Source organism: Staurois parvus, unplaced genomic scaffold (genome assembly GCF_062004578.1).
Source record: "Staurois parvus isolate SC_StPar_1 unplaced genomic scaffold, SC_StPar_1.0 ptg000021l, whole genome shotgun sequence".
In the NCBI taxonomy this organism is placed as follows: Eukaryota; Metazoa; Chordata; class Amphibia; order Anura; family Ranidae; genus Staurois; species Staurois parvus.
This window is the reverse complement of record NW_028317817.1, coordinates 6,063,269-7,216,701: the sequence shown is the minus strand read 5'-3', so window position 1 is coordinate 7,216,701 and position 1,153,433 is coordinate 6,063,269. Positions and strand designations below refer to the sequence as shown.

General features: G+C 40.4%; 1 protein-coding gene across 2 annotated transcripts; it reads left to right on the top strand.

The window, feature by feature from the left end:
- Positions 1–290,043: 290,043 nt before the first annotated feature.
- On the top strand, positions 290,044–1,041,157 carry RBMS3 (RNA binding motif single stranded interacting protein 3). 2 transcript variants are annotated; one of them, XM_089690799.1, is made up of 14 exons: positions 290,044–290,681; positions 493,876–494,042; positions 558,987–559,045; positions 688,314–688,405; positions 843,710–843,867; positions 861,586–861,665; positions 915,065–915,171; positions 1,000,081–1,000,127; positions 1,000,615–1,000,711; positions 1,015,458–1,015,508; positions 1,026,932–1,027,042; positions 1,029,434–1,029,514; positions 1,031,144–1,031,271; positions 1,033,180–1,041,157. In XM_089690799.1, the coding sequence occupies exons 1-14, from the start codon at positions 290,607–290,609 to the stop codon at positions 1,033,184–1,033,186; spliced, it is 1,260 nt and encodes a 419-aa protein (XP_089546925.1). In that variant the 5' UTR covers positions 290,044–290,606; the 3' UTR covers positions 1,033,187–1,041,157. The 2 variants fall into 2 exon arrangements, with proteins under 2 accessions (XP_089546925.1, XP_089546926.1); XM_089690800.1 differs by lacking the exon at positions 1,033,180–1,041,157 and having other exon boundaries at positions 1,031,144–1,031,275.
- Positions 1,041,158–1,153,433: the final 112,276 nt, after the last annotated feature.

Genomic DNA, 1,153,433 nt, shown 5'->3' with positions numbered 1-1,153,433 from the left:
AAAAAAAACAACATATTTCCATGCAAAAAAATATACCGCTTTGAGAACAGAAATACTGACATAGTCAGACCACTAGGGAAGTTAAAGCTGAAATCAAAAGCTGATTGGCTACCATGCTAAGGTTACCAGGTTCTGAGTGTTCCAGTTTTAGTTAATCTCCCCCATAGTGTTTTCCTAGTGAGGTTTCAGTTATTATCCCAGCCTTTAGCTTATTGTGGAACTATACCTAACCAGGGCGGACTGACAACTCATGGGGCCCCTGGGCAATAGGGGATCATGGGGCACGTGTCCTTGCCCAAACTCAAAAAAGCCTATGAAAAAGGTACCAGGGGCATCTCATGGGGCCCCCTACTGACCCCAAGCCCCGGGCAGTGCCTGAGTTTCCAAATGGTCAGTCCGCCCCTGTATGCAGCATCTGTGCTGACTTGATATTATGGTTTAAGGATCTTCAGCTATTTTGAATGGCCCCATCAGGATGATGTAACTTCTGCATATGTGCTCGGGAGTTCATTTACCCCAGCACTGAGCAGATTCTAGGGTGTACACTGGGCTAAGCATGAGCATATACATTGTCCAAACAATTGCAAATAGGTAACAGTTCTTTATTGTAGATGTATATTGTACAAAATTGTATTGTATCTGCAATAAAAAGGCTGTTTGCACATTTTTAATTTCTAGGTAAAACTCCACTTATAAATTATTTTATTTTTGAGTTACATATGTTTAAATGCTTACGATGGCATAAGTTTGTTATTATATTATATATAGGTACATCTCAATAAATTAGAATATCATCAAAAAGTTTATTTATTGCAGTAATTCACTTCAAAAAGTGAAACTCATATATTACATAGATTCATTACACACAGAGTGATATATTTCAAGCATGTCTTTCTTTTAGTTTTGATGAATATGGCTTACAGCTAGTGATAACTCAAAATTCAGTATCTCAGAAAATTAGAATATTGTGAAAAAGTTCAAAATCGTAGACACATGGAGGGGTTTATTTACTAAAGCTGGAGTGTGCAAAATCAGGCTCACTTCTGCATAGACAGCGATCAGCTTCCAGGTTTTGTTGCCAATGCTTAATTGAACAAGTTGAGGTTAGAAGCTGATTGGTGTCTATGCAGAAGTGAGCCTGACATTGTATTCTCCAGCTTTAATGAATAAACCCCATGGTGTCACACTCTAATCAGCTAATTAACCCAAAACACCTGTAAATGTTTCCTGAGCCTTTACTTGCCCTCCACAGGATTTACCTCCCTTCCTGACCAGGCCATTTTTTGCATTACGGCACTGCGTTACTTTGACTGACAATTGTGTTGTCATGCAACGCTGCACCCAAATTAAATTTACATCCTTTTTTTCCCACAAATAGAGCCTTCTTTCAGTGGTATTTGATTGCCTGTGCGGTTTTTATTTTTTGCGCTATAAAAAAAATATTATTAAACATATAATTTTGAGAAAAAGACAATATTTTTGACTTTTTGCTATTAAACATGTCCAGTAAAAAAATTAAAAAAATAAAATTTCATCATAAATTTAGGCCAAAACATATTCTGCTACATGTCTTTGCTTAAAAAAATCCCAATACGTGTAAATTACCGGTAATTGGTTTATATGAAATTTATACTGTTTACAAATGGCTGTATATATACTGGGACTTTTTTTTATTTTTTATTTTTACTAATATTAACGGCGATCAGTGACTTATAGCAGGACTGCAGGACCACGGCAAGCATTCTGACACTGGGGGGGAACTGACTTGGTGTCACTGACATCCCCAGTGACACCAAACAGTTATCAGTGCTAATAAAAAGCACTGACACTATACTAATGGCACCGGACAGGAAGGGGTTAACATGTGGAACAATCAAAGGGTTAACTGTGTGCTGTGTGCCGTTTTACATACTGGGTTGTTTTTGTGCTTCACTTTAAGCACACTGCTTTGCATGGCTGTGTTATGCACAGCCATCAAAAGCAGTGTACTCAAGCTGACAGGGGAGAGAACTGTTTTGTTTACACACAGTTCTCCCCCCCTGTTGGAGATGCTTGGCAATCACTGGGCGCCGGTGAGTAATTACCAGCCGGGACACAGTGATTGACAGCCAAGGCTGCAAATGGCGGCACGGGCAGGACGTGCATGGCTCCAGACGCCACCTACCCGGAAATGCAAAATCATGTATATATATGTGATTTTGTGCACCCGTGCCACCCTGTAGCTGTACTTCTGCTATAGGGCGGACGGGAAGCAGTTAAATGGTCTCTCAGTCTTTAACCACTTGCCTACAGGGCACTTATACCCCCTTCCTGCCCAGACCAGTTTTCAGCTCTCAGCGCTGTTGAAATTTGAATGACAATTGCGCGGTCATGCAACACTGTTCTCATATGAAAATTTTATCATTTTTTTGAGACACATAGAGCTTTCTTTTGATGGTATTTAATCACCTCTGGGTTTTTTATTTTTTGCTAAACAAACCAAAAACAACTGAAAAGTTTGAAAAAAAAAAGTTTTTCTTAGTTTTTGTTATAAAATTTTGTAAATAAGTGATTTTTCTCCTTCACTGATGTGCGCTAATGAGGCTGCAGTGATAGGCTCTACTGATAGATGGCACTGATGGGCACTGATGAGGAGGTACTAGTAGGTGGCACTGATGGGCATTGACACGCATCACTGATGGGCACTGAAAGGCAGCACTCATATATGGCACTGATAGACGGCACTGATAGGTGGCACTGATAAGGCGGCACTGACTGGCACTGATAGGCGGCACTGACTGGTACTGTTAGGTGGCACTGACTGGCACTGATATTCAGCACTGACTGGCACTGACAGGCTGCACTGACTGGCACTGATAGGCGGCATTGATTGGCAGCACTGATAGGTGGCGCTGATTGGCATTGATAGGTGGCACTGACTGGCACTGATAGGTGACACTGAAAGGCAGCTCAGATGGGCACTGATATGTGGCATTGATGTGCACTGGTAGGCACTGAAATGTGGCATTGATGTGGCACTGATGTGCACTGGCAGGTGGCATTGATGAGCACTGACAGCTGGCATTGATGGGCACTGACAGGTGGCACTGCTGGGGCTACACTGATTATCAGGGCACACTGATCATCAGTGCCCTGATGATCAGTGTACATGTACCCTCCGAGGAATGCCGATTACCGGCTCTCCTTTCCTCTCGAGCTGTCAGCGTGACAGCTCTTGAGGGGAGAAATGCCGATAACTGGCATTTCCCTATTTACATGTGTACAGCTGTGATTGGACACAGCTGATCACATGACCGAGCTGACATCTTCGGCTCTTTCCATTGATCGGTGATCCGCTGTGTCCGAGGGAGACAGCGCACTACCGATTGCCGCGCTGCGCGCTCCCAGAGCCGTGCATGCGCGGTTAGAGTTGGAGGACGTCATATGACATCCTCCGAGAACAAGAGAACCGCCTTGCACCTGTCATTTCCTTATATGGCAGGCGGGAGGCGGTTAAGGAACTTTGCTTAGCTTTCCAAGGCTCAGTTAGATGACGCTTTCTGTCCTGGTGACAATGGTTTTATCAAATAGGAAATAAGGGAAAATCTGCACAGAGATACAAAACAAAAGTAGACATCTGACAGGAGTCATAGCCTACTTCTACGCTTAAAAAAGTTTTAATTTCTGTTGGAATAGCAGTAAAACTGACAAGGGTTCTAGTCCTCCCCATACTAGTCAAAGTTGTGGCTTGATATACACCTTAAGAAAAATGTAGGCAATGATTAGTAAGTGTACCTTAAGCTATGTACACACATGCCGAATATCAGCGGGTATCAGTCAGTTCAATAGAAAGTGGCCGACATTCGGCATGTGTGTACAACTGCCTGTCCGGCCGAAGCCAGCCGGCTTCTCTCAAACAGGCATGCTGGGAAACCAGTATCTGATCAGTGCTGGCAGCCAATGGCTGCCGACACCAACCATTGTGTTCTGGTGGGGGGGGGGGGGGGCTGTCCCCCTGTCAGAACACAATAGCTCACAGTAGCTGCATTTCATTTGCAAGATACTAATTTTAAGAGGAGTAACAAGGCAATGTAGCAATAATAAGACAATTTGAACTAAAGGTACACTTTAACAAGCTCTGGGGGGTATTTACTAAAACTTGTGCACTCAGAATCTGGGGCAGCTGTGCATGGTAGCCAATCAGCTACCTAACATCAGCTTGTTCAATTAAGCATTGCCAATAAAACCTGGAAGCTGATTGGCTTCTGCACCAGATTTTCTCCAGTTTTATCAAATAACCTCTTATGATACCATTGTTGACATTAAGCTAATCTTTTCTCCACTTTTGCCCCAGAACTGAGCAAGCACAATTAAACCATGATCTCAGTGCTCCCATGCAGTGATCCAAAGTACAGCAATTACACCAGGGCTTAAGCTACTAGCCATGCCTTAAGAGTTACTCGCCACCAACAAACACACACAAACAAACAGAGACACCTGTACACACACACAGACATGTACGTACATACACACACACACATTATTATTATACAGTATTTATATAGCGCCAACAGTTTCCTCAGCGCTGTACATTATAATGGGAGACAATACACGAGACAGCACAGTAACAATACAATACAATACACGAGGGGTTCGAGGGCCCTGCTCCTTGGAGCTTACAATCTAGGAACATACACACACAGAAACATGCATACACATGCACAGAGACACATGTACACACATACAGACACATGTATACACACACAGGCACGTACAGACACACATACACACAGATACATGTACATACACAGAAATACACACGCGCAGACACATGTACATACACACAGACACATGTACATACATACACACAGACACATGTACATACATACACAGACAAATGTACACACAAACACACACATATACACACAGACGCATGTACAGATACACACAGACACATGTACACGCATACACAGACACACACAAACACACACACATGTATGCACACTGTTAAGTGCTCTCTCCTCTCCCCTGAATCCACCACTGGCTGATATAGAGGATCATGTGACCAGAGTTACACACACACACAGCCCTATAAAAAGTTGCAGTACTTCGTTGTTCACTCACAGAGCTGGGTACAGCACTCTAGGGGGAGGCAGAGAACACATCACACACTCCTTCCTTTGCTTTCACTGCGCTTAGCTATTGAGCAGTCTGACAGCTCCCAGTTCCAATGACAGATCCGGCCTGAGCTCCGAGCCTGCTCAGCAAGACGACCCTGGGGGACACACTCGCCCCCACCATAATTTCTACTTGCCATTGGCGAGCAGGCGAGTGGAAATTTCAAGGCCTGAATTACACCATCATCTGATATTGTAAAGAGTGGCAGAGGAGTTATAAACTTTGTGTGTATGTAGAACCTGACTTATCCTGCAAGACTGGCACATTATTTGTAAGAATCCAAATGTATCTAAGGCAAGGTTGACATTTGTGCAAGTCTAAATCGCATGGGTTCCCACACCCACACCCACATGCAGCCGCAAAAAAAGGCGCTGCATTTAAGAAAATAGGCAGGAGTGCCATTAACTCTTAATGGCACCTCCAGGCACTGAAAAATAAGTTGTAGTTTCCTGCATGCAGAAATGTATGGTGCCTAAGTACTATGTGGTTTCTGTGCAGCTGCATTTATTTATTTAATTATTTTTATTCAGATTTTCAATTTTTCTTTTCACAATATAACAAAAGGAAAATAATATACAGGATCAGTTGCATTTTAAAAAAGATGCAAGACAAAAAATATATACTTTACTCAGTTACGGTTAATTGGTTGCCACCATCCTTATATTGCGACAAATAAATGCTATAATCCTCTATTGAGACTTTGAGGGTAACCAAAGAAACAATGAATGAATGTAAAATTATCACATCTTTAGTTTTTAACAATTGAAAAGTAGTAAAAAATATTCAAAACACCAATTCTGGAAACAAGACCGGAATCAGTTTACAATGAGTGCTTTACACACTATAACCAAACCATACTATAACCAAATCATGCTATAGTCGAAAAACCATTTTTTGCTGCAGAGCCACATCATTCTTGGTTACAGTTTGCTTAAATGGGATAGGACCACCACACATTTAAAATTTTTGGATTAGCTTCTTCCTCCAGGATATAATGCCACCCTGCAAGGTTTCACCAAGGTTAATTCCTGTCTTGGTAACAAAATTGGTGTTTTGAAAATATTTAACTACTTTTCGAGGATGTATTTAGTTGTTTATATTTAAAGATGTGATTGTTTTACATAAATTAATTCATTGATTTTTTGGTTGCCCTCAAATTCCCACTAGTGGATTATACCTTTACTTGTCAAAAAAGGTTTTTCCTGCAAGAAACACAAGCTCAGCAGCCTATTCAAATGAATGGCCTTCTTTGCCCATGCAAACACAGCATGCAGAACCACTCATACTATATGTGAGCCTAGCCTAAATGTTCAACTGGCCAAAGGATATGATAGCAAATAACATTCTTTTGGCAAAAAGGTTTAACTCAAATTTAAAGCTAAACAGCAGGAAGCTATAAAGGAGGCCACTAATTAATCTAGTTATGTATTCATACTGTATTAAACCATTATGTTTATTAACTGCAACTAGTATAAACACCGTGGTGCAGACAATCAACAGGGGGCCTTTATGAAGGAATTAATTAGGGCCCTTCTTGGACATATAGTTATATATACACTGCTCCAAAAAATTAAAGGAACACTTTGAAAACACATCAGATCTCAATGGGGAAAAATATAATTCTGGATATCTATATTGATATGGACTGGGTAATGTTTTAGGAATGTAAGAATGCATGGAAATGAAAATGATCAACCTACAGAGGACTGAATTTAAAGACACCCTGAAAATCAACTCAAAATGGTACTCAGTAGTTTGTATGGCCCAATGTGCTTGTATGCATGCCTGACAATTTTGGGGCATGCTCCTAATGAGATGACAGATGGTGTCCTGGGGTATTTTCTCCCAGATCTTGATCAGGCCTTCACTGAGCTCCTGGACAGTCAGAGGTGCAACTTGGCGGCGTCGGAGGGACCGAAACATGATATCCCAAAGGTTTTCTATTGGATTTAGGTCAGGCAAGCGTGGGGGCCATTCAATGGTATCAATTCCTTCATCCTCCAGGAACTGCTTGCATACTCCCGCCACATGAGGTCGGGTATAGTCGTGCACCAGGAGAAACCCAGGACCCACTGCACCAGCGTAGGGTCTGACAATGGGTCCAAGGATTTCATCCCGATACCTAATGGCAGTCAGGGTGCCATTGTATAGCCTGTAGAGGTCTGTGCTTCCCTCCATGGATATACCTCCCTGAACCTTCATCAGTGAACCACTACCAAAACCGTCATGCTGAACGATGTTGCAGGCAGCATAACATTCTCCACGACTTCATCAGACCCTTTCACGTCTGTCACCTGCTCAGGGTGAACCTGCACTCATCTGTGAAAAGCACAGGGTGCCAGTGGCAGACCTGACAATTCTGGTGTTCAATGGCAAATGCCAAATGAGCTCTATGGTGCTGGGCCGCGAGCACAGGGGCCACTAGAGGACATCGGGCCCTCAGGCCACCCTCATGAAGTCTGTTTCTGATTGTTTGTTCAGAAACATTCACACTAGTGGCTTGCCAGACTGTGCTGGGAGACACAGCAAACCTTCTAGCAATGGCACGTGTTGAGGTGCCATCCTAGAGAATTTGGACTGCCTGTGCAACCTTTGTAGGGTCCAGGTATCACCTCATGCTACCAGTATTGACAGTGACCCTAGCCAAATGCAAGACTAGTGAAAAACAGTCAGAAAAGATGAGTAAGGAAAAAATGTCAGTGGCCTCCACCTGTAAAACCATTCCTGTTTTGGGAGTCATCTCATTGCCCATCTAGTGCACCTATTGTTAATTTCATTAACACGAAAAGCTGAAACTGATTAACAACCCCCTCTGCTACTTAACTGACTAGATCAATATCCCAGGAGTTTAATTGACTTGATGCTTTACTCTGATTAAAAAGTGTTCCTTTAATTTTTTGGAGCAGTATATATATATATATATATATATATATATATATATATACCGTATTTTTTGCTCCATACGACGCACTTTTTTCCCCCAAAAAAAGGGGGGAAAATGTCAGTGCGTCTTATGGAGTGAATGTAAAGCTCCGGTATTTCTGCCGCCACCATGTCAGAATATCGGGCCGGCTGCTCAGCTCTTCTCTCCTGCAGGACCTTACCTGTTTCTCGCTCCAGCGCAGCAGTCTTCCCGCGGCGGCTTCTGTGACAGCCAGGTGCCCACTGCGCTGCGCTTTGTGAATGGTCCGTTGTCTTCTGGGACACATGACAGGTCCCAGAAGGCTCCGGGCCATTCACAAAGTTCAGCGCTTCTCTCGCATGCACAGTGGTCACCCGGCTGTCACAGAAGCCACCGTGGGTAAAAGAAGGAAGGACAACTCCGCGGAAGTGGGAGCGGGTACCTGTCAAACCTCCCTCCCCAAAGGTCCGCAGTCTCTGGTAATCTCCTTTACTGTCTGCAGTCTCTGGTCATCTGTACTATGTCCACAGTCTCTGGTCATCCCCTGTACTATGTATGCAGTCTCTGGTCATTCCCTGTACTATGTCCGCAGTCTCTGGTCTTTCCCTGTACTATGTCCACAGTCTCTGGTCATCTCCTGTACTATGTCCGCAGTCTCTGGTCATCTCCTGTACTGTGTCCGCAGTCTCTGGTCATCTCCTGTACTGTGTCCGCAGTCTCTGGTCATCTCCTGTACTATGTCCGCAGTCTCTGGTCATCTCCTGTACTGTGTCCGCAGTCTCTGGTCATCCCCTGTACTGTGTCTGCAGTCTCTGGTCATCCCCTGTACTGTGTCCGCAATCTCTGGTCATCCCCTGTACTGTGTCCACAGTCTCTGGTCATCCCCTGTACTGTGTCCGCAGTCTCTGGTCATCCCCTGTACTGTGTCCGCAGTCTCTGGTCATCCCCTGTACTGTGTCCGCAGTCTCTGGTCATCCCCTGTACTGTGTCCGCAGTCTCTGGTGATCTCCTGTACTGTGGCCGCAGTCTCTGGTCATCTCCTGTACTGTGTCCGCAGTCTCTGGTCATCCCTTGTACTGTGTCCGCAATCTCTGGTCATCCCCTGTACTGTGTCTGCAGTCTCTGGTCATCCCCTGTACTGTGTCCGCAGTCTCTGGTCATCCCCTGTACTGTGTCCGCAGTCTCTGTGATCTCCTGTACTATGTCCGCAGTCTCTGGTCCATCTCCTGTACTATGTCTGCAGTCTCTGGTCATCTCCTGTAGTATGTCCGCAGTCTCTGGTCATCTCCTGTACTATATCCACAGTCTCTGGTCATCCCTCGCATGCACAGTGGTCACCCAGCTGTCACAGAAGCCACCGTGGGTAAAAGAAGGAAGGACAACTCCGAGGAAGTGGGAGCGGGTACCCGTCAAACCTCCCTCCCCAAAGGTCCGCAGTCTCTGGTAATCTCCTTTACTGTCTGCAGTCTCTGGTCATCTGTACTATGTCCACAGTCTCTGGTCATCCCCTGTACTATGTATGCAGTCTCTGGTCATTCCCTGTACTATGTCCGCAGTCTCTGGTCTTTCCCTGTACTATGTCCACAGTCTCTGGTCATCTCCTGTACTATGTCCGCAGTCTCTGGTCATTCCCTGTACTGTGTTCGCAGTCTCTGGTCATCTCCTGTACTATGTCCGCAGTCTCTGGTCATCTCCTGTACTGTGTCCGCAGTCTCTGGTCATCCCCTGTACTGTGTCCGCAGTCTCTGGTCATCCCCTGTACTGTGTCCGCAATCTCTGGTCATCCCCTGTACTGTGTCCACAGTCTCTGGTCATCCCCTGTACTGTGTCCGCAGTCTCTGGTCATCCCCTGTACTGTGTCCGCAGTACAGGGGATGGTCATCCCCTGTACTGTGTCCGCAATCTCTGGTCATCCCCTGTACTGTGTCCACAGTCTCTGGTCATCCCCTGTACTGTGTCCGCAGTCTCTGGTCATCCCCTGTACTGTGTCCGCAGTCTCTGGTCATCCCCTGTACTGTGTCCGCAGTCTCTGGTCATCCCCTGTACTGTGTCCGCAGTCTCTGGTGATCTCCTGTACTGTGTCCGCAGTCTCTGGTCATCTCCTGTACTGTGTCCGCAGTCTCTGGTCATCTCCTGTACTGTGTCCGCAGTCTCTGGTCATCCCCTGTACTGTGTCCGCAGTCTCTGGTCATCCCTTGTACTGTGTCCGCAATCTCTGGTCATCCCCTGTACTGTGTCTGCAGTCTCTGGTCATCCCCTGTACTGTGTCCGCAGTCTCTGGTCATCCCCTGTACTGTGTCCGCAGTCTCTGGTCATCTCCTGTACTGTGTCCACAGTCTCTGTGATCTCCTGTACTATGTCCGCAGTCTCTGGTCCATCTCCTGTACTATGTCTGCAGTCTCTGGTCATCTCCTGTAGTATGTCCGCAGTCTCTGGTCATCTCCTGTACTATATCCACAGTCTCTGGTCATCCCCTGTACTGTGTCCGCAGTCTCTGGTCATCCCCTGTACAGTGTCTGCAGTCCATTGGTTCAGAATAATTTTTTTCCTGTTTTTCTCCTCTAAAACCTAGGTGCGTCTTATGGTCAGGTGCTTCTTATGGAGCGAAAAATACGGTATATTCTGTTTTTAAATAATTAATAGTATCTGTGTGACTGTGGTGCCGACTTTAGATTGCAAGCATATCCATTCTCAATAACTCTTTGTAATGTTCAATGCAACAAAAATAAATGCAATATAAATGAATATAAAGGTTCTGCGCTTATATTCAATTTTCAGTTTGCACCATTTTGTGCTAGCAGCTCAACCCACATATCTATATATAAATGCAGTATGATAGTTCCAAGTCTGAAAGTCCTCACCTCAACCCTGTCATTATGAACTGTTCACACAGTTATGATTATACATTGAAACAATTGTGCGCTTAGTGCAAAAAGAGGTAATGCAGCAACCTATATTCTGGAAATAAAGGAATTACTAAAATAATTCCAGTGACAGATGATGTTGTACACTTGCTGTTGATCCCTGGCATGGTGTGTTTTGCTTGTATTACTCTGTAACTTTTGTAAGTATATCTGCTTTTAATAAACCATGTGGATTTAGCATACTACTCTATGGTCTGTTTGTTCTTTCTCCTGTGCATTATTACTTTGAGGTGCTGGCTTTGGATAACTAGTGAAGGACGATGGAGGTGGTGGAGGCGGTGGTATCTTAAGTGGTGGCCCCACAAATGGATGATTGTTGATCTCTTATCATTTGGAAATCATTACTGTTTGGTAAGGGAATCAGCCCACTTGTCTGTGAGGTGGTTTGAGATTCTTACATGTAGACTTTCATCATTCTTAAGATTTCACATTTGGACTTGTATATATTTCTCTTTCAATTTTACTTCTTTATTATACACAAGTGAATTATATGTTATGGGACTGCTATTTCACCATTTATGCACATTACTCATTTTGGTTTAACATGAGTTCATTTTATTTCCTCATACACTTATTTTTGTATTGATTGCCACAGAGATATTGTTTTTTGCAAACCTTTTAAATTAATTATGATTATACATTGTGAACAAGTGAATATAAAGGCACAACTTTTTTTGTTTTAGATAAAAGTAAAAGGCTTAGAACCCCAAGTTTTTATTGCAGTCTGTGTTCCCACTGTGCAGATTCAGCCCTCTTTGTCTCCTAATGACCACTGTCACCGAGACAGAAAGTTAGTGGAAGTCCTACATTTTAGAGCTGTCATGAAAGCAAAAAATGAAGGGAAATAATTCAATTGGGACAGCTTTTCTAGTGACTACTGTCTAAAGGTAGACTTCACTTCACGTTTATGAGATTTAATCTCATTCCCATTGCGTCTTCAAGAAAAGAATTGAAGAGGAAACTTCCCAGCAGGACAGAGAGAGCAAAAATTAACTAATAGGTGTTTCAACGCTTCCCTATTATACAGATACTTTAATAAAACCAATGTTTGATATTTTTCTTTCTGACCAAGCAGTGTTTTCTAAAGCAAACCTTGAATGCTCAGCTTGCTACATTGATACAACACAAAATACAACCTTTAGTTATGTATCCCACTGATGTACACCAGTTTTACCATCACTTGTACAGTAGGTGGGTGCTTTCCTCAGTGTCACCAGTAGTGGAGCTCTGAGACTGCACCATAGATTCTACACACAATGGTGTCCTGAGATGTCCCCAGACTGGGAATGAAGAGTGGAAATCATGAAAGCATGAAAGTAACAGTAAAGAACTATGGGATAGCACAAAGGGCCATGAACAAACGTACTACTAATAATAAAATAACACAACAAAATGATTCAAATGTTTAAGTATTTATTGAAATATTTTATTGGCCATGGCATCATTTAATGGGTAAACTTAAATAAATAAATAATAAATGATAAATATAGCCATCCTAGCTAAAACCAAAATATCACCTATAAGATACAGTCATATTGTCATCCAGATATACTGGATAACTAAACCCCCCACTGAACAAACACCATGATGAGAATTTATTAACGAAGAGGTCCATTCCACAAGAGCGGGAAGGCAGCAGGTTTTATATATGCGCTGAATGTGCTGCCTGAGTGCCCACCAATTTAGACCAATGTTGCTATGGGATGAATCCTGTTTCAATCACCAGTGGCAATCTGTCAATCAAAGTGAGAGAGGGAGGGAGGAAACTATGCCCCTTTGTGCTATTCCATGGGGTCCCGCTGAGTGCTAGGGACCATTACCTTATGGCTCCACAATGGCTTCTAGTCCAATTGGTTAAAGTGATATTAAATGCAATTTAGAAAAAATATAACAAACATGTTATACTTCCCTGCTATGTGTAATGGTTTTGCACAGAGCAGTCCCATTCCACCTCATCTCGGGTCCCCTGATGGCAATCCTGTTCCCTCCCTCCTGCTAAGTGCTCCCAGATCAAATAGCTTGCTATGGGGACACCCAAGAAGCCTTGCTCCCAAGCTTCTGCCCTGCTTGTCCTTCTCACACAGAGCAGTGGCTCAGCCCCTTCCCCCTCCTTATTGGCTCACTGTCTGTGATTGACAGTGAGGGGGGAGAGTCCCCAGAAAGCCGAGGCTCTCATGCACATCACTGGATTACGATGGGGCTTAGGTAAGTATTGAGGGAAAGGGGGTTGGGGGGGGGGGGCTGCTGCACACAGAAGGTTTTTTTACCTTCATGTATAGAATGCGTGAACTTAAAAAACCTTGAGCCTTTACAGCCACTTTACTTTGCCAGCAGTGCTGACGAGTTTTGAGAGGACAAAGTGATACCTCGCATAGCATAGCATGAGTGTGGCATATTCCATTATTTTCAAATGGGGAAACTGGGGGAGAAACCTGGCTGGTGATGCATGTTTTTTATTTTACCTATTTTATGCATTTCTTTTAGCAGTCTAAATTTTTCACCATTATTTACACTTCACTTTATTGCCACAATTTCTCATGTCAGACATGTATAAAAAGGGTAATAATTGTACCTTTGCATATTTCCTAAAAAATATAAAGGAAAAATATATAGGTTCTTATTGCTGACCTCCTTTCTTAAATACTAGTTAACTTTCTGTATCTAAGTTACTGATCCAAAACATGTATACATTGATCTGGAAAGTCCGAGTGAAGGCAGAACTCAAAGTATGCATACTTGTTATGGGCCAGTGAGATATATTTCTGAAGGAGTTAACGTACGATATCTAAGATGAGCTTTTGTTCAGGTCTTTTATCCAATTACAGTATGTGCAAGAAAAACGGTAGTTTTCCCTTACACATTACAAAGTAAACATTCAAAGTGAAAAAAGCTTTACTTTTTTCATTAAGCTACTGCAACTGAACCTTAACTGTGCTGAAGTACTGAAGCCATTGGGTTAATTTACTAAAAGATTAAAAGCTGTTCACTAGCAAAGTACATGGCCATTTAGCAAAGTGAATGTTAGTGAGTAAGGTGAAACAGGGTCTGTATGCTCGAGGGGAAGGAAGGGTTGGCCAAACACATGAACACTGTGATTACCTATCACAGTAGTCACATGATCGGGAGCTGGACCTGCAGGTTCCTGATCATTTTTTTGACGTCAGAGTGCTTTATTAACCAAACATACAATACAGCATATATACAAAGAAAAACATGGTACAACATGAAACACGGTCTTCAGAGAAGAGGAAACAAAGAGAGCTATGAACAAAGACTGTTCATCCATGTAGTACAGCACTGAAATAAGCAATGACAAAACCAGGTATAGATGATTCACATGAACAGAATATAGCAATCAGTATGACAAACCACTAGCAATTCCAAACCCCCAGCATAAATAAAGGAGTGGACTAATGAGAAAAGAATAAAAGAGAAAAAAAAAGAGTGGTGGAGGGAGAGGGAGGGAAAAGGAGGGGGGGCAGGGAAAGCAGAGTGAGAGGAGGGATGGGACAAAGAAACAGAAATGGGGAGGAGAGAAAGAGAAGTGGGGGAAGAATCCCTACAAAATGGGACATGGGGGGAGAAGGGAAGGAATCACTGCTCAGACAACCATGGAGCCCACACTTTATCATATTTCCAAGGACAACCACGATTAATGAACGTAAGTTTATACATTGGTAGAGCAGCATTCACCCGTGCCTCCCAGGCCGACAATTCTGGAGGGGTTGGGTAGATCCATTTAAGCAATATCTCTTTTTAAGGGTAAAATAATAGGTAGGAAATTAGAAGTTTAGCATGGTGTGATCGTTGGTCATCCTCATGAATACCCAATAGGGCCAAGTCCGGAGAGAGGGGTAGTGACAAATGCAACCGGAGGTTGATCTTAGCGAAAACCTCAGACGAATAGGCCATAATCACGGGGCATAACCAAACCATATGAAAAAGAACCCTGGGTGTACATGACAACGGGGACAAACAGGGTCCCATAGGCTCCTGATCATTAGTGTAGACCGAGACCTGTCTTGGACAGCTTGGTCTCTGTGCAGAGAGCATACACTGAGCATGCTCTGGGCACAGAAGGCTATCACCATGAACACATATGGGCAGTGTGTGGGCCTTAACCAAATTAATACTGGGCACATTCACCCCCTTCCTGCCTAGGTCAATGTTCAGCTTTCAGCGGTATCGCACTTTGAATGATAAATACTCAGTCATGCAACATTGTACCCATATGAAATTGTTATCATTTTTTTGAGACAGAGCTTTCTTTTGGTGATATTTAATCACAACTGGCATTTTATTTTTTGGGCTATAAATGAAAAAAAGGCCGCAAATTTTGAAAAAAAGGCATATTTTTCTTGGAACAAGCAGAAGGACTGGCAACTAGATTTGTAGAAAAGGGTTACTCAGAAAGTATGATAACACAAAAAATGAAAGAGGTAGGTAATATGGACAGAGATATACTCCTGGGGGAAAAAAAGAGAGAAGCAACCCAGGAGGATAATATACCTATTATTATGGACTATAATGTCCATCACAAAAAAATTGAGTTAATATTCAATAAACATTGGAATATCCTGAAGTTGGACCCTATGCTAACAACAATATTACCAGAATATCCTAGGTTCATCTATCGAAAAGCCTCTACTATTAAATCCAGAGTGGTTAAAAGTGTATTGGACCCCCCACAAATGAATAAAGTAACCTTTTTGAATGAAGAAGGTTTTTACCCATGTAAAAAGTGTGTGGGATGTAGGACCACGAAAAGCGGTAGACGTAAAAAGTTTTTAGTTAACACTACTGGACAGGAACACAATATTAAAGACTTCATCACGTGTAAAACTATGGGAGTGGTGTACTGCTTACAGTGCGAGTGCGGTTACCAATATATTGGGAGGACAAAAAGACCGCTTTGGAAGAGGATAGGAGAACATGTAAGAAATATTCTAAAGGGATTCCCAAAGCATAATGTCTCAAAACATTTCTCTAAGTATCATAATAAGGACCCCACCAAAATGCAGTTTTGGGGTATAGAGAAATACAAAAAGCACTGGAGAGGCAGTAACAAGATTAAACAACTTAGCCAAGCTGAGTCACGCTGGATACATGACATGAGAACGCTAGTCCCGAGGGGCCTAAATGTTGAGTTTGATCTTAATTCCTTTATCAATGATTATTAAACTGATTAGGTTGTCGAGTTTTAAGTTATGACTGTTATTGACTTTTTATTGTAATTTATGGGGTAACTGCATACTCAGGTAGTTCGTATATATATATATTTTTGATTAGCTGCTTGGTGAAAAGAGTATATTGTGCATATATATCATATTTTTATGTCTATTTTATAATTTTAAGATGTTTTTATTAATTTAGCACTAGCATTTACTCACATCTTATTTTATTAATCTTATGTTATGTAGAGAGATGGGCTTTTTTACTAATTCCACCATCTTTATGTATTCTCATAATCTTGAGTTTTTAGTATAGGAGTTACTCTTTTATATAGAGCTGGGCATTGTCTAGGATAGGGAGACCAGGGTGCATTATGGGTCTCTCATTTAGACTAATGGGGGTCTCTTTAATATTTTTATTTTTATATATATTTTTATTATATACTCCAAATGGATTTTAATTATGTATTATGATTAAAGTTAGTTGCATTAGATGTGTTATGTAGGGGCTAGTCTGTAGTAGATAGCCTTTATATGTGTCAGTTTGCGATCTTAGGATTTACAAGAGGATTTTCATAATAGTAGAGGATTACTATGTATGTCTCTGCAAAATAGGCTCCAAGAAAATGGCGGCCGCAATTAGAATGGGATTAAAGGGCGGGATAGTTGGTTCCACCGCACTATAAAAGGAGGCAGCGTCTCCATAGCGATACCCAGAAGAAGTCACGAGGTACGTGACGTAACGCGTAGGCAAAACGTAGACGCTACTTCCGGTATCCGGAGTGTCGCACTTCTGGTGTGGGACGCCATTTTCCTGGTTATCAGGAAGTCACTATTAAGAGGTTGCAGTTTACCCTGAGAGGAACACACTGAGACTGTAAAACCGAATGTAAGTCACCTGTTATTACTATCTATGAATAAACCCTACTGATTGGAAATACTACACAATGGAGGATCTGTTTTTCCACTCACTGTCTTTGTGAGAGAGAGCTTGCAGACAACCGGTGGTGAGGAACCTGGGAGGCATAGCAGTGAAGGAGTGGAGGAGACCTGATAGGAGGAATATCAGGAAGGTGCCAATACCAGGAATCTTGAGGATCCAGGGTGATCCTAAAGGCTTGTGGGCCCCTTGGGGTCGCAGGAAGGAGGTGAGCAGGCATTTCAGCCAAAGTGGATAAGAAGTGTGTTGGTTCACGTGTGGCACTATCTATACACACTATGCATGGTTATCAAGAACACTTCGAATAGATGAATGTCAATGAGAAAATTGGACATTGAATGAAGTTGAAGTGGCACCGTCACTTGCTATTTATTGATCTATTTATTGTTTGGAGTGACACTATCACTTTTATTTTTTGATTTAAGGTCTCATTTCTCACCCAGTGGTATTAGAGCACTGAGAAGACCACAGCACTTGTCACATTCATTTTATATTTTATACTTTATATTCCGATATTGTTGGTTTTGTTTATGTTTTAGTGCTATTAGTGGCATAAGAGCACTGTGAAGATTACAGCACTGGTCACATTCACATTTTTCATTTTATATTTTTATAGTTTATTTATGGCATTTATGGCATTTTTTAAAGCGCTACACTAATTTATACATATTTTTCTTAGTTTCTATTATAAAATTTTACAAATAAGTAATTTTTCTTCATAAATTTTAATCAAAATGTATACTGCTGCATTTCTTTGGTAAAAATAACCCAAATCATTGTCTATTATTTGGTCTGAAAGTTATAGCATCTACAAGCTAAGGTACCAATCATTGAAAATTGATCACACCTGATGTACTGACGGCCTATCTCATTTCTTGAGGCACTAACATGCACAGCACAGTACAAATACCTCCCAAATGACCAATATTTGGAAAGTAGACAGTCTGAGGTAATTTTTTGTTTCCCACAATTCTTTGAAATTAAATAAAATGTGTTTATTTTCCACAAAAATGTCAAGTTGAAAATGTTTTTTCTTACACATGGCATAGGCATACTTGCAACTATTCTTCTTGAGAATGGCGACATCAAATATGTGAGACTTTTTCACAACCTAGCCACAAAGAGAGGCCCAACATTCAAGGAGAACATTCAGGTGTTATCCACTTAAAGACCAGGCCACCTTCTGACACTTTGGGGTTTATTTACTAAAGCTGGAGAGTCCAAAATCAGACTCCCTTCTGCATAGAAACCAATCAGCTTCTAACCTCAGCTTGTTCAATGAAGCTTTGGCAATGAAACCTGGAAGCTGATTGGTTTCTATGCAGAAGGGAGTCTGATTTTGGACTCTCCAGCTTTAGCAAATAAACCCCTTTGTGTTTACAAGTAAAACTCAGTATTTTGCTAGAACTTAGAACCCCCAAACATTATATATTTTTTATAAGAAGCCCTAGAGAATAAAATGGTGGGCAATGTAAATTTTTTTGTGTCACATGGCAGTGTGCAGCGGAGTTTCAAACGCAATTTTACACAGTAATGCAAAAATACAATTTAATATATTTTAATGCACAATGAATAAATAAATACCAAACATTAGAAATTCTGAAGGACCCTCTGCACACTGGTATATACCCTTTCAAGCAGACTATGCAATAAATAGGGATATTTAGTTCACACATATTGCAATACATGCTTAAGCTGGCCAACTGCGTCAAAGTAATCCCTCTATGGCCGGTCCTACTCTGCCCTGCCTACGCAAATGCTACTGTGGACACAATGCTAACATAGGGGAAAAGACACAATGGGGAGAGCTACAAGGTTCAGATCTGGCTACTGACCCAACAATACAATAAACAAGAGATCCCTGTGCTCAAATCCCAACAGCTAGTGCATGCATTTATCCATCAGGTACTAGATACCAAACATGTCACGGTTTAAAATTGCACACATTTATGAAATGGCGCCAAACTTTGGTGTTTAACCATTTCAATACCGTGCAATTTTACAGCTTCCTGCCCAGACCCATTTTCAGCTTTTAGTGCTGTTGCACTTTGAATGACAATTGCACGGTCATGCAACATTGTACCCATATGAAATTTTTATCATTTTTTTCCCACAAATAGAGCTTTCTTTTGGTGGTAATTAATCACCCCTGAGTTCTTTATTTTTTGCACTATAAATGAAAAAAGACCGAAAATTTAGAAAAAAATAAGATTTTCTTTGTTTTTATTATAAAATTTTGCAAATAAGTAATTTTTCTTCATAAATTTAGGCAAAAATTTATACTGTTACATACCTTTGGTAAAAAAAAAAACAAATCGGTGTATATTATTTAGTCTGTGTGAAAGTTATAAAGTCTACAAGCTATGGCACCAATCATTGCAAATTGATCACACATGAAGCACTGATGGCCTATTTCATTTCTTGAGGCCCTAACATGCTAGGAAAGTACAAATAGCCCCCAAAAGACCCCTTTTTGGAAAATAGACAGTCCAAAGTATTTAGTAAAAGACATGGTGAGTTATTTGAAGTTGTAATTTTTTCCCACAATTCTTTGGAAAATGAATAAATTATTATTATTATTTTTTTTTTCACGCATAATTGCCAAAATAACAAGTTATTTCTCACACCTGGCATAGACATACTTGCAATTGCACCCCAAAATGCATTCTGCTACTCCTTCTGAGTATGGCGATACCGCATGTGTGAGACTTTTCCGCAGCTTGGCCACATACAGAGACCCAACATCCAAGTAGCACCTCCATGCATTCTAGGAGCATAAAAGGGGCATAAATTACACACCTAATTTCCTGACTCCCTATCACAGTTTTGAAGGCCCTGGAGCACCAGGACAGTGGAAATACCCACAAAATGACCCCATTTTGGAAAGCAAACATCCCAAGGTATATTCTATCAGGCATAATGAGTCTTTTGAACGGGTTATTTTCTTCCAAATGTTTTTAGAAAATGTGGAAAGAAAAATGAAAACTTTTTTTTTTCACACAAAGTTGTCAATTTCTAAGATATTTCTAACACACAGCATGTACATAACAAGAATTATGCCCCAAAATGCATTCTGCTACTCCTTCTGAGTATGGCAATACCACATGTGTGAGACTTTTCCGCAGCTTGGCCACATACAGAGACCCAACATCCAAGTAGCACCTCCATGCATTCTAGGAGCATAAAAGGGGCATAAATTACACATCTAATTTCCTGACTCCCTATCACAGTTTTTAAGGCCCTGGAGCACCAGGATGGTAGAAACACCCACAAAATGACCCCATTTTGGAAAGCAAACATCCCAAGGTATGTATCAGGCATAATGAGTTTTTTGAACGTTATTTTTTTCCACAAGTTTTTAGAAAATGTGGAAAAAAAATTAAAAAGTATTTTTTTTTTACACAAAGTTGTCAATTTATAGGATATTTCTTCTATACTCGAAAATACATTTTACTACTCCTCCTGAACATGACAATACCACAATCTGAAACTTTTTTACAGCTAAAGAAAGGATAAGCAAAAGATTACCTATGGTTTTAGGAGAGCATTGGACCAGGAAGCAGGCAACAGCAACAGGATTCGACCAGGCAGCAGGCAGGAATATAGTGGATAAACAAGCCAGGGTCAGAACAGGCAGCAGGCTGAGATCCAGGTAGAAGGAAGAAACATGGTCCATAAAAAGTCCTAGGTCAGTCCAGGCAGCAGGCAGAGATATGGTCAGCACAGCCAAAATATTGGTCCTAGACAACAGGCAGGAACATGGTCCATAAAAAGTCCTAGGTCTGTACAGGCAGCAAGCAGAGATATGATTAACCTGTGTTGGTTTGTATTGGTCCATGCAAAGTATTGGTCCAGGCAGCAGGCAGGAACATGGCCCGAAAGTTTTGGGTCAGTACAGGTAGCAAGAGGAGATATGGTCAGCACAGCCAAAGTATTGGTCCAGGCAGCAGACAGGAACATCAGGCTTAGGGCCTTGATCAGGTAGGACTGGGGCACAGGGGTAGAGGCGTCGTCCCACCCAATCTCTTCGAAGCCTCCGGACAACAGACCCTATTCCGGGACTAACAAAACCCGGAGAAAACCAAAAACTGTTTTTTATCTATTCTGAAGCCCCTCACATATGCGAGACCCCTGTGTTATCTTGAATCCCACTACTGCAGTAGCAGGGCAAAAGATCAATCCAAGCAGCAGGCAAAAAACATTGTCGATTTAACAGGCCAAGGTCAGTCCAGGAAAAAGGCATAAACGTGGTTAATAATCCAGACGGCAGGCAGAAGCATAGTCGATAAACAAGCCATGGTCAGTTTTGGTGAAAAGCAGAAATGTGGTGTAGAAGCAATTCAGAGCAAGCAGAGGCATTGTCGGTAAACAGGCCAGGGTCAGTTAAGGTAGAAGGCAGAGGCATGATAAATCATGGCAGTAGGCAAAAGATCAGCACAGATAACAAAAATGGGGAAGTTGTAGGCTGTTGAAAATATGGGGAACTAATATCTTATTATAGTGTGATAACGTTTGAAGCAGTCTTCGAAGCATAGGCCTGGTTGGGAGGGACATTGGGGACAATGAACACTGGTGTCTTTCCTAATTCCCCTTCTGCTGCATACCTTACATGTTTTTCGACGTCTTCTTCCTGTTTCTGATGGTGGAATTCTCTCAGGGAAATGGCGTTCATGCAGTCTGCTGACACAATCGGAGCGAATGGTTTGTGGTGGAGATCCTTGCTGATAGATTAGGGCAGTGATGACATCTTCAGTGTATTTGAAGAGGTGGCTAGGTCTTTCAGTTGATTTTTGATAGATTATATATGAATTATAAATTGCCATGTGGAAAATGTATATTGCAGCTTTTTTGTACCAGTAGAGGGACTTCCTTGATGGTAAGTATGGCTGCAGCATGCGATCGTTTAAATCCACCCCCCCCATGAATTGATTATAATTGAAGATACACCATGATGTCATTATGGATTGTGGACAGGACATAAACATCTCTCCTATCCCTCCATTTCACGGCCAGCACTTCCTCGTTCCTAACACTTGCAGATTCCCCTCTTTGTAGAGTCGTTCTAATTAAACTTTGTGGGAAGCCCTTCCTGTTTGGTCGGACAGTACCGCAGGCCATTGTTTTTTCAAGGTACAGGTGGCGGAAAAGGGGCAGGCTTGTATAATAATTGTCAAGATAGATGTGATACCCCATTTGGAGGAGTGGAAAGGCCAGGTCCCAGACAATTTTGCCACTTATGCCAATGTAGGTTGGGCACCCAGGGGGCTGAAGGTGGGAGTCTTTGCCTTCATACATGCGAAAGGCATGCACATAACCCGTTGCACTTTCACACAGCTTGTTGAGCTTAAGTCCATACCTGGCCCTCTTACTGGGCATGTATTGCTTGATTCCCAGCCGGCCAGTAAAGTGGATAAGAGATTCGTCCACACAGATGTTTTGGTCAGGGACATAAACTTCAGAAAATATTCTAGAAAAAAAAAATAATTAGGGGGCGAACTTTGTACAGTTTGTCAAAGCCTGGCTGATCTCGGGGAGGGCACTGGGAATTATCACTGAAATGCAGGAAACGCATTATCATATCATAACGTGACCTGGACATTACGAATGAAAATATGGGAATGTGATGGATGGGGTGGGTGGACCAATATGAATGTAGTACATTTTTTTTTGTAAGCCCCATGTTGACCGTAAGGCCCAAAAACAATCTAAACTCTTCTAGTGTTAGCGGTCTCCACTCGAATGGACGGGCATAACACAAATTGGGGTTGGCTGCAATAAATTGTTGGGCAAATAGGTTGGTTTGATCGACAATTGACTGAAGGAAACTATCAGGGAAAAATAAATTTAAAAAATCAATTGGGGAAAAATTTTCTGTGTTGATCTGCACTCCTGGTTGTGCGGTGAAAGGGTGGATTGTAGCTGATCCTGTGTTGGAAGGCAGCCACAAAGGGTTTGCAAGAGAGTTTGGGAGGCAAGTTTGGGACCTGACTCTTGGGGTCTGGCGTGATATCCCAGTGCTGGTACTGGGCCTGTCATCCTGGGGTCTAGCTCTGTTGGTATTTTCTGACTGACCATTTGTGTGTAATGGCACTTGTATGTTGGCGCTGCTCGTTGTTGCCTGCTCTTCAGAGCGTCTTACTCTTTTTGTAGGGACTACTTCCTCTTCCGATTTGGTCACCGATCCACTGCTTTCTCTTGGCTCGTAATCCAAATCGGAATCGGACGGTGAGAGCTCCCCGCTGCTCTCGTCCGTCATGCTCAGGATTTGGAAAGCCTCCTCACTAGAATAATATTTTTTGGACATGTTGGCAGTATGTCAGGCAACTGTAATGGGTAACTACTGATGGGCTGCAGTGATGGTGGCTTTTATGGGTACTCTGATGACAGGCTGATGACAGGTACACTGACAGGCTGCACAGTTGTATGCGCTGACAGGTACGCGGTGATGGGCTGCTGACAGGTACGTGGTGATGGGCTGCGGACAGGTACACTGTGATGGACTGATGACAGGTACACTGTGATGGACTGATGACAGGTACACTGTGATGGGCTGCTGACAGGTACACTATGATGGGCTGATGACAGGTACACGGTAATGGGCTGGTGATGCACTGACAGGTACACTGACAGGTACACTGTGATGGGCTGCTGACAGCTACACGGTGATGGGCTGCTGACAGGTACACTGTGATGGGCTGCTGACAGGTACACTGTGATGGGCTGCTGACAGGTACACGGTGATGGACTGCTGACAGGTACACGGTGATGGACTGATTACAGGGACACTGTGATGGGCTGATGACAGGTACACGGTGATGGGCTGGTGATGCGCTGACAGGTACACTGTGATGGGCTGGTAATGTGCTGACAGGTACACTGTGATGGGCTAACAGGTACACTCTGATGGGCTTACAGGTACACTCTGATGGGCTGACAGGTACACTCTGATGGGCTGACAGGTACACTGTGATGGGCTGGTGATGCGCTGACAGGTACACTCTGATGGGCTGACAGGTACACTCTGATGGGCTGACAGGTACACTCTGATGGGCTGACAGGTACACTCTGATGGGCTGACAGGTACACCGTGATGGGCTGGTGATGCGCTGACAGGTACACTCTGATGGGCTGACAGGTACACCGTGATGGGCTGGTGATGTGCTGACAGGTACACCCTGATGGGCTGACAGGTACACCCTGATGGGCTGACAGGTACACCCTGATGGGCTGACAGGTACACCCTGATGGGCTGACAGGTACACCGTGATGGGCTGACAGGTACACTGTGATGGGCTGACAGGTGGGCTGACAGGTACACTGTGATGGGCTGACAGGTACACTGACAGGTACACTCTGGCAATCTATAATGTGCTGCACTGTACTGAGCTGTAACTCACGGTTCCCCTTCTTCTTCTCACACAGGATCCGTGTGTGAGGAGAAGAAGTGGTGACAACAAGTGACAGCTCTTTGCTTATACTTCTGATCGGCTGTGATAGGACACAGCTGATCGCAGGGTAAACAGCCAATTGGATTGGCTGTTACCCTAATCAGGGAAAGCGCTGTGTCCATGGGACACAGCTGACAAGATACCGGCTCGCTGCGCCTTGGGGGCGCGCCTTGGGGGCGCGCCTTGGGGGCGTGCTTTGGGGGCGTGTCCGGGAGGAAGCCAAGTGACAGCTCCTTGTTGCTACTTTTGATTGGCTGTGATAGGACACAGCCGATCGCAGGGTAAACAGCCAATAGTGTTGGCTGTTACCCTCATCAGTGAAAGCGCTGTGTCCATGGGACACAGCGGACATGAGACCGGCCGGATGCGCGCCGCTGGGGGCGCGCTTTGGGGGCGTGTCTGGGACAACGCCAAATGGCGTGTACCCGGAAAGCTGCAGCGCTTTTCAAGCCGCCAAACGGCTATTGGCCGGGCGGCTAATGGTTAAAAACCTCCATAGGTGACACTTTATAAGCCTTACAGGTTACCAGTGTAGAGTTACAAAGGAGGTCTGGTGCTAGAATTATTGTTCTTGCTCTGATGTTCGCAGCAATACCTCACATGTGTGGTGCATTCGCCATTTACATATGCGTACAGGACCAATGTGTGTTCGCCTTTGCAAACAAAGCATGGGTGGACGGGGGCGCTTTAAATTTTTTTATTGGTGGGACGCTGGCACACTGAAAGATGTTTTTGTGCACTTGTACACTACAGATGTTGATCGTCCACCGGTGGACACTGACAGATGTTGATATGGAACACTATTGCAGATGTTTTTTGTGCACTGGTACACTGTGAGAGATGTTTATGTGAAACTGGTATACTGTGACAGATGTTGATTGGACACTAGTACACTGTGACAGATGTTTTGTTCACTGGTACACTGGCATAGATGCTGATTTGGCACTGGCACAGATGTTGATTTGACATTGGTACAGATGTTGATGTGACACTTGGCCAGGGACAGATGGTGCTTGGTGTACTGTGTGCGGATATCTGCAATTTATTTTCTTCTATTTTATTTCAGGTGCTTATATAGCGCCGTCAATTTATGTCAATGTACATTCACATCAGTCCCTAACCCTCAAGGGGTGTACAATCTAAGGTCCATAACTCACGTTCATATGTACACATACTAGGGCCAATGTAGACAGGATCCAATTAACCTACCAGCATGTCTTTGGAGTGTGGGAGGAAACCCACACAGGCACAGGGAGAACATGCAAACTCCAGGCAGGTGGTGCCATGGCTGGGATTCGAACCAACGACCCTAATACTGCCAGGCGGAAGTGCTAACCATTTAGCCACTGTGCTGCCCACGATCTGTGTCCTCTCTGCATAGCTGAACACTGAAATCATCAGCTATGTAGAGAGCTTTCATAAGCTGCAGCTTCCCCCCCACTGAGCTCAGCGGGAAGCTCTGCCACAGAGACACATGTCTCTGTTTACACTGAGTGATGGCTGTGATTGGACACAGCCATCATGTGATCTCGAGGCTCAATCACAGCGCGCCATATCCCCATCTGTGCCATCACAGCCCTGAGGCCGCACGAGTCACAAATTCTGACAGGACGTTAGAATAGGAAAGCTCCCACCTGGCCACTGCAAATAAACGGCCGAGTGGGAGCTTAACTGTTCGAACGTCCTACCAGAATGCACGACTCGCACGGTTAAAGCCCACCCTTTTTACCACTGCACATATGCGTTACAAACACAGCAAAAAGTTAATATCTAATCATTATTATCCAATCATTTGCAAAGGAAATTAGAAAACATAATTTTTGGTAACATATGACATGGTTTTTAAAGTGCAAACATCTGCACATTATTCACTTACATACACTTTGCAATTATAACAACATTTACTCCTTTTGTAAATCAATCCCATGAAATCAGCAGGGCAGCCAAGCAACAAGTATGTTTAGAAGAGGGGGTCAATAACAGGAGTCTTTAAACTTTCTAATACTTTTTCAGTACAGGTTTCCTTTAATGGATTTTCTATTATTTGTTTAGCCTGGAGTTTTTTCTTTATGTAAAGATAAATGAAAAATGAAATGGAAAAAAAAAATGTTCTTTCATCATAAGTATGGATGGGAAATGCAGTTTGATGATACACTATTTAAGTGAATTTTCTTTCTATGGCAGAACATAAAAGTGTTTAGGTAAGAATAAATGCATTGATAGCTACATTTTACTAATATTTGATATCTGTACCAACTGTCGACATTGATAGATTGCTGTACTTTATTAGGCCTTTTTCTGTATTTAAGTCTCAGACTTTATGAAAAATTGAAAATGCTAAAAAGATTTTAAGCCCTCCAGAATTCTTAAGATTGCAAAGCAATGAAATCACTCTTTTAGAGGAATTGAAAGTCAACAGAAAAATGAAACTGCCGGCTTCAATACCATGAGAAATACAAGACTCGTCTTTTGGTTATGAGAGAAGTAGGCTAAATTACACGTTCTCTTGCATAAAAAGTGTTTTCTTATAAGACTGTGCTTGTAATTCAGAATCTCCGGAAATGAATAAAACATCACCTAGATAGTTGCCAAGTTACCATTTTACAAATATATATAATATAAATATAGTTAGGTGGCAGAACTCCTAACAAGTAGATGAAAACTAGACATATATTTGTGTGCAGGCAGCAAACACTGGGGCTGAAGCTCATCGGATCATTAACACCTTCCCGCCCGGCCTATAGTAGATTGACGGCTGGGCGGGCCACTCGCCATTTTGACTGGGCGTCATATGATGTCCTGTCAAAATGAGCCGCTCACCAAGCCATGGGGCTTCGCAGCACTGCAATCTGTCACCGGCTGTGTCGACGGGACACAGCTGATGACATATCACTACAGCAGCCCATTGCCAGTGTCATGTGACCGCTGTGACCAATCACAGCAGATCACATGTCGATTGTATACAATGGATGGCTTCCTGCCATGCCATCCATTATAAACAATTATGTTGTTAGCTGTGAATGGTCAAGGCAGGCACATGATACAGACAGGACCAATCACAGCCCATCTGCATCATGTGATCAGCTTTGCCCAATCACAGCTAATCACAACAAAAGACTGAATGACTCAGTTTCATTCAGTAACAATGAATGCAAATATCAATGAAATACATTGGTATTAGCAATCATAATGTGTTAAAAAAAAAAATCCTGATCACTTGTCCAGAGTAGCTCAATGTTACTATGGTAACATTGTACTGCTTTGGTCACAGTGTGCTGAAAAATAAAATTGTTAAAAAAAAGAAAATATTTATTAAAAAATAAAAAAAAGAAACGTTTGAAAAAAAAAAAAATTCAGTTATTATTATTATTTTCACCAAAGAAATGTAGCAGAATACATTTTGACCTAAATTAATGAAAAAAATGTATTTATTAGCAAAATTGTATAACAGAAACAAAGAAAAGTGGGTTTTTTTTTCAAAAGTTTCAGGTGTTTTTTGTTTTATTTAGCAAAAAATAAAAAACTTTGCATGACCACGCAATTGTCATTCAAAGTGCGACAGCACTGAAAGCTGAAAATTGGCCTGGGCAGGAAGGCGGTATAAGTGCCCAGTATTGAAGTGGTTAAAGTAGATGTAAACCCAATCACTAAAATCTAATATAAGTTTTAATATGTTATTAGTTATAGTTCAAAAAGTAATTTTCTACATTTTTAAATCTCTGATTTTCATTAATACCTAGTGATCCTGCCATGATAGTCTTTGTTTAGTCACTTCCTGTTGTGTGATAACACTCTGTCTTTTTCACATAGTTTTGCTTCTCCATTGTTACCATGTCACCTGAGCTTCTGATAGAGACTACAAGTGGCCAGTTGAACGCACATTATGCAGGCATGTCCACCGCTGTTGTCATCTTGATACCCACCCTGAGAAATTATACTGTATGTGACCATTGTTGGAATGAATTCATGTAGACATGAAGTGACTGTAAATGGCCTGCAGGAGATCAGCAGCTTAGAGATGCTATGAGGTATGAAACAAGCGTGAAAACAAAGTATTTTATTTAAACAAAATAAAGAAAGGAAAAAAGAAAAAGGAGTTAGGTTTACAGTGATGTTACAGCATGCTGAATGACAGTTGAACCTGTTATCAATATTTTACAGGCTATCCTGGTTTGTGTGAAGTGAATATATATAACCCCCTAAATGTGCTTATATCTTTCTCTTTATCTTTCTCTTGCTTGGAGTCCCAGATCGAGGGATATTACCAGTGGTCTTGTATGTCTTCCATTTTCTAATTATTGCTCCCACAGTTGATTTGTTCACACCAAGCTGCTTGCCTATTGCAGATTCAGTCTTCCCAACCTGGTTCAGGTCTACAATTTTGTTTCTGGTGTCCTTCGACAGCTCTTTGGTCTTCACCATAGCGGAGTTTGGAGTGTGACTGTTTGAGGTTGTGGACAGGTGTCTTTTATACTGATAACAAGTTCAAACAGGTGCCATTGATACAGGTAATGAGTGCAGGACAGAGGAACCTCTTAAAGAAGAAGGTACAGGTCTGTGAGAACCAGAAATCTTGCTTGTTTGTAGGTGACCAAATACCGTATTTTTCGCTCCATAAGACGCACTTTTTTCCCCCAAAAAAAGGGGGGGAAATGTCAGTGCGTCTTATGGAGCGAATATAAAGCGGCCGGTCGGGTATTTCTGCCGCCACCATGTCAGAATACCGGGCCGGTCGCTCAGCTGTTGTCTCCTGCAGGGCCTTACCTGTTCCTCGCTCCAGCGCTGCACAGTCTTCCCGCGCTGGCTTCTGTGACAGCCGGGTGCCCACTGCGCAGGCGCTTCGCTTTGTGAATGGTCATCGCAGTCTGATCATCTGTACTGTGTCCGCAGTCTCTGGTCATCTCCTGTACTATGTCTGCAGTCTCTGGTCATCTCCTGTACTGTGTCCGCAGTCTCTGGTCATCCCCTGTACTGTGTCCGCAGTCTCTGGTCATCTCCTGTACTGTGTCCGCAGTCTCTGGTCATCTCCTGTACTGTGTCCTCAGTCTCTGGTCATCTCCTGTACTGTGTCCGCAGTCTCTGGTCATCTCCTGTACTGTGTCCTCAGTCTCTGGTCATCTCCTGTACTGTGTCCGCAGTCTCTGGTCATCTCCTGTACTGTGTCCGCAGTCTCTGGCCGTATCCTGTACTATGTCCGCAGTCTCTGGTCATCTCCTGTACTGTGTCCGCAGTCTCTGGTCATCTCCTGTACTGTGTCCTCAGTCTCTGGTCATCTCCTGTACTGTGTCCGCAGTCTCTGGTCATCTCCTGTACTGTGTCCTCAGTCTCTGGTCATCTCCTGTACTGTGTCCGCAGTCTCTGGTCATCTCCTGTACTATATCCGCAGTCTCTGGTCATCTCCTGTACTGTGTCCGCAGTCTCTGGTCATCTCCTGTACTATGTCTGCAGTCCATTGGTTCAGAATTTTTTTTTCCTGTTTTTCGCCTCTAAAACCTAGGTGCGTCTTATGGTCAGGTGCGTCTTATGGAGCAAAAAATACGGTACTTATTTTCCACCATAATTTGCAAATAAATTATTTCCAAATCAGCCAATGTGATTGTCTGGATTTTTTTTCTCATTTTGTCTCTCATAGTTGAGGTCTACCTATGATGCCAATTACAGGCCTCTCTCATCTTTTTAAGTGGGAGAACTTGCACAATTGGTGGCTGACTAAATACTTTTTTGCCCCACTGTATATACTTATATATACTGCTCCAAAAAATTAAAGGAACACTTTTTAATCAGAGTATGGCATCAAGTCAATTAAACTCCTGGGATATTGATCTGGTCAGTTAAGTAGCAGAGGGGGTTATTAATCAGTTTCAGGTGCACTAGATGGGCAACAATGAGACAACCCCCAAAACAGGAATGGTTTTACAGGTGGTTTTACAGGTAGAGGCCACTGACATTTTTTTCCCTACTCTTCTTTTCTGACTGTTTTTCACTAGTTTTGCATTTAGCTATGGTCAGTGTCACTACTGGGAGCATGAGGCGATACCTGGACCCTACAGAGGTTGCAAACGCAGTCCAACTCCTCCAGGATGACACATCAATACGTGCTATTGCCAGAAGGTTTGTTGTTTCTCCCAGCACAGTCTTTAGAGCATGGTGGAGATTCCAGGAGACAGGCAGTTACTCTAGGAGAGCTGGACAAGGCCATAGAAGGTCCTTAACCCATCTGCAGGACCAGTATCTGCTCCTTTGTGCAAGGAGGAACACGATGAGCACTGCCAGAGCCCTACAAAATGACCTCCAGCAGGCCAGTGGTGTGAATGTCTCTGACCAAACAATCAGAAACAGACTTCATGAGGGTGGCCTGAGGGCCCGATGTCCTCTAGTGAGCCCTGTGCTCACTGTCCTGCACCATAGAGCTCGATTGGCATTTGCCATTGAACACCAGAATTGGCAGGTCCCCCACTGGTGCCCTGTTTTTTTCACAGATGAGAGCAGGTTCACTCTGCCCTGAGCACATGTGACAGATGTGAAAGGGTCTGGAGAAGCCATGGAGAACATTATGCTTCCTGTAATATCGTTCAGTATGACCGTTTTGATAGTGGGTCGGGGATGGTCTGCGGAGGCATATCCATGGAGGGATGCACAGACCTCTACAGGCTAGACAATGGCACCCTGACTGCCATTAGGTATTAGATCTTATTACTTTGGACCTTATGTTTTGGGTCTTTATTAATATTTTATATAGAAGATTTGTGGGTTACGTGGCATCTGTTGCTGCATTAGATAGAGGTGTCTGTCTGTCGCCCCTCTAGTGCTCACTGGAGCACCGGGCTGTGGGGACAGGAGTGGCTGGATCAGGCTCTTGGAGAGGCTGAGCCAGCTGATGGTAAGGCATCTCGGTGGATCCCACCATTATTATCAGGATACATCCAGAGACTGGAGCAGCTCTGTGGTGTTAGCTGACAGCAGACTTTAGCTTGCTGTTGGCTGATTTTGGCTCACAGAGGATCAAAAATAAGTCCACTCCTGTGACTCACAAGAGAAGTATGGCCATACTAGCTTTGGCCATGCTTTTCTATTAAAGTTCTTCACATATTCTACTTGTCCACACAGTAAGCTTTTCTTCCATCCTGAGATGCAGACTCTCTGATTCTAACTGCTGATTCCTGGTCCCAGCCATTGCCGTCTCCTAATAGATACAAGTGGAATCCCTAGTGTTTTTCATGCACTGCTGATCAGAAGCCAACAGTAAGGAGAAGTTTTCCGGGATGCAGTAAGATTCCTTATTAATAGTGGATTTCAGGTTAAGTTATAAGAGGTCAGAATGTGAGATGGCAATATGCCAAGGACATCTGCTTACTGTGGAACAGCCCGATCCCCCAACCCATTGTGTATCTTTATTCAGGTGAACCAATCTGCTTATCTCTAGTGGCATTAAATGACAAAATGATTTACTTCTAATTGATAAAGAACAGCAGCAGTATTTATTATTGCTCTGCCTCAAAATTTGAATTAGAAGCAGCAGTGGCCATTGTGAATCATTCTATATCATCATTATCTATAAAGAGGCTCCACTTCCTGCAGTGGCATCACTGAAGCTACTTCACCGATGTAATTGTTCTCATCAAAATGTTATTATTGTGTCTATGATATTGCCTTATTCTTACCAATGGGGCCCCAGGGTATTTCTGTATTATGGCCTCAGACTTGCACAGTGTGCCAGGTTGTAATAGCAGTGGAAAACACACTTTACTGTTATTGTACATATATTTTTATTGGAACAATTATTCTTCTGGTGCAAGATGTGCTTATAGTGTCTCTATTTGAATTGCACCTCTTACTTATTGTTTAGTTCCTTCTTGTTTTTCTTTGCATTCTATTAATTGCTGAATTTTTTTTCATGGTTACCTTTTAAAAAAGCATATATATATATATATATATATATATATATATTGCAGTATTTGACGGTGGTATGTGGGCTAAAAATACAACACTGGCTTCCCTATCATTAAGTACAGTAATTATCTTTAAAAAAAGGTTCAATAGTTGCTTTTTTTAAAGCATATCTATGGTCAAAAATAGATGAATTCTTAATTAATAGCTTAGGTCATAGATTAATTTCTACATTTTATTTCAGTTACTTCTAGCCTACTCCTATTCATCTGAGTGATCTTGAAATTTGTAAACTTACTATGTGAAGATCCCCAAACATTTTCTTCCTTGAATTCTGTGACATGTAGTCACTATGCCCTGTGGATAGTAGGATGTAGGAGGAGTTTCAGGAGGTGGAGTCAGTACAGGAATCACTGCTTGCAGGCAGCAAGGAACCATGGGATATCTAGTCCTTGAAGGTAAACATCAAGGGAGAAGCAGCAAAGCATGTAGGGAATCAAGGACATTGTGGAAAGAGATGGCCAGCAGACAGGCAGCACTCACAATATGAAAGGAGAATTTTCAAGTGAGTGTAAATTGTCTAAATCAACTATTGTTTGCATTGTTATTACAGCGCCGATTTTTTAAAATGTGAAAATGATGTAACTGCGCTGAGTGCCGAAAAAATCCAAATTGTGAACCATAAAACAAAACAAACAGTGAAACAAAACCCGCACTCAAAAAGTACAGCTTCCCATATGTAATACCTTTTATTATTCAACAAGTAAGCAAAATATTTCCAAACTTGCACTCACATTAGCATTCCTGAATCATCAAGCCTTCAAACCCATGCTCTGGGTGTATTTGCATGGGTGTATGTAAAAAGGTCATTCAAAAAAATGAGCTGCATGTCCACGCAAACATGGACCACATGACCTGCATTTGTGTGAATCTAGCGTTACTATTTTTAAAATATTTATTTATTTAAAACTGTATCTATTTTTTTTACAAATAAATTTTATTTGTAATATTTTTATATTTTTTGGGGGGGAGGCTTTGGAGAGACATCAGGGGTCTAAACAGACCTCTAATGTCTCTTTTTTGAGACAGAGAAAGGGACTGAAGACAGTTGCACTGAAGATGAATGCGATAGGATTCTGTATTGACCTCTAATTCATTCATAAAATAAAACATATTAAAAAATGTTAGCATTATTTCATTCACAAACATAGTAAATACAGCTTACTATGTGTCAGTGATTACTGAATACAGAAGCGATCTGTACAGATTACTGTCTGTATTCATTGAGGAAAGGAAGGGGGGCTGGTAAACACATTCTTACCAGCCCCCCCTCCATCCTGAGAGCTGTGAGCTGGCTGCAGCCAGCTCTCCCTCCTTATCCCTGTCAGCTGTCAGCACTGCAACCGGCGGGAGGGTGAGGAGGGAGAGTTGACTAGCAGCGCTGCATGGAGGGGACCATAGGAGATCAGGGGTATCACAGGGGATGGGGGTAGGGGGGATTTGCAATGAACTGGGAAGAGCCACAGCAGTGATCTTCCTCCTCACCCTGCTCTCCATCCTGAGAGATGTCAGCACTGCAGCTGGTGGGAGGGTGAGGAGAGAGAGCTGGCTAGCAGCGCTGCATGGGAGGGGGCCACAGGAGATCAGGGGTGCCATAGGGGATGGGGAGGTTGCACAGAACTTGGGAGAGCCACAGCAGTGCTCTTGGTCTTCATCGTGCTCTCCATCCTGACATATGTCAATGCTGCAGCTGTCGGGAGGGTGAAGAGGGAGAGCTGGCTAGCAGCGCTGCATGCGGGGGCACAGAAGATTTGGGGTGCCATGTGCGATGGGGGGGCTGGGGTGGTTTGCTCTGAAGAGGGAACAACAGCAGTAGGGATTAATTAACCCTTTAGGCTATGGCTCCCATGCTATTACCAGAGGGAGAGGCAGAGGAAGGAAGCATGGGAGCCAAAGAGGATTGGGTAGGGGCCAGTATGGGAGGGGGGAGTTGCAGCTTTGAAGCTAAGAAGAAGTGGAAGGGAAAACACAGCCGGTGAGAGGCACAGAAGCAGTGCTAGGTTGGGGGGGGGAGCACATTTTAAGTTAATAGCTCTAATCAGCAGCTTGTTAGCTGTTAATCAGAGCTATTATTTTGTTCAGCAGAGTCTGCTGAACATTTCTGCTATAAGTTCATGGTCACTGAAATGATCATGAGCTTGTAGCAAAAGCAGGAATGTTAGGAATGTCAGGTCTGTGCGTTGTAGGAATCTGGCCAGCTGGAAGCAGTGCTGTAGGTCCATATGCCATACGGACCTGGCACGGAGCGGGTTAAAGGGTTAGTTCACCTTTAATAAAAACTGCCTATGCAGATATGGGGCATCTGTAGATAAAAACAAACTGTTCAGCTTTGACCAAAGATGAATAATACCCTTACTGTAAGTGTAGGCCATTGATATACCTCATGAAGCCTGACTGGAAACTTCACAACGTTGCTAAGAACATTGCTGAGAGATGCCCAGCTGTTACTATTCACCTTTACCTTTACAAGTATGAGCTCTGCAACCCTGAGCTCAGAGCTACTACATCAGGAGGGAGAAAGCACACGTGAGGGGGTTTGAGGGGGTTTGAATCAGAGAAAAATCTTGCTCCTCCAATGACGGCTTTATTCAACTTAGGTCAAAGTTGCACATCTTGTTTTTATCTAAAGATATCTCTTACTTAGACAGTTTGTTTCTTGTAAAGGTAAACTATGCCTTTAAGTAAACCTAACCCTTTGTTTGCATTCTTAACCCCTTGTTCAGGAGGTAATTGCGCCTATACCAGACAATGTGGGCTTTGGAGAAATACAAGCTGGTCCTATATTATTGGGGTTCCAAAAGGCACAAGTATTAAAGTCTCAGTGCTGAAACATTCTGTATCTGAAACATATACTGTACCTCCTCAACACCTATGGGCATGATGGGAGGGGTTTTAGGGTATATATGTTTTGTTCCTTCACTTGTTGACTGGAAAACTTCAATGACATTGCTAAGGACGTTGCCAAGAGATGCCTAGCTGTTACTGTTCACCTTCACCTTTATAGGAGTGAGCTCTCAAACCCTGAGCTCAGAGCTATTGCATCAGGGGAAAGAAAGAGCATGTGAGGAGGTTTGAATCAGAGAAAAAGCTTGCTTCTGCAATGAGGGCATTATTCAAAGCTGCACTGCTTGTCTTTATCTACAGATGTCCCTTACTTGCATACAGTTACATATATACATAATGAACTATGCATTTAAGTAAACCTAACTCTTTGTCTGCATTCTTAACCATTGTTCAGGAGTAATTGCACTTATACCAAGCATTGTGGGCTTCAGAGAAATACAAGTTGGTCTCTTAATAATCCGGTTTGCAAAGACACAAGTGTTGATTCTAAAGTCTCAGTGCTGAAACCTTCTGTTTTCTGGAACATATAACTATGGGCACCTAGGGCAATGAAAAAACATAATGTACTCGGAAGTAATTGCATCTATACCAGGAACCATGGGCTTCAAGGAGCACACAAAGGTCCTATAATGGTTATAAAAGCAGCAGTGGCATTTTATAGATCATATTGAATATGTGTATGTACAGTATATGCAGTTCATGAATCTCTGTCAGGTTTCTTTGGAATTAGTTGGTATGCCACAGAGATTATCTAATCATACATGAACACCCAGAAAAGATTAAACAGGCCCCCAGAAAACATCTTTCATGTATGGATAACTATCTTTCAGTGCAAGTCAGGTAATCACTTTATTTAAACATATAAGGCAGTCTTGCATGATCAATAACAATGTAATGACCCAATATTCAAAATTACATATACATAAATATTAGCACATTGGTGCAACAGTCATAAAGTAGTGCAAAAAGATGTTCTCTGTAAACCAATTATAAATTAAAAACACATATAACAATATAAACAATGTCTTTCATAAATATGTCTCTCTGAAGATCCTCTGCAGTGATCAAAAAAGTTCAAAAATAATTTCTCTGTAAACCATTTATAAACCAAAAATGCATTTAACTATATAAAAAATGCCTTCCATGAATACAGTATGTCTCTCTGAAGATCCTCCGCAGTGATCAAAAAAGTGCAAAAATAATTTCTCTGTAAACCATTTATAAACCAAGAATGCATTTAATAATATAAAAAATGCCCTCCATGAATACCGTATGTCTCTCTGAAGATTTCTCGCAGTGATCAAATAAGTGCCAGTCTCTAAATATTAAGCTCTTAACAAACAGTGGCACAATCCATTTGTTAAAGTTTGACCAAATGACTCTTCTGTGCACAAATCCCTCAATCATTACCCACCAGTACTCTTTAGAAATGCTCTCACCTATGTGGATGGACCTCTACAGTTATAGGTCATATACCACAAGTCAAACCACAGGGCTCAATAGCACCTCTTTTCTCTGTGTTCACCTCCAAACAGTACATTTGCAGCTCAGAAGAAATAAATAGAAAACTCCATGCTTCTTACTGCTTTCTTTTATTAAAATCAATATAAATTAAAACCACTCACAAATAAAAAAAAAAACATGTAGAAGCTTTCATGTAAACCTCTTTGAATGCTGCCTGTCAGATCTATTTTACTCTCTGTGTACTGGCAGCACCTCAATCACTCACCAAGCATGATGATGTCTCAAGATACTCCCCACATGATGCGTTGCTCCTGATTGTACTTCTTCAGAGGTAGCAGCATTACCTGTCTTTATTGGAAGATTTCCTTTCTTTTTTTTTTTTTTTTTAATTTAGTCATTTATTAAATTTTTCATGTTAATACAAAAACCCAGAAAGGGAAATAATTCTCATACGAATAAACATTTATAACATTTCTACCTTTCCCTTACTAAAAACTCTTTTCTTTCCCATCCCACTATTCCCCCTTCCCACCCCTCATCCCCCCTCCTCCCCCTCTGCAGACTCTAACCCATTCTAATCTCTTGAGGCTTGTTAATTTCTTTGCTAACATCCTAGTTCATATTTTCCTATATTTCTCTTTCAATCCTGCTCTTTCCCACTTTTCCCATCTCCTAAAATAAACTCTCATCCTATCTTCCTGCATATGGTATGATTTTTCCATTCTACCTATCTGGTTTACTCTATTAATCCAGTCTTCCTCCTTCGGTACCTCAGCTTTCCGCCAAAACTTGGGTATCAACCCTTTCGCCGCATTCAAGAAGTACCAGATACCTGAATCTTTATATTTATTTACAGATGTCTCCACATTGTGTAGGAGGCACGTCGTTGGGTCTAACCCTATGTCAATTTCAGTTATTTCTTTAATCAATTTGACTATTAACTTCCAAAAAACCTGGATTTTCGGACATTCCCACCATATGTGAAACATCGTGCCCATCTCTCCGCATCCTCTCCAACACATATTTAAATTTTCCCCATTCATCTTGTGCTCTACACTTGGTGTAATGTGCCATCGTGTGACACACTTATAATTAACCTCAACCTCTCTCATACTAACATTATCGTGTATCAATCTAAACATCTTTCTCTGTCTATCTTCATCAAACCCAACTCCCATATCCCTTTCCCATTTTGTGATAAAAATTAACTTTGTGTTTGTGTCTAATTCTGTGAGTATTCTATACACTTTAGAAATACCGTGCTTCCCATCCCTACGTGTCTCTAACAACCTTTCAAACATATTCCACTCCTGTTTTATTCTCAGGGGTTTCGGTAGATTTCCAATAAAACATTTCAATTGATGATATTTCCACTCGTCTATTCTAATAAAAATATCTCCCTTCTTCTCTATTAAATCTTTAAGTGGTCTCAATTCCCCCTCCACCAAAACATCTCTCAGTTGGGTGTCCTCCTTTCTAAACCATCTCCCTGATATCTTATTCTTTCCCGGGGGAAAGTACTCAGTATTTGTGAGAGGCATTAATATAGAGTTAAATTCCCATTTCATATTTTTGTGTAAATTGTCCCATACCCTAAAAACATTTAAAGTATAGGTACTTGTGCTTTCTTTAATTCCCCTGAACTGTGGTGGAACCCATATCATCTGACTCAGTCTAATGCCACTAAGATCATTTTCAATTGTTACCCAACTTTTCCCCTTATAGTTAAATGTCCAGTCATATATTCTAGCTAAAACCACTGCTTTATAATATCTCTTGACATCTGGGAGACCCAATCCCCCTTTCTCTTTAGTCCTACTCAAAGTTTCATATGCTATTCTAGGTTTTTTATTCTTCCATATGTATCTTGTTAACATTTTTTTCATTATCTTAAAGAAGGCTTCTGGAATTTTAATTGGTACCATTTGAAATCTATATAGTATTTTAGGCATAATTACCATTTTGACTAGGTTTATACGTCCTATCCAAGATGGATTTCCTCCTTCTAGTCTTTTTAAGTCTTCCCTGATCTCATTTATCAAAGAGATATAGTTTAATCTATACAAATGCTTAGATGAGGCAGTGAGTTTTATCCCTAAGTATTTTATTTCTTTTTCTTTCCATATAAAGGGGAAATCTTTTTGTAATTTTTCTTTTTCACTCTTTGGTATATTAATATTCAGGATCTCTGTTTTCGATGGATTAATTTTTAAATTTGATAGTTCACCGTACTCTTTCAGAATCTTCATTATATTGGGGAGAGTTATTCGGGGATTCCCCACATAGAACAGTAAGTCGTCTGCAAAAGCCGCTACTCTATGTTCTATGGATTCTATCTGAATTCCCTTTATCGATCCACTATTTCTTATTATTGACAGCAGGGGTTCGAGTGATAATACATATAGCAGAGGGGACAGTGGGCAGCCTTGTCTTGTACCATTAGACATTCCAATGGGTTCTGATCTCTCCCCATTTACCGTGATGATTGCAGTAGGCTCTCTATATAATTTACTTATCCATTCCCGCATTCTATCACCTATCCCCAGCGCTTTTAAGTTGTCCATCATAAAGCCCCAGTCCACTCTATCAAATGCCTTTTCTGCATCGATTGACAAGAGCACCACCGGGGCTTTCCCTTTTCTACTTTTCTGAATAAGCATCAGGGTTCTCAAGCCGTTATCTCTACCTTCTCTCCCCGGTACAAAGCCCACCTGGTCTCCGTGGATCCATTCAGGCATCAGATCCCTCAACCTGTTTGCTAACACCTTTGCATACAGTTTAGTGTCAGTATTCAATAATGAGATAGGTCTATAGCTGGAGCACTGAGATGGATCCTTTCCCTCCTTGTGAATAAGTACCACATGGGCCTGTAGGGATTCTCTCCTCACTTCCATCTCACCTCCTAGAGCATTCATATATTTCTCCAACTTGGGTAACAGTACTTTACTAAATTTCTTATAATACTTAACTGTATAGCCATCCGGGCCTGGGCTTTTTCCTCCCCCTGTGCTTTTTAATGCTATTTTAATTTCTTCCTGGGAAATTTCTGCGTCTAGGAAGTTCAGCTGTGCTTCACTTAGTTTTGGTAATCCCGCATTTTTTAAGTATGTCATCTTTTTTTCATTAATTCCCTCTTGAGCTTCTTTTAGGGGGGCTTGGGGGCTAATATTATATAACTTTTTGTAATACTCCGTAAACACTTTAATAATCTCTTTATTTGAATGGACCAACTGCCCCTTTGAACTTTTTATCTTTTCTATATAGTTCCTATTTTTCTTTTTATTCAAAGCTCTCATTAGATATCTTCATGGTCTGTCTCCCCATCTATATCTCTCATTCAAAACCCTGTTGTATACTCTTCTCTTCTCCTCATCCATCAACCTCTCTAGCTCATCTTTTTTATCCAGTAACTTCTGTCTCGTATCTTTTGTTATTTTCTTCTTATGGATCTGCTCCAAGTCCGATATTTCTTTTAATAGCCCACTGACCCTCTCTCTTCTCTCCTTTTTCTTCCTTGCTCCTGTCGCAATCAGGATTCCTCTTATGAATACCTTATGGCTTTCCCAGACTGTAGCTATCGATACTTCCTCTGTTTCGTTCTCCTTAAAGTATGCCTTAATCTCTTTCTCAATTTTCTGAACTACATCCTCATCCAGAAGAAGAGCCTCATTTAATCTCCACCCCAATCCTCCAGTCCACCTTCTTCCCCATCCCATTTTCATTACGACCGGAGCATGATCCGAGAACGTCCTTGTCTCTATGTCAATTTTAACCAGATGATCTATAAGTTGGTGGTCTATTAAGATGTAATCTAATCTCGAGTATATCTCGTGTGCATTAGAGAAGAAAGTATAGTCTCTGTCTTTCATATGCGTTATTCTCCAGGTGTCCACTAGTTGATATTCATGCATCACTTTTTTCAAAGCTCTCAGAGATCTACTCCCCTCTCTTTGCACAGAAGAGGTATTATCCTTTTGTGGGTCCATACAGAAATTTAGGTCTCCAGCTACTATCAAACGCCCTTTTTTAAATTCCATTAATTTTTTCAACAGGCCCTTCATATACATCTCCGGGTTTTTATTAGGGCAGTATATATTGGCTAAAGTGCACTCAATCCCCTGAAGTCTACCCTTTAAGAATAAAAACCTCCCCTCCGGGTCGGTTCTTCTATCCTCCAGCTCAAATCTCATATTCTTTGCCAGACCTATTGCAACCCCTTTTGCTCTTTTAATTGGAGAATCTGCATAGTACCATATTGGGTAGTGTTTGGATTTCAATTTCACATTTGCCTCTATCTCAAAATGCGTCTCCTGTAAAAATACCACTGACGTCGCCCTATGATGTAACTCATTAAACAACCTAAATCTCTTCCCTGGACAACTCAGCCCGTTCACATTATACGTTATAAACTGTATTTCTTCCATCATTCCCAATTAACTCCATCTCTCTTCCAGATTGCCTCTTCCTCTTTATCCCTTCTGTCCTGCAGAGTATTAACCCAATACCTCCTCCCCTCCCTCCCACCCAAATCCCGTCTCTTCCCCCCTCCCTCCCAGACCACCCCCCCGCCCCACCCCCCCACCCCACCCCCTTTTAGGCCTTCTACCTGCCTTTCAATCATTTGTGGTGAAGATACCACCTTTGATTTTTTGTTTAAACCTTGGGGTTGAACTCCTCCCATGTACGACTTACCCACCCTCCAACCACCACCAATTCCCTCGCTTCCTTAAAATTTTTTAACCTTAACGGGACACTTTGGGGAGAAAGTTAGGGGACAAGAGAAAAAAGAGAAAAAAAAAAAAAAAAAATACTCACTCTATCCCAACTAACTCCTCACTACCTCCCCCCTACCTACTTCCTGCCATACTTCTTTTCCCCCAATACCTATTTCAATCTCTGTTTCCCACCCACTAATCCTCATTCTCTGCAATTCCAGTCTGTCACAGAAGTCTCTTAAGTCCTCGGGAAATCTCATGTATGCTGTAACACCGTTCTTCCATCCGATCAGACACTCTGGGTTACCCCATCTATAATGGACATTTCTTGCTCTCATCTGCTCTAACAGGGGCCTCAATGCTCTTCTTCTCCACAAAGTCTCGTACGATAGATCCGCAAAAATCTGGATATTTATATCTCCATAATTAATAGAAGTTCTTCCTTTAATCCTTCTCCAAATCTCTTGCTTATCTCCATGATTTTGCAGCTGAACAATCAAATCTCTTGATTTTTCCTTCCCGATACCTTGTTGGGGCTTTCCTGATCTAAAGACTCCATCCAGTTTAATTACCTCTGTTTCAGGTCTATCCATAATATAGTTTAACATTTTACAGACTTTTTCTTGCAGTTCTCCCCCTTTCAGGATATCAGGGAATCCTCTTATCCTCAAGTTGTTTCTCCTAGACCTGTTCTCATGTACTTCTATTTTATACTGCAGTTGTTTTTGCATATTCCTCATCAAAGCGGACCTTTTTCCTAAGTCTGAAATGATATGGGTATGTTTGTTGATATTTCCCTCTATTTCTTCCGTTCTCTTTAGCAGATGCCCTAGATCCTGACGTATATTTGTCATTTCTTGCTTAATAGTTTTTTCCAAGTCCTTGAACATTACAGTCATCTCTCTTTTGTTCGGCACTTGCAAATCTTTTTCAAGATCTTTCCTCGCTAAGTTTTCTGTCCATTGTTGGCTACTACTATCCAGACCTATTGACAATCTGGGGCTATTCTTCAAGGTAGTTTCCATTTCCCCCTTTTCATTTCCACTATAGGCCCTTTCTGGAGTCGCATTACCCTGGGAAGTAAATTTTTTAATTGAGCCCGTCTGTGACCCTTTAAGCCCACTTCCTTTAGCGCTTTTATTCTTCATATCTTCTGCACTTAGTATAGCTCTTAAAACAGCAGGAGGCTTTAGGCAGTATATTGGGGTATTAATATTAAACAGTCTCTGCCACTTTAACACTTCATTTTCTTATTTCTTTTCCCAGGTCTCTTCTGTAGCCACTTAGTAATTTCTCTTTCCCTTTTCAATTCTGTTTTCACTTTTCCAATCCCCTGGGAATCCCCTTTCTCTCTTTGTTGGTGGTTAGCAGTCCTTCCCACAGTTCAACACAGTTACACAATTATATGTGGGATCATACATATGGACTCACCCTCCTTCACTTGTTCCCTCACCCAGTGAGTCGACTCAGATCTTCAGCCGTCCACTCACCGCACTCATCCAATGTCTCTGGGGGATTCCTGCAGGGTCTTCTGTAGATTTATGTGCTCTGTCGCCTTCCACTCCTGTGCTGCTGATGATTTTATAGATTTACAGCCGGCATCTCTGTTCTCCTGTCAGGGAGCCGGCGTTTGTCAGGGAACCGGCCGGCGCCTCTGTTTCCCAGTGCGGCTTTGCGGCTAGCCAGCGTGGTCACGCCGCTCTGCTCCGTCTCCCCGGCAACCCGACAGCTGGTCCCAGGTCTCCGCGATACAAACACCGCCCGGAGCTCCGCATCCGCACTCGCCGTCTTCTCCCCTCAGCACGCCGGCACCCTCTCCCCCTGGGGACCTCCTCGCTCAGGTAGGGCTTCGGGCATTAAAATGCTCTCGTGGTGGTGGTCTCCTCGTGGGTTATCGGAGAGCACTCACATCGTGCTCTCCGACGCCGCCATGTTTAGGCTCCTCCCCCAGCTGCCTGGAAGATTTCCTTTCTATTCCTATTCTGGTGACAACTCAAAATTAATTTTATGCTACCCAGGTAATACTTTCCACAGCTTTGGCATACACTCTATTGCCAAAAGTACTGCGAAGCCTGCCTATACCCATACATGAACTTTAATGGCAGCCTAGTCTTAGTCCGTAGGGTTCAATATTGAGTTGGCCAACCCTTTGCAGCTATAACAGCTTTAGCTCTTCTGGGAAGGCTGTCTGCAAAGCTTAGGATGTGTCTATGGAAATGTTTGACCATTCTTCCAGAAGTGCATTTGTGAGGTCAGGCACTGATATCGAACGAGACTTCCTGGCTCACAGTCTCCACTCTAATTCATCCCAAAAGGTGTTCTATTGGGTTGAGGTCAGGACTCTGCGCAGGCCAGTCAAGTTCCTCCACCCCAAACTCGCTCATCCTTTTCTTTATTGACCTTGCTTTGTGCACTGGTGCGCAGTCATGATGGAACAGGAAGGGGCCATCCCCAAACTCTGCCCACAAAGTTGGTAGCATGAAATGGTGCAAAATGTCTTGGTATGCTGATGCCTTAAGAGGTCCCTTTACTGGAACAAAGGGGCCAAGCCCAACCCCTGAAAAACAACCCCAAACTATAATCCCCCCTCCACCAACCTTTTCACTTGGCACAATGCAGTTAGGCAAGTACCATTTTCCTGGTAACTGCCTAACCCAGACACGTCTATTGGATTACCAGACAGAGAAGCATGATTTGTCACTCCAGAGAATACGTCCCTACTGCTCTGGAAGTCCAGTGGCGGTGTGCTTTACACCACTGCATCCGACGCTTCGCATTGCACTTGTTGATCTTGGAGGCTTGGATGCAGCTGCTTGGCCATGGAAACTTCATGGCTGAGTTGCTGTTGTTCCCAGTTGCTCCAACTTTGTTATAACACAACTAACAGTTGACCATAGAATATTTAGTAGCAAGGAAATTTCACGGATGGACTTATTGCACATGTGGAAACCTATCACTGTACCATGCTTGAATTCACTGAGCTCCTGAATAGGATTACTGTAACGGAATCAGTCCCCACCTGCACTTGTGTATTTCCGTTATACTTCCGCTTCCCTGTCCGAACACAGATCCACGGACACCACCGCTGACCAAACAGGATGAGACAGCACCAGACTCGTACGAAAGACAGGAAATAGACTGCTTTATTTTAACATAGATACAAGATATATACACAGGGCGGGGAAATACACACCCAGACAGGAAACACATCAGCAGGCTGCCCCATCAGGGGGAAGGGTTGTCAGAAACATTACATCCCATAATAGTTTGCTTCCAAGCAAGACACACAATAGAGCAATGGGATGCAGCCACATGGCAGAGAACAATGAACACCCCCCACACCAATATTAGAACATTTCACCCTGTACCCCTAACAGGCACTGGGTGACTTACACATAATAGGAATATGAGTAGCTGAGACAGGGGTCTCCCCACCTCTTCAAAGTGAGCTGTGTTCCATGGGCCCCCCCACCCAAAGTCACTCCCGTCACATATCTCCCCTTTCGGCAGGAGACTAACGCAGGAGTAAATCCCAGACGGATGGACTCCGAAGTTAGCCTGTACTTCCAGTTCCCCAATGCCAGCACCCACACAGTACCCCAAATGAATTGTCCCACACAAAGCATTACTCACCCAGCCAACCTCTGCCTCTCTCGTAGAACATACCCGCCGCTAGGGAGAAGTACGGACCGGTCCTTCTCCATGATGTCCTCTCAGCCGCTGGAGAGATGACAGGGTGGCTGGGCCGACTCCATCATGCTGTGGGGGATCTGGGCCGACTGCCCAGCATCCCTGGGGTATCCAGGTGGCGACTGTAGTCTCATCCACTTTGACTTGATGGACATCCCCCAGTGTTTGCAAAGTAAGGCTGACATCCTCTTGTCCCAATGCCATACCCTTTTCTGGGGTTGTGTCAGTGGAGACCGAAGTCCCATCCACGGACATCAGCTCAAGCTGTTGTTGTGAGGTGCCAATTGCATCCTTTTCCTGTAGCTCCTGCGGTGCTGAGTGTTGTGGGCAGAGGTCAACCACGCCATGCCCTGATGCCAGCTCTTCTGCTGGAGGAGTGCCGGCTGGTTCCTCCTCAGCAGAAAAGTCAATCAAATCCCGTCTCTGGAACTGGTGTCTGGGGATAGGGGTTCCCATCTCCTGTCCGTGGAACTCAGAAGATGTTACCAGTGCTGGGCAGAGTTCACTAATATTTGGCCCTGTTGCCAGGTCTTCTGCTGGAGGCTTACCAGGTTGTTTTGCCTCAGCAGAGAAGTCTATCAAATCCCCAGTCTCTGGAATTTCTACTGCCGATTCTTGGGCATGCTGCCGAACAAGTTTTAGCAGTTGCCTGTATGCCCTTTTCAGATGCAGTTCTTTCTTCAGCAGGCATTCCAGATCTGGTTCAAGCTCTGAGACCCCTGTGAGACCGAACATAGCCTCTCTGTCTTCTCGCAACTCCTCCAGGGTAGGTTCTCCTTTATCGCCAAACACAAAATGATCTGTAAGGCTCTCCCACAGCAATCCAGGGCCACCAAAGTCATATCCCTCGGGACAGCATTCTGTTGTCACCCCTAAATATTCCTGCTCTGCGTACCATTGCAAAGCCTGATATCTGTTTGTTGTCCAGCTCTATCTCCTGCTGGACCAGCCTGTCCAACTCAGTCACCTATTGCTCCTGGGGTCGCTCTCCCAGGAATGGCATTCGTAACTTCCGATGGTCCCTGACCCGTTCCCCTGGGGTTGGATAGCACTTGCCCTTGTACATACCAGCAACCTGGAGGGCTCCTGTCCAAAGCACCTCCTAAATCCGCTGCATGAGCTCCAGGTACTGATCCATAGACACAGTCCTGGGGTATGTTGCAAGAACAGTCTGCAGCAGCCCTGGGAACTCTGATGCCAGGTACATATCTCCACTGGGGTGACCGACGTCTCCTTTTCTGATCTTGAATCCCGGTGGTGGTTTGGACGTGTTCACAGCTTGGAAGCACAATCCCACTGCTGCCACTAATGTAACGGAACCGGATCCCACCTGCACTTGTGTATTTCCGTTATACTCCCACTTTCCTGTCCGAACACAGATCCACGGACACCACCGCTGACCAAACAGGACGAGACAGCACCAGACTCGTACAAAAGACAGGAAATAGACTGCTTTATTTTAACATAGATAAAAGATATATACACAGGGCGGGGAAATACACACCCAGACAGGAAACACATCAACAGGCCATCCCATCAGGGGGAAGGGCTGTCGGAAACATTACATCCCATAATAGTTTGCTTCCAAGCAAGACACACAATAGAACAATGGCATGCAGCCACATGGCAGAGAACAATGAACACCCCCCACACCAATATTAGAACATTTCACCCTGTACCCCTAACAGGCACAGGGTGACACACATAATAGGAATATGGGTAGCTGAGACAGGGGTCTCCCCACCTCTCCAAAGTGAGCTGTGTTCCATGGGCTCCCCACCCAAAGTCACTCCCGTCACAGTTACCACCTCATCCCTTTAAAACCAAAACACGGCGCATGCGCGGCCGGCACTAAGATGGACGTGCTTTAACCGCGGCTCCGTCCACCCGCCAGTACTAAGCGGCACTCACCGGCTCTGGGGATCACAGGCAGCCCACGCACGCTGATGACAGGCACCCGCACCTCCGGGAACATGCCCCGCAGAAGGAAAACCCCGGGGCACCCGGGGAAACTGACTAATTTCTTCCCGGCCGTCGGGTCGGGAATCCAAGATGGCGCCCGCGGCGGAGCACAGGGAGACAGACACAGACAGGAGGAGGAGGACTGCAGGGAGCAGCAGACCGATCCTAGGCTAAAACAGCCACTTTACCCAGGGGACCCTGGTGAGTTGTCACCTCCACTGTCCCCCACAACAAGTAGCCCTGCCAAATCTCGGCCACGACTAGATCAAGACCTGGACCCCACATATCAGGCCATAAATTCTTTACCTCAGCCACCTCAGCCACCACAAGCACCCTTTCCTGACATAGCTGCATTCCCTGCCTCAGACCAATCACTGACAGAAATATGCATGAAAAACATGCTATTGTCACTACGTCAGACCCTGCATTCTGACATCTCTGCATCGCTCAATCAAATTACCTGCGTTATAAATCAGCAAGAACGCAGAATAAATCACATTGAAACCAGCGTAGGAGATATAATAAAAGCACATAATGATCTGCTAGACGCCCATTCAGACCACACTTCTGACATTGAGCAAATCAACCTAAAATTGGCCGACTTGGAGGACAGATCGCGCCGTAACAACATCAAGTTTAGAGGGATTCCCGAATCAGTCACCAATGAGGCACTGATCCCTTATCTACAACAATACATTAAAATCCTTATTCCATCGATTCTTGACTTGGAGATAGCGATCGACCGGGCCCATAGATTGCCCAAACCCTCATTCTTGTCAGCAGCGATCCCAAGAGATGTATTAGCACGAATACATTTTTATCATATCAAGGAGCGCATCATGACAGCGGCCAGAAACCCACCGCCACTCCCGCCAACACATGCTAACCTCAGATTGTATGCAGATCTATCGAAGGCCACGCTTCTCAATAGAAAAAAAATGATCTCCATTACCAAGGCCCTAAGAAACCACAGCATACCATACCAATGGGGGTTTCCAACGAAACTGACAGTACGACACCAAGGCAGAATTTTCACGATCAGATCCCTTGAAGCAGGCCTAGACTTACTAAAAGCCTGGAACATCATACCAGAAGATACGCAGGGAAATACTCTTCCTCCTGTCCAACATATGGAGGCGACATAACTAATAACGCAGACCAAGATGCGTTGAAGCAAAACCATATTTAAACCTCTCCCCAGAGGCTCTTGTTCAACACCGATCTACTGGCGTTCGGCCAAAAATAGATGAAACTCGCTGTACACGCTTACACCTGGCTTGACCCTTCAAATGGTCAAAGCTCGTTCAAAACCCCCAGTTTTACAGTAACTATGAAAGTTACCTGGAATGCTTGCATTTTTCGCAAGTTTTTTTTTATTGTTCTATGTTTCCCCTTCCCTCCTCAAATGTGGCACGATCAACTGGACACCCCCAACCCAGGATCTACTCAACATGACTCTACATGGAAGATTAAATCCAGCTCACCATTCGCATCTAATCCACACCGCAGTGATATACACCCCATCTCTCGCAAACGATCATCCACCGAAATACGCATCTCTCAAATAACAAACCACTCATGTACACATCTCAGAAACAGGTCATTAAATGATTAAAATCACATCCCTCAATGTACGAGGCCTTAACTCCCCCTACAAAAGATCGATGCTATCCAAAGAAGTCAGGAAATCCCAGGCTGACATTTTCTTCATACAGGAGACTCACTTCGCCACAGGGAAAGTCCCTAAGCTACAGCTTCAACACTTCTCTCAATCATTTATGGCAACTGACACTAAAAAGAAAAATGGAGTCCTTACCGCCATTAAAGACACCATCTCACTCTGAACCATCTCAAACATATCCGACTCACATGGTCGATACCATATCTTAGTGTGTCAAATGAACGATATAATTTACACTTTAGTGAACGTTTACGCTCCAAACAGTAAACAATTGTCTTTTTTCCGCAAGCTCTACAAAACCATATCACGTCATAAGCAAGGCAGAATTATTATTGGAGGCGATTTCAATGTCATGGGTAATCCGCTCTTAGATTCCTCTTCCATTAAAAAACCCACCAAACTTGACTTTAACCATTTCCTACATGACTACGACTTATATGACATCTGGAGATGTCAACATGGAACTGAGAGGGACTACACCTACTACTCCCCTTCACACCTCTCGTACTCGGGAATAGACAATTTCATCACGGACAAATGGTCATTACAGCATGTGAGATCATCCAAAATCGGAACCATAACTTGGTCGGATCACGCTCCAATCAGTATATCCTTAGACGACAATATACGCCAAGCAATTCCACCCATTTGGAGACTGGATTCTTCACTTTTAAAAAATCCTGAAAACCAGAAGCACATTCTAGAGGCCCACAACCTATTTTTCGATACGAACTCTACCCCAGATGTCTCTGTTACTACACTTTGGTTAACATACAAAGCCTACATGAGAGGTATCCTCATACAACTGAAATCTCGCATAAATAAACAGAGATCCCAACATATTGACCAATTACTGACCTCCATCCGCTTACATGAAGACATTAACAAAAAGACCCCGAACCCTTCTACATCGGCAGCCCTAACCTTAGACAGAAACAAACTACGCACTATATTACTTCACAACTATGAGGCTAATCTGCTAAAAACTAAAACCAAATTTTACACATTAGGAAACAAGGCAAACGCCCTCCTTGCCAAAACTGTCAAACAAAAACGAATCAAAGCTAAAATTTCCACAATCCAGCACCCCAATACACACACCATATTAACAAACCCACAGGACATAGCTAACGCTTTTGCAACATATTATCAGAGCCTATACAATATAAAAGATGACTCAAGAACAACCCAACCAACTACTCTCTCCATTGTAAATTTCTTACAGAACATAAATCTTCCTCGCATTACCCCTTCTCAACTTGAATCACTATCGGTACCGATAACACCAGCAGAAATTAAGAAAACCATAAATACTCTTCCCCTAAATAAATCACCAGGGAACGATGGCTATACCAATGAATACTATAAATCACTAGAACCCAATCTTACCTCTCACTTAGCTGCATTATATAACCATGTTGCAACCAATGGAGAATTCCCCCCTGACATGCTACAGTCTATAATCACCACCATCCCGAAACCGAGCAAAGATCCCCAACTAATACAAAACTACAGACCGATCTCATTACTAAATACAGACATAAAAATATACACCAAAATAATCTCCCTAAGATTACTCCCGTATCTACCCACGTTAGTCCATCCCGACCAAGTAGGATTTATACACGGTAGACAAGCTCCTGACGCTACAAGACAAATTATATCTCTTCTACACCATCTTGAGACCAATAATCAACCCTCTATTCTCCTTTCTTTAGATGCGGAAAAAGCATTTGACAGAATTCACTGGAAATTTATGACCCTCACTTTACAAAAATTCGGAATAACAGACTGGATGCTCTCGGCAATCTTATCCCTCTACTCCAAACCCACTGCCAGAGTACTGACCAACGGTACACTCTCTCAGCCCTTTTGCATATCAAACAGTACTAGACAAGGATGCCCTTTATCCCCCATAATTTTTGCCTTACTTATTGAACCACTAGCATCTAATCTTAGAAACTAGCAAAATTTCACGGGAATTAAATTCCACCAACAGGAACACAAGCTTAGTCTTTTTGCAGACGATATTATCCTTATGATTACAAACCCCTACAAATCACTTCACTCTATACGCACACATATACGCAGATATGCGGATGTTTCATACTACAAACTTAATGAACCCAAATCATCTATACTAAATCTACATACACCTATTGAAACCCAAACCTTAATATCCAAAAACTTCCCCTTCACCTGGGAAACACATAGCATACCCTACTTAGGGATCAAACTCACCGCAACTACCAACCAGCTCTACGCAACTAAGTACAAACCATTACTGGAAACCATTCCTCAAGAGTTAAAAAGTTTACGCACGACCACTTTATCGACTCTAGGAAGAGTAGCAACTATGAAAATGTGCATTTTACCTAAAATATTGTATATCTTTCGGACACTTCCTATTCCAGTCACTCACACCTTTTTCTCCAAACTTCAAACCACACTAAACAAATTCTTATGGAATTATAGAAGACCCAGATGCTCCACGAACCTACTACTACGCCCACCCTCTAGAGGTGGAGCGGGTCTCCCACACCTAAAATCTTACTACCAAGCTGCTCTACTGGCCCAGCTCTTCTTCTGGTGGCATCCTACTGAGGAGAAGATCTGGACCAAACTGGAAACCTCCTTGAGCCTACCACAAGCAATAACAGATACACTATTCATACCCCAAGCAGCTCAACTTAAAACCCTAAAAACACACCCCTGTATACAGGCTTCACTTAATGCTTGGCTTGACTTCTCCACCCGCACTCAAACAAACAAAAGTAACGTGAAAATCCCAACCCCCTTATCATCACTGCACTTCCTGAAACCTCACTTAAACATATCAATATGGAAAAGCCTCGGTATACTTCATATCCGGGATATCTTTACAAACCATAAATTAGACCCCTTCTCCGCTATCCAACACAAATTCCATCTTCCTGACAAGGAACAATTTACCTATATAAGAATAGCCCACTCCATTTACAAAACAAAAATTCCAATTGAAATAACAATTCCTGCAACTGCACAACATTTTTTCCAGAGACTACATTACCCTAAGAAAGGAATTTCGACTTTCTATTCACTCATAACCGAAATGCAATTCACTACATACACCTCCTCCTTAATTAACTGGGAACGAAATCTTTCCCAGACAATAAACCCAAACACCTGGGAAAAAACATTTACCACCACCTTTAAAGCTTCCAAATGTAGCTCCCATTGGGAAACTTATTTGAAAATCCTACATCACTGGTACTTAACCCCAACCAAACTATCCATAATCTACCCCCAGCACTCGCCGACATGCTGGAGACATTGTGGAGAAAGAGGATCACTTCTTCACATACTCTGGGAATGTAAATCACTCAAATCATACTGGAATAAAATATTTCAGATAATCTCCTCAATCTCAGGTACTTTAGTTACTCCAAACCCCACCTTAGCGCTTCTCCACATTGGAATAGACACATTTCCTATAACTGTACGCACCATTATCATCCACATTTTAGCAGCTGCAAAATCCAACATCACCAGATTATGGAGATCCATCACTGCCCCCTCATTGTCCCATCTTATAGCTGACCCAAATCTCCAATGCGAGATGGAAAGAAGAAAAGCACTCAATAACTTCTCCTTTCATAAATTTACAACCCAATGGTCACGCTGGTTAAACAACCCCAAATGTTCAATAATCTGATTACTACCAATATTAGCACAAGGCTCCCTATCCACACTGAGTAGGTGCTTTTCCCTTCCCTTCCATATGTTCCTAGTTTACTATTTCCTATCCTCCTCCCCCCCCCCCCAAATCCTATGGTTTTCCCCCTTATATCTCAACAGTTTCCTTGAACGGTTCACAACACACTGAGCATACCTCTCATGTATATAAGTAAAGGAAGATAGGCTCCCCGGCCACCTGGTGGGGAACCATCACTTCTCAACCTATTCAAGTTCATGCTCTTAATGTTACTTTTCTCAAATGTGAACCAGTTATGATTGACTATCACACATTTTCTTTGTATGTTAAAACGTTAATAAAAAGTATTTGAATATAAAACCAAAACACATATTAATTACACAGGTTCTGTGGCTGATTAAGGTAGCAATTAAACTCACTTGGTGCCTTATCTGCATTAAATTTGCCCCAGAACTGTGTAATTAATACTGTATGTGTTCAGTTTTAAAGGGATGAGGTGGCAACCCTACTCCTGAGAGCAATCCATTTTTTCACAAATATTTGTAGAAGCAGTCTGCATGCCTAGGGGCTTGATTTTATACACCTGTGGCCATGGAGGTGATTGGAACACCTGAATCCAATGATTTGGAGGGGTTTCCCAATACTTTTGGCCAGGGGCGGACTGACCATATGGAAACTCGGGCACTCGGGAACTCATTAGGGGGCCCCATTAGATGCCCCTGGTACCTTTTTCTAAGGCTTTTTTGACTTTGGGCAAGGACACAGGGGCCCCATGATCCCCTATTGCCCGGGGGCCCCATGAGTTGTCAGTCCGCCCCTGCTTTTGGCAATATAGTGTATGTACAGCCCCATCCTGTACTTTGGGGGTTAACAGCCTTGGGTCTCTGGGCTTATTTGCACTTAAGATGATCCAAGGGGAACATTCCCCCTCCTGCCCTCTATGCCACTGAGAAATGTTCTTTTACTGATCACATTGCCTGAAACATGATCTGTGATCCGAGGTGAAAATCCTGTGACTGTTTAGACTCTCCATGTCAGAACATCTTTTGTGCATCTAAGCCTGAAAATTTGAAACTGGTATCCCCAACAGCGCTCAAGGTTGGGAAGAGGACTGGGCAGTTTTGCAGTGAATATTTTACCAATCCCATCAGGCTGCACATAGTGAGACATACATCATCACAGGTAAGTAATGAAACTAAAACTGTAGATAAAAAATGTTTTGTTTTGTTTTTTTTTCACTAAACCCCAGTTCTAAAATATCTTGGTTACAGCACAGTTTATATTTGCAGTGGATGATTAGTGGTTGTTATTTGATACCATACTGTTTGGAAGAATAGTTTCTACTGAAGACAGGTCTGAGATTTACACTTCTTTGGAATGCAATTTCTGTGCTTAGTAATAGCAGTTGCTATTGAATACATCATTTAAGGTTAACATGTGATTGGTTGCACTTATTGCACATTCCACTTTTGTTGATTTACTTTTACATATTTATGGTTCACATCTGTGACATACAATATATACAAAAGGGATTTATATTCATCAAAGAAACAGAGTATACTGTATATGTAAACCCTCACCTTGTAAAACAACCCATTCAGTTTAAAATAGAAATACAATGCTAAAAATGTATGTATACTTATAAAAAAACATTATAAATACCTCCCCCCTTTCCTTTTTATAAGTGATCACATACCCTCTGTTATCAGCTGCATAAGGAGCTGGGGAGGAGAAACAACAGAACACTAATCTTCCCAGTGAAAGGCTGTGTGTGGGGGGCATGTCAGGACAAGTCTGATCATTAGATCAGAGTAAGCTGAGTTCTTAGCACAGCGAGAAAACTAACCACGTTTTGATCCCATGCCTAGTGTGGTCAGTTTTTATTAGGAAAGCAAAGGGACTGACAGGATCATCCAGTATTTCACACAATGGAAGCAAGACAGCAGACACATATCAGGAATTTTAAATGTTGGGTGCACATACTCTTTAACTGCTTCCCATCTGCCCACTGTACCTAAACGGCAGGATGGGAGCAGCGCCAATGCCAGTTGACATACCCATCTGTCACCCCTCATCTGTCGCTTGTGCACACCCCCTTACAACACTGGCTGCTGTGGGTGGCCCTAGTACCATGTGATCACTGATTGGCCAATCAGTGATCACATGGAAGTAGTAAACAAAATGTCTTTTCCTGGCACCATTGTTTTCTACTGTGCTGATGATCATGGACACCACGCATGGTGGTGATCATGGACTCATTGACTGGTGTGTGGGGGTGATCACAGATACTGTAATTGGCATGGTGGTGATCGCTGCAGTCCTGAAGCCATTGAGAAAACTGTGATTGTTTACAGCTATCACATGGTACAAAACTGCTCTTAATGGCCTTGCAGCATTTGATCTCTGTGATCTCCCTGGTGAAACAGGATAGCTCGGGAAATCAGGGGAAGGTGGCAGGAGGGGGGACCATCTTCATCCACATGTAAAAGCGATGCAGTGGCTACTTAGTTGCTTGGATCACTTTTAGGGTCTATGCACACTGGCTTAAAAAAAGCCAGTGCTGTTAGCAGAAAAAATGCTAACTATGAGCGATTAATGTATTAGCATTCAGGAGTGCCAGAAAACGCACTCAGAAATGCACAGCAGAAGGGGTTTTTTTCTGCCTCTAAATGCTGAGCTTAAAATATGCCTCCAAACAACCTAATGTGCATGGACATATAGGATAACATTATTTTCTTCTACAGATAAAACACTACACTCCTCTAGGAGTAGCATGTTTTAAGCCAGTGTGCATGGACCCTTACAATATTCAGCAATGCCTGCTGAAAAAAAAAGATACCAGGGGCACGACTGCAGCTGCAGTCATGACACTTGTAGAACCAATTAAATCAGAGGATGTACAGGTACATCCATATGTGGCACGTGTCCCTGATCACACCACACTAATCATATTGGAAGCTCTTTTGATCTTCCATTCCTCAGCCTCCTGTACTTCCTGGTTAGTAAACATGGCATTCCTGGGGCAGCCAAGTACCAGTAGGCTAGGCTTGCTGGGCTTATAAGTACTGGGACTGCTATCGGTGACACTACACTAAGCTATATTCTCTGATCACTCGTATAGAGGTGACCATTACAAAACATTGCTTTTGATACTAGTGGTTGATTTGTATAAATCACAAGATACAAGTTCTGGTATATAATCAGTCCAGAGACTGAGAAAGTCTCACACATGTGGTATCATCATACTCAAGAGGTGTAGTAGAATGTGTTTCAGGGTATAATTCTAAGTATACCCATGCTGTGAGCAATATCTTATTAAATTGCCAACTTTGTGTAAAAAAATTTTTCATTTTTTTATGCATTTTTCAAAAATGTTTGCCAATAAAGTTAAGTCTTCAAAAGACTCACCATGCCTCCTAAAAAAATGCCTTGGTGTGTTAACTCTCCAAAATGTGGTTAATTTATGGGTATTTCTACTGTCCTGTTACTGTAATTTATACCCATAGAAAGCCTGAAGGTACTCTTTGGATTTTGAGCCCCTCTGTGTGGCTAGACTGGTATCACCACACTCGGGAGGAGTAGCAGAATGTGTTTTTGGGGTGAATTTCTAAGTATGCCTGTGATGTGTGTTAGACCTAATTTAGTAATTTACAAATTTGTGTTAAAAAAAACATTTACATTTTATTTCTGTATTTTCCAAAAACTTGTGGCAAAAAATGACATTTTCAAAAGACACACTATGCCTTTCAGAAAATACCTTGCAGTGTTTGATTTCCAAAATGGGGTCATTTTGTGGGTGTTTCCATTGTCCTGGTGCTCCAGGGCCTCCAAAAATGTGATAATTAGTCAGGAAATTATATGAGTCATTTATACCCTTGGAACCCAAGGTTCTCCTTGGATTGTAGGCCCCTCTATGCATCTAGGTTGTAAAAAAGTTTCACACATGTGGTATGCCCATACTCATCTCAAAAATCACCATGCCTCTTACTGAATACCTTGGATGGTCTACTTTCCAAAAAGGGGTCATTTGGGGGGGGGGGGGGTATTTGTACTGTCCTGGCATTTTGGGGCCCCAAGAAATGAGATAAGCAGTTTAATATATCAGGACTGATCAATAATACATATATACCATAGTTTGTAGGCTCTATAACTGTCACACAGACTAAATAATATACACTGATTTGGGCTATTTTAACCAAGGAAACGTAGCAAAATATATTTGGGCTAAATTTATGAAGAATGAGAACTTACGTGCAAAATTTTAAAATGTGGGTTTTTTTTCAAAAAAATTGTTTTCTTTTGTTTCTACAGTAAAAGAAAAAAAAAATCCAGAATAGAATAAATACCACCAAAAGAAAGTTCTATCTGTCTAAAAAAAAGATAAACATTTAATTTGGGTACAGTGTTGCTTGACTGAGTAATTGTCACTGAAAGCATGAGATTGAAAGCTGAAAACTGACCAGGACTTGAAGGGGGTGAAAGTGTCCAGACTTGGTTAAGAATTAACTTTTAGTTTGTTTAAGATCTTTTACTGCACAGAGTTTATATTGATAAGTTCAGAATTGTGCACTATTTACTTAATATTCCATAGCACATCCAAAGTTCCCCCTCTTCCTACCATGTTATAGCCCTCTTCCCTTCTGGTAATGTCCAATTACGATTTGTTCTGGTCCAGCTCCTCTGCCCATCCCCTCATTTCTCTACATAACTTTTTTTTTTTGGTAGCTGCATAGGGAGTTGTAAATGCAGAACTAAACATTCTCAATCCCTGGGGGGAGTGTCCAAGATGGCGACCAGAGCGGACGTCTGATCCTGAGCTCCGGCATCCTAAAGTTAGAATCCGCTGCCATCCAGGCGACAGCGGGCCTCACACGGCCACCGAAGGCTCTGCGGACCCTGCCTGACATCTGATGAAGGGTACCGAGCATTTTTGTCCCCCCTCCGGCCATTCAGAGCTCCGGACACTTTGCGGCCTAGAGTGGCGTGTGAAGCCGCGGCCAGGACGGGACGCTGCTGCTCTGCCTCCCAGCCCCCTGCTATAAGGTCAGCTGCTGGGACAGCCTGTGTGGGTTCCCCTGGCTTCTGTGTTGGTCCTGGGGACCACTCTGGGCTTACATATAATCCCATAGGGCCTGGAGGCCCACCGAAGCAGATGAGCGGCCCTTGATAGGGGTGGAGGCTTCAACCATCAGCCCCTTTTCCATAGAGGGTGAATCAAGGGCTCCTGTGCCCCCCCCCTTGCAGGTCTCAATTGTTGCTGACCACCTGGCCTGATTGTCACGGACCCTCGCGCCCCACCGGCTGCTGCGATCTTGGGGCCTACACCTGCTCTACCTAGGTCTTCATCACCCTATGGCAGGTACCGCTACAGTTACATCTGCAGTCTATATCTACCCCTCCCTTCCCAGTGCGATAATCTTTTCTACAATTTATTGGCTGCGGAGGGACGCATGATGTGTTCCGCAGCAATGGATCTTATGTGAAAGCAACCCCGTCAGGGGACACGCACACGTAATCGGGGATGATCACCCAGTGATCTCCGTGTGCCATGCCACCGGAACATATATCTCGGCAATTTGGCTTCTACACCCTGGCGTATAATTTCAACCGGTTGAAGGTTTTTGTGACCTACCTGGACTTCTCCTAAAAATACATCATACCCCTCGGACCAAACCCAAACACCAGGTCCAGCAGCAATCACCTCCGCATAGCCATACTAGCAAGCTAAGGTCCAGTCCCCCAGAGCCTGATGACATCACGCAGCTTACAGGGGATCCTGAGTCGGATGGGGATAGTCAGCAGCAGTTTCCATCTGGACTGACTGGCCCTCTTGAACAAAACCCTGAAGCCTTGCTACACAAATTTTGCACCATAGTGCGAGAGGAGATTACAGCTGCCTCTCGTAAGTTATCTTCTGATCTGGTAAGAGGAATAAAGGAATTGGGCCATCGTGCCCATCAACTAGAACAATGTATGGATCTGGCGACTACGGTCTTGGAAGGCCATGAACAGGAGGTGGATGATCTGAATGCTGAGCTGGACACTTTAAAAGATAAGTTGGAAGACGCTGAGAATAGAGCTCGCAGAGATAATCTCCGCATTCGCGGGGTTCCTGAGGTAATCACCGATATACAGGGTACTGCTACCCCTCTCTTCCAGGAACTGGCTCCTGAGATCCCCTTGGAACGACTGGACATTATCATTAAATTCCACTTTTACCGCACTAAAGAGCATCTTCTACAGGCGGCTCGGAATCGTCCGGCTTTTGAATTTCAGGGTCACTCTATACAGCTGTTTGCGGATTTGTCCCCAGTCACGAGTGCCAAACGTCGTACCCTGAGACCCTATCTCCAGATTTTACAATCAGCTGATATCAAGTACAGATGGGGCTTTCCTTTCAAGCTCTCTTTCTCCTTCCAAGGTCGTCAGTTCCAAGCTTCTTCACCAGCGGATCTTCGCCGTCACTTTCAGGAACTGAAAATGGAGGTACCACACTCCCAGAATGAGGAGGCTACAGTTTCTACGTGCCCTCGAAGTTCCCAGTCTTTGCGTAAATCTCCTCCAAGTCAGAGTAGCTCTGAGGCTCTTCGATCTCTGCAGGCCCAACATTTCCAGGTTGACATTCTGTGTCCGGTTGGGTTTTCACATTTATTTCTTACTCTTTGAGATGCGGGCAACATTGCCCTTAGGTATTCCTATGCAGTTATGCCTTGTAGCACTTTCTCCACAGCGGCTAGTGCCTAAATAACTATGTTAGTTCTGTATAGATGCTTCTACTTATGTTATAGTTGATGGGCGGAACTGGCGACGAACCTCAGGCCGCGGGTGTGACTCTGCTCACGGGGCGGTCCCGTGGGCGGCTTCACCCCTCCGGCTATTTTGCAGCATCTTCATTTTTGAAGTTCTAGTCTACTGAGTTTCTTATTGCCTTACTAGCCATCTATAGGTCAATTGTTCCTGGGTTTATTAGCCTAAGTTGTTTGTTTAGTATTTTCTTGCCTTAACTAAGTCGAATAGTTCCGGTGGACTATGGTGTCCCCCTCCGAGCTGGTTAGTGGTCTGGATTGGTGTCCTGCCCGCTATCCAGCCTTTTTGTGGGTATTTCACCCACAGTGGATTATTAAGATGTCTGTGCTAATCTTACTGTTTCATATGAATATAGCTCGTATACCAGATGGTTTCTTGTTTTCTTCCTTCTTTTCTGTCTTTTTTTCTCTGTTTCTTGTCATGTGTGTTTTGTGTTTTTATAAAAAAATTTTCAGGGCTCTCGGGGATCGTGGCGAAGATGATCTTTTTCCCTTCTGATCGCCATGTCACTAAACTTGTTATCCTTGAATGTTCAGGGCATGAACTCTCCACAAAAACGTGTAAAGATATTTAAGTTTCTTCGGGCTCGCCATGTCGACATTGCTTGTCTGCAGGAAACTCATTTTTCAAATACCTCTGCTCCTAAATATTTCAATGCACGCTACCCTCAGGTTTTTCAGGCTACTGGCCCTACTAAACAAAGGGGAGTCCTTGTTGCTTTTCATGGCAAAACCCCATTTGTATGTGAGAAGCGTATTGCTGACCCAAGCGGCAGGTATCTTTTATTACAAGGCACGATTCAGGGTATCGATGTTACAATACTGACCTATTAGGCTCGCAATGTCAACCCTGATCCCTTTCTATCACATATCTGCTCCCTCCTGGCTGTCCATCAACGGGGTACTCTTCTGCTGGCAGGAGATTCCAATTTAGTATTAAATCCATCGCTAGATAAATACCCTGCAGAAAACTCTAATTATTCCACGTCAGCCAAATCCTTCAGCCGTACGTTAAGTACCCATGACCTGGTAGATCTGTGGCGTGAATTCCACCCCTGGGGAAAAGATTATACTTACTACTCTCACCCTCATCATTCTCATTCTAGAATTGACCTTGCTTTTGTATTGTGTAAACATCTTCCTTTGGTACGCTCCGTCTCTATCCTCACGGTTCCATGGTCCGATCATATCCCCATTTTGGTGGTTTGTCGATCTCTCCTCTGTAAGCCATCCTACTCCTCTTGGATTATGAATGACTCTCTACTTTCACTGAAGGAGATTCAAGCAGAACTATTGCATAAATCCCAAGAATATTTTCAGCTAAACTCGGGTTCTGTCTCTTCTTCGGTGACGTTGTGGGAAGCTTACAAGGCTGTTCTTAGGGGCCACATTATTCAGATAGCTTCAAGGCGGAAGAGGGATAGACAACATAAACAGCATCAGCTGGAATCAAAGCTAGCTTCCGCGTTGGCACAATTCAAGTAGGTACCAACCCCATCGAACCGTAGGTTGTTAGATCAGGCTCGCCTGGAACTAGATCTCTGTTTGACTGCTGAGGCTGAGCGCTCTTTGCGATGGACACGTCAGAAGTGGTATAGTAAAGCAAATAAACCAGATTCCATGTTAGCACGTAGATTACACTCTTTCACGCACCATCCTAAACCGATTTCTCTACGCACTCGTCAGAATGTTCTCACCAGTAATCCTGTAGCGATATTGGAGGAGTTACAGCATCGACTTGCCAGACTTTATGCGGATCCTACACGGGCTGATCCCCAATCTATCTCTGATTTTTTATCTCACTTGTCCTTATCTACTTTGACTCAGGCTCATAAGGACCTGATGGACCGTGATATTCAAGTATCGGAAGTTCTGCAATGCATTTCAGATCTGAAGACGGGCAAACGCCCAGGTCCAGATGGATACACAGCTTCATATTACAAAAAATTGGCTGATGTGCTTGCCCCTCACCTTGCTGCTATGTTCAATGTGGTGAAGGGAGGTTCAAACTTTTCCCCTGACTCTTTGACTGCTAATGTGGTTATGATCCCCAAACCAGATCAGGATCATTCCTCTTGGGCAAATTACAGACCAATTTCTCTTATTAACATTGACATGAAAATCCTTACTAAGATCTTAGCCACTCATTTGAATTCTTTCCTTTCTCGCTTGATTAAGAAGGATCAGGTGGGTTTCGTCCCCCACAGACAAGCCGGAGATGCCATCAGACGTATTATACAGTTACAACATTTGGCCCATACTCACAAAATTGATATGATGCTCCTATCTCTAGATATCAACAAGGCCTTTGATACCTTGTCCTGGCCTTATCTTATGTCGGGCCTTCATCATTTTGGCTTTGGTCCCTCATTCTTGTGTTGGATTTCCTTGCTATATACATCCCCTCAAGCAAAACTCAAATATTATGGTTTTGAGTCTTCAACGTTTTCAATTGGCAGGGAAACTAGACAAGGATGCCCGCTTTCTCCCATACTATTTATCTTGGCTTTGGAACCTTTGGCAGAAGCCATTCGTATGCATCCTGATATTAAAGGAATAGATGTAGCTGGTTCCCTACACAAGTTATCTATGTTCGCTGAAGATATATTGTTGTCGGTCACGAACCCGGGGGTTACTTTGCCAAACCTACTTGTGGTTTTGGATTCCTTTGCAGTTCTCTCAGGCCTCCATGCCAAGTCCAAAGCTATGTCAATTACCCTCTCACCATCACTTTTGGAGGCTCTGAAACAGTCGTTCCCTTTTCAATGGCTTTCTGCCTTGCCGCATTTAGGAATCAAGCTTACGCCGACTTATGAAGGACTTTACCGGGCTAATTTCCCCACTGTTTTTAATGACTTGACGGAGTTGTTGTCCTCCTGGTCTCACTATCCACTTTCGTGGTTTGGTAGAATCAATGCTGTCCGCATGACTTATCTTCCCAAATTATTGTACGTGTTTCGAGTTTTACCAGTCCATGTTCCCTCACATATATTGCGTATTTATCAGCGAAAACTCCTGTCTTTCATTTGGAGTTCCTCTCAACCCAGAATCAGCAAACAAATATTATTTGCTTGTAGGACCGAGGGTGGGTTATCTGTCCCAAACCTTCAGTCTTACTATCTGGCAGCCAATATTGCCCCCCTAGCCCATCTCCATGCATCTCACCATTTTCCCTTGTGGGCTACTGTAGACTGTAGACTGTGGACTCCCACCCGATTCCACTCTCTTCTCTACCATGGCTTCCTTCTACTCATCGACCCTCATCCCTTAGTCCGACGCTGACGCTAACGCTCCGTCTTTGGGACTCTATTAAATATTTAGCTGGCCTCATTTCTGCCCATTTACCATTATTACGGTTGGTACACAACCCATTATTTCCCCCAGGTCGTGAAAATCCTGGACAGTTTGCTTGGTGGAAAGCAAATGGCTTCCATGATATACATTCCATGCTCTCTCCCACTCGGATACTCACCTTTGAGACTCTGAGCTCTTCTTACAATATCCCATTGTGGGAACATTTTGGATATCTTCAACTCCGCCACTTTATCAGTACATTAATACAGACACATTCGGGACCCTACAGGTTGACCCCCTTTGAAAGTCAATGTAGACATAGACCCCATGCTACGGGCTTAATTTCTCTAGTCTACTCTTCCATTATTTCTCATAGAACTCCTCCAGTTCGTTCTTATCATCAGTGTTGGCAGTCAGAACTCGGGGGCACTCTAGATCAGCAGGATTGCCGGATCATGACCCAACAATTATCCAAATGTTTTAGGAATGTTATCATTCTAGAAAACGCCTATAAGGTTCTTTATAGATGGTATTACACGCCTGCTCGTCTGGCTCGTTTTATTCCCACATATTCCCCGACTTGCTTTCGGGGTTGTCAACAAACGGGTACCATGGTCCATATTTGGTGGACTTGCCCCAAGGTGTGCAGATTGTGGATCAGAGTTTACGCTCTTCTCCGCATTATGTTTCACACAGACATCAAGCACAACCCGTACAAAGCGCTGTTATTTAAACCATTAGTGGGCCTACTTGATCCCGAACGGCAGCTGGCATCGCACTTATTCATGGCCACCAAGCTGACGATTGCAAGGGCTTGGAATTCTCCCCTCCTCAGCTTCGAGGCTGTCAAAAACCGGATGAACTTTATAATGGTCAACGAAAAGTTGACAGCTATACTGTTAGCCACCCATACAAAATGTTTACAGACATGGCGTCCTTGGCTTGATATAGCTCAACCATCGAGATTCGACCAGTCCCTCTTGTCGATATAAACCTTATATATACCAGTTTATTTTTTTTTCTCTATTTCTTTTTTCTCTGCTGCAGTTCCCCTGGAGCCCCCCCCCTTTTTTTTTTGGTTTGTTGTTTGTTTGTTTGTCTTCTTTCTCTTCGCTCTTTTCTTTCCTCTTGTCTAGTCTGTCTTCTTCAGGCTTTTGTGCTGATTGTGATCCCTGTTTTGAGCCCCATACCAGCAACACTGCATCCATGTGCTGGACTCTTTAGAGAGCCCTGCGTGTTAAGTACCTCTCTGTATTCAGAGAGGTTCCTTCTTCTATTCTTCTCGCATTCTGTATGCAGATGCAGTAATAATATTTCCTTAGAGTTCATTATGTTATTGATCTCTATATGTCTATCATTTCTGAAATTTATTGTGTTTTCTTCCTATACGGCACTTATGTACGCAGTTTATTTTCATGCTTTCTCATCAGTACATATTCTGCATTATTCATCGAATCCTTTGTATGTTATATTCTTGCTGGTCATTGCATATGTTTTTGACTGATTCTCTGCTGTTTCCTATTCTATAATAAAATTCTTTGTAAAAGAAACATTCTCAATCCCTATGTAGCTATAATTATTTACTAGATAGGAAGGTATATAATATTCACTTGTTTTAAAACTTTTTTTTCCATTTCTTCAGTTGCATCCTGGTTTCTGACCTAGGTCAAAATGATGTCCTACAAGTCTTCATTTTACTTCTTTCACCTGGAGGAGGGGAGGATGTACTCTCAGCTAAGAACGTCCTCCTGCATGCCTGAGATAAGGGCAGACGGATTCCAGGATGTAAATATTACATGAATCATCTGCCCTTACTCAAGATGGTTAGATGATAGAATCCCTCCTGCGCTGTAATGGACCCCAAACCCTACCTATCAGCTGCTTACACTCAAACTGATACCCAAACAGTGCAAAAAATATATATAAATATTAGTGCAGCGCTAATAAACAAAATCACCATAAATTATAATTCATGGGCAAAACAAGCCAAACACACCTACATGTGAATAGTGACTGAAAGCATAAAAAAAATCAAATGTAAAAAATATGACATATCTTAAAGTGACAAATTAATCTTCGTGCCCTACACACGTGCCAGCAAATAACTCATAAAGACATATATCATGTGATAGTGCCACTTCAAATCTCATAAATGGCCATCTTGAAAACTCCCAGTAAGTACCACATGAATGCAGTTTACCCATGCAGGGGAGAGGAAGAGGCTGTATTGTAATGTGAGTAACTTCTTTTCATAAATAAATTAACTGCAAGCTTGATTTACTACACTATGGAGGATCTCTTTCTTTGCTCACTAATATGTGAGTGAGACTTCACAGAAAATCTGCTTAGAGGACCTTAAAGGTCACAGAGGAGAAAGTTTGGAGGAGGCATAATAGGAGAACTAAAGAAAATATATATAATAGCGCCTATGGAAAGAAAAAAAATTATATATAAATCACTTGTTGTGATATACCAGCTGCAAAAAATCACCATAAATAAATAAAGTGTAACAATTATTACAAAAAATATTTTGCGCTAGTAAATATAAAAATATATCCGTGAAACAAAAAATATCAAAAATATATATATATGCATGAATAATATTTAAATGAAAAAAAGTTCAAATAATAAGTCCACACTTAAAAATATATGTAACACAAAAAATTTGCACAAAAATGTCTAAATGTGACAGACCACCACCAAAAAACTAAATAAACTCACCAGAGCTATAAAACAAAAACATGTATTGCTCTGGGAGCGATAAGATAATGGCAAGTCATTCGTAGATATATCTTCAGGAAATGATATTCTGCAGAACACCGATCCACATAGACCAATTTCAGATGGAGCAAAATACTTTCAAATTATCATGAAGGAAATCCACTTCTCCAAAAAAGCCACCCTTAATCGTATCCAAGGAAGAAGATGCCAGACACTCGGAAGAAACAAAAGAACTTCATGGTGCAGTATTATTAAAAACCAAATTCCTTTATTAGGTACTCATTGCACTTAACTCAGGAGGTGTCCCAGCCGACACCAGCGTCAACAGCATACAGCAATCACAGAAAACGGACCCAGCTACTCAGCACATGCGCAGTAGCTCGTAGACAAACGTAATGACGTCACATCGATCAAGCTCTGCCCTACGCGTTTCGCCATCGACGTCCTCCGCTCCGTGAGGACGTCGATGACGAAATGCGTAGGGCGGAGCTTGATCGATGTGACGTCTTTACGTTTGTCTACGAGCTACTGCGCATGTGCTGAGTAGCTGGGTCCGTTTTCTGTGATTGCTGTATGCTGTTGACGCTGGTGTCGGCTGGGACACCTCCTGAGTTAAGTGCAATGAGTACCTAATAAAGGAATTTGGTTTTCAATAATACTGCACCATGAAGTTCTTTTGTTTCTTCCGAGTGTCTGGCATCTTCTTCCTTGGATACGATTAAGGGTGGCTTTTTTGGAGAAGTGGATTTCCTTCATGATAATTTGAAAGTATTTTGCTCCATCTGAAATTGGTCTATGTGGATCGGTGTTCTGCAGAATATCATTTCCTGAAGATATATCTACGAATGATTTGCCATTATATTATCGCTCCCAGAGCAATACATGTTTTTGTTTTATAGCTCTGGTGAGTTTATTTAGTTTTTTGGTGGTGGTCTGTCACATTTAGACATTTTTGTGCACATTTTTTGTGTTACATATATTTTTAAGTGTGGACTTATTATTTGAACTTTTTTTCTTTTAAATATTATTCATGCATATATATATATTTTTTATATTTTTTGTTTCACGTATATATTTTTATATTTACTAGCGCAAAATATTTTTTGTAATAATAGGAGAACTACTTGGGAAGGAGATTTGCCGGATGGGATTGTTGAGGATCCAGGGTGATCCTGAAGGCTTTCTGGCCCTTAGAGGTCGCAGAAAGGAGGTGAGGAGGCACTGCAGCTGGAGTGGAAAAGTGTGTTGGCACTTACACGATTGAGCACCAATTGCACATTGCATGTGTATGTCCTATCACTTATTCAAATACTGGACTTATATATTTATGTGTTCATTTATGAGATTTGAAGTGGCACTATCACATGATATATGTCTTTTATTTTAATATTGTTGAGTTATTTGCTGGCACGTGTGTAGGGCACGAAGATGAATTTGTCACTTTAAGATATGTCATATTTTTTACATTTGATTTTTTTTATGCTTTCAGTCACTATTCACATGTAGGTGTGTTTGGCTTGTTTTGCCCATGAATTATAATTTATGGTGATTTGGTTTATTAACGCTGCACTAATATTTATATATACTTACTCAAGATGACTGCTTATAGAAATACTAGGGAATGTTTTTCAAAGTGATTCTCAACAAAATAAAGCATGGAGTCATGAATGGATGGGTGAGTGATTTTTCTTTAAATATTAAATATCAATTTAATAGAGTTTTCAATTTGTGGTGCTCACATACAGTTTAATTCTGCTTTAAGGGGAATACTAAATAATGTCACTTGAGTGACAGCTCTAAGCCTGCTCACTTCATATGCAAGGTAGAGGAACCCAGAAGTGTTCCTTGGCTTTTTGTATATACACACAAGGGACTCTTACAGTTAATAACATGCATGGCTAGCGTACAATAGATGTACTCCTACACTAAAACACTAGCTACTGATCCATACTCCTCACGCAACTCCCCCCCCCCAACTCTTATTTATACAAATGAAGGAGGCCAAACTAACAATCGGAGTAAAATGGCCATCACAGCTTTTTATTAACAATTCAACTTAAATAACACAAAAACATTCCTTAAAACAGAAACATAATAGTAAGAGTGGTTGGTCTTAGAAGGCACAAAAACAATACCGTTATTCCTTGCGGAACATTAACCATAATAGTAATAATAAGCCTCCAGTCGCAACCCACCGACTCAGAGACAAAACACAATCCGCAGTGCACTACATTCACCTTCCAGTTAAACCTTGGTTAACTGAAATGGACACTATACCACTGATGGGTCCCAACCATCTTCTTTAGCTTTAAATTTTTGTCACCTCCAAAGACCAACAAACCGCCCAAGTGCCATAGCAGACAAGGAACCAGAAGTCCTCAAACAAACACAAGGGAGGGTGGGTTTCTTCCTCCATCTGCACCCTTGCACCGAAAGCGTTGTGACCCTACACCACTCCCAAAGGTGCTCAAGACCCCACCCCGCACCATGCCATCCCCAATCAGGTAAGCCTGCATATTTTAAAACCTTTCCAGCCTATCCTTAAACCTTTCCTGGCTGTACTACCCTATTCACACAGTCCTATCTGCTCTCAGCTATATACTGTATATATTTTGCTACAGGCATCACTTTAAAGGTCTTATAATCTTATGAGACGATAAGAAAATATATGTTCTGGTGACAATGGCTCTTTAGGTTTCTGAAGGAAAGAATTTAGCAGTGTTTGTTTACCAGATCATGTCTATGGCCGCTTGGTAATACATGATACAAATGTTTTGCATCAGTAAACTGATAGCAGAAATGCTTTGTATGCAGACTTCAATCTTCCAGGCATAATGTGCTTAATGTACATTTTTATCACTATGATCACATACTTCTTCCGCAGACTGAAATTCTGACATGAAGAGATGGTGTTGAAACTTGTTTCAGAGTGGTGGAAATGGTCCATGTATCGATGTAACAGATACTCTGCTTCCTTTTCAAGTCTCTTTGACAAATTACACTACAGGGATTTTTGATTATCACATTTGCTGAAAGTATGTCTGTCTAATGGAATATTTATATAGTATTTTTTTACTTTGGTATAGCTTTCTGCTAGGAATTCAATAGCCTGTATGATATAATTGATCATTTTGTTTATTATGTTTAAAATATATAGTTAATTATAATATTAAACATTTCCAGAACTATGCTACTAAACATTTAGGAGAATGATACCAAAATGATGATGAACTGATATAATATTTACAGCATTCCTTAACTGTTTCCTCTGCTCTTACAGTGCACATAGCGTTAAAACTTGGGTTAAAAAACAGGAGGCATATAGGACGCAACTACCCCAATACCTTGAGTCCCAATTATAACTACTACTCTTTATGATTTGCTCACAAACATTGTTTACAGAATTAATATCATTCTTCTGTATGAGATTTTGCCAATATTTTATCTACAATTATGCCTCTGGTATTTTTAATATCTCTTGAATAGATTACATAGAAAATGGTATATGACTTTTTAGTATTGGTAGTCTAGTGCTGTTATATTTCAGTGCTGGAAACAAGTTGAAATGATCCAGTCTCCGTAAGCGCAGCTAACCTCAAAAGTATTTATAAAATTAAAGCCCTTTCAATATTCTCTCTGTCTACTGGAACAATTATTACAGTTATTAAGTTAAATGTGAAGTGTTATGTTTTCAATAGAATGGTTAGGTAGGAGGTTCTCTTAAGGGTTAGAATAGAATCAGAATCAGGTAAGTAAAAAAAAATAGTATTTACAGACATTTAAAAAAAATACTACATGCCCATTTCCAGGTGTTTTCAAGTGAGTCTGCACCCCCTTCTTCCTCTGCTGGTGGATGAGTCCCAAATGCTACACAGAGTGATGCCACATAATATTATTCTAGTTGTATCTACTCAATGGCAGAGCAGGAATCCTTTTATAGATGTTTTTGCCATATGCACACCTCACCATATAGTAGCTCCCCATATGGGTCTCACAAACTCCTAGACCAACCTTAAATGTATACACTTTCCTTCACCATGGACACCATCTTACTACATTTATTATTTCAACACTAGTGTTGCTAAAACTTTCAATGGACAGAACATCACAAGGTCACAGGTTCATCAGTGCTTCACTAAAGCCTCTCCCATGCAAAAGACAACCCATCCATCTCTCTCTCATGGGCCACTTCTTCGGGAAAACTCCCAGTCACTGTTGTGAAGACCTTCCTATTTGGTCCACTATATTCCTGGTTCCCTGAGCTCAGCTGCTCTTTGATGGTCTCTCCAATCTCAACCTCTCCATATCTGTTGCAATTCTCTTGCCCAGCTGAAACATTTGCATTACCTTCAAACCAAATGCTTTTTTACATAATGAGTTATCAATGTTCATTCTACTGCAATTAAATTTCAAACTTCTTTTAATGAAATGTCATTCTGTGCAGACAATTCTTCATTTCAAAACGTGGGTCTAACAACCTAATTGAGGTTTTCACACAAACACTTTCATTTAGGCCCCTTATTCAGCATGGAGGACCACTGACTCTTCATTATGGTCTGAGCTCTACAAATAATGTATGCTCAATGGCCTCTGAGGGAGCATAGGCAATGGTGCCATACTCCTTTGGATTGAGGAATTCTGGATATCATCTACAAGATGATTTCACAGGCAATGAATACTCAGGAGAGACCAAGGACCATCTTCCCTCCAGATTTCAAAAGTATACTGTAACATCACTGACGTGCTTCCACTGGACCAGGTAAATCCATCAATCACAGAGAGGGCAGGTCTTATAAAGAATTTTAAAAGGAAACTAATGACACCCCCATAAGGACCTCCTTACATATACATTCATGCATGGGGAAAGTCATATTTGCTGGTTGCAAATCCAGACTGCACCTTATATGGTAGAAACACAGTTCTTAAAATCTAGTAAATAATTGTGCATTTAAATAATCTCCCAAATTTTGCCTGAAGGAAATATACAATGATGACATCAGTTAGATGTGTACAGAAAAAAAAATTCAGGAAGTAGAGGCTGACCCTGGATGGCACCTGAACAAAAATGGCTGTGAACTTCTGGAAAGAAAGGAATTGAAGACATTGTCAGAGAAAGTACTCTAAGAGGTAATAAATAAATACTTTGTTGTTATCAATTAATATGTTTATCGTATAGTATTTCTCGGTCTGTGTTATGACTGTCATCATCCAATTTTGAAATGTTGGGAGGCAGAGACACATTACTGTTTGGGCAAAGAACTATTTAATGTTTTAAATCCCAAATAGAAAGTTTAAAACTGGTAGCAGCATGTGGGGATTGGGTTATGTACTTAGAACATGGAGGCTTGACAAACTATTCCACCTCCCACTATGTTCTTGGAAAATCAACATTTATCTTTACAATTTATTTGGTGACTCAATTACTCATGAGGCTATGAATTAAAACACTAATTAGAACCGAATACGCTGCTTGGATAAGTAGCAAAACATCTTCACATCAAACTGAATATGGCTACTACTACTAGCTATGACCATACCATGGCAGGCTATTAGCCATTCCCTGGATAAATGATAACCTCCACAGACATACAGGCAACAGATTGTAATTTTAGGCCATTGGTTAGTCATCTCTCCCTACTATTTCAAAAATGATACAGTTATGGTAAGAGAAAATGTTTGAACTTTTAATACTTGGCTTGCCAATAGCTTATTTCAATGTAAACCTAAAATAGTTTGGAGCAGGGGCAGACTGACCATTTGGAAACTCGGGCACTGCCCGAGGGCCCAGGGTCAGTAGGGGGCCCCATGAGATGCCCCTGGTACCTTTTTCATAGGCTTTTTTGAGTTTGGGCAAGGACACAGTGGCCCCATGATCCCCTATTGCCCGGGGGCCCCATGAGTTGTCAGTCCGCCCCTGGTTTGGAGACTTACCTTTAATCTTTAGTACTCATGTCATATGCTTATTGTCAAAGTAAAAAAAACCCACTAGGTTCAGAATTAGGGAGGTTTGTTTTTTTAATGCCACATTTCATTCATTGCTTAAAAAAAGTGAATACATTCTGTTCCTGCAATTCACAGAAAATATTTAATAAGAACTATAGTAAACACAGGATGAATAGTACAAAAATGCACAAGCCATGCCAACATGGAACCAGAACATGTTTTGAAAAGTATGAGAAAAAGTTCAGACATAAGGAATTGTAATCTGCAATCTAAACCATATTATGCAAGTGTCCTCTGTTTTCATTTTCTTTTCACTGGCAGGATTTGTATTTATTACATTTTGGAAAGTCTCCGGCTTTTGAAGTGTAAAAGTCTAGGAACAAGCTGTGCTGTATTAACATAATTACTGCGCAAAAAAATATCTTTTTACATTTTAGATTTTTTTTCTTATACTATTTTCTCCAATATATGGCAAGTGCCTGGTTTTAATTAATTTATCCCTGAGAGTTCTACATTTTACAACACAAAATGTGTATTCGGCTTCCAAATGTGTGTTAGGTAGTAATTTTAAGAGATGTGGACTAAACTTAAACTCCAGAGGGAACTTCCCCTTCTGGTCAATTTTAGCATTGCAGGGTTGTGTTGTAAAAGTTGTAGAAGTAAAAAAAAAAAAAATATATATATATATATATACACACAGTATAATTACTATCTTTTTTTTTTTTTTTAATCTTTGATATGGAACAAGCAGATCAGGGAAAAAGTCAGTAGCTGCAAGCTTCTTTCAGGTCAGTGACTCGCTGTATGCTAAACAAAAAGCAGATGTGTAATAAACAATACATATTACTATTGTGTTTTGTATGTTTCATATACAGAATAAAGTACTTTTTAGATAGCAGTTAATATTGCTGCTTTTGAGCACAAGCAATTTAGTTGTTTTAATGCAAAGCTCAAAAATCACATTTAGATTGTCATAGTGATCTGATATATTCAAGCAAGATGCTCAGTCTGACAGCTAACATTTTCAGAAGGAGATGTCAGCAATCAAAACTCTGTTTCTTTTCTGACATTTCTTTGAATCTCGTCAGATTTTATGGACAGATTCTGTAATTTATTTGAAAGCATAACATGTAGTATATTGTACCTTACCAGTCTGTGGATGTGATGGCTGCATTAATTTTCTTTTTTTTCCAGGTGGTTTACCTTTAATTTCACCTGGTAATCCTGCAAATAACACACTTTTTCCACCCTTTCTGTCTACCCTTTTCTTCTCCACTGTACTTAAAGGATTAGCTCACCTTTCCTAACATGTTACATGTTACACCCATATGCAGGGTGTGACATGTAACATGTTACTGATGCAACAGCCCTCCCAGACCCCCTGTTGTGACAGAGGGTTTGGGATCTTCTCCCTGCAGCTGCTGTCACAATTTAAAAAACAAAGTAGCCATGTGTGGCTCCATTCACCCAGCTGCATTATTCTTTCACAGAATTCTGTGAATGGGAGAACTACAACTACCATCATCCATTGCAGCTGATGGCTTGTAGTTCTCAATGAACTACAAGGGCACTGAATGAGCACACTAGATAGTTTATTGGTGCTTTCTGTCATTCAATAACTGCCTGCCAGTACAAGGTACAGTTAGCTACATTGACAGTCTGCAGGAGCCTTGCATTGTACCCATGATCTGTTGATCGCAGATGCAATGCTTTACAGGCTCCTAATAAAAAAAAAGGAAATTTTTTTACCTGCAAAAAAAATGTGCATTTGTTTTTTGTTTTTTTTACAACGGTGAACTTATCCTTAAACCACTTGCCCTCCAGAAGATTCACCCTCCTTCCTTACCAGGCCATTTTTTTGCGATACAGCTCTGCTTTACTTTACCTGACAATTGCACGGTCATGCAACGCTGTACATAAACAAAATGTATGTCCTTTTTTTCCCACAAATAAAGCTTTCTTTTGGTGGTATTTGATCACCTGTGCGGGTTTTATTTTTTGCTCTATAAACAAAAACAGACAGAATTTTGAAAAAAAAAACAATATTTTTGACTATTTGTTATAAAAACATATCCAGTAAAAAAAAATTAAAAATCAAATTACGTCATAAATTTAGGCCAAAATGTATTCTGCTATAAGTCTTTGCTAAAAAAAGTTATAGCGTCTACAAATGGCGGTATATATACTGGAATTTTAATTTTTCTTATACCAGTAATGGTGGCGATCAGGGACTTATAGCAGAACTGCGGGACTGCAGCTGGCATTCTGACTCTGGGTGGGAACTGACTAACTGCCACTGACATCCCGAGGACACTAATACAGTGATCAGTGCTAATAAAAATCACTGACACTGAACTAATGACACTGGGCAAGAAGGGGTTAACATCTGGGGTGATCAAAGGGTTAACTGTGTGCTGTTTTACATAATGTGCTGTGTGTTTTTTACTAGGGAAACATGCTGCTGTGTATTTCTCAGCTGTACAGAGAAATACATAGCAGCATACTCTTGCAGGCAGGAGAGAGACCTTGTTGTTTACACACAAGTCTCTCCCCTGTCAGTGTTACTCAGCAATCTCTGGGTGCCGGTGGAGGTAATCTCCGGCCAAGACCCGGTGATTGACATCCGTAGCCGCCAATGGTGGCATGGGTAGGGTGGCGCACGCATGTGCCCCCTACCCGGAAATGCAAATCACATATATATACACGTGATTTTGCACAGCCCTGCCGCCCTGTAACAGCAATTCTACTATAGGGCAGCGGGCAAGCGGTTAAACATGTCTGCCATTATCACATCTATATGGCGGATTGATGAAGGTAGTAATTTACATAACAAAGATTATGATGTTTTGCTCTTTATAGGCTTACAAGAAGTGACAAGGACACTGCATTTGTGCACTGAAAATATTCTTATTCTGAAGAAAGAAAACTAATGCAGCCATCACATTTAAGGACTAGTAAGCTGCAATATATGAATTATTGCTTTCAGGCATAGATACAGTTTAACATTTGAGAAATGGAGTTGTGTATAAAGTTAAGGTTGTAAGAGATTCGTATAACTGTAGAAGACCCAGTTGGCATATACAGTAGGTTTGTTCGATGACTACATCTTTCCATGTTGTCATTGTACAGTTTATTTTGTTATTCATGTTTACTCTACAATGGGGCTATGTTACAAGTTATCAGGTAGGAATCACATAAGCAGGAAAAGATCTACATGCAAACCTGTGGGTATAAGAAAGGGAAAAAAATCAAAGAGTAAAATGGGGGGGGGGGGGTTAAGAGGAAAATAATTGGTATGCAGACAGGGGGAGAAGTTGGAAGGCATACTTGACTAGGGAAGGCAAGGAATAAAGGGAAGAAAATAGAAGGGGAAAATAAGAAGGGAAAGATGAAAAGGAGAGAATAGAGGAAAGGTAAAGGAAGAGATAGAGACTCAGGGCTGTGAAAGGTAAAAGAGGGACCCATGAGTGGAAGGAGTAGGGACTTGAATACAGCAGGGAATGAACTTTGGGCCCTAAATTTGGAATAGGCAAGTGGTGTGTTGTTAGGATTGAAAATAATTAAGCCACAGATTCATCATTCTATATGGCAGTCAATATCACTAGAATGAATTTGCCCTGTATGCAGCTTTTAACTTCTTGGAAATTGTTGAATAGGGATTTCCATCAACCTTTCTTTTGAAGGTTGATCATTAAGATTGGATTAATCATGGAGCAGGTCTACCATATATGTTACCTATATCTAGGCACCCTCAGAAACAACTTCTGGGATATGACTGGATAGATTTTGCAATCCTTGATGGGGTAAAGTACCAGTTTGACATTACCTTGTAGTAGTTCTCCAATTCTTATACACTAGGAGTGCACTTAGAGAGGGCAAGTCAGATCAAGTCATGGTCTCCTGGGAGAAGGATTTTATTGAGCTCATGTTCTCAATGGAGGCAATAGAAAGGAGCTTGGTGGGAGGAGTTGCTTAAATCTACACATAGATCTGGTGAGTATATTTTTACTGGTCTCTGAGCCCAGCAACATAAAAAAAAACCAAAGAAATATTTCTACAACATCCCCCCTTACAGTAGAACTATGCTTCCAATTAAAAAAAAAATCTGCTGCGGCACTTAAAAGAGAAGTAGGGGTTTGGATTTTTCCTCAAATCATACTTACCTAGGTGGATGCAGTGTCAATCTGATGCTGCATCTGTCCCCTGCCAGCTCTAACTGTGATCATATGACCGCTGAGTTCTCTCAGCCACTCTGAGCAGAGAGCATGACTGTCAGTCACCACTCTCTGCTCTGTCCCCCCCCCCCACGCTCATGGGAGCTCTGGGCTGTGGCGGGGAAGGGAGTGGCTGGCTTATGCTCTCAGTGGCTCGCTGAGAGATTAAGCCAGATGCCGCACCAGACTCTAAGGTGGATCCCGACTTTAAAGTCGGGATCTTTTCCCAGCCTGGAACAGCTGAGCGACATCAGCCGACAGCTGTCAGCTAAAAATGGGTCACAGGAGTGCAGATCGAACTGCACTCCTGTAATCCACAGGAGACGTACAGCCAAAAGAGCTTTGACTGTATTTCTCCTTTAATTATGGATACATCTACACTTTTTCTCTTAGTCTTATGCAAAGCCCCACAAATACCTATTGTGCCTGACAGAGATGTCTACCTAATGCAGCTTTCTGTGATTGTATGGCCACAATGCTGCACTGCTCCCGAAATCAGTGCAGCATTGCCACTCATTTGTAGACTGTTTGCTTGCACTACAGTTGGATGAAAAATGTTACAAGAGACATGGCTATCAGCATGGCACTGCTGATTCACGAGCCCTTATCTTGTCATTCAGCACATGGCTACACATAGCCCTGCTTACCGCTTTCTGGATCAACAGCACTGCCTCTGTTTCCAAAATCCTGCCACTGTGAGCAACAGAGGGGGGATTGTGCATCACACATAAAAGTGGATTAGGCTCAGTCAAGGAAGGTAAGGTATGTTTTTTTGTGTACTTTGTGAGGCTTGTGTATCCCATAGTAATTGGATATGTACTTTAAAAGATAGCAATAGGAAAATCAACATTTTGCCAGCATTTCTAAGGACAAGTTATATCATGTGGCCATATAACATTTGAATTGGCATATTTGTAGAATTTTGCTGTTCTCCTTCCTTTTTCAATACACCTCAATATTTGGTGCCAGTTAGCGATCTACACTTGTTCTCTGCAAGCTCTGAACATCTGGCATGAGTACACATTACAAGCTTTCAATGTCTGAGCTAATGTACCTTGTCTGTGCTGCTAGAAATCAATGATAGGACAGACACATCTAATTATTTTGTATTGGAGCTGAACTGGCCTCTTTAATTTTTTTCTCTATGCAATTCGTGGCTCTGTCTTCTTTGATGGCGTTTATATCACACCTATAGCTGGTGACAAGCTGTCATATAAAGCATCTCATAAATTATTATACAATATTTATTGTATATTTCTAATAGAATGTAAATTTAAAGTGATTTATAGTTGTACCACTACAATAAATAGTTCTATTCCTACAAAAGACAAAGAACTAATCATTAACAATATAATGGTAGATCTATAAAAAGTGGGTGATTATATTTCATTCTTTTACACCTAATCTAGTGCTTATATTTAGTCCTCGTGCACATTGGGCGTTTTCAAAAACGGCAGTAGCATTAGCTGTATAAAGTCATGCATTTATTAGTGTTTTTGCATTAATGTTTAGATGCGTTTTTTTGCGTTTTCTTTTTTTTAGCATTTTTTTACACAAAAAAAAATAAAATTTTGCCTCAAAAAAACGCACAAAAACGCTGGTTTGCCACGCTTTACCATGTTTGTCGTGTTTTACCACGTTTTGCAGCATTAAAGCATTTTTACAACTAAAAAACTCCTGTAGAAACCCACGATTTCTGGGCCCCTGACTAAAAACGCTGACTAAAACCTATGTGTACATGGACACATAGGATAACATGCTGGGGAGTTTACTGGCAGTAGCAAAAAGCACCAAAAGCCAAAAACAGCAACTATAAAAACGTCCAGTGTGCATGAAGACTTAAAGACATCTAACATATTTCCTAGATATTCTCACAGAATAAAATGAACACATTGTGAGTTATTTAATAAAGCTGGAAAGTGCAAAATCTGGTGCAGCTCTGCATAGAAGCCAATCAGCTTCCAGGTTTGATTGCCAAAGCTTAACCCCCCTGGCGGTATTCCCGAGTGTAGCTCGGGGTTAAGTTTCAGTACCAGAAGCGGTAACCCCAAGCTACACTCAGGATTACCCTGCAGCATTGCTCTGGGATCCATGGATCACTTACCTTTTCCCGTGGTCCCGCGCTTTCCTCCTGCTGCATGCTTGGCCATGTCCTCCGTCTGATCCCGGCATCCGTCTTCCTGGTTCTGTTCCCAGTGAGCGTCGGGACGTACGGGGGACGGAACCTGCGGGAGATTAAAAAATGTAAAACTTTTACATGCACATAATACACTAAAATCACATAGTAAAACATTATTGTATCAAACCATTTCACATACATTTTGTTCTGAGTGCTTTGTCCTGTGCCCTGCCTGCATTTTTACTGTTCTTTCTGCCTGGAAACTGAGAAACGTCCATGGCGTCCAAAAAGCGTCCCTTTAGGTCAATAGCGGTATTAGACCAGCTAGAGAACAGCGATAGTAAATCAGAACCACTTGCAGAATTGAGCAATAGTGATTCGTGGGGAAATTCGTCATCAGACACTGAAAACGATTCTGCGACTGAGCTCAGTGATGTGCTATATTTCAAATTTCAGTGTTTTTGGTTTTATTACGTTATTGAATAAAATGTATTATTATTATATTATTATTTTTTATGATTATCTATGATTTCGTGTTTCAAATTTTATCATACCCGGGATGTTTACTAGACTCTTGTTTGGACAGATTTCAGTGAGTTATTCCTAAGAATTACAGACCTACAATAAAAAAGACATATTTCCTTTGAAAACAATGTACCGCTTTGAGCACAGAAATACTGATATAATCAGACTGCTAGGGAGGTTAATTAAACAAGCTAAAAATAGAAGCTGATTGTCTACCATGCACAGCTGCACCAGATTCTTAGTGCACCAGTTTTAGTAAATTGACCCCATGGAGTGATTCTGATGGTGAAATGCATTCATTAATACAAGTTGCAACTATTTGTAAAACTAATTAAAACTCTTGTGCTATCAGGATGAACATACAAGGGTGCTGCCCATCCATTTCTGTTTATATTCATAGGAAGAAGTTTAATTTTAGGGTGATAACATTTACTGGCTAACTAAATAAAGTGGAAGTTTTTGAGGCCTTGTCTTCAGGCTACTATACTGAAAGTATGAAACTATCTTACTGAATAGCTTTTGAGGCATGCTGGCTTCTTAACCACTTCATGTCCGAACACTTTTACCTCCTTCCTGTCCAGGCCAATTTTCAGTGCTATCACACTTTGAATGACAATTGCGCGGTCATACAGTACTGTACCCGTGTGAATTTTTTGAGACCAATAAAACTTTATTTTCGTGGTATTTATTCACCACTGGGATTTTTATTTTTTTGCTATATAAATGAAAAAATCCAAACATTTTGAAAAAAGGCGTTTTTCTTATAAAATTTTGCAAATAAATAATCTTTCTTCATAAATCTTGGCCAAGCTTTCGGGGAATGTCCCCTTCTTCAGGTCTAAGCAGTACTGAGACAAAGATTTAGCAGAATGTTAGAAGAGATGTATGGGATGGGAAAAAAAACAGAGATAAGACACAGCAAAAGTAAAAAAAAGTGTTTTTGCTGTGTCTTATCTCTGTTTTTTTTCCCATCCCAAAAATAACCCAAATTAGTTTATACCAAAAATTATAATTTTTCAAACTTTTTTTACATTTTTATTTTTTATATTATTATTTATGTTGTTTTTTTTTTTTACATACAGGTACCCTAGCAGTACAGTGTCACCATTTATGAACGGCAACCCGCTCCTGCGCTGCCCCAGTCCGGCCGTTTATATACATGGGCCGAACGGGAAGTGGTAAATAAACTTAAAACTGATTCACTGGTGATGTAACCCTGGCCTCACAGGTGCTTCCTGGGAAGTTCCTGTCACATGATCCAGGAGGCAGACATAGAGTTCCAGGAAATAAAGATAGATTCATCATGAAAATGGTCACCATGACAAAATTAAAAGAAAAATAAGGTATGCAAAGAATAAAAAGTCTGAAATTCTAAGTATCTGTTTGCAGACTGCTATTAAACTAATTAAACAATGTGCCTTGAAAGCTTGCACTACAGTGTATTCATTTAGGCAGTAAGTAGTATCACAATAAATCCAAGCTTCTACTTTTGTAGCTAGCTAACACAGTACAACATTCTGCTTAACCACTTGCCCTCCAGAGAATTTACCCCCTTTCCTGATCAGTCCATTTTTTGCAATACAGCGCTGCGTTACTTTAACTGACAATTGTGCGATCATGCAATGCTGCACCCAAATTAAATTTATGTCCTTTTTTCCCCAGAAATAGAGCTTTCTTTTGGTGGTATTTGATCGCCTATGCGGTTTTTATTTTTTGTGCTATAAAAAAAAGGGAAAAAAAAGTTTTTTGGGAAAAAAAACAATATTTTTGTCTTTTTTGTTATTAAAAATGTCCAGTAAAAAAATGTAAAAAATCTAATTTCATCATAAATTTAGGCCAAAATGTATTCTGCTAAATGGCTTTGCTAAAAAAAAAAATCCCGGTATAGATACTGGAATTTGTTTTTTTACTAGTAATGGTGGTGATCAGCAACTTATATCTGGACTGCAGGACTGCGGTGGGCATTCTGACATTGGGATTAACTGACTTGGTGTCACTGACATCCCCAGTCTAATAAAAAGTGCTGACACTATACTAATGGCACTGGGCATGAAGGGGTTAACATCTGGGGCCATCAAAGGGTTAACTGTGTGATGTTTCCCTATGTTGACTGTGTGTGTGCTTCACTGTAAGCACACTGCTTTGTATGGCTCTGCTATGCAGAGCCATGCAAAGCAGTGTGCAGGAGCTGACAGGGGAGATATCTGTGTTGTTTATACTCAGGTTTCTCCCCCGTTGGAGATACTCAGATAATCATAGGGTGCTGGCAAGTAATCACCAGCTGGGACCCGATGATTGAGAGCTGAGGCCACGAATGGCGGCAAGGGCAGGGCGCACGTTTGGCACATGTGCCCCCTGTATATATGTATATATACGTAATTTTGTGCACCCCTGCTGCACTGTAGCAGTATATCTGCTATAGGGAGGTGTGGACCCTGTTAAAGTTGAATTCCAGTCTAAACCTAAGTAGTCCTAAAAATGTCCCCTCCTAACACCTATTCTGACTAACCCATGTAAAAAAGATGTATGTACTTACCTATTTTCAACCCACTCTGGTCAGGTCACATGATTTCACTCCCCTGTGTCAGGCAGCAGTGGTTGCAGGGGCGAGGAGGGAGAGCTCAAACCAGCTGGGACATGGGGGCCTATGGGTGAGGTCACTGCTCCCAGGCATTATAAGCCGTTGTCAAACACTCTTTCCTCTCCCCTGCAGCTGCCGCTGGCTCACATGGAAATGATGTGACTGGAGTGAAGGAAGCTGAGAATAGGTAAGTATATTCATCTTTCCTACGCAGGTTAACCAGCATAGGTGTTGGGAGGGGGAGGACACATTTTTAAGATTAGTTAGGTTGAGACTGGAATTCCACTTTATTCACATCTCATTTATCGTTTATAATTATCCATTTATTAACTGCAAGTACATGAATGAATGTTCCATTGTTTATCACAATGGGTGAATTATAACTTTCAAGAAACATTTGGTACGTGTGACAATTTTGTCAGCATTGGTAAACAAATATATATACACACACATACGTAAAATTAATAAACCAATAAATAAATGTGTTAAAAATGTTATATATATATATATACATATGTCACAAATGCTCTATTTTTTGTTTTTGACAGAATTGTAAGCTCCACAGATACCATCTTATATATAAATGATGGCAGCAGCTAATGTAGCTGAAACATAATTGTTGTCTTCTTCTTTCTCCTAAATATATGACCACCTCCTCCATCTGTTGGATGAAAATGTCACAGCAATAAAAATAAAAACAGCTCACAAGGAACTGCTTAATTAGAGACTACAACATATTTTACTAGTCTTAGACTTCCCAGGGCCATTTTTTACATCCAGTAACTGAGAGAATTGACTTTGTTACACTAATATTGGGCGGTTTTATTTGGATTTGGATGACCTATTTTGTCTAAATATACAAAAGATAAAGATATTATATTTAGCATTTTACTGTATAATTCCTGTTAAAATGTTTTCACTTTGAATGTCTATTTTATCTATTGTTGGCAGATAATACTCTAATGTTAAATAAGGATCTTTGCATTGAATGTGCATTGAATGTTCCATATAATAGATGCAATATTTATTAAATTTTTTTTAACTAAGGCATGAACAAAGTTGAATGTAAGATGTAATTGCAGTTTCTTTTATACACTTTTGCTTCTGTGTTTGATAAATACATTCTTTAGACATGTCGCCACAGGATTCTGCCAATATCTTCTAGCACATAAAAAGGTTATTGATGAAACTTCTTCATTGATGTACTCTGTATGTTAGAACGTACTCACCTTTTTCACATTGTAAATGCAGAGAAAAGTTTAACCAGTTAAATACAAGCCTTTTTACCAAGGTCTAGTCACTGACCTTAAACCTAGTTTAATTATTTATTGTATCGGCACAGATGTGACCTACTGTAAGAAAAATATTTATAAAAATATTAATAGAACAATAAAAAACAATACGTAAATAGTGTACACATATTTTACTGATACATAGAGATATCATAGAATTTCAGTTTGATGGAAGTAGTATATTTCATTTTGTGAAACATGCCTAATATTCTCATTCCATTAACAGTATATGACAGTTAGGAGCCTGCATCCATGAAATATAGTATGGTGCTGTTACTCATGGCTAATGCTTGGCACCTTGATGGTAGTTGCTAGAGACTAGGAATGAACTGTCGGTTTAGTCCAAACTGAGGTTCAGACCAAATCTTTTTTCTTCAGAAGTTTCGCTAATGGCCAAACTAAATTGGTGCTTGGTTGAGCTGAACCTCCAGCAGCAGCAGGAATATTCAACAGTGTTATTACAACTACTGCTAAATGAAACAGCTTCCCCTCTGACTGGCTGTTAGAAAGCCAGCAGCTGGCAAAAATGAGTCATCCCCTCCCATCGCATTCAGCTGTTAGCTGGGAAATCCCAACCGACAGCGGAATGCAGCCAAAGGGGCAGGGGCTGTGGAAAACAAAGAACAGCATTCCCCCCCCCCCTTAATCTTCATACCAGACCCATGGGTTTGGTATGGATTGCAAGGAGGATACCCCACAAAAAAAAAACAAGAAAAAAGAAACATGAGGTACCCCACATTCCACAACATACCCAGCTGTTCTCCTCTCCAGTACTTCTATGCAATCACTAGATGTCCTCAGGTTGAAAGGTTCTTTCTTAACCTCTCTTCTTTAAACCACTTGCCTACCGGGCACTTTTACCCCCTTCCTGCCCAGACCAATTTTCAATTTTCAGTGCTCTCATACTTTGAATGACAATTGCACAGTCATGCAGCACTGTACCCAAACTAAATTTTTAGCAGTTTTTTTGAGACAAATAGAGCTTTCTTTGGTGGTATTTGATCACCAGTGGGGTTTTTATTTTTTGCTAAACAAACTAAAAAAGACCAACATTTTTGGAAAAAAATAATTTTTTTCCCTTAGTTTCTGTTATAAAGTTTTGTAAATAAGTAATTTTTCTCCTTCACTGATGGGTACTGGTGAGGAATCACTGATGGGCACTGATAGGCTGCACTGATGGGCACTGATGAGGCTGCACTGATAGGTGGCACTGATGGGCAGCACTGATGGGCGGCACTGATGGGCACTGTTATGCGGCATTGATGAGTACTGTTAGGCAGCACTAATGGGCGGCACTAATAGGCAATCGAAAACAAACAAAAAGCGCACCAACCTTGCGCATTACCTCAGTAAACCAAAGTTTTATTGAATAAAGTATGATAGTCACAAACAACGAAGTATTTCAAGCATGTATGTCCTCAAAGGGACTATGGGTAGGTAAAGCCTGCGCGAGTCCCATCATAGGGGTGGACACTCAGAGTATATCTGACGTGTTTCGAAGGGCATCTCTTCTTCATCAGAGCTTGAACTGATTGCCAGCAGAGATGGGACTATTGGCCACACTGATGGGGCTACACTGATCAGCAGGACACTGATGATCAGTGCCCTGATGATCAGTGTAGATGTCCCCCTGCGAAATGCCACTTTCATCTCCTCACGCACTGTCAGCGTAAGGAGAAGAATGCCGATAACTGGCATTTCCTATTTACCAGGTAATCAGCTGTGATTGGACTCAGCTGGTCACATAGTAAAAGTGGCTGTGATTGGCCCGTTCCGTAGCCATGGGGTCAGCTGTGTCCGAAAGACCCAGCAACCACCGAACGCGCACAGTGCGCGCCCCAGGGAGCAAGTGGGGGGTGCGCGGTTCTGGGAGGACATCCAAGGACGCCCTCCCAGAACTAGCCGACCGTGCTGTAGCAGTCTTTTTGGCTATAGCGCGGTCAGGAACAGGTTAAAGTGGTTCCAAGAGCAGAAGGTTTTTTAACTTAACGCAAAAACCTTCCGCATGCAGCTCCTCCCCCTTTCCCCACAGCACCTCCCTCATATGAGCCTGATCTTGATCCAGCAATGTGCACAAGAGCAGAGGCTCTTCCTGCTCTCTCCCTCCTCATTGGCTCAGAGACAACAGTGGGAGCCATTGGCTCCCAATGCTGTCGATCACAGGGAGGGAGGGAGGGTAGAGTCAATGGACATAAAGAGCCAGCTCACAGCAAGTGGCTTGCTATGCGGGTACTTGGCGGGGAAGAGGAGCCAGGAGCACCAGTGGGGGACCCAAGAAGAGCAGGATAAGGGAAGCTCTGTACAAAACCACTGCACACAGCAGGTAACTATGACATGGTTGTTATTTTGAAAAAAAAATGATGCTTTACAATCACTTTAAGCCCAGGTTGTCATGGACCAATCCCAGTTTGTGACTGAACCACAAAATGATATAGCAGCACAGTGATGAGCTCATCTCTCTGTCAGTTTGCCTTCTCCTTTCAGCATCCCTATTGTCAACACATGAACTGAGTGGCTCCTTTGGCTGCTTCTGCCTTTCATATGCCAGCCCTGCTGTACAGGCTAATACAAGTCAAATTCAGGTACTTGCACTACTGGCATTAAAAATACATTATAAGATGCCTTAATTGTGGCTTTTCTATCTATTTGAGCTTTGAGTTTTAAATTATTGCAGTTTATCTGTCCTTAGATGTGGTGACTGTATTAGTTTTATTTTTTACATGTGTTTTTCCTTTATTTTTACCTGGGGATGCTGCCAGTAACACACTTCCTGTCCTAGGGTGACAATGCCGATTCACCTTACTATATTTAGGGAGGACGAGTGCTTGGAAAAGTGTGTTAGGACTACAGAACACCTCCTCTCCTCTCATCTTCATAACATAGTGGGGTGATCTATGCAGAGTGATACCACACCAGAGAGCACAAGAGCATGCCAGCTCCTTTGATTTCTGGCAAGGTCAACATGCATTTTTTTTGCACTTAGATATAATAAAACCTTTATTATTATTATACAGGATTTATATAGCACCAACAGTTTGCTCAGCGCTTTACAATATAAATTTATTGATATACTGTATTTAACAGACAAAAAGGGGACAAAAAGGTGAAAATCATTGTTAGCATTTACATACACTTTAAATAGTTTTAAAGCACATGTGGTTGTATTTGGTAAGTATCAATTTGTTTTCCTGTGCCTCAGCTAAGGAGCAAGACCTTGTGTACTAATGTCCTTAGGGAAGTATTGCTATAGTCCTAAATTCCAGTTAAATGATAAGTTCAGCAGATTGGGGGTGCCATGCACGACTCCTGCAGACCTGTGTTTATTTCTGTTTGCTCGTACATCGTATCTGTGTGCTTGCACATCGTATGAGCAGGCAGATGTACACAGACAGCAGATATACTGCAGATATAATTAATTGAGAACTACAAATCAAAAGCTTTTGTGGCTGTTGGGATTTGTAGTTTTTCATTCACAGAATTCTGTGAATGAATGACATGGCACCGCACAGCTGCCTCTTTTTTTAACCAATAACCGCCCGGCCAATAGCCGTTTGGTGGCCGGAAAAATGCATTAGATTTCCAGGTGGACGCCATATGGCGTACTCCCGGGCATGCGCAGTTTGCGCGCTTGCAGAGCCACGCAGCGGCGCGATCTGTCACCGGCCATGTACCTCGGACACAGCCGATGACAGATGTGAGTACCGGCCCCCATTGCCGGTACCATGTGACCTGCTGTGACTAATCACAGCAGGTCACATGACAGTTGTATACAATGGATGGCTTCATTCATGCCATCCATTGTATACTAGTGTCTAGCTGTGAATGGTCACAGCAATCACATGCACATATCATGTGATTAGCTGTGACCAAATCAGTTAAGCACAAAAAAAAACAAAAAAAACCCCTGAATGAATCGATGTCATTCAGGTAAATGCTTGCTTATAGCAAAGTAATTATTTGCTATAAGCAAATTGTGTAAGAAAAAAAAAAAAATACTGATCACTTCCCCAAAGTAGTACAATGTTACTATGGTAACATTGTACTAATTTGGTCATAGTGAAATATGAAAAAAAAAACTTAAAAAAAAAAATATATATTTTTTTTTTCATACTGTCACCAGTCAGTGTCCCTGATCACCGCCATGCAAGTTATATGTTGATGCTGTACTGCACTGGTGACAGTATGTAAAAAAAAAATAGTGAAAATATTTTTTTTCATTTTTTTCATTTTCCGAAAAATTATGACAAAAAAAATACAACTTCAAAAAACTCGCCATGCCTCTTATGAAGTACGTCGGACTGTCTACTCTGCAAAAAGGGGTCATTTGGGGGATATCTGTACTGTTCTGACATTCTTGGACCTCAAGAAATTAGATTGGCTGTCAGTACTTCAGGATTGATCAATATTCAGATCTATACCATAGTTTGTGAACTCTATAACTTTCCTACAAACTAAAAAATACATCCTAATTTGGGTTATTTTCACCAAAGACATGTAGCAGAATACATTTTGGCCTAAATTTATGAAGAACAATTATTTATTTGCAAACTTTTATAACAGAAACAAAAAAAAATGTGTTTTTTTTTCAAAATGTTTGGTCTTTTTTTGTTAATTTAACAAAAAATAAAAACCCTGCGGTGATTAAATACCACCAAAAGAAAGCTCTAGTTGTGTGAAGAAAATGATAAAATTTTAGTTTAAGTACAATTTTGTATGACCGCGCAATTGTCATTCAAAGTGTGAGAGCGCTGAAACCTGAAAAATGGCCTGGGCAGGAAGGGGGTAAAAGTGCCCGGTATGGAAATGGTTAATTGTGATAGCAAACACGGGAGAAGATCCCCGGTCTGCTGTCACAGTGGGGACTTGGGGTTGGGGTCATGGGGGCAGCTGCAGCGCTAACATGTTACTTTTACACTCTGAATACGGGTGTAACATGTAATATGTTAGAAAAGGTGAATTTATACTTTAAGCTTAAAGGGTTAGTTCACCTTTACTGACTTTTGCCAAAAACATTCCCAAGCATTACAATGTACAACTCCAAGAAATGCACTCTTGAAGACCAATGAGCTGTGAAAAGAGCAGATTGCACATGGATAAGTAGCGAATGAAGCTAAGTGCTGGTCTATGAGAGTGGGGTCCCCATGCATTCCAGTACAAGGCCATGCATCCAACAGTTGGTACATACTGTCCTGAAATCTTCTGGACAGAAAGGGGAGAAGAAGTAAATGAGCTGCTGAAAAAGTAAACATTCTTTTGCAAAACAAACCACTGCATGTTAATGTACTGTGAATGTTGTAATGCTTGGGGATGTTTTAGACAAAAGTCTGTAACAGTGGGCCAAACATTTAACTAATAACCAGGTTACACAAAATACCTGATTTTAAACCTCAAAGGAGAAGTATAGCCAAAGTTATTCTGACTATACTTCTTCTATGGGTCGCAGAAGTGCAGATCGTTCTGCACTCCTGTGACTCGTTTTCAGCTCACTGTTGGCTGACGTTATAGACCCGGTGCAGGCTCTGAAGAGATTCCAGCCATATGGTCGGGATCCACCCAAAAGCCTGGAACGCCACCTGGCTCAGCCTCTTAGTGATCCACTGAGAGCCTGAGTCAGCTGCTCCTGCCCCCTCCAGAGCTCAGCACTCCAATGAGCACTGGAGGGACAGAGCAGAGAGCCGGTGACTGACAGTCAAGGCTCTCTGCTCAGAGTGCAGGGGAGAACTGAGAGATCAGCAGTGTTTGATTCCTAAGTTCTCTGTCCTGACCCAGCGGGGACAGATGCAACATTGGATCAAAACACTAAATGGCCCCAGCCATCCAGCAGACTACAAATCATCCAATAGGTGTTAATGGGACTCCAAGATGCATGCACACTAACAAGAGGACCCAGCTGGGAGGATTTGCTTAGTGATTTCATAAGTGAAAAAATAAGTATTTCACTTTGACAGCAATACTCAAGGTGGTGGGGGTTTTATGTAAGGACAACTTCAGTAAAAGTCAGCTTATAAAGTTGTTAAAACAAAGACAGAAAAAACTTTTATCAAGTTAATAATCCTTGCAAAAACACTGAGAGCTTTCTGACAGTATGTCAGGGAAGAACTTGGAGAAATCCTAGTAAAGGTGCCAATGCCCAATATGACCTCATTAATTTGTACAAAAATGTGTGTACTGCGTATAAAGCGCGCAGCATGCAGTGGTGCATCTGCATGCATGACGTTCTAGTTCAACCAATAGAAATAGAAAAAATAGAAAACCTCTATATACACAATTCTATACCCACAGTGGATCCAGAGGAAGGCAAAAATTCAAGTAATCATGATCCAATTTGCTCCAATGGGGAAAAAAAATCCTTCCTGATCCATAGTTATACCAGGGGTACCTGGGTTGCAAGAACGGCTGCTTAGAAAATGAAAATCCTTTGACAGCTAAGACAATTCACATGCATGTATTCTAAATGCATATTTTGCAGTTTGTTTGGACTTCTTTAAATAACCAAATATGAATGCAAATGTTCACATAATTTTACACAAAAACACAACTAATTTGTGATTTTAAATACTTAATTTGTCATTTTTAATGAGATTGCTGGACAAGAAGTCTGGGGTGTGTTTGAAAATATCACATTTCCGATAACTTACTCAAATGTTAAACATTTTCCATGAGTGTTATAATCCTCTAAACTAAGCCATCTTGTAATTCATGGTTGATTGCCCTTTCAGCTTTCAAAGGCTCTTGCAGCAGCACAAATGTGTTTTAAATGGAACTTGTTGTTTCTCATTATTGAATACAACTTGTAACCTAAGATATGTACAGTGTACTTCTATAACTGCAGTGACAGGAATTTAGCAGAGATATAAAAGCTTGTAAATTCATATATACATTACTGTAATATATTATGCTTAAGATAAAATGATGAGTTTCATATTCACTGACATGGTTTTTCTTCTTTCTGGGAAGGGACAAAGGTTTGTTTAAGAAACAAACAGAGCTTGGAGCTGGCAGTTTTACTTGGAGTCAATGTATTCTGCATGCTGTCTTAAGTATTGAATAATTTATTTTTAAGAGGAAAAATGTTTAAAAAATCTTTGTTTTGTAGGAGAAAACTATTATGACATAAAGAGCAACATAATCACATAGTAAATATACATTCTTCTGGATTTATTTGGTAGTAGTGCATAGATTATTTCAACATTTCACTGGGTCCAAGCAATTTTGTAGAGAGCACAAAACATAATTGTGCTGCTTAAATGTCAAAATTAACATGGGTATTAATGTCGATATATTGTTTTTATGGGAATATATAGAGTTTTAAAAGTTTTAAAAACATTTTTGAGGTATTTGAAGTATGTTTTAAACAGCAATCCTAGGCAACAAGCAACATCAGTAAATTACTAATTCTATTCAGCAAACATTGCAAATGTGGTAAAGTTAGAACATTCACTCAATTTAGTGTTCTGTGTAGCCATAATCCAGAGAGCACCTCATAGGGTCATTGGACTATAATCCCTGAAGACATTGAAGTGTATGTTCATCTCCTATAAAGAAAGTTTTAATCTGATTAGTAACTGTTAGAAACTTCTGACATTACTGACTTCAGTGTTTCGGTATGTGAGAGGGAAGTTCTGAAATAGTGTCTAAAATTTTGCCATTAACCTCCCTGGCGGTATGATTATTTCAGATTTTTGGTGCTGAAAGCAGTACCATTATTTTTCATGGAAATTTGGCGTTTTATATTGTAGGCCTGTAATTCTTAGGAATAACTCACTGAAATCTGTCTAAACAAGAGTCTAGTAAACATCCCGGGTAGGATAAAACTTGAAACACAAAATCATAAATTATAATATAATAAATAATCATAAAAAATAATAATAATAAATTTAATTCAATAGTATAATCAAACCAAAAACACTGAAATTTGAAATAGAGCGCCAAGTTCGCACATCACTGAGCAAAGTCGCAAAATCGTTTTCAGTGTCTGATGACAAATTTCCCCATGAATCATTATCACTCAATTCTGCAAGTGGTTCTAATTTACTATCGCTGTTCTCTAGCTGGTCTAAAACCGCTTTTGACCTAAAGAGACACTTTTTGGACGCCATGGACGTTTCTCAGTTTCCAGGCAGAAAGAACAGTAAAAATGCAGGCAGGGCACAGGACAAAGCACTCGGGACAAAATGTATGTGAAATGGTTTGAAACAGTAATGTTTTACTATGTGATTTTAGTGATTTTTGTGAATATTACTTTTTGTCATTTTCAAATTTCCCGCCGTTTTGTCCCTCATACGTCCCGACGCTCGCAGGGGACGGAACCCAGATGACAGATGCCGGGATCTGCCGGAGGACATTGCCGGGGACACTGCAGGAGGGACATCGCGGGAGCGCAGGACAAGGTAAGTGACCGAGGGATCGCAGAGCAGCGCCGCATGGTATTCCTGAGTGTAGCTCGGGGTTGGCGCTTGTGGTACTGAAATTTTACCCCAAGCTACACTCGGGAATACCGCCAGGGAGGCTACAACCCAACTGAACCCTTATCTTCTATTAGTCTAATGCAATTAGGGTGGCTAAAAGTAACACATGTGCAGGTCTTTTTTTTCCTATTATGTACTATTTCTGCAATTCTATATCAAGTTGCCACAGGGAGTGGGTCAGATCTGATTGCCTCCTCCGCAAGTCTAGAACATACTTTGCAGAGGCTTCAGGATACTTACATTATACAGTGAAGTGACTGGCCTCAGGTTAGACACACAAATGAAACAAATCCTCTTACATATTTGGTACCTGTTTATCTGTGGCCCTCTCTCCTCTATAGCTATTCAAAGTACAGAATTTATACAGCTTGTCTGAGCTTTTCAGAAATAAAATGTGATGCAAGTTCATGTGATTCACAGCAAGGAGAAATGACATCTCCATACATACTCAAGCCATACCATCTCTTTATATTTTCTCCTAAAAATCTTTATTTTATTGTTATGTAAACATGTATAAAGAAGAACATTATTAACTATGCCCAAGAACGCTTAAATAGCAATAGATGTGTAAACATTTCAGGAGTTTATCACAACAGATATTAATGTTAAAGATGAAAAAAATATTTCCTTAGAAAAAAAAATTTCAATGTCACTATATCGTTTTGCACACAAACCAAAAATGGTGGGGTGCTGAAGTTACACTCAGTGAGGAGAGCTGAGAGCTGATTAGAGGGAAGGGACACATCCCCATCGCACAGCACACAATAACAGAGCTAAGGCTGTCAATCACAGGTTGTGTCCTGGAGCTCCCTCCCTTGTCACCTTTTTACCTCTTGGTGTCAGGAAAACCTGTCAGAAGTGACTCATGCAGATAGCAGAGGAAATTACACTTAATGCTCTGGATTCAAACAAGTGCACACTATAAAGGAATATACTAATTCATATTTCATGTCAGCAATTTACAATCACTTTAAGCTAGTCAGATGAAATATATATTTAATGAAACTTTAAATGAATAAATAATTGGATTGAACTGTAATTTTATCTCCACTCAGAGTTTACCTTTAAAAACAAAATGATTAATAGCACATCTATTAGTTTTAAGAAATGTGTGATTATTTGAACAATATTGTTTATAATTTGAACATGTTGGCTGTGTTCAAATCATCTGATGAACACATGTTTATATTTGTGTCTGGTTTACATTGAACTTTGTAGCAGGCAGACATATCTTTAGGCAGCACCAAAGCCATTCCTATGGCTTTATGTGGTTCGTGTGCATATTTATGTTTGCTTTACAATTTGCAAATGAAACATAATTTTAGCTCTAATTAAACTGAGCACAGATGCCATCATATTTTGCAATGAAGTTTGAAAACAGATTCCCCTAAAAAAAAAAATAGCAGAATTGCACTGTTAAGGCTGTCTTTCCTTCACTGAGGACCATTATATACTTTTCTTATATTTACAGTAAATGGTATTTGTTTTAATAATAAAATTAGTTATCAGTTGCTATTATAATGGTCCAGAAGGGCTTTCTAATTATATTCTGAATTTAAAATATCCATTAAATGACTTTTTGTTGTGATGCAGATGAACCCTTCCACACTATGGCCCAAACGAAAACACTCAAATTGTCTGTCTTAGCAAATGGAATGTATACCATTAACTGCTATATTAAAAGAAACCCCTAAAACAAGTGCAATTGTATGAAGACAAGTTCAGTAGAAAAAAAGTAAATTCAAGTATAACATAATGAAATAAAAGAACCACTAAAATGTAACACAAACCACACAATATTAGTACACAAAGTGTAAAAAGTGACAATTATCCAAGCATCCATATGCAATGCTAAAATATTCCAGAGAATCCAATAAAATGCAATAAATAATCAGAAATAGTGATGGGCCGAACATCCCGTGCTTGGTTCGCGGTTGAACATTCGAACCTAATGAATGTCCGACCGTGAACTTTGAACTCAATGCAAGTCTAAGGGACTCGAACTTGTAAATTCAAAAGTGCCCATTTTGAAGGCTTATATGGAAGTTATTGGCAATAAAAGGAGTATGGGGACTCGGGTACTGCCCTGAGGGACATAAATCAGTGAACAAAAAAAAATTCAAAAAGTACTGTTTTTAGAGGGGCAGTCATTTTTTATTGCTTAAAGTAAAAAAAAAATTAACTAAAAATTCCTTTAAATATCAAGCCTGGGGGGTCCCCTAAAAACCACCTGCAAAGGTCCTTTAGGCCTGGTAAGACTTTTAAGGGGAACCCCACTCCCAAAGAATAAAGGAAAAAGCATGGGGTCCCACTAAATTTCTACAGACTCTTGATTTGAGAACAGGCCTGGCAGGGCTGAAAAGGGTCAGCCTCCCTGCGGCTTACCAGGCCACTTGCCCTCAGCTTGTGTATTCTGCTACATGTCTTTGCTAAAATAAATCCCAATATGTGTAAATTATTTGGTTTACGTGAAAGTTATAACATTTACAAATGGCGGTGTATATATACTGGGATTTTTAAAATTGTTTTATTTTTACTAGTAATGGCAGCGATCAGCGACTTACAGCGGGACTGTGGGACTGTGGTGGGCATTCTGACACTGGGGGGAACTGACTTGGTGTCACTGACATCCGCAGTGACACCAATACAGTAATCAGTGCTCAAAAAAAAAACACTGACAATACTAAAGGCACTGGGCAGGAAGGGGTTAACATGAGGAGTGATCAAAGGGTTAACTGTGTGCTGTGTGCTGTTTTGCTATGTGCTGTGTCCATGTGCTTCACTGTAAGCACACTTCTTTGCATGGCTAAGCTGTGTACAGCCATGCAAAGCAGTGTGCACGAGCTGTCAGGGAGAACTGTTTTGTTAACAAACAGTTCTCCCCATCAGAGATGCTCCGTAATCACCAGGCACCGGCAAGTAATCACTGGCTGAGACCCAGTGATTTGGCGGCCGCGAATGGTCTCTGATCGCCGTCATTACTAGTAAAAGTAAAAAAAAGGAGACATGTAGAAGAATACATTTTGGCCTAAAGTTATGATGAAATTAGATTTTTAAAATTTTTTACTTGACATAGTTATGTAGTTACATAGTTAGTCTGGCTGAAAAAAGACAACAGTCCATCCAGTTCGACCATAAAAAAAATAAAACTTATAATCCTATACCCACAGTCTGGGGCGGACTGACCATTCGAGCACTCGGGCACTGCCCGAGGGCCTGGGGTCAGTAGGGGGCCCCATGAGATGCCCCTGGTACCTTTTTATAGGCTTTTTTTGAGTTAGGGCAATGACACAGGGGCCCCATGATCCCCTATTGCCCGGGGGCCCCATGAGTTGTCAGTCCGCCCCTGCCCACAGTTAATCCAGAGGAAGGCAAAAAAACCAGCAAAGCATGATCCAATTTTCACCGAAAGAAAGCTCTATTTGTGGGGAAAAAAAGGACGTAAATTTCATTTGGGTGCAGTTTTGCATGACCGCGCAATTGTCAGTTAAAGTAATGCAGCGCCGTAACTCAATGGCCTGGTTAGGAAGGGGGGTAAATCCTCAGGAGGGCAAGTGGTTAAATTAATTCTTGGCATTATGTTTTAAATGATTGCTCTGTCATATCATTATTATTGTAAAAAATATAACAATTTGTAAATGAACTGCTCTATTTAACTTCCTCATTCACCTACCATGCCTAACAACTCTTTAGATAAGAGTTTCTCAAGTTTCCTAAATGGTATCTGACTTCGGAAAGGGTTTGCCCCTGAGACATTTAGAGTAATTCCCTCCTCCATCTGCCTCGAACACACTCGTAACCTGTTCACACCAGCGGTCGCACACACACTGGTGGGCAATGTGCATGTGCACTGCAATTTTTCTTGTTTTAAAGTGGAATTACACTGCATCTGAGCACCACAAACCAAACACACTATTTAATTCATTTTTAATATTCAAAGCAAACACCACCTAGCATTTCTAGCTCCAGCTTTCTTGAGTAAGGGCAGATCACCTAAGTAGCATTTTCTTCCTGGAAGCCATCTGCCCCAAGCTCAGGCATGCATGTAGGAGGGTGTGTTTAGCTAAGAAAGCCCCTCCTCCCCTCCCAAAGACACCTGGGATGAATTACATAATTTGCCTAGACTGGAAATCAGAACGTAAGTGAAGAAATGTAAAAAAAAGTTTAAAACAAGTAAATGTGATATAATTTCCTATCTATTTGCTAATGCTAGCAGTATAAGCATTAAAAATAGTGAATATTGATTGAGAGACTATTGGTCCTGTGATTTCAAGAAATGTGTAGTTTGGGGAGTATGTTGAACAATCTGAAGGCTGTGAGTGAAAAATAGCAAACCATGATAAAAAAAAAGGTGAAGAATAGCAAAAATGATCTGGCCACCTGAGGATTAAAGTGGAGGGCAGGATCTGGTAAGGAAAAAGTTAATGCACTTTTGAGTTCCAGCTCAGGGACGATGAACAAAGATCTAAATGAGATTGCGTCAATTGTTTTAGGCAAGGAGTTAGCTTTCAGCATATTCAGCACTGTTTGAAACCCGGATAAACTGGTGATGCCTTCTAACATCTTGTTAAAAGCATCAGCCAGCATTTTTTTTAGCCCTTTTAAGTACCCTTCAGCTCTAGTCTGGCCATGTTCAAAATAGATCCTAACTGGAGCACTGTTTGTTGCTTTTAACAAGCTGTTAGCAAGCAAACTTTCAAGATGTGATTACATTTGAAGGAGCTTTAAGGACTTCTAGACAACGTTTTGAAGGCTACAGCAAGAAAAAGTTCTCTGATCTCTGGGCTTGCTATGGTATTCAGGGAAATTTGTAGGAGTTGTAGCTATCACTGCAAAAAATTGCAGTGATAGCTGTGATCTGATATAAGTAATAAAAGAACACCTACAAAACATTGGATTGACAGATTTTTAGCAGAACAGAGGTTACCGTTGAGTAGTCCTGGAACATAGACCTGTATATTCGTGGAATAAAAAATAAAAGCCACTGAGATATGAATGGAGATTTCTTATAATAAGAGCATTTGACTGCTGGTTTTCCTTTTCCTCTTTTTTTTTTTAAATTTCTGCATTACAGAGTTAGCAATAAGCAGAGATTGTGATTGGTTGCTACAGTAAACAAGAAAGTTTCTTTTTAGCACACTTTTCATACTGTATATACACCTCTTCATGATTTACTTTATTCATTGGTGAGTTATGCATTGCATGATATTCTTGTGGTTTGTACTTTATATTGTAAATGTACACTCAGTAACGATTGTCCTTGATTATCCAAAGGTCCTAAAAACATATGAAACTTAAAGTGTATTTCCAGTTTTTGCAGCCAGTTTGGGATAACAGATAACGTGATTTTTCTTATTCACATAACATAATTAAAAAATGTAATAATTTCAGCTTACCCTTTTTTGATGCTCTGTTCTGCAACCTGCCAGTGCTGTAAAATCATAGATAGTTCTGTTTGCTTATGAGGGAGCTGGGGAGCTGTGTTTGCCCTGTCTGTACCATGCAGGCAGATCTTCATTATCAGTTGTAACTAGATTTACAAAAATTGTCTGTTCTAACAAAGGGTTAAAAGTTTAGTAGCTGGGATGGGATTCTTGCATTGTATGTTATTGAGAGGAAGCTCATCCTATCCTTAGGGCAGACTTAATCACATTTTTTAAAAAATCCTTACCATAAGCCATGACACCTTTTCCTAAGAAATATCTAAAAGGTAGGAATATTTTAAAAGTAATTTTTAAGATTTGCCGAGTGAATGGGATCACAGAATAAACATATAGTAGGGTTTTCTCAAATTTGACTGCAAAAGTAGAAATACATTTTAAAGGTGAACTCTGGAAAATTTAAAAAAAATGCCTAGTTTTAATGCTGACAACTAGGCGTACTCTGCTCTTGCATTGGCATGGTATCAAATGCTTTATTATAAAAAAAAGTGACAAGTGCATACTCACAAAAGGACCATGAAAACAGACATGTAGCCAAGTGAATCAGTCCTGACCCCTACTACCTAGGACTGATTCACTTGGCTACATGTCTGTTTTCATGGTCCTTTTGTGAGTATGCACTTGTCACTTTTTTTTATAATAAAGCATTTGATACCACAATAATGCATGAGGAAAGTGCGCGCAGTTTTGTTTTTTCTTGTCAGTGCTGAGATTTCCCCATCTTCAGAGGGCTGCACCTCAACTAGTGACAGTTACCGTGAGATTCTGCCGAACACGAAGATTTGAGTGCTAGTGGTCTTTTGATTTTGACTATTTTTAACCACTTCCATACCGGGCACTTTTACCCCCTTCCTGCCCAGGCCAATTTTCAGGTTTCAGCGTTGTCACACTTTGAATGACAATTGCGCGGTCATACAACACTGTACCCAAACTAAAATTTTATAATTTTCTTCACACAACTAGAGCTTTCTTTTGGTGGTATTTAACTACCGCTGGGATTTTTATTTTTTGCTCAATTAACAAATTTTTCACGTTTTTCTTTGTTTCTGTTATAAAAGTTTGCAAATAAATAATTGTTCTTCATAAATTTAGGCCAAGATGTATTCTGCTACATTTCTTTGGTGAAAATAACCCAAATTAGTATTTTATTATGTAGTCTGTAGGAAAGTTATAGAGTTCACAAACTATGAGATATATCTGTAAATTGATCAATCCTGAAGTACTGACAGCCAATCTAATTTCCTGAGGCCCAAAAATGTCAGAACAGTACAGATATCCCCCAAATGACCCCTTTTTTGTCATAATTTTTCAGAACATGAAGAAATTAAAAAAATGATATTCACAATTTTTTTTATACATACTGTCACCAGTGCAGTACAGCATCACCATATAACTGGCATGGTGGAGATCAGGGACACTGACTTGTGAAAGTACGAAAAAAAAATTGATAATTTTTTTCAATTTTTTTCAATTTTTAATTACATTTTTTTCTCTTTTTTTTAAGATTATTTTTCATATTGCACTATGACCAAAGTACTATAATGTTACCATAGTAACACTGTACTACTTTGGGGAAGTGATCAGTATTTTTTTTTTTTTACACAGTTTGCTTATAGCAAAGATATACTTTGCTGTAAGCAATCATTTACCTGAATGAAATCAATTCATTCAGGGTTTTTTTTGTGATTAGCTGTGATTTGGCCATGGCTAATCACATGACACAGCTGGGCTGTGATTGGCCCAGCTTGTGCATGTGATCTCTGTGACCATTCACAGCTAGACACACATGTATACACATGATGACATGAAAGGAAGCCATCCATTGTATACAACTGTCATGTGATTGGTCACACAGGTCACAAGGTACTGGCAATGGGGTCGGTACACAGATCTGTCATCAGCCATGTCCGAGATACATGGCCAGTGACAGATCTCACCAAAGCACGGCCCTGCGGGCATGCGCAATGCGCGTTCTGGAAAGGACGCAATATGGTGTCCACCTGGAGGGACGAGCTGTTCGCCCGACCACCATCTGGCTATAGGCCGGGCAGCAACCGGGTAATGCTGCCTTCAGTTGGACTTTAAAGTGGACCTATACTTAAACTTTAAATATTTGCTGTCTTTTAGGGAATACTGTATATAGTAAGGTTTATTGAGGAGAGGCAGTACCTTTTAAAATCTACCTTTCATCAATCTGCACAAGAAATTGTAGTGCACTTCCTGGCATGTGACAATGCCTTGTAGATCTAGGGTACATATAGGGTGTTTAAATTACATCTCCCCTAGTTATGTTCCTCATTGGCTATGTGGCAAAGTTTTAAAGTATATGTATAGCCAAAACTTTTAAGGGTAAATACCCCCATCCGGGTATTTTTTTGCTTTCTGTGTCCTGCTAAGGGCATTTCCCTTCACCTCCTGTCTTTGAGACGCAGCAGGAAATTAAATTAAATCCCACCAAAGCTCAAGGGAATCCATGTTTTATAGAGTTGTTACCAGTGTCAGGATTTTATTGGGCCCCCAACAGGAAAAAATGACAAAAATGGTAAAATAACAGGATGGAAATGCAGCTCTTCTGTAGCTGGGATTCCACTGCCTATATTTACCAATTTAACCACCGTCAAATAATCTATAAATAATAATAGTCTTGGTTCTGCTAATTGGTTTTCATGTGGAAAGTGTGGAGAGACATCTGGGATCTGGGATTCTGCTGGTTTTTTTGTGCTGATTCTGAGCAGAACAAAACTGTCTAAAGGCAAAATGAAAGGCAGGACATGCAGGTGATAAGCATACCTGGAATCTTTCCAAAATGGGGAGCCTGTGATTGGGGCAAAGTGATTGGTGGGGCAAGGGAAGGACGATGGTTAGTGCGCCGTGCCTAAATGGTTTCATAGTGGTACACATTGTGCTGTGGTCAAATAGGAGGCTAACATTGCCATGATTTGATAGTGACAGACCTTTAGGACATTAAATTATACAGTAACTAGGAGAAGAGATATAGTGTGGGTGTTTGTATGCGTGGAGGGTGTTGTTAAGGAGGTGGCTGGGGAAGGAGGCATTAAGGGTGGCAGTTGGTTGTGAGGTTGTGCACATGTCTTTCAGTATCTCCCTGAAGAAGTTTGTCTTTGCCGACTGAGAGAAACAGCATTGTCTAAAGGCATAAAGGCTTTATAGCAAAATTTGTGGCTTCCAACATGGGCTGCCAATAGAAAAATAAACCTTGAACAACACCCAATTACCATGGTGATGATATTGAGGTGAGTACAGATCAGTTGAGGGGGAGGGGAGATCTTATTCATCCAGGGGCCTGGAGCCAGTGTACATTGTACAAAAGAACACATGCTAAGTTTACACTAGCAGCAGCCCTTGCCACCCTACTGAAAAGTGATCTGAGGTGGATTCATCCTAGGGGCAGACTGACAACTCATGAGGCTCCCGGGCAATAGGGGATAATGGGGCCCCTGTATCCTCGCCCACACTTAAACCACACCCAAAAAAGCTTATGAAAGGCACCAGGGGCATCTCATGGGGCCCCTGACTGACCCCGGGCCCTCGGGCAGTGCCCGAGTTCCCAAATGGCCAGTCCGCCCCTGATTCATCCACTTCTTCACTGCTTGTAGTAACCCATTGCACATTGTTGCAGGGAGGGGATCTTTTCACCACAGCACAGAATTGTAGCTTGTGTACAAACTTATCCATCTGCACTTGTAGCTTAAGGGGGGCTCAAACACATGTTTTACTGCCCCCTGACTGCGTGTATAAATGAGCCCTTAACCCCTTCCCGCTGAATGTACACATAAATGTGGCCTCACAAAAGTGGGTCTTCTTCTGTGGGGCCACATATATGCATGCTCCCAGCACAGAGACAGAACTCTCTTCCAGAGCCCCAGGTCTTGTACTATTGATTGGGAACTGGGAGGCCTGATCCTGATCACCTGGTCACTGTTGTAGCCTTTGATTGGATATCCCAGTGATCAGTCACTGTACAGTCCACCTCTGTGTGTGTTTTCCCCTCTTGAATGGAGAAAAAAGATGCATTACAACTTTTTCTTCTTACTATAGGGGAAAATGTAAACAAAGAAGTAATATTACAATATTAAAAGGGCTGGGCTCTTTAACCACTTGCCCTCCAGAAGATTTACCCCCCTTCCTGACCAGACCATTTTTTGTGATACAGCAGTGTGTTACTTTAACTGACAATTGCGCGGTCATGCAACGCTCTACATAAATTATATTTATGTCCTTCTTTTCCCACAAATAGAGATTTCTTTCAGTGGTATTTGATCATCTGTGAATTTTTTATTTTTTGTGCTATAAACAAAAAAACCTGACAATTTTGAAAAAACCCAATATTTTTTACATATTCAGTAAAAAAATCAAATGAAATCATAAATTTAGGCCAGAATGTATTCTGCTACATGTCTTTGCTAAGAAAAAAATCCCAATACATGTAAATTAATTGGTTTGCGTGAAAGTTATAGCGTCTACAAATGGTGGTATATATACTGAATTTTTTTTTTATATACTAGTAATGGCAGCAACTTAGAGCAGGACTGCAGCGGGTATTATGGCACTGGGGGGGAACTAACTGCCATCGATATCTCAATGACATAAATACAGTGATCAGTGCTAATAAAAAGCACTGACATTTTACTAACGATAATGAGCAGGAAGGGGTTAACATCTGGGGCGATCAAAGGGTTAACTGTATGCTGTTTAACATAATGTGATGTATGTGTTTTACTAGGGACACATAGGGGTTTATTTACTAAAGCTGGAGAGTGCAAAATCAGACTCCCTTCTGCATAGAAACCAATCAGCTTCCAGGTTTCATTGCCAAAGCTTCATTGAACAAGCTGAGGTTAGAAGCTGATTGGTTTCTATGCAGAAGGGAGTCTGATTTTGGACTCTCCAGCTTTAGTAAATAAACCCCATACTGTCGTGTATTTCTCTGCTGTGCAGAGAAATACACAGCAGCATGTTACTGCTGGCAGGAGAGAGACCTGTGTTGTTTACACATTGGTCTCTTCCCTCTCAGTGTTACTCAGCAATCGCCGGGTGCCTGTGGGGAATCTCTGGCCGGGACATAGTGATCGACATCTGTAGCCACCAATGGTGTTGCGGATAGGGCAGCACGCAAGCGTGCCCAAGCCCCCTACCCGGAAACGCAAATCACGTAAATATCCATGATTTTGCACAGCCCTACCGCCATGTAGCAGTATTTTTGCTATAGGGCGGTGGGGAAATGGTTAGATATGGTGAATGAACTGTGTGAATGTGAATTGTGTCACTGCACAAGGTGCCTGCATCTTAAACTGCTGTTAATTTACCCATTATTTTGTAGGGCTTTGCCGGTAAATAAAGCCCATTTAGACATTCAACGTATGTCAGTGTTCTTGGGGCCAGGAAAGGGGCAGGTCATCACAGATGCAGAGTAGAAGGGACCCAATACAATTCAGTGGCCCCTCTGAGGGTGAGCGCTACAATAATAAAGAAAAAAAAATAGATCAAGGTTTGAGCTAGGTCAATGTCAGGATTAGAGATAGAGTCAAGGTGGGGGGTCAAAGGTCCAGAATTAAAGGTCAGAGTAAAAAATCAGGGTCAGTGTATTTTAAGCAAGATAATAAAATCATTTTAAAAATGAAATGATCACTTATTATGTGTATATGCACTGCTATAATAGTTATAGATTTGTGGGCAGCTGGCCAGGATTGCAGGCACAAAGATACACAAAAACACAAAACTGTGACTGATACTATACTACAAAAGAATCAGCCTGATTTATACTAGATAGACATATGATTCAGTTGATAATTATCTTTCCATGTAGCTCTTCCATCTCTCATTTTCCTTCATCGCTCTGCCTTCCCCAATTCTCCAAACATATGCATTTCCTGTGTTCTGTCTTTTTAAAAAGATGATGTAACCATTGTGTGTTCAAATGCATTAAAGTGCTGCTGCTTAAGAAATGCTTCACTGAAACACTGCAGTAGATATTACAGTCCATTAATTCTACATATAAATAAATTCTTATCTATAGGCAAACGCACAATATCCTCAGGAACAGTCTAGCAGAATATATTTTTACTGGGGCACTAGGAAATCTCAGCTTTACTGTGTTATCTGAGTATCTTAACAAAATTGCATACATCAGTGTAAATGTGAAATTGGCAATCCAGCCTACTCTAGTCTGGAGTTCTCCTTATACCCTTTCTTGAATTTTTTTGACGCTTAGATGCCCAGACTAAGTTTATAAGAGTCAGTATTTGTCAGTTAACGTAAAAAATAATAAGTTACAATTTTTTTCTAAATGTTAGTGAGTGGGAACTAGGGACACACACATTCCTAGTTCAATGCTGCAAGATCATTGAACATTTTCACGGCAAGGGGCATTTTGTATTTAGACTATTGGGTTCAAAAAAATTAATTAAATTAGTTATTAGCTATTTAATTGTATGATATGCTGCTTTAGCCAAAATGTAATGTTTCAGTTACTCATGATAAAATGTGAATAAAACCAACATTTTTTTGTTTTTGATAGGACATGAAATGTTTAAATTCTCTGTCTGAGATTTTTCATTTGTATGTTGCTTTACTTGATGGCCTGGAGACACAACATTGAGCAGAAATCTCTCCAAAGTAAAGGACAAACGTTTGCAGTTCAGTTGTTACTAGAACAGGTGTGACTACTAAATGATTTCCCCCCACCTATTTATTGCAGTGACAACTCTAAAATGTTGTGTTTCCTGTCCATTTTGTCCTGTTTGTCTTAAATCACTGAGACAAATAGAGAGGTGAAAGTTCCCCAAGAGTGGCCCTCTAAAAAGGCTGTTATAAGCCTTCATGACTCTACCAAAACTAGAAAAAAATGACTTTAGATACACTTTAATTCCCCCTTTTATTAGTCATAGTTTTTCCCTCATGAAAAGTGTGCTTCTTTTATTTCTGTAATTCCCTTAGCAAGACAACAATAAAAGTCCATATTGTGCTACAGGATAAAGTCTCATTCTCATCAGCAATCTTTGTAGGTTGACAATGTTTGTTCTAGGAATTCACCAACATAGGCTTCCTTTATACATTATTCAAAACTTTCTAGAGAAAATGAAAAATGAATGCACAGAATCTTTATGAATGGATTCCTAAATATAACGCAATCAATGTTCCCACTATTATATTATTTTATACAGGTTTGACTGCTGGCATATTGTTATTAACAAAGACATATGTTACACCAAGGACAGCGTTTTTCTTAAAGAAAAGCAAATATGATGCAGTGCGGAATAAATTGGCTGTTATTCACCCACAGAACAAGCTGTCTGTGTAAATGTTTTCTTGAACCATATCAGGAGAGGATTTTGAAAGGAGTTCTTGAGGTGACTTTGCTCCACTGAGCCACATCTGATTGAATGAGTGAGCGGATGACAATGGCAGCCCTCTGTGGTAAGTAAACCTCGGCCATGACAGGTGGTCTAGTCCAAGGGAATGATTAATGCTTCAGAGAGTTAATAAAAGAGATTTTTAGATCTAAAAATAAACTCAGTTAAATCCAACCATGAAAAAAAATCAGCTTGATACATATACAATACAGTAAAAAAATGTATGCTATATTTCTTTCTAAACACATAATACTATTAAGATGCATAATATTTGGTATTTTACTTAGGATACTACATTTTGTATTTATTTATATTTGTGTGGTTTTTATTCAATAAAGTTTATTTCCTTTTTGTACAAAAAATATATAAATATGATTTGATTAGAAAATGAATCCCTAAAGCTCAGGCTGAACTCTCCTTCTCTTCTCTAAATACAAAGAATAAAAGTAACAATAGGAAGCAATCTTCAAAGTTTGGTATATTAAAATATACAGATTTATTTAAAAGACAAAAGTGTGTGCTCATATTAAAGAAACATTAGAAATGCTTATCAAAGTAAAAATCCAGATAGGAAGGCAAGCTCGAACCGGCTGTCCAACAGCTGCTGTACATGATGACGTCACGTCAGGCTCTTCCCTATGCATTTTGTAACTAGATGATGTAATGGAGGCCTTGGCCATCTAGTTATAAAATGTGTAGGGACAAGCCTGACATAACATCATCATGCACAATGGCCATTGATTGTCCATACCTCTGGCTGATGCCGCTGGAAGTTTGTCTTTTATTTGTGGTATCAGTGTCTAAATTATAGATCCATGCCCACTTGTTTCAACTTATAAACAAGCGGATGGGAATACTGGGCGTTTCATTGAGCATTGCTCATTGCTTTTATTCGACAAAGTTTACTTCCTTTTTGTAATATATATATATATACACATGAATAATCTTAATTTAATAATTCACAGTTGGAGGGAATGTATTCAACACTGTATGTACGATACAGCAATGCTTTCATAAAATGTTAGAAAAACCGGCTGCTATAGCTTCTAATAACATTAAGAATATAAGACTTTTCTAATCATTTAGATCATTTTTTGCAAAATATGACATTGACAGCAAAGGATGACTCTGGTTCAGCCATATATTTAAAATTTTCTCTGTTTATATACATATTGTTCCAGTGGCAGGATATAATTGACTGCACTGATCTAGTATCCTGTATGGCATGTCACAGGAAATCCAATGTTTGGAGATCTCCATTCTAATAGAACTAATTGTTTTCTAATGGTTTGAACTCCCTGTTGGGACAAATGAAAACTGTCTGATTTCTCTAGTATACAATCCGGGGGGACAAGAATGGAGAAGAGAGATGGGGTGGCTATCTCGTGCAATGTTGCATATTTGTAGTTTAAAATATTAATTTGACAAAGAGAAATGTGCATTTTAGCTTTTATTAATAGATTTATTTAGATACCATGTTTTTGGACCATAGGAGACATCAGTATGAGGCACAATTGTTCTAAAATAAAGTGATTGATTTTTCAAATGAAAACCTGGTACACTCTTTACTATACACTATCGTGACTGAAACAATCTGAGACCAATCTTAATGTGTTCAAAAGACCGTGCAATAAAAAGTGAGTAATCAAAAATACAACTTGGGTGTCTGACCATGATGATCTTAGTGGAAAAATCTGTATATCTTTGGAGCATCCAGCACTGTACACATAACCAACCAAAACTGCTTACTAGAATGTAATAACCCTCAATAATTGAGTGGTCATAACCACTTGTGAGATTAATCCCTAAAGCTCAGTCTGAACGCTAGCATTTTTTCAGACATTGCTCATTGTGATGCTGGATCTACATCTATAGATGACATGGTGAAGCATGGTTCTGTGGTGACTATGGCAGAAGGTCTTAAGGCTCATTGCATTGGAATGGCTCCATCTAGTCTAACTAAGAGTGTAGAAAAGAATGACAATGCCACAACTAAAGTATTTGTTTGACAACAGAAAAAAAACACAAAACTTTTTTGAAGTGTTTGAGTGAAGATATACTAAACAGCCCCTACCAATAATCTACCTTAGGCTACTTTTACACTGATCCACTTTTGATGTGTTCAGTTAAAAAAAACAGAAGAAAAGCAGAAGAAAACTGCATCTCTTTAAATCCTATGTAGCTCTTCACACTCTTTGTATCCCTCCATTGAAATGAATGGAAACCACATGAAAACTGCATGACAAACGCATGAAAAATGCAGCGTACCTGTGCGGAGTTCTCAAGCCCGGGTTCACAGAATTGCATAACAAGGGAAATCACATTATATTCAATGGTGCCCTTCTAATCAACTAAGCACAATGTGATTTTGGAAAAGGCTACTGGTGGACTTCAGTGTGATTTCAGCCCCCTAGACTTCTATACTATCTCACAGAAGTCGCATCAGCATTCCTATGCGGCATTGATGGATTCAGTGGTTTTATTTAACCCTCACCTCTTCTTCCTGGTCAATCCATGGATTTTGATACAGCTGCAATTTTGGAGCCTTCCTTCGATCGGACGACCCTTTGTTCAATCGTTCCATAAACCCTTCCTTCGACCTATCTTTCCTTTAATTGTTCAATAGACCCTTCCTTCAACTTATCCTTCCTTCGATCAACTTTACGATTGAAGGGAGGATTGGTCGAAGGAATGATTAATCGATCAATGGAAGGATTTATCAATTGATCGAAGGAAGGATCAGTTGATCAAAGGAAGAATCAAAACCACTTCAGTGTGAATCTTGCTTTTAGGCAGCAAGGATGACCAAGGAGAGGTGAGGGTTCAAAAAACCACTGAACCATCAAAGTCATGTAGGAATGCTTCTTATCTATGCAGATGCAACGTCTGTGAGATAACATAGAGGTCTATGGGACTGAAATCACACTGAAGTTGGAATATAATGTGATTTCCCTTGTCATGTAATTCTGTGAATCCAGGCTTTAGAACTTCTAAAGTCCCACTGAAGTCTCAGCAAAGTTGCATCAATAGTTGCACTGGAAATCACATGAAATTCACATTAGAATAGTGGGAAGTGGTATGGGGAAAACGCATCAAAAACACGTGTTGCATTAAACTTAATATATAAGGTTCATATAGTGAACTCAGTGTAGAGCTATTCACCCTGAGGTCATCACAGAGGACAAGGGGACACTCTTTACGTCTGGAGGAAAAGAAATGTAATCTCTGAATATGGAAAGGTTTCTTCACAGTGAGAGCTGTGAAAATGTGGAATAGACTCCCTCAAGAGTTGGTTCTGGCCAGCTCAGTGGATTGCTTTAAAAAAGGCCTGGATTCTTTCTTAGATACACAGAATATAACTGGATACTAACATTTATAGGTAAAGTTGATCCAGGGAATATCCGATTGCTTCTCAGGGGATCAGGAGGGAATTTTTTTCCCCTTCAGGAGCAAATTGAATGATGCTTTGCTGGGGTTTTTTTGCCTTCCTCTGGATCAACTATGGATATAGCTTTATAACTTTTTTTTTTTTCTAATGGTGGAACTGGATGGAAGTTTGTCTTTTTTCAGCCAGACTAACTATGTAACTATGTGGCATAAATGTGGCAAAAATGCATATGCAATTTTTATGCATTTTAATACAGAGCAGTGTGAAAGTAGCCTTAAAGATGAACTGAACTCTAGAAGAGTTTCAAAACTTAAGCAGAGGACAAAAGGCTAGTCATCAGTATTGCCTGGGTTTTCCTGCAGGCGATCTTTCCTCTTTACTGACTTAATTTGCCTTATTCTGCATTGTTTCTCTCTGGAGGCAGCCATCTTGGTAGAAGCAGAACTTTGCTTCCACATTTTAGAACTTTCAGCAAGGAAACCATAGTGACATCACCAAATCTCTCTCCAAATCTCCTGAGACTAGCAAATGGAGGCAGCAGTGCCTTAGATCTCGCAATGCAGATATACAGCTATGATGCTGTAGGCACATGAGTGTCTAGGCACACTCACATACCAGGAAGTGTACTGCTATTGTCAGGAGGAGACAACAGGTACATTTTTCCGGGACATGCTTAGGCACAATTAACATTTCTAAATTTTCCCTGTCTCATAGCAAATCTTCACTTTCTGAGTTTGGTTCCAAGTTAGCTTAATCTCCATTACAAATAATCTTCACCCCAATGTGTAATTTAACACTAACCTAACGCCTAATAATGAATCTTTATCAGGTTTTTATTGCTGCCTGTATCCCTGCTGGGGAAATTTCCCCTCACATCTTGTCAGGACATAAACAAATCGGATAGAACTTCAGCAGGGAAACTGACAAGAGCACATGTTAAAACAATTGGGTAAGAGTTAAAACGTATGAGATTATTTGATTGCTTTCCATTCTGTCTTCACAGCCACAACTCTGATCTCTTATACATGCTTCAGAGGGACAGGAAGTAGGGGAAAATCTCCCTAACGGGGTCACAGACATAAATTAAAATCTGACAGAAATATAATTTTACCTTACTTGTTCTACAAAACTAAAAAAAATAAATGCCTGGAGTTACCCATATGGAAGAAAAATATATTTGAAATATATTTAAAAAATATTCTTCCCAAATATACTGCCATGTATTTGAAATGCTACTATTTTGGCCATATTCAGTATATTTCAAAATATATTTATATATATATATATATATATATATATATATATATATATATACATACTGCATGCTGAAATGTGTTTTTATTACAAAATATATGAAAAATATTTTTAAAAATACATTTCAAATATACTGTATGTCTTTAAAAATACAAATCTACATTTTTTTAATGCATTTACAAATATATGTAAAAATATATGTTAAAATTACTTTTTTATGTTAAAAAAAATCTGAAGAATATATTTTAAAAATATATTTTGTAATATATAAAAACCGCATTTCAACATGCAGTGTGTGTATATATATATATATATATATATATATATATATATATATATATATATATATATACACACTACATGTTGAAATGTGTTTTCATTACAAAATATATGAAAAATATTTTAAAAATACATTTCAAATATACTGTATGTCTTTAAAAATACAAATCTACATTTTTTTTTATGCATTCACAAATATATGTAAAAATATATGTTAAAATTACTTTTTTATATGTAAAAAAAATCTGAAGAATATATTTTAAAAATATATTTTGTAATATATAAAAAACGCATTTCAACATGCAGTATATATATATATATATATATATATATATATATATACATCTATATATACTGCATGTTTAAATGTGTTTTCATTACAAAATATATGAAAAATATTTTAAAAATACATTTCAAATATACTGTATGTAAATTTGGCCAGTTCAGTAGGAATTTCGATCCACGTATTGCCAGCTTTAGTCTTGGAGTGATTCTTCTCAGTCTATCTCTATTATCTTTCACTGTTGGGATGGTAAATTTCTTTTACTACTGCTGTTTCCTTTTACTTTTTTTTCTATTAGCCCTATATAGTGATGAAAACTCTTGCCCATGCCACTAAGTCACCTTGACTTGAATAGTGCTCCAATGTACTCAGCAAGCCTTGCAGTCACCCTTGACATAGCTACTCGCCTTTCAAAACATAACAAGATGTCACTAATTTTAATATATTGTACACTTTTAGTTCTGTTTGCATACAATGCTTTTCCTTTTTGCACCTTTCATTACTGCTGTCATTCCGTCCACATTATTTTGCACACTTTCACCTCATTAGTCAGTTTGTGCTTTCTGACACTAATTACTGCTCTGATAACCTGCCAACTGCTATAAATAAAACATTTTTATTTCCAGCCATACAGTAAAGGAGGAAAATCTTCAAACCAGAGCCAGTCCTTTAAAAAAAAAATAGATTGTTCCAGAAAAGTAGGGACAGCTAGTCAACCTACTCTAAAAGCCTGAGGTCTGACAGAATACAATTAGCTCAACAAAAAGCGTATTTAAAGAGTGTCTGAAATAAGTACTGTCTATGGTGCAACATAATGACTAGTAAGATACAATTCTTGACTAGAAAATCACACTTAGAGAATAATAGTTTAGGGGCTGTGCAGTATCCAGTTATACTGTATTTCTGAGTGATTGCCGGGATAAAGATTCACATGTAAATTTGTGGAGCAGATAAAGGGCAGTGGATGGAAACTCAAACTTTAAACTAAATAGACAGACTCTAAGTATTTTTTTTGCTATATCCGTATGTTGTTTAATTTAATAGGTTTGAAGAGTCATGGCTCTCGCTAGTTCTTGTATAACCACTTTTGAAGATTTTACCCCCTTCATGACCATGTCATTTGTTCCTATTTAGCCCTGCGCTATTTTAACTGGTAAAGGGGCAGTCATGTAACGCTATACCTAAAGTAAATTTGTGCACATTTTTTCACACAAATAGAGCTCTATTTTGGTGGTATTTTATCACCACTTGGTTTTTTACTTTTTGAGATATAAATGAAAAAAGACCAAACATTTGCAAAAAAAAACCCAAACAGTTGTTACTTTCTGCTATCAAACATATCCAACAAAAAATTAAAAAAAAAATCATATTTCTTTTTGGCCAAAATTTACTCCGCTATGTGTCTTTGGTAAAAAAAAAACACAATAAGTGTATTTTGATTGGTTTGTGTGAACGTTATAGCATCTACAAACTATGGGATATATAGTATATTGTAATTTTTATTTATTTTTTGTTTTTATACTGCTGGGGGTGATCAGTGACCTACAATCAGACTGTGGTAGTGTGGTGGGCAATCTGATACTATGATGCTGAGGGGAACTGACTAACTGCCACTGACATCTCCAGTGACACTAATACAGTGATCAGTGATAATACTATATGGGGGTTAGGGACTTATGTGAATGTACAATATATATGTAAAGCGCTGCGTAAATTGACAGCGCTATATAAGTACCTGTAATAAATAAAATAAATACTATATACTGTCACTGTACTAATGACACTGGCTGGGAAGGGGTTAACATCTAGGGCAATCAAGGGGTTAACTGTGTGCCTAACAATATGTAATGTGTGGATTATGTGCTGCTTTCACTAAAAAAACTCTTTGCTTCTCATCCCTGTTTTGCAGGGATGAGAAACAGAGAGATCATTCCTTCTGTAGAGAGCCCTGTGCTGATTTTCCCGCAGCCAATCAGCAGGTCCCGGTGATGAATCATTGCCTGTTTTAAACCCATTGTAGTTGTGGGGTGGTAGTGGGTCAGTTGCAGCCTGGCCCCATTCACAGGGGGCATAATTCTGGTTACAAAGCAAAGAGTCATGTGTGCCTCTCCAACTGCTGCCTTTGCAGTCAGTTAGGGGCCAGTAAAAACTTGTGCAAATAAAAAAGTATCGCAGACAGCAGCTGTGCAATTTCAAGTGCGCTAATATGGCTACAATCCCCGAAAGCTTGTATTATTAAGCACATTCAGTTCATTTCAATGGATATAATATGGTTTAAGCATTGCCATATGTTTGCTCTAATTTTATCCATTGTCTATAAGGAGTGAAGCAAAGATCCAGAGCTCATTTTGCTAGCTTCAGTTTAATAATGCAGGGCAAAAAGCAAAGCAGGACAGCAAAGCAGCACTGTGGCTATATATTACGTACCTCTGCCCAGCAACCCTAGGGTTGTTGGTTTGTATCCCAACCATGGCACTACCTGCCGTTAGTTTTCATGTTCTCCCTGTGCCTGTGTGGGCTTCCTCCCAAACTCCAAAGACATGCTGGTAGGTTAATTGGCGCCTGTCTAAATTGGCCCTAGTATGTGTATGTATGAATTTAAGTTAGGGACCTTAGCTTGTAGGCTCCTTGAGGGCAGGGACTTATTTGAATGTGTAATAAATATGTAAAGTGCTGCATACATTGACAATGCTATATAAGTACCTGTAATTAAAAAAAACAAAGCTGTTCAACTGTGTAGCTTTAAGGAATGTACAGTAGTTCAGTACTTGCAAATTTGCATGAGGAGAAAGTACCTAGAACAATTAAATATTTAAAAGATAATTCTATGAAATGAGAGACACCACTAGCTGGACAGGTGGGGAGCTTAGCAATAGAGACAAAGCACCTTGAGTGGCACCACATGTGGTTACAGGGTATTGTGAGTCTTTTCAGCACTATTTGTATTTTAAAAGGCCTATTTTGAATTAGCTCTTATTTTTCCTCTGCAAATCCCAAAAATTTCCACTGTTGTTCTAATAGGTCTTTTTCTTAGAAAATAAAACCTTTTTGGGACACATTATTTATTACTTGCTGTATTCTCCAGTGGGTCAAGTGAGCTTAAATACTAAAGGACTCCCTTTTATCTCTAGCTAGTCTATGTGGGCTATGTATGGAACTAATGGTAACCATAGTGCTTTGCCTTGCTTGATGACACAACCCTTACAGACTGGCTGTTACAAAGACAGGGGGAAAAGAAACAAGGGATAAGCAGAGCCCACGGAGAAAACCCACTGAACAGTAAAAGTGTAGAGGTAAAATTGTAATATAACTTTTTGCAGAAGCCATCAAAAAATGAGGCAAAAACTAAAATAGTACTAGTGAAGGGAATGTCCTTTCACAGGTTTTCCTGCTTCTAGCTTTAACCCCTTTTCTGCTCTCACTTCCTGGCCATTTATGAGGTTCATAATGCTGGGTGGCAGAGATGGGCATTCCAATAATGTGATTGGCAGTCACAGTGTTCATATGACTGTTAGGGCTCGTACACACTTGGCTGTTTTACCAACGCTTGCCAAACGCCCCTATAGCGTTTGGCAAGCGTTGGTCCGTTGTTTGCGGAGCGTTTTTTAATGCTCGGCAAACGGTCCGCAAACGCCGCATGCTAGGTTGCTAGGCATTTGCTGAGCGTTAATAACTCCCCACAAACGCCTATAATGCAGTTTGGCGTGGTGTTACACCGGCCGGGCGTTTGCGGAGCGGCACCATAGACAATAATAGGAGGCTTCAACGCCTCCTGACTCGACCAGAGGCGTCCGTTTTGCCGCGATGCGACGTGACGCAACGCAAACGCTCCCGTTAGAACAGCACCATGTGCTGTAATGTGCAGAATTGGCAGAGGCATTTGGGAAGCGGTAAAAACGCTTCCCAAACGCCTCTCTGCCGCCTGCACACAACGCTAGTGTGAACGTAGCCTTACTGTGCTGGGAGGGTGCAGGGAGCATACTCTCAGAACAGGAAAATGTTTACACAGGGACACATATATGTGGTCTCTTGGAGTTAAAGCCCGTCCGCCGAGACGCTACAAATCTGCATACCTCAAATGGTAAGTTGTTAACGAAAGGTGGGCAAGTTTAAATTTTGATTTTTTTTTCAGGAAGGTGGATTACTAGAATGCAAATACACTGGTTTCACCTTAAAGGCTTAGTAGATCCTTTGAAACTCTACGTATAAGTTACATATCAGTTTCCGGAGGATACTCATGGGTTGAATCACCTATAGACTTCTTTCTGAAACCTCTGTAATGAGATTTCCACTCACAAGTTTCTATCTCTTACCCTTCCACTACGGCCATAGCAAAGGTATCACTTGGATTCTTTTAATCATTTCACACTTGCAAAAGATAAGTGCTGCAACCCTCATAACATATTCCAGAAGGAGTATGGATCTCACTGTGCGACTCCTGCGATCTCCATCCACTGAACCAATAAGTCAATCATATAGGATCAGCAACAAGGTGAGGATGAACTGTAGAGACTTTATTTGAATGCAGAGTATAAAAATGTTCCAGAAGACAAGCAACGCAGCTAAATACCCTGACAAATTGGGTCTGTTTTACCATCAAAGCATTTGTATTACTGTCCATGCAGTAATAAGTTACACAGCTCTGCCCCACACCACAGTCTGTCTAGCAGGTGAGAGGACTTGATCTTTCTTTGCTGCATTTTTAACTTAACTATTTCCTCCCCATCTCCTGTGACTGGATAGTTAAAGGAAAAGCAGCAGACAGATACGCTCATCACTCCGACACTCTGCTCTGTCCTTCTATCAGCATGGTCCCTGCATTGCAGCACAACTGAGTGGCACCTCTCTCTCCCCCTTTCTTACGCCGACTGTAGAGGGATTTCAAGAGGCTTATACTATATCTAATCCAAGTACGTATATTCCTTGCATTTAAAACACATTTAATAATGTGCCTTTATATCTGTCTGGAATTCAGTGTTTAGGAGAATCAAAAGAATGGTATATTTTCATTTGACTGCAGCAGAAATGGGCAGAAATGCAACAGATGGACAGAACTGATAATTCGGACTTGTATTTACCACAGTTAGAAGCCCCAGTAGATATACGAATCAAAATGATTGTATAATTAAACATTTTTTTAAATAGCAAACATGTTATACTTGCCTTCTCTGTGCAATGGTTTTACACAGAGCAGCCCTGCTCCTCCTCTTCTAGGTTCCCCTGTTCTCACTCTCTGCTTCTCCTCTTCTCTGTGTGATACCATAGAATGCCGCTTTCGGGCTCGGGTAAGTATTTGGGGAGGCTGGAGAAGAGGAAGCTGACAATGCATTAAGGTAAAAACCTTCAGCCTTTACAACCACTTTAAGCATGTTACTAGACATGAGCAGTGCAATGGGAGCTCTACACATAGAACAGTGACATACTGGAGTTGCTTTTAAAAAAGGATTGAAATTCCACAATACTTATGGAACTGATATTCCACACCCTATACCATACCATATCATCCTTTCACAAACAATGGGATCCAAAGTCAGACTGTAGGTCTTTATTTCAATAAACGTATTTGAGTTTACTGAGTACTTCTTTCTTGTCTTCCCCCCAGCCCGGACACCACCCCCCATTGACTTCTCCATCATGTCCAACAACGCCACCATCAAACCCACCCCGCAGGCCAGAGTACTTGGTGTCATTCTGGACTCCAACCTATCCTTCCAGCCCCAAGTCCAATCTTTAACAAGCTCGTGCAGACTCCACCTCCGCAACATCGCCAAAATATGCACATTCCTAACCCCAGAAACCACTAAACAGCTCATCCACTCCCTCATCATATCACGACTCGATTACTGCAACTCCCTCCTCACTGGCCTGCCTTGCCGCTGGCTATCCCTGCTTCAGTCGATCCTGAATACGGCAGCCAGACTCATTCACCTTTCCAACCGCTCCATCTCCGCCACCCCCCTCTGCCAATCCCTCCACTGGCTTCCGATGGCGCAACGGATCAAATTCAAAATCCTAACACTGACGTACAAAGCAGTCCACCACACTGCCCTGAACTACATCACTGGCCTAATATCCAAGTACCACCCAGCACGCACACTCCGCTCCTCACAAGACCTCCTTCTCTCTAGTACCCTGGTCTCCTCCTCCCATGCCCGCCTCCAGGACTTCTCCAGGGTGTCACCCATCCTATGGAACTCCCTGCCCCAACCCATCAGATTATCACCTACTCTCCTCTCCTTTAGGCGCACCCTGAAAACCCATCTCTTCAGGGAAGCCTACCCCACCCCCTGCTAACTTGCCAACCTCCTCCACTCTTCCTACCACTCCATCCCCCACAGCTATCTCCTCCTGTGCCACCATCCCCTCCCTCCTAGATTGTAAGCTCGAAAGAGCAGGGCCCTCGATCCCCTCATGTTTTGCATTGTATTGTTATTGTTCTGTCACATGTTCTGTCCCCTTTGTAATGTACAGCGCTTTATAAATACTGTATAATAATAATACTTGGTCAATTAAGATTCCATGGAAGGAAAATTGTAAAAATGCATTTGTCTCCTATAAACGTGGTATTCGTAAGTCTATTGCAAGAACAATTTTTCTTTCTGCATGTCTATTTATGACAACTAGCTTCTAGTCTTTGACCACTAATTTGTACACATTGCAATTTTTTGATAAAGGACATATTTAGCCTCTATTTTTTGTATAGATGTTTATTTTCAATAAAGTTTGTAAACAAAAATTAAAGGATTACATTTTTCACAAAGCTTACTGATGCACATTCAATGATGTGCAAAGGAAAGGATTTCTTTAAATTGCTCTGCACATGATTGGGAGTTCAAGGTTTTGTTTGTCTCATGGAAAGATGGGCTCCTTTAGTAAATCATCCCCACTGTTTCTAATAATATCTCCTAATTTTCATTTGCATGGTAATAAAAAAAGTGATACGGATGCTGATAAAAGTGCTGAATCCTACGTGAAAGCACTTTATCATCTAGTTATGCCTGGAACAGCAATTGTAAATACAGCAGTGTATTTAGGTCATGGAGTGTTAAATACATTTATATGAATGAAAGGTTTGCTCAGCCAGCTTGCTGATATAAGTAGCATTTCAGTATAATTCCCCAAAGCAAACACTGTTCTGTTCAATATCATTTTTGGAGCAATCATAATGTTTTAAAACTCCTGCACGATCTTAACGTTAACATTCAATATACAGAATAGATAAAATAGTCAACATTACAAAAGCATCCTAATTCTTTTTAACATGCATTTTTGCAATTTCATTTTTTGCGGAAATATAAATAATTAATTTTCTGCTCATAGGAAGGGAATAACTATAATTATGTTATAAGTAGATTCTCTTGACAAGTGATAACGCTCATTTACTTGTCTGATTATTTCCTGATAATCATGCTGTTCACTGCATAATCTGACAGTTCTGTGAATAATCACACTGCTCTGACATCACTCTCCTACACCATCATAAACAGCTTCAAATATGCAGCTTGCATAATTCATTTCTTTGCTTCCACATATTGTGCATGAGTATATTTATTGAACGTAATGAATTCATGCATTCCGGCACTGAATCAAGTGTAACCTTGATATTATAGTGTTCATTTAGCATACCAGCTTCTGTTATATCTTAACCACATGTTCTGTGTATGCTAGAGGGAAGCGAGACCCATTCAAACCTCCACTGACTCATCATGTCTGAGCAAGTGTGGAAACAATTTAAAAACAAAGGATCTTGCCAACTTATTCCAACCAGTAGTGGCTGACAGGAAGAAGTGAGAGACTTAGATGTGTCACATTTAAGGTAGGATACAGTGCTGTAGACTGGACTGATACAAAAATTTTAAAAAAACTTTTTAAAATCATAATTTTGCTGAGTTATCTACATGGAAAATAAGTTTAAATTGTTTATTAGGCTATTTAATTAAAAAAAAAAAACCTGATTTTTGGACAAGTTTATATTTAATTTATGTTTACTTGGTTATGAAGGTTTATATTTTTGTTGTTAATTATTGGTACAATTTTTTTGTGATTTCATTTTCATAATTTATTTACTTTTTACTGTTCATGCAATTTAGACGTTGAATTGATTTGGTTTTTATTAAACAGGCATTGTATTGTCACTAGTACTTAAATAAACTATATTGCCAAAAGTATTTGCAGGCCAGTCAAGTTCCTCCACCTCAAACTTTCATGTTGGAACAGGAAGGGGACATCCCTAAACTGTTCCTGCAAAGTTGGGAGCACAAAATTGTCCAAAATGTCTTGGTGTGATGACACCTTAAGAGTTAAGAGTTCACTGGAACTAAGGGGCCAAGCCCAACTCCTGAAAAACAACCCCACACCATAATCCCCCCCCCCTCCACCAAACTTTACACTTGCAAAATGCAGTTAGCATTCTCCTGGCAACTGCCAAACCCAAACATGTCCATCGGATTGCCAGACAGAGAAGCATGATTTGTGACTCCAGAGAACATGTTTTCACTCCTCTAGAGTCCAGTGGCGACATGCTTTACACCACTGCATCTGACCGTTCGCATTGCACTTAGTAATGTAAGGCTTGGGTGCAGCTGCTTGACCATGGAAACCCATTCTATGAAGCTCACTACGCACTGTTGCTGTGCTAATCTGAAGGCCGCATGAAGTTTGGATGTCTTTGGCTATTGACTCTGCAGACAGTTGGCAACTTCTGCGCCCTGTGCACTTCAGCATGCGCTGACCCCACTCTTTCATTTTACGTAACCTAACATTTCGTGGCTGTTGTTGTTGTTGTTCCTAGTTGCTTCCACTTTATTATAATACGTATAACAGTTGACCGTGGAATATTTAGTAGCAAGGAAATTTCATGGATGGACTTATTACACAGGTGGCAATTTATCACGGTACCATACTTGAATTCATTGAGCTCCCATTCTTTCACAATTGTTTGTAGAAGCAGTCTGCATGCCTAGGTGCTTAATTTTATACACTTGTCACCATGGAACACCTGAATCCAATGATTTGGAGGGGTGTCCCAATACATTGGCAGTATAGTGTATCTGTGATTATTTTTTTATATCAGGTATCTTATTGTATGTACTGTATTGTATGTACTGTATTTATTACAGACAGATCTACCCAATTCATATATAGTATATATACAAGAAGCAGTAGCACACCGCAAAATGGGGTATTGAAGCTATACAGCTTTTTGCTCATACCTCTGTATGGGATTTCTGTTTGAAAGCTGTAGGAAGTGTCCATGAACTATGTGAGTGCTCAACAGCCCCATCACAGTTCACTGAGAACTACATGCTGTCTACTGCAGTGGAGATGGTACTTGTAGTTTATTAATTCACAGATTCCTGTTAATGAATGATATGACTGTGTGGTTAGAGCCCGACAGAGCTGAGCTGTTTTTGAAATTTGACAGCAGGAGCGGGGATCCCTACCCGCTGATACTTGGGGGGAATATCGGGGGGATGCGTGGGACAGGTTCTGGAGAATGTTACACATTACACCCTAAATATGGGTGTAACATGTACAGTAACATGCTTCAAAAGCTGATCTTTAAGGCAAATCAAAATTGTATTTTATCAAACAGCATAGTCCATTGTTTTTTATGGAGAGATTCTAGGTGTTATACACCATCAACTCTATAAATACAAGTTATACTTTTCCCAAAGCTCACTATGCACAATCTGATTGCACAAACCCCTTTAGGTCTACCAAAACTTGGTAGGTCAAGAGCCTGACCTTTTTGAATATAAATTGATTGGAGTAGATTAGGTAGGTATACATATTTCACAGTTTTGGTAGACCTAAATTGATTGTACAGATATTAAACAGTTAGCTTTAAAGATAACAGTCTATCAAAGCAGACATATGGGTTAATATGGGCTGAGATTCTCATATTTGGAGGCTGTCAGTATGTAGACCTCCTGACATACTAGCTTGTATGCCTTTCAGCACCAGTAGATCCTTAAAATCAGGTCCCCTCTCAAAACACTAGGATCATCTTTCTGAGCACTGGACTTTCAACATTGCCAAAGTAAATTGAGCAGGTAAGGAGTATGTGGGGGGAGGGGTTATGCATGAATTCTCTGTCCCTGGAGGAACTAATAAATGAGTCATCATCAATACTAAGATAGACATTGTTTTAAAATAGCAGCTCTCCCTCGTCCCTGTTCCTAAAGATATTGAAAAATTGCTTGCATTTCTATCCTAAATTAGGGGGGTTTGAAGAGGTGCATGCTGTTTGAAGGGCTTCAAAGAGCCCATTCACATCAAATGCGCTGACACTTGTTTTTACACTAACTGTCTTGTGTTTTTACATGCTTTGGAATGCCTTTTTTATGTGTAGTAATGCATTTTTCTCTAAACAGTCTTTATTTAAAGGTGTTTTTCTTAAAGGAACATTTCCTGTGCAGTAACTTATTCCACAGGTTTCTCATTGGGAATATTGGAATTCCTTTGAAGAATCTTCTTTGTACATTAACAATGCTTGCTCTAATAGGCATCACCACTTGCCTTTAAATTGAAGATGATGGGGGGTGTGCCAGCGTCAGACCTAGATGGCCGCTTGAGTGCTCAGCTCCAGACACATCATGGTACAGTAGCACAAAACAGCCCACCAACAGCCAAATTTATCACCCCATAACTGTGATCTGGCTCCCAGGAACCCCCACATGTCAATGAACCGTAAAAATGAGAAGAAGCCCTCAAAAGCTGATTGCCCTTTTCATGCAGCAGCAGCACGGTGGTAGGCAAGATGGCGCTGGCACTTCTTCCTCGGCCTTCTGCTTTCGTCCACAAGCTTCACATGCAGCATCTCCAGCCTCAGAGGTGGCTCACCACTATTTTTCTTCCACACCAATGTCTGGCAGCCATGAGAAGGGAAAGTTCAAGATGGATGGATCAAGACACAGGATTGAGGTAAGCCCTAATAATAATAATGATTCTGAGGAAGACACAAAAGAATTGCCTGATTCTGTTTAAGAATTCCTTACTAATAATCAGCCTGTGATGGACACAGTTCCGAAAGACATGCTTATGTCTCTAAGAAGTTCCTTCCATGTGGATATGATATCCTGCATGCATAAATTCACCACAGAGTTACAGACTGTTGAATCTACGGTGGATCACATTGAAACAAAAATGGGAGAATTTTCTAATACCATCAATGATCTTGTGGACGCCAATGAAGTGAAGGTTGATGAGAGGGAGTGGGTTAAGGCCAAACTGGCCAACAATGAAGACAGATCCAAAAGGAAAAACTTTGGGATCCGGCGCTGTGTGAGGATAAAGTAATCTGTCACAACTCCTGCTGCTCCCACTGCATCTGCTGCTGAAATCAGTGCCACAGCTCTGGTTCTATGCCACCTCTTAATCCTGGGAACTGGATGGATCACTTTCTGGAACACTCCACTACCCACTCTACACAGGGTCCCCTGTGGGAGGCTGACACAGAGACGCGCACAATATCCAAGATGTCCACCGCCATCCCGCCTGAGAGCACCACTGACACCTCCCCTCCTCCAGCCTCACACAGGCACAGATTGCGCAAGCAGTTGCTCATATACCCACCCCACTGATCTCAAAGGCAGTGGCCAAGCGGTTCAGCATTTCATGTAACAGCTGCAACAAGAACTCCACAGCCAGACACACAGGCTAGAGGAGGCAGAACGATGTATATCCATACGGTCAAGTAATACCTGACCACTTAAGTACCCCCAATTTCAACCCCCCTTGGGGTATGCTTGTTATTGATATGGTGGTACCATGCTTATCGAACTGAACTGATACTTTCCTCTCTCCACAGGCTTCCTAGCCGGAGAGCTTTGTTATACATACAGTATATACTGTTTAAGTTTTCTCTTGTCAGGAGCTGCTACCTTCCCTGCCAAGATGCATACAGGGTTTTCTTTTTTTTTTCTCTCTTTCACTCCGCACATCATATGCGTTGGCATATTTTTTTTACGCAACTGTGTAAAACCCATCTGTTGGGGGCATGGAAGCTAGACATTCTTATGTATGTTTATTTCTCACATGAAAAAAAAGTAAAGTCCTTAGAGGTATACGGTTATTGTTTTATTGTTTCACTAGTTATTTTCCTGGGTCGAGCTTATCTTGCCCTTTTGTGCTATTTGGAGCTATTCAGACAACTGTCCAGGGTCTCCTGTACTAGGGATAATAGGATGCTCTCCCTTTCTGGTGTAGGAGAGCTATTAATCATAGGGTAAAGGGGCACACATGCCCTTCCTTTCTACTTCATCCTTTTGCTTGGGGGCATCTCCTCCTACAAACCCATATCAACCCATCCTACAAAATGAGGGTTATATCTTGGAACGTCAAGGGGCTCTGGTCACCAAACAAAAGGATGAAAATCCTAAGACGCTTGAAACATTTAACGGTTATATGGCCCTCCTCCAGGAGACCCACTTGACTTAGAATGATCTCCACTGCCTCAAGAAGCTTTGGGTGGGAGAGGTTATTGGTTCCCCAGCAGTAGGGAGCAAAGCAGCAGTGGTCATCCTCTTCCACAAACTACTGTCGTATTCTATTCACTCAATAGGCAGGGACCAGGAGGATCGACAATCCATTTAACCATTGCATCAAAAGACCTAGCCCTCACCAACATTTTTTCAGTAAATTCTCCAGGCACAGACTTTTTTCAGGATCTTTCCTCGTGGGTCATGCATGCCCCTGAGCCTGTACATATTTTAGATGGGGACTTCAACAGCCTAATGGATGCTGCTGAAGATAAATCCTCTCCACGTAGAATGCACATGCCAGTCCTTCCTCCTACTCAATGGCCCACTACTCTGCTGACCAACACTATGTCCCTCTTACACGTGGCCGACGTCTGGCATCTATCCCACCCTACTGACAGAGAATTCACTTTCTATTCACCGCTGCATGACACCTTAACATGTATGGACTATTTATTTTCTTTGTCTTCCTCGATTCCTGCAATACAGGATTCTGAGATTTTAGAAATAGCTATCTCAGACCATAGTCCTGTTGTGGTCACCATGGATGACTTCAAGCCTCGTGACATGCCTTCCCCGTGGTGGTTTCCATCTTGTTTGTCAGTTAATGAAGATTTCGCCATGCAATTTTTAATGCCTGGCACGGTTTTGTTCTCACTAATGCTGAGCATACCACTGATACTAATCGGTTTCGGGAGATGGGCAAGGCTGTCTTATGGGACAAGATATATATCTCATATACCATCCGATATAAAAAGAATTCCTTGGATCAATATTAACAGATGAATGATGCTCTCTGAAAAGCCCAAGCAGACTTACTGTACTTCTGAATCGCTCCCAGGAGAATAGACAGGCTTGGCTTAAAGCTAAACAACACTTTGATCTCTGGGTAGATCAAAGGGAACAGATTAGGACATTCTACCCCTCCCTACAATTCCACAGATTTGGCAACAAGGCCAGGAAGCTGCTAGCCAATCTCTGCTGAAGGCCTCACACACCTTCTCATATCATGGCTCTTAAAGACACCAAAGGGAATCTTACAACCTCTCCACAAGAAATAACCTCTTTACTGACTAAATTTTACCAGCGGCTGTACTCTGAGGATCCTGTAGACTTAGACAAGGTAGAATCACTTCTCTCAGCCTCTCAGCTGGGCATGCTAAATGCCCCTATCTCAATAGATGAGATCATCTCTACCATTAAAAACCTAGCAAATAATAAGGCACCAGGTCCCAATGGATACTCATCTGAGTTCTACAAATTAACCCAAAAATATGCACCTCACAATCTATTGCATGTTTTCAATGGCATTTGGGATGGAGGGCCTTATCTTCCTATGGGATCAATGGCATTGATAAAGCTCTTGGCCAGGAAAGGTAAGGACTCAACCATCCCTGGCCCCTACTGTCCCATATCTCTCATTAATATTGACCAAAACATATCTAAAAGTGTCACCTCCCATTGTGCAAGCATCCTTCCTAAACTTCTACACCCGCACAGGCAGGGTTTGTTATGGGCTAATCAGCTGTGATTCATATCCTCAAGGTTATTCTTGCTCTAAAACACGCCAAACTCCATCTCGAACAGGACACAGCTATCCTTTCCTTCGATGCAGAAAAAGCCTTCGACAATATTAATTTTCAATGGTTATTTCTGTTGTTTAAGACATTTGGGTTCCTGAGTCCAGTAACAAATTTCATACAGTCAGTGTACTCCTCCCCCATAGCATGTCTGGTCACCTCAGGAACTACTTCAGCCCATATTCATCTAACAAATGGAACACGACAGGGATGCCCTCTATCCCCAATACTCTTCAGTTTGGCCAGAGAACCCCTTTCCTGACTGCTCAATAACCATGCCCCTCTTACAAGTGTTCAAATTGGCAATGCTAGAATTTGCACAGCCCTCTTTGTGGACAATATTCCAATCTTTTCTTTAGTGGTGTCCTCCAATCTTCCTATCATCCAAGATCTTTTCTCCACCCTTAGGCATTGCTCTGGTCTATGCATTCATTTCACCAAGAGTGAAATCCTCCCACTAAATCCATCACGCTCCTGACTCTGGACGAAATCCTCCCCACTTCAGGTGGCCACTCAATACATAACATATTTGGGCATTAGAATAGGGCATGAAGCATCATCTTTATATCATCTTAACTATCCTCCGATTATTGAAAGGATCACACGTGAACTGGAAGCATGGACATCCCTTCCCATCTTGTTTTTCGGAAGATGCCACCTTTACAAGATAGTCTTATTTTCCAAGTTACTATACCCCCTGCAAACACTACCGTTATTGCTCAAGCACAAAGATATACAAAATCTCAATAAGACCTTGACAATTTTTCTCTGGCAGTCCAGATGCCCTCGTATTGCTAATTATAAACTGCATCTTCCGAAAACGAAGGGGGGTGGGGTTACCTAATATGCACCTATACAATTTAGCTTGTCTTCTTAGGTAGGGCATAGACTAGTTGTTGAATAGGTCCACATATTTAAACTACATCCTAGAAGTAGCCCTGATATCCCCCCTCAATCAATCCGCTGTGGTCATGTCCCTACCTATCCGCCTTTTGGATAGCAAGCTTCCATTTAATAACACAAATGGTAGGATTAAAGTGGTTGTAAAGGCTCAAGGTTTTTTTACCTTCATGCATTCTATGCATGAAGGTATATAACCTTCTATGTGAATCATCCCCCCAGCCCCATACTCACCTAAGCCCCCTCTCATTCCAGCAATGTGCACTGGAGTCTTGGCTATCCCAGGCCTTCCTCTCCTCATTGGCTGAAATAGCAGTGGGAGCTATTGGTTCCCACTGCTGTCACTCACAGCCAGTGAGCCAATGAAAAGAGAGGGAGGTGGGGCTGAGCTGCGACTCCATGTGTGAATTGACACGAGGATCATCAGGTGCCCCCATAACAAGCTGCTTGCTGTGGGGGCACTTGACAGAAGGCAGGGGCCAGGAGCACTGGTGGGGACCCGAGAATACGAGGATCCGGGCTGCTCTGTGCAAAACCACTGCACACAGCAGGTAAGTATTGACATGTTTTTTATTTTAAAAAAATGTAAGCCTTTAGAATCACTTTAACTATTCTTATCTCTGCGGTAATGGCTCTATTCTCATTTGGAATAGTTTTGGTACCTCCCACCTTTTCATTAGCAGTGACCCATATCGTGCTAGCAGCCCGTCTGACCGTGGTAAGGCACTGGAAAGATTTCAAGGCTCCCACAGTAGAGGAAGTGATCCAGGTAACCCAAAGGCATGCCACTTATAACATACTCTTTGCCTCCTCTATTGGTAATCACAATGCAGCTACTGCTTCTTGGAAGCCATTGAATGGTATGACAGGTCCTCATCCACCTAATAAATAAGCCTACTCAAACTAATCTCAGAAAATTTTATTGACCCCTCTATTGTTAATTGTCATGTGAACCTTTATTGTGTTACATGTGTTACATTTTAACTTTTGCTTTCTTTATTTTGTTAAAATAGCCTGTTCAGGCACATTGCTATGACTTTGTAACAGTTACAAATCTCAATAAAGATATATTGAAATTAAAATGTAGGATGATATACTTATCAGAGCTGTCTTTCTAGGTGTATCCACTTATGACAAAAAGAGAAAGAAATTTTAGACCCTGTACAATGACCCTTGTGCTTAGTTTATTTCTACCTACATTCAAATGTCAACTGACAATTCCAAAATGCATTGCAGTCATTTTAATAGTTTATAACCAAACAACAATTCTTTTGGACTTTTCAGGTGCTACAGTGACAAGCCACACATGTATACAGGATTTCATAGAAAATATATCAATTTTATTTTTATATTTACAATGGTCAAATGCATGAAAATAATGCCCCTTCAAAGCTCCGGGTAATTTTACAAACTGTTTGGGAGCAATAGACAGAAAGCACAACAGAATAGCAATGCTATCATGTAGTGAAAACAACTAATTCAACTACAAGAAGAATTTTTCTTTGGTGCTTTAGCAGTTGTGGATGCACATTACCACTTCCTCTACATAGATGTGGAGTCTTATGAAGGCAGTAGTGATTTCTCCATTTGAATCACTCTAAATTCAGACAGTGGCAAGAAGCATTCAACTTAATATCTAACCTAGATGGACACTTAATGCAGTCTTATTTCCAAAGGGACTTAAGTCATTTAAATCATATCTTTAATTACAGACTGTGCCACGCCAGGAGAATAGCTGCACACACATTTGATATTCTGGAAAACAAATGGTAGACATTGCACTCAGCCATCCAAATTACTCCAGAAAATGCTACTAAGGTGTTTTCCATAACTATGTATGAATGATGGGCAGCTAAATCTTTGAGGACTAAAAGATAACCATAACGTTAAACAAGCTCAATAGAGCAATGTTAGGGAGCCCCTAATTATCAAATAGAAAATTGAAGAGTATTTTATGTCTGCTGCCAAGGATACATTAAATTAATAATTCTATAAAATATGTAAAGTGCAATTGTTTGAGTTGCATACAGAAATTATGCTCACTTTATGCAGACTTAGGTCTACAATGGGTCTACAATGGGTTTTAGGGTGAATTGTGAATTGAAACAAGGTGCCTTGCAAAAAGGGCAGGCTTTGTCATCCTACCTTGCAAGGTACCCCCAAATTTTTAAAAGCAAATGTCATGGTCTTGTACAGGAAGGGTGTTTCACACTCCCAATTCCTAGCCACCAAGGCTGCATGAATGGGTAAGGATATGGACTGAATTATAAAGGAAATAATATTTTCCTTTTTAAATAAATTACCATGAATGGTAAATATTGATTGCTACTATATCTTATCCAAGTAGTAAGAGTCACCACATATAGAATTCAGTGTCAATCAATGCTAAATTCTAGTTTTGAATAGCTGAACATTTTTAAGGGACAGTACATTGTAGTGTTTTGCTGTTTATGTTTATTTTACTTGTAACTGATGTTTCTTAACATATTATACCCTTTGAAATAAGGAAAAAGTGCATACAAATGTTTACTCACTCTTTTTTTTAAAGATAATGATCATATTAGATTTAATTCCTATTGGCTAAAAAACAAAAACAAAAAGAAAATATGAAAACATACAGCAAACTAGGAGCAGAAAATAACATAAAATATTTTTTATATTTTTTTACTATTGCTTATTTTCTTTAAGATACAGCATTGCCAGTTTACATTGTTTAGTCTCTGCTTATGGGTTAGAAGACCAAGAGATAGGTTACCATATTGCTCTAAGGAGATATTGCATTCACAAAGTAGATTAGAATGTAAGGTTCCTAGATTCCACCAAAGCTCACCATATTTTATTGAATTGCATAAAATGCAGCATATATTAAAAACAACTTCTTATGGAAGGTTGTAGCTAGATTGCAGAACTAATGGGCCCATGGCAATTGATACATTACTAAATGTATTAAATTCAGCAACCACTGCCAACCAGAAGCTTTGTATATGCCCACATGAATCAAATTCCCTATTTAGGGAATTCTCATCAGCGGTACGCTAGATGGGTAATAATCTCTGAGGGGTGTCATATACACTTTGGAGAAATTTTAGTTGCAGAAATCATGATTGAAAGGTACTGCTGAATAGCTTCAACCTAGTCCTCATCAGTTAAAATTGGTATTCCCTTGCATCACGCATGAAATAATTGGGTAACCCTGGTCAGGACTTTTTTTCTCAGAGAATGGGTGCAGGTACTCGCCATCCTAAGTCACCCCTTGTGATTGCCCCTAAACACCTCAGAGCTCCATCCCTTGGTTCTACCCCTACCAACCTCCTAGTATTGCCTCCTTTAGGGAATGCAGAAATCATTTTGTGGTTGCAAGTAGTTTGTAAGGATTTTGTTAATAATAACAAGAAAAACAGTACAATAGATCCCTGCAGCCTGACCTCCAACAACACTTGATACACCAGCAACAATAGATCCGTCCGAACAACAATAGACTCCATCTGCAGCAATAGATCTCTCAGCAGCTAACATCAATAAACCCTCCCAGCAATATAAGACCCCCCAGGAACAATAGATTCCCCCATTAGCAACAATACACTTCTCCAGCAACAATAAACTCCCCCCATTCACCCTCCCAGCAACAATAGATCCCCTAGCAGCCAGTATCAATAGACCCTCCAGCACACCCCACCACCCCTTGCCATTACATACATTCAGTGCTGGAGGTGAGTTCCCCTTTGTTCCCACTGAAAAGAAGCCCTGTCCCTGATAGTACCTTTGCAGGTAATCCTCAGGTACAAGGAAGGCAAAATGCAGCCTATATTGCGGGAGGTTAAACGTATTTTTACTGAATGGGAAGCTAAAATAATGGAATCAGGAAATTACACATGTACTGCATGTCTAAGCTGTAAAAACCTGAAGAGCATCCAGGAAGGAAGCTGAAATTGATGTCTCAATTCATCAAAGGGAAGGAGACATCCATCAGGCATAATTTGTCACAAAGTCCTGATGCCATTCCTGGCCCAAACCTGCAGGGCCAGCACAAACCTCAAATGTGGTATAGAGGGATTGCCCTACAGTGCAGTGTGGGGAGAGATAGTCACTCAGGGCTGCAGAACCTGTTGCCAGACCAACACTTTTTCATGGGAGCAGTAATATTCATGTTGAATCGGGGGCACCTATACACTAAATTACTTAGCTCCAAATATGAGTCCAACAGCGATGCCTCCAAATTCACTGCAGGGTTGGTCTGCTCCTGGCCAAACCACCAGTGGACTGTAAAAATGACAGCTGCCCACTAGTATTTCTTTACAACAGGAGTTGTAAAGTAAACTTTGCCACTCTGGGAGTAGAGCCTGTCCAAGTAAAGGTGGTAATGTCTTGGTCTAGTTTAGAAAAAAAGTGTTGGATATAGGTATGGGAGTGTGCCCAATACTTGTAGGAATTTTGGAAGGTAGAACATTTTAAAGCATAATTTCACCTTTTGTAACATGCTACATGTTAGAAACACATTCAGAGTATAAGATGTATCATGTTATTATTGTACTGGCCCCTGCACCCCTCTGATCCCCTGTTGTGATAGCTAGCAGTGAATCGTTTTCCCCTTGCTTGCTGTCACTATTTTAAAGAAAAACCTGGCCGTGTGGGGCTCCACCCACCGGCTGCATAATCTATTTAAAATGTTCTGTGAATGGGAAGACTACAAGTTCCAGCAGCCTTTGTGGCTGTTGGCTTGTAGTTCTCAATGAAGTACCACAGTGCTGTTGAGCTCTGTGGTAGTTCATTGATTCTTCCTGACAGATAACACTGACAGTCTGTAGGAGACCTGCATGGCACCAGTGATCTTCTGATTGCTGGTGCCATGCTTTCCAGGTTCATAAAAAAAAGTAGTAAATGCTTTTTTTTTTCATAAAATGTAATGCTTATTTTTTTACCTGCAAAAAAATGTGCATTTATTGTTTTTTTTGTTAAAAGGTGAACGTACCCTTTAACAAGGTTCACCCTATTCATGGGAATTAAGGACAGCGATTTCCATACTATGCATTCTTGTATAAATAGGTGAAACATCGGGTAGAGATTATCAGCCAGATAGCACGTCAAATCCCTCTGAACATAAATTCCCAGATGCTCAAAATGAGATACCCAAGTGAGAGGGGCAGGTAAGCTCGGAGGAAGCGCTGACGAGATGTGGGGAACAGCACTGATTTATCCCAGTTGACTTTTAAACCCGAGTATAGACTCTCAGTAATTTTTTGTTTAACACAATAAAAAAAACACTCTCTATTAAACTATTTGTTATTATTCTTACCCTAGCACTTGCAGCTTACAACTTTCAATGTTGCTTGCTCCTACTCTCTTAGTGGTACTTCCCTGAACTTCCGGTCTTCACAGGAAAGAGTTTACAGTGAACAGTGAAGTCTCCAGTCTGCTAGGTTGGACAAGGGAGGAGGGAGTATCAGGGGTGTGCCTTGACATCTCAGGTTACTGGGCTGTGTGTTTTTATATTGATGCACAAATCTATTCTCTGCATACATAGGTTGCTCAATTGGGCACTGCAAGACAAAGGAGCCACCCTGAAACAAGAAACATGGGGCAGCAGTAATTGCATCAGCTAAAACATGAACATAGACAATGATTTATTTTTTATCTCATTGTATAAGAAGTTGATGTTTTAGGATTGTACAAAATAACAATGAGCCAATAAGTTAAAAGAAAACAATGTATCAATGAGGAAATGCTATGTGCTTAGCTCAAGAATTATTCATAACTTTTCTCTAGAGTGAAATGGTTCTGTGAATGAAGGCTCACTAGCATGTTTTCATAGTTTAACAATATTTCTGTATGCCTTCATTCACAAACCAATCTCCTGCTGGTACAGTGTTAGCACTGTTAAAAAAATAAAAAATATGAAATAATGTAAAACAAAACAACACTAAATGTAATTATTGCATTATTTATTTTAAGGCAAAAAATCATGTAGTATTCATCTCTTAAGCAGCCCGTTTATTATGCAGTTTTCTTTCCATCCACCACAGGTTTGCTGACTGTGTTGATGGGGGAATCCCTCCCAAAGTGCTATTGTGTTCTGCTGTCAGGAAGCTAAAGCCACCGGAAGTGATTCCATGAAAAAAATCTGAAAGGCTGATTTTACACAGAGTCGATTGATGGATCAACTTCAGTACAACCAACCTGACTATAGATGGATCAAATCTCAGCTGATCCCTATTGAACCAGCCAAGATTCAATCCATTTATGAGCAGCTTAAAATTAGCTAAGAAATGGTCAGAAATCATTTTTAACATTCCATTGACTTCAATGGGGTTCAGATTCAGCAACCAAACTTTTCTCAGGTTTACTGAACCCTCCGAGCCCAAGGGTGTTAAGCTCATAACTAGTCAGGGCTCCAGTGCTTCATTTGGTAAGTAATGCAAGTTACACTTGCTTACTGTTACTCCTGTCAGATGTCTTGTCAGCTGCATCAATCAATCAATCAATCAATCAAAGGTCAGCATTTGAGCATGAAAAAGTGTATGCAAACAATCCAGATTGCATGAGAAAATGATTACCAAATAAAACCTTCAGTAGAAAAATGTGCACAACCTAGTAGTGTACACACAAAAAAGTATTAAATGCAGTAAGGTTGAGCAAATGTTATTCTATGCAGTCATTTGTACTTTTTCTTTAACCACTTCTCGCCCTGCCTATTGTTAAATGACACTTGGGCAAGCCTTCGTCTTTCCAGATGAACGTCATATGATGTCCTCCCTAAAATGCTCCTCGCGTGCACCCTATGGGCCATGCTGTGGCATGACCTGTCACACAGCTGATGGCAGATCACTATAACAGGCTGCTGCTGGTACCATGTGATCTCTGTGACCAATCACAGCAGATCACATGACAAGTGTAAACAATGAATGGCTTCCATGCATGCCATTAATTGTGTACGATTGTGCTGATAGCTGTGATTGGTCACAGTGATCACTTGATACAGACAGGGCCAATCACAACAATACACACTGAATGAATCAGTTTCATTAAGTAAAAATGGTTGGTTATACCAGTGAAATTCAGTGGTATAAGCAATCATAATGTGTAAAAAAAAATCCTGATCACTTCCCTAGAGTTGTACAATGTTACTATGGTAACACTTGGTTGGTTCTGGTCTGGTCGCAGCGTGTTAAAAACATTCTAAAAAACAAAAGTAATAAAAAGTAAAAATATGTTTATTTATTTTATACATGCTGTCACCAGTCAGTGTCCCTGATTACCGCCACATCAGTTATATGTTGACGCTGTACTGCACTGGTGACAGAATGTATAAAAAAATTGTGAATTTTTTTTTAAATTTCTTAATTTTCCAAAAAATTATGACAAAAAGTTACAACTTCAAAAAACTTGACAACCTCTTACTAAGTACCTTTGACTGTCTACTTTCCAAAAAGTGGTCATTTGGGGCTTATTTGTACTGTCCTGGCATTGTAGGCCCTCAAAAAATGAGACAGGCCATCAGCACATCAGGAGTGATCAATTTTCATATATATATATCATAGTTTGTGGACTCTCTAATTTTCATACAGACTAAATAATAAACACTGATCAAGAGATGTAGCAGAATACATTTTGGTCAAAATGTATGAAGAAAAATTATTTATTTGCAAAACTGTATAACAGAAATGAAGGAAAATGCATTTTTCTGAACTCTAGGTAATGTTTTCCTCATCCCATGCCCTCCAACTAACCCCTTGAACCTCCCCTCCACTCCCACCACCACTTAAAAAAATTATTTATACATACCTTTAATCTTGCATTTGTCCACCTGGTCCAATGACATCACAGGTCTTTCTTTTCTCTTTTAGTGGGTGATCATTCCTTGTGGACTCTACAGTGCTCATGTACGGTGCTCAGAGTGCCATTCCATCCAGGAATATAGCTCATAGAAAGCTGGTTGAATGACACTAGTCATTGACAACCCAGAAGACTGGTGACAACTAGTGGAAGACAGAATTAACCACTTGCCCTCCAGAGCATTTACCCTCCTTCCTGACCAGGCCATTTTTTGTGTTACAGCTCTGCATTAATTTAACTGACAATGAAATTTACGTCCTTTTTCTCCCACAGATAGAGCTTTCTTTTGGTGGTATTTGATCGCCTGTGCGCTTTTTATCTTTTGAGCTAAAAGCAAAAAAAGACCGACAATTTTGAGAAAAAAACAATATTTTTGACTTTTTGCTATTAAACATAACCAATAAAAAATTTTTAAAAATCAAATTTCGCCATAAATTTAGGGCAAAATGTATTCTGCTACATGTCTTTGCTATAAAAAAAAAACCCCAGTATTTGTAAATTGGTTTACGTGAAAGTTATAGTGTTTACAAATAGTGGTATATATACTGGAAAATTTTTATTTTTTACTAGTAATGGCGGCAATCACCGACTAATAGCGGGACTGCGATGGGCAATCTGACACTGGGGGAACTGACTTGGTGTCACTGACATCCACAGTGACACCAATACAGTGATCAGTGCTAATAAAAAGCACTGACACTGTACTAATGACACTGGGCAGGAAGGTGTTAACATCTGGGGTGATCAAAGGGTTAGCTGTGTGCTGTTCACAGTGTGCTGTATGTGCGCTTTCCACTGTAAGCACACTGCTTTGTATGGCTCTGTTATGCAAAGCCATACAAATCAGTGTGCAGGAGCCAACAGGGAAGAGAACTGTATTGTTTACATATAGTTCTCTCCCCTGACAGTAATACTCAGCGATCACCGGGTGCCAGCTAATAATCACTCACTGGGACCCGGTGATTGACAGCCGAGGCCGTAAATGGCAGCGCAGGTAGGGTGCGTGCATGGCTCGCAATATCTTTGTGATTTTGCGCACCCCTGTCACCCTGTAGCAGTATTTCTGTTATAGGGTGGAGGGGGTTACTTAAGAGGGGGCAGCAGCAGATTAGCCTTCTGGTTAAAGGAGAAGTACAGCCAAAGCCCTTTTTATCCTGCACTCCTGTGACAAATTTTCAGCTGACAGTGGGCTGAAGCCCGCTGTAAACTGTCATTACTCAGCCAGTCCAGGCTGGGGAAAGATCCCAACTGAGAGTCTGGAGTGGCACCTGGCTCAGCCGCTCAGTGAGCTACTGAGAGTCTGAACCAGTAGCCACCACTCTCAGCTCAGAGCAGCTTTGAGAACTCAGAGATCAGCGGGCACATGATCGCTGAGTTCTCACCCTTAGAGCCAGCAGGGGACAGGTACAGCATCGGTCTGATGCTACATCCATCTAGGTAAGTATGACTGGGGGACAAAATAGAAACCCATTCTTCTCCTTTACAGTTCTTTATGTCAAAAAGCAATATACAAATCTTTCTATGACTATAAATCTGCAACCCAAATTGTTATGCCAAAAACGATAATCCATTCTCGAAGGCAACAACTAATCTTATTAGGACAGAGGTTCTACATTTGGAACGTGAGATCTTATTCAATAAAATAAAGAGCAATATGCAATTTACAATAATTCAAAGAATGAATCACAAATCATCTCTCACTGACCAGATGGCACTAAGAATCTAAATAGTTTTGGTATTTTGCAGCACTTACAAATCTTTATTGCTCTTTGCCCAACCATGTTAAATAAGCCTCCTTTCACAATGCACTTACTAGCTTTGCCAGAACGCTAATTTTATTAGTACCGATTAACCTGTGCTTCTATTCATCAAAGCAATGCAGTATTTTCTGTTTGCTGTTATAAATGTGGCGTCAATGCTGAAAGCCTAGAATGATTTTTGTTTTTGGGCGAGTGCCACAGTGTACTCTTTTTTGACAGTGAACTTCTGATTCTCATATTCAAAATGGCTTTGATAGTTCAATATCTCCTGTCAGTTTCCAGAACAATTTCAATGATTTTTGTTGGCTTTTATTAAATGTATGAATGAGAAATACATTTTTCCTATAGAGATTCCTCTATATTGTACTCTAAATGATTTTCATGCTACTTCACTCATCCTAAACGAAGTCATCAATTGCTAGTATAACCTAGCTGTATGTTGCTATGCCAACAGCTATTGGGCCAATAGTCTGAAACAGTTTTAATTACATATTCTCAAAGAGTGTTAAAGAAAGTGTATACCATAATTAGTATGTTAATTTCCAGGGATAGGCCCAGGTAACTGTGTGTAATTTTTAAAAAATTATGGGTCTGAATCTGTCATGGTTCAGACACTCATTTATTTAAGTTACCTTCATTACCTTCATGCAAATCAGAGTAATCTGTGTTGAGTCTTGCTTCATTTAATATGGCTCTTTAACACTGAATCCCAGGCTCATTGTTACTGGACAATAAACATTTTTGAAGGTTTTAAGCAGAAGAGTACTAAAAACCTCCAGAATAGGATTAAGATTTTGAATTGTAGGAATCCTAATAACATCAAGTAGATTGGTCCTTCCCATTCTGGTAGCTAGAATGCTTTCTTTTATTTTAGACAACCACTCTGCCAATTATGTGGTTTAGATCTAACATTGCATGCAATTTATAGCATCAAATTGAAAGGGACATATCATCCATTGACACTATGGCCCAGAGTGGGTGTAAGAATCCTTCAACAGTTTCTGCTGGTATTCTTGGTGGTAAGCAGTTGCTTACCAATTTCTACATATCTTCCCTAATGCATTCCTTGAATCCCTTCTTCCCACAGCTACTTGGACCTACCTTTCAATAGTCTTTCTCCAGATTACGTTAATAGAAGTTTCTTGCAGAGTAGTTTTCATCTAGACCAGGGTTTTTCAACTAGGGTTCCTCAAGAGATTGCTAAAGGTTTCTTGAGCAATGAGCAATTTTTGCCTCTCAGATAAGTTTCCATTGATACTATTGATCATTTTAGCTATATGTAAGGGTGTAATTCTTCCCAAAGTCCACAAGTGTAGGGAGCATTCTTCTCACTGACCAAAACACTAATGTATCATGAGCTGTAGATATAGTCAGTTTTAGCAGTGATTCCTTGAGACTGAAACCGTATTTGTTGAAAAGGTTGAGAAAGGCTGATCTAGACAGATGACCAGTTCACCAAAATATGTTTAACTCTAAAAGGTTTACAACACCAAAGTGGTAGATTTCATAGCTGTTTTCAAGATGCTATTGTTTTGTTATTTATCTTCACCTGTAAAATATTAAACTGTTATTTTCAGAGGATATTCCACTTAAAGCACAGAAGCCACACTTCATCTTGTTTTGAACGTCTACAGGTCTTAGATTCATATGTAAGCACCAATCTGATTAGGATCTTATATGCCACAGCCTTGGAAATTCTAGACAAACATCTAGATTTCATATGATACATAAGACCATCATAGCACCTAGCGAATACAATCAAGCGAGCCCTTGCAGTCTATAGTTAACAATAGGTTCCAAATGCTTAAAAACATTCTTCAGTTTTTATGCTGTATAGTGATTATACAGTATTTGGCAAAGTCCAACTCTTTCCACTTTTTATGTGGATTATCTTCTGATTTGTTGTTAAGTCTACTGGTAGTCTTTACAGGGATACTATGTACCCCATACTTATTCAGATGGGCCCCCTACCCTGTATTATTAAAGAGTCTGTAGCACCCTCCTAGATAGGATGCTAGGATATTAGGTACATTTATTTCTTCCTCTGTAATCATTGGAGCAGCTATTTATTTGGGCTGTTTTGGATCTCACAGGTTGCAGGTTTGACTATTTCCCCTGCCTTTTAGAGGCTTCTAGAACATAGGGTCTGGGAGAGTCAAATGGGCAGGTTGAATATTTATTGTACTTTAGCCAATCCCTTAGGAGATGTACCCAGTAGGTGGCTCTGAAGAACATAAATAGTTTGGGGTCTGGAACAGCCAGGTTCTTGTCCTGCTGGAGAAGTTCCCGAGCCTCAGGGGCTGCTGCCCCTCTGAGGCAGTGCCACTGGAGTTTTGCTGGTGTTCATTGAAGTCCCAGCCTATTCCTAACTATCTTTGGAGCTAGCTAAAGAACAGCAACTAAGGATCTGGTCTGGTGATATCACTGAGTCCTTGGTGGAGCTGGAAAGTGTGTAGCTGTCCTGTGGCATTGTGAGCATTACCTCTCCCTCACTGAAGAGTGTCTGATGGAATCTGGGAGGAATTAGCTATCCTGCAGCCAAAGAGAGTCTGGAGGAAGCTAGGAACTGAACTGTGCAGATGCCCTGTGACATATAGATATCCAGTGGAAACTGGGAAGTGTTCAGCTGTCCTCCTGTGACATTGTGATTACTGACCTGAGCTGAAGTTCCTGGTGACTATATGCTGTTTGACCTTTGGGGTGATAAGTGTCAACGGTAGCTCCTACTGAGACAGCTTTTACAGTGTCTGGGTTTTGGCCATTCCCCTCGGTCCCTGGGCTAAAAGGTTAAAAGGAGCCAAGTCCAGTGAAGTGTGTCCTCCTGCTACTATTCAGGGTTCCTCAAGTATCCAATACCACCCTAACCCCTCCCCTATTGAAAGCTCTTCAAACAATAGACTGTGGAGCTGGGATGAATGGACTGTTGCTTGGGTGACTGGCAGCTTCTGTACTGTTTGAGAAATAACCAGTTAAAATCCAGCAGCAATTGCAGGGGTAGTACTACAGGGGCTTCAAGATTCTGATAAGCCCCCTGCTCGCAGATCCCCACAACCACCGGCCAGGATTGCGGGGATGAAGGCAAGTGGCCATCTATGGTCCAGGAGGTAGGGCTCACATGGTAGTCTCCCCCCCCCTTCCCTGGCCATACAGGCTGAAAGCTCAGATTAAGGGTCTGATATGGTACTTTATAGGGACCACATGCATTTTCTTTTTGTTTTTTTTTTGCATGGAGTCCCCATGAAAGTAAATTTTTCTCATTCGTGTGTAGGTTGTGCTACAGCAAAAGTGAAATTTACAAAGAAAACATGGCACAGTTTAAATTGCCAGCAAATAAAACTTTATTGGCTGCTTCTTAGAAAAAAAAGCAGGGGACGCATGCGCGGAGGCTGAAGATGGCGGTCGCACATTGACTTTGCTCCACTTCACTGCTCTCTCTTCCAGCTCCTCCAGAGATTACGTTAGTTAATTGCAGCAGAGGAGCACAGGTACTGGACTCAGTATCATTTGCAGATCCCCATGGGCAAAATAAGGCGTCAGAAATACCCTCCATCACCCGCCAAGCAGTTGCGGCCTACACATATGGATAAATATGTGTCACAAGCCGCATCCCCAGCCTCAAGTGATCACACAATCCCGACGACAGAACTGGTTGATACGTCAGGTCGTGAGGCGGAGATAACACACCACTCTGCTTCTCCTATCCCCTACCTTACAGCAGACATTCTGGATGGTAAGTTACATGGCCTTCTCCAGAGTCTGTCCCATACTATATATGCAGCAGTGGGGAAAATAGCACAGGAGCTCAGAGAGGAGATAGCATTGGTGGAAGAAAGTACAGACCACCTATAAACCAAATTTGATGATCTGGTGCAGTATGTACATGTACTGGAGGAAGATAATCATACTTTGAAACAACAGATGTCCCAGGTACAATCCCTACAAGAAGATTTGGAGGATAGGGAGACAGAATCTCAGAATACGCGGCATTACTGAATCTGTTGGAGACGCTGATCTGCAAGATTATCTATGGGGTCTGTTCACTACATTGGCCCCGGCGGTTCTGGACATAGATTGGCAAATGGACAGGGCCCACCACTCTCTTGCCATGAAACCACCATTGGGCATGAGACCAAGAGACATCATTGTTCAGTTTCATTACTATGATAGCAAGGAGTCTTTGCTGAATTCCACACGTAACACTGCCTCGGTTGACTTTAGAGGGAGAAAAGTTCAAATCTATAGTGATCTGTCCCCTATCACATTGTCTAAGAGATGTAAACTTCGTCCACTTACTCTCAACCTTCAGAAGCATCGCATTATACACAGATGGGGCTTTCTGTTCAGGTTAACCGTAACCAAGGATAGCACTCAACACTCAATCAGAGATCTTCAAGAAGGAGAAGCGTTTCTGCGGAACTTAGACCTACCTCCTCTCCCGGATGAAGCCTTAGCACTACCTCTACTTATACAAAGAGCAGTGAACACTCCTAACAAGTTGTGGACACCAGCAAGATCCAGAAACAAGACACACCTACCAATTCCTCAATGCCCTCCTGCTTCCCAGTTACTTTCTGTTAACTGATGACGTCAAGCAAACCGCAGCTAATGCCACTTAAGACTTACCGTATTTATTCGAGTATAACGCGCAAAATTTTCTACCAAAAAAAGAAATCAAAGTTTGGGTGCGCGTTATAAACGAGGGCTGGGGTGGGGTGACGCAGTGGCGGCCGATCCATTGAGGGCGCAGGCGCTCACTGTACGCGAGGGCGAAGAAAAAAAAACGTCCCCTGTGCCGGCCCCACCCCTTTAAGGGGCGGCGAAAACGGGATCGTTTTTTTTTTTTCTACGTCCCCTCGTCGCGTACAGTGGGCGGCCCGAACTGGCGAGATGCACTGGTGGGGTGACGCAGTGGCGGCCGGTCCATTGAGGGCGCAGGCGCTCACTGTACACGAGGGCGAAGAAAAAAAAACGTCCCCTGTGCCGGCCCCGCCCCTTTAAGGGGCGGTGAAAACAGGAGATCGTTTTTTTTTTCTATGTCCCCTCGTCGCGTACAGTGGGCGGCCCGAACTGGCGAGATACACTGGGGGTGAGAATTCTTATCCGCTGTAACATATGGTCGCCTCTTCATTTCCTTTCCTCGCCTCGCCCACACGTTACGGTAAGCATTGCTGTTTTGCACAATTCAGTGTTCTTCATATTTTTGGTTCTTCAAAAAGTGAAACAAAATTTTATACCGATTTTTAATCGAAAATTAGGGGTGCGCATTATACACGTGTGCGCGTTATACTCGAATAAATACGGTAATGTCTATTGATGTTTCCTGCCCAACAATTCTGATATCCCCTTACGGATAAATCCAACACCCTATCGGGATCTTCTCAAACGATATCTTGTTGTTTGCGGTTTACTTTGGAAGAGAGAAGTGAAGTCACTGCCTGACTTTCACTCTCCCTATGTCGTCCCCAAACATCTACAGCTATTGCTGTAGATGCCTGGGCGGCTTTGGTTGCTCAGGTCTCCTCCATTTTTTGGATTCATATTATGTCTGCAAATCTTTTTTGGACTTGTTTGTTCTGTTTCTGCTAGTTTTTTTGCGACGCACTGGATGCGTCTTTCTCAGTCAATGTTTTTTGTGTTATTCTTTGTTAGAACAGTATGGTTTATTTGTCATATTGCCCTGCATACAATTGGTTCATGCTCAGATTACACCAACATGTCTTTATGACTATACTCTTGTTAAAGGTTTAAATTCAATGAGGAAGAGGTTGATAGCTTTTAGGGAATTCCTTCAATCTAAAGCTGATATTATCCTTATCCAGGAAACACATTTCAAAAAGGGAAGCTCATTTAACTTTGCCCTCAGATATTTTCCTATAGCATACTTTGCTATGGATGGCACTGGTAAAGCAGGTGTCGCTATTCTAGGTTGCCCTATCCGGTTGGTATCCTCGGCACTAGGCACACAGGGCAGATTTATACTACTGTAATGTCAATATGGTGATGTCTATATTACAATCATGAATGTGCATGCTCCTAATACTAATCAGTTGTTGTTCTTTAGAGATGCTATCTCCCCACTTTTAGCTTCTTCATGCCCCTTCATGATTATTGCAGGAGACTTTAATTTATCCATATCAGCTGCACATGATAGGAGATCCCTTCGGGGCCAACTGCCCTCAAAACATGTTTTGAAACAGTCTACCTCCTTCCGTCAATGGATCAGAGGACATAAGCTGTTTGATATTTGGAGAACACAACACCCGAATGCTAAACAGTTTTCATTGTTCTCTCCGGTGCACCAGATCTACACCAGACTAGATTACTTTTTGTTATCAACTCCCCTACTTAAACAGACAGTAAGCTCTGATATTGTCCCAAGCTCCTGGTCAGATCATTCTTTTTTGGCTTTAGATCTGTTTCTAGATCGATCAACTTCATGCACATGTCATTGGTGCCTGAATGACACCCTTCTACGTCAAGCAGATGACAACACTTCTATTTCAAAAGCATTGTGTGAATTTTTTTAACTTAATACTGGATCTGTGTTAGCGTCCTCAACTCTGTGGGAAGCCCACAAAGCGTTTATTAGGGGTTGCTTTACAATGGAAAGCTCACATCTTAAGAAGTCCCTGTTTCACCAGAAAACTGACTTTATGTACCAATTATTGGATGCTCAGAAGGCATTTGACTGGTTGGGATGTTCTTATATGTTTGAATTACTGCGACATGTGGGAATACAATGGGTTTTTTTAAAGCTATTACGGCACTGTATTCATGGCCTACCACACAGGTTAAGCTTTCCTATACTTTTCCCATGCTCAACGGAACTAGACAGGGATGTCCTCTGTCTCCGCTCCTATTTGTGTTATGTCTTGAACCATTAGCAGTAGTGATCAGAGCACATCCAGAAATAGTGAGAGTGACTGTGAGGGGGAAGGAATAAAAACTCACTTTTTGCAGATGACGTTCTATTGACTATTACTAAACCTCCCTTGTCACTACCTTGCATAAACTTTTACAAGCTTTTAGTGATTTATCTGGCAATAAAATAAACACTTCAAAGACGGAAGCTATGCCCCTTAATATCCCACCCCAACATCTCTCACTGCTCCAACAAAATTACTCATACCACTGGTGCATGTCATCTATTAAATACCTTGGCACTCATATAACCTCAACTTATGCTCAGTTGTTTGACGTTAACTATCCCCCACTGGTTCAGGAAATCTATGCTCTCCTAAATCAGTGGGATGCCTATAAGATTTCTTTCCTGAGTAGAGTAAATGTGTTAAAGATGTCAATTTTGCCAAAGCTACTTTACCTTTTTGAGACTCTACCAATCGCGATCCCACAAGCTCAACTGCAAACTCTACAACGAGCATTTCTTAGATTTATATGACATGCCAGAAAGACCCACATAACGAGAATGGTTATTTTGTCATCTAAAATTAACAGATGCTTAGGGGTACCAGATTTTACCAAATACTATTTAGCCACTCATCTGAGACAAATGCTATCATGGTTCACCCAAAAACTTCAGAACAGGTGGGCAGAGATTGAATAAGGCTATATTTATCTGATCCACACATGTTCATTGTTACATCCTTTTCATTATGCATTACCCCTGTCACCTCCCCCCTTTGCTCGCATCTATGAACTTTACCCTCAAAATTTGGTCAACTTGTGTAAAATCTCAACAGTTATTTTCTGAGTGCTCTCCATTGTTGAATGTTCTATATAATCTGGAGCTCCCAGATAGTCTGTCTTACCCACAGATGAGCCCTTGGGCAATTAATGGGATATGTCAACTCCATCATCTGATCAATCCAGTCTTGCACAGGATTCACTCATTTGAGGAGATTAGGGCATGGAATCCACAATACCTGTATCAGCCAGATATATCATATTTTCCGGCGTATAAGACGACCGTGCGTATAAGACGACCCCCTACTTTTCCTGTTAAAATATAGGGTTTTGGCTATACTCGCCGTATAAGACTACCTCTCTTCCAACGCACACCAAATAAGAATTAAAAAACACCAGATTTGATTTCAATATGGTATGGTATTTCAGTATGGTATTACAATGATGGGGTGCTATTCCTCCCACTGACACCAATGATGGGGCATGATTCCTCGCTCTGACACCAATGATGGGGCACTGTTCCTCCCACTGACACCAATGATGGGACACTATTCCTTCTACTGACACCAATGATGGTGCCCCATCATTAGTGTCAGTGTGTGAGGAACAGTGTCCCATCATTAGTGTCAGTGGGAGGAATAGTACTCCATCATTTGTGTCAGTGGGAGGAATAGTGCCCCATCATTGGTGTCAGAGCGAGGAATTGTGCCCCATCATTGGTGTCAGTGGGAGGAATAGCACCCCATCATTGGTGTCAGTGGGAGGAATAGCACCCCATCATTTGTGTCAGTGGGAGGAATCGTGCCCCATCATTGGTATCAGTGGCAGTAATAGTGCCCCATCATTGGTATCAGTGGCAGGAATAGTGCCCAATCATTGGTATCAGTGGGAGGAATAGTGCCCCATCATTGGTATCAGCAGGGGGAATAGTGCCCCATCTTTGGTGTCAGTGGGAGGAATAGTGCTCCATCATTGGTGTCAGAGCGAGGAATTGTGCCCCATCTTTGGTGCCAGTGGGAGGAATAGTGCCCGTCATTGGTGTCAGTGGGAGGAATAGTACCCCATCATTGGTGTCAGTGGGGGAAGGAATAGTGTTCCATCATTGGTGTCAGTGGGGGGAGGAATAGTGCCCCATTGTTGGTGTCAGTGGGGGGAAGGAATAGTGCCCCATCGTTGGTGCCAGTGGGGGGAGGAATAGTGCCCCATCATTGGTGTCAGTGGGGGGGGAGGGAATAGTGCCCCATCGTTGGTGTCAGTGAGGGGGAGGAATAGTGCCCCATCGTTGGTGTCAGTGGGGGGGGGGAGGAATAGTGCCCCATCGTTGGTGTCAGTGGGGAGGAGGAATAGCGCCCCATCATTGGTGTCAGTGGGGGGTGAGGAATAGTGCACGATCGTTGGTGTCAGTGGGGGGAGGAATAGTGCCCCATCGTTGGTGTCAGTGGGAAGAATAATGCCCCATCATTAGTATCAGTGACACCAATGATGGGGCACTATTCCTCCCACTGACACCAATGACACTTGCTGACCCCTGTTCCAGCATGGTGCTGCTGCAGCCAGCATATGTGGTTGCAGCAGCACCATCTGCACGGCACACTTACCGGCCGCTCCCTCACTTGATGTTTGCGGGGCCGCTCGGCTCCGCCTCCTCGCAGGTGATTGGCCACCCGTGTGCCTTTCCTGAGCTACAGTTCTGGTGCCCAATCACCGGTGAACATCGAGTGAGAGAGCGGCCGAACTGAATGAAGGAGCAGCCACGCTTCCAGGACTGGATTGTCGTGGGACTGGGACCGGAGCCAGGTAAGAAACAGCAGCCCCCTACCTGCCCCTGTACTTAGTGTCCCTTCCGTTAGAAAAGTGCCGCCCAAGCCAAATACGTTCCTGGCTACACCGGCTCGGAAGTGTCAGCACGCCGTATACCGGCGTATAAGACGACCCCCGACTTTTGAGAAGATTTTCATGGGTTAAAAAGTCATCTTATACGCCGGAAAATATGGTACCTATTTACAGTTCCATCGTTTCTTCCATTCCTTGAATTCCTCTTTAACACTGGATCGCCCCACAGATTTCGAGGGGATAGCTGTTAAAGGTCCCTCCCAACAACATCTTATCACTTATTTATATAAGCTACTGTTCAATAAAGGTTTTCTTATTGATAATCCTCACCATTATATGAAGAAATGGGAGGATGAACTCCAGTGCTCAATCTCTTTGAAATGTTGGCAGGTGATTTGGGAATCTGTTGCTAAGACCTCTCGTTGTGTTGTGTATAAAGAAAACTTATATAAAATATTGATGCACTGGTACAAGACCCCTGTAGTGCCTTATGCAATCAACCCGAATCTGTCTGACAAGTGCTGGAGGTGCATGGGAGGAATTGGCACCTTGGCACACATCTTTTGCAGTATATCAATATATTTTAATAACTAGCCATGTACTAATTCTAGTGAATATGAATCAACTACTAATATCCATTTTATGGATTTATTATGCAAGCAAATATAAAACTATATCTTATGGTTCATATTTATGTATGAACAAAACATTGAGCAAGCGCATGGAGTTTCTTCACCCTATAATTGAGTATAAGATGTGCTCTACAATACTGTATGCATGCTTACTCCAACAATACAAAACATCAATACAGTGAAATTACTACAAGAATCCAATGATGCTGTATTGTTTCAATGTACTTGTATAATTCTCATGTCTTTCACCAGATGACAATCACATTTTTTTCTTTTCTTACTTCTCCAGCTTATTTGTTCGTATTATATTGCTCTAAATGTAGCCATTTGGATTGGATAAAAAGGCAGTTCTATCAACAGTAAAATGGCATGAATGTCCACGTGCTTTCAAAGAGATATTCATAGAAAATATACAAATAAAAGAACAAACACAATATTTTCTATTTTACCTTCCCATTAATTAGTAAGAGGCATGGCGAGTGTTTTGAAGTTGTAATTTTTTTGGTCACAATGTTTTGGAAAATGAAGAAATTTAAAAAATGTTTTTTTTACCATTTTTATTTTTTTTTTGTAACATACTGTCACTAGTGCAGCACAGTGTCATCATATAACTGGCATGGTGGTGATCAGGGACACCGGCTGATGACAATATATTAAAAAATATATATTTTTTTTATTTTTTATTTTTTATTTTATTACTTTTTTATTTTTTTTTTTTACAATTAGGTTTTTTAAATTTTTACATACAGTGACCAGAGCAATGCAGTGTCACCATAGTAACACTCTACTACTCTGGGGAGGTGATCAAAATTTTTTTTTGCACACTATGATTGCTCATAACTGAATTTTACAGTTATAAGCAACCATTTTTTTCTGCATGAAAGCTATTTTTCCAGTGTTTACTATTGTCATTAGCTGTGATTGACCACAGCTAATCATATGGTACAGATGAGCTGTGATTGGCCATGTCAGTACCATGTGACCACTGTGACCAATCACAGAGTTCATTACATAGTACATAATGAAAGGGATGAATCAAAGTCTTTCAATGTGTACAATTGTCATGTCATCTGCTGTGATTGACCACAGTGATCACATGGTACTGGCAGCGGATTGGTACAGTAATCTGTTATTGGCTGTGTCTGGCGGACACAGCGGGTGACAGATCGTACCTGAGCGTGACCAGTGGGGTGTTCTGACAGATTTCGAGTGATCCCCAAATCCCTAGTGTTCCCGGAGCTGAACCCCCTGTTCCTAGTGACTTTGAAAGTGTTTTCCAGAGCCTTCTACACAGCTCCATAAAAATGGAAATTCTCCCCATGTTCCTCTGCCTTCTCCATGGAGAGGGAGTGCACCAAAAACAATGGAAACCACAGCAACTCCCTTTTAATAAACATCAAATAAAATTAAAATAAAATACAAATAAAACCTAAAAATAAAATGATATATACTATATATATATATATATATATATATATATATATATATTTATATATTTATATATACATACAGTGTATGGGTATATATATATATATATATATATATATATATATATACGATGTGTGTATATATACACACACATATATATATATATATATATATATTACAGCCAGAGGATTGCAGCAAGCTTATCACCAAAAACTTATAACTGTAGCTAAAAATCACTAATGTAATAATTTAAATATAACTTTATATTTAAGCCATTCGGGTTTAGGGAATTTAACATGTAGATTAATTTGGTCTCCTTTTCCGAGACCTCCCTAACTCTATTCAAATCCTTCCAATGAGGAAGAACTCTATCTATTCCCCAGAACTGTAACAAAGTTATTTAATGTTATGGTTATTTTTTTTATAGTTATGTAGTGTTATATTTAATATATTTTTGCTATGTGTTGTTTATGAGGTTACACATATTTGATTATATGATAAGAATTATGATAGTCTATAAAATTTGTATTTACTCTTTATTGCACATTGTCATCAAGATCATCTGACCAATTGTATTGTGTGGGACCATGTATTAGGAGGGAATTGCCATGGTTGCCTTTGTTTCTGGCGTACTTCCTCTCTGTGGTCTCTCTTAGCCAGCGTTAGTGTATAAGGGATTAAATTTGACAGTTTACCTATTTAAGATGTTACTGAGCACTGTTATGTCATCCTTTTGAGAAAGTCCTCATTGACAAAAAATGTTGGGGTGTGGTCAGGGGCGGACTGACAACTCATGGGGCCCCCTGGCAATAGGGGATCATGGGGCCCCTGTGTCCTTGCCCAAACTCAAAAAAGCCTATGAAAAAGGTACCAGGGGCATCTAATGGGGCCCCCTACTGACCCCGGGCCCTCGGGCAGTGCCCGAGTTTCCAAATAATCAGTTGTGGCTTAGCGGTGGCAGTGTACTGGCTGTCATTTGGTGCTGAGATCTCCAGTTGGATTATTACACATAGCGGCTAAACTGTCGGCTCTGCAAGAGGAGATATGGAGAGACTTGGTAACCCTGTGTAATGCAATGCAAAGTTGTACCATTGTTAGTAGTTTTGTTTTTTAATAAATTGTGTTTTTAATACAGGATTACACTATTGGGCTGCTGTTTTTTTTACATACCATCTGGATGAGAATATCTAAGCATGGTGATTTACCGCAACAGAGAACCATTCCTTAAGAATATCTGACTGCCTTTTATGCTTGCAATGCCAATCTACAAATGTAGATGCATGTTTATTTGGTGAGTCACTCTCTGAAGCATGAAGTATGCAATCATACTAAAGTATGCATTTGTCACATCTGTAGTCCACCATAAGAAAGCTATCTGACAAGACACTGTTTGACTCTTTTATCTGCCTTTCAGCCTGGGTTCCCTTTTGTGGCCTTCATGGATACATGTCTGGGCCCTTTGTGACTTTATATGCTATGCACTGCATGGTGGGATTCCTTTGGTGGTGACTTCTGGTCTATGGATGTTCTTTTACGCATATGTTTGACTGATTAAGTGTATATTGTTACAGCATTTATTCAATAATCCATACACACCCTTGAGGAAGACGGAAAATAAGTATCCTCGAAATGCATTGGGTCTTTATGCTTGCTCCATTGAGGAATTTGTATGCATGATACTCTTTTTTTCCTACTATGTGACAATCTGTGATCTGTGGGTGAATATTAAGTTAATCAAGCATGTATTGATACTACCAGCTGGTTTTGTTTCTATTTCTGACTTTTTAATGATGATGTCAAATAAAACTTTGCTGTACTTTTACTTCATGTCCACTGCCTCTTAAAGTCCTAGGTTAGGGGTGGGCAACTGTGGCCCTCCAGCTGTTAGTGAACTTAAAGTCCCATCATGCCTCTGCCTTTGGGAGTCATGCTTGTAACTGTCAGTTTTGCAATGCCTCATGGGACTTGTAGTTTTACAACAGCTGGAGGGCCACAGTTGCCCACCCCTGTCCTAGGGGACACATACATGGTTTTACTTATCTGGTGAATTACCACTTTCTCTAAAGTGCAGAGTAAGGGAGTATTCATTTGTCATGTATGGGTAGGCTAATTGCACAGAAGTTGATCTATTAATAAACATCTGTACAAGCAGCCTGTCGGGTTTTTCCTGATTGATCAGTGCTGCCAGTTATAATAGCAATGATCAGTGTATTTTGAAGATGGGGAAGGCTTTCCAATGTCAGAATGAGATAATGTGGGAAGGATTCCCCCATCCACAATGGGTATGTGGATGCGGGAAATGAGTGATCCAAATGAAACTTGCAATGCCGCTCTAAGCTGAGACACAGATTGTGAAGAGAGCTGGCATCAGTGCACCATTCAGAGGTGTAAGGGCATTATCAAAGAGAAGAAAAGGCATAGCTCACCTACCCAGTGCATTAGTTTGTAGAAGAATGTGGCTTCAGCCAGCGCAGTTGCAGCCAGGGGCGGACTGACCATTTGGAAACTCGGGCACTGCCCGAGGGCCCGGGGTCAGTAGGGGGCCCCATGAGATGCCCCTGGTACCTTTTTCATAGGCTTTTTTGATTTTTGGCAAGGACACAGGGGCCTCATGATCCCCTATTGCCCGAGGGCCCCATGAGTTTTCAGTCCGCCCCTGGTTGCAGCCACACCCCCTGAAATGTTTCGCCACTCTCACCGGGGCTTGGTCACACAGGTGGGGAAAACAGAGCCAAGCATGGGTTTATTTAAGTATCATAGGCCGTGAATAGAAACCTTACAGGTGTATATAATGGATGTTAATGAAGACTGTGAGCTGGTGGTATGATGGTGGAATGAAAAGGAAGAGAGAAGCACACAAAAACATGGAAAAAAGAAAAATATCATATAATGAGAAATTAAGAAAAAAATAGGAGAATGAAACAAATAAAAAGTAAGAATGAATATACAATGGAGAATGAAAAAAATAAATAATAAAGAAAAAAAAATGGCACAAAATTAAATTTAAAAAAATATATATAATGAAAAGAAACTTGTGAATAAAAGAAAAAATTAAAACAAATAAATAATACAATTAATGAAGGGAAAAAATAAAGAAAATAAAAATGTAAATGTAATGAAAAATGTAAATGGTATGTGCTTGACAAAAAAGAAAAAAAGAGGAGAATTGAGAAAGATTTATGTGATTAAAAAAAAAAATCAGAATGAAAAATGTATGTGTGTATGTATGTATATATATATACAGTATATATATTAAAATAACACTTTTTAATCAGAGTATAGCATCAAGACAGTGAAACTCCTGGGATATTGATCTGGTCAGTTAAGTAGCAGAGGTGGTTGTTAATAAGTTTCAGCTGCTTTGGTGTTAATGGAATTAACAATAGGTGCACTAGATGGGCAACAATGAGATGACCCCCAAAACAGGAATGGTTTTACAGGTGGAGGCCAATGACATTTGTTTCCCTACTCATCTTTCTGACTGTTTTTCACTAGTTTTGCATTTGGCTAGGGTCAGTGTCACTGCTGGTAGCATGAGGTGATACTGGACCCTACAGAAGTTGCACAGGCAGCCCAACTCCTCCAGGATGGCACATCAATACATTCCATTGCCAGAAGGTTTGATGTTTCTCCCAGCACAGTCTCAAAAGCATGGAGGAGATTCCAGGAGACAGGCAGTTACTTTAGGAGAGCTGGACAAGGCCATAGAAGGTCCTTAATCCATCAGCAGGGCCGGTATCTGCTCCTTTGTGCAAAGAGGAACAGGGTGAGCACTGCCAGAGCCCTACAAAATGACCTCCAGCAGGCCACTGGTGTGAATGTCTCTGACCAAACAATCAGAAACAGACTTCATGAGGGTGGCCTGAGGGCCCGACGTCCTCAAGTGGGCCCTGTGCTCACTGCCCAGCACCATAGAGCTCAATTGACATTTGCCATTGAACACCAGAATTGGCAGGTCCGCCACTGGTGCCCTGTGCTTTTCACAGATGAGAGCAGGTTCACCCTAAGCACATGTGACAGACATGAAAGGGTCTGATGAAGTCGTGGAGAACATTATTCTGCCTGTAAAATCGTTCAACATGACTGTTTTGGTGATGGGTCAGTGATGGTCTGGGAAGGCATATCCATGGAGAGACGCACATACCTCTACAGGCTAGACAATGGCACACTGACTGCCATTAAGTATCGGGATGAAATCTTTGCACCCATTGTCAAACCCTATGCTGGTGCAGAGGGTCCTGGGTTCATCCTGGTGCATGACAATGCCCGGCCTCATGTGGCAAGTATGCAGGCAGTTCCTGGAGGATGAAGAAATTTATACAATTGAATGGTCCCCATGCTTGCCTGACCTAAATCCAACACCTCTGGCATATCATATTTCGGACCATCTGACACTGCCAGGTTGCACCTCAGACTGTCCAGGAGCTCAGTGATGCCCTGGTCCAGATCTGGGAGGAAATACCCTCATTAGGAGCATGGTCCGATGTTGTCAGGCATGCATACAAGCACATGGGGGCCATACGCTCTACTGAGAACCATTTTGAGTTGCTGCAATGAAATATCAGCAAAATGTACTAGCCTGCTGCATAATGTTTTCACTTTGATTTTCAGGGTGTCTTTTGAATTCAGTCCTCTGTAGGTTGATAATTTTCCTTTCCATCAAATGATGGGGCTTCCTTACGTTCCTAACAAATTACCTAGTCCATATTAGTATAGACATCCAGCATTTTCAAAGTGTTCCTTTAATTTTTTTGAGCAGTGTATATATATATATATATATATATATATATATATATATATATTATAAAATCTAATAAAAACCCAGTTGTCCTCCTCAGTGACATCATGTAGGATAGCAGATAAGGGAAAAAAGGGACTCTTATGTTTATGTATATTCCATGGGGGGATCTGTATATGGTATCCATTAAAGAAAACCTACAAGTGATTTTTTTTTTAAATGTGACCCTTTATTTATCCTTGGCTAACCCTAATCAACCCAAATTCATTCACCCATAACTATTTTGTCTCTTATTTTGTTTTGTTTTATATTTTATTTCTAATATTTTAAAACATTAATATTTAAACTGTGTTTGCATTTTTGTATTGCATTAAATAAATGCTTAAAAAAAGAAAGAAAACTATTTAATTTGTAAAGTATCAAAATCAAAATTTTAGTTACAGTATAAATCAGACAATTGATAAAATAATTGTGCGTGTTTTTTTAAAATATTTTTTCAGTGCATAGTTGTCTATAGATTTAATAGAAAATAAAATAATTTTTTGCAAAGCAATATCACAAAAGTAAGCCTTTGTCTCAAAAAACACAATATGTAATATTTTTTTATCTTAAAGATTAACTCCACTTTTGCTGACAGAAAAAAAAAATATTTTCATCTGTGTGATCTATATACATTGCAGGGATTTTAACAAGCTTTGCTGCAGATTTCTTCCTTTTGTTACTCTGAAAATATAGCTGTTTGTGTCAATGGGCAAATTGAATCTGTATGGGAGTGATTTCATAATTATCAGTCTGCTGCACCTGAAGAGTTCTAATAGGAAAATGGCAGAATCTGCATCCCTTTGGACTTGATTTCCCCTTTGAGTATCTCACCAAAAATGGGCTTTTTGTTTCAGCGATGCTCACATTTCTGGGGGGTGTTCTGTACACCACCTATGTACAGAATGCCTTCAGGTAGCCCTATTGCATTGCATTTTAATGATTACAGCACTGCACATTGAAAAGTAAAGGTAATTTTTAATAACATTCAAATGCGATATGACTTTTGTTGCCATTATATATACTATATTCGTTTTTGGGTTTTTTTTGCTTTTTTTCCATGAAAGTGGAGTTACCCTTTAAGTAATGATAAAGTAAACAGGCCCATAGCAGAAATGTAAGAATTGCTCTGGTCCAGGTATGAGAACTGAAGTGGTTAATGATTGCAACCCTGTGAAAATGTCACCACTTTACTAATGCCTATCTGCACAAATCTAATGTATTATGATCTTATGATATTATGATTTTTTTGTGGGTCACAATGTACCAATAAAAGGGGGAACATATATACCCAAATTTAATAAGTATACTTTGACTTTGAGTTTTACTCTTTAAAGTGATTTAAGGCAACTTCAAAGGTTGTCAATTTATGTAAAAGATGCATTAGAAAAAATTGCAACAAAGTAAATTTGCTCTTTTAGTCTTTCCCCATTTTTACCTTATTAAGACCTAGGAAATAAAAATATATAACATGTATGTGTCAAAATCTGCTACCAATAAAATCCCTATTTTTTCCGAAATAAAGTATACATAATACATTAAAACAGACTACAAAGGTGGTTAATATACAAATTGTCTTCCCAGTGTTAGAAGCTGCAAATTACTATGGTATGCATATTTATAACTTGCAAATGCATAACTTTATATTCATTGCATAACTCTATGTTCATTCCCCTCTATTTGCCATGTAGTTGTTCAGTTAATGGGGTTGATTTACTAAAGGACATAAGACTTTGCACTCACTTTGCAAAATAAACAAATTTTAACTACCCAATCATGTAAAAAGAAAGTAAAATGTAAAAAAAATAGTCTCAACTTATTTACTAATCTCTGGGAAAATTTACTTTTTTAAGTTGAAATGTACATTCGTATTGCAGTCTTCCTTTAGCAAACCAAACCTGCTAGGTCTAGGTCAACTTGCAAGTTTGAAACATTTTGCCTGGATTTCACTGTGTTATCTGCATACACAGAAACAACACTTTTACTCCCAATCCCTCTATCAATTATAAACAAGTCAAAAACATAATGGTTTAAAAATTAAGTTTGGGCTACACTATTTATAACATTAAACTATTCTAAATGTGAAGCAGCAATATAAACTCCCTGAGTGTAAAAAAATATCTAGACCAATGTTTTTCAACCGGGTTGTCGAGGAGTCCTTGGAGGTGCCACAGCAAGGCCTGATTTGAGCGATCCTCTGTTAACTCCCGAGATAGAGGAGGGAGAGAGCACTGCTAACTCCCAGTCCACACCTACTCCTGGCACTCTTCTCCTTTCTGTACTATTGCTGGCAAAACAGAAAGCCAAGCTGGCTGCCTGACATCTTCGGTTGCTAAGAACATGTTGGGCAGCCAGCGCAGCTTGCTGTTTTGCCGGCAATAGTACAGAAAGGAGGAGAGAGTTGGGAGGAGGTGCGGGCTGAGCTCTCTGCCTTCTCGTTACATGGGAGTTAACAGCACTTTCTCCCTCCTCTATCTCAGAATGAATTAAAAAGTTCAGGCTCAGATCAAAGAAGAGGAAGAAGAAGATCTTGGGGGGGGGGGGGGGGGTGGTAACAGCACAACCTACATCTTCTGTCTCTCTTCTCCTCTCTTCTGCTGTCACTGCTCCTGTAGGGACAGAGTTTGTGCTAGGGGGTTGTGCTAAGAGGGAGGTTGGGGAGTTATGCTAGAAGGGGCAGTTTGGGGGATTGTGGTAGGAGGAGGGATTTGGGGGGTTCTAGGAGGAATTGGGGGGTTCTGCTAGAAAGGGGGATTTGGGGGTCTTGTGCTACAAGGAGGGATTTAGGGGGAGAAGATTTACAACCTACAGACCACATTTTAGGGCTTATTCACACCGGGTGCAGTGCAGTAACCCATGCAATATCACGTGTTTTCCTGTACCGCACAAAAATGTGCTGCCTTTTGCAGATGTGCATGGGTGCCCTTATTTCTTAATGACACCCCCTGTATTAAAAGCGCAGAAAACATGCAAAAAAAATGCACATTTGGATGCACCTCCTGGTGGGAATGAGCCCTCAGACTGATGTTCTGTGGGACTGTGCACAATTATAAAAGGTGACTTGACTGAAAAAAGGTTGAAAAACACTGATCTGGACCCATGAACTGTTGGTGCTATATAAATGCTGTATAGTAATAATAATAATGATGATGAACAAAATTGTAATATACTGCATCTTACCATTCCTTAGATGCTGTGACTGCATTACTTTTTTTCATAGTAAGGACATTTTCTACAAGAATTTGCCTGCTGATCCTCATAGAAATTAAGGGGTTGATTTACTAAAACTGGAGAGCGCAAAATCTGATGCAGATGTCCATGGTAGCTAATAGCTTCTGACTTCTGTTTGTTCAATAAAGCTTTGACAAAACAAGTGGAAGCTGATTAGTTTCTTTGCAGAACTGCACCAGATTTTGCATTCTCCTGTTTTAGTAAATAAATCCCTAAGTTCCCTTTTTGGTTCCTCTGCATTGAACTGAAATTTCAAATAATGATATCATCTCTAACCAATTCACTTCTGTGAACTGTGATATTGATGAGTAGAGGATGAGGTTTTATAGTGTAAATCAGGACAGCATCACAGTGACACTTCTCCTCCATAGATATAGTACAGTGAGTGTGTTGTCAACCCAATATAGAAACAAGATAGTATCATCCTGGCAGGATAACCAGGCAAAAATATATATATAAAAAAGAAAGAAAGAAAGAGGAAACTGATGCAGCCACCACATCCAAGGACTGACAACCGGCAATATGTAAAATTTTGGTTTAAGGGTTTAGATTTGAATAAATTTTTTACCCACTTACATATTGTATATTTAAGTTAATATATGCTAAAAGAAAATCATAAGGATGTAATTTCTGTGATATCCAATTATTGTTGCGGTATTGATGAATAATAAACTAATAGTGAGCCACTTATAATTCATATCTTTTGCAACAATATTATTAAATTAAAGTGCACAAATCACCAAAGAAAGATAAAGTCTTTTGATGACAAAAATCATGATGAACAGTCGTGTTCACAATGATCCTCCAAGTGTGTAGTAGTATAAAGACTCTCGTGCCCACCACCACAGAACACACTGCTCCTTACCATATAGTTAGACCCCAGATTATAGGTGGTCTAACAAAACGTGATACTGAACATGCAGTACCTTGCTTGGTACATTCTAGATAGGAAAGAATATCGCAAACTTCTGTGTCTCTACTCCTCTCTGTCCCCCTTCTTTTTTGGGTTTGCTGTACACTTGGTCAAGAAGGATAATACTCCAAATAGTGTGATATCATACAAATAGTTTATTAAAATAATTAAAATTCTACTTACAAACATCGAAGATGAACAAGCGTTTAAGTCAGAACACCTCTGGTACCTGGAGGACAAGATGGAGGCAGCCACTAAGGTCTTGGAAAACCACGAACAAGACATCTCTGATCTTAGGAAGGAACTGGAGGCAGCTATGCTCTATTTTTAGGATTATGAAAATCACTCCTGCAGGGGAACCTCCAGCTTAGAGGCCTTTTAGAAACGATCACTGACCTCACCTACATGGCTACCGCTCTATTTCAGGAACTGATCCCAGTGATCCCTGTAGACTGCCTGGAGTTTAACCAGATTCACTGGGCCCTCGGTCTTAAAAAAACAGGGGTTCCCCCCCCCCAGAATATCATCATCAAATGTTCTTTCTACTGCACTAAGGAGACCTTTTTTGCTGACTTATCCAAACCACCATTGTTAAGCGACGACAGGTGAAGCCCTACACCTTAGCCTTGCTGGGATCCTTGCCGGATCAGATACTGCTGGGGCTTCCCTTTCAAGCTCTCCTTTTCCCACAGCCCTCTGGGCTCCATCATCTATAGATCTCCAAGTCACTCCTGGGAGACGATTCAGGGCAGCAAATACTCTCTTCCTAGCACCCTGTTTGATGCTGGCTCTCCACGCTCTGACCCAAGCTGAATTAAGTCTCTGCAAGCTGTAAGTACTTTTACCTTGGCCTAGCTGAGCCCATTCTTATTTGATCTCAAGCCCTGTCCCAGTTTCCAGAATACTGTTTTGGGTACCTTTTGCTACACTATGAATGCACCTTTTGGCACCAGAGCCTGAACCCTTCCATTCTTTCCTCCCCCACACCTTTTCACCTCTTCCCCTACCTCCTTCCCTTCTCCACTCTTTCCCCCTCTCCTTCCCTTTTCCACTCCTTCCCTCATCCCCTCCATCCTGCTCTGGGTTCCAAGTTGTATACCCCCTTACAAGGCTATTGCGGCTGATTCGAATGGCCCTCTACATGTCTCTGAACAAAGCTGGATCCAATACCTGTCATGGACATGGGACCTCCAACTATGCCATCTATCACTGACAGCTCCAATGAGCCAGTACTCACACTTGAATAGTCAAGCTCCCCATGCCTCCCTCTCCCTGGTAAACTAGCTTCCGGACTCTGGTATCTACCCTTCACCCTCCCCTCCAGTCCCCTCTGTTACCCACTTGTAGCACCTTAGTCCCCCTCCCTCCCTTTTCCCCCCTCCTCTGCTAGAGGCCTCTGTTGTCCTTGCTACCTCCCCAATTGCTATGGAACTGACAGCTTCATCTTTGTAACTACTGTATTGTTGTTGGGGGGTTATGTACCTGAGTGCTGGGGCTGGCGGTGCCTCACCCCCTTGGCAGCCCTTTCTCCCCTGTGGTGGCAGGGTGAGGCCTGCCTGGCACCAGAACATCTGTTTGAGGATTCGCACTGTCAGGGCTCCAGGTATGATGAGAGGTGTGTGACTGACGCAGGGAAACGCAGACTTCAGATAAGTTATAAACAATTTATTAACGCTAACAATACAAACATAAACGCAGTGCAATACTAAAACATAACACAGTGCAAACGAACCAAACCAAACCACCCACAGATAACAGTACATACAGTGCAAGCGTCGTCAGGCAGGCCGGGTCAATATCAATCGGGCAGGTAGGTACAGGGGGAGCAAGCGGAGAATAGTCAGGTCACGAGCAGGGTACAGCAACTAACAGGCAGGTAGGTACAGGGGGTCAGGCAGAGAATGGTCGGGGTCACAAGCCAGGGATCAGAACAGGAGAAGTCAGCAGAGGTCAGAATAAAGCCGGGTCAGCAACAAGACAGGAACAGGAACAGGAACAGGAGCAGGAGCAGGATGCAGGATGCAGGAACAAGATACAGGGCCCAGGAAAAACACAACACCAAGGCAGAGTCTGCAGGTCTGAATGTCCCTTAAATACACCAGTATAATTAGTTCCAGGTGTTTGACTGGCTGCAAGGTTGAGTCTCTGATTGCTGGGAGCACCCGCTGGCCAGCCCTGGTACTGCAGCTCACAAGGCAGGTGAGTCCCACTATTGCTGGCCAGTCCATTCCTGACACGCACAGAGCCTTCATGGGCGTGGACCTGTGGGCCTTTCCCCCAACCTTACTTTGATATCTGTTCACAGTGTATTGTTTGTTTTGCTACCTGCCTGTTTACTATTTTGCTGGCTTCTCTGATGTTGGGTTTCTCAGCGTTCCCTCTGAGGGACCCTCCCCCCACCTGAGTTGTGGGACCAGGCCACCCTAGTGGACGTGCTGATTTCAACCCTCCAGCTGACTCCTACTTAGACAATGTCAACCTTACTTTGATATCTGTTCACAGTGTATTGTTTGTTTTGCTACCTGCCTGTTTACTATTTTGCTGGCTTCTTTGATGTTGGGTTTCTCAGCGTTCCCTCTGAGGGACCCTCATCAGGTGGGGGACCTGAGTTGTGGGACCAGGCCACCCTAGTGGACGTGCTGATTTCAACCCTCCAGCTGACTCCAACTTAGACGATGTCCAGCTTCGTTGTACCTCCATGGAGCCATAGTCCTAGGTTAATAGTACTTAATACCATTGGGGCATGCCCCACACTTTTTCTATAACTGTTTTTTTATTATCATGTTTTCTTTCTCTACAAACGCATTCCTGCTGACTGACCTACAGCTCCGGCACTGGATTCCCACTCTCCTCCATAATTCTTCTGTCCCTTTTTAGAAAACCTGCTTTTGAACACATCTGCCTACATTCCCTGGGAGCCCAAGGTACTATATCCGCTATCTACTCCTCCTTATCTACCAGGAACTCATATCACTCGCACCCATACATTTCCAAATGGGAACAAGACCTCTAAGCCCCCATAGGCCTGGAGAACTGGGGCAGGGCCTGGTCCACTGTAGCCAAATTCTTGTTCAACACGGTCACCATGGAGCTGACCTACAAAGTCCTCCTTTGATGGTACGGGGTTCCTGCCCACTTAGCTCACTCGAACCTGTCATGCACTGACAGATGCTTCAGGGTCTGTGGCCAATGCAGAGATGAGATCTATATATGATGGTTCTGCCCCTACTTGGTGGGCTTTTGGTCATGGGTCTACGGCCTCCTTTCAACCCTTTTCCACGGATCTTTCTGCAGGGACCCCCAGCATGCACTTCTCCATTGCCCACTCCCAGGCCTCTTCTCCTACCAACAAAAAATGTTCATGCACCTTTTCATAGCTGCAAAGCATGCCATCGCTAGGGCTTGAAGGAAGCCCTTTGTTGGGTTCCATGAGAAAATTACAAGTATACTCGACGACTCTCACTCCATGGTGGTCTTATGCTCTCCCCACTTTGCCTCCAACCAGCTTGGGTATCCCAGGTCACTGTGGGATGTTCTCTGACTCGCAGGCTCCTTCTCTCACTCCTATCTAACTCTCCTCTCTATAGTTTCTCTGTCCTCCTCCTTCCCATCTTTTCTCACCCTCCCCACCTTATCTTCCCCTCTTCCCATCCCATTCCTTGCATCCTCCCCCTTTTTTTTGTTTTATTTTGTTTTGCCCTCCCATTTACCACAGGAGCGGAAAACCCACTCTTTTCATTCTGCCTAGCCCTGGGTCTTCACGCCCCCCAGATGTACAGTTGTGTCCAAAATTATTCAACCCCCAATGCTGTAAAGGGGTTTAGGGACTATAGTGTACATTTGGAATTGTATTCAGAATCAAATCCTACAAGGACGTTGTAACTACCCAAATGCAACTAAAATGACATCAATTGTTTATGTAATACAGTAGTAAATGGTTCTTATGTGGTTTCTTCATTGCCACAATTATTCAACCCCTTAAAGACTACCACTCTGAAGAACAGAGGTTCATACAGGTGCTTTCCATCAGGTATTGAAAACACCTGTGGATGTCACCGAGCAGCAATCAAGCATAATAAGCACCAATTAGGCAGCTTTAAAATGACTGTGATACTCAGCTCCTTCTAGACATTTACTGGTGTGGTTACAAACATGGTGAAGGCAAGAGAATGGTCCAGGAAGACAAGAGAAGAGGTGATTTCTCTTCACAGGAAGGGCAATGGCTATAAGAAGATTGCAAAGATGTTAAACATACCAAGAGACACCTTAGGAAGCATCATTCGCAAATTCAAGGCAAAGGGCACTGTTGAAACGCTACCTGGTCGTGGCAGAAAGAAGATGCTGACTTCGACTGCTGTGCGCTACCTGAAGCGTAGAGTGGAGAGAAGTCCCCGTGTGACTGCTGAGGAACTGAGAAAAGATTTGTCAGATGTGGGTACAGAAGTTTCAGCCCAGACAATAAGACGCACACTGCGTAATGAAGGCCTCCGTGCCAGAACTCCCAGGCGTACCCCCTTGCTGTCTCCAAAGAATAAGAAGAGTCGACTGCAGTATGCCAAAAGCCATGTGGACAAACCACAAAAGTTGTGGGATAGTGTTCTGTGGACTGATGAAACAAAATTAGAACTGTTTGGGCCCATGGATCAACGCTATGTTTGGAGGAGGAAGAACAAGGCCTATGATGAAAAGAACACCTTGCCTACTGTGAAGCATGGTGGAGGGTCAATCATGCTTTGGGGCTGTTTTGCTTCTGCAGGTACAGGGAAGCTTCAGCGTGTGCAAGGTACCATGAATTCTCTTCAGTACCAGGAGATATTGGATGGAAACGTGATGCAGTCCGTCACACACCTGAGGCTTGGGAGACGTTGGACCTTTCAACAGGACAATGATCCCAAGCATACCTCCAAGTCCACTAGAGCATGGTTGCAGAGGAAAGGCTGGAACATTTTGGAGTGGCCATCGCAGTCACCAGACTTAAATCCGATTGAGAACCTCTGGTGGGACTTAAAGAAAGCAGTTGCAGTGCGCAAGCCTAAGAATGTGACTGAACTGGAGGCCTTTGCCCATGAAGAATGGGCGAAGATACCCGTAGATCGCTGCAAGACACTTGTGTCAAGCTATGCTTCACGTTTAAAAGCTGTTATAACTGTAAAAGGATGCTGTACTAAGTACTAAGATTGAATGTCACTTGGGGGTTGAATAAAACTGATAATGCTGTGAGCACAGAAAAGACATTTGTGGTTATTTCATTATAACTGTTATGTTATATTTGTCTGACCTACAAGTGCCTCTTTAATGTAAATGTAAGCAAGATGACTGAATGATCAAAAGCAATGTCAAACTGGCCAAAACACTCAATTTCAGTGGGGGTTGAATAATTTTGGACACAACTGTATGTTGCAGCTCCCATCTCTGATTGCCGGATGCTTATGATTTGCTTTGTTTTGGATCTCCTTGAAAATGTAACTTGTTTCCTGCCATATGTTTTATGTTCTGTTTCTGTTCCCTGCACAGGGCCTGTTTGCTGAGTTTGTACTCTGTTGTTATTGCTCAATAAAAACCATTTTATCAGAAATATGAATGAAATTGCATGATTGGTTTATGGTGTTCAGATACATTGTAGTTCTGCTTTAAGTAAAAACTCTCCAAGAGAGACACAAATACCAATAAAAAACCTTTGTGTTAGAGTACAGAAGTTGTAGATCCTCTATCAATATTTTATATTTGTCCATGTCTCCAATTGGGAGATTTCCCTTTCACCCTTTTTAACTTACAACCTAGTCCTCCACACTAATCCTTTATAAATTTCCAACAGCTTTAAACAATATCCTTCTGTTCAAATAGACTGGATCTCTTCTTGAAAAGTGAACAGTTAATATTACATTTTAGAAAATAAGTATATTTAATGTATTTAAAAGTATATTTACTGAGTAAAAATTCACTTTTCCAAACAAATTTAAGCTGTATCACAATTTAGAAGCTACTCTGTACTATTAGAGGAAAACATCATGGAAGAGCTTCAAGGGAGTATGCTACAAATACAACGTATGATAGATTAAATAAAAGGAATCGTGTTTTTATTATATGTTCTGACTGAAGCAGCTGTCTTAGAGAAGGATAGAGAAATGTGTCTTTAGTAAATTTAATTTGGAATAGACTCTTTGGGATTCTTGGCAGTGGAACAGTGCAATTTGAACAGTGGGAAAATACAGGCAGAAAATGATAGTATCGTTAACCAAAAGATTGGTGGCTGTGTTTGAGGCTGTCATACTGCGCCTCAGAACTCATAAGTATGTAATCTAGCACTAAAAAAATGACACTTGATACTTGCTACTTGTCAGACAGCTGTATCTCCCAATCACAGTTATGTGCTCCTTATTTAGACGGTGAGATCTGACTTGGGGAAAGGAAAGAAATGGAGTAAATATGCTAAGACAACATGACACCTAAATGATAATATCTAAAACATTTTATGTGCAAACCTTAGCGATACAAAATGTAAAAAGTATGTATTTTAATTTAAGCTATGCATTGCAAATGTCACTGTAATCAGTTATCAATATTTCTGACAAATTAATTTACATTTGATAATGATGATCTTATAAAAAATATTTTTTAAACTGCCATCTAAAGCCTTTAGACATTCCTTTCAGTTTATATCTTTAATTGGTGTAACATCACTGTCAGCAACAGCTTACTGACATCGCCTGTTGATAGAAGGACACATTCCTTTAATTAGGTGTGATAAGTGATGAGTCACATACTAGTGAACTGTGCTGAAATCAAATGACACCCTGAGTGTAAAAACATAAAAAAAACTTTAAAGGGGAATTAAAACCTTCTTTTCACTGTATACTGTACATGTAAACATTATTATTTAAGTTATATCATTTTATTGGAGTTTGTAATGCTTTTGGACCCATTTACACTGTCAAGTTTTAATGTATGCGTTAAAATGAGCAAAGCATAGAACGTCCCCATACTAGAAATATGTACCTGATCCCAACCCCCACAAATGCTGGAGTATGCCCTTGGCAATAATTAATGTAAAGATGTGGCATGGATAAGCTATAAAATGTCTTCAACATTAGAGAACAAGTCTAGTTGAATGTGTCTAACTACTTTTATATCCTGACCTGGATAACTGAGAACCTAATGCAGAACCAACACTGCTATTTATCAGTTTTCAAAACATTTTCATTTTAATATCTTCTTGAACCTTGTGCTAATTTAGTGTGTAATTATGACTAGTGTTGGGCATGTGTTCGGTGAACACACAAACAGTAAGGGCATTTGGCGGGCCGTTCACCTGTCATGCCCCACAATGCACTGCGCCCTGACAGTGATTGTGATTTGGCAAAGCAAAACACCTGTCAGGTGCAATTCTTTGGTCAATCACAGCACAAAATGATGTCACAAGGGTTGGGGGTGACCTCGCCCCTGGTAACATCATCACAGTATTTAGGAACTGTCATCCCGGTGCAGCTGTCAGACAGTAGGAGGGTACGGGTGGGGGACCCCACACTTTTTTTAAAAAATATTTTAATTGCTGGGTAATGCCAGCAATTCTTTTTACATTCAGCTGTCAGCAGGGAACCCCGCTGACAGTTGAAAATTTAAAGAATGTTTTTAGTAGCTGTGTGGTATCTTACTGCATACTCAGATGCAGTAAGATACCGCTTAGTGAATTGTCCCATATGTTTGGTCGAACATTTGAACCTAACAAAATTTTGAACACAAACCAAATGGGGGTGTTTGGCCCATCACTAATTATGACTTCATCCCTGTGTTTGTACCTTCACAGCATCCTGGTTATATACTTTTTATTTGGGCCGACTCCAATGTACTTTCTTTTTACTCTCTCCTGTGTATTGGCCATAATTGGCATTTTACAGGTTTTGACTCTGCATAGAACCTGAAAACATCCTTCCCAATGCTTTCATATGACCTTGGCTCCTTTTCTAACTTGGTCTCCTTGACATAGCTGCAATTTTTTTGTCTTAGTGTAAACCTTAAAACTCCTTTTAGAACAGTTATTTGACTTGTCCTTACCATATTTGTCTATCAACTGACCTTGTTACAGGCAAACATTAAGGTTAAGGTTAGAGTTAGTGTTAACCCTTCCAGGTGTGCTATCTAGCAGTGTTGGTCAGAACCTCTGAGGAAAGTAATGTCTTTTCTTGCCATCCTCTAGAAAAGTGAGTGTTCTTTTTGTTCTTCGGTTGTTGAGTTCTAACATTTGTTAGCTTGTTACGGGGTACTGATGCACTGATAAGAAAACTGGAAGCAGCAAGTGTTTTACTTTCTTTCTATTCCACAACACACAGCAATTGACAATGGCAAAAGAAAATTGTAAATGCTCCCAAGTTGCCATGGTAGCTGGCCTTTAGAAGAAGTAAAATATTAATAAAATGTTTCCCTGTGTGTGAGACCCAACTCCTGCTTGTTCATGACCATTGTGACCTGTGCACGCAATGTACCAGCGTATCTATAAATTGATACCCATCTTTCTGCCTGATGTAATTCAGCAGAAACTGTGTGTACTGCATTAGAGAGTGCCAGGTTGATGTGAGAGCAGATTCTTCAACTTTTTAGCCAAATTTTTGAAATCACATTCAACCATGTAACAGGCATATATTAGTTGATATTTAAAGATATGCCGTTCTGTAACCAGGACACAGAGGTTCAGTGTGCAAATACTGGTGCACTGGAGCTGCTGCCATGTGTTCCAACATTAATATAACCAAAGCAATAATTATCATCAGCAACAGCTATTAAGACAATAGAGAAATACTTTTTGTAGTTAAACAGCTTGCAGCCAATAGCAGCTGACATATTCACATGAATGTGCATCCCATCTATGACTTCTACACAGTTTGGGAACTTGCATCATTCTCAAAAGATGATAGCATTTTGTCCCACTCCTCTCTAGTTTGCTTCCTCATCATCCTCTCAGATAATACATTACAGGTGTCAAATACTATTCAGCACGTTGTTGACTTCCCTACAAGAAAATCAGAATACAAATTTGATAGTGATTGCCCTGTTGCCAGATACTGTATACCAGACTCTATTAGGGGGCTGTGGCATGGGATTAATTTAAACTATACCAGACACTTATCTTAGATGAGGTGCAAGTATAGATGAAGAGAATTTGTTTACAAATAGAAGTAGGCCTCCTAGAGCTTTTTGACAAGTCAAACTGCATTTTTTTCTTTGTAAATATCAGTTTTGCTGCAGTAGATGCATAGATTGTACAGATGCCCATCTTTACAGGCAGGTTAAGAACATAACCCAGGTATTTATTCAAAGGGGTTTTGATTTTGTATTGTTTCTATTGAAGTAGTATTAAAACTGCTGCTCCCTACCAGAAGAGATTGTTAACTTTTTGCTTTGGTCCATGCTCCCCATATCACATTCATCTGTTCCACATTCCAATGCAGAGTGTTTTCCTCTGTTTTTAGCTATCAGCTTACAGCCAGTCACAAAGGGGGCACTTTCCTAAGGGGCTACCATGTGGGTTGCTCAGTGTTTAATCAACACATGCACATGCTAGCAGCCAGACCTCACAGGATTCTCTTTGAGTGTTTCCTTGCACCTTTAGACCTGCACATAAAAAATACTGCTTTTACAGGCGTACAGAATATTTTTTATGTCTCTAAATGCAGATCTGCGTTTGCCTTTGTGGCTATGAACATCAGGTGTGTATGTCAGTATTTTAAGGGCAGGGTTTAAAGGCATAAAAAAATGAAATGTTCACAAGCATAAATTATGCTTGTACACATGTAAATGCACATAAACATGGATAGAAGCACATGTATGAACATTTATTCAAATGGCCAGATTAAATGAATATTCTGGCAAGTAGAATGCATTATACACTCAACGCCATATGCGTATAATTGCATATGTACAAAGGGAGAAGTATGTCACCAGCACACAAAGAATCTTAAGAGTGGGTTCAAAGCTTTTTTCAGTGATCATATCATAAATAGAGGCAACGTTTCAGACTCAATCAGGACCCCGTCATCAAGCATGTGACGATGGTCAAACCAAGTCCCCCATGTCCTCTCTGTGGCATTTGCCACATCCACCCAGCTACTACATTTAAGCAGGCCTTAGACAAGTAAAAATCTGAATGAAAATTTTCATGTATTGTCAGATCATTTGTTTTTTGTGTCATTAGTGAGCCAGCTACACCACACAATTTTCATGCCACATTCGAAAGTGCCTGATCCAACATACTAGATTTTTTCAGAAAAGCAATACAAATGATGGCACAATCATAAGTACAATTTAAATTTTTCAATTGAACATTCTGTTTTTGCTTCGTTTATGTCTTTTTAAAGTCCTGGTCAGCTAGTCTGCCCCTAATGGGAGCCAGTTGCTAATCTCTAGGGCAGGGGCCAGTCCCTAATGCCAATTGTTTGACCCTTGGGTATTAACCTAGAAAATAGCCATTAAGTTGTGTGCTAGTATGGGGGGGGGCAGAACAATTATATAATAGTTGTAATTATATATTCACATGTTTGTTATAGGGAGCTCTCTGGGTCTGAATTTCAACTATACCTTCATCTATGTGTACTTCTGAGTTCATAGGTAATGCCATGGACTCAAAGATATCTGAGCATTGTCATGTACAGTAAAGCTGAGTTCCAATTCCAGTGTAAAGAATACAAAAACTGTAGCTGCTTACTTTTACAAAAAAGCCACTCACCTGTCCCTTGATCCCGCAGTGTCCTCCCCGCAACCCGTTTGACCGGCCTTCTGGAGTTTCCAGTGCCGACATCTTCAGTGTGGGCACCACTGCGCTTGTGCGAGTAGCGCTGTGCTTTCCGAATGGTACTGTAGTCTTCTGCGACCTGTTACATGTCCCAGAAGTCTACAGGGCCTAGGCGATCACAGAGGAAATGGGAGCGGGTACCTGTCAATTTCGGGTACCCGCTCCCCCCATGCTTCTCAAAAGTACCAATTCTTAATGGGGAGTGAGGGACCAGTTAAAAGTGGAACTTCCCCTACACATCTAATACACATCTAGTACACATCTAATATCGTCCCTGGATTAGAATTTGCAAATACTTATTCAGTACTTGAGCTCCTATGCATAAAGATCAGGGTTTTTTCCAGGGGAATGTGGGGGAAAGCAGTTCCAGCACCACCAGCATTGAATGTATGTAATGACAAGGAGTGCTGGTGTGTGCTGGAGGGTCTATTGATACTGACTGCTGGGGGAATTATTGTTGTTGGGGGTATCGTCTGCTGAGGGAATGGCCTGTTGTTGCTAAAGGGGTCTTATGTTGCTGAGGGGTCATCGTTGATGGCAGGGATATACTGTTAAGGGAGGGATCTATTGTTCCTGGCTGCTGGTAGATCTGTTGTTGCTGACAGGAGTCTATTGTTCCTGGGGCAGATCTATTGTCGCTGTGGTGTTGTTTTGTTGCAGGATGTCTATTGTTGCTGGGGGGCTATTGTTGCTGGCTGCAGGGGGTCTATTTTCCTGTTTTTCTTGTTATCATTAACAAATTCCATACAAACTATTTAGCATCACAAAATGATATTAGATTCTGTTTCCTCTAATAGGGGCTGTACTGTGAGGTGGGTAGGGGGTGAAACCAAGGGGGTGGTGCTTGGAGGTGTTCAGGGTGCAGAGACAAGGGGTGACTTGAAACGTGGGATTACTTACACCTATTTCCAGAGAAAAAAAGTCCTGACAGTAAAGCACAGCAGGCAATGTAGAAACATATTAATACTGCTGCCCACTTCATCTTTTTTAGCCACCCATTTTGTAAAATAAGTATTAAAAACTCTGATATTTAGGATCATTGGAAGATTCCTATTATTTTGACATGTTCAAATGTGCACGTGCGACAAAAACATTAATATGGCCAACATAATACTGCACCTGTAATGATGTCACTGCAGTCATAAAGCCTGGGGGACTAAAACAATTCCCAAACCAGTTAGTTCACATAGCCTCAGCTACAAACTTACACATGTCTTCTGTCACTTCTTGTTGCCAGAAAAATATATTTCATAAGAACAATGTCTTAGCTTATGTCTGTTTTGAATTCTATGAAGAAAATGTAATGCCAATCAAGTGTATGAATCAAGTGTATGAATAAACAGTGAAAACAGTTTAATACCAAAAGCACATAATTCCAAAACATGTCCGAACAAGTCTTTCGGCATTGAGTACATTGCACTGATTACAAAAACTCATTATCATTCATTCTAGCTTTCCAAATAAAACATGAACTATTCCGCTGAGCATTCAGAAGGCAGAGACTGCATGAAAAAATTCAAGAGTCAAAACAGAGCACTAAAGCTTTCTGTGAAACAGAAGAAGACAACTTGTTCTTGTCTTGTGAAACAGAAGAAGACAACAAAAAAATTGTTTGTCCATCAGTGAAGAAATATTTATCTACAGAAGGATTAAATTGCATGATTCTTACAGAATATGAAAACTAGAACATTTGCAGTCAGTAGATTCTAGAGCTCCAGTTATTTGAATGAATAGAATACATAGAAAATATTCCTGAAAAATTGAAAAAAGATAAACAAGAACTAAAAATTTCAAAAAATCTTAAGTCCTTTATTCATCTGAAAGCCATTTTCAAATCTAGTCTAAATATTAGTATGCAGCACTAATCTCAAAGATCTTAAAGAACTGAATGCCAATTCTAGAACTATTTTGCTTGAAAGAAATGGGCTGGTGTGTGGGAAAAACTTAAAATCTAGAATAGGTATATGAGAAATGGATCCAACTGATTTTTCCTAAAACTGGAAACTGTTGATGAAATTTTTCTTTGAAGTTTCTTCTCATTTGTGAGCTGTGGGCTGGCTGTGAGCTTTGCACTTATTAAATTCTTTAAAGCATTTTAAAGTGATCCCTGCAGATCATTCAGAAATTATTTTATCAATGCATGATCTTCGACTGCTGTGTTTGACTTGTTAAAGCAAGATGTTTATAAAAGAAATGTTTAGTAGAACGACATGATTAACTTTCCACTGAGAAAAGACATCTTTCCACAAAGCAAACTGTGGTAAAGTAATAACAAAGGTTCCTAAGATTGGTGCATTCTCAGCTTGTAAAAATTGGTGTCAGTATACAGCTTTTTTATTATCTATTTATAAGCAATATTATAAAGTCCATTTCCTGCATGGTGTAAATGTGCAGGCTCCAACAAAGTTCTAAACAGCAGAGAAAGGCTGTATTCTCTAGATGATAACAAAAAAGCAATTGTTAGGCTTGGTTCACACTGCCGCGACATGGGATCAGACTTGTGAGACCCCAAGTCTCATGACATGTGAAATCCAATGTTTGTCAAGGAGAGCTGTCTTAATCAGCACTACTGAAGTCGCTCTAACTTTAGAAGAGAATCCTGTACTACTTCAAGGTGACTTCTATCTGACTTGTGCCCATAGACTTTAATGGAAGTCGCCTCCAAGTTGGCTCCTCATCTATATTGATGTGATTTGGATCCAACATTACAGGAAGATTACCCAAGCATTCCCTGAATGTTGCTTCAGAGTTGCTTCAAAGCAGTACTCAAGTCGCCTGGCAAAGTCGTGTGACTCTCAGGCCGTAGTAGTGTGAACCGAGACTTATAATAAGAAATGTAATTTATATTTAAAAAAAGTTGGTTATTTTGCCAATATGTCTCAAAGTATGTACTGTATATCAATTTTTTCCCCGTGGGAATAGAGTAGAGAACAGTTAGAACCCTATCATGTTTTTATTACTCTCTGTGTCGCAGCTGGGCAAATTCACCCTCTCTATTTGTCCTGAGCATCATTGCCAATGAGACAGAATGAAAATTTGAAATCTAAAATTTCAGAGTTGTCTAAAGAAAAAGAGGCAAGGTAAATCTTTCAATAGAGGCACCTGTTCTGGTGACAACTGCCTAAGAGGGAACTTTACTTTACATTTCTCTCACTTTCTGTTGCGTTGGGACAGGAAATTGAAAGAAATCTTCACAATGGGACACAAACTGCAAAAAAAGAAAAAACGTTTTAACACTTCACTACTCTTTGAAAAATTGTTAACATTTTGGCTATATGTATGCTTCAAATAAGAACTCGTTGTGTTACCTCAAAACCATTTTACACATGATATATAAAACTATGATGACCTATGCTTAGAAATTGTCATTTTATATTATTTCTTCATTATATTAATTTGCTGAAAATGCTGGGCTTTCTAATAGGAAAGCCATGTACTGCCATTGCAAAAGATAAATACTCTTGAACACTGGAAAACATTGGGTCCTGTCTCTGCTATTAAAGGGGAAAAGGTTGTTTCCTTCTTCTGAGAATGCCAGACTGTCTCCAATCAAGCACCCCTGGCAACCATCCATCCACACCCGATCCCCTCTCCCTACTCCCCTAAACTCCAGCTACTGGAAGACACAGCAACGAGATACGCCACTGCACGCTGGACTATCGGCAGCCAAGCCTCCCAGCACTCCTGTCCGCCACCCCGTGCACCTCCCTAAAATGCCTCTTCCACTCCTCCTTCTCATATTCCTCTCCTCCGTTCCCAAAATCTATTTTCTATATCCCTCTGCTCCTCCCAATCAACTGTATATTGTGTCCTCACTGCTTCCTTTGCCCCTCTACGGTACCCACCACCTCCTCCTAATACTCCACTCTCCCACTGACCCGAACACCTCCACTGGTAGATTTACACGCTCCTGCACATCCCGCTCCCATGCCACCTTTCTCACCCTTCTTCTCCTCCTAACCACGGGGGACATCTCCTCGAACCCTGGCCCTCTACCACCTCGCTCACCCACACAGCACCCTCCTGCTTCCTCGTCCTGCCGCAACCCCCTCAACCTAGTATCTGTCCTCCTGCTCCCTAAAACCACCCCCCCCCATTTTCATTGTCAAAAAGCTCACCGTCATCCACAACCTCTTTGTTTCCCGCTCCCTCAACCTCCTAGCAATCACGGAAACCTGGATCCAGGCCACTGGATGCACTGCTGGTCCCCTGCTGTACTCTCCTATGGAGGTCTCATCTGGACCCACTCACCCAGACCCACTCACCCAGACCCTCCCAAATCCCCCTCTCTATCCTTCTCCTCCTTTGAGGCCCACTGCATCTGACTATTCTCCCCAACCCCCCTGAAGATTGACGTAATCTACCGGCCTCCTGGACCCGTATCCCGCTTCCTTGATGACTTTTCCGCCTGGCTACCCTTCTTTCTCTCCTCCGAGCTACCCACCATCATCCTTTGGGACTTCAACATCCCTGTCAACATCGACAACCCGGCCTCATCCCAACTCCTCCACTTAACCTCCTCCTTTGCACTCGCACAGTGCATACAATCCACCACCCACTCTGACGGAAATATCCTCAACCTTGTCTTCTCCCAGCTCTGCGCTCCCCACAACCTCACTAACACCCCCTTCCCTCTCTCTGACCACAGCCTTATTACCTTCTCTGTCTCCTCGTCCTCTAACGCCTACCCCTCCAAATGTCATACTACTACCAGCCGAAACCTCCACAACCTGAACCCTGCCCCCCTCCACTCTGCAGCTGATCAACTCCACAACAGCATCCTCCCCCTGTCCTGCCCTGACCTGGCTATGACTACCTATAACAACTCGCTGTCAGCCGCCCTTGACTCACTAGCGCCTTTAACCACACAAAACATCAGACCCAGACTGCTCCAGCCTTGGCAGACTGATCACATCAAAACTCTTAACCGACAGTCATGCCCTGGAGCGACTATGGCGCAAAACCAGATCCCAACTAGCCTTCACCCGCTATAAATCTGCCTTCCACACCTACACCTCCTCCCTCCACACTGCCAAATAAGCCTACTTCCTGACCCTCATCAAGACCCTCTCCTCCAATCCTCACCGGCTCTTCTCCACCTTCAACTCTCTACTCTCTCCGCCCCCACCTAGCACCTCACTCACCGCCCTTGAGATTGCCAATCACTTTAAAAACAAGATTGACACAATTCGCAAGGACATCGCCGCTGCTCAAACTCCCTCCAAACCTGTCCCCTCTCACACAGCTACCCCCTCATCACCCCTCTCCTTTGGCCTCACCACTGCTCTGACCTCCACCCCACCTAACATTCCTAACACTGAAGCCCCCTCAACACTCCACACCTTCGACCTTACTATCATCGAGGAGGTCACCAAGGTCTTCTCTGATACCCACCTCACCACCTGCCCCCTCGACCCTATCCCCTCACAACTCCTACGACCTCCCTCCCCCTCCATCCTACGCTCCCTCACCAACATCTTTAATCTCTCCCTCTCTTCCGGCGCTTTCCCCTCCCTTCTGAAGCACGTGCACATCACTCCCATACTTAAAAAGCCCTCCCTGGACCCCAATGACCCAAACAACCTCAGACCCATCTCCCTGTTCCCATTCACATCCAAACTCCTCAAGCGCTTAGTCTACAATCGCCTAAGCTCTCACCTCAATGACAACAACCTCCTCAATCCTCTACAGTCCAGCTTCCGTCCCCTACACTCCACCGAAACTGCCTTACTCAAACTCTCCAATGACCTTCTAACCGCCAAAGCTAATGGCCACTATTCAGTGCTCCTACTCCTCAATCTCTCCGCGGCCTTCGACACAGTTGACCACTCCCTCCTTCTCAAAAAACTACACTCCCTCAGCCTCAGAGATTCCGCTCTCTCCTGGCTCTCGTCCAACCTATCACAACACTCCTTCAGCATTACCTATAATGCTACCACCTCCCCCTCACTCCCCCTCTCTGTTGGCGTCCCTCAAGGCTCCATCCTCAGACCCCTTCTCTTCTCCATCTACACCTCCTCCCTTGGCCAACTCATACACTCTCACGGCTTCAACTACCACCTCTATGCCAACGACACACAAATCTATCTCTCAACCCCTCGCCCCACCCCCTCAGTCTCTGCCCGAATCACAAACCTACTAAACGACATATCAGACTGAATGTCGCTCCACTTCCTTAAACTGAACCTCTCCAAAACTGAACTCCTAGTCTTCCCCCCCAGCCCGCACACCACCCCCCATTGACTTCTCCATCACGTCCAACAATGTCACTATCAGGCCTGCCCTGCAGGCCAGAGTACTTGGTGTCATTCTGGACTCCTACCTATCCTTCCAGCCCAAAGTCCAATCACTAACAAACTCATGCAGACTCCACCTCCGCAACATCGCCAAAATCCGTTCCTAATCCCAGAAACCACTAAACAGCTCATCCACTCCCTCATCATATCACGACTCGATTACTGCAACTCCCTCCTCACTGGCCTGCCTCGCCACAGGCTATCCCCACTTCAGTCGATCCTGAATATGGCAGCCAGACTCATTCACCTTAACAACCACTCCGTTTCCGCCACCCCCCTCTGCCAATCCGTCCACTGGCTTCCAATTGCACAACGGATCAAATTCAAAATCCTATCACTGATGTACAAAGCTGTCCATCATACTGCCCCAAATTACATCACTGACCTAATATCCAAGTACCACCCAACACGCACACTCCGCTCCGCACAAGACCTCCTTCTCTCTAGTTCCCTGGTCTCCTCTTCCCATGCCCGCCTCCAAGATTTCTCCAGGGCGTCACCCATCCTCTGGAACTCCCTACCCCAATCCATCAGACTATCACCTACTCTCCTCTCATTTAGGCGCACACTGAAAACCCACCTCTTCAGGGAAGCCTACCCCACCCCCTGCTAATTGCCAACCTCCTCCACTCTTCCTACCACTCCATCCCCCACAGCTATTTCCTCCTGTACCACTAACCCCTCCCTCCTAGATTGTAAGCTCGAAGGAGCAGGGCCCTCGAACCCTCGTGTATCACATTGTGTTGTTATTGTACTGTCGCATGTACTGTCCCCCATTGTAATGTACAGCGCTGAGCGAACTATTGGTGCTTTATAAATACTGTATAATAATAATAATTCTGAGACATGCAGATATGGGTGTGTACTGTTATATTTTGCTATTCAGGTCCATTCACAAATCGGCATAGTGGTAAAAAAAAGTTTTGAGAAGCAAAAGTAGCTTGTGTTTCATTATCTATTGGTTTCAAGTGTTAAATGTGAAATATTCATAGGCAACATTATTTATTAACTTTACAACTCATGGACAAATATAGATGGGGAGCGTCGGTGCACAGCCATTTTCAGATCTCTCCAGAGAACAAGGTTATGGTGATACCTAGGACTTTTTATCCACTCTGAAGGTCCTCCTGATACAGTCTTCCATGGCTAGACCAAACAGTTACTAAACTGTCATATAGCAATAGAAATTTGCAGTTTAGTAGCAATCATAATCTTCTTTTTTAGGTGTTCTACATGCATAATCGACGTGGTAGAGACCACTGGCTAGATAATGCATTTAGTAAGCATGTAAACAGGACTATAAGCTTTGGTGGCTTTTAAATATGGGTGTAAGTCGACAAGATTTTGTTTGCTTCAGACAGACTGCATTCCCATAGTAATTCAAATGCTGATCAGAAGGAGGTCAACTGGAGGTCAAATGCACCTATCAATGAATTCATAATGATCTCATATATGTCTTAAGCTGATGTCAAACTGATACCATTAACACAAGCCCAAAGCCATTGACATGGGCTCTATGTAACTTGAAACCATACAAAAGGGATTGTGGTTGCTACTGAGTATAGGACCTCCAATTTTCACATTGTTCTACTAAGTTTCTTAGAACAAGGAACTGGTGGAATTGTAAAATTAAGTATTAATGAGTCAGGTTAGTGAATGCTTAATTCCTCACTTCAAACACAAGTTTTAGTTTTGGGCTATGAAAAACTTTAGAATATATAACTAATAAAGCAGTATGCATAAATACATATGCATTGTACATGATTATCTATTAGTAAATATTCAGATGATAGAATTATATTTTGAGTTTGGTCTGCAGTGCAGTAGTTTCAAGTTAGCCTTGTAGGCACACAACAGAACTTATGATTTATATCTTAGTCGTTATAATTTAAACCTTCAGAGAGTTAACATATCATACTGGCAAGTTAATTTATTGTCAGTGCTTGGACGGTAAGCAAGGCTATGAATTGGGAATGATTCTGAACTAAAATATAAATGGATAGAATTTGAAGTTGGCATTCTACTTGCAAGTGTGCTTGCATGATAATTAGTGCAGCATTGCAATGATAAGGTGGAGAAAAAGAAGCAGCTGTCTTAGGAATAATAGGAGCAGGGATAAGGTACAGCATTGAATGTTTCCAATCTCCTCTTCTGTGCAGCAAAGCAAAACTATATTATCATTCCAAGTATTAAAGGGAAAGTCCCAGATGCATACAGTTAAATCAATATATTAAAAAATGTTGAGTATTTCTATTTTACATTGAAAGTAAAACTGAAGTTTTGCTTATGAAAAAAAAAAATCTTCTCTCAACTATATGAGTAGCAAATATCTTAATAAACAATATGAAAAAATGTATGATTGTGTTCTCTGTATATTGACATACAGTAGGTCATTCAACTGCCTTTGTGCTAATTTCTCAATTGATCCCTGAGTGGGAGGTTCTGACCTGGGCTTGATAAATATTGCAATAGGCTATATTCGCCACTCAGAAACCACTCCTCACTTTATGCAAAATCACTGCTGCCTGTCCTAATACAAATTGTATAATATGTCATGACTTTTTAAATTTTAAAAGAAAAGTATGGGTTTTCTTTTTATAGCTTTATCCTATTCTCTGTGAGCTGCTAATGCATAAAAAACTTTCCAGCTCAGTGGATTGCTTTAAAAAAGGGCTGGATTCTTTCCTAGATACACATAATATAACTGGATACTAACATTTATAGGTAAAGTTGATCCAGGGAATATCCGGTTGCCTCTCTGGGGATCAGGAAGGAATTTTTTCCCTTACAGGAGCAAATTGGATTATGCTTTGCTGTGTTTTTTTTTGCCTTCCTCTGAAACAATTGTAGGTATAGGATTATAACTTTTTTGTTTTGGTTGAACTTGATTGACTTTTGTCTTTTTTCAGCCAGACTAACTATGTAACTATGGATCCAGATGAGATTGTCTGCATAAGAATCCAGAGAAGACTGTAGCCCATCCAAAACATATTTACCTTGATTTTAACAGAAAGGGTGCACTTCTCAGAGGACTGGAAAGATTTTTATGTATTTGCAGCTCACAGGAAATAGGATAAAGCTTAAAAAAGAAAACCCATACTTCTCTTTTAAGGATGAGATTTGAGTTTAGGTCAAGTTTCAACTCAAACATTACATGTCAGCCATTTTGGTAGATTATTGAGTTTGCTTGCCTCTGTATTTAGACCCAATTACCACAATTCATTTCATGAACTGCAAACTGTGGTCAGGAAGCACAATATGACTAATAATCGGGGTTGGTAAATGTGCTAGTCTTCTCTTTAAGTGAGCTCACCCATCAGCCTTTTGCCAGTGTGTGTTGCATGAGACAGGAACAGCTGACAATTGAAGAGATGGAAAACCAGATTACCCAAACCAAGAGGTCTAAATACGTACAGGATGTGGACGATTATCAGAGTAACACTGTGTATGAGTGGAGCAGAAGAGAGGGGGATCAAAATCATACACCCCATTCCATTCTTACAAAGAAAAACAAACATAAGAAAGTTGCTAAGACAGTTAACTCCAGTTCCCTGGAGGCATCTGGTTCTCACAGATGTTATAGATATTTCGAAATCATCCATCTCATGCACTCTTTCTGCTGATTTCTTTTCTCGAGGTAATGGAGATACAAAAAACACTATTCCCCCTTCCTTTTACAGGCTTCCAAAGAAAAATAAATCAATAAAAATACAAGAAAGAAAAGATGATGTCGGGGAGGAAGAAGACAGAAAGCGTTGGTATCCCCAGAGAAAGAAAAAGTAGACTTTTCTGTCCTGGAGTTTCAGTTGTTAACCTAACTGACATTACTTTAAGGGATCATGAACTATCCCTCTTGTCTTTTGGTTTCACCCATTTATTATTTTGATGTGTTCAGTACTATTCTGGACACTAATAGGTTTATATGGAATTAACTGCTACAAAAATATTTTGAACAGGCTGCAGATGATTTAGTAGAAACCCTGTGAACAACAGGGATGGTAAGGGACATACAAGGGACATACAAACTCCTCTGTCAGCTCCTAATGCTTTCTCTATTCCTTCATTTGTTTTTTCTGATTTGCATGCACAGCTCACTTAAGAACATCTTTATTTGGAATCACATCTTTGCTTTTGTGGAACTTCTCAGAGTTCATTCCACCGTGGTGATACATTTTTTTAACCTGATCAGGCTAGGAGCTTAGCTGTGGATATCTTTCAGAGTGTCATAGAGAAGGAACTAATAGAGTTAAAACATTGCTGTTCCACTTCATGTGTTAATAACATTTCTAAAGATGAAATATTAGCTTTACAGAAGCTAAAGAATTCCAAACATTTGGTAATTAGAAAAGCAGGCAAGGGGGGAGCTGTAGTGGTATTGATAAAGGAACTGTACAAATAGGAAGCTAGCCAAAAATTGAGTGATGCCACAACTTATCACCCCTTGTCTAATGATCCTACTATGATTTTTCAATTGGCTCTTGTTAAATATCTTTAGTTGGGTGGAGATATGGGAGTTTTGTCTCCCAATACAGCTGAATACCTGTGTGTAGACAATCCGGTGACACCGGTTTTTCACCACCTTCCCAAGATCCAAAAATTGCACATTTCCATACAGGGCCGTCCAATTATAGCTGGAATTGGTTCTCTTTTGGAGAGATTGGGGGAGTGGGTAGATAGACACCTGCAACCTTTAGTTTCTAGATTGCCAGGTTACATCCAAGACACCTGCACAGTTTTATACAATTTCCAGCAGATTAAATGGTCATCTACATATTTATGGGTCACTTTGAATCTTAAGGCTCTTCATTCTTTGATTCCCCATGACAGTGGACTTCAAACACCTTCAAACACCTGACAGGCTGTCAAACACCTTATTCTGTTGAGCTTTAGGAGTTTATTGTGTTGAGTGTGGAATTCCTACTCACACACAATTACTTCTTATTTGATGGCAATGTTTATGTCCAGAGCTGTGGTGCGTCGATGGGGGACAGATTTTCACCCTCCATGGCGAACCTTTATATGGGATGGTGTTGTTTCTCCTTTCTTCAGACAGTCAGTTTGCTCCCCATATTATGTGGTATGGTCTCTATTTAGATGATCTCCTGATGGTTTGTGATGGTGATATAGGTATAGTTACTACCCACACTTACAGGAAATCTTCTTCAGGTAACACCACATTATATGCTACCAGCTGCCATCCATCCCACACCATCAGTGCCCTTCCCTAAGGTGAATTTATCCAAGCTAGACGTAACTGCTCTACGAAACAGGCTTTTGAGAGAGAATGTATTAACATCATGTCATGTTTGTCTGATAGGCGTTATGATAGGAATGTTATATCATGAGGCTTACATAGAGCCAGATCTAGGAACAGAAAGGACCTTTTGATTGATACGGTAAAACAGAAGTGACACTGTGGTGACAATGGCCGGTCAATTTTGTCTCCACCTACTCAAAATATCATCAAATAATAAAAATGATTAAAAAGAACATACTCATTCTATATGCAGATAAATGTTTGCACACAGTATTACAAGAAGGTTGTTTTTCTAGCTGAAGGGCTCCTACCCTAGGCATTTATTTGTCACCCAGTCTTTTTCTTCCTTCATCAACACACTTGGTTAACTTACACAAGCAATTATGCTTGTAATAAGAAAACTTGCTGATATTGCCATTTAAGTGTAAAAAGGAAATCCTTCTCTTCTTTGACATCTGGGGAAGAGTTTCTCATACAACAATATATAAATTGTTGCACTAGTTTTGTGATTTATCTAATCACGTGTATCTCTTGTAAAGTATGTAGGATGTACCACAGGTTTTTTATGAACCAGAATTGGAGAGCACTTCTGTGACACTAACAACCTCAATTCCAGGCACATTTCAAATGTATCCCACCATTTTAGGGATTGTCATGGAGGTGATCTCTCAGATTTTAGGTTCAGAAGCATAGAGAGGCTGTCTCATTAATTTAGAAGGGGCGATAGTGAGAGGAAGTTTCTCAATAGAGAGAATTGGTGGATTTTTAAGTTACAGACTAATTCTCCTCAAGGGTTAAATGTGAGATAGGATCTGGATATACATTTGTATTAAAGTTTTCTTTGGCATTTTGAGGTCTTATATACATTGGGTAATAGTTTCAGATGACCTCCTTTCTTTTTTTTTTCCTCTCCCTCTCTGCCCTCTGAATCGCATATATAATGTCAAAGTTTCCTTTTTTTGTTTAAATGTATTGATATGTATGAACTTGTTTGTTTAGTGTTTTCTTAATATAGCAGTTGGGACATAATATGGGCTGTCTACTTCTGCAGATGTCATTTTCCATCATTATGTGCTTGATTGGCCAATTAACGGGTGGAGCCTTGTCCTACCCACCTTATATATGCATTTTCTATGTTCCATGTCACTGTATGGGTTATGACATAAAGCTTAAGCTCAAATGCATCAACCTTTGTACCTGCAATGTTTTTACTCTGGTCAATTTATTAAAATTAAGATTTTTGAACAATGGTGGTAGTGCAGATCGATTTCATTTAATTCTGGAACAGCTGACAACCAGAGCAATTTCAGTGAGAGATAGTTACTGCTGTACAGTGCTATATATAGAGCTATGCAGTGCTACATATAGTGCTGTATAGTGCTACTTCCACATTGCAATGAATTGCAGTGTTGTGGGCTATTTACTGTACAATTGCATTGGGGTGGGTTACATATTATTGTGTATAACCTGTTGAATTCACACTGAATGGACCCAGCAGTCCTTTCTTAGGGTTATATTTTTGTGCTTGTTATCTGTTTTTTTGTTTTGTTTTTTTTGGAGGGGGGTTTTCAACATCTTTTTTAACTTTCTGGTCGGAAAAAAAACTCCCAAAGATTAAAATAAAATGGTTTTGGGTTACAGTATTTTTTCTTATTTTTATAGGGTCTTTTTTTAATTACTCTGTTGTATATTATATGGTGGAGGAGCTAGGGAGACCCATAACCTTATCAACTAAACAATTCTTACACTGCCTGCATTTTATCTTTTTATAAAATAATGTAATTAAATTTTATTATACCATACATGTACTTATATAATATCATGAGCATGATGTGCTGAAGATGTGATATACTCCTGCTGGGTGATAATAATGCAGTTGCTAGGTTATGGGATCTGGGTATGGATATATGCTGTTTTATGGAAATAATGTATTGTACAAATTGAGAACATTTCTCATAGTTGTTTCAACTAACAACGCTGCCTTGTGAGTTCAGTGTCTATGTAATTCTGACTCAGTATGTCAATGTTATGTAGTGCTACACCCGTAGGAGCCGCAGGCATACTGTCCAGGTCTTCCCCACAAGCTTTGCCCCGCAGCCAGGCACACAGACTCATACACACATTTCTTCAATGACCAATCTAGGGGGTTTTTTTTGTTTTTATTTTTGGAGAACTTGGATAGGTTTGAGGGAATTAGGTGAGATGCTTTAAAGACAAGAACTATGCATGCTTGAGGATTTAGGTATTCTTCAGGAGAAGCTATAATAAAGTCTGTGCTTGTAGCAAACCGTAGACTTCAACTTTAAGGTAGTAGTGATAGTACTTAACTGTAAATCTCTTTCTTAGAACCACAAGAGCAGAGTCTCTTTAAGTAGAAGATTAGATGGACACAGCTCTTCAAAACATCAGCCGGTGTCCCCTTTAACTAGTCCCAAAGCTGACTCTCTAGCACCAGAAGGGTGGCAAAAGCACAAAGGTCCCCAAGATCTCGTAGAAGCATCTGTACTCACACAAGGCCCATGGACAGCTGTTTGCCTCTTTCCAACTTCCAAGCAACACCTTACTCCAGCAATACCAGATCAGATATTCAACAGACAACCCCTTTCAGTTAGCTCTTTTTATTTACAGGGTCTCCGCATCCAGGCCCTAATGTCGCCCACCTGAAGCCTCACGCCAGCAGACCTAGCAACATTGTCTAGATGAGTAGCGTGTCCCCTCCAGGCTGTACTAACCCACTCCAGAAAAAGATCTTGAGCTCAGTGTGCTCACGGAATATATACAGTCTCCCAGCATGCTATCAGAGGCTGCCTCTCTGAGATAGGCCAGGGCTGTATAAATATTCATGCTGCCATCTGCATAGCTCCACACCTATCGCCAAGAAACTTTTCATGCTCTCTGAAAGCAGAGAGAGCTATCAAACTGGCAGCAGCTGAACACATTGAGCAGGCCTGACTAACAGAATGCAGCTGCACTGAGTACAATGATCAAACAATGCTTTTACCTACCAAACAATCACAGCCACACTGACTACAGTGTGGCAACTAAATTTACCTATCAAAACACATTTTAAATCTATCTATCTATCTAAACCTAGCACCTATTTAAGAGGGTGCTACTCTAAAAGAGTTTGCAAATATGTGTTTTGGGAGGTTTTCATAGGCCTGGCCTTAACAGATATGACGTTAATACAGTGCAGTTACCACATGTAAAGTAACTGCTAATATATTATTGCAAGCACTATCTAATCACTGTAATTGGGGAACACACAAATTAGTTTATTCACAAACTCCATCCAAATACAGAAGTTTGCTGACCTAACTTTGTCACAGGCTTTGCTTACATCTGAAAACAGCAGAGGAATTCCGTTGGATCATAGTCGCAATGCAAAAAATACACCTCACTGTGAATAGCACTGTTACTGATATCTGTTTTTCTTTACAATTCTAATGCTCGGGGGAGCACTTCAGAAACCCTCTGAAATTACACCCCCCCCCCCACATACAGAAACATACCAGTTTCCCCTCTCTGTATTAATTTACTTGGGTGTCTTTCTTACTGGTCTCAGAATCTTGGCATGTTTGCATATAATGTATGTAGTTTACCAGTGTATTTTTCCTTTACATTACCTTCTGTTGTCTGAAAACATAACAGTCATAACTTGAAACAAAATGAAAATAAATAGATATATATTTTTTTCATGTTCATTTTGTAACACCTTGGTTGGGTTCCTTGGATTATGAAAAGTCTGTAATATATCATTCTACAGCTATATAAAATTAATATTTAATGCATATCCAATGTAGGTAATTTTCCTATCAGCTGGGTGGCAGCCTAACAGTCTCAGCAGGAAAAATACAGACCGCCTAGCTTTGATAAATTATACCATCTATAGCTTGAAGGTTATATACTGTATGTGTTTTGAGCATTGATTTACTTTAACAAATCTCTTTTGATATAGAATCGCTTGCATGAAGGGGAATAAATGAAAAAAAAATCTGCAGCTTGTTGTTTAACATACACTTTTCCATTCATTGTTGCACAAGAATTACTTTTCAGCTCTTTCAGCATAGCGCTTACATGCATTTTGAAAATCATAGGAAAAGAATCAGGAAAAAGGTCAACATAAATTTGTTAAATATTTTTTAAATGATTCTATGGAAGGTTATACAATCAAAGACCTGACCTCATGGGCATAGACAAAGTGTTTTTGGTCATGTGAACTTGATTGAAAATATGCCAAACCTTTGCACTGTTCAACTTGAATCAAAAGCACATAAACCGATGCAGTTACAGTGCGGTTGGTTTTTTCCATTCCCCAGAAATATTCAAGTAGATAATTGCCAGGTGGGAAATCTGGGCACAGTCTATACACCAATGTACCTGGTATATCTATGGACACCTTAAGGCCCTTTTCACATAAGGAGTCCGGTCGGGCCCACTTGTCCGTTTTTCACGCATACCCGATTGGATCCTCCATTCTTCTCTATGGGCAGTCGAGTGTAAATATATATTTTATATATGGGCTGGTATCATTAGGTTTGGAGTAATGTTTTCTAAGAGGCCCCCAAAAAAACCACCATGATGTGGTTTGATAACCCATCAAGTTACAACCCTCTCCATTGCATGGGGCTGAAGAAATACAAAACAAACCTATTAAAGTGTAATGAAGGTTTACCAAGCAATGAAATCCTAATGTAAAATGCAGAGTACTTACAAATAGCAAGAGTGAAAGACATAGGAGGTGAGAGGAGTCAACAGCTGTTTCCTGCCTGCCAGCATTTTGTCAAGCTTCAAGTTCAAAATCGTGATAGCAATTCTATATACCACATGCAATTAACAAAGGTCTGTGTAAGTGAGATTGCCTACTTAATATAATGAACCAGAATTTGCATATTCTAAGCCTTCATGTTTTAAGCATCAACAGGTATCCAATCTGGTTAAAGATTTTTAATAAAAAGTAAGTTTTAGGCTCGTTTTTTAAATGTGCTCAGTCATACTCTGTTTCATACTTTGTAACAATCCTGTTGGTTTGGATGCACATTATGGATAATATTAACAGGAAAAATATATATATGTTATAGCAATGAAACACCAATTTTTCAAGTCCTACAGTATGTGCTCTTGCTCTAAATATCATAAATGTGTTGAAAACTTTGCTCCAATCTTGTTCTTTTTGGATTACAGTTATAAATTTAAAGCAAAAATCAATTACCTTTTATGCCCTGTGAGGCCTTATTTTGTCAATGAATTCTGGCCTGTTACACAGAAGCATGAGTACAGAGTCTAAAGAACCTCTTTAGTAGTGCATCTAACCCTTCCGAGGACTGTGGCTATGACATAAAGTAATGGAGTCTTGTGATCTATCATGCACTAGTGCATTGTGAGGTGTGTAATTTTTTTTAGGGAACCCTCTGAAAGTACCCCTAAATGTTGAAGAGCTTGCGGGCTGGAATGTGGGCTGGGGGACTACATGTTTGTGGTCCTCCAGTCATGAGGATGCCACATGCTGATGTGCCTGGCTGATATTGTTTGAGAGATGGAAGCATTTTTTTTTTTGCCTACAAAATCTAAACATGAAAACTGCCATATCATGTAATAATCAATTTTTTTCAACTAGTTGGTTCTAGTAGTTAAAATGACATAGGATAATGTATTTAACTGTGTATTTATTATAGCACCTTAAAGCAAACATTCACTTAAAAGCTCATTCACCTCCTCTCTTCCTACTGTAACACATTTTTTTCTGTGAGCTGGTACCATGAATACCTTTTTCTGATGGGTACCCACTGCCACTTCCACATTTCTCACTTACTTGAAAATTACATAAACTTGCCTTCCCCACTCCTGCCCACCCACAACTTTCTTGGATATATCACATGTCTCAGGAGACTTTGGGACCTGTCTGGAGTGCCACTTGATCTTGTGCATACACAGTAAGGAGCCAGCTGTGAGAAATCGGGAAGTCACAGCCAGCTACCACATCCAAGATGGTGGGACTGGGGATCCCTGGTGAAGGATGGGCTCCAGTGAAAACAGAGCTCCTGGGCAGGTTACTGTCTCTTTGCGCTAACTGCTCATGAGAAAAGGCATCTAGCAGTTTATATTTACTAAAATAATTGCATTTCCATGTTCTGTGTACTGTGGATACAGTGAATGCAGGGTTTTGGGTTTAGTAACACTTTAAAGCCTAAAGCCAGACAGCTAGTTTGTGACATAGAAAACACCTTTAAAAAAAACATATAACGAAAGAATAAGTAAATATAATACCCCAATATTACATTATGCTAAAGAGCTGCTATAAACATTGAGAAATGTTTATGTAAAACAACTTAAGGGACTACCCCTAAGGGAGGTCCCAGTATATCCCTCTCTAAGATCCAGACAGTATTCAAGGCCGTCTTATTTTAACTCTTATACAGAAAAGTAACCACACTTGTGGAAAAAACAAATAAAAATAAAAATAAATATAAATGTAGGAGCTGCTAGCACTCTATGAGATATTTATCACAGTTAAATGTCCTTATATAAAATGTGTTATGCTGCTATTTCACCAAACCAAACACATAAAATTATTCAAAAAGTCATAATAGTGAAAAAGTCTCTCGTGATCAAAGAAAGATTCTTCAAAGACACCTCCTCCACAATGTTCCACCACCAAGAAAAGGCTTACATTTACTTACCAGATCACAATGACTGTCAGATCAACAAGAGTCAAAATTTAACTTTTAATAAAGCTCAATACAGGCTATCACCACCAATTTTCAAACATAACTTCCCAGGGAACAGAACAATCTCCACCAGGATACTCCACTGCAGCCCCGGACAGATAAAGGATCCATGGATGCAGGTAAGTACCCAGAAAAAAAGACCACACGCTGCACAAAGTATGAAAACTGTAAGGTTTTAATAAAAAAAAAACTAAAATTACACTCACAGGGAAAAAGGAATAAATTCTGCATTGTTTTGAAAACTCAAGTTCCCACAGAGATCATGTTTTTGGCTCACTTACAGTAGGTGTGATGTTGTCACAATAATCTTTTCCTACACGTTTTGTCATAATGACCTCTAATGGGGCATGGAAGCCATGTAATTCATCACATCTTATATAGTATGTCATTGTTATAGTAGCTAAGCCTCATTCTGAAACTTTCCAAGCCTCATTTTGAATCTGTGGCCATTAAAAAAAAACTAACCACCAGAGAACCAAGCCTCATTATGTCTTAAGGGCCATTTTTAATTGTGGAAAAAAACAGGGATAAAAACCATGCCTCATTTTCACCTTGTGACCATATTTAAAAGACAAAAAAAGAGGAACAATACAAGAAAGTTTGCAATCCTTTAACTACACAGGGAAAAAAAATCTACATCATTCACCACCATCTAGTGACTCAAAAAGGGGAGTATAATAAAACATATTTATTAATAACAAGTTAAAGGGGGCGCATGCACGGCCAGCTCCGGGATGACAGCTCTGTGAAGAGAGCTCTGTGTCCCCGCCAGCCATAACCCGGCACTCACCCGACCCAGCGATGATACAGGCCTCTCCCCGCACTGATAAGGGGACGCAGGTCTCCTCTAGACCCCAGGAATATGCCCCGACGCTGCAGATCACCAGGGAAGCCGGGAAAGTTGACAAGCTTTTTCCCAGCTCCCAGCCCCTGCAGCCAAGATGGAGCCGGCTTCTCATAGCAAGATGCTTCACAGCCAGAATGGACCACGGAGCACACCACAGACCCCAGGCTTAAAGCATCCTTGTAACCTGGAGACCCTGGTGAGTCCTCTCCGCCCCTGTCTCCCACCACAAGCAGTCCTGCTAAGTCCAGACCTAGGCAGGACATAGAAAATCCTCCTATCACTCAGCCTTCCTATTCTGCACTCAATTCTGCTATCTCTACTCCATCCTTAATAGAAAATTTTCCTGCTTCAGACCAACCTATCACTGAACTGTCTATGAAAAGTAAGCTTCTTCCATTGTGACAAACTTTACATGATAACCTGACGATGACACTATCTCAAATTGCAACCGCGGTACAACAACAAGGCCACCGTATCCGCCATATTGAAAATAAAATGGGGGAAATGGTCGCAGCTCATAACGACCTAATAGACGCATACACCGACCAGGGCACCGACATAGAACAGATTAACCTCGATCTAGAAGACCGGTCTAGGCGGAATAACATCAAGTTCTGCGAAATCCCAGAAAAACATCAATTTGGATGCCATAGTACCATATTTACAAAAATACATGAAAAACCTCATTCCTTCCCTATCAGATGTGGAGCTCGCTATAGACCGTGCACACAGATTACCTAAACCATCGTTCCTACCGGCCGCAATACCTAGGGACATCCTGGCACGCATCCACTTTTACCATGTTAAACGAAAAATTTTGATAGCCGCGAGAAACACTGCATCACTACCGCCAGACCAAGCGAATATAAAATTATTTGCAGACCTATCTAAAGCCACACTTCTCAACCGCAAGAAGCTTGTCACTATAACAAAAGTGTTGCGGAACCACAGAATTGGCTACCAATGTGGTTTCCCCACAAAGCTCATTGTTAAACAACAAGAAAGGCTCTTTACAATTAAATCCCTTGAGGCAGGCATCGATCTTTTGAAAGTCTGGAATATCCTACCAGCGGACTCCCACCAACCCGCCTCCAACCATATACAACACATGGAAGCAGAGTAGTCAGGATCCTAAGATCACCACCATCAACATCCACCCAACAAGCTGGGACTCTATCAACCAGTAATGGCTGGCAGATGGCCATCCTCGAACCCCAAGTTATTCGTCAACATGACTTACCACGTAAGTCATGTATGCTCAAATCCCCCCATTACACAGTAGCAATAAGTGCTACACATACCACTTGTGTTTTCAACAAGTTTTTTTACCCCTTTACCCTCCTACCTCTACCAGTCAATCGACTCAACCCTCCTCACTCGAAATAACGACCTACAAGATGGAACATCCTCATCAAACCAGCGACCGCATTCAGCACAATACCTCTTCTTTGTGGAAACTTCTCCAAAACAACAAAAAGATATGCCATTACCCTACATAACTCATTAAATACCTCTGCTACTCCGGACAACTCGCCTACATGCAGAACTATGATTAAAATCTCATCCTTAAATGTCCATGGCCTCAACTCACTGTTCAAAAGATCTCTACTACAAAAACAGGCTCGCTCCTTGCAAGCTGATGTCATATTCCTTCAAGAATCCCACTTTGCCACCAACAAAATCCCCAAATTTCACATACACCATTTTTCTCCAATTTATATGGCAACCAGCCCCAAAAAGAAGAACGGCGTCATCACAGCCATAAGAGACTCTCTCCAATACCACTACATCTCAGAAGTTGCAGACTCACAAGGTCGCTACCATATCCTGATATGCAAAATTTATGGAATTCTATACACCCTGGTTAACATCTATGGTCCAAACACCAACCAACTCCAATTCTACAACAAAATCAATTCCACTATTTCCGCTCAGAAGCAAGGCAGACTAATTATAGGAGGAGACTTCAACATTATCGGCAACCCACTGCTGGACTCTTCTTCTAGCAAACGCTCCTCCAAACAATCTTTTAACGCTTTTCTACATAAAAATGACCTCTACGACATCTGGCGATGCCATCACAATACGAAAAAAGACTACATCTACTATGCCTCCTTTCAACTCTCCTACTCCAGAATTGACTTTTTCATCACGGACAAGTGGACTTTACAACACGCCACATCCGCCGAAATTGGTACCATAACCTGGTCGGATCATGCTCCAGTCTCCATCTCCATCTCCTTAGATCACAATCAACATTCATCAATCCCCCGTATCTGGAGACTTAACGCATTCTTATTGAAGAACCCGGACCACAAAAAATTTATATGGGATGCTCACAACATGTTTTTTGACATAAATGACTCTCCGGAAATATCGATACCCACATTATGGTCCGTATATAAGGCATACATGAGAGGTATCCTTATACAATTAAACTCCCGTATCTCCAAACAGAGAAACCAACAAATTGATGAACTCCTCCTCTCAATTAAAACAAAAGTAGAATTAAACAAAAAAAACCCAAACTCCGTAACATCCGCCCAACTCACCACCGACAGAAACAAACTTAGAACCCTCCTGCTCTACAAATATGACCTCAACCTTCAAAAAACAAAAACTACATTCTACTCCTTTAGCAACAAAGCCAACTCCTTACTAATCAAAATGATTAAACAACGATGACTAAGAAATAAAATATCCTCAGTTTATCATCCATCCTCACGAACCTTAACCAAAAACCCGCAAGATATAGCTAATGCCTTTGTGACCTACTACCAACAACTATATAACCTTAAAGACGACATTAACACCATCCAACCAACACCTACGTCCATACAACAATTCCTCCGCACAATTAAACTCCCTCAACTTTCTTCAACCCAACTTGAAGACATATCAATTCCGATCACTCCCACTGAAATAGAATCCACCATTAAAACACTTCCTCCAGGAAACGAAGGCTATATAAATGAGTACAGGTACTCCTCGCTTAACGACCGAGTTCCGTTTCAACGACTTGGTCGTTAAGCGAATTGGTCGTTAAGTTAGGAACTGCATGTACTGTATACAGTAGTACAATATATGCATAGTATTTGACAATACAGTATTCTGAATAAGTAAAATAACAAGAAAGATCAAACTGAAAACTTCCACTTGTCTTAATTTGCATAGGTTGTGTAATTTACACACAGTACTGGAATGTTGTATTACAGAACATAAAGTTAGCAAAGTACAGTCGTAATGGTCGTAAGTGCGAGCGGTCGCTAAACAGGTAGGTCGTTAAGCGAGGAGTGTCTGTACTACGAACAATTTGCCCCTAACCTTTCACCATATCTGACCAGACTCTTTAACCACGCAGCCACCAAAGATATGCAACAATCAACAATAACCACAATACCAAAGCCTGGCAAAGATCCACAATATGTCCAAAATTATAGACCAATTTCCCTACTTAACACAGACGTCAAACTCTATGCAAAAATTATAGCACGCAGAATACTCCCCTATCTTCCCACTTTGATACACCCAGACCAAATAGGATTCATACCAGGCCGCCAAGCACCTGACGCTACTAGAAGACTCATATCCCTCATCCATCACTTAGAACACACCAAACAACCCTCATTGCTTTTATCACTGTGTGCTGAAAAAGCATTCGACCGCATACACTGGCTATTTTTGCAAATGACCTTACAGAAATTTGCCATCAGAGGTTGGATGCTAACAGCCATTTTAGCACTATACTCCCTCCCCTCAGCCAGAGTATTAACAGACGGAACACTATCAGATCCCTTTGATATTACCAATGACACCAGACAAGGCTGCCCTCTATCTCCTGTCATATTTGCATTACTCATTGAACCCCTAGCCTCTAAACTTCGAGATAACCCAATGTTCACTGGCATACGACACCTTAACACTGAGCACAAAATTAGCATATTCGCAGACAACATCATACTGATGATTACCAACCCAGCCAAATCCCTCCAAACAATACGTACCCATCTTCAGCAATTATAAACTAAATGAACCCAAATCCTCAATTTTAAACCTCCACACACCATATTTCACTCAACTATCCCTTGCTAAACAATTCCCCTTCACTTGGGAAAAAAATACCATCCCATATCTAGGAATCAAACTCTCTGCCATAACAGACCAACTATTTAATCCGAACCACAAAAAATTACTTGAAACTACACCCCAAGAAATTGCCAACCTTCGTACCTCAGAACTATCTAAAATAGGCACATTAAAAATGCTCATCCTATCGAAAATTCGCTATATTTTTTGCACACTCCCCTTACCGGTCCCCAATACTTTCTCCAATCGATATTTACCAGATTCTTATGGAATTCCAAAAAACCTAGATGTACCCCAGTCTCTTAATCAGACCACCCTCCATAGGAGGCGCTAGCCTTCCACACTTTAAATCTTACTATAATGCCACTCTCCTGGACCAAATATATTTTTGGTGGCACCCAACCAGAGAAAAATCCTGGTCCACAATGGAAACCTCACCCTTCCTTCCACTTAAATCACAAAATCTACTCTTAACCACAATATTCTCACAAACAACCTATCACTTAAAGCACCCATGTATCCAAGCCACCTCTCAAACTTGGAAAGATCTCTTATCCACAGACTCCAAACAACTCCATAACCCACTCAACATAGTACATTCCATTACACCCTCCCTAGATTTAACCCAGTGGGAAAAACGAAACATACATCACATAGCAGATCTTTACAAAAATAACATCCTACACTCATTTCAATATCTTCAAACCACATTTAATCTCCCTGCCGCTGAATACTTCACCTACTTACGAATCACCCACTGCATCCAAACAAACAACATGTACCATACCATAACATTCCCAGCTACGCCCTACACCTATTTCTCCAGACCGCATTACCCAAGTAAAGGCATCTCTACCTTCTACAAATATTTAAGGGACCTGCAATTTACCTTAAAATCTACTTCTTTATCCAATTGGGAAAAAACCCTAGCAGAAACCATCCCAACCCACACATGGACTACCGCATTTAACTCCACCTACAAATCCTCTCACTGCAGCTCACATTGGGAATCCTACTTGAAAATACTCCATCAGTGGTACCTAACCCTACCAAACTTGCCATTTTCTACCCAAAACATTCCCCTTCTTGTTGGAGACAATGTGGGGACGTAGGCTCTACTCTTCACATACTATGGTCCTGCAAATCTATTAAATCCTTTTGGAATAGTGTATTCCAACTAATAGCCAAAGTTTCCAAAATAACGATAACCCCAAATCCGACACTTTTACTCTTACACATCGGGATTAACAAATTCCCATATACCTCCCGTACCATCATGGTCCACATACTTTTTGCAGCTAAACTAAATATAACCCGATTATGGAATACCACCACAGCTCCTTCCCTTTAATCGCTAATTTCAGATCTTAACTTCCAATGCAAAATGGAAAAGAGACTGGCCACTAATAACTCCACCCACCTTATGGTCTAACTGGTTACAATACCCTAACTGCTCCGTAAAACCCTGATACCTTACAAACAATCGCTCTACCTATCCACGTCAGACTGGTACTCCTTCCCCATTCTACCACAATTTTTCCTCCCCTCCCCACTACCCCCCCTAATATTCTCCCCCTGTTTAATACCCCCTTACTACTCCTCCTCACAGTTCAGTCCAGCCCACGCATACCTCTGATGTTTATGCCGCAACTCTATTTCCAACTCCAGCCAAAAGGTGGGGTAACATCCTAATAAAGTTATATTGTATGCATACAATTTATACTGAACCAAATGTTTCTTCCTGTTAAATAATTTTTTTTGAAAATTTATAATAAAAATTATTGAAACATAAAAACAAGTTAAAAATCTTTAAAATAACAAAAAAGACCTTTAAAAAAAGGAGGAAAAATATTATTAAAGGAAAAGGAGAGAAAAAATAATTAATTATTAAAAAACAAAAACATATGGCAAAAGGGAAGGTGTAGTTAAATCTCCACAGCATACCTCTGTCAAGAAAATACAACCAAATACCAGCCATCATTAATACATTCATTAATGTCCCAGTCTACATTAAGACCATATAGGGAGTATATTTTTAATTGATATATCCATCTAGATTCCATTCTAGAAATCTCTCTTCTAGCGACGCTAACTCTCCAATGAGGAGTAAATTTGTCTACTACCAACAGGAAAGTATCTGATTAATTCTTATTGTGAACAGCTGAGCAGTGTTTTAGGACACTATGGCCATTAAAACCTTTTCTTATGCTGTTTAAATGTTCACTCAAACGTACATTTAGCGCCCGTGTGGTCCTACCAACATAATGCAGGCCACATGGACACTGAAGCAAATAAACAACATGAGTACCTTCACTAGTGATGAAAGATTTATTATCGTAACTCTTAGACGTCACAATGGATGTGAAGGAGGCGGTTTTCCTACAGCCCAATTGATTAACCCTACAAAACAACACATTTCTTACAGTGGTTCATGCGAACCACCGCGGGTGTGTATGTTAACTTAACAACACCCCGAAGTCGGTTTGCAAAACACAATGCGATATGCAGATTTGGATCGCATGGGTGTGAATACCCAAATGATCTGATTCTGTTACTGACGAAAAAAAGGGTTCTACACTATTTTGGTGCGGCTGCAGTGTGATCTGAGCCATACAAAATGTATGGCTCAAATTGCACCACACAGAAATCGCATGTGATTTGCACAGGAATGAGGTGAGGTTCCTGTACTTGTCTCATCAGTGTAAACCCAGTGATATTAAACTTTCAGTTTTTTAGGCACTGTCAGCAGCTGATTTAGTCACTTACAGAGCATGCCACTTTTTTTTATCTTTTACTCCTTGCTTATTTGTCTGTTTAACCACTTGCCTACCAGGCATTTTTACCCACTTCCTGCCCGGGCCAATTTTCATCTTTCAGTGTTGTAGCACTTTGACTGAAAATTGTGCTGTCATGCAACACTGTGCCCAAACAAAATCTTTATCATTTTTTTTTTTAGACAAATAGAGCTTTATTTTGGTGGTATTTAATTACCACTGGGTTTTTATTTTTTATTAAACAAACTAAAAAAGACTGCAAATTATGAAAAAAAAAGTTTTTTCTCAGTTTCTGTTATAAAATTTTGTAAATAAGTAATTTTTCTCCTTCACTGACATGCACTAATGAGGCTGCAGTGATGGGCACTGATAGGCTTAACTGATGGGCACTGATAGGTGGCACTGATGGGCATTGACAGGTATCACTGGTGGGCACTGACAGGCATCACTGATATGCACTGAAAGGCAGCACTCATATATGGCACCGATAGACGGCACTGATGGACAATGATAGGCAGCACTGATAGGCATCATTGGCTGGCACTGATAGGTAGCACTGATTAGAACTGTTAGGCAACACTGATTGGAACTGATAGGTGGCACTGACGAGTACAATACAGGCAGCACTGATGGGCATTGATAGGCGGCACTGATAGGCTTCACTAACTGGCACTGATAGTTGGCACTGTAAGACAGCTCTGATGGGCACTGATATGTGGCATTGATGTGCACTGGTAGGCACTGATATGTGGCATTGATGTGCACTGATGGGCACTGGTGTGTGGCATTGATGGGCACTGACAGGTGGCACTGATTGGGCTACACTGATCATTAGGGCATTGATGATCATTGTAGATGTCCCTTCTGAGGAATGCTGCTTACCAGCTCTCCTCTTCTCACATGCTGACAGTGTGAGGAGAGGACTACCAATAACAGGCATTTCCTATTTAAATGCTATCAGCTGTGATTGGACACAGCTGATCACATGATAGAGCCTGTGTCATCGGCTCTTTACTGTGATCGTTGATCCTCTGTGTCCCAGTGACACAATGCACCTCCCAGAATGAGAGAGCCATTGTTCACCTTATATGGTGGGCAGGAGGCGGTTAAGCTGATGCCATGACTGCTACCCTGGGTTTCCTATTTCAGGGTGGTTCCTTTCTCTTGCTGCATCACATGGAGCCACCCTTGCATGCTGGTACTAGTGTTGCTTCACTATACACTGTGTGCATAAACAGAAACACACAACCCCATAGCCTGGGATGGCAAGGTACTAGCCTGTTCCTTCCTCTTCTTACCCTCTGCCTTCTCCAAGCTAACACACTGGCTCAAACCTCTACTGTTAATGCTTTCTTGTGAAGACTGGAAGTTCAGGCAAGCAGCACAGAGAGACCAGAGGCCAGAAGCATTGAAAGTTGTAAACTGCTGAGGTAAGAATGGACAAAAAATTGTTTACTTGGGAATGTTTATTTTATTGTACTCAATGTGTTAAGCTAAAGCAAGATAATATTACCTTAAAGTTTCATATGAGCTTTGCTGCATGGTACGTCTCAATCTGCCAGTTATCGTCTAAGATTATTGAGGTAAATTGCCAGCTCCTAACTGATGATTAAATCAGTATATTATAGAAAAAAAGGATATCAATACCCTATAAAATACTAATCAACTACAGAATAACCCTGGGTAAAGAGAAGCTTACATATTGGAAGCAGCTCACTAGGTGAAAAGAAAACTACTATCAAAGCTGTCATTTTTCTTGATTTCATTCATTTCTTTTAAATAACTTCACACAGTCTACTACTCTCCTCACAGACATTACAGAGAGGAAAGTTCTTCACTTGATGTTTGTCAATGCTATTACACACTGTGTTAACTTCTATCAAATGCTTTAAGAGTACAATCATATAGCCAATTGGACGTTTTCTGAACTTGTAAATACGAGAAACTAACAATAATCATGAAATAACAGAGGAAGATATTCCAAAAACACATTATTCTCATTGCTTGCGGAATAAGGTAGAAGATATAATTAAGCGGCACAATTCAATGACACAAAAAGGCCTGGTTAGGCATGTCAAAGTGTTGTCAGGCATATTGTAACCAGGCTTTTTTGTGGCATTGGTGCAGTAAAAACTTCTTTCTGGCACCTCAACCAAACAGCTCATTTTTGTTCAAGCATCACTGTATTGTACTCCTTAAAAACAACCACACCATCTTTTTCCAGAGCAGCCTGTATTTCTTTTGAGGTTGCCTGTGGGTTTTTCTTTGAATCCCAGACAATTGTTCTGTCAGTTATGTCTGCAATCTTTTTTGGTCTACCTGACCTTGGCTTGGTATCAAGAGATGCCCAAACTTTCCACTTCTTAATAGGTGATTTAACAGTACTGATTGGCATATTCAAGGCTTTGGACATCTTTTTATGTCCTTTTCCATCTTTATAAAGTTCCATTACTTTGTTACGCAGGACTTTTGACTGTTCTTTTCTGATCCCCATGGCTCCATATCTAGCCTAGTCGGTGCTTCCACGTAAGAGCTAACAAACTCATTGACTATTTATACACTGACACTAATTGCAATTTAAAAAGCCACAGATGTGGGACATTAACCTCTAATTGGCATTTTAGCCCGTGTGTGTCACCTTGTGTGTCTGTACCAAGGCCAAACATTCCAGGGTATGTAAACTTTTGATCATGGCCATTTGGGTCATTTCTGTTATCATTATGATTTAAAAAGGAGCCAAACAACTATTTGAAAATAAATGGCTTCATATGATCATCATCCTTCAATAAAAGAGCATTTTTTGTCATGATCAGTCATATTTTCAATATCAATGCCAAAATTTCACAATTTCTGCCAGGGTATGTAAACTTTTGAGCACAACTGTAGGCCCTGCAAGTGAATGTAAAAAGCTACTGCACCATATATGTGCAGCACCAAGCCCACAGGAGTCGATTGTTTTTTTCCCCAGGATTACCCCTTATTTTTGCCCCACAGCCAGCCACAAGGTATTTTTCAAAGCCAAGTACACATACTAAGAATCAAAGGTGTAATAATAAAGTGTTATAGAGACGTCTCTACTTCTGAAGAAGTGCGTGCACACAAAACGCATCAGCTGGAGCCCAGGACGTCCTGACGTCACACCGCCGGCGCCACGTGGAGGCCCGGCGGCCATTTTAGACATTGGATGGTCAGTCATTCCTGTTTTTACCTGCAATGCGATTCATTGTATCCTTGCTATATTTGTTCCAATAAAAGTTCTTCATTTACATACTACACCATGAGTATTTCCCTTGGTCTCCTGTGAGGAGCACTTCACTTTGCAGAGCCCGGACGGGATCAATCAGCTCCAGAAAGGGGAAAGTGTGTTCACCATCAAGATTTTCCTATTACATTATTGGAAGGAGATCTCTGACTTTCCGGATCCCATCTTTACCACACGAGGGCGCTCCTTCTTCATTTGCCTCAGCTCCAGTCCATTCTCTGACCAGAAAGAGGGGGATCTTCAGGATTATTCATATATCGCGTATTTTAAATACGCTTCTGGTTAGTGCACATTTCTACCATATGCACTGGAAACGCAGAGAGCACCTTCATAGAACTTTATTGCACTTTATTGCCAATTTTTACATATATTTGCTATATTTACATATATTTGTATTGTTTGTATATTGGCATCATTGGTTTGTGTACTTGCATCATTGGTACCTTTTCATTTGGCAGCGCTGCATTTTACTTCTTTTAAGTACACATACTCTTTTGCTTGTTGTCTTCAATAACCAGTCTAGGGGATGTTTGTTTTTGGAGTTTTATTTCAGAAATGGGGATAGGGATGGGGAATTTAGTAGGATGTTCCAAAATTAAAACTATTCACACTTGAGGCATCTAGCGTATCACTTAGTTGAGCACTGTTGAAGTCCTTGCTGAAAACAGATAGCAGACTTGTCTGTAATGTGTAGTAACAAGTAGTTCAGGAGTGAGCAAAGTTCTTTTAGCGGTAGTAGTAGTAGCAGGGCTGAGCTCCTCAGGTACACACCAGTTATGACAGACAGCAAAAGTCCAAAGGTAAAGTAGCTGAGCAAAGTCCTATGCAGTAGCAACAGTTGGACAAGCTCTTCAGAACACTATCCACTATTCCCTTTCTTTCAGACCCACGCTTACTATCAAGCATCAGAGGGGTAGTGAAGCACCCAGAGTCCCCAAGATCTCTCAGTGTCTGTACTCACAAGCCCAAGGACAGAATGTCAGCCTCCTTCCAATCTTCCAATCAACTCTCTCTCCAGTAATACTAAACAGATATTTGGCAGATGGCTCACCTCAGTAGAACCAGGGTCACCTGCAGTAGAACCAGGGTCACACTCTCTAACTTCAAGCTCTTAGGTCGCCCACCTGAGGCCTGCATGGCAGCAGGTGCCAGGTGAGGCAAGCCTGCCTCCAGCCTGGCTTGGTTCAATTCTTTCCCGGGAAAGATGCTGAACCCATGTGCTCACAGAACATAAATACCACTCCCAGCCTGCAGTGGGGCTACACTCTCCTGCAATTGGCCAGGACTGTATCCATATTCATGCTGTTCAGTTACCTAGCCCCTACCCATGTTCTGGAAGGCTCTCATAGCTTCCTGAAGGAGGGCAAACTCAAACAGCACCAGAGCAGCATCAGCAGACCTACCTAATCAACTCTGTTAATCAGAGAGCCCAATTAAATTGTCCTAACAATCTCTCTGTTAAGCAAAGAAACACAGCTATACTCACTCCAACTATACAAATTCTAGCACCTAACTAACGAGGTATCACTGCAAGTTTTGGAGTTAGATCAATAATTCTAGGGTCATGATTCATGGTTAACTCTAATATGACAACCTGTAATTGCTTTAAATTTAGATACTGTTGTTTTTCACCATTTCATGGGCACTTGCAACTTTACGTCTTGACATGCTTGGTATCTATTTACTCAACGCAACCTCATCTTTTATATTTTACAAAAATGGGTATTTATTGTGTTTGTGTGAACACTAACACTTTACAGAATTTTGTCCTTAAAATATACACAAATATTGAGTGACATAAAAAAATTGCAACGGCCACTATCTTATTCTCCAGGGTGTCTGCTTTCAGAAAATATACCATGGGATTCTAAGTAATTTTCTAGCATAAATTCTGATCTTAATTTAATGTGTGTGAAAAATTAAAAAATTGCCCCAGATGTGAAGTGGTTAAAGAACCTTTTTTGTTATTTAGTCACACCATTATTACATAGTCATGATGCTTAGGACCACTGCCCTTTTGAAATGTTAATTTTTACCAGGGCTTCACTATTAAGGCATACTGCTGCATGCTGTTTCCTCATAACATAGCAGAGGCTCTTGTTATAACTATTATTCCTCATACTACAGCATCGCTTGTAGAGGATGAACTCTTCTTCATACTATAGCAGCAATTCTTGGAAGTGTACCCAGGTGCTTGGCTAGAAACAGAGCAATTTAGGACATTGTGCTGCAGTATTCTCTGTGCTCCCAATAGACTTAAGCCAAATGGGTTAACACTATCTTACCTGCATCAACCAGCAGGAGCTGACAAGCAGAAGGAGCGCAAGAGACTTGATGGTCTACAGCACTGAATCATGGTAGATGAAGTTCCGGAAAGACACTTTACTATGGCAGTTAATGGACTATTAGACTACAATCTGCAATGAGAGCCGGGTATAAAATGAGAGCGAGATGCATTTTTACAGTTTAAATGTCAAGGGATTTCCTCTTTGCTGCGAGTATACTGAGATGTGCATATCATTGCTCCTATGTGCACATCAACCTGCTACAAGCCTGCGGCTATGTACCGAGTCATCCCAGACAGATTCAAAAATGAGATTGCATTTGAATGGCAGAACCCCTGCTTCTGTATTGCTGGTCTTTAACCCCTTGACGTCGATGTAATGCAAATATGTTGCCTCACAGAACTGGGCTTTTTTCCATGGGGCCGCATATTTGTGCACCTGTCTTTGTGCTGGGAGCGCGCCGCACTGCATGCTCCCAGCACAAAGACCGGGGTTTACTGGGAGCCCCAGGTCCCGTTCTAACGATCGGGACCCGGGACTCCCGATTCTGGGTCACATGATCGCTGTGATAGCCTCTGATTGGCTATCACAGTGATCAGTCACTGTACAGCCCGGCCCCCTTGTTTTTTTTTCTCTCTCTATGAATGGAGGAGAGAGATACATTGTATCTCTTTAACTCCTGGCATAGAGGGGAAAAAAAAAAGTTTGTTAACCACTTCCCATCCGTCCCATGTATATAAACGGCCAAACTGGTGCAGTGCAGGTGGCCTTTTATAAACGTCCTCCCTGTATCCCTGCCTGTGCGTGCTCCCTGGGAGCGCGCACCGCGATCCGGTGCCCACTGTGTCCGGTCACAGCGGAACACCAATCGCTGTATGGGACTTCTGTGTGAGGTCCAGATCATGTGATCACTGATTGGGCAATCAGTGATCACATGAATAGTAGTAAGCAAGATGTCACTTCCTGGCATCATTGCTTACTACTTGTGAAATCTGTGAATGATCACAGAGGTCACATGGTACAAGGCTATTCACAACAGCCTTGTACCATGTGACAAGCTGTGACCAATCACAGCTCTCACAGTATTTCTCAATGGCTGCAAGAATGCAGCCAGAGAGAAGGAGAAATTATTGCTTTTACAGCCTTTATGGGTGTAAAAGCAATCAGTATAAAAAAAAAATAAAATAAATCTTCATCACCCCCCACAAGTAGTACAGTGTCACTATGGTCACAATGTACTGCTAGGGTGACAGCATGTTAAAAAACCCCATAAATAATAATATCAAAAAATAGAATAAAAATATAAATGTTTGAAAAATTATAATTTTTGGTTATAAACTAATTTTTTTTTTTTTTTACTAAAAAGATAGATGAATACATTTTGGCCAAGATTTATGAAGAAAAATTATTTATTTGCAAAATTTTATAAGAAAAACACTTTTTTTTTAAAAATGTTTGGACTTTTTCATTTATATAGCAAAAAAAAAAAAAAAAATCCCAGTGGTGAATAAATACCACTATAATAAAGTTTTAGCTGTCTCAAAACAATGCTAAAAAATTCATATGGGTACAGTGTTGCATGACCGCGCAAATGTCATTCAAAGTGTAATAGCACTGAAAGCTAAAAATTGGCCTGGATAGGTAGGGGGTGAAAGTGCCCAGACTTGAAGTGGTTAAAATAATAATAAATAAATAAATATTAAAAAATAAAATTAAAAATAAAGAAAAAATACCTAGATCAAGGTTTGATCTAGTTCAGTGCAAGGGTAAGTGTTTGGGTCAAGGTCAGGGTCAAAAGTCAAGGTCAAAATGTCAGGTTCAAAGGTCAGGATTTTTTTTTTAAATTGGTATTAGTGTCAGTTAGTGTCAGTGTGTTTTAGGTAAACAAAAAACAAAATGCGCACTATTGTTTCTGGGCTGTACTACGGGTACAAACAACAAATAACATACACATATATGGTATTGCTGCGATTGTCAAGAGCTCAAAAATTAATTTTGGGTTGTTCTTTGGTGGTAGGTTATGGTAGTAACAAACAACACACAGCTAAATTTAAAAAAAAATAATTTTTTTACTATTTTGGGCCAGTTTTCCTTTGATAATAAAAAAATAAATCAGGATATATCCATTACCATTTACCATCAAATGAGAGCCCAATTCGTCCTGAAAAAAAACAATGTATACTTATTTCCCTCATGAACATGCAAATCAGTGCTTAATTTGTTAAACATGCATTTCTTTTGAATTTTGTGTTGCTATTCTGTCTCTTAGTGTTACAATACACCTACCATTTGATTTTTAGACTGATCATTTCTTTGTGAGTGGGCAAACATTCAAAATCAGCAGGGGATCAAATACTTATTTCCCTCACTGTAATTCACCTGGACATACAAAGTAGTTGTGATGATATGTATGGTTTTACTAACACGTCAACCTTGCAAAATTGTGCTTAGGTGTTAGGATTTGTTTTACCCTTAGGCGTGAAGGGGTTAATCTGTTGCTGTATTTGCTACATTTGAACAGCAAAACCCCTGTTGCTGTATTGCTGGTCTTTAACCTGTTGCTGCTAGCAAGGACCAAGCTAGCTGGACATCTAAATAGTAGCCTTATTTGCTGCATGCAGACTTTACTAGGTCTGTACTCATGTGCACCACTGTAAAGACTGGTGCCCAATGCTAGCCGGCTGAAGAATTAGGGATAAAGACTGCTCACTCAGAAAGCTGCTTCACAAGAGCTTTGCCTGTTGTCCATAGTAAGAGGTCCCTTTTTAGGGAGTCTTACATTTATTTGCTGCCATTCATATAGAGTGCAATCTAAAGTGGTTATAACCTACTGTTCAAAGAGAAGTTATTTCAGTATTGATTATCAGTGGTACTGTTTTCTAATGCCATTACTTATTGCTGATTTTGTGGTTTACCAGGTTTACTCTAGTTTAGCTGCATAAAACTCCATTCTATGCTGCTGTAGTGTAGTGAACATATTGTCTAGTAAACTGTGATTGACCTAAGCCTTTACTTACTAATTTATGTACATACTGCTATGTACTGCAATCCATGACAATATATTGTGTTCATTTACCACTAACCATTCTGTTGTTTGCTTTATGATACTGAACCTTAGTTGTTTGCAGAGTATCTATATTTCTGGTGCTAGTAGCAGAGCAGTATCCATTTACTTAACCTGCTGTGTCAGTGGGACTGAGGTTGTTCTCAGAGTTGAGAAAGAAGAAGAGAAGACCTAATTTACAAAGCAGTTCCTGCAGGGGTAGTGCTACAGAAGGGAAACTCTTCTATCCTGACTCAGCAGCAGTGAATGGAGAGAGAACTGTTCACTCATAAATAGAATAAATAACTGATTTTGGAAAGAGAACTCTTTCCTCCTATTACAGCAGCAAATAGTGGAAGGAGAAATCTTTCCTACTCCCACACGAGCAATTATTGGAAGGAACTCTTCCAGCCTTCTACAGCCACAATATTAGATGGAGACTCCTTCCCTTCTACCACAGCAGCAGATATTGGAAGGAAAACCTCTCTTCTGTGATAGCAGCAAATATTGTAGAGGGAGCTCTTTCTTCTGACCACAGCTGCATCTTTTTCAAGGAGATCCTGTCCCTCTTACTACAGCAGCATCTGTTAACCCGGCCATAGACGGGTCGAATTCCAATATAATTTTCTTTTGAAAATCTTTAATAATTTTCGTTCAAATTTCGCACCATTAGTGGATTACAGAAAATGGCTGATTTTCATGTGACCATCAAATTTGAGTGGTCGGGCATGTTGGAAATTTTTTGAAATACAAACAAATTTCTAATCAATGATGGGAGAATCATGCGAGAAATGTAATTGAAAAAGAAATGAGCATGAGCTGTGACCTGGAAAGAAAATTCTTGGCCACGAAAATTCTTTTTTGTAGCAACATAAGGTGAAATTGAAGGCTTGGTTGGTCGATTTCGAAATCAATGGTGGCACCATCGGATTACAAAATACACAAAATTTCTGATTTTCTAAAGAAAATTTGTTCGGAATTCGACCCATGTATGGCCTGCATAGGAGGGAGAACTCATCCTTGCTATTACAGCAGCAAATATTGAAATTAGAAATTCCCTTCTACTACAGCAGCAGCTTTGGAGGGAGAATTTCTTCCTCTTATTATGACATCACCTACTGGAGGAATAACTGTTTCTCCTATTGTAGCAGCAGTTATTAGATGGAGGCCACTGTGCTACAACACCAGTAACTACTAGAAAAATTACTCTTCTCTAAAGTTACAGCAGCACCTACTGCAGATATATGGTTTTATCCAACTACAGCTCATATTCTTTGCTTTCAGAAATATACTGTATGTAATCAATGTTTATCTGTATCTCTTATCCTTTCTGGGCACTGATATTCCTGTACTACCTATGTACAGTATGTCTCCCCACTCTCATGACCTTTTCCTATGATTTCACATTAGTATAGACTGTTTAGTTTTTAGTGTATAAATGATAGATAATGTACAAAAGGGAGATGGAAGCCCTTTGGTAGGTACAGAAATAATTTTTCAGCATAATAATAGAATTCACATATTAACAAAATAAAAATGTCTGAACTGTTAAATAACATTTGGTACAACTTTCATTACCAATTTCTTACCTCTTTGGGAATACAGCAAAGTATCTAAAATAGTTAAAAAGGTCATGAAAATAAATGACGGTCTTTGGTGCAAGTCAAGATTGTGTCTCAACCTAATGCACTTACATATCATCTTTCTTTTGATTTTGATCTCTGGAATTTCTTATGATCCTTGTACCAGCGTATCAGTGCTGCTCTCTGATACTTAAGAATGTAAAGACTTTCAATGAACCTTCAAAACATGTAAACCAGCTCAATAGCAGCTGAATAAAGAACTTACACTCTTTACCTTTAAAAGCTCTCTTACATTTCTCTTGAGTTGTTTGCTCAATCTGCCATTGACCTTTAATAAAAGTTATACTTATTAATGATCCCTTTGTTTATTGGGAATGACATTTCTATTAGGCACTTTAGGTTGCATAAATGTTGTTCAAATGTTAACATACAATAATCATGCTGCTTACACAACCACTTCACATTTTCTCAGTGGGGTTGATTTACTAAAACCGGAGAGTGCAAAATCTGGTGCAGTTCTACAAAGAAACCAATCAGCTACGATTTTTTTTTCAAAGACGTTAGAAGCTCATTGGCTACCATGTACAGTTGCATCTCATTTAGCACTCCCAACATAATAAATCTTTTAGTTGCTGTATGTTCAGAGAACCGTATATATGCTGCCCTGTATATGAAACAATGATTTTTATGTGATAATAGTGGGTTCAAGATCTACCAGCCAAAAGGAGGCATTACCATCTAAAATCCACTCCATGGGGGCTTCACCCAAACCAAACCACCACCAAAATCTAATAACATTTTTTTCATTATTATTACTTTTTGTGATTAGCAATTAAACATCTTGGTTTCCAAATTTTAGTCTCCCTGCCTCAATCCCCTGCCAGTCTTATACTCACTAGTCCTGCAGCAAGCACATTTACTGTATACTCTCTATTCAATCCTGTAATGTAATAGTAGTATTGGTGCAAAAAAGGGAGAGTTCAGATTCCAAGCTTAAAAAGTCTATATACGATCTAATAGTATCTGAATATAGCTCTGATCAATGGCAGCTGTTCCAGAGGTAAGTGCCTCTGTCTTCAGAACACACATAAGAAAAGGAAGTGCCATCTAAGTGCAGAGGGTTCAAATATTTAATATAGCAGCGGTAAGAAAATGAAGGAAAAAACATGCTTGCAATGAGTGAACAGAAGCCTCTGTTTCTCCATCCTATAGGGTCCACCTGGGGCAATGAAGCAGCTGGGAGAGGTATGCACAAGGCCAGGGAAGCTGATAGGGATCCCGGAAGTGTCTCAAACCAGCTTGGCGCGCGCAGGCAGAAGGTGGATAGGACATAAGTACAGAAGAGAAGCAGCAGGTGACAAGCAGGCTAAGCTCTCAGGGCTAGCTGCTCCTTCTACTGGCCTAACAAGATAGTGTATTACCTGTGTTATATACTGTATACATACACACAAAGGCTAAACGAACAAAGGGCTGAACCTTGGAGGACTACAAGGTCCAGCAATACTACAATTATTTCAATAAATATAAATAATTGCAATAAGAAAATATGCATAAGATTAAAATAAAGTAGAAGTAGAAATAAAATTAAAATAACATAGATGTAGGCATATATATTGTATTGTAAGTTAGAGGAAATAATATACATACAAAAGGTGCCAAAATCAACAAGACCTTAAGGGTCCAGCAATCAATATTGAGAAGACCATAAAGGGAAAATGTATTCATGGAAACATCCTATGGGATAATAAATAGGTATAAAATCCAATACATATATATAAATAGGAATATATAATACTGTATATAATCAAACAGAATGATCATCACTAAAATATATACCCTAAAAAATAATAATTATAAAACAGTGTGTACCTCAATGTGCCTAGTGTATAAATCCAGACTGTCTCTTGCCGACTTGAGACGTTCTGCAGTAGACAATGATTTGGATATGGATTCAATAACCCACAAAGTAAGTCCCGAGGTTGACTTGTGATGGTACTCTAAGAAGTGTCTCGGGACGCTGTGTTTGCCTTTCCAATCTTCAATAAAACACCTGTGTTCACCAAATCTTTTAAGTAATGTCCTAATGGTCATCCCTATGTACAAGAGGCCACATGAGCATGAGCATGAGAGGCAAGATATAACATATTCAGATGAACAATTGTAGAATTCATTCCGAGTATGTATTTGCCTTTAGTTATGAAGTTTTCTGACCACGTGTCACATATTTACAGGTGAGACATAGCATTTTCCCAAAAAGTATTAGGGGCTTCTCTATAGTGGAAGGGAGGGTTTTCATTTTGCAAGGAGCTACTTTGCTTTTGACATTACTGGCCTTGCGATAGGATACTTCAAGTTTATAGGTTATGGGAGATTGAAGGAAAGTGTCCTCTAGAAGAATGGACCAGTGCTTTTTGAGCATTTTTCCCCTCTTTTTGTACTCTACATGGAATTGAATAGTGGACCGTGTAGGCTGGCAGATACTAGAGAGAGTCTGAACTATTTGTTTTGCTAGAGTGTTCCTAATAATAAGCCTGGAGTACCTCTTGGACAAGTGGGGCCGGCTCAGGGGCGGACTGACAACTCAGGGGGCCCCCGGGCAATAGGGGATCATGGGGCCCCTGTGTCCTTGCCCAAACTCAAAAAAGTCTATGAAAAAGGTACCAGGGGCATCTCATGGGGCCCCCTACTGACCCCGGGCCCTCAGGCAGTACCCGAGTTTCCAAATGGTCAGTCCGCCCCTGGGCGGGCTACCTTTTGTCTAAAAAAAGTATCTGTGAGCAGGTTGCCGTGTATGTTGTACTCGCTTCCCAGGGAGCAGTTATTGCGCACCTGCACAAAAAGTTAACTGCAACTTTATGCTATCACATTCCCCTGATGAAGCCACGTGACTCTGTGGCGACATACGTAGGGGAGGGGCTCTGACGTCACCGCACACCCACTTCTGAACAGCGAGTATAGTCTGAATGAGGAACACACAAGGAGGCTTGTTCCACTCAGCGGGCTGTTTGCATGTATAAGTCGTTGTTTACATGTCACATCCAGCGGGCTGTTTGCATTTATAAGGTGTTGTTTACATGTACACCATGATGGAGGAGAAACCTGCAGGGTAATCATCTACACCGCAGAGATCATCACAGAAGAACAGAGGGGAGTCTCACCATTCATCTCTTCCTGAAGGATCTAATCATAGAACATCAAACCATCACCTTATTGGATCTAAAAAGCTTGGCTTGCCTAGAATGGGCTTACAGGAAGGTAAGCGCATAAGAATATCATAGTTGCAGCAGAGATTTAAACAGCGATGTGAACATACCCAGCAAACTTTGGACTCTTATATATACAAGTTTTAATATTTGATTTGTTCACATATTTTTTACTTCAATTTTATTTTATTATTCTCTATATATCTTTTTGATCCATATCATTTTATGCAAAAATATCTATTTGATAGATTCACATTCATTATCTCATACATTATTATAATTTAATTACTAATACCAAGTGGACGGTAAATTTGGTTTGATATAATTAACCACCACCACAACCCGTGATAAAGATAAATAATTAATCTGTTCATCTACTACAGGAGCGCGGCATCTATTTTAAAATCATTTATAATTATGCACATAACAATGAGAATGTGATTTAGTGAGAGCGAACCAAAACTTTACAGTTTATTATATGTGGCTCACAAGTTATTCTTACCCATTTACTCACCTTTTCATTTTCCCACTGGCCCAAATCTGAAAAAAAGTCCAGTATTTTTGGGTTTGGGGAAACATGCGACACTCCCCGTGCCTCCCCACAATGCAAGGCTCAGTGACTGACCAGTATATCACCATTTCCGGGAAAGGAGGAATGGTGCATAGGAATCTTGAGCACTCTGATGTGTTAAGCAGAAGGTAAACAAATGCTCCTAAAGTAGTGTTATGAGCATAATATTAAAAATGACATACATAATGCAATCTGTCAATAGCAATAACAGAGCAGTTTCTGATTATCTGAGTCTTCCCTGCAAAATATATTTTTACCACTAACATAACCACTTCCAGACTGACCTATTGTAAAATGATGGCTGAGCATGAGCACTGTTATTGGTTACAGTGATCACATCATACAGACAGGAACAATCACAGTGCCCCTGTACCACACGATAGCTGTGGCCAAGGACAGATATCACAATTGTACACAATGGCACATTAATGGATGCTATTTTTAAAACATGAGTGCTTATGGCAGTGATCATCACTGTAATAAGCAATCACAGTGTAAAAAAATGAATGTCACTATGGTGACACTGTATTGCTTTAGTCACAGAATTTTGAAAAAAAAAAGAAAAACAATTGTAAAAAAAAGAAAAAAATGTTAAAATATTGAAAAAAAATGTTTTTTTTTGTACTGTCACCAGTTAGTGTCTCTGCTCTGGTGATACATTTTGTTTCATTTTTTCATTTTCAAAAAAATTGTGACAAAAATAACTTAAAAAACTTGCTAAAAAACTTAATTTGGACTGTCTACTTTCCAAAAAGGGGTCATGGGCAGGGGGAGAGGGGGGGGCATTTTAGGGCCTCGAGAAATGAGATAGACAGTACATCAGGATTGATACTTTTTTAAATATATATACCAAAGTTTATAGACGCTATAACTTTTTTACAGACTAAATATTATACTCTGATTTGGATTATTTTTTACCAAAGAAATGTAGCAGAATACATATTGGCCTAAATTTATGAAGAAAGATGATTTATTTCCAAAATGTAATAACAGAAACAAAGAAAAGTGTGCTTATTTTTTCAACATTTTCGTTTTTTGGTTTTTTAATTTATATGGCAAGAAAAAAAACCCAGTGGTAATTAAATGCCAGCAAAAGAAAGCATCATCTATCTAAAAAAAAATGATAAACATTTTATTTGGGTACAGTGTTGCATAACAGTAATTGGCATTTAAAGTGTGACAGCACTGAAATATGAAAATTGGCTTGGGCAGGAATGGCGTGGAAAGTGTTCAGTACTGAAGTGGTTAACAGAATGACAATGCAGCTTGTTATGCAGAGAACTCACTCCAGCCTTGTTACTTTGTGGACAGGGTAGTCCTAGTTGAACATGTAGTTTTAAATAGACTTTAAATAATCAAACAAATTAAAAGCCAACTCTAGTTGACACTCTGCTATACACTCAATAAGATGGAAGTCAACTTGTGCCTACAAGCACACGTTTGCAGTGTGACCAGAAGCGATGAGATTGGTCACAGGATGGGAAAGCCAGACTTATTGCTACTCTATTCAGAATGAAAAGTTTATAGATCACTCTCATTCTCTCAAGTCTCCTTTGGGCTGTAATTAAACCCAAAAGTGCTCAGTGCTACTTTAAATGTCACTGTAGCGTTAGATATCAGGGGAGAAGGAAATTTTAGATTGTATGCCCCTAGACTTCAAATACTGCACACAAGGGAGACGTCAGAGGTCTATTTAAATGTCTGGTATGTTAATAAGGTGAACTTGTCTCCATCTTTATATACTGCCACCAGTGGGTTTGCCATATAATTAAGTGTAAAAAAAATAAAAATAATAAAGTGCTATTTTCCTTAGCCCTCTGCCTTCTGTGATGCACCATTAAGGCCACATAGCTAATATCTCAGCAGATTTGGGCATGTCAGCAGGAGGCCGAAAAAGAACAAAATACTGATCTTCCCAGTAAAGAGCTGTGCAGAGGGGCATGTCAGCCCAGTCTTAGTCATTGGAGGACAGGCAGGCTGTGCTCCCAGCACAGCCAGGAAACTGACCACGCTGCGATGGATGTGCTTCCTTGCCTAATGTGGTCAGTTTGCAATAGGAAAGCAGGATCACCAGGTATTTCACACAAAGGAAGCAATGCAAAGAGAACAGGATACATTTTAAGACAAGTACAACATACCCATATCAGGATTATGAAATGTTGGGCTAACAAACCCTTTAAATGCACAATTATTTGTTTTTAAAACTCAATATTTATATTTTTAGTTGGAGGTCATGTGTTTGAGTGAGCTAATACTACTTTTGGTGTATTTGTATTGAAATTATTGTTTTGGCACAACTATCATGAGGCATACAATATCTGCAGCACCATTTTTTTAATTCTTAGGGTAGTGCACTTTTAGAAAATCTAGGTTTGGAAAGTTTTTTTACAAACTTTAAAGGGTATAATGTGCATGTGAAAAAATTAAAAAAAAATGGCTGTGCCATCTGTGATACAAAATAAAAGTCAGGGCTAGAAAGGGAAAAGGTTAAAGCGTAACTATGGGCAAAATAAAGAATTACATGTATGCTAAAGTTTGTAAGTAGCATTCACACAGATGTTGTTGTCCCCCATTGTTAACATTGTTTTATTACCTGTTGATACTGGCAGTAGATCCTTATTTTTCTACTTTCTGTAAAGGGTGACTAAGCTGTTATTTATGCAATGAAATTACATATCAGAGTGGTCACTCCATAGATAGGGTAGTCAGCATACACGTTATCTATTTTAACTTTTTTGTAAGTAGCTACAGCAACAGTTTATTTCTCTTTTGGAAAAGAAATGCTTACAGTGGTAGTTGACCCTGTGAGTGCACTTGTACCTATAGGTAAGTCCACAATCAAGCTTACCTGGAGGTACAATGAATATCTTTTAACTGTGCACAGTTAAGTGACATATCAGCATGGATGTCACTCCATATCCTCAAACTAAATCTTTTTAAAATGGAGCTCATACTATCCCCTCCAGCCCGTGCCCCCTCCCCTGACTTCTCTATCAAAATCAATAATACAACCATCAGTCCCTCCCCTCATACCAGGGTACTAGGTGTAATCCTAGACTCCCATCTGTTCTTTCAGCCCCAAATTCAATCACTGTCCAAATCTTGTAGACTTCATCTACGCAAAATCTCTAAGATATGTCTGTTTTTAATCACTGAAACCACTAAGCAACTTATTCACTCCCTTATTATCTCTCGCCTTGACTATTGTAACTCCCTCCTCATTGGCCTACCTCATCGCAGTCTATGCCCTCTTCAGTCTATCATGAATGCTGCCAGACTCATCCACCTTACCAACCGTTCCATATTTACTATCCTTCTCTGCCAATCCCTCTACTGGCTTTACATTGCCCGACAAATAAAATTCAAAACATTACCAAGAACATATAAAGCCATTTATAACTCTGCCCCAAATTACATCACCAGTCTTGTCTCCAAATATCACCCAAACCGTCCTTTCCGCTCCTTCCACGGCCTCCTGCTCTCTATCTCCCGTGTCTCCTCCTCCCATGCTCATCTCCAGGACTTCTCCAGAGCCTCCCCCATCCTCTGGAACTCTCTACCCCAATCTATCACCTACTCTTCCCACTTTTAGGTGATCTCTGAAAACCTATTTCTTCAGAGAAGCCTATCCTTCTAATTTCTGAATATTCTATTTCTCCTATTAGTTCATCCCCCTCAGTTATTACCTTTTGTACCACCAGCCCCTCCCTCTTAGATTGTAAGCTCCAAGGAGCAGGGCCCTCCTAACCCTCTTGTATTGCTGTATTGTCTCCCTTTATGTTGTAAACTGTTGGAGATATACATCAACCATGGTCAATTATGTCACTCATGCATGTGTAGTGATGTTCTGCATCCACGGCCACACAGTATGCTATGGAGTGCACCTGGAAGGAAGACTGGTTGAAGATTGAAGCCTCTGGAACAGTGACAGCACGCTGCTGAAGAGCTTCATTTCGAAGGTAAGTTTGTCATAACGTGTTAGCATGCGGTGCATACTAGCACACTATGGCATAAACCTGAACGGGGCCCACATTTTTATTTTCCCTCATGTTTACTACTGCTATAAGCCATATGAAATAAAGCTGTCAATAGTAAACCCCCCTCTTCCACATGTAATATGATTTTTGCCAACCTTGTCACTGCTACTTTGCCATGCAGCTTGGCCTCTTACATGAAATGGAAAAATATTGGTTCTACTGGCATGATCAGCAAGAAAAAATCCTGTTAAATGGGAGAAACAAAAACTGTTGTTTTTGCTATTGACAGACTGGGGTTTATTTACTAAAGCTGGAGAGTCCAAAATCAGACTCCTTTCTGCATAGAAACCAATCAGCTTCTAACCTCAGCTTGTTCAATGAAGCTTTGGCAATGAAACCTGGAAGCTGATTGGTTTCTATGCAGAAGGGAGTCTGATTTTGGACTCTCCAGCTTTAGTAAATAAACCCCACTATGTCATATATACAGTATGCCCATAGTTTCTTCTTAGGAAGTTACAGCACCTTTTTTATTTTATAAAAAAATTGTGAACCTTTTTCCAACCCCCTTATGCCACAAGGTCCAGAAAATAAAGTGAACCTGTTATGGGCCCATATGTGTAAAAAGTACAGGTTCAGTACAGAGGGTTGAAGGGAAGGTAAATACATACTTTTAACTGTCTCTAAATTAATGCAAACCTGAAAAGACAAAGTAAAGTTTTACTTTAACATGGATGTAAACTTTTACATATCCACAGTGAAGTGTCTGGCCTCAGGTGATACACAGCGATTAAACAAATCCCCCTACATTAGTTGTACCTGTTTATCTGCAGTATTTCCTTCTCTGCATCTGTTCAAAGTCCAGAACTAATAAAGCTTGTCTGAGCTGTCAGAAAAGGGGGCAGAGAACTGAAAGTAAACACTGCAGGGGAGCTCTGAGAGCTGATTTGAGGATAGGGACACCACTGTCCCCTTCATGCAGCACACAAGAAGCGAGCCGGGGCTGTCAATATGCTTGAGCTCCTTCTTCTGTCACTTTTTTCTCTTGGCTTCAGGAAAATTTGTCAGAAGCAGAGAAACAAAGCAGTAGACAGAATTGACACTTAGTACTCTGGATTGAGACAGTTACACATTATATAGGGATATGCTTTGATGCTTTGATCACATTTCATGTCTGAAGTTTACAACCACTTTACATACTATTAGATACAACTGAACAAATACATTAAAAAGAAATTAAATGTAGCAGATGTTGTTGAAACAATTATGTTAAGAAAAAGTCTTGGTATATTCCTCTATGATAAAAAATCCATAACACAAAGCCACATAACCCCATAGTTTGAACAACTGTGGCATCTTCTTTACACAGCTAATCTCGTGTTCCATGTTCACACACTAATTGATGACTATGGGACAGGGGCGGACTGACAACTCATGGGGTCCCCGGGCAATAGGGGATCATGGGGCCCCTGTGTCCTTGCCCACACTCAAAGCACACCCACAAAAGCCTATAAAAAGGTACCAGAGGCATTTCATGGGGCCCCCTACTGATTCTGGGCCCTCGAGCAGTGCCCGAGTGCTCAAATGATCAGTCCGCCCCTGCTACGGGATGAGGTTCAGTTTTGGCACTACCATTAGTTTGATACAAATCCTGTGGGTTCAAGGTTTGCTGTCCCAGCAAATAAACGTGAGAATTTTTTTGCAGAATTCTTTGTAACAATAAAGGTAAGGGCCTTTAAACTTAGATCAGCTGGCAAAGAAAGGCAAATAATGAGGACTTTGTGCTAGCCTCCTCACTATAACGGGGGTCACAGAGCAGCCACAGTGTCAGTATAATAGAAGCTGTTACATGGAAAGGATAGGAAAATCTGTCAGACTGCATAAAAGGGCCAGTTAGGAAACCCCTATCTGTTTAATAAATTTAGGCCTAGCCTTGTTGTTAAACAAAAACATGGAATAAAAAAGCAGTCAGACCTTATGCAGGCATGCAGCCTGGGTGATCAGGAAAGGGAAGGCAGCAAGTATGTACCCCCTTACTCTATGATACCTTGCAAGAGGCCTTGCAAAGTACTCTTGTCCCAATATGGAGGGACAAGGGCCTCTTCCCCATCACCGGTCTCCCAAAAAAAGAGGTGGGGGTAACATGGGGGGACTTAGAGAGGACACTAGAAGCCTCATTTATAGTATGGGGGCAACCCATTATCAACCCCTTCCCAATAGGATGAGTACAGGGCTACATTAGTACTCCATACTCCCTTGCACAAAGATCTAAAAGAAAATAAATATCCCAATAAAGCACAAACACATACCTGCTTTTACTATAAATTTTATTTAATGTACCTCAAAATATTTTCACATCAAGCATAGCATCCAGTGAGGGAATCCATCTCAGAATCTATAATTGAACTCCACATCAATCACAATGACCAGTAGCTTGCAGATGTGTACCTAATGCACTCTCATTATTAAATAACAAATTTCCCACTAAGGTAATGTAAACTAACACCAGGGAATCTTGGGTGATGTCACTGACCACATTCGGTCAATGACCATTTTGTGCCAATGACAGGTGTCCTCCCATTTCTGTCACCCAGGCTCATTTTTACATTCAAACTTAAATAAATCACGTTAGGATGCTGCTACAGTATGTAATACAAGCTTACTGTAAAAGAAAAAAAAAATCATAGTGAAAAAAATGCACTGACAGTGTATGCTGTCATTGAGTCTGTCAATGAATATTGTAACACCACATACGGCTTTAAGGCATCTCCTAAGCATGTTATTTAAAGTACAACTAAAATATTTTTTTTTTTTTAGTTTTGGAAAGAGTGGAGATGGATTAGAATGCCTGTCAGTTGTTTTTTTTGCTGTCCGTGCCCCCTCATACTCTCTCTCTGTTTGTCCTTTTCACCATTACTATTGCAAGTGAATGTAAAAGAAAGTCCCAAATTTTGGGTTGTCCCCAGAAAAGTAATAGTGGGAAAATCTTGCAATGGGGACAATAATTCTGGTGACCTGGGGGTCCCCAAGAAATTCCTTTAATTTGCAGGAATTTACTTACACTAATGCCCCATACACACGATAAGAAAATCGTGCGGAAAATTTTGCAGAACCACTGATCGAACGGTTTTCTTTTTGTTGATGAGCAGGATGTTTTAAAGATATTATATTATATTATAACGATATTGTGAATGAAAAAATCCAGTTGAATAACAGTGAAAAATGTTGTCGTTTTGCATATGAACAACCGATTTTTTATGCAGTGGTATGACGGTCATACGAAAAAAATCTATCAAGCGCTATCACGCATGAGCGGAAACAGATTATGTCAAAGGAATCTTCGTAAACTCAAACGAAAAATCAAAATGTTAAAAGTAGATTGGCCTAATGAGATAATGAAACCAGAATTCTGCATATTATATTTTATGTACCAATATTTATGTATATAGTTAATGGAACAAACTATATTATACTCGTTGCTGTTAATTGTGTATATATCACTCATTCTGGCCGGAAGGGCGTGGCCAGAAGGTCACATTCACACTGCATCACTTGTACGGAAGACATCAACACTACGTATTGCCCGACGAACAATTTTTTTAGATTGGTTAATTGTGACCAACGAATGAACGCCTCTCGGTCGTCAGATGACTGATCCGTCAATTTTCTAATCGTGTATTCCCACCTTTAGTGTTTTGCTATGGGCCAGGAAGTGAAGAGAAATCTCCAAAAATGGGAAACAGATGGCAAAAAAAAATTTGACAGGGGTAAAACCCTCCCTTGCTCTATCCAAAGTGAAGAAAAAAAGGTTTTGCCTATAGTTCTACTTTAACCACTAGCCTACAGGGCACTTATACCCCCTTCCTGCCCAGGCCAATTTCCAGCTTTCAGCACTGTCACACTTTGAATGACAATTGCGCGGTCATGCAACACTGTACCCATATGAAATTTTTATCATTTTTTTTGTGACAGATAGAGCTTTATTTTGGTGGTATTTAATCACCTCTGGGATTTTTATTTTTTCTTAAACAAACCAAAAACCACTGAAAATTCGGAAAAAAAAATTTTTTTTCTTAGTTTTTGTTATACAATTTTGTAAATAAGTGATTTTTCTCCTTCACTGACGTGCGCTAATGGGGTTGCAGTGATGGGAACTGATAGGCTGCACTGATGGACACTGATAGGTGGCACTGATGGGCACTGATGAGGAGGCACTGGTAGGTTTCACTGATGGGTATTGACAGGCATCACTTATGGGCACTGAAAGGCAGCGCTGATACATGCAACTGATATATGGTACTGATATATGGTACTGATATATGGCACTGATAGGCAGCACTGACTGGCACTGATATGCGGCACTGACTGGCACTGTTAGGCAGCACTGACTGACACTGTTAGGCGGCACTGACTGGCACTGATAGGCAGCACTGACTGGCGCTGTTAGACGGCACTGACTGGCACTGATAGGCGGCACTGATAGGCAACACTGACTGGCACTGATAAGTGGCACTGATTGGCAGCACTGATAGGTGGCACTGATTGGCATTGATAGGTGGCACTGACTGGCACTGATGGGTGACATTGAAAGGCACTAGTATGCACTGATATGTGGGCACTGGCAGGTGGCACTGACTGCTGGCACTAATAGACACTGACAGGTGGCACTTCTGGGGCCACAATGATCATCAGGGCACACTGATCATCAGTGCCCTGATGATCAGTGTACATGTCCCCTTCACGGAAAGCCGATTACCTTCTCTGCTCTCGAGTTGTCAGCGTGAAAGCTTGAGAGGAGAGAAATGCCGATAACCGGCATTTCCGTGTTTACATGTGATCAGCTGTGATTGGACACAGCTGATCACATGACCGAGCTGACATCTTCGGCTCTTTCCGTGATCCGCTGTGTCCGAGGGACACAGCGCACCGGCGATCGCCGCGCTGCGCGCTCCCTGAGCTACACATGCACGGTGAGAATGGAAGGACGTCATATGACGTCCTATCAGAACGAGAGAACCACCTTGCGCCCGTCATTGTACTATATGGCGGGCGGAAGGTGGTTGAAGAATTCCTCTATTTTCAATGTTGCCTTTGACTTCGCATGAAAAGACCCTCTCCACTGTATGGTATTTTTTAAAAACGTTTTTTTTTATATATCCCCTATGACTTTGCCCAGCTTCCCATACTTTATATTCTAATAATAGTTTGCCTAATAAACCTAAAAATGCTCAGAACATACTGACAAGTTTCACCTCCCACAATTTTAGTGGGGTTCACAGCCAAGTTTATATTTTGCGGATCTCATGCAGGATTCTACAAACCCTTCATGAACTGAACCTGGGTAGATTGCTCTGCCTTATTGAATCCCCGAATGACTGATGAAGTAGCTTCATTAATTGCATCCAAGGTCATATCCTTTATCCAGACTTGACTTCCAATTGCTCTAATATAACATTCTCCTGCAGAATCCCTGCAGCTTATCAAAAGCTGGTAAATAATGATGCCCTTAAGCAAACACGTCAGTCTGCTGTTTCGATTATTGAATGCACTCTATTGCCTCTGTTTTGCGAAAGTCGTAAATTCATTAGCTGTTCTACTGTTTATCACCTTAATTAGTAGGGTATAATTGTATTTGAAAGGTTTAATACATTGTTCATGTGTTTTAAAAACTAAGATAATTATGGTATGCCTGCTTATGTTTTCTATGAGGCCAACATTAAAATGCAGTGGCTTCAAAGCAATCGCCTGTTAGCCACATGAAAATGTTAGCCAATGTAGTGTAGTTTGCCATAGCTTCTCATGAGATTCAATGCATCTGAACAATCCTTGTACTAGTCACTTCCAAAAATCGAGAAAAGTTTTATACTATTGCTTGTGCAGAATACAAGGGCCAGTGCAAGGAGAAAAGTGGGAAGATAAAAATGCATAATCCCCTCACAACTAATAAGAGCAGTTTACTGAAGTCTGATAAGTACGGGTTGTTTGATGTGAGTTCTGCTCTTTGAACCCTGTGCTTTGCTCTATGTACTGTAATTATTTATTTATTTATTTATTACAGGTACTTATATAGCGCCATCAATTTACACAGCGCTTTACATATATATATTGTACAATCACATCAGACCCTAACCCTCAAGGAGTGTACAATCTAAGGTCCTTAACTTACATTCATACATACACATACTAGGGCCAATTTAGACAGGAGCCAATTAACCTACTAGCATGTCTTTGGAGTGTGGGAGAAAACCGGAGTATCCGGAGGAAACCCATGCAGGCACAGGGAGAACATGCAAACTCCAATGATTAATATGCCAGATGGTTTCTGATTTAAAGGTGAAAAACTCACCATCCACTTGACTTCCACAGATAAACGCCATATATCGGTAACACCATTTTTGCTATGGATCAGTATACTAATGACAGTCTATCAAATTGTATATTCACCATGTAGCTACAGTCCAATCTCTGAACACCCTCACAACTGCCTGATCTCCAGACAGATATAATCAATACATGTGTATAAATTTCATGCACCTGAGATGGGGATGCAGTTGAAATAGTGACACTAAAGTTGGCTCATAGTTACAGCGGGGCAAAAAAGTATTTAGTCAGCCACCAATTGTGCAAGTTCTCCCACTTAAAAAGATGAGAGAGGCCTGTAATTGGCATCATAGGTAGACCTCAACTATGAGAGACAAAATGAGAAAAAAAAATCCAGACAATCACATTGGCTGATTTGGAAAGAATTTATTTGCAAATTATGGTGGAAAATAAGTATTTGGTCACCTACAAACAAGCAAGATTTCTGGCTCTCACAGACCTGTACCTTCTTATTTAAGAGGCTCCTCTGTCCTGCAATCATTACCTGTATCAATGACACCTGTCTGAACTTGTTATCAGTATAAAAGACACCTGTCCACAACCTCAAACAGTCACACTCCAAACTCCACTATGGTGAAGACCAAAGAGCTGTCGAAGGTCACCAGAAACAAAATTGTAGACCTGCACCAGGCTGGGAAGACTGAATCTGCAATAGGCAAGCAGCTTGGTGTGAACAAATCAACTGTGGGAGCAATATTTAGAAAATGGAAGACATACAAGACCACTGATAATCTTCCTCGATCTGGGGCTCCACGCAAGATCTCACCCCGTGGGGTCAAAATGATCACAAGAAAGGTGAGCAAAAATCATGAGCAAAAATCCCAGGACCACACGGGGGGACCTAGTGAATGACCTGCAGAGAGCTGGGATCAATGTAACAAAGGCTACCATCAGTAACACACTACGCCGCCAGGGACTCAGATCCTGCAGTGCCAGACGTACCTACTGTGAAGCATGGGGGTGGCAACATCATGCGTTGGGGCTGTTTCTCCGCAAAGAGACCAGGACGACTGATCCATATACAGCACAGAATGAATGGGGCCATGTATCATGAGATTTTGAGTGCAAACCTCCTTCCATCAGCAAGGGCATTGAAGATGAAACGTGGCTGGGTCTTCCAACATGTTAATGATCCCAAACATACCGCTCGGGCAACGAAGGAGTGGCTTCGTAAGAAGCATTTCAAGGTCCTGGCATAAACACATCTAGCAACTGAGGAGGAGTAGCTGTTGCTGAAGGGGTAAAAATGGCATTTCAAACTTTGATGTGAGAAAGCTCATACAATACCAGGCACTTTTATCCCCTTCCTGCCCAGGCCAATTTTCAGGTTTCGGCGCTCTTTTTGAATGACAATTGCACAGTCATGCAACACTGTACCCAAACTAAATTTTTATCATTTTGTTAACACAACCAGAGCTTTCTTTTGGTGGTATTTAATCACCGCTGGGGTTTTTATTTTTTTGCTAAATTAACTAAAAAAGACCGAAAAAACAAGTTTTTCTTCGTTTCTGTTATAAAAGCTTGCAAATAAATAAGCGTTCTTCATAAATTTAGACCAAGATGTATTCTGCTACATTTCTTTGGTGAAAATAACCCAAATCAGTATTTATTATTTAGTTTGTAGGAAACTTATAGAGTTCACAAACTATGGGATATATCTGAAAATTGATCAATCCTGAAGAACTGACAGCCAATCTAATTTCTTGAGGACCAAACATATGTCAGAACAGTACAGATATCCCTCAAATGACCTCTTTTTGCAAAGTAGAAAGTACAATGTATTTCATAAGAGGCATGGCAAGTTTTTTGAAGTTGTAATTTTAATTGTCATAATTTTTCGGAAAATGAAGAAATTAAAAAAAAAATGTTCACAATTTTTTTTTTACATACTGTCACCAGTGCAGTACAGCATCATCATATTACTGGGGTGGCAGTGATCAGGGACACTGACTGGTATGAACAAAAAAAAAAAGATAATTTTTTTATTTTATTTTTTTTATAATTATATTTTATTAAATTTTTTCTCTTTTTTTAAGATTTTTTTTTCATATTGCACTATGTTGCCATATGTAATAATGTTGCCATAGTAATAGTAGTGTTTGCCCGGCCGCCATTTGGCCATAGGCCGGGCAGTAACTAGTTAAAGTGATTCCAAAAGGCTTGTTTTTTTTTTTAAGAAAAAATAACAAACATGTCTATACTTGCCTGCTGTGTGCAGTGGTTTTACACAGAGAAGCCAAGATCTTCCTCTTCTCAGGTCCCCTACAGGCTCTCCTGGCTCCTCCCTCCTGCTGGATGCCCCACAATAAGCAGATTGCTATGGGAACACCTGCTGCTCCACGTGTCCATTCACACACAGAGCTATGGCTCAGCCACGCCCCCTTTCTCTTCTCATTGGCTCACTGGCTGTGATTAACAGCAGTGGGAGCCAATAGCTCCTGCATCTGTCTCAGCCAATGAGATGAGGCAGTCCCGGGATTGCCAAGACTCCAATGCACATCATTGGATCAAGAGGGGGCTTAGGTGAGTATTAGGGGGGCTCGGGGTGATGCTGCACACAGAAGGTTTTTTGCCTGTATGCATAGAATGCATGACGGTTAAAACCTTGAGCCTTTAGAACCACTTTAACTGTCCCAATACCACTGTACTGTTAAAAAAATGGCAAACAAGTGGACTTGTATTTTTGGCATGTGCACAATGCTTGTGATTGCACTGTCATTAGTAAGTGCAGATCACAGGCAAAATGCAGAGATCCAATTAGAGTGGATCTGCGCATTGTGATGGCCAATCACAGATATCACTGCTAGTGTTTGTATTTAAGAGTCCTCCCTTTCCTCCCACAATGGAAGAAGTATTTATGAAAGAGATACTATCAGAACATAACCTGATATTATGTTTGCTTTTAATTTTTTGTCTTCACTGAAGTTTTTCTTTAATCTCCGAGTGTTGTTTTAGTATGTACATATTTAAGGATTAATTTCTGAAGGATTTGATTTAAGAAAAGGTCACCAGGAACGCACAGCACAGGTACGACCAGGAGCCTAATGCTGTTTGCTAATGCTCTGCTGCTTAGATGTGTAAACCTGGACAGAGTGTGAAATTAGATTAAAGTGGAATTTCAGTTACAAATATAAATTTGCTCTTGCTTAGTATGTGTAACAACTTTTATATTATTCATTAAGTTAATTAATGATTGTCTAGATTAAAAACAGCTGGCTAAGCTAGACAATCAGCAGTCTCCTGAGCTTTACTGACAATGATGTCTTTAGGCTCTTTAAACTGTTATCTGTGTCATAATAATTTTCTCACAGCCCCAATTAGCCCCGTCCCTGTCTGGCACAGCCCCACCCCACCCCGCCCCATCCAACTCAGCCATCAGCACTATCAACAGCGATGTGCTGCAGCTCCTCCTAGTCTGGCTTTTGATTGCTGGAGAAATAGAGAGCTGCAATGACAATACTAGGAGGCGGTAGACACGTCCAACAGCCACCTTGCATAACTAACGTCAAGAGCTTTGCGGTAGAAAAAAAGATATTTTTGCAATTCGATCTATAAAGATGTAACATTCCCATATGGAAGAAAAACATATTTGAAATATATTTGAAAAATATTCTTTCCAAATATATTCATATATTCGTATATATCTCAATAAATAAAAAAATATATATATACTGTATGTTGAAATGCATTTTTAATACAAAATATATGAAAAATATTTTTAAAATTACATTTCAAATATACTGTATGTCTTTAAAAATACAAATCTACATTTTTGAAATCTGAAGAATATATTTAAAAAAATATATTTAAAACATATTGTTGCATTTTAACATGCAGTATATATATATATATATATATATATCCTGCATGTTGAAATATATCTACATCTTGGAATGCATGTATATATATATATATATATATATATATATATATATATATATATATATACACATATATATACTGCATGTTGAAATGCATATTTTATATATTACGAAATATATGAAAAATATTTTAACAATATATATTTTTTAAATATATTCTTCAGATTTTTTTAACATATAAAAAAGTCATTTTAACATATATTTTTACATGCATTCCAAAGATGTAGATTTGTATTTTTAAAGACATACAGTATATTTGAAATGTATTTTTAAAAATATTGTTCATATATTTTGTAATAAAAACACATTTCATCATGCAGTATATATATATATATATATATATATATATATATATATGTGTGTGCTGCCTTGTATTACACAAGGCATTCTTTAGCATTCAGCAGTGTCTGTCCCCTTTAAGGCCAGGGACTTCCTGTTTGCTAACTTGGGAGGAAGTGACCTCATCTCTTCAGACTGAAGAAATTCTACTATGCGAGTAGATGTGGGATGCTGTTCCCTCTTCATATATGGGCTTGATTAGACCCCCAAAGTTAGTTAGCCCATAATCGAGAAGCTCCCTTTCAACCTGCAAGAAAGGTGGGTCTCTCAAGCATCCAGATACAAGAAAGACTATCGAGTTGCATTTCCACCATTTGTCTTCCTCGCTGAATTCATTGTAGACCAAGCTAAGACACGCAATGATCCAAGCTTCGCCTTCCTGAACAAGAGAGTTGCAAGCTCCCCAAGGACAGAGAAGCAGCTGCCAGTACACTACAAAGAACGCAGAGCAACAGTGTCTGTGCGGAAGACAGAAGTCCCGCCTGAGGCTGCAGCCAATCAGAAAGACAACACAAGCAAGGAAGTTGAGGATCCAGACAAACAGTGCCCAATACACAACAAGCCTCATCCACTAAGAAAATGTCACAGTTTCAGAAGTAAGACATTAGAGGAGCGCAAGGCTTACCTTAAAGACAATCACATTTGTTTCAGATGCTGCACCTCAATGCAACATCTTGCAAAAGACTGTAAGAGAGAAATACGGTGCACAGAATGCAACAATGACCGACATCTGTCAGCACTGCACCCAGGACCACCACCATGGAGATCAGAAGTTCCAGCAACTCAAGAAGATCATGGTGGGGAGCAAAAAGAAAGTGCAACACCAGCGATAACTTCAAAGTGCACTGAGATCTGTACAGAACCAGGACTCTCTAGATCATGCTCCAAGATATGCTTAGTCAAAGTGTATCCCAACGGTCTCAGAGAAAAGGCAGTGAAGTTGTATACAGTCCTAGACGAACAAAGCAACAGGTCTCTAGCAAAGACAGAGTTCTTCGACCTCTTCGGTGACAAAGGAAGTTCAACTCCATACACCTTGAAGACATGTTCTGGAGTTATAGAGACATCAGGGAGAAGAGCAAACAACTACACCATCGAGTCATTAGATGGAAAGACACAGCTGACTCTTCCTACCCTCATAGAATGTGACATGATACCAGATGACAGGTCAGAGATTCCCACACCTGAAGTAGCACGTCACTACCCTCATCTCGTGCGAATAGCAGACAAGATCCCAACACTCAAACCCAGATGCTCCTTCTACTAGGAAGAGACATACTGAGAGTGCACAAGGTCAGAGAACAATACAATGGGCCGCACAATGCACCATTTGCTCAACGTCTTGATCTTGGATGGGTTATCGTTGGAGATGTATGTCTGGACGGACTTCACAAACCCGCAAAGGTGAATGTCTACAGAACAAATCTGCTGCAGAACGGTCGCACTTGATGTCTTTGCCCATGTAACAACAGCATGCAGATTAAAGAGAAACTATTTAATCCAACACATCCCCAGAACACCCAGAGGTTCCTGGAAGATACAGCCTCAGCTGAAGATTCAGATCAGCTAGGCCACAAAGTGTTTGAGAGAACTCAAGATGATGACAAACTAGCACCATCTGTTGAAGATAACCTCTTCCTTGAGATCATGGACAGAGAAGTCTTCAAAGACAAAGCAGGCAGTTGGGTAGCCCCACTACCATTCCGTACACCACGGCATCGTCTTCCCAACAACAGAGTGCAAGCAGAGAAACGCCTTGCGCTATTGCAGCGCACTCTTGAAAGAAAGCCAGACATGAAAGAACACTTCCAAGAATTCATGTGGAAAATCTTTGACAAAGATCAAGCTGAAAAAGCACCAGCACTGCATGAAACACAAGAACGCTGGTACTTGCCAATATTCGGAGTGTACCATCCTCAAAAACCAGGTCAGATACGTGTAGTATTTGATTCCAGTGCAAAGCATGAAGGTATTTCCCTTAATGATGTACTTCTCAGCGGACCAGACCTGAACAACACACTTCTTGGAGTCCTTATCAGATTCCGAAGAGAACTTGTTGCAGTAACAGCAGATGTACAGCAGATGTTCTACTGTTTCCTTGTCCGTGAAGACCACAGAGACTACCTGAGGTTCCTATGGTATGAAGACAACGACCTCAACAAAGGTATCATAGAGTACAGAATGAAAGTACATGTGTTTGGAAACAGTCCCTCACCATCTGTCGCTATCTACAACTTGAGACGAGCAGCGCAGCAAGGTGACAGACACAACCCTGAAGCCAAACAATTTGTTATGAAAAACTTTTATGTAGACGATGGACTTGCTTCCTTCTCCAGTAGTGGAGAAGCCATTAACATTTTGAAAAGCACTAGAGACTTGCTAGCAGAATCTAACATAAGACTGCACAAAGTGGCTTCCAACAACAGCAAAGTCATGGAAGTATTCCCAGCAGAAGACCGTGCAAAAGACCTCAAAGACTTAGATCTAGGTACAGATTCACCACCCCTTCAAAGAAGCTTAGGGCTTAGTTGGGACTTGAAAACTGACAGCTTCACCTTCTGAGTATCCAGGGAAGAGAAGCCTTTCACAAAGCGAGGTGTCTTGTCTACGGTCAACAGTCTTTACGATCCCTTGGGGTTTGTAGCACCCATCACCATGCAAGGCAAAGCTCTTTTGAGAGAGATTACGACTGAGCTAGAACAAAGTGATTGGGACACACCTCTACCTGAAAAGAAAGAAATGCAGTGGAAGTTGTGGAAAGACTCTTTGCTGGAGCTTGAGCGACTTAGCATCCAAAGACCATACGTCTCTGTTTCTTTGTCTGTTACAAAATGAAGAGTGATACACGTGTTTTCAGATGCATCCACCGTGGCTATAGCAGCTGTAGCCTACCTTAGAGTCATAAACACTCAGGGACAAAACCATGCAGGATTCATCTTGGGAAAGTCCAAACTGGCTCCAAGACCTGCTCACACGGTCCCACGCTTAGAACTTTGTGCTGCTGTCCTAGCTGTGGAGATAGCAGACTTACTCATTGCAGAACTGGATATCGAAATCCATGCAGTGAACTTCTACACAGACAGCAAGATTGTTTTAGGTTATATCCACAACGCTTCAAGAAGATTCTACACATACGTGTCAAACAGAGTAACATGTATCAGAAAGTGTACAAGTCCAGAACAGTGGCATCACATCAGTACAGACAAGAACCCTGCTGCCCATGGGACTAGACTGGTACCAGCTGCTATCCTCAAACAGACTAACTGGTTCACAGGTCCATCCTTCTTGACTGGACCAGAAACTGAAGAGACTGATCAGAAAGGACCTTTTCAGCTTGTAGAACCAGACCAAGACAAAGAGGTAAGACCTCTAGTTGCAGTTTACAAGACTCTAACCACCAGAGAAGGTCTTGGCTCATGTAGGTTCGAAAGGTTTTCCAGCTGGAAGTCACTCATCCGTGCCATAGGGAAACTCATCTGCTTGGCCAGATCCTTCAGCAAAACAGCCAGTGTTGACCAGGGTAACAATGACTATCTTGAGCGAGCCAATGTCACTATTATCAGATGTGTTCAGCAGGAAGCCTTCAAGGAAGAAATTTAAGGTCTTCACAAGAAAGAAGAACTTTCTAAACACAGCCCACTCAAAAAGTTGAACCCTGTCCTTGATGAAGATGGAGTGATGAGACTTGGAGGTCGTCTACGCGCAGCTGATACGACTATTCTAGAAAAACATCCCTTTGTCATACCCAAGAATCATCACGTTGCCATTCTTCTGACAAGACACCACCACGAGCAAGTTGCACATCAACGTCGCCACCTCACTGAAGGAGCAGTCCGTTCAGCTGGATTGTGGATCCTAGGAGGTAAAAGACTAGTCTCCAGTGTGATTAACAAATGTGTAACTTGCAAGAAAATCAGAGGAAAGCTTGAAGTCCAGAAGATGTCAGACTTACCTCCAGACAGGCTGGCTTCAGATCCTCCATTCACAAATGTGGGCCTGGACGTTTTTGGTCCTTGGAACATTTCTTCTCGCAAGACCAGAGGAGGCAGTGCAGAGAGCAAAAGCTGGGCCGTTCTTTTCTCATGTATGAGTACCAGAGCAGTTCACATTGAGGTAATTGAGTCTCTATCTACCTCAAGCTTCATCAATACCTTGAGAAGATTTTTCTCCATTCGAGGACCAGCAAAACAGATTCGTTCTGATTGTGGCACAAACTTTATTGGAGCCTGCAAGGAATTGAAGATCGTTGCAACAGACTCAGAGACAAGTAACTATCTTCAAAACCAAAGATGCACTTGGATCTTCAATCCTCCTCATGCCTCACATATGAGAGGAGCTTGGGAGAGGATGATCGGAGTAGCTTGTCGCATTCTAGATGCAATGCTTCTAAAGATTGGATCTACTCATTTCACACACGAAGTCTTAACCACGCTGATGGCTGAAGTCATGGCTATCATGAACGCCAGACCTTTGGTCCCAGTGTCTACTGACCCAGAGATGCCAACCGTCTTGACACCGGCAACATTGCTGACCCAGAAGATGGAGATGGTGACAGCTCCCAACGGGGACTTTGATCTTAAAGACTTGTACACCAAGCAATGGAAACAGGTTCAAAGCCTTGCCGATATCTTCTGGAAGAGATGGAGGCAGGAGTACCTGACGACCGTCCAACCACACAACAAATGGCAAGCCGACAAGCCCAACTTACAAGTTGGAGATGCTGTTCTACTAAAAGACTCTCAGGCCCACAGGAACGAGTGGCCAATTGGACTCATTGTGGGGACTGATGCTAGCAGTGATAGCAGAGTCAGGAAAGTAGAGGTCAGAGTAGTAAAACGGGGCACCCCTAAGGTGTACCTTAGACCCATCACGGAAGTCGTTTTACTCCTTCCAAGAGTTTAATAGTGGCATATCATTATTATGCCAGGTGGGGAGTGTGCTGCCTTGTATTACACAAGGCATTCTTTAGCATTCAGCAGTGTCTGTCCCCTTTAGGGCCATGGACTTCCTGTTTGCTAACTTGGGAGGAAGTGACCTCATCTCTTCAGACTGAAGAAATTCTACTATGCGAGTAGATGTGGGATGCTGTTCCCTCTTCATATATGGGCTTGATTAGACCCCCAGAGTCTGTAAGTACCCTTCCTATGTACTGTGGAATGTTATGCACATAGCTAGGAAGTTAGATATGTACTCATGTCTGTTTTATTCTGTTTGTATTTCAGTTTTACCATTCATTCATTCTCACATTGATTCATTCACACTTCATGTACTATATCACATGTTATCAGTAAAAGATCATAGGTTATCAATCATCGACTCCTTACTGTGTGGACATCAAAGGTTATACTGCCTGTTACCCTCTGTAACCCTTTCATAACTGCAGAGAAAGCAGGACAATATATATATATACAGTCAGGTCCATAAATATTGGGACATGGACACAATTCTAACATTTTTGGCTCTATACACCACCACAATGGATTTTAAATGAAACGAACAAGATGTGCTTTAACTGCAGACTGTCACCTTTAATTTGAGGGTATTTACATCCAAACCAGGTGAACGGTGTAGAAATTACAACAGTTTGCATATGTGCCTCCCACTTGTTAAGGAACCAAAAGTAATGGGACAGAATAATAATCATAAATCAAACTTTCACTTTTTAATACTTGGTTGCAAATCCTTTGCAGTCAATGACAGCCTGAAGTCTGGAACGCATAGACATCACCAGACGCTGGGTTTCATCCCTGGTGATGCTCTGCCAGGCCTCTACTGCAACTGTCTTCAGTTCCTGCTTGTTCTTGGGGCATTTTCCCTTCAGTTTTGTCTTCAGCAAGTGAAATGCATGCTCAGTCGGATTCAGGTCAGGTGATTGACTTGGCCATTGCATAACATTCCACTTCTTTCCCTTAAAAAACTCTTTGGTTGCTTTTGCAGTATGCTTTGGGTCATTGTCCATCTGCACTGTGGAGTGGCGTCCAATGAGTTCTGAAGCATTTGACTGAATATGAGCAGATAATATTGCCCGAAACACTTCAGAATTCATCCTGCTGCTTTTGTCAGCAGTCACATCATCAATAAATACAAGAGAACCAGCTCCATTGGCAGCCATACATGCCCACGCCATGACACTACCACCACCATGCTTCACTGATGAGGTGGTATGCTTAGGATCATGAGCAGTTCCTTTCCTTCTCCATACTCTTCTCTTCCTATCACTCTGGTACAAGTTAATCTTGGTCTCATCTGTCCATAGGATGTTGTTCCAGAACTGTGAAGGCTTTTTTAGATATCGTTTGGCAAACTCTAATCTGGCCTTCCTGTTTTTGAGGTTCACCAATGGTTTACATCTTGTGGTGAACCCTCTGTATTCACTCTGGTGAAGTCTTCTCTTGATTGTTGACTTTGACACGCAAACACCTACCTCCTGGAGAGTGTTCTTGATCTGGCCAACTGTTGTGAAGGGTGTTTTCTTCACCAGGGAAAGAATTCTTCGGTCATCCACCGCAGTTGTTTTCCGCGGTCTTCCGGATCTTTTGGTGTTGCTGAGCTCACCGGTGCGTTCCTTCTTTTTAAGAATGTTCCAAACAGTTGTTTTGGCCACACTTAATGTTTTTGCTATCTCTCTGATGGGTTTGTTTTGTTTTTTCAGCCTAATGATGGATTGCTTCACTGATAGTGACAGCTCTTTGGATCTCATCTTGAGAGTTGACAGCAACAGATTCCAAATGCAAATAGCACACTTGAAATGAACTCTGGACCTTTTATCTGCTCATTGTAATTGGGATAATGAGGGAATAACACACACCTGGCCATGGAACAGCTGAGACGCCAATTGTCCCATTACTTTTGGTCCTTTAAGAAGTGGGAGGCACATATGCAAACTGTTGTAATTCCTACACCGTTCACCTGATTTGGATGTAAACACCCTCAAATTAAAGCTGACAGTCTGCAGTTAAAGCACATCTTGTTTGTTTCATTTCAAATCCATTGTGGTGATGTATAGAGCCAAAAATGTTAGAATTGTGTTGATGTCCCAATATTTATGGACCTGACTGTATATATATTTTTTTTTTTTTTTTTAAATGTATTTATTTTTTTATATTGAAATATATTTTGAAATATATTGAATATGGCCAAAAATGTCAATGTATATATGCCAATATATTTGGGAAGAACATTTTTAAAATATATTTCAAATATATTTTTCTTCCATGTGGGTTACTAGGGTATTTGATTAAAGGGAGGTAAATGATTGAAAGCCTTTCCTTCCACTTCCAAGAATAAATATTCAGACTCTTGAATAATCCCAGTTTTTTTTTTTTTAAATAGCTTCAGAAGGTATTTTAAAAGCTAAAGCTGTTTAAAATGACCTTTCTATTTCAGTTTACAGCTGTTTAATTTTTTTAATCACAATCTCAAATAGCCCCTAGAATTACCCAATAATACAACAAAAACAAATACTAATTACTAAAACAGAAAAATCCCAAACAACAGTGTCAAAATTGTGTCATAAACTATATGTGAAATACATTATACAGTTCTCTAATGTGACAGTCCTTCTACAAAAATAAAATGCCAAGACTTCACAGGACTATAATAAGGATGAATCTCCCAGATTAATTCCACCTTGAATTCCAAGTGCAAGTGAAAGGAATCCACTAATGATATATGTATAGGAACCCAGAGTCCAAGTCCACCATAAAGTAATTAGTTCCCTTTCACAGTCATGTAGGCTTGTTTGTGCTATAAGATTATCTTCAATTCTCCAAAGATTCTCACCGTCTGACAAAACCACTCAACTATTCCAATTCACGTGTAACAATAAACGTGTGCACTCCTCCTCCTCTTTCCTTAGAATAGTATACTCTCCTCATGCAAAAATATACAAAAAAAGTGCATTATCTCTTAAATTATGGTGAAATTAAAAGTATTACACTCACAAAAAAGTGCTACTAATGTGCCAACTTATCTGCCACGTGACCAGTGGTGAATTTTGGTTTTGTGCTGCCCTAGGCAAGACTAAAATCGGGCACCCCCCCCATCTAAATTTGGTGTCAGCACTTGTGGTGGTGAGCTCTTAACCCACAGCTTGGGGTTCCCCCGGGGCGCGGAGTCTAAGCCCCAGCCTGCTTGTTCACCAGGGCCCCTGATGGTGGGGATGGACTTGGAGCAGGCTGGAACCAGGTCGTGGACCCCAGGTACACCCAGCTGTGGTAGAAGAGACCGCTAGCGGGAACAGGGTGCAATGGGAGTAGACTAGGAGATCCAGAAGACAAGCCAGAGTCGGGACAGGCGGAAGACAAGCAAGTTCAGGAACAAAGCCACGGTCAGTACACAGGTAGACGATGTAGGAGAGAAGTCAGGGACAAAGCCGGGGTCGGTACACAGAAACACTAGAACGGATACTTGGAAGAACACTGGGGAGCACAGACAACAAACGTTGCTCAGGCAATGTAGGACAGATTGAGCAGGTCTTAAATAGACAGGCAGACAAGGAGGCGGGCCAGGAAGTGATGAAAGGGAAGAACATAAAACCCAGGGAATAGCAGACGACGCCATTAGGTGAACATAGAGAGACACACATGTGAAGGAAACACAAACAGCAAGGAGGTAAGACAAAGCAACAGGAGGCTTCAGGCTAACTTGTGACAGTACCCCCCCCTTTACGAGGCCTCCCCCCTTTTTTAGGGCAAGGCTTAAGGGGAAACTTCCGATGAAAAAATTCCACCATACGGGGTGCAGAAACATCAGCAGAAGGAATCCAACACCTCTCCTCAGGACCATATCCCTTCCAGTCAATAAGATACAAAAGCTTCCCTCTGATGAACTTAGAATCCAAGATTTGCTTGACTTCATACTGATCCGAAGTACTCGCTATTGGGGAAGGATGACGATGAGGACGGGAAAACCTGTTGATAATATATGGTCTCAAAAGAGGAAACATGGAAAACATTAGGGATTCTAAGATGTGAAGGGAGACAAAGCTTGAAAGCAACAGGATTGACCTGGCGGAGGATGGTAAACTGGAGTCTTGAAGGATGGTGTTCCAGTGGGAGAACAGCGGAAGGTGGAACAGCAGGAGCCAGAGCAGGGGCTGGAACCAAAGCCGAAGCAGAGGCTGAGGCATTGGCCCTAGCCTGTAGCTTATCCAACCGTGAGGAGAGTTCCTGAAGGCAATGCATAATCTGCTCTTGGAAGGCCTGCTGGACATCGACTCTCTGTGTTAAACCCTGAAGTTGCTCCAGGAGAGGCCGCGGTGTCTCTGAGGAGCTCATGGCCTGAGCAAACTGTCAGCACTTGTGGTGGTGAGCTCTTAATCCACAGCTTGGGGTTCCCCAGGGTGCGGAGTCTAAGCCCCAGCCTGTTTGTTCACCAGAGCCCCTGATGGTGGGAATGGACTTGGAGCAGGCTGGAACCAGGTCGCGGACCCCAGGTACACCCAGCTGTGGTAGAAGAGACTGCTACAGGGAACAGGGTGCAATGGGAGTAGACTAGGAGATCCAGAAGACAAGCCGAAGTCGGGACAGGCGGAAGACAAGCAAGGTCAGGAACGAAGCCGGGGTTGGTACACAGGTAGACGATGTAGAAGAGAAGTCAGGGACAAAGCCGGGTCGGTACACAGAAACACTAGAACGGATACTTGGAAGAACACTGGGGAGCACAGACAACAAACGTTGCTCAGGCAATGTGGGAAAGACTGAGCAGGTCTTAAATACACAGGCAGACAAGGAGGCGGGCCAGGAAGTGATGAAAGGGAAGAACATAAAACCCAGGGAATAGCAGATGACGCCATTAGGTGAACATAGAGAGACACACATGTGAAGGAAACACAAACAGCAAGGAGGTAAGACAAAGCAACAGGAGGCTGCAGGCTAACTTATGACATTTAGCTTACCCTTTTATCTGCAAACTCCACCCCTTCCTCTTTATGCTCCACCTCTTCCTATTAGAGCTCTTCCCATTGACAACGATGGGGCGCTATTCCTCCCACTGACACCAACGATGGGGTACGATTCCTCCCACTGACAATAATGATGGAGCACTATTCATCCCACTGACACCAAGGATGGGGCACTATTCCTCCCACTGACACCAAGGATGGGGCACTATTCCTCCCACTGATACCAATGATGGTGTCCCATCATTAGTGTCAGTGTGTGAGGAATAGTGCCCCATCATTGGTATCAGTGGGAGGAATAGTGCCCCATCCTTGGTGTCAGTGGGATGAATAGTGCCCCATCATTATTGTCAGTGGGAGGAATCGTACCCCATCGTTGGTGTCAGTGGGAGGAATAGCGCCCCATCATTAGTGTCAGTGGGAGGAATCGTGCCCCATCATTGGTGTCAGTGGGAGGAATCGTGAACCATCATTGGTGTCAGTGGGAGGAATAGTGCCCCATCATTGGTGTCAGTGGGAGGAATCGTGCCTCATCATTGGTGTCAGTGGGAGGAATCGTGCCCCATCATTGGTGTCAGTGGGAGGAATCGTGCCTCATCATTGGTGTCAGTGGGAGGAATTGTGCCCCTTCATTGGTATCAGTGGGAGGAATAATGCTCCATCATTAGTGTCAGTGAGAAGATTAGTGCCCCATCATTGGTGTCAGTGGGAGGAATAGTGCCACATCATTGGTATCAGTGGGAGGAATAGTGCCTCATCATTGGTGTCAGTGGGAGGAATAGTGCCCCATTATTGGTGTCAGTGGGAGGCCCGGAGGCCCACTTGGGACTAATGAGGGGCAGTGGGACAGGAGGAGCGCAGAGGGACAGGTGAGGGGCAGTGGGACAGGAGGAGCTCAGAGGGACAGGTAGGGGGCAGAGCGACGGGGGGCATGGGACAGGATCGGGGCAGCGGGACATGAGAAGCTCAGTGGGACAGGAGAAGCGCAGAAGGATAGGTGGGGGGGAAGTGGGACAGGAGGAGCGCAGAGGGACAGGTGGGGGGCAGCGTGACAGGGGTCATGGGAAAGGATCGGGGCAGCGGGACAGGAGGAGTGCAGAGGGACAGGATCTGGGCAGTGGGACATGAGGAGCGCAAAGGGACAGGTGAGGGGCAGTGGGACATGAGGAGCACAGAGGGACAGGTGAGGGGCAGTAGGACAGGAGGAGCACAGAGGGACAGATGAGGGGCAGTGGGACAGGTGAGGGACAGAGGGACAGGAGGAGCGTAGAGGGACAGATGGGGGGCAGCGTGACGGGGGCATGGGACAGGATCGGGGCAACAGGACAGGAGGAGAGCAGTGGGACAGGTGAGGGGCAGGGGGACAGGTGAGGGGCACAGTGGGACAGGTGAGGGGCAGTGGGACAGGAGGAGCACAGTGGGACAGGTGAGGGGCAGTGGGACAGGAGCAAGCAGAGGGACAGATGGGGGGCATCATGACGGGGGGGCATGGGACAGGATCAGGGCAGCGGGACAGGAGTAGCGCAGAGGGACAGGTGAGGGGCAGATGGACAGGAGGTACGCAGAGGGACAGGTGAGGGGCAGATGGACAGGAGGAGCGCAGAGGGACAGATAGGGGGCAGATGGACAGGAGGAGCGCAGAGGGACAGGTGGGGGGCAGTGGGGACAGATGGGTGGTAGCTGGACACTGTGGTGGACAGGAGGGGGAAGTGGAACAGGTGTGGGGCAGGGTGACATGTGGGGGCAGGGGGCAGTGAGATGGATGGGGGGCAGTGTATCAGGGCCGAGGGAGCACCAGTCCTCCAAGCACTTACCTGTCCAGCAGCTGCTCCTCCAGATGGTGTCAGGATCATCAGGTACCTGTGTCCCTTCTCCCCCAGGATCTCTGGCAGCGTCGGCGGCTGAAAAGGAGCGGGCGGGCTCCGCCCCCCTGACCTCATCCTCTTCTGCTTCCTCCTTCTGGCCTTCCTGCACATCTCGGCACTTACAGCGGGCCACTCACGCGCTCCGAGCGCACACTGGGGATCCGTCCACCACTCCTCTCTCCTCTGCAGCCGGTGACATGTGCAGATGCGTCAGGGGACAGATCTTCATGGTGCAACAGATCTTGCTGCTACACCGGTCCCTCAGCCATGGCGGCCCTGCCCCTGTTTCTTTCCTATGGAAGTGTCCCTTCCGTGGGAAAGGGGGGGTGGCACTGCCGCCGTGCCGCCCCCCTGAAAAGTGCCGCCCTAGGCAAATGCCTAGTTTGCCTCACGGCAAATACGCCCCTGCACATGGCAACAATCCAATATCTGTCATCCTTACTCTTACCCTTCAATCCAAATTTCCTCACTTCTTTATAAAATGAATCTTGCAGATCTCTTCCTTTTCTTTCTCTTCTTTACTTATTTTGATTCTGTCCAAAAAACAGAAATTCATATAGAGTAATATTTCCAATCCAGTAGAATACTAATAGTGCTAGTGTACTCACACTCTCTCGACTTTTGTGATCACCACAAACAAGTGCTCAATCCATCTTAGGTGCCCCACCACCTTTCATGTACCTTTTTTATGTACTAAAATTTATATATGCTTTCTTAGTATAAGGAAAAGAAGCACATTTGGGAAAATGTGCCAAAGTTTCAAGTGGACCACTGATGTTGGATGACATAACACAGACTAATGCAAGGTGTGCAAACACAAAATGCAAACCTGCATAAAGAAGAAGGGGCTTGCCCACACTTGTACAGTTTTGTTACATTAAAAAATGATCTATGTACAATTCAAAACATGATAGAATTGAACTCCTTCATTTTCAAGACACACAGTATTTTAGAGAAATTATTATATTTGTGTGCAACTGTTTATTAAACATGAGAATTTGTATGAATAGTAATGTCAAAAGTGCACGGCATAAGCGTTTGGAACATTTTTACTATAACTGCACAATGAGACTATGGAAAGTTCCCCCCTACATTGAATAGCATCTGTCTTAAGGTGGTTGTAAACCCTTACATATACCCATTGAGGTGACTGGCCTCAGGTAAAAGAGATGATACAAATCCTCCTACATAAGCTGTACCCAGGGGCGGACTGACCATTTGGAAACTCGGGCACTGCCCGAGGGCCCGGGGTCAGTAGAGGGCCCCATGAGATGCCCCTGGTACCTTTTTCATAGGCTTTTTTGAGTTTGGGCAAGGACACAGGGGCCCCATGATCCCCTATTGCCCAGGGGCCCCATAAGTTGTCAGTCCGCCCCTGGCTGAACCTGTTTATCTGCAGTCATATTTCCTATACAGTCTTCTACAACACACGATAAAAGGATTTATTCTCAGCAACAGAAAGCAGGGATCTAATATCCTATGCATTGCATAGCTAGAGCACAGAGCTGAGTGTAATCTGACTACTGATTGGACGAAAGTGACACACCCACCTGCTCACAGACTCAGAAACATAAAGCTAAGGTGTGTGTGTGTGTGTGTACACTCTCAGGAGGCTGAGGTGTTGGCTTAATCTATTAGGAGCGAGTCATGCAGATAGCAGAAAGAGGAGAGATCCAAGAGGAACCAGACTCAGTGCTTTGGATTCAGATTAGTACACACTATACTGGGATGTGTTTTGTTCATTTTTCATGTCTGAGATTTACAACCACTTTAAGGTACACACAGATGTACTCACATCAGTATGTATGTGCCACAGTATATAGAGTAGCATGCCATCAGAAGCACTAATGTATGGAACACATATACAGTATACAAGAGATCAACTGGAAGTAATAGATAATAGGAATCTTTGCTATTGAGATATGCTGCAAGAGATGAAAACTGTATTCTGCTGTAAACCATTCACAAAGGAGTACACCCACGTTTCACATAAAGAACATTGTTCATAATAGTGGAGGTACATGCACTGTGAAATGGTTTGAATGCCATATCTGATATCTGAAATAAAAAAGGTACCGTGGGTCATTTTCCAAGTTATACATGACACTAGATGACCTGGTCTTGGACTGCACATACTCTCCCCGGCCACTTTATTAAGTACACCTGTTTAATGGCTTGGTAACACAAATTGCTAATCAGCGAATCACATGGCAGCAATTTAGGCATCTAGACGTGGTGAAGATGACTTGCTGAAGTTCAAACTAAGTATCAGAATGGGGACGAAAGGGGATTTAATGTGCCATGTTTGTTTGTGCCAGACAGACTGAGTATTTCAAAAACTGCTAATCTACTGGGATTTTCACACACAATCCACCATTGTGTTCACAAAGAATGGTCCAAAAAAGAGAAAATATCCAGTGAGCGGCACTTGTGTGGACGAAAATGCCTTGTTGATGTCAGAGAAGAATGGGCAGATTGGTTGCTGCTACATTCAGATGGTAGGGTCAGAATTTGGCATAAACAACATGAAAGCATGGATCCATCCTGCCTTGTATCAACAGTTCAGGCTGGTGGTGGTGGTGTAATGGTGTGAGGGATATTTTCTTGGAACTAGCAAGGTGTACATAATAAAGTGACCAGTGACTGTACATTCCAGGATCAAACCTACTCACTACTGACCCTTAACCCCAGTTCTATAACCCGCTGAACCGCACTGCATTTCTGTACAATTTACATACAATTCAGTATGGTGCGGTTTGAACCCATTAATTTTGAATGACAAACAAGAGATCCCTGTGCTCAAATCCCAACAGCTAGTGCATGCATTTATCCATCAGGTGCTAAATGGGTGTAACCACAGATTAACACTAAATCTGAAGGATCCTCTGCACACTGGTATATACCCTTTCAAGCAGATTATGCAATAAATAGGGATATTTAGTTCACACATATTGCAATACATGCTTAAGCTGGCCAACTGCGTCAAAGTAATCCCTCTATGGCCAGTCCTACTCTGCTCTGCCTATGCAAATGCTACTGTGGACACAATGCTAACATAGGGGAAAAGACACAATGGGGGAAAACTACAAGGTTCAGGTCTGGCTACTGATACCAGTGTGCGGAGGGTCCTTCAGAATTTCTAATGTTAATATGTGGTTACACCCCTTTAGCACCTGATGGATAAATGCATGCACTAGGTCTGGCTACTGACCCAACAATACAACAAACAAGATATACCTGTGCTCAAATCCCAACAGCTAGTGCATGCATTTATCCATCAGGTGCTAAAGGGGTGTAACCACATATTAACATTAGAAATTCTGAAGGACCCTCCGCACACTGGTATCAGTAGCCAGACCTGAACCTTGTAGCTCTCCCCCATTGTGTCTTTTCCCCTATGTTAGCATTGTGTCCACAGTAGCATTTGCATAGGCAGAGCAGAGTAGGACTGGCCATAGAGGGATTACTTTGACGCAGTTGGCCAGCTTAAGCATGTATTGCAATATGTGTGAACTAAATATCCCTATTTATTGCATAATCTGCTTGAAAGGGTATATACCAGTGTGCAGAGGGTTCTTCAGAATTTCTAGCATTAATTTTGAATGGACTCAAGCCACACTACATTGCAATAAAGAAGTGCAGGCACTTTTTTTGAAGCCACGCCACAACCGCAAGGCATGGTCATTTTGTACCATGCGATCCGGTGCAGGCAAAGAGCTCTGCATTTGTGATGCGTTTGGGGTGTCGATAGCTTTATATTGACACCCACAGTAGATCACAAACACAGTGCGATTGCAGTGCAGGAAATGCACAGGGATTGCTGTGTTTCTCGCACTGTATATGTGTGAACCTAGGTTTAGGAGGAATATAGTGAGGACAAGCTGTGTGTTAGAAGGAATAGGTGTTCCACCCATGGGGTTGATCATTTTGGGCTTGAGATTAATGAGCCGCCTAAATTTATGGTGCAGTTTAGAAAGACAGAAAAAGGTTTTGGACAAGCTCTGACTTACTAATATAAACATATAGACTAGGGTCTGAGTGGCACAAAATGGGGTTGAGGGTTAGTAAGTAAACAAGTAAATGGAGGTAAGAAACATCATCCATTATATGAGCACAAGGTTTCACACAGGAGTGTGAGAAACAACGAGATGAACTGTTGGATCCACAAAAGTCAATGAAAGGCAGAATGTAAGCCAGATTTAAAAATGAAACCTTTGCCAGAAAAGCTGTTTGAAATGACTGGGAGTTCAATATAATTCTGACAGTGTTGCAAGTGGCTGATGAAAGCTGAATAGAGAGCAAGCATGTCTGCAGGGTAGATTTCATTGTGGACTGTTACAAAAGAATGTAGGGTTCGTTAGAAAATCATAGCAGGTCTTTCGATTCTTGAGTTCTCTGTTAAGCAAATGTAGCTCATACATATTTACTGAGCACTACACTCAGCAGAAGTACTCAGTGTTTTACAGTTAGAGAAGAGATACTTGAAGTTTAGAAAGATGTATGTTAGGATCAGTGTATCAGTTATTTGTACTCCAGTCCCTATACAAATTCACTGCATTTAAGTCCATATCTGGCTTATTTGGGGACAGTCAATATATCTCCTTAATTTAATTAAACAGGCAGTCAGGGATTTTTGGACTGAACAAAATAAATTTTCCAAATTTTTTATGTAGTTTTAATGTTAGATTATATGTTATACTTAAGGCAAAGTGTTCATTTTTGCAGTATTTTATGATGCTCAAGTGATCACACATATTCACTAACTGATTACTTAAAAAAAGTATGCCTTTGCAAATAGGGATTAATAGATTTAATGTATAATTTAATTCATAAATCTGATTTAATTGTAGTGTAAAAACAATAAAAACATACAATGAATGGGACACTCGTGAATTTTCATGAAGTCACTCTCCGCTTGTACATATCTTCAGGAATAGACTATGAAGAAACTTATAGCCAGCCCACTTGAATCTTTCTTTAAAGTGGCTGTAAAGGCTGTAGGTTTCTTTACCTTTATGCATTCTATGCATGAAGGTAAAAAAACCTTCAGTGTGCAGGTCCCCCCTCCCAGCCACCCTAATACTTACCTGAGCCCGATCTTGATCCAGCAATGTGCACAAGAGCAGTGGCTTTCCCGGGTCTCTCCCTGCTCATTGGTTGAGACACAGAGCATGAGAGCGAGCACACACGAGTGCCCTCAGAGCAAGCAGCTTGATATAACGGCACTCAGCAAGGGGGAGGGGCCAGAAGCATCGGTGGGGGACCTGAGAATAGGAGGACCGGGGATACTATGTGCAAAACCATTGTACTGAGCAGGTAAGTATGAGTGTTTATTGTTTTAAAGAAAAAAAAATCAAGCCTTTAGAGTCCCTAACACACATATGCACTTGTGGCCAGCAAAGAGTCAAAGAGAACACTAAACTCTATGACAGGGAATTGCCAGACTACAGCAGATTGACGGCCGGGAGGGACACACGCCGTTGTGACGTCCTGCCAAAACAAGCAGATCACGCACAGTGGCGCAATCTGTTACTGGCTGTGTCCACGAGACACAGCAGATGACATATGACTACACCGGCCCGTTTCCAGTGTCAGGTGACCGCTGAGCCCAATCACAGCAGATCACGTGTCAATTGTATACCATGGATGGCTTCCTGTCATGCCATCCATTGTATAGAATTATGTTGTTAGCTGTGACTGGTCAAGGCAGTCACATGATACAGACAAGGCCAATCACAGCCCATTTGTATCATGTGATCAGCTTTGCCCAATCATGGCTATTCATAATAAAAGACTGAATGAATAAATTTCATTCCGTAACAATGATTGCAAATATCAATGAAGACACATTGGTATTAGCAATCATAATGTGTTAAAAAAAATCCTGATCACTTGCCCACAGTAGTTCAATGTTACTATGGTAACATTGTATTGCTTTGGTCACAGTGTGCTAAAAAAAAAATAGTAAAAAAAAGAAAAATTTTTATAAAAAAAAAAAAATAATAGAAACATTTGAATAAAAAATGCAAATTCAATTATTATTAATATTTTCACCAAATAAATGTAACATAATACATTTTGACCTAAATTTATGAAGAAATGTTATTTATGTGCAAAATTTTGAAACAAAGAAAAGTGCGGTTTTGTTTTTAAAAGTTTCAGGTGTTTTTTGTTTTATTTAGCAAAAAATAAAAAACTCAGTGGGGATTAAATACCACCAAACAAAAGCTCTGTGTGAAAAAAAATGATAAAAATTTCATATGGGTGCAGTGTTGCATGACCGCGCAATTGTCATGCAAAGTGCGACAGCGCTGAAAGCTGAAAATTGGCCTGGGCAGGAAGGGGGTATAAGTGCCCGGTATTGAAGTGGTTAAAGTGGAGATATACAGTTGTGTTCAAAATAATAGCAGTGTGTTGAAAAAAGTGAATAAAGCTGAAAATCCTTCTAATAGCTTTTATTTCCATACACACAAATGCATTGGGAACACTACACATTCTATTCCAAATCAAAACATGAAGAAAAATACATCAAATTTGTGTTGTTCCTCTAAAAAAATTTAAGAAAAGTGAATATTAGACTGTTCAAAAAAATAGTAGTGTTTATATTCTTCTTTACAAACTCAAACATTCACTATATAAACTGAAAAATGTTTGAAGATTTTGCTTTCCGTTGAATCAATTAATATTCAGTTGTATAAGCACTGTTTCTGAGAACTGCTGTACATCTGTGTTGCATGGAGTCAACCAACTTCTGGCACCTGTGAACAGGTATTCCAGCCCAGGATGATTGGACTACATTCCACAGTTCTTCTCTATTTCTTGGTTTTGCCTCAGAAACAGCATTTTTGATGTCACCCCACAAGTTTTCTATTGGATTAAGATCCGGGGATTGGGCTGGCCACTCCATAACGTCAATCTTGTTGGTCTGGAACCAAGATGTTGCACGTTTACTGGTGTGTTTGGGGTCATTGTCTTGTTGGAACACCCATTTCAAGGGCATTTCCTCTTCAGCATAAGGCAGCATGACCTCTTCAAGTATTCTGATGTATTCAAACTGATCCATGATTCCTGGTATGCGATAAATAGGCCCAACACCGTAGTATGAGAAACATCCCCATATCATGATGCTTGCGCAACCATGCTTCACTGTCTTCACAGTGTACTGTGGCTTGAATTCAGTGTTTGGGGGTCGTCTGACAAACTGTCTCCGGCCACTAGACCTAAAAAGAACAATCTTACTTTCATCAGTCCACAAAATGTTGTGCCATTTCTCTTTAGGCCAGTCAATGTGCTCTTTGGCAAATTGTAACCTCTTCAGCGCGTCTTTTTTTCAACAGTGGGACTTTGCGGGGGCTTCTTGCAGATAGCTTGGCTTCACATAGGCGTCTTCTAATTGTAACAGTACTCACAGGTAACTTTAAACCTTCTTTGATCTTCCTGGAGCTGATTGTTGGCTGAGTCCTTACCATTTTGGCTATTCTTCTATCCATTCGAATGGTAGTTTTTCGCTTTCTTCCACGTCTTTCAGGTTTTGGTTGACATTTTAAAGCATTTGCCGTCATTTTAGCTGAACAGCCTATCATTTTCTGCACTTCTTTATATGTTTTCCCCTCTCCAATCAACTTTTTGATCAAGGTACGCTGTTCTTCTGAACAATGTCTGGAACGACCCATTTTCCTCAGAATTTCAGAGAGAAATGCACTGTAACCAGCATGTACAACATTTGCTGCCTTCCTTTCTTAAATAAGGGCAATAATTGCCACCTGTTTTTCAAAGAATGAATGACCTCACTAATAGAAGTCCACACTGCTATTATTTTGAACATGCCCCTTTCAATTAGTGATTCAATTACACAGAATCAGCAGCATGCATGTCATGACTGTTGGGTCTGTTGGATTTCTATTACTCTACTACACCTGCTAGTAAATTATTTGCCATGTAGAAATGTAATTTCTACCAAAAACAGTGATTGATCAGGTTAGTGATGTCTGACTGCTATTATTTTGAACACAACTGTACTTAAAGTTTGACTATCCAAAAAGGATTCAATAGCACAATTAATGTGACAAGGCAAAGTAGTAAAAATGTACTTTTAGCATATATTTCCTTATTAGAAGCAGCAGAGCATTTCCTCACATGTAACAGTCACTTGGCATGCTCCTCCTTACTTCTATCCTCACAGAAGATCATTGGGTGTTTGGTAGTCATGCCCCACCCACTCCTGCTTCTGATTACAGGATTACATTGATTGTTTCATCAAGTTTAAAAAGGGTCCCCAGCAGGGGCGGACTGACCATTTGGAAACTGGGGCACTGCCCGAGGGCCCAGGGTCAGTAGGGGGCCCTATGAGATGCCCCTGGTACCTTTTTCATAGGCTTTTTTGAGTTTGGGCAAGGACACAGGAGGGGCCCCATGATCCCCTATTGCCCGGGGGCCCCATGAGTTGTCAGCCCGCCCTTGGTCCCCAGTATTGCCTATAGCTTTCTGTAGATAACCTTTTCCCTATTACTGACTAACCTTGCCTTGCTTTGAACTGTGTTCCTGTGTGCCATCTTAGTAGAAAAGCAGGGCTTTGCTTACTTAGCCACCATGGTGACTGTGACGGTATAATCAAGAAGCAGCAGAAAAGGTAGAAAAGGCACAGACCTACAGAAAGGATGAACTAGAAGCAGGGAGTTACTTGCAAGGAGAACAGGAATATGCACTTTAGTGAGATCACTGTTATCACTCCAAAAATCATGACTAAGGGCTGGTTCATACTATAGAAACGCAGTCCAGATGTGTTCCGGATGTGATTTTTCATGCACATTTTTGACGCGTTCCAGTGCATTTTTTATGCGTTTTTGACGTATTCCAGTGCTGTTTTTATGATTCGAGTTCATTTTCTCACCTCTATATTTCTTAAATATAAATAGGGGCATGTGCATTACAGTGCTTTTTTGGTGCAATCTGGTGTGTTTTTGATGCGTTTTACCGCGTTCCAGTACAGTTCTGTGCAGAAAAAATGCAGCATGTTCTTTTTTTTCTGCAACCAGAATGCACTGGAACTGCAAGCACAATGTGAACTATGACATTGATAACCATATATCCTACTTTCTCTGTGTTTTGGATGAAGAAAAAAAGCAACTGAAACGCATGTAGTGTGAACTGGCCCTAAGGGCTAGTTCACACTAGATGCAGATCGGTGCGCTTTTCTTCTGCATACAAAAGGCATGCACAGTGTTTTCCATGTATTCCAATGGCCCTAGTTCACACCAGTGCAGTCAGTTCCAGTCAGTTTCCGGTGCAGAAAAAAAAGTAGAACATGCTGCATTTTTTCTGCACAGAACCATACTGGAACATGGGAAACGACATCAAAACTGCACCAGAACTGCGTGTGGTGTGAACTGTAAGCAAAAACATATCCAGAATGCATCTGGAGTGCGTTTTTGTAGTAAATTGGCCCCAACAGCAGGGGGCAGTATTGGGCTACAAAACAGGAGTGTTTAGGCAGTAAACCCTTTGGCACCAGCACCCTTTGGCCCTTTAAGGGTTTTGTGATGCCAGGAGTCATGTAACCGTTGAGATTGGCAATTAGCAATTGGGACCTTTCCATGAGGTGTCGGTAAATGTCCCAGTAGCACGCAGGGCGTGTGTTCTCTGCACATGTCTGTTTACATTGGGTACACAAATATGAGGCCTCTCGGCATCAAGGCCCAGCCAGCAACAGGCTACATATTTGTGTACCATCGGCGCCAAGGAGTTAATATTAGAAGGTGATCCCTATATGATAGCAAATTTTCACTTTTTTGAATACAGACTTATGGGTCCTTTGCTGTACTACAATTCCTTGCATGCCTCTCATCAGTTACATCCTCAAGGTACATTTTATGGTTACTTCTAAGTATGTTTAAAATAGAAACTTAGCCCCAACCCTATTTATGGGGAAAATATCTTGCGTGGTTAAAAGAGAATTGTGGGTTTGGATTTTTTCCCCCCAATTATACTTACCTAGGTGGATGCTGCATCTGTCCCCCGCCGGCTCTAAGTGTGAGAACTCAGCGATCACATGACAGCTGATCAATGAGTTCTCACCACCGCTCTGAGCGGTAACTGTATGCCATCACTGTCTGATTGCCCCCCCGTGCTCACTGGAGTGGTGGGCTGTGGAGGTGGAGGAATCGCTGAGAAGCTGAGCCAGGTGCCACTCCAAACTCTGAGGTGGAACTTGACTTTAAGGCACTTCTGAACGATGCACACAGGGCACTTCTGAACGATGCAAACTGACTGCTGGAAAATGTAGGTTAAAAAAATGTCTGTTTAGCTGCGTTTGCATACCGCATTTATGAGCGTTAGCATTTAGAAGCATTTCTTAAAGATAAGCACAGGAGAACCTCCCAAATGCCCAGAATGCACTGAAAAGTGGTAAAATATTAACTATTTCAGACTGTTTCAGAGGAATACAGAGAGTAGAAGCAGAGACAGCAGTATGTGTTGATATTAGCTTAGGTGAGAGTTGCTCATTAACATTTCTTTTGTTTCTGAGGGTGGGAAAGGTGTCTGGTGGAGTGAGTCATTAAGGCCACCTGGCAGGGGGTCTTCATGAGGAATTTGAGGTGTGAATGGTCATTAACATATCTTTTGTTTCCAAGGGTGGTAGAGGTCCATGGTGTGAATTGGTCATTACAATGTGTGACAAGCTTGGTAGAAACATCCTGTTTTCAGTGTTTTGTCCATTTGAGTACCTTGAAAATGCTTTGCATGCATTTTTCATGATGAAAAAAGGCTCTGGACAGCATCGGGAACTGGAAGTTAAAAAAAAATTAAAGATGCAAACGCTTATAAACACGATTTTCCACGTTTATCAGCAATTAGCCACGTTTACAAACATTTTGTGTTTGAAACACTGAGAAAATCGACTGCTGAACGCAAGTTTGGTGTGTTAAGAAAAAACAATGGTAAACTAAAATGCCTGTAAACGACTGTAAACTCTAATGCCTGTAAACGACTGTAAACTCAAATGTCTGTAAACGACTGTAAACGAAGATGTGCACATGGACGCATAGCAAAAACATTAGGGTGAGTTCAGGGGCTGCTGAAAAAAACGCTGAACAGTTCCTAAACATGAGTTTATCAGCTGCAGTGTACATGAGCCCTAAAGTGTTACTAAACCCAGGACCCTGCATCCACTCTATCTGGTCTCCCACAGTACACACAACATGGAAGTGCAATTATTTTAGTAAAATATAAACTGATACATTGTTGTGATCAACAAATAAGCAGTGATGGAGTAAACATAATAAACAGAATAAACATAAATGAATAGTACAATCCAAAACGTTGTGAAGTGTTCAAGCCCATTTGAACTATAAACAATCCAATTATTCACCCAACAACATTGAAGGAAAGAACTATCTCAACATTGAAAAAGAGATCTTGGAGAGGCGGGTTTCTCCTTCTATATTGCCTGGTTTATATGGTATGCCTGAACTGGGTCTGGAGATCCTGATAGTACCTTTATTGCTTGATAATATGAAAAGCGTGGATTGAGGCTGGATCTGGTAAGCCTCCCATTCTACTGCAAGTTGGTGGTGAAGAAGTTATTTGTTTATTATGTTGGACACTGGTGTCGGGTGAATAATTGGATCATTTATAGTTCAAATTGACTTTTTAATTTTACTAATCATTTATGTTTACTCATGTTACTGCATCATTGTTTATTTGTTGATCACAAGGATGTAGCGCCTTTTTCATCATAAATGATATCAAAAGGGTATTTGCACTCTATTTAAGTGCTGCTTCCCTTATCACTATTTTATTTTTGATTTTTGATTTTTTAATATGAATATGTAGATGTGGATGGTGCCACCTAGTGTATTTATTTATTATACACTGCTATATACCTTTTCTCATCAGCAGTTGGAGCAGTCTTGGGACGTCTATCAGTGTTCAACAGAGCACATGTTTAAAGCTTGAAGGAGTTTTTTTTCTGCTCTAGGAGGATACAGAACCCCTGACCTCTGTCTGGACAGTGCTGATTGGCCCTGTGCTGAACACATGCACTCTCCCAAGAAAAAAAACCTCTCTAGCAATACACACTAAACTGAGCATGTGCAGAGTCTCTCCACATGATATGTCTTATCAGGAGATAAGAGGGAGACACTGGAAGAAGGGGAGGATCAGAGAAGTCAGGATCAAACAGCATTTTTACACAATGTGGAGATTAACCCCTTGGGTTCCACAGTGAGTATAATAAGCATGCTTTACTGCATATACAGACTGATGTTGTGGGTTTAGTAACACTTTAAAGTTGAGTGACGTCAGTTGACAATGGGCTTCAGGCTGAAAATGAGTCACAAGGAGCGCAGAACAAATTGCACTCCTGTAATCTACAGGATAAGTACAGCCAAAAGAGCTTTGGCTGTACTTTGCGTTTAAAGCAGAACTACACAGCATCTGAGAAACACAAAGAAAAAATGCTATTTAACCCTTTGGCGCCGGCGCCTCCCGGCCCTTTAAGGGTTTCAGAAGCTGGGGCGGGGTTTTAGGGTCATGTGACCGCTGTGATTCGCCGTCAGAGCAGTCACATGATCGGGAAAGGTCCTGATCGGAAGAGGAGATCGGGACCTTTCCATGAGTACCGGGCATGTGTGCTGGGAGTGCGCAGGGCGTGCGCTCTCAACACATATGTTTTTCTTAATTGCACACAAATGTGCGGCCGCTCAGCGTATAGGCCCAGACGCCAGGAGGCCGCACATTTGTGTGCGGCCAGCGTGAAGAGGTTGATTCATTTTTAATATTCAAAGCAAGCTTCCCCATCCATCCATGTCTACATGCTTTATTTTGCAGAGAAATCACTTTGAAAAACATCCCGTACCATGTCATCTTTAATAAGGGCAGATGATTCATGTAGCATTAACTTCTTGGAATCCATCTGCCCTTAGTTCAGGTATACAAACAGGAGGGCATGCTTAGCTGAGAAAACCCTTCCTCTGCTCCAGATGATTCCTGGGATGTATGACATTATTTGCCTAGGCAAAAAAACAGAAAGTAATTGAAGAAATGTAAAAAAAAAATGTTACTGCCTTCTTCAGCTGCTGGACTTACACTACATTTCCAGAATCAGTCACATGCAAGAATGAATGTGAGTTTCTGGGTTGACATAACTCCATCAGTGGCCTCATATCCAAGCAACAGAAATAGCACAGGGATGAAGGTCATTGAGGGAGGACAATTTGGAGCAAAGAAGAGGATAGGTAGAACATAGTAACAGAAGAAGGAATGTGAGGGACAAAAAAATCAGCCCATATAACCAGCCAGCCAATGAGCAAACATTTTAAGGGACCAGACTTTGTTAAAAAAAAAACCTACGTGCTTGGCTCCTCCCATCAGCAGCACTGAATGCATTGCCAAACTTAGTAGCTTTATATAGGTAGCCAAGAGAGACGTTCATGGGCCAGATTGAAAATGTTTTTGAGGCAATCTAATCCAACAGTTGACAGGTGAGAACAGTTAACACAGTTCCAGCACTATTATATGAGACTTGTACTTTTATTAGTGAACCTTTATTTTTGTCTGGGGTTGTTTATCATCAGATAACTAAAAGTCTGCTCAGCCAACCACTAGATACCAATACAATGAATGAAAAGAGGTTGTAATGATATAAACTGTACAATTTTATGCAGAAGAGCAGTCATACTGAAACCTATAGTAGACAGACCAGCTGGACAGCCTTGCATTCCTTGTAACATTTATTGCAACGTAGCTCCTTTCCAGAATACCAGTGGTTAACTGGAGAGCTGCTAGGTGTCCTTCATCTCTGACATCTGTCCAGAATGTGCTGTTTTATTGAAAGAACTTCACGTCCACTGTTCTTTAAGCTGGCATTCAAGCTGGAGAAGTTTCTGTTTAGTTGGATTGGAGTTTCCTTCTCTGCTGTTTTATCACCAGGGGACAAGTAATCTTTTTGTGGACAGTGAAAGGTTTGTTGTTTGACAGGTAGGTTCCAAGCAATCAGTTTGCCTTTGTAGCACCTCTTTCACATCAACAGAAATAACTAATAATCAAGACAAATTGTTTGGTAATTGATGCTTCATAATACGGTACACTGCAGTGTTCATCCACTAAGCACAGCAATGATTACTTTTATGAATGAGCATGGACAGGGATAGGGAAGCACAAGCAAAAAACATAATTTTTTTTCAGAAACGACACTGCTCACCTTAAGGGTCCATGCACACTGGGCTTAAAAAATGATGCGTCTACAGGAGTTTTGCCTGTAGAAGCAGCCCAATGTTATCCCATGTGTCCATGCATATTAGGACGTTTAGAAGCATATTTTAAGCTCCGCATATAGAAACAGAAAAAACACCCTTCTGGTGGGAGTTTTCTGGCAGAAAAAAACCTCTAAATGCACCTAAACTGACATTTTTTAAGCCTAGTATGCAAGTGCCCTAAATTCCAGCATAAGTTTGTTCATGCCAGTACTACCTTAATGGTGGTGTCACCAGTGAAAATCAAGTAGTTAATAGCTAGAATAGGAAAATAATAGCTGGTACCTAATTGGTTGCTATGGAAAGTACAGGGGTTTTACTTTGTCCTAGCCATCAGTGTTTTTTTAGACATGTGCGATTCGTTTACAAATCGAAATTCAAGTGAAATGTTCATTATTCTGAGATTTGAATGTGCCCAAATTTCCGAATCACTATAGTAACAAATAGCAATGAATCCAAAACTAATTATAATGAAAGAAATTATCCAAATTCGAAAATAAATTTGAATTTGAAAATTGATTTGAAATCAAAAATTAATTTGAAACTTAGTTGTCTTCAGAACTTCATGGAAGGCCTTGTGATTCTTGGAGGAAATCTCAACATGGTCTTTGACCCTCATTTGGATACCTCCTGAAGTCAACACCCTATTTCTTGGTCTCAGTTGAACAAGTTGAAATCTACTCTCATGGCCCTACATCTCGTAGATGCCTGGTGGATATTCCATCTCGGACAAAAAGATTATACGTATTATATTTCAGTTCCCAACTCTTATAGCCAGAGAGATTATCTTTTTATTTCTTATCATCTCTTGGACTGGCATCCCACTTCTGTTATTGGTTCTAGCCTCTGGTCCAATAATTTCTCTTTGTTTCTGTCATTTAAAATCCCTCGCACCTCAAACCCTTTTCCACTTGGAGACTTAATGAGGTTCTGCTCACGGACACAGTTGTCTGTGCAGCAGTCCTCAAAACCATCTCTCATTTCTTGAGAGACCATGCCATGGATGAAACCCCACTCCCTATTAAATGAGAGACTCTCAAGTGCATGATTCATGGGACTTTAATCTCCGAAGTCACCCTCCTAAAGAAAGCTAGGTCCTATAAGATTACTTCTCTTCTTCAGGAAATTCAGCGGCTCGAGTTGCCTCACAAATGCACCAGAGACCCAGCGGTTTACCAAGTTGTGCTTCAAAAACAATCTGCTTGGCAGAAACTCCTAGACCAATCCCATGCTATATGGACTGCTTTCTCCATACCAGTGGTGTATCTTGGGTTGTCAGCACCCGGGGAAAGGCAAATAATTTGCACCCTCTAACGCATGGACCTACCTATTCTCAACTTGCTCCGGTCTGATCGTATGATCCCCTGTGTCAGTCAGCAGTGGCTGCAGGTGAGAGAAGAGAGCACTTGACAATGGCTGGTAAAGCCTGAAATAGTGTATTAATCCATAGATTACCATGTTCCATCTGTTGGCACACCCTCCTCTCCCCTGCATATACCACTGGCTCACACAGGGAATAACGTGACCGGACTGGAGCAGCCTGAAAATAGGTGTATACATCTTTCTACACAGGTTAGCCAGCATAGGCACTTGGAAGGGGAATGGGAGACTTTTTAAGGATAGTTAGATTTAAACTGGAAATTTTACTTTAAACCATTCCCACTGCTGGGCATTGGAAGAGTTAATTGACCACTTTGTGTTGCATTAGTGGCCACTGGCAGTGTTTTTTGAACCCTTCATAAAGGGGTTAATTGATACTGACACTGGAGCCACTAATGCATCACAAAGGGGTTAAATAACTGTCACTGGTCACTACTCCATCAGATATCAGTGGCCAAACATTAACCCCTTCTTGCTGCACTTTACTAACAACATTGTTAATTAACCCCTTCACCCTACCCCCCCTCCCAAGAGTTAACCCGTCCAATTCACAGGAAAGAGAGATGGGGGTGAGAGGAGGGGTGCGAGAAAAAGGGAGGAGGGTGAGACAGAGAGGGCAATGAGAGAGAGGGAGAAGGTAAGATGAGAGAGGGGGTGGAGGGGTATAGTGAGAGGAGGGTGAGAGAGAGAAAGGGGGGAGTGAGAGAGATAAGAGGGGGTGAGAGAAAAAAGGGTAAAAGAGGGAGAGGGGGGAGAGATGGGAGTGAGATGGAACTGAGAGAGGGAGGGGGTGAGATAGAGAGTGATGGGGGAGAGAGGGAGTGAGAAAGGGGGGTGAGAAAGAGAAGGGGTGAGAGAGAAAAGAGGGAGATGAGAAAGAAGGGGGTGAGGTGAGTGAGAGAGGGAGGGGGTGAGAGAGAGAAGGAGGGTGAGAAAGAGAGAGGGGGTGAGAGAGAGGGGGGTGAGGAACAGGGAGAAGGTGAGATGAGAGAGGGGGGTGAGGGAGAGAGGGGGTAAGAGAGAGAAAAGGGGATGAGAGGGATGAGAGAGAAAGGGGGGCGAGAGATGGGGGTGATAGAGGAAGAGGAGGGGTAGAGACAGAGAAAGGTGTTAAGAAGTGGTTGAGGGGGGTAAGAGATAGGGAGGTGAGAGAGGGAGGGGGGAGAGAGAGGGGTAGTGAGAAGGGGCTGAGAGCGGTGGGGGTGAGAGAGAGAGAGAGAGAGAGGGGGGTGAAAGAGAGAAAAGGGGGGTGAGGCAGATATGGGGGTGAGAGAGCAAAGGGGGGTGTGAGAGAGAAGGGGGTGAAGGAGAGAAGGGGGGGTAAAAGAGAGAGGAGGGATGAGAGAGAAAAGGGAGTACGAGATTGAGAGGGGATGAAAAAGAGAGGGGGGAAAAAACCCCTAGCCCTGTTTGCAGTCCCTCCTCTGCCTATTGTCCCAATCTCTGTCTGCAGGCACATGTGTATTATGCCTGATACCTTCCATGCCAGTAGGCGCCTGTGCCTCCTGCCTGTCCTCACCCTTTGGGCCCAAAGTCAGCATCTCCTCTGGGTCGCTGTCACTGTTGGAGCGGAGAGGAGGTTAGAGAAGGAATCCAGTCTTTAGGAGGCGCCGCCTTGCTGGAGATGCTGTGCGGCCTGCGTCTGCTGCTGCTCCTCTCTTTGGGGAGGCAGTGGAGGTCTTCCACCTCCTGAGTCCTCAGACCTAGCTGCCTTCGATGTTTGCCGGTACGCTCCCCGTGTGGTGATAAAAGTTGGCACCCCCTGGATGTTTTCTGCTCTGCTCCTGCCGGCACTGATCCGCGACTCTCCAATTTCTGTGCCCCCCCCCCCAATTATTGCACCCAGGTGTCCATTCTGGAAGCCCCCCCCCTATGATATGCCAGTGCTCCATAGTTTACACGAATCTGGTAAAAAATGCAGTAAGTTCCCAGCTCGCTCCATTCGCACGAAGCAGACCCGAACCTTTGTCCTGAAAGTCACGATGTCGTAAGGGAATCTTTTTCATGCCTCTTTAGAAATTGCAAAGGCATTGCATGCTTATTGCTCTGACTCTTAAAACCTTTCCCCTCAATCTGATCTCACTCTGGACCCCTCACCGCAACTTTTGGACTACATTAGTGCAACAGCGCTTCCGACTTTTTCAGAGTAGGCCCATTTTGATTCACTTCTTCCTTTTACAGTTCCTGAAGTCCAACCTACTATTGTCTCCCTCCCTTTGAGTAAAAGCCTGGGGGTTCACTGATGTATTTTAGGGAAAAGCTTGCTTCCATTCTAGCTCTGGTATCTTTCTTACTAACTGTTTTCCTAAGCAATCTCAGGAAGCACACATCAAGTTGATTGCCAAACCTGATAAAGACCCCACTTAATGTACGAGATATAGCCTCATTTCTTTAATCAATGTGAATCTTAAGCTTTTTGCTAAACTAAAAGCTAGTAGACTGAAAGCTCATGTCCCTTCCTTGATTCATCTGGAACAGGTTGGTTTTGTGCACCGCAGGGAGGCTCACGATAACGCTATCAAAAAGCTGACCCCTGCCATTTTGCCTTCTTTCTGTCATTGATGAAAAGGCATTTGACCATCTGGATTGGCAGTTTGTGCAAGCTACTCTACATCAAATAGGCATTCCTGATTCTTTGACAAAGCACTATCATGCGAAATGCATCATCATGGCAACATCTCTGAGGCATGCAGGCTGTTCTCACCCAGCTTTATTCCACAGAGGGTTCAAGACACTTGCTTTGGTCCTGCTGCTGTTCTACTGAGGCTACTTCTGGTTTATCCATCTCACTGTGGTTTGAGGTGGTCCTCCTGGTCCATCTGTGGTCCATATGCGGTCACTTCCAGTGTGCACCTGATTGTCAGTTCTGGTGCGTGGCCCTCATGGCTTATGGCTGTCAACCCTGGAGACTGGCATAATACGCACATCATCCAAGCTTATCAGCCCACCCTGAAAGAGGCAAAAACCAACATGGAGTGATTTACTACATTGCCACTCACATTCCCAGTCACAACTATACTGGATCGGTATGTCACAGTGTACCCTTGCCACCAGCACAGCTTATAGTCTTTATCTGCTTATAACCTATGCTATATACTGTATAACTCCTCATTGTTGGGCAGTTCACTGCTGGACATTGTATTGCTAGTCAGTCTGTTACTGAACAATATATCATACAGTATATTATTAACAAGTTTCATTAAATCATTCTTTATACTTCACAGTTTAATGCATTTCATTATATCACTGGGTCTACATATTACATATCCCAGTGTCACTACTACCTTTTTGCGGTCTTCACCCATAATGCTATTCTTCAGTATGTATTCCATATTCTATATTGGAACAAATTATGACCCTCTATGAGTCACCTTCAGCTTGAGTTCAGGTGAATAGAATACTATTGTACTCCTTGCAGATTAGCATTGGGACCCGTCAGGGCTGTCCTCTGTCACCTCTCCTATATATTCTGGTAATCCCAACATCCAGGGACTTCAGATTGGGAAAACCCATTATAAAATGGGATTATTTGCCAATGACTTCCTTTTAAATATTTCCTTGATTGTAAACTTCAAGGAGCAGAGCCCTTAATTCCCTCTTGTATTGAACTGTATTGTTACTGTATTGTCTCCCACTATAATGTAAAGCGCTTAGCAAACCGTTGACGCTATATAAATCCTGTATAATAATAATAATATATTTCTAATCCCAGGATAGCCTTGCCTTCTCTCTTGAAAGAGTTCACCATTGTGTATGACCTTAGCAATTTCAAGCTCAATGCCCACAAATCTACGGCCCTCATCACCTTGCTGGTTTCCCAGGTTCAGTATTTATTGAACTCTTTTCCATTCTGCTGGGTCAATAAGTTTATACGTTATCTGGGAGTCCACATTTCAGTGAAACTTTGGGACTTGTATGACCTTAATTATTCCACACTCTTACATACTTCCTTCGTCAGACTCATGGACAGGTCTACATTACTGCACTCCTGATTGGATCACGTAGCACTTTTTAAGATGGACATGTTACCACATTTTCTTTATTTATTTCAAGACCTTCTGCTGTCCCTCCCTTTGTCCTTTTTTCCACTATGCGGTTGGTTCTCATTTATTACATATGGGTGGGCTCAGCCCCGAGACTCCGCTACAGTATTTTGACACGCCAGAAACTTGAAGTTGGCCTAGGCCTCCCGCATCTGGAACTATTTCACAGGTCTGCCCTTTTGGCTTATAAACTAGATTGAATATATCATACTTCTGATAAACAGTGGGTGGCCCTTGAGACCACGCTCTTGGCATATTCACCTGTGGCACTATTGTGGATGACTCCTTCCCAGATTCCTCATGCTACAACGCTACCATTTTGTGTCCCCTTTTTCTTTCAGCCCTGGGGCACCTTGATTCTAAGCTCTCTACTCATGTGGGACCTCTGACTCAAATTATGGGGAACCTTTCTTGGCTGGTCCTGCAAACAGTTATAGTCAGTTTCCTTCGCCATTCAGAACGGTTAGCTCAAGCCTTTGACTGCACTGCTGGGAGACTTGCGCCGCATCACTGGAAGCTGGTGGCAATACTTTCAACTTTCATGAAATTCTTCTCCAGATCTGCTTCCCTAGACAAGGATTTGACTCCATTTGAACATTTATGTACACAGGCCGGTCCACATATGCCCACATATATATACTATCATACCAATCTACCCTATTCTCCAGAATTACTCCCACATGGGAACCCCTTATTTCATAAAGAATTGGGAAAGAAATTTGGATACTAAATTTGCAGACCCTGATCTGGATAAAAACTTACATTCTCAACTATAAATCCTGTGTCTCTACAGCAATACAGGAAAAAAGCTATACAATTCTAATATGCTGGTAACACAGCCATGTTACACTTCATCAGATGTACAATCACCTTCTGCGAACTGCTGGCGATAGGTTATCCACAGGGCTCTATGCTCCACATCTGGTGGGGCTGTCCAATCATTCACGTCTTTCATATTTATTATACCATAACCGATTCTCATATCCTGAAGTGTCCCATTCGATTGCCCTTCTATCTTTACTTCCATGTTCTATCTCCTTTGCTAAAAAAGATTATTGTTCTTCTTCCTCATGACAGCCAGAAATGTGATTGTAGGCACTGGAAATCAGTGTAAGCCCCCACAATTATGTAATGGACTTCTGAGCTTATCCACATGCACATCTTGAGGAGCTGGTGGCACAACGTTATGATAGATTTTCAGGCTATATGGCCACCTGGTATATCTGGATATTCATTTTGGACTGTCCTTGATTTAAAGCCATCTTCTTCTAATCTATTCATCCCCATGATCTCAGTTTGAGTCACCCCCACCCCTCAACAATGTCCCTCGTCTTCCTTTTTCTCATTATCCCCCCTATGTTTCATCCTCTAAATTTGTCTGTGCTTTGTTTCTTTCAGTCCTTCCTTCATCCAGGCATTGATACATATCTCTCCCCATTATTGTATTCTTGGTGCAACTCACTCCAGGCTCATGGACCTTTCTCATGAAGTGACCACTGCAACACACTTCTTTATGACTATGAGAACCCTATTGTTGTTTTTTTTTTTCGTTTACATGAGATGTGGTTTAGGATCATCTCTAGTCGCCCTTTCAAATATGTTCTTAGCCTCTAGGAGGTCGCTTGTTGTTTTGCTTTTCTTGCTGTGTGACTTGATGGAGAAAAGACTTTGTCTTTGTTAACATTTCTGGATATTCCTTCATTTTAATGCAAACCTGTACTTTTCTTATGGAAAAATCTTATTCTTTAAAAAAAAATTTATTTGAATTTGCAAATGAATTTGAAATGTAAAAATCCATTTGAATTCAGAATGGACACATATTGCAATAAATACAGAAAGGGAAAAAACTGAAAAAGGTCTGATGATTTCTACTTGAGCTGCTTTATAGAATAGAATGGAATATAATAGGATATAATAAAATAGAACAGAATAGAATAGAAAACAAAGGAAAATAATATAAAAGAATAGAATAAAACATAAGAAAAGAATTGAGTTACCATAATAAAAAAGAATAGAATAGAAAAAATAGAATATAATAGAACAAATATAGCCATTTTCCGAAATTTGAGTTTCCAAACTGAAATTTAAAATTTTGAAATTGAAATTTCAAATTCGGATCGTTTTGAAAATAACGAAGATACAAAATGAATCTGAATATATGAAACAAATTCTGAAAACCAAACATTCTAACCTAAATGAATATGATGAAACGAAATGGTTATGTTAATGAATCTGAAATTAAATTAAACACATTTTTCCATCATGCACATCTTTAGGCTTTTATCCTAGCCATTGGTGCTTGGTTTCTGGTTGTTGCTAGTTGAGCATCAGTGCAAGATATTATCATAGAACACACAAGTGTTTTTTGAAGAACATCCTCATTTTTAGAATCAGATGTTTAAATATTCTTAATGGATGGTCAGTTTGCTCATTTTGAATAGGTGGGCAACCTTTATGCATAAAAAAAGGACCTGATGCTTTGTTCTCACACAGCACCTCACAATCCATGGCATGTTCATTGCCAGCTACTGTAACAGCGCATTAGGTTTCCATTCAATAAATGGTGAATCATCTCACTGCACCTGCATTTGTATTGTGATGTGAAATTGTGTAGGAACCTTAATTGTTTTTGATTGAGTAAGTCCCAGTAGACGTCTTTGTAACTTTATCTATTTTAATCTAGATGTACATTTATTTAAATCTTGAATTTTTAACATAGAAGAATATTTTTTCCATATTGACAAAAGGAAATGACAGATTTTTAGTGAGTTTATAAATAGCAAAAGAATGTGTACGTGGATGGGAAGCACAAAAAATGAAGACAACAAAAATTTCCCATAACACATTCTGATAGTTGTCAAACAAAAACCTAGAGGATATAGTTGAAGATGTACAGTACATAGATGGCACACTGCCACACTAAGGCCCCTCTGCAAAGCTTGGTATTGTGCTGTTATTTTTTTATAATTTTTATTTCTCAGTAGTGAGGTCTGACAAAGTGACAGTAAACTATAGTTAACAAAAAAACTTATTTTCCAGTATGTATTCTTCTTCACTCAGAGTACAATAGCACAGTGGAGGAGATCCCTGCATCCACATCGATTGTATGGATGTAGAAATCTGTGGGTTTTTTTTCATTCAGCCTGCATGTTGAACAAAAAAAAAACCTCAGTGAATAACCAACTTAAAGGCCCACCTGACTGAATGCTAATTAAATTGATTGTTTAGGTGTATTATTTTAGTTATGTTAAATCTAAAGGAGATTGTACATACATAGATTGTAAATTTAGATTGTATAATGTATGGCCAGCATAAGTCCGCTGCTTCTATTGTTGTCCTGCAAGCTGAAAAATCTCTGTGCAGAGTGACACTGAGAGTGTGTGTATGTCACAGTCAGGGCTATAATATTAACCACTTCCCGACCACCCTAGTGCTACAGGGCAGCAGAGCTGCAAAAATCACGTGTATATATATATATGTGATTTTGTAATTCCAGGTAGGGGCGCGTGCGCGCTCTGCCCTGCCCAAGCCGCCATTGGCGTCTACAGATGTCGATTACTGGGTCTCGGAGAGAAATTCCCTGCCGACACCCGGCGATCGCCGAAGAACACTGACAGAGAGGAGGTCTGTATGTAAACAATACAGATCTCTCTCCTGTCAGCACCAGCACACTGTTTTGTATTGCTCTGCTTACCAGAGCAATACAAAGCAGCGTGCTTACACAGTAAAGCACACACATCCCCAGATGTTAACCCCTTCCTGTCCAGTGCCATTAGTACAGTGTCAGTGCTTTTTCTTAGCACTAATCACTGTATTAGTGTCACTGGGGATGTCAGTGGCAGTTATTCAGTTCCCCCCCAGTGTCAGAATGCCTGCTGCAGTCCCGCAGTCCAGCTATAAGTCACTGATTGCTGCCATTGCTAGTATTAAAAAAAAAAAATGGTGGCTTGCGCGGCCAGGGACGATGGCGGCCGCACTTTAAGTGAGCTCCGCTCATCCCGGCCAGTGAAGACTCACCCGACACTTGCCTCCGCTCCTCTTCCGCTGCGGGTGAGTCACCCGTACTCTGCACCCGGCCCGGCACCTGAGCGAAGGCTTGATGGGGAAGATAGGGCGCTGGAGGCCCCCCTCCCCGCAACCACGTGACCCGCGGCCCTCGCCGCTCCGGAGGTTCCTCTCCAGGCCACAATCCCCAGCCTCAGGTATGACTGAGAGCCCAGGGAGAGATCACGGCCCCCCGGTGGTCGCAGACGGTACTGCACCCACAGACACTCCAGCCTCTGCCCTGACACACTCCCTGCTGGAGGACTATGAGCCCCAGCATGCTACTGCAAGGGCTGCGGAGCACTCTGCCTCAGAGAAGCATCCTCTTTCCACCCTGGCACCTCAACAGGCCACCCAGTCACCTTCCCTCACATTGTCAGCGTTGGATGACAAGCTACAAAATTTTTGCGCAACATTACCGCGTCCATATCCACTGAAATTGGAAAGCTGGCCTTGGAGCTTAGAGGGGAAATTGCCCAGATTGGAGACCGCACGGACAGACTGGAAAATGAGTTTGATGATCTGGTTCAATACGTCCACGTACTGGAAGAAGATAACGCTTACCTGAAGCACTCCATGTCCCAAATGCAGCTCCAGCAAGAGGATCTGGAAAACAGGGAACGGCGCCAAAATATCCGTATCCACGGTATGTCCGAGTCTATTGCAGATGCACAGTTGCACCGTCATCTTCTGTCCTTCTTTACCGCGACTGCCCCCTTGGTTCCAGAAGCAGATTGGCGTATGGATAGGGCTCACCGCTCCTTGGGCCCAAAACCTGCTGAAGGCACCAGATCTCGCGACGTTATTGTTCGCTTTCATTTTTTTCAAAGCAAAGAAGCTCTACTTTCTGCCGTTCGCCATAAATCGTCTCTGGAATTTCAGGGGGACAGACTCCAACTCTTCTGTGACCTGTCCCCAATTACACTGGCTAAGAGACGAGATCTGAAACCGATCACCACACATCTTCAACAACACCGTGTCCCTTACCGCTGGGGGTTTCCCTTTCGGCTGATCGTAACTAGGGACAATACCCAAGTTGTGCTCCGTGATCTTCATGAGGCGGACTCCTTCTTAAAACGCCTGGGACTTCCACCTCTGTCTGAAGATGTATCCCCACTGCCACCAACTCCGTCTCGTCCATCCGCTACCCCCAACAAGATCTGGACCCCAGTTCACAGAGGTCGGAAGAGACTTTCTCGTACCCCACAACGTCCGCGTCTTCCTCGGTCAACTGATCCACCTCCTTGACGATTCTCTGGGGCGTCCTTCTGAATCCGGTGATGAACCTTCCTTCCTGGGTTTTTGGTTCTTTTTGTCTTTACATAATTTTCCCACAGGTTTACCTTATCTGTCCGGCCAAATTGTCGGGCGTTTTTCATGGTTGATTTTTTTTTTTTTTTTCTGGCCGGGCTTGACGATCTTTCCGATGTCCTGGTTGTCGTGTTGCCCCCGACTTTGTCTAGCCATAGGCCTAGACGACTTGGGTCCCATTGTTATCCCCGAGTTTATATCCTTGCGGATACTTATTAGTGTTAGTTCTCTGTTTTTTGTTTTTTATACTATTACTTTGCACTGTACTGTGTTATTCAACTGTTTTATGTTTTTTGTTTTTCACTATATTACATCGATGGTATTCCATTCATTTTTCATGCTATTACATGTAGGTCAGTTGTCGTTGTTTCATAATGGCGTTGAGGTTTCTGTCATATAACGTCAAGGGCCTCAACTCCATTCAAAAACGGTGGATGGCTTTGAGGGAATTCCGATCCTCTGGAGCAGACATTATTTTTGTCCAAGAAACCCATTTTAAATCAACTGGCTCTTTTCGTTTTGCCTCGAGATTTTTTCCCCAAGCCTACTCGGCCTTTAATCCTTCTGGGAAGGCCGGGGTGGCAATCCTTATTGGGTCACACTGCTCCCTTCGGGTTGTTTCCTCCAAGGTTGACCATCAGGGTCGTTTTATTATTTTAGAGTGTTTGCATGGCGAGACTCCCCTTGTTCTGTTGAATTTATATGCTCCCAATACAGGTCAACTGCAATTCCTATCCCAAACGCTCGCTAATCTAGACTCTATTACTACCTCGCAGGTGATTGTAGGGGGAGATTTTAATCTGATTGTTTCCCCCCATAAAGACAGGAAAGTGCTTTTTGAGTCCACCCCCTCGAAGCGGCAATGCTCCTCTTCAAAATCTTTCCGTAAATTGATTAGGGAGCATCGTCTCTTTGACGCTTGGCGGATTAAACACCCCCTTCATAAACAATTTACATTTTACTCCAACCCTCACCGTAGTTATTCCCGCCTAGATAATTTTTTCATCTCTGCCTCTTTGCTCCCACTTCTGGTTTCCTCTGAAATCAATCCCATCACTTGGTCTGATCATGCCTCTTTGACCTTAAATCTTTTTTTTCCCCCTGCTATGCCCAAACCGTGTCACTGGCGCCTTAATGAGACATTTCTTTCCACAGACCATCTTAGGGATGAATTGTCACGGGGACTCGATACATACTTTACTTTTAATGTCGGTTCCGTAACTTCTTCCTCATCTCTGTGGGAGGCCCACAAGGCGGTTTTCCGTGGACTCTGTATCTCCATGGGTTCCCGTTTAAAAAAGTCCTCGGCGAGTGCTAGGGCCTCTCTCATACAACAGCTCTCGTTGGCGGAACGTCAGTTACTGAATAAGCCATCTATTTCAGGGCTTCAGGGGGTAACATTTCTACGTGACCGAATTAAAGCCCTTGACTCCAGTAAGACTGCACAATCTCTCCTTTGGGTTAGACAGAAATTTTATGAATTTTCTAGCAAGCCACACCGTATGTTAGTCAACCGTCTCAAAGCCCAGTCCCCCTCCACGATGCCCGACCTTCTAATACAGCCTGATGGATGCCCTACTTATGATCCTCGGGCCATGGCAACCCTTTTTGGCTCATTCTATGGGAAATTGTATAACTGTTTAACCCCGGACCTTCACCCTTCTCTCACACAACCATCGTTTGATAATTTTTTTGACCCCTTGCTACTTCCGAGAGTATCACCCTCAGACATTGACGCTCTTAATGCGGATATTACGCTAGAGGAATTATTGGATACAATTAAACACCTCCCTTCTCGTAAAGCCCCGGGACCGGACGGACTGCCCTACTCCTACTATAAATCTTTTATTGGTACTCTGGCCCCTCATCTCCTATCCCTTTACCGAGATCTATTTAAGGGAATCATACCCCAGACTGACTTCTCCCGTGCATATATCTCGGTTATTCCTAAGCCTGATAAGGATCACTCTATCGTAGATAACTATCGCCCTATTGCCCTACTTAATTCCGATTATAAGATTTTTACTAAAATCTTGGCCAATCGACTATCTGGTATTATTTCCAAGCTCATTCACAGAGATCAGGTGGGCTTTGTACCTGCCAGACAGGCTGCGGATAACACCAGGAGATCTATTGATCTGGTTGATCTGGTCAACCGTTCCTCTACCCCTACTGTGTTATTGAGCTTGGATGCCCAAAAAGCCTTTGACCGTTTAAGCTGGCCTTACATGTTCATGGTTTTGGAGCGATTTGGTTTCAGGGGTTCATTTGTTGCAGCTTTGAAGGCCCTTTATTCATCCCCTTTCTCACAGGTCAGATTAGCTTCCTTTCTCTCACCCCCCTTTCAGATGTCAAATGGCACTCGTCAGGGATGTCCACTCTCTCCCCTGCTGTTCATTCTCTGTCTGGAGCCATTGGCTGTTGCCATCAGGTCGAATCCGGATATCCGGGGGATACAATCCCATTCTCATGAGTACAAATTATCATTATTTGCAGATGACATCCTCCTCACACTTACGAGTCCCCACACCTCTTTACCGATTTTGCACAAAATTTTGAAACAATTTGGGGCTTTATCAGGTTATAAGGTCAACACGTCCAAAACTGAGGCACTTCCAATACATGTTTCTCCTGTTGTTCTTTCCTCCCTTCAGGTAGCCTTTCCCTACCGGTGGTGCACCCACTCTTTAAAATATTTAGGCACCAACCTTACTTCCTCTTACCAATCCATATACGAGGCCAATTTTCCCCCACTGTTTATAGCAATTTCTCGCTCCCTGAAACACTGGGATGCCTTGCCTATCTCTTTCCTCGGTAGTATTAATGTCTTAAAAATGACCGTACTACCCAAACTTTTATATCTGTTTGCAACCCTCCCCGTACCCGTTCCTATGTCCAAGCTTCACTCCCTTCAGAAATCTTTCTTACATTTTATTTGGCACAACAGGCGGCACAGAATTGCTCGTTCTGTTCTGCTTTCCCCACGTTCTAGGGGAGGCTTGGGAGCACCGGATATAATAACATACTATTTTGCAACCCACCTTCGCTTTCTTCTGTCATGGTCCATTCACTACCCTCCCAATACATGGACTGAGATCGAGTCTTTACAATTGTCCCCAGTTCATCTGTGTTCCCTTCTCTGGTCGACCTCGGCGGTGGATGTTCATTCTTTTCGCCACTCACTCCTAGGCCCCATGCTTTTTTTCATTGACTGTTTGGCAGAAATGTAAGGCTAAATTCACATTGGCTTCTCAATGCTCCCCACTGACAAATATCCTTCATAACCCTAATCTTCCAGACAATATGGCCATGTCCCGGATGTCTCTTTGGGTAGTATCTAACCTTTTTCAACTACGTCACCTGGTACACCCGGTGACTCGTAAGTTACATTCATTCTCGGATCTCCAGAGGAAAGCCTCTCTACCCCCTCATCATCTATATGTATACCTTCAAATACGCCACTTTTTCTCTACTCTATCACCCTCATTGAGCTTGGGGAAACCTACCCCCTTCGAACGTCTATGTATGGAAGGTCCCCATCAAAGGGGTATTGTCTCTAGCACCTATAAAATTCTTATGGAGGCCCCCCCTTTGTCCAATGACGCTCACCTTTATATGCGTAGGTGGTCTCAATTTATACAACGTGATATTGACTTATTAACGTGGACGAAAATATGGGATAATGCATCTAAATCCTCTATTTGTGTGGTTTTTAAGGAAAACATATACAAGATTATGATGTTGTGGTACAAAACCCCGGAAGTTCTTCATGTTTATAATCCGAGTGCTTCTCCTGCCTGCTGGCGCTGTAGTAGCGCTTCTGGCTCTCTTTATCATATTTTTTGGACCTGCAGCTCCATTGCTCCTTTTTGGGAAGAGGTCCGCTCTTTGTTGCAATCATTGTTGCAAGTTTCTCTCCCATTTGACCCACTGCATTTTTTGCTGGGCTTGCCATTCCCGGGTCTATCTAAACTGGCCAGAAAACTTGCTGCACATGTGCTAACAGCGGCCAGGAGAAGTATTCCTATGTGTTGGTTATCCTCTAACCCACCTTCATTGCAAACTTTGTATAAACTTATTACCGATGTAAGACAGATGGAGTGTTTGACTGCTTCACATAGTGGTTCGTTTGCTGTATTTGAGATGATTTGGCTCCCGTGGGATACCTTCTCTTCCTCTATGCCAGCCCAAATTGTAAGACCATGATTTTTTTTTTTTGCATTGTTACTATATGACTCCACTGGTCCTGACCAAATGTAATCTTGGCTATCGATGTACTTCTATGTTTTGCTTGTTTTATTTTCCCTTTGTTTTCTGTAACACTTGATTTACTTGAAAACCAATAAAAATTGTTAATACGAAAAAGAAAAAAAAATAGTATATATACCACCATTTGTAGATGGTATAACTTTCATGTAAATTAATTTACACGTTTTGGGAATTTTTTTTAGCAAAGATATGTAGCATAATACATTTTGACCTAAATTTATGACAAAATTTGATTTTTTACATTTTTTTACTGGATATGTTTTATAGTAAAAGGTAAAAAAAGTATTTTTTTCCAGAATTGGCGGACGTTTTTTTTTTTTTCCAAAAAAAAGGTTTATTTTATTTTGAAATAAGAAAGGCATAACAAGTCATATACGGATACGGAACACAGTCCGCGCAGAAACATCTGTCATAATCTCCCGTAGCGCAGACGGGTCATAAGTTGTTTACTTGAAGTGTGAATTACCCTTATACAAAAGATCACATTATAGCAGTTGAGTAAACTAAACCAAAAAAAAAAAAAAAAAAAAAAAGAAGACTGATTATAATAGGTAGTCTAGAGGATTATAGTGGATGCTGCTCTGATGCGTAGGGATTATTCAAATAATGGGACCATGAGGCGCAGTACAAAATATCATTTGAAGGCGTGCAATTCTTCTGTGTCCGTAGCCGGGCAATGTAGGGTTCTTATCGTGAAGGACAATCACACTTATATGTGAAAGAGCACCCTGTCCCTCATAAAAGATATAGTTATTTGTAGAGGACAAAGGTGTGAAGGAAAGAAGGAAAGGAAAAAAAGAGAGAAAGGCACAGCAGGTGAAAGGAAGTGTGAAGAGTAGCATCATAGAAGGAAGGGGAGAGAAAAAAAAAAAAAGGGGGGGGGGGAATGGAGGGGGTCAAATAATAAATAGTAGAATTGGCGGACGTTTTTTTTTTATAGTGCAAAAAGTAAAAACACGGAGGCAAACAAATACCACCGAAAGAAAGCTCCATTTGTGGGAAAAAAAGGACATAAATTTCATTTGGGCGCAGCATTTCATGACCACGCAATTGTTAGTTAAAGTAACGCAGCGCCTCATCGCAAAAAATGTCCTGGTCAGGAAGGGGGGTAAATCCTCTGGAGGGCAAGTGGTTAAACATTTTTAGAAAGAGGTTTAGTTATTAATAATATTGCATATAAACATTGAGGGGGTTATTTACTAAAATGGCAGATTGCAAAATTTGGTGCAGCTCTACATCGAAACCAATCAGCTTCCAGCTTTCTTTTGTCAAAGCCTGTAAGGGAATTCCTGTGAGACGGCTGGTGAATAGATGTGCGCATGTGCACAGAAATGCACGATCACACATACGCACGGTGAAGATTGGCACCAGATGGACCATTTAAAAGGTGCCTCTGCCTGTGCTAAGTGCTGACTGGTCTTCAGCTGTTCCCCGTTTCCTGCTCTTTCTTGTGTGATTTCCTTGTTGCTGACCCGGCTTGTTCCTGACCGGACTCTAATTACTCTCCTGCTTGATACTGGTTCCTGACTTCGGCTCTGCTCCTGACTTTGGCTTGCTTCTGATTTGGTACCTCGCTGTCTGCCTGTTGATGACCCCAGCTATTCCTATGACATTGCTCCTGTCTCCCATCCCTGCTTCCTGCCTTGCTCTGGTGCACACCTGGCGACCTACCATACCTGCTCTGCATATCACTACTGATCCTGAATCTGAGGTTCAGTCTTCCAAAGTCTCAAACTGCAAGAGCTGCAAACAACATCTGCTGGCGCTCTTGTCCCCCTGGTCCCTAGACACCCTTTGTTCCACTCCCAGTGGGGTCGGGGCTAGTTACACAAGTGAGGCTGACCTTGTAATTTCAGTCTCCAATCAGGTACGTGACAAAGCCTAAATGAACAAGCTGATGTTAAAAGCTAATTGGCTACTATGCACAGCTAAATCAGATTTCGCACTCTCCAGTTTTATTAAATCAACACCTGAAAGATTTAGGGCCACTAGTATGGTTGGAAAAAAACAGCACTTTGCATGAAAAATTCCCTTAAACTGACCAAAAACCAAAGCCATTATAATTTCCCATTAATAAAAGCTTCCAAACCCAAATCTGCAGGTTTGTGAGTGATCAGTATTCTACAAAGACTCTGCAAGTCATTACTGAATACTGAACGTACTAGCATATGCAGCATGTATAAGCTGACACATTCACTAACTGGTAACAGATAAAATCTGTTGTTAACTATGCTGGCAAATTTAGCGTATTTCACACAATACACCAGGGATGGATTAAAGGCCTATATGCCCTGGAGCTGAAAATTAATGTGGGTCCATCAGCCTTACTGCATGAAGGAAAATGGACACATGTATATTAAAACATCTCTACATTTTAGAGACTAGAGTCTTCATTTAATGTGTCAAAATTACAATGTGCAAAGCAGAAAATAAAAAAGTATTTCATTAGTTCCTATGCAATATGTTCTTAATTAGGCAAAAAAACCTACTTGCTATGGGTAACTGTACATACCTTCTTTTTGTTCCATTTATTAGTACATATTCATAATGACATACTACATTCTTAATCCTGTGGATACATTGTGCTATAATGTATGTAACAATTATAATGGCAAAATATGGGCCTAATGATCAAAGTGTCTTAGATTTCCTGGGTCTTGTGTGTAAAGGGTAATGGGAAATAAACTAGAATGCTTTACATACTGTATTGTAAATTTGTACATTCACATTATTAGCTGACCTCAAGAAGCGTACAATCTACGGTCCCTAGCTTTTATACTAGAGCCATTTTTTGTCAATCGATTTTTATTTTGTTTTAGCATATAATTCAGTACAGAATAATTTGTATCATAGTATTACAAATTAGTAATGCAAAAGTATGTTACATAGTTAACAGAGACAACATTTTAAAATGGGGGAACAAAAATTTTGAAAAATGAAGTACTTATGAAATAATTGTACACAATAAGTACAAAGTTTTCAGACAGGGGCTAAGTAAGCTAACAACATGTCATAGAGTATGGGAGGAAAGGGATGCAATGCAGGCACAGGGAGAGAGTGCAAACTGCATGCAAGTAGTGTCCAGGCTGGCATACAAACCAAGAATCTAGCACTGCAAAGGCCTTACACCACTGTGCTGGCCAAAGCAAACATGCTTATGTAAGGCTTGGTTCACTCTACCGTGACTTGGGATCTGACTTGTGAGCCCCAAGTTGCATGACATGTAAAATCCCATGTTAGTTGATGAGAGCTGTCTTAACCTCCCTAGTGGTCTGATTATGTCAGTATTTCTGTGCTCAAAGCGGTACATTTTTTAGCATGGAAATATTTCTTTTTTTTATTGTACGCCTGTAATTCTTAGGAATAACTCACTGAAATCTGTCCCAACAAGAGTCTAGTAAACATCCCGGGTATGTTAAAATTTGAAACACAAAATCATAAATTATAATATAATAAATAATCATAAAAAATAATATAATAATAATAATAAATTTAATTCAATAATATAATCATGTCAAAAACACTGAAATTTGAAATAGAGCTCCAAGTTCGCACATCACTGAGCAAAGTCGCAAAATCGTTTTCAGTGTCTGATGACGAATTTCCCCACGAATCATTATTACTCAATTCTGCAAGTGATTCTAATTTACTATCGCTGTTCTCTAGCTGGTCTAAAACCGCTTTTGACCTAAAGGGACGCTTTTTGGATGCCATGGACATTTCTCAGTTTCAAGGCAGAAAGAACAGTAAAAATGCAGGCAGAGCGCAGGACAAAGCACTAGGGACAAAATGTATGTGAAATGGTTTGATACAGTAATGTTATACTATGTGATTTTAGTGTATTTAGAGAATGTCACTTTTTGACATTTTTAAATTTCCCGCCAGTTCCGTCCCCGTACGTCCTGACGTCACAGGGAACGGAACCCGGAAGACAGATGCCGGCCTCGGCCGGAGGACATGGCCTGGGGCGCTGCAGGGGGGACATCGTGGGAGCGCAGGACAAGGTACGTGCAGAAGGGATCCTGGAGCAACACTGCAGGGTATTCCCGAGTGTAGCTCAGGGTTACCGCTTGTGGTACTGAAACTTTACCCCGAGCTACACTCGGGAATACCTCCAGGGAAGTTAATTAGCACTACTGAAGTCTCTCTAACTTTAGAAAAGGTGACTTCTAGGCAACTTCTATGTGACCTGTGCCCATAGACTTTAATGGATTTCACCTCCAGGTTAGATCCTCATCTATATTTAGGTGATTTGGATCCTACATTACAGGAAGATTACCTGTAGCTGATGTTCTCATTGGCCACAGGCAAAATCACATGGCATGAAAGTTGCTTTCAAGTCACATCAAGTCACAAGAAAGTAGTACTCAAGTCACATAAAATCACAAGAAAATCGCCAAGAAGTCACCTGGCAAAATTTCAAAGTAAGTCATGCGACTTTCAGGTCACAAAAGTGTGAACCGACATTGAAAAGAAAGAAGCAAGAAGGACATGGAGGTCACTGCCAGCCCTTCTCTATAAGGTGGGAACAAATTGATTGAGAAAGCCCCTCTAATCTATTCAATTGCTCATTACCCCAACAACAAGAAGGCAAAATCCGACCATTCCCAGGCATGTCTCTTGATTGGGTTACACATACAGTAGATTGAATGTCAGGCTCAGCCTAGGATTCAGATTCATGCCTCTGGAGAGAGGAAGAGGGAGCGTGATTTGATATCTAAAATATCTGCTGATTTTGCCAGAAATCTTGTGAGCTGATATCTTCCTGTATTGTGCTTGTGCACAAGCAGGAGGTTTGAAGATAAGGAAGGAGGAGGAGATGAGGAAAGGGCCTTGCTTTTTGTAATCCATCAGAAATATAATAGGCAGGGCTGACACAACGTGCTTAGAAATTCAGAACGGTGTTGTCATGTCAAAGAGAAAAAGTAGTAATTTTGCATATTAACAGTTTTCAGTATATGTAGCTTGTTTAACCACTTGTCTACCATGGTATGTTTATAAATGTCCTGGTGGACAAGTAGTTAAATCAAGCTCACAGCTGCTGCAGCTGTGACCTTGATGCTGGCTTTAAGAGCCAACAAATGGCTTTCAAATGAAAGTTATCCAACGACTTTAGAGGCACCTCCTCAACCGACTGGGCTGGCAGCAACCACAGCAGTTCCCAAGTTCTCCCATTCCACCAAGGAGCCCAATATCATGGGAAACTGCTTTCCAAGTGTAAACAAAAGGAGCTCAGGAAAATCCTTTCCCCACTCCCCCTGCAACTAATGACCCCAAAAGCAACACGCATTACGTCACTTCCAGGGTCATAGCTGTCATTCTGAGGATGCAGCTATTCTAGCATGATCTGTGCTGGAATACTTGCATTGGAGGGCAGATGAGTGTAGGGAAGACATTGGGGGGAGTCAAATAGCACTTAATTCTGCACTTCTGTAACCCGTTTTTAACTGGCAATGGCCTAAAGCCCGCTGTCGGCTGAAGTCACTCAGCCAGTCCAGAGATCCTGACTTTAAAGAATACTGTATATAAACTCAAAATCTCATATACCTGATATGCTGTAACATGTACTTGTATGAAAAAAATATCCCATTCTCTTTGTATTGCTTCCTTTGTGTGAAATCCCTGGTGTTTCTATTAGTCCTTCTGCTTTGGTATCAAAAACTGACCACACTAGGCATGATGGCACAGCATGGTCAATTTTCTATCTTTATTGAGAACTCAGTCTGCTCTCCTCCAATGATCATACTGTCATCTGACACCCCCCTCCCAAGCCATCCCTGCACAACCATTCACTGGGAAGATCAGTGTACTGCTGGTTCTCCAGCATCACCTTTATGCAGATGGGTTGTTTTAGAAGGTGATGGGTTACATATACTTTAGTGTCAGGATCCACTCGGATGCCTGGACCAGCAACTGGCTCAGACTCTCAGTGAGCCGCAGAGAGGCTGAGCCAGCTACTCCCACCCCCTCCACAGCCTGGCACTCCAGAGAGTGCTGGAGGGACAGAGTAGAGAGCTCAATAAAGACTGAGAACCGAGCGATCAGCCATCTTTGATTGCTCAGTTCTCAGTCATAGAAGCAGCAGGGGACAGATGCAGCATTGGACCAACACTGCATCCACCTAGGTGAGTATAAATGTTTTTTGTTTTAGAATAAGTGTAGACTAGGTGCATAATAGGGGCAGCATACTCAATGTCCTAGCTCCAGTAATTCAGTTCCTATTAGCAGTGCGAACCGTTGGGCAGTGCCCTCTCACCAATCCCTGTGGTGCAGCTGTGATCTCTTGCTGTGGAAAGGAGACCCCCCCACCCTCAGTTTCTCCACAGAATGCCTTCAGAGATTCAGTGGTAGAAGTAGAAGATAAGAGAAAGATAAGAGAAAGCTTGTGTCTCCCTGTGGCAACGGTGCAGATGCGATCTCTCCTCCATGTTTTTTTAGTCCAGCACCTGGCTACATACCCTTGCTTTCCTGCCAGTTGCATTGTGGTATTATGATCCTGTAATATGGAAGTACCACTGGAAAATGCTAAAAACTTCATTTAGTCCAGAAGAAAGCTTACATCCTTGTGTAATTTCTGGATTATGCAGGACTGCAACTATTCCAATGAGAAAGCTGTGCGTGCAAAGTATACTGTATCTAAAGTGACTCCCTCCTTTTTCATTTTGAATAGAGTAGAGATGAGTTAAAGCTCATGTCCACCTTTTTGCCATCTGTTTCCCAAAGATATTTCACTTCCTGTAGACACAATATGAATCTCTCCAAAGGGAGAAAAGTCCCCTCTAACACCTTTGTCACCAGAACAAATGTCCTCTTGAGAAAATTTCCCCTGTATTACTGTTATGATTACCACTGTTATGTTTACAGTGTTCCAAAGAATTAGAACTACATAAGTCAATAAAACTGAAAAATTAATTAATGTGCCAAATGGAGAATGGTGGCCAACAGTGGTCAAAGCTCAGCTTGTCATGCTATTGGTTGGCTCCTCAGTGAAATTAATGGAAGCCATGAAGTGCATGCATTGGTAGAAGAATTCTAAAGATTTTGAATTGAAGCTGTGTGGAAGTGTAATTCCAAGCACCACCTAACTAATTGCAAAAATGCTCCCTCCCCCCTCCTAATACCTATTCTCACTGACCTATTTAAGAAATATTTGGGGGCGGGGGGCGTGGCTGGAGCGGAAGCTGAATGGCTGCATAACCACACAGCTGTGCTGTACTCACGGTGCCAGCACACAGCAGCGGACCTGACACTCCAAAAGTGACCACAGGAGAGGCAACAGACTGGAGACCCTCTGGGAGATGACAAAGAAGAGGAAAGCTGAGAAGATTCTCCTCAAATTAATAGAGTTTCCCCCTCGGCTGGATCACAGCGATCCTCAACATGCAGCAGCAGCTCAGGATCCTCCTCTTCTCACTCATCACACAGGCAAGTCTCTGCAGCTTCTCCTGTGACATCTGTTAAGCAGAAAAACAGCTCTATCTTAATGCAGGCTGTCTCCCCAGCTTTCTCTACTTCCTCTATTGAAAGCTCAGCAAAATCTAAACCTAGAATGACAGATATTAACCCACAGCATGCTGTAACAGATTCTCACACTAATACTTCACATTCTGCAAGTAATGTCACAGATCCAATGGACAACTTTCCTATTACTAGTCAGCCTATTTCTGATACATTAATGAAGGAGATGCTTCTTTCATTAAGATCATTGATACAGTCAGACATTATTAACTCTATGCAAAAAATCAAATCTGAGATTAATGATCTTGGTGACAGAGTTGACCATGTTGAAACAAAAATGAGAGAATACGCCACTTCCTTTAACATCGTAGTAGACGCCCACAATGAAAGGGGTGAAGAAATTGAATGGCTCAAAAAATAAAGTCGCAGATCTGGAGGATAGATCATGATGTAACAACAATAAAATAAGAGGCATTCCAGAATCGATACAACCTGACCAATTGAAAGCACATACCCAAGAGCTCTTTCGTGCCTTCCTACCTGATGCTAAAAACACAAATCTGACCATCAATAGAATAAAAAATAGTAAAAATAAATGCTGTGAGTGAAGAACTCACTGGAAAAGAAGTCCTCAAGAGAACAGACCTGCGCTTAAAACACAGTGTTTATTGGAAATGACATAGCGAGTACAAAAACTGACAATGCCCTCCACCCTGCACTATAAACTCATGACAACATTACCATATGGTAAAATACCCGCCCGGCCACACAGGTCCACACTCCACACATACATGACACACATTCAGATAGCGAATAGAGTAAAAAAACATGGGGTCACATGACATCTGATAGGGATCAAAGGGAGATGTAAGCAAGATAATGATTGAGTGATGTGGACATGGAAGTCAATCGAAAATTATATGGGTACTGGCAGAATCAGTCTTCTGAATGGTGAGGCAGACCCGATCAGTCCTTAGAGGTTGCATATATGTGTATATGAGGTGAATCCTCGTAATCCCATGGAGGGCAGTCCTCGAAAATCCTCATGTATAGATGATAGTCACTGAGATAGTAAAGCAGCATGCTTCTCTCACAGGGTAAGTAGAATAACCCCCAGTGGGTGAATATAGCTGGACAACCAGAACGGTACACTTGTGTATAGAGAGGAGACAGCAGTTTCAGTTCACTTAAACACAGGCCAGTCCCTCAATCCTCAATGAAGCCATACAGATGCATGACCGACCCATATAAGTCCCGTAAGGGATAGTCCACTGAATTATCCATGGATAGGAGTAATAGTGGCAGTGTTGCCAATATATACTTAGTGGGTTGAGATAACAAGATAAGTAATTAAATAGGCAGTGGGTGAGCTTATATGCAAAATTATGGTAAATCACTGTACGCCAGTGGTAAAGACACAGACATCTGACATATGTAGTTCAGCTGAGCAATTGCGATGGATGAGGCTTCCCCAGTGTATTAATGCCTTAGTCTGAGAATTATGTCCTCTCCCCCAACCAAGTGCCATTGTCTGTGACGGTGTCTTCCTGCTACTGAGATCAGGATGTAAAGTCATACCATGTAGTTATCCATGGATGAGAGGTCTGCAAGGTGATCTTTTTATCCGGTGCAGCGCGGCCAGATGGTAGAGCTACGTGGAGGGACCTGGATGCCGGGGACGCGGGCATCATGAAGCTGTGACGTCAATGAGTTTCGCCACTGAGTCACGTGAGCTTCTTCAGGATGCGGCGGCCCTGATATTGAAGACTTTTATAGGGACATAATCGGCACATCCGGTTTTCACATGGAAAATGGCCACTGCAAAAAAGAGTCATTACAGCAATACAAAAATGCTACTAACATCATGTGATTAAAAGAAGGAAGGGGTTCAAGTATAATCAACGGAGCAAACATATCCACTCCTAGGGGCAACTATTGCCCCAATTAGTATACACTGTTTGTGACAGTGAACTAACTAAATGGCTATCCAAAAAAGAAGTAATTAGCGGGCAGATATAGCAGATTGGCAACATGGAGCAATAGGCCTAACTGTAATGGAGATGAAATTAAACAATTATGGGTCAAGAAAGACCTGTAAGCTAAATTCAGTATTCAGGCCCCTGGGTGCTAAAGATCCAATTTTAAAGATCCATTCTTTCTCCTTACATAGGAGAATTGTGTCAAAGTCACCCTTGCGATTAGACAAGTTAAGTGCATAAATGGCCTACACCCACAATCCAGCAGGGGATGAATTATGAAATTTAGCAAAATGCTCAGCAATTGGAGTTTGATCATGTTTGTTACTAATGCTACCTAGATAATCACCTATGTGTACACATAATTGACGTTTGTTTTTTCCAATATATATTTTGTTACAAGGACAATGGAGCATGTATATCATTCATGTGGTAGCACAGTTCATAAACTGCTTAATATTAAAAACCTTCTGTCTATTAACATCTGTCTGTCTGGTCAACAAACCTGCATATATTGCATCGTCCACAAGGGTACATACCCATAAGCTGAGCTAGGTCCGTTTAGCCAATTTTTTGTTGGTGTACGTGTAGATTCAGATTTTACTAAATTATCCCTCAAGTTCATGGCTCTCTTGGCAACCATAAGAGGTCTAGGGCCTACAATCTGAGACAATTCAGGGGACTGGGTAAGAATGTGCCAGTGCTTAGTTATGATCTCCTGTACCTCCTCCCACTGGGCACTAAACCGGGTAATAATACGCACAGAAGACTGTTTATGAGAGGTCAAACTGTCAGTACATGTATGTAATAGCTCTTCCCGTTTGCGCTTAGAAGCTTTTGCTCTAGAGTGTCTAAGAGTGCCATGGGAATATCCTCTTTTGTGGAATCTGTTATAGAGGTCATCTGCCTCCTGTGTATAGTTATCAATACTAGTGCAGTTTCTGCAAATACGCAAAAACTGTCCAGTAGGAACACCCCGGATCAGAGAATGTCGGTGACGGCTAGAGGCGAAGAGTAGGGAATTAGCAGCTGTGGATTTCCGGTATGTTTCCGTTTTGAGAGTATCACTCTCAATCGATACTGAGAGGTCAAGGAATGAGATTTCCCTATAATTAAAGGTATAAGTAAGTTTGATATTGCGAATATTGTTGTTAAGTTCAGACATGAACGCATGAAGTGCCGACTATGTGCCTTCCCATAGCATGAGGACATCATCAATGTACCTCAGCCAGAGGGAGGCATGACCAAGGTACAGGGGGAACGAATAAACAATTTGTTCCTCCCACCAGGCCAGATGCAATCATGCATATGCGGATGCCCATGGGGCTCCCATCGAGGTCCCATGAATTTGATGGTAAGATGTGCCTAGAAATTGAAAAAAGTTCTATAAGGAATTCATTCTAAATGCCCATCATTAGGTAGCTTTTATCCAGGAAATAAGCTACAGCTCCAATCCCCCAATCATGGGGGATGGAGGTATAAAGGGACTCTGCATCGATGCCCACCAAAAGGGTCCCAAGCTGTACCTTAATCTGGGCAATCTTGGACAGCACATCACATGTGTCCTGGATATATGAAGGAAGTGCCGTCACCATGTCCTTAATCAGGGCATCAATGTATTTGCCAATTCGCTCCAAGGTCCTCTAATAGCTGAAATGATGGGCCTCCCTGTGGATTAACCATCCTCTTGGGTACCTTGGGGATAACATAGATAGTGGGGATGTTATAATCCTCTACACATAAATAACCATATTCTTTCTTAGTAATAAGGACCGCTTCATGTGCTAGGGATAATTTATGGTTAAGAAGAGAAACCACACAGGGGAAGGGATTCCTCCCTAATTTGGTGTTTGTAGTTGTATCTTAGAGCTGCCTTTTGACCTCCCATTCATAATCATCCTCGGACATTAACACCACATTGCAGTCTTTATCGCTATGTTTAATCACAAGGTTGGGTGCTTCCTTAAGCTCCCTAAGCGCCTGTCTCTCATCTCGTGAGAGATTGTCAGCGCCACCCAGTCACCAATCAAGCTGTGCCAAATCATGGTGAACCAAATCAAGGAACACCCCCAACCACCAATTTTTTTCAAATCTGGGGCATTTTAGTAGATTTTATAGGTAGACAGGCCTTTCTTAGCTTGAAGTTACAAGGATCTTCCTCCACATCAGACCCGGAGGTTATGTCCTCCATCAATTAAATAAGATTTTCTAGGGCTTCCTGATCACTGTCCTGTAACACAGGTGTAATAGACGGGTTAGAACTACTTCCCTCCTGTTTCCCTTGGTACAGTGATCTCAGGTAGACCTTCCTGAGGAAGAGGTAATTATCCTTGTAAATCTCAAAATGGTTCACCATGACAGTGGGTGAGAAAGATAGACCTTTACGTAGTAAATTCAAGTGTCTTTCTTGCAGATGGAAATGGGAGAGATTAATAACTCTCATATCAACGTTGTCATGATTTTATAGTGTAGGGTGGAGGGCATTGTCAGTTTTTATACTCGCTATGTCATTTTCAATAAACATTGTGTTTTAAGCCGCAGCTCTGTTCTTTTGAGGACTTCTTTTCCAGTGAGTTGTTCACTCACAGCATTTCTTTTTACTGTGTGTTTTGGTCCTAAGGACACCACCATTGATTTTGGGTGAGTTGGCATACTATGCATATATAAAATGGAACTTTCTCTGCAGGGGATCCCATTTTTGTTTTTATTATTTTTTCCTATACCATGGATAGAATACATCACTTTCCAAAACCCTCCTATCTGCCAGATAAAATACCTCGAGATGTCTTGATGAGAATTAATTTTTTTATGTCAAAGAAAAAATCATGGAAATTGCGCTCAAACCCCAAAATTTGCCTGCATAATTCTCCTCTTTACAGCTTTTCACAGATTTATCACCATGCAACTCAGGAAAAATCTCGTAATAATAAAAGCTCTACGAAACCACAAAATGATTTATCATTGGGGTCACCCCACTGAATTGATTGTCACCAGAAATGACTCAGTCATCACAATCAACTGCCTAGAGGAAGGTCTGCAATGTCTTAGAGAGTGGGACATTCTCCCAGAAAGCGACCCACAACATTCTACCGCCACCAGAGCATCTCCAGAGTGGAACCTGGTCACTCACAAACGCCAAACTAAACATTGACCGTATATTTGCTATCTTATCTCACGGTCCCCGCTTAGATGTAATTTCACATGTTTAAGCAAGGCACTGAAGGTACTACCCTTACCGAACACACTACCTGTAAGTATGCTTGCCAATGGCAAGATCACTTGTTTTGTTTTTGCCCCAAATGTACTACACAATTTTTATTGTGTTCGGATCTTGGCTAAGATCCTATTTTTTCTGATTTGTTATCTGTTCAGTTATCTGTATTTGTTTATTTTTTTCCTTTTTGTTTCTACTATCGTGTAATTCCTGATAATCTAAATGGTTTAACTGTCATGCACATAAAAATCTATTACCGCTTTGTGGAAACAGGCATTTAAAGATAAATGTGATATACTCTGTGTTCAAGAGACTCATTTCGTAGATTCGGCCCCTTCTAAATGCTCACACAAAAAGTTTCCACATGTCAATGCCTCTAAAAAAAAAGAGGAGTACTCACTGCTATTAGAGATACACTAAACTTTGTTCTTCATAAAAATATCTCAGACCCCGAAGGCCGCCACCTGATTCTTATATGTACTATAGATAATACAGATTACACTATTGTAAATTCATATGCACCTAATACTCTTCAAAAAAGATACTTTACCAAGCTCTTCAAACTAATCTCCAAAAATCGTTGTGATTCCCTTATACTATGCGGTGACTTCAACCTCATAGTTGACAGAAATCTAGACTCAACAAAATATCAAAAAAAGACTATTCCAACACTATACCCCTTTCTAATAAATGAAAATTGCTATGACATTTGAAGTTGTCAACATGCAGGTGAAATAGCTACTGCAAAATGTTACCACATTAGGCAATATAACGTGGTCAGACCACGCGCCGGTTTCAATTACTATTTCGGATAACCACTTATTGAAACCACACAACTTCTGGAGCTTAAATTCGTCCATTATAAAAATCCCCAACAATAACTTGATACTTGAAAAACATCTTGAGGAGTTCTTCCATATAAATTCGCAATCTGTATCAAAGCTAAAAAGCAAAGAAATAAACAGCTTAATGACTTACTACAGGATATTCACAAACTAGAAATGCAAAATAAAGCTCAAATCGATCAAACCACCTCAAATACACTCTCCAGACTAAGGAACGAATTATGCTCCTTACTAATGTACCAATTTGATAGAAGTACGCAAAGATTAAAACTCAACTGCTACTCTAATGGAAACAAAGCAGGGAAATACCTAGCGAATAAAATGAAATCCCTACATACTAGAACTAAAATACCGTATCTTATCAACCCAAAAGATAAACCTAAAATCACTAATCCTCAAGAAATAGCAAATTCATTTGCTAATTACTACGATTCGCTTTATAACCTAAATCAAGACAAATCCACTCTCCAATCTTTTATAGAAAATATACAAGCATTTTTATCACAAATTCACTTACACACTCTTTCGAAATCACAACTAAGTATCTTAAACTCCCCTATCACAATAAATGAAATAAACAGAACAATAGAAAAACTACCCAATGGCAAAAGTCTGAGACCAGATGGATTTTCCAGCGAATACTATAAAATTTTAAAAAATACCTTGAGTCCTCATCTAAACCAACTATACAATGACGCGTTTTCTTCCACCTCATTACCTTCCAAAATGCTACAAGCATTCATTGTAATAATCTCCAAATCAGGTAAAGATCCAGATAACCCACAAAATTTTAGGCCTATTTATTTATTAAATACTGATATTAAGATCTACGCAAAAATTATAGTGTGCAGACTGGCCAATATACTCCCAGAGTTGTTCAAGCCTGATCAGTTAGGCTTTACTAAAGGTAGACAAACTCTGACGCAACCCGGAGACTAATCAACATAATTACGCAGACTCACATAAAATTCCCTCCTTGTTACTTGCTCTAAATCCCGAAAAGGCTTTGATAGGATACACTGGATGTACATGTTCCAAGTACTGCATAAATTTGGATTTTCAAGAACAATTATTAATGCTATTTCAGCACTATACTCAAATCCTTGCACCCAAGTCTATGTATCTAACATGCTATCCAAACCATTCTTAAATACGAATGGTACCAGACAAGGATGCCCATTGTCGCCACTAAATTTTAACCTATCAATTGAATCTCCTGTTGAAACTATCAGAAACAATCCAGATATTCCTTGTTTCTTTATAGGTAAAAACCACCACAAAATAAAGCTCTTTGAGGATGACATAATTTTAATGCTAACTAATCTCTCTACTTCTTTAGCAGCAATTCAACAAACTCTCATATAATTCAGTAATATTTCATATTATAAAATAAATGCATCCAAATCTAATATCTTAAATCTAGGTGTAGATCACATTCTAAAAATGCATCTCCAAAACAAATTTCCCTACATCTGGGAAAATGAAGCCATTCCTTATCTTGGAATATTGTTGACAAACAAAACCTCTGACCTAGGAACTCTCAAATATTCTAAATTCATTCCAAAAATTCAAACCCACCTATCCCAATTAAATCTTCATATCTAACAAAACTACAATCTATGCTTAAAAAATAAGTCTGGGGAAATATGAGACTTAGATGCTCACATAATATATTAATCAAACACAAAGAAATAGGAGGAATAGAATTTGTTGACATTAGGGACTATCACAAAGCATTATTAGACCAACTTAAAAATTGGTTTATAGTGGAAGATGATACAAAATGGGGTGACATTGAAAAAACTCTAGCCTCTACTACAGATTTAAGAGCCATACTACTAGCAAGCTTCTGGCAAAGGATTCCCACTAGTAAAACAGCACCAACTATACGAGCCTCAATTGAAGCCTTAAATCCTTACGCTCCATGCCTATAGATCCTCTACGAATAAGTCCTCTTTCTATACCTATAACAGCTTTAGAAGTCGTAATGATTAGCATAGATATCTCGAATTGGAAATGCACAATACAAGATATTTGTGTTAAAAATTACATAAAAATTTTTTTTATTCCTTATGAAAAAATTTAACCTCCTCCCTTCTTAAAAATTAACCTATACACACATCAGTCGTTGCCTATCGAAACATCCAGTAAAAACAATATATATACCCAAAGTATTTTTACAGTTCTATAGCTTCGCTACTCCTAAATCAGGTGGTATCACCCTATTTTATAATCTTCTACAATGTAAATCAGAATTTAATAAGACTACTCCCCAGGGGCGGACTGACCATTTGGAAACTCAGGCACTGCTCGAGGGCCGGGGTCAGTAGGGGGCCCCATGAGATGCCCCTGGTACCTTTTTCATAGGCTTTTTTGAGTTTGGGCAAGGATACAAGGGCCCCATGATCCCCTCTTGCCTGGGGGCCCCATGAGTTGTCAGTCTGCCCCTGCTACTCCCTTAATCAAGTGGGAAAAATACTTAGAGACTGAAATCTCTAATGAACAGTGGGAATGTGCATTCAGGAATGTGTTTTCAGCTACTAGATGTGTTAACCTTTGGGAGCTAACGCACAAAATTTCCAAAAGATGGTATCTAACTCCTTACCAAATGGCCAAATTCTCAGAACAACATAGTCCTCAATGCTGGAGAAACTGCGGTCAGATTGGTACTCTATTACATATATTGTGGACATGTAAAAATATTAAAAGCTATTGGTATAAAGTCTTCTACATGATATCAGAAATTACTGGGATATTAAAAGAGCAGGGCCCTCAATCCCCTCATGTTTTGCATTGTATTGGTATTGTTCTGTCACATGTTCTGTCCCCCTCTGTAATGTACAGCGCTGAGCGAACTATTGGCGCTTTATAAATACTGTATAATAATAATAATATTAAAACAACTAGATCCTACCCTAGCCATTTTGAATATTATTATTATTATACAGGATTTATATAGCGCCAACAGTTTGCTCAGTGCTTTACAATATAACGGGAGACAATACAGCAACAATACAGTAACAATACAGTTCAATACAAGAGGGTTAGGAGGAGCTTAAAATCTAAGAGGGAGGGGCTAGTGGTACAAAAGGTAATAACTGTGGAGGATGGACTGGTTGGAGGAATAGAAGATTCCATTATTAGCTGAGGGCAGGATAGGCTTCCCTGAAGAGATAGGTTTTCAGAAATCGCCTAAAGGTGAGCAGAGTAGGCGATAGTCTGATAAATTGGGGTAGAGAGTTCCAGAGGATGGGGGAAGCTCTGGAGAAGTCCTGGAGATGAGCATGGGAGGAGGAGACAAGGGAGCTATAGAGCAGGAGGTCGTGCGAGGAGCGGAGAGTATGGTTTGGGTGATATTTGGAGACAAGATTGGTGATGTAATTTGGGGCACAGATATAAATAGCTCTATATGTTATTGTTAATGTTTTGCATTTTATCTGTTGGGCAATGGGAAGCCAGTGGAGGGATTGGCAGAAAGGGGTGGCAGATATGGAATGGTTAATAAGGTGGATGAGTCTGGCAGCAGCATTCATGATAGACTGAAGAGGGGATAGAGTGAAGAGGCGATAGCCTGCGATGAGATAGGCCAATCAAAAGGGAGTTACAATAGTCAAGGCGAGAGATAACCAGGGATTGAATAAGTTGCTTAGTAGTTTGAGAGGTTAAGAACAGGCGTATCTTGGAGATGCTGCGAAGGTGAAGTCTACAAGATTTGGACAGTGATTGGATTTGGGGCTGAAAGGACAGATGGGAGTCTAGGATTACACTTAGCACCCTAGTATGAGAGGAGGGACTGATGGTTGTATTATTGATCTTGATGGAGAAGTCAGGGGAGGGGGCATGGGCTAGAGGGAATAGTATGAGCTTAGTTTTGGAAAGATTGAGTTTGAGGAAGTGGAGTGACATCCATGCCGATATGTTACTTATTAGGTTAGTAATGCGAGAGGAGACTGAAGGGGTGAGGTGAAGAGTAGAAAGATAGATTTGTGTGTCATCAGCATAGAGATGGTACTTAAAGCCATGGGAGTTTATCAAGTGACCAAGGGAGGAGGTGTAGATGGAGAAGAGAAGGGGTCCAAGGACAGAACCTTGAGGGACCCCTACAGAAAAAGGGAGTGGAGAGGAGGAGACAGAGTTATAGGTAACTCTGAAGGAGCACTGTGATAGGTAGGAGGAGAACCAGGAGAGAGCAGAGTCTTGGAGGCCAAGAGAGTGGAGTTTTGTGGGGAGGAGGGGATGGTCAACAGTATCAAAAGCTGCAGAGAGGTCAAGTAGTAAGAGTACAGAGTAGTGGCCATTGGTTTTAGCAGTTAGTAGATCATTAGTGAGTTTTAGTAGGGCAGTTTAGTGGAGTGGAGTGAGCGAAATCCAGACTGCAAAGGGTCAGGAAGGTTGTTGTCAGTGAGGTAGGAGCTCAGGCGATTGTAGACTAAGCATTCTAAGAGTTTAGAGGGAGCAGGGAGATGGGTCTTAAGTTGTTTAGGTTGGTGGGGTCCAGGGAGGGCTTTTTAAGTATGGGAGTGATGTTTGCATGCTTTAGAGGGGTGGGGAAGGCACCGTTAGAGAGGGAGAGATTGAAGATGTGAGTGAGGGATCATAGGATAGAAGGAGAGGGTGACCATAGTAGTTGTGAGGGGACAGGATCCAGGGGGCAGGTAGTGAGACGGGCTTCTGAGAAAACCTTAGTGACCTTGTGAGGGACAGCAGAAATATTCTTTTATTTTTCTGTTGTTTTGTGTCCAACAGTCAGCTTGTCTGCTTTGTTTATAAATTGGAGTTCATGTGCCCCGCAGGGGGTGGGAGATGAGATTGATCTCCTCAGGGAGCGCAGACAGCATGGTGTTTTGTGGCTGTGAAAGGCCAGACGTGTTGGCACAAGGAATTTGGGGCTTGGTCAATTGAAAGGGCCATACTGTCTCCTTATGAATGGGAGAGCTTGAGTCAGGAAGTACAGAGACACTCCTGGCTGGGTAATTGTTTGCTGCTTGGAGGGATAGGTGTTTGAAGACAAGGACACTGTGAAGGTGATGAGATTGTGATCAGATAGAGGAAAGGGGGTGTTTGTGAGATTGCAGGGAGTGCAATGATGAGAGAAAACAAGGTCTAATGTATTCCCAAGAGAGTGAGTGGAGAACTGTGTCCATTATGTTAAGGCAAAAGATGAGGTTAGGGCTGTAGCTGGGTTGCTGACATTAATGGGGATGTTAAATATATAAATATAGATACATATCCAATCCATTATCGACTCTTAGTGACACATATTCGTCTAGCATCAAGTCTTACCACTACTAGACACTGGAAAAAAGACTTAGCCCCTTCTCTAAAAGAAGTCATTGAGCTAGTCCAGACCCACTTCATCTATGAGAAATCTTTAGCTTACTTAAATGATAGAATTACTGAATTTGACAAAGCTTGGAAACCCTGGTCTGACTGGTTCAGAACTGTAACCTAAGATGTTATTATGTTTAACCTTTTTTGGATACTCTAAAATGATTATTTCGTGGAACTAGTAGGACTGTTAGGAATTATTCAATATTTCCTTTTTTCTCTTTGTTAAACTTTACAACACCTTTACTGTGATATTGTGTAGCTTTTCACTGTCCTATTTTTGTTTTTTTTTGTTTTTTTTGTTGTTGTAACTATATTTGTAAAACCAAATAAAAATGTATTATGGAAAAAAGAAAAAAAAAAAGATCTGTATACTAACCTATTTTCAGGCTGCTCCAGTCTGGTCAAGTGATCCGGCTCCCCTGTGTCAGCCAATGTGGCTTCAGGGGAGAGGAGGGAAGGGAACACCAACAATGAATGGGTCATATTAAGTTGATGTGTGACATCACCGCTCTTAGCTAAACTACCCGTAGTGCTCTCTACTCTCTCCTGCAGCCACACTGCACATAACCAGCCCAGAGTGGCCTAAAAATAGGTAAGTATACAGATCTTTCTTACACAGGTTAGTTGGAATAGGTGTTAGGAGAGAGGAAAGAGCATTTTTCGGATTATGTAGGTAGTGCCTGGAATTCCACTTTAATGCAGGCTTCACAGTGAGGATCCCAGATGAGCAGGATTCAATCCGGCTCCCTATCACCAGTGCTATAATTGCACAAATCCTATATATATATATATATATATATATATAAATCCTATATACTCTAGGCCAGAGGTAGCAAAGGGCCACATCCGGTCCTCGGGCCGCAGTTTGGAGACCCCTGCTCTAGGCGATAATTAGAAAAAATCTAACATTATCCCTCAAGTTGATGACAAAATATAGTGTCCATTTTTGGCAGACAATGATCTAATAAGGTAGAATACTTACTCCATGATCTCTCAACAGTCAGTGGTCTGTTCTTCTACTGTTCATTGCCACGATGTGGGTTACCACCCTACATCTTCACATTGATCATTGGTCTTGCATTGTACGTGATGATGTTAATGGTAGAGGTGGTGACTGGTCAGAGATTAGCAAGAAGAGCAGCTTCAGGGGAATGGTAGTCACAACTGCACGGAGGAAGCAACAGCAACAAGGGTTAAAGATAAATGGGTTAGCGCACAATTGCCAGTGAAGAAACAACTATCCTGAATGGCAACACAAGTCATCATGGAACAGCTCTTCTGACTGGCATAGATTTAAATTGTTTAAACTGATGTGTTGGAGTAGCACATCACTATGCTTCTGCCAAACCCCTTCCTACTATAATACCTTATTTGTCTACTCTATGCCCAGTGCCAGCCTTCGAGCATCATGTGTCCTCCAGTGACCCCTGAGCATCCTGTGTCATCCATTATCTTTGAAAATCCCATGTCATTCAGTTACCCATGAGCATCCCATGCAGGGCCAAGACAAGGAGCAACAGAAGGGGTATGTGCAGTGGCTATATGTAGAGAAAGGGGCACTCTTGGAGAGCCAGCTGCTCCTGCTTCCTTACCTCTCAATGACAGGAGTAACTGCAGTGTCACTCCTGTCAGCTTGGCTTTTTTGCATCCAGAGCATGGCAGTACTCAGTAACGCCACCTCTGGCATTAGCCCTGCACTCACCACTGTCACTTGTAGCAGAAGCCAGCTTCCTGTGCCACCTTCTTCTTATGATTGACAGCATGCCCCAAGTGACAGTGTACAGCAGTGTTACTGCATTGCACTGCAATGCAGAATAGACGTGTTGTGAATGAGGCAAATACATTTTTAAATCTACCCTAACATCTCACTGAGTTGTTCATCCAAACATACAGACTACCATATTTTTCGCTCCATAAGAAACACCTGACCATAAGATGCATATTCTGAACCAATGGACTGCAGACATAGTACAGGAAATGACCAGAGACTGTGGACGTACTACAGGAGATGACCAGAGACTGCAGACATAGTACAGGAGATGACCAGAGACTGCAGACATAGTACAGGAGATGACTAGAGACTGCGGACATAATATAGGAGATGACCAGAGACTGCGAACATAGTACAGGAGATGACCAGAGACTGCAGACACAGCGCAGGAGATGATCAGAGACTGCATACATAGTGCAGGAGATGACCAGAGACTGTGGACATAGTACTGGAGATGACCAGAGACTGCAAACACAGTACAGGAGATGACCAGAGACTTCAGACAGTACAGGAGATGACCAGAGACTGCAAACACAGTACAGGAGATGACAGAGACTGCGGACAGTACAGGAGATGACCAGAGACTGCAAACACAGTACAGGAGATGACCAGAGACTGCAGACATAGTACAGGAGATGCAGACCTTTGGGGAGCAGGTACCCGAATTTGACAGATACCCACTCCCATTTCCGCTGCGATCGCCTAGGAAATTGGATGTGGAAGTTGTCCTCCCTCCCCGTAGTCTTCTGGGACACGTGACAGGTCCCAGAAGACTATGGTGCTATTCACAAAGAGCAGCGCTTCTTGCGCACTCGCAGTGGGTACCCGGCTGTGAAGACGTAAGCTGTCACAGCCGGGTGCCCACACTAAAGATGCCGGCACCAGGGAGAGAAGATGGCCGGTGAAACCAGCGGTGGTGAGGACACCGCTGGACTAAGGAACAGGTAAGTGGCTGTATTTTAAAAGTCAGCAGCTACAGTTTTTGTAGCTGCTGACTTTTTTTTCTTTTTTCCAGCTGGAACTTCACTTTAAGGGGAAGCTGCTTTGGGCCCTGCCTGGCGCTGCCACAGAAGAGCCGAGCGGCCGGCCGGGTATTCTAGCACGGCGGTGGCGACAGGGGGAATACCTGGCTGGCTGCTCCATATTCGCTCCAGAAGACAATTTTTGAGGGGAAAAAAGTGCGTCTTATGGAGCGAAAAATATGATAAATTGCTAAAACAGTTTTTATTTATTATTATTATACAGGATTTATATAGCGCCAACAGTTTGCTCAGCGCTTTACATTATAGCGGGAGAGAATACAGTAACAATACAGTTCAATACAAGAGGGATAGGAGGGCCCTGCTCCTTGGAGCTTACAATCTAGGATACATGTTGGTTTATTAACCACTTGCCCTCCTGAGGATTTACCCCCTTAATGACCAGGCCTCTTTTTGCTACTCGGCACTGCACTAATTCAACTGATAATTGCGCGGTCATGCAATGCTGCACCCAAACGAAATTTACATCCTTTTTTCACACAAATAAAGCTTTCTTTTGGTGGTATTTGATCACCTGTGCGCTTTTTATTTTTCACGCTATAAACAAAAAAAGACCAAAAATTTTGAAGAAAAACTATATTTTTTACTTTCAGCTATGAAAAATATATAGTAAACTCAAAGTTAGTTATAAATTTAGGCCAAAATGTATTTTGCTACATGTTTTTGGTAAAAAAAATCCCAATAAGTGTATATTGATTGCTTTGTGTGAACGTTATAGCGTCTACAAACTATGGTATAGATACTGCAATTTACGCCATTTTTTTTGCTATACAGCGCTGCGCTAGTTTAACAGACAATTGCGTGGTCATGCAATATGGTACATAAATAAAATTTATGTCCTTTTTTCACACAAATAGAGCTTTCTTTTGGTGGTATTTGATCACCTGTGCACTTTTTATTTTTGGTGTTATAACCAGAAAAATTTTGAAGAAAAACAAATTTTTTTAAAAAAAACTATATTTTCTCATTTCGGTCATAAAAAATATCCAAAAAAATGTTGTCATAAATTTAGGCCAAAATTTATTCTGCTATATGTTTTTGGTAAAAAAAATTCCCAATTGATGGCTTTGTGTGAAAGTTATAGCGTCTACAAAATATGGTATAGATAATGGAATTTACACAGCTTTTACTTTCTGACTGCTTATCACATTTCTTGAGGTGCTAAAATACCAGGATAGTACAAACACCCTCAAATGACCCCTTTTTGGAAAGTAGACACCCTAAGCTATCTGCTGAGAGGCATATTGAGTCCATGGAAGTTTCTGGAAAATGACAAAACATTTTTTTTTGTTTACGTGAAGTTGTCATTTAAATGATTTATTTCTCGCACAAGCCATGGGTATATGTGGAATTACACCCCAAAATACATTCTGCTACTTCTACTGAGTATGGGGATACCATGTGTGTGGGACTTTTTGGGAGCCTAGCCACATACAGGAGCCTGAATTCCAATGACCACTTTGAAAGCCTGAAGGTGCGTAACTTCCTCATTACACTTCCTCACTACCTATCACAGTTTCGAAGACCCTGACATGCCAGGAAATCACGAAACCCCCCCAAATGACCCTTTTCTGGAAAGTAGACACCCCAAGGAATTTAAAAAGAGGCATGGTGAGAATTTTGCAGATCTCATTTTTTCTCACAAGGTTTTGAAATATAAAGAAAAAAATAGAAAAAATATGTTTTTGTTTTTTTCTTCATTTTCCAAAAACTTGTGGCAACAAATGAGATCTGCAAAATACTTACCGTGCTTTTTATCAAATTCCTTGGGGTGTCTACTTTCCAAAAAGGGGTCATTTGGGGGGGTTAGGTGCTATCCTGGCATTTCAGGGCCTCCAAAACTGTGATATGTAGTCTGGAAGTGTAATGAGGAAATAAAGCCCTTTAAAGGCCTGAAGGTGCTTATTGGATTTTGGGGTCCTGTGCTTGGCTAGACTGCCAACACGTCTGTCACATGTGGTACCCCCATACTCGGGAGAAGTAGCAGAATGTATTTTGGGGAGTAATTCCACATATACCCATGGCATCTGTGAGCAGTAAATCATTTAAGTGACAGTTTTGTGTCATTTTCCAAAAACCTGTGGTAAAAAAAACTAAATTCTTCTATTGATTCAACATGCCTCTCAGCAAATAGTTTGGGGTGTCTACTTTCTAAAAAGGGGTCGTTTTGGGGGGTGGGGGTGTTTTATGCCCAGCATCAGAAGTTTATGTCACACATCACTCACTCTTCTAACCACCTGAAGACCAAGACTTTTCTGACACTTTTTGTTCGCATGAAAAAAATCTGTATTTTTTGCTAGGAAATTAATTTAAACCCCCAAATATTATATTTTTTTTAAAGCAGACACCCTAGTGAATAAAATGGTGGGTACTACAATTTTTTATGGCACATAGTACTCGTGCAGCGATTTTTCAAAGCAAATGTTTTTAAACAAATACACTTTTTTTACTTTTAATGCAAAAAAACACAATATATTGGCCAATTATTTCATAAAATATAAAAGATAATGGTTTGCCGAGTATATAGATACCAAACATAACATGCTTTAAAATTGCACATGCCCCGTGCAATGGCGACAAACTGCAAACATTTTTAATATCCATAGGCTTTAAAAGCCTTTAAAAGCTACCATTTTAGATTTACAGAGAAGGCCTAGTCTTAGAATTACTGCCCTTGATCTGACGTTCATGGCAATACCTCACTTGCGTGGTGCAATCACTGTTTACATACCGGCACAGGGTCAAGGCTTGTGCACACAGGTGTGCGTGCATGGGAGGGGTGATTTTTTTTTTTTTTAGTTATTTTGATTCTTTTTTATTATTTTTACATTTGTACCTTTCTTTTTTTTTTTTATCACTTTTAATGCTATAACAGGGAATGCACATATCCCCTATAACTTCAATGGGCATTGTCATATATTCTTTTTTGAGAAATCTGGGGTCTATCAGGCTCTAGATATCTCCTCTGCCATTACATTATCTAATCAAACCAAAATCGGTGTGATCAGATACTTTCCCAATTTACAAATGGTGCTGTTTATATCCTGCGAAACTGAAGTGATGAAATGCTTGTAGCTTCCGAATTTTTAGGCTATAGAGATGATTGGCACCACTCTGGTCTCCAATCAGCTCTATGGTCAGCTGGCAGAAACACCGGCTGCATTCTCAGGTTCCCCCGATGGCACGAGACTGCCCGAGAAGGCCGTGGAAGGCAGCGGGGGAGGGGGGGCATCATCTCCTGCTGCTTGTAAAAGCAATCCTGCAGCTAATTAGCCACTAGGATTGCTTTTACATGAAAGCCGATCGCTGGCTGAAAAAAACGATACCAGGATGATGCCTGCAGCTGCAGGCATCATCCTGGTATAACCATTCAAAGTCCAGTGATGTACCAGTACGTTGCTGGTCCTTGTTGGGTATATATGCTATGTTCTTTTTTTTTGTATGCAACCTGTGGACTGAATGACAAAAATGAGAAGAAATCTCTGCCAGAAAAAGTGCGTGGTATGCTCACCATTAGAATATACTGCCCTGCATCCACCCACTTCTAATGGTGGGCACACATTAGGTCACACTTTGCCACAAGCGCCAGTTCCAAGATTGAACAAATGTGTAAATAGTGGCACGCTTGAATAAAAATTGTCCACGTATAAGTGGTACCCCATATGGAAAAAGGATGACACCAAGTCCAAAACTATCTTGCCACTGCTCCCCATGTAGTCTGGGCATCCAGGGGGTTCCACGTGACTATCTTTTCCCTCGTAAATCCAAAACTTATAAGTATAGCCTGTTGTCCTCTCACAGGTCTTCTACATCTTGACCCCATATCTGGCACGCTTGCTGGGGAGAAATTGTTTGAATGCAAGGCGGCCAGAAAAATTAATGAGGGACTCATCAACGCAGATGTTTTGCTGGGGAGTATAGACATCTGCAAATTTTTGGTTAAGGTGATTTGCGAGCGGCTGAATTTTGTGGAGCCGGTCAAATTCAGGGTCACCCCGAGGATGACAGAGTGTATTGTCGTTGAAATGCATAAAACACATTATACTCATATCTATGCCTGGCCATGGCAGCAGAGAACACAGCATATGATGAATCGAGTCTGCGGACCAATACAACCGCAATTCATTTTTTTCAGTAATGCCAATGTTGAGGGTTAGGCCCAAAAAAAATTTAAATTCGAAAACCGTAATGAGTTTCCATGCGACTGGTCTGGCAAGGTTTGAATTTGGGTTGTGCGATAAATTGTTGTGCATATAAATTGCTTTGATCCACAATCAACGCATACAGATATTCCGTGAAAACAGCTCCAAAAATCAAGGAGGTATGTGAAAGACCAAGATGTACTAGACCGCTGGTACTCGCCAGTTCACCAACAGGTAGAGCGGCACTAGTACTGGCACTCTGCTGCATATGAGAGTCATCAAAATTTACCGGCAAGTGCTAACAGAGATCAGGCCTGATTCTGCGAACACTGCGGTTTTGTGTGCAATGTATCAAGTGACAGTGACCTACTGACACTGCACTTGCTGGGGGAGAAGGAGGGGGGGTAAGCGTAGGGGCTAAACGCAGGTGCTGGCAGGTGCCGGGGCTGATCCTGCTAACACTGCGTTTTTGGGGACGCTATACTAATGTGAACGCTGGTATAGTGCTGATCTGATCAAAGATATTGACCCGTTCAGACACTATACTAGCAATGGAGGTTTATTGTACATGAGCGTGTTCCTGGCAATCAATGGGTTAAATGTGATGACTGGTATACTGACGGGCAATCTGACGCTATCTGGGAGGGACGTGAAAACCATGGGAGCGCAAATCATGTGTATATATATATATATATATATATATGTGTGATTTTGCGCACCCATGCCGCCCTGTAGCAGTATTTCTGCTATAGGGTGATCAGGAAGCGGTTACAGAAAAGGTTTGTGCTACGGCGCTGCTTTACTTTAACTGACAATTGCGCGGTCATGCAACACTGCACCCAAATTAAATTTACGTCCTTTTTTCCCACAAATTGAGCTTTCTTTTGGTGGTATTTGATCGCCTGTGCGTTTTTTATTTTTTGCGCTATAAAAAAAAAAGGCTGACAATTTTGAGAAAAAAAACAATATTTTGGACTTTTTGCTATAAAACATGTCCAGTAAAATAATGTAAAAATCAAATTTCGTCATAAATTTCAGCCAAAATGTATTCTGCGACATGTCTTTGCTAAAAAAAAACCCAATATGTGTAAATTAATTGGTTTATGTGAAAGTTATAGCGTTTACAAATGGCGGGAAAGATACTGGGGTTTTAATTTTTTTTTTATACTAATAATGGCGGCGATCAGCGACTTATGGCGGCAATCAGTGACTTATAGCAGCGATCAGCAACTTATGGCAGGACTGCGGCGGACATTCTGACACTGGGGGGGAACTGACTTGGGGTCACTGACATCCCCAGTGACACCAATACAGTGATCAGTGCAAAAAAACACTGACACTATACTAATGGCACTGGGGAGGAAGGGGTTAACTTTTTTATTCACTGAAAGGGTTAACTGTGTGAGGGGAGTGTTTTACTAGGGGGCGGGTGGGTGTACTGCATGGGAACACGCTGATCCAGAGAAATAAGCTCTTCTCTCCGGATCAGCATGTCAGATGCTGACAGGGAACTGACAGAAAGCAGTGTAAACATTGCAGCCGTGCTCTCTCTCAGTGATTGCCGCTAATTGCCGGGACACGGCCGGTAATGACCGGCCGTGACCCGGCGACTGACACCCTTGGCCCCGGCGCAGGTAGGGTGGTGGCGCCTCGCGCGCACCCCCTACCTGTTTTGCAAAAGCACATTTTAAAACATGGTTTTGCCCAGCCGTGCCGACCTGCCACCGTATTTCTACAGTGGCTGGTCTGCTAGAAGTTAAAGGTTATTAATTAATTAAAATTCTATGGACACTTTTTTATTTTATGACATCAGCATTGTAATAACAATACCAACATTTTCATAATCCAATAAAAGCTTGCTTGAAAAATTTCCTTTCATGTTATCTTTTCTGCCTGTCTGCTGGATATCTCTTTACACAAATTCCTGGATTTTCTGCATGCTTTGTAGTTTCTCAACTGCTGTTTACTTTCAGTTTCTAAGGACTACATGTCCCATGGTCAATTAGTATATATTTATAATGCCGCGCTCCCACTATAAATATTTAATCACATATTGTGTATCACTCATCTAAATAAATAAATAAAAAAATGATAATTAATAATAAGTGATTGATGTGACATATAAATCAATATTGAAATTGAACCAATAAAATACTATATTATACCATATGTGCTCCAATAATAGTAATACAATAAATTGTGCAAGTATAATACATATAGTGCATAAATGAATTAAAAAGTCTTTTTTATATAAAAATTGGTGCAATGTGCAATGTGCAGGTGAACTCCTTAATCCCTTATGGATTTTCTGCATGCTTTGTAGTTTCTCAACTGCTGTTTACTTTCAGTTTCTAAGGACTACATGTCCCATGGTACCTTGTTGCCTGCAAGCAGCGATTCCTGTACTGATTCCATCTCTTGAAATTCCTCCTCTAAGCACCTCTGCAGTTCAAAAGGCAGGTTCTGTGAAATGTGTAAAACAGCAGTGCAACTCACAGGACATGTGAAAATGTGTCACAGAAATACAAGAAGTTAATGTGTGGGATCTTCACAAAGTTTACAAACTTCAAGATCATTTGGGTTGATAGGAGTAGGCTAAAAATAATTGAAATACAATGTGAAAATGAATATGTGATATAATAGTTTGACCATAGATATGCTTTAGCCACTTTATAAACTATGCTGGCTTACCACGGGTTAGGTCCAGTGAGAGACATCCCACCTTGTGGACTTATCTGTTTTATTTACAACTTTCAGTTTTATTGAGTGCTGGGAGTACAGCTTTCACTATACTCCCAGTGTACTTACAGGAGCAATGCTGCTTTTTCACACTCCCTGCCCCTCCCCTCCCCTCTGCTGTCCATTCATAGAAGGATTTGTATATTGTGAATGAGTTCACATAATGCAAAGTGCTCAGTGATTGGGCAGGAGCAGAGGAGGGGCAAGCAGAGTGGCTGCAAACAACTCTACAGCTGCAGGAGCTGAGACCTGAAGGTCCAGCATCAGAGTGGCGTAAGTACAGCAGTGCCTAAATTAAATAGATTAATCCATGAGGTGTCATGCACCTAGTTGGACTTAAAGTGGTTGTAAAGGCTCAAGGTTTTTTTTTACCTTCATATGCCTCAAGGTAAAAACCTTCTGTCTGTAGCAGCCCTCCCTGAACCCCCCCCCCCAACACTTACCTGAGCCCCATCCCAATCCAGCGATGTCCACGAGAGCCTCGATTCTCGGGGGACTCTCACTCCTGATTAGCTGAGGCAGCAGTGAGAGCCATTGACAATCACAGCCAGTGAGCCAATCAGGATAGGAAGGGGGCGTGGCCAGGCCACAGCTCTGTGTGTGAATGGACACGCAGAGCCACAGCTCGGGAGCGCGCCTGCTCAGGCGCCCCCATAGCAAGCTGATTGCTGTGGGGCACCCGACAGGAGGGAGGGGTCAGGACCGAAGAAGAGGAGGGTCCAAGCTGCTTTGTGGAAAACCATTGCACAGAGCAGGTAAGTATGACATGTTTGTTATTAAAAAAAAAAACAAAACAAAAGAAAAAAAAAAGCAAAACTTTAGTACCACTATAACCCATAACAAGCCAGCATAATTTAGAAAGTGGCTGAATTCCTGGAGTTCAGCTTAACTTGGTGACACCATTAAATATAGATAGATAGATAGATAGATAGATAGATAGATAGATAGATAGATAGATAGATAGATAGATAGATAGATAGATATTTATAATGTGGTGTCTTGATTCACTGTTATTTTTATTCATTGTTACCCAGCATTTTCCAAACACATTCATATCTATAACACAATGGGGTTGATTTACTAAAACTGGAAAGTGCAAAATCTGGTGCAGCTCAGCATAGAAACCAATCAGCTTCGTTTTCTTTTTTTTGTTAAGCTTAATTGAACAAGCTGAAGTTAGAAGCTGATTGGCTACCATGCACAGCTGCACCAGATTTTGCACTCTCCAGGTTTAGTAAATCAATCCCTGCATGTATGAATGAAAGAAATCTTGAACTTAAAAGTTCCTTGTATAAGCTTTTATTCCAAAAGAAAAAAAAAATAGGATGACTCGAGCAGATGAATGGTTTTATTATGTCTTCCTCGCTCTCTTGAAAACACGCTGCTAGCATCAGGCTTGCTTTGACATGGTGTAACAGTAACACAGCACAACACAAGACATGTGAAAGCTGCTTTTGGCTGCTCTCAGCTAGCCAGTAGAGGCTCTTTGCTTGCAGCATAGCTGAGGCAGGCTATTTCTTCTTAGAGGAAACACTGCAGCCTTCTGGACTGCGTCTGCCTCTCGAGGGAGAGGCAGGCTGTTGTTCCACCCACAGGCTGGAAGGAGGGGGTTTGAATGAAAGACAAGACAAGCCCTAAACACCATGTCACTCCGTGAGGGAGACAGCAACAACTAGGCTGGAAGGTTTTTTTTTTCTTTCTTTCTTTCTTCCTTTCTTTTTCTTTCTTTTTTTTTTTAAAAACCTAGTAAGGGGGGGGGAGGAGAGAGAAATTTGTGAGAGACACTAAGAAAGGAATAAAGCAAGCCGGTCTGCAGGAATTCAGCTTTCCTGGCTCCTATCGTAGGACTTTATGTTCTCCACAGGCTGGATTGTACTACCAAGAAGCTGCTTCACATATAAGCTGGAATATTAAAAAAAAAAGGGATATAAAGATATATATAGAGATATATACATATACTGGCAGAACAGAAGAATCATTTCTTTGTGGGATTTAAATTTTTTTTTTAATCTATTTTTTATGCGCCAATGGTTTCCCGGTCGTTTTGGATTTAAGGCTTGGTAAAACTAAGGAAAAAGGGCAAGGAACTCCTGAAACATCCTAGTCACTATCAGGAATAGTGGAATCTGACAAGGAAGAAGGGCCTGGGGCATTACACCCTGTCAACGAGTTTTCTGCATCAGATAGAAAGATTCCAGCTACATGGGCAAACGCTTGGAACAGCAGCCAATGTACCCCCAGTACACCTACTACTACCCTCATTATCTCCAGACCAAGGTATGAGCAGCAGCGCACTCTCACCTCTCCGCCGGTGCTCACAGTATGTGATGATGATGGATAGGTGACTGCTTTGACTGACAGTTTGCCTTTTTTTTGTGAGTTCAGTATCACACAGAGCACAGCTTATACAGTCAAAGCAGGGACACGAGAAAAGCAGGAAGGTCAAGCAATGTGGATTTGTGTTCCATCCCCTCAATCCTTACTCTTCTTCTTTTTTTCCCCCTTTCTCCAGTCTAACTATGTTTTATTTTCTATTTAATCCTTTGTTGTCTGTCTTGAGGATTATATTTGCCTTCTATATTAGACTAGCGCTTGTAATTTTTTTTATTTTTTTTTGTCAGTAGCACGTAATTGTGTTGACACAAGATGCAGATTGGCTTGGACAATACAATGTATACACACTTGGATGGAAATACAGTCTCAGCGGCACTTTAGTGAGATCTGTACAATCTGGGCAGCTGAAAGCATTATCCAGCTGCAAGGGGATTCTGTGCTGATCAACTTTAAGTGGTAAAAGCACACAGCTATGACAGCCAAAAGCAGGCAGATAGGTCGCCTTTGTAAGTTTGTAGGTTTTGCCAGCACTCGGAACAGCTAAGGACAACTGACAAAAGCAACCATGTTTCCATATATACTGTAATATATATATATATATATATATATATATATATATATATATACACAGTAAATATATATACTGTAGGTGTTTGTGTGTTTTTATATAAAACAATTTTTATAGCACCAACATATTACACAGCACAGGTACAAAGTGGTTTCATTTATATGTATCCAAAAACTTAGTTACTTACGTGTCTTTTTATAGCCGTGTTAATACATACAGTATGTGTATATATATATATATATATATATATATATATATATACATACATACATATATATCATACTTATACCATATAGTGCTATTTAACACATATACAGTATACGCCCACAAATTTTGTTAATTATGTCTATCTATCTATCTATCTATCTCTCTATCTATCTATCTATCTATCTATTTATCTATCTATCTATCTGTCTAGCCACTTATCATATCTAGTGAATTCCTAAATGTCACGGGTTATGCCAAATATAAGTCGTAACAATCTATATACATTTGTCACCAATTCCCTGTTAAAATCCATAGATTGTCAGATATGTTGCCAATTTTCTATAAAACTGCTTAGTCAGATATTCTGGAAGAGCATACTACTTTACTCTAAATATTTCAAATTGTAGAATAAACTTCACTGATTAGACACTATTGCAGTGGTCCCTTCTCTTCCATTGTTGGCAATGTCAAGGTCAATTTCAGATGCATTTGTACATTTTAAGAATTCTTTTCAAGGAAGCAGAATCATCTCTTTGTCTTCTTGATAGAAATGGTATTCATTGTCACTTGTAGCCAACGTATGATAGGGTTGGTAATATAGAAATAGCACATTTCTTGAACAGCAAGCTGATATTTTAGAAGCAAACTAAACCCAGGTGATATGGCATGCAGTGAATCTACATACAGTTGCAAATCTGATTTAGATTGTATATTTTTATTTGGATTCATGGAAGTTGAAAGCATGATCAGAACCAAAAAGAAAGTGTGATCGCTATTAAGAAAAATGTAGAAGACGTTTTGTTAAAGTGTCTGAAGAATACCATAAGCCGTCACAGACAAGCCGCATCTGGATCTTGTTACTTTAACATGCTCTAAGTTTGGAGGGCATTTGGTTTCAGTCATCACTATGCTATGGGGATAAGCTTAAAATTGATATGGGAAACCCCTAAGAAGGTGGAAGCTCTGACCACTGTTGGATACATTGCTAACACACATAAGCTGCCATGGTCTGATGAGCAATAATTGCTCAGCAATGTTCTCCCAGACACAATACTCATTAATTAATTATTGCCACCTTCCTCCAAGTTGGATCTCCACATGGCTTGCATGCCACCCACATCACAATTTTCAGTGTAACAGTGTTAAGCTGTCTGTGAAAGCAAGGAAAATTAAACACAAATGGGTAATACTACTTTCCTTAAGCATTCAGAGGAGGCATCTATGTTGTGTGGCCTGAACCAACATTGACATGGTCAAGTTAGTGCTTCTTAGTTAATAGGTAGAATGCATGAATATGATTTCAATGCACTAAATTGTATTTTCCATAGTAAACAGAAAATATCTTCTTCCATTTATTTTTTACCACAGCCTAGCAACAATAGATAATCTGGTTGCTATAGGCAACATAGTTTTTTTTCAGACACTTTCACATGTGATATCCATTGGGTCAACTCAGAAAAATAGGAAGGAAAGAGATTAGTATAAATACATATTAATTACTAATCCATGTAATTCTAATTATTTTTTTTACTGCTATTAGCTTGTATATTCAGCATATGCCCCAACTGTTTGCTGAATGGGGTGAAGTGGCTGCTTATCTTTCCAAAGCTTAATTTTTCAAAAAAGTTGTGCTGTACTTTACCAATGTAAATTATTAATTATAGCCGTTAAGAGCTGTGAAGCATCATATTCCAACTCTGTTTCCATGGTGAGCTTAACATGTTCATAACTTAAAGGAAAAGTACTCATATAAAGGGAATATCTGATATCTATAACGCAAGCACTCCTTCAAAGATAATGAAGGGGTGGCAGAAAGGGCAGGGCTTAACGGCATGTCCAGCTACATGACAAAATGCACCCTGGTTATGATGTTCTCATTGTCTACAGTGAGCCAGAGGAAAGAACTCATTATGATATAACAGATACTGTTCAGAACTGGAGCTGAATGAATGAAATAATTGTTGCTGTAGGAATGAGATTTGCATGTTTTAAAAATTATTTTGGAAATATTTCAGTGGTGCTTCAATAATAGCCACGTTGTGTTATACTCCATAAGTGACTCCTCTTTTATAGCAAGGTCTTTTCATTAACATATTACTAGGTTAACTCTGTTGCTATATACAGTATTTATATCGTAATTCAAATGCAGCTAATATATTATCTGGGATAACTGTAATTATACAAAAATAATAACATTCAAAAATCATAATAAATACTGCTGCAGTTATATTTCTTCTACTGTAAAGACGGCCATAGACGCCTCGAAAACTGAACAAAAATTCTTGGTTGTTTGTTTTTCGCATAATTAGTGTGCCAGCTATGAAACGTGATATTTGTGTTGCAGTTGAAAGTGCCTGATCCAACATGATGGATTTTATTTTGTTTCGAAAAACAAATGATGGCAGAATTGTATGCGCCATTTTCGTTTTTTGATTGACAGAGCTTTCGGTTTTCGACTTGTCTATGGCCTGCCTTACTTATACCATGACCATTTTTACTGCAACTCCTAAGAATAGAAATAACACCAGTAAGACTCAAATGACAAAGTTAGCACACTAGGATCTTTTTTTAATAAATGACCGTTATTTTCAACCAACATGATTTTGAAAATTACAGTCACATGACTGAAATAAAAATATTTATCCTTGCATTAAAGCTTTGTGACTAGAGCTTGTTGCTAGCTTTTATAAATACAGATAGTCCCTTCACTTTAATTTCAACGTCTAGCAAGCACTATAAAAACGAGAACTGAAATTTGGTTGGTTGTCCTCTACAGCATCTCCCATGTTCTTCACCCAAGCTATTGTAGAGTATTCTCATTTTGTGTTGTGTACATTATTTATGAACAATAGCCTGCTATTTTATAGCAGTAATAAACAAAAAAAACCCTAGCTAGTCCCAAGCAAAGTCACTGGCATAAAGTTCAGCATCCAACACTTCTAAGGGCTAGTTTACATTAGTGTTGCATTTTGTAGAGTGGTCCACGTTTGGATCGGTCTTTGGAGAGCATTTGACAGGCAGTGAGGAGACCTTGTATCGTATTCTCACCCCTTAAGGGGTTTATACCACACTAGTAGCACACCAAGATTAAATTAAATGAGCTGAGTTCAGTGGGCAGTACTGCCTGCTGAACACAACAGCTAGGATAATTTTTGCTGAACTGGCGGCTGCGGCATATGTACCCCATTCCGCTGCCTTTGCAACCTAAGGGTGAGAGGTTACGAACAAGACAGATTCTGTAGATTTGTTCTTAAGTCGAATTTGTATGTAAGTTGAAATGAGTACATTTTTTAAGTGCAACTACAGACAACAAATTATTTTTTGGATAGCATAGGGAAGGGTTAACTGGCCAAGCAGTGATGTGGGATTACTACTGACAGGTCCACTGGACAGTAAGCAGCCGCATGCGGTGAGCAGCAAGATGGTCGCCCAGTGGTTTTTGAGACCAGCGTGATGTCACGCTAACTCCGTTCTTAAGTGTGATGTTTGGAACTCATTCATGAGCATACTACTGGTGTTATGTATCATTAGAAATCCAGTGAGAAAGTGAATGTCATTTCACTGACATTCACTTTCATTTCAATGTGTAGCAAGCATTATCAAAACGAGAACTGAAATCTGCTTGGTTGTCCTCTATAGCATCTCCCATGTTCTTCACCCAAGCTTTTGTAGAGCTGTCTCAGTTTATGTTGTGTACATTATTTATGAACACTGGCCTGCTATTTTATAGCAGTAATAAACAAAAAAACCTAGCTAGTCCCTTTCGTCTATCGATATTTCCATCTGGATTCTGGAAATTTGTAAACTATTCTCTTCTGCTAATGAAGGTAGATAGCAACCCCAGAGAATCATGAGCAAGATAATCATGAGCAGAGAAATTAGGTTCAGTAATTGTCAATGACCTGAATGAAGCAGTCTCACTAGGAAACTGCATCAACTTTAAAGGCTTTTTATAGATAATAGCGATTCTTATCTGTCTTTCTTTTCCCTTATGACTTTCACAGATATTCCTTATATCAGAATAACATGACATACTGTATCGCTAATAAAATATATGTGAGAAAGTGCAGTTTTAATTAACAATAGGGATAAGTAACTTGTTTCAAATAGTGTCTGTGTGGAACAATGTTACAGAAGGGTCTAAGCTTATGCAAATATCTGATTAGAAAAAAAAACAAAAGCTGTAACATAATGTATAATTTTTCCCTCCCTTTTGTCCTCTGTAAATCTGCACCAATTTGTAATCCCAGCTCTCTCTGTGCCTTCCTTACTCACGCTGACCGAGTACAGATTTTCCAGACCTGTCTCTGTTTAGTAGGTTTACTGCATTTTCCACGTTTGGCCATCTGGTCATACAGAAGGCCTTGTCGAAAGAGCTCCAATATGTAGAGGAGGCTGACATAGCTTCTTTGGCTGCTGGTGTTCAGGCTGTGTTTGGTGTCTGGTGTGAGGTAATAGTCAGGTGTAAGAAGTCATTCATCAACCACACACTGGTTTCAGGCCACATTTCCAACCATCTGCAGCTTGGGTATGTGCCAAAAGCATGATAATCTCGTTCTGATAATATTCAGTGTCAACAGAAGCAACGTCAAGGCTGCTTATAATATTTTCCAGTGCTTACCGAATATTTTATCATCAGCTGTTTAAAATGAACTCCCTTTAAGGTCACATCTATCTATCTATCTATCTATCTATCTATCTATCTATCTATAAAAACTCCAAAGGATGAACTACAAAGTCTCAGTGGTCCATTGAGCCTGCCCTTTTTCACATTATTTTATGAGGATTGACATATGTTTATCCCAAGCATGTTTAAATGTACTTCTATTGATTGACTCACTATCTCAGCTGGAAGTCTGTTCCAAGCATAAACTTGGAGTACAGTGATGCTTTCTAACATTACTTTTGAATTCCTGCTAGTTTGAGTTTATGTCCTGCGTTCCTGACTTCAGCCTTATATGGAAAATACTTCTCTCCTTAACCTTATTCACACCATTAATGTATTTAAAGGTTTCAGTCATTTCCCCCTTTCCTTCCTTTCTGTACATATTGTTTTATCAACCTATCTTCATAGATATCTGCTTATCTGTACATGTAGGGGAAAAGTTTATTAGGGTACTTGTCCTAGATTAGGCACAAGAGAACTAAACTTGTATACATATGATTTTGCTTCCATAATTGTGCTTGTCTTATGTTTAGAAGACCTTGTAACCGAATATACAAAATTAAAAAAAGGATACTGGAAATTAAGACTATACTTAATTGTCCTGTTATCTGTTGTTCAGACTTTGCTCTCTTGCAAAGCAAAGCCACTGGCATAAAGTTCAGCATCCAACACTTCTAAGTGCAAGTTTACATTAGTGTTGTTTTTTGTAGAGTGGTCCACGTTTGGATTGGTCTTTGGAGAGCATCTGACAGCTAGTGAGGAGGCCTTGTATCGCATTCTCACCCCTTAAGGGGTTTACACCACAAAAGTAACACACCAACATTACGTTAAATGAGCTGAGTTCAGTGGGCAGTACTGCCTGCTGAACACAACAGCTAGGATAATTTTTGCTGAACTGGTGGCTGCGGCATATATACCCCATTCTGCTGCCTTTGCAACATAAGGGTGAGAGGTTGTGAGCAGTAAAAACACCAGTAAATTAGGCTTAGGTGTAAATGAGGCCTAAATGTGGCTGATGTCTGCATCCACACAATCTGCACTGATTCCACCTATTGTTTGCTGCCCCACTGTGTCCCTGTAACATAATAGTGCATGAGGTTGTTCCATTTTCTGACCCCAAATTGGAGTTGCCAGTGGATAGAATCGCCAAGAAATGTAGTGGATGCTTGAGATTTTGGTGGCGGCCTTGTTCTGAAAAAAGGAGCAAAGATCTGAGGAAAGGGCAGCAGCACTGTCTAGTATAAATAGTCTTCTTTTGAACCTTTTTTTGGGGACCAAATCACCTTAACATCGGTACCTTTTTGAAGTGGGATTACAAACCAATGCTTCTGAAACATAGATATACAGTATAGCTATGTACCGTATATTAAATAAACACTCTATGTTAATTTAGGATTTATTCAGGAGACATTTAACCTACCAATATTTATATAAATTGTGGTTGGGAACTGGAGCACCAGATGGGAACCAATAAAACACAGATTGGACACATACAAGGGCACACACAGGGACTGAGGTACTAAGCTTTGAAGTGAGGTAAAATGAGGTAAACTGAAGTGATCCTGGGTCAGATTTACTGAAGTTTAAAGTAAGGTGAAGTGAGCCTGTGTTCACTGTAGTCATTCAATTGTGTGTGGGGAAAATCAGACCATTCTTTACGTAACTGGATATTTGTTGAAAGCATAGGCGCTTGTCAGTTCACTTTATACTGGCCCATGATCACTGTACTTCACACTAGTAAGTAAAGCGTATACACTTACACATACTCTCACTGAATTTAAATACATATCTGCAAAGTTGGCAAACCTGACTAATATTTAAAGGTGATAAAAACAGCGACTGCAAGTTCCCTTCAACAAAGAAACTTGTTACAACCTCCATCAGTCTCTGTAGTATTGAACACTTCTGGGAATATCGAATACTTGTATCTCCTGCCATGCACTGTAGTAATTTTCTCTACAGCACTTTAGGGCTCCAATTAGGGGTTAGAGGATGGAACCACAGCAGGGAGGATGTAAGTAACCACCACTCTCAGAAGTGCTGAATGCTGAAGAGAGTGGAGGAGGCTGCCAAAATGGATCAGAGCAGAGGCAGGAGATATGGGCTACCTACCTTTTTTTTTTCTTCTTAAAACTTGACAGGTCATCGCATTGTTAAAGTGATAGTAAAGGCAATTTTTTTTTAAACAACAAACATGTCATACTCACCTGCTCTGTGCAGTGGTTTTGCAGAGAGCAGCCTTGCTCTTGGCCCCTCCTGCCTGCCTAGTGCCCCAAGAGCAAGCAGCTTGCTATGGGGACACCCAAACAAGCTCGCTCCTGAGCCACTGCTCTGTGTGTCCTTTCACACAGAGCCATGGCTCAGCCCCACCCCCTCTCTCCTCATTGGCTCACTGGCTGTGACTGACAGCAGCAGGGGCCAATGGCTCCCACTGCTGTCTCAACCAATAAGAAGGGAGAGTCCCCAGAGAGCAGAGGCTCTCGTGCACATCAGTAGATCTCAAAGGAGCACAGGTAAGTATTGTGGGGGCTGCTACACACAGAAAGGTTTTTACCTTAATTCCTTTACAACCACTTTAAGTCCATAGATGTATGAGCACGTCCAGGTATTGTACTGTGAAAACACAAGGGAGGATTCAACAAAGCACTTGCATATAACTTGACATAAAATACAAAATCCTGCACCAAATTCATAATAAAGACATCTTCCATGTAGGTATAAGCTGTGTAGGTATTGTGTTACATACGTTAAATCATATGTTGTATAGAAAGGAGACAGATTTCTAATGAGTATCTATGACATGCTTTATGAATTCCAAGGACAATGTTTTATATGGTATGGTACTTTATACTATCTGTCCTTCTAGACCAACTGCATTGTGCCATCCTGCTCCTACCCTAGATACCTGCCTCGCCTTGGTATCACACTGATAAGGTCAGATGTCATAATAACCACACAAGGTACAGGAGGTGGAAATGTTCAAAGAGACAGTTAGGTCTCTCCAGTTCAGTTCTTGGTGTACTAATTTAAAGTGGGGAAAATGTAAGTATTCATATGACATTCTACCAACAAAAGTGCTGGGACAGAAGCAATGATGACTATGTTGGATGACACAGGTAGGCAGAGTCTTAGCCTTTAGTTATATTGTGGATGCTCCAATGTGACTTAAGCTGGCTATACCCAAGAACAATATTCTCAATACACACTTTTCTGAAACTGGCTTTAAATGTAAATAAGTGCTGTAGCAACCACCAGCTAGAAACCAAAGACATTTAAAGCAAGAAGAATGTTGCCAGTACACTAAGGATCTCTAGAATGGGTCCAAAATCTTTATTCTGTGATCCCATTATAGTTACAATAGCTTTCATAACCATGATGGGATCTTTAAATAAAGCTTTTTACCTATTCTGGAGATCCATGGTGTGCTAATGACACACTTCTCGCTTTAAGCTGGCCATACACATATAGATTTCTTTCATTCAACCTGTAGGCTGAGTGAAAAGATCTAACAGATTCCTGTATCCACAATATACAGTGAGGATGGACAAATCTCCCACTGAAACTATTTTATTCTGAAAGTCAGCACCAGCAGCTGTCAGAATACCCAAACAGCAACGTCAACTGATTGGATGCAGACACTGTTCAGCTTACAATTTCCTGTCACTCCTTTGAAGGATGTCTGGCAGGAGGGTGGCAACAGGGCCACCCAAGTAGTGTGCGGACAGCTTTACTTCATAAGGTATGAAATACTTTGCTGACTGCTTAGACAAAGATCTGCTCCTCAGCACTTTAAAGAAATAAAGCCACTATGCTTAACTCTTTCTCAGCAATCTCTTCTTCTTTTAATCTTCTTTTGAGTTTGGCATCTTCGATTATCTTGATTGGCTGGCCTGGGATGGTGTAACTCCCTCACATGTGCTCTGAAGTCAATTTTTCCCAGCACTGATGCATTCTGAGAATGTTCTAAAGACGTTTGCATGGATAGAGATAAAATAGATTTATTGCAGAACAGACAGGATGTTTCTTCTACCAATAAAAGCCTTCCTAGTTGCAAACTTTTTTTTCACTTTAAGTCTTTCATGGGACTTCAATAAACTATTTACAACACTATTCTGAGAGTATGGCCCCTTTAAAATGGTCTACAGCCAATTCAGAAAGCCTTGTGACAGTTTATTCCAAGTTCCATCTTATTTGACAGATTCAGGTGGTTCTTGTTTGGGTCACTTTAAGAATTTGTCGGTATGGCTGCAACAGTTTCAAAAAGAATTCCAATATATTGAGAAATCTTGTGAACTGCTATTCTAAATGCGGCACTCTTGAGGAGTTACTTTACAAAAGGTGCTTATTTATGTCTTACATGTGAGCAATACAGCATATTTTTAAATAAATGTTTTGTAAGGATAAAGTACTATGTATTGGTCATCTTTTGTTGGCATTGATTTGATGGAGGAGGATTACCAGGACAGTGAAGGAGACCCAGACCCAATGGACAGCATTGCCATCTCACCACAGTCCAATAAAGGGACACATGCTATATATGACCGTACTTAGTTGTTTGGTCATATACACAGGGTGAGAGAACAACCGGTGGAGGGGCACACATATTGGCTTGAATATATCACATGAGGTATATTAAGACGCATTCCATTTCTACATAATAGTGGATGGAACCATGCATGGACATTTATTTATAGATCATTTGATAGATGATTTAAGTTGTTTTATTTATTGATAGTGGAGCGTGGCACTATATTGCTATTTAGATTAAAAAAGAATTACCATTAGCTCACATATTGGGAAACTGGTAGTAATTAAGACCAACTCCGAGTTTGCGAACAGAGAGACTCCAGTCTTCATGCTGAGCCATGAACCCCAACCCCATAGAGCTACCAGCCAGGAGATTCCTCAGTTCACAGCTGAATATAAACAAAGAAGTTGGTTTGCTTGTTATGTCAATGGAAATAGTAATTGTAAAGGCCAAATAATGGAAATGGCCTTTTTTGGACGGGAGTCTCCGGCAGCTGAATCGGGCTTGGGATGCTTCATTGGTTGCCCATTGGCTTCTTTGATGCTGTCGGCTGCACAGCTAATGGCATCCTATCAAAAAATGATGCTGGGCTATAGCTAGCCATTAAAAATGTATACTAATATTATTATACTTGTATATACAAATACTGTATATGAGAAACAATAGACACCCTGCAACAAATCAGTGCTACAGCAACAATAGAGCTACCTCAGGAACTATAGACTCCTGCCAGCGACAATAGCTCTACCAGCAGCCAGAAACAATAGATCCCTCCCTTAACAGTAGATCTCTGCCATCAAAAATGGCCCCTCAGCAACATAAGTCCCCCTTAGCAACAATAGATCCTGCAGGCAACAGTAGATACCCCCAGCAATAATAAGTCCCCCAGCAGTCAGTATCAGTAGACCCTCCAGAACACACCAGCACTCCTTGTCATTACATACATTCAACACTGAAGGTGCAGGAACTGTGTTCCTCCACGTTCTCCTGAAAAAAAGCCCTGATCTTTACAAAAGTAGTCACAACAAAAGAAATAAGTCCACAAGGTGGGATGCACCTCAATAGACTTAGCTCATAGTAAGCCAGCACATTTTGAAAAGTGTCTGAATTCCTGGAACTCAGCTTTAAAGTGTATCTATAGTAAATATTTAAAATTCTAGAATTCCACATTATATTTCAATTATTTCTAGCCTACCCCTATTAATCTGAATGATCTTGAAGTTTGTGAACTTACTCTATAAAGATCTCCACACATTTACCTCCTTGAATTCTGTGACCCGTACTCACTATGCCCTGTGAGAAGTCACTGCTGTGTCACACATTTCACAGAACCTGCCTTCTAAACTACAGAGGTACTAAGAGGAGTTTTAGGAGGTGGAGTCAGTACAGGAATCACTGCTTAGAGACAGCAAGTTACCATGGGATATGTAATCCTTAGAAATCAAATGTAAAGTAAACAGCCAAGGAAAAGATGTAAAGCATGCAGGGAATCAGGAAAGTTCTGGAAAGAGATGGCCAGCAGACAGGCAACACTTAAAAACATAAAAATAGAGAGTTTTTAAGTAAGCTTACATCAGATTGTCAAATACAACTATTGTGTGTATTGTTATTACAATGGTGATGTTATAAAATGAAAGTGTAAGCCATGATCATAGATCTCAGTGAAGGAGTCAACTATACAGAGATTTTATAGTATAACTAAAGGCAACACTTTATTTTTAGTTTTGGACAGAGTGGAGATGGATTAGAACCCCTGTCAGTTTTTATTGCTGTCTGTGCCAACATTAGGGAGATTCACCCTCTCTATTTGTCCTGTTTCATTATCATCGAAAGTGAAAGTAGAAGATACCCCAAATTTTTGGTTGTTCCCAGAAAACTAATAGAGGGGAAAATTTTCAATGGGGACACTAGTTCTGAAGACCTAAGGGTCCCCAAGGAATTCCCTTAATTTGCAGAGATTTTCTCTCACTTTCTTTTTTTGGCTATGGCACAGGAAGTGAAGGTAAATCTCACAAATGGGACACAGATGGCAAAGAATAAACTGACAGGAGTTACAACTCCCCCTTACTCTATAAAAAAAGAAAAAAAGTTCTACTTTAAAGTGGAACTACACTGTATATGAGCACTACAAACCAAATAAGCTATTTAATTCATTTTTAATATTAAAAAAACTCACCCAGTCATCCATGTCTCCATGCTTTATTTTGCTGAGAAATCACTTTGAAAAACACCTCCTAGCATTTCTGACTTTGTCCATCTTGAGTAAGGGCACATGATTCACATACCTTTTACTTCCTAGAATCCATCTGTCCTTAGCTCAGGCATTTAGGCAGGAGGGTGTGCTTAGCTGAGAAAAGCCCTCCTCCCCTCCTGAAGACTCCTGAGATGTATGACATCATTTGCCTAGGCAAAGAAAGCAGGAAGTAACTGAAGAAATGTGAAAAACAAATAGGTTTAATATAGGTGGGTCCAACACAGGGTTCATCATCTGTTTGCCAACATCCCAAAGGCTAAAGTACCAAAGATATGTTCCCCTTTCAATTGTTCTGGGACTTTAAAGGCAACACAAACAAAATAGCATAAACATATGAATTATTTTATTACAAAAGCTTAAAACATCATTAGGTTAGAACATTGTGCAAACATTAACATTACACATAAAGATAGTGGGAAAGGAGCCTGTTAGCTTGTTGTAAGATATGGTATATTGTTCTCCCTCTTCTGTGAACCAAGAGAGAAAAAGAGAAGGGCGAGTAGACTTCAGCTAGGAACCCAGCGCATTTCAGAACACAGTATTTTTTCAGGGGCAAACTGAAGAGGGGGGATGGCCAAGGAACATTCTATAGAATACAGTGGATATTGATGAGAATCTACAATTTTATGATTAAGAACAACAAAATCAGAAAAATATATCCACATTACATACCATCCAACTTCCTTTTACGGATTAACGTGTGTTCACCATCAACACCTTGATGCATCTGGGGCTCGATATAAAAATAGCTTGGGGGGAGGATAAAGGGATAAAGGGAAGATATACATTTACTAAACCTTTTTTTTTTGCTTAGTAAATTTATATCTTCCCTTTATAGATTTTTTCTTGGTTTATATCCTTATAACTGGTTCCACTGTCCCTTTTTGGGTGATCCCAGTGTGAAAAATCTCTGGGGGCGGTATCTTCCCCTTCCCTCAAGCTAGTTTTCCATTGAGCCTCAGATGCATCGAGGTGTTGATGGTAAGCACACTAACAGGAGACCGTTTTTGATTTTTTGCAACTGTGGAGAGTTAATCCGTACAAGTTGGATGCTATGTAATGTGGATATATTTTTCTGATTTTGTTTTTCTTAATGATATAATTGTAGATTCTCATCAATATCCACTGTATTCTATAGAATGTTCCTTGGCCATCCCCCACTTCAGTTTACCCCTGAAGAAGGATTGTGTTCTGAATTGTGTTGGGTTCCTAGCTGAAGTCTAGCCACCCTTCTCTTTTCCTCCCTTGGTTCACACAAGAGGGACAACAATATACCATATCTTACAGCAAGTTAACAGGCTCCTTTGCCACTATATTTATGTGTGATTTTAATGTTTGCACAATGTGTCGATCTATTGATAATTTAACCCTTTGCTATAAAATAATTCATATGTTTATGCTATTTTGTTTGTGTTGCCTTTAAAGTCCCAGTACAATTCAAAGAGGAACATATCTTTGGTAAAACAATAGGTTTAAAACAAGCAAATGTGGTATAATTTCTTATCTATTTACTAATGCTATCAGCATAAAGATTAAAACTAGTCAATGTTGAGAGTGAAGTTCCACTTTACGACTGGACAGAGATTGTAATTTTATTTCCTGTCCAGTATCACCAGAATACATGGGGTTTACAACATAATAGCAAACTTTTAAAATTCCCAGTATGCCCACATACCAAGGTCATCAAAGTCCTTTAATGAGCTGGTATATTCCTTTATATAATTCATATTCAGTGCAAAAATTGGTACTTTGTATTCCTGTTACATTTGCATGTCCTTCAATATATTTATAGAAGAGATGAGTTGAAGCTGTGTTTGATCAGTTAAATGAAACATGACACAGCTTCTGTTTGTGCTAATCGTTAATTTTCCTTTGATTGCATTATCAGAGTGTAAAAAAACACACACACACAATCTCGGAGATAGTTTTAGGAGAGGCCTGCCTTGTCAGTTTTAAGAGTCTCTCTTTCCAACATCCCAGACATTATGTAACTATATACAGAAGAAGAGAATAAATGACAAACTAAGCTTTGAAAAATACGGTACAGTAGAAAAAAAAAAAATCCTTGGTAGTAGAAAACAGGGCCTGATTGAGCGTAGCAGAGGGTTTAGTGGCATCATTGGGAGCCGAGCAATTTGACTATACATGCTTTTAAGGCAGATAAGAGGGAGAGCGGAAAACGCATAGGTTCATTTCAGGTCATGTTGGAAATGGCCCGGACACAGTTGGCTTTACACAGATATGATTTCACACAGCACTTTTCGTCTTTATGAGTACGTTTGGCAAGAACAGCTCATTCAGTCACGAACATGCCAGTTCTGAAGCTTCCAGGAAGTCGACTATTTCACTCCCTCCCTTTTTTTTTAAAGTTCAGAATTCCTTTTAATGTGTTGTTTTCAAAATGCCTTTAATGGAGGAAATTTATACAAGTAGAAACGGTTGATATTTATCCAAAACGATTCCAAGACTGTGCGAAAAATTTGTTTGCCGAGAGTGTTCAGGGCACAGCTGTGTGCAATTAAACAGTGTAATATTAAAAGCATGTGTATGAGTGATCTATTATGATAGAATTGTTCTATATAAAACGCTCATTTATGGGAGGAACAGAGGAGAACTGAGCTCTGATTGATTCCTGCATTGTAGTGTTCTATGTGTGATCTTTTGGGGATATGTTTTTCAAGTTCGTTTACACACTGTGTTGAGTAGGTGGAAGCAACTGCGAGCAGAAAGCACGCTGAATAGTTCCCTGCTTACATCATGATGCTCTCTTTCTAAAGAACTAACAAAATGCTCATTATACAGTTTTGTGCTGGCGAAAAAAAAAATTGCTTTATGTTTAAGCTTTTAAGAAAGATAAAACACTTGCGTGTATGTTTCTATTTTATAGCCAGGAGTTAGAAGTGTTGGCTCACTTCAGCCAGGCTTGTTTTATTTCCAGGTACTTTTACATGAACAACAAAAGCACGAAAACTGACAGGGGACCTGCACCAATGGGATTATTTTTAATACAGGTCGCAGCTGCTCTCACCACAAAACAGGCACAATTACTTTATTTCTAGCCACTGGTAAAGTAGTGAGTTAACTGATTTTACAAAGAACAAAATATATTAAAGTGTTAGTGAAGACAAGCAGCCAATTTTACAGCTGAAATATGTAAGTGTGAAGAGTTCTATTTGCCAAAAAATGAGTAAATTCATTTGGTAATCTTGTATATTCCAGACATCCTTGTCAGAAATCAGTGTTCGGATCTGACCTCACTTTTTTCTATTGTAGCTAAAGTGCATCTATACCCAAAGCCAAAAAATTTAATACATCCACTTGCCCTCCAGAAGATTTACCACCCTTCGTGAACAGGCCATTTTTTTGCTATACGGCTCTGCATTACTTTAACTGACAATTGCGTGGTCATGCAACACTGTACACAAATGAAATTTATTTCCTTTTTTCACACAAATAGAGCTTTCTTTTTGTGGCATTTGATCACCACTGGGTTATTTTTAATTTTTTGCCCTATAAAGAAAAAAAGGCTGCAAATTTAGAAACAAACAAACAAACAATGTTTTTTGCTTTTTGCTATAAAATATATCCAATAAAAAAAGTAAAATTTCTTCATAAATTTAGGCCAAAATGTATTCTGTTACATGTTTTTGATAACAAAAATCCCAGTAAGTGTATATTAATTGATTTGCTTGAAAATAATAGCATCTACTAACAATGGTATAGATACTGGTATAAAAAAAAATACTAGTAATGGTGGCGATCAGTGACTTATAGCAGAACTATGGCAATAGCGGTGGCAATCTGACAGTAACTGATACTGTGTGGGAACTGACTAACTGCCACTGACATCTCCAGTGACACTAATACAGTGATCAGTGCTAATAAAAAGCACTGTCACTGTACTAACGGGCAGGAAAAGAGTAGACATCTGAGGCAATCAAAGGGTAACTGTGTGCTGTTTTACTAGGGATACTGTGTACTGTGTGCTGTTTTACTAGGGGTACTGTGTGCTGTTTTACTAGGGGTACTGTGTACTGTGTACTGTGCTGTTTTAATAGGGAGTGCGCTTGTTTTTATTTCCTGCTTTTCAGGGAGATAAAAGCTGGTATATTCCTGCTGACAGGAGACAGATCTGTGTTGTTTATATACACAGATCTCTCTCCTGTCACTTGCTCAGCCGATCGCTGGGTCCTGCCCATGACCTGCCAGCACAGGACCTAGTGATTGGCAAGTAAGGGAGAAATTACAGTGCAGCCTGGTATGCAGGCGTGCACACGCACATCCCTACCTGAAAAAGCATAATCACGTATATATATGTGATTCTCTGCAACTGGCCTGCACAGTAACAGTAAAGCTACAGTGTGTGATCGGGAAGTGGGTATAGCTACCTACTAGTTTTTGGTGTGGTGGCTGTATTTGCTTTCATTTATCAGCTTCTTTTGCTTAAGTTTCACCTGGTAATCCTGCAAATAACACATTCCCTGTCCTTGGGTGGTTATATTTCTCCTCCACTGTATCTATAGAGGCAGTCACAGTTGTCACCCAAGGCCACTCTTCTGAGATGAACTACAAATGTGTCCATATCTCTTAATCTCCATTACATTGAGATCAGGGCAAGTTAGTAGTTTACAATTGATAGCTAGAAGTCCTTGTCACAGCTGGCAAGAAGTGACAAGATCTTTGCATTTCTGGATTGATCGACAACTATTTTTTGTATTTACTGAAAATGTTTTTAGCTTGAAAAAAAAACTACATCAGCTACCAAATCTAAGGATTGTAAGCTGCAACATTTCACATTTTTGTTCGTAGGCTTAGTTAACCTTTAACTCAATACAGTTTAGTCAAGGGCTGCCCCAGGCTGTGATTGGATAGTGGAAGACCAACAACATATTGATGAGGTCAACCTTGTTCTCGCCTATCCTATGGGGGGGATTTACTAAAACTGGAGCACCCAGAACCTGGTGCAGTTGTGCATAGTTGCACCTGATTTTTGCACTCTTCATTTTTAGTGAGTGAACCATTTATATAATGTGCACTGTAATAAAGCCTTTTTGGATTAAAGCAGTAGTAAACTCTGTCATTTGAAAAAAAAGATTTCCCCTGCAGGACAATGTCCTAATGAGCTAGTATGCATTGCATACTAGCACATTAAGTGAAACTTACTTTAAAATGAAGCACTCCAACAGCGCACTTTCACAGCTGACAGGGCTTCCATCTTCACCCAGTCCTTCTTCTGGGTTATGTGGTCCATAGCTGCTTGAATGGCCAAGCCGCGATGACGTCACGGGAGTCACTTTTTTGCTCTGAGGAAGAGGTTGTGTCCTCGAAACGCGTTAGCCAGTTGGTCATCCAGGGTTCCATCGTATGGACTCAGATGTTGTTTGGATCATACACCTTGTTCAGTTTGACATGCCTGTGTTATTATGTCCATTGTAAGTATGATACCTATTTTTGTTTCTTTAATAAATTATTTTAAACGATAATGCACTAGGTCGGTGCGCCCTTTTTCTGTTTCTCCATTAAGTGAAACTTACTTTAAAATGAAGCACTCCAGCAGCGCACTTTCACAGCTGACAGGGCTTCCATCTTCACCCAGTCCTTCTTCTGGGTTATGTGGTCCATAGTGGCTTGAATGGCCAAGCTGTGATGACGTCACGGGAGTCACTTTTTTACGGCACACAGCTCTGAAGGAACGGCGTGCGGGAATACATGTGCTGTTGCTGCTTTACAGGTAAATATCTCCTACACAGTGTACGTTTAGGAGGTATTTATAGTACCTACAGGTAAACATTATACTACCACTTTAAACTGCTACCACTTCCTCTCCCAGCTGCTATTTAAAGAACTATAGAAGACTAGTATAATTACAGAAGGAGGCAGTATTTGAAGATACATAAAGATTATTTAATGAATACATACTCCAAGTGGGGTATTTTGTATCTGCCTACACTTTGGATTTAAAGAACAACTGCAGTCAAGCAGGTACATAGTTACATAGTTACATATTTAGTCTGGCTGAAAAAAGACAAAAGTCCATCCAGTTCAACCATTAAAAAAAAAAAAAGTTATAATCCTATACCCACAGTTAATCTAGAGGAAGGCAAAAAACCCAGCAAAGCATGATCCAATGTGCTCCTGCAGGGAAAAAATTCCTTCCTGATCCCCTGAGAGGCAATTGGATATTCCCTGGCTCAACTTTACTTATAAAAGTTAGTATCCAGTTATATTCTGTGTATCTAAGAAAGAATCCAGTCCTTTTTTGAAGCAATCCACTGAGCTGGCCAGAACCAACTCTTGAGGGAGTCTATTCCACATTTTCACAGCTCTCACTGTGAAGAAGAAACCTTTCCATGTTTGGAGATTAAATTTCCAGACGTAAAGAGTGCCCCCTTGTCCTCTGATGACCTCAGGGTGAATAACTCTACACCGAGTTCACTATTTGAACCACTGATGTATTTATAAAATGTATATTATATAGGGCATGCTTGTTGGAGCCCAACCTCTGTAGCTGTAAGATATTTTTCTTGTTACTGATGTATTTATACATGTTGATCATATACCCTCTTAATCTCCTCTTCTCAAGAGAGAATAAATTCAGTTCCTCTAATCTTTCTTCATAGCTGAGCTCCTCCATGCCTCTTATCAGTTTGGTTGCCCTTCTTTGTTATTTCTCCAGTTCCCCAATGTTCTTTTTGTGAATTGGTGCCCAAAAATGAACTGCATATTCCAGATGAGGTCTTACTAATGATTTGTACAGGGGTAATATGATATCTCTCTCTCTGGAGTCTATACCTCTTTTAATACAAGAGAGGATTTTGCTCACTTTAGAAACCGCAGCGTGGCATTGCATGCCATTATTAAGCTTGTGATCTACCAGAACTCCCAGATCCTTCTCCACCATTGATTCCCCCAGTTGTACTCCCCCTAGTATGTATGATGCATGCATATTCTTATCCCCCAAGTGCATAAACTTACATTTATCAACATTAAACCTCATTTGCCACATAGTTGCCCAATTAAACAGTGCATTGAGGTCAGCTTGTAAATTGAAGACACCCTGTAAGGATGTTATTCCACTGCACAGCTTGGTGTCATCTGCAAAGACTGAAATGGGATTTTTAATCCCAGACCCTATATCATTTATAACTATGTTAAAAAGTAAGGGTCCCAACACTGAACCTTGGGGTACACCACTGACAACCCTAGACCATTGAATATGAATTATTAACTGCTACTCTTTGAATACAATCTTTTAGCAAGTTTTCTATCCATTTACATACAGATTTTTCCAAGCCTGTAGACTTTACCTTACACATTAGCTGTGTGTGGGGAACTCTGTCAAATGCTTTTGCAAAATCCAAGTATACCACATCCACCACCACCCCTCTGTCCAAGGTTTTGCTCACCTCCTCATAAAAAGAAATAAGATTTGTTTGACTTCTGTCTTTCATGAATTCATGTTGTCTGTTGCTTAAAATATTTTTTTCAGCAATAACTCATCTATGTGGTCTTTTATTAACCTCTCCAGTATCTTCCCAACTATAGATGTTAAACTAACAGGTCTATAATTACTTGGTAAAGATTTTGATCCCTTTTTAAATATTGGCACCACATTGGCCTTACGCCAATCCAGATAAACACATGTATATAGGAAGTGTTGCCAAAATATTACTTGTACAGCTTGTCAGTTCTTGCCCTATGTGCATTTGTCGTGGCAAAAAACTCAAGGACCAAATTTTGGCCCTGAGCACACATACGGTTTGCCACAATTTTTGCATGTTTTATTGCACAGCAATCGGAGCAAAATTGCACCATGTTTGGGGTGCCATTAAGAATGAATTGTTTTGTCCTGATTTGGAATTGCAGGCAGAGTAACAACAATTCTGCCCATGATTCCAAAATGCGACATGTGAACAGGGTCTAAGTTAACCTTAGTTAACATTTTTCTCAATACATATTGCTCAAAAGCCTACCCCAGGCTGTGATTGGATGGAGAAAGAGCAACAACATGCTGATGAGGTCAGCTTTGTTCCCTCACATCATATTTGCAAGCTCCTTGTGTACTATGGAATGTAGTGTTCAGATAAAAACATGCACAGTATATAGGAAGCATTGCCAAAATATTACTCCTACAGCTTGTCAGTACTCTATGCTACCTATGTGTTTTAAGTAGCTGAAATCTGACTCCAAATGTGCAGTTATCTACATAAAGTTCTAGAAGTGTTTTTATTCCCACAAATTCTGCCATGTGATCACATTACAAGTTCTAGAAATGTTCTAGAAGTGTTTTTATTCCCACAAATTCTGCCATGTGATCACATTACATGACATATTACATGACAATGATGTCATGAACATTGCTACATTATGTATGTGAAGCTGGGGAATCTCCCACCCATAGCTCTGTGGTCCAGCACTGACAGCTGCCTTCCAACTGGTAAGCTGAAATTTTTTGCAAGTTAATCTTTTGTATTTGGGTTTAGATACACTCAAAATTAAAAATTTAGTTTCATTTACAACAGTGGGATTTTACACTGTAATAAAAAGGTGGAGCAAGTTAAGACACAGTGAGCAGTGAAAGTCTAGTAAAAAGACGCCTTAACTGTCTGTATTCTATACAGCATCTGGATCTTTTTTTCTCCTTTTGCTGACCATATTTAAAAGCAGGATCTTAGGTTGTAAGATGTTATTCTCCTTGGAAGCAGTAGTAGTGTGATTTGCCAGTAAGTACTTTGGCAGTTTGTAGATGCAGCTGCGTTTTTATTCAGAGTTTGGTTTGCACACGTCTGGTGTGTGTTGTTTTGTGTGTTCCCAGGCCATTGAAAGGGCTGCATAATTACATCAGTCAGGGAAATCAAAATAGCCCTAATGACACATTTCTAGTGGTAGTTCCCTTAAAGTGGTTGTAAAGTCTGAAGGTTTTTTTACCTTCATACATTCTATGCAAGGCAAAAATCCTTCTTTGTGCTGCTTCCTCCACAGCCCCCCTAATACTTACCTAAGCCCCCTCTTGATCCAAAGAAGTGCACAACAGCAGCGGCTGTCCTGGGTCTCCCTCTGTTCATTGGCTAAGACAACAGCGGGAGCAATTGGCTCCCACCACTGTCAATCACAGCCAGTAAGCCAATAAGGAAAGAGTGGGGGCGGAGCTGAACCATGGCTCTGTGTGTCCTATTGATGCGTAAAGTGGGGCTCGGGAGTGAGCACGCACCAGTGCCCCTATAGCAAGCGGCTTTCTATTGAGGGCACTGGTCAAGGAGGAGGAGCCAGGAGCACCAAAGGGGAATCTAAGAAAAAGAAGATTGAGGCTGCTCTATGCAAAACCATTGCACAGAATAGGTAAGTATGGCATGTTTATTATTAAAAAAAACCCTTTAATGTCCCTTTAAGAACTACCTGTGCCTAAATCAGGTAAGCATTCGTGTATGTGTTGGTTACATTACTGACACATGCGTCACATTAAGGTTGTTCTTACTACTCCCACTTTAAGACACTCTCACTATAGCAGGTACAATATCTTAAAGTGTTAATAAACCCAGGACCCTGCATTCACTATATAAGGTATTCCACAGTACACAGAACATGGAAATGCAATTATTTAAGTAAATATAAACTGCTATGTAAATACCTCTTCTCATCATTTGTATATAGCAGTCTCGGGACTTCTATCAGTGTCCGGCTGAGTAATAGTTAACCTTGTAGGAGGAGTTTTCATTCTCCTCTGACTGTCCTATGAAGCTGCATAACCTCTGACACTCTGTCTGGAAAGAGCTGATTGGCCCTGCATCGATCACATGCACCCTCCCCACATCAAACAGAGCATGTACACACTTGCCACTGTTGCTCTGTACTATGGCAGATGGATTGGGGACAGTAAAAAAATTGGAGGATCAGAGAAGACAGGATCAAACAGCCATTTTACACAATGTGGAGGATTAACCCCTTAGGTTCCACAGTGAGTATGACAAGCATGCTTTACTGCATATACATACAGATTTTACTGTTATGGGTTTAGTAACACTTTAAAGAATTACCAACAGTCTTAAAATTAAGAAACTGGTGGTAATTAAGACCAGCTTTGTGCTGACGTACAGAGCTGTGGACATTCTGACCTCAGTGCAGACATGGACAGATTCATGCACCTGTCTGTGACAGGTACATTACTAGGGCACAAGCACCTACTATTTTGGTGCTGTGCTCCAACGTAATTCTAAAGGGTGCCACCTTTGACTTTGGATTCTGCTGATGGATTTTTTAAAAACCTGCTTGAATAGTAACTAAAAGATGTAATATATTGGAGTCTACCATTGTTCATGAACAGTATTAAATGTTCTTAACACCGTTAACTTGATTTTGACAAAGGAAAGTTTGTGCAATGTTCTTGCCACTGTGAGCACAGTTCCATAAATAGTCATGATTAAGAAGATGGATTATTTGTGCTGATGTATTAGAATGTGAAATGCACAGTAAAAATAGTAAACGTACAGCTCTTTTATATGTTGTGCACAAGTTCTCAACCAGTGGTAAGTATACCTTAAAGCAGAGTTCTACCCAAAAGTGGAAGCTCCACATGCTTGCCTCCCCCCCTCCACTGCCATATTTGCAGTGGAGCGGATACCTGGTTTTGACAGGGACCCACTCCCACTTCCAGCTCAGTTCGCCGCAGTGCAGTGAGCTGGAAGTTCAGCCCCCCTCCTTCCTCCCGCAGTCCCCTGGAAAACTTCACAGGTTCCAGAAGACTGCCAGACCAATCAGGATGTGCAGCGCAAGTCACGCATGCGCAGTGGTCACCCGGCTGTGCAGTCACAATCTGTCACAGCCTGTTGACCACAGTTGAGATGCCGGCGCCGGGGACAGAAGGAGAGAGGGGATGACTCAGGTGAGCACATCACTGGACCCTGGGACAGGTGAGTGTGTGTTTATTAAAAGTTGGCAGCTACAGTTTTTGTACACACAAAAATGGCTGTAACTCCGGTTTAAAGGGTAGACAGGTTCATGGGATACTCAAGGAATTAAGGAATACACAATGTTCTCTCCACTCCCAGCTTGCTGACTGGACAGTGAAAGAGCAGCAGAAAACTGATGAAGCAATCCCTCTGCTCTCTCTGTTCTCTCCGTCCATCAGCATGTTCCTCAATATATTTGCTTGCAGCCTTTCTAATTGGCTCCCAATTTTACACCTTTTCCTTCCAGTTCGAATACTGTTATATAGCAGATTTCAAGATGCTTCTATCAAGCAGAGTATTTGCACAAACTGCAGAGAGTTGCATGACTTTGTGTCTTTTATACTATATATAATTGGGAGTTGAGCTGTGAGTAAACTATACCTTAAGTGGGTACAGGATGTTTACAATTTAACACAACATGAGTAACAGCTTTACCTACTGTACATGTTTTACAAAACTGCGTATGAAATGCACAGTAGGTGTTAAGCTGGCCATATGTGGATCAAAATCATCTGGTTCAGCAGGAACCAGACAAATTTCAATCTAAGTATGGACACCATGGTGTCAGGAGTGTGTAGCTATCCTGTTCCATTACAGCTGCTGGTCTGAGTCCATCATTCTGGTTTTGGAAGTGATACAATCTCTCCGTCTGTCTGTCCACCTGCAAGGTGATTGATGTAGCCAGTCTCATGGTGGAGAAAAAAACCTGGTTTAAGCCAGCCAAGCCTGCAGTCTCATGCTTGTAATATTTTGTTTTTAAAACATTCTCCAAACTCCCTGTTTGTTTGCCTTGCCTGCTGGTCTAGATTCCTTCGTTGATAACCTCAGATCAGATATCAGCTACTCTCTGAACTCTGACTGCCTTTTGACCATCGATTTGACCCAACTATTCTGAACCTTACCTTGTACCCAGACTTTCATTGAACCACTATTCCTTTCTGCCAACTGCAAACACCTCTTTGCTGTGCTTAGTTCACTCCTGACCCAGTGTGGTAGCCAGGCACTATAGCATTGTATATAAGTCCTGTGGGCAACTGAGTACCGGTAGGTCTGCTTGCCTTATGGGAAAGGGGGCTGCTATAGGTGAAAAACACAGAAGCCAGCTATAGTGTCTGACCACCTGTGTTAAGGGTAAACTTGACCCCTGGTTGTACAGAAGTCAATCTACAAATCAACTTCTGTACAACCAACCTGTTGGGTTTTTCCCAGTTGATCAGTGTTGCTGGATATAGCCAGAAGCACTGATCAGTATGTTCTGATAGTGGGAAAGTCTCCTGCCTTCAGAACAAAATAGCAGTGTGAGTGATTCCTCCTTCCACCTCAAATGTGTTCATGGGGTAATCGGATCATTTTTTTATATCGATTGATGCTGCATGCAAACAAAACTTTTTTAACCACTTGCCTACCAGGCACTTATACCCCCTTCCTGCCCAGGCCAATTTTCAGCTTTCAGTGCTGTCGCACTTTGAATGACAATTGCACGGTCATGCAACCTTGTACTCATATGAACTTTTTAGCATTTTTTTAGACAGATAAAGCTTTCTTTTGTTGGTATTTAATCACCTCTAGGTTTTTTATTTTTTGCTAAACAAACCAAAAACTTCTTAAAATTTTGAAAAAAACTTTTTTCTTAGTTTCTGTTATTAAAATTTGTAAATAAGTGATTTTTCTCCTTCACTGATGTGGGCTAATGAGGCTGCACTGATGGGCACTGATAGGCTGCACTGATGGGCACTGATGAGGAGGCACTGGTAGGTGGCATTGATGGGCATTGGCAGGCATCACTGATGGGCACTGAACGGCTGCACTCATGTATGGCACTCATAGGTGGCACTGATAGGCAGCATTGACTGGCACTGACTGGCACTGATAGGTGGCACTGATATGTGGTATTGATGTGCACTGGTAGGCACTGATATATGGCATTGATGTGGCACTGATGGACACTGGCAGGTGACATTGATGGGCACTGACAGGTGGCATTGATGGGACTACACTGATCATCAGGGCACACTGATCATCATTGCCCTGATGATCAGTGTACATGTCCCCTCTGAGTAATGTTGATTAATGACTCTCCTCTCCTCACAAGCTGTCAGTGTGACAGATCGTGAGGAGAGGAATGCTGATAACCGGCATTTCCTTATTTACATGCGATCAGCTGTGATTGGACACAGCTGATCACATGACAGAGCCAACGTCATCGGCTATTTCCGTTGATCGGTGATCCGCTGTGTCCCAGGGACACAGCACACCACCAATCGCCATGCTGTGCCCCCTGGGGGCACACACGTGCGGTTAGAGTGGGAGGAGACCATATGACATCCTGCCAGAATGAGAGAACCGCCTTGCGCCCGTCATTTCCTTATATGGCGGGCAGGAGGCGGTTAAAATCTGTTTTTTTGTTCCCTGTTTTATAAATCTAAGCCTTCCTTTTTTCCTACATTTTCAAACAGCATACAACTTTTGTCAACTTCTGGCATAAATAAGCCAACCATTGTCTGGCTTCCCACATTTTAGGCATTTATAATCCTCTAGGCATTTAGACACACACTGATTAAAGGGACTAGAGAGATACAAATGGCTTACAAGCTACTAGTCAGAAACCACTGATAAAGGTAAACCAAGTTGTCTGAAGCACTAAACCATGCATGAAAGTCTAATGAAGCAGCAGTAAGCTGAAATAAGCTTCTCTCTGCAAAGTTACTAGGAATATAGCTTTGGGTATGATATAATTTTAGCTTCAGTCGAAGATGTAAAAGTGTGGAATTTAAATCTTTGCTTAATATTCTGTGAAATACTTACGTTTGTCTTGAAGGGAGAAAACCTCAGTAATAGCTTCATTCATTTAACACATATTTGAAGGTTATTTTCCTCCATTAAGAATTAACAGCTTTTAAACTACATGCTGGGGACATGTTACCTAATATTAGATTGACCTCCTGAAATATCAGGCATTTCATGCTGTGAAGAAATCATCAGTGGACACCACCTTAAACTGGCCTTGTCTTTCTTGGTAATATTAATTACTAAAGTTATTGGAAATATAAAAAAGACAAGTTGAATTTGTAATGACATTTTGTGATTGAAGTTCATAAGAATGCATCTTTGTGAATGCTACCATTTCCATTTAGAAGTGGGCAAAAAGGAACTCGACATTCATAATTACCTCTAGATCTACAACAAACAAGATCTGCTTGGCCATTGAACACACATTCAGCTTTCTCTATGAATTTCTAAAGAAGATATGAGCAGCTCTGTCCTTTTACTGCCCTACTGAATGCCCAGCTGCAAGTTAACATGGCCACCCACCATGTTAGTACACACTGCCATGGTGGCAGTGCTGCAAAAGGTATACAAGAGGTCATGTTCATCTACCAATAGTGACCCATTCAAGTAAATGTTTAGCTCATGGTTGAGGTACAGTATTAACATTTAAAATTCTTGTTCAGCTGCAAAAAAAAAAAACCCACTGTGGATCACTTTTCAGAGAGTGCCACTCGTGCAAATGAGCATTAAGTGTCTTTAGCAATAATTTTCAAGGACAAATGCAAAGGCATTGAGTCTTCGAGTCTTCAGTAAAGTTTGTCATGCTGTTTGTGCATTTGTATTTATTTGCTATATTTATATAAATATATATATATATATATATAGTATATACACTGTATATATATATGTGGTATGGGTATGGGAGTTAGCACTTTTGCCTTACAGCACTGGGGTCCATGGTTTGAATCCTGGTCAGCAGAGCAGCTCTGTCCTAGCTGGGTTTTCTTTTTGTGCATTCATGAGATTTTCCTAAAGGATTAAAAAAGAAGTATGTTTCTTTTTTTTTTTTTTAAATCGTACTTACCTAGGTGGATGCAGAATCAATCCAATGCTGTATTTGTCCCCGGCGTCTCTAAGGTAGAGAACTGAGTGATCACTTCATTCTCACCTATGCTCTGAGCAGAGAGCAGTGACTGTCAGTCACTGCTGTCTACTCTGCCCCCCCCCCCAGCACTCACTGGATCACTGGGCTGTGAAGCGGGAGGGAGCTGCTGGCTCCCAATGGCGTGCTGTGAGGCTGAGCCTGGTGCCGTTTCAGGCTCTTGGGTGGATCCCAACCATATGGTCATGATCTTTCCCCAGACTGGACCGGGTCTGTGATGTCAGTCAACAGTGGGCTTTAGTGGGTCACAGGAGTGCAGAACGAGCCAATTGAGCTTTGCCTGCACTCCTCCGTTAATGTTACAAGATACTGACCTGACTCCGTGGCACTTGAGTCCTGCTTTATCAATTTGGCAACTTAAATAAGTTGCTGCATGATGCCCACATCATTCTCTCTGCAATGGTTTCAAAGCTTAATGCCTAAATACACTATTAAAATACAGATATAGGAGATGTTTTAGGTTCTCAGGGACTTGTTTGTCCATGCATGCACTCCTAAGATTTACACAACTCTGCCAGACAGATGTGCTTAATTTTCTCTCCTGTTAGGGGACACAGCTAGATAAGTTGCCTGCCCAGCATATGACTTGACAGTGCAGGAACAGACTGATTTTTAGTTGTCTGTTTTATGCTCCATTCAGCATATATGAATGCAGGACACCTGAATGAGCCCAAGTACTGTATCTCCCTCTACTAGCGTTTGTACTGCTGTATGAAGAAGCCATTCTCAACCAGTGTTCCTTCAGAAGTTGCTAGGGTTTCCCTGAGCTGTGGCTTATTTACCTCCTATTTGATGATCCCTGCATAGTTCTGGAGCAAATGCCACTTGACAGAGCCAACTGCATAATCAATTATATTTTTAGCTGTCTATAAAGATAGCATTCTGATCACCAGTGTAAGGGGGGGCATTTCCACTGGCCACTAACATAGGGACACTTTTCCCACTGACTCACATCAGTTTCCATTTAGTAGGGATTACCTGAGATTTTAAGGTTTCCTCTGGGGAAAAAAAGGCAGGGCAAGGATGGCATAGACATCTTACAAAAGGCTGAAAGCAGGTCAAATTCAGATATTTAAATTAGTTGTGTTAAAAAAATACAAAAAAGTAAATGTAAAGCCAAAACTTTTCTTTTGTAGTTTTGTATAGAGTAGTAAATGATTAGGACCATTGCCACTTTTTTCTCTTGTCTTTACCATAGCAGGGAAATAAGTCTTTATTTTCTGTCTCAGAGGTTCTCCAATGTCAGAGGATATCTCCTCTTAGACAGTTGTTACCCAAACTGGTTTCTACATTAAAAGTTTTTCTTTCACCGTCTGTTTCCATGACAACTACAAAATGTTGGATTTCCCGTTACTTTCTGTACCAGGGACAAAGGTCACCAGGACCAATAAAGAGGGTGAATCTTCTCTACGCACAAAGCAATATAAATCTGAATGGTGTTCTAACACTTCTTTATTTTTAAAATAAAAAGTTTTGGCTTTAAAATTATTTTTAGTAATGTATGTAAAATCTGGAGTTCAGTTTTCAATTTGTTTTTAGTAGTTTTCTAAAATGGCTATAGGTGTTCTTAAAACAAACCCGTGTCATCTTCCAACATATTGAGGTGGATTTACTAAATGGTTTGGAACTGCTGTTGCGCTCATTTTCCCCAGAGCTTAGTGAATGCGGTGAAGCTCCCCTGATTTCCCTTATCCAATCATGTGGAAGCAAAAATGCCATTCTTTTTTATTTTCCTTTGCACCTGATTAGCTATTCATTACACGGTGAAGCTTCACCACCAAGTACTGGGGAAAATGAGTGCAACTGCACTTCTAAGGTGCTAAAGTCTATTTGCTTTTAGTAAATCAACCCCTATTGAGTGTTTTGTTCATTTTAAGAGTGCGCTCAGAGGCCCAAAATCTGGAGCCCCACCCCATTATACAAATAACAACCAGCAACTGTTGCAGAAAATGCAATCTGTTCACCCCGCACCTATCCTTTGCACATCCTTGTTGGTCAGTGTGTTTGTCCATTTCACTTAGTGGCCAATGGGAAGGTACAGAGAATGTGCCAGAGCGCTATGATTGGTATTTACATAACCAAACACCCAACAATTTAAACTCTAGCGCAGTGTGAAGATAAACTGAATGATAGCAGGCACTTAGAAATATCTATTGTACACTCTAGCAGGATGTGTAAATTGATACAGGTAAACTTTAAGAACAGAAATTCAACTTCTTTTAATTCAACCATTGAAAAAATGACAGACATTTATGTAAATAGGCGTATCATGCAGTACAATTCTGTAGGATATTCTACTAATATAATAATATTGATGACCTTGATATTGTCTGCTTTGAAAAGCATTCTACAGTGATAAAAAAAAAATCACAGAACGTCTTTGAAGTCCTGTAGCAGGGTGCATAATTCCACGTCTGATATGCATCTAATTGGCTTGGAAAATGCAATAACATTTCCGCGCCTTGTATAGATTTTGTAGAGAACAGAAGCAAGCTCTTAGTATGCAAATAGCTGGATATGCCTCCTCATCTGACACAGTAGAATTAGGACTGAGCCTGTGGTTCATTTCCTCAACTACCTTGTCGTTTTAATAACAGTAGACTGCGATGAACTCTAGGTTTCATGTGACACCATGTGCAGTCAGGAGCTCTTCCTGAATAAAGAGGCAATGTGGGAAAAGATGAATGATAAAGCCTGAAGGGATGAAAAATAAATCATACATTCACATAGTTCTAGCTTCAAAAACATGCCTAAAACAAGAGTCTGTAATGTTTTAACCTGAGCTCTATAAACAAATATTTGTACATGTATATATTGTTAAATGTTTAAATCATTTTAAACTATCCTCAGTGTATGCATGCCATGTTCCAGCATTATTTTATATTCAAATGTACAGTATATAGATAGTAATGGGCAACATAACAATTATGTGTATACTGTATTTCATTTTAATATCCTCATTTTATGAATTAAAACAATTGGTAAAAATGTTAGGTTTTAAAACTAAATTACAGGTATGGTAATTTTTACATTAGTCCAGTTTGGATCAATGTTAGTATGTATGTGCCATACCTGTGGGATCCCTGTTGAAGCTTGAAATCACCGTAGAAGTCACCACTAATACAGTGATTGCTGCTAGTTTCTAGGCCCTGTGCCGAATGGCTGCACAGCTTCTTACTGAACTCAGGGGGTTGCCCACTTGGCACAGATGTCATTGAAAGAACAGTTTGTATTTTCTCAGTAAATGCAAAGTGTTCTCTGCCTTGCCTCTCTGTCTTATCCAATCAGAGAATGTTTTGCATTATTGGGAAAATGCAAAGTGTTCCCCGAATGGTGCCCATTATAAGCAAGCAGCCTCCTGTATTCACAATGCAACAGAGTATCATTCGCATGGACCTCAGCCAAGAGAGGACGTCAGGAGAAGTATGGTTTCTCTATGGTTCCCGGGCCTAGAGGGCAGCATTCTGGTTGGCTACGCTGCATCCAGGTGACCCCTGGTGGCCATCTTGGGTCAGCAGAGTCCCTGCCTCATGGTTTTCGTGTGCATTTTGTGAAGTGGTTAGAGTAGGGAAAGAGCAGCCGCTTTTCATGGAAAGTGATAGTGGCAAGAAAGGTTCCTGATGAGTAGGGACAGGCTAGAGACTTGCAGTCCTTTGAGACAGGACAGGCCAGGCCACATTCCACTTTCTGAAGATAGACACTGTTGCTGTATCTTTACCCGCTGAATCTCTTCCAAGAACTGAACTGTGAGTGTTAAACTAAGCAACTCTCTCCTGCTGGGGTTGTTTGTAGTTGGCACTCTCTGCAATACAAGGTTGAGTTTTCTGCAACCAGACTCTGTCTTTACTGCCACCACACCATGCTGCACCTACCAATATATACATGCTTACATTTGTCCAAGCTAGAACAGCTTCTGATTGGATGCTTTACAGTCAAAATCATCTGAGACACACAAGTGACTTAATAAAGAAGAGAAATTAAAAAAAAAACACTGACATGTTGTGAATTTGTCACACGTATAAAGTGATTTTTTATATTTTAGTCTAAGTATATCACTAAGTGGGCAGTCTCTAGATATATCTTATATACTCCATACAACACAGGATGAAAGCCTTCATGACTAAGCCATGTGATTGTATTGGGCAGGTGACAGGTGCTCTTTATGGAAACATTTGGGGTCTAATAGACCCCAGTGTCTCCCTTGCCCTTCACAGCATCAAACCCAGTGGAGATCTGTCTGGTTAGATGTTCCCATGGCTGTACCAACCAGTGAAAGGAAGATCTGAATCCATTGTCACATCCAGTTTCATTTACTACAGAGGAGATTGCGACATGGATGTGTCTCAGTCTGCTGCGACTCTCCATCTTAAAGCTCATTGCTGTGGTCCTGGGCTTCTGGTAAGAGAAGAAGAGCCACATAGTGAGGGGGTGGGGACCCTGCCACCGGTTCAGTGAAAGTGATCAGTGGCTATGCAGCCACCTCACCACTTCCACTTCCAGCCTGGGTTCACACATATGCGGTGCGGCGTATCTCATGTAATTCACACAGGAACCACACTGCATTCCTGTGCAAATCACATGCAAATTATGTGCATTCGATTTGAACCATACATGTATGACTCAAATCCCACCACATCGGCACCAAAAAGGTGCAGGACCCTTTTTTTGGTCCGCACTAGTATTCACACCCATGATCCCATTCTGCACATCGCACCACATTTTGCGAAAACGATTTCGGGGTGTTGTTAACTTAACATACACACCCGCAGTGGTTCGCATGAGTGGGCTGCAATTGTGAAGCGGTGCAGAATTCGCTCAGAAACTGCTGCGAATTCCGCACCGCATCATTGTGAACCCAGGCTCTAACTGAGAGCTGGCACAAGTAACCGTCAGTTTGTCATTAACAATTCGCTCTTTAGACATACATAGTACATTCAAAGAGCCAAACTGTTTAAATTACATAGCAGTTTTGGACATTCCAGAAAGAGCAAATAAAAGTGTAAGCAGTAATTTATAAATATTTTTTTTACGTTATGCTCTGTGAATGGGTACATGTAACAAAAATAAAGTAGGCATTATACTAATTTGGCTGCAAAAGTGGAAATATGCTTTAGATATTTAAATGTAACCCTTTTGCTGTGTAAAGTAACTTTACTCCTAGTAGTGAAATTGCCTCTGTGTATGGCACTGTGAATTATAGATTATCATTGTTCATTAACCCATGGGACAGGTTAATAAAAAAAAAAAAGCCTCACAATAGAAAAATGTGAGCTGTAGTTGCTAAGTTGTTGTGTTACTTAAAGCTGAGCATAAGAAGGACATAAAAACTTTCTTTTATATAAAAACACATGGCTCTTGTATTTAGACAATATGTATTTAGCCTGAATTTCAGCGTTAAATTGTTTTGTCCAATTTAACCTGATATGCCTCATATGTTGTAAATTAAATGGATTAAGCTGCAGCCATAACAAATTGGTTTCACTTATGACATACTGTTATCAAAGCATTGTACAGACATATTAACTTTCTTTATTATCTGAGTGTAAATGAAATGTAATTTATGTTTACAGTAGGCTTCAATTAGCTCTGACTATTACCAGTGTTATTAGATGTCACAGAATGTGATATAAGTTCATGTGATTCACAGTAGGAAGAGATGGCATCTCCATACATCAAAGCCACACCATCTGTCTCTTTTCTAACATAGCAAGCTTTTTCTAACAATATTTGCTTCACTAAAATGCTTATTCAGGAAAGCAATGCAAAGACCTGTGATAATGTTCTGAGTGCAGTAACCTAATAACCTTTTACCTTACATTATCAGGCAACAAAATTGTGAAATCTGGTTTCTTGCACCAGGTGAGAGCATTTTGTTTATTTCATAGTTTCTTGAAGGACTATACTGAATAAACCTGCATTAATTTTATCAGTCAGCGGATCATAGTGTAAGTGTTGTTCAAAAACAATGATAACACACTTCCAGATGACATATTTATTAACTGTTCAGCATCCTATATCTATAAATCAATCAGAATCCAAAATCAGAATGTGCTCCTTCAAAGAATTTAGGAATTAGCAGCTTCAACTATTTTTAGCTTGGTGTTCTCATCTGGTCTGTGCCTATTAACCAGCAAGTAGGGCCTTTAATTACTTTGAGTGTTACCTTGGAGTGAATCTGCCAAGTTAGGTCCAGTGAAGATAATTATCTTCTATTGAAGGTTTCTGCTGGGTTTAGGAGTTCTGTACTTTTCCTCATTTTATTGCTGGGAAACTGACGACACAGTTATTAATGACTTTTTACTGCTGGAATTATGTACTGGTTCCCTCCACTTTTAATGGTGCACATTACTGCTGCTCTTTACCAATCATTATATCACAACTAAGTGGCATTTTCAGCAGACCAAATCATTGTGAACAGGTCTACTTCATTAAATATCTCCCATGTTTTCCTTTAATTGTTTATAGTAGAGGATTCTTAGCCTTTTTTTTTAATTCAAGCACTTTTTACTGTATTGATATCCAAGAAGGAAATTATTCCTAAAATGCATGCAAAACCATGCAAAGAAAAAAAAATATATTTGTATCTATGTAAGAGTAGTTGTTGAGCAAACATTAATAAAGCAGAAAAATAAGAAGCTAACCTATAGTTGATAAGACAGTCATTATATTTCAAAGGATAGAAAAGATTCCTAAGTGTCATTTCAATGTAAATGCTCATATACAAAAACTAATTAAAATGTCAGTGATTGGTGAAGGTGTTGTGGGCAGAAATATTTATAATGTGTTCTTCTAAAGAAACCATCACTTTCTGTGATAATTCTTTATGGGCTATATCTCAAGTCATGATAGTGTTTGATCTGAAAAATATATGAATAAACTATACAATATCATTCAACTCTGATTTCATGCATACGCTTATTACATTCATGTAGTAACCCATCACAGACATGTACGTGACCCAATCTGAGTCCCAAAGCATAGTTTAAAAAGTTTTGGTTTATAGTATTGTTCAGCTAAAAAAAAATAAATAACATCATTTATTGAAGGGGAATAGGTAATTATAGTTAACAAAAATAATGAAGATCTCCTGCGCTACTATTACGTGATAAATTAGGTGAGTGGGATCTGCTAGCACCTAACCATATACCATGTGGAAATAAAAATGAAACCAAAATAATGCAGTGCTACCCTAATAATAAAATAATACAATAGGGCAAAAACAAACAAAGTGACATAAATATATATATATGTGACAAAAAAATCAGTGGATTTATCCTCTCTGGGGATCTCAATATAAAGTGACATAAAATATATATAGATGCCAATAAATCAGTGGATTGATCCTCTCTGGGATCTCAAGTGAAAAAGTGATCACACCTAGTGTAAAAAACCAGGAACCAATACCCCCACTATCCAAAATAGGATCATACACAAAATAAAATAAAACACAAATAAGCGTGAATCCCTAAATAGGGATCAATAAATTCATACAAATGATGGTGAAAATGAGAACCTGAACCCCTAACATGGAGCAACAATAACATGCAGATCGTGACAAATAATGGCTAAATTAAGCCAAAAAGTAAATAGTGACATAAAATAGATCCCTACATGTGGGATCAATTAAATACAATAGTGCCAAAAAACACACATAAAACAGTATATTTATAAGCAAACACATAAAAAAAAAAAAAGTGAACATATAATAGTCTACAAACATAAAAAAAAAAAAAAAAAAAAAAGGAAAATGAAACAATAAAAAACTTAAAACAACCAAGTCCAAATAGGTGCATATACACCAAAAACTTTCCAATTACTCCTATGTGCAGGTGATATTGTGGATGGGCATCACCACCAATGGAAATAATCAGTATGTGGCTAAAATGCCCCCTCACCTCCTTGATGCGACCCTCAAAGGGCCAAAACGCTTTTGTTATTTGAAGCCAGGAATCTTCACTGGTAATGGACACCTGGTCAGGTAGATGATATCCCCCTCACTAGCAACAGCCAGGTCCCCTCCAGTATAAAGCAGCCAGCCACCAACTCACAGATAGGATAAAGATAAAAAGAAACCTCCCAGAGTGTAAATCCGTTTTAATAGGGACTCTCAAATCACAGCACAGCCAAATGCCCACACACATTTAGTAAGATTATAACAAGCTTTTAAAAGACCTCATGCTAAAGGTGTACTTGCATGGGAACTCATTGGGTGCAGCAAGATGGCGTCCACGCCGGAAGTACGTCACCACACTCGCGTCCTACGAGTTTTGTCACGCTATCACAGGTATTTTTCAAGGCAACTAATTATAGTTACTAATACTTTTATTACTATAACTATGTACTGTTTAATGGAACTCCATCTATCCATATTTCTTTTGTTATGATTTATGAGTTTATTTGGCTGAGTTGTAGAACCTCTGTCAGGTTGAGCATATCTGTCCTCTTCTTTGACCTCCATCATTAATAAGGTGTTTTTCCTCACTGGTATACTGCTCACTGGATTTCCTGTTTTTTTTTTTTTTTTTGCTTCAGCCTCTGTAAACTGTAGAGAATAGAAATCCTAAGACATTAGCAGTTTCAGGGATGTTGCATCCACCACAATTGACAAGTAATCGTATGATGGTCAAAGTTGTCAGCTCAAACAACTTCCCCATTGCGATGTGCTATGGGGCACACGTGCGGCTGCACTCTTGAGCCAGGCTGTGTTTGTCCATAGACACAAAGAGAATGGCTAGGCCCCACCCCATGCTTCTACCTCACATGATTTGATTGACGGCAGCAGGGGCTAGAAGAGAAGAGGAAGAAGTACTGGACCAGTGCTGCTGCAGATGGAGCTCTGGATCAAGAGCGATAACAGGTAACTATTGGTTGGGGGAGGGGGGGGGGGGTAAATATCAGCTAGGGAAATATTTTTTTTTACCTAATGCAAGAAATGCATTAACGTAAAAAAAAAACATTTTGACTTTAGAACCACTTTAAATCAATTAGAAGCAGCTGCAAAAATAATAATTATCCAGCCTTGCCAAAGAATGGGTAATATTAATCCTCTAGGCAGCAGATCCAGACCTGTTTATAATTCCCCCAATTATAATACAGAATAACACAGTTGCTATTATGTACAACATATTTATTTATACTGGACTCTACAACAATATTATATAGTAAACACACTAATAATCAAAATTTAATACAAAGATAATATTATTACTGTCTATAAATTACCTAAATACTCTCTCATAAATAAGAGTGAAAACAAGGTAAGCTAATTATATGAATCGGCTTATCTAGAAAAAATACTTGGCATTGCTCTAGTAATATAAATTAGCTTTCATTTGGAGAAACGTTGGTGGTAGGTTGGCTTGAACTATTTGGCTGATTTTTCCAATCAAATGTTTGTTAAAGGGAGGGATGGGGGGGACTGGAGCCAAAAAAATATATTTTAAATAGATGTAAAGATGGAAGGAGCATAAAAAGCCCCTCTGAAATAAAGTGAAATGGTAAAGCATACAGTATATACCTCATCATTCAAAGATCAGAGGATCATGTTTATGCAATAGCTACTACTGAGTTAGCCGTGTATTATAATTAGGGTGTGGAGTTGAAAACAGATCCAGATCTGTTCTCAGAGGTTTTATGTTAAACTGACAGGAAATTATTTGAATGGCAGGATATTCTTGATTTCCATAAATGTTTTTATTTGATTTGCACTATTGTTTGAGCAAAACACTTAGAAGGGAATAAGATATCATTTTTCTTATATATTGCTGTAAAGTTTTGTATTTTTTTTGGATAAAAAATAAATATGTTTATTTATCTGACTGTAATTTTTGGTTGCTGTGCAAAACGATATAGTGACATTTACATTTTTTTTCTAAGGAAATATGTTTTCCATCTTTAACATTAATATCTGTTGTGATAAACTCCTGAAATGTTTACACATTTATTGCTATTTAAGCGTTCTTGGGCATAGTTAAAAATGTTCTTTATACAAGTTTACATAAAAATAATATAAAGCGTTTTAGGAGAAAATATAAACAGATGGTATGGCTTGATGTATGGAGATGTCATTTCTCCTTGCTGTGAATCACATGAACTTACATCACATTTTATGGCACCTTATAACACCAGAGCAGGCAAAGGTAGTTGTAGTTAATTGAAATTCACTATAAATTTGTAAATTAAAATCCAAGTTTCATTTAGACTCAAGTGAGCATGGAAATTGGTATGCCTGTTTAATACTTTAATAATGACAGCTCCAGTCCAATTAACAATCCTAATTATTGTAAGTGCACACTTTCACCGTTCATGTATTACATATCTGGAGGATACCAATTACCTGTATGAATTAAAGGTGAATTAAGGCTTTAGAAGATAAAATAACACATCTTAATCATTGAGGAAGGTCATTGGCATCAAGAGCCCCTGCTTTACATGGTCACTAGTGCTTTTGAAAGATTTACCACAATGAACCTGAAGTATAAACAGGTTTTCCATTTTAATTCATTAGGTGCATAGTATCATTTATTTTGTATGCTAGACTGATGGAAATTGTATGATCATTTAATATATTGAATAAGCTCAAGTTGGATTCTGGACATGAAAATATACATTTTTTTTAATTTCCCTTGAACATGATTGGATATTTAAAGTAAACATAGCTTTACCTTATTGAGCATTCACTTTGTTAACTGCAACTGAGAAACACAATCCAAAAGCGCTCTTTAATTCATTTTTAATATTCAAAGCAAACTCATCCATACATCCATGTCTCCATGTTTTATTTTGCTGAGAAATCGCTTTGAAAAACACCTCCCTAGCATCTCTGAAAAGGTCATCTTGAGTAAGGGAAGAGGATTTATGTAGCATTTACTTCCTGGAATCCATATGCCCTTAGCTCAGGCATGCAGACAGGAGAGTGTACTACGCTGAGAAAACCCCTCTTCCCCTTCTAAAGACCCATGGGCTATATGACATCATTTGCCCAGGCCTGAAACCAGGAAGTAACTGAAGAAATGTTAAAAAAAATGCTTAAAACAAGCAAGTATGATGTAATTTCCTATCTATTCACTAATGCTAGCAGCATAAGGATTATATATGGTCAATGCTGATTGAGAGAGTTCTGCTTTAAGTAATATTTTAGTAAATCAACTCATTCTCTCATTAATAGACATAGGAAATGCCTGTTAAAGTGACTTCCCAAGGAAACAGCTAAATATATACGGTAGCTGAAAACCGTATATGTGAACTTTTAGCCACCAAATTTTTTGCAATGCTCCACAACCAATCTTTTGTTTCTTGCACCTGTTACATGCAGTATAGCCAGATCCCTGACGCCAGTGCTGCTAAGAGGAAAAGTTTGGTCAAGGTGCCCGCAAGTTTTTTAATGTATAAAAAAGACCTGCCTAAGTTAATGGATAATAAAGGAGCATCAATGCACGGATGAGATTATCACTATGCCTTTTCTTCTTTCAATAAACTTTCAGAATTATTGTTAGGTAAAGGTAAGAACAGAAAGTCACGTAATAGCCAACTGTGGTGTTAGAACTTAAGTGTGCCCAATAGCTGAAGTGGTCTGATGCAACAGAAGGCCCTGGAGGAGTAAGGGCCAGCGGAGGCACTACAAGCACTAGAAACAACTATTGTGCTGTCAGATAGTCTGAAGTTAACCTGGTGACAAGCAGATTGATAATCACCACTGACAACAGACAGGCTGAAGACAATCCAAGAAGCATTGTTGGTAACAAGCAAGGGTTAGGTCATGTAGCAATCCAAAATAGTGTGGTCAGTAACAAGCAGGAGTTGGGTCAAGTAACAATCCAAACAGCATGGTCAGTAACAAACAGGGGTCGGGTCAAATGAACAGGTGCAAGAAAAGAAACCCCAGTGTAGATACCCAATCACAAGCCCAGTGAGTTGGCTAGTGAGCAGAATAGAGACAGTGCAAGATTTACTAAAACTGGAGCACTCAGAATCTGATGCAACTATGCATGGCAGCTACTCAGCTTCTATCTTCAGCTTGTTCAGTTAAGCTGTGGCAATAAAACCTGGAAGCTGATTGGCTTCTATGCAGAGTTTCACCACATTTTGCACTCTCCAGTTTTAGTAAATTAATCCTAAGTATAGTTATGTTAGAATAGTGGAAGGATGGGACTGAATTTCAGGCCATATGGAAAAAAATCAGAGCAGGGATCTACTGGTGCATAGACTGACTGGTGCTCCTAACAATATATTTGACAGCAATAATACTAGCTCTATTTCAAATGCATGACGGAAGTAATAAATGCGCAACTCAATGAAAAGGTGAACTTTGTATATCTGCCAGATGTTTAACTTCAATATTTATATTTCTGTCACAAATAGGAAAATCGATTTGCAGATCAGGCAAATCTGATACATTCAGAATATAGCACCTTTTTAGTCAAATTTCAAAATTATGTGTGAATAAGTATATGCAAATGTCTTTGATCTTCAGAATATCACATCATTTATAAATCCTGGCTGCTTGTGCTCATGAACTGCATGATTTTCTGCAGACTGAACAAATCTTCACACCCACGTTTGGATGAATAAAAAAAATTACCAGTTTGGTAAAAAGAGGAAATTCCCTCCGTTTGCCAGAAAAAGAATAATTATGTTAAAATACTAACTATGGCTTTAAACACAATATTGGGATCTATACTTCAGCCTCTCAAATCCCATTAGAGTTTACCCTTTTTCAGGATTATAATTGCACTTGGGTATTAGAGACTTGGTGGCTATGATTATGCTTACTAGGCACACAAGCATATTTGTAATAAATTCAGTTACAGGCTAGCAAGCAGAAGTGCAAAACATTGAAATACCACAGAGGTTATAATACCTCTTTTCTGTATACTTCTTCATTTGCCACCATTAATAATCTGTCTAGAAGTTTTGTTAGTGATACTTTCATACTGATGACTGTACATCAATTTTTTAAAAGAAAAAAAAACAGTTGTTATTAGGTAAGGCAAAACTGAAATGTTTAATTTCTCTAAAATTATTGTAAACATTTTGGTGAAATGCATCACAGTCAATACTGAAGGTCAGATTCATTTCTTTGTGTGTTTTTTGTGGATGCAGTGTGCATTGGTTACCTCTAAGCTGATGACCTGTGAAGGCTTTTAAAGCATCGCTTTTGGACAATTTTGGATATTGTAGTTTGTTGCTGGCGTACATAATCTTGTGTCTTAATCAATTGTGGGTACACTCCAAATCATGCCACATCCCTGCACTGTAAACAGAGCAGACTATTTTTCCCCTGATGGAATTTTCAAGGCATACATATAACACCATATGATAAACATTTTATTGGTTATTTTATAAAAGTACAAAATATATTTTTGATAAAACCATACATACGCCTTACAAAGAGATCATGTTAGCAAGAACAGTACAGCACAGCTGTCATGCATATGTATATAAATTATGTCTCCATTCACCCAAAGTGTTGCAGAGATCTGTAACTCATTCCTCAGGGGTCTCAAGGATTTCACATCTCAACTGACAGCAATGGACATAAAGAGAAGGCATATAGATAAAAACAAATGCTGATATCACCACCCAGCCAGAATGAATCCAAGGGGCACGGACAACCAAGACCACCAGCTGTAAAGGAGAGAAGAGCATGTAAAGACCATAGGGGCCAGGGATGTAAATCCCCAGATGTATCAATACTTGGAAATATGTCCTCCGGGCATAAAATTGGTTAAATAATTCCCGAACATATATCTGTCACTACCTAAACACCCAAACAGCTGTAGCCAAAGATAGCAATTACTTCTGGGGATGAGTAGTGTTTTTATCTATATGTCTTCTTTTTATGTCAATTGCTGTCAGTTTAGATGTGAAATCTTTGATACCCCTGAGGAAAGAGCTAAAGATCTCTGAAACGCGTCAGAGTGAATGGAGACACATCATTTATATAACTCTCTGCATGACATCTGTGCTATATTGTTCTTGTTGACATGATCTCTGTAAGCTGTACGTATAATCTTGAGTCTTGACTTATTTGTTATTTGCTGATATGACTCTTTCTCTAGCTGGGTACACACTATAAGAAAAGCGGGCTAACGATCATCCGGTTTTCCTCAATGTTGAAATGTATGAAAATTCTCAAATGATAAAGGCTTTTTTTTGTTTGATGTAGAAACTTTGTAGCATAGATTATTGTTGTTTATTGTTTCTGATCAAGCGCAGTCTTTTGTATTCAATTTTTATCATACAAAAACAGTACACGTTAAATGAAAATTGTTAGTTCTATTCACGTAAGAGAAAAATGTTGGAGTTGGACCCTTCAGAAAGCTTTGTTTGGAAAGTCTGAATTGGATGTCGAAAGTTGTGTACACACAAACGAAAATCGAACCATTCATTGTGTTTGTGTGTATTAAAATTAATTTGAATGTATTTTTACTGAAAATATAGTTTTGTTAAAAAGTAAAATATCTCAAGAATCATATGACATAAAAAATACACAATTGCCACTAATGTTTTAGGGGTATCAAGTATTCTTAAAGCATAAAATGTGCAATTTGACATGTGTACAAAACAAAAAAGGGAAAATGGCTCCAGTGGCAAAGGGTTAAAGTAATAGTATACACATTTTACTTAAATACACACAAAAAAGGATAAACAAACCACAAATGCAAGTAAAAAAAAAACTAACCTAATTTCTCCACCTCCAGAAAAAGCACATGCAAACCACCCTTAAATAAAGAGTAGGCTGGGTTTTTTCAAATAATTTTTGCAGGAGTAGTTCAATTTTTAAAATTTTGCAAACAGCAAATAAGTAATTTGACTGCAAAATCTGTTTCACCAAAATAAAACTACGCCTCTCTAATAAATCTGCTCATGCCTACGTTTTTAGATTCCTTCCATCAGATATGAAATTAAAGGAGCCAGTGTTTCCAGCCAATATTTTTAACTATATGTTTTTATGCAAAGCAATACTGTTCAAAATGGTACAGCATAAACTAGGCAGCTCCTGGTTCAGCCAAATAATTATGGATCTAGGCCCTAGGGTCTACACTCATCCTTGTAAAATTCATGCATTCATCGTTATAAGTTGGTTGTAACAGGTAAAGCCATTACTGCGTGGTCAGACTCATTAATAAGCTTGTGGTAGTGAAGAATTTCCACACTTAACAGCAGCAATAGCTGCCAGAATTACTAATATACTTTTGGGCTGAGAGACTTACGTTTGATTGGGAAGACACTGCGTTGCTTGTGGGGAAAACCTGTTGACAAGTATGACCTCTGCGACCTCTAATCTTACACATTCCAAACTAATATTATAAGTACATGCTGTTCCAGCAAGTAACAAGCTAGAGCATTGTTCCCCTATAAAGCTTACTGTACACAATAATATGTCAACTACAGCCAGGAATTCTGGGCAGTGGTATACACATCAGCTTGAAAACACATTCCATGTTCACACTAACAGAGCCAAAAACACTGACAAGTGCGGTTAGTGATTTAGATATGTTGGCAGAAATTCCCTAGCATTCCCTTTACCTTTTAAATCTGCATAGTGTAGAGAGTACACAACAAGCTTACCGTTAAGGCAAAGGATTAAACAACAGATCCAGTCTAGCTGCAAACCATATATTGTTCGAAACAAGAAATTGTTGGAATAACGAAATGGACTTGTGTTTTCTAGTGGAAGAAGATATTTTCTTAAGTCCTGCTCAGCTATGATAGTAATTTCCTTTTTGTGTGTAAGTCAGACCCCAATATATATAAATGTAATGTAGCAGCACACAATTCAAGATGTATACACAAGGTGCTATGTGACCCAAACAGTCCATTCTGCAGTTGCAGCACTCAAAACATAAATCGGCACAGCAGCATTTCTTTACACACAAGCTTTCAGGCTAGAGTCTGCCCTTCATTAGGAAACAACAATGAAACATAGTAACCGTTATACAAATGTAAAAATGGGATAAGAGCCAAAGACAGTTGAACTGCACCCACAGAAAAGAAGAATGCAATATGTAGACATTTTTTCTTAGTGAACTGGCCTTCCCATATTTAACAATAATAACCCATGCTCATCCTACAGTGATTTAAAAAAAAACAGAAACAAAAAGTGGACAAACAGAAACCACAGACAATAAAAACACACTTAAAAAATGTAAATCAAGATGTGAGTTGGGTCTACAAGTATCTAAAGTGCCTAAAAAAATATTCAACCCAAATAAGTCATACTTTTTCAAGAGCTAGTTCACAATTCCCCCCCCCCCTTTTTTTTATAGATTTTTTATAGATATTTTTATAGATAAGTTCCATTATAAACTTCATTTGTGATACCGAAAGGACATGCTAAATTAAATGCTTATCAACTTGTGGAATAGACTCTCTTAAGAGCTGGCCAGCTTAGTAGATTGGTCTAAGAAAGACCTGGATTCTTTTCTAAACACAGTATAACAGGATACTAAAATGTATAGGTAAAGTTGTTCCAGGGAATATCCAATTGCCTTTTGGGGGATTAGGAAGTAATTGTTTCCCCTGCTGGAGCAAATTGGATCATGGTTTATTGTTTTGCCTTCCTGTGGAAGTGGGTATTGGGATAGTGTATTGGATAGTGGATGGAGGCATTTTACTTGTGTGTTTTGTGTGTGTGTGTTTGTGTATGTGTGTGTGTTTGTTCTGTTGGTTGAACTGCATGGACTTATGTCTTTTTTTAACCAGATCACCTATGTAACTATGTAACTGGTTACTGGGTGTGTTTGTCCCTGATAGTGTACAATGTTTAAAAATCTGTCTTTTGCTTTCTGTGTAGTTTCCCCAACATAATAAAACCCAGATGAACACTTTGGAATGCAAACCACATTCCTTGTTTGCTAAGTATCCATTGATTTTAATCTGATGGTCCTGACGTGATATTATTTATTTAATAGATGGTATTTATTAGATATTATGCATTTAATAGTTATTGCCATTAGATTTAATAAATGCACAAATACTATTCCAGCATTGTAGCAAACTATTTTGTATTGTCCAAGCCCCCCTCTCCCCCCCCCCAAAAAAAAACTTTTGGTGTATGGGGAACACAATATTTGAGCACTTATAAGGAGGGGAGGGGGTCTAATACTATGCAAATACAAATTTTCAGAAAAAAGGGTAATACACAGTATGTGCAAGCTAAAATGAGCAGGTTCAGAGGCAAGTTGAAGAGGTTTACAAGAACATTGGCGGTAGATAAGAATCCAGAGACAGGTAACGAAAAATGGTGAAAGGTCTGAGGGATAAAACTTATCAAGAGCGACTTCAGGAACTTAACGTGTACAGTCTGGAGGAAAGAAGCAAAAAGAGAGACATGATTGAAACCTTTAAATACACGGGGACATGACCTTAAACTAACTGGATGAAAGGTCAAAACTAATCTCAGAAAGTACTATTTTACTGAAAGAGTAGTTGATGCTTGGAATACATTTTCAGCAGAGATAGTGAGTCAGTCAACAGTAAATAGCTTCAAACATGTTTGGGACAAGAATAGATCTATAATCAGACAAAAATGTTAACAACAAAATCCCAAAAAACCCCAAAAACCCAAAAAATCAAAACAAAACAAAAAAACTCCTCCTTCCAAAAAAAAGGGGCAGACTCAATGGACCACTCAGTCTTTTTGTGCCATCACTTTTCTATGTTTCTATGTTCTTGATTACTATGGTTCCAACCATACATTTTCATTGTTTACTTACAACATGTTTGTCCAGTACCGGTGAATTTAAAGAGAGCCACATGAGAATAAAAATTTGTGAACAACTTAGAGACCAAGTGTTAATGATGCAGGCTCCTGTGCTGTCGTCCTTATCTCGGCTTTTCTACATAGTAACTCACTGACCCAAATATATGAAGGATAGAACATTAGATATTACTGGCTGCATGCTTGTTCTAAGTCAATGAATGACCAAGTAGTGAATAACAAAGTAGTCACATGCATCACAAAACAGTTATATTAAGGGCCCTGCCACTGTACACCATGCTATGAGCCAGTCATATAGTAATCTAAAATAAGGCAGACAACAACTGTTGCATAAAATGGATTATCCTACACATTTTTTGGCAACAGAATATGAAACAGTGATCATTTTTCAGGAGAGCAGTCTTCAATGGTTGCGGAAGGAATATTGCTGTCCTGAATTGCCTTGCAAAGCTACTTTAGCTTAAAACACTAGGTATTGAATTCTGGATTAGAATGGCAAACCCAGAGCTTGGGACTTTAAAAGTCAGATTTTAAGCTATGGTTGTTATTCTGGAGTGTGTATATCCAATAGTATTATAGTATATATGATACAGTTAATATATGCAACATAAAATTCTTTTTTGTTCCGGTATTCTGCTCACACAACACACTTTCACTTTAATCAAGCTGACATAACCTGGAGCTATCTTTAATTAGAGGAGTTGTTATTGGTATGAACTATTATTATTGCTTCTATAAGTTGCTAATCGTCAACAAAAGTGTAGTTGGCAGCTTTCAGCCTATACTTATTTTGTTTTATGTCTATATTGTGCAAAAAAGTTAAGGCGATATCCTCTAGCTTTAATTGCTTTTGGTATGACTTTATTTAGATTTATTTAAAACTATAAAGAAGACTTAAAAACATGGTAATACCCAGCTTAATATCAAGGCGGGATTTGCATTAAAATGCCTTTTTAACATCTTCACATCTGAAGTTCTTTGATAGCATTTTACTGTTGCATGCAAGATTTTCTTTTAGTTGTTTTCTTTCTTTTTTTGGTTTCTTTATCCTTAGATCTTTGCTTTGATTTCTTGTATGCTGTATTCTATTTAAGAAATGTGTAGACTTTTGAAAGCAAGAATAAGAGTGCGGGCTTTTCAATAAAGAATATTGTGTAAATATAATTTAATCAGGGTTAGTCTTTTCTGCCTTTAGTGACTAACCTGAAAACCCACACATCCTTTAAAATGTAAAATAAAATTGTCTTGTAGTGCCTTCCATACTGAGATAGTTTAATTGATAGTATGTTCTTGTACCAAAGACGCATAGAATGGTTTAGCAAGTTATTCCTTCATCATTTGCAACATATGTTTGAAGCCAAATCTTCTTTCTTGTTTTATTTTGAATAGAGTAGGAAATGGTTGGAACCCTAACCAGATTTTTTTTCTTTTTTTCTGTTTGCTTCCTGTTAGGGAGATTTCCTATTACTTCCTCCCTGGAAACACAAAAAGAAGTAACAACAGATTTCTCATACGTAAGGGCAAATCCCCTCTTACACAGTCCCTCATAGTTAGCACAACAGATGTCTCCATTGGAGGTTTTCTCATTATTTCTTGTTTGGGTGGCAAAAACTGTTGTATTTCTCATTCCACAGTGGCTAAATGGTTAGCACTTCCACCTGGCGGTACTAGGGTCATTGGTTCAAATTCCAGCCATGGCACCTCCTGCCTGGTGTTTGCATGTTCTCCCTGTGCCTGCATGGATTTCCTCCAGGTACTCTGGTTTCCTTCCACACTCCAAAAACATGCTGGTAGGTTAATTAGATCCTGTCTAAATTGGCCCTAGTATATGTATGTAAGTTAGGGACCTTAGATTGTACACCCCTTGAGGCTTAGGGACTGATGTGAATGTACAGCATATATGTAAAGCACTGCGTAAATTGACAGAGCTATATAAGTACCTTAAATAAATAAATAATAATAATAGTTAAGACAAATAGAAAAATACAATCTCTCAAATGGGGCCACACACACACCAATAAAATGATAGCAGGGGTTCTAAACCTACTTTCCTTTTTAAAAAAAAAAATAGTCTGGCTATAAATATGCATGAAAGGTTTGATATCATCTACATTTTGACATTTGAAAATGTTCTCTTTTTTAATTTTTTTTGTTTTTTAAATCTCTGACAAATCTTCTAAAAAAAGGCATTTACCAATAAGCTATAAAGAACTAATTGTGTTACTAAAGCGGCCTAGACAGACTGTAGTAGCAGAAATTTCCATAACTGATATGTGTATACTGCTTGAGAATGTGCTTGAGAATAAATCTGATGAAATCAAGATTCATCTCCTACCTGTCTAGTAATATGTATTGCTGTTTTTTTAAAGGAATTACAGTCAGAGCCTTGGTAAACATCAGCACATACCACAATACAAGAAATACCCTGGTTGTCATAAACTGTCCATGAGCATTGCAAACTCTTCTTTGAAGCAACAGTGGGAAATAAGAAAGAAAATAAAAGGCTGTGATGTGACTAATGATGTGATGCAGGACGTCTACATCTCGATCTTGTATTAGGTTACACAAAATTATCAAAATGTTACGGATTTAAAACTGTCACACATGCCGGTTCAGCTTAATGAATCTAAAATACTGCATGCCGGACATGCAAAGCTAAATCTAAAGCTATCTAAGTGCTTAGATGTGATTATATTGACTCCTGTGTTGAAGTAAGTCATATATTTTAAGACTCTGAAAAGCATTAAGAGCATGGATGTGATTTGAAAGCAATGCAGAATGGGTGGCAAGAGTCTTCAGAATTTGATCAGAAAATATATGAAATACAGACTAGAAATTAAGCAAATTTGCATCATAGCGACAAATTCCACAGCTAAATATACTGCTAATATGTCATTATTTAGGTGAATATACAATAATATGGCAAGCAAACCATGTTGTTGTTTTTTTTAGGGAACAAGGCACACTTAGTTCTAATACATTTTAATTGACTCACCGTAGCAAACCTTGTGACTATCTTGTGCGTCAAACAACACATAGAGTATATATCTTTGCTCAGTGCTTATACATGGTACAGTGGGGAAAAAATTAATTGATCTCCTGTAGGTTTTGTAGGTTTGCCCACTTGCAAAGAAATGAAGGGCCTATAATTTTTATCATATGTGTATTTTATATGATAGAGGCAGAATATCAACCAAAAATCTAGAAAAAACACATGATACAAATGCTATAAATTGAATTGCAGTTCAGTGAGTAAAATAAGTATTTGATCACCTACCAACCAACAATAATTCTGGCTCCGACAGACTGGCTATGTGATCATGTGGTACACAGACTAGTCCTGTCAATTTAAGAAGGTGCTCCTAAGGACAATGTGTTATGTGTATAAAAGACACCTGTCCACAGAATCTTTTTCTTCCATTCACACCTTACCACCATGGGCAAGAGCTGTCAAAAGATGTCAGGGACAAGTTTGTAGACCTGCACAAGACTGGAATGGGCTACAAGACCATCAGCAAGAAGCTTGGTGCGAAGGAGACAACTGCTGGATCGATTATTTGCAAATGGAAAAAATACAAAATAACCATCAATCGCCCTCAGTCTGGAGCTTCATGCAAGATTTCGCCTCATGGGGTAAGTATAATCATGAGAAAAGTGAGGGATTAGCCCAGAACTACACAAGAAGAGCTTGTGAATGATCCCATGGCAGGTGGGACCACAGTCACCAGACAAACCATTGCTAACCCAATACCCCACCATGGATTGAAATCCTGGAGCGCCCGCAAGATCCCCTTCCTCAAGAAGGCACATGCACAGGCCCGTCTTAAGTTTTCCAATGAACATCTAAATGATTCAGAGAAGGATTAGGAGAAAGTGCTGTGGTCAGATGAGACCAAAATTGAGCTTTATGGCATTAACTCGACTCGACATGTTTGGAGGAAGTAAAATGCAGACTATGACCATAAGAACACCATGCCTACAGTCAAGCACGGAGGTGGAAACATTATGCTTTGGGGTTGTTTTACTGCTAAAGGTATAGGCCAACTTTGCCACATTGAGGGGCCAATGGACAGGGCCATGTATTATAACATCTTGGATGAGAACCTTCTTCCCTCAGCCAGAACACTGAAGATGGACCGTGGATGGGTCTTCCAGCATGACCATGACCCAAAACATACCGCCAATGCAACAAAGGAGTGGCTCAAGAAGAAGCACAATAAAGTGGAGTTCCACCGAAAAGTGGAAGCTCCACTTGTTTGCCTCCTCCCCTCTCCACAGCTGTATTTGGAATCTAAAATATTATATGTGTTGCGCTCCTCAAAATATTATTTGGTGATATATAATATAATATATTATAATGTATAATTAAAAATAAATTAAATAAATATAAATAAATGTAATCTCATAATAATATAATGTGAATAAAATTAAAACATACCCAGTGCTATAATTAATATAATTATAAATAACTAAAAATTATGTGTGTAAAAATGTAAAAAAAATATATAATATAATGTGCCACAAATCAAGTAAACAAAGAGAAACCTCTTTGATCAATAATAAATATGTGCAAAGAATTGTTGCATGTTGTATTTGGAATCTTTTGGGGGGAAGGGGGTACCTGGTTTTGACAAGTACCTGCTCCCACTTCCGGCTCAGTTCTCCTCAGCGAAGTGAGTTGGAAGTTAAGTCCCCTCCTTCCTCCCGCAGTCTCCTGGGAACTTTCACAGGACTAATGCCAGGCCAATTAGGAGGCACAGAGTGACTCGCACATGCACAGTGGGCAGCAGATTGTGAAGCTGCAAGCTGTCACAGCCTGGTGCCCACAGTTGAGATGCAGGCACCGTAGAGGAGAGAAGGAGGGAAGGGACAGCACAGGTGAGTACTGGACCCTGGGACAGGACCCTGTCCTGGACCCTGGGACAGGTAAGTGTGTGTTTATTAAAAGTCAACAGCTACAGTTTTTGTAGCTGCTGACTTTTAATAAACACAAAAATGGCTGGAACTCCACTTTAAGTTCATGGAGTTGCCTAGCCAGTATCCAGACTTTAATCCTATAGAAAATGAATGGGGTGAGCTGAAATTTCGAGTTGCCAAGTGACAGTCAAGAAACCTTAAGGAGTTAGAGAAGATCTGTAAAGAAGATTTGACCAAAATCCATCCCTGTGTGCAAATCTGGTAACCAACTACACAAAACATCTTACCTCTGTGTTTGCCAACAAGGGTTTCTCCACCAAGTACTAAGTCATGTTTTGCTTGGGGAAAAAATATTTATTTTACTCGCTGAACTGCAACTCAATTTATAACATTTGAAACATGTGTTTTTTCTGGATTTATGTTGATATTTTGTCTCTATCATTTAAAATACACCTATGATAAAAATAAGCACAACACTGCAAAAGCTAGGGACCTGATCTTTTCCCCATTACAAGCTTACCATGTACAGTATTTTTCAACTCTGTGTTTCTGTATGGAGATGGCCATATTGGCAATGGAGGAAGGCTTTTTTTTCTAATGTCATACCAGTCCTCTTGATAACAGGTGATAACAGGTGATCTGATGATTGATGGGGTAATAATTAAAAAACTGTTAGAGAGGTACAGGAATCACAGATCACAGAATGAAAAAGCAGGAAGATCCATGCACTGCAGCTTCCTCTCCAGCCCAGAGAACAATGTGCAGCATAGGGACAACACTAAATCTTATTCTAAATTTCCTGAGACTAGCAGTTGAAGGCACAGTGGCTTGGATTGCACCCTGCAGATATACTGTTATGATGCTCAAGACACTAGAGTGCATAGGTACAAAAAGAACACTGCTGTTTTGGAGTAATTAAAGGTAAAAGATAATTCTTTAGACACAATTAACATTTACATAGTAGTTGTTCCCTATAATATAGCATAGCTTCACTTTTATAGTTCAAGTCAACTTTAAAGAAGACTGTACATTTTTAATTAAAGTCTTCTGTCGAACTTATTAAGACTTTATTAAATTAAAACATCCATATGATAATTACCACTATATGCTTTTATTTTCCTAAAGGAGAACTCCATGAGGTTCTAAATAAAAGCATTGCAGGAATTATATGCTATTACTAATTAACAGTTCCCTCTGCTGCCTCCTTCAGAAAGAAGTAATGTGAAATCATTGCCCTTAGTACTGTGGGATCATTATCGCACTTCTGGTCCCACCAGTTGGTTTCATAGACTGCTGTGAAGCTGAGTAACACAATTCAAACTAGGTCCACTGATGAATAGTAATGGTTCTGCAGTATTTGGAGATGTGTTTTCACATTTCCTTTCCTGACAAAGTATGCAGTGGAGGCAATTTTAAATGATCTATTATGCTTACCTCCTGCACTACGTTCATTTGTGAGTTTATGGATTTCTTCATAAAAAAAAAAAACAGCTACTCAACAAACAAGCAAATATGGGAAAGCTAGTATGTTAACATGTTCAACGTGCAAGTTAAATAGTGTAAAGAAAAGGAAAGCTGTGCATACACGTTTTCCAATTCATGTGATGAACAGAATACAGAAAAATGCAGATCTAAAGCTGAAGATGGCAAGGGATAGAGTTTAGTGATGTCAGCTTTTTATTTCTTGTAACCATAATAAAAATTGGCATAATGCTCAGTTTTTACCCACTGACCCATTTACACACCAGCCAACTGGCAATCCCAAGGGACAACCCTGACTTAATTGTATTAAAAAAAAAAAAACAATTTGCCCTTCCTATGATCTAAAAAATACTTCCTTTTATACTTAATCGCACATGCACCAGTTGGCATCAGACTGTGTTTTCTGTGCAATAACATGTGACCAGTTGAATTATTTATACAAGAAGCTATGGTTTGCTAATATTGCATTATTATCAGTAATGGTTTAAGAAGTGCTAAATGTACATTTCAGCCTCCAGATTACAAGGGAAGTGAATACACAATAGCTTACTAAGAAACTAGCAATCTACTTACTAACACCATCTTCACTATTTATTTCAAAGCAATTACAGTTCCTTCAGTCCTTTCTAAATGATTATATTTTTCATAAAGGAACTGTTCTTTAAAGACAGGGGTATATAATCAGCATCTCTCCTAAATAATAGGATGGAAAGAATACTTAAAGGAAACTCAACAGGCAATGCTGTAATTGTTTCTCTTTAAAATAGGTGATCTTATGAGAGATTTTTTCACTTTATAATCAGAGGCTTATCTGTGGTAAAGCTAAACAGGGTATGCATCTATGTTCAGTTTTAACTCTTGTTTCTAATAGGTAGAATAGCCAGCCTAAATGCTGGTAACGGTAATGGAGACAAGTTCAATTTGTCATTTTTTTGTTCTCCTTTTTTATATTTATTTAGTATAGACAAAACACCTATTAATCATCCATAACAACTTTATATTTGAGAATAGATGCTTACTAGTCCATTCATATAAAACAGATGTGTTAAATCTGTATTAATATGTCACATACATACCTGCTGTGTTGAAAATATGATACCTACTTTAAATAGTGCTTTTTAAATGTTATGGGTAATTCATGCTTGTTATTATTTTTTTGCATTATAAAGATATAGTTTTGGTTGAAAGGGTGTTTAAAGGGTCAGTGCACTAAAAAATGTAAATATTAGCTGTGATAAGATTCTGGCTTCTTATGTATCTTGGATACAAGAATAGAGAGATTTTCCTGGAACAATTCCTATATATTTCGAGAGTTTACACAACTGTGTGTTCTAGCACCCTCTTTTGCTTCCCCCAAATGATAGAGCTTGTATATAACAGTTTGCCCTGAATACAGAAGGACGCGTCATTGCAGTAGTGCGGAGCACGGAAATGTGTATTGGTACAGTGGTGGTGAGTGCAGTGGCTGGCAGCAGTGCAGTGGTGAGTAAAATGGGGGTATGCGAGAGATCTGGTAAGGGCAGGGAGAGAATAGGTGTAAGGCACAGTGGTGAGAGTGAGGGTCAATGTGCAGGTGTGGTGTGGGGGATGAGGGTGTGGGTCAGCTTGAGTGGTGGTGAGAGCAGGGAGAGATTGACATGAAAGAGCTGTGGTGGGGGAACTTCAGGTATGGTGGTGAGAACTGCGGAGAAGGCACAGTGGTAGAATGGGGAGGAGTTGCTGGCACAGTGTTGTTAAGGGGGAGACATTTGCAGGCATGTTGGTGATGGGTACCTCTGCTGACAATCTACTGGCTCCTTATTTCAGGCCAGAAGCAGAGGTCAGATAAGGGGGTTAGTGAAGCGAGCTGCCAGACTGGAGATTACAGTATCTGTTGGAGTTTCAGCAGAAGCTGGGGAGGTAGGGGTTGGTGTAAGATAATGGAGCCAACGTCCCATTGCAACAAAATGGTGCAGTGGTGCTGGTCTACAGTTCATTGTGGATGCTACCACACATGTGAGGTAGTGTCTTTGGGATAAGCCAAAATGGTGCCATTGGGATGCTGCCATTTATGTGTGGTAGTGACACAATGTTAAAAATGCAACACTACCCTGGAGCAAATCCATAATTTAGTGACAGCGCTGTGGATCTCCTTTAACCTGCAGCAGTCTCTGCAGACACCATCAATCAGCTACCAGCACAGGAAGTCTCCCATTGCTAATAACTTGTTTGTGACTCATACATGACACGAGGATTGATTTACTAAAGGAAAATAGGCTGTCTTTGCAAGGAAAGTTGTATTTTGCAGGGTAATTTGCCCCAGTAAATGAGGCGATGCTCTGGAACTTCCAACATTCAATCATGTACAAGCAAAAATGCTGTTTTTTTATTTTCCTTCTTTTCCACATTCACCAAGTTCTGGGGCAAATTCCCTTGGTTTTATGGACGCCTTATAGGAAAGTAAAATTCAGGGAAGATTTTGTTCCAGGCTAAATCTATTGCAGTCTTGAGATCAAGTTGTATTTAAGTCAGTTGGCTGTTTAGACTCTATTAGGTCTAGGGCATAGATGATTTGTGGTTATATTTCCTTCCTCTTCCCCAGAAATTTTTTTTGTATGCCAAACATTCTTTAACCACAAGGGGCTAGTGATTAATGTGGCTAGAACAGAATTTTACCACCCTATAAGGGGTCTATGATAGCAACCTTTGGTGTTATCGGTGTAATACAGATCAAGCCACTGTTTCTGCGGATAGTTACCACTCCTGGAATATTGAATACAATACCAAGGCACCGGTATATAGTATGGGCACATCTCAAGATCATTAGACATTTATTAGCCATACAAGTATTCTATGATCACCAGCACTCCTTCATTCCTTTTCTATGCGTCCACCACAGGAGTTTCTTACATGCTTGTATAGCGCCAAACTCAAAGGAGCTGCTGAGTAACTTTGGGTTCTTTCTTCTGTGCCTCAACTACAAGAACAACCTCGGCCCCTCTGGTTGTCTAAAAATCACTGCAAGCATGTATAAATACATGGGTGTAAAATACCTTTAACCTGGCTGTAGGTTACTACCAGTAAATAGCCACACACCCGTTTAGTGGTAAATGCTCCTAATCTATTGATATGAGTTAGAATAAATGGCAAATTGAACATAAATGAGCACACAGCTGATATATTATGATAGAAATAACTCTGTTAAATTGTCAAAAATTTGATTTTATACCCCTAACTAGAATCAGAAGAGTATGCTAGTAAATCAACAATAAACAATATTAGTAAATGTTAAATGCAATGATGATAACACTACACTTGTTTAGAATGCACTTTAAGAGATTTGCTGGAATGCAGTATCTCTTAAGAGGTACCTCTTTAACTTAAAAAAAAAAAGGCCTCAGGGCATCAACTGTTAGGAACAGGCTTTAGTCCTGGCTCTTTAGCCAGCTAAAAGTTGGGGCCCATTGGCATGCGTTAAGACCGTCAATAAGGCCTGCAGGCAGTATTAGAGCTGTGGGATATCTGGTAGGTATTTCCTAATGGCTCAGTCTCTAACAGTGGTAACAAGTAGCCAAGTAATTCCTAATGGCTCAGATTATAATGGTGGTAAAAAGTAGTGACTACAAAGCCCTCTCAACAGACCAAGTGACACAGCAGAAGTGGTCTCTTCAATTGGGTATCTGCTCACTCTGGGTAGCCCATGGTGACTCTGGTAGGTAACGCAGTGAGATCTGTGTCCTTGTGGTGGCTCTGGCCCTCTGTTCTTAGGCCACGGGACTGTCCCCTCAGGTTTACACACACTGTAGAAGATTTCCTCAGTCTCTCTGTCAGAGATCTCACTGTACTGCCGGTGCCTTTGCCTGGCTCTCTCTTCGGCTACATTCTCTGAGGAGAATTCCTTTTGCCCTGGAAAACCTGGTTCTCTCTTGGTTTACAAGGCTCTTTGGGGATTGTAGTCCAGAGCCCACTGTTTCCAATGGGCAGTGCTGTCTTTGGAGACTACATGTCCCATGATGCTCCTCTCCTGCCTAATAATTGGCCCTTTGCTATTGCTGGAGGGGGGGGGCAGAGCAGGTGCTGATCTTCAGTAAAGCTGCTCTGTTTCCCTCTATGGAAGCATCAGAAGAAGGAGGGGGAAAAAGGAAAGAGCCCGCAGCTACTCTGGTTCTCTGTCTGTTGGACCGACTCCCCGCAATCAATCTACCATGCTGTTGACAGGAGGAGAGCAGGAGGAGTGGGGAAAGCAGGTAGATAAACTGACAGCCCACAGCTTGCCTCTCCCCTGTCACAGCACAGCCACTGCTAGTGTTACCCAAAGGGGAGTGCATGCGGGAGAGATGAAACATTGGCCACACCCGCTACTGTTGCTATGGTTACTAACTTTAGTTACCTCTGTGATTATAATAAATGTGTCCTGAAAACATTATTTTAAAAATGTGTTGACCTATGAGGACTTGTCCCCACAAGGCTACAGATTTTGTTGTAATTAAGAAGTTCTTTTTATGAGACTTTTATTGTTGATAAGTAGCAGCTGCTATAAACCATGTATGAGTAGAAAACTATATACAGGTACTTGTTTTTAAGACCTGCAATTGGTCCATATGTGATTCTATGAATTGTTTGTAATATAATTTTGCTGTTTGTTAATGCATTGTATTGTGTGTTCCCTTCTGTGCCAATAAAGTCCAGCTACACTATTGAGTTCGGATTTCATTGTAATAGTTGGCATCACTAAATGACAGCAAGGTATAGGAGGTGGGAGGGAAGAGTCAGAGCCAACAACCATAGAAGCTAGTCACTATTGAAGAGCAGAACAGCCTAGGTTTCTTTTTTTTTCAATGGATCTCTGTACAAAATGAGGTCTGATATAAAGATGTAAATAGATGCCTGGAAGACATATTAAGTGACAGTTCTATATGTATTTGATGCAAAAATGTTTGTTTTCAGTGGTAACAAAGCTTAACTCACACAATGATCAATGATATAATTTATCAAGTACTATATGTTTTGAGGGCTGTCTTAGTTGTGAAACAAGAAGTTATGTAACTTACTGTATGTGCACACATCACTCCCAAACTTAAAAAGCCCTCCCTGGACCCCACCAACCTGGACAACTTAAGACCCATCTCCCTGCTGCCATTTACCTCTAAACTCTTAGAACGCTTAGTCTACAATCGCCTGAGCTCCTACCTCACTGACAACAACCTTCTTGACCCTCTACAGTCTGGCTTTCGCTCACTACACTCCACTGAAACTTCCCTACTAAAACTCACTAATGATCTACTAACAGCTAAAACCAATGGTCGCTACTTCGTACTCTTACTTCTTGACCTCTCTGCGGCTTTTGATACGGTTGACCATCCCCTCCTTCTCAAAAAACTCTATCTCTTGGCCTCAGAGACTCTGCTCTCTCCTGGTTCTCCTCCTAGCTATCTCAGTACTCCTTCAGCATTACCTATAATGCTGCCTCCTCCTCTTCACTCCCTCTTTCCGTAGGGGTCCCTCAAGGTTCTGTCCTTGGACCCCTTCTCTTCTCCATCTACACCTCCTCCCTTGGTCACTTGATAAACTCCCATAGCTTTAATTACCATCTCTATGCTGATGACACACAAATCTATCTTTCTACCCCTCACCTCACCCCTTCAGTCTCCTCTCGCATTACTATACTACTAAGTGACATATCGGCATGGATGTCACTCCACTTCCTCAAACTCATTCTTTCCAAAACTGAGCTCTTAGTATTCCCCCCAGCCCGTGCCCCCTCCCCTGACTTCTCCATCAAGATCAATAACACAATCATCAGTCCCTCCCCTCATGACAGGGTACTAGGTGTAATCCTAGACTTCCATCTGTCATTTCAGTCCCAAATCCATTCACTGTCCAAATCTTGTAGACTTGACCTCCGTAACATTTCCAAGATATGCCCGTTCCTAACCTTGGAAACCACTAAGCAATTTATTCACTCCCTTGTTATAGTTTGCCTTGACTACTGTAACTCCCTCCTCATTGGCCTACCTAATCGCAGGCTATTCAGTCTATCTTGAATGCTGCTGCCACACTCATCCACCTTACTAACTGTTCTGTATCTGCCACCCCTCTCTAACGTATGAAGACATTTATAACTCTGCCCCAAATTACATCACTGATCTTGTCTCTAAATATCACCCAAACCGTACTCCTCGCAAGACCTACTCTCTAGCTCCCTTGTCTCCTCCTCCCAAGCTCGTCTTCAGGACTTCTCCAGAGCTTTCCCCATCCTCTGGAACTCTCTACCCCAATTTATCAGACTATCCCCTACTCTGCTTACTTTTAGGCGATCTCTGAAAAACTATCTCTTCAGGGAAGCCTATCCTGCCCTCAGCTAATAATGGAATCTTCTACTCTTCCAACCAGTTCATCCCCCACAGTTACTACTTTTTGTACCACTAGCCCCACCCTCCTAGATTGTAAGCTCCAAGGAGCAGGGCCCTCCTATCCCTCTTGTATTGAACTGTATTGTTGCTGTATTGTCTCCCCTTATATTGTAAAGCGCTGAGCAAACTGTTGGCGCTATATACATCCTGTATAATAATAATAATAATGTGCTTATTACCCCAGTGCTTTTTTCTGTTAGTTGTCCAGTGCAGAAGCAAAAAAAAAATTTAACTTGGAAGACTTCCTTTTCAGTCACATAGAAGCTACACAGAGAGCTAAAGTTGTACATGTAACATCTTTATAACATAATTGCTTGTACATTACAGGTGAGGGATTTCATATCTCATCTTTGTCTCTGAAAGTGGCTAACTGTTCTTCACACAAGTTTTTATTTATTTATTTACTATTATGCACTAGACTAATATGAACTGATCTAACATCCTATATAATATAATTTATATTATGTGCCTAATCATGATTTACATTATTCTAAAATTGCACTTGTACTGTTGGTCATGGATATGTTGGGCAGGGTAACTGTAGCTAATTGTAATAAGAATATTTTAGATGATCAGCACCTGTAATTATTGTCTCGGGCATATTAAAAGCTTGTTGTGCAGATTAGTTTGACAAAGAAAGAATTGCCTATTATAAGAGATGTACTGGAAGGATGCTAGGCAGCTTTGGTCTCAGTCTATCCAAGTGGAAGGTGTTGGATGGTATTACCTCTCCTTGATGTTATGGCAGTGTAAACTTTTCTTTGAAAAGGAGATTGTTCATTCAGCTTTAGGTCTTTTGAGTATAGCACAATGGGCAAGAAGAGCTGGAACAGCTCAAGCATTGATTATAATTTGTAGGAATTTTCAAACATTGCTAGAGCTAAAAAAAACAGTTGATTATTACTAAAAGTCCTAAGGGGATTTTATTGCATTAGCTAACCCAAGTAATATTTTTGTGGCACCGAATAATTCCAGTGTTTCTTTCTACACCAAAGGTTCAACTACTGCACAAGAATATGTCCTTCTCAGCGAGGTTATTTGTAATAAACTAATTATTAACCTCAGTGACGAATTAGATGCTTTGTTTCATCATCACATATAAAAAGATGGAATCTAATTGGTCAGTCTGAATAGAAAATAGTTTTTTTTCACAATTTACCTTTTTCTCTCTTTTATTAGATCTAATCTCCTGATCTGGGTGTATTATACAAAGATAATCTAATCATTTGAAAATGGGAAACAATCAGCTCTCAGATAAACTTATTTTCACTTCACTTACACATCTATTGTCCAGTGCATGCTGGGTGATTTACCCATTACTGTGTAGTGCAGCGGTTCTCAACCTGGGGGTCGCGACCCCTTTGGGGGTCGAACGACACTTTCCCAGGGGTCGCCTAAGACCATCGGAAAACACATATTTCCGATGGCCTTAGGAACCGAGACACCGCTCTTTGATCCGTCTGCAGGTGTGGGCGGGATGACATGCCGTCTCTGTCATCTGGACACACCCCCGGGATCAATCCTTCCTCGTCGGTGATTGGCCGCCGGAACTGTAGCTCAAGAGAGGCACACAGGCGGCCAATCACCGGCGAGGAGGTGGAGCTTGGAAAGGAGGAGCCGAGCGGCACCGCGAAGCACGTGCGAGTGAAGAGGAGGAAAGCGGCCGGAGAAGGAAGCCATCTGACTGGTAAGTGTTTGTACCATGGGAGAGGGAGGGAGCGAGCCCAGGCTGGAGCAGGGGTCAGCAAGGTAAGTATCATTGGTGTCAGTGGGAGGAATAGTGCCCAATCATTGGTGTCACTATTACCAATGATGGGGCACTATTCCTCCCCCCACTGACACCAACGATGGGGCACTATTCCTCCCACTGACACCAACGATGGGGCACTATTCCTCCCACTGACACCAACGATGGGGCACTATTCCTCCCACTGACACCAACGATGGGGCACTATTCCTCCCACTGACACCAACGATGGGGCACTATTCCTCCCACTGACACCAACGATGGGGCACTATACTTCCCTCTGATACCAATGATGGGGCACTATTCCTCCCACTGACACCAAGGACGGGGCACTATTCCTCCCACTGACACCAATGTTGGGGCACTATTGCTCCCCCTGATGCCAACGATGGGGCACTATTCCTCCCACTGATACCAATGATGGGGCACTATTCCTCCCACTGACACCAATGATGGGGCACTATTCCTCCCACTGACACCAATAATGGGGCCGTATTCCCCCCACTGACACCAATGATGGGGCACTATTCCTCCCACTGACACCAGTGATGGGGCACTATTCCTCCCACTGACACCAATGATGGGGCACTTTTCCTCCCACTGACACCAGTGATGGGACACTATTCCTCCCACTGACACCAGTGATGGGGCACTATTCCCCCCACTGACACCAATGATGGGGCACTATTCCCCCCACTGACACCAATTATGGGGCACTATTCCCCCCACTGACACCAATGATGGGGCACTATTCCCCCCACTGACACCAATGATGGGGCACTATTCCTCCCACTGACACCTATGATGGGGCACTATTCCTCCCCCCACTGACACCAACGATGGGGCACTATTCCTCCCACTGACACCAACGATGGGGCACTATTCCTCCCACTGACACCAACGATGGGGCACTATTCCTCCCACTGACACCAACGATGGGGCACTATTCCTCCCACTGACACCAACGATGGGGCACTATTCCTCCCACTGACACCAACGATGGGGCACTATACTTCCCTCTGATACCAACGATGGGGCACTATTCCTCCCACTGACACCAATGTTGGGGCACTATTGCTCCCCCTGATGCTAGCGATGGGGCACTATTCCTCCCACTGACACCAATGATGGTGGCACTATTCCTCCCACTGATACCAATGATGGGGCACTATTCCTCCCACTGACACCAATGATGGGGCACTATTCCTCCCACTGACACCAATAATGGGGCCGTATTCCCCCCACTGACACCAATGATGGGGCACTATTCCTCCCACTGACACCAGTGATGGGGCACTATTCCTCCCACTGACACCAGTGATGGGGCACTATTCCTCCCACTGACACCAGTGATGGGGCACTATTCCTCCCACTGACACCAGTGATGGGACACTATTCCTCCCACTGACACCAGTGATGGGACACTATTCCTCCCACTGACACCAGTGATGGGACACTATTCCTCCCACTGACACCAGTGATGGGGCACTATTCCTCCCACTGACACCAATAATGGGGCCGTATTCCCCCCACTGACACCAATGATGGGGCACTATTCCTCCCACTGACACCAGTGATGGGGCACTATTCCTCCCACTGACACCAATGATGGGGCACTTTTCCTCCCACTGACACCAGTGATGGGACACTATTCCTCCCACTGACACCAGTGATGGGGCACTATTCCCCCCACTGACACCAATGATGGGGCACTATTCCCCCCACTGACACCAATGATGGGGCACTATTCCCCCCACTGACACCAATGATGGGGCACTATTCCCCCCACTGACACCAATGATGGGGCACTATTCCCCCCACTGACACCAATGATGGGGCACTATTCCCCCCACTGACACCAATGATGGGGCACTATTCCTCCCACTGACACCTATGATGGGGCACTATTCCTCCCCCCACTGACACCAACGATGGGGCACTATTCCTCCCACTGACACCAACGATGGGGCACTATTCCTCCCACTGACACCAACGATGGGGCACTATTCCTCCCACTGACACCAACGATGGGGCACTATTCCTCCCACTGACACCAACGATGGGGCACTATACTTCCCTCTGATACCAACGATGGGGCACTATTCCTCCCACTGACACCAATGTTGGGGCACTATTGCTCCCCCTGATGCTAGCGATGGGGCACTATTCCTCCCACTGACACCAATGATGGGGGCACTATTCCTCCCACTGATACCAATGATGGGGCACTATTCCTCCCACTGACACCAATGATGGGGCACTATTCCTCCCACTGACACCAATAATGGGGCCGTATTCCCCCCACTGACACCAATGATGGGGCACTATTCCTCCCACTGACACCAGTGATGGGGCACTATTCCTCCCACTGACACCAGTGATGGGGCACTATTCCTCCCACTGACACCAGTGATGGGGCACTATTCCTCCCACTGACACCAGTGATGGGACACTATTCCTCCCACTGACACCAGTGATGGGACACTATTCCTCCCACTGACACCAGTGATGGGGCACTATTCCTCCCACTGACACCAATGATGGGGCACTATTCCCCCCACTGACACCAATGATGGGGCACTATTCCCCCCACTGACACCAATGATGGGGCACTATTCCCCCCCCTGACACCAATGATGGGGCACTATTCCCGCCACTGACACCAATGATGGGGCACTATTCCCCCCACTGACACCAATGATGGGGCACTATTCCCCCCACTGACACCAATGATGGGGCACTATTCCCCCCACTGACACCAATGATGGGGCACTATTCCTCCCATTGACACCAACGATGGGGCACTATTCCTCCCCCCACTGACACCAACGATGGGGCACTATACTTCCCTCTGATACCAACGATGGGGCACTATTCCTCCCACTGACACCAATGTTGGGGCACTATTGCTCCCCCTGATGCTAGCGATGGGGCACTATTCCTCCCACTGACACCAATGATGGGGGCACTATTCCTCCCACTGATACCAATGATGGGGCACTATTCCTCCCACTGACACCAATGATGGGGCACTATTCCTCCCACTGACACCAATAATGGGGCCGTATTCCCCCCACTGACACCAATGATGGGGCACTATTCCTCCCACTGACACCAGTGATGGGGCACTATTCCTCCCACTGACACCAGTGATGGGGCACTATTCCTCCCACTGACACCAGTGATGGGGCACTATTCCTCCCACTGACACCAGTGATGGGACACTATTCCTCCCACTGACACCAGTGATGGGACACTATTCCTCCCACTGACACCAGTGATGGGGCACTATTCCTCCCACTGACACCAATGATGGGGCACTATTCCCCCCCACTGACACCAATGATGGGGCACTATTCCCCCCACTGACACCAATGATGGGGCACTATTCCCCCCACTGACACCAATGATGGGGCACTATTCCCCCCACTGACACCAATGATGGGGCACTATTCCCCCCACTGACACCAATGATGGGGCACTATTCCTCCCATTGACACCAACGATGGGGCACTATTCCTCCCCCCACTGACACCAACGATGGGGCACTATTCCTCCCCCCACTGACACCAACGATGGGGCACTATTCCTCCCCCCACTGACACCAACGATGGGGCACTATTCCTCCCCCCACTGACACCAACGATGGGGCACTATTCCTCCCCCCACTGACACCAACGATGGGGCACTATTCCTCCCACTGACACCAACGATGGGGCACTATTCCTCCCACTGACACCAACGATGGGGCACTATTCCTCCCACTGACACCAACGATGGGGCACTATTCCTCCCACTGACACCAACGATGGGGCACTATACTTCCCTCTGATACCAACGATGGGGCACTATACTTCCCTCTGATACCAACGATGGGGCACTATACTTCCCTCTGATACCAACGATGGGGCACTATTCCTCCCACTGACACCAATGTTGGGGCACTATTGCTCCCCCTGATGCTAGCGATGGGGCACTATTCCTCCCACTGACACCAATGATGGGGGCACTATTCCTCCCACTGATACCAATGATGGGGCACTATTCCTCCCACTGACACCAATGATGGGGCACTATTCCTCCCACTGACACCAATAATGGGGCACTATTCCTCCCACTGACACCAGTGATGGGGCACTATTCCTCCCACTGACACCAGTGATGGGGCACTATTCCTCCCACTGACACCAGTGATGGGGCACTATTCCTCCCACTGACACCAGTGATGGGGCACTATTCCTCCCACTGACACCAGTGATGGGGCACTATTCCTCCCACTGACACCAGTGATGGGACACTATTCCTCCCACTGACACCAGTGATGGGACACTATTCCTCCCACTGACACCAATGATGGGGCACTATTCCCCCCACTGACACCAATGATGGGGCACTATTCCCCCCACTGACACCAATGATGGGGCACTATTCCCCCCACTGACACCAATGATGGGGCACTATTCCCCCCACTGACACCAATGATGGGGCACTATTCCCCCCACTGACACCAATGATGGGGCACTATTCCCCCCACTGACACCAATGATGGGGCACTATTCCCCCCACTGACACCAATGATGGGGCACTATTCCCCCCACTGACACCTATGATGGGGCACTATTCCTCCCATTGACACCAACGATGGGGCACTATTCCTCCCCCCACTGACACCAACGATGGGGCACTATTCCTCCCACTGACACCAACGATGGGGCACTATTCCTCCCACTGACACCAACGATGGGGCACTATTCCTCCCACTGACACCAACGATGGGGCACTATTCCTCCCACTGACACCAACGATGGGGCACTATACTTCCCTCTGATACCAACGATGGGGCACTATTCCTCCCACTGACACCAACGATGGGGCACTATTCCTCCCACTGACACCAACGATGGGGCACTATTCCTCCCACTGACACCAACGATGGGGCACTATTCCTCCCACTGACACCAACGATGGGGCACTATTCCTCCCACTGACACCAACGATGGGGCACTATTCCTCCCACTGACACCAACGATGGGGCACTATTCCTCCCACTGACACCAACGATGGGGCACTATACTTCCCTCTGATACCAACGATGGGGCACTATTCCTCCCACTGACACCAATGTTGGGGCACTATTGCTCCCCCTGATGCTAGCGATGGGGCACTATTCCTCCCACTGACACCAATGATGGGGGCACTATTCCTCCCACTGATACCAATGATGGGGCACTATTCCTCCCACTGACACCAATGATGGGGCACTATTCCTCCCACTGACACCAATAATGGGGCCGTATTCCCCCCACTGACACCAATGATGGGGCACTATTCCTCCCACTGACACCAGTGATGGGGCACTATTCCTCGCACTGACACCAGTGATGGGGCACTATTCCTCCCACTGACACCAGTGATGGGACACTATTCCTCCCACTGACACCAGTGATGGGACACTATTCCTCCCACTGACACCAGTGATGGGGCACTATTCCTCCCACTGACACCAATGATGGGGCACTATTCCCCCCACTGACACCAATGATGGGGCACTATTCCCCCCACTGACACCAATGATGGGGCACTATTCCCCCCACTGACACCAATGATGGGGCACTATTCCCCCCACTGACACCAATGATGGGGCACTATTCCCCCCACTGACACCTATGATGGGGCACTATTCCTCCCATTGACACCAACGATGGGGCACTATTCCTCCCCCCACTGACACCAACGATGGGGCACTATTCCTCCCACTGACACCAACGATGGGGCACTATTCCTCCCACTGACACCAATGATGGGGCACTATTCCTCCCACTGACACCAACGATGGGGCACTATTCCTACCACTGACACCAATGATGGGGCACTATTCCTACCACTGATACCAATGATGGGGCACTATTCCTACCACTGACACCAATGATGGGGGCACTATTCCTACCACTGACACCAATGATGGGGCACTATTCCTCCCATTGACACCAATGATGGGGCACTATTCCTCCCATTGACATCAATGATGGAGCACTATTCCTCCCACTGATACCAATGATGAGGCACTATTCCTCCCACTGCAAAATTACAGTTATGAAGTAGCAACGAAAATAATTTTATGGTTGGGGGTCACCACAACATGAGGAACTGTATTAAGGGGTCGCGGCATTAGAAAGGTTGAGAACCACTGGTGTAGTGTAAATGTTGATTAAATACTATATATAATTTTCTATCTTTTCTACAAAAGATTCTAGCTGGACTGATCACAAGTGAAGTTAACACAACTCTATTACTTGTTTCTGATATGAATATTGTTGCCCCTTAAGCTGGCCATAGATGGACAGAATTTCCAACCAAAATTCTTAAGCCAGCCAGCCATGGATGGTTTGAATCTCGGCTGGTTCAGCAGGGACTGGCCGAGATTCGAAACATTTATGGGCAGGCTGAATGTACCAAAGTTCAATCAACTTGGGTACAACCAGCCTGTCTGATTTTACATGCAATTATTATAGCCGCTAGCAATATTCACTGTGTTCTCCTAGCTGGAATGGCTCCCCCCGCCCCCACCTGGAGAACACAATGGCTCTGCAGGAAAAATTCCCCCGTTAACACTGAGTGTTTTTTATGGGAGAATCAAGCTATTTTATTTCCTGAAACCTGGTTAGGAAAAGTGTTAAGCAGGCCATAAATGGTTTGAATCTCAGCTGGTTCAGCAGGGAGAGGCCAAGATGCAAACCATATATGGGCAGGCTGATTGTACCCAATTCGATTGTTGTATGACTTCGACACAACCAGCCTGTCAGATTTTTAATGCAATGATTGCCAATGACTATAGCCGCTAACAGGAATCACTGTGTTCTCCCACCAGGGACAGTTCTCCCCTGCACCCCCCCAGAACACAATAGCTCCATGAAAGAGATTCCCCCATCAACACTGACTGTGTTGATGGGAGACTCAAGCTATTTTCTTTCCTGCAAGCCACGGTTGCATCATCTATGGCCAGCTTTAGGCAAATTTGTACAGAAATTCTAAGAATATTCTAAGAACTGTTGTTTGTGGTTTGAAAAATTGTGCTTGCTTTTAACATTTAATTTTGAAATAAATGAACTTTACTGAACAAAAATCACATACACTGTGACAAATACATTCATTCAAGAAAAACTTTCCAACCTGTTCCTTTGAATTTTTTTATCATTTGACCCATAATGATTTGAAAAGCTATCAAACTTTCCTAGAGCCTTCTTTTCCCAAGAGTTTTCATTCACAATTTTAACCATCTATTTCCAGCTTAACAGGGTTATCACTATAAAACACAAGATAATTTTAGCTTTTTAGCTAATAGCTACCAAATTACAAAGTGCAGATTTTAAAGTGGTTCTAGAGGCTCAAGGTTTTTTACCTTCATGTATTCTATGCATAAAGGTAAAAAAAAAAATCTGTGTGCAGCGCACTCCCTCCCCCCCAACCCTTACCTGAACCCCCTCCAATCCAGTGATGTTCTTGACAGCCTCTGCTGTCTTTGGACTCTTCCTCCTCATTGGCCCATTGGCTCCTGCTGCTGTCAATCACAGCCAATGAGGAAAGAGCAGGGGGCAGGGTGGAGCTGGGCCTATATGTGTCTTATTGAGGCATAGAGCAGCAGCTCATGCACGAGCATGCAACTGTGCCCCCAGGGCAAGTGGCTATCCCTGGGGACACTGCTTGAGGGGGAGAAGTCAGGAGTGCCGGCAGGGAAGAGGAAGAGGATCAGGGCTGCTCTGTGCAAAATAACTGCACAGAGCAAGTAAACATAGACATGTTTGTTATTTAAAAAAAAAAAAAAAAAAAATGAAGCTTTAGTGTCACTTTAAATTTAAATATTACAGTTAAACTTTAGCCTGAACATTTTGTACTTGTTTTGGATCATGTGGAGAAGTGTTGGTTTGTTAGATTTTTATTGTAGCCTGTATTCCCATTGCCTGTATTCCATCACTTTCTGTACCAGTTACAATGGCTCTAATAATACGTATTATTAATAGTAATAGCAGCAGTAGTAGTTGTAGAGGTATTATTATTATTATTATTATTATAATAATACAGAAGGGTTATAACCTCTGTCAGTTTTTTTAACAATGCGTATGCATTCGAAAAAGATTCCTTTCACATCTCCCCAGTGGGTCTCAGCAAAAAAAAAATGAAAGTGATGCTAAATCTCCTTATCTCCATCTAAACTAAACATTGGATGGAGTTTCCCTTAAGCAATTCCAATCAAATTTCTCTAAAATGATATTTATAGGAAAAATATAAAAAACTTTGTAAAGCCTTTTTATCTAAATAACATTTTTATGTTTTCAGAGGTGTAAGGAAAATTTAGCATCAAACCTGTGACCCACTGAAAACATTTAGATTTATTTTTACTTTATTTGGCTACACTGTGTGAATAAAGAGGTTGGTATGCTTAATGTCTTTCCTCAAAGCTGCGAAGTACTCTTTGATGCCTTCTTTAAACTTTGGCATGTATTTTACAAAAATGTTCTGTTTTGTGTACATATCATTTATTCTTAACAAATATTTGCTCATCCTGTTCAGATTTTGGTCAGTTTTACTTCAAGCAGTTAAACATGCTTAGTTGCACTACAGAAGCTTTGTTCTTTTTTTAGGCTTTATTTTGGATGAACATTAAGATAAAGACAGTCACACTGTCATTGTCATTGTCATTGTCATTGTAAAGGTGCAATACTATAAAAGTCGTCTACTGTATGCAAAGCAGGAAATGAGCCATACGTACATTAATAACATTTTACCAATGAAGGAAAATGGAGTACCACAATCTAATTGGTTCAATTAGTGGAGTACAATGTAATTTTTTATGTATTTTTGACTGCGTTGCTCATCTATGGATTTGTGTAGTGAAGAGAAACAACAATGATCATAGACTGTACACACACACACATACACACATCTCTATGATCAGATTCTTTTATGCATGGAAATATATAGAAGATCTTATTTTCAAGCAGCATCTAATTGGTCAAGGGGAAGCAAACCAATCAGGTTAATAAAAATATTTAGTTAGCACACCACATGAAAAAAAAAAAATTGATAGCAGTATGTTTATTTTTAACCTCCCTAGCCGTATGATTATGTCAGTTTTTCTGTGCTCAAAGCGGTACATTTTTTTGCATAGAAATACGTTGTTTTTTTTATTGTAGGCCTGTAATTCTTAGGAATAACTCACTGAAATCTGTCCGAACCAGAGTCTAGTAAACATCCTGGGTATGTTAAAATTTGAAACACGAAATCATAAATTATAATTTACTAACTATCATAAAAAATAATACTATATTAATAATAATAACTTTAATTCAATAATGTAATCAAACCAAAAACACTGAAATTGAAACAGAGCGCCAAGTTCGCACATCACTGATCTTAGTCGCAAAATCGTTTTCAGTGTCTGATGATGAATTTCCCCACAAATCATTATCACTCAATTCTGCAAGTAGTTCTAATTTACTATCGCTGTTCTCTACCTGGTCTAAAACCGCTTTTGACCTAAAGGGACGCTTTTTGGACGCCATAGACATTTCTCAGTTTGCAGGCAGAAAGAACAGTAAAAATGCAGGCAGGGCACAGGACAAAGCACTAGGGACAAAATGTATGTGAAATGGTTTGATACAATAATGTTATACTATGTGATTTTAGTGTATTGAGTGAATGTCACTTTTTAAAATTTTTTCATTTCCTCCCGGTTACGTCCCCCGCACGTCCCAATGTCGCAGGGAACGGAACCCAGAAGACGGATGCCGGCATCGGCCGGAAGAGATGGCCGGGGACGCTGCAGGGGGGACATCGCGGGAGAAAAGGAGTGCAGAAGTGATCCCGGAGCAACGCTGCAGGGTATTCCCGAGTGTAGCTCGGGGTTACCGCTTTTGGTGCTGAAACTTTACCCCGAGCTACACCCGGGAATACCTCCAGGGAGGTTAATAGTAATATGCATAGACATATAAATATAAAAATCTGACCAAGGAACCATCAAAGGCTACATAGCTACACTAGATGCATTGGGGTTGATTTACCAAAGGCACAAAGACTGATCATTTTGCAAGAGGAGTTGCACTTTGCTTGTAAACTGTCCCCAGGGTGAATGTTGTGAAGCTCTGCTGGAATTTATCATCCATTCATGTGCAAGCAAAAATTATGTGTTTCTTTTTTTCTTGGCATGCGATTGGTTATTCTTTTCAAAATTAAATTTCCCCAATTTAGGCACCGTAAGTGGAGCACTGCTGTGGTACTGATGGAGCAACAGTGGCTACAACCAAATTGCACTACACCTGTTTTTTTTTTCTTTAATTTTTGGTTTTTTTAATGTCACTAACCTTTAAGAAAAGAAGACAAACCAAAAAAAAAGTGTGGGGTCCTACTTAAAATTCATAAAAGACCCTAATTCAGGAAAGTGGGACAGCAAGTGTGTGGTTCCTCCCTCTTGAACCATAACAGGCCACATACCTTTACTATTTGGGCATCCTTCACAATATTGAGGAAACAAAAGCCTCATTCCTACACCCTATGTCCCAAAAAGGGATGCAGGGAAGGACCTACTGGAATTTGGATGCTTTCTTTATAATAAAGGCCCCCCCCCCAGATATCCACCCCTCCATGTGACGAAGTGTGGGATAGCTCAGTGTTAGAATCAGTGTTTCATTAAGGATGGCTGCTACAGACAGGTGACTCCCCTGATAAATCTGTGACATAACACTGAACTAACTTCCTCATATTGTGAACAGGATGTACCTCAGAGTCTTACGTAAACAGTCCAACATGATAGTTAATTACTTCTCAAACCGTATCTGGTTGTTTTCAGGCTTGTTGAGGGTCCCGCTCACTGCAAAACACACTCACACTTGGGGCCAGAGAAGTGGCATGTTAAATAGATAAGCTATGCATGTGCATGCTGTGAGTGATGCTGCACCCCCCAGACTGTCACTTCTACATGTTTCAGGGATAGACCATTCCCCTTCCTCAGGAACCTGACCCCCAGAAAGGGGACTTATGGGTAAAGGTAGTTTGGTGTTAGGCTTAGGTGGCCAGTAATGTATTGTAATGGTGTTGGGAGTAAGTTAAGTGCTTAGGTTTTTGTTGGATTCATGTTAGGGAACATGTTCATGATAACGTTTGGTTAAATGTTATTTAAGGTGTTAGGGTAAGGAGGAAGGGTTAATAACAAGAATCTTCATTGCTTCATTGCTTATTTTAGACATTATGTATTAAGAGTTCAATGCTAAGTGTTATGGGGTGCTTCAGTATGAGGTATTTCCTACCCTTCTGTGAAATGGGTACTCCAGTTCAGCACTCTTTGTATTACACTTTCACATGGGTCACATAATCTCGCCCAGCGGACTAAGCATTGAACAAAGTTTGCATTGCAGTATAAGGTGCTGCCCACAATGTGCGTATATCTAACCTTCCTCTGCCCATCATCCAAGGATCAGGATCTCCATCATCCCTACATTTCTATTCTTATAATGATTTATGGAACTTGTTACACATACTGTAAATGTTAAATGACTGTAGTCTATAAACCTGTGAGGACCATCTAATGTAAATGGTCATCAATGCGTATACATGATTCCACAAATCTCAGCAGACATTATCTGAAGATATTTGTCTGGAATGGCTTGTATCCTGTTAATCTCCAGAGCAAAGGATAAACTTTGTGTTTTGAACCCAAAGGGCTCGTTCACACTTGACTGTTTTACCAACCCTATAGCGTTTGGCAAGCGTTGCAGAGCAAATAAACAGCTCATTTTTGATAATTTTAAAGTGATTGTAAAGGCTCAAGGTTTTTTACCTTCGTGCATTCTATGCATAGGGGTGGGGGGTGGGTGACAGTTAGGATGTATGTTACTTCCCAACCTTGCAAAATGTTGTTACTGGGACAGGAAGTAAGTTTAAAATGCAGTGGGGACACAGACAGCAGTGTCAATGTAACAGGGGTTATAACTCTTCTCCACTATATCTAAAACTGAAAAAAAAATTAGGTTGAAGTTTAGAAAATGAACTGACTAGAGAGTCAAACATATTGCTAAACAAAAATAATACTTATCTATTTTTTAGATATTTTGCAAGGTAATTTTATCATTATTACATTATGCAAATTCTTGGTTGCATTATAACAGTGTCACTTTTTTCAAAGCTTTGTTCTTTGCACAGCTATGCTAATTAAGTAAGTAAATGTTAAAGCTGAGGCTTTAAGCCTGGACAGTTACAGTGAGATATAAAATGAGAAAAAAAAAACAATAAAAGAATATGCTCTAAGTTACGGAATTTAGGAAGTGGATTTAATAGAACAAAAGAAATACCAGAAGGTTATATTTTAAAAGAGATTAAACAAATGAATTAAGGCAGTTAGGTAAAAAGCAGTTTAATTCTATGTATTTGTTTGACTGAGCACCCATGGGTATTACAGAGACACAAGCACACAAAAGAAAACACTTCTGTATATCAAAATGCATTTTAATTTTATTTTTTATATATAATATATTTGGCCCAATTAAACATTTTGTTTAAATCCTCTAAAGACATTCCAAGTCTTTTTTCTTTAGAAAGCCAAAGCCAGAGTAAAAACCTTGTCCACAAATGAAGTTGTCCCTGAAGCAGAAAAAATGGGCAACATGTTGGTAAGGGCCAAATTGTAATAACTCGATGACTGGGTCAGAGCAATTCCAAAACTGCAGCTTTATGTTCTCAGTCTCTAGTCACCAGGTCCTACAAAATGTGGTTCAAGGGGAGAAAACTGATGAACCACAGACAGGGTCAGAGGCGGCCAAGGCTAACTGAAGATGCAAGTGGGGAGCAAAGACTGGCTAATGTAGCCCATGCTGACCCATGTCCACAGCCAAAAGTGCCTACAATGGGTACATGAGCATCAGAACTGGACCACAGAGCAATGAGGAAGGTGGCCTGGTCTGATGAATCCCATTTATATCATGTAGATAGCCAGGAGCATGTGTGTCACTTACATGGGGAAGAGAGGGTACCAGAATACACTATGGGAAAAAACAAATAGATGGAGACAATGATCTGCTACTGATGGCTTTGTGCCAGATACCACAGCATACCTTCAGAGGTCTAGCGGAGTCCATGCCTTAATGGGTCATGTCTGTTTTGGTAGCAAAAAGGGGACTTACTTACTATTAGATGGGTGGTCTTGTTATGGTGGTTGGTCAAAATTATTTGGATGATTGGTGTATATGTGCAATTGTTGTGCACTCACTTCAAAAGTGATTTTGTGAAGTATGCGGTGATATGATCAGATGACTTTCTAAATGCAAAATAGGCTGCTCACTTCGCAAGGGAAGTTTTCACCAGAGCTGAATGAGGCGAAGGTCTGCTGACTTCTATCGTCCAATCATGTGCAAGCAAAAATAGTGTTTTTTGCACAACCTTAATGTGTCTTTGGATTGTTAAAAAGTGATTTGGAAATGCCTCAGTTTTAGGAATGATAAGTCATTTCAACATGTCATTACTTGGTTTTCTAAAACAGAACTGCTCCTGAAACAGGCATAGACTGTTGTCTCTGGTTATGGGCTAAGGGGAAATCAGTGGTGTGTGTAACGCATATAACACACATGTTCTCCAAAATCGTAACTCATTCTTTAAGAACAGTGAACACCCACTGATACCGGCTATTCTTTCAACACTTGCTTTGAAAAGTGTTTAGGAGAAAGTAAATGAGTTGTAAAAAGGAACAAAAATGCCTAGAAGGGGATGTTGCCTTTAGACTGAGATTCTTATAAAGAATTAACAGTCTTCCTGAAGAGCCTTGGGCAAGTCATCCTTTGTCATGAAAAGAAAGGATCTTTAAGGAAATATTGGAGGCTTTTAATGTCCAATTTTTTTGTAAGATACACAAGTAATATGTCTGTCTTCACTTTTCTTATCTTATTAAGCTGAATTGATGTATCCACATTTTATCTTTATTAAGGTAATACAGTATAACTTACTTGAAAAATGATTTGCGTAATTGACAAGTGGAATGTGCAGTTCACAGAAATGAAAGGCAAAAAACACACACACACACATATATATATATATATATATATATATATATATATATACACACACTGCGCAAAAAAGTTAAAACCCCTTCCCATTTCATGCTCTCAGCAATGGCACCATATGGAAGAGAAATAACACAAGGCCTGAGAAAGAAAATCATTTCTTTACACAAGAAAGATGAAGGCTACAAGAAGATCAGCAAAGCTTTACATATCAGTCAGAATACTGTAGCAAAAGTGATACAAAAATTTAACAAAGATGGAACTGCAATCATCTCACAGAGATGTCCAGGCCATCCCCGGAAGTTAACAGATCGACAGAAGAGTCTTCTGATGAGATGGGTTGCCATGCAAGTTCACTGCAGTTAGCTAAAGAAGTAGAAAACCAAACTGGGGTGATTGTTTCCGATGACACAATACGACGTACAGTGCAGATGAATGGCATGCATGAGTGTTGTCTATGAAAGAAGTCTCTCCTAAAGCACATGCACAAAAAAATCCCACATAGAATGTGGCAGGGCCCATGCTGAAAAAGAAGAAGACTATTGAGACTCTGTACTCTGGACTGATGAGACCAAGATAAATGTTTATGAACTGATGGCTTCAAAACTGTATGGCGTCGCAAAGGTGAGGAGTATAGAGAAAAATGCTTGGTGCCTACAGTGAAACATGGTGGTGGCATTGTCCTTCTGTGGAGCTACATGAGTGCTTTTGGTGTTGGGGAGATGCATTTCATTGATGGTATCATTAATTCAGATGTACTGCTTTATATTGAAAGAGAAGATGCTACCATCACTCCGTGCCCTTGGTCATCATGCACTTTTCCAACATGACAATGATCCACAACACACATCTAAGGTCACTGTTGCATTTCTGAAGAACAGAGTGAAAGTGAATCAGTGGTCAAGTATATCTTCTGATCTAAAGCCAATCGAACACCTATGGGGAATTCTGAAGAGACAAGTTGAGCATCACTCTACATCCAGCATCCAGGCTCTAAAAGAGGTCGTTGTTGAAGAATGGGAAAAGACAGATGTTGCAATATGTCACCAAATTCTTCATTCCATGCCTAGAAGACTTGGTGCTGTCCTTACAAATCATGGAGGACATATAAAATACTAGATGGAGTATTTTTGTTGTGGGGTGTATTCATTTTTGACATCAACTCATTTGAGTAAAACTGAAGATTTTGAAATCTAAGTTATATTATTACCCTTACTTTTATGTAATGAGTGAAACAAATATTCTATAAAACACACATATGTGTGTGTTATTGGTTTATTTTTTATTATTTTATTATTATGAATAAACAAAATAGAAAGTAAATGAATGGAAGGAAGATCCAAATCATATCAATATTTGGTGTGACCACCCTTTGCCTTCAACACAGCATCAAATCTTTCAGGTATACTTGAACACAGTTTTTGAAGAAACTCAGCAGGTAGGTCGTTCCAAACCCTGGATAACTATCCACAGATCTTCTGTGGATGTATGCTGTCTCAAATCCTTCTGTCTCTTCATTTAATCCCAGACTTGATGATGTTGATATCAGGGCTCTGTGGGAGCCAAACCATCACTTCTAGGACTCCTTGTATTTTCTTTACCCTGAAGATAGTTCTTAATGACAATGGCTGTATGTTTGGGGTTGTTGTCCTGCTGCAGAATAAATTTGGGACCAATCACACGCCTCCTTGATGGTATGGCATGATGTATAAATAACTGCCTGTATTTCACAGCATTGAGAACGCCATTGATCCTGACCAAATCTTTAACTCCATTACCTGAAATGCAGCTTTAAACTTACACCATGCTTCACTGTTGCCTCCAGACACTCATTGTTGTACTACTTTCCAGCTTTTTTAACACAAGCACATCATACAACAGACGCATATCAGGAATATCAAATGCTGGGTTAAGAAATTCTTTAATTGTTTGCCATTGGTTACAGGAGTTTTCAGAAATGCCACGGTCAACCCTCAATGCTATTGTGCGCTTATGATTATTTAGAGATTTAAAATAATTTAAGGATCAATGCATTCAACCCTGATCTTACAGTCATGGGTGGATATAGGTTGGTTAAATCATCCACTGACTTTTTCTATTGCATTACTTTTCCAGTGCTAAGATTTTTTTGGCAAATTTCCTGCTTTTTCCCACTGCCATTGCAAAGCTAACAAAAGGTGTCTTCCCCATCCTGCTTTATTCTCATTAATATGTAGTTTATGAAATATTTAGCTAGCAGAGTTACTCCTTTTCAATGGGTTCCTCTGGAATGCAGGTGCAGAGATCTTGACCTTGGAATTCACAAGAAAAAAAAGAAAAACAATCCCTCAATTTTGGAACAGCTGAGCTTTTAAAATGTGATATTCTAATGCAAAAAATACTACCTTTGTGCTCTTAGCATAACAAAATTAAATTTGAAAGTGGAATAAATAATGAATTGCCTTATTGATTGATTTTCTGTTTAATCATGAACACAAATAATTATTTTCGGAGTTATTTTCATGTAATCCAGTACATTAATTGTTGTAATGCTGTTAATTTTATTGAACAAACTTTTTTCTATAATTTTACTAATTTACTAAATTCCTGCTATAGAATCCCAGAGTTTGTTTCATTTTTCATTTCAGATAGAATTGATTCACTGTAGCCCATTTTTTATGATTACCTCATGAAATTCAGGTGCGGTATAGCGCAAACACTGTGCTACCCACTCTTCACTTTAAAAAGCCCCAATTCTAATTTTTAATGCATTAATTTTATGTTTTTGTTTTCACATGATGGCATTATTTAAGATGTGTTCCATCTTGTTTCATTTGGTAGCAGATTAAGGAACATATTTAACATAATAAAACCCATATATGTTTTATTTTCTTCTTCTGATAAAATTTTGCTTAAATAGTGCAGTGTCAGAAAGTTTCTCCAAATATAAATGAGAAAGTATTTCAGCTACAAGTATATCACATTTGATTTTTATATAATGTTGTGGTATGTCAAACCACAATTCATCACAATGAAAAACAATCTACTTGCTTAAATCGTTAGTGCAACACCAAAATAAAATTGAGTCAATTATATGACTTATTAGTTAGGACCTGGGAGTCATGTTTTGTTTTATTTATTTTTAAATTAATTGTATTTTTTAATTTTTATATTTAACTTTTATGATGAGGTTTTCTTTTCTTTCTGCAGCAGATCATTTATAATAGTGAACTAATGCTTATTGGTATCTGCAAGCAGCAGATCATACATGCAGTGATCTGTCACTGCAGAGTGGGACAAGACATATTGAATTTGGCAGCTTCAGTTCGCAGGAAATCCCAATGACATCAGAGATTACACTGCTGGAATTTTGCTAGGTAAATACAAGCAGAAGAATTATATAAACAATAAGGCAGATTTAATGAGCAAGAGGAGTAAATGTCATTGAGGACACACGTGCGCAGATGTAAGTGCACACAGTCATCAGGATCCCCAAACCTGAATGATAATAGATTGATATCCAATATGTGTTTTTTTTAACATTCTTTCTTTTAGTTTAAAAAAAATAATGGTTACAGTGAAACATAGCAAAAATAATACTGCTTGTATACATGAATGAGCATCACAGAAAGTTCAGTGTTCAATATGTAATGTTCTAGTACTAGTTTGCTGTGTGTGTAGGACATCAAAATAATGCTGCTTCAGGGTCTTCTGTTCCTATAAGGTGCACTACTGAATGCACACATAACATGCTAAACAATATTATGTGCAGGCACCAAGCATTTAACAAAACCATGTTGCCATGGGAAAAAAGGCAGCATATGTATGGAAATGTATTACTGGATTCTCTATTCTAAGCATTAGCACATGGAATCTTATACTCTAGTGCTTGAACGTCTGCACATACACACATAGATACTGAACAGTACAATACCTGCTCTGCTTATAGTTCACAAAGGTTTTTTTTTACATATTAGTGTTTTTTACAGCCACTTTCATGATAGAAATACACAATTTTTGTGGTTTTACTACTACAGGGTAAGCTAATTTAAAATGCTAACCATGGACAGATGGACCTTATCACTCAATCAGATTTTTATTTTTGCATGCGTGGCCTAGCTGATGTAGGCTGATGTATTCCTGAACAATGGAGCAAACATTTCATAGCAAGCTGCACTCTTGTTAGGAAATTCTGTATGTACTGTATACATAGTAGCCTACATGTGCACATCCACATACACTGAGAGAATATAGTTAATTCTGTGAAGATATGATATGCTTTTTCTGGCCAAAACTATTTAGCTTTAGTAAATTAGGGCCATTGTGTTACAGAGGGCTCTTTTAGAGTGCCCTAAAACAGCACATAGACTTAAGCGTATGGCACAGGAATCAAACATTATCAATTCAAAAGGGAGAGGAGAAATATTGAGTAGTAGTGCAGGTAAAAATAAAGGATAAAAGCCTAAAGGTTCATTTACACTTCTGTGTTGCAGGAACACACACTACATGTGTTACTGTGCAGTGCCATTTATATTGAATGCCATGCCAGCGCATTACATTGCAGAGGGTCACAACTCATGATTACCTTAACAAATATGGCACATCTATGGGGGTTTTCTCGGGGTACTCTGGTTTCCTCCCACACTCCAAACACATGCTGCTAGGATACTTGGATCCTGTTTAAATTGGCCCTATTATGTGTATGTATGAATGTAAGATAGGGACCTAAGATTGTACGCCCCTTGAGGGCTAGGGACTGATGTGAATGTACAATATATATATGTAAAGTGCTGTCTAACTTAATGGCGCTATATAAGTACCTGAAATAAATAAATAAATAAACATCTATAAGGGCTAACTCACACCAGCCTCTGTGTTACAATGGTGTGGTGCAGTTGGATCACCACAGTGCCAATGTGAATATCCAAGTGCGTCACGCTGTTACTTTTTTTTCAATTGAACTTTATTGAAATGTCACACAGATATTTCATAAAGTCAAAGTGTCCACTTGTGGTGTAAGGCAGTGGATTGCACTGTGCTGTGCTAAAAAAAAGTACTTCATGCACATTCATACCACCGCAATGCAGTGGTGTGAACCAGGCACAAGGAGACATTTTGCCTTGTCATGTGGTGGGACTGTGCTGGAATAGCCATCCAATGCAGTTCCACTGCATCTGGAGTGAATGAACCTTTAGGAAGCATAGTTATAAATCTAAAGACCAGCTCTTGAACCCAATCATCAAACAAACTACTGTTGTTCAGCAAACATTTCAGATGTGCTAACATAATAAAAAAAACCTCAGTTTTTAATTTAGGCTTTATGCAATCCATTGTTGATTGATTTCAAGTGGCAATGTACTTCTGGTTGGACCTTTTACATGAATCAGGGCTGAGCAACCTGTTTCTGCATGTCAAAAAAGCATAGAGTCATTTATAAGAAGCAGCTTAATAATTGATTTCCAGAAATATTGGAATACCAATAACAAAGCAGTGTAAGTAGTGGGATAGCCTTGTGCATTATACTTTTACCTGGATAAAAGCAGAACATCATAACATTTAATATTAGTTTTATATGTGCAATACAACAAAACAAATCTAAATTGAAAGCACTGTCATTTACTATAACATGAAATTGTTTTGGAGCCCAAAGGGCAGGTTTTTTGTTTGTTATCTTTTCATAATTAACCTCCCTAGTAGTATGATTATGTCAATATTTCTGTGCTGAAAGCGATAAATTTTTTTGCATGGAAATATGTCGTTTTTTTATTGTATGTCTGTAATTTTGTAGGAATAATTCATAAATTATAATATAATAAATAATCATAAAAAATAATATAATAATAATAATAATACATTTAATTCAATAATTTAATAAAACCAAAACCACTGAAATTTGAAATATAGCGCCAAGTTCGCACATCAGTGAGCTTAGTAGCAAAATCGTTTTCAGTGTTTGATGACAAATTTCCCCACGAATCATCACTCAATTCTGCAAGTAGTTCTAATTTACTATCACTGTTCTCTAGCTGGTCTAAAACCGCTTTTGACCTAAAGGGACGTTTTTTGGACAACATGGGCTTTTCTCAGTTTCCAGGCAGAAAGAACAGTAAAAATGCAGGCAGGGCACAGGACAAAGCACTCGGGACAAAATGTATGTGAGATGCTTTGCGACAGTAATATTTTACTATGTGATTTTAGTGTATTTAGTGAATGTCACTTTTAAAATTTTTATAAGTTCCTGCTGTTTCCGTCCCGCGTACGTCCTGTACGTCCCGACGCTCGCAGGGACCAGAACCCGGAAGATGGATGCTGGCATCGGCCTGAAGAGATGGCCGGGGATGCCGCAGGGGGGACATCGCGACAGCGCAGGACAAGGTAAGTGAAACAGGGATCCTGGAGCAATGCTGCAGTGTAATCCCGAGATTAGCTCGGGGTTACCACTTTTGGTACTGAAAGTTTATCCCAAGCTACACTCGGGAATACCGCCAGGGAGGTTAAGGTACCAAGTTTACAAAAGTTTACATTTTGTGAGCAGCTTACAGTAAAACAAGACACAATTACTGTCTTTACAATAGTGTAAAAAATGGTAATGCCATCCTAACAGTGGTTTAAAGCTACTATATTTAATAGTATATTTCTATATTGCTTTATGTTTTGAGATACACATTGGTGCTAAAATCAACATATACTGCTTAAACTAAATCAAAATAAGTATGTGTTTTGACTTAACATAATTCTAAATGTATTTTTTTCCTTAAATAATAAACATGGTATACTTACCGGCTCTGTGCAATGGTTTTGCACAGAACAGCCCCAGTCCTCCTCATCTTGAGTTCTCTGCTGGGGCTACTGGCTCCTCCCCCTGACTGAGTGCCACCATATCAAGCTGTTTGCTATGGGGGCACTGGTCCATGATCGCTTTGGAGCCATCCATTGACACACAGAGCATGGATCTGCCTTGCCCCCCAATCGGTCCTCACTGGCTGTGATTGACAGCTGCAGGAACCAATGGCTCCCTCTGCTGCCTTTCCAATGAGGAGACAGAGCCGGGGGAGCCACTGTTCTTGTGCACATTGCTGGATTGAGACTGGGCTCAGGTAAGTATAGGGGACAGGGGGGGGGTGGAGATGCTTGAAAAAGGTTTTTTACTTTAATGTATAGAACCACTTTATAATCAACTGTAGTCAACAGTCACAGTATACAGCATTGTGTTCCAGCAGCAGGACATGGACATTCTGTCCCACTCCCAAAACAAAATCGAGTTGGGCTGAGCACTTAGCCTGAGTCATATTTTGTTCCAGCAGTGGGGCTGGAAGTCCCTGTCCGACTACTAGAGCACAGCGCTGTATACTGTATTTAGCCAGCTTGGACGAAACAAATAATTTATAGTTACAAGAATCATAAAGTAAGGCTTGCAATCATATAACATCAGTAAAGAAAAGTTAGGAAAAGGCGGAGTGTCACAATATACATGACGGTAATTACTTTTGAACATTTTAGGTAAAAAGAAACCTTGCTGCATTCCAAATGGTACCATCATATTAAGGAAACATTTATTTGGTTATGTGATTTTTTTTTTTTTTTTTTCGTGTGAGCAAGAGGGCTTCTGATAAACCTCTTATGAATTACTCAGCATAGCAGAAAATCATTACATCATTAATTCCTGATTATTGATTTCATTTTCATCTCTTTGTCAAAGAATGGATTCTAGAGTAAATACTGTATTTTATTGCTGTTATAGCCTAATAGTATTTGACTGATGTATTGAGAATGTAAATGCTTTGGCATTTTTTAATGTTATAATGACTTAACTAAAAGATGATACTCTGAAATATCCTATGTGTAGAATAATCAATGATAATTAGATATTTCTAAAAGAATTATCTATTAAAGTGAAGTATGGTGAAAATAAGTTTGCTTCAAGCATCCAATCATGTGCAAGTAATCTGAAAAATAAGAATACCTAATGCATATGTTTACTGTATATTCTAGAAGCAAACCTCACTTCCATCAATTTTCGTAAATAACCCCAAGGCCATGTTTACAGGGACGTTTGGAACTTAACCCTTGTCCAGCATTTCTTATTTTTTTTTTTTATAGAAGCATTTGCCAAGCTTTTCTCCAAAACCTTTCAATTGGCTTTCAGCAGCCTGGGAGGAGTTTATTAGACACCATAGTAGAGAGCTTTTAAAGCTCAAAAATGATCACTATTCCTTCAATAGCATCCTCCAAGAGCATAATGAGACAGTTTTATCATAGATAGCATTCTTCAGGGGGATAGAAAGGTTAATCAATGACTGAACATAACACTCTGCAACCACTTACTAAACACTACTTTTACTCTCAATAGACATTTGAAGGGCAGCTTTCCAACAGAAGTTTTCAAGGTGTTTTTAAGTGCTAGTAATCGACACTGTCTGGAGCAAGGTGCAAGCAAAATTGTTTTTAGTTTAAAGCTACTTCAACACCCATCATCATAATAATAGTAATACTAATAATAAAAAACGTTATTTTATATAGAGCCTTTAAAGGTAGCTTCTCAAAGAAAACAGAAGAAATACACGGGATAAAACAAAGTAAAAAAGGGAAAATTACATGAAAGTCTAAAGAAAAAGCTTTTAGATTTGATTTGAAGTTTAGAGAAGATGACTCTCTGATGTTCTTTGGAAGTGAATTCCAGTTTTTGGGCATAGCAGGAGAAGGCTCTGACTGCCATCAAGTGTAGATGAGTAGGGCACACACAGAAGACCAGAAGAGCGGAAGTTACAAGGGGGGGGATCAAGTTGATAAAAGTTCAGAGAGATAATGGGGTGCCAAGCCGTGAAGAGCCTTATAGGTGAGCAAGAGGATCTTACAGTCTATGCTAAACTTGACGAGTAGCCAGTGCAAGGAATCAGGATTCTGGCTGCAGTATTTTGATTAGAAATACCCTTGGCTTGTAATATCCTGTGAAAGTATCAGCGTACTGTGTATTGTTTAATACATATTACAAACCTGACAAGAATTTGAGCTTGGTGTCATACTTGGACTTAAACTATGTTTACAGTTATACTCAGTACAAAGTTATGAATTATGCATTATATATCATCACATCTAGTACAGCATTAAATCTCTATTAATCATTCACCACCAGTTTACTTGATGTTTGAAAAAGATCTCCATTTTAATTGAAGGGCAACATTTTGTGTTATATTGAAGGGTTGTTAAAACTGCCAAATAGGACAAGTTAACACTTTCAATTACTTTACCTTTGATGAGAGAATGACTTTCATGCAGCCTACGCCCTGGTGACCTATAAGCTGCATTCCAGACAAATATTAAAGAAACAATATTTAACCCAGTAATGTGTTGATTAAAATAATTAACTCTAACTGTACATATAACTACTGTAAGCACTCACAACCTGCCTTGATTTCAGCCTCCAGTGAATGGCAGCACACCAAGCCTTCCGGGCTGTAATGAATTACATACAGTAATGTTGCTTACAAGAGGAGAAGTCAGAGGGATGACCTTTTCAGAGTACTGCTGTTCAATAAACTCCAATCATCAGGCTCTGATGGCCTGGTGACAAAGCTATACTGATATACTAAAAAGAAGACAATAATGGCATCCAGTCAAGCTAAATTGTGTGGCAAGAGTGTCTAGATTAAAGGAGTGGCTGAATTGCTGATTTTTGACAGTTATAAAATCTCAAATATATATGATAAGTTTTTTTAATATCTTCCAGTCCTCTACATCAGTTTCTCTTGACCTTTTTCAATTGAGGAACTTTTAAAATAACTTTCCAGCCTTAGGGAATCCCTGCTAATAATTGCTATAGCTAGAGTTCATAGTATGATAGCATGATGGTCAGTAGGAAGTAGGGAGAATTATCCTTACATTTGTGGTCAAAAGGAAGAATCCCACCCCTTATAGATAGCAAAAAAAATATTTTTTGTCAGTTAGTTATCTGACAGTTTGGAATTGCTCAGTGTTCAATGAACCCCCAGCAATCACTAGGGTTCTACGAAAACCTGGTTGAGCGCTGACTAAAAGCACAGCTTATCAAACAGACCCTGCACTTATGAACTGAAATTTAATAAAAGTTCCTCTAACAAATGCCCCTTTGTGTCATGAAAAATAAAATACAAGACCATGTAATCCAATGAATCCTTTTTGCTGTCATTAGAAACTGTCTGTCTCTTCCGGGTCTTTCATTCAGCAAACTGATGACATGACACCAGACCTTGCACATGAGCAGGCTAGTGCTATGTTTTGTGTGTCAGTCCACACGCGAAAATGTAATTGCCCATCTGTATAGAGGATTTAACACTGTCATCTATGCAGCAGAGAAATATTGCTATGCCTCCTGAGATGTGTAACGTGGTAATCCCAGGAAGTTGCAATTTGCCTTTACATAGATCACCCCACCTAGGTGAGAAACTATTATAAGGGTTGTAGATCAAATGAGAAAAATGGTACTTATAGAAGAAACATATTATTAGGGGAAAGGGGGGGACATAAGATAATGTGGAGCTGATTTTTTAATTCCAACAAGGTCAGCTATGATATTCAGAGAAGGATAAGTAGTTACACACAGGATTAGTAAAAACTATAATCACAAGGAAACCATGAAAATAAGTTTGATTATTAAAAAAAACAGGAGTTCTGTTACATTTATTTATTTATTTAATTCTTATCTGTTTATAGTGTACAATAGGAAAATATCTTTGCACTGTAGTAACAGGCTGAGTCTGCATTCAGGAAACGTCCTTGCAAGTATCACAAGTATATTGAAAGTGATGTGGAAAATGCACCTTCATTAGCACAGTGCATGCCTCAACTATATCATCAGATCATTGTAATGCAGAGTGTGGATGCAGCAACATCCATTCTTCCATTAGAACACAAATCATTGTCTCTGACATGCCCCCATAAGGTACAAAGAAAGGTTGAGGTGATGGAGAGAAGACGACTGGATAGCAAAAAGAATTGTAGTACAGATAATAGAATACATAATTGTATGCATGATGCTACATCATCCACAGTCACTGGATGCTATGATTACATTTTAGGTTTGCTATCTTCGACTTCTTTCTGTGTGATTATTGTCAAGACTAGCAAAGGAAAAAGTCCTGTGATGCTTGTTGAGAATTGACTGTAGCACTAACCATAACCTTTGGCAGACATGCTTCTCCTGTGTGTACGAAGGTGTCTAATGACCCTCAAGGTGTCCAGGAAGTCATGAACATCCACCCCCAATTCATACAGAGCTGCTTTGATTATCACATCGCTCCCATTAAAGAAATAGCCTGCTGAGGTTATTTCAGATGATTACGTTAGATAGCTATATTACTTTTTATAACTTCTTTTGTATTATTAATTTAAGAAAAAGTAAAACAATTGGAAGCAAACACTGATGCATAACATGTGTTGATACATATAATTTATGTACAACAACTGAGAAACAGTGAGGGATTTCAACAGAAGTTATTTGGGGTTGAGTCTTTGATCAGCACTAAGACATCCACTGTGGGATTAAATGGAAATTTATCTGGGATCAAGCGACTTAACGGAGAAGTACAGCCAAACCTCTTTTGGCTGTACTTCTCCTGTGGATTACAGGAGTGCAGTTCATTCAGCTGACATCACTCAGCCGGTCCAGGCTGGGGAAAGATCCGGACTTCAAAAAGTCTGGAGTGGCACCTGGCTCAGCCTATCAGTGATCTTCTGAGAGCCTGAGCAAGCCTCTCCCTCCCCCTCCCCCTCCACAGCCCAGCTCTCCAGTGAGCATTGGGGGGGCAGAACAAACAGCGATGACTGACAGTCACCGCTCTCTGATCAAAGTGGCTGTGAGAACTCAGTGATCAGCGGTCATGTGATCGTTGAGTTCTCACACTTAATGCTGGCAGGAGACAGATGCGGAATCCACCGAGGAAGTATAATTGGGGGAAAAAAGTAGTCCGTGCTTCTCTGTTAACACTAGGACATCCACTATCTGTGTGTCAAAGCAGGAACAGAGAAGAGAATAGGACTGTGGCAATTGTTGAGGAAGGTGAAGTACTCATACAGTTAGGAAACAAACCAAAGGTTATAGCAATAAATAAAAAAAGACCACAGGCAGAATGAGGGCAGAGCATGGGAGACAATATCAAAAGCCACAAGAACGCAGAAGGAAATGAGACCACACAGATATGAGAGTCTGCCCTGACAGGCAGAAAACAAACTACATCCGTACACATAAAAAAAGGACAATACTGACTGACCAGAAATAACAACATCAGTTGTACAGGACTTAAACATATTAGTATGAATTATTTATGCCCAGATGCCCAGTATACAAAGAAAGCTTACTGTAAATGTAGTCAGAAACAGTTTAATAGCAGAAGTGTATGCTTATAAATACACAGAAAATTGATGAACTCCCTTCCAAATACTAATACTCATACTCTATGTGTATGTGGGTAGATAGCTGAAAATAATTAAATGCTTGCCTTTTTTTTGTCTGTTTTACCAGACGTCTAAGATGTAAAATCATAATACATTTTTGGATGGATGCTAGTAGGTTCATTCCCCTTAGCTCATGAACTCCACCAGCAAAACCATCATGCTATTTGTGCTAACATTGTCCCCATTCCTCTTCGGAGCCATTATATAACAAAATGACAACAGCACATTATCCCATTATATTTTCAACAATGTGTGCTGTAAATTAAATAAGACTTGGGGGATTTTTTTTTTATATAATAGTTTCTTAACAGATAAGTTCACCTTTGGACAAAAATATTAAAATGCTACTTTTTTTGCAGGTAAAAAAATGTGCATTTATTATTTTTGGTTACAGGAGCAAGTAAAGCATTGCACCAGCAATGTACAGATTGCTGCTGTCACGCAGGTTTCCTTCAGACCTGTCAGTATATGTAGTGGTAGTTCATGGAATCTTCCTGTCAGAATATTTGCTTGCCCGCAGATATTCTGACAGGAAGATTCCATGAACTACCATTGCACTCCACAGCACCTTGGTAATTCATTGAGAACTACAAGCTGACAGCTGCTAAGGCTGTCAGGAATTGTAGTTCATTTATCCACAGAACACTGTGAATGACTGATGAGGCTGTGTGGGTGGAGCCCCGCAGGGCCACGCTGTATTTAAAAAGTGACAGCTAGTATAAGGAGCTTCTCCCCGTACCTCTGTCATGGGGGGATGCTGCAGCAATGGGAACAAAAATAGGTGGAACATGTAACATGTTCCCAAAGATGAACCTATCCATTAATACTTTCAGAGAAATATAACAATTGCTTGAAAAAATATATTTTGCAAACATATAAAACCTTAATCTATAAAAATAACATTTATAGATTTTTTAGGTTGGGTATTGATGTGTATGCCACACATTTCAAGATAGGCAAAACTGAAAGCTCATCTGCATATATTTTATCTAAAAGTTTCTCTCAAAGAAATAAAGAAGTCGATGATTTAATCTTCCAAAATATTAAATATCTATAAAAAATATATATTTTCTGGATAGTTTTGGTTTACCTAAAGATGCTTATTATCCGGAGTACAAAAAAGATGATTGTTAACTGGTAGGTAAAACAATTACATAAATCTACTGAAAAATAATATGTTAATCAGCAGTAGTTTGATTAAAAATATGATTGACTATTAGTGATCTCATACTTCACCTTCAGTTGAGTTTGACATTGTTTGAATCCATGTCTTAATCTGTAATGTTACATTACAGGTAGGAGAAATTGTTCTGTCTTCTTAACTCATCAGACTTGGGAGCTCAAATCAATACCTAGAAGATTGCTCATAGAGATCATCAATAAACAGATAAAATCTTACTGATAGTACCGTATTGAAGAGAATGGGGTTAAAGTATTTCTGCAACTCTTCTGTCACACGTTAGAAATGTCTGCATAATTATAATGTGAACAATACAATATAAAATTCTATTTGGCCCTGCTAGAAAGTAAGGCGAAGCTTATCCTACCTAATCTAGAAACCTAATCTGTTTCTAGCTCAAATCAAAAGCAAATTTTGTATTGAATTGAATATTGAATGAATGAATCACCCCATTTGTGATTATCCATGCTAGTTTTAAGCTGATTGACATTCTTTTTTGGGTGTTGCATTTTCTACCTGCGCTTGAAAACTCACTGTACCCTTTTCAAGTCTTCATTTGCAAGTGTAAGCACCATAAAGAGGAATGGAGTAACTTCTAGCTAAACCTATTCCAGTGACTTCAGTATTGTAATATATGCCCCGTTGTCAGTTTGCTCATAGAGTAGAGTAAGACTATGTTTTTTAAATTGTATTTTGCCTTGAAATACACTTTAACCAAAATACATCTGTGAAGTAATGTACCACCTTGGAAAAGCTATACTTGGTTTCCTCTGCAAAGGTCGAGGCAAGTTTTCTACTGTTTGCCTGCACAATTCTATATGCCAGATATGAGTGCATGTTCTAGTAATCCCCTAGTAATAGCGATGATATAACCCTTCCTTTTTACACATAGTAAGGCCTGATTAAGTAGACAATTCCTTAGGGATGCAAATTAAAGGTTCCTCAAGAAAAAAGATATGGTATTATACTAAACACTTGTTTTTGGGGTTGATTTTACTAAATGTTTAGAGAATGTTTTCTTAGAAAAGTAAATGTTCATATAGCTTAGTAGTTAAGATGAACATGTGTCATCAAATCATATGCAAGCAAAAAACTTGTTTTCTATGTTTATTTTCTTTGCAGGTGATATAGTATATAAATTTCCTTAATTTCAGCATATATGCTTTACGATAAGTGAGCATTTGGACCTATTTAGTAAAGAAAGCCCATTGCATCTAATTGTGATGGCACATACAGGATCTTTCAAAATCTCAGTTGTGAAGGTGTTTTGCCCCTTTGCTAGCGGCATCTTTCAGTAATGGATTGTTTTTTGTTTTGTTTTGTTACTAATATACAGTATGTAAGGAAAGTAGAAGTTCAGTTTGGATTAATATGGGTTGTATGCATGTGAAAAAATTAACTTTAATGGGAAATATGTCAGTGCCATTACAGTTGCACACATACTCTGCGCTGACGTATTGCAACTTCCCGCAGAAGCTATTGTAAGTGTAAGACTCTTGACTTGGGTGATGTTGCTAGCAAAACAATCAAGGGTATGGGAAAATCACCTATAAACCATTGTTATGCCATCTAAAAGGCTTCTTTGACTGATTTACTCACCAGATTTATCTATATAGTTACATGAAACTGTGAAACAATAGAAGCTACAGGCCATAGCTTACTCTAGTTTGAAGCTGATGAAAAGCTACAAAATTGTCAAGTGTAAGGCCAGTGTGTGAGTGGAATGTTCTTTGGTTATGATAGAACAAGAGAGAGTCCCTGTAACATGGAAACTGGCAAGTTACATGTGCAAAGAGCTTAAAAAATGGATCTCAGAGCATCAGCCTTGTATTATTGTACAGTTAAAATCTAACTTTATACCAATGAAAATAAAAAATAAATACCTAAAAATGTGTGTCTGTGTATATATATATATATATATATATATATATAATTAATATTATTATATAATTAATATTATTATATATGATAGATATACTGGTTTGTGCTGTGAAGGGAGTGGTACTGATGCATCGTAAATGATCTGTTTCTTTTTTTTACATCTTTATTGAAATGTCAAAAAGTGACATTTCTTTCACCTTTATTCACCTCAGCAGGCTGCTGTGGAACACACCGCACGGAAATATAAATCTGCATATCCCATTGCATCACATTGGTATGTGCAGGACTTGTAGGAATTAGGCAAATTGCCTTGTCTATGTGTTGGAACTATGCTGGGCAAGGCTGAAAAGAACATCCCAAATAAATATGGTATAAACTGGCCCTTGCAGTCTGCTTAGTTAGATTTACAGAATATTTTGCAAAAGAAAGCCCTGGTTCTGCATGTGTACAGACAGTAATGCAAAGGAAAACTACTGTTATTGGAAGTGGGCACAGATATTATTTTCTATGTTGGGGCACCTGCATAGACTTAATACTAGAGACATGCCAGCTTCCAACAAGCTGTAAAACAGATTCTGCCAGGACAGTAATATATAATCTGTGTCTGAGGTTTCCATACATAGCTACTTTTTTTTTTAAACCAGAAGTGGTACATGAAAGTTACACCTAAGTATACAAAAAAATTGCATGTGAAAAACACACACAAAAAAGTGCACATAAGGGTGTGTCACTAGTCCACATCTTGAAGATCTAGGATTCTATCCTGACTCCTGGGACAGAAGGCCCTTAACAGTAGCAAGGGTCAAGGTCCACTTGGACATGGTCCAAGCCAAAAGGCCTGATGGACCCCTCTGCTCATGATCAGTCGAAGCCAACCACCGAGTACTAGGTGAGGGTCTTTCCCAAAGAGAGACCCCCTCCACTCCAGTGCAGAAGGAACCACACATCCTCACTTTAGACCTCAAGGTAGGCATATAGACCCATACTCTCCATTCTAGTGAGAAAAAGAAACACAGACAAAAGTGCAAGTTACATAGTGCCGTGGCTAGGTCTTGCAGCCTGTTAGCAAAAATTGTACCAGACTTAGCCAAAAGGTTTAGCACAAAGAGTTGCTGTGCAGAAAAAAACTTAGATGACATGGCCTTGTGCTCTTTTTTACAGTGGGTTTTCAATGCCCAAGTGATAGAGCAAGCACCTCTGGGGTGACCAACTCTCAGGGATCACTGAAACAGTGGGCTTTCTTCCTCAGCCCATGTCCAGATAAGGTAGACCCATTTAAAGGCACTAGGCCCCTCCAGTTTTTCCTGAGGAGTTGCTCCTGTGCCCCACATCCTGTGGACACCTCAGTTTCTATTCCAGCAGGTCAAACCTTCAGAGTCCCCATCATACCAGCAGAGATACTATAGAGCCAGCCATTCCTACGAAAAGGCCAGATTAGCAGTGTAGCATCCCTACTGGACTCTGAGCAGAACAGATACTACACATGATTTTACCAAAAGGTGCAAAGTGCACTTACCCTTTGTAAATCCAGTCCAAAGCTTTTATTGGATAGCATGGTGAAATACTTAAAAACCTCTGTCAGGTTTTTATTGCTGTCTGCATCCTTGCTAAAGAGACTTATTTTGCTAAGTGAAAAGCACTTCATTAAAAAAAGTAGTTTTGTTACGGTTATGTATTACGGTATTATATGTCATTGTATTAAAATGGTTCACATTTACTTTCAATGGTTGTTTTCAAAATGAGCTATTGTAATCCTGTATTTGTAAAAACTCTCAGGGATACTTAACACCTCCTTTCCATTTATTTAGTGTGCTTTTGATATAAATACCTTAAGCTGAATAAAATAAGCTGTGAGTCTACATAAATAGAGAAATACATCCATTACATGTTAATAGCAGCGTGAGCAAAGCATTAGCCTTCAACGCTTTCCCTGAACAAATCACATATGAACTGCTGTACTAAGAAAGCTGCAATCAAGTTGTCAAAAATATGAAACAAAGTAAAAAATCATTAAGGCTTTAACAGAAAGATGTCTGGGAAAGATATATCACAATTAAATAAGACATTCACTGTGTTGGAAAATTGTTTCTTAACAGGGGGGTGGCATGATGTCAGTACGCCGAACTAATATATAGGCACATCATAGTTTTGCTTTCAATCTCTCATAACAATAACAGTGGATAAAAACAGAGAAACAGATACATGTATTGATTACTTTTGTAGAAAAATTATGGAAACAGACTGAAAGATAATATTAGATTTTTTTTAGAATTTTGCACTCCTTTGGATTTTTGTGTCCTAGTTTGTTCCATGAAGACTGTTGCGGTTCTGCGTTTTGTCTCTAGAGTTATCTGCTATTTGGCGATGCATTTCCCCTATTCAGATATTTAATAGAGTGCTTTGCATATGTCTGATGTAGCATTTATTCTGCAGAACATATATAAGCAACGAAGGTTCAGCTGTTTATAAAAAGAGATACAGTACATGGGACCTGACATGTAAAGAGAAGTCCCAATGAGAACCCGTATTTTCCTGGTTATCTTCTTTAAAGTCCATTTAAAGTCATAGGGATAGGTTTGCAGTTAGAAAGACTTTTGCTAACACCTTCCTAGTCTTATCTCAAATTGTCTGTTACAGGGTATCTGAATATGGTTGTGAAGTTCAATATTCACCATAGTTAAAGTGCATCTATAGTCAAAATATAAAATCATGTATTCATGTCCACATTGTATTTTAATAATTTTTTTAGCCTACCCTTATTAATATGAACTCTCTTGATGTTTGTAAAATTACTTTGTGAATATCCCCACACATTATTTCTTTGAATTCTATTACACAACTTCACCATGTTCTGTGAGTAGGGATTGCTGTGTCACAGAATTCACAGAGCCAACCTTCGACTGATAGGAGGAGCCTCAGGAGCAGGGGCGGACTGACCATTTGGAAAAACGGGCACTGCCTGAGGGCCCGGGGTCAGTAGGGGGCCCCATGAGATGCCCCTGGTACCTTTTTCATAGGCTTTTTTGAGTTTGGGCAAGGACACAGGGGCCCCATGATCCCATATTGCCCGGGGGCCCCATGAGTTGTCAGTCTGCCCCTGCTCAGGAGGTGGAGTCAGTGCAGGAATCACTGCTGGCAGGAAGCTAGGTACCATTGGGCATATAGTCCTCAGAAATTGAAAGTAAACAGCAAGGAGAATATAAGATTTTTCAAATAAGCTTATATTGGATTGCCAATTATAACTATAGTTTGTATTGTTATTACAACGCTGTTATAAAATTAAAATGCACTCTGTGACCATAGACTTCTTTTAAGCTGGCCCTACATTAGTAAAATTTTGTTTACATTTTTTTGTTTTAGGCAGAAAAGGCACATGATACAAATGTGATAAATTGAGTTGCAGTTCCGTGAGTAAAATAAATATTTGATCCTCTACCAACCAACACTAATTCTGGCTCCCACAGACTGGCTATGTGTTCATGTGGTACACAGACTAGTCCTGTCAATTTAAGAAGGTGTTCCTAATGACAACTCATTGGGGTAGATTTACTAAAGCTGGTGCACTCAGAATCTTGTGCAGCTGTGCATGGTAGCCAATCAGCTTCTAATGTCAGCTTGTTTAATTACGTTTTGGCAATACAACCTACAAGCTGATTGGTTTCTATGCAGAGTTGCACCAGATTTTGCACTCTTCAAGTTTAGTAAATTACCCCCATTATGTGTATAAAAGACACCTGTCCAAGAATATCTTTCTTCCATTCAAACTTCACAATCATGGCACAAGACCAAAGAGCAGACAAAGAACATCAGGACAAGATTGTAGAGCTGCACAAGGCTGGAATAGGCTACAACACCATCAGCAAGAAGCTTGGTGAGAAGGAGAAAATTGTTGGAGTGATTATTCGCAAATGGAAAAAATACAAAATAACTGTCAATCGCCCTCGGTCTGGAGCTCCATGCACGATTTGTCTCATGGAGTAAGGATACCCATGAGAAAAGTGAGGAATCAGCCCAGAACTACATGGGAAGAGCTTGTGAATGATATCAAGGCATTCGGGACCACAGATACCAAACAAACCATTGGTAACACAATACGCCACCATGGATTGAAATCCTGCAGTGCCCCCAAGGTCCCCCTCCTCAAGAAGGCACATGTTTGGAGGAAGAAAAATTCTGACTATGACCCAAAGAACACCATCCCTGCAGTTAAAAATGGAGGTGGAAACATTGTGTTCTTGGTCTGTTTCTCTGCTAAAGGTGCAGGCTGACTTTGCCGCATTGAGGGGCCAATGGATGGGGCCATGTATTGTAAAATCTTGGATGAGAACCTTCTTCCCTCAGCCAGAACACTGAAGATTATTATTATTATTATACAGGATTTATATAGTGCCAACAGTTTGCACAGTGCTTTACAATATAAGGGAGACAGTACAATTACAATACTTTTCAGTACAGAATGAATATGAGGGCCCTGCTCGTGGAGCTTACAATCTAAAGGAAGGGGGAGGTGATACAAAAGGTGATAGCTGCGGGGGATGATCTGGGGGAGGTGATTCAAGTACAGTGCTTAGGTGGAGGTGGGGTAGGCTTCCCTGAATAAATGAGTTTTCAAAGAACACCTAAAGGTAGACAGGGTGGGGGCTGACCGGACATATTGTGGTAGGGAGTTCCAGAGAATGGGAGAGGTTCTGGAGAAGTCCTGGAGGCAATCGTGGGAGGAGGTGATGAGGGAACTAGAGAGGAAGATATCTTGGGAGGAGCAGAGTGGGCGATTTGGGCGATATCTGCGGATGTGGTTGGTGATGTAGCTAGGGGCAGTGTTGTGGAAGGCTTTGTAAGCTGTGGTTATTATTTTGAATTTTATATGTTGGGTTAGTGGAAGCCAGTGAAGTGATTGGCAGAGAGAGGCTGCAGTCGCTGATCAGTTGGTAAGGTGTATGAGTCTAGCAGCATTCATAATAGATTGAAGGGGGGGTAGCCTGTGTATTGGTAGACCAGTGAGGAGGGAGTTGCAGTAATCAAAGCGGGACAAAACCAAGGCGTGGATAAGTTGCTTTGTGGTGTCATTGGTCAGAAAGGGGCGGATTTTGGAAATGTTCTGGAGGTTGAGGTGGCAGGATTTAGCCAGTGATTGGATGTGGAGTCCAAATGAGAGGTCAGAGTCTAGGATTGCGCCTAGCACCCTGGCATGAGGGGAAGGACTAATGGTTCTGCTGTTGATCTTAATGGCAAAGTCGTGAGGGGAGGATCGGGGAGGAGGAAATATTACAAGCTTGGTTTTGGAAAGGTTGAGTTTAAGGTAGTGGTGTGACATCCATGCTGATATGTCGCTTAGTACATTTGTGATACGTGAGGAGATTGAGGGGGTGAGCTGGGAAGTGGAGAGATAGATCTGGGTGTCATCAACATAGAGGTGGTATTGGAAGCCATGGGAGGTTATCAGTTGGCCCAGGGAGGATGTGTAGAGAGAGAAAAGGAGAGGCCCAAGGACAGAACCTTGGGGTACCCCAACAGAAAGAGGAAGAGGAGCGGAGGAGGAGGAGTTGTATGTGACATTGAAAGTGCGCTGAGAAAGGTAAGAGAAGAACCAGAAGAGCAGAGTCACGGAGGCCGATGGTGTGGAGTTTACGGAGGAGCGGGTGGTCGACAGTCAAAGGCAGTGGAAAGGTCAAGGAGTATGAGTACGGAGTAATGGCCACTGATTTTAGTAGGTCGTTAGTGAGTTTTAGTAGGACAGTTTCAGTGGAATGTTGAGGGCGGAAGCCAGACTGTCAGGCATCAAGAAGGTTGTTGTCAGTGAGGTAGCAGTTCATATGGTTGTGAACAAGGTGCTCGAGAAGCTTGGAGGAAAATGGGAGCAGGGAGATGGGTCTTAAGTTCTTCAAACAGGTGGGGTCCAGGGAGGGTTTTTTGAGTATGGGGGTAACCAGTGCATGTTTGAGCAGGGAGGGAAAGGTGCCCATGGAGAGCAAGAGGTTGAAGATATGGGTTAGAGAGCTTAGGATAGAGCAGGAAGGAGGCTGCAACAGTCGTGAGGGGACAGGATTCAGGGGACAGGTGGTGAAGTGGGCCTTGGAAAGGAGTTTGGTAACTTCCTCGATGGTAACAGTGTCAAAGAAGGAGAGTATTGAGTGTGGTGTTGGACCTGGTATGTTGGTTGGAGGAGGGAGCTTGACATTGGAGATCTCATCGATCTTCTTCTTGAAGTGACTGGCAATCTCCTGTGCAGTAAGTAAGTGGGTGGAGGCAGTGGGGGGTGGAGTAAGGAATTAAGGGTAGAAAAGAGTTGACGAGGATTGGATGAGAGGGTCTTGATGAGAGTGTTGTAGTAGGTTTGCTTAGCAGCGTGGAGGCTGGAGTTGTATTTGAGAAGAGTGGATTTGTAGAAGGTAAAGTCTTTCAGGGATTTAGTTTTATGCCATGCTTGCTCAAGAGTGCGGCTGCATCTCTCGAGACTTCTGCTGTCATCTGCTTGCCAGGGTTGTGACAGGCGAGGCCTGGATCTGCGTGTAGAGAGAGGAGCAAGAGCGTCCAGGTAGGATGATAGATAGGCGCTCAGTAGCAGAGTGTAGAAGGTCAGGGCTGAGGTGCTGGAGGTTTGTACAGGTAACAGTTTTTTATGCCATGCTTGCTCAAGAGTACGGCTGCGTCTCTTGAGACCTCTGGTGTCATCTGCTTGCCAGGGTTGTGACAGGCGAGGCCTGGATCTGCGTGTAGAGAGAGGAGCAAGAGCGTCCAGGGAGGATGATAGATAGGCGCTCAGTAGCAGAGTGTAGAAGGTCAGGGCTGAGGTGGTGGAGGTTTCTACAGGTAACAGTTTGCTGGTTGGAGACATAGGAGGTAGGAGGCAGGGAGAGTGTGAAGCTGATAAAGTTGTGATCAGAGAGAGGAAAGGGGGTGTTAGAGGGGTTACAGGGAGTGCATAGGTGGGGGAATACAAGGCCGAGAGTGTTGCCATTGGAGTGGGTGATGGATTGTGTCCATTGTGTTAGGTAAAAGAGGAAGTTAGGTTGAGTAGTTGAGAGGTGGCAGTGGTGTGGACATTGATTGGGATGTTAAAGTCACTGAAGATGATGGCAGGCACCTCAGATTAGAGAAAGTACGGTAGCCATGCTGAAAAGTCATCAAGAAAGTGTGAAACTGGGCCTGGGAGCTGGTAGAACAAAGTGATCCTCAGACAAACAGGAGAAAAGAGACAAATACAGTGCACTTCAAAAGAGCGGAGGGACAGAGACGGAGGGGCAGGAAGAACCTGGAATGTGTTTTGTGGGGAAAGAAGAAGTTGTGGGTCGTGGATGGGTCTTCCAGCATGACAATGACCCAGCACCACCAAGGCAACAAAGGAGTGGCTCAAGAAGAAGCATATTAAGGTCATGGAGTGGCCTAGCCAGTCTCCAGACCTTAATCCTATAGAAAATGTATAGAGGGAGCTGAAACTTCGAGTTGCCAAGCGACAGCCAAGAAACCTTAAAGATTTAGAGAAGATCTGTAAAGAAAAGTGGACCAAAATCCCTCCTGAGAAGTGTGCAAACCTGGCAACCAACTACAAGAAATGTCTTACCTCTGTGCTTGTCCCCTTGCTTGGGGATCGAATTCTTATTTTACTCACTGAACTGCAACTCAATTTACATCATTTGTATCATGTGTTTTTTCAGATTTTTTGGTTGATATTTTGTCTCTATTATTTAAAATATACCTATGATAAAAAATGATAGCCCCTTCATTTCTTTGCAAGTGGGCAAACTTACAAAATCTGCAGGGGATCAAATAATTATTTTCCCCACTGTATATGATTGTGAGCCCTAACGAGCAGGGCCCCCTGATTCCTCTACTACCAAATTGTATTGTAATTGTAATTTCTGCCTTCATTTTGTAAAATGCTGTGCAAACTGTTGGCACTATATAAATCCTGTATAATAATAATAATAATATACAAGAGTGTACAACTTGCTTTTCATCTATGGGGTACTGGATTGCAAATTATGTATGCTTCCTTTAAAGTGGTTGTAAACCTCAGAAATGAAAAATGAACAAGACATATCCCTCAATAGTGTGTACCTGTCTCTATTTAGAGCACTAAGTGTAATTTCTCTCTGCTGCTTAGTTCCTCTGCTCTCAGCATTAATCACTTCTGACAAGTTTTCCTGACACCAAGGAAAAAAAAGTGACAGGGGAGGGACCTCCCACTGATTTACAGCCTCAACTTTGTTTCTCTGAGACATGTGGAGGGGTGTGTGCCCCATCCCTCCAATCAGTTCTCAGGGTTCTCTTCACTGAGCTCTGCAGGGTGTACTTTCAGCACTCCACTCCCTCAGACAAGCTTTATAAATCCAGCACTTTGAACAGATGTAGTTAGGAGAATACTGCAGATAGACAGGTACAACTTATGTAGGAGAATTTGTTTAATCTCTTTGCGTAATCTGATGGCCAGTCACTTCACTGGGTATATTTAAGGGTTTGCAACGACTTGAAAACATTCATTTTAAATATCTTCTACATTGATATTTTTTATTGTTTTATTTAAGTTTTAAAATGCAAGCTGGATTACAGGAGACTAATGGAGTACAGAACTCAAAACTATGATCCTAGTGACATAAAACATCAGCACATACTGAGCCAGCAACATGAAAAGAAGCTTCACAATAAGATATTGTTTATATAGTAATTTGAGAAAAACAGCACGAAAGCTGTTAGCTAGACCACTTGGACAGAACATAACAAAATGTTAAACATTGGTCTATTAAAGAATATACTAAAAATTATTAATACATAGTGTGCAAAACAGCTCTGTGGAAGTAACGATGATAACCCCTACCCATAAACCATATCATTAGAAAGGCAAGAAAACAAGGGGGGGGAGGGGGGAGATAGAAGAGGTGGGGGGTTGGGGGGAAGGGAAGAAAAAAAAGAACAAGAGAAAGAGGGGAAAGGAAGAAAGCAGTAAAAAGAAGACAAAGAAAGAGACAGGAAAAAGATTAAAGAGTGAAAGGGAGGGGAAAGGATAGGCCACCCAGCCACATGCTCACATCTCACTGACAAGAAGCGGTACTATGAAATACATTGCCCCTAAGTGTAGGATCACATCCTACAGAACAGAGATATAGGAAGCTTCGCCAAAGGAATTCCCAACTCCTCAGTGAGCAGCTGATATAATATCCCTATACTCAGAGGATGATTGAAAGTGGGACCAACATACCCACCCCTTGCTAAATTTAATTAATTTCTGTTCTGAGATCTATGTGTTCTTCCATGTCTGCTACTTCGTTCAATCTAGTAAACCATTCCCTTATAGATGGTATCTGCTGTTGACGCCAGTGTATAGGAATGCACATACAAGCTACAGTACAGTAATAACTAGTGAAAGTAATTGCTAAATAAACAAAAAAAGACCTAAAAAACATTTTTCTTCGTTTCTATTATACAATTTTGCAAATAAATAACCTTTCTTCATAAATGTAGGTCAAAATGTATTCTGCTACATTTCTTTGGTGAAAATAACCCAAATTAGTGTATATTATTTAGTCTGTAGGAAAGTTATAGAGTCCACAAACTTTGGTATATATCTGACAATCAATCAATCAATCAATCCTGTGAATCAATCTTGTTAATCAATGTACTGATGGACAATCTCATTTCTTGAAGTCTGAAAATGCCAGGATGGTAAAAATACCCCCCCTATTTTTGGAAAATAGACCGTCCAGGGTATTTAAGAGGCATGGCAAGTTTTTTTAAGTTGCATTTTTTTGTCACAATATTTTTAGAAAATGAAGAAATAAAAAAAAAAAATCACAATTATCATATAACTGATGTGGCGGTGATCAGGGACACTGACTGGTGACAGTATGTAAAAAAAAAAAAAAAATTGTAAAACAAATACTTACTATTGCTCTCAGCCTCTTCCAAATCACCAAATCCTTTTTTTTTCTATTGCGAGCCGACCTCCTGTTAGAGGGTGGCTATATTCATTCTCCATGGTCCCACTGTATATAGGAACATAGCCACCTTCTTTTGCTTCTTCCTGAGATGGACCTGGTACTATGGACTATGAGATTTGCAGTGAGCATTGAGCAGTGCATATGACTGCAACTAATGTGCACTGCTCATTCCAAACAGAAGTGAGGGGTAATAGGAGAGGTTTGGGGGCGGAAAAACACAGTAAGAAACAATTTGATGAAAAATAGATTATAGGGCCATTAAAGCAGAACTTCACTGTATCTGAGCACCACAAACCACAAATGCTATTTTAATTCATTTTTAATATTCAGAGCAAACTCACTCATCCATCCATGTCTCCATGCTTTATTTTGCTGAGAAATCATTTTGCAAAACACCTCCCTATCATTTCTGGCTGCAGCTATCTTGATTAAGGGCAGATGATACATGTATCAATTCTTCCTGGAATACATCTGCCCTTAGCTCAGGCTCTTGGCGGCTGCCAAACAAGCTGCTGATTAGGCCTTTTAATTCACACTGGAATAAACACCATTGTAGGTCCAGTGCATTCTTGATCTGATCACTTTATTGCCAGTCAAGCCCTGATGAAGGGGGCACTTGGACTCCTGAAACGCGTTGGCTACTTCTCAAATTATACCCCTGACCTATTATTGGAGTAAAGTTGTATCTGGAACACTTAACAGTAGTGTGATGCTTCAATTTCAACTTTTCTTAGAATACACTACAAGCCAGGGAGACTGTGGAGATCCTCTGGGATGAAGAAGCAACCTGCCCAGGAACCAGATCATTTACACCAACATAATATCTTAAGATAACAATATAAGTGGAGTGTATCTTCGGGTCCAGCACTGACTTTCCATTTTTCTCAACTGTTAGCTCAGACATAGGCTGAACTGAGAACCCTCCCTCCTCTCCTGAAGACTACTGGGACGTATGACATTATTTGCCTAGGCATGGAAACCAGGAAGTAGCTGAAGAATTGGAAAAAAAAGTTAAAACAAGTAAATATGATATACTTTTTCTATCTATTTACTAATGCTAGCAGCAAAAGCATTAAAAATAGTCCATGTTGATTGAGAGAGTGAAGTTCCGCTTTAAGTAGTAGATGTGTATGGATTATATTTGGAGAATAAGGATTATTATTATTATACAGGATTTATATAGCGCCAACAGTTTGATCAGCGCTGTACATTATAATGGGAGACAGTACACGAGACAGTACAGTAACAATACGATTCAATACACGAGGGGTTCGAGGGCCCTGCTCCTTGGAGCTTACAAAATTGGATATGGTTTAGTTTAGGATGTATGTCTATTAACAAAATTGTGGCATTCTTGAGTACAGTGTCAAGAACTGAAGAGCCCCTTTGGCAATTTTCTTATTGCAAAGATCACTTTTGCTGACTATATTTAATGATTATAAGAGATTTTTCATTTGAAATCAGAGCCTGCATAATAATGGAGTTCCTTATTAGAACACATTTGGGTTTATATACTTAGAAAAGGAAAAAGTGCGTGTGTTATAGCCGAACACCAGAAATTGTTTCCCTCGTCACACTTGCATAGAATCATTGAAAGTTAATTGCCTGATTGGTTGCTTTGTGTTGCTGCATAACTGCTAACACCTTCATTGGTTTCAATGGGTGGCTTTTCTACAGTCCTTTATACACCCTGCTTCTGAATGCTACAATAGGGCAGCAATCATATTCTTCATTTCTGCAAGTGAGCTTTATAGATTGTTTTCAAATAAAGGGCAAAGGTTTCATGGCAATAAAAAAAGATGTTTATGCAATGCGACAGCCCTACATATGGCAAGAGGTGGCCAGGCTGATACATTTATTTAGACACATTAATGTGTCAGGTTCTAAATTCGGAATCATGCATTTTTCCACACTGCACAAAAATTGTATAAAACCAGAAATTAACACATTTGACCTACTTAGAATGTCAATTACTAGCATTAGCTCTCGGGTGGCTGGTGCTCTGTTACAGCAAATGCTGTTCATAGACAAAGGCAGCTCCTTCTTCACTTCCTGATAATACACTTACTGGCTACTAAAAGAGAACCAGTCACAAGTGAGCATGTGCAATAATCTGAATACTCACTCATAACATGGTGTAACACAGGGGCGGACTGACAACTCATGGGGCCCCTGTGTCCTTGCCCAAACTCAAAAAAGCCTATGAAAAAGTTACTAGGGGCATCTCTTGGGGTCCCCTACTGATCCCGGGCCCTTGGGCAGTGCCCGAATTTCCAAATGGTCAGTCCGCCCCTGGTGTAACAGCTGTTGTGCAGCCATTTTCTTGTTATTTAGTTGTATTTTCTTCCTTTTAGAGCAAAAGTGTCCACAGTGATTGTCTTACTTCCCAAAAATAAATGTTTTTATCAGGGCTTTTTTCTCAGAGAATAGGTGCAGGAACTCCCCCCTTCTAATTCACTCCTTGTCTCCACCTCTTACCCACCTCAGAGCACCATCCCTTGGTTCCACCCACTTCCTAGTACTGCCCCTTTTAGAGGATACATAACCAATTATCCATTTGTAGTGCTAAGTAATTTGCATGGAACTGGTTAATGATAACAAGAAAAGCAGTAAAATGTATCCCCTGCAGCCAGCAAAATAGACCCCCCCAGCAACAATGGATTTCTTGCAACAAAATACGTCCCCAGCAGCGATAATCCACTCCACCAAAAATAGACCCTTGCCAGCAACAACAGATCTTTGAGCAGCCAAAAATGATAGACCCTTCCCTGATCAGTAGGCAACAACTGACCCCCAAGGAATGTAAGACCCCTCCAACAACAACCTCCCACAGTAACAATAGATCTCCCAGCAACAATGGATTCCCTGCAACAAGAAATCCACCTCAGCAATAATAGACATTTGCCAGCAACAATAGATTCCCCAGCAGCCCACATCAATAGATCATCCAGGACACTCCAGCACCCCTTGTGGTTACATAAATTCAGTGCTGGAGGTGCCAGAACTGCATTCCCCCACGTTCCCTCTGAAAAAAGCCCTAGTTTTTATACAGTATCTTTATGGTGCATGTAGTGTATGAGTACCTCCTTATAGCAGAGAAAAAAACACTAAAATGCATAACCATGAGTCCAATAAACCAGTCTTTATCAGGTATGTTAGGGGTAGACTCTGGAACACTTCCTTTCACAAGATGCAGCTCCTACAGAAAGACTGAAGACATCTATGAATCAAAACATAAAAACATGCATGGCAGTTAAAACTTTTATTGTATGATAAAAACAAATTGGCAACGCACACGAAGTAGGTTTGTGGAGGCATCTAGAGCAGGGCTTAAAATTTCCACTCGCCTGCTCGCATTTGGCGAGTGGAAATAACATGGGGGCGAGTGTTATTGTTGGCTACTCCTTGTCCATTACTGACCGCTCCTGCACCTTCTATCTCTCCGTTTTCTTTTACCTATCAACTGCACTGTATGAGGTTCTCTCGCCTCCCCCAGTACTTGTGTCCTGTGGCTCATCTAGCTTTCTTTATCCGATGGCCACTTTGGAGTCAGATATTGCTTTGGTGATGTTGGGTGTATGCGCACCCCCTCATACAACCTCCTCTCTGCTCCTGGGACCGGAAGACAGACTTACCGGGATCCCAGAGAATGGGGACGGACTGGAGGTGCAGGCAGCCAGGGACCGCTCCATCTCACATCACATAGATTTGCTGGAATGAGTAGAGCACCTCCTGTCCTTACCAAGAGCAAGACCAGACCCTGCCCACTGCTGGCTATCATGCACATCCTGCTGGCATGGAAGGTATAGTACTGAGCACACCTTATCACACACAGCAGATGGGTACTGGGACAAAGAGGCACAGGAGGAATTGCAGACAGGGTCAGGCTAGGGGTCTCTCACACCTCCCCTCTATGACTCCCCTCCCTCTCTCTCACCCCCCTCTCTCTCTTTCTCACCCCCTCTCTATGACTCCCCTCCCTTTTTCTCACACACCCCCTCTCTCTTTCTCACCCCCTCTCTCTGACCCTCCTCCCTCTCTCTCACCCCCCCTCTCTTTCTCACCCACTCTCTCTGACCTCCCTCTCTCTCTTACCCCCCACCCCTCTCTTTGAGATTGAGGTGCCTGGATTTCAGTCCATGGACACCTCCACCCTTAACTTAAAGTCCAAGGATCTTGGTGTCTCCACCATCATGCAATAGTTCTACTTCATTCCTCCTCCACTGAAGCGTATAGCATGTATGCTGGTGGAGATGCTGAGATTCCCTGGATTCTTAGTTAAGGTTGAACGTGAACACACTTCAATGTAGGATGAATGAAGTGGGACTATTGCATGGTGGTGGAGACTCCAAGGTTTCCTGGATTTTAATTGGGAGAAGTAGTGCCTTAACTTTGGTTTCAATGGAAAGAATAGCTTATTCTAAAGAAAAATGTAAATTTCATAAGCTTAAAGAGGGCGTGGTTGGGGTCGGGGTTGAGGGACGGGCTGGGGGTGGGATTGGAGCCGGACCTGGGCAAGGTTGGGTGGGAAAACTGGTGGAGAGTAAGGTTTGTGCCTGACTAGTAGGTCTAGACTCTAAATTTTAAGCCCTGATCTAGAGCATAAGAAATCACAACAGCTAGGGAACTCTGTAGCAGAGGGATCCAGTTCAGGTATTGTGCAGCAATGCCACTATCTTCGTAGGAAGCTCAGAGCACTTCATAGTTGGGGGGAGATTCCAGAAGAAGCAAATGGATGATGTAATTTCAAGGTGTTTCTGCCTGTTTGTCAAGCACTTAGATGGTGGTGCCTTCTGCTGTGTGTGTTTTTATGTTTTTTTTTTATTATTTATTGCTTTACTTCCTGTCTCAGCTCAGACACTCAATTAACAACTGTGCTGTCAGGATCATATAAATTAAAGAAAATACTTTGTTAGTTGACAGAGATCCCTCCTTCAGCAACCCAGAAAGAGAGACTGCTTTCACCAAGAAATGAGGAAAGTGACAGAACAACTTCTGAAGAATATATATAAATGGCAAGATACAAAATTTACTTTGGGAGCATTGACTCTACTATTAGTAAGATCTTTTAACTACTAGGCACCAAGTGTACACACATATGTGGCCTCTTGGCGGCTGGGCCTTGGCACCAAGAGGCAGCACATTTGCATGCCCAAAGTAAACAAAAGATGTGCTGAGAGCACGACACCTCATGGAAAGGTCCCAATTGCTACTTGTGGTTGGGAGCTTTCCGATCATGTGACTGCCATGACAGCCAATCATGGAGGTCACATGGTCCTAAATCCCACCCCTCCCAGTGTCAAAAACCCCTTTAAGGGCCGGGAGGCACCATCGGAAAGGGGTTAAAAAGTATTAATAAGGTATTTTAAGAACAGAGAATTAAATGTTTACTCCTGCTGGAGGGCTCTTTCGAATCAGGTCCACCTGTCTGTTTTTCAGGTGGACCTAATTGGAAGCTTCATGCAGCTTTAACTGTGTTATTTTTTATTTTTCTGGACCTACATGTGATGGACCAGCAGTAGCCTGATGAAAAAGGACAAAAGTCTGTTCATCACAGTTCCTCCACTATCCCCTGTGTAAACTGGCACAACTTATACAAGGAGGTTTGTTTAATCTCTGTGACTATACACTTTACTGGGTATATGTAAAGGTTTACAACCACTTTAATGACATTCACTGACAGATGTTATCATTTTATGACAGCATCTGCCATCATAGCTGCCTAATCAGATGAGGAAGCCTTCCAGTCAGCAGTGGAAATTGTTTTTACTCTATGCACATGGTAAATATTGGTAGTTTAAAGAATATACTTTTACTTTTGTAAAACAAAATTGGCGCCTAGACAGTTGGCTTTTGGCTTTAGTTTGGGCATTTTCTCATTTTCTGTATCTGTATTTGCATAAGTATCAAACAGATGTATGAACCAAAGACACAGCAGGCTGTGCACAGCATTTGCATATAATGTAATGGTTTTTTGTAGTGATCTGTGATCGTTTTTTTCAAACCTTCGTCTGAAGGCACAAAAGGGAATCTTTACCACAGGCATATAAAAAACCGCCTTAGAGTACAATCCCTTGGACAATTAGAGATTTGCTAATATATCTTAGTTCTTAACTCACAAAAAGTTAATGAGATAATGGATTAAAGCTTGTATTCTGATTACCCTGTGTATATACTGTAGAAGAACAGCTCTAGACCGTATCTGGGAAGTATGCAATCCCTTGTCCATGTAACCATGGAGATGGAATTTACCATAGAAGCTTTCCTCTTATGAGATAATGTAAAAAAAAAACAGGCTTTGAAAAAGAGTATCTTCTCAAATTGTTGTCTACGCTAATGCTGATCATACACAATACAGTTTTAACAATGATGCAATGGATCTGAGTACCTATCATGACATTTAATTCTTAGCTGCATAAAATATATTTTAATAGTAAAATATATTAAATTACAATACTTCAAGTGGAGGAAAAGTCTAACTATAACTGTAGCTTATCCCCTAAAGAGCCGTCGTTAGAGCCGTCGTTAGAGTCCTATTTTCACCCCATAGAGACAACACAACCAGGCACACAGCATCTTTGCCATTCTTTCTCTGGTTCAAAAATCATTCTAGGGGTTTCTTTTTGTGTTTTTATTGGGGAACAATGAACTTGGATAAGGATAGGGACCATGGGATACTCTGGAACTGTACAACTTGAGAACCACTTAACTTTTAGCTGCTCTGCATAACTCCTGGTGGTTTTGTATAACTTCTGGTTGTATTGCACAACGTCTGACTGCATTTTCACAAAGTAATGTCCAACAGGATCTCTAAGCTGCCTGAGACCTGTACTCCTCCCAGATTGTCTAAGCACCACACTGTCACACTTGCAGCACTGAGGCCTTGTACTTACTTAGCCACAGGAACATTGGTTGCCTCCTGCTGATATCCACCAGGCTCTTCCTAGTGATGGATATGTAGACACCAACTCTGGACAACTTGGGCTCTCTTCCACAGCTTCCTCGGAGCTCTATCCAGTGCGATTTGCCTGAACCAACTGAATCCTTGGCTTGGACATGCAAATAGGCCCCAACCAATGCCTAGCTGGCACCTTGGTGTCTTCAGGCCGGCTTCCTTCCAGACTTCTTCCTAAGGGGCAGAGCCCCTCAACATGGATCTTCTTCTGCAGAACTGGAAACAGAAACTCTCTCCCTTGCTGCTCCATCCTCAGCCTATTTATGGGTTCTCCCACCACCATCTTGGCACACCCCCCAGAGATTGGCTGGACTCCCATAAATATTCAGGCTGCAGACTCTATTCCCTATGTTCTAGAAATCTCTATAAGACCGGGGAACAGAGCAGCAGCCTGTGAAACACTGAGCAACCCTTAGCAATCCACCCCTGCTCCACTGGTTACAGTGGAGCTAAACTAAATTTGCCTAGGAGCCTACTCTAAACTAGGAGGGTGCTAAATACCTATTCTTAAAAATGTTCCCTCCCCCCTCTTCATACTTATTCTGCCTATATATAAAAAAAGATGTGTGCATTTATCTATTTTTTTTACTTCTGGTTTGGGGTCAGATGATCCTGCAGCTTTGGTTCCACTGTGTCAGTGAGCAGCTGCTGCAGGGGAATGGACGGAGTGCTGGCTGGGCCCTAGAAGCCAATGGGTGATGTCACAGATCCCAGAATTGACAGCGGTTGCCCAGCACTCCATTAGGCAGAGCCACACAACCCCATGTCCGGATCAAAGAGGAATGAAAATAGGTAGGCACATAGATCTTTTTATACAGCTTAGGTAGGATTAGGGGGGAGGGAATATTTAAATAAAAGTTATAGTTATGATTTTCTTTCATGTTCAGAGGATTTTCTAACTTACAGTTGCACTAAAGTCAAATACATTATGTTAAGTGTTAACAAAGAGCATTAATCACTGATTCAACGTGCTGTTTTAGTATTGCTAAAATATTTTTTCTTACTTTGAAAATGTGTGCATATCCTCATTCCATCCTTGTATCTGCAGCTACTGTTTTTTTTTTTTTTGGGGGGGAGAGGGATTTCGAGCATCCTGCTGATTGCAAAACTGCATCTCCCATAGTTCCTTGCTGTGCACCCACTTGCTGTAATACTGTCCTGTCTAAGCATCAGTGAAAGAACACATGCCCAGGTACCTTTTTAGATGTGCAAGTTTCAGGGAGGAAGCTGGCTCTGGATGGTGTAGGCTTTAGCTATGCAGTTTGCCCATCAGTTGTTTGATTAAATTATATAAGGCCTACTTCTGGAACAGTAATCAAGCAACTGATCAGCATAAGACACAAGTCTGCACTAAACAGTGGCCACTAGAGAGGAAAATGCTCATTTTAAGGGATGCCAAGGGTATGTTCTTTCACTCTGGATCATCACTAGTTATCACTTACACTTGTAGTCTTTGTGCATGTGAATGGGTGGCTACAAATGAGAATTATTAAAAGAGCAGAGTGAATTGTAGACACAGGCAGAAAGGAAATGAATGCAGCTGGAGGTCTCTGGAATGATTCCAAGGTATTTATGGGGTATAAATGTAAACAGAATTTTAAACAAACAGGATGAAACAATTGAGAATTGAAACGTGAAGCATTACATAGGGAGTAAGCTGTTCAGGCTCACATCACTTAAAGTAGAACTATAGGCAAAACTTTTCGAAAAAACATTTTTACCTCTATTACTTTTCTTGGGGGCATCCAAAATTTGGAATTTTCTTTTGCTTTCTCTTTCAATGAAGGGGGCACAGACTGCAATACAAACCTCATAGGTGTGCTAATCCATCTCCAATCTGTCCAAAACTAAAAAAACAAAAAGTTTTGCCTTTAGTTATACTTTAAGAAGACACATGGCCACTTAATGAAGTTGGATGAGAAGCAGTTTAACCTTAAACTGTATAAGGGGTTCTTTACTTTCCAAATTTCATAAAAACGTTTAGATGGGCATCTTAGCAAACACAACATACAGGGATATAGAAAAAGGTAGTGACATAAACACACACACACACACACATTGAACTGGATGGACTGGTGTCTTTATTCAATCTTACCAACTATGTAGCTGTATGTGATTTTTGTTTGTATCTTTATTTTTGCCTTAGGCAACTCTGCAGTGTTGGTTAGATAGCATAAGCAACTCGCTGATTGGTTTTCCTTGGTGCCTGCATGTGCTATTTAACTTAGGAAAGATCTGTTTATGTGGGCCAACTTATAACAGTATTACTGACACTTATTTTGACATGGAGCTTCTGGACATAAGGAAGCATGTGACCTCCACTTCATGACAGTACGGTTGCCACCTTTTCTGCAAGCCAAACTCAAACACTTTAGTGGTACATGCCAAACATTTAGTAAAGGGGGAACACTGTGGACTCTGGTTTAAAGGGGGAACTCTGATGTAAGGGGGTTTCTGCACCCCAAAGCTTCACTTACATCAGAGTTCCCAACATTCCCCCTTATATCAGGGTTCCCAGAGCTCCCACTGACATCAAAGTTCCCAGCATTCCTCCTTAAATCAGGGTTCTCAAAGCCCCCCTTACATCAGAGTCCGCAGAGCACCCCTTACATCTAGGTCCCCCTTACCTTAGTGTACTCACTCACTTAGAGAGAAGGAAGGGAGGAGGGTACTTCAGTCACAGCTAGTGGATGGTGAGCTCACTCACCCAAAGATAGAGGCTTAGGCATTGGCACCTTTCATCCACAATGTATCTGCCGGCTGCTGGGCTTCAAATTACCCACCCACACATCACTTTTCTGAGGCACAGCACACCAGGCATTGGAGTGTGGCCGGGCAGACAAAGAGGGGTAGGAATTGAAGGTGGAGGAGCGGATACAGCCCTCTCTCCTCTCCTGTCCATACGGGGGGGCATGAGGACTGTGCAGGCTCTGGTCAGCATGAGAGAGAGTGTCATAGACACTCAGCTTAGAAAACTGTAGCCAGCCTTGTGGACATTTGGCAACCCTGGTGATAAGGGTGTACTAAGGCCCCACTCCTGGTCTGTGTGCGTGCCTATGCACACAGCGGTTGTGGTCAGTGCTGCTGTTAGAAATCAAGGGGTCCAATACAGCCACATTTTTGCTAAAAATACACTAAAATTATTGTCACAGGTCCTTATTTCACAGGTGTGTAGGTGCAGGTGTAGGACTCCAAACACAGACAGTGTGCATTTGGATCCACTCACCCACATATGCACATCTATCAAATTAGGACTTGTGGCTGTTCGTACAGCCGCTGTGTTCCCTTGGAGTAACAGGTGACTTCAGCTGCATGAACAATCCATTCATTCACACGGCCAGAGTAACTGTGTGAATAAGTGCTTAGGGCTCATTCACAGGTGAGTTTGGGGTGGGGGTAAAACCCCATGTTGAGCTGTGCTTTTACCATCCACCAACTGCTACTCTCTTTAGAAACAGAAGCAGTGGCTAGGGGTGTACAAATGTCACAGCTGTGATGCTATGCTTAGCAGCCATGGCAGAAATGATCCAAATAAGCTCTAGAAGATTTTACCCCCTTCATGACCAGGCCATTTTTTTGGTATATGCCACCGCACTACGTTAACTGGTAATTGCGCGGTCATGCAACGCTGTACCCAAATTAAATTTATAGTACATTGTGGATAGTCCCTGTCAAGCAAGACCTATTCAAGTGAATAGCGCTGCTCTGCAAGTGCCCTGCAATTGTGTGCAAAGCACATGGTTGCTGCATGCTAGTGAGAGGTTAAAGCAGACAGCGAGGAGGCAATTTGTCAAATGCTCCCTGAAGAGTGATCCAAATATTGACCGCTCTTCAGAGAGAACAGCACATGTGAATGAGCCCTTAATTTTTCTTTAATTATGTTTTTAGATTTTTTTCCATTTTATTAGAGTTTTTTTAACAGCCCTGCTGGGAGTCTTTGATGGAATATCAGGAGTCTAAGCAGACCCCTAGGGGTTTATTTACTAAACCTGGTTGACTCAGAATCTTGGGCACCTGTGCATGGTAGCCAATCAGCTTCTAACCTTAGCATGTTCAGTTAAGCTTCAGCAATAAAACCTGGAAGCTGATTGGTTTTTATGCAGAAGTGGACAAGATTCTGAGTCAACCAGGTTTAGTAAATAAACCCCCTAATGTCTCATTTTTGAGACAGAGAATGGAAATGAGGGTATACATTCCTCAATTACTTTATCTGCAGCTTCAGCTGCACTGGACAGGGAATACATGGGAAGTGGTCTGTGCTGAGGTGGTTTCAGGCAGTCTGAAACCTGGATACATGAATAAAAACCTGGACAGCCCAGGTGAATCCTGGAAAAGTGGCAACCCTTCCATTCAGTCACCAGGTCCCCAGACACTGTCACATGGGGTTGATATGACATCATAATCCTTTTGAAGCTGTAATAACAGTTGACACTAGAGCTTATATACATGTAGATGCTGTAGCAGGGAGGCAAAAGTATGCATACCTGCATGGTGGGCCATGTGCAGACACTGTCATAAAACCTTGGGGTAAAAAACAAAAATAAAAACAGTTTTTATATACATTATCCATGTTTTTTACACCTAAATGCTGCACTTTGCATCCTACTCTAATCTTGGTCACTGCCGTACTTCTGAGTTGACCCCTAAGTATCCATCTTGCATTGCATTTTACAGAGAATTACAGCGCTGCAGGTTGAAAAAGAAAGGTAATTTTTAATAACATTTAATTACAATATGACTTCAATCACAATTGTATACACTATATTATTTTTCTTTATTTGCTCATTTTTCCCCCAAAAGTGGAGTTACTCTTTAAGTAGTTTGTAACAAAAGCCATATATGGGTTCCTCCACCTACCCCACAAATAATTTAGAAATAATACAAAATAGTACAAAAACAATTAGAATAATCCAGACATTTAAATAATAAAGATATCTGCTGAATTCTTCAACTGCCACTTTAAGCTACTTGGATATATTCTTTAAAGATAAGGCAGGTTTGTGCCTGCCAGCAGCTTAAACACAGCAGGAGGAGATTGGGATATGAACTGCAGAGTGTCTTTTGAAGAAGTCTATCTGTGCTGGTTTTTCAGCCAATGTATCACAAAAGTGCTTTAAAATAGTTGACATTTAACCAAGGATTGATTACCATATGCTAATTGGACTCTGAAAGTGTAGCCTTTTAGAAAATATGAATGCTGCACAATCTCTGTGAGAACATTTCTGCTCTCCTGCAGCCTTCTCCTATCATTTTATTAAGCATACACTAGAAGTAGTGAGTATTTGAGTATTGTAATCCCTTGCCCTTTTACCTTTTCATCTATATCTCCATTTATACTGCTTTATTTTCAGATTGTTATGTTTGCAGCACTAGTCAAAATTCTTCACGAAGAAATAGCTCTATGGCTAAACATGTTACAAGGTGAAAATCATCAGAGGGAGAAGTAATTTTGGGGCTGTATCCATCGCCTGGCAAGAGTTCTATTCTGAGTCTGACCTAATAAATCTGTTATGGATACTTCCCAAAAGTCCCAAATTCTGTAAGATTGTGCTAGGATTTTAAATCTCATTGTCCTGCGAATTCGGGCTGAATCCCACAGCTGGCTGGGTGCTAGAATACTCATTTCTGTAACTGATATAGGCTCATTGCAACATAAAGTTTGCACATAGAAAGCTGCTGATACCTTAAGGGTGTATTTATTAAAATGTACATAGCAGTTTGTCCAGTGACAGTACTATTCTCTGCAAATAGGGCAAAAAAGAATGTTATTGGGGTATTTCCTGTGTTGATGTAATGTTTTTCACTGATTAAAGACAGAAAATACCCCATGTGCCCACTAGATGTTGGTAATCAACCCAAATGTGTTAGCTTTGCATGCATATTCTTTTTTTTTTTTTTTTAACCACTTCCCTTCCGGCCCATGTACATAAACGGCTGGACGGAAGCAGTGCCGAAGCAGGTCGCCGTTTATAAACGGCCTTCACATTCACTGCCTGTGCGCGCTCCCTGGGATTGATCACTGTATGGTACCTCTGTGTGAGGTCCCGATTCATGTGATCCCTGATTGGCCAATCAGTGATCACATGAATAGTAGTAAACAAGATGTCACTTCCTGACATCATTGCTTACTACTAGTGAAATCTGTGAATGATCACATAGGTCACATAGTACAAGGCTATTCACAATAGCCTTGTACCATGTGACAAGCTGTGACCAATCACAGCTCTCACAGTATTTCTCAATGGCTGCAAGAAGCAGCCAGAGAGGAGAAATTATTGCTTTTACAGCCTTTATCGTTGTAAAAGCCATCAGTGTGAAAAAAGAAAAAAAAATCTTCATACCCCCCACAAGTAGTATAGTGTCACTATGGTGACACTGTACTGCTAGGGTGACGGTATGTTAAAAAAAAAAACATAAATAATAATATAAAAATAAAATAAAAATGTAAATAAAAATTTAGAAAACTAATTGTTTTTTTTTTCACTAAACAGATAGGTGAATACATTTTTTATGAAGAAAGATTTATTTGCAACATTTTATAAGAAAAACACTTTTTTTTCAAAATGTTTGGACTTTTTAATTTATATAGCAAAAAAATTAAAATCCCACTGATGAATAAATACCACCAAAATAAAGTTTTATCTGTCTCAAAAAATGCTAAAAAATTAATATGGGTACAGTGTTGCATGACCGCGCAATTGTCATTCAAAGTGTGATAGCACTGAAAGCTGAACATTAGCCTGGGCAGGAAGGGAATGAAAGTGTCCGGATTTGAAGTGGTTAAGGATGATCCCTTAGGTTTATGTGTGTCTGTGAAACTCTCACTTGTGGTACAGTAGTTATGGAGTATTTTGTAGGTACAAGGACTGTGGCATATCTGTGCAGTGTGTACTGAAAGTGGGCTTTCAGGATTAACCATGTTTCTTTTTGCCATGCTAATATCCAGTGCAGTTTAGCCACTCCCACATTTCATGCCGAATATTATCCCCTTTACAAGTCGTCCCTCTTTCTCAAGCTCTGATGTTAGGAGGTATGTGTGATGCTTGTAACTATCTATTAGGAACAGCAAAAGTAATGTGATATTTTAACCACTTGCCCTTCAGAGGATTTACCCCCCTTGCTGACCAGGCCATTTTTTGCAATACCGCGCTGACAATTGTGTGGTCATACAACGTTGTACATAAATGAAATTTATGTCCTTTTCCCCACAAATAGAGTTTTTTTTCGGTGGTATTTGATCACCTGTGCGGTTTTTATTTTTTGCACTAAAAACAAAAAAAGACAGGCAATTTTGAAAAAAAAAAAAATATATATTTTTGACTTTTTGCTATAAAACATATCCAGTAAAAAATGTTTAAAAATAAACTTTCTTCATAAGTTTAGGCCAAAATGTATTCTGTTACATGTCTTTGCTAAAAAAAAATCCCAATACGTGTAAATTACTTGCTTTACATGAAAGTTATAGAGTCTACAAATGGCAGTAAAAATACTGGAATTTTTTTTTTTTTTTTACCAATAATGGCAATGATCAGTGACTTATTGTGGGACTGCTGCAGGCATTCTGATACTGAGTGGTAACTGACTAACTGCCACTGACATCCCCAGTGACGCTAATAAAAAGCACTGACACTGTACTAATGACACTGGGCAGGAAGGCGTTAACATCCTGGACGATCAAAACGTGTGCTGTGTGTGTTTTACTATGTAGAAAATCTGCTTTGTATTGCTATGCTATGCAGAGCAAAACAAAGCAGCCTGTTCGTGCTGACAGGGGAGAGATCTGTGTTGTTTATATACAGACCTCTACCCTGTCAGCTCTGCCGATGATCAACGAAGAATCGGCGGCCGGGACCCGGTGATTGACATGCCGAGGAGCCAATAGTGGCACAGGTAGGGAAGGTACGCACATGCGTACTTATACACTTATATATGTGATTTTGCACATCCCTGCCGCCCTGTAGCAGTACTTCTGCTATAGGGCGGTCAGGAAGCGGTTAAATGGGTTACAGAGTTGGTGTTATTATCTTTCAAACAGACAGCAGAGGACACATTCTAAGTGTAGTAAACATATATTTTTGTTTAATAAAAAGACAATTGGCAACTCACATGCATCAGAAGAACAAGCATTTGTCAACAGTATTTGAATCTGATGGTCTGCTGCTGAATCCACAGTGTCAACGATGCAGGGAATCCAGTCCACAATATTCAGAGCTGACCCAGAAATAACCAGAAAGCAGGGAAGCTCATCAGACAGCTTGGGAACCAACTCAGTGACTTCAGACGCCAGGAGGCATCAAAGGAATGCAACTGTTTCAAGGCATTCCTACCACTTTCTCTAGCCAGTTAATATTTTCACCACACTTCTGCAATCATGTTGGTAGTGGTACAGTTAAAAATAGTGACAGTTAATAATAAACACTTTGGTCAGGAGTACGTAATGTAACAATTTATAAGAATCTTAAAGGATGCTTTGACATCTTTTTGTTGCTTTAACTAGGTGTAACACCCTCCAAGTTAACTGACAGTTTTTTTGGACTTGGGCTGAGTAGCAACCCGGGGATGGGTCAGCCTGGGGAATGAGGTTGACTTGGGATGGGTTGGGAGGCTCTGGCAGGTCTGGGCTTCTGGAGCCCTTCCACCAGAGAGTTGAGAGCTTTCTGGAGCAGGGGTGGAGGACAGGAGGAGGTCCATATCTGCATGTTTGAGGGACCCTGGCCAGTTCTTTGACAGGAGGCTGGGCATGGTGACCAGGGCAACCCTCAAATGTCACAGCGCCTGGCATGAGGAACCTGGCAGGGGACCCCAGAGAGGGGAGCCCATCTGCAGTCAAGATTCCAGAAAGAAGGATCTCCTCTGTCCTATCATCTCCTTGGGAGGACAGCCTATGAAGTAGGGAAGGAGCCAGCCCAGCATAAGGCCTAAAGGCAGCCTCCAACCCATTAAGCAAGCAGGAAAGGACTGAATGAGTACTCCTAGGGCTGTTAGGTGCAATACCCAACTAGTCTTCATCTGGAACTGTTCTAAATCTACAGCTCTTGGGTCCCCTTGCCCAGTGATACCCTCAGGCAGCTGGGTGAAGAGGAGGATTCATCTGGGGTCTGAGGAGGTACACCAAAGAGCTTTTAACACTCTTAAGGAGAGACTGTCTCTATCCACATTTTTTTGTACTTAGTTGCTCAAAAGTTGTCCTCAAATTTACAGTTCTCTTGGGCATCCCATATACACCTAGACCCCATCCAGGTTCTTAACCCCTAAAATCACAAAACCAAGCTCAAGGTCTGTTTACTAACTCCAAATGCAAAGTGTGGAAGGTGTTGCCTGGCTGTGCAGAGCTTTATGGGGACTGAAAATGCGGCAACTATTATGGGGGTAGTGCTATATAGGTATTAGTGTAGTTATATTCCCTTTATTTGTTTGCCTTACCTTGTAATTATGGGCTCTCATATTGTGGCTGCAGTTTGTAGTATTGTGGCTGATCAATTCCCCTATGTCCATGGATTGGTGCAGGTAGCTTTCCCTATTCACTAGAAGGACAAGCAACTTCTTTTTATGGGTCATAGAGTGTCCAATGCATGCTTTGCCATCTTCTCTGTGTTTCTTCACAAATGTGGGAGTGCTAATGTCATGAAACATATCTCTTCCAGCATGGTGATCTCTCAGTTGATTTCTCTGCTTGTGTTAGTTATAATTACTAGACTGAGAGACCGAGGTATTGTGGGATATGTAGATTCTTCACAGGAAGTGTCAGTCCTTAGACTACAGACAGAGGTCATGCATTATTCAGTGCAGCACCATGTGGCATGTCTCACGTTTGGGCATATGCCTGAAGAAGGGGTCCTGTGTGGCCCCAAAATGTCACTACTTTATGCTGTGATGTGATCTCTTTGATAAAACTTTTGGATACTATCTCAGAGATCTTTGGTGTACTGGCAACATATCTCTTAATCTATGCCTTATGTCTGACCGCAACAATTGACAGTGGAATGTGAAGATTTACTCCACTATAGGCTGTGCATACAGGGCTACAAATGACACCATGAAACTACAGAATCAATGCACATCTTATGCAGGTGAAAAACACAGGATGAAGGTAGGAAGGTTTATATGGTTTTAAATTTATATAACAGTGCAGCTTTATCTAGTAAAGCTGTGTGTGTTTTTATATGTGCATTTCAATTGTGTATTTAGCTGCCCAGCTGGAGTTCAGCTTTAATAATGTTCCTTATTTATAGAAACAATTGTATACATTGAGACCCGGGAATTTACCTGATATTTTGGGAATCCAAGAAGCACGTGGAGAAATATAATGCGTATCACCATATTTTCCTATGTGTAGATTATGCATAGAATATATACCAAAATAGCTGGATAGGTACTAAAAGCTCAGTATTCTGTAACATTGTTGGATTTCAGTGATAAAGCCGAGAACTATTTGTTTTGATCCTCTGCCACACAATTCCTGTAAACTACATTAAAAATAAATGTTGTGTGCAAGTCACTGGAGCCTGCATTTCAATATTGGATCAAGCAATCTGATCATCTGACATGATCAGGGATTTCCGTGTGTGAATAAACACATTCACAGGGCAGACTTGCCTTTCGTATAAACTGTCTTAGCTGTTACTTATGATATCATTTGTTCCCTATGTGTCTAATAAGCAGCCTTAGTTTATAAAGGTAACAACTGGAACTTGCCACCTCTAGTAATTAATCTTTTTATAATATAAACCTATTAATTGTAAGCATAAACATTATGGCGTATATTCAGTAGGCACAGAGTATGAGTTATTATTGATTGCATTGTTTACCCTAAAGTTATGTTTATGTGACTTTCATATTGTTTCAACAAAAAATTGAATTTCCACATTTGTACTTGCTTGCTTTTTCACACTATTGTTATTGCAATAAAATATATATCGAAATCCCAGAAAAACATTTAATATATTGCAGATTACCAGTTTGTAAATGTGGTGGCTGCATTACTTTTATTTTTTCAGGCTAAGCAAATTTTCTGCACATACTGTACCTGTTGTTCCAACCACAAATTCAATGTCTTTACAACTTTCTGTGCACTGAACTGAAATCTGAAGCAGTGTTATCAGCTTTCTCAGCTCTCTCCTGTGAACTACAGAACCCCTCCTTCCTATGCGATGTAAGTAAGGAGAGGAGGAGGTGTTTGTTGTCAAAACTGGAGAACAGCCTGGGGTTACAATACTGCTCCTCCATAGATACAATATGATGTGTGAGTCACCATAGGAGAGGAAGTGTAATACAGGCAGGCCCACCAGATGAAAATAAAAGGAAAAAAGTAAAAGAAAACACATGCAACCACAACATCTATACATTGGTATACTGCAATGTATAAAATTTTCATTTTGGAAATTTAGATACTGTATATTTTAAAGGCATTGTAAACCTTCCTACCTGCAACTGGTGGGGGTTATTTACTAAAACTGTTGCATGTAAATTCTGGCACAACTCTGCATAGAAACCAATCAACCTCCTGTTTCTTTTTGCCAACCCGTATGGAAGAAAAATATATTTGAAATACTACAATTTTGGCCATATTCAATATATTTAAAAATGTATTTTTATATATATATATATATATATATATATATATATATATATATATATATATATACCGTGTTCCAAATTATTATGCAAATTCTATTTAAGTGTCACAAAGATTAAATTTTTTGTTTTTCAATTTAACTCATGGATGGCATTGTGTGTCAGGGCTCTTTTGATCACTGAAAACAATCTCGGACACCTGTGATAATTAGATTGGCCGGTGAGCCCAATTTAAGGAAAAACTACCAAAGGAGGGTATTCCACATTATTAAGCAGAGCACCATTTTCAAGCAATATGGGGAAGAAAAAGGATCTCTGCTGCTGAAAAGAGTGAAATAGTTCAATGCCTTGCACGAGGTATGAAAACATTAGATAATTCACGAAAACTTAAGCGTGATCATCGCACTATTAAGAGATTTGTGGCTGATTCAGAGCACAGACGAGTTCGTGCAGATAAAGGCACATTGAGGAAGATTTCTGCCAGATCCATGCATCGGATCAAGAGAGCAGCTGCTAAAATACCATTACATAGCAGTAAACCGATATTTGAAGCTGCTCGTGCCTCTGGAGTCCCACGGACATCAAGGTGTAGAGCCCTCCAGAGTCTTGCAACTGTGCATAAACCTTCTATTCGGCCACCAATAACCAATGCTCACAAGCAGAAACGGCTGCATTGGGCAGAAAAATACATGAAGACTAATTTTCAAACAGTCCTGTTCACTGATGAGGGCTGTGCAACCCTGGATGGTCCAGATGGATAGAGTAGTGGATGGTTGGTGGACGGCAACCCTGTTCCAACAAGGCTGCGACGTCAGCAAGGCGGTGGTGGAGTCATGTTTTGGGCCGGAATCATGTGAACAGAGCTGGTCAGCCCCTTTAGGGTCCCCGAAGGTGTAAAGATGACCTTTGCAAAGTATGTGGAGTTTATGACTGACCACTTTCTTCCCTGGTACAGAAGGAAGAACTATGCTTTCCGTAATAAAATCATCTTCATGCATTACAATGCACCATCTCATGCTGCAAATAATACCTCTGCATCAATGGCTGTTATGGGGATAAAAGGAGAGAAAGTCATGGTGTGGCCTCCATCCTCCCCTGACCTCAATCCTATTGAGAACCTTTGGAGCATCCTCAAGCAAAAGATCTATGAGGGTGGGAGGCAGTTTACATCCAAACAGCAGCTCTGGGAGGCTATTCTGACATCTTGCAAACAAATTCAAGCAGAAACTGTCCACAAACTCACAAGTTCAATGGAGGCAAGACTTGTGAAGCTGCTATCAAATAAGGGGTCCTATGTTAAAATGTAACGTGACCTGTTAAAATGTTTAAAAAGTTAAAATGTTGCTAAAAGTTTGATTGAAATAGCTTTTGATTTCAGTAAATACGCTGCAAACACAACAAATGACAATTTTCAGTTCTTTACAACCTATAAAGTGTTTTGAAACTTACTGTGCGGAATAATTTGGAACAGTGCATTGTAAGTGTCTTATGTTTAAAAAAAATACTGTTATCATTAGGAGGTTTGTTCAATAAAATTTGAATTGTACTCTTAATAGTTCATAACATAAGAATTATGCTGACTGTTATTTACATCAATTATTTAGGTAAATGAGAAAAATATAATTTGCATAATAATTTGGAACACGGTGTATACTGTATGTTGAAATGCGTTTTTAATCCAAAATATATGAAAAATATTTTTTAAAATACATTTCAAATATACTGTATGTCTTTAAAAATACAAATCTACATTTCTGGAATGCATTTACAAATATATGTAAAAATATATGTTAAAATTACTTTTCTATATATTAAAAAAATCTGAAGAATATATTTAAAAAAAATATATTTAAAAAAATATTTTTCATATATCTTGTATTATATTAAAAATGCATTTCAACATACAATGTTATATATATATATATATATATATATATATATATATATATATATATACACTGTAGGGGATGATCTGATGGAGGTGACTCAAGTACAGTTCTTAGGTGGAGGTGGGGTAGGCTTCCCTGAATAAATGAGTTTTCAAGGATCGAAAGGCAGACAGGGTAGGAGCTAACCGGACATACTGGGGCAGGGAGTTCCAAAGGATTAGAGAGGCTCTGGAGAAGTCCTGGAGGTGAGCGTGGGAGGAGGTAACAAGGAAACTGGAGAGCAGAGAGGACGGTTTAGGCGATATATGCAGATGAGGTTGGTGACGTAGCTAGGGGCAATGTTGTGGATGGCCTTGTATGTGGTGGTTAGTATTTTGAATTTTATATGTTGGGCTAGTGGAAGCCAGTGAAGAGATTGGCAGAGAGGGGCAGCAGTCACGGATTGGTTGGTAAGATGTATTAGTCTAGCAGCAGTATACATAATAGACTGAAGGGGGGATATCCTGTGTAGGATAGGCCAGTGAGGAGGGAGTTGCAGTAGTCAAGGCAGGAAATAACCAAGGAGTGAATACGCTGTTTTGTGGTGTCATTAGTCAGGAAGGGGTGAATTCTGGAAATGGAGGTTGAGGCAGCAAGGTTTAGCCAGTGATTGGATGTGAGGGCTGAAGGAGAGTTCAGAGTCTAGGATTACACCTAGCACCCTGGCATTTGTGGAGGGACCAATAGTTGTGCCGTTGATGTCAATAGTAAAGTCATGGGGTGGCGATTCAGGAGGAGGAAATATTACAAGCTTAGTTTTAGAAAGATTGAGTTTGAGGAATTGGTGTGACATCCATACGGATATGTTGCTCAGTAAATTTGTGATACGTACATTTGTTTCCATTTACATATACAGTATATCCTTATCATTCAAACATTTCGCTCAGTGCTTGCATGGAAATACAACACTGCCCCTCAATCACATTCATATTGCTAAATATTGAACTGTACTTGCAAGGTAAGGAGCAACTTCATTCCCTCAGAGGTTAACTTTACTTTTGACCTCCTATTACCTTTTTTGTGACTTATGCTTATTTAACATACACACCCAGAGAATTCAGCATTGTCCTTCTATGATCCATCACAGGAAGTCAGGTTCTTCACCACCACTGTCTCTCTTTTCATATTGGGGCCATCAGTCTTTTCTGGGTTTTTGCAGCCAGTCCCCTGATGATGCTCCATTGCATTTGTGCCCCTCCAGTTGCTGTATGGACACTGATGCCCCCTGGGATATCTGATATAGATATTCCCTGAGGCTGCTGGAGCACAGCCGATGTTTGAAGCCAGGGATGGGGAGGAAAGAAGGAAAAATAAACTGTCAGCTGTACATGTTTGTAGAGGTTGCAGTGAAGCAAATGAGTTTTTGGCTGTAGAGGCCTGCTTTAACATTATCTTTTCAGCTAAACTTTTGATTTTATAATTAAAGTGGTTCTAAAGGCAACATTTTTTTTAACCTTAATGCATTCATCCATTCTTGTTCCCAGAATGTCCCATCTGCAGCATCTCTTCTCCCCTCTCCGCTCTCTCATAAGCTTGGCTGGGAGAAGCTGGAGCCATTGGCTCCTGCTGCTGTCAGTCAAGTTCTTCAGGGAGGAAACAAGGGTGGGACCAAGACGTGCTGTGTGTGTCAATAGAAGCACATAGCCCAGGTTGGAAGCATGCCCTCAGGAGTGCTCCCATTGCACATTCTTGCTATGGGGACAGACATGGAAGAGGAGGAGCAGAGAGGGTCAGATGGTTGACCCCAGAAGAGGAGGCTAAGGACTGCTCTGTGCACAACCATTGAAAAGAACAGGTAAGTATATGTTTGTAATCGTAATTACAAAAGAGCTTTACAATCTCCTTCATTAGCTAACCCAACTTCTGATCACTATCTAAAACGATTAATATTAGGTTTGCTTTAATTTATCTCTGTGGACTTACATCATAATCATGTAAGAACAAGAGCAGTACAAAAGACTATTTACTGAAGTTGAGTTGATGCTACCAGTAATAGTGTTCATTCTCATTCAGAGACACAATTATGGCCTCCTGCTTATGTATCCCTCAGTAAAGGTATGTTATTTTCCATGGATGAATATAGCCATGCTCAGGGTCAATGTTCTGTCTTAAATGTAATTTTATGCAAAAGACATATCTTTGGAGACCCAATCTGTGTGTACAGATCATGTAACCAGACTGTGCAACTTACTGATGGGCAGTGCCAACTCCCCAAAAGACTTAGAAGTAGAAACCAATGTATGTTTATTCAAGCTTGGTACATTACAAAAGGATGTTTTTCTTTGTTTATTTCTACACTGAAAAGACATGGTGGTGGAAACTGAAACTAACTCAGCTACATGGTGAAATTGGAACCCTTTATCTAGGGTACTGTACTAACAAATGGCAAAGCAAAGGTGGGCCATTTCAAATTGCAATAAATTATTAAAATTAGCAGGATGCTGTAGCAGCAAAGCCACTCTGCGGTATGTATGTTTGGATCATCAGATAAATAAGTGGGTGAAAATAATCCCTTCTAAACAATCATAGCTACAGCAATTCAACTGACACTGAATTGTTAAAAGCATTTTTACAATATTAGACAAAATTGTTGAATTAGTAAACCTAAACTAAAAGATTAATGTTACCATACTTTTAAAGAAAAATATTGTTTAAATTAATATAATACCAGTGTAGTTCCTGTGGGCATATATTTATGTATATGCATGTGAAGAGAGTATGATAGAGTAATAATGGATGCAATAGATTAAGGAAATAAAAAAAGTTTACTAGGGGATGTGCTGGTTTTTATTCCCTACTTTGGCAGGGAGATAAAAACTGGTGCATCCCCAATGACATGAGAGAGGTTACTATTACTTTTGTATATCTTGTTGTTATTACTTAAGATAGTTTGTAAACTGCCATTGGTGTTGCATAAAGTACATCAGTTGTGGGAAAAATATGACTACCATTGATCACATTCTTCTGATAATCTTTGTCTGGCTTCAGAGTTGCAAACCCAAGGTTGCCAACTGTCAATAAATATATGGACAGTTTGTAAAAATCAGTGCTTTTTTCAACTGTTTGTAAATATCAGGTGATGATAATTTATCATGCTGTGTTGACTTTTTAAGTGTAAACCAAGAAAATTACATGTTATGGGTATTGTCAGTGTTTCCATACTGTGCTGATACTGTTTAAATATCAACTGTTTTATTTTTAAATGGGAGTTCTGTTATTTTTCAGGTTGTCAGTAAAAATGGTCTCCATCAGTCAATTTCCCATGTTTTGTCAGTAAAAAATGCTGCAGGAGGTTGGCAACACTGTACAGACCTGAAACAAGCATGCATCAAATGCAAGTCAGAGAAATTGTAAAATTCCTTATCTGTATTCTTATTCCAGATCAAAAGCTTGGAACAATAAAACAAAACATCAGCATAACTTCAAGGCAACTGAAATTTGTAAAAACAGAGGGGTCATCAGTAGCAGTCTCTATAATTCTCATGTGACAGCTATACTTTATCCTTTTGGGATCTTTTGTGCACTACATTGGCTCCAGTTTCCACTTTTCCATGAAACAGACTAAAAACAAAATTAACTTCTTCTCGACTGCGCACTGTAGCTTTACTGCTACGGCTGCACAGAATAATGTACCTGCCCACCCAATCATGCTGTCATTGGCTCCCTTACATGCCAATCACTGGGTCTTGGCCAGCAATTCATGGCTGGGAACATTGATTGGCGGTGTGAGTGTAAACAGCACAGATCTCTCTCTTGTCAGTGGGGATGCACCAGTTTTTATCTCCCTGTAAAGCAGGTAATAAAAACCAGCACATCCCCTTGTAAAACAGTACACAGTTAACCCTTTGATTGCCCCAGATGTTAAACCCCTTTGTGCCCAGTGTCATTAGTACAATCACGGTGCTTTTTATGAGCACTGATCACTGTATTAGTGTCACTGGAGATGTCAGTGGCAGTTAGTCAGTTCCCACCCAGTATCATTTAGTATCAGATTGCCGCCACACTATCATAGTCCCGCTATAAGTCGCTGATTGCCGCCATTACTAGTATTAAAAAAAATCCAATATTTATACCATTGTTTGTAGATGCTATAATTTTCTTGCAAACAAATTAATATACAATTATTGGGATTTTTTTTACCAAAGAAATGTAGCAGAATTTGTTTTTGTGAAGGGATGGACGCTGCTCAACCGACCCCAGGAGTCACAGACTACCTCTGTGGCCAAGCCTCCAGTAGGTGGGGTGAAATGTGTTAGAGGGCGTGGCCAGAACGGCAGCTGAGGCCATTCCTCAACATTGGACTCCTGGGGTTGGTTGAGCAGCGTCCATCTCTTCACTGACTCTGGATTCACTCGAACTCATGCTCCTCTCTTCTCACTTGCCAGTGGGGTGATCCTTTTCCTTCCATCCATAGCTTGGAGTGGCGCCATAAGGTATACTTTTCATAGAATACATTGTTACCTAAATTTAGAGGAGTACACACAGGAAAACCAATTTTTGGTACAGGTGTCCAGCTTAACTCTGCATAATTATAAAATTTACTGTTTAGGGTCTTTCATAAACCTCATCTTATCTGGTTCTCTTTAAGCACGATCATCTTCATGGAATCATTTTAGCAGATGTTGAACAATTCCTTTTATGGTGAGAAATTAAAACTACAGTAGACATAACTGTTTTCAGCTTTTATTATCCCTATCATTCATATTTTGCGCTACATAATGCACCCATGGTTTCTGAGGAATTGAGAAAGCTTCTTTTTCTGGTTGTGGAATGACCAGCATAAATTATCACAGATTGGTCCTGCTGTGGTCTAAAGACTTCTTGTAGAGCCTCTCTATGCCTGCTTTGGGTACAATCTTCAAATCTGTTGCTGAAGAAATTTTTTTAAGTTGTCTTCCTTGAATGTAAAATGCCTTATTCAGTGATGTTTTTTATAGAATATTACACAAAAGGCCCACTGTTCATCTGTTCTTGGTACAATCAGAGAATCTGTTGCTCGAGAAATTGGAAAGTGTTGTCATTCTTTGATATACAGCAAAATGTCTTTTATGGAATTGCCAATGGAGTTTGACACTGATAGATATTGCTCTGATCTCAAGATTACTCACTAGGCCTCTGTGTCTGTTCTGAATACAATTCGATAAACTGTTGTTAAATACTGATCTTTGCCTAGCTTCTAACATTATGTTTGATATTATTGCTAACTGGATGTTCTATGCAGTATACCATTGACAATAATAAATTAATGTTGGATGTGTCTATCAACTTATTTTAACTTTACTTTCATAATATTAAGAGCAGAACAATAACTGCATTTTCCTCCTGCTTGTACCTGTTGTGGATGGTGCATTTTAGCATAACCAGTTAAGCTCTGGAAGGTTTTACCCCCTTTATGACCAGGACATTTTTTACCGTGCTACTTTAACTGGCAATTGCTCAGTCATTCAACATTGTACCCAAGTTACATTTATATCATTTTTTTCAATCAAATAGAGCTTTTTCTGGTGGTGTTTGATCTCCACTGTTTTTTGTAATATAAACTAAAAAAGACAATATAAACAATATTTTTTACTTTCGCTTTAAAACATATCTAAAAAAATTTAAAAAATCAAATTTCTACATGTCTTTGGTAAAAAAAAAATCCCAAGTATCTATTGATTGGTTTGTGTGAAAGTTATAGTTTCTACAAACAATGATATATACATTGAAATTTTTATTTATTTATTTATTTTATACTAGTAATGGAGGTGATCAGCCACTTATTGTGGGACTGTGAGAGTGCGGAAGGCAATCTGACACTAACTGACACTGGGTGGGAACTGACTGACACTGACATCACCAGTGACACTAATACAGTGATAATAAAATACACTGTGCTTTGCAGGGAGAAAAAAAATAGCCACATCGCTGCTCTGTGTACAGAGCCCTGTGTTGTTAGTACAGGGCTCTGTACTGTGATTTGCTAAGCAATCAGCTGGTCCCGGTCTTAAATCATTGTAGCTGGGACATGCTGACTGACTTGTGCTGTACCAAATGAGAGCACAGATGTGGCGTTGGGCGGGCGCATGCATGCCCTACCTCGAAATGCTGGATCACATACATGTGCGTGATCCAGCACAAAGCAGCTGCCCTGTTGCAGTAAATGTGCATTGGACAATCTACAAATGGTTAAATACATCTATGCTTTGATGGGTGTTGTATTACCAGCGGTTGTGGCTTAGTATCTGGTGGGCTAAAACTCCCCAGAAGCCTTTATCAAAATTTGTTAGACCATGTTGCAAAATCTAACTGGAAGGTACACTCAGCTAAAAATATTGTGCTTTATATCTCTGATACTTGAATAATACGTCCAGGGGCGGACTGACAACTCAATAGGGGATCATGGGGCCCCTGTGTCCTCGCCCAAACTCAAAAAAGCCTATGAAAAAGGTACCAGGGGCATCTCATGAGGCCCCCTACTGACTCCGGGCCCTCGGGCAGTGCCCGAGTTTCCAAATGGTCAGTCCGCCCCTGAATACGTCTATTCCCAGAAGTTCCACAAGGCATTTTTGCATTTTATGATGTGAAGGTGCTCACACTTGTGGGCCTACAAGTACCAAGTGAGCACCTGCCACTTAATGACAGTTATGTGCAAGTTCAGATATATTCACTTCAAGCATGCAATGACTGTAAAGAAATATTGATGAACCTTCGTTATAAGATCCCCCTGCTTTAGCACCAGGCTCTGCTCCCACTCATCTTGTCATTTTTTTAATATTTCTGACCATTTTAGGATATCCATAGCTCATATAATTGCATGCATTAGTCTATAGAATTAATTACAAATCCAACAGTGAAATTAGAACTGCTGATCTTATCTTTTGTAGTTCTTGAGATGCTTAAGAACCTGTTAGGCTCCATACACATTAAAACAGAGTTTTGTGTTTTGCCTGTAGAAGCAGCTCAGTGTTATCCTATGTGTCCATGCACATTAGGACATTTAGAGGCATAGGCTAAGCTCAACATTTAGGCTAGGTTCACATATGTGTGGGGGGTGCCTCTGCGGATCCGAACAAAAATCTGTGCAGCCGCACCACTCGTACAGAAGAATGCGGACCTGTGGGCGGGTGCCATTAATTCTAATGGCACGCCGCCCGCACTGGAAATCGCAAAAGCACTGGGAACCAAGGTTCCCGTGCGGGCTGTGGGTTCCAAAGAAGTGCAGGGACTTCTTCCCTGCGTGTCCCAGGGTACGGGAGTCCATTCAAATGAATGGGCTCTTGTGCCCGTGCAAAACGCGGACTGCAAGAATGCACATATGTGAACCAGGGCTTAGAGGCAGGAAAAAAAACCCTTCTGGTTTGCGTTTTTGATTGGAGCTTTTTGGCAGAAAAAATGCTAAACTCTCCTAAACTCGCCTAAACTGTGTACAAAACTGCTCTCAGTGTTTTTTCTGCCAAGGGAATTGGCATAAGCCCAGTGTGTGTCGAGCCTTAGATGACTTTCAAGCGGAGCTCCTCCCAAAAGGGGACGTTCTGCTTTAAGGACTGCTCCCCATTAAGGATTGGCATCTTTGGGGGGCAGGGGGGGAGCGGGTACCCGAATTTTACAGGTACCCGCTCCCACTTCCGGTCCGATTTCCTAGGCAATCAGAAGTGAAAGGTGTCCTCCCTGTAGTCTTTTGGGACACATGACAGGTCCCAGAAGACTACAGGACCATTCATGAAGCGCAGCACTACTCGCGCATGCGCAGTGGGTACCCAGCTGTGAAGCTGTAAGCAGTCACAGCCGGGTGCCCACACTGAAGATGCTGGCCTCCTGGAATACAGGCAGCCAGTGAAAAGGGCTGCAGGGGACACACCAGGTGACTGAGGGACAGGTGAGTGGCTGTTTTTTAAAAGACTTTTATTTTTTGACAGGGTGAGCGGAACTCCACTTTAATATATATTTTATTTATTTATTTATTATAGGTATTTATATAGTGCCATAAATTTAAGCAGCGCTTTACATATACAGTATATTGGACATTCACATCAAATATTGTTTTTGTTTGACTAACGCTCTAATAGTCAGGAAAAGGAACATTTTACAAATTGATTAGTTTGACATAACACACACATGCATTATTATATTTGTTGTGAAAAGCTAATGAAATATGCATTAGTCTTTTATATCAACATATATTTAGTATTTACAAGCTGGTGCACAACATGGTTATGTCCTCCTACAAATTTGCTGACTTTTGGAGGAGGAATGGATGGAAAAATGCCTCACAGCTATTGTCAATGTATTTATTCATTTGAATGTTTATATTACATTAGCATAGAAGAGCTTCAGCCTACTTGTGTATTTTATTCTATGCCATTCTGTGGCTCCTCTCAGAAGAACAGGAGGTGAAAACAGAGAGACTGTAATATCCACCCGTCTGACATCACATGCTTTGGTGCCAGGCTTCAACTGTAATCTTCACAAGAGGAGCCTCAGCCATGCAGATGTCTGAAAAATATGTCAAATACTCCTGAAGAACCTTTGAAAGGCACAGAGGACTTGAAACAGATAAAGGTCATATGATTGCAAGTACAGTGTGCTACAATGGCTCCTTTTGTTTCTTTTTTGCTATTTATTAAGAAGAATGATAAAAATAATGATCACTAAAGTCTCACGTGCTTCTGGCAGGTGATATCCAGTCTTCACAATATTGACGCATACAGTAGTTAGTGAAAAGCAAGTGTTTCATAAATTTTACATTGTGTTTTTTACAAAAAGGAATAGAACCTCTTTACTGCAAGGTTAATGTACACTTAGTCTAGCGGATATTGGGAAGTTGTGTTCTCTTAAAGTGTTATTAAACCCACAACAGTAAAATCAGTCTGCATATACAGTAAAACTTGCTTGTTATACTCACTGTGGGACCTAAATGGTTAATCCTCAGCATTGTGTAAAAAGGCTGTTTGATCCTTTCTTCTCTGCCCCTCCTCTTGTTGAAATGACCACCTGATAAAGACCGAATCCATAGTTACATGCACATGCTTAGTTTGGTGTGTATTGCTAGAGAGGTTTTTTTTTCTTGGAAAAGTGCATGTGATCAGAACAGGGCCAATCAGCACTGTCGAGGCAGAGGATCAAGGGTTTCACATCCTCCTAGAGCAGAAAGAAAACTTCTACAAATTTTAACCAGTGTTCTGCTGAAGTCACAAGACTGCTCTAACTGCTGATGAGAAAAAGTATTTAGTAATTTATATTTACTAAAATAATTGCATTTCCATGTTCTGTGTACTGTGGGAGACCAGATATAGTGAATGCAGGGTCCTGGGTTTAGTATCACTTTACAAGTGATTTGTGCAGGCAGTAGTCTTGTTTTTTTTTTTTAATTTTCCTTGCACATTTTTGGATAATGAAGGTGAACACAATTGTATCTTACTGCCTCAGCTAAGTGAAGATTTACTTTGCAAAGTGAACACTCTCTATTCCTTTAGTAAATTAGCTCCATGTGTGTAGAAGAAAACCATCAGTGTGACTGTTAGATCACTCTGCTATTTGGAATTTCTTTGTAGTAGGTCCAGGGGCAGACTGACCATGTGGAAACTCGGGCACTGCCCGAGGGCCTGGGGTCAGTAGGGGGCCCCATGAGATGCCCCTGGTACCTTTTTCATAGGCTTTTTTGAGTTTGGACAAGGACACAGGGGCCCCATGATCCCCTATTGCCCGGGGACCCCATGATTGTCAGTCCGCCCCTGAGTAGGTCATCATTTAGCTGGAACTATATATAATCTTGGTCATACCATACATTTTGTTTGATTGCCTCTGCCTCACAATTGCAGCCCAAATCATAGTTCAACTTTTAATTCATGAACCCTTCTCTAGAAACATGTTAACCAAGTGCTCCCACAGACTACTCATTGAAAATCAGGTTAATTCAAGTGCACCTCAACTAGGGTATGTTATATCTTTTGCAATATAATAAGAATAAACCTATTTACAGCACTTCAAAGTTTACTTGTTTATAGGGAATTTGGAAATGGGCTATGGTCATTCAAATGTAGTGCCCCGTAGGAGCAGCTGGTATTTTTCCCAGGTCTTTCCTCAAATCTTCACCCGCAGCCAAGCACACAGTATTTCCTATAGCCAAGTGCACACAACCTTTATTCGTTACTATAATGATCAGTCTAAGGGATGTAATTTTTGTAGTTTTATTGGAGAACTGGGATGGGGAATTTATTAGGATACACCAAGAATAGAACTAATTACAGTTGAGGACACTGTCTGATTTTAGTTAACCTTTAGGTGAAGTCCTTGCTGAAGAGGTAAAAGACTTCTCCTTTGCAGTAGCAGTACCAGTAAGTCAGGTAAGAGCAGAGGTCTTTGCAGCAAAAGAATAATTGAATAGAGCTCTTCAGAACACTAGCTAGTGTTCCCTTGTCTGGACCCTTAGCTGACTCTATAGCACCATGAGGGGGTTAAAAGAACAAGTCTATAGATCCTTTAGGTTTTCTGTGCACACAAAATGTCTGGAGACAGTGGTTGCCTCTTTCTGACTTCCATGTGACAATTTATACCAGTGATAACCGACTGGATCTTCAACAGACAGCCCCCTGAGCCAGCTCTCTGTAGAACCAGGGTCACTCTCTTTGACTTCAGTCCCTCAGGTCACCCAAGTGAAGCCACATGGCAGCAGATGCCAGGGGAGGCAAATCTGCCTTGACCCTGGCATGGTGCAATCTGCTTCTAGAAAGACACTGAGCCCCTGGGCTCAAAGAATATAAATGCCAGCTCCCAGCATGCAGTGGGGCCACCCTCCCCTGTAATTGGACAGAGTTGTATCCATATTCATGCTGTTCATTTGCCTAAGTTCCCACCGATGTTCTGGAAGGCTCTAGTAGTTTCTAGAAGGAAGGAGGAGCTCAAGGCAAACTGAAACAGCACCAGAGCATCGTGAGCAGTCCTGACTAATAGATTGCATCTCTCTGTTAAGCAGGATGCCAAAATAGTTTTACTTAACAGTCTCTCTGTTAAGCAGAGAAACATAGCTTTACTATTCTAACTGTACAAATCCTAGCACCTATTTAGGAGGGTGCTACATAAGTACTTTCATATTATTAACAAGCAGTGAACTTTAAACATGCTGAAGATGACCTCTATAGCTGCAGGGACTGTGAAGCAAATCATCCTCACTGTTCACAGCGGAAGCACTGAAATCATTCTCTTGGCAGCTCAACCCAGCCTGATCCCCCTCCCAGAGCACCTGCTCTGAGTTTACATTAGATAAGAGAAGGCTAGGAGGCTGCTAAGTCACTGATGGAAGATCGGTACAGGCTGAGCTGAGCTGCCTTAAACAATAACTGTTGAGCTTCTGTTTAGGATGAATTGGTCCACAATGCATGCAGCTACAAGGGTTAATAAGTTTTTTTGCATACTCAGTGACTGTTAAGATTGTGTAAATAGTTGAATGTTCATAGTCTTGTCATATTTATGCTACTGATACAGTAACTTTTTACTAATACAGTAAAGAAGCACATATCACAGAGTGAAAGCAAGATCATCTATTTCTTAGATGTGGTGGCTGCATTGATTTTCTTTTTTAGGATGAATCATCTTTTTCCTAGGGTGAAACCACTGTACTGTATCTATAGAGGAACAACACTATCATCCTAAGACAGGAACTGTTTAAGGACAAGTTTTAGAATGAAAGGACATTTCCCTTCCTACAAATTACATAGTGGGTAGGTGATCTGTAATTCATATTACAGATAACTGAGATTATTGCTAATTGATAACAGTCAACACAAACAGAAGAGAGGAATTTATTAGTGCACAATATTTTTAGCAGAAACATATGTTAGCAATTATTAAACAGATATAAAAATGCTTTAAAGTGTTTAGCTCACCTTTTCAGAAACAAATGGAAGGAAAAACTTAGGCCCCTTTCACACGAACATTCCGATCGGGTCCGCCTTCCCGTTTTCAGGTGGACCCAATCGGAACCTCTATTCTCCTCTATGGAGCAGCGGGGGTAAACAGGCATGTGTCCGTGTCCACTCTGCATATCTGCTTGCTCAGCGGAGATCAGCAGACAGACCCCCCCACCCCCACTGAGCAAACGGATTGGCTGACGGGTCCACCTTGTGTAAAAGGGGCCTAACACCCTATATCCTCCTCACCCCCCCCCCCCCCGGTCCCCACTGTATTTACTTGTCAGTGTGCACACAAAATTAAAATTCCCACTTTTCTGCCAGTTTATTCTGCAGAACTTTTGTAACAGCTCAGAGCATTTTTGATTGGTCATCGACGGCACTTTATACAGTGTATTTAACAAAACAAAACAAGCAAAAATTAGAAGTTCAATGTTAGGGCTTACATTAGCTCAATGTGGCTTTAGGGTCATTGGTTAACATTGTATAATGTCTCTATCAGGATGCTTGTTTGACAACATAATGGTAAAATGGATGTGTTGTAAAATGGAATGCATTTACAGTAAATAAAAAAATCTGACCCTAAGGTTACTGTGAAATGTTTATGATTCTGATTTATACCTGTGAACCATAGAAGAGAGAAGCAGGCTAGTCTCCAAAATACTGTCCTTTGCTGTGCTGGTGGTTCCCAGTACTTCCTGGTCGGTGTGGATCCTTTGGAGACTTGCCTGCAGCGGGACCAGCCAGGAGTTGCACAGTGGTTGACACCAGTTTGACAAGTGCTCATTTGACTACTACTATTGTGAGTAGCACTTAGATGGCACTGCTTCTATCTTTTATGGCTCCAACAGTCTCTTCTAGCTCTTTATGAATTGGCTGCTACTGAGTCAAGCATTTCTGGAATATCCCTTAACCACCTTTGTACTTTAAGGACTTTACTTGTGTGGTTAATATACTAGCTATCACAGTATACATCTGTGTTTTTCTTTTTAAATCCAAACAGCTTTCATTGTCAGAAAAATGGAATCATATCATAAAGGACATAGAAAAATAATTCACCATACTATACAGTGCTAGCTCATGGATGCACAGATCCATCGACATCTGAAAACAGCAGTCAGTAAACATACTGTATATAGCCATGGAATAAAGGGAATGAAAACAGCAAAAACACAACATAACATTAAAAACCATAAACATAAACAGGTCATCTGGGGCAAGGTACTAAGAATCAGTTTGACTTCAAAATCACTAACTGAGGGATGTGTAACGGTGCCTTTATAGAGGTTGGGTATCACACCTGTAATAGCCTATCGATTATCAATTGAGATGGGGCAAACCCAGGTATATCTAGCCAGCCTTGCCAGACAGTCTGAAATTTTATGATGGGCATTACGATGTTGGTATGTGAGTTTATCTCTAAGCAGTAATAAGTTAACATAATCTGCCCATTGTTCTCTAGTTGGTGAGATAGGAGACAGCCATTGTCTAGCAATTCCTGGCTAGTTATAGTAGTCTAGAAACCATAGTATACTCTCCAGGTTGTAGTGCTTCCTGATCTAATGCGCCTAGTAGGCAAATTAAAGGGTCCTTAGGTATAGCTAGAGAAATTGTTTGTAATACCTCCTTCCAGTATCTGTTCAATTTTGGGCAACACCAGATAAAATTGGGTATATATGGATTTTTATCATATGGATAAAATTACCCCTGTGTACATTGTATCTTGAACAGTTAGGAATGTCCCTGCTGCCCCACTGGTGGAGTTTCACAGGGGTCCTATAAGCACAGTGGAGATGAAATAATTGTTTGTTTGTTTTTTCTTCTTAGTACACCAAATATTTATCTTAATTTATACCTGTGACCTATTAGAAAGGAAAATCGTACCCAAAACCGGAGCACATCTAAACTTTATCTAAACTCAAAAGCAAACATCTACCATATTGCAACTTACCAATTCATAAATGTGGTGGATACATTAGTTTTCTTTTTAGACACTTTTATTTTATTTTCACTTGGTGAACCAGCTTATAAGTCTGTTTTTTTTTCGTTTGTTTGTTTGTTTTTACTTTCTTTAACAGACCAATCTGTTCAGCAAAAGTGGCAATTTGGGGTTGAGGCAAATCTTTTTGTGAAAATAAAATTTTAATTGATTTTAAAGCAAACCTTTTAACACTGTCAGGGGTGCTTACATTAATGACCTGTTATTCATTTAAATATCCTTTATCCCGAAGAGGAATAAAACAGTTTTTTTAACTACTTCAAAAGTGTTAGCAGGAATTAGGCTTTACTTCTGTTAGTAACCTATGTAAATTCCACCTAAATCTACTAGTTGATCTGGCACTACCATGTTTAGAAAATGCCACTGTGCAAGGGTGACTATATTGCTCCTGCTGGTAAAAGTAACTGAAAAATGCCTAAAAACAGAAACATTAAACAGCCACTACAGCCAAGGATTTGAAAGCTGCAATATGTTACATTTATGTTTTTTGGGTTTAGATATGCTATTTCCACAATAAGGTGCTGTAGCTATGCAAGCTATGGTTTTGTAGGCAATATACAGAAGTATTTTATTGTTTTTGCAATGTCAAGGAAATCAGATTTATCTAATTAATCCTATTAATATATGTTTATGTTTCAAAAATCATTATTTCTATAAATTGTAAATAGTTTGTAGTTATATATGTGCATCTCGTAAACCCTTGTTACATATGTTGGAAATGTTTCCATCTTTGTGATGCAGAATGATAGCTGAGCTTTGCTACACGTTTCCAAAATACAAGTTTGTGTATTGATCAGCCCATTGAAAACAATATGCAAAATTTGTACTTGATATCTTATCTCAACAGCTGGTAAGCAGGCAGTGAATTGATAACATTGCACCATTGAGAGCGCCCCCGAGTGGCTACAATTCAGATTTTCCACAAGTTTTCATTTTAACGTAATTAAATATGAAAGAACAAGTATGTGAAAATGTGATGATCCAGCAATATTACCAGATTTTCAAATTATCCTCTATGAAAGACAAGCCTCCTCCTCCCCATGAAATGTAATGAGAAGGGGAGGGGGGGGGGGCTATATTTCAGGAGAGCAGCCGTTGTGACAAAGCTGCTCCTTCAAAGAAGATCCTGCCAGAAATTCAGTGAGCATGTAACTTGCCCATGCTCCCTGCATGTGCTGCTCTGGCATAGCTTCGCACTGGTTTTAGTTATTTCTGTGAACTAAAGTAAAAAACATTACTTTCTGCCAGTAGAAAAAAGAAACATGAATGACACAGAAAGGAAAAAAAATTTAGTTTTTAAAGATAAAGTTCTGAAATGTAGAGTGAAATATACTTAAAAAAACAGAACCAATATAAGAAAAGAATGAGATCATTTTACAGTCAATTTAAGCAATTTTTATTTCCAGCAATCTGGCATTCTTGGGATACCACTTGTTACTCTTCATATGCAGCATTAAAGTTTTATGAGAATTGTTTTAACCCAAGAAATGCATGGAAGATAATCTTTCAGTTAGGCTATTAAACATGAAGTTTACAGGTCATAAAAAGGAATCATAAAATTTTATAAGTTATGCTTCAATAATTTGTCAATTTTATGTGTTTATATTGTTTGTGAAGTGCATGTATGTTATTTTACTTCTATGAATGTAATTACCAATATTGATTTATATGCAGCAAAAAAAGGAAATACAAAAATGTATATCTCAGTTTAAATACCTTTACTGCTTACAATTTTAACAAGCTTGTTTTGGGTATAATATGACTTATAGTATAACTTTACAATTTACTATATAACAATAATATAATTTACTTTACTATTTGCTATCTGATGGAATGTTTTTTGCGCAAAGAATGCCAGTGCAATATTTAGCATTTTTTTTTTATTATCTTTTTTTAGTAAAAATAAAGCTATATTTGAGTTGCCTAAGACCTTGATATACAAAACATAATAGCATTGCCCTTTCCCCAGTAAAACTTTAAATGTACAGTTAATTTGAGGGGTAAGGCTATGCTTAAAGTATATGTAAACCATTAAAATGAACTTCTACTATTTGCTTCCTTTTAATCTGCTAAACATATCATCAAAAGTGTTTTGTTATATCTGTTTATAAGTGCAAAAAATACATTTGGTTTTGTCAGCAATCTTGTGAGCATATATAGCTTCCAGGGCTCTCTCCCTGTGCACAAAGAGGAGACAGTGAGGGCTGTGTTCTTTGTAATTGTGATGGAGATGTGGGTGGAACAGGACACACCCAGAGGTCAAGAGCGATTTTAGGGCCCCGGAACAAGGGTTTCTTTATTTTTGGGGGACTGCTGAAACCAGGGAGTCTGATAAAGGGAAAGTCCACAGGGCAATAATTCCAACACTGTTAGGTACATGCAGAAATGTAACAGTGTGGCAATAGGGAACATCATGGGATAAGTCCAGAGGCACAGGGCACCAATCTACTACAGCAGGGAATTAGTCCAAAATCACAGGGCAGAATCCAGGCACAGTGAGTAGCATGCCTCAATCCAGTACAGCAAACTCCAGGGGCAAGGGGCAGCAATTTAATACAGCAGGGTATGGCAAATCTAGGGTAAAGTCCAGCACACAGGGCAGGGATCCTGACCCAGCAAGCATTTAAGTCTAGCACACAAGGCAGTAATCCAGCACAGCAGGGTATGAAACAGCACGGATACAGTCCAGCACACAGGGCAGGGTTTCTGGTACAGCAAGAGTTTAAGTCCAGCGCAAAGTGCAGGGATCCTGGCACAGCAAGAGCTTAGATGACTTACCAGCCGACAGCAACCTCAGCCAAGAGGTCCAGGTAGGGAGTCAGGGAAAGGAGGTCCAAAGGATGAAGGGCACAGGTCCTTCCTGGGCCAATCGCAGGCCCTCAGAGAGCAGTGTGTCCTGGCCACAGCTTCAAAAATAGAGGCATGGTAAGGAGAAGTAGTATATGAGACAGCACTGTGGAACCTCTGAGTTAAGTAGTTCATGTGGGCAGCAGTGCTCAACTCCCATCTAGTGGGACCTCCAGACATGATTCCCCTGTGTCCATCACTGAAGTAAGTGCTCCATAGTCTGACCCTTTTATTTGTTGTCTGGAACTTTTAATCTCAGCTAGCATTTCTTGGAGCCAAAGTGTCTGGCCATCCTAGGACAAAATTCAGCAAATCCTAGACTCTCTGCTGAGACAGCATCCATACCTCCAGACCTTCTGCTTGGCCACAGGAACTCACTAATCAATTATACATATTGGCTTACTTATTTAAATACTGCTTTTCATTTAGTTTCATGTAACACATGTTCTTTTAGAAGTTTTCTCTCTCTCCCTATTTCTCAAAAATCTAATGTTTATGATGTAATGCATCAGAAATCAAGTAGGCAGGGTTGATAACACATGCTTTGGAATTCAGAGCCAAAACAGCACTGGAGTTTATTTACTATCTGGAGAGTGCAAAATCAGGTGCATTTCTACATAGAAACCAATCAGCTTCTAGGTTTTATTGCCAAAGCTTAATTCAACAAGCTGAGGATAGAAGCTGATTGGCTACCATGCACAGCTTCACCAGATTCTGACTACACCAGTTTTAGTAAATCTCCCCCTGTGTTGTCATGTCAAAAAGACAGGTTGGAGCACATTATATTTCTTGCACATCAGTACATTATTAATAATATTATTATTATTATACAGGATTTATATAGCGCCAACAGTTTGCTTAGGTCTTTATCATATAAAAGGGAGACAATGCAGCAACAATACAGTTCAATACAAGAGGGTTCGGAGGGCCCTGCTCCTTGGAGCTTACAATCTAAGAGGGAGCGGCTGGTGGTACAAAAGGTAATAACTGTGGGGGGTGGACTGGTAGGAGGAATAGAAGATTCCATTATTAGCTGAACGCAGAATAGGCTTCCCTGAAGAGATAAGTTTTCAGAGATCGCCTAAAAGTGGCCAGAGTAGGCGATAGTCTGTTAGATTGGGGTAGAGAGTTCCAGAAGATGGGGGAGGCTCTGAATAAGTCCTGGTGATGAGCATGGGAGGAGGAGACAAGGGAGCTAGAGAGCAGGAGGTTATGCGAGGAGCAGAGAGGACAGTTTGGGTGATATTTGAAGACAAGATTGGTGATGTGATTGGGGGCAGAGTTCTAAATGGTTTTATATGTTTTGAATTTTATGTGTTAGGCAATGGGAAGCCAGTCAAGGGATTGGCAGAGAGGGATGGTAGATATGGAATGGTTAGTAAGGTGGATGAGTCTGGCAGCAGCATTCATGATAGACTGAAGAGGGGATAGCCTGCGATGAGGTAGGCCATTGAGGGGGAAGTTACAATAGTCAAGCAGAGAGATAACAAGGGAGTGAATAAGTTGCTTAGTAGTTTTCGAGGTTAAGAACGGGCATATCTTGGCGATGTTGCGGAGCTGAAGTCTACAAGATTTGGACAGTGATTGGATTTGGGGCTGAAGGAATAGATAGGAGTCTAGAATTACACCTAGTACCCTGGAATGTGGGGAGGGACTGATGGTTGTATTATTGATCCTAATGGAGAAGTCAGGAGGGGGGAACAGGCTGGAAGGAAGAGTATGAGATCAGTTTTTGAAATATTGAGTTTAAGGAAGTGGAGTGACATCCATGCCGATATGTCACTTAGTAGGTTAGTAATGCGAGAGGAGACTGACGGGGTGAGATGAGGAGTAGAAAGATAGATTTGTGTGTCATCAGCATAGAGATGGTATTTAAACCCATGGGAGTTTATCAAGTGACCAAGGGAGGAGGTGTAGATGGAGAAGAGAAGGGGTCCAAGGACAGAACCTTGAGGGACCCCTGCAGAAAGAGGAAGTGGAGAGGAGGAGACAGAGTTATAGGTAATGCTGAAGGAGTGCTGCGATAGGTAGGAGAGCCAGGAAAGAGCAGAGTCTCGGAGGCCAAGAGAGTGGAGTTTTTTTGGAGGAGGAGGGTATAGTCAACAGTATCAAAAGCCGCAGAGAGGTCAAGTAGTAAGAGTACAGAGTAGTGGCCATTGGTTTTAGTAGTTAGTAAACCATTAGTAAATTTTAGTAGGGCAGTTTCAGTGGAGTGGAGTGAGCCAAATCCAGACTGTAAAGGGTCAAGCAGGTTGTTGTCAGTGAGGTAGGAGCTCAGGCAATTGTAGACTAAGCATTCTAAGAGTTTAGAGGTAAACAGGAGCAGGGAGATGGGTCTTGAGTTGTTCAGGTTGGTGGGGTCCAGGGAGGGCTTTTTAAGTATGGGAGTGATGTGTGCATGCTTTAGAGGGGTGGGGAAGGCACCATTAGAGAGGGAGAGATTGAAGATGTGAGTGAGGGAACATAGGACAGAAGAAGAGGGCGACCGTAGTAGTTATGAGGGGACAGGATCCAGGGGGCAGGTGGTGATATGGGTTTCTGAGAAAACTTTAGTGATCTGTTTAGTAGTAGCAAGGTAAAAAGAGGAAAGTGTTGAGGGAGGTTTAGTATAAGGTATGGTAATTTAAGAAGGGGGAGAGAGTTTCCATGTGAAAGCTTGCTGAGATTTGGTTTTACGCCACAATCGCTCCAGTGCACGACTATGTCTCTTAAGATTTCTGGTGTCGTCAGTCTGCCACGGTTATAATGGTTGGGGCCTGATACTTCATGCAGTTAGGGGAGCAAATGAGTCTAATGTGGATGAAAGTGAACTGTTGTAGACAGCAGCGGCCAAGTCAGGGCAGGACAGGGGATAGATTCTGTCATAGAAGCAGTCAGTTGCAGAGTGGAAAAGAGAAGGGTTTAAGTTGTGAAGGTTGCTGTGGGTAAATGTTTGCTGCTTGGAGGGATAGGTGTTTGAAAACGAGGACACCATGAAGGTGATGAGATTGTGATCAGAGAGAGGAAAGGGGGTGTTTTTGAGGTTGTAGGGAGTGCAAAGATGGGAGAAAACAAGGTCTAATGTATTCCCATCAGAGTGAGTGGAGGACTGTGTCCATTGTGTTAAGGCAAAATATGAGGTTAGGTTGAAGAATTGGGATGTAGCTGGGTTGCTCACATTAATGGGGATGTTAAAATCTCCAAGAATCATAGTGGGTATTTCAGAGGAAAGAAAGAAGGGTAGCCAGGCAGAGAAGTCATCAAGAAAGCGGGACACCAGTCCAGGAGGCCAGTAGATCACTGCAATCCTCAGAGAAATAGGAGAAAACAGCTGAATGCAGTGATTCTCGAAAGAAGAGAAGGATAGAGAGGGAGGGTTATGGAGGACTTAAAAGGTGCTCAATGGGGATAGAAGCAAACCAACTCCACCTCCTTTCCTACCACTGGGTCTGGGTGAGTGAGTCCAGAGAAGGCCTTCATAGGAAAGTGCTGCGGGAGAAGCAGAATCTGCTGCTTGAAACCAGGTTTCTCTAATTGCTAGTAGGTTAAGGGAGCAGGAGACAAAAAGGTCATAGACAGAGGTGAGCTTATTACAGACAGAGCGGGCATTCCAGAGTGCACATGAAAAAGGAAGGGTGGTTTTTAGGAGCACAGGGATAGAGATTAAATTAAGTGGATTGCAGCTATTCCTGGTAGAAGGAGGGTGTCTGGTGTGGGGGTGAGATACTGGAGGACCAGGATTTGGGGAGATATCCCCAGAGGTTAGGAGAAGAAGGAGGGTGAGGAAAGTAAGGTGGGAGTGGGATGTATATGAGTGCACAAGCCTCCCTATCCTGCTGTTTGGGTGAGCAGGTGAGTAAAGTATCAGCAGGAGGTGATGAGAGCAGTAATAGGGAGATGGTAGCAGTGAGGGTGAGATGTATAAGCTTTTAGTTGGAGCAGAGGGGTAAAGAAATGAAATTTTGAGAAAACACGATAGTAATATAAAAAGGAGGAGTAGAGGCAGCATATTAAAAAGGTAGATAGAGTACAAATCAGACTTGTAGGAGATGTTTCCCAGGGTATTTGCTTGCAGTCCATCCAGCGTGAGTTCTTTGTTGTTTCTTCCTGCTGCTTGAGTTATCCTGCTTTAGTTAAACTGCTGTGTTCAACTGATGCTTCACACTCCAGCAAAAAACGCACTCATGCAGGGAAATGCCCCATCTGCGACTGAACCCCCGTCTGTGACTTCCCCCATAAGCTGGTCTAAATTTATAGGGAGATGATCAAATGAGCAACTCTTCTCCACCCCAATTATGAACTGATAAGGATCACATGAATTTGGGGGGAGGTTAGTCAAAAACCAGATCAGTCGCATACACAGGCCAGGGTCATAAAAGGTGATTGATTCTCTGATCACAGAAAGGCAAAAAGGAGGTGAGAATCAATCACCACAACCAGACAAAAAGATATAGACTAATTATCCTGAGTTTTGCAGAAAGTCAATGCGTTGCACAGAGACAGTTTAAGGTGGAGATGAGACAGCAGCATTTACCCTAAGTTAGCAGAAAGTCAATGCGTTGCACAAAGACAGTTTAAGGTGGAGATGAAACAGCAGCATTTACCCTAAGTTAGCAGAAAGTCAATACGTTGCACAGAGACAGTTTAAGGTGGAGATGAGGCAGCAGCATTTACCCTAAGTTAACAGAAAGTCAATGCGTTGCACATAGACAGTTTAAGGTAAAGATGAGACAGCAGCATTTACCCTAAGTTAGCAGAAAGTCAATGTGTTGAACAGAGACAGTTTAAGGTGGAGATGAGACAACAGCATTTACCTGTGAAAAAGCAGAGAGGACATAATCAGGGTGCTGTGTTCAACTGCTTATACATATAAAATGCAGCGCTGTAAAATGATCAAATCATGCAAATCAACACAATAATAGTCCTGAAAAGGTGCTCATTAATTCCCAGTGTCAATGGAAAGAATGCAAACTAACCAGAAGCGCATTTAAAGTATGCGTGTGTGTAAGAAATCCTGGAGATTCCCCTCTCTCCCTCTGGTCAGAAAATGGATATGTGCTGAAATGGATGATGATAACGCCCACTTGTGGAAAAGCGAAATCCTGCAGGCCAGGAAGCTCCCAGGATAGGATATTCCTCTTCAATGGAACCAGGGCTGGGATTGAAATTACTCTGTGGCTGTGAAATCGGGAGAGAGACCCCTCACAGAGGACACAGAGAGATATTCATAGTGTAGTATATTACTTCAATTTATTTCAGAAAACCAAGTAAAAAACATGTAATCAGGTGGCAAGTGAAAGTGACCCACTGACCCTCTTAAAATTAAAGTTGGCCGCCGGGCCTCCACATGGCACTGGCGGCGTAGTATCAACAACATCCACAGGCTCCTCCTGACACGTTTCGTGCGCACGCACTTCTTCTGAGGTAGAGCAAGTCACTGTGTGTCTTTTACCTATACAGCTGTGTTCAACTGCTGCTTCACACTCCAGCAGAAAATGCACTCACGCAGGGAAATGCCCCATCTGCGACTGAACCCCCCCATCAGTACACCTGTAGATCAGCTGCAGAGCTGATCTGTGTATTCTAATGGAGGGAGTCACGAATACAATGATACAACAGGAGAGATCCCTGCATCAACATCTCTTGTGTTGATGGGGGAACGGTGAAGTTTGGGATTGAATGAAAACTAATGGTGTATACCCTGCTTTACAATCCTCTGTGTAGGGAAAGCAGGAATAAAACATAAGAGCCAATTCAAAATAGAAAGCATGTAAGACTATCTAATGTTAGTCCACAGTAGAAGCTTTTATAGAGAGGGTTCAATGACCGCAAGTGAAGGAGGGAATACAGCCAACAATGCAAGAGACCAGGCAAGAAAGGAAGTAAAAAAGAGGAAAAAATCAGAGACATGAGGGTTAGGAAATCTCAGGGGGCTAATTCATCAGCATTGACATATAGGAGAGAATGGTTAAATATTTGTAGTTGTGAATAAGTAATCCATGGTGGCAATATCTGGAGAAATTTGGGATGGGAAACAGAGGTAAGTCTTTTTATTAATCATTATGGCTGTAAGCCTGTCTAACTGTCTCTAAGTTAAAGATGCAAATGTTGCTCTGAGCGAAAAATGTCCCAGACTGATTTATTCAGTAGAGGTTTGTAGGGAGTTTTATGGGCATTTGTGTGAATTAAAGAGTGGATTAAATTACAGACCATTTTCTACAATCTGTTCACCAATGGGCATGTCTATCATATGTGGGCCATGGTGCCCTCTGAGCCACAACCCCAGAAGCAGGTAGAAGGGTCATTTAGAAGAAAATGGTCTATACGAGCTGGGGTATAGTACCATCTAAACAAACCGTTATTGGAATTTTCAGAAATTAACACATTCCTAGAGCTTTGCATTACTGCTTGCCATATACTTTTCTAATCTTCCAGATACAATGATGGGTTGAACTCTGACTCTCATTGTGTATAGTATGGTTGGGTAGATGTATTTTTGGCATTAACAATAGAAGAATAAATGAAACAGATTACACCCTTGGAAAAGGGGTGAGATCAATGTTTGCTTTCAAATGTCATTAATAAGAAGGGGGAGAGAGTTTCCATGTCAAAGTGTGGAGAGGGGTGATGGAGTTTCATTATCCAGTTGTATAGTTCCACACTTTGACATCTTACTGGTGGTGGTGATGCTGTGTGAGGCAAAGCTAGCAAAAAAGTGAAAGCATGTTTTTGGCAGAAAATACTTACAAATTCTAATCTATATACACCTCTGACTTCTAGCATTTTCACTTCGGTCTTGCTTTAAGTAGGTGGCATCTGCAATTGTACTTCCATTTTAATTCACTTAGTTAAACAGTAACTCGGTTAGCCCTTTCTGAGTTGCCATTTAGCATAATATCAGTCCAAATTATAGAACAGAAATACTTGTTTCGATTAAGAAACAAGGAAAAACTTTCTCGTTTTCATACTGTATAAAATGTGCACAATGTAGTGGTCAGATACAAATTCTACGGGTTGTCTGGCATCGGACTGTCTATTAGCTGCTTTGCAAGAAATGGAAACTAAAACTGTTGGTTATATAGCTCAGCAGCAAAATTATTCTTCTTCTTTATACCTCAGTTCTTCTTTAAAAGTAAATGGCAAGGATCAAATGGGTTAGGTAAAATCCATGGTCCTTGCTGAAAAGCATAACAAATTACTTGGTCTGATTCAGTGAATGGGATTCTCTTTTTTTCCCTTTGCTCATACGAAAATTCTGTGCTTGGGAAAAATGTAATAGCACTTTTAAATTGGCCAATTTGTGTGTGCATGTTAATACAAAATTATCTCCTGGTACGGTGTTACAGTATGTCACTTAACGCATGAGTGCCTGGTTATCACAGAAGTGGGGCACTTAGCGCTTTTTCTATCATTTATCTAGAACTTGCTTATTATTTGAGGTGCTCATAAGAGATTGTATGTAATTTGCATTCTTTTGTTCAATGGATTTTACCTTGCGGCTTTGTCTCTAAGCGGCTTTATGAATGAAAAGGAGCATGAAGGATGGATGAATAGACTAAGCACATGACCTTATTATCTATGTTAACCACATAAATTGGGTTGATTTCAAAATGTTTTGTTAAGAGAGAGAAAATACTTACAAACTAATTTATGTCTGTCATTACAAATTATAGTTTATTCATTGAATGCGTAAAATGAACCCCAGACCTTCACATACACACAACTTTAGCTTCAAATAAAAATAATCCATCCTGAAAACATATGTGTGAATATATTTATATGATAATAATGGCTATTGCATCATGATAATATGTTTAACAGTTAAATATGAAAAATATTCTCCTTCTGAAAAATGTTCATTACATAGCCTCTTTGAAATCTAATATAACACTAAAACTGATATTTTAGTTCACCTTGGCAAGTTCACACACTCAGAAAGGCCCTCATTCCCTTGGTTGAACAGGGAATTATTGAGAATGGTGCAGGTAAGGGTACAGCTAAGTTACAACATAATCATACATGTGAGTATGCTATGGGAGTGTAGGATTATGCTAAAAAGTCCATAGGTAGAAAGATATCCGTGGCAGCCGCTGAATGAGAATGAAGTAATTTATGCAATATATAAATTAAACAGCAAAGGATGACAAGGAGTACAGTATATAAGAAAATATTTTATTAAAATAAGAGCATGAAATCCACCCAGTGCAGTTTGTTGTACAACCTCTATGTGTGTGTACAGGAGCCAAAAAGAAAATGCCGTTGTGTAGGACACCAAACCCCTGAGACTTGAAAAAGGAGCAGTTACACTCCAAAGCATGTAGCAACACAGTCCTCCCCGGTGTGATGTCATTTTCGGTCCTGTGCAGTCTACAGTATGTGCTCCAGGGTGGCTCCAGGATTTCCAGTTTTGTTTCTGGTGTCCTACACAGCTCCTGACAGTTGCATCTGCTTCCTGGCACCTGAAGATACACTGAGGCTCAACAGCAAACTGCACTGAGAACATTACATGTTCTTGTCCTTATGCAATTTGTGAGTTGCCACTTGTAATTTTAATAAAGTCTCTTCCTATATACTGCACATAGTTGGCACCCTCTGCTGTTTCCTTTATCCCCTTGGTTGAATACTTTATTTTGTCTTATAATATCAATGTGGTCAGGGCAAATATGGATGTTTTAGTTTTTTTCCACCAGTAAAAAACTGAGGCTATTGTGCTGTATAGTGGTCAGCCAGTATATTGCCAAAAGTATTAGGACACCCCTTCAAATCATTGGATTCACGTGTTCCAATCACCTCCGTGGCCACAGGTGTTTAAAATCAAGCACCTAGGCATGCAGACTGCTTCTACAAACATTTTTGAAAGAATGAGTTGCTTTCAGGAGCTCAGTGAATTCAAGTGTCGTACCGTGGTAGGTTGCCACCTGTGCAACAAGTCCATTTGTGAAATTTTCTTGCTACTAAATATTCCACGGTCAACTGTTAGTGGTATTATAACAAAGTGGATGAAACTGGGAACAACAGCAACTGAGCTATGAAGTTGTAGGCCACATAAAATAACAGAGCAAGGTCAGCACACGCTGAAGCGCACAGTGCACAGCAGAGTTGCCAACTGTCTGCAGAATCAACAGCTAAAGACCTCCAAACTTAATGTGGTCTTCAGATTAGCACAACAGCAGTGCGTAGAGAGCTTCATGGAATGGGTTTCCGCGGCCAAGCAGCTGCATCCAAACTGCATCCAAACTGCACAATGCAAAGCGTTGGATACAGTGGTGTAAAGCACACCGCCGCTGGACTCTATAGCAGTGGAGATGTGTTCTCTGGAGTGACGACTGTATGACTACATTGTACCAAGTGTAAAGTTTAGTGCAAGGGGGATTATGGTGTTGGGCTGTTTTGCAGGAGTAGGGCTTGATCCCTTAGTTTCAATGAAGGAAACTCTTAATGCGCCAGCATACCAAGACATTTTGGACAATTTAATGATCCCAACTTTGTGGGAATGGTTTTGGGATGGCCCCTCTTTTTCCAACATGACTGCACCCCAGTGCACAAAGCAAGGTCCATAAAGGTATAGATGAGCGATTTTGGGGTGGAGGAACTTGACTGGGCTGACCTCAGAGACTGTGAGCCAGGCCTTCTCGACATCAGTGTCTGACCTCACAAATGCGCTTCTGTTAGAATGGTCAAACATTCCCATAGACACACTCCTAAACCTTGTGGACAACCTTCGCAGAAGAGTTGAAGCCCTTATAGCTGCAAAGGGTGGAACAACTCAGTATTGAACCCTACGAACTAAGACTGAGATGCCATTAAATTTCATGTGCGTGTAGAGGCAGGTGTCCTAATACTTTTGGCAATATACTGTATTTATATATATATATATACTGTATATACATATGTTTATTTTTCAACTTTTAGTCATAACAATATTTTTTTTTGCATATAAACACATATACTGTAATGCTGATACAACTACTTGTTGTTAGATTTAGATCTGAGATTGTATGTTGCAAATAGATGACATGCAAATGTGTGATCAATATCACATTATTATCAAAGTGTAATATATATTACTGAATAACTTTCTAATGAAGTTTATTTTTTTTAAATGTTTGGGTAAAGCATTTATAATTTATGACTTCACCCATAAGGTTGAGTAAACAACATCTCCAAGATACACCCGTTCTTAACCTCTGAATCTACTAAGCAACTTATTCACTCCCTGATTATCTCTCGCCTTGACTATTGTAACTCCCTCCTCATTGGCCTACCTCATCGCAGGCTATCCCCTCTTCAGTCTATCATGAATGCTGCTGCCAGACTCATCCACTTTACTAACTGTTCCATATCTACCATCCCTCTCTGCCAATCCCTCCACTGGCTTCCCATTGCCCAACAAATAAAATTCAAAAGATTAACAATAACATATAAAACCATTTATAACTCTGCCCCAAATTACATCACCAAACTTGTCTCCAAATATCAACCAAACCGTCCTCTCCGTTCCTCGCATACCCTCCTGCTCTCTATCTCCCTTGTCTCCTCCTCTCATGCTCGTCTCCAGGACATCTCCAGAGCCTCCCCCATCCTCTGGAACTCTATATCCCAATCTATCAGACTATTGCCTACTCTGCCCACTTTTAGGCGATCTCTGAAAACCTATGTCTTCAGGGAAGCCTATCCTGCCTTCAGTTAATAACGGAATCTTCTATTCCTCCTACCAGTCCATCCCCCACAGTTACTAACTTTTGTACCACCAGCCCCTCCCTCTTAGATTGTAAGCTCCAAGGAGCAGGGCCCTCCTAACCCTCTTGTATTGAACTGTATTGTCTCCCTTTATATTGCAAAGTGCTGAGCAAACTGTTGGTGCTATATAAATCCTGTATTATAATAATAATAATAATAATAATAATAATAATAATAAAAAAGCATGTATTTACAGTAGGAACATGGGTATAAGGGCAAAGTAATAGCATGGGCCTGTAAGATGCATCTAATTGCTCAGAACAGACACTTGAAGAACTTGTAAATTATATTGTTAATCATAAAGATTTGGAATATTAAAATGTACCACATTCCAGCCACACAGGTGTTACAAATCTATTTTGTTTTCTAAATAATTGCATCAAATAAAAGATCAGCCCTCTGTGTGTTATACCAATTAAAAGAAAAGGAATTAAAAAATAGCTGATTTCTTTTTGTGATTACATTCTTTAGCATAAAGTACTGTTATTCAGTGCCCACCATGTATACACAGCATAACCTTTGGAAAAATATTTTAAAAAAAGAAAGCTTTTATATTTGAAGAATAATACACATACATAAAGACCTTTGGGACTATTTGTCCTCTAAGCTGGCCCCATCTAGAGTCTGAAAACATGACCTTCCTTTCCTTTATCTTTGCTGTTCCCTTCCTAAAGCACTGCTTGACAATTAGACTAATTGGAGTTTGTTATTTCCCCGAAGGAAAGCAGTGAAATTGTTCCCTGTGACTTCAGACCAAACACTGCCGCTAACCTATCTCAATAATTAAGAAAGTCAGTCCATTTACTCTAGGCATTACACAACATTATTGATGTGGGGTTACCAATCTGATGAAGTACACTCCATAGAAAACATGTCCCATTATATTTTAAGTTTACTTGCTGAATTCCTACAGAGACATGTATGACACCAGGTAGGGGAACAGTTACACTGTCATAAGTGCTGGGCAATGATTTAATTGTTAAACAGGATTTTGTTTTATTATAAAATGTTTTTTTTTGTATCTTAAAGTGTCAATAACCCATGACTCTGCATTCACTATATCTGGTCTCCCACAGTACACAGAACATGAAAATGCAATTATTTTAGTACATACTGTATCAACTGCTAAAAACCTTTTTTCATCAGCAGTTAGAGCAGTATTGTAACTTATATCAGTGTCCAGCAGAGCACTGGTTAAAGCTTGTTGGAGGAGTTTTCATTCTGCTCAGATTGTCCTATGAGGCTGCATAACCCCTGACCCTCTGTCTGATTGGCCCTGTGCTGATCACATGCACCCTCCCTCAGAAAAAAAAATTCTCGAGCAATACGCACCAAACTGAGCATGTTCAGAGTGACTCCTAGAGCTCTGTACTATCAGCAGATGGATTGGGGACAGCAAAAGAAGGGGGAGATCAGAGAAGACAGGATCAAACAGCCTTTTTACACAATGCGGAAGATTGACCCCTTCAGTTCCACAGCGAGTATAACAAGCCATCTTTACTGCATATACAGACTGATTTTACTGTTGTGGGTTTAGTAACACTTTAAGCAGACCATTTCTAAAGATAGGTATCTAATTCCTGTACTAGGCCTCTTCACTAAAACCGGTATAGTAAATAGTCCAGGGCAATATAATTACATGTAAGCTGAGGAAAGTAGCTCTGATGCTAACGAAAAGTTGTGTCAGAAGCACTTTTTCAAATGATTGAACTTACCGAGCTTAAAATGGTATTAAACCCAAAACCAAAAATTGACAGTGATGTATTGCAGCTTACCATTCATTAGATGTGGTGGCTGCATCAATTTTATATTGTTTGGCTTTTTCCCTTCTGATTTGTCTGGTGATCTGGACAGTAACACATCTCCTGTATTAGTGACACATCACTCTGAATGAATCAGCACCAGAGGCACAGCAGACAGCAGCATTGTCAAATGTTAAATATATTAGCAGATTTAAATACACGAACCAATTGAAGACAAACTCTAGCTCACGCTTTATAATCAGTTACAGAAAACTGATTTTGTTTTTCCTTTTGGGATAAAGGTTTTACATGAATACATAAAAGCTGATCGTTTTAACCACCCCTGCCAGTGTTCAATGCTTTGTCTCATCCATGTAAGCTGATACTTTCTGCTGGAGAGCTTGAGCTTTGGAAAAACAACAGACTTACTGGCTGGATCACTAGATGAAAATAAAAGAAAGAAAGCCTTAAAAAGAAAATGAATGCAGCCACCACATCTTGGTAAGCTGAAATATCATAAATGTTTGCTTTTGCATTTAATATTGCTTTAATTTAGTGTGCTATGGAAACACTTCCATTTATTCCCATTTTGGAGTGTTCGAAACCTAAAATTAAAACCAATCTATATATTATGGATTGCTTAAAACCTTTCAAAGTGCTATGATCAATTAGGCTTTCTGTGATTCTTTAAACAACATTCAAATAACATTCCTTATATTAACACAGTATAATACGGTATATTCAATTAAATCTGATAGTTTGTCCTATTTAGTTGACTTCATCCAAAGAGAATCAAAACCTTCAAAACCTAACAAATATTTTTAACCTTTAAGCTTGATATGGATCATGTGGGAGTGTTAAAGGAAACCTGCAATGAATATAACAATGGGGCTGGGATTTCTGATGTCTTTCTAAAATTCATTGATGCATAGCTGTCTCTGGCTTCCAGTGGTATACTGGGAACAGGGTGCTGGAAGTGGTCTGCTCCGGGTGCATTGTCTGTGTGCATGCCAGGTTGGCAGAGCCATTGGCATGGCACCAGTGGTGTATCTCATCTCATCTCTCAGGTTATTAGCCACCAACACCAATAATCCTTTTTAGCTGTTTGTAAGGGGGCATTCTTTCCAGTGACCACCAATGTAAGAGATATTATTTTTCTCACTGAACATCAACATAAGTGACATTCTTCTTCTCACTGACCATCAATGTAATAGGGCATTTTTCTTCTCACTGGCCACCAGTTTATTTTAGTACCTGTCCCTCCGCCATGTGACAGTGTGCAGGCCTGGTGATTGGCTGCCTAACCCATGCACTGACACATGGGAGGAGCTCACATGCTCCCCCTGAAGTACCAGGTACTTTACATTGAGGTAGAGAAAAGAGGGGTGCAGGAAAAAGAGAAACATAAGTATTAGTGGGATGAGGAAGACGTTTCACTTTTACTGGAATGGCTAAACAGTGGTTCTTTAAAGCTGACATCTAAGATACAGTTATAATGCATATACATGAACTGGTTTACCAGACAACACATAATTCTTCAGGCAGCATAGTCAGGTTGGGGGCTAACAATTTTCTACTGCAGCTAAGCAATAAGGCTTGCCAACTAATGTGTCTCAACCACTTCAATGCTGGGCATTTTCACCTTCTTCCTGCCAAGACCAACTTTCAGCTTTCAGGCTTGTCGCACTTTGAATGAAAATTGCGCAGTCATGCAACAGTGTACCCATATGAAATTTTTTGCATTTTTTGAGACAGAGCTTTCTTTTGCAAATAAATATTTTTTCTTCTCTGATGTGCGCTGATGAGGCTGCACAGATGGGCACTGATAGGCTGCAATGATGGGCACTGATGAGGCTGCACTGATGAGGCTGCACCAATGAGTACTAATGGGCACTGATGAGGCAGGACTGATGGGCATTGATGAGGCCACACTGATGGCCATTGATGAGGAAGCACTGATGAGGCTGCACTAATAGGAGGCACTGATGGGCACTGATAGGTGGCACTGATAAGCGGCACTGATGGGCTCTGATAGGCAGTAGTGATGGGCAGGCAGCACTGATTGACACTGGTAAGCTGTAATGATGGGCACTGATAAGGAGGCACTGATAAGGCTGCACTGATTGGTGGCACTGATTGGCAGCACTGATGGACATTAATAAGTGGTACTGTTGGGCACTGACATGCAGCACTGATAGGCACTAGTAAGCTGCACTGATGGGCACTGATAAACTGCAATTATGGGCACTGATTGGGTGAACTGATAATCAGGGCACTGATAATTAGTGCCCTGATTATCAGTGTAAACAATGTACTGACAGTCTTGCTGGGTATCTGCTGTCTCTTCCTAATACAGACATAGTATGTGAGGAAAGGACTGCCAATAACCAGCAAGTCTGTTTACATGTGATCAGCTGTGATTGGGCACATAGTAAAGGGCTGCTGTGATTGGCCCTTTACCTCGATTTGTGATCAGCTATGTCCACAAGGACACCGTGGTCACAGAGAGCACCCAATGTGCTCCCCGGGGGGGGGGGGGGGGAGCGTTCTGGGAGGATGTCTACTGACACCACTCCCCAGAACAAGAGAATCGCAATGTAGCCATATGGTGTCTATAGTACAGTATTTAAGTGGTTAATCCCTTTAAATGAACAAAGCAAATGTGTGACTATATCTCTATTTCACCTATTTTGCCTTTACTGTCATTATGTTCATAGTATTAGATTAGCAGCTGTGTGCCATGCAGTCTGGATGGTTCACACCATTTGTCTTCCCTCTCCCAATGAAAATACTACTGCAAAGGGGGTTGAATGTAGATTTAGGTATTGCAGTTAAATTACATTCAAATATTTTTTTTTAGTAAATACATAACCAAATCTTAAATATGTCTTTTCTGTCCATCTGGAGTTTCAGAATGTTGACTCGGGATATTACCCAGATTGCTTAGGAGATATCTTTGTATAACTTAATGTAGAAAAACTTTTTTTTGCATTTAGAAATGTGTTAAAAATACCCAAAAAATTTTTTACATTTAACTACAAAAAAGAGGAATCTTCACAATTTAATTTTCTGCTTGTTCTTTCTTTTCTCACCACCTTTTTTGTAAAAATAAAGCAATGATATTTCCTTCCTTTTTTTAACATAAACAACCCCCACTCCTAGGTCCCCATGCACATTCCACTGCCTGACATCAATAACTATATGGCTCTGACTATTGAAATATAAATCTCTGAGACACCCGCATATACACAAAAGTCAAAGATATTTTGTCCTTCCAGTTGTACCAGGCAATGATTTATATATGTGTTTCTGAAGTCTCCGTAACTGTATAAATTTTTATGGTGGTGATGTAGAAAAGTGCTCTTGTTTAGAAGAGGTGAAACATTTGTCTAGAAGGGGGAATGTGGGGATTGAAAATCGAACAAACTGCCAATTTGGCATTGCTCATTTCAACACAGAATACTATCTCTGGCTGCAGAGAGCCTTTCAGATGTTCACACTACAGAACTGTTGAGCCAGCAATTATCTGTTTAATGAGGTGTGGGTGGTTGAGGCATTTCAGGTAGTTGGCCTATTACAGCACAGATATTTTAAAGCTTAGAGGTAGAATATATTGAACAAATTCTAGCATATGCTAGTTTTAAAATTATGTACAAAATATTTTTTTTTCTTATGAGGTAAAAGCTGAAATTGAGGCTTCTTTATTGTTTTCACTGACAAATTAAACATATAATTATGATAATTAACAATAGTAGTTTTACCCATTATATTTTTGGGACAGCTGATTATAAGCTACTCAAGCTGGACAGGTAGATCTAGTGCAAAATAAAATTAAAATGTTCATCAGTGATAATGAAAACCGAAGAATTCAAGCAGCTATGCAATATTTGGTTAAGTGCACCCAGCCATTTGGTTCAATATACTGTATGCTTTCTGATTTCGGAATTTAGCTACTGCTTGGTGAAGATCAGCTACTAAAGAAGAGCTGCCCATATAAATCTGAATTCAGAAAAAGTGTTTTTTTTTTGTTTTAGATGGTGTGGGGATGGATTAAAACTTCAGCCCATGCATTTTTTTAAAATACAAACACTGTTTATTAAAATTCAAATCAACATTACACTCAAAAAAAGAAAAAGCATCAAAAAAGATATCTGATACATAACTTGAGCATACATACATTACATTGGTATACAGTACATATGAACCAAATGAGAAGAAACCAAAATCTCACGCCCCAACTGGGACTGGTGAACAATATTGCATAAGTCCAACAGGTATTAAAGCATGAGGTACAAGTATATGGTTCTCTGTGTTTAAAAATGTTGCAATGGCCCAACAGATCACAGTCAGACTCATACAGAGGTACAAATTCAGTAAGAGGACCACATCTCCTATTAATATTTAAAGATACAGTACGTAATGTATCCATATTAGTGTGGTGGATTTTTTCCATCGATCTGAAAGTTTCCATTCTCTGTAGCATCTGAGACCAAAAGACTGTGGAGGAGCACCAACTGAGGGCTATGGCCCATTGAATAGCACTGAAGAGGGTATGGACTATCAAAGCTCCAAAAATGATCAAACGTAAAAAATCAATTGTTCTCTATGGTGCTTGTTCACATGCTCAGGTGTGATAGGCACCACAGAGAATAATTAATTTTTTAAGTTTGAGTATTTTTGGAGCTTCGAGCTACAAATCGTTCACTTGTGAATGCAGCCTCAAGGTGGATGAAGGAATCCTCCCCACTGAGCTATTGTATTCTAACAGTGGGACTTTTCCACTGTCGGGATATACTTATCTGCACTGCATCTGCTTGGCTGCCTGCACTCGACTGCATGCACTCATCAAACACAATTTTTTCAACAGTCCCATTTGAAAGGCATTGAACGGCCATAGATGGATGACACAGGTTTAAATGCATTGCCCTATATTGGGTTGTCTCTGGCCAAGACCACGAGACCAACCTCCATGCGTGGTGATGTCACCTCCAAAGCCTCGCCCTATGCGTTACGTCCTCTGGGAGTGGAAGGTGATGAAACATGTAGGGAGGGGCTTTGGAGGTAACGTCATCACACACAGAGTCTTGTGATCTTGGCCAGAGACAACCCAATACACGGCTATGCTTTTTAAACTTGTGTCAATAGCGGCACTTGCAAAAGTGAGTTTTCTACATGTTTTTATTCAATAAAGTAGTTGATGGTTTTACTCTATGGAAGCTCCCCTCTTCTTTCTTTCCTCTTGAGTGATTGAAAGATATCATTATCCGGAGAAGTATGAGAGAACAGGATCACAGTACTGCAGAGCGTTACTCCCAGAGCAACATGCTTTTTAGCTGGTTTATGATCTGAGCAGCAAATTGATTGGTGGAACAGCACAGTTTGGTGGTGTGAAGAGGTTCTAAGAAGTTTATTTTGCACGGGTGGACTGTCTAATATATGAGACGGACATTACAGAGTTCCAGATTATTTTGTACTTTATTTGGACACTATTTGCACTTTATTTACACAATGGAAATGGATGTCATTTGACATCGATTTTTTGGTATATATGAATATGGTATACAGCACTTTTATTGCAATTGCACTTTCATTTATATATGGTTAAATGAGGGTTGGTAGATGACAATAACCTTTTTGTTTTGCACAATATTGAACAGTGGAGATAATTTAATGCACTTGGCACTTCATATTAATGTATATTAATTTATTTGGGGTTCTTTGAGTAGATTATAGTATTAAATTGATTGGGTTACACAAATTTCAGTCATCATCTTAGAGTAGATCAGCGCTGTTCTATATTTGCCAGCCCTCTGTTCATTGTAATTTGTTTATATACTATGTTGAATGTATTGTCTACTGAGATCTAGTAAATGATTCACTCACTGGAAAAGTACAGCAGTTTCCTGGAACTTACTTGAAGAAGTTACATTTTACACCCAGTTCCTGGTTCCTTTAGAATTTTACATATTATTTATTATTAATGGCAACAAAAGTGAGTATCGTTTGTTATTTAGAGACTGCATTTTACCTGCAAAACCAACACTTCCAGTGAGGAACCTAAAACAAGTCCAATAATGATTTTACAGTACAGAGTCCAAATTCAAAGGCCCAGTATTACTCTTCATGTAGTCTTGTGCCCTGACAACAAGAAACATAACTTGAGAACTGGTCACAACTGGGCTTATGCAAGAATCCACATGTTTAGACTTTAATTATTAAAATGGTGCATGTTTGTCAATAAAGATTTTACTGGACCTTTATTTAAAGTGATTCCAAAAGTTGGAATTAAAAAACAAAAATAAAAAATAAACTCATGTTATACTTACCTTCTCTGTGCAATGGACAGAGCAGCCCCCGATCCTATTCTTTTTGTATCCCCCACCAGTGGTCCTGGCTCCTCCCCCCAGCCAAGTTCCCCCAATTGAAAAGGAACACAAGGGGTGCCACTAAGTGCAGTTATAAAAGCCACTTTAATGAGCAAAAAGTATCAAACTCACATGTCTACAGAAGTTGCAAGCATGGTAAACCTGGATAACTCCAGCCTAAAGGATCACGACCATTCCAAGTTAAAAACACAAGCAGTTGAGAATGTCACTACAGCATTATATGGGGCCAGACGACCAGGCTTCTGAGTTTCACTGGAGGCACCGGCTTCCGGGATAGTCATGAGACACAAAACCGGAAGTGATTTCAGATACCACCGTTGACCACACCACTGTAAGCGACGTCAGGGGAGGGTGGATTTCCAACCTTCATTGCCTAGGTAACACGTTTCGGAGTGCCAATCAGCTCCTTTGTCAAACCTAAAAGGCTGAGGAGGCAGTTCTCTATATATTGGTGCTCGAGCAGGGGCGGGCAGGGCAAAGGCAGTCCCAAAGAGACAAAAACATCAGAGAGATCACTGTTAACTATCACAAACCATGCATGAACAATACAAACAATCAACACTCTTTGATAATGTACAATTAATCTAGTATGGCATATGTACACACAAATCAAAGATTAAAAAGAGGTACATAAAGTACTATGCCTATAAAGAAAGATACTTATAGAAAAAAAGGTTACATTTATAAAAAATGCACTTGTAAGATGATTACATTGTCATTGGGAAAGGATGCAATGTAATTAAAAAGGATACTATGCTATTAAAAAGATACGGCACTGGACTAACAACTGTGATTTATAAAAGGAAACTAAAATTGAAAATAAAATAATTAAGTAAATACTATTATTGTTAATATACCCAATGATATTCCAAATATTGAGTATAATTGGTAAATGAGATACAAAATGACAGCACATATCAGATGTTTCAGGACTTTTGGATGGCTTTATGAATAAATAACATGGCTAAAATACATCAAAAGCACAGATAACCTTATGGGAAGATTGTTGTTGAGGTGATTGGTCTTGCAATGGGGTCTCCTTAAATCTAAGGGTCCTAAAATAGGTTTTGAGCTGCACCATGAGCAGTACAGTGGCTAAGTGTTTAGTACTTCCGCCAAGCAGCAGTATGGCCATCAGTTCAAATCCCAACCATGTCGCTACCTGAATGAAGTTTGCATGTTTTTCCTGTGCCTGTGTCAGTTTCCTCCAGGTACTTTGGTTTACTTTGACACTCACAAGACATTCTAGTTATTTGGCTACTATCTAAGTGAGTTAGTGATGTTAGATTGTAAGCTCCTTGAGGGCAGGGACTGATGTGAATGTAAAATTTATATGTAAAGCTCTGCGTAAATTGATGGTGCTATATAAGTATCTGTAATAAATAACTGCAGCACCTTGGTTGGCATTTCTCTTGAAGCTAGGCTCTATGTAATGTACAAATGATGGACACTACTCTTCACTATTGAAAATGAAGTAATCAATCAGGCACAACATTTCCCAGTGTGAAATAGACTTTGGCTTTAGAGGGATTCATTTCGTGTCTGTCAATATTCATGCCTGTGTGTCTCTTGGAAGACATTTCCAGTCATCTGCAAAGATTTTAACCAGTTAATCATGCTTCTAGCTACTGAGCAAACATATTGCATTGAGCTTGTACTACAAGAAGAATGGCACCCCGCCATGCAGGCACAGTAGGTGCTAACAGACCCATATTGCAGCATGCTGCAATGCACATCCCAGTAACAGTCATGGTAATGGGGCTAGACACTACCTACTGAACCTATATTATTAGGAAAAATGTTGTGTAATAATGCTGTTTTGTCATAAAAAGCTCCCCCTCCTTACTCCTACTTGTAAAATGCATGGAGCAATAGTGTTTTCAGCACTATTCAATAAAATTCTGCAGATCAAAGAAGGATGATTCCATTTTTTAAAGACCAACTTCTGGTAAGAATTTTGTGATCAGATACTGGTGGAGGATTACTCAACGAACATAAAATACCAAAAAACAATTAAAATGCATACAAAGGTGCATCTCAATAAATTAGAATATCATCAAAAAGTTAATTTATTTCAGCAATTCAATTTAAAAAATGAAACACATGTATTATATAGATTCATTACACACAGAGTGACATATTTCAAGCATTTATTTCTTTTAATTTTGATGGTTCTGGCTTACAGCTAGTGAAAACCCAAAATTCAGTATCTCAGAAAATGAGAATATTGTGAAAAAGTTCAATATTGTAGACTCACGGTGTCACACTCTAATCAGCTAAATAACTCAGAATATGTGTAAAGGTTTCCTGAGCCTTTAAATGGTCTCTCAGTCCGGTTCAGTAGGTTACATAAACATGGGGAAGACTGCTGACTTGACAGTTGTCCAGAAGACAGTCATTGACACCCTCCACAAGGAGGGTAAGTCACAAAAGGTCATCGCTAAAGAAGCTAGCTGTAAATTGAGTGCTGTATCCAACCATATTAAGGGAAAGTTGAGTGGAAGGAAAAAAATTTTGATATTCTAATTTATTGAGATGTACCTGTATGTGATCTGTTTCTCTTGCCAAAAGATCATAAATTCTGTGCAGCCAGTGTTGTGATGCAGGCACCCTACATAGAAAGCAAATGCAGTTAATGGTTTTCTAATAGACACATAACAATACTTGTTTCTTATATAAAGGATTGGTATTGTACATAGTGAATGAATTGTAGTAATATATATATATATATATATATATATATATATAAAATAAGTGATGTCAGCAGCTTTGTTGTACTGTGAAACATGTACTGACTGCTTGCAATGCTTTTATGATGTTTTCCACAAAAGTAGTCTTTAAATAGGTGCAATACCTAGTATTCTAGTATTCTGCCTTGAGAACAAGCAATGTAGCGAAATCAATTCCTGGCAAATCTTTGACTCTTGGTGGCGTTTTGTACTGTGACCTGAATTTACTGGAAGCTGCTTGATAGAGGGAGAGAACCGTTTTCTTTTTTTCTGAAATGACTGAAGGTGATAACAATGTATAGGCTGCTTCTGGTTGTAGCATAAGAGGAAGTGTGCCTGTGCTGTAAAATAGGAATCCAGACTCGTGTAACTTAGAAGATCTCGGCACTTTGCAAATGCATGGAGCAGTTGTAGGGTTTAGTCTTACAAAGTGCCGCAAGTGATATTCAAAATGTTGATAAAGAGAATAAGACAGCTTTTTTGCAATATCGAATTACATGTCTGGAGGAAATGACATTTCTATCTTTTTGTATGGATGACTGTCTTTTTTACTGATATGCCATCAATGAATTAGGTTCTGTTATACCTTTCTATCTTTTTATATGGATGATGGTCTTTTTTACTGATATGCCATCAATGAATTAGGTTCTGTTATACTGGAATATTGCAAAGCTAAACATTAATAGTAGAAATATTACCAGTGCAACTCCATTTTAAATACATTAGATCCCAGATTTTTTGAAAGTTATTTAACCTTTTTTTTGCCAAAGGAGAAGTTTAAAAAGAAGTTTAACAACATCCAATAAGACTTAAAGGCCAATTTATAAACAGGTATGACCCTGCCACATTCATACCGCTGTTTTTCAAAGAAAAACTTCCTTTGCAGCACACAGTAAAATATAAAGCAAAGCCCTTTACCAAAGAGTATGAAAAAGTGCCAGACAGAGGTGGAAATCCATTCTATGATATTCCATGACAGGTCATGTGATTAGCTTGTCTTTCTATTATAGAGTTGTCTGGTCATTCTATCATTTTCGCACCATGACCTGCAATTTTGAGTGTAGTGTGGAGTAGCAACATCTGTAGGTACAGTAAATAAAAATATTCAAGCTCTGTTGTAGAATGGTCTCTTATTTTTAAGTAAAAAGCAGCAGTGTGAAGAAAAATATAATTCCATAAATATTAACCCCTTCACACCAGAGCCTCCTGGTGCTTTAAGAGGTTTCTGATGCTGGAAGGCAGGGCAGGGTTTAGGGTCATGTGACTGCCGTGATTGGCTGTCACAGCAGTCACATGATCGGAAAGGTCCTGATCGCAAGAAGAGATCTTTCTGTGAGATGCCGACACAAGTGCTGGGAGCATGCAGGGCGTGCGCTCTCAGCACACGTTTGTTTACAAATGTTACACAGATATGCAGCCGCTTGGTATCAAGGCCCAGCCGCCGGCAGGCAGCATATTTGTTTACAATCAGCATGAAGAGGTTAAAGTTTAGGTACCTTTAAGAAAACAAATCTTGTGTTCACTATCCCTTTATAAAGTAACCAAAAAGTGAATTCAAACATGCTTAGGATAAACAAAAGCCTATACAAAAATGAAAAAAAAAATGTAAAGGGGCAGGCTTGGTGGACCTCTTTATTTTTCTTCTTCTGCTGCCACTCCTTAATGTTTCTCTCTTTCTATTTTAGCGGCCCAACAACTTCATTAAAATGTAAGACACAATGGAGTTTATTTACTAAAGCTGGGTCACTCAGAATCTGGTGCAGCTGTGTATGGTAGCCAATCAGCTTCTAACCTCAGCTTGTTCAATTAAGCTTTAGCAATAAAACCTGGAATCCAATTAGATTGCAGAAGTGCACGATATTCTGAGTGAACCAGCTTTAGTAAATAAACCCCGAAGAAAAGAGACAGGAGGTGCCCATCTGAGTGTAGTATGTACACTGTAACATTGTATTTAATAGCAAAGGATTAAAAACACTCACAAAGGAAGTAATAAACCAAGCTCATCGGTGTATATGAAAGATGACCAAACCTCAAAACGTCCTGCAGGCGCCACCGGTGGTTGGTGCAATAGCAGCTGGGCTAATGAAGATGGTCAATCCTTCAGAATGGTGGTGTTGCTGCACAAACGCCGCTGGATCGGCTCTACAACACCACCATTCTGAAGGATTGACCATCTCCATTAGCCCAGCTGCTATTGCACCAACCACCGGTGGCGCCTGCAGGACGTTTGAGGATTGGTCATCTCTCATATACACAGATGAGCTTGTTTTATTTCTTCCTTTGTGAGTGTTTTTAATCCTTTGCTATCAAATACAGTGTTATTAGTACACTCAGACGGGCATCTCCTGTCTCTTTTCTTCTGTCCCTGCATACAGAGCTGGCTTGCTCTGAGGATGGCTGCCATCTTTTTTTGCTGAAAGATTCCAGGCAAATTGCCTGAGAGACTCTTATAAGGACTTATTGTACACCTATGCATTTACATACCCTGTTTTAGTACTTGTATGCCAATATTGCCATTATCATCTTTTACTTCTTACTTTATAAATGTTATACTTTTTATCCTTTTCACCCTTATACTACTTTACTCCTGTGCTCCAGAGTTACAAATTTTTTAGTAAGTAAACCCCAGTGCTATTTACTTTGAGCCTTTGTAAATGGCTGTTATATAACAACTCTGAATCTCAATTTAAGACTTTCTACTTTGACCTTGTATTCTGATAGTAAAAACACCTAAGGGATTATAAAGTTCTAAAACTTATTTTACCCTCCCATCCAATTCACTGACGTTGACCCTTCAGCCAATAGCAGAGGATTTGGCAGGGCTTTGAGTTGCCTCATGCACCAGAATCAAGATACTTCTTAGGAGCACAGAACAGGAGTTGCTGGTTTGTGCAAAGTTCTTGTAGGAGTAGTATTAGTTTCAAAAATGTATTAAACATGGCAGGAAGAACCTATTTTTTTTATACCCACCTTTCTTATGTAGATACAGATGACCAATATAGAGAACTAAATGCTGTGCCTTGTATGGCTGCTCAGTGCAATGACAGAGTTATATGACTGTTCTATAAAAATAGTCTTCAAAGCATTCAGTTCCTTCCAGGATCAATACTTCTGTTAGGAGACCGCACTGTGCCCTTCGTATAAGTGACACAAAGAAGGAAAGATAAATGAAGAATAACTATACCTTGGAGAGTATCAGATATTTCAGGCAATCATAACTAATTACTTCTCAAAATGAGCTGAGTGGGATGAGCAATACTTGTCTTCCTCACAGCTTTAACCTTAAGGAAAGGAAGGAAGTTTGCAATAACCATGAGAAAAATATTGCTATCACTGCAGTGTTCAGGAACTGAAAAAAATATTTGTTCCTCAACTTTGAACTGTCTTAGTGCATAACAGAGGAGTTGTTATTTATTATTTATTTCAGGTACTTATATAGCACTGTCAATTTACGCAGCACTTTACATATATATTGTACATTCACATCAGTCCCTAACCCTCAAGGGGTGTACAATCTAAGGTCCCTAACTTACATTTATACATACACATACTAGGGCCAATTTAGATAGGATCCACTTCACCTACCAGCATGTCTTTGGAGTGTGCGAGGAAACCGGAGTACCTGGAGGAAACCCACACAGGCACAGGGAGAACATGCAAATTCTAGGCAGGTGGTGCCGTGGCTGGGATTTGAACCAACAACCCTAGTACTGCCAGGCGGAAGTGCTAACAATTTAGCCACTGTGAATTGAATATTTGGAAAATGTAGGGGCTTTAAAGTGTTACTTAACCCACAACAGTAAAATCAGTCTGTATATGCAGTAAAACATGCTTGTTATACTCACTGTGGAACCTAAGGGGTAATCCTCTGCATTGTGTAAAAAGATTGTTCTATCCTGTCTTCCCTGTTCCTCCTCTTCTTCCAGTGTCTCCTAAATATCTCCTGATAGAACAGAGGCTGGGGGTAAGCTGCACATGCTCAGTTTGGTGTATATTGCTGGAGAGTTTTTTTTCCTCTTGGGAGAGTGCATGTGATCAGCACAGGGCCAATCAACACTCTCCAGACAAAGGTCAGTGGTCCTGCATCCTCCTACAGGAGAATTAAAACTCCTCCAACAAGCTGTAACCAGTGCTTTGCTGGACACTGATAGAAGTCACAAGACTGCTCTATCTGCAGATGAGAAAAGGTATTTAGCAGTTTATATTTACTACAATAATTGCCTTTCCATGTTCTGTGTGCTATGGGAGACCAGATAATGCAGGGTCCTGGGTTTACCAACACTTTAAGCTAATATAAGCTAATATAGACTGAATTCTGCATTGGAAGCCAGATAGTAAAAACTCTCCCTGTACTTGGACCTCAGCTGTTTGTGTATACCAGTCCTGTAAAAAAAAATTGTTGTACAGGGTTGTTTGCCAAATATGGATGAAAGTGGATGCTGTGTTCCATCCTAAAGACTAAATGCACTTTTAGAAGAAAATGATCATGGCTTTAGTGGAGCAATTTAACCCTTATGTAAATATTGCACAGATGTTTGTACTTGGTGCGTAACAATGCCTACAGCTGCTTTCCTCCATGTAGTAACACAGTTTGTGAACAGGAATTTGAACATAAAAGACTGAAATAATAGATCAGAGAGGAGCTAACGTATGAAAGCTCAATCTTTTGGCAAGCTTTTTTATCTGCTTAGTTGCATTGACTCAGAAATCCACCAAACCACTGATCTGCTGCTCTAATGGTGAATTTTATGTGTATGACCTTCCCACCTTCGTGCTCTGACCTGTAGCCAGAGTGGGCATAAAGTAACAAAAATCCACTGTTTATGTGCATAATGGACAACATAGATATTGTGGGAGAGATTCTCTCACTGTATTTAAAAATGGAAAATATATACTGTATACCTTGAATAAGAAGTATTCTGCCTTTTGGATAATGGGTTTCCATAGAAAGTAGCCATCTTTTTGCTCAATGACAGTGCAGAAATTAATTATTGGGAAGCAAACTTCATTTTTGTAATTCATATTTATTTACAATTGTGTCATTGGTTTAATTAATTGAAACAATGTCCGATGTTGCATAAATAAACAGTGGGATTTACTAAAACTGGAGAGCGCAAACTCTGGTGCAGCCCTGCATAGAAACCCATCAACTTCCAAGTTTTATTGTCAAAGCTTAATTGAACAAACTGAAGTTAGACGCTGTTGGGCTACCATGCACAGGTGCACCAGATTTTGAGTGCTCCAGTTTTAGTAAATCTCCCCCAGTGTATTTCCTGTTTGCTAATGGCATGGGAATCACCTTTTGCCTAATACAAATCATACTTGGAAACTGACAATAGACATAATTTTGAAAGGCACAGCACAAATCCATTTGGATTCCTCATAGTGCCTAAAATATTCACCCTATTTATTAACTCCCTGAGCAAGGGAGTGGAGAGGTGAAGTCTTTGACCAAAAAAAAGAAACCTCCTAAATTTCATTATTCAGTTCAGTTCTTAAGGACCCCTTTTCCAGGCTGACAACTCAAGAGGTCAATCTTATATAATTGTTTTGTTTATAAAAGCTAAAATGAGAGGATCCATTTTTTACTGCATCCTGATTTAGTACCTTTTTGAGGAATCCAATTTGTTAATCCCTATTAAGGATGCTTTTATGGAAGGTCAGGCAAAGGGGTTTTACATCATTAAAAAAAACCCTGCCATCAGGCTGAGTGGCAATAGCAATCCTAAATGAAGTTGATAGCTGCTATATCTAGAGGACTATATTATGCAGGCTATATTTAAGTTATTTTGCTTTCTTAGCATCTGCAAATGACAGGAGATCTTAGTCGATTTTGCTAGCATCTCAGTGAATAACTATGTAGCAGAGGCAGCATCACAGACAGAAAAGAACACTGGAAAAATCTTAGTTTCACATAGAATTGTGCAGGATCTCCTCTTGATTTGGCAGCCATGGTTTAATTATTCTCCACCTTTAGAACACACTGCATGTTTACTGAAACTTCAGACCCCCCCCCCCCCCCAGCCAATTTTTAACTTCTAGAGAAACCTATTTCTTCTATTCCTTGAAACCCTTTTCCTCCATTGGCAAACTCTGGGGTTCCTTCTTCTCCCTGTCCATTTCCTTTCTCTCTATACTACCAACACCACCACCACCGTCTCCTCCCTACATGTATTTTGCCTTAAACAACATTTCTCTCTCCTTTTTTTCATCTATCTTCTCTTCCTTTTTTTTTACTGAAACAAATTTTCCTCTCTTCCACTATGGCTGTTACTTACAGTTCCACTCATTTAATGCTACCATTTTAGGCCTCTACATGAATTTATGTTGTCACAACTGATATCCTGTAACATTACTCCTGGATCTCTGTCTTCTGATTAACAGCACATACCAGTTATCTCTACCATAGCACCATCACATATATATCACATATATTGCATATTTAGGATAAGGTTGTCTTTATCTAAATCAGGTCCACATTTATTGTATGCAGGCTCCTATTGCTTGCAATGCACTAACTTTACATAACTGTAATGGGGCCCAGAGGCTCACTCTGTGATCTTGCTATTTTCTTTTAATAATAGGTTTGGTAAAACAAATGTGCAGAAGTAGAAACACTCAGTTGGTAGCCAGCAAACTGAAATGGCATATTTTCATAGATGCAGTGCTAACTTTCAAATTATTAGGCTTTTATGTGTAAGAAATAATAAGGTAACACATTTTTGCTGCCTATAGCAACCAGTCCAATATCAACTGTCTTTTTATAGTTGCCATTATTGAGTGCAATGTAAAAGCAGTTTCCAAGTTAGAAACATTTGACTCATACTTAAGAATGGAGGCAGAATGACATCACGTTGGTCCTGGAAACCGCTGGTCGGCCATCTTGCTGCTTACCGCATGCAGCCACCTACTGTCCGGCAAACCTGTCAGCAATCCCACATCATTGCATGGCCAGTTAACCCTTCCCTATGCTATCCAAAGCTTACATTTTTTTTTTGGCTGGAGCTTATTTTTTTATTTATTTCAGGTACTTATATAGCGCCATCAATTTATGCAGTGCTTTACTATTATATTTTGTACATTCACATCAGTCCCTAACCCTCAAGGGGCATACAATCTAAGGTCTCTAACTTACATTCATACATACACATACTAGGGCCAATTTAGACAGGATCCAATTAACCTACCAGCATGTCTTTGGAGTGTGGGAGGAAACCCATGCAGACACAGGGAGAACATGCAAACTCCAGGCAGGTGGTGCCATGGCTGGGATTCAAATCAACGACCCTAGTACTGTCAGGTGGACGTGATAGCCACTTAGCCACTGTGCTGCCCCAGAGTTACATTTAAAATATGTACCTGTTCCAACTTACATACAAATTCAACTTAAGAACAAACCTTCAGAACCTTTCTTGTTAATAGCCTGAGGGCTGCCTGTATATGAGGCATCTAATAGCTACTGCAGGTTTTATTTGTTAAGTAGGTCTTTCTTTACAATAGCATAAAGCTCTGTGAACTCCACACACCCACTAACCAGCTACAGCCATCAGCAGACTTTTTCTCCTCTGTATAAATGTGAGAGTTGCATTTTTTGATCCACTGAGTTGAAGGAGCTGTGACAGATTCTCATCAAGTGTGCCCGAATGTGCCTCCCTTCCCACTGAGCTTCTTCATTCATAGAAGTGATACTATAGCTTCTATGAATGAAACATGATCTATGAATGGAGGAGGTGGCCCTTTCAATCATCCACCCATCCTCCATTTACAAATTGTATTCCATTCATAGAAGCTGAAGGACGGCTACTATGAATGGAGGAGCTGGGTGAAAAGGGTTGGACATAGTTGAGCATGCTTGATGAGTGCCTGTCACAGATCCCTCAGCTGCAGCAGATTATGGTGGCAGGGGTGTCAAAGGGTCCAGGGGCCAGAAGGACAAGGGGCACATGGATAAATAGTAAGTAATGTCTCTTGTGCTGATTTTTTATTTTTTATTTTGATTAAACCTAGGGTTAGATCATACAATCTAAACTCTGGTTGCAGTCTGTGAATAGGTCTAATATTTTTCCTCTACTAATTTTTATACATTTCCCACGTAATACCTTCTTTAATTACTTATATCACATTTTGTAGCTATATAACAGAAGCAGATGCGGTATACCATTAAGAAGTAGGCTACTTCAGTAACTGAGCTAGCAACAGTGCAAACTACTTGTCTCTATTTCATTCATCCAGTGTTTGCAAGTTGTCTAAGGTCTTTTCAGAAAGTTGTCTGCTTGAAGAAGGCAGATTGAAAAGCTCTGCCTTTTTTAAATAGCACATCACATTCATTGACAAAAATGCAGAACTTGTTATTTATATAACAGCCCAGACAATAAGTGTACTTGTTAATTGTACAGACATGGATAACTGCCATTCTCTGTTACAATTCCTTTATATTTTGCTCTCAGCTTCTCATTTAAGATAGCTAATTACACAGCACAAGCATATGTAGGATTCTTCTCTGTGCTCAACTAGATGAGGGCATTTAAGGAGACATAACTTTTGCTTCGAAGACTAATTGGTGAGAAAAAGAGGAGACAGACTGCATGGGTGGTCCGGGAAGAGGAAGATTAATAGAGTAATGGCAGTCAGTTCTACTCTGTCCTATATGATGTACTGTCAAGGACAACTTGTCAAGCCAGAAAACACAGTGGATGTGAAAATTCTTACATAACTCATTTTCTCAGCTATTTATATGTCGTAGACTGAAATTCTAGTGATGAGTTTTATTTGTGTGATCTTTTTTTCCATTGCAAATTGTTTAACATCCTGTAGAGTAAAGTTATTTAAAATAGTTAGATGGAGTAATCTCACGTTTACATATAATACACAGTTTTAGCAATTGTTGAATGACAGATTTAACAAAAACATTGTTTTATGTGCCCAGACAAAAATGTGTTATGGATCTTGGAAAATTAAATAATGCAATATAATGGGGTTGAAGTATTAAAGCAATAGATATTTTTCACTCTGCAATGTGAATGTTCATTTAGTTTCATACAACTGAATTGTATTCACTAAGTGCCCTTTCACTTCCCTAAAAGAAAGTTTTCTAGTTCTTTCATAAATTATGTGTATAATTAAAGTATAACAATAAGAGGCAACAGTGCAAAAAGCAGTCGTACATAGAAAAAATATATCTATGATGTGCATGTTCATTTAGTTTCATACAACTGAATTTTATTCAGTAAGTGCCCTTTCACTTCCCTAAAGGAACGTTTTCTAGTTCTTTCATAAATTAACCCTATTGTATATGCAAACCTAACATTAGGGTATTGTTTACATGGATTTTTCCCTTCAATACATTTTTATTGAAGATTTTTTTAAGTTTGGAGAGTACAAATGTGACTGCTGTCCTGTGTATAATTAAAGTATAACAATAAGAGGCAACAGTGCAAAAAGCAGTCGTACATAGAAAAAATATATCTATGATTAGTGACAATGTAACCGGAAAGTCAAAGAATAACAACAACCTTAGGGTGTCAGTAATATCAGCAAAAACAGCAAATAAGTGGCTTTATACCTATTGCCTAACTTCCAGCAGCAACAAAAGAAATAGTGGCATTAAAAATGCACAAGGTATATAGTGAAATCAGAGAATAGATTGAGAACATCATAATTCAGCCCTGTGGAAGAGCCAAAAATAAAAGAGGAAAAAAGGGGGGGGGGGAGGGGGAAGGGGGGAAAGACAAAAAAATTGAGACTAGAACATCCAAAGTGCTGAAACCTGGGTTATGAGTCTTCTGAAGTTATAGCGAGGTAAAACTGCCTGTTGGCATAGCAGGATGTGCGTATTGAGTCTATATTTTGAGGAATCTCTCATGAGTATTGGAAAGAATGCTAGAGAGTTTTTCGTTAAACAGGAAAAAATCTAGACTGCTATGGATGTCTGTTTACATGCATTTTTAAAGCTTACCTTAACCCCAAAACTAAAATGTAATATCTCCACTTGACCTCCAGAAGTTTTTACCCCTTTCATGACCAGAGCATTTTTGTCAATTGAACACTGCGCTACCTTAACTGGCAACTGCATGTGGGCAAATTAAATTTATAAAAAAAGTTTACAAAAATACAGCTCTCTTTTGGTGGTATTTAATAACCACTGATTTTATTTTTATTATGTAAATGAAAAAATACCAAATATTTTGGAAAGAAAAACAATCTTTTCTACTTTCTGTTCTAAAACATATCCAATAAAAAAAAATCATATTTCTTCATAAATTTAGACCAACATGTATTCTAATACATGACTGGTAAGAAAAAATCCCAGTAAGCATATATTAATAGGTTTGTGCAAAAGTTATAATGTCTACAAATACCAGTGTACTAATAACACTGGCTGGGAAGGGGTTAACATCTAGTGACAATTAAGGGGTTAATTATGTGCCTAACAATGTGTAAAGTGTGTAATATGTGCTGCTTTTACTTTACTATATGGCTGTCAGATTGCTATTCCCTGTACACACAGTTCTGTGTTTTGTAAACACCAAACTCTGTGTGATTGGACACAGCTGATCAGCTGACTTCAGCCAAAATCATTGGCTGCAATCATCTGCCAAACTAGTGCTATGTTCGATAACAGCAAAGATCAGCAGCAGGTGTGCATGCGTGGCCCACAGACCCAGAAGAAGGCAGTCACGTATATATGTGTGACTGTGCCTGCCTGTGCCACTCCACCGCAGTAAATGTACTCTGACAGGATGGAAAGTGGATGTTGTAGCTTTCCAGCCCTTGAAGGGGTGACTGCATTAGCTTTAATTTTTTAGGCCTTTATCCTGCATTTTCAACCACAAATAACACACATCCCACCCTGAGTGGCTACTTTTACTCCCCAATTGTAAATATAGAGAGAGCCAGGGTTGTCTACCAGCTTAGACTTCAAACATGTCTTCCTTTTTTCACCTCTATTATGTGGGAGTGGTGGAGATTAGTCATTTACAAAAGAAAGATAATATTGTATTATGTTACTTAATAGGAATTGACAAAAGGCGTTTTCTGTACTTGCTAAAAATGGACACTAAACACATCCAAAGTGTGGTAAATTGCAATATATACTTAATTTTGTTCTCGGGTTTAGAGATCCTATCAGCTATGTTATTAGGCATTGTTTAAATGGTGTTTGTAGGTATTTGGTTTTAGTAAAAATAATTTACTTGTGGCCACATCTTAGTGATCATCCATAATAGTTGCCAAAATTTCCCACGGGTGGAGGAGACATTACTTTATAGCTATAGATCCATTATGGAAGGCTAGACCTCCATGGAATTACAGATGAAACTCGAAAAATTAGAATATCGTGCAAAAGTTAATTTATTTCAGTAATGCAACTTAAAAAGTGAAACTAATATATGAGATAGACTCATTACATGCAAAGCAAGATAGTTCAAGCCTTGATATGTCATAATTGTGACTTCAAAAACTTCTTTATTTGCGCAAATAGGAATCTACTTACAAGCTGTAGAACAATTAAAAGCATTCACATGAACCATATCCAAGATGGCCAACAGAGGGCAGCTCTGCCCGACATGTTTCGTCATCAAAAGACATCCTCTAGGGGCTGCACAATTCCTGTATGATGTTATGATTTTTCCTCTATGCCAAACTACAATGTACATCACATATGAGTTGTTTCTATAATTTCCTCATCGAGCCTTATTACAGCCTCTGTTTTAAACAATTGTAATTTCTTGCTCTTTTAAAACAATAAAAAACATTGGAAAAGAAAAGTGAAAAAACAGCTCGTCCATGAATTCTTTAAAAATTGTTAGGCTTACACTTAGAATCTCACTGAATGTCTTACTGATCCTAAGAGCCAGCATATGCCTTCTGTTCTGATGTGTCTACCATTAGCATCATTTATGCTGTAATGTGGGCATGTTTTTTATGTCATTGTGGTAGCAGATATAACATCAGTCTTTTAATGTAAAAATAGCCCACCGTAGAAAATGATAATGTAGGTAAATACTATGCAGTTTTACTCTGCTTGAAGTTTAAAAATATAATCTAGCAGAATGTTTTTTTTTAATGTTAACACTTAGAAGCTTATGGGCACCTTGATCTCACAAATAGAAACGCTAAAAAAAATTTTTTAGCACCAAGTCTGGTTGTTCTTTGACTATATATTACGGTAGGCATTTACATCAGTTTTTTTTTAAAACAGGGAGACATTTATGTTCATACTTACTGTATTAAAGTTTAATGTCTGTTGTAAAATTTGAAGTCATGAGTAAAATAAATATTGTGTCATTGCATACCGTAACTTAATTTCCAATAGGACTAAACTTACATATCTGGGTATAATTAGGTAATTTAAAATCAAATAGATAGTAACCCATTTAGCAGATCCTGCAGGTATACAAAGGTTTTCAAGAAAGACCCCACTGAGTCCTCTTTGTAACTTAATAATATACACATAACAGCCAGTTTGGAGACACTTTTATGCTGTCCCTATGCTACAAAGTACAATATGTGCATGCAGAACTGCCAAGTGCATGTTCCAAAATGTACATCTGATCTCATCATGTCATAGTAAACATAAACACAGGAAAAAACAGTACCAGTGATTCAGGATGACCATCATCTAATGTTCTTTTTGAACGCTATACCATTACTCATACTAATATAACAATAGTGATTAGCTAAAAAATCCAAAGTGGGCACCAGTCAACTATTTCCCCAAGAATGATTGGATGAACTTGTCTGATGACATTAAAATCTTCTCCATCTCTAGCCAACATTGTCTGGATTATATGTTGTTTAGCTCATATCTCTGGTCTATAAGTCTTTTGGTGTAGTGAAAGTTTTAATGTTCAGTAAGCTTAAAGTGGAGCTTCACCCAAAAGGGGAAGTTCCACTTTAAGGACTGCTCCCCTGCTCCCCATTAAAGATTGGCACCTTTGGGGGACGGGTACCCGAATTTGACAGGTACCCGCTCCCACTTCCGGTCCAATCGCCTAGGCGATCGGAAGTGGAAGGTGTCCTCCCTCCCTCCCTCCCTCCCTGTAGTCTTTTGGGACACGTGACAGGTCCCAGAAGATTACAGGACCATTCATGAAGCTACTTGCGCATGCGCAGTGGGTACCCGGCTGTGAAGACGCAAGTTGTCACAGCTGGGTGCCCACACTGAAGATGCCGGCCTCCTGGAATACAGGACGGCCAGTGAAATGGGCTGTGGGGGACACACCATGGGACCAAGGGACAGACAAGTGGCTATTTTTTAAAAGTCAGCAGCAACAGTTTTTGTAGCTGCTGACTTTTATTTTTTGACAGGGTGAGTAAAACTCCCCTTTAAATAAAGTAAATAAATAACCACTTAGCCTCAGCTCTACCACAATATCTTCCTCTATAGAACCTATATCTATATATATCTATATATATCTATATATATCTATATATATATATATATATATATATATAAATCAAAGGTAAATACTCTGATACTAAACTATATATTGACTATCATTTATATCAAAATACAATTGATGCTTTAAATGAAGCAACTTCATGTAACATGGGGGTTGATTTAGTAAAACTGAAGAGTGCAAAATCTGGTGCAGCTCTGCATAGTAGCCAATCAGCTTCTAACTTCAACTTGTTCAATTAGGCTTTGACAATAAAATCTGAAAACTGATTGGTTTCAATGCAGAGCTGCACCAGATTTTACACTCTCCAGTTTTACGAAATCAACCTCAGTGTTACATGAATTTGCTTCATTTAAAGCATCAATTGCCAAGGCTTAATTGTACAAGCTGAAGTTAAAAGCTGTTTGGCTGCCATGCACAGCTGACCAGATTTTGCATTCTCCAGTTTTAGTAAATCAACCCCACTGTGACATTATTTTTTGTCTTTCCTCTGCCTATACACTTTATGACATTTCAGTATAGGAACTGGATTAAAGATGTCGGAGAATACAGTTTGTGAAAAGCACATCAAATTGGCTTGCTGTTCATAGAGAATAAATGTGTTTAAACAAACGCACTAAGTCATAGTTGAGACTGTCTCTAAGGAAGTGCATTTTTGTATCCACTTAACTTTTTCTGTCTGTCCTTTTTTCTGTCTCTCCTTTTTTTATATCACAACCTGAATATGGATGTGGCTTGCATGTCTGTATTTTGTAGCTGTGTGTTTTGGTTAATGTCCTTGACAAAGCCATTCCAACTTAGCTGAATCCAGTATGCAAATTGTTGAAAAGCTTCATTAGGTTGTTTGAGGCTAAGGAAACTCATCTGTCAGTGTCTGTGAGACATCATGGCAGAGCTGAACATGAGCCACTGTCCTTGTTTCCAGATGAATATCGCTCTTCCGTTTCATAGTGTAGCTATTCTCCGTGGATATCACTTGGCTTATATTTTGGGAAAGCAACAAAGAACTTAAAAATATCCACAATACAAACATATTTGCTGCTTTAGCAACATTACTTTTTACTGCTAGTAAAAAACCTAACTATCTGTTATATTATTATTATTATCATTATTATTATTATTATTATTATTATTATTATACAGGATTTATATAGCGCCAACAGTTTGCGCAGCACTTTCATTACTGGTCTTTCATTATCTATCTAATCTATCTATCATCTATCTATCTATCTATCTATCTATCTGTTTGTTTTAATATGACTGTTTTGTAATACTTGTAATAACCCAATAGTATTTGCTATTACTAAAATTATATTATTTGATATTATTTAAATGAGATGAAACGCTGGATGAACACTATTTGCGTTGCTATTCAATATTTTATTGATAATTTAATCTTATATTTAGTTGCTTTGCAAATGTTAGCATACAAACATAATTTTTAAAATACAATGTAGCACTTTTCCAATTCCAATTCTCGTTTGTATTTTTATAATTGTGCAGTGAACTTTAGTAAGCTTAACTGTGTCTGCTAGTGTTGTTCAACCATGTAGTGTATTATCTCAGTCACTTGCTGTGTGATCCGGCTCCAGTAGGGTGTGCTAGAGTTATCATTCCACGTAAGGAATGCTTAATACCTGATGAATCAGCAGGCTTATGTGCCTGCTGATGCATGATGGGAGTTGTAGTAAATATATGAGGCACTGCCTGACACGTGGTCTTCCCTCCTGGGTTTTTGCCCTTTAAGGATGCAGTTGTACCACCTGTCTTGTTCCTAGACACTTGGGTTTAACCACGTTCACCCCCTTCCTGTCCAGGACAATTTTCAGCTTTCAGTGCTATCACACTTTGAATGACAATTGCGCGGTTATGCAACACTGTACCCATATGAATTTTTTTGAGATAGATAAAACTTTATTTTGGTGGTATTTATTCACCACTGGGATTTTTATTTTTTTGCTATATAAATTAAAAGTCCAAACATTTTGAAAAATAAAATTTTTGCAAAAAAATAATTTTTCTTCATAAATCTTGGCCAAAATGTATTCAGCTATCTTTTTAGTAAAAGAAAAATAACCCAAATTAGTTTAGAACCAAAAATTATAATTTTTCAAAATGTGTTTACATTTGTATTTTATTTTTTTATATTACTATTTATGTTTTTTTTTTTAACATACTGTCACCCTAGCAGTACAGTGCCACCATAGTGACACTGTACTACTTCTGGGGGGTGATGAAGGTTTTTTTTTCTTTTTTCACCGATTGCTTTTACACCTATAAAGGCAGTAAAAGCAATCATTTATCCTTCTCTCTGGCTGCATTCTGGCAGCCATTGAGAAATACTGTGAGAGCTGTGATTGGTTACAGCTTGTCACATGGTACAAGGCTGTTGTGAATATCCTTGTACCATGTGACCTCTGTGATCATTCACAGATTTCACAAGTAGTAAGCAATGATGTCAGGAAGTGGCCAATCAGGGATCACATGAATCGGGACCTCACACAGAGGCCCTGTACAGCGATCGGTGTTCCGCTGTGTCCTCCAGATACAGCAGACATCGGATCGTAGTGCCACGCGCTCCCGGGGAGCGCGCACAGGCAGTGAATCCGGGGGCCGTTTATAAACGGCAAACCCACTTCGGCACTGCTCCTGTCCGGCCGTTTATGTACAAGGGCCGGATGGAAAGTGGTTAAGGATCATGGATTTTGCAAGAATTTTTCTTCCTGCGATGAAGTCTTAATGATATTGGCTGCATTTGAGTTTAATATGGTCCTAGAGGAAACAGACTGCAGGTGCTCTCACAATAAAAGTATTGAGTGAGTAGGAATGTAACATCCCTACTTAGTATTCAAGAAAAGACAGTTTGGAAAGATTCTTTTCTAACTGTATTGTCTTGAATATTAAGACTGAGATGCTACTAGAACCTCAGTTTTAAAGATCCACATTTGGAGTTTAGGTGTCCCACCGGTATACCCCTATGATAGAGGTACCCAGAAAGTTAGAAAGATATGGATAGAACCAAGGACTGTGAGTAACCTACTGGTATCCTTTGCTCAATCTACCCTCCTCCCCATTCTGTGAGCACATGTGCAATAAAACTACAAAAATCTTAATTAAAGTGTCTGGCAACCATCCTTTGAACAACCTGAGATAATGAATGACTCCCAGAGAAGAATATGCCTGGGACCTTATTGTTAAGTGAGTAAATTGGGACATTCACAATAAAGTAATTCGTTAGCTGATCAAAAATTTGTTATTATCTGTGCTTTTTCTCTTTTTTTATTCTCTTTTGCACCTCAGTGCTGCAGAATTTATTGCAGATTCTTCCTTCCTAGTTGCATGTCAGCGATGGCTGCATGTCATTTCCCATCAGGGTGGTTTATCTGAAGGTGATAACAGTGGACCATAACTGTGTAATGTGTGTTGAAATGCCTGCTTGTAGTCTCCATCAGATGTGTGCTTGACAAGGTTACAATGCAGGTACAAGTGGGACACAGGAAAAAAGCATTTGTGAACTGTCTATGTCCCCCTTGGGGATCTTTTCCCTCATTTGTTGTAAGGAAATCTTTTTAAATGGTGTTAACCTAGCAGCAGAAACATGACAGAGAATCTTATATTTCCTTACCCTACTAATAAAACTTTTTCATTGCTGTCTCTGGGGAGGTCACTCCAACAGCAACATATACAGCAATAAAAGTTTGCATTTCCCAATCAAGCACAAGCAAAAATTCAGACAGTACACATTTAAGCTACTATAGTATAAGGCAAATATTTGTTTACTGCTGCTATGAGACTATGAGCATACATTTTCATTTCCCCAGCCTTTGTATACATTCACTGTGGTTTATATCTTGCAGAAAAATTAAGCTGACTAATGCTATATTTCATTGCAAGTGGATTTCTTTTTTTCCTTACCTTAGTTTACTCATTTTAGCATAATGACAAGGGTTATACTTTACTGCACTTCTTACCCATTTGATTTGGTTCACATAAACACTGCTTTACTGGACTTCTTATGGATTAATCCATAAGAAAAAAAAACACTTATCCTAAATTAGCGTGGGAAAAATAATTGAGAAGCTCAATAAAGCAATCATTTGTACAGTATGTACCAATGTAAGGGGGGTGACAGGTATCTTTGAACATTGATGTTCAGTAGGTAGCTCTAAAAGGGATTCCTTGTAAAAAGAGAGTGACAACAAGGAGCCTCATGTACATCACTCCAAAGAAACTGACTCGTTTGAGTGTAAAGACCAAACATTAGGTTTTGAGAGAGCATTTACAATATCAGACAATAACATTTGTTCTTTCTTTATGTTCTGAGATTATTTAAATTAAATTAAATTAAATTAAATTAGATTCCATTCTATCTGCACCCCAGGGATTCTAAGCCTTTACACCAGTTCAATGGGTTGGTTTCCTTTTAGCAAGAGGGCTAAGGAGTGTGCAACCCCTTGCCTTACTGATTTTAGCACATACCAGAAAGTACCCTCCTAAAGTCGAAATTCGAAACTGACTGCCATGGGGGTAATGTTTTCTCAAACATTTTTTTGTAAACATTTTACAAATAAAAACAGCAAATTAGACCTCCATGGGGGATCGGGAAAACTTGCAGAGTTAATTCTGGATCCTTCATTTATATCTAGCCATGAAAAAAATCCAATGAGTGCAGTGTCAAAAACACTAAAAGGATGGTGGTGAAGGGATGATAAGGAATTTATACTAACTGAATATCCAGGAATATCCATTCAATTGTGCCAGCATATAGCACTTGTTTCAAAATTAGCCATTACTGCAAAGTAGCTCAAATCACACTCTTATCTTCAACAGCCTTTGCAATCCTGTGCCAATCCACCCCTTCTGTGAAAGGAGCAATTTTCTTATAGTATACTTCTCTCTTGTCAAACTTCTCTCACCTCTCCCCTTCGTATTGCTTCTTCTGAGAGTTGGAACTCAAAAAAACTTTGTATTTGAAGGAATGGGAAGATATAAAGTTGCCCTTTTTAAAAAGTAATAGAAATGTACAGGCTTTAGAGAACTGGTAAAAAATACTTTATCACAATATGAGTATTGAAATGCATACATTCTCTCTCAGATAATTCTGTGGGTATCTGGATGAGGAAAACATGCCACACATATGGTGGGCCTGCCTTAAACTCTGATGCCTATGAATTACAGTAAACAGCATTACAAATTACCATTCTTATGGTTAACCTCTGTAAATATCCATGAGAAGCTCTTCTTCACAAACTGTTTGACGTCATTTCCCACAATAGTATTGTGGTCCCACAACTTTATGGTCATGAAAGAAACAATTATTCATGTCTTGAAATTTCCCTCCCTTAACATGCTAGAAATCAAAAGCTAAATGCAGAACACATTTGTTAAGAAATAGGTGGCAATATTGCTAGCCACCAGGGGAGGACTGACCATTTGGAAACTCGGGCACTGCCCAAGGGCCCAGGGTCAGTAGGGGGCCCCATGAGATGCCCCTGGTACCTTTTTCATAGGCTTTTTTGAGTTTGGGCAAGGACACAGGGGCCCCATGATCCCCTATTGCCCGGGGGCCCCATGAGTTGTCAGTTCGCCCCTGCTAGCCACAATTAATTTCTAGTGATATGGCATTCATGACTTTCCTACTTCCAACCTAGCAACTCACCCTATGCCTGCTTCAAATATAACCCCTACTACCTAGCCCCTCACCTCCTGGGATCTACCCTAGACAGCCTCTTGGATCCTCTCCCTTGTTTACTAAGCATTCCCACTTTCTGGACCTCAGCCTACTTCTAATCCTTTTATTGTCCCACTCCCTTTCTAAAATCTTTTTCTCTAACTCCTGATTATCACCACTCTCCTTCTACCACAATTGATTGATGTTTCAAGTATTGATTTTACCAATCATACACATTGGATCCTACATTGTATGGAAAATTCCCTGTAATATCTTACCTCCTAGCATATTCCTGACTGCTAACAGTCATGCCTTGTTTGTGAAACAACTAAACCTAAATGTTTCCTACCAGGAATTATACTCAAAACTCTCTCTCTCTATAAATATATATATACAGTGAGGAACAGAAGTATTTGAACACCCTGCGATTTTGCAAGTTCTCCCACTTAGAAATCATGGAGGGGTCTGAAATTCACATTGTAGGTGCACATTCCCACTTTGAGAGACAGAATTAAAAAAAAAATTCAGGAAATCACATTGTATGATTTTTAAAGAATTTATTTGTCTTGCACTGCTGAACATAAGTGTTTGAACACCTAAGAAACAGCAAGAATTCTGGCTCTCAAAGACCTGTTACTGTGCCTTTAAAAAGTCCACCTCTACTCCACTCATTAATCTAACTTCGTAGCACCTGTTTGAGCTATTTAAAGACACCAGTCCACCCCAGAGTAAGTCAGACGCCAACTACTACCATGGGCAAGACCAAAGAGCTGTCAAAAGACACCAGAGACAAAATTGTGGACCTCCACAAGGCTGGAAAGGGCTACGGGACAATTGCCAAGCAGCTTGGTGAAAATAGATCAACTGTTGGAGCAATTGTTAGAAAATGGAAGAGGCTAAAGACGACTGTCAGTCTCCCTCAGACTGGGGCTCCATGCAAGATCTCACCTTGTGGGGTATCACTGATAAGAAAGGTTAGGAATCAGCCCAGAACCACAAGGGAGGAGCTGGTCAATGACATGAAGAGAGCTGGGACCACAGTTTCAAAGGTCACTGTCGGTAGAACACTACGCCGTCATGGTGTCAAATCATGCATTGCACGGAAGGTTCCCCTGCTCAAGTCTTCACATGTCCAGGCCCGTCTGAAGTTTGCCAATGACCATCTGGATGATCCAGAGGAGGCATGGGAGAAAGTCATGTGGTCAGATGAGACAAAAGTAGAACTTTTTGGTCTAAATGTCACTCATCATGCTTGGAGGAAAAAGAAGAATGAGTTGCATCCCAAGAACATCATCCCTACTGTGAAGCATGGGGGTGGTAACATCATGCTTTGGGGGTGCTTTTCTGCGAAGGGGACAGGACGACTGCACTGTATTAAGGAGAGGATGAATGGGGCCATTTATTGTGAGATTTTGAGCAACAACCTCCTTCCCTCAGTCAGAGCATTGAAGATGGGGCGTGGCTGGGTCTTCCAACGACCCGAATCACACAGCCAGGATAACCAAGGAGTGGTTCCGTAAGAAGCATATCAAGGTTCTGGAGTGGCCTAGCCAGTCTCCAGACCTAAACCCAACAGAACATCTTTGGAGGGAGCTGAAACTCCGTGTTGCTCAGTGACAGCCCCGAAACCCGACAGATCTAGAAGAGATCTGTGTGGAGGAGTGGGCCAAAATCCTTGTTGCAGTGTAAGCAAACCTGGTCAAGAACTACAGGAAACATTTGACCTCTGTAATTGCAAATAAAGGCTTCTATACCAAATATTAACACTGATTTTCTCAGGTGTTCAAATACTTATGTTCAGCAGTGCAAGACAAATAAATTTGTGGGAATGCACCTACAATGTGAATTTCAGACCCCTCCATGATTTCTAAGTGGGAGAACTTGCAAAATCGCAGGGTGTTCAAATACTTCTGTTCCTCACTATATATACATATATATATATACATATATATATATATATGTATATATATACATATATATATTTATTTTTATTTATTACAGGTACTTATATAGCATCAATATATGCAGCCAGCGCCTTACATACACACACACACATATATATATATATTGTACATTCACATCAGTCCCTAACCCTCAAGGAGCGTACTATCTAATATATCTGTGTGCGTGTGTGTATGTTTACCTGTTACTGTCTGGATCTGCAAATCCCCTCCGTAGTTTACCACCTGTATTATGTCTATTGCTTTATTTTTTTATAAAAACTTTGTTCAAGAAAATGTAGCGCTTGCAATCACAAAATGTCTTTGCCTTCACTGTCAGATTCTCTGTACTGTAAAATATCTGCTCAAGCTACAACATCCAGATTGAAAACATAATGTAATTGAACATTGGTAAATTAAATATGTTTCCTTGTAATGAGATAAATTCTGACTCACTGTACAGATGGCCAGCATTTGGCGTGTCCAAGGAGCAAGAGAAGACATTTTCTACTATTGGAAATATCATCCTTAGGTCTATCCAAAGTCTTTTAAAACATGTTTTCATACACGGAATGCATAGTTATAATTTCATTTTACATTACATTACTTTTTTCTTTGGATAATACTGTATATAACATGTCATAACATGTCAAAGACAACATGTCTATTTACAGGGCTATGTCATATTTTCTTAAATAACATAAGAGGCGTGATTTGTTCATTTTCACTCTGACTTGTTGAACCCGTGTTTACTTCAAACATTTAGTTGCGGGCATAGGAATTAAATGTTCCTCAAAAAGTTATAAAGCAATTGTAACAAAAGTGTATGTATGTCTAAAAAGCTTTTTAGTTTTGGATAGAGTAGCGAGTGGTTAAAACCTATACCAGTTTGTGTCCCATATTGGAAATATTCATTCACTTCCTTTCCAGAAGACACACCAGGAAATTGCAGGTAATTTTAAAAAGGGGAGAATATTTAAATCTAAAAAAGTTGTCACTAGAACAGAAGTTTTAACTGGAATTGGACACGGAAGATTTACTCTCACCTTTTTTCAGGGAACATTTTATTGATTACATTCTGGTGGATTGCTTAATAATTTTTTTTTTTAGTGACAATAGTCCCTAGGACAAATGGAGAGGGCAGATCTACCTAGTGGGGACAAAGATGATAATAACAGGACTTCCAAGACTTCACTTAAAAAATGTTTTTGTTCTACATACAACCTTACCAAACCAAATAAATAGTGGAAAGCACCCTAAATATCTTCTTTTTCTATATGAAGTTTTGCAAATTGTGTAGTGCATTTGCATAAATGTTAACAAACATTTTATTTTATCTGAACAAATTTAACAAAAATGTTATTTTTCATTGACTGCTAAAAGTAGACAGAAGGGAAAAAATAAAAGTGAGTGCCTGTTTCATACTCTGTCCACAAAGGTTTATGCAGTAAAAAAAAATTGGAGAAAATTTGTTGCACAGATATTATGATGGGCATAGAGGACCTATTTAGAGGTAATTGTTATTGAAACAAACATTTTAAACTTGTTGAAAAATCTTCCAGCATGTAGACCCACTTTTCTATTTTACAATATTTACTATGGTTCATGCACATGCGTATCAGAAGCAGGTGAACATTGAGGCAAGCAATTTGCATTTTTCTTTTTTTTTTTTTAGAATGGATAGTGATTTCCTTTCCAGTCTTTCTTCTGTTTCAATATTTTTTTATTAAAAAAGTTTTGTTTTAAGCATACAACAAGCTCAAGATACGCCCATGCAGGGGCAGAGCAGAACCTTTCCAGTCTTACTTGTGATAAGACATGTGCCAGGAGGTGAGGCGGTGACCAAAAATAGAACTTGCTGCAATTGCAAACATTTTCCAAATGGAAATTTCAGAGAGCAACAGGGCCTCTCAGCCACTGTTGCTTTTTCTTGCAGTAACATCAGCTTGTTCAAGTGAAATTAGAAAAGTCAAAAGCAATTTATATGTTTCTGAATAATTCAAACTGTACTTACATATATCAATATATGTCCTATCCACCAGGGAATAGGGTGTATTCAATACTATACTATACTTTACTATACTATACTATACTACGCTACACTATGCTATACGATACTATACTATACTATACGTCAATTAAGGTATTTCCATCCAGCAGGGAATAAAATTTTTTTGCACATTTTTAAAGCAGATCTTCCAGGTCTTTTATCTTTATCCATATTTTTGCAAATTTATAATGAATCAGAAGTGCAGTATAATTGTTCTTACAATCATGCTAATATTCAAAAGTACTTTAAACAGTTCTTAAACATTCAAAACTTAACACATTAGAAAACACTGAAATCTACAGCACTACTCCATAGCACAGCTTATCTTGGCATACATCGTTTTCTGGTAACTTTCAATAACGTATTGCTTTGTCACTCACAGCAGTATTGATTGTTTTCACTTACAAGAAGTCAAAATGAGAAAGAAATTCACCATGGTGTCATGAGACTGCTAACAATTCCCTGAGGGAGTGCCAGGCATATGTTACTTGTTTTATTGGAGAGATGTGTTAGTTTTTTTCCTTTTTGATATATGAAAGAGATTCTAGTTTTTGTTTCTTTTTCTCTCATCTAAAACAGCAATACAAACAAAGTGGTTTATCAGACTTCCTTAGGCTACAAAATTTACTGGGAATGTTAGTCAAAGGGTCCATCTGTAAACATTTTTAAAGGTTAGTTCTCTGCTTTCCCCCTGTGTTTTTCATTTCTCACTTCAGACTGTTTCTAAAACTTTAAGGATTAACCTTGCTATTATATTTGTCTAACACTTTTAGATTTTTCCAGATTTTTCTGGTTTCCCCATATTCTGTAAGAAAATTGCCACATTTATAAAGCTGTGAAATTGAAATATGAGTAAGATTTTTTAAAGGATTATACTGTAGATATGTTGGTGTCACATACCTGTATGAGGAGCCTGCTAAGATGAGGGTGGCCTCTTGCATAATTTCTGTTCAAGCACCCCTGGAAGTTGAGAGAGAGTCTGCAAGAATGATGCAAGGGTGAAGAGGCCAGAAAGCTTGAACTGAAGACTGGAACTTGGGAGTGCTGATATCAAATGAGCAGAAGTACAAAGGACACGGCTCCCAGAATAAACCATGTTCAGTTTGAGTAGAGTCGGGTCACAAGCCAAGTTCAGTAACAATTGAGTAGGAAGGCACCAAATCATAGGCAGGATTAAGGTCAGGAACAAGCAAAGGTTGGCAATGTGCAGGCAGCGAGGCACAGAGTCAGTTGGAAAAATGTTAGTCAGAAGTCCAGGCTGAGGGTGGTAACAGAGTTGAGCAGCAAATTTAGGTAGACAAGGTTAATCCAGAAGGTCAGACGAAAGCTTGGTCAATAACAGGGTCAAGCATAAGGTTCAATGTCAAGAATTCCAGGAACTCAGACTGAAAGACTATTCAGCAATGATCCTATGCAGTACTCAAGTTACATAGCACACTAGGCACTATTATCTATGGTAGATGTGTTCGTAAGTCCATGTGCATACCTTGGTGAATGCATTCTTATGCTCATAATATCACATGCTTAGTTGTACTGCTATGCAAACGTGCATGCTTATAAGCAGGTATATGAGCCTTACAGCTGACACAAGGTTTCTGATGGCTGGTAGGATATTCATTACAAGTAGGCATAACTACCGGTACATTTTTTATTTAGTCCTTTGCAAAAGTTTTTGGGTCTGGTTCTTGCTTGCTACTTTATCACAATTTTTTCTTTTAAAGAAGGTATCTCTGAGGGGTGAGATATGTTTTCAGAAAGTTTTTTTCAAAGATCAGCTAACACCACCAGGAGAAATCTACTGTTTTAGTTGTTGGTGACAGTTTCTATTACAAAATATCTTTAACATGGGGGACTAGAGAAGTTTCTAAAAAGAGCAGAAAGGGCACCATTTTACTACTATTAGCATTGTCAGCCTTTGTGAGTTACTGCATGTTGCCTGTCAATTTGTACTTTCTTGTCCTCAGGCCTGTAACACATTCTGTGTATACAGTATGTGAAAACTGAAAAATTGGTAGCTACTCATGCAGGTGCTTAGGATGGGCATTGGCGAAATGCAATTCCTGTCCGTAGGTTTGTGGTAGAGATTGGTGAAAATCTCATTGTTGGGATCAATAGACACTGTTACATCAAGAAAGGTAAAGGAGGACCTGGAAAAAATGAAATATAATGATACACACTGTAGAATTAAAAAAAACAGACACAATGAAACCTGCAAGACCTGCTAGATCAAGAAAATGCCATCTATTGGTGGAACGATGCTTGAACATGAATGGCTCCATTCAAGTGGGTTGTGCAATGTTGGCTGCTTTTTCTGGCCTTTTCTGGCATTAGCTATTTTGGTCACTATAATTGGTCACTGAGCAGACGGGATGATCCCAGGTGGATCTTGTTAGCTCCCATTTAGAGTATTTATAAAGAGAGTTTTCATGCTTTCAAAAAACTACTTTCTATGGGAATTCAGTAAACATTCTGCTACTTTGCTCCTCTGCATATTGGAGTGCTGGCTAGTTTCTGCCTTTGGATTTTGTGCTACTGTTGGTTGAGCTCCCTTCTATAGTGGTGGTGGGCAACAGTGAAGGACAAGCTGATGAATGTAAGCAATAAAAAGCTGACTGAGGTTTAAAACCTTCAACATTCTATTTAAAATTAAAAAGAATGTAGCTGGAATGAAGCCTTAAGGGCTGTATTAGGTATGGATTGCACAATTTTTAAATGCCTGATGCTACCTTTTACCAGCCGTACATTCAATTTAGATACTTTTAGACAAAATCAAACATTTCACAGTCTTCAGATTTGCAGAAGTGAATGACCTGGTCATTCGGATTTGGGTTTTGGCATTTATACTCACTTTTCACAGATCTTTAAATCAGTTTTGGAGTCTATATTTGAAACTTTGCTAGCCAGTATTTTTATTGAACCACTGTTGTCACTGTACTTTTTGATGTAAATATATCTAGTTAATGTTATATATTGCAAGTGGTGCATTGGTTTAGCAGTCCATATTATTTAATTGCATGATTATAATTTAATTAAACATTAAATAGGTAAAGTATGTTTTGATATGATTCAGTCTCTGGAAATTCCCAAGCTTGGGAATTCTACATTGTGCAAGCTGCAGCTTATTTTAATTTAATTTATCTAAAACAACTTTTTTTTTTTTTCCCAGAAACAATGCAATGTACTTGTTTGTTGAACTTTATATTATTGTTTAGTGCTAAAATGTATTTCCTAACCAAATAGCAATTTGTTTCTTTGGAACAAATGTGTGCTTTGACCTAGATGTGCTGAACAAACATCTTTTCTTTTTTTTTCAAAGACAAATAAAATTTAAGATCCACAATTTGTGATATACTTATCCAATTTCCTCTGGGAAAAAACTGGGCAGAACCGGTCATACTATGTACAAAACAAACCTTTATTTTGCTTTGTGTGTTCCAATGTTTCCAAACAGAGCTAAAAGGTTCTGATAAAATGCATTAAGCCATGTTCTGCCCTATGACCAATTATGATTTCTTATTTGGTTGTGTAATGGGAAAATTTGGTAACAACGCACATCCTTTCAGCAAGTGTGTAAAACAATCCCTTTTGACCATTTTTTTTCTTGTATTATCTGTGTTAGCATATTACAACACAGTCCTTTTTCTGCTCTCTGTAGCATCTGTTTGCAATCAGAATGGGAACTTGCATCATTTGTTAGGAATGCTGGCAGAACATACTTTTTATTCACAGCTTTTGTTTGGTTATGTTTAGTGCAAATTCTGAAACATTATAAATGAGAGTTAGGATATTAATTAATGGGACTACAACGCATGGGTAGTGTGTCTACCACAGGTGTCTCGTGTATAGTGTTCTTACACAGAAAAGGTCTCCTGGAAGATTAAGCTCTTTGGAATTTCCACAGGCTGTGACATATTTGAAGTATCAAAGCAGATGTTTAAAAAAACCTTTTGTAACTGCAATTCATCAGAGGTTCTTAGCAGCATAATAATTTTGTAATTCATTTATTAGCTAAGTAGCAGTGTCTTCTTGTTTATCTTTTATATCTACATTGTATACTTTAGCTTTAGAAAGTAAAGAAAAAACAATTAAGTCCTTTGGGTCTCCATCTCAGCTGTCCCCTATCTTTCCTCCAAACCCACCAAGCAGAAATTCAATTATCTCATTATTTCTCATAATGAGAAAATTAACACATGCTTTGAATGTTGACAAGTATATATGTAAACACCCTTTAGTTTACAATATATCTATCCATTTTTTTTTATATTTTTCTCATGTAAGGAAAAATATTAGAGAAAAAATAATTATCCAGTAGATATTACTCAGACAGGAATCATGTGTAGTTCCAAAGTTTTGACTGCTTTAAACTGATGAAAGGTGAAATTGACTGATTGGAAGCTGTAGGCTCTTGCCGTTTGTACATAATTATTCTTCCTATGTCAATAAAAGATCTCCGCTAATCACTATTGCTAGATATAAAATGGTCTAATACATCATATTAGTGCAGCTTTACAGCAAACACAAACACTTCTATGGGAAATATATAATAATTTACATCTAAACTTGTTGTAAACCTTGACATGAAATATGAACAAAGCATATCTGTCTATAGTGTGTACTTGTCTCAATCCAGGGCACTAAGTATCATTTATGTCTTCATTCCTCTGCCATCAGCATGAATCACCTCTGACAAGTGTTCCTGACACCAGAGATAAAAAGGTGACAGGAGAGGCAGCCTGTGATTGACAGCTTCAGCTCTGTTTCTGTGTACTGTGTGAAATGGATGTGTCTTTTCTCTCCAACCATTTCTCTGAGCCCTCCCCTCTGAGTTCTGCATAGTGTAACTTCAGCTCCCCGACACCTTCTTTCTTAAAGCTCAGACAAGCTGTATAGATTTTGCATTTGGAATAGCTGTAGAGATGGGAGGTCTGCAGATAAACAGGTACAATTTATGTAGGAGGATTTGTTTGATCCCTGTGTATCACCCTAGGCTAGTCACTTTACTGGATATATGTAAGGGTTTAAACCATTTTAAGTCAGATTATTATGTTTATGTGCATTTACAATAAGTACTAATGCTAACAACAGTACTGCTCCTAGGTCCTCTACTGTATCCACCTTAGCCATGGATGCTCCAGTGCCTGTGCCTCCAACAATTTCTCATGGTCATAAGCAATTCCAGGTTTAACCCGAAGTTTTATGGCCATGCCATGCAACATGTCAATTAAACTTGAACAGGATGCAATGTCACCACTTAAACATAGAGTCCCTATTCCTTCCCTGAGCTACCAAAGCCTTTTGCCTCTGTCTGATGCCTTCAATGCACTTGCAGCCTCAGCTACATCTGCAGTCTCTGCTGAATCCCCACTTCACCTCTGCAACTTTCAAAGACTGTACTGCATTCACAGCCCTGCTGCACTTCCACAGACACTACTGCACTTCAGCTGCATCCCCAGCCTCACCGCACTTCTACAACATCCACAGATTCTGCTGCACTCGTAGCCTTGTTGCATCTTTGCAACATCAACAGGTTCTGCCTCATCTCTGCTTCATCCATATCACCACAGCACCTCTACAACATACACAACCTCTTCTGCAATTCAGCCCTGCTGCGCCATTACAATATCCACAGACTCTGCTAGATCCCAACCTTTGTTGCACCTCAGCGATACCTGCAGTCTCCTACTCCTTGGCTGCCTCTGCAACCTCCACTGCACCTCTTCAACATTCTCAGTCTCTGCTGCATCTCCACTGCACCCCAGCTGCAGCAACAGCCTTTGTTTCACCCGAATCTTCTGTGACACTCCAGCTGCTCCAGCAGCTACTGCAAAACTCACAGCCCTAGTGTCTACTTCACGTGCAATCACCACTGGATCCATAGTCTGGGTCCAAGCAGCATCTCTTCAGCATCCATTCTCTGCAGGATCTTCATTCAGAATCTCCACTACACCATCTCTACACATACAACCTCCAGATCCTCCATGGCTCTAGCTGCCCAGTGCCTTGGACCTCACTCACATTCCAGTTCCTCACCACCTAGCTCATTCCCTCCTCCACTTCTATGAGTACCTGTTTTGTGTCCTGTGGTTAGCTTGCAGCTAAGGCCAATCTCCCGAGAGGGGGACTCTAGCAGAACACTAGCTACTTCTTAGACTCCACTCTCAAGGAAAGCAGCTGCACCTAATATCAGGTTCTACATTTCACATTGTGACATGGATGCATACCACCTGGGGTTAGCCTGCAGCTAAGTCCAATCTCCCAAGAGCGGGGGTCTCTGGCAGAACACCAGCTACTTCTTAGACTCCGCTTTCAGGGAAAGCAGGTGCACCGAATATCAGGTTCTACGTGTCACTTTGTGACTTGGGTGCACACCACCTGTGGGATTCATTACTCCCAAAACAATCTGCGTAGTAAAAACATGAAGATGCACACTGCTAGTCTGAGTAAAAACGACTTCCAGCCAATCAATAAAGTTGTTTTAAATCTACTAAGATGTAGTATGCATATACTTAAATTTTTTTGTTACATGTTGTAACTGATTGTTTTTGACTGTTGTATATCAAGGGATATCTCAAAAGAGTAAAATAGCAAAAATCTAACAACGGTCACAGCAGTTTTCTGTATTTAGTGCACAGATTCATGACATTGGGGTAATTTACAATGTCATTAAGAGTTTTTATTATGGTTACAAGATAGAGTTTTCCTTGGCAACATCAAACTCATCAACTTGGTGTGGGATAAGTAGGCTAGAGGTGAAGAAAAATCAAAGGCCAGGAGACCATTTTGTTGGGATGCACAATTCTTGTCCTCGCTATGTAGGAAGCTTTGTCCAGTGCAAGAATGAAATGAAACCCCCAGAGCATGCACCCTCCAAAATAAGCTAGCATATTTCTATTCTGACAGGTTACCTTTGAGACAATAAATAGCTTTTATTTCAGTTTCTGCACAGCGAGGTTACATATGCTGGTTCTTAGCATATTTTACTGATGTTAGTCAGTAGTTTACTGTATTGTAGCCCTGCACCAATAATGTATTTGTTTTTCAGTTTTAACTGGTAACAAAACATCACTGTTTCAGTTTGTGATCAAGCTCTTTTCATCTATAAAACCATACATGTCCTTTTCTACAGTTAGGGGGCACTACAAATAGGTGGTTGAGCTGCATTTTTATTGCCCCTAACCTTCCCCCTAGGCTTCAACTGAATGCAAACCAATCAAGTGAATGGGGCTGCACTGCAAAAATGATCCACTGCTGATCACCCTTCAGGTATAAATAAACCCTTACAAATAATGTATTTCCCAATGGGTGGTTAAGTTTATTAAAGTTGTAGGATAATAGCTAGAAGGTAGTGACATATTGTGGGTAATCTAAGCATGCTTTCATATTTGAGGTCCTATTTTATGCTTTCTTTGTTGGCTAAAGATATTGTAAAGAGAACTTTCAATGAAAACAGCACATTTATAATGTTTGCAGTGCATGTTTTGCTATGTAACAGACATTCAAAATGAGCAGAAAACAAATGAAAGTATTTCAGTCATGCTTGGCCACATATGAAATGAGCCTGTGAGTGCTATTGCTATGCATCTGTGACTAGCAGCTAATTGCACCATTGAATTGCAATGGGATCTTATCTAATTGAAGCCAGATTTTCCTGTTTTGAATTCTGGTGTCTGGTGTGAGTGTTGATTGAAAAATAAACCTATAGCAGAGAAAAATGGAGGCTGCTATTGCTGACCTCCAGTTTTCAAATCGCTAGAAGTTTGGCTATTATGTTTATCTGCATGCTTTAATATATTGACTCACTGACCCAGAAGTATGCAGATATAGACTTCTGATCTTTTGCCAATATGTCTGATGTGTAACAACTAATTGGATAGCTGTACAAATAGGGAGAGATAGCCCTAAATCCTGGCGTGGCTTGGATGAATTGAGCTGAGGCTGCTTTTACCAGCTAACCACTCGGACCAGGCAAGGTGTGCGGTGGTCAGGCTACCTCTTCCTATTTCTGCAGTATACTTTGGGTGTGGATGAACCTTTCCCCAGCCTGCACTAGCCAGTGGCAGCCAATTCACTGGACCTTGTTAGCCTGAGCAGGGGCTACTAAGCATTTATCATGGAAACCTGTCAGATAGCATTTTCAAAAAGAGATCAGCCTCTGTATTCTCTCTTGGAACATTTACTTTAAATTGTCCTAAACAGTATTGCTTTTATAATTATTTCAATGAATTCCCATTCAAAGGTACTAAGAAACTAGTTGATAAACATCTAATTTAAAACATTTAAACTGAAGTAGTTACACCATAAAGTGGTTAATTTACAGAATATCAGAGTTTACATTCCCAGAAGGACAAACAAAATATTGATCTTTCTCCTACAAGCACATACCGCTGGTCACCCCCTCAGGAAATGCATTATAGTGCCAAAAGTATTGAGACGCCTGCCTTTACACGCAGCTTCAACTCTTCTGGGAAGGCTGTCCACAAGTTTTAGGAGTGTATCTATGGGAATGTTTGACCATTCTTCCAGAAGCACATTTGTGAGGTCAGGCACTGATATCAAATGAGAAGGTCCAGTCTAATTCATTCCAAATGTGTGCTAACGGGTTGAGGTCAGGACTCTGTGCAGCCTGGTCAAGTCCCTCCACCCCAAACTCACTCATCCATGTCTTTATGAATCTTGCTTTGGGCACTGCTGCTTAGTCATGTTGAAACAGGCCATCTCCAAATTGTTCCCACAAAGCTGGTAGCATGAAATTGTCCAAAATGTCTTGGTATGCTGATGCCTTAAGAGTTCCCTTTACTGGAACTAAGGGGCCAAGCCCAACCACTAAAAAACAACCCCACACTATGATTCCCCCTTTAACTAAACTTGACACTTGGCACAATGCAGCCAGGCAAGTACTGTTCTCCTGGCCACCGCCAAACATGTCCATCAGATTGCCAGACAGAGAGGCGTGATTTGTCACTCCAGAGAACATGTCTCCACTACTCTAGTGTCCAGTGGTGGCGTGCTTTCCACCATTGTATCCGACATTTTGCATTGGTGATTTAAGGCTTGGATGCAGCTGCTCGGCCATGGAAACCCATTCCATGAAGCTCTCTATGTACTGTTGTTGTGCTAATCTGAAGACCACATGAAGTTTGCAGGTTTTTAACTATTGAGTCTGCAGACAGTTGGTGATTTCTGCGCACTGTGCGCTTCAGCATGTGCTGACCTTGCTCTGTCATTTTACATGGCCTATCACTGCATGGATGAGTTGCTGTTGTTCACAGTTGCTTCCACTTTGTTATATTACCACTAAAAGTTGACCATAGAATATTTAGTAGCAAGGAAATTTCACGGATGGACTTGTTGCACAGGTGGCAACCTATCACGGTACCACGCTTTAATTCACTGAGCTCCTAAGAGCGACCCATTCTTTCACAAATATTTGTAGAAACAGTCTGCATACCTAAGTGCTTGATTGTATACACATTTAGCCATGGAGGTGATTGGAACACCTGAATCCAATGATTTAGAGGGGTGTTCCAATACCTTTGGCAATATAGTGTATGATGCATAACTTGCATTGATACAGAGGTCTGTCAATGTGGCCAGATGTAGCCTACACACAATGCCCAATGTCCACCACTGGGGTGGCTTTAAGAGCACAACTATTAGCATGTTGCATACATATAGTATGTAACATGTTCAAAGCTAACATTATTAATAGACTAGGGCTTGCTGCAAAAGAATATGTATGAAAGAGCTGTTATCAAAATAAAATAGATATACTTCCAAACTTTTTTTTACAAAATAGTATGTGCAATTGCAGCAAACTACAGTAGACATTTAGATTTAAATTTACAGAGGAGAAATAAGATCTGCCAAGTGTTCCCAGCTAAAGTTCAATGAAAAGCTAAGGTCAAGAACACAGGGACATGACCTCAAACTAGCAGGAGGAAAGTTCAAAACTAACCTTAGAAAGTATTATTTTGCTGAGTAGAATAGTTGATAGTTGGAATAGACTAGCAAAGGTAATGAGACAGTCAACAGTAAGTGGATTCACACATGCTTGGGACAAATATAGATTTTACTTAGACAAGGAAGTTAAAAAACAAGAAAAAATGCATTTAAAAAAAGGTTACAAAAAATGGGGAAGACTTGATGGACCACTTGGGCTTTTTTTGCCATCATTCTTCTAAATCTAGCACTCAATGTATGACTTTATTTTGTGAAAGGCCAAGTGAAGACAGTAGCAGTGAAATACTTGTGGTGCTTATGGCAGTAGCAGGTGGGACAGAAAAATACGAGGAACTGCTTTATCAAAGCAATCTTTTTAAAGTGTATGTCAAACCCTTTATTGAATGACTACATAGCAGAGGTAAAACTAATAAAATGATGGTGACTGGAGTTGAGCTTTTAAGTGGAACTAAAGTCTGCTGCATGGAGTGGCTCTTTCTATAATGTGCATCGCTGTGCATATTTGCACCTTGCATGGCAATTTGTTTTGGGGATGTGTCTGTTTCATATTTTATAAACCCAAATCCAAAAATGTAATACAGTATATAGAAGCTTACCAGTCATTAGATGTGGTGGCTGCATTTGTTTTCTTTTTTTAGGTTTTTTTTTACCACTGTTTCACCTGGTAATCTTGACAGTAACACATCTCCTGTAATAGAGAGCCTCCACTCTGAATGATGGAGCACAGGGGCACACATGCAGTTACAGCAACAGGTTTTTTTGGAGGGGGAGGGCGGAATAAAGGTTCTTACTTTTGTAAATAAATGATGATCAGTATAAAGAACCACAAAAATCAAATGGGAATTTTCTGGTACAGAAAACAGACAACCTCATGTTATTGTATAAAAACATGTTTATTGAAACATACCTTCCAAAAATGTACCATAAAGTCCTAGTTTTAGCTAATCAGCCCAATAATTTACAGAATTATATATCATGACATCAAAGTCCTTCAGAGGTCGATGCATTTCGCTCATTAGCTTCCTCAGGACCCTGAAAGAGTTGGAGGCAAAGAAGTCCAATGCCCTAACTGGAAGATACATGTATATATATATATATATATATATAACATTAGTTAAATAATTGAAATTATTACACACACTTTATCAAAAGACACCTTTTCCACAAACTCATAACAACATCATGAACAGTAATAAAGGGTAGCAGCATCCATATAGCGGTTAAAATGGTCAGAGATGAATATCTGCAGACACGGCCAAATCTCTTTGTATCCCACACAGTGAGGCCCTGTAAATAGACCAAATAATGTTATTTCATCCTAAGACAGAAAGGGGGAGGGGAGAAGAAGAGGAGAAAAGGAGGGGAACAAAAAATCCCAAGTGTGACTCACACTAGATAACTCACTGGCAAAAGAGGCAGACAGCAAAACTATCCACATGCCAATGTCAAACATATGTGATATATCCTGCGCACACTCTCCATGGAGAGTAAGTAGGAACATCCACATTTCTCACCGTTCCACCAATACCACTCATCCTTAAATCAATAGACTCATACCTGGTAATCCCAACATAAAGGTGGAGAAAGAAAATGAGCTAAAATACTGTTTTTATGGTAAATTTTTGGAAGATATGTTTCAATAAACATGTTTTTATATCACAATATGAGGTTGTCCGTCTTCTGTAGCAGTAAAGTCCCACTTGGTTTTTGTGGTTCTTTATACAATATAGAAGGATGAGGTACGTTTGCAGTCTGGTTTATATAAAAATGCTGATCAGTATAAACACCTCTGACAGTGGTAAATAGTTTTGCATCAACACTCTAACTGATACACTTTGAAGGAGAACTTGCAACAGCAGGTAAAAATAAAGCCTAAAAAATAAAACATATGCAACCATAACATCTAAGGATTGGTAAACTGCAATATAATAACTGTTCGCTTTTAGACTTAATGTTGTTTTAAGCTTTTGTAGTCTGTCCTAAATTACAATACATCTATTTTCAGGACAGGTAGAGACCCACCATGTCACTCTTTAAAATTGCACATGCTCGTGGTATAGTGACAAACTACACTACCTAAAAAATCTTCATAGGCAACATTTTTAAAGCCTTTAAAGGTTATCCATTTAGAGCTAAACAGAGTTAATGCTCGTGCTCTGTAGTTCATAGTGATACCTCACATATTTGATGTAATCACCATTTACTTATACGTGCAGTACCTACAGTTTGCATTTGCATGTGAGTATGGGGGGATATTAAATTTGTTTTTTTTTTTTGTTTTTTTTTTACACTGTCTCTTTAAAGTTTTTTTTTTTATAAACTTTATTGCTATCACAAGGGTTGAACAACATCAAGGGTAGTTAGAAGCACACTTTACTGGATGTTCTGGGGTCTCTCCTCTGACTTTAAAAGCATCTGATGAAAGCGAGATTGGTTTGGTCAGATGCTTTACAAGCTGTTAATGGCTTGTACAGCAGAACTGGAAATGACAAAATCCTTTGTGAAATCCACCATGGTGGGGGGTGAGTAAGGATGTACCTTCTCCAGGACACTCAAAGGCAGTGGTTTTGGGCTACCCGGTCACACAGGAGAGTGCAGTAAATGTGGCAGACAGAAGGGGGGACCCCCTTCTGCACCCTGCAAGAGTTGTTGTGCAGCTGTAGAGCCACTCAATCACATTATCTGGCTAAACTGGCTACACATTTTGGTACTGGGATCACATCTGCAGTCACTTCAACCTGAGGACATACAAGTACATCTTGAGGGTGTGAAGTGGTTAAAAATATGTTTTAAAACATTTACAATAACAATTTCAGGACAGTTCCCACATCCCCAAGTGATGCCTTTTTGGAAAGTAGACACCCCAAGGATATCTAATTTTTGCCATTTTTTTTTAAACATGCTGGTATTAAGATGATTAAAAACATGGAGTTTGGTAATAGATCATTTATTTACAGGTCATACACAAATGGGGGACAGAAATGGAGGGGGTGGTATTCAATACCAATACAGTATACAGTATACAATACAATAACATGCCCCTCCCTCTTAGATTTTAAGCTCTAAGGAGCAGGGTCCACCTAACCCTCTTGTATTGAACTATATTGTTGCTGTATTGTCTCCCGTTATATTGTAAAGCGCTGAGAAAACTGTTGGCGCTATACAAATCCTGTATAATAATAATAATAATAACAATACCGGATGGTTATATTGGAATTTGTTAATTTTTACAACTTTTAAGATACAATTATAATATAGAATATTCTGTAATTTTTAATATTGTTTAAAGCTTTCCTATAAAGTCCCATATAATGGGGGAAGGGGGATTTCGTTGTACATGTTTAAGTATAAGACAAAGGTAAAAAGTAGACTGCTATTCAGTCTAGCGGACATTACAAACATTTTGCATGTATCATTTGTTACAGCAGTGCATGTAAACTGCAAATGTACTAATGGCCAAAACTAGTATGGATTGATAAAGTGAAGATAAGCGAAGAGAGAAAATGGGAAGTTAGAGATAAGGGGAATTTCCACATTCCCCAAACTTTCTCCCATCCTTCTATTCCCAATTTTTCCTAAAATATTCAAAATGCAGACTTGGGTACATTTTTATAGAACTTTGCCACCACAAAGACAGTACATGGATACTTGAAAAGGCTGCAAATAGAGAGGAAGAAGGCAGGTTTTATATTGAAGCAAATATTACAGCATATCATCTGAGAGACAATAAACACAACTATTATACAGTCCCTGTATGGCATGCAGACAGTGTAGTTGGAGAGGGATAAGGCAGGTTTTATCCTAAAATAAATATTAGTGTGTATTATTTGGGAAACAATTTCTACAATGGCTTGACAGTAAGTAAGCAACTTAGTTAGGCAGCAATATAAGAATAGAGATGAGGTACATTTCAGTTTGAATAAACATTATTTTATGGGTAATAGCCATAGATATTGTACAGTGAATGGACAGTATGAAAAACAACTTGGATAAGCTGCAATTTAAAAGGGGCGAGACAAGGCAGGTTTTATTTTGAAATAAACATAAAAGTGTTTTAACTAAGAGACAATAGCCACAAATATTGTACAGTAGCTGGAAAGTATGTAAACACCTTTGTTAGAGAGAAAACAAAAATTGTTGAGCTGAGTTACAATTGTCTGACATCTGTAGAGCTCTTTCTCACATGTGGCAGCCTTTGTCTCCCCATTGAAAATCGATCTGTGGTTTTAACCCTAAAAGGGCTAAACCACTAGGGTGCAATCACATATATTGCATACAGTTGCACGGTGGTTGCAGCATAGCCTCATATACTTAAATAGGTTGCGGTATTGCCCAGAGGTGGTACTGTCCGATGAATACAACATGCAGTTTAATTTTTCTGCATCAAAACCACAGCTTGTGTACAGTCCTGTGCTGCTGCATATGTTTCTTTAGGTAAGTGGTCAGTGGGCAGTAAAACCAGGGCTCAACCACCACCTTTTATCACTCCCCTTGCCATCTGAGTGAGCAAGCCATTACAGTTCCAGAGCACCAGTACAGGCCCCAATCTCTAAGGTGAAATGTAGGCTTTACTAGCAAACATTAGATTATGTTAGCTGCATATGAGCTGCAGAAACATTGTGTGGCAATTTTACAGTGTTGGAGCTCATGAATTGGCTGCAAACTCTGAGGTATAACACAGGATTTACCCTGCAGCAAATAATAGAAATGATGCAGCTCCAGTCCATCTGGGGAATCATTGTGTGTCACATTCACAGTGCCAGAGCTCTTGGATAGGCTGCAAACTTTAAAGTACAACACTAGATTTATCAAAATTTTGCAGCTGTGGTCAAGCTGGGGAAGCATTGTATGACACATTTATAGTGCTACTGTGGTAGTTGCTTCTCCCACTGAGCCCTGTCATGCAGAATTATGTGGTTCCTCATGAATCTAGTACCTAAATGTCTGTTACTTTTACCACGAATGATATACTGTAGGTAGATGTTGCAAATCATAGCAATGCTTCCAGCAACAGATAGACACAAATTGAAGACCTCTGTGGAACAATCCTGGGCATAATAGTGACCTGTACCTGCGAGTCAGTGCTATCAGATGGATTAGTATGGAAGTTCCATCCAGTCCTCTGCAAGTTGCCCCCGCACAAAATCTTCCCTCACTGCTGTTGTGCATCTTCTGAGCTTTTCCCTCTCCAATGGGTCGCAGCCAGTGAAAGTCTACTATCTCCTTACCCACCCCCTCCTTATCCCTGGAGTCCATTTCACATAAAGTTGTGAAGTAAACTGTAACATCACTGCCTCTTAATGCTCCCTTACTGCTGTGTGGCCGACTTCTCTTAGCCAGTTTACAGGCTTATCGATTAGCAGGTCTATTAGCAGAAAAGTATGAAGGAGGAGGAAGAGGGCACATTAGCAGCACCTGCAGACAACTGCAGCTAAATAGCAGCAACAGATGTTACTGACATGCACAAAATTGAAGTCCTAAAAAAGACTTTGGTCTCTGTGCTGTGAATGGTGTAGGTACAAAAGAATATGGAGCCCACTACACTGCAATCCATAGTAATTTAGGACAGTATAATACTGTATAGCACCATATAGCAACTAACTCTTCATATACAGACTGCCAGCTCTCCCTAACCTTCTCCAAAACACTCAGATGACTGCCGAAAATGCACCCTTTTATACCAAGGGGGCTGGCAAATAACAAAGCCCTCATCATTGGCCAATCTATCCCTGATGACCACAGCTGCAAGGTCAGGCAAGGCATTACTTTCACTATTTCACTATAAACTTGGAATCTCAGACCCTCAAGAGTCACTATGAACCCATCCAAAACTCATCCCTAAACACTTTTTTACCTACTTTTTAATAAAACTTGTCATACATTAGAGTAAACCATAGTGAATTAAAAGATGGAATGCGTGACTTACCGTAAATTGGACTTTGCTCTTCGTTTTATCATATATGCATTACGGTGTTCAGTTTTTTTTTCTTTTGCAATTATCAGTACTGGTGAATCACTAGTAGGCATTAGAGGCATGTTACAAAATTCATGAAGGATATTTTTTTCTTTTTGTTTTGTTGGCATTTATTTAGTAAAATAGTTAAAGGTTATATTATACCATCATCAGAATGCAGGTGGTAGTTGTTTAAAAAAAAATAAAACCATTTCTCCAGATGTCAACTATTGAATTTTCCTTGGTGCTTTTGCTGCCAGGTTTCGTCAAGCTGGTTTTTGTAGAACATATAAGCCTATGCATTATACCTGTTTTCCTCTCTTGGGAAAGGCAGATGGCAGAATGCAGGAACCTTTTCCTCTCCTCAAAGCCAATTCTTTCCATGCTCGGTCTCTAGGAAGCTTAGAAAAATAACATGCAATGTATTGTGGGAAGTATTTCCTAGCTGAAATGCTAATACAGTTAACAAAACCTTTATAAAAGAGCAGTTCTATCATATGGAATACATTAATAGTTTGTAACATGGAAGTTAAGCTTAATAAAATTGAATTGAAACTTATGTTAATGAAAGAAAAGTTATAAAGTATTTCGCGAGAACTGCTGTTCAGGTATATATATATATATATATATATATATATATATATATGCGCAGTTCTTAGTAGGGGTGCAACTATTATTTCTTAATGCAGTGCTCCAGCCTTTTTGTGTTTATTAAAAGTCAGCAGGTACAAAAACTGTAGCTGCTGACTTTTAATAAACAGGCACTCACCTGTCCCAGGATGCAACGATGTGCTCACCTTCCCTCCATCTTCTGCACTGGCACCTGCATTTCAACTGTGGACACCCAGCTGTGACAGCTTGCAGCTTCACAGGCGAGTGCCCACTGTGCATGGTCCCATAGTCGTCTGTGGGAGGGGGTAGGCAGTCAGATTGGAAGTGGGAGGGGGCACCTGTCAAAATTAGGTACTCGCCACCCCCCCAAAAAAAAGTGTCATTTGGGGAGGAGGAAGGATGGGGGGAGGAAGCCTTAAAGCAGAACCTCACCTTTTGGATAGCGCTCCACTTTAAAGTAGATCTAAACCCCAACTGGATGGCATTTAGGTTAAACACTAGCTACATTCATCCAAGTGCTACTACTTTCATCTTTTGTCTTTGCAGCCACTTCTTGTCTACATTCAGGCATTCTAGCAGTTGTTACATGTCATTGTACATTGCAGGCTTCCTGATGGTGACAGTGAGGGAATATTCCTGTGCAATTGGTTTCCACTAGAAGTGTACAGGCTAACAATGCAGGAGCAAGACTGAAAAACAGGGACAGAGTATTGTCACCCTTTACCATAAAGTGCCTGAACATGGGTCATCAAGGCTTTATCACCAGGTGTTATTTTAAATAAAGAATCAAATAAAAACATTTTTTATCGTTTTTCATTAACAAAGATTATATGTGATTTTTATGATTGTGTTGTTATATACATTACAACTGAAATTATATGTTTTATATTTAGGCCTCATTCATACCTGGTGTACAATACTTTAGACCCACGCAGGGTCATGTTACCTGCACAGGTACGCACAGGTGTTTTATACATACCCATGCAGGCAATTCATCAATGTCTATTGGGGCACAGTACCTGCACAGATACATTTGTTGTGTCCTAATATGACATCTGTGTGGGTGCAGGTGCTTGTCTCCAAATGCACTCAGGGTGAGTTTAGGGACCCACATGTACCCGCATCTATGTGGATGTCATTTTGGAACACAGTGGCTGTGTCCATGCAGCCGCGGTGTCCCAATAGACATAATTAGGACTGCTGGCATGGGAACGCACAAGTGTTCCATGCCAGGTAAATATGGCACTGCACAGATTTACAGTATTGTATGCCCTGTGTCAAGAAGACCTTAGGCCCTTTTTACATTGGCATTCCATCTGTCTGGTTTTATCCATCTGTTGATGGATGAAAAATGGACAGCAATGTATTCCTATGGGCAAATGGATGTAAATGGATCTTGTCCATTTACATCAGTTTTTAGTTTGCTTTCATTCTGGTCCATTTTTTTAAGTTAAACAAGTCTACATTTTTGTTCCATTTTAAAAACCAAAGCAAACAAAAAATTGATGTAAATGGAAAAAAAAAACTGATGTAAATGAAATCTGTTTTTATCTTAGCAAAAACTTGACTGAATGGATGATGCCAGTGTGAAAGGAGCCTGGGGGTCTGATTTTTGAGGATTGGGGCTCGTTTGCATTTAATTCTAGTGACATTTTGTTTATCTCTATTGATAATAAATTGCTTGCATACCTATGTGTTCACTGCATGCATGCTGATTCAAATAGGCAATTGCCTCCATATACAGTGGTTTAGCTTTTAAGTGCTGCCTGTGTGAGTGATCACATTCGTTAAAAAATCTAATTTGGCAGGTTTTCTAGCTTGAGACAATAACACAACCCATAAAGTAATATGTAAAAGCATTTAATGCAAACAGTGTAACACCCTAAAAAATTTATTAACCACTGTAAGGATAGGTTCACACCAGAATTCCTGTGCATTCCCCTGCAATGCAATTTGGCAGACCATTAATTTGAATGGGCTGCAAATAATAATCAGAATGTACAAAAAGTTGTGCATGCACTACCTTTGAAAAACAAGCCACAACAAAATACATTTGGGATCTGCATTTGGGGGGCCATTAACAATGTATGGGCACCTGCAATGGCAGTGCATTTTGAATGAGTTGCAGGAAATGCTCATGGACCATGCATTTCTCACAAAGTCTTCTGGTGTGAACCGATCCTTCGTCAAAATTAAATCCACCCTTTTCCTACTTTATTGTAACATACTGTGTATTTCTTATTAGAGATTATAACAATCAGTAACAGTAAAATGCATGCAACAACATTATTGTTGTCTTTGCTTATTTGTTTAGAAAGTCATTGCGGAATGTTGTAGATTACTTCTTTGTTCATTGATTTCAGAGGAGCAAGGTTTATAGACTGCATTAAATATGCCTGCTGCTATTCTTAGTATTTTCAGCACTATTCATTCACTATCAAAGACCAATTATCGTGGCTATGTTTGAGCCTGCATGCATATCATGGCAAATTGCAATTTAAGCTGGGTGGATGAAGGACTATATTGTGATTTAAGACCCAGAAAAAAATGTAAAAAACTATTTTTAAAAATCAACTATACATTTAATCATGGGTAATTTTAATAAAAGTTGTATTTAAATAAAATCTAGGATTGTCTGTAGTGATGGATGGTGGCCTTTTGTAAACTCATATGCACACAGCCCACAGTGAGCATGTGCATTGGTACACATGTGCATTCTTTTATTAACTCTACTAGAGGGAATCTTTAAAGTATCAGTGAGGATAGCAAGCTTATTAAAGACACTTTCAACTTACACTGGAATGGTTGTAATGCAGTTGGCCTCTAGTACTACATCTACAATTATTTTTGTTCCCTGAGCTTTATTGCCTATTGTCTCTGTCAGTGGTGCTGTTATTTTTCCACTTCCTCTAACATGCTGATAACAATGTTCATTCTGCAGTAAAATTGCACTGAAGCTTTGTCACCTGGTGGACAGAGTTGTCTTAGATGAACATATATATTTAAATTGAAAAAGAGCACCGAAACATGTGTCTTATGATCTCTAGAAGCGCAAAAAAACTCTAAATGAACTTGTGATGAGTAGGTTAGTATCTTACTAACCTGCTGATCACATGGCTGTTTAGCCTGCTCCTTTGTGCTCTTTGTGCTCAGAGATTATTCTTCAGAACAGTGGTTAATAGATTGGAAATAGCTGGTTTTACCACATTATCTAAGCCCTGATGAAGAGGATTTGTTGGACCCCAAAACATGTTGGTCTCTGCTTATTTTTCTGTTATCAAGAAATAAAGCATCTTGGACTGATAAGACATACACTAGGTTTTTGCACTCTTTTTTTAGTTTTCATCTGAATACTAGCAGCCCCCTTTACTTGGGGAACCCCTTGCCTTGTTGTAGAGCTGCTGCGGTCACTTGGTGGATAAAAGATTGGAGTCCAGCATCTCATATTTACTCTTTTTTTAATGTAGTTTTAAATGGACATTAACGAGTATCTAAACACAGAACTAAAACTGTAATATATTCAGCTTACCTGTCCTTAGATGTAGTTGCTGTTGTAGTTCAATCTTTAGCCTTTTTTTTGTTTATTTTCACCTGGTGAGCCAGCCAGTAACAAACTCTTGTTTTAAGGAGGCTACCCTCCACCCTCCTTGAACAGCAGCATTGTCAACCTGTGGTCTAGTCTAGGTCTGGTCTAGCTCCACCCTGTTGCCACAAATGAGGAAGCAAAGCCTCCCAGCAGCCGAACCTAGAAGTCAGGCGAAACCACCATGGAGCTTAGAACCAGATGTGTGGTCTTTACGGGGAAGGACCTGCAGTCAGGAGGAGTGGCATCATGTTTAGGAGAGCTCTAGCTCCAAAGGAGATGGTAAGGTGTTTTAGAACACTCTAGCTTTAGAGAGCTCCAAAACATGTTACCACACCCCCTTGCTGCAGGTCTGCCCCTGTAGTGATGTCACAGTCAGTGCATTCCCTACCTGCTATATGGATTTGTATGGACCTTTATGCCTCTTTATTGCTAAGAATGTGTTTATGGTTATTTATAGCCCTTATGTCTATGTCCCCTACTTTTATATTTATTTCTTCTTATTGATTTAAATGCGTGACATCTCTGGCCTGTAGGGGCTGACAATTTCCTGGGATTGCGCCATATATACTAATATGTTTCCTGCTGCATGAATGTGAATGAAATGGGTGAAATATGGCTACAGCTTCTGTTCTCCACCTGTAGAGAACTCCTGAGATGCATTTTGCCTTTTTAGAGCTTAATCACAGATGCCCCTACGCAGTGTATTTAGACTTTGTGCTGCCCTAGGCAACACAAAAATTTTGCGCCCCCCCAATGAGAGAGCGAGAGAGTCAATAAGTGTGTGTGTGTATATATATATATATATATATATATATATATGATTCTCTCTCTCTTCCCTCTGTCTTTCTCCCTCTCTTCCTTCTCCCCCTACCTCTCTTCCCTCTCTCTCTCTTCTCTCTCTATCCTCTCTGTCTCTTCCCCCTCTCGCTCTTCCCCCCCTCTCGCTCTTCCCTCTCTCTCATCCCTCTCTCTCATTCACCCCCCTCTCTCTCCCCCCTACCTCTCTTCCCTCTCTCTCTCCTCTCTCTCTCCCCCTCCCTCGCTCTATCCCCCCTCTCTCTCTCACCCCCCTCTCTCTCTCGCGCGCGCACACACTCTTCCCCCCCTCTCTCCTCTCTCATCCCCCTCTCTCTCTCATCCCTCTCTCCTCTCTCATCTCTCTCTCTCTCTTCCCCCTCTCTCGCTCTACCCCCCCTCTCTCTCCTCCCTTTAACGCTCTCATCCCTCGCTCTCATCTCTCTCTCTCTTCCCCCTCTTTCTCTCTCTCTTCATTCCCTCTCTCTTCATTCCCTCTCTCTCTTCATTCCCTCTCTCTCTTCATTCCCTCTCTCTTCACCATCTCTCTCTTCCCTCTCTCTCCTCTATCTCCATCTCCTCTCTCTCTTCTCTCTCCCCCCTTCTCTCTCTCTTCCCCCTCTCTCCCTCCCTCTCTCTCTCCCCTCTCTCTCCCCTCACTCTCTTCTCTCTCTTCTCCCCCCTCTCTTCTCCCCCTTCCCCCCCCCTCTCTCTTTATTCTCTCTCTCTCCCCTCTCTCTTCCCCCCCCTCTCTTTCCTCTCCGTTTCTCGCATCGTATGGAGCTGCACACACACACCTCCTCCAAGGGCTGCTGATCTCCGTGCACCAGGAGGGGGGGGGGGGAGGAGGAGGTGTGTGCAGACCCATACGATCTGGCAGTGCAGGGAGGGAGACAGGGAGATCCCACAGACCACAGCACAGCTCACCTCCTTCGGATCCTCTCCTCTCCCTGCTCCAGGCTGTCCCTTGGTCCCGGCTCATCAGCTGCTGGAGGGAGAGGTACAGGAGCATCGCTCTGCAACTGCCCTCCCCCACATCGATCCTCCTGCTGTCCTCCGAGCCACTGCAAGAGTACCGAAGGTACCCCTCTGCTGGCAGCCCTGCATGGCTCTGTCCACCGCTGCTCTCAAGGTCTTTTCTTCCGGGGGGCGGTGCCACCCCCCTAAAAAGTGACGCCCTAGGCAAACGCCTTGTTTGCCTCGCGGTAGATATGCCCCTGCCCCTACGGAAAATTTTATTAATGCAATTTGTCAGAGTTGCAAAAAACTGTATTTTAAAAGTAACAATGAAAGAAGTAAAGACTATATACCTCCCCACTTATTTATATCTTTCAAGTATCTTACAACTAACTACTAAAATATTAGCACCCATTTCAAATTTTGCACAATATTTCCTCTGTCTTTCTGTTTCTATCTATCTATCTATCTATCTATCTATCTATCTATCTACCTATCTCACAATTGCTTGTATGATATGAAATTTGTTTTTGTAAAGTACCCTTAAACTTTCCCTAAATAAATATTCAAATCAATAAATAGGACTACCTATTTTGATTGTTGTCATTTTAATATTATTTTTTCTTCATATTTGCAGCAGTCTTATGCACCAGCTCCTCACCCCATGGCTCCCCCCAGCCCCAGCACAAACAGTAGTAACAACAGCAGCAACAGCAGTACGGAGCAGTTGAGTAAAACAAACTTATATATTAGAGGACTTCCACCGGGGACGACGGACCAAGACCTCATTAAACTTTGTCAACCGTAAGTGCAATACATACCAATTATTTTACTGACTTTGGAAATATTATCAGCAACTTAAATGTTTGAATTAATGCTAAGATCCAGAGGAATACTAATAAAACATTTACATTGCATGAAATGTTTACCCTTTGTGAATAGGCATGAACTTTGAGTTTGGGTCAAACATTCAACCCAAGCCGAGTCTGTTCACAGTTGGGTAAAAAAGGCAAACAAATTGGCTGAATCGCTGATATCTTCTGTTTCTAAACAGGCCAGTGAGGATATGGTCATAGCCATATACTTTATTAATAACGTCAGCAGTTTACATTCAGAAGCTAATGGGGAGCTGGCATTTGCAATGGGAGTAAGAGCAAGGCAGCATCAATGTCCAATATGGCAGCAAGTCAAAATCTTCAAAAGTTTCTCATTGTTGCTGTTTGTACTTAAATTTTTATTTTTTGTGAGTGGTCAACAAGGGGTACCATGTATTCTGTACTCATTCATGTACGAGGGAAGATTTGGGAGTTAATTTATTCAAAATGGGGCTTACAGATTCCAATAAGCCCCTCCCCCTCAGATAGTCTCATCCACTTGGGGTATCAGCTTTGCCATCTCACGTGCAAGGCACCCTCCCAATGTTATGGGCATGTGACCTGGTATGGTTCAAGAGGTAGAGTGAACACTCACTGCCCCACTTTCTCGCATACTATGATAAGGGTCTTTTATGAACTCTTTAGAGGGACCCTACCTTTTTAAATTTAAAAAAATAGCATGGGAGTTACTGGGGCAAAGACCTCCTGATCCTTACGTCCTGTCTCCCCCAAATAATATGTGATGGTCTGTAGGGAGAAAGACTTATTGGAATCCAGAAGCTCGCTCTAGAATAATCTATATGCCCCATAACAAATTTGCCCCTCCCATTTGAATGAGTAAGGGATACATAATATCCCTTGTTCTGCATTCACGAAAAAGTAAATAGTAAATTACTAGTAAATTAAAACAACCACACTGTGAGAAAAGTCCTGGATTGTGCCTCTGATCTCATGGATGATTCTGTATCTGACTGGTGGATCTAAATGGATGTGCTATCTATATGTGGGTGTGTCTCCCAGAAGCACCTTTGTGCAGGCAATTATTTAATTTTTTTTACCAAAAAAAATAAAATTTGCATGAACCATTCCATAATTCCATGAATTTCCTGAAGAAGAAGCAGCTCTAGGAAGGTGGGAAATGCAGTCAAGCGTGCTGTATTTGGGAAACAGCAATGAAATGAACCTTTGATGTGTCTTTGTAGGAATGAGTACATAAAACGTGAATTTTACTATTGATATATGTTGTACTGTATGTATGGGAATACGTTAAAGAAGGATATGCAATAATATGTACAAATCAAAACATTATATTTTTCCTTCATAGTTGAGCATTTTATTCTATTATTTTAATGGATATATGTAATACAAGGACATTTTAATCAAATTTGTGTATATGGTGCCTTGAAAATCACCTTTACCGTTCTTTTTCTTTTGTATATATATATATATATATATATATATATATATATATATATACACAGTAAAAGTAAAGCCAAAACTATTGGGACACCTGCCTTTACACGCACATGAACTTTAATAGCATCCCAGTCTTAGTTCATAGGGTTCAATATTGAGTTGACCCTCTGCCCAGATGGCCCAGCGTGATTCATCCAGAGAACACATCTTCACTGCTCTAGAGTCAAGTAGCAGCATGCTTTACACCACTGCATCCAATGCTTTGCATTGTACTAGGTGATTTATGGCTTGGATGCAGCTGCTCGGCAATGGAAACCCATTCCATGAAGCTCTGTACGCACTGTTGTTGTGCTAATCTGAAGAGAAGTTTGAAGGTCTTTAGCTATTGCAGACAGTTGGTGACTTCTGCGAACTGTGCGCTTCAGCGTGCACTGACCCTGCTCTGTCATTTTACGTGGCCTACCACTTCATGGCTGAGTTTCTGTTGTTCCCAGTTGCTTCCACTTTGTTATAATACCACTAACAGTTGACCATGGAATATTTAGTAGCAAGGAAATTTCACGGATGGACTTATTGCAGGTGGCAACTTATTTCGGTACACACTTGAATTCACCGAGCTCCTGAGAGCGACCCATTTTTCACAAATGTTTGTAGAACCAGTCTGTGTGCCTAGATTCTTGATTTTATACACCTGTGTGTGTGTGTATGTATATATATATATATATATATATATATGTTTTGTTTTTGGGGGTGAACACCCTTCCCAAGGCTAACCATCCTATCATCCAATCCCATCAAACATATGATGTTCCCAAATCTAGGTATTGGGCAGCATGAAGTAGAGCTGCTATTTGGATACCAGCCTGTATGCCCTTCAAGGTTGGGCAGAAGCTTTGAGAGTTTTCATCCTTGCATGTCCTGTTAAACACCTATGCTCATGAGTATGCGTGAAAGTTTCACCCACCCAGGGCTTCGTTATAGAGATAGATATTTTGTAAAGGGGTGACCCTGGGTGGAATGATGCCGTGTGTGCTGCCTGTCAAATAAACTCATTTGAATCTAATCTGTATGGAGCAGAAATAGACTCCTGGGCTAAAGCACCTGCTGCCTCACAGGAAGAAGGAGCAATTGGGCAGCTTGGCAGCGGTTAGGTGTGGGATGATTATCTAACTTGTCATGTCACTGAATGTTTGAAGTGATCTGAAAGCCCAGAACAGTGTAAAATGAATCTTTTAGTATGTTGTAAATCTCTTCCTGTTAAAGCAAAACTTGCACTAAAAAAGCAAGATCCATTTTTAAAAAAGAACCCTGTAGGATCACAATCCTTCAAGATCCCAGAGAATGCTGAATAGCTAAAACCTGCAAGAAGACTATTCTGCACATCATCATCATGCATTATTGGTGGGGGGGGGGGTAAGGTAAACAAAGTATCTCCCCCCCCACACAGTTTTTGGCACTTTAGTATAGCGTTTTAGTAAGGTGGCCCTCAATAAGAAAGCAGACCTTGCTTTAAGTTCAAGGTCCGCTTTGAAGAAAACATTGAAAGGAAACATTTACATTGTATTTTTCTTGGGTAGATTTTTAAACTTTCTAGTTTGAGTGAAAAATACATACTTTTTGTCCCAGGTCATCTACAATGTCACTGCTAGAGACAGTTAAAAGTTATAGTATTAGAATGGATCCCACAGGTACGCCACTAAATTCTGTTTATCACAACAACTGCTTGCCTTCTCTCTTGAAACCAATGTCTTGCAAACTGTCAATTTACAATCCAATCCCAGTACATTTAAACTTGTTTATCAGTATTCTAGGAGAAATGGTGTCAAAGGGTTAATTGAAAGCTTAGTAAGCCACATCTGCTTGTCCACTCTAAATTATTGAGTTATCTGGTCTCTGTTCAAGTGCTGATGTTTACTGAGGAAGACATATAACTCTATTGCTTAACATTTCTGAATCAATCTAACAAAGTCTGAATAACTTGGTAAAGTTGTGAACACATTTTAAGGTGCTTTGGGTGTATGTGTTTTAAATTTTCTGTTGCATGGCCTTGATGGCATTTGAAAGCTGTCATGAAAACCAAACAAAAATGACAGATGATATTATTAGAGATGAGCGAATTATTCAAAAATTCGATTCGGCTGATTCGCCGAATTTGCGGGAGAAATTCGATTCGATGTGAATTTATTCGCCGCAAATTTAACTTATTAAAAGGGTTTCTAGGCTTCAGAGAGCCTTTATATTAGTGCAGAACACTGTACCTTTAATTTAAATGCCCTTGGAGTCTGCTGGGGAAGAGAAATAATACTGTCAGTCAGTATGACATGCAGATGAGTGCCGTCGATCTTAGAATCACCGCACACTTCACTCATTTAGGCAGTCACGGGGCACGACGAAGAAGAAGAAGAAGAAGAAGAGGAATGAAAAGAAGAATGAAAAGAAGAAGAAGAAGAATGAAAAGAAGAAGAAGAATGAAAAGAAGAATGAAAAGAAGAAGAATGAAAAGAAGAATGAAAAGAAGAAGAAGAAGAATGAAAAGAAGAAGAAGAAGAATGAAAAGAAGAATGAAAAGAAGAATGAAAAGAAGAAGAAGAAGAATGAAAAGAAGAATGAAAAGAAGAAGAAGAAGAATGAAAAGAAGAAAAAGAAGAATGAAAAGAAGAATGAAAAGAAGAAGAAGAAGAATGAAAAGAAGAATGAGAAGAAGAATGAAAAGAAGAATGAGAAGAATGACAAGAAGAATGAAAAGAAGAAGAATGAAAAGAAGAATGAGAAGAAGAATGAAAAGAAGAATGAAAAGAAGAATGAGAAGAATGAAAAGAAGAATGAAAAGAAGAAGAAGAAGAATGAAAAGAAGAAGAAGAAGAATGAAAAGAAGAAGAAGAAGAATGAAAAGAAGAAGAAGAAGAATAAGAAGAATGAAAAGAAGTAGAAGAAGAATGAAAAGAAGAAGAAGAGGAATGAAAAGAAGAAGAAGAATGAAAAGAAGAAGAAGAAGAAGAAGAAGAATGAAAAGAAGAATGAAAAGAAGAAGAAGAAGAATGAAAAGAAGAAGAAGAAGAATGAAAAGAAGAAGAAGAATGAAAAGAAGACTGAGAAGAAGAATGAAAAGAAGAATGAAAAGAAGAATGAGAAGAATGAAAAGAAGAATGAAAAGAAGAAGAATGAAAAGAAGAAGAAGAAGAAGAATGAAAAGAAGAAGAAGAAGAATGAAAAGAAGAATGAGAAGAAGAATGAAAAGAAGAATGAAAAGAAGAATGAGAAGAATGAAAAGAAGAATGAAAAAAGAAGAAGAAGAATGAAAAGAAGAAGAAGAAGAATGAAAAGAAGAATGAAAAGAAGAAGAAGAAGAATGAAAAGAAGAATGAAAAGAAGAAGAAGAAGAAGAATGAAAAGAAGAAGAAGAGGAATGAAAAGAAGAATGAAAAGAAGAAGAAGAAGAATGAAAAGAAGAAGAAGAAGAATGAAAAGAAGAATGAAAAGAAGAAGAAGGAGAATGAAAAGAAGAAGAAGAAGAATGAAAAGAAGAAGAAGAAGAATGAAAAGAAGAATGAAAAGAAGAATGAAAAGAAGAAGAAGAAGAATGAAAAGAAGAAGAAGAAGAATGAAAAGAAGAATGAAAAGAAGAAGAAGAAGAATGAAAAGAAGAAGAAGAATGAAAAGAAGAAGAATTCCAGTACAGCAAAAAGTGTATCTGCAGAGAGCTCCGCTATTTCTGACAGTTCTCTGACAGTTCCTTCACATTTACAGCGGTTGAAACATTGTATCTATTTATTTCCGAATAAAAACATCTGTATCCTAAATGGAAACAAATAGATACAATGTTTCAACCGCTGTAAATGAACTGTCAGAACTGTCAGAAATAGCGGAGCTCTCTGCAGTGACACTTTTGCCGGCTGATCGGGAAAAATTCGATTCGTGCACCCGAAGTTTGCTAAAATTCGGATTCGATGCGAATCTAATTTTTCCTGATATTCGAAACGAATTCCACTTCGCCAGGTTCGATTCGCTCATCTCTAGATATTATCACTGAAATGCAATATCACAAAGAAATAGATGAGTATTTCATGCTGATAATAGGTGTAAATGTGTAGCTCCATTATATGCTAAGTGGACCTTTTAGTACAAGTGCAAATCATTATGACAAAATCTACATTTTAGAGGAGAGTGGGTGTAATTTATTTTATATATTACAACACATGTCTACAGTGTAACTTAAAGATAAAAACAGTACTTTTTATCATTAAAAAGAAATTTAAAATGTATGCATTTTTACACTACTCAAGTGATTATGGCTAGACTGAGATGATGTCATAAGTAAGTGGCAGGAAGAAAGTAGCAGGTACTCGGTCTCTTCTCATCTATGAGATCAGATTGAAATTTTGTAGCATGTCACAGGGTGACATGCTCTGAGGCAGTATCGGTCCAGGAAAAAGATGTAACCCTGGATATTGCTTGAACAAAGATGGCTTCATTCTTCAAGATGTAGGCTTTCTGAGTTGGAGTTATGTCATCTTTAGGAGAGGTTATAAATATCTGTACCTATAATACCTACACAGTACTTAATTAAAATATTTTTATTTTTATATTATATTTTTTATTTATCTTTACTGCTACCACAAGGAGGCTAACAAGCCCCATATGTGATAGCTTTGGGCAGGTGACATGTTCTCTTTATAGAGACATTGGAGGTTTTTTTATACAGAAGATTAGATTGGGGAACAAATGATCCCTGACCTCCTCCTGCTCACTATCCTGAAATCACTGGTTGCGGTCCTGGACTCTGGGGAGAGAGCACAGGAACAACAGAGGGAGGGCAATGGGGGGCAAGGGGGAGGGGGTGCTACAGTGCACCCCTGTAAAAAGTTATTAGGCACCTAAACATTCACCTGGATCATTTTTACATTACAGCCGGGAACTGACTGAGGAGAGAAAATACAATCTCATGGGTTCTACTGCATGTCCTTAATTTGTGGACGCACATAGTATGTCCAAATAGGCAATGTGGTTTACAAGAATGTGAATCCTTTCTCTGTAAAACCATTACATTATGGTAAATAATGATATAAGGCAAATGTTTTAATAAAAAAGGCATGCTGTACAAACACATGGCATCCTGTAATTCCCAAGTACTGACCACCTTAGGATGGATCTGCTTCCATCCTTGCCGTGGTCAGAATAAAACAGAAAAAAGGGGTCTGATCGGATCACCAAGTATTTCACATCAAAGAAAAACTTAAAAAGAGAAAAGGCTACATTTAAACAACTATGAAAACACAGGCACATATATATTTGGGTTAACATACACACATAAAACAATTTGGCATTTTATATTGAAAGGTATTCTTAAACAGACTAGAAACTTAAGATAGAAATGCAATACATTTATACAATTGATTCTTAAAAGAAGGTACACATAAAATAAAGCATTACTGTGAAATAATAGAAGCAATGAATGACAAAGTAAAGTTATTACATTAAAATAAAAATAGAAGAGTTCATTGAGTAAAGACTGTGATACTGAAATAATAAATGTCTAAGTATATGACCTGTATTAGCAAAGTTGCTTTACATTTTATTGGGAGAATAAATGTAGATTGAAACTATTGGCATTTTTTGATTAAACAATTTGTTTTTGCCTTGTTCCCATCATATGTTGCAGTTCAGTGCTGGTAGACTCCTGCAGCCTGTTTGCAGTTACTTCCTGCTTCCAGGGATAGTACTACTAAGAGACAGATACAGAGAATTTTCTCTATAACAAGAACTGTCATATACATTAAAGCCAAACTCTGGGATGATTTAACACCCCCCCCCCAAGAATAAGAAAATAAAACAACAATATAGACAAATTATTATGCTTGTTTTGACTTATCGCAGAGTAAATCCAGCAGGGTCCCACAGTGTTCTTTCTTGCTGATTCTGCTTACAACATGCAGTCTCCAAAGCTTCTCTTCTAGGTGGTCTTTGCTGACATCTTCACATACAATATAGGAGCAAGTGCCATCACTGGTATCATCATACGTGATGGAGGCGCAGAGCCTGCCCATATTTACTGGACGAAATAAGACACAGCACCAGTCTCCATGGCACATTGGGTTAAAATGAACAATGTACTGTGATAGATCTTTACCCCAGATAAAGCAAGCATTACACACTTCATTTAGAGCGGGGAGGGCAAATTAAATTTACAAGCTAGTGCCGAGTTTCAATTTAATGCAGAGCATAGCAAAGCCATCCTAAGTGAAAAAACCATTAATATTACTGATGGGTGTCACAAATATATTGATAACAGTGTCAAAATAACATGGTATGGTCTTTACTATCCTTTTAAATAGCTTCCTTTTTCATCTTGATTGTGGTGCCCTGCTGTTTATGATGTAGTGATAAGGAAACACCAAGTTATTGTGATGTTCATGTGGGCGCTGTCCATTAAACATGATCTCAGACAGTTTTGATAAATTATCTAATGCTACAAAACCCCTTATCAATTTGTGAGCAACTTGTCAGAGTAATCTGTCAAGCTGCTGTGAATGAACAGGAGGAATAGAGGCCATCATTAAATCATTTCATATACAGAAGCCCACTGCTGATATTGTTCAGGTATTACAATGAATTCTTGTCGCATATTGACCTTGGTTATTTATTATATCTTCAATGGGGCATTTCAAAATAGAACATGCTGAAAGAAAAGTTGAAGTTAATTATTTATCACATAGAGTTGCAACTAAAAATATGTGTTACTTTTTAGTTTAGGTTGACTCAGGATAGTTGGTAAGCTGATATGTAGGGTTGAGCCTAATGTACTCAGGTTTGGTTAGGCACTGGTTCAGCAAACATAACCAAAGTGGGATCGTAAACCTGAGCCCTGTTGAAGTCAATGAGAACTGAATCTTATAATGGTCATTTCATTGGGAGATAGACAGTGGCCTGGGGAAAATGTACCAATGAAAAAATGGCTTAAAGAACAACATCAAAAATACAAAAAATACAGTAGTGCTAGAAAGTGATAATAATGGTGGCTAGGTGTGCTCATAGGGGGAGGAGAGGACAATGGTGGCAAGCAGTGGGATTTAGCCTTAGACTGTACATAAAATAAATATTTGGGTGAAAAATCTTCCAAAAATAAAATCTGAAGCATTTAGAAACAGCTGACCTTGTGTTTGGTGCAGTTCACTTGATCCAAGGAGGGCAGCAAGCAGCAGGTAAGGCGTTGCCGGCAGTGGTGGAACAGGCTGGTTAAAGCAGTAGTGTAATTAGTGTAATTAGTCCAAGGAGAAACAATCTAACGGCAAAAATGGGGAGAAGGAGAAAACCAAACATGAGACTATAGCAGATAATGTCTTCAAAAAGTACACTGCACACTGCAACAAATTGTGCATTTGATTACTGCATGATATAGCTGTAGGAAGCTAAAGGGAATGCTTCAGGACAGGAGTTGCAGCAGACAGGTGGTACTTATGATTGCAGTCAGACAGCTGACCTTGTGTTTGGTGCAGTTTACTTGATCTAGGGAGGGAGGGCAGCAGGCAAGGCATTGGCAGCAGTGGTGGAACAGGCTGTTTAAAGCAGTGATGTATTTGGGGGTCTGGGGAGAACAAACCTAATAGCACAAAAAGGAAGGGAGGGAGAAGGAGAAAAACCAAACATGTAATTTATTCATAAGTACCCCAGTAGTAGAGTGCTCCATGCCATGTATTTATTTGGCCCTCAGACCAAACTGTTCCATCCATCCATTCCATTTTGACCATTGCATTAATTGATTACTGCCCCCAGTTGTGGTACTGCTCCATTGCATGCCAAATTGCCAATGATGCCATATTCATTTGCTCCAGTAGATGGCTCCTAGCTCCATCCATTGGCCATTGCATTCATTCATTAATGACTACACAAATCCTTATACATACCTGTTATAAACCGCCTGGCAGAGTCTCTAGCAGCCCACTGCATGGACACCCTCAGGGTGCGGGGTCTAAGTCCCAGCCTGCTGTTCACCAGGGCCCCTGATGGTGGGGATGGACTTGGTGCAGACTGGAACCAGGTCGCGACCCCCGAGTGCGTCCTGCGGTGGTAGAGAGTACTGACAGGGGAGTGCAGGAACGGAATCTAATTGGAAAAGGCAGACAGATACACTGGTCTGATGGATGGTCGGGTACGGTATGTGAGGTCAGACAGGCCGGGTCAGTATTATGCGGGCAGCGAGGTACAATAGGAGCGAGCTAAGAATGGTCAGGTCACAAGCCAGATTCAGCAGGATGCGGGCAAATACAGTACCAGGGATCAGACGGAAGAATAGTCAGGCAAGCCAGGGGTTAAGCAGGAGAAGAGCAGGATCAGGAACAAGCAGAGGTCGGCAACGGAGTATACAGCAACACAGAATCAGGAACAGGATACAAGACCAAACGGCAACTTGACATACCTGTTCCTATGTTTAAATAGCCCGCCTCCCGCTGTCATTGGTGCCAGGCGCGCATTCACGATCCCGAGTGCGCATGCGCGAACCCCGCCGCCGCCATGCGCACCCAGGTCCTACCGCCCGCCGGGTAGTGAGTATTGGTGTTCTGCGCATGCGCCGCCCGACGCGATGCCGCAGAACACCCGTATCCTGACAATACCAATCATACCAATCACCAAATAAATTGGACACTAGAGGGTGGGTGGCAGTAGGAGTCAGGCAGGCACAGTCAGGCGAAAAGCCAGAAACCCTCTGCTACCATCTGATAGAGAGTCAGCCCAGTGGGTAGAACAGAGAGCAGCAGAGCAGGGCAGACTGTGTGACCAAGCAGTGGGCAGAATGAGTGTGTCTTTCCCTTGTAGTTCCTGCGATGAAAATGGCGGCTGGTGTGAAAATGTTTTTTAAGCATGCCCAATGCGCTGTGCACCATGATGTTATGCACTGTCCACAGCATAGGTGAGGACCCGACTATCGCCGCAAAATGCTTGTGCACAGAAGATTGCCAAATGGCATTTGTCCAGCTGTGCATGCAGTTCTTTTTTTATGGGCAACCACCGTCCTTAACAAATATTTATGGACAGCTTGTAAATTGACCAATATTTACAAACTCTGTAAAATTATAGATGGTTGGAAACCCTAACCAGGAGGTGCACTGCTTTTTTCAGGAGGAATTCCAGACAAAACGTAAATTTTTTCAGAGTACTGTTTAGGCAAAAAACATTTTTAAATGTTTTCTATCACATAGCAAATCTTCACTTTTTGAGTTCAGTTCCACTTTAACATATTCAGAACTTGAATGCAAATAAAAGAGAATGGAATTGTTTAACTGCCTCCCGCCCACCAAATAAGGAAATGACGGAAAGGCGGTGGGTCTCTCATTCTGGGAGGACATCATATGACGTCCTCACAATGTAGCTGCACATGTGCGCCCCGGGAACGCGTGGCGTGGTGATCAGTGGTGCGCTGTTTCCCTGGGACACAGTGGATCAACAATCGCAGTAAAGAGCAGATAACGTAGGCTCTATCATATGATCAGCTGTGTCCAATCACAGCTGATTGCATGTAAATAGGAAATGCTGGTTATCAGCATTCCTGTCCTCACGCTGACAGCGCATGTGGATATGAGAGCCAGTAAGCGGCATTTCTCAGAGGGGACATGTACACTGATCATCAGTGCCCTGATGATCAGTGAAGCCCCATCAGTGCCACCTGTCAGTGCCCATAATTGCCACCTGTCAGTGCCCATCAATGCCACATACCAGTGCCCGTCAGTGCACATCGATGCCACATATCAGTGCATATCAGAGCTGCCTTTCAGTGCCAACTATTAGTGCTGCCTATCAGTGCCACCTATCAGTGCCGCCCATCAGTGCCACCCATCAGTGCCACCTATCAGTGCCAGTCAGGGCCCCCTATCAGTGCTCGTCAGTGCCGCCAATCAGTGCCTATCAGTACCACCTAACAGTTCCAATCAGTGCCGCCTATCAGTGCTAGTCAGTGCAGCCCATCAGTGCCGCCTATTAGTGGCATATATTAGTGCTGCCTTTTAGGGGCCATCAGTGATGCTTGTCAATGCCCACCAGTGATGCTTGTCAAAGCCATTCGAGCCACCCATAAGTGCCTTCTCATCAGTGTTGCTTATCAGTGCCCATCAGTGCAGTCTATCAGTGCCCATCACTGCAGCCTCATTAGCGCACATCAGTGAAGGAGAAAAATTACTTATTTACAAAATTTTATTACAGAAACTAAGAAAAAAACTTTTTTTTTCAAAAGGTTCAGTCTTTTTTAGTTTGTTTAGCAAAATAATAAAAAACCCAGTGGTGATTAATCACCACCAAAAGAAAGCTTTATCTGTCTCAAAACGCAAAAAAATTATAAAAATAAAAATTTTGTTTGGGTACAGTGTTGCATGACCGTGCAATTGTCATTCAAAGTGCGTCAGCACTGAAAGCTGAAAATTGGCCCGGGCAGGAAGGGTGTAAAAGTGCCTGGTAGGCAAGTGGTTAAAGAAATTCATTAAGAGAGTGGCAGAAAGATGAGTGAAGGTACCATAGTTTATCTCATCCCTTGTAAATTAATTTTCTGGAAATAAGTCAATGACTTTTAGGGACTTATTAATATTAGATAGCCAACAATGTTGTCCTCTTTTTGTTATACTTTTCTCTGCTTCATACATTGTGGCCTGCATTTTATAAATTCATAAAATGTGAATCATTGTGTGTGTCTGGCAAAACCACATAAAATTCCTAATACTTATCAACGCCGAGACAGCTCCATGATTGGAGGAGAGCCAGTCATATACTGTAACTTTGACAGGTCACTTGGGCTTTCTTACTCTTTTTTTTTTTTGACAGTAATTTCATTTATTTTTTAATATGCTCCACCATCGTCAAACCCCTAACCTTCACAGTACATTTGCAAATTGCTGTGTTTTATAAATGTGAATTTTTTTTTCTTACAAAAGAAGTATGGATGCTTTTTTATTGAGCCTCTCAATAGTATAGATGAACTAACTTTTAAAGATAATTCCCAATATGTAATCTGTGAGAGATCTATAGAAAAAACTGGATGCTTTTTTATTGAGCCTCTCAATAATAAAAATGAACTAACTTTTAAAGATAATTCCCAATATGTAATCCGTGAGAGATCTATAGAAAAAACTGGCTTTATGCCCATTGAAACACAGTAGTTTTTAAAAATAGTGAAAACATAAAGAAAGGCAGCTTTTTTCAAATTTTAATCTATTCTTTACTTGACTATTTAGGATTTATTTAGGATATTTTGAGTGAATTACAATTCATGTTGGATTGGTTTACTCTTCACCAGTTAATACAACTTATGTGAACATTTTGGATTATTACTCTCTTTTATTCCTTGATGTATTTTATGTCATCATCGCATGATTGTTACTGTTTTTTCCCATTGCAAAACAGTCTGTTAATAAAAAATATCATGGAAAAAAAGAATGCAGTAAATGAAAGAAAAAAAAAACAGTTCGCAGCACAGCCTCTTGATATACTCTCAGCTGTATTTAGATGTATTGGATAGGAAATTATTTTGTACTTCAGCTCCCCTTGAGTGTTCTGAAGAGTAGAGTAGGCTACCTCCAACAGATGAGTGGATTTCAGGAGTCTGTATTAAATTATGCATGCACTTCTCCTCTGACACACAAGCTCTAACAAGAGCATATCTCATTACCACTCTCTATGAAGACATCTGGATTTTATGGGAAATTGAGAGGTATGATAGCATTTGCAGGAAGGTAAAGAAAACATGATTGACAGAGTTGCTGTTGATAAATGATCCACTGATATTGCAGGTAAATAAATATTTCCTGGTGCATAATACTTGTAATGGTCTAGGAAGTAATGTGAAAGAGATGTGCTGTAGAATATAAATCTAAATAATGTGTGTGGATGATCATTTATTTAAAATCCAATTTGCAGTCAATTCACATGTACATGTGTTATGAAAAAGTATCAATACCCACACCTCTTAATTTTCTGAGATGAGAAAGGGGGATACTTTTTTACTCAAAGTATGAAAGGAAAGGATACACTCTTGCCCCACCTATTACTGTATATGAATCATGACAAATGTATATGTTTAGAATTATTGGTTAAACCCTTTTTTCACCACTGAAACACCAACACCAAATTGTTGTTATAGAAGTCTGTACATCAGAGCAAAAACAGAGACAACTGAGGGGCAGAGAGCAAAAGAGGAATTTGGCTCCTAATGAGGGATTGTTTTGGCAGCTATGAACAACAGTTAGACCCCAGTCATATCAAACCCAACTTTCAAATTCTGCTGCTTGCAGTGAAGTTGCACGATTTCAAAGTCGGGTGACATGCAGATTTCAGGTGTGATTGCAAGACATCTGACACAGATGCATGTACTACTTTAGAAATTGGTGCGGCTCCGACCAAATTGGAACCGCACCGATATGACCGCTCTAATTGTGGACAATAGGGTGCAACATGGCATACAATTTGCAAGTCGCAAGGCATGCAAATCACATGCCAATTCACGTCCAGTGTGACCAGGGTCGTACAGTGAGGAACAGAAGTATTTGAACACCCTGCGATTTTGCAAGTTCTCTCACTTAGAAATCATGGAGGGGTCTGAAATTGACATTGTAGGTGCATTCCTACTCTGAGGGACAGAATTTAAAAAACAAAATTCAGGAAATCACATTGTATGATTTTTAAAGAATTTATTTGTCTTGCACTGCTGAACATAAGTATTTGAACACCTGAGAAAATCAGTGTTAATATTTGGTACAGAAGCCTTTGTTTGCAATTGCAGAGGTCAAACGTATACTGTAGTTCTTGACAAGGTTTGCACACACTGCAACAGGGATTTTGACCCACTCCTCCACACAGATCTCCTCTAGATCTGTCAGGTTTCGGGGCTGTCGCTGAGCAACACGGAGTTTCAGCTCCCTGCAAAGATGTTCTATTGGATTTAGGTCTGTAGACTGGCTAGGCCACTCCAGAACCTTGATATGCTTCTTACGGAGCCACTCCTTGGTTATCCTGGCTGTGTGCTTCGGGTCGTTGTCATGTTGGAAGACCCAGCCACGACCCATCTTCAATGCTCAGACTGAGGGAAGGAGGTTGTTGCTCAAAATCTCACAACAAATGGCCCCACTCATCCTCTCCTTAATACAGTGCAGTCGTCCTGTCCCCTTCACAGAAAAGCACCCCCAAAGCATGATGTTACCACCCCCATGCTTCACAGTAGGGATGATGTTCTTGGGATGCAACTCATTCTTCTTTTTCCTCCAAACATGACGAGTGACGTTTAGACCAAAAAGTTCTACTTTGGTCTCATCTGACCACATGACTTTCTCCCATGCCTCCTCTGGATCATCCAGATGGTCATTGGCAAACTTCAGACAGGCCTGGACATGTGAAGACTTCAGCAGTGGAACCTTCCGTGCAATGCATAATTTGAAACCATGACGGTGTAGTGTTCTACCGACAGTGACCTTTGAAACTGTGGTCCCAGCTCTCTTCATGTCATTGACCAGCTCCTCCCTTGTAGTTCTGGGCTGATTCCTCACCTTTCTTATCATCAGTGATACCCCACGAGGTGAGATCTTGCATGGAGCCCCAGTCCGAGAGAGATTGACAGTCGTCTTTAGCCTCTTCCATTTTCTAACAATTGCTCCAACAGTTGATCTATTTTCACCGAGCTGCTTGACAATTGCCCCGTAGCCCTTTCCAGTCTTGTGGAGGTCCACAATTTTGTCTCTGGTGTCTTTTGACAGCTCTTTGGTCTTGCCCATGGTAGTAGTTGGCTCTGACTTACTGTGGGGTGGACAGGTGTCTTTAAAGAGCTCACACAGGTGCTACTAAGTTAGATTAATGACTGGAGTAGATGTGGACTTTTTAAAGGCACAGTAACAGGTCTTTGAGAGCCAGAATTCTTGGTGTTTCTTAGGTGTTCAAATACTTATGTTCAGCAGTGCAAGACAAATAAATTCTTTAAAAATCCTACAATGTGATTTCCTGAATTTTTTTTTAAATTCTGTCTCTCGGAGTGGGAATGCACCTACAATGTGAATTTCAGACCCCTCCATGATTTCTAAGTGGGAGAACTTGCAAAATCGCAGGGTGTTCAAATACTTCTGTTCCTCACTTTAGAGTGTATATTCAGCCAAAATGTTGTCAGGGAACCATTACAAAAATGTCCCTCATTCTCTGTTGTGGTTTTTACCAGACAGTAAAAAGCAGCTAAATTTCCATCAACAACACAAAAAGAAATTCCCAATAATTTTTTACTATGGAAAAGGAAGGCCAGAACCGCTGCATGATTTTTATCGCTGTCTGCTTCCAGGTTGCAGATTTTCCCTTACTTTCTGTCTTGGGAAACTGAGTCAGCGAAACAGGAAGTGAGTAACCACCTTATGTCTGATGTTGTAAATAAACCCTTACTAGGATGGGTGGACCTGTACATCCTTTCAGCTTACCCTTGTGTGCACATACATTAGTTGACAGTAGACAGCACCTTCTAAGGCACAGAGTTACTTGGAGCAGCTCTGTGTTATGTGAATGCTAGGATCACCAATTACAGAGATCATCAATGTAAACAGTACAGTACTGTTTACATGGAGAGCCCTCCTATTTTGCATCTCACAACAGAGGAAGGTGTGAAGGAGAATTTAATCTATTTCTTAAAACCTCCAGATGCAGTTAACTACTTGCCCACTGCCCTATAGCAGAAATACTGCTACAGTGTGACAGGGCTGCGTAAAATCACGTATATATACATGATTTGCATTTCCGGGTAGGGGGCACGCGCTGCCCTACCCGTGCCGCTGTTGGCAGCTAGGGATGTCAATCACTGGGTCCCGGCCAGAGATTTTACCACTGGGGAAAGCTGACAGGGGAGAGACCTGTGTGTAAACAAAACAGGTCTCTCCCCTGTCAGCATAGACATGCTGCTCTGTATCTCTCTGCACAGCAGAGAAATACAAAGCAGCATGTCTCCCTAGTAAATCACACACACAGCACAAAGTTAATCCTTTGATAGCCCCAGATGTTAACCCCTTCTTGCCCAGTGTCATTAGTACAGTGTCAGTGCTCTTTATTAGCACTGATCACTGTATTAGTGTCACTGGGGATGTCAGTGGCAGTTAGTCAGTTCCCACTCAATGTCAGAATGCCCACCGCAGTCCCACAGTCCTGCTATAAGTTGCTGATCACTGCCATTACTAGTATAAAAAAGAAAATTCCAGTATATACAGTATACTGCCATTTGTAGACGCTATAACTTTTATGTAAACCAATTCATTTACATGTATTGGGATTTTGTTTAGCAAAGACATGTAGCAGAATACATTTTGGCCTAAATTTATGACAAAATGTGATTCTTTAAATTTTTTATTGGATATGTTTTATTGTAAAAAAGTCAAAAATATTGTTTTTTTTTCAAAATTGTCAGTTTTTTTTGTTTATAAAAATAAAAACACAGAGGTGATCAAATACAACCGAAATAAAGCTCTATTCGTGGGGAAAAGAGGACATAAATTTCATTTATGTACAGGGTTGCATGATCACGCAATTGGCAGTTAAAGTAACGCAGCACCGTATCGCAAAAAATGGCCTGGTAAGGAAGGGGGTACACCCTCAGGAGGGCAAGTGGTTAATGTGATACCTATGTAATCATGTGTACTGTATATATATATGTGATTTTGCGCACCCGTGCCGCCCTGTAGCAGTATTTCTGCTATAAGGTGGCGTGGAAGCAATTAATATTACAATTGTACATTAATGGGTACAAGGGGCATTACATAGGCATGCTAATTTCTAATCAGGATTCAAAAGAATGCAAACATGTACTAAAACCATTATTAGTGCCTTGTGCACAATGAGTGCAGTGTGCAATACAAAGGAAAAGCATACAAAATAGAATACAATTTTATACAAAATTTACAAATTTCCTTTACAATTTCCCCTTTTGAGCAATATTTAAAATGTTGATCACAGACCACACCTACAATGAGTTTTAGCATGGAACCTCTTTACATTTAGTCCTGACCTAGGTGGCAAACTCCACTGGGGAGAGTCTAATAACTGAGAGCAGCTATATCCAGGGGCGGATTGACCATTTGTAAACTCGGGCATCGCCCGAGGGCTCGGGGTCAGTAGGGGGCCCCATGAGATGCCCCTGGTACCTTTTTCATAGGCTTTTTTGAGTTTGGGCAAGGACACAGGGGCCCCATGATCCCCTGAGTTGTCAGTCCGCCCCTGGCTATATCATTACAAAATGAGTAAAACTTACATAACAAAACAAATGATTGATAAAAAATATTTACAGAGTAATTGGCTGTACATTCATTTTCTGTGGCCAGAATAGCTTTATTGTAGACATGCTAACTTACCAGCATAGCTAAATACAGGCAATACATAAATGGGGGACATATGAAGACAATATTACTTAAACATGGCTGAACTACTATTCAAATCACATTAACTATATAAATATACTGTATATATATATATATATATATATATATATATATATATATATATATATATATATATATATATTTCCCTTATAATCAAATATTTGAATAAATGGTACCCCAGACTGTGATTCCAAGAGGAACCCAAACTAAACACAGAGATACTTTCATTTAGTCATTTTTGCAGTGTCTGGTGTGGATCCAGGTGACTTTTTCTTCAAGTTTTTTTAAACTGTAAATGAAATAGACACTGTATTATGTCTCCAGCCATTTCCTATATACAGTATACAAATATTGGGACATCGACACAATTCTAACATTTTTGGCTCTATACACCACCACAATGGATTTGAAATGAAACAAACAAGATGAGCTTTAACTGCAGACTGTCAGCTTCAATTTGAGGGTATTTACATCCAAATCAGGTGAACGGTGTAGGAATTACAACAGTTTGCATATGTGCCTCCCACTTGTTAAGGGATCAAAAGTAATGGGACAGAATAATAATCATAAATCAAACTTTCACTTTTTAATACTTGGTTGCAAATCCTTTGCAGTCAATTACAGCCTAAAGTCTGGAATACATAGACATCACCAGGCGTTGGGTTTCGTCCCTGGTGATGCTCTGCCAGGCCTCTACTGCAACTGTTTTCAGTTCCTACTTGTTCTTGGGGCATTTTCCCTTCAGTTTTGTCTTCAGCAAGTGAAATGCATGCTCAATCGGATTCAGGTCAGGTGATTGACTTGGCCATTGCATAACATTCCACTTCTTTCCCTTAAAAAACTCTTTGGTTTCTTTTGCAGTATGCTTTGGGTCATTGTCCATCTGCACTGTGAAGCGGCGTCCAAGGAGTTCTGAAGCATTTGGCTGAATATGAGCAGATAATATTGCCCGAAACACTTCAGAATTCATCCTGCTGCTTTTGTCAGCAGTCACATCATCAATAAATATAAAAGAACCAGTTCCATTGGCAGCCATACATGCCCACACCATGACACTACCACCACCATGCTTCACTGATGAGGTGGTATGCTTAGGATCATGAGCAGTTCCTTTCCTTCTCCATACTCTTCTCTTCCCATCACTCGGGTACAAGTTGATCTTGGTCTCATCTGTCCATGGGATGTTGTTCCAGAACTGTGAAGGCTTTTTTAGATGTCGTTTGGCAAACTCTAATCTGGCCTTCCTGTTTTTGAGTCTCACCAGTGGTTTACATCTTGTGGTGAACCCTCTGTATTCACTCTGGTGAAGTCTTCTCTTGATTGTTGACTTTGACACACATACACCTATCTCCTGGAGAGTGTTCTTGATCTGGCCAACTGTTGTGAAGGGTGTTTTCTTCACCAGGGAAAGAATTCTTAGGTCATCCACCACAGTTGTTTTCCATGGTCTTCTGGGTCTTTTGGTGTTGCTGAGCTCACCGGTGCGTTCCTTCTTTTTAAGAATGTTCCAAACAGTTGTTTTGGCCACGCCTAATGTTTTTGCTATCTCTCTGATGGGTTTGTTTTGTTTTTTCAGCCTAATGATAGCTTGCTTCACTGATAGTGACAGCTCTTTGGCTCTCATCTTGAGAGTTGACAGCAACAGATTCCAAATGCAAATAGCACACTTGAAATGAACTCTGGACCTTTTATCTGCTCATTGTAATTGGGATAATGAGGAAATAACACACTTATATATAAAATCTATATATAAAATCGAGCGCAGTGTATAGGTGTAAGTACGGTAGCTGCTTGCACAAAAAGGCACCTCGGGAACCTCCAAAGTAATTGATAAAGAATGAGAGTGCAGCGCTAACCCAAATAGCGATTAAACATATGATAGACCACATATGATAGTGGATCAGTAAAATGTCAGTGTAAGTTCATCAGATGTGCTGAAAATGCATACAGTCTCCAATATGTAAAGAACCAAAAGTAGTGACTTTCAGAAATGATAATAGCCAAATAATGCACTAACCAGATAGCGCATATTAAAGCGCATGGAGCATTTAAGACCTGCCCCTGGTGCTCAGCCACTGTATCACTGGAGCCAGGAGATGTCATCTATAGGGTGACCACTAGATGTCATCTATCCGGATGGAAGCTGAGTCCAGCCACTGTATTAGAGGATCAGGCGGATGTCATCTATAGGGCGACCACTAGATGTCATCCGTTCCAGGAGGAGCTGTGTCATGGATCCAGGGATGTCACTTGCAGATGTGTCCTTTGCTAAGCACAGCCCCAGGACCTTCAGAATTACAGGCTCCCCAGAAATAAAGAGCCCGTGGAAAAAGGCCTCAAATAGTGTGATATCGTTTATTAAAGTAGGTAAATAATCAGAAAAGAACTTACTAACAACGGTTCAGCTGCTCATAAACGGCCAGACCAGAGGTACATGTACACAGGATATAAATAGCTTGGCACTTCTTAGGGAATAGATGACATCTAGTGGTCACCCTATAGATGACATCTCCTGGCTCCAGTGATACAGTGGCTGAGCACCAGGGGCAGGTCTTAAATGCTCCATGCGCTTTAATATGCGCTATCTGGTTAGTGCATTATTTGGCTATTATCATTTCTGAAAGTCACTACTTTTGGTTCTTTACATATTGGAGACTGTATGCATTTTCAGCACATCTGATGAACTTACACTGACATTTTACTGATCCACTATCATATGTGGTCTATCATATGTTTAATCGCTATTTGGGTTAGCGCTGCACTCTCATTCTTTATCAGGAAATAACACACACCTGGCCATGGAACAGCTGAGAAGCCAATTGTCCCATTACTTTTGGTCCCTTAACACGTGTGAGGCACATATGCAAACTGTTGTAATTCCTACACCGTTCACCTGATTAGGATTTAAATACCCTCAAATTAAAACTGACAGTCTGCAGTTAAAGCACATCTTGTTCGTTTCATTTCAAATCCATTGTGGTGGTGTATAGAGTCAAAAATGTTAGAATTGTGTCAATGTCCCAATATTTATGGACCTGACTGTAAATGTCTCTTAACAGTCCACAAGTCACCTGGGTTTAGTTTATGAGATCATTACTGTTAGGATCTGTAATTGGGGGAGAAAACACATACAGTAAATGAGTTTGTAAACACATCAAGAGATCAGCAACATTCGCTATGAGATCCGAGTGGAGGCTTTCAGCTGCTGAGAAATATATAAGCAAGTGAGCAACAAACTCCAAAACTAAAACTCATAGGGAGAGAGTCCAACATATCACCATGGGGGCTTAAAAATATGAAGACATTCAGGCCATCATTTGCTAGTTTTTGACATCCCCTTAGATACTCTACTTTTTACCGCAAACTTTTTTTAAGAAATTATAATTATATAATATTATTATAATTATAAAATTAGTTCCTCTGTTATTCTGTCTAGCTTCTTGGACTCTGTACTTACAAACTATATCTGATAACACTCTTTATTGTGGCCTTTACATCACCATTTGCCACTGACCAAATTTCTGGACATTCAGAAAACATGTTCATACAGACCATTGCATGCTCCTAAGATGCTGATACCATTGGTAACAGGTAAAACAAGAAGCGGTATATTCAAAAACAACTGTGATGAACCCTGGCGCTGTCCCATGTTCATTTACTAAGGCAGCCATAACTACTTTTGACTAAAGACATGGTCCATGTGTCAATCTGGAAGGAAAAGAGTGGCTGGAAGACATGAAACATAACCTTTTTACAAAGTCCTGTTTCATAAAAAGTTGCCCCCCCCCATGGACCACTTGTTCTTCTTGTTCTGGGATCCTCAAAGTTTAATTGTTAATCCCAGCTCTACTGGGCCAGAACTAGGGTGGAATCTGTGAGTTGCACAGACCCAGCAAGTGTCTGGAGCTGTAATGCAGCATTTCTAGTCACTTCATCTGCTTCCAATGTGTGCATTTTAATGTTAGTATGGCTACCTCAGCAAAAAGCTGGAAGGCTGAAGACAGCCAATCAATTAACTTAGTATGCTTGATTGGTTTACCTGCCAAAGTAAAAAAACTTCTAGCCCTTCAAATGGGACCACAATCATGCACCACCCCAGATGCCCTCTAATTCTCTACTATCTATAAAAATGTACTGTATACACTTTTGATAGCTCACAATCTTTGCTAAAGTATGGAGCTTTGCTTCTTGAGCTGGGGAAGAAGGATTCCACGACTCTAAAAACAGAGCATCTTCCTGGGTGATAACTACATATTCAGTATGGGTCTAGCCATCCACAGTATCAAATCTACAGAAAATCAAATATCTGGGTCTTTAGAGAGTGTGTCCTGCACTGGGCTAACAGCAGTTGATTCCTACAGCATCAATTTAACACATGTGGTTTTTCTTTTTCTGAGCCTCCTCTAACACAGGCAATAAGGTGACTGGGTTCAATGGTATGTCTTTTTCATTGTTAGATTCATACATAAAAAAAAATACAAATTAATTTTTTGTGAACTTTGTATTTGACAAATATTTAGTTGGGTTCTTTGAAATAATTGCTACACAGAATGTGGGGCCATTAGAGTTGAATAATTGACCAAAATAATGTCTGTACCTTTGCCTAGTAGCACCTTGCATGAAGCTACTGCCCTTATATAACCGAATGAACCCATCATTACTGGGTCCAGTTTACATTAAATATATCTCAATGGCTTGTTTTTTTCCCATCATTCTCTTTGTGTACAAAACTCCAGTTTCATGTTCTAAAAGGACAAGCTTTTCCTGGCAATATTATAACTTCTCTTAGCTTGTTCTGTTGTTAGTTTTAACTGGATATCAGAAGTCCTTAGTTTCGATCTTACATATTTTCCTGATGTCACGACATAATATATTATAACAATACCATGCAGTCAAGCAGAGATGTTCGTAAATTCTAGGTTTTCTTTAGCTTACCACTGCACTAACAAGAGAAAGAGATACATCATTTCACAATCCACACATTCTGCTTTGGATTTCAAAAATAAAAATAAATAAAAACAAAAAGTACCAACAATCTGTATATGAAAAAACAGAAAAAGCATCAGCCAGATCAGAGAACTTATATAAAACAGCTGGCTAACAGGATGTGTGGACTTGATGAGATGGGTCTGTAATTTTATTTATTACTCTCACATTATGGACCACACATCAAGATACTGTCAGACCTTTAGATTTAATTTTTATAGAAAAAGTTCTCATGTATTCCATCCATCAGGGCTCTGTTAAGTATTAAGGTAGTTGCAATATTACCACCTCATGTTCATCTAAAGTGACTGCATATTACAAACTTTCCTAATAACCTATATTCCATTTCCAACTAAAGTTCGTCTAAACCAATTAAAATATATCTATATCATTAATAAAATTGTTAACATCATATCAGAAAATAATACTTGAGTGATAATCTCAACATCACACCCTGATTCCAATTACACAGATACAGCTCCATAAAGGAGGATGCTTTACCTAATTTCCCTTTTTTAAATGCACTCCCACTATTAAATGATATTTCATTTGTGTTATTTTATACTATATGGACTTTTAAATTAAACCTTCATTTTACCATGTTTGGAAAACAGATTTAAAATAATTGTGATCATATTGTTCATCATATTAATTAAGCCGGCACATAATATTATTATTTTTTTACCAGTAGTCATATCACCGATGTCCTTGCCAATATTACTGATGTCTCATTCTAGCACATTCTTCTCATGGTAAAGAGAAAGGGAGGGAGGGGGGAAATCTACACAGAACACACAAAAGATGTAGGACCAAAAGGCCCAGCACGCCCATTCACTCACATACATGATTATCCCTCTAAAATCACTTAGATTTTTCCCATTTTTTACGCAACACATGCATATAATTTTCTCACTTTTTTTTAACTCTCTTCGAAATTTCCCTGCTTAAATTAGTTTTACCTCTCTAAACTCTCCTTTCCTTATTTTGTTTCTGAGTTCCCTTCATTCTTTTTTGTTTTTTCCCCATGTTTTAGAATTAACTAGTTGTGGTGCCTGACCTTAAATTCGCCCCACAACTTAACACCAAAATTCCCTCATATGTCTAATGTTACATTGTCTGTCACCCTTCATCCACCCTGCTCAAATAGATAGCTGTTCCAGTTTCTCTAGCTGTTTAATCTGCATGATCCTTAGTCCCTGTGGATTTGGTAACCCTGTTACCTATTGTGGATCTCTGTCCATTTTAACCATTTATCTAGGGGCTCAGTATAGGCGGAACCTCACCTTCGGTTCATATATTCTCTAGCGCTCCTCTTGCGCTTGGCATTTTCTGGGGGTACCCTCTTGCCTTTCATTCCCTTACTTTAGTATAATGACTGTCCAGTCTTCCCTCTTCTCTACATGTGCCTATACCCTCTTGCCTCTAGATATATTACAGCAGATGTGTGCTTCATATAGCCTGTTGAAAGCACTATTCTTCCTTTTCTTATCTATAACACTCTGATGGACAGTAGACAGTGACAACATAACATATAACCACCAATCCAAACAGTTCGATTAAGTAGTGTAAAATAGGTACCCTTTGTCACAAAAATGCCTTACCGATCAAGGAAGTCTGATATCTCAAAATGTAAGCAAAGGGTGTGCCTCAGCCAGCTGATTATCAGACATTCCCAGATTGTCTCAAACTCCTCATTTCGGATTCTCAGGGTCACCTGTATATCCCCTCCTGGCTGGTTGCCATCTGTTCTGGACATTAATACTGACATTTTATAGATAGGTAACTCCTATCCTCATATTGATTAGTGGTTCAAAATTAATAATAACTACTGCAGTAGGGAACAAACACAAAAAGATACACTCAGCATCTTTCCAAATAACTTTTCTGTTTAGCATTTGAGAGCATCCAGAGCATGTGAAGTTTTTTATACAGTACACATGATTACATAGACTAATTTCTAATCAGGATTAAAAAACAAACAAACATGTAATTAAACCATTATTAGTGCCATGTGCACAATGAGTGCAGTGTGCAATAAATAGGCAAAGCATACAAAATAGAATACATTTTTATACAGAATTATACCACACATTTCCTTTACACTACTGACCACCAATTCCACAGGATTGTTTTTTGGGGAGAACTAGAGAAATATAGATTGGTTAACAGTGCATGGACTTTGTAGGCACAACACTGAATATCATTAAAAAAATATACAATCTTTATTGTTGCACAATTAAAATTTAATTAAAATCACATTTAAAATAAAACATAGTAGCATCTTGCACCCTTATGCGGGTCATGGTGGTGGCCCCACACTGTACAGTAAAGGTACACATTATGCAAGTGACTAGCATGATTACAATTATCCTGGGATTGCCACCATCCATTCACATATAGCTTGACATGTTTGATGTGTTTTGCTTCCTCAGGAGCAGAAGGTGCAACAATTGGACTACTATCTATGAGAATAAAACAAAGAACAAGAGTGATATTGATACCAAGATTCCCTTTGCAATTGTTGTATGTATATATAATAATAATAATAATAATTGTGGGATTGTTTTGTGGTGTTTAAAGTGTTTTGGGTTTATCCTTGACATCTAGCCACTGCAAGCAACATTTTTTTAGGGTGATACACTGAAACCTTTTAACTTTTCATCCTTTTATCTTTCCTCCACTACTAATGAAAGACCTGCATTTGGCTTCAGTGTGCAACTTTTAAAGTTTAAACACTCTTTTTTTTTAACCACCACAATACCCACATATTTCTTAATTTGCAACAAAATTGTGACAAAAACTGATATCGCTTTGGGGTGTCTACTTTTCAAAAAAAAGATCATTTTTGTGGTGTCCTTACTATTCTTGCTTTTTTATTTGATTTGTTTAGAAAGTAAGGTATACATTTTTTCCAAAATGTTCCAGCCTTTTTTTTTATATAGTAAAAAATAAAAATCTAGTGGTTATTAAATAATATCAAAAGTAATATTCTTTAGATTATTAGATAATATAAAAAATATCTGTCTTATAAAAGGCGATAAAATTGCCTTGGTTGCATGGTTGAGTCAGTCAAATTATCGCAGGACTGAAATCTGAAAAATGGCCTAAACAGGAAGGGAGTGTAACATTCTGGTCCTGAAGTGGTTAATGTTAGGGATTTGTTTCCAAAAGTAATTTTCTATTTAATAGTGTAATCCTGTAGTTATATAAATCAGCTATCAAAGCCTATGAAAACTAGAAATCAAAATGCTCCTGTGAACAGCTGAATAATTGGCTGTTCTTTATATCATAAGATTACATCATTCTTTTTGCATATTATTCCTTTTTGTTCATGTATAGTTTATAATCGTATATATGTAGACAAACCAGCCATTCTTCATCATTGCATACTGTATGTAGGCTGAGCCTTTTGCTTAGTAGTTCTGCAGCGAAAATCTTTCATGTAAAAGCAATGCAGTGTCTACATGATGTATCCTGTAATTAATTTTTTTTTCATCAGTATTGTGCCAGGGTTGTTCTCTGTATAGCTTGTGTGGCTCTAAAATGTGACTAATGTAAAATTGTTAAAAAAGCATTTATCAGAGAAGAAACATTCCATTATCCTAGTGGGACTCATTTCAAGTGTAATAGTGCCTTTGCACTAGATGTGTTTTGTTATTGTGGTTAAAAAGATATTGTAAATAAATAGTATTTCCAGTCCAGGGTTTGGGAATCAGGAAGTGGTCTGGGGATCATGTACCAAAATCTAACCACAAATGCAAAATGAGAGTAGTGTATCTGCATTAAACTAAAGTGTAAACATTTGGAATTTGTAGATTTACCATTCCATAAGACCATTAAACAAAGATCAGTTTCAAGTTGCTTTATACAAATATTGTCATTTCAGAACATGTGAACAATGCAGAAATCTGGAAAGACTTTATATTCACACAGATATTGGTTTACTGAAGAAATAGAGACTGTTAACTGAAAAAAAATATGAATGATTAGTGAACATGAGCTTAACTAAGATGAAGCTAAGTTCACTTTGTATACTCAATCACATGCAAGAGAAAGTAAGAAAAAACAGGCTTTTTCTTGCGTGGTTGGATGGTTGAAGTAAACACTACTTCAGCATATCTACTAAGCTTAGTACACACTCACTTTGCAAAGTGAACATTACTTTGATAAAGGAACAGTCTCTACTCCTTTTGCAGATCAACTACAGACAGATCTAATTTCCACACTGGCAAACAATTTTCTAAAATTTGTGCATAATTCAAAAATTTGTAAGAAAAAAATATTACTTTATATAAAATTAAAAAAAAATTAAAGTAGGAGACAACAGGATTTTAATGGTTAACTTCAAATGTGACCTTACTCATAATTACAGTTTGGGCAGTGAGTGAACAGATACTCAACAGGTACATTTCAATATGACAAGTTAGCCATATACATATTAGAAATATTAAGCACAGTAGTCACAATGAAGGAAACACCATTTGTCTAGAAAAGTTTTTCTTAAATCCTCAATTGTTTACTTTGAGTTAAATTTCAAATATAGAGTACAATTCTTTTTACTGGTTATGCCAAATTATAGTGATTAGTAATTGAATGGAATATTGAATTTTTCTAAGATAGTTTGAGTGTATCTGACGTAAAGCTACGTATTTTATCAAATTCAGAATACGTTCATTCATTTAAAATGATTAGTGAAATACACCTACGTATGTTAATTCTACACAAGCTATATTATTTTTGTTGTTGTTATTTTAAACAGATTATTTTTGGTTTTGTGTTTTATTTGATTTATGTTTTCTTCTGCTTATTTAATTTAGTTTTATTTATTTAGTTACCAATATGGCTTCACTTATAAATGCTTTGATTTTGACAGTTTATTTTTTTTGGCTTTTAGTTATTATGCATTTCACTGTTTTATTTCTTAAGGCTACCTGTTTAGGCAGCTTAATAGTTTATGTAACTTGTTTTGGTAAAATTGTTATATTAAGTAAGCTACCTTTTAAGTATTCAGGTTACCTGTTTAGTAGCTAATTTTATAGTTAGTGCATTTTTACTTTTTTGAAACATAATCAGTCCATAAAACAATCAATGTGTACCAATGTATATTTTATGTTTGTGTAGTTTTTAGTGAACACAAGCAGGTATCTACTATGAGCTTTTAAAATTAGTGCTTTTTGCAATTTTCAATGCTGCAATTGTAAAACGTCCCATGGTTCTTTTCCAGTTGTAGTTATACAATTACTTTTAGAACTTACACTGTATATAACTGACAATTTAAATGTGTTATCTTCACTTAACATAAACATTAAATGCATCAATTTAACTTTGGAACACCTGACAGAACTTATGATTCACACAACTAATTTGTTCTGTGATCCCATCATCCTGCATCACTGCATTTCATGAAGCAGTTTGCCTCATTTTTATCACCTTTCTCAGACTTCAAACTAAGCTTTTCTCCAAGGTATCCTCTAGTTTCATAAAGCATTAACATAAACTATCAAACTACCATATTTTAATTACAATGCATTGTTTAAATGTTTTTCTTTATTATTCCTGTGAGGATAATTCCCAAAATATGACATATAATTGTTTCCTAATCTCAGACAACATGAACTGATATTTCACTAACCTCTAATGCATGTCATAATGATCACTATTTTCAGCCATATGACTATTATTTGCAGCTCTCATTGGCTGCTAATGTTGAAAATAACAGTTGTTAAAGCAAAACATTGTTACAGCTTCGTGAGTAAAGCCTATCATTTGAGCAGCAAAAAAGGAACATCATAAAAATGTGTACATTTATGAGCTAAAGAACAAGTCAGGGAATATTAAAATAATATATTGTAGCCTGTACTTTCTAATCAAAAGTTTGTAATTATTCTGTGCAAACCAAGTAACATGTTTATCATTAGCATTTAAAGAGCTGGGTTTTATTTCTGTTACACCTTTCAATAATGAAGTTATTATTACTTCTTTACACAACCCGGCAAGTGTCCCACTTAAATTATAATAATCAAATTTTATAAGCAATTTATAATTAGGAGTATTATTAGACTTTTTTAACATTTATTGTATATTGTATTTTTCTGGAAAGTTTTGAATAAGCAGTTATCACAAAAAAAAAAAAACCTAACAAACAGATGTGTTATGAGTTTTACATTTTATACTGCATATTATAAATAGAAATTATAATTAAATACAAACTATAAATATAAGTTAAAAATAATGTATAAATAGTGAATTAATACAAACCATGAATTAAAAGCCGGCACAGAAATGTACCTGCATATGCCTATATTTCTATTATTCGGCACTCTGGGAGCCTGAATCTGCAGTAGTTGTTTCCAGCTCCAAGCACCCCTGCATCTCTTACTACAATGTTCTGTGCCTCTAGACTTTAGGCAATGGAGAGGTGGCAATTACAAGGGTGTGTCAGAGGACTAACTTCCCAAGTTGAAATTTTGTATTTGCAAATAGAAAAAGAAAATGTTTATGCAGGCATATCTCTGTACCTACCTCCTTATTTTCAGTTTCATAGTGTACACTGATCACAGCAGACTTTTTTTTACATATGATATATATATATATATATATATATATATATATATACAGGTGAAACTTGAAAAATTAGAATATCGTGCAAAAGTTCATTTTTTTCAGTAATGTAACCTAAAAGGTGAAACTAATATATGAGATAGACTGATTACATGCAAAGCAAGATAGTTCCAGCTGTAATTTGTCATAATTGTGATGATTATGGCTTACAGCTCACGAAAAACCCAAATCCACAATCTCAGAAAATTAGAATATTGTGAAAAGGTGCAATATTCTAGGCTCAAAGTGTCCCACTCTAATCAGCTAATTAAGCCATAAGACCTGCAAAGGGTTCCTGAGCCTTTAAATGGTCTCTCAGTCTGGTTCAGTAGGAATCACAATCATGGGAAAGACTGCTGACCTGACAGTTGTGCAGAAAACCATCATTGACACCCTCCATAAGGAGGGAAAGCCTCAAAAGGTAATTGCAAAAGAAGTTGGATGTTCCCAAAGTGCTGTATTAAAGCACATTAATAGAAAGTTATGTGGAAGGGAAAAGTGTGGAAGAAAAAGGTGCACAAGCAGCAGGGATGACCGCAGCCTGGAGAGAATTGTCAGGAAAAGGCCATTCAAAAGTGTTGGGGACTTTCACAAGGAGTGGACTGAGGCTGGAGTCAGTGCATCAAGAGCCTCCACACACAGACGGATCCTGGACATGGGCTTCAAATGTCGTATTCCTCTTTTCAAGCCACTCCTGAACAACAAACAACGTCAGAAGCGTCTTACCTTGGCTAAAGAAAACCAGACCTGGTCTGTTGCTCAGTGGTCCAAAGTCCTCTTTTCTGATGAGAGCAACTTTTGCATCTCATTTGGAAACCAAGGACCCAGAGTATGGAGGAAGAATGGAGAGGCACACACTGCAAGATGCTTGAAGACAAGTGTGAAGTTTGCACAGTCTGTGTTGATTTGGGGAGCCATGTCATCTGCTGGTGTTGGTCCACTGTGCTTCATTAAGTCCAGGGTCAACGCAGCTGTCTACCAGGAGATTTTGGAGCACTTCATGCTTCTTTCTGCAGACTGGGATGCTGACTTCATTTTCCAGCAGGACTTGGCACCTGCCCACACTGCCAAAAGCACCAAAACCTGGCTCAATGACTGTGGGATTACTGTGCTTGATTGGCCAGCACACTCGCCTGACCTGAACCCCATAGAGAATCTATGGGGCATTGCCAAGAGAAAGATGAGACATGAGACCGAACAATGCAGAAGAGCTGAAGGCCGCTATTGAAGCATCCTGGTCTTCCATAACACCTCAGCAGTGCCACAGGCTGATAGCTTCCATACTACGGCGCATTGAGGCAGTAATTGCTTCAAAAGGGGCCCAAACCAAGTACTGAGTACATATGCATGCTTATACTTTTCAGAGGTCCGATATTGTTCTATGTACAATCTTTGTTTTATTGATTGCATGTAATATTCTAGTTTTCTGAGATTGTGGATTTGGGGTTTTCACGAGCTGTAAGCCATAATCATCACAATTATGACAAATCACAGCTTAAACTATCTTGCTTTGCATCTAATGAGTCTATCTCATATATTAGTTTCACCTTTTAAGTTGCATTACTGAAATAAATGAAATTTTGCACGATATTCTAATTTTTTGAGTTTCACCTGTATATATATTATTGCCAAAAGTATTGGGACATAGGGTTCAATATTGAGTTGGCCCACCCTATGCAGCTTTAACAGCTTCAACTCTTCTGGGAAGGCTATCCACAAGGTTTAGGAGTGTGCCTATGGGAATGTTTTTACCTTTCTTCCAAAGCGCATTTGTGAGGTCAGGCACTGATGTTGGATGAGAAGGTCTGCCTCGCAGTCTCCGCTCAAATTCATCCCAAAGGTGTTCCATAGGGTTGAGGTCAGAGCTCTGTGCAGGCCAGTCAACTTCCTCCACCCCAAACTCACTCATCCATGTCTATATGGACCTTGCTTTGAGCACTGGTGCGCAGTCATGTTACAAGGGGCCATCCCCAAACTGTTCCCAGAAAGTTGGGAGCATAACATTGTCCAAAATGTCTTGCTGTGCCGACGCCTTTAGCGTTCCCCTCACTGGAACTAAGGGGCCAAGCCCAATCCCTGAAAAGCAGCCCCACGCCTTAATCCTCCCTCCACCAAATTTACAGTTTGCACAATGCAGTCAGGCAAGTACCGTTCTCCTGGCAATCACCAAACCCAGACACGTCCATCAGATTGCCAGACAGCATGATTTGTCACTCCAGAGAACACCTCTCCACTGCTCTAGAGTCCAGTGACAGCATGCTTTACACCACGGCATCCGACGCTTTGCATTGCACTTGGTAAAGTAAGGCTTGGATGCAGATGCTCGGCCATGGAAACCCATTCCATGAAGCTCTCTATGCACTGTTGTATTGCTAATCTGAAGGCCACATGAAGTTTGGAGGTCTGCAGACAGTTGGCGACTTCTGTGCACTGTGCATTTCAGCATGTGCTGCCCCCTCTCTGTCATTTTACATGGTCTACCACTTCGTGGCTGAGTATGTTTTGTTCCCAGTTGCTTCCACTTTTTTATAATACCACTAACAGTTGAATGTGGAATATTTAGTAGCAAGGAAATTTCACAGATGAACTTATTGCACAGGTTGCACCACATTTGAATTCACTGAGCTCCTGAGAGCGACCCATTCTTTCACAAATGTTTGTAGAAGCAGTCTGCATGCCTAGGTGCTTGATTTTATACACTTGTGACCATGGAGGTGATTGGAACACCTGAATCCAATGATTTGGAGGGGTGTCCCAATACTTTTGATAATTTAGTGTATGTATATATATATATATTCTAAATGTGTTCCAGATCAGATCTTATTACCTTAGCAGCTGAAACATCATAGGACGTATCAAAAGGAAGCTGAACCTTCAGGTACATACAATAAAAAGTGATCCCTGTTTCTGGTTGATTCACATGACAAATTACCCTTGGTGAATTCTGCCCAACTGTCTTGATGATTCAAAACATAGAATTTCAGGATATGGGGCTTATCCATTTTACAATATCCAATGTAACATTCATTAACTGTCAAAAGGCCCTTCAGCAAGTGACTGTGAACTGTACCCCATCAGCAACTGCAGAATAACTCAGTGTGTTTGATGTATCTTCATGTGAATAGGCTAGCTCTGAAGAATCTGATCCTGGATAGGTTATTAAATCCTTACCTTAGCTGACATTTTTTGCAGGGTATTAGGCAAGTATCCATCAATAGAGTCTGTAACTTGAACAAACTAGGTATACGTGGACCTTCTCTGTCACCAGCGGTAGGTATGGGCTCCCTTGGGAGACAAACAACAACCAGGGAAGACATTTGGAGGTTGCAAGAAAGTTTGATTGTTTTGATGTACCACTCCCAGGATGTTTTCCTTAAATTTGCCCCACTGGCTACAGATAACATGCTGGCAGGGAACCATATCAAATGTACAGACTCATCCCAGAACTAGTAGAGTCTTTTTACAGTCAGAGGTCAGGTCAGGAGGCAGAATCCCAAACACGCTAAAAAAATGACAAATAGGGATCACAGACTATATGGTCATAACCAGAATACTAGTCATGCTTTGCAGAGCAAATTTATCTATTTGTCATTTTAATCATGTACTTTTTTAAGTTTAAAAATGCACTTAATGCTAGAAAAAAAATATAACCTATTGTATTTACTTTCTGTAGTATGGTAGACTAAGTACCATATGATGTGTATAGTATGATGAATCATATCACTGAATGCTATAAAATATATACTAGAGACTCAATATAGAAAGTCAGTGTAATAAAGTCAGCTAACTTAAAATACATATATACAATACTACACTGTGCTAGTTCCTGCAAACAGCATTTGCCATTTAGTATTCAAAATCCAACAAAATGTTGCAATAATAGCAAGAGCATACAGATTCTCAATCACCTTTTTTAAGTTATGCTATGTGAATGGTGACATATAACAAATACGAAGTAGGTGTTATCCCAATTTGGCTGCAAAAGTGGAAATACGCCATCAGCTGCCGAGATGTATTCAGATTCGGTAGAAGATAATGGTACTAAGATTTGCTTTTTGCTGGATCACAATATTGGACTATTGCCTAATTGAAATAAGTAACCAATTGTAGATTTTCAAGTACTGGTATCATCTACCCAATATGAATCCACAGATGTTATAAGTTCTGGGTTATCATTTGCAGATATTCTCAGGTTCATTTCTTGAGTTTGTTTAGGTACTGTATGACTTTTTATTATTATTTTAGTTGGTTTATTTACACATTTACAGGGAAGTGATGTAGCAGTTCCTATATTTGGAGGTGTAATGGCTACTGTGCTCCCACTGCTTGCCTGTACTGTCCATTGCTAGACAAAAAAAAAATCTTCCTTTCCTTCCAACTTTAGATAAGCTGTTTCCACGTGTTGTGTGTGCTTACACCTTTGCATTTTGACATGCCAAAATGTTTAGGGATCACATCAATTTTATGAATTTTTTTAGTTCTATATTTGAATACCTAGATATTAGACCACATCTCCTAGATCCTTAGTTTTAGTGTTTGTTGAGTGCTGTACTCCTTTTTGCAATTTCTTCATCTTTTTGTGAGTAATACTAAATCTTCAACATAGAGTACAAGAGAAATTGACTTACCATTGTGCATTTTGAGTATAGACATGAGTCAGCTTTACTTTGTGTGAACTCTTCATCTAATAAGACTTTATTCATGATAAATTCTATACTCTAGCTGACTAAGTGCATACAATGATCTACAGTATGTAACTTACAACAAGATGTCCATCTATTATATATCCTTCTTGGTGTGTCATGTTTAGAAAACTCTGGCTGTGCCACATGAGTTTTAGACATATACAGTAAGTATTTCATTAACAATTAAACCTCTGTTGGCTGTTACCTTATTGGTATCTGCTTTCAGAATTTTGTAGACCTTTTGAGACTCACTGTAGCTAACAACCTTCCTTAGCATACGATCCCCATTTTGTACAATTTTATCTAGGAACATGCATGTATGCTTTGCTTACAGGGATTTTGATATGTTTCAAGTTAGGCTTATTTCCATTCCTTAGCTTATGTGGATTTTTCTCTCTTTACCAGCTAAATGGTTTTGGAAATAGTAGACTGTCATAACTACTTCTCCCCAGTATTTTGTTTGTATATCTTCATCAAAAAGCATGCATTTGTCATTTTCATATAATGAGGTTGATTTACTAAAAGGCAGTAGATTGTTCACTTTACAAGGGAATTTTCCCTTACCTTAGTGAATGAAGTGAAGCTCTGCTGACTTCAATCATCCAATCACGTACAAGCAAATGTATGTATTATTCCTTGTGCACGATTCACTAGATTCACTAAGCTAAGAGAAAATTCCCTCGTAAAATGAACACCCTATTTGTCTCAGTAAACTAACTCCAATATGTAGTTCATTCCCTTTGCAATAACAGTTTCTCTGGATTGCATGGTATAATTGTCTGAATTCTAATCCCATATTTCCTCAGAATAGCTTTTACCACTTGTGTACTCTAATATCTGTCTAGGGTATTTTAGTCATTTTACCAAATGTGTTGCTTTCTTGAGCAAGATGTTATTTATGTTTATCTGGAGCTTTATCTGTTCTAACAGGTAGATAAAGGTATACCTTTTATTTATTTTATTATTATTTATGTATTATAGGTATTTATATAGCACCGTCAATTTACGCAGCACTTTACATATATATATTGTACATTCACATCAGTCCCTATCCTCAAGGAGCTTACAATCTAAGGTCCCTAACTCACATTCATACATACACATACTAGGGTGAATGAGTAGACATTAATGAATGAGAGAAAATAGCTTTTCTTTCCTGGAGTATAAATGTTCCAAGGACCACATAAATCTGGAGGTATTAAATCCAGGGTCTGTCAAGCTGGGCTGTTGCTACATTAGGGAAAACATTTCCTGGTCATTTTTTCTCTTTATGCAACTGGTACACTTCATAGTTTGATGCATTGGTAAATTTTTGTGCCACTAGCATGTTTATCTTCAGCTAGTTTCTTTACAGTTCCAGGATTCTTGTGTCTATTATTACAGTGCCAGGTGTGCATACAGTTTAGACGTTTTTCCTTATTGACAGTGTTAAATACTTCACTGCATTTCAAGTGATTTAGTTCATCTATTTTTTTTTCTTTCTCAATCATGGGGCTCTTTTATGTGATAATATAGGTGAACTCTGAACTTCACCTGTTTAGTAAATGTATTCAGAATCAGAATCAGAACTATTTATTAATATTTTACAATAAAAATCATAAAAGTAAATGCAGATGTATCCATTATATGCAACAAAAAGTTAAAGATATTGGCGCTGGAGAGAAAGGAAAACTTTAAAGTCCCATTAATTGTGGGAGAGTAGTCCGTATATACTCAGCAACATCATGAGGCAGTATCCTAACAGTTAAGCTGGACTCTGTTGTGGAAGATAAAAGAAGAGAGGGGCGCCAGACTAAGTGCAGTATTTAACAGATATTTAATAGCACAAAAGATTGGTAACTCACTAGATACAAGTGGGTCAGAGGCATATATCTCAAGGGTGGACATTGTCCTAGTGGAATCCCAGAGCCAGAAGGGGAGGATAGATGGACATCTGGGGGCCAAGGCTGTGAAGGAAGCCAGGTCTCCTGACTCACATCATGTCTCAATCAGCGTTTCACGGCTGTGTCTGTGTAGAAATTATGCTGGAACGCAGATGGCTGCCGGGCGGATGTGAGGTCACCACGTGAGCGTAATGCTGCAAGGATTGGGATGGTAACATGTTTCAAAGCAACTGCTTCTTCATCGCATCTGAAGAAGTAGTTGCTTTGAAACCCATTACCGCCCCCTCCTTGCAGCATTATGCTCACGTGGTGACGTCACATCCGCCTGGCAGCCATCTGTGTTCCAGCCTGGTTTCTATACAGACACAGCTGCGGAACACTGATCGAGACATGATGTGAGTCAGGAGACCTGGCTTCCTTCACAGCCGTGGCCCCCAGATGTCCATCTATCCTCCCCTTCTGCCTCCGGGATTCCACCAGGACTACGTCCAACATTAAGATATATGCCTCTGACCCACTTGTATCTAGTGAGTTACCAATCTTTTGTGCTATTAAATATCTGTTAAATACTGCACTTAGTCTGGCGCTCCTCTCTTCTTTTATCCATTATATACCTCACACAAAACACTATTTTCCTAAAAACAACACATACGAGGTGTGATAATTAATTCCTGGAATGCCTGCAGTTTAGTAACGTGTTCCTGGTATGCCCCTGGCTTAGCACTATGGTGGTGAGTAACACAGTCATTCACACTCGATCATGTTCTGACATGTTCTAGCTTTACAAAGTAGTAGAAGAAATAACACATCCCTTCTTAAACCACCTATGCTATTGAAAAACGCTTGATTTCTTCATGGAATGTTCATCATAAGTCTGTTGTAACAGCTAAAGTTTTACTCGCACCTTTGTCAATTTTCACACAAAATTTGATGTTAATCAGCTGCTCCAGATTCCTTTCACTCATTTTCCCCTAACAGGTCAATGCACACATGTGATATTTCTTCTATTACTCCATAAAGACTGAGTCAACTGGTCTGCAACCCAGACGAGTGCAAGTTATAACATGTCAGAACATGCTCAAGTGTGAATGATTGTGTGTCTCACGAAAATAGTGCTAAGCAGTGGGCATTCCAGGAATTACATTGTCAGACCTTGTACATCGCATAATAAATACTTTTATTATTATACAGGATTTATATAGCGCCAACAGTTTGCTCAGCGCTTTAATAATAATACTTACTGCGCTGTTAATTTAATCCTAAAATGCCCTTGCATTGAAAAGCATTCAACAACTATGTGGACTGCCAAAGGAACTATTTTTCAGCCTGATGGTTAAAGCGGGAATACTTCTAAATTTCCTGCCAGAAGGCAACACTAGAAACAAGGCAATTGCAGGAAGGGAACTATCCTTCAGAATATTAATAGCTCTCTGAAGACACCTCCCCTCCTCCAGTTCTTCAATACTCTGTAAATTTGCACCTTTACTAATCGTCTTTGCTGTTTCTTTTACCCTCTGTAAGGCATTTTTGTCATGGACTTGCCACAGAGAGATGTGATAACTCATGTACAACTATGAACAAAATATGTAGTCATGAACTTGGTGTGGACATATAGAAGAGAAACTGTGTACCGTAAAAACAACTTTATTATGTACCATTAAAAATCTATTACACAACATTAAAAATTACTCTCCACATACGTTTTCACAACATACAAAGATTCCGATTACAATTCACATGTGTAAATCCTTCTTCAGGAGCACATGTGACAGAATCAGTGTACTGGAACCCACGTCTAATCTTTAATAGAGTAATATCAAACAGTAGCATACAGTAGACTGGAATTCATAGCGTGTGTATGTTGCCCATAGAGGTGAAAATGAGTAGACCAAGGTGAAGCAACTGCCTCTCGGGTGGGAAATTCAGGTACTTTTAGTAAGCCACCAATGGTATTATATACATAATCTTAAAATATAAGGCCGACTTCCCAATGGGAAACCATCCAGACCCAATGTAAATAAGTCACTATAAAGAGAACATGGTAGTCAAGGTAGTCAAGGCACATATATTCCAAAGAGGCAGCTCTTGATAGGTATCTTAGAAACAAACTCAACTCACATCAATCCAGCACACTCTCAACAGCAGCCTTATAGAAGTGTGCCCTCTGTTGCTTACTGAAAGTAAACTCCCCTGATTTAGTGCCGGGAGGTTACTTTCAGAAGTAGGAAAATATAGTACATCTTTGATAGGTATCTGTCTCGTGACTGTTTGAGATGAAGGGCAGTGTAGATAACCTTCGTCTATTCCCTCTGAGACCAAATACCATCCATTAGCTGTTGTAATTATTTCTGTCTTGTATTGATCAAGCTGGATGAAGACATTTTAATTACTGGTCACATGACTTGTAGCTCCAGAGTCTATGCACCGGGTAAAAAAAGAGCAACCCACAGAACACATTCATGCATTTCACACTGCAGTGTTTTTGCTGTCATTGATCACTGGTCACAAATCGCAGATTGTACTGTAGCACTTTCTGTTTTTCACTTATGTTAATTGACAAGATTGCCTTTAAATATTCCAGGGTAACCTCATCATCTGGACAAGCATCAACTGCTGTAACAGGTGTCCCATAGCTGTCAGTTTAATATTTCTTGTTTTTTCTCCTATATTTCACAAGTGTTCCACCATTTCTAAAGTACCTCATTTATAGTTCTGCATTGCAGGTCTTCTATTAACTTGGTATGGTATAGTTTTCTTAAGTGTATTTTATTGCTAATTTCGTCTTTATGTTACTTGCTCTTTCTTAAAAAAAAATAGTGTAGGTTTGAGTTAGGAAAAGTTAAAATCCCTCCCAGGTTTCTGTTAATATCTGTGCCCAGACATAAACATCAGACTTAAAGATATATATATATATATATATATATATATATATATATCGTATATTTCATATGAAATGTCAATATAAGCGGTTTAAATTATCTCTGAAAATGTGTAAAAGAAATTATGAAACAAGGATGTTAAAACTATACATTGTCCAGTGCCTTATAACATAACTTGCTTGTTATCAGAATTTACATTCTAATATAATTTCTTGGTTCAAATTAACTTCCACAAATAACAAACCTAAATGTTATATTGTGAAGTTTTGCTCTCTTCTAAAAATCTAATATACTGTACATATTTACACATACCCTACCTCTCTGTATTTTAATTGCCTGGATAAAATAATACTAATAATAATTGGTTGCATTGTACTTTATTAAAGATTTAAGGGATTATTTAGACTGATGCAAAAATCCTGTTTTGGCAGTTCCAGACTAAAACCGCAATTTAATTAATTTCCCCTGTGGCACGTACAAGTTTAAAATGATTATTTGGTTTACTTGGTGCACAAATCAGAAGTCTGCTTTACTTTAGGCCATTTTAAGCAACTTTTGCACATGTAATAATATGCATACAAACCATGTGACCCATGTATATCTTTGTTTGTTTAAAACAATGTAATAATATCTGCTGGTAATATGGCATTATTTAGTCCAGAAGAAGATAGTGTACCTCCTGCAGCTATGCTCTCTTTCTTTTTTCTTACTCCTATTATACCAATGACAGTAAAAATAATAGCACCTTTATATGTATATATAACATATACTCAATTTAGCAATCATTCTAATCATAATTCTAATCACAGTACAAAAAAGTTTTGCAAATAGAAAATTGTGAGCTTAAGGGTCGTCATTACTTAAGCTGGAATTTTAAACAAATTATAAAATTCCTTGAAAAATTCACCCTGTTCCTTTAATGTAATTTCTGTCTGCAGTTCCATTTACACGTGTTCAATATCTAAAGTAAATGATGCAGCAGCATAAACTACTCTAGTAATGCACTAGATTAAGATGCTTATGTCACACATGGGCCAGCATCTAATCCAAGTAAATGTTGGCTAATAAGAAGAAATTAAGATGGCAGCAGTATTTCAAAAAACAGTACAGTGAACAATCAGGGGCATAGAGGACAAACTAACTTCCTAGGAGGATAGTTTAAACAGAAAAAGTTTTACTTCTTAAAGGCTAATTCCACCTTTTGCAAACAAATAAATAAATTCACCCACATCAATTACAAAAAAGTGCATTTAATATTATCATTATCAGTATTATTGATATTATTATTTAGTTAATTATTTTGCATTGGAGTCTGAAAAGCACTGCACTTATGATCAGTGTATTGTGGATGCAGTGCTCAGCTTCTGTAGACTATTCCTCCAGTCCAGGTCCATACCAAAGTATGCACCTTTGGTTACAGGCTGGAGGGAGTGTTAATGGACTTCAAGTGCAGTGATGTGACTACACTTGTGCTCTATTGATATCAATGAGTCACAGGTCCTGTGAATGAATGATGGAACTATGCGGAATGTCAACTTAGCTTTTAAATGTTATAGGAAATGGAAGTATTATATAATACAGTCATATTACAGTTTTTAATTAATAGTTCTTTATATATACACAAATACTGCCATTCTGTTCAGCCAATTACAATCAGATGAGTAGATTAACTTTTGCTACAGGCATTTTGCTGCAGGCATAGACAACCCAAACATGACCTAATGTGGGGTGACACAGGAAGAATTTTCTGTTTTTTGCTGTTGTTCTCCCAACATAAGGCTTAATGCTTTAATTCTCTGAGCATTATTAAGGCTTTACATATGAAAAACTTCATTATTTAATCTATTGCTAGCTGAACATAGTGAAAGAATATAGAATGTGTGCTGCTAAGTGTCCAGTGATAAAACTAAGATTGTGACTCAATCAAATACTCTGATCCCCATGACTTCCCTGACCAAATATGGTTTTGTCTATAACATAAATTGGGAGACACCACATGTGTGTTTACTTTTGCAGCAGGAACAGAAATGTAGTGTTTAACCATGATTGACATGGACCAGCATTGTTGGATGACATGATTGATGGTGGATTTACATCACTGGGCATTTTTTTTTTGTTTTTTTTTAAATGAAAGCACTTATCACTTTTTTGTGTTTGAATGAGTAGGTGAAATAAATAGGGGGTGGTTTTGGCTTCCCTCTACCTAAATTCTAATTATGTACTATCTTGTCTGTTCCTATAATTAGCTAGTCTATCAAAGCTCTGATAATATTAATGGCTATAATATAATAACAATACTAGCTATAAATAAAAACAACACTCAAAGAAGCAAAGGTCTAATTTATTTACAAAGGAAGTAGAACACTAACACAGAAATCTAAAATAATATTATAGAGCATATAGAAATAAAAGAGCAGAGATGATACATTCCATAAGTCTTTCCTCAAAGTTAGGTATCATGTCTGGACTCCAGGAAGTAAAAGACACAACCCACCCAAACACCCTCTGCCCGCCCTGTGGAGTCCTTATCCAATCAGCAAAAAGCAGTAAAATTTCAGGACTTTTGTTGCCATCTCGGCATCCTCCAGCAGAGGACACTGACTTACTTTGGGCAACTCCCCTGGCCCGGGTCAGCATTCCAACAACAGCTGGCCCTTTGATGTTCTGGTTGCAGGCAAGGTAATTGCACACTTTTAATCTTCACATCACCAGGTGATCTATAGCAAAGCTCCCCTATTCCTGAACTCCACCGCCAGGGGGTATGTGTGAATCTGTTTTCCAGATGAAGAATTCTGATATGCACTGTTCTGTTATATATATACCCCTCTGTATGATCTTGGTCTACTGGCATTCCAAGAGCTCCAGCAGGCCAGATGGCCTTTTGGTAACCAGGCAATATAAATTCCATAAAACATGTTGCCTTCCAACAGTAGGGGTATTTTATATGTATTTACTGGCAATTTACATAGCATTTTTTTGTAAATGTTAGTTCTGCTGCAGTGAAATAAATACATTGTACATTTGCTCCACATCACAGTCAAAGGAAGGGCACCCCTAGATACAGTATGCTGATTAAAGACATTTTGCATATTTAATCGTGCCCTTAAAGCATTTTTAGAATTGCTTCACCCTGTCAAATAGAATTAGTTATTTATTTATTTATTTTATTTTCTTGCATGTCCTCAGGACAGTGCCTAGCCCCTCATGCCATTTGTTCAAAGATCCCTTGCCTATTAGCCTAGAAAATTATAATTGTTTTTTAACATTTGGCTCCCATTGACTTCAATGGTTTCATATTCGGTACCCAAACTTTAGTCATGCTCTGCAAACCTGCCTTGAATCGAACCAAGGTACATTCAGCTAATCCCTGCTGCTAGGACCAATGTGGAAGATGGCACTGCAGGTCAGTCTTCATTTTTAAAAATTACTTAAAATTGTAAACACTTGCATACTGTATACCCAGTGAAGTGACTGGCCTCAGGTGATACAGAGATGAAACAAATCCTCATACATAAGTTATACCTGTTCATCTGCAGCCTTCTCTACATACGTTTAAAGTGCTGAATTTATAAAAGCTTGTCAGAGAGTGCAGAAACCGGGGGGTGGAGAGCTGAAATGACACACTTCAGAGCTCAGTGGGAGAATTCTGAAATTGATTAGAGGGAAAAGACACATCTCCCTCCACACAGCTCACAGGAACAGAGCTGAGGCTGTCAATCTACTGGAGGTCCATCCCTTTTTCTCTTGGTGTCGGTAAAACTTGTCAGGAGTGATTTATGGCGATAGTAGAGGTACAGAGCAGCAGAGAGAAATTACACTTAGAGCTCTTAATTGAGACAAGTACACACTATAGAGGGATATGTTTTGTTCCTATTTCATGTCTGAGGTTTACAACCACTTTAAAGATCTGTTAATGTTTCACATAAAATAATCCCGTTAACATCAGGTTTTTTATTTTCTTCTTAAATTGTCAAGTAAGCATCCTGGGACTTACAAACTTGATTGGAAATATGATTAAAACAGAATATATGTAAATCATCACTTGAAACAGAACATTACAGGACAAAGTTCTGCTGAAGACAATGTTTAAAATTAAACAGATTATAACACTTTAGGTAAATTAGTAACAGTCTCTATTAGTTTGCTATCAAGTTAAATAAGCAAACAGTTCTTAATGAATCTAGTCCTTTATTCTTCCAAAGTATTAACCCTACATACTTCAAAGAATGTGGATATTGGCCTATACCATGGATCATTTAACATGCTTTGCTTACAATGTGAGGAGCAAAGAGATCTTCTCCTCCTTAATTAGATTTTTTAATGATGTTCTCGAGTCGAGTGGATAGAATGTGCTTATTAGGCAAACCTTTAAGTCTTCAGTTAAGTGTCCTGCACCCTCATTACTAATAATCCCCTATTGACCTGTTCTTAAGAGTAGTATGTAATTGTACAATTGATATGGCTTCACAGTGGGCACTGATTCATACTATTGCATCTTATCTGCTAAAATAAAATCCCTGAAATGTCAACACAGTATATAAGAAAGTGATTCAATAATATTTTACAGACGTTTGGTATTTGCAAAATAAAGATGTACGTATAGTTGGAGGTACTGTATATATGAACAATAGGGTTTCAGAAACCTGCACATCATAAGTGTTACCAATAGGTTACCATATATTGATCAGAGATCAATGCAAATGTAAATTGCAGCAACCATTTTGAACATTTTGCATATGCCTAACAAAACTTGCTAGATGCAAAAAGGGCTAACATTTAATAAAATACATTTCACTTAATTTTGGAAATCACAAATCATTAGGGGCTAGTAAAATTACCTTTGTCAACTTCTAATAAAGCATGCAAGTAAAGACTTTCTCAAGGTTGATATTTACAGGAATAAGCATATTTTTCATGTGACAATGTCCTGGTCTGCTGATAGGTCATTCAGACTTTAATAATTGCATTGTGGGATAGTGTTGAGACCTTATCTCTACCATTAGGAGGAAATGGGCACGTGCTTTGCTTTACTTAAGTGTATATGAACTGTAAAAACACAGAGGGTATCATGCATGTTAACATAACAAGGAAGCTGTACAGAGCATCATGTGCATCTTTGTTTACACTCTGCTTTGGTGCCTGTGAGCTATTAATTGTGACAAGTGAACAATAGCATTGGACTTGTCTGACAGCTGGCATTTTTTGCCTTTCAGCAAATCAACAGTCATCATTTATGGCAGTTGCGGCAATCTGCATCGCTGGACAATGTGACTGACATGGATTTACAACCTTTTGTTTTTTTTGTTTGTTTGTTATAATAAATGTCATGAAAAAGTGCATTTTTTTCACTAAATACATTTTTTGTGAATGAGTAAATGTACTATGTACCCCTTATTGATTCACATGGGGGCCTTATTTGGGGTGATAGCATCATCGATATATCTGCCATAGAATGCTTGATGGGCCACAAAGGGATTGTTCTTCCAGATACAGGACTCCTTTCACCCATAGTGAGGTTGGCGTAGCAGGGCACAAAAGAAAGGCCTGCTGTCACAGTGTCCTGCATCTGTATATTTTCCCCCTTTTTAATATATATATATTACCTATCAACACACTATATTGCCAAAAGTATTAGGATGCCTGCCTTTACACATACATGAATTTTAATGGCATCTCAGTCTCAGTCTGTGGGATGCAATATTGAGTTGGTCCACCCTTTGCAGCTACAACAACTTCAACTCTTCTGGGAAGGCTGTCCACAATTTTAGGTATGTGTCTATGGGGATATTTGACCATTCTTCCAGAAGCGCATTTGTGAGGTCAGGTACTGATGTCAGACGAGAAGGCCTGTCTTGCAGTCTCCACTCTAATTTATCCCTAAGATGTTCTATCAGGTTGAGGTGCAGGCCAGTCAACTTCCTCCACCCCAAACTCACTCATCCATGTCTTTATGGACCTTGATTTGTGCATTGGTGCACAACCATGTTGGAACAGAAAGGGGCCATCCCCAAACTGTTCCCACAAAGTTGGAAGCATGAAATTGTCCAAAATGTTTTGGTATGCTGACACCTTAAGAGTTTCCTTCACTGGAACTAAGAGGCCAAGCCCAAGCCCTGAAGAACAACCCCGAACCATAATTCTCCCTACACCAAACTATACACTTGGCACAATGTAGTCAGGCAAGTACTGTTCTCCTAGAAACCACTAAATGATCAGATTGCCAGACAGAGAAGAGTGATTCATCACTCCAGAGAGCATGTCTTCATTGCTCTAGAGTCCAGTGGCGGCGTGCTTTACATCACTGTATCCAACACGTTGCATTGCCCTTGGTGATGTAAGCTTGGATGCAGCTGCTCAGCCATAGAAACCCATTCCATGAAGCTCTCTATACACTGCTGTTGTGCTAATCTGAAGGCCACATGAAGTTTGGAGGTCTTTAGCTATTGAATCTGCAGACAGTTGGTGATTTATGCGGATTGTGTGCTTCAGCATGCGCCGACCCCACCCTGTCATTTTATGTGGCTTACCACTTCGTGACTGAGTTGCTGTTATCCCCAGTTTCTTTCATTTTGTTATAATACCACTAACAATTGAACATGAAATATTTAGTAGCAATGAAATCTCACGGATGGACTTATTGCAGACATGGCAACCTATCACAGTACAATACTTGAATTCACCGAGCTCCTGAGAGCAACCAATTCTTTCAGAAATGTTTGTAGATGCAATCTGCATGCCTAGGTGCTTAATTTTATACACCTGTGGCCATGGAGGTGATTGGAACACCTGAATCCAATGATTTGGAGGTGTGTCCCAATACTTTTGTCAATATAGTGTATATATATATATATATATATATATATAAAATTAATTTCAGGATGTCATAGATTTGAATAATTGTTTTGCCTTTTATTGTGATTGTATTCTGTAATCCACTGTACTTGCTCTGTTAGTTCTCTATTGTTCAGTCCTTCGAGTCTGACAGCCTTGAACTGGCATTCTATCCCTGGCTCTCCCTATGCATTTTTTCAAATATAATTACCGGATCCCACCTGCTGGTTTAAAAAGCCAGTCTTTTCCACTGTTGGTTGTACTTTAAAAAGGTGACAGAGTCTGTGAAACGTATTGCATATGTCCCCTCCACCTCCTGGTGCTTTCCTGACACCCCGGTTCCTTTGGCGGGTCTGCGCTGTGCGCCCTGACAGCTCCATGAGATGACAGCTGCCTTCTCCTAGTGGCTACATCTACCATCCTGATACATTGTCTTTTTCCTTCACATTCAAGCTGCACCTTCTTTGCTTTAGTATAAGTGTGGATTATTTGTTTTTAAAAATGTTACAATGTTTTTATTAATTTCTGTGCTTTGACTACTTTGTGTTTCTACTACAAAACTGACAATGACAGATTGTACTTAATAGATATATATATATTTCTTTCTAGTGGTTTCTTTGAACCTAACCATGTCTGAAGTTAATTTGTTTCTTCATTGCTTAAGTTAATCTTATTACAAATATATAATAGTATGTTTTATGTATGGCATGGTGCTAAGTTATTAGCTGACCAATAAAGTCAAACTAAGTAACAAGCAAAGCAGATGGTTGATGAGGTGTATAACTACTGATAATGGCTTCTGTCATGCTGTAGAACCACAGAGAAAAGGCACAGATGTATTCTCTGAATATATTTTGGATTTCTAAAATAACATACACAAATGTGTATTTATTCAATTCCAGCTTCAGATAATATATTCCTTTTCTAAAGTTGTCATTTATATTAAAATGTGACATGGCTAAATGTATAGTATCCTTTGTAATACAGCCATACTTGAATAAAATAACAGCTATAAGATCAAATCTGAGAAATATTTCTCCAAAAAAAATTATTCAACAATTGGAAAATAGAACTTATTTAAAGTAGAGTAGAGTAGAGCAGAGTTAAATGTTCAAAAGATGCTTCATATAGCTCATCATTTACAGTACATTCTTATTTATTTTAAGGAAAAAGAGCTATTTTTGGGGAATATACAAATATCATTTGAGTGTGTGCCACTTTACATATGTTCAATTGCAATGTTTTTGAGGTATACGTATAGAATCAGTAAGTTTGTTAAATAAAAAAAGAAGATAAGTATATAAGACATATATATGGGAAATACAGGGGTGGACTGACAACTCATGGGGCTCCCAGGCAATAGGGGATCATGGGGCCCCTGTGTCCTTGCCCAAACTCAAAAAAACCTATGAAAAAGGTACCAGGGGCATCTCATGGGGCCCCTTACTGCCCCTGGGCCCTCGGGCAGTGCCCGAGTTTCCAAATGGTCAGTCCGCCCCTGGGGATATAACGTTACATGAATATAGGACATATGTTTTGTCATTTTCTTATTGTAGAAGTAGATACTCATCCCTATCTTTTAATGCCCTCATGTAATAGTAGAGTATGTTATATTTCAATTACAAATGTAGAACATCTGCAAAAATGACAAGTTTATGAAGTTAACAGAATCTTTCTTTATGACAGAGGCACCCGCAAGAGTGACACATAGGTGACTCACTTACTGTATCTTGTTATCATCACAATGATGTTGCAAATGCTAGATGGTATCCTAGTTCCATAAACAAAACTTGTAAAAGATGCGTAAAACCCAAATGACAGCAACCAGCCATTCCCACTAATGAATGCATACTGAGGTCAGTATTCAAGCTGACATTTGAAACCTGCTTGACTCAGTTTAAGCTTTTCAATACTCTGTTAGGGTTCCACATATTTATAATAAATCATCTTTAGTATCGGGCATAAAAACTACTAGTTTACATTTTCTGTAGAAGATTTCCATGTGCAAGACAGAGTATGAAAGTCATATCAAAAAAATTAAACTGTTGAAACTGATGTTTTCGTTCATATCGTTCATATTTCTGTGTTGTAGCAGAGCGCACTATTAGAGAAAAGCAATTGGGTGGAAAAGGCCAGTGGTTTGTGAGATTAACACACATATGCTGTTTAAAAATATTCCGAACCTTTTGTCACCCTTTTGTAAGTCATATGGGCAGCAGCAAAGAAGATTGTCTTTAATGCCCACACACCACACATATGTGTCAATGGGCAGCTGAGATTTCTGTGCTGAGAGCAACCTCCTTGTGCACCTCTAGTAATGATCTGGAGCTATACCCAAGAACCAAAAATAGACTCAGATGGACTTTCTTGGTACCCCATGAACAAGACCACAGATGTACAGTATAAAGCTGGAGCTTGTTGTTCTATAATCCCAAATTGTGCAATATCTCATAACAATGAGCAATAGTACAAGGGGAAAAAAAGACTCCAGATATTGTAGTATCCTCTACATGTTTTGTGGTTCAAACCTTTTCTTCAAGAGGTGGAGGGTTTACAATTCAAATTCTGAACAAAAAAAAAAACACAAAATAATCACCATACATTGTACACAAAATAATAATAAAGTAAGCACATGACAGAGCACCCAAAGTCACCCACTGTAAACCACATTAAAAGGGCATTTTTGTGTGCTTTCTAGAAAAAGTGTCCATTCCTGGTTTGCTTCCATACCCACCCCCCGGAAGGTGCTGGCGTCCAGGCTCTGGGTGTGCTTCATGCCTAACTTCTCCCGCGGTAGTGGGAAGCACTACATAAGTTGTATTTGTCTTCTCTCCTCTACAGTGGGCTAAAGCAAACATTTTATACAGTATTTATGAGATCGAGTAGGTGGGAGCGGGGGCAGTGGGGAATCTGATGTCACACACTGTACTTCATAGAGCAGGGAGCTGAATGTAATCTGAGACCTGAGTGGAGGGAAATGAAACATTTCTATTCAGGGACGGTCAGTCCAAATTGCTTTTTAACACTTGCTTATGGATGCATCCCGTTTTGATTCATTAATAAATGTTTTACTACATCTACTACACGATGGGCATTCTTCCGTTTTGACCCCTTTTGGGGAGCATTAATCTTCTAGACGCCCAGCACCAATCCATTGCCTCCAGAGAGAGAGCCTCCTGTTTACCCTTGTGAGCTGCACCCACCTATCCCTTAAGGGGAACTCTGGACACCCCTGGATCATGAAATATAAAGTCCCAGGACCCATCCACCTCTGAGAGGGAGCCTTTTTTACCTACTGGCCCAGATGACTAACTTGATGACACCAGAATATTATATATAAACACACATTAATATTGCGCTTCCAATGAGTGCGCATTTCTTCCATTATCACAAGCACCGATTGAAGCTGTTGGGACTATAAGGGCACCACTTAGTCACTAATACGGATTACTTTGCCCCATTTAATTGTAAATGGTTTAGTATTGATACGTATCATATGTATCTTTATTTATATGGTTTTTGAACATACTCTTTTATACAGTCCTATTTATAAGTGCGCTCACATATATATTGCTCGTTTATTCTATTTATCGTTTCATTTGAATCATCAATTTAGTGCTGCACTATTTTATTTATTTATTTATAATAAGGTTTCTGTTTGTTACCTTGAGTGCACAGCTGCTGATTGGTCAGCGCTCACTTTTTACACTTCTTATGATAACAATACCCTGCACAGCTGAACGAGCTCACTGTATGGGTGCATATGCCACTGATCACCCTTCGCCACGTTTGATCACAGTGGAATACCTTAACTACGTGTATAAATCTGCTATACTGCAAAAATACCCCCAAACCTGCTCACTAACGATCAACGGCAACAAACTCCTCCTTTTTGCGAATTACTCTCCAGAGGTCTCACACAGATGTAAGGCCTTTCAACATATCTGCTCCATCTTATTCCAGCAGCAATTAAAATTCACTGTGGCCTACCCTGCCACTCTCTGCCTTTTATCACCTGTTGAAGACCATCACCCTCTTTGTCTACCAGCTATTACTCTATACCAATTATTCTTTTATACAGGTTAGCTGGCATATATACCAATGTGTCAGCTCTTGGGGACTATGTACACATAGCATGTTCATGCAGAAAAAAGTGATGCACTCTCAGTTATGGTTTGCACTCATTTCTCTTTATGTTTCTGTCAACTTACCTACTAGGGTATGCTGCTCTACTCCTTTTAGCATTGATATCCAGACTAGATAATATATCTAGAATGTTCCAGCACTTCTATATCAGTCTGAGATGAACCACTTATTATTATACAGGATTTATATAGCGCCAACAGTTTACGCAGCTCTTTACAATATAAACTTATATAGCACCATCAATTTATGCTGTGCTTTACATATATATATATATATATATATATATATATATATATTACATTCTCATTAGTCCCTAACCCCCAAGGGGTGTACAATCTAAGGTCCCTAACTCACATTTATACATACACATACTAGGGCTGATTTAGACAGGAGCCAATTAACCTACCAGCATGTCTTTGGAGTGTGGGAGGAAACCCATGCAGGCACAGGGAGAACATGCAAACTCCAGGCAGGTGGTGCTGTGGTTGGGATTTGAATCAGTGACCTTAGTACTGCCAGGCTGAAGTGATAACCATTTAGCCACTGTGCTGGCCTGTACTTATAGGAAGAAGGGTCAGCCACACACCAGAGGATAGATGAATATAGCGTGTATTTATTGATCCATAGGACACACAAAACACCAGTACATGATTGCAGGACCTGTTAACGCGTTTCACACAATCTCGTACTTAATCATAACCAATGTATACCCAGAAGGATATCCACCCTTTCTTTATGTCACCTGCATTTACTTCCTTCAGTTGTTTGTTGGAATGTTTTATTTATTTTTATTACAGGTACTTATATAGCGCTGTCAATTTGTGCAGTGCTTTACATATATATACTGTATATTCATATCACTCCCTAACCCTTAAGGGGTGTACAATCTAAGGTCCCTAACTTACATTCATACATACACATACTTGGGCCAATTTAGACAGGAGCCAATACACCTACCAGCATGTACTTGGAGTGTAGGAGGAAAATGGAGTACCCAGAGAAAATCCATGCAGGCACCGGGAGAACATGCAAACTCCAGGCAGGTGGTGCCATGATTGGGATTTGAAACAACAACCCCAGCACTCACCAGGTGGAAGTGCTAACCATTTAGTCACTGTGCTGCCTGTTAAGGGCCTCCACTCCCATCAAGCATATGAAAGTCTTTATACACCTCAAATGCCTGCAAGCAGATATATTGCAGCACAGTGGCTAAATGGTTATCACTTTCGCCTTGCAGCACTAGGGTCGTTAGTCTGAATCTGCTAAAAACAAAAAAATATATTTTCCAGCCCTGTCTATATTTGTTTTCTCTGTAGCTGTATTTCACTAGTCAGAGAAAAAGCAGTGTCTCCATTCCGTTAGTGATTAAAAGCTACAAGGAGGCAATGAGTTGAGTAAAGACCTAAAAAATCACTGCTCCTGGCAGAATGGAATAAAAAAAAATATTGCACTAGTAGATCTTCCTCAAGGCAGCATGCATCTCCCCCCCTCTACCCCCAATGCTATGTTTTTCACAACCCTCTGCCTATTAGCCCAGAATATGAGAATTTTTCAGTTGACAGCATCTACAGTTGCAAGAAAAATTATGTGAACCCCTTGGGATTACGTGGAGTTTTGCATGAATTGGGCATAAAATGTGCTCTGAACGTCATCTAAGTCACAACAATAGAAGAACACAGTCTGCTGAACATAATACTACACAAACATTAGATGTTGCTATGGTTTAATTGCACATAACATGTAAACATTCACAGTGCAGGGAGGAAAAAGTATATGAGGCCCTAGCTTAATGACTTCTCCCAGAGCTAATTGGAGCCATGAGTGAGCCAACCTTGACTCCAATCAGTGTGATGATATTGGATGTGTTGCTGACAGCTGTCCTGCCCTTAAAAAACACACACCTGTTTTGGGTTTACTGGTTTCAAGAAGCACTGTCTGATGTGAACCATGCCTCACAGAAAAGAGCTCTCAGAAGACCTATGATCAAGAATTGTTGACTTGCATGAAGCTGGAAAGGGTTACAAAAGTATCTCCAAAAAGCCTTGATGTTCATGTGTCCATGGTAAGACAGACTGTCCACAAATGGAGAAAGTTTAGCACTGTTGCTACTCTCCCTAGGCGCGGTCGTCCTGTAAAAATAACTTCAAGAGCACAGCGCAGAATGCTGCATGAGGTAAAGAAGAATCCCAGAGTGTCAGCTAAAGACCTACAGAAATCTCTGGCACATGCTAACATTTTTGTTGACACATCTACAATAAGGAAAACATTAAACAAGAATGGAGTACATGGGAGGACACCACGGAGGAAGCCATTGCTGTCCAAGAAGAATATTGCAGCACGTTTGAAGTTTGCAAAAGAGCACCTGGATGTTCCACAGCACTACTGGCAAAATATACTGTGGACAGATGAAACCAAGATTGAGTTGTTTGGGAAGAACACACAACACTATGTGTGAAAAAAAAAGGCACAGCACACCAACATCAAAACCTCATCCCCACTGTAAAACATGGTGGAGGGAGCATCATGGTTTGGGGCTGCTTTGCTGCCTCTGGGCCTGGATGGATTGTTGTCATTGATGGGAAAATGAATTCCAGAGTTTATCAAGACATTTTGCAGGAAAACGTACGACCATCTGTCCGCCAACTGAAGCTCCGCAGAGGATGGGTGATGCAACAGGACAATGACCCAAAGCATACAAGTAATTCAACAAAACAATGGCTACAACAGCACAGAATACGCCTTCTGGAGTGGCCCAGTCAGAGTCCTGACCTCAACCCGATTGAAATGCTGTGGCATGACCTTAAGAGAGCGATTCACACCAGACATCCCAAGAATATTGCTACACTGAAACAGTTTTGTGAAGAGGAGTGGTTCAAAATTACTTCAGATTGTTGTGCAGGTCTGATCTGCAACTACAGGAAACGTTTGGTTGAGGTTATTGCTGCCAAAGAAGGGTCAACCAGTTATTAAGTCCAAAGGTTCACATACTTTTTCCTCTCTGCACTGTGAATGTTTACATGTTATGTGCAATTAAACCATGGCAACATCTAATGTTTGTGTAGTATTATGTTCAGCAGACTGTGTTCTTCTATTGTTGTGACTTAGATGACGTTCAGAGCACATTTTATGCCCAATTCATGCAAAACTCCACGGAATCCCAAGGGGTTCACATACTTTTTCTTGCAACTGTATTCCCATTGAATACAAGAGAGTTTGGGTTCTGAAATTCGATTAACTCTGGTAGAACTGAACCCTGGGCAGTTTGGTTCATCCCTATGGAGGAGCAATGGCGACAACCTTGGACAACAGCATTGCTTGAAGAAGGCAATGTTAAATTGAGTAGTAGATGAATGTTACATAAGGGACTAACACATTAAAGCTGAACTAACACTTTTTAAGCAGTTACAGACACATTTTTTCTCCTTTTGAGATAAAGGTTTTTATTATTTAGTTTTTATTATAGGTACTTATATAGCACTGTCAAGTTATGCAGCACTTTACATGTATATTGCACATTCATATCAGTCCCTAACCCTCAAGAAGCTTGCAAACTAAGGTAAAATAAAAGCTGGCCATTGTAAGCACCCCTATTGCCACTTTTTAGACAGCAAAAAAAATAGACCTACTGCCTAATAAAAAAATTAAAAATAATGCAGCCACCACATTTTAAGGACTGGTAAACTGCAATATATTAAATGTTTTGCTTTTAAGTTTAGATGCACTTTATTTTGTAAGCTTTTCTCCTCTAAAGTCTACTGGCAGTCATTGGTTGATTGGCAAAGGAATAGACGCTTACCATTACTATTGCTGTGGCTGCGACCTAGCCAGCGCTTTATTTCTCTCATTCTGAAGGGAAGTTTTTTTCCATAGTTTATTTGTTCCTCCTCATGCTATTATGACATCTTTGCATGAGTCATCCTAATGTTTTGGAAAGCATGTTTAATCATTATGTTGCATCTATCCATGACTTCATCTTTTTTTTTTTTACTTAAGCTTAAAATATATCTAAAGCCAAAACATGTTTTTTCCGTAGAATAGGGAATGGTTAAAACCCCTGTCAGTTTTTTTTTCCCCATCAGGTGGATTTTCCTTTCACTTCCCTCCTACAGTAAGACATGAATCCTCTCTTAGGGCTTGTTTACACTCACAGTTGGGGGAGGGGTGGCAATAAAAAGAGGCAACAGAGCTGAGTTTTTATTGTTCTCCAACAACCCACCCTTAAAAACATTCCATTTGGTGGGGAGTAGCGATTTTAATAATGTTTAAAGTGGAACATTAAACGCAAAAAGCTGAATTAATAATATTTATGGGGGGTGCCCTAAACCTGTGCTTGTAAATTGGTATATCTGTATAATTTATACAACCTGCTACCAAAAAACTGACATTATGAAGAAATTAAAGAAAGAAGAAATGTGTAAATTGTCTGTCAATGACTGCCTCAGCCACTTACTTCTGCTTCCAAGCAAAGTGGCTGAGGATTAATTTCATATATGCCAGAACATATTTACTAAATAAGGGTCTGCTATAGATCTTAAAAGGGACCCTCCAAAAAAGGCATGACATTTCCTCCCAAAATATACATACCATGCTAGATTTTAAAGGGGGATCCTATGCAAAAACAAGAAAAAAGTGATCTCCCCCAAAATGCATACTGGACCCTCCTTACCTGATCATGCAGCCTGACATGCCAGGAAAGGAAAGGGGTAGAGTTGATGGGCACAATTGCCTCCTCAGCACAACACAGGCCCTGTGGTTGTGGGGGCCTTGAGGATGAGGGGATTTTCAGAATATTAAAAATAAGGTGTCCCAAGATACCACCCTCCTAGGTGAATGAGTATGAGATACATAGTATCAGCTAATTAAAAAAGCATTTAGATGGTGCGCCCCCTCTCCTTCCTTCTCTTTACATGTATTTAAAAAAGTATTTAAATATTAAATAATGACTCCACATTTTTTGACAAGTCTCAAAATGTGCATAAATCATCAAGATTAGATGTGTATGGTGAAAATAAAGAATATGCCACTACTGAGTCCCTAGGGAAAAATAGGTCATGTGGAGTAATGGCAGCTGCTCCCCTAGATGAGGCCCTGAAATCATCTAATGCATACATGTAAAGAGAAGGAAGGAGAGGGGGCACACCATCTAAATGTAATCTGTTGAATTATTTGAATAAAGAATGGTAAATGCACTCACATTTTACGAATAAAACTCAGTGTGTGAAAGTAGTAGTAGGATTGCAGAGATCGGTAGGCAAGCAGTTGGTGAATGGAAAGATTGGCAGGCAAGCAGCTAGTATACTCAGAGTTTAACAGAGAGGTGGCTGGATGGTGAATGGGGAAGATCACTTCTGTGCTTGAAGTTGGAACTCAAGCTGTCACTCTGGGCTGTCGACTGCTTGGAGTCTTTAGCCCGCTTGACTTGAATTGGCTGTCTCAGAGCTGTCGAGGATGATGTAAGTATGTTCAAGGGGGCATGGTGGGCCCTTGAACATACAGCTCTGTTGCTCTACTTGCTGCAAATGACAGCTCCAATCCCCTCATCTAAATGTAAACAAGAGGCTGGGGTATACACAATGATATAATTGACCAAATATCGTTATGGAATAAAAATGTTATTTGCAGACATGCTTTGAGGATCAATGTATAGCCCTAAGCTTTTCTGACTGTTTTTAGTATTAGAAAAAGAGTGATTCTTGTACATCTATACTATGTATCCTGGGGCATTGAATATACATTTGCTACGCTCCTGAGTATGGCCCTTCAGTATGTGGGGTAGTACTGTTTCCACCCTTGAACCCTGGTGGCACAGGAGAGACTACAAGCATTATATCAGGGCCTGTTGAGCAGAGCAGGGTGTCTGTTTCACTTGTGGTCTGGCCTTTTTTTTAGTTACAGTTCCTTATGTATCAAACTGCAAGAAATCAGTTTAGACACCACAACCTGCAAATGCATTCCAGCTGTCCAATAAAGTGTTCTTTTCATTTATCAAATGCAAGTTTCACCAAGAAATGCACAAATTAAACTCTTTGTTATTCCCTTCTAGTACCCATATTCATGCACACAAATTTTTAACAAAAACATTAAATTACTTATTGATGAAAAGCTTAATCCCCTACGAACTATAAATGTATGTGTGTGATATAGTGTCCCTATTCTGTACTCCAACAAAACCTTTCTTCACTATGTGGCACTTTATCAATGTCCCTGTGTGTAGTTGCTATCCTGTATTTATACTTATATAAATATATAAGTCTTAGACTTCTATTGTCTTAGGCAATTGGTAGAATTATAGCTGTGTATGCTGCAGAAGGCATAGTTGATTTTTTTTCTCATCTGTTTATCTCTGGCTGTCGTATAGAGAAATAAGTCGATCTCTTGGGTATACTTTAATTGCATCCACTGAATTTCACAACAAACAGCATTAAAAGGTAATACATATGCTAGAAGCATTTCCCATCATTAAATTTTACATTGCAAGTTAAGTATGGGACAAAACAAAGCTTGTTGATTTTATGTTAAAAGGAAATGGTTTGCAAAAACAATATGGTAATCCGCCTATTTGTAGCAATTTAAAGGTGTTTTATCATTTTTCTGCTAATGTGGACCCCCTTTGCAGACTATTCTAGGTAACAATGCTACAGGTCCCTGTTCCCATGTTGGCAAATGGTATTGCATCTTATCAGTTAGGCTTTGAACTCTGGAATGTGTACCAAAATAAGGCAGGTGGAGAGCAAATGACTAGTCCTTAGTATTGTCTGATCTTTTCTCCATTATTGACTTATAATGCCTTTTCCTTCACTGAGTTTCTGTATGGAGATAGCCATCTTGGCGGAGGCAGGACTTTCAGGGCCTCCACAAAGATTATAGTGAGCAGAACAGGAATCAGGTCACCGAATGTCTTTCCAAATTTCCATAGACTAGCAGTCAGAAGCAGCAATGCATTAGATCTCACACTGCAGAAATATATCTATGAGGCTTTGGGTTCAAGTCTGACATGGGTTTGAGGCTTATAAAGCCTGTTTGCACTTTGCAGGCCTGATGCACTAATGCAACTTCATAGTAATTAACTTAATATATTTAACTTTCTGGCCCCTGAACATAGGTCTGGTGATATAGAAGACTAGTAAGGGAAAGCATAGAAATTGCTGCTAATTAAGTCCATAGGGACATTTATTTGTAGGGTTTGTTGGCATTGTAGATGTAAAATAGGTGTAAATTATTGCTGAATTTCTTGTAAGTAGCAAAATGCTGTGTATCTTGGGGAATTTGGGAGTAGAGGGAGCTAATTCTGCTTATGTCCTGAAACATTTTTACAGCCTATCCATGTGCACATGCCCTACAGTTATAACAGTTTGCAAGTGCTTTTTCATAGGGCATAACATGCTGCAGTGCATTTTTTTAGATTGTTGCTGGCTGCAATATTTTTTTAACAGTCCTTTTTAAATGGTGATAGTGGAAAGTGTGTCAGCACAGAAGCTTATAGTTTCTTTTGGGGGAGTGGGATGTGACAGGATGATTTACAGGCAGGATATTGTGGGAGACAGGGACAGAGCATTGTCACCCCATAACACAAAGTACCCATACAAAAACCATTTTTTTTAAGTATCACTAGCAATTACTTTCAAAGCTAACCACTAAAAAAAATAACCTGTCCTACTGACAGCCATGACTGTGTTCCTTAATATGCAGTGCTGGGAAACATTTTCTAATGTGCCTTACCTGTGTGCACAGAACTGTACACCCAAACATCTTTTTAGTAACCAATATGTGTCCTGAACAACTGAAAACTAGCTCTTTAAATGTCAACATCTTAGCTGCTTTTCCCTTTTTTGCATCAATTGCAATAGAAAAAAATGAAGTGCAAAGAAAAACCCCTTCTCATTTTATTAGTCATGCCCCCCCTTGTCATCCCCATAGAGAAAAAAAAAAGTTAGGCATACAACAGTTAGGACTAAATCCCTGAATAAAACTGTCTTGCTACTGACCACTTGCACACTGTTATATGTTCATCAGCATTCTAAATAAAAGTTCTTCCTTACACGCTATATCAGTACTTTGCCCTTTCTAAACTTGTTTTTGCCTCCTCTTTGTACTAAACCCTAGTACTATATCTATGTTGTTATTTGTTGGCATATGCATTCTTTACTTTAATTACAAAAATAAGATATAAAAAAAGTCCAACCTTATACAATCTACCCATTGTAAGGCTGCACAGCACTTCCACTTAAGATCTCCTACATTATTGCCTATACAACCACTAGTCCTTACAAAACATCCAGCACCATGCCCTGCCCCTTTGTTTTCATCTCTGTGCCAAACAGCCCAGTATTTATGAGAGATGAAGGCAATGTAATAAGATTACCAAGAATTATGAAGATGGATTTCTGCTTCTTCTTTACAGAAGTATGTGGTTGTAGCTATTTATTTGCTGGATGCCCTTTTATGAAGTGGCACTTTTCCTTTTGGGTGCAGTTTCTTTTTTAAGATTTGCTTCTATTCCTGAACTCGATAAAAAGCTAAGTGTCTGGTTGTGTCTGGTGATATTTTGGTTTCATAGACCCAAAGCAAGCATCAGCAAAGAGAAATGAGAAAAAGACATAATTCTGTTTTTTTCTTTGTTTAGTAATTTAGTAAACCAAAGCATTTGTATGCCATGGTACAAGTGTTTTCTGAAGGATAGGTCAATAATGGAAGTGCTTCTCTTGTGACAGGTATGCTTTATACTGGTAAACTTGTTAATCTAATTCATATTCTCACATCCTTTGTAGCTATTGTATTTTAAAATGTAATAATATTTTATTTTATTTTGGATGTTGTGCTTTTGCACTGTTTACATGTCCTTGCATGGTTATTTTGTTTATTTCAAAGGAAGTTAAATATTGCGTTGCACATATAGCAATCTGAATTCTGTGGTCTGTTTTCTGACAACGTATTGTATATCATGTTCCTTTTCCACATAAATGAACTTCCTCTGCAGGCCTTTTACAGGGATACTCACAAAGGCAATCACTAAGAAGTCAGAAGGAAATGAAATAGGATTACTTTGTTTTCATGGCACATACAGAACTACGTGTCCAGTTTTTCTATGAGCTGGACTAGGGAAACATTCTTTTGAGTTTTGCAATAAAGTTTTTCAAGAATAATGCCAAAATGCTATGAAATGATTTTCCACTCAAATTCTGTTCTACAGTTAACAGGTCATTTATTTATTAAGATGCAGAATGGTAGACTTTTGTTTATACAAGTTGTTAACTCTTTGCAGGCATATTGGGTTGCTTGTCTGTTTTATCTCCACTTTCACTAAATAGTTGTGTTTTACTGTATATCTGAGAGGAAGAAGATATGCAAATACATTACCTGATAGCAGTAATCTGGAATCTTCTAGTTCTTAAGAGAATAAAAACACAAATGAATGCAGATGGTATTCATTAAAACACATTTTTTTAAATGCAAGTAGTGCAAATGCCTGATTCAGACTTGGAACCAGGCTCTTTCAATCCCAAGTACATCAGCACTCAGACTGAGAGAGGAGAGGTAGCACAGTGAGCCCCCAGTTGTACTGTAGTACTAACAAGGGATATGCTGATAGCAGGAGAAAACCAAGTGACAGATATATTAACTAATCATGTTGCTGTTTCTCCTTTTACTGTCCAGTTGCAAGCTAAGGGAGGAGCATGAATTGTGAGCATTATTTAACTGAAACAGGAAAAAAATCAAATCTTTTGGTCTGTGAGACAGGGTTGTGCTGTGTAGCAGAGCTGTGTAAATATCAGGACTGAATAGACAAACACATTAATTTATTTGGCAGGTAAAATATCTCCCATATTCCCAGATTCTATTGTGTATTTAGCTATTTGCCTGGGGTTCAGCTTTAAAGTTGAATTGCCCTATTGAAAAGGTCTTTAGATGTGAACTTCAGCTGATATTTACTGCATTTATGTTTGAGAAACATTACCCACACCAGTGCTGGTATAATGTAGCTTTTACAGAATTGTCATGTTCATAATGGCAAAGCTGGAAAGTGCAAAATCAGGCTGACTTCTGCAAAGAAACCAATCAGCTTCTAACCTCAGCTTGTTGAATTAAGCTTTGGAAATAAAACCTAGAAGCTGATTGGTTTCTATGCAGAAGTGAGCCTGATTTTGCACTCTCCAGCTTTAGTAAATAACCCTACTGTGTCATAATTGTGGCTAAATGGACAATGTGCTTTTCAATGATTCAGTTTTGGTTTCAGTTTACATTTCTTTGGTAATCCTGTCTAGTATGTTATCAAGAACATGCTGGTTATTCAGCTCCCACCCTGATAGGACACAAATATGAGTTTAAGAGATTTTAGATGATAAACTCTTTTGGTGCAGAGCTAGATGTGAACTGTCTCTATACTCTGTGTAGCAAAACATGTTAGCTTTATATGGATATTCTATGAATGACAGAAACACATTATTAACATGCCTAAGCTTAGCTAGATTATTCACTTATAGTGAAGTTCCAGCCGTGTTTGTGTTTATTAAAAGTCAGCACCTACAAAAACTGTAGCTGCTGACTTTTAATCAACACACTTTTACCTTTCCTGGGTCCAGTGATGTACTCACCTGCGCCAGCCCTTCTCTCCTTCTTCTTTCCAGGGCGCCGGCATCTCAACTGTTGGCACCAGGCTGTGACAGCTTGCAGCTTCACAGCTCAGGGTCCATTGCGCATGTGCGAGTAGTGCTGTGCATCCTGATTGGTCCGGCAGTCTTCTGGGACCTGTGAAAGTTCCCAGGAGACTGCAGGGGGAAGAAGGGGGCAAAACCAGGTATGTGCTCCCCCCAAAAGATGCAAAATATGGCAGAGGAGGGGGGGGAGGCAAACAAGTGGAGCTTTCACTTTTGTTTCTATCTGGACTGTAAATAGTCTGATATACAACGAAGTGGCTATTGAGTGCATTTATGTAATACTTACCATTCTCTGCAGATTATTAGCCTAAACTATGTAGAAATTATTTTTCTTTACAGATAATTAGTGAGGCCCTCAAGGTGCAAAATAGTAATATATCATATAAAGGGGTATCAGGAAATTCAAGTTTGCAAAAAATTATTTTTATAATTGTTTCAACACTGTGAGAGGTCACTTATATTTATCATGTTGCTGATCTATGACTACATTTCCTGATGCTTCATGACTGTGAGAAATTCCTAGAGAACTGATACATGAGTATTAAGTCATTACATACAGTTAGGCAGCATGCCTTATATTATTTAAACAGGTACTATTTAAACACACATACATATCCAAGCTAGTAGTCAGTAAAGTAGAAAAAGGGTTAAAATAAACAGAAACAGCTATGGAATCCAATGCACTGGAGGCACAGTATGGAACCACAGTATGCATATGATGAGGAATAGTTTTTTTTTTTAGAACCATTGTAGGGAAGAACAGTTTGTTCCATAGTTAGCTGGGATTGACCGAGCTACTGTACCAAGTGTTGTTTTTTTCTTCCCTTGTCCTGTCAGTCCAAGGCTCGGTTCCCACTACAGTGTTGTGACTTTGATACAAGTTACAGTGCAACTTTGAATACACCTTGATGCAATATTGCATATTCTATGGGGCCAAGTCACATGGTAAATCACACCAAAGTAGTGCAGGAACCTTTTCCAAAATTGGACCGTGCTGATTCACATTGATTAGAATGGGCATCATGGAAAACAGTGATTTCCCTTCTCATACAATTCTGTGCAGCTCAAGTTGGATCAGAAGTTATACAAGTGTGAAGTAATCTGCCTTGAGGGATGTCTGTCCCTATGTTAAGGGCACATTTATATGTATGCCTACTAAGGGCAAGAGGGCCTGGAAGCTTGTGTAAGCATCACTGTTTTTTACATTACTGGATTGCTGAGCGAGTAAAGCAATTTATCACCCTTAATACATTGTTCTCTAACACATTGCCACTATATCTTTATGATTGTATAACAGTTGTAGTAGGTGCTGATTCAGATAAAATTTGCTATTTTATGTCCCTGTAAAACCTGGGGGCTCCTCCATGTCATCCCCTGGTGGTCACAATCTTCATAAGTATTCCCATTCAAAAGGGAAATCAACTTCCAAAAATGGAAGCATTTAGAGACAAAGCAGTGAAGACTTTTGAGTTCAAGCAACGGATGGTACTTAGTATAAAGAGTAAGTGCAGGGTTACACTAAGAGCTATGCTAACATGTTTTATGCAAACATAAAATGTGAATTAAAATTCCAGTAATATAAATAATCTAAACTCTTTAGGCTGTCCCATTAGAATATCCAAGAAAACATAAAGATAACAGATCTAATAAATAGAACATTTGTTAAAATAAGCATACTTTACATCTTAAACATTTGGCAATAAATCCACATTGCTTGACAGCATGCCAAAATTTATAGCCAAGAGGTGTAAACATATAGCTACATATTCATATAAGTGTATACTTAAAATAGGACTAATTGAAGGAATATAAAACCCTTTAAAGTCTTTAATGTAACATATAATGAAGTTTTCTTTTCAGCAATGTCACCCGAGATCACCTAAACACAACTACCTTTTATGTGTTCATTGACTGAGACTGCAGAAACAGCTAATTACCACATATATTCTTTGGATGTCTGCCCATGCACATGTCTGTATATATCTTATTGGCATGAACAGTTCTGTTAGTAGGTTCAGTCAGTTTATTTTTATGTCAAAATATTTCAAGTCAAACAGATTTGTACAAATGAACCAACAATCAAAAATTTGCCAGGAGTCTGATAATAAATTTTAACTGTAAAAAAAATGAAATATTAAACAATAAAATATCCAAAAGCTTAAATGCAATTTTAGATAGTAAGAGGACTTTAATGCCTTGAAAGTTTGTAACATAAGGTTTTTCTACTTAGACATTAAAAAGCAATACTTTTGCTTTTTTTGCTTAGCTTTATAGCACAGAGAATGTGTGCATTTCATGGGACACTTGAGAGCTGCAAGGACAGCCAAGGGAATTCTTACTGACTGGATGTTTGCATTTTGACTTTGTAACTGGTAACTAGTGAACATATCCAACTTTGTGACTTTTGGGTTATAACCCAGTATTAATGGATAGATTTTATTATCATCCATCTTCTTTGAACTCTTTGACGTCTTGTAACAACATTTTCTCTTCGTGTTTTCTGTTTTCTTCCACTTTATTAACAAAATTGAACCTACTTCACTCTGTCCTCATGACTCTCTATATCCTCTGCTGCCAAATAAAGAATTGTAGAAGTATTCCATTGTCTAAATTACAGGATGATTTCTGTCCCAGAATATGGAAAATTATATATAGTATTTCTGCAATAGCTTTTGTACAGCATGGTACATTTTACGTGGTTTTTGGTGGATGCACCAACTTGGTGATCCTTTATGTATGTAGGCAATGTGCAAACCCCTGACATTTTATTTGGTTTCTTTTGCCTTAGCTTTTTGTCCCAGAAACTCAACAAGAAGTTAAAAACTATCTCTCCAAAGATAGATGAAATCCAAACGTAGAGAGTTGTTACCAGCACAGGTATTCCTATTGGAAGATTTCCTCTCTCTTCTGGTTCCAGTAAAATTCTAGAATTCACATTACGTTGTCTCCTGATAACAATGATCAACAGGACTAATAGAGATGATTAGTTCCCTAAGTGGGGAGGGGGGAGGGGGGGGGTAAAGACCAGGCAGGGGTTTCAAGTTTTGCTTTAATATAGTTTAACGTAATCATGTACTAAATTGTAGGCATTTTCAAAGATTGTGTCTAAAAGCAGTGAGAAAAGCAATTTCATTTTGTTATTGGATTGTCCCTTCAATAATGGCTAACAGTCCCCTTACTTGCCTTTGAGACATTGGGCAATAGAATGACTAATAACAGGGCTTAGCCATTAGGTAAAAGAAAATCAAGCAGCAACAACAGGGTAAAAGTAAATTAGAAATGGACACAGAGTTGACTTTTTGGCCATTAGGCAGGACTTTATAATGGACTAGAAGCTCACGTTATTCTGAACTTCTCAAATCTTCTTATCCCAAATTTCAAATTAGCCCTTAAACCTATAAAAACTATGTAAGTGTTTATATCACAATAAAATACATACCCTTCAAACTAAAACACGCCAACAAACCTTTGCTGGAAACATTTTCTTTTTGCAATTCACATGCTTTAAAGAGTAAGAAAGCATTTCTTCTCTTTTAAATGCCTTTTACCATGCTGACATTTACTCTAAGTGACTCAATATACTGCAAAAGAAAACACTATGATCTTTTTTTTGGTTAAAAATCACTAGTTTAAAGGTGGAACAGGAACATCAGGTATAGTTGCAGCATAGCAAAAGTGGTATGGATTTTGTACATCAAAACAGATGCAGCAAAACATAGGGAGACTGTCATACAGAATTAGAAAAGTTAGACATTTAATATTACAACCTGAAAAGCTAAAATTCAATGTATAATTTGATTTGAACACACATTTGTTAAATGTTATAATTAAATTGTTCATTATTTCTAATACACAGCACACTTTGGAAGTCATCCTCAACCGAAAAAAAAGAGAAGATACATATTGCTAACTAAAAATTGCAATCATTCAGAAGTTTTTAGTGCATGCTGGAAAGTTTCTAAAGGCCCAGCATTGCACCAGAGGTACTATGGGGTTGATTTACTGAAACTGGAGAGTGCAAAATCTGGTGCAGCTGTGCATAGAAAATAATCAGTTTCTAACTTCAGTTTGTTCAATTAAGCTTTGACAAAATAACCTGGAAGCTGATTGGTTTCCATGCACAGCTGCACCAAATTTTGCACTTTCCAGTTTTAGTAAATGAATCCCAATTAGTGCATGGCAATATGTTGGTTGTTCAGAATCTCATAAATAATGGGATTATTAGAAAATAGTTATTTCATGCAAAGATGTAAGACTGTGAACAAAATAGAGATTACACTGCTGAAACTTAAATAGTAATACATGTTCAGCTATATGTTGTGTCTATTCGGCTACAGGTTATGCAGTATTTGTGCAAGAAATACATGACATGTTTAAAAGTATTTATAAAGTTCTAGTTAACAATACCTTTTTTTTTGTTTTCAGGTATGGAAAAATTGTATCAACTAAGGCAATCCTTGACAAAAACACAAATCAATGCAAAGGTATGTAAAATATTTCCTTAGAATATTCTGCCTTCATATAATTCAAATGAACATCAATCTGTTTTGGATTAAATTTATGCTGATTATAGAAATGCTAAACAGTACAGCATGTTAGGTTTGCAGGCTTAGTATGGTATTTCTTGGCGAACAACCAATACACTTTACATAGAAAACCCCATGGTTACAAACAAAGCTGTGATGTTTTGTTGGTACAAGTACTGAATCTTTGTTGTATATAAAACATTTGGATTATGTAAATCATTACTTGCTATTAGCACAAAAGCTATACTGTATAATAAAAACTGATTGCAGGCAGTATGACTTTGTCTTCTACTGTATATAAGTAATCACAAACCTAGACAATTAAAACTGAATGAATGAAAACGATAATGAAAAAATAAATAAGAATATGTACAGTATATCACACAAGCGTCATCAGTTCTGTAATGAAAACTGATAAAAAAAATGTCTTCAGTTTTTCAGTTTTGTATTTATACCTCCGAACTAAATCATTCATGGTCCCTCATATACCCTTAGTGTACTGATAACAATTGCAGCTGTCTTGTCTCCTCTGTTTAACTTTTAATTTGACTTAAGAATCATGGCGCAAGAGCACTAAGGGGAAAAGCTTGAACTCTGCTGTTAACACAGTTGAGGGAGTTTTTAAAAACCAGAGCAGCCAAAATCTGGAACATCAAGCTTACATCCTTCATTTTCAAAGCTTAGCTGAACAAAGATAGAAACTGATTGGTTGGCATCCACGGCTGCTCCAGATTCTGTCTGCTCCAGTTTTGATAAATTTCCCATAGTATATCAAAAATTACCAGGACATTCCCCTTTCACTACTAATATATAAATCATTTCCATGTAAACCGATTACCGAAACATTGCACTTTTTATTTTATCCATTTATGTTTAACAATAAACTTTCACAGAACCAAATATATTGCAATTCCTTATGCGTAACTGGCCGAAGTTCATATCCAACAAGGAAACATTGTTATTTGGTAACATAATGGGTACAATTTGTGTACTCCCTGTAATTTAAATGTTTCACCATCACATCCCTTAAGAGTGTGCATGGAACCGTTTTCATCAACACCAATCTCTCTGGAATGTACAGCAGTGCCAAAGCAGTTTCTTGGAAACCACATGTGGCTTTTGACTATCTTTGATATAATTTTCAACTTTTTTTTTTTTAGCAAGCATACTTTTCCCCTTAGCATGATGCAGTTTCCTTTTAAAAAGTCGTAATTAATTAATTATCATGTTTAACCATCTTAATTCTGACTAGTGTAACTACGTGCCCTCACTATTCATTAAATCCGCTGGGTGCAGTAAAGTAGCAGAAGAAGAAGTGATCAAAAGTGGTGGTGGTGATGGTGATAGTGGTGGGGGTTAAAGGGACACCAAAGGTCACCAATTTTGTCAAATTGTTTTGGGGGATTTACAGTGACAACAACCACCATGATGGGGTGTTTTAAAATGTCAATGACCAATGTGGAAGATGAGAGGTTACTGCTACATTGTAAGCGCTACATAGTCTCTGCAAAGAAGTTTCTCAGAATTCTAGAACTGCATTACCCTTCTACAAAACAGAACTGCCATATCCACAGTTATTTTTCATCTTATCAGGAGCTAACGTGATAGACTATAATGCATGGCAAAGCAAAGGCTGTTCAGCTACATACAGAGGAAAAAAACAGTCAACTATTTTGCAAAAGTGTCTGCTGAATCAAGTAAACCTTCTAAGAAGAGCCTTTCTTCAAGGAAATTATCTTGAGGAGATAACATGCACTATTTTTCCAGGCTAGTATTTTTAAGAGACAGTAACTCAGATGTTGCCTTTAGAAGAAATCTATTACAGCTAAGTAGTTTAAGACTCTTGCACTTACTTCTGAGTTTGCCAACAGACAGGTTTGAGACTTATACTACATATAGTTTAGCTAGATAAGGGAAAGCGAACTGAAGCATGCTCAGATGGTGAGTGTCTGAGAAATCACCTCACCGGTAAATACAGGGGAGCGGTGTCCAAGTGTCAGTCCAGTCACTTACATAGGCGGAGAAGAAGAGACACTGCTCTCACCACCTGTGCAGTCCCGTGTATAGAGGATGGCCTCAGCCATCACACCGGCCATGCCCCTGATGCATTTCTCCCCACCTACCAAGGCTTGATCACAGAGGGAAAGTGAACTGTTATACATTGTTAATATTGGTAATGTTCTAATGTTGAAACTATCATTCCACTTGTAAATACTGAACTTGTTGCTGGGTTTATTTTACCCATTTATCTTATTCTTATTTATCAATTGCAAGTGTCTAGTTCACAGAGCCGTTAGATTTCAAGGGTGTCACCATATATTCTTATCAAGGTCAACACTTTTAGGAGCACTACATTTGGAGGCTCATCTGGGATACTTGTTCTGCCCATCAGAGTAAACTTCACCCAGTTTTCCCATTAAACGTAAAACGTAAAATGAAGCCCACAACTATCACTGAATGGTACTAATAAATGAGTATTGATCCTGCTGACTGTACTGGTTTGTTGCTGTTCATTTCTAAGTTATCCACTGAACGGATAAACTGTCTAATGGACCATTTGAGCAGGCAGAGGTGATGTCTCATGATGCAACAGAAGAGACAAAATGAGACTGTATACGTCCAGGTGCTATTACTAGAGATGAGCGAATCGAACTTGGCGAAGTGGAATTCGTTTCGAATATTAGGAAAAATTCGATTCGCACCGAATCCGAATATTAGCAAACTTCGGATGCACGAATCAAATTTTTCCCGATCGGCCGATTTTCATCCCTTCTACAGCCGGCAAAAAGTGTCCCTGCAGAGAGCTCCGCTATTTCTGACAGTTCTCTGACAGTTCCTTCACATTTACAGCGGTTGAAACATTGTATCTATTTGTTTCCATTTAGGATACAGATGTTTTTATTCGGAAACAAATAGATACAATGTTTCAACCGCTGTAAATGTGAAGGAACTGTCAGAGAACTGTCAGAAATAGCGGAGCTCTCTGCAGATACACTTTTTGCTGTACTGGAATTCTTCTTCTTTTCATTCTTCTTCTTCTTCTTCTTCTTCTTTTCATTCTTCTTCTTCTTTTCATTCTTCTTCTTCTTCTTTTCATTCTTCTTCTCCTTTTCATTCTTCTTTTCATTCTTCTTCTTCTTCTTCTTTTTATTCTTCTTCTTCTTCTTTTCATTCTTCTTTTCATTCTTCTTCTTTTCATTTTTCTTCTCCTTCTTTTCATTCTTCTTTTCATTCTTCTCATTCTTCTTTTCATTCTTCTTTTCATTCTTCTTCTCATTCTTCTTTTCATTCTTCTTCTTCTTCTTTTCCTTCTTCTTCTTCTTTTCATTCTTCTTCTTCTTCTTTTCATTCTTCTTCTTCTTCTTTTCATTCTTCTTTTCATTCTTCTTCTTCTTATTTTCATTCTTCTTCTTCTTCTTTTCATTCTTCTTTTCATTCTTCTACTTCTTCTTTTCTTTCTTCTTCTTCTTCTTTTCATTCTTCTTTTCATTCTTCTCATTCTTCTTTTCATTCTTCTTCTCATTCTTCTTTTCATTCTTCTTCTTCTTCTTTTCATTCTTCTTCTTCTTCTTTTCATTCTTCTTTTCATTCTTCTTCTTCTTCTTTTCATTCTTCTTTTCATTCTTCTTCTTCTTCTTTTCATTCTTCTTCTTCTTCTTCTTTTCATTCTTCTTTTCATTCTTCTCATTCTTCTTTTCATTCTTCTTTTCATTCTTCTTCTCATTCTTCTTTTCATTCTTATTCTTTTCATTCTTCTTCTTCTTCTTCTCATTCTTCTTTTCATTCTTCTTTTCATTCTTCTTTTCATTCTTCTCATTCTTCTTTTCATTCTTCTTTTCATTCTTCTTCTCATTCTTCTTTTCATTCTTCTTCTACTTCTTTTCATTCTTCTTCTTTTCATTCTTCTTCTTCTTTTCATTCTTCTTTTCATTCTTCTTCTTCTTCTTTTCATTCTTCTTCTTCTTCTTTTCATTCTTCTCATTCTTCTTTTCATTCTTCTTCTCATTCTTCTTTTCATTCTTCTTCTTCTTCTTCTTTTCATTCTTCTTCTTCTTCTTTTCATTCTTCTTTTCATTCTTCTTCTTCTTCTTTTCATTCTTCTTCTTCTTTTCATTCTTCTTCTTCTTCTTCTTCTTCTTCTTCGTCGTGCCCCGTGACTGCCCAAATGAGTGAAGTGTGCGGTGATTCTAAGATCGACGGCACTCATCTGCATGTCATACTGACTGACAGTATTATTTCTCTTCCCCAGCAGACTCCAAGGGCATTTAAATTAAAGGTACAGTGTTCTGCACTAATATAAAGGCTCTCTGAAGCCTAGAAACCCTTTTAATAAGTTAAATTCGCATCGAATCGAATTTCTTCCGCAAATTCAGCGAATCAGCCGAATCGAATTTTTGAATAATTCGCTCATCTCTAGCTATTACAATGGGAATATTTAATGTTCTGATTAGATCTGCCTCATGTGACGAAGCTGGGACATGTAGGTGATAGAGCGCATAATGTGTGACTATAAATAATAGCAAACCTTGTGAGAAGGCCTTCATGTTCACTAATAGGAGCACTGGTTTTAGCAACCTAAGGGCTGCAGTTTTTCCACTACATTTGGAGACTTCATGACCAAATGCAATCAGGCCAGCATTGCTAAGTTTTGGGCATGTTACAGAAGCTGAGAATCCTCTCTGGGACACAGCCCTTACCCATGTGGAAGAAATAGTGTGAAACCTAGATGAAGCAAGCCATTCAGGCACTGACATAATGGGATGTTTTAGAAGCCCAAAGGAACAAGCTAATCACAGACAGTCTGAGAGGGATTGCAAGAGATTGTGAGGGTGTCAACCAGACTCATAAGCTGTACCCACATACATAAATATTGGAAAGCTCTACATTTATAAATCAGTCATTTAGATATACATATATGGATGCACAGCCTTTTCATAACTATGAAAACAAATGTATTACTTTGGAAATATTAGAATGGCGTTTCTGATTTCTTTTTCCCTTCAACTTGTAAAAAAAGGTTGCATAAAATATCTAATTTACTAACACTTTCTATTGACTGCACCAAAGCAATTTAATCTTATGTCAACTGACCTTTGCTTTCAGTAGTGCCTTTGCATTACACTTCCATTCAGATGCATAAAGTATGGTGACATGTAAAACAGGTTTTATAGGATAGCTCTGTATATATAAAGTAAGTGGTGCAGAGGCTTGATCTCCAGCAGTTCCTAAGTTACTTTCATATCTTTGGGTGCTGACAAAATGAGTAATCTATGTCTCCCCGAAAGGGAATAAAAGGGAGTTAAAATGCCAAACATATAGGCACATTTCACTGAACTTGAATTACTATCATTTACATCTGTCCCCACTGACTGTTTAATTATGTGCATGCAGGTTTACTTGCAGTTGAATGAATACTTATTGCCATCTATATTCCATCCTGATCTTCCATTGTGTATCATAAAGCAAACTGAGCAGCCGGAGGATCATTACATTTGTCAAACAAAATATGCTGCAACTATCATATATTTACCGTTCAATCTCCAGGTCTGGCTCGTTCATCCATGTCGAAGTGCCTCTGTGATCCTTGTTGAATAATGCAGCCCATTCATTTGTAGATGGGTCAGCATTGTATTTGTAGCCAGAAAGCATATATATGAATAGAAGTGATAGAATATGTACTCTAATGAAGAGAATATGCATACATAATTTACTTTTCAGTTTATTTATGCATGTAATATTACCAAGCTATGTAGGGCTTTAGAGAGTGATTGGAACTATTCATGTTCATTCTAGCCCCACTGGAGCTTACAGTATATAAGCCATAAAAAGTATGGAGGAAAATCAAGATTTTTTTCCAAAATTGTCTGTGAACTGCATTCAAATCAATGCAGAACATAACATTATGGTGGTTTGAGTGATTTTTAAGAGTGCGTTGGTTTTTTAATCGCTCCTGGTCATTAAGGAGGAGCCTTTAAATATTCTTAAATTATTTTTTAATATTTGCTTTGCTGTTTGAAAATATGTTTTAATACCTTTATAATATAATTTCTTTAGGTACACATTCTAGAAAAACATTAGTGTCAGCTTTGTTGATAATGGAGCTGACATGGGAATGAATGTCTTTGTTGATAAATATAACCATTCACCACTAGCTCAGTACTGGTGAGGAATGGCTTTATTTATCAACAAAGCCATGTGATTCCCGAATCAGCACTCACACTAGCATGAGGATGAGTGAATTTGTGTATTAAAAAAAATCTATTTATTATAACTTTCTTTATTAACAATCTTGTCAAACAAGATAATGTAAAGAGTAACTCCACTTTTGTTGAGAAAAAAACATTCCCCTCTGGGTGATCTAAGTACATTGCAATGATTTTTTACATACTCTGTTGCAGATTGCTACCTTTTGTTATTCAGAAGAAATAGCTGTTTGTCTGTGTCCATGTGCACAATGAATCTGTATGGGAGTGTTTTTATAATTATGGATCAGCGGATGCACCTTCAGGGCTCCAATAAAGAAATTGACAAGGTATACATCCCTTTAGACACGATCTCCCTTTGGGAGTATCTCACCAAAAATGACATTTTTATTGCAGAGGATGTCAAAAATACTTCTCAAGCAGGAAATTTGCAGGGGCGTTCTGCACACAGAATGCCTCAAGTAGCCATATTGCATTGCATTTTAAAGAAAATGACTGTGCTACAGTTTGAAAAGGAAAGGTAATTTTTAATATCATTCAATTATGTACAATATGACTTGAGTCACAATTGTATATGCTATATTATTATTTTTTTAATTACTAATTTTTTTTCATAAGGGAGTGGAGTTACCTTTTAGCTCATTGATGCAACATGGAAAAATTAGAGTACAGTTGAGATAAAATTTATGAAAAAAGATTATTTTATAGTTTCCTAATTCCTGCAAAATAAAGTTAATCAAAATCAACCCATACCAGTCCCACTCCTTGTCCATATCAGCCATTCACACTCACAAATTCAAACTATGCTTTTCCAAGTCAGTGAAAAACAAATTCCTATTTATTTATTACATCTGCACGTGACTGGATAATGCAGTTAATATTCACTAAATTTAATGCATCAAGAGCCTTTAGTAAATTACACCATTTGACATGCTAACATAAAAAAGATTATATATATATATATATATATATATATATATATATGTGTGTGTGTGTGTGTGTGTGTGTTTGTGTGTTTTTAGTCAAACCCCAGGCCTGCCAGCTTGCCACCATCCTAGGCAACACTCAAAACTCAAATAGGCAAATCTGTCCTGATTCCCCCTCTAATAAGCCAGCATCATCTTCAACCTTCTGCTTCACCTACCAACCCCATCTTCTACACCCCCACCACACAAGCATTGAGTCAGTGTGTCAGAGTAGACAGACCTGTGCTGCCCAAGCTCCTACTCTTCCGCCATGTCAGATATAGTCAGTCTCTTGAAACAGTCTGCTACAGTCCATCCCCTATCCAGCTACAGTCTGCCTCAGTCTTACTACAGTCCCTTTTAGTCCAAATACTGTCTACTGTCCCGCTCAGTACTGTCAGCTGCCAATCCTGCTGTGTATAATTTCCTGCCAGTCAAGCTAAAGCAATCTCCGCTACCAAGCCCTGCTCAGTACTGTTCAGCTACCACTCAAATTACCTGAACCATCTGTTCATTCTAGTTCACTTCCAATGCAAGCTCTGCTCTCAGTCTGCTATCAGTACACGTCTTGCTGCAGTCCTTCTTCCTATTCACATTTAATACAGCCTTCTACTAGTGCACCCTGTTTACAGTGCAGCTTAGTTCCTGATCTACCTGAGACTCTCTATACTGTATCTTCAGAACTGCCTCTATAGCTGTATGGCCACCCACCCATCCCTGTGGCAGTGGTTACCTGTGTACCTGTTGGGTGAGCTGGGATAGCTTGCTAAGTCCAAATGTCTATGAGGAGGTACCTGGTGGAACACTTACTATCCCTTAGACTCCACATCCAGGCAGGGGTGTATTTACCACAAGGCAAACAAGATATTTGCCTAGGGTGGCATTTTATAGGGGGGCAGCACTGCCCCTCGGAACAAGGGACAGAACAAGGGACACACGTGGCATGGGGACCTGGTGGGTTCTGAGAGAGGCTATGGGTTTCATGATGGTGTATGCACAGCCTGACTCTTGTTCCCAGGGGATGTGCGGAGCTGTGAAGGCGAGCGTCTTTTTCTGTCTTGCCGTGGCAGATGATGGCTGGTGTTTGGGGGCAGTGGTAGTGGACGGCGCTTTCTGCGGGGGGGGGGGGTGCTGATTTTTTTGCAGCACAAAACCTAAATAAAACACTGCCTCCAGGCAAATAAGCCATGTTCAGTTCGGGGTCTATATCTTCAGTGTGAGTTTGCTCAAGGTAAAGATATTCAGTCAGCTAATGTGTTTAGCCATCTTAAAATATTGGCTTTCCTAAGTAGAAAACATCAGTACCATCAGTTGTAGAGATCTTCCAGTAAACCAGTATGATGCCTTTATAAAACAAGTGCTCCGGAGTGCCAAAGTAATTCCATAGCCACAGAAAAAAAACTGAATTTTCAAATAACCTTCATTAAAAATATTAAACTTCGGTACTCACAAATGTTCTTTATAGAACTGCTATATAACATACAGTGCTATGTGGGAAAAGATATGCTCAGCCCATACTGCGCAGAAGAATTTCCTATAATGGATGCTGTTAGAGAGCATGTAGCAGCTGTCTCTAGCATGCATTTCTGCTGACTGGTTTCAGGGGTGGGCGCTCTTCATCAGAGCAAGTCACTTCCTGGCAAGTGGACTTCCTAGCAAGACTATAAAGAATGCAAGAATCACAATTACAAAAGAGAATCTTTACCTGAAAAGGACATATTACTACGTTTCCCTGGAGCTGGATTGTGTCATTTTTTTTTACACTTGAACTTTAATGTAAAGAAATAGATGGAAGAGGAACCTCTTATTTGCTTTGTGCATTCATGCAGCAGGTGGGCTCACAATGTCATTGGATTGTGCAAGTCACAAGAAAACTGAAAATAGCCAATTAGAGTGGTTTTGTGCCTTGCGATCACTGTGAACTAATCACAAGCAGGGGCGGACTGACCATTCGAGCACTCGGACACTGCCTGAGGGCCCGGGGTCAGTAGGGGCCCCATGAAATGCCCCTGGTACCTTTTTATAGGCTTTTTTGAGTGTGGGCAAGGACACAGGGGCCCCATGATCACCTATTGCCCGGAGGCCCCATGAGTTGTCAGTCCACCCCTGATCACAAGTTGTAAGCCCTGACTGTGATCAGCAACTAGTATGCAGAAAATATTGTATTGCTATACAATTAAGTCTACACTCATAGGACACCAGTTGAAATGTCTACATCCCTTGGCAAAGGAGATGATCTTTGTGTGGATACATCCCAATACCGACACAAATGTGTAGCCACCTTAAGCTTCTGTCTGATTTTAAATCTGAGATTTTTGTTTATGACTTTTGTGTCCTCCATGACAATAGTGTAACAAGTAGGCTAAAAGACAGTTCACAGTTACTCAATTACATCACCTCCTGTATGTACACAGATGTCATCACATGTTCCTTAAATGTTCAGAATTCACCCCTGTCATTTAGGAGAAGCTCTGTGAGGCTTGTCTCTGAAAGTCTGTGAAGAATTTATGAGGAAAGACTAATTTGATAGATTTTATAACACAAAGGAGATTATTTACTAAAACTGGAGAGTGCAAAACCCAATGCAGCTCTCCATAGAAACCAATCAGCTTCCAGGTGTTATTTCCAAAGCTTAATTGAACAAGTTGAAGTTAGAAACTGATTGGCTATCATGCACAGCTGCACCAGATTCTGAGTGCACCAGTTTTAGGCCGGCCATATATGTGTGTCGATTTTCGAATGATCTTTCATTCGAAAATCGGACCTAACAATAATCGGCTGCCTTTTGCTCTGTTAGTGGGGCAATAGCATCGGCCGATTTTCGTGGTTCCTCCCCATTTTGTATATCGGGCATGCTGGAAAATGCGTGAAAAATTACCGATTTTTGAAATCATTGGTGGCACCATTAGATTACAGAACTAACGATTTTTCGATTTTTGATCGAAAAATCGTTCATAATTTTCAGAACTTCATGTATGGCCTGCTTTAGTAAAAACTAATACTTAATTACTAATAATTTAGTAATCTACCTCAACGTGTTACTATTTCACTTTGGTCTTTTTTCCATTATGTAGTAAAAAATAAAAACCCAGTAGTTAACCACTTCCCATCCGCCCTATAGCAGAAGTACTACTACAGGGCGGCACGGGTGCACAAAATCACGTATATATACCTACCTGCGCCGCCGGTCGCGTCGACGGCTTTCAATCACTGGGTCCCAGACGGTGATTACTCTCCGGTGCCCGGTGATTGCTGAGCATCTCCGATGGGGGGTCAGCTCCTGCACACTGCTTTGCATGGCTGTGCACAGCACAGCCATGTAAAGCAGTGTGCTTACAGCGAAGCACACAGACATAGCCCAAAGTAAAACAGCACACAGCACATTTTGATCGCCCCACATGTTAACCCCTCCTGCCAAGTGCCATTAGTACAGCGATAGTGCTTTTATTAGCACTGATCACTGTATTGGTGTCACTGGGGATGTCAGTGACACCAAGTCAGTTCCCCCCCGTGTCAGAATGCCTGCCGCAGTCCCACTGTCCTGCTATAAATCGCTGATCGCCGCCATTGCTAGTAAAAATTAAAAAAAAAAAATCCCAGTATATTTACTGCCATTTAACTTTCACGTAAACCAATTAATTTACACATATTGGGATTTGTTTTATCAAAAACATGTAGTAGAATACATTTTGGTCTACATTTATGATGAAATTTTATTTTTTACATTTTTTTACTGAACATGTTTAATAGTTTTTTTTCTCAAAATTGTCGGTCTTTTTTTTATAGTGCAAAAAATTAAAAATGCACAGGCGATCAAATACCACTGAAAGAAAGCTCTATTCGTGGGAAAAAAGGACATAAATTTCATTTGGTTGCAGCATTGCATGATCACGCAATTGTCAGTTAAAATAATGCAGCGCCATAACGCAAAAAATGGCCTGGTCGGGAAGGGGGTAAAACCTCTGGAGTGCAAGTGGTGAATAAATACCACCAATAGAATCTGTCTTAAAACAATTATATAAAATTCATTTGGTACAGTGTTGCAAGATTGAGTAATTGGCAGTCAAACTATCACACCGCTGAAAACTAAAAATCGGTTTGCATAGAATGGTGGGTAACGTGATGGTATTGAGATGGTTAAAGTGGTAGTAAACTCCTGGACATTAAAAAAAAATCTCCCTGCAAGTTAAAGCAGAACTTCACTGCATCTAAGCACCACAAACCAAAACTGCTATTTAATATTTTTTTGAATATTCAAAGCAAACTCTTACATCCATCCATGTCTCCATGCTTTATTTTTCTGGAAAACCACTTTGAAAAACATCCCCTTAGCATTTCTGGCTGTGGCCATTTTAAGGGCAGATGATTCATGCAACATTTACTTCCTGGAGCAATCTGCACTTAGTTTAGGCATGCAGGCAGGATGTGCTTAGTTGAGAAAACCCCTCCTCCCTGAAGAATCCTGGGAAGTATGTATGCCTAGGAATGAAAACCAGAAAGTAACTGAAGAAATGGAAAAAAAAGTTTAAAACAAGTACAAATGATACAATTTCCTATTTACTAATGTATCAACATGGGGACAATGTGCTTTGGGTGTTCCCAAAGGCCTCCCCCCATGTTGAGGGCATGTGGCCTGGTATTGCTGGGTGGACGGAGCTCTCTCATCCCCCCTTTCCTGACCTGCTGGGCTGCATGCTTGGTTAATTGTCTGTATGGATTTTGGAGGGAACCCCACATCATTTTTATTGTAGTTTGGTGTGGGGGTTCTTCTCAAAATCTATACCAGACCCAAAGGACTTGGTATGGACGGGGGGGGGGGGGTGCATGCCATTGTTTTTGCTTAATTTTTAATTGACGGCAATTTTTTTTATCTTACATTTAGCTGTCAGTGGGAAACCCCACTGACAGCTGATGACTCATGGGTTGTTCAGGACGTGGTAACCACCCGCTCCTTAAAGACCATGACAGTTACTGACAGTTACCAGTACATACTACATGCCTGGACCACTACTTAATTACCACATGCATTTAATTATTTATTTCCTTCCATGAATTGACTTTAAGGTCTTTTTATGCGATATGTAATGAGTATTTTTGCTATTTTCAGTAAACACTGCATACTAGCAATAGTGAATTGACATTTTCAGTATAGCATGTGATATGTGGTCACGTGACTGACATAACCTTTAGTTATGTCAGTTTGCTGATAACCTTTAGTGAATTGTCCCTATTATGTGCTAGGATGCACTGCATACTAGCACATTATGAAATCCCTCCAGTGCCGCCCTGTCACCACTATAGAGTCTTCCATCCTCACCCTGTCTTCCCTTCAGTTTCACTGGCTGTGACAGCTTGTATGGTCAAGCCGTGATGACGTCGCTTGTACGTATGCGTGTGGGATTAACAGCCACGGTTCCTCTGAAGGAAAGGCATATTCCTTGTACCTACAGGTAAGCTTTAGTATAAGCTTACCTGTAGGTACATGTATTCCAATGGTGTTTACTTCCACTTTAAAGAAATGAATATACAGATATTTGCATGGTAGTAATAACTTTAATGTGTGTTTTATTGCTGCTATCATGGTCTAGAGTTTTGATGACATTGTAAAAGCTACTTTTGTACATTTATGTCCAGAATCAGCTGACCATCAAGAAAAATGTTTATATTCACTTCAATATTTATTTATCGAGGAGGCAGTATATGATTCATAAGCAGCTGAATGCAGTTGCTGGTATTCTTTTCATTGCAGACTTGGATAATAGCACAAAATAACATGGGAAACTTGGAACAAAATATTAGCACATTTAGGGGTTAATTTACTAAAGGCAAATAGACTGCACTATGCAAGAGTAGTTGCTCCAAAGCTTAGTAAATGAGCAGAAGTTCTGCTGACTTCCATCATCCAATCCTGTGCAAGCAAAAATGCTGTTTTTTAAAAAAAAATGTCCTTGCATGTGATTGGGTATTCTTTGCAAAGGGAAGCTTTACCTCAATTACTAAGTTCTGGATCAACTGCACTTTCCAAGTGTGCAGTCTATTTGTTTTTATTAAATCCACCCCCATGCATTAGTAAAATAATAACATGAGTTACAATAGTCACAACACTGTCTAGGAGCAGAAAATTAATTTTCCTGTTTTTGCGTGATCTACCCAGGTCCTGTAGGAAATGTTCTATTCTGTAAGGGCCCCTAACTGTAGAGACTGTTGCTGCATCAAATCAATCTGTGTAGATTGTGTATTTCATGGCATCAATTAATACAACTTGTGGTTTCAGAAGCACCCTGCAATGCTTGCCTGGAGATGTTAACCAAGGAAAGCTGTCCACTTTGTAACTCCTAAAATTTCTATGAGTTACTAGCCTGAGGACATGAATTTGTAAGTGCCACCTCATTAGAATTAGGACAAGAGGCACTAAATTGGCCTCACATAAAAAGTGTAACATAATTCTAATACTCTTACACGGACACTAAAAAGTATAGGAAGGCATGTTTTTCTTCAAAGTGGTTGGGAACATGATTTATTACTATAACTAGTCAATATCAAGATAGCTATTAGAATGGGTGATCCAGAGTCCTTATCCATTTTTTTAGAAGTTGCAGAAATGTGTTTTGAAGTTGGTCAACCTTATTTAATGCATATAGCTAAGCACTTAAACATGACTCAGAAAAGAAATGCGGATGCTGTCGTCCCTAAATGGTCTTTTCCACTTAATACTAGGGTTATCAAGATAGTTCATTATAGCTTTCACACTCTTGATCTCTTTTGGGAATCATGTTTGCTCTGGGATTTCAGTATAATGAATGGTTGACTACTGGGGATTTACTCTCTACGTGGAAACTGACACTTGAGGCCACAGCATATAAAGGTTGTGCAATTTTCTATTATTTAATATTGGTCCTCTTGAGTTTCTAGGTGTTCTCAGACCACTCGAAGTAACCACTTGACATTGCCATTCAAGCATTACTCTTTGTGTCTAACTTGACAAACTAGTTATCCAGAACATTTGAAATTGCTCTACTAGAAAGTGTACATCTAAACAGAGTGCCTTTTGTCCAGTTATGACTATTGCTGTGAAGAACACTTAAACAAGGAAAAGCCAAACATATTTCATTGTCACTCTGTTCAGCTCACTGACTGAGGTGGCTCCCTAAATGACAAAGGTACAGCACTTTCGCCTAGGGCCTTAAATATTGATTTCAAATTACTCTCACATCTTTCATGTTAGAGTATTGGCTAAATCATTGCAAAATAATCTCTTTTACTTGAATTCCCTCGCAGACAATGTTCACTGAAGTATGATTTGGGAAGGAAAACAAATCCCACTGAGTTATATAGTCTTTGTATACGTATGTGTGGGAATATTACTCATCCATTTCATGTTAATAAAAGTGCGCTTCAAATGGGATTTTCAAATCATAGCTGCAGAGCCTTAGTTTCACAGCATAGTTTATAGAAGAAATAAAGTGCATAAGCCCTGGAGCCTAAATGAAAACAGATATTTAGATTCTGTTTTTGTCTTTTAGCTGTCACACTCTGCCTCTATATTACTAGATGTAACCAGAATAAAGTGTAAAGATGCATTGCATATGACGAGCAGGCTTTGCAGTCAATTACTAGCAAATGACTATATAGCCATGGGCGCACACACTATAATTTCACTACTAATGACAACCTTGTCAAAAATTCATAATAGTACATGTATTTTGGAAGCAGTCTCAAACTCGACAGCTCTGATAACCATGATATTTTTTCAATTCCCACAAAATGTACCGTTTTGAAAGAGAACTGTCTGGTATGAATTTTAAGGGGGACCACACACACAAAAAAAAGCATAGGGTCACCCTAAAAATAAACACCAGCCCCAAAGGACCTGGTATAATTTATGAAGGGAACCCCAAACCATTTTTTAACTATCCCAGGCACTTTCTTAACATGGTCTGGGATTCCCAGACAGTATATTAATGTTGCTGGATGGTGTCACTGGTTGCTAAGGACGCAGAAGAAGAAAGTTGTCACATATAACAGTGGGAGAAAAGCCCGCTACTATATAGTATATAAAGTTCAGCTCCTGCCAGGGGTGGACTGACCATTTGGAAACTCGGGCACTGCCTGAGGGCCCTGGGTCAGTAGGGGGCCCCATGAGATGCCCCTGGTACCTTTTTCATAGGCTTTTTTGAGTTTGGGCAAGGACACAGGGTCCCCATGATCCCCTATTGCCCGGGGGCCCCGTAAGTTGTCAGTCCACCCCTGGCTCCTGCCAAACGTGCTAAATGTCCAGTGTTCAGATGACTGACCGAACAAGCAATGTTTGGTTCAGACCAAACCTGGAGCTTATCTCTAGATGTCACTTTCACAGGCCCCCAATACAATGTACCTACAAAGGGTACAAATATACAATCTGCCATAACTCACACACTTTGAATTGAGTCCATACTCTGAGCCACTCATTAAAAAGTTCAAACTGGTACTGTCAGAAATATAAAGGCAATTATTGTGGACCGCCCTGTAAAAGGGCAAGTTTCTACACTGGCTCTGCATTTCTGAGTCACCAACATCAAGGGAAGTTAAAACATGTGATCTCCATACTTTTTTTAATTCAAGGATATACAAAGGGGTTGATTTACTGAAACTGGAGAGTACAAAATCTGGTGCAGCACTGCATAAAAACCAATCAGCTTCCAGTTTTTTTTTACTCAAAGCTTAATTGAACAAGCTGAAGTTAGAGGCTGATTGGCTACAATGCACAGCTGCACCAGATTTTGCACTCTCCAGTTTTAGCAAATCAACCCCAAAGTATTTTAGTTATTGCATTACAACAACCACGCAATTAGCATTTAAAGCAATGGTAGTCTGAATATTTCCCCTAAGAGTCCTGCATTTGCTTTATATCTCATCACATATGGCACGGGTATGAGATGCAGAGGAAACTGCAGTAATGGATTAAATCAGTAGGTGCTTAAAAGAGTTCTATATTCACATCATGCAGTTTAATTTTATAACATCAATATAATCAATTTTATTACGTCAACGTAATAACAATACAAACAATAGTTACATTTGACAATCCGCTTTAAGCCAACTTGAAAAATCTTCTTTCGTTGTGAGTTCTGCTGGCCATCTTTTGTTCCTTTCTTGAATTCCCTGCATGCTCTGATGCTTCTCCTCTGATGTCTAACTGTGTTTCTAAGAACTACATATCCCATGGTACATTGCTGCTTGCAAACAATGATTCCTGTACTGACTGCATTTTCTTAAACCTCTTCTCTCAGCACCTCTATAATTCAGAAGGCAGGCTCTGTGAAATGTGTGACATAGCAGTGCCTACCCACAGGGAAAATTGAATATATGTCATAGAATTCAAGGAAGGAAATGTGTGAGGTCTTCACAAAGTAAGTTCAGATTAACAGGGGTAAGCTACAAATAATTGAAATACAATATAAAAATACATATATGATTTATAATTTAGACCATAAATACACTTTAAGCATTTAACTACAGGATAGTAGTAATGTGTAAGAACTCACTCAAAGAATAACCCTTTGAATGACATCATAAGAGACAAATTTTGGGAGGAGATGTTGGAACACTACCATGTTTCATCATTTTTTCATATTTGTCCAAAACAAGTTTTCTTATCCAAAATCATTAGGTGATAAAATGTAAACTCTACCCAAATTCAAAATTAAAAAATGCTTGCTATCCTTACCATATCTTTTTGGTGGCCCAGGTTACAGTGTTAGAGCTACCAATGACATTGCTGCACACTTTAGGACTTTAAAGTGGATCTGAAGGCAGGAGGTTTTTACTTAATGTATTCTCTGCATTAGGATAAAAAAGCTTTCCTCAATCATGCCCCTCCCCCCAACTGCATTCTCCAATCCCCCCCCCCCCCCCAGAGGTAGCAGCAGGAGCCATCGGGTCCTGCTGCTGTCAATCAAATCCATCACAATCACTTTAACCCCCCAGTCACTTTTTCAGTGCTTCTCACTGCATTCTCCTGGTAGCAGCAATAAGCAAGCTCTGTATAACGAGATGTCCTTTGGTACTACTGTGGGAGCATGCATGGCAGTGTGACAACACCATTGCTGCACTACAAGTGATCTTTGTCTGTGGTGATCTGTGGTGATCTTTGTCACCATGCTATAGATAGCCCTATTGGCATCACTCTATCAGAATGTTTAACTGAAATTTATGGTACATGTACTTCTTTCTTTCTTTCTTTCTTTCTTTCTTTCTTTCTTTCTTTCTTTCTTCTTTATTGTAGAAACAATCTGGCCATATAGGAAAATAGAATGAGAGTGCAGATAGCAATGACCACAAGAACATTTTTCCTCAATGAATAAGAACAGCAGGAAATGACTGTGCTCTCTGCAATCCTATTTCCTGTATAAAAGATAGTTTTGGTTCGATATGGAACTACTCCAAATGACAGAGAACAGTATATTATGTTACACAATAGCCGATCATTGACATAAAAAATAGACAGTGCCCAGATCATTTAGGAAAAGTGTTATACTAAACAATCAATTTGTAAGAGGAAACTTTTCTTGTCATTATATTATCATTTTACAGATACTCATAAGGTATGATCTACAAAGTATAGAATAATAGCTTAGGCCAGATATGGTTATCTGTTAAAGCAGGCAGAGTATGCGGGAAATGTTAGAGTATTTTCATGAATTGTTAACTTCAGCCAGAGAACCAAAGCAAAAAAATTTTTTTAAGATTATTTATTTGTAAAGTGTCTTGAGCTTAGCAAGCACAGCAGTGTTTTTCCCCAAAATTGTTTTTTGTTGTCTACAGACAGAAATGGCATTCTAGCATTTCTGGCATTTGCCTGAATGACTGGCCTGTGAAGAAGTGTTTGGGTTCAAGGTTATGCTGAAATAGTTTTAAAGCCCAAATGAAACTTTCTTTTTAATACTGTCCCTGAACATCTGAGCAGGGGATATACTGGTCTACTGGAGTCCACTGCACTCTGTTGAGCAGCAACCTGTATCTCCAGCACTCTAATATTAGTGTATTATTTTAGTCAATTTTTAGTGTATTAATAATTGTGGGACATTCAGATTATACCAATTGTGCTCTGCTTTTTCACAATTCACTCACTGTTTGGAAGCAGACTGCAAATTGTTCTTTGCACTGATCAGCATGCTTATATTGCAGTCATTTATAAATGGGCCCATAAGTATGACCTGGGCTTCTCAGTCCCTTTTTATCTCTATTTGAATACCAGTTCTCCAAAAATGTTCTGTAGTCTGCACACATCCTGTATTCGGACAACACTATGGTAAACTTAGAGAAATTGTCTCTACATCATTATTAATACTTGGGAAATGTTGGACTGTGACCATTAGAAGGTGCAGCAAGTAAAAGAGCCACACATGCAATCACATTCATGCACTGATAATAGGACAGCATGGGCATAATCACATGATTTTCACACAGCTACTACATAGAATGATCAAGCTGATTTATTTTAAGAATGAAGAACTTTAATACAGTCAGTACCGGAATGTTCAAACCATCACATTCACTAGCTGCTTTTCTATTAATATAGAGTATTGTTATAGAGATTTGTATAATATATGTTTTTTACCTAATTTTATTTTTAATCTAAGCAAGTGCAAATGGGATTCTATTGGGAGACCAGTGTTCCTAATGAACTTTTCTTCCATCTTTTATTTATATCATCAGAGAGGGAAAGGTTTCATATTATTATCTCAAAATCTATGGATGGAGGGGGCAGAACTATCAATCATCTGTCTGATCTCCATTCTTAGACCATGTTCAATTCATAGAAGCTGCAATATGACTTCTATGATTGGAGCAGCTGGAATGCAAGGGGCAGCCATAGTTGGGTTTTCTTGATGTGAGCCTGTGATAGCTCCTTATCAGCTGTATTAAGCAGGCCATAGATGATGCAAAAGAAAAAGATAGTGTTGACAGGGGAATCCCTCCCGCTAAGTCATTGTGTTATCTATACTTCTTCCTACTTCACTGTCATCTCCTGGCAGGGGTAGCTTACCCTGACACCGCCTTCACCCTTTCATCGATCAACTTGGGTACATTCAGTCTGCCCATACATGCCTTGAATTTCATCCAGTTCCTGCTGATCTGGCCGAGAATTGAACCGTTTATGGCTGGCTTTAACCACCTCCACATCAGAAGATTCTGGGGGTAGGGGGGACAGGATGAAGGACAATTTCTACTAAGAGAAGAGGAATCAGGGCAAGGGACAAACTGACTATAAGTCCTGTTTCTTGTGCTAATGTTTCTGTTTTTGATTTTGGCTGTACTTAGGCTTTAAAGAAGAATTGTCCGAAAAATTGCATGGTTTTTCTGCGAAAAAAAAAAACCTTTCAATTTTTGCCAGAAATGTATTTATTTATATCTATTTATTTTAATTTTACATTGCCTGTATTGCATGCAAAGTGTTATTCACACTCTTGGCATATTACAGACAAAAAGTTGAATAGAGTGCTTTAAAGTGATACTAAAAGCCCCATTTCTTTCCTTAAAATAGAAAAAGAGGTTATACTTACCTACTCTGTGCAAGGATATTGCACAGAGCAGCCCCTTATCTCATCTTCTGGAGCTGGCTCTGCCCACTCTTCCTCTTCTGTGTGTGCAAGTCATGTGCTATGGGAGCACATGTGTGGGCACACTCCCAAGCCCGGTTGTGTGCATCCAAAGACACAAACAATGTGCAACGTGACCATGCTCCCCTCTCCCTCCTCACAGGATTTGACTGACAACAGCAGGAGCCAATAGATTCCACTGCTGTCTGTGTGTCATGTGAGAAGAGGAAGAGAGGAGAGCAGGTCTGCAGATGGTCAAGGAGCTGTATTGAGAGAGAGCCTAGGTAAGTGTTTTGGTGAGGAGGAATAGAACAGCAGGTGGGATGGTTTTTTTTACCTTAATGTAGATAATGCATTAGGGTAAAAAAACCTGACTTTGTTCACTTTAAGTCTGTTGCTAAGCTAAAAGTTGTTTAAGCTAATTTGCTCAGTTTTCTGTCCTATTATCCCACCAGAATGGCCAAACAAAATAAATTTATTTTATGAAAATGAAAAATGTACTTCCCTTTCTTATAAAATCTATTTGGAAAAATGCAAGCATAAAGAGTTCTAACTTGCTATTTTATCTTTCTGAATGTCCCCTTTTTTCTCTATTTTATGTTTATTAAATCTTTGTTATCCCCCTTTCCTGGCTTACACCGAATCCACAGTAGTAGCTGCATCTGTTAAGTAGAGCATTTGACCTACTTATTTTCAGCTAACCACAGCATCATACCGTGTTCAGTAGGTAGCACCTTCCTTTACAGTTGGCTTCTCTTTAATGTCCTTTTCAGTACTTTAAGAGGCACTAGGCCAAGAAAAAAAGTAAATATAGCTTAAAGAACTTTGAAAAAGCATAAAAAGTTGCTTTTGGACTCGACTTGATATCCATTGTCTCCATGCATTCCTAATTTGCAAACCTGATTTTTTGGTCTTTTAGTCCAGTCTTTTATTTTAAGTTACAAAGCCTACCATCATTTCCTTGAAATGTCTAAAGCCAGAAATGTTGCTGCTGAGTATTTTTCAACAGCATTACTTAATGATGTAATCACAAAATAAACTCTAGCAATTGTAAAGCAATGTTAAGTTAGTTTATTTCACTGCCTGTTGTGTGTTAGGAGTGATCATTGCAGCTATGGCTGAAGCTCATTAAGCTTCATAATAAACAATTAAAATTATACGTGGCTGTTCTGATCTATTACAGTTAGTGGTTAAACACAGGGTTTGTGGTCTGATGCATGTAATTAAAAAGTAAACATTTCCCATGCAACTATAGCATGTATAGTTTTTTTCTAATCATTACATAGTTGATCAAATGATGTGTTATATGCACAGTCTTCAGTATAGGTAAATATTTAGCAACATTTTGGAATGAATGTACATAGATCATTGCAAGTGTTCCAATTCAGCATGAAGACATTATTCTATAATTTAGCGATGCTTGTTTTGTTACTGTCTGGTGGAAAGAAAAATATCTGCATTGCTATTAGAAACCAATTACTTTTCATTTGGCTTTTTTAAAAAACAGGTCTAAAACATGAGAGTTAAAATTGAATTAAGCTGCTTTCTTCAATTTGTTACAAAATGATTAGCACTGACATACCCACCATATATTTGTAACTGACCATACACCAAAACTCTAAATTTCTTGGGCAGAGGTTGAGCCCATTGTAGAAGTGTGTTCTACGATAAACATGAAGTAAGCCTCACCTAGACCCAAATGAGCAGTTTTCCTGTCTGCCTTGCAGCATTTGAAATAAATTAGGGGCTCAATAAATGTCAATGGGGGTTCCTGTTGCAATGCCCCTACATACCAATTCAGTGCTTGCATTAAAGCTGTTCTAAATCTTTTTTTTTAATAACAAAAATATTATACTTACCTGCTCTGTGCAATGGCTTTGTACAAAAACCTGAAAATCCTCTTCTGGAGTCCCTCACCAACACTTCTGGATTTTCCTGTCTTCCTATACATCCCAGCAAGCCGCTTGCTGAGTGGTACTTGTGCAGGGTCACTTCCGAGCCCCACTGCTTGCATCCATAGATACAGACAGCAGGCTTTGCCTCACTCCCTGCTCCTTTGTCATAGGATTTGATTGAAAGGAGCAGGAGCCAATGGCTACCACTATTATCAGCCTGCCCTGTGAGAAGGGAGAGAGCAGAGAGAAATGCTACTTTCATGCATAGTGCTGGATCAAGATTGGGCTCAGTTAAATATAAGGAGGGATGGGGGAGGGGAGGGGAGTGGAATCCTGAACACAGAAGTTTGTTTTACGTTAATGCAGAGAATGCATTAAGGTAAAAAAAAAGCGAGGCTTTAGAACCACTTTAAAGTGGAACTTTACTCTCTCAGTCAACGCCAATATTTGTAATCCTTATGCTGCTAGCATTCGTAAATAAATAGTAAATAAATAGTAAATTATACTATATTTACGTTTAAAACTTAAAAAAAATGTCTTTAGTTACTTCCTGGTTTCGATGTTTAGGCAAACAATTTCATACATCCCAGGAGTCTTCCAGAGGGGAGGAGGGGTTTTCTCAGCTAAGCACCCCCTCCTGCCTGCATGAATAAGCTAACCGCAGATGGATTTAAGGAAATAAAGGCTACATGAATCATCTACCCTTACTCAAGATGGCCACTGCCAGAAATGCTAGGGGGTTGTTTTTCAAAGTGACTTCTCAGCAATATAAAGCATGGAGATGTTTAGGGACATGGAAGTTTGCTTTGAATATTAAAATGAATTAAATAGCGTTTTTGATTTTTGGTGCTCAGATGCAGTGTAGTTACGCTTTACACCCCGATCACATCAAAGTCAATTTTGAAATTGTGACGTCGCACAATTTCAAAGTTGGGTGACTTGCTGATTTGAGGTGCGATTTGCAAGACATCTGACACAGATGTCTATGCAAATTGTACCAAAAGTAGTGCATGCATTACTTTAGAAATCGGAACACTCTAATAGTAAACAATAGGGTGCGACTTGGCAAAGGATTTGCAAGTCACATGGCATGCAAATCGCATGCCAAGTCACACCCAATGTAACCGGGGTGTTAAGGTTGGTTTGTGTTTTTTTTGGATGATGTGGTGCATTGTACTATAGTTTTGTGAATTTACAGCTTTCTATAGGATTAATCCAGGCCATCTCAGGCTGTTTAGATTGTGTGACTTGTTTTAGTTGACTATTTTACAATACCTTTCAACAAGATTTCCTAAATAATCTTCTTGTTCAAAATGTCACATAAATAGCAAAACAAATATTTATTTCCATTCAAGTTTACCAATTCAAATAAAGAGTAGTAGCTGCATTTCCTTCTCCTTTCTATTTTATTACCTTGTTGTGGATTGATGGAGAGATAAATACCTTTTGTGGCCTTTTTGGCTTGATGCATCTTCTGGGTTCTTATTGGACAATTCATACATTATTTTTAATTGGACCAGAATTTACATAAACAGATATTACTGGAGAAGACTCTGTCAAAAAACAAACTTTGTGTGCCCGTTATAGAGCAGGACGTCTTTTAATCTCATTTTACAATCATGTTATCCTCTTTTGGACATCATTATTTTAGAGGTTCATGTACTTTGTATGTCAAAGATTATATAAGCCATTCATTCCAGAAGTATGACAGTGTAAAATATGTGAGTTTTTACTGTTTAGTGAGTGTTACTGTTTATTTATATTTTTATAATATTCCTTATATGCAAAGAGCACCAGATTAAGGAGGCATTTATTTATACTTTTAGGCATTTCCAAAAGGTTCACACTTTTTTCCTTGCAATTATATTTATGTTTATACTTTCATTGAATAGTATTTCCACTTCAATTACCCTATTAGATATCTAATGTTTTAATCACAAGCACAGAAAGTTAAAAACCATTTTTACTCTGGCACACTTCCAAAAGTTGGTCTGATTGGGCAGTTTATCAAAACAGAACCCAGAAAAAGTATTCTTTAACACGGACTTCTTGTCTTTACTTACTTCCTATTGACCTAACAATAACCTTATGCTTGATTTAGTGCCAGTTTGTTAATGTGCTTTAATTTACATTTAAGGTTTCCGAATACCGAACCCATTGAATAATACCAGATGATTTGCTTTACAGTTTAAAGTATGCATTTTATTACATTAAGTACCTTACTCACATTTTAATTTGCTTACTCTATGACAAATTTATTGCCATGTGATTTTGGAATACCTAGTGACTAAACAGTGCTAGGCATATGAATTATATATTTTTTCAATAAATCAGACCTATAACTGTATCATAGTCACTTGACAAACGTCATTTGTAAAAAGGCTTATAGTACTAATAATGAATTCTTAATCTTGAGTGCTAGGAAATGCAGAAATTAGCCATTCCTTTAGGGTAGAAGTATTTATGTTATTTTCTTTTAACATCATTTGAGATTACCTAGTGTTCACATACCAGACAATGCATGATGATGATACACAGTAGGCTAAATTCACAAAGCTTTAGTGCCAGCCTCTACCTTCATCATGTTACCATCATTTTCAAGTCTCATTGAACTCAACTGAAAATAACTGTCACTTTTTTTGAAAATAAGCATACTTATAATTGTGTGTTAGCTTTGTGAATTGAGTCTAATGTGCGCTATAAGGTTTTCTTTTTTAATATGATGTATGAGATTTCAGGCCATTGTGTTCTCCTTAAAGTGGTATTAAACCCAAAAGCAAACAATTCTTTAAATGACCTTTAAGTTAGTAGAGTACTAAGGGTTACTTTCACACAAATGTATTACTTTGGCTTCTACAGGAGAATAAGTGGAATAAGAAGAAAAAGACAAGCAGTTAATACCATCATGGCTAAATTCTTATCATATAATTGGAAAAATAAAACTTGGTCTTCAATCCCCATTTGTCCTTATTCACTGGACAATGATATAGACATACACATACAGACACCTATGATGATTTTCTTATTTTTCTTTTCTCATGATATTTTATTTGCTACAAGTTGCAGTAGAATTTGAACTTTAAATCTGTCTTGCCTGTGTCCTGCAGTACTAAGCTGAGAAGCATAGTGCTTATCAGTCTAATGGCTTCCGTAAATGTCATTATCCTCAAAGGAAAAGCATCACCTTTTTGGGTCTTTGATATATCAATAAATAATAAATTTGCTTTCCACAGTAGGATATACTGTGCTCTTAGGATGATTTGTTGTATTCATGCTCCAACCTTTCCCGAACGCATTTCTAATCTCATTGTGACTGAAATAAATGTTTACATTTAAGGTGGAACTGGTTATAAATTGACATTTCAGATTTTGAATAGATGTGTAGGAGAAATGCTAGCATTTACTGGACCATATATACTGGATCATGTTCTTGGGGACCCAACTTATACCCACTTTCTTAAAAGCCAATGATTGCTTTCACATTGCTACACCAACAGAAACATTTTGTAAGTTTTTGTTTAACATGTTTATATATGTTTTTATATTTAGGACTGATTTCATTGGACTACCTTATCCTTGGCAAAAGCAGCAATGTAGCTCATGGAGCATTTTGCGGCATTACGGTTTGTGCGTTTTTTACCATGAGTTTTGCCTTATTTTCACACATTGTTTGCACGTGGCAAAATATGTGTTTGCTTTTGCATTTGGAGTACCATGAACATTTAATGGTACTGTAAGCGTGACACCAGTTTTGAACATGTTCCTAGAATACACAAATGTGTATGGCAGCTCACTGTGAAAACATCCTAGTATTTAACAATGCCCTTAAAGACCCTCCCACTGTACAATTTGGCCACACCCACCATTTGATGTAGCCACCTCCGAGCTCTGCGCAGTCACACAGCGGCTGCTGGAACACATTAGTGTTTCAAAGTTTGAGGTACAGGCAGGAATGGGTGCACAGATCTGAATGCAGGCACTGTGCTTTCAGGTCCATGCATCCACTTCTGCCCACATCTCATATTTTGACATGAGACTGAGCCCGTGCAGCTGATGTGTCTGTATCCACTTCTATCGGCTGCCTCCATGCAGCTCCAAGGTGGAAGTAGACACACCAAAAAAACAGCTTAGGACTGATGACAGGTCTCAGCATTCATCTGAATGAGCCCTATATCTGCAAATTGACATACATGAGCTGAATAGATGCAAGAAAGGGACCTAAAGCAGCTCATCACAGTATACATTGTAAATATGTAACAGCAGAATCCAAGGGAACCTAATCAGGGACTCAAAATATATCTTTGTCTGTCTCTCACTCTCTCTCTGTACTCTCTGCTGTCTCTCTCTATGTACTTTCTGCTGTCTGTCTGGGACGGATTACATGAAGACATGAAGGCATTTTCCTGCTTAAAGGTAGGAGAAGCTAGCACTAAAAGTACCAAACCCAATAGCCGAAATACAATAAAGATTGTGCAGTGCTAAAATTAAAGTGTACAAAGAAATATGAAGTGAAAATTCATACAGTAACAATTGAATGCAATACAAATTCATACAATCAAAATTGCTAAAACTGATAACATATAATTAGTGACCACATTAAAAAAATAAACTATAAATAAACCTCTATATTGAACAGTGTCCATGCAAAAAATTAAAGTCCAAAACAGAAGACAAAATCAATCAAGGTCTTCAGTGCTCATGCGCCACTATAATGTGCATCAGGCGTTCTCTCTCTTCCATGCACAATCCTCCACCAATATGCACTTATAAGAACTTCAAGCATATAGAGCGTGATCAAACACTCCACAGTTGCAAAGACCTCCCAAGATCGCTCTTCAGCATGGATGAAAGATTGTTGCCTGCAGGGGGTCTGTCACCACACAGAGCCCAGAATGAAGTGTATATAGTGTAGTATTTATTAAAATTATATGACCAATAAATAACATAAAACCAGCAACTTTAAGAAAAAATCCGGAAGGACTTACAAAGATGGATGCCGCTCTGTGGTCCTGACACTGCGGAGAAACTAAGTGAGGTGAGTCCTTCTATTTAAAGGAATAAAACATGGAAAAATGTGCATGAGTTGCATAAATGTTCTGCCCTGACATGCAAGTTAAACAAAAGCCTGCTGTTTATAAAGCTCAGTTGCTCAAGCTCAAAGGCCAGCAGTAGAATCTCCTGTACTTTTTTCATGTCAGTGTTACTTTAAATATGTTTTAAATTCAGCTGTAGTAGTGTATTGTACTATGTTAGTCATTGATAAATGTAGAAAATTTGGAATTTAAGTGACACCTCCTGTTAGCTAACTTGTTCTTAAATATGCAGGCTTTCTGGATGTCTTAGATTCCTTCTTCAGGCTTATTATATAATTCTGAAAATGGTTCTGAAACACAGATATTTATAAACATGGAGGAGTAATGAAAAATAATATAAAATATATAAATGCCCCTCCTTGTAACTCTATGTGAGTTTCTGAACCACTCTCAGAGTTATATAAAACCTGAGAAAAGGAAGGCTTGCATCTTTAACCATTTGCCATCCAAATTCTGTATATAAACCTGGACTTCAAGTGGTTAAAACACACTCAACTTAGTATATTTTTTTTTGCTGACAACTGACTTTTTGGTTAAAGTGAACCAGGTGGCAGTGGGACAACCCAATCCCTTTTATTGAACTGAGAAAAGTGCCATCTGCCATGGCTCCTGGACTTTCCTAATCAACTGGGGAATCCAAGATCATGGTAAACAATCTCATGACAAACAGAGGCAGACTGAGGGACATCAATTCCCTGATCTGCTCTGTGATCACAGAACTCAGAAATGCTCAGCCATGAGTATTTCTGGTTTCAGAGTTGTCAAACTCCTGGCTGAAAAGCCTGGCACATAGCCAATCAATCAAGGTCCTGTGCTTGATCAGTTGGAGTGGAGGGAAGTGGAGACATTAGTTGTTTAATATTCTTAACCAAATATAAATTTGATAAATAATTGCACAAATATGACGCTGCATAAAAAATTGTAATGAGCACAATTTTTATTCTATCAGATCTCTTCTTTCAGAAAATATATAATTGTTTGGGATTTTAAGTAATTTTCTTACAAAAATATTGGTGTCAACATATTTGTGAAAAATTAAAACATATCCCTAGGTGTACATTGGTCAATAGCTTAAGTTAGTCAATAAGACCTCATGCACAGTTTGGCCAATGTATGTCAAATCTGTGTGTTTTTGTTACCTGAGAGGCACAAGTTCAGTGTCTAGCCCCCATGTCAGCAGTCAAAATCTATGGCATTCTGCATTCCAGGCAGTTGGTCTCATACAGCCCCAAAAGGTGCTTGATATAGCAAATATCCAGCCGCCGCATATTTCAGATGGTCATTGACTGATTTTGATCAACAACTAGTAGCAGTGTTGGATACTGAATGTTTGCTTCCCAGGCATCTGAAAACATGGATTTGATGCACATGGGCCAAACCACCCTTTAGGTATGTATCACTTGCTTTTAGCTGATTACGTTTCTAACTTGATATTAGCCTCCTGTGATTGCTTGTGCATGCACTGAACTTACTGAGAGAGAAAGAGAGATAGATAGCACTAAAAGCCAGTCAGGCTCTGCTGCATGTTGAAAGGGAACACACTGTGTAATGCAATGCTGGACTAAAATACCAAGAACAAGTCACATACACCACACAGGCATGATTTAACCAGCATTTACACCATTATTCTAAGCATGTGAGAGACTCACTACCAAATGGACACCTGCCCTGGTACGTCATAGCATTCACTCAGCACCCCAAGAAATAACAGAATCCCACTGCAGTATTCTTGCACTGTCAAAACCTCCACTTTTATTATCACACAACACACAGGAGGATATATCTTATAGTCATCACAATCTGCATAATAACACACAGCAATAATAATGTGAGCATTACAGCATGAAATAGATACATCTTTTGACAGCTCACAGCATAGAATTAATACATTACCAAAGCTATGAGAAGACAGGAAGGAACAGACCCCATCAGAACCATAATGCACAGGAGGTCACGGAGAAGCCTTAAACACGACCAGTGCGATGAGCCCACATAGCCTTGGCAAAACCCCAGTGTCAGAGCGTCCCCATTCGCATAAGAAGGCTTCCAATTTGACCACGTTCAGGCCTCTCATTATATACCATGTTAAATTCTTCTGGCAACTGTCCCGAAACAGGTGGGCGCTACGTCTACCTTAGGAGGAGTTAGCAGAAAGATTACATTAGTAATATCACACTTTCGCCACAAATAAGCCTCTTATCTACCCTTAACTTAAAGATTTCTAACTTCTCAAACAAGTAAACATTTTGAAATGCACAAACAAGTTCTTATCTAATTTAAGCAGTCTAAAGTAACATTTCTAGATGTCACAAACACGTTCATTCTCGCAAACACTTCTTATTTGCTTTAAGCAGTCTAATATCTTGTGACTGTGTTCCTTTAGCCTAGAGAAATGACATCAATGTCATTTCTCGTGCTTCTGGCATATGGGCAACAATGCTTTATTGTAAAAATTCCCCAAGAAACAAAGAGTCCAAGGCCAAAACATTTCATAGGCATTACACACTGAAAGGAGGAGAAAGCAGTTGGAAAAGAGGCAAGATCTCATCAATGATTTGCTAGTCCTTCCACCCTGGAGGCTTGTTTGTGGCCAAGCTGTTATGCAGTTGCAGTGGATATGGAACACCTTGGCAAAACTGTCAGGAAAGGTGCCCCCTTGGCAGGAGTAAAAAGTTCCCATATAGTTCACTGACTCCAAACAAATATACAGATTAGGAGAACTCACTTTCTCCAGAAATTTATAGCTACTTGCTTGATCCAGGTCAATTGCACAAAAATAATGAAGCCAGCAAAAGTCAGGCAACTAGCATTTCAGAAGGAGGTCATCAGTGGTAACCGCAATATTTCTCTCAGTACTGGTTCCTTTCATGTATTAGGGAATTTTCATCATATATTTACAGACCCAGAGACTGGTACTTTATTTTGCACTAATATTTTTACCAGTCTCTAAATGCAATAAAGGCTCCATTTATTACTGGCATTCAATATCACCACATTTCATTGAAATAAGATTGCATGGTGCAGTGCAAAATAAGAAGTAATGTGTAGCTTTGCACATTTGCCCATAGTTGATCACGCAATGAGCTTTATGGCTTCCATACGTTACAGCAGTTAAATTGTAAAAACGAAAGTCTTCATTTCCTGTCACCTACTAAATATCTGTTATAAAGTTTTAAAGAAGATACTGCTATCAAGTGACAGTATTTGGGCAGGTATTGTTGACAGTGACAAATAAATTGCAGCTTGTGTGTGCTTCAATTATCTAGCAACCTTCAAGCTCTGTTTCTAGGTTTCAGTGGAATGGCTGCTATATTATCCACTGATATTACATGTCATCATGAAGGCTGCTTGATTAATTACATGGCTACAATTGCACATTAATTAAGTAGGGGGGGAAAGGAGTAAGTTTGATGAATGGGAATATCCGTATGCAACTAAAAGAAAAAAAACCCTCAATTTTCCAAACAAAAAAATGTAATTACAGTGTTTTGACAGCCATTTGGAAACTAAACATTGTATCAACTGTGCACTTGTGATATTATAACAATTAAGAACATTTACCCGCAAGGCTGCAAATGATCCCTGTAGAGCTGTAAACCATCAAAAATGGAAGCTGTGGAGTAACAAATTATTACTGGGCAAACATTGTGGGAAGCCTTCCAGATTTGTACATCTTAAGGAGTAACCCCAGGTAACTAGTAGAACTATTTAATGAGAGGATTTACAAGAAATACTGAAATTTTGTTGAGAGATTAAAGTGTCAGGAAACTAAATTTTTTGAGTTAGTTATTTGTCTAGGTGCATAATCTTTCCATAAGACATAATTTCATTGTTAGTAAATAACTTGTTGATCATGCTGTTTCCATGTATATACTGATTTTGAGTGGCAAGGCTAATGCAGCCAATCCAGCAAGCATGAAAAATTACTTCTTTATATTAATCATAGTTGTCCCCATTGCCCCTAACCCTGCCACCATTGCCCCCAACCCTTTAAGAGGATCTAAATGATGGGAACTGAAGATGGGCTTTCAGATTTTGCAAACCCTTGTGGTGGGCTGTAACAGCGGTCACATGCCTGTAAGCTCCTGGATGCAAGTATGCATAAGGAGCTGTCTGTGATGGCTTAGTTACTGTGTTGAGATCCCTAAGTTCCCCATGGATGCATATGTATGGTGGCTCAGCATTAAAGTCCACCCACTGAGTTGCAACATACATGCACTCCTGGAGTGAACAGGTTAATAAAAAAAATGGCTTACATGTTGTTAGTTTACTTTTAAATTAGGCTTTATTTTTTTAACAACCTTGACCACTTTGTTGGAATTCTTGGACCATGGAAAATGAAGTATTCTTCCTGTAGTGATGTCTGCAGGTTGTGACAATGATTTCCTGCTTGCTCCAACCACCATGGATTCACTTGATTGTGGTGTAAAAAAGGGAATATATAGAGGAATAATATTTTTATGTCATCCATAATGATCCTCTATTTTATACATTGTATCTCTGAGATGGCACAGGAATGCAGATAAAGACTTTTGACTTTTCCAAAGCAAACTTAGGACATAAAAAATGAATTGTTGTGCCCAAAAAAATCATTCATGCATATGTGTTACTAACTTTTCAGTTTTGGGTTAAAGTACAGTGGTTTTGCAGAATTTGTAATTTTTTTAGATGTCAAAACTGTTTAAGCAGAATTCAATACATTTTAAAACTATCCTTGCAGTGGGCTTCCTCCCTTTTATAGGGCACGGTTAAAATCAGTTTTTCTTACTTTATCTCCTGCTCACCTCTCCCCCTGACACTTCAGGCTGTAGGCAAGCCCTCTGAGTCCTCCCTCACAATGCAGGATTGCTTGTTCAGGATGAGATCAGAGTTCCTGTGACCGACAGAATACTGAAGAGAAACATCTTTCGGGAACCTGTCACAGAGAGAAGAAGAAGCCTGTAAGAGCAAGGGATAAAAGATGCCAAAAGCAGTAAGAAAACTTCCAGATAGTTCAGCAAATGATCTACAGTTGAAGGAGCCATACATCCAAATTAACTTTATGCTCACAAAAGCAATGGCAGAAATCAGTGTTCAAAAGTACAATTGCTATCAAAATCATTCAGTTTCACAATACTATGAAAGACAATCCAATTAAGCACTTCTTTAAAAAAAAAATAGAGCTTGTATACTACATTTTTCACATATTCAATGTCACAATGTACAGTAGCAAAATAACTGAACAAAATGTGTTGTATGGAACCATAGCCCCTTCATGGCATAGATGAACCATTAGAAAAACTCAGCAAGAAACAAATATGCATCATTGGAAAGAATAGGAAAAGGAGAGAGGGTGGATGGATGAGGGAGTAAAGGAAGAAAATAAGAAAGGGAAGGGGAGTAAAGGAAAGAAGGCAAAAGGATGGCACAACCCCTCCACAAAACTACTGGGAACTTAAGTTAAGTCAGAATACCCAGGTAAGCACTGCAGCCTATTGCCTGCAGCGCTGATCAGGCCTCTTTTATCCAACAGGGCTGTTGAACAGAAGTCAATTGTCTTCTGTTTAACCTCATTGGCCACAATTGGGTTGAAATTCAGCTTGTCCCCGCTGGCACTGCTGAGTTTTGATCCATGTATGGCCAGCTTTAGTTTCAAAAATGTTAACAGAATCACCAAGCCACAAATACGAGACAAAGTCTTTTAAATGCTGAAAACGTATTAATGAAGACCATGTGAGTAAGAAACTGTAGTTATTGTATCCATCCCAGGAGAGCATTTGTATGTAAAATTGCTTTTTATTAGTACTTTGAAAAAATGAGCAGTTAATTGAGAGGAGCCACATTGTTAGGGTATTTTTGACATTTTCCAGGAGTTTAGCTTTGGGTTTCTTTTACAAAGGGTTTTATTATAGAATAAGCAGAAATAAACACACATTCGGGAAAGATATACATTGACCAACAAATATGAGACATACAGGGCATTTTTAGAAATATTTCAGAGCAAATACTGGTAGAAATATAAGCATAATCTGAGTATGTAAGTGTCATGGAAGAGAAGACAGGAAAGAAAAAAAAAAAAAAGGGTGAGGGGTAAGGCGGAAACGATGAGCAAACATTTGGAGGTCAATGAAAATGCAAACTCTAATAGAAATTTTTGCTATATCAGCGTATTGAAAACAGGAGAGGCCTGAGGAAAAGCCTCTCCAGATGTTAATATATATATAACAGACATTGGGCTCACAAAGGAGTCCGGGTTGCATAGGTAGTATTGCAGATGTAGCACTTAGAACAATGATCACAATCATTACAATTAGGATAAGAACAAATTGGACAGAAGAATAGAGAGGGACAATCAATGAAAAGACGAGGACAAACACAAAACATAAAAACAAAGACAATCACAAAAGGGCTCCAGGGCGACCGCAACAGAATTGATCCTCAAATCGACAGAAGGGACTGGTCAAATCTCGATGAGTGGGCTGCTGCCAGCCAGGGACGCCATATCTGCAGGAATTTTGTATGGGTATCCAACAGTATAGCTGTCAATTGTTCAATAACCATTACAAAGTTCATCCAGTTTTTGACAGCCTTGAAACTGAGGAGAGGAGTCTTCCAAGCCCTCGCGATAGTCAGTTTAGTAGCCATAAATAAATGTGATGCCAGCTGTCGTTCAGGGCGGAGAAGGCCCTCCAGTGGTTTAAATAGGAGCGTTTCGTACGGGTCACGCTTAATGTCTGCGTGAAGCATAGTGCGGAGAAGGTCATAAACCCTAATCCACAATCTGCTAACCTTAGGGCAAGTCCACCAGATGTGAACCATAGTACCCAATTGTTGGCACCCCCAGAAACAAGCCGGAGAATATGTGGGGATAAAATTAGCTAGACGAGCAGGCGTATAATACCATCCATAAAGAATTCTGTAGGCGTTTTTGAGAATGATGACATTCCTCAAACATTTAGATAATGCTTGGGTCATGGTCCGCCAATCCTGTTGATCCAAAGTCCCCCCAAGTTCCGACTGCCAACGTTGATGATAGAAATGAACCGGAGGAGTTCTATAAGAAATAATGGCAGAGTAGACCAAAGATATGTCTGCACTGGCTTTCAAAGGGGGACAGGCGGTAAGGTCCCGAGTGCATCCGTATTAGTGTATTAACAAAATGGCGGAGTTGAAGGTAACCAAATGTTCCCGCAAAGGAATGTTATAGGAAGAGCGCAGAGTTTCAAAGCAAGTATGCGAGTAGGAGATAGCAGCGAATGTACATCAGAAAAAACCATGTGTTTGCCACCAGGCAAATTGCCTAGGATTGTCCTGGCCTGGAGGAAATAACGGGTTATGTAACAGACGTAACACCGCTAAATGGGCAGAGATAAGGCCAGCGGAATATTTTATGGAATCCCAAAGACGAAGCGAAAGCTTTAGCGTCGGACTAAGGGTTGATGGACGATGAGAAAAAGGGAGCCATGGTAAGGAAGAGAGTGGTATCGGATGGGAGTCTAACAAATCTACAGTGGCCCACAAGGGGAAATGGTGAGATGCATGAATATGAGCTGGGGGGCAATATTAGCTGCCAGGTAATAAGACTGGAGATTTGGGACAGATAACCCACCTTCACTCCTTCGCGCAAATAAGATATGTTTACTAATTCTGGGTCGAGAAGAACTCCAAATGAAGGACAAAAGTTTTTGCTAATGGATACGCAATATATGTGAAGGAACAGGGACTGGTAAAACGCGAAATAAATACAATAATTTAGGGAGATAGGTCATATGGATCGCATTGGTTCTGCCAAACCATGAAAGCGGGTAATGAGATCAGGAGGACAACATCTCGGTCAGCTCTTGGAAAACAGTGGGGAAATTAGCCCGGTATAGTTCATCATATGTCGGGGTAAGCTTAATTCCTAGATATGGTAGTGCCGAGAGCCATTGAAAAGGGAACAAATGTTTCAGAGTAGCCAAAAGTGAGGAGGAGAGAGTAATTGATATAGCTTTTGATTTGGCAGGATTAACATGAAGACCCAAAATATTTGCAAAGGAATCCAGAACCGCAAGTAAGTTTGGCAAAGTGACCCCTGGATTCATGATTGACAACAGTATATCGTCTGCGAACAGAGACAATTTATGTTGGGAACCAGCCACATCAATCCCCTTAATATCAGGATGCATACGAATGGCTTCTGCCAACGGTTCCAAGGCTAAAATAAAAAGTATGGGGGAAAGCGGACAACCTTGTCTAGTACCCCTGGCAATCGAGAATGTGTAGGACTCGAATCCATATCCGAAGAGATCCATCTTAGGAACGAGGGGCCAAAGCGGTTAAGGACCGATAAAAGATAATGCCAGGATAAAGTGTCGAAAGCCTTGTTGATATCTAAAGATAGGAGCATCATATCAATTTTGCGAGTATGGGCTAAATGTTGTAGTTGTAAAATACGTCTGATTGCATCTCCAGCTTGTTTGTGAGGGACAAATCCCACCTGGTCCCTTTTTATCAGACGAGAAAGGAAAGAATTCAGTCGAGTGGCCAAAATTTTCATATCAATGTTAATAAGAGAAATAGACCTATAGTTTGCCCAGGAAGAAAGATCTCGATCTGGTTTAGGTATCATAACCACATTGGCGGTCAAAGAGTCCGGAGAAAAGTTTGAACCTCCCTTTACCGTGCTAAACATTGTGGCAAGGGGGGGGCAAGCACATCAGCCAACTTCTTGAAGTATAGCGCCGTGTATCCATCTAGACCTGGGCGTTTGCCCCTCTTCAGGTCTGCTATGCATTGCAAAATCTCTGATACTTGGATATCACGGTCCATCAAGTCCTTATGAGCCGAGGTCAAAGTAGGCAGGGACAAACTAGATAAAAAGTCAGAAATTAACTGAGGATCAGCCCGAGTGGGATCAGTATAAAGTTTGGCAAGTCGATACCGGAATTCCTCCAAATCACCTACAGGATTACTTGTGAGAGTATTGTGATGAGTGCCTAAAGAAATCGGTTTGCGGTGATGTGTAAAAGAACGTAATCTACGAGCCAACATGGAGTCTGGTTTGTTTGCTTTACTATACCACTTCTGGCGTGTCCAGCGTAAGGAGCGCTCAGCCTCATCCGTTAAACAAAGATCCAGTTCTAAGCAAGCCTGATCTAACAGTCTACGGTTCGAAGGAGTAGGCAACTGTTTAAATTGAGCTGATGCGGAAGCTAACTTTGATTCCAGCTGACACTGTTTAAGTTGCCTATCTTTCTTTTGTCTTGAAGCTATCTGGATAATATGTCCCCTGAGAACAGCCTTATAAGCTTCCCATAACGTCACCGAAGAAGAAACTGAACCCGAGTTTAGCTGGAAATATTCCTGAGATTTGCGCTGTAGTTCTGCCTGGATCTCCTTCAGCGAAAGCAGGGAGTCATTCATTATCCATGAAGAATAGGCCGGCTTACAAAGAAGAGATCGACAGATTACCAAGATAGGATCATGATCAGACCATGGAACCGTAAGAATAGAAACAGAGCGAACCAAAGGGAGATGTTTATGCGATACAAAAGCATGGTCTATTCTGGAATGAGAATGATGAGGGTGCGAATAATAAGTATAGTTCTTGCCCCGGGGTTGAAATTCACGCCAGAGATCTACCAAATCATGGGTACTTAACGTACGCACAAAGGACTTAGCTGAAAGGACAGGATGCTCTGCTGGATATTTATCTAGTGCGTGATTTAACACTAAATTGGGGTCCCCTGCCATCAAGAGAGTACCCCATTGATGTATAGCCAAAAGGGAACAGAGGTGTGACAAAAAAGATCCAGGGTTGACATTGGGAGCATAGTAGGACATTATGGTAACTTCTATACCTTGGATCATGCCCTGTAGCAGAAGATATCTACCATTGGGATCAGCAATACGCTTCACGCAGACAAATGGAGTTTTGCTATGGAAGGCAACCAGCACCCCTCTCTGTTTAGTGGGGCCAGTAGCCTGAAATATCTGAGGGTAGCGTGCATCAAAATATTTTGGGGCTGAAGTAGTTGAAAAATGAGTTTCCTGCAGACAAGCAATGTCCACCCGACGAGCCCGAAGAAACTTAAATATCTTTACCCGTTTCTGCAGAGAGTTCATCCCCTGAACATTCAGAGATAACCAGTTCAGCGACATAATGATTGGAAAGAGAAAAGGTCGGATCCGCCGTGATCCCCGGGAGCCCTGAAAAAAAATTTACAAAAACACAAAACACACATGACGAGGGACAGAGAAAAGGAGGTGGAGAAGAAAGAAGAAAACAAGAAGACATCTGATATACAAGCAATATATCTATGAAACAGTAAGATTAATACAAACATCGTAATAATCAACTGTGGGTAAAATACCCACATAGAGGCTGGGTAGCGGGCAGGGGCAAAAAACCATACCACTAGCCAGTTCAAAGGGGGACACGATAATCCACCAGAACAACTCGGCATTAATAAAAAAGAACAAAGAATTATAATGCAAACAATTTAGGCAATATAATGCAAACAACAAGAAACTCGTGAGTGAACAACTCGTGAGTGAACAACAAGAAACTCGTAAAACGATGAAAATCTCAACCAATCAGAGAGGAGAGAGAGGGAAAAAAAAGGGGGGGGGGAACCTGAGATCCACTCTGACCAGGACGAGATAAATCACATGAAGGTTATGGGCCCCTCGGGCCTACGGATATTGTAACCTCCCCATTCGGGGAGCGGGACAAATCCAGATTCCATTCCAGAAAGTGGCGGCAATGATCCATATATAATGAAGCTGTATACTGACGGCCAATCACTAAATATCAAGTCGCGGAGACTTCCTGGAAATGCTGGCCCTGCAGAGATCGAAGGGCTTGAGAGCTACTCTGACTTGGAGAAGAAGATTTACGCGAAGGCTGGGAGTTCCGAGGGCGTGTAGAAATTGTAGCTTCCTCACTCTGGTATTGTGGCAACTCCAAATTAAGCTCCCGAAAATGACAGCAAAGATCCGCTGGTGAAGAAGCCTGGAATTGACTGAATTTGGAGATAGGGTCTCAAAGTACGACGTTTGGCAATCGTAGCTGGGGACAAATCCGCAAACAGATGCATAGAGTGTCCCTGAAATTCCAAAGCCGGACGGTTCCGAGCCGCCTGTAACAGACGCTCTTTAGTGCGGTAAAAGTGGAATTTAATAATAATGTCCCTGGGAGGACCCTCTGTGGGCTTAGGAGCTAAGGCTCTATGGATACGGCCAAACTCCAAACGCTCCAAGGGGATCTCAGGAGTCAGCTCCTGAAAAAGAGCAGTAGCAGTACCCTGTAAATCAGTGATTACCTCGGGGACTCCGCAGATGCAAAGATTATCTCTGCGGGCTCTATTCTCAGCATCTTCCAATTTATCAATTAAAGTGTCCAGCTCAGCATGTAGATCCTCCACCTCCTGTTCATGACCTTCCAAGACCGTAGTCGCTAGATCCATACGTTGTTCCAATTGATGAGCACGAAGGCCCAATTCTTTTAAGCCTCTTACCAGATCAGAAGATAATTTGCGGGAGGCAACTGTAATCTCCTCTCGCACTATAGCATGGAATTTGTGTAATAAGGCTTCAGGATTTTGTTCAAGAGGATCGGCCATCCCTGATGGGAATTGCCGCTGACTATCGCCATCCGACTCAGAGTCCCCCGGAAGCTGAGTGTTGTCATCAGGCTCAGGAGGGCTAGGTGTTAGCTTAGTGACATGGCCCTGCGGAGGGGATTGCTTTTGGGCCCGATGTTTAGGTTTAGTATGTGGAGTGCGATGCATTATTAAGAGAAGCCCAGAGGGTTCCAAAATGTCTTCAATCTATTGGAGTAATATACTGGAGTGTAGAAGCCCAATTGCCAAGATAAATATTCCGGAGGCACGGCACAGGGGGATCACTTAATCATCCTCCCCTAGCGCATGTACATGTCCCCCGGTGGGGATGCATTCACATAAAATCCATTATTATGATACGCCGGTAAATGGTCTAATCTCAGCTGAGGTAGGCGCGGGCCCCAATATTTTACAGTCCTTGTGAAAGCTAGCCAAAAGGTGCCTCAGGATCCCCTAATTCACCCTTTTGGGAAGGGGGCTGAAAGATGGAGCTTCTCCCCCTATCCAGGGTCACAGCCCCCCTTTGATTAATCTCCAGGCCTCACTGGGATTCTATATGGGCTTGGTGTGGTCCTCAGGGCCTACAGAAGAGCCAGGGGGACCCCCTGAGGCTATCCCCATATCTGACCTGTTTATGGGGTCCGCAGGGCAGAGCAGCAGCGTGCCGTCCCAGCTGCGGTGGCGATCTGTCCCAGCCGTGAGATCAGGAAAGACCGCGGCTTCACTCGCCGCGGTAGGCCGCAAGCCGTCCAGCGCCCTGGATGATCAGAGGGGGGGCAAAATCACCCAGGACCCCTCTTCAGGTGTCAGGCAATCCGGAGATCTGTGGATCAGCAGTGGGTAGCTGCTATCCCCAGGATGGCAACGAATGATGGTGCAAGGCGCCGGAGCTTAGGAGGAAGCGTCTACTCCCAGCGCCATCTTGGACACACCCCCTAGCTTTGGGTTTCATGTAAGTCGAAGTAAACATTGCATCAATCTTACCATTTTTTTTCGTTTTAAATTATTTTATATGCAATTAACATACAGTATGTGCTGTACTTCCTGCTTAAAAAAACATTAGGGTTGATCTACCAAATGAATAGAGCATGCTCACTTTGTAAAATGTATTTTCAGACTCCAAAATAAATGGGTACTTGTCTTAGTGAATAAGCTGTGTTCACTTTCATCATACAATCATATAAAATTTCCCTTTCACATAATTGAGTATTCAAAGAGAGCATGCATAACCTCACCTTATTTACTAAGCTAAAGGACCATACACTTCAATCGGGGAACAGCTTCTACTCTTTTATTAAATCAACTCCAATGTTAAGCGTGATTGCATTTGTTTGGTTAGTCCCTTAATGTAAGACTTGTGAGCCAGATTGAAAATAATAATCAGTAATTGCTTTCACAAAGTGTAAGGAGCAACAGAGGCAGTTGGATTTTCTTGGTAACAACAAGAATACAACATCAATTTACTAGTTAAAACCACTTGATTTTATTACAAAAAGATATTATTGTATTAAAACAGAAATAATGGTTAAAAATTCCCTCTTAATAGGCTGCTGTACAATCACACCATTGGTGCTATCTCACACCAACAAGCTATTATTCCACAATAGAGGTTTTAACTACTAAATTGATGTTGTGTCCTTGTTTGTACCAAGAAAATCCTACTGCCTCTGTTGTTCCCTACACTTTGTGAATTTGTATTAGGATGTAGGTACCATTATTTTGGGTTAACACCCATTAGCATTGAGCACTTGTCATTTGAATACAGTAATTACTTTCGGGTAAAAATAACTGAAACTGTATAAATAATAAAAATATGCTATACTTTCCCTTTAACAACCTGACATGAGGATTGCACTATGCAATTCTCCCCACCTAGTCCCTACAAAATATAGGTTTTATAGGTCTCCCTAGGAGCTATAGTTAATAGAAATGGACCTGGACTTCCCACTGATCCAAGAGTCTGTTTAAACCCTGCTGTCAAAGATATATGGTGGATGAGTATAATCATGGAACTGCTGAGTTAAGTGACAGGGCTCTGATATCTCTGTGTTACGACGATTAAATATGGGATACATCAGGGTTTTCCATTTCCCATTTATAGAAGTTTTCCTTCTGCATCAGAATGAAACAGCAAATAATCAATCAAGATCTCAGAGGAAAAGAGGCAGATTTCATCAGATAAAAATGTGCATACTCTTGTATGTTAAAATGCTTAAGATCTCTTGCTGATGTACCATAATTATGCATATTAACAAACATACTCCAGGGAAATTTAACCCCATATAAAATTAATGTACCATCATCAGCTCGCCCACTTTACATTATTTTACTGAATAGTTGTGAGCAATTTAAAAGCAACCTATTTATTCCTTGAATTTAATATATGTTTTATTGCTTATGATAGACTTTGTAATAAGAAACTTTATTAAGGTATAGATTTTGCATTTATTTTTATAGTTTGACTCTAATTAGATTCCTGTGTTTTAATACAATATGATTGTCTTTATTTATATGCAGTATATGTGTCTTGGGGGATCAGGAAGGAATTTTTTCCCCTACTGGAGCAAATTGGGTCATGCTTTGCTGTTTTTTTTTTTTTTTTTTGCCTTCCTCTGGATCAACTATTGGTATGGGATTGGGTATATAGGATTGTATACATTTTTTTTTCCTTTTTATTGGATGAACTAGATTGACTTGTGTTTTTTTTCAACCAAACTAACTATGTGACTATGTCTTTGTATGCTAGTCTGTTTATATTTCATCTTTTTTATGTCTGCACCTGTCCAATTACCCAGAGTAACATGTTGTGTAATGTAGACTTAGCATACAAGTCCCGTTCTGTTTGTAAAGTGTCTATATAATATCTTCAGTGAAAGCTTGGTGAATGTAAGATTCACTGCTTTATAAATATGCCCATTAAAATGGCACTGATATAGAGGCTGATGTGGGATATTTAAAATGTAAGTACATTCAGTCAAGGTGCACTTACCCACCTTGCCTAGCACCCCTATCTTAATTACCAAACGCTCCTCCTTCCATCCAGTTGCTTATGTAAGTATTTCAGCAGCTGCCTCCCATGATTTTTACATTCTGCATTCTTACTACTTGTAAAGCTTGTGCAATGAGCCTTATTAGACATCTACTGGGCCATTTGCTGAAACTAGAGGTACTTTCATGGAAATGGCTCCATAGAATTCTATGTGGGCTCATTGCACAGGTGTAGAAAGACGTGAGGAAGATTTTGGCCACAAGATATAAACAATATAACAGGTTTTACTCATTACTACGGGATGAGACAAGGCTGCCAAGTCTCCTCAACTACATTAACATTGGCACTAGAGCCATTAGCAATTGTCCTAAGATCATCTCAAAAAGTAAAGGGTATGAAAATAGTTTCACTCAAAGAGAAATTGTTCCTCTCTGCAGATGTCACATGTCACACTTACAAGATGCTTGCCCCTGATTATAAACCTAACTCTGAATTATAGATACATTTGGACACTACTCTGGTATCCTTATCCCTGCTGTTTCCTTAGACTCCGAATGAGTTCCAGTGGTACACCGTTGTTTTCATTTGGTGGAGCAGCTCATGTACTTGGGGATTCAGGCTAGTAGGGAGATAAACAGGTATGTTGCTCATAATAGTTTGCTGGTCCTCCATCAGCTTAAGAGCCAGGTCCTCTCTTCCACTGATGCTTTCATAAAAGTGTGTCCCTACCCAGTTTTACATAAGTATTTACAATAATTGGGTGATTATCAATCTCTTCAATTTGGGCTGGTAATCCCCCCAGGTTGGTGCTCTGCAGTTTGCATGTGCCGATTTATAGGGACAAAATGGCCCTCCTGGATTTCTAGATTCTCTATTGGGCCCACATGTTGGCCACAGTAAGTAAGTGGTTTGCCTATCCCTGGGAAAGCCTGCCATTGTGCTTGGAGTCTTCTAACCCAGGTTCCTTCTCAGATCTGAATGGCCTGGTATCCATAGGCTCCTGTGCCTTCACATAGCTCACTATACCAGTGAACATTACTACGGTATGATGGTTTGAACAAGCATTAGTTTATTAAACCCACACCATCGGTCCCATTTCAAATCACTATGGGAGACCATAACAAGCTTTAGTGTCACTTTACATTTTATTCTCACATCTCCCTACTCTGTTTAAATAGTGGTATAGAAAAAGCCATGATTAGTTTTGACCTGGAACTGTCCCCAGATACAGGCAGTCCCTGAGTTACATACATAAATACAGCTACATACAACGAGAGGAAATCTACTCCTAGGAAGGGAAATTCACTCCCGTAAGAGTTTTCATGGGAAAAAGGTGTTTCCATTGAAGCTTTATTGCCAATCCTTGTTTCTACGACATCGCCAAATTTTCAAAATCTAATTGTCACAGGGACTAAATTGAAGTGACATCTTCTGAACAGGGGCACAGCCAGAAAACCAAAGGCTACAGGGGTGTTAACCCTTTCCTATGCTATCCAAAATACCTAAAAAATTATTTTTTTGGCTGGAGTTACACTTAAAAAATCTACCTGTTGCAACTTACATACAATTTCAACTTAAGAACAAACCTACAAAATCTATCTTGTTTGTAACCCAGGGACTGCCTGTACAACACTATTGAAGTGGGAAAGGAGAAAATGATTGGGTAATTTAGATTTGGGGGTGGGCGGGGGGCTGACCCAATAGATTATCCTTCATTTTGTAACCTACCATGGAGATCAAGGACTTCAGGTTTGATTGGTTGCAATAGAGAATTATCCATTTTCACCTTTCAGATATTTATGATCTTATGCAATATTGTTCTCTTTCATAATTGCTAGTGCCTAAAGTGTGTGTGTGTATATATATATATATATATATATAGCCATTTTGTTCTTATTTCTGGAGAGAGTGGGGAAGGATAAGAATCCTTGTCAGGTTTCATTGCTGTCTGTGTCACCCTCTTTATTTATCATGATGATCATTGTCACCAAAATGAAAAGGGAAGAGAAATCCAGAATTTTATAGTTGTCATCAGAATAAGAGGTGAAGATAAATCTTTCAATTCTGGTGACAACTGTTTAAGAGGGAAATTCCCAGAAATTTCCTTTCACTTCCTGTTGTATCACCTGGACAGTAAATGATGAAATAACTCCCCAGCTGGACACAGTCAGAAAAAAAATTTAACTAAAAGGTGTCTTAACTCTATCCAAAGCTATAAATGTTTTAGCTATACATACATCTGAGTGCAGTAACCAATAGCAGCCAAACAGAATTCATTTTAGAATTCATTTTAGATTAAGCATCTGCTTATCATATGATACTTGATATGATGCTCGACTCTATTTTCCAAAATAATATTAAACTTTGTTGGTTTATTAATCTTAAAGGGGTTCTGAAGGCTGAAGGAACAGCTGCCCTCCAGCACCCCAAATACTTACCTGATCCTGATTTCAATCCAGTGATGTGCTCAAGAGCAGCGTCTCTCCTGACTCTTTCTCTTCTCATTGGCTCAAAGACAGTGGGGGAGCCATTGGCTCCTGCTGCTGTCAATCACAGCTAGTGAGGAAGAAGTGGATGACTGGGCTGAGATGCGCCCTATGGAGGAGGTTTACTAAAACTGGAGCACTCAGAATCTGGTGCAGCTGTGCATGGTAAGCCAAACAGCTTCTAACCTCAGTTTAAGCTTTGGCAATAAAACCTGGAAGCTGATTGGTTTCTATTTTGCACTCTCCTTCTTTAGTAAATAACGCCCTATGTGTCAATGGACATAAAGATCAGGGCTCAGGAATGAGTACGCATTAGTGCCCCCATAGAAAGAGGCTTGCTGTGGGGGCAATCAGCAGAAGGGAGGATCAAGGGGCTCCAGCAGAGGACCTGAGAAGAGGAGGTTCGGGGATGCTCTGTGCAAAACTATTGCACAGAGCAGGTAAGTATGACATGTTTGTTATTTTTTTAAAAAAATCTATTTTTAGTATCACTTTAAGGTGATTCCACTTTGGTATAAAAAGTTCCAGTTAAAATATTCCAATCTTATGAACAAAAAATAATGTAGCCTATTGTGTGTGTATACAGTATATATAATTTATAAAATAACTCACAAATGTTTTAGCTAAATTCTCTTGCAGGGAAAAGTGCCTTAAGAAACAGGCAGGAGTATCTGTTTATTAAATAGTCTTTCTGGAACAAATTATTTCAGAAGCACACTGCCTGTAGCACTATGTTTGGGCTGATAAATATCACTCTTATGCAAGCAGACAAAGTTATCTTTTATTAAATATGATACAACAAAAGAAGCAGCAGATTTCATTCTGTGTGTCATTCAAAGAAAATACTGTATTTGATCTATAATATCAGAAATCTCATATGTCCATACAACCATTTTTCTTTCACTGTAGAAAATGACTTTTATCTTCAGCTGGATGATTAATTTAAAAATTACTTTTTTGGCATTTATTTTAAACATTGGATTGGCTACTTTTATTATAAAATCTACTTTTAAGACATTTATTCTATTTGTAGAAATATATTTAAATTCAGTTTTGAATGAAGTTTGACTAATTAACAAATTATTCACTTAACTAATTTGTTTCAGTCCTGCAATACTTCCATATTTGGGCTGGATATAGTACACCCGTTTTTTATTTTTTGTACTATAAATGAAAAAATACCCACAATTTTGAAATATAAACAATATTTTTTTTTTTTGCTATAACACATATGCAATAAAAAAAATACAATTTATTTATAAATTTAGGCCAAAATGTATTCTGCTACATGTCTTTGATGAAAACAAATTCCAATAAGTGTATATTAATTGGTTTTTGTGGAAATTATAGCATCTACAAACATTGTTATAGATACTGGAATTTTTAAATTTTTTTTTAGTACTAGTAATGGCGGCAATCAGCAACTTATAGTGGGACTGTGGTAGTGCAGCGGCAATCTGACACTAATTGACACTGAGTGGGAACTGACTAACTGCCACTGACATCTCCAGTGACACTAATACAGTGATCTGTGCTAATAAAAAGCACTGTCACTGTACTAATGACACTGGACAGGAGTGATTAACAATCACAAGGGTTACATTTGTGACTTTTTACTAGGAGTACTGTGTGGTGTTTTACTAGGGCATGTACTGGTTTTTATTCCCTGGTTTGCACATCCCTCCCGACAGGGGAGAGATCTGTGGTGTTTACATACACAGATATCTCTCTCCTGTCACTTACTCTTCCGATCATCTGATCCTGGCCATAAATTGCCAATTGTGACCCAAGGATTGGCATGTAAGGGAGCCAATGACAGTGTGGCTGGGTGGGTGGCCCCCTACCTGGAAAGAAAGCCAATGACAGCATGCTCCCTACCCAGAAAAACAGAATCATGTATATAAACGTGATTAGGTGCAGCGGGGCCGCACTGTGGTTTTACTGGTGTGGGCAGCAACTGGATATTATAATATATTCAGTTCAAAATTCAAAAGTATATAATGCACAATACAGTGTATAGAGTAAATTGGTCAGAAGTATGCAATATACTGTATAACATATACAGAGCCAATCGTATGGATCATGTAGTACAGCTTACAGAGCTTAATGGGCAGAAGTATGAAAAATACATCACAATGCACAGCATGTAGCAGTTAGGATTTTGTAACATACAGCATTGCAACCAGGATTAGCAGTCAAGGGTATTTAACATACAGCAAAGTGTACAAAATATATCATTCAAGAGAATGTACAACTTAAAATATACAGGACTCTGTATATCAGAGTGCAGAAAACATAAGTAGGTAGGTAACACACAGCACAATAAGTAGGTAACACACAGCACAGCATAAAGAGTGCAGAATCCAGGAGTGTATACTGTAGAGCACAGTATGGAGCATGCAGTGGTAATAAGAGTCAGAAAAGTGTAACATGCAACGCCATGCACAATGTGCAGTGCTCAGAAAATGTACTTATCCTTATAATGGTGGTAAATAGGAGGAAAAGAAATCTACCTTATTGACAGTCAGTGGAAAAAGAATGTTCACATTGATGTTCAGTTGGAGGATAAACACCCTTTATATTGGTGTCAGTAGGAATAGAAATGCCCCAACTTTGGTGTAAATAGGATAAAAGCTGTGCTTTAGGCCCCTTTCACGCGAATGTTCCAATTGGGTCCATCTGTTGTTTTTTCAGGCAAACCTGATCAGAACCTCCATTCTCCTATGTAGATGAGATTACATCCGCCTACATCCAATCCGATCTGATCCTTCAAAAAGACATCCACTGCTGAGCAAGTGGATCACAAGCGGTTTCTGCCCCATGTGAAAGGCCCTTCATATTGGTGTTACAGGAAAACTGGCCCTCAGATTGGTGAACTTTGGTGTAGCAATTGTGCACACAGATATGGACACGGTCATCCATCTTGCTCAAGATACCCCATCTTGTATCATTCTCTCTCCCTCCAATCCCCCTCCCTCAGGAATGTGGTGTGTATTTGTGCTGGGTTCACAAGGGCATCAGGCACAGTGGGTACACTTCATGGTTGTAATTCCCATTAGCTGGTGCCCGGGTGTCTGTTAGCTTCTTGATCTGAGATGATCGTAAAGCTATAAACCAGTCTTTCACTGGACATGAAACACATTCCAGAATAGCCGTAAAACATACATCCCATTTAAAACCACTTTTCATAACTTAAAATAGGGAATACATACAATCGAACAAAGCGTATATTCGGATAGTTCAGTTTATTGCGAGTCGCCTGATATCTTACAACCGTAGATTAAGTCTACCGGAGAGCAGAAAGTGATATCTCTTTAACCGTCACAGGTAGATATGTCATATCTGATATCTAGACGTTCAGCAGATGATTCTGCATATTATCCTACCAATGGATAGGATGCTCCATGTACCTATGGAAGCTTATTGACCATGGTATAAACGTGTGAGGGATTTGGTCATAGCAGAGTTCCCCGCCTAAACACCCTCCCAAAATTAGGCGATTGGATCTCTGCTTTAAGGAGACACCCTGCTGGTGGACTAGAAAATAGGCTATCAGGCCTGAAAGAGACAAGTTGAAGAGATCTCCCTTTTTAACATCAGGAACCAACTTTGGGAGAAAATGCACCCTTTTGCTCAGGACCCTTGAAGCTGTTTAAATCAGGATTTCTGCATATATTCTACCTCTCTAAATGTCTTTCTGTTATCTCTCTGTTGTGGTATTGCTCTCTGTATTTCTATATATTGGCTACATCTTTTTCTGTAAATATTTTTATTGCACCATTTTGACCTATGTAGTAATAAATCCTATTATCTGAAAAGTGTTGAACTGTTTCTAAAGCTCTTTAATGCAAACTAAGAATCCCTGTCTCTGAAGAGCGCTACTGTGTGTTTTTAAAAACTTCTGCATACATCTGCCTGCGGTGACAGTGTGTATACAGACGCTTATGCAAACATCATAGTATACTGCTAAGATTGGCGAGTTTCCTTCTTCTCCGTACAAAAAGGTGGTGGTGGCAGTGTGAAGGGTTAAATGCGTAATTAACCTGACCCAGTAACAATTGCTCTCAGGCTGCGGTACATAGATTGTGGTCCAGTAGCTGGAAAATCTTTGTGCAGGGTGCAGCTGAGCGTGGTATTGTTACGCACATGACAGCACGGTTTTAGATTGGCTAGTTCTTTGGTCACGAGTTGGTGAGAAGGGCTGGGGGTCTGACGCCGTGTCCGTCACATATGGGAGTAGGAAAAAATCATAACTGGTGTTAATGGGTATTTACCTGAGAGATGAAAAGAGATACTCTATGCCCTGTGCTACCAGCTTTAACTTTAGCAGAAACACCAAATAGTGGGCAATAAATGCAATACCTACAGTATTTTCTAAGCTGGGGCAAATGTGAAGACTTGGAGTTCTGAAGCCAGAGAAAGCCAAACTAGTATTTTCTGAGATTAGTAATAGCAGGCTCAAAAGTTTCTCTGAGTACAAAGTAATTTCTTTTCAGCCTAACTCTCACTCTAGCTCAGGCCCTGAGTAGCCAGTCTATACACAGTACCTGTGTGTGGGTCTGCAAATTCTTGTTACATGATTCTAATCATCCTTGTTTTCTGAAAACTGTTCATAGTGGCAGTGGGAACTATACAATACTTCAGCATGCTGTTTGTCTGCTCAGACTTTCAGAAAATAAAAAACAGCCAGCTGTAAAGATTTAGCTAGCAGGACAGCCAGGAGTAAAAAGAATATGAATGCCAGGTAAAATGTATATTGAATTAGCTGAAATACAGATTTTCCATGTTTGATTGTGATATATCTTTAAGCCCAATAATTTTGCTTTTTTATTAATGATTTTCCACTAACTCATTAGAAATGCAAAAAAGTGGTCACTGAGTGAGATGTTCACTTAACTTTTACTGGTGTTCTGAATATTAGATCACATACACACTTAGTGCAATTATGTCAGGAAAAATAAGAAATAAAGTAAGTTTGCTTTTAAGCACTTTTCTGTTTCCTGGTGCAGTCTTTTTAGTTTTTGACCTTTCTGGCTGAGTGCTAGTCAGCTTATTACAAGTGATGGGAAACATTCCTCTGAGATTGGATTACAGTTTTCATCAGCATGAAGCTGTAAGGGGACTAATCAGTTAGACACAGTACTGAAAACAAATATTTTGTACTGATAAATCCCAGAAAATGTAGATTCTGCAGTCACTCAGGTTGATTAAGAAAGACTTCAGCAACATTTGAATCTGTAATGATTGATATATGGTGATTTGTTCATCTTCGGCTTGTTTTTTGGAATGCTCAGAGAGACTGTAGTCTGACATTATTAATCTTTGGGATGAAAGTCCTGCTCTTAAAATTCTCATATTGAGCATGCAGTACAGAAAACAGCAACATAGATAGTCACATCCAAAAGATGTAGGACTCTACTTCAGACACAAGAAGTAAGATAAATAAAGCACAGCACACAGATTACTTTTTTCTTGTTAAATATGGTGTTGAAAGGTTAGAAGTGTCTGTATACTTTTTAATTTATATTTATGTCTTTGTTAGGGAGATTTCCCCCTACCTCCAGGACAGCAAAATAGGTTCAACTCTCTAATGAATGTAGAAAGATGATCGAGTTGATTAAATATGAAATTCATGGGTTCAATAAGTTGGGACATTTTTCTTTACATATCTAAAGCTGGCCACATGCATTACATTGTAAACCTTTGCAGTCTTCTTTACAATTTCCAACAACCATGTAGTGTGAAGGCCTAGCTATACGATCTAGTACATTTATATCTACGGTAATCATTTAAAACCTCATACAACATCTATGTTGGTAAATTTCACTACTTCACTGTTGGAGATTGTAAATCAGTTTGCAATATATATGTGTGGTAAGTGTGAGTGCAGCAATTAATGGGGCTCCCTCACCCTCTTGGTGCTATCTTATTAGTAACAAATAAATATGGCCCAAATGTGGACTTGGAATGACAGTATAATGATATTTCACAATGATAGTAGGGGTAAACTGGGACAATAAGGAGGTCTAACAAGTGCAAGCTGTGCATAAAGAATGGGAAAGTTGGGCTACACACAATGCCACCCACATTCCTCTAAAATGCACTTTACATGCATCTTTGTTTTCCATGATAGTCCTTAAAGTAAACTGCAAAAAAATACCTTAAAAAAAAACCTTCTCCTTGGAAATGCAATTATTTTAGTAAATATCCTCTACTAAATATATTTTCTCATCTGCAGTTAGAGCAGTCATTTGGCTTCTATCAGTGTCCAGCAGAGCACTGGTTAAAGCTTTTAGGAGGAGTTTTCTAGCACATTATGAAAGACTTACTTGAAAAAGAAGCCCTCCAGGGGAGTGCTGTCACAGCTCCCCAGGGCTTAAATTTTCAGTTGGTCTTCCTTCCAGGTTCCCAGGCTGTTTGCATTTGACTGGCTGAGCCGTGATGATGTCACTCCCGTACATGTGTGCGGGAGTCTTGGCAGTGGCACAGCTCTCAATGGATGGCATGCTGTTCATTGAGAGCGCAGTGCGCATGCACCAGTGGTATCACTGGCGCTGCTAAAGTAAATATCTCCTAAACGGTGCATATTTAGGAGATATTTACAGTGCCTACAGGTAAGCCTTATTAAAGACTTACCTGTAGGTAAAAGATGATAAAAAATTACTTTATTACCAATTTAAAGGATTCTGTGGAGGAGCAAAAGTTGTACAGTATAAAACATAAAAACCAGAAAACTAACAAAGCCACTTGGCACATATATTATTGTGTATCTAATTAAGAATATTTTTAAGAAAAAGCATAAGAATACATGAAGGTAAAACACCTTCAGCCTTTACAACCACTTTGAATTAAAATAGTAGTCATATGCGCTGTGTCACAAACCTGGTTAGTCTTGAGCTTGTAATCCTCCTGGATGATTATGTTCAACTTCCCACACCAATATATAATGCCACTGATGGTTTATCTCATAATGCATGTAGGCAAAAGATAGCAAAAAAGATGCATATAGTGTAATTCCATTTATTAAAATTATTTTAAAACAAATCGTATACACTCACATTTGCATATAATATACAAGCAAAATGCTGGGCCGGTAGAGGACCATCCACATGAGTCTCAGCAGCCAAAAATTATGTCACTACATCAGTCAGCTGAAATGTTTTGACCCTCCTCCAGGGCGTTCTCAAAGGATTCTGACACAGTGCATATGACTCTTATTTCAGTTCAATATAGGTGCAGATGACAAGTTTAAATAACCTGTTTGGGTCCAATATTAGCAACAGGTGCATATGCACATCCTTATGCACACGTGCATGTATGTGCACATATACAAAACCAGTAGCACCTCTGGTTGTGAGAATACAAGCCTACCTGCACCTGCTCATAGATGCTTGCACACAGATGTACCATTTTGCAAACTGACATGACCTTGTCAGTAAGTCCTCAGTGACTTATCAGTGTCTACAGGAAGGTTTGTATTGGTTTTGTTGCACTCCCATATGGACAGCATGAATGTACTTATGGATGTGTTCTATTTATCCTGCTACAGTATTAGGAATATGAATACAGCTAATAGAGAACACTACATAAGAGAAAATTTAGATATAATATTTGTTGCTTCACATATGCAACATGGCAAGCTTACTAACTATTGTACAGTTTATATTTTCTGTGAGCATACCCCTGAAGACGTGCATGCACACAAAATGCGTTGGCTGGAGCCGCACTTGCTGACGTCACGCCACCATTGCTGAAGGTCAGAACAGCGGCCATCTTGATACTCCATTTTACCTACATTCTTACTTGTTTCCACATGGGTTGTCTTTTATTCATTATTTAATAAAATACTACACTATATACTACTTTTGGCTCCTGTGGTGAGCTATTCTTCATAGGAGAGGGTCCACCTGTGTTTTTTGCCCATGGCTGAGCATCCATTGCAGAGGCTTTATTGCTGTTACCTGTACCCAGATGAGATGTGCTTATATGCTGTTTACAAGTAGATGTCTGGTGAGTGTACATCTGACAGAGTTGATGGATTCCCTATTCGATCACTTCACAATATTTCACCGTGATTGCCGTACTTATATCCTTACTGACAATTTATAGCTCTTACTCCACTGATATTTTATGGACTTTATATATTCTCACTTTTATGCTGCACTTTACTGTTTCACATTTATTGAATGATTTATTGAACACTTTTTATGTTTGATTTTTATATGCTGCATTTGACTGTTCTGCTGATCAATTTAGTTTTTTTCGCTATATGTCAGATTGACTTTGCACTTTATTTTCACTATAATATCATTCACTTATTTTAGCGCTGCACTTTCTATATATTTATATTTTCTGCTGACTGCAATGTGGGTTATTTTTATGTTAGAATATACTGTGTTTCTTGTCTTGTTAAAATGTCTTCTTCCACTGGGACTCCAGGATACCAGCACAGCTGCTAACAGCTACCTTTTTTCTGCATCCGTTGCAATCATCATTCACCACCAAAAGGATATCATGCATCACCACAAAGTAAATTAGACAGTATATACATTTTAACTGTTACTTATACCAGTCAGATAAATGTAGTGACACAATTTACACTATTACTCTGTTGATAACCAAAGGCCAAATTTGTAGAAAAGATTAACATAAGGATAAATAGGATATTTGGAGCCTGTCTGCTGCCAAAGTCTTTGTTTTCATGTTTTGTATATTTTTCTGCTTTAATGTCCTCAGAATGACCCGATAAATTATTTCAGTGCTGTATAAACTTCCTGGAAAGCTAAAGGAAATAAGATGACCTGGAACTGTAGATAACATTGCACAATTAATATTTGGTGGTGGTCAAATGCCTGCAGATTATATATTAATTTACAGTTGTCGACATTTAGAAAACTAACTCTCTGTACTATGTAAACTTAAGCGTGTGTTTTTCATTCATCCTAAAAAAAACCTTTTGGACTTATCCTAAAAAGACTCAACTAGATGCACATAGCTTGTAAAACTTTCTTTAAAGCAATATATTTTTACATTAGTTGCTTGTGAAATGCAGTGACACTATGATGTAGTCAGTAGTCACTACTTGTGTGGCATGTCTGTTGTATCCAGGTCTAGATTGGCAATCTGGTTAAGCCAGCAGTTACCAAAGGACTGCTATATCTACAGGAAATGGGCATTTTGGGAGCCCAGTATACCACTCCGTTACAATAAATAACCTTTTATTAAAACACAGTGCTCGGCATAATGCATGATTATCCCCCATGGTCAGCATTTATCCCCTTCACCGTGGGGGTACAAGAAACTGTAAATAAAAATGAGCTTAGTGGAGAGCCCTTGCCAGTTGAAGTGCTCTTCAGGTGTCTGGGATACACTAATTGTTGCTGCCTGTTTTGTCAGGATTAGGCAATCATTTTCTAAGACCAGAAGAAATGCATTGGGGTAGATTTACTAAAACTGGGGCACTCAAAATCTGATGCAGATTTGCATGGTAGCCAATCAGCTTCAGCTTTCTCAATTAAGCTTTGGCAGTAAAACCTGGACGCTGATTGGTTTCTATGCAGAGCTGCTCCAGATTTTGCACTCTCCAGTTTTAGTAAATAACCCCCATTGCATCTAACCAGTTGTTAACACTTTTCTGTTATGTTATTTGAATTTCATTGTTTAACCCCCCTGGCGGTATTCCTGAGTGTAGTTTGGGGTGAGGTTTCAGTTCCAGAAGCGGTAACCCTGAGCTACACTCGGGAATACACTGCAGCGTTGCTCAGGGATTCCCTCCAGCACTTACCTTGTCCTGCGCTCCCACAATGTCCCCCCTGAAGTGTCCCCAGCCATCTCTTCCGGCCGATGCCGGCATCCGTCTTTCGGGTTAGGTTCCCTGCGGGGGATGGAACCGGCGGGAAATTCAAAAATTTAAAAAGTGACATTCACTCAATACCCTAAAATCTCATAGTATAACATTACTGTATCAAATCATTTCACATACATTTTGTCCCTAGTGCTTTGTCCTGTGCCTGCCTGCATTTTTACTGTTCTTTCTGCCTGGAAACTGACAAACGTCCATGGCGTCCAAAAAGCGTCCCTTTAGGTCAAAAGCGGCTTTAGACCAGATAGAGAACAGCGATAGTAAATTAGAACCACTTGCAGAATTGAGTGATAATGATTCTTGGGGAACTTTGTCATCAGACACTGAAAACGATTTTGCGACTAAGATCAGTGATGTGCGAACTTGGCGCTATATTTCAAATTTCAGTGTTTTTGGTTTGATTAAATTATTACATTAAATTTATTATTATTATATTATTATTTATTATGATTATTTCTTATATTATAATTTATGATTTCGTGTTTCAAATTTTATCATACCCGGGATGTTTACTAGACTCTTGTTCGGACAGATCTCAGTGAGTTATTACAGGCCTACAATAAAAAAACAACACATTTCCATGCAAAAAAATGTACCGCTTTGAGCACAGAAATACTGACATAATCAGACAGCTAGGGAGGTTAAAAAGGAACTCTTGTTATCTTGCTGTACTGTAACCAAAACAGCACATACATAAATTGTAATTTCCACTCAAAACTAAAACATCTTGGTTTGCAATGGGAGTGGGAAGAAGGAATGCTTTTTCCTCTACTCACAATACTAGTTGTTGAAGTCAAGGACCTTGATGACCAGCTCAGACACATGTCCAACATCTTAAAGACTAAGCAATGTTGGACTGACATCCAGCTACGAGTCTGGTTTCTAAAAGTTCCAGAAAACATTACTGTATTCTGTCCCTTAGAAATCAATAATGTGTACAGAACAGTTTGAGAAGTGATTTGAAGAATATAGTTATTAATGTGGTCAAAAGAATTCTTATTTCAATTTGAGAAAAGAGACCCAATGTAAACTAATGTTAAACACTATGTATGAATGTAAGCATCGCAGATGTAAAGCATTTTCTCTTTCAACAGAAGAGTATAAACAGAGGAATTTTCAGCTCTAGGGCACGTAATTACAGAGTATAAGACATAAAGCTAATTCTTAGTTTTGCTCATATTTTAATCAAATTAGGTTGTACAAATACAATATTTATTTTAGCTGGAGCTTCCTTCTTGAGTTTTGGCAGAAAGGAAAGAAAAATATCCTTCACACATGATTCATATTCTGTCTCATTTAAGAACTGTATTACACATGTTTTAAGAATCAAAGAATAAATGAATAATCACAGGATCTCTGTACAGCGTTGACTTCCACATCTTTCTGCCATTCTTGTGATATTGTGTCATTGATAGTTTATTGGCATTAGTTAAAGTAGATCTAAAGGCAATATTTGTTTTTTTTTATCTTGGATAAAGTAATAGAGGGTTATAACCCCTGCTAGCTTTTTTTGCCATCTGTCCCATTGGGTAGATTTATTTAACCTCCTGTCCCATAGCCAAAACAGGAAATGGTAAGAAATGGCTCCAAAGACAGGGAATCCCTGGTTGTCACTACTTCCATTTGGAAGATTTGCGTTCTATTCCTGTTTAGGTGACAACTCAAAATTGTCACCAAATCACCACCACAACATCTTTGAACAGTGTTCTGTATTTGGGTATATGTGTGTTTGGCACTTATGCAGGGCTTTGGATGCTACCAGAATATTTCATTGTCCTATTGTCCTATTACAATTATCAACATTCCACTAGAAACAATTTGCTGCTTGCTTATATTGTCATGCTTTTCAGCTACCAAGTTGGAAAGATACAGTCTTCCTTTCTCACTATGCTTTTTTAGGAGACTAAAACACCACTAGTGACCTCCACTCCTTCCATGACAATTTTATTTTTGTTATGCCATTCTTCACCAGGCAGGTATCTATTTGTCTATATAGTCCTATGGGTAGTCATTGCACTATATGAGTGAGCCACACCACCCTGAATGTTCCCAAGCTCATCTGGGAGCTAAGCAGGTTTGGGCCTGGTTAGTACTTGGCTAGGAGACTTTATGGGTAAGACCCTTGTGATTCATAGGATTATTTTTCATTACTATTTATTTTTAGCATTTTGGTTTTGAGTTTGTAAGTGCTGCACTTGTTATATAACTATATCTGTTGTGCTGAGTATCTAGGCATAGTGTCAGAAGCTAATATTTGCATAAATTCACATGAGCACAGATATTTCACTTCTATTTTCAAAGACAGAAGTATAAATTGTAAAAATGTAAAGATCTGACGTTATAATTTTTGTTACAGTTCTGTTCCATATGGGTTAACATACATGTATTACTTTGTCCCATGTTGCAAAGTGCTTTTTAACCCTGGTTACTGCCCCCATTTCCTCCTGCCACAGCAAATCTGACAACAGCTTTGAAGGAGATTGCTGCTTTTGGACACTTTCCACAGATAGGCAGTGGTAAGAAGAATGCATAGAAAGTGTTCACAGCCAAGACAAACTGCTCTTATGAATCAGCCATCTCCTTCAAAATGGTTTTCAGCTGCAGCAGGAGGAAATGGGGGCAGGTCAGACCTCATAACTAGAGATGAGCGAAGAAATGAAAAATTCGATTCGACTGATTCGGCGAATTCGTGGACAATATTCGATTCGAGTCGAATAAATTCGCTGTGAATTTAACTTAAAAAAGGGTGTTTCTAGGCTTCAGAGAGACTTAATATTAGTGCAGAACACTGTACCTTTAATTTAAATGCCCTTGGAGTCTGCTGGGGAAGAGAAATAATACTGTCAGTCAGTATGACATGCAGATGAGTGCCGTCGATCTTAGAATCACCGCACACTTCACTCATTTGGGCAGTCACGGGGCCAAAACCAGAGTGTGGAGCCACAGTGTGGCGGTGGAGGCAGCAGCAATGGGAGGCCATACAGCACCCTATGACAAAAATGGAAACCACCAGCAGTGTGAGGAGACCTGAAAGTGGCACATGGCAGAGTGTGGCGATAGAGACAGCAGCAATGGGAGGCCGTACAGGGACCCATGACACACTCTGGACCTGGCAGCAGCATGAGGAGGCGGTACAGGGGCCCATGACAGATTACGGGCCTGGCAGCAGCATGAGGAGTCGGTACAGGGGCCCATGGCAGATTACGGGCCTGGCAGCAGCAATGGGAGGCCGTACAGGGACCCATGACACACTCTGGACCTGGCAGCAGCATGGGGAGGCGGTACAGGGGCCCATGACAGATTACGGGCCTGGCAGCAGCATGAGGAGTCGGTACGGGGGCCCATGACACACTCTGGACCTGGCAGCAGCATGAGGAGGCGGTACAGGGGCGCATGACAGATTACGAGCCTGGCAGCAGCAACTTGGACAGGAGGACGTTCAGCTTCTGCACCGTCGGGTGCGTGCTCGCAAACTGTTGTCTCTTGGAAACGGATTCCAAGAAAGACTGCTGACGGAATCCGTGAAGAGGAGTAGCAGGAGAAGGAGCATCTGAACGAGCGGAATATGCCAACAAGCGACAACAGTGGCCCATGACAGATTACGGGCCTGGCAGCAGCATGAGGAGTCGGTACGGGGGCCCATGGCAGATTACGGGCCTGGCAGCAGCTATGGGAGGCCCGTAATCTGCCAGCACCCTATGACAAAAAATGGAACCCACCAGCAGTGTGAGGAGACCTGAAAGTGGCACATGGCAGAGTGTGGCGATGGAGACAGCAGCAATGGGAGGCCGTACAGGGACCCATGAGAGACTCTGGACCTGGCAGCAGCATGAGGAGGCGGTATAGGGGCCCATGGCAGATTAGGGGCCTGGCAGCAGCTATGGGAGGCCCGTAATCTGCCAGCACCCTATGACAAAAAATGGAACACACCAGCAGTGTGAGGAGACCTGAAAGTGGCACATGGCAGAGTGTGGCGATGGAGGCAGCAGCAATGGGAGGCCGTACAGGGACCCATGAGAGACTCTGGACTTGGCAGCAGCATGAGGAGGCGGTATAGGGGCCCATGGCAGATTAGGGGCCTGGCAGCAGCTATGGGAGGCCCGTAATCTGCCAGCACCCTATGACAAAAAATGGAACACACCAGCAGTGTGAGGAGACCTGAAAGTGGCACATGTTTGGGGCATGATTCATGGCGGATTTAGTCAGTTGTGTCAGGAACTGGTGGTTTGAAATCCAGACTAATCCACGCCTGATTCATTTTCACAAACGTCAGTCTCTCCACACTTTGGGTGGACAGTCGTGTCCTCCGCGGAGTTGCAATACCTCCTGCCGCACTAAACACGCGCTCCGATGCCACGCTACTGGCCGGGCATGACAGCCTTTCAAGGGCAAATTCAGCTAGTTGGGGCCAAAGGTCAAGTTTCGTTGCCCAGTAGTCAAGGGGATTGTCTACCTCGGTTGGCAGGGTGCTGTCCAAGTAGGCCTAAGCCTGTTGTTTGAGGTCCTGCTCCAGGTCCACCTGATGCTGCTGCTGCTGCTGCGGCTGGTTAGTAGTTTCCTCACTGCGCTGGTGAAGAAAGCTACTCATCATCGACTGCAGACTGAGGCAGCCGCTGCTGGTGGAGCTGCCACTGCTCCTACCACCCCACCCCTCCCCTGCTGCCATGGCAGCGGAACACGAGCGCACAGGGCCCACAGTGTCTGAGGATGGACGTTGGCGCAGACAGGCAGAGACCAGCTGACTACATAGGTGTTTTTTATAGTACGTTATTTTGGCCTCCCTCTCAGCAGGTGTGAAAAAGGCCACCATTTTTGAACGGTAGCGAGGGTCCAACAAGGTGGACAGCCAAAAGTCATCCCTCTGTCTGATGGTTATTATTCGGCTGTCGCTACGCAAGCAACCGAGCATGCTATGGGCCATTTGTGCCAAGGAATGCGAGGGACTCCCTGCCTCCATCTCCACAGCATACTGCCACGGTGCGTCTAGGTCCTCTGTCTCCTCTTCCTCCTCCTCTACCAGATGCTCCTGCTCCTCCACTCCTGTCCGCTGAGTGGAAAAACCACCCATTTCACTCAATAATTCCTGAGCACCAATGTCCTCCTCTACCTCCTCCTCTTCTTCCAGTCCTGCCCCCACAGGGGCCATGTGGCGTTGAGATCTGTGCGCCACGTCTACCGCACCCTGACCAGCCATTGTTAACAGCATTTGTTCCAGGACGTGCAACAGAGGAATGACGTCGTTCATCCCATAGTCCTGCCGACTCACGAATAGCGTGGCCTCCTCAAAGGGCCTGAGCAAGCGCAGGTGTCACGCATGAGCTGCCAATGGCTGACATCTAAGTTACACAGGGAGTACCTTTATCTGCTTTTAACATCAGGAAATCTGTGATGGCCTTTTGCTGTTCGTAAAGGCGGTCTAACATATGTAGGGTTGAATTCCACCTTGTTGCAACGTCACAGCATGAGGAGTCGGTATAGGGGCCCATGGCAGATTAGGGGCCTGGCAGCAGTTATGGGAGGCCCATAATCTGCCAGCACCCTATGACAAAAAATGGAACACACCAGCAGTGTGAGGAGACCTGAAAGTGGCACATGGCAGAGTGTGGCGATGGAGACAGCAGCAATGGGAGGCCGTACAGGGACCCATGAGAGACTCTGGACCTGGCAGCAGCATGAGGAGGCGGTATATAGGGGCCTACGGCAGATTAGGGGCCTGGCAGCAGCTATAGGAGGCCCGTAATCTGCCAGCACCCTATGTCAAAAAATTCAACACACCAGCAGTGTGTGAGGAGACCTGAAAGTGGCACATGGCAGAGTGTGGCGATGGAGACAGCAGCAATGGGAGGCCGTACAGGGACCCATGACAGACTCTGAACTTGGCAGCAGCATGAGGAGGCGGTATATAGGGGCCCATGGCAGATTAGGGGCCTGGCAGCAGCTATAGGAGGCCCGTAATCTGCCAGCACCCTATGTCAAAAAATTTAACACACCAGCAGTGTGAAGAGACCTGAAAGTGGCACATGGCAGCAGAGTGTGGCGATGGAGACAGCAGCAATGGGAGGCCGTACAGGGACCCATGAGAGACTCTAGACTTGGCAGCAGCATGAGGAGGCGGTATATAGGGGCCCATGGCAGATTAGGGGCCTGGCAGCAGCTATGTGAGGCCCGTAATCTGCCTGCACCCTATGTCAAAAAATTAAACACACCAGCAGTGTGAAGAGACCTGAAAGTGGCACATGGCATGAGAGACTCTGGACCTGGCAGCAGCAGGAGGAGGCGGTATAGGGGCCCATGGCTGATTAGGGGCCTGGCAGCAGCTATGTGAGGCCCGTTATCTTGCAGCACCCTATGTCAAAAAATTTAACACACCAGCAGTGTGAAGAGACCTGAAAGTGGCACATGGCAGCAGAGTGTGGCGATGGAGACAGCAGCAATGGGAGGCCGTACAGGGACCATGACAGACTCTGGACTTGGCAGCAGCATGAGGAGGCGGTATATAGGGGCCCATGGCAGATTAGGGGCCTGGCAGCAGCTATGTGAGGCCCGTTATCTTGCAGCACCCTATGTCAAAAAATTTTACACACCAGCAGTGTGAAGAGACCTGAAAGTGGCACATGGCAGCAGAGTGTGGCGATGGAGACAGCAGCAATGGGAGGCCGTACAGGGACCCATGAGAGACTCTGGACCTGGCAGCAGCAGGAGGAGGTGGTATATAGGGGCCCATGGCAGATTAGGGGCCTGGCAGCAGCTATGTGAGGCCCGTAATCTGCCTGCACCCTATGTCAAAAAATTTAACACACCAGCAGTGTGAAGAGACCTGAAAGTGGCACATGGCAGCAGAGTGTGGCGATGGAGACAGCAGCAATGGGAGGCCGTACAGGGACCATGACAGACTCTGGACTTGGCAGCAGCATGAGGAGGCGGTATATAGGGGCCCATGGCAGATTAGGGGCCTGGCAGCAGCTATGTGAGGCCCGTTATCTTGCAGCACCCTATGTCAAAAAATTTAACACACCAGCAGTGTGAAGAGACCTGAAAGTGGCACATGGCAGCAGAGTGTGGCGATGGAGACAGCAGCAATGGGAGGCCGTACAGGGACCCATGAGAGACTCTGGACCTGGCAGCAGCAGGAGGAGGTGGTATATAGGGGCCCATGGCAGATTAGGGGCCTGGCAGCAGCTATGTGAGGCCCGTAATCTGCCTGCACCCTATGTCAAAAAATTTAACACACCAGCAGTGTGAAGAGACCTGAAAGTGGCACATGGCAGCAGAGTGTGGCGATGGAGACAGCAGCAATGGGAGGCCGTACAGGGACCATGACAGACTCTGGACTTGGCAGCAGCATGAGGAGGCGGTATATAGGGGCCCATGGCAGATTAGGGGCCTGGCAGCAGCTATGTGAGGCCCGTAATCTGCCTGCACCCTATGTCAAAAAATTTAACACACCAGCAGTGTGAAGAGACCTGAAAGTGGCACATGGCAGCAGAGTGTGGCGATGGAGACAGCAGCAATGGGAGGCCGTACAGGGACCATGACAGACTCTGGACTTGGCAGCAGCATGAGGAGGCGGTATATAGGGGCCCATGGCAGATTAGGGGCCTGGCAGCAGCTATGTGAGGCCCGTAATCTGCCTGCACCCTATGTCAAAAAATTTAACACACCAGCAGTGTGAAGAGACCTGAAAGTGGCACATGGCAGCAGAGTGTGGCGATGGAGACAGCAGCAATGGGAGGCCGTACAGGGACCATGACAGACTCTGGACTTGGCAGCAGCATGAGGAGGCGGTATATAGGGGCCCATGGCAGATTAGGGGCCTGGCAGCAGCTATGTGAGGCCCGTTATCTTGCAGCACCCTATGTCAAAAAATTTAACACACCAGCAGTGTGAAGAGACCTGAAAGTGGCACATGGCAGCAGAGTGTGGCGATGGAGACAGCAGCAATGGGAGGCCGTACAGGGACCCATGAGAGACTCTAGACTTGGCAGCAGCATGAGGAGGCGGTATATAGGGGCCCATGGCAGATTAGGGGCCTGGCAGCAGCTATGTGAGGCCCGTAATCTGCCTGCACCCTATGTCAAAAAATTTAACACACCAGCAGTGTGAAGAGACCTGAAAGTGGCACATGGCAGCAGAGTGTGGCGATGGAGACAGCAGCAATGGGAGGCCGTACAGGGACCATGACAGACTCTGGACTTGGCAGCAGCATGAGGAGGCGGTATATAGGGGCCCATGGCAGATTAGGGGCCTGGCAGCAGCTATGTGAGGCCCGTTATCTTGCAGCACCCTATGTCAAAAAATTTAACACACCAGCAGTGTGAAGAGACCTGAAAGTGGCACATGGCAGCAGAGTGTGGCGATGGAGACAGCAGCAATGGGAGGCCGTACAGGGACCCATGAGAGACTCTGGACCTGGCAGCAGCAGGAAGAGGCGGTATATAGGGGCCCATGGCAGATTAGGGGCCTGGCAGCAGCTATGTGAGGCCCGTAATCTGCCTGCACCCTATGTCAAAAAATTTAACACACCAGCAGTGTGAAGAGACCTGAAAGTGGCACATGGCAGCAGAGTGTGGCGATGGAGACAGCAGCAATGGGAGGCCGTACAGGGACCCATGACAGACTCTGAACTTGGCAGCAGCATGAGGAGGCGGTATATAGGGGCCCATGGCAGATTAGGGGCCTGGCAGCAGCTATAGGAGGCCCGTAATCTGCCAGCACCCTATGTCAAAAAATTTAACACACCAGCAGTGTGAAGAGACCTGAAAGTGGCACATGGCAGCAGAGTGTGGCGATGGAGACAGCAGCAATGGGAGGCCGTACAGGGACCCATGAGAGACTCTAGACTTGGCAGCAGCATGAGGAGGCGGTATATAGGGGCCCATGGCAGATTAGGGGCCTGGCAGCAGCTATGTGAGGCCCGTAATCTGCCTGCACCCTATGTCAAAAAATTAAACACACCAGCAGTGTGAAGAGACCTGAAAGTGGCACATGGCATGAGAGACTCTGGACCTGGCAGCAGCAGGAGGAGGCGGTATAGGGGCCCATGGCTGATTAGGGGCCTGGCAGCAGCTATGTGAGGCCCGTTATCTTGCAGCACCCTATGTCAAAAAATTTAACACACCAGCAGTGTGAAGAGACCTGAAAGTGGCACATGGCAGCAGAGTGTGGCGATGGAGACAGCAGCAATGGGAGGCCGTACAGGGACCATGACAGACTCTGGACTTGGCAGCAGCATGAGGAGGCGGTATATAGGGGCCCATGGCAGATTAGGGGCCTGGCAGCAGCTATGTGAGGCCCGTTATCTTGCAGCACCCTATGTCAAAAAATTTTACACACCAGCAGTGTGAAGAGACCTGAAAGTGGCACATGGCAGCAGAGTGTGGCGATGGAGACAGCAGCAATGGGAGGCCGTACAGGGACCCATGAGAGACTCTGGACCTGGCAGCAGCAGGAGGAGGTGGTATATAGGGGCCCATGGCAGATTAGGGGCCTGGCAGCAGCTATGTGAGGCCCGTAATCTGCCTGCACCCTATGTCAAAAAATTTAACACACCAGCAGTGTGAAGAGACCTGAAAGTGGCACATGGCAGCAGAGTGTGGCGATGGAGACAGCAGCAATGGGAGGCCGTACAGGGACCATGACAGACTCTGGACTTGGCAGCAGCATGAGGAGGCGGTATATAGGGGCCCATGGCAGATTAGGGGCCTGGCAGCAGCTATGTGAGGCCCGTTATCTTGCAGCACCCTATGTCAAAAAATTTAACACACCAGCAGTGTGAAGAGACCTGAAAGTGGCACATGGCAGCAGAGTGTGGCGATGGAGACAGCAGCAATGGGAGGCCGTACAGGGACCCATGAGAGACTCTGGACCTGGCAGCAGCAGGAGGAGGTGGTATATAGGGGCCCATGGCAGATTAGGGGCCTGGCAGCAGCTATGTGAGGCCCGTAATCTGCCTGCACCCTATGTCAAAAAATTTAACACACCAGCAGTGTGAAGAGACCTGAAAGTGGCACATGGCAGCAGAGTGTGGCGATGGAGACAGCAGCAATGGGAGGCCGTACAGGGACCATGACAGACTCTGGACTTGGCAGCAGCATGAGGAGGCGGTATATAGGGGCCCATGGCAGATTAGGGGCCTGGCAGCAGCTATGTGAGGCCCGTAATCTGCCTGCACCCTATGTCAAAAAATTTAACACACCAGCAGTGTGAAGAGACCTGAAAGTGGCACATGGCAGCAGAGTGTGGCGATGGAGACAGCAGCAATGGGAGGCCGTACAGGGACCCATGAGAGACTCTAGACTTGGCAGCAGCATGAGGAGGCGGTATATAGGGGCCCATGGCAGATTAGGGGCCTGGCAGCAGCTATGTGAGGCCCGTAATCTGCCTGCACCCTATGTCAAAAAATTTTACACACCAGCAGTGTGAAGAGACCTGAAAGTGGCACATGGCAGCAGAGTGTGGCGATGGAGACAGCAGCAATGGGAGGCCGTACAGGGACCCATGAGAGACTCTAGACTTGGCAGCAGCATGAGGAGGCGGTATATAGGGGCCCATGGCAGATTAGGGGCCTGGCAGCAGCTATGTGAGGCCCGTAATCTGCCTGCACCCTATGTCAAAAAATTTAACACACCAGCAGTGTGAAGAGACCTGAAAGTGGCACATGGCAGCAGAGTGTGGCGATGGAGACAGCAGCAATGGGAGGCCGTACAGGGACCCATGAGAGACTCTAGACTTGGCAGCAGCATGAGGAGGCGGTATATAGGGGCCCATGGCAGATTAGGGGCCTGGCAGCAGCTATGTGAGGCCCGTAATCTGCCTGCACCCTATGTCAAAAAATTTAACACACCAGCAGTGTGAAGAGACCTGAAAGTGGCACATGGCAGCAGAGTGTGGCGATGGAGACAGCAGCAATGGGAGGCCGTACAGGGACCCATGAGAGACTCTAGACTTGGCAGCAGCATGAGGAGGCGGTATATAGGGGCCCATGGCAGATTAGGGGCCTGGCAGCAGCTATGTGAGGCCCGTAATCTGCCTGCACCCTATGTCAAAAAATTTAACACACCAGCAGTGTGAAGAGACCTGAAAGTGGCACATGGCAGCAGAGTGTGGCGATGGAGACAGCAGCAATGGGAGGCCGTACAGGGACCCATGAGAGACTCTAGACTTGGCAGCAGCATGAGGAGGCGGTATATAGGGGCCCATGGCAGATTAGGGGCCTGGCAGCAGCTATGTGAGGCCCGTAATCTGCCTGCACCCTATGTCAAAAAATTTAACACACCAGCAGTGTGAAGAGACCTGAAAGTGGCACATGGCAGCAGAGTGTGGCGATGGAGACAGCAGCAATGGGAGGCCGTACAGGGACCATGACAGACTCTGGACTTGGCAGCAGCATGAGGAGGCGGTATATAGGGGCCCATGGCAGATTAGGGGCCTGGCAGCAGCTATGTGAGGCCCGTAATCTGCCTGCACCCTATGTCAAAAAATTTAACACACCAGCAGTGTGAAGAGACCTGAAAGTGGCACATGGCAGCAGAGTGTGGCGATGGAGACAGCAGCAATGGGAGGCCGTACAGGGACCCATGAGAGACTCTGGACCTGGCAGCAGCAGGAGGAGGCGGTATATAGGGGCCTATGGCAGATTAGGGGCCTGGCAGCAGCTATAGGAGGCCCGTAATCTGCCAGCACCCTATGTCAAAAAATTCAACACACCAGCAGTGTGAGGAGACCTGAAAGTGGCACATGTTTGAGGCATGATTCATGGCGGATTTAGTCAGTTGTGTCAGGAACTGGTGGTTTGAAATCCAGACTAATCCACGCCTGATTCATTTTCACAAACGTGAGTCTCTCCACACTTTGGGTGGACAGTCGTGTCCTCCGCGGAGTTACAATACCTCCTGCCGCACTAAACACGCGCTCCGATGCCACGCTACTGGCCGGGCATGACAGCCTTTCAAGGGCAAATTCAGCTAGTTGGGGCCAAAGGTCAAGTTTCGTTGCCCAGTAGTCAAGGGGATTGTCTACCTCGGTTGGCAGGGTGCTGTCCAAGTAGGCCCAAGCCTGTTGTTTGAGCTCCTGCTCCAGGTCCACCTGATGCTGCTGCTGCTGCTGCGGCTGGTTAGTAGTTTCCTCACTGCGCTGGTGAAGAAAGCTACTCATCATCGACTGCAGACTGAGGCAGCCGCTGCTGGTGGAGCTGCCACTGCTCCTACCACCCCACCCCTCCCCTGCTGCCATGCCAGCGGAACGCGAGCGCACAGGGCCCACAGTGTCTGAGGATGGACGTTGGCGCACAAAGGCAGAGACCAACTGACTACATAGGTGGTTTTTATAGTACGTAATTTTGGCCTCCCTCTCAGCAGGTGTGAAAAAGGCCACCATTTTGGACCGGTAGCGAGGGTCCAACAAGGTGGACAGCCAAAAGTCATCCCTCTGTCTGATGGTTATTATTCGGCTGTCGCTACGCAAGCAACCGAGCATGCTATGGGCCATTTGTGCCAAGGAATGCGAGGGACTCCCTGCCTCCATCTCCACAGCATACTGCCACGGTGCGTCTGGGTCCTCTGTCTCCTCCTCCTCCTCCTCTACCAGATGCTCCTGCTCCTCCACTCCTGTCCGCTGAGTGGAAAAACCACCCATTTCACTCAATAATTCCTGAGCACAAATGTCCTCCTCTACCTCCTCCTCTTCTTCCTGTCCTGCCCCCACAGGGGTCATGTGGCGTTGAGATCTGTGCGCCACGTCTACCGCACCCTGACCAGCCATTGTTAACAGCATTTGTTCCAGGACGTGCAACAGAGGAATGACGTCGTTCATCCCATAGTCCTGCCGACTCACGAATAGCGTGGCCTCCTCAAAGGGCCTGAGCAAGCGGCAGGTGTCACGCATGAGCTGCCAATGGCTGACATCTAAGTTACACAGGGGAGTACCTTTATCCGCTTGTAACATCAGGAAATCGGTGATGGCCTTTCGCTGCTCGTAAAGGCGGTCTAACATGTGTAGGGTTGAATTCCACCTTGTTGCAACGTCGCAGATCAGGCGATGCTGTGGAATTCCGTTCTGCCGCTGCAGCTCAATGAGGGTGTTCTTTGCGGTGTAGGAATGGCTGAAATGCATGCACAGTTTACGTGACATTTTAAGGATGTCTTGCAGTGGGATGGTGGATTTTAGGAACCGCTTGACAACCAGATTGAACACGTGAGCCATGCATGGCGCATGGCACAACCTTCCTTGACGCAGAGCAGACACCATGTTCTTTCCGTTGTCAGTCAACATGGTTCCGATTTTTAGTTTGCGCGGAGACAGCCATCTGTCGATTTCTCTGTTCATTACACTCAGCAGTTCCTCCCCTGTGTGACTACGTTCGCCAAGGCATACCAGGTGCAGCACAGCGTGACACCGTTGCGCCCTGCACATGTGATATGCCGGTCGGGTAATGGGACTTGGCACGGGGGTGGCGGCTGAGGACACGGCGGAAAAAGAGGTGGTAGAGGCGGACATGCTTGCTGGACCAAGGACGTGCAAACGTGGAGGCAAAAGCGTCGTGACCTGTCCAAGTTGCTGGTGCGGCTGTGCCGGCACCACGTTCACCCAGTGGGCCGTAAATGACATGTACTGTCCCTGACCGTAGTTACAGCTCCACACGTCGGCGCTGCCGTGCACTTTGGCAGAGACCGACATGCTCAAAGACTGGCCCACCATCTCTTCTACATGTGAATGCAGGGCTGGCACTGCCTTTTGGGCAAAGAAATGACGGCTTGGCACTCTCCACCGCGGCGCGGCACAAGCCATCATTTCTCGGAAAGGTGCTGAGTCCACCAGTTGGAAAGGGAGGGACTGCAGCACCAGCAACTTGGACAGGAGGACGTTCAGCTTTTGCACCGTCGGGTGCGTGCTCGCAAACTGTTGTCTCTTGGATACGGATTCCAAGAAAGACTGTTGACGGAATCCGAGAAGAGGAGTAGCAGGAGAAGGAGCATCTGAACGAGCGGAAGATGCCAATGAGCGACAACTCCCCTCAGCAGAGGTGTTGGAGCCTTGACTGGCTGATAGAGGGCGATTGACGACGTCGGGTGACGGAGCAAGTAACGGAGCGGGTGATGGAGCGGGGGCTGGGGCAGGCAGAACCGCCGTATGTTTATCACGGTTTTCCCAGGCCACCGAATGGTGACGCTGCATATGCTGACGCAACGCTGTAGTCCCAACATGGGCCCCCTGGCCACGCTTGCATTTCTGGCCACATAGTCGACATACGGCTACGTTTACTTCCTCGGGCGGCTTGAGGAAAAATTGCCACACCACCGAGTAGGAAACTTTGCCCCCGCTACTCTTCACTGGCTGACTGCTACTTCCTCCGTGCGCACCGGCACCACTACTGGCCGTGGTGGTAGGCTGCAGTGGAGCTGGTGCTCTACTCCGTGGACGTTTGGCTCCACTGACACTGATGCGACCCTGCTGCTGTCTCCTGGGCAACCCACCGACTGTTTTGCTCGCTGCCAAGCTGCCACCCTCTTCTCCTGATGATGCGGAAGAAATTGCCTGATGACGACGAGGCTGCCAAGTGCGATCAACCTCCTCATCATCAAGTAGGGTCTCCGCCTCACTACTAGCCCCCTCGGCTGCGTCTGGGTCAGGAGACAGACCTGTCTCTAGACCGGCTACCGAGCCACTCTCCTCGCCAGTACTTGTTCGCTTGGCTGCTGAAAAGGCCGATGTCTCCCCCCGTTCCTGACCGCCCTCTGTTAGCTCTTCCTCACTGTACAGTGGGGCTGAGCCCACAGCATGCGATACTTCGCTTGGTGAGGGAACAGCAAAGGACAGGGGCAGGTAGAGGACACGTGATTTCAGTGGGCTTGGTCCCGGGCCATGCCAACTAACGGTTGTGTCTGACGTACCCACCGACCGTTGGCTGTAGGTGTCAGAGGTGACCTGGGAAGAGGAAGACGACCGAGCCAACCAATCAATGACGGCAGGGTTGTCGGTGGAGACACGACCGCTGGATGACACCGGGAGCACTGGCCTCTGGCTGCGAATACTGCTGCCTCGACCCCTTCCTCTGCTGCCACGTCTGCTCGCTCCTAAAACATTGCCTCCTCTGCCACTCCTCTGCATGTTGTCTGACATACTATTTAATTCAACGATTAGGTGTCCCTGAGTAACAATTCTCTGGCACTCAGTAACAATTCTGTCTGTCCCTGAGTATGAATTCTGTGGCCCTGAGTAACAATTGTGTGTCTGTGCAAGTAACAATTCTGTGTCTGTGCAAGTAACAATTTTGTGTCTGTGAGAGTAACAATTCTCTGGCACTCAGTAACAATTCTGTCTGTCCCTGAGTAACAATTCTCTGGCACTCAGTAACAATTCTGTCTGTCCCTGAGTAACAATTCTGTCTGTCCCTGAGTATGAATTCTGTGGCCCTGAGTAAGAATTCTCTGGCACTCAGTAACAATTCTGTCTGTCCCTGAGTATGAATTCTGTGGCCCTGAGTAACAATTGTGTGTCTGTGCAAGTAACAATTCTGTGTCTGTGCAAGTAACAATTTTGTGTCTGTGAGAGTAACAATTCTCTGGCACTCAGTAACAATTCTGTCTGTCCCTGAGTAACAATTCTCTGGCACTCAGTAACAATTCTGTCTGTCCCTGAGTATGAATTCTGTGGCCCTGAGTAACAATTCTGTCTCTGTGCGAGTAACAATTCTGTGTCTGTGCAAGTAACAATTTTGTGTCTGTGAGAGTAACAATTCTCTGGCACTCAGTAACAATTCTGTCTGTCCCTGAGTAACAATTCTCTGGCACTCAGTAACAATTCTGTCTGTCCCTGAGTAACAATTCTCTGGCACTCAGTAACAATTCTGTCTGTCCCTGAGTAACAATTCTCTGGCACTCAGTAACAATTGTGTGTCTGTGCAAGTAACAATTCTGTGTCTGTGCAAGTAACAATTTTGTGTCTGTGAGAGTAACAATTCTCTGGCACTCAGTAACAATTCTGTCTGTCCCTGAGTAACAATTCTCTGGCACTCAGTAACAATTCTGTCTGTCCCTGAGTATGAATTCTGTGGCCCTGAGTAACAATTCTGTCTCTGTGCGAGTAACAATTCTGTGTCTGTGCAAGTAACAATTTTGTGTCTGTGAGAGTAACAATTCTCTGGCACTCAGTAACAATTCTGTCTGTCCCTGAGTAACAATTCTATGGCACTCAGTAACAATTCTGTCTTCCCTGAGTAACAATTCTCTGGCACTCAGTAACAATTCTGTCTGTCCCTGAGTATGAATTCTGTGGCCCTGAGTAACAATTCTGTCTCTGTGCGAGTAACAATTCTGTGTCTGTGCAAGTAACAATTTTGTGTCTGTGAGAGTAACAATTCTCTGGCACTCAGTAACAATTCTGTCTGTCCCTGAGTAACAATTCTCTGGCACTCAGTAACAATTCTGTCTGTCCCTGAGTATGAATTCTGTGGCCCTGAGTAACAATTGTGTGTCTGTGCAAGTAACAATTCTGTGTCTGTGCAAGTAACAATTTTGTGTCTGTGAGAGTAACAATTCTCTGGCACTCAGTAACAATTCTGTCTGTCCCTGAGTAACAATTCTCTGGCACTCAGTAACAATTCTGTCTGTCCCTGAGTATGAATTCTGTGGCCCTGAGTAACAATTCTGTCTCTGTGCGAGTAACAATTCTGTGTCTGTGCAAGTAACAATTTTGTGTCTGTGAGAGTAACAATTCTCTGGCACTCAGTAACAATTCTGTCTGTCCCTGAGTAACAATTCTCTGGCACTCAGTAACAATTCTGTCTGTCCCTGAGTAACAATTCTCTGGCACTCAGTAACAATTCTGTCTGTCCCTGAGTATGAATTCTGTGGCCCTGAGTAACAATTGTGTGTCTGTGCAAGTAACAATTCTGTGTCTGTGCAAGTAACAATTTTGTGTCTGTGAGAGTAACAATTCTCTGGCACTCAGTAACAATTCTGTCTGTCCCTGAGTAACAATTCTCTGGCACTCAGTAACAATTCTGTCTGTCCCTGAGTATGAATTCTGTGGCCCTGAGTAACAATTCTGTCTCTGTGCGAGTAACAATTCTGTGTCTGTGCAAGTAACAATTTTGTGTCTGTGAGAGTAACAATTCTCTGGCACTCAGTAACAATTCTGTCTGTCCCTGAGTAACAATTCTCTGGCACTCAGTAACAATTCTGTCTGTCCCTGAGTAACAATTCTCTGGCACTCAGTAACAATTCTGTCTGTCCCTGAGTAACAATTCTCTGGCACTCAGTAACAATTGTGTGTCTGTGCAAGTAACAATTCTGTGTCTGTGCAAGTAACAATTTTGTGTCTGTGAGAGTAACAATTCTCTGGCACTCAGTAACAATTCTGTCTGTCCCTGAGTAACAATTCTCTGGCACTCAGTAACAATTCTGTCTGTCCCTGAGTATGAATTCTGTGGCCCTGAGTAACAATTCTGTCTCTGTGCGAGTAACAATTCTGTGTCTGTGCAAGTAACAATTTTGTGTCTGTGAGAGTAACAATTCTCTGGCACTCAGTAACAATTCTGTCTGTCCCTGAGTAACAATTCTATGGCACTCAGTAACAATTCTGTCTTCCCTGAGTAACAATTCTCTGGCACTCAGTAACAATTCTGTCTGTCCCTGAGTATGAATTCTGTGGCCCTGAGTAACAATTCTGTCTCTGTGCGAGTAACAATTCTGTGTCTGTGCAAGTAACAATTTTGTGTCTGTGAGAGTAACAATTCTCTGGCACTCAGTAACAATTCTGTCTGTCCCTGAGTAACAATTCTCTGGCACTCAGTAACAATTCTGTCTGTCCCTGAGTATGAATTCTGTGGCCCTGAGTAACAATTGTGTGTCTGTGCAAGTAACAATTCTGTGTCTGTGCAAGTAACAATTTTGTGTCTGTGAGAGTAACAATTCTCTGGCACTCAGTAACAATTCTGTCTGTCCCTGAGTAACAATTCTCTGGCACTCAGTAACAATTCTGTCTGTCCCTGAGTAACAATTCTGTCTGTCCCTGAGTATGAATTCTGTGGCCCTGAGTAAGAATTCTCTGGCACTCAGTAACAATTCTGTCTGTCCCTGAGTATGAATTCTGTGGCCCTGAGTAACAATTGTGTGTCTGTGCAAGTAACAATTCTGTGTCTGTGCAAGTAACAATTTTGTGTCTGTGAGAGTAACAATTCTCTGGCACTCAGTAACAATTCTGTCTGTCCCTGAGTAACAATTCTCTGGCACTCAGTAACAATTCTGTCTGTCCCTGAGTAACAATTCTCTGGCACTCAGTAACAATTCTGTCTGTCCCTGAGTAACAATTCTGTCTGTCCCTGAGAATGAATTCTGTGGCCCTGAGTAAGAATTCTCTGGCACTCAGTAACAATTCTGTCTGTCCCTGAGTAACAATTCTCTGGCACTCAGTAACAATTCTGTCTGTCCCTGAGTAAAAATTCTGTGGCCCTAATAACGTTTCTGTGGCCCTAAGTAACAATTCTCTGGCACTGAGTAACAATTCTGTCTGTCCCTGAGTATGAATTCTGTGGCCCTAACTAGCGTTTCTTTGTCCCTAAATAACGATTCTGTGGCCCTCATTAACAAGTCTGTGTCCCTGAGTAATGGTTCTCTGTCCCTAAGTAACTTCTCTCTGTCCCCAATTCTCGTTTCTGTGGCCCTAACTCTGTCCCTGTCCCTAGTACAGAGCGGTCTGCCTCTGTTCAATGACTGCAGGCAAATGAAGATTTCCAAAATGGCCGCTATATATACCTCGACCATTACACAGTGCTGGCTGGCTGGCTGCTGATTGGCTGATGCGATCACATGTCGTTGAGGAATGCATTATGGGGCAGCGCGCCTTGTCTGCGCGCCTTCCCCGACATCCCCGCTCCGTCGCCGCACATGTCAGCCGCCATTTTCGGAAAAATTTCGATTCGCGCGTCCGAATTAGGCTGTTTTTCGGATTCGGCACGAATCGAAATTTTTCCGAAATTCGACTCGAATTCCACTTCGGATACTTCGATTCGCTCATCTCTACTCATAACTATGATTAGAAAGTACTTAGCCACATAGCACAAAATATTACATGTACTTTAAACGGAAAAAAAAATTACAATGATGGATCTTTTTAAGTAAAGAAAGTAGAACCTCTGTCTATGGAGCCTGGGATTGCCGTAAAACCTGATTGGGGCTCTAACCTTACCCAATTCTGTTCACAGCTTAAACAAAAAAAGGTTATAAATATACTTTAACTCTTAAAATTGTCATTCTTATGATCCTTGTCTTTAATTTTAGTCTATATAAAAATTAACCGTAGTTATATTTCTCTACATTCAAATGATGCACTCTATCTATGAATTTTAATTACAAAAGTATAGTCTACTTCTGTTATAAATACTGTAGATAACAATATACACTTAATCTAATAAATAACTATAAAGTAATTAGCAGAACTGGTAAAGAAAATGTAATTAGTAATAATGTTGTCTGAATTTTAGAATGGATAGTATAGTTTTTTTGTTTTTTGTTTTTTTATTTTGCAGAATCTCCAAACAACTTCATCAGTGTTTTCTCTGCAGACATTCCTGTTATTGATTCATCCACTGATTTATTGATCCATTTACAGAGCAATACCAGCTTCTATATGTGAATGAGAAAAGTTAGCTGGACCTGAACTCCCAGTGGCTTACAGAAACAACAACAGCTGCTCTGTAGTTTACATGGCATTACATGATCTGTGCTGCTGCGTCCATGTTGCTTAACCTTTTCACGTTGACGGTAAGTAAATATGCCACCTCTCAGCAGCTGGGCCTTGATGCCGAGCGGCCGCATATTTGCATGCCAAAAGTAAACAAACATGTGCAGAGAGAGCATGCCTTACGTGCTCCCGCTGCATTTACCAGTGCCTCACAGAAAGGTCCCAATCACTACTTGTGATCAGTGCCTTTCCGATCAAGTGACCTCTGTGACAGCCAATCACAGTGATCACATGACCTTAAACCCCACCCTGCCTCGTGGCGTCACAAACCCATTAAAGGGCCAGGAGGCGCGGGCACCAAGGGGTTAATTTGGTGTGTACTTTTGTGTGTGGCGTGTGCCTTTGTCCTTGCCCACATCACTTCTTCTGTGTGCACTTGCTTGCAGTCACTGGACTCCAGTGAGGACATAGCATGCATCCTTAGCTGCTGCTTAATAAAAACAAAAGAATTAATATTTTTGATGTTTAAAACTGATAAATGGTATCAGAAGAATTTGCTTCCAAGCAATTAATTACACAGCAGTAAGCCATGTGCCATGTCAAAAATTACTAGTGCAATTCAAGCCTTAGGGTTTATCCAAAATGACAAATAAAAGAAACTGGCATTTCTCCTAAAACTGAATCCCAATCTGGTGATGGATCAAGTTGAAAGTAGTAATGAGCACTGATTAGTTTGGAAATTAAAGAATGGCATCTCACTAAAACCTGCTGCAGGTGTAACTCCATTTACATTGAGGTCACAGTGAATGACCTCTAGATAGAAAAATAGATGACCCAATCCTTGTTCTTGTAGTTTCTAGATAGATCGATCTCAGAGCTGGTTCTTTTTCTGGGGTGTTGTTGGGTTATATCATTAAAATGACAAGAATAACAATTCTGTGGATTGTGGGATAAAGGGGAATCAGCAATCAGTATACCCCAAATATGCCCTGTCTTAAAATTCATAATGAATACTGATCCTCTTCAGAATACGCTTTGTGTACCCACAGACTATGCTGGTCTATAGCAATTTTACTGAATCTTAACAACCAACGTGGTGGTATTTTGGTAGTACTTTCCTAAGACAGAAAAAGCTGAGGTTAAACCTCTTCCTCAGACAGTCATTTTATGTTGTACAGTACTTTTAATACTTTTAATATTCTCAGACAGTCATTTGCCATTGTTCTCCAAGTGGGAGGCAGCTACAGGTATTTCCTAAAGGTATATGTGCTTCTTCTGTAGATGTTGATGTTGTACAGTACTTTTAGTTCTTTTAATATTCTCAGACAGTCATTTGCCATTGTTCTCCAAGTGGGATGCAGCTACTGGTATTTTCTAAAGGCATATGTGCTTCTTCTGTAGATGTTGATGTTGTACAGTACTTTTAGTTCTTTTAATATTCTCAGACAGTCGTTTGCCATTGTTCTCCAAGTGGGAGGCAGCTACAGGTATTTCCTAAAGGGATAGGTGCTTATTTCCTTTAATAGGTAAACATCTTGTAGCCATGTTCAAAAAAGGAAGATTCTTCAAACACACAAGCCCTTTGGTCCAAAGCTAATATCTCTCTGCAGATCACAAAAATATTAGAGACACTTACTGAATATAGCAAGGTCCCTACACATGTATAAAATGCAGGCACCCATTTTTTTTTAGATGAACTTCAGGCACAAAAGCCTTCATTTAGATATATTCCATAATAGCCACAAAAGATATCAAATGCCTTTCAAACTCAGAAATGACCTTGTAAAAATAGCAGTGATATCATCACTGTGCTGCACATGGCCTGTGCAGAGAGCAATGCTGTGGTGAGGACCCAGCAGTTCCACCCATTACAGACTATATGCAGAAAACTAGAGGAGGGGACAGTTAGAAGACCAGTAACTCTGTACACGGAGAGAGAGTAGCAATGACCAGTCTTTATTAAAGCAGAAATAAACTGTATCTTAGCACCACAAACGGAAAATACTATTTACTCAATTTTAATATTCAAAGTCAACTCACCCATTCATCTGTGTCTCCGTGCTTCGCCTGTCAAGAAATCACTTTGAAAATCATTAGCAAATCTAGCCACAGCCATCTTGTATAAGGGCAGATAATTAATATAACATTTACTTCCTGGAATCCAAAGCCCTTCCTCCCTCCTCTAAATGAAAGAAAAAAAAATGCCCAAGAAGACTCATGGGATGTGTGACATCATTTTGACATAGGCCAGAAGCCAGGAAGCAACTAAGGGCTCATGTACACGGGGTGTTTGGAAAACTCTTCTGAATGATGGAAACTGACTGCTGGAAAATGTAAGTTAAAAAACGTCAGCTGCATTTGCATACCACGTTTATGTGCGTTTGAGTTTAGAAGCGTTTTTTAAAAGATAACCTCAGGAGACCTTCCCAAATGCCCAGAATGCACTAAACAATAGTAAAAAATTAACTATTTCAGACATTTTGAGAGAAATAGAGAGAGCAGAAACAGGGAGAGCAGTATGAGCTGAGATTACCTGTCTTTTCTGGTTGTATTCACTATGGATCCCATCATGAGCATAATGCAGCACATTCTACCATTTTTTCCTTCACACAAAACCTGGAACTGACTGCGCTGGTGTACTAGGTCCATTCAAATACATGGAAAATGCTTTGCATGCATTTCTGATGATGGAAAAAGGCTCTGGACAGCATCTGGACATGAAACAGTTAAAAAATGCTTCTAAACGCAAATGCTTATAAATGCAGTTAACCAGGCTTACAAGCATTTACATATGTTTGCAAGCATTTGGCATTTGAAACGCTGGTAAAAACTACTCCTGAATGCAAGTTTGGTGCGTTCAAAAAACCGACTATAAACTCAACTGCCAGTAAACGACTGTAAACAACTATGTGTACATGGACACATAGGAAAACATTAAGGAAACTTCAGGGGCTGCTGAAAAAAATGCTGAACAGCTCCTGAACGTCAGTTTATCATCTGCAGTGTACATGAGCCCTAAAGGGATTAAAAAAAAGGTTAAAACAAGTAAACATGATATGTATACTGTATAAATATATATATATATGGATTAAATATAGTTAATGTTGATTGAGATAGCTTAGTTCCATTTTAGGGTAAGCTCCTGCACAGAGGCAGCCGTTCATGCAGGATTACTACATGGATCTGGACGAAGTACACAAAACACACCAAGATTAGGTAAGAATGTACATACTTCTTGCAGATAGACATTGTTTGCTTATCTTGGAGCTCAGTTTTAAGACACTTCCAATTAGGTCTTGCACAATTGTGCGCTGTATGTGCTGTTAGTGCCACTGACCTATAGATGTTGACGTTGTACAGTACTTTTAATATTCTGTGCAAGTTTTTTTTTCAGTTCTTGTTTCTGTTTTTTGTTTTGTTTTCTTTCTTTTTTTTGGATGGCTAAATATATAAAAGTACTGTATGACACTCTGCCTCCCAGACTGCAGGACACGGGACTGGCAATGAGGATGTCCAATCTATCTTCACAGTGACGTGTACCTTCTCTTTCACACCATGGTGAGCCTGTATTGGGTTTTTATGCTTGGATTTGTATGATTAGGAGTTACATACTTGATGCTAGAGTCAGGAAGGCTTACCTACTGCCAGAAAGTTTCTTTGCTTTTCACTGCCCGGAGCAGGAGATAGTATTTCATATACTCTACCAGCAGCAGATGACATTTGTGATGCAGCTCTTGTTGTAAATGGTTCAAACAATTTCCAATGAATCCAACTATTAATTGCATTAAGTGCATAGTGAAAAATACGGTGTCTCTGAATATGACACATAAATGGTACTGTGAGAGAAAATATCTTAAAACAGAGTAGGGAAGATTTACTAAAACTGGAGCACTCAGAATCTGGTGCAGCTGTGCATGGTAGCCAAATATCATCTAACTTCAGTTTGTTCAATTATAGTCAGAAACAATTGAGTACTGTCCGTGATACTTTTTTTATTTGCACTAACATACAATTTTGAGGACAAGCTTTCGGGGTATGTCCCCTTCTTCAAGGTCTAAGCAGTACTATTACAAATCACAAAGTTTAAGCAGACTGTTAAAAGGGATTGAGAAAAAAAAAAAAAAGGCTACAGATAAGATACATCAAAAGCGAGGGGGGGAGGGGGGGGGAATACTACACTCACACAGAGGGGGTCAAGCTTTAGCTAATAGATAGTCATAAAGCTGTCGGATAATGGTTGAGGAAACCCATGTCCAAATTAAGGCTGTTATCTTTTGTGTCAAATAGAATTATCATTCTTAGTTCAAATGTTTTTCTTTCCTGGATGGATTTGAATTTTCCTTTCAGAACTAAAATATTGAGGTCTTCCATATTGTGGCCTGGTTGTGTGAAATGGTGTCCTACAGGTGTGCAAAGGTCACCTTCTTTATGTTCCTTGATGGTATGTCTGTGCAAATTCATCCGTGTTTGTAACCTCTGTCCTGTTTCACCAACATAAGAACCTTTGCTGCATTTTCTGCACTGGATAAGGTACACAACATTACTGGAGGTGCAGCTGTATGATCCGCAGATATTGAAGATCCCTTTTGAGTGTCTGACACTTTTTGATGGATTGATTTGGTTGCACAGTTTGCAGCGTTTCTTATTGCAGGGTTTGGTTCCATTATTTGTGACATCATAATCAGATGTCTGCACCAAGAGCATACCTTTTGGATACAACCTAAACATAAAAGCAACCCAACATCTATACCTCCTACGATCAGTGACCTGGAATCTAATCGAGAATCCCAAGGGATCCCTTGTGTAAATGCTGACCCAACTGAAAATGTGGATATAACAGAGGAACTTGGAATCATCAACTTGTCAAAGCATAAACTTTCCGAACCAGAATTAACCATCCTTTCCAAAGGCCTTACATTCTGCCCAACCACCAAATTGGATCATTTACAAGTATTGTCAGATATGGAGGATTTCTTCAGGAGACTAAGGCTCAAAGAATATTTCCACAATAATGAAAGGAATCCTAGGACAATGGAGTGCTACACAAAGAAAAAGAACAGCTGCTTCACACCTCCACAAGGACGCAACCCCAAACTGGACACCTATATTGATAGCTTCAGATTGCGAGCTACATCCCTGATATCCACCCAGCAAAAGAAAATTCTGTACAATCTTTCACCACTAGAGCGAAGGGCTATACACGATTTGCGCAACAATCAGGCCATCACCATCAAACCAGCGGATAAAGGGGAAGCAGTTGTTGTGATGGATACAAACAAATACATAGAAGAAGGCCAGAGGCAGCTGGAAAATGCCATTTACTATAAAAAACTGGATTATGATCCGACCCAGGACTTTACAAAGCAATTAAAAGTTCTCATTAAAACACTTCCAGCCCACCTACATTCAGAACTTATAAATGCGATTCCGGATCATCCAGAAATCGGGGACTTCTACATGCTGCCCAAAGTCCACAAGCCAGGAAATCCAGGCAGACCCATCATAACAGGTATGAATACACTCACCGAACAAATCTCAGGCTTTGTAGAAAAAATTTTAAAACCGTTAGTCATGAATACTGCTAGTTTCCTGCAAGACACAACTGACTTTCTTAACAAGATCAACAACATACAGCAATTACCATCTAATACACTTCTAGTGACTATGGATGTAGTATCCCTGTATAGTAATATCCCTCCCAAGGATGGATTAGCTGCATGTCACAGATCTTTATCATCCTCATCAAACGACAAATACACTGCTGAGGATGTTACACAGCTCATTGAATTCATACTTACACACAACTACTTTGCTTTCAATAAAGACATCTATCTTCAATGTATGGGCACTGCGATGGGAAGTAAAATGGCACCCCAATATGCAAATTTATTTATGGCTAACATGGAGGAACAATTCCTGAACAACATGGAACAAAAACCATACAGATACTTTCGCTATATTGATGATATTTTCATCATATGGACAGAAGGTGAAGAAAATCTAAAACAGTTTTACTCATTGATGAACACTTTTCATCCATCAATCAAACTAACAATGGAATACTCAAACACACACGTTAACTTCCTAGACACCACAGTATACATCAGGGATGATACACTTCACACCTCAATATACAGGAAACCCACTGACAGATGCAACTACCTCCACAGTTCCAGCTTCCACCCCCAACACACGAAACGTGCCATCATACACAGTCAGGCCATTAGATACCACCGAATATGTTCTGACCCAAGAGACAGAGATAAACATCTCGGGACACTAGCAGACGCCTTCCATAAGAAAGGTTACAAGGACAAAACTATCAACACTGGCATAAACACAGCCTTGAGAACCCGAAGGGAAAATCTACTTCAGTACAAAGAGAAAAAAACAAACAACCGTGTACCTCTAGTAACCACATACAACCCAGCACTAGAAGGGATAAGAAAAATAATCAAAGATTTACAACCCATCATAACAGAGGATGGAACTCTGAAAGAAATATTCCAGCAACCCCCAATACTGGCTTTCAGACAACCCCCCAACCTCAGAAATAAACTAATCAGTAGGAAACTTCCTTCTGATTATGATGTCACAAATAATGGAACCAAACCCTGCAATAAGAAACGCTGCAAACTGTGCAACCAAATCAATCCATCAAAAAGTGTCAGACACTCAAAAGGGATCTTCAATATCTGCGGATCATACAGCTGCACCTCCAGTAATGTTGTGTACCTTATCCAGTGCAGAAAATGCAGCAAAGGTTCTTATATTGGTGAAACAGGACAGAGGTTACAAACACGGATGAATTTGCACAGACATACCATCAAGGAACATAAAGAAGATGACCTCTGCACACCTGTAGGACACCATTTCTCACAACCAGGCCACAATATGGAAGACCTCAATATTTTAGTTCTGAAAGGAAAATTCAAATCCATCCAGGAAAGAAAAACATTTGAACTAAGAATGATAATTCTATTTGACACAAAAGATAACGGCCTTAATTTGGACATGGGTTTCCTCAACCATTATCCGACAGCTTTATGACTATCTATTAGCTAAAGCTTGACCCCCTCTGTGTGAGTGTAGTATTCCCCCCCCCCTCCCCCCTCGCTTTTGATGTATCTTATCTGTAGCCTTTTTATTTTTTTTTTTTTTTCTCAATCCCTTTTAACATCCTGCTTAAACTTTGTGATTTGTAATAGTACTGCTTAGACCTTGAAGAAGGGGACATACCCCGAAAGCTTGTCCTCAAAATTGTATGTTAGTGCAAATAAAAAAAGTATCACGGACAGTACTCAATTGTTTCTGTCGCAAATGCACTAATACGGCTACAATCACCTCATTCAATTATAGTGACATTAAATCTTCATTATTTAAAAAAATTTAAAAAATGTCTATACTTACCCTGCTCTGTGAAGTGATTTTGCACAGAGCAACCCAAATCTCTTCTTTTTGGGTCTTTTCTAGTGCTCCTGGCTTCTCCAGAGAATTCTGCTTGTCTCCGAGCCGCTGCTCTATGCAACTATAAGCCACATAAAGCCGTGGCTCCCCCCCTACTCTCTCCTCATTGGCTCACTGGCTGTGATTGACAGCAGTGGGAGCCAATCAGCTCCCTCTGCTGTCGTAGCCAATGAGAAGGAAGAGTCCCCAGATAGCAGAGAACATCACTGGATCATGGTGGTCTAAGTAAGTTTTGTTGGAAGCTGTGGGGGAGGCGATGCGCACAGAAGGTTTTTTACCTTCATACATAGAATACATGAAGGTAAAAAACCTTGAGCCTGTAGAACAGCTTTAGGCTTTGAAAATATAACTTGGAAGCTGATTGGTTTCTATGCAGAGCTGCACCAATTTTTGTACTCTCCAGTTTTAGTAAATTTCCCCCAGTGAGTCAGCAAGGAGCTTACACCTATGAACTTGTCTGATGACACATATGCAATTCCAGTCTTCTTGCTCTTGTTAGAGAGAGGACTTTTCAGAAATTTCATTTGATGAAGGATATATTTCTATCCCTACTAATACCAACTTAACTGAAGACCAGGAACCCATACCTAGATATATTCGGAGATTCAGGCCGCCTGTGAGGACCAAGGATTATGTGACGTAATTAAAATGCATAGTGCTGTTTTATGATATAATAATTTATGATGGTGTTGTCTGTATTTTTTCGGTGTTGTAAAAGGAGACATTTATGTACTACAGGGGGAATGTGTGATGTTTTGTGCTTCTAGCCCATAGGAGCTGTTGTTTGCAGTAGTTGCATGTATAGTATTTTGTTCCAGTTCCTTTTTCTGTTTTCTGTTTTAAGGATGGATGAACTTGTTATTAAAGCATAAAGCACTTCAAGATTATAGGACACAACAAAAAGTTCTTTGGAGGCAACCAGTGTTCTGGTTGTGTTAACCACTTGCCGCCCACCCGCCCGCGATGTACTGCAGACAGCTGGCAGCTACAGGTAAAGCGGCATATGGATACGTCGCTTTGGCTGTACTAACACAGGTGGGTACTGCATGCCCGAGCAGGTGCTCAGTGCTCCCCATCCATGACTGTTGTGTCCACCGGACACAGCGGAATGAAGATCCTGCTGAACGGGACCCGGTGATCATGCGATCGCTATGCGATCACATGATCACAATGTTAGCAAAGCTGTTATGAATCAATCTGATTCATAACAGATCTGATTCTCTTCCTGACAAGCTGTGATTGGCCCACAGCTCTCACATGGTACATGGGGCCAATCACAGCACCCTGTACCATGTGATCAGCTCTAGCCATTCACAGATCACTATTATTTTGAACTGTCATGAACTTAACTCATTCATGACAGTTCAAAGCCATTATAATAATAATCTTTATTGCTCCTGCAAAGCAAAGTGTAAAAAAAAAAAAACAAAAAAAAACAAAACTGATCCCCCCCAGAGTAGTACAATGTTACTATGATAGCATTGTACTACTCTGATAAAAGTATTTTTAAAAAGAAAATAATAAAAAAGTAAAAAAAATTAAATAAAAAAAATGCTGTATTGAGAACTTTTAAGAAGGGTTTTTTTTAACCATTTCAATACCGTGCAATTTTACACCTTCCTGCCCAGGCCATTTTTCAGGTTTCAGCTCTCTCACACTTTGAATGACAATTGCGCGGTCATACAACACTGTACCCAAACAAAAATTTTATCATTTTCTTCACACAACTAGAGCTTTCTTTTGGTGGTATTTAATCACCGCTGGGGTTTTTATTTTTTGCTAAATTAACAAAAAAAGACCAAAATTTTTTTAAAAAAACCACATTTTTCTTTGTTTCTGTTATAAAAGTTTACAAATAAATAATTGTTCTTCATAAATTTAGGCCGAGATGTATTCTGCTACATGTCTTTGGTGAAAATAACCCAAATTAGGATGTATTTTTTAGTTTGTAGGAAAGTTATAGAGTTCACAAACTATGGTTTAGATCTGAATATTGATCAATCCTGAAGTACTGACAGCCAATCTAATTTCTTGAGGTCCAAGAATGTCAGAACAGTACAGATATCCCACAAATGACCCCTTTTTGCAGAGTAGACAGTCCGACGTACTTCATAAGAGGCATGGCGAGTTTTTTGAAGTTGTATTTTTATGTCATAATTTTTCGGAAAATGAAAAAATTAAAAAAATTATTTTCACAATTTTTTTTTTTACATACTGTCACCAGTGCAGTACAGTGTCATCATATAACTGGCATGGTGGTTAACAGGGACACTGACTAATGACAGTATAAAAAAAAAATATATATATATATTTTTTTTATTTATTTTAATTATATTTAATTTTTTATTACATTTTTTTTAATTTTTTTAAAGATTTTTTTTCATATTTTACTATGACCAAAGTAGTACAATGTTACCATAGTAACACTGTACTACTTTGGGGAAGTGATCAGTATTTTTTTTTTTTACACAATTTGCTTATAGCAAAGAATTACTTTGCTATAAGCAAGCATTTACCTGAATGAAATCGATTCATTCAGCTTTTTTTTTTTTTTTTTTTTTTGTGCTTAGCTGTGATTTGGTCACAGCTAATCACATGACATGTGCATGTGATTAGCTGTGACCATTCACAGCTAGGCACTAGTATACAATGGATGGCATCATGAATGAAGCCATCCATTGTATACAACTGTCATGTGACCTGCTGTGATTGGTCACAGCAGGTGACATGGTACCAGCAACGGGAGGCGGTACTCGGATCATCGGCCGTGTCCGAGGTGCACGGCCCGTGACAGATCCCGCTGCTGCGCCGCTCTGCATTACCGCAAACGGCGCATGTGCGGGAGCACGCCAAATGGTGTGCACCCAGAATGAAGAGGCACATCTGAAGCTGCCAAACGGCCATTGGCAGGGCGGCTAATGGTTAACTACTTACTGGCCGCCTGCCTGTATTGTATGGGCAAGTGGCAGCTCTGGGCAAAGCAACATAACCTTACATCACTTTCTATTTTGGGATGTGAACACACCTGCGCTTACTGCTGCCCCCCCCCCCCCGTTGGTCCAGGGAGAGAAAAGAGAACACCAAACTGTGAGTAAATGCACAAAATTTTACACGCACTCGTTAGATTAGCATATGTAACCCTTTGCTCACCCAGTCAGTGCCATTAGTACAGTTTCAGTATATAGAATATTTCACTGATTACTGTATTACTGCCACCGGCGACATCATATAATGTCAGGGTCTGTACGCTCCCCTCCTAGCCATGGTCAGCTAGCATTAGATGGCTATCACACTATGACACTCATGCTATACAGTGAGGGACAGAAGTATTTGAACACCCTGCGATTTTGCAAGTTCTCCCACTTAGAAATCATGGAGGGGTCTGAAATTCACATTGTAGGTGCATTCCCACTCTGAGAGACAGAATTAAATACAAATTTCAGGAAATCACATTTTATGATTTTTAAAGAATTTGTTTGTCTTGCACTGCTGAACAGAAGTATTTGAACACCTAAGAAACAGCGAGAATTCTGTATCTCTAAGACCTGTTACTGTGCCTTTAAAAAGTTCACCTCTACTCCACTCATTAATCTAACTTAGTAGCACCTGTCTGAGCTCTTTAAAGACACATGTCCAACCCACAGTCAGTCAGACGCCAACTACTACCATGGGCAAGACCAAAGAGCTGTCAAAAGACACCAGAGACAAAATTTTGGACCTCCACAAGGCTGGAAAGGGCTACGGGGCAATTGCCAAGCAGCTTGGTGAAAATAGATCAACTGTTGGAGCAATTGTTAGAAAATGGAAGAGGCTAAAGACGACGATGTCAGTCTCCCTTGGTCTGGGGCTCCATGCAAGATCTCACCTTGTGGGGTATCACTGATGATAAGAAAGGTGAGGAATCAGCCCAGAACTACAAGGGAGGAGCTGGTCAAAGACATGAAGAGAGCTGGGACCACAATTTCAAAGGTCACTGTTGGTAGAACACTACGCCGTCATGGTTTCAAATCATGCATTGCATTGAAGATTCCCCTGCTCAAGTCATCACATGTCCAGGCCCATCTGAAGTTTGCCAATGACCATCTGGATGATCCAGAGGAGGCATGGGAGAAAGTCATGTGGTCAGATGAGACCAAAGTAGAACTTTTTGGTCTAAACTTCACTCGTTGTGTTTGGAGGAAAAAGAAGGATGAGTTGCATCCCAAGAACACCATCCCTACTGTGAAGCATGGGGGTGGTAACATCATGCTTTGGGGGTGCTTTTCTGCGAAGGGGACAGGACGACTGCACTGTATTATGGAGAGGATGAATGGGGCCATTTATTGTGAGATTTCGAGCAACAACCTCCTGCCCTCAGTCAGAGCATCGAAGATGGGTCGTGGCTGGGTCTTCCAACATGACAATGACCCAAAGCAAACAGCCAGGATAACCAAGGAGTGGTTCCGTAAGAAGCAAATCAAGGTTCTGGAGTGGCCTAGCCAGTCTCCAGACCTAAATCCAATAGAACATCTTTGGAGGGAGCTGAAACTCTATGTTGCTCAGTGACAGCCCCGAAACCTGACAGATGTAGAGGAGATCTGTGTGGAGGAATAGGCCAAAATCCTTGTTGCAGTGTGTGCAAACCTGGTCAAGAACTACAGGAAATTTTTGACCTCTGTAATTGCAAACAAAGGCTTCTGTACCAAATATTAACACTGATTTTCTCAGGTGTTCAAATACTTATGTTCAGCAGTGCAAGACAAATAAATTCTTTAAAAATCATACAAAGTGATTTCCTGAATTTTGCTTTTATATTCTGTCTCTCAGAGTGGGAATGCACCTACAATTGGAATTTCAGACCCCTCCATGATTGCTAAGTGGGAGAACTTGCAAAATCATACGGTATTCAAATACTTCTGTTCCTCACTGTAGGTCGTTGTTCACCACCATTACTAGTATAGTGTTTTTCTACAGATTATTATATTGGTCATGAACAGAACTATACTAGTGCCTCCTTTGTATAGTGTCCCCAAAAACGCCTAACCCTCAACATGGGCCTTGAGTGGTTGTACCAGGATGATGCCTGCAGCTATAGGCATCATCCTGGTATGGTTTTTTCAGCTGGTGGTCAGCTTTCATGTAAAAGAAATCCTAGCAGCTATTTAGCTGCAGGATAATTTTTACAAGCAGCGGGAAGGGACGCCCCCATGCCACCTTCCACGGTTTTCTTGTGCTCTCCTGTCCCACAGGGGAATCTGAGAATGTAGCTGACAGTTACGCCAGTTGACCATAGAGCTGATCGGAGACCAAAATGGCTCCAATCATCTCTATGGTCTAAGAAACCGACAGCTATGAGCATTTCATCATTTCAGTTTTGCCGGCTATTAACAGCACCATTTTTAAATTGTGAAAGCATCTGTTCACACCAACCTCGACCAATAAAAACTTGTTAAAGGATAAGTTCACCTTTGGGAACATGTTATATGTTCCTAAATAACCAACCTTATTCAATCAGCGCAATCTATAACACGTGGCAGAAATTCTATATAGACATTAAATAAAATTAAAATAATATAAAACAAACCCTCCCCTTTGTTGCTTGCGGAATACAAATAAAGCAAATCTCACTGCATTCTCAATAAATATTCTTCATAGTGCAGTGCAACTCCCTATATTCACCCCCCTTCCTAAACAATGATGATACCACTACAATAGTGATTAACAATAGTGATCATAAACGTCCATTCAACACAAAGTTCATGCAATACACCAATTGGTCTTTTTAAATAACACTGTGAGTATCCTCTTCTTTTCACAGTTCAGTGCCCCGCCACCACACCCTGCGAAAGACCTGCTCACCTCCAAATTAAGTAATTTGCGATCATCTGGATATTAACAGCCTCTTCCAATTCAGATTCAAGTCTTCCTCCTAGCTCCTCTCTTCCTCCTTTTGCTCAGACATCCAGCAGGGATAGTCTCATGAAACAAAAAGGCCAACACATAGTGCTCTCTGTATAAAGCTTTATTATTTCCCCACTAAAATAATACTTAAAGATGTAAAAGCCAGAATTCACATAATCAGTCCACATCCAGCTCACCACTCCACTAGCGAGTAGGTGGCAGTGTGACTTCCCAGGCTCGGCTCCTCTCTCCTAGACAGGTTGTGCCCCCTCTCAGTGCTTCCTTAGTAGGCAGGGAGCCAATCCCCCCAAGCCCTTTTATAGCCCCAATTACTTAAATTCAATCTCCTCATTACAATGTAAAATGGAGACACTGAAAGTCATCTTAGGGTGGAAGTGCACAGACCAGTAGCACTTGTGCCTGCCATATGCGCACGCACCACCAGAAATATACCGGCAGCCATCTTGTGCAAGGGAGACAGGAGCAAATCACCGGTCTCAACCTAAAAACGCATTCTCCCATCCGACTCACATCAGTTGGGCCCCTCAATACCTTCTAGGGCATCTGCCATTTGCCAGTACCCAGTAATAACAACCTATATACAGAAACCTCTTTGACTAGGATCACTAAACCTATGTGACAGGTACTCACATAAATTAACCCATAAAACCCCTCCTGACTTGTGGGAAATGCTTGGTGTGTAGAACGTCCAAGATTAATAAGAAAAGTTTGAAAGATTTTATGGCGACAACTACAGGAACTTTTTATAAAATCTAGGATTTAATTACATGTATGAAAGAAAGGGTGGTGTACATGCTGGAGTGCCCCTGTTCACTCCAATATGTAGGACAATATGCGGGACCCTGTTTAAGTCATGGGACAGTGACGTAATGCGTGGGTTTGTTAGCGGAGCGTGGTGATGGTCGCCACCATTTTGGTACACCCTAGAAGTATAAACCCATATCAATACATGTGTTTGAGGCCTGATTTCAAATGATGTGATCACTGATTTGATGGGAAGATCAATGTCCTGTGTATAGAGGCTGTCCCTGATTTAATATCAAGTGAGAAACGTTCATCTTGGGTTCTTACACTTCACTGGCAGCAGGTTTCTTTTGCTTATTCTTCTATGGTCCTGGTATAATGTTATCTACCTGTGAGTTGTACTGCCGTGACCACAACTTGAAGCGAGAGCCAGTGTTGTAAGGAGATCATCATAGAGGTTAAGTGGAGCCATTGGAGCCTGGTTTTTGTGATGCCGTATGGTGTGGAGTTGTCTGCTGTATAAAGTGTTGAGGCCCTTAGGGGTCGCGGTAAGGAGGTGAGGAGGCATTTTAGCCATTTATGGATAATTATACACCTGAGTGTCGCACAAGCACTTAAAAAGTTGGAGTGGAAAACTGAAGCACAACCATCTGCATATTTGCACTGTGTTTTTTGCACGTATTGACTGCACATTTTTTTGGACTTTATTTATTGCCTGTTTTTTATTTTTCATATATATTTATTTGGTTTTTTTTTTGTTATATAGTGGGGGGTCCTAGCACTAGTCACTTTCAGTGAGTGCATTGATTGTTACACATTTAATTATCCCTTATTTGGGATTGGTGGTTTTTGCACTTTAATATAGGTCCTTATTTTTGGACCAGTTTTTTTTGCACTAAATCACTTGATGTGTTTTGTTTTTATATAATTATTTTATTGGGAGGTAATAGCACTAGTCACTTTCAGTATTTTGTTGTGTGATATACACTGTATCACTTTATTTATCCCCATTAGGGATTGTGTGTGTGTTTATTTGCACTTTACCTAGGTCCATATTTGGGACCAATTATTAGCACATTACCACTTGATGTGTCACTTATTTTGAAAGATTTATCACTGCTTCACGTATTTAGTTGCGGTTTCAAATATTTTTATTTCTTAATATTTATTTATGAATATTTATGTATAGCGCTTCACCGCCATTATTTACTCCTAAACTCAGCTCCATAAAATCCTATGTGTCCATGTACACATAAGCTTTTAGCAGAGTTTAGGACCTGCTGTGTTTATGTGAGGTTAAACCTCTCTCTCCTGAACGTGGAAGAATCTCGTTCAAGAGGAACATTTTGACTGCTAGCTGCAGGAAACACAAAATTCAGCAAAAATGCCCCAAAAACGTGTGTAAACACGGTACTGTGTTTACACACAGTTTTGCCGCATTTTGCGTTTTCACACAGCCGCAGTGAGGATAAGCTAGTGTGCATGTGGCCTTAGTTGTTTATTTTTACCTTTCCTAGAGTAAATGATAGTCGACAGTATCTTCCAGCTGCTGTAAAATGGTCAGGTTCCTGTACTGATATCAAACGATTGCATTCCTAGAGTAATGTGTTCATTCTGTACTGTGAATTATGCTTAGAAATGTTTGTATTTCCTTTAAGACAGTGAATTGTAGCTGTACATACACAGACTGAAAGTGAAATCATCTTTACAGAACAGAAAATTGACATTTTTTTGTATGTGATCTTTACTAAAAACATTTCCTTTCAGTTTTGTACTTGTCACTTTCTGTCATGAGGTCAGTTTGTTATTTCAGGATATTTTGTTATAACCTAACACAAATATTTTTCCACAGCATGAAATGTATAGTAAACTTTAGTGATATTTAACCCTGAAGAGATAGAGGATCTACCATTTTATGGTTCTCTGTTGTGTTATGTTGGAAAATAAATCCATTTCCATTTCCTAGTCACTGACACTGTCAAGGCATTTACTACCATTTTAAATGAATGTGAACTAATATCTGGGTTGATGGGATAAAGAATAATCACAAACAACTGGAGCAATGCATGCTTCTAATCTAATCAATTCATCTATATTTCAAAGACACTACATAGCACATTATATTTGTATTTTTGTAATGATAGTAATCAGCAAAGTGGCAGAGATTTTTTGTTCACACTGTTGTCATCAGACATGTAATATGAGCAAAGTATATCCCTCTGTAGTGTGTACTTGTCTCTATCCAAAGCACTAAGTGTCATTTCTGTCTGCTGCCTGTTATCTGCATGAATCACTTCTGACCAGGGGCAGACTGACAACTCGGCAGGGCCCCTGGGCAATAGGGGATCATGGGGCCCCTGTTTCCTTGCCCAAACTCAAAAAAGCCTATGAAAAAGGTACCAGGGACATCTCATGGGGCCCTCTACTGACCCCGGGCCCTTGGGCAATGCCCGAGTTTCCAAATGGTCAGTCCGCTCCTGCTTCTGACAAGTCTTACTGATACCAAGAGAAAAAAAGGTGAAGAGGAGGGAGCTCTAGCAGATTGACAGCCTCAGCTCTGTTCCTGAGAGTTGTGTGGAGGGGGGTGTGTCTCTTCCATCCAATCATCTCTCAGAAATCTCCTCACTGAGCTCTGCAGTGTGTAATTTCAGCTCTCTGCCCCCTTTTTTGTGAACTCTCAGGCAAACTTTGTAAATTCAGCACTTTGAATGTATGTAGAGAAGAAATGGCTGGAGATAAACAGGTGCAAATAATGTAGGAGAATTTGTTTCATGTTTGTGTATCACCTGAGGCCACTCACTTCACTGGGTATATGTAAGAGTTTACAACCATTCTAAAGCATTCCTATCATAAAGGAATGATAATAGTGTCTGGCCTCCTTCACAAAATGTTAGTTTCATGGTTGCGAATGTCTTTTCAATGTTTCAGCCAATAGCCTGGAACAAGCATGATTCAAATTAGTGCCAAAAAAGTGCCAGAATCTACTATCCATTTATTTATTCTAGTTCAGTGTTTCAGAAATCATTAAATTGATGTTAAACACAAAATCAATGTAATGAATAAATATAATATATATCAGTTTACAATCATTCGATGTGGGGGATGCATCAGTTTACTTTTTGACTTTCTTTGCACCAGGTGATCTGGTCAGTAATACACCTTATGTATTAGAGTGCCCCCATTCTGGATGAAGGAGCACATGCGGGCTATTTGGAAAGCAGATTTTACAGTCTGGGGGAGAGGAATGTTAGATGTTCCAACAGAGTTAGACACACTAACACTACATTACATCTCTGTAACTGAAAAATTCTGATGGAGAGCTTGTACTTTTGAAAAACAACAGATTTACTGGTCAGATCACCAAGTGAAAATAAAAGACAAAAAGCTTTAAAAAAAGGAAATAAATAAATAGAGCCATCACATCTAAGGAATGGTAAACTGCAATATAACAAATGTTTGTGTTTAATACAATTTTAAAGGCAGTATATTAGCATTAGTTCCAGGGAAATAGCATTCTTAAAAGGAGTGGTCAACAATGGCAGCCCCTACAATTTACTTAGAACAGTGTTCTTTTTAAAGCATTTATTTAGATTCCTGGTGTCCAACCTGTGGTCTGTAGGCCACATGTTGCCCTTTAGTACTTGTGCAGCTCTCTGATCACAGCAATAAGTGGTGGGAATGGCAGGCTAGCTTTAGCAGTCTCCTAGATTGTAAGCTCGAAAGAGCAGGACCCTCGATCCCCTCATGTATTGCATTGTATTGGTATTGTTCTGTCACATGTTCTGTCTCCCTTTGTAATGTACAGCGCTGAGCGAACTATTGGCGCTTTATAAATACTGTATAATAATAATAATAATAATTGTCTCCTTCAACTGCCTCCAGTAACCAACCACGCTATTAGCATATCTCTAATTGTGTGTTGTTTCTGAGTCTTTTATAGCATTACATAAGCAAAGTGCAGTTACCTAAAACAGCCAATCAGATTTCTGATTACTACACTTGGTTAGGAGATAATTGTTGATTTATTGCTATAGACTAATGTGGTTTTCACAATGCATTGCATTTGAGTTGCATTGCAATGCTGATTGAATATTAATCTGTTCTTAAAGTGATACTGTTTTTTTTTTTATAAAATAACAAACATGTCATACTTATCATTCTTAGGTTTGCATACAGCTGCCCCAATCCTCTTCTTTTTATGTTCCCTGCCAGTGCTCTGGCTCCTCCCCCTCGAGCAGTGCACCCAGGGAAGGCAGCTTACTGCTACATGCTCACTCCCAAGCTTCTGTTCTATGCGTCCATATGATACATAAAGCCATGACTGCCCCTCCCCCCCCTGATCTCTCCTCATTGGCTCACTGGTTGTGATTGACAGCAACGAGAGCCCATTGGCTCATGGCTGTCTCAGTCATGGAGAGCCCCCATACAGCCAAGGCTATTGTGAATATTGCTGGATCAGAGGGGGCTCAGGTACGGATTGGAGGGGTTGGGGGGGTGCTGGACTCAGAAGGTTTTTTTTACGTTCATGCATAGAACGCATGAAGGTAAAAAAAACTTGAGCCTTTACAACCACCTTAAAGCTGCACTCCAGGCAAACATCCAAACTCACAGTTGGAGCACATATAAGGAACTGTCTTACCTGACAAAGAATTTTTTTTTATTCTGTTCAGCTAGTCTCATAATCCAAGCACACATAACACATCCTAGTCCTTTCATCCCTGTGACCACTCTGGAGACTACATAACAGTTAAAGTATGTCTCTAACAATACTTTTTTGTTATTTTTTTTTTTGTTTTGGATAAAGTAAGGAAGGGTTAGATTTTCTGTCAGGTTTTTTATTACTTGTGTTTGACTAGCATATTGACAGTTTACAATTTTCTTAATGCACCATGACTAATTAAGAATCCAACATTTTAAAGACATGTAGATCTCTTTTCTTAAGGTGACAATCTGTAGCCCTATCAATGATATTAAAAATTAGTTTATATGTAACACAACCAATAGTACACTAATTGGTCCACATAAAACCACCCCCATCACTGATCTGTGTACACTTTCTTCCCCTTAGTATGTAACATCCTCAGCAGACTTACTACTATGATTTTCTATGGAGAAATCAGAATCACTGCTTAGCCACAATTTGTAGACACCAAGCCTTCGATTTAGTTGCTGAGAAAGCTATAGCATGCTTAGTTAGGGGGATTCTGCTTTTACCATCTTGCTTTCAAACAATGTGCTAAAACCATTAATCAGGTAATGAGCAAATACACGTTCATTAACATTTAAATGATATGTTCACCTTTAGTAACATGTTACATGTTACACCCATATTCAGAGTGCAACATGTTACTAAGTCCCCATTGTGATAGCAGGCCAGGGAGTTTCACCCCACACCCACTGTCACAATTTAAACAAACACGCCCATGAGGGGCCCCGCCCACATGGCCGCATCATTAATTTGCAGACAACTACCTTCAGTCATCATGGCTGACAGCTTGTAGTTCCCAATGAACTACCAGGGTGCTTATGAGCATTCTAGGTAGTTCATTGGTGCTTCCTGTCATGCAGTAACTGCCAAATCCTATTGGAGATACAGGCAGACAGCTACACTGACAGTCCACAGGTGCCTGAGATTGCACTTGTGTTCTATAGTTCACTGGTGCAATGCTTTATAAACTGTTGATTAAAACAAAAAATAAATGCACTTTTTTTTTACCTACAAAAAGATGTGCATTTTTTTTTTTTTTTTTTTTAAAGGTGACCCTTACCCTGTAACAACCATAGCCCTCTAACTACAATGACTTCACAAGTCATATGATAGAGTGCGTTATGAGCTGAACAATTCTATGCTGACTGTTGCTAGGTGTATGTAAACAGCTGGCACCCACAGGCTGCAAAATGAGATATTATGTAAATGGAAGTAAAGATCAGACAGTAAAGAAATGGGAAATTATCAGCGAATTACAGATATGGAACATAATTCCACAGTTTTATTCATAAGTTTTGATACAAATATATATGCATAAAAATTAGTATAAACAATGTGTTTCATACAGAACAGAAATGGTTTTTCCAGTTGCAGCCAAAACTAACTCACAAGAAAAAGGGCCAAAGGCAGAATGCCCAGAACACCTGTGTAGATATGGGGCAGATCTGCTTATAAAAGTTTTATTGCTCTGTGTCTCTGCTGGGGAAAGTCACCTCTCTTTAAGTTACTATTTAAAGCCACTTCCTGTAACCTTTTGAGTCTCCAGGACAGGAAGTGAGAGAAATTCTTTCAATGAAGCATAAGTAGAAAAACAATTCTGACAGAAGTTCTAACAATTCTGCAATTCAAACAACAACAAAAGAAGTTTAGCTAAAGCTACACCTTAAAGCTGATCTCCAGGTTTTATGTAACTGTAAGTAGTTTGCGTGGATAAAGCTATTTACTATCAGAGAGGGCAATATACATTGTGCTGATGATGTCACATACTCTGCCTCAGCCAATCAGAGAAAGCTTGGGGATCAGCTTTAGCCACTTTTGTCATTCATGATGGATGTCATATGACATCCTCCTGGAACACGCCTAGCGGAACAGCGGATCTGTCACCAACTGTGCATAACAGATCATTGTACCCGGCCACTGCAGTACCATGTGATTGCTGTGAAAAATCACAGAAGATATCATGAAAATTGTAAACCATGAATGGTTTTAATTCATGCCATTCATTGTGTACAATTGTGTTGCTAGCTGCGATTGGTCACAGTTATCACATGGTACAGAAACAGACAATCACAGCCCATCTGTATCATGTGATTAGCTGTGGCTAATTACAGCTAATCACAACAATACACAATGATTGAATAAATTTAAATTAGTAAAAATGGTTGCTTATACCAGTGAAACTTACTGGTATAAGCAATCATTATGTGTAAAAAAAATTCTGATCACTTCCACAGAGTAGTACATGTTAGTATGCTACTATGGCAATTTTTTTTTTACATGCTGTTACCAGTCAGTGTCCCTGTTCACTGCCACACCAGTTATATGATGATACTGTCCTGCACTGGTGACAGTATGTAAAAAAAACAAAACAATTGTGAAAAAAATGTTTTAATTTCTTAATTTGCTAATAAATTATGACAAAAAATAGAAAACTTCAAAAATCTCACCATGGCTCTTACTAAATACTTTGGACTATCTACTTTCTAAAAAGGGGTTATTTGGGGGTATTTGCAACATCCTGACATTTTTGGACCTCAAAAATTAGATAAGCCATCATTACATCAGGGTTGATTGATTTTCAGATATATCCCATAGTTTGTAGACTCCATAGCTTTCGTGCAGACTAAATAGTAAACACTGATTTGAGTTATTTTCACCAAAGAAATGTAGCAGAATACATTTTGGCCTAAATTTATGAAGAAAGATTATTTATTTGCAAAATTTTATATCAGAAACAAAGAAAAAAAATGTTGGTTTTGTTTGTTTATATAGCAAAAAATGTAAAACATAGTGGTGATTAAATACCCTCAAAAGAAAGCTTTATATGTGTGAAAAAAAATGATAAAAAATGTCATATGGGTTTAGTTTTGCATGACCGCGTAATTGTCATTCAAAGTGTGATAGCACTGAAAGCAGAAAATTGGCCTGGGCAGGAAGAGGGTGAAAGTGCCTGGTATGGAAGTGGTTAAATCTGAACTTAAGGTATTTTCAAAGTCACATTGGTTCAGCCTAGACATATATGAACTATACCTGTGGGATCCCTATGGAATCTACAAATCACTGTAGTAGGCATTGCCACCACAGTGAATACATCTAGCTTCTGGGATCCATTCCAGGTGGCTGTCCTGCTGCATTGTGAACACATGAGGGTCTCTTACTCACCACAGGTACCATTTAGAGAACACTTTGCATTTTCTTAATGAATGCAAAGCATTCTCTGATAGGATGAGGGAGAGATTGTGATGTCACCACCATCCTTTTCTGTCTCATCCAATAAGAGGACATTTGCATTAAAAAAAAACAAAATGTTCCCTGAATGGTGCCTGTACTGTGAGTGAGTGACCTCCTGTGCTCACAATGAGTCTGGGCAGCATTGCGCATTCCAGGTATCTACAATTCCTATATAACAACAAGCAGAATTTCTATACAGTGTTTGATTATGCACAGCTTTAAGAGCGGGGCTAGCTGCTTGGCAGAGATCTATGCCAATAAGCAATGCAACTTCCCCTTTAAGCATTTTTATAGAACAAGTAAACAGCAGTTACCAGAGATGAGCTCAGACATGTTCAGATCCTAGTCCAAATTCACCTGATCTATCCCACCAGGAAGCCGTCGTTGCACACCATTCCCCAACCCTTAGCAGAACATATATACACCCCTCATATATAGTCCCCTACATGCAGCTGAGTGGGGAATGCCTTGGCCAATTATGATTGGTGGTGTGCAAGGACAACTTCCTGGTGGGATAGCTCAGGTGGGTTTGGACTAGGATCCAAACATGTCTGAGCTCATCTCTAGCAGTTACAACAATGTGTAATCCCTTCACTAAACATTTAACTTGAAGTGTACTTCCTTAAGCGTGCACTTGTGAGTCTTCAAAAAGGCACATTTTCTTAATTCTTTAGAGCCCATTGACACCTTGTGCATTAGAAAACAAAATCCACCGTATGCCATTTTTTGTGTGTATAGCTGCAATTTTCCATTAAAGACAATTGGATGTGGGTCCTTCAAAATTTGACACACATAAACATGCAGGTCAATGCATGCCTTCTGGTACAAAAACAAGGATTTAAAAGCAAGCATTTCCTAAACTTCACTTTGTGGTACTTTATGGTACATGCTGTTAGAATGTGCTCTTCATGCAACAAGCTGAATAATGAATGATAGACTTTATTGATCATTAACTGACATTGTAGGTAACTTGTCAGCATGATCAATTACTACTTGAGCAATGCACTAAATACACCTTTAAGTGCTGCAGGATCTAGCAGCATAAGCAAAATGGGCTAATAGTTCTCTTTTTCTAAGAAATGCTAATCCTGAAATAAGCTTCAGTTCTACTAAGGATATTGATGAACTGTAAAAAAAAAATGTCAAAATTTATACTGAGATAACTATCAAAGTCTAGCTTGTCAAGCTATAAGTATTGCTGTGCTGTTTATATAGCAATATTCTGTAATGTTAAATATTACCTTTTAATAGCCAACTAAGTAGATTATAATTGCAAGTTTTCAAGACTGTCAATGCTTCTACCTTGGGCATTGCCAAATTTAGAAGCTAAATAGTAAAAATAACAGTAAAAGTAACCCTGTTACTAAACCGTTGTTGTGTGAAATGCAATTCTGCAGAGATATTTATTAGATTCAACAAGAAAGACAAGTGCCAACACCTTTTTGAATAGAATGTATCTTTTGTTAGAGGTCAACATGGCAGCTAAATTGTATCTTTAATGGTAGAGTTTAATATTAGTTAAAAAGCCCTGATTGACAGCAAAATATTTTACAGGTTTCTACTTTTGTGCTCCTTGCTGGTGCTTTCAATAGTTTTATTACACAACACAGATATGGAGCTTACTGAAAGAGCACTAAAGGGTTCTATGGAACACCAAAATCATAGAGGTTTTAAAAGGTGGTGTGATGTACCTGGTGGTGATTGAGCTAAAGAGGGGGCTTCTCTTGCACCTCTTCTCCAACAATCTTGGTAGTGATGGCAGGGGATGTGAGAATGCAGAGTGGCATTGCAGCCAATTTTGCAGAAAGCACCTGATCAAAAGGCATTACTGGATATTGGAAGGTAAGGAGGATGTCAGGATACAGGCTGAGGTCAACAACAGGAGGGCAGCATGGTACAGGAACATAAGACAGAGTCAGTGTAAGTATATAGGCCAAGGTTAGTTAACAGGGAGGCATCACAGAACAAAATTAGAAGACAGAGAGAAACCGATATTATTATTATTATTATTATAATTATATATTCTGTTGCTAGTACTTGCTTCTCTTTAATTGACTGACATCTTCTAACAAAATATGATTTTTTCTGTCAACTTGCCTGTTGCATGTAATTTATCCATTGGATTGTTGCTGTAATGTACCATGTTTGTATTTTCAATAAAACTTTATTGATTTAAAAAAAAGAAAGTAAAAAAAAGAAAATAGAGAGAAAAGTCTAAAGCACAGGCCAAGGTCACAAGAGGCAGACAAGGATCCACAAACAGGTATAAGGCAAGCCGGGCCATGAATAGGAAGGTAGAAGTAGCAGGTCAAATCATAGATAAATCAGGAACAAAGTTTAAGACCACTCAGCAATATGTCCATGTCACATTGCAGCTTATATTAAGCATTTGGTGCCAATACCAGTGCCAAGCATACACTTGCACCTATGCGCATGTAGGCAGGTGCAGTCTGTACCCCCTTCTGTAGATGGTGTTTTGCTTAGCTGCAATGCTAAAGGGGAAGGAGGGTGTGAGGAACTTAGTTTCTCTATAACTTCCTTCCTTTCTCTAAAACAGTTGTCTGATTGGACGCTGGTACCGTGATTGACCCTCATGGCTATCTTTAGTGAGGGCAGTGCTTATTTATAGCACTGGCTCCCTGGGTTGGCGCACATTTTGTGAGTGGTTAGTGTAGGAACAGGTTCCCTGTCTGTCAGGGAGAGAGTTAGGGAGAGGTTCCAGAGGAGTAGGGACAGCATAGGGACTATGGCTATCCTCTGCTTTAGGAAGCCTCCCCTTTTGGGTGTGGACCGTATAAGCCTCATTTCTGTTGGCATCATCCAAAGGTAACAGATCCATGCTGCAGTTTCATAAGTGTCTCTAAACGTTGTGTCTAACCACTGGACCTGGTTGTACCTTGCTTGGATCTTTCTGTGATATACTGTTTTCACTCACATTGGCCTCTATGTGATCACTGCTTGCTGACACACCACGCTGCACCCTTTTCACACTCACATAGCTTAGAATGCATGCTAAAATGTGCTAATACACCTCTTATCCACAGAAACATGCACATGTGTCTGCACTGGTTCTCTTGTTCTGCAACACACTGGACCTTCTCTTCAGTGAGAAAGTGGAAAATGTTTGGCCTAGCTGTCCAATGTGAACTGGGGGCATGGAAAATGAGTACACCCATGGTAACCCATATCACAATAACCCATTCTGTATTCTTTCACAACAGACTTATGTCTCTCCCTCCATTCTAACAAGAACATACCCAAATCCATAGCTTTGATTCTCTTATCATACATGGACTATCTGGGTGCTGGCTACTATAGCCCACCTCCACTCCCCATCAAATATATGAAAAAAATGTCAGCCACACTTCAAACATAGCTCCTCTTGCTGTATTTGCTGATTGCTAGCAAAATTATTGCATACAACATGTCTCTACTAAAATCCAACCTTCTTTGATGCATTTCACCACTCCTGAATTGTTCACAAAGATGTCCCCTATCCTAGTGAGCAAGCTAGGATTGGTGAAATGTGTCAAGGAAGGTTTGTTTTTAGGCGAAGACATGTTGTATGCAGTCATTTTACTGACAATCAATAAATACAGTGTAATTGCTAAGTAACCTAGGTAAGATTTGTGTTAGTTAGAGGCTGGGTAGCAGCTTGGCATGAGTCAGCCTGGGAGTGAGGTAATAAGTTCACATCAGGACAGGCTGGGAGGCTCTATAGGTCAGGGCTTCTCTAGACCTCCCACCCTTCCAGAAACTTAGAGACCTTTCTGGAAGAAGGGTGGAGGGAGGGAAGAGGCCCAGATCTGCATGTTTGAGGGACCTTGGCCAATCCCCAGGCAGGATGCCGGGCATGGTGACCAAGGACACCCCTTAAATTTGGCAGAGCATGAGCAGCAGGGGACTTGGGTGAAAGATGGATTGAGAGAAGGTTGGAGTGTGGAGCCGGAGGGGGGGGGCATGAATGGGAGCCTATCTGCAGGCTGGTTACTGGACAGGAGGATCTTCACTGTTCCACTGTCTCTCAGGAAGGACATCATGAGCAGCAGGGAAGGAGCCAGCCCAGAAAAAGGCCTAAAAGCAGCTACCAATACACCATGCTGACAGAAGAAGACAGTGTAAGTACTTTTACACCCCATGGGCCAGGTAAAGGGGGAGGGCAGTCAGGTCCACCTAGTTCTCATCACTACTTCATTGTTAGATCATGGAATCCCTTGCCCAAAGATACCCTCAGTGCATCCGGGTGAAGAGAAAAGATTAATCTGGGGTCACCAAGGACCAGATAGGTACACCAAGGGGACGTTATAGCTCCTTAAAGAGACAGTGCTATTTTTGCGGATCTACATTTTGTACAGTGTACAGGTTGCAAAGAAGTTTTTCCTCAAGTTTACAGTTCCTTGGGCATCCCATATACTCCTAGATCCAATCCAAGTTGCTAACCCTTTAATAAAAACAACTACGAAACCAGCTCAAGGAATGTTTACTGATTCTAGATGTACAAGTATGGAAAAATGCATGTTGCCTGGCTATGCAGAGCTTATGGTTTCCCAAAACAAATTCGGAAGCCCTCAAGAGGGTAGTGCTACAACAGCAAGAGGAGCTAAGTTTGGAGTGCAGCTGACATTTTTCATACCCCATATTTCTACTTTAAAAGAAAAGGTGAGATTGCAATTTTTTCACAGAACTTCCTCTGCTTGCAAGATGTATGCAGTTAGTAAAGCTTAGTTGTCACTGTTATCGTTATTATTTCAGCAGCAACTACATACAGATCAAAAGAAGCAAGTAAGAGCCTTTGGAGATATGCTGCTTTTGATCTGTTTGGGATCAGGAGGATTAACAGTTTACACTACAGGTGGCCATATTTAACTTGAAAGTCACAAATGCTCATTATTACACAAGGAGATTTTTCTACCTTTTTTGGAATAGCTTCCTGCAAGTAGGCCTAATCCTTTACACTTCTATGTAAAAGAGTGAAGAATCAAAGTACTACTCTTGTTATATTGTCATCGTTTGGTGAGAATTGCAGCGGATCTTGCTCTGATGGCTCACTTAGTGAGGAACATATATTTTCCATCACATTGTTCTCTGGATATCTGCTTATCTATGCCTGTGCTAAACTGGGTCTGCTACAAACATCTGCTGAAGAAACAAAGCTCAGTGTAATATGTTACCTGTTCCTCTCACATGGAAAGCTTTTGATAATAGATGGGCATTGAAGTTAGCAAAGAAGACATACACAGTTGCTAAAGTGGGATGTGACCACAAATCATACTGGTTCGTGGTCCACAGAAACTTTCATAACTTTAGAACAGACCTGGGCCACATCCAGGCTATTGGCTGTCCTCATTCAGCCCTCAATGCCTACACTGACCTTCTTAGTCTGCCAGATTCCTCACCCAGCACCATTCCATAAGCAGTCACACCTATTATTCCTAGCGCTAGGTGTTTGTATTCTATATGTTTATGTATTGTGACAGTATGAACGGCAAACTGATGGATGGAGGGTATGTGTCACCTCGCATGAGATCATACTGTGAGGTGTAAGGTGGAGTCCACTCCGGGTTTTCGGGGCCACAATGGCAGAGGTGGTTCCGGACCAGAGTTTGGGCTCCACTGATGACCACCAGCAGGTGATACAAAAAGGGCAGAGCTGGAGCAAGGAGTTGTTCGTGGCCTGGGACTCAGAGAGGTATTCTGAGAGAGCTGTGTGTATGGACTATACCTACAAGAAAAGGTTTGCTGTTATTTTGTTTTGGTGACAGGGAGAAGCCCTTCACCTCTGAGAGAGGAATCATCTTCTGTTTAGTTAGTGCCTGGATGGCAAGGGTTTATTTTTGATGTTTTGTTTTATTTTGATATTTCTTGCAAAACTGACAACCAGTCAGATTTTGACGAAAGCCTGCTGTGCGGTCTACCTTTGTCCCAGGGAAGGAGATCCCCCACCTGAGCTAACCCCACAGTATTTACAGACTTTCCAAGGTCCAGAATTAATATTGAGTAGACGTTTGCCCCTTCACAACAGTCCTTGTTTCTCATGTCCCCCTTGGAATAATTATTGTCCACCTCTACTTTATAATATCAAAATAAGCAAGAAGTTTATTTCACCCATTCTGAGATTTTCTGCAATGCTGATCATACTTTCTTGGTTGCACTATCATCCTAGTTATTTTCCATGAATTAATACTTGTTGATGATAGATTTCATATCTGATTGCGTAAGCTGGCTTCTAGTGTTCTGGTTATATGCTGTGTACAGGATGAAGTCCCCATTAACACTTGAGCTTAGTATCTTTGGTTGTTTTTCCAGGCATTTTGTGAGTGTTTGTACAGGTGTTTTTGTGTCAATCTTAAGCTTTAGCTTTTTTATTGGCCGTTGGAAAGCTAGTTACTAGGCAAGAAACCTCACAAAAATGCATGTTATGTCCATTTTTCACGTATTTTTAGGCTCTCCTATTGAAGTTTCTTGAGGCTAAAACATTCAACTCTGTCCCAATATATATTTTTGCAACCGATCAGCTTCAAGTTTCAAGTGATAACATGTTCAGGTGTGAACAGGCACCAATGAGCATAATGGAAATTCTAGTGTGCATTGAAGCATTAAATAGTTCAAGTGTGAACTGGGGCCGAAAGCACTCATATATAGGAAGACTTGACAATTCTATATATTTTTACTAATCTTATGGAAATACTTAGTTATATTCACTAGTGAATTCTGTCCTGTAAGGAAGAATATGAAATAAGATGCCATATACAATAACTTTACTAAGTTAACACTATAAAACTATTAATTGGCTAAGTGTTTTTAAAAATACTGAAGCTTCTAATGTTTTCTATATTCTTCCCATTTCTTGTTGTTTTCGCGTTTCTGCCATTCAATGGAAAAAGACAAATGACCATTTCTATTGAAAGTAGCTAATAACCTAGTCTATGTATTTGTATGTCATTCTGGTAAAGAGTGTTAGATCACTTGATTTTATTACAATAGTGTAGTGTTTAAAATTTAGGAAGAGGAAGTCTGAATTAGATTCTTCATCACCTAGTGATGTTTCTCAACAGCTCTTTGGGTAGGGGCTTCCGTTGCTCTAGAACAGGGGTGGGCAAACTTTTTGACTTGAGGGCCGCAATGGGTTCATATATTGGACCCGGGGGCCGGACCAAGAGTAGATGAATGATGTGTATGTGTCATCCATAGTAAGTATAGTAATATTCCCCCATAGTAAGCATAGTAATTCATCCCCCATATAGTAATTCATCCCCCCTATAGTAATTCATCCCCCCTATAGTAATTCATCCCCCATAGTAATTCATTCCCCATATTAAGTCCCCAAGTCCCCCCTATGTCAATTCACTTACCTTTGCTCCGCGCGTTCCTCTCGCCGTGTTCCCGTGCCGTTCCGGTGTAGCATGAAAATCTGTCTCCTATGAGGATCTGTCCCCCTCGACGTATCTGCGCATGTGCCAGTTTCAGGCATTAGCAGCCGATCGGCGATCTCCGGCACATGCGCAGATACGTCGAGGGGGACAGATCCTCATAGGAGACAGATTTTCATGCTACACCGGTCTTCAGGGCGGACTGTGAGAGGAGCCTAGCTCCGCGGGCCGGATTAAAAGGTCCGACGGGCCGTAGTTTGCCCATTGCTGCTCTAGAATATACAAATATAGGCAAAGTGGAGTAATGATGTTTAGGAACTTAGGAAGAAAGCAATTTATGAATGACGAACAATAGACAAAAACAGCCTAATAAGTGTTTAGTTTTGTGAGTATGCTTTAAATTGAAGAAGAGGTGAACACACAGGGAACTGGTAATGAATAATCAAATTAATTAATTAATTACTGATCTACTTCATATTAGCAATGCCCCTAGCATTACAAGAACTGACTCTGTTTTGAGTGATAATTTGTATAGATGTTCGGGGATTTTCAAATACGTAAGTTCTTTTTTTAATTAACTCAAGACTCATTTATAATACAATTTCAAAAAAAAATCAAATACAAAAATAAAAATGTTTTTGTTTGCTGTACACATCAAATATTTTGGAAGCCTGGGACATCAATAATGACATACTGCATGTTGAGCAACAACTGAAGCAATTTTCACAAACACTACTTTCAAATACCAGCAGAAAGCATTTACTACTTTTATCAAAGAATAATTTACTTCTGGTTTATATTTAATGTTATTGGAGTCATATCAGTAAAACTTTTATTTTGATGGATTGATTGATATGAATGAGTACACTTTATACTGACTTAGTAACTAAAATGCCTGTTGGGATGTCTTCCTTCCAATATTTTGAGGACATTACAGTGTGAACCACATGAGAAAAAAGAGACATATTTATAAGCACTATCCAATAAGCCTTTAATAAACACATGTCTGTTATTAATAAATATGTATACTCCTAAAGGGTCATATAGAATATTGTTGATCAACCTGTGGTCAGCTTCAGATGCATACTTCAGTTCCTAGTAAACTACTTATGATATGGGGTCGTCAGTGGGCATAAGTTAGATCACTCACAGGAGATTTAATTGACAGCTACAAAAAAAGGCACAAGCACACTCTAGATAATGTGACAGCCTCCTAGAAGATGCAGTGATTGACTAGCAGCGAATCACTTGTCAGGGAGGTCAAACAAGACTACCATGCAAGGACACAGGATAAATGATATAGAGCAATGATCTTGAATGCAGAATTAAGCTCTTATCAATAGTAATAAGCTGGAATTTGTCACACAAGTGATGGGGTACAAATGTACCTATACTCTAGTTCCCACTGCTTATGACTCTAGAGGTCCTAGTTCACACAATTAGCAATTAGACAATCTAACTCTTTTTCCCAAGCATGCTTAGTGACCATTTCCCAGCATTGCAACCCCAAGCATGGGAAAAATTGAAAGAGACGTTTGGGGTCACTAATCAGATAAAACCTACATCTATACTGCAGCATCACTGTGATGCTGCAGCTGTCCTACACAGACTCTAAGCCTGAGAACTTACTGATCACATGACCACTGATTACTCAGTTCTCAGTCAACTCCTATCAGAGAATGGTGACTGTCAGTCACTGCTCTCTGTTCTGCCCCTCCTGAAATCACTGGAGAGCTGGGCTGGAGAGGGAATGGGCGCAGTGGCTCTGGCTTTCAGACACTTGCTGAGAATCAGAGCCATCTGTCAATTAGGCAGCTGCGTGGATCCGGACAAAATGGTCAGGTTCTTCTCAGAGCCTGGAGCGGCTCTGTGACACCAGATGGCAGCGGGCTATCACCCACTGTCGGCTGATTCTGGGTCAGAGGAGTGCAAGAGTAGGTGGACTCCTGTGACCCACAAGAGAAGTACAGCCAAAAAACCTTTCTCTGTGCTTCTCTTTTATGCTGTCACACTAGTCTTCCACATATATTCACACTGCTAAGATTCTTTCACTGCACCTGCTAGGAGTGCCTACCCTTTCTTTTTCATTTACACCACTGTTTAATTTGAGGACCAGAGACACCATCACAATTATAAAGAATTACCTTGAATAAAAGCATTTAAATTAAACTTAAAGTGTTAATATTCCTGTAATTAAATTAACACTAACTGCATTCTCCCTCTTGGTGCTAGTTACAGTATATCCCCTTGTATTTATTTTAGATCAACAGGAAAGACATTCTAGGAGCCGTGGCCTATGCCAGCCCAGCTGCACTCTGGCCTTTTTACCAACCAGCAGGGCTGCACCATTCTGCATGTGTTGCCCTCTCTCCCATAGTCCTAATCAGGGACGGACTGACCATTTGGAAACTCGGGCACTGCCCGAGGGCCTGGGGTCAGTAGGGGTTCCCATGAGATGCCCCTGGTACCTTTTTCATAGGCTTTTTTTTAGTTTGGGCAAGGACACAGGGGCCCCATGATCCCCTATTGCCCGGGGGCCCCATGAGTTGTCAGTCCGCCCCTGGTCCTAATATAAATAGCTGTCACAGGCCAAATAAGAAAACTCCCATAGTGCTAATGAAAAAATGTATCCACCTGCTCCTGCAGACATGAGCCACAACCCCTGGGCCAGGACTCGTGTTGATCTAATTTAGATGCAAAGGTGTAAAGTTAGCATGGGATCAGCTGGATTAACATATTTAAATTTATATTTACCCTTTAAACATTTTGTTTAAATATTTTGCTTTTGGTGCAAATTATCATCTAAAAATAGAAGCATTTGGTTGATTTACTAAAGGCAAATAGGATGTTCACTTTGCAAGAGAATTTTCCCTTACCTTAGTGAATGTGGCGAATATTCATTTTGCATAGAATATTCAATCCTGTGCGAGGAAAATTAAAAAAAAAACAGCATATTTTTGCTTGCAGATAATTGGATGATGCAAGTCAGCAGAACTTCAACTCATTCAGTAAAGAATATGTAAAGCCAACATTTCATATTCCGGATATGTGCCTGCTGTACCATGTAAAGTATCCTGTTCTCTTTGTATTACTTCCTTTGTGTAAAATCCCTGGTGTTACTGCCAATCCCTCTGCTTTTCTATTAAAAACTGACTACACTAGGCATGAGAGCGCTGCGTGGTCAGTTCTCTAGCTGTGCTGAGAACTCAGTCTGCTCTCCTTCAATGATGAGACTTGTCCTGGCACTCCCCCCTCCCTGACACAGCAATTCACTGGGAAGACCAGTGTCTGCTGATTCTTCCTCACAGCTCTCTGTTCTCAGCTGCAAGCAGAACTTAGATTATATAAGATCACTTATTAAACAAGGGAAAAAAGATATTTTTAATGTTTTATTTATATCTATACACAAATGTTTTACCTTTCATTTCTATTTTAAACTGAATGGATTGTTTTACATAGTGAGGGTTCACATATTTTTAAGTCCTCAAACGTGCAAACTACAACGAAAAACCCGTAAGTGTTTCACAAAAAAGTGCAAGTGCAAAAACACCACACAAAAAGTGCACTTAGGGGTGTGCTTTGTCCTACCCCCGAAGGGGTTGGACCACTACCCTGATCCCCCGGGGCACGAAGCTCCTGACAGGGACAAGGTTCCCATTTGGTCCTCCTGGCCAAAAGGCCTGGTGGACCACCGTTCCTTATGCCCAGCCGAAGCCGGACATCCTGTACTTGGTTAGGGGGCTCTCCCGAAGAGAAAACCCCCTAGGGATCAGGGGAGGAAGGAACCAAAAGGCCACACATCCTCCCCCTAGACTTCAGGGCAGGCCCGAGGACCCACACCCTCCATCCTGTGAGAAAAACACACACATAAGTAAAAGTGACAAACGTGGGGTGAGAAAAAATAAATAAATAAATAATTAAATAAATCTATAAAAATAATAAAAAAGTGGTCGTGCCCAAATTGTGCACTGACCAGGCCCTGAGGCCTGTTGCAAAAAAATTGCCCAGGACTTGGCCAAAAGGCCCGGTCCTAGAGGCGCAGTGCAAAAAGTGTTTTAAACGCGGTGACCATGTGCTCATTCACAACGTGGGGTCCCACACCCAAGTGCTACTCAGAGCGACTACTCAGGGGGCACCGTGTTTGCGGACTTTCTGCCTCCTCAGCCCCTGGCCAGACCGAGGTAGATCCGTCCAAATCAGGAGGTACTGGATCTTTCCAGTTTTCTCGGGGGAATTACTCCCAGGGCCCCAGCTTAACTCGTGGCGCTCCCCGGTTTCTGTCCCCCCGGTACTAGCCTTCCGGACCCCCATCATACCAGTGAGGGTACTATACAACAGCCATCCCCGCAAAGCTAGAATGGTCGGGAGCACCCCCACTGGACACTGATAAGAACAGATACTACACTTGATCTTAGCCAAAAGGGGTTCACATATACTTTATGTTAAAGTGTTACTAAACCCACAGCATTAAAATAAATCTGTATATACAGTAAAGCATGCTTGTTATACTCACTGTGGAACTTAGGGAGTTAATCCTCTGCATTGTCTAAAAACACTGATCCTGACTTCTCCGATCCTCCCCTTCTTCTAGTGCCCACCTCTTATATCCTGATAAGACATATTGTGTGGAGACACTCTGCATATGCTCAGTTTAGCGTGTATTGCTAGAGAGTTTTTTTTTTCTTGGGAGAGTGCATGTGATTAGCACAGGGCCAATCAGCACTGTCTACACAGAGGTAAGGGGTTTTGCATCCTCCTAGAGCAGAAAGAAAACTCCTCCTATAAGCTTTACCAGTGCTCTGCTGAACACTGATAGAAGTCACAAGACTGCTCTAACTGCTGATGAGAAAAGACATTTAGCAGTTTATATTTACTAGAATAATTGCATTTCCAGGTTCTGTGTATTGTGGGAGACCAGAAATAGTGGATGCAGGGTCTTGGGTTTAGTAACACTTTAAGGGAAAATTCCATTGCAAAGTAAAAACTCTCTTTAATGTAAACAGTCTATTTGTCTTTGATAAATTAACCCCTATGTCTCTTACAAGCAAACCCAGTCTATTTAAAGACCACACAAGTACTGCAACTGTGGGAAAATAGAATTTTATTTAAGCTGCACAAACCAAAATGTGCTTCCTACTTTTTATTCTAATATTCTTGTAAGCAGCAGAGTTTCGGTAGGCAGGTGTATAATCCTGAGTACTCCTGAGAAAACCTAAAAGAATCCCATTCCCTCTTAGCAGAAAATGAGAATATATTGACCCCTCATGGTTCAGAGATTTGCAAATGGAGAGATCTAAAGCAGCTGCAGTACTGGTAGAGCTATAAATGCTTGTTATAATAAAGTTATCTTTTGCCTAGATATAATAGCATGGCAGCAATATATTTTTCTCAGTATTGTTATAGCAAAAGCTGTTAGACAAAATAGAGTGTATTATTTTAAAATATTTTATTTGTTCAGTCCTTCACTGAATTTGGAGTGTCTGTGCCAAATAGAGATTATTCCATGGTGCACGTAGCTATATATTTTTAATTTTCGACATATGCTATAAATTACTGGGATGATCAATAGCAGCATAGCCTTTTAATTTGCTGAAATTTCTCAAAGGAGTGTTGTGTGCACATGGCATTGAGCAGACTTTGGTGTTGTGCCTAGCAGTTTTAAAAAGAACATATTAGTAATGCTTTGCCTAGGCTAAATACATTGCTCAGCTCCAGAAAATGCCTCCTCAGATGCCAATGGACAGCTGCCAGTTAAAGTTGGCAATCAATAGTTGATAATGCAAGAGCAAATCCTAATTTCAACGTGTTTGGTAATTATTTGCACCACTGGTCATTTTAATTGGGCCAATTAACCTGATATTATATATTAGCTAGAGTATTTCTATTGTAAACTACTGCCCATTCACTAAGAAAAAGGACATATAACAAGATCTAAACATTGCTAACAAAAAAATCTGTCTCTGTGTTTATCGTTATTTTACTGTGCAGTTATATTATTATGTGCATTATTATTTTTTGCCCGCACATACCGATTGTTTTTAATTTACCTTGCCATAATGATCACTTGTTCTTGAAGAACATCAAAGGCTCTTGTAAATCAGGACATTAGATATGAAAGTGCTCAGAACAAAACAAAGAAAGTAGAACATGTAAATAAAATCCCTGTTATTAGCCCATTTTCTGTATTTCACAAAATATTGTATGCATTGGAAGATGATACCATGCACAACGTTGCATATTTTATGTGTACCTGTGTGTAATAAAAATCTGCAACAAGTACTACATAGCCACAGTAGTATTTAGCAGATTGATCTAAATAGGGATTGAAGGATACTAGGGGGGAGATTTACTAAAACTGGAGAGTGCAAAATCTGGTGCAGCTCTGCATAGAAACCAATTAGCTTCCAGGTTTCATTGTCAAAGTTTAACCAGTTCAGCTCCAGAACTCTTTTTTTTATTTTTTGTATGTAAAAATCTTAATTTGTGCATAATAAAATTACTTAACTCCCTAAAACATTATATATTTTCTGAAAGCAGAGACCCTGTAAAATAAAAAGGTGATGGGTGCAAATTTTTATGTCACTTGATATTTGCACAACTGTTTATTAAATGCAAATGTTCAGGAAAAAAATATAATAAAATGAATTTTAGTGCATAAACCACAATATAATACCTATTTTTGGTTAAATATAAAAGATTAGTAAATAAATACCAAACATTCCTTTGCGTGCACCGGTGATATCACCAAAAACTACGGTGCCCAAAAATCACCATAGCTGATGCTTTAACCACTTCCCGTCCAACCCATGTATATAAACGGCCGGATGGGAGCAGTGCAGGGGCTGGTGGCTGTTTATAAATGTCCCCCCGCTCCCTGCTTGTGCAAGCTCCCTGGGAGTGCACAGCACCGCGATCCAGTGCCCGCTGTGTCCTCCAGACACAGTGGAACACCGATCGTTGTACGGGACCTCTGTGTGAGGTCCCGATCATGTGATCACTGATTGGCCAATCAGTGATCACATGAAGAGTAGCAAGCAGGATGTCACTTCTGACATCATTGCTTACTACTAGTGAAATCTGTGAATGATCACAGAGATCACATGGTACAAGGCTATTCACAACAGCCTTGTACCATGTGACAAGCTGTGACCAATCACAGCTCACATAGTATTTCTCAATGGCTGCAAGAATGCAGCCAGAGTGAAGGAGAAATGGTTGCTTTTACAGCCTTTATGGGTGTAAAAGCAACAAAGTGTAAAAAAAAAAATCCTCAGCACCCCCCACAAGTAGTACAGTGTCACTATGGTTATAGTATATATGGGTGACGGTATGTAAAAAAAAAAAATAAATAAATAAATAATAATATAAAAAAATAAAATAAATATGTAAAAAAATTTAGAAAAATTATAATTTTTGGTTATCAACTGATTTGGGTTATTTTTTTTTACTAAAAAGATAATTTAATAAATTTTGGACAAGATTTATGAAGAAAGATTATTTATTTGCAAAATTTTATAAGAAAAACACTTGTTTTCAAAATTTGTGGACTTTTTCATTTATATAGCAAAAAAACATAAAAATCCCAGTGGTGAATAAATACCACCAAAATAAAGTTTTATCTGTCTCAAAAAAATGCTAAAAAATTCATATAATTAAAGTGTTGCATGACCACGCAATAGTCATTCAAAATGTAATAGCACTGAAAGCTGAAAACTGGCCTGGACAGGAAGGGGGTAAAAGTATCTGGACTTGAAGTGGTTAAAAGCCTTTACAGCTCATCAATTTAGAGTTAACTATGGCATCTTCTGCTAGAATAATTGTTCTCACTCTGACGTTCACAGCTATATGTCACACATGTGGTTCGACCCCGGATTACATATGAGTGCACACCCCGGGCTTGCGTTTGCTCAGATGTGCTGGGAAGCAGGGCTTGCAGCTTTTTTTTTTATTTTAATATATTTTCTTATAATTAAATTTTTTTAATTATTCCTTCATTTCTTATTTATTTTTAATTGATTGCTATCACACGGGGTTCATAAACCCCTATGTGATAGCACTGGGCAGGTGACAGGTATTCTTTATGGAGACATTAGGAGTCTAATAGACTTGGTGAAATGTGTCCTCTGGCTGTACTGGACAAGAAATGGTGACATGGCTTCCAATTTCATTGTTTATATGTGAGATCGAGGCATGGATTTTCCTCAATCTCACAATGCTCTCCCTCTCCTAGCCATGTTGTGTTCCCAGGATCTGGTAAGAGCAGAAGAGCCCAGGAACCATGGGAGGAGGGGGGCGCTGGCACACACTGCCGTAGCTGTGTACGTCCAAAGAGTTGAACTGGTGAATTGAATAAGTTAGAAGCCAATTGGCTACCATGCACAGCTGGATATCGTATGTACTCTCCAGCGCCTCAGGATATGCACAGCCAAAAGGGAACCCAAGGGTACCAGGACAGCGACAACCAAAGGAAATGTTCCAGGGGTGCAGCCCTCCTCAGACGGGGAAATCAGCCATTGGATAGAGAGAAAACAGGTGGCGCACACACCTAGTGCATTATCCAAGGTTTATTGTAGGAATGAAATAATAAAAACATACTCACAGACGAAGCATGTATCTAAAAAGCATAGAAAAATGACAATGGCCACAACGGCAGGCAAGGTGTTCTCACTGTCAGTGCGGTCAAATGGCTGACGCGTTTCGGGGATGAATCCCTTTCCTCAGAGCTGATGACCAACCTCTGATGCTGATGTATGGTGTATGGACAGAAAGAGCCTTGCTGTTGACGCGTCAGCCATTTGACCGCACTGACAGTGAGAACACCTTGCCCGCCGTTGTGGCCATTGTCATTTTTCTATGCTTTTTAGATACATGCTTCGTCTGTGAGTATGTTTTTATTATTTCATTCCTACAATAAACCTTGGATAATGTACCATGCACAGCTGCACTAGATTCTGAGTGCTCCAGTTTTAGTAAATCTCCCCCTATATTTCTTCCCTGCTGTGTAGCCTGTACTGGCTAAAGTAATTCCATAATTTCAATTCAAGGATCACTTCCCCCAAAACATATGTATTGGTTGGGTTGACATCACTTACCACCCTTTTGGGTAATCAGAGGGCAAAATATTTTTTCTGAAAGGCTTGATGTACCTACCTACTGCTGCTGTTTTGAAGTTTTACTTTCTCTGCTGTGTTAATTTGTTGTATATTCCTAAAAATGCAACAAGAGTGAGATTGAAACATCAGACAACAGAACCAAGGTATCCTTTATAAAGTATACATAAAACTTCTATGTGAATTGTTTTCAGGTTACTTTGTAGCAGAGACTTTTATTTAAAAAGGAAATAGTCAGGTATATGACTTTTGAAAGAAAACATTTTTTTCACAGTCACATGTTACATGTTTATTTAAAGTAATGTAAACTCAAATGCAAAAATCACAAAAATTGAAATGTTAGTGTAATTTAAAAAGTAATTTTAATCTACAGCTTTCATTTAACCACTTGCCCTCCAGAGGATTTACCTCCTTGTAAACCAGACCATTTTTTGCGATACAGAGCTGCGTTACTACAACTGACAATTGCGCCGTCATCCATTGCTGTACATAAATGAAATTTATGTCCTTTTTTCCCACAAATAGAGCTATCTTTTGGTGGTATTTGATAAAATGTGCATTTTTTATTTTTTTGCGCTATAAACCAAAAAAACAGACAATTTTGAAAATAGAACATATTTTTGACTTTTTGCTATAAAACATATCCAAAGAAAAAATTTAAAAAATCAAATTTCTTCATAAATTTAGGCCAAAATGTATTCTGCTACATGTCTTTTGCTACAAAAAAATCCCAATACATGTCAAATTAATTGGTTTATGTGAAAGTTATAGCATCTACAAATGGAGGTATACGGATATTCTGGGTTTTTGTTTTTATACTACTAATAGTGGCAATCAGCGACTTATAGCGGGGCTGTGGCTGGCATTCTGACACTGGGTGGGAACTGACTAACTGCCACTGACATCCCCAGTGACATTAATACAGTGATCAGTGCTAATAAAAAGCAAAGACACTGTACTAATGATACTGGACAGGAAGGGGTTAACATCTGCGGTGATCAAAGGGTTGACTGTGTGCTGTGTGTGTTTTACTGTGTGCTGTGTTTTACTAGGGAGACATGCTGTTTTGTATCTCTCTGCTGTGCAGAGAGATACAAAACAGCATGTCCATGCTGACAGGAGAGACACCTGTGTTGTTTACACACAGGTCTCTCCCCTGTCAGCTTTCCCCGATGATCGCCGAGTACTGGCCGGGAATCGCCAGCCGGGACCCAGCGATTGACATCTCTAGCTGCCAAAAGCAGCCTGGGTAGGGTGGCGCATGTGTGCCCTCTACCCGGAAATGTAAGTCACATATATTTATTTATTTCAGGTACTTATATAGCGCCATCAATTTACGCAGCAATTTACATATATATTGTACATTCACATCAGTCCCTAACCCTCAAGAGGTATACAATCTAAGGTCACAAAAATAGAGCAGAAACAAGCCACCTAAAATGACACGAATAACTGGTGTCATTATCATATCTCCGACTCACTTGTATAAGTGTGGATCCATAAACCCAAAAAAAAGCCTAGTGCTTTTTAACATGATTTTATCTGTTTGACATGTTCACCGTGCTCATGTTTAACCTCCTTATGATCTATGTGATCAAATAAAGTATTGTCTGAATTTTTTGAATTCATATTACTCCGCGTGGATCATTTAGTAACCTTCTGTTTTCAGGTAGGGGTGCTCTTGTCACACTACCATATTGTTTAGTATACAATCTAAGGTCCCTAACTTACATTAATACATACACATACTGGAGCCATGATTACGTGGTCTGCATGATTTTGTGCAGCCCTGCTGCCCTGTAGCAGTATTTCTGCTATAGGGCGGAGGGCAAGTGGTTAAATAATGTCTGGTGACCCTGCCATAATAGTCCTTGTTCAGAAAAATCCAGTTTTAATGCTCTGTCAGTGTCTCCCAACTCCTACGTTGTCACCCTCCCACACAGGTGTGACAATATTTCAACTATGCCACCACTGCTGCCACCATCAGAAAATCTGTATGCAGCCATCTCTGAAGGAGATGCATCAAAGGAAGGAAAAAGGTGAAAAGAAGTATTTTAAACGTATGGATGAGTGTAGGAGGCTGGCAAATTGAAATATCCGTGTTAAAACGTCATTTGCTACCGGTGATAACAGGTAAAAACAGCTTACATCTTTTGACCAAAAGGGACCAAAGGCTTCTTTCCGACAGGTGGTAAGCTTATCTCTGAAAAGGGATCCACGGTGGATTGTGTTTTGCTTATGGCTGTGGTGTGGCCCATTAAGTTCAAAGGGTGAGTCTGGCAAGCGGTGCTGCCTGTCAAACTCTACAGTCAGAGTTAAAAATACATGTGTATAGCCTTGTCAGGGTGTCATGTTTGAGTTCCAGTGGGCCACAGAGGGGAGTAGAACCACTGCTAGGCTGTGTGTTTTTACTGCCCCTGGCCACCAGTGTGAAAGAGCACAAAGATATACTTGCGGTCATCCTCAAAGTAAGTCTTCTCAGTGAAGTCCCGGGTAGCCCCGGTATCAAAGATGTGGAGGGATAAAGGGCCCAAGGCCACCACCCCACTGTAATTGGAGTACCCTGGTAGCAATTGGGGATGGGCTTCTCACAGTAGCTGGGCCTTACAGAAAGTCTGCATGCTATTGGGCTCTTGCCCAGCTTTCCACACTCTGGTTCTGACAGTAGAGGGTGTGTTATGTGGCTGCAGATTACTTGCCCAGCTACATCTGCCTCATCAGGTGAGGTCTTTCTGAGCTTCTGAAGGAGGGACGCTGAGGAATTTATACAACTTGGGCATGTCCAGAAACCAGGGAGTTGTGCAAACTGCAGTTAAAGGGGGCTGCATCTGCAATCGAGTAGGGTTAGTAAATGGACACTCTACTGTGGATGGTAAGCTATTGCCACTTGTTCCAATAAAATACTGTTTTCACCTACACCTTCTCAATGCTTCAGATGTCCATTAGCCTCTTTCAGCCACTTGCAGCTTACAAATGCAGCTGCACATCAATGCTCAAGGCAGAATTATTGATAGTGACAATGGTGCACCATACCAGTGTAGTGGTTAAGAGCATGACTGCTTGTAGCCTCCACTCATGTGACATGATGACAAAGCAGGAGAGTAATTGAGAGACAGTTGTCCACCTGAAACAGGAAGTGCCTGAACAATGACACTCATTACAGGATTAACAAATTGTATTTTAATAAAAGCTGCAAATATTAAAAAGGTTAAAAACAACTTTGAAATTGCATTGACATGTTAAATGTTATATGATATTTTAGTGACTGGGTGTAGATCTGCTTTAATGGCAGTTAGAATGGATTTAAATTGGCAAACCCCAAAGTGTTAACGAAGCAGTAAAGAAGAGGGCAGATGGGCACAATTAATTACAACATATTCTTGTTCATGTATTCAAGGATGCAGAACATGTTTTGCACACAGAAAATGCTTAATATTTGTACTGTCGCTGCTGACTGCATGCTGTCTCAGCGCAGATAGGAATGTGTACTGAAAAATATGTCAATTAAGACAAAGTCAAGGGAGTCTTGCTGGGCAGTTCTTTGCATGGTTATTTATTATTTATCTAGAGAGAAGTCCTTGATCAAATGTAACATAACTATGAATTCTAGATATACAAAAGGAAAACACAGCAGGGCACCAGGTCAATGTGGATAAAAACAGTGGAACTTTATTCAAGAGGCACTTACATGTGAATACTTCACAGCCAGTATCCTGGTAAGTATAATGAACTAGAGGACATGTTCATAAGCATGGTGAATAATAACAATTAACACTGAGTACAATGTAACAAAAAATTATGTAGAGGATGGCATGTGTCAAACAATCAGTCCTTCCAAATGGTAGTAGAATGAAGACAGGTGTGGGTGGTGAAGACTAAACACACATAGTCACCGCCAGCTCCTAGCCAAGGATAGGGGAATCCCTCGAGAGATATGCAAAAGGAAAACACAGCAGGGCACCAGCAGGGAGGTAGGGAGAGACTCGCTGTGATGGAAGTGCACCGGAGAATCTGACAGTTGCCGTGGATGACAAGTGGATGGGCCGCAACGCATTTCTGAGGCTCTGCCTCCTTTTTCAAGCTGGCCTGCCCATGAAGCAGAGGGGAATTAAAGGGCGGTTAAATCAGCAAGGACCAATTAGGAGGAGAGGTGGAAGGAGTATAAGGACCAGAGAAAGGGAAAGGATGGCAGGGGGATAGTTTTAAAACATCCAGAGGTGGGCTTCAGCGGTGGGCCAGCTTGATAAAGGAGGCAGAGCCTCAGAAACGCGTTGCACTCTGCCCACTTGTTATCCATGGCACATGTCAGACACTCCTGCTACTCTGCATGGGCGCACGAAGGGACACTTGCACTTCCATCACAGTGAGTCTCTCCCTACCTCCCTGCAGCAATTGTCGGCTCCACTCCTCTGTAGAGAGAAAGTTGTCCTTGCACACTGCATTCACCAGGATACTGGCTGTGGAGTATTCACATGTAAGTGCCTCTTGAGTAAAGTTCCTCTGTTTTTATTCACGTTTACCTGGCTCCCTGCTGTGTTTTCCTTTTGCATATCTCTGGAAGGATTCCCCTATCCTTAGCTAGGAGCTGCCGGTGACTATGTGTGTTTAGTCTTCACCGCCCACACCTGTCTTCATTCTGCTACCATTTGGAAGGACTGATTGTTTGACACATGCCATCCTCTACATAATTGCAAGATTTTGTTACATTGTACTCAGTGTTAATTGTTATCAATCCCCATGCTTATGAACTTATCCACTAGTTCATTATACTTACTTCCTTTTTATCACCATCTGAGTGCTGGATATGCTTGTATTTTTTACAAGGTGTTGTTTATGAATTCTAGATAAACAGTCATTTTGTGAGAAAACTCAGCAATGGACAATGCCTGATGTGTCAGTTGAAATATTTTAAACTCACTTATCTACAGGGTTCTTGTGCTGAGGGTACTACAAAGTATAGCGCCCACATGTCCTTTTGGAGGGATGGTTCCAGTTTTTGATCTATAGACTAGTACAAAAAAAGTGTACTATATAACACTTAACTTGTAAGCCAGTTCTAAATACTGCATTGATTCTGTTCAAATGCTAGGCTAAAGATAGAGTAGTCATGTTCAAATGTTTCAGTAGGTTTAAGTGGTCTTTTTTCTGTATGGCCAGGAATGTGTTGAATAGTTTGGACTAAAAGGTGTCTCTCTTTTGGAGTTATGGTAGATAATTTAGTATCCCCCCCATTCTTTACACCATTTTGTAACTCACAGATAAAGATGTGGGCAATACCAACCAATAACAGCACCGACTGAAAGAAAGCAGATAAAGTTATGAGCTTCTGGATGAATTAACAGGAATTATTTGCATATATGGAACAGATATAGTATAACATATGCTTTCAATGTTATATTATTTAACAGACCAAAAGAAAGCAAAAATGAGGCACTCATTGTTATAACATATATACATTTTAACCACTCCAATACTGTGCACTTTCACCCTCTTTCTGCCCAGGCCAATTTTCAGCTTTCGGTGCTGTCGCAGTTTGAATGACAATTGTGCGGTCAAGCAACACTGTATCCTTATGAATTATTTTATATTTTTTTGAGACAGATTTTTCTTTTGGTGGTATTTAATCACCGTTTGTTTTTTTTGTTTTTTTTTTGCTAAACAAACAAAAAAAGACAGAAAATGTAGAAAAAAAATTCTGCAAATAAAATGTTGCAAATAAGTAATTTTTCTTCTTCACTGATATGCAATGATGAGGTTGCACTGATGGGCACTTATGAGGCTGGGCTGATGTGGCTGCACTGATGGGCACTGATGAGGTGACACTGATGAGGTGGCACTGATAAGCGGCACTGATGGGCACTGATGAGGAGGCACTGATCAGGCTGCACTGATCAGATTGCACTGATAGGCACCACTGATGGGCACTGATAGGTGGCACTTATGGCCACTGATAAGCTGCACTGATGGACACTGATACGTTGCACTGATCTGCACAGATGGGCACTGATTGGCACTGATAGTGCTGCACTGATGATCAGGGTACTGATGATCGGTGCCCTGATTATCAGTGTAAACAATGTACTGACAGTCTTGAGTGTTATCAGCTCTCATTTCCTCACACACCCATAGCTTGTGAGGAAAGGAATGCCAATACTGGCAAGTCTGTTTACATTTGATCAGCTGTGATTGAACACAGTTGATCACATGGTAAAGGGCCTCTGTGATTGGACCTTTACCCAGATCTGTGATCAGCTGTGTCCAAAGGACACAGTGGTCACAGAGCATACCTGATGCATGCCCAGGTTGGTGTGCATGGGGTAGGGTTCTGGGAGGACGTCCATGGACACTCTCCGAGAACTGGACAACCTTTCTGAAGCCATCTTTCAGCTACAGGACAGTCAGCAAGCGGTTAAAGTAATAAGAAGTATACTTTAGTGCAATCTCACTGAGCAGTAATTCATCAGTATGCTGTAGTTGGAAAAGCTTGAAAATGTTTTACGTTATAAGAAGAAGGAGGTCTTGTGAAGAAGATTTGGATGTGTGATGTTATAAAGCATTTGAGCAGGAGGCAGACAATATAGATGGATCCATAGTTTAAAATATGATACCAAGATATTTATTACATTATGGCAGTCGTCCTGCAGAGGGGCAAAAATGATATTTGCCAATTGATAATTAGCCTCTGCTTTAGGGAATAACAAGTGCAGCTGCTAGGCTTACCATTCCTATTAAACAGTATATTAATGCTTGTATCCACAGTCTATTTCTGGCCCTCTATTACTAGCCATTATCTTCATAGAGGTTCCCATAGACGATATATCTCAATGGCTGTTTTATGGCTAAAATGTGGTCGTAGATCTAGAAAAGATTGGCTTCTATAATCTTTCCTGATCAGTACACCAAGTCTTACAAATCTTATGTTACACATTTTCTTGCAAACTATCTGCTTTAGTGTTTTGAATTTTTGCTATGCTTTAATGTCTACCTCTTTATGGAAACTAATTGTATAATGGTGTGGCCTATTTCTGATATATCCTACTTATTATGTGTAACAAGGATTTACTTAATTTAGTATCCTTTAATGACATCTGCCTCCCATTCCTACTCTAATCCATTTAGAGTGTGTTTGTCATCCGATAAAATGTGTTCACAGCAGAACTGCAGCAAAAACAACTAAATTCACTGTTAATATACATATGTTACCTCAGTCACAGAATATGTCATTCTCTTCTGCTGAGATCTAGGTAACCCTGCCAGGTAGCTCAGATAGACCTGTGGCTTCTCTGCGGACTCCACAGTAGTTACACTATAAAGCGGACTGACCACTCATGGGGCCCCCGGGCAATAGGGTATCATGGGGCCCCTGTGTCCTTGCCCACACTCAAAGCACATCCAAAAAATGTATAAAAAAGGTACCAGGGGCATTTCATGGGGCCCCCTACTGACCCCGGGCACTCAGGCAGTGCCCGAGTGCTTGAATGGTCAGTCCACCCCTGCTATAAAGTCATCTAGAACCCACCTAGGCTTATAACTGGATTCTAAAGGAGCAGCTGCAAGTTTATGAGGTGATAACTATGCAATCTCCTCCAGTCAGGCACCTTCCATCCAAATGAATCCACAAACCGACCAGAGGCATTAACACTCGTTGGACTAATTCCCTTCCCCACAACACTGTACTGCTGGCAATCCACTGGAGAAATGGAGAGGATTAAACAAAACCTATATGCTGCGCACTAGTATAAACAGGGGTGTCCATAAATACACCAAGAGTGAATGAATAGAACCTCCCTTCTACATACATCCATAAAGAGTATAATTTATTCAGCAACCATAAAGGAATAAACACAGTCATTTGTTCAGATCAGGTCACATCCAAAGCCTCTGTACATTAAAAACATAGCCCAGCACTTGTTGTGAAGGTGGTCATCAGGGATCACATACCAGCCGCTAAAGTCCTAGGAAGACCAGGCAACAACTGTCGATATCCCGCGGGTGTACCCTGTGCCAGCCAAATGCTCAGCACCTGGGGGGAGGGGTAAAACCACCTAGGAGATGGCCACTGTGTGTGTATGTGGACCCAGAAGTGATGTCTTCCAAATCCTTGGATTTGATAAGGAAGCCAGGAGCTTTGTCGAGGGGGTGCCTCTCTTCTCTACAATCAAATCTAAGCGCTCCCTTTACTGAGCTCTGCAGTATTCAATTTCAGCTATACTCCCCCTTTTTTCTGAACTCTCAGACAAGCTGTATAAATTCAGCACTTTGAACAGATGTAGAGAAGAGAATGCTGCTAATAAAGGTACAACGTACTGTATGTAGGAGGATTTGTTTCATCTCTGTTTATCAAATGAGGCCAGCCACTTCACTGTGTCTATGTAAGGGTTTACAACCACTTTTAATTCTATGTAAATGCATTTAATAATTTTAAAAACATTTCTAAACAACTGCACTAACAGTGATTATGTCGAGTGTTAGTACAGGCTTAATTGATAGAAACCCACCAAGTCCGACTATAGTATGAACCATTAAATCTTAGCACAGCTTCTTCTGTGTGCCCCCAAGCCCCTGCAATCTTTGATTAAGCTCCAAGTTGGAGCTCCAGCAGACCCAATATCTCACAATGCAAAGCAGATGCCTCAGGAGCCAACACAGAGGTGCTCACAATGAATTCTAGATGGATTTTTGTAAATCTTGGCAAAACATTTTTATCAGTTTACATAAATTTGATCAAATAAAGCAGATAATTAAAATAAAGTTGCTAAGTGATTTTACAATGTGACACGTGTTAAAATACAATATTAAACAATAGTGAATTATTGTAATGAAGTATAATAAATGTAATAAACTAAAGCTAAATATGTTCATAAGCAGCTTAGACATTTCATAAAGAGAATGATGAAAGATAGTGAGAAATTTCTCAGGGTAGCAGCCAGGACTATATATTACATTAATGGATTTAATTTCAGGATATTGGGAGATATCCAAGCACCATTGGAACGCAGTCATGTTGTTAAAAGTAAAGGAAGGTGAGAAGCTAGATGTAGAACTTTGGTAAAATATTTAACAGTTTTTCTAAGTACTGAAAGGCTCTTAAAGGGAACCTGTCATGAGAGAACCTATGCTGCCATTTTCCCCGAAAATACTAGTTCCCTTACTGCCCTGCTGAAATTCTGGCTTTGTTAATTGCTCAGTCACTTTTGAGCAAGAATGCTCAAAGTCCAAACTGCACATTTCTTGCTTAAATAGTAGTAGTACTTAGGTGGCACAGCTCTTACTTTAGCCCTGCAACTTTCTTTTGATTGATTTACATTTAAACATGTACAAGCTGAATTAATAACTCTGTAAAAAATTCTAGATCTGGTGTATGGATAGTCACACGTTTTCTTTTAATTTTGGACAGAGTTAATACCACTGACAGTTATTTTTTTTTAGGTCTGTATCCTGTTTGGAAGATTTACTTCTACATCCTGTTCTGGAGACACAACAGGAAATGTAGGGAAATCTCTATAAAGTGAAGGGAATTTCCCTCTTAGGCAGTTGTCTCTGTAACAAGTGCCCCCATTGTAAGAGAGAGTGTATATACCTAGCAGTAACAGACAGCAATAAAAATCTGACAAGGGTTCTAACCTTTTCTACTCTATCCAGAAATAAAGGAAAAACATTTTTGGCTATATAAATCCCTAATAACCAACAATATTGTCTGTAGATATACCAAATATATATATGAGGGGCACTTTACTAGGCCTTCTTTTCACAAATAAGTTGCGTTCATGTAAAGTGCACCTGTGCCAAGACTATGAACTTTGAACTATTTTTATATTCTTAACAACAATAATGGAGCTTTGAAACAAACCACGCCTGACCTCTCTATCTGATTTTGATATGAAGTGTTTTTTATTGTCAAAGATCCCCAAAGATCACAACTAAGAATCTAAATCCAGCCATAGATGGTTCGAGCCATGTATGTGCAGGATGTATGTACCCAAGTTGATTGATCAATTAACTTGGGTACAACCATCCTGTAGGATTTTACATGTGATTAGTGATTAGCAGTAATCAATGTGTTCTCCCTGTGGGAACGGCTTCCACCACTAAGAGAACACAATGGCTTCATGGGAGGGATTCTGCCATTAACACTGACTGTGTTAATGGGGGAATTTGTGGTTGCAGAAAAGAAAATCACTCCCACTATGGCTGGCTTAAAGTCGAGTTGGTGCCTAACAGCTTAGAAACATTTTCTAGGTGTTTACATTAGATGACTATCAGTCTGCCAATATCTGCAGGAAAAAAGCTAAGATTTTACTGTCTGTTTTGTGAAATTTGAAAATAAATTTCTCCACAACACTTATAGATACAGAAAGTGAGGGCTTGTTTATAATATGTATATGCTTTAGTGTACATTATTATTATTATTTATTATTATTATTATTACATCTCGTTTATATAGCGCCAAAGGGTTTGCTCAGCGCTGTACAATAGAGGGGTGGACAATACATGAAACATTACAGCACCTACAAGCAGCACACGAGGGGTTATAGGGCCCTACTCTTTCGAGCTTACAATCTAGGAGGGAGGGGGTAGTGGTACAGGAGGAAGTGGCTGTGGGGGATGGAGTGGTAGGAGGAATTAAGGAGAGCAGCAGTTAGGTGAGGGTGGGTAGGCTTCCCTGAAGAGGTGGGTTTTCAGGGAGCGCCTGAAGGTGAGGAGGGAAGGTGACAGTCTGATGGATTTGGGTAGTGAGTTCCAGAGGATGGGGGAGGACCTGGAGAAGTCTTGTGAGGAGGAGACCAGGGAGCAAGATAGAAGGAGGTCCTGTGAAGAGCGAAGGGTACGGGTAGGGTGGTACTTGGGAATCAGGTTGGTGAGGTAGTTAGGGGCAGTGTTGTGAAGGGCTTTGTAGGTCAGAGTGAGTAGTTTGAATTTGATGCGTTGGGCGATAGGGAGCCAGTGGAGGGATAGGCAGAGGGGGGTGGCAGAGGTGGAGCGGGTGGTGAGGTGGATGAGTCTGGCCGCTGAGTTGAGGATGGTCTGAAGCGGGGAGAGCCTGCACTGGGGTAGGCCGGTGAGGAGGGAGTTGCAGTAGTCAAGGCGTGAGATAATCAGGGAGTGTACGAGTAGTTTAGTGGTATCTGGGGTAAGGAAGGTGCGTATTTTGGCGATGTTCCGGTGGTGGAGCCTGCATGTGTTTGTAAGTGATTTGACATGAGGTTGGAAGGAGAGGTTAGAGTCCAGAATGACTCCAAGGACTTTGGCTTGCGGGGCGGGAGGATTGATGGTGGTGATGTTAGTAGTGATGGATAGGATGGAGAGGGGGCGCGGGCAGGAGGGAAGACGAGAAGCTCGGTTTTGGAGAGGTTGAGCTTGAGGAAATGGAGCGACATCCAGTCAGAGATGTCGTTTAGGAGGTGAGTGATGCGGGCGAAGAATGTGGGGGTGAGGTGGGGGGTGGAGAGGTAAATTTGAGTGTCATCAGCGTAGAAGTGGTAGTTGAAGCCGTGTACATAATTTATGCACAGGTTCCCTGTAAAGAGGAACTGTACTCTGTAAGCTCTGCCCCCCAAAAAGGCAGGCATATCCCTGCAGATGATTTTGCAGTGGTCCCCCTGCAGATGATGTTCCCCATTACTGACTTACTATGCCTTGTTCTGCACTCTGCGTCTGTGTGAAGGTGGCCATCTGGAAGAGGCATGGCTTTTGCATCCTCGTGTCAGAGCTTCCAACAAAGAGAGAACAGAGAGCAGCAAAGTAATGACATCACCACAACTTACTCCAAATTTAATGAGACTAGTAGTAAGAGGCAGCAGTGTCTTAACTTCCTACTATATATATACAGCTATGGAACTATAGGTACACTCACATACCAGGTTATGCACTGTTTTTTTTTTTCCAGACAAAAGTTACATTTTCAGAGTACTGCTCAAAAACAGTTAACATTTCTAAATTTCCCCTATAACTTAGCAAACCTTCATCTTTTGAGCTCAGTTCCATGTTAAAATCTAATTTACTTGTTAGAAATCATAGAATGGGGATACATTTAAAAGCTAATGGAAGTTTTTTCTTTTTTTGTGTGTTGGGAACTATGCATTTAGAAGAATTAACAAATAATTTGATCAAAGTAGTTGAATCACATGTGAACCTGTTGTGTTAATCAATTTTTCTTTTTAAATTTGCCCTGAAAACAAAAGTGAAAAATGAGTGGATTGGTTTTGGCAGTGTGTGTTTAAATCTCTACTCCTTTTGCAGAGAGTAGCCAGTCAGTCGCATATCACTACTTTGTGTGAGGGCTATATGCATACCTTTTAAACATAAAGGTGACTAGAGTGAACATATTCCTGAATTTTTGTATGTATAAATAGAGAAAGTTTATTTTTAGTTTTGGACATAATATGAAAGAGTTAGAACCACTGCCAAGTTTTATTGTGTTCCTGTTACATAAATTCACCTATTTTGTTTTAATGGTGATTCTTTCCACTGTGCCAGAAAGTGATGAGAAATTCAAAATGTCAGTACAGCAAGGTGATGGCACATCTTCCAATAGGCATACCAATATCAGTGACAACACCTCAGAGACAGAAGGTAAATGGAAAGCTCCCCAATGGCTTGCAAGCTGCAAACATGAACTGGCAGGCTTTCTAACTATTCCCTAGTCTTTCTAACTATTCCATAGTCTTTTTTAAAATTGAAAAAAAGTTTTGGCTATATACACATTAAAGCTGAAAACTAGACAAATGGCTAAATACAAAGATACAATGTTTCACCTGCCAAAGGATTTTATATGTTTGTCTTTTCAATCCTGAGATTTACACTGCACATTGAAGAGGAAGACACTGGTGGATATTTACTGAAACTGGTGCAGCTGTTCATAATACCCAATCAGCTTTCAGATTTTATTGTCAAAACTTAACTGAACAAGCTGAAGATAGAAGCTGGTTGGTTACTATGCACAGCTGCAGCAGATTCTGTGTGCACCAGTTTTAGTAAATCTCCCACAGTATGTACAATTAAAGAACACTGTTTTCTCCCACAACCTCAGCCTAGTGACTATACAGTTAAACTAGACAATTGGATTTCTTAGTTGATTTGTTTTTTATTTGTATTGCTTTTATAATTGTATGCTGATTCATAAATGTTTTGTGGTTTTGCTAAATGTTTATTTACACATTATTTGCATAGGGCGATCATGTTTATGAATGTAGTGCTACCCCTGAAGGTACCACTTGCTAATTTTGGGTTCCCTGTTCTACTCCCTGACTCCAAGAAAAAATCAGTCCATTTGACACACCTGGTTGAATAAGAACACTGTGAACACAAGTGCTAAAGAAAGCAAAATGAATAGTTTTGTAGGGCAATATTTTACTACAGATAATAAAGTCACCAGGTGACCAAAATTAAAATTTAAACTGTGGGTACTTCCCAGATTGTAGGGTTTAGCATTTAACAAAGTCAAAAAGATATGCAGCAAATGACTGTAACAATGGATCTGACTGTAGGGCCAACAGACCCTAGGTGGACCTATGATCCCAGGAGCAAAAGGAGGAAGAAAATACCTTTTGTTAGTCAGCTAAGCCCTGATGCCGCAGGCAAAAAAAAAAAGACAAACCATGATTTTTGAAACCTGGGTAAGAGCTCCCTTTTAGCATAAACAATTACTACACTAGAAAGAAAGAGTTTAACAAGTGACAGATTCTGCAGGCTGAATCCTTTGAGTGGAGGAGTCCTTGAAGCTAGGGTGTCTGCAGTCTTCAGCCAGCCATGAAAGGGCCCAAAGGTACTACTGTGCAATGGCAACCAGCAAAGTGAATAGAATAGACAAGGTATTCCTTTGCAAAGTGGCCTTTAAATGGGTAAGAGAGTAATGCTGTCTGCATGCAGTGTTTCCTAGTGGAGTATTAAAAATTACGGTAGGCCTCAGCACGCTCACCGATTCTGGAGATATCAAAACATTTTAAGGAAGTGTGTCCCAAAACAGGCTCTTGAAGGTCTGCAGCCAAATGAAAGATGCCAGCTTGGCAACCTGATCACCCAGGGACTCAGCGATATCTGCGTGGGTGTATCTGGAGGTAGCCCCAAGTGGCTACACTGCTGATGAGGTGCCTGTGGCTGTAGACCTACGCCCAGTTATGGAGTTTGCTGGTGGGAAGGGTCTCTGCTCGGTCCAGGCAACGACTCCCACACACAAACCGGCAAGAGTGGGGAACAGCCTCTTTCTCCTGCAGATGTGGATCCCAAGTCCCCCTCCACACAGTTCTCTCTCTCTTTTCCTCTCCCTGGTGGCTTGAGAAGCATAGTTGTCCTTCATGGATCGCATCCCAAAGCACAGTCCTCTCACCACCCTGTCCTCTACAGCTCTCTCCCCCATGTACCGGGTAGCCTTTACTTAAAGCTTTCCTGGCTCCTAGCTCTATTCCTGCTGCTGTGGCATGCTGGGGGCTTCAGTTCTCTATTTTCATATTACAATGGGGATGTCAGTCCTCGGGACTACATGTCCCATGATCCTCCCATCTTAATTGGTCTTTCACTTTGACCAATGCAGGGGACAGAGCGGGTAGCAAGTTGGAGCTGCCCTCCACTACATATGTAGTGGGAAGGATCTGCATAATGTAAGTTCTCTGAGAGGTGAGGATGGCTTCTTCAGAACTTTCACCTAAAGTATCGTAAATCAGTCTTTTAGGTGGGCATATTGTTCGCTTTTCTCTCTACTCTTTTGATTCCGGTGATTCTGGTATAGAAGCCTCTTCCTCTGATGGTATAGAAGGCTGAGGAGCTTCTGTGTCCTCTACAGTCAAGGAACTCAGAAGATCTTCCCAGCTTGCCAAGCGTTGGCTGGGTGGAATGAACTCTGGAGCATCAGGCCTGAGGGTAGTTGAAGAACTCCAACTTATGGGTGTGGTAGTTCTTCTCAACCAGTGTAAGACTTCTGCTTACATAGGCAACCTGCTACATGTATCCATCGTGCTCTTGATACAACACCTTGCCTAGTCAATCTCAACTGGCATTGACAAGCTGCTTATATAGTTTAGTCGGGTCGGCAGTCATTAAGCTCCACTTCAGCTGATGGAAAGCTTGCTCACACTGGTCAGTCCACTGATCTTGAATTGACTCCCAAGGCTTCCTGGGCTCTCTGGTCTGTGTAACTGGTCTTGGTGAGTCTGGGTTGTCATCATCATCTTCATTCTTCAACAATTCATTAAGGGGGCAAGATGTTTTAGCAAATCCCTCCACAAATCTTCTGTAGTATGAGCAAAACCCCAGGAATGACCAAAGCTCTATTACATCGGTAGGACATCGGTGGCCAGGAGATGACAGCTTACATCTTCTGGGGGTATTCCTTCAGTGGAGACAACATGCCCAAAGTTATTGATTGGAGACTGCTAAAACTGACACTTTTCTACAGACAACTTCAAGTCTTTATTATGGAGTCTTTACAGAGCCTCCTCCAGATGTTCCTCATGTTCTTCATGGGTTTGCTGAAGACGATTATAAGTACGCCAACACTTCAAACAGCTTCATGTCTCCTACAGTCATCTCCATCAATCTCTGAAATGTCTATTTGGTTATAAAAGGTCTGTTGGCCCTAAAGATAGGTCCATTGTTAGTCATTTATTGAATATCTTTGTGACTCCGTTTAATACTAAACCCTACAATTTATGGAATACGCAGTTTACATTTTGGTCACCTGTTAACTTTATTATCACTAGTAAAATATTGTCCTACGAAGCTATTCATTTTGGTGTCTTTAGGTGTCATGGTGTCAATTCTTTTTTAATATGAACAATAACAGACTAAATAAATTAAATTTTGTGCTATCTGTTAAATCTATCTGTTTGTTAAATTTTGTGCTATCTTGTAACAGAAAGTTTTTATTTAATAATGAAAAATATTTTGTAGAAAGTGCAGTGTTTATGGTGTAAAGAACTGTATTTGTAGCTGCAAAACATCTGTTTTAAAATCTTCAGTTTTATTTTTGGACACACCAGATGTGTTTCAAGAGTTGAAAGAATAGTTATAAATGGATTGTTTTAGTTTTGAGAATGTGCCCCAGCTAAAGTGTTTAGTAATGTGGGGCTCAGATTTAGTAGAAAAAAAATTACCGTGGAGTGACCAAAATTTCTCTGATAGACAAAGAAAAGATGCAGAAATCTGTTCTCCTAGTTAATATTCACCCAGTCTCATGCTGGAAAATGGGAATTTTTTACTCCATTAGAATAATTCCCATATACTGAACACAGCAGCCTTTTTTTTTGCAGTAATCTGATTAAAGCAAAACTCTCAGTAATAGTCAAAATAAATATTTTGAGCTGTTTCACTTTTCAAATGATTGGTAATTGTGTTTATTCACTCTGGTGATCAGATGCCCTCTCATTAGCCAGACTGCTTTTGGTATTTGATAAATGTTCTAATGGTTCCTGTTGTCTTGCAGTGGATGAGATCTCTGCATCATAGAGAGGTTCCCATTCTTTATTTTGGATTTTGCATTAGTTATATATTGTAGGGATTTTTTTTTAAATTTATCCCTTAGCACTTTTCTCCCTGGAGACTCAAAGTGCTTTATCTGCTGTTGGAGCAGATGGTGACACAGCCATATTGGGAGCACTCAATAGAATGTCATACCAGAGCCAATTTTTTTACATAGGAACCAATTAACCTACCAGCATGTCAATGGAGTGTGGGAGAAAACAACTTCCTTCTTTTAATAGGAGACATGCGACTCCAAGTGGCTGATTAATGACCAGAAAGTATGGCATGGTGATTTACGTTTAGGATCAAAGTACCTAGAAAGTATTTTAGGTCAGCAGGCTTCACCCATTGAAGTATCAATTTTCATTGGACTGTCTCTTTACCACAGGAGATATCTGCATTTCATTATTTTCGTAGAAACCCCAAAATTAAGGGACTTCTTTAAAGTGTATGGAAAGGAAAAACCTTTTTGGTTTTGGATAGCATGGGGAAGTGATAGACCCTCTTTCTAATATTAATTTTCTGCGTCCCTAGATATATTTGATCTTGTCCACATGACCATTAAATGGTAAAGAAGAGAGAAAGTGTGGGAAATCCCAAATTTTGGAGCTGCCACTAGAACAAACATGAGGCAAAATCTTCCAATAAGGACAACTGTTCAAATGAGAGAAGCTCTCACTTTGGTTAAATTACCTCCTATTGCATTTCTAGAACAGAAAAGGAAGCAAAATCTCCCTAATGTGACACCAGCAGCAATATGCAACCTGAAAGGAGCTTTAACCTTTTCACTCTATTAAGGACTACAAAAAAGTGATGCCTATACATGAAATTAAAGGATAGTGTGTTTGAAAATTAATTTTCTACATTTTATAAGACTAATTGCTTTGTTTATTCTTTGCAGGGTATGGATTTGTAGATTTTGACAGTCCTGCTGCAGCACAAAAAGCAGTAGCATCACTGAAAGCTACAGGTGTACAAGCGCAGATGGCAAAGGTAAGGAATATTTGTTGACTATAACAATGTGAAAAAGAGATACTATTGTCTCGTATGGCATGGCATTTGTACTACTGCTGTATAGATGTTCTCTGTAATATCTGTACTGGTTGTCCTGGTTAATATGTTTTTTTGCTACCTGTAATAATATAATGCTAAGCATTTTGCCCAAAATATGTCTGGATGTTGCGTTTTAGTTTTCATTTTGGATGTTTTGTTAGATGTAGGTTATTGTTTTTCAGTATAATTGCTGTTGGTGCATTACCATTATTTATGACAGTGCTTAACCACAAAATTATGTTTCCATGTGTTTATCGTGCATTGCTTTGTCTAACTGTCCGAAAGCTTTAATGCACAGTATTTTATTTACTTTTTTAATAAGGGTTTTGAGAGCTATAATATCATACTTCACTAATTACTTTGAGTTTGTATTTTGCTTTGCATTTAAAAAGACATAAAACTATGTGTCAGACAAAAACAACTCCATCACCCCTGGATCAGATCCTAAAGGGAGGCACTGCACCCTTAACAATTAGAACACTTAATAAATTTACTGGAAAAGATAGGAGAAATGTATTTATAGAGAAAAAAAAATCTATATACAGAATTGTTTAAAATACATGCCGCCTCCATTCCACACATGCTGGGAAATATATGCAAAACTGCAGGTTTAATTGCCAGATGAAAGGATTGACTTGTAGCATTTACCTGCTTTTGCCCTGTACCACTACCTGCCAAAAAAGGTTCAGTGTAGAACTAGTTTTCTGATAATTTTTTTGTATTTGGAAATAAAAATGTAGTCCTTCAAAGACCTTATTTGACCTTATATAGTACATTGTGCAACATTTTCTATTAGCCTATGGGAGAATGGAAGTGTGAGTTAGGTGTCATATCCTTTTAGAGTCTAAACTGTTATAGGGAAGCTTTTTGTGTAAAGTCAAGGTATGTAGCTGTTCTCTAAAAACATTTTAGTTGGATTGAGCAGCAATTGTGGAACTGTAACTACAGCCAAAACTTTTTTGTTTAAAAACTTTAATGGAGCTTGTTTTAGATTTGATTGTATATCATGCGTTTGAAGTTATCCCTTTAATATTTTTTATGCTCTAGAGCTGAAAATGTGCATCTTCGCAGGTTTTGTTTGCTATCTGTACTCTTGCAAAAGAGATTCTCCTCACTGGTCACAGGAACAGGAAGTAAGAGGAAATACCCCCAACAGAAACAAATACAAAAATAAAAAATTTGACAAAGATTCTAGCCCTTCCCAGATCTAATAATATTTATCTAAACCTACAGTTAACTTTAGAGCAGTCATACCAGACAATCAAGATTAAAGAGCAAAGTAAAATGGTCATGTTGGATATTGGATAATTACAGAGTTGTGACAGCTCTGCATAGACATGACTACTCGAGTGAAATGAACTGTATAACTGTTTTTTAATGTGCATGATTAGCGTTAGACCTTTGTTGACAACACATTGTTATACTGTAATAAGTATCTCAATAAAAGCCTAAACATGACCTCAATTACGTTTTTCATAGAGTATTATTTTCTAAAATGAATATATAAACTGGGTTGAAACTTTTCAACTAATAGCCAAGTGTTCCCCTGATGTGTTAGGTGCTTATCAGGCCATAACATTTCTTCAAAACATTAACAACTCTGGACACTTCCTTCTTGGAATACTAATCTCCCACTTGTATTTCCTAATGCAACCAGCTCTATTATAATATAGATTTTCCTTGCATTTCCCACTGATTGTGATCCTTTAGTCAATCAAGAAGTAGAACTCGGTCACATTGGAAATGCCTGTTGTTATGAAGTAGCACATTTTTAACTTATCTAGTTACAGAATTCAGCAGGACTTTCTCCTGGAGTCAGACTAGTAGAATGGAAGAGGGCTCCTATCAGAGTTCAGTGGGTTTTTTTGTAATATGTAAGCTGAACTCCAGCCTTACCTTTAGCTTTGTGCAGTTGTACAGGCTACTTTCGTGAAAAGGACTGAAAATGCTTACTCCGATTTCACTGTAAAGCTACAGCAAGTCAGATGGAGCCCCATTTATTTCCTGACTGAAGGATGTCCAACATCATCTAACCTTTCCCTCCCCAGTATTACTGTCCTTGGCTTACTCCTTCCGTTCACTGGATTTCAATTATTTCAATCCAGGAAGCTCAGCATTATTGATATGCTTACAGTCTGGTCTAGGATTGGACTGAACTTTGGCTGTTGGACAAATGCTTAAACAGTTGCACATTCTGTCCCCTGTTTGGCGGGACCTGAGCATCACATATAGAAGTGGTATTTTTACTGCTTCTATGTATGACAGCTTCTCGCTGCCTATGGTTCCTAAGGAAGCAGCTGCTGTCACTGGCACACTGCTCACACAGCCAGGAATCCTAAGCCAGGTAATCAAAGGGGCAGGAATAGCACTGACATCACTGCCCAAATATTGTCATTGGCCATATTTGTACAGAACTTTTCTGGGATATTTATTTTTTTTAATAAATGACTTGTCGAACTTTTGGGTGTCTTTATTTCTAAGTTACTTTTTTGTTAATGAGTAGGGGTGCTAGTTCCCCCTTATTCTTTCATATGGAACTTTTTTATTTTTAAAGGGGATTTCAGATTTCCCATCCACAGAACTCTACAACCACTTGTCAAGGTTGTGGGGAAGAGGATTATTCCCACATCAAAATGGGGACAAAGTGCTTTTCCAGGTCCCTCTGGAAAGGTACCTCCCATGTTGATGGCATGTGGCCTGGTATGGCTCAGTAAGGCATTTGTGCCCCCCTTTCCAGATTAAAGATCTGGTATATATTTCCTAAGGGAAATTAATTTTTCCTGTGCCTGAAGTACCTCCTTAAAGAGGTCTGGTATGCATTTTAGGGACACTCTACACATATTTTCACAATTGCTGTAGGATGTGCTATAGAAAAAGTGCCATTCACAAGGAAAAACATTATAAGGTTTAAATTGCCAGAAATTGACATTGCATTTGCTGGCTTCTTTTATTTTAGAAACCCATACAAAGGTCCCTTACATATTTTGGGGGACCTTTTGAGATGTTTGTGTTTTTCCTAGTGCTGCTCTGAGTGGCCACTGTAGCAAACTTGCGCATCAGAGATGGACGCAGATTCCACCTTTTATTAAAAGTATTCATTTATTTTTTCTTCTCCTTCACCCTCCCTTTCTGAGAGGCACCGTGACAGATGTGTGTGTGGTAAAAATGTCACAGGCCAGATCCCAGCAGGGAGCCACATGGCACCGCTCTGCCCAAGGACCTGTGGAATCTATCACCTTGTAACAGAGATAAGGCAGCTTTTCCCAGGAATTGAAAGAGATTTTAACCTCATAAAACCTAGCAGCATAGGTGACAGAATTAAATGAACATTCCTCAAGTCAGTTTTTCCCCTATGTTTCATATCTTGAAATATGGAAGACTTACATAAAAACCGGGCACCTCGTCAGATGACCAATGCACAGACGGACGTTCTGATAGGTCTCTCCATTTGTTTTGCACGCTCAGGGAAGCAGAAACATAGATCTCGTGAACCGCGCGGCCTACAATCTCTTAATTCATATCTACATGATTCTTAGACTTATTTGCATAATAAAATACCTGCGGAGAGGTTGCAGCTTGTGCAGCTGGAAAGTTATAGGCCAAAATATGGATTATGAAAGATGTTGGTTCTAATTCAGAGTTCCGCCTGACTATCCCTCCCTAAACAGAGTATTGGTCAGTTACTCAGAGCCACCCCCCTGCTGGGGGACTTTAAAAAACAGGCTAGCATGCCTAAAAAGTAAGTTGAAGACATCTCCCATTTGTAACATCAATACCACCTGGGGAGACCCTTTTGCTCTAAAACTTGGATCTGCTTACATCAAAGGCTTAAATGGCAAGTAACTTAACCCTTGAGTATTGGTCAGTTACTCAGAGCCACCCCCCTGCTGGGGGACTTTAAAAAACAGGCTAGCATGCCTAAAAAGTAAGTTGAAGACATCTCCCATTTGTAACATCAATACCACCTGGGGAGACCCTTTTGCTCTAAAACTTGGATCTGCTTACATCAAAGGCTTAAATGGCAAGTAACTTAACCCTTTAACTTCTCCCTGTTATCTCTTTGCTGTGCTATGGTTCTTTGTGTGTGTATATATATATATCTTAGTTACATCTTTTTCTGTAAATATTTTATTGCACCTGTTTGACTCTTTTAGTAATAAATCTTTCTTTCTGAAAGTGTTAGACTGTTTCTAAAGTGCTTACTTGCAATTTACGAATTCCTGCCTCTAAAGAGACGCTACTGTGTTTGTTTAATCCTGTGCCCAATCGGCCTGCGGTGGCCGTATTGGATAGACGACTTTTCAACCATTATAGTGTATATTTGATAAAGAGAGTTTCCTCTTTCTCTGTACAAAAAAGGGGTGGTGGCAGTGTGTAAGGGTCAGTTGCGTAATTAACCTGACCCAGTAACAAGCGCATCCAGGCTGCAGGCACAGATTGAAATCCATTAGCTGGAAAATCGCTGTGTAGGGTACAGCTGGGTGTGGCATTGTTACGCACGTCACATCGCGGTCTGGATCGGCCAGTCCTTCGGTCACGAGTTTGGTGAGAAAGTCTGGGGTCTGACGCCACAATCGTGACAGCCACCAGCCCCATTTACTATGATCATAATTCACCAGCACCTATTTGCAGCTCTCCACACTGCCAGCAATCACCACAGGTAATCTCTGTCTGTGCAGAGAGCTGTAAATAGCTGTGGCCGCCAGTGACCTGTCACAGTGAACTGGGCAGGCGAACTCACCTAGCCACTCACAGCTGCAACAGAAATCATAAGATTCCTGTCCTGCTATTAACACCGGACTAAATCTCTCATGTGAATGTAGCCTAAAGGTTTATATCTACTTTAATAGAATTGCCAGTGCCTACAACACTTGTACTAGTGTCTGACTAAACAGCTTGTCAGCAGCACTCTCTATGCTTTCCCTATTACAGATAAAGAGCATATGGCTGCTGTGGCATCTCTCTATTATAACAAGGGGGCTGTCTTATTTAAACTCCCCCTTATTAGTCTTTCTAAGCTAGATGACCTAAGTTCAAGGGCCAGGCAGTGGATTGTGGTTACAAACAATTAATTTGAACAATTTTATTTTCATTTGTGTTTTTTATTTATATTTTTGTGTCCTTTTTTGTGTTTAATTACCTGTGTGCTATTGCTTTGTTTTTTAAACTTTATTCTTTTTTTACCATCTGTTTTTTCTGTTTGGAAAAGTGACACATAATGAGGTCATAGGTGGACCAAGTTTAAAACAGCTCCATGATAGTTTAAACACGTTTCTGTAACCAGCATGCATGATTTAAAACCCATTACATTCTTAAAAATAACTAAAAGCACCTAATGTTGTTTATGCAATATTTGTCTCTTGACACATACTATATGCACTTTGCCATTCCTTAAATTGTCAACAGAATTTCAAGGAATTTTTAACTCACAGTTTTGCTCCACCCTATTGATTAAGTGAAATTAATTTTCAAATAACCTAATAAATCTATACACTGAAATAGTAAATAAGTAGCAAATAGTAAATAAAGAACATTCTGTGTTTATTTTAAAAGCCATATTCCTATGTTTCTGTCTGCTGTATATTATTTTGATCTGCTTGCTAGACTCTGATAGCACAAGACTGATGAGAAATTAGCTACCCAGTGAGGCACTTCAGTGTGTGCAGATGGTGTTTACTAGAATTGTACTGGCACAAGCCAACATGTTGACACTCTTTAGTGAGTTGATGTTTGCTTGCAATGATTATTAGCTAAATGTACATCTGATCAAGTTTTTACATTAATATTTTATCTGCATGATCAACAAATGTTCTAAGGTGCCCTTATATGTCATTCTAGAATTCTGCTAATAATCTGTCCATGTATGACTTGAAAGATATGGTTATTTGAAGGCTGCACTGGCACATGCATAGCTTTTAAGATATAAATAATATTTTAAAAAGAAGGACGTGGGCAGTTGGCCATCTCCCAGGTGCTTTATAGTTGTCAGATTTGGCGTGTCTTCTGATTGTAAGCAAATGAAAAATACCAGGAATACGTAAGTGGTAGAAGTGCCTATTTTTTGCTAACAAAATATTGCTTGTTGCATAGCATGGATATATCTGTAAACTTGGTTCATGGGAATATCTCTGTATTATCAATATTTGCAGTAAAACCCCTGTACACAGGACATCATCATAGAGAAATGCAGCCTACAGGAGAAACAAAATCTGAGGTCACCCAAGAAAGGAAGGCCCTATAAGATGTTTACAAATCACCCAGTTTATTTATTAACACTGCACTAGTCCATGCCCATTTGACTACATCATAAAAATATACCTGCTGTTACAGAAACCAGATACCTACTCTGCTTGCCACAGCCTCCCACAATCTTAGCATTGGTAAATACAGTTCTTCTCACATAGGGAATAATGAGCAATTTATGGATCAAAGTTCGGGGCCTCTGGAGAGGAGTCATCATTCTTTGGGATAAAATCAGGTGCACATGTGGAAAAAAGCATGGGAAGTAAAAAAATGCTGTGGCTTTGAGCTCAGGATAGTAATGCATCTGCAAACTTAAACAGGTACATTTGTTAAATAAAGAGCAGGGGAGGGGGGCTATGGAACGTTTATTAAAAACAGACCTAGACATACCTTATCCTTCAATCAGCTTTGGAAAAAATCAGCTGTAAATGATGTAACAGATAAAGTAAGCATCCTACAGCTTCCCTTTTGCCTAGGCCCACTTTTTCATCCATTGTTCAGTGTCTCGGCGGAACAGTTGTTCCTATTCTTAAATCCCACCTCCTAATGACACTATCAATGCAATTCAGAAATCAGAAACAGGAGTGGATAGAGTGTGTCTGTCAAACTTCTAATGAGGCTAGAAGCACAGAATATTCCTAGGTGTTTTCATATGTGAGGAAGTACTCCTCTGCTTCTAATAGCAATTATATACTCAGGGGACAATTTTGCTAATCGCTTTTGTCGCAATAAACATTGCTACCGAATCTTTTTTAGACAGCCAAGGTTTAGATGTTGGGAACATCTTTAAATATCCGCATAGATCTCTTGCTCAGGCATAGGTTTGGTTTTTCTTTAATGGTAGTAAACACCGCTTAGTCAGTTGCACCTACAGGTAAACTTGCAAGCTTACCTGTAGGTACAGTGAATATCTCCTGAAACATGCACCATTTAGGAGATATTCACATCTTTAGCAGTTGGTGACATCACTGGTGCTTTGAATGGAGCTGTGCCACAGCTGTGACTCCCAGGCAGAAGTGATGTTATCACGGCTCAGCCATTTAAATGGCCGGAGCCCATGAACCCAGAAGAAAGACCAGGTGAAGAAGGAATCCTTGTCAGCGGTGACAGGGCACTACTGGAGGGATCATTTTGTAGGTAAGTCTTTCATAATGTGTTAGTATGTGCAGGAAGAACATGTTTTGTAAACACTTAACTACAGCTTTAAAAGGTATGCCCAGGCAAACATACATTTTTGGACGAGAATTGATGTGTTTAGCACAAAGTGCTTGTTTGTGGTAATGAATAAGCATTTTCTGCAAAATGTATCAAGGCCCCTCTGTTGATATCGATTTGCCTGTGTATACTTTTCAAACAAGAAACTTATGCTGAACAAGAGAATTATGCAGATCTGTTATTGTAAATGTTTGCTATACATGCTGGGACCAGGGATGGTCTAAAACTTGTAGTTCTCCAGGCTTTGGGGAAGGTAGCACCCGCTTCCTTGCAGCAGCAAAGACTTTCTGTTTGTTCAGATGTTAAAAGATTGTCCACTTTAGGATTAAACTAATTCTTTTACTAGAGTATACAGTATAATACTAATTTTTGACATTTTATTAAATCAAGGCAACCAGTTATTTTCTTTTTTCATAATGGGTCCCAGACAACAACGTAGTCTGCTTAGTAATCACATAAACATAGTACAACTTTTAGTCATTACTTGTATGCATCCAGGAGTGATATAAACCTTGGTTCTTTATTATTAAGCTGCTTGTGGCACAGTTGCATCTGCCAGCATTTGAATCCTGTGTAGAGTTAACCGCAGTAGACACAGTAATTGAATACTGAATTTGAAATGGAAGGATGCGGCCAGACAGTACCATAGCTGCATACCTGTACTTGTCATCCTGAGCAACTAAATTGCACAATATAGCATAAATTTTAAGCAGATGCTGCTATGCTTTCTAAACTAACGTGACATGTACCCCATGTTATGACCAATAAACATAATAACTTACTGCCAGAAGGAAATGAGGGACATAATTGAAACCATGAGTAAACCTGTCATTAGCAAAGGGAGTACAGTATAACGCAACAAGTACAAACATACCTTGTTTGCCTGTTATGCCAGTGCACATCCTCTATTTGTGAAATCCTTAGGCTTTAGCTTGCTCTGGAAGCCCTCCCATTCAGTATGCAAATATCAACTTTTCTACAATTCAAAATGTGTGCTTACTAGAACACTAGGCACTATAAGCAGAGAAAGACATATGTCCATCACATTCAAACAAAAGACAAAAATACAATGAAAAACCTTGCATCCTTAGAACCCTAAACACATGTATCCAGAGGAAGACAAAAACCCTTTGAAAGCATGATCAAATTTTCTCCAGTTTGGAAACAAAATCTTCCTGATCCTCAAATGCAGTCAAATACTCTCTGGATCAAGTTATATCTTATAAATAATAATAGCAAATTATAATTTGGGCAATTAGAAATACATAATTTTAAAGCAATAAGATGTACACACGGATGTTCTAGCGCAGAACTGTTCTACAAAACAAGTGAAATAAATGATCTGAATTGTTGGAAAACACTATGGGCTTAAAGCACAAGTAAACTCCACATTAAAAAATAAAGAATGGCCCCCAGGAATTTTATGTCATAAAGTATTAGTATACACTACATATTAGCACATTGTGGCAGACATGCCTGCCAAGTGATCCTTTCCAGTGTTAGTGCTCGCATCTGTCAGAGGCACTTCTATCTTGTCCTGGTCTTCCTCTTTGACTGCTTGATTGGCCAGGCAATGATGGCACAATTCCTATGCACGGGCACGAGAGTCACATCATCAGGACACAGAGCAGTGACATAATTGTATTGTGAGCTGTACACACATAGCCTAGCATACATAAACACTAATAAGCAAAAAAAAAATTTTTCTGAAAGAAGAGTCCAATAGGGTCTCTTCTTTCACAAAAAAATCCCACCTGTTAGCACTTTTTTGTTTATTCCACTTTAATAGACGGTGAAAGGGTTAAACCTAGTATGCAAAGTGTAGTAATCCATAACAACCAACTACATTTAAAATTCATAGTCACAGGACTATAATATAAATTCTGATCGCTTGCTATGGGTTACCAGGCTTTACATTTTGTTCTTTGCCTCAGTGAATATGCCTTATTGGTCTTTAGATGCAGTCATTCTGTGGGTGGTCAAACACGCCTAATATTTGGAAAAGAAGAGAAATTTGCCAAACATTGGGTTAATCAGACCATGTAAAGGTTTACGTCAAAGTGATAATAAGCATTTTTATATTTCAACACTACAGGAAAAAAAAATCAAATGATCCTTTCAATAGGTGTATGCTCATATGTACCATCATCCAGTTGGGATAAAGATCATGGTGGGTCTCAGTGACAAAAGCAAACATTAGGACACCTTGAACAGCTGTTCATTTTTAGTGGTCAACTTTAATTATATTTTAAAATGAGTGTGCCTCATGTACATCATGAATACCTTTTAGCTTGAAAGCTTTACATAAGGAAGCTATTACAAAGATATGTGGAAAATGTATTTTAATTTAGAATCCGTTCACATTTTAGATCCATTTTCCTTTAATTTCTAGCATTAATGAGCTTTCAAGGTTAAATATCTTTATCTGCCTCAGGGCAGCGTGACTGTTCCCGGCGATGGAATAAGATGACAGGTGCTGTCAGGTGTATGATGCATCATATATAGTCTCAGGTATTTCCTTTGAATACTTTACCACTGGTGAACTTTAGCTTCTGTTAATATGATTGAAACAGAGGGAAATGAATATTGTCAGAGCAATTTAACAAAGGGAGCCTGTAAAATTCATTACAGGCTTGCTAGTAAAATCACTTTGGAAAGCACATTTCTCAAACTTCAGCTTTATTCAGTAAACCACACAAGACTGTGACCTTTTAGGAGCCCCAAATTCCTTGGGAGAAAGAATAGCCCTGTAAAAGTAACCATTTTAAATTATAAAGAGCGGAATGATTTCACTGCACAGCATGACAGATTATATGAGAACTGCAAACAGAAAGTTAAATTGCCAGCTATTTAGTTGAGCTTGATGCATTTTCCCATAATTGTATCCTATTCTGAAGCTCACAAGGACATATTTCTATGGCGCGTTTCAATCGATAAATAAATGAGAGCACTTGTTGTAGTTTTGTAATTTGCTTAAATGGTCTGAAGGCGGAAATACCTGAGGATGTTTTTTACTCATTCAGTCAAATTGCCAAAATCTGCTTCAGTCAATTCTGGAACTCCAGGAATTTTTTTTCTTGTAGCAAGGTGAACATTGACATAAATAATAGCAAACACAATCTGCACCACAATCTCATGCTGTAGTCTTTCAAAACTCCAGTCGACTTCTAATTACATATTTCAAACTTACATAAAGTAATTGTAAATATTTATTGTAAAAAAAAACCAAAAAAGCAAACATGTTATATTTACCTGCTCTGGCCAATGGTTTTGCACAGAGCAGCAAAGACCACACAGAGTGTTGCTCGGCCCTGCAAACGCTCCCCTCTCACTGGCTGTGATTGGCAGCAGCAAGAGCCAGTGGCTCTCCCTGTTGTTTCTGAGCCTATGTCTTAGCCTATGGGGAGCAAGAGAGCCAAGAGAGCCTATGCTCTTGAGCACAGCTCTGGATTGAAGTTGTGCTCTTTTTACACTCTGAATGCCAGGTGCTATTGCTCCTGAGTGTTCTATAAGTTCAACACAGGAGAAGAGAGCTCAGGGATGGCCTTTTTGTGATGGCCAATGACAGTTGAGTTGCCTCTTATGGTTTTCTATAAGTGACATTTATTATTTTATTTATTTCAGGTACTTATATAGCGCCGTCAATTTATGCAGCGCTTTACATATATATTTTACATTCAAATCAGTCCCTACCCTCAAGGGGCATAGAATCTAAGGTCTCTAACTCACATTCATACATACACTCTTAGATTGTAAGCTCCAAGGAGCAGGGCCTTCCTAACCCTCTTGTATTGAACAGTATTGTTGCTGTATTGTCTCTTGTAAAGCGCTGAGAAAACTGTTGGTGCTATATAAATCCTGTATAATAATAATACACATACTAGGGCCAATTTAGACAGGATCCAATTAACCTTCCAGCATGTCTTTGAAGTATGGGAGGAAACCCACGCAGGCAAAGGGAGAACATGCAAACTCCAGGCAGGTAGTACCATGGACCACGACATTAGAATCTAGCATGTGTTTAACTAAACCAATAAAAAAAGCATTTAAAGAGATCAATAGAATGGGGAATATATACTTTAACAAAATTTATACTGTTAAATTATATTATATAAATTTCCTTTGGAGGTAAACCATAGGGTCAGCTGAGCTCTATCTAGCTCTAGGACCCAGATGCTAATCAACTACAAATGTCCAGAGACACAAGACTCCGTCAAGAAAATCCAAATGTCTAAATGATCCTTGCATACACTTGAACATCCATATAAAAAATTGTTCATGTTTATGTCTAGAGAGGAGAAATAGGGAGAAAGGTGACTACACCTGGTCTTATCTTGAGAGTAGAGGTCATTCAAAAACATCCAATTGCTGATTCCCTTGTGAATGATTGGCTAGAGGTGCCTGATGCTACATACATACATAAATAATATGGTTTATATTTTTTTAATTATATCTGTGAAGAACATTGCCTTTGTAATTTATCACAGACAAAGGGGCCAAAAGGTAAATTGCATTTGAGTTTTTCAGATTATGTTTAAGCAGGAACTGAACAATAAACCATTTTTAAGTCTGATTTGAAACAATTACGTGCCTTATTTCTAGAGAAATAAATACAATTATCAAGTATTTGCCTGAGTTAAGCTAAAATGTATGATAAGTTGTTCCCAAGGTTTAAAATAAAAGGGATTAAGTGTTCTGCTTTCCCTGTGTCTGTTTTATAACCTGCAGATATGTAAGATACTATAGTGATTATGATAGGATTACACCATGGTGGCCTGACACAAACCCTTGTGACAGCTTCACTTTATGCTATGCCATCAGTTATTAAAAAAAAATAAAAATCCAGCGCATATCGTTGTTTGAAAGTATAAATTGATCCCAAAGAGAGATTGCTATTTGAATTATTTTATTAATTTAACTGAGCTTCCTGTATTTGATCATATACACAGAATCCACTGAGGGCTGTGAAAAGCATAATACTATACTGTATATAATACAAAATGCATACGGTAATGACATTTGTTGTTCAGCAGGATAAATAACTCTGTATATAGGAAGCACTTTAAATCAAGCTGATGAAGTCTGGGTAGACTGAAACTGTGGCATTCACACTGTCTGTGGGAGTTAATTATGGGATAGTGAAAAGGTTTTTTAAGGTCAGCAAAATGCAAAATCCAAATCACTGCAGATGGCTAAGTTCTGTAAATTTTTGATTACTTTTGTTTGATAGTCGCAGATGCAAAGCACATGGTTTATTAGTACTGTAAGATTGTTTGTTCGGAAATAGACCTACAGTAATAAACCAAGGTAGCCTTACCCTGATTTACTTAAAATAACTGTAGTGCACACACATGAGCTAATGAAATTCACCAATTCTGAGCATATACAAATGTACTAAAGTGATGCTCTCATGCCTTTGGTTGCAACAGCATACCGCCACCTGAAGAACTAGGTGAACTTTAGAATGAAATATAGTTTTTACATTTGCTTTTAGTGTCGATGTTGGATAGTTTCCCTAAATATCCTTCACATATTGAAACTATGGTATAAGAGATAAATATTGGTATTTCAGAAATAATATCCTACTTCAGTCCTTAGCAACTACCATTAAAAGAAAGGTATTATTATTATTATTATTATGTTAGTAAAGCAGCATATGACATATTTATTTTAATTGTTCATTTTAAATAAGTTTGTACAGAACAAGCAAAGCAAGCAAAACCACAGCCAGTGAGCCAATGAAGAGAGAGATGCGGCAGGGCTGAGCTACAGGTCTGTGTTTGAATGAACACACAGAGCAGCAGCTCAGGAGTGAGCCTGCTTGGGTGCCCCCATAGCAAGTTGCTTTCTCTGGGGGCACTTGGCAGGGAGGGAGGGGCCAGGAACACCGATGGGAGACCCGAGAAGAGGAGGATCAGGGCTGCTCTGTAGAAAATCACTGCACAGAGCAGGCAAGTATGACACGTTTGTTATTTAAAAAAAAACCTTTAATATCACTTTAAACATCTTTTTTACAATAATGTAACCTAACTGCAGTTATGTTTTAGTGGAAACTAATAAAAACATATATTAAACTTATTTTTATTATATCTGACTATTTATATACACTGCTCAAAAAAATTAAAGGAACACATCAGATCTCAATGGGGAAAAATATCATGATGGATATCTATACTGATATGGACTGGGTAATGTGTTAGGAACGTGAGGATACCCTATAGTTTGATGGAAATGAAAAGGAAAATGAAAATTATCAACCTACAGAGGACTGAATTCAAAGACACCATGAAAATCAAAGTGAAAAAATGATGCAGCAGGCTAGTCCATTTTGCTGAATTGTCATTGCAGCAACTCAAAATGGTACTCAGTAGTTTGTATGGCCCACATGTGCTTGTATGCATGCCTGACAACGTTGGAGCTTGCTGCTAATGAGATGATTGATGGTGTCCTGGGGTATTTCCTCCCAGATCTAGACCAGGGCATCACTGAGCTCCTGGATAGTCTGAGGTGCCACCTGGCAGCGTTGGATGGACCGAAACATGATATCCCAGAGGTGTTCTATTGGATTTAAATCAGGCAAGCATGGGGGCCATTCAATGGTATTAATTCCTTCATCCTCCAGGAACTGCTTGCATACTTTCGCCACATGAGGCCAGGCTTTGTTGTGCACCAGGAGGAACGCAGGACCCACTGCACCAGCGTAGGGTCTGACAATGGGTCCAAGGATTCCAATACCTAATGACAGACAGGGTGCCATTGTCTAGCCTGTAGAGCTCTGTGCATCCCTCCATGGATATGCCTCCCCTGACCATCACTGACCCACCACCAAAACGGTCATGCTAAATGATGTTACAGGCAGCATAATGTTCTCCACTGCTTTTCCAAACCCTTTCACATATGTCACGTGCTCAGGGTGAACCTGCTCTCATCTGTGAAAAGCACCAGTGGTGGACCTGCCAATTCTGGTATTCAATGGCAAATGCCAATCAAGCTCTATGGTGCCGGGTAGTGAGTACAGGGCCCACTAGAGGATGTCGGGCCCTCAGGCCACCCTCATGAAGTCTGTTTCTGATTGTTTGGCCAGAGACATTCACACCAGTGGCCTGCTGGAGGTCATTTTGTAGGGCTCTGGCAGTGCTCATCCTGTTCCTCCTTGCACAAAGGAGCAGATACTGGTCCTGCTGATGGGTCAAGGACATTTTAAGGCCCTGTCCAGCTCTCGTAGAGTAAACTGCCTGTCTCCTGGAATCTCCTCCATGCTCTTGAGACTGTGCTGGGAGACACAGCAAACCTTCTGGCAATGGCACATATTGATGTGCCATCCTGGAGGAGTTGGACTGCCTGTGCAACCTCCAGGTATCGCATTATGCTACCAGCAGCAACACTGACCCTAGCCAAATGCAAAACTAGTGAAATATAGTCAGAAAAGATGAGTAGGGAAAAAAATGGCAGCTGCCTCCACAATGTAAAACCATTTCTGTTTTGGGGATCATCTCATTGTTGCCCATCTAGTGCACCTGTTGTTAATTTCATCAACACCATAGCAGGTGGAACTGATTAACAACCCCCACTGCTACTTAACTGAGCAGATCAATATCCGAGGAGTTTAACTGACTTAATGCTACACTTTGATTAAAAAGTGTTCCTTTAATTTTTTTGAGCTGTGTATATATATACATGAATGAATTTAGTATATATATGTTTTCAAAATTGGAATTAAAAGCATTTATTTTTGTATTAATACACACAATGTATCTGTTGCAATGTATTTTCCATTCGACATATTTCTATTTTAATATCTCTAATTTCTGTTTGTACATTTATTATGTCTTGTTAATCATATATATATTTATCAATATAGATTAATCAATATATATATATTTACAAAATTGGAAGTAAAAGTATTTATTTTTGTATTAATGCACAAAATTTATCTGTTACAATGTATTTTTCATTTTCCATTCCGCATAATTCTTTTTTATTATTTTAATTTTTTTTTAAATAAAATCTTAATACAATATTAGACAGAATACACCAGTTTTAACTTTTTTGTTAATCACCCATGTTAATCTATATGCCAAAGATTTTTTTATTGAACATGGTCATTATACGCTACATACAGTGTGTTTATGTATGTTGATTTGCTAGAGAGGGATCAAGAACACTGTATTCCCAAACTGATAAAGCAAAACGGACTTAGAAGGTAAAGCTGGCCATACATTACTCACTTTTTTCCTTCAGCGAGCCAGCAAGCTGAATGAAAAAAAAAAAACGGAGCCAACTTCCCCATCCACACATTCAAGGTTGATGGGGAAATCCTCCTTGCTGTGTCTTGCTGGAATCCCCTGCCACCAGAATACACTGATCAGTGCTGTAGCCAAGTTCCAGCAGTTCATGAAAGATTGATCAATAAATTAACCTCTCGTGAATAGGAACTGCCATACTTGGATAGAATTTCAGTGCATATATGGCCAACTTAAATAAACATTTGGTATAGTTATCTTTAAATGAGATATTGAGATATACAGCAGAACAGATGTCCTTTCCACTGAAATGAAAGGGGATACTTTCACGCATGTGCAAAGTAAGACTTCTGTAGTTGTGGCAGCACAGTTCCTAGAGGGCCACACAGCTCTCAGAGGAAAAAGGTCAGTTAAGTAAAGACTTGTAGCGTAAAAAGGGAGGGTCATTTAAAATTTAAGGGTAACTATAAAAAGCACAGCTTTCCTGTAAGTAAACCAGACCCACCAAATCAAAGGAGAATTAAGGTAATTTAAAACAATTTTGTAAAACAAAAAAGGCTTTCTGCATTGAAATGTGAACATAATATATTGGTGCAATATGTTTGCCTTTATTGAAACATATGTTTGTTATTGTTGAAATCCTTTGAAATTATAAAAAATAGACACATCATAAAACTAAACATGTGTTAAGCCAACTTTGTTAGTACTGCAGTATTGTTTCTTCTCTATTCAACTTTTACTTATGCTTGAAATTTCAATTTTGGCAGTTGGCAACTCTATATATAGTGAAGGATTTATGAGCCTGCTCACTCACTTATCTTCTAAGGCACTTTTTCTCAAATATACTACAGGCTCCTGGCTCTAAATTCTCACACACAATTTAGTGTGATTTCTCTTTTCAGTCCATTAGATAATTAAGAATAACTGGGCAGTCATTTACTACAGCTAGTTATTTTCAGTCATTCAGTACATAGAATATACTATGAAAATATCAATTAAAACAGAACTGCACTGCATCAAGACACCACAAACCAAACATGCTATTTAATTAATGTATATTATTCAAAGCAAACTCCCTCACCCATGTCTCCAAGCTTTATTTTATTGAGAATTTATTTTGAAAAACATCCCCCTTGCATTTCTGGCAATGACCATCTTGAGTAAGGGCAGATGATTCTGGTGCAGCATGTACTTCCTGGAAACCACCTCCTCCCCTCCTGAAGACTCCTGGGATGTATGACATCATTTGCCTAGGCATGGAAACCAGGAAGTAGCTGAAGACTTGAAAAAAAAGAGTTTATAACAAGTAAATATGATATACTTTCCTATCTGTTTACTAATCCTAGAAGCATAAGGATTAAAAATAGTCAGTGTTGATTTGAGAGAGTGAAGTCCCACTTTAATACTCTAACAAATCTATTGTGCCAATTGAGAGCCGCTATTATACAATTCCAGTGACTGTCACCCACACTTATTTTGAGTTCATGAAGGATCAAAGCATCCACTGCATTACTGCATGTATTTTTTTCTGCTTCACACCATGAAAGGCAAAGAAGTACAGGTAGGAGGTTTTAATCTAATTTATTTACATATTTTTCATCATTTTAATTGCTTAAAAAAAAACACAGAAAAGCTTTGAGGTTTTTGCAGTTAAAATTGACTTACGTAGTAACTTTAGACACTGACAGCACTTGGTAGATTTAGTTTTTTTTATAATATGTAATTATTATTAGTAAAGTGGCAATGATGCCAGCATTAAAGAGAAGTAGGGCCAAAGCTCTTTTGGCCCAACTTCTCTTGGGGCTTACAGAAGTGCACTCCTGTGACCCATATTCACCCCATTTCAGACTTTAATGCTGGGATCCACCCAGATGCCTGATCGGTAGCTGGCTCAGCCTTTCAATGTGCCGCTGAGTGCTTGAGCTAGACACTGCCACCTCTTCCAGAGCCTGGAGCTCTAGTGAGTGCTGACAGTCACCAACTCTCTGCTCACTAAAGACCAGGAACTGAGCGATCAGCGGGCTCTGATTGCTCAGTTCTTGGTGTAGAAGAGGGGAAAGATGTATCTGATCAATGCTGCATCCACCTAGGTGATTATGTGTGTTTGTTTTTTTCATATCCTGTACTTCTCTTTTACGTTGAGCATGATTACAGGAAAGGGATCACATGGTCATGCTGTAGTCTGCTGCTTTCTACTCCTCTTATCTGACTATTGGTTACAGAATATAATTGGCAGCCTCACTTTACAGTAGTGGATAAGAAACACAGAAAGGGGTCAGCTACAACTCCACCTGTAGTTAATTTGTCCTTTAACAAGGTGGCAGTATTTTCGGGGAATACCAAAACACCAATTACTGCAGTTATTTACTGAAATTTGACCTAAATAAAAAATATACTAATAGTACTAAAAGTTCAAGGGAGTCCTAAAACAAGCAATGAATGTATTAAAATGTGTTTAAAAGATAAAAGTGGAGGAGGATAATTTGGCCATGTGATCTTTCCAAGTCGCTTTCTTCTCTAAAGCAGACAAAATGTGGAGTAAACTCTTCAGTAGAAAGTGAATATTGGTATTCTTCTGTTATGAAAAGGCCCCTATGTGAATTAAAGAAGAGTGAGAGCAGGCAGCAGAAATTAATCATCAATACTGATTACAAGGCTACAAGTTTGTTTTAAATTAGAAGTGAACTTTTCATACTTTTTTGCAATCCTTATTAACCACTTCCTGTCCGCCCTATAGCAGTAATACAGGGCAGCACGGGTGCGCACAATCACGTATATATACACGTGATTTTGCATTTCCAGGTAGGAGGCTTGCACAAGCTATTCATGGCCCTGGCTGTCAATCTTCGGCTCCCAACCGGTGATTACTCGCCGGCACCCGGGGATCGAGGAGGATTACCGACAGAGGGAGAGAACTGTAAGTAAATAATATAGTTCTCTCCCGTTAGCTCCTGCACACTGCTATGCTTGGCTTTGCATAGCAGAGCCATGCATAGCAGTGTGCTTACAGTGAAGCACAAACACACACAGCACACAGATAACCCTTTGATCACCCCACATGTTAACCCCTTCCTGCTCGTTGCCATTAGTACAGTGTCAGTGCTTTTTATTAGCACTGATCACTATATTGGTGTCACTAGGGATGTCAGTGACACTAAGTCAGTTCCCCCAGTGTCAGAATTCCTACCACAGTCCCGCAGTCCCGCTATAAGTCGCTGATAGCCACCATTACTAGTAAAAATAAAAAATATATATACCGCCATTTGTAAATGCTATAACTTTCACGTAAACCAATTTACATGTATTGGGATTTTTTTTAGCAAAGATATATAGCAGAATACATTTTGTCCTAAATTTATGACAGAACAGGCGATCAAATACCACCGAATGAAATCTCTATTCTTGGGTAAAAAAGGACTTAAATTTAATTTGGGTGCAGTGTTACATGGCTGCACAATTGTCAGTTAAAGTAACACAGTGCTGTAATGCAAAAAATGGCCTGGTCAGGAAGAGGGGTAAAACCTCTGGAGGGCAAGTGGTTAAATAGCTAGTAAAAAATTGTAAATGGATACATAGCAGTATTTTTTTTCTTCTATTTTGAATCGTTGAAGGAGGTACTTACACCAGAATCTGGTGTGTGTTAAGGCTTGTTCACACTTGACTGTTTTACCAACGCTTGCCAAATGCCCCTATAGCGTTTGGCAAGCATTGGTCCGGCGTTTGGGGAGCGTTTTTTAACACTCAGCAAGTGCTCCGCAAACACCTCATGCGCGGTTTATCGGCGGTTGCTAGGCATTTGCCGAGCGTTAAAAACGCCCCACAAACGCCTATAATGAAGTTTAAATGGTGTTACTGCTCCGCAAACGCCCTGCAACTGCGTCGCAACCCTGCCGCAAACGCCGGCCAGGTGTTTGCGGAGCGGCACCATAGACTAGAATAGGAGGATTCAACGCCTCCTGACTCAACCAGAGGCGTTCGTTTTGCCGTGACTCTAACACTCCCGTTAGAACAGCATCATGTGCTGCAATGTGCAGAATTGTCCGAGGCATTTGGGAAGCGGTAAAAACGCTCTCTGCCACCTGCACACAATGCTAGTGTGAACGTAGCCTTAGGGCAGATAAACCACCACTCTTCTTCCTGAAGCACCTGCATGGCATATATTCAATTGTTGAAGAAAGTAAAGTACAAATTTAGAAATTTATTTGCAGGTTTGCATGTATTCACATGTTTTTTAAATTTGTAACATGAATACATGAATATATATATATATATATATATATATATATATATATATATATATGAGCGTAACATCCTCTAGCATAATTTAGGACACTTTTTCCCTTCCTGTGCCCTGACTCCACATGCATTAAAACTGTTCCCAAAAAGATATCATTATTCATCTTATCAGCACATGACTTCATCCTTGATTTACAATTTGTGCCTTACAAAAGCTAATTATGACCGCAGAAATATAATTTTAAGCGGTCCTCAGTCTACTGTTATGCTTCATTTCCCAAAACAAATAGCCCTCTATGTCAAGAAGAATAAAAACATTTTATGAATAATACATTGAGATCTGATATGTCTGCCTAAGACACAATTATAGATTTTACTCTATGAACATGGAGCCAAGGCCAATATCATTCTATTTAGATAATTTAATGATTAAAAGATCAGCTTACAACCATACCTGCAGTACTAGAGGACAACTACAATTTCTCTCTTCGCTCCCCCTAAGTTATCTGTTTTGATGAGCTATCAATGGGTCATTCACAAGGTTGACTTGCAGAGCATTAAAGGCAAACATCTATGCAACAGTGATCATTTCCATTAAAATAAATGTATTTGTTTTTGATAGGGGAATTTTTTTCTTTTTACTTTTAAAAGCTCACCTGAATCTCTCTACAAATTTGTAATTTGTAATTTTTTTGGGTACTGAAAAAAACATAATTGTAAATGAACATGAAGGTGTAATTTCTCCTGCTTTCACATTTGTGGTATGTATTATGCATATGCTATAATAAAAATAAATTATATTTTCCAGGATTGCAGGCATTTGATTCAAAGAAAGAGTGCCCATTTTGGGCAATGCAACAAATTTGTTGTAAAACCAACCCCCTGACAACTTCACAGCATTCCTCATCAACACCTCCATTACAGCCAATGGAAATTACCCTGTGTAAGCTCTGGGTTAAATGCTGCCGAAGCTTTCACAACGTTACTGACATCACCCCTCTGTCATGTGACAGTGTTTAACCACAAATTTGCTATTGGCCAGAGAGGACATTCATCATTCAGGGTGGACATCATATGAAGTGCGGCCATGTGGCCTTGTGCATGGCTGAGCGGCTGGACTGGGGCTGCAGTCTGTCACCGTCTATGTCCACCAGATACTGCCAATGACTGATTAGTGTACCAGCCCACTACTGGTACCATGTGATCACTTTGACCAATGACAGCAGATCATTTGACAATTGTTACCAATGAATGGATTAAAATCATGCCATTTATTGTTATAATTGTGTTGTTAGCTGTGATTAGTCACAGTGATTACATGGTACAGATAGGGCCATTCACAGCCCATCTGTACCATGTGATTAGCTGTGGCCAATACCAGCTAATCACAACAAAACAGACAGAATCGATTTATTCAGTAAAATGCTTGCTTGTAGCAGTGAAATTCACTGCTATAAGCAATCATAATGTGTAAAAAAAAATCCTCATCACTTCACCAGAGTAGTACAATGTTACTATAGTAACATTATATTGCTCTGGCCACAGTGAGTTAAAAAAAGATTGTAAAAAAATTAAAAACAATTGAAAAAAAATTGTTATTTACTGTTGACAGTATGTAAAAAAATTGTAAATTTCATTTTCAAATTTTTTAAATTTCCCAAAAATTATGACAAAAAAACTCCTCATGCCCCTTACCAAATATCTTGGACTGTCAAAAGGGGTAATTTGGGGGGGTATTTGTACTGTCCTGATATTTTTGGGCTTCATTAAAGGAGATATGCCGTCATTGCATCAGGATTGATTGATTTTCAGATATATACCATACCTTGTGGACTTTCCTACAGACTAAATAATATACTCTGATTTGGGTCATTTTCACAAAATAAATGTAAAAAAATAAATTTTGGCCTAAATTTAGGAAGAACAATTATTTAGTTGCAAAATCTTATACCAGAAATGAAGAAAAACTTTTTTTATCAAAATTTTCTGTCTTTTTCGTTTATTTAGCAAAAAAGAACAAACCATATGGTGATTAACTACCGCCAAAGAAATCTTTATTCGTGTGAAAAAAAATTATAAAAATGTTTGGGTACAGCATTGCATGACAATTTTCATTCAAAGTGCAACAGCGCTGAAAGCTGATAATTGGCCTGGGCAGAAAGGGGGTAGGAATGCCTGGTACTGAAGTGGTTAACCTTTGCTATTCATCCAGATGTGATATTTCTGCTTTTTGATACATGGCAGAATTAAAGGGATTGGAGTTTTTATAGATTTACCTGGAATTCTGTTTTTTTAATTTATAACTAGATTTCTTCAGTAGACTCCCTTGTCAAAGAGATTTGTGAGCAGTCCCACACTTATCACACAATAAATTAAACATTGATTAGATCCTAAAGACATGTTACTGTTACATTCTGGTCATTTGAATATGTGACCCTTACATTTTTATGGCTCTCCCTTTTGTATTTTAATTTATTTTATATTCTGTTGAATACAGCTGAAAAAATGGGGGAACACTCAGAAATACTTGTAGCCATGGGCATAGCATCAGGGGTCACAACTGTGGGGGGCCACTATGACAGGCAAAGCGGAAAGTCTGAGCTTTTGGCTCCATTTTCAAGTCCTGAGCCGGAGAGTAGAGAAGGAAGGACAGGGTGAGGCCAGCCCTGCTAAACAGGAAAGTGTCAGTGCTGGCAACCAGGCAGGGATGAACACTGAACTATCACTGGGCTGAGTAAGGGAGGAGGAGGAGAGCACCATCCAGGAACTGGTACTGCTGTCAATGGGGAGGTACTAAGACAGCGGTCAGAGTCGTGCAGAGAACAGACACACACCGCCCCACCCCTTCCCACAATTTCTGCTGGTACTCACTCTAAAATTCTCACAAAATCCCATAACGACTCATGAGGGACCCCCAAGGGACTGTGGTCTCCAGAGGCTGCAGAGTTTAATGTGACAGTTTGAGCAGGGTGAGCACAGGGGGAGCTGGATGGGGAATCTGTCATTGCCAGCAAAAAAGGGGTGGAATAATGTGGCATTACCATGATGGTGGGGAGGGGGAAATCAGTAATTACTTGGGGGGGGCATGTGTCATTACTCGGAGGAGGGCACCTGAAGGTGGGGGTCATCTGTCATTACCTGATGGAGGAGGGGGTATCTGTCATTACCTGGTGGGGGAAGGGGGTCATCTGTCATTACCTGGTGGAGGGGAAGGGTCATCTGTCATTACCTGGTGGGGAGGAGGGCAATTTGTCATTATGTGGTGGTGGGGGTTAGGGAGACATATGACATTACCAGGAGGGAAAGTCATCTGTCTTTACAGGAGGAGGGGATCATCTGTGATTAGCTTAAGTGGGGGGCTCTTGAATGAGGGGTCATCTGTCAATACCAATAGGGTGCAGAAGGGCATGTGTTATTACCAGGAAGGGGGGTGTTACTTTTTCCTAAAATCCTGCACCTCCATGTCACTACAGCCTGGCCATGAGAGAGTTAACTGGGTGCTGTTTAATAACATATGAAAAAAGATGTTTTAAAGAAAAAAAAAGTGTAACATCTGCAGTGGTATACTCTCTGATCAGCCCCCCACCCATCCCAGTACAGTACCCCCCTCCCGCCCCTGCTCGTGCACACAAGGTGGGGACAGGCAGGCCACTGGTTGAAAGCTGTGGGCTTGTATGTGGCTCTAAAAAGTCAGAGAGCCTGCTGAGTTTCCTCTTTTACATACAAACCCGCCCCCACCTTGTGTGCACATGCTGACGACAGCAGGAGAGAGAGAAGAGAGAGACAGCCACCATACAGCTATCATATCTTGACGTGCAGTGGGAGCATCGTGGCACATGGTGGTAGTGGGGGGGGCCCCAGGTCAACTTTTGCATCAGGGCCCACAAGCTTCAAGCTACGCTGCTGCTTGTAGCAGGAAAAGTAACACATGAAGTTGACATGGAAGTGACCTGAGTACTCTCTCCAGGAGACTTAGTTGCTGGAATTTATAAGAGATATAATAAGCCAGAAGGAGATTCTGCTCGCCAGACTGCGCTATATTGGGATTAGCCATACATTAGCTTTAAATGGGATAAGCGATAAGTGCTGGCTGCTAATCAACAGCAGAAAAGCATGTTTTGTGGAGTTTTTTCCTTTGGGATGTGGAATACTCAATGTGCCATAGAAGAAAATAAGAACTCCAACATCAGCACTGCTACATGCATCCAGTTTAGCATGATATAGCCTAAAACAACAGCTGTATTGTGCAATAGTGTGCATTGAGCAACAGCTTGGTTCATCTATAATACTTTGACCCATCTCCCAAGCCTAGAATCCTATAGGGAAATTTGCAACAATACCAGGTATGTCATGTTTGAGGATTTGCACCAAAACATACATTGTTATCAGTGTTTTAGTTTTTGTTGTAATTCTTGCACTAGTACCCTCTTGGTGCTTTGGATATCTATGTAGATTTCACATCTCTTTGCATGCAGGGAGAACCAGACTATTGGTAGGAAAGTTATAAGAGACTTTGTAAATATGATTGCCCATTTCTTAAACTGTTCCACAGTTTAGCACAAATGTAATTTAGAAGAATCTGGAAATAGAGCCCAGCCCAGGTTGCACCAATCAAAAGCTGTTAATCAGTTACATGTAATAGTTTCAACAGTATTTTACAGGTATCTTACGAATGAATAAGAAGTTACAGAGTGGCATAAATCAACCAGACCACATTTTGTTAATTTAGAGGCTTTCTATTATTTGTTAAAGGCATATTTATGATGAAAGTTCACCTTTTCACAAACAAATGAAAGGGTGAACTAAGACTGTATGTTCCCTGTTGATTTTTTTGCTATTACTGGCTTACCATATTCCAAATGGTATAGCTATTCGGAGGAGGCCATTTTGGCAGAGGAGCATGTGTTTGCATCTTCATGCCAGATCTGCCACCCTATTACTGGTGATCTGATGACCAGTGGATGATATTCAAGAAGCATAAGTAAAGGTGGGCTGCACAGTGGCTAAGTGGTTAGCACTTATGACTAGCAGCACTTGTGTCATCAGTTTGAATCCCAACCTTGGCATAACCTACCTGGGGTTTGCATGTTCTCCCTGTAGCTGTGTGGGTTCACTTACACACTCCAAAGACATGGTAGCGTGCAGGGGTGGACTGACAACTCATGGGGCCCGCAGGCAATAGGGGATCATGGGGCCCCTGTGTCCTTGCCCAAACAAAAAAGCCTATGAAAAAGGTACCAGGGGCATCTAATGGAGCCCCCTACTGACCCTGGGCCCTCAGGCAGTGCCCAAGTTTCCAAATGGTCAGTCCGCCCCTGGTAGTGTGTTAACTATCTTGTGTATGAATGTGCATTAGGGACCTTAGATTGTAAGCTACTTGAGGGTTAGGGACTGATGTGAATGTGTAATATATGTAAAACACTGTGTACATTGACAGCGCTATATAAGTACATATAATGAATAAAAGTGCAGAAATCACCGATCAACAACATGTGTGAAATAAGAACAGGGAAATCCATGCACTGCAGGGACAGCTTTTTCTTCTTTTCAGCAAATCCCCAGAAGAACAATGGGCAGCACAGTGCTGACATAACCAAATCTCTCTCTAAATCATGCAAGACTAGCAGGCATAGACAGCTGACCCTTAGTTGATTTCACACTACAGATATATGGCTAGTACAGTACAGCACAGAAATAACTAGACAGAGTAATGTTGGGAAGTGCTCTGATATTTTTTAGGAGTTATTTAACATAAAAAGTAGATTTTTATTGGTAATGCTTAGGCACAATTAACATTTTTAGATGCCCCCTATAAGAAAGCAAATATAGAAATTTTTAGTTCAGGGACAATTTTGAAGGGGCAGTGATTGTATTTTCTTACAACAAGGTTGATTTTGGCTGGTATTTTTATGGAGATAATTTCTGAAGAAGTGTCTAAAAAGAGCTATGCCTGAAGATTTTTATTAATCTGATTTTGATGCTTAACATACTGTATAGTAGTGGTATTTCCTACAGCATGTGAACTATCATGTTATTACTCAACCTTAATAAATCACCTTCTTCTGTTATTCTTTTTTCTGCCAGTGATTAAAAGAGCATGGCTTTTTGCTTCAAAAAAGCTTAGATTTTGCTTTTGAGTTTTGCCTCTGCTTAGTAAGATCTTGTAACACTGTTTACTATTAATGAACTCATGCAATTGCCAATGATTGGTCTGTGTACTCTTAGGGCTCATGTACACTGCAGCTGATACATTCACGTTTAGGAGCTGTTCAGCATTTTTTTTCAGCAGCCTCTGAACTCTCCCTATTGTTTTCCTATGTGTTTTCCTATGCCGTGTACAGTCGTTTACAGGCAGTTGAGGTTACAGTCGGTTTTTTTAACGCACCAAACTTCCGTTCAGGAGTAGATTTTATCAGTGTTTCAAATGCCAAACACTTATAAACATGTGCAAACGCAGCTTACCGCATTTATAAGCGTTAAGACAGCTAATCTCAACAAATACTGCTCTCTCTGCTTCTGCTCTCTCTATTTCTCTCAACATGTCTGAAATAGTAAATTTTTTACTGTTTTTTCAGTGCATTCTGGCATTTTGGAAGGTCTCCTGTGGTTATCTTTAATAAAAGCTTATAAACGCAAACGCTCATAAATGCACATAAACGCAGGTATGCAAACGTGGCTAAACAGACAATTTTTTAACCTACGCTTTCCAGCAGTCAGTTTCCATCGTTCAAAAGTGTCCCGGGTACATGGAGCCTTACCAGTGAAGATTCCTTAGTACTGGACCACAAAGGTCATTTAGGTGAGCCCTGGTTTGTTGTATATAAAGACAGTTCCATGAAAAAAAGACAACAGTACAAATAGATCTTTGGATTTTAGTTTATTCTATAATGCCTTATACAGTAGCTTCTGTTTAACATTTAGCAACATATGTGACAATGTAGTACCAGAATTGCTGTATGAAAACATCTCAGTAAAATCAGGAATTTCACTTTAAAAACGTATAAACCAGTATAATACCATTTTATTTTATTCTAGCATAGGATATTAAATTAACAAATAATGTAATTCAATTACCTTATGTTGTCAGATTTTAGAATGGAAGTGGTATACATAGTTATGCATCAATGGTGTTTAAATGATCACAGAAATATATACATTGTGTGTGGAATGCTGAATGCTACATTTTTACCAGTGAACCTTGGGGAAATGCACCATTCCCGAAGCCTGCAAAGATGACGGCAACATAATTATAATGCTGAGCAAGACCATTCTTGCATGAGTATTAGCAGGGCCACGGAGATAAATGGGAAATGAGAATAGGAAACTTAATAGGCTGTTATCTGAAAATTCATTTAGTTTTTGATGTATCTCTTTCTTTGCTTTGCTCCCTAATTGCTAGTATGATACATCCACAAAAAGTCACTTTATTTACAGTCCAACTTTAATACGTTGGAAGCAAATTAGCTAGACATTCTGGTTCTGAATTTATTGAATTAATGGTTGAGCTCTTCCACTTCTAATGGTTTCTTACTTTTTACTATATTTCTATTAAAGTGGAACTAGTCATCCTATCTTTCACAGTCAAGGAAGCTGCCACCTTAGCCTTTGTTTGATCTTCAGTTGCCATGGTGCTGCACATGTGATCAGCTATGATACCAGCAATTTGAGTTCATATGAGAGCTAGCATAAGTACACTAGTAACTGTAACAGTTGTCATTCAAGCTATGCCTTGAATGTTACTGTTTTGGTAAACCGTAAAAACAGTGGGTTTAGTTCCATTTGAAAACATTTCATTGGTTACATTTTTTTCTGTCTATATAATGAAGTTTATGGATAATATTTTATATTGTTCTTTCTGTTTTATTAAAGTAAACCTAAGCTGAATGGTAAGGCGGTCAGGCACAGGTCCCTGCACGTTTCCTTGTCACCTCCTCTTATGCTCACCTCCAGGACTTCTCCTCAGTTTCTTCCATCCTGTGGAACTCATTATCCCAATTTGTCCAGCTCTCTTCTACTCTGTCCACTTGAAGGTGATCCCTGAAAACTTTTTTCTTCAGAGAAGCCTATCCTGCCTCCACCTAACAACTGTACTTATCTTTTCTCCATCAGCTTATCCCCCACAATAATTATAATTTTGTATCACTTGAGCCTTCCCTTTTACATTGTAAGCTCTAATGAGCAGGGTCCTCTGATTTCTCCTGTATTGAACTGTATTGTAACTGTACAGTTTGCCCTCATGTTGTTAAGCGCTGAGCAAACTGCTGGCGCTATATAAATCTTGCATTATAATATTATTGTTGTTATTATTATTATTATTATTATTAATAATAATAATAATAATATTACCATCAGCAGTCTTCTAGAGCACTCTGGGACCTCAAAACTAGAGCTACCCCCTTTTACAAATGCTAAGTATATCTAAACCCATGCTAAGTTTATATAAATCCATCCCACACTTCAATATTGTTCAACTGGTCATAATTAGTTGCCAACACTGAGGCAGGAAGTGGGAGGTGGAAAAGCAAAGCATTGCCCACTGTGTGTAGGGAAAAGCTCTAATGAGATATAGTTCTGGTGATGTTCCTGTGCCCTGTTCACATCTTTCTGCTGTCATGTGTTTTTCTTGCATTTTTTTAATTGTTCATTTACATGCATTTTCATGTGTTTTTATGAGTTGTGAATTTTTATTGTTAATCAGTGGAAATGATTTTCCTTTGGTGACATAATGAGGTAATGTGCTTCTTTGTTTTCTGTGTATGGAGTTTAGGAAACATAGCTGATGTTTGCAGCTGCCACAGCAACTGTCACAGTCTTCAATTTGGCTGATAACATGGCAGGTAGCATGGCAGATGAACTGTAGTTAAGCTCATAGTTAGTATCCAGGAAAGGTGCTTGTATCCATGGAAGGCCAAGCTGCCATGTGCTCACCCTCAGCAAGTTGAAAATTCATGAAAAAAACACTTGTAAATGCATGATAAATGCATGACCATGCACAATATATGTTTCTATAGACTTAAATGGGCCATAAAACATAAATGCATGTAAAAACGAATGTGCTTCATTTTTAAACTCAGTGTGCAGATGTGGATGACCTCACTGGACTATTTTCATGGCACATGCTTTTTTTTAATAATTGTATTTTTATTAGAATTTTACAAAATGTAACAAAGAGGAAAATAGGTCTAGTACATAATGCAGAAGATATGTGATACAGACAAGCATAATGACAGACCATGAAGAGAGGATTCACAAAGTTTAAAGACATGGCACATACAGTTAAAAACAGCAAGATAATCTCTAATATAATGATGAGTAAGAAGGTTATGGATCAGGATGGTTCTACCCCGAACATGCCACACCAAGAGAAAAGTCATAAACAAGTATAAACATGAAAGAGGGGATTGATGTCAGTGGATAACAGCTAGAGCAATAAAAATGGCTTTAAGACCAAGAAAAGATTGTTAGGAGGGTGAAGGGATGGAAGGTATGCCCTATAAAAAATGGTTCCATGGAGTCTACACATTAATAAATTGTTCCAAGGTATCATTAATGTTAGCCGTGAGATGTTCCATCCTTCTAATGTCAGCAATAATGTTCAGAAGCTCAGAATGTGATGGGGTGATGTAGATAACCAGTGTAAAGTAATAGCTTCCCTGGCTGCAGTTAGAATGTGAATTGCCAAATTTTTTAGAACGCTTAGAAATGCCAGCAACATGCATGCCCAAAGGACTATGTATAGGGTCTAATGGAAGAGATACATCTAACAGTTGTTGCAAAACTGACAATACTTGAGCCTAGAAGGGTTGGATGTGAAAACATTGCTGAAATATATGAAAAAATGAGACATGACCTTGACCACAGCTCCAACAAACCCCAGGAATTGCCAGATCATGAGCATGCAACATCTCAGGTGTTTTGTACCAGAGCATCAATATTTTGTAGGTATTCTCCCTCTGCACCACATAGCGAGAAGATTTAAAATTGAGGGCAAGATTTTTTCCCAACTTTTAAGGTGAATAGTTCTTTTCAGGATTTGAGGCCATTTATGCATATACTGTATAGATGTAAACCAGCATTTACGAAAGGGACCTCATGAAGGATTTTATAAATAGAGGAGAGTAAATGTAATTGATGAGGACCTTTGGTACATATAGCTTGAAATGTAGTAGGCTGCTCCAGGGTTAAAAAGGGTATGCTGAAGGCAAAATAAAGTCTAAATTGAACATAGGAGTTGAAATGATGAGCAGGGGTGTGTTTGTTAGTATGTAATTCCTTGCAAGAATGGAGTTTATGAAATACTAGATTAATAAGGTGGTATAATTGGAAAATCATGGCCTGGGCCCATGACAAAATTTTCCCATGTGACAGACTGTCAGGAATTACTGGGTTATATATTATGTTAGTCAAGGGAGAACAAGGGGAACAGAGAGAAATCCTAGAATTACAAGTTTTCCAAAATTTCAGTGCAAAAAGCATAGGGATAATACAGTGGTTTCAAAAATCCAAATGTACGAGATGTAGGAGACTAAATTAAAGAAAAAGGATGTACAGAATAAAGTTGTCCAAACTCTCTCCATCCAGCAATTGAGAGGGCATTGAGTAAACTAAAGTGTCATAGTAATATTTTATCAAATTTCACACTCCCAGTCCTTCCCGAGATTTCAAAGAAAGAAATACCAAGCTTGCTATGCAATGAGATTTGTAATGCCAAGTAAAGTTTATAAACAATTTCTGTATAGTGCATAGCTACACCATGGGGATCGGGGTTGGAAGTTTTTCAGAAAATATAGTTGTCTAGAAAGAATAGACATCTTAAAAATATTTATTCTACCCAACAAGGAAATATTATATGCATTCCTTTGTTTCAGTGATTGGGAAGTATCAAAAAACAAGGGGGGGGGGGGTAGTTGGAGTCATATAGAGTGGAATAGGTAGATGTGATGAAGGTACCTAAATATTTAAGAGATTGACAGCAGGATAACTTGCTTGTAAAGAGACCAGGATAATAGAGTCGATGTGAATAGGCAGTGCTTACATTTTGGTAGTGTTTATTTTATAACCTGACAGAGATCCAAAGACATTCAGAAGTTTATAGAGTGTCGATGGTGAGATGTCAGGATTTGTTAAAGTCAATAAAATATCATCTGCAGAAAGAGATAGTTTGTATTCCCTATGTCTGAAATGTACCCAATAAATGTCTGGGTTAGACCATATGGTTTCATTTAGGGGTTCTAAACATGAAATGAAAATTAAGGGAGTATGGCTGATTTATTATGAGTGCAAAGTAGTGGAAGCAAACAATAATGTCTCCATGCCGAGCTCCCACAGGTGGCTTAGAGGCCAAAGATCTGTGTGCTTGATCTAGGTGCCAGTCTATGTTAGGGATGTTTTGAGCCAGAGTGTTAAATAAGTCCAACAAATACATCTGAAGGTGTGCGTCCTCAACAGATTTTGCGACATCCCTTATACACAGATTCTGGCGACGTTCTCTGTTTTCTAGGTCTCCTGCTGGAGTTGGAGTTGGAAGACAGTATGCTTGTTCTCCTCAAGAACATTCACATATTGAACTAGATCATCAAATTTGGACTCTAAGTTATTTGTACGTTCTCCCAGCATAGTTATCTTTCCTCTTAGCTCTTGTGCTAGTTTACCTACTTCCAGTGATATATCGTGAGTAATTTTTTACAATCTGAACATGGTAAAAAAATACTTGTCCACCTTATTAGATCACAGAGAGTGAAGAAACAAAGCACTTAGTATGTTAACCTAAGTAAAAAAAAAGCCTACCTTGCAGGCCCTAAGTGCCACTTTAATTTATTTGATAGAAGATTCTTAGCATGGCTGTGTATGTGAAAGCAGTACTAATATCACTTTGTCCACATATAGGTGGTATCCTTGAAAATGTATCTATTGTCTTTTCAATATCACTTACTCCTCCCCTTTATATGGTAAGCTCTCGTGAGCAAAGCCCTCCTCCTAACCCTCTTGTCTTGAATTGTATTGTAAGTGCACTTCTTCCCTTTATATGGTAACGTGCTATACAGACTGTTGGTACTATGTAAATGCCATACAATAATAACAGAAATAGTGATAAAAACACAATCACACACTCAATAGGCATTGTTTGTGAGATATTACAGTTTAAAAGTTTATTTCTGCTAATCTAAGATTTCGGCATCCTCATAATTATATTCGTTTTTATTACTTTTAAATCCTTTCCTTCCAAGCATTTAAACGATTGTTCCTATTTCTCAGGGACTTATCAAAACTTGTCCACAATTGTTAATCATGTTCAAAATGCATTCTCTATTGCACAAAGTGGGACTATCCCATACTGTAAAAATATAAATATAAATAAACAGCGCAAATTTAGATGATTAATCAATATAATAAATAATATAAAATAGGTGCATAAATTAATCGTGTTTGTCCTTAATCTTAAACAAAAACACCCAAAAGTCCATGTGCTGAAAGCATAATTAAATTGTTGAAATAAAAGTGCAAACTTCTTTTCTTCAAAAAATACTTTCACCTTCCACCCGTGCACAAACCAACATCGAATACACTCACCAGAACTTGGTGATTAAAAGACCTTTAAGGAATTTTTAGGGATCCTAAACCCTCTTTGGTGCCACGCTAGGGAAAATCTTCACCCTCCGAATAGACTCCGCCATCCAACCAAAAGAAAAAAACTCACATAGCATAATATTGTCACACAATAGTAACTTTTTCCAAATGGAGATTAAGGCCACTCACATGTTAAACACTTGCTAAAGGCATGTTTATTATGTAGAATAGGCTTCAGTTCCAGCAGATATACAAACTTTTCCTTCCAGGACTCTCACATCCACAGTGGAACAAAGACAGGACTCCTCTTAGACCAAACAGTGAACCAAGATGACCGCTGGAACGCACCGCTCAGCGTGCGTTCCACTCACCGGAAATGACGTCAGGCGCATGGAGTGTGGACCGGAAATGCGTCAACGCGTTTCGCCCCTCCCATAGGGCGTTATCAAGACACCCATCTCCCGTCCTCACTCACTTAAATATCAATGGAATACCCTCCCCTCCGATTTAATTGGTCAGACCACCTCCCAGGATAATTTCAGAGGCTGCTCCTCCCACTACATGACGTGAGAGACCTTTATAAAATGCCGATCCACATAGACACATAATGAATCTATACATTCTGACAATTAATATAAACAATTCCAATAAAAACAATATCTTAATAGTTTAATATAATTCATATTAAAAAATGTATATCTATCTAAAAACAGATTGCAAAATAAAAATAAAAATAAAAATGAAATAAAATAAAAATAAAAATGAAAATAAAAATAAAAATAAAATAAGAATAAAAATAATAATAATAAAAATAAAATAAAAATAAATATAAAAATAAAAATAAAATAAAAATAAAAATAAATAAATAAAAATAAAAATAAAATCAAATAAAAATAAAATAGAAATAAAAATAAAATAAAAATAAATAAAAATAAATAAAAAATAATAATAAAAAATATAAAATATATATGAAATATATAGCAGTCTTTAAACACTAAATCCTCTACTCTTACCAATCTGACAGGAAACAGTTGATATCTATATCTGAATTTAGCCCCCTGGGAAACAAGGAATCCAATTTAAGGATCCATCTCGTTTCATTCTGTGAGATGGACTTGACCCTATCTCCTCCCCTCCATGATGCTAAAACTCGATCAATCCCACAGAATTTCAAACAAGATGGGTCCCTATTATGATACATTCTAAAATGGTGGGAAAGACTATGATGCTTATAACCTTTTTTGATATTTCTAATATGTTCCCCTAATCTCACTGATAGTTTTCTAGATGTTCTCCCTACGTATTGAAGATGACATGGACATTCTAACAAATAGGTGACAAAGGAGCTATCACATGATATAAAGTTTTTTATCTTATAAGAGGAACCATTTGAACAAGAGTAAAACGTATCGTACCTTCTGATATTATCTCCTTTCATTGTTTTACATACCAAACATCTTTTACATTTTAAAAAACCCCACACTCTCAAGAAAAGTCGCCTTTTTCTTTGGAATATCTGGAACATTTTTTGCTAATTTTAATCTAAGTGTAGGTGGTTTTCTATAAACAAATGAAGGTTTCTTAGGTAATAGGTCATGAAGAACCTCATCCCTTTTTAAAATCTGCCAGTGTTTTTGTATTATATTTTCAAAAGCCTTATGCTGATTCGAATACCCAGTTATAAAGGATAATTCCCCTTTTCTATTTTCTTTCTTTATTTTATTTAACAAATCTTCTCTTCTGATTTTGCTTAACTGATTTACTGCACCTTCTTCATGACAGGTTCTTCATGACCTATTACCTAAGAAACCTTCATTTGTTTATAGAAAACCACCTACACTTAGATTAAAATTAGCAAAAAATGTTCCAGATATTCCAAAGAAAAAGGCGACTTTTCTTGAGAGTGTGGGGTTTTTTAAATGTAAAAGATGTTTGGTATGTAAAACAATGAAAGGAGATAATATCAGAAGGTACGATACGTTTTACTCTTGTTCAAATGGTTCCTCTTATAAGATAAAAAACTTTATATCATGTGATAGCTTGTTTGTCACCTATTTGTTAGAATGTCCATGTCATCTTCAATACGTAGGGAGAACATCTAGAAAACTGTCAGTGAGATTAGGGGAACATATTAGAAATGTCAAAAAAGGTTATAAGCATCATAGTCTTTCCCACCATTTTAGAATGTATCATAATAGGGACCCATCTTGTTTGAAATTCTGTGGGATTGATCGAGTTTTAGCATCATGGAGGGGAGGAGATAGGGTCAAGTCCATCTCACAGAATGAAACGAGATGGATCCTTAAATTGGGTTCCTTGTTTCCCAGGGGGCTAAATTCAGATATAGATATCAACTGTTTCCTGTCAGATTGGTAAGAGTAGAGGATTTAGTGTTTAAAGACTGCTATATATTTCATATATTTTTTATATTTTTTATTTATTTTTATTTTTATTTATTTTTATTTTTATTTTATTTTTATTTCTATTTTATTTTTATTTGATTTTTTTTTTTTATTTATTTATTTATTTTAATTTTGTTTTTATTTTTATTTTAATTTTATTTTTATTATTATTATTATTATTTTTATTCTTATTTTATTTTTATTTTTATTTTATTTCATTTTTATTTTTATTTTTATTTTGCAATCTGTTTTTAGATAGATATACATTTTTTAATATGAATTATATTAAACTATAAAGATATTGTTTTTATTGGAATTGTTTATAATAATTGTCAGAATGTATAGATTCATTATGTGGCTATGTGGATCGGCATTTTGTAAAGGTCTCTCACGTCATGTAGTGGGAGGAGCAGCCTCTGAAATTATCCTGGGAGGTGGTCTGACCAATTAAATCGGAGGGGAGGGTATTCCACTGATATTTAAGTGAGTGAGGACGGGAGATGGGTGTCTTGATAACGCCCTATGGGAGGGGCGAAACGCGTTGACGCATTTCCGGTCCACACTCCATGCGCCTGACGTCATTTCCGGTGAGTGGAACGCACGCTGAGCGGTGCGTTCCAGCGGTCATCTTGGTTCACTGTTTGGTCTAAGAGGAGTCCTGTCTTTGTTCCACTGTGGATGTGAGAGTCCTGGAAGGAAAAGTTTGTATATCTGCTGGAACTGAAGCCTATTATACATAATAAACATGCCTTTAGCAAGTGTTTAACATGTGAGTGGCCTTAATCTCCATTTGGAAAAAGTTACTATTGTGTGACAATATTATGCTATGTGAGTTTTTTTCTTTTGGTTGGATGGTGGAGTCTATTCGGAGGGTGAAGATTTTCCCTAGCGTGGCACCAAAGAGGGTTTAGGATCCCTAAAAATTCCTTAAAGGTCTTTTACTCACCAAGTTCTGGTGAGTGTATTTGATGTTGGTTTGTGCACGGGTGGAAGGTGAAAGTATTTTTTGAAGAAAAGAAGTTTGCACTTTTATTTCAACAATTTAATTATGTTTTCAGCACATGGACTTTTAGGTGTTTTTGTTTAAGATTAAGGACAAACACGATTAATTTATGCACCTATTTTATATTATTTATTATATTAATTAATCATCTAAATTTGCGCTGTTTATTTATATTTATATTGTTTGTGTTTTCACGATTGGGACAGCAGCATTTTTAGAGTGATATTTGGAAAGTTTTGGCGCAGGAATAAGTTTTCTTGTATAAACATACTGTAAAAATGCCTATACAACACTTTAAAAAGTATGAAGACCTTACTGACAACCTTGGGACCAGAGTTATGTTGCATAATAAGAACAGGTAGAATGTTTTGTTCTTATATTCCCCTTTGATTTATATGAGAGTAAAGTGCCAATAATTCTGACAACCTTGTTAGAATTGTTTTTAACAGTCTATTTGTATTGGTCTGGATGTGATGGGAGCCCCTTGTTATTACAGTAATCTTTGTGGTTCCCCATTCCTGGTGTTTTGGGCTTCCTTCACTACTGCATAATTTTTTTTATGAGAAACGTTGAGCCTGAACCCAAAGTGCTATATACGTATGTGTGGGTAAAGGCAAATGCAATCAAGAAAAACAATGTAAAGAGATGTTAATATATTATTATAAACCAAAGATTTTCTTAGTCTGCATCTTCCTGAAGCAGTGAACTGCTGTTGGTGAAACCTGTAGAGAGAAACTGAATTGAAATGCAATAATCAATTGTTAACTGATAAAACTTTTGGGGACTGGTGGTGGAAAATTGTGTAATACTGGATTAAATATAACATGCTCAGACATTTTGCTGTATCCAAAATTTCATGGAAAAAAACTTCCTCCCTCAATACGTATTTTTCTTGTAATGTGGAGGGATTTTTATTTTGAGCAGGTATTATGTCTAAAGTAGTTGATTTTAGTTTATTTTTTTGGAGGGGGGGGGGTTATTGATATGTTGTTTCACTTTTTTATGTATTTGATCATCATTTGTTTACTTTTACTTTAAACTTTTTATTTACAAGCTGTTTAAACCCACTATCTGAATATACCGTGGGGCCAATTTTTGGCATAAAACAAGGTCCAGAATAGGTGAAAGAAGATTCCTTAATTCTTAGGAGTAATTCAAAGACCAATGCATCCTTAAAAACCAACAGAAATAACCCTAATTTTGCCTTCCATATGGACTTAAATAAGTATTCCAAAATTGCAAAATTTCACTGAAATCTAACAAACTTGAACGTTTGGAGAAATAACACAGGTTCATATTTATACTTAAAAATACATATGTCTAATATGGCTATCATGTTCATGTTTAAAAAAAAACCAAAACAAACAAAAGAACGAAAAACACTTAAACAACCACTCAACAATCTCATGTTTATGACTACATGTTTTATATAAAAAACAATACTTTTGAATATCACATTGTTTTAGGATATTGAACAGCAATATAATTTAAATGCATATTTATTTCAGACAAAGTGGTTTTAGCATACTTCTGCTGTAGATGTTACCAGGACCAATTATTACAGGAAAGAGTTATAAGAATTCATACTTCTTTTATTATGGTATAAGGCAATTGATGAAAAAAGAATCAAAATTTAATCTGACCTCCCAGTCTTGGTAGTGTAAAAAAATCTAATTATCCTGCTACCTTGAAAGGATATGGCACATCTGCCCCCTTCAGTAAGCTAATCACATTGAATGTACATTACTGACCACAATAGAAGTTTTTTTCTTAGTGGGCTTTTAGATAATAGGTTGTAGAACTGAACAATGTTATAAAAGGTAGCAGCCAGATTTATTGTCTTGTCTTAAGCTTTTACTGTTCCCTTACAGTTGTCAATAGAATGACTTTGTGTGACATATGTAATGAATATATATGTGCTCAAGGCTTCCAATTTTGGCAAAATTGTGCTCAAAGGAATTGTTAGTACCAAAATGGCATGTCAAGCTATCCAGTTTTTGTTACTTTATTGTTGTTCCTAAACCAACAGCGACAGTGATAGTTTAAAGGAATAGGTCATTTTGTTTTATTTCAGGTACTTATATAGCGCCGTCAATTTATGCAGCGCTTTACATATATATATTGTACATTCACATCAGTCCCTAACCCTCAAGGGGTGTACAATCTAAGGTCCCTAACTCACATTCATACATACACATACTAGGGCCAATTTAGACAGGAGCCAATTCACCTACCAGCATGTCTTTGGAGTGTGGAAGGAAACCGGAGTACCCGGAGGAAACCCACGCAGGCACAGGGAGAACATGCAAACTCCAGGCAGGTGGTGCCGTGGTTGGGATTCGAACCAACGACCCTAGTACTGCCAGGCGGAAGTGCTAACCAATTAGCCATCAGACGAATGATCATACAATTAGTAACTGTAACTTGCAAACAGCTAAACAAGTGCAGAGTTAGAAGCAAATTCAAAATAGGTTAAGGAAGGCAAAGAGCATTCATACACTGCAGAATAATATTAAACAGATTATTAAAGCTGAATATACTTAGAATCTTCTCAGCAATGTCTCTGTGGCTCAATCAGGGTTCCATGTGACTCCATTGTATAATCTCAGCAAGACTTTGCAATAACAGAGAGTCAAGTTGAGAATCACAATTTCAGCAAAACAGTTTAGAACACAAGTACCTACTTGCAGCTATCCTCATAAACAGCATCTATTTCAATGGAGTCCAGGATAGCTTGGTAACACAAGTGAACAACTAGAGGGATCCAGGGTCCAAAAGAAAAAGGCCATCCCACTGAAACTGGAGTACTCTGGTAGCAACTAGAGAAGTGCTCTGCACAGTAACTGAGTCTTCTAGAGAAGCTGCATGCTATTAGGCTTCAGCCTGGTTATACACAGAGGGAAGATGAGGTAAATGAGTTAATATACAGGTCACATAGAACAGAAGGATGGAGATGATCACATAGAGACAACAAGAATGAGATTTATAAGGGAGGAGGAGGAGGAGGTGAAAGAATTTAAAATATTTCACTACACCTATACACATAAAGAATGAAAATTACAAGAAGTTTATAGAATTTTTTTTCTCCTTATCTACAGTATATGTCTTCAGCTTGGGGTTGTTTGTGAATAATAGATATTGATAGGATAGATCTAAAATGTGTTATCTGCACACCAGACTTGGAGGAACTGGACTCTGGAAGCTTTGCCCAAAAAAGGGGACTGGTCACAGGTATTGCCCGTGGTCTCCCTGAAGCTAATCTTTCCCCATTACTTACTATGTTCTGCACTGTGTGGAGGCAGCCATCTTGGTAGAGGCAGGGCGTTGCTTCCTCACGTCAGAGCCTCCAGCAAGGAGGACAGTGAGCAGCCCAGTAATGACCTCACCACATCTATCACCAAATTTCCAGACACTAGAATTCTGAGACAACAGTGCCTTAGATCTCACATTGCAGATATACCGCTATGAGGCTTGTGGGTGGGCGCAGCGTGCTGCTGTTGCAAATAACAAAACTTGTATTGAAGAAATGGCCCAAATATACAAACAGCCCAACGAGGTGGAACCAAGCTGGAAAACACAGTTCTGTGCCACTTGTAGAGTGGAGAAGTTTCTGATGCACTGACAGTGTCTGTCTCTGAGGGGCCTAGCCAGTCTGAGCCCAATGGGGAGGATTCTGATGCATTATGGCGTGCCCGATGCCTGTTCACTTTTCCTGACAAATGGGTGACCTGTCCCTGGTAGGGGTGTATTTACCAAAAGGCAAACAAGGCATTTGCCTGGGGTGGCATTTTTCAGGGGGGGGGCAGCACTGCTCCTTGGAAGAAGGGATGGAAGAAGGGACACATGCGACATTGGGACCTGGTGGGTTCCGAGAGAGGCTGACGGTGTATGCATAGCCTGACTTTCGTTCCCGGGGATGTCCAGAGCTGTAAAGGTGAGTGTCTTTCTCTCTGTCACCATGGGGGGGTGTGTTAGTGGAAGGCTCTCTTGGTTGGAGGGTGATTGCTGATCACTGTCAGGTTCTCTCCGTGGGTCCGCGGGAGGAGGGGTGTTGTTGTTGGCTGTTGTCAGGCTCTCTCTCTGCCGGGGAAGGGGGCGTTCGATTTTTTTGTTGCCTAGGGCAGCACAAAACCTAAATACACCACTGACCCTAGCGCTAATGTCTGGACCTTGTGCATGCTCTCAGACACATTTTTAATTACAAATAGCACTAGGCAGGGGTGTCTATTCATTCCCACCCTAATTTTAGGACTTTAAAATAGGGGCTATAGAACATAAAATATATATAGAACTATATGCAGACAATATACTGACTGCTATGACTGATCCCTTAAATTCCTTGCCTGCCTTACACTCAATACTTGTGCATTTTGGATCACATTTTCAATATGCAAAAGGAATAAGGGCAAATCATTCATGCTACCACTTAATATACCATCTAAGGTACAAAAAGAAGTCTTGCGGGTTTCCTCTTTCTCATGGGCACACTCCTCTCAATTAATCTATCTTGGCATACAATTGACTTTACCAGGTCACTCTACCCTGCTCATTAAAATTTTGGATCTATGTAAGGAATTATCCCAAACTACATGATCTTGGGCAGGGAGAATGGCCCTTACTAAATGTTATTACTGCCCCACATACTTTATCCATTTAGGGCTACACCAGTTGCAGTATTATCATTAGAGATGAGCGAATCGAACCTGGCGAAGTGGAATTCGTTTCGAATATTAGGAAAAATTTGATTCGCGTCGAATCCGAATATTAGCAAACTTCGGATGCACGAATCGAATTTTCCCCGATCCGCCGATTTTCATCCCTTCTACAGCCGGCAAAAAGTGTCCCTGCAGAGAGCTCCGCTATTTCTGACAGTTCTCTGACAGTTCCTTCACATTTACAGCAGTTGAAACATTGTATCTATTTGTTTCCATTTAGGATACAGATGTTTTTATTCGGAAACAAATAGATACAATGTTTCAACCGCTGTAAATGTGAAGGAACTGTCAGAGAACTGTCAGAAATAGCGGAGCTCTCTGCAGATACACTTTTTGCTGGAATGGAATTCTTCTTCATCCTCATCCTACTTCTTCTTCTTCTTCTTCTTCATCCTCATCCTACTTCTGCTTCTTCTTCATCCTCATCCTTCTTCTTCTTCTTCTTCTTCATCCTCATCCTACTTCTTCTTCATCCTCATCCTACTTCTTCTTCTTCTTCTTCATCCTCATCCTACTTCTTCTTCTTCTTCTTCATCCTCATCCTACTTCTTCTTCTTCTTCATCCTCATTCTTCTTCTTCTTCTTCATCCTCATCCTACTTCTTCTTCTTCTTCTTCTTCATCCTCATCCTACTTCTTCTTCTTCTTCTTCTTCATCCTCATCCTACTTCTTCTTCTTCTTCTTCTTCTTTTTCTTCTTCATCCTCATCCTACTTCTTCTTCTTCTTCTTCTTCTACTTCTTCTTCTTCTTCTTCTTCATCCTCATCCTACTTCTTCTTCTTCTTCTTCTTCCTTTCATTCTTCTTCTTCCTTTCATTCTTCTTCTTTTCATTCTTCTTCTTCTTCTTTTCATTCTTCTTCTTCTTCTTTTCATTCTTCTTTTCATTCTTCTGCTTCTTTTCATTCTTCTTCTTCTTCTTTTCATTCTTCTTTTCATTCTTCTTCTTCTCTTCATTCTTCTTTTCATTCTTCTTCTTCTTCTTTTCATTCTTCTTTTGATTCTTCTTCTTCTTCTTTTCATTCTTCTTTTCATTCTTCTTCTTCTTCTTTTCATTCTTCTTCTTCTTCTTTTCATTCTTCTTCTTTTCATTCTTCTTCTTCTTCTTTTCATTCTTATTTTCATTCTTCTTCTTCTTCTTTTCATTCTTCTTCTTCTTTTCATTCTTCTTCTTCTTTTCATTCTTCTTCTTCTTCTTCTTTTCATTCTTCTTCTTCTTCTTTTCATTCTTCTTTTCATTCTTCTTCTTCTTCTTTTCATTCTTCTTTTCATTCTTCTTCTTCTTCTTTTCATTCTTCTTCTTCTTCTTCTTCTTTTCATTCTTCTTCTTCTTCTTTTCATTCTTCTTTTCATTCCTCTTCTTTTCATTCTTCTTTTCATTCCTCTTCTTTTCATTCTTCTTCTTCTTCTTTTCATTCTTCTTCTTCTTCTTCTTTTCATTCTTCTTCTTTTCATTCTTCTTTTCATTCTTCTTCTTCTTTTCATTCTTCTTCTTCTTCTTTTCATTCTTCTTCTTCTTCTTTTCATTCTTCTTCTTTTCATTCTTCTTTTCATTCTTCTTCTTCTTTTCATTCTTCTTCTTCTTCTTTTCATTCTTCTTCTTCTTCTTTTCATTCTTCTTCTTCTTCTTTTCATTCTTCTTTTCATTCTTCTTCTTCTTCTTTTCATTCTTCTTCTTCTTTTCATTCTTCTTCTTCTTCTTCTTTTCATTCTTCTTCTTCTTTTCATTCTTCTTCTTCTTCTTCTTTTCATTCTTCTTTTCATTCTTCTTTTCATTCTTCTTCTTCTTCTTTTCATTCTTCTTCTTCTTCTTTTCATTCTTCTTCTTCTTCTTTTCATTCTTCTTCTTTTCATTCTTCTTCTTCTTCTTTTCATTCTTCTTCTTCTTCTTCTTCTTTTCATTGTTCTTTTCATTCTTCTTCTTCTTCTTTTCATTCTTCTTCTTCTTCTTTTCATTCTTCTTTTCATTCTTCTTCTTCTTTTCATTCTTCTTTTCATTCTTCTTCTTTTCATTCTTCTTCTTCTTCTTTTCATTCTTCTTTTCATTCTTCTTCTTTTCATTCTTCTTCTTCTTCTTTTCATTCTTCTTTTCATTCTTCTTCTTCTTCTTTTCATTCTGCTTCTTCTTCTTTTCATTCTTCTTCTTCTTCTTTTCATTCTTCTTTTCATTCTTCTTCTTTTCATTCTTCTTCTTCTTTTCCTTCTTCTTTTCATTCTTCTTCTTCTTCTTTTCATTCTTCTTTTCATTCTTCTTCTTCTTCTTTTCATTCTTCTTCTTCTTCTACTTCCTCTTCTTCTTCTTCTTCTTCTTCTTCTTCATCTTCTTCTTCTTCTTCGTCGTGCCCCATGACTGCCCAAATGAGTGAAGTGTGCGGTGATTCTAAGATCGACGGCACTCATCTGCATGTCATACTGACTGACAGTATTATTTCTCTTCCCCAGCAGACTCCAAGGGCATTTAAATTAAAGGTACAGTGTTCTGCACTAATATAAAGGCTCTCTGAAGCCTAGAAACCCTTTTAATAAGTTAAATTCGCAGCGAATAAATTCGCATCGAATCGAATTTATTCCGAAAATTCGGCGAATCAGCCGAATCGAATTTTTGAATAATTCGCTCATCTCTAATTATCATGTTACATTAGCAATCTTCAAAAAGTTGTTGACTAATTCATCTGGTAACATGAAAGAGTTTGGATAAATAAGTAGTCCTTATACGCTCCTAAATCTCAGGTGGGCATGGAAGCACCAGATTTTCATGTATGTTACAGAGTTTCAATCTTGCTCCAAACTCAGCTCTGGTGGAATCATTCCACAGACAAGCGATGGACACAAATCAAACAGCAAGCCTCCTTTACAAATCTTTAAGCTTTACTTGGAGCTGTTACGTTGACTAGTACATGGTTATTTATCTTAGAACCTTCTTCACACAGTCACTCTATGAATCATACCTCTGTTGTCCCTGTCTATAGTTATACCAGATTTGGACCTACTGTAATGGCCTGGAACAGAGTGAAAATTTACTTAGTTTTGCAGTTATATACACAAATTGAATTGCAGTCTTTCAAAGATATATCTTCTATGACGTCTTTAAATATTTTAGAATTTGATATTTGTCAAAACACTTAGTTAATGGAAATGATCCTCTTCTTCATTCTTGTCATTCCTTTTATGTCTCCAATGGACTCCACTTTATTTATGCTTACCTTCTCCAACGGATGCTGCCGGCAAAACTCCCAGCAATGCAAAAATGGGAATGTGAGTTAGGAACGTCTTTCACTGTTTCATAATGGCACTCGGCTCTCCAATGGTCCAAAAAAAGCCTCCTGATGTCCTGCACACTAGGAGATGGTTTAAATATTACTGCATAGATGGCACTTTACTCCTCAATTATTAGTGATCCATTCTCCCCAACAACATTCTCCATTGTGCTTTAAAAATTGTAGACAAACAGGCTCATTAATCCACATATTGTGGCATTGTCCAAAGATCTCACTTCTATGGAAGAACATTTTTCACTTTATAAAGACACTTACACATATTGCCCACATTTCTGATCCTGTACTCATTGGAATAGGTACGAAAAATGGCCTCCAAACATGAGAATCATTCATACCAATGTCCTGATTGCAGATAGATGGCTTTAATGAGTTTATGTAAGCAAGCCACAGCCCCAATTTTAATCTTCTGTTATAGAGATTTTGAACACACACATCAAGGGACATTTTAAGGGGAAAACCCCATGCAAAAATCAAGAAAATGTTAATGTCCATATTTGGTCAGTGACTTCACTCAGGAGACTCCCACCCCTTTGTTTATGCTCCGCGGTCATCTGACAGAGATGTCATTCACAAATGAGCAGTAATCTGGAGAGGATCATGTCAATGGGCATCATTCATCATGATTGACATGAACCTGCATTGCTGGATGATGTGATTGATGGTAGATTTACAAAGATGACATTTTTTTTTTTTTAAGTACTTGTTTTTATTTTGTTTTCACTTTTTTGTGAATGGGTAGGGGTACTATGTACACCTTACCCATTTACATGGGGGGTGCTGATGTCTGGGTGTCCCTTATAGTTTCCAATAACCCCCTCCCCCCACACCCAAGCCAGGCCAGGAAGGAGGCCCTTGTCCTTATCAACATGGGGCTATTGTACTTTGCTGGGTTATTCCCTGCAAAGTACCCCCCCCCCTTGTGGCCTAGCATGGTTCATGAGGGGGTTATGGTTTGGGGCTGTTTTTCAGGGGTTGGACTTGGTCCCTTAGTTCCAGTGAAGGGTACTCTTAAGGCGTCAGCTTACCAAGGTATTTTGGATAATTTCACACTCCCAACTTTGTGAGAACAGTTTTGGGATGGCCCCTTCCTGTTCCAACATGACTGCACAATGCAAGGTCCATTAAGGCAAAGGAGAGCGAGTTTGCAGTGGAGGAGCTTGACTGCCTGCACAGATTCCTGACATCAACCCGATAGAACACCTTTGGGATGAATTAGAGCGGAGACTGAGCAAGGCCTTCACATCCGACATCAGTGCTTGACCTCACAAATGCACTTCTGGAAGAATGGTCACATCCCATAGATATACCCCTAAATTATGTGGACAACCTTCCCAGAAGAGTTGAAGCTGTTCTAGCCTGCAAAGGGTAGGCCAACTCAATATTGAACCCTATGGGCTAAGACTAGGATGCCATTAAACTGTGTGTATGTGTAAAGGCAGGCCCAATACTTTTGGCAATATAGTGTATATCTGACAAACGATCAAGCCTTGTGTACTGATGGCCCATCTCATTTCTCGAGGCCCAAAAATGCCAAGATAGTACAAATTTCCCTCACATTACCCAATTTTGGAAAATAGACAGTCCAAAGTATTTCGTAAGAGGCATAGTGAGTTTTTTGGGGGTTGTTATTTTTTGTTACAATTTTTTGGAAAATGTAGAAATTTAAATTTAAAAAAATCACAATTTTTTTGTTTTTACATTTTGTCATCAGTCCAGTACAGCGTTCTTATATAACTGGTGTAGCGGTGATCAGGGACAATGACTGGTGACAGTATGTAAAAAAAAAATAATATTAATAACTTTTTAAAATGTTTCTATTATTTTTTTATTTTTTATTACATTATCTTTTTTTTTTTCTTCTTTTTTTTCCAACACACTTTTTTTTTACACATTATGATTGCTAATACCAATGTATTTAATTGATATTTGCAATCATTGTTACTGAATGAAACTGATTCATTCAGTCTTTTGTTGTGATTAGCTGTGATTGGGCAAAGCTCATCACATGATACAGATGGGCTGTGATTGGCCCTGTCTGTATAATGTGACTGCTTTGACCAATCATAGCTAACAACACAATTGTATACAATGGATGGCATGACAGGAAGCCATCCATTCTATACAATTGTCATGTGATCTGCTGTGATTGGTCACAGCGGTAACATGAAACTGGCAACAGGCCAGTGTAGTGATATGTCATTGGCTGTGTCCCATGGAGCGGGTCCTTGTGACAGAACGACATATGATGCTCAGTCAGAAGGAGGAGTGTCCTGCCCAGCCATCAATCTGCTATAGACCAGACGGGAAGGTGTTAAAATTCATACCAGATCTGGAGAACCTTGTATGAATTATGGGGGAGCCCCTTTTTTTTAAAGTGTCCCTGGCTGCTGCATATGGCCAGGGACTCCCTGCCTACAAATGAACAGGGTCGAGTGATATAACTAGTTACTAATGGTGCAGTGTGTGTCTCCTTCTTAACAACTACTTTCCTAGAACCATCAAATATGGAAAAAGGAAAAGGCAAAAAACCCACTACTTTATATGAAGTTCGGTCCTGATGCACAAGCTAAAAGTCCAGCATTCTGACAAATGCCCATACAAGCAAAATTTGGTTTGTATTTGCATTGGGACAAAACCAGGAGCTCATCAATAGTCATCAAGCAATCACATGGTACAGAGACTCTTGGATCGGCTCAAAACACAGTGTTTGTGAACCAAGCCATCTGAAGATGGCTCATTTCACAACTATTAATGATGCACCTGCTACTTCAGGGCTATTTCTGAAGTGGCACTTCAGAAATAGACGTCCACCACCACCATATAAGGTGGTAAAAATAAAATTTTTTTACTTTGCAGGTTTTCTAACATTAATCTGAGCAACAAAAGTCTGGAAAAGCCCTTAATTAATGACAAGATAACAATATGGATACATTTTTTTGATCAGTGATAATTCAAGAAAGTGTCAGTGACTCTTGTGCATGGACTGGGACTTTGGGAACATGTACAGTGCAAGTGGAGGGATTTAGGACAAAATAGGTATGCCTTGTGGATATAACTGACAAAAAAATCATATGAAACCAATATATATTGTGCCAATCTACCAAAATGTTTTAGGCGTTAAAATCCACAATGTGCTAATGTGTATTAATACATTTGATCCGATATTGTAGGACAGTGTTGAAAACCACTTAGCCTATGTGCAGGCCTAGTCTTTGCACATTGTATTTTATGAAGAGAAATGTATATAAAAGAATAGGGTAATGTTAAGGCTATATTTTATTTAGATTATGTCATCTGGGTAACATATATGGGGCATTGGGTTCTAAATGTGTTATGTCATTTTGTTGTTTTGCTTGTCTCTTACTATCCAATCTAACAATATCTGTGCATAGAGAACATTATAAGCTCCTTATTTCTTCCTATTTCATATCATTGTTCTCTAGCAATCCCTTGATAGCAGCTGTGATAATGATGTGTAAAAAATGACTTTACCTTTAGAACTTGGATCTGCAATGCCTGCTTCCAGAAAGTCTCTCAATACAATGACAGCATTGTATAAGGTATAATGTTCCAATTGCAATAGCCAGACAGTGTTTATCTTAAATAGGTGGCAAAGCTACTTTGAGGTCTATCACTAGTCCTCTTTACGGTCAAATGACACCCATCATCTTTCAACCCTCATTCTGTGAGCCGCATTCTAAACTCTCCCCCCAGTATGCGTCACTACAGTACCTTGCACTCACAGTTCAATGCTTCAGAGAGCAGCATTGATATTATTACTTCAGCACCCATACTAGGTTGAGGACTGTCCAGTGAAAAGTGCTGAAGATAAACAGAAGCCTATGACTGGCCCTAAAAACTTCTGATACAAGTAAGTGTATAAATTATTTTTTAAATAAAATTATATGATGAAGGAGAAGGAGAGAAAGGTACTGAAGGAAGGAGGGAGGGGATGTCTGGAATTGGGCCATAATTCATTCAAATGGAATCAGGACCAAGTTTCACTTTGCATTTCATTGACACAGTTTAAACTGCCCTGCCTTTTGGCATAATAAATGAGAATAAAAACATTATAAAGCACAAGCTATACACCTTGCTATATTTTACCATATTTATAACATTGTAAAAAACACATATTTTAACATGTAGTTGCTGTTTTGAAATGGAAAATTATGAATTGTTTCAAGGACTTGCCAATGATTCCTCAACATGGATCTCTAATGGAGACTTGCTGCACTTGATCTCTCTCTGCTATTCAAGTCTACATTTGCCATTCATTTGATTCAGGCAAGTGCAGAGTTAAATTTAAAACACTAATTTGCATACACATTTTCACCTTGTAAACTCTTTAAAGAGGAGGTTGGCCAGAGAATGAGAATATGGTCAAATGGATGGTGATACATCTGACAATCTGACATTTTTTTTTTAATATGTCCCTTTGGTAAATGCATCAACACATTATAAATATAAAAAGCACACGGTTCATTTTACTCACAATACAGGTTATATGATTGCAGGATTTTATGATTTGCAGGATTTTTTTATTGTATATTGGTGTTCCAACATGGGTCTTACTTTACCCGCAGAGATTTTGATCTATTAATCTGTTAGGCAGTGTACATATTGTGTCCACTGTTTAAATTAATATCTGCTGAATGAACGGTGCTTTTAGAACTTGAGCTTTTTGTCGTGCTCAGTGTCTGGCATTGTGTCTGATTATGCCTGTGGAATTCTAAAGTGACAAGGAGTCTTTGTAAAAGGAGAAAAGAAAAAAAAGAGGGCTTCATTGCAGTATAAGAATTATCAGCTAAACTTCAGACAGAGTTTCAACTACAGCAATAAATTACTGATTTCTCTCGACATACTATTGCTTCTGTATAATGTTGAAAAATGTTCATATAAAGCAGAACTTAGCAAAGGTAATGGAATACATGACAGTAATTGTCTTATTTAGCCTACATACGACATGTTCATTTGAAAGCCCCTTGATCCTGAATGCATTTTACACGTAGCTCAAATTTAGCTCGGACTAGATGCTAAAAAATGTCTTATCTGGATATTCAGCAGTCCAGTGCAAGAAGTAGGTAGTTGAAGCCCTCATATTTGAATCTTGAATGGTTGGTTGGGACTTTGGAAGGATGGTGTTTATATCCACGTTAGAGAGTCTAGGATTGAGGGTCTCCTCATGTACACAGAAAAGTGTTGGATAATATAATGTATTGTTATTTTTTAATGCTGTTATTGTATCTGACAATCACTATAGAAAATGCAATGCCATCTTCAGGCTGTAGTCAAGTCTGTAGTTCCATTTGCAGGCTGAAGGCATATTTTATGAATTAAGTTCCTAGCCTGCATATTTGATTTGTTCCTGATCATTAGTAGGACTAGAGCTGTTGGTGACAGCTGAGTCTGACAGGGCACAGACATACATAGTGTTGGCTGCTGCCTGTTAAAAGGGATTTGCTGATTATCATTACCCCAGCACAGGGCATTGTGTAGAGAAATATTTATCTACAAATTGACAGCAAGGAGGGGTTAATTAAAATACTTGTAAACACAACTAGAAACATTGTAAATTTTAATATTTATTTATTTTTTACAGAAGTTTATATAGCACCATCAATTTGCACAACACTTTACATATACTGTATATTGCACATTCACATCAGCCCCTGCACTCAAGGAGTTTACAATTTATGGTCTCTAACTCACATTCATACACACACATCCTAGAACCAATTTAGGCAGGGGCCAATTAACCTACAAGCATGTCTTTGGAGTGTGTGAGGAAACCAAAGTAAACCCACACATTCACAGGAAGAACATGCAAACTCCAGACAGGTAGTATTTTATGACCTTAAAAAGTGGGAATAAATGACTAGAATTGTTGAGGCCACAGTTAAGAGGTTTTTTTTTACTGAACATAGTTGTTGAACAGTAAACTACACTTACAAACTGAAATATGTCTTTTATAATTTCTTGTTTTGAATATCTGTTGCCCACTTTATTGGCTTCAGTAAGGTGAAGCTTTGCATACAGCACATACACAACAACCTTATCATATCTGAGTGTGGACACAGTGTACCAGTGAGATAATTAAAGTGAACCCACCATAGCTGTACACAAGACATTTCTTTTTTGCTCATCACTATGTAGACAAACATGCTCATTGGCCTGTATTTTAATTTCAAATCAACCATGGGCAGACTTGTCCTCTAGTATTTTCTGTCTATAGTCTGAAAATTGTGTATCAATGCTTCTTTTTCCCCTCTTCCTCTTCTCAACACCATGGCCTGTGTAAATGAAACATCCTCTAGTTCTTAGTGTACATTTTTAGGTAATATATCAAAGCAATATTTATTAATTATTTTTTGAAGTATTATATTTTATAAGCTCCACACAGATGTTGGCCAAGCTAGTAAATACCCTCATGGGTGGAGCTGTTGTAAACAGATTTTTTTTTATTAGACTGTTTATTTTTTATTAGCCTGTACTTTTTTTATGTAACCTAACTCTCACAGTTTCCTTATTTGAAAGTGCCTTATTAACTGCAGGCATCCCCTTTTCCCTTTCTTTATAATTATTATACAAATCTTGTAAAGGCTCTATCTTTTGTAGCAAGTTAGGGGTCTGACTAAAAATATACTAGTTAAGTTATCATTTGCTTGCAAGATGGACCAGGTTTTTTCTAATATTTTCCAGATTTCCCTGTGCTGTTTGTTATACTTGTTTACTAAGCAGATTTCGCTTTGGCTCATTTTTACACAACGATGCACATCAGTTAATATTTTTTGCTCTTTAAAATACTTTTTCAATAACCAATTTAACAGTCACATTTTTCTAATCTTTCTTTAAAAACTTTTGATTTTTTTTTCCTTACAATCCCCCATCTCAGTACAGGTATGTCTGATTCCTAAATATTGTCCATGAGTGGACAGGACTCAAATTAGAAATGTTTGAAACTAAGAAAATATTTGGTGCAGCTGATATTTCACACAACTATATTTTAGCATTGTGCAAAAAAAAAGAAAAGAAAAAATAGGAAATGTACCGTATATATCAAACATATATATGACATATAAAAGGGTGTTCCCAAATTACATGTAGTATGAATAGTGTTAGCATTATCAGACCATAGTATTGGCATTTTAATGAATTGTTGTACTGCACACCTAATCTGAAGATCACAAAATTATATTAGTTAATTTAATGGCCACTTGGAGCCAAATGATAATAGATTTAATTCCAAATCTTGCTCAGATTTAAGGTCTGTGATAGAACAGCAGTGCTTACACCTTCAATAACTGCTGGAATGTTGGGCCCATCCTAGTATCACTGTTGGTTCATTAACTTATTGCTGCCTCAAAGCACTGTTCAATCTGCAAGCGGAGATCAAGTATCTGATGTAAACTCTGTCAGTCTTTGCTTACAGGTTTTATTGGCTCAAAGTCAAAAGTAGAAATGAATAGGGTTACCAGAATACCCAAACAACAGCAAAAAAAGAAAAAACTTTTAATACAGGACACCCATCTCTCAAAGATTAGAGTACGTTTCTGTTAAACTTCACAAAGTCTATTTTGGTGGGGAGAGTGTGTAGCAGCAAAATTACAGTGCCACCAGTCTAAATTTAGTGGGAAGCTAGGCAGTATTATTGATTATGAAAATTTATTTCACACCAAGAAATCATTAGGAGGTTTAATGCTAGTGATGTAGGCTGGGAATATAGATAAATATTTGGGAAGTCCTTCTAGAAGGGCCCTTTCTAGAAGGGTCTTTTGCTTCCCAGGCTTTGATTGAAGAGGGTGTGAGTCCTAACAACCAGACTTTGGTCCATTGTGAGGAGCATCTGCACTGCTGCCAGAGGTGACCTCATCAGCCTCAGAATCCAGTCCCAGGGAAGGGGAAATGGGGCAATGCCTGGAAGATACAAAAGTAGCTAGAAAATGGGAGCACCTTCAGAAAGCTTGCTGGTCTTAGCTTAAAGGAAAACACTGGCATTGGAATTGTAACTTTGGCTTGAAGCCTTCCAATAAAATATTTGAACAAGAAAGGCACACACTGATTAATTGCTGGTCTCTGTTTAAGAGCACACCCTTTGCCTGTGAAGGGGCTGAAGTTATTTCTCTACTTGAGTGGAGGGAATTTTATTGCTGTTTTGGGTGTCCTGTAAACCCTATCCTGTGAACTTTGAGCCAATAAAGAATTCAAACAAATATTCAGAGCAGGGATGTCAGTCATTTAGATGCTGTTGGTGTGTCAGTGAGTGCTTTAAGACAGTTGTAGGCCAGACCACCAACAGCAAGGCCAGGAACGTGCATTATAGTCAGTGGCTCCTTAGGGGGTCATCGCTACACTAGCTTACGGAAGGAAGTATAGGAAAAATCAAATACAGCTAAAGTTATATTATTCCTATAGCAAAGCTATTCAGAGCTACCTATTTTTTTAATTTATGTCCCACGGACTTTAACTGCATGCCTAGCTACAGCAGGTATATGGCAGACTTCTGCAGTAATGAAATTAATCTTTTATTATTTGCAGCACAGATGGACCTTTTTGCAAATCCTAAAATAATAACAATTAAGAAAATCTCAAGCAGCTCTCGAATGAATGAAATGTAATGATCAGGTAGCATGGATAAGCAAGTTATTAAAGTGTTATAGGCATTGCCATAGCAGCAGTGAGAAATTCCTCTATATCATTTTAATATTGCTCTTTTTATCATGCAGAAATTCATCAAGCTTTTTAAGGGGCCTGTAAATTACAGCTATTGGATCTGCCTGGGAGATCTGCAAGATATAATAGCAATTTCATGCAAATAGAGATTTTACCTAATTTGGGCTAATTTAAAATATTTCTCCTCATACGTGAACCCTCAATTTTATACAATACAGTCCAATAAATTTTAATTATGATTTGCACATTTTTAATTTGTATTAATGCTGTATATTGATATTGAAAAATAAGCTGTTAGATTTACTCTTATATTTTGATTATAATACCCAATTTGTTCCCTACAGTGTTTAGACATGTCCATTGATTTCTTTTACAGAAAGAGATTCCTTTGTGTGGCTTATGTTTTCAGAATTAAATGATCCAGTGGGCTTTTCTAGGAACATTATATTTACTACTGTCATGAGGTCTGAAAAGCAGTGTTTATCCACAAAGCTGTGTATTTGAAATCATGTTACGTCATTTGTTGATGTTGCAATAAACAAAACAACAATATAAATTCTATAAAAGTCATTTTTCTTTTAAGAAATCTATACCACAACATCTATTTTCTTTCCTTCTGTTCTAGTTTTTTATCCCTGCCCTAACAATGATATGTCGTTCATTTTTTATACCCAGAGGAGTGTATAATTTACAGTTATTGCTAAATACAAGCACTGAAATGCCACCAACATATTAACTATATTAACAGAGGTTAAAAGCTTTATACTTTATTCGATGCGCCATGTATATTAAGTCTGAGTTCTTTCTATGATCTTTGAACATTTGGTGGAGACCTGCAGTCTCCACCTGCTCATAAATAAAGTTTAAATTATTGAATGTTGGCAACAAGGTGAAAAATAAAATTCTTTATTATTATATGCAAAGAGTAGAATATTCCATAGAGTAATAAACACTAATGAGACCTTTTTTCATAACGCAGTTACATGAAATTTGGTACAACAATATATAGCAGTTCACTTACCCCACACACCTCTCCCATGGTTTGCAAAAATGAACACACCTGATAGGTATCTCAATAAGGGTGGAAATGGTCTGTGAACTGCTATACTGAGGACAAAAAGCAATAACAAAAAATAAATATGAAAAATAATAAATATAAGGTGGCATCCACATTTCCCATAACAATACGCAATAAAAATAAAATTATGTTATAAAATCGTTATGACTGGAAAGTTTTCACGAAAAATTATTAGGGTAGAAACCAGAGAAAATTGCTATTTCTTATGAAAAAAAATACCGATTTTCACCTTTAATAGATAGACCGTATAGTGTACATTCTACTTACAGTACATTCCTTTCCTGTATCATTTTCTTTTATTGTAATCAGCAATGTACAAGTGTAAATGTTCTACCATGAACTAAGTGAACCACAATATAACCCACAATGTTACAATATTGCTTAAATTAATGATGCTTTGTTACTAACTCAGCAGTTCTGGAGCCTATCCAGGGACCTTTAGAAGTCTGATGTTGCATGAACTGTCTAGCTCACAGATGGTAACCTATTACAATTCCATTTCTGTCTACTCCTTAAAAAGCAAAATTAGAAAAAAAAATATATTTGTAACATAACTAATCTCATGTGTGTTACAAACATGTGCATAGCCAAAGAAACAGTAATTTTCACCATTCTTTACATTGGTCAATAGATGTATTAAATGCACACCTGTTGGTTCTTTAAAATTTTTAGCTCTAATCTTAAATTTTAAAACTCACATCATAGCAAATCATTGGGTTATCTATTCCACTCATATATGCTGTATTTACTGTAGAATAAAGTTCTGTGAACACCATCATATCTTAACAGAGAGATTTAAATGGAATCCTATTTTTTGTCTAATGTGTCTCCTTTCAAAACCCCACTCTCTTTTTTTTTTTTGGGGGGGGGGTTAGTCAGCATGCCTTTACACCGTGTTCCAAATTATTATGCAAATTCTATTTAAGTGCCACAAAGATTAAATATTTTGTTTTTCAGTTTAGCTCTTGGATGGCATTGTGTGTCAGGGCTCTTTTGATCACTGAAAACAATCTCAGACACCTGTGATAATTAGATTGTCCGGTGAGCCCAATTTAAGGAAAAACTACTAAAGGAGGGTGTTCCACATTATTAAGCAGAGCACCATTTTCAAGCAATATGGGGAAGAAAAAGGATCTCTCTGCTGCCGAAAAGAGTGAAATAGTTCAATGCCTTGGACAAGGTATGAAAACATTAGATATTTCATGAAAACTTAAGCGTGATCATCGCACTATTAAGAGATTTGTGGCTGGTTCAGAGCACAGACGGGTTCGTGCAGATAAAGGCACATTGAGGAAGATTTCTGCCAGATCCATGCATCGGATCAAGAGAGCAGCTGCTAAAATACCATCACATAGCAACAAACAGATATTTGAAGCTGCTGGTGCCTCTGGAGTCCCACAGACATCAAGGTGTAGAGTCCTCCAGAGTCTTGCAACTGTGCATAAACCTTCTATTCGGACACCACTAACCAATGTTCACAAGCAGGAACGGCTGCATTGGGCAGAAAAATACATGAAGACTAATTTTCAAACAGTCCTGTTCACTGATGAGGGCTGTGCAACCCTGGATGGTCCAGATAGATAAAGTAGTGGATGGTTGCTGGACGGCCACCCTGTTCCAACAAGGCTGCGACGTCAGCAAGGCGGTGGTGGAGTCATGTTTTGGGCCGGAATCATGGGAGCAGAGCTGGTCAGCCCCTTTAGGGTCCCCGAAGGTGTAAAGATGACCTCTGCAAAGTATGTGGAGTTTATGACTGACCACTTTCTTCCTTGGTACAGAAGTAAGAACTATGCTTTCTGTAATAAAATCATCTTCATGCATGACAATGCACCATCTCATGCTGCAAATAATACCTCTGCATCAATGGCTGTTATGGGGATAAAAGGAGAGAAAGTCATGGTGTGGCCTCCATCCTCCCCTGACCTCAATCCTATTGAGAACCTTTGGAGCATCCTCAAGCAAAAGATCTATGAGGGTGGGAGGCAGTTTACATCCAAACAGCAGCTCTGGGAGGCTATTCTGACATCTTGCAAACAAATTCAAGCAGAAACTGTCCAAAAACTCACAAGTTCAATGGATGCAAGACTTGTGAAGCTGTTATCAAATAAGGGGTCCTATGTTAAAATGTAACGTGACCTGTTAAAATGTTTAAAAAGTTAAAATGTTGTTAAAAGTTTGATTGAAATAGCTTTTGATTTCAGTAAATATGCTGCAAACACAACAAATGACAATTGTCAGTTCTTTACAACCTATAAAGTGTTTTGAAACTTACTGTGCATAATAATTTGGAACAGTGCATTGTAAGTTTTCTATGTTTAACAAAAATACTGTTATCATTAGGATGTTTGTTCAATAAAATGTGAATTGTACTCTTAATAGTTGTAACATGAGAATTATGCTGACTGGTTTTTACATCAATTATTTAGGTAAATGAGAAAAATATACATTTGCATAATAATTTGGAACACGTTATAAAGCAAAAATCAAGCTTAGTATTCCAACAACCCAAAAAATTATTAGTTTCTTAAAAGATAGGATGAAAGTTCATATTTTTCTGCAATACACCTTTAATTCAGAGTTGACCCTACAGTAATTATTTTCCACCAGTCCTCCAGGTTGAATTACAGTCAGCATAATTTAATAAGCTTTTTTTGAGTACAAGCCTTCATGGGCCTGCTTCCAGCCTTTGACTGCACAGTGAAGAAGGTGCAGTACAGTGATGAGTTCATCTCACTGTCACTCTGCTCTCTCTTTCTCCTAGCATGCTCCTTGCCAGCAGATGAACAGATTGGTTCTTTATTCTGCATCTTTCTCTCCTACTCCTTTACTGGACAAGGACTTTGAAAGGCTAACACCAAGTCCCATTATTTATACTGCATGAAGATGTTGCTTATGAGAAAGGAGAAATATGGCCAACGCTTTTTTGGCTATACTTCTCCTATAGATCCCAAGGGTGCAGTTTGTTCTGCACTCCTGTGTGTCATTTTCAACAGACAGCAGGCTAAATCCTGCTGTTAGCTGCCGCCACTCTACTGGTATAAGTTGGGGAAAGATCCCAGTCAGGATCCCCCAGATGCCTAGATCGGCAGCTGGATCAGCCTCTCATCTCTGCCACTGGAAGACTGAGCCAGCCGATCCCTTCCCTTCCCAACCCAGTGTTTCAGTGAGCACAGGAGGGGCAGAGCAGAGAGCTAGTGACTGACAGTCACCTGCTACCTGCAAACTGAAGACTGAGAACTGATCAATCAGCAGTGTTTAATCACTCAGTTCTCAGTGCAGAGGTGGTGGGGGACAGATGCTGCATCAAATCGATGCTGCATCCACCTAGGTGAGTGTAAGGGTTTTTTACTTATAAATCCCATACTTCGCTTTTAATACTTGTGATCAGCCATACCTGTGTTTTCCACATCCACAACACAGATTGATAGTGTCTTAGAAGTGCCCTGGCATGCCTCTCCTTAGTTCTCACCAGCTGGAATATATGTCAGTGACCTTGGTCTCACAAGTGAACTCCCAGTAACATGTGATAAAGATAAGGAAAGCACACAGGTCAACTGGCACGGGCAGCACAGTGGCTAAATGGTTAGCACTTCTGCCTGGCTGCACTCAGGTCGTCGGTTCAAATCCCAACCACAGCACTGCCTGCCTGGAGTTTTCATGTTCTCCCTGTGGCTACATGGGTTTCCTCTGGATACTCTGGTTTCCTCCCGCACTCCAAAGACATGCTGGGAGGTTCATTGGCCCCTGTCTAAATTGTCCTTAATATGTGTACAGTTGTGCTCAAAAGTTTACATACCCTGGCAGAAATTGTGAAATTGTGGCATTGATATTGAAAATATGACTGATCGTGCCAAAAAATGCTCTTTTATTGAAGGATGATGATCATATCAAGCCATTTATTATCAAATAGTTGTTTGGCTCCTTTTTAAATCATAATGATAACAGAAATCACCCAAATGGCCCGGATCAAAAGTTTACATACCCTGGAATGTTTGGCCTTGGTACAGACACACAAGGTGACACACACGGGTTAAAATGCCAATTAGAGGTTAATGTCTCACATCTGTGGCTTTTTAAATTGCAATTAGTGTCAGTGTATAAATAGTCAATGAGTTTGTTAGCTCTTACATGGAAGCACTGACTAGGCTAGATACTGAGCCATGGGGATCAGAAAAGAACTGTCAAACGTCCTGCGTAACAAGGTAATGGAACTTTATAGAGATGGAAAAGGACATATAAATATGTCCAAAGCCTTGAATATGCCAATCAGTACTGTTAAATCACCTATTAAGAAGTGGAAAGTTCAGGGATCTCTTGATACCAAGCTAAGGTCAGGTAGACCAAGAAAGATTGCAGCCATAACTGACAGAAGAATTGTTCGGGACTCAAAAAAAAACCCCACAGACAACCTCAAAAGAAAAACAGGCTGCTCTGGAAAAAGATGGTGTGGTTGTTTTTAAGGAGTACAATACGGTGATACTTGAACAAAAATGAGCTGTTTGGTCGAGGTGCCAGAAAGAAGCCTTTACTGCATTAATGACACAAAAAAGCCCAGTTACAATATGCCTGACAACACCTTGACACGCCTAACCAGGCCTTCTTGTGTCATTGATGCAGTAAAGGCTTCTTTCTGGCACCTCGACCATGCAGGTCATTTTTGTTCAAGTGTCATAATATTGTGCTCCTTCAAAACAACCACACTGTCTTTTTCCAGACACTAATTGCAATTTAAAAAGCCACAGATGTGGGACATTAACCTCTAATTGGCATTTTAACTCGTGTGTGTCACTTTGTGTGTCTGTACCAAGGCCAAACATTCCAGGGTATGAAAACTTTTGATCATGGCCATTTGGGTGACTTCTGTTATCATTATGATTTAAAAAGGAGCCAAACAACTATTTGATAATAAATGGCTTTATATGATCATCATCCTTCAATAAAAGAGCATTTCTTGGCATGATCAGTCATATTTTCAATATCAATGCCACAATTTCACAATTTCTGCCAGGGTATGTAAACTTTTGAGCACAACTGTATGTATGAATGTGAGTTAAGGACCTTAGATCGTACGCTCCTTGAGGGTTAGAGACTGATGTGAATGTACAATATATGTGTAAAGCGCTGTATAAATTGACGCTGCTATATAAGTACCTGAAATAAATAAATAAATAGGTCAATCTACTAATGCTGTTACACTTTATTAAGAGTCTGTAAAAATGTATAATAAATTATTTTAAAACCATAATTATGTAAAGTAAAGCACTTGAACTCTGCCCAACATATTTCATCTTAAATAGACTTCTTCAGGAGATTAAAAAGCAGTTTTCCTTTTTATCCACTAGATAGCACTGCATTTGTATCAAGTATATGATTTGAAGCACCACTATGAAAACAACATGTCCTAGAGATGCTACCATGCTGAAATTCAGATACAGTAACTCCCTTGCTTTATCTTTCCAGATAGGAGCAATAGTTTGTATACTGTCAACTAATAATTCTATAGTATCTAAAGTTAAAAAGTGTATTTTATAGCTGCCCCTTCACTGCCTGTACTGTGACCACAGCAGGGAGTGAAGCAAAAACTCTACAAAGAAAATCCCTTCTCACTGAAAGAAGTGTCCCCATTGGAAGATTTCCCCTCTCTTCCTGTTCTGTTAGCAACTCAAAAATTTGGAATTTCCCATCACTTTCTTTCCCAGTAATAATGAACTATGGGACAAATATAAAAGGTGAATCTCCCTGGTGAGGGCACCAAAAGCAAAAAGAACCTGAAGGAGGCTCTAATTCTTGCCTTCTATTTTCAGAACAAAAAGGTTTTGGTTTAGACATACCTTAGGGTCACCAAGAGATTTTAAAGAAACAAGTGTTGGACCAGCTTTTGATCACAAGGGAAATGTGGAATGTGATAACTTCTACACAAAGTGGTTAAAAAAAAATCTGTTTTTAATTTTAAACAAATAAACTTATTTACTTGCAACCATTTTGCTATTGGCAGATTTCACCCAATCAGGTTTTAAGAAAATGTTAAATTAATCTATTATTTTTTTTCAGTTTATCTTGGTACTTTTTTTCATTAAAATATTGAGTTTGAAATGTAAAAATACATTATATTCTGCTAGAATTATAAGACATTCAGTTGCATTCCTACATTGTTTCAGTCATCTCAGCCTACAAAAACTTTTGCTAGTTTTTCAGCCTTTATACAGAAATTAAAATCTGCCATGTGGTTCTATGGTTAAATGGGCACAGTGCAGATAGTTAGCACACATTTGCAAATACATACGTAAGCTACAGAGCCACATCACGACACCCCGATATTCTGTAGTCCTAACTCTACAAATTTTGAGAGCCCCCATAGTAGAGGCACATGTATTTAATGGATAGACCAAGCGCAGGTGAACCTGAGGGAGCCAACCCCTCTTTAAAGGTACAGGAGTGCACCAGACACCCCGCATGTAGCACAATGGCAGCTAGGGTGTCCAGTGCACGCCCTCAGTAACAATTCAACAGTACAAAAAATGGCCACTGCCCCAGTCTATAACTGGCCTTCACAGCAAGGAACACATGGACGGGTGACACATGTCAAACAAAAGAGAAAAATTCCCAGCTCAACTTGCCAGCCAGCTTGCAAACAAACTGAATTAACCTGTCTAACAGTGTGCATTAAAAACAGGGGTTTAGTTAGCACACATTTGCAAATACATACGTAAGCTACAGAGCCACATCATGGCTCCCCGATATTCTGTAGTCCTAACTCTACAAAGCAAAATATAGCATCATTTGCTAAGAGTACATGACTTGTTAATGTTTTTTCTGTAATAAAAAAATCTTTTTTGGGTCTCATATAATAATGTTTAAATTGCCACATTTTTGTTTCACATTTTTTTGCCTGTATATATTTTTTGGTGCATTCATTATTTATCTTAGTTACATTTAAAGGTGAGGGTGAGGAAATTTTCCATATTTTCATAATGTTAATGATAAAAAGTAAACAAATTAATCATATGTTTAAGAAAATAAATTTTATTATTACTGTCAAAGGATTGAACTTAGCTTTCAGGCATCACTGGAACTCTCTAAACACAAGGTACCCAGTTTGATAGATGGATTTGTGCATGGGTGACACTTAGGCTGGCCATAGAGGGGTCAGTTTTTTTATTCAACGAGTGGGTTCTGTGAAAAAAACTGACCCGATTCCCTCTTCCAAACATTTGATGTGGATGGGGGATTCCTCTCCGATACATTATTGTATTCTGACAGCAGGGAGACTCTGATAGTAGGCCAACTTTTATCCTACAGGGAGGTTGAACTGGAGCCTATTGGTAGATCAACTTCTGCTCAATCACAGTGGCCACACATGGATTGAAATACAGCTGGTCCCTTCTAAACTGGCCGAATTTTAGTCTATGTATGTCCAAATTTATTTTGAACAATTGTTTACTTTTCACAGTTTACAGCACAAAAATATATTAATAGTCCAGGGTCCATGCTCATTTAAAAAAATGCTGCTTCTACAGGAGTTTGGTGTTTTCCCTGTAGAAGCAGCTCCATGTTATCCTGTGTCCATGCACATTAGGATGTTTAGAGGCATATTTTAAGCTCAGCGTTTAGAGGCAGAAAAAAAAGCATTTCTGATTTGCTATTTTGAGAGTAGTTTTCTAGCAGAAAAAATGCTGAATGCTCCTAAACTCTCCTAAAAGCTCATAAACACATCTAAACTCATGTACAAAAATGCACTATATGAGTGTTTTTTTTCTGCCAAGGGAACTGGCTTTTTTTTAAGCCAAGTGTGCATTGACCCTAAAGAAAGGAAGGAAAAACAGCTGCTTTTGTTGCAACATTTGCTCTTAACCTAGAGCTTACATTTCTTTTTGCAACTAAATATCACCAGTCGATTGATGGCCAGCATTATTTTACCCTTCCTCTGAGCCCTACGTGAGCACAGTTCAATGCTGTTGAAGAGGAAGGACCTATGATATCATTACACTGTCAAGGAGATTATTGAAAAAAATGTTATTATGTAAAAAAAGTAAATAAATACATATATATATATATATATATATATATATATATATATATATATGGGATGGAGAGGTAAATTTATATATATATATATATATATATATTATTATACAGTATTTATATAGCGCTGTACATTATAGTGGGGGACAGAACATGGGACAATACAGCAACAAACAATACACGAGGGGTTCAAGGGCCCTGCTCTTTCGAGCTTACAATCTAGGAGGGAGGGATAGTGGCACGGGAGGAAGTGGCTGTGGGGGATGGAGTGGTAGGAGGAGAGGAGGAGATCGGCAGTCAGGTGAGGGTGGGGTAGGCTTCCCTAAAGAGATGGGTTTTCAGGGTGCGCCTAAAGGTGAGGAGGGTAGGTGACAGTCTGATGGATTGGGGTAGTGAGTTCCAGAGGATGGGGGAAGTCCTGGAGAAGTCCTGCAGTCGGGAGTGGGAGGTGGAGACCAGGGAGCTAGAAAGTAGGAGTTCTTGTGAGGAGCAAAGAGTACGGGTTGGGTGGTATTTGGGCATCAGGTCGGTGAGGTAGTTTGGGGCAGTGTTATGAATGGCTTTGTATGTCAGTGTTAGTAGTTTGAATTTGATGCGTTGGGCAATCGGGAGCCAATGGAGAGAATGACAGAGGGGGGTGGCAGAAGAGGAGCGGTTGGTAAGGTGGATGAGTTTGGCCACTGAGTTCAGGATAGACTGAAGCAGGGATAGCCTGTGATGAGGTAGGCTGGTGAGGAGGGAATTGCAGTAGTCCAGACGTGAGATAATAAGGGAGTGAACGAGTTGTTTAGTAGTGTCTGGGGTTAGGAACGTACGTATTTTGGAGATGTTACGGAGGTGGAGTCTGCATGAGCTTGCTAACGATTGGACATGGGGTTGGAAGGAAAGGTTTGAATCTAGAGTGACGCCTAGGACTTTGGCTTGCGGGGTGGGACTGATGGTGGCGTTGTTGGTCGTGATGGAGAGGGGGGGGGTACGGGCTGGGGGGAAAATTAGGAGCTCGGTTTTGGAAAGGTTTAGTTTGAGGAAGTGGAGTGACATCCAGTCTGTTATGTCGTTCAGCAGGTGGGTGATACGGGCGGAGACTGAAGGGGTGAGTTGAGGGGTGGAGAGGTAAATTTGCATGTCATCGGCATAGAGGTGATAGTTGAAGCCGTGGGAGTGTATCAGTTTGCCAAGGGAGGAGGTGTAGATGGAGAAGAGAAGGGGCCTGAGGACAGAGCCTTGGGGGACCCCAACAGAGAGGGGGAGAGAGGGGGAGGTGGTAGCGTTATAGGTAACGCTGTAGGAGCGTTGGGCGAGATAAGAGGAGAGCCAGGAGAGAGCGGAGTCTCTGATGCCGAGGGAGTGTAGTTTATCAAGGAGGAGGGGGTAGTCAACTGTGCCGCAGAGAGGTCAAGAAGTAAGAGGACTGAGTAGTGGCCATCAGCTTTGGCGGTTAGCAGGTCATTAGTGATTTTGAGTAGGGCGGTTTTGGTGGAGTGTAAGGGACAGAAGCCAGATTGTAGTGGATCGAGGAGGTTGTTGTCAGTGAGGTGGGCGCTTAGGCGATTGTAGACTAAGCTTGGAAGTGAATGGCAGCAGAGAGATGGGTCTAAGGTTGTTCAGGTCAGTGGGGTGCAGGGAGGGTTTTTTGAGTATTGGGGTGATGTGCATGTGCTTTAGGGGGGAGGGAAATGCGCCAGTAGAGAGGGAAATATTGAATATGTGGGTGAGGGAGCATAGGATGGAGGGGGAGGGTGCCCGGAGGAGTTGCGTGAGGACAGGGTCAAGGGGGCAAGTGCTGAGGTGGGCTTCTGAGAAGACCTTTGTGATCTCAGTGGTGGCAGGGCTGAAGGAGCGGAGTGTAGGGGAGGTTATAGTGTGCAGGATGTTAAGGGTGGTGGGGGGCAGGGCGGTTGCGAGGTCAGAGGAGGGGAGAGATGGAGGGGTTGTAGTGGGAGGGAGGCTAGGTGGGGAGGTAGGTTGAGCATTGCCAATGTTCTTACGGATTGCATCGATCTTATTTTGGAAGTGAGTGGCAATCTCGTGGGTGGTGAGTGAGGTACTGGGTGGGGGTGGGGGGGGAGAGTAGGGAGTTGAAAGTGGAGAAGAGCCAGCGAGGACAGGAGGAGAGGGTGTTGATGAGGGTTAGGAAGTAGGCTTGTTTGGCGGCGTGGAGGGAGGAGGTGTAGGTGAGGAAGGCGGATTTGTAGAGGGAGAATGCTCGAGGGGATTTGGTTTTGTGCCATAATCGTTCCAGCACGCGACTGCGTCGTTTAAGATGTTTAGTGTGGTCATTCTGCCATGGTTGAAGCGGTCGGGGTCGAATACTACATGTGGTTAGGGGTGCTTTATTTTTTTTTTTCTTTTTGTTGTTTTTCTTTTGTTCTTATTATAGGTATAATTACAAATAGTTGCTATTAGTAGACCATTTTATTTCACTTTTTTCAAACTCCAAGGCGAGGAGAACTTTAATTTTGAAGTTTTTCCAGCTTTCAATAGTAATTAAAAAATACAGCTCTTCGGGTCCATAAGCTGCAAGTGATTTCAATAGCTGCTATTATTCACTTTAGGCTTTGAATTAAATGAAATTTAAACTTCCTTACTCACATTATCATAAAACAAATTACTTGATTTTCATCTTATTAAGATATTAAAATGTTACTTTCTGAATCGGAATTAGAAGTGGCAGCCTCCTGGTTGCAGTTGTGAATGTGTTTTTGGTAGGAAGTACTGAAAATATTCCCTCACATACAGTGTACCTTTACTACACTGGTTCAACACTACAGCCTTGCAGATCTGGAACCTTGGATTCAACTACCCCTAGAGGCATGACCTACATATAGGCTGAACTGTACATTCTTCTTGTGTTTGTGTCAGTTTCCTTTGTGTGCCCTAAAAAGCACACTGAATCTGTAAAGGAGAGAGTATGGCCTGTTGCTCTGCCTAACATGAAGAGATCTTTCATGCACTTTTTAGTTAATAGGCTTCTTCCCAGAGCTGGCTCCAAGGGTGCAGCCTTTATTATTATTGTAGAGACAGAAGACTGAAAGTGCTGCCAGGACAGCAACTGATGTGCATTGTCTTATGTGCCCTGCATGACGTTATACAATAAGGTGGAACTTTATAAAATGGTATATGTAACTAAAACTGTTTTTTTTAATCTGAAATACACTTGGAAAAGTTATGGAGTTGATTTAATTAGGGCAAATAGGCTGTTCTCTTTGCATAGGAACGTTCCCTTAATTTAGTGACTGGGGTGAAAGTTTACTTTGCAATGAATATCCAATCACATGCCAGGAAAATAAAAAAGAAGTATTTGTGTTTGCGCATTGTTGGATGATCATGGTTGAGATGAAGAAGAGCTTCACCTCATTCACTAAGCTAAGGAATAAAATCCCCTACAAAGTGAACAGCCTATTTTCCTTTAGTAAATCAACTCCTAAGCAGGGGCGGACTGACAACTCATGGGGCCCCCGGGCAATAGGGGATCATGGGGCCCCTGTGTCCTTGCCCAAACTCAAAAAAGCCTATGAAAAAGGTACAAGGGGCATCTCATGGGGCCCCCTACTGACCCCAGGCCTTCGGGCAGTGCCCGAGTTTCCAAATGGTCAGTCCGCCCCTGCTCCTAAGTCTTAGTACTTCATTTCAATCCCTTTTAACAGTCTTTATCATGTTTTCACAGCAGCTTTTTATATTATTATTGAGATAAAATAGACATCTGTACTAGTGTAAGCTTTAGCTTTCACTGTTTGCCTATGAAATGAGGAAAACAACTAGGAATGGGATATAAGCAGATACAAAATGTGTAACACGTCTCAACTTAAACTGCTTATCTGAGCTGACATTTAGTTGGTCATAGATCATTATATCAACTTTATGGCCAGTCTAAAGGAGGTATTATCAAACTAGAAATGATTTTTAACAGCAGATTCAGTTGATAGCTACTGTATCTTTCGCTTTGATAACACAATGCTATTCCCATATAATGCTTTTATATTCAAAGCTAACCATATGCAGTCCCAGACTCATGCTCTCTTTTTATTGTTTGTATTATGTACACATTACCAGTATATACAAGATTAGAAATTAGAAAAGGTGAATTAGAGATATTAGATTAAGGCCAAGGTTGCCAATGTGCTTGAAGGTCATGGCAACCCAAAGCTTATTTTCCTGCAAATATATATTCCTGGAAAAAATAAAAGTAGTCCGTAAACATACCAATGGTAAATAAGCCTTCTTTGTCAATAATGTGTATCTGTATTAGCTCTTTTGGTCTACTAACAACTCTTCATTTTTAGTTTGGTCCAGAGGATTAAAATATACATTTCACCAGTGATGTTCAAAACAGGACATGTAGATCTAAACCATGATTGGATGACTTTTTCTTCACTGAAGCGGTGGGGGCTCATTAGCTACTGCCCAGGCTCAACTCACATTGTGGAAGGGAGTTCCAATCCCTTCCACAGTTATATTATGAGTTATAATCTTTTTTTCCCTTCTCACTTTATTGTGAACGTATTTTTCTATATATACCGTATTTGCCGGCGTATAAGACGACTTTTTGACCCTTGAAAATCTTCTCAAAAGTCGGGGGTCGTCTTATACGCCGGTACACATGTTAGGGGGGCTGCGGCATTAAGTACAGGGGTTTGCAGGGGCTGATGTCTCTTACCTGGATCCAGTCCCACGACGATCCGGTCCAGGAAGCGCGGCGTCTCCTTCAGTTCGGCCACTGGATGTTCGTGCGGCTGCTCGGCTCCGCCTCCTCACCGGTGATTGGCCGCCAGAACTGTAGCTCAGGAAAGGCACACAGGCGGCCAATCACCGGCGAGGGGGCGGAGCCGAGCGGCCCCGCGAAAATTGAGTGCCGGAGCAGCAGGTAAGTGTTCTGTGTAGAGGTGCTGCTGCAACCACATATGCTGGCTGCAGCAGCACCATACGAGAACAGGGTCAGCAAGTCTCAGTGGGAGGAATAGTGCCCCATCATTGGTGTCACTGATACCAATGATGGGGCACTATTCCTCCCACTGATACCAACGATGGGGCACTATTCCTCCCACTGACACCAACGATGGGGCACTATTCCTCCCCCCCCCACTGACACCAACGATGGGGCACTATTCCTCCCCCCACTGACACCAACGATGGGGCACTATTCCACCCCCCACTGACACCAATGATGGGGCACTATCCACCCCTCACTGACACCAATGATGGGACACCATTCCTCCCACTGACATCAATGATGGGGCACTATTCCTCCCACTGACACCAATGATGGGGCACTATTCCTGCCACTGATACCAATGATGGGGCACCATTCCTGCCACTGATACCAATGATGGGGCACCTATTCCCCCCCACTGATACCAATGATGGGGCACTATTCCTCCCACTGATACCAATGATGGGGCACTATTCCTGCCACTGATACCAATGATGGGGCACTATTCCTCCCACTGACACCAATGATGGAGCACTATTCCTCCACTAATACCAATGATGGGGCACTATTCCTGCCACTAATACCAATGATGGGGCACTATTCCTCCCACTGACATCAATGATGGGGCACTATTCCTCCCACTGATACCAATGATGGGGCACTATTCCTCCCACTGATACCAATGATGGGGCACTATTCCTTCCACTGATACCAATGATGGGGCACTATTCCTCCCACTGACACCAATGATGGGGCACTATTCCTCCCACTGACATCAATGATGGGGCACTATTCCTCCCACTGGTGTGCATTGGAAGAGGGGTAGTCTTATACGGCGAGTATAGCCCAAACACTACATTTTAGCAGGAAAAGTAGGGCGGTCGTCTTATACGCCCAGTCGTCTTATACGCCGGCAAATACGGTACTTGGTTATTCATCTTTTGTTTACATTACTGTATGTTGTTAAAAGTTTGGATTTTTACAGTACAATGACTTTCAATAAAAATATCTGTGAGGCTTCAATGGTCCTGATAAAGCAGTTTTTTCCGCAAAACTCATAGACCAGAATATTGACTTCATTGTACTTGTGATTTAGCCTCTCACATCATATTCTTTTTATTGGTGTTCTGATATGGCTTTTCGGCAACTTTTAGACTAGAAACTCAAAATTTACAAAACTCCCTTCATGTCCCAAAATCACTTGGCTCCAAAACATGGGCCATCATATACATCTAGTATGGTTGGGAGCCCCTAGCAGATAATCATGAAAAGTCAAAAAATAAACAAAACTAGTTATGAGCTCAAGACCAAACCAACACAGAAATGGGTCTCTATGAAAACATATCCCAAAAATCTATACAAATGCATCATAAAACACAACTTTATTATACATAGACAATTATAAAATCAATTATGGACCTCATACCACCCTGTCAATATTACACAATTATTTCACATTTTCATCCATGCATTGAAATTGTGTACTGATGTATTCCGGATACAGTAATATTGGCTATGAGCCAAAGGAATATGCAAAAAGTCCCTGAATATGATCCTTCAAGTAAACAGGAATAAAACATGTTCCATTCGTATCAGTAGCTGGATACAAAAATTCCCTCCAATTGAGTTTTATTTCTGATGCGTATCCAAGTGTGTATTCTAGCTTCTGGGCAACAAAGTATGAAACAAGAGCATATGTGGCTGGGTACAGAGTCCTATGCAGGGAAACCAGGCAGCAATTGTTTGAAAGTCCATGGAACTATTTCCACAGTGTGGTCTAGAGGAGGACTTCAAACTTGAGATTGAAACTAATTACTCCAACATTCCTCACACACTGTATAGGAAATATAAACTAGCAGCATATGCAGTACAGTCCATAAGACTAATTTCACATATAGTATGGTCTAGAGGAGAACTAAGAGCGATGGCTATAAATGTTCATATCAATCTCCCTCACATGCTCAATCAAGCTGCCAAACGACCTGCATGTCATATAATGGTATATTGTAGCAAAACCACTCATAAGATATAGGAAACGTGTCCCAGTATATATGCACCTCAATCCACTTTTAGACTAACATGTAATAAAAGATTTCTTAAGTTTTATTATATGATTGCTTGATTTATATATTCACTATCGGAGGCACAAAGAAGTCATGTTTTTATTTTCCCTAATTTTGTTAGCTCTATAAACAAGTCTTTTTTTTTTTTTAAAGTAAAGTAGCTAAGAATAGCTTGCTAGATATTGGAAAAGGATCATCGAGCTCCACCTGCTGACAGGAAATATAATAATGAAATAGTCATATGCACTCTAGCATATTTACATGACCAAACAATTAAGAAATGTTTAAAAATATTATTTTTGTAATCCTGAACATAATAACATAAGAAAGGGGCAGCACAGTAGCTAAATGTTTAGCACTATTGCCTGGCAGCACTAGGGTTGTTGGTTTGAATCCCAACCACAGCACCACCTGCCTGGAGTGTGCATGTCTCCCTCTGCCTGTGTGGGTTTCCTCTCATACTCTAAAGACATGCTAGTAGGTTAATTGTCTCCTGTTTAAACTGGTCCTAGTATGTGTATGTATGAATGTGAGTTAGGGACCATAGATTGTACTCTCCTTGAGGGTTAGGGACTAATGTGAATGTACAATATATATGTAAAATGCTGTATAAGTTTACAATGCTATATACTGTAAGTACCTGTAATAAATAAAAACATATACAAAGCTACTATACATCCTGTTATTCCTACTAGTGGAGTGATGGCTACTAGATGAATAAGACCTACAAAGCAGAGAGGTTAAAAGACAGTTTTTTTCCAGGAAAAAAACTAATGCTAGTGTTCACACTTTGGGCTTTAGCAGTTGGTCATAGCATATTTCAGACATAGTCTAGTACATCTGGATGAGAAAACAAAGGACACCTGCACCTTTCTTTTCATTTACCTTCGAGAGTAGGTATTCTGAATAAGACTGAATTAAGTAGTAGTATGCCCCTATCCCATAAATATATCAGAAAGGACTTTGAATACAGTCTGAAATTGCTTGCAGCTAGTTCACTGAACTTGGGTGCAATGGTTCTACTCTGTCATATAACAGTTAACAGTGCTTTGATGTAAAGGAGAGCCATGTCTTTAACAAAAGACTCCCCTGTCAAAGCCAGTAGCAGAAAAAGCATTTAAACATCAAGATCAATGATCTGTAAGGTCACCAAGGTCTACAAGGATGAAGAGGAATAAGAGAAATACAGTAAAAGAACATAATAGTGAGCTTAGATATCAATAAGGAAAAAAAATACCACAGGAAATGAGAAGCATCTGTTTACTGGAAGAAATGGATGCTGACGAGAGATAAATTCCAATTACTAATGGTTTCCTTTTATTAAACAATCTGACAGTAATATCTTTCTGAATGATACACTGCTTATATTTCCTTCCAGTGTTTAATGAGACTGTTAGGAATAGAGATGTGAGTAACAGAGCATATGTTTATGTTTGCAGTTTGAGATCTTGTAAGTTACTGCACCTGGCTGTCTATGATTAGGATTGTTAAGCAATATTGAAGAGGGTTTATGTATGGCTGTTGTATTTTATTGCTTCTGAACAAATGTTATTCTCAGTGCCACTGATTTTGAGTAAAATTAGAACCAAGAGCTAAGGTAAAGCATAGTTTTGTTTATCTGGCTAATGTGTAATATTTAGCATTGAGGACTATTAGTACTTTTTAGTTAGGAGATAACTGTCAATTAGCATATGCAATATACAGTAAACAGAGGTAATTTTGTTAAAAAGTAGTTTTTAAAGGATACGTTTGTTTTACACAGAGATCAGTCTTGTATGTTATCAACCAGTTTCTTTATAATAATAATAATAATAATAAACTTTATTTTATATAGCACCTTTAAAGGTAGTTTCTCAAAGCACTTTACAAAGAAATACACAGGATAAAATAAAGGGAAAAAAGAGACAATTACATGAAAGCTTGTCTGAAGAAAAAAGTTTTTAGATTTGATTTGCATAGGTTTTAGAGAAGATGACTCTGTGATGTTTTTTGAGAGTGAATTCCAGAGTTTTGGGGCATAGCAGGAGAAGGCTCTGTCTCCCACTGAGTGTAGGTGAGTAGGGGACACACACAGAAGAACCGAATTTGAGGAGTGGAGTAATTTGATAAAAGTTCAGAGAGATAATGGGGTGCCAAGCCATGAAGAGCCTTGTAGGTGAGCAAGAGGATCTTAAAGTCTATCTGAAACCTGATGGGTAGCCAGTGAAAGGACTACAGGCTGGGGGTAATATGGCCACTTGTACCAGACCTAGTCAGGATTCTAGTTGAAAAATTTTGTACATACTGAAGTTGATTAATTATGGAATTAGGTACACCAATGAGTAGAGTACTGCAGTAGTCAAGTTGGGAGAACACAAATGTATAGATCAGTTTTTCAACTTCAGTTATGATAGCATACGACACAGCCAAGCAATGTTTCTCAAGTGGAAAAAAGATGTTCTGGCAAAATTTTGTACATGTGGATCAAAGTTTAAACTAGCATCACATATCACCCCTAGATTTTTCAATTTAGACTGGAGCTCAAGTACAGTGCCATTGATCGATAGGCACATAGGCATTGTACATCTTTTCTTGTTGCCTTTGTTGTCATCTTGCATTTTACCCTGATAGCTATATGTATATACTGTAGTGCATGCAAAATAAAATGTATAAATAATTTAAAGGCCTTTGTAATACAAACAGATTAGACTTCAATGCACAGGACTGAGGGTGTTATTCATAATCAGTAGTTTACATAGTGGATTTGATAACTAGGATGGATCATTTACTTTAAAACTCACCTCCTTTTTAGGACAAATTTATTTCAGCAGGAATTATTAAATGAAAACAAAGATGCTTTTGGCCAGAAGAGAAGCACACAATGAAAACTTTGCATATTTTACATTTGTATTCAGTGAAAAATACCCCTATACAACTGTTCTTTAGCATGTTTACTGTGATCTTGTACACCCATTGATGTACCTCCATCCCAATTATTCAGATATTGATTTATTTTATTTATTTATTTTATTTATTACAGGTACTTATATAGCACTGCCAATTTATGCAGCGCTTTACATATATATTGTACATTCATATCAGATACATAGAGAATTAAACTGCCCATTAGAAACTTTAACAAGGTCATCATCAGTACAGTGTAAATTAAACTTAAAATAGCAATTATTGATATTCAAATGGCAAATAGATATGAATTGTTTTTAAATATAAAACAATGACTTAAAGTATATTTACATACCAATATACTCTACTTTAATGATGACATCACTTAAGGTAGTTATTTTGTTTTCCTATCCATCCCACTAAATTGCTTTCAGGGGTGTTTTCACTTAAATTCAATGAGTAGAAGAAAGCGCATCACACATCCTAATGTGTTTTGTGAACATTAATTTACTTTATCAGCAGGGGATGCTACTGACAAGGTATCTATGAAGTACAGAAACAGGATAAAATCATGTAATAGTAAACTAGCATGTATATCTACAAGGGGGTGATACCAACCCATGTTAGCAGTTGTAAAAGACAGTTAAAAATCAGCTTGAAATTAAAAATTCATTTCTTCAGTGAGAGATTACCAAGAATGCCTGTTTCAGGTGCTGTGGGGGAAGGGGGAGCAGAAACACAACAAACAGAAGGGGCATCTAAATAAAAATTTATATACATTTATACAAAAAATAATACTAAAGAATATCTTTGATAATGAAAAGCCAGAGGAACTGTGACCCAGTTACAGCTCCCGATGTGCATTCTTGCCCAAAAGGGCCACTTACTGATTGCCCCCACATTTAAATGCCATTGATGTATCGATCAGAACACTTGTTGTGGTCCATCCTATGCCATCCTCTTCCTGGGGGGGGGGGGGGGGAAGAACCACATTTTAAAAGACTATGAACTCTCAATGTCTTATTGTGGCATAGGTACCTCAATTACATTTTCAGAATCTGGGTTGGGGATAGGAAATTGCTGGGTGAGTTTTTGTAACGTTCGGGCAACAATAACATGCTCAACTTGCTTTTTACTATGACATACCACCAAGAAAAGGTTGCTTTTTTGGATGTTTCAGTATCCAAAGGAGAGAATGGCAATCAGATGTGTGAGTTATATCTCAAACCAGCTACAAGTAACACTATCCTGCATGCAAACAGCTCACACCCATTGCAGTTAATTCAAACTCGTTCTTATATCCAATAATTACAGATTAAACGCAGTTGTACCGACAGTGTTTTTTTTTAACAAGAAGCATGAAATCTAAGAAATAGATTATTAGCCAGGGACCACAGCAAGACCTGTTTGAAAAAGCTTATAACCGTACAAAGGAACAAACTCAGGACTCTCTCTTTACAAAAAGATGTAGGAAAAAAGAGAATATAGTGATATTTATTACTAAATATACAAGACAACATCATAAATGAAAGGTTGCATGCCATAAATAAAGGTGACTCTTAACAGCAGACCCTATAATCTCTAAATTTGTTAAAATCACAAGAATATATTTTTGAAAAACATCATCTCTTAAGGATAAGCAAGTTCATAACCATTTCAGAGGGATTTCAAAGAATAGAAACATGGATCTCCTCAAGGGGACCTGCAAATGTTGTAACTGTCCTTAATGTAAGTACATGAATACTGACAGAAATGTAGCGCTACCCAGTTGTGACAAAATTGTCCCCAAGCACTTTGTAATTTGCAATGCACCTAGGGTTGTATATTTGTTCAGCTATGTATGGATGAGTTAATATGTGTAAGTATGGATCTTACTATGTGGGAAAGACTATATCAGAGTTTTGCAGGAGGATTTATGATCATGTATACGCAACTGAGATCTGTACTCCACTATAGATAAAAACTCAGCTATAGATCATCAATATCACTCCTTCTCTGTCTCACTCAAAGCCTAAGTACAGTATCTGTTCCCTAAGTGACCTGCAATCTCCCTTTAAAATGTGTCATGGCTAAATTTAAGTAGATGTGTTAGTACTTTCCAAAGGCACAGGCTTTAGGTATTCCAACTTGGATGTTCACTTACCTAGAACCAATTCTCCGCAAATTGTGTTATTTATATTATTTCCTTTCAGTAAAATAATTAAAGTACTCCAGCTGCATAGAACGTTTCCTTAGAGGAAACAGTGTTAATTTGCAAAATGTCCTGTTTTTAAGCAAATGAGTTCTGAATTTTTTCCCTCTTTGTGTTATCTTGTTAGTCCATCACTAATTCACTGTCTTTCATTTATTATTTTTTTCTTTCATCCTTCATTACTTATACATGGCTTGTATAGTCTCATTTCATTCCAATTAACCTTGGGAATTTTGTGTGCATTTCCCTCAGTGGACACTGTTCAATATAAATTGCAATGGAACGACATACAATGTCCCAATTAACGTTAACATATTTCACACAGAAGATTGTTATTACAAAATATGCAAGGGATTAAATTGCATGCCTCTTCATTTTAGCAGTGTGTGTACAAGTTGTATAGTTTTATAAGGTCATATTCCACACTAGTTTACCATATTAGTTAGTTTTCATGCTAATGTTTTTTTTGTTATGCATTCACAAATTGCACAGTATACCTACTCCCCAAGGTTTAAAAAAAGTAAAACTATGACATTTTATTTTTTCCCCTAAACTTTCAAAATCATATCTGGATTCAACCATATTTGGACAAAACCATAACTACTACTTTTTGATAAACACTATCCCAATAATAATATCAAAAAGATGTGATGCAAAGTGATTTATACTATATCCCAAACTACATATATAAATACCAAATAAACAAAAAAAAAAGAAAAAGATTTTTCTATGGTGCCATAATTCTCAGGAATGGAGATGCAACCCAAAAGTCCTAAAATGTATCCATTTTATTGTATACAACAAGATTAAAATTTAATCCTATCTTTCATCACAGACATTTTTCTAGTGACAGAGTCTGTCTCCATACATGTTGATGGATCCTGGTTTAAGCTCCTTACTATCCGCTCCATTTTCTTCTGATCTTTGAACTATAGCCCTTGTGTCCTTGCCTCTTCTGGTTAACATGCAGTACCACTCCTAGATAAGCTTCATTTGTATATGCTATTCCCCTAAGGTCTCCTAAGGAAGTGACACACAGCAAAACACATTGGGACCTTCAGCACTATTCTGCATATTTGACAGACACAGAATCTCCAGTTATTGAAGATTATCATATTTTCGTGTGATTTAATTATATTTTATTATGTCAACATGATGTTTTTATAGATGGAGGTCTGGTCTACTAGCAGAGAGACACAGTGGTTTGAGCCTGTTTTTATCCACCTTTAATCTTTTTGTATACAGTTATGGTTGAACTAGATGGACTTTCGTCTTTTTTTCAGCCAGACTATCTATGTAAAAATGTAAGTATTTTTAAGACTTAATTGGGTCTCCATTCCTGAGAATTATGGCACTGTATCTACAAAATGTGTTGGTGGATCCTGGGCTGCTTTGCCAAAGTAACTATAGCTGGTACGTGTGCAAGGTAATAACCTGTCTGTCTAGATGGTATAACATTATAGCACAAATTATGTTACCACTGGCACCTAGAGGTGTACAAAGATCATCAGTGAATAATTTTCAGTGTCTAAAGAGCTACAGTAGATAATTACTAACATCAAAGCAAATATGGACAAGGGGCAATGTTGTAGGAAAATTGTAGTTTCCCAATATAGATGCTTTCCTTCAAAAAAGGTAATATAGTTCATTTGTGTTATTTTACATTTCATTAGTTAATTATTTTCATTACATATGTGTGGTAGATTTTTGAATGCTGGAGAAACAAAGCAAATATGGCACAGGGAGCAATGAAGTTGAAATAAAGGTTATTTAAAGTGAATGTTACTAAATATCATAAACCTGTGTCCACTTTGAATACCCAATCATGTGTGAAGACAATAAAAAAAAACAGGATTTGGGCATTAGAGCATGATTATATGTGTAAAGCAATCAACCTCCATGCTTTAGTAAATCAACCCCAATGAGTAGAGGCATTTTGTTATCCTGTAACGTCTTCTGGGAAATTCCCTATCTACTGGTCAGAAGAAATGCACCTGTATACTGTAATGACTGCACTGTAGAAACATTTAATTTTCTTTGTGCCCATTGTTTTGTTACCCTTTTTTTATCTTATGCAGCTGGTGTTTCCATGTTTCAGAAAACCTTCAAAATGCCAATGCAGCATTTTGTTATATGATTCTCCTTTCTGTAACATCCTTCTCATGCTCTAGTGCCGACTTGGGTCCAAAGAGAGAAAGACACTCTCAATTTTGTAGGGTCAGATTCAAGACAATGATAATATTGGCAACTATAGAGATTTAGTTATCAGGACAGCCAGGTGCACAAGATAAAAGCCAGTGTAGCATTTTAAAGCTATTATCAGGTAAGGTGTGCAACCTGATCTTTTGTAAATAAAACATTTTAATGTTTAACCAAAATATAGTTTTATTCCTATTATATTCTCTACAACCCAAGCTTCTTACATACATCTTTTAGTTCTGCATTCCAGCATGTTCACAGCCACCGTCACACACACACACTAAAAAAAAACTTAAAAGACTTTTTCAATTCTACAGAGGGGAAATATTCGACATGATACATTTAACTTCTTTTCAGACACTTAGCTCATCATTTGATTCATTGTTCTGCATTTTATAAATGGACTACAAAGAAAATTCCCGCTATTACTGTCTGTGACCATGCACTGGAGAGAGAGCAAGGTGAAATCCTTGGTTTATTATGAAGAGACCATACTTATTTCTACTGCTCCACAGCCAGAGGGCTATTTTCACACCACTGCATATATTGACAAAAGGGCATAAGAAAAATATGTTCTACTTTTCTTCTGTATTAAATGTGAAATTGGTTTATTGAGGAAAAATGGAATCTCCAGTCTCAGCGGAACTCTCTGTACAGATTATTCCGGCTTTTCTACTACTCCCAGGGTTTTTCCTGCGTGTATTAAAAACCATATCAATGTTACAACACTAATGGGAAATACTATGGGTGATGTATAGAGTATATAAAATGACATACAGTATATGTAGATATATGTTTAAGATTAGGACATGGTAATTTATGCTATAAAGGGTACATGTAGGGAAAAAATAAAAACATATTTGGAATTGCTAAGGTTTAACATTGCAAGATAAGTTTGTTTCAGCATCAGTGCATGTTTCTACACTGTTTACTTAGCTCTTCACATTTGTCAGTCATTCAGCCCTCATTTTGTTAAGATTGCTTACAGCAATTATAAAGTGTAACATAATCATGTGAGAGAGAAAGCTGGAGGTTGCAGAAATAGTACAGTTCATTCTGAGTTTATCTCTCTTTAAGTTCACTTAAACTTTAAGCTATAAAACAGCCAACTATAAACAATTTCCTGTTTTTTGGAATTCTTTAAATGCCTTATTTACTCTCACATGTCAGATAAAATTAAAATATAATATTCAGCTTGTGATAATCATTTTCATTTGTGGATTAGAATTGAAAGCCAAGAATACATCAGCGTTTGGTTTGTTATAGAGCCTGCTCCGGTGATACAATTACTAAAGACCCAAAAACATAATACATTTGTTGTAAAAAAATGGGGTGACCCTCTATACCTAAAATTCATATCTTTGGACCTTGAGGTCCCAGAAAGACAGGAGACCCTCATTTTAAAGACACGTCTTTTTTTGGAAGCCCAGTCTTGGACTACTATTGACCTAAAATGGATTTACCCAAGATTTACTTATATGCTAAATATATCAATATTTTTCTAAAGTTTACATTTACTAGTCATTAGCGGTCTTAGGTAAATTTGGAATCTGTTTCCAGAAAAACAGAACAGAAGAAAAACTGATACACTCAAAAAAATAACTTGGGTTTCTATTACTACTATTATATCAACAGAGGGGATAATGAAGGAAAAAAGATACAAAGGAAAATTAAGACTTCTCAGATTTTATTAACATGATGACCATTAATTGCATGAACACAATTCCTCTGGACATGAAAACACACACAAACATGGCCTACCATCACCCTCAACAATTAGCTTATGAGAAGCTCCCACTCTTGACACTAGTGAGCAGATAACAGGCTAATATGCAGTACAGAGATTCTTGCAAATGCACATTCTTCTTTTTCTAGCAGTTAAAATGTTTCCTAATCCACTCAATTCACTTACATGATCAGTGCAGACCATATTTTAGAGAGAAAAAAACAAAAGAAAAAAACAAACTAATTTTGCATTCTACCTGTCTGTGATAACCACATTATCCTGTATATTCTTTCTATTTAGCACAGTGATGTTAAACACAAATTTTATGATATAATTATAGGGGCATTAATGTGTGAATGTTAACCCATGATCTGCTAAGATTGGTTGCTGGAGCAGTAATAATATTACCGGTAATAATAATTTTATTAGATGATATATTTCACAACTGCTTAAAGAGAGCATTGAGCCAATAGCACCAACCTCTGCCATAGCACTGCTTTTTAAAAATTTAAAGACATTATATTCAGGTAGAGGTTCACTCAAATATTTTTTAGGTTTTATTTAGCTTTTTTTAAGTCTCCTGACTGTCAATAATTGTGATGTAAGCAACACTAACAAGCTCCCCGGCAACACTTTGCAATAATAAAAATAATTTTATTGATTGTTCATGAAAGTATAGGTTACAATGTTTTTTTGGGCTCCAGGCTGTGTTGGTGCTGATCAAGTCAATGAGGGTCCACATGTGGTTTCATTTATTATTACAGATATCCCAGAATTCACCTGGGGAGCTTTGCTCTGGCATCTTAAAATTGTTAAAAGCACTGAAAAAACCTTGCATTTACACCATGCTGAAACTTGGAAAAACTATATTGGCATTGACAAGTCTCAACATGGGTTAGTGTCTGTAAATATCAACCCTAAAAGGAACATTCAGCAGAACAAAAAAAACTCAAACAAGGTAAAAATCAACACAACAATGACATCACAGTTTGCTCAACATTATTCCACAAAGCCACAACAGCAAGTCCCCCTTTAAGCACCACCCCCTCTTATGTATTTCATCTGTTAGGGTTAAGCTTTGCTGGGTGAAACCACTCAGGTGAGTGGTCCCTAGGTAGGGGCTTCTCGTTATGACTTTGTGGAATAAAATTGAGCTAATTTTGGTATCATCAGTGTGCAGCCGTTTATTCCTTCACAGTGCATTAAGTGTACTGGCAGTTGCTTTTTGGCCTAGTACCTGATTAATGGGAGATTGCAGGTAGTGGAAGCTTGGGAGCAGAGCTTGATCCTAAACATTGTTCTAGAGTATATAGTAAAGATCATCCAAAGACTTAAAAATAATAATTCTCTCTTGTCTAGCCTCTAAAACGTTCTCAGAGATATACTTGTAGTGGTGTTATTTCCATAAAAACTAAATCCAAGCACTTCAGTTGCATACTGCACACTACTTTTTATGTATAGAATTCCCATAGGTATGCAAAGAACACACAGTAAAAGATTAAATAGCCTTCTGCAGATCCTCTATTTGCCTATACAGTATGTCTAGATAATGGAAATTGGGACAATGCACTTTTTTTTTTCTTTCTTGTGCCCACAAATATGTTATGGTAAATGCAGCCTTGATACCACTGTCCTTTATGCCAGATAATTTACTGAGTTTAGACTTTGGAGAAATCCTTAGGCTTGATCAAACTCAGTCAGCCCTAGATATATCTTTCAGATGGAAATAAGATGAAAACAGGTAAGCACTGTCATGTATTATTGTGCCCACAGGCTAAATGGCTTTTACTATATTTCCTATTTTGTCTTCTGCCTTCAAAATCTTAAGTGGTTGCTTGGGCCACACATGTTTTCATTAGCTATATAATATAAAACAGTATTCCGGAGGGTTCAACTTATTCTGTGCCAGGTCACAACTGTAAGAAGAGATGATGACTCTTACAGCCTCGTAAATTATCACTTTGTGCAACTTAGGAGAATTTTTAATGTGTTGCTGTAAGCTGTTCTCATTCCACAGTAGGTTAAATATCCCCTCCTCTTAATGCTGCTTGGTGATAAATGCTCTCATTCCAGCATAGCATTATCTCTAGATGAGCTGAAATAACTAAAATCACGGGACTACTTGAATGTGATCTGAGAAACACTTGGCATAATATTAATGAAGAAAAACCTTTATAAACTCTCTGCTAGTCATGATGTATTTTTAAGGCTGATGGAGTGTATTTGTCACAGCACTTCAATGAAAGAAACACCTGCTATTTTTCATGATAAAAAAGGAAAGACAGAGAAAACACACACAATTATATATACGAGAGGCGTTCAAGTCAAATCAGGACTTTTGAGTTTAGTATAAGAACAAATTTCAAGAAATGGAAACTGCATTTATTTTTTGACATACTCCCCTGCTACATTTATACACTTTTCCCAGCATTTAACTAATGCCTGGAAAACTTTGGCATAGAAACATTTGTCAGTATGCCTGAACCATCCTAGGACAGCCTGCTTCACTTCGCCATCATTGTGTTCACCATTCCCATAGAAAGATTCATCTCTTGTGCAATTTCACAACAAATTATGTGTCAATTATCCAGGATCAGGAATTCCACAGCTGAATGTTCACAGGAATGACTGCTGAGGGCTGGGAACCACTACAGCTGGGATCATTGCTGACAGACATATGGCATCTTTGAAATGTTTACACCATTCAAATATCTAACTGAGGCTGAGCATCTCATCACCGTACTGTGCTTGAAGTCTTCTGTAGATATCCACGGGCTTTATGCCTTAGTTAACAAGAAAATTATTCACCACACGCTAATCCATGCATGGCAACACCATTGTCCGCCATCTTGATTAACAGTCTCTGGACTGGCTCGCAGCATGTGAGCCATCTACCAGTAATAGGACACATTTGCCATTTACTACTGTGTGTAGTACCACCACGCTAGCATCGTTTTATATACCTGTAAAATTAAAAGTCCTCGTTTGAATTGAATTCCCTTTGTGTGTGTGTGTATATATATATATATATATATATATATATATATATGTATGTTATCCATGTGGTAGCATCTATTTGAATATTACAAGTTTATTCAAATAATACAATTCTAATACAACCAAGTGCTCCCCTTGATGGTCAGACCTAAAGAAATACTGAGTAGAATGTTTATTAGGCCTTATACTGCCCATCATCAAGAAATCCTTTATAATGCTGGGTGAGAGCTGCATGGTACACAGTTTCGGACAGTTTTTTCTGGAATCATAGTTTCAATGAACCACTGCTATTGGCAACAGCATTGTTTAACATACAGCCTTTATGGGTACCTAGATCAGGGCAAGAGCAATAAGTATATAGTTTATATATAATATAAACATGCCATGTGACAAATTATATATAGTCCAGTCACTTAAGCTTTAACATGCCCATACATATTCAAAGATATTTTCTTTTTATTTGAATCTTCAGATTTCATTAAAAAAAACACCTGGTGCCCCTGACCCTTTTCAGGCATTTTTGTTCTAGGGTGATAACATTCTATTTCTGTTTCTTAATTGTGCTCCTGCATTGTATTCCCTTTACATGGGCTTCCAATGAACACTACAAGTGGCTGTTTCAACAAATATTACTCATACATGGTTTACATTGTAACCATTGGGAAATCACTGAAAAATGGCATGCATTAACTACTAGAGTGCATGAACAGGCTGCAAAATAGGCTGCAGGAGATCATCAGCACTGAGATGCAACAAAAGATGAAACGGATGGTAAAAACAAGTATTGTATTGAATCAAAAAAGCAATTTTTTTAGATGTACAGTACTACATCAAGGTAGATGTCATCCAGTGTCATCCAGTGTGGGTTTACTTTATTTTCCATGAATTTCTCTATAAAATGAAGGTTTCTAAAACACTATACCTATCACTGTTGTCTGTTGTTGCGTATGACAAAATATTTTAATAACTACCAGTAATCTATTTGCAATGTTTTTACTCTTTGCAGCTTTGTAATTGTATTAATGGTTGTATAATTTGGTGCAAATTCATACATTCATCATGTGTATGTCGAATAATAGATGTAAATTAGTGCTCAACATTGTGCTGTTGCCTTTTAGCTCTACATGTGTTCTAGGCACTTGAAATGCAGCTGATTCTGTTTCCTCCATATTCATACATAGGAGCGAGCAGGATGGAAGCCAATGAGCCATTATTTAAAGATGTGGATTATGTTTTCTGTACACATACAATTGGAATCATCTATTTTTAGCCTGACATGTTATTTTTAGAGAGGTTAAACTTGCAACTGCAAATCCGACTGTTGAGGGAAATTACTGCTTGTTTCTTTAAATCTGCAGTCTCAATTGCAGCTTTTACTAATATAAAACTATTAAGAATGAAGATCTTAAGGTAACAAAATATTTAAACTTGTTTCAAATGGCGCCAGCACCCATGCTTAACCACTTTACCCCCCTCTTAATGACCCGGACATTATTAGGCACTACACTATTTCAACATGTAATTGCGCATTAATGCAGTGCTATACCCAAACAACATTTATGTCTTTTTTTGTACACAAATAGAGCTTTCTTTTAGTGGTATTTGATCACCACTGGGTTTACTATTTTTTGTGATATGAACAAAAAAAGTCATATCACAAACATTTTGAAAAAAATATAGCGTGTACAAACAATACTGGAATTTAAGCAGCTTTTACTTTCTTAATGTGTATCACATTTCTTGAGGTGATAAAATGCCAGGGTAGTACACCCCCCCCAAATGACCCTTTTTTTTAAAGTAGAGACCCCAAGGAATTTGTTGAGAGGCATGGTGAGTCCATGGAAGATTTTATTTTTTGCCACAAATAGTTGGAAAATGAATATTTTTTTTTTTTACACAAAGTTGTCAAGAAAATAATATATTGCTCATGCATACTATGGATATATATGGAATAACACCCCAAAACACATTCTCCTACTTCTACCAAGTATGGGGATACCACATGTGAGAGACTTTTTGGCAGCCTAGCTGCATACAGGCTCTGAAACTCCAATGACCAGCTCCAGGCTTTCAAAGAGCATATTTCCTCAAGTCACTTCCTCGCTACCTATTTGGAGGGCCTAAAATTCCAGGACAGTACAAACACCCCCCCAAATGACCCTTTGGAAAGTAGATAATCCAAGGAATTTGATTAGAGGCATTGTGAGTATTTTGCAGAAGTAATTTTTGTCACAGGGTTTTTTTTTCCTTCTTCATTTTCCAAAAACTTGTGGCAACAAATGAGATCTAAAAAATACTGACCATGCCCCTAAGCAAACACTTTAAGTGTCTACTTTCCAAAAAAGGGGTCATTCTACTTCTACTATCTGTTAGGATCCGCCAGGCGGAGCCCTCCGTCTGCCAGCTGGTAGACCTACCCAGAGCGTGGGGTCTAAGCCCGGGCTGTGCTTTTACCAGGGCCCCTGATGGTGGGGATGGACTTGAAACAGTCCCGGGCCAGGTCACGACCTCTGAGCGGGCCACCAGCGGCCGAGGAGGCCTCCGGGGATGTATGTAGGTACCAGGAGAGCCAGCTGTGAAGAGGATGGCGGCCCCAGCAGGGTGGTACGGATAGTGGCCCCGTGGGGTAAGCGGGGTACCGAATCGGCGGGCTAGGAGTAGTCGGGTCACACGCAGGGTCAGCCAGGTAAATCAATCCGTAGGAACAGTCGGGATAAGCCGAGTCAAAACGCAGGAGCAGGCAGAATAGTCAGAACAAAGCCGGGTCAATCACAGGAGCGGGTAGAACAGTCAGAACAAAGCCGGGTCAATCACAGGAGCGGGTAGAACAGTCAGAACAAAGCCGGGTCAATCACAGGGGCAGGCAGCGTAGTCAGGGTCAAAAAACAGGGTCACAGCAGGAGCAGGTATTCAGGATCACATATAGACCTTGCGGCAATTTGTGACAGTGCAGGGCATCTTTAAATAGTGCGCCTTGCACTGTCATTGGCTGGCTAGGACGCGCCCCCGGCTGTCATTGGACGCCTGAGGCGCGCCCGCGGTTTCTACTGCGCATGCGCGGCGTCCTGTCAGCCGCGGCTCGCCGGGACCTAGTTCCTGTGTCCCGGCGTGATCTGCCGCCAATGCGCATGCGCGGGGGACAGAGCCGCGATTGCGGCAGACGGAGCCGGGATCCCTGACATTGCCCCCCCCCAACGGGCACCCTCCGGGAGCCCCACTGATCTCTCCACCGCGGGTGAGCACGACAAAACTCCCGGATGAGCCTGGGCACGTGAACGTCCTGGGCGGGTTCCCAGGAGTTCTCCTCAGGACCATAACCCTTCCATTTTATCAGGAACTGAGTCTGGCCCCCCCTCCTTCGGCAACTGAGGATAGTCTCCACCTCAAATTCCTCCTGGTCACCTATGGCGATTGCCTCGGGAGGTCTGGATTCTCGGTCTGGGAAGGGATCCGGTCTGGACGGCTTCAGGAGAGATACATGAAACACAGGATGTATTTTGAAAGTCTGCGGAAGCTCGAGTTCGTAGGCCACCTCGTTGACCATTCGTTTAACAGGAAATGGGCCAATGTACTTGGGTCCCAGCTTCTTTGAGGGGCACAGCATCTTCAAGTTGGCTGTTGCTAGCCAAACCAGATCTCCTGGTTGAAGCAGTAAATCTCCTCTTCTCTTTCTGTCGAAAGCCTTCTTACTGTCCTCCTGGGCCTTAGCGATGGCTTCCTGAATAGTCTTGTTGTTGACGGAAAAGAAGTTCAAGATGTCTTGCGACGCCGGTACCAGATTTTCAGGCATTAGATCAGGGAGGAATGTGGGGTGATACCCGTAATTAGAAAAGAATGGCGATTGACCCGTAGCTGAGTGACTTGAGTTGTTGTATGAGAACTCCGCAGAAGGCAACAACGTCAGCCAGTCATCCTGGAGATAGGAGGTGTAGCATCGTAAATACTGTTCCAGCGTTTGGTTGGTCCTCTCGGTTTGACCGTTGGTCTGCGGGTGGTAGGCGGATGAGAGCGACAGCTTGATTCCCAGCGCTTTACATAGGGCGTTCCAGAACCTGGAGGTGAATTGCACCCCCCGATCCGACACAATGTCTTCGGGGACTCCATGAAGCCTTACCACTTCCCGAATGAAGATCCGTGCCGTTTCCGGTGCCGATGGGGTCTTCTCCAGGGCCACGAAATGCGCCATCTTCGAGAAGCGGTCGACGATCACCATTATCGCTGTGTGGCCTTGGGATGGTGGGAGTTCGACCACAAAATCCATGGCTATCATTTGCCAGGCCCGCTTGGGTATAGGTAATGGACGTAACAATCCCCATGCCCTACTCCTGGAGGGTTTGTTCCTTTGACAGGTGGGACACGTCCGGACGTAACGCTCACAATCCTTGATCATGTCCGGCCACCAGAACGAGCGCCGTAGCAGTTCTAGAGTCTTCGTCACCCCGAAGTGACCTGCCATTGGATGGTCGTGGCAATGCCCTAGGACCAAGGTTCGCACCTCTTCTGGGACCATGATTCGGTCTTCCTTCCAAAACAGGCCACCGTGGCTCTGGAGGGGTGACCCAGACAGAACCGGTAGTCTTACCGAAGCATCAAGAAGCCGGGAGCGCAGTTCCGTTTGTAGCGCGAGGAAGCTTCCAGAAGGCAGGATGGTGTCTGGTACCGCAGCGTCGTCGGGGTCCTCAAACATGCGGGACAGGGCGTCTGGTTTGGTATTCTTAGTACCGGGTCGGTACGTTATATGGAATGAGAATCGAGAAAAGAAAAGAGCCCATCTCGCTTGGCGTGGTCTCAGTCGTTTTGCCGTCCTTAGATATTCAAGGTTTTTGTGATCTGTAAATATTAGGATTGGGTGAGTGGCCCCTTCCAGTAAATACCTCCATTCTTCCAGAGCGGTTTTAATGGCCAGGAGCTCCCGATCTCCAATGTCATAGTTGCGCTCCGCTGGTGTCAGCTTCCTGGAGAAGAACGCCACAGGGTGCAGTAGTTCCTTGGTACCATTCCTTTGGGACAGAACCGCTCCTACCGCGTTTTCAGAGGCGTCTACTTCCAACACATATGGGAGCGAAGAATCCGGATGGCAGAGAATGGGAGCAGAGGTGAACAGTCTCTTGAGCTTATCGAAGGCCGACTGAGCTTCGGAGGTCCACTTAAAGCGGACCCCTTGTTTCGTCAGTTGCGTGATCGGGGAGACCAGGCCGGAGAAGTTCCTAACAAATTTTCTGTAAAAGTTAGCAAAGCCGATGAAACGCTGTACCCCCTTTTTGTCGGCGGGTATTGGCCAATCTAAGATCGCCGTGACCTTCTGGGGATCCATCGCGACCCCCGCGGAAGAGAGAACCAGTCCCAAGAATGTGATCTCATTCTGTTCAAAACAGCACTTTTCAGCCTTAGCGTATAGCCCGTGTTGGAGCAACCGTTCTAAGACCTGTGACACGTGACCTCGATGAACCTCCAGTGAGGGGGAAAAAATTAGGATGTCATCCAAGTAAACTACCACGAAAATATCAAGAAAATCGCGAAAAACATCATTGATAAAATGCTGAAAAGTCGCCGGGGCATTACAGAGCCCGAACGGCATCACCAAATATTCGTAGTGACCGAATCTTGTACGGAACGCCGTTTTCCACTCATCCCCCTCCCTGATACGAACAAGGTTATAGGTCCCCCGCAGGTCTAATTTAGTGAATATCGTTGCTGATCTCAGTCTCTGGAGGAGCTCGGGGACTAGGGGTAAGGGATAACGATTCTTTACCGTAATTTTATTTAGGTCACGATAGTCTATGCAGGGCCGTAACGATTTGTCCTTCTTCTCTACAAAGAACAACCCGGCCCCGGCTGGGGATGTGGAAGGACGAATAAAGCCCTTCCGAAGGTTTTCGTCGATATATTCCCTCAGCACCCCCGATTCCATTTCGGACAAGGGGAAGATACGGCCGAAAGAGATTTCCGACCCGGGTAGGAGGTCAATGGGGCAGTCGTAGGGACGGTGTGGAGGTAGAACGTCAGCTCCCCGCTTACTAAAGACGTCCAAGAAGTCATGATAGGCCGGAGGAATCACCTGGGATAGATTGGTGTCTCCGTCCAAGCACAGGAGGAACCGGGGAACCATGGGTCCTGTGACGTGGCAGTGACTCAAACAATAGGGTGACCGAAAATGAATCGTTCCCTTTTCCCAGTCAATCTGGGGGTTATGGGCCCTCAGAAAAGGGAGCCCCAGAATGACTGGAAAAAGGGGGGAGGCGATGGCGTCCAAACGGGGGAACTCCTGGTGATGGTCTGCCATAGTGGTGAAAATGGGTGGTGTCTCCTGGTCCACCACCCCAGATTTTATACTGGACCCATCTGCCAAGAAAATGTTGAACCCCCTTTCTTTGGTCTGGAGAGGGATTTTTTGCCGGTGGGCAAAAGTCAGATCAATAAAACAGCTACAGGCTCCTGAGTCAACGATCGCGGTCACCGACAATATTCCTCCGGGGAGCTGTAAAGACACAGGAATGGCCAGGTAACTAGACTGATCATCCCTGCCTGCAGGTAAGGAACAAGAAACGGGCGTGGACTTACTCGTTTTTGCAGGACAGGAGCGCACCTGGTGACCAGCTTCCCCGCAGTACAGACACAGGTTCAGTGAGCGCCTCCTCTGGCGTTCCTCGACCGATAAGTGGGAACGGGCCAGTCCCAGTTGCATGGGTTCCGAGTTGTCTCCCATCTCCGTGTTTCGCGGATGGTTCCCTGGGGCTGGAGTTGTATCTCTTGATGGAATCCATGCCACCCTTTGACCCTGGCCGCTCCTTTCCTGTCGACGTTCCCTTAGTCTACGGTCAATTTGAATGGCCAATTCAATCAATCTTTCCAGGGAGTCAGGTAGGCCTACTCGTGCGAGTTCGTCCTTGAGAGGCTCAGACAGTCCAATGCGGAACTGGTGACATAAGGCCGCATCGTTCCATCTGGTGTCTCCCATGCTACGCCTAAAATCGGACGCGTATTCTTCCGCTGCCCGGCGGCCCTGTCGCAGAGAGTATAGGGTAGCCTCTGCGGAAGCAGCCCGCTGAGGGTCGTCATACAAAACGGCCATGGCCTGAAAGAACTCGGTCACGGAGTCAAGATGGGGGTCGCGCCTCTCCATCAGACGGTGGGCCCAATCCTGGGGCTCATCCTGAAGGAGAGAGACTAGAAACCCCACCTTGACGGTCTCGGAGGAGAATGTGCGAGGCTGCAAGTCAAAATATAGTGTGCAAGCGTTCCGAAAGGCTCGGAAGCGGCTCCGGTCCCCACGGAACCGCTCCGGCAGGGGAACGCGGGGCTCAGGAGCTAAGGGTGTGGCAACCGCTCCGGATACCGGGGTAGCGGGAGGTTCCACAGACGGGGAACTCTGAGCAGGGGGAGTCTGGGGGGCTAATGTCTCCATGCGGTCTTCCAGTCGGGCGCAGCGACTGTGGAAGTTCTGGAAAGCCTGGGTCAAAGTTGCCAGGCAAATATCCTCTAGGGACGCCGGTCCACTTCCTGGCTCTGTCATGGCCGCAAGGTACTGTTAGGATCCGCCAGGCGGAGCCCTCCGTCTGCCAGCTGGTAGACCTACCCAGAGCGTGGGGTCTAAGCCCGGGCTGTGCTTTCACCAGGGCCCCTGATGGTGGGGATGGACTTGAAACAGTCCCGGGCCAGGTCACGACCTCTGAGCGGGCCACCAGCGGCTGAGGAGGCCTCCGGGGATGTATGTAGGTACCAGGAGAGCCAGCTGTGAAGAGGATGGCGGCCCCAGCAGGGTGGTACGGATAGTGGCCCCGTGGGGTAAGCGGGGTACCGAATCGGCGGGCTAGGAGTAGTCGGGTCACATGCAGGGTCAGCCAGGTAAATCAATCCGTAGGAACAGTCGGGATAAGCCGAGTCAAAACGCAGGAGCAGGCAGAATAGTCAGAACAAAGCCGGGTCAATCACAGGAGCGGGTAGAACAGTCAGAACAAAGCCGGGTCAATCACAGGAGCGGGTAGAACAGTCAGAACAAAGCCGGGTCAATCACAGGGGCAGGCAGCGTAGTCAGGGTCAAAAAACAGGATCACAGCAGGAGCAGGTATTCAGGATCACATATAGACCTTGCGGCAATTTGTGACAGTGCAGGGCATCTTTAAATAGTGCGCCCTGCACTGTCATTGGCTGGCTAGGACGCGCCCCCGGCTGTCATTGGACGCCTGAGGCGCGCCCGCGGTTTCTACTGCGCATGCGCGGCGTCCTGTCAGCCGCGGCTCGCCGGGACCTAGTTCCTGTGTCCCGGCGTGATCTGCCGCCAATGCGCATGCGCGGGGGACAGAGCCGCGATTGCGGCAGACGGAGCCGGGATCCCTGACACTATCCTGGCATTCTTCTACTACTACTTTCCAAAAAGGGGTCATTCTTCTTCTACTATCCTGGTGCTTCTACTATCCTGGCATTTCAGGGCCAATATTAGAAGCTTATGCCACACATCACCTTAAAGAATTGAGCTCTGTCATTTCAAAGGCATTGTTTCAAATTTTTAGGGACTCTTTAATGACTGGCAAAGTTCCACTGGATTGGCGTAAGGCCAATGTGGTGCCAATATTTAAAAAGGGGTCAACATCTTTACCAAGTAATTAAAGACCTGTTAGTTTAACTGCTATAGTTGGTAAGATACTGGAGAGTTTAATAAAAGACCACATAGATGAGTTCTTACTGGAAAAAATATTTTAAGCAACAGACAGCATGGATTCATGAAAGACAGAAGTTGTCAAACAAATCTGATTTATTTTTATGAGGAGGTAAGCAAAACCTTGGACAGAGGTTTGGCGGTGGATGTGGTATACTTGGATTTTGCAAAAGCGTTTGACACAGTTCCCCAGACACGGCTAATATGTAAGGTAAAGTCTACAGGCTTGGAAAAATCCATATGTAAATGGATAGAAAACTGGCTAAAAGATCGTATTCAAAGAGTAGTGGTTAATGATTCATACTCTGAATTGTCTAGGGTTGTCAGTGGTGTACCCCAGGGCCCAAAGTTACTTTTTAATATATTTATAAATGATATAGGGTCTGGGATTCTTTTTGAGAAATCTGGGGTCTATTGGACTGGCGCTGTTTATATCTGACAAAACAGAAATGATGAAATGCTCGTAGTTTCTGTTCTCTAGACCATAGAGATGAGTGGGAGCATTCCAGTCTCCGATTAGCTCTATGGTCAGCCAGCGGAACTGCCGGTTGCATTCTCGGATTCCCCTGTGAAACGGGAGAGCCCAAAAAAAGTAGAAGGTGGTGGGAGGGGGGTGGGGGGGGGGGGGGGTTGAAGGCATCCCTTCCCACTGCTTGTAAAAGCAATTCAGCAGAAAATTAGCCACTAGATTTTTTTTACATGAAAGCTGACTGCCAGCTGAAAAAAACGATACCACGATTATGCCTATAACTGCACGCATCATCCTGGTATAACCACTTAAAATCCAGTACCAGTACAACGCCGGTCCTTGTTGGGCATATATGTAATAGCAATAAGACCACAATTCATTCTTTTTTGTAATGCCCATGTTGAGGGTTAGGCCAAAAAAAGTTTTAAATTCAGAAACTGTGATAAATTTCAGTGCGAATTGTCTGGCAAGAGCTGAAATTTGGTGGGTGGCGATGTATTGTTGTGCATATAAATTGATTTGGCCCACATTCAATTGATACAAATCTTCCATGAAAAACAGCGGCGGGGCTAAACTCTAGTGCTGAAAGCAAATGGGGCTGATCCTGCTAACACTGTGTTTTTGGGGACACTATACAAAGGAGGCACTAGTACAGTTCTATTCGTGATCAATATATTGATCTAACACTATACTAGTAATGGCGGTGATCAGCGACCTATAGCATGAGTGCAATAGTGTGTGGGCAATCTATCTCTAGCTGACGCTAGCTGGGAGGGGAGCGTACAGACCCTGACATTATCTGATGTCGCTAGTGGCAGTAATACAGTGATCAGTGAAACATTCTATATTCTGACACTGTAGTAATGGCACTGGCTGGGTGATGGGGTGATCAAAGAGTTAATAAGGGAGACCAAAGGGTTAAATGTGCTAATCCAACATGTGTGTCTGTAAAATGTAATGCTTTTACTCAGTACCATTCTCTCTTTTCTCTCCCTGGAGCGGCATAGCGGGCTGCAGGGGTGCATACATGTGCATGCACACCTGGAAATAGAAAGGTTATCTCACTTTGTCCAGAGCCACTGCTCACCTGCACATTGTGGGCAGGCAAGTAGTTACAAAAAAATCTCTCAATAATTGTATTTTTTTTTTTTTTTACTATTTTTGTTTTTCAAAAAATACTTTTATCAGAGTAGTTCAATGTTACCATAGTAACAATGTACTACTCTAGGTGGGTGATCAGGAATTTTTTTTTTTTTAAAGATTTTTTAAAGATTATTGCACCTGCAATGCAATGTTTGCTTTGAACTGTCATAAATGGGTTAAGTTCATGACAGTTAAAAATACAGTAATTTGTGATTGACTCCAGCTGGTCACATGATACAAGGTGCTGTGATTGGCCCCATGTACCATGTGAGGGCTGTGGGCCAATCACAGCTCACCAGGAAGAGAAGCAGAGCTGTTATGAATCAGATTGATTTATAACAGCTTTGTTGTCATTGTGATCATGTGATTGCATAATAATCACATGACCAATGGGTCCCGTTCAATGGACACAGCAGACATGAAGGGGGGGGGGAGTTGAGCGCCTGCCCCGCTGTGTTGGAACGGGTACATCGCTGGTCCTGAAGCTGACGCCCATCCACAGTACATTGTGGGCAGGCAGATGGAAAGTGGTTAAAGTACCTTTTTTTTTGTCATTGAAAGATGTTTATAAAAACTCTACAGGTAAAAAACTGGACAGATCCAGTGGTTTCTAAGATTTATACAATACTGCTTCTTTTTATCCAATAATAATTTTAACTTCTTACCATATACTATGCTACTAATAGTTTACTGTGAATAGAACATTTTTAAATATCCTAATAATATACCTAATAATATTAATAATAATGCCATCAGAAATAAAAGTCGTATATTTTATGTAACTTTAATCCAAACTATTACCTTATCTTTAATCTGTAATCTTAAACAGTTGTACAGATTTCTCTGCTAAACTGAAATTTATTAGTCTTACTTCAGTGCAAAATGTGAGTTTCTCACAGTGTGCATTAAAAGGCAGATAGAGCCCATGAAATTTCTTGACTGGAGCACCTCCAACATCATCTGTCCTTTTCATCTCCAGCCTGAGTGTCCCTGGCACATCACTTTCATTCTTTGGCTTGTACAGTAGTTGAGAAGGCTTTCAATTACATGTGGGCATTGCCTGGGCCATGTGCATGCAAATACAGCCTGCTTAGGAACAGTCACTCTTTCAGATTGACATTTACAAAATTCCTCCCAAGAGCCAGCCCAAAGCCTGGGGAGGGTGAGGAGGAACCAATGAAGGCAAAATATAAACAGATTAAACTTCAGCTTTAAACTGATCTGGCACTTTATGATAGTTCATGTTTAGCAAGATGTACTCACCAATCTGGGCTCATTCTTTGCCTCCTAGGTCGGTCAAAACCCCTGCTCCACTGCTCTAACATAGGGCCTAAATGTGCATAAATAATGAGGTTTTATTTTTTTTCATATGGTTAGACAGACCCACTTTATACCTTGTTTTTATTTTTAGAGACAGTCATTTTAACTTTCACTATGTATTTTACATATTGCTTTATAGCATATCATGTACATGTGAAAAGTTTCTTTCTCAGCAATTATTATATATTCTTATTCTGAAAATGCAGTTAACATCTGCACATTCCCAGTAAAAAAAAATAAGTACTATTACAACCTACGTTTCTGGAGAAGAGTTTAGGGAATTAAGTGAAAATATTTTAAAAAAACACCATTTAATGTAATTTACATGTAGATGGCATAAGTACCAGAATATACCATTATATCAGCTTTCTATGATCACATCAGTTTATTGCTCTGAATTCTATAGTATGTCTGAAGTCTCCTATTTTGGTATAATGATGGTCAGCCTATGTGGGATCTCAAACAATGTATGTACAAACTTCGTTGCTGTTGTAGTTTTCCTTCTTTTCCATACCTGTATGCTATCTTCTTTAGCACTGTTTATGTAATGTTATGAATTTAAAAGGTGAAATAACTCTTTTTAATACTATTTTAATATAAAAATATAACAAAGGGTCTAGTTTAAAAAAACTATAAGAATAAATTGTCCTTAGTAAAATATATATATAAATAGCTTTAGTTTATTAAAAAACAAAGCAAAAAAAACCCTTCAATCAAATTTTGAGGTGTTGATTTACTAAAACTGGAGAGTGCAAAATCCGGTGCAGCTTTGCATGGTAGCCAATCAGATTCTAAGTTCATCTTTATCAATTAAGCTTTGACAATAAAAACCTGGAAGCTGATTGATTTCTATGCTGAGCTTTACCAGATTTTGCACTCTCCAGTTTTAGTAAATCAACCCTTATATGTTTAATCAGGTTTGGGCCTGTTCATACTTGTGTGTTTCCCTACAGAATTATTATTTATGAAAATACATTTCTGGTATAAATCTCATTCTGTCCTATGTTACAGTTTTACATCCATTTGTTGTAGATTAGTTTACTTTTAAAGGAAAACTGTATGGGCCCATTCACACTTATTCCTCGTGATAACACTCTGTAAACCTCTGTAAAATGTCAGTATGCTTGGTATCATAACACAAGGCAACTCACTTATTGAAGTGTGCCTTTCTTTTTAACATGTCAACCCAATGTCCTAAAACAGTGCATCCAATCCATCCACAGGGTGTGTTGTCGTGCGCTGCTTTGATAAAAAGACTATGTTCATTTTTCTGGTCTGTTGGCATGAAATGAATGGACTGCATAACCACAATATGTTTTAATTATTGCTATTATAATAAAGGACTTATAATACACCAATAGTTTGCTCAGCACTTTACAATATAAAGTGAATCATTACAGTTTCAATACATAAAAATACACAAGAATTAAGAGGGCCTTGCTCACAAGAGTTTATCATTTAATAGATCTAATGCTCATCTGGTAACACCCCGCAACAAAATGCATAGGTCTAAATCCAGCGTTAGGGTCCAGGTATACAGTACCTACACTTGTGAAATACAAAATGCAGCTGTGAATGGCCACTAATAAATAAATTAATTTTAAAAAGTATATATTGTAATGAATTTGTGCTGAGATAACACGTGTGGAAGCAAACAATGTTTAACATATCCAAACTTAAAAACGTACAATGCCGGGAAATGATGCAGCCCTAGTGAATATAAGAAAAATGTACAAAAAATTAATAAATAAACAGAGTTCAATGTGCCAAATGTGAAGTCTCTCTTAAATCAACTTCCATATATATTCAAATAAAAAAAGATCTTCCACCATCCACTGCCACTACCTTAATCAAATGCACACTCACCAAACTGTAAGCTGTAACAGGTATAGCAGACACAGCATGTGTCTCAGGCAGAAATCCTCCCCAGATATATGCACTCTGGAATCACTCCTCGTAGGCAGCAGCAAAAGGCAACTCCCACTGGAACAGATAGAGCTCAGCAAGGAGCCAACGGAAAGCCAGTGACAGTGGTGCAGTTCAATAAAGTTTTTTGTAGAACAGAGCCATTCATCCAGTTAAAACAACGTCAAACCAAATAAACATTAAAAAATCAATAAGAGAGCCGCTGATGACCTGGAATCATGCAGTAATGTGATGTCAGCACTGAGAGACTGTCGAGGTCTCTCTGTCCTTGTGGAGTTAGTCTGCAACCTCCACTGGGGTCTTTATCCACTCTTTTGAGTCCCTCCAGGGTCTGCTACACCTTCCTGGCCACTCTCTTTGATCCACGGCTGAAGGGGCTTGGCATGACACCATTGCTCTGGTGCCCACCATTGATTTTTGTCATGGAGCAAACTCTGGCACCAACACAGAGGTAAAAGTGATGAAATGTGGAAGCAGCACAGGTGTTTTCATCATAAGGTGCCAGTTCCTTGTGTTTGGCAAGTTTAACTGTGTCTACCTGTTCTGGTACTTTAAGTTTCCAGGACTACTTGAGGAAAGCATCCAGGGCCCTGATGAACTCCTGCTGGTTAACATCTTTCACTGTTACTCCAGGCATCTTCCTCTGTGGAGCCAAGAAGGGAGAAAGGGCAGAGTCTCAGTGCTGATGTCATGCTCCTGTACAATTCCTGGTCATCAGTGGCTCTCTTAGTGAGTTTTTACTATTTTTTCTCTGTCACCTTGTTTTAACTGGATGACTGTCTCAGTTCTACATTAAACCTTTATATAAACTACTACACTATCTCTGGCTTTCTGTCGGCTCCTTGGTGAGCTCTATCTGTTCCAGTGGGGGTTGCCATTTGCTGCTGCCTAAGAGGAGTGATTCTGGAGGGGAAGTGCATGTATCTGGGGAGGATTTGTGCCTGAGAAACATGTTGTGTCTCCTGTACCTGAAACAAATCTTACAGTTTGGTGAGTGTGCATTTGATTAAGGTGGTGACACTCTGTATTCTCATTACACTACAAGGATCTGCTGGATGGTGGAAGATTTTTTTTTCTTTGAATATATATGGACTTTGATTTAAGAGAGACTTCACATTTGGCACATTGACCACTTTTTATTTTTTTGTACATTTTTGTTATATTCACAGGAGCTGCATCATTTCACGATATTTTAATAATAAAATATATGCTCCAATAATTAATCAATCATTCACAAATTCACCAAAGTAAAGAAAGATCAAAATAAACCAAACACAAAAGAAATACATAAACGTGGTCATAATTTTGAAAAAAGCAAATACATATAACAACTTTATTGGGTAGTTTTAAAATAAAAAAACTTCCTTTCCAATTGAGTTATTACCAAGCTAAATTTTAGAGTAGATGGGCATGAACAGCTCAATGACTAGCTTATCCCTTTACTTGCTTTATATTAGCTGTTCTCTGTTACGCTCACATAGATTTCTGTGTGCCTAAGAATAATTTAAAATGATCTACTTGAATATGAATGTACTATAAATGGCACTTTGTTTTTCCTCAACAAAGAACAGCAGTTTTTGCTGGCTCATAGTGGGCACACACAGAAGAATACATCAAATATTAATGCTTGCTATATAACGGTGGTGTGCTTCTCCCTGAGCATCACTTGCTCTCAGAAAACAATGATAAAAAAAGGATTGTTTTTGTAACATTGCGTATGTGAAGTAGCTCATACACTAGATTACACTAATCTCTAGAGAGGCTTTCACAGAACCATATCCTCTTAGACATTTTATATTTTAGATACTTGAATTTTTTCTAAACAACAAAACACGCAACTTGAAAGGAATATTTCCTTTAAGGATAAATGCACACATTTAAGCTAAATCTAAAATATGCAGTGACGTTATCTGTGTGCAACACCTGGCCTGTTACATTTATTACAATAGCCGTGGGTGAGTTCAGGAAAATAATAAATATATATGTTGTATTTATATAATTGTAATTTATATCAGGGATATATTAGTACCAAAAAATAAAAACACTCAAGAACAAATAACACATTAAAGCACTTGGCATCTTCACCTTATCCCATGCAATATGGCTGCTTTACCATGAAGAGTCCGATCCCCATGTTATCATATTAAAATGATCTGTAAATGTCTCATCTATGCCTTCTGATAAATCCCTGAACTCTTTCCAAGCTTCTTATTTTCCATGACCAGTATTGTCCTGTATGTGACTAGCTATGCCTCTTTTTCAGTTTATACACGTACCCAACATGTGTCAAGTAGAGATGAAGCTTTATGCGCATACACACAACAAAATAAATATAAAGGAGAGGTGTGGCTTAGTAGTAAAGTCACTGAGAAGACTTTGAGACATTAATAAAATGACCATTAACATTTTGCTTACACCTACGGGTAATCAAGTGCAGTGGGTACACAAAACCATTTTCAGTTGTACCTTGAGGATCAATAGTCACATGTCAGCAAAATGATGTGATATTTTGCATTAGAACATAAGTGTTGTCAAGTTTGTTAAATATTATCTAAAATGTAGTGAACTGATAAAGTCTTATATTTAACCACTTAAGTTCCCCAGTTTCAATTTTAGAATAGTGTTGGGATGAATAGCTGCTCTCCCAGCACAGTTTTAAGATGCCATGTGGAATCAGCTGCTCCTGTAGGTCCCAGTGGGGATTTAGACAAAAAAAAAACTGTCTACTTGTGTTGGCTGGTATCCAGCACTAAGCTCAGGAGATTAAACAATCAGTTCCTGGGCTTTTGATCTTGCTACACAGCACTCCTCAGCAACACTTGTAGCAGCTCAATGAAAAGGCAGTGGGGTTGATTTATTAAAACCAGACAGAGTGCAAAATCTGATGCAGATGTGCATGGTAGCCAATCAGCTTCTAACTTCAGCTTTGGCAATAAAACCTGGAAGCTGATTGGTTTCTATGCAGAGCTGCACCAGATTCTCCAGTTTTATAAATCAACCCCATTGTTTCCTTATTGTGGTTACATTGGGGATATGGCAACATCACAAATGGCATCACAGCACTTAAATCGAGTAAAAAGCTGCCCAGCATCTCCCTTCAATGACAGATGATCTAGAAGATATTTGATGTGCAAGCTCCACATGCCTACATAGGTGAAATCAATCTCATTTGGATTTTTATCAATTTCAAACCTATGAAAAAATCATTGTCCTGTTAACTTGTACATTCGCCAACCAAACTTGATCCTATTTTAATGTTTTGCCACCAGTTTATACAAACAGTTTTTTTTTTATAATTGAGTGCTTTTCCATTTCATTATTATTATTATTATAATACAGGATTTATATAGCACTAACAGTTTTCTCAGTGCTTTACAATATAAAGGGAGACAATACAGCAACGATAGTTCAATACAAGAGGGTTAGGAGGGCCCTGCTCCTTGGAGCTTACAATCTAATGTTACATAAAAGTCTGACTAATGTGATATCATTTTAATCAGCAGACTTTTGCTGATTGCTTACAGTGTCAATCCTAACTACAACATAAAAAAGTGCAAAGCAAAAATAAGTATTATACAATGCTAGAACAAATGTGCAAAATAGCTCAATATAAAGTGCTACATATATATATATATATATATATATATATGTAGTTTATGCATAAAAACACAAAAAGATTACATGACTAAAATACTACAATTCAGTGGAAAGATAATTGAGTAAGTCAAATAAAGTAATCATGAAACAATGTGTAAAGTATTTCAATCAAAGCTGGAAATTAGTTCTTGAGCTATATAATATTACCTAATTATATTGTTGATTGTATTTTGATTGTATACAAATGATGGAAACATCACACTGGGAACAATTACAGGAAAATTATTTTTTTTGTTTTTTTTTTACTATTTATTCCCAATAAGAATCAAGGAAATAAAAATGTATGTATCCAAATCTGCAACTAAATTAAAGCCCTATCTGTAATAAAAGATGTATCATTTGGTTAGACTCCATACGCTATAATGTGTGGAACCAAAACAACTTACCGTAAGTTGTTACAAAGTTTGCCTTTGCATTGTACTTCATTTAGATCTACATATATTTGCAAACATATTTTTTTTCACACCTAAAGACACAGTTAAGTCAATCTTGATGCCAAATTATATATGATAATTCAGAAGCATGTGTGCGGTTGAAATAACATTCTTCAGGTCAGAGATAACACAACTAAGTCATGAAATGCTGGTACAAAGATCACATTGAAACTAATTCCAGTTTACTGTTCACTATACATTAATGGTCAATATGAATATGTTTTGTGTGTGCATCTGTTAAAATAATAATAATTGTATACTTTAACTTGCCATTAGCAGTACATCTATACATGCAACAATTGAGAATAAACTTAACAGATGACATGCCGATTGTCACTCAATATGGAAAAGATTACTGACCCCTGATTTACATAAAAGCTGATGTTGCCGACTAAATAAAGAAATCTTATTACACTCAAAAGAAAACAATGGAAGGAGTATGGTTAAGGTTTTTCCACATGGATTTCATAGTACTAGCACTGAATAGCATGAAAAAGTAGCAATTTTAAACAAGGGCCCATGGGATTAGCTAAGGGGTAAATAAAATGCCAGGAGGTCAGTAAATGTCTGGGGGTCAATATTATAATAGATTGACAAATCTTTTGAGGTCTATGAAGAGCTCAATGCCAGGCCCTAGTTGGCAGCAAGGCGGTTGGCAGCAAAGGAAGGGTTAACCAGACAACCAGTGAGAGCGTCCTTGAAGTGATTAGGCATTGTGTTGCTACTGTCAGTATGTTGTGTGTCTCTGACCTTTCAACCCTCTCTTTTCAGGAAGGAAAAAATACATGTTAACTTCCTGTACTGAGAGTACCCCCCCCCCCCCCCCCCCCCCAGCCACCACCTCAAACTCTGTAGGGAAGCCAGTGAGTACACCCATAGTGAAAGGAGTGGTGCAAAAAAAAAAAACTGCTGTGCATGCATTAAACAATTAAGCATCGTAATATCCAAAATGGCAGCTGCTGATTCCAAAAGGAAGTGTTGACAGTACTTTCAGGTATATGATGATATTATAAGTAATAGTGGTTAATGAAAATCTGAAACTTCATAAAGGGGTCAATAAGCTGAAGGTTTCAGGGACCCCTATTCAAAACAAAGAACAAAGAGAAAAATGCAAAACAAAGTTAACATTGTGGTAACTATTTTGACATAGATTGAACACTCATCCATAAAATGTTACCCGTTAAAACCTAACTTTAACCCACAAACCTAAATCTAGCCTCTAATCTTAATTCCAAACATTAAATTATCTCATTCAAACCACCAAAAATTATTTGACCATTGTGTGCTGAGATAGGTGCCAAAACCAGCTATCCCCTGTGCCAAAACAAGCAAGGCTGAGTTCTTGGGGCCATAACTATCTGATTTCATCAATGCCTCCATCTTTGTTACATAAACATGCTGTGAGCTGCACCAGGGAAATTACACCATTGTCTTTGTGCCAGCAAACTTTATTTCTGACAAGGTCTGGTGTCAAATGATAGGCATATGTGAATCATGTGAGTTATACTGACATACTTGACATGTGAATGCAGAATGGTTTTAAAATAGTTTTCAATGAGTTTGGCTGCAATAAGAAACATGATATATGGTAACAAACATGTACTATTACACCAGTGTGACAGCAACTCTTGGTAAAATGCTTTTGCTGCAAAGTTCACATAAATATTGTAGTTTGTTCCAACTGAAACACTTGTATGTGGCTAAATGTAGTTTCATAGTGCAGGTTTTTGCTATGCTTTTCTTAGTTCCAAGTGAAAAGTTCTCAAGTTTTGAAAACTATACTGTATCTCTGTTAATACATTTTGCCTGTCTACAACCGTTTATATGTTGTTTGATTTGTGATTAAATCACAAGTAATAAATGCATGGTATACCCACAAGGACCTCATGAGGGAAGAAATCTTAGACTAGTTCATGGCCTCAAAATAAACCTTGTGTTTGTACAATTATATGGGGAATTTGATTACATGTGTTCTAAAGTGACTGGGATTCACAGTAGAATGTGTAAATGAGCTCTTACAGCTGTTGAGGGCTGATTATTTTTGCCAAGGGACCAATGAGTGGTTAAATTAAAAAACATGCAAAAGGAAATAAAGTAAGGCCTCATTCACACCATACGTGCAAAAAAAACTGATGGAAACTGATGCACAGATTTCACTTGCAGAGACATCAGTTTCCATCGGTTTTATGAGTTTTATACATATAGCAGATTCCTTAACAGAAAAAATCTGCACGTGATACTAGTGTTTTGGGGTGAACAGCACACATAGAGAACAATTGATTTTGTTGTGCCCTTGCAGAACGCGTGCAGAAAAACTAACATCTCTGCACCATGGTGTGGACAAGCCCTAAAGGGTTGACAATTACCCGTCCCAACACCGCAGATACACACTGTCATTATACTTCTGACTGTGTCGGATGACTGGTCTTCCTCTGGCTGCTTTGTTGTCTTCCTCCATCCATGCATCACTACTGTGTCCTGAAGTGCTCTAAGGGTTGTAGGAAGAAACCACTGTGCACCGAGAGGAACCAGGCAGTTGGCACCCCCAGATGTTTCAAATGCTGAAATTTTTCAGCCTGTGGAGCACCTGAAGACTTTGGGTATAAATGGTATGGATGCCAGGAGGGGTAAGCATTAGCCCTTTGCTTTGCAGGATGAACACCAAAATTCATTCCAGACCCCTATTTGAGCATGCAAGCTGCCAAAAGGGCCCCCAGATCCCACCCCCCATGTGAATAAGTAGGGGTATATAGCACCCCTACTCATTCACCAAAAAAAAGACAAGTGTAAATAAAAACACCACAGTTTTTGACAAGTCATTTAGCTAAAAAAATGATAAAGTCCCCATCGACCCGCACAACTCATGCCAACTGATCTTTCCAATTCTCTCCGCCACTTAAGTAAACAAAAGGGTGAATCAATTACATCGGAGGTATTGAATTAAAGTTTATGGTGGTCCAGTCATTTAAAATTGTCTTCCAGCAGAGGTCTGAATCACATGTTTGATTCTTAATGGCACTTCTGCACATTAGCAAACACGGCATGTGAGCGCCAAACTGCGTTGTGCTGCAGCACCATGTGGCTTGGTATGGCACAATTTTAAAAAAGGGTCAGGGACTTCTCTCTCTTCGTTTCTGCATGTAAGCCAGCCTACTGAAATGAAAGAGCGGCCTACACACAAAATGCAAGACACAAAGATGTGAACCTAGCCTCAGGTGCTTGACATCACAATCTCTTTATTACTTCAGTGTTCTCAGTCCCCCTGCACATCACAACCCCCACTTTTTATATCACATCCCCCCTTCACATCAATCTGCCTTCACAGCAGTGTCCCTTCTGTACCCCTTCATTCACTCCTCTCTACATTGCAGTCCTCAGCCCCCCTTCACATTATAGTCCTCAGCCCCCTTTCACATTCCTGTCCCCACCCCTTTATAGCATTCCCCTTCAAATTACAGTCCCCATCCATCTTCATATTACCCCTTCGCATTCCTGTGCTCACCCCCTCCCCATTTATATCACCCTCTCCTTCACATTGCAGTCCCCACCCCTCTTTATACCCTCACATTCCTGTGCTTACCTCCCCCTTTATATCACTCCCCTTCACATTCCTGTCTTCACCCTCTTTATATCACCCCCTTTACACTGCAGTCATTGGCCCCCCTTCACATCACCCCAGCTCCCCTCCCCATCCTTCATAGTAGTGACATAGTCCTCTTCCCTGTCCTACTTTACACAGGCTGAAGGGCTGGGGGCATTGTAGGTCTAGAGCTGTCATCAGGAGGCAGCACAGTTCTGGATGGAGGGACAGAGTTGCAAAATTTTCCTGGTAACCAGTTTGTGATTGGTTGCTAGGACCACCAAATCATCCTAGCAACCAATCAGTTAACTCTTGCCCTCTGTACAACATTGTGCTGCCTTCCAATGTCAGCTCTGTGAAGAAGACAGAGCTAACAGCGGCTGAGGGGAAGAACAGGTGGCTCCTAAATGGCACAACTGCAGTGGGTCCAGATGGGACAGTGACTTGGTCCAGATCCAGACCACAGTTCGCCATTTAGTGATGCCTACATTACATCATAAGAGGGCAGGGCCACATGGTGATCTCATTGATCAAATATGGACAGAAGGGTCTATGTGGGTTGAAGAGAACTGCACACCTTTTATTCAGATTTTTTTACTGTTAGTTCTTTTGTTTACATTTTGCTCTCAGTGGGGAATCCCCGCTAACAGCATAAATGAGTAATGGTTGTAGATCCACCTGCTTTCTCTTTACCAGGGGTGGACTGACAACTCATGGGGCCCCCGGGCAATAGAGGATCATGGGGCCCCTGTGTCCTTGCCCAAACTCAAAAAAGACTATGAAAAAGGTACCAGGGGCATCTCATGGGGCCCCCTACTGACCCCGGGCCCTCGAGCAGTGCCCGAGTTTCCAAATGGTCAGTCCGCCCCTGCTCTTTACCAACCAACAGCTCTGAGTTGAACTGTTACATTTAGCAGTGGTACCACTACTAAATGTTTTCCTTCCAGCTGAAATCGAAGGTCCCATCTGCATTAACCACTAGACCTCTTGAAGTTTTTACCCCCTTCATGACCAAGGAATTTTTTTGCTATTTAGCAAAGTGTTAATTTAACTGCCAATTGCTCAGTCGTGCAACACTGTACCCAAATTAATATTATTATTATTATTATTACATCGAGTTTATATAGCGCCAAAGGGTTTGCTCAGCGCTGTACAAAAGGGGGGACAATACATGGCACAGTACAACAAAAACAGACAGCGTACGGGGGGTAAGAGGGCCCTACTCTTTCAAGCTTACAATCTAGGAGGGAGGGGGTAGTGGGACAATAGGAAGTGGCTGAGGGGAATGAAGTGGCTGAGGGGGATGAAGTGGTGGGAGGAATGAGGGAGAATGGCCGTTAGGTGAGGGTGGGGTAGGCTTCCCTGAAGAGATGGGTTTTGAGGGAGCGCCTGAATGTGGGGAGGGAAGGCGACAGTCGGATGGATTGGGGCAGTGAGTTCCAGAGGATAGGGGAGGACCTGGAGAAGTCCTGCAGTCGTGCATGGGAGGAGGAGACCAGGGAGCAGGATAGAAGGAGGTCCTGTGAGGAGCGAAGGGTAAGGGTAGGGTGGTACTTGGGGATCAGGTTGGTGAGGTAGTCAGGGGCAGTGTTATGAACGGCTTTGTAGGTCAGGATTAGAAGTTTAAATTTGATGCGTTGGGCAATCGGGAGCCAGTGGAGGGAGAGGCAGAGGGGGGTGGCAGAGGTGGAGCGGGTGGTGAGGTGGATGAGTCTGGCCGCTGAGTTCAGGATGGTCTGGAGCGGGAAGAGCCTGCACTTGGGTAGGCCAGTGAGAAGAGAGTTGCAATAGTCAAGGCGTGAGATGATGAGGGAGTGTACAAGAAGTTTGGTGGTGTCTGGGGTGAGGAAGGCACGTATCTTGGCAATATTGCGGAGATGGAGCCTGCAGGTGTTTGTAAGTGATTTGACATGAGACAGGAAGGAGAGGTTCGAGTCAAGAATGACGCCAAGGACTTTGGCTTGCGGGGCGGGAATGATAGTGGTGTTGGTGGTGGTGATGGATAGGATGGGGGGGGGTGTGGGCAGGGGGAAAGATGAGGAGTTCGGTGTAGGAGAGGTTAAGCTTGAGGAAATGGAGCGACATCCAGTCTGAGATGTCGTTTAGGAGGTGAGTGATGTGGGCGGAGATAGTGGGGGTGAGGAGAGGGGTGGAGAGGTAAATTTGGGTGTCGTCAGCATAGAGGTGATAATTAAAGCCATGGGAGTGTATGAGTGTGCCCAGGGAGGAGGTGTAGATGGAGAAGAGAAGGGGTCCAAGGACAGAGCCTTGAGGGACCCCAACAGAGAGGGGGAGGGAGGGGGAGGTGGCGCCATTGTAGGTGACACTGAAGGAGCGGTATCTCTGATGCCAAGGGAGAGTAGTTTATTAAGGAGGAGGGGGTGGTCGACTGTGTCAAAGGCCGCAGAGAGGTCCAGGAGAAGGAGGACAGAGTAGTCGCCCTTGGCTTTGGCGTTTAGTAGGTCGTTAGTGATTTTAAGGAGGGCAGTTTCGGTGGAGTGTGGGGGGCGGAAGCCGGATTGTAATGGGTCAAGGAGGTTATTGTCAATAAGGTGGGCGCTTAGGCGATCGTAGACTATGCGCTCAAGGATCTTGGAGGTGAGTGGCAGCAGGGAGATGGGTCTGAGGTTGTTGGGGTCTGCGGGATCCAGGGAGGGCTTTTTGAGGATGGGGGTGATATGTGCGTGCTTTAGGGGGGAGGGGAATGCGCCAGTAGAGAGGGAGAGATTGAAGATGTGGGTGAGGGAGCGGATGAGGGAAGAGGGGGGTGACCGGAGGAGTTGAGAGGGGATAGGGTCCAGGGGGCAGGTAGTGAGGCGGGCTTCTGAGAGGACCTTGACGACTTCCTCAGTAGTGACAGGGCTGAGGGAGTGCAGTGCGGGGGGGGTTACGGTGGGTGGGGCCTTGGGAGAGGTGGTTGGCAGTGCGGTTGTGAGGGCAGAGGAGGGGGGAGAAGAAGGGGTGACAGGGGTGGGGAGGCTAGGTGGGGAGGTAGATTGCGAGTTGACAATGTCCTTACGGATATCGTCAATCTTGTTACGGAAATGGGTGGCAATCTCGTGGGCGGTGAGTGAGGTACTGAGTGGAGGAGGGGGGGGAGAGAGCAGGGAGTTGAAGGTGGAGAAGAGTCGGCGAGGGCAAGAGGAGAGGGTGTTGATTAGGTTAACAAAGTAGGCTTGCTTGGCGGCATGGAGGGAGGAGGTGTAAGTGAGGAAGGCAGATTTGTAGAGGGAGAATGCGTGAGGGGACCTGGTTTTGCACCACAGTCTCTCCAGTGCGTGACTGCGACGTTTGAGGCGTTTAGTGCTGTCATTCTGCCATGGTTGAAGCGGCCTAGGTTTGAAGATGCGTGTGGTTAGGGGTGCTAGAGAGTCTAGGGCAGCTGACAGTGAGTCGTTGTACAAGGTGGTGGCTATGTCAGGACATGATAGTGGGAGGATGCTGTCGTGTAGGCGGTCGGCGGCTGAGTGGAGGGGGGCCGGGTTCAGGTTGCGGAGATTGCGGCTGGTGATGGTTTGGCGTTTTTGGGGGGGGGAGTTGGGGAAGGGGAGATGGAGAACGTGATGAGGTGGTGGTCAGAGAGTGGGAAGGGGGTGTTAGGGAACTGGTTGAGGGTACAGAGGTGGGAGAAGACGAGGTCCAGGGTGTTCCCTCCGATGTGGGTGGAGGATTGCGTGTGCTGTATGAGCGCGAAGGAGGAGGTTAGGTGGAGGAAATGGGAAGTGGCCAGGTTGTTGTCATTGATGGGGATATTGAAGTCCCCGAGGATGATGGTCGGTAGCTCAGAGGAGAGGAAGAAGGGGAGCCAGGCGGCGAAGTTGTCCAGGAAGTGAGGTATGGACCCAGGAGGTCTGTAGATCACTGCGATCCTTAGGGGGGTGGGTGAGAAGATTCGGATGCAGTGCGCCTCAAAGGAGGGGAAGGAAAGAGAGGGTGGGTTAGGGAGGACCTGGAAGGTGCTCAGCGGTGAAAGGAGCAAGCCGACACCACCACCTCTGCGATCGCTCAGTCTTGGCGAATGGGTCCAGATGAGACCTCCATGGGTGAGTGCCGCAGGGGAAGTGGAGTCGGTGGCCTGTACCCAGGTTTCGGTGACTGCAAGGAGGTTTAGGGAGCGGGAGATGAAGAGGTCATGGATGGCGGTAAGCTTGTTGCAAACCGAACGGGCATTCAGGAGTGCAACTGAGAGAGGGGGGATAGGTATGGGGAGGAGGGGTACATGTATGAGGTTGAGGGGGTCACGTCGGCTGGCATGAGCAGGGGGGACTCTAGGGGGGGGTTGAGGTGGTGAGGGGCCAGGGTTCGGGGAGATGTCCCCAGCTGATATGAGAAGGAGGAGGGTGAGGAAGGTGGCATGGGAACGGGAGGTGTAGGAGCGTGTGGGTCTGGAAGTGGTGGCAAGTGGGTCAGCGGGGAAGTGGAGTAGCAGGAGGAGGTGGTGGGTGCCGTAATGGGGAGAGGGGAGAAGCGAGGGGGCGATATAGAGCTGCTTATTGGGGGTGGGCGGGTGGAGGGAGGTGGTTTTAGGGATGGAGGAGAGGAGGACGAGGAGGAGGAGCGCGGGCGGCATGTTGGGGTGAGCGGGGTGCTGGAAAGGTCAGGGGGGTGAAGGGGTGCTGGTCAGGGATGGCAAAGCAGAGTGTCCGAAACGCCGTGGGAGGTGAGGGGGTGCAGGTCCAGGATGGTGAAGCAGAGCGTCTGTAGCGCTGTGGAGGAGACTATTGAGTTCTTCTGTGAGGGGAGAGGGAGAGTGGAGGGCAGCAGGGATAGCAACTGGTTGGTAGTAATCTGCGGGTGAAGTAGGTAGGTGTCCGTGGGTGCGGCGGCACGTCATCAGTGGGTGCGGTGGTTCGGTGAGCGGAGGGGTCATAGGGCGCGCCGTCTGGGGTGCGGTAGGCGCGGCGTCTGGTGATGCTGGCGGCTCGGAGACCGGAGACGTTGAGGCCAGGCGTTGAGGGCTCGGCGTTGGGAGGCGCTGAGGGTGCTGAAGGGCCCGGCGTTGGGAGTAGTGGAAGGGTCGTCGTGAGGAGGTGGTATGGATCGACATCTGGAGGTGGAGTAGGCTAGGCGTTGGCAGCTGTGGTAGGCTCGGCGTCCGTGAGCAAAGTGAGCCGGCGCAGGCGGATGTTGAGGGCCAGGCGCTGAGGACTCGGCGTCGGGAGGCGCTGATGGTGCTGAAGGGCCCGGCATCAGGAGGTGTTGAAGGGCCCGACATTAGGCGGTGTAGAATTAAATTTATATCTTCTTTCACGCAAACTTTCTTATAAATACATAAAAAAACAAACATTTTGGAAAAAAAACAATGTTTTCTTTTTTCTGTTATAAAAATATCAAATAAAATCAAACATCTTCATAAATGTAGGCCAAAATGTGTTCTGCCACATGTCTTTGGAAAAAACAAATCCTGTGAAGGGTATATTAATTGGTTTGTGTGAAAGTTATAACAACTACAAACTATGGTATGTATTTTGGGATTTACGCAGCTATAGACACTATACCTGTAATGGCGGTGATCAGCAACTCATAGTGTGACTGTGATAGTGTGGTGAACATTTTCATGCTAACAGACACTGGTTGGGAGGAACACTAACTGACTAACTGACACTGATGTTGCTAGTGAAACTAATATAGTGATCAGTGAAAATACTGTACACTGTACTAATGACACTGGCTGGGAAGGGGTTAACATCAAGAGGAAATCAAGGGGTTAATTATGTGCCTAACAAGTGTGTTGTTTGTAATGAGTGCTGCTTTTTCTCACAGATCTGGTTGCTTTTTCTCCCTGAACTCAGGGTTGATTTCAGGTAGAAGAAACAGCCAGATCTCTGTGTACAGAGTTCTGTGTGTTCAGTTCATTTTGGTGCTATGTATATATACTATACTATAAGTTCTCCCATGTCTTTGCCCATCCTTATTCTAGGGTCCTCCCACAAGCTGGGTAGACCCATTGGCTCCCCCTCTCTTTTCCTCTTGGTGACTCTCCAGGCGTCTAGCTTTGTTGGTTTCTTACTGTTCCACTGCTACTCCAGTTTTGACACATGAGATGAGAATTTCCTCAGTGACTAGACCAAGATACGTCTATCGGGTATTTGTCACTGATTATGCATAGTGATGTAATATACTTTTTTGTAAGCAGAACCCATTTTCTTGTTTAACATGGTTTTAGTCATTTGATATATTCAGTATATTAGTATACTATGCTGGTGTTGTCTTTTTGTAAATGAAAAATAATCTGTATGGATTAGAGAGACATGCTTTATGTTAAAGTCCTGAAATGCATCAGATTTTTTGGGGTTTTAATCCATATATAATTGCACAAGTCTTTCTTGATTATTTTTAAATGCTTTTCATGATTATGCGCTCTTATTGATGAGAGTTTTATCACATTTAAAAATGGATATGTTATGCATATATTTGGGTTTATAGAGTGTCTCTTGTATTTTCCTGACAGCACATTTAAAATCCTTAGTTGCTTCTTGGGCTTGGGAAAATATTTTGCATAGATGGTGCTCCCAGGAAAAGACAAGTTGTGAATAGTTTGATTCCACTACCCAATATTGCCTGATCTTTCAGTGTAGCATGCATAAGGAGGTTTAATGGAAAAGATAAAATCAATAGTTGCAGTCACAAACAACTGTGAGGTATAGAGGCTTGTCAGGTGACTTGGAGGATAAGTCCAAAGTCAGTGTATGAGTTATCCCAGATCCCTGGCTTGGCAAAGCATGGGCTGAAGTTGAAATTACACTGCTGGCAGAGATGGATGGAGCTGCCGTGAGGTCTGGAGTCCAAGAACCTAAAGCCTTCTGCTGTCACCGCTGTGTACCCCAATTTACAGGGATATGTTTTGAAGCAATCCTGATTCTTTATCAACCTCTAGACCCACCTCATAATAATAAAAGGCAACATACCTGTGTCGCTGTTAGAACAGACTGCATTTCTCAACTTCAGATTGGACTGCAGGACCTGTTAGTAATGTCTGGCAAAGGTGCCTCAATCACAGGACTGGCTGAATTAACCTATAAATCATTTGGCAGGTAAACAATTTAAATATATGTAAACAATTAACTATATGTATTTCAATTGTGTATTTAGCTGTTTGTCTGGAGCTGAGCAGTTATGATCCCTGACATCTGCTGAAAGGACATTTAGAAGTCATTAAACTGTTACAGAGTATAATTAGGTGTTCCCGGGTCATTTCAGGTAAAGAAAAATAATAGTTGGATGATTTCCAGAGAACATTAGAAGGTGTATAGAGTACAATTAGTTTGTTCTGGCATTAGCAAGTATGAAAAATAGGCAAGAGAAATACAGTGTAGTATTTAATGTGTAAGTGCCAAATTAAAACATGACTTTTGGTGTTTAGAGACACATTGCAGTCATCAAAAGCATGTAAATTAACTTTTGATGGTAAATTTATGCTGATTATATTGTTAATCTAATGCATCCTGGTCATTGTCTTTTATCCATCCTGCTTTCTGGTCTTCTCCCGAGAGGAACTCAGGAGAAAGAGAATTCAAGATGGTTTATATATTATCTCTATTAATGTATGGGGTAGATGAGTCCCTATTGTAAAATGTACTGCCTTCCCACTGTAAATACAACATTGTCTTAAAATCATTGCTTAAAAAATGTAAGGTCTTCATTGTAATTCATGTAGAACAGCTGTTAGCAGGGCTAACTGGAAATGTTAAATGTTAATAATGTGTAAACTAACTGTCTGATGAAAAAAATCATTATTGAAAAGGTTATTTTTTACACATCTGTTTACTTGAAACAAAAACACTTTCTTGATAAGCATTAACCAAATATGCCAATGTTATCCTCTTCTCATAAATCCTTGATAGATAGTCCATTTGCAGCTGCCGAAATCAAATTATCCCTAAACTGGTAGTAAACCTTCCAAAGTTCCAGGGCCAATGGATTCCCTTGCATATATCATAAAAAATAACAAGATATACTAGCTCTGCACCTCTGAGATTACTTCACTAGCATTAGAAAGGGGAATACCATTTATTCAACAGAAAATCCAGCTAATATATACATTCTCTCAAAGGAATAAAACAGGATTTATCATACTACTCAAATTATGGTCTGTTCCCTAATAAACAATTATTTTATTGACAAAAATATTAGCTAATACAACAAATATATTTGTGATCTTGATCAGCTTGGATTTATTCCTGGGTGCCAGGCATTTGATGAAACCATTTGTGTACTTGATCTGTTGTCTACTCAAATTGGGATAGTTAATCCCATAGATGTGGTATACTATTATTCCTCAACTTACATAAACATTTGATTTTATATCTTCACTTAAAAAAAATTGGATCTAGCCTCAAATTCATCATGATTTTAAAATCCCTTTACAATAATCCATCTGCCATTATATCCAATTAAGGTTACAAATCCATAGAAATACTAATCAAGCATGTTTGCTATCTCCAATAGGGATGAGCCTTGGATTTGGACCAAACCAATGTTCAGAGTTGGCAAACAATCAAACTAAATGGGATGTTTGGGCTTTCACTGAGCCCTAAAGCTCTAGCTTCATGGGAAAATCACATTTAGTAGCAGTGTTGCTACCTGCTACAGGGCTAACAACTATGACTTATCCCTCCTCCTACTCAGTTGTTAGCCAGGAATTACTGGTTGACAACTGAATGTATACAAAGGGTCAGAGATAGGTGACTCAGTGCTTAGATGAGGGTTTGGTATGAATTTGGGGGCTCTCCAAGCCATTCTTTGTTTTTTTTTGTCAGTTGTAAGGGTTCTGGTATAGATGTTGGAATGATCCCACAATATTTTTTTTTACATTTTACAAAAATACAGATTGTGGTTATTTATTTTTTCCTGCTTTTTTGTAAAATGTTGTCTTTGTAAATATCACTCTTGCTGAAGAAGGTAATCCTCATACGTATGTGTGACTTCATAGGCAGGCAAACCTAACAGTAGACCTGATACACTCACTCTCTCTTTATCCCAATCATTCATATTTTGGGATCTACCAAATTTTAAATACCTTATTTAATCCCCTCACTGATCATTAATCCCTGTAGTCCAAAATCCTAACTTACGCCTGGACTCCACTCCAAAAAATGTAAATGGCAGATGAATAAGGGCTATTGAGAATTGCTCATGGATAAATATCTATTGATACTTTAAAAATGGAATATGAACTACCCCAGGAATAAATCCTTTATTGTAATCAAATTCTACATTTTATGAATACACTTGGTGACACAGAAAATAAAATGCCCCCATTTGAATATTAGCAATTGATAAACAGATAAACAATAATCACATTTTTCTTCTTTCTATAAACTCCTATCCTCATGTAAAGACAAATAATTATATATGACTAACTGGGAATTAGATCTGGGAGAAACTATGGAATTTACTGACTGGCATTTATTAACAAAACAAACTTCCTCAATATATATCAATACTACGATTACTGGAGCTAAATTAAAAGTCAGATGCTACAAAGTGTATATGATTCCAACTTGATTAGCTAAATATGTTCAAAACGCATCCCCTTTATATTTAGGCAAGACAATCATTCTTGGAAATGTTTCCATATTTTGTGAACTTGTCTGAGAGCCCACAAATGTTGGAATGACATTCACAAACAAGGAATCCTCCCTGTTGTGCCATTGTATTCAGACAGCAAGTCACCTTTGCTGTCAGAATACACTGATCAGTGCTGCATTTGACTGCATGTACTGATCTAATGAAAATTTGCCAGCAAGCCCATTTGACAGGAGTCGATCATTATATTTATGTCATGGAACTCACCATTACTGATCCTTAAAAGGATTATTGCTAAAACAAACTCAATGATGATCAATGATAATTTCTCATCTTTTTAAAATGATAAAGTACAATATTTCTGGAAGGTCTGGTATTCTTGGCTTACTTATGTATATCTCCTCAGAAATTATATACTGTATTTGAATTTTTAGCTCATGAAAAGCACCCTTTACTTTTGTCTTCTTTTCTTGTTCCGCTGAATATTCAAGTAAGATTGTAAACTTTTGCCTTTTGTAACAAATGTTTGTTTTCCTCTGTGATTTTACGTAAACTTAAAAAAAATCATCAAAACAGAAAAGTTGATTTATGTTGCTAAATATTTTGTGCTAATTCCCAATTGATAGATGAAGTGTAATCTTGCTTTTTGTATTTACATCTTTACTCCTGATTCAAAGTTCTGTGTTATCATTACACTAGTTGTTTTGGCAATGTGCTTCACAGGGTCCCATTGCAATCTAAGTACAGAAACTTAGTGTGTGTCATTGGAAAGAGCGGTTATGGCCAGGGTATGCCTAACAGTGGGGGTGGCTTAAATAGAAATGATTTAATAGAAACAAATCCTATTTGCTAAATACACTGCACATATGCTGCAGTCCTGGTATCAACAAATATGCCTTAATTACAATGCTACAACCAAACACATATGAAGGATCAGTGTGTAAATGTCAAAAGAGATTAAGATGACTGAATGCTATTTGATTATGTGCATATCCTCCAGGCAGTTTCAGAACAGTGGTTTCTAAGGTTTTAGTTTATGAGTTGGCTTGGTATTCATCCCAGAGTTCCATGAGGACGTCAAGTTATAGCTCTTAGACCAGTAATGGATCTAATCTCTTCTAATGGAAGAAGTTCCCCATGACTGACGGACAGTTAATATTGTACCAATCCACAAGAAGTGTGGTAAAGAAGAAACTCGCAACTACAAAGCAGTTTTTTTTTACACAGCTGTAATTAAATTGATGAAATCACTTCTTAAAAAGATTAGTGATCATTTAAAAACAAAAAATAGCATGTCTTTACTGAGGGTAGATCATGCCAGACTAATTCGAGTGAATCGTTTGTATGTCACAAATGTTTTGGACGACGGTAGTGCCGAGGACACAGCCTTGATTTCGGCAAAGCATTTGATAAAGTTCCACATTAGGTATCTCATAAAAAATTGTGCAAGCTAGGACTTAATGCTTGGGTAGTCAATGCAATACGCAGGTGGATAAAGGATAGATATCAGAGTGTGGTTGTAAATGGAGATCGTTTGAAACAGTGAATAGTGTTGTTCCATAAGGCTCTGCTCTATTTTATCTGTTTGTAAGTGATATAACTAAAGGTTTTCTGGGTAAGATACTGCTGATGATACAAAGGTGTGCAATGTGTGCAAAAGGGTTGATATTAGTGGAGATGTCTGTAACATGGAACATACATTGGTGGAAGATTGCTCAAAACAGTGAATATTGCATTTCAGCAAAATAATCTATTGATAGAGTAACATATTTGGGGTATCATGCTGTTCAGAAGTACAGGTGAAAAAATTTGGGAGGGTATTTATTTTAAATGATTGAAAATGGCCAGGTAGTGGGAAAAGCAAATAGAATTGTAGGATGTATCACTAGAGGGATCATCTGCAGAGAGCAGAAAGTTCTGTTTCCCCTAGATCTTTAGTTACACCTCATTTAGAAAATGGTGCACAGTTCTAACTTACTGACCTAACTTACAAAAGACAAAAAAAGGGATAAACTCCATGGACCACTTGATCTATTTTCTGCCGTCCCTCTTCTATGTTTCTGTTACTAAGCCATACACCAATCAAGCATTCAGCAAATGTGTGTTAGTGAAAAGTAAAGCATCCTGAAATTTAAACCTGTTTCTGGTCTGTTAATTAAACTATTGTCATCTAAGCATAAGCACAACAGCTAGGCAATTAACATTTTTAGACATGGATGTAAGCAGTGGAAGCCTACAACCTTTTTTGACAGTTTCCATTTAAGAAGTTGAATCATGATGAATCATAGAGTTTCTGTTTTCTGCTATAGCGCAAAGGTTAACTAAATTAAAACAAATGTTTGTTTGCACAGGGCTTTTATGATCAACTTAATAGAAAATATTTGTATATTGAAATGTTTTCTTTTTCAACTGGAGTATTTCAACTTGTGATGGTGCATTTTATTGTTATAATTATCTGGCTGCATATAAGCATTTATCGTCAGTCTGTGATAAAAATCCTCATTAGGTCACTTGAAGAATTATTTACGCCATTATTAGCTGTGTGAGCCATTTCTGCAACCTAATTCTTCAGAATATTCAGTATCCAAGTGTTCATTTGTTACAAGTGTTAGCAGTGCAGATATGAGCAGAATTGTAATCACATTTACTATAAGGTACCTAGAAACAATTAGGTGCAGAGGACAGACCCAGGATTATCAAAGGTAACAAATGTAGTATATATAGGAAGCAAAGAAGTCTCTCTCTGGAATCTGATGGTGTTCAAGACTTTGATAAACTAGGTATATAATAATAAAAGCAGGCAATTTTAATGTCAATATCTGCAAAACTATGTTTAAAGCAGATGCTAATAGCAAAAATTGTCACTGTACATTCTGCCAGAATGCAATGAGTTCTGTGAATGGAGGAGGGGCAGACAAATTCCAAGATCTCCCCTGTTCATTCAGGGAATGTGTCTCATTCTGGGTGAAGAATAGAGTTTTTTATTAGGGGACAGGAAGGGGAAGGCAAGTGGTGCAAGACCTTCATAGTTGCAGCTGCTTCTAATAACTCCTGCAGAACTGAAAATTCACAGCTCTGTAGAGGTCTCAGGCATTACTGATTGGTGGATTATTACTATAACCAGCAGCTAGCAGAACTTGGGATACACATTATTAGAGCTACATTATTACACTGATGCTGTCTGCACAAGATAGGTTTTTTCAATAAGCGTCCATTTTAAAAAGATATTATGACATTGCCCATGCATGGCAAAGGGACAATGTATCTGAAAAGGACATCCTTCTATTTTATATACTTACCTTACGTACACTTCTTCACAGCTACTTGATTCAGCTGGCAACACAACCAGTCACTTCTGGGTATGGAACAACATGTGCTCTGTGACATTGCCACCGTAACATGAAAGGGTGAGTGATGTCACTGCTCCCCCAGGTTGTCAACATGGCTGATGTCAGCACCAGCTGCAGAGTGGTAGGAAGTTGCAAGTGAGGGCAAGGATGCCATTTCTAGAGACACTGTCACCTTTCCCTGGATGGCCATTATCATCTATTTTTATCTATATATGTGAGTGTGATTTCCTCCTTTGTACCTTGTCATCACCATTTTTCCAATAAACACCTCCACTAAAATCCTTGTTACCTTTGTCTAATACATGTTTATTTTTGTTAGAATCACAAAGAATGAAAGTGCTTGTGTTTTACATTCTCTAACATAGAGTATTAAGCTTTAAAAGAAAACATACAAAAGGAATCGATTGGTTACAATGAACAACACAGACTTCAATATTGCACTGTAGATATACAAAACAAAATTTATTGTGCGCTACCTCCTCATCCCTTATCCACATGAAGAATGCTGGATCTTCTGGAACATAAACAACAGGTCACTAGCTGAAGTCACAAGTATCACTGTTGTAACCACCTATTCCATGGAGAACTATCAGATTATGGAAATTATAAAGAGAAACCTTCCTATTCTTACATAGGGAGAATAAAGGCTGCTCTCTTCTCAAGCCAGAGGGTGATAACTTTAGCTACTATATTTTCACCAGAAGTATTACAAATCTAATGAGGAGAGAAGTAAAGCATAGTCATCAACTACTACAGGTTCCTATAGATGCTACTATGCTCTTGCAAATATTGCAAAAGTTATAAAGTCAGTGGTAGCAGGAGAAACATTCCTTCAAAACAATATGTACAGTATACAGTAAGCTGCAATATGCAATATATAATATATGTGATCACTTGCAAAGCATGTTCCTTGCAATATGTTGGCTATACTATTAGACAGCTCAAAATAAGAATAGGGGAACACTTTTGTGATAGATCTAATCCCCGTGCTAATAAATCATCTAATGCAGGGGTCTCCAAACTTTCTAAACAAAGGGCCAGTTTACTGGCTTTCAGACTTTAGGAGGGACGGACTGTGGCCATTGAGAGTAGAAATTGTTTTGCGTCATTGGGAGTAGGCAATGCATCTTTGGCATTAGGGGGAGGAATAGTGCCCTATTCTTGGTGTAAGTTGAAGAAATAGTGCCCCATCGTTTGGTGTCAGTGGGAAGTAGTGTGCCCCGTTGTTAGTGTCAGTGGGAGGAATAGTGCCTCACAGTTTGTTTCAGTGAGAGGAGTAGTTCCCAATTGTTGGTGTAAATGGGAGAAATAGTGCCCCACCAGAAGTGTCAATGGGAGAAATAGTGCCTCATCATAGGTGTCAATAGTGACCCATCCTAGGTGTCAAAGGGAGGAGTAGTGCTTGTTGTTGATGTCAGTAACAGGAATTATGCCCCCTTATTGGTGTCAGTGAGAGGTGTCCTGTATCAGTGGGAGAAAAAGTGCCCCAAGGGCCAGATAAGGGCAAGCAAAGGGCTGCATCTGGCTGCCGGGTCGTAGTTTGGAGACCACTGGTTTAATGTATCTAGATTTTCAAGACGTACATGGGGCTGAGATGACATCATTTGTGTTTAGTGATTCGGAAAGGACATTTTCTGCAGCTAAAGAAGGGGACCTACATTGGAGACTCCCATAGCAAGAGGTATTTTGAATCTTGAAACTCTAGGACCTCATATAGTCTTAACTATAGACGGGATGTTAGGTTGTATTTCAAATAGAATGGAAAAAATACTATGTCACTGCAGTATGTTCTGCTTTGCTATGGTCTTTGCTGTCTCTTAGTCTTAGCTCAGCACTTTCTGTATGTAATGCTTTTTTATGCAGTATATTTTTTAATATTATTTTGTTATAAGCGTCCCTAGTATTGTAGCTGATGGTGCTGATATAAGGAGAGTCTGATTTATTGGATAGTCTATAAGGGGTGGGGAAGTGCCGCTGACTGCTGATCTCATGGTTGGTCACCAACTATTAGATCAGCATTCAGCAACCCCAATAGAAACCCCCATTAGCTCACAGTCCCTTTGTATAAGTGCTCCCCCTTCCTTAGAAACCTCCAGACAGCAAAAAGACCCCCCGCTTATATTAGCACCCCCTGCCCTCTTTAAGACCTCCATTTAGGTTGCTTTACCAGTAAGCAGGACTCAGGAGCCGCTGTAAACAAGAAAGCGTGAAATCCGGAGTTGAGGGGGTGAAGCTGGGAGGTGGATCATCTCTACGGCTCTTTTCTTCACACTATGCAGGGCATGTACAGCGCCGTATGTGATCACAGCAAAGGAGATCATCGAGGTGGCTGGGAGAGAGGCAGCGAGTGGGGGAGCTGGAGAACTGAAGAAAGAGAGCACAGGCAGGTGCAGCAGACAGGAATCCTCACTGGGTTGAGGATACTGCACTGAAAGGAGAGCAGTGTTGAAACTTGTTCCAGCACTGGCTTCATCCCCAGGAGCCTTTCTGCAGGGATGTCAAACTGGCGGCCCTCCAGCTGTTGTGAAACTACAAGTCCCATCATGCCTCTGCCGTTGGGAGTCATGCTTGTAACTGTCAATCTTGCAATGCCTCATGGGACTTTTAGTTTGGCAACAGTTGGAGGGCTGTCATTTTGACACCCTTGCTCTACTGCAATGGGGCCCCCTACTGGCCTAGTGCCTGATGGGTCAATTTGCCCAAACAGCAGCCACAACTCATCAGTTGGAACCAGGGCGTGATGCATGTGTTTCAGCTTCTCTCCTCCTGCCAGGAAGTAAAAATATAAATTATATTTGGACTTGCACAACAAGCCCGAGCAAAAAGCTGCCTACAGATCAGTGATTGCTATGGACTACTGCACCTTCTGCATGATCTTTGCAGTTTGCACTGAATAGGCCCATTTGTGATTTTGCATGAATCCTTATTTGCCCCATGACTTCTAGTTCCTCTTTGACTGTGACTTAAATTTCAAATTCCTTCAAGAAGTCTATACAATAGATCGTAATTGCCTACTGGATTTATTTAAATCTAAATATATGCATGGGAATTTCCCATTTTTTGTTATCGTGTGATTTATCTATTGTTTGACATGAATACCCTGGACCAGGATAAAATTTGGTTCTATAATAAATGATCATCATGAATGTTCTCTACAAATATACATTCTTGATTAAGGCACTGTTAAAATGAAATATAGGTTTACCCAAATGCCAATGGTTGATCTCTCTTGAGCAAAGTTAGGTTTGTTTGGAAAACCATTTGTGCCTTCATTCATGCACCAGTGGAAAAAGGAGGCGGTGACTGGGGCATAAAACTATCTACCTTTGTGTGAAAAGAAAATTATATACTGTCTTTTTTTACATGTATATCTTGGCTGTAAATGTTTATTATAGCATCAGGGCCATTTTAATACATCATTAAATGTATATTTTTTTAATGAAAGTAGTGAAGGTACCCACATTTTTACTTGGTATCAGCCTCTTACGATTCCTGTAAAGCAGAGCTTAGATTGGGAGAGGGAGAAGCAGCAAAAAGAGCCAATCAGTTTTCTTTAGTGTGCTAATAAGGGATGTACTGATAGAGGCAGAGTGAAAGAGAGAAGAACACATTAGTGTATTGCTTCTCCTTTTACTGTCCAGTCACAGGCTTATGGAAAGAAAAACCAACACCAATGCAGTGATCAGTACTAATAAAAAGCACTGACACTGTACTAATGGCACTGGGCTGGAAGGGGTTAACATGTGGGGTGATCAAAGGGTTAACTGTGTGCTGTGTGTGTTTTACTATGAGGCTGTGTCTGTGTTTTCCACTGTAAGCACACTGCTTTGTATGGCTCTACTATGCTGTAGCTGGAGCTGACAGGGGACAGAACTTTCCCGGCTGGGTCCCGGTGATTGACAGCTGAGGCCATGAATGGTGGCACGGGTAGGCTTGTGCATGCCCCCTACCCGGAAATGCTAAATCACGTATATATACGTGATTTTGTGCACCCCTGCAGCCCTGTAGCAGTATTTCTGCTATAGGGCAGCGGGAAAGCAGTTAACTGAATGTTTAACCACTTGAGCTCTGGAAGGTTTTATTCCCTTTATGACCAGAGCATTTTTTGATATTCAGCACTTGTGCGGTCATGCAACACTGCACAAATACAATTTGTATCATTTTTTTCACACAAATAGAGCTTTCTTTTGGTGGTATTTGATCGCCACTGGGTTTTTGTTCATTGTTATATAAATAAAAAAATACTGAAAAGTTTTAAAAAAATTATATTTTCTACTTTCTTTCATAAAACATATCCAATAAAAAAAATTAGATTTCTTCATAAATTTAGGCCAAAATATATACTGTTACATGTATTTGGTAAAAGAAAATCCCAATAAGTGTATATTAATTGGTTTGTGCAAAAGTTATAGCATCTACAAACTATGGTATATATGCTGGAATTTATGCAGCTATGACGCTATACTGTAATGGCAGTGATTAGCAACTTACAGTGTGACTGTGATAGGGTGGTGGGCAATCTGGTGCTAAGAGACACTATCTGAGAGGGTCACTAATTGACACTGACATTGCAGTGATCAGTGCTAATACTCTACACTGACACTGTACTAATGACACTGGCTGGGTAGGGGTTAACATCTACATGCAAGCAATGAGTTATCTGTGTGCATAACAATGTGTAATATGTGTAATAAGTGCTGCTTTTACTTTACTGTCTGTGTGTTTTTTCTCCTGCTTTGCAGGGAGAAGAAACAGGCAGATCGCTGGTCCCTTTACTCAGAGTTCTGTGTTTTTGTAAGCCACAGCCGATCAGCTAAAATCTTTAGCTGAAATGAGCTGCTAAACTCGTAAACTCGTGCTGTGTCCGATCACAGCGAGGGTTGGCAGGGGCAGAGCACATGTGCGCCCCAAACCTGAAAGAAAGACGTCACCATACCAGCACGTCGGCGCAGTACAACTACTGCAGTCAGGCGGCAAGCAAATAAAATGAACACAGATTAGTTATATTTCACTGTACTGCACATCACCTCGTTAAACATTAAATCGAGCCCTCTGTGTGTAGAAAAGAGGATTACAAATGTACTCATTATTCAGAAGGTAACACCTACAAGACCCAACTGTCAAAAGCAACAACAGAAACTAGACACATTGCCTTCCATGTTCTTTGAGCTACTTGCACTTTTTTATTAACTTTAAACCTATCTTGTATTTACCAACTGTCCTCTGTTAGGGGGAATTGTTTCTTATTTTAATTCCCCTATTTGGGCATGTAATGTGAAGGTTAAAAGTACTTTTTTAGTAAATCATCCCTATGATCTTTGTTTATGTTATGCTTGTCCCATCTAGTTGTACATTTTAAAACTTCTGCAGATAAATAAGTGCTCTAGAATTACAGCAGATATGATTATACGATTAGTTGAGCATTGGGTATTCCTGAAAATGTTGTTGTGGGACTTAGCAATATCTAGTTTCACCCCTGGCTAGACTAAGCTTTTTTCTTAAGCCAGGGAAAATAAAAGTCAGAAGCAAAGAGTTCAAACAACCATGTGTTCTTTCTGTTCCAAAATGTTTAAAAGGGAATAACTTATACAGCCTTCGATGCAAAATCTCTACATGGGCTCTAGGTTGGGCATCTTAACTGATTTAATATGCCACCATTTCCATATTTACCTTTTTGTTTGGAAATTTCTAATTTTTCTTCTAACTAGTTACTGCTGTTTTCCTTGTAAAAGGACATTTGGCGAACCTGCATGAGGTATATTCGAAATGCAGATGAGAAATCGGGGAAAAAAGTCAACAAGGTATCAACTGCTGGCACAGGGAGAAATTAAAATGCAAAGCCTCACAGGAAATTTTAAATCTAGACATAAAGACAATAACAAGCATACCTCTAACAGCCAGCACTAATGCCCCTTGAGAGGTTTTTTTTCATATAATGACCTTCAATTTGATTTGTTCCTACTGTAGCGACTGATGTTATAGGATACTGAGAAAACTTCTCTCCCGGTTTGTTAACTCTATCAGTGTGAGAAATGATGGATGGATAAGACCTCTAGGTTTGCTGTCATCTTTGTCGTGTAGAAGGACAGCGCTGCATAAATGATGTTCCAAGGACTTCATTTCATATTGAGGGACAGGATACAGGTTATTTTGATGAAATTGGTATGATTCTGTTAAAGCTAGGATACACGGCTAAAAAGCCTGGCTATTTTAAACTTAATGAATTAGGAGAGGGCAGCGGGGAGTTTGAAATTCACACTTGGATCAGTGCAACTGAGTTCACTCTTCCCGTTTGATCATGGTATTAATATTGACTTTTCTGACGGCTTCATTGCTTTCACACAACTTTGCATTTTTTTTTCTAAAATAATAAAAAGAGCTTCCTTATGCAAGATAAGCTTTTTAATATCCCATAGTTCAAATGAGCAGGAATTAATATACTGTGCTGCTGAAACTAGAAAGAGAATCTTTAGGTATGAATATTGTTTCAAAAGAGAGTTTTACAGTTTTTACATTTTTTTTTAATTTCCTAATATATTGGCTTCCAGGTATCCCTGCCATGTTTAATAAATACATACTGTAGCTTTTTTAGTTTATTTAGTATATTTATTGGCAGACAAGTATTTTACTTTTTATTTTTGTAGTTATTACACTTGACATAGTTTGTTCTTTCTTAACTATGTTCTTTTTCATATCACTTGCCCTCCTGAGGATTTACCCCCCTTGCTGACTAGGCCATTTTTTGCGTTATGGCGCTGCATTACTTTAACTGACAATTGCGCGCTCATGCAAGACTGCACCCAAATGAAATTTATGTCCTTTTTTTTCCCACAAATAGAGTTTTCTTTCAGTAGTATTTGTGTGTTTTTAATTTTTTGCGCTATAAAAAAAAGACCGACAATTTTGAGAAAAAACTAAATTTTTGCTTTTTTGCTATTAAACATGTCCAGTAAAAAATAAAAAAATCAAATTTAGGCCAAAATGTATTCTGCTACATGTCTATGCTAAAAAAAAAAAACAAATATGTGTAAATGAATTGGCTTACGTGAAAGTTATAGCATTTACAAATGGCATTAAAGATACTAGCATTTTTATTTTTATTTTTACTAGTAATTGCGGTGATCAGTGACTTATAGCGGGACTGCAGCAGGCATTCTAACACTAGGGGGAACTGATCTGGTGTCAGTGACATCCCCAGTGACACCAATACAGTGATCAGTGATAATAAAAAGCACTGACACTGTGCTAATGGCACTGGGCAAAAAGGGGTTAACATGTGGGGTGATTGAAGGGTCAACTGTGTCCTGTGTGTGTTACTACTGTGTGCTGTGTGTGTTTTACTATAGGGCCATGTGTTAGTGCTTCACTGTAATCACACTGCTTTGGATGGCTGTGCTGTGCACAGCCATCCAAAGCAGTGTGCCCGAACTGACAGGAAGGAGAACTGATTTTTTTTACAAACAGTTTTCCCCATCGGACATGCTCGGCAATCACTGGGCACTAGTGAGTAATCTCCGACTGGTACCCGGTGATTGACAGCGCGCACCCCCTTTCTGGAAATGCAGAATCACGTATATACTGTATATGTGATTTTGGGCACCCGTGCCACCCTGTAGCAGTATATCTGCTATAGGGCGGTCGGGAAGCGTTTAAGAACTGCATGCAAAGAAGTCATCTTGGTCATATTCAATGGCAAACACCTATACAGTCTCAGTCAGTTACATATTATATTGATGGCTGTATTAAGCAACCCTGTCACACTAGGCCCAGCCTATGTTGAATTTGCAGAAATCTGACCCTGTACTCATATGTGTCTTTTTTCAAACAAGAAGAAAATGTATTTCTAAAATAAAGTAATTATTACATATGTATAACTCCTGAAAGTGTTCTGTTTTCTGTCCTTTACTAAAATTGCTGCAGCAGATTTTGGCTCTCCATAATGTTAATTGCAACTAGCACCTTACCATGCATGTGAGAAATATATCTGACTTTGATTTTTTTATGTTGATTCAAATGAATTGGCTGCATTAAGCATGTTGTTGCATGCCATAGCTCACATTAAATCACATGCATCCTCTGTGGATCAGATAGATATGAATGGGTAGGGTGAGCATAGTGAAGTAAATATGTTCTTGCTTCGAACATCCAGTCATGTGCTTGAATAGTTCATAATTTAGAAGTAAGCTAGTGAGATCTGGGAATTCCTCGGAAAGGGATATTAATGTAGACCAGTGGTTCTCAACCTGTGGGTCGCGACCCCTTTGGGGGTCAAACGACCCTTTCACAGGGGTCCCCTAAGACCATCAGAAAACACATATTTCCGATGTGTAAAGAGCAGCTACTGTGTAGAAAGCAGCTGCTGTGTTGAAAGCAGCTACTCTGTTAAAAGCAGCTACTGTGTTGAAAGCAGCAGTATTGGAGGTAAAACGACACTTCATGAATTATAATTACTGGGTAAATAATTTTATGGTTGGGGGTCACCACAACAAGAGGAACTGTATTAAAGGGTCACGGCATTAGGAAGGTTGAGAATCACTGATGTAGACCAAGGGTATTCAGCACATTACACTAACACCACACGTAGAGGTTGATTTACTAATTGCAAAAAGACTAATCTATGCGAGGGAAGTTGCACTTTACAAAGAAATTATCCATAGAGCTTAGTGAATGCAGTTAAGCTCTACTGACTGCCATCATTCAATCATGTACAAACAAAATTTTTTTTTTTTTAATTTTCCTTGCATATTATTGGGTATTTTTTGCAAAATGAAATTATACTGCATTCAATAAGCCTCTGGTGAAAATTCCCTTGTAAAATGGAACTTCTTTTGCATAGCTAACTGCCTTTATGCTTTTAGTAAATCATACTCTCCACAGATAGCTAGTTGCCTCTTTTAATAATATGTTGTAAAGATATTTATTTGTGAGCTTCTAGATCAAGGTGACCAAAAAGAATCTCATGTTAAAGATGCGAACTGAAGGCAGAGGTATCTCCAAAGTACCAGCGCTTGGGTGTGCTGACAGTGACTTCACGGATTGACGCTTTGTGTGTTTCACCTTCTACCTGCCCTAAAACACTATTGGCTATTGACGCTGTCTATCAGTGACAGACAAATACAGAGTAGATGAGGTTACTCTTGACTTCTTTACCCAAAATCACTATTTTTATGTTAGAATTTCCAGGGTACAGTACTTTACATGGTATGTGAACTTATGACCAAGTATGTTTAATTATCTGCTTGAGATTTAAGCCTTTAGTTTAGCAGCTTTAAACTAAACACACAGTGCCTGGACCAGGTCATTTAGAGACCAGGGTGAACATGCCAAACTGCACCCCCCAAGATGTATGAGCATTATGTGACAGCAAAAATCCCCTCCCCTCCAAAAAAATGTAGCATTATCCTTACTCCCAAGCATAAATTTCCCTTCCTCCCAGTAGAAATTTGACCTGCTGCTGAAATCCCCCCTCCCAGCAGAAATCCTTGCCCCCCCCATCCATCATCCCCCAATCACCCCTCCTAGCACAAATCCTCTACCCAGGAGCAGACTGACCATTCGGAAACTCGGGCACTGCCCGAGGGCCCGGGGTCAGTAAGGGGCCTCATGAGATGCCCCTGGTAGCTTTCATAGGCTTTTTTGGATGTGGTTTGAGTGTGGGCAAGGACACAGGGGCCCCATGATCCCCTATTGCCCGGGAACCCCATGAGTTGTCTGCCTCTATTCCCCCGCCAATGCAAAAATTCTCCCCACTCCAAAGCCCCCCCTCTGCGCACAAATCCCATCCAATCCCCCTTCCTAGCACAAATAACCACCAACCATCTCTACTAGCACAAATTCCCCCCACCAAAACAAATTGCCCGTCATAACACAAATCCCCTCCCCCCTCTACCATATGACCTCTTCAAGCACAAACCCCACAAATCCTCCTCCTAGCACAAATCATCTTCCCACATCCCCCTCCCAACACAAATCCTGCCAAATCACCACTTCTAGCACCTCATCCCAAATTTTTCCTACTAGTACAATTCCTACCCCTTGCTATCCCTCAAATTCTCCCTGCCAACACATATACCCTCTCCCCAATCTCCTGGCAGCCCCCCCTCCACCTCACATGATTCCACAGTGCCCAGGGTACCCACCCCTGTGAACTTGTGTTGACTTTAAACATGAGAACAGTTTCTGTTCAAACTAGTCCCATTTGAAGCATGTGTTGTTAAAAGTCTATCTGTTTTTATTAGGACATTCTGAGTCTTGTCTGAGAATAGAGAAGATAAAAGCCAATGTTGGATCTTTTATTTTACATTCCCATAACAAAACATAACCAAATAAAGTGGCCCTGCTGAATATAAGTAACACTGGCAAATTGAAGTATTATGGGTGTTTGTAATCCCCCTGGCCATTAAATGCTGCTTGAATGGATGAAAATCACATGTCTGTCCCTGGTGAGGCATTTCCTCTAGCTGAACATTGCTGATATGGGAGAAAATAGACGGTCATGCTATTCTAGGAAAATCAAGCAGTGCAAGTGAACTGTTATCACATTCAGAAATGTGAAAGCCCAAATCATTTCTAATGTAGAAGGAAACTGTTCCTCCCACTGTTTCTGCTTTATAGACTGGTGTGGGATTAAACCAGAGTGTCAGAGATCAATGTCATCTATTTCACAGAGCTCTTCAGTGTCAGCATGTGGCTAGTGGTGTTCACAATTATCCAGCTGCTTGTTAAAAGTAAAACATGTCCTTACCAGATGAAATAATACTAAGGCAAAGAGTCAAGTTTTGAAGAGGTCACAACATTGAAAGCAGCTATTCTTTTTGATACAGTTCAGAACAGAGCAAAAAAATAGCATTCAGAAAATACAATATGATCTGTCTAAATATAGGATGGTGACATGGTAAGACAACTGACATTTGATGCTTTTAAATACATTGTAAGAGTCAAGTAATGTAACTTCCTATCCATTACTGCATGGCTCTAAATAAGTAAGAGCCTTTTCTTTTAAATATGATTTTGATATTTTGTTATGAAATATCAAAATTAGGGGAATTTAGCACATCTGTGAAAGTGTATGCGTAAGAACTATCCCTTGCTTTGCAAATATGGCAATGCTTTACATGTATTACCCACACTGGTGGTGGTACTGACCATGTGCTGTGATGTTCCCCAATGAGCTTGCACGACCCTCATAGGTGGAAATTTCATATGGACACCAAGGAAGAGAACTATCCAAATATGGTGCCACTTCACCAAGCACTACTGTACATATTAGCAAATGTTGCACCATACCAGTAGGTCTGTGGTCTTCAGAAAGTATGGTAATGACTTTCACACACAGTAATGTTTGTCCAACAGAAAATAGTGGTATTCAGAGTAAGTTCATGAAGGAAAATTGTTACTGTGAATGCTTCTCACAACCACTAATATGATGAGGACCAGGGGCGGACTGACAACTTATGGGGCCCCCGGGCAATAGGGGATCATGGGGCCCCTGTGTCCTTGCCCACACTCAAACAAGCCTATGAATTAGGTACCAGGGGCATCTCATGGGGCCCCCTACTGACCCCGGGCCCTCGGGCAGTGCCCGAGTTTCCAAATAGTCAGTCCGCCCCTGATGAGGACAATTACAAATGTAATGCTGCTTTAGCATTCTGTGACCACCCTATTTGTCATGCCACAGAGCAAGTCTTAACAGAGAATCCTAGACAAAACAATATAATTGGCAGTTACATATGCCAACTTTCTGCATTTTTATTTTACTATGTCCATTTTGACCCTTATTTGTACCCAAAGTCCCCCCTTCCTTCAATACTGCCTCTAATCTATGTCTGATTATAGATCAGAACAATCAGAAATTTCAGTTTATGTTAGCTTGCTGCACTGGACTCCACCGTAAAGGTATGACCTTTGCTAAGTATACTGTATAGGTGCAACTCCTACATGATTCTGTTGACACCCTTGAATTACTTTGAAAAAGTGAAAGAAAATTGTAAATAAGACAAAATTTTACTCAATGAGGACAACTCTCTGAGATAAGAAAAGTAGTGCTAAACAGAGCAACAATTTATTGATGAAATACAGTATGAAATCACAGTATTGCCAATGCAACATCAGCAACTTGATATGGCAATTCACTTTTCCCTGTCTAGCTAAATATGAGTTTTACAATTTATCCAATGAGCTACACATCTTATCCAAACTAGCATACAATCTGAGTTGGGGCAATGTACAACAGTGCAGTAAAATATTCCTACTCAAAGCTTTAGATATCATCCAAACGGGTTGTTTTATTCTGTGCCCCGTGAAAGGCTGTGTTTTACTGACCCAGGGATGCCCAGGTGTTTTGTGCATCCCCATGCTGTCAGTCCCATTGCTGCACAGCAGCTGCATGGACACAGTTGCTGCTTCCAATGTGACATCCATGCAGGTGACAGCCATCCCAGGGTGTGCCCGTGGTCGTGCACCTACACCTGCATGGATGTCAAATTGGGAGCGGCAGCTGTGTCCTTGCAGCCGCTGTGTCCCAATTGACTTCATAAGGACTACCCATATGGGCATGAATGAAGCACCTGTGCATCCCAGTGTGAGTGCTCCCCATGAAAGGGGACAACTGTACATCTTTTCACATGTTCCAGCATGCAATATGTATACTCATAACCATCCTCAGCTCTCCCTCTAATGTATCATTTTTTTTTCAAAAACAGCAAAAATGCAGGATAGAACATGATAAACTAGGGAGTAAGATGAAACATGAATGGAAGGGGAGACAATCAGTGTTTTTTTCAAGCATCCAATCATATAAAGTAGGAACATCATAAAAAAATAATGCATGACTGTTTTTTTGTTGTGAACAGATGCTTATTTACTTAAAGTGGAATTATACTCACGTTAGATCCAGCAATGCACCATCTCAGATATCCCCACCTGGCTGCTGACATCTTTGGGTTGCGGGCTTCCAGGTCTCGATTGCTGGCCGCTCCCATTGGCCGTGCAGGGATGACATCATTCTTGCAGATGCACGGGAGTTAAAGTCAGATTTGGAATTGTTGAATTGACAGGCTGACCGGCAGGTAAATAACTTTAATGCAGATGAGACAAAGCATGTCTCTTCTGCATTATAATTCCAGCCTGTTCACCCTTGTTTTAAAACCTAAAGTTCCACTTTAACCCCACTTTACAGTTTAGTAGATCAAACCCCATGTGTTCCTTGATGAGCTCCACACATGGCACAGAAATAAAATGGCACCTCAGAAATGACATATGAATCATAATAAAGTTGAAGGTTTTTCTGATATTCATCTGCAGTATGTTTTATGCCTATCATGTGTATACCGAGCCGGGGCGGACTGACAAATCATGGGGCCCCCCAGGCAATAGGGGATCATGGGGCCCCTGTGTCCTTGCCCAAACTCAAAAAGGCCTATGAAAAAGGTACCAGGGGCATCTCATGGGGCCCCCTACTGACCCCGGGCCCTCGGGCAGTGCCAGAGTTTCCAAATGGTCAGTCCGCCCCTGTACCGAGCTCATACTGTAGGTCGATGCATTTAGATCTCTGGTCCTTCATTCTGTCCTCCCATCAATTTATGGAAAAAAAAATTAGATTCTAGTATTCTTAATTGACAGTCAATGACAATTGAATCCTGATTTATTATCACCTGGTCAATAACATGGTGAATCTGGTGTTACCTTCCGGAAAAAAAATGTTTGATATCAACTTGCTCTGTTTGTAAGATATTGGTGCCTTATAAGCATTTACACGTATGTCCTTTGGTAATGAAGAATTAGAACACAGATACTTCCTAAATGTTCAGTCCTTTACTATGACATAATTCAAGATATGGGTTTGAGAAACAATCCATATGGTAATCGGATGGCTTCACGGCTTGCATAAAAATTATATTTTCCTTGATAATTTTAAGCAGCAGTGGAAAAATTGGTTTGATTTCATCCTCCATAGCATCATAAAAAGGTCACTGTGGTTTTTCAAGCTGTAATAAACTATTTTAAGTCAAACTGTGGCTTTGACTTAAGAACAGAGGGGAAAAAAATAGGCTAATCTTTCATTCACATGGTTAATTAACTCCAATCCATTACTCTGTGCTATCTCTACTGTGCTTCATAGAAAATTAAACTTTAAAAGTTGTTTAAAGGAATTTATTTGCAAGGTGAATTGTCTTGGCACTTGTTAGACGATGTTATTAAAAGATGTTTTAGGCAAATGTGTTCTCTTCAATGATTCTTTACATAATATATATCAAGTTAATATGCCTACAAAGGATGGAATGGGCAAACTATAGAAACATAGCAAAAATGATTGTGGAACTATACTATCTGGACATAAAATGAACCTATATATGAGGATGTCCACTTAACATTTTTTTAAGTTACTGTATATGTTGGATATTACATCATGCAGTGGTTTTTGCTGAAAATTTTAATGTCTGTATGTCAACAACTTTCATGTCTGGAACATTTGCAGAGGTATTGTTAGGATTGTTAAAGACCTGAGGGACCATGGGCATCCTAATTCGAAAAAATTGGTGGTGTGTGTAGAGCATCATGGCAAATAGCGCACATGACCACATTGCTATGAGCAGTTGGTGAGGATTAACGTATCTGTAAACCTGTAAACCATTTTTTTCAATATGTTTGGCATCATGCTTTATTGTACACAGGTTTCTTATCCAAATCTACTTTTTTGGATTCTGTTGCAAAGTTTCTTCCCTGAAAATCCTGCCAGCAACATCACTTACTGTTGCAGGCTGAAAAAGTAAGCCACACCGCCTTGCAATTAGCAGCAACATTATCATTTTGCAGTGTGTAGTTCTCTAGTTGGCCAATGCACTGTTTATTAGGTCTATCAGATAGGTAGTCCAATGTCCAACTAAAGGAGCGTTCATGGTTGGCTGACAAAGTTGCTTGTAATTGTGAGGCAATTACTTAGTCTAGTCAGTGTGCAACAGGAAGTGCTCTTGTTGGATTTATGAGTATTAAACTTTTCAACACATTCCAAAAATTATTTATATACTAATTATTTATATAATTAGCGTGATGCTAAACATACTGAAAAACAGATTTTGAGCTTATATACACTTTAATGGGCTATGGATAACTAAAACCTGAGTCTCCTTGCTGTGTACACTGTATACATAAACCACATCCCTTATACCATAAAATATCTCCTAATTACTTTGCCACAATTGAACACTTTTTTGGCAAATGAACATTTGTTAAAAGCTACAATATTATATTGCATATGCTTTTCTGCACACAAAATCTGTAACACTTTATTAAAGTCTACCGTAAGCTCATCAGCTCTTTGGAGGTGTCCAGTACATTTAGAGTCTGAAGAGGTTGAAATAAGTTCATTGCTGCAGTAGCAGCCATGAGCTTGTTTTTCTTTTATACAGCCAGCTCAACATTTTCTGTAAAAGGGATCTTGGTGGCTTTAAAGCCACCAAATTACATTTAAGGTAATCATGGCTGGAGCCCCCCTCTTTTGCTGGACCCCCTACTCTGTGGTTCCTAGACTCTCTGACTCCTGGGAGTTTGCACAGCCTGGGAGGGCTGGGGGATCAGGACAACAACAATCTGTATCATGATGGTGAAGGGAAAGATATCAGAGAACATCTATGACAGAGTGTGAACCCTGTAGAGCTCAGCTATGAACATTTCTGGATCACAGCTGTAAAAATCCCTTCTGAAAAGCAAGGTAAACAGTTGGACAAGCACAGGACTATGAGCAGAGAACAGGGGAGACATTTGGGGGTTTATTTACTAAAGCTGGAGAGTGCAAAATCAGACTCACTTCTGCATAGAAACCAATCAGCTTCCAGGTTTCATTGCCAAAGCTTCATTGAACAAGCTGAGGTTAGAAGCTGATTGGTTTCTATGCAGAAGGGAGTCTGATTTTGGACTCTCCAGCTTTAGTAAATAAACCCCTAGGGGTCTAATAGACTCCTAATGTGTGAAAAAGGAGTACCTGCCACCTGCCCAATGCTGTCACATATGTCATGGCAGGCCAGACTGAGAAATTTATTCTAGGTTCCTTATTTATGGTTAACTCCAAATTGATGGGCTGCAAAAGCATTTAAACCATAACCTATGGATAATTTGCAGTTCCAAAATTGTTTTCCATTTCATGGTTTTGAAGCTTAACATATCTAATATCTATGTACTTGACACTACCAATTTTGTATTTTGTGCAAACAAATTGGGGATTAAATTGTGCTTGTGTGCAGTAAAATTAATTTTACTCTATATTTTCATGAAAATAAAGATTTGATAAGCAGTTGTACAAATATTTGCTACCTAAATAGTTACATCTTTGTTTCTACAGGGCCTCTACATTCAGAAAATATTTAACATGTGTGTAAAAAAAGGGGGAAAAATTGCTCCAGAGGGGAAGTGGTTTTAGAAAGAATGGCATTAAAATAGTTGAGGACTTCTTAGCAACCATTATCTTTGGAAACGATGAACACTTTGGTCAGGGCACAGCACAGTTTCCAAAGCACAGCAGCTATATTTTGTACTCTCACGTTTTAGTAAATCAACCCCATAGCACAGCTTATAGAGTACAATGCTAAAAGTATGATCAAGCTTGAAATCTAAACTGTCATTTATATTTATAAAAATAAATAGCATAATCTTGATGCAGACATTCATCTAATTCTCACTAAAAATCTAATCAATCAACTAAAAAGGAATATGGTACAGTAAATCTAATTGGTCCATGCTTGATATGAGTTGTACTACCTTCCTCATGATTTTCTAGCTGTTTAATATTTCCCTACAATTATTCATAGTAACATAGTTACACAGCTGGTAAGGTTCAATAAGACACCAGTCCATCCAGTTTCGTTTGTGTGTGTGTGGGTGTGTGTGGATTTATGTCACTACCATTTCCCATATCCCTGTACATTATGTTCCCTAAGATACCTATCTAAAAGTTTTTTTTTAATTGACACTCCCTGCTAACACCACTAACTAGTAAGGTAGTTCCACATCCTTACCACTCTAACAGTAAAGAACCCCTTACACTGAGTGGCCATGTGTCTTCTTAAGAGACCTAAGATTGAATAGTTTACCCCTATCGTAGAATTACCATTGAGATATTTGTATAGTGCACTCATATCTCTTTTCCATCTCTTTTCTAAGCATCTCTTTTCCAGGGAGACTAGGTTTAATGTTTGTAGTCCTCTAGTTCTCTTATTAGCTTTGTTGCCCTTCTCTGGATTCTGTCCACATCCTTTCCAAGGACTGGTGACTAGAACTGGACATCATTTTCAAAATGTGGGGAAACCAGAGGCTTGTAAAGTGGTAAAATTATAGTTTAATGTCTTGAGTAGATACCCTTTTTTTAACGTAAGCAAATAATCTAATATCCTTGCATGCTGTAGTTTGGCATTGCATGCTCTTACTGGGCCTGTGATCTGATAGGAATCCTGGATCCTCTACCTTCCTAGATTCCTTCAAGTTTCTCTCCCTAGCGAATAACTTGCATTTCATATTTGGCCCCCAAGTGCATTAATTTACATTTTTTTAATGATAAATTTTATTTTCAATGTAGTTTCCCACCCCTTTTATTTTATTGAGGGGTTCTTGAAAAGTTGCTATATCGTGTTGTAAAGTTATTATCCTGCTTAGTTTTGTGTCATCAGAAACCACTAAGGTTGAACTATTTACACCAACCTCAATATCATTTATAAATAGGTTAAACAGAATTGGTCCCAGGACAGATCCTTGATGTACCCCACTTACAACTTCAGACTTAATTAGAAAATACAGTATTTATCACTACCATCTGGACTTGCTCCTATAACTAGTTTTCTATCCATGTACATACACTATCATCAATGCCTCATACCTCAATTTGTAAATTAAGCATTTATGGGATACTGTGCCATATGCTTTGGTGAAATCTAGAAGCACCACTTCCAGAGGCCGTCCGCTATCCAGATTACAGCTCACCACCTCATAGAATGTTAGCAGATTGGTCTGGCAAGGATGAACTTTCAAAAATCCATGTGGTTATCACTACGGATACTATTTCATCAGTTAATTCTTGGATATGGCCCTTTATCATCCCCTCCAATAGTTTACATACTATTGATGCTAGGCTGACTGGTCTGTAGTCTCAGGTATATATCTCAGCACATTTTTGAATATTGGCACCATGTTAGCTTTTTGCCAATCAGCTGGTACCTTTCCAGTCAGTAAGATGTCCTTAAAGATTAGAAATAAAAGGCTAGTGTTAAAAAAAGATACAAAAACCTAAAAGAACTTAGCCAGGTTATAACCTAACCATTTCAAAATAGATCAAAATTAAAAATGAGTTTAGGGATGCTTTAAATTGCACTATGCACATAATGGGTAATATCTCAATATAATTACTATTATACAATGTTTTTCTTATCTGGCATAACCACTTTTCATATTCCCTTTACCAACAAGACCTTTCTGACTATAAATATATGTACTATAATTTGACACTATATGGTCTGTAGTACAAAACCTGCATATAGGAAACGGTACCAGTAAACATTTTAATTAGTGTTGACTATGTAAACAGATGTAGAAGTTGGAAGTTTTAGCTTAGATTAGCTGGCAATTAACAGACAGCATGCTGAACAAAATGCTGAAAATTAAAAAAAAAAAAAAAAAGGTGACTGAAGAATTTACAGTCACATGTAATTTGTTCTTTTCATGCCATTAAAAGCAGTGTCCATTTAATTTTATGGGAAGTGTTATGCTGAGATGTGAGAATCTGAAAAGTAGAAAGCCAGATTGGAGTAGTACTTGTTAAAGGGATTAATACTGTGCTAATGCAGTTGTAATTACTGAGGGATAACTACTGTATATCATAGTATAGCCAGAGGAAGAGTGAATGGACTACAAGTGTGCAGATCAACAGCACCAATTTTAAATTTAAGACCAAATGCAAGGGAGAGAATCCCCCACTTGCTGTCACAAGGGGGGGGGGGGGGGCTCAGGATGGGAGGTTGGGGCTGGAACATATTACATTTATTACCATAAATACAGGTGTAACATGTAACATGTTCTAAAGGTGAACTTAGCCTTCAAATCCCAACTGGAATTTCAGTTTAAATTAGCTAAATACTCTCCAGATGCATCAATCAAAAGGATTGCAACGTCTTAAACTGGCCATAAATGGTTAACTTTTTTCATCCAGCCAGTAGGCTGAATGAAAAAAAAATATTAACAGATTCCTCCATCCATACAAACAAAATAGATGAAGCAATTCCCCACCCAAAAGGGGCACTGTATCCTGACAGCAGGACTCGCTGCTGTCAGAATGATATGATCAGCAGCTGCAGCTGATTGGCTACAACGCTGATTGATGAATGTTTTCCAGTGTGATTGTGCGACAGAAGCTGATCTAATGATCAATGTCTGTTGAACCGTGACAGCCAAACACTAATCGAAATTCAGCTGGTTCCTGCTGAGCTGGCTCAATTTAATTTTGACTTTGGCCAGCTTTACAGTTTGTTTTCTTTTAAAAGCATCAATGTTTAAACATCTGTCTGTTGCCAGCATGATTTAGGGAAGGACCCTTGCTCTCTGTGTGGACACAGTGGTCTCTTTGAAGAGGTTCGACAGAGTCAGAACTCTCCAATCCGCAGGGATATGAGTTTTGCTAATTGTACAGCTCTAGGCCTGGATAAGCAGGGAGTATTTTGGAGAGACGACTGCTTCCACACAGAGAGTAGAGGTTCTTCTCTACACCAGGATGGCATGCTTTCTGTTAAAGGATAAGTTCACCTTTCAAAACATGTTACATGTTATATGTTACACCCATATTCAGGGTGTAAAATGTAACATGCTACAACTGGATCAGCCCCCAATCCCTGTTGTGACAGCTAGAGGGGGATTTTCTCCTCCCCGCTAGCTGTCACAATTTAAAAAAAAAGCAGCCATGCAGGGCTCTGCCTGCCTGGCCGCGTCACTCATTCACAGTATTCTGTGATTGGTAAAACTACAAGTTCCGACAGCCTTTGTGGCCACCACAGTGCTGTGGAGCAGTGGTGTATTTAGGTTTTGTGCTGCCCTAGGCAACACAAAAACCGTATGTCCACATGGACACCGACCAACACAACCCCCCTTCCCCCTCCCACAGGGAAAGCCTGACATTGACCAACAACACCCTTGCCCCCCACCCAAGAGAACCTTCCACTACCCCCTCTCCTGGTGATAGAGAGACACTCATCTTCACAGCTCCGGACATCTCCGGGAACGTGAGTCAGGCTCTACATACAACATCAAGCAGCCTGCAGCCTCTCTCGGATCCCACCTGGTTCCCATGGTGTGCGTGTCCCTTCTTTCATCCCTTCTGGGGGAAGTGCTGCCCCCCTGAAAAATGCTGCCCTAGGCAAGTGCCTTGTTTGCCTTGTGGTAAATACACCCCTGCTGTGGAGCTCTGTGGTAGTTCCTTGAGCCTTTCTCTCAGTAAGCATCTGCTTGCCTGTATGGGATTTACAAGCAAGCAGAGTCACTGACAGGTCACGAGGAGACCTGCATGCTACTAGCGATCTGCAGATCGCTGGTGCAATGCTTTAGAGGCTCCATAAACAAAAAATAATAAATAAACATTATTTAACCTGCAAAAACATGTGCATTTATTATTTTTTTGTTAAAAGATGAACTTATCCTGTAAGGATGTGGTTGATATCTAAAGATAATTAATTGTAAGAAGACTTAAACATCTTTTGTTTTGATGCACTTGAAAGATATTTAATTAATTTAAAGAGTAACACCACTTTTGTTTGAAAAAAAAACCATTCCCCTCTGGGTGTTCAATGTACATTGCAAGGATTTTAATAAACTTTGTTGCAGATTCCTACCTTTTGTTATTCTGGAGAAATACTTGCTTGTTTGTCTGTGTCCATGTGCAAAGTGAACCTTATGGGAGTGATTTCAGAATTATCAGCTACTGCACCTGCAGGGCTCTAATGAGGAAAATTGCAGGGTCTGCATCCCTTTAGATGTGATTTCCCATTTGGAGTATCTCACCAAAAATTACATTTTGTTGCAGAGGATGCCTGAAATCTATCATGTATCTTAGTGCAGACTTCTAGGAATATCAGTAAGCCAATCACACAAGCAGGAAATTATGTTTCTGGCGCAACGTTCTGTACACTATCTGTGTACAGAACACCTCCAGGTAGCCATATTGCAGTGCATTTTACAGAAAATTGCAGCACTGCAGATTGAAAAGGAAAAGTAATTTTTAATAACATTTAACTACAATATGACTTGAGCTGCCATTGTATACTGTATATTATATTATTTATTTTTTTATTTGCTATTTTTTTCCCACGAAAGTAGAGTTACCCTTTAACTATGAGTTGGGCTGAAATGTATTGTCTTTGAAATTGTAAATACAGTACTGTACTTCTGAAAGTGAGAACTTTCAGTACACAACAGCCTGTAGTATGTCACTGCCATTACACTTCATCGCAACTCCACTGCAATTCAGAGATTTGGAAGTGACAGTTTCATGGGATAAATGGTATAAAGATATTCCCCACACAAAATAACAAGTCACTAAGTATAAAAGTCCCTTTTACCTGGTAAATAATTCAGGGTATTTGCACTGATACCATTAGCGGGAACAGTGGCATGACTTCTTGTGCCAGGGTCAAAGTTGGGTCATCCTAGGACATGATACCAGTTGTTAGACCTGTTAATATAGTAAATGTCTCTTCTGTTCAGTGTATAAGTAAGCAAATTTATCAAACACCACTCTGTGGTTTTCATGGAATGACTTGCTGTTAAGCCTTTTTAATATCACCCCGCTACAAACATTGATATAAATAATCACTTGGTGTCCTAGAATACCATTAATCTAACGCCTAGCAAAATGTATTTGACGTACTTTTTAAACTCGAAAATATTTCTTCTAGTGTGAAACATTTTTGAGTATTAAAGGTAAGATTGATTGAAGAGATCACAGCCCCCATTAACAACGCTCAATTAGTTACTGAATGGTAAGGTGACAAATGCACTGACTGTAATAACCCAATGTCCTCATGAGATATCCTCACAGTAACTGCCACAGATACTTTGAAGTCTCCTAGAGGGTGTTTTAAAGACAGATGCTTTCAACGATCTTCCCTTTTTCACATTTGCAAAAACACATACAAGAAGGATTGTTATGCCTCATTCATGAAAAATAAAACCATAAATGTCAGCAGAGTCAGATTTCAGTTTTATATCCTTCTAGCCTGAGTCCATGGCTTTTACAGCACATTTTGAATAAATGTATTTATAGAAAAAAGATGTGTCCAGTTCAATATACGACACTAAGCCAAAAGGCAATCACAATTGAGGACCATTAGAGTAATTGTAGAGCATAAAGTGAGAGATGACACAATAAGTAGGTGCAGTAATACAGTATCACCAATCAATATTCTAATAATACTTCTTGAACACAAAAATGTCAGAAAACATATTAAATTTAACCAATGAAATACTGTGTGTGGTAAGCGAGAATAGAAATATACAAATGATCTGGATAGGGATATAGGAACAGGAAAAGGACATGAAGACCTTATTTATAACCTCTCAGGGCCTTATTTTTTCACATACTCTCTGGAATAGTAAAGAAAAAGAAAGGGGGGCCTTTGCTATGATATGTATTCCAGAGGGGTGAATGCCCAAGTGGTATTACCAAAATAAATGAGCAATAAGACTTTTTATAGAGGGGGTTGGGTGTAAAGGGGAAATTAAGGTGATAGGAGGAGAATATTAAAGGATAACTGAGAAAAAGATTAATGGAAAACAAGACCAGGTTATAGTAGAATAAAGTAAGTTGGAGGTGAGAAGAGGGGAATAAAAAAAAGGAGTGGAAAAGCGAATAGGAAAGGAGGGGAGGGATAGTGAGGGGAGTGGGGAAGGTGCAAGGTAACAGTATAGATAATGAAATCAGTAAATACATGGATATAGATGAATGAGACAACAGCATACTATTTCTACATAGTTGATCTTCCTCATAATATGAAGAACATATAGAACTACTCTCAGTGGGATTCGATGTGTATGATCTGGTGAGTCATATGACAATAACAAAAGCAGCTTTCTATAGTAAAGTTAGGGTGATGAGATAGTTCTGTATTGGTCCAATATATCTAATGATGTGGTCCTTGCCTCTTCTATCTGTGATATAATATCCACTTTCTCTCACTAGTCTACAGATTTTGTTTTTCTTGACATGTGTTTCCTGCAGAAAAACAATATGAGCTTTATGTTACTTGACATGGGAAAAAAGCAATGGTCCTATTCAGGGATATTCAGTCTCTTAGTATTGATAGAGATGACATTACACATTTGTGATATCATACTGTATTTGATCAGTAGGAAGAATGTGAAGGAAGCGACTATAATTAAAGAATGTAGAAAAGGATGATATAAGCCAAGTGTAGGAGGGAAAAGGATATCAAAGTTAGGAGGTAAAGGTTGGGGAGGAAACAAAACATGTGTATCATTCACCCCCAAAGTGGCCTCTGAGAAAGTACCTAGGTTCTCCCACGTAGTTCAGAGGTTCCCAGTCACACAAGCACAGTCCCAGGCAAACAGACAATTCAAGCTCAGTCTTTTTAGAATTTATTGCTGGAAAACTTTAACAGGAGAGGTGTTTAGGGTCACAGGATACTCCAAAATGATCAGTAACAACAATAGGAGGAAAAACGTCTCTTCAAATCTTTTAATAGCAGCTTTTCAGAGTTAGCAGGGAATGACCAGTAAATCTTGGACCCTACCACAGCCGTCCATAAAGCCACTTCTGGCACTTAGTTCTCTATATGGCACTTGCACAACTATTAGTCCCCAGATATGTCTTTACTCACAGAATCCCAGGAGTTGTCTACCAACTAGAATCCACAGGCACATAGATCCTCAGTGAGGGAGATTAACTAGATTCTTACCCAGACCACGACCACAGTGCAGTGCCCTCCAGTGAATGTAATCCTCAAGCAATCTTCCATAGGGCCTCAGTCCAGCAGCTGTTGAGTCCCAGACTGCAGTGCCTTAGTGGAGCTGCCTCCAGAGGCAGCAGCCCCAAAAGAACTGGAGCCCTCCCAAAAGAACACTCTGATCAGGCCTCCTTCACATTTATCCCTTCCAGGGATTGGTTGGGGCATGATACATATTCAACTGATCATCTGAATCTCCCTGTCCTAGGCTCTGGAAACTTCTTTCAGATGCGGGAAAGAGCAATCAAACTCTAAGCTTAGCGAACCCTGAACATTTTAACAAAATCAAACACTACAATAGAGACAATGGTTGCATTTACCTAGCAGTCTAACTAGAGGAGAACACTACACATGCATAAATACAGTCAATATGAGTTAAGAAAGATTGTTTTCTTATAATAAAATATCAAATGGAAGGGCATAACAATTAGATAAAGCCTTATATTGTGGCAACAAAGTGGGAGATCCAAGCACAACTTTCATTCACTTACAATCTTTGACCTCACATTGTGCAACCAACTGTAAGGATATATATAATATCTTATAATAAAAGGTCACCCTAGGAATAGGGGATGTTTTGGAGATCATGGAGTGTATTCCTAAGTTTAACACATGTTCTTCTGTTTTGTGGAAAAACAATCTACCCAAAACATTGACCACAGGCTTCACTTGGTCTTGTTTAAGAGTTTGAGCAATGTATTTAAATAATTAAGAAATAAGCAGTATGCAATCCCCCTGAGACTTTGCTGCCTGGGACCAACAATCGCATATAGGGCAGCAGCTAAAGCACAATCACAGCTCAGAAGAGAGTCTAGTTGACTGGATATTTCCAGCCCATCTAATCAATTCAGCCCATTGGCTGAGAACTCTTAAGATGGAACATCAATTGCATGTTTTGTTTTCACTATTGTCCTCTGCCCAGATATGTACTACTAGCAGTGTCTGCCTTTTTACCAATTTGCTCAAAAAAATTAGTTCAGGCAGGTGGCAGGTAGCAGGAGGAGGCAAGAAACCAAATGTTTATATCAGGTGGAACAAAAACATTTAACAAGGTTTGCAAACCACTGGTATTGGTCTTTTTCCCCAACTGGTGTTTGCTGCCGCCATAGTGAGACCGTAAAAATGTTGCCCAAGTCAGCTGAAACAAGAAGATCAAGCTACTCCCATGTCTATGGCTAGCCTCAGAAATTATTAGTCTTGGGCCCAATCACACAGACATTGTATAAATTGATTCTAGTTTTAAATTGGCCATCTTTTTCTTTTTTTTTTTTAATAATCTCCTAACAATTGCCAAACTGCCCTTACAATTATGCAAGCAGACTGAACATGACAGCTGAAAAAGCTACATGATTTATCAGCATTGTCAAAAGAGTTGGCATGAAACAATCATTGTATGCTATGGGGAAAAGTGTTATTGTTTTTGGTAATGATCATTATACATAATTTTCCTCATGCCTGTCATGTAATAAAGGCATTAGCAAGAAACTTGCTCACTATTCTCAGCTCAGTAACCAAGTCAGCCCTTTGAACAAGTATATGGATTTGTTTTATTATCCACAACAGTGCTGTGAATAACAATGATTCTGATGCTGCTCTAATGAGTTCTACCATTTTAATAGACTGCATGAGTTCTCTGCTGTCCATTCCTAAGTATGTTAGCTATGCAGTATTCTTGATGTAACAGTGTTTTCTTTTGGTTCAATATAGACTTGTGCAGCTTTTCATAATTTTAGAGCTTCAAAAATGCATTTTGTTTACTGGACTTAATTGGCTCGACTAGCACAGTTTTGATTTATGAGCCAAACATAATCATTAATCTTTACCTTTAGTGAACAATTGGAAATTATTTTTGTTTTATATGCAAATGCTTTGTGTGGCCAATGTATTATTGTTGTCTACTGATACTTCTAGACATGTAACGGTTACCGTGCATGATTACATTGCTTAATTACAAACTAGTAAGAACTATTTAGAGTGTGTAACAGTGCAAAGTCTACTGTTTTCTATTAGGTGCTGATACAGAGAGACAAAATAAAGATGAACAAAGCTATCCTATATCCACACATTTATTCGTATTCTCATATTGTTAGCTCTTCTATAAACCAGCAAAGTATATTGGTAACCTAAGCAAATTATCATTGTAAATATTAATTTACACTGCGGATCTGTGCAGAATGTTTAGATATTTCATTAGAACCGCACTTGTATTTCCTTTTCTATGCATTAGAATCTGAGTGTAGAATAATAAAGTGTATCTAAACCCTAACTTTTTATTAGTTATGGACAGAGCAGGGAAGGATTAGAATCCCTGTTTCGGGGCAAACTTTTCCCCATACAGAAAGTTAGCTCTAACAGCAACTTAGACTGAAGAAAAAAAATGTGTTTTTTTCTCTTCCATTGAAGGCCACAAGAAATCTTAAACCTTCAGGTTATACTGCCACCTACAGGAGGATTGGACATTTTCAAACAAAAACTATAGGCATTTTCAACCCTATAACAACCCTTTCTACTAACAGCATTCTTAAGTTTTCTACTTATGTTTTAAAAGAATGGATGTCTTTTTTCAGTTCTGCTTTTAAAAGAGCAACCTTTTTTCCCAGCATTTTTATCTTCAATCAGGACTCTAAATTCTAAATTGTGGGTAGGGCTGGTTGGTTGCATCTACCCATTGTGGCTTATCATCAGCCTGGATTTGGAAAGCAGTGACTGGATCAAGCTGGGCTGTACATTAGCAGCAGAGGGCTGTCTAGATCTAGAGCTGTTGTAATTGCCTCAGTGCTCACCCTTTCTCTGATGACTCACTCTGTGAGAAGGATGAGCACTGGTAAATATCTGATGTTTTCACATCACTGGGTACCTTTGAGATCTCCACTTTCCACCAGTTCCTTCCAAGGCAGAGGTTGATGCAAAGGAACTGACCACTAGCATCAAGTAAGCATGTCATTGCTCCTGCCCCTGAATTACAAATGGCCAAGTGGAACTCCAATCATTTGTCTATTCCTGCTATCCAGTTAACAATTACTTTGATCACCTCTGGCCATCTGATCCTTACCTGCTTAAAGAGGTTGGGTTTCATGAGCACCAGAGACCCTGCCTCGCACCCTGAGCTTACACTGCTTGCCACCACATGGTTGCAACATGCCTAATTCTAGACATAGGGGTAACAAACCTACTATCCTGGGGACCCCCAACTCACACTGTACTAATGACTCTGGTGAAAATTGCAACAGAACAAATGAAGTGGCCAATATCTATAGCTTAGTCCTCTGTTCCTATAGTCTGTGCTATCTTCCCTACCTCCATCAGTATTGCCACTTCTTCTGCCATTTCCAAGGAGGTTTTTACTTCAATTCATTACTTCATGGCCTAAATCATTCAGTTATTTGCTGACTGCAGAAGCCAAATGTGTCGCATGCACCTTCCCTTACAGATTTTGTATCTTATCTGCCTTAGTGACTTCTGAGTTATCAGTAGATAAGACTCTATCTGGTTTTGTGTTGCTCCAGTATCTAACATACCTCAGAAGAGTTGCAGACTTCTGACATTACTCCCAAACTGAAAGAGACCATTTCAGCTCTTACTGATGTGGTACACACCATTTGGAAGCTAGAGGACCAGTCTGTTGCTTCAGCCAGTGTTGTTCATAGTCTGCAGTCCTTCTAAAACAGTTAAAACATTTCCAGTGCACTAGTTAACATGTTTTCCTCTATGGAAATTGGAAACAGCCAGATAAGATGTTTGCTCCCCCTACTGATTGTACTTATTAGCCGTGTATCTGTGTGAAGAGGATTTGTTAAAAGGTGGTGTTCCCCCATTGTAAATTCATCAGTGTTACACTTGTTTGATAAAAAACACACCTGTGATGCTACCTGTGATCCCATCTGTAATCAGTGAACCCACTGATAGGAAGTTGGAGGATCTCTCTAGATCTCTGTTGTCACTGACAGGCCCCACTCATCACCTTTCTAGTCCATTGCAGTTGGCCATTTGGTCAACAAATGTTTGGAGCAAAAGGCTATAGCCTCAAGCTACAATTGTAATGGTTTTCTGGATGTTTCTTGTCTCACTTCCAGCATGAATCTCCTGTCAGTTCACATGCAGAGGACACTTTGCTTAAAGTTTTAGACAGCAGAGCCTGCTTTCAAGAGGCTTCCCTTTGGATCTGCTTTGGATTCCATTATTAAGGACACCACAGGTAATGTCTTGCTCTTTCTCAGCCAAAAAAAGCCCAATGCATAGTCTGGGAAGGTTCTTTCTTCACTGGAGGCTAAAAAAAGTTGTTCACTACTCCACTTTTGCAAACTCCAAGTCCAAACTCAAGCCTTGCTCGCAGCCCAACTGCAAGGTCTGGAGTTCTCTTTCTACCAAAATTTTAGATAAATTGTCTTGGGTGCATCGGTTAGCCTAAAGGATACTTAGACAGCTTTCATCTTGCTTGGGGCAAGAAATAGATTCCAGGGGGAACAAGCGAGAATTGTGCCCCCAGCCCCCTCCTTGGTTCATCACTTCCAATCTTCCTGCATCACTGCACAGATTAGCACATATCCAAGTAGCCCTCTCTGGTCAGAAAATCTACATGGAATCCATGAAGGGGGTCTCATCACCTCCAACACAGACATTTTCTGGATTCTGTGGACATCAAGGACACATACATTCCCTATGAATTACATGTTCCCAGTGCAGCAATGTTTCCTACTCTTTGCTATGAAGCACTTTCAGTTTTTGGCCCTGTCATTCACTTTCCCTCAGGTGTTCACCAAGGTGATGATCCCAGTACTAGCCCTTCTGCACTCTCTAGTCATTCCCATTGCAGAATGGCTAGATGACCTCCTGTTGAGGGAAATATTGTCTCAGGTTCTATTGGACAAAGCAGCTTTGACTGTCCAGACATTACAACAGTTTAGAAAGATCCTGAAACCTCAGAAATTAGCACTGGAACTGAATTATTGTTTGAAGTATCAGTGTCCTAGCCTGATGGTTGCCTCCTTTTAGGAAGTCCCAGTTGCCTGGTTTCATTCCAGACCCCTACAACACCACATTCTGTCATTGTGAGACAAGTCAGTCCAATTCCTGAAAAGACCAATTCATCTGATGCTGAGGACCAGGTTTTCCTTGGCTTAGTTGATGAGAAATTTGGCTATAGAGTCAGGGAAGTTCTTCCCATATTTTGGATGCATGCCTATTGGGCTGGGGAGAAGTTTTGGGCAACAGACTTTGATGTCAGGGAAATCTCTGATCAACATCCTGAAGCTTCAGTCAATTTGACTGTCTCTGCAGTGCCTGATGATTAGGCTGAAGGGTCATCTAATCCAGATTTAGTCAAACAATTCCACAGCAGTGGGAGGAACCCAAAGTCTTGCAGTGGCAAGGGAGGTAGAGTGCATCCTATCCTGGGGAGAACTTACATTCCAGTCATGAACTATTACAGTGAGATTTCCTCAGCCAACAGTGTCTGGACCCAATGGATCCCTACCCCTGGAGGTGTTCCAAGACATGTATCACAGATGGTGGATGTTGGATGCAGACCTCCTGGCCTCCAGGCTCTACAGAAAGCTGGACAGGTTTGTCTCCGGGTACAGGGTTCCTCTAGCAGACGTAGAGGATGCTTTGGTGGCTTCATGGGATCAGTACAGCTTGATCTATACCTTTCCACCCTTGAAACTTCTTCCTCATCTGCATTGCATACATTATCTCAAGAACATCCTCACAGAATTTGTTTAGCCCAGAAAGATGTGTTACCCCAGCTTGAGAAGACACCTTGTGGATGCTCTGTCAGCACACTCAGATCATCCAGTTCTTCTCTTAAGGACGGATTTACCATCCTGATTCACAATTGCTTTCTTTAATGGTAAGGCTGTTGGAGCCCAGGTTCTGAGGCATAGGGAATCTCTGAAATGGTTATTCCTATGATGTTAAAAGCTAGAAATTCTACTTCTCACAAGGTCTACAACCTACTGTCACGTACCTTGTGGTAGAGCCTGATGTGTAAAGGGAGGCCTCTCATACAGCCCCAGCTCTGAGACTACTGATGTTGTGACAGTGGCTGCAAGAGCAGGGTGAAGTCTGAATGCCTGTAAGATGTTCCATCAGAGACAATAGGTAGCAGGTGCATCTCCAGAGGCAGGTCAGATTGCTGGAACAGCAGGTGGCAGCAGGGACAGCAGACCCAGGACTGGGCAGACAGCAGGTGGCAGGTGCTTGCCAGGCAGCTGATAGGTAGCAGGTTCAGCAGGACTTGTAGCACTGAACATGTGAAAAACCAGCAGGAACCAGGTAGCATGCAGAGTAGGACAGGAGGATAACTGAAGGTCAGACGAGCCAGGCCAGCAACAGACGGTCAGATACAGGCATGGACGGTATGCAGAGAATGGTCAGAATACAATCAAAGGTCAGCAATGGAGAATCAGACAGATGGGCAGAAGACAGAGCAAATACGAAGTATTTGTAAAAAGTCAGGTGGACAATCCAAAGGGTATCCAATGTGTTTCTGGGATCCAAATACATCTCCCCTCATCAAGGCTTTACTAAAAACAATGTGAATGGACTAGAAGTTAACTGGACCTTTTATGGCATTTCTTCCAGTGTGATTACAAGCAGAGGTCTTGTCAACAGCTGGTTTGGCAGCCTTTCCAGTCCTGATCCACTTCACTTCTAATGAAAGGAAGTGAAGGAAATAAAAAAAAATATGAAGTAACAGAAAGTGAAGCATACCTGTTGCAATAATTATTTTGTATAAACAAAATCCAATTAAACACTTACTGCAATTCTAAACAATAAGTTTATATAGAAAAAATAATATAAATATAAATGCATTTGAATTTGTTTTGCTATTTCTACAGGTTGCCTGTTTATATACCAAAACAATTTTCCCTCTTAAAGCTTACCACTCTAAAATTAAAGAAAACATGGTGAAAAAGGAGAGTATGTAAAGCAATGACTGCCTAATGATAATCACAGCTGTCACAGTTTACATTTTGAACATTTTTCAAATAGTAGCTGTAAAGCTCACTAGCAAGAGCACAACAGTAACAAAGGTCTGGAGGTCAATGTTTTATGAACTCCCAGTTACTTAGTGCAAATTCTTGCATTCTGCGTATAACAGCTGTGTATATTGCATGACAATAAATGTATGTCAGTAAGTGATTGTGTGGTTTTATTCTGTTATAAATAATGGAGTACAGAAAAATGTTGTAATATTACACCATTTCTATTGTAGTCAATGCATTCAACACAATGTTTCTGTCTATTTATTACTGATATATGACCTTATTTTGGAAGCCATTGTATTTTTGATCAAAAGTTTAGTCCCTTTTTTATTTGGTACTTTGGCAACTAAATGGCAGGTGTGTATAAATTGATGATTATAAGGGTCGTGCCGGGCAAATAATGCATTATTATTTCTGAATATTAAAGTGTACCTAAACTCAGGAACAGGGGCGGACTGACCATTTGGAAACTCGTGCACTGCCCGAGGGCCCAGGGTCAGTAGGGGGCCCCATGAGATGCCCCTGGTACCTTTGTCATAGGCTTTTTTGAGTTTGAGCAAGGACACAGGGGCCCCATGATCCCCTATTGCCTGGGGGCCCCATGAGTTGTCAGTCCGCCCCTGGTTGGTACCTACCTGGTTGTTATTTTCTTGTACCCTGATTATTATGTTTGGGTAGACACTTGTTGTGAATGCAATTTTACCATACAAGAATTTATAGAATATGAATAGGTCCGGGCCCTGGAAGCAAAAAAAAAAACCCACCAGGCTAAGATGTGTATGTGCTTAAATCTACAGGTGACACTCGAAAAATTTGAATATCGTGCAAAAGTTCATTTATTTCAGTAATGCAACTTAAAAGGTGAAACTAATATATGAGATAGACTCATTACATGCAAAGAAAGATAGTCCAAGCCGTGATTTGTCATAATTGTGACCGAGGGCTCAGGGGCACGGGGTCAGTAGGGGGCCCCATGAGATGCCCCTGGTACCTTTTTCATAGGCTTTTTTGAGTTTGAGCAAGGACACAGGGGCCCCATGATCCCCTATTGCCCGGGGGCCCCATGAGTTGTCAGTCCGCCCCTGCTCAGGAAACTAAGTTTAATAAATTACAGCTTATCAGTTCTTAAATTTGGTGGTTACTTTAGTCTTATATTTTTATTTTCCTCCTTGTTTTCACCTGGTGATCCTGCCAGTAAAACTCTTCCTGTTCTACTGCAACAATGCTCACTCAATGCACTGTATCTATGGAGAAACAGCATTGTCACCTAGGACCCTTGGACAGGAAGAGTGTTAATAATACAGAACACCACCTTCTTTCCATAACATACGGGTGATCTTTAGCTCCCAGAGCTAATCTGTGTAATGCAATCACCAAGGGTCGGATACAACTGAATGGATAGAGAGAGAGAGCTTGGAATCTCTTGCATTACAGTAAATCATATACATAATGCCATTGTCACTGGCAGTGCTCAAATGTATATAAGTATCACACATAGCATATAGTCAGCTTTTCCCATTAAAAAGTTAAATCTGCCTTGTAAAAAAGTCCTAGATTGTAAGCTCTAAGAAGCAGGGCCCTATGTTTCCTCTTGTACCTAATTGTATTGTAACTGTAATGTCTACCTTCATTTTGTAAAGATCTGCACAAAATGTTGGCGCTATATAAATCCTGTATAATAATAATAATAAAAAAGTATGTGAAAAAGAAAGCATTAGTTTCTTGAAAGAACATATTTCTTCTCTGGGTGCCTATAATAAATACATATGTTATAGTCAATAATCAAACCCTTATACAGTATGTTTGAAAAAGTCAGCTGTGCCACAAGTCATTAAATTGCCAAAAAGTCAATTGTTTCAGCAATATGAGGTAGGCAACATAACTTTGCATTGTTACTATTTGTTACTCTGTTGTATTCAATCAATGTAATACTGATCCTGTTGAATGCACCCTGAGGCTAATGGCTTCAGTAGATCTTGTTTAAGTTGCTGCAGTGCTTCAAGTAATGCAGGCACTTTGAAAAACCGATGTGCCTCTAAGGAGTAGTTGTTTTCCACTGTTAGAGTGTGAATCAAGCCAAGAACCTACGTTCATAAACAAAGTTTGGGCTTGTGGAAAAAGGAGCCAAACCTGTATCAGCATTGTAACTTTCACTATATTTATTGTTCAGTCTTGCACTCTGTCCTATATCTCTACTCTTGTGACAGTGTAATTATTGTTGTTTCCTTCAGCGTAATAATTAAAATAAAATTAGAGCAAAAAATGGGTGAGCTGCAATATACTGTTATATGAAAGAATCTTTAAAGAGGAGCTGTGCCCAAAAAAGACAGTAGAATCAAACATTGTAACAATATGTGTAGTCAAGATCCAATAAATAAACAAAAAATAAATTTAAAAAAATGTTTTTACTCACTTATCTACCGGGCACTTTCACCCCCTTCCTGCCCAGGCCAATTTTCAGCTTTCACCGCTGTCGCACTTTGAATGACAATTGAGCGGTCATGCAACACTGTACCCATATGAAACTTTTATAATTTTTTTGAGACAGATAGAGATTTTTTTGGGTGGTATTTAATCACCACTGGGTTTTTTATTTTTTTGCTAAACAAACCAAAAACAACTGAAAATATTGAAAAAAAAAGTTTTTTCTTAGTTTCTGTTATAAAATTTTGTAAATGAGTCATTTTTCACCTTCACTGAAGTGCGATAATGAGGCTGCAGTGATGGGCACCGATAGGATGCACTGATAGGCAGCACTGATGGGCACTGATGAGGAGGCACTGGTAGGTGGTACTGATGGGCATTGACAGGCATCACTAGTGGGCATTGACGTACATCACTGATGGGCACTGAAAGGCAGTACTCATATATGGCACTGATAGGCAGCACTGATGGGCACTGATAGGCAGCATTGACGGGCACTGATAGGCGGCGCTGACAGGCACTGATAGGTGGCACTGACTGGCACTGATTGGTGGCACTGATTGGTAGCACTCATAGGTGGCACTGACTAGCACTGATAGGTGGCACTGACTGACACTGATAGTTGGCAGTGAAAGGCAGCTTAGATGGGCACTGATATGTGGCATTGATGTGCACTGGTAGGCACTGATATGTGGCATTGATGTACACTGATGGGCACTGACAGGTGGCATTGATGGGCACTGACAGGTGGCATTGATGGGCACTGACAGGTGGCATTGATGGACACTGACAGGTGGCAATGATGGGATCATTGCCCTGATGATCAGTGTAGATGTCCCCTCTGAGGAATGCCAATTACCTGCTCTCCTCTTCTCACGAGCTGTCAACGTGACAGCTTGTGAGGAGATGAATGCGAATAACTGTTATTTACATGTGATCAGCTGTGATTGGACACAGCTGATCACATGACAGAGCCGAAGTCGTCAGCTCTTTCCACTGGTCGGTGATCCACTGTGTCCCAGGGACACACTACACCACTGATCGCCACGCTGCACACCCCCGGGGTGCGCACGCACGGTCAGAGTGGGAGGACGTCATACAATGTCCTCCCAGAATGAGAGAACCGCTGCGCTTCCATAATTTCCTTATATATAATATATTATATATAATAAGGAGCTGTCGTATACATTTATATAGGAAACACTTGTAGATTGAGGTTGAGCTTAAGTTTGGTTTTTATGTTTTTAAAAAAAAAAAAAAAAAAGACAGTCAAAGGGTAAAGGGCCAGTCACCAGAATTACCCAATGTCTTCCTGTAGCCAAACTGTTCCTTGTTACTGAATTACCATGCTTTGTTCTGCACTGTGTCTGTGTGGAGGCAGCCATCTTAGTAGAGACAAGGTTTTGCTCTACATGTTAGAATCGACAGCAAGGAGAACACTGAGCAACACAGTAGTGACATCACCAAATCTCACTTAAATCCTGAGACTGGTAAACAAAAGCAGCAGTAGCTTAGATCTCACACTGCAGATGAACAGCTATGAACCTGCAGTCACAGAAGTGCATAACATACCAGGAGCTGCACTTCTATTTATTTTTTTAGGAAAACTTTCAAACAAAAGGCATATTTTCAGGTTTGGTTTAGGTGTAATTAACCTTCAACATTGCAAATCTTCACTTTTTGAGCTCAGGTCCACGTTACTTATACTAGAAAATCCACTGGTTTCTTTTGCAGATGGTATGTGCCTTTTTGGCTAATATGCCACTAAAAATAAAATGTTACCATTGGCCATACATCTTGAACTATGATTGCGCATACCCATTTGCCGACCAGCCACTTTAGAAAAACGGTGACAGGTCGGCACCGCTGCGCAAAATCACGTTTTAAAATGTAATTTTGCAAAACAGGTAGGGGGCACGCACGAGCTGCGTGCCCGCCATACCCGTCCCGCCGATCGCAGCAGCGGGTGTCAATCACTGGGTCCTGGCCAGTCATTACCCGCCGGGTCCCCGTGATTGCCGGCAAACAGTGACACAGAGCACAGCTGCAGTGCTCTGCTCCCTGTCAGCTCCTAACACGCTGATCCTGAGAGCGGAGTTTATCTCTAGGGATCAGCATGTTCCTGTGGAGCACACACCCCCACCCCCTAGTAAAACACTCCCCTCACATAGTTAACCCTTTCAGGGCCTAAAAAAGTTAACCCCTTCCTCCCCAGTGCCATTAGTACAGTGTCAGTGGTTTTTTTTGCACTGATCACTGTATTGGTGTCACTGGGGATGTCAGTGACCTCAAGTCAGTTCCCCCCAGTGTCAGAATGTCCGCCACAGTCCTGCCATAAGTCGCTGATCACTGTCATAAATCGCTGATCACCGCCATAAGTCGCTGATCGCCGCCATTATTAGTATAGAAAAAATCCCAGTATCTTTCCAGCCATTTGTAAACGCTATAACTTTCACATAAACCAATTAATTTACAAGTATTGGGATTTTTTTTTAGCAAAGACATGTTGCAGAATACATTTTGGCTGAAATTTATGATGAAATTTGATTTTTACATTTTTTTACTGGACATGTTTTATAGCAAAAAGTCCAAAATATTTTTTTTTCTCAAAATTGTCAGCCTTTTTTTTATAGCGCAAAAAATAAAAAACGCACAGGCGATCAAATACCACCAAAAGAAAGCTCAATTCCTGGGAAAAAAAGGACGCAAATTTAATTTGGGTGCAGTGTTGCATGACCGCGCATTTGTCAGTTAACGTAACGCAGCGACGTAACACAAACCGCTTCTATAACCGCTTTCTGACCGCCCTATAGCAGAAATACTGCTACAGGGCGGCATGGGTGCGCAAAATCACATATATTTTTATATATATATATATATATATATATACACGTGATTTGCGCTCCCGTGGTTTTCATGCCCCTCCCAGATAGCATCAGATTGCCCGTCAGTACACCAGTCATCACATTTAACCCCTTGATTGCCAGGACCACGCTACACAATAAACCTCCATTGCTAGTATAGTGACTGAACGGATCAATATCTTTGATCAGATCAGCACTATACCAGCGTTCACATTAGTATAGCACCCCCAAAAATGCAGCGTTAGTGGGATCAGCCAACACCTGCGTTTAGCCTCTAGGTTTACCCCCCCTTCTCCCCCAGCAAGTGCAGTGTCAGTAGGTTACTGTCACTTGATACATTGCACACAAAACTGCAGTGTTCGCAGAATCAGGCCTGATCTCTGTTAGCACTTGCCGGTAAATTTTGATTACTCTCATATGCAGCAGAGTGCCAGTACTAGTACCGCTCTACCTTTTGGTGAACTGGCGACATCAGCGGTCTAGTACATCTTGGTCTTTCACATACCTCCTTGATTTTTGGAGCTGTTTTTCATGGAATATCTGTATACGTTGATTGTGGATCAAAGCAATTTATATGCACAACAATTTATCGCCGCCAACCCAAATTCAAACCTTGCCAGACCAGTTGCATGGAAACTCATTACGGTTTCCGAATTTAAATTTTTTGGGGGCCTAACCCTCAACATGGGCATTACTAAAAGAAATAAATTGCGGTTGTATTGGTCCGCAGACCCGATTTATCATATGCCGTGTTCTCTGCTGCCATGGCCAGGCATAGATATGAGAGTATAATGTGTTTTGTGCATTTCAACGACAATACACTCTGTCATCCTCGGGGTGACCCTGAATTTGATTGGCTCCACAAAATTCAGCCCCTCGTAAATCACCTTAACCAAAAATTTGCAGGTGTCTATACTCCCCAGCAAAACATCTGCGTTGATGAGTCCCTCATTAATTTTTCTGGCCGCCTTGCATTCAAACAATTTCTCCCCAGCAAGCGTGCCAGATATGGGGTCAAGATGTAGAAGACCTGTGAGAGGACAACAGGCTATACTTATAAGTTTCGGATTTATGAGAGAAAAGATAGTCCGTTAAACTAGTGCAGCGCTGTATAGCAAAAAAATGGTGTAAATTGCAGTATCTATACCATAGTTTGTAGACGCTATAACTTTCACACAAAGCAATCAATATACACTTATTTGGATTTTTTACCAAAAACATGTAACAGAATACATTTTGGCCTAAATTTATAACTAACTTTGAGTTTACTATATATTTTTTTATAGCTGAAAGTAAAAAATATTGTTTTTCTTCAAACTTTTTGGTATTTTTTTGTTTATAGCATTAAAAATAAAAAGCGCACAGGTGATCAAACCAAAAAAAATCTCTATTTGTGTGAAAAAAAGGAAGTAAATTTCGTTTCGGTGCAGCATTGCATGACCGTGCAATTATCAGTTGAATTAGTGCAGCGCCAAGTAGCAAAAAGAGTCCTGGTCATTAAGGGGGGTAAATCCTCTGGAGTGTAAGTGGATAAGGTAACTGAACAGCAACAAAAACATAGTTTACGTTTCAAAATCTAACTTTAATTCGCTGTCCTGAGGTTTTATGTTGTGAATGGCACAGTTATTTGCTTTTCCTTTCGGATGGCTGGCATTGGATGACTGGCTAACGTATGTAAATAGCTTAAACTAAACCTGTGCTTTGCTGATGGTTAAATGCCAGCCCTGCAGCTGCTTATACTTACCTGCCCTCTGCTCCTCTGCTGCTCTATTCCCCTGAGAAAATGGAGTGGCATATCTAGTACTTCTGAGTATGAAGAAGTGTGTGACCTGAACCACAGGGCTTCTAATTGGTACATCTGTGGCAAACAAAGCAAGAAATAAGCAGCCTCTAAAAAACATAGTTATTTTTTAATTTAATGTGGAACTTCACTCTCTCAATCAACATTGACTATTTTTAATCCTTATGCTGTTAGCATTAGTAAATGGACAGGGAAGTATATCATATTTACATGTTTTACATTTTTTTTTCTACATTTATTCAGTTATTTCCTGGTTTTCGTGCCTAGGCAAATTTGTCATGCATCCCAGCAGTCTTCAAGAGGGGAAGGAGGGTTCTCAGCTCAACCAATGCCTGAACTAAGGGAATATGGATTATAGCAAGTAAATGCTACATGAATCATCTGCCCTTACTCAAGATGGCCACTGCCAGAAATGCCAGGGGGTGTTTTTCAAAAAGATTTCTTAGCAAAATAAAGCATGGAAACATGAATTGATGAAGGAGTTTGCTTTTAATATTAAAGCGAAGCTCCATCCAAAAGGGGAAGTTCCGCTTTAAAGACTGCTCCCCCGCTCCCCATTAAGGATTGGCACATTTGGGGGGTGGGGGGAGAGGGTGTTCGAATTTGACAGGTACCCACTTCCACTTCCAGTCCGATCGCCTAGGTGATCGGAAGCAGAAGGTGTCCTCCCTCCCTCCCTGTAGTCTTTTGGGATACGTGACAGGTCCCAGAAGACTATAAGAACATTCAAGAAACGTAGCGCTACTCATACATGCACAGTGGGTACCCAGCTGTGAAGCCACAAGCAGTCAGAGCCACACTGTAGATGCTGGCCTCCTGGAATACAGGACTGCCAGTGAAATGGACTACGGAGGACACACTGTGGGACCGAGGGACAGGTAAGTGGCTGTTTTTTAAAAGTCAGCAGCTACAGTTTTTGTAGCTGCTGACTTTTATTTTTTGACAGGGTGAGTGGAACTCCACTTTAACAATGAATTAAATAGCATTTGTGGTGGTCAGATACAGTGCAGTTCCCTGTTAACAAACATTGATAATTCAGTGTATTCAAATTTTGCCTTTGGTCAGTAGAATTTGAGGCCTGTGAAAGTATCTCATACAGTATATACAAATATTTATGAAACAGTTTTTACATATTGTAACGTATTGCTATAACACATTTCTTCCTTTTTGAAAACTCAATAAAAAACAATTTAAATAGTAATTGTTTTCAATGCTAGTGCTGTTTGTACTCCTAGACTGTGACTTTAGGTTAATTTTACCAGTTGTAAATGTTTAACCAATCCATGTTTAAGCAAATTAGCAAACATATAATCTGTGCAGCGCTCAAATTTCTCTTTTATAAAGCCCACAGTATAATATATATAATAGTAGTGCTCTTAAAAATGTGCCTACTGTATATCATTTCTATTAAAGCTTTTTGTTTCCCCCTCCCTGGTAACTTCATCACGTTAGTGTGTGGAGAGACTGGTTCACTAATGCTGGCAGCTGGGAGGAGAGAGCCTGCTGCAGAGACTGGTGAACAATAGGCATGTTTATCTTTCTGATTAAGATAAAGTGTTGAAGCAACTTGTGTTTTTGTGACCCTTGGCATATAAAAAAGAGTGTGAAGTGATAGTATTTAAAGTGGTATGATCATTCAGAGGTCTATGATATGGGGTGAGCATACTACATTCACCGAGAGAGGCATGTGTGGACACAAACTGCATGGGTATTTTCTGCAAAATAATTTTGAGTATTGGAATTTTTTCAGGCTTATGCACTGTTTTGGTAACAGTGAGCACTATGTGTTTTTTTTTTTTTTTTGCTTAACTGCCCCAGTACTCTGGATCATTGGGGAATAGCAGAGATGAATACATGACAAAAATGAAACCATGACAAATAGAGAAAAGAGCATTGGTTTGGACATTTTATATGAATAAGGTGGAACATGGCCATCTATAATCTAGAAGTCTATTTTAAAGGGTGAGCACACGTCCAATAGTTTGAGTGAAGGTCTTCGTGTAAGCAAGGTATTTTTGAAGATTGCACAGTATTACAAACTTTGAAAGTGTGTGGATGAATGAGCAAAAAGGTTTACTAGAAGGAAAATTTACACATTTTTTGAAGAGCACTATATATTATTTCTGTGGGACTTTGTTAGGGCTTTATATTAAGTGAAATTTTATAAACAAAAATTAGCAAACATATTATATGTTTGCTAATTTTAGTTATTTGGTGTGTGATTCACAGTTCCCAAAATTTAGGTGGGAGGAGTTTATAGCTCACCTGTGCAGGAATGTATGTATAATTTTACATTTTAGCACGTTTAAATAAATGTCATAGGGAACCAGTTGTACTAGGAATATACAGTATAATCAGTCTTTATTATTATTACAAAATAATACTCAATAATAGAAATATTGATTAATGTGTTAGGTTAATGTATTTTTACCAACTGTTTATTATATTCCCTTATAGCAACAAGAACAAGACCCAACAAACCTATATATCTCAAATTTGCCGATCTCAATGGATGAACAGGAACTAGAAAACATGTTAAAGCCATTTGGACATGTTATCTCTACTAGAATATTACGAGATGCCAGTGGAGTGAGTAGAGGAGTTGGGTTTGCAAGGTATGTTTCTACTTTGAACTTTAAATAAAATGTGTTCTGTGTAGAATTAACATTTAAATGTGTTTCAAGCCAAAATATTTTTTCTTTGTTTTGGATAGTGTAGGGAATGGTTATAAAACAACCATTTTTTATTGTTTGTATCCTTGCTGGGGAGATCCACCCTATACATTTGTCCAGGTGATTATTGTCATAAGAATTGAGAAAATACAAAATTTAAAGTGTCACTGTAATAGGAATAAAGGAGACGTCTTGCACCGGTATGATTTGTTGCACTAACAACTATTTATGATTCTGCGCTATCCAAAACAAACAAAAAATATTATGGCATTAAATACACTTTCGGATTGCTTAATAAAATGTGGAATTGTTTTTCAAATTAATGCTAGTGGGATGAAACAATTGACAGCACATTGAAAGCTAGCCAGGGTTACCCAAGGATGGGTTCATGATCTGACCATCTGGAAAAGGTCATTCATCTCTGCTTCAGACATAAACATGACCAATTAAGTCACATAGGGTAACCTACCATAGGGGGTTAGGAAAAATTGGACAAGAGGTAATGATGTGAGCTATTTAATGTTCTATTCTATTCTAATCTATTAATTTCATCAGGTTAGTGTAGCTCAGTGGCTCCACTCACACAGCAGGGCCTTGCAATACCATCCTCGTAAAAAAAGATAGTGTCACACCGTTGAGTTTAGAGTTCTACCTGTAACAGTGGAAGTCTCTAATCCCTGTTTTCGCCAGAATCTGATGTTTGTGCTTCACCCAATGCAGACATTTTCCAGCTTGAAGCATCATAATCTAAGCACAAGCAGACGGTGATGAATTGTCATTGGGGTCAAATTAACTCTGTATTTAAAACCCTTTACACACGAAGCAGTAGCTGCTGTGAAGGGTATAGTATTTTTAACAGAAACACACACCCTTCACAATATATGTTGTAGAGGTTATGATCTTTCAGAAATGTCTGTGATACTCATTGTGATGCCAGACAGTTAGATAACAGATTTTAAAATATGGTAAGGATTCTTTCATTTCTGATTAAAAATGTAGAGGGTCAGCTTATTGATTTTTAAATATCCTTTTAATGAAAAGAAAAATGGTACAAGATAACGTTTACAGAAAGGTATTACAAAATGGATAACAGCAACAGTAACTAAAACAGGATTAAAACTGGAAAATACTTAGCAAAATTTGTCTGTTCTTCAGTTCTGGTAGAGCACAATCCATTGCAGAATCTTATTTATTAAGAACTTTGCCTTCTATGAATAACAAAGGGTCTGAGGGTGTGCCAAGGGGTGTTGAAATGTCTTATGATACTTTAGAAACTCCCTCAATTCTAGTTATTCAAACTATATTATTACTTTCAGATAACTATACTTGACAATTCTCCAACCATTGTATGTTTTCTTGTTCAAACAATTTTTATTAATAGTAAATCAGAGTAACATAAACTGGGAGACATTACCATTATACATTGGACATTGTAGTGATAACAAAACAGAAAAAGTGAAGATCACGATACAAATGTCTATATATTTCCGACAAAAACAGGTAGTCAAGAATTTATGACAAATAACATTATATCGTTGGTCAATCAGGGTAATGGCTCACAAGGGCATTAAAGAGGGAGGGAAGTTTAGAGGGGGATCAAACAGGGGAAGGGGGGCAGGGGAGAAGGAATAGCAACAATGACTTTATCGAGTGTACGACAACCCCTATGAGCTATGTATGAAGGCTATTAACAATACCCATGGGGCATAGCACACAAATCAAGGGAGGAGGAGTGATTCGTCAAAATTAGGTGGAAGGAAGCGCTCTACCCAGGGGGTCCATATACACAAGAATTTCGGGATCGTGTCAAGAATTGTGGCTTCCACCTTTGCATGTATCATGGCTTGTGTTAATTTGGTTTTGACAGCCGCAACACTTAGAGTATGGGATTTCCAGGATTTCGCTATAATCTGCTTAGCCGCCATCGTGACTTGCATAAGGAGCTTGAATTGCGAATTGGAGAAGCCATGGGGGCGTTGATTGAGTAGGGCTGTTGCTGGATCAGGTCGTAGAGTGATAGTACTGAGTGTGGATAGTATGGTGAAAATTTCAGCCCAAAAGATTTGGGCTACTGGGCAGTCCCACCAAATGTGATAATGTGTTCCTGGGTCCGCACAGCCTCTGAAACAGTTGGGTGAATAGCTAGGGGTAAATTTTGCAATTCTCGCCGGGACTAAGTACCAGCGAGTTAAGACTTTATAGTTCGTTTCTAATGCAATGATGTTCTGCGAAGATGATGTGGTCCCAATCTGATGAGTCGAGTCCCTTACCCAAATCCTTTTCCCACCTATGGGTGTAGGGAGGGGGGTGCGCAGTAACCGAAGTAGTGAAGAGTGAGTATAGGCATGAAATAAGACCACGCCTGTGAGGGTCTTTATAACACGCACGTTCAAAGAAAGACATAGCATCTGGTTGATTGGTTACTGTCGCGTAAGGGGCGTAAAAATGTTGTAGCTGCAAGTATCTGAATATCTCAGAAGCTGGAAGACTATGCGTTTCCCGCAGCGAGGCAAAGGATTTAAACGTATTCCTCTGTAGAAAATTATGTGTACGGAGCAGGTTAGCAGAGGTCCAGGCTTGGAATAATAGGGGTGTCTGCCAGGCTGGGGGAAAAGCTGGGTTTCGGAGAAACGAGAGCATGGGATTATGTGGCGATTGGAGGAGATAGCGGGCTTTCAGTTTGTCCCATGAGGATAAGAAGTGGGATGTGATGGGGTTGGTTATAGAACGGCGGTCTATTGGCCTCAACCAGAGCAAGTTAGCTGTAGATAGGGGGTCGCACTCTATCGATTCGAGGGCAACCCATTGAGGGATTTCAGAGGTTGCGTGATACTTAGGTAACTGGGCTAAATGCGCTGCTTGATAGTACTTGCTAATGTCAGGTAGGCCGAGGCCTCCATTAAGCTTAGGGCGATAGAGGGTGGAGCGAGGTATATGAGGGTGAGTATTGCCCCATACGTAGGAAAAGATGCGACGCTGCAATGTGCGGAGGTAGTGAGGGGGGACTGGGACTGGGAGGACTCTAAATAGGTATAGGATTTTTGGGAGAATTGACATCTTAATAACTGTTATTCTGCCTAGCCATGCAAGGGGAAGGGAAGACCATTTAGTCAGAAGAGCAGAAAGATGGTTTAGCATCGGTAGGTAATTAGCTGCGTAAAGGTCTGATAACTTAGGTGTCAGCTTGATTCCCAAGAAGGGGATATGACACTGTGACCAAGGGAATGGTAGGATCTGCTTCAGATGTGCCAGCTCTGTAGGGGGGAGAGAGATATTAAGAGCAGTTGATTTATTAGGATTTATTATTAAGCCAGAGAGCGAGCCAAACGCCTCAAGAAGCCGGAGTAGGGAAGGAGAGGAAGTCAGTGGGGATGTGAGGAAGAGCAAGACGTCATCCGCAAAGAGACATAACTTATGATGTATGCCTCCTATCTCGAGTCCCCTGACATCCGGATTAGCTTTGAGGGCCAAAGGCTCTATAGCCAGAGCGAAGAGCAAGGGGGACAGAGGGCAGCCCTGTCTCGTACCTCTGGAGATCGGGAACTGGGCTGACCTGTGCCCCAAATACCTAATTCTGGCCGAGGGCTCTCGATACAGCGAGAGAATCCAGGTTAAAAAGTGTGGGCCAAAACCCCAGCGGTGTAAAATGTAGTTGAGGTATGGCCATGAAACTGTATCAAATGCTTTCCGGATATCTAAGGACAGGAAACAGGCGGGAATATTGCGAGACTTGGCTAGATTTGCCAAGAGAGATGCACGTCTGACGTTATCTCCTGCTTGTCTAGTTGGGATGAAGCCCACTTGGTCGTTATGGATTAGAGAGCCAATACACATATTAAGGCGTATGGAAAGGATTTTCGCTAACAATTTGATATCAATGTTCAGGAGAGAGATTGGCCTATAATTGGACCATTGCGTGTCATCGGAGTTTGGTTTTGGGATCATTGAAATGTTCGCTTGTACTGTTTCAGGGTTGAAGGCTTGGCCAGATAGTAAAGCATTAAAGGCATTAGTAAGTATGGGTATAAGGAGATGGGCGAATTTTTTATAGTAGGTGGCTGAGAAACCGTCCGGTCCCGGGCGTTTACGCAGTTTTAGGCTTTTAATAGCTTCCAGAGTTTCGGCTGGGGAGATGGGTTGCTCTAGTGTCGCTATTTGGCACTCTGAGAGTTTCGGGAAAGAAATGGAGGTTAGAAGGGTATCAGCTTGTGTGGAATCAAAAGGTGTGGAGGAAGAGTAAAGCTGTGACAGATGCTTATGGAAAGTCTGTAGTATGTGCTCAGGATTACTAGTGAGGTTACCAGAAGAGGTGCGTATCCGGATAGGTCTAGTGGGCTGGTCCAGCCTGCGAAGTGAGAGGGCCAGGAACGTATTGGGTTTGTTTGCCTTAGTATAATACTTGTGCCTAGACCTACGAAGTGAGAGTTCCGCTTGGTCCGTGAGAAAGAGATCTAACGTCAATCTAGATCGCTCTAGGGCCTCACGGTTGGCAGGTGAAGGGGTCGCCTGGAAGTCTTGATGAGAACGATCATAGGTCTGTTCCAGTGAGAAACGTTGTTGTCTTTTGGCTTTATTTAGGAAGGATGCTTTGCTAATGCAAAACCCTCGCAGTACCGGTTTATGTGCTTCCCATAACAGGAGAGGAGAAATATCAGGCGATTGGTTAAGAGAGAAATAGTCCTTGAGGGCGGCCTCGATTTCTAGACAGTGCGCTGGATTTGCAAGCAAGTTATCATTAATGATCCAAGAGAATTCTGCGGGGGATGGGGCTAATGAGGCCATGGACGTGAGTACGGCGCAATGGTCAGACCAAGGGATTGGAATTATTTCAGATGTCAGGAGCCGGGGAGAGGAGGCGGTGGTAATGAAAATATGATCTATCCTGGAGAATGACTGGTGGGGGTGAGAATAGAAAGTGTATTGGCGTTTAGCCGGGTTGAGTTCCCGCCACATATCTATCAACGAATGACGTTGTAGTATGGCTTGGAAGGTGTGTTTAGAGGTAGGGGCAGGGGAGGGATGAGGAGATTTGTCAAGAAAGGGATATATTACACTATTAGAGTCTCCGCTGACAAATAAAGTACCGCGCTTATGATGGTCTATAACTGAGAGTATGTGGGAGAGGAATGGTAAGGGATCCTGGTTTGGGGCATAGTATGCAACAATAGTGACATCCACATCTAGGAGTTGCCCTACTAGCAGAAGGTAACGACCCTCCGGGTCTTTGATTTCGGTGTGTAGCGTGAAAGGTGTTGTGCGATGAAAGGCTATCAGTACCCCCCTGCGTTTGGTGGTTGCAGAGGCTGTGTAGACCTGAGGATAACGGGGACCGAAAAATTTGGGGGTAGAGTAGGGGGTGTAGTGTGTTTCCTGTAGACAGACGACGTGAGCTTTAAGCGTAGCAAAGGTTCGGAAAGCCTTATTACGCTTCTGTGGGACATTAAGGCCCTGTACATTCAGGGTGAGGATAGTTAGCGAGCCCATGGTGAGAGTGCGTAGTGGCTTGAGTAGCGTGACATCACCAGCTGGGATGGAGCCTTACGATTACTGTGGGAGATGAGAGCATTGCGGAGTATGTTGCGCAAAGTCATGGAGTCATGTTGGGGGGAGGGAGGGGGGTTACGGTATGGGAAGGGTAACATGGAGAAAGGGGTGTAGGAGGCCAGTTAAGGCCTAAAAGGCGTGTTCCCAAGGACACCCTGAGTCAGGGTGAGCAAGGGAGCAATAGTAGCCCAAGTGTTATGAAATAGCCAATAACACAGGGGCTAGTGTGGAGTGAGCACGTACGTGGACCATAAGGATGACAGCTATATGGTAAATAAATGGTGGTGGGGTCCCGGTAGAAAAAACAAGCATAAAAAACAACCGAGGAAATCAGGATGCCCTAGGCTGAGACGGCTCCAGCAGCGCTGGTGCGACCCCTCGGGCGTGGAGGTACAACAGCGCACGCCGTCAACGCCCAGGCTCCCGAATGCAAACCAAAATAGGGCCCAGAGAGGGAAGGCCAGGATAATCTCCAGATTATGTGGCAACCAAAATCCAACAGGCAAAGGGAGAGATGGCATCAAGGGCACCAGCCGCATAAACAAGAGAGTACACCGCTAGGCGTGTAGAACAAAAAGAGAAAGCGTGGGACATATTTCAGTCCATAGTGTCTTGCGAGGGGAGGCCCGGTGACGAAAAACGCCCTCTTTTATGGAGGCTGAGTTGACCTTCAGATGCACGTGTGGGGCAAGACTTCCGTGGCGAACAGGATGTGGACCTCCGCTTAGCGCTCTCTAGAGGCGTCGCTGGGGAGAGAAGTTGTAGAATCCGCAAGGTATCTAGTAGGTCTTCAGGAGTCTTGCAGGTGTAATCCCGGGTTTGGTGGCGGAATCGCACTGCAAAGGGGAAGCTCCACCTATACGGTATGGCGTGTTGTTGAAGTACTTGTAGGTGGGGTTTCATAGCCCTTCGCTTGGAGATAGTTGTGGGGCATAAATCTTGGAACAATTGGTAATTATGTCCCTGGAATTGTAAAGATTCTGCGTTAAGGGCAGCTTGTAGAAGTTGCTCCTTAGTACGGAAAAAGTGGAGCTTGGCTATGATGTCACGTGGCGGGCCATCTGAGCGTCGTGGTGCTAACGCCCTGTGAACTCTATCCAATTCCAATCTTTCGAATGGGATAGCTGGGGCGAGCTCTTGGAACAGAGCTGTTATCGTTGATTGAACGTCGACGATGGTTTCTGGAAGGCCACGGATACGTAGGTTTGAACGCCTTGCTCGGTTCTCAAAATCCTCCAGTCGTGTCAGCAACGTTGCGTTTTCGTCACGCAATAGGTCAAGGTCTTCAGTATGTGTCTGAAGCGAAGCATCAAGACCGTCCACTCTCTGTTCTAGGTCCGCAGTGCGCTGTCCTAATTCACGGATTTCCCTAGATAGTGTGGCAGTGATGCGGTCCGAGGTTTGCTTCAAAGCTTTGTGTAGCATTTTTTCGAAGCATGATAGTAGGTCTAGGGGCGTGAGGTCAGGCGTCAGGGCTTGTGCAGGGACATCTCTTTCAGTGTCAGACTCACCCTCAGATGTGCAGGGATGGCTGGGCTGTGGATCTTGCAGGGCTGCGTATCTCCCTGCAGCTTGCTTGCCTCCATGAGCTGGGGTGGCGGCCATCTTTGTGGAGGCCTTCGCCAGGGCCTCCTTAATTGTTGTAGTTTTAGGGGGAACCTGGTGCCGGGGTGCCCCTTTAACCATTTTGCTGCTTGTCAATGAGGGGGGGCTGTTATTCATGTCTCAGCCCCCCTGTGCTCTCTGCAGCCTCAGAGATGTGTTGGCTTTCGTGGGCGGGCCTGTATGTTGCACACTATGGGGATGGAGTCCCCTGTCGGATTTCTCCGACTTGCTGCAGCTGATCCGCCGTTGAGCAGGGCGGATCAGACCCTGGAGAGGTTGCCTTGCAGGTCGAGTCCCCCTGGACTGGATTGCGGGCTGGGACCCGCTGCTTCCCGGCACTTTTATGGGCGGGCCTGCGGGTAACTCACTATGGGGACAGAGTCCCCTGTCGGATTTCTCCGACTTGCTGCATCTGATCCGCCATGGACCAGGGCGGATCAGACCTTGGGAGGGTTGCCGTGCCGAGCGGGTCCCCCTGGGCTGGGTTGCGGGCCGGGACCCGCTGCTTTTCAGCACTGTCACCCGACGGGGAGACGGAGCCTCTTCAGGACATGTCCGTCCCGCCGGCCGCGCATGCGCACTCCCAACCTTTGTATGTTTTAATAGAACAAAATCATGCTTTAATAGGTATCAAACATGATATTGTTTTTGTGTATATTCTTCTTATGAGATTTATTGTGTCCCATCTATCTTTAGGACATTATAGCATAGGCATGCCTGGTACCTAAATCATCATTGTTTTTGGCACACATATACTTTACTCTGCTAGGGTGGAGGAGGTTTTAAGCTGCTAGAGACTGTGACTCTTAAACTCTGGTGTGCTGACATTGGACATTCATGGTTGGTACCTACCTGGTTGTTATTTTCTTGTACCCTGATTATTATGTTTGGGTAGACACTTGTTATGAATGCAATTGTACCATACAAGAATTTATAGAATATGAATAGGTCTGGGCCCTGGAAGCAAAAAAAACCCCACCAGGCTAAGATTTGTATGTGCATAAATCTACAGGTGAAACTTGAAAAATTAGAATATTGTGCAAAAGTTCATTTATTTCAGTAATGCAACTTAAAAGGTGAAACTAATTAATGAGATAGACTCATTACATGCAAAGCAAGATAGGTCAAGCTGTGATTTGTCATAATTGTGATGATTATGGCTTACAGCTCATGAAAACCCCAAATCCACAATCTCAGAAAATTAGAATATTACATGCAATCAATAAAACAAGGATTGTACATAGAACAATATTGGACCTCTGAAAAGTATAAACATGCATATGTACTCAGTACTTGGTTTGGGCCCTTTTTGCAGCAATTACTGCCTCAATGCGGTGTGGCATGGAAGCTATCAGCCTGTGGCACTGCTGAGGTGTTATGGAAGACCAGGATGCTTCAATATAGGCCTTCAGCTCTTCTGCATTGTTCAGTCTCACGTCTCTCATCTTTCTCTTGGCAATGCCCCATAGATTCTCTATGGGGTTCAGGTCAGGCGAGTTTGCTGGCCAATCAAGCACAGTAATCTCACGGTCATTGAACTGGGTTTGGGTGCTTTTGGCAGTGTGGGCAGGTGCCAAGTCCTGCTGGAAAATGAAGTCAGCATCCCCATAAAGCTCATCTGTGGAAGGAAGCATGAAGTGCTCCAAAATCTCCTGGTAGATGGCTGCGTTCACCCTGGACTTAATGAAGCACAGTGGACCAACACCAGCAGATGACATGGCTTCCCAAATCAACATAGACTGTGGAAACTTCACACTGGACTTCAAGCATCTTGCAGTGTGTGCCTCTCCATTCTTCCTCCATACTCTGGGTCCTTGGTTTCCAAATGAGATGCAAAAGTTGCTCTCATCAGAAAAGAGGACTTTGGACCACTGAGCAACAGACCAGGTCTTTTTTTTTCTTTAGCCCAAGTAAGACACTTCTGACGTTGTTTGTTGTACAGGAGTGGCTTAACAAGAGGAATACGACATTTGAAGCCCATGTCCAGGATCCGTCTGTGTGTGGTGGCTCTTGATGCACTGACTCCAGCCTCAGTCCACTCCTTTTGAAAGTCCCCAACACTTTTGAATGGCCTTTTCCTGACAATCCCCTCCAGGCTGTGGTCATCCCTGCTGCTTGTGCACCTTTTTCTTCCACACTTTTCTCTTCCACATAACCTTCTATTAATGTGCTTTCATACAGCACTTTGGGAACATCCAACTTCTTTTGCAATTACCTTTTGAGGCTTTCCCTCCTTATGGAGGGTGTCAATGATGGTTTTCTGCACAACTGTCTTTCCCATGATTGTGATTCCTACTGAACCAGACTGAGAGACCATTTAAAGGCTCAGGAACCCTTTGCAGGTGTTATGGCTTAATTAGCTGATTAGAGTGGGACACTTTGAGCCTAGAATATTGCACCTTTTCACAATATTCTAATTTTCTGAGATTGTGGATTTGGGCTTTTCATCATCACAATTATGACAAATCATGGCTTGAACTATCTTGCTTTGCATGTAATGAGTCTATCTCATATATTAGTTTCACCTTTTAAGTTGCATTACTGAAATAAATGAACTTTTGCACGATATTCTAATTTTTTGAGTTTCACCTGTATTTCTGGAGCATTTTTTTATTTTACAATAGTTATAAGCAGGTCCTGGCCTAATGGAGGTTTATGAAACCCATTTATGACCAGAATACATTAGGGCCTGTTAAGGGCTCTGCTAGAGGTTTTATGACATTGCAATTTTATTTCAGGCTTAATTTCAAGTCCTTTGAGGCTTCTCAGACCTTGGCTAAGTACTTGATTTGCTTGATCTGATTGTTTGTAGTGTGGGTGAGTATATGAATTGTGTCAGCTCTCTGATTGGCCTACAGACACAATATTTAAATCAGATTGTTTTTTGCTGCCTTGTGAATTTTGGAGACACGAGGGTAGCATCTGGTTCTGTACAAATTCTGGTTCTCACTACTCAGTTTGGGGTTCATCAAACATTATTACCTCATCGTCACACTGCTTATTTCTGTATATGACAAATTTTATTTAAAGAGTAACTCCACTTTTCTTTAGAAAAAAAGCATTACTCTCTAGGTCATCTATGTACATTGCAAGGATTTTAGCAAACTTTGTTGCAGATTTCTACCTTTTCTTAATCTGAAGAAAAGCTGTGTGTCTGTGCCCATGTGCAAAGGGAAGGAAAATGAAACAGGTGTCATAGTTCTCAATCAGCTGCTGCAACTGCAGGGCTCTAATGGGGAAATTGGCAAGGTCTGAATCCCTTTAGAAGTGATTTCCCTTTGGGAGTATCTCACCAAAAATGACATTTTGTTACAGGGGATGCCAAAAATCTGACTTGTATTTTAGTTCACATGTCTGGGAAAATCAGTGAGCCAATTACACAATCAGGAAATAACAGTTCTGGGGGGTGTTCTGTACACCATTTGTGTACAGAATGTCTCCGAGTAGCCATATTGAACTGCATTTTACAGAAAATGACAGCACCGCAGATTGAAAAAAAAAAAAGGTAATTTTTAATATCATTAAATTACAATATGATGTTTTGCACAATTGTATATACTTTATTATTTTTTTTTATTTGCTATTATTTTCATATGAAAATGGAGTTACCCTTTAAGCATATGCAGAAAGGAGGTATGGTTTTACTCCCAGTAGAAACCACTGACACTGTCTTATCTCAGGGAAGACAACTAAAATTGGACAAGGTTTTTAACCTTCCCAATCACAGGTAAAATCCATCCAAAAAGATGTCAGTGATTGTGTCAGCACATCATAATAAAAAACAAGGCTATTCATTTTTAGTGGGCTAATCTTTTGAAGATTGCTAATTAATGCTAACTTTTAGGCACATAGAAACATGTGCTTTATCTGCAAAACACTCTAGAGTAACCAAGTACTAAATATAAAACACAGCTAAAGATTTAGAAATAAGCCTTGCTGGAAACCTTAAGTTGCTGTGTGCAACTAGATAAGATATTTGTAGCATCCCTAACATAAAGTCATAAGGCAGAACTAGCAATCATAGCTCCAATAAAGGAATGTCTTGCTGTGCTTGAAAGCGCTATGTTCAGAGCTGGAATGTACATTCAGGTCTAAATTAAGAAAAAAAATCTAACAGAAGGAAGCCAAGAACTTTTTTAATATACAGCTGCAATTGCTTGATATGGATGTTGATATTATTTGTATAGGAAAACTAACAGTGCCACCAACCTGGGGAAACAAATGGTCTTTCCAAATGTTTACCTAAAAACTAATAATGACTTTCAAATAGAATTATTAGAGTGGAACATCAGTCCAAAGTTTTTTTTTTCTAGTATCGGTTAGAGCTGGAAAGGGTTGTAACCTCTTTTGGGTTTTCATTGATGCTTGTGCCCTTACTAGATGAGATTTCTGCTAACTTTCAGACACAATAGAATGCAAGAGGAAATATTCTCAAAGTGAGGGAAATTCTACTTTTTGCAATGTCATTGGGATACATGTCCCTTTTGAGAGATTTCCTTTTTCTTTTCTGTTGGCAAATGTGGAAATTGAGATTTCCTTTTCACCTACTCTGAGTTCCATACAAACTTTAGTGAATGCTTTACGTGTTAACAAACAAAGACAATCTGAAATGGGTTCTAACATTTCTTCACTGTATTCAAACTAGAGAAAAAAGGTTTTGGATGAAGTTCTAACCTCATTTAAGAACTGCATTGAAAATACTAATTTGAAAGGCAGTAATATACTGTAAGATTACCATACTACGATAAACTGCAAACTGCTAATATACCTGAAAAGGAGTTTAAAGGACAAATAGCGGACCCTTATTTGGGTGCCTACCTACCTTTTCCTGACAGTAATGGCCTTCTCCAGTATTTACAGCTTCCTACCTAAAATCTTGGTGGGCATGGCTTGCACCTGTGCAGTAACTCCCTATATAGAGTTACAGTGTAGGCATGAGTAGTATGGAACAAAATTTCAATACAAAGTAAACGTCTGAAGAGGTTGCTACCATAGAAAGTTACAGTGTAGGCATAAGTAGTATGGAACAAAATTTCAATACAAAGTAAGTGTGTGTGTGTGTGTGTGTGTGTGTGTGTGTGTGTGTGTGTGTAGGGGGTGGGAGTTTGAGGCTTAAATTAGGTTAAGGGGCAGGGAGGTGGGTTTATTTATTTATTTATTTTTAAGAAATCATGAGCTTGACTTTTAAAGGAAATTTAATAAGAGAATATGGACGCTGCCATTGATGACCACCTTCTGAAAGTGCTTGCTGCCTTGCTTTCATACTGGGCCTAAGAAATGTTGAAGACATGTGGCCTTGTATGGTTCAGGAGGGATGGGGGGGCAAACACTCATCACCCCTTTCCTGAACAGCCAGGGATTAAAGGATAATTTCATTTTTGGAGTCATTTTACATGTTCTACCCATTTTTAGCCACTGCCCTATCCACACAACCCCCCCGTGAAAGCAGTAGAAGTTCCCTGTACTAGCTGTCAGTCTTTTGAATCAGTGTGGCTGTACGGGGCTCTGTCCACATTCATTCACAGAGTTATGTGAATGAATGAACTATAAGTACCAACATCCTTTGCAGATGTCAGCTTGTAGTTCTCATTGAACTACCACAGCGCTGTCAAGCATTGTGGTAGTTAATTCAGTCTTCCTGTCAGTGTTAAACTGTCTGAGGTACTGTAAAAGGTACGAGCACACAGATTAAACTAACAGATTGCTGGAGGCCTGCATGGCACCAACGATCTGTTAATTGCTGGGGCAATGATTTACAGGCTTCTAAAAAAAATAGTAAATGCACATTTTTTTTACCTGAAGAAAATGTGAATGTATTGTTTTTTTTCCAAAAAGTAAATCCTTTAAGGGTCTGGTATAGATTTTCTGTGAAACCTTAACCTTTTTACATATTTTGGGGGATCTTCTGGGCATTTTTTTCAGTCTTGCTGCAGGATGTGCTACAGCTAAAGTGACATTTACAAAGAAAAAAACTGACACTGTTTAAATTGCCAGCAAACAAAAATTAATGTTTGCATCTTAAAATAAACAGCACACAGACACCTTCAAAGGTCCCCCACAGATTAATTTTAAAATGCTTGCAAGAGGGGACAAGAAAGGGGTAATCTGCCTAATATTCAGTATTGAATGTACACACAGTGGGTTTGTACAAGTATAAGAGAGTACTTCTCATATTAGGCCCCTGCCAGCCAATCATTCTTTCCCCCTTGGTGGCTGCCTAGCAGTATGTTATATTATTTAAAAAATATACTATTTATACCTTTTTCTGAAGCCTTTAAGGCAGTCACATGACCTGCTAATCCTCTCCATCATTAGTCTTCAAAGTAATCTTAAGAACAGCACCTCTCTCTGCATGTATTACCATGATTGAAGGGCATCTTAGTAATGCCCACTAAGGGGGTGAGTCCATGACACCCTGCCTTAACAGTATGTCCTTAGTCTTCCTGGTTGAATGATGCTATTTGGCAAAATGCTGAGAACATCTTTTGGTGTAAAAAAAGTACTGGGGAGGGGAGCAGCTTGGATTGAAAGCAAGCATTGCAGTCTGAACTATTATTTTAATTAGCTAAGGGACGAAAATAAAATTAGTGAGGGACCAAATGGACCTTGAGTTAGGCTTTAAACCCCCTTTTGGTTACAAATTGCCGTAAACTCTACAGCAGAACATTTAAAACTATTTTCTGTTGAAAAATGTGTTTCTTTCCAAATATCAAAGTGAAAAGATCAGTATTATGAACAATATGTAATAGTCTACTTCTAGTACTCACCATTCTACCTGATAAATGTATAGTTTATAATTACTTATACTTTGTCCTAACTTCTTATTTTATAAAGTTTGCTACTTCACTGAAAATGAACTGATCAGAGTAGAGATAGTAGTGTACTGGTTGTACCTCTGGATTTTCAGATAAAATTAGTTCAGAGTCACCAGGAGAGTAATAGAAGAAATAAGGTCACTATTTTGAATCCAAAAAGTAAATGGACATTTTCTTTCCAGTATCCTTTTATGAGTAAAGGTGAATTTTGTACTTTTGGTTCACTGGTCTATTTCTTTTTTTCTGCCATCAAAGGACACATCTTATTGAGGTTTTTTTACTCTTGGCAGCTCCCATATTGTATTCTTTTCTGGGACAGCCTTTACTTGTTAAAATGCGCTCAGTGTATTGAAATGAAATTGTCACCACTGTTTGATGCAGCATAACACTGTTTGACACCAAGCGCCTGCAGCTACAAACAGAAGATCTTCATTCCATTTAGACTTTTGGAGACAGTCTCCAAAGAGTAGTTCAAGACAGTCACTTAGCGTATGATTTCAAAAAAGCAAAATGAAAAATTGCAGTGTGAAGTTTGTAAAAGACAGGCTAAATTTTTTTTGCAGATTGGTTCAGCAAAGTAATAAGAGAAAGGCAAACAAGAACATTGGTAAAATATTATTTGCACTTTTGTTTGTGATACTTTCCTGAAGGAGCTGAAGTTTTCTTGAGTTATTTCTTGACTCTGGTCCTATTTATCCCTTTCACCATTGCAGGTGTGGAATATATGCCTTCATATCTTTCTTTATATACTGCAAATGTACCCTCAGTACAGTATGCTTTGAGAGGTAGATAGCATGTGACATGTGGCCTGGTATTAACGGGACACAAAATTTACTATAAACTGCTGACTTCTGATTTTCGACCAGCATAGTCAAATATGAAACCAGTATTACAATGTGTACATTTTGAAAGTGCTGCTTTACCCAGTTCTCACTACCACAGTGATTTTGTTTGGACTGGTATTCCATTTCACTGACATGCACTCTTCTCCAGTGGGATATCATATAATGTATTGGCCACGGAGAACGTGAAATTATCTGGAATATTATGGCTTGACAGTGCAGGTTGTGGGTCCTATATTGTGAGCCCAATTAAAACAGCAATTTTAAATACCATATTTATGGATGGAATGCATCCCCCCTTATTTTTATATGCATTTCATTTATGTAGTAGTCTCATAATCAGGGTGGATTTAGGGTGGGTAGTATTAAACCTTCAGCATTTTTTAGCTTAACACATTGAGCACAATAAAGTAGACATTCCTCAGTAAACTATTTGTTAAAATGCTTACCCCAGCACTTACAGTTTGCAACTTTCAGTGATGCTATAGTTCAGGGAGACACAGCTCTAGTCACTGGATGCAAGCGTGGCTCCATAGGACCCTGTGAGAGAAAGGAGTAACCCTGAAACAGGAAACCTGGGGTAGCAGTCATGGCATCAGTCTAAACTAGAACATGGGCAAGAATAGAAAGATAAAAGCTACAGTACATACTCAATATGTGATTAAGTCAGCTGCTGAAAGGGCTTAAAAATTGAAGGTTTAATATTATGTTGAATACTGCTTTATGCTGCAAGATTAAAAAAGTTCCAATGGACCTCCCAGCTCTAAGCAAAATTTGCATTAAAAGAAAATGGGAAGAGAAAGGAGGAAGAGTGGGCACCTTTTGTATGCTAGCACTGCATTTTTTTTTCTTTTGGAACATGGCACAAATCAGGCAGTATCTATTCATTGAGGCCAATTTACTAAAGGAGTAGAAAATTTTCACTTTCCAGAGTTAACATTTACTTAACCACTTGCCATCCTGAGGATTTACCCCTCTTCCTGACCAGGCCATTTTTTGCATTACAGAGCTGCCTTACTTTAACTGACAATTGCACAGTCATGCAATGCTGCAACCAAATTAAATTTATGTACTTTTTTTCCCATGAATAAAGCTTTCTTTCGGTGGTATTTGATTGCCTGTGCGTTTCTTATTTTTTGCGCTATAAAAAAAAAGACCGTCAATTTTGAGAAAAAATACAATGTTTTTGACTTTTAAACTATTAAACATGTCCAGTAGAAAAAAATTTAAAAATCTAATTTCATCATAAATTTAGGCCAAAATGTATTCTGCTACATGACTTTGGTAAAACAAAAATCCCAATACCTGTAAATTAATTGGTTTATGTGAAAGTTATAGCGTTTGCAAATGGCGGCAGAGATACTGGAATTTAGGGTTTTTTTTTTAATTTTTACTAGTAATGATGGTGATCAACTACTTATAGTGGGACTTTGGCAGACATTCTGACACTGGAGGGAACTGACTTGGTGTCACTGACATCCCCAGTGACACCAATACAGTGATCAGTGCTAAAAAAAAACACTGACGCTGTACTAATGGCACAGGGCAGGAAGGGGTTAACATGAGTGGCGATCAAAGGGTTAACTTTGTGCTGAGAGTGTTTTACTAGGGGGCGGTGTGTGTGTGTTTCACTGTAATCACACTGCTCTGGATGGCTGTGCTGTGCACAGCCATATAGAGCAGTGTGCCTGAGCTGCCAGGAGGACTGTTAGTAAACAAAACAGTCCTCCTCCCCGTCGATGATCTTCAGAAAGTAATTACTGGCTGGAGCCTGGTGATTGACAGCCATGGCCCAGAATGTTGGCACGGGCAGGGCGAAGGCATGGCTCGTGCGTGCGCGACCCCTACTCGGAAATGCAAAATCACATATATATATGTGATTTTACACACCCGTGCCACCCTGTAGTACCCTGTGTTTCTGCAATAGGGCAGATGGGAAGTGGTTAATTTAGTGACTAGGGTGAAGCCACAAATACCCAAAACTGGAAAAAAGTGAAAATTCTCTACTCTTTTAGTATATGAACCTATTGATTTACCATTACATTACTGTTTATCTGTTTAGCATCATGCTTGCAGGCTTTAAAAAAATTATGGTATTCTGGGAGTAGTTCCACAACAAGGTCAATTTCTTGTGGTCAGCTTCAAAGGTAATGGTTAAAAGGAGAGTGAAACAGATATAGTTTTGTCACTGAATAGAAGAGGACACCATAATAAAGTATATAACTGGCTTGCTTTAGCCTCCAGGCAGAAATAGTGCATCGTGGGTGTGCTGCCCTTGTGCAGCTTGAGAAAACGTTGTTCTATTTGCTTCAAATGGAGTCTGCGGGAGCCAAGCCCTGGGCACACAGCAAGCACCCATCTACACAAAGCCTTAGCATAAAACAGAATAAAATAACTCACTCAAATAACAATTACCATTTTGTGCATCTCCACTGCACACATCTATACTCTTATATCTATAATAATATGTATTTTTAGAAAGCAATTTCTGTATTTTTATGCTTACTGTGAACCACTTAATATACTTATTTTTTTAAATGGTATGAAACAATTGAGTACTGTCCATGATACTTTTTTTTATATGACAAACAAAACACTACAGCTTTTCCTTACCCTTACTTTATTATACTGTTTTAGATAGATAGACAGATAGATAGACAGATAGATAGACAGATAGATAGAGAGATAGATAGAGAGATAGATAGATAGATAGATAGATAGATAGATAGATAGATAGATAGATAGATAGATAGATAGATAGATAGATAGATGAGTTTGATGTTAAACTATGGTACCACAAGAAAATATAGAGCTAATGAAAGCAATTGAATTAATTGTGTTTGTTTTAAATGCAGAATGGAGTCTACTGAAAAATGTGAAGTGGTAATACAACATTTCAATGGAAAGTATTTAAAAACACCTCCAGGTGTACCAGGTTAGTGTCAACCTTGACATTCTTAGATTAACACATCATATCCTTGCAATAGCTCTTAACATAAAAATGAAATGTATTTTTTTATGTTATGTACTGTATATATTAGTGTGTTATAGTGTTTTTATTATTACATGACTATTCCTCTATATATATTTTTATGTTTTCCAAATCCATTATTTTATAAATGTCTCTGTAAAACATTACTTAAAAGAAAAGTTCATAAATATCTCTCATTTACTCAGAATGGTTGTCTGAAGAATCACCCTGAAAAATCTAAACGTGATCAATGGTCACAACATGCACTTTCCTTTTATAACATTGACACTGAAATAACAATACAAACTATACTTATATTTCACAATTTAATATAAGCTTACTTGGAAAATCTCCTTTTGTACTGTGCGTGCTGCTGGCCATCTCTTTCCACAACTTTTTGGATTCCCTGCATTCTTTGCAGCTTCTCCTCTGCTGTTTACTTTCCATTTCTAAGGACTACATATCCCATGGTACCTTGTTGCCTGCAAGCTGTGATTTCTATACTGACTCCTCCTTCTGAAAATCCTCATTTCAGCACCTCTGTGAATTCTGTGACACAGCAGTGCCTACTCACAGGCATAATGAATGTATGTTACAAAAGTCAAGAAAGTAAATGAGTGGAGATGCTTCACAAAGTAAGTTTGCAAGCTTCAAGACCATTCTGATTTAGGGCTCATGTACACTGCAGCTGATAAACTCACGTTTAGGAGCTGTTCAGCATTTTTTTCAGCAGCCCCTGAGCTCACCCTAATGTTTTCCTATGTGTTCATGTACACATCTTCGTTTACAGTCATTTACAGGCATTTTAGTTTACAGTCTTTTTTTGAATGCAGAAAACTTGCGTTCAGCAGTCAATTTTATCAGCGTTTCAAACGCAAAATGCTTGTCAAATTCCTCATGAAGAACCCCTGCCAGGTGGCCTTAATGACTCACCCCACCAGACACCTTTGGCACCCTTGGAAACAAAAGAAATGTTAATGTGCAACTCACACCTAGTTAATTTCAACATATACTGCTGTCTCTGCTTCTACTCTCTGTATTTCTCTGAAACAGTCTGAAATAGTTAATAATTTACCACTTTTCAGTGCATTCTGGGCATTTGGGAGGTTTTCCTGTGCTTATCTTTAAAAAACGCTTCTAAATGCAAACGCACATAAACGTGCATAAACATGTTATACAAACGCAGCTAAACAGACGTTTTTTAACCTACGTTTTCCAGCAGTCAGTTTCCATTGTTCAGAAGTGTCCCGTGTACATGAAGCCTAATAGAGGAATGCTTGAAATAAATATAAAACAATGTGGAAACAAATATTTGATTTTAAATTTTACCATAGATGCACTTAAGTGGTCTCCATCTGCGTTGATACATTCCTCTCATGCCGCAACATACATATATAGTTACTTTGTTTAAAAAAAAGCTACACCTTTTATTACCTTTTATCAAAGCGGTTGTAAAGGGAGAAGATCTTTTACCTTAATGCATTCTCTACATTTATTTTTTTGTATTTATTTCAGGTACTTATATAGCGCCATCAATTGACACAGCACTTTACATAATCACATCAGTCCCTAACCCTCAAGGGGCATACAATCTAAGGTCCGCAACTTACATTCATACATACACATACTAGGGCGCTCTACATTAAGGTAAAAAAAAAAAACTTCTGCATTCAGCCGCCCCCCTTACCTGAACCCAATCTCAATCCAGGGCTGTGCCCAAGATCAGTGGTTCTCCCCTCTTTCTCTCTCCTCACTGTACAATCTCAATCCAGGGCTGTGCCCAAGATCAGTGGTTCTCCCCTCTTTCTCTCTCCTCACTGTACATGGAAGCAGCAGTGGGATCCATTGTGGGGAGTGAGCAGGGGGTTGGGCTTAGCCATGCTGTGTGTGTAAATGAACACACAGAGGCTAGCTTGGGAACCAGCCAGCAAGTCATGGGGGCACTTGGCAGGGGCAAGAAGCCATGAGCACTGGTGAGGAACCCAAGAAGAGGAGGGCTGCTCTGTGCAAAATCATTGCACAGAACAGGTATGTATGACATGGTTGTTATTTAAAAAAAAAATACCTTTACGGTCACTTTAAAACATTTTGATCCAGACAAGTGCATTTGTCTAGATTGAGATGATGTCATCAGTCTGCTGCAGATGTCAACAGTGTATCTTGGTCACCAGTCACAGGGTGAGAGGATGGAACATGGACTGATTTGTTTCAGACATTTGGAAATACAGCTCAGAACTGTAAAATCATCAAGATTTACATGAACATGCCATCTTTGAGCTAGCACCTCAGTCCAGAAGGTAGATGCTGTCCATAGATAACAACAAAACATGCATGAGCCATTCTTTGGGATAAAAAAGCAGATAAAAGCATTGTATAGGGTAGTACTGTAATCGCTGTGAGAGGTAACAAATACCTGTAAGTGTTACACTTGCACATAATTTAGCATGCATGCACTTAGAGTCGTGGACACATTTTTTATTACCCTTGCAGCTCTATGAAACAACTCTTTATTCCTACCGAAAATTGATTAAATTAAATGCAGCTGACTTCTGTATACCTGCATGCCTTTGCTATGTCAAAGAACAAAGTAAAGAAAGTGTGAAAACAGATACACTGCATGTTCTACAAAAATGTCTGGGACAGATTTGTGGGTACCCCTAAAAAAAGATTGGAAATAACTGGATTGAAGTAATATTTCAAACTGCTTTATGTATTCAGTACTACAAATTACTTCAAGTTTTCTAATTATTAAGTTAGCCTATTTAAATGGAGAAAATAAAAAGAAAATTTTAAACAAGTATGTCAATAGTAAAGACTTTAAGAATATCTTCAAGTAGCTAGATCTTCCTATAATGTGGAAAACAGCCCCCCGATTGAACAGAAGGATAAAGGTTGACAAATAACTGTGAAAAACTTCTAAAGAAATACAAAATGAGCTCCAATATCAAGTGTCTGATCGCACCATCCATTGCTTTTTGAACAATGGTGGGTTCAAAGGAAGAAGACCCAGGGCAAACAAAAACATAATAAACAGACTTCTTAGACTACTATTACTTAGACATTTACTAAAATGCATAAAACCACAATACTTCTGGGAGAGTGGACTTTGGAAAGATGAGACAAAACTTATCAGCCATATTAGCTTTTAAATAAATTTCAGCCAACCATATCAGATTAAAATAAAATAAATAACACCGTACCCACTGTGAGACATGAAGGTTATGTTTTGGGTCTGTTTTGCTGCATTTAGCACAGGGTTCCTTGAATGTGTGCAGAGTACAATGAAATCTCAAGACTTTCAAGGAGTTTGAGACCTAGACATACTGACCAGCAACAGAAAGCTCTGCTTCAGTCTCAAGTCATCGGTCATCCAACAGAATAATGATCACAAACAGCTAAAAGCTCCTAAGTATGGCTAAGAACAAAACAATTGAAGGAGCCCTGTTCTGAATCCTATCAGACATATAAAAAAGCTGACACAAGCAGTCTGGGAGGCACCTTTAAACTTCAAACCTGAGAGCAGTTTGCTCAATAAAAGTGAGACATACTATCTGTTGACAGGTGCAGAATTGTCTTCGAGAGCTAAAGAAATTTATCTGATTGCCTCTAAAGATTGTGCAACAAAATATTAAGGGAGCCATCATTTTTGCCTGGGCCATTTTCATTTGTTTTATCATTTAAAATGTTCTTTTTCAAAAGAAAAGTCTGATTTGTATTATATATGTAATAAACAGTTACAATATGGATGCTAATGACTTTTGTTACTTTTAAGTTGTGTATTTACACAGTAATTACCTTTAAACTGTGTGGATCAAATATAATATTCGTCTCTTATTTTGGGGGGCCAATCAAACATCAGTTTTAAGCTAATGAAATGTGTCAGTCTGCAGTAGTAAGCAGCATATTGAGACATCATTACTAGTTGATAGCAAGCTAGAGGTAATTTCCTGACCCAATTGTTTAGTAATGTATTGAATCTATATACTTAAAGAGACCCTGACCAATAATTGTAGCAGCAAATTCCCATATGTGCATGTATATTACTTATAAATATATTTTAAGCATGGCATTTACCTTCCTTGTGTAGACATCCAAACAGAAGATTACCGACATTATCGCGAGTTTATTGGATGCATAATTCAACTTTTTTATGACAACCCCCTAATGTTTAAGTCAAATTTACTGGCAGTTTTTTCAATAATCATGAAAAAGAAAATAGTTTTTCCTCATGGATTGTAATTATCTTTTTGTATTTCTGGTGAGGATTATTTTCGTATATCTTATTAAATTCTACCAGCTGCAGCTTATGTGAATGAATACAGTCATTTGCAGCTAAGTGCTCTGATCCAAAGTTACATAAAATCTTTAAAAAGTATTTCTGCTAAATCATTAGTATTTAGGAATATTTCATTTTAATGGGAATCAGAGTCTCTTGATTAGATTTTAGGAGTTTTCATTTTCCTCTAAGGAACAAAACATTGCATTACTATTCCTTCTTCAGAGCTATACCGCATGAATTTCCCTATTGTATTCAGATTAACATTAATTCCTCCTATTCATTTATGTCCATTTAGAGCTGACACATATAATACTTCACCAGTCCTGCTTTTGTTTCCAGTAGTAGCAATAAAGTTACATTGTTAGAAATGCAGAGGATGAATAGATACACTTGAATTCATGAGTTTGTAACTAAAGTCCTAATTTACTAATGAGTTTCAAACTGTCTTCACTCATACAAAAGCTTACATTACAATATCTATGATGCTCAGTTCTAGCCAAAATCACACATAAGAAAATGTTTTTACATTGTGTTACATAGTATACAGGTATAGTGATGTTCTAAGTACTATGCTGTATTCACAAACAATGCTGAAGTTACGAATAGTACATCATTTTATTGCATGTGAGCTAAAGAGTTTGCTACAAGCTGAAAGCAATGGCAATTGTAGTACATGGTGCTTAGCTCTACCTTTGTGGATGAACAGATGTTAAAGTCACCTGCAGTATGTGTCCATTCAAAAAGACAAATACACTTTTCATCTGAAAAAAGCCAGCCTTACATTGCCACCTAAGCAAATCTAACATAGAATCCCCCTACCCCTGAGAATACATATCTGTCCATGGTGGTGCAGCCTACTGTTCAGTTTATATCCTCCATTCAGGATTCTCCAGAGTTGGTTATGTTGGGTATGCAGCTTAACCCCTTTGCGCCTAAGGGAAAAACAAATCTTAATGCCTAAGCACAATTTTACAACTTTGACATGTGTTACCAAAACTGTACATATCATCACAGCTACTTTGTGCATCCAGGTGGATTATAACATGTTTTCTTCAGGACAAATTGGGCTTTCATTTGGTGGGAAATGGTAATGGATATCTCCTGATTTGTTTTTTTATTAGCAAAGGAAACCTGGCCCCAAATAGTGAAAAACAAATTTTTTTTTAAATTTAGCTGTATATTTCTTGCTACTACCATAACCTACCACCGAAGAACAACCCAAAATAATTTCTCCTGCTTTCGACAATCACAGTGATATCGCACATGTGTTTGTTGTTTGTACTCGTAGTATGGTCCAGAAACAATAGTGTGCCATTTTGCTTTTTTTTTTAATCCTGTCACTAAGTTGCACAGATACTAGTTTAAAAATGTAAGAAAAAAATCCTGACCCCCCACCCAAAAAAACTGACCTTGACCCTTGGCCCTGACCTTTGACCCTGACTTTGATCTTTGACCCTGACCTTGACCCAAACACTAACCCTGGCGCTAACCTTAATTTGGGGGGGGGGGGTTAATTGTTTTTGTTTATTTATTTTTTTTACACACACTTGTTTTTCCTTTTCTCTCTGAAAGGACAGAGAGAGATACAATGTATCTCTCTCCTCCATTCAGAGAGAGAAAACACGAGGGCAGGCTTCACAGTGACTGATCAATGTCAGAGTCTATCACAGCAATCAGGTGACCCGAAATCGGGTGTTCTAGGTCCTGATTGTTAGAACGGGACCCAGGGCATTCAGTGAGACTCTGGTCTCTGTGCTGGGAATGTGCCACGCGGCATGCTCCCAGCACAAATCCAGGTACGCAAAGTAGTGGCCCCAGTCCAGCAGGGCCTCACATTTGCACATGGTCAATGTGAAGGGGTTAAGCTTAAGTCTATGGAAAGTTACTGCACTAGGAAAGGGTGGGGGGAGGCTTAGCTACAGTTGTTAGGTCAAAAGTGTGGTTGTACTTCAAAGACATACTTAACGTGTATGTCAAGGCAAAATAAAGGGAAAAAAAATATGCAGTACATCTCTGCTATACATGCACATTTACCCATGTTTACCCCTTTAACCACCTTCCGCCCACCATATAGTACAATGACGGGCACAAGGTGGTTCTCTTGTTCTGATAGGACGTCATATGACATCCTTCCATTCTCACCACGCATGCGCGGCTCAGGGAGCGTGCAGCGAGGCGATCGCCGATGTGCTGTGTCCCTAGGACACCGCAGATCACGGAAAGAGCCGAAGATGTCGGCTCGGTCATGTGATCAGCTGTGTCCAATCACAGCTGATCACATGTAAACATGGAAATGCCGGTTATTGGTATTTCTCTCCTCTCGAGCTGTCACTCTGACAGCTCGAGAGGAGAGGAGAGCCAGTAATCGGCTTTCCGTGGAGGGGACATGTACACTGATCATCAGGGCACTGATGATCAGTGTGCCCTGATGATCAGTGTAGCCCCAGAAGTGCCACCTGTCAGTGTCCATCAGTGCCAGCAGTCAGTGCTCATCAGTGCCACGTGCCAGTGCCCATCAGTGCACATCAATGCCACATATCAGTGCATACCAGTGCACATCAATGACACATATCAGTGCCCATCTGAGCTGCCTTTGAATGTCACCCATCAGTGCCAGTCAGTGCAACCTATCAGTGTTAATCAGTGCCACCTACCAGTGCCAGTCAGTGTCACCTATCAGTGTGCTGCCTATCAGTGCCACATATCAGTGTCATGTATCAGTGCTGCCTTTCAGTGCCCATCAGTGATGCCTGTCAATGCCCATCAGTGCAACCTACCAGTGCCTCCTCATCAGTGCCCATCAGTGCCACCTATCAGTGTCCATCAGTGCAGCCTATCAGTGCCCATCACTACAGCCTCATTAGCGCACATCAGTGAAGGAGAAAAATCACTTATTTACAAAATTGTATAACAAAAACTAATAAAAAACATTTTTTTTCAAAATTTTCTGTGGTTTTTGGTTTGTTTAAGAAAAAATAAAAATCCCAGAGGTGATTAAATACCACCAAAAGAAATCTCTATCTGTCTCAAAAAAAATGATAAAAATTTCATATGGGTACAGTGTTGCATGACCGCGCAATTCTCATTCAAAGTGCAACAGCGCTGAAAGCTGGAAATTGGCCTGGGCAGGAAGGGGGTATAAGTGCCCTGTAGGCTAGTGGTTAAAGACCCTGCATGTGCAGAAAAATACATTTTGATGTTCCAGAAATTCAGTCAGTTCTTAAATTCTGTTGTGGGCTAACAACACACAGTATTTTTGTGAACTGAGCATTGTCAACCCTTCCCAGTTTTCATTTGCCAAACTATGTAGACTCACATACTCAGCCATCTCTACAAAATAAAGGTTCATTTTGAAGTCCCAATATAAGCAATGGGAGAACAATAAGGGATTGGCTGGCATGCAGGGTCTCTCAAAATGTACCTCTTTAAATAAAAAAAAACTACAAGACCTGAGGGCAGTAACTGTTAGGGACAGTTTTTAGTCCTGACTCTACAGCTGAATTAAACGTTGGAACTCGTTGGGGCTCGTTAAGGCCATCAATAAGACCTGCAGGCATTATTAGGGCTGAGAAGTAACTGATAGGTAATGGCTTAGTCTCTAATGGTGGTAACAAGTAGTGGCTACAAGGACCTCTCACCGGACCCAGAGACACAGCAGCAGTGATCCCTCCAGTCAGGTATCCACTCACTTTGGGTTGTCTGTGGTGACTCTGGTAGATGGTCCGTCCACTAGATCTGGTCACAGTCTGTAACCTCTGGTTGTCTCTCACACGACAGTGGGCTTCCAGTAACACAAGCCTTTTCTCTTTTAAATGGAACTCCTTGACATGGTCCTGTCACACTCAGCTCTAGTCACACTCTAAGGAGAATCCACATCTGACACAGGCTCTTTTTCTGTTAAAATCGAGCTCCTCAGCACAGTCCCATCACATCCCTCTGTTCCACTCTGAGAATAATCCTTTTTCCAGAAACATCTGATTCTCCCCTCCTTAGTGCTGATTGGTCCATTGCTTTTGCTAAGAGAGAAGGGTGAAAGAGTCCACACATAGTACTGCCTTGTGGTTAAACTCTGAATTGCTGTCGAGATGGGAGTGGGTGGCAAGAGATGTGGCTACAGTTCTTAATAGAAAGGTGGGAAAGATCAAGAAATTAGGATAATAAGACAAGAATGTGCAGGCCACAAAATATCTCACAAATGCTAAACATTGGATAAACAAGCAGTATATTATGTCTTGAACTTGAACCTGAGTTGCTTCAACCTTGCATAAATTGTGCTTGTATTTCAAAGCCAACATGTACAGTATGTTATTGTGGAATTCAGCCACTTGTTTTTACAGTGGAACAGAAAAAATGTTTGATACATGTGTGGAACACTCATATTTATTTGAAAGAACACTAGCTTTTGTAACAAGAATATTTTTACAGTGAAGCAACACATAACTGGCCAACAGTATTTAAAGACATTGGGGGAGATTTACTAAAGCTGGTTCTCTCAAAATCTGGTGCACCTGAGCATGGTAGCCAATCAGCTACTAACCTCAGCTTGTTGAATTAAGCTTTGGCAATACAACCTGGAAGTTGATTGGTTTCTATGCAGAAGTGAACCTGCTTTTGCGCTCTCTAGCTTTAGTAAATAAACCCCATTGTGTCAGAATCTTATAAACGCTCCTCTTCCATGACAGCTGCTGGTCTCATTCCAGCATCCTGGTTTTGAATATGATGCACTCTTCCTGTCTGCCTGTCCACCTGCAAGGTGATTTATGTACCCAGTCTCTGGGTGGAAACCAAACCTGATTCAAGCCAACCAAGCCTTCAGTCTCATGCTTGTGATATTGTGTTTAGCCACTTGCCTATTGGGCACTTTTACCCCCTTCCTGCCCAGACCAATTTTCAGCTTTCAGTGCTCTCATACTTTGAATGACAATTGCATGGTCATGCAACACTGCACCCAAACCCATACCCATTTGTATATTTTTTGAGACAGATAGAGCTATTTTTTGGTGGTATTTGATCACCACTGGGGTTTTTTATTTTTTTCTAAACAAACAAAAAAAGACCAAAAATTTTGGGAAAAAAAGTTTTTCTTAGTTTCTGTTATAAAGTTTTGTAAATAAGTAATTGTTCTCCTTCACTGATGGGCACTGATAGGCTGCACTGATGAGGAGTCACTTATGGACACTGATAGGCTGCACTGATATGTGGCATTGATGAGGCTGCACTTATAGGAGGCACTGATGAGCTCTGTTAGGTGGCACTGGTGGGCACTGATAGGCAGCACTGATGGGCACTCTTAGGCGGCACTAATATGCACTGATAGGCAGCACTGATGGGCACTGATAGGTAGCACTGATGGGCACTGTTATGCGGCACTGTTGGGCAGAACTGATAGGCAGAACTGATGAGCACTGATGGGCACTGATTCAACTGATGGGCACTGATTTCCAGCACACATGGGACTGATGGGCACTATTGGCTGCACTGATGGGGCTACACTGATAATCAGTGCCCTGATGATCAGTGTAGGTGTCCCAGTGTAGGTGTCCCCCTGCGAAATGCCGCTTATCGGCTTTTCTCTTCTCATGCGCTGTGAGTATAAGGAGAGGACTGCCAATAACCAGCATTTCCTATTTACCCTGTGATCAGTGGTCACATGGTAAAAGCAGGTGTGATTGGCCCGTTCCTTAGTCATGTGATCCGCTGTGTCTGAAGGACACAGCGGAGCAAAGATCGCATGCAGTGCGCACCCCAGGGGGTGCGCGGGGGTGTGGTTCTGAGATGATGTCCATGGACACCCTCCCAGAACTAGCCGACCATGCTGTAGCTATCTTTCGGGAACTTGGTAACAAATGCCTCAAGCTCTCTGTTTGTCCACCCTGCTGTGCTGTTTGGATTCCCTTGTGTATGACGTCGGATTGAAACTTGAATTATTCTCTGAACTCTGCCTGCCTTTAGATTATGGATTTGACCCTGACTATTCTGAACCTTGCCTGCCTTGTATGTGGACTGTTGATGAACCACACTGCCTATCTGCCAACCTCATGTACCTAACTGCTGTGTTCAGTACACACCTGCCATGGTATGGTAGCTGGGCATTATAGCATGATGTATAAGACCTGGGGGCAACTGACTACCAGAAGGCCTGCTTGCATTATGGGAAAGGAGTCTGCTATAGATGAAGAACACAGAAGCCAGCTATAATGTCTGACCACCTGTGCTAGGGGTAAACATGCTACATTGGAATACTTTGACTGCATAATATATTTGAATATATTGCCATATATGTGATGTCACAATATAGAAAAACAGCAATCAAGGTATAGAATAAACTTTGACATATGCTACCAGATGATCAAGGTCATAAAACAGTAACAACTTCCTGCTGTAGCTACTCCAAGAAGTCTTAGAGAGTTCATCAGACAGGCATAAATCAAAATGTCTTCACCAGCAGTAGCAAGTTAATTATGTATTTACTGTATATTTGATATTAAAGTTAGATTCTTAACTCTTGCTAATTCTTCTCATTTCTCTTTTGCATTAGTAAACGTCTAATATTCATGCACAAAACAACACCTTTCATGTGTTTCCTGATTTGCCAATAGTGCGTCACAGTTAACCTTCAACAGACATTTTTCCTGGTTTCGCAATTTGAAAAGGTCTGGTTTTGGCAACATTCTTCTGGGTGTATATCTGATAGACATAATGGCTCAAAGCTTCTGTACATTTTACTGCTGTCTTTTCACATGTTTTAGCCATATTATTTTTTAGGATGGCATTATATCTCTGCACTTTCCCACTACCATGGGGGTGATATCGAGTGCAAAACTGCTAAATCTTTCCATATAATTTGGATCACTTGCCCTGGGAAGTTCTAGCCTTGATCACTGACTAAGGTTTCATTTTGATAAACAACATACTGCTTCCTTTTGCTCTGGTCTCTACACCTAAAACCTCCCCTCTCTCTCAATCAACTTTCCTGCTATATCCATACATTTTCTATCTATCACTTCTTGCCCCTTGTGCAAATAGTATAGGGTCTTATTTACATCTCCTCTTTCATCTTCTGACTTGCTATCGTCTCACCACTTTTTATTCAACACAGTATATAGCTTTAAGACTCTGTCATGGTCTGGTTTATAAGGAGGGGGCAGCACACCAGGTCCAGATTTCTTTTTGAAAAGCGAAACAAAAAAGAAAGCGCACCAACCTTGCACATTACCTCAGTAAACCATAATTTATTGAATATAGAATGATGATATTATTTACATGAATGCAAACATACCCAGATCTAGATGTTTCAGATAATTGCTGGTTTGAGTAAAATACGTGTATTTAAATATGTGTTTTCAAATTTAAATGTAATTATACTCTGTTTGAAGGTATGTCTCTGAATTGAAAGTAGATAGTGGAAATGGACAATACATATAGTATAATATAATATAAATAAATGGTATGATAAAGTATGATAAAACATATTGTCTGGCAACCAGGGTGTGCTTACTTCATAGAGTAGGTGGAACGCACGCCAATAGAGCGTGGTGATAAATGCGCATGCGCGGTCAAATGTGCGAGAGCGATCAGTGAATCCTCTCCATCAGGAAATATCAATTAACCCTTGGAGCACCTCACAAAATGAGGTGGTATATTCCACATCAAGGCTTATCAAGTGGGAATAGACTGAGGAATAAAAAAGGGGGGGGGGGGGCATGAATAGAGCCTAATACTGGTGAAATAATTAGAGTGATAAAAAGTAAGGATAAAAATTTATGATAAAAAATGATAATATTAAGAATTGATAATAAAAAGTAATACAGAGGAATACCAGTACGGAGTAGCTGATTCCCAATGTAATACCAGAGATGACAGATATGTGTGTATATGATTATATATAAGTGCATATAACATGTAAAAGCAATGGAATCAATTTGATTTGGCACTGAAAATTACATAATATGTGAGGTCCGCAGCGCCGCCTCACCCATTGATCCGTTGGATGTGCGTTCTGAGACGGCTCAGACGGACCAGGTACCTGTTACTGAGCATTCGCACATTTGACCGCACATTTATCACCACACTCTATTGGCGTGCGTTCCACCTACAAAGATTGTCAGAAGCCATATTTGGCGTGCAATGCATGAGATCTCCCTCTGCTGCTGGCCTGGAATTATTATCCATATCCATCACTCCTGAAAAACATCAGAGATGTGGAATCACTACTCTATGAAGTAAGCACACCCTGGGTGCCTGACAATATGTTTTATCATACTTTATCATAATATTTATTTATATTATATTATACTATATGTGTTGTCCATTTCCACTATCTACTTTCAATTCAGAGACATACCTTCAAACGGAAAATAATTAAATTTAAATTTGAATACACATATTTAAATACACATATTTTAACTCAAACCAGCAATTATCTGAAGCATCTAGATCTGGGTATGTTTGCATTCATGTAAATATAATCATCGTTATTAGTCAGATTTTTTAATTTTTAATCGTTAATTTCTATTTATTTTTTATATTTTTTAAATGTATTAAATTATCATTGTTGAAATTGTATTGTTAGTTTATACTGTTGATATATTTTGATGACACCTTTGCCCCTCCGCCCAGTCTGAGATTGCCCAACCCAGAAGGGAGGGTCCAGCTTCAGTTCTAGGGTATATATGGTAGAGAGCACTCATTGTTCAGTTAGCTCTGAGGAAGAAGGGACGTCCTTTGAAACGTGTCAGCCGTACTCTGAATCTCTACCCTTATGATGGGACTCACAAAGGCTTCACAATTTTAAAGTTCCTTTGAGGACTTACATGCTTGATTTACTTTGTTGTTTGTGAGTATCATTCTATATTCAATAAATTATGGTTTACTGAGGTAATGCACAAGGTTGGTGCGCTTTCTTTTTTGTTTCGATTTGCAGTACTAGTTGGGCTTCTCCAGCCTTGTTTGGAGCTGCACAACCCTATATGCATTGGTGGTCGAATTTTTCAAGTTCTGGTTCCATCTATACACCCTTATTCTGAGTCATAGAGCACAGGAAAGGTTGTTTCGGGTCCAGATTTCTTTTTGTCTGAGACTCACTGGGACCAAAAGTACTGTGGTGGCAGTGTACAAAGCTTACTAATTTATCCTGTGACATTATGTCCACATGCCTATATTGAGCTCGTTGGAGGGACACAGAAGACTTCCTGTAAGACTCTTAATCACTGGGAGAATCTCCTCTTTCCCAAGCGGTCAGACTGAGTTTAATCTTTCCCATAGTTATCAGTTTCACACCAAGCACTGTAATTCTTCATTTAATCTGTTGCACCTCACAGGATTCTCAAAAAAATCAAGCGGTTGCAATCCTGTAAGAATCTTTCCCTTCTTCAAGGATATAAAATACTGCCTCAACTCCCCCAATTATCAGAGATACTGCTATCAATGAGTCAAGGATAAAGCTTCTCTCCTTATTCCTATGCATTCAGATTGACGGTTACAGGATTTAAGAAGATATTAGAATGTTCTGTAACAGGAAGGGTTAAAGGAAATTTTGGATTCATGCACATTTGTGCTATGCCTCTCATAAACAGAGAATATGACTTCATGGATGGGTCTCAGTCAATCCCGGTCAATACTGCATATGTCACAAACCCATTCGGTATTCACTCTTCTGACAGACCTACACTGGGAGTAACAGTTTGTTTGCATTCAATTCATACACACACAGTCTAAGGGGATTTTTATGAAGAACCTCTTTATCCACATACAAACTATACAACAGGATCATTGGGTAAAATTGTAAAAATGTCTACTTGAAGTTAATCAGCCAAAGACCCTTCTAAAGACAACATCACCTCAGTTGAACCTGTATCCAGCCTTAAGGACTCACTGGTAGTTTACCTCACCTTATACTCCTCACCGATTTACTTAGTGAGTTTCTCTTCATCAATTTTGTCAGCAGAAGACAGACATTTGGAAAATTTGAGCACAGCAACAGGTAGGTGGACCAATGTTCCCCACTGCACTTCCAAGAGATGCCACCCAGATATCATCCCAACTTGGCACTTCTGTTTTCCCCTAAAAGAAATTACCAATCAAATATTACACACATTGAACAGTTAGCAATTGTGACCAACTGTAGCCTCCTTGCAAGGCATTTGCAGCTACATTACAGTCTTAAGCACTCAAGCACCTGAAATAGGGCTATTTTTTCACACAGTTTGAACTCTGTCCTTCATACACACTCGGGAAATTAAAGTGACACTAAAGCTTCATTTTTTTCCCCTAAAATAATAAACATGTCTATACTTGCCTGCTCTGTGCAGTGAGTTTTCACAGAGCAGCCCCGATCCTCTTCTTTTTAGGTCCCTGTTAGTACTCCTGGCTCCTCCCCCTTGAGCAGTGACCCCAGGGAAAGCCGCTCACCCTGGAATGCATGAAGGTAAAAAACCTTGAGCCTTTTGAACCAATTTAATGAAAAAGAAAAACAAAGAAACCAAGCATTTGAGAAAGCGTTCGCTTGTTACACCTTACTGATCAGGTCCCAGAATGACTTGGTAAGGAGAGGCAAGACTATTAAGGTAAAAGAACTTACCTTTGATGCATCTTTACCTGTCATGTTATTCAAGTCTGTGTGTTCTGGTCAGGCGGCAGGGGCGGACTGACAACTCATGGGGCCCCCGGGCAATAGGGGATCATGGGACCCCTGTGTCTTTGCCCAAACTCAAAAAAGCCTATGAAAAAGGTACCAGGGGAATCTCATGGGGCCCCCTACTGACCCCAGTGCCTGAGTTTCCAAATGGTCAGTCCGCCCCTGTCAGGAGGTTATGCTAAATTCCCACATTCTCCACCAAATCTGTTGTAGAATTCAGCCAAAGACCACTTGTCTTATAATGGAACAGAGAAAAATTCTGACACACACCTGGAACACTATTGTTTATTTGAAATAATGTTTTGTAATGGAGCATTTATACAGTGAAGCAAACACATAACTGGTCAACAGTATTTACAGAGATTCAAACATTTTGACAATGAAACTAACTTGAACATATTGCCAAATATGGGATGTCACATTACAGATAAACAGCAAACAAGGTATAGAATAACCTTTGACATATGGTACCAGTTGGTCATGGTCATAAAACATTCTCATCTTCCTGTTGTAGTTCCTCCAAGAGGTCTTAGATAGTTCATGACATATGCTTGAACCATACTGTCTTCAACAGCAGTAGAAGTTTAGTTATGTATCTTTATTTGATATTAAAGTTCAGTTCAAGTTCCTTGACCACATAAATACACAGGTCTTGTTTCACAAAAGGGTGACATCACATAAATAAAAGAATGTTTCACCAGCAATACTAATGTTGAAGCTTTCTTTATAAAAAAAAATGTATTCTAATTCCAACAACAAGCTAAATAGCATTTAAAAAGAAGCCAGTTTACTGCACACTGCATCTAGTAGTATAAAGCAACACAAGGGCAACCACACACTGATTTGCCCTTACTTCCCCTATGTTCCTATAAGTGTGTAGCCAACTAATATGTGTAGTGTATCACTGAAAGTGGATGTGGAACATTTTCCAGCTCAGAACACACACATCTTGGGTCCTTTTATAGATATATTCATAACATTAATTTAGAAAATATGATATTTGCACTGTCTGGCAGAATAAACTGTCTGGAGAAGAATAAACATACAAGTCGGTGCTGTAAATATAATTATGCAAATTATGAACTAGCAAGCATTTGAACTATGAAAATTAAATAAAATAATTTAGAAGGGATAACTACTGACAATCCTCAGTAGTTTCCCTTTAAGCAGTTCAAACCAGCAACTCTACAAAAGCACTTAAGCATTTGTATAAACAATTGACAGTGTCCCCTTTTTACATACTAATTTTCTAATCAATGTGACTGATAGCTATCTGTATTTTAGAGGACAGGCTTGGGTATACACTGTGCAATGGCTCATTAAGCCTTGGATGAGTTTTATAGAGTCTTCTCTCTATAGGGCTCTGGAATTCATCAGTCTTTTAAATCCAAACTTTAATTGTTTTTGTACACTTTGTATATACGAAAATAGATAAGAAAACAATAGCAAAATTAAATCTGAAATATAATGTATTGTTTCACTAGATTTTAACCTTAACCTATGTCTATACCAAACTTTAATAGTGATTCAACAGTGTTTTTATTACAATATGTATAGCTTATCTTTTTCTATTACCTCACGTCATGGCATTAGCTAATCTATTTCTATGGACCTTGCATAATTTCTGAAAATCAAATAACATCTAAAACTGCAACTCTTTCAATACTCACACAGAAAATAGTGCCAAATCTGCCCATGTTTACATAATTACATAGTTAGCCAAGTTGAAAAAAGACAAAAGTCGATCTCGTTCAACAAATAGAACAACATAAATAAATAAAAAACCTTAATATACACAATCCTATAAACAAAGTAGATCCTGAGGAAGGAAAAAAAAACCCCTATGAAGCATAGTCCAAATTGCTCCAATAGGGGGAAACAGTTACTTCCTGATCCCCCATGAGGCAATCAGATATTCCCTGGATTAACAATCTTTGGTGTTATTGTCTATAAATATTAATTGCCAGTTATATTTTGTGCATTTAGGAATGTCTACAACTCTTTTTGAAAACAAACGACTGAGCTGGCAAGAACCACTTCTTGAGTTAGTCTATTCCATAGTATCACAGCTCTTACTGTGAAGAAGCCTTTCTGTATGTGGAGGTTAAGTCTGTTTTCCTCCAGATGTACAGAGTGCCCCTTGTCCTCTGTAATGACCTGAAGGTGAACAACTCCAAGTTCACTTTATGGATCACTTATGTATTCAGAATGTGATCATATCTCCCATCATCTGCCTTTTCTCAAGAGAGAATAAATTCAGTTCAGCTAATATTTCTTCATTGCTAAGCTCCTCCATGCCTCCTATCAGTTTAGTTTCCCTTCTCTGCACTTTCTCCAATACACCTTTTGTGACCTGATGCCCATAACTGAGTTGCATATTCCAAATGAGGCCTTACTAGTGATTCGTACAGGGGGAAATGATCTCTCTCTCTCAGCAGTCTATACCTCTTTTAATACAAGAAAATATTTTGCTAGCTTTAGAAGCTACAGCTTAGAATCACATGCTAATATTAGGTCTATGAACTACCAGAACACCCAGGTGCTTCTCTGCCATTGACTCCCCTAGCTGTTCTCCTTCTATAATGCATGGCACACGCATGTGTTTAGCCTCCAGTTGCATACCTGGAATATTATCAACATTAAACCTCCTTTGTCACATACTGTAGATGTCCAATTATGTAGTGCATGTAAGTCAACTTGTAAGTTGGAGACATCCTCTAAGGACATTATTCCACTGCATAGATTGGTACCATTTGCAAAGACTGAAATGGTACTTCTAATTCCAATATGTTAAAATGTAAGTGTCCCAACACAAAACCTTTATCACTATGGTCAACAGGTGGAAATCTATGCAAGGTCTATCCTACGTGAAATCTCTTCCTTTTAGCCCAATCCACATACAGTAACTGTGTTGTGGTAACATTAACATAACGAGAACACACATTAAAACATTTTTATGTTCATTGAGGTGCACTGCATTTCACTTCTTTGCAAAAAATGGTACATGTTTGCTTTTTAAAAATGTTGGTGCTTTGTCAGTCTATTCATTTGAATGGGCTGCCTTAATGCAACTCATGTTAACACATGAAAAGCATTGACACATGCTGACGTGCATGCATTAATGTAACACACCAGCACTCCCAGGTGTACATGGGCCCTTAGGCAGATATTAATCTGAACAAATCAGATGTTCTTGCTAGGAAAGATGGCATTTTCTTAAACTGAACCTGTGCTTCGTGAACGCCCCTAACAACACCTTTTGATGAGGAAATGCATAAAGTGTGATGTCATTGCACACCAGCACAGACCGCAACCATCTTGTTGGTTTGAAACACTCTTTTGATCTGATGGTTTTTATATCAATGAATGTAAGTGCAATACTTTGAATAAATTATTCTTTGCAGTTTTACTACACCATTTATTTATTTCAGGTACTTACATAGCACCATCAATTTACGCAGCGCTTTACATATATATTGTACATTCACATCAGTCCCTAACCATCAAGGGGTGTACAATCTAAGGTCCCTAACTCACATTCATATACAAGGGCCAATTTAGACAGGATCCAATTAACCTAATGTCTATGGAGTGTGGGAGGAAACCGGAGGAAACCCACACAGGCACAGGGAGAACATGCAAACTCCAGGCAGGAGGTGCCGTGGCTGGGATTCGAACCAACAACCCTAGTACTGCCTGGCGGAAGTGCTAACCATTTAGCCACTGTGCTGCCCATACACCATAGGTTTATCTCATACTGGAACTGGAAGGAGTGTTGCATATCATTGATTGATGACTCATTTCTGGAGGTCTAATTACCATTTTTGGGTCTAAAATTGTGCGATTTGACCAATCCTTAGGGTGGTCAAATCCTTATTGTAAGAGGTTGTGTGATTGGTTTGCCTTTTTTGTGTCTCATCTTTCAGGCACCAGCACCTACAGATTTATGAGGATTTTGCATGGACTTATTTTTTCATTTACTTGTATGTGTTTGCACCTTTCCACATCTGCCCTTGGTGGGGTTGTATGTTTACCAACTTTTGTTATCTGATTGTCTCCTTGCCCCCAGTTGATAACACTAGACCATTTTTAAGCACCAGTGCAAATGCTTGTTCATTAACCCCAGTAGACAGTAAATTCTTTTGGATTTGGACAGATTTTTCATTTCCTATTATAATCTTCCATTCAGAACACATTGGTGTGTGCAATACTATTACTAAGCAACAGGCATACCACGCTTTATGTGGGCAGAAAAATAGGCTATGCTTGACTAGAAATGTCTTGCTAAATATTTATAGTCTGTCTATACTGTCTATACTCACTTTTACTTATACAGTAATTAGGAATGTATGTAATGAAATGTTTTCTCACCTCAGCGCTGTTTATAAAAATGTGTGCTTCCCAAACCATGTCATGCTGCAAAGAGTTTGATCTTGTTTGTGACCTAAGAAATCTGTATAATAATTTGCTGCAGTACGGTACTGCCATCTGCTAGCTTATATAGGTTAATAATAATGAAACATACAAAACAAACTGACTAGCAAGATATTTTCTGTGCTACTTTAGGCTTAGGTTATGTCATGCTTAAATTACTTTTTTTAATATGCCATTTTTATTTTACATTTATTATGACTAGTTGTTAACAAGATATAGTAACGCCAGGGAGATGGATTATAATACAAGCACAATCATCTACTGCTCTGTGAATGTGGAAGTGTTAAACACTTGGTCATGCCCTCCAGCTCCTCTATATAAGATGCCACTATGGGACTCATTCCATTACCCAGTTTAATCATCCTTTAACGCTGGTTATTTGCTTACAGGCAAAAAGCACTGGCAAAATGAACAGAGGAAAAAATGTATATTAACAGCTCATCATCTCCTAGTAATATATTTTTAAAATAAAAAAGAATGAAGGAAAAAAAAAAAGAAAAAATGTCCAAGCAACTGGCAGCAACAAAATTCAGTTTTCATGTTCACATTAGATTTGATAAATTACAGAACAAACATTATATTATCACAAATGGGGATTACACCTCTTGTGCTCCATACTGTGAGGTATTTGTTAACATGGTAGAAAGATCTCTGGAGGCTATCATTAGGACTAGCAAATGAGAGACAGTATGACCTCCGGTCACAGTCTAAGAAGTAATTTTAGAGCTGAATGTTTGTCATTTGTCATCAGGGTAGAGTTGCCACCTACTGCTTGGTTTCTAAAGATAAGAAAATGGGAAAATGTTGGAGCTGTAAGATGCAGGCATTGTAAAGGAAGAGAATGACACTCATACCTGACAAAACAAATATATAATGTAAAGACATAAAAGAAATTACATATTCAAGAGGTAAAGTGCCAAGCCACAACTAATTAGATGATCAGACGTTTCAGGAAAATGAAAAATATGTTTGCTGACTGGGTTGCCTTTAATTTCCTAATTTTGCCATTTAAGCATCCATTGGGCATTACTCCATGTTAAAGGAAGCTTGTTCTGAGGATATAGGGAAGCCACCCTTTCTAAACATCTCTTCTAAAAATACTATTTCTCCGGCTTTCATACTGATCCAATGCCTTTAACAATTTGACTTATTTACAGGAACTAAAATGCAGATTTTAAAGTTTGATTGTATCTGACCTGTTTTACATACTTGTTTGATCTGTGTTTAACTAAGTATTGCAGCCAGAGACCACCAGGCAACTTGTGCTGAAAGGAAGTTAGCAATGGGAGCTTCTGTATTTCTCTCTGTGCATTTCTTACAATGGCACATCTAAACTCACCGGCCACTTTACTAGGTACATCTGTTCAATTGCTTGATAATACAAAGTGCTAATCAGCCAATCACATGACAGCAACTCAATGCATTTAGGCATCTAGGCGTGGAGAAGACAACTTGCTGAAGCTCAAACCGAGCATCAGAATGGGGAAGAAAGGGGATTTAAGTGAATTTGAATGTGGCCATGTTGTTGGTGGCAGACAGGCTGGTCTGAGTATTTAAAAAACTGATGATCTACTGGGATTTTCATGCACAGCCATCTCTAGGGTTTACAGAGAATGGTTCGATAAAGAGAAAATATCCAGTAAGTGGCAGTTATGTGGACAACAATGCCTTGCTGATGTCAGAGGAGAATGGGCAGACTGGTTGCTGTGACATTCAGAGGGTAGGGTCAGAATTTGGCGTAAACGACATGAAAGCGTGGATCCAACCTGTCTTTTGTCAACGGATCAGGCTGGTGGTGGTGGTGGTGTAATGGTGTGAGGGATATTTTCTTAGCACTAGCAAGATGTACCTAATAAAATGGCCGATGAATGTATGTCACACACACACACACACATGCATATCATGCATGTACTATTTCTTCTCTGTTATTTAATAGTTCATTAGAAATCAGACCTGCTCCTCTAACTGTCACAAGAAAAATATTAGTTCCATTAAAGCACAGGGTATATGGAATTAGGTCTATAATGAAACGTTCTAAACTCATTTATCATGCAGCTTTTAACAGAATGTCACGGTGTGCACAGATTTTATGAATACACAGTCTTTTTACTCAGAGATGTTATGGAACATTTTTTTTTGTATTTGAATATTTACAGTCTTTGAAACTTGAGATTAGTTTCTCACTAAAGAGGGATACATGAACTTTAGACTGTTAACCTTTGTCAAAGAGTTTAAGGAAAGACTCGCCTCAGATTGTGTTCACAATTACTTTTAGAATTCTGGTGAATAAAAGCAAAAGCCTGTTAGCTGAAAATAAATATTGATTCCAATTCTTCTTTAGACATTTTTATAAAATAACTCCCTTGCTGAGGTGGTAATGCTCAGCTGTGCTTAAGTGACATCTTAGTAAAGAGCAACATTTTTCTCTTTAGTAAGATGTCAGTTGAGCACAGGAATTTGCTCCAAGTCCTCCAGGATAGTGACACACAAAGAGGCTTGCAAATCAAAATTTATAAGATCAGTTAAAAGAGTAAAAATGTTAGAGGTATATATGTTACAGGGCTTATTTTTGGACTTCTTTGGTAGGTCCGGGACACTTGCATTGAAATCTGGTTGTGGAGCTGAAGGGGAGTAGAGGTGCAATGGTTTGGGTCAGGTCTAGGAAGACACTAACATTCGTTTTGCCTGCAACATACCTTAGCACCACAGGAAACATAAGAACCGCCAGTTCTGGAACTCTACATGAAAGTTTCCCTGTTCAACTCTGCACTTAAGGTGGATACTTTATGATTTTCTAGTGTACTCCATCTTTTCATATTTAACTGGAATTAAATTTTACAAAGTGTCATATATCAAGGATGCTTTGAACAGCATAAACCTACAGTAATTACACCTCTGGCTAAGGGAACTGATAACCTCTTTAATGTCTATCCACTTAATTATTGGTTTATGCAGCAGTGCTAGCAGGTTAAGTGTACTGGCACTGCCACTAGTTTTAGCCAGAGAAGCTACTGGAGGGGACAATTAAGAAATTTGTGTAGAAGTTCAGTCCTTTTTTTTTTCATTTTCCAATTTTAGTTTTTTGTCTTTCTATCCCTTTCCCTTTCCAACACTTTTTCATAAATTTAGGCCAAAATGTCTTCTGGTACATGTAATATAAGTGTACATTAATTGGTTTACTTGAAAGTTATAGTGTCTACAAATGGTGGTATATATACTGGAATTTTTATTTATTTTTTTTATACCAGTAATGGCGTCGATCAGTGACTTAAAGCCAGAATGCGGGAATATGGGACTGCGGTGGGCATTGTGACACTGTGTGGGAACTGGATAGCTGCCACTGACATCTCCAGTGACACTAATAGAGTGTGCAGTGCAGGGGCGGACTGACAACTCATGGAGCCCCCGGGCAATAGGGGATCATGGGGCCCCTGTGTCCTTGCCCAAACTCAAAAAAGCCTATGAAAAAGGTACCAGGGGCATCTCATGGGGCCCCCTACTGACCCCAGGCCCTCGGGCAGTGCCCGAGTTTCCAAATGATCAGTCTGCCCCTGGTGCAGTGCTAATAAAAAGCACTGACACTGTACTAATGACACTATGAAGGAAGGAGTTAACATCTGGGGCGATCAAACAACTACCACATTAGCAATGTGCTCTTTGTGTTTACTTTGTAAACTATGTACTGTTTTACTAGGAAGACCTGCTGCTTTCTATCTTTTTGCTGTGCAGAGAGATAGAAAGCAGCACTTCCATGCTGACAGGAGAGAGATATGTGTTGTTTATACACAAATCTCTCCCCTCTCAGCATTATCAAGGATCAAGTCCTGGCCAGGACCCAACGATTGACATCCTCAGGAGCCAATAGCAGCGCAGGTAGAGCATTGTGCATGCCTCCTACACAGAAATGCAAAATCATGTATATTGCATGATTTTGCACAGCATGGCCGCCCTGTTGCAGTACATCTGCTATGGGGCAGTCTTGAATGAGAACAGTTAAATAATATACCCTTATACTGTACCTCTTGTTCTGGTGTCAACTGTTATTAAATTCCCAATGTTAAGTTTTCCGAAATTCACAAACACTTTCTGACTCAGTTTCAGTGATGAATGGGACAAATAGAAAAGGTGAATCTACCTAGCGAGTACGCAGACAGCAACAAAAACTGTACAATTAACAATTATCAAACAATACCACACAGATATCCATAGGTAACTCTTGTGATGGGTGGGTTCATGGATTTACATTGATACTGTACAAAATCAAGTGATAAGGGGAAAAACAGCAAACTGAATTGTACTCAAGCAGGATTTACTGATGTCTCATATCAGCAATAAAGTGACATGAACATTTTGAGAGCACAGTGGCCCTTGAAACAGCTGGTCACAAATCATTGCTATTGATATGCCCAAAGCAGAGATGGAAGCCCTGCACCATGGATTAGGATAGCCACCTGGCTTACCAGTGATGTCTGAAATGGGAAAAATACTATGAAGGCCCTATGGTCAGGATGAAGAGTGAGATTCTATTCAAATTGTTGGAACCAGCACTAAAATAGCCAAAAAGAGGAAATATTTTCTAAAGAGTGGAAATTATATTTTGCACATGCCCAGACCATTTTTCTGCTACATATTTGTCCCAAAAGGTTCACCAGGGACTGCAACACAGGGGTTGTTTAATACAGAGATTGCAATACAGAAAACAAATACTAGGTGTTACTGGTCCAAATAGATGAGAAGCATAAAAAACATGAAATGAGAAAAAAACAGGAAGATAAACAGGCTTAAAAAGAAGTGTAAAAGGGATACAGGAGTAAGACTGAGCATGCTCCCAACATTGAATCCCTGCTGCCCATAGTTCACTGTTGGGGATGGCCAAAACAATGATATTGGTGACAAAATAATAAAATGTAAATTGCAAACTAAAATAAATAAGAAAATAATGAATGAAAAAATAAAATAAAATTGGTATATGAGCTCCCCTCCAGCTGCCTGAGGCATAAAGCATAAACATGGCATAAACAAGAAATGTGTGTGACCAGTACATTGCAAAAAGAGAAGTAAGACTGCATAACACATAATCGTGGTAATATAAAACAGTTGTATGTATCAAGAAATCAAATGAATTAATAAAGGTAGAAACACAAATGAAGGAATGAATGTTCTAGTAAGAAGCTCAATGGCAACGAATCGATATTCATCCCCCTAGGTTTAACCATTTGTAAGGTGTGAGTCCAGAAAGATTTACATTGTTTTATGCTTCTCAGCTATTCACACCAGCACCATCCAGTGTCTGCTTTCCATATTGCCGCTTCTGTATTAACAAATTCTTTTTTTTTTTTGTGATTCTTATGGGAAAAATATGCCCAGAAAATACCAGTCTGAGTATGTGCAAAATGTCACTTTCTCTCTATGGAAAACATTTCTAGTTTTCAGCCATTTTAATGCCAAGCAGTTGAATAGATTCTCACTCTCCATCCTGACTACTAGGGATCAGCTCAGGCGTATTTAGATGCTAGTCCAAACTGGCCTGAGCTTTCTTGCCAGAAATCTGTCACTGCTCATTGCCAATCATAAGTGGCCAAGGTATTCCCCACCGTGAAGCTGCAAGTATACAAGAGGCATGTACAAGTATTGTGCTGGGGAATGCCTCTGCAGCTTGTGATTGGTGATGCCCAGTGACAGCTTCCTGACAGCTCAGGGGAGTGCAGACTAGGATATGAACACACTGGCGCTCATTCCTGCTGACTACAAAGCCACCATAATTACAGCATTGTATTTTTCCTATTGCGGACCACACAAATAAGCCAGGTAGCTAACCTATTCATGGTACAGAACTTCTGTCCCTGCTTTAGGCATATCTATAGCAATGTTCTGTGACCAGTTGTTTCTCCTTGTGATTAATTATACAAATATACAGTATATACTGTATATATATATTTATTTATTTATTATTATTTTTTTAATTTTTTTTTTATTTTTGTTTTTACAGACTTTGTTACTGTCTGTCACATAAAAAGGACCATCATACTCTTGATATAACTAATATGGGATTTTAGTAAATCCTGCTTCAGAATTTACTACTCTGTGTGCTGTTTTTTCTTCATTACAGCAACACAAATGTGACAGGGGTTTAAATCTGCCACAGCTCTATCCGAAGCTAACAATTAAACTGCACACTATAAATAGTATTTTTTTTAGATAAAGAGCAAACACAGACAGTGCACCCTGCATAATATTAAATATCATTCGGAGTCTACTCTTCCCAGCTATCCTGTTTTGTAGCATTGCATTGTATCTTGTAAAGTGACTGTTTTCTGATCATGGCTAGCAGAATTTCTTTAATAAATACATATGAAATACAGTATATGGATACATATTGGGCATATGTATAAAACATTGCATCTGACAGTCACTGCAGTTTAACTTACCTGGTGCATGTGTTTTAAATTACAGTGATTGATTTATACAAGTGAATGTTTGGTAAATGTCACATTCACAACTAAAACAACATGTTTATCAATCAGCTTGTCTATTAAAAAAACAAAAAGACTATCTTATATTGCATTGTAATTCTGGATGGAAACAGAGAGCTGATTCCTCCCCTTTAAAGAATATGTTACCCAAACATTTCATATTCCTGATATGTGTCTGTTTCATCGCATACTTGTGTTTAATATAATCCTGTTTTCTTGGTATTGCTTTCTTTGTGTTAAATTCCTGGTGATTCTGCCAGACTCCCCGCTCTCCTACTTCAAAATGACCATGCTAGTAAGAACACATTCATCTCAGACTGGCCAGTTTTCAGACTGTACTGGAAGAACAGCCTGCCTGGCCTCCAATGGTCAGACTTATGCTGGCGCACCCCACCCCCCACACAGCTATTCACTGGGAAGATCAGTGCACTGCTCTTTCTCCACCCCTAGCTCTCTAAGCCCCATCATTCAGCTGAGAATAGAGATTATGTGGCCACCTACAGAAAAAAATGTATAATATACAGTATATATGTATATACATAATTTTCATTTCTATTTTAAACTGAATTGGTTGCTTTACAAGGTAAGACTTAATATATACTTTAAATCTAAACTTCAGGTAGTTATGAAAATCCAATTTAGTTCAGTTACTGTACATATTAATTAAAGAAATTACAGGTATTTTAGTTACTGCTAGATTAAAGTTGAACTCTAGGTAGATGTAAAATACACAAATTAATTTAGCTCGATATATTACAACAATAGTTGCATTTTAAAGTAAAGCAGTGTAAATACCTGAATTTAACCTGGTTTATGCCTTTTGTGGTCTCTCTATGACAGGGCTGGACCTGGAGAAAAAGAAACAGCACTGGCTGGCAGTTAATTTGCTGGCAATAATCATGCTGACAGGAAGAGAAAGCAGAGTGACAGAGAGATGAGCTCATCATTGTGCTGCTTCTTTCATTGTTCAGTCATAGGCTGAGGTGGACCCAGGAAAACCTGACTTCAGATGAAGTGGGTTGATTGATTGTTGGGGGAGGGGGAGTAATCTCTAGAATCAAGTTCAATATTGAATAGTTCTGCCCTGTTATTTTTATTTGGCTTTCTATTTTATGTTTCTTATTTTATCTTTATATTTACTCATTTTAATTCTCTTTACTTCAGGACACAGGGAGGGATGGCCAGCAGTATCAGCCAATCAGGATGTATTCCATAGCACAGAGCTATCAGGCTTGCACTGTGAAATATAGTAATCAATGAAAATGTATCTTTGAGTGATCTGAGATTGATAAACTGAAGTGTGACAGTGCAGAATTCTGCATTTATTTGCTCCAGATTTGTTGTTTGTATTGCATTGTTTAGTAATTCTTATAGATACAGTATGCTATACTATATAAGTCTAGTGCACCTGCCATTCAAAATCATAGTTTTGTACACAGTGTAGCAGAAAACTATCCCATGCTGTTTCACAATAGTGTCTTTGTACTGATGTTGAGAGACTGCATGCTATCTAGCTCCTTCATGTTAACATTTTGATTACAGTGATGAGTAGGAAAAAAGATCAGCTGTCGTATTGTGTGAAGACGTTTATGTCATTGTGGAATGTTGAAGTCAAAAGGAAAAAAGGACTTTCATCTAAAACTCTTTGAAGCACAGGAATTGCAATAACCAGCTGTTTTTTTTTTACTAAACAAAACAGTGAAAAGCTTTAATTTTGACTTTTATATTATCTTCGACTGAGTCTGTAATCCTAGTGGTGTATTTTATGTTATTGTAGATGAGAAGCAAGAAGAGAAAAAAAAATTGTTGTGTACAATGTGGAGGTTGAATATTTCATTTTCCTCTGGCATAGTTAATTAAATTGCACAACAGAAAATATATATCATGCATTATTACAGTCATGAAAGACAAATATAGGAGCAGTTAAAAACTATGCAAAATGCTGGAAATTAGCATCTTTTTTATGACTTGAATGGAAGTTCAAGGGACATTAGTCAGTTCAACTTTGCGTAAAATCCCAAGTGGGAAACCATATGGTGTGAATGCATATTTAAGCAGTATTTACCTGCTAATTATTTACTTTTGTTAGTAAAAATAAGTTTTAAGTAAAATCTAAGAAACCCATGAGCTGCTTATCATAGAAAATGCACAGGGCATCAGCTGAAGTGTTTTTACATAGATAATGGAGCTTTAAGACAGTAACTTTTAAAGCGTTATGATCTGTCCATTTCACAGATTCAAAAAACCACCTAAGGTCTAGATTTCAGAACTTCTTTTAGGTAGGATCACATTTAAAAAAACAGTATTGTATGATTATCACAGCAAATATAGTATAGCTCTTACCACTATAATATTACTGCAAGATAGAAACCCAAGAAAGGCTAGTGTTTACTACCCTTTCATACACACACACACACACACACACACACACACACACACACACATATATTGTGACAGTGCAAGGCTCTGTCACTGAGGAAATGGGTTTGAGAAGGACACAGGACTCTCAAACAGTCAGTTTGAGAGGCTCCAGCAAATGTTTTGCGAGCAGAGAAAGCTATGTTTTAAGCTTTCCCTGGATTTTGTAAGTCTGGATCGGGGCTATAAGCTTGAAGGCTCCAAAGAGTATTGGATGGAATAGAGTCTTCAGTCTTGTGTCCAGGTTTTTCAGAAGCTCTGCAGGGTGTGTGTGTGTCCAGGTGCACACACTTGTTATAAGGCAGATCTGAGCATAGCTCAAAAGTGGTGGAGGTGGAATAGCAGTTGCTATTGCTACAAGCCTGAAGACAGAGCCCTGTCAGGAGAGCTGGAAGCTCCTGGTGGAGACTACAACCCTTGTGAGGGGGATTCTGGGCCCAATGACCCAGAAAGTCTGGCAAGCTATGAGAGCAAGAGAGGGTCTGGGAGGCTGAGGAAGCTGCAGAGGCCAGTGAGTCCAAGGAGCTGGAGGGAATCCGTGAGTCTCTGGAGGAAACAAGCTGCGGTACAGGGAAAACTCTGTCAAGAGGCCGTGTGGGGCCTGAACAGCAAGGAGCTGTTACTTAGGCTGAGAGTGCCTCAATAGCCAGTGGTCTGGGAGACCAAGCCAAACAGAGGTACTGCTAACCAGAGAGCCAGGTGGCTTGACATTTTCATTGTGTATTGTTTTGAGTGAAGTTGAAATTCTCTGCGTGGGAAACCTTGTGTTGAAAGGACTTTTCAGTTGCTGTTTAATAAAAGTGGGCTTCCAGGCCCTTAGGTTTAGTTCTTGTCTGGTGTGAACTCACTAAAAATGCATCTATCGTTGAGCTAAGAATCTCCCATATCACAATATGTAGCGCCCTCTGGTGTAATTGTTTTGAGAGTAGTTAGAGGCCTGCTAGAAGCCTGGGTTTTAGTAAGAGGATTACCTCAGGTTAGGACTGGTGGGCTTTACAGGTCAGTCCTCTGGTACCTCCCCCTGCTCTAGAAACTTGGAAAAGCTTCTAGAAGTCAGTAGGTGGAGGCAAGGAGGGGCTGATCTGCATATTTGTGGGAGTCTGACCAATCCCAGGCAGATGGGCCTGAAAGTGTGGCAGACCAGCCTATAAATATAACAGAACCTGGCCTGGCCAGAAGGGGAGTCAGGTGGAAGATGGAGTGCTGAGAGGTGCTGCTGTGTAATCTGGGAGGGGGCCTGAGAGAAGGAAGTCTTGCTTCCAGACCAGAGGCTAGAAGCTAAAGGAGGAAGCTGAAAGAGGGAGCTTCACTGCCCTAAAGTCTACCAAGGAAGGACAGCCTACCAAGCTTGGGGAGGAACCAGCTACAGAGGCCTGCAACAGTTCTATCCACAGCTGGCGTACAAGGACAGTGTGAGTGCCTTTACACCCAGAGGGCCTAGAATGGAGATGTCTACTAGATGCAAGTTCTGGCAAGTCTTCAGAGGAAATTTTATACCTTTCCCAATCCTAGTCCTAGGATCAGATAACATAGTCAGGTGGGTATTTTTTCCACTTAGGGGACTTAGAACTCCTACAAGTTGAGACTGCTAAAATCCATTCAAGGGGACTCAGAGCTTCTGCAAGTTGCTGAACTTTGCTTATGAGACTGTCAGGGTTCCGGCTGGACCACAGTCATGCCTCTGCCATTGTTTTAGCATTTTCTAGAGAAAAGAAGGTGTCCTCAAATTGGTATTCTGCAATCAGATTGGCCATCCCATAACCCCTTCACCCTATCTAAGTTAAATTCCCTAATAAAACTAAAAGACCAAGCCCATGCACCATTTCTTGTTCCTGGATGCAAGTGGAAAATGCAAGTTGCCTGTAAAAGGGGACCCAAAACCAGCTGCTCTCAAGAGCATAGCAATATATATATATTTATTTATTCTAACCTTACATAATAATCTTAATATTTTAATGATATACACTTAAATACATACTAATTCATATAGAGCACAGTACCAATTGATGATCACTAACATCATTCATAAATCAATGTCCCACAGTGATTATTTGTTTCACATAGTTATATAGTATGGTATAGTTAATAATGAAATGTTTCTAAATCCCAACTTGCTGAAGATAAGCAAATTATGTGAATTAATATTTCACTTCACTAGTGACAAAAAAAACAAAAAAATCACTGAAGTAATGTATTAAAAAGTTGATTAGTATGACCCAGGAGGGCCATATCACCTGGCCAGATGTTCTCCAGCAATTTACCTTACCTGTGCTTTAAAATTACATCATATTTCCAGGTGCTGAATTGTATTAGAGTATGTTAGATATCCCCAGACACCAATGGCATAGCTTAAGCTATGGTCATTGTTAATATTATATTTGAAGGGCTGAAAATACATCATTACAAATTGCAACTTTCAGTCTGAAACAAAAATAGTTTTCAATTAAACAACTTTTTATATCCCGGTATGCCAATACCATATCAGAAAATGTCAGTTGTAATGAGTAACATGTTATAAATGAGTCCTGTAACACTATATGGTCCAGAAGTGACATCACTACTCTCACTAAGCTATATACATTTACATTTTAAATAAAATAATAAAGAGAAAAATGAGACGAGCTCCTTGTTGTGATATGTTATACCATTGCTGAGTTACGAATTGTTAAAAAAAAACAAATATATATGATACGATTTATTTATTCATAGCAGGTTTACAATACCACCATGCATGTAGAAATCATTTTCTGATATCTTACTTTTCTTTATGTTGCACCTGTTGGCTAAATACCACCCTCTTAAAGGATAAGTTCACTCTTGGGAACATGTTACATGTGCCACCCATTTTTAGGGGTTTTTAGGGTTAACATGCTCCCATTCCTGCGGCCGCTGCCGCTCCTCTGCATCTAATGATAGATATTAGGGGATTTTCTCAGGAGGACTGTTATAGACCAAAAAGTATTAAATTTTGTATTTAAGTCTAGGGGGGCTTTCAAAGATCCCCTACTGATCAAATTAGAGTAGGGTTGATGACAGATGCAGACAGAGACGCTCTGCTCTATGGGTGGCCAGGAGGAAACGGACTCGGACTGTCCGTTTACACCTGGATGCCTCTGATCTGTCCAAACAGAAGAGGATGTAGTCCTCCTCTATTTTTATAGTGGGCCTGATTGGACCTGAGGTAAGTGGGTATAAACAGAGGCAAGTCCGTTTACACCCGCCAGTCCAAAGGAATGAAACACTGACAGATGGTCCTGATCGGATGTGAAAGGACCCAAATTATGGCAAATAAAACAAAATTTGTAAAGGATCTGTTCACCTTTTGGACAAAAAAAATTAAATGCACATTTTTTTGCAGGTAAAATAATGTGTATTTACTATTTTTGTCCAAAGGAGCCTGGAAAGGATTGCACCAGTCAGTAGATTGCTGATGCCATGTAGGTCTCCTGCAGACCTGTCAGAATATCTGCTTGCTATACAGGATGTACGAGCAAGTAGCTATTCTGACAGGAAGCTTCAATGAACTACCTTGGTGCTTCACAGCTCTGTGGTAGTTCATTGAAAACTACAAGCCCACAGCCGCTAAGGCTGTTGGGACCTGCAGTTCATTCATTCACAGAAATCCGTGAATGAATGACACAGCTATGTGGGCCTTCTCCCCGTACTATTTGTCACAGGGATAGGGGCAGTGGGCACAGCTGCAGCTATGGGAACATGTTACATGTTCCACCCTAAAAACGAGTGGAAAATGTAACATGTTCCAAAGGTGAACTTATCGTTTAATTTGGCTGTTTTGGTGTGGACTGCTAACACTCATCTGTAGTTCTGTACCTCTTGTACCCAAAATGAACACATTTACAAACATATTCCAAAACAATTCAGCAATCACAAAGCTTGGGAAAACAGGTGGCTAGTTGCAGAGGTCCAGTTGCAAGTGTCAGTTTCAAATCAATGCGTTGAACTTCACAGGATGGGGGGTTGTCTTTATTTAGCATTTTATTTGGTCTACATAATTCTGGTGCTGGGGCTGGAAAGTGGCTTTTCATATTATTTCCTTTTACTTTAAATGACCAATGCTGATCCCCTTAGCAGGAATAAAAGCTTAGAGTCTTTTATCTCCATCACTGGAACACAGCATTTCCATTGCCGAGATGATGAACATTTATGTCAGAGTGAGATTAGAAGATCAAACAGTAGGATAAGTAACACATCTCACCTAAATACAAGTGACCCACACTTCACTGCACTTATTAAGGTCATTGGATCAAGTAGATACAATAAAGATGGTAAATTATGTTGACAAGAAGGGACATTTCTGAGTCTGGCATAGAATTGTGTTAAAAGCTTTTCTTTCTTACATCAGATGTTAAGCTTTTTGTAATTGTTGGTCATTGCATCTCTCTGTCCAATAATGACATTTTATTCATGATACTTGTTAGAAACCTTGGTGAACTCTATTAGCTATACTCCATTAATATACACTTAGGACCTGAAATCCTTTAATTGCCTAACCCTTAGGTACTCACTGCTCTTGTCTGTAAATTATGAAATAATATTTTTCAAAAAATACATTCATAAAACTATGTTAGCTTTCATTAAACTTGTGTACTAGTAATGTTTTGTGTATACCCTAGGCAGATCTCAAAACTAATCTCACAGGGAAGATCCCCCCCAAGGATTAAATGCTTGTTTTTGTTTAGGGTACCATTAAAAAATGGGATTACCTTAACCCCTACTCTGACAGACTGCTACTGGTCTTCTGAAGCTGCTTCACTTCAGCGCTCTGTTGATTGCAGGCACCTACAATGAACAGCAGTCTTGCATTGTAGGTGATTAGGCTGAGGGCTCACCCACAACCCAAAGAGTCAGAGTATTGGCTACTGGCAGACATGGGATAAGGTAAGTAAAACTACTTTTCAATAGTACCTTAGATGAAAAAAGAGCATTTAACCTTTGCACCCCAACACTAATTTTGAAATCTCAGTGGAATTCAGCGTTAATAAAAATTCTCAAACAACAGACTGAACTCAGATATTTAGATTTCATGGCTCCTATGATATTTTAACTGTGGTTGAAGCTATGGCCATGAACTATATAAAAATCTTATTATGGGCATACTTTGTAAGGAGTTTGTGTGTTCATCATACTGTGTCAATCTTATCCTATCCACACCAAGGTTCCATGAAACCCTAAAGTTCCTTCAGAGGTTACTAGGGGTTTACTTTCCTGCTAATATCAATGTAAAGAAGCACTACAATTTTCATTGCCCAAGTTTCATTATTAATAATATTTGTTTTATTTTTATTATAATTATTACAGAAGTTTATGTTGTATTATAGCCCTGTGTGTCAAATACTTTTTTCTTATATCAATAACTACCTATTCACAATAATGACTCATAAGCTGAAGACATCATAATTATTAGCAGGACCTTAAAGTTATTTTAAGCATTCCTCTGTGTTAAAAAGGTTGAGAAAGGATAGTCTAGTTTTTTTTGTCCATTTCTTCACAGAATATTTAGGCATACTGTAGATTGGTATGCTGCTGTAGGGCAACCCACTATTTTGTTTGATGGTAGTCTTTTAATCTGAGTACCCCTGCTTGTTCTGCAGGAGTGTTGTTATCAAACACATTCCTATACCTCTATAGAAACATTCCTGTAGTTTTTTCCAGAAATCCTGTGTCCTTGTAACTTCCTTTGTAATGAGCAACAGCCTTAAACAATATTATCTACCTTCCAAGCATGGGGGTTAATACAAGCCAAGGGATCTCTGATATGGTCTTGTCAAAAGTGCAGACTATGCTTGCCTTTTCTGCCCCCTCGTCCTTTCCCAGAAGCTGTACTATAGCTTCAATGAATGGAGAAGGCAGACCTCCATTCATAAAGCACTTTTCATTCTTGGAAGCTATAGTACGACTTCTATGAATGGAGGAGGGGGTGGAATGGGCATTCATCCTCAACACTATTGACAGGTGCATGTGAAAGGTTTCTTGGTTCTTAGTAACCCCTTCAGCACCAGAAGATTACCACTGAGGGGTTAGAGGTGGATCAAAGGATTGAAGTTTCCAACGAAATCCGCAGCCAGCAGCTAAAGGGACACTTTACAATGATTGTTGGTACTGTCCTGTTCGATGCTCTCTTTTTTATTGTTTTTAACTCAGCTTAGGCTTTAAGAAAGTACACTCCCAGTGATATACTCAAAAATTGAAAACAGGTGATTACAGGAAACAGAAAACTCAAAGTAAGGTTATTCAAGTGAATGTTCTGATTCTCAAACAGCTTCAGGTTTTGCAGGATAGCTTTTTTGGTTACTGGTTGCTGTCATATTGTACCTGCTATTTTCTGCATGATAATGCTTTCTAAGGATGAAAAAAAAGAAATATACTGTAATACAAATAAAATACTGCAACTGTTGTTCAATATAACAATTTTACATTTTAACAATTAATATTCTTTAACAAAAGAACATACATTCCACATTAATAATTATTCTAACAAAATTAGAATGTGCTGACAATTGCCTATTTCTTTTTTGGCCAAGGCTGCCATTTTTCTGAAGCCTAGAGTAGTCACTTCCCTACTGAGAACTTTCCCACGCTCCTTGGTCTCAAAAACTATATATCATTTTTTGCAATTAAAATGTGTGCAATTCCAGCATTGATTGTATACCTTGGCTTAGCTAGAAAAGAAGGATGCTGCTGGTAGAAAGGAGAGAGAATTAGGATAAGTTAAGAAACTATTCTTGTACGTTTAACTCTTTTGTGTCTCCCTGGTAACAACATTTGTCACCTCCTCTGCTTTTCTTTTTTCTCTCATTAATCTGTTTTCCCTTTACACAGTCTGTATCATTCCTATTGCTTCCTCCCCCCCAGCAGGAGTAAATATATATGCTGTCAGCAGATTGGCCACTAGTGACTCCCTTACTGCTCTGATTATTGACACAGTGCTGACAGAACAATTGAGGCTGCGTGGTATGACAGGGTATGGCAGTGCCTTACTGGAATTTGAACAGGAAAGGTACTAATTTGTAATGTTTTACATAGCTATACCTGCAAAAGGGGCCAGCATAAAGTGTATCTAATTAGGACTTACTTTTTCAATTAAAGTTCAAATTTAAGATGAACTTCTTGGAGTGTACAGACTGAATGAGCAGCATGATCTGCCAGGTGGGGTCAGTTTTATGCACTTAGAAATCTTTGTGTACACATTGACATGGGGAAGTTCTAATAGTTGAGGAAAGTGGAAAAATAGCACTGGATCCCTAAGGCTATCTTATTGGTATTTCAATCTTAAAGGATTGATGTAAATAATTCCCAGCTTCTACCAGGTGTGAGAAGGAGCTCTGCTTCCTTCTGCTTGTGCCCAGGCTGTGTGCAATGCAGGGATGTGAGCAAGAACTCAGTGGGCCAGGCACAGCATCGATGTGGAGGTGCAACTGAATTCTGAGGGGTGCATCTGACATATGGGGGTGCGCAGCCCACCAAAGCACACCCCAGGATATGGCCATGGCTTCTACACCCCATAGGATCGCCATAATCTCCTTGGCATATAGTGTAAGGTACCATAAATGGAAATTGAAGTGCCACACCACTGCTAAGAGGTCCAGATATACGTTTATTCCATAAAAGTCAGGGGACAATACAATTAGTATACAATGCATTTTGAGATTCTAAAATGTTCCCTTTATCAGGGCTTGAGCGAACACAAAGATCTCTAAGCTTACCCTCCTCAGGGTCAATACACAAGGACCCAATACAAATGTGAGAATCTGAATAATTGTGTTCATCTGTCCAAGGGCTTGGTTGTGATGTCATTACAAACACGACTCGAGCAGGGTCATGCTGCTTGCTATCCTATGTTTTTTAGTACCTTTTTAGCCTCTTTTTCTATCAAACAAACAGGACTTAATGTTTGGGAGGTCATTTTAAACCAATAAGGAGCTAGCGTGCAATCAATTGGTGTCAGGACCCAGGTTTGAACCTGCAACCTTTATTGTGTCAGGCAATGTTGCTTCTTGCTGAGCCACCTGAGATACTAGACAGCTCCTTGTCTGGTCTCATAAGAAAACCTTGTCTTGTGTCTTGTCTGAGCCTGAATATTGAGCCCTTTGTTCCTCCCATGAACTTCCTATTAAAGCCATGTCTTTGCACTTCCTGTTTGCCAGATTATTGTGCTCTCTCCAGCCAGTTTCTCACTCTTGTCTCTCCTGCTGCCATCCATATCTTTGCTACCACTCATTACCAACCTTTGGTTTGTTTACCGACAACACTTTTGTTTGATCTTACCTGCTTTATCTTCTACTGGACACCTGCTTGCTCACCTCCTGAAACACGAATTGGACACATCATTACATGCAGAGTATTATCACAGCTTATTCACATATGTGGTCATTTTTATTGCACTATTTATAATAGTTCTACTTTTATACCTGTCACCGCTGAGCACCTTCCAGGTCTTCCCAAACCCCCCCTCTCTATCATTCTCCTCCTTCGAGGCCCACTGCATCCGGCTCTTCTCTCCCACCCCTCTGAGGATTGCAGTAATCTATCGACCCGTATCCCGCTTCCTCGACGACTTTTCCGCCTGGCTACCCTTCTTCCTCTCCTCTGAGCTACCCACCATCATCCTTGGTGACTTCAATATCCCTATCAACGTCAACAACCCAGCTACATCCCAACTCCTCCACTTAACCTCTTCTTTCACACTCACACAGTGCACACAGTCCTCCACCCACACCGACGGGAACATCCTGGACCTTGCTTTCCCTCATCTCTGCACCCTCCACAACTTCACTAACACCCCCTTCCCTCTCGCTGACCACAACCTCATTACGTTCTTCGTCTCCCCATCCTCTAACTCCCCACCCCCCCAAAACATCAAACCATCACCAGCCGTAACCTCCGCAACCTGAACCCGGCCCCTCTCCACTCGGCAGCTGACCGTCTGTACGACAGTATCCTTCCACTGTCATGCCCTGACCTTGCCACTACTGCGTACAATGACTTGCTTTCAGCTGCCCTAGACTCCTTAGCACCCCTAACCACACGTAGCATTAGACCCCGACCACTTCAACCCTGACAGAAGGACCACACTAAAAACCTCAAACGACGCAGTCGCGTGCTGGAGCGATTATGGCGCAAAACCAGATCCCCTCGTACGTTCTCCCTCTACAAATCCGCCTTCCTCACCTACACCTCCTCCCTCCGCACCTCCAAGCAAGCATGCTTCGTAACCCTCATTAACACCCTCTCCACCTGTCCTCACCGGCTCTTCTCCACTTTCAACTCCCTACTCTCCCCCCCCCCACCCAGTACCTCACTCACCGCCCATGAGATTGCCAATCACTTCCAAAACAAGATTGATGCAATCTGTAAGGACATTGCCAATACTCAATCTCCCTCCCACCATTACCCCATCAACTCTCCCCTCCTCTGACCTCGCAACTGCCCTGCCCACCACCACACCTAACATCCCGCACACTATAACCTCCCCAACACTCTGCTCCTTCAGTCCTGCTACCACTGAGGAGGTCACTAAGGTCTTCTCAGAAGCCCGCCTCACCACTTGCCCCCTTGACCTTGTCCCCACACAATTCCTCCGGTCACCCTCCTCCTCCATCCTACGCTCCCTCACCCACATCTTCAATCTCTCCCTCTCTACTGGTGTATTCCCCTCCCCCCTAAAGCACGCGCACATCACCCCCATATTTAAAAAACCCTCCCTGGACCCCACCAACCTGAACAACCTTAGACCCATCTCCCTGCTGCCATTCACATCCAAGCTCCTTGAGCGCTTAGTCTACAATCGCCTAAGCTCCCACCTCACTGACAACAACCTCCTCGATCCACTACAGTCTGGCTTCCGTCCCCTACACTCCACCGAAACCGCCCTACTCAAAATCACTAACGACTTACATACCACCAAAGCTAATGGCCACTACTCCTACTCCTCGACCTCTCCATGGCCTTCGACACAGTTGACCACCCCCTCCTCCTTAATAAACTACACTCCATTGGCATCAGAGACTCTGCTCTCTCCTGGCTTTCCTCCTATCCCAACGCTCCTTCAGCGTTACCTATAACGCTACCACCTCCCCCTCTCTCCCCCTCTCTGTTGGGGTCCCCCAAGGCTCTGTACTCGGGCCCCTTCTTTTCTCCATCTACATCTCCTCCCTCGGCAAACTGATACACTCCCATGGCTTCAACTATCACCTCTAAGTCGATGAAACGCAAATTTACCTCTTCACCCCTCACCTCACTCTTCAGTCTCTGCCCGTATCACCCACCTACTGAACGACATATCAGACTGGATGTCGCTCCATTTCCTCAAGTTAAACCTTTCCAAAACCGAGCTCCTAGTTTTCCCCCCAGCCCGTGCCCCCCCCATCCTCTCCATCACGACCAACAACGCCACCATCAATCCCACCCCGCAAGCCAAAGTCCTAGGTGTCACCCTAGACTCAAGCCTATCCTTATAACCCCATGTCCAATTGCTGGCAAATTCATGCAGGCTCCACCTCCGCAACATCTCCAAGATACGTACGTTCCTAACCCCAGACACTACTAAACAACTCGTTCACTCCCTTATTATCTCACGCCTGGACTACTGCAACTCCCTTCTTACTGGCCTACCCCAACACAGGCTATCCCCGCTTCAGTCTATCCTGAACTCAGCGGCCAGACTCATCCACCTTACCAACCGCTCCACTTCTGCCACCCCCCTCTGTTATTCCCTCCACTGACTTCCAATTGCCCAACGCATTAAATTCAAACTACTAGCATTGACGTACAAAGCCATTCATAACACTGCCCCAAACTACCTCACCGACCTGATACCCAAATATCACCCAACCCGTACTCTTCGCTCCTCACAAGACCTCCTACTTTCTAGCTCCCTGGTCTCCTCCTCCCATGCCCGACTGCAGGACTTCTCCAGGACTTCCCCCATCCTCTGGAACTCTCTACCCCAATCCATTAGACTGTCACATACCCTTCTCACCTTCAGGCGCACCCTGAAAACCCATCTCTTCAGGGAAGCCTACCCCACCCTCACCTAACAGCCGATCTCCTCCACTCCTCCTACCACTCCATCCCCCACAGCCACTTCCTCCTGTACCACTATCCCCTCCCTCCTAGATTGTAAGCTTGAAAGAGCAAGGCCCTCGAACCCCTCATGTATTGTTTTGTTACTGTATTGTCTCATGTACTGTCCCCCACTATAATGTACAGCGCTGAGCAAACCTTTTGGCGCTATATAAATACTGTATAATAATAATAAAATTTGATGCATGGTTGTATTTTTTAATACTATAAATTTATTGTCACTAAGAATAGAGAAAAGAGTTATAGATTTTCACATTTGTCGAGGTTCTTGTATATTTATAATCTATTCAATGTCCCCTGGCAATATTTTTCATAAATCAAATGCTATTGGTTACTTGGGGTTTTTTTTGCTTTTAACTATGACTCTGAGGAGGGGAAGTTGTATTGATATTGTATTGATATGGAGATGTCTTTATGTTTTTTGTAACCCCCGATGAAGGGAGTGTTTTTTTGGACCCCTGAAATCCATTGGCTACTCTTTGGTTTGCCTCCTTGACTTTTATTGGAATAAAGTTTTATCATTTTAGCAGTGGTATGGAACTTCAATTTCCATTTTGTAACGTTACTCAGGGGCATTCTAGTCAAGGCAATGAATGAAATATGTGCAGACTCTTTTAGCCTCAGGTCATTTCTGAAGGCTCAGAGTAGATGACTGTCTCCTTGTTTATTTATCACATTTCCTGACAAAATCATCAGTAACTTCAAATTTCAATAGCTTCACTGACAGCACAGACATTTTTTTCTTTATTTAATTGTTCATTGGTAAGTTACTATGTGTCATGGGTGTACATATTCATGTGATATAATTTTACAGTCTAGAAAAATGCCATAATTTCTGTGGCTTGCAGTAAGTATATGTTACATCATAGCCCATGAACAATCCTATGATATATAGCCATTTACATAGGGAACGGGAACAAAAGAACAAAAGGTTACAGACAAGTGTAAATTCCTAAGATATAACATTTTTATTTTATATGGTACAAGTTTTTAAAATTCTCTGGTAGTGAGAGCAATTCTTTTAAAAGTATTAAAAGAAAGTCTGACTTGTCTCTCTTCAGCTTGCCATTACTTAATAAAACTGTTGAGGTTGAAGAATGGCGTGAAAGCCCCAGAGGAAATTCTCAGAAGAGATGACACAGAGAACAGGATCTGGTCTTCAGTTGCTGCACATCATTCATTTTAACATAATTGCCTATTTGCTCCTATTTGGACTTTGCATTTAGACTGACTCCACACAGCACCTCATGACACAGAATGCTTGCTAGTACATTTTGCAATTTTTCGATCTATAATAGCCTATTTCACATGTTATGTTAACAACACATTTTTATTGTACCTGTGTACCTCAGTGTATTTGATGTTTTCACAGTTTCATATTTTAAAAATAGTTTAGTGCAGTTATTCTCATTTGCTGTACCAGGGGCTGTATGTAATCTAAAATAAATTCTTCATATTTGTACCTAAAACTATTAAAGCAATAGTAAAGTTCCCATAATATGTTAAAAAATTGTCCCCTGCAGGTTTTAATCACAATATACTAGTATGCACCATATACTAGAACATTATGACAAGATTACCTGCAATCGGAGTCCTCCAGCGCTGCACAGTCATGGCTCCACCTGCACTTCTATCTTCACCCGGCCTTCCTTTCTGGGTTTTGTAAGCTCGGCCACTTGAGTGTCTGGACTGCAGTGACTTTACTCCCATGAATGCGCACTGGAGTCAAACTATTCCTTCACTCATACATGTAGACATGGTGGGAGCAGCATATACAGTACAGCACAGTTTAATCTCCTGCTCCTAGAACAAAATAGAGTTGAGCTAAACACAGGGAACTGACCATTTGGAAACTCGGGCCCTGCCAGAGGGCCCGGGGTCAGTAGGGGGCCCCATGAGATGCCCCTGGTACCTTTTTCATAGGCTTTTTTGAGTTTGGGCAAGGATACAGGGGCCCCATGATCCCCTATTGCCCGGGGGCCCCATGCGTTGTCAGTTCGCCCCTGGCTAAGCACCACTCAGCCATTCAAAGGAAGCCTTGTATTATGAATGATGACAAGGCTTCCTCTGACTGGCTAAGGTGGAGAGAAAGGTGGATGGCTTTACAATCTCAACCTCAGCTAATCAGAGGAAGCCTTGAATACATTCATAAAATACAAAGCATTAATGGTTGAGGAATGCTCAGTTCAACTGGATTTTATCCTGGGAGTGGGACGCAAAATTTGCATCCCACTGTTGAAACATAGTGCTGTAAACGTTATATATAGCTTATACTACATAAAGTTTATACAGCCACTGTATGTGTTAGTAAATGAAATAGTTCATTTGGCCCAGCTTGGTTCAAACAAACTAGTTTTTGCAGTAAACAAAAACCTTAGGCTTTAAAACAGAGGAATATCCATCCATTCCAAAAAGTCTCTAAATGGACTAGAAGGTATACAATCAAGCTGCATGAGTTTAAAGCTGAACTCCAGGAACTATTTTTATTTTTAACCTACCTTGGTCCACCTTGGTTACAGCTTATTCCTCATAGATCAACTTGAGGGGCACTGGGGATACAAAAATTAATATAGTAGCCAGAACACTGAACAGAGGGAGTTGCGGGCTCAACACTTCCACCATTCAGAAAGTGTCTTCTTTTTTTTCAATGAATATAAGGCATTGTCTTATTGTAGGAGAAGGTAGCATAATACACCCCCCTCTCTACTTCATCAAGTCAGAATATGTCTTGTATTTACTGAAAAAAATGGCACTGAGGAAGCAGCCCCCCAGTGTTTGGTATACAAGCAGAAAGTTGAGACAAGCACTGACTGTATGTAGCACAAGCTACTTCAATACATTTCTGCATCCCCAGTGGTCCTCTGAATGTGAGATATGAAGAATCAGGTGTAACCAAGCTGGACCAATGTAAGTTTAAAAAGACAATTCCACTTGCATGGAATTCCAGGATGGTGTGCATCAGCTCCCTTATAAGATGCTTATCTGCCATACACCCTTGATTTCATGTTTTTATTTAGATCATACCTTATTGCCACTATTGTTAATGGTCTTATCTGACTGCTTTTCCAGATGTAAACTTTCACTCGGGATCCTCGCCCCGATACTGTAACACTAGTGACGTTAATTGTACAGAATGTTTGAGATTTTCAAGTTGTACTATGGTTACCTCTATTGTTGAAATCTCAATAAAATCTATGAAAGAAAAAAAAAGACAATTCCTGGAGTTGAGCTTTAAATGAAGAAAAATACAGTATATGTTATAATTATGCTGCAGGTAAGATACTTTACAGACTGAACCTATAATTACTCAGATGCAATTTATGAATTCAATAACTTTCATAACAGTGTCATGTTGAAGCAACTGCTGAGAATTCATTACCATAGTATAGATTATGAAATTGTTCACTTGTGACTGCTTGTCATAGGCACACTGAAGACTATTGTAGCTCATCAGAGAGATATCAAACAAAATGCTTTATCTGTATGGCAAGTCATAGCCAACAGACTGTAAACTATGGTCCATGAAATTAGTAAAATATTGGGTTTAAATGACATTCATAAGCCTCATCATTTTCTCTCCTGCATGACCGTGTAAAAGGATGAAATATTCTCCACTGCTTGCTCCTGTGACCTCAGGTCTCTAACTTGAGGAATCTTCACTGTGTTTAGTCTATCTATATGAAAGTCTTGCTCCAATGCAAGTCCTAAAAGTGGCAGTCATTCAGAAACTTCTGATATTAGGAGCTATATAATCTTGATTTATTTCATGACTGTTCACTTTCTTGAAATTAAAGTTATGCAGGCAGACAGGAAAATGTGGTGACAGAAAAAGATACAAGTATTTTCAGCCCAAAGCACACCTATCTCCAGCAATACCAAGTTCAAACATTTCTGCTGCACCAGACATACAGTAAATACAATGATGTCATCAGTATTGGCATAATACATTGGAAAACTCTACGCACTAAGTTTTGTTATTGTTAATTGTTGTAGAGACTGTCAGAAAAATCTGAAACTATAGGAAAAGTGTATCATGAACCTCAGGGAGGACAGTTTGGACTAATTTAACTTTGCAAAATTGGCAGTTGCTCTATTGGCTGTAACTACAGTAGTTCTACTCATTATGCAAATTAATCCTTTAATCTTAGAGATTAAAAAAAAGGTAAATGAATCATAGAAATGAAAAATATTAGTCCAATACCAATATGTGAAGTGACCAAAAATGCTAACATAGCATCAACATGTGATAATGATACACCGTGAGTAGCATGACATCCTCTGTGATCCAGCACCAGCACTGACACTCAAGCTCCTTACCAGAAACTATCATCCCTAAATACTGAGGTTATATACGGTTTTGTACACAAAGCATGCCTCCAACGCACTAGAGCCTCCAGGGAACTGATGAGACTAACCCTTTTGGGGGTCCAAATTGGGTTGTCAGTTCTGCGTAAATGAATCATGTGGCCTCTTTAAGAAGATATTTGGCAGCGCGCCTCTGCTCACATAAAAATGCAGCCGCAAAAGGAGGAAATACAAAGGACTATAGTGCACTATCTTCTAAAATAAGTGGTTTATAACAAATGAAAACATACAAGAATTTAGGGAACAAAACACTACAAAAGCATGCATGCTCAAAGGCATGATGACTTCACTCTCAGGCCGTGACCCGATGCGTTTCATCTACAGCAGATGTCTTCTGGGACAACTGATATTTATATTTATTCACTTTGGGTGTTAGTATTTTAACATTCTTTTACAGTGCTGCTATCTCTCTTTTGCCATTGTATTATTCCCACTGAGCTGATTTATACCTCAACATTTCTGAAACATCCATACCAATCTGTTCCATAATATTTGTTTTCGGAGTTAGATGAAAAATGTGCACTTTATCACAGTGTAGGTGGTACCTAATTAGTGTACCTGTAGATTGAGAGGAATCATCATATGGAGTTATTTGAGCACTGGTTTATGTTGTTGAAAGTGAATACACATAAACAATGCAGCTATGGCAATGGCACTATACCTGTCATAGAGTATACAGCTCTTTAGGCAGATAAATGATAAAGGCAGTTTACCATCAGTATTATGATATGCTGTATATCTACAGATGATGCCAGAGGAGCACTTCCGTTGGAGGGGTGGTGGTATTACTGAGTAACACTTCATTACCCCAAGGTTCTGCAGATATCCAGGCCGTCAGTGGGAGATTGTTCAGGAAACTGGCAGAGGAGGCACCCTGTAGAGAAATCCCATTATTTCCCTCCTTGTCAGGTACCTCTCCCTAATGCTGATCCTTTTCTCTCCCTATCCAGTGGGGCATTCACCCTATCTTACTCCCATATTGCTGGCACACTGAATGATGCAGAATTTAATCATTTATGGAATCCACAGTCAACATGGCTGCCCAAATATCACTGGTCTTTGGTATCCAATAAGATTTCCGTCCTCTCCAAGATAGCTGCCTGGAACCCATAGCTGGAGATAATTATTTCTCAAAGGGCTCCTGTCAGCTTAAAGAAACAGTACAATTCAACCTTCTGGTTGGAGGAAATACTGCAGTCTACACCTTTCTACAAGTGTTTCAGTGCTCACTAGACTGATTGTGCTAGTAATGAAGCTCATCCTTTGAGCACTTTAAATTTAGGGGAAAAAAAAACAAACAAGGGCGCACTCTCATCGTGCATTACCGTGGTAATCCACGTATTTATTAATAAAAAAGGATTATATACTTACAAACCAACGTGTTAAAAAGCAGTACAGGTGGTCCACAAAAACAGTCACAATATGGCTGTGTCTAATGATGCGGATATGCTAACACGTTTCGGGAGCTGTACCCCCTTCCTCAGAGCTTTAAATTTAGGAAAGAGGAAATATTGTAACAAAGCATGTTTGTTCAGGTCTGCCTTGTAAATGATGGTTCAATCACTTGTGAGTGTGGTTAAAGTGTGGAACTAACTGAACTGGAAAAAAAATATATTTTGAATAAATTAACTTCAGTAATTTGACATTGGTACAATATACTGGAATACATTTAAGGTTTCATTTACTGCATATGATATTCTAAAAATATATATGTTAGCAGATTTATTGCAGACTGAAAGAGGTACACTTAGGGAGATGTTTGTTAAACAGTAAATTTGAAATTCATCAAACATTCACTGCAGGTGAATCCTGGTCAGTGCCAGGACAGGATCATCAAAGGCAAAGATGCCAAACTGAACTCCCCCTCTCCTGTTGTTGCAGGGTACACTTAAATAGGGCCAATGACTGTGGTACACCACAACAAATTGAAGAATTGAATAACTATGTACAAATTGTCCCTTTTAAAATATGGTGGTAAAGTAAGAAATGCCCTGGCATCAGTGTGAGGGAAAATATTCCTCTTTGTCAGTGGTGTCACTGAAAGTAAAAAAGGTCCCTGTGTGTTACCAATCCCACTGGAAGTAAGAAATATGTTCTGCACTGGTAGTGTAACTGAAAGTTAACAAATGCCCCTATGTTGGTGATGTCACTGGAAGTAAAAATACACTGCATTAGTGTTGGTGGCAAAAAATTATTCAGTTTTGTTGCCAGTGGGAGGAAAAAAATCCTCCATGTTGATGGTGTTTGTCTCAGGAGGACTGCTTTGGCATCAGTGCCAGCAGGCTTAAGAAGGGGAGGGTAGATGGAAGGCTATGAGTTGCAATCACTGTGTGGCTCTAGGGAAGGTAGGGGAACTGAAGGGCTCTAAGGGAGGTATGGAGTCTACGAGCTCTTTGGGGTTATGAGTGGAAGAGTGAATCCACTGTCCTTGTACTCACAGGCAGTTAACACCTCCAGTCCACACCATTTGGGATTGCATCCACTTTCCTGTGATAACTTAGATTGTAAGCTCCAAGGGGCAGGGTCCTCCTAACCCTCTTATATTGTTGCTGTATTGTCTCCCGTTATATTGTAAAGCGCTGAGCAAACTGTTGGCGCTATATAAATCCTGTATAATAATAATAACTTCCGACTGTTCATTAGCACTTCTAGGATGTGAGGAACTTAGTATTTTGTGCTATTACAGTGGTTTATAGCCAGCCATATAAATGCAATTAACAAGACTGACTCTTTCCTCAACTTACCTTAAAGCTAAACTCCAGGAAAACTGCTAACTAGGCAGTTGAAATACATGTCTGAGAGTTGTTTTACCTGCTGAAAGTATTTATATTTCTGTCCATCCACTCAAAAAAGTATGGCCACAATCCTGAAATGAGAAATAATTTTCTTATTTTTAAAGCTTGTGATGGTATGAGATATGTGAATACCTTCTGTTCTAAGAAGCCTTTACAGTGCTATGTTCATCCAGTCCTGAGTTTTACAGAGCTCTGACACATTTTTTGCAAAATCCTGTCTGGGAGGACAGGGGATCTAATTTTTTCTGTTGCTGTTTTATATTCAGTTACATTTCTCCTTCCAAACCCTTCCCTGTGCTATTGTGCAAATGCTATTTGCTAGAGCATTTGGTTTCAAAGACCCTGAGGAGGAGATAATGTATTTGTAATGCAGGCCATAGACGGATCGTTTATCGGAAGAATTTTCGTCCGACCGAAAAATCGGCTGATATTCACACCGTTAGTGAGGCAATGCCATCGGACGTTTTTTGCGGATCTTCTCGTTTTTTGTTATTGGTCATGCTGGAAAATCTATGAAAAACGGCCGTTTTTCGTAAGCATTGGTGGCAGCATCCATGGCAGCAACGACCGATTTTTCGTTTATCGGCCGACGATTCGGCCAATAAATGTCCTGTCTATGACCAGCCTTTGGCTATGGAGATGTCCTTATGTATTATCTAGAAGTGATGAAAGCGACATTTTAATCTCCAAAACTTGTTGGCTATTCTTTTGATTGCTCCTCTGACTCTTACTGGAATAAAGTCATATCTGGATCCTTAAAGTGATATTAAGGCTTTGTAAAAAATAAATAACAAAACATGTCATACTTACCTACTTTGTGCAATGGCTTTGCACAGAGCAGTCCTGATCTTCTTCTTCTGGGGTCCCCAGCTGGTGCTCCTGGCTTCTCCCCCTTGACCAGTGCCCCAATAGCAAGCCACTTGCCATGGGGGCACTGGTGCATGCTTGCTCCTGAGCCCTGCTCTATGCGCTTATAAGACACATACAGCTGCAACTCGGCCCCACCCCACTGCATTCTCATTGGCTAACTGGCTGTGATTGACAGCAGTGGGAGCCAATGGCTACTGTGTCTCGATCGAGAGGGGGCTCAGGTGAATATTCGGGGGCTGTGGGGGGAGCAGCAGACAGAAGGTTTTTTACATTCATGAACAGAATGCATGGAGATAAAAAATGTTGAGCCACTTTAAGTAGTGTGGTGCATCAGTTCACATTTTCGCTACACTACCCTGTCACTCGACAGTGAAAGGAGCAGCCTATGAGTTACTCTATTCTCCTATCAGCATGCACCTTGCACTACAACAAATCTGATTGCTTCTTTGTACTGCTTCTTGCTCCCCCCCCCATAAGCTTTGTAGAAATGTCAAAAGGCTGATGCCAGGACAAATTAAGGTACTGCATCGACAATAAATAAATACATGTAAAGATGGTTTAATAAGTATACAGCTACATTTATTTGTTTCTTTTATATCTTCCTAGAGTTCAGCTCTAGAGATCAAACACAACTTTATGTATTCAAGTATATATTTTCAAAGAATTATAATTAGACTTTAGACTATGTTTCACCTAACCAAAGTAGTAAGAAAAGTTTTGGCTGCCACTTTAAACTGGTGACGATACATGCTTTTTGATGTTAGCTCCCCTTTTTAATGGTATTCAATGCTTTCTTTTGTTACAGGATAGAAAGTATTTACCTAGTTTGATGTAAATTATTTGCACATATCCTTTAAAGGTTATGTATACACAGGTGGCCTTCATAATGAACAATTTAGTCCCTATGGATTTTATCATTCTGAAAATATTTTTTTCTCAGACAGTGACATTTGGGTTTACCATGTAATGTTTCAGATCTAGTCCCCCTCCTTCCTGAGATCTATATTACCATGAAAGCCCCTTTGTTTTAACCACAACAACAAAGAACATCTGTTCTATATGAATTTGTTCATTTCTTAACTATAGTAATGAGAAGCATTTCCACCATTCTACCGTTCCTTTATTATGTCTTCACTGATTACATTCATTGTATAATCTTTCTGTGAAAATATGTAGATATTAGAAGAATGTTAATGATGATTGTATTGGTATATATGCACCTGCATATATGATGTGTATTGCATATACCACATATGTAAATCTGGCTAATTAAGATTATTAAAATAGTTTTAACTGCAAAAGACTGACATTTGAAAACCACAGTGTGACAAATATCCAGTTCTTATACACTTTTGACCATATTTAATGAGGATTACTTTTTCTAAATGGCTGATTTTTAATTGTTAGTAAGCCGTATCAATCAATCAATCAATCAGCATTTAGACATACCTGCACTAAATGGGTTCTGTTAGGTTGCTGTGGGTTCTTACTCTCCTAATGGAACTATGTGCAAAATCAGAAATTGTACATAATGCAGTCTGTCATTAATATTAATGCAGAATTTTCTTTTTCTGTCTCCCCTGTAACATAATCGTATTGTCTGTTGATCTTGCCAGCAGAACTATTCTTTTTACGCTTCCTTTAACAAGGTGACCCTTACACAGCAGCACTGTCATTCTGTGGAGAGAGTAGTTTTAGATGTACATGTATTTTTAAATGGTCTTTGAGTAAGCAACTGAAAAATGTAAAGCTTAACTTCAGCTATCACTTTCTATACATATTATTTTTAACTATGTTATAAATATACTATATGTACAAAAACTGACTATTTTAACTGCTTTTGCTGAACACCAATAGTGGGCGTTTAAGATTTAATATTTGGCAATGAAAACACTTAAAGAGTAAGTCCGCTTTTAGGGCTCGTTCACACCATACATGCACAAAAACTGATGCTCAGATTTCACTTACAGAGACATCAGTTTACATTAGTTTTCAAGCATGCTTCAATGAGTTTTACATGTTGCAGATTCTTCCACAGAAAAAATCTACATGCGATACTAGGGTTGTGGTGTGAACAGAGTACATAGAGAAAAATTTATTTTATTGTGCCCTTGCAGAACGCTTGCACAAAAATTGATGTCTCTACACCATGATGTAAACGAGCCAGTAAAGGCTCTTGTACACTGCAGCTTCTAAACTCACGTTTAGGAGCTGTTCAGCGTTTTTTCAACAGCCCCTGAACTCACCGTAATGTTTTCCTATGTGTCCATGTACATCTTCGTTTACAGTCGTTTACAGGCAGTTGAGTTTACAGTTGTCTTTTTGAATGCAATAAACTTGCGTTCAGACGTCGATGTTTTCAGCGTTTCAAACGCAAAATGCTTGTAAACGTGGCTAAACACATCTAAACGTGGCAAATCGCGTTTATAAGCATTTGCGTTTGAATTTTTTTTTCAACTCTTCCAGTTCCCAATGCTGTCCAGAGACTTTTTTCATCAAGAAAAATGCATGCAAACAGTTTTCAAGGTGCTCAGATGGACAAAACACTTAACACAGGATGTTCCTACCAAGCTTGTCACACATTGTAATGACCGATTCACACCTCAGACCTCTCCCACCCTTTTAAACAAAAGATATGTTAATGACCATTCACAGGTCAAATTCCTCATGAAGGTGACCTTAATGACTCACTCCAGCAGCCACATTCCCACCCTTGGAAACAAAAGAAATGTTAATAAGCAACTCACACCTAGCTAATGTCAACACATACTGCTGTGTCTGCTTCTACTGTGTGTATTTCTCTGAAACAGTCTGAAATAGTTAATAATATACCACTTTTCAGTGCATTCTGGGCATTTGGGAGGTTCTCCTGTGCTTATCTTTAAAAAACGCTTCTAAACGCAAAAGTGCATAAACGCACATAAACGTGTTATGCAAACGCGGCTAAACATACGTTTTTTAATCTACTTTTTCCAGCAGTCAGTTTCCATCAGTCAGAAACGTCCCATGTACATGGGGCCTAAGAAAAAAAAATAGGAAAAAAAAATTAATATAACATAAACAACTGCTACACTAGCTATATTGTAATTTCATGTTATTAAAATTACCTTTCCTTTTCAAACCGCAGCTGCTGTGTTTATCTATAAATGTATATGGAAACCTAGAGATGTTCTGTACAAAGTTGCTATACAGAACGTCCCCAGAAATGTCATTTTCTGCTTGGGTGAAGAACTCTGCACTAGTCAAGTTTTAATCATTCTCTGCAACAACCATGTTATTTTAGGTGAGATACTTCGTAAGGGTTAATCAGTTCTAAAAAGAGGCACACACTGTAATTTTTCTCATCAGAACAATAAACGTGCATCAGCTGCTTGTAAAGAATTAGTCACTTCCATTCAGAAGCAGCCCTGCACAAGACACAATCTAGCAAAGAGCTATTCCTTTAGAACAGAAACAGGTAGGAATAAAGTTTTTTTCTAAAAATCTTTGTAATGTACATTTATCACCCAGATGGAATTGTTTTTTCTCAACAAAATTTAAGTTGCTCTTTAATTGAAGAAAATCATTTCTGGGTGTAGCTAGGGGGAGCTAGACCCTGATGGCTAGTGGGGAACTGATTAGCAGCTCAGATGAAATAGTCAAAGGGGTCTAATTTTGGTCCGGACTGAGAGACTCTTAAGGCCAGCCCCTCTATAATTTCCCCTGCTCTGAGGCTTTTGGAGGAGGGCTTTGGAGGCAGTGGTTGGATCTGAGGAGTGGTTTGCTGCACTTTTGAGGGAACTTGGCCAATCTCCAACAGAAGACTTGGGAAAGGGCTGGACTCTCTTAAATGTGTTGGAGTCGGGTGGAAGAAGGAGAAAGGAAAATGTGAGGTTGAAGTGGAAGGCTGCCAGGTGGCCTAGTGGGATGGGGTCTGCCTGTGAGCCTTGTCAGGAACATCAATTTAGGGCCTTCTTCCTGCAGACAATGACATACAGTTCGAAGTACTTTGGGAACACTGCGACACAAATACCTAGATGTGCGAAGCAAAATTCAACTTCTTTATTATTGATTAGGCCTTAAGTAATAAATGATAACACTGCATATTTCAGGCAATTTCCATAAAGCACCAATCAGAATACAGTAAAAAGATTTCAGTAAACTACTATATAGCTATTCATAACAAAATGCAACAGAATAATAACTTCTGCAATTTCTCACGGAAAAATGGGTGCATAGATAACAGCATTTAAATGCCAAGGGAACATCTTGAATAAAATAAAACAGTAGGCACTAAGCAAAAGTTAGTTACCTATTAACCCTTCCAAGCCTGGAGCTGGAAAGGAGGAAAACGCAGGACCCACTGGCCCCCTGAGAGAGGCCCACCTATATGGCAGGGAAGGAGAAACCCAGATGATAGGCCTGGTAGCAGCAGCCATTCTGCAAGCGGTACAGGAGATGATCTGAGTGAGTATACCTGCACCCCCTGGGCAGATAGTGGAAGGAGGGAAACCATATTACCTCTGCTAGTAACTGTTACTCACTTACAGGAACAGGAGCCATATCCCCTGCTCAAGAAGAAAGTCTCCAGATTGCTGGGTGAAGAGGAGTTCATCTAGGGTTAGGGGTAGTACAACTAGAGCTGCTAGGCTAGCACTCCAACAGAGACTGTGTCAGAGAAAAGAAGCTGTGAATAGTTCAGGAAGTCTTCCTCAGATTTTGGTTCCCTTGGGCATCCTATACACCCCTTACCCTATTCAAGTTTAATACCCTCAATAAAATAATAAAACCAACATTCAAGGCCTGATTTCTGTCTAAGGACAAAAGCTTGTGTGGAAAATATTAACTGCTTGGCAATGCAGGACTATTCATCAGCAATCCATAAGGGGATAGTGCTACATGGGTAAACATTGTGCATGAGAGAAGTAAGATTTAAAAGACACCTGTTTCCTTGGTTTGCTTATAGAAATAAATACAAACCTTTCACTCTTTGTAAACTTGTACTTTAAAAAAAAATCCCCATACCCCACCAGTGGCAGTATGCCGTGTTGAATACTTACCATTCCATCAATCTGCACTGTTGGGTACAGCCCAGTGCTGCACAGCCTTTCTTCAGAAATTGTCACCATCCTTTTCTTTGTGGACCATGTATTCCTATGACTGAGTGGTATTCCAGCCTTTTTTTAATTGAGCTAGACCTTTAAGTACTTGGATTCCTATCACCAGCTACATTTTTGGATTAATTTGATAACAATCCATGTTTTAAAGTTGACAATTGCTCTTGATATTTCTTTTTTTGTATTAGGCACTGTAAAAGACAGGCATCCATTAAACCAGACAATCAAAGTAGCTATGGCATTTGGGCTTAAAGGTTTACATATGTTTTGTGTTTAATCACACCATTTTAAACTGAACTTATAATCTGATCATGCCTTACTGTGCACTTCAAGATTTTCCTGTTTGTATTCTTTGATAGGTGTCCAGAAGTCACACGGGTCTTTAAAACCCTAGCAACACCCCTGGCATGCACCCTGCAATTAGCTTTTTTTTTGCATTCCTTGGACCCAACCTTCAGAATTTTGTGGTATACATTTTCATAGAGATACAAAATTAATTTCAGTGATCTAGTAGAGATATGTACTAAGAGAAAACAGGAAAGAGAAAATCAGTTCCCTTGTTTTGAAGATGCTTATCACAAAACAGCATCACGATTATAGAGCAGGCTCCTAGAAAGTACCATGTACAAATCTTCTATTTATTTCACTATTTTCACACTGTTGTTTGGTTTCCTCAAAACATCATATCTCTCTTAAGATTTTATCTTCTTACTGTTTTTTTTTCAAACTCTTGTAGAAAAGCTGCCAAAATCCCAGGATAGAAAAGGTAAAACATCTTAACTAGAAGATATCTGTCTTTAAAAGATTTGAGCTGTGCAGGAGGCAGAGAACTGCTGGCAGGAGCATGTCTTGTAGAGGATTTTAACGATATATCCTGTTGTCTTGTCTTTGCAGCTCCACCGGAGCCTTTACTGTGTAAATTTGCTGATGGAGGGCAGAAAAAGAGGCAAAATCAGAGCAAATACACACAAAATGGAAGGCCGTGGCCGAGAGATGGAGAGGTGAGTGAGCAAAATAACAGCACTTCTAATATTCAGCTTTTTAAAGCTTTTTTTACTCTTGCAACCAATCATTGCCCATCTGTACTGGTTTAACTTCTGAAAAGCAAGTACTAGTTGGCTGCCTTGGGTTACTACTCTGTGCTTAGTGCTTGCTTCCTTGTTTGTTGAATAAGGCCAATGGTTTTGTTCAGAGCTGCAAATGTGTAAGTACAGACATTTCGTTTATTTTTGGATTAGCAGTACAACTGCCACTGTATTAATGACTGCTGGGAGAAGAACATGGTGATTCAGGTTCTAGCTATTTCATTCTCCTATTCTGTGAATCTTGAACAGCTAGAGTTTGGGGCCAAACATGAATCCTAAGATCATCCATAACAATCACAGATCTACATAAAGTTTTTGAGTTTGAGAATTAGAATTTGTTTTTGAAATCATAAAAAATATCTGGGATCTCGCATTGTGTGTTTAGACATTCTGTTTGAAAGGTAAACAGTGCAAGTAAAGTCACTTAAAAATGTTTTTCTAGATTTGGGGGACACAATTGGAGCTGTTCTATATTTGCAAAGCCTAAAATATATTTAACAGTAATCTGTTAGGATAGAAATATGAGAGTTATCATTGTCAAAGTCTTTTTGAAGTTGTTAGAGCTAATACCGTCATTCTTTTTTTCCAACTTACAGTATAACTGACCCAGAATAAGTATGCAACTATTGAAGTTTATTTTTATTTTATTTATTGTTTTTAGTGCTTTACATATACAGTATATTGTACATTCACATCAGTCCCTAACCCCCAAGGGGCATACCATCTAAGGTCCCTAACTTGCATTCATACACATATTAGGGCCAATTTAGACAGGAGCCAATTAACCTACCAGCAGGTCTTTGGAGTGTGGGAGGAAATTTAAGCACCCAGAGGAAAACCAGACAGGCACAGGGAGAACATGCAAACTCCAGGCAGGTGGTGCTGTGGCTGGAACCCTAGTGTAGGGATATTGTAATTTTATATATATATATATATATATATATATATATATATATATATATATACTGTATATATATACACACATACTGTAGTATATGGCGTGTTCTCATCTCACGTTATTGAGCAGGCCAGCATAGGACTGAGCTAGATGTATTTTACACAACAAAAGCACAGCCAAGGACTCTTTGCTATGTCAATTTTATGCAATATCACCTTGGCACTTGGGGGCCACGTTGTTACATTTCAAAGGATGTAATTTGTAAACTTGCAAGGGTGATAAAATACAGATAGCTCATTCAGATTTGAATGGGCTTGGTCAACATCTACTATATAATAACATGAAAAGGGGTATTAAGTATGGTAAATAGCATTCTTCAAAGGGTAACTTGTTTATCTAATTAATAATAAAAGAATGTAGTTTAGGAAATATCTAGACAACTTTGATTAGAATTATGACTACAGCTGCCCAAGCCCAAAAGGCATTACCTGTCACCCAGAAGATCAAAGGGGCTCCTAAAAGTGGCCCATCAGAGTGCTTGTCATTGTACTAAATTGGGAGAATGTGTATATTAGGGAAGTTCCTTTTGGTTAAGTTGTGACAGGAGAAAGTGAGTCCTCTGAGGGTTTCTGGTGGTTGCAGGAATATTCTAAATACCCTGTCATCTGCATTGTTTGTACCTGATTTATGAATTGTTTCTGGGCCGAATAAATGCATATCTCTAGAAAAGAACTGTTGGACTAGTTGCTGCGGGAAAAATACATTTTTTTAAATATATACTCATCCATCCTTCATGATATAAAACAACAGATTTGTCTTATGGACTGTTTCTGTGTGGACCTACATTAATAGAAGATAACACCTAGTGCTGCCAGGTGGAAGTGCTAACCATTTAGCCACTGTGCTGCCCTAAGAAGTTAAAACTTCTTTCAAAATTAGATCAGAAATGGCAACACCTAGCTTTAAAGCTCAACTCTAGCACCCCTTCACCAGCATTACCTGCCTCTCACTCCCCTTTGGAGCACCCCCTTTTTATGCATAACGTTTTTCCTAATGTCTTTGGTTTACAGAGATCTCATGGTATTACAAGTCCTCCTCCTTTTCTTCTTCCTCTGGCAGTGAGCAGATTCTAATTTCTGCAGAGAGTGTAATGATATGGCCATACTCTCTGCAGAATTCTGCTCCAGGCCCAAATCAGCCTGATGAAACCCCCCAAGGGCAGATTCTTAATGCCCTGGGCTTACAAAAAGTGAATTGAATGACCTCAGGCATCATTAAATTGGTAAGAAAACTGAAAAAAAATGCTAGATTGCAGGGCAGTGAGACTGTGGGGGACAGTGCTCAAGATACTGCAGGGTACTGCAGTCAGAAATTATTTTTATATTTTTCAATGTGCTAGGAAAGGGACACTTAAAATGTCTTTTGAAGCAGAATTTGAGTTTTTAAGACCTCCTTCATATGGGAGACGATGCCCACATAGCATGAAAAAGGTGTTTTTTGTAGCATATGTAACGTTCAGTTGCTGCATGCAGGCAGCCCATTGAAGTCTATTAAGATGTGAGGCTGCACAGACACAACAGCACATTCTAATGTGACAGGCATGCAAGCAGGGGTGTATTTAGGTTTTGTGCTGCCCTAGACAACACAAAAATCGGACACCCCCCCTTCCCAGCAGAGAGAGAGCCTGGCACCAACCAACACCAGACATCCACCCCCCCCCCCCGTGCGGAGAGAGCCTGACAGTGATCAAAGACACCTCTGCCCCACCCAAGAGAGCCTTCCACTACCACACAACCCCAGGGCAACAGAGTGAAAGACACTCGCCTTCACAGCTTTGGACATCCCCGGGTACAACAGTTGGGCTCTGCATACACCATCAAGCAGCCAACAGCCGCTCTCGGATCCCACCTGGTCCCCATGCTGCATATGTCTCCTCTTCCAGGGGGCAATGCTGCCTCCCTAAAAAATGCCGCCCTAGGAAAATGCCTTGTTTGCCTTGTGGTAAATACGCCCCAGCATGCAAGTGCAGGAGAGCGGCCCCGAACATAGACAGTGTGCAAGCAGGGATGGTTACCCATATGCTTATCACATTAAGACAAGTAGCTGTGTCAGTGCAGCAGACTTTCTAATAGACTTCAATGGGCTGTCTGTACTCAGCATTTGGAAGAAATGAAACGGCCGGTTCATGCCATACAGACATCATCAGCTGTGTGAGTGTAGCCTAAATCTTGACACATTCCCTTGAATCAAAGCATTCAAAAACATTGATTTATATTTCTAATATTAATTTATTGTTTTAATTTGTTTCGCTCCCACTGCCAATATGAAATATTATAGCAAAGCAGAAGTAAAAGATAATATGAAAGTGTTATAGAAAAAAAGACAACACAGACTGCCGAGGTGTTATTAAAGCAGAAATTATTAAATTAAATGACTAGTACATTGTAACCAAAGTGCTTTATAATTCATGGTCACAGGACTAAATGCTGGTATTATGCATAATGCCTAAAGAAAAATTCTGTCAGCTAAGCTCTGGGAGTTAAGAAAATAAGGGACCTTTGGCTGTCCTTTCAAAAGGCTGCAAAATATCTGGATGGTAAACTGCGATCTAGTAACCTTACTTTGTGTACTTAAAATTGCTGAAATGGCTGTGCCTGTCAATCACAAGTAACTGAATTTTTTGCACCTACAGAACTCTCGGTTTTGAGCAGTATGCTTATGTGTATGTTATATCCTCAGCTAGACAACTATGTTTCTTAACCTACTGAACTGCACGTTTTTCTTAATAAGGCTATTATAACACATTTAGGTCAGAGTCACAAATGCTTGTTCATTTTGAATGGCATTCCAATACATTAAGGCAACACATATGTATTGCCTTATGGTAGTGTGTTGTGAAGGGTCATGGGCAATATTAAGCAAATTAGGGTGCATTGGCAGCCCATTTATTTTGAATGAGTTGTTAATTTGTGTTAATTTTCTTTAATGTACCCCTAAGATGTAAATGTGTGTTTTTATCATTGTTTCAATTTTAGGTGTATATTTCTTCTTTATATACTTCTGACAACTTAATCTGATAGTTTTATCAGTCATACATTTTTGTTACAGTGTGAGGCATTTGAAATGTTTCTACTTTATTGTAGAGCTATTTTTATTATACAGGACAACAAAAAGAGATTCCTGCTATAGAACATGGCTTTGTCTTTTATTCACACAGTTGATCTTTAAATCCCAAATGTGCAGTAGACTAGACAGAGGTTACTTGAATTGTGTGTATGTGATTTTAGGTCTAGCACCCATCAATACTCTCATTTGTGACCAGGTATCCCTTCCTCCATGGAAACTGATGAATGTGTATTATTATTATTATTAATAATAATACATTTAAAATGTTGCAAAGTAAATTTAGTTCTAGATTTCAGAAACAAAAATTGCCAGCAATTTTTTTTTTCACTGCCATCTCAAATTTATTTATTATTGCATCATTATTTGGAAAAAAAACCTGTCACAATTAAAATGCATATACTGTATGCTGTTTTTTTGCTCTAGTATAATGTGTGAGTTGTAAGACCTGTTGCTTTGCTTGAAGCATGTGCATTTTATTACTTAATAAGCAGGTCACATTTTTTTTGCAGGTAAAATGTTGGCACACATACTTAATGCACTTTTTGAAACAGAAGTCACAAAAGCAAATTTATTTGGATGTTCTTGGAAGTGCTTGGTAAACTAGTGTTGCACTGTACACATTAAACATCAGTGTATAATCAGCTAAAAAGGTTCAAGGATCTTAATAGCTGTGTGTGCATGCATCTGCACTCTCATGCAAATCTGCATTCGAAGTCTGCCGTAATGATTTTTTTGCTGTTCTTGTTGATCTGCAGTAGTAAGTCAGCACCACTCTACAGCTAAAAAAAGCTTACAACGCCTTAATTATTGCATACAAATGCGTTCATGGTCTCAAGAAGTACTGATGCATATTTTATAATTTATTCCAAATTTGATTATTTCTCTAATTATAGAATAAATTCAAAAACATTTATTAAACGTTCCTAAAATTATTAATAATAATAATAATAATAATAATAATAATAATACAGTATATTCTCAATGCATAAATATTCTTGAAAATACAATGGCCTAATATATACAAACACAAATTAATGTCTGGCCATGATCCTCTAAGAAATCCTTTTCAGGTATACAATGAATGTAGACTTTTTTTTGAATAAGTCAGTGTATAAGTCAGCTGTCAGAAAATGGGTGTGTTTTTTCATTCTTTGTAAGTTTTTTGTTTTTCAAGTTACAACACAGTCCTTATCATGTCAGAATAACATTTAACGTGACAAGATGCATGGCCATGTTCTTACACTAATACATAACTTACATCATAGTAACACACATACAAAGTATTTGACACATCAACTGCTCTACTGACATCATCCACTACCCTACTGACACCATCCACTGCCCTACTGACACCATCCACTGCCCTACTGGCACCATCCTCTGCTCTACTGACACTGTCCACTGCTCTACTGACACCATCCACTACTCTACTGACACCATCCACTGCTCTACTGACACCCACCATTCTCTGCCCTACTGACACCTTCCACTGCCCTACTGACACCATTCTCTGCCCTAATGACACCATTCGCTGCTCTACTGAAACCATTCTCTGCCCTACTTCCACCATCCATCACTGGCCCCCAGAGCGAGAACAACCTGTACAGCAGGGAAGAAGCGACCCAGCTAAAAGGCCTGGTAGCAGCCACCAACTCATCATACAGGAGAGGACTGAGTGAGTATCCCTGCACCCCCTGGGTGGATAGGGGAAGGAGCATTCTGGTGGGACACCATATTCGCTACCTACTTGGGACTGTCACCTTTTTAAAGGAACAGGTACCAGGAAGTGCGCATGCGCGGCCGGCGGGACGGACATGTCCCGATGAGGCTCCGCTTTCCCGTCGGGTGACGGCACCCAGAAGCGGCGGGTCCCAGCCCGCGAAACACTCTGGGGGGATCCGGTCCCCCGGGCAACCATCCCGGAGTCTGATCCGCCCGGGTCTGCGGTGGATTCTCCACTCCAGGTCAGTGTATTCTGACCGAGGACTCGATCCCTGCTGAGAGCTGTGCACAGGCCCGCCCACTGCTGCACACAGCTCACCTCAGCACACAGCTCACCACCGCACACAGGCTGAAGAGGGAGAGAGCTGGGGGGGCTGAATTCACTATAACAGCCCCCCCCGTCCTGACAAGCAGCATAATGGTTAAAGGGGCACCCCGGCACCAGGTACCCCCATCAACTAAAACCATCAAAGAGGCCCTGGCAAAGACCTCCACCAAAATGGCCACCGCCCCAGCACGTGGAAGCAAGCATGCAGCGGGGGCATATGCAGCTCTACAGGTCCCGCAGCCCAGCCATCCCTGCACGTCTGAGGGTGAGTCTGACATTGATACGGATGTCCCTACACAAGCCCTGACGCCTGACCTTACACCTCCTGACCTCTTATCACGCTTTGAAAAAATGCTACACAAAGCTCTGAAGCAAACCTCAGACCGCATCACTGCCACGCTATCTAGAGAAATCCGTGAGCTAGGACAACGCACAGCGGACCTAGAACAGAGGGTAGATGGTCTTGACAACTCGCTTCAGACACACACGGCTGACCTTGATCTTCTGCGTGACGAAAACGCAACACTATTAACACGACTGGAGGACTTTGAAAACCGAGCGCGGCGCTCAAACCTACGTATCCGTGGCCTTCCAGAAACGATCGTCGATGTCCAATCCACGATAACTGCTCTGTTCCAAGAGCTTGCCCGGCTATCCCAATCGACAGATTGGAATTGGATAGAGTCCACAGGGCGTTAGCGCCACGTCGCGCAGATGGTCCACCACGCGATATTATTGCCAAGCTCCACTTTTTTCGTACTAAGGAGCAACTCCTACACGCTGCCCGTAACGCGGAATCTCTACAATTCCAAGGTCATCCCTACCAATTATTCCAAGATCTATGCCCCACAACAATCTCCAAGCGCAGGGCTATGAAACCCCATCTTCAGGTGCTTCAACAACACGCTATACAATATAGGTGGAGCTTCCCTTTCGCAGTGCGATTCCGATACCAGTCCCAAGATTTCACCTGCAAAACTCCAGAAGATCTTTTGGACACCCTACGGGTCCTGCAACTACATCCCCCAGCGACGCCTTCAGAAAGCGCCAAGCGGAGGTTCACATCCTGCTCGCCGCGGAAGTCCCTCCCCGCACGTACAACTGAAGGTCAATTCAATTTCCACAAGAGAGGGCGTTTTTCGTCTCCAGGATTAACCTCACAAGATACCATGGACTGAACGCAGTCCTACATCTATTCTTCTCTTTCCCCCCCCCTTTTTATGCCACACACACCATACGGTGTACTCGTTTGGTTACCAAGGCGGTAAATACCGTTGTTATCCTTTCTCCCTCTACTTGTTGAATTTTGGTTGCCCCCCTAACCGGGGATTGTTCTTCACCCCCCTTCGGTGCTACATTGTAGCTTATATTTGGGATCCTGGACTCTGGCGACATGGGATGCTACACCCCTGCGCCAATGTTGTCTCACCAGCACTATTGGCGCCGCCTGAGTCCAGGATCCTTGATTTTCTTGAATGTTGAATGTTCTTTTTATGTTCCTGTGTTTTTGTTTTTTACCGGGACCTTGCCACCGTTTGTTAATTACATTGCCGTCATCCTCGCGGTCCGCGTACCTGCACACTCTACCCTAGGGCTACTATTGTTCCCTGGCCCACCCTACTCAGGGTGTCCTTGGGAACCCACCTTTTTGGCCACTAATGGCCTATTACACCCCTTCTTTCCTGTTACCTGTCTTCAACCGTACCCCCCCTCCTTCCTTTCAACATGACTCCATGACTTTGCGCAACACACTCCGTAATGCTCTCATCCCCAACAGTAATTGTCAGGCAACATCCCGAGTGAGAGTGCCCTGCTATTCAAACCACTATGCACTTTATCCATGGGCTCGTTAAATATCCTTACCCTGAATGTACAGGGTCTCAACATTCCACAGAAACGGAATAAGGCTTTCCGAACCTTTGCAACACTTAAAGCTCACGTAGTCTGTTTACAGGAAACACACTTCACTCCCAATTCCACTCCTAAGTTTTATAGTCCTCGATATCCTCAGGTCTATACAGCCTCTGCCACCACCAAACGCAGGGGGGTACTGATTGCTTTCCATCGCACAACACCTTTCACGCTATGCACCGAAATCAAGGACCCAGAGGGTCATTACCTCCTGTTAGTAGGGCAACTCCTAGATGTGGATGTTACCATTGTTGCATACTATGCCCCAAACCAAGACCCCTTGCCATTCCTCTCCCACCTACTATCGGTTATAGACCATCATAAGCGCGGAACTTTAATTGTTAGCGGAGACTCTAACAGAGTAATATATCCCTTTCTCGACAAATCTCCTCAACCATCCCCCATCCCTGCCCCTAAACTAACCTTCCAAGCTATTCTACAACGTTATTCTTTGATAGACACATGGCGGGAACTTAATCCGACTAAACGCCAATACACCTTCTATTCTCATCCTCACCAGTCATTCTCCAGAATAGACCATATTTTCATTACCACCGCCTCTTCCTCTCGGCTTCTGACCTCTGAAATAATTCCAATCCCCTGGTCTGACCATTGCGCCGTACTCACGGCTATGGCCTCGTTAGCTACATCCCCCACTGAATCCTCTTGGATCATTAATGATAACCTGCTTGCAAACCCAGCACACTGTCTTGAAATCGAAGCAGCATTAAAAGACTATTTCACTCTTAATCAGTCGCCCGATATATCCCCTCTCCTGCTATGGGAAGCGCATAAACCAGTATTACGAGGGTTCTGCATTAGTAAAGCATCCTTCTTAAATAAAACCAAAAGGCAACAACGTCTTTTACTGGAGCAAACCTATGATCGTTCCCTTCAAACCTTTCAGACGGCTCCTACGCCGACCAATCGTGAAGCCTTGGAACGATCTAGATTGGCTCTAGATCGCTTTCTCACAGATCAAGCTGAACTCTCACTTCGTAGATCTAGACATAAATATTATACTAGGGCGAATAAACCCAATACATTCCTCGCCCTCTCTCTTCGTAAGCTCGACCAACTCACTAAACCTATCCGGATTCGTACCTCCTCTGGCAACCTTACCAGTAACCCAGAACATATTCTACAGACCTTCCATAACCACTTGTCACAGCTCTACTCCTCTTCCACACCTTTTGACCCCGCACAAGCTGATATGCTTCTCACCTCCATTTCCTTTCCGAAACTCTCAGAGTGCCAGTTGTCGACGCTTGAGCGACCTATCTCCCCTGCCGAAACCCTAGACGCTATTAAAAATCTAAAATTACGGAAACGCCCAGGACCAGATGGCTTCTCGGCTACCTATTATAGGAAATTTGCTCATCTTCTCACTCCCATCCTTACTAACGCTTTTAACGCTTTACTATCAGGCCAAACCTTCAACCATGAAACAGTGCAAGCGAACATCTCAATGATCCCAAAGCCGAATTCTGATGACACGCAGTGGTCCAATTATAGGCCAATCTCTCTCCTTAACATTGATATCAAGTTGTTAGCAAAAATCCTCTCTTTGCGTCTTACCTTGTGTTTTGGTTCTCTAATTCATAACGACCAAGTGGGCTTTATCCCAACTAGACAAGCAGGAGATAACATCAGGCGTGCATCTCTTTTAGCTAACTTAGCCAGGTCTCGTAATATTCCTGCCTGTTTCCTCTCCCTAGATATCCGGAAAGCATTTGATACCGTCTCATGGCCATACCTCAACTATATTTTGCACCGTTTCGGGTTTTGGCTCAAACTTCTTAACCTGGATCTTCTCGCTGTATCAAGAGCCTTCAGCCAGAATTAGGTATCTGGGGCACAGGTCAGCTCAGTTCTCGATATCTAGAGGCACGAGACAGGGCTGTCCTCTGTCCCCCCTGCTCTTTGCCCTGGCTATAGAGCCCCTAGCCCTCTTAATCAGAGCTAATCCGGATGTTAAGGGACTCGAAATAGGGGGCACACATCATAAGTTATGTCTCTTTGCGGATGATGTCTTGCTCTTTCTCACGACTCCATTGACTTCCTCGCCTTCCTTACTCCGGCTTCTCGAGAAGTTTGGTGAGCTCTCAGGCCTAATAATAAACCCTAATAAATCAACAGCACTCAACATTTCTCTCCCCCCAATAGAATTGGCACACTTGAAGCAGATTTTACCATTTCCTTGGTCACAGTGCCATATCCCTTTCTTGGGAATCAAACTGACTCCTAAGCTATCAGACCTTTACGCAGCTAATTATCTTCCAATGCTAAGCCACCTTTCTGCCCTTCTGACCAAATGGTCTTCCCTTCCCCTCGCATGGCTAGGCAGAATAGCAGTTGTTAAGATGTCAATCCTCCAAAAAATTCTATATCTGTTTAGAGTCCTCCCAGTCCCAGTCCCCCCTCATTACCTGCGCACATTGCAGCGTCGCATCTTTTCCTATGTTTGGGGCAATACTCGCCCTCGTATACCTCGCTCCACCCTCTATCTCCCTAAGCTCAGCGGAGGTCTAGGCCTACCCGATCTTAGCAAATACTATCTAGCAGCGCACTTATCCCAGTTACCTAAATATCATGCAACTTTTGAAATCCCTCAATGGGTTGTGCTTGAATCTATTGAATGTGACCCCTTATCCACAGCTAACTTGCTCTGGTTGAGACCAATAGACCGTCGCACTATATCCAACCCCATCACCTCTCACTTCCTATCCTTGTGGGGCAAATTGAAAACCCGATATCTCCTCCAATCTCCACATAATCCTATGCTCTCGTTCCTGCAAAACCCAGCTTTTCCCCCGGCCTGGCAGACACCCCTTTTATTCAAAGCCTGGTCCTCTGCTAATTTATTCCGTACACATCACTTCCTACAGAGGAATAAGTTTAAATCCTTTGCCTCGCTGCGGGAAACGCATGGCCTCCCAGCCTCCGAGATATTTCGGTACCTGCAGCTACAACACTTTTACGCCCCCTACACCACAATAATCAACCGACCAGACACCATGTCTATCTTTGAACGAGCGTGCAACAAAGATCCTCATAGACGTGGGCTTATCTCCTGCTTATATTCACTCTTTACTACCTCGATTACCGCGTCCCCCCCTCTGTATACCCACAAGTGGGAAGTAGATCTAGGTAAGGAATTTGATCCGTCTGAATGGGACCATATTTGGGCCAACACAAAATCATCCTCACAGAACATCATAGCATTGGAAACGAATTATAAAGTCTTAACCCGCTGGTACTTGGTCCCGGCGAGAATCGCAAAATTTACCCCTAATTACTCACCCAACTGTTTTAGAGGCTGTACAGACATAGGAACACATTACCATATATGGTGGGACTGCCCAATAGCCCGAATCTTTTGGGATGAAATTTTCGCCATGTTATCTACACTTAGCACTACTACCCTACAATCCGACCCAATGACCGCCCTACTCAACCATTGCCCCCCTGGCATCTCCAATTCACAATTTAAGCTCATCATGCAAGTTACGACTGCGGCTAAACAGGTTATAGCGAAATCCTGGAAATCCCCCACCCTAAGTGTTGCGGCCGTCAAAACCAGAGTAACGCAAGCCATGATACATGCAAAGGTGGAAGCCACAATTCTCGACACGATTCCTAAATTCTTGCGTATATGGAGCCCCTGGGTAGAGTGCTTCCTCCCGCCTAATTTTGACGAATCACTTCTTCTCCCCTGATTTGTGTATTATGCGCTACAGATACTGTCATTGGTCCTTTGTACACAATATGTAGGAGTTATTGTACACATGCCAAACGCTCATGGAGTCAATTGTTGCTGTTCCTCTTCCCCCCACCCCACCCCCCACCCCTGTCTGACCCCCCTTTAAACTTCCCCCTATTTCTTCAACGCATTTGGGAGACATCACTTTGATTGGCTGGAACAATAATGTCTTTTGTTGTTGTCAACTACTACCTACCTGTTTCCGCTAGTAATGCATGGATAACTGTACTATGACTCTCTTTCATTTTGTTTTGTTTTTTTCTTCATGTTCTATTGCCATTTCAATGTCCAATGTACATTAGCAATGTCTCTTTGTTTGTCTCACTCTGATTTATTGTTAATAAAATTGTTTGAACAAGAAAAATATATATTAAAAAAAATTATATATATAATGTATAAATAAATAAATTATATATATAAAAAAAAAATAATAAAAAAAAAATAAAGGAACAGGTACCAGATCCCCTGTTCAGGAATGCCTTCAGATTGCTGGGTGAAGGAAGAAGAGTTCCAAATAGGGGCTGGGGTAGTACATTAGGATATGCTGGCTACCTCTCCAACAGAGACTGTGCTGCAGTGAAGGCTTATAAATAGTTTCATGAAGTTGTTCTCAGTTCATCAGTTTCCTTGGGCATCTTGTGCACCTGTAACCCTATTCCAGTTTAAATCCCCTAAATAAAAATAACAAAACCAAGCTCAAGGACTGATCTCTGACTCTGGATTCTAGCCTGTGTGGAAATGCGTATCGCCTGACTGTGCAGGACTATAGGGGGACCCAAAACTCAGAACCTCCTAAGGGGATAGTGCTACAATAACAAGGTCTTGGAGTTAAAGGCAATTGGTCCAAGGACCTTGGCCCAGCTAGATCTGAGGAAGTGATGGAAATTTTTGCAATGTTAATTTTAGAGCCCATGGGAAAATGTGAGTAGAAGTAGCTGGCAGAGAAAATCTGAAGCAACTTGTGCATTTATAGACTCTGTTGTGTAGATAGTGCTCTAAAATAGCTACAAAACTTGGTTGATTTTAGTGGACGTAGAAACTAACTTCATAAGGGGTCAATAAGAGTGTTTATATGAGTCAGTGTGTAGGACTCCTAACTAGCCTGGCTAAAAGCTCCCCTACATTACTGCCTTAATTCTGGTATAGGAGGTACCTGTAGGATTGTTCAGTTTGCTTATATATATGGATACATAGCCAAAACGTTCTTTTCCCTTTAATGTTTGTGTATTGCTGTCATAGAATAAATATGTTTTAGTTGTGCTGCTCTTAGGGCTTTGCTAGTACTGTAGGGTGTGTTTCTTGTATGTTGGCACATATGACATTATTTTCCTCTCATATTGGATTTTCCTGCTTCCCAAGAGATTGGGGTTATAATTGACATATTATAACCAGGTGTTTTTATAGTACTTTGAAAGTCTTCATTGGAGGCCAAGGATAAGGGGAATCACCACTGGACAGCATGGGAGATCTGAGGGTGTCCCTGGGTGTAAGTGATACTGAAGCATGATCACTGCTGACATTGTCATAGATCATGGATTCATTCAGTAGGGCTAGCAAAGAGTCTGTACTGAATAGATAGTCTAGTCTGGCCAGATAGTCATGGACTTGTAAATAATAGGTAAATTCTATGTCTGTTGGGTGTGTAAGCCTCCATGAATCATGTAATCTCAGAACTAAATTCATGTCTGCTAGGGGGATGGTGTGGGGGCTTAAGCTTAGATGTATTTGATGGGTAAGATTTTAGATGGTAGTTTAAGCTTTTATTTAAAAGTATATTAACACCCACTTTTCTCCTATCTGGTGGAAATTCAATCAATTTCCCCACACAGAGCTTATGCATGATGGGGATATCTGCTGTTGTGACTTCCTGCAGCAGCCCTACTGTATGTCAAAACTTTGCTCCTCTTTTTTCTAAGAATCTCAATCCCTTAATATTCCATGGAACTATTTTCACTTTAAAAGCTAACATGAAAGGGAGGGGTATAGGCCTCCTTTTAAGGAAGTGAAGGTTTTAATAGTACCCACAAAAATAGTGTTCTTGGTTGTGTGAAGTAGATGAAAGTGGTGTTCATAGATTTGCAATAAAATGTTCTTACTGCTACACGGCACTGAATGTATGATAGGGAATGGGTATAATTAAAGGCACCTGGGTGATTGGAGACAAGAAACCTTTGCATAAAAAGACATAAACCAGTACCACAAACAGACTGTACACTCAGATAATGTGTACAGTTAAAAAAAACAAGTATAATAGAGATGTGACTTTACTTTTCTCTTACATAGGATTGGTTGGGTATGTACACAAGGTCATAGGACAGCAAAAACAATGGCCTAACAACAGTGCATCTCCTAAAGATCATATTATATTCTCTTAATAAACCAGGTGATATCCTGTGACAGTAACCCCTGTTGGTAGTCAATCATCATTATAAACCACAGTTCAATACAAAGTTAGAGTGTTTTTAGAAAGTACTGGTATGCACATACAATGATATTATACTTATCAGAGTCCACAATGCACAGTGGATATCAGAAAAATAGTGTAATCAGCTAAGACTGGTCTGCTGCATTAAGATAGTTATGGTGGATGTCTACTCTTCTTCCCCTTATGAGGGGAGCATAGTGGTTGGGGAGAAGGTGTACAGTTGTGATCTAACTCTTCCATGAGGTCCAGGAATGGTAGTGCTGACATGGAATCCTGAAAATGTTGTTTCTGATCATTCTTCGTCACAAAGAGGAGATTGTCAGGGCTAGCTAAGGTGAATTAGATTGTTTCTGGTGGACCGTTCTGAAGACCTTACTGGAAGCTTATTGTTTCCACATAACCTTTGCTGGGTGATCCACAAAGATAACAAGATCACAAGCATCCATTTCCAAGGTTTCAGAACGTGTAGAAGCACTGGAATATGAATGGAATATGGTTTATCAGTATAATTCAAATATTTTACAATAACAGGTTTATGAGTTTTCCTATCAGGTTGTGGAGCACTGAGCTTGTGTCTGCCCTTTCAACAACACAAAAGGGATGTGTGCATTTCAAAGATGTGGATCTGTGTATGATGCACATTTTCTTTGGGGCTTATGGATTGTAATATTCATGTAGCCCAATGATCTGCAAATTGCTCCACCTTGAATGATTTTGCAGATTATCTACCTCATCATGCAGGGTAATGTACGTTTATCTAGATCAGTCACTATTGTTTGCATTTTCAAGAGTTTATTCTTTAATGATCAGATGCACCGATTTCCTTCAGGACTTGTATTTTTCTGAGCAGTGATTTCTTGCTTCCACTGACACTGTGATTGTAGGGTGCAGTAGACTTGCCACTGCCTCTATGATCCTAGCATGCTCCCCCTAGACATATTCCTCTGAGGGTCTGAGGAGAAAGAAGAGGGGTTGCTATGTTCCTCTCAGGAGCAAGCAGCTCCCCTTCTGGAGCAATCCATGGAGCTGCGCTTTGGCCAGAATAAGCTGTGTGGAGCTGGTATGATGTGGACTGTGCAGGAGGCAAGCTGTACAGGGTATTCTGTGCTAGGTATTTGTGAAGACGAAGTGATACAGAAGCTCATGTTTAGTAGTTGCGTCTATATCAGCAGTGGATCCGAAAGTTACGTATGAGTGTTTTAGGTGAGCAACAGCATATTTTTATGTACAAGTAGTTGGAAAACCAAATGATGGACATGATCGTTGCTGCTTTTATAAATCATTGAAAAATCTAGCTTTACTGACATTACAGGAAAAAAACAACACCAAACCTATTAGTTTATTGAGCTAAAAGTTGCTTTTTCATGCATTTTACTGCTACTGATTATTGCTATAATTAAAGTACAACTAAACCCAAGAACAAAAATAGCATTTATTGCAGCATACTAGACTTAGGATATGGTAGCTAAGATACTGTATGTTCTAAGATTCTTCACAGCTAAAAGGAAAGCAGTTGATGTTCCTTTTTTATTGCAATGCTGGGATTGCTGAAGTAGTAATAGTAAAGAAAGACCCCCACATTTAGCAGTTTCTGAAAGGACATGGTAAAACATAAATACAAGTTATGTCAGAAAAGAAAAAGGTAAGAATCTGCAATAAAAACCTTTTCATTGCTCGCCTGCGGGGGATTCTTTTCTTAGCAAGACTGGGTTTTCACTTTAAATAGCTTTTTCTGGAAAATCAGCTAAATGAACAATTATTTACTGAATTTTTCCTTCACATATTAATCACATAGCTAACATCTAGAGCTGCATCTTTCAGCTGAAAGCGATTTCTCGTGTAATATATACAGTATGTCCATGAGTGCACTGAAAACTGCATCAAATTGCAAGAGAATATGAGCATTGCTTCACAAATGTTACCTGCTAGTAGACAAGTGCAATTAGTTTAGTTTTTATTTGCTTTTCGGGTGCAAATTTCATTTTTGGAGATTCAGATGTATATGAATCTAGGAATGTATACAGTACCGAATGACAATGAATCTGAAAAAAAAAGTTTCATTTGTATGACACCACATGATGCAATAATAGTTTGAGGCCATGGGGAAATTTCAGACTTGTTTGATAATTTGAACTTGGATAATGAATGGATCCGAATTTAATTTAATTTGTTAATTTGGATGCACATGATGCTAGTCGATATAGTCCAATCAGCTCATGTCACTTTTCTTGGTGGGCTGGACCATCTTTTAGAAATACAGAATCTTTCTAATTCGAATATGTCCAACTCGATAATATATCAAATATATAACAATCTTCTGGAAAAAAACTGCAACATTTTCTGAATCCACCCAGACCAACGAATATCCGAAACAAATGCTGAAGATACAAAATAATGTCCAAAAACAAATCGGGTCAACATAATGTTGAAAACAAAATTCTTCAATGAATGAATGCATCTGAAATGAAGTGACACAAAAATTTCTGGCATCTACATGACTACCTGCTAGTGAGCTTAGTAGATGAGGTGCCTTGCATGTTCGTTTAATGCAGGGCTTATTTTGTTTTAGTTTGTTCTGAAAGTTAACAAGGATATTCTTTCATTTCCAAAATAACTTTGCAGTTCTTTAGCATTCAACAAAATCTTTCTAAACTGATCCACGTGTAGATAGTTTCTGGACATCTCAGCAAATGGGTAGAGTTTCGGCCAAAATTCCTTTTAAAATGCAATCAGTATTCAAAGGAAGAGGTAAAAAGTTCATGTAAGGATCTTTTCACAGTGAAAGCAAGTGGCATAATTTAGCTTAAATGTAGGGTGGCAGGGTGGTACAAAAATTATAGCGCCAGTTGCACAGCTATTATATATTTTAAGCATTCCCTTGGTGGCTGTAAATTGATGCTATAAATATGTTGAGATGCAAAACAAAATGTGGTAAACTTGGAAGATAAATTAAAGTACCAATAGTAAGCTATAAAGCATTATAAATGTCATGCTTATTATTCTACATCTGGAGAGTCTAAACATCCAATTCAGCATTTCAGGACATTTTATCTAAAAAAAATTAAACTACCAGAAAAAAAATGTGATATAGGTTGACAGGAATGTAAGTATCGGAAATTATGTAAGGAAGATTTTCCCAAATACGTGGCATTCAGAATTCAGTAATTGCCCAATACTTCATCCAGATATAAAGATGCCTAATGTATAACATGGCTCTAGACTCCAAAGCAGCAGCAGAAGGGCAATTTGGAAGAAAGCTCAGTTTTAATACATTTAAAGAATTGTCAAAGATGTTTGTTCAGTAACAGATTTTAGAAGAAATGCATTAACAAAATCAACACACTCTGTTGCCTGCATCTGGAAAATGAAGCAGCGGCAACACATACCAGGCTCTTAATGGTCTGGCATGTACTTTTGAAGAGGGACATGTGTTTTTACAAAGAAAAACAAGCTGGCGGGGAAATGTCATTTACCAGTAATTTAAATGGTATTTTCTTTGTAAATGTCACTTTTGTTATAGTACAGGTACAAGTACATACAGTGTACAGGTGCACAACCTCAGAGCCAGTTTTAGGGCATCCACCAAGAATATTTGTCTAAATACAATTGTGCATTTTTTTAAGTTTTATTTTAAGCATTATTAAAAGAGCTGCTCTCTTCCATCTGCCAAAAATTGTTTAAAAATTGCATTGGCACATGGCTCCTAGGGCAGTTTTCAGCTCCCCATACCCTCTTGTTTAGAAATCTCTTGACTATTAGCCTTGAAACTTGTCAGAACTGATTTTAAAGATTCAGCTTCCATTGACTTCAATAGGGTTTGAACTTCTGTTCAGAACTTTAGCAAAATCATCTGAAAAGGAACTGGAGCAACATTTTCAGCAACATTTCTTTACTTACTGTGTCTACCTTGCAAGGCTATTAATGTAACTTTATGTTACCATTTGAGTATACTTCACCCAGTTGCTGACCTTGTACTGTAGCTTTACTGCTACGGTGTGGGCCGGCTGTGCAAAATCACGTATATATATGTGATTTTGTTCTGCCAGGTAGGGGGCACACATATGCTCCTGCCTACCTGCGCTGCCATTGGCTCCCTGTCCTGTGATTTATGGCTGGGACCCACCAATCTGAGCTAGCTTCAGGAGAGAGATCTGTGTTGGTAAACAACACAGATCTCTCTGCTGACAGCAGGGATGTGACAGTTTGGGGTTTATTTACTAAAGCTGGAGAGTCCAAAATCAGACTCCCTTCTGCATAGAAACCAATCAGCTTCCAGGTTTCATTGCCAAAGCTTCATTGAACAAGCTGAGGTTAGAAGCTGATTGGTTTCTATGCAGAAGGGAGTCTGATTTTGGACTCTCCAGCTTTAGTAAATAAACCCCTCTGTGTCCTCTTGCTTTGCAACGAGACAAAAACTGTCACATCCCCTAGTAAAACAGCACACAGTCAACACATTACACATAGTTAGGCATGCGGTTAACCTGTCGATTGCCCCAGATATTAACACCTTCCTGCCCAGTGTCATTAGTACAGTGTCAGCACATTTTATTAGCACTGATCACTGTATTAGTGTCACTGGTCATGTCAGTGGCAGTTAGTCAGTGTCACTTAGTGTCAGAATGCCCGCCGTATTGTCACAGTCTCTTTATAAGTGGCTGATTGATGCCATTATTATTATAAAAAAAAGTCAAGTATATATGATGTAATTTGTAGACACTCATCATTTTCACGCAAGCCAATTCATATAAACTTTTTTTTGTTGGATATCTTTTATAGCAAAAAAAAATATTGTTTTCCTTTCAAAATTTTCATTTTTTTTTTGTTTATTGTGTAAAAAAAAAAATAAACAGTGGAGATCAAATACTGCCAAAAGAAATCTTTGTGTGAAAAAATTATATAAATTAAATTTTTGTACAGTGTTGCATGACCGTGCAGTTGTCAGTTAAAGTAACGCAGTGCAGTATAACAAAAAAATGGCCTGGTCAGGAAGAAGGGTAAATCTTCCGGAGTGATTACATAATGTTTATTACTTGCATATACAGTCATGGCCGAAATTGTTGGCACCCTTGATATTTTTCCTGAAAATCAAGTATTTCACACAAAAAAGGTATTGCATTAACACATGTTTTGCTATACACATGTTTATTCCCTTTGTATGTATTGGAACAAATATAAAACAGAGGCAGAAAAGCAAATATGACATAATGTCACACAAAACCCCAAAAATGGGCTGGACAAAAGTATTGGCACCCTTAACTTAATATTTGGTTGCACACCCTTTGGAAAACATAACTGAAATCAGTCGCTTCCTATAACCATCAATAAGCTTCTGACACCTCTCACCCGGAATTTTGGACCACTCTTCCTTTGCAAACAGCTCCAGGTCTCTCTTATTGGAAGGACACCTTTTCCCAACAGCAATTTTAAGATCTCTCCACAGGTGTTCAATGGGATTTAGATCTGGGCTCATTGCTGGCCACTTCAGAACTCTCCAGCGCTTCTTTGCCATCCATTTCTGAGTGCTTTTTGACGTATGTTTGGGGTCATTGTCCTGCTGGAAGACCCAGGATCTTGGACGCAAACCCAGCTTTCTGACACTGGGCCCTACAGTGCGACCCAAAATCCTTTGGTAATCCTCAGATTTCATGATGCCTTGCACACAGTCAAGGCACCCAGTGCCAGAGGCAGCAAAACAACCCCAAAACATCATTGAACCTCCACCATATTTTACCGTAGGTACTGTGTTTTGTTCTTTGTAGGCCTCATTCCGTTTTCGGTAAACAGTAGAATGATGTGCTTTACCGAAAAGCTCTATCTTGGTCTCATCTGTCCACAAGACGTTTTCCCAGAAGGCTTTTGGCTTACTCAAGTACATTTTGGCAAACTGTAGTCTTGCTTTTTTATGTCTCTGTGTCAGCAGTGGGGTCCTCCTGGGTCTCCTGCCATAGCGTTTCATTTCATTTAAATGTCGACGGATAGTTCGCGCTGACACTGATGCTCCCTGAGCCTGCAGGACAGCTTGAATGTCTTTGGAACATGTTTGGGGCTGCTTATCCACCATCCGGACTATTCTGCGTTGCAATCTTTCATCAATTTTCCTCATCCGTCCACGACCAGGGAGATTAGCTACAGTGCCATGGGTTGCAAACTTCTTGATAATGTTGCGCACTGTGGACAAAGGCAAATCTAGTTCTCTGGAGATGGACTTGTAACCTTGAGATTGTTGATATTTTGCCACAATTTTGGTTCTCAGGTCCTCAGACAGTTCTCGTCTCCTCTTTCTGTTGTCCATGCTTAGTGTGGCACAGACAGACACACAATGCAAAGGTTAAGTGAACGTCTCTCCTTTTTATCTGCTTTCAGGTGTGATTTCTATATTGCCCACACCTGTTACTTGCCCCAGGTGAGTTTACAGGAGCATCACATGCTTGTAACATTCTTATTTATCCGCAGTTGTGAAAGGGTGCCAATACTTTTGTCCAGCCCATTTTTGGAGGTTTGTGTGACATTATGTCGAATTTGCTTTCTTTCCTCCCTTTTTTTGTTTTGTCCCAATACACACAAAGGGAATAAACATGTGTATAGCAAAACATGTGTTAATGCAATACGTTTCGTGAGAAATACATGATTTCCTGGAGAAATATCAAGGGTGCCAACAATTTCGGCCATGACTGTAAAGTATCTGCATTGCTACAGTTTAACAAGGTCTAGCAGTATATGTACATTTTTAAGTGTTAGTATATGGTTAATGAATGATATGGTCCTGTGACTTGACAGAATATTAAATACATGCTAATCTGGTTAGTGTGAATATATTTTACCTACACAACCTATATTCATATTTTAAAGGTGTACACCCTCACACGACCTTAGTCATAGCCTATTTTTTAATGTGCATTATGGGTTAACATCTGTGCACACAGTGCCCATTCTGCTGCCTTGGGGCCTGATTTTCACATGCACAGGTTTACAACTGGGTACCATGTGATCACTGTGATTGGTCATCACTGCAATTACATGCTATCATTTACTGTGCTGGTGCCTCCCCTTCTTTTTTCTATAGAGAAAAGAAAGAGATCAGTACTTGTGAATGAGGACAGAATAAATATGTTGCTGAGGCACTAAAATTTTGTACCCCTTTCCTGCCCTAAACACCCCCCCCCCCCGCCCCACACACACACACATACTAGCCATAATACAGTGCCTTACTGTGTGTTTTTAATGAGCTCCTTTTCCCCTTACTTACATTTTTCTGGATCAAGCAGTGACCGCTAGTTACGTTAATATGCACTGCTCTTTGCACACTACTAATGCCATAGCCCCTAGTTCATAATACTTAGTCCAACTTAGGCGTGTGCAAGAGAGGGTGGTTACTTATTACATACAGTGGAACCATGAATAACAAATGTAGTCACCTCCTAACAGCAGCAAAAAACAGAAAAAAAAAGGAATTTGGAGGAGGCTGGGAGCAATAGAATGGACTTTAAAAGTACTTTTAAATTTAAAAGAGAAGTATGGCCAACATTTTTCTGGCCACACTTCTCTAGTATGCCACAGGAGTTTTACTTTCCTGTGAACCAGAATCAGCAGTTGGGATTCACCCGACAGCTGGCTCTGCCTCTCAGAGCATGGCTGAGAGCTGGAGCCAGCTTCACTTGCCTCCTGTCCTGTGAGTGCTGGAGGAGTGACAGTCACCACTCTCTACTAGTAGGACGAGAACTGAGAGATAAGTGGTCATGTGATCGTTCAGTTCTCAGTCTTAGAGCCGACATATAACAGCTGCAGCATCAGACCATTGCTACAGCATAGAGGTGAATATATATTTTAAACCCCTTTCACACAGGCGGTTAGATTTCAGCTTTTAGCTGCTGTTAGAGGAACTTATCGCAGCTAAATGCAGACAATGCATCCCTATGGCTCCATTCACACACTGCGTTTAGCAATGTTTTCATAACATACGGTTTTATGCATTTAGGAAAAATAAAGTTGCCAGCATCCAGGAGCGATGTACCGCAACTATCTGTACATAACTGCAGTTAATCGCAGCACAAAGAAAAAATAAGTTAACAGTTGCTATAGAAAAGGTAAGAATTTCCAACCGCAGTAAAATTCAGTCGTATGTAAATGCACATAATCGCAGATAAATGCAATGTACAAACTCAAGTGATCTCTGTACCAGGAGTGTTGGACTTTCAAAATAAAAAAACGTGCATTTGCAATTGGCAGAACAACCACCCATGCCCATCAGCACAGTGGCTAAATGGTTAGCACTTCCGCCTGGCAGTACTAGGGTTGTTGGTTCGAATCCTAGCCATGTCACCTCCTGCCTGGAGTTTGCATGTTCTCCCTGTGCCTGCGTGAGTTTCCTCCCACACTCCAAAGACATGCTGGTAGGTTAATTGGATCCTGTCTAAATTGGCCCTAGTATATGAATGTGAGTTAGGAACCTTAGATTGTACGCCCCTTGAGGTTTAGGGACTGATGTGAATGTACAATATATATGTAAAGCGCTGCGTAAATTGATGGTGCTATATAAGTACCTGAAATAAATAATGTGAAAGAGGCCTTAATCTATTTTTTTGAAACCCAAAGCTTCTCCTTTAAGAATACATATATTTATTTATTTATTTCAACCCAGAGTTTAGTGTTACTTTCACTCACCTTTATTTTTTTCTTGATGTTTACATGCAGGCCTTACTGCTTAACAAAAATCGCAGTAAAAGGGGTTGGGACAAAAGTTAACACCAACAAAATAAATAAAAATTTACTGTATATATGCTATATATTTATATATGCTGAGATTGCAGTTCTTTCCTATTTTACATGTCTCCCAGAAACCCCTAATGTATTGTGGAGCCATAAAGAAGTGACAGCAGTCCTAGATGGAATATTGAGTGCTGGATATTTGTTCATCCAGCCTCAGTGCATATTTTTTCAAAAAGCTAGTACAGAGATCAGTTTTTAGAGCATCGCATATACAATAATCCTGTAGAAAAACAGTGATGTGAGCTTAATGACAGATATGGTATTACCATATCATGTTTTATATGTTATGTAGTAGGAAATACAAATATATGACCATGTCTTCTTTGTGCAAAGAAACTTTCATATATATTTCTTTCAGCTTATTTAATAAAACATTTTGCAGCAGTGATGTGCAAAATGCAGTCACCCATGCTAACTAGTGTGATTTCAACTGACAAATATCAGATGAGTAGATTATGAATTCTAATTGGATGCTATGGGCTGTTGTGTGATTCAGATTGCTATTTCCCTTGATGAATAAGCAATGTATAGATGGTGTTCATACAGGCTATAGAGTTCTATAACCTCTGCCTTTTTTCCAAGTACTTCTGCATTCATAACACACACGCTCACAAGACTCTTTTTAGTTTTGGTGTTTTATTAATGAGCATTCAAGCTCAATCTGAGTCATTAATTTAGAAAGAAATGATATAAAAAGATCATTTGGGAGATGTCTTTTCTCACACAACCACAAATCCAGTAAGTGAAGCCAGTCAAAGTTGTTACAATCAGTGCCAACATTCCCCCTCCCTGTCCAAGTGCAGACATTTTGAAATGATTAGTGGGTCTGCACTAGGCACATTTATAATTCAGATACGCATTTCCATTTATGTTTCTGAAAAGACAGGCGGCACTTATTTTTGCTTTATATGCTGCCTATGTACATGGCTGATGTATCTGCCATCTCGTCAATTGATTATTGCACTGTTCAGCAGATGAACACTCATTAGTATCCAGTTAGAAACAGTTATCATCCCCTTGTCCCCTTCAGACATCACATACAAATGTCAGTATGCACATGTAGCTCATCAACCTCCTGAATAAGTCATTGAATAGAAAAGTCACACAGTTTTGCAACTATAGATTTCCTTTGTAGATATAAATTGTAGTATGCTTCATGGGAGAAAGAACTAAAAAAAAAAAAATAAAGGTGTGTACGCGTCTTATATTTTTCAGGGCAAAAGGGAAAATATGTTAACTACTGTCTTGGGCTGCCCCCTTCTGCCCAATTTGATTGGCTAGCTAAGTTGAGAAGCTGAAAGTGGCAGTTTGCACACTCTGGGGTTGATTTGTTAAATACAAAAAGGCTGTTTGCTGAATTTTCACAGTATTGAATGCGGTGAAACTCAACTTCGCAAAGGAGACTTACAGCTCCAAGAAAATGTAAACATCCACCCTTGCAGTTGAGTCCCCCCCCCCCCACACACACACACCTTCCCCATCATTTCAGGGGTAATTGTAGAGATGTGCACAATGAAAACATTTGTTTTGTTTTGGATTAATTTGCTAAGTAGATCATTTAATGTTTTCATATTTGGTATGTTAAATTGATTCATGTTTGCAATAGTATATTTTAGTTTAGTATATTCATTGTTCCGAATTGATTCGTATTTTTGGAAGTTATTTAGGATTCATTTGTTATGTCATGTTATTTTGGCACTTGTGACTTGCTTGTGACTTCCATGAGACTTGCTTGCGACCTTGGCTAAACATAACACTAGAATGTAAAGGCATTGAAAAGAAACAGAGTTGGGGTCCCCCATTGATCCATACCAGACTCTTTGGGTTTGGTGTGGATTTTAAGGGGGACCCCACACCAAAAAAAGTGTGAGCCTCCCCAAATACATACTAGGCTCTTAGGTCTGGTATGGATTTTAATAGGAACTCCAAGCTAAAAAAAATGACGTGAGCCCCCCCCCCCCAATTCATACCAGACTCTATCCAAGCATGCAGCCTGGCAGGCCAGAAAGAGAGGGGATGAGGGAGCAGCCCCCTCCTCCTTAACCATATCAGGCCACTCAACATGGGGAGGTGCTTTGGGGGAGGGGGCTCCCCCAAAGTACCTTATCCCTATATTGATGAGGAAAACGGTCTATGGAATTCCCCTAATATGGGAGCATCTAGATTCTGCCCCCCCCCCCCCCATGAATTCTTTCACCCAAAAATGTCAGAACAGAATACAAACACAAAGTTTTTGACAAGTCCTTTATTTTAAAAAATAAATAAATAAACCAGCAAGCCCCCCCAATGTAAATTCAGCATCAATCACAATGAACGCTGACACTCATGAGAAAAAAAATCACCCTTGGGTGACCCTGCCCCATGTTTAATTTTTAAAATTTTGTTGTGGGGATCCCCTCAAAATCCATACCAAACTCATATGGCCTGGTATGGAATGGGGGGGGACCCCCTTGCTGTTTTTTTTTAAAAATGTAATGCCAGATCTTCATTTGTTTACATTCTGCTGTCAGTAGGGAATCCCACTGACAATGGATATGCCATGGTTGTTAAGAACGCAGCACCCACCTGCTCCTCAGCAACCAACTATTCACTAATCAATTCGGATCATCTGTTCTGTCAAATGTTTCAAAAACAATGCAATTCATTGTTTCCTTATAATTTCTTTTGGATTCATTGAAATTTGTTACTATTGTGATTCAAAGGAGTTGGATACATCTGAATCTATGAATTATAAAAATTTAATCCAAATTTAAATTCATAAAAAAATTAATTGCACATGTGTAGTTAATTGCTCATTTAGTCTAGGGCCAGAAGATTAAGTTTTTATACTTATTCCTCATATTAGCAGGTTTCCTCCAGCTTTGGAACTAATCCCCATAGCCTGCTATAACTTGTTATCTACCCTAGTTGCACTTCAGCCTCTTAAATGTACACTACAGGGTTACTGTCACTGTATTATATGTGATGGTGCCGAGGATACACCCATAGACCAGAGCTTTGAGTGAAGGAGGAGAGTCCTGGAGCTGGCCAGAGTGAGGAATCAATTAAGTGAAACTATCTCTTTTGCAATCCCCTAGACATGCCGAGCAACCCTGGGCTTTAAAGAATAAGTTCAGCTTTTTAAAAAAAATCTTAAACGCTCATATTTTGCGGAAACAAATCTGCATTTATTATTTTATCCTGAAGATGCCTAGAAAGCATTGCACCTGTGACTAGTGGATCAGGCAAACCCTGCAACTTTCCTCCACTCAGGCTTTGAGTATGAAAGCTGCAGTGAATGAGATTGAACTGCAAGGGCATTCTTCATTCAGATCTAGAAGCCATCTGCTGCAGTGGCTGATGATACTTGTAGTTAGTTTATTCACCGGAAACTGTAAATGAATGAATGGGCTGTGTGGGTGGAGCCCCACACAGCCTTGCTGTTTTTGAATTATGACAGTGGTTGTGGGGAGACTACCCCCAAAATGAGGGGGGGGGACTGGGGTGTGAGGCAGCAGGAGCTGGAACATGTTACGTGTTCCACCCTAAATACAGGTCGAACATGTAACATGTTCCAAAAGGGTAACTCCTCCTTTCATCTTATGCAAGGAAAACACCACATTTTGAGTGCACTTAATTGAACTATGGAATTCAGCAGAGCTTCATTCACTCAGCTAAATGAATTTGTGAATGGCCTATTTTCCTTTAGTAAATAAACCCCTCTACATCAATACACCTAGAGATGATCACTAGAAGACTAAGGCAGAATATTATGTAATTCTGTTAGCAGTGTTTCCAAGTGTATGGATCAAGTCAGCAAGGCAATGTCTTGTGGTTGTGTTGCATTCTGGCTTTGCTAACCAAGGTTACAACCTATGTTGGATGTGCAGTAATCTAGCCCTGGTCAATTGCCAGTTTCCTTTGAATTTCTTAATTTATAGAGTGACCCAATACTCACTCAATTGTGCCAAATGATGATTTTTAAATATTATTCTATTCAATGAGCTGCCACTTTAAATGCTATGTCAAAACTTATTACAAATATTATCACCTTCAATAGCAGTGATTATTATCGGCGCTTATATGTGAATACATTAAATCCTATCAACAATCTCTGCGTATATTCATTGCCTCCATTGCTATTTCCACAATGTGAACATATTCAAACTATATATAAACCTAAAAATTACCAACAGATTATATGTGACATAAAATATATGTGACATCAAATTATAGTGCCCAAATTTTAATACCATAAATCATAAGTCCCGTAAAAAAATATATTCAAATAATAAAAAGTCTATTAAAATAATAAAAAAGTCCAAAATAATCCAAAAAAAATTTTCCACAATGTGAATCCTCTGTTAAGGTTTATATGTAGTTTGAATATGTTCACACATATATATATATATATATTATATACACAGAGATTGTTGATAGAATTTAATGTATTCACATATAAGCGCCATTAATAATCACTGATAGTGAAGGTGATAATATTTGTAATAAGTTTCCTTTGAATGTCCCATATGTGGAGGATGGACCATTAGAGGTTCAGAATAGATACCATAAAAGTTGCAACGTGTTTTTTAGATTAAAAAAATAACCACTATTTTCAAATTTCCTGGGACTGATAGCTTACCTAAACTATTTTTAAAGTCTAGATCCTCCCTCATTCACCAGTTCCTATAAATAGAAGATTATGGACTTAATGAAAAACTCCACTTTAACAATAAAAGGAAATAGGAATTCACTGTTATTTATAATATCACAATTCCACTTCATTCTATAGCCAATGTTCTAAAAATTGTATCCAAGTGATACTATTTTGAAATATGTAACAAAATAAAGGGGGATCGCTACACCCTCCATGCACAGATCTACCTCAAAATTCTAATTTCAGACATGTAAGATTGATTCACTGCTTTCCCCAAAATATTGCACAATGTAGATGGAAGTAATAGAGAATAGGTTTTTGCTGAGAATGTTTCTAAGATTTTCTAAGATTTTATGGCTAAAGGGATGCAAATCTTTCATTTTTGTAAATTCCATATTGAGATTGCTCTGGTGGTAATGGTCAGGGCCACTCCGCCAGCCAATTAGTCAAGGCAAATGTCATTATTTTCAGAACTAAGAAAATTATGAATCTGCTTTAAGATGAAGATATGTTAAAATCCTTGCAATATAAACAGTTCATACTGAGAGGATTTTTGCTCAACAAACCTTTACTTTTATCAAAATACCAATGTAGGTATTCAAAGAAATCCAATGGAAATCATTATATTTGCCATTTGTGTGATCTGGAAGTTCAGTTTTGTTCATTGGGAGCCTAAAATGATATATAACAGTATTACTTCTATCAGTTCCTAAGGAAGCCATAGGTGCTTGCACCATCTCTAGGTACCATTCACATTACCAGCTATTCCTTCAACGTAAGCAAAGGGGCCAGGATATAAGTGACATTACTACCCAAATATGGCCAATGAATTTTTAAACATTTTTTGCATTGACACATGCTCCCCAGGGCAGTGCCCAACTCCATGTTATATTTTTTTACTCCATGCTCACCTATTTGATCAGAAAATTGGCATTTTAATTTGACAGATTTGGCTCCTATTAATTTTAGTCTGGTTTGGGTTTGGCATCCAAACTTCTTTAAAGGTCCCAGAACCCTGCTTGGACCACACCCAGGACAGTTTGGCTCATCCCTAATAAACATTATTGGGTGAATCTTTGAAAATAATATATAACGTACTGTTTTTAAACAATGGAATGCAAGAAAACCAGTAATTAACATAAAAGCAAAAACAAATTATGGTATTGGCAAATCTTTTTGTAAGGATATTGGCCAATAAGCACTGTGAATGTGCTATTATAAATCTAGAAAATGCTTAATCAACTTAGGTGTAAGAAATAGCCAATGTCTTTTGATTATTTATATGGATGAGCAAATCTGCCCATATTCAGTTCGACAAAGATCTGGAAATCCTGTTTTACATTTGGCGTACCCAAACTAAGCACCAAATCCCTTTGAAGTTTCTAGGAGGTGCATTCTGTTAGTAAAGTCTATCTATTTTTAGGGCTGATAGGCAAATTATTGTAAAAAAAAAAAAAGCTGAGTGCTAGAATGGAGGACATGTATAAAAAAGAAATAAATAAAAATATATACAGCGAAGAGATGGTAATTTTACACAGCCTCAAGGCCGCAATAAAAATACACAAGTAATAATAATAATGAAAATAAACATGCTTGCCCTAAAGCTGTATGTGGTGTTACGGGAGGGTGCACTTTTTCTAGTCACAGTGACAGAATACACTGGCAGCACATTTTTGGCCGTGGCATTTTTTGATCAGCTTGACTTCCATACAGCAGCAAGACCCCAGTCTTATTCTTTTTTTTTAACTTTGGAAAAAAAAGCATTTTTTTCAGGTTATTTTACCAGCGATACATGCTTTTTTATCCAACAGTAATAGGTCTGCTTTGACTGGCAAATAGAAATTGACTAGTACTTCACTGAGGCTGTGCCTGTTCTAGCTGATCGAAAACAGTTCTGTCACTGGTCAAGTCCTATCAAACTTTCATTAAGAATGAAGATATTGCAGTGTGATACACTGGCAAGATAAAAACAACAAACAGGTTACTACAAAAATTAAGAGACAACAGTTGACACAGCAGTGCACAATTGGCCAGCAGTAGGGAAATTTAAAGAAGCAAGGCCAGGCCCAAATTTACTAGAGGCAAAAGCACAGTCAAGTGCTTACTACAATAATTAAGTTACTGGAGAGGATACAGCAGTGTAAAATTTGCAGGACAGTTTTCATAAGGGATATTAGTCCTAACTGGAGAATATCTAACTTTTATTTTGCTGTGGGTATATGAGGTTTGGTGAATGTGACCAATATTCTCTTGCACTGTGTCTCTTTCCTTTTAAATGATGTAACAGTGAGTTCCAAATAAAGAGCATCTCCAAGCACAGATGGTCAGTAACAAGTAAATGCTGCACCACAAACTTTAAAACATTTATAGAAATTAAAGAAATGAAAAGCCCAAAACATAACCCATAAAACAAAAGACCACTTTTTTAACCACTGCTACAGGGCAGCATGGGTGTGCAAAATCACACATATATACGTGATTTTGCAGTTCTGAGCAGGGGGCACACGCACACCCTACTTGCGCCACCATTCGTGGTCTCGGCTGTCAATCACCGGTTTCTGGCTGGTGATTCCTCACTGGCACCCGGTGATTGCCAAGTATCTTCGATGGGAGGGAGGAGACCTGTGTGTAAACAACACAGATCTCTCCCCTGACATCTCCTGCACACTGCAGTACAAAGCAGTGTGCTTACACTGTAAAGCACACACACAGCACACTGTAAAACAGTACCCAGCACACAGTTAACCCTTTGATCGCCCCACATGTTAACGCCAGTGTCATTAGTACAGCGTCAGTGCTTTTTATTAGCACTGATCACTGTATTGGTGTCACTAGGGATGTCAGTGACACTAAGTCAGTCCCCCCAGTGTCAGAATGCCCATCGCAATCCCGCTATAAGTTGCTGATTGCCGCCATTACTATTAACATATATATATTATATACTATATATATATATATATATGTGTATATACCACCATTTGTAAACGCTATAACTTTTATGTAAACCAATTAATTTACACATATTTATGAATTTTAGCAAAGACATGTAGCAGAACACATTTTGGCCTAAATTTATGCAGAAATTTGATTTTTTTTAATTTTTTACTGGATACGTTTAACAGCAAAACGTAAAAAATATTGTTTTTTTTTCTCAAAATTGTTGTTATTTTTAGTTTTAGTTTGCAAAAAATATAAAATGCACAGGCAATCAAATACCACTGAAAGAAAGCTCTATTTGTGGGGAAAAAAAGGACATAAAATTCATTTGGGTGCAGCATTGCATTCTCATGCAATCGTCAGCTAAAGTAATGCAGCACCGTATTGCAAAAAATGGCCTGGTCAGAAAGGGGGTAAATCCTCTGGAAGGCAATTGGTTAATGAGAAGTCCTGCATCAAAAAAACTAAAAATGGTCAACCAACATACAATATAAATCAATATACACCAAAATTAATGAAAACATCAAAAATAGCCCTTAAAATTCACTCTTTTAAGGGAAACTTTGCTGCAAAAAAATTTAACCCAAAATGAAAGCCATATCAAAATAAAATAAAAAACTAATATACACTCAAAATAAATGAAAACCCTACTCCTACAAACCCAGCAATAAAAAAAGTTTGCTATGGATGGTGTGAGATGGGGAAACAGCTCTCATTGTAAATTAAATGTTTTGAAATGTTTTACTGACATTCTGCAATTTAGCCACAAGATTTCACTGTTTTTCTAACACAGCCTCAGACTGCATAGATATTTCTATATTCAGGAAGGGATGGGGTTTTACACATGGGAGCTCAGTGAACAGGAAGAGAGACTGCAGCCATGTTTTGATGATGGTGAAGGAAAAGAGCCATGTGAGCAGAGAATCCATTGGCATCCAGGTGTGAGAACTGCAGCTAGTGAAGCTGATGGTGTTCAAGATGCTGATCCTGTTCAGAGAAAGGAAGATCGCATGCTTGTTGGAGAGACATTTATTCTGTTCAGAGTAACCAGCGGATGAAAGGCAGACCCGGGTCTCATTTCAGTGTTGGCGCCTCCAAAGACTGAGACAGGCCTATAGTTAGTTAGTTAGGGTCTCTGTTTGTGTCAGGCCACAAGTGTTGTTACTGATCATTGGAAGGACTCCACAACTTAAAGTGACATTTCACATTGGAGAGCTGATAAAATCCCACAAACTCAAGCCAGACTGGCGTTTTGCTCAGAAGGAATGCTCAGGCATGGGCTACAGGACCAGTTATGGGAGGGGGAATACTGTAGATTTGTGTAAGATTGTAAGCTGTTGTGCTGCACCGCAGGCTAGCCCATACCATACACCCATACACTGATTCCTGCTCTTTTAGGGTAATAACAGGTAAGGTGTGGCAGATTAGTTGTGCCTGCCAGTAGGTAAATTACTTCTCTTTCTACCATCATCCATCAGAAGGCGCCGTGCTGTGCAGCACAAGGGTCTCAGCCTTTGGGCTGGGTGTATGTAAATTTATTGTATGTTCCCAGCATTTGTGGTTGTGTTTATTTGCCAAGTAAAATTCTGTTGTGGCAAAACCTGGTGTTGGGGTTGCCTTCCTCGTTCGTGACTTCACTGTATCCTGGGGAGCCCACCCCGGTACACGGCTTACAACTGGATAGCAGATAATCAACCACAAATCAACCACAAAATAAAATGAAAAGCAACAAATCCCCTAATGAAAACAAGAAAAAAAAAGTAAAAAAAGGGGATAATTTGAATTAAAGTACAGTTTTCTTATCCTTTGTCTACGGCAGCTTATAATACTAACAATATTGCTACCCTGCCCCCCACACACCTTTTATAGCGAGTGGGCTACATTATCCATAAGCCCTCTTATTGGCCTTCTAAGCCTGCTGGCCATCGTTCATAGGCCATACAGTACATTATGGTTTTATAACAATCCTCCTGGGTGAAACTGCAAATAAATCTGCAGTGACTGCGAATCTCAAACCCACAGGATTTGCCTTGAACCCATGGTAGTGGCTAACCCGAATCTCATCCCTAATAATTTATTAATAGATTTCATGTTGTAAAAGTCAGAATTCTTCAGCAGCTGATAACCCCAGTGTTTCATAGCATCTGCTGTATGCCTATTGCTTGTATGTGTCAAACTGCTTGGTGCAATACAGTACAACAAATCAGAAGAATTAGTGATTTTAACTACTTTATTATTCTTAGCATCAAGCATGTTTGATTTGCAGAGAACTGCGCAGTCTAAAAAAAAAATCTAAGCAATCATGATTCATGAATTACATGACAATCTATATACAAGCCAAATCTGCATAAAATTCATAATTTGATGATTTGCAGATCTTCTAATTTTCAAACTGATTCACTCATCACTTTTTAACTTTGAACACCTGACAGCGCTAAGCTGTCCATTTTGAAGTTAGTGTATAACATCTTAACAATCATAGTGTCCTTTAATAAATTGGTCATTTTGGACCATTTGCTAATATGCATAAGGTATGTTATTTTAGTAATCTTGTTCTGTCTAATAGCAATCGTTAGATTATAAAAAAAGTTTTCAAAACACTGGCATTACGCATAAAATGATATAATGTTATTGCCAAATACAAATTCCCTATGGTCCTATAAAATTCATGGTTTTAGGAAACTGTGCCACAAGTCTTTAGCAAACCAAGCTTTTTTGATCATGTATCCGTTTTATTTATATGTATAAATTAAAGCTCAACTCCAGGAAGACAGGTATACACATGAAATACATACAGTATATGTGAACTGTTTCATCTGAACTTTATCAGATACATTATTTTATTTTACAAGCGCATATGTAGAACAATCAAAGAGGCAGCGCTAAGCAAGAGCATACATCCTTTGACAGGGGCAATCCAGTAGGTAATGGGAAATGAGGTGTTAAAAATAAACAACAATAAGGACAGTACAATAGTAAGAAGAATACTTCATTTAAGCAGATATCCAGTTGAATTTCATAACATGTACTGTATCTCCATATCATACACCATAATTAAAACCTGATATGTTGACTTCAACTGTATACAAGCTACACTAAAGTTATATATATTGTTGTTACAATAACTATCAAACAAAGCACTACGATCCCAATTCCAGTTTGACTTCCTAATTTTAAAAATTCAGCAGGGTAGTGTTAGAGGTAGCAGAATAAATACTAGAAGGTATACACTCTTACTCAAATTATTAACCACTTGAGCTCCATGAGATTTAAATCACCTTCATGACCAGGTCATATTTTGCAGTTTGGCACTGCACCGTTTTTACCAGCAATTGCACAGTCATGCAATGCTGCATGCAAGCGAAATGTATCTAATTTTTTTCACACAAATAGAGCGTTCTTTGCTGGTATTTGATCACCACATGGTTTTTGATTTTTTTCAATATAAACAAAGACCCAACATAAAAAAACAAACCCAATAATTCCTACTTTCTGCTATAAATTATATTTAATACAAAAAAATTAAATAAATTAATACATTTTGGCCAAAATGTATTCTGCTACATGTCTTGTTCGCGTGAAAGTTATAGTGTTGCAAACTATGGTATAGATACTGGAAGTTAAACTTTTATTTTTTTTATATTAGTAATGGCAGCAATCGGTGACTTATATGGGACTGTGATAGTGCGGAGGACAATCTGACACTAACTGATGCTGGAGGGAACTGACTAACTGCCAGTGGCATCCCCAGAGGCACTAATAAAGTGATCAGTGCTAATAATATATACTGTCACTGTACTGATGACACTGGCTGGGAAGGGGTTAACATTTAGGGTGATCAAGGGGTTAAATGTGTGCCTAACAATGTTCATTGTGTGTACTGTGTGCTGTTTTACTAAACAATGTGCCAGTTTTTACTCCCTGCTTTGCAATGAGAAAAAAACGACACATTGGTGCTTGTTTACCAACACAGGGCTTTCTTCTGTCATTCCCTCAACTATTCAGCGGGTCTCGGGCATAAATCATTGGACAAGGCCCACTTATTGGCTTGTGCTGCAGCAAATGGCATCTCAAGTTTCTGTGAGTGGACCCAGAAGAAAGCTGTGACATACCGTTACGTGATTGTGCCTGTACGTGCTGACCTGTACTGCGGTGGGTCGGCAAGCAGTTATAGTGAGCTGAATTATGGTAACTCTGGAACACCTAGCCTTTTAAAATAAATCAAAAGGGAGTGCGGAGAGTGATAAGGACAGTAATCTGCACAAAATAATATCAGTTGGTGATACTTCTGGTGTGTGTAACCGTGACCACATTCTGTAGAGTTAACCTCCATTGTCCAACCTCTTATTTGATATATAAACCTACAGTATATCAGAAAGAGCAGGCTGGAGCGTGACACCACTTTCTTTGTTAGAGTCAAAACTGAACTAAACCCTTTTATCCTTTGTAGCTGAAGATGGTGCCATCTTATTTTCTTTTAGATCTTCAGTTGCAGTGAGACTGCACAATAGGGATGAGCTATCTGTTCAGTCCAAGCACAGCCTCACTTCAATATCACTTGTTCAGGCGTTCATCTGAATGCTGGACTTTTAGCTCATTTAACAGGAGCTACTGTAAATGATAGCTTTCTTCTTTTGCTGTCAATGTTTTTTTAAGATGCCGACACCCGCCTTGTCATTAGCAACCAGTGACCTCACCGAGATAGAATAGAACAAGAAGGAGCTTCTAAGTGCAGTACATCCACATGTTTATTGGTGAAAACGGTTAAAACCCACTTACGGAAGATGATAAGGCTCAGGCATATAAAAACATCAATGCAGGGCTCCTGTCACTGTCTCCTGGAGCTCACTGTGCTGGCCAGCAGCAGCAGGGGAAGCTCAGGTGCAATTCCAAGATGGCCGCCACTCTTCTTGGACCGGATGGAAAGCACACCGTCTGTGTGGAACGTACATCCTGGAAGTGACGCCAATGGTGGGCGGTGATGCATATCGGAGCATGCACAATTGCTCCTTCATCGAGACCATGACCGAACTGAGCTGAATAAATAGAAGAGGAAAGTGGGTACTGGGTGGAACAAACAGGAGAAGGACACACCTATTATTATAATAAATGGTTGAGTTGGACAAAGAGCAAGTGACCTCACCTAGCCCCATTCATTTGCTGGCCATCCACGTAAAGAAATATGTGGCCCATTACTCATTCATGTAGGAGGTGGGGCCTGTATTTGGGAACCCCCTTATTTTTAAAGGGGACTTCCAGATTTTGATAAGCCCCCATCAGCAGACCCCTACAACCACTGGCCCAGGGTTGTGTGGAAAGGCCCTTGTTTGACATGGGGACAAGATGTTTTACCAGGGGGTCCTCCTTGGCAAGGTTACCCCCGAGGCATATAGTCTGGTATGGTTCAGGGGGGGTACATGCTCTCCCTGAAATGTTCACATACAGGTCTGGAAAAGATTATTGAGGGATCCCACTTTTTTGCCTCCTTTGAAACCCATACCTGACTTTTATCAAGAATTAGGCTCTGGTATGTAATTCTCAGAGGAACCACATTCATTTATTTTTTCTGTGCATGTGTGAAGTGCCTGTTAAGCCCTTCCCCACTGTCCTATAGCAGATATACTGCTACAGAGCGGCAGGGGTGCGCAAAATCACGTATATATACATGATTTTTGCATTTCTGTGTAAGGGACACGCGCGGGCCGCGCGCTCCCTACCCCGCCGCCATTCTCAGCCATGGTAGTCAATCACCGGGTCCCATCCAGTGATTACCCACCAGTGCCCGGTGATTACTGAGCATCTCCAATGGGGAGCAGATCTGTTTTGCTTGCTAACAGTTCTCCTCCCTGTTAGCTTGGGCACAGTGCTGTGGTTGGCCCCTCATGTTAACCTCTTCCTGCCCAGTGCCATTAGTACAGCGTCAGTGCTTTTTTTTCAGCACTAATCACTGTATTGGTGTCACTGGGGATTTCAGTGACACCAAGTCAGTTCCCCCCAGTGTCAGAATGTCTGCCACAGTCCCGCAGTCCCGCTATAAGTCGCTGATTGCCGCCATTACTAGTTATAAAAAAAAAATTCAAGTATCTATACCGCTATTTAATTTACATGTATTGGGATTTTTTTTAGCTAAGACATATAGCAGGATACATTTTGGTCTAAATTTATGACAAAATATGACTTTTACATTTTTTTTACTGGACATGTTTAATAGCAAAAAGTTAAAAATACAGTTTTTTTTTCTCAAAATTGTCAGTCTTTTTTATAGCGCAAAAAAAACGCACATGCAATCAAATACCACCAAAATAAAGCTCAATTCCTGGGGAAAAAAGGACACAAATTTAATTTGGGTGCAGCGTTGCATGACTGCGCGATCTTCAGTTAAAGTAATGCAGCTCCGTAACGCAAAAAATAGCCTGGTCAGGAAGGGAGGTAAATCCTCAGGAGGGCAAGTGGTTTACATCTATACCAGACCCTCATCTAGGATAAGGGTCTACTAGAGATGAAGCGAATCATCAGCCTCTTTATTTACAAACAAAATGAAGCAGCCAGAAGCTGTAAATTTATTTGTAACTTAACCACTTTAATACCGGGCAAGTTTATCCCCTTCCTGCACAGGCCAAGTTTCAGCTCTCAGTGTTCTCACATTTTGAATAATGATTGCGTGGTCATGCAATTCTGTACTCTAAAGTTTTATCATTTTGTTCACACAGCTAGAGCTTTACTTAGGTGGTATTTAATCACCACTGTTTTTTTTTTTTACTTTTTCCTAAATTAAGGAAAAAAAGACTGACATTTTTGAAAAAAAAAGTTTTTCTTCGTTTCTGTAATAACATTTTTCAAATAAATAATTGTTCTTCATAAATTTAGGCGAAGATGTATTCTGCTACATTTTTTTGGTGAAAATTACCCAAATCAGTTTTTATTATTCAGTCTGTAGGAAAGTTATAGAGTCTACAGTTTATGGTGTATATCTGAAAATCGATCAATCCTGAAGTACTGACGGCCATTCTAATTTCTTGAGGCCCAAAATGTCAGAACAGTACAGATATCCCCCAAATGACCCTTTTTTGCAAAGTAGACAGTTCAAAGTGTTCCGTAAGGCTAGGTTCACACCTATGCAGGTTGCGTTTGAGCCGTTTCTGGATTGTGTTTTTTCTTCTTACTAGGCATATTTAAAACGCAGCAAAAATGCACTATATGCTTTTCTGCAACATTTGCATTGAAGTCTATAGAACCAAAAACGCAACTTTTTGCTTTCAAAAAAGTCCCTGACCCTTTCCAAAAAATGCACCTGATGAAAATGTGCAGCTGTCAACATGTCCCATAGGAAATCATGTTAAATGGACTGAGCTGCGTTCCTGAAAATCGCTGCAGAAAACGCTCAGGTATGAAGCTAGGGTAAGAGGTGTGGCAAGTTTTTTGTCATAATTTTTTGGAATTTTATTTTTACATACTGTCACCAGTGCAGTACAGCATCATCATATAACTGGTGTGTCGGTGATCATGGACACTGCCTAGTGACAGTACCAAAAAAAAATAATAATTGAAAAAAAAATTGTTTTGATTGGTCAGAGCAGGTCACATGGTACTGGCAACAGGCCAGTACACAGATCTGTCATCGGCTGTGTCCAAGGTACACAGCTGGTGACAGATCTCCCGTGGGCACATGTCAGGTGTGACCCGGGAAGGACGTCATATGACGCCCACCTGGATCGACGAGAGTCCTGCTCACCCGTCATTTTGCTATTGGCTAGGTGGGTTAAATGGCATTTATTTTCTCTGTAATGTTAATTTTGCAGCGCTAGGTTGTATGCATTGTACAGATGCCCTACTTCACAGGCGTTAAGGGCACCAACATACATGATATTCAAAGGAACTTTGCATGTTACCCACTTGCCTACCGGGCACTTTCACCCCCTTCCTGCCCAGGCCAATTTTTAGCTTTCAGTGCTGTCACACTTTGAATGACTATTGCGTGGTCATGCAACACTGTACCCATATGAAATTTTTATCTTTTTCTTTTAGACAGATAGAGCTTTCTTTTCGTGGTATTTAATCACCACTGGATTGTTTATTTTTTGATAAACAATGCAAAAACAAGTGAAAATTTAGAAAAAATTTTTTGTAAATGAGTAAGTTGTCTCCTTCACTGATGTGCGCTAATGAGGCTGCAGTGATGGGCACTGATAGGCTGCACTGATGGGCACTGATAGGCGGCAGTGATGGGCACTGATGAGGAGGCACTGGTAGGTGGCACTGATGGGCACTGAGAGGCATTACTGATAGGCATTCACAGACATCACTGATGGGCACTGAAAGGCAGTACTCATATATGGCACTGATAGACGGCACTGGATGGCACTGTTAGGTGGCACTGAATGGAACTGTTAGGTGGCACTGACAGGAACTGATAGGAGGCACTGATGGGCACTGATAGGTGGCACTGATTGGCAGCACTCATAGGTGGCACTGACTGGCACTGATAGGTGACACTGACTGGCATTGATAGTTGGCATTGAAAGGTAGCTCAGATAGGCACTGATATGTGGCATTGATGTGCACTGGTAGGCACTGATATGTGGCATTGATGTGCACTGATGAGCACTGATAGGTGGCATTGATGGGCAATGACAGGTGGCATTGATGGACACTGACAGGTGGCACTGATGGGGCTACACTGATCATCAGGGCGCTGTTCATCAGTGTAGATGTCCTCTCTGAGAAATGCCGATTACCGGCTCTCCTCTCCTCATGAGCTGTCAGCGTGACAGCTCGTGAAGAGAGAAATGCCGATAACCAGCATTTACTTATTTACATGCAATCAGCTGTGATTGGACATAGCTGATCACATGACAGAGCCAAAGTCATCAGTTCTATCCGCTGATCGGTGATCCGCTGGGTCCCAGGGACACAGCGCACCATCGATCGTCACGCTGCGCGCCCCCGGGGGCACGCACGCTCGGTTGGAGTGGGAGGACATCATATGATGTCCTCCTATAATGAGAGAACCGCCTTGTGCCCATCATTTCCTTATATAGCGGGTGGGAGGCGGTTACTGTTGCCCTTTAGGCATTTTTAAATATTATTGAGCCCCACCAAACAGAATTTTTAAATGGCCATTACTGTTTTTTGATATTCAGCACATGCCCCATTTCTTGGTAATAGATATGTAGCATCATCTAATCTTTTCCTCCCCAACCTAACTATCCCTGTCCAGCCCCTTTAATTTTTGAGCTTTCAATTTTTTCAGCTATGGAGAGTCAACATCACATTTCGGCTTTTCCAAAGACAGTCAGCAAGCTAATGCAGTCTGCCTAGGTATGATCATTCTCTCAAACTGAAATCCACTCATTAAGGCAAGAGCCAGCATACTGCTAGGATCAGGGAGAAGTACTGAGAGAGGGTGTTATGACTTTTATAAACAAGTGCAGCACTCTGCCAATCCCTCTCATCATCCATGATCTGCCTGCATTGCATAGAAAAGCACAGAGCCCTGGTGATGATGTCTCTGGGTCCAAAATAAGGTATATAATGAAAATGAAAATGTTTTATAAAAAAAATAATAATAATTAGCTTTTTTTCCCTTCTTCTTTTGGTCTTCCTTTTTTCTCTCTTCTCTCATTTGGAAGTCTTTATGCCACCTCTTCATTTGGTTGGCAGTTCACTTGATTCCTGTAATATAACCTGCCCCAGAACCTAAATGTATGATTGACTACTGAGCAAGCACTGTTTCAGATTGTTGATCTTGTATCAGTGGGTTCTTTGTGGACTTCATTTGTAAATGATGAACAAATATATGAAAAAATGTACTGTCATGAAGAATTCTATACTTGTTTATCTCTGTGTAATACCCAAATTGTTAATGCAAATGTACCGGTCTGTCTTCCTCTGCATATTTTTCAACAAAATCTTTATTGACCACCACTATAATGTACAGCGCTGAGCAAACCTTTTTGGCACTATATAAATCCTGTATAATAATAATAATAATAATTGAAAAAAAAAAATAATTAGCATTTAATGACAGGGGAAGATGAAACCAGGGAAGGTAAAATATAGGCAAATTCATTTTTTAAGTAGAAAACATTGTGAATGATGACTTCAATATATTAGGAAATATCATACAACAAAGTTTTATTCTATAAAAGTGATATGTTACACTGTATGTTGTATACCATAACAATGTCACATATACTTATCTGATCTTACCTGTTTTTTTGTGTCCCTCAGAAAAACACAGATTTAGCAAAAGCTAAAATTCAAAGGGTAGCTGTCAATGCCTTTATAAATTAGGGATGTGCTTTCTCCAAATATACACTTTTTTTTTTTTTTTTGCACAATAACAAGAGTTACTCTGCAATCATCTGATGTTAAAAAGAGGTGTATATATAAAATTGGGAGCCAGTGTTCTAACTTATGTTGAATACATTGTTGATTATTTAGGGGATTTGTAAATTATTTTCCTGCTCCATAATAATATGCATGTATGAATGTGTTAGGGTTGTATTTAATTATGATTTCAGTGAAGTTTTCCAAGTAAGAATGTTCATTGTAAGATTTACTTGCTGGCTGAAGACAATTTAATTCCATTGCGCCACCTAGTGTAGTAAATGAATATACTGCAGCTGTCCTTAGCTGGCATTTTATCCCTGTTTTTTATTATGTCAGCTTTGCAGTTTGTTTCAGCAAATACAGATTTATTGATAGAGAAAGAATTGTGGGAATCTGGAGGGCAATGTGTTGGCTCAGATTTATGCCCTTGAAATATGTGGATTGTGTAAATCCAAGAGTAATTTAGAATAGAGAAAAAATACAAATATCAATGTTTGTCTTACAAGGGCAGACAGTATAAATGCCCAAATCTGTTTTGTGATTAGCTGTTTACCATATTTTAGAGTCTAAGCAACCAATCAATAGCAATGCAACATTGGATTATATTATGGGAATTAGTAACACCATCCGATCAGCTGTTTCAAAGTAATTTCACATACAAGGGTCAAAAATATAGGAATAATATTATAGAACATCTAAAATATGTGACACAGAACCTTAACGAAGACAGATATATAAGAAACACCAACAACATACTGTAATTAAGGATTGTATTTATACAAATAAAATATTACATAGCACAGACATAGTGTTCTGCAGTCTCCTGCACAGCAGCTCTCACTTAGGGATAAGCAGCATCTTAAAGCATGTCCAATTTATAAAAAAAAATATATTTTTTTTTCAGCTTACTGAACCTTATGTAGCACTCACCTCCACAGGTTCTTCTCCCAAATTAGTACAGAGGCAGCCAGGCACACAGCAAATATTCATTCACTTTGGCTCAATAATCAGTCTAGGGTACGTCTTTTTTTAATGTATTGCTGAAAACATGTAGTTGGGGGGACAAGGGGGTATGAGAGACTCCAAAACATCAAAGCACACATTTTGAAGAGGATACTTTCAGTGATAGCACCACAGTTTATCATTCCCAGCTGTGGACCAGGAAACTATTAGACAGAATTAGCAGAGGCACCTCACCACTAGGCAGTAGTAACACACTGGGGTTGATTTATTAAAGTGAGAGTGCAGTTGTGCATGGCAGCTAATCAGGTTGTTCAATTAGGCTTTGACAAAAAAAAAGACAGGAAGCTGATTGGTTTCTATTAGGAGCTGCACCAGATTTTGCACTGCTCGGTTTTAGTAAATCAACCTAATTGTTTCACTCCCAGCTGTAGACAAGGAGCTTGCAAGTCTCCAATGCACATAGTCCCCCTTTCTCCAGGGGAAAAAGAGATGTCTCTGGGCTCCCAGCAATTTACCTGTCTCCCACCCACCACCTGAGCACACCTGTGTTGGTTGGGCAAGGTAAGTGTCAGAGTCTGGGTCCTCTACCGTGTCTTGCAATGTCTCTTCTTGCTGGGCCACCTGGAATGCTGGACAACTCCCTGGACAATTACTTGAATTATCTCGTCATAACCTTGTTTGTCCTGAACTCTTTACTCCTTCTATGAACTTCCCAATTTAAGGCATGTCTCTGTACTTCCTGTTTGCCGGATTATTCTGCTCTCTTCAGCCAGTATCTTGCTCTTGTCTTCTTTGCTGCCATCCATATTTTGCTATCGACCTTTGGCTTGTTCCTCAACTTCGCTTCTGCCTTATCCCAACCTGCGACTACTTGTTACTGCCTTTTGGCTTGTTTACCTTACCTGCTTACCTCAATACTGGACCCTGGCTTGCTCACCTCCTGGGGGGGGTGACCCTGAGGACCGCAGCCTGATACTAACATGCAGCTGCCAAGGTGACCTGCCTGTGTACTTTTCTTGATGGTCTCTCTACTGTCATAGCTACTGGCCTTCGAGCCCGACCCTTGATTGTGAAAGTGAGAGCCCAGCCTGGGCATTTGAATGTCCCTGCCATAAGCTCTGGAAAGTGATCAACAGGCTCAGGGGCAATCAATCAATGTCCAGACTGTAGAGCCATAACAGACCAAAATAGCAGATCATAGCTCCCCTGGCTACAGAGCAAGCCACACTAAATTTACCAACAGGAAAAAGATAGAGGAGGCGCCACCTCAATGTATTATTATGAGAGTATTAATTCACACAGTGTTAAAAACATTTACAAGATATTAATATATAAAGGCTCATCTGTGTATAGAATCCTGAGCCACTCGTTTACCTCCAGCAGGGACTGCTGGAAGAGACCTGGATGTATCTGGTGTAGGAGAGGCAGAAGCGCCTTGCTCTATCCAGGAAGTCCATGCTGAACCAGCGTGGAATGCAAGTGGATGTGACGTCACCGGAAGAGGGCTGGGAGATGCACAGACACCATCAGGCTACACGCTGGGAGCCTCTAGTTCCTGCTATTGGCCTCCAAAAAAAAATCAAAACGAAAAAATATATGTGTATAGGGGTCCACATGTGTGTGTGTATATATATATAAAATATAGTAGTGAACAACATACACTATATTGCCAAAGGTATTGAGACGCCTGCCTTTACACGCACATGAACTTTAATGGCATCTCAGTCTTAGTCCGTAGGGTTCAATATTGAGTTGGCCCACCCTTTGCAGCTATAACAGCTTCAACTCTTCTGGGAAGGCTGTCCACAAGGTTTAGGAGTGTGTCTATGGAAATGTTTGACCTTTCTTCCAGAAGCGCATTTGTGAGGTCAGGCACTAATGTCGGATGAGAAGGTCTAGCTCGCAGTCTCCACTCTATTTCATCCCAAAGGTGTTCTATCGGGTTGAGGTCAGGACTCTGTGCAGGCCAGTCAAGTTCCTCCACCCAAAACTTGATCATCCATGTCTTTATGGACCTTGCTTTGTGTACTAGTGCACAGTCATGTTGGAACAGGAAGGGGCTACCCCCAAACTGTTCCCGCAAAGTTGGGAGCATGAAATTGTCCAAAATGTCTTGGTATGCTGACTCCGTAAGAGTTCCCTTCTCTGGAACTAAGGGGCCAATCCCAACCCCTGAAAAACAACCCCTCCACCAAACTTTACACTTGGCACAATGCAGAAAGGCAAGTACCATTCTCCTGGAAAAAACAAAACCCAGACATCCATCGTATTTCCAGACTGAAAAGCATGATTTGTCACTTCAAAAAACACGTCTCCACTGCTCTAGAGTCCAGTGGCGGCGTGATTTACACCACAGAATTTGATGCTTTGCATTGCACGTGGTGATGTAAGGCTCAGATGTAGCTGCTCGGCCACACAAACCCATTCCATTAAGCTATCTACGCACTGTTGTTGTACTAATCTGAAGGCCACATGAAGTTTGGAGATCTTTAGCTATTGACTCTGCAGACAGTTGGCGACATCTGTGCGCTTTGCTATGCGCTGACCCCGCTCTGTCATTTTATGAGGCCTACCACTTGGTGGCTGAGTTGCTGTTGTTCCCAGCTGCTGCAACTTTGTTATAATTCCCCTAACAGTTGACCGTGGAATATTTAGTAGCAAGGAAATTTCACGGATGGACTTATGGTACAGGTGGCAACCTATCACGGTACCACACTTGAATTCACTGAGCTCCTGAGAGTGTCCTATTATTTCATGAATGTTTGTAGAAGCAGTCTTCATGTCTAGGTGCTTGATTTTATACACATGTGGCCATGGAGGTGATTGGCAGACCTGAATCTAATGATTTGGAGGGGTATTTTGGCAATATAGAGTATGTGCATTCACGTGTACCCACTGAGAATAAATATAATTGAAGGATAAAAATGTATTTAAAAAAAATGAAATTAATAATAAATATAAATATATATATACATATATAAAAAGAAAAATCTGTCTCACTATGCTTAAAATGCATAAATATTATTGCAAAGAACAATATATATGTACCCTACACAAAACTTCATAGTATAGCATGATATATATATATATATATATATATATAGGAATAACAGATATGGGATTCTATATTAAAAAAAGGAAAAAGCAAAGGAGAGGGAAAAAAATTCATACATGTATGTATGTGCATACACAATAATGTGCATGCATATTAGCACAAGGAGATCTCTCTCTATGAATACATATCCAATACCTAATAGGTGCACTAGTTATGGTGGAATACATACTGGAAAAACAAAAAGTCCTCAATGGGGAGATCACTAATAAAGACTGAGATCATATACAAAATAATGTAGACGTGTGTACACTGTATATATGGGATATGATGGCAAGCTACTTGCTGGAAGACAACACTTTCCTTAAGAAGGAGTCGCTGTGAAAGAAGGAAAAACTTGAACCTACAAAGAGAAAGCAAATAGGAAATAGGGAGGTTCATGGAGAGAAATATGGAAGCTCATAGGAAGAAGATTAGATGTGCATATTTTTTATTTGAAGGTTGGTCCCAATTACCGATGTACTATGGAATGTATTTTGATTTCTTCATTTAATCCTTCTGGGGACAAAGACCCTAATGTAAAGATCCAGTTTGCTTCTCTCATACAAAGATTCTGATACTTCTTGCCATTGTCTAGATCTTTATCCATGCCCTCCATACCAAACACTCTAAGGCCTTTTATGCTAACATTGTGTACTTGGAAAAAGTGACTAGGAACACTGTATATGTCTTTGCCACAACTGATGCTACTTTTATGTTCACTTATCCTGACCCTTATGGCACGAGAGGTGTGGCCTACATAAAGTAAGCCGCATGGACACAAGAGACACAACGTAAGAGGCGCTGCAATTAATGACTTATCTGATAATCAATGCCCTGATTATCAGTGTAAATATCCCCTGTCACAAGAAAGTCAGTTATCGGTTTTCCTTTCCTCAGACTGTCTTTGGAAAGAAAATGCTGATAAATGGCATTTGTTTACATGTGATTAGCTGTGACTGGACATCATTGGTTCTTTACCCTGATCGTGATGCGCTGTGTGACCCCAGGGACTTGCATGCGAGGCAAGAATGGGAGGACATCATATGATGTCCTCCCAGAATGAGAGTGGTCCTGCTCAGCTATCATTGTACAATAGGCAGGGCAGAAACAAGTTAAAATAATACCTGGTGATCCTGCCATGAAGGTTCTTGTTCAGTCACTTTATGCTATAAGTTGACAACACTCTATCCTTGTCTCTTAATTTTGCATCTGCATTGTCACCCTGTCACATGAGCTTCTGATGGAGACAACTAGTACAGCACACACTACACAGGCATTGTCCACTATGGTTCCCATCAGGAACCCAACCTAAGAAATGCTATGCAAACATCACTGAAGTGAGTGCATGCCGACAAGAAGTGGCTGGAAAGATGCTACAGGAGATAAGGAGTAATGAGATCCAAAAAGTGTGAAAAACGTGAAAGCAAGTATTCTATATAAAAAATCGAGTAATTGTTTATGAAACACATTGCATTAGCAAATTCCATTATTTAGTGTTTGCTTCTACTTTAAAGTGGAAATAAACTCTCAATCAACATGAACTACTTTCCTTATGCTACTAGCCTTAGTAAATAGATAGGAAGGCATATTATATTTACTTGTTTTAAACTTTATATTTTACATTTCTTCAGTTGCTTCCTGGTTTCTGGGCTAGGCCAACATGATTTGATACATCCCAGGAGTCCTCAAAGATATTTTTTTAGTGTCATCTGGAGGAGAGGAGGAGGTGTTTTCTCAGCTAAGCACACCCTGCTGCCTGCATGCCTGAGCTAAGTGGAGATAGATTTTAGGAACTAAATACTCCATGAATCTTACATAATTACATAGTTAGTCTGGCTGAAAAAAGAAAAAAGTCCATCGAGTTGAACCATAAAAAAAAATTCATAATCCTAAACCCACAGTTGATCCAGAGGAAGGCACAAAACCCAGCAAAGCATAATTCAATTTGCTCCTGCGGGGGAAAAATTCCTTCCTGATCTCCTGAGAGGCAATCAGATATTCCCTGGATCAACTTTACCTATAAATGTTAGTAAGCAGTTATATTCTGTGTATCCAAGAAAGAATCCAGACCTTTTTTTAAAGCAAGCTACTGAGCTGGCCAGAACTAACTCTTGAGGGAGTTTATTCCACATTCTCTCAGCCCTTACTGTGAATAAACCTTTCTGTATTTGGAGATTAAATTTCTTTTCCTCCAGACATAAAGAGTGCCCCCTTGTCCTCTGTGATAACCTCAGGGTGAATAGCTCTACACCAAAATCAGTTTATGAACCTGTCACAAGTTAGCCTCTTGTTTGTTTATTCTTACCTCCTTGCTGCTCCTGATTCCTTTCATATGTGTGGTTTGTCTGTGCTCACCTATGGGCGTCATCTGCTATCCTCTGGGTTTTATTTCCTTCCCTTCCATCACTTCCTGGCCCGACTCCTAGTTTGCTTGTCTATATAAGACATGCTCAGTCTAGCCCCCTTTGCCTGAGCAACTTCCTAGTTGTCGGAGCTCCTGTGTGTTACTACTGTCTGAATCCTACATTGTCTACTTGTGTACCGACCCCGGCTTCATTCTCTGACATTGCTTGTTCTCTGCCTGTCCTGACCTAGCCTATCAGATTCCGTTTTTTTCCTCCCATTATACTCTGCTCCCACGAACGGTCTCCTCCACCTCAGCTGGGCGTACCTGGGGGCTGCAACCTGGTCCCAGCTTGCTGCAAGTCCTTCCCCACCATCAGGGGCTCTGGTGAAGAAGCAGGCTGGGGCTTAAACTCCGCACCCTGGGGAACCCTAAGTTGGGTATCAACAAGAGCTCAATACCACAGGTACTGACAGAACCACTGATGTATTTATACATGTTGATCTTATCCCGCGTTAATCTCCTCTTTTCAAGAGAGAATAAATTCAGTTCCTCTAATCTTTCCTCATAGCTGAGCTCCTCTATGCCTCTTATAAGTTTGGTTGCCCTCCTCTGTACTTTCTCCAGTTCCCCAATGTTCTTTTTGTGAATTGGTGCTCAAAATTGAACTGCATATTCTAGATGAGGTATTACTAATGATTTGTACAGGGGTAAAATTATATCTCTCTCTCTGGAGTCTATACCTTTTAATACAAGAGAGGATTTTGCTCGCTTTAGAAACCGCAGCTTGGCATTGCATGCCATTACTAAGCTTGTGATCTACCAGAACCCCCAGATCCTTCTCCACGATTGATTCCCCCAGTTGTACTCCCCCTAGTATGTATGATGCATGCATATTCTTAGCCCCCAAGTGCATAACCTTACATTTATCAACATTAAACCTCATTTGCCACATAGTTGCCAGTTAAACAGTGCATTGAGGTCGGCTTGTAAGTTGGAGACATCCTGTAAGGATGTTATTAAACTGCACAGCTTGACGTCATCTGCAAAGACTGAAATGAGATTTTTAATCCCAGACCCTATATCATTACTAAATATATTAATAAGTAAGGGTCCCAACACTGAACCTTGGGTACATCACTGACAACCCTAGACCATTCAGAGTATGAATCCTTAACCACTGCTTTCTGAATACGATCTTTTAGCCAGTTTTCTATCCATTTACATATGGATTTTTCCAAGCCTGTAGACTTTACCTTACACATTAGCCGTGTGTGGGGAACTGTGTCAAACGCTTCCAAGTATACCACGTCCACCGCCACCCCTCTGTCCAAGGTTTTGCTCACCTCCTCATAAAAAGAAAACAGATTTGTTTGACAACTTCTGTCTTTCATGAACGTATGCTGTCTGTTGCTTAAAATATTTTTTTCCAGCAAGAATTCATCTATGTGTTCTTTTATTAAACTCTCCAGTATCTTCCCAGCTATGGAAGTTAAACTAACAGGTCTATAATTATTTGGTAAAGATTCTGACCCCTTTTTAAATATAGGCACCACATTGGCCTTACGCTAATCCAGTGGTACTATGCCAGTCATTAAAGAGTCCCTAAAAATAAGAAACTATGGCTTTGAAATGACAGAAATTCTTTAAGGACCCGTGGGTGTATGCCATCCAGTCCAGGTGCTTTATTCACCTTTATTCTGTCTAAATATTTGTGAATCATATCATTGTGAGCCAATGGGGATCTTCTGGAGCTGTGTCAATACCATGCCCATTATGGGCAAGAGCTCCTCCATGATCCTTTGTATACACAGAGTTAAAGAAGATATTTAATAAATTTGCCTTCTCTTTGTCCCCAGTCACCCATTCTAGATTATTTTGTAAAGGGCCTACATGCTCAGACCTGACATTTTTACTATTAATATATTTGAAGACTTTTTTGGGGTTTGTCCTGCTATGTTTTGCAATCTGTCGTTCGTTTTCAATTTTTGCGGCCTTTATATCCTTTTGGCATATTCCGTTATATCTTATGCACTTATTTAAGATGGTTGAGGCTAAAAATGCTAGGGGGCCCCCTGACATTGCTCATGGCCCCTCCCTCCTGCCGAGTGCCCATAGAGAAAGCAGCTTGCTATGGGGACACCCAAGCAGGCTTGCTCCAGAGCTGCTGCTCTGTGTGTTCATTCACACACAGAATCATGGCTCAGCCCTGCCCTCTCTTTTTCCTCATTGGCTCACTGGCTGGGATTGACAACAGCGGGAGCCAATGAGGAGGGAGAGTCCCCAGAGAGCCGAGACTTTCGTGCACATCACTGGATCACGATGAGGCTCAGGTAGGTATTAGGGGAGGCTGGGAGACTGCTGCATACAGAAGGTTTTTTTACCTTCATGCATAGAATGGATAAAGGTAAAAAACCTTGAGCCTTTACAACCACTTTAAGCAGAACTACACCTTAACCACCTCAGTACTGGAAACTTTCACCCCCTTCCTTCCCAAGCCAATTTCAGTTTTCAGTGCTGTCACATTTTGAATGACAATTGCTCAGTCATGCAACACTGTACCCAAATGATTATTTTAGAATTTTTTTGAGACAAGTAGAGATTTATTTTGGTGGTATTTAATGACCACTGGGTTTCTATTTTTTTTAAATATAATCAGAAAAAATGCCAAAAATTGTGAAAAAGAGTTGTTTTCGCAGTTTCTGTTATAAGATTTTGCAAATAAATAGTATTGCTTCATAAATGTAAGCCAAAATGTATTCTACATTTTTTTGGTAAAAATAACCCAAATCAGTATATAATATATAGTTTGTGTTATAGAGTCTACAAACTATGGTATATATACAGTGTATATTTGAAAATTGATCAATTCTGATGTACTGACCCTAAAATGTCAAGACAGTGTAAATACCCCCCAAATAACTCCTTTTTCGAGCATAGACAGTCCAAGGTATTTAGAAAGAGGCATGGTGAGTTTTTTGAAACTGTAATTTTTTGTCATAATTTTTTTGAAAATTAAAATAGTTTTAAATAACAAGTTATTTCTTACACACAGCATAAACATAGTTATAATTACACCACACATTCTGCTATGTGTCCTAAGTATTGAAATACCATATGTTTGAGACTTTTTTACAGCCTAGATTGGGATAAAGGGACCAAAAATCCAAGAAGCACATTTGGACTTACAATGAGCCTAAATTACTACTTTCCTGACTACCTATCAAATTTGTGGAGGCCTTGGAGCACCAGGACAGTGTAAACACTCAGAGAATGACCCACTTTTGAGAAGCAAATATTACAAGGTATATTCTGAAAGGCAAAGTGAGTCATTTTTTGGCAAAAGTATTTGGAAAATGTAGGAATTTATTTTTTTTTACACAAAGTTGTCAATTAATAAGATATTTCTAAAATACAGCATAGGTATACTTAGAATTGCACCCCAAAACACATTCTGCTACTGCTCCTGTGTATGGCAATACCACATGTGTGAGACTTTTTCACAGTCTAGCCACATAAAGGAGCCCAAAATCCAAGGAGCACCTTCAGGCATTCTAGGGGGGTAAATTACACATCTAATTTTCTGACTACCTATTACATTTTTGGAGGCCCTGGAGCACCAGGATAGAAGAAACGCCCATAAAATGACAACATTTCGGAAATCAAAAAACCCCAAGGTATTTTTTAGGAGGCATGGTGAGTCTTTCGAAAACTTCATTTTTTTGACACAAGTTTTTGGAAAATGCAGAAAGAAAATGAAAATTAATTTTCTACACAAAGTTGCAATTTAATAAAATATTTCTCGCACACAGCATGGGCATACTTACAATTACACCCCAAAACACATTCTGCTATTCCTTCTGAGTATGGCGATACCACATACTGGACATTGTATCTTGTGTATTACACAAATCAACCAATTATATCTAAAACAAAATGTTCTGTGATGGTCACCTCTATATGATTGGTCAGGGAATATAGCTTAGTGTAGCATCACCTATATCCCAGGGGATGGCTAGGACTGGTGTCTCATAGAAACATAGTCAGTCGGACATGCAGATGGATCATTTCAGGCAGCAGGCAGAGATATGCTCAGCAAACTGGCAAATTGGTCTAGGCAACTAATTAGTCCAGATTGGTCCAAGCAACTGATAGAAATGTGGTCAATAAACAGGCCGGGGTCATAAGTGGGAGCAAGCAGAGGCAACATTGCAACGGCTCCTGCTGATGTGTGAGCTAATGAGGAGAGAGACCCGAGAGAGGTTCAGCTAAGTATAAGGGGGCTGGGGGAGGAGCTGAACCCAGAAGGTTTTTTTACTTTAATGCATAGAATTTATTAAGGTAAAAAACTTTCTGCCTTTAGAACCACTTTAATGACACCATCAAACCTACAATGAACCTCAGCAGAATAATGTTTACACTGTGAAATAAAGATAAACAATGTGCACATTTAGAACTAGAAAATATATATTTTTCTTTTTTACCTTGTTAATCAGAGAAGTGCACAAGCTGTCAGACATTTGTAAATTTATATTTGACATTGGAAATGCAATGCTTAATGAAAGTTAAATTGCTACATAATATACAACCCTGTGATAAACAGCTAGGGGTGTTCTTAAATCGAAACATATTTTGTATTGCATTATTTTTATTTTCTGCTCTTTTGGACACAAACATGTTGTGAAAATTTTTAAAATGACATTTGAATCAGATTATGAGGACTTGAAGCTTTAAAATGCAATCAAATGCTTCAAGCTAACTGTGCTTTATCGCACAAAGGATTATACGATCATAACCTCAAACAGTAAGACTATAATTCATATATCATTATTGAAATGCTACCAAACTGTGATCAAATCAACATTTTGAAGACAGAATGCTAAATCACCCATGAAGCTTAATATTATTACATTGATTTACTAGTGTGCATGTTCTTTGATGAGCAGGTCTTGGAAAAGTAAGCAAAGCCGAAATGTAATATTTAGACTCTGTTGAGTAAAATAATCACTAAAATTGCCCTTATTAGATTTAAAAGTATGAGAATGGAAATATTGGACACACAGATGTCTGATCTCTCACATATCTGAAGCACACATTACATTTCTTTATATTTCTTAGAAGATACATTTTCAAGACTGCTTTGTAATGTCAGATTGCTATTTTTTGTTATTTTTTGTAAAGCAAACTAGCACCTCCATATACCCTTTCATACTGCATGTAATGGAAGCTTTGATTATTTAAATTGTTTATAAAGTAGAATATGTTACTTGAAAACCTAATTGGCAATGTTAACAAAATGTAAAAGTCGATTAGGTTTAAGTTGAATATGTAAGTAGTGCAGCGCAGTACTATGTGCAAAAGATTAGATCAGTACTCTTCAGGGGCGGACTGACAACTCATGAGGCCCTCGGGCAATAAGAGATAATGGGGCCCCCAGTGTCTCCACCTATAGGTAAGCCAAAGCCACACCCACACAACACACCATCTACATATTGCAGCTCAGCTGCATAGAAAGGGCATGGGGGTTCCCCTCAAAATCCATACCAGACCCGAAGGGCTTGGTATGGATGGAGAGGGGGACCCCACAAAGTTTTTAAAATTATTTTTTAATTGCCGGCAATTCTTTCTTTCACATTCAGTTGTCAGTGGGGAACCCCGCTGACGCCTGAAACATTAATGTACAGTTTTCACTACTACAATACCACATGACTTGATAAAATAATTCATGCGGTATTTTAGTAGCTTTTTTGGGGGGGGAATTCAAACTTTTTTTTAAAAAATGCTATGCGGTATCCTACCATATATTCGGATGCAGTAAGATATCGCGTTGTGAATTGTGCCCAGTGAGCCTCTCACCGGGCCCCCTACTGACCCCGGGCCCTAATGCCCGAATGGTCAGTCTGCCCTGTTACTCTTCATATAGCGCTGTTATCCCACAATGCAGCGGTGCAAAATTTCTTATATATTAACAGCTGATGCACTTTGGTACACTTGTTTGATTTTAGGTTTAGGTTATGCTTATATGCTTATATGCTGCCTTCCTTAGGAAGGCAGCATATAATTCCAAAGAGACAGCTGCAATTATTCTCTCAGTGGGAGAAAATATCCTTCCAAATACCATCAATAGTTGACATTGTATTTCTTAAGATTAATCACAATTCTACTCTCTTCTAACTCGACAAGGTTATTAGGGATGAGCAAATCTATCTAGGCCCAATTCAAAGAATGTGTGTTTGGGAAGGAATCGAATCCTGCTTAAAATCTGCAAAGCCAAAACCTAGCTGCAAATCCCATTGAAGTCTATGGGGGGGAAAAATTTGATACTAAATTCAGTCTATTTTCAAGGTTAATAGGCAATCTATTGTCAAAGGGCACTTCTATGGGGGCCATTTTAACAATTTTAAAAAACACTGTATAGCGGAGAGAAGATCCTTTTATGTGACTTTGAGGATGACATAAAAAAACAACATTTATTTAAAGAGGTTATAAAGCCTAACCATTTTTTACCTTAATGCATTCCTTGTATTAAGGTAAGAAATATTTAGGCATCAGGATTCCGCCTCACTCTCCTTCTTTTACTTACCTGAGCCCTCGTCCACTGTACACATCTGCAGCTCTTCTTCTCTTCTTCTTTCCCTTTAATTCCAGAACTCACAGGTGTTGCTGTGGCACCTTGAGCCATTGGCTCTTGCTGGTGTCATCCAAAGCCAGTGACAAGAGAGCAAGGGGGGGTGGGGGGGGGGCAGGGATGAGTCAATAGGCACTGAACAGACAGGAGGAGCTAGGAGTGCCAGAAGGTAACTCAAGAAGAGGAAATTTGGGGCCACTTAGGTAAGTAGGTATGAACTTGTTATTTTTTTTTTATTACATTTAGAACCACTTTAAATAGCGTGCTTGCCTTTATGCTGTATGTGGTGTAACAGAATAGTACAATGTTCATGGATGGCGTTACTTACCCTATTCTGGCATCAAATATTTTTCTGGAATTGTTTTTTTTTTTTACTTTTATATGTAGCTTAGCTTAAAGTTTATGCAAAACCTATCAAATGCTAAACCAATTCCCAGCCACTTTCTAAGCTTAGTATATCTAACCCTGTAAAGAAAAGATTGCCGTACTTGCTCTGGTCTGGTCTCCAGCGCCGGATTCTGTGTAGAAAAAGAAAGCCGTCAATGACTGGAAAATGCCTGGGAGATGGCATCACCCATAGACTTAGTATGGGGCATCTGTTGTCAGCTGCACTTGATATTTTCCTGAAGATTTAAAAGCTATAGGAAAGTTTAACAGTTTAGCACAACAGTTTTATAAAATGGTTTGTGAGCAGGGGTGGACTCACAACTCATGGGGCCCCTGGGCAATAGGAAATCATGGGGCCCCTGTGTCCTCGCCCACACTCAAACCACATCCAAAAAAGCCTATGAAAGGTACCAGGGGCATCTCATGGGGCCCCCTACTGATCCTGGGCCCTCGGGCAGTGCCTGAGTGGCTAAATGGTCAGTCCGCCCCTGTTTGTGAGTTTCTGTTTTTGCAGTACCACATTGCATTGTCACTAAAATTGAATAAAATGTCAAAACAGAGTGCACAAAAAACAGTTCAGAACCAAAACCCCACATTTGCTGAACCCTTATCCCATCCTTGTATTCCCAATTAGTCCCAATATTTTCCAAATGTTGACTTTAGATATGTATTTGTTAGAAAGTGGATAGTGTAAAGACAGTAAGTGAGCACTTAAATAGGGAGCAAAATAGACAAGGCTAGTTTTATAATGAAGTAAAAATTAGAGTGTATTAGCTGAGAATAAAATCTGTAACTCTAAAATGTTTCTCTAAACTGGTTACAGATCAGCAGCCTGCAGAATGGAATATACACCTATTTAAAAATACTGTACACAGAATAAGATAGCAGCACTCATAACATTACAAAAAAAGTAAGTTTCATAAATTACATGAGTGCAAATATAAAAAACAATCCTATCCAGGCAGCAGCCAATATCAAACCACTCATATATACAGTAATGGATCTCTGGTAGAGATAAACTCTGTGTACTCTAAAAGCCTATCCGATCACTGTAGCTCAACACCCTGGGAAATGTGAAGGAGAAACGCTGGATCGTGTAGTATTTTCAGATTTTTATTCACATAAGCACATAAATAAATCAATTTATAAAGTGCAAAATCTTGTGAGCTGCTACGCTGAAAATCAAAATAATACAAAATATTTTTACTAAAAATTGTGAATCACCCACACTATTCACATTCCCATACAAAATGTGTTATATGACATACATAGCATTCCAGTGCTGCTCTTCACCTATATTCGTAACCTCATAAACCAACTCTCACAAGTGACATAAACATCTATTTGTGAATTATATCCATCTGATAAGATAGATAGTCTTATATTGCTGTGTATCTTCACAGATGCTTTGATTCCATAATGCTTCTTAAAACACTCCGTGCTGCTTCTATATACTGCAAACCAATGAATGTGTGTATCCACCTCTACCGGAAGTGCTCTCACCTGACATATATGATGTTATGATTTTTTTGTGATTTTATTAAACGGTTCACAACATGGATGCGGGTATAGGTGTATATGGGATGCCCAAGGAACTGCAGAATGTGACAAGCTCCTTAGCAGCTATGTAAAAAAAGCGGATAGCAACAGTCTTTCCTTGAAGAGCACCAAAGGCTCTTTGGTGTACCTACTCAGACCCCGGATGACTCCTCCTCTTCAACCAGTTGAGGGTATCTCTGGGAAAGGGGGCCCAAGAGCTGTTAATTTAGAACAGGAGAGAAGCTAGTTGGGTCTTGCACCTGACTAACCTATCCTCTTATCTGGACCAGGGGGTGTAAGAGTACTCACACTGTCCTCTCTTGCTAGCTTGATGGGTTAATGGCTGCCTTCAGGCCTTATGCTGGGCTGGTTCCTTCCCTGCTACATGCTGTCCTCCCTTGGAGACGTTGATGCAGTGGGGGTCCTCTGTTCCAGAGAGTTGCCTTTAGGTGAGCTCCCCTCCCTGGGGCCCCCCTCCCACTCTCCACACTCCAGCCTTCCTCACTCCATCTTCCACCCAACACTGAACACCTCCCCCCAAGCTCTGCCACATTTGAGAGGGTTTCCCTGGTCACCATGCCCAGTTTCCTGCTAGGCGATTGGCCAAGGTCCCTTAAATATGCAGATCTGGGCCTCCTCCACCCCTCTTACAGAAAGCTCTAAGGTTTCTGGAAAGGTGGGAGGGCTCCAGAAGCTCCGATCTGTTAGAGCCTTCCAGCCTCTTCTGAGGTAACCTCACTACCTCACTCCCCAGGCTAACTAATCCCCAGGCTGCTACTCAGCCTCTATCTAACAAAAAATCACCTAACTAACGTGGAGGGCATTACATAATTATCTGTATTTTATATCTTGAGAACCATGGGGATGCCACAAACCACTGTAGAAGCCCATACCACATACAGTGATAGCAGCAATCTTCAGGATCCTGCTTGAGTGTCTTCCAATCTGCACACTGAACACAGGGGCACATTAACTCTGTACCTCCACTAGTCAGAGAACACCTTGTTTTTGAATACAAGGTGTTTTCTGATTGAACAAGTTAGATGTTGATTGGCTACCATACAGTTGCACCAGATTTTTCACTCATTTTAGTTTTTCAATTTTTGCTGTGATTTTTGGTATCATATCAAGGTTGGTATCATTGTAATGAAAACAGAAAAGTAAACAAAACTGTGTCATTCAATAAACTCCAGCATATTAGTAGAATGCAGATTGGCAGGTGAAGACTGGGAAAATCTGCTGCAGAGAGTTTTAATATTTGTTCATCTCTAATGCTTAGCAGAGCTTTTTTTATTAAACAAACCATCAAGCAGAATTTTTTCTCACTTTATGTGTATAAAAGAGTTATCTCTAATGAGGTCTATACCATGTCCATATTTCTACTGTGTAGTGTAAAAATCACATTTTCATTTATGCTGCAAAGTACAGCTATTGCTGTACTTCCGGCCAGCTTTGACTCTCATGCAGGTAAGTGATAGTGTCATTTATTTGGCCCCTTCTACCCTTCTCCAATCACAGAATGCCATGGGGTCTTTGAATGGTTCACAGAATATTATAACAGGTGTAAAATACACATTACAATCCTAGCATAAAGGTGAAAGTAAGGTAAGGTCCTCACTGTATAATTAATTATATTTAAACTGAATGTGTTTTGGAAAACCATTTAATAGAGGATTATTTTTTCGAGGTTTGTTTGAGCTTCATTCACCCCAAAGTAATCAGATCAGATATTACTACACTGTAGTGATTATTAAAATATATGTAAACTCAACTTAACATTTCATATTCCTGATATGTGCCTGCTTTACCATGTACTTATATAGAAACATATCCTGTTCTCTTTGTATTGCTTTTTTGTGTGAAATTGCTGGTGTTCCTGACAGTCCCTCTGCTTCCCTATTAACACTGACCACTCTAGGCATGAGAGCACAGTGTGGTCAGTTCTTTAGCTGTGCTGGGAACTCAGTGGGCTCTTTTCAAATGATCAAACTTGTCCTGACATCATCACCCCCCCCCCCCCCGACAGCCTTTCAATGGGAGAATCAGTGTGCTGCTGTTTGACCTCCCCCAGATCTTGTGCAGCTGAGAATAGAGGGAATGTTATAAAAAAAAGGTATTTCAAATGTTTCTTATATCTATACATAAATGTTTTGCATTTTATTTCTATTTTAAACTGAATGGGTTGTTTTACAAGGTAAGGGTTTACAATCACTTTAAACATCATGACTATTATATCAATATCTTTTGATTGACATTCTCTCTAAAAATACTGGAGTACATGGATATTCCTAGTGAAAGGAGGCAGTAACAACAGTTCCAAGACATGGACATCATTTATACAGTGTTTCCACTAGCTTCAGTATCTTAGTGAAAAACCTGTTTACTTTGATGCATTTGACATTTTATATGTGATTAAAGTAGCTCTTCATCAAAAGCCCTTGAGTATCATAGCATCAGAATGCAGGCAATCCAAAATGTCTGTATATTGGCAGGCAATGATGGTAATGAAAGTTTGGGCTAAAAGACTGGACACTTTTAGACACGGTGATGCACATACTGCATAAGTGCACCTGAATGCATATTTGAAGAGCTGTGGCGAGTTGGGGTTTCGTTCTATGAAGTTTGAAACTCTCTTTTATAAGTTTCTGATTAATACTTTTGCAACCTTTTATTTATAATTCAAAACTATTGCTTTCCTATCAACCATGCCAAAAGCCTTAATAAAGTCATCCACTATTGTTAAAAAAGAAGTCAGCAAGATATATTTTCCTAAGTCACAAAAGTTATCATCAACAGGTTTATTTCCTTAGGCTATAAAGATTGTTCTTTGTCATAACTAGAGATGAGCGAATCGAAGTAGGCGAAGTGGAATTCATTTCGAATATTAGGAAAATTTCGATTCGATCCGAAAATTAGCAGACTTCGGATGCGCGAATCGAAATTTTTCCTAAAATGGCGGCGACATGTGCGGCGACGGAGCGGGGATGTCTGGGAAGGCGCGCAGACAAGGCGCGCTGACCCATAATGCATTCATTCATGACATGTGATCGCATTAGCCAATCAGCAGCCAGCCAGCCAGCACTGTGTAATGGTCGAGCTATAAATGGCGGCCATTTTAGAATTCTCCATTTGCCTCCAGTCATTCAACAGAGGCAGACCTGGCTGTATTCAGGGAGAGAGTTAGGGACACAGAAACGTTAGATAGGGACACAGAAACGTTACTTAGGGCCACAGAAACTTTACTTAGGGACACAGAAACGTTACTTAGGGACACAGAAACGTTACTTAGGGCCACAGAAACGTTACTTAGGGCCACAGAAACTTTACTTAGGGACACAGAAACGTTACTTAGGGACACAGAAACGTTACTTAGGGCCACAGAATCGTTACTTAGGGCCACAGAAACGTTACTTAGGGCCACAGAATCGTTACTTAGGGCCACAGAAACGTTACTTAGGGCCACAGAAACGTTACTTAGGGCCACAGAATTGTTACTTAGGGACAGACACAGAATTGTTACTGAGGGACACAGAGTTGTTACTGAGGGCCACAGAACCGTTACTTAGGGCCACAGAATCGTTACTTAGGGCCACAGAAACGTTACTTAGGGTCACAGAATTGTTACTTAGGGACAGACACAGAATTGTTACTGAGGGACCCAGAATTGTTACTGAGGGCCACAGAACCGTTACTTAGGGCCACAGAACCGTTACTTAGGGCCACAGAACCGTTTCTTAGGGCCACAGAAACGTTACTTAGGGACACAGAATTGTTACTCAGGGACAGACACAGAATTGTTACTGAGGGACACAGAATTGTTACTGAGGGACACAGAACCGTTACTTAGGGCCACAGAATTGTTACTTAGGGACAGACACAGAATTGTTACTGAGGGACACAGAATTGTTACTGAGGGCCACAGAACTGTTACTTAGGGCCACAGAAACGTTACTTAGGGACACAGAATTGTTACTCAGGGACAGACACAGAATTGTTACTGAGGGACACAGAATTGTTACTGAGGGACACAGAATTGTTACTTAGGGCCACAGAAATGTTACTTAGGGCCACAGAAACGTTACTTAGGGCCACAGAAACGTTACTTCGGGCTACAGAAACGTTACTTAGGGCCACAGAATCGTTACTTAGGGCCACAGAAACATTACTTAGGGCCACAGAAACGTTACTTAGGGCCACAGAATTGTTACTTAGGGACAGACACAGAATTGTTACTGAGGGACACAGAATTGTTACTGAGGGCCACAGAACCGTTACTTAGGGCCACAGAAACGTTACTTAGGGCTACAGAAACGTTACTTAGGGCCACAGAATCGTTACTTAGGGCCACAGAAACGTTACTTAGGGCCACAGAAACGTTACTTAGGGCCACAGAACCGTTACTTAGGGACAGACACAGAATTGTTACTGAGGGACACAGAATTGTTACTGAGGGCCACAGAACCGTTACTTAGGGCCACAGAAACGTTACTTAGGGACACAGAATTGTTACTCAGGGACAGACACAGAATTGTTACTGAGGGACACAGAATTGTTACTGAGGGCCACAGAACTGTTACTTAGGGCCACAGAACTGTTACTTAGGGCCACAGAAACGTTACTTAGGGCCACAGAAACGTTACTTAGGGCTACAGAAACGTTACTTAGGGCCACAGAATCGTTACTTAGGGCCTCAGAATCGTTACTTAGGGCCACAGAAACGTTACTTAGGGCCACAGAAACGTTACTTAGGGCCACAGAATTGTTACTTAGGACAGACACAGAATTGTTACTGAGGGACACAGATTTGTTACTGAGGGCCACAGAACCGTTACTTAGGGCCACAGAAACGTTACTTAGGGACACAGAATTGTTACTCAGGGACAGACACAGAATTGTTACTTAGGGACACAGAATTGTTACTCAGGGACAGACACAGAATTGTTACTGAGGGATACAGAATTGTTACTGAGGGACACAGAACCGTTACTTAGGGCCACAGAAACGTTACTTAGGGCTACAGAAACGTTACTTAGGGCCACAGAATCGTTACTTAGGGCCAAAGAAACGTTACTTAGGGCCACAGAAACGTTACTTAGTGCCACAGAATTGTTACTTAGGGACAGACACAGAATTGTTACTGAGGGACACAGATTTGTTACTGAGGACCACAGAACCGTTACTTAGGGCCACAGAAACGTTACTTAGGGACACAGAATTGTTACTCAGGGACAGACACAGAATTGTTACTCAGGGACAGACACAGAATTGTTACTGAGGGACACAGAATTGTTACTGAGGGACACAGAATTGTTACTGAGGGACACAGAATTGTTACTCAGGGACAGACACAGAATTGTTACTCAGGAACAGACACAGAATTGTTACTGAGGGACACAGAATTGTTACTGAGGGACACAGAATTGTTACTGAGGGACACAGAATTGTTACTCAGCGACAGACACAGAATTGTTACTCAGGGACAGACACAGAATTGTTACTGAGGGACACAGAATTGTTACTGAGGGACACAGAATTGTTACTCAGGGACACAGAATTGTTACTCAGGGACACAGAATTGTTACTGAGGGACACAGAATTGTTACTCAGGGACACAGAATTGTTACTCAGGGACAGACACAGAATTGTTACTCAGGGACACAGAATCGTTTAATTAAAGAGTATGTCAGACAACATGCAGAGGAGTGGCAGAGGAGGCAATGTTTTAGGAGCGAGCAGACGTGGCAGCAGAGGAAGGGGTCGAGGCAGCACTAGTCGCAGCCAGAGGCCAGTGCTCCCGGTGTCATCCAGCGGTCGTGACTCCACCGACAACCCTGCCGTCATCGATTGGTTGGCTCGGTCGTCTTCCTCTTCCCAGGTCACCTCTGACACCTACAGCCAACGGTCGGTGGGTACGTCAGACACAACCGTTAGTTGGCATGGCCCGGGAGCAAGCCCACTGAAATCACGTGTCCTCTACCTGCCCCTGTCCTTTGGTGTTCCCTCACCAAGCGAAGTATCGCATGCTGTGGGCTCAGCCCCACTGTACAGTGAGGAAGAGCTAACAGAGGGCGGTCAGGAACGGGGGGAGACATCCGCCTCTTCAGCAGCCAGGCAAAGAAGTAGTGGCGAGGAGAGTGGCTCGGTAGCCGGTCTAGAGACAGGTCTGTCTCCTGACCCACACGCAGCCGAGGGGGCTAGTAGTGAGGCGGAGACCCTAATTGATGATGATGAGGCTGATTGCACTTGGCAGCCTCGTCATCATCAGGCTATTGCTTCCGCATCATCAGGAGAAGAGGGTGGCAGCTTGGCAGCGAGCAAAACAGGCGGTGGGTTGCCCAGGAGGCAGCAGGGTCGCAGCAGTGTCAGTGGAGGCAAACGGCCACGGAGTACAGCACCAGCTCCACTGCAGCCTACCACCACGGCCAGTAGTGGTGCCGGTGTGCATGGAGGAAGCAGCAGTCAGCCAGTGAGGAGTATCGGGGGCAAAGTTTCCTACTCGGCGGTGTGGCAATTTTTCGTCAAGCCCGAGGAAGTAAACGTAGCCGTATGTCGACTATGTGGCCAGAAAGTCAAGCGTGGCCAGGGGGCCCATGTTGGGACTACAGCGTTGCGTCAGCATATGCAGCGTCGCCATTTGGTGGCCTGGGAAAACCGTGATAAAGATACGGCGGTTCTGCCCGCCCCAGCCCCCGCCCCAGCCCCCGCTCCGTTACTTGCTCTGTCACCGGACGTCAATCGCCCTCTATCAGCCAGTCAAGGCTCCAACACCTCTGCTGAGGGGACTTGTCGCTCGTTGGCATCTTCCGCTCGTTCAGATGCTCCTTCTCCTGCTACTCCTCTTCACGGATTCCGTCAACAGTCTTTCTTGGAATCCGTTTCCAAGAGACAACAGTTTGCGAGCACGCACCCGACGGTGCAGAAGCTGAACGTCCTCCTGTCCAAGTTGCTGGTGCTGCAGTCCCTCCCTTTCCAAGTGGTGGACTCAGCACCTTTCCGAGAAATGATGGCTTGTGCCGCGCCGCGGTGGAGAGTGCCAAGCCGTCATTTCTTCGCCAAAAGGCAGTGCCAGCCCTGCATTCACATGTAGAAGAGATGGTGGGCCAGTCTTTGAGCATGTCGGTCTCTGCCAAAGTGCACGGCAGCGCCGACGTGTGGAGCTGTAACTACGGTCAGGGACAGTACATGTCATTTACGGCCCACTGGGTGAACGTGGTGCCGTCACAGCCGCACCAGCAACTTGGACAGGTCACGCCGCTTTTGCCTCCACGTTTGCACGTCCTTGGTCCGGCAAAGATGTCCGCCTCTACCACCTCTTCTTCCGCCGTGTCCTCAGCCGCCACCCCCGTGCCAAGTCCCATTACCCGACCGGCATATCACATGTGCAGGGCGCAACGGTGTCACGCTGTGCTGCACCTGGTATGCCTTGGCGAACGTAGTCACACAGGGGAGGAACTTCTCAGTGTAATGAACAGAGAAATCGACAGATGGCTGTCTCCGTGCAAACTGAAAATCGGAACCATGTTGACCGACAACGGAAAGAACATGGTGTCTGCTCTGCGTCAAGGAAGGTTGTGCCATGCGCCATGCATGACTCACGTGTTCAATCTGGTTGTCAAGCGGTTCCTAAAATCCACCATCCCACTGCAAGACATCCTTAAAATGTCACGTAAACTTTGCATGCATTTCAGCCATTCCTACACCGCAAAGCACACCCTCCTTGAGCTGCAGCGGCAGAATGGAATTCCACAGCATCGCCTGATCTGCGACGTTGCAACAAGGTGGAATTCAACCCTACACATGTTGGACCGCCTTTACGAACAGCGAAAGGCCATCACCGATTTCCTGATGTTACAAGCGGATAAAGGTACTCCCCTGTGTAACTTAGATGTCAGCCATTGGCAGCTCATGCGTGACACCTGCCGCTTGCTCAGGCCCTTTGAGGAGGCCACGCTATTCGTGAGTCGGCAGGACTATGGGATGAACGACGTCATTCCTCTGTTGCACGTCCTGGAACAAATGCTGTTAACAATGGCTGGTCAGGGTGCGGTAGACGTGACGCACAGATCTCAACGCCACATGACCCCTGTGGGGGCAGGACAGGAAGAAGAGGAGGAGGTAGAGGAGGACATTTGTGCTCAGGAATTATTGAGTGAAATGGGTGGTTTTTCCACTCAGCGGACAGGAGTGGAGGAGGAGGAGGAGACAGAGGACCCAGACGCACCGTGGCAGTATGCTGTGGAGATGGAGGCAGGGAGTCCCTCGCATTCCTTGGCACAAATGGCCCATAGCATGCTCGCTTGCTTGCGTAGCGACAGCCGAATAATAACCATCAGACAGAGGGATGACTTTTGGCTGTCCACCTTGTTGGACCCTCGCTACCGTTCAAAAATGGTGGCCTTTTTCACACCTGCTGAGAGGGAGGCCAAAATAACGTACTATAAAAACCACCTATGTAGTCAGTTGGTCTCTGCCTTTCTGCGCCAACGTCCATCCTCAGACACTGTGGGCCCTCTGCGCTCGCGTTCCGCTGCCATGGCAGCAGGGGAGGGGTGGGGTGGTAGGAGCAGTGGCAGCTCCACCAGCAGCGGCTGCCTCAGTCTGCAGTCGATGATGAGTAGCTTTCTTCACCAGCGCAGTGAGGAAACTACTAACCAGCCGCAGCAGCAGCAGCATCAGGTGGACCTGGAGCAGGACCTCAAACAACAGGCTTGGGCCTACTTGGACAGCACCCTGCCAACCGAGGTAGACAATCCCCTTGACTACTGGGCAACGAAACTTGACCTTTGGCCCCAACTAGCTGAATTTGCCCTTGAAAGGCTGTCATGCCCGGCCAGTAGCGTGGCATCGGAGCGTGTGTTTAGTGCGGTAGGAGGTATTGTAACTCCGCGGAGGACACGACTGTCCACCCAAAGTGTGGAGAGACTCACGTTTGTGAAAATGAATCAGGCGTGGATTAGTCTGGATTTCAAACCACCAGTTCCTGACACAACTGACTAAATCCGCCATGAATCATGCCCCAAACATGTGCCACTTTCAGGTCTCCTCACACTGCTGGTGTGTTCCATTTTTTGTCATAGGGTGCTGGCAGATTACGGGCCTCCCATAGCTGCTGCCAGGCCCCTAATCTGCCATGGGCCCCTGTACCGCCTCCTCATGCTGCTGCCAGGTCCACAGTGTCTCATGCCATGTGCCACTTTCAGGTCTCCTCACACTGCTGGTGTGTTCCATTTTTTGTCATAGGGTGCTGGCAGATTACGGGCCTCCCATTGCTGCTGCCAGGCCCCTAATCTGCCATGGGCCCCTGTACCGCCTCCTCATGCTGCTGCCAGGTCCACAGTGTCTCATGCCATGTGCCACTTTCAGGTCTCCTCACACTGCTGGTGTGTTCCATTTTTTGTCATAGGGTGCTGGCAGATTACGGGCCTCCCATAGCTGCTGCCAGGCCCCTAATCTGCCATGGGCCCCTATACTGCCTCCTCATGCTGCTGCCAGGTCCAGAGTCTCTCATGGGTCCCTGTACGGCCTCCCATTGCTGCTGTCTCCATCGCCACACTCTGCCATGTGCCACTTTCAGGTCTCCTCACACACTGCTGGTGTGTTCCATTTTTTGTCATAGGGTGCTGGCAGATTACGGGCCTCCCATTGCTGCTGCCAGGCCCCTAATCTGCCATGGTCCCCTGTACCGCCTCCTCATGCTGCTGCCAGGTCCAGTGTCTCATGCCATGTGCCACTTTCAGGTCTCCTCACACTGCTGGTGTGTTCCATTTTTTGTCATAGGGTGCTGGCAGATTACGGGCCTCCCATAGCTGCTGCCAGGCCCCTAATCTGCCATGGGCCCCTATACCGCCTCCTCATGCTGCTGCCAGGTCCAGAGTCTCTCATGGGTCCCTGTACGGCCTCCCATTGCTGCTGTCTTCATCGCCACACTCTGCCATGTGCCACTTTCAGGTCTCCTCACACTGCTGGTGTGTTCCATTTTTTGTCATAGGGTGCTGGCAGATTACGGGCCTCCCATAGCTGCTGCCAGGCCCCTAATCAGCCATGGGCCCCTGTGCTGCCTCCTCATGCTGCTGCCAGGTCCACAGTGTGTCATGCCATGTGCCACTTTCAGGTCTCCTCACACTGCTGGTGTGTTCCATTTTTTGTCATAGGGTGCTGGCAGATTACGGGCCTCCCATAGCTGCTGCCAGGCCCCTAATCTGCCATGGGCCCCTATACCGCCTCCTCATGCTGCTGCCAGGTCCAGAGTCTCTCATGGGTCCCTGTACGGCCTCCCATTGCTGCTGTCTCCATCGCCACACTCTGCCATGTGCCACTTTCAGGTCTCCTCACACACTGCTGGTGTGTTCCATTTTTTGTCATAGGGTGCTGGCAGATTACGGGCCTCCCATAGCTGCTGCCAGGCCCCTAATCAGCCATGGGCCCCTGTGCCGCCTCCTCATGCTGCTGCCAGGTCCACAGTGTGTCATGCCATGTGCCACTTTCAGGTCTCCTCACACTGCTGGTGTGTTCCATTTTTTGTCATAGGGTGCTGGCAGATTACGGGCCTCCCATAGCTGCTGCCAGGCCCCTAATCAGCCATGGGCCCCTGTACCGCCTCCTCATGCTGCTGCCAGGTCCACAGTGTCTCATGCCATGTGCCACTTTCAGGTCTCCTCACACTGCTGGGGTGTTCCATTTTTTGTCATAGGGTGCTGGCAGATTACGGGCCTCCCATAGCTGCTGCCAGGCCCCTAATCTGCCATGGGCCCCTATACCACCTCCTCATGCTGCTGCCAGGTCCAGAGTCTCTCATGGGTCCCTGTACGGCCTCCCATTGCTGCTGTCTCCATCGCCACACTCTGCCATGTGCCACTTTCAGGTCTCCTCACACACTGCTGGTGTGTTCCATTTTTTGTCATAGGGTGCTGGCAGATTTCGGGCCTCCCATAGCTGCTGCCAGGCCCCTAATCTGCCATGGGCCCCTGTACCGACTCCTCATGCTGTGACGTTGCAACAAGGTGTAATTCAACCCTACATATGTTAGACCGCCTTTACGAACAGCGAAAGGCCATCACAGATTTCCTGATGTTACAAGCGGATAAAGGTACTCCCTGTGTAACTTAGATGTCAGCCATTGGCAGCTCATGCGTGACACCTGCGCTTGCTCAGGCCCTTTGAGGAGGCCATGCTATTCGTGAGTCGGCAGGACTATGGGATGAATGACGTCATTCCTCTGTTGCACGTCCTGGAACAAATGCTGTTAACAATGGCTGGTCAGGGTGCGGTAGACGTGGCGCACAGATCTCAACGCCACATGACCCCTGTGGGGGCAGGACAGGAAGAAGAGGAGGAGGTAGAGGAGGACATTGGTGCTCAGGAATTATTGAGTGAAATGGGTGGTTTTTCCACTCAGCGGACAGGAGTGGAGGAGCAGGAGCATCTGGTAGAGGAGGAGGAGACAAAGGACCCAGACGCACCGTGGCAGTATGCTGTGGAGATGGAGGCAGGGAGTCCCTCGCATTCCTTGGCACAAATGGCCCATAGCATGCTCGCTTGCTTGCGTAGCGACAGCCGAATAATAACCATCAGACAGAGGGATGACTTTTGGCGTCCACCTTGTTGGACCCTCGCTACCGTTCAAAAATGGTGGCCTTTTTCACACCTGCTGAGAGGGAGGCCAAAATAACGTACTATAAAAACCACCTATGTAGTCAGCTGGTCTCTGCCTTTCTGCGCCAACGTCCATCCTCAGACACTGTGGGCCCTGTGCGCCTGCGTTCCGCTGCCATGGCAGCAGGGGAGGGGTGGGGTGGTAGGAGCAGTGGCAGCTCCACCAGCAGCGGCTGCCTCAGTCTGCAGTCGATGATGAGTAGCTTTCTTCACCAGCGCAGTGAGGAAACTACTAACCAGCCGCAGCAGCAGCAGCATCAGGTGGACCTGGAGCAGGACCTCAAACAACAGGCTTAGGCCTACTTGGACAGCACCCTGCCAACCGAGGTAGACAATCCCCTTGACTACTGGGCAACGAAACTTGACCTTTGGCCCCAACTAGCTGAATTTGCACTTGAAAGGCTGTCATGCCCGGCCAGTAGCGTGGCATCGGAGCGCGTGTTTAGTGCGGCAGGAGGTATTGTAACTCCGCGGAGGACACGACTGTCCACCCAAAGTGTGGAGAGACTCACGTTTGTGAAAATGAATCAGGCGTGGATTAGTCTGGATTTCAAACTACCAGTTCCTGACACAACTGACTAAATCCGCCATGAATCATGCCCCAAACATGTGCCACTTTCAGGTCTCCTCACACTGCTGGTGTGTTCCATTTTTTGTCATAGGGTGCTGGCAGATTACGGACCTCCCATTGCTGCTGCCAGGCCCGTAATCTGCCATGGGCCCCTGTACCGCCTCCTCATGCTACTGCCAGGTCCAGAGTCTCTCATGGGTCCCTGTACGGCCTCCCATTGCTGTTGTCTCCATCGCCACACTCTGCCATGTGCCACTTTCAGGTCTCCTCACACTGCTGGTGTGTTCCATTTTTTGTCATAGGGTGCTGGCAGATTACGGGCCTCCCATTGCTGCTGCCAGGCCCCTAATCTGCCATGGGCCCCTGTACCGCCTCCTCATGCTGCTGCCAGGTCCACAGTCTCTCATGGGTCCCTGTACGGCCTCCCATTGCTGCTGTCTCCATCGCGACACTCTGCCATGTGCCACTTTCAGGTCTCCTCACACACTGCTGGTGTGTTCCATTTTTTGTCATAGGGTGCTGGCAGATTACGGGCCTCCCATAGCTGCTGCCAGGCCCCTAATCTGCCATGGGCCCCTGTACCGCCTCCTCATGCTGCTGCCAGGTCCAGAGTCTCTCATGGGTCCCTGTACGGCCTCCCATTGCTGCTGTCTCCATCGCCACACTCTGCCATGTGCCACTTTCAGGTCTCCTCACACTGCTGGTGTGTTACATTTTTTGTCACAGGGTGCTGGCAGATTACGGGCCTCCCATTGCTGCTGCCAGGCCCGTAATCTGCCATGGGCCCCTGTACCGCCTCTTCATGCTGCTGCTAGGTCCAGAGTGTGTCATGGGTCCCTGTACGGCCTCCCATTGCTGCTGCCAGGAGGCAGCAGGGTCGCAGCAGTGTCAGTGGAGGCAAACGGCCACGGAGTAGAGCACCAGCTCCACTGCAGCCTACCACCACGGCCAGTAGTGGTGCCGGTGTGCACGGAGGAAGTAGCAGTCAGCCAGTGAGGAGTAGCGGGGGCAAAGTTTCCTACTCGGCGGTGTGGCAATTTTTCGTCAAGCCGCCCGAGGAAGTAAACGTAGCCGTATGTCGACTATGTGGCCAGAAAGTCAAGCGTGGCCAGGGGGCCCATGTTGGGACTACAGCGTTGCATCAGCATATGCAGCGTCACCATTCGGTGGCCTGCGAAAACCGTGATAAAGATACGGCGGTTCTGCCTGCCCCAGCCCAGGGTTCCATTTTGTCATAGGGTGCTGGCAGATTACGGGCTTCCCATTGCTGCTGCCAGGCCTTAATCTGCCATGGGCCCCTGTACCGCCTCCTCATGCTGCTGCCAGGTCCACAGTGTCTCATGGGTCCCTGAACCGCCTCCCATTGCTGCTGTCTCCATCGCCACACTCTGCCATGTGCCACTTTCAGGTCTCCTCACACTGCTGGTGTGTTCCATTTTTTGTCATAGGGTGCTGGCAGATTACGGGCCTCCCATTGCTGCTGCCAGGCCCGTAATCTGCCATGGGCCCCAGTACCGCCTCCTCATGCTGCTGCCAGGTCCACAGTCTCTCATGGGTCCCTGTACGGCCTCCCATTGCTGCTGTCTCCATCGCCACACTCTGCCATGTGCCACTTTCAGCTCTCCTCACACACTGCTGGTGTGTTCCATTTTTTGTCATAGGGTGCTGGCAGATTACGGGCCTCCCATTGCTGCTGCCAGGCCAGTAATCTGCCATGGGCCCCAGTACCGCCTCCTCATGCTGCTGCCAGGTCCACAGTCTCTCATGGGTCCCTGTACGGCCTCCCATTGCTGCTGTCTCCATCGCCACACTCTGCCATGTGCCACTTTCAGGTCTCCTCACACTGCTGGTGGGTTCCATTTTTTGTCATAGGGTGCTGGCAGATTACGGGCCTCCCATAGCTGCTGCCAGGCCCCTAATCTGCCATGGGCCCCTGTACCGCCTCCTCATGCTGCTGCCAGGTCCAGAGTCTCTCATGGGTCCCTGTACGGCCTCCCATTGCTGCTGTCTCCATCGCCACACTCTGCCATGTGCCACTTTCAGGTCTCCTCACACACTGCTGGTGTGTTCCATTTTTTGTCATAGGGTGCTGGGAGATTACGGGCCTCCCATTGCTGCTGCCAGGCCCGTAATCTGCCATGGGCCCCCGTACCGACTCCTCATGCTGCTGCCAGGCCCGTAATCTGTCATGGGCCCCTGTTGTCGCTTGTTGGCATCTTCCACTCGTTCAGATGCTCCTTCTCCTGCTACTCCTCTTCACGGATTCCGTCAGCAGTCTTTCTTGGAATCCGTTTCCAAGAGACAACAGTTTGCGAGCACGCACCCGACGGTGCAGAAGCTGAACGTCCTCCTGTCCAAGTTGCTGCTGCCAGGCTCGTAATCTGTCATGCGCCCTGTACCGCCTCCTCATGCTGCTGCCAGGTCCAGAGTGTGTCATGGGCCCCCGTACCGACTCCTCATGCTGCTGCCAGGCCCGTAATCTGTCATGGGCCCCTGTACCGCCTCCTCATGCTGCTGCCAGGTCCAGAGTGTGTCATGGGTCCCTGTACGGCCTCCCATTGCTGCTGCCAGGCCCGTAATCTGCCATGGGCCCCCGTACCAACTCCTCATGCTGCTGCCAGGCCCGTAATCTGTCATGGGCCCCTGTACCGCCTCCTCATGCTGCTGCCAGGTCCAGAGTGTGTCATGGGTCCCTGTACGGCCTCCCATTGCTGCTGCCAGGCCCGTAATCTGCCATGGGCCCCCGTACCAACTCCTCATGCTGCTGCCAGGCCCGTAATCTGTCATGGGCCCCTGTACCGCCTCCTCATGCTGCTGCCAGGTCCAGAGTGTGTCATGGGTCCCTGTACGGCCTCCCATTGCTGCTGTCTCCATCGCCACACTCTGCCATGTGCCACTTTCAGGTCTCCTCACACTGCTGGTGGTTTCCATTTTTGTCATAGGGTGCTGTATGGCCTCCCATTGCTGCTGCCTCCACCGCCACACTGTGGCTCCACACTCTTTTTTTGGCCCCGTGACTGCCCAAATGAGTGAAGTGTGCGGTGATTCTAAGATCGACGGCACTCATCTGCATGTCATACTGACTGTCAGTATTATTTCTCTTCCCCAGCAGACTCCAAGGGCATTTAAATTAAAGGTACAGTGTTCTGCACTAATATAAAGGCTCTCTGAAGCCTAGAAACACCCTTTTATAAGTTAAATTCGCAGCGAATATATTCGACTCGAATCGAAATTTTTTCACGAATTCGCCGAATCAGTCGAATCGAATTTTTGAATAATTCGCTCATCTCTAGTCATAACAACCATTGGGTTGCACTTTGCAAGGGAGTTTGCTTAAAAGCTTAGTGAATGAGATGAAGCTCTGCTAACTTTCAGCATCTAATCATGAGCAAGCAAAAATTTTATTTTTTTTTCCTTGCATATGAAAGGAATTGGCTCCCGTTCCTCTCGAGCCTGACCCCCGTCAGTCCCTGGCCTTGATCAGAGTCTGTCCTCAGGCCTGGAGCCCCCTTTGAGACACAGGAAATAAACACAGACACAAGGTGGTATCTCAGAAGGAACTGAATTTATTCTTCCGTGTTTAAACTTATATATGAAACTTAAAACAATACATAGAAATATAAGAACCAATCAATTGACAGGTATGTATTAACCAATCAGAATATTACATACGTCAGTAATGCCCAATCATTTGGCATTTATGTTAATTATTATTATGTGCGTCAAGCATTAGTATAGAAAGTAGACAATTTCCCTATTTCACACTGGCTAAAGTTATTAATACTCTTGCAACAGGAAAAAGCCCACCGCAGACTTTCAGTCTTGTGCTAGCTAAAGGAAAAAGGGAAGTTACATCTGAAGGGAAAAGAGGAACCTCAGACTCTTATCGAAAGTAAAGAACAGTCTTTAAACACAAATTCAACTTTAAGTACTGACTAAGTTTTAAAATGGATACTTATCTTAAAATGGCAGAGCTTAGGCTAAGAGACAAAATGGCGGTATAGTAATGCTGAAAGGCTAATTCCTTCAAACCCCCTCTTAGGTCACGCACGTGACCTTACACCTTTTTTACAGGTTGGTACCTGGGGCCCTTAGTAGGTCCTTTATCAAGATACTGATTCCACATGGTTCTAGTAATGGTGGCGTCAATAAGTTTCTGCATTAAACCTCGGATGCAGGGGATACAACAGCAACCACACAGAGTTAATACTGCAGCAGCCATTACTATAGAAATCAGCATAGTTTTCATCAGAGTTCCCCATTTACCAAACCAGTTTTCAAATAAACCAGCTAGTGGATTTTCTACTCCTGAGTTTTCAGCCAATTCTTCAGACAACATTTGGAGGCCTTGAAGGGCTCTAGTAATGCTTCCATCAGGAGCAGTGTTATTGGGGATAAAAGTACAGCTGTAGGAACCAAACATTTTACATACCCCTCCTTTCTCAGCTAATAACATATCAAGAGCAATGCGGTTTTGCCAAGCAGTAAGGGATGTTGCATCAAGTTGGGCAGTGACCCCCTTTAGAGCATCTCTAGTATAGTTAGCAAACCTTTGTTGATTATAATAAATGTAATTAATCCAATCCACATTTTTGTTAGGCTGTACCCATATAGCAATAGAGGCAAACCCTGCAGCAATCTGGTCCTGAGCTTTAAATTCATCAGGGACTCCTCTTGGTACACCTATAGCATTTATGTAAACTCTATTATCAAAGGAACCACGGGGTGCATTTCTTTTATACCTTCTAGATCTGGATTTTTCCAAGATGGGCAAGCTTCTTATCCCATCTTCTACTTTGATCATAAAGAAAGGCATGAGAAGATGGGTCAGAGCGCAGCTTCCCTTCCATCTGCTGGGGAGTCTGGCTCTGAGTCTCATATCTCCACACAGCCACCACACATCTGACAGTTGCTGCCGGTGGTCCTGAAACCATTCCTTCCGGTAGCCTTCTGCGGAGGTGCGGATGGTCTTAACACAGTAATTAGGTGGGAATGTACCTAAATCTTTACCTTTAGCATCATCATGTTCAAAACAGGTAAAATTTCCTGGTACCGGTTTAGAGGCCAAAGGTAAATTTCGTAATCCAGTAACAGGGAACTTCTTAACAAAATCAGAACATTCCTTCTCAGTGATGTTATCTTTATACATTCTAATTAGGCAGGACATATTAGTTTCTTCTTCTAACAAAGGAACTGTGGCAAGTAGGGGGCGGGGATTGGCACATGAAACACAGTCTCCCTGTCCCTTACTTTTAGTGGTCCATCTCACCCATTCAATCCATTCATTTTTGTCAGAGTAACCAGTTTCAATGCTTAATCTGTCTTCTGATTGCATCACTACTCCTGTCACCTCATTATCCAGTCGATTCCTAACTTTGGGGAATGAATTGTCTATGGTATTGACATGGACTCTTGGGGAGGGTTTTACCTGTAATATGAGGTTGGCCCAGGGGTCTGTTCCTGACACAGTTATTCCCAACCTATATTCCCCACTATCTCTGACCTGTGGGTTCCTTATTGTGAAAATGATATTCCCTTGGCCTTTTGCTATAGAGATTCTTTGATAGGTGCCTATGTCCTCTAGGGGAATTCTAGCTGATTGGGTCTCCCATTTATGAGGGTCTGTTGTCCACCATATATTCTCCCAGTAACCACAGGGCTTATTCCTCCCACACATGTACACATTATAAGGTCCAATATCATAAGTAACTTTAGTCGGGTCAAACACCTGGTTTTTTTAGTCAGAGTAAACACTATGGTCTGATTTACATCCTCAGTAGTCAAGACTGGTGTTTCCTGTAACCCCCATCCCTTATCTTGTACAAAGGACATTCTTCTCATCCTCCTCTTAGTGCGGGTTAAACTTCGTTTCTTTCTGACACTAGAATGTTGTGTACTATGGTTTTGTGTGTGCACTGGTTCTGCATTATCTGGGTGACTAGCTTGGATGGAGGTATTACATATACTCCTAATCACTCCATAATCATCTGGGTGATAAATGCAGTTAGTTATTGTCCATACTGGGAGGAACACAGTCAGGGCTGCTAGTGTGAGGAAGCAAAATGTCTGCCCAGAGTTCTGTGAGAGCATCAGAAAGGTCATCTTCTTCAAAGACTTTTACACCGGCTTCACTTCCTTTTTCTTCTTCTGTATCTGTGTCTTTGCCTTTGTCTTGCTTCTTAGGGGCTTGGTTCACCCTTTTTACACGGCTGGCATGGATCCAGGCCTTGGAAGCCTCAGTCAGGACAGCGGTCCTGGTGACAGCGATCACAGAAGTGGGGGGCCCAAAGGGATACTCTTGCTTCCGATTCCTATGGAGGGCTTGTATGACCACACGGTCCCCGACTTGGAAAGAGTGAGTTGGTTCCTGTGAAGAAAGAGGAAAGGTGCGAGCAACATTTCTTTCAACCTTGTCCAAAGTTTCAATAAGTTTTCTCACATATTCCTCCTGAATCAATTCCAAATCCCCTCTTTCTACCATGAGTGGCTGTCTGGCCCAGGGAGTGGGAAAGGGCCTACCCATTAGAACCTCAAAGGGGGAGTAACCTGTCTTTTTAGAAGGAGTCATCCTTACCTCTGCCAAGACTGCAGGCAGTATTCTCTTCTAGTTTGCATAGGTACCTCCAGTAGCCTTCCTAATTTTATCCTTGATGGTCCTATTCATCCTTTCCACTATACCTGAGCTCTGAGGGTGGTAAGGAATGTGAAACTTCCACTCAATTTTGAGTGTTTTCACCAAATCCTGACATACCTTGGCCACAAATGCTGGACCGTTGTCAGAATTAATCTGGAGTGGACATCCCCACCTGGGAATAATTTCCCGTGTAAGGATCCTCACTACAGTTTGGGCATCTTCTTTTGTGGTTACAAAGCTTTCTACCCAGCGGCTAAACATGTCCACAATTACCAAAAGATATTCTTGTCTTTTTCCTTCCTTTGGCATGTGTGTAAAATCTACCTGTAGGTGGGTAAAAGGTGTTGATGGGTATGTCAGGTGTTCATGTCTTGCCTTGTGAGGATTGTTTGGGTTATTCCCTATGCATGTAATGCATCTAGACACATATGATTTTACCAAAGAGGGAAGGCCAGGAATGAAAAAATCATTATCCAGCAGTTCACATGTAACCTGCCATCCCCTGTGACCTACTCCATGATACTGTGAGATGAACAGAGGTGCACTGGCCTTTGGAATGCATGGTCTCCCCTCTGTGACACAAAGTCCAGTTTGTGGATCTTTGGTCACACCAGCTGCATTCCACTGCTTAATATCTTCTGAGGTAGCATATGTCTGTAAATCCTGCAATGTTTGATCCAACAGTGGCATTTCAGGGGTGAGCATTGGCATCTGGATCATGGCAGGCTGGGTAAGGGCCGCCTCTTTTGCTACTTTGTCAGCTAAAGCATTTCCCTTTGCAATATCAGTTTGTTCATTTGTGTGTGCCCTACAGTGTAGGATAGCAAGGGATCTTGGCAGTTGTATGGCTTTGAGTAAAGCCTTCACCAGAGATGAATGTGAGATGGATTTTCCATCTGCTGCAATGAATCCTCTCTTTTCCCAAATTATTCCAAAATCGTGGCACACGCCAAACGCATATCTGGAATCTGTGTAAATATTTACATCCTGACCCTCAAAAAGCTGACATGCTCTTGTAAGGGCTATCAGTTCAGCGGCCTGAGCTGACTGGTATGGGATGGGTTTTGCTTCAAGTACTTTATCTGGCAACTGCACCACCGCATATCCTGCATGGTAAACAGTGTCAGTGGGTCTCAAGCAAGAGCCATCTACAAAAACATTCTGTGCCTCTGGAAGAGCCACAGAAGACATATCCTGTCTTGGGGAGGTGTCCTGATGAATCAATTCCAGGCAATCATGCTGTGGAACAACTTCATCCTGCTCTCCCTTTAAGCCTAATAAGGCATTCAAAATTGGAGCTGGACCTGAAGTGGGAGAGGTATATTTTATTCTCAACTTAGGGTTTGACAACAGTATAACCTCATATCCACTAAGTCTCTGGGTTGACATGTGTTGGGTATGTATATTCTTGAGTAGAATAGACACATTGTGGGTGGTATGTAAGGTGGTCTCATGTCCCAGAGTGAGTGACGTAGCCATTTGGACCACCATAGCGCATGATGCTAGTGCCCTGAGACACGCAGGCATGCCTTGGACCTGTACTGGAACCATTTTTGAGAAAAAAGCAACAGGGCGGAGTTTTCCTCCATGCTCCTGGGCCAGGACCCCTGCCATAGTTTTACAATTTTCCCTAGCATACAGATGAAACATTTGATTATATGCGGGCAGACCAAGACCAGGGGCTATTACCATAGCATTTTTCAGATACACAAAAGCATTGCACATATCATCTGACCATTTCACAAGATCTGACATTTCTGAACCTGTGGCTTGTCTCAAAATGTTGTCATAGTAGGAACAGTCAGGTATCCATTGGCGGCAGTAACCAATCATACCAAGAAAGGTGAGCATGTCTTTCTTGGTCAATGGGCGGGGCAGACCCATAAGAACCGCAGCTCTTTTGTGGCTGACTTTCCTTTCACCTTTTGTGAGAACAAAACCAAGGTATTCAACAGTTTTCTGACACCATTGTAGCTTTTTCTTAGACACTTTATGACCACATTCACATAACCAGTTCATGAGATCTACACTATCCCCCTGGCTGGCTGCCCGATTAACACTACAGAGAAGCAAATCATCTGCATATTGAACCAAAACTGAACCATGGCGAGGAGTCCATGGCTTTAAGGTAGCCTGGAGGACAACAGAGTAGACCACAGGCGAATCTACATACCCTTGCGGTAATTTACACCAAGCAAGGGTCTTTCTCCTGTAATGAAACGCAAAAATTGGGCGTGTCTCCTTGGCAACAGGGATTGAAAAAAATGCATTTGTCAGATCAATCACTGTGAAAAACTCAGCATCAGCTGGGATGAAGGAAATGAGTGTTGGTACATCAGGCACTATTGGGGCAATGGGAATCACAAGATCATTAATGGCCCTCAGGTCCTGCACAAATCTGTAAGAGCCGTCCGGCTTCTTAACTGGATTTATTGGGCTGTTGTATGGTGAAATCACCTCTTCAAGGACTCCTTCCTTGAGAAAGTGTTCCACCATAGGCGCTATTCCTTCCTCCTTTTCTTTTCACAAAGGGTATTGTTTGTGAAACACAGGTTGAGCCCATGGCTTCAGTGTGGCCTTATATGGAGTGCAGGAAATGGATCCCACATCCAAGGCACTTTTTGCCCAAACTTTGTCATTAATTGTTCCAGCAGGAAATGAGGGGTCTTCTTTAGTAATCATTGTCATGGCAGGGATGATTGGCATTTTGGCAGAGTGAGCCACAATACCACCTCTCTTTGTGGATTTCAAGTTGATGTTCAACTCTCCCAGGAGGTCTCTCCCAAACAAATTAACTGGACAATTGGGTATGATTCTGAATGAGTGATCTAGCAGAGTGATTCCCTGTATGGGGTCAAAAATTGGAAGAGGCGGTGTTTTATAAGTCTTGGTCAGTATCCCATTTATTCCCATGGAAGGTTCAGCATTCATTACCTCTCCCTTATAATAATCCTCACTCAGACTCGAACGAGTTGCCCCAGAGTCCAACAAGAATGGGATTAATTTGCCCTGTATATGTAAGGATACAAGGGGTTGTTCCTTATAAGAGTGAGAGACAAGCGGGAATGCTGGGATACCACCTTCTGGGCACCTTCATTTATTTTGTGATTGTGTCTGCCAAGAGATAGGAAACCTCACATTCTGCTGTGGGAGGTCCCTTTGTGGTTGGCCTGGGGAGGGGCTATGCTGGGCGTGGTCCTGAGTTTCATATGGACATTGATTTCTCCAATGATCCTCAGCCCCACAGTTGAAACAACCCGTGTCCCGTCCCCTATTATTCCTCCCTCTTCCCCTAAACCGGCCTCTGCCTCGGTTATTGAAACCCCCCCTTCTCTTGCACGGTGGGTTTGTGTGGGGAAAGGGATCTTCCTGAAAATGAGTGGCCACCGCCTTGGGTATCTCTAGACATCCGGCAGCATCTTTCTCAGTCAATTTCAGTTGAAATTGTTCTCTGGTACAAGTGGGCCATTCAGAAATCATCTGTTTTACAGTTAACATGACACTGGGTTTTAGATTGGACAGGAAAGTCTGAATCAGTAGACTATGCATGGTGTCTTGCAATGTCAGTCCTGCCTCTTGTGTCCATGTCTCATTAAACCTTTTCCAAAAATCTAACACAGTTTCTCCTGACTTTTGCTTGCAGGCTACTGCGGTAGGGAGGGAGGATCTAGATTGGAAAGCTCGTTCCATTTCTTCTGAGACCTCTCTCCACATATTGTCCCTACCATCTTCTGTGTTTAATTTATAATTTGTGGCAGTAATGTCGCCTGCTTCTAAGATGGATATGGTCCCAACATTACCCCAATTCCAAGGGGAAGTTTGTCCCAATATTCCATCGAGGATAAGGCGCATATCCTCTTGTGTGTAATTTCTACCTTTACATGCTGTCTTCAAATAGCTCACAGTAGCCGTTGAAGAAACAGTGGGTCTTGGACAATGTTTGACAATCCTATTTATGTCTTCTATCTCAATGGGTTTCTTTAATAGATTGTCTCCTATTGTCATGAAGGGCATCTGTTGTGTATTGGAATCAATACCATATTGGGTATTATGGCGTGTGTGTGATGGACTTAGCATGTCCACTATACCTAGACTATTAGCTGCTCTGAACAGCAGAGAGCCTGAACTAGCGGATTCATCAACAAGTGAGTCATCTGCTTCAGTAGTTGAAGAAACAGCTATTCCCCCTGTCACTCCCTGTGTGGTAGGACTTTGAACCACACCCTGGGAGTGCGCGGGAGTTTGAACTGTACTAGGCTGTGTGGTAGAAATGTGAACAGCACTAGGTATTTGAGGGGTCTGTGGAAGTGTTGGTGCTGGAGGTGCTGGAGGTGCAGTGGGGTGTTGGACTGCATAATGTCCGGCTAACAAATCAATATCTTCTTCAGTAAGAGATGGATAAAGTTTTGTGGGCTGTGGGACATATGGGGGAGGAGATGGCATGAGAGGGTGTGTGGGTCTGTCTATTTCTGACTCTAATGCATGTATTTTAGTGGCATCTACATTTCTAGCTTTGGCTTTATTTTGTTTCCCAGTTTGTCTATGAAACCAGAGAGGGGCAAATTCTAACCAATTTTGTCCTCCCCTGGCCATATATTTCTGATCCCACGCAGGGTCTCCCTCATACCATGGAAAAGCCTGTTTATCCCCCAGACAGAGACCCCTAATCATATCCATATGAAAAGTATCATTACTCCCATCACGGGGGAACGGGTCAACACTTCCCATGAATTCACTCCAGTCTGCTAATTTATCCACCCAGGGGTTAACTAGATAGTAATCTGTTCCACAGATACGGGCTACATAATCTTTACATATCTCACCAACATTTGGGGGGGGGAGTTTATCCTTACTTTGACCACTTCCCATTTTTTACACTTACAAAGGTCTGTGTTACAAATCTGTCCTATAGGCTGTCCCAAAAGACAGGGGTCAACTTCCAAATGACAATTTACTTTATAAAAATGTCTGGACTTAAGATATTTATTGGGACTTTCTCTAGTGGTTGACCAAAAGTGGAGATTATAACCTGGATATACAATACTTCTAATAATATCCTGACTCTGACTAACTCCCACTTTTCTAACAATAAGCCTACAACACAATTTGAACAAGACATTCACATAGGCACCCAACTCCGTGTCACCATGCTATCACCTTCTCTAGGTCATCAGCCAATAAGGCCTAGCTGGAGGGGTGGTGCGTCTTACAACGGAAGTTGACAATACCTTCAGTAACCGCTGGCCCATACACTTACCAACTGGGCACTTGTGTCACACAAACAAATTATCTTATACTTCTATGCGATAGGAAGAAAAGCAAAGAGTTGCAGGACAGAACTGATCAACCCCGGACTTTTCCTGGTTTCTTCTCAGAGAAACTCTTTTCAGTCTCTTCTCATAAGAGACTTTGCAGTTCCCAAAACTGCCTCTAGTCTTTTTCCAAAAAGACCTTGTGCTCCCCACATCACTTTGCGCCTGGCCACTGGCGTCTTATGACGCGGGGTCCAGTGCTACCATAGGGAATGAGATTTCAATCAGAGCCTTACCGGCAAGACAGACTATTTGGCAGAATGACAAAAAATCTTACTTACCAAAGGGTGATTATCTCATCCTGGATACGAGCCCCCAATTGAAAGGAATTGGCTCCCGTTCCTCTCGAGCCTGACCCCCGTCAGTCCCTGGCCTTGATCAGTGTCTGTCCTCAGGCCTGGAGCCCCCTTTGAGACACAGGAAATAAACACAGACACAAGGTGGTATCTCAGAAGGAACTGAATTTATTCTTCCGTGTTTAAACTTATATATGAAACTTAAAACAATATATAGAAATATAAGAACCAATCAATTGACAGGTATGTATTAACCAATCAGAATATTACATACGTCAGTAATGCCCAATCATTTGGCATTTATGTTAATTATTATTATGTGCGTCAAGCATTAGTATAGAAAGTAGACAATTTCCCTATTTCACACTGGCTAAAGTTATTAATACTCTTGCAACAGGAAAAAGCCCACCGCAGACTTTCAGTCTTGTGCTAGCTAAAGGAAAAAGGGAAGTTACATCTGAAGGGAATAGAGGAACCTCAGACTCTTATCAAAAGTAAAGAACAGTCTTTAAACACAAATTCAACTTTAAGTACTGACTAAGTTTTAAAATGGATACTTATCTTAAAATGGCAGAGCTTAGGCTAAGAGACAAAATGGCGGTATAGTAATGCTGAAAGGCTAATTCCTTCAGCATATGATTAGGTATTCTATGCAATGAAAAACTTCACTAAGCTCTTTGGCAAAGTGCAACTTCCCCTGCAAAGTCAAAGTGCCTATTTGGCTTTTGTGAATTAGTTGAAAATAACTATTGTCTTAGCAAATAACATACTCTATAGCTCAAATGTCACCTGGGATTTTCCCATGCTGGTGGCAACAGGTTCAATTTATGGGTGGCTCCATCAGCAGTCTATATTTGACTTTCCTGCAATCCACTGCACTGGCAGCAAAGGGATATAGCTGTTAACTTTTGAGTTTGTGATGCAGGGATGATCTGTGTATTCTCAGTAAAGCTAGGTATGCCCCCCCCCCCCCACTTATACCTAATAGGAAATTTTCACATAGGGGCTAGCTAAAGTCATCAGCTCTATGTAAGCTCCAAGTAGTGGGCCAAAAACCCCCCTGTTCGGTTAGCGGTCGAACATTCAAACCTAACAAAAGTTCGACCGCAAACTCCGAACTGGGACAATTCACTAAGCAGTATCTTACCGCATCTGAGTATGCAGTAAGATACCACACAGCATTTAAAAAAAAAAATCCACTAAAATAACGCTTGCGTTATTTTATTAAGTCATGCAGTATTTTAGTAGTGAAAACATTCTTTAATGTTTCAGCTGTCAGAGGGGTTCCCCACTTCCAGCTGAATGTAAAGAGAATTGCCAGCAATTAAAAATTTTGCAAAAAAACTTGTTGGGTCCCCTTCATCCATACCAAGCCTTTCAGGTCTGGTATGGATTTTGAGGGAACCCCCACACCAACATGTTTTTAAAAATGGTGTGAGGGTCCCACCCAAAATCCATATCAGACCCTTATCCAAGCATGCAGCCCGGCAGGTCAGGAAAGAGGGGGATGAGCGAGCCCCCTCCGCCCCTCCTGAACCATACCAGGCCACATGCCCTAAACATGAGGGGGTGCTTTGGGGCAGGGAGGGGCTCCCCCCCAAAGCACCTTTTCCCCATTTTAATGGGGACAAGGGCATCTTGCCAACAACAGTGGCCGGTGGTTGAAGGGGACTGTGGGTGGGGGGCTTGTCAGAATCTGGAAGCCCCCTTAACAAGGGGGTCCCCAAATCCTGGCCCCCCATGTGAATAAGTATGGGGTACATGGTATCGCTACTCATTCAGTAAAAAAGAGTGTAGTGTAAAAAATGACAGTAGCCAGTCTTTGAAAAGTCCTTTATTAAAAACAAACTTAAAAACGAAATATCCCCCAAAGTACATCCAACGTCAATCACGAAGCCCGCTGCAACCACCAACCCAAAAAACTGAAAAAAAGGCTCCGCTCTCGACGCTGGCTCCTGGCCTTCTGACAGCTGTGCCAGCCTGACAGTTCTTAAATATCTAAGGGGTGGGGCCAAACAGTGACATCAACCAGGTAACTCTGCCTCCTTGTGATGTCATTGTGTGCTGTGATTGGCCAACGCATTGCACCTGACCTGTAGTCAGGTGCATTGCTTGGCCAATCACAATGCACTGTCAGAGCACAGTGCATTATGGGGCGTGGCAGGCAAACAGACCACCGATCACCTTTACCGTTTGTGTGTTTGGTGACAACCTCTGATGTGTTATTACTTATGTTTGACTTGAACATCAAGCCCAACACTAGCTTTAAGTCACCAATAAAGTTAATCTCTTCTTTGCTCATAAACCTATAAATAGCAGGGGAATCCTATGCAGATATAAACCAGTCCCTCCCTTGACACTCAAAATTACTGTTGCTTATATGTACAGCCTTCTGCTAAGGAGCACCCTGGTCAAAAATACAAATAAGCTCCACTAACTGTAAATGAAAAATAAAACAGTGTGAGAGCACATATATTCTGCAGAAGAGAGCTATTTACCTTGAAAAGTACTGATATATAGTATCAGGTAAACAATGAAACACAAAAGATTTGTTTGTCTGAAATGCATGAAATATTAAACAAGGACTTTAGAACGGATAAAAAGCTGATAATTTATGTCTTCTTCCAGGCTCTGCTACGAAAATTTCAAACATAATATTGTAATACCAAATCATTATAAAACATTAATGGTGTGCAAACATCAGAAAGGCAGAATAATAAATGACTTAGTGTTACTTTAGCAAATGGAAGATGGGGACTAATTTAATTTAATAGACTTGACAAGGTAAAAATGCAGGGTATTTTTCTCAGTCCTTAAATATGCAGCATAATATATGAGCTCGTTTCTTAAAATATATATTTTTCATGCAGAGAAAAATCCTCAATCTTACTGCTATTCTTCTCATGTCATGCTGAAATATGCAATGGCATATTTAATTAAATCATTTCTGATATTCCTTTAAAAGACAGAAAATAGTAATAACATACATCTGGCAAATATTAATAGTTTTTAGAAAGAAATTTATAGGAACAGCCCCTGGCACTTAAAATAGTAGTGATTAGGGTTAGTCTCAATATTCTGATTGTTTGTTTTGTGTGTATATATATATATATATATATATATATATATATATACTGTATACATACATAGACACTCAAAACCAATATCACCCACACCATGCCCCAGACAGGTGTTAAAACCCATACTGCATAAAGACACTGTGAACATTGCTCTATTAAAACATAATCACCCACACATGTGATGCCCTGAGGTGGTGCCCTGTACCTCCATAACAAAGATAGTGTCATAATGTCACCCATTCCATTGAAGGTTGGATGTGGTCATGTCACCATGGCCACCTGCTGCTATATGACATGGTAGAAATGCATAGTATCACAGCTGTGGTGATTCTTTACAGATTTCCCTTACAGGGGTTTCAGTTAAATTCCAAAAAAGCCTGTATGGAAATTCTGCTGACACCTTTAGAAAGAGAGACATCAGGGTAGATTTACTAAAACTGGTGCACTCAGAATCTGGTGCAGCTGGGCATGGTAGCCAATCAGCTTCTAACTTCAGCTTGTTCAAATAAGCTTTGGTAAAAAAAAAACTGGATGCTGATTGGTTTCTATGCAGTGTTGAACCAGATTTTGCACTCTCCAGTTTTAGTAAATAAACCCCATCACTCAAAATACAACTAGAAAAAAATTACTTTTTATATTTACTGCCTCTCTCAACTGCTCATGTTGTCCGAATACATAGAGAACTGCTTGTTTATATGCAGTATTTCTATGGCTATGCTGTTAAATGGTATGTATTTTTCAAAAAAATATAAAGGGGAATTCAAGGCAAAGTAACACGTTCTCTGTATAGCCTACCTCTTCTACTTGTATTGCCTTCTTTGCGCCCACTGCCACCTGGTTGACAGCAGAAGCCCTTGGGAATACCCAGTATTTCTTGGTATGGGTGATCATGTGACCTTCTCCCCTTCCTCCCACTAGCAGAGCGCAATACCTAATTGGCCAATTGCCAGGCCTGACCACTGTCAAGCCAGTGGCTCCTTGTAAGCACCATGTAGGCTAGAACATAGACCAACATGGAGCTTACACAGGACTTTCTACTAGGGGCTGTGGAAGCTGAATATCGTGGAGCAGAGGTTTATAGAGGAGGTAGGCTACTCAAAGAACCTTTCATTTTGCCTTTAAAAAAGTTACAGGTTCACCTAATCTGTCAAACATGATCCTTGCAAAAGAAATTTTTTTATTTCACCAAGTGCATTTGCTATAGTTCATAAACAGCAAGCAGCAAGTAGTTCCATGGCTACTCTTTCTTCCACCTAATACAAATAAACCATAGGCTGAAGAGTTTCAAAATGAGTCAAAACCCTTTTGTTTCAGTCTTAATTGGGCAAAGATGATTACTGTGGGGCAAATACATTTTGATAATGTCTAATTATTTCAAAATCACTTGTATATTATATACTTTTTCAGGTCTAATGTACTCTTGCTTATGAATCTTGTAAAGAACAGTACGTGTAATACCTTGTATTCTTCTCTAAATGCAGACTGGGATGGCACTAACTTACGATCCAACAGCAGCTATACAGAATGGGTAAGCGCACATTTTTTCATCTTTGCATTTGGTTGTACAATTTATGTCATGTCATGTAAATTTAAATTGTATGTGTAGCCAAAACTTTTTTCTTACTTTTGGACAGAGTAGGAAAGAATTATAATCTCTTTCAGTTTTTTACTACAATCTAGGGCTCTATTGGAGAGACTGGCCCTCACTTCTTGACCTTACTAGGCAGCTTTTCTTTAATAGACTGGAATGCTTGAATCCATGTCAGAATTGTTAGTTTTGTATGTGTCCCTGTTGCAGATTTTCCCTTTCTCTTGTAATGTAAAACTGTTTTCTGCAATACAGGAAGTGAGAAGAAATCTCTCTAACAGAGATATAGGTAGCAGTAAAAAACAGACATGGGTTCTAATTCTCCTCCACAAAAGTAAAAGAATATATATTTTAAATTAGTTTAATCAGACTATATTGTGGCAGTCTTTCTAAAAAAAACTAAATAATTTTTTACTTTTTTTTGCAGATTTTATTCTCCCCCTTACAACATTGCAACAAACCGAATGATTCCACAGACGTCCATCACACCTTTTATTGCTGCTTCCCCTGTATCAACATATCAGGTGCTTGCACACTCATTAATGTTGTGTCAAGGAAAATCCCATGCAAAATACATGCTTAGTAAAATTGTACAAATGGCAGACATGCTTTAAGTCCTCACAACCAAATTATCAGATGTAAGGTAGGTTACGTTAGAATGCAGATGTCTTCTTTGTTATTCAGTAAGTTATATAAAAGGTGTCAACTAGTGTCACAATAAACAAAATTTAAACAAGAATACTAGCCAAGCAAAGTCCTAGTCAGGGGCGGACTGACCATTTGGGAACTCGAGCTCTGCCCAAGGGCCTGGGGTCAGTAGGGGGCCCATGAGATGCCCCTGGTACCTTTCATAGGCTTTTTGGGTGTGGGTGAGGATACAGGGGCCCCATGATCACCTATTGCCCGGGTGCCCCATGAGTTGTCAGTCCACCCCTGGTCCTAGTCCTAAATATTTGATGTAGATATTCTGCATACAATCCGGTATATTACACAGTGCTACCAATAACTTCATCACTAAGTTAATGGATGAAATAATCAAAATTGTATTGGTTGCTTGTCCAACAGTAAAGTTCTTACAGCTTCATTAATCATTTTTAAAAGGTTAAAAAATTTGAGTCTTACTCACTGATGCATGCCTTGAGTTTAAGGATAAGCTTTGGGTTCAGGTCAACCATGAGTTCAACCCAAATGCAAACTGTTCTCAGTGTGTCCAATGGGCGAACTAAATAGCCATATTTGTTGAGTTGGCTTTCCTACTCAAACCACTTTCTGCTGCAGCCAGGAAATTAATTATTTAGTAGTGGTATTACTGCTGCCACCAAATTACAGCTTTTGGCTGCTCGCCTGCTGGCTTGTTTCAAAATGTACACAAGCTGGTAGCCATCTTTTTCTCAATGACATCAGCCAGCATCCCAGCTACTGGCCAGGTTGATGTCCTTTGCGACAAGGGTCCAGTGGGAGAGGATCTTTGATGCAGGTTGTGAGGATGTTGTTCATCATGATTTAAGATGGATTTACATTGCTGGATGATGTTATTGGCTTTAAATTGTGGGAATTTCATTTTATTAATAACATTATTTACAGTGTCAGTGTGTTTATTTACTTGGTCAATGTTTTTTCTTGAAAGAGTAACAAGGAGTACTATGTACCACATACTCAAAAAGGGGAAAGGACCTTATATCTATGACCCACCTTTTTCTAAAGAGGGCTTAAAGAATCCTAAAAGTTCCCCACACAGAGCCCCACATCCACTATGCCAAAGGTGTGGGCATGAAGTCTTTGTTCACACCAACATGGGCACAAGGTGCCTTGCCATGAGGGTCATTGGCATGGCACCCTCCCAGGGCAGGGTTTTCAGGGCATGTAGTCTTGTATGGTTTAGAAGAGGGGTTTACATCTGGTACCCTTCCCTTTCCTGGTCATCCAAGCTGCATGCCTTGAAAGGGTCTGATATAGAGTTTGGAAGGGACCCATACCATTTTTTATGTACCCCACACCATTTTGTTTGTTTTTTGTATTTATTCTGCAGGGCATGTGACCTGGTATGTTTCAGGGAGTGGGGTGGGGGAGGGGCATGCTCACTGCCCTCTCCTTGTTTGACCACCCATGGTGCATGCATTAATAAAAGTCTGGTATGAATTTTTAAGGGGGAACCTTGCTAAAAAAAACCAAACAGAAATGGTGTGGAGTCATCCCCAAATTCCTTACTAGACCCTTATTCTAGGTAGGGGCTGGTAATGAGTTTGAAAGGGGACCCCACTCAAAAAAGCAATAAAAAGCATGGGCCCCTAAAATTTATACCAGACCCATATTCAGGCAGGCAGCCGGGTTGACCAGGAAGAGGAGGGACAGCAAGTGAACACCTCCCAAACCATACCAAGCCATATGCTCTCAACATTGTGAGGGTACCTTTCCAGGGGAGCCCCACAAGGTATCTTGTCCTCATGTTGATGATGACAAGGGTCTCATCCCTACATCCCTAGCCCAGTAGATGTGGGGGTTTGAGAAGAGGGGACTTATCACTTGTTACTCACCTCTTAAAAATGACAAAGCAAATGAACACAAAGACACCATAGAAAACGTTTATTAACTGTTTTATTAAAGTTTTATTTAAAAAATGTAGATGGTAACAACAGTTTATACCAGGTGATCCTTATTTGCAATGATCTTCTTCCAGTTATCTGTGGATCACTTAAAACTTTGGAACCATTGGAAATTATAGTCTTATTTGTACTACTAAAAAGATATGCAAAAGACAAGAGCAAAATGTGATAATGAATTAAAGTATTTGTTCACTGTAATGAGACTGAAGCATTATGGGTGGAAATTATTATTATTATTCATTTACAGGATTTATATAGCACCAACAGTTTGCGCAGCACTTTACAATATAAGGGAGACTGTACATTTACAATACTTTCAGTACAGAAGGAATGTGAGGGCCCTGCTCGTGGAGCTTACAATCTAAAGGAAATACATATGGATGTGTATAGTTCAAAGTTAATCATTGGAGTTTGTTACAGGCACATATGGAAAAGGCTGCAAGGGCTGGGACAATGATAATAATGGGGGGATTTTAACTACTCCAACATTAATTGGAGTATTAGCACTGCTGGGACAGTTAAAGGGTTATAAACCTACTACAAGACAATTTTATGGTTCAATTCATAGAAGCCCCCCCCCCCCACACTAGAAATAATGCTCTGCTGGACCTGATAATCTCAAACCATGCAGAACTTATTATTAATGTTCATATGAAGGAACGTCTGGGTTGCAGTGACCATAACATGGTTTCATTTAATGTAAGCACATACTAGAAAGATAAAAACAGTTTACTTTAGGAGAGCAAATTTTCCAAGGATGAGGGCTGCTTTCCAAGATTTAGATTGGGAGGGAATATTAGCATCAAAGAAAGCACAACAGGAATGGGAATGTTTAAACCTGTATGTGAACTCATTGCAATAAGTATAAAAGGTTAAAAATAAAACCTATGTGGCTCACATCCAAAGTTAAAAAGTTATAAATATTAAGAGATGAACTTTTAAAATAAAAATCAAGGAACACTATCATCATTTAAATGTTACAAGGAATATAACAGGATATGTAAAAAGTAAATCAAGGATGCAAAAATTCTAAACAAACAACAGATTGCAAAAGAAAGTAGAGCAAACCCCCAAATATTTTTCAAATATATTAATAGTAAAAAGATCAGGTCTGAGCATGTAGGCCCTTTACAAAATAATCTCGAGTGGGCACAAAGGGGGACAAAGAGAAGGCAAATGTATTAAACACCTTCTTCAGCTCTGTGTATACAAAAGAGCATGTGGGAGCTCACATTCATAATGGGGAAGATATTGAAACAGCCCCAAACGATCCACAATGGCTCAATGGTTCTTGAAATATTTAGACAGAATAAAGGTGAATAAAGCACCTGGACCAGATGGCTTACACCCACTGATCCTAAAAGAATTGAGCGCTGTCATTTCAAAGCCATTGTATCTAATAGTTAGAGAATCTTTAATGACTGGCATAGTTTCACTGGACTGGCTTAAGGCCAATGTGGTACCTATATTTAAAAAGGGATCAAAGTCTTTACCAAGTAACTACAGACCTGTTAGTTTAACTTCTATAGTTGGAAAGATACTGGAGAGTTTAATAAAAGACCACATAGATGAGTTCTTGCTAGAAAAAAACAGTATGGATTAATGAAAGACAGACGTTGTCAAACAAATCTGATTTTTTTCTATGAAGAGGTAAGCAAAACCTTAGACAAAGGAGTGGCTGTGGACATAGTATACTTGAATTTTACAACAGCATTTGACACAGTTCCCCACACATAACTAATGTGTAAGGTACAGTCAACTGGTTTGGAGAAATCAGTTTAAAAATGGATAGAAAACTGACTAAAAGACTGTATTCAGAGAGTAGTGACCAATGATTCTTACTCTAAATGGTCTAAGGTTGTTAGTGGTGTGCACCTAGGTTCAGTGTTGGGACCCTTACTTTTTTATATATTTATAAATGATATAGGATCTGGGATTAAAAGTAATATTTCAGTGTTTGCAGATGACACCAAGCTATGCAGTGGATTAACATCCTTAAAGGATGTCTCCAACTTACAAACCGACCTTGATGCACTGTTTAATTGGGAAACTGTATGGAAAATGAGGTTTAATGTTGATAAATGTAGGGTTATGCACTTGGGGGCTACAAATATGCATGAATCTTACATACTAGGGGGAGTACAACTGGTGGAATCAGTGGTCGGGAAGGATTTGGGTGTTCTGGTAGATCATAAGCTTAATAATAGCATGCAATGCCAAGCTGCGATTTACAAAGCGAGCAAAATCCTTTCTTGTATTAAGAGAGATATGAACTCCAGAGAGAGAGATATATAATTTTACCCCTGTACAAATAATTAATAATACCTCATCTGGAATATGCATTTCAGATTTGGCAACCAATTCACAAAAAGGATATTGGGGAACTGAAGAAAGTGCAGAGAAGGACAACCAAACTGATAAGAGGCATAGAGGAGCTCAGCTATGAGGAAAGATTAGAGGAACTGTATTTATTCTCTCGTGAGAAAAGGAGATTAAGGGGGGATATGGTCAACATGTATAAATACATAGGTGGTCCATATAGAGAATTTGGTGTTGAGTTATTCACTTTTAAGGTCATCACTGAGCACTAGTCTTTACATCTGGAAGAAAAGAAACTTAAGCTCCAAACACAGAAAGGCTTCTTCACAGTAAGAGCTGTGAACATGTGGAATAGACTCCCTCAAGAGCTGGTTCTGGCAAGCTGAGCAGATTGTTTTAGAAAAGGCCTGGATTATTTCCTAAATGTACACAATATAACTGGATACTAATATTCATAGGTAAAGTTGATCCAGGAAATATCTGATTACTTCTTGGGGGATCAGGAAGGAATTTTTTCCCCTGCTAGAGCAAATTAGTTCATGCTTAATGGGGTTTTTTGCCTTCCTCTGCATCAACTGTGGGTATAGGATTTTTTCTCTGTTATTTGTTGAACTAGATGGTGTCTTTTTTCAACCAGACTAACTATGTAACTTCATTTCCCTCTAACAATACTCACCCATCTATGAGCCTTGTATCTGATAAAGATAATTGATTTTTCTTAGCAACATCAGGCAGAACAAATTTATATTAATTTGATGAGTATGTTATTAAAGATGTAACTGTATATGGAGGTGGATTAGTCTTTAGCAGAAGTTCCTTTAGGATTATGGATAACTAATTGTAATCAGTCATGAAGTCACCATTTTGTCAGATTGCATGAATGTGGCCTAGTGTAAAATTGCTTTTACAACTGGAATAATAACATAATAAATTATGGTGGATATAATTATTATATTACTGTTACGTTAAGATCATTCGTAATATGTATCGTTTCATTTTCCACTTTTTGCGCTTTGTGATAGAAATAAAAAAAAAGATAAGACAGTATTAAAATGAAAAATAATGAGATGTACAGTTGTGATTGAGATGTTTCACAGATGACATGACTAATTGGATATAACAGATACAACCAGATACAAATGAGGTTGTATTTATACCCACAGCAAAGAACTATATTTGTACTCCTGTGATTTTGATTCATTAGGGTGATTACTAAAGGAGTACTTTTTTTCAGGATCATATGTTCACTTTGATCACCCAAAAAAGTGCAGGGGAATTTAAAAAGGTATTTCTTTTGTGTTCATTAAGGGACAGATTATTCATAGATATTTGAGTTATACTGCTGTCTACAGGAGGATTTGGACAATGGCAACAAAGAAAACAGTGACTACATGTGAAAAGCTCCTCTCACTCCCAGCATTCCTCAGTTAGTTGCTAGTGTTCTAAGAGTATGGGTGTTTTTCCTCTAATGAGAAAAGAATAACTGTTGTAATATCCTTTTCATTTTTTTCCCAAGTTTTTTTTTGCTTCAGTCAAGACTTCATCTACATGCTGCCTGAGGCACTCTCTTTATGCAGTTATCTGGATCATTGTATCCTCAGCAATAAGTTTGGAGGCTGTACTCAGATCCCACTGGACTGGACAATTGCAAGGCTTGCCTGGAATGTGACCTTCTGCACTGGGCTCTGCTTATGGCACTTTCCAGAAATTTGTGTATTGCGGCAGTTTCAAGGTTCAGAACTATGGCACAGACTCTAGGGTGACCAAGTTTCTAAAGAGCATTGGGGGCTAGTACATTTATTAGAAGCAATGGGCTCCATTATTAAACTTGTTTTCTGTTGTTCTCAATGGAATGGATTTAATACACTGAGTGTTGTGTCACTAGCTGGAGTGTCATGTGCATGCACTCCACTCTGTTTCTTCCTTTCAGTGTAAGGTAGCATCTTCAAGCCATTGATCTATTTCATAAGAGACATACAGTTCCACCTCAGTTAGTCTTTGCTGTTGCCTACAGTGACTTAGTCACCTCTGGTCATTTAAACATTTCCTGCTATCAGCAGCCAGTTCATCTGTGCTCAAGGTTTGTAACTAGTGCTCTAGATTAGGTGGCCTCTGTTAAGCACTGAAACTGGTCAGGTCCTAAGCACAAGAGGGGGTCTCTCCAGATCATGAATAGTTCAGGGGTGGCCTGCAGTATCCCTCCTAAATGATAACAAAAGGGCTGTATCAGAACCACCTGAAGGCGGAGCCTGACATCACGTTAGCATCAAAATTGAACAAAAAAAAATAATAATGTGATGTCAGGCTCCGCCTTCATGTGGTTCTGATACAGCCCTTTTGTTATCATTTAGTAACTTATATAAAGAGAAGTGCAGACTCCTGTAGAGTTGGCTCTGAGGAAGAGGTTGTGTCCTCGAAACGCGTTAGAAAATTGGTCATCCAGGGTTCCATCTTATGGACTCAGATGTTGTTTTGATCATACATCTTGTTCAGTTTGACATGCCTGTGTTTTTATGTCTATTGTGAGTATGATACTTACTTTGTTTCTTCAATAAATATTTTAAACGATAATGCACTAGGTCAGTGCACCCTTTTTCTGTTTCTCCATTTGCATCCAATGTATTTAGACCACCCCGGGCTGTTGAGGGCAGCAAGCAGTGCATATTCCAGAAAATTCCAGAACATCCCTATTGGGTCTACTGAGTCTTTTCCTAGCGCAGGAGAAAAGTGTTTGTTGTGTTGGAATTATCCACCACTTACAAGCCTGTTGCTTAAAAACTCTTTTGGTCAGAGGACACACCTGCATAATTTCAGGAAATTATGGAAGTCCTCACAGGGATTCAGCAGGCACAACTGAAAGCCTGGCCCGGATACTGTGAGTACCTTTGAAAGTACTCTCAGGGGTTCTGTGAGTACCTTTGAAATTATAGGCAGAGATTCTGGAATTCCTGGTGATCCTGGAGGTACTGTAATAGCTATCTTCAGTCAAAAGGTCCTTCAGGCAGTTCTTTCAACTGTAAATAGCTCCCAATTTCATTGTTTAGGTTTGTTTGTCTTTTGGTGTTTCTTTGCACCTTCAGTTGAAGTTCTTTTGGATCTCCTATTTGTCTCTGTGCTCCTTATTGTGCTCCTTATTGAATGAGAAGGAAAATAGAATTTTTAAAGAAATACATTTCAGTAGGTTTATTAAGGAACATGGGTCCCAACCCTCTGAGTTTTGTGATCTTATTCCCAATACTGCTTTTCTATAAGATGAGACATGTTGGGACTGGTCACTGTTTTGTTGTTACTGGTGTTCAAATCCTCCTATAGGCTGCAGTGTAACCCAATAGTCTCAAATCTTGTGTCCCTTAGTGGACTTCAAGAAACAGATTTTATGGCAAGTACAAAATCTTACTCTTCTTTACACATGAGAGGATAAGTGGAGTAAGTACATATTTTCTAACTTAAGTGAAAAATTGTAAATCTTTACATCTCCTTGAAACAACCCTATAATTTGAAAAATCATATCAAAACTATGATGTCAAGCTCATTCATATGGCAACACCATTAATTCTATCTAGAGATAGAATTGTGCAAGGAATTGAAAATACTTCAGATAATATGAATTTAATAGCTTATAGAAAAAAATGATTATAGTCTGGAATGAAATCAAGAACTGTAGCCTTTAAAAACAATTAACAGTCTGCAAGGCGAAGAGTGTAGTAGTAGAAGTAATTAACATAATTTGTTATTAACGGATAATTAGATTGTCATTTAATATTCATAAACCTAATTATCACTTCTTTAGGATCCTTAATGTCAAATCTGAGTTTTAGATGGTAGTCAATAAACAATGATAAGTTACTTATAAAATTAATCAAGAAAACTGGAGTTATGTTTGTTTATATACTGTTTTATGAATCAATGTGGAGCTAAAAACAAGTTACAATTTCAAACAAAAAATGAAAACAGCGAAAACCAATTAAAAGAAAACAGACAAAAAACAAAAGTCCAAATACGTCTCAAATAAAGAAAGTCTCATGTTTCAAAAAAAAGTATAAAAAAAATAGCTCCCAACGTGTTCAAATCATCTGTAATAATGCAAATATTCACCCACACTCACCCAATCAGGTGATTACCAAGTGGGAAATGACTTCAGGAATCAAACACACATTTTGGAGATGAGATGAGATCTTCTCAATTGTATAACACTGAACAAATCTCCAAATTTCTTCAGTATTTTCCTGAACAATGACTCACGAGTGGATGAAAGAGAGAAAAAAGAAAAAAACGAATTGTGTATAGCGGGGCCATTGCTGTTTCCCTTTTAAAGAACCGTTTCCCTTTTAAGACTGCATGTTGTCAGAAAGGGTTTGATTGGCTCAGCTCTCAGTACTGGAGTGTTTGTGGAAGTTGCAGTTTCATTACAGAGGCAGACAATGTAACTTTATACTGCACAGGACTACAGGACCAGGATACTTTGCAAGGAGAAAGGGAGGTGGGTGAGCCAAGTGTGCCTTTGCATAGGACATGTGGGAGCTAGTCTGCAGCCCCTACTGTTGAAGTACACTGCCAGTGTTTCCAGAACAGCAGAGGTTGCTAAGGACAATGGTTATCTACAGCAGCTGAAGTCAGCAGTAACTGTGATCAATGGTACCAGTCACCTGCGATAGCAGTTACCAACAGCAACGACATCTCCCACCGCAGAGAGAGGTCGGAGTGTTGGAAATTGCAGAGGAGGCAAGTGACCATCCCTGGTGAGGCACCTCAGGGATTGTGCAGCACCAACATTTGACAACAGTAAAACAACTAGCAGAGAGACAGAGCCCCAGTCATCATCCCTTCAAGGAGTTAACCCCTGGAGACTGTTCTTCGTGGATGTGGTGAGCAACTGCTAACCAGTGACATGTCAGCCCTTAAGAGCGCTCCACTAATTCACTAACACAGGCCTGTGCAACACATAGACTCACACAGTGTTACAATCCCAGAGTATACAAGTGAATTTGGGACTGAGCCTAAAGAGATGTCAGTTTAGCCTGGGGACATATTGCTGCTGTAGTTGCAGGGGGTTAATTCTGATCTATAGCTATACCGGTATATCCGTATATACATGAATATTGTGTTTATTGATGTTATTGTGCCAATTCTAGAAGGCTTGTGCATTCAGTGCATTTAGCTGCTATTTTCCAAGTTAATTTGCAGTCTATTTGCAGAGTTTTACCTGTCTTATTAAACCTGTTATAAAACTTCCCACAAGGTGTACTGGTGTGCTGAGAATCCAATATATACAGTATATGGTTGATCACTGAAGTAAGAACAGAAGTGCCCGGTTTTTCCAGCGGCTTCTTCGGGGGTGAGCTCTACACGCGTAATACTGCATAAACTAAAAAATATAGCTAATGTTCACCATTACCTTCACATTTAAAAAAATCAATTGTAAGCTCAGATGGACATAAAATCCTCTCAAACAACCCCCCAGCAATCCTTCCCTGGTGATCCGCAAACTATCGCTCATAGATGTATGGTGGATGCAAAGAAAAAAAGGGGAAGAGCCTTAGAGATTAACTTATTAGTCATTAACCAGCAACACACAGTAAGTTATGGCCGGCCTTGTACAGGGTTGATGTTCTGCCAGTACAATGCTGGCCATAACTGACTGTGTGTTGCTGGTTGATGACTAATAAAGTTCATCTCTCAGGCTCTTCCCCTTTTTTTCTTTGCATCCACCATCCATCCATGAGCGAAGGTTTGCGGATTACCAGGGAAGTATTGCTGGGGGTCTTTTGAGAGGATTTTATGTTCATCTGAGCTTGCAAATTATTTTTTAAATGTGATTGTAATGGTGAACATTAGTTATATTTTTTAGTTTATGCAATTACACGATTTGTTTTTTCTTTTTCTTTTTCATCCACTCGTGAGGCATTGTTTAGGAAAATGCTAAAGAAATTTGGAGATTCGTTCAGTGTTATACAATTGAGAAGATCTCATTTCCAAAATGTGTGTTTGATTCCTGAAGTAATTTCCCACTTGATAATCACCTGATTGGGTGAGTGTGGGTGAATATTTGCATTATTACAGATGATTTGAACACGTTGGGAACTATTCTTTTAATAGGTTTTTTTGAAACATGAGACTTTCTTTATTTGGGATTTATTTGGACTTTTGTTTTTTTGTCTTTTATTATTTAATTGGTTTTCGCTGTTTTCATTTTTTGTTTGCACTTCATCTTGTGAGCAGCAGCATTGTTTGATTGTGTGTTATTTCTTTGGCACAGGTTATTTCAAAACATTTATAAGTTACAATTTCATGCTGGAGGTATAATTAGAAAATATTTTTATTTATCTCTGATGATTTTGATTTTATATGGCGTCCTTACCAAACTGATTTAGACTTTAGCTTAGCTATCTGTAAGTTCATAATACAAATTCCTGTGTGTCCTACTACTGTGTATTTATTTTTAATCAGCAGCCTCTTCAAATTAGTCTTCTGTGGATTGCATGGCTTTAACTGCGCCTTTATCTAGTTTATTGATTATTAACTGCAGAATTTAATGTCATTCATGTAAGAAAAAAATTTCTTTCCTCTGAGATTAGTAAATTTCTCTACTTGATAGCATTTAACCAGAACCATATGTAGTAATCTGAATCTCCACTTTTAAATAGTTATATGATACTACAGCCTTACCTTTCAGAGATGTCTTTCTATTTGCTTCCTGTAAAGTTAAATAATATGTAAACTCAACATTTTATATGCCATGCTCTACCATGTACTTGTATGAAAAAATATCAGGTTCTTATTCTATAGTTTCCTTCGTGTGAAATCCCTGTTGTTCTTGCCAGCCCCTCTGCGTTCCTATTAAAAAACTGACCACATTAGGCAGGAGAACACACCGTAGTCAGTTCTCTAGCTATGCTGGGAACTCAGTGTACTCTCCTTCGATGATTAAACTTGTCCTGACATGGACCCTGCACAGCCTTTCACTAGGAAGTTCAGTGTAATACTGTTTCTCCTTCCCAGCTCATATGCAGCTGAGAAGAGAGGGTATGTGCTCAGTAAAAAAAAAAGGGACGAAAAAGGTATTTATAATGTTTTTTATACTGTGTCCATACATAAATGTTACCTTTTCATTTCCATAAATTAAATGTTTTTTTTTTATAAGGTGAGGGTTTAGTCACTTTAAAGTATGGATTAAAGCTAATAATATTTTAGACTGAATGGGTTGTTTTACAAGGTGAGTGTTTACAGTAACTTTAAAGGCTAAATTGAAGCTAATAAGTGCACATATTTTTACAGAAATAAACTTAATTTATTATTTCTTGCATAGGAGCCTGGAGAGCACTGCACCTTTCATCAGTGGATCGTGGATGCAGTGTTGGGGTCCTGCAGACACGTCCTCTGACTTTCTGCCCGTAACTCCATTCTGGTTTCTGTTAGAAAGTTGGAGGACATGTCAGTGTACTATGAGGGTGCTCATCAGCGTGCAGTCCATTGAGAACTACAAGGCAGCAGCTGCGGTGGCAGATAGAATGCAACTTTCTCATTTATAAACTCCTGTGAATGAATGACTTTGTAGGTGGAGTCATTTTCAAATATGGTAGAGGATGTGGGGAGAAGAACCCCCACCTGCTGTCATGGGGGGATCTGGAAGGTTCAGGGAGAGAGGCTGGAGCATATTACACATTACACCCTAAATACAGGTGTAACATGTAACATCCTCCCAAATGTGAACTTAGCCTTTAATGTAACGGCCCCCAAAGACCCCTTAAATTTCAGGCAATTTCTTCTGAATTGATCAAACTTTGAGCTGTGGGTGGCCTTGAAAGCAGCACCCAGATTGTCAAAAGTTGATATAGGAATCAACTGTTTCTGGTGGAACATTATCTGCTGAATAATGGCTGAATTCCATCAGATTCAGGCATTGTCAAGCAGCACCTGAATACAATGGAGATTCCTCTATCCATGCTGTTTAGCATGGATGGGGGAATTGAGTGACTTCCTTTCCATCTTTCTTGGGCTTAATGGATAAAATTCATACTATTATATGGGCTGTTTAAGGCAGGTCATAGATAGTCATTTTTGTTGCTCAACCAAAAAATGACCCAATTCCCCCACACATTCAAGGTGGATGAGGGAAGTCTCCCTGCTGACCAGCTGACCAGCACTGCTAGCTATAGCCTGCAGTACTGACTAAAAGGCTGGAAGGCTGGTGGTACAGATATTGATCGATAGATGAACGTCAGTACAACCAGCCTGCCCATACGTGGATTGAAATTCAGCCAGTTCAGCAAGGCTCCTGAATACTGTATAGTGCTTATAAAAGACAAGGGTTTGTAGGAGTGATCGTGTCTGAGATCAGGCTCCATGGGCCGATTTAAAGCTGACTCTCTGCTCTGAAAAGAAAATATTACAACCAATGCCAATATACACAGCTCTCCCTAAGAGGTAAGGTTTCACTACTACAAAACCATACCTTCAGATTCTTAAAAATGCTAACTATTTACTGCTTGTGTTTAATTTTTGCTCTTACTAATTTTGAATTTTGATTTTAACAATTGAAACAGTACGTATGCCATTTAGGAAACCACCTGAGCTTTCAGTTAAACTGTGCATTTAGAATTTTTAAATTGATTTTGAATGCTACTAGGACTTCAGCATTGTCCATGTTAAGAACTTTCAAATACTATCCTGTATTGCTGGGGTTATTAGCTTCATTGGGACATGAGAGTCAAGCAGACTGTATAGAAGAGTTAGTAAACATTCCTTGATTTCTTCCGGGGCATATATTGCCTTTGCTTAAATGAAGAAAACAAAAGACAGAAGGATAAGGTGCCTGATATGTTACTTAGCTTAGTGGCACATCTAACAACGTGTATTGTAAGCACTTAAAGTGTTTATAAACCTAAACATTTTTTATCTTAATGCATTCCTTGCATTAAGCTAAAAAAATGTTTTGCTAGCAGTGTGTTTCCTCAACTTACCCGAGTCTCCTCTCTTTCTTTATCCTTGCTTTCCCAGGCTTTGCTGAGATCAGCAGGAGCCATTGGCTCAGGCTGCTGTCAGTCAAATCTTGTAATAATAGAGCAGGGAGGCAGGGCTGAGCCACGCTGTCTGTGTCCGTGGGCAGCCTACAGGAGTGCCAAGATAGGAAATGGCTTCCTATCATGGCACACCAAAAAGTGAAGGAGCCAGAAGCACTGGCAGGGAACCTGAGAAGAGGAGGATCGGGGCTACACTGTGCAATGACATAAATAAGTATAAACCTGTTTGTTTGCTTGTTTGCTTTTTAATTTAAAAAATAAAATGTACAATCATGTTAATCTATTCACTGTGCTTGTGCTTGTGCTTTCTGTGTTTTCACACATTTTTGCTTCAACTTGAGATGTTTACAAAAATGTACTGCAATTGTTCAAACACACTGACACAATTGCAATATAATGTATGTATATATATATATATATATATTTACCCTGTTCAAAATAATTAAAGGAACACTTTTTAATCAGAGTATAGCATCAAGTTAAACTCCTGGGATATTGATCTGGTCAGTTAAGTATCAGAGGAGGTTGCTAATCAGTTCAAGCTGTTTTGGTATTACTAAAATTACAACAGGTGCACTAGATGGGCAACAATGAGACAACCCCCAAAACAGGAATGGTTTTACAGGTGGAGGCCACTGAAATGTTTTTCCATACTCATCTTTTCTGACTGTTTTCACTAGTTTTGCATTTGGCTTGGGTCAGTGTCACATGGACCCTACAGAGGCTGCACATCAATACATGCCATTGCCAGAAGGTTTGCTGTGTCTCCCAGAACAGTCTCAAGAGTATGGAAGAGATTCCAGGAGACAGGCAGTTACTCTAGGAGAGCTGGAAAGGGCCATAGAAGGTACTTAGCTCATCAGCAGGACCTGTATCTGCTCCTTTGTGCAAGGAGGAACAGGATGAGCACTGTCAGAGCCCTACAAAATGGCCTCCAGCAGGCATGTATAGATATCCAGCATGATATTTTTTCCCATTGAGATCTGATGTGTTTTCAAAGTGTTCCTTTAATTGTTTTGAGCAGGGTATACATGTGTATATATCTATATATATATATATATATATATATATATATATATATATATATATTTTACAGTGTAAAGTATTCTTGCCTACTGCAGGAAAATAGTAGAATTATTGAATGGTAGCAATGTAATTGTAGAATTAAGCAGCACACATAGAAAATTATTCATGCCGACATATAGTCATGGTTGTGCTTAGAGCTTGAAATTAGTTTTCCAATCATTTTAATGGATTATTATCAAGACATTAATCACACATGTTCATAGTCTGCACCCTCCACCTAATACTATTTCTTTATCACCTAGGTGCAAAGTACATCATGGATGCCTCACCCGCCATATGTTATGCAACCAACGGTAAGTATTAGTCAATCACAGACATTTAATTAATATACATGTGGGGTCTGGTGATTAATGATGCTCTGTGTTCCCTTTTTCTGGAGGTAATTTCAATTATCACATTTCCATATGGTAACATAAATTGTTATATTACAACCCATAATGTTATGATTAAATGTTAATTTTGGCATCCCTTAAGGTTTTATGCAGGTAGAATAATGCAGAGACCCACGTTTCTTTCGCTGATTTTAATTAGCATAGTAATATAGTTCAGTCTTTGAAAGTTTTTGTACATTAACAATATGTGAAGGACAAGATTCTAAAATAAATCTAGTAACATAGTGATTCAAAAGTATGCTTTTATTGGCCAGATTTGTTGTAAAATTATTACAATCTCTTAAATTAACATTATTTGGAAATACAGTTTGTTTGTTTTTTTCTAAGTCATTCGCTCAGTTCCTAAGTATTAAAAAAGAGACTGAACTCTGTGAATTAGTGCCCAAAACAAGGCAGCTGAACTTTCTCGAGTTACCATGCCTTGTACTGTGTCTTTAAGTGGAGATAGGTCTTTAGCTTCCCAGTGTCAAAGCCTCCAGCAAGGATGCTAGTGGGCAGCACAGTAGTCGCATCACCAAACCTCACTCCAAATCCCATGAGACTAGCAGTCAGAGGCAGCAGTGCCTAAGATTTCATACTGCTGATTTACAGCTATTTGGCTGTAGGTACAGGTGTGCATAGACACACTCACATATTAGGAATGTATTTCTTTATTCCAGACAAAAGGTAAATATTGCAGATAATGTCTTACTCTCAATTAACTAAAATGGGATGGAAATACATCACAAATTTGTGACCTTAGATGGTCCAATAGGTATAGCAAATGTATGTGTATGATGTTTGTAGCCAGTTAAATCCTGAGCAGGGGCGGACTGACCATTTGGAAATTCAGGGCCCTGCCCGAGGGCCCGGGGTCAGTAGGGGGCCCCATGAGATGCCCCTGATACCTTTTTCATAGGCTTTTTTGAGTTTGGGCAAGGACACAGGGGCCCCATGATCCCCTATTGCCCAGGGGCCCCATGAGTTGTCAGTCCGCCCCTGATCCTGAGACTTGCGGTTTGTGGGGAAAATAATTAATATCAAGGAATTTCAAAGAAATACATTTCAAAAAATAACATTTCAACAAGATATACTTAATGCAGAGTCTTGATGTTATCGTATGCAACAGACAACAACTCCAGTCATGGAGATTAAAGAGTCAAAGCTGTGTATAGCTTAATAGAATACAGCTACTCCCCTGCAAAAATAGTCCTCTGGGAAGGTATAATACATCGATGTCTCCTGCTCAAAAGCACCTGGAACAAATCCCAAAATTACCACATAGCCTTTGATAGGTAAATGGTCAGTAGGGATGTCCTAAGGTGTGTTCATATCCTAGTCCGAGCTCTTAATCCTGCCATGAACTTGTCAACTGTAGTGTGTGAATCCTAAGAGATTGAGGACAATCTCTCTTTCAGCTGCACATATATAAGGGACGCTGTGGGACAAGGAATGCCTCAGATGCTTATGATTGTCCAAGTACATTGATCGCTTCCTGGCACGATCGCTCAGATGGGTTCGAGCTAGGACCTGATGGTCAAATCCCTAATGGTCACCAATGATGATTACATGCAGATATAGATTGTTAGCTGCCTGAATGGCCAAATATATCTCTGAAAGGTATATTCCTGATAAGAGCAAAGGTTGAGTATAAAAACGTCTTAAAAGAACAGTCACTATATATGATGATGAATGCAAAACCTGTGGCTGTTAGCTTTATATGAGACATACTTTGTCATTATATAAAACACCTGATGCAAAGTTCAAAGTCAGTAAGATTTACAGCCACTGTATGTTGTGCACAAAATCAGAGAAGAGATCTGAATCAGTATCCGCATAAAAGGTTACAGCTGTGTACTAAGCATGACTGTTTGTCATGTTTGTAATTTCTATGGCTACCACAGACAATGTTCAAAAAATGAAGCTCAATCAGTATTCAATGGATTTGCATCAATAGGTGCACATGCACAGCTAGCTTTAACATATGAACAAGTGGGTACAAGGTTCAATCTCACAGCAAGTTCAGTTCACAACTATTTCTGGCCAAATGCCTTTTTTATATAAGTATCACAGTCAGAGACCAAAACACAGGAACCAAGTACATGGAGATGGTCTTAGTCAGCACCAGGGGCGGACTGACCATTTGGAAACTCGGGCACTGTCCGAGGGCCCGGGGTCTGTAGGGGGCCCATTGAGATACCCCTGGTACCTTTTTCATAGGCTTTTTTGAGTTTGGGCAAGGACACAGGGGCCCCATGATCCCCTATTGCCCGGGGGCCCCATGAGTTGTCAGTCCGCCCCTGGTCAGCATGCAGGTATGACAGAAAGTACCATAAATCTCTGGGAGACACTAGAGTAGCAGGTGTCAGGAGTGGTGGGATAATGCTAGTGACTAAGTATCCATGCCATATGCCCTGGCATGTTTTGACTATAAGATGGCTTCATTAGAGGGCATGGCAGAAATGGTTATAATATATAATGTATACATTAATACATGTCAAGGGATTCACAAAATAGTAGAGGCTGTCTGCCTTGAGGTGTTGATTTGCCTGAAAACTTCAGGAAGATTTGTTTGATGTAGAATAAGTCACTTGTGTCTAAAATTTCAAACAGCAGAATATTAGACCTGGAAATAAAACTATTATGGTGAAAGAGTAGTTCATACGTGTTCTATATTTAAATGTTCCATTATCTGACACCAAATTGTCCCTTTTAAATGTGATAATTAGATGTTTTAACATTATAACTAATTTATTCTGAAGAAGTCTGAATTTGTTACATTGATTATGTTTTCCGTGGGTGGTTGAGTTTGAATATTGCTGTACTCTTCTAGTGGCGGGTGGCCTGTAATGTTTCACTTAAGTGAGCAACACTTTCTGCCTCCTCTTACATTTTTTCTCAAAGTAAGTAAATGGCTGTGTCAAGCATCTTCCTGCTGTTCAATAGATGACTGCTAACTCCATGGGTTTGATTAATGGAGAAGGTAATGATATGCAAATCTTCAACAATATTATGGTATGCCTACATGAATTTTAATTAGTTCTAAAACTTGTAGTAGCTCTGTAAATACTGAAATAAAGCAGCAAAGATATATAAAATATATGGCTGTAGATGAAATTAAGTGTTGCTCAAAAAAACATGCTGCCATTAAAGGCTTACTGTGAATCATTTAAAGTCATCAGCCCCTATGGATCTGTTTTTCATCTAGTGATTATATATAATGCACATTTGAATTTTTAAGCACATAGACGTTATTGTTTTTTTCAAATACAGTAATTACTAACCACTGGGTATTTACTAAGGGGAGTTACTGGGGAGGGGGGGGGGGTGGCATTGCACATTATGTTACTACCACCTGTGGTCCCTTACAAATATTTATTCTAGTGGATGGGACAGAAGAAGTGACACACACCTGTCAATATGATGAAGGCCATAAGATCACTGCAATATGGCAGCTGCTCACTTGTGAACCATTTCCCTCCATCTTCAACTCTTAAAATCTTTGAGTTGTCAATGAAGCCTTTGTCCCCCCCACTTAACTATAAGGAAGGGGAAATTGAATGCCCACCACTTCTCTGTCTGAGTCCATCTAGCCAAGTGGACAGGGAAGACAGGAACAAACTCTTAAAAAGGCACAGTGTATGATTAAGACCAATCAAGCAAGGCAAAGTGAATGGGATTAAACTAGATTTTAAGGCTTTCCCACTTGATAGTTACAGATCCCCTTCCTGGACTCTAGTTGCCTCTGCTCTCTCAGTCCACTGCCAACCTGCTTAGCTATCCCAACTCTCCCAGTCCTGAAGGTAAGAGAATCTCTCCAACATGAAGTCTTGTCTTCCCAGAAGGTCACCTTTCCTGGCTGGAGTTTGAAATGTTTTGGAATGGCAGCAACTGCATCCGCAGTAGCTCTGATCAGGCTTATATTGACCCTGCACACTTGTGTTCTTAACCAGGCTGCAGGCTTCTAGCAAAGCCCAGACACAGGATTGAAGGTCCTGCCCAAGACACTTTGGAATCTTCAAGCTTCAGACCCTGATCCAGGACTACCAAACCTAGAGAAAACTTAAAACATAGCTTTCTCCACTTACCATTCACATGCTGAAGCTTCTCAAACTGCATCATCTCTATACTGATTTATTAAACTCATACCTTGGCGGGGTTTAGCACAGTCACAGCTGCCATTTTGTATTGGATTTTATGGAAGGAATGGCATCAGAGAAAAATGAGTCATATGGGTCAAAATACTGTATATATGTTCTGTATATTACGCTTCTCTCTCTCTAAAGGAGAACCCATCAGGTTTTGTAAAAAATATATATCTATATATATTGCTGCTGTAAATTGTTACATGTAACAAATATATTCATGCATACTTGTAAAGATGTGGAAGGGTCCACTTCAGTTAAATTTGAGCTAGTTATAAAACTTTTCATGCACCTTATAATCTCTTCTTAATTGATTTCTTTTGACACATTATGTCCTATTTGGTTATGTAGTATTTAACGTCAGCTTAGTACATTGTACAATCAGCTTTACTCCTGACGGGAAGTTGCCTGTACTGTTCCCAGAACAAACTACCACTATCTGTATGTAGCTAATGCTAAGACAGTGCATTATGGAACACACAACAGCCACATTGTTTAGTAATGGAAATAGTTAATTTGGATGAACTTGGTACAAACTTTTAAAGTGCATTGAAACTTGGAACTCTACTCTATGAATTTATGTCTGAAACTCATCTTACTTGGATGGAAATTAGATTTAGTTTTGCCTAACTTACATGTCTAGACCAATATTCTGACAAGCTGACCTCCTACGTGCTCCATGCTTTTGAGTTACCATTAGTTTTGCTTTGAATTTTTAAGCTTTGTTGCCAGTGGTCATATCTATGGGCTCTGAAACAGTATAGGGTCAATATGTCAGTGTTTCAGAAGTTGTAGACTTTACAGCAATCAGTTCTATAAATACTATATATTAATTAGGTTGAGACAAGAAGGAACATGGATGAATAAAAGGAAAATTCAGGCAATGGCTTCACGAATGGTACTTAGGATGTACACATATATATATAGTAGAACATGCTTTTCACCCTATGCGTACTGCTGCTTGAAGTATATTATTTATGATGTAGATAAGTAATAGCCAAATGGTAATGTAGTCTGGATAGTTTTTGTTTCAGTTTTCCTGTTAGAAAAGCAAAAATGTCCGTCACTGATGTACTGAAACACAGTAAAGTGAAAACTTTACTATTAAATAACCTGCTAGAATGAAGCTTTTACAATATTGCTCAAACTCATTGCAAGTTTCACAGCTGCAGATAAAGGGAAGTTGGCATTAGTCTATGTTTCTGGTCATAAATACTGATATCATATGTGATTGCAAGCCCTGTATGCGTTTGTGCAACAAAGGTTAGGTTTTGAGATACATTTCAAGCCTTTGTCCAACATAGTTGTGTTTGTTCAGAATACCAAATTGGAGTGTGTTGTTTATAACTAATATGTTAAGGATTCTGTTAAATATTACTGTATTTACTAGAGTTTGACAAAACCGTGTGCCAGACCTAATTATGTCATCTGCTTCTCACATTTTGACACAGCTTGCATCTAGCTCAAACTGCTGAAGCACTTTTCACAGGTCTCATGACATAAACTTATGTGCCAGTTAGGAAGAAACTTGTTCACTTACAGAAGAGATGCCAGATGTTACTTTGGAAGCAACTAGCATTAATATAGTTCTCTTAGTTCAGCCTTAAAACTTATCACGAGTAGAAATATGCCAAAAATAAAGTGTATTTACATGGATTATGAATAAATAATCTGTAAATTTATAATCTATGTGTTGCGCTATTTGCACTGATCTTTAATGGTTACAAATGATGCAGTTCCCAAGCAGCTGCATTACCAATTTCCTAGGTGCACTTACAGTAAAGTCCCAGGAACATTAACTTTCAGATATGTTTCTTTGATTAGGATGATGGGAAATGGGTGCCAATCCATTTAAAAACAGAAAGAAGTTTATTGCACATGGCAATTAGAGAAAGAGGATGAGGCAAGGATCATGATTTCCCAAACGTTTACTGTATTTCATACTTTAGACTAGGCTTCAATCTCTTCTAGATATTTAAAAGTAGCAGCTTTGCATTTCTAAAGCTGTTTTCTCCAGAAGCCAACACCTTCAGGGATTCCTCCCAGGAGGAGAGATCCCTGCATCTTAAAATGTAAATCCAAAACTGACTGCGCTCATCCTCTCTACCCAATGCACAAGTGAGGGAAGCCAGTGCTCAGACTAGTGCCTCTGTTGTTGGCCATCAAATAGTCAGCAACACAGCTAGATCCAAATGTATAAAATTATTTATTGGAACATCAGATTAAAATCCAACAATACAGATAGCTGACATGTTTCAGCCACACTGGCCTTAGTTAAAGCTGCCTGTTGATAACAAATATACACATTATATACTTTCAACTCATCACAGTGAGTTCCTGTCTCAAGTCTGCTGGGTACTCTGACAAGCCTTGCATCTGGAAACTGCAGCCCATGTGGAATGCCCCTTTAACTTTGACTGGATCTCCATGCACAGTTCCTGACCTGATGTGCTACCAGCCTGCCTGGGACTGCATCTCCTGTTGCAAGCACTCCTACCAACACTTGCTGGCACTCGTGTTCCTCCTGTCCCTCCATGTCATATTAACAGTAGGTCATCACTGAAAAAAAGCATACCAAAAATATGTTCTCTTTGTGTTTGGAAAAAATGTATATCTTCTTCCAACAACCCTTAAGGGAGATTAAAAATGGCATCCCCTTAGAGGTTCCACACCTTTGCAAATAAAAAGCTCCATCAAAAAGAAGAAAAGTTTTCTTTCAAAAGAAATTTTACAGATAATAGTAAAAATTCACTTATGTATGAACTATCAATTCATTCAGATGTGATGTTGTGGAATACAATGATTTTACATCTAAGGTTAGCCATGTAAAACCACTTTTCCACTTAGTGTCCAAAATATGGGTTAACACCATAATGGTACCTTGAATATAGCTTGGCAACCTCATCACCAAAGGTTGCAGGTGCATATCACCAAGATGTGAACTGATCTTCACTGGCACTGAATAGCATTTTCTGGCTTGTGGATCTTAGGAGGTGATGGAACACACTAGCAACAGGGCATTCCACAAATTCAGCTGCTCTTTTATCTATAACCTCCATCTCCTTCCCAAGTCCAAGAATTCATCAGAACATTTGAATACATTAGTGGGATCCACTTTGAGTATTTTATAAGTGGAGATATCACCTAATTGTCTCCTTTCTCTCATGGTTCCTGGCCAACAGATTCAGAAGGAAAACCTCTTTCCATTGTGTTAGGCTCAAGGCCTAGGAGAGACCATCTTCTTTGGCTAAAATTATCACTGGACAAAAGCCCAGGAGGGAAGAGACCAAGCAGGAAGTTTCTCAGATATTTATTGGGTGCTTCTAGAATGCCTCAGCAGATATTGTAGCCCAAGTAATTGCTAGACTATCAAAACACCTTTAGCATCAAACTAATATGACCCCCAGATGTAGTCACACACCAAAGGTTTTTAATCTATAATGATTTAAACATCTATAAGTGTAGTTCAGTTATGATCAAGTGTTATGACAGCATTATCATTGTAATAATGGTGGCGGTTAGTGGAATTTTGTATGAAATAGATTTTTTTTTTAACTTTCTTTTTAAAAACCTCTAGTGTGTGACTACATCTAGGGGTCATGTTAGTTTGGTGCTGAGTTATTTCTAAGTTTTCAGGACAACATCTTAACAGATGAGTCAGTAAGTTCAAGTATTTCTGGGATATGTCCAACCATTTTTTTAATATATTTTTTTCTATCAAACACCTTTAACACAGGATAATTCATCTGTAGTGCACCCTGCTGGAACAAGCTGAAACAACTTGTAATAGAAAAAATGCACTCTATGCTTACAGTATTATTCCTGTTGAGATATGGCCAACTGCTGGCTACAAAAATGTTAAAAAAATTTCCAAAAATAATTTTGCAAAGACATTATATCCCTACAAATATATAATGCAGAAGGCATGGCTTGCATATTGTTTTGTAGAGAGCAAACATGTTTACAGTTCAATGGGAGTTGCCCCTATTTTGTAATGTATTTGGGTTATAAGCCAAAAGTTCTGAAGGAATTAAGAATTGTGAGGTATTTGTGATGCATAAATACTTTCTGGTGCAAGAAGGCAATGCTGTACTTGAATTTCTTTTGTGATACAATAAAATCCCTTTAAAAAGTAAATACAATAGGTTATTAAAGGTAAATCAATTACATTCTTTTCGGGGCCAATTTAACCAAGTAGACACCTGTATTGGTATTCCAATGTATGAGATAAGAGGAAGAAAGACACAAAGCTGAATTTCATTTACACAACACTCTTATCCTTTCTGTTCCACTGACCCCAAATGGCTGGGACTGCAATGAGTTACCCTTTCAGAACTCAGTTGGAACTAATTTGTCACACCTGTGCCACTGAGTTCTCATTAAAGATTGAGCAATAGCCCTAGCTGATTCTGAAGATTATTTTTCACCTAAGCTGCATTTGAAAGTCTGGGATTTCCCCAGGTGAATTAACTTAAACAGCATAACAGTAAGCGTCAGCGAAGCTGGGAATAAATGGATGCACTATGTCTTTTAAAATTGTGTATTGTCAGCTGGATGAGACCTTGCTGATCACTGCATTTATTTATGAATATATATATTCATGCTTTTTTGGAAGCATTTAGAGAAATACATTTTCAAAGTCATGTTAAAAAAAACAATGAAAAAAACAGTAACATATTAAAAAGATTTATAACACTGCATAGACGTTTTGTGATTATGTTTGGAATCAAAGTGTTTAAAAATGTATATATTAAAATAACCGTGAATGAAGAGATATACTGTAGATGCTTAATGTTGTGTCAATGTCACTGAGAGTCTAGGTATACTACAACCCTTGGTCTGGGAAGTAAACTTCCTTCATTACTCAAGGTAATACAATTTCCCTATTAGTTAACAGGCGCACCTTGTTTTGCATTATTCACTGTGTTGTCAGGAAAATTATTATGAGAGGATAATAAAATATATAGTAAGCGCTCATCAACAATATAAAGCAGCTGAACATTAAAGGAAAACGCATAAAAAGTCCCAAAATTCATAAATAAAAGAAATGCAGCGCTCTTATAAAAAATAATGATAAACACAGTCCGGTGAAAACAGTGCTCCTTGATTCCCAGTGCAAATGGTAGAAATTCACACTAACCAGAAAGCGCATGGGTAATACGCATGTGTATATATATATCCTGAAGATCCCCCTCTCCTCTCAGGTCTGGTCAGGGAAATAGCTGGGAAGGATGGAGATCCTACGCCCTCATGTGGTGAGGGCCAAGCCTGGGAGCGGCGGGCTGTGAGAGGAGGTCGGGCCTGGAGCTGAGGTGCCGGGACAGCGGCCCTAGTGATCCCTGTGTCAGCTCCTTTGGAGGCCTATCCAGATTGATACTGCTCTGACCTGTTGGACCACTTTCTCACCACATGAGGGCGTAGGATCTCCATCCTTCCCAGCTATTTCCCTGACCAGACCTGAGAGGAGAGTGGGATATTCAGGATATATATATACACATGCGTATTACCCATGCGCTTTCTGGTTAGTGTGAATTTCTACCATTTGCACTGGGAATCAAGGAGCACTGTTTTCACCGGACTGTGTTTATCATTATTTTTTATAAGAGCGCTGCATTTTTTTTATTTAGGAAAATTATTATGACATAACAGAGATGTTCTTATAGCAACACGGTTACATAAGGGTTCATGGTAAGCTTACCAACAAAATCAACCATACATTGAAATTAATGAAAGAAGAGACAGATTCCATACACAATATGCAGACATTTTTTCAACTGCAAATCTGATGTGTATAAAGTATATCAAGGATATTTAAATTTGTAATAATGCAGTGCCTTAAGCTAGGTATACACGTACCACAATTTGGTCAGTTCAGCAGGATCTGGCTGAATTTTGGTACTTGTGTACCACTCTCTGTTCAACAGAAGTTCAGCAGTCATTAGAGTGGCTTCTGTATAATGGTCCTTCTAGAAAATCAGCATGTAATCAGGCATGCAGTCCCCACTGTCAGAACACCATAAGATAGCAGGGGAGGTCCATGCATCCACATTGCATATGTGGATGCAGGGATCTATGGTTTTCTTTTTCATTCAACCCACTGGTTGAACAAAAAAAAATAACTGTTTACAGTATCCTGCTCTAGAGCCTGTGGAACAGAATGTACCAAATCATTTGTTTTTTACATTAATGGATGGACCTTCAACAAATTATGTTATACAATAGTCTAGACATAAAGGGGTTTATTTACTAAAGCTGGAGAGTCCAAAATCAGATTCCCTTCTGCATAGAAACCAATCAGCTTCTAACCTCAGCTTGTTCAATGAAGCTTTGGAAAAGAAACCTGGAAGCTGATTGGTTTCTATGCAGAAGGGAGTCTGATTTTGGACTCTCCAGCTTTAGTAAATAAACCCCAAAGTGTCTCTGTAACTGTGAAGATACAATCAACAGCTTCTTGTAAATGAGTAGGAATCTTTTAAAAACAGGGTGGGGGGTCAGTTTGTGTACAAATTACTTAAGCCAGCCATACAGGAGGTTATGAACAAAACTGTGTTCAAGAGCATCCAAACACTTTGCCATGAACTGATAACACTATCGCAAAAAATTACCGCATAGCTTGTGCTGTGGAAAGACGTTGTAAAATTCACTGAAAACTGGAAGAAACTGTCAAGCATATACAGTACATATTTTTGCTGACAGAGTAAAGAACTTATAGAATCATTCCTGACAAAATACTTTCTGCATAATAGTCTTATTATCCCACAACCCTGGTAAGTATTTGGTCTCGCAAGATTCTTGATGTGTTAGGAATCACTTTTCCATGGAAGGTGGACAAGGTACAGTAAGTGAGATCAATCCTGACTGTAAGGCCCAAAGACGGGTCATTGTTAAGTATCTAGTCACTATACAGGCAGGTCTTCCACTATGCAAAAGACTTGTCCCTGGACAAGCATAAACTGCTTGTCTTTGCTGACTATTCTGTCAAAATAACCCACAAACAAAAAGCTTTTAACAAAGTCTGATAAGCCCTATTCCAGAAAAAAATCCAATTCACTTTAGTCTATCCAGCAACCCTCCATTTTCAAACCCAAGATGAGAAACAACACATGTTTACACTGAAGCATTATAAAACACTATGTAAGTCAAATATCCAATGATTGTCTATAATATATTGTCTTTAATATATTTTATTATTATTTTTAGGGTGCTGTAATAACACCAACGATGGACCACACCATGTCAATGCAGCCAACCAGTATGATGGGCCCTCTAGCCCAGCAAATGAATCACCTTTCTTTGGGGACAACCGGAACGGTATGACTTACATGACATCTACATTGTTAATGAAAAACAATAAATATCTCAGTGTCTATAGACAAAAAAAGATAAGTGAACACATTTAGGTTGACACTGCAAAAAATAACCATTACATGCTAAGGACAAAACTAATCTTGAAACATTAGTGGTTGATTGAAAAAAATAGGTATTAATCATATTTCCTAACCTGTTGAACCGTATTCTTTGTGGATTACCACTTCTGGGGAAGGCAAAAGATATTTCAGAAAACTGAACAATTACAATCTAAAACATGTTTTCTTTTTCAAAATGCAGACAACTGAGAATGGCTGATCACCAATTTACACAGAAAAGTAAAAAAGAAAACTGGATGAATGCTCAAACATTATTAGATGCTTGAAAACAGTACTGTTTCAATTAATTTACTAAGCTAAGAAAAAATTAAATTTTCAAAATCAAAGTTCCCTTAGCTTAGTAATTAAGGTTCAACTGTGTTCACTTCAGACACCCCATCATATTCATGATATCATCCTGTTTTTTAAACTTCCTTGTAAATTATTGCATTCTGTTTTACCTTTTTTATTGAGATAAGGTAACTTTCACTTTGCAAAATGAATTTTCACCTACAAATAGGTATTTGAACAAAAACTGAGTACATATAAAAAAAAATAATAATTAAATGATTTGTATACTTCTCATACAGGGACATTGGTGCCAAAAGCTTGAGCCAACAAGAATATTACATTCAACGGAACATCTTTAAGCCATTTTTCCAGTTTACTTTTGCTTTTGATGAGATTGCTACCAATAAAAATGCAGCTTTACCTTTCCAGGGAACTTCACGAAATGTTGAACCCCTACCTAAAACTAAGATTGGCATATTCTCTAAGCCATCTTTTTTGCCCTTTACATTTTAAAAGTCTTAAATTCCCTAAGTAAACATTTTATCTTGGGCTCCAGCAGACACAAACTGAATTAATTCCCTCTGAAACATCCTAAGAATTTGGAAAGCCTGGCATTGCCAGATTTCACTTTATACTTGTTGGCTCACTTTATACCAGTTGACTTATCATATTTTCCACTGGTGCACTGTTGAAACCTCCAGTTTATGCATCTTTGGGCCCCCCGACAATACTTCCCCTCCGCTAGATGCACTTGCTGTTTACTAATTGCAGGTTTATAGGTTACACAGGGCTCCAGTCATCCAATCTGATTTTGACTTAGTGTCTCAAGCTATGGGACATAGTTATGTCCTAACCAAGTATTGAGGGAATTAATAGTCACACTCTACTTTGGCAGAATCGATCTTTGCCTGAGCTTTGTATGGTGCCTCATCTTGAACTCTGGTTTTGACATGGTATCACTTTTTTAGCTCAGATTTTAACTGGTAGGTAACTCAAATCTATTTTGGATCTAAAGGAAGATTTTCATTTGCTGAACTATATGTTTTTCTGATACCTTCAGCTTAGGCATGCATCCACCAGGCAATTTGGGCCCAAGTTACATATGCTTGCAGTTAATTGTTTGGCTGCTGTTATAGTTAAGTCTCTCCCAACAAGCCCAGGCTTATAAAAGCAAGATGTTGTGGAAAGCTGATTTAGGTACTGTTGATGATGAGACCTGGGAAGTGGTTCTAACCAGCCAGTAACTAGTTTCCCTAAAATTTACAGATACGCTCACCAATCAATTTATACTTCTTTAAACCTATTTGATGCCAAGTTGGTTTTCAAGGTATAAACCATCTTTTAATCCGTTATATATCCCAATTGTCAGAGGGTCACTGTCTATTTTTTTCTACCTTCTGAGGTCCTACCCACAAATACAGTCATGCTAGAAGCAAATAATAAAATTTTTACATGTCATCATGGATTCTCTGTTACAACTAGAGCCTCAGCTATGCCCTTTGGCTCTCCTGAAATCTTTATATTAAAACCTTTACCTGCTCACATGTTGCATGAGGTACTATTTACCACCAAGATGCTGATGGCTAAGGTGTGGATCCAAGCTTTGGTGCCTACCTTACAGGAATGGAAAGTGGAGATTAATAAAAAGTTTGCAAATAAAAGATTGATCTATGACCACAGTAGTTGCCCAAAAACTTTCTGAAAATTTGGGGTATGTGACAGACAAAATATTGTTGTCTATTAGATGCAGTTCCTACTTGATTTTGAACAACACTTGCAAATTGTCTATGTAATACATTTCTTTTGTGTATGCTATATTACAGAGACCTTGTCTTATCTGTTTCTTTGACTCAATATGTACAACATAGGTGCATTTTAGGCGCATTGTTGTTGTTTTTTATGTTCATTTCAATACTAATAACTCTTTTGGATAAAAAATGCAGTTTTTCCACAAAGATCAATGTTTTTTCTATTCCATTTTATTCTAATATAATTTTCTTTCCAGTACATGACTGCTGCTGCACCTATGCAAGGGACCTACATTCCCCAGTATACTCCTGTGCCTCCAACAGCTGTTCAAGTTGAAGTAAGTTGATCAAGCTCATGATTCATTGAAACATTTTTCTATTTTCAAAAAATTAAATTGTAATCCCATCTGTCACTGACCTATTATATAGCCCATTATATATTCTTTGGTAGGAGCTGCTAGAGTTTGGAGCAATGAACCAACAATGCATGCTACCTAATCTCTGCATGTATACTGTGAGATTTGTGCCTACATACTTTACATCAAAGCAGCTAGGTTTTTGATCCTTTGTCCAGACACTGGGATTTAGCAGTTTAACAGGGTAAGTATCAATTTATCTAGCTTCTCCAGAAGCAGGTAACCTGTATATACTCTCCAACTTTATGTTGAGCAGTGGTGGCAAAGAAGATCAGGCTGGTGTTTTCAAATAGAGGAGCCCCATTTTTGGCTATCCCCTCTTGAGAAATCTGCTTGCTTCTGAAGCCTTAATGGTTGGTGTCAGCATATAGCCAAGCCCATACCTGAACTGCTTGCACGCCGACCTGTAGCAGAAGTACTGTTACAGGGTGGCAGAGCTGAACAAAATCACATATATATACGTGATTTGCATCCACAGGTAGGGGGCGCATGTGAGCACACCAACCTACCTGCACTGCTATTGGCGGCTAGGCATGTCAATCACCGGGTCCCGGCTGGAGATTCCTGGTCATCACTCGGTGATTGTCTGGGAAAGCTGACGGAAGAGACCTGTGTGTAAACAACACAGGTCTCTCTCCTGTCAGCAAGGACATGCTGCTTTGTATATCGCTGCACAGGGGAGAAATACAAAGCAGCATGTCTCCATAGTAAAAAACAACATAGCACATAATGTAAAACACACATAGCACACAGTTAACCCTTTGATCGCCCCAGATGGTAACCCATTCCTGCCTAGTGTCATTAGTATAGTGCCAGTGCTCTTTATTAGCACTGATCACTGTATTAGTGTCACTGGGGATGTCAGTCACATTCAGTTCCCACCCAGTGTCAGAATGCCCACCACAGTCCCGCTATAAGTCGCTGATCACAGCCATTATTAGTATAAAAAAAGTAAAAATAAAAATTCCAGTATATATGCCACCATTTGTGGACGCTATAACTTTCATATAAACCAATTCATTTACACGTATTGGTATTTTGTTTTAGCAAGACATGTAGCAGAATACATTTTTGCCTAAAATTATGAAGAAATTAGATTTTTAAAAAAATTTTTATTGGATGTTTTATAGAAAAAAGTAAAAAAATGTTGTTTTTTTTTCAAAATTGTCAGTCTTTTTTTGTTTATAGCACAAAAAATAAAAAACACACAAGTGCTCAAATACCACCAAAAGAAATCTCTATTTGTGGAAAAAAAAGACATAAATATAATTTATGTACAGCGTTGCCATGACTGTGCGATTGTCAGTTAAAATAATGCCGCACCAGAAAATGGCCTAGTCAGGAAGGGGGGTGAATCTTTTGGAAGGCAAGTGGTTAACAAGCAGATATATATTTGGCTTGTATAAAAAAAATAAGGTGTATACAAGAGGAATGCAAGAAACAATAGGTATCTTTAATTTTTAGTGTACAAAGCTGACATTTAATTTAAGGAGCATTCATTTGGTTTTGCTAATAATATTCTGGAACAAATTTGTTCTTCTAATTTTACAGGGTGTTGTTGCTGATACCTCTCCTCAAACAGTACCATCTTCATCACATGAAGCCAGTGGGCAGCAGCAACAAATACCTGTAGAGACAAGCAATGAACATGCATCTGCATACTCCTACCAACAGACTAAGTAAGTATTTGGTAGGTTTACAGTTAAAGTAAACCTGACCTGACAAAAGTGTTTCTAGGTTAGCATCACTGCTAGCCTTTAAATTAACTCTTCACACAACTTATACATCTACTTGAAGGTACTGCAAGGTGCACTGCATCTAACAGTATTACTATGTTAGGTTCACTTAGAAGAATATAAAAAAAAATTAAAAGAAATATGATGCTACCAAGGTTATATCTTGGAATATGTATAAATGAGGGGAGAAGAGCTCACCACAAAGTCCAAGCTCAAAAATACTCTACACATAAAAGATGGCTTTTGCCCAACATCTCAAACCCAAAGTATTTGAAAAAAGGAATATCATTTGTGATTAAATATTGACAGAGATCATTGACAGCAATAACAAACCCTTTGGGGTTTGTTATTGCTGTCAATGATCTCTGAAAAAAGAAATCTCATTTGTGATTAAATATTGACAAATACTTTGGGTTTGAGATGTTGGGCAAAAGCCATCTTTTATGTGTAGAGTATTTTTTCCACTTAGTAGAACCTATGATCTTAGTGCATTCTAATAATGAATAAAGTAAGTGGTATGTGTTAAAATAAAACTAAAAAACACATAATCAACAAAATTACTAATAGAACAATTACAGTTAGTGGGAAAATAGCTGTCCAGAGGATATAGAATGATATATAAATCATAATTCTTTAGTTGTTGTATTTGAGACAAAATTTAAACATTTTTGCTATCAAAAGAGGTAATAAACTCCCAAATATAGTATCTATCTTTATTTATTTTATCTATATTTTGAAGGTATTGTGGTTCTCTTTAATTAGTTGTAGGGGTGCATTTATAACATTTATCCAGTAAATGTCTGGAACATTCTTTCTGTGCAAATTAGGTAAAATCGAATATTTTATTTTTTCCTCTATAGGTTAAATGTTATTCATTTATAAAAAAAATAGAATGGTTTGTGAGAAAATGTATTATGGCTACTAGATGGGGCTAATAATCATAGTAAATAAGTACGATCCTCAATTACAACTAGTGGCCATAATGCAGTGTGTTTTATGGTGGGGTTTCCCCCAGGTACTATAACTCTTTCTTGAAGTTTGAAAGGCTGAAGGTTACTAGCAGCAGAGTGTTATCCAAGGCTGACACCCATCATACATAAGGCAGTAAAATTAATTTTGGTTTTAATTACTTTTTTATATATACTTTTTAATTTACATTACTGAAATCTGGACATTGTTGTATGCCTTTTTAAAGGATAAGTTCACCTTTGGGAACATGTTACATGTTCAACCCGTTTTTAGGGTGGAACATATAACATGCTCCCAATGCTGTAGCTGCTGCCCAATCCCCACACTCCCAGTGACAGTAGTACAGGGAGCAGTTCCCTGTAAAAGCTGTCACTTTTTAAAAACAGTGCAGCCGCATGGGGCTCCGCCCACATGGCTGCATCATTCATTCACAGAGTTTTGAAAATTAATAAATTCAAGGTACCAACATCCTTTGCGGATGTTGGCTTATGTTTCACAATGAACTACCACAGCGCTGTGGAGCGTTGTGTTAGTTCATTGATTCTTCCTCTTAGTGTATCGACTTGCCCATATGTGAGGTAAGGGCGAGCAGGTATACTGACAGGTCTGCAGGAGACCTGCATGGCACCAGCGATCTGTTGATCGCTGGTACAATGCTTTAAGGCTCCTGCAAAAAAAAATAATAAATTTTTTTTTACCTGCAAAAATGTGCATTTATTATTTTTTGTCAGATGGTGAACCTATCCTTTAACTACATTTTTAAATTGGTCATTAAAGATAAACCTGAGTATTTAGTAGCTGTAATGTGTAATGCTGAAAACGTACGTACAAATATGAAAACTTTTCAATGTGCTTTGTTCTTTTTTTAAATATATTTTGCAGACAATAAACAGGACTGAGAAATGTTGGCCAGAAAACCTTGCCTTGAATGGATACACTTCATCTAGAAGTTGACTTCCAGTTTGCACAGGCATCAGACAAAAGCTTTTTTTTCCTTTAATTTTTCTACCTTGCTCAAAGTGTTTTTTATGTGCCGTGCAAAAAAAAAAAAAAAGAACAAAAAAAATACAAAATTACACAAAACAAGAAAAAAAAGTTCTGCTATGTTGACAATTTTATTTTTGTTACTCTTTCTTAATGAACACACCTGATGAAAACATGCTGGGTTATCTTTTCACCTGGAGCTTGACGATCATTGCAACAAGGAGGCGTATTTTGGAAACAGTAAAATTGGTATCAAGGGGAAGCATTTCTGACAAAACCATAACTGTCTTCCTTGAAAATTAAGCTATCCATTTCTTTCATTCATTTCATGTTATTTGTCCATAGGAAAGATTATCTTGAATTCTTATTGCCTTAATTTTAAGGACATCAAACGAACCCAGAGCAAAAGAAAAGCATCTGGATAAAACAAAAGGCATGACATTGACCATCTTAAAATAGTACTCGTGTTGGCATTTCTTATGGGTTCCTAAGGGTAAAATATTAGATGTAAAATTTGACATTCAATTCATTTCTTCATTTGAAGAAAAAAAAATTGCTGATAAAAAGACTATGATGTGTGCAAGAATTAAAACATATGTGTGGACTTTTATGAACTTTCTCTTAAGTGTGAAAACAAAATATAGATGGCTGTAGGTTTTTACAAAGGTGTCAATGAACAATGAAAAACAACTGCATTGAGAAAATGCAGATTTTTTTTTTTTTAATTTGAATGCTGTTTTTTTAATTTCAGTATTTTTATTTACAAAGGTGATCGCTACTAGCAAAGATATTAGTGCTTTCTATTTGCAATCTTTTTTATGAGCTTAAGAGATTTTTAGTCAGCTTTGCTTGTCATATTGCAGAAAGTAGCTTAATAGTGTTACCATTATGTAGGAATTCATGGTTAAAAAAAGCAAAAAAAAAAAAAAAAAAAAAAAAAAGCAATAGATAGAAGAAATTGTTGACAATTTCTGTAGTATTTCCTAGTTGTGATCAAATGCAGCCTATGGATGGCCAATTTTATACCAAAGATGAAGTGACACCCTAAAGCAGTTCAGAAGACAGTGCTTTTTTTTTCTTTTGGTCTCTTCTTTTTTTTGACCTATATGGCCGGACCAATTTTTACTTTCTTCTTGGTTTAAACTATCTTCCACTGGTACTTTATGTCGTACATACAGTATTGTTTGTAAGATATAATGAGTTGGTACATGAAAATTGTGCTGAATATTGCAGCCTAAAAATAACAAATACCAACTATTATTTGTGTATGGCGTCCCCCAGTTTTTTTATAGTATAGCCTGATATTTTATATGGCTACCAGTCTTCCTTTTTTTCTAACTAGACCTCCTCTGAGTATCTAATTTTGTTAAATGCACATGCAACAACAGTTAATATTTATTTTTTAGATGGTGTTTGTTGTTTTTAGCATAACTCATTGACAATCATTTGATTGGTATCAACCAAACCAGTAATACATTTTGGTAAATAGAATTGCCACTAAAATATAAATTTTTATCTTAATTGGAATGGCAAACTTTTTCATTCAAACGAGGCAGCACCCAAATATTAGATAAAAAATGCATTGAATATGTTATGCCAATGTGCACAATGGGCATTTACCAATTTCCAATATCAGTCACTGAGTCTTGGAAAATATAAGTAATGCTGTATTATGTATTAGTAACACTATTTTGATTCCAGAGTTTGTTTTTTTAATCAGGGGTGAATTGAAGCTGAACTCCATACAAATAACAAAATACTGTTGTGTACCTTAAACAGAATCTCCACCAATATTAGAATTCAGTGTTTTTTGTGTAAATGTGTCTTCTCTCGAAAGAATTATTATTTGCCTTATAATGTATAATGGTCCACTTTCTTCCAATGATAAGCCAGGTGACTGCTCTATTTTCCCGGTTCTCTTTATGCATTCTGGCTTCCTACATGCCCTTTTGAAACACACAGCTACAAGGAATGTTGATGTGTGTCCAGGAAGGTTCACCCTCCAAATTTAAGTAACAAACTGTTGCCATGCTTCACAGGCTTTCTGTTCAACTGTGGGTAAACCTTGCCAAGGTTGCAACCAAATGTAATGCTCTCTGCTGTTCCCCAAGGAATTGGACTAATAATTCTGTAGCAGCTACTATGTCATTAGGTTGTGAACACCTTTATTGTTCTCTGCTGCAGCTGAATTTATTGATCATACAATACATGATCATGGGTTAGAATTAAAATGAAGATTAAAGCTGAATTCCAGACAAACAGCTAAATATACAAATTAAATACATACAGTATATGAGTGTTGTTTACCTGACTTGTAATTTTGTCCAGCCAGTCCTGAGATTGACACAGTTCTATTGGACTGTACATCTTGTTGATGAACCAACATTTTCCTTTTGCGGTTAAGTGATTTAATTTGGTCACCTTTCTGCCACCAGCTTATACTGGGGCAGCAAAGGAGCAGATAAATGACGAGGTCATCACTATCTACCTGTCAGCCTGCTCCTTGTTACCACAGGAGCATACAAAAGAACCTGATTATCCTGACTCTTCATTCCAGAGTGCTGCTTTGCAGGGGATTACAAGAGTCTGATAGAAAGACAGATTCAAGCACTGACATTTTTGTATTAAAATTACATCTTTTAAATGAATACATATGTCTTCCTGGACTTCAGCTTTAAAGGTTGTAAGAAAACATTTTTTTTTTAATTTGCAGGTTACAATGCAGAGACTATTTCACTTCCTATAGGTAGTTTTTTTTTTTTTGGGGGGGGGGGGGGAGGGGGCTCCTGGAGTTCAGCTTTAAACACATCCTTAAAATCTACACATACACCTGTAGTCTGTAAATTTGGAAAAAAAAATATATAATGTGAATATATTATAAAAGTGCAGTGCATTTCAGTGAACTGAAAAATTAAATGCACAATAATTCTTTTTAAGTCTACTCCAGAATCTATCTTTGTTAGGCTGCCCAAGAACAATCCTGTGGACTAATATCTGGGACTGAGCATTTTAATTACCTACTCACAGATGTCTTTTAAAGCATTTAGTAAACAAATAAGAAGCTTGATTCTTGGCAAAAATAGATTGCCAATAATGGTTACTAATTCTTCAAATTATGCTTATTTTATCTTTTCTGTAAACAATCTTCTGATCGCAGACCTGTAGCATAAAGCTGAACTCTAGGTATGGATTTTATTGCACAGGTAAGTATGCATATGTCACACTTTTGGGACCACTGTAGAAGCAGAGAATCGCTGTAATAGTCTCCACTACTACATTGATCACCGCTGTCTTTTGAGTCCCATGCCAACCACAGGGGATTGCTTGCTCTGCATGGGTGCCATTCAGACAAAAACATGTACTTCTAATTGGACTAGGTGAAGAGACAGGGCAGTGATGTCATAATCTCAGAGAACACCTTTCATTCATTGAGAAAAACTGTACCCAGGCCCACAGGTAAGGCATGTACATACCTACATTAGTTCAAGCTGGAACTATGCAATGAAATCCATATCTGAAGTTCAGCTTTATAATAAAAATTCATGCATAATGGAGAAAAATATCAAACAATTCTGCTTAATCTCCTTCAGGTGACTTCTCTGGATACTCCTACTGCAATATTTACATATATATATATATATATATATATATATATATATATATATATATCACATACTGTATATGTACTATATATATCCAGTTAGCTTCATTGAATATGCACTTCCCTAAAAAACTAATTATATATAAGACAGAAGACCACAGCACTGTGTTCTGGAATGCTCTTTTAGATCAGGGGTCTCCAAACTTTCTAAGCAAAGGGCCAGTTTACTGTCATTCAGACTTTAGGAGTGCCGGAATGCCAAGTGTAAGTAGAAAATGTCCTAGCATCAGTAAGAGTAAAAAAAATGATATAGTACTTGTAGTCAGTGGAAGGAGGAATAGTGTCAAGTCATTGGTAATAGTTGGAGGAACAGTGCCCCATCATTGGTATTAGTGGGAGGAATATTGCCCCACCATTGGTCTCAGTGGAATGAATTGTGCCCAATCATGCCCCATAGTTGGTGCTAGTGGAAGAAGTGGTGCCTCTTTGTTGGTGTCAGTGGGAGAAATAGTACCCTGAGGGCCAGATAGAGGTGAACAAAGGGCCACATTTGGCCCACAGCTGCAGTTTGGAGACCACTGTTTTAGATTATTGAATTGAAACATGAATGTTTGGCATTTTTCAAGGACTTGAATAACTTTATACTTTACCCAATTACTTTATTCTAAAGTAGCCAGTAGTTACGCTTTCATATATGGAAACATCTATTTCAAAGTGTTTTATATGTGCACTTCCAAAAATTTGTATTAAAAAATCTGTTCTTTTAATACTTGTGTGTTTTGTAATAGATACATGACTCTGATCAGATTTTTGTTCTATTTTTTTATTTCTAATGTTTTATTATCATGAGAACTAAGTTTAGATAATGTCCCTTGACATTCTAAAATCATAATTCTAAATCATACATAATAATAATAATAATAATAAAAAAAAAAAAAAAAGGGAAGAGCAAAGTAAATTTTGCAGTAGGGTACATATTGTTTCAGATTAAAGTCACCTAAAGGTTGACATTCTCATTTTTTTTCTATAAAGAAATATGTTATAACATTCACAAACAGACATACATGTACACATCCTCCTGAATGACAAATAAATCTTATATTAATTTATGTTTCAAAATCTGAATTTTTGAAAGACCCAAAAATGATAAAATACTTCTGGTTAAGATGTATTAGATCAGTGTTTGTCAATGTTATAAATTACTTTTGTTCTATTATTACTATTTTAATTGTTAGTCAACATTTTAGAAATATTTGTGCTTCGAAGTCTGATGGCCATGTAAATGAGTTATAGAAAATGCACACAAAGTCTTAAATGTGCATTTTCTTCTTAAGCAGTTTGGATGTTTTTATCAATAAATCTAAACAATTTTGCACATGCCCATTGCATACATATAGACAAATAACTTCATTTCAAGATGAAATGGTTTGATATGTTTGTACATACATTTCTTCTTTTTTTTTTATTGCTGTTGTGCTTCAAAGGGGATATCCACTCATTTCTGATCCATACTGCAGTCATATTACCTTGGGAATAATAAGTATTGTATGACTGAAGACTACTTTAATGGTTCCTGAGCATTATGCTAAACTGTCTACTTATTGCTACTACTGCCACAAAAAATAGAAAATTCTGTTGCAAAATGTATAGTAATATTTGTGAAATGTAATGTAATTCAAACAGACAGACTACAAACATTCTCTTAGAGGAACACACTATCAGAGAACAAAGTGGCTTTATATAAATCAGTATGTCTTAGAATGTATGACCTAACAATAGACTAATTCAGAGCTGCTAAGTACTGTATTTTTACATGATAACATTCTGAAAAAAAAATATATAATTAAATAAAATACTTGCATAGAAAAGAATGGTAATTAGATCTATATTCTAGTATTACATAAAAAGGATGCTAAAATATGAGTGGATATCTCCTTGAAATCACACGTTTTTACTGCAGTTGTGACATGTGCCTATGTTTTAAGATACTGTGCTGGCAGCTCTTTTCTTTATTTTTTTAAAAAAAATCAGTACAAATGAGTATAAATGTTCTGGCAAACATAATATAGTGTTTAAAAAGAATACTTTTTTACTTTCAAATTCAAAATAAAGCCTCAATAACGATCAGCACTTAGGTTCTGATGTAGCTACCATGTGGCCAAGGGGAGAGAGAGAGAGACTTCTTGTATGGTCGAAAAAACTGCTGCTATTTTTACTTGTGTAAACTAAACATCTACCCAATTTAAGCTGCTAATGGTAAAGAGTCTCTATTTAAAAGAAAAATCTCTTATGCCTGGGGCATTTTTACTATTTTTTTTTCTAAAACTGTGTTGTTTTTTAAGACGACATGCTGTAAATGTTTGCATTGTTAAAGACTAAACGTTAAGTCCTAGAAATGAGCAAATCTGTAATTTGTCCCAGACTTGTCATTTGTGACTTTACTGGGACAACCTTTTTTTTAAGCTGTCTAATTAACTTATCAAATAAATGGTTAGATAAGAGCAAATGTTTAAAGAAAATCTGCCACAAATTGCAATAATATCAATATTTAAGTTACCTGCTGGTCAAGCTTTGTAATATAATAATAGATTCTGTACATGCAGCTTAGTTCAAGTAATCATCACCTATGTAGAAGATATATATTTGTGAATATTCAACAAACAGACTAATTATCTAATGCCTATGAACCCTGCACTGTTCAATGAAGGATGGGAAGAGGACAGGATAGCACAGATACTAAAGTTATTATTAATAATCATTTCAGTGGCATAGTTACGGACCTAGGACGTATAGGAATTTGTTGGGCTCCCCCCTCCTAATTAGTCTCCTTACAGTGGAGTTAATTCTCACCTATTATCTTCCCAATTCAGAAAGTACATAAAACCTTTGCCCCAATTTGGCAATGGTGCTGTGTTAGTACCTTGGTGTACTTCCTAACTTCTGCATTCATCAGTTCAGCTGTGCTTTACATAGGATGGAAGTATCCTCATAAGATGACTTATCACTTCATCAAAACAGACCAACGTTGGCTGTGATTGCTGAAAGCTATGTTCCCTATCATTTAGCTGATTTTTCTAAGTCTGAGCACAGATGTTATCCATTTGCATATACAGTATTAGAGTTCATTGCCTTTTAATATTTAATTTCAGGATCCAAAATATACAAAAAAAATGTTTTCAGTGTCTGTTGCTTTGATTGATTTAATATGTGGCAGATTCTCTTTGAAAATCCGATCTACCCAAAATCTATAATGGATAACATAAAACAGTTTGCTCATCTCTAGGTAGTTCATTTTATTTTCTTTTTTGGTTCATTAGAAAGTTTATATCAAAAATAAATATATTTTTGTTCCAGTTAACATTATACACAAATCATGTAAAACTAAGGGCTAAATATACCATTGGGAGATGTAGAGGATGAAAGGTGGAATAAATCATTGACTTTATATCATCCACTTTTATGTCATAGCTACAATTTCCTTTGTCTATGAGATGTCATATCTTGTCATTTTTGATGTCTAAACATATTCAGATAGCACTTTCCATGTCAAGTCACCCAAGTGTATATTTAGCATTAAAATGTTCATTTTGTCATTGTGGTTGAGAGAAAGAAACTTTTGATTTGCATCTAGTTACATAATTACAAGATGCAAGTTTCAAGCATGATCAAAGCAGGATAAGCATTGTTCTTAACAATGATGGCTGTATATGACTGTATCATTCTGAAAGTTGAAATGTAAATTTGTTCTTTTAAAGGTAGAAAAATAGCTATGTGTTTTGAGGTGCAACCTTATGGAATAAAACAGAAAACACAATTGTTTGAAAGCCTTAAACATGTGCACACCTTTCAAGCGTTTTTATCCAAATTTTGTTCATGTTGTTCATGTTCAAACTCCAAACTGCTAAACTGCTAGTGTTAGCCAAGTATGACACATACACGGTTTTCATAATAATGAATTATATTCAGTAACCCATAGTTACCAATTGCAGATGAGGTCAGTCTGTGTACACTAACATCTGATCTGTGCTTTTTGGATATGAGTTACATCATAATGAATTTTTCAGTTATGTTAAAAAAAAAAGCCACACTAACGTTTGTCACATGCAAACTGCAATGTACAGCAAGCACTAGCAACCAGTCAGAAATGATCTTTTGTTTGGTAAAACAAATTTGCTGAAAGCTGATCTCTCATTGGGTGCTGTGTGTACTGCCCATCATTGCTCTTTGCGTCACCTTATTTTGTGCATCTATTAAATAAACAACCTGTGATGATTATATTTGTTTGGTTAATTCAGTAAAACAATATTTTGTGATTGAAATATGGCTTCTGTTTTCAGAGAGGATCTGTGCAGTGCGACTGCATAAGTATTAGAAAATAAACAGGATGAGATGAATTATGACTGCCTTCAGTATACAGTGTATAGAAATTATTTGTATGAAAAACCTATTGGTGAAACAACTGATGACATAATATCAAATCTTCCTGAGTTTTGTTCAGACTAGCTGGTTACTTTTTACAATGTATACAATTTTGAAAGATTCCCATACTTTCAGTTCATATGATTGGGTGGACATGCAAGGATATTTTTATTATTTACTAATGCTGGAAAGGGCAAAATTGGGAGCCCTTCTGCACAGAAACCAATCAGCTTCCAGGTTTTTTGCCAAAGCTTATTTGAACAAGCTGAGGTTAGAAACTGATTGGCTACCATGCACAAGTGCACCAGCATCTGAGTGAACCAGCTTTAACAAATCTGCCCCATAGTTATTATCTTGCTATGAATGAGAGTATTTAGTTCATTGCTAAATGATCAGGGCACTCATTCAGTTAGGTAAACTCCTCCTCATAGTTGAAATCTCTATTATGTTTAGACGTCTACCTTTGAACCTGTGTTTACCTAATGTACAACTGGCATTGGAGAAATGTAGGGCTTTTCTTGGCTTTCTCTGGGTAATGTTAGTTGCATGATTATGTCTGGCTCCAATACTTCTGAGTCAGAGACCTGGAACCAACATGCAGCAAATGAAAGCCATGGAAATGTCAGAGTTTCTTATTTCTATCTTCATGTTCCAGGATTGTGACTTAAGGATTGAAGCCATAGTATCTATGTGGCAGCAAACATTCCTATAAGGAGAGGTCAGAATTGGAAGTCTGTACATTTCTCAATGACAAATTTCCTTTAGAGCCAAACTACAGGCATATCTGTTTTTATGATTTTTTTTTAAATCTTCAATTCAAACAAAAACACTCAAATTTTTTTGTTTTTGCTTTTTGTTTTACTTTTTTAGGAGCTCACTGACAGCAGTCCCAGTGTTATGCACCTCCACCCCCTTGTTCTGTTGTGTCATTCACAAAGCACAGTGATGATGCTGTGACTGTGCTTTGTGAATGGCACAACTGACAGAGTAGATGGAGGTGAAACATGGGAACTGATGCCATTTGTAAAGACCAGAAGTGTAGCTCTGCGCTGTGCATGGCAGAATCATTCAGCACAACAAAAACAGCTTTTGAAGTAATAAAAACATGCCAGGAATTATGTGTAAACTGAATTAAAAAAACAAAACAAAAATAACTGTGTCTGGGGAATCATGTAATACAACAAAATTAAAGTGGTACTAAACCCTTTTGTCCTTTACAATCAAGGAAGCTGCCATCTTAGCCTCTGTCTGATGTGCATGGTGCTACACATGTGATTAGTTATGACACTAGCTAATGTATTTGATGGATTGTTTGAGAGCACAACCAACTGTGACAGATATCCGTCATGGCTTTGAATGTAGCTGTTTTGAGAAACCATTAAATTCAAGGGTTTTGTTCCATTTTAAAGTGGAACTTTAGGCAGAAAATTAAGTCTTGCTAGATCACTTCAGGGTGGCCCTATAGATATGTAAAAAATTACAAATAAGTGCCTATACTGTTTAAAATCCAGTAAAACACTGTCTCATTCTGCTTAGTTGCTCTCTATTTTTAGGCATTTTTAGGCACTGTGCCAACTTTTTAGAGGTCGATCTGCTGACAGTCCAAAGATTAACTGCCTCCTGACCACCCTATAGCAGAAATACTGCTACAGGGTGGCACAGGTGCACAAAATCATGAACATATATGTAATTTTGCATTTCCAGGGTAGGAAGGAAGGGACACACCCTACCCACGCCTCCATTTGCGGTATTCAATCACCTGGTCCCAGCCAGTGATTACTTGCAGGCGCCTGGTGATTGCCAAGCATCTCCATTGGGTAGGAAACCTGTTTGTAAACAAAGCAGTTTTCCTCCCTGTCTGCTGGTGCACACTGCTTTGGAGTGTGCTTACAGTGTGCTTACAGTGAAGCACATGGACAGAGCACATAGTAAAACAGCACACAGTTAACTCTTTGATTGCCCCATATGGTAACCCCTTCCTGTCCAGTGCCATTAGTATAGTGGCTGTGCTTTTTGTTTTAGCACTGATCACTGTATTGGTGTCACTGGGGATGTTGGTGACACCAAGTCAGTTCCTCCCAGTGTCAGAAGGCCCGCCGCAGTCCCCCTATATGTCACTGATCGTTGTCATTACTAGTAAAATGAAAAAAATAAAAAAAAATTCCAGTATATATATCGCCAATGAAATTTGATTTTTTTCTAATTTTTTTACTGGACATGTTTAATAGCAAAAAGTCAAAAATATTGTTTCTTTTTCTCAAAATTGCCAGTCTTTTTTTTTTTGTTATAGCGCAAAAAATTAAAAACGCACAGGCGATCAAATAGGACCAAAAGGAAGCTCAACTTGTGGGAAAAAAAGGACATACATTTCATTTGGGTGCATCGTTGCATGACTGTGCAATTGTCAGTTAAAGTAACGCAGCTCTGTAATGCAAAAAATGGCCTGGTCAGGAAGGGGGGTAAATCCTCTGGAGGGCAAGTGGTTAATCTGGAACTAAACCTATCAATTTAACAGTTTCAAAAACATTTACATTCCAGGAATGTTAACTGTCACATTTGCTTGTGTTGTCAACCAAACTGTCAAACCACCAAATGACTGGTGTTATAACTGATCATATGTGCAGCACCATGGCAGTTGCAGATCAAACAGATGGCAGCTTCCTTGGATGTAAAGGATAGGAGCGTTTGGTTCTGCTTTAATTGCTGCCTGGGGCTCTGGGCTTCAACAAAATGGCAGCCTCCAGTAAGAAGAAATAGGAATAATGCTGGAGGCAATTTACAGCACACACTAATTTTGATATCATATTTATTAATGTGGAATGTATGTTCCTTGCTAAAGAACATTATATTTTATCAATTGTTATGAGTAAAAGTCCACTTCATGTTGGAAATCAGCATTGTAGTTACTGACTGAATATCATCATAAGATATCATGTATATTTGTCTAATTCAGAACCTTTTAGTTACTCATGACTTCAACAAGAGCATAGAACTTACTTACCATGACATTGAATTGGTAAGGAAAACATACAGTATCCATTTTCAATCAAAATCACTATTCAAAATATTCATACTGTAACCGAGGTCATGTTACAAAAGCAACGATTGCCTATTGATTTTATTGGTTAATAATCATGACATATTTGATGGCAAATTAAAGTACATGTGGGTAATTGAACCCAGCATCTCTAAAGAAACAAAAAAGTTGATTTAATGAGGGTAATAAGGCTGTTCATTTTGCAAAGGAATTTTCAGTTTGCAATTAACTATTTTCCCATAGCTTAGTGAACGTGGCGAAGCTCTGCTGACTTCCTCCAATCACAAGCAAACAAAAACACTGGGTTTTCCCTTGCATGTGATTAGATAGACTTCGCAAAATGAATTTGGACTACATTCACTAAGCAAAGTGAAACTGTGGTTACAAAGCAAACAGCTTATTTGTCTTTAGTAAATCAACCCAAAAAACTGGTCAACTGCAAGCCTGATTAATGAGAGTGACGTCTATGTACAGAAGTAGTCTGTCTCAATGCAAGAGGAAATTATCTAACACAATGCTTAACTGTTCACAGTTTACATTAAATATTTTTGTTTACAAAGTGTTTTAAATGCAAGATTTGTTGATGTTTATGGTTATACAGTATAGTTTGGGCTATAATGTACATAAATGATTAAACCTGGGATTAATCTTTGACATGTTTTTTATATTTTTATTATTTTACTCCACATGTTTTTTTACCTCTTTGTATGTTATTATGATATTTTTGTCATAACAAAGTGCCAAGATGGTGTGTAAGATATTTTGCTATCAAAGCTGTTTGTCATTTTTCTTAGTCACAATGATGAAATTGCAGAGATAAACCTTTAAAAAGCAGCTCATAAAGCTAAAATATGTTTTTCATACTTTACAATTGGGTTGATGGTCTTTACTGCTCTTTGTGCTGCAAAAAGTTTTTTTAGCAGCCAATTTTCAAAGAAACATTAAATACCATATAAAAATATTCTACTTTTGATTCAAAAGGACCACATTAGAAACAACATTTGGCACAATATTATTGTAAAATAAGGAAAAACCATAGTTTTAAAAGATAGCTGATTATGGGTACTAGCCTGTAGGATAAACCAGTTACCAACTAGGCGAATATATATACTACATGCCATAAAAAATGCATACACAGAGGTTAACTTCAGTGAAAACTGCATATCATTCAAAAATATATAAACAGTTGAATTTATATACAAATAATAGAAATGTGGACCTTGATCCCTACCCTTCGCTTAAAGAGGAGTTCCACTCAAAAGCTGAAGCTCCGCTTATTTGCCTCCTACCCCCCTCCACTGCCATATTTGGCACCTTTTGGGTGGGATCGAATACCTGTTTTTGACAGGCATATGTTCCCACTTCCAGTTCAGTTTGCCATGGCGAAGTGAGCTGGCAGTTTGGCCCCCTCCTCCCTCCCGCAGTCTCCTAGGAACTTTCACAGGTCCCAGAAGACTACCCGACCAAATAGGAGGAAGCAGCGTGACTCGCACATGTGCAGTGGGCAACAGGCTGTGAGGGTGCAGCTGTCACAGCCTGGTGCCCACAGTAGAGATACAGACACCATGGAGGAGAGATGGGGAGAAGGGACGGCACGGGTGAGAACTGCACTGGACTCCGGGACAGGTAAGTGTGTGTTTATTAAAAGTCAGCATTTACAGTTTTTGTAGCTGCTGACTTTTAATAAACACAAAAATGGCTAGAAATCTGCTTTAATGTGATTGGCTGCTTATTAATCTATTGGCAAGTTAAAGTGGTTGTAAACACTCAAAATTTCTTACCTTCATGCATTCTATGTATAACGGTAAAAAACCTTCTTTGTGCAGTAGTAGTACCCCCAGCTCCCCCCTAATGCTTACATGAGTCCCATCCCAATCCAACAATGTGTACAAGAACCTCGGCTGTCCCAGGTCTCTGTCTTCCCATTGGCTGAGACAGCAGCAGGAGCCCTTGGTTCCTGATGCTGTCACTCACAGCCAGTGAGCCAATGATGAGGGGCAGGGTTGAGCCATGGCTCCATGTGTGAATGGACACATGGAGCAGCGGTTTGGGAGCGTGCCTGCTCAAGTGACCCCATAGCAAGCTGCTAGCTATGAGGACACCTGACAGGAAGGAGGAATTAGGAGTGTCGGTGGGGGACCCGAAAAGAGGTGGATCAGGACTGCTCTGTGCAAGACCACTGCACAGAGCAGGTAAGTATAACATGTTTGTTATTTAAAAAAAATGAACCTTTGGTATCGCTTTAAGGAGGTGAGAAAAGTGTCCAGAGCTCACTTTACAGGAACATTCATTTTTCAATGAAGGTAACCTCTGCTGTGTAAATTCACCACAGGATTCTTTTTTTCTTCTTTCACTTGCTGCTCATGCTGGGTCTGGGTGTGTTTGAAGCATTGGCTTTAAAGCAGTATTAAACCCAAAAACAAAAATGTAATATATTGCAGATTACCAATCCTTATATGTGGTGGCTGCATTAGTTTTTTTTTCACCTGGGTATGCAGCCAATAATTCAATTCCTGTCTTGTATGTCGGCATTCTGGGTAAAGTAGCAAAAAGCATACAACACTGGACAGCAGCATTGTCAGTCTGGGGAGAGGGTAGTGTTAGACTAGCAGATTTAGATGAACTAACAAGTTAAAGCTTCACTCCAGTTAAAATGTTATAGGCAGTTACAACAAAGAGTTTTTTGTTTCCCTTTGGAAGGTTTTACATAAAAGAATAAAAGCTGCTCATTGTAAGCATCCCATCAGTGTTAAATGGTTTGTCTCAACCCTCTAACTGCTGCTTGGTCTGTTAAAGTAAGTTGAAAATCAGACTTACTGGCTGGATTACCAGGTAAAAATAAGGGGACAAAGACTAAAAGGAAAACAAAACAAATGCAGCTCTCACATGTAAGAATCAAAGAGCTGGAATGTAATAAATATTTGTTTTGGGGTTTAATATTGCTATAATGACATGTGTTCCTTTCTTCAGCTTTACATAAAGGAACCCTTGTTATAATTATCAGATCTCAGGGCAAACCCTGCTAAAAGATAGTATATCCACAGTTCACTTTACATTGATCAGTAAGTTGTAGGCACAAAAATAAATAAAGGAATAGGAAATGTAACATAGCTTGTGTACTTGATCCTAGAGTGGATCATTTCTTCACAACTTCTTGTTATGCAACAAAATTATTGTAAGTAATACAAGTTAAATTAATAATAAAAATGGGCAGAAAAGAATCTGAAAATTGTAGTTTATTTTACATTAAGAATAGGTGGAGGAATTCCCCCTTAAAATTTGGTGGTCAGTTGGAAAGCACCCCCATACATGTATAGTGTTGGTGTAGATCTGCTTTACTTTCATGGTCTCTTACATTGGTGGTCAATGAAAGAGAGACCCCTTAACATTGGTAATCATTGCAAAGTATGTCCCTTACACAGGTCGTCGGTGGGAGAATATCCTAAACATGAGATTAATGAGAGTGTTAGCTCATAACTTTGGTGTACTGTTGGATCTTTGCCAGAACCATGCAGGCTCCTGCAGGAGGGGGATCCATCCACCATTGATGAAGGAACCCCTAGCAATCTATGGATGAACCCTAGAGTTTCCACAGAACCCTGCTTAAGATAGCCAGTCCTACATAATGAATATACAAATTAGTGCAGCGCTAAATAAATGCCATTAAAAAATGGACATACCCTAAACTCGTGCATAAAATAATATATAATACATATAAATATAAATTTATATAAATATAAATAGGATATGCATGCAAGGATGACCCCCTGCCAATCCCCTATGGGGAAAAAACGTAACCATATAACTAGGATGATAAATATATAATCATGCAAAGGGACAACACACTGCAGCAAGTGATAAAGTGATTCAATACAGTCCACTTCAAACAAAAAACTGTGTGATTCTTCAAAACGTGAGAGTGCCACTGGTGCCACAATCCTACAATGGTCTGAGTGCCTCCTCACCTCCCCGCACTGACCACAAGGGCCAATACGCCTTGATAGTATATAGGGTATAACCCTCAGGTGTCAGCCGATCTCAGATCCACAGGAGATTCCACCTCCAACACTGTATTTCCAAAGCCACCTCCAGCCGCTGTTAATGGTGGTAGTAAACCACCATGCGATGTTCAGAGACACAAAACAAAAGCTCCCATAGCGTGATACTGCAAATTTTATTATGTAGTATAGATACAAAATTCCTACTCACATTTACACAGAAGATAAAAAACATATAGCAAGTCCTCATGTGATCCTGGTACTGCGGGTGTACCTGGAGTCCCAATATGGCGCGTGCGTCGGAAGTGACGTCACCGCGTACCGGAAGTGTCGTCAGGGCGTGCCAACGCGTTGCGTCACGGGTACACGTGACTTCATCAGGGTGCAGTGTGTTGTCCCTTTGCATGATTATATATTTATCATCCTAGTTATATGGTCACGTTTTTTCCCCATAGGGGATTGGCAGGGGGTCATCCTTGCATGCATATCCTATTTATATTTATATAAATTTATATTTATATGTATTATATATTATTTTATGCACGAGTTTAGGGTATGTCCATTTTTTAATGGCATTTATTTAGCGCTGCACTAATTTGTATATTTACTTTCACACTTTTTGGTTTAAAGAGGGTGCTGGCTGCTTAGTTAGTATATTCATCTGAAGCGCAGGAGGTTTCAATATATTTTAGTCCTACATAATGATAATCATAGCAGCATGATAACCAAGCAGATTTGCCTGAATAAGGAACTTAAAGAGTGATGGATGAGCAAAGAGAGGATACGTAGGTAAGTCGTACTGTACATATTAGTTGCCCTAATCACTTCTTAGAATTGCTCAATAGTAGTGGCAGCTACTACAGTGGTTATCTGCATCCACAGTTGTGCCATAGGTATGGCATGTGCATGCTTACATTGGTCCAAGCTGGACCAATGTATGGTTTGCATGTGGGAAAAATGGAAGTCCAGCAAACAGTACAATACAAAAGTGAAATGCATGTATAGGAACTGTTCTACCTGTAAAATGATTAGTAATTCTCTTGAACCAAACATATTGCTTTTTGGCAAAATTTGAAAGGTTTGACATTTTTTACATCACATGCCTCGTCATTTGACAGTTATTCTAAAGTGCGAGAATGCTAATTCATTGTAGCTGACATTTGATGCAATAGCTAAGGAATAGGATAATTACTTACCTTTCAGTATAGTGTGTGAAAGGTATGTGAATCACAAGACTAGCTGAACATAAAATTCTCATTATTGGCCGGGAAAACAGATCTTCTTTATGTATTCCAATGGTGTACGATGATGAAAAACTGATTGCATCAAGAAGAAAATTAGTGCTTAATGTACAAATAAAGGGATCTATACTAAAAAAAAAAAGTACGACTTTTATCCAAACAACAGCATTAAGCTATTAATAAATGATCTTGGTTATCCTAAAACACCATAAAACAGAAAATCTAATACACTTCAAAAATACTTACTACAAAAAGTGTTACATCAATTGTCATCATGATTAAAAAATGTTTTTTAATAAAAAATACTTAGTAATAAAAGTATACCAATAAAATTAGATTGGTAAACAGCAAACAATTTATACAAGCCATCAATCAGAAATACAATTATCACATGACAAACAATGCATAACAATGTAATCTCATAACAGACTGTGTTACTGAAACTAAGTAAAGTACCAAAATAATTTTTTATTTCTCGTAAACTGGACTGGCTATGTTAAGTGAACATAGTTTCACCTTATGCATAAGTTAAGGGAAAAATATCTACCCCTTTAGTAAGTTAACCCCACAATATCAGTACAGATAAAACACATTAAAAAAAACAATTTAACATTTTCTGTTATATAATCTATTCTAAATGTGTCATTTTGTTACACTTTACACATGTTAAAAAACAACTCATTGAGATTTATTTGCAAGTTCACAAAAAAGACTTTTCTATTTTACATTTTGTGTCCTAATTGAAGTAATGTTTGATTTTGAGATGTGGAACATTTTATCAATATTTGCATAGCCATATTGATAGTCATTCTATTATGGTCTTGTTTGCTAATACTTCGCATAAGTCTGCTGCATCATTCAAGTCAGACTATCAAACCACAATCTAATTATTGACTATTTGAGAAGTGAAAATTATCTGTATGATCTTTGACAGGTCAAACCAATTTATCCATCTGCAGGTTTTTTGCTGCATTATTCTTTTTTTTTTTTTTTTTACTTTCTCCCTTTGTCAAACAAAATTAAGGAATAATGTTAGTTAAGATCTTTGAAGAATTTAAGAATTTTTTCAAAATTGTAAAGGTTAGAATTGTAAAAGTTAGGTGATTAAAAGAAGTTTGTAAAAATGTTTACACTGCAATAGTTTGAATATTTTTATATTTAGGACCCACTCAGTAGTGTAGATTTTTGTTTTCTGTGGCGCCAATTTCATCTAAGACTTGACTAATTTTTTGTTTTAAGAATAATATAATTTTTGTGCCATATAGGAATCTGTTTTGTGATGACAGGTGCCTGCCTATATAATAGAACAGCATAACTGTGTACAATGATTACAATTTAAATGTAGGTAGCAATTAGTTATTTATCCCTATTCTGTCCAAATGTTAATTAACTCTGTTGAAAGTCAATTTTAAATTCATAGTTTGTTTTAGGGTTATAGTGTAAAATACAACATTATTTTCCATAAAAAATGTTGAAACGTCATACCATAAAACTCCTGTTTCAGTTTAAATTTTCGATCCGAGCTCTAAGATTATACATTGACAATGGCTATGTATGAAGACAGGAGCATATATATATATATATATATATATATATATATATATATATACACACACACAGTATTTACAATGCATTGACTTACAGGGATACAGTGGTACACATTTAATTCAAACTCAAAACAAAGATTTCTGTGCTAAACAAATTTATATTATCATTGTATAGCATAATGACAAGGGCCTTGTTTTTCATTTCCTATGTACATTAAATTAGGATATGGAACCAAAAATGAATAAAATTTACCTTTTATTATTAATTGTTTTACTTATATCCTACCTATTCCCTATATAAAATTTAAATATTGAATAATTACCAAATCCTGGCATTCAGCGTGATCTGCCTTTGGGGGATATCTCTGCAAATTCTGTAAAATAAATAAGATATAATTACAGCTGAGGGCCTCTTGAGGGTTTTATGCCATTTTGTCTGAGGTTGTACCTTTATCTTGTAAAATTTCACCCCATATAACAATTTGGCAAACGTTCTAGTTAATTTAAAAGTAAAATAAACCTTTTAATGTAATTGATCATATATACAGCTTTAATTATGGTCCACAAATTGCTTTTTTTCACTTTTGTTGATGTTTGTTTTCCATGGGAATCCTTTCAAATGTAGAAAAGGAAGGCTTTACATTATTTGTCACTTAACCCAAAATGTATAACCTTTCTTAAAAAAAAATATCTTTAAAGCTTGTTATGGCTATGGTCCATGGAACATTTCATTACTATCATTATTTGTTGGATTTGGTTGATTAAGATCTGTCTTGTAGAATGGATTATGAGTTCAAGTCAATGTAAAGAAGGTTAAAGAAACACAGTTTTGATGCCATAAATGTCTATAAAATGTCATTTTTTAAGGGTTTGGTTTGTATAGGTTGTTTACTATGTGATAAGGTGCGACTGTCAAATGGCTCTTTATTCCTGGGGCTTTCTGTACAACCGTGGATGTTGAGTTTAAATTTATGGTTTATTTGATCAAGCTTTCAATAAAATTAAAGAAAAATCTTAGTGAATATCTTGATTACTTCAGAGCATTAAAATGTAAAATCATTTGCAGTCAGTTGTTTGCAGACTAATTAATAAAGCAGAACACCTGACATATAATTTGGATCTTATGCAAGGAAAGTAAATTAATTCCTTTTTTTTCTGTAATGGTACTTTTTACAGGGAAACTACAATGGGCACTGTAAATATTAACTTTTTGTTAATGTGTATACATTTTTAAATGATTTCTATATATACAGTAGTTACATAGTTAGTCTGGCTGAAAAAAAACAAAAGTCCATCTAGTTCAACCATAAAAAAAGTTATAATCCTATACCCACAGTTGATCCAGAGGAAGGCAAAAAAACCGCAGCAAATCATAATCTAATTTTATAAAAAAAATTCCTTCCTGATCCTCCGAGAAGCAATCTGACATTCCCTGGATCAACTTTACCTATGAATGTTAGTATCAAGTTATATTCTGTGTATCTAGGAAATAATCCAGTCCTTTTTTAAAGCAATCTACTGAACTGGCCAGAACCAGCTCTTGAAGGAGTCTGTTCCACATTTTCACAGCTCTTAATGTGAAGAAACCTTTCTGTATTTGGAGAGTAAATCTCTTTTCCTCCAGATGTAAAGAGTGCCCCCTTGTCCTTTGGGATGACCTCAGGGTGAATAACTCTACACCAAGTTCACTATATATTATTTCTAATATTTTTTTTACACATAAAATACATGATGAAGGGTTCACAGGACACTATGAATTAGCTAAAGAGAGAGAGCACATCAGTGGCTTCACACCTGGGGGTATGATTTGTTTGACTGAAATATTGGACTGAGCAGCAATGCTGGATCAGCTACAAGGCAACCTAGACAGGAGCCTAGGACTAGTAGATGTACAGGGAATCCAGATATAACATTCATGCGTTTCCAGTAAATAGGTGGGATTATAACAATTAATCAAAGATGTGCATCCTCCTGTTGCTTCATAAGTACATACAATGCAAGTAAAGTGATTGCTATGGGCCTATTGCAACCCTTAGCAATGTTTACCAAAGTTGCCTAAAGCACTGTTCTATCTTAATCCATCTCTGCTGAGCAGTGCAATAAGGAATGCATCACTGCTAAAGACTCAATCGCAACTATAAACAAGAGTCTAGAAAGTATGAAATTAGTCTAAAACTCCAGCTGCTGGTTTAATTTAGAAATACAAAATATTAATATGCAAATAGGTCACATTTACCTGGCTAAAAAAGTTGCATTTTTTTTTTGTCCTGGCCATGATACATAGAAATACATATTTTCACTTAAATAGCTAATATGAACCCTGGGAAATGTTTTCATTTTGCTGATTGCTTGGAGAAAATGCAAGTACAAAATTTTGCATTGAATTTTCCAAGAAAAATAGCAGAACCTGCCAAATTTCGATCCATGTATAGTAGGCTTTACAGTGTTGCACGTTCTCACTAAGCAGATGCCAGGACATTTTTTATTTTCACCTTTTTCTTTGAAATTCTTTCTTTCCATTTCTGGTCATGTTGCTTTGGCTTCCATTCAACAACATCTTGAAGTTTCTCAGCTACTTACACTGCTGCTCTCTTCCTATTTTTGCGAATGATACTATTGGATTTACTTAATAGATCTTGGAGTTTTTCATTCTTATGTTGTTACTATAATTTTTTACGATGACTTGTGTTCATAGGAAATGTTTCCTTTTTTTAAAATACCTCTGAATCTGATTGTGTATCTTTCGTCATCAAATAAAGATTTTTGGGATGCCAGAATAAGTTTGAAGAACCACATTAGCAGCTGCTGGATATTGAAGTGAAGACTTATTTTTATTCAGATTCAAACAATAGTTTGGACAATAAACCTGAAAACTCCCAGAAGAGCCCAAGATCTTTAACCAGATAATAATGTTCCATACACATGATAAGAAAATTTCCATACATGGAAATGATCAGCTGATTATCTGTTCGTTAGTATAGTGCTTTCAACAGTGGATTCAGAAGTTTTGTATGATAAAAAACGAGGGCACAAGCTAGAATTTTTTTATTGTACGTGAACACAACATCCTATTTTCATTCAATGTGTACAGTAATAGAAAAAAATGCACATGATCAAAAGCATAGAACACCCTACACATCCACTTCTACTACACTATTATGTAGCTAAGTCTGCCTACGTTTGCCTTTGTTGGACAAAAATTTTTTTACAAGTCAATACCATTCCGACTACATCATAATATGCACTTTTGTGGGAAATCAAATGATCGTTGTCCGATTTTCTAATAGTGTGTACTAGGCTTAACACTTAACTTCATAGCACAAACTGCATTGCCTGTACTACTTTTGTTAGTTGTGTGTCACCAAGTGTAAGTGATTGGTGCTTCCTCCTTTCGCTGTTGATCTATAGCTGTTCAGTTTCAAACGTAACATTCAACTCTGCTCTTTCTGCAAAATTCTGATTTATGCAATTATTTCACTGAGAGTACATCTTCAGAACTGGGTGGGAGGGCTGGGAAGATTGGGTTTTACATTTACTGATTACATTTAAATCAATTTGATATATGGATGGCAATTCCTGGAAAATGTAAAAATAAACTTTCTTGATTGAACCATTGGGGATGTCATTGCTGACCTCTTTCTGAAGATGCTAGTGGTCTGGATATTACAATGACCTTTACTTTTGGTTCACGCTGAATGCAACATTGAAATCGCACTACTTCACTTGAAGTAGCACGATTTCAAAGCTGCAGACGATGCCATTTCAGGTGCAACTTGCCTGACATCTGTGCAACTTCATGCACAGATGTCAATGCAAGTGGCACCCTAAATCAGCGAAAATAGTGCAGGAACTAGTTTCAAAATCGGTGCAATTCTGATGAAGTCAGAATCACACCGACTTGAGCTGTTCCATTGCCGACAATAGGGTAAAGCTTGTCATGTGATTTGGAACTGTGAATAAGTTTCACTGGTGTGAACCAGGGCTTACTTTCTGATTCACTTACCTGGAAAAAGGGTACATACAAGGTAAATCCTGATAAAGTCATATGGCAATGGCAATCTCCACGTATCTCTTTTTTTTAGTTTTGAACAGAATGAAAAATGTTAATGTCCCGGTCAAGTTTTATTTCTGTCTATTAACTCACAGGGGAGATTCACATTCTTTATTGCCTTTTTCATTTATAAAAAAAAGTGACCGGAAATGTAAAACTTCACAGTACTCACCAGAAAATTAATAGAAGTCTTCCAAAAGGGAGACTTGTTCTGATGACAACTGTCAAAAAAAAGAGAGAATTCATACTCAATTAAGAGAAATTTGCACTCACTTCCTGCTCCAGGACAGGATGTAAAGGGGGAACCTTAAAATGGTGCACAGCAAAAAAAAAATCACAAATCTATGCCTGCTCTACTCTCACTGTAATCTCTCCCTAAATACATGGACTATTGGTCGAGTGAGCTCTCCTTGGCAAGTAATGACCAAGAAACTAATTTCATAATTGCATAGGCAAAGAAAGCTGACCTTACTGTGATCCCAAACCACTGGCACTCACCCCATCCACCTTCCAAACTAGAGTGGGTCACTGAACTGGATTTCATCTCCCATATGGATCCCCACCTGGCATATGAAAACAAAAAACTAGAATTCCACACCTAGCAATGGAATGCCTGGACTGTTCTCCATGACTCTCAGGAATTGTATGCCCTCTTCCTAAGCTCTTGAATGCTTCCATTTGACATTCTTAACATGGTAATGACTAGATGGGTGCCCTCCCTTGGGGAGGCCACCCCCAATGTCTTTTTCCTCTCTATACCTACCCATTTTTTACCGCCTTCCCCTCCCCTTTTTCCTGCCCTTCCCCACTAATACCCAATGCCCCCCCCAACACCTACAGTAAGCCTTTATACCAGGGGTCTTGAATTAAAATTTGCGGAGGTCCGGTCAGAAAAATTCCTTCCAGCAGAGGTCCAAATCTCATTAGCAATATAACACATCACAGTCCCCCACTACATTATGATCTTTAGCGTATTTTTCACACTCTCTACATCACAGTTCCCTCTTTAAAGAAGTCCCACAGTGTCCTCAGTTCCCCTTCACATCACTGTCCCCCTTTACATCACAGCGCCCTTTAACAAAACACAGTGTCTCCTAATACAACACAACACCCCTAACACAATTCCTCTAACACAACACAGTGCCCCTTAACATAATACAACACCCCTTAATACAACACAGTGCCCCTAAAACACACAGCACCCCTAACAACACAGCGCCCTTTAACACAACACAGCGCCCCTACCTTAACACAATGCCCCTAACCCAAAACTCTCTACATCACAGTTCCCTCTTTAAAGAAGTCCCACAGTGTCCTCAGTTCCCCTTCACATCACTGTCCCCCTTTACATCACAGCGCCCTTTAACAAAACACAGTGTCTCCTAATACAACACAACACCCCTAACACAATTCCTCTAACACAACACAGTGCCCCTTAACATAATACAACACCCCTTAATACAACACAGTGCCCCTAAAACACACAGCACCCCTAACAACACAGCGCCCTTTAACACAACACAGCGCCCCTACCTTAACACAATGCCCCTAACCCAAAACTCTCTACATCACAGTTCCCTCTTTAAAGAAGTCCCACAGTGTCCTCAGTTCCCCTTCACATCACTGTCCCCCTTTACATCACAGCGCCCTTTAACAAAACACAGTGTCTCCTAATACAACACAACACCCCTAACACAATTCCTCTAACACAACACAGTGCCCCTTAACATAATACAACACCCCTTAATACAACACAGTGCCCCTAAAACACACAGCACCCCTAACAACACAGCGCCCTTTAACACAACACAGCGCCCCTACCTTAACACAATGCCCCTAACCCAACACTCTCTACATCACAGTTCCCTCTTTAAAGAAGTCCCACAGTGTCCTCAGTTCCCCTTCACATCACTGTCCCCCTTTACATCACAGCGCCCTTTAACAAAACACAGTGTCTCCTAATACAACACAACACCCCTAACACAATTCCTCTAACACAACACAGTGCCCCTTAACATAATACAACACCCCTTAATACAACACTGTGCCCCTAAAACACACAGCACCCCTAACAACACAGCGCCCTTTAACACAACACAGCGCCCCTACCTTAACACAATGCCCCTAACCCAACACAGCACCCCTAAGACAACACAATGCCCCTAAAACACACAGCACCGCTAACAACACAGTGCCCTTTAACACAACACAGCGCTTCCTAACACAACACAGTGCCCCTAACACAACAGTGCCCCTAACACAATACAGCGCCCCTAACATAACACAGCTCCCCTAAAACACACAGCACACCTAACACAACACAGCTCCCCTACAACAACACAGCGCCCCAACACAACACAGCACCCCTAACACAACATAGTGACCCTAACAACACAGCGCTCCTAACACAACACAAAGCCCCTTTTAATGCAAGCCTTCCCTTAGTACCTTAGGCAGGGCAGAGACACTAATCCTTCTGGGTATCCTCTCCAGGACGTCCAGCCTGCCACCGGTGTCATCCTCAAGGGGGGTTAGGTGTGTGGGGTCCTGTCCAGACCTCGGCCATGCTTCTGCTGCTGCTGGGTATCCTCTTCCAGGCCTCCCATCCGGCTGTCGATGTCGTCCTCGAGGTGGGTGGGGTGTGGGGGGCTGTGGGTCGGGACTGGGGAGTGGGAGCTGGTGATTGCCTGGCTTGTTGGTGTGTGGGGACTTCTGCTCTCTGCTGCTCGAGGCTGGGCCAGCTCACTTGTTGACATGGTGGCTTGGGCAGCTCCTGCCCCTTGGTCCTGATCTGCAACTTCTCGCACACTGCCCACTGTGGGGATGGCCTCGGTGGCTGGGTGGGGAGCCCAAGGGAGGACACCCAACGGTGGCGGTGGTGTGGCCGCAGTCTGGACGGAACTGTCCCTCGGTCCAGTTCTGGACCGCGGTCCACCATTTAGTGACCACTGCTTTATACCATCCTATTTGTCTGATTCTCTTGTCAGCCTTAAATGCATAATCATGGGCTCTGAAGACCTCATCTCTCACTAATACCTATGTCTGATCCATCCATGCCCATACAAAATGGAACAATTCACATACTCTATTCAGCATACATCTTCATTCACATCTATGTGTTTAGCCATATACACCAGGAGAAATTGTTATAATTAACATCACCATAAATCTGATGTTACCTTGAGCTGTCTACTTATGTGCATACTATAGATATGTGATATTACTTTTTTACTCATCCCTTTATCCTTACAAATTCCTTTCCTTATGCACCGGACTTTCCATCTGTCAAACCTTAAAATCCTAATAAACTCAAATTGAATTAAAACATGGGATTTACATATACATACAAAATACCACAATTCATTGCTACCTTTTAAAATGTCCTGACTCAAGAATATGCAGCATAACATAAATTTATTCTTTTAAGCCTACTTTAAATAAGTAGAAATTTGCATTTTCCTACAATAATCTCTTCTGTTTTGGGTTATAAAAGTCGGTAGTGAACTACAGGAGACTGGAATAGCACATGTCAGATGAAAGCAAGCACAATAATGGGAATTAAAATAAAGTATCTGAGATAAACTTTGTCTCAACTTTACCTCAACTGGAACACAACCAATCATTGTGTACATTTTTATTTTCTTAAGTGAGTGGGGAAAATGAAGAAATAGAATCTGATTGGTTGCTATGGGAAATGGTACCAGTTGAGATAGAAGTTGTCTCAGATACTTTTTTTTTTATTAAATCCCCCAATATGTTCATTTTTGTAATGGAACTCTTGGTGCTGGACACAAGTACATCTCAGCTAAGTATCCATATATTATTAAGTGTAACCAACACTAACCCACCCCCCCCCCCCCCATCTGAACTTTTATCTATACATTTAAATAATGTTTTAACTCTTCATTTCTCAATATTTAACTTTCACCCTGATCTGATCACTTGTATTGCCTGTAGGCTCCCTGCAGCTGATATTTTCCCCATTACTGACTTTCAACACCTTGTTCTTTGATTGTGTCTCTGTGTGGAGGTAGCATCTTGGTTGAGGCAGAACTTTCCCTCCTTATGTCAAAGCCTTCAGGAAAGTGAGCAGTGAGCATTACAAAAGTAAATCTCACTTTAAAAATCTCCTGGGATTAGCAGCCACAGACAGTACCCCTTCATCTTCAAGTTCCCCCGAATTCTGGTCTGCCCGAATATCATGCTCTCGTAGGTCACAAATCAAATTTTCACGAGTTTTGCCACCGACGTCAATTCCTCGTGCCGCACATTCAGTACTTAACTCACGTTTGCTCATTTTCTTTTATTCTGCTAAACCAGGCATAATTACAAGCAAAGGTAGAATAGAAAGCAGAAAAAGGAAGGAGCTGTTGCTATATGTCTCTCTCTCTCTCTCTCTCTCTATAAAATATACACTGCTTGTCTCTAAGGACTGTTTCCACAAAGGTTACAATCCTTCAGTGCAGATCTAATTCCTAACACTGCACTGAATGCTCTACTGCAAACTATCCCACGTACGCTGCCAGCCAATATGTGACGGGTGCGGCGTCAGACCCCCAGCCCTTCTCACCAACTTGTGACCGAAAGACTAGCCAATCTATAACCTCGCCATCACATGCGTAACAATGCCACGCTCAGCCGCTTCCTGCACAAAGATTTTCCACAATCTATGTGCCGCAGCCTGAGAGCGATTGTTACTACGTCAGGTTAATTACGCAATTAACCCTTCACACTGCCACCACTGCCTTTTTGTACGGAGAAGGAGGAAACTCGCCAATCTTAGCAGTAACACCCATGATGTTTGAATAAGCGTCTGTATACAGACTGGCACAGGCAGATGTATGCAGAAGTTTAAAACACACAGTACCGCTCTTCAGAGACAGGGATTCTTAGTTTCATTAAAGAGCTTTAGAAACAGTTCAACACTTTTCAGAAAATAGGATTTATTACTAAAGAGGTCAAAATGGTACAATAAAAATATTTACAGAAAAAGATGTAGCCAATATATATACATATATATATATATATATATATATGAATACAGAGAGCAATAACACAGCCGAGAGATAACAGAAAGAGGTTTAGAGAGGTAGAATACTTGCCAGAGTAGTTGGTTTAAGTAGATTCAAGTGTCCTGAGCAAAAGGGTACCATTACTCCCAAAGTTGGTTCCTGATGTTAAAAAGGAGGAATCTCTTCATCTTACTTCTCCAGGCCTGACAGCCTATTTTGTAGTTCCCCAGCAGGGGGTGTCTCTGAAGCCAAGGGCCAATCGCGTCATTTGGGGAGGGGGGTCTAGGCGGAGACCCAAGCTAGGACCAAAATCCCTCACAAGTTATACCATGGTCAATAACCTTTCATAGGTACTTGTAGCATCCTATCCACTGGTAGGATAATATGCAGAATGATATACTGAATGCCCACACATCACCTATGACATATCTGGCTGTGACGGTTAAAGAGATATTGCTTTCTGCTTTCAGGTAGGTGTAATCTAGGGGTGTAAGGTATCAGGTGACTTGTATTAAAATGACCTCTCTGAATATATATTTTCTTTTATTGTATGTATTTCCTATGAGAAGTTATGAAAGTGTATGAAAAAGTGGTTTCCAAATGAGTTATATGTTTTACTGCTATTCTGGAATACTTTCAAGTCCAGTGACTAGCGGGTTTCTAGCATTACGAGCAGCTCAGAGCAAGAGTGGGACAGACACCATGGCATCAGCTAATTGGGTTTACTACCATGAAGTGTATCCAGCTGTGCCCTGTGCACTCCTGAACTCAGCACACACCAGACCACATGCCATTCAACAGAAAGGGAGGATTTGGAGAGAGAATGACACAAGATGGTGGATCTTTAGCAAAATGGATGTTCGCATTTATATTTGTACGTACAATTGCTACACCTCCAATTTATACTGCAAATCTATAGCTATGGTATTGTGGGCACATGAGTAGCTATGAACACTTACATACCAGTACATTGCTATTTTTAACGATAAATTCCAAACAAAGTGTATATTTTTCAGGGTGCTGCTTATGCAAAGTGAGGCTCCCTATAGCAAAGCAAAAATTCACTTTTTAAGTTCAGTTGCAATTTAACCAGATGTTAAGACTTCACTAACATGAACTGCATTGTCTGTACTACTTTTGTTAGCTGTGTGTCAGCAAGTGTAAGTAATAGGTGCTTCCCCCTTTCACTGTTGATCTATAGCTCTTCAGTTACATACGCTGTAACATACAACTCTGCCCTTCCTGCAAAATAATCTATACCACAGGTTGCCAAACTACAAGTCCCATGATGCATTGCAAGATTGATAGTTACAATCATGACTCCCAAAGGCAGAGGCATGATGGGCCGCCAGTTTGACACCCCTGAACTATACTTATACCAGTGACCCTGTAGATCTTTGTGTGCATCGTTTTAATTTCTGTGCATGACATGTTATATCAGTAAACTTCTACATAGAAACTGGAGACCATATTTCATATTGCTTTCTGTTTAATGTTGATTCATATTAATTAACATCTTTTTCTAGGCTGCATTCACAAACTTTTGAATACTGGGGTGTTCATCCTGTAGCAAGAACATGTAACAAGTTATGAAGAGATGTCTGAATCACATAATTTACTAAACAAAACTCCAAAATGGATAAGTGTCATGTTCAGGTTGACTAGGAGTTTGACCAGAACCCTAGCTGCTTGTAGTTTGCAGAAAAAGTGAACTAGATGGCCAGATTTGTGCATATGTGATTTTCTTTGTGAATAAGTAACAAGCACTCCTTACTCATTCACTTAAGGGACAGATATCTGGGGGCCCCCTCATCTTCCAGATGCCAATAATTCCCTCCGCCACAGACCAACTTATCCACTAGACCAGGGATGTGGGAATGAGGCACTTAACCCAATCAACAAAGGGGCAAGGGGGTCTGGCAAGGTACCTGACCTATGTTGAAATTAAGTGGCCTGGTATGATCAAGAAGGTGAGCACATGCTAGCTGCCCCTTTCTTCCCTTGACAACCAAGCTGAATGCCTGGATAAGGTTCTGGCATGCAATGTTAGAGCTACCCATGTATTGTTTGGCTTTTCTTGTGTGGTCCCCCTTAAAACCCATACCAAACCTTTATCCAGGCATGCAGCCTTGGTAGCTAGGAAAGGAGGGGGCAGGCAGCAAAAATGGAGTGGGCCCCCCTTGAAATCCAAATCAAACCCTTATCCTAGATACGGGTCTGGTATGAATTTTTAAAGGCAACCCTATGCAAAAAGAAAAAAAAATGATATGACCAACTAAAAGTCCATACCAGACCTTTATTCTCGGTAATGATCTAGTATGGGAGACCCCATGTAAAAAAAACAAAACTATAGTACCCCTTGCTACTTATTCACAAAAAATGTACAAAGTGAATAAACACACACTATAGGAAAAGTATTCTATTGAAAAAATGCTGAAACACCATGATGTAAATCCAACATCAATTATATCATCCAGCAATGTAGATTCAACTTTAATCATGGCGAAAGATGCTCGGACAACCCGTTGACTATGCTGTCCTGCAAAACTTTCACTGTAAATGACAATTTCTAGACTAGCAGCTGAGTGTCAAAAAATCAATCACTTGACATCAATGACAAAATATGACAATGACTATATTCAGTCAATGATGTCACTCAGGATGCCCTGGCTGCTTCATTTACAAATAGAAGCAGGTGCGGATCCAAACTTCCCTTTTTGCTGCATCCTTCAAGGTGCACCATCTCATGTGCATGCTTAAGGCATCCTTCAAGCATATCATTTAAAAGAATTGTGTATTTTAAATGTTGCCTCTTAAGCCCTATTAAAAGTCTTGTTAGCTGATGAATAGAGTATTTTAAAAAACAGGACCTCTATGATTAAGCTCAGCTATGGGTCAAACACATTAGAGGCATGGCTACAGATGGAAGGAATGCAATGTGATCTCTATGTTACTTACTTATCAAATAAAGCTAACTAGAAGATTGTGTGGCCCATTTTATTTGAATATGAGTGCCACCTTTTCAGATACCCATGCAGTACACCCTTAGCATGTGGTAGATGAGCTTTTATATGAAGGATACAATGTGAGTGGGCATTTATATTGGGTTTTTTTGCTGGAATAAACAAGTTTACACTATGGAGGATCTCTGTTTGTGTTTCACTATGATCCTGGGAGATGCTTGCTGGTAGCTGGTTGGAGGCTGGAGATGCATATCACCATTGAGGGGAAGCCTGGGAGGAGTTTGTCCTTGTAGGATCTGTTGATCCCCAAAGCGAGCTGGCCCTTTGGGGTCTATGTAAGGAGGTGAGGGGGTATTCTGGCCACTGGAGGATTATCACCTATTGATCACCTACACATCACTACAACTGCATGAGAGTGAAGTTGGAGCACTACCATATGTGTTGTTGTTTTTGGGACTTTTTACAGTATTTGTTTCAGTTGGTTTTGTACACTTATTAGTGGCATTTCACTTACTTGTGTGTACGGATGACACTTCACTATGTGTACTGTATATATTCCCAATGAGAGGGAATTCACGTGTTACACTTAATTTATCAACTTTCATATATTTATTTATATGTGGATCCCTCTGATGTGGATGTCAGGGGGATTGATCATTGTGCACTAATATTGCATTTATTTGTTTATTATTCACCATTTATTATTTAGTTTTGTGCTAGCGCTACACTGTGGGATTTATTGTTTCATATACTTATTGGGTATAAGGTTAGTGCCAGCAGCTTTAGGGTAGAACTCCATTTAAGTGCAGGAGGATCCTCTTTATATTTGAGACCTCTGGTTACCACAGGCGGTAACCAAACAAAGGGGTGGGGTCACCGGAGACAAATGACCCCATCCCTTTGTTTATTTAGCGTTTCCAGGCACCCGCCGACTGACAGCTCCGGTTCCCATTGCTGGCAGTAAATAAACAAAGGTCTGGTAAGGATTGGGGGGGGGGGGACCCCACGCTGTTTTAAAAAAAAAATTAAATCTGGCATTTGTTTGTTTATATCCCACTGACAGCACATGAGTCATGGTTGTTAGGGGCGTCCTTAACAACCAGCTATTAGGAAATCAATTTGGATCATTTGTTTCATTCGGATGCTTTAAACAACCAAATTAAACTAAAAAATGTTGTTGGTTCATTATAGGTTCGTCAAAATTTGTTAAAGTTGTAATTAGGAAATTCAGATACAATCAAATAACTAAAGTTTTGTCTGAGTTTCCATTCGGAACAAAACAAACCGTACATGTCTATTGTTGTCTACTGATCACAAAACATGCCCACTGGTTGTAGTAGATTTTCCAATCAATAAGAAACTAAAAGAGAGACAGATCCTATTTATGCCAACTCAAGATATACCCCTATCTATGTGGACATACTTAAGCTTCAAAGGTACATCATGAATCACAAACTTAAAGGAAATCTTGTCCACACTCAATCTTCTTTTGTAAAGGTGTGCCCTAAACAACATCCTGGTAGGCATGTTGTTTCTTGGATCTACACACTCTTCACATGCACTAAGGAACCCATAACCAAACATAAGGAAACCTGAGATAAAGTGCTTTAAACCATCTTTAGTGACAATCAATGAAAAAAGCCATGCATCTTAACTTGAAAGTGTTCTGTCAACACCAAAATACAAGACCTTTAATCAGACAGATGCTGAAGAGATTCAAGCAAGAACAGAGGTCATTGTTCCATATCTGGTTTGAATTTTCCCAAATCTCACCCTACTGGAATTAAATCAAAGATCTCATTAAGTAGGTAACAAGGGCAAATTTTGATCTTTCATTAGCAACCTTTCTAATACATATCTCCAACCTCTTCCTTAAAGAAATATAAATGTTCATTGACCATAAACCTTTTGGACGCAGTGAAAGCCTTAGTCTCTATGCCAGGGGTCCTCAGACCGTTGGAGGGCTGGACTATGGTTTAAAAAAAAACTATGAACAAGTTCCCAAGAACAAAACGGGAACAAATACAATATTTAAAATGAAGAACAAGTAAAGTTTAATCAACAAACTCATTAGTATTTCAATGGGAACTATGGGCCTGCTTTTGGCTAATGAGATGGTCAGTGTCCGGTTCCATATTTGTCACAAGCATATGGCTGAACTCGCACTGCTCAGAGATTGCATGTGATCCCCCCCTGCGATGCGGGGGGAAATACATGTGATCTCTGAGATCGCAACAGTGTGAACCGGGGCTTACACAGCACACAGGACACAACATCATACAACTGAATAGCAATCAGAATATAAATGCACTTACTGTCAATTAAATTGGGTTTCCTTCTCCTCGGCTGTCTGTCACTGCCCAGCGCGGGAGAACTGCAGGCAGCCCCTTCAGAGATCACAGAGATCACTCTGTTACCACCCCTCTATCATTTACTCAGCGGTGCTGGCGCCGCGCCGACCGGATCTACATCCCCAGCACACAGGAATATCACTGGGGGTGGACCCGAGGGGCAGGTGAGGGAGCTGAGGGAGAGAGAGGCAGAGCCAGTCAAGCGTGGCGGTGCTGGTGGAATGAAAAAGAAAGTATGCAGGGGGGGGATGCCGCCGTGAAAGTGAAAGTACTCAGGGGGATGCTGCCGTGGATCACAAATATTACAAAACACCCGCGGGCCGGATAAATGTCCTCGGCGGGCCGCATGTGGCCCGCGGGCCGTAGTTTGAGGACCCCTGCTGTATGCATTGGAAATCCTCAACCTCACAACATATATTTGGGAATAAATTCACAAAGTTGATTCCATTTTCTAAATGGAAGAATCCAGGTCTATTCCAACAGACAATAGCAGACACTTTCTAGAGATGTGGACCTAATGGGTCATTTTTCATTTGTAGTTTAGAGGAAACCCCGCCCATAGGCAGTATATGTGCCATAGGTAAGATAGAATCTCTGCATAAATGGGCTGTTAGGATTAATTAATTTTAGCTCAATATCAGATAGTGTCCTCTGTCTCTCAACACCACCCTTTTCTTTATCTCTTTATTTTTTATTTTTTTAATCCTTCCATACCTTCCCCACTAAGACCATATTTTGTATTATTTGTCTTCTTTTTCACTGTAATTGCTTTACATGTTTATCCCATACCATTATGCAATTCATATAACTATACCCAAGTCTTAGACCCTGATGCCTGAATCCAGACAACATTTTTTACCTACAACATACAATGGTCATAGTGCTCAAGTACTCCTGAAAATCTGCCTACTCTGGGACAGAAATAGAGAAAATGACTGTGCTCACTTTCACCCACTAATACAGTATATCCTTCAGCTTGCCTGCTATACATGTAAACATATTCTTCATTTAAATGTTGTACCAATTATAATAAAACATAATCATATGTATCTGTGTAAAAAATGTATATTTCTAATAACACACTGAGGTTGATTTACTAAAATTGGAGTTTGCAAAATCTGCTGCAGCCCTGCCTAGAAACGAATCAGCTTCCAGTTTTTTTTTTTTTGTCGTCAGAGATTAATTAAACAAGCTGAAGTTAGAAGCTGATTGGATACCGTGCACAGCTGCACCAGATTTTGCACTTTTCAGTTTTAGTAAATCAACCCCATAGTATATCTAAAAGTACAGCTGATGTACACATTTGTGTGTTTTTCATATATGGTAATCAGCAAATATATTTAGATGTCATCCTCTGTTGGACTGGTCTGCATAGAGTTGTAAGTTCGGAAGGAAAAATCTACAAACTGTGCTATTGTTACTTTAAAGTATAACTAAAGGGAAAACATTTTGTCAGGTTTTTTATTGCTGTCTGTTAAAAAATTGTACCCTCTCTTCCTTCTTTCTCCTGTCCTTCTCTCATTGCCTTACATGGATTTTTTTTATATAGTTTTTGGGAGTAGTGCTCCCTGTCTAGAGCTTAACCATGTCTTGCCATGCTTTGTTTTGCAATATTCCCTCATGTCTCTCTCCATGGTTCCTCATTACATGTTTCTATACGATATTTCCCCTTTTGCCATAAGGCAACTTGTACCCCTTTATCCTCTTTTTTTTCTGTACATGTATTTCAATTGTCCTATGCTTGTTTCTTGGCTTTGGAAATTCAATGAAATGTTTGAACAAGAAAAATGTACCTTCTCTATTTGTTATGATAATCATTATCACCAAAAGTGAATGCAAAAGAAGAAACAGAATTTTGGGTTTTCCCCAGAACAGAAAATCTTTCCATGGGGATAACCAGGGATTTGTTCGATTTGTTGGGATTTCCTCTCACTTCCTGTTTTTGTTATGGAAAAGGAATTGAAGGGAAATCTCCCCAATGAGACACAGATGTCAAAAATAAAGCTGATAGAGGCTATATCCTTCCCTAACTCTATTCAAATAAAAAAAAAGTTTTGCCTTTAGTGCTACTTTAATAAATAATAGTAATAAAGTAAAGTTATTATCTTTGTAGTGCCTTAAAGTGTGTCCAGAGTGTATCTATAGCCTATTTCAGGTTTGGAATGAATGGTAAATTTTTAGAACCCCTGTCAGATTTTACTGATATTATGGGGTCCAAAAAGCCTGGTACACACAGTAAGGAGGAGCTCACCAGGAGGTCTGTACTAGTAATGCAAATTTAGTACAGCGATCTCCTCGCTGAGCTATTGTGTTCTGATAGGGGGACCACCCCCCACCAGAACTAGAAACTAGAGTCATTGCCTGATGAAAGAGTCCTGCGAGGCTACAAAAATATGTCCTTGCTGTAACTACGTGCAGTGGTGTATTTAGGTTTCGTGCCGCCCTAGGCAACACAAAAATTGGCTCCCCCCCACTTAGAGACCCTGACACCAACCAACACCTCCCTCCCCCACGAAGAGAGCCTGACATTGGCCAGCAACACCCCAGCCCCCCACCCACCCGAGAGAGCCTACCACAACCACTGCCCCCCATACACTGGCAACCCCCCACTCCGGGAACAGATAAGACACTCACCTTCACCTTCCCTGGGAACAAGAGTCAGGCTCTGTATACACCATCAACCAGCCCGCAGCCTCTCTCAGATCCCACCTGGTCCCCATGCTGCGTGTGTCCCTTCTTTCATCCCTTCTTTTGGGGGGTGACACTGCCTACCTGAAAAATGCTGCTGCCCCCCTGAAAAATGCTGCCCTAGGCAAATGCCTTGTTTGCATTGTGGTAAATACACCCCTAACTATGTGATGGCTTAATAAAGCTTTGGATCCATATTGAGATCCTCAGTGTGCTGGTGACATTCTTCTCCTCTTACTCCCCCACTAGAACACATTGGCTGAGAGCGCTGATTGGATGCCGATTGGCTGCTGGTTTTCCAGCAAGCTCATTTGGTGGAAGTTGGCTGAGAGATTGGCTTTTGTCAAGCAAGGAACCGTACACATTGGCCGAATGTCGACTGGTATCTACTGTACTGGCTGATTTCGGCCAATATGCACCTGTTCTGGTGATACAGTTTTACCAGACAGGAAGTGAAGGAACTCTCCAATAGTAATATCAACAGAAGTAAAAATACTGTTTTGCTAAGTAAAGGCAGTCTAGAACCACTGTTAACTTTGTATTGTTGTCTTCTTTCCCATTGCAGATTTTCCCTCTTTCCCACTTTCTGAATGGCAAAAAAAGTTGTCCCCAGGATAGGAAGTGAAGTAGAATCTCTCTAATGGAATCCTGCATAGGAGTAAAATCTGACAGAGGTTGTAACTCTTCCCCCCTTTATACAGAACTAGAACTGTCTAGAGATATACTTTAATATAAAAGTACTATACCCTCAGCATGAAGAAATGCTTTGATTTGACCTGCAGAGATGCTGAGATCCTACAGAGCGTTTGAAGAGTAGCATTGTTCTTTAGCAACAATCTAAAGGAATAAGGATATTGTTATTATGAATAATAATATTTATAATAATGATAATATATTGTTAAGCACCAATTATGTTAGATAAAAGAATGTACAACAAATATTGGAACAAAGGTGAATCTAAATGACAAATGACTTTATAAGTAAAATAATAATTAAAAAGTGTGTAAACAATATACATTATTATAGGAGGTACATACCGAAGAACAGGACTGGTAAATACCGTTTCTTTCATCCTTACAATACTGCTGTTTCTAATTGCCGAAATGCTGATATTATAGGTGTTGTAAATAATTACTTTGCATCCTCACAGTCATTAAGTTGCCTTTGCTGAATAGTACCTGAAATTGACCTATATTGATTAAACTATTTTGTAATGCATTCTAAAACAGACTGTAAATAAGAAAGGAGACTTATTACAATGAATAGACTGTTATGTGCTTGTTTCTTTAGAACCACTAATGAGGTACCAAATATTGATGTATTGCGCACAAAGTACAATTGGTGATATATATATATATATATATATATATATATATATATATATATATAAATCCACACAGCATCCAAGAACCCACTCATTAATTAAACAATATTAATAATAGTGTTAAAGAAGCTGTATAAATAATACACACAAATATGATACAAAATGATCTGATTTACTAGGCTGTTTATTTTATCTTACTGAATAATGTATAGTTGTGTTAACCTTATTTGACCAGTTATGTACAATGAGAATGAAAAAAACAGGATTTTTCCCTGCAAATGATCACTTGCTTGATACAAACACAGTTGTTTCACCCTTTTTTTCCAAGCTCTGCGAACATTCTCTTTGCTTAGATGACAGCTTCTACTCCTTTTAGAAATTAACATCCAATTCTCCAACTGGTCTTATCTGTGAAGGGATTTCCCCAAAACAAGACCTAAACCTGTGTCAACAGGCATTTATTACCTTCTTCTTCAATACCATCTTTAATGTTGTAGAATAAAAAGCCATAGTGAATAAGTTCATTCTTATAGGTTTTTCCTTTTTTTTGTTCTTAAACAAATAATGTGATTATTATGAGGAAAAATTACATCCAGAATACAATAAATATAAGGCTTGCTATCTGGTACATATGTAATGATTCCATTAGACTATCTGACTACTTTTACAAGCAGGGGCGGACTGACAACTCATGGGGCCCCTGGACAATAGGGGATCATGGGGCCGCTGTGTCCTTGCCCAAACTCAAAAAAGCCTATGAAAAAGGTACCAGGGGCATCTCATGGGGCCCCCTACTGACCCCAAGCCAAATGGTCAGTCCGCCCCTGTTTACAAGTCAACAACTTGCAGAGGACGCTTGTGAGGAAAGATACCTCAGGCACTAACATGTAGTTAAAAGCACTGGGGAAAGGTAGCCAGATGGGAATGATAATTTCATAAGTCATTGATAGTACAGTGTTAGAACATTACCTTGGTGAGTTGTCACATGCTCCTTATTTATTAAGATAACAAGCAATAACCTGAAAAAGTATTGCTTTCCAAATGGGAACCTGAAGCAGAATAAGAGGACGGTAGAGACTATAATGGGTTAATGAAGGAAATAGTAATAGTGATATCAATTTGTGGGGGAAAATTGGACGTAAATTTAATTTGGGTGCAGTGTTGCATGACCGCACAATTGTCAGTTAAAGTAACACAATGCCGTAACGCAAAAAATGACCTGGTCAGGAAGGGAGGGGGTAAATCCTCTGGAGGGCAAGTGTTTGATGTTCCCGATACCAGGTGCTCAGGAATTTATCCTGGGATTAGAGGATACAAGATTCCAAGACTTTATTTTAACCAACCAATTCCGTGTTCAGCATTTCCTGATGGGAGGCAGATGGCGGTCCATTTAGGAGATCCAGGCCATGCTCTCCCCACCTTTGGACTCATGGAGGGTCATGCAAATACATTTCTTATCCACTATCAGATTGAGTAAGGTGAACCTCCTAGATTGTAAGCTGGAAGGAGTAGGGTCCTCTTACCCCTCGTACGTTGTTTGTTATTGTTGTACTGTGCCATGTATTGTTCCCCCCCCCCTATTGTATAGCGCTGAGCAAACCCTTTGGCGCTATATAAACTCGATGTAATAATAATAATAATAATAATAACCTCCGCAGGATTTCCCTGTTCAAGCAACTTTGTTCTCAGACTGCCCCTTTGCATTACAAGCTCTCGTTGATGTCTGCTCTGATCACCAAACCTCCGGAGGACTGTGTTACCCCCCCTTCCTCCAGAAATGGGAAAGGGACTTGACTTATTTTGCACATCAGTCCTCCCTGTCTAGAAGATACCAGGAGGCAGGCTATAAACTGCTGATTCACTGGCATAGGACCCTTGTGCTTCTTCATAGGATCTTTCCTGAGGTTTCTCCATTATGCTGGCGTTGCCAACAAGAATCTGGCATGATGTTACATATCTTTTGGTCATGTCCTTGCTTACAATCCTTCAACAGATATTCAACAGCTGATTCATAAGCTTACTGATTTCTCGCTGGAGATGCGCCCTGAGATATTCCTTCCAAACATCACCCTTCTCTCAAGATGTAGGCACAAGAAATTCCTCCTGTTCCACTTGCTTAATGCAGCCAAAGTCTGCCTCCCACAAAAATGGAAACAGACTGACCCTCCGTAGACCGGTCAATTGATAGCTGTGGTAAACAAGATTAATGATATGGAACACCTAACAGCGGCCTTAACCACTTCCCTTCTGACCCATGTATATAAACAGCCGGACGGGAGCAGTGCAGGGTCGGGTGGCCGTTTATAAATGTCCTCCCTGCTCCCTGCTTGTGCGCGCTCCCGCGATCCGGTGCCCGTTGTGTCCAGAGGAACACCGATCCTTGTACGGGCCCTCTGTGTGAGGTCCCGATCATGTGATCACTGATTGGCCAATCACTGATCACATGAAGAGCAGTGAGCAAGATCTCACTTCTGACATCATTGCTTACTACTAGAGATGAGCGAAGAAATGAAAAATTCGATTCGACTGATTCGGCGAATTCGTGGACAATATTAGATTCGAGTCGAATAAATTTGCTGTGAATTTAACTTAAAAAAGGGTGTTTCTAGGCTTCAGAGAGACTTAATATTAGTGCAGAACACTGTACCTTTAATTTAAATGCCCTTGGAGTCTGCTGGGGAAGAGAAATAATACTGTCAGTCAGTATGACATGCAGATGAGTGCCGTCGATCTTAGAATCACCGCACACTTCACTCATTTGGGCAGTCACGGGGCCAAAACCAGAGTGTGGAGCCACAGTGTGGCGGTGGAGGCAGCAGCAATGGGAGGCCATACAGCACCCTATGACAAAAATGGAAACCACCAGCAGTGTGAGGAGACCTGAAAGTGGCACATGGCAGAGTGTGGCGATAGAGACAGCAGCAATGGGAGGCCGTACAGGGACCCATGACACACTCTGGACCTGGCAGCAGCATGAGGAGGCGGTACAGGGGCCCATGACAGATTACGGGCCTGGCAGCAGCATGAGGAGTCAGTACGGGGGCCCATGGCAGATTACGGGCCTGGCAGCAGCAATGGGAGGCCGTACAGGGACCCATGACACACTCTGGACCTGGCAGCAGCATGGGGAGGCGGTACAGGGGCCCATGACAGATTACGGGCCTGGCAGCAGCATGAGGAGTCGGTACGGGGGCCCATGACACACTCTGGACCTGGCAGCAGCATGAGGAGGCGGTACAGGGGCGCATGACAGATTACGAGCCTGGCAGCAGCAACTTGGACAGGAGGACGTTCAGCTTCTGCACCGTCGGGTGCGTGTTCGCAAACTGTTGTCTCTTGGAAACGGATTCCAAGAAAGACTGCTGACGGAATCCGTGAAGAGGAGTAGCAGGAGAAGGAGCATCTGAACGAGCGGAATATGCCAACAAGCGACAACAGGAGCCCATGTCAGATTACGGGCCTGGCAGCAGCATGAGGAGTCGGTACGGGGGCCCATGGCAGATTAGGGGCCTGGCAGCAGCTATGGGAGGCCCGTAATCTGCCAGCACCCTATGTCAAAAAATTGAAAACACAAGCAGTGTGAAGAGACCTGAATGTGGCACATGGCAGAGTGTGGCGATGGAGACAGCAGCAATGGGAGGCGGTATAGGGACCCATGAGAGACTCTGGACTTGGCAGCAGCATGAGGAGGCGGTATATAGGGGCCTATGGCAGATTAGGGGCCTGGCAGCAGCTATAGGAGGCCCGTAATCTGCCAGCACCCTATGTCAAAAAATTCTACACACCAGCAGTGTGTGAGGAGACCTGAAAGTGGCACATGGCAGAGTGTGGCGATGGAGACAGCAGCAATGGGAGGCCGTACAGGGACCCATGAGAGACTCTGGACCTGGCAGCAGCATGAGGAGGCGGTATATAGGGGCCCATGGCAGATTAGGGGCCTGGCAGCAGCTATAGGAGGCCCGTAATCTGCCAGCACCCTATGTCAAAAAATTCTACACACCAGCAGTGTGTGAGGAGACCTGAAAGTGGCACATGGCAGAGTGTGGCGATGGAGACAGCAGCAATGGGAGGCCGTATAGGGACCCATGAGAGACTCTGGACTTGGCAGCAGCATGAGGAGGCGGTATATAGGGGCCTATGGCAGATTAGGGGCCTGGCAGCAGCTATAGGAGGCCCGTAATCTGCCAGCACCCTATGTCAAAAAATTCTACACACCAGCAGTGTGTGAGGAGACCTGAAAGTGGCACATGGCAGAGTGTGGCGATGGAGACAGCAGCAATGGGAGGCCGTACAGGGACCCATGAGAGACTCTGGACCTGGCAGCAGCATGAGGAGGCGGTATATAGGGGCCCATGGCAGATTAGGGGCCTGGCAGCAGCTATAGGAGGCCCGTAATCTGCCAGCACCCTATGTCAAAAAATTCTACACACCAGCAGTGTGTGAGGAGACCTGAAAGTGGCACATGGCAGAGTGTGGCGATGGAGACAGCAGCAATGGGAGGCCGTACAGGGACCCATGAGAGACTCTGGACCTGGCAGCAGCATGAGGAGGCGGTATATAGGGGCCCATGGCAGATTAGGGGCCTGGCAGCAGCTATAGGAGGCCCGTAATCTGCCAGCACCCTATGTCAAAAAATTCTACACACCAGCAGTGTGTGAGGAGACCTGAAAGTGGCACATGGCAGAGTGTGGCGATGGAGACAGCAGCAATGGGAGGCCGTATAGGGACCCATGAGAGACTCTGGACTTGGCAGCAGCATGAGGAGGTGGTATATAGGGGCCCATGGCAGATTAGGGGCCTGGCAGCAGCTATAGGAGGCCCGTAATCTGCCAGCACCCTATGTCAAAAAATTTAAAACACAAGCAGTGTGAAGAGACCATAATGTGGCACATGGCAGAGTGTGGCGATGGAAACAGCAGCAATGGGAGGCCGTACAGGGACCCATGACAGACTCTGGACCTGGCAGCAGCATGAGGAGGCGGTATATAGGGGCCCATGGCAGATTAGGGGCCTGGCAGCAGCTATGGGAGGCCCGTAATCTGCCAGCACCCTATGTCAAAAAATTCAACACACCAGCAGTGTGAGGAGACCTGAAAGTGGCACATGGCATGAGAGACTGTGGACCTGGCAGCAGCATGAGGAGGCGGTATAGGGGCCCATGGCAGATTAGGGGCCTGGCAGCAGCTATGGGAGGCCCGTAATCTGCCAGCACCCTATGTCAAAAAATTCAACACACCAGCAGTGTGTGAGGATACCTGAAAGTGGCACATGGCAGAGTGTGGCGATGGAGACAGCAGCAATGGGAGGCCGTACAGGGACCCATGACAGACTCTGGACCTGGCAGCAGCATGAGGAGGCGGTATATAGGGGCCCATGGCAGATTAGGGGCCTGGCAGCAGCTATAGGAGGCCCGTAATCTGCCAGCACCCTATGTCAAAAAATTCTACACACCAGCAGTGTGTGAGGAGACCTGAAAGTGGCACATGGCAGAGTGTGGCGATGGAGACAGCAGCAATGGGAGGCTGTATAGGGACCCATGAGAGACTCTGGACTTGGCAGCAGCATGAGGAGGCGGTATATAGGGGCCTATGGCAGATTAGGGGCCTGGCAGCAGCTATAGGAGGCCCGTAATCTGCCAGCACCCTATGTCAAAAAATTCTACACACCAGCAGTGTGTGAGGAGACCTGAAAGTGGCACATGGCAGAGTGTGGCGATGGAGACAGCAGCAATGGGAGGCCGTACAGGGACCCATGAGAGACTCTGGACCTGGCAGCAGCATGAGGAGGCGGTATATAGGGGCCCATGGCAGATTAGGGGCCTGGCAGCAGCTATAGGAGGCCCGTAATCTGCCAGCACCCTATGTCAAAAAATTCTACACACCAGCAGTGTGTGAGGAGACCTGAAAGTGGCACATGGCAGAGTGTGGCGATGGAGACAGCAGCAATGGGAGGCCGTACAGGGACCCATGAGAGACTCTGGACCTGGCAGCAGCATGAGGAGGCGGTATATAGGGGCCCATGGCAGATTAGGGGCCTGGCAGCAGCTATAGGAGGCCCGTAATCTGCCAGCACCCTATGTCAAAAAATTCTACACACCAGCAGTGTGTGAGGAGACCTGAAAGTGGCACATGGCAGAGTGTGGCGATGGAGACAGCAGCAATGGGAGGCCGTATAGGGACCCATGAGAGACTCTGGACTTGGCAGCAGCATGAGGAGGCGGTATATAGGGGCCCATGGCAGATTAGGGGCCTGGCAGCAGCTATAGGAGGCCCGTAATCTGCCAGCACCCTATGTCAAAAAATTCTACACACCAGCAGTGTGTGAGGAGACCTGAAAGTGGCACATGGCAGAGTGTGGCGATGGAGACAGCAGCAATGGGAGGCCGTATAGGGACCCATGAGAGACTCTGGACTTGGCAGCAGCATGAGGAGGCGGTATATAGGGGCCTATGGCAGATTAGGGGCCTGGCAGCAGCTATAGGAGGCCCGTAATCTGCCAGCACCCTATGTCAAAAAATTCTACACACCAGCAGTGTGTGAGGAGACCTGAAAGTGGCACATGGCAGAGTGTGGCGATGGAGACAGCAGCAATGGGAGGCCGTACAGGGACCCATGAGAGACTCTGGACCTGGCAGCAGCATGAGGAGGCGGTATATAGGGGCCCATGGCAGATTAGGGGCCTGGCAGCAGCTATAGGAGGCCCGTAATCTGCCAGCACCCTATGTCAAAAAATTCTACACACCAGCAGTGTGTGAGGAGACCTGAAAGTGGCACATGGCAGAGTGTGGCGATGGAGACAGCAGCAATGGGAGGCCGTACAGGGACCCATGAGAGACTCTGGACCTGGCAGCAGCATGAGGAGGCGGTATATAGGGGCCCATGGCAGATTAGGGGCCTGGCAGCAGCTATAGGAGGCCCGTAATCTGCCAGCACCCTATGTCAAAAAATTCTACACACCAGCAGTGTGTGAGGAGACCTGAAAGTGGCACATGGCAGAGTGTGGCGATGGAGACAGCAGCAATGGGAGGCCGTATAGGGACCCATGAGAGACTCTGGACTTGGCAGCAGCATGAGGAGGCGGTATATAGGGGCCCATGGCAGATTAGGGGCCTGGCAGCAGCTATAGGAGGCCCGTAATCTGCCAGCACCCTATGTCAAAAAATTGAAAACACAAGCAGTGTGAAGAGACCATAATGTGGCACATGGCAGAGTGTGGCGATGGAGACAGCAGCAATGGGAGGCCGTACAGGGACCCATGACAGACTCTGGACCTGGCAGCAGCATGAGGAGGCGGTATATAGAGGCCCATGGCAGATTAGGGGCCTGGCAGCAGCTATGGGAGGCCCGTAATCTGCCAGCACCCTATGTCAAAAAATTCAACACACCAGCAGTGTGAGGAGACCTGAAAGTGGCACATGGCATGAGAGACTGTGGACCTGGCAGCAGCATGAGGAGGCAGTATAGGGGCCCATGGCAGATTAGGGGCCTGGCAGCAGCTATGGGAGGCCCGTAATCTGCCAGCACCCTATGTCAAAAAATTCAACACACCAGCAGTGTGTGAGGATACCTGAAAGTGGCACATGGCAGAGTGTGGCGATGGAGACAGCAGCAATGGGAAGCCGTACAGGGACCCATGACAGACTCTGGACCTGGCAGCAGCATGAGGAGGCGGTATATAGGGGCCCATGGCAGATTAGGGGCCTGGCAGCAGCTATGGGAGGCCCGTAATCTGCCAGCACCCTATGTCAAAAAATTCAACACACCAGCAGTGTGAGGAGACCTGAAAGTGGCACATGGCATGAGAGACTGTGGACCTGGCAGCAGCATGAGGAGGCGGTATAGGGGCCCATGGCAGATTAGGGGCCTGGCAGCAGCTATGGGAGGCCCGTAATCTGCCAGCACCCTATGTCAAAAAATTCAACACACCAGCAGTGTGTGAGGATACCTGAAAGTGGCACATGGCAGAGTGTGGCGATGGAGACAGCAGCAATGGGAGGCCGTATAGGGACCCATGACAGACTCTGGACTTGGCAGCAGCATGAGGAGGCGGTATATAGGGGCCCATGGCAGATTAGGGGCCTGGCAGCAGCTATAGGAGGCCCGTAATCTGCCAGCACCCTATGTCAAAAAATTGAAAACACAAGCAGTGTGAAGAGACCATAATGTGGCACATGGCAGAGTGTGGCGATGGAGACAGCAGCAATGGGAGGCCGTACAGGGACCCATGACAGACTCTGGACCTGGCAGCAGCATGAGGAGGCGGTATATAGAGGCCCATGGCAGATTAGGGGCCTGGCAGCAGCTATGGGAGGCCCGTAATCTGCCAGCACCCTATGTCAAAAAATTCAACACACCAGCAGTGTGAGGAGACCTGAAAGTGGCACATGGCATGAGAGACTGTGGACCTGGCAGCAGCATGAGGAGGCAGTATAGGGGCCCATGGCAGATTAGGGGCCTGGCAGCAGCTATGGGAGGCCCGTAATCTGCCAGCACCCTATGTCAAAAAATTCAACACACCAGCAGTGTGTGAGGATACCTGAAAGTGGCACATGGCAGAGTGTGGCGATGGAGACAGCAGCAATGGGAAGCCGTACAGGGACCCATGACAGACTCTGGACCTGGCAGCAGCATGAGGAGGCGGTATATAGGGGCCCATGGCAGATTAGGGGCCTGGCAGCAGCTATGGGAGGCCCGTAATCTGCCAGCACCCTATGTCAAAAAATTCAACACACCAGCAGTGTGAGGAGACCTGAAAGTGGCACATGGCATGAGAGACTGTGGACCTGGCAGCAGCATGAGGAGGCGGTATAGGGGCCCATGGCAGATTAGGGGCCTGGCAGCAGCTATGGGAGGCCCGTAATCTGCCAGCACCCTATGTCAAAAAATTCAACACACCAGCAGTGTGTGAGGATACCTGAAAGTGGCACATGGCAGAGTGTGGCGATGGAGACAGCAGCAATGGGAGGCCGTACAGGGACCCATGACAGACTCTGGACCTGGCAGCAGCATGAGGAGGCGGTATATAGGGGCCCATGGCAGATTAGGGGCCTGGCAGCAGCTATGGGAGGCCCGTAATCTGCCAGCACCCTATGTCAAAAAATTCAACACACCAGCAGTGTGAGGAGACCTGAAAGTGGCACATGGCATGAGAGACTGTGGACCTGGCAGCAGCATGAGGAGGCGGTATAGGGGCCCATGGCAGATTAGTGGCCTGGCAGCAGCTATGGGAGGCCCGTAATCTGCCAGCACCCTATGTCAAAAAATTCAACACACCAGCAGTGTGTGAGGAGACCTGAAAGTGGCACATGGCAGAGTGTGGCGATGGAGACAACCCACCGACTGTTTTGCTCGCTGCCAAGCTGCCACCCTCTTCTCCTGATGATGCGGAAGCAATAGCCTGATGACGACGAGGCTGCCAAGTGCGATCAGCCTCATCATCATCAATTAGGGTCTCCGCCTCACTACTAGCCCCCTCGGCTGCGTGTGGGTCAGGAGACAGACCTGTCTCTACACCGGCTACCGAGCCACTCTCCTCGCCACTACTTCTTCGCCTGGCTGCTGAAGAGGCGGATGTCTCCCCCCGTTCCTGACCGCCCTCTGTTAGCTCTTCCTCACTGTACTGGATGACACCGGGAGCACTAGCCTCTGGCTGCGAATAGTGCTTCCTCGACCCCTTCCTCTGCTGCCACGTCTGCTCGCTCCTAAAACATTGCCTCCTCTGCCACTCCTCTGCATGTTGTCTGACATACTCTTTAATTCAACGATTCTGTGTCCCTGAGTAACAATTCTGTGTCCCTGAGTAACAATTCTGTGTCTGTCCCTGAGTAACAATTCTGTGGCCCTAAGTAACGGTTCTGTGGCCCTCAGTAACAATTCTGTGTCCCTCAGTAACAATTCTGTGGCCCTAAGTAACGGTTCTGTGGCCCTAAGTAACGGTTCTGTGGCCCTCAGTAACAATTCTGTGTCCCTGTGTAACAATTCTGTGTCTGTGCGAGTAACAATTCTGTGGCCCTAAGTAACAGTTCTGTGGCCCTCAGTAACAGTTCTGTGTCCCTGAGTAACAATTCTGTGTCTGTGCGAGTAACAATTCTGTGGCCCTAAGTAACAGTTCTGTGGCCCTCAGTAACAATTCTGTGGCCCTAAGTAACGGTTCTGTGGCCCTCAGTAACAATTCTGTGTCCCTGTGTAACAATTCTGTGTCTGTGCGAGTAACAATTCTGTGGCCCTAAGTAACAGTTCTGTGGCCCTCAGTAACAGTTCTGTGTCCCTGAGTAACAATTCTGTGTCCCTGAGTAACAATTCTGTGGCCCTAAGTAACGGTTCTGTGGCTCTCAGTAACAATTCTGTGTCCCTGTGTAAAAATTCTGTGTCTGTGCGAGTAACAATTCTGTGGCCCTAAGTAACAGTTCTGTGGCCCTCAGTAACAGTTCTGTGTCCCTGAGTAACAATTCTGTGTCTGTGCGAGTAACAATTCTGTGGCCCTAAGTAACAGTTCTGTGGCCCTCAGTAACAATTCTGTGTCCCTGAGTAACAATTCTGTGGCCCTAAGTAACGGTTCTGTGGCCCTCAGTAACAATTCTGTGTCCCTGTGTAACAATTCTGTGTCTGTGCGAGTAACAATTCTGTGGCCCTAAGTAACGGTTCTGTGGCCCTCAGTAACAATTCTGTGTCCCTGAGTAACAATTCTGTGTCTGTGCGAGTAACAATTCTGTGGCCCTAAGTAACAGTTCTGTGGCCCTCAGTAACAATTCTGTGTCCCTGAGTAACAATTCTGTGGCCCTAAGTAACGGTTCTGTGGCTCTCAGTAACAATTCTGTGTCCCTGTGTAACAATTCTGTGTCTGTGCGAGTAACAATTCTGTGGCCCTAAGTAACAGTTCTGTGGCCCTCAGTAACAGTTCTGTGTCCCTGAGTAACAATTCTGTGTCTGTGCGAGTAACAATTCTGTGGCCCTAAGTAACAGTTCTGTGGCCCTCAGTAACAATTCTGTGTCCCTGAGTAACAATTCTGTGGCCCTAAGTAACGGTTCTGTGGCCCTCAGTAACAATTCTGTGTCCCTGTGTAACAATTCTGTGTCTGTGCGAGTAACAATTCTGTGGCCCTAAGTAACGGTTCTGTGGCCCTCAGTAACAATTCTGTGTCCCTGAGTAACAATTCTGTGTCTGTGCGAGTAACAATTCTGTGGCCCTAAGTAACAGTTCTGTGGCCCTCAGTAACAATTCTGTGTCCCTGAGTAACAATTCTGTGGCCCTAAGTAACGGTTCTGTGGCTCTCAGTAACAATTCTGTGTCCCTGTGTAACAATTCTGTGTCTGTGCGAGTAACAATTCTGTGGCCCTAAGTAACAGTTCTGTGGCCCTCAGTAACAGTTCTGTGTCCCTGAGTAACAATTCTGTGTCTGTGTGAGTAACAATTCTGTGGCCCTAAGTAACAGTTCTGTGGCCCTCAGTAACAATTATGTGTCCCTGAGTAACAATTCTGTGGCCCTAAGTAACGGTTCTGTGGCCCTCAGTAACAATTCTGTGTCCCTGTGTAACAATTCTGTGTCTGTGCGAGTAACAATTCTGTGGCCCTAAGTAACGGTTCTGTGGCCCTCAGTAACAATTCTGTGTCCCTGAGTAACAATTCTGTGTCTGTGCGAGTAACAATTCTGTGGCCCTAAGTAACAGTTCTGTGGCCCTCAGTAACAATTCTGTGTCTGTCCCTGAGTAACAATTCTGTGGCCCTAACTAAAGTTTCTGTGGCCCTAAGTAACAGTTCTGTGGCCCTCAGTAACAATTCTGTGTCTGTCCCTGAGTAACAATTCTGTGGCCCTAACTAAAGTTTCTGTGGCCCTAAGTAACAATTCTCTGGCACTCAGTAACAATTCTGTCTGTCCCTGAGTAACAATTCTGTGGCCCTAATAACGTTTCTGTGGCCCTAAGTAACAGTTCTGTGGCCCTCAGTAACAATTCTGTGTCTGTCCCTGAGTAACAATTCTGTGGCCCTAACTAAAGTTTCTGTGGCCCTAAGTAACAATTCTCTGGCACTCAGTAACAATTCTGTCTGTCCCTGAGTAACAATTCTGTGGCCCTAATAACGTTTCTGTGGCCCTAAGTAACAATTCTCTGGCACTCAGTAACAATTCTGTCTGTCCCTGAGTAAGAATTCTGTGGCCCTAACTAGCGTTTCTTTGTCCCTAAGTAACGATTCTGTGGCCCTCACTAACAATTCTGTGTCCCTGAGTAATGGTTCTCTGTCCCTAAGTAACGTTTCTCTGTCCCCAAGTATCGTTTCTGTGGCCCTAACTCTGTCCCTAATACAGAGCGGTCTGCCTCTGTTCAATGACTGCAGGCAAATGAAGAATTCCAAAATGGCCGCTATTTATAGCTTGACCATTACACAGTGCTGGCTGGCTGGCTGCTGATTGGCTGATGCGATCACATGTCATTGAGGAATGCATTATGGGTCAGCGCGCCTTCCCAGACATCCCCGCACCGTCGCCGCACATGTCCGCCGCCATTTTCGGAAAAATTTCGATTCGCGCTTCCGAAGTAGGCTATTTTTCGGATTCGGCGCGAATCGAAATTTTTCCGATATTCGACTCGAATTCCACTTCGGCTACTTCGATTCGCTCATCTCTACTTACTACGTGTGAAATCTATGAATGATCACAGATCACATGGTACAAGGCTATTCACAACAGGGTTGTACCATGTGACAAGCTGTGAATAATCACAGCTCACTCTGTATTTCTCAGTGGCTGCAAGAATACAGCCAGAGATAAGGAGAAATTATTGCTTTTACAGCCTTTATGGGTGTAAAAGCTATCAGTGTAAAAAAAAATCGTCATCACCCCCCACAAGTAGTACAGTGTCACTATGGTGACACTGTACTGCTAGGGTGACGATATGTAAAAAAAACAAAAACAAAAATAATAATATAAAAAAAAAATAACATTAATTTTTTTTTTTAATTATAATTTTTGGTTATAAATAGAGATGAGCGAATTATTCAAAAATTCGATTCGGCCGATTCGCCGAATTTGCGGGAGAAATTCGATTCGATGCGAATTTATTCGCCGCGAATTTAACTTATTTAAAGGGTTTCTAGGCTTCAGAGAGCCTTTATATTAGTGCAGAACACTGTACCTTTAATTTAAATGCCCTTGGAGTCTGCTGGGGAAGAGAAATAATACTGTCAATCAGTATGACATGCAGATGAGTGCCGTCGATCTTAGAATCACCGCACACTTCACTCATTTGGGCAGTCACGGGGCACGACGAAGAAGAAGAAGAAGAAGAATGAAAAGAAGAATGAAAAGAAGAAGAAGAAGAATGAAAAGAAGAATGAAAAGAAGAAGAAGAAGAATGAAAAGAAGAAGAAGAAGAATGAAAAGAAGAATGAAAAGAATAAGAAGAAGAATGAAAAGAAGAAGAAGAAGAATGAAAAGAAGAATGAAAAGAAGAAGAATGAAAAGAAGAATGAAAAGAAGAATGAGAAGAATGAAAAGAAGAATGAAAAGAAGAAGAAGAATGAAAAGAAGAAGAAGAAGAATGAAAAGAAGAATGAAAAGAAGAAGAAGAAGAAGAATGAAAAGAAGAAGAAGAAGAATGAAAAGAAGAATGAAAAGAAGAAGAAGAAGAATGAAAAGAAGAAGAAGAAGAAGAATGAAAAGAAGAATGAAAAGAAGAAGAAGAAGAATGAAAAGAAGAAGAAGAAGAATGAAAAGAAGAAGAAGAAGAATGAAAAGAAGAATGAAAAGAAGAAGAATGAAAAGAAGAAGAAGAAGAATGAAAAGAAGAATGAAAAGAAGAAGAAGAAGAATGAAAAGAAGAAGAAGAAGAATGAAAAGAAGAAGAAGAAGAATGAAAAGAAGAATGAAAAGAAGAAGTAGAAGAATGAAAAGAAGAAGAATGAAAAGAAGAAGAAGAAGAATGAAAAGAAGAATGAAAAGAAGAAGAAGAAGAATGAAAAGAAGAAGAAGAAGAATGAAAAGAAGAATGAAAAGAAGAAGAAGAATGAAAAGAAGAAGAGGAATGAAAAGAAGAAGTATTCCAGTACAGCAAAAAGTGTATCTGCAGAGAGCTCCGCTATTTCTGACAGTTCTCTGACAGTTCCTTCACATTTACAGTGGTTGAAACATTGTATCTATTTATTTCCGAATAAAAACATCTGTATCCTAAATGGAAACAAATAGATACAATGTTTCAACCGCTGTAAATGAACTGTCAGAACTGTCAGAAATAGCGGAGCTCTCTGCAGTGACACTTTTGCCGGCTGATCGGGAAAAATTCGATTCGTGCACCCGAAGTTTGCTAAAATTCGGATTCGATGCGAATCAAATTTTTCCTGAAATTCGAAACGAATTCCACTTCGCCAGGTTCGATTCGCTCATCTCTAGTTATAAACTAATTTTGGTTATTTTTTTTTTTTTACTAAAAAGCTAACTGAATACATTTTGGCCAAGATTTATGAAGAAAGATTATTTATTTGCAAAATTTATAAGAAAAATACTTTTTTAAAAAAATTGTTGGACATTTCATTTATATAGCAAAAAAAAAGTAAGAATCCCAGTGGTGAATAAATACCCCCAGAATAAAGTTTTATCTGTCTCAAAAAAATGCTAAAAAATTCATATGGGTACAGTGTTGCATGACTGCGCAATTGTCATTCAAAGTATGATAGCGCTGAAAGCTGAAAATTGGCCTGGACAGGAAGGGGGTAAAAGTGTCTGGACTTAAAGTGGGTAAAACGAAAAGGGGAACAATTCTGTAAAACATGTTTTCATTAGCATGGCTTCCAATGTTCACAAGACTATGCTTTGTTCTTGTCCTCTCAGGTCACACAGGCTCAGGCCCTGTAAGGACTAGATTATCTGTCCTTTGCATTCTTCTGGATAGGCACAAGTCCCTGTACCCCCTATCCACAACCCCTTTCTTTTTTTTCCCTTACACTTTTTTAACTTATTTCTTCCTACATCCCCATGTCTAGACTGTAAAAACGCTCTTTTGACCTAAGCCTGCATGGGTGGGACACCCACATATGCACCTTTATGGGGGTGGTCATGAATAATATGTGATATATGATCATATGCCTTGATTTTCATTAATACTTTCCATGTAACCAGTTTTCTACTGGTCTGAGAGTCATACAAAATGACACATTTCTGGATGTACATTGAATTTTCACTGCTCTTGTTGTGTACATCTGCCCTGACAGGCAGACTGTTTACCATTGCTCTGTAATATGTACTTTGCTGAAGAGCGAGATAAAAACTTAAACTAAAAAAAAAAAAGATGCCTTGGAACCTTCTTAGGACATGGCAAATTACACAGGAGTGTCTTGTAAAAGAAAAATCCAATGGCAGAATAAAATTGGTTAACAATTGAGGTTTTTGTTTTCTTTCTAATCGACCCCAACATTGTACATCATAATAGAGGGTGAAACACCAAACTATGAACAATCCCATAGATGGTTGACAGAACCCCGTTAGCCACTGAATTTTACCTAATGAGATGCTGAAACCCTACTAGTTCTGTGCTAATACCAGCATTCCAAACATCACTTTCTATCACTCTCATCTCTAATCAGTGCTAGCTTATTTTTTTTCCAACTACCAAGGCCCAAGCGGAATCTAAAAACAGAGACATGATCAGAATTACAATCCTAGAGAACATGTACTGAGAAGTTTAACAGGGGCGTATATAAGGGGAAATCAGGGGTGTGTGAAACCTACCCCACAGGAGAGTTGCCAACCCTCCCTTATAGTAGCCCTCAAAATTTCCACTCTCCCACTCGCATTGGGCGAGTGGAAATAGGGTGGCAGCGAGCAGTGTCAGGACTAGGGGTGTGTGGGAGGGGCAGCGGTGGGGGCAGTGACAAGCAGTGATCTCCTGTATGTATATGGTATGCCTCCTGCGCTATTATGCGCCCTGTCGCTAAAGCAGCTAGCACTTAAAATGCCACAACCCAGGCATGAGATACAATATAATGGAAATAGATAGTGCAGCGCTAGAAATAAAGTGCTAATATACATCTAAATACACATGCAATAATGGTGATACCCTTAACATGGGGTATATCTATGTTCACTCTCGGTGCTGTGAGCAGTATTATATAGTGCAGTCCACACACATGCTGTACAGTGAGATCTCCACGTTATAACAAACACATGATAGGCTCTTTGTGCACGTGCTCCACACTGAGTGCAAACAAACGGGATGTCAATCCACAGTGACAGGGGTGCCCCCTCACCTTCCTGCCCAGGCCCCTCAGGACCAATGAGCCAAAAAAATGTTTTGTTAGGTGAGTGGAAGCCAGTGGAGAGATTGGCAGAGAGGAGTAGAAGACACTGAATGGTGCACACAATTTTAAGGATTGGCATGTTTGGACAGACTCATCGCCTGTTTAGCTTCTTGCAACTACAAGTCTGGTGCTATACTCAGAGGTTCCGGTTTCAGTGCTAATGAGAGGGTCCCATCACCACTGCTGAGGACAATCTGACGGGCTGTGGAGGAATAACTAAGCATTTTTTTGGCTCATTGGTCCTGAGGGGCAGGAAGGTGAGGGGGCACCCCTGTCACTGTGGATTGACATCCTGTTTGTTTGCACTCAGTGTGGAGCACGTACACAAAGAGCCATTTATGTGTTTGTTATAACGTGGAGATCTCACTGTACAGCATGTGTGTGGACTGCACTATATAATACTGCTCACAGCACCGAGAGTGAACATAGATATACCCCATGTTAAGGGTATCACCATTATTGTATGTGTATTTATATGATCTCCTGTATGGTTTTCAATGAAGAAGGGGAAGGAGAAGAGGAGATGCAACTTCCAGCTGCTTCATTGAAAGCCATACAGGAGATTGCAGCTTGTCACTGCCCCCACCGCTGCACTGATCACCCCAGAACGTTCTGTTTTCTTTTTTGGCCCCCCTGCTGTGTGCTTCTCAGTACCCAGCCCCTACCTCCATTCTCCGCACCAATAGGAGAAGAGGGTAAAGAGGCTGGATCTCTAGTCCATGCAGCTTCAGAGGATGTGTGAGTGGGAAATTGAATACAGCAGCCGACAGCTCGGATGCATCTGACTGAGCATGTGAGTCCAACCTACCTTCCTTCCACCCACCCCTCCCTTCCTTCCTTCCACCCACCCCTCTCTTCCTTCCATCCACCCCTCCTTTCCTTCCTTCCTTCCACCCACCCACCCCTCCCTTCCTTCCTTCCACCCATCCACCCCTCCCTTCCTTCCTTCCACCCACCCCTCTCTTCCTTCCTTCCATCCACCCCTCCTTTCCTTCCTTCCACCCACCCAGCCCTCCCTTGCTTCCTTTCACCCACCCCTCTCTTTCTTCCTTCCATCCACCCCTCCTTTCCTTCCTTACACCCACCCACCCCTCCTTTCCTTCCTTCCACCCACCCCTTCCTTCCTTCCTTCCTTCCGCCTACCCCACCCTTCCTTCCTTCCTTCCTTCCACCCACCTCTCCCTTCCTTCCTTCCACCCACCTCTTCCTTCCTTACTTCCATCCTGTCCTTCCTTTCTTCTTTCCTTCCTTCCACCCCTCCCTTTCCTCCTTCCTTCCACCCTCCCTTCCTTCCACCTCTCTCTTCCACCTCTTCCTTCCTTCCACCCCTTCCTTCCACCCCTTCCTTCCACCCCACCCTTACTTCCTTTCTTCCTTCCTTTCTTCCACCTACCACTTCTTTCCTTCCTTTCTTGCTTCCTTCCACCCACCGCTTCCTTCCAACCACCCACCCACCCCTCCCTTCCTTCCTTCCACCCCTCCCTTACTTCCATTCTTCCATCCCTTTCCTACTTCCTTTCTTTTTTTCCTTCCACCCCTTCCTTCCATCCACCCCTTCCTCCCTACCTTCCTTCCACTGCTCTCTTCCACCCATCCCTTCCACCCACCTCTACCTTCCTTCCACCCCTCCCTGCCACCCCCTCCTTCCTTCCTTCCACCCCTCCCTTCCATTCTTCCATCCTTCCCTTCCATTCTTCCACCCCTCTTCCCTTCCCATCCTTTGTTCTTTCTTTCCTTCCTTCCCTTCTTTCCTTCCACCCCTCCCATCCTTCCGCCTCTCCCATCCTCCCTTCCTTTCTTCCACCCCTCCCTTCCTTCTTTCCACCCACCCCTCCCTTCCTTCCTTCCTACCCTCCCTGCCTTCCTTCCTCCCATCCTTCCTTCCACCCCTCCCTCCCACTCCTCCTTCCCACACCTCCCTCCCTTCCTTCCACCCCTCCCTCCCGCCTTCCCTCCCACCCTTCCTTTTTGCTTTTATCATACTTTGGCTACACCTTACCAGCTGACAGTATTCCCCATGCCCTTCCCTGACCATCCCTCTCCAGTCCCCTTGATTCCCATCTATTTTTCTCTCATCCCCCTTCCCTCATGCTAACACAAATCCTCCCCTCTTTTTTTATCCCTATACAAACCAGGATCCCCTAGTTTGACTCCATTTCTTCTCTACCCATCCCCCCATTTCCTACCCACACCCCCTCTTTTTCCCCTTGTGTCCATGGTTCCCAGTCTCACCCCACCCCCCAACTTTTTGCAGGGGTTGGGGAGGCAGACCATTGCGTGGTCATACAACACTGTACCTATAATTGGTTTCTATCTTTTTTTCACACCTACAGAGCTTTCTTTTGGTGGTATTTATTCACCACCATTTTATTTTTTGCTAAATAAAAAAATGCCCAAAAAAACACATTTTACTTTGCATCTCTTATAACATTTTGCAAATAAATAATCTCTTAAAAAATTTAGGTCAAACTGTATTCTGCAAGAGAAAATAACTCAAATCAGTGTATATTGTTTACTTTGTAGGAAAGTTAGAGTCCGCAAACTGTGGTGTATATCTGAAAATCGATCATTCCTGATGTACTGACAGCCAATCTAATTTCTTGAGGTCAGAAAACACCAGGACAGTACAAATACCCCCCAAATGCCAGGACAGTAAAAATCCCCCCAAAGGTCAGGAAAGTACAAATCCCCCCCAAATGTCAGGACAGTACAAATACCCCCAAATATCACAACAAGACAACCCCCCCCCCAAATGTTATGACAGAACAAATCCCCCCTAAATGTCAGGACAGTACATATCCCCCAAATGTCAGGACAGTACAAATACCCCACAAATGTCAGGACAATAAAAATACCCTATTTTTTTGGAAGGTAGACAGCCTGAGATAATTAGTAAGAGGCATAGCAAGGTTTTTGAAGTTGGAATTTTTGGAAAATGAAAAAAAAATTTTTTTATTGTTTTTTTCTCAAATTATTTTTCCTATATACTATCACCAGTGCAGTGCAGCATCATCATGTAACTGGTGTGGAAGTGATTAGTGATTCTGACTAAGGGAAAAAGTGTTATGACACGAAACACATTAGGGAGTTGCCCCCAACTATTACTCACTCACCGCATGGCCCTATTCATGTACTGCAGCCATATTGGATTTCTCCTATTGTAAGTGTTTACCTTTTATTGAATTTTTTGATGTTACTTCACTTGGAATATTAAAAATACTACACTATTGTAGCTTTTTCTCTTTTGGGCTCGTTTTTTGGCTTTTCTGAGCCCCCTTCCCTTAAGGTGCTTGTTTTGCATTGGAGCCATACTTAAATGCATGATCCCCCTGGTGGCTGAAACCCGTATTGCTGGATACTGCTAACCTGGTCTGTTAGATGTGATCTCATACTAAAGGAGAGTGGTAACCTGTCCTGGATGGATGATACCTGGTGGCGAATCCCTACCTGACGACTTCATCCGTATGCAGAGTTCCCATTCCCTGAGCACCGTGGAGTAGATCTTATATACTCCAACGCACAATCATTTGTGCTATCTGGTTAGTGCATTATACACTTATTCTTCACAGCCGCGACAGTCACGGAAGCTACGATCTTCACATTGAATTTATCACCATTGTCACGTTGCACCTTATGGACTAATTTCTTGATGCCATACCTACAATAGTGTTCAACTACCTTTAATATGTTTTAATACTTTTCAGTGCTGCATTTATATCTATTTGGTTTTACATTGGAGGACTATGAGGTTTGCCTCTTGATGCTGGCCGCTTTTTAGTCTCATCACCCAGCACTCATATATCAATATTATTATTTCTCTATGAAATCAAATAGTTGGGGTAGTTTTAGTGTAATATGGTAAGCTAATACAAAGAGGTTTTTATATGCTATCCCCTCTTCAGTCTATCATGAATGCTGCTGCCAGACTCATCCACCTTACTAACCATTCCATATCTGCCATCCCTCTCTGCCAATCATTCCACTGGCTTCTCATAGCCCAACAAATAAAATTCAAAACATTAACAATAACATATAAAGCCATTTATAACTCTGCCCTCAATTACATCACCGATCTTGTCTCCAAATATCACCCAAACTGTCCTCTATGCTTCTCCCACGACCTCCTGCTCTCTAGCTCCCTTGTCTTCTGCTCTCCATGACTTTTCCAGAGCCTCCCCCATCCTCTGGAACTCTCTATCCCAATCTATCAGACTATCGCCTACTCTGCTCACTTTTAGGTGATCTCTGAAAACCTATCTCTTCAGGGAAGCTTATCCTGCCTACAGCTAATAACGGAATCTTCTATTCCTTCTACCGGTCAATTCCCCACAGTTATTACCTTTTGTACCACCAGCCCCTCCCTCTTAGATTGTAAGCTCCAAGGAGCAGGGCCCTCCTAACCCTCTTGTATTGAACTGTATTGTGGCTGTATTGTCTCCCTTTATATCAGGGGTGGGGCGGCACAGTGGCTTAGTGGTTAGCACATTTGCCTTGCAGTAAATGGATCATGGGTTTGATTCCCAACCATGGCGCCTCCTGCATGGAGTTTGCATGTTCTCCTTGTGCTTGCGTGGGTTTCCTCCGGGTACTCCGGTTTCCTCCCACACTCCAAAGACATGCTGGTAGGTTAACTGGATTCTGTCTAAATTATCCTAGTTTCATCCCTGGCCATGCAGGATCTACTGCATGGTAGGGGTTGGGAAAAGACCTGGCAGCCTACCCTGTAAAATAATTGCTAAGAGAATTCATGGAAAAAGTCGCTTACGAGTGACGATCCATGCTATCACCAAGGGTCAGATACGACAGAATGGATAGATAGATATCAGGGGTGTCAAACTGGTGGCCCTCCAGCTGTTGCCAAGCTACAATTCCCATGAAGCATTGCAAGGCTGACAGTTACAAGCATGACTCCCAAAGGCAGAGGCACGATGGGACTTGTAGTTTCACAACAGCTGGAGGGCCACCAGTTTGACATCCCTGCTTTATATTGTAAAGCGCTGAGCAAACTGTTGCTATATAAATGCTGTATAATAATATTTTAAAAAAATACATTCTGAGACAGTTATCAAGAAGATAAATAACAGTGTAAAAATGTGTAAAGTAATGCTTTCTCATGCCAGTTTTACAATGTTGAGTCGTCCTAGAATACAAACAAATTGGTGTTCCACCACCAGATGGCACTACAGACTGTACATAAGGATAATTGAATGCTTTAAATACAATTCTTGCTATTAAATTAAATGAACAGGCTGAAAATCTCCAGTTGATAATACTGCATTGAGATTCTGCCTATAAATGCCTCCATTCACTTAAAAAATAAAGTGCCACGAGGAGAAGATGTTAAGCTTGACTGATTTTACTTGCTTTATTTGCATTTCTTGCCAGTAACCCCAGCAGGATGTGCTACAGATCAAGCACTGCTCAATGGTACAGTCATTTTAGCAGCATGACTTTAGCTAAACCACAAACACCTTTTATTATATTCCACACACGGGCCAGTTATTAGACACTGTTTAAGCAAAGCTTTATTATGCTTCAACATCTTGTGTGGCAATCGTAACTCATATTAAAAGCTGTTGTAAAAATAAAGTCTCCTTATTCTTGTTTTAATACCGTTGCCATCTCTATAATCCAAATGCATGTTTTTGCTAATATGTGTTTAAAAACCTCTCTGGCTACAGTTAACAGTGATATCAGTGTATGCATTCTTAGATTCCTGAGTTCAGACATTTTTAGTAACCTGCCCTGATTTTATTGTGTATCCCTATGGTCAATTTTTTTGCCTCTTTTAATAGTTTTTTTTATCAAAATAATAAAAAAATAGGGAATACTGTCCCCCATTAGAGTGAATATTTCCTGCACTTTAATATTAAAAATTAAGGTTACATTCACACCAGTGATTCAGGCTGTTGAGATATGTAGTGGCAGGAATATTCTGATTTCTACTGCAGCTCTGAGTGGCTAGATGCAGTCACCGGTCCCTTTCGCTATAATGACAGGTCACCAGATGCCACAGATGTTTGCAGCTGTACGCACAGACTGTAATTACCTGGGGAGATCATTGCTGGATGCACACAAAGTGCATCCAGCCTGGGCCGTGGGTAAGGGGGTACCAGCAGTCCTCCTGTACGAGACCCAGGCCAGCAGAGCCATCAGGCAGTTGGGTGAATTGGATGTGGGCAGGGAGGGTAAGTGGCATGGTGGGGGGGGGGATTACTGAAATCAAACCCCTGTATGGCTCTCTCTGCAGCAGCTGAGAGCTGGCTTCTTCTCCTCTCCCTCCTGCTGGCTTTCATCTTTTCATCTGCTGCAGAGACAGCCGTACAATAGATCAGTTCCAGAAATTGCCTCCCCACAGTACCCATCACCCTCCATGTTGACTATACATTTCCCCCTGCTGCCCAGCCCACCCCCCCCCCCCCGGTGTGCCTCCACTCCTGCAGTGCTTTAGGCTTCCCTCTTCTCCTTCCCACTGGTAGCTGCAAAAACACAACAGGATCCTTCAGGATGGAGAGTGGTAGAAGGGTCCAGTAAATAATTGCCTTTACCAGCCCCTTTCTTCCCTGAATGAACACAATAAGTGATCAGTACTGATCACTCACTGTCTTTTTTCATAACTGAAGCATTGAAAAAAAATGGATATGTAGGCACTATCTCAATAAACATTAATATCACCACCAGTTTCTTAATAGATTATAATCCTTATATGAATAAAGTGCAATATTTATTTATTTATTTATTATTTATTTCAGGTACTTGTATAGCGCTGTCAATTTACGCAGTACTTTACATATATATATTGTACATTCACATCAGTCCCTAACCCTCAAGGGGCGTACAATCTAAGGTCCCTAACATACATTCATACATACATATACTAGGAACAATTTAGACCAGGGCTTGAAATTTCCGCTTGCCCACTCGAGGGGAAATCCCTTTGTGGCAAGCACAGATGGAGCTGATGGCTTGCAATGTGATCCCCAGGCCCCGAGGATCGATTTGCATTCCACTTGCACTCCAAGCCTCATTGTGAAGCCGACTTCAGGTTTCCGACTTCCGGTTTCTTCTTCGCCGCATTGGGGGATACGAGGAGAGGCCCGCTCTCCACCGCTTTGGGTGACATGAGGCCCACTCTCCACTGCCTTGCAGGACATGAGGCCAGCTCTGCACCGCCTTGGGGGACATGAGGCCCGCTCTGCACCACCTTGGGGGACACGAGGCCTGCTATGCACCGCCTTGGGGGACACGAGGCCCGCTCTCCACCGCCTTGGGGGAAAATGACTTGTGTTTGGCCAGCTTAAGGTGAGCTGCTTGCATGCAAACTACAGGTCGTTACTCATTGTCAAAGTTAGAGTGGAGCACCACTCAATTGTTTTACGTTTTGTATAGAAAGAGAAAGGGCTAGAACCTATGTATTTTGCTGTTGTCTGTGTCTGGCCTGGTGAGATTACAAAGACTAGAAAATTGAGTACAATGCCCCACCATTTACACAGTTTTTGCCAACATCTCAAATGTTGAAACAGACAACTATGGAAACGTCCCCCTGGGACTTTGATAGGCAAAAAAGTGTGTACACAGGTATAAAACAATAAATGTTTATTGTAACAAATTATTTTTTGATAAAAAGAATCGAAAGACTCAGTGAAGTTGAGCTGCAGTACAACAATGCATGACTTAAAAGTAGAAAACATACATGGTGTGCATTTTCTGACAGTCTGTAATTATTACAGACTGTCAGGATATGCACACCGTGTATTTTTCTACTTTTAAGCTTTAAGGGGGCATGGGGGTGGGGTTGGAGGCGGTCCTGGGCAAGGTTGGGTGGGACAACTAGTGGAGAGTAAGGTTTGTGCCTGGCTAGTAGGTCTAGACTCGAAATTTTAAGCCCTGATTTAGCCAGAATCCAATTAACCTACCAGCATGCCTTTGGAGTGTGGGAGAAAACCAGAGTACCCGAAGGAAACCCACGCAGGCACAGGGAGAACATGCAAACTCCAGGCAGGTGGTGCTGTGGTTGGGATTTGAACCAACAACCCTAGTACTGCCAAGTGGAAGTGCTAACCATTTAGTCACTGTTCTGCCCCATATAACATGCCATATAACATAACATCATGCAGTATAATCTTACGTGCTTCTATTGCCAAAACTTGCAACTGTGCCACCACAATTCCCCACCTCTGTGAAAAGTGCACACTCACCAACAGTCCAGTAACCTCTATTTTACTAAAGGTCAAAAAAGTGCTATGGGTTAAATTGCATCCTCCAAGTCAGTCAATCTATTTTAGCTCCTCCACAGTCTCCATTATTCCTGATGCATCCCTCCATAAAACACCAAACCATCAAGCCAAAACAAGAAAGCTATAGTGTAGTATTTTATTTGAAAAGAGGATACAAGGTACGTAAACTGTCACACTCACATATAATTGCGCCCAAGATCAGCTTTGATGTAAGCAACATGTATCAGATCACTCGGGATCGACATGAGATCCACCAACTGGAAAAGTGCGGGCCGGACGTGATGTGGCCGGAACCCAATGTGACGAGTCCAGTGCGGCTCCTACTAGTTTCACTGACCGTGTCTTCAGGCGGAGGAGCTAAAACAGATTGGCGATACTGACTTGGACGATACAATTTAACCCACGGCTCTTTTTTGAGCTTCAGTAAAAAAGAGGTCACTGGACTGTCGTTGAGTGTGCACTTCTCACGTGGGTGGGGAATTGTGGTGGCTCAGCTACAAGATTTGGCAATAGAAGCACAGAAGATTTTAGTGCATGATGTTATGTTGGATTTTATTCATATAAAGATTATAATGTTTATTTGGATAGTGCCTACATATCCTTTTTTTTTCTTTTTCTATTTAGAGTGATTGTATGTCACTATAGAAGGGCTTCACTGTATATATTTATTTGATTGTGGTAGCAGGCGCCTTTATATATAATTTATAACTGAAGCATAGTAAACTTTTTTTTCTGGGGTGGGGGGGGGGGGGAGGTGTTGTCAGGTTGTTTCTAACAATGCATTAATGTATGGCTGTGCAGAAAGTCATGAATATTTGTGGCTGCCATGTCATTATAGTTAATAGGGCCAGAAGCCACTCCTAGCTCAGAACAGTCATATGACCTGGCAAAGTCACCACATGACAGGCTCTCTAATTACAAAGCTCAGAGAGAACTCCTTAGGATACCACAGGTTGCATACCATGGCTCTCCCGTTGTCATATGACATCCATCCAGGAGCGTGCCTTGTGCGCACCCCACGTGCTGCGCTGTGGATCAATCTGTCATAAAATCAATTCATTCACAACAAATGGTTGCTTAAAATAGTGATTATCACTGTTATAAGTGATCATAGTGTGTAAAAAAAAAAAATCCTGATCACCTCCCCAGAGTAATGCAGTGTTACTATGGTAATACTGTACTGCCCTGGTCAAAGTATGTAAAATTAAATAATGTAGACATTTTTTTTTAAGTGCAATAAAAAAAGATTTAAAAAAATGAACAAAATATTTTTATAACATACTGTCACCGGTCTGCATCCCTGATCACCGCCACACCAGGTGTATGATGATGCTGTACTGCACTGGTGACAGTATGTAAAAAACAAATGTGCAAAATATGCAAAAACATTTATTTTTCTTTATTTCTTTAATCTCTTTCTTTTCAAAAAAATTTTGAGAAAAAAATTACAAGTTTAAAAAACTTGCCATGCCTCTTACTAAATACCTCAAATAGGGGTCATTTGGGGAATATTTGTACTGTTCTGGCATTTTTGGACCTCAAGAAATGAGATAGGCTATTAGTACATCAAGATTGATTGATTTTCAAATATATATATACCATAGTGTGTATATATATATATATATATATATGTATACCATATATATATACCATATATATATATATATATATACACCATAGTTTGTAAATGTTATAATTTTCCCACAGACTAACTAATATACACTGATTTGGGTTATTTTTACCAATGTAATGTAGCTGAATACATATTAGCTCACGATTTTTGAAGGAATACTATTTATTTACAAAGTTTTATAACAGAAACGAAGAAAAACACTTTTTTTTTCAAAATGATCTGTCTTTTTTTGATTATTTAGCAAGAAATGGAAAACCAGTGGTGACCAAACGAAAGCTCTATTTGTGTGAACAAACTGATAAAAATTTCAATGTTGCATGACTGAGTAATTGTCATTCAAAGAGTGACAGTACCAAAAGTTGAAAATTGGCCTGGGCAGGAAGGGGGTGAAAGTGTCTGATATTGAAGTGGTTAATATAACATGGTCCTTTTTAACAAGATAATACAACTTTTAAATTGTGATATTAGAGGCAAATTATAAACCACCTTTAAATTGTATTTCTAGTTCTTTTTTTGCTGTCTGTTTCCCCTCTGGGGAGGTTCACCCTCTCTAGCAGGTGAATATGTCTCTAGGGAGCAATTTAAAACATTAGGGTTAGCACCACTTGTTTCAGTGACAACTGTGTTAAAGTGCATTTTCTCTCACTTTGGAAAGATTTTCTCTTACATCCTGTGTCTCTGTACCAGGAAGTAAAGAGGAAAGCTCCCCAAAGAAACACAGAAAGCAAATAGAAAACTAACAGGGGTTTTGTCTATTCCTTACTCTGCCCCCCCCCCCCTTATCCCCATATCCCTTGCTCGGTGGATATGGAGGTCTGCAAGGTTGACTTAATGGAATCTGGGAGTCCTTTTTAGAATTAGGGGTCCCCCAGATGTCTGCCATCCAGACAAATAAAAAAGGAGTACATTATTTACTTGTTGCTGATGCACAAAAAAAAAAGGATTGGAACATACACAGTGACAAAGTATTTTATTAAAGAAAAAAGTCCTTTGATGTAAACCCATTGTTGTTCAGCAATGTAGATACAGCATCAATCATGATCCTCAAACTCAATCTACCCAAACCCCAGCTTATAATATTTCCTCTCCCATGTGCCTCTTCCCCTGACTTCTCTGTCAAGATCGATGGCTCAGTTATCCACCCATCCCTGCAGGTCAAAGTACTAGGTGTAATCTTGGAATCACACACATCCAATCAATGTCCAAAGCCTGCCACCTCAACCTCCGCAATATCTTTAAAATACATTCCTTCCTTACCAATTACACCACAAAGCCCCAAGTTCACTCCCTGGTCATCTCTCACCTCAACTACTGCAACTCCCTCCTCATTGGCTTACCTTTACATAGACTATCCCCCTTCAGTCCATTATGAATGCTGCTGCCAGACTCAGTGTCTGCTATCCCTCTCTGCCATTCCCCCCATTGGGTGCCACTCATCCGACAAATTAAATTCAAAATACTAACAACAACTTGCAAAGCTATCCACAACTCTGCCCCCAGCTACATCACTAACCTAGTCTCAAAATACCAACCTAAACATTCTCTTCGTTCCTCCCAAGACCTCTTACTCTCTATCTCTCTTGTCACCTCCACTCATACTCACCTCTAGGACATCTCCCAAGCCTCTCCCATCCTCTGGAACTCCCTACCTCAATGTGTCCGATTATCTCCTAATCTGTCCACTTTTAGACATGCCCTGAAAACTCTGCTTTTCAGAGAGGCCTACCCTGGCCCACCTAACAACTGTACTTTTATTTTCTCCATTAGCTCATTCCCCACAGTTATTACATTTTGAATCTCTTGACCCTCCCTCTTAGAATGTAAGCTCTAACGAGCAGGGCCCTCTGATTCCTACTGTATTAAATTGTATTGTAATTGTATTGTCTGCTCTTATGTTGTAAAGCACTGCATAAACTGTTGGCACTATATAAATCTTGTATAATATTATTATTATTATTATTATTATTAATAATATTAATAATAAATTATGTCCCCATGACTGGCAGACATGATGATCCATGACACAATGCTGCACTTTCATCACTAAATAAGAGTTTCCCTGCTGGCTGCTGAATATCGACAAATCACCATATTTTGTCAATGACACAGGATGTCCATCTGCAAACAGCTTGGGTTCAGGTCAAATTTATGGTTGACCCGAACCCAGAGCTCATCCTTACTTTAAGTCTTTGGACAATTCTCTAGAAGATTTGAACTGTAAGGCTAAACAATCAGGCCCTTTATCAAGAGCAGTCAATGATCTGAACTTATTTAATTAATGTAATCCTTTACATCTCACGTGAATCCAAATACAACGCCACAAAACTATGTAAAAATAAATTCTCTTGAACATAACATTAATGTGTCATCCTTCCCAGTGTATACACTTCCCAGTGTAAATTACCAGTGTATACACATACAACTTGAGTCATATGACCTTACTTCATGTTAAGGTCATTAATCCTTTCAGTCATTCCTTTGCCATTTTTTGACTTTTTTCCTTAGCCAATATTATACCTCTTCTAGACATTGCAAAAAATTGCATTAGGCTTTATTATGTTTAAATAACTTTATTAAAAACCAACAATAATAAAACATACCAACCTCTGCTGGTGCACACTAGTTAGTCACCACATTTATAGTATGTTGGGATTCTCCATCGTCATCAAATACAGTACTATAACATTGCTATAGGTGTCTCTCACTCTTCTGACTCAGACCTAGATCCCTCAATCCTTGTAGCTTGCCACAGCTAATATTGAATACTGCAAATGTGTGTGCTCAGGTCCCTCATCCTCCTGCTGACTTGTTTCATCACCTATGCTTTTTTTCCACGGTTAAGGTTACCCAAGTTTGCACCACTCACTCTATCTATATACAATACAAGGACACTGCTCTATTGGCCTAAATATTTATTACATTTATAAAAGGAGTAACTGTAACAGGAGTAAAACTGGAACTGACAATGTAAAACGGGGGTTAGAATGGTAAAAAGCATGCATACACTGCAGACTAATACAAAACAGATTATAAAAGCTGAACAAAGCTTAACATAACTTCTGTAACATGATATAGCAACAAAGAGTCTAAAGGCTGGTTACTTCAGTAGAACTAGAGCACTCTGGTAACAATTGAGGAGGTGCTCCCCACAGAATCTGGGTCTTCCTGAGAAGCTGCATGCTATTAGGCTCCTGCCCACTGCCTGCATGCTGGTTCTGATAGTGGAGGGACTCTCAGCTGGCTGAAGATTACTTGCTAAGCTACCTCTACCTCATCAGGTATGGAATTTTTCAAATGTTGAGGAATGAAAGCAGAAAAACCTATCTTCCCTGAGTATTTCCAGGAATCCAGGGAGATCTAGGAAAAGGTATTAAACACACACTGTGTACATATGTTTCATCTCATTAAAAAAACACACTTTATGTGTGACTAATACCACTCCAAGTTGGTGGACTTGTTGGATGTCTCACCTAAGGTTGGATAGGGAAATGTCTTCTCTCCCCTTGTTATGGAAAGTACTGATGATGGACATCAGCTTAACAGGCTGGGAAGGAGTTCTGATTCACTTCTCAGTGTGTGAAGTGTGGTTTCCGCAGGAGAGGTTGCTGCCTATCAATACACTGGAATGGAAGCTTTTCGCCTGGCTCTACGGCATTGGGTGGATCTGTGGCAGGCTTTCCAGTGAATCATCAGTTGGACAATGCCACGGCTGTGATATTTATCATTCAACAGGGGGGCACCAGCGAGGCAGCTCAAGAAGAGATGGGTTTCATCCTTTATTGGGCAGAACTCCCCACTCTGTCTACAGTACGGTTCCCTGGGGATAAGGAATTGGCTAACAGATTAATCATCCATCAACAGTTATCACTAGAGGTGTTCTATCTTCTCTGTCAGTGTTGAGGCATGCCAGAAATAAGCCTGTTGGCATCCATGTTCAATGCAAACTGGAAGGATTCATTGCCTGGTCCAGGAATCCTTAAGCGTTTTGCAGTATACACTCTGACTAGTTCTCCCTGATTTATGCCATTTCTGATGCCATTACAGTTTCTTCCAAGTCTGATTTGAAGGATCCAGGTGGAAGGAATACTGGTGATCTTAATTGCACCAGCCGGCCAAGGGGAACTTGATATGCCAACATCGTCGGGGGACAGTCCTAGGATGCTTTCAATCCACTCAGACCTCCTGTCACAAGGTTCGATCTTCCATCCTTCCTCATGTTTTCTGGCTTGGACGGCAGGGATATTGAAGCCAAAACCTTGAGGGAAGGGGGAGTGTCTGATGCAGTCATCCCCATGCTTTTAGAGCCAGGAAGGTTGCTTCAAGAAAGATTTACCACAGGACCAGGAAATCCAATGTGCATGGTGTAAAGCTACAAAGTTCACCCTCACAAACATGTTGGGGCCAGATCTAGGCTTTTCTCCAGTTTGGAGTAGATAGGAGACTATCCTTGAGAACAATCAAGGAACGATTTCACCCTTGGCAGACCTATTTCTAAGGCAGCTACAAATATGGTTCCTTAGGGCTGGTCACCTTATTCCAGTGGGACCTCAACTTGGTGCTATCAGAGACCACTGATTTTTTGGGCCTTCTGTTAGTTTTTTTATTCAGAAGGTTTTATTATTGGTTGCTATTACTTCAACAAGAAGAATGTCAGAATTAATGGCTCTTTCTTGCAAGAAGGCATTTCTGTTACTCCACTATGTCATGGTGGTTCTGCATCCTCAGCTGTCGGTCTTGCTGAAGGTGTTTATTTTCATCTGAACCATGACATTGTTTTCCCTTCTTCTCTTTCCAGGCCTCAGTTGTCAGGGGACAAGGCCCTTCACACATTAGAGGTGGTTTGAGCTGTCAGAATTCAGGCACTCGGATTCACTTTTTTGTCCTATGGTTTGAAAGGACAGACTCCACCATTTGATGGCACATTCTACCAGTAGTGTTGGTGCCTGTCCATGGCTCAAGTCGGTAAGGCTACAACCTGGCCTTATTGTTTCATGCCTTTGATAGGTTTTTACCAGCTGGATATAAGAACCGCTCCGCTAAGCATACTGCATTTGATCATGGTGTTTTTGCAAGCTACTGTATTAATAATTTATGGCCTTTCAGTTGTGGCTGCGTCTCCTTCCTCTCATGAGCATTGCTCTGGGACAACCCTATGAGTAAGGAATAATATGTTGGCTATCTGTCCCATGATGTATGACAAAGTAAGAAGGATTTTTGTACTTACCCATGAAATCCATTTCTAGGAGTGGAATACAGAAATCCTTCCCCTCTGTGTAGTGGTTTATTGCTTGCTAAATATGGACACTGCCTTAGAAAGCTAACACTTTAGGAAGTAGGCTAGCAATGGCAACTCCCCTATTTCTGTTATGATAGGTGTAATTTAAAGTTGAACCAGGGGCGGACTGACAACTCATGGGGCCCCTGGGCAATAGGGAATCATGGGGCTCCTGTGTCCTTGCCCAAACTCAAAAAAGCCTATGAAAAAGGTACCAGGGGCATCTCGTGGGGCCCCCTACTGACCCCAGGCCCTCGGGCAGTGCCCAAGTTTCCAAATGGTCAGTCTGCCCCTGAGCTGAACTCTAAGCAGCTAAATACACAGAAAAAATACATTTATGGTGGTGTTTTACCTGCCAAAGGATATATATTTTTTTATCCAGTCCTGAGATTCAAACAGCTCTGCCACTCAACACATCTCTGTCTAGGAGTGCAGGAGAACTGTTTTTTCCCTGTTGAAGTTAGATGACAATTAGAGGTCTTGTCTCCTACCCAGCCAATCCTTGGATAGTGACAAGAGAAGACTGTGAGCTCCTCTTTCTTTCACTCTGCTCTCTCTTGCTAATATATTATGCAGAGAACGTTGTGCCTATCTCTCTGTGCACAGAACCCACCTGATCCTAAAACATAACTTTTATTCAAAATGCTACAGTTCACTTTAAGATATTCAGACACGTTTATTCCTTACCTCTCCTGCTCTCAGCATGTCCCTTGTTAGCACACAATCACTGTTGCACAACAGATTGGCTTCTTGAGCTGCTTCTCTCTCCTCCACTCTGAGGTCTGCTGTACAGTGACTGCAAGAAGCTGATACTAGCTAGATGCAGATACATACACTGCTTTAAAAAAAAAAAAAAAATATATATACAGTCATGGCCGAAATTGTTGGCACCCTTGATATTTCTCCAGGAAATCATGTATTTCTCACGAAACGTATTGCATTAACACATGTTTTGCTATACACATGTTTATTCCCTTTGTGTGTATTGGGACAAAACAAAAAAAGGGAGGAAAGAAAGCAAATTCGACATAATGTCACACAAACCTCCAAAAATGGGCTGGACAAAAGTATTGGCACCCTTTCACAACTGCGGATAAATAAGAATGTTACAAGCATGTGATGCTCCTGTAAACTCACCTGGGGCAAGTAACAGGTGTGGGCAATATAGAAATCACACCTGAAAGCAGATAAAAAGGAGAGACGTTCACTTAACCTTTGCATTGTGTGTCTGTCTGTGCCACACTAAGCATGGACAACAGAAAGAGGAGACGAGAACTGTCTGAGGACCTGAGAACCAAAATTGTGGCAAAATATCAACAATCTCAAGGTTACAAGTCCATCTCCAGAGAACTAGATTTGCCTTTGTCCACAGTGCGCAACATTATCAAGAAGTTTGCAACCCATGGCACTGTAGCTAATCTCCCTGGTCGTGGACGGATGAGGAAAATTGATGAAAGATTGCAACGCAGAATAGTCCGGATGGTGGATAAGCAGCCCCAAACATGTTCCAAAGACATTCAAGCTGTCCTGCAGGCTCAGGGAGCATCAGTGTCAGCGCGAACTATCCGTCGACATTTAAATGAAATGAAACGCTATGGCAGGAGACCCAGGAGGACCCCACTGCTGACACAGAGACATAAAAAAGCAAGACTACAGTTTGCCAAAATGTACTTGAGTAAGCCAAAAGCCTTCTGGGAAAACGTCTTGTGGACAGATGAGACCAAGATAGAGCTTTTCGGTAAAGCACATCATTCTACTGTTTACCGAAAACGGAATGAGGCCTACAAAGAACAAAACACAGTACCTACGGTAAAATATGGTGGAGGTTCAATGATGTTTTGGGGTTGTTTTGCTGCCTCTGGCACTGGGTGCCTTGACTGTGTGCAAGGCATCATGAAATCTGAGGATTACCAAAGGATTTTGGGTCGCACTGTAGGGCCCAGTGTCAGAAAGCTGGGTTTGCGTCCAAGATCCTGGGTCTTCCAGCAGGACAATGACCCCAAACATACGTCAAAAAGCACTCAGAAATGGATGGCAAAGAAGCGCTGGAGAGTTCTGAAGTGGCCAGCAATGAGCCCAGATCTAAATCCCATTGAACACCTGTGGAGAGATCTTAAAATTGCTGTTGGGAAAAGGTGTCCTTCCAATAAGAGAGACCTGGAGCTGTTTGCAAAGGAAGAGTGGTCCAAAATTCCGGGTGAGAGGTGTCAGAAGCTTATTGATGGTTATAGGAAGCGACTGATTTCAGTTATGTTTTCCAAAGGGTGTGCAACCAAATATTAAGTTAAGGGTGCCAATACTTTTGTCCAGCCCATTTTTGGGGTTTTGTGTGACATTATGTCATATTTGCTTTTCTGCCTCTGTTTTATATTTGTTCCAATACATACAAAGGGAATAAACATGTGTATAGCAAAACATGTGTTAATGCAATACCTTTTTTGTGTGAAATACTTGATTTTCAGGAAAAATATCAAGGGTGCCAACAATTTCGGCCATGACTGTATATATATATATATATATATATATATATATAAATATATATATATATATATATAGTAATTATTTCATATTTATTTTCCGCCTAGAGTTCAGCCTAGCTTGAAAAGTCAGGACATGTCTTACAGTACAAAGAATATTGTTTTTTTTTCTAATAATTTAGCAAACTTTTAGTTAAAATGTACCCCAATGTAAAAACACAAGTTGTCCTTTTCTTATTCAAGATAATAACTGTAGAAGGTTGATAAAGCACAGCTGCATGTGCAGAAGAATCCCAGAGATGGCAGCATGCCTCCTTCAAAGGAAGGATTAAAAAAGAAAATCACTGTTGACAGCCAAAACTGTTCAGGCATGTACTAGAAAAAATCTTTTCAGAAACATGCAAACGTGTAAATACACAAAGGGGAATATATGATCTAGCTTGCAATGCTCAGAATAATTGCAACCACAAACCTGAAAACGCCATAACCTTACTGAAGATAAAATATAAGATTCAATGTAATTTATTTTTACAGCAGACATCGTTAAGAGTTGATGTGTCACATGTAAAAGAAGATCACAGTTCTGTACAACAGAATGAGACACCGCAGAAGTCTTTCTAAATTCATGCTTTTGTTTTCAAATTTACCAGTGGGAGATCGGCAGTTCTGGAGCATTTTATGTAAAGCAATCTCAGGATAACGATGAACGTTACATTATAGAGTAACCTCCAGAGACATTAAAATTGAGTTTAGATAAGTGAAAAAAAATGGTTTTATTTATGATTAAGGCTCCATTCACACCAGAGGTGCACCCAATCATTCATGCTTTTTTGTACATTCATGCGTGTCACATTTAGAACAGCACATCCATTTCAATGGGCTGTTGTATGTGCGAGAAATGTGCAAAAAAGATGACTGATACCTTTAAGAATTGTGTTCCACCAAAATGCATGGTACTGTGCGGTTTACCACTCATGATCACATTAGCAAGATGCATGGGGGTGCCATTAAGAATTAATGGCTCCACCATACATTTGCAAAAGGGCAACATGCTTGTGTGAGTTGCAGGAAAACATGTCATTTTGTATGCGTTCCCGCAACACACCGGTGTGAATGAAGCCTTAAAGCTTTAGTTTATGCATGCATATTTTTACATAATTACATAGCTGGATCAATGTAAGTATGTATGTGTCATACCTGGAAGATCCCTGTGGAAGCTGTAATCACTGTAGTAGGCACCAATATTACGGTGATTGCTGCTAGCTTCTGAGTTCCATGCCGAGTGGCTGCCCTGCTGCATGGTGGACACAAGAGGCTATTCAGTGAACACTTTGCATTTTCTCAATGAATGCAAAGTGTTCTCTGATTGGACGAGGTGGAGAGATGGTGTGGTGACATCACAATTTCTATCTTGTCCAGTCAGAGAATGATTTGCATTAGTGAGATAATGCAATGAGTTTACTGAATGATGCCTGTGCCAAGCAAGCGACCTTCTGTTTTCACTATGCATCAAGCAGGGGTGGACTGACAAGTCATGGGGCCCCCGGGCAATAGGGGATCATGAGGCCCCTGTGTCCTCACCCACTCTCAAACCACACCCAAAAAAGCCTATGAAAGGTACCAGGGGCATCTCATGGGGCCCCCTACTGACCCTGGGCCCTCAGGCAGTACCCGAGTTCCCACATGGTCAGTCCGCCCCTGGCATCAAGGCAGCTGCCTGGCACAGAACCGAGAAGCTAGCAGTAATCACTGTAGTAGCAGTGTCTACTGAGGTGACTTCCAGCTTTTATAGGTATGACACATGTACATATACTTACAAAGCAAATGGAGAAACAGAAAAAGGGCACACCGACCTAGTGCATTATCGTTTAAAATATTTATTGAAGAAACAAAGTACCGTATTTGCTGGCGTATAAGACGACTGGGCGTATAAGACGACCCCCTACTTTTCCTGCTAAAATGTAGTGTTTGGGCTATACTCGCCGTATAAGACTACCCCTCTTCCAATGCACACCAGTGGGAGGAATAATGCCCCATCATTGGTATCAGTGGCAGGAATAGTGCCCCATCATTGGTATCAGTGGCAGGAATAGTGTCCCATCATTGGCATTAGTGGCAGGAATAGTGCCCCATCATTAGTATCAGTGGGGGGAATAGTGCCCCATCATTGGTATCAGTGGCAGGAATAGTGCCCCATCATTAGTATCAGTGGAGGGAATAGTGCCCCATCATTGGTATCAGTGGCAGGAATAGTGCCCCATCATTAGTATCAGTGGGGGGAATAGTGCCCCATCATTGGTATCAGTGGCAGGAATAGTGCCCCACCATTGGTATCAGTGGCAGGAATAGTGCCCCATCATTAGTATCAGTGGGGGGAATAGTGCCCCATCATTTGTATCAGTGGCAGGAATAGTGCCCCATCATTGGTATCAGTGGGGGGAATAGTGCCCCATCATTGGCATTAGTGGCAGGAATAGTGCCCCATCATTAGTATCAGTGGGGGGAATAGTGCCCCGTCATTGGTATCAGTGGCAGGAATAGTGCCCCATCATTGGTATCAGTGGCAGGAATAGTGCCCCATCATTGGCATTAGTGGCAGGAATAGTGCCCCATCATTAGTATCAGTGGAGGGAATAGTGCCCCATCATTGGTATCAGTGGCAGGAATAGTGCCCCATCATTGGCATTAGTGGCAGGAATAGTGCCCCATCATTAGTATCAGTGGGGGGAATAGTGCCCCATCATTGGTATCAGTGGCAGGAATAGTGTCCCATCATTGGTATCAGTGGCAGGAATAGTGCCCCATCATTAGTATCAGTGGGGGGAATAGTGCCCCATCATTGGTATCAGTGGCAGGAATAGTGCCCCATCATTGGTATCAGTGGGGGGAATAGTGCCCCATCATTAGTATCAGTGGCGGGAATAGTGCCCCATCATTGGTATCAGTGGGAGGAATAGTGCCCCATCATTAGTATCAGTGGGGGGAATAGTGCCCCATCATTGGTGTCAGTGGGAGGAATAGTGTCCCAACATTGGTGTCAGTGGGAGGAATGGTGTCCCATCATTGGTGTCAGGGGGGGTGGAATAGTGCCCCATCATTGGTGTCAGTGGGGGGTGGAATAGTGCCCCATCATTGGTGTCAGTGGGGGGTGGAATAGTGCCCCATCATTGGTGTCTGTGGGGGGTGGAATAGTGCCCCATCATTGGTGTCAGTGGGGGGGGGAATAGTACCCCATCGTTGGTGTCAGTGGGGGGGAGGAATAGTGCCCCATCGTTGGTGTCAGTGGGAGGAATAGTGCCCCATTGTTAGTGTCAGTGGGAGGAATAGTGCCCCATCATTGGTGTCAGTGGAGGAATAGTGCCCCATCATTGGTATCAGTGGGAGGAATAGTGCTCCATCATTGGTATCAGTGACACCAATGATGGGGCACTATTCCTCCCACTGACACTTGCTGACCCTGTTCTCATATGGTGCAGCCAGCATATGTGGTTGCAGCAGCACCTCTACACTGAACACTTACCTGCTGGTCCTGCACTCGATTTTCGTGGGGCCGCTCGGCTCCGCCCCCTCGCCGGTGATTGGCCGCCTGTGTGCCTTTCCTGAGCTACAGTTCTGACGGCCAATCACCGGTGAGGAGGCGGAGCCGAGCAGCCGCGCGAACATCCAGTGGCCGAACTGAAGGAGCAGCAGCGCTTCCTGGACCGGATCGTCGTGGGACCGGAGCCAGGTAAGAAACAGCCCCTGCCCACCCCTGTACTTAGTGTCCCTTCCGCTGGAAGGGGGGGTGGCGGCGGCACCGCACCGCCCCCCTAAAAAGTGTCAGTATGCCGTATACCGGCGTATAAGATGACCCCCGACTTTTGAGAAGATTTTCAAGGGGTAAAAAGTCGTCTTATACGCCGGCAAATATGGTAAGCATAATGCTCACAATAGACATAAAAACACGGGCATGTCAAACTGAACAAGATGTATGATCCAAACAACATCTGAGTCCATACAATGAAACCCTGGATGACCAATTGGCCAACGCGTTTCAAGGACACAACTTCTTCCTCATATACTTACAGTGGTCTAAGCTGGACAATTCTAAATATGTAAAAATATGCATACTTAAACTTCAGCTTTAAAGAATCTAGTAAGGAGTTACCTTTAAAGTGACTGTAAACCCTCACATATACCCATTGAAGTGACTGGCCTTAGGTGATACACAGAGATGAAACAAATCTTTCGACATAAGTAGTACCTTTTTTCTGCAGGGTTCTCTTCTCTACATCTGTTTAAAGTCCAGAGTTTGTCTCAGAGTTCAGAAAAAAGGGGCAGAGAACTGAAATTACACACTGCAGAGCGAGAGCTCTGAGAGCTCTGATAGCTGGTTTGAGGGAAGAGACACGCACCCCATCCACACAGCTCACAGGAACAGAGATGAGGCTGTCAATCTGCTGGAGGTTCCTCCCCTAACACCATTTTTCTCTTGGTGTCAGGAAAACTTGTCAGAAGTAATTCTTGCTGATAGCAGAGGAATGAAGCAGCAGACAGGAATGACACTTAATGCACTTAATAGATAAAAGTACAAACTATACAGGAATATGCTTTGTTCATATTTCATGTCTGAGGTTTACAACCACTTTAAAGCAGAGTTCCACCTGAAGAAAAACAAAATAAAAGTCAGCAGCTACAAAAACTGTAGCTGCTGACTTTTAAAATACAGACACTTACCTGTCCCTTGGTCCAGGGGTATCTTCACCATGGCTGGTTTCACCCGGCCGCCTTTTCTCCCTGGCATCGGCATCTTCAGTGTGGGCACCCAGCTGTGACATCTTGCAGCTGCACAGCCGGGTGCCCACTGAGCATGCCTGAGAAGCGCTGCACTTTGTGAATCGTCCCATAGTCTTCTGGGACCCATCACATGTCCCAGAAGACTACAGGGAAAGAGGGGGGGACAGCTTCCAATCGCCTAGGCGATCACAGCGGAAGTGGGAGCAGGTACCTGTCAAATTCGGGTACCCGCTCCCCAAATGTGCCAATCCTTAATGGGGAGCGGGGGACAAAGGCTTAAAGCGGAACTTCCCCTTTTGGGTGGAGCTCCACTTTAAGTTTAGAATTTTAATATTTTTAGAATTTGGTATTATTGTTAGTTACACAGTGAACACATTTTATATAATACATTTTCTTATACAGTATAGCACTTATAAGGCTATTTTACTATTAGGGATCATGCATATAGACACAAAAAGCAACATTTTAACCTTTCAGCTCTTTTTTTGTTGTTTTTATTTAAGATGTGAATGCAGCTGTATTGTTTCTATGGGCTCCATAACACAGATGCACAAAGATCAATAAACTTCCACGACATTCATATCTGTGAAAAAATGCATCTGAGGTCCTGTGTAAGAACCATATTTTATGTTTCCTGCATATAAATGTTTGTGATAACCTTTACATGCATACAGTGTACAGGTCAAATGCATTCTATTGGATCCAACTGCATCCTACAACAGAAGGACACACGGTAGCTTTCTTTAGAAGCAATCTGCATTTGGTAACAGATGTTACTATGCATAAGGCCCCATCCTTCAAACTATCAGCTTTACTGATAATGTCTAGGTGAGTAATTTGAAAAAAAAAGTATTTATTCTACCTCACACTCTGCAAGTGCAGTTGCACTCGTTTTCCCCAGAGCTTAGTAAATGTGGTGAAGCCTATAGGTATCACAAGAAGCTATATTACTTACCCTATCCCTCTAACCTGCAGGCTTCAGTTCTGTTCTCTTCTCCCTGCACACTTTAGGCTCTTGGCAGTCCCTCTGTATCATCCTGTAGAATACAGAGCAAATGCAGAGGAACGCCTGGAGAAATGAGCGAAAAAGGTAAGTCTTCTTCCTTACTCCTGCACCCCTACATTTTTCAAGAAGTTAAACCTTGCAGTGAGGGAAAGGGGTCACTTCAAGGGTAAATATTGTCTAATTCCCAGAGTTGGGCTTTAAATACATAAATTATTCCAGCTTTGTTGAATTAATAAATAATAAAATGTGTTTTTAAATACAAGCAGTGAAGATACTTGAATTTGAAGTCTCTGTACAGAAGAGCTCAAAGTGGGACAGGAAACAGCTAAAGGAGACAATCAGTTAATGTGCTGACAAGAAGCATGCTAATAGGTGGACAAAGCACAGTGATAGACAGATGAGCTCACTGAGGAGGGTGCCTGTACAGATCTGAGGTCCTGGATTCACTGGCTCACAGGGGAGAGAGTTTATAGCAACACAGAAGTGCATAGTACACAGTCACGCAGATACGGGAGCTTTCCATGGAAGACTTTAGAGGCCAGGATTTGATAAACCTCATATTACTGGGATTGGTTGGTGGTGGAAGTTGCCAAGGATAAAAAAAACAAAAGCTTGTGGTTTGAGAAGTGAAACATGGAAAGGGTTAGGAATATTTTAGTGCAAAGACAGAAAGAGTTTGTAGCAAACCAGGTTGATTCTTGCAGAGGTTACATAAAGCTCAATGCAATGTGCAGGAAACTTCATAGAAGAACCTTAAGACAGATATTCCTCACAGCTAACCAAACCATGCCAGAAGATTACCAAAAAGTGTGTTATTTAAGAAAGGTTCTGGTGCAAGTGTGCAAAATTGGACAGTATATTGCCCTAATGTGATGGCACCTTGATGGAAGCAATGAAAGGCATCCACAGCCAAGAAATCTCAATCAGGCTCATTGAAAGATCTCTAAGAATGGGCAGTGATATCACTGAACATAGAATTTGCAATTTTCCAGAGTGAAGAGGCCCAGGCCAGGGTTTCCTGAGAAAGTAAGGGAATCATGTATGAATTTGGCCCCATCTGCATGGAAATTCTGTAGATGGAGCTCAAAGTAATTGTTACAGTGTTTCAAAAAAACCTTGTCAAGTCTTGGTATCTTCAGAGAAGTATGGCAGAGTGAGAAAATTAAGCATAGACACCACTGGTGAGGCAGTCTGTTGCACAATGGTTAGTTGTGGTAAACCTGGAAATGCATGAGCCATTGGAAGTAAAGCCAATTGGAAAGGGTTTGGAGATGATGAATAACTTAAACCTAATTGCTCTCTTGGGCATTAAGGCTTTGGACAAGTCACTTATTGAAATTTACAAGTGAATGGAATTTTATGTAGGGATCCATATGTCCTGGGAATGGAAGCTCTGGAGTATTTGTGGATGCTGTAGGATGGAGCTATGAAGTGACAATTATTATGGAGAGAACACATATTGCTAATGGATCAGGGTGTCTGCCTGTTAAGCGAATGTGTTATAGAGGCACAGGGTCTATTAACCCCTGGTTTTAACAAATGCTCCCAGCAAGGAAAGTTGGTATGCACCGCAAGACAGTTCCAAGGCTTTGGCCCTCTGATACACCCACACAGGAATAGCTGACTGAATACTGGCGAGACTACAAGAATACTGGGTAAGCATGACCATGAGTCACTAGTAGCATAGGACTTGGGATATTCAGGCTCAAGGGAAGTGGGAAAGGAGTAGCACTGAAGTACGTTAGTGATGCACAAAGGCTCTAGGCTCACTAAGTGAATTCAGGGCTTACAGAAGCAGGAATGTAAGACCTCCTTGAGATTACAATGGTGTGATGATGCACGCAGCTCTGACAAGAATGCTGGAGAATGGACTTTAGCTCCTTTGGAATATGATATTTTCATGAATGCAAGAATGAGGGTTTCCAGAATGAACTGTGCACAGGAGAACAGGCCCACAAAGAGTCTCTTAAAATAAACACTAGAAGTCAGCAGCAGGCACAGGGAACAGTAAGCAAGCCACAGGGAACCTTGGAAAGCACAATGCAAGCCTTAGTAGACATGAGGGGTCCAGCAGCTGGCATACTGACACATTGCTCAAACACTGAACAACAGGTACACTAGCCCTTTAAGACAGAGGTTGATAATGAATTGACTGCAGAGCATAGTACCTTGACTGAAAGCTGAATATCCCATACAAAGGGAAAAACCTAATGCTGGGTCAAAGCACAGGTAAGGGTGACACCAAATCTTGTGATTTCCATGTTTGACAAAACATATCTAGACTCTAGGCACTTCGTAGAAGTGATCATCATATGTTTTTCTTTGACTGGACCCTTAATATATTATTATAATCGGGACATTTGGTAATGATTTATTGTTTGACCTTGCATATACGTAAATTGCATTGCCATACCTTCAGTAGAGTCGATCTTGTTTTGTTTTACCGTACTTTTCAATAAAAGAGTAGCATCTCAGTTGTTGACTTGCAAAAGACTCAATTACCAGTCTGCTAGCTGACAGATCAGTTCCATTGTACAATCAGGTATCTTGCATTTCCAGAAGGGAAGGTCAACAAAAACAACCTCCAATGAAAAATGTTCCTTGTATACTGACATTGGACTTTGCACAAATCCAGAAAGGATGACCTGGTTTGGACTTATATATCAGATCACTTCTAGTTGCATACATCAGGCAATAAAAAATAAAAAAATAATTAATGTCATGTTTCTAACCATATGACCACTAAGGAAAAAGTATTGGAGTATCTGCTGAATTTAAAAATGACTAAAACTAGAACCACCACACAATTCTTAAAACCTTTCCGGGCTCATTCGCATTTGTGTATTGTGTCAACCAGCTCTAAAATGTGTGTTAAATGTATGACAACATATCTACTCTATGTGTGGAGCATTGCGGTGCCATTCATTGTGAATGGCATCCCACACATTACACAGTAGAGTCTAATGTACAATGTGCTGCAGTTTATTGTACAGCTTTTATTATGAATTGAGGTGCACTGCATTGCTAAAAGAGGGTTCATGCATGTTTTTTTTTATCCATTGTGGTGCATTGGCAGCCCATTCATAGTGAACGGGCTGCCTTAAAGCAACACACATTAACATGAGCCATAAAGAGCAATAATGGAGGTCCATTAACATGTTGCGACTGCATACTTCAGTGTGAATTGGCCCTGAAACCACCACTTTCTTTTGACCCAGTCTATCTGTATTGAATTTCACTCTCTCAAACATTCTTTTCTTTTTTGACTGATATTGGTTTTAGTTGTTACAAAGTACAATTACGAACTTGTCACTGCAAAGGAGTTTACAGGTATGACACTCTGTAACTAATTGACAGAAAATTGAAAGTGTTTTTTGTAAATATAAGCTCAGATTGTTGTGTCTACTTGAGATATTACCCTTATCCTTCAGAGGTAGAAACCATTGAAACTGTCAAATGCCATCTGCAGTGCTATCATTCTTCTCAAATAGGTCTCTCTCCTTTCAATTTTCCCTGCAATTTGCTGAATCAAAATTGTGTGTCTGTAAAATAAATTATGTTCTCCAAATTTTACCTTTATTGATATCTCAAGAAAACCTTGCACAGAATAATCTCATGGGCTTCGGTACAAAAGAGCTGAAAATTTTCCGTAAAGTCATGTAAGTACGTAGATTTTACATAGTAACAAGTATATAGTATATGTGAAGCATATGTGAAAGTGAACTGAGAAGTTTAGAGCAGGAGTTCAAAGCTGGTTAGATTATTATACCTACTAATTACTGTGTGGCCCATTATTGTGTCTCATTCTCTACTCCAAAGTATACTGAAAACACTCTTTGGTTGTGCAGCTGTTCAGACGAACGCTCAGACTTTTTCCTGTTCAGCCCCCTGTTCTGCAAGAATCATATATAGAAACAGTATTTCTACTGTTTCTATATATAAGAGATTCCCATTATCAGGGGTTCCTAAGGAAACAGAAGATGCTAGCACCCGCTGCACCCTTATTAACTGCTGCTGCCACTGGCTTTTTGACTTACATGGCCAGGAATCCCTGGCCACGTAAGTAAAGGGGTAGAGATAGCACAAGTAGTGCATTTGGGAAAGGTCATGTGCCTTGGATCTGTCAGATAATTGTTTTCAGTGAGTTAGTAGGCGGCAGACATCGTGATCTTTTTAGGGTATTTTTGTTATTTTTAACCGCTTCTGCGCCACCCTATAGCAGATATACTGCTACATGGTGGCATGGGTGCTCAAAATCATGTACATATATATGATTTTGCAGTTCTGGTTAGGGGGCATGCGCATGCGCTGCCCTACCTGCGCTGCCATTGGCGGCTACAGATGTCAAACACCGGGACACCGGAACCCGGCGATTTCAGAGTATTACTGACGGGGGAGAGACCTGTATATAAACAATACAGATCTCTCCCTTGGCAGAGCCATACAAAGCAGTATGCTTACAGTGAAGCACACACACAGCCCACATAGTAAAACAGCACACAGTTAACCCTTTGATTGCCCCAGATGTTAACCCATTCCTGCCGAGTGCCGTTAGTATAGTGTCAGTGCTTTTTATTAGCACTGATCACTGTATTGGTGTCACTGGGATGTCAGTGACACCAAGTCAGTTCCCCCCCAGTGTCAGAATGCCCACCGCAGACCCACTATAAGTCGCAGATCACCGCCTTTACTTTTACTAGTAAAAAAAAAAGTCCAGTATATATACTGCCATTTGTAAACGCTATAACTTTCATGTAAACCAATTAATTTACACTTTTTTTGAGTTTTTTTTTTAGCAAAGACGTGTAGCAGAATACATTTTAGTCTAAATTTATGACTAAATTAGATTTTTTTTATTTTTTGCTGGATATGCGTAATAGCAAAAAGTAAAAAATATAGGGTTTTTTTTTTCAAAATTGCCGGTTTTTTGGTTTATAGCACAAAACATATACAAACGCAGAGGTGATAAAATACCACCAAAAGAAATCTCCATTTGTGGGAAAAAAAGGATATAATTTTCATTTATGTACAGCATTGCATGACCATGCAATTATCAGTTAAAGTAACGCAGCGCCGTATCGCAAAAAATGGCCTGGTCAGGAAGGGGGGTAAATCCTCTAGAGGGCAAATGGTTAATAAAGGACTTGTTTGGATGTCTTTATTTCCAAGTTACCTTTTTTGTGAATAAGTAAGGGTATCACTTATTCGTGTAGGGGGAGAACTGGTATCTGGGGGGGCCCCCTGATATTTAAAGGGGACTTCCAGATTCTGATAAGCCCCCTCCTGCAGACCCCCACAACCACCAAGCTAGGGTTGTGGGGAAGAGACCCTTGTCTCTATCAACATGGGCGGCTTTGTCAGGGCATGTGGCCTGGTATGGTTCAGGACAGGGTTTTGACAACCCTTTTCCTATTACCCTTGTTTTGTCAAATTCAGCTCACTTTGATTTCAGTGGAGTTTGGATGTGGCATCTGAACTTCTTTGACGTTTACTAAACCCAGGCCAATTGTACATCCCTAATGGTATATACGGAAAGTAATGGAAGTTAACTGTGTTGTGTGAGGTCCTACTATATATTATTTTTTACATTGGTATTACCTGACAAAGTATAGTACTGCCTACTGAACTACAGGTGTGTTGTATGTAAGGGTACATATAGCTTCCTATGCCTTCCTAGCCCTTCCATGCAAATGTGTTAATGGTAAATATTGGAGATGGTCTGACAATTATATTCTATGGCAATTTACTATAATAGAAGCATCACTTTCTGGGATGGTGAAGTGCTACCTAACTGTAGGCAGAATTAAGCAAAAAGTTGTAAGCTTATGATATAGCATTCTGTTTATAAATTTATATCAGATGGTGAGCAAGGTATATCGATATGAATGATACCAAACTAGAGTTAACATTTAACATTTGTGGCTCCATGCTTTCACAGTATTTGACTAGCTTGGACATATAGAAAACTTCATATGGTACATCATACATTCCAGCATGCATATACCTCCTTGCAATGTTGTCCATTTAAGGCACACCTAAGCACTAGGTGAACCCTGGCACCCCTTTAAATCTTTATACACCTTTTCAGCTTTGGATTGTTTAAAGCCCACCCCATGGACGTCCATATTGTCTTCTAAAGGCTTGAGATAATTGTATCTACAGATTTTGTATAATCTAGTGTAGATGTGGCAAACCCATCAAACACTTTCTTCTGCATATAGGAATTCTTTGCTTTTCAACACAGTGCACACATTGACTGTCCAGAGCATTGCTTTAATTGTATGAAATATAGAGCTTCCATCTCTCCATCTCTTTTGTAGTAACTGCTACAGCTGTTATACGTAACAGCCCCTTTCTCCTGGAACCCCAATGCACTGCAGGCTCAGGAGGAACCTGAGGGATAAATTATTGCTCAGATGTATCCTATATTTGTCTTGGCTCTTATTTGTCTCAGTGCTTTACTCTCACTGACATTTATTTATTACAGGTACTTATATAGTGCCATCAATGTACACAGCACTTTACATATATATTGTACATTCACATGAGTCCCAAACCCTCAAGGGGTGTACAATCTAAGGTCCCTAACTCACATTCATACATACACATACTAGGGTCAATGTAGACAGGGTACAATTAACCTACTGGCATGTCTTTGAAGTGTGGGAGGAAACTGGAGTACCAGGAGGGAACCCATGCAGGCACAGGGAGAACATGCAAACTCCAGGAAGGTGGTGTCATGGCTGGGATTTGAACCAATGACCCTAGTACTGCCAGGCAGAAGTGCTAACCATTTATTTATTTCAGGTACTTATATAGCGCTGTCAATTTACACAGTGATTTTACACATATATATTGTACATTCACATCAGTCCCTAACCCTCAAGGAGTGTACAATCTAAGGTTCCTAACTTACATTCATACATACACATATTAGGGCCAATTTAGACAGGGTCCAATTAACCTACCAGCATGTCTTTGGAGTGTGGGAGGAAACTAGATCACCCGGAGGAAACCCACACAAGCACAGGGAGAACATGCAAACTCCATGCAGGAGGCGCCATGGTCGGGAATCAAATCCATGACCCATTTACTGCAAGGCAGAAGTGCTAACCACTAAGCCACTGTACTGCCCATGACATCTCACCAATTCTCTCCTAGGTGTAGATGTATGGCTCTTACGGTTGTAGAAAATTCTTCAACACTCTGGACACTGTTGCCATCAACTTGCCTCTAAACCACCCACTCAAATTCCAGGCATGTAGGCCACACAACTATCTTCGCCACACAATACACATATGTGTGTCTGTGTCAGTCTTAGGAAAAGATACTGCTGTGAATCTATGTTATCTTTCAAGACAATAAAAATGAATGAAAAAAATATGTAAATGTGTGTAACTCCCTCTCATAAGGTATGAGTTTCTCAAAATCTCAGTACTATATTAATCTATATTTTTTTCTAGAATAACAAATGTAATAATTACAGCAGTATTAAAGGATAAGCAAGCATTTATTATATTGCAGCTTACCAATTCTTGGATGTGATGGCTGTGTTAGTTTCCTTTTTAAAGTGGTAGTCAACTGCCACCATAATAAAAAAAAAGAAAATTCAGGCCCCTGCAGGTTTAAGTCGTAATATACTAGTATGAACCCCATACTAGCACATTATGACAGACTTACCTGGACACTGAGCCCTCCAGCACTGCACTGTCACTGCTCCTGGGTGCATTCATCTTCACACAGTCTTCCTTCCAGGTTCACGGACTCAGGCTGTGTGAACAGCCCCGCCATGGAGCTCTGACGATACGGCATGGACCTTCAGAGCGCATGTGCTGGTGACGTCACTGGCTGCATGCTGTGTGAATATCTTTTAGAGAGTGTACATTTAGGAGATATTCACTGTACCTACAGGTAGTCTTATTATATGCTTACCTGTAGGTACAAGTTAAAAAATGGACTTTACTTCCACTTTTAGGCTTTCTTTCTTTTATTTTCATTTGGTGATCCAGCCAGCAAGTCTGTTGTTTTTTTTTTAGAAGCTCAAGCTCTTCAGCAAAATGTATCAGTTTACATGGATGAGACAGGCCATTTAATACAAGGGTGGCAGGGTTGATTAAAATGATCAGCTTTTATTTATTCATGTAAAACCTTTATCTCAAAAGGAAAAAAAAGCTGCTTTAACTGATTATAAAGTGTGGCTTCAATTTGTTATTGTGTTTATATCTGCTGGTACGTTTAACACTCTCCTCTCAACCACAGACTGACAATGCTGCTATCTGACGTGCATCCTGTACTCATTCCTCCAGAGTTGAGTCTCACTAATACAGTAGGTGTGTTACTGGCCAAGTCGCTAGGAAAAAACAAAGGGGAAAAGCCAAAGAAAAGAAAACTGGTGCAGTCACCACATCTAATGACTGTTAAGCTGCAATATATTACAGTTTAGGTTTTGGGTTTAATATCTCTCAGGGGCGGACTGACCCTTTGGAAACTTGGGCACTGCCCGAGGGCCCGGGGTCAGTAGGGGGCCCCATGAGATGCCCCTGGTACCTTTTTCATAGGCTTTTTTGAGTTTGGGCAAGGACACAGGGGCCCCATGATCCTCTATTGCCCGGGGGCCCCATGAGTTGTCAGTCCGCCCCTGATATCGCTTTAACAAATACACCAATGATGATTTAGCATACAAGGAAATGGTAAAGCATAGGAAAATTGAATAACTGGTTTGTGATTTCTTACTGACATTTGCAAAAATGATAATATGTACTTTTTATTTTATTTGGGGGATATTGTAACAGTTGCTGTTACCACTTAATTTTCACCTTGTAATTCTAATCAGAACTCCACCAGAGGGCAGTTATAGATTTGAACAGAGAGCTAAATAAACCCAAAGCTAAATTATAATTGGCCACAGCTGTATTTTACCATGTTCTATGTATTTGTCCTTTTCTCTGTCATTTGCTGTTGTTTTATGAAATCTTGTACTCACCAACAACTGCACACCATAAATCTAAATATCTCCAGCAACAGATGGCTATTCTGCTATGCCTCATTACATGATCTCCAGCCAGCCTGCCAAAGGAAGAAGATTAACTGGTTCACTACCAAAGAACTGTAAAATGCATTTCAAAGGAAGATATGCAGCTTACGAAATGTCAAGCAAATAATGAATCAACAGCACAATAGTCATAAATATCTCGGGCCATCAAAATCAAACTTTTCTGAGAACTGCTATTAGAAAATTGCTGAATAGCTATTGAGAGCTTTTTCCTTTCATTGTCTGGTGACTGCCTCTACTGTCTTGAAAATAGCAGGAAAAATCTCTACCTTCTCAAGTATTGTCAGTTTAATTTGCACAAGTCATCACCCACATAATGATTGATAAGGACATATCCATCTAAGTGTGCTTAATTTAAACATCTACTCAAATAAAAACAGTACATAAGTAGATATTCCTGCTCTTTTAGGAGGGTATAATCACAGTGTTTGCCATAATTTCTGTTAAAGAATTAGAGGCTCTTCTTTTAACATAGTTTCATTTTATGAGTGTTAACCTAAATATTTAATTTCAGTTATAAATAGAGGAACAGCGAGAAAAATGGAGATCTATGATTGTTTAAAGAACCACATCACCCCAAATAATAAAAAAAACTTATTATGTAATTATATATAGGTTGTCTCAACAGAATGCTAATGTTTGTTTCAATGTAGATGCAAAGTACATGAGTGCTTACTTAGTTTAGTAAATAAGGTCAATCTGTGTTCATGCCAAGTAAACATTTATATGAAAAGGACATAAAACAAAATTCTTGTTTGCATATAATTGCATGATTGTAGTGAACACAGTTTCACCTTTTCACTAAGGTAAGGGAACATTTGCTTTGCTAAGTAAGCATTCTATACCAGGTTTAACACCCAGATGTGTATGTGCTGTCTGGTACATTTAACCTTTCCTGTATCTTAGCCCTAAATCCTAATGCAGAACTAATATACTGTATACAAGGGCGGACTGACCATTTGGAAACTCGGGCACTGCCCGAGGGCCCGGGGTCAGTAGGGGGCCCCATGAGATGCCCCTGGTACTTTTTTCATAGGCTTTTTTGAGTTTGGGCAAGGACACAGGGGCCCCATGATCCCCTATTGCCCGGGGGCCCCATGAGTTGTCAGTCCGCCCCTGACTGTATATATATATATATATATATTACTGTGCAAAGGTAATGGACAAGTGTGAAGAACTGCTGTTGAAATGCTTTCAAAAATATATATTGGAATTGTTTATTTCTATCAATTTACAAAATGCAAAGTAAGCAAACAGAAGAAACAAGGCTAAGTGACTACACTATGCATGAAAACATAGGAACTGAGGTGCAGAAAAATGGAAGCAGGTACTCAGGACTGATTAGTCAAAATCTGAAATATTTGGCTGTAGTGGGAGGAAGTTTGTTTGCTAAAGGGCTGGAGAACGGTACAATAATGAGGGTTTGTAGGCAACAGTGAAGCATGGTGGAGGTTCCATGAACATTTCTGCAAATGGGGAAGGAGATTTGGACATGATCAATGGTGTCCTCATTGCTGAGAAATACATCCAGATACTTATCCGTCATGCCATACCATCAAGGAGGCGAGTGATTGACCCAAAATTTATTCTGCAGCAGGACAATGACTCCAAAACATGCTGCCAATGTCATTGAGAATTATCTCCAGTGTAAATAAGAACAAAGAGTCCTGGAAGTGACGGTTCGGCCCAAACAGAGCTCCGATCTCAACACCATTGAGTCTGTCTTGGATTATATGAAGAGTCAGAAGGGTTTGAGGCAGCCTACAAATAGTGTACATATATATATATATATATATATATATATATAATATTATATTTAAAAATTGTAGTAATCGGTTACCTTTTGCAGCAACAATATTTTCTTATCTCTATTGTAGCAAAAGTTGGAGGTGATAAAGGGAGATGCCATGTGTGATGTAATCATTCCCTTACAGGAAGCACTCTGTGGGATCTATTTTTATTTTTAAGGAACTATATTAGGGAAGTTTTATCCCTTCTTAATCCCCCTTATCCTCTGCCCTTTTATCATCCATTTGTTACTCATTTTAAAAACCATAGCTGTCAATCAAATATGAAGGAAGAACGCAAGGTGGGGGAAGGGTCACGCTGTTCTGTTCAGTGATGTTCTCTGCCCCATGTTAATATAGAAGATTAATGACATACAAAGAGGGAGGTGTGGAAAGTTTATGACCCCAGGGCTTTGCAGCTAGAAGAAATTATACCAAAAGGCCATAAACAGTCCCAGGTCCTTTACTGTGCCTGCACAGCAGCTACAAGACCTTATGGAAAAGCTAGAAGACGTGCAGTTTTGCAACTATGCATGCATACAGTATTTTTTCCTTGCAATTTTGCAGTTTGCTTAATGAAAAAAGGTTATTAAAACCTAGATGTCCAGACCAAATTTAGCAGCATCAGTATACATTGGTTAAAGTGGACCTTCACTACCCTTAAAGTCCCTGCCTTCACCCCCACCCTCTGCAATATAAAAAGCTAGTTTTTTTTATCTTTCTCTAATTTTTTTTTTGTTCTGCCATCTTTATTTATGTGAGAATGATCTGCCCTGCTCCTGCAGCCTTATGGGATACCCAAGTTACATATCCCAGGAGGCTGCAGGAGCAAATATGCAGAACAGTCAGAGGGCTGAATTGGAGGAGCATCATCAGAGGTGAGCTGCTTGAACCTGGAAGAGATGGTCAGCTCCCCATGGGCTGTGGTAACAGAACAGCAGATCACTGCAAGACATCATTGGATTTGATGGGGAGGTCAGTACATTTTCTAAAGAGAACCCAACATAACAGATAAAAGAGTGGGCGGAAAACGTGTGTGGGGGTAGTGATGTTTTTTCTTTAACTTAATAGTAATGGACTGTTTTACAACATAAGGATCACTTATACGTTATGTGAGCGTCAGAAGTGGACCACAGAGCAATGGAAGAAGGTGACCTGGTCTGATGAATCACATTTTCTTTTACATCATGTGTCTGGTGGGGTGCTTGTGTGCCACATATCTGGGAATGTCAATTGACATGTATCACCTATCTAAACATTGTTGCTGACCAAGTACACCCCTTCATAGAAACAATATTCCCTGATGGCAGGGTCTCTTTTTGGCAGGATAATGTGACATTCCACACTGCTAAAATGGTTCAAAAATGCTTTGAGATATACGAGTTTGAGGCTTGGCCTCCCTATTCTCCAAATCTCAATCCACTGATTCAAGGAGACCATGAAGACGTAAAGGATCTGCTACTGATTGCTTGGTACCTTCATAAGTCTAGTGGTGCCCATGACACCATGTGATGCGTCATGGGTGTTTTGACAGCAAAAGTGGCTTTTTTGGTGGCTAAAGGGAGATCTACTCAATATTAAGTGGGTGGTCATTAAGTTAAAGTTGATTAGTGTATTTAACACACTGGGGTTGATTCACTAAAACTGGAGAGTGCAAAACTGGTGCAGCTGTGCATGGTAGCCAATAAGCTTCTAACTTCAGCTTGTTCAATTAAGCTTTGACAAAAGGCAATGGCTCCCACTGCTATCAATCTGTGCAGTGAGGCTGGACAGAGCCATGAGAGCCACTGCTCCAATGCACATCCCTGAAATGGGATAGGGCTCAGGTAAGTATAAGGGCAGTGAGGGGGAACACACGCAACACAAAAGGTTTTTCCCATTGCTAAATTCTTACAGGTTCTGTGCCATTATCCCTGTGATAGAGCAAAATTGTTTATTGATATACAGTATGTACCTTGTGATCTGCATGGTACTTTCCCCTTCTCTATTTCCACTAGATCCCCAGTAGTGCCATTCCAGGCCCTATCTGTCATCTCTGGTCTTCCTTCTATTCTTTTTTTCTGTATTTTGGATAGTTGTATAGTCCATTTTGGCTCTGACATTTCCTTTTTTATTTCAAAGAATGAATGTATGTTGAACTAGCAAACATACATATGATCCTTATGCAAGGTAACTTTGCACTCTTCATTAACAGAACAAGTATTGAATCATTCACAAGGATAGGAAGGCTGTTCAGCTTAGATATCCAAATTATTACTTCTTATAATATGCTATTAAATATTAATAATACACAGAATTAAAATTAACTGTGCCTGTTATTTGTGTATCTGTCTGAACATTCTGCATGGCAGGGGGTATATAGTGTATATGAATCTAAAATTAAATAGATGAAGAGGTAGCTAGGGGACTAAAGATGGAAATACCTTGTGTGGAAATCTGGGATGTAAGATGGAAAGCAGATATGGAAAAAATAGATAATACGTTATCAACCACAAGTCAGCCTGTGTTTTAGCATAGAGTTCAGTCGAGTAAATATTATATCTGTGCTGTTAAAGAATGCAGATGTCCATAAAATAGCACATGCTGCATGTGTCTGATGTGTTGTCATTCAGTTTTCTGCTGTTCCATAAATTCTGAAAGATCTTTTCCTATGGACTATGATACAGCACAAGGCTGTGGTTAATGTATTATAGGTTTGGCTTTTTATAGTCCAAGAAAAGCACATGAGAAACTGGTGTGGAAAATAAATTATGTTACGGAGTATACTGTAAAAGTAAACTGCAAGCACCCAGACTACAGGATAGTAGGATCTCATACTGCATTATTCAAATACAGATCGCAAAGTGCTAAAATTGTCATAACAGGCTACTTTTAAGAAATCATAGCAGGCAGGTATACAAAGATATTTAAAAAGAAAACAATAGCTAGAAACAAATCTGTATATTAGCATCCCAAAAATTAATATGTTGATGCATTTTCTGGTGAATTTTAAATTTTTTCATGCTTGTTTTTAATGCGTTCTTTGTTTTTTTGGGAAGTGTTGATGTTACTAGATGGAGGTGTCTGTTGTCATCCAGGAAAACTCACCAAAAATGTATGTATATGCATTTTTCATGCTTTTAGATGCAATTCTATTGAAGTCTATAGAGCCAAAAATGCACCAAGCTGCATATAAAAAAAGTCTATGCGCCCTTTCATAAAACAAATTGCAGGAAAGTGCATAGATGTGAATGGGAATCATAGGAAATAAGGTAAATGGGTTTTAGTGCATTTCTGTGGATGTGCAAATGCACTAAAAAAATGGATAGATGTGAACCTAGCCTAAAAGACAAAATGTACATAATGCAAACAGAGCAGTATGTCAACATTTTTTTAAAAAGTGGATACCCTACATAACTGAGAAATTGTCTCTCTCCTAATTTAAAGACCTGATCTCTCCATTTCAACATACAGGGAGGGATTTACTAAAACTGGAGCACTATGAATCGGGTGAAGCTGTGCACTGAAGCCAATCGGCTTCTAATATCACCTTGGTCAATTAAGCTGTGACTAAAAGGCCTGGAAGCTGATTGGTTTCTATGCAAAGTTGCACTAGATTTTCACTCTCCAGTTTTAATAAATAACATCCACAGAGTGTTACCACACAGAGAAAATAAAGGGGTCACTAGGCTGATGTATCCTCTGTGTACTATGATGTTTTAAAGTAATCCATAATAAAGGATATATGTTCAAAAATCTGAAAAATGTATTTCTACAGAGGCCGTAGGTAACTGTCTTGATATCAATCTCTTGCAATAGCCTGTATTGGATCACGCAAAACAAATACAAAAGCTGTAGCTGTTAACTTTTAATAAACACACACTTACCTGTCCCAGGATCCAGGGATGTGCTCACCCAAAATGTCCCTTCTCTCCCTTGTGCAGGCATCTCAACTGTGGGCACCGGGCTGTGACAGCTTGCAACTTCACAGGCAGGTACACACTGCACATGTGCAAGTCACGCTGTGCCTCCTGAATGGTCTGGCAGTCTTTTGGGACCGGTGAAGCGCCTCAGAAGACTGCGGGGGAAGAAGGGAGCTGAGCTTCCGGTTCAGTTCGCGACGGCAAACTGAGCCGGAAGTACCTTCCCAAAACTGGGTACCCCTCCCCCCAAACAAATTGCTTGCCAAATGTGGCAGGGGAGGAGGGGAGGAGTACTTAAAGTGGAATTTCCACTTTTGGGTAGAGCTCCTCTTTAACTTTGAAGACCACCAACCCTTAACTCCTAAAGCAAGCCAGTACTGTACACTTACTCCAACCTTTAACTTGACCCCTAAAATGAGCCATTAAACCATCACCTCCTAATATCTAAAATGAGCCAATTATTAGCTCAATCCTTAACCTAGCCCAATCCTTAACCTACTGTACGTCCCACCAAAAAGGTGCAGTTCCAAGATCCAGGTGCCAGAATAAACTACTCTATATCAGCCCAATCCTTAACCTACTGTAAGTCGCACCAAAATGATGCAGTTCCAAGATCCAGGTGGCAGAATAAACTACTCTATATTAGCCCAATCCTTAACCTACTGTAAGTCCCACCAAAATGATGCAGTTCCAAGATCCAGGTGCCAGAATAAACTACTCTATATTAGCCCAATCCTTAATCTACTGTAAATCCCACTAAAATGATGCAGTTCCGAGATCCAGGTGGCAGAATAAACTACTCTATACTAGCCCAATTCTTAACCTACTGTAGGTCCCACCAAAATTATGCAGCTCCAGATCCAGGTGCCAGAATAAACTACTCTATATTAGCCCAATCCTTAACCTACTGTAAATCCCACCAAAATGATGCAGTTCCAAGATCCTGAAGTGTCTGAATAAACGACTCTATACTAGGCTAATGCAGGAAATAAAAATGGGAGTGCATTTCCGCAGTGCAGGAAAGGTATGTTTCGTGCACATTTCCCACACCGCATACAGAGCACAATGCCTTTGTGTGGTTCAAATGAATTGGCTGCCAAATCGCACTGCAGGGGAACACACATGAACGTGGACCTTATCCTGTGCAATTTTGGTGTGAACCAACCCAAAAGCAAAAAAAGATATGTTTTATTTGGAGTTGGGTTTAAACTTCTGGTGCAAATCTACTCTCTGAAAAACCCCAAAGTACACAGGAAACATATCAATAGGCTGCCATGGTCCCCACTAGAGATGAGCGAATTATTCAAAAATTCGATTCGGCTGATTCGCCGAATTTGCGGAATAAATTCGATTCGATGCGAATTTATTCGCTGCGAATTTAACTTATTAAAAGGGTTTCTAGGCTTCAGAGAGCCTTTATATTAGTGCAGAACACTGTACCTTTAATTTAAATGCCCTTGGAGTCTGCTGGGGAAGAGAAATAATACTGTCAGTCAGTATGACATGCAGATGAGTGCCGTCGATCTTAGAATCACCGCACACTTCACTAATTTGGGCAGTCACGGGGCACGACGAAGAAGATGAAGAAGAAGATGAAGAAGAAGAAGAAGAAGATGAAGAAGAAGAAGAAGATGAAGAAGAAGAAGAAGATGAAGATGAAGATGAAGAAGAAGATGAAGAAGAAGAAGATGAAGAAGAAGATGATGAAGAAGATGATGATGAAGAAGATGATGAAGAAGAAGATGATGAAGAAGAAGAAGATGATGAAGAAGAAGAAGATGAAGAAGAAGAAGATGAAGAAGAAGAAGATGATGAAGAAGAAGATGAAGAAGAAGATGAAGAAGAAGAAGAAGAAGAGGATGAGGAAGAAGAAGAAGAGGATGAGGATGAAGAAGAAGAAGAAGAAGATGAGGATGAAGAAGAAGAAGAAGAAGAAGAAGAAGAAGATGAGGATGAAGAAGAAGAAGATGAAGAAGAAGATGATGAAGAAGATGATGATGAAGAAGAAGATGAAGAAGAAGAAGAAGAAGATGAGGATGAGGAAGAAGAAGAAGAGGATGAGGATGAAGAAGAAGAAGAAGATGAGGATGATGAAGTAGAAGAAGAAGATGAGGATGAAGAAGAAGAAGAAGATGAGGATGAAGAAGAAGAAGAAGATGAGGATGAAGAAGAAGAAGTAGGAAGAAGAAGAAGATGAAGAAGAAGATGAAGAAGAAGAAGAAGAAGAAGAAGATGAAGAAGAAGAAGAAGAAGATGAGGATGAAGAAGAAGAAGAAGAAGAAGATGAGGATGAAGAAGAAGAGGAAGAAGAAAATGAGGATGAAGAAGAGGATGAGGATGAAGAGGAAGAGGATGAGGATGAAGAAGAAGAAGAAGAAGAGGATGAGGATGAAGAAGAAGAAGAAGAAGAAGAGGATGAGGATGAAGAAGAAGAAGAAGAGGATGAGGATGAGGATGATGAAGAAGAAGAAGTAGGATGAAAATAAGAAGAATTCCAGTACAGCAAAAAGTGTATCTGCAGAGAGCTCCGCTATTTCTGACAGTTCTCTGACAGTTCCTTCACATTTACAGCGGTTGAAACATTGTATCTATTTGTTTCCGAATAAAAACATCTGTATCCTAAATGGAAACAAATAGATACAATGTTTCAACCGCTGTAAATGTGAAGGAACTGTCAGAGAACTGTCAGAAATAGCGGAGCTCTCTGCAGGGACACTTTTTGCCGGCTGTAGAAGGGATGAAAATCGGCCGATCGGGAAAAATTCGATTCGTGCATCCGAAGTTTGCTAATTTTCGGATTCGGTGCGAATCGAATTTTTCCTAATATTCGAAACGAATTCCACTTCGCCAAGTTCGATTCGCTCATCTCTAGTCCCCACTACCCCTTTTCAGCAAATTTATGTTTTTACTTTATTTCATTCATTTACAGACGGGGTAACCTTATCAATTAAAGCCATCCTACTGATAAAATTTGTTGCTAATTAAACCCTACTTAAGGCTAGGTTCACACCTATGCAGGTTGCGATTGAGCCATTTCTACATTGCGTTTTGTGCTTTTGCACCTGCAATTTTGACATGTTTTTACTGCATTTTTTATGCATTTTGTGTTTTTTTTTTTCCTTTTTTCTTGTTGCTAGGCAGACTTAAATTGCAAAACACAAAACGCATCAAAAATGCAGCAAAGATGCATAAAAATGCAGCAAAAATGCAATACATGCTTTTCTGCAGCATTTCCATTGAAGTCTATAGAACCATAAATGCAACTTTTTGCGTTAAAAAAAGTCCCTAACCCTTTCCAAAAAATGCACGGGGTGAAAATGCAAAGACGTGAACATGTCCCATAGGACATTATTATTATTATTATTATTATTATTATTATAATACAGGATTTATATACCGCCAACAGTTTTCACAGCGCTTTACAATATAAGGGAGACAGTACAATTACAATACATTTCAGTACAGAAGGAATATGAGGGCCATGCTCATGGAGCTTACAATCTAAAGGAAGGGGGAGGTGATACAAAAGGTGATAGCTGTGGGGGATGATCTGGTGGAGGTGATTCAAGTACAGTTCTTAGGTGGAGGTGGGGTAGGCTTCCCTGAAGAAGTGCGTTTTCAAAGATTGCCTAAAGGTAGACAGGGTGGGGCTGACCGGTCATGCTGTGGTAGGGAGTTCCAGAGGATGGGAGAGGCTCTGGAGAAGTCCTGGAGGTGAGCGTGGGAGGAGGTGATGAGGGAGCTAGAGAGGAAGATATCATGGGAGGAGCGGTGTGGGCGATTTGGCCGATATCTGTGGATGAGGTTGGTGATGTAGCTAGGGGCAGTGTTGTGGATGGCTTTGTAAAATGTGGTTAGTATTTTGAATTTTATACGTTGGGTTATTGGAAGTCAGTGAAGGAATTGGCAGAAAGGGGCAGCAGTCGCTGATCAGTTGGTAAGGTGTATGAGTCTAGCAGAAATCATGGAAATCATGTTAAATGAATTTTACTGCGTTTCTGCAAATCGCTGCAGAAAACGCTTAGGTGTGAACCTAGGGTAACTAATCAGCGCTAATTAAGTCCTTCTACAGTAATTTCCCTTTAGCCACAGTATTTTTTCTCTGAATTATTTTTATTATTATTGTTATTATTAATTAACCTCCCTGGCGGTATAATTATTTCAGATTTTTTAAGTTGAAAGTGGTAACATTTTTTTGCATGGAAATTGGGCGTTTTATATTGTAGGCCTGTAATTCTTAGGAATAACTCACTGAAATCTGTCCGAACCAGAGTCTAGTAAACATCCCGGGTATGATAAAACTTGAAACACGAAATCATAAATTATAATTTAATAAATAATCATAAAAAATCATAACATAATAATAATAAATGTAATTCAATAATATAATCAAACCAAAAACACTGAAATTTGAAGTTCGCACATCGCTGAGCAAAGTCGCAAAATCGTTTTCAGTGTCTGATGACGAATTTCCCCACTAATCATTATCACTCAATTCTGCAAGTGGTTCTAATTTACTATCGCTGTTCCCTAGCTGGTCTAAAACCGATTTTGACCTAAAGGGACGCTTTTTGGATGCCATGGACATTTCTCAGATTCCAGGTAGAAAGAACAGGTAAAATGAAGGCAGGGCACAGGACAAAGCACTAGGGACAAAATGTATGTGAAATGGTTTGATACAGTAATGTTTTACTATGTGATTTTAGTGATTTTTATGAATGTCACTTTTTGTCATTTTCAAATTTTCCGCTGTTCCGTCCCCTGTACGTCCCGACGTTGCAGGGGACGGAACCCAGGTGACAGATGCCGGAATCCGCCGGATTACATTGCAGGGGGCACTGCAGGAGGGACATCGCAGGAGCGCAGGACAAGGTAAGTGACCGAGAGATCGCGGAGCAGCGCCGCATGGTAAGCCCGAGTGTACTGCTTGTGGTACTGAAACTTTACCCTGAGCTACACTCAGGAATACCGTCAGGGAGGCTACTAATTACATATTTTTTTAATTTTGTTTGAAATTTTTTTGTGTCTCATTGAAAAAAATGCATGAAATAAAAAACATCTTCATTTCATTAGTAAATAATTTTGCCGTGCTTTCTACCAGAATCATAATTTTAGGGTCATTAGTGTGTGACAAATTAATATAATATATACTATAAACACTTGCCAAATGAGAAAAAGGTACATTTTTTAGTTTTGTTACATTTTCATATAGGTTGCAAAGATAAATATAATAAAGATAATATGATAATTTTTAGACAATATAATTAAAATAAACTTCTTTATTTTATGTAATGATAAACTTACAGAATCAAAAAGGTCCATAGCAGAAATGTAAAAATTAGTCTGGTTCATAAGGGGTATACAGGTCTGGGAGCAGAAATTCTTAAAAAGCAAACTTTCTTTTACTGCCAGGGGTGATTTAAATGAACGCTAAACTCCAGGCATACAGCTAAAAACTTAATGGAACTTAGCAGTTCCTCAGATACCTCTCACTCCCACACACTGTCTATTATTTTCCGACATTTTAGAGGTTTCCACTATATTGATGAGACTGATTCACATTATTTGTGTTTCAATTCAATGGGTAGTTGCCTTACACTGGAAAACATCCTCAGTTCCCCTTTCCCAAGTTAACTTGAGAGTAGACTCTATTAATAGAGTTGAGAAAATATTTCACACCCTATACAATACTATGCCTTATTATGAGAAAAAATAGAACCCTTGGTTTGATACAGTATCTCACAGAAGTGAGTACAACCTTCACATTTTTGTAAATATTTTATTATATCTTTTCATGTGACAACGCTGAAGAAATTACTTTGCTACAATGTAAAGTAGTGAGTGTAGAGCTTGTATAACAGTGTAAATTTGCTGTCCCCTCAAAATAACTCAACACACAGCCATTAATGTCTAAACTGCTGGCAACAAAAGTGAGTACACCCCTAAGTGAGAATGTCCAAATTGGGCCCAATTAGCCATTTTCCCTCCCTGGTGTCTTGTGAATCATTAGTGTTACAAGGTCTCATGTGTGAATGGGGAGCAGGTGTTAAATTTGGTGTTATCGCTCACGCTCTCATACTGGTCACTGGAAGTTCAACATGGCACCTCATGGCAAAGAACTCTCTGAGAATCTTAAAAAAAGAATTGTTGCTCTACATGAAGATGGCCTAGGCTATAATAAGATTGCCAAGACCCTGAAACTGAGCTGCAGCATGGTGTCCAACACCATACAGCAGTTTAACAGGACAGGTTCCACTCAGAACAGGCCTCGCCATGGTCGACCAAAGAAGTTGAGTACATGTGCTCAGCGTCATATCCAGAGGTTGTCTTTGGGAAATAGATATATGAGTGCTGCCAGCATTGCTGCAGAGGTTGAAGGGCTGGGAGTCAGCTTGTCAGTGCTCAGACCATATGACACACACTATATCAAATTGGTCTACATGCAGGGGCAGACTGACAACTCATGGGGCCCCCGGGCAATAGGGGATCATGGGGCCCCTATGTCCTCACCCACACTCAAAAAAAGCCTATAAAAAAGGTACCAGGGGCATTTCATGGGGCCCCTTACTGACCCCAGGCCCTTGAGAAGTGCTCGAATGGTCAGTCCGCCCCTGTCTAAATGGCTGTCATCCCAGAAAGAAGCTTCTTTTAAAGATTATGCACAAGAAAGCCCACAAACAGTTTGCTGAAGACAAGCAGACTAAGGACATGGATTACTGGAACCATGTCATGTGGTCTGATGAGACCAAGATAAACTTATTTGGTTCAGATGGTGTCAAGCGTGTGTGGCATCAACCAGGTGTGTCTTGCCTACAGTCAAACATGGTGGTGGGAGTGTCATGGTCTTGGGCTGCATGAGTACTGCTGGCACTAGGGAGATACAGTTCATTGAGGGAACCATGAATGCCAACATGTACTGTGACATATTAAAGCAGAGCATGATCCCCTCCCTTGGGAGACTGGGCCGCAGGGCAGTATTCCAACATGATAACGACCCCAAACACACCTCCAAAACGACCACTGCCTTGCTAAAGAAGCTGAGGGTAAAGGTGATGGACTGGCCAAGCATGTCTCCAGACCTAAACCCTATTGAGCATTTGTGGGGCATCCTCAAACGGAAGGTGGAGGAGCTCAAGGTCTCTAACATCCACCAGCTCTGTGATGTCATCATGGAGGAGTGGAAGAGAACTCCAGTGGCAAACTATGAAGTTCTGGTGAACTCCATGCCCAAGAGGGTTAAGGCAGTGCTGGAAAATAATGGCGGCCACACAAAATATTGACACTTTGGGCCCAATTTGGACATTTTCACTTAGGGGTGTACTTACTTTTGTTGCCAGCGGTTTAGACATTAATGGCTGTGTGTTGAGTTATTTTGAGGGGACAGCAAATTTACACTGTTATACAAGCTGTTCACTCAATACTTTACACTGTAGCAAAGTGTAATTTCTTCAGTGTTGTCACATGAAAAGATATAATAAAATATTTACAAAAATGTGAGGGGTGTACTCACTTCTGTGAGATACTATAAATGTAATATCTTTGAATAATCCACCTTTGACACCTAGTATAATCTATTTGTCATTTTACTGTCTCATGATATCTTTCATCTTGCTCTTATTGAGATGTATTGTTTTATCAGCAACTCTCCTGAACAGTTCTATTTTTTTTTATGTCATAGTCACCTCTGTAAATTTTGCCATTGTAAAATGTATGTTTTACTCTGTACTGTATCTGGCTCAGGTGATTTTCTTAACTGAAACTGGATGTTTTTCCATTTTTTTATACCACATGTGGTTATCCCCTAGTAAAAAAATCTTTAAACAAAACAAAAAAAAAACATAATGGGAATACATATATGTGAACTGTTTCGCCTTCCATAGAATTTGTAACGTTGTTCTGCCAGGCTTGTCACTCACATACCTTTGCTGCACTGCACAGTCGGGAAAATCATTCTACTTTATTGTGTATCCACTTTAGGTCCCATTCACACTGTTGTGTTGTGATAACATGTTGTGGTAACAGTGCATGATGTGTGTTGCAGAAAACTGTGGTAATAAAATATTTTTCCTGACTTGGGCCCATTTAAAATATATATTGTATGGCATACAACACTAAAAAGCATGTGAGTGAGCATAGACAATTCACAAAGGTGTGGCAGGCTTTTAACATATAACTTAGCCACACTGTTGGTCAGTGTGAGAGAAAAGAAATAGTTTTAGAAACTGATTTCGAAGGTTTTTTGGGGTTGATTAACTAAAGGCAAAGAGGTTCACTTTGTCGCAGAGCTTTGTGAAGTTGAAGTTCTGTGGTCTTCCATCATCCAATCATGTGCAAGCAAAAATGGTGGGTTTTTTTTACTGCATGTGATTGGGTATTCTTTGCAAAGTGAAACTTTACCACATTCATCAAGCTTTGGGAAAATTCAGTTGCAAAATGCAACTTCCCTTGCAAAGTGAACAGCATATTTGCCTTTAGTAAATCAACCCTACTGTGTTCAAACAATACCGTTTCTTATTTAGACTAGATTTTTTTTATTTGAAGGAATAAATATGTTGTGGATTGATTCTGCAAACTGAATTTGCCTCACACTTGCTCAATGTCTTACTCAAAATACTGACTTACATACTAACATGAATTGCTAACTTTTTTGCTCTTTTTTTATAGATGTGAAATATTTAAATAAATGTAAACACAAATACATACATAAAATATATATTTTACATATTTCTGCTTTTGAAAATAATTCCTTAGGAAAAATTATTTTCATAGTAAAGTGTATTTTTATGTTATGTTTTGGAGTAAAATAAATGTTAGGGTATAAAAATACATCACTGATGTTTCCTGTATATATAGAGATATGTATTGGGTTATAGTCTTTGTAATTTTTTTTACTTCTTTGAAAAAATAAATGTTAACATTTGTGAAAGAGAAAAAGGGAGCTGGGCATTAAAGTATCATACACCAATTGTATATTTCATGGAAATGGGTCACTTTTACAGAATAATATCTAAAAATATGTGATGAAACCTAAATAGGAGTTCTACTTAAACCAAACTTTCTTAACTGTAAAACCTTTAAAGCGAAAGTAGTAATGTCTTGCAGTTTCTTTAGGAGCCTATGTGTACCTTTTATTAGCTTCATTAATACCTCTGAAACTTGGGGAGCTCTGACATACATACTGTAGATCCCCTTTCATTTAGAAAGACAAAGTCTGTCCCACCCCTCTGGCTATCTTTTTGAAGACTGAGTCTGCTCATCACTTTTATTTATTTTTTTTTAAATTCTGAGAATGCCATTAACAAGAACAATGGCCGCAACAGTTGGCTAACAAGGCAAATCAAGAAAGATAATATATAGTATAGGCTAGAAAAGATCTAACAGTGCTGGGTCTAATGGTGTGTATTAAGACACGTTTGAATGGATGGCAGTCAGACTAGTAGGTAGCAAGCAAAGGGTAGAGGGGGAGACTCAATTTTTAGAAATAATAAGTCCAATTTAATTCAAGAGGGGTGTGGAATGTCAATTGGAGGATCATTGGTTAGGAGTTTAAGTAGATACCACTGAGTATATTGAAAGCATTGTATATTATTACATATTAATGTATATTATTACATTTCTACATGCAAGGTTTAGTCCTCATGTACACTAGACATTTTTAAAGCTGCTGTTTTTGGCTTTTGACTTTTTTTCTACAGTCAGTAAACTTCCCAGCATGTTATCCTATGTGCCCATGCACAGACTGTAATCAACGTGTTTGGCAGGGATGTTTTTTGGCTGGAAAAAAAAAACAGAACTAGTGGGATTCTAGAGGAGTTTTTAGCTGTAAAAATGCTCTAATGCTGGAAAACACGGCAAAACACGGTAAATCATGATAAACCGTGGCAACCCAGCATTTTTCAACTTTTTTTTACCAAAAAAATAAAAAATTTTTGTTAAAAAAACACGAAAAAAATGTGGCAAAATGTCGCTAAATGCTAATACAAAAACCCTAAAAAACGCTGAAAAACTCATGTTTTTAACATGACTTTCCACAGTTAATGTTACCAGCATTATTAAAATGCCCAGTGTGCAGCCTGAAATGAAAGATTCCCAAATGTTGAAGAAATTTTGGATCCATAATTTCTGATGCAAGGAGGCCTCTACCCAGTCCATATGAAAAATGTTTTCCCATCACCTTTAACCTCCCTGGCGGTATTCCCGAGTGTAGCTCGGGGTAAAATTTGAGTTCCAAGAGCGGTAACCCCGAGATACACTCGGGCTTACCATGCGGCGTTGCTCAGGGAGTCCCTGCAGCACTTACCTTGTCCTTCGCTCCCGTGATGTGTCCCCTGCAGCGTCCCTGGCCATCTCCTCCGGCTGATGCCGGCATCCGGCTTCTGTGTTCCGGTCCCTGTGACGTTGGGACGTACGGGGGCCGGAACCGGCAGCAAATTTGAAATTTTTTTAAAATGTCATTTTTTTAAAAAATTATTATTATATAGTAAAACATTGCTGTTTCAATGCATTTCACATATATTTTGTCCCTACTGCTTTGTCCTGTGCCCTGCCTACATTTTGACTGTTCTTTCTGCCTTGAAACTTAGAAAAGTCCATGGCGTCCAAAAAGCGTCCCTTTATGTCAAAAATAGTTTTAGACCAGCTAGAGAACAGCGATAGTAAATTAGAACCACTTGCAGAATTGAGTGATAATGATTTTTGGGGAAATTCGTCATCAGACACTGAAAACGATTTAGCGACTTTGCTCAGCGATGTGCGAATTTGCCTCTGTATTTCAAATTTCAGTGTTTTTGGTTTGATTATATTATTGAATTAAATGTATTATTATTATATTATTTTTTTTTTATGATTATTAATTAAATTATAATTTATGATTTCGTGTTTCAAGTTTTATCATATCCTGGATGTTTACTAGACTCTTGTTCGGACAGATTTCATTGAGTTATTCCTAAAAATTACAGCCTACAATAAAAAACTACATATTTCCATGCAAAAAAATGGTACCGCTTTCAGCACCAAAAATCGGAAATAATCATACCGCCAGGGAGGTTAATAACCAATATTAAATTGTAGGAAGTGGGAGGAGTTCATAAAGATCTTTGAGAATGTTGCGAAATGCATTTCAAGGCACCCCAACTTTTGGGGGTCACAAAATTATGAAAAGGTATGAGCAGACACCTGGTAATGACTGCATTTCATTGAAGGTCTGAAATTTGAAGCTTTGCAGTTTTGAAAAGGTTACTTTTAAATGTGATGAATATAGAGGTGGACTGCTTGTGCAGCCTGTTCTACAGAATAGGCCATATTAAGAGGGTATAGGAGTAGTCACTTGGGTGCCAAGTGGTCAGGACGAAAGGACATCCCTCTGTTGGGTATCAGTGCCCTCTATTGGAGTAACAGGCACTAATAAGAATGTTTAAGAGCAATGGCATTGGGTACATTGATGCCAATAACATCACAGAAAATGTAGATATTTGCTATGCAGCTGAAGTAATAAGTTATAAACAGGGAACATAGAAAAATGGGCAATCCTGGATGATACAATCTTCTATTTGATACTTCTGTCATCATCTAAAGTTTGTTTGTACTCTGTTCAGTAAAGGTAATTTCTTATGATCTCACACAAGACAGAGATAAAACTAACAAGATCTGAACAGTATATTGGGAGCCAGAGCAGCAGGAGACACTATTGTGTTTTGAAAATTAGAGATTTCACTAGGTTACTTTGGGATGTGGAATGACTTAAAAACCTGTCTCACAGATCCCCATACTCATTTAATTAAAGATTTCACAAAAAAAGCTGACTTTTAACAGCAGGAGGGCCACTTACAGTCATGGCCGAAATTGTTGGCACCCTTGATATTTTTCCTGAAAATCAAGTATTTCACACAAAAAAGGTATTGCATTAACACATGTTTTGCTATACACATGTTTATTCCCTTTGTATGTATTGGAACAAATATAAAACAGAGGCAGAAAAGCAAATATGACATAATGTCACACAAAACCCCAAAAATGGGCTGGACAAAAGTATTGGCACCCTTAACTTAATATTTGGTTGCACACCCTTTGGAAAACATAACTGAAATCAGTCGCTTCCTATAACCATCAATAAGCTTCTGACACCTCTCACCCGGAATTTTGGACCACTCTTCCTTTGCAAACAGCTCCAGGTCTCTCTTATTGGAAGGACACCTTTTCCCAACAGCAATTTTAAGATCTCTCCACAGGTGTTCAATGGGATTTAGATCTGGGCTCATTGCTGGCCACTTCAGAACTCTCCAGCGCTTCTTTGCCATCCATTTCTGAGTGCTTTTTGACGTATGTTTGGGGTCATTGTCCTGCTGGAAGACCCAGGATCTTGGACGCAAACCCAGCTTTCTGACACTGGGCCCTACAGTGCGACCCAAAATCCTTTGGTAATCCTCAGATTTCATGATGCCTTGCACACAGTCAAGGCACCCAGTGCCAGAGGCAGCAAAACAACCCCAAAACATCATTGAACCTCCACCATATTTTACCGTAGGTACTGTGTTTTGTTCTTTGTAGGCCTCATTCCGTTTTCGGTAAACAGTAGAATGATGTGCTTTACCGAAAAGCTCTATCTTGGTCTCATCTGTCCACAAGACGTTTTCCCAGAAGGCTTTTGGCTTACTCAAGTACATTTTGGCAAACTGTAGTCTTGCTTTTTTATGTCTCTGTGTCAGCAGTGGGGTCCTCCTGGGTCTCCTGCCATAGCGTTTCATTTCATTTAAATGTCGACGGATAGTTCGCGCTGACACTGATGCTCCCTGAGCCTGCAGGACAGCTTGAATGTCTTTGGAACATGTTTGGGGCTGCTTATCCACCATCCGGACTATTCTGCGTTGCAATCTTTCATCAATTTTCCTCATCCGTCCACGACCAGGGAGATTAGCTACAGTGCCATGGGTTGCAAACTTCTTGATAATGTTGCGCACTGTGGACAAAGGCAAATCTAGTTCTCTGGAGATGGACTTGTAACCTTGAGATTGTTGATATTTTGCCACAATTTTGGTTCTCAGGTCCTCAGACAGTTCTCGTCTCCTCTTTCTGTTGTCCATGCTTAGTGTGGCACAGACAGACACACAATGCAAAGGTTAAGTGAACGTCTCTCCTTTTTATCTGCTTTCAGGTGTGATTTCTATATTGCCCACACCTGTTACTTGCCCCAGGTGAGTTTACAGGAGCATCACATGCTTGTAACATTCTTATTTATCCGCAGTTGTGAAAGGGTGCCAATACTTTTGTCCAGCCCATTTTTGGAGGTTTGTGTGACATTATGTCGAATTTGCTTTCTTTCCTCCCTTTTTTTGTTTTGTCCCAATACACACAAAGGGAATAAACATGTGTATAGCAAAACATGTGTTAATGCAATACGTTTCGTGAGAAATACATGATTTCCTGGAGAAATATCAAGGGTGCCAACAATTTCGGCCATGACTGTATGTAATGATCATGATGACTCTTGAAGAGAAAAATTTGTTTCACTGCAAACTCATTAAGAAGAATCAAAGCTTATTGACCTATGTATTTCTGAGAAAATGATTTTATGCTTCAACTTATTTTGTGAAACTACAGGTGAAACTCGAAAAATTATAATATTGTGCAAAAGTTCATTTATTTCAGTAATGCAACTTAAAAGGTGAAACTAATATATGAGATAGACTCATTACATGCAAAGCAAGATAGGTCAAGCTGTGATTTGTCATAATTGTGATGATTATGGCTTACAGCTCATGAAAACCCCAAATCCACAATCTCAGAAAATTAGAATATTGTGAAAAGGTGCAATATTCTCGGCTCAAAGTGTCCCACTCTAATCAGCTAATTAAGCCATAACACCTGAAAAGGGTTCCCGAGCCTTTAAATGGTCTCTCAGTCTGGTTCAGTAGGAATCACAATCATGGGAAAGACTGCTAACCTGACAGTTGTGCAGAAAACCATCATTGACACCCTCCATAAGGAGGGAAAGCCTCAAAAGGTAATTGCAAAAGAAGTTGGATGTTCCCAAAGCACTGTATCAAAGCACATTAATAGAAAGTTATGTGGAAGGGACAAGCAGCAGGGATGACCGCAGCCTGGAGAGGATTGTCAGGAAAAGGCCATTGAAAAGTGTTGGGGACTTTCACAAGGAGGGAACTGAGGCTGGAGTCAGTGTATCAAGAGCCACCACACACAGACGGATCCTGGACATGGACTTCAAATGTCGTATTCCTCTTGTCAAGCCGCTCCTGAATAACAAACAATGTCAGAAGCGTCTTACCTGGGCTAAAGAAAGACAGGCCTGGTCTGTTGCTCAGTGGTACAAAGTCCTCTTTTCTGATTACAGCAACTTTTGCATCTCATTTGGAAACCAAGGACCCAGAGTATGGAGGAAGAATGGAGAGGCACACACTACAAGATGCCTGAAGTCCAGTGTGAAGGTTCCACAGTCTGTGTTGATTTGGGGAGCCATGTCATCTGCTGGTGTTGGTCCACTGTGCTTCATTAAGTCTAGGGTCCACGCAGCCGTCTACCAGGAGATTTTGGAGCACTTCATGCTTCCTTCCGCATTTGAGCTTTATGGGGATGCTGACTTCATTTTCCAGCAGGACTTGGCACCTGCCCACACTGCCAAAAGCTCCAAAACCTGGTTCAATGACCGTGGGATTACTGTGCTTGATTGGCCAGCAAACTCGCCTGACCTGAACCCCATAGAGAATCTATGCGGCATTGCCAAGAGAATGATGAGAGACATGAGACCAAACAATGCAGAAGAGCTGAAGTCCGCTATTGAAGCATCCTGGTCTTCCATAACACCTCAGCAGTGCCACAGGCTGATAGCTTCCATGCCACGCTGCATTGAGGCAATAATTGCTGCAAAAGGGGCCCAAACCAAGTACTGAGTACATATGCATGCTTCTACTTTTCAGAGGTCCGATATTGTTTTATGTACAATCCTTGTTTTATTGATTGCATGTAATATTCTAATTTTCTGAGATTGTGGATTTGGGGTTTTCATGAGCTGTAAACCATAATCATCACAATTATGACAAATCACGGCTTGAACTATCTTGCTTTGCATGTAATGAGTCTATCTCATATATTGGTTTCACCTTTTAAGTTGCATTACTGAAATAAATGAACTTTTGCACGATATTCTAATTTTTCAAGTTTCACCTGTACTTTCAATTTTACTGTGTCATTTTTTTATGCGACTGTATGGTAACAAGCATCATTTCTTGTCAATAATTTCCTGTTATGCAAATACCATCATTTGAATTTTAGCTAAATATTGTCTTATCGCAAAACCCTTGATTATGTTATGTCATACAGCTCACAAAAAGAAGATAATCAAGCCTAGCATGAACATAGCATAAGTTAATAAACCTGGAGTGGTGACTGGAATAATTGATAAAACATATGGATTTTATTTGCTGACATATTATCAAGATTTCTGGGGTGGTGTAATGATCATGCATCATCCTGTAAATGAAAAACAGAACGAAGATAGGCGTGGAAAGAATCCCAGCAGAGTACAGCTATGTGAGAACAGCCTCTAGAAATGTGAGACATGCCCATCAAAAACATGTTGCTAACACAGAAAAAAGCTTTATGTCAGATGTTTTATAAAGAAAAAAAAATGCCTCACCGTCTGCCGCTAATGCAGATGTGCTAACATAGCCAGAGCCCCCATCAGTAAAGAATTTTCTAAAATATCTCTTTTAAAAACAGAATCTTCCAGCACCCTCATGTGATGGTACTTTTGGATTATATCTATGTGAGAAAAACGTGTTGTGATTAAATAAAATGTACTACTTGCAAGGGAGAAGACTCAGTGTACCACACGTAAGGGGGAAGTCTAAGGCACTGGTGCAATTCTCTTTCCTGGAAAGAAAATCACTTGATTTCCCCATGGACAGTGACTGTGTTGATGGGAGAATCCCCCTTGTTGAGTTATTATGTTCTCCTGGCAGGAGGGGGGGTCCTGGGCTTGGGGAGCTGTTCCTGCTGGAAGAACACAGTGAATATTACCAGCTGCTGTAGCCACTGGAAATTATTGCTTGTGGAAATCGGACATGCAGGTTGTACCCAAGTTGATTTGATGGATCGACTTGGGTACAATAAGCCTGCCCATAGATCGGCAGTCTCTGCTGAACTGGCCAAGATTTGAATCATCTATGGCCAGCCTAAGGAAAGGTCCTGCTGTGTGCAATGATGTCCCTTTCAAAACCTAGTGCTTACATATTTGTTTGGTGGTTATTTGATACATTCTATTGCCTAGGCCAGTCTTTTTCAGTGGCATGATTGCTGTAGAAAATGTTCTTTCAATAGATAATAAATAAAGAATATGGCATACCTAGAGTATTGGACACTCAGACTGGATTATCTTACAACACTTCTTTGCTCTATTTGACAATAATCATTTTAACTCTGAGGAAGTCACGTGGATCGTGACGTAAACGCATTAAGGTACGCACTGACATCATTTCCGGTGGCGCGGTGACGTCATTTCCGGCATCAGCGCCATTTCTGGAGGGATTGTGGAGCAAGTGGAGCTGCACGCATTTCTTAGCATGAGAACCATGGAAACACACCCATGATATGGGAAAAAGCTGATCTTTGTCATTTTACATGTGAGTGGGCATTTTATTTATATTCATGTTATTATTAAAACTGGATTACACTATTGAGGATCTTCTTTGTTTTTAATGGTATCTTAAACGGTTTTGTGGAATCGAGTACCTAGGAGATAGGAGAAGATATTGGAGGGATCTATCCATACGTTCCATCCTTTGATGATACCTTATTGGGTGTATAAGGTCACCTACATAGCTGTTTGGCCCAGTGGGTCACATCAAGGAGGTGAGGGGCCATCTTGGCCATCTGTGGATTGACCGCACACTGAGTGGCACTGTGATCACCTCACAGAGTTTTGCTGGGATTTTTCACCATCATTGGCATTTATGGACTGCTGCACATAGTATTCCTTTTATGAGCACCTAACACTGAATATTTATTGTGCATTCTATGTGTGATATTTCCATTTATCTCATTTGTATTTTAATATAGGTTGTTAGCGCTGCACTATTTTTAGTATTTTTATGTTCTTTCCTTGTGGTTGAGGCGAGTGTGTGCTGCTTATTAATAGGTTTTCCATTGAGTGCAGGAGTTTTTTTCATTATCTAGTAGTAATCATTTTAACAGAATGGGTATTTTGCAGAATGACCAGCCAGGGAGTAAATGTAAATGTCAGTTTAATTAATATTTTCAAGTTAGAAGCAATTAGGGATGCACCAATACCCTTTTTTGATCAGCGAATATGAGTACCGATACTTTTGGTCAAGTACTTGCCGATACTGAGTACCGATACTTTGTGGTACGATTTGCATCAATACAAAATGTATGGATGCAAATTGCACTGCGAAGAATAGCATGTGAATTGAACAGAAATGAGATTCCTATCCAAATCGCATGCAGTTCTCCTTGCCTTAGCCTGAGTTCACACAGGCTGTGTGGGAAACCACCATGCACCAATCCCATGCTGAGAGGAGAGTGGGAGAGAAAGGTGTGTGGAGATGTACACCTTGGTGGCAGATGGAGACAGATACTCCAGATTCTTAGCTGTAGGAGAGGAGAGAAAGCTGTGGGAATGTGAATCCCTGCAGCTTTCTCTTTTCCTTGCAGGGATGACAGTTTGGGCTAGAGGGATTTTGATTGGTCAGCACCGTCACATGGATAGTGGACATGGATGGTGTGGTGAACACCATCCCAAGCTTACAGCCAGGACTGTCTTGTGCCAACAGTAAAGCATGGTGGCGGCTCAATCATGGTTTGGGCAGCCATATCTTGGTATTCTGCAGGCCCCATCCTCACCTAGAAAGGTAGAGTCACTGCCAGCAACTATGTACAAATTCTGGTGAAACATGTGCATCCCATGGTGCAGACATTGTTTCCTAAAGATGATAATGCTCTGATTCACACAGCTGGGGTTGTCAAATTGTGCTTTGACAGGCATGCAGACAAATGCAGGCCATAGATGGGTCGTTAATCGTCCAATTTTTCAGCCAAAAGAAAAATCAAAAATCTGCCGATTTTCATACCGTTAGTGGATTCGTTCGTCGGCCATTTTTCATGTATTTTGCACTTTCAGATTATCGGTTATGTTGGGAAATTTGTGGCCGATTTGGACGATCGGCCGATTTTCCCAGCAATGATGGCCAAATCGGACGATTGTTTTAACAATAAAAAATCTGCGCATGAGCTGTAACCTGAAAGGGACAGAAGTTATGGGGTGAACTTTATGATTTAGTCGGACGATTTTTTTATTCGTTGGTGGTAACGTCGGCCGAACGAACGACCGATTTTTCATTTATCGTTCGAAAAATCGGCCGATGTTCGACCCGTCTATGGCCTGCAAAAGTCTCACACCTTCCCTCAGTGCCAGACCTCAATATCATAGAGCCACTATTGTCAATTTTGTAGAACAAGGTTCGGGCTCATTTTCCACCTCTGGCATCTCCACGAGAGATGGATCAAATTTTGCATGAAGATTGGTTCCAGATTCCATTATCCACATCCAAAACTTATATTTGTCAATTCCCAGGAGAATGCAGACCAGCTTGGATGCCAAGGGCGGTCCAACACCATATTAGGTAACAATGTCTTTCTGTTACCTGCTGTTTCAATATTTTGGCCAACCCCTGTACTTCCTGGAATCCATCTGCCATTAGCTCAGGCTGTATGTATGACATCATTTGCCTAGGCCTGGAAACCAGGAAGTAACTGAAACATTTAAAACAAGTAAATGTCATAATATGTCTAAGGGTCCTGCGCAGCGGATAAAGGATAAATACCTGTAGGCTGCTGCTAGCAATTAGCACAAAATGTGTGATAATTGGGCAATTGAGTTGCTGCGCTGCCACTCCTAAACTGTGAGACACTGGTTGAAGATATGGTATTGTATGTGATTGAAAATCAATAACAGAGTGGTACGTGGTGCTACAATACACCTCCCTCTACAAGGAATGATCTCAACTCTAAAGGTGAAATATTACAATAGTGTGTATCATAAATCAATGTACCTATCTCTTAAATAAATGTGTTAGTACAAACCATATGGCATGGTGCTACAATACACCTCCCTCCCAAGGGAAAACTTATACAGCCCTTTGTGGTAAAAATTCAAATTACATATATTGTTTGTAATATAATTCATGCATGAAACCCCTAGATGCCAATCAAAAAGTGTAATCGTGACTGCAATACACCTCCCCCTAAAAATGACACACTGTATAAATAGTGCTGAAAACACATAAAGTGCACTTATAACTAAAAACTAAAAACAATATAACATGAACCATAAATGAGAAAATCTGTGTATCAAACTGCAAATGTGTGGAGACTACAAATCACCTTCCCCAGAGAATAACACACTGTGCAAATAATGCTAAGGTGGTCCTTAAAAGAAATGTCCTTAAAGAAAAAATCAATGCATGAACAATGAATGTGTCAGTTCATAATAGGAAGTCCTGGTGCTACAAAACACCTTCCACAACTAAGTTGCCATCCTGACTGGTATAATGATGATCTTGACAACAAATTGTGATAAGTGCTTCACTCATGCTCCTCCTCCAGAACCTCACTCACCGCAAGGTATTGACCGCCTAAACTTAGGTAGGTCAAAAGTGCTTTTGGGTGCTTCAACAAGCCCCTGAAATGGACTAGCCTACTGTAAGCTTCTAAGACCACTGACCGCTGAACCGAGGGTCCTCCTGAGAAGAAGAAGACCACACCAATACTCCAAAGACCACTATTCTCTGTACAGTCGCTGCTTAGATCCCCTGTGCATCTCTGGGCTGGTAAACGCGGCCCTCCACCACTGTACGATTTAGTATGGCCCATATGAAGTAAATATGATAGACTTTCCTAGCTGCATAAGGATTGAAAATAGTCAATGTTGATCATGAGAGTTCTAGAAGGTGGTGAGGCAAAAGTGTGTCACATTACTATGCGAAAAACATTTGAAAAAGAGAAGTATAAAAAATAAATAAATATTATGGGGGGTTGACAGGCATGCAGACAAATGCAGACCATAGATGGGTCGTTAATCGTCCAATTTTTCAGGGGTTGGTGGAGGTTGGAACTGAGCTTTAGTCCTCACGCACACTGGACGTTTGTACAGCTGCTGTTTTTGGCTTTTGACATTTTTTCTACAGCTAGTAAACCCCCCAGCATGTTATCCTATGTGTCTGTGCACACATAGACTGCAATCAACATTTTTTGGCTGGGACGTTTTTTGGCTGGAAAAAAAAACAGGAATAGTGGGTTTATAGAGGAGTTTTTTTAGCTGTAAAGCGGCTCTAATGGTGAAAAACGTTGAAAACTGCAGAAAAATGTAGCAAAATGCGTTAAAACATCTCAAACTGGCAATTTTGGACTTTTTTGATAAAAAAACAGCTAAAAACCACTAAAAGACGCAAACGCGGAAAAAACGCAGCAAAACGTCACTAAACGCTAATGCAAAAACGCTAAATAAAAGCTGAAAAATGCACGTTTGTAACGTGACTTTACACAGCTAATGTTATCAGCATTATCAAAACGTCCAGTGTGCATGAAGACTAATGTAGGCCATAGACGGGTCGAAAATCGGCCGATTTTTCTTTAAAAAAACGAAAAATCAGTCGTTCAAGTGACCGACGTTACCAGCAACGGTAAAAAAAATCGGCCGATTTTCATCCCGTCTACAGCTGGCAAAAAGTGTCCCTGCAGCGAGCTCCGCTATTTCTTTGACAGTTCCTTGACATTTATAGCGGTTGCAACAATGTATCTATTTGTATCTATTTAGGATACAGATGTTTTTATTCGGAAACAAATAGATACAATGTTGCAGCCGCTATAAATGTCAAGGAACTGTCAAAGAAATAGCGGAGCTCTCTGCAGGGACACATTTTGCCAGACTGGAATTCCTCTTCTTCTTCATCCTCTTCATCCTCTTCTTCTTCTTCACCCTCTTCTTCATCTTCTTCATCCTCTTCTTCATCTTCCTCTTCTTCATCTTCCTCTTCTTCTTCATCCTCTTCTTCTTCATCCTCTTCTTCTTCTTCATCCTCTTCTTCTTCTTCCTCTTCTTCATCTTCTTCATCCTCTTCTTCATCTTTCTCTTCATCCTCTTCTTCTTCTTCCTCTTCTTCTTCATCCTCTTCTTCATCTACTTCATCCTCTTCTTCATCTTCTTCTTCATCTTCCTCTTCTTCTTCATCCTCTTCTTCTTCTTCATCCTCTTCTTCTTCCTCTTCTTCCTCATCCCCTTCTTCATCCTCTTCTTCATCCTCTTCTTCTTCATCCTCTTCTTCTTCTTCCTCTTCTTCTTCTTCCTCTTCTTCTTCATCCTCTTCTTCATCTTCTTCATCCTCTTCTTCATCTTCTTCTTCATCTCCCTCTTCTTCTTCTTCTTCCTCCTCTTCTTCATCCTATTCTTCTTCTTCATCCTCTTTTTCTTCTTCTTCCTCTTCTTCATCCTCTTCTTCTTCATCCTCTACTTCTTCCTTTTCTTCTTCCTCTTCTTCTGCTTCCTCTTCTTCATCCTCTTCTTCATCCTCTTCTGCTTCCTCTTCTTCATCCTCTTCTTCATCCTCTTCTTCATCCTCTTCCTCTTCTTCTTCTTCATCCTCTTCTTCTTTTTTCTTCTTCTTTTTGTCTTCCTCTTGCAGGTCACTGCTCATGCGCAGATTTTTTTATCAGTAAAAGATCGGCCGATTTGCCCATCATTGCCGCGAAAATCGTCCGATTGGCAAAATCGGCCGATTTTTTTCTGACTTTACCGATAAAAAAAATCTGCCAAAATACCAAAAAACAGCTGAACATTTAGCCCACTAACGATCCGAAAATCGTCCGATTTTATTTTCGGCCGAAAAATCGGCCGATTTTCGACCCATCTATGGCCTGCATAAGTCCTCATGCACACTGGATGTTTTTCCAGCTGCTGTTTTTGGCTTTTGACATTTTTTTCTACAGCTAGTAAACCCCCCAGCATCTTATTCTGTGTCCATGGCTGGGATGTTTTTTGGTTGAAAAAAAAAAAACAGAACTAATGGGTTTTTAGAGGAGTTTTTAGCTGTAAAAACGCTCTAATGCTGAAAAATGCAGCAAAACACCATTAAACACTAATGCAAAAACACTAAAAAAGGCTGAAGAACTCACGTTTTTAGCGTGACTTTACACAGTTAATGTTACCAGCGCTATCAAAACCTCCAATGTGCATGAGGACTTAAACCTCAACAGAGTCCCTGCAAAATACAAGGTAAAAATATTTGTCAGGTGATTTTTCTCTTCAGCATTTGACAAAAAGGGATTGATCCTTTGATTCCTACAAATAAATGAAAAATATTACACCTTTTTAACCACTTGTCCTCCAGAGGATTTACCCCCCTTCCTGACCAAGCCATGTTTTGTGATACAGCGCTACGTTACTGTAACTGACAATTGCGCAGTGCCTGGTTGTAAAGCTGCAAGCTGTCACAGCCGGAGGCCCACAGTTGAGATGCCAGCGCCAGGGAGAGAAGGGATGGCTTGGGTAAGCACATTGCTGCATCCTGGGACAGGTAACTGTATGTTTATTAACCACTTACCCTCCAGAGGATTTACCCCCTTCCTCACAAGGCCATTTTTTGCAATACGGCAATGCGTTACTTTGACAATTGTGCGGTCATGCAACACTGCACCCAAAGGACATTTATGTCCTTTTTTCCCACAAATGGAGCTTTCTTTTGGTGGTGTTTGATCACCTCTGCATTTTTTATTTTTTGCGCTATAAACAAAAAAGTCCACCAATTTAAAAAAAAACAATATTTTTTACTTTTTGCTATAAAATATATCCAGTGAAAAAAATTTTTAAAAATTAAATTTCGTCATAATTTTAGGCCAAAATGTATTCTGATATGTCTTTGGTAAAAAAAAACCCCAATACATGTAAATTAATTGGTTTATGCAAAAGTTATGTCATCTACTAATGGCAATATATATAGTGGAATTTTTTTTTTAATACTAGTAATGGTGGTGATCAGCGACTCATAGCGGGACTGCAGCGGGCATTCTGGGGGGGAACTAACTAACTACCACTAACATCACCAGCAGGGGCAGACTGACCATTTGGAAACACGGGCACTGCCCAAGGGCCTGGGGTCAGTAGGGGGCCCCATGAGATGCCCCTGGTACCTTTTTCATAGGCTTTTTTGAGCTTGGGCAAGGACACAGGGGCCCCATGATCCCCTATTGCCCGGGGGCCCCATGAGTTGTCAGTCCGCCCCTGATCCCTAGTGACACTAATACAGTGATCAGTGCTAAAAAAAAGTACTGACACTGTACTAATGACACTGGGCAAGAAGGGGTTAACATCTGGGGCGATCAAAGTGTTAACTCTGTGCTGTGTGCTGTTTTACTATATTGTCGGTGTGTGCTTTACAATCCAAGCATGCTGCTTTGCATTGCTCTGCTATGCTGGTGCTGACAGGGGAGAGATCGGGATTGTTTACATACAGACCTCTCTCCTGTCAGTGTTCCTCAGCGATCGCCGGGTGCCAGAGAGGAATCTCAGGGACTCGGTAATTGACAACTGTAGCCGCCAATGGCAGCGCAGGTAGGGTGGTGTGCGTGCGCCCCCTTCCCGGAAATACAAAATCATGTATATATACGTGATTTTGTGCAACCCTGACGCCCTGTAGTAGTAGTTCTGCGATAGGGCGGTCGGGAAGTGGTTAATGCACAGTTGCTATTTCCATTCCTAAATCAGAATTCCATAAGAATGACCTAAACAAGGCATCCTCATAGTATTTATGTAAGATCTAGGTCTTTCTCTACAGAATTTACCAGAAATTCCTACAATGGATCATGCAATGTTCCAGGAAATCCCACAGTGTGTAGAATATATCAAAAACATAAATCAGGACATGCCGGCAGAATTTCTGTGTTTTTGCCAGCACCATTGAAATCAGTCCAGATATGATCCATGCAGCTGCTTACAATGATTCATTTCCTCCCTTTCCATGTGACCCTAATAAAAAAAGACTCTCAACGGTAAAAAGTTGTTGCCATAGCATCAGCAGAGGAAACACATGTCTTGTTTTGTCATTTTTATCTGTCGGCAGCCAAAGATGTAACAAGTTTATCTTTGATTTCTGCAGATTCAAGCCTGTAGTAAAATTTGGTCTTAGTCTTATATGTGGTAAAATGTGGTCTTAAATTTGTCTAAACACAAACCGATCTGTTTTTATTTGTACTTTTATTTTACTTTTATTCACTCCTTGAAATCTGTGCTCATTTCTCCCAGTGGTCTCGTCTCCCAGTGGCTTCTACTCCTGAGACTCTTTATAGACCCATTTCCTAAATGCAAATGCACATCTCCTACTGATGATATACCTCATAAGACAGAGCATGGGTTCACACTTCTGCGGTGCAGAACATTGTATGTGATTTGCACAGAAACCGCACTGCATTCCTATACAAGGAAGAATGTCATCAGCACACCGAAGATCACCAATATGGGTCCAAAAGTTTTAATGAACGATCATGTAGTTACAGCAAGGCAACATTTCGGAGTCCCACAGGAGGACCCCTTCATCAGGTATGTCACATGCCTGATGAAGGGGTCCTGCAAGACTCTGAAACGTTACCTTGCTGTAACTATGTGAACGTTCATTAAAACTTTTGGACCCATATTGGTGATCCTTGGTGTGCTGGTGACATTCTCCCTTGCTGATTCTGTTTGGTTCCAGCCAATGGTTGCTGCAGCACCCACTTATACACAGAGCCATTTCTAACGCATAAACGTGTATTTGGGTTGTACACTTGCATTCCTGTATAAATCACATGCGAATTCTGTGCGGTGCAATTTGAGCCATACATTTTGTACGGCTCAAATCGCATTGCATCTGCACCAAGAAGGTGCAGGACCCTTTTTTTGTCTGCACTAGAATCGGATCGCATGGGTATTCACACCCATGTGATCCAATTCTGCACGTTGTACCACGTTTTGCGAACCGATTTCGGGGTATTGTTAAATTAACACCTTCCCGCCCGGCCTATAGATTGACGGCCAGGTGGGACACTCGCTTTTGTGACTGGGCGTCATATGACATCCTGTCAAAACGAGCCGCTTACGTGGCCGCGGAGACATGTAGTGGCGTGATCTGTCACCGGCTGTGTCCACGGGACACAGCCGATGACATATCACTACATCACTACTACGATTGACATATCACTAAACAAAAAGGGTATGAATAAATAATCAAGCAGCTAACACCCTATCCTATACCAAAGGTGCAATAAATAGTAAACAATAATATTGGTGTAGCGCTACATAAAGTGTAATAATAAATAAATGTAATCATTAAAAAACATATATAACATAAATCAGTGATGGATCCTTCAGGGATCTATATATCGTGAAACAACAAGTGACTAGGTGCATATACAGTATAACTGGTCCCAGATCTGGACCCACAATATAGTGCAAAATACCCAATCCCAAATTGGGATAAATGAACAAAGTGACACAGTGAGTCCCAAATATTGGGATAACCTATAATTAAAAGTGACTAGTGCTAAGACTCCCAATAAATATATATCAAATGCATATACCAAAACTAATAAACACAGCAATAAATATAGATAAAAAACACTTGAAGATGTATTATAAAAAAGTCCAAAAAAGTGCAAAAAAATTGTGCAAAAAATACAAAATAGATGTTCTTCAATCTTCAACAACATGTGCTTGTAGTGCTTGTGCCACACGCAGGTGGATAAATATCCTTAAATGGCTGAAATGCCTCCTCTCCTCCTTACCGCGACCCTTAGGACCACAACGCCTTATGGATCACCCTGGATCCTATACAGCAGATAACTCCACACCATACAGCATCACAGTAAACAGGCTCCCGTGGCTCCTCATAACCTCAAATGGTAAATTCCTTACAGCATTGATTCTCCTTCCAACAGTAGATCACCGCAGTACAGCTCAATGGTTCATATATATCATAACAAGGCCATGAAAAAGCAAGCAAGAGAGACTTTCATAGTGTAACACTATTTAATAGTAACATATAAGTGTAAAAACACCAAGTGAACACTCACAGTAGGGATGATACAATCGAGCAGCCTCACCACGTTATGGGTGTATACCGTAGAACACTGGGTGTAGAAAGATAGCGTCCACCGGAAATTCGTCACCACGCATCTACGCGTTACATCACGACCGTCACGTAACTTCCTCAGGATCAGTAACAATGATTGCAAATATCAATGAACTACATTGGTATTAGCAATCACAATGTGTAAAAAAAAAAATTCTGATCACTTGTCCAGAGTAGCTCAATGTTACTATTGTATTGCTTTGGTCACAGTGTGCTGAAAAATAAAATAGTAAAAAAAAGAAAAAATGTAATAAAAATAAAAAAAATAATACAAACATTTGAAAAAAATACAAATTCAATTATTATTATTATTTTCACTAAAGAAATGTAGCAGAATACATTTTGACCTAAATGTATGAAGAAATGTTATTTATTTGCAAAATTTTATAACAGAAACAAAGAAAAATGTGTTTTTTTTAAAGTTTCAAATGCTTTTTGTTTTATTTGGCAAAAAAATAAAAAAAAACTCAGTGGTGATTAAATACCACCAAAAGAAAGCTCTATTTGTGTGAAAAAAATGATAAACATTTCATATGGGTACAGTGTTAAATGACCACGCAGTTGTCATTCAAAGTGCAACAGCGCTGAAAGCTGAAAATTGGCCTGGGCAGGAAGGGGGTATAAGTGCCCAATATCGAAGTGGTTACCATACACACCTGCAGCAGTTCGCATGAACAGGGTGCAATTATAATGTGGTGCGGAAATCGCACAGAAATTGGTGTGAATTTTGCACCGCATCAGTGTGAACTCAGGCTTAGTCTATGGATGCAAGATGAAGGTGCAGGCATCAGTATGTCAGCTTATACTTCAAATCTGGAGATAGCAGTCTGGGGTGGCAGCATTGTTTCTTTATAGACATACAAAGAGTGAGTGTTGTCACCCTATGACTGAAAGGGGTTGAATTACTAAAACTGGAGAGTGCATGGTAGCCAATCAGCTTCTAACTTAAGCTTGTTCAATTAAGCTTTGACAGAAAACCCCAGAAGCTGATTGCTTTCTAAGCAGTACTGCACAAGACTTTTTACTCTTTAGTTTTAGTAAATCAACTCCAAATTGTCTGACTGCCAGGATCACCACATTAAAAAAAAAAAAATGTAAGAATAAAAAATATTTACAGTGCACATAACTGGAGGATAAGATAACAATTCAATAATTTTGTATTTTTAGATTAACATTATCACCTTCCATCTCCAGGCCATAGTGCTAGACTTTTTCTGTACTACAACAAATTCCCCAGCTGTTTTGTAATTGTCTGAATTTCAAACACATGTAACTATGTTGTAACTATGTTGGCCATATAACTGGAAATTTTCTTGTCAAACTTGACTTTTTTTTGATCAGCTTTTAACCACAGAAATTTGCTGCTTATAGTTTAATTACTGTATATGCCATTTTGGAGTGATTCATTTAAAACAGAAATTTCATACAATTCCCTTGTACTTAGTGCTGTAAAAGCACATTTCAACATTAATTGGTTTGCTAAAACATTTTGCATCTCTTTTGCATCTCTCAACCAGATGTCATGTTTTGTTTTTTCATGTCTTTTTTGCATCCTTTGTTGAAGTGCTGATCTCTTTTAGCCTTTTTCAGCCGCAACTTGTCTCAATGCACTTGCTCTAATGTTGGCTGTATGTCTTTGCTCTGGAATGGCTTCCTGTGACAGCAATGGACTATACCTGCTCAATGTGTTGGCATGGCCACTTGTAGGCTCCACCAGAGACACATGTGACATTGTGAGCACAATTAGAAGACAGTTTTCATCCCATAACAGGTAGTGCCTGAAAAAACTTCATGGCAGGAGCAGTCATAAAAAATACATATTTAAAAATATTGAAAACAACGTTTGAAATTGCACTAATATGTACAGCTTGTATGTGTTTTTATTGATGATATTTATGTTTATTATTAGAATTTGAAAAATGGTGGTCAGTTTATGAGTTTAAAGGGTTCTCAGTGGCAGCTCTGACATCAGGGGTTGCACATATTATTCAGTATATACTATATAAGGCTACAGAAGACTGTCAGACACATCAGACATATTACAGGAGATTGACAGAGACCATAGACATGCTACATGATTGACTAGTAACAGAGGACATACTGCAGAAGACAGTCATAGACTCAAGAAGTATTGCATGGGATTGCAGACCCCAAAACACCCCCTTTACAAAATAGTAACAAAACCACCTGAAATAGAAACATTTATTAAATTTACAATAAAATACAGCAATCATGGAAAATAATAGGCCGCCTTTATTGGGGTAAAAGCATATGAGTAAAATTATGTTTTTAACTTTGTTTAAACTTTACAACCTTTAACAAACCAATAAATATTGTGAAATAAATATCGAACACCAAAGATCAGTTACCAAGACTCGAGCTGAACATAACAGTCCATTAAAGTCTTTAACCACACTATTCATCCACAATAGAGGGCGACAATACCTCTTCAAAAAGGACTGCTGTGACAAAGGGAAGGGATGGCAGGCCAGTTTGCATTAATTGTAGGTCTAACTGTTGACAAAAACCTCAGAAATGAGATATTTAACCTCTTGGCGCCGGCCTTTAAGAGCTTCAGAAGCTGGGAGGCGGGCAGGGTTTTAGGGTCATGTGACCACTGTGATTCGCATTCACGGAGTTCACATGATGGGAAAAGGTCCCGATCGAAAGAGCAGATCGGGACCTTTCTGGGAGTAGCAGAAATATTATTATTATTATACAGTATTTATATAGCGCCAAAGGGTTTGCTCAGCGCTGTACAATAACAAGGGGGACAGAACATGAGACAAGACAGGAACAATATAATACATGAGGGGTTCGAGGGCCCTGCTCTTTCGAGCTTACACTCTAGGAGGGAGGGGAAAGTGGTACAGGAGGAAATGGCTGTGGGGGATGGAATGGTGGGAGGAGTGGAGGAGGTCAGTTGTTAGGTGAGGGTGGGGTAGGCTTCCCTGAAGAGGTGGGTTTTCAGGGTGCTCCTGAAGGTGAGGAGGGTAGGTGACAGTCTGGTGGATTGGGGTAGGGAGTTCCAGAGGATGGGGGAAGTCCTGGAGAAATCCTGCAATCGGGCGTAGGAGGAGGAGATCAGGGAGCTAGAGAGTAGGAGGTCCTGTGAGGAGCGAAGGGCACGGGTAGGGTAGTATTTGGGTATCAGGTCAGTTAGGTAGTTTGGGTCGGCGTTGTGAATGGCTTTGTAGGTCAGAGTTAGCAGTTTGAATTTGATGCGCTGGGCAATCGGGAGCCAGTGAAGGGATTGGCAGAGGGGGGTGGCAGATTTGGAGCTGTTGGTGAGGTGGATGAGTCTA

Bases quoted from the DNA above. Each gene is read 5' to 3' on its own strand.
- RBMS3 (XM_089690799.1), top strand. From the start codon at position 290,607: ATGGGCAAACGCTTGGAACAGCAGCCAATGTACCCCCAGTACACCTAC. The intron at 559,046-688,313 runs GTATGTAAAATA...TATTCTTTGCAG, and splicing joins AAACACAAATCAATGCAAAG to GGTATGGATTTGTAGATTTT. The intron at 688,406-843,709 runs GTAAGGAATATT...ATTCCCTTATAG, and splicing joins TACAAGCGCAGATGGCAAAG to CAACAAGAACAAGACCCAAC.